Genomic DNA, 1,107,641 nt, shown 5'->3' on the forward strand with positions numbered 1-1,107,641 from the left:
TTGGGAAGAGAGAGAACAGCAGCCAGATAAGGTTTCCAGTCAAATCAGAGGCAAGTGGGACCCACAGATCAGCCCTTTGTGCAGTCCACACTGTTAGGCTGAGGTTTGCAGCCAGATTGACAGATTTAATTTTCTTTGGTGCTTGGGTGAGGCTGGGCCATGTTTTTCCTTCATGATGATGTGAGTCTGCAATGACTAACAATGCCTCTTGGGTCTGAACAATGTAAGTACTAAGCCTTCATATTGCCTCTTTCAGATAAGTTGTCCTGCCCCTGTGAGAGATTGTGGTCTACAAGTAATTCTAGGCCACAAAGATTATAAGAAGTTCTGAAGTTTAAAGCATGCATGTCTTGACAATGAGAGAAGTGAAAAGTTCCTGGGAAAATCAAGAAAAATATGGATGTCAAAATTGTCACTGCTTACACTATAAAAATTAAAAATGTTTCACTTTTGAATCACAAGTTTTCTTTCCTCTCCACTGATAACTTGAATTTCAAAGAGTATCAGACAGAACTTTGACAGCACTCAGCATCTTTCTTTAACCAGGATAAGAGCAACCAACATAAGGATGCTAATTGTGGAAGAACCACCATGAAGATGGCACTTTGCTGTCTTCCCTTCTGCCCTTCCCCCCCCCCCCCTTTCAATTCTGCTAAGTGTTTTCCCACACTAGATAAAATTATTAAATCTTCTCCAATATAGCTTATTTTTCTAAAGTATCTGCCAGTCTTTCTGTAATTTTTATTTATTCTGACTTGTTATTTTTTTCTGATAAAAATACTGATAAACAGCAGTGGCTTCTTGAGAGCTGGCATGCTTTCTCAGAATGAAGTCTGTCCTAGTAAGGACTCCATTCTGTTTTTCTCCTTTGCACTCTTTCAACTTTTTTTTTTTTTTTTTTAATACAACTATTTTCCATTTCTCTGCTCTCTTCGTCTGTCTTCATATCTAATGAGGCTTTTTCTGCTCTATCAGACTTCTGCTCTATCAGGAGTTCCAGGCAGTTCTCTGCCCACCACTGCAAAAAAAATCAATCTCTTTGCTGATCATACAAATGCACAATAGCATTACAAAGAGAAATCAGTCTTGAGAGAGCAGGCTGGCACTAAGATCCTTAAAATCCTTTTGAGATGTTCAGAGGTCTGTAAAGTAAGGCAAAGTGCTCTTTAGGTACTGAGGGGCAAGCATGTCAGGTGCTCTTTGCTCTTTCTGATAACTCTAACTTTCTTCCAGTGCCCTTTCTTTAAGGTTTTGAATCATCCACAGTATAAAGATCTTTCTAAAGTGTAAGCCGTATAGGAATAGCTTCAGTCAGTACTGAAATGCACAGATCTCTAGAACAGTACCTAAAACAAGTTAACGCACTTAAGCACCTAGCAATGGTGTATATAGTGTAGGAAGTCTCAAATAGGCAAATAAATAGCTCCACCCAGCCTGGCATTTCTTCTACAGACAGTCCCCTAAGGACATTAAACTGGTAGGAGTCTATTTTGTATTATTGAAGAATAAACACTTTAATCTGCCTTTTGCACTCTTAACTTGGTGCTGGGGTATCAGTGTAATTTTCCTGAGAAGGGTTACCACTTAAGGAAATAGCATCATTTTTCCAGTCATGCCTAGGAAATACCCCAGTAAATATTACACCTGCTTTTCCAGGTAGCAGGGAAGATCCAGCATTATTTCTTATTTCTAGTTGGATCTCAAAGCACATAGAAACAAAAAAGCCATCCAAACAAAAAAATCCCTCTCCTCTGTTCTTTTCCTCTGTTTGTATATGCCTAATTTACTTTGCAGTGTTTTGCAGAAGAATGTACAGAGAGGCTATGCAAGAAAGGCATCCCAGAAGTGCTGTTGTGCTGTGATTACTACCATCTCCTCTGGTTAGTTAAAGGAAGCAAGTAATCTCAGTCCTAAAACACAAGTAAACAGACCAGCAGACGAAGTACCTGTATGACAGATGAAGCTGTTTGACAGAGGAATCTTCTGAGAGATGGGCAGAAAAGGTTGAGGAGCTGTTCAGACCTTATAAACTTTCTGTGCTTTCTAGCCAGCAGGTCAGGGCTATCATCTCATGTGTTGTCTCATTTTTGAACAGACTAAATGGCTGGTGTCTATATGGAGAAATTCAGTTTATATGTATATATACATAAGTATATGATATAAATATATATAAATATTATATATAAATGCATATAGTATAAAGCACAATGCATATTAAGCTATGTATGTATATGTTATTCTTATCAGACTCTAGATAGACTAATCTTCTTTCTGAAAATTATTCATGGAAGCAGTTGGTTGGCCAGCTTCTATAAAGGCCGGTTATGCTAGGGCTAGTGCTACATTTCAGCATAACTAAAGCTGCTCAGATGGGTAGAGTTGAAGGGTGCTGAGGAGGGTAGTAGCTTTTTTTTTTTTTTTTTAATGGGATGTAAGCAACAGGGCTAAAGCCTACAAGGTTTGCTGCGCTTCTTTAAGATGATCAGTCCCTGCATATCCCAGTTTTGATAGGTGGCCCAGGCTAACTTACAGTAGCATCAATCATTTTCAGAATTTTCTGTTCTTCTTTCAAGTAACCCAGTCTAGTTGAGACTGAAAGCTTGTCCAATAAACCAAAAGAACCTGTCTGCAGCATTAATGACATATAGCTCCTCTGAAGAATGAAGTCAATTTTGTTTGATTATGTCAGGCATCACAATTTAAGATTGTTTGCAAAGTACTTTGGGTACTGTTCAGAAATTATGGCAAATCTCAGTAACTGGCAACATGTATCACAACCTTTTTATTTGGTATATGGAACCAAATTTACCTGTGTATCTTCAAATATTTCTCTTGATGATGTATGATATAAGCTGCCTGTAGGGAGACAGTTCTATTGGTCTGTTGGTTTCTGCTGCTCCAATTTTATTGGTAATCAAGAACAGTTTGTGTAAAGCTGGCAATCAGGATTTAAGCAAGAATATTTTGTCCTTTCCTTCAGAAATCTGTTTTGTATTAATATTAATATAGAGTTAAAACTAGCAGGCTGAGAGAGCTTATCCTTGTGTCTATTCCAGTGTTTATGATGAATGATAAGGTTGGGAATGTTTAAATAGTGCCAGTATCTGATTGTCTGCACAACCCCAAGTACTTTATAATGCAAAAAAATGCAACCATCAGTAGAGAATGCGGTGCTTGACTATAGACACTATGTCTTTACAATTCTCCTGTGCAACACTTCAAATCTACAACCTGCTTAAAACTCAAACATGAACTTGAAAGGTAAATTGCTGAGGGGGAAAAAAAGAGCTGCAAGTATACACAGCCAGGCAGAATCTCTCACATACAGTCAAGTCCAGCTCCTGGAATAATTATTAGGGCCATCAACACTTTTTTTTTTTTTTTTTTTTTAACTAGTCCTTAAGAGATCAGAATACAGTAATATATATATAAATAAAGTGCAGGTCTTTTGTGTGTGTGATGCAGGGCAGGCTGAAGATAAACCTTATGGATTATTGCAAGTCATACAGTAAAGCAGAAGAAAATCATGCTGTAAAAATTCTGTGGCTCACCAGGCAGAACACTGAGACTGGAAGTCCTGATTTTTAACTCATGCTCTGCTATGGACACATGTAAACAGAATCAGACCACATGGATCCATATCCTGAAATGTGTATGCTAAGTTTTGTAACATTCTTTGTCTTTGTTTTCTCCTCTGTATAATGGCATCAGTGAAGTATACCCATAGTTTGGAATCAATCTGAGATCAACAGCCAAAACCAAATTAATCTGTGTTAGTAATGAACAGGCAGAATGGTATTTTACTGTTTAGTTCTATTATAATAAAAAAAAGAGGAGAAAATTTATTAGGATCGTGAACAATATTCCATCATAAACATAGATGAAAGGTAAACTTTAAAGAGATTGTAAAACTTTAAACTTTAAAGAGGATTGTATATTGAAATGGTAACTTATAAAAGAAGAATTTTCATCATGTTGTGCAATCTAATAAATGTAACTATGTCCTTGACTTCTTGGAGTCAGGAGACTGCACAGTTTGCTAAGCCATTAGGAAAGTTACTCGATTAGCCTGGGCTGGAGCTTCTCAGAAGCCTTTGCTATTGTGTCCTGTGGTGTCTTCTCGCTGATGGGCAGTTGAACTGCACAGCTCTTCTTTTATACTCCTGGAAGGAAGTAAGGGAGAAAATGTGATGGAAAAGAAGGCATACTGGTTGAGATTAGGATAGTTTAATTAAAGGAAAAACAAACAAGCAGAAGCTACGTGGAAACAAAGGGAGAAAACAATTTTGTTCTACTTCCCATCAGCAAAGAGTGTTTGCCACATCTTAGGCAGAAGACATCACTATGCATTTACTCAGGAGAAGAAGAGAACAGACGTTTTGTAAGGAGAGCTTCCTCTTTTCTTCCCCTTCCCCAGCTTGTATTGCTGAGTGTGATGCCATTACATATGAAACACCTCCTGATTTAGGCCAACTGCTCTGACTGTGTCACCCCCACACCTCTTGCACACTCCCAACCTTCTGGCCTTAGGGAGGTTGGAGGCCTGACTGCTGTGTCAGCACTACACAGCAATAACTAAACATTGATGTGATGCCAATGTTGTTGTGGCTACAGAGCACAGCACTGCATGGACTGCTGTGGGGAGATTGAACAGCAAGACCCAGTATATGTTTCACTGACAACAGAATAAGAATTAATAAAAATAAGAAAAAATCGGAGAAATGCTGCATTATATTCTGCTAGGAGGAAATCTGTTGGTTTTTTTCTGGCATGTACAGAAACTCTTGTTCTAAAGTAATTGTCTTCTCAAGGTAAGAGTCATAGAATCACTGAATTATTAGGATTGGAAAAGAATACTAACATCAGCTAGTCTAACCATCAACTCATCAGCACTATGCCCACTAAACCACGTACCTCAGTGCCACATCTACCATTTTCTTGAACACCTCTGGAGACAGTGACTCCACCACCTCCCTGGACAGCCTGTTCCAATATCTCACCACCTTCCGAGAAAGTTCTTTTCCTAATATCCTACTAGAACTTCCCCTGGCACAGCTTAAGGCCATTGCCTCTCATCCTATCTCTAGATACCAGGGAAAAGAGGCCAACCCCTGCCTCAGTACAATCTCCTTTCAGATAGTTTCAGCGATAAGGTTTTCCCTGAGTTTCCTCTTCTTCAGACTAAACAATCCCAATTCCCTCAGCCACTCCTCGTAAGACTTGTGCTTCAGACCCTTCACCAGCTTCATTGCCGTTCCTTGGATATGCTCCAGGCCCTTTCTTATAGAGTGGGGCCTGAAACTGAATACAGTACTCAAGATGCAATCTCACCAATGCCAAGTATACAGGAATGATCACCTCCCTAATCTTGCTGACTGCACTATTTCTAATGAAAGCCAAGAAGGATGTCATAGGCCTGTTTAGCCACCTATGCATACTGCTGGCTTGTGTTCAGCCAGCTTTCAACTATCAACCCTTTCTCTTCACACAGCTTGCCAGCCACTCAGCCCCAAGCCTGTAGCAATGCATGGGGTTGTTGTGACCAAGGAGCAGACCTGGCTCTTGATCTTGTTGAAGCTCATTCTGTTTGCCTTTGCCCATCAATCCAGCCTATTCAGATCCTTCCAAAGAGCCTTCCTACTCTCAGGCAGATTAATGCTTCCTCCCACCATGGTGTCATCTGCAACCTTAGTGAGGGTGCACTTAATTGCCTCATCCAGATCATCAGTTTAGATATTTAACAGAGCCCGCCCCAGTACTGACTGCTGAGGAATATCGCTAGTGACTGATCACCAGCTGGATTTAACTCCATTCACCACCCCTCTTTGGGCCTGGCCGCTCAGCCAGTTCTTTATACAATGAAGAATACACCTGTCCAAGCCATGGGATGCCAGCTTCTCTGGAAAAATATGGTGGGAGAGAGTCAAATGCTTTACTAAACTCCATGTAGACTACATCCAAAGCCTTCCCATCATCCACTAGGCTGCCTGGTCATAGTAGATCAGGTTGGTCAAGCAGGACCTGCCTTTCATGAACTCATGCCTGCTAGGCCTGATCCCTTGGTTGTCCTGCGTATGCTACATGATTGTACTCAACATGATCTGCTCCATCACCTTCCTCAATACCAAGGTTAGGCTGACAGGCCTGCAGTTCTCTTGATACTCCTTCTGACACTTCTTAAAGATGAGTGTCACATTAGCAAGTCTCCAGTTGCCTGGGACTTCCCTGGTTGGCCAGGATAAGGCTGATAAATAATGGAAAGTGGCTTAGCAATCACGCCCGCCAGTTCCATCCATCTCTTGGATGGATCCCCTCCAGCCCCATGGACATGTGATAGTCCAAGTGGTATAGCAGGTGTTATGAAGGTTATTAACTGTTTCCTCCTGAATTCTGTGGGGTTTATTCTGCTCCCCATCTCTGTCTTCCAGCTCAGGGGGCTGAGTTCTCTGGAGAAATGCAGATAATCACTCCGTGTTTTCTTCCCAAGGCCAGATCTCCAGCAAACTTGAATTTCTTACATAAGAGCTTCCCACAGCATCCAAAAGGGCCTATTTTTCATTCTGTCTCTTTACCCTAAATTACACTTCTCCTTATCTCTCTCAGCAGGTGATACAAAGAGACAGCATCTAGCAAAACAATATAATTCACTTGGAAAATCAATACCATGCATTCGGACTGGATGTGAGAACACATGGGATGGCATCAAGTGCTGAAGTGTAATGAATATTTTGCTGCTTCTTTGTCCCTAGATGTGTGCTACTGTATCCAGAGTGAGAGGAAGTAAGCTGCAGTAGTTTCTCATGATGATCTATTCAGTTCTCATTTCTCTCACAGGAACGAGGTGGTCTTCAAAAACTACAAAGAGAAAACATTTCCCTGCAGTCATCTGAGCACACACAGAGGTCAGGATGAATCTGTATCTATCAGCTGATGAGTGAGAGCAAAGCTAGTGTCTGCTCACAGATAATTCATATTACTTCTGTCTTGGCTGGACTAAATTTGGGGAAAGCCCATGAGGGGGCTTTTGTGTCATCTGTGGGGATGACAGCCAAGACGATGAAAAGCAGGGCCAGCTGTGTTCACCTCTCCTGGCCACAGCTTTAAGTCATCCAAGTGAGGGAAATGTTGAGTCCTGCAAAGTGCTGAGGAAATCATGGTGAGGGGGAGCCACACTGAGGGGTTTCTGGGGTGACAGAAATGGAAGGCACCCAGATGCATCAGGAGCTTTGTTGTGTTCCATAAGTGGATACAACGTGGTTATAAGTAGTTTAAAAGATACTAGTAGATAAAAGGTGATGGCTGCTATTCCATTCCATTCCATCAGTCTGAACAGAGCTGACTAAGCCTGCCCTCAACTCAGTGCTAAAGTTTTTCTGACTTGCCTGCTAATTCTAACCTTTTTCAGCTGGTGCATGCAAAGGCACTTGCAAGCTGTTAATGCTTCTTTAACTGAGAGAAAGAAGAATTCCTGGGAGACTCTGTGGAATAATGAAGTACTTACAACGAAGAGCATCACGTACATCTTTTGTTGTGTGCACTGGATGTTACTGCTTGTATTAGGACCTGAGGTCCAAGACAAACATACAAAATATGTGCATAGATAAATATGTTGCATCTTCTTTTATCTTAGTTGCTTAGGTTAGCTGCAGGCTGACAGATGATGAAGTTCCCGTTTAAATCTTCAGAGTAAAACACTTTGAAAGCAAACCTATTAAGGTCAATAGAATGAACTTACAATGCCCATGGTTAAGAAGGAGAGGGAGTAAGACAGTCAGTAAATTGTTCTCCAAATGGCCTGTCACCTCCAGGTCTGCAGCTGGAGGCCTGCTAATGGATCATTCTATTATCTTTAATGAGCTTATTTTTACAGTGGTATCCACATAACATTTAAAATAGCAGCCTCGGTTTTGTTGTCTGTGATTCTACATCTACCTTAAATACACTGATAAATATTTTGTGAAGTCTAAGAAATTGCAACAGCATTATACACAATGTTAACTTAAAAATACCTAAAATAAAACAAAAAAGTACAATACTTACAAATGTACAAAGTAATTTATAGAAAGTGCATTCAGAATCAAATATATTCCCCACGTTAGGGCTTTTTGTCTGTTTTTGCCTACTTCACGAGTGAACAATTAGTTATTTAGTTCAGACTTAAGATCTGTGCGTAAACACTGATTAGCATCCTGTGAGACTGTTGTTGTAATTAATTGCATTTATTCTTTGGCAAATCTTCACCTTAGAAAATCTGGTGCCTATATTTTAAGACCGATCCCATGTTCAGCTGTGCTGCCCAGGAATACAGTGAAACATGGAGAGAATTCTTGCTCCTGCAGTGTCTCTGCATTTCCTTCCTCCTGTTTTAGAAATTGTGCTGGACGTTTCACGATACCTTGAATTTTTGCTCAGTGCCATTTAGTCCTTCTGTAATTGCTGAGACTCACCACATGACTTGGGAGTTTGTCCCTCCCCAGCACTGCCAAGACATGCCACTGTGAAAATATTCTATCTGTTGGGGCATTACTAAGAGCTTTCTCACCGTGAAATCCAAATATGAGTGAGGAAAATTCAAACTGAGGTTCAATAGGCCCAGTCATGGTGTATAATTACTCAAGATCACTAAAGTAACATTATTATTTGCAGTCCAAAATCATGGTTAGCAGGTCAAGGGAGGTAATTATCCCTCTCTATTCAGACTTTGTGGAGCCCCAGTTGGAATACTGTGTCCAAGTCTGGGGCCCATAACACAGGAAAGATGTGGTGCTTTTGGAGTGGGTCCAGAGAAGAGCCATGAGGATGTTCAGAGGGCTGTAGCATCACTCCTACCAAGACAGACTGAGGGAGCTTGGCTTGTTCAGTGTGGAGAAGAGAATGCTCTGCGGAGATCTCAGTATGGACTTCCAATATTTAAATACAGATTACAAACGTGAGGGAAATCAACTTTTACATGGATAAATAGTGATAAGACAAAGGAAAATGGTTTTAAACTAAAGGAGAGGAGATTTAGATTAGATGTATGAGAAATTTTTTACTGAGAGTGGTGAGGTGCTGGAACAAGTTACCTAGATAGATTGTGGATGCACTGTACCCGAGGGTGTTCAAGGGCAGGTTGGATGGGGCCCTGGGCAGGCTGGTCTAGTTCTTGATCTAGCAGTTGGCAACCCTGCCTGAGACAGAGTGGTTGGAACTTGATGATCTTTGAGGTCCCTTCAAATTCAAGCCATTCTATGAATCTATGAATGATTCTGCTGGCTAACCCTAAGAACAGAAAAGAGACTGACAGCACATCTGCAAAAAGGAAGAGTTGGATAAAGTTAGTAGCACAGAGTTTGAGGGAGTTTTCTCCTCCAGCATAGCTGAAATGGCAAGTGGGAACAGAAGCGGGTGGGGAAACCAAGCCTAATAGAAGTCTTTGACCACTGTGGAATGGCATATATACTGCAGGATGATTAAATTCTGGTGAATTCTGGCAGTAGGTTGATGTTAACATATAGTTATGTTGTATGGAAACTGCTGAATCACAGCCTGAACCTCTGATTGATATCCTTGAGGCAAATACTGAGTCAGTCACAGGAGCCCAGGTGAAGGCAATGGAGCCTGGCTGCACCTCTTCTAGACCCCATTTAAGGGCTGACTGCCACTAAGGGAGGATCTTTTTCTAGAGATTTTTCCCTTTGCAGTTTTCCTGCAAGCCTAGGACATGGGTGAGCGTTTTCGTTTATTTTCAATTATCCCTTTCCACCATGATGATCTTTCTAGCTATGTGATCTGTAGGTACTAGCCTAACTACTCTGTATTTTTGTTGATTATATATATGTGATAAACCAAAGTTTATCTCACCTGAAGTGCTCATGCTGCATGCTATGTACTTTGGCCTCGCTGTTACTGTGTTGTTAATTTTATGCATGATCTGCTCTGTAGAGTTGGATAAATTCACAAATGTAGCCAAGGTTTTAAAGTATTATGTGTTGACACACCATCTTCTACTCATTTATATCTGCTTAATTGATAGCTGTTATTTGAACAGTGCAATATTGTATTTAATTAATTCCTTTAGCTCAATGCTCTGAAATAGTTAAGTCTTAAAATGCATAAAATTATTTACCTGAATGCTGCAAGTGGCCAGGATTTCCTTGCTTTGTATGATTCTTTTACCATCACTTTATCCAGTTTTAACTTTTTTTCGCCTTCCTTTTGTTTTTCTCCTTACTGAATTCTTCTTCCCTTGCGTTGAGTTCTAACCATTTCTTCCCGTGAGCCATCCTACCCAAAACAATGGAGCAGAATAACTTCAAGCAAAGCTGATTAATATTATTTTCTGCCTAGGCAAGCAGTAGTAAAGGAAATAATCATGCAAATACCACCTACTTAAGATGCTAAGTCAATGAATCTGTTACAGTTGACACTATACACTATGAATGGTTTATCTCTCAAAAACCTAAATTTCTTTGTGGGGAGAAATAAATTGTATACTTTAATGAAATTATTTCCCAAGGAGCTCTAAACTATGATATGAGTCCACTTCAGTATTACTTTAATACAGTTATAAAGGGTGTGGTGTTCTCCATTCTGTCTCTTTCCTCTCCTTTTTTATTATATAGTCAGACTTTCATTACAAACACATTGTTTCAGGGCATATCTGTCAGTGGGTAAATGACCTTGAAACTGCTTTAAAGAATATCTTGGTAAGATGATAAAAAAAATTCTCATGTTTTCATAGACTGTAAATTATGTTTTTGTTTATGCTGTATGCATACACAATTTTATATTGTAGTAGATTAACTTCCTCCAAACAGAGGAATTGCTTACTTAAGAATATTTTGTGAGAAAAAGCAGGTTTTTAGGCTATTTTTAATTGGAGGTGAGTTTTACTTCCACAATGATGCTCCAGGGTTTAAGACCAAAACAGAAAAAGATCTCAGCTCTGTAAAAGCTAGACTAAAGAAGCAGTATTGGGTTATTTATTTCACTCTGACTATAGAATATATTTTACCACTGTACTATAGTGTAAAATATTTACTTTGTTCATTAAGGCAATAAAAGCATGGCAGATGTGAAAAAGTAAGTACCATTAGTACAATAAATAACAGATATATTACCAAAGAGCAGATGACAGATGGCAAGAAGTCATTACATTCTTTGTGCCTGTAGTAATTTAGAAGCATACTGTATATGGAAATACAAGCTTTCCATCAGAGCATAATATGCTAAGTCTATAGCAAATCAAACAAAGAGAATGGTATGAAAACACTTCAGAAACCCTCTGTCCTTGCTCATGAAGAACCCTCATTTGTAGAATATATGAACAAGAAACAAGCTCAGTGCTATTTCCTGGTAGCTTAAAACAGCTTCTTAGTCTACTTTGCAAGGCTAAATGAAGTAAATAGTGAGTGTATGCGAAATAATATGGAAAAGTGAGGAAGAAAGAGAATTGGGGTATCCTTAGTAATTGCTGATTTTTACAGCACTGTTTACACCCGTGCTGACAGAGAAGCAAACTTCTATCAATTCCTATCAGTTTTGTAAGAAAAGCTATGATGAAGGAAGGAAAACATAAGCTCTCATGTTCTGAGACGCTTTGGACAACTCACTTTCTAAATTTCATAATACAGTGGAAAATATTTCTTAAGAATTTACAACAAGTTTCATCACACAAGTTGCTTGTAAGTGAGGATTTTTGTGCTTCACTCAAATATGGGAGAATGGAATTTGGGTTCTACAGATAGAGGCCTAGTAAATTAAAGTTTTGACACAAAATATACAGGATGGTTAATTTAGCCTTTCCCTGTTGAAAAGGATGGTATCTAGCTTTCTCTAATTAGAGAGCAAGGCACTAAGCTTTGTGGTGAGCCAGCTTATTAGTATCAGAATGCTCTTTAATTATCTTGAAAGAATTAAGATTTCTTTAGTACTTAAGCAGACAAGATACGTTGCAAAACTGATCTTTTTTTACTGTAATGTATTTGATGTATTTGTACAGTTCAACAGGGAAGCTGGTAGTTTTGATACTTTAAGTGCAAAGGCAGCTAAACTAATTCAGTAGAACATAGCACACCAAAATTACTTTTACTTTCTTACACTCGAAGTCTTATTATGGGGGGGAAAAAGGTAACACAATCTATGTATTGAGCCAAGAATTCATAGCTACTGTAGTTACTGTTTTAGCAGTACAGTAATCCAAAATAAATTCATCAATATCGAACAGCTCAATTGGTAGTATAGTTGCATTGTTTTATACAGAAAGTCAGGTACTAATCCTGCTCTCTGGAATTATAGTCACTGCTTAACTGTACCTCTTGATCCAAAGGTTGACTATTTCAGTCTTCCTTCAGGATCAAGGTGGTGGAGGGAGTTACAAGATGTTAACATCCCAAGGCCTCTGCTCTGAGAACATTAATGGAGGGATTTTCTTTGGTATTGAGTCTGTTCAGGATTCTATTATAAATTTCTCATCCCAATTTCATTCATCTCCAGAAGATCTTATTGAAAGCTACACACCAGCATCACCTAACCACAGGGCAGCTGTTGTGTACACAGGGACCAAGGAGTCTGACTGTTCTTTTCTGTCCCAGGCACTTGCAAAGCTGAAGCTCAGCCAGGGCATCAGGCCTTGGTCAGGGAGCCAATTGCAAGCATTAACAAAACTACAGCCCGCTTAGGGCAATGCAAACCCAGATGTGTCTTGAGACTCTACTCTCAGGTTGACGCAAAGCATATAGCTTTTTACTAGTGATTGCAAAAAAAAAAAAAAAAAAAGTGTGCTCTGTCCTGAAATGGCTGAAACCATTTTTAATGGCTTGCAGTTTATGCCATATATTGCTAAGTAATGTACAAACCACATAGCATGTAGATAAGGTGGCTGTTAAAGAATGACTGTTTGGAGGTGTTTCCCAAGGTGATTCTACCACAGCTGTCATTCACATTATCTCTACAATGCAGCAGGTGTTATGCTCAGTAAGCTTGTCTCTTGTTACAACTAACTTTGATTGTTTAAAAACAAAAAAAAAAAGGTGTCTCATTGTTTATTTTTTTTTCTTTTCTGTTGGAAACACAGCTCCTTTCAGTAACTTAATCTGTGACTTATTAGAGATATGAACATAACAAATCTAAGAACTAACTTTAACAATGAACACTAGTAATAGGAACTCCACTGGACAGTAAGTTCAATGAAGTAGGAAATCAGGCTTCATTAGCTCCAAGGTTCACAAGGCTGTTTAATGTGTAGTGCCTCAGGTTGGATCAGAATTTCTCAGCCTTTCCTAAAATGGTAGCACAAACTGAAAGCCTCAGCAGGGCTCTGATGGTGGAAGGGCAGTCATAGAGATGTGATGTGTGAAATCCAAATTTATTCAGGGGAAGATCTGGGGAGCTTATATTATGTCATCACAATACTATTTAAGCCAGTGGAAGGAACTGGAAGACTTCTCAATCTTCACAAAGTAAAGAACTGTCAGAAGAAGGCATCAACAACTCTTGTACTAGCTTACCATGTAATAAATGTGATGATTATTTTGGTTAGCTAGAAAGAAACCGAACTTCCAAATGAGTCCACATTGACAAAAGCCAGTGCAGTAGCTGTCAATCCAGTGGGACATAGCAAACATTCAAACTTCAGTGTGTCACTTCCAATTTCCAGCTGAGAGCACATAGACAGCATTACTTTTAGTTTTGTGTTCTTGGTGGTGAGAAGAAAATTCAGCATGCCTGCAGGGCTTGTATAACGGTTACCTGAGCTTGCATAGCATCTATCAAGTGCCACTAGCACTGCAGGATCAGAAAACATTTATTTGTCTGTCCAGTGTGGAGCTTCAATACAAATTCCAAGTATCAGACCCATTAGATAAAGTAAACAGGTTGGTTAGAAAAGAGGCAGCTAACTATAGCAATGCTGTAGGAAACCATTTGATGTGCTCAGAAAATGTTTCATTCTTTAACAACTACCTGGGAAAGGAGTTGATAGCAGGATATGATCAGTGGACAGATCTTCCATTCACAGTTGAGGAATGAGATTGTTTAGTTCATAGAGACAAAAAGGCTGCAAAGTGCTATGTGAACCCTCTAATTACAGAGAGGTTTATCTTGTATGGGAAGATACTACTTGTATTTTAAAGATATATGCATCCAGCAAGTCTGATCTCACAGCTATTTGTCTTGATTTTTTTCCCTTTTTCTCCTCCACTCTCCATCCCATTCACTTCATTTTTGTTTTCATGGTCAGAAGCTATTCAACTATCTAAATCCATCAAAGACCATATGTTGCTCTTTACTGTGACATATAGCCAATATCCTGATTATTTTGGACATAGTCATTCATACCCTTATTGCTTCTGACAAAATAAGTGATAATCACTGCTCATTTGCCTCCCGCTACTGAAGCTGTGTAAATTGGATGATGGCACTGTTCAAGTGGAAAAACAAATTTTGTCAGTTCCTGGTTGTTATTCGTTTACACAGTGACTTCTCATCAGAAAGTGGTAACCAAATGTTGATGAAAAGTGAGCCTAAATTTGGATTATTTTTTTTTTTTAGTGTGTACATACGAATGTTCATATCACTGCCAAGGGCTATTGGGAAGGTATTAATTCTCTAACAGTTATCTTTTAATACCTTTTATTTATAGCAAGCAGGTTTAGAACCAGATTCTATTCTCAGTGATAATTTGAAACTAGCTCAGTTTTGGCACACCTGAACTTTCAACAGTAATCAAACAGAAATTCGCACTTTAATTAAGCCTGCACTTCAAGATTGATTCACAAAACGGTCTGGCTAGTGCAGTAACACTTAAGCTTCCTTGTAGGGTAGTCAGTCAGAGACCCAACTTCTTATCTGCATTGCAATAGATTGTTAAACTGGTAAATGTTTTAGACAAAATAAGTGGGTTTTTTTTTTGTTTTTTGTTTTTTGTTTTTTTTTTTTTTTAAAAAAAAAAAGGGGGAATCAAAAGAATCTACTGAAGGATTTTCTATAACTCAGTGAGAGGTTCTTGAAAAATGGGAGAAACCAAGTTTTAAGTCAAGAAGTCAATTCTCAGTCAAGAAGAGGGGCTTTTAATGGTCTTTTCCCATGTAATTTGAAATCCCTTCATAGCTTCTAGAGAGTAACCTTTGATTCAACAATCTGGTTAGTATAAGTAAAGAACATACATCAGTCCCACACTTTGTCCTTATTAATCTTTTCCATTTGATCTCTGCTCAACTTCTTCTGTCAACAAGCACCGCATCTCCCTTCTTTCCTTCAAGCAAAAGAATAAGCATATAAATACTGTTTTAAGAATAGCTTTGTCTATATATTTTCCTGGTCCATTAACATTTTTTGCCTTTCTTACAAAACAAACAAAACCCCCTGTGAAATTACTTATCTAATGCTTTCAAAACTAGATTTCCAAGGTTTTAAAACCCAGGACAATTTTGTTGGGGGAGAAGACAGGGCAAGTGACACTTAAAGGAAGATCTGCTTCCTCATGTTTCACTAATCCTGCAAATGTTGCAGATTTTTTCCTCTGTGCTGTTTTATGCGGCACTTAAAGCACTCACCTAAAATTATTTCAGAAATAATCACTCTTTGTGTTTAAAGTAATTGATGTGCCAGTGTCATGATCAGTATTGTGAGTCAGAATTCTCTGTTACTATCAGAATAGTGGGAGCACGAAGGCATAATGCAATTTGCCATTTGTTAAAACTGGCAAACATTCTCATCCAAATTGATTTAAACAGGTTACATCGAGCCCCTAACTGACCATCTCTCCAGTATGTATCTCTTTTTGCAGAAGTCAACAACAGAACACTAAAAATTTTGCTAGGCACCATTTGAACTTCAGCCAATCATGATTTCTTACACTTAATGAATGTTCCAGGTGGAGCAAAATCCAGGAAAATGTTGAAGCTGATAAATCACGTGCATTATTGTGTTTAGTGCTAAAATTGGGCCATATCTGAAACAATATGCAGAGTTACTTTGCTCAGCATTAGATGCAAAGAAACAAATGAAACTAATAAAATAATCAGGTAAAAATCAGGTAAAATTTATTACATAGAATGAGTTTATATGACCTTGAGTCTCTAATCAAAGGGGATAATAAACTTGCATTTTTCTAAAGTGACACTGGCTTTATAAGACACTTTGGGAGTCACTTAACAGCAGTCAGAATCCTTCATGTACGTATTATCAAAGAGCTCTATTGCCTACAGCATCATGTTTCTCTGCTGTTTTCTGCAACTCTCAAGCCTGTCTTGATGTGAGGAGCACTCTAATAGTTCTGCATCACCATAATTACCTAAATCCCAAGCATGCATTGATGAAGGATGTTAATTCTGTTGTAGAGAGTAAATGGAGATAGTTGCAAATGGTAAATTACAGATTACTAAATAAGCAATGCTTGAACGGTCTTTCAAATGAAGACTCTCCCATACATCAAAAAATAATCTGTTTTTACTATTTTTATTGCTGCATTAAACTGAAAAGCAATTAATGCAAAGCTACCACTTCAGGCAAAGAAAATCTGCTCTTTTGGATTTAGCTAGGTGTAAACAATCAAAGCACTAGAGATCTTATCCATAGTTCTTGCGTAAAGCCACATAAAAATTGATGTCAAGTCTTATTTGTTTACTAATTTTAAAAAAATAAAAATAAAATTACAAAGCTTACTTAACGTCAAGAATTTCACAGCAGTTGCATTCTGTAAGGACTTGTCAATTTGTGATTAGTCTATAGATAAGTAAGACCTTTAATTGGACTTGCCATGATATATAATGCTGTACAGATATGACCATAATTTTCATCAACATTGCTTTTTAAATCTACTTGATATTTTAAATCAGAATACTTGTCTGGCTGATCTTGGTTATAAGATGCAATCAACAGATCTGTGTTTTAATACACTTTGAGACATTTCTCTTCTAAACTGTTCTCCATAAAATATCTCAGAAAATATATTGCAAATAAGTTCCTGTACTCTAACAATGTAGAAGGCACAGCACCACTGAACTTCACAGGCAGAAACTTCCAGCCATGCCAACAATCTCAACGCTCTCTGAATTTTGTATAGGAAAGGACATGAAGTTGCATTATGAGAGCTGTCCACCTCCTTTTTTTAACTAAATAAAGGACAGGGGGAAAAGCATACACTGAATTTCTTGTCTTCTCTATTTTTGCTAATGTTATGCATCAGTGAAGAGCTTTTAAAGAAGGCTCTTTACTAGCCTTGTCTTTTAAAGAAGACAAAACATAAATGCAGAGCACATTACAAGTGAGGGACACCATTACAGTGAGTAGCAGCCACACTCACTCATGTTGTCATCCTGCCTTCAGAAATCATTTTTTGTTCTTCAGAGCCCAGACAGACTTTGAGGAATCTTTGCCAAGCTACAAAAGCTGGACAATTAAAGTCTGTGTGGAAATATTATGAAGAAAGGAACAATTATCATAATGAGAGATAGATGTAATCTACCTAAAAGATTGCATTTTACTTCTTCGAGGGTAATTACAAAAGCTGTTGGAAAATTATCACTCCTCTAGTCAAGCCAGGCAGGAAGGTAGGATGCAGCTGAACAAACGTCAGTGTTCATTATGAAATGCAGTGGAAGATGAATTGGGGACACTGGAAAGAGCTCTGCAAGATGTAACTTTCTGTAATGCAATCTTTGTGATGTTGCTCAAAGATGAACAGACAGGTTGGTGGAAATGTGTAGTCATCACAGGGGCTGACTGCTGAAGAAACAATCAAGTGATACTACAGGGGCTTGTCCTGAACTTGGTTGGCATTTGGCTTTATTGTCCCCTGTTATATACTTAGGCACAGCACTAAGGAGTAGCATGGACACTTTACTTGCCAGCCATTCCTACTAATGTGAGTACCTCTTTATAACATCAGTGAATATTAACCTGCCCGTGTGCTTTTTTGGGGATCAGCAAATCATGCACAGAATCAGTAGCACTTTTGCATAACAAGAGCTATAAATAGACAGACATCTATAGCTACTGGATCACTAATATCTCAGATTGTACTGTGCCTTTCACCTGGAGATGTAAAGTCCCGTGCATACAATTAAATAAATTTTGCCATAGGTCAGCTTTAGAGTGATATTTATTTTCACAGGTGAATGCAAAATGCTTAACCAGCCTTGTTTGTTTGCCAGAGGTGTGGTAAGTCCTCACTTCAAAGAGTAGTGGTCAACTATTTTGTATTTTATCCCTAAACTCATGGTGCTTGTGTCACCTCTATATTCACAGTAGTAGTAAGCAGATCTTTCTATGAATGGCAGAGTGAAATAATTTCAGAATGATTCCTGGTTTCATTTTTCATGATATGGTGGTATTAAACCAGAGTTCTGACTTCTCTGCAGTTCTCTTTTTGTATTGAGGCCACAATGTAACAGATCTCAGTTCTAACAAGTTAAGGCAATAAGTCCTTTTTTTTTGCCCTTTGCTTCTGGGAGGTGCTTACAATGTTTTGCTTATGCCTGCCTGTGTTATAAATGAGGTTTTTTTTTAAAAGCCTTGGTATGGAACCTTGATTAATGCCTAGTGCTTGCAGCTTCTGGAAAGGCAGAAAACATGAGAGATTATTTCATGCTTGATACGAAGTCAAGCTTTTATGGCTTTCCAGCTAAAGGGAAAAAAGCTGCACATAAAAATTGCCAGAAGTTCACTTTAGTAGAAAAAAAAAAGTTGTAGGGGATTTTTGTATTGTTATTGTTGAAAAGTTGAGACTCTCAGATTTTTCATAGAAAACAACTGGGCAAATTCAATATTGATCTGCTGGTAGATACAGTTCATGATATGCAGTGAAGAAATAAATACTACTGAAATCTCTTTTCCAACTGGAAGTGTTTCCACTGAGATGTGTTAAATCCTTAAAAATAAGTATTAATAATAAGAGAGCAAGTGCTCTGTGGTTTCAGGCTGAACAGGGAAGGGGAAGGTGACTGGCTGAGGACTTTGAGGTATTCTTTCTCAACAATCACACAAAGGATTTAAAAAAAAAAAAAAAAAAAAAAGCAGGGAGGATTTTAAAATGAAAGGAGGGGAGGGCAGAAGGAGAGTGTCGGGGTCTGTTTTGGTAAATAGTTACACTCTAAAACAGAGATGGGACAAAAAATGGAGAGGATGGCATTTATCTGCATGTCACTTTTCATTGGCAGTGTGATGCTAGTATGGTCCTGGCTTCAGCACTGACATGGAGGACTGGATATTCTCACAACCTGGCTATGACAATTGAACTCACCAGCTGCTTCCCCTGAACTCTCCCCTTAGTCAGTAGAAAGAAAATACTTCTCTGGAGAGCAGTGAGAAAAGGAGCCAAATTTGGTTCTGCAGAATTGGTTTCTGGAGAAGTCCCACTTCTCTCCATTGACTGTAGAGGATATTTGAATTTGGTCTTAATGATAAGCAGGGTGAGTACTTCCTTTTCTTTGCCAGCTTCCTGCTATGATTTTAAAGGCCTAGATCATACTGTGCTTCTTCTCAAAATGCACACAAGAGAACGCATTTTAGAGGCCAGACTTGAAATGCCTGGATGCTTTAACCTAATGGATTTACAAGACATAGGATCAAAAAATTCTATTAACCAGCAGTTAATGAACCACAAAGAGTATTTAAACAGGCTATAAAGAGAAGTAGAGGATTGCTCTTGGGGGCTGCTCTTCTATATGGAATAGAAAGTAGGGAAAAATGGCACGCAACATCGTAGACAGGTAGTCAATATATGACCTGATTTTTGGAAGTAAAACTCCAGCTTTATTTGGGTTTATATAGAAGACAAATTATTTGTAGAACACAACAAAATGGTGCTTCCAAGGAAATGATGCTTCAACAAAAATGATGTCTCTGTTAACCAGTAGTCAGCCTCACATTTCTTGTCTCTTGCCCAGGCTATTCAGTTTTGTGGTATGAATAGGTTTTTTATCTGGGCTGGTGTCAGTCTGGGCCAGCCAGACTGTCAATACAGTCAATATATTAATATCAATATATTAATATACATTACTATATATTTTCCTTAAACTTCCATTTAGGTTTGTGCACAGCACAAAACAGATACTACCCTGCACTCCAGACAGTACACCATATCAAGATAACTGGCATATGCACAAACTCCTTAAGAACTTGGCCACATTTTTGAATGTGGGTAGTGTTAGATCTGCCAGCTCTGTCTGTGACACAACTACAACAGCTTTCTTGTACTGTTTCCCCCACAGCCTGTCTCTCTGTTAGCTTAGGGGGAATAATCAACAGCAAATTCCATTCTAGCATTTGCTGTTTTCCTGAGGTTCACAGAAGCTGGAGAGTTGCATGTGTTTGTACTCTTTAATGCATACAGCAGGAACCACGTGCCAACCCTGAGAGGATTTGAAAGACAATGAATACAACTTGATAGCAACTGGAGCAGGAACAACCTCCAGTGAATGTATACAAACTGGGAATTTGATTTAGAGAAATTGTGCTCAGGTATATGTGCTTGTTTCGGAATTTGGAAACTGTACAAATCACAACTTGAACAAGAAAGGAAAATACATCATTGGCCTTTCCTAAAATCCAGGGGTAGCAAGCCACTTGCTGGAAGAGCAGATTCCCCCTTTACACTTTCTTTTTAGCACACACATGACATTTATTAATATTGCAGCAGAGGAAAATACAAATGTAATAATGAGATTTCAATAATTGAGATCTATACACAGTTCATCAATTTGTTTCTACACTTGTAGAATGCTACAGCTGAGGGGGATGTACTGAAAATACAAATATTTCTAATGATTTACGTATTCCTCTCAATTGCCTACAAGAACAAGGCAGCTACGAAATTCACTGATCCTGGTAATCCCTGAGATTGAAACTACTGCAGAATACATGAAGAAACGTAGTTGACACAACAAGAAAAAATTAACCAGTGAATCTGAGTTTTGAAAACAGTGTGTAAACACTGAATTTTTAGCTCTTGATTATGCAATTGGGTTTTTATGTACCACAAAGAGAGATCCATCTGAAGGAACTCATTTTCCCGTGTCTTCTGAACATCTGGTATGTATGTACATATTTTTGTTGGTTGTCCAAAATACTCAGCTATCTTTTTCTTTTATCAATTCAGTTTCTGTAGCAATATATATCAAAATGCCATATGATGTATAGTCAACCACAAAACCCTAGGTAGCAGTTTTTGTATAATAGTACTTCAAAAATGGATGTGAAGTGAGGCCTTCAGGTGTAGGAAAAGGGACCTTAACACTTCATAAATCTGAGTCTGATGCATACAATGGTTCTTGATGTTTTAGGGGATAGCAATGTTGGCAGCTTGAGGTACTTTTTCTGGTCTTAAATTCTCATGTTTCAAAATTTGGAATGCCGTGATGCATTCTAATGAAAGTAGACCATCAAATTTCCTGTGGTCTGGCAGCCCACTGATCTTTTCTTATTTCATTTATTGTAACAACAGTCAAGATGACAAGAGGGGGAATGAGAATCAAAACTGCACTGCTGAAGGCCTTTAATTTTGGCTGGAAAATTAGGGAAGTCGCATTGACTCAGGATGTGGGGAGAGGGCTGTGATGGCAATGTAGAGAGTGGACTTCTTTTTTTACACTTTTACCCACATTTAATTTTAAATAAATTACATTTTAAAATATAACTGCAATAAGTGCAACCATTTATACTTAGCAGTAATGACCTGTCTGATATTGGGGCCTCCATGGGGAAATCTACCCCCTGATTTTTCTTTAAGCTCTGTGCTATTTTGTGTCATCTCACAAAATCAGACCAAGCCAACTGTAGATCCAAGCACAATGTGCTTGCTGTTTGCATTCCCTCTTTACGTGGGTCCCCTTAGCAGCATGAAGCAAACTTTTCTACCTTCAGAATGAACCATATGTGAAACTTATTAAACAGATGTTAAGCAAGCATGTAGAAGACAAGAATCTCCTATGGGTTATGTGATCCAGTAATAATATTTAAAATTTAGCAGTACGTGCTCTTTTATTAGATGGAATTTTGAAAAATGCTATCTTTAAAAACCAAACTTGAAAAATTCTGGAATCAGTGGAAATTGAATGCCATCTGAGCAGAAGCAATTCTTGCCCTGTATCTGAAATTCAGCCATGTTCTGTAGGTGCTTGCCAAAATGCAGTACACAGTAAATCAGGAATATGGATTGAATGCCAAGCTGTGGGAACCACAAAACCACAATTCACTAAGTATTTTCCCTCTATTTTTTAATGATGAGTATGTGCTATAGCTTGCAAAGCTTCAAGCTTTTCCTTGAATACAGGCAGCTTCCTTGGCTTTGGGGGCTGCTATTTCCATCTTCAGTGCTGGAGCACTGCCTCAGTACTGGTTGCTGTTGGGGCTGTTGAAGAGACAACCTAGTGTTGCTAAAAGTTTTTGTAGTGCCTCTGCCCTTGCTTTGGTCTTATCAAGGTGGAACAGCTGCTGAAACCAGCAGCAGAATCCACAAATTAGAAGACTGAGTCTGATTCCGTGTTGCCAGTTCATGGAGCAACATCAGTTTGGCAAGGACTTAACCCTGTAGGAGAACAGGGTAAGATACTCTACTGGCAGGCCAGGTATATATGAAAAGGCTACGACATTTGTCATGCTCAGTGGCAAGAGAGGCTATTTCCTGGACATAAAACGTAACCACTGCCACAGGTAGGAATTTGGGCTTAGCTCTTCATTTATTTTGTAGAATAATAGAGTAATAGGTTGGAAAAGACCATTAAGATCAAGTAGCCTACCTGTTAACCCATCAGCACCATGCCCACTCAGAGCCCCATCTACCATTTTCTGGAACAACTCCATGGATGGCGACTCCACCATTTTGCTGGACAACCTGTTCCAATTCCTTACCACTTTCTGAGAATAAATTTTTCCTAACATCCAATCTGTTTACATTAATTTTCCATATTTCAATGACAAATAATGGAAGCAACTCCTTGAGAGTAGCCCTGCTTAGAAGGACTTAGGGGACATGGTTGATGAAAAAACACGAGCCAGCAATGTGTGCTTGCAGCCTGGAATGATGTCCTGAGTTCTATCAGAAGAAGGGTGTGTAATAGGGCATGGGAGGTGATTGTTCCCTCTATACTTTCTGAGGCCCCAGTTGGAGTACTGTGTTGAAGTCTGGGGCCCCCAGCACAGGAAGATGTGAAACTTTTGGAGAGAGTCCAGAGGAGAACCTTAAAGATGACCAGAGTGCTGGAGTACCTCTTCTATGAAAATAAGCTGAAGGAACTGGGCTTGTTCAACCTGGAAAAGAAAAGGCTGTGGAAGACATCATTGTGGCCTTCCAGTATTTAAAGGGAGTTTACAAACATGAGGGAAATCAACTTTTTACAAGGGTAGATACTGATAGGACAAGAGGAAATGGTTTTAAACTAAAGGAGGAGAGATTTAGTTAAATGTCTGGCAATCAATTAGATGATGGGCAAGTTTTTTACTGAGAGAGTGGTGAGATGCTGGAATGGATTGCACAGGGATGCTGTGAATATTCTATCCCTGGATGTGTTTAAGGCCAAGTTGGATAGGGCCGTGGGCAATCTGATCTAGTACTTGATCTAGCGATTGGCAACCTTGCCTGTGGTAGGGGTTTGGAACTTGATGATCCTTGAGGTCCATTAAAACCTAAGCCATCCTATGGTTCTGTGAGAAACAGGGTAGGGAGACAAGAGTGGCTTAGGTTTTTTTTGAAGAGAGATCTGGTTATATGTTTTGAGTTTTTAAAATTATTGGTGGTTAAACTTGTAGTTCTTTTTCATTGATGATGTGAAAATTTTATGATTTAAAAAATAACACTTTAAATGTGATTTTAATTAGAATTATTAAAATAAAACTTTAGAGCTCCTGTTAAAGTGAATAATTCCTGCCTCAATTTTTACTAGCATTGATATACTTTTACTAGTATTCACATAGCCACTGTGAAGGGACAGAAAAGGCAAGGAATTCACAGCTGGAGGAGATTTCTCTAAATCTTTACTGTTAAAGTCAAAGGAAAAACAAATAAACAAAAAAACCTCTTTAAGAACAGAAACAATATGATGAATACATCCCAAGTTCCCACTCTCCATTTTCCAGGTCACAAATTTTTGGTCTCTAACTTTTGTGTGTTGTTCTGGTAGCTGACATTTTCAGATGAGAAATACCAATACCATATGTGAGGAAGAAGAGAAGTAGGGAATGGAGATGGGGAAGGCAAAAATACGGCAGACCCCAGGAAATATGGAAGGTGAGCAGTGACAGAAGAAGAGCAAAGAATTGTGAAATGATCAAATTATTTTGATCAAAGTTACCAAGTTAGTTTGATTTTCAAACGTGAATATGCATAGGATACATGACGTGTGCATGTAAGTAGATAAAATCATATAAAATAGTCTGCCATATCCCGAGGCTGTATTAGTCATGCCTAAATATTTTCAGGGAAAGAAAACTTTGTACTTTAAAACACATGGTGATTAAGGACCTCTACTCTTGTTCGGCAGCATATTATATTGTTTAACCATCATTGTTTGTTTTCCTAATAGTTAATATGAATCTCACTTGAGGCAGTTTAAATCCATTCTTTGTTCTATTCTGTGAGGAAAAAGAGAAGCAAGCTATGCTGCTTCTCTTTGCAGCAGCCTGCTACACATTTGAAGTTTCAGTGCTAACACTTAATTGCTCCTTTCTCCAAAATTTATAACCATTGCTAATTCAGATATATTTGCTAGTCTGCTGTGGTGCCCAACAGTATCTTAAATAACATACTGCCCATAACTGCCCACAAAACTCCACTTGAGAGCACTACAGTATCAGAATACTACAAAAACATAGAATCAAAGAATTGTGGAATGTCTTAAGTTGGAAGAGACCTTAAAGACCAGCTAGTTCCAAATCCACTGCAATTGGCAGGATGCCCAACCCAGGGTTCCATCCAACCTGGCCTGCAGGGATGGGGCACCCACAACTTTTCCAGTTCCAGTGCCTCAGCACCCTCTGAGTAAAGAATTCCTTCCTAACACCTAGCCTAAATTTCTCCTCTTTTAGTTTAAAGCCATTCCCCTTTGTCCTATCACTACTTGACCATGTAAAAAGTTGGTTCCCCTTCTGCTTATAACCTCCCTTCAAATACTGGAGAGCCTCAATGGAGTTTCCCCAGAGACTTATCTTCCCCAGGATGAACAAGCTCAACTCCTTCAACCTTTCTTCACAGGAGAAGTTCTCCAGCCCGTAGATCATCTTTGTGGGCCTCCTCTGGACTTCCTTCAACAGCTCTGCATCCTTCCTATGCTGGGCGCCTCAGGAACAGTTTTAAGGGAAGTGACATTTGTGGCTGTATATAGCTGATTGCTGTAGCAAATACTGTTTTGTAGAGAGAGCTGACCTCGGTAGTTTATCTTGCTTTTGCAAGAAGTTGTTTTTAAAGCAGGGGTTCCACTTAGGTTTTGTATCATGCATTGGCCACAGTGCTACAGTGTGCAAGTGGAAAAATCCTTGCAGACCTGGGGAGAATAAAACCAAAAAAAGAAGCTGCGGTGGGAAAGAGAGGAAAAGTGCACTTTGAAGCAAAGGATGCCCTGCTGGCACTACCTACTGAATCCACCACTAGCATGTTCGTTCTTTCTCCTTTTCAGTGGTTTGTTGTCTCTCAAGGATCAGTAAGTAATGGTGGAATTTGGAATTTTTGCTTGGTGCTTACAGGGGTTATCTACAGTGCATGCTAAATAAAACTCATAACCCTCTGTGCAGCTCTGAGTGCAATGTTTGCTTACCTGTGCTCTTGAGACATCCTGTCTCTCAGATCCAAACGTACCCTGAATCAACTGGTGAGCACCAGGTCCAATAATGCTTCACCTGTAGTTGGTCTGTTCAGTACCTGGACCAAGAAGTTATATCGTTGTACTTCAGGAATCTCCTGGATTGGTTGCAACTGACCATGCTGTTTTCCCATGTGGAAATCAAATGTTGTTTCTGCATTAGAATTGGATAGTATATATTTTTTTTATTTCATGATCTCTGCTATCATAGTTCTTTTTGGGAGTCCTTCTACTTAACTTGTGGAAGATCTCTGATAGTTTACATCGCATCCTCTAGATGAATCTTCCAGGAACGCACACTCTGTATATAGGTGTATATCTGATATTATGTCACACACACTGCAAGAATATCCTGCACCAGAGCAAACCACAGAACAAGTGATGGCCTGCCCCAGGAAGCGCCTGAAGAGACATCGGAAGGCCTGGCATCATCCCCCAGTGCTCTTTGTTTAACGAAGACTTTAATGAAAATCACCATATCAGTAGGACAAGGAAAGCACCGAGACATCTTGGAAACAACAGGATGGCTGCTGACTGACACCAGATAACAAATAAATTAACAAGTAAATAGCAAATGTAAACCTTCTGTAAGATTGTGAACCTGGAGTACCCAGCCAGTGGGGAAACAGGGGAGGGGGAGAGGAAAGGGAGAGAAAACAGGGTACAAAGGCTGTCATGTCCTTAGGCGCGCTCCTGCTTGCGGGACGCCGCCATTGCAATCGCGAATAAGTTCTGCTTTTATCAGAGATACCGTCCTGACAAAATTACTTGGATATCTCCAACATTGGGGAGTGAACTCTGTCTTAGTACGATATTTTGTATGTAGAATGACAAACATTCCTGCAGCTACAGTCTTAACAATGACCTTAATAACGACTTACTTTCATGTACAAAAACAACACTTTGGAGGAGGATGAATACAGAGTAAGCTGTAAGTGTTAAATAAAGTTCAGAAATTAGAGTGCAGTCTTACAGAGAAAACCACAGGCCGTAGTTATGGGCAAAAACAGTTTCTCCTCCTTTTAGGAAGGAATTGGAAAATATAACCAATGGCTAAGATGCTGTGCTCACGTAAGTGTTAGAGTACAAACCTTTCTCATGCATTCAACAAAGAAGCAGGCACTAAGCGTACTGTTGACTTGCTAATTGCTGCATTGCTAACAGGCCGGGAGGGGAAAGTGCTGATAGCAGCAGCTGGCCGGTGATCTGAAACAGGGACAGGGCTCCTGGCATCCTAGTAGGGAAGAAAAAAAAGAAAAAAAAAAAAAGAAAAAAAGGAAAGGAAAGAGAGGTAAAAAAAAAAAGAAGTCAAAGCCTTGACTATTTTTTTTGCAATAGGCAGTTTTTCTTCATGAATGACATGGAAGGATCTGGTTAATGTGCCTTTTAGTTACCACTTAAAAGGAAAAGAAACAGATGTTAATGACATGAGAGTCCTGCAGAGATGTGGCAAATGAGAAGCAGTATTGATCAGGCACCCACGGTAGGAACAGCTGCTTGATGTAGCCCATGAAAGGAAATAGAAAGAAGGAAAGAAAATAAAACGAAACAGTACAAAAGAAACAACCAGACCTGAGATAAGAGAAAGAAAAGAACAAGAGGAAAATTAAGTAGAAATCTGGAAATTAAGAAGCAAAGCCAAAGTCAGCTTTTATTGGCTGATGTTACAATCACCATTGGAACCATTAACAAAACCCAGAGCACTAAGCATAACACCCTCTGCCATTTGTCAGGTTTGTGGGACATCTCTCTCCTCCTCTTCTCAGTGTTGCAGTACATACTGTAGTGTCGAGTTCCTGTTACAGTTCACATCCTAGGGGAATTAGGAGCCTTGCTTCTTGCCTCCACCCACACAGAAGGCAGCATGTATGTCGTGTGTAGGAGTCTGGTTTTGAAATCCAAATTCAATTGCAAGAAATTTATGTCCTTACGGTTTCAGGCAACTGCTGCTCCCAACTAAAGTAATTGTGTCGCATAATTCATCTGAGAGTAACAGGCCCCCAAAACATTTTAGGTTCTTTGGCAAAAAATGAGAAATAATAATAACAAACAAGCAAACAAACAAACAAAAAAAATACAAAGCACAGCAAAAAAAAAAAACCAACCCAAATCAAATCAAAACAAAACAAAAAAATTCAACCTCCATGCTCCAAAAAAAAAAAAAAGAGAAACAAACAAAAAAAAACCAGTCACATCCTGTAGTGTTTGCTTGTGCAATGTGTAGTTTGCATTTATTTCTGTTATCATTAATGATAGCATAACTCAAAATTAATTTTCTCAAAGTATGTAAAATTACATGGCTATAAGGACAAAGTAGATAAAGAGACATAGGGATGAGTCTGAAAGCTTGATTTCACAGTTAGGCTAGTTTAAAACTAGCCGTGCTTTACTGTCTTCAATTCATATTCATGCACAATTCCCTCTTCAAAGAAAATCACCTCAGATACAAGCCTGTATTTTAAGCTGTAAATAGTTCAAGTTGGGACTGTGAGATTTATACAGTTCCAGAATAACATATCTGCTGCTTTCATAAACTACCACCACAGAAATGAATCCTACAAGGAAAAAGAACTAAACAGAAAAGAAGAATTGACTACATATGGATGAGAGAGAAAAATTTTTTAAAAAGTAAGGAGCATAGGTGTTGGGCAACTAACAAGAAGGCTGAAGATTCTTCAGGGATAGAAATCTTACCAATTGCCTGTGATACCTGTGTAATGTGGAAGCTAGTGCAATATCTCTTAAGAGACTTGAGAGCTTTACAGTACTGCAGATAAGAACAGCTTCCAGTTAGAGGCTTCAGGCATTAAGGACAATTTCTCTTCAGGGCAAATAAACCTCTGACAGTGGGTGTGATGTTAAATCTTCACAGCAAAATTACAAAAAATAGTTTTTTTCAGATTAACGGAAGGATTTATTAGATGTGTAAAATGGAATTGGATTGTAAAATACAGGCCAGAGATATAGGAAAACAAAACAAAACATTTTGATTCTTCTTGAAAGTTAGCATATTGCATTATAAAATATTTGAACCGTGACTAAAATAAGATGCAACAACTGCCTAGCAACAAGGCACTATAGGAAATGGAACAGTTACTTGCCACCATGAATAACGTTTTTCAAAAATTTGTTCCTCACTTGTCCAGAGCAGAGAACTCATTTTATCAGTGCAGCAATGCTGAACATCCACCTCTCTTTTGGAGTGTGAGTGGGGATTCTACCATATGTTGTCAATGTTTCTGAGAATGTTTCTGAGGTTGTTGCCTCAGGGAAAAATAGCACTTTCAGAAGAGAAAATCTACAAAGAGGAAAAATCTAGCATTCACTTGTTGGATGATGAGGATGAATTAAAACACCCACTCAAATGCTGTAGTTTAAAGAAAGTTCATTGAATGAGCAGTAATCATAAGCAATGCAGTTGGAAGAGAATATGCTAGGTTATGAAAGAGGCTAACATACAGCAGAATCAGAAATGAACTGTCTGCTCTCCAGGGGACTAATGGCTACTGTTTTGCTTTGTTTCCACACAGACATCTGTTAAATGGATGTAATTATTCTTACACACTTCACAGTAATGCTTTGTGACTTAATTACTTGCTTGTAAAGTGACCGCAGATTGTAGGGTACTTTGTCCTAGAAAGGCACATCCTATGACTGAAAATTTAACATACAGCTCTGTTCATCTCTGTTCTATCCATGTCTTGCACTTCTACAAAACACTGTATTATTATCACCACTATCTGAAAGCTGTAGCTCAAGTTTTTTCTTTCACCCGCAGGCTAGATCTTCTACCCGGGGGTACTGCATCCATGCACCATGGAAGGTCAACAAGAGGTGACACTGTTGCTTTTGGCAGGAGACCCAGTTTGGAAGGGGAGCCTGTTTTAAAAAGAGGGCAGACCTGGGGAAGCATCCATTTACACTTCCAGATTTAGGGTAGGCAAAGGCTGTATTTATTCCTTCAAAAAAAAAAGAAATCGACATATCCCCCATATACCACACTTGTACTATAACACAAAAACGTGTGTGTGCATGCTGCATCTTATATATGTGTGCATGTAAACAGACAGATAAATAAATGCAGAAAATTTTGACCAAGAATATAGTGAAGACAGTCATTATCATGATGTTAGATGTGGCAATGAGCAATACTTCTCATAAGGTGTAACAATGTCAGACAGCAGATTCTGCTTCTAGACTCATCTAGCAGTCTTCCACCCTAGAGCTTGGGCTAACTCCTTTACACCAGCTTCATTTAGATCATACAGAAGCCACCCTTACAGAGAAAAGTAGAAATCACTAATGAGTTACACAGAAAAAGTCTCATCCGCTAGGGAATCCATTAAGACCTCTTCCCTTGTCTGATACTCCAGGAACATAACAGAATTCGAAATTATGCTAAAGCCAAGTTCTATGCAGGATTCAGTACAGGCTGTCTTGCAGTAACTGAGTTGTGTGACTTCTGGTAGCACTTTCTCAGGAGCTCCCCTTGACTAAGGCAATGAAACAGCTTAAGGGGTGTGATTTCCATGGGTGGAATTGGTTAAATATGTGCCCAACAACTTATTCCATCTTACCTCAGGGGATAGCTTCCTTGGCCATCATAAAGTAGCTGAGTTGCATGTTTCTGAAACAGCAGGACAGTGTAAGAACAATAATTACACATAAATGGATTTTTCAAGTTCTTACCTTTACTGAGGATCTAATTCTCAATGCTCCAGCTGGTACCTGTGGTTAAAGAGCCTAAATTCCACTTGCTAACAAAAACAATGCTTAAGTTGTAAACTTTGTATGTCTAAGGAATGATAAGATGTTAAGAGTAAACAAGTGCTCAGGAATCCTACTGATTTTAAACATACTGAGTTGTCGTGGTTTTACGATCTGTTATTGGTATTCCACATCATAACATCATGCAGGTAGTTAAAGATTTAATACTGCAGCTCTGGTCTCAGAAGAGAAGAGTCTACTACAGGTCACAGAAGACTTCAATATTATGTTTTCATTTTCTGTTTGGAGGGAAAGATAGAAAAATGCCTGGGAGTCATGAGACCAAGCTCTTTTTTTCTGCACATCTCCGAGGCGTGTGCTCCCTGGCCGTCTCACCTACAGCATTAGAGTAAGGCCTTTGATTTTGGACACTCTCTCTCATTTATTTGATTTATTTGCTTCAGTTCCAATTATACTGTATTATGTTGTGCTATCTCACATTCCACCACCATATTTAATAAATTAGTTTCCTTCCCTAGCGTGTTGCTGCTGTTATTTTTTTTCCTGACTAGGCCTACTTCACTATCTTTTCCCTACCATACACCCCTCCCTTTCCCCTTGCCCTGAGATGTGGGTCCTGGGTCTTTCTGCCCCATTAGTCACAAATGTAAGCCAAACCATGCCAGAACTGTGATAAGAGTGAAAACAAAATTCAAGTGAAAGCTACTTGGTTAGCTCTTGATTAAAGTGATTTAAATGTCTAACACTGGACAATCAGATTGAGCCACAAACAGCCTCAGTCACATTAAGAGGAGCAGTCAAAATAGCAGAAGTGGAACTCCACTGTAGCGAGGGCAGGAACAAACCAATCATGTACTCATGGTGCTTTGCTGGAGAAGAAGAGGCTGCTGTGGTATTGCAGGTTGGGGCTGCATCCAATGAAACACACGTGTAGTGCTTCATTGCACCATGGCTTAATCAAGGGACTTGAGTCTGTTAGTTCCAAATGAGCATGAAGTCTGAAGCCACTGCTGCAGAAGAAGCTGGTTGCTGTTTGGAAGTACATAAACAGTAGCATTACCAAGGAAGGAATCGAGGGAGTAATAACAGTGCTGTTTTATATCAGCACTGCGGGGCCAGATTTGCAGCTGATCACACCGCTCTAGTGCTGTTGGTGCCTCTCTTCTGTTAGGCTGACATTTATTCTATACATGAGGTTGGTGCTGGTGGAAAAGTGCTAGCTGTTACCCAAAATATAACATAAATCAGAAAGGCTTTAATGAGGGCAACTACAGTGATAAAAGCCTGAGGAAATATATTTAATGCAAACAGGAGGACTGAGTGTCCAACAGGCCAATCTGATAGCGTTTATGTGCCCACCCAGGATTAACTGTGGCAGCACATTATTTTCAGTCTTAAATGTGAACACAAGAAAAGAAAAATCAAACTAGGTTTGAACACTAGAGACAGTAACATGTGTTTTCTATGGATAAGTTCCTATGTGTATTCTTTGTCAGTACGTAAGACACAATTACCTCAGTTTTCCTTACCCATCTCTTCTCAACACAAAATTTACAGGGACTTAATATTTTAAGGGGTCTACACATCTAAAAGAAAAAGAAAGAAAAAAGTAAATGAAATCAGCAAATAGTATCAAAAAAGTTACCAGAGAAATAAAAATTAACAGAAAAACAGCCTATTGAACACAAGTTTAGCAATAGAAGTGTTTGACTAAGTACCATAAAGCTTTCTTCAGAAGTGAAACACTCTTGTATTATCTACCTAAAATATAGCAGGATAATAAATGGATAACAGATACTGACATCTCCTTGTGTCATCCTTGTATTATAACAGGAGAAACATCCATAGAAAAAATTAAAATGGTCCTGTCATCTCTCTTTGCTTCTATTTCTAGATCTCTGACACTTGACAAGGAAGTTACTGAGGAATGCAAACTTTAAGGGCTGCCAACCTGAAGTTACAAAACCCAGACTTTTTGACACATCTGACATTGAGTGGGAAGTCCAAAATATAAAGGCACGCTGCCTGAATTTTGAAAAAGATACTGGTGGCTTAAAACACAGAATCTTAATGATGCATCACAAGCCACAGAGCAACACAGAATCACAGAATGGCCCAGGTTGGACCTCCTCCACAGCTCTGCATCCTTCCTGTGTTGGGAGCCTCAGGCCTCTAGATGAGTACTGGAGATGAGGCCTTCAAAGGACGGAGTAGAGAGGGACAATCATCTCCCTTGCCCTGGTAGCCTTGCCTTTTTTGATGCAGCCTATGATACACTTGGCCTTCTGGACTGCAAGTGCACACTGCTGGCTCGTGTCCAGCCTTCATCCATCAGAGCCCTGAAGTTCCTCTCTGCAAAGCTGCTCTGAAGGAGCTCTCCCAAACTATAAACGTGTATCTTGTATTGCCCTGACCAAAGTGCAACATCCTTCACTTGTCCTTGCTGAACCTGACTGGGTTCTCATGCACCCACTTTTTGAGCCTGTCTGTGTCCCTCCAGCTGGCATCCTTCCTTCTATGGTGTCAACTGCACTTCTTCTCTTGGTATCTGTAGCAAACTTGCGGAGGGTGCACTCAATCCAACTGTTGATGTCATTGATAAAGATGTTGACGAGCACTGATCTCCAGACAGACCCCAGTGGGACACCGCTTTTGACCGGACTACACCTGGGCATAGAACTATTGACTACACTGTGGCTATGTCCATCCAGCTAATTCTTTATCCACTGAATAGTCCAGCCTTCAAATCCATATCTCTCCAATTCGGAAGTAAGGGGCACATTGCAGAACCATGTCAAAGGCCTTGCAGAAGTCCAGGTAGATGGCATCATTTGCCCTTCTTTGGTACGTCGATGCCACCTCCATCAAAGAAGGCCACCAAATTAGTCAGGCATGATCTGCCCTTGGTGAAGGTGTGGTGGCTGTCTTGGATCACCTTCACATCTCACATCTGCCTTAACTTCTCTTCCAGGAGGAAGACTCACTGGCTTGAATTTTCCTTGGTCTTTCTTTCTCCCTTTCTTAAAAATGAGAATGATGTTTTCCAGGCACTGAGAAGTTAGTCTGATAGCCACAAGTTTTCAAATATGATGGAGATTATCTTAAGAATCACATTAGCAAGTTCCTTCAAAACCCTGGGATGTATGTTTCCTAGACCCATAGAAATTCAGCCTCATGAGGCTGTCTTGGACTAGCTCTACTCTTATAAAGAGGCGGATTTTGCTCCCCTAACTCCCACTTATAGGCTCAAGGGCATGAAAGGCATGGGAAGTATGACTGGCATTGAAGACTAAGGCAAAGTACTCACTAAGTACCTCAGTCTTGTTCATGTTTCAGAAAGTCAATTTTCTCTTCTTGTCCATAAAAGGAGTACATTCTCTTTTTTCTGCCTGCTTCGACCAATGTGTCTGAAGGATTCCTTCTTGCTGTTTTTCATATTCTTCACCATGTTTAGTTCCATCTGTAACTTGGCTTTTCTGATCTAATCTCTGCACTTCTGAACAACATCCCTATATTCTTCCTAGTCCACCCATTCCTGCTTCCACTATTCATACTTCTTTCTCTCAGTTTGATCAATAGGTCCTTGCTCAACCATGCTGGTTTCTTGCCTCCTCTGCTTGGTTTTTTATGCTGGAGAACTCTTGTGCTCTCAGAAAGGTATTCTTAAAGCACTGCCATTCCTGTTCTGTTCTTTTGAAACTATCCATAAGGATAGTTTCCTAGAGGATCTCATCCAACAGTTCCTTAAAAAGCCTGATGCTTGCCCTCTTGAAGTCTGGGGTCCTGACTCTGCTTTGTGAGGCCAACGTTCCTCAAGATCATTAACTCAACCATGACATGGTCACTATAGCCCAGGCTGCCTCCAATCTTAATCTCTTCAGTGATTTCCTCTGCACTGGTGGGCAACAGGTCTGGTAGTGCTTCACACCTGGTTGGTCTGTCCAATACCTGGACCAGGAAGTTATCATCATTTCACTCCAGGAGTCTCCTGGGTTGATTGCAGCTCTCTGTATTATTTTCCTAGTGGATACTCATGACTGAAATCCTCCATCCAGTTGAGAGCCTGCAAGCATGAAGGCTCTTGTAGCTGAAGCCAGATGGTCTTGTCACCAGCCTGTTCATGAATAATAAAAAATGAATGAATGTTCATATATATGAATGCATAATTTAGTGTTCCAGATCTTCACAAAAGCGAAGTGCAAATAGCTGTTTTCTCAGCCACTGTAATAGTTCTTTGTCCTCCTTAGAGACATGACCATAACTCATTCTATTATATGCATTACTCTATCTGTACTTTGACAACTTGGGGAGCTTCTGTAGAAAAACAAAAGTTTCAAGAAGTATTTTAGAAAAGCAAACAGTTTATTGTACTTGGATGAAGGGTAATTACAGAATGGATTTTATTTTAATAAACACAAGCACAGCTTGAAAGAACTCTTAGTGGCTGACTACCATTTTCAAAAAAAAGTTTTTGGTAACAGTGCAAGTGTTTGCCAGATGAATAAAACGTAGTACTATTGCAGAGATGCCATTGAGTAATTTCTCTGTGGTTTAGTGATGAGACTTACAAATATTTACAAGGAAGAGCTATTATTCCATAGAATTTCTCATGGGCTAATATCCACTTTACTTATCAAGCTTTTCATTAGAGACGCAAAGAAACTAGTACGAAAGATAGACCGCCATTTACCCACAGGCTTTACTTGCATGAACACAATGTTACTGGATTGTATTCAACTTCCATTTGGGAATTAGGAGGCATGGAGAAAGAGGAGAGAATCATCATTAATAAAAAAAATCATCAATAAAACACGTGTGTTTGAATGTAAGATACAGTACAAAACACTAAGCATAGGGTTGTTCAATAACTTAAGATGAGTGAGTTATTTCTTTATTTATTTAAACTGAAAACTGCTGGGAAAATAATTGCATAACAGTATTCTGATTAAGTTAAGTTTAATCATGGTCTTTCCTTTGTATCTGGGCAATTAGACGTTTTCTTAAATTCAGAGAAAGTCTTTGGAGATTGCTGGAATATCAGAGGGAACAAGAAACGACCAATAGTGATTTAGATGGAGACAAAAATGCAGTGACTGAAAGTTTAATAATGAAAATCACAAGCCTTGTCAAAGCAATTTTATTTTTTTCAAGTTGGACATACTGTCTTCTTTTGACAGTAGTAATATTGGCAAAAGCTGTGATATTCCAATGGTACAACAAAGCAAAGATTGAAGGAAGAAGGCAGAGATTTAGAAAAATGACTGTAAGACAGACAAAATTGCAGGCACGAAGTGCCTTTCTCTGGGTCTGAAGCGTAAGTAGCAAAGTTCAAAGTTAAATTCAAACTGAAAAAAGCTTCTTTAACTGGGCCATATCTTTCAGATTAGAGCACTGTGCCTATGGAGCAGAGAAATATAGACAAGCTTGTCTCTGTGGGACAGAGGCAGAAAGATAGTCCTTCTGGAATACAGAAGAGGCCTCAGAAATAGGTAAAACTAAGAAGTGCCATAAAACCGGTATCACTAACATATCCATGTTCTCAATGCCTAACAGACCCCAGAGTTTTTGGTCTGTGCTCATCTTTAGGAGGTGTTTTGCATGCCATATTTTTGAACACTTATTGTAGCAAACAATTAAAAGATTTGCAGTAAAAGAAATGCACTTCCAACCTAAGGAGAAGTTAATTTCTCCAGAAAAAGAAATAATTGTCTTCAACTCTATAATACTGTTTCCAGGTAATAACTTTTGTAGGCCTTTTGAAAGGACTTGCAGCAGAAAGGTGAATAACAGTGATATCAATGAAAATGCTGGCACTAGAGGGAGGTATTTGGTACCAAATTTAAGAAGTAGCTTCAGCTGCCCTAGAGAAGGTGAAGCAGCAACTTACCCAAATAGCTGTACTGTAGAACAACAAGTAGCCAAGAAAAGAACCTAGGAATCAATTACATGTCATGCATCTAAATTGCTAGGCAGTGCTGTCTCCTTTTGTGCCAGTAACAGGTTAATCTCACTCAATTCAAATGTTTGCAAGCAAACTTTTGACTGGAAGCTTTTGCAAGTATACTTTTTATAGATTACTAATCCAGTTTTTCAAGAACAGGAATCCATCAGTCAGATTTTACCCTTTCTGTCCTCTTGAAATTATAGCTGTCAATGACCATAAATTAGAAGAGTAGAGGAAACTGAAATTATTAAGTAGATAATCTCTTTCTCGTAATACTAAATGTGAATCACTATTGGCACTGAGGACAGTCTACATAAAACAGGTATCATGGAAACATACCAACAAAATTTAGATAAAATTATAGTGTTTGATTAAGTATTCAAAGAGAAATGATTGAATATCTTCAAAGCTGGCACTGAGAGCTATAGGGATGATTTATCTGATAGATTTGAAACTTGTGATCAAATGAAGATTCAAAGGTTCACCAAACTCAGCTGTATTTATGGAATTACTACGCTGAAGGATATATTGCTTTGGAGGTGGAGATCAATAGTAGTCTGTGAAAAGCCAAAGTTAGAACCATTTTAAGCTAAGACAAGCATTCAATATAGAGTTCATCATTGTAGATTTTACGTTGTCTGGTATAAAAAGACAGACTAACGCTTGACCTTCACCAATTCCTGTGTGAGGGAGAGAAAATATATGTTTTCAGAAAAAAAAGAAGAAAGAAAGAAAGAAAAGAAAGGATGACATAAAGCCCTAGAACTGAGGTGGGAAACAAGGCACATTAGTTAAAGGCAATTAATGGGCATTTCCAAGCAGGCTTTGACAAGGCAGCACAAAGGCTAGTGCTCATTTAGTAGTAATTTGCAAACATCCGACTGAATCAGCCTTTCTCCCAGCACCATGATCCTCTAGTCAGATAGTAAATATATGTTGCAGGTGTCATGTACTAACTAAATTACAAATCTATGTGTAGGTATAGATTTTTAATGAAATTACAGATTTAGGACTTCATCTGAGCAATGAAAAGGATGACAAGGATTCTCAGCCACTTTCTATTTGTATGGGGTGAGACCTTAGCCTAACTTGTTCCCATCGCAGGGAAAATTTATTCATTAATTTCAATGAGGAGAGGATTCCACCCACAGAGATTGACTTTTAATGATGGGCTCAGTCGTGTATGAAAAATTCTCCTTTAATATATCTTTAACTGTTCCCTTCTATGAATGAGGCTGACACTGATTATTTTGCTCTCTTTTCTAATTTTAAACTATTAGCTTCTGGAAAAAGTACTGTAACTCCTACTAAAGAGAATAAACCAGAGGACAGTTTTCAGAACACTGAAGTAATACAGGAATCTGAAATTTAGTGGGCTTCAGTGAGATTTGAAAATATAAATTAGCACTTTGGAAAAAAATTGTATACAGTGTTTGATCCACTGAATTCTCATCCTTACAAAAAAACAAACAAAAAAAAACCAAAAAACCACCCTAAAGTATAGTATTACAAAAAGTAGTAAAAAAGAACTAGGTATAGAGCTGTCTGAAGCAAGCAGATAGGGAGACAAATGGCAGCACAGTCAGGGAAGGATGTCATGAGAATTTCTGAACCAGCATCACCATGAACCAGTATTACCTGAAATGCTTCCATCAGAAAATGGGGAATAACTACAGTCCACTGAGAGAGAGGGGAAGGGAGAGAGAGAGAGAGAGAGGGTGAAAGATGGAGGGAACCAGGTGGTTTTCAGAGTGGGTAAAAAACTCAATCAGCAAGATGGAGGTGGTGGTTCATGGAAGATGCAGCACTGTTTTCTTTATTTCTTTGTTAAGAAATGCCAGGCTGCAGAGGTTCCTTGGGCAGATGCTGGGCAGTGTCACTGGCTCCTGCTCCCTTCTTATGACGATTAATTAGAAGAATTGTAGTCCAGCCAGATTCTTGGGGGAAGGAGAACTACAGCCGGTGGGTTGGACTTGTAATATTTTGTCTGGTTTTCCTCCTTGTTATTTTGACTTTAATTTATCCTGCTACTTGAACAAGAGCACTTCTGTCTGATATGTGAAACAGATTCTGCTCTCCTTGAAGGATTAATCCAACCTACAAACTTATCATCCTACCCGCAGGGTTATCTTTGTTTTCACTCTGAAGGGTGCAAAATTGGCTTTCCAACTCTGGCTGGCAGAGCAGTACAAAGAATTAATAGTGAATTGTTTCTATTTGCTTGCATTGCAGCTTTGGCTAGAGATTATGGCATCCATTGTTAGTTCTCATCCCAACATAGTGTGAGAAAGAACACCTCTTTGCAGTTCATCAAAAAATGTATGATCAAGAAACAAGTATTTCAAGAAAGGCTGAAGCATAGGGAACTTCAAAGAGATGTTTACAAATACAGTACAACACTGAGCACAGGTAGTCCAGCTTGAATGACTTCCCTTCTCAGTTATGGGTTTAATATTCTAGATTTTCAGATAAATAGCAACCCTCTTCTTGGTTAACTTGGTTAACATTTCCAAAGCATTGCAAGATCTCTGGTAGTTAAATTTAAAAAGGTAAGAAAGAAAAGGCTGTCAGGAGGTTTTCAAGTAGACAAGTATTTTCACATAAAATATATTTTGGATATGCATTAAGACTAAGTGAATGGTCTTAGCTGATTTACTCCCTCAAGATAACCTAAATATATGCTTGGAAAGAGGGAAACAATGCTCCCATTTTCAAGAAAGGGAGAAAGGATGACTTGTGGAACTACAGGCTGGTGAGCCTCTCCTCTGTACCTGGGAAAATCATGGAGCAGATCCTCCTAGGTACCATGTTAGGGCACATATGAGATGACAAAATGATCCGAGACAGCCAGCATGACTTCACCAAGGGCAGATTGTGCCTGACTGCATCAACGGACAGGGGAAATGTGATAGATGTCATCTACCTGAACTTCTGCAAAGCCTCTGACATGATCAGAGGGCTGGAGCACCTCCCTATGGAGAAAGGTTGAGGGAACTGGGCTTGTTTAGCTTGGAGAAGAGAAGGCTCAGGGCAGACCTCATTGTGGCCTTCCAGTACTTGAAGGGAGCATATAAACTGGAGGGGGAACGGCTGTTTGTGAGGGTGGATGGTGATAGGATAAGAGGGAATGTTTATAAACTAAGGTAGGGGAGGTTTAGGTTGGATACTAAGAGGAAGTTTTTCACCTAGAGGCTGGTGACGCACTGGAACAGAATGCCCCATCCTTGGAGTCATTCAAGGTCAGGCTGGATGTGGCTCTGGGCATCCTGTTTAGTGGTTGGCAACTCTAATCACAGTAGGGGGATTGAAACTAGTTGATCTTTAAGATGCTTTTCAATGCAGACCATTTTATGATTCTGTTATATGATTATTTAGTTTGCTATATAGTGCATAAGCCTTTTTATGCAAACTCTGATGTCTGATCGTTTCAGTTGCCATATTTCAGGTCATACTGCTGAGTACATCCCTTGTTTCATATTGCCAACAGAGTGGTGGAGGAATGAGACATGCTGTCACCACATATTTTCTAAAGCAATACAGAAGAATGGCTTCTGGAACTCAGAAGTTCTTGCTTCATCACAGAGTAGGGTTTTATTGCATTTTATACATTAACCAGCTTACTTTCTTCAAATATGTTTTATTATGTTCTAGTCTCTGAGTTGAAAATGTAAAAATAGATTTTATGCACTTTTTTTTTTTTATTTTGCCAGTACTAATGGCTGTTTTAATAAGTTATATGAGAAAGTGAAAACGTTGTCTGGCACAGCTGTTTATGTAGAGAGAGAAAGAATAGTGCTTTTTGAAAAGAGAACTACATTAATGACTGTTCTTGGGAACTTTCTTTGCTGTATGTGTATCTGCTTCTAGAACAGACAGTGTGAAGACTTCAGATTATTTTTATTATAAACATCACCACATCTGCTGACAGGACTTCAGGATTGATTTTCCTCTTCCTTTTACTTTCACTAGCTCTTAACTTCATCATGAGATAGAGAGTAGCATTTCTGGAATAACAAACATCACTTTAAATATTGTATTCCATTACTTTCCAAAGTCATCTATATGTGGTCTGCCAGATTTTCCTCTCAGTAAATAATGTAGCTTATTAAGTTACGAGAATTCCCACTTTGACATTAGCTATTACCTTTGAGAGACTATGACTGCAATGGCTGTTCTGGATTCTTAGATTCACCCAGTTATCCCAGAAGCCACAACAACTGCTCATGAGTTTGGGAAAATGAGAAGCAATGCCCACAAGAATACAACAACGTAGAAGAAAATGGTCTTTATTTTGCTAATTCATGATATCTGAAATTATGTGCATATCCTTGCCCTATCCTTTCTGCACACTTTCTGCACATAAAAAGAAAAGTTAGAATCATCAGCAGGAATCTTGTGATGGATCTGCAGCTCTGAATTTACAGGCACTGACTTGTTTCTCAAAGGCCTGCCAACAATTGCCTAAAAATAAAGAACTTGAGTAGAAGTGCTTCAAAATATTTTTACTGTCCTTACATTGCAGCAACACATTTGCCATTTGTTACCCTGTCTTATTTGTCAAGATACAATGGTTTTGCTTGCCAGCCTAACTTCCATAGTCTCTTTCAATCGGGAATGATTCAGTTCAGAAGTTGGATTATTGAACAATGCAACCTTCAGATTAAGGCTTTGGGAAAGCTCTTTATAACTGTGACAGAAAGAGGCATTTTGCCTGTGTCAAGCAGCTTCTCTTGGCAAAGAAGTAAAACTTAACAGTGACAAAATTAAAAACAATAGATTGTAATTTCATCAACATATTATTCAATTTTCAACTAACTTAATAATGTTGTAATAAATTAGTTCAGTAATTGATCAGACTTTTAGCTCAAAAATCTTTTAACTTACATGAAATTGGTTTATTCTGCCAAATTATCAACAGGTCATGAACTCTGAAGGTATGTATAACTTCAGTTAAGTATTCTGCAAGATACTTGGATCTGCTTTCAAAATAATATCCAAGTCTTCACACTAGGTAATTTCTCCATGAGATTAAGGGAATAAATAGTTGTATTTTCCACTGGTATTTATTAGCATCAATCAACCAAAAGGTTTGGTACAGAACGTGTATTTTCTGCTCATCCATGAAGAAAGAGATCATAAGCTCTGAGTTGCTTTTAGTCTGGGAGAATGGCAGAGCTCTGTCCTGAGAGCTGGAGATGTCCTCATCTTCCAATTCACTGTAGGGTGCCATAGTCTAAGTTAGAGATTTAAAAACCAACAAAAACAAACAAATCAGAATAGAATATAAAACCCTAAGCTCTCTCTCCATTATAATGCAACACAACACACATTTCGCAGGTGCATCCAAGCCATGTAGTAGCAGCAATTTTCAAGTAACTCCATTAGAGTTTAGAGCCCACAATGCTTTGGGCTTGCAGTACACATGTGTGACCTGTGCAGGCCGTGCTCTACATCACTGAGATCTGGAAGTAGGGCAGCAGCATGTAAAAGACAGGCATCTAATGACTACAACTTCTCTATGTTGCTCTCCTTGTGGAAATAGATGGCCAAGCAGTAACATTGCATTTGATTCCACATGATTTGTGACTCTGATGTAAATTCACATAACTATACACATGTAAGGTGGATTGAAACCAATATAACTGAGATTCGGCCTGTTTATTAACACATGATTCATAGCACAACTAAGTGTTATATTCACTTTGAAACTCCTTATTCTAGATAATTGAATCACGTCTGTTTACAGAATAAAAGTGGACAAGTTGTACAACAGCATCAACAGAAAACATCAGAACAAATCCAAAACACAGAAACATCTAAGCTTCTATGAAGAAAATGAACTCCGTCCCAGACAGAGCCATATGCTCAATATGCTCAATGTAGAAAAGAGAAGAAAAGCAAGTTTTCTGATCAGATGTGAAAATAAAGGGGATCTATAAGGGAAAGAAAGAAAAGCAAGTAAAGAAAATCTAAAAAAGCTTCATGTACTTTTCATGAAAAGGTGGAACATGGTAGTTGGCTGCACATCCAGTGTTCTCTAATCTCTGACTATTGGATGCCTACTTATAATCTTTGCCTAGGGGCAGGGTGCACCATCGTGGTGGCCAATTTAAATATTTCTGGCCCATTAAGCATGATGCCTTCTGCTCCTGAATCCCATGGTCTTAGTAACCAGGTTGGTACACTTTCTTTTGACTTCTGCTGGAATTGTTGCACTATGTCCATTAATTCCACTGGTGTGTATTGTCTAGCTGCTCTATATAAATGTGTTTGGGCAGGGGGCCATTGATCAGGAGGCAGTCCTGACAGTCTATCTTGTGTTTTCTTTGGTTTTTTTGGGGGTTATAATAGGACAGAGCTCTAGGCAATCCTTTACAAGTGGAGCCTCAAGATCTGATTTAGAATTTTTATTTCCCTGCTCAAACAGGTCCGTTTTTTCAGGAATATGGTCATTACCTATTGAAATATTGTAAACTTGGTGTACTGGAAGATGCAAAGTTTTTTTTTTTTCCATTAATATACTATGTTCCTGTTCTAATTTCTCAATACAATCTTTCAATAGCTGGTTTTTGCTTCCTAAAGTATTGGCTCTTCTTTCAGCTTGATTTAGAGCATTCAACAGTGGCTATAACAGTGTAGAGACAGCTAACTGCCTTTCTTTTTTAATTAGTATGCCTTTATCTAGACCTTGGAAATATTCCATTAGGCAGAATGGGGAAATACTCCCCATAACACACAAGGGACAACATTTTTCAATTATGCTTACCTACTCATAATAAGGGGAACTAAATATCCTAGAATCATTTACCTACCCAGGAATCATTTTATCTAGGGGGCTAATGTTCTCCCCCCTGACCCGTTTATAGATATTCCAAAGACAAGACATTATGCCTTTTTTAGTCTATTCGGCTTGCCTAGCTCATCAAGTTTAAGATCAGTAAGTATACAGATGTTGTAAAGTACTGGATGGTCAACAACTATACAGAGAAATTAGGCTAATAAGATAAATGAAAAGTGCTCACCAGTGTTGTAGGCTCACAAAAAACTCCACAAGGAGCAACCTCCAAAGAAAAATCCTTCCTCAGAGGCAGTCAGCTCCTAAATGGGGTCTAGGAGAAATAGAACCAGGCTCCACCCCTTCTAGTCACATAGCTGATTCATCTTCACCTGTGCTCCTGTGGCTGACTTAGTGCTCACCTCAGGTGGTCAATCAGAGGTTCAGGCTGTGATCCAATATTTCCCATACAGCTATATAAGCCAGTTCTTTACCCAATGAAGAGTGTACCTGTCTAATCCATGGATTATCAGCTTCTCTATGACAATTCTGTGAGTAGATTGCATCTACAGTCTCTTCTACGTCCACTAAGTGGGCCACCTGCTCAGAGAAGGGGGTCGGGTTGGTCAAGCAAGGCCTGTTTTTTACAAACCCATTCTGGATAAGCATGATTCTCTGGTTGTTCTGCACATGCTGTGTGATCGCGTTCGAGATGATGTGCTCCATGACCTGAAGACAGGCTGACAGGCCTGTACTTTCCCCAGATCCTCCTTCTAGCCCTTCCTGTGGATGATTATTGCAGTGTCAAATCTCCAGTTGCCTGGGACCTTCCTGGTTGACCTGGATCGCTTATAAAAAATGGAAAGTGGCTTGGCAATCATTTATGCCAACTCCTTCAACACTCTTGAGTGTATTCTATCTGCTCCCATGGACTTGTGACAGTCCAGAGGGTGTAGCATGTCGTTATTTCCTCCTGAACTGTTGCCTTAGTTTCAGCTGGGGTGGAATTGTTTTCTTCATAGTGTCTGGTATGATGCTATATTTTTAGTTCTAGGAGCAAAAGAGCATTGGTATCACAAAGGTGTTTCTGCTGAACAGAATCAAGGCTGTTCTCAGCAAAGGGCTCAAGGAGCTCGGAGGGAACAGAATTAGGATAATAGATTTAAACTTGCCAAAAGGATATTCCATATTATATGACATCAAGTGGATGAAGGGGATGAGTTTCATTTTGTTCTTTTCTGCTGTTTGGGGAGCTAGCTGGAGCAGTGATCAGGGGGTATTGAGCAATTGTTTATGTACCACTTGTTGTACAAATTTATATATATGTATATAACTATTACGCTTTTCATTTTCTCTGTATAAATAGAGAGTAAATAATTTTATCTCAACTCATGAGTTATACCTTTTTCCCCAGTTATCTTCCCCATCCCAGTAGGAAGCAGGGGAACGGGTGAATGACTGTGTGATGCTCACACAGTCACATAACACCTGCTAGATTAGAGCACAACAATTGTGGTAAGTTTATTCTGTTCCCCATACCTGTTTTCCAGCTCAGGGTGCTGGGTACTCTGAGGATAGCTGGTCTGACCGTTACAGACACAAGTGTAGAAAGCATTAAGAACATCAGCCTTTTCCTCATTCTTGGTGGCAATGTTCCCCACTCTGTTCAGTAAAGGGTGGAGATTTTTTTTTTTTTGGCTCTCCTCTTGTAATTAATATTTTTGTAAAAACATTTGTTATTATCTTTAACAATTGTGCTCAGATTAAGTTCTTGCTGGACTTTCATCTTTCTGATTTCCCCTCTACATATCCTAGCAATATCCTTGTACTCTTCCCTACTTTCCTGCCCCTTCTTGCAAAGATGGCAACTCCCTTTTTTTTTTTTTTTTTTTTTTTTTTTTTTTTTTTTTTTTCCCCAGAGTCTCAGCAAAATCTTCCAGTTCAGCCATACTGGTCTTCTTCCCTGCTGACTCATTTAATAGCACACAGAGACAGCATGTCTCCTTCTTGAGAAGTGTCCAGCTTTCATGGACCCTTTGTCCTTCAGTACTGACTCCCAACGGATTCTCCCAACCAACATCCTAAATAATTCAAAATTTCCCCTTAAGGAATCTCTTGATTAGACTGGGATGATATTAGAAAAGCCAAAGCAAAGCTAGAATTAAAACCGGTGAGGAACATCAAAGAGGACAAGTGTTTCTACACATATATTAGTGGATTAATGGTAAACAAAGAAAAAAGGGGCCTGTTGTTCAGTGGGGCTTGTGATTTAATGAGAGTAGAAACATTTAAAGCTGAGGTACTCAAGGCTTCTTTGTATTAGTCTCCAACACGGTCTTTCAGAATTTTGTACCTAGAAACGTTGTTCCAGAAAGGGAGTTACCATTAGTAGAGAGTGATCAAACTGGGAATCTCTTCTGGAAATTCTTGTTCTGCACATGATAAACTGTGATGAGTATTACATTTGAAGTCAGTCAGGGGGCTGAAGGACTTGCCTGCTGAGGAGAGTTTGAGAAACCGAGGCTTTTCTGAAAAGACTTGACATCACTCTCCTATTGCTGACATAGGGATTAAGAGATTAATGATACTGGTAGAGCCAGTATCATTATAGAATTTTACTGTGAGACACTAGGAGACAATGATGCCAAATTGAAACGGGAGGGTTCAATCTGATAAAAGGGGGCAAATATTGCTGTAGGATAGCTCAGCACTAAAGCAGGTTACCCAGTGAGGTTATAGGGTTTGTTGAAAGTTTCGACAAACAACTACACAAAGTCCTAAGGAAGCTGGTCTGAAATATGCACTGACCATACTGTGAGTGGAATTTGGATGAAATGATCTCTCAGGGTCCCTTCCAAGCTTGATTATTTTGTGATTTTTAAGAGTTAGTCCCATATAGGCCAAATATTAGGGAATGTGTACACTATCACTTAACTTACCACTTGTGTATACTGAGAACTGAGTGCAGTAATTAGACAGTTAATTAGTCTGTATAGAGCTAAAAATAAAATGAACTGCTATTTAGCCCCATTAATACATAATTTGATGTTCAACAGTGCTGTTTTTAAAGCTCACAGTTTGTCAATATAAGTAATTAAATGTATATATTTTACAATGAATATATTACATCTACATTGTGATTTTATTATACTTACACATAATGCTTTGTCTTCATATAAATATGTAAAAATTAACTCAATTTTTATTGTGTAATATTTAACCAATGCTCCTAATAATGGTATAAGAGTAATAAACTGCAAAGACAAAACAAATATTTCTCATTTTTAACTTTCCTTTCAATATTTCATTAAGCATACTAGCACTTGAATTTTGTAAGATGCCCGAGGCTTTGAGAGCTCACAGTTTCATTTTAAGCCCTTGTATGTAAATACATTGATCTAAATTTATGGACATATCCAAACAGATCACTGCACCTCTCTTCCAAACAAACAATGAAGATAACTATGTAAGTAAGCATTAAAAAAATCCTGCATACTTAAGCCAAGAAGAGAACATCCTCATTGTTGAGAAATGAAGGGAAAATGTGAATTGACTAACTGAATGAAAACCAAAAATATTTAGAAACAAATCGGAAGTGAACAAATATAAACACTGATGTTGAGTTTATTTAAATTACTTAAAGCCTTGCTAAAATTATAATTTGCTAACTATGACTACACCATGTTGTAAATCCAAATGGGAAGCACATTTGCAAAGTACAATGCACATTGACAAAAAATCTTTATACAAATAAATAAATAGTGGAATAGAGCATAAATCTAACCAAATTAGAATACTTGTAATTACAAATAATTTAGAGGAAGTAGTGGACTGAGAATTGTGTTCTTTATCATGTTATGTAACTAGTAGTCACAGAGACATCAGAGAAGATATCAGGCAGTGATATGATTTTAAATGGCAAGAACACTCTATGAAAAGACAGTATTGGACAGCAGGGAATAAGGAATGTTAAGCAAAGTACTTAAAGAAGATGCTACAAAGAAAATAAGATTAAACATTTTGTCTTGTCTTCATTTCTACTTTTGCCTTTGCATGGGTTAAGGGGATATTTAATTTCTTTTCTCACAAAACTGTCTGAGCCAGATAATTAGTCCCAGTTTGAGACTGTGACCTTAACTTTGAAGCTGAAAGGATAGTTCAGACTTTGATATTCAGTTTGCCAGAGAGACTCAGTCCAGTGGTCAGATGAGGAAGAAGGCTTTTTCATGGAAGTTCTGTTTGTTTAGATTTTTGCAGTAGGTACAATGCATTGCTTTATATACTTCAGGGCTATTGAGAAGGACTTTTCCAAAAGGAAAAAGTGAAAAGGACTGCATTAAACAATGCCATTTTTACACAGCAACCTTGAATCATGGGGCATAATACAAATAGCATATGCAGTTTATGTATCAGCTCTTACTGCAAACCAGGCTGTAATCTAATGAAAAAAAGGAAGCTGTACATGTCTCAGTGATTGCTTTCAATATTTTAAAGAACAAATTAACTCTTGTAGTCTAATATAATTAATGCATTTTCTAGCCCCTCTGTCCCGATCTGGCCACAGAAATCTGCACAGTCAGTTGAAGAATAGTAGAATGTACTCAGAAATACAAGAAGTTTCTTGATGGAACAAGAATTCAACAGAGTTTTGTTTTGTTTTGTTTTGTTTTTTCCTTGCATTAATCTTCAAAACAATGAAACAGAAATAATTTAATTAATAATATAAAGTTCACAGAAATGCTCTTATTTCACAGAAGTTTTAAAAATTATAATATTCTAAAAATATATTTAATTACACATGCAATTTCTAAACTGTAAGAATAAAAAACAAACAAACAGAACACAGAGTGTGCAATTTTGAAAATTGCCTGGGTATCTAGGACCTTAAAGCTTGTTTTATGTGCAATAAATTTATTGTAAATTAGGATGTGAGCTCTCAGTGCACCAGCTCCCAACAAAAAGAGTTATGGCAGACGTTAAGAATGATAACTTGAAAGGTATCCCATTTCCATTTTTATTACAGTTTTACTTTAATAAAATCTTCTTTATTGGAATGCCTTGGTACACACATGTGAAGGGAAGAAACATAATGGAAAGTATATTTTGAAAGCGGATACTGAGATTCAGAAGAAGGGGATTATGGAGAAGAGAATGAAGTGGAAGAGAAATAAATGAGCAAATGAGACTCAGCACAAGAGGCAGAAATTTTTGAAAGATACAGAGAATTTTAAAAGAGAAACACTATTAATAACCAGGGAAGAATAAATGCAACAGCAAGCCCCAAAAATCAGACAAAACAATGTCTGCAAACTACTAAGCTCAAACTGATAAATCCAGGAAGTCCAGCTATAATGTTGTGTATTTTTAAGGTGTGTAGGCAATTTCCTACATTTTATTAATTAACAAGAGCTGATAAGCGTATACTTTTATGGAGCTCAAAATAGACCCAGAAGCCCAGATTGTATTTTCTCTGACACATGAAGGTCCTTTCTCAAGGTGACCCAACATGTAGCATTGCAGGCCCCCTTTGGGACTTCAGTGTGTCAAATAGGGTGCAGAGCACATCCCTACCGCAGTTCTCACGAGATATGCAGCTCACCGTGGGTTAGTACCCAACTGTCCCTAATGCAAATATCTTGCTTCAACTTGAGATACTAGTGTTTTTAAATCATACCTTTTTGTGACTCTTCATGATGCTGAGAAGTTGTGATTACTTAAATTACCATCCCAACACATGAAAAAAACATAAACATCACATGCCTGAGACATTTAAATTCCCATTATCTCCTACAAGACTGACCCATTATCTAACTGAATGCAAATACACTCTAACCCACCTGCTCTACCAGCAGTGCTTATTCCCCAGTTCTAATAGCACTTCTTGGATATATTTTTTTTCATCTCCTCAGTGTGGTACACAACCTGTTGTTTTTTCCAGTTCAGCACAGATAGGGAACTTCTAGAAAGAGTCCAATGGATGGCCATGAAACTGATTAGGGGCCTGGAGTATCCCTTGTACAAGGAGAGGTTGAGAGACTTGGTACTGTTCATCCTGGAGAAGAGAAAATTGAGAGGTGATCTTAATGCCTATAAACACCTACAGGGTGGGAACCAAGTGGATGGGGATGGGTTCTTTTCAGCTGAGCCCAGCAACAGGATAAGGGGCAGGGAGCACAAAAAAAAAAAATAAATAGAATTCAGGACGTTCCACACAAACATGAGGAAAACCTTAGTTTGAGGATGACAGAGCACCGGAGCAAGTTGCTCTTCAGTCTCCCCAAGCTGTGTTTTTTTCTAGTTTTAACATTAGTTCCTTTTCACAGCATCCTTTGTCATCAAATCATCTTTCTCTATTCATGAAATGCTGCAGCTAACTTCCTCCATTATGCCTTATTGACCAAATGTCTGCAATTTTTTCAACTAACTTGAATCCTATATGCCAACATATTTTGGCACTCCTGGCTCATTTTTTCTGTTCCCTCATCCCACCATAGAAAGCTGACAAAGTTGTTCTTTGTCTTTACTCTCCTTTGTCTCTCTTTTCCATTTCCCTCCTGGACTTTAATTTCCCCAGAAAAAGGCATTTTAACTGCTTTCTTCCCTTTCTATTACTTTGTTCTAGTTTTAAAGACATCTCATATGTGATCCTTTTCTTTGTTTTATCTGATTAATCTCTATTCTTTTCTAGTTAATTTCCTCCCTCTTTTCCTCCCTCGCTCTGTTATACAGTGTTTTTTAATAATGCATTTTTGTTACTCCCTACCATCTCTCGTGGGGCTATGCCCATTCTCTTCCAATTTCTGTTATATAACCTGTTTCATTTTTATTAAACCCTCTTTATAATACTTCCCCATAGTTCCAGGTTAAGCTGTCTGAAATCAACCTTCTGTCTCTGCTACTCCACTGAAACAGTTTTTGGCAAGAATTTCTATCATACCATTATTTACCAGCATCTAGCACCATCAGCTACATTTTATTTCTTTCCTTGTATGTGTTTGTAATTTGTTTTCTTTTCTCATTGGCCTTTACATCAATAAGATTAATAAGTAACCGCTAGTAGAATATTTTCTTGGTAAAATGAATTAAAATCTGGCTAGGTTTCCTTGAAAAATTATCAGAGGTTATTTCTCCTTTTCCAGTTACATAATGAAATGCACTGAATTTGGTTGTGCTCTTCTGAACCATGCCTCTACTGTGGCCACAGACAGAATATTGCTTTAAAAGAAAAGAAACTGAGAATGATCTTTGCTTATACTTTTTTCTCTTAGTGAGCCAAGGGATTCATCCATAACATTTTCCCTTATATGGATTCTCAAAGCAGGATGAAGAGGATTTTCTTATCTGTACTTCATTAAAAGAATTCTCAAATTACTTCAGTAGATAATTTTTATCTTGAAAGTATTTTCAGCTTTCCATATTAAAATCAAGTATATACACTGCAATATAAACTACAGCCTTCTGAATTAACTTGTACAACTAACTAGCACAACTTTTAAAACGCAATGCAGAGATGATATGAGGGTGGATAGTGTAGGACAAGAGGGAATGATTTTAAACTCAGACAGGGAAGGTTTTCATACAGCGGGTGAAAACACACTGGAACAGGTTACCCAAGGAGGTTGTGGATGCCCCATTCCTGGAGGCATTCAAGGCCAGGCTGGATGTGGCTCTGGGCAGCCTGGTCTGGTGGTTGGAGACCCTGCACATAGCAGGGGATTGGAACCAGATGATCACTGTTGTCCCTTAGAACCCAGGCCATTCTATGATTCTATGTTGACTGTAATATGCACTACCGGTGACGTGAGTTGTATTAAGCAGGAACAAAATTAATTCAATTTCAAATACATAACCAAGAAAATGCAAGCCAATAAGTGCAGATTCAATCAAATATGCAGTTATTAATTTTTCTGTGAATATTCAAAGATTTAAAATGAATGCTAATTTTCATGAGCATACGCATAAGATTTTTTTGTTTTTGATAAATTATAGAGCATATACTTATTCATTGTTCAAGTCACTTTTCAGGCCTATAAAAATCTTTTCTTTTTATTCTTTATGTTGTAGAATTCCAGATATCAATTGCGAGAAACTGAACATTCTACAGTGTAGGAAAACACAGTCTGTTGTGCAGAGTGTTTAGCCCAATGAAATTTCCATCTCTTTTACCCTGTAAGCACATGTAGAGAACATGATTAAAATTTTTGAGTTGGCAAAAACATGTTGTTAATCATTGTTTAGGATGCCACGAGTGAAATAGGAAAAAACACCTCTTCTATCATCACTGGTATAGAGCTATATTTACTGTAACTGAAATATATGTAGAAGTGTTAGACTTAAACTCATTTTAGAACTGATTCAGAAGCAACCTCACTGCAATTCGCTTCCCCTTCCCCTTCCCTTTCCCCTTTTCCTTCCCCTTCCCTTTCCCCTTTTCCTTCCCCTTCCCCCTCCCCTTCCCCTTCCCTTTTTTTTTCACAGAATAGCTCAGATTGGAAAGGACCTCCAAGGACTGCTGTCTGAAGTAAAGACAACATCAAAGTCAGGGGATTTTGCTCATGACCCTGTCCAGTACAGCTCTGTTAAGCTCTACATCTTCAAGAAACTGTTTCTAGTATGTGATCACTGTCTTTTTCAAAATTTTCCATCATAACTCATAATTCCCCTTGCTGCAATCTGTAATGAATGACACTTGTCCTGTCACTGTGCACCCCAGAGATACAACCACATACAACCACTACTGTATATATATATATATATATATATATATATATATATATATATACATATACACATATATACTGTAGCAAAAAGTATTGGTTAGCTTAATTAAGGGAGAGGAGAAATATGTGAACAGTCTGCCTTCTCTCTTCTCTAGCAAACCTCTTCCAGGATTCCTCCAAATGCTTTCTCTTTTCCAGGTGTAGCAGTCCCAGTGCACTCAGTCTCTCCTGATGTACAGCATGCTTCAGCCTCTTCACCACCGTGGTGGTCTTCTACTGTTCTGACTGGTTTCTTCACCCTTTGTCTTGAGATTTGTTTCTGAGTGTCTACAAAAAGGGGTATGATATTAACTATGTTCAAATACTGAAGAGAGGGAAACAATTCTTTCTTTCAAACCCATAGCTACATTCTAGCCAATGCAGCCTCCTATATGATTAACCTTGATTGTACCAGGAACAGGCAGCTTACTCAGATTTAGCATGCTCCAGACACCGACAGAGGTACCCAAACTTGTGCTGTTCTTATTCCCTCCAATTCAGGCACAGGACTTCGCACCTGCTTTTGATGGACTTGCTGAAGTATTTGTCAAGCCAGTCCTCTAGCTTGCTAAGGTCCTTCTCTGTGGGAGTTCTCCTCAAGTCTGATGAGGATATATTCTGCCCCACCACAGTCAATTATCATATAGAACACTTTTGTATTTAACATGATTACAATGCATTATAAATTTATACAGAAATCATAACAACAGCTTTTTTTTTTTCCATATTTAAAAAAATTATTTGTCATTAATCATCTTGACAAAGCTATTAAGGATGCTTTTAATATTACTGAAAATCATCATCCTAAATCATCATAAAGTTATTCTGATACAAAAAAAATCAGCTCTTCTTTGAGTTAAAATTTACAGTATGCATAGGGAATGTATCTTGGTTTGGTCAAACAGCAGTTACTTGTCGGCAGGATTTGAGAGTCTGAGACAAGCACTTGCCAGAAAAAGCATACATCTCAGAAGAGTAATTATGAAATATGAAGCTATTTCTATCAAAGCACCACTGTTAGAAGATTTATGCTTACATCTCTATGAAATGCAGAGTCCTTCTCCAAATCCCTCAATCCTTAGAGCTGGGTTACAACTCCCATAAAAATTGTTGAAATATGATATAACAAACAAGTTCTAAAGGGAACAGACCTTCATTGCTAAGTGCATGATAGCCTGTTCCGTGTTTCTTAAGATGCTTAAAGTGATCTTCTATCATAACTTTGTTCTACCATACACCAAAAAACACCAGAGAAAAACTGAACAAACTTGTGTTAGCTTGAGCAAACACTATCCATTTTTCATGTGGTCTGCAGATGAACTTAGGAGATATTTCTGATTTTCTTTTTTGAAAATATTAACTTATATTGGTATGACCTAGGCAAATTAAACTTCCTTTCATAATAATTCAGTGGAATTTAACAACTGCTAGTTCAGAAATGTCATTACTTTCCAGTAAATGAGTTGCAACCAGAATTATGTCAAAGTGGCTAAACTAGGGTCTATGCTGCTGTCACAGAAAGGGGAAAGAATCATGTTGTTAAATGTAAATTGATTACCCCACTTAATGTGATAGCTGTGGACAAGAATTGGTATTCTCTCATTTTCTCTTGCTTCCATACTATGTCACTAGGGCGCTACCTGCTTGCAACCACAAGTTCTCTAAAGCACTCAGTAACTGTATGGAAAAGGCAGAGAAGGAACTCCAGGGGAACATGTGTTTATATCAGTCTTGCATAGGAGGAAGGATTTTGATCAGAAGGATGGAATATGCAAGAGAACTTCAGTAGTAGAGCAAGGGTCTGCCTCAAGCCTTAGATGTGGATCTGAATTTCTCAAAACACAGAAGCATGAAGTGCTCTTTTTAAGGCATGTGGGCTGTACTCTAATTATAAATGAAGAACATCTGTTCAATAAGCAATCAATAAAAAGTCTGATGAGATTTTAATTCTTTTGTAACTGTATCAGTGGACAAAGGAAGAGACACAGATGTCATCTATCTGGACTTCAGTAAGGCCTTTGACTTGGTATCCCACAACAGCTTTCTCTCCAAATTGGAAAGATACAGACTTAATGGGTGAACTCTTCAATGGATGAAGAACTGGCTGCAAGATCAAGTCCAGAGAGTTGTGGTCAATGGCTCAGAATCTGGGTGGGGATCAGTTACACTGGCAGTGGAGTAGAGAGCATTTTCACCAATTTTGTGGACAACACCAAGCTGTGGTGTAGTACACCAGAGGGATGGGGTGTCATCCAAGGTTGTACACCTGGATTGAGGCAACACCTCACTACCAATAGAAGCTGTGGGAGGAAAGGATTGAGTGCAGCCCTGCTGAAAAGGACCTGGGAGTACTGGTGGATGGGAAGCTGAACATGAGCCAGAAATGTGCCCTCACAGCCCAGAAATACAACTGTATACTCGGCTGCATCAAAAGAAGCATGGCCAGCAGGTTGAGGGACGTGATCCTGCCTCTAGTCTGCTCTGGTGTGGCTTCACCTGCAGTATTGCAACCAGATGTACAGATGTATTCTCAGTACAAGAGAGACATGGACCTGTTGGAATGTGTCCAGAGGAAGGCCACAGAAATTATCTGAGGAATGGAACACCTCTCCTATGAGGTGGGGCTCTTCAGCCTGGAGAAAAGGAGGGTCCAAGGTGATCTCATAGCTGTCTTTCAATATGTAAAGGAGTCTTACAGTGAAGAAGGGACAGGCTCTTTGGCAGGGTCTGTGCTGATAGAACAAGGGGAAATGGCTTCGAGCTAAAAGAGGGTAGTTTTACGTTAGAGATAAGGAAAAAGTCTTTCACAGTGAGGATAGTGAGGCACTGATATAGGTTGCCCAGAGATGTGGTGAACGCCCCATCCCTGGAGACTTTCAAGATATGGGCAACCTGATCTAGCTGTGGATGCCTCTGTTCATTGCAGGGGAGGTGGACTAAATGACCTTTAAAGGTCTTTTCCCAGCCCCAAGGATTCTGTGATTCTGTAATAGTTACTTTTGTTACCAGACTAAACAATTTTCATATTTCTTCCGTGTTTGAGGTGTAAGAAAACTAAACATCAAAATTGCAGGGAATGTTCAACTAGCAATAAAAGACTCTTCATGTACATTCACAGTCAACAGACTATAAAAGAGAAAATTGGTACACTTGAACTGATAATAGGGAACTGATGACAAGGACGAAGATAGAAGATTTATAGTAATTTTGTTCCAAACCTTCAGAAGACAGAGAGGTAACTTTATTTTAAAGTCACAGGACATGCTCTAAAGGACTGGAAAACTGGAAACCTACAACCACTACTGAATAGAAAAAAGAAAAAAAAAAGAAAAAGAAAGCCTACAAACAAATTTGGTTATATTAGTTAAGGGAGAAAGGGGACAGGTGAAGAAATGTTTTGAAGGATGTATTATGGAAGACATTGATGTGAATAATTTGATTCTAAATACCCAATGTGTAGTCATTCATAGACAGTCTTGCTTAATCTAATGCACTTTCATTCTTCAGAGATATTACTGCTGCAGCAGGAGAAAGGGACTGGCAGGATTTTATAGTCTTTTCAAAGATAAAATGCCAATGCAGATAATTGAGTAAAGCATAGAATTATGACATATAGGTCAAAACAATAGTTTCAGGACCAAAAAATACCTCAAAAATAGGAAACGGTGTAGAGGTAATAAGTGGTGGGAAAGAAGAGAGTTTACTAGTGAGGTACCTCAGAGGTCAGGTAGCTTTTTACTAAAGCATACAAAAAATTAGTTTAGAGGAAATTTCATCTTTTCTGTGCCTGCTGCACAAAATATACAGTGGAAAACCAAAAGGTATCGTTAAAAGTTGAAGGTTTGTCTGAGTTTATTAATGAAATAAAAACAGGAGATACCAAACAATCTGCATTGTACGTAGGTATGCAGGGATGCCATATGTTTCCAGAAAACCAGGAACACACATTAGCCAATAGCAGAGGCAGCATGCTCAGTAAACAGCAGCAAATAAAGCCCTGTGCTGATATATTCAAGGTAATTTATTACAGCTCTGATGCAAGAAAAATCTGCTGGTTTTCTCTTCAGTATGAGCAGCCATAATTTCAGGTCAAAGCCATGGTCCTCAGAGCTTAGGCTGAATTTAGAGGGAGAGAATAGACAGTGAGCTACAGATGGAATTCCCTGGGAAATGAAGTGGTGTTTGCATAAGGTATACCCACAGCAATGATAGAAGTAAAATAAAGGTTGGATTACCCACCTCTCCCCAGCTTTATAATATCTTCAGAAGACTACTGATAGTTCTGTTCAGAAAACAAAACAAAACAAAAACCTCTTTACTTTCCTGTTTAAGCGAACTGAGACACAGAAATCTTAGGAAAACAGAAAAAGTCCAGTAACCTGTTGAGGTAAAGTCTATTTCAAACTTTCTCCATAGGCAGTATGGGACACAAGATGTGGAGAGTATGAGGAAGGAGACATTGCTGCTCTTTTAAAGTTTATAATAGAAGTTTCAGCTTTGTCAAGCACTTGACATTATGTTGTTTCCTCCCTCTCCCCTTCCCCTCCCCTCCCCGCGATTTCACAGGCAGCTAACATTCTCCTCTGGAAGATTAAAGATTAAGTCACTCCTCTTTTAGTTTTGAAGCAACACTGGTTGCACATTCAGCTGTAACTCAAATGTAGAAGTGAATCAAGTAGCTTGCAGCCCAAAAAGCCACTCTTTCATTACACTAACTTATTAGTTTAGGATTTCCTTAACCAGAGCACAGAAAAATCTGAAGTCCACTAAGCCCTTTTCCAAATGCAGAGCTCAGTGTGTCAGCAGCATGGATTTTGATGCTTGTACAAGGCAAGGCTTCTGACCTGCATCAGAATAAATAGAGGCAAGGAAAATGACTTTAGTATATACATGAAACTGACAGATGTGTAAGCAAGTATTTTACTGCTGAAATTTGCTCTTCAGTACTAAAATGAGTGCCTTGTGATTTGCACAAGTAGGGACAATTAGAGAAGAGAGATGAAATACAGTGGTTCATTAGAGAAATATGTGTGCCTTCTGTTTGCTCCCTCACCAGTGTAGGCTTCAAAAGCCAGCCCTTCTTCTAACTAGTGATATAGTTATAGGAAATATACTTACGTTCCATTTCAGAATATCTCAGTGTATATATTAAATCACTTATTCAGACAAGACCAGTTTCTGTGGAATCTTGATCTTCATGAAATCAAGGAATTCCCTCTGTATTTGGATCTTTGTACAAGGTAGCTAAAAATATATGTTATTATTCATTCAACCTATGTCAAAATTCAGAAAATTAATGTAATCTTCTTTGCTAATAGTGTTTTCTATTAAAATAAAATTATAAGCAGGTTCTATTTCCCAGTGTGACAAGTAAGATTTTTTTACATGTATATATATATATATATGTTTATATGTAGATATATGCATTAATATAGCTTTGCTGAATAGCCACAAAATAGCATTTCTGATTTTCAAGCATTATGGATTCAAACTAATCTTCAAACTGATCAAAAAATGTTGTTATGTTGCTTTATATTCAGAACTTGTTCTAACCAATTTTTAGAAGGGGATTTAAAAATAATTATTACAATTAGGCAAATTTGGAAAGGAATTATATGTCAAAGTGACAAAAACAGCAGCAGTTTCATAGCACTGTGGGATTAAACAAGGTAAATAAAAATATCATAATATTACCAATTCTGCTGTAACTTCTTATGTTAGCAACAGCTTAGTGGAGAGAAAACATATTTTACAAATTAGACTGTAATTTGCAGGTATTGATTAGAATACTTTTCCTCTAGTCACGTTAAACTGACTTCCTCCAACAGAAGGAAAGATATTAGAATATTTTTTTTTCAGTGTTTTAAAGGCAGCTTCAAATGAGCAAGAGTGCCAATAAATGGTTGACAGTGCTGTCTTCTTCTATTGATGGACATGATTTGTAGTATATATGTGTATGAATCAAAGAATGGCAGGTGTGCTGTATACTCATTGGACAAATTAGGGTTGAGTTTGAATTATAGAGATCTGTAATGGAAACATTAAGATTGATGTGAATGAAATCTGAGTGGCAGTACATGTGTTTATAAGCTCTAGAAGAAATATGACAAGAGTTAAAAGAATAGCTTGTTTTTATGAAAATATAATTCCCAAGACACTGCTCTCAGGAAGAAGCTAATTACCCCCAATCTAGAGATTTCATGGTCTTCTTTTATAGTTCTTCTTTTGTATAACTTATTTTGAATTTCACTACACAAATTTCTTAGTGTCTTTAGACTTTGTTTTAGCCAAAATCTCTATATATCATATAGGATAAAATGACTGGAATTAGTTATAAGAATGAAATAACGAGGAGTTTTGGTTTGGAGTAGAAGTTTTTGTAAAGTATTGGATCCTGTTGAAAAATATGTTTTTATTCTGGAGGATGTATAGGTTTATTGGAATAGCAAGGAAATATGTCAGTCTTCTGATTCTAATTCGTATGGGAATATTGTGATCCCACCTCACAAACTCAGCATACAGTGGACTCACATCTGGACACACAGAAAGACCTTGCCGGCCTGGCTCTTCACTGGAACTATTCCCTTTAGTATATTTTATCCAGTATCATTTCTAAGCACTGAAAGATGAGTGGCAATACAGATGAGAAATAATCTGGATAGCAAAATATTCATATAAGAATATCAAAGTTATTGAAGCAGGAGTTAAAGACTCTGCAAGCTCAAAAATTCCTGTGTGTTAAATGGAAATAGGCAGAGAAAGTAGTCAGTGTAAAACCACCATAATTCAAATGTAAATATGTAATAGTTTTATGATGTTTTGGTATTGGTATCCCACATCATAACACCATGTAATGCACTGGGAGTTAAAAAGTTAGCGCTCCAGTTCCAGGTACCTGGTTCTCAGAAGAGGAGAACTACATACTATGTACCCCAGAGGACTTTGTGTTATTTGTGTTTGTTTTCCATTCAAAGGAAAAAGATAAAAAAAATGGTCCACAAATCACTTTCCCTCCCCTTTTCCATTGTCTGACTCATATTTACTACCAGTTGTATCACATCAGCATTAGAGTAACGCCTTTGGTTTTCGGACACTCTCATTTTATTTGATTTATTAGCTCCAATTCTAATTACATTATATTATAGTGTATTATAGTATGTTATCTTGCATTCTGATATCTTATTTAGTAAATTAGTTTGTTTCTCCTCAGATTGCTGCTGCTGCTTTTGTTTTTTACGCCCATCTCTCTACCTTTTTTTCCCTTTTTGCCTTTTTCCCTTTCCTGGAGTGTGGGTCCATGGGTTTCCCCTCCCTGCTAGTCATGGAACTGGGCCAAACCAGCCTGTAAACTGTTAACAAAAGAGATCTCTGTTATTCTCAGAAGCAAGTTTGTTTCTATTTATTTACCTTTCACCATCCTTTTTTTTATTACTGTCTAAATTTATTTTTATAAGATGCAACCAAATGAAGGACTCATAGGAATAGGAAGCATAGGTACAAAGCCTGCAAGTGCCAATTTTCACATGAATCCTACTTAAAAATGACTTCAGAAAAGATTGCACGCTTCTCAATAGCAGTAACTATCAGTCCATGCTATACTCTAAATAGCACAAATGACATTATATGCAATTAGGTCTGCCAGAAAATTCTATGAAATTCCTCTTTATTGGACTCTCATATGGAACGTGCAGAATCCTCACTGCAATTTGCAATGACCGATTCCTCACGGCATTAAGACCGTTTGCACTAGGAGGCTGTTAAAAACAGTCCTAGACCCAGCTAAGCTGATCAGTGCTGAAGAAAATATCCTTAAGTGGGGATGTTAAGATCTGTCTGTGAACCTCCTTTACTGCAACTGTCAGGCAGCTTCTTATGCAATCTCTAGATCCTTAATCTCAATCTAAACTTAAGGAATAGCAACTGAGTTATTTATAGGGTATCATATGTGTTGCAGATAGTATCAGGTTCCTGATGGCCTGTGAGCACACATTACAGATGCCACTGCGTGTATCACCAACATGCAGAGTATCTGCTTTACTCACATTGAACTAAGGCTTCTATTTGAATGTACTTCCAGGAATAGTCTGGCTACACACAGGCATTTTTGCCTTCTGCTCCTTTGAACTTTAAAGATTAATTTGTGCAGGAACAGAAGAAGAGGCATCAGAAAATTCACATGAAATGTGTTCAAAGCTGTGAATAGAAGTGTCAGCACAGCATAGAACTCTGTAAAAACACTTGAACTAACTCTGAAGGACTGTCATGTCACTGGAGCTCTACTCTTACAGAGTAATACTTCCAACTTGCATTGCTTTCCAAGACTAGAAAGCTCTGTTAAAATATTCCAGGATTGTCTTCAGTCATTCTTATTTCGTACCTGTTGTACAGAAAACTAACTTCATTACTCTGGGCTCTAAAGTAAGATGCCACAATTTTAAATAAGGAATAAAAAAAAAGGATCAAAACTGCAAAACCTGAACATGACTAAAGCATACTGCAAGTATGTAAGTCACTCCAAAAATAATGCCTTCAATTTATTTCCGTAGAAATTACAACAGATACAAAGAGAAAAATAGCATTATTTGATGGGGAAAATTCTCAGCTACAAAACGCTTTTTCAGCATAGTCACCATCATTCGCTATGCATTTTTGCCAGCAATGAACAGGAGCCTGCATGTCATGCTTTTAAAAAATCTGCATCAGCAAAAGTGATCCACTGTTTCACAGCTGCTTTGATGGTATCATTTCTATGAAAATATTGCCCAGGCAGTCCATCAATCATTGGCCTGAACAGACGGAAGTCAGAAGGTGCCAAATCCAGATAATATGGTGCCTGTGGTAGGACAGTCCAGCTAAGACTGGCAATGTGCTCCAAGGTCTTCAAACTAGTATGGGGCCTAGTGATATTGTGATGCAAGAGGAAAGTTATCTTCTCTGATCTGACTCTGGAAGTTCAAGCCTAGGGCTTAGTCAGCATTGCAGTATCATTTTCAGAGTGGATGATTTGTCTGAGTTTAAGGAAATCCTGTAGGATCAACTCTTTCCTATCCTAAAAGACAGTGAACAATGCTTTGTCTGCTGTGGGCTTCGTCTTGAGATTTTTCTTCAATGAGGAAGTCATGTCACCAACCTATGGACAGTTTGGCTCTGGGTCATAGTGGTGACACATGTTTCATTACTGATAATGATGTGATTAACAAAATTGTTACCTTCAGCCTTGTATTGGTTTAATAGGTCCTGATATGCATGGTATTCTTTCTGCTCCTGTGCAGCCATTTGTGGGACTGGTGTGGTGCAAACTTTGTGATATTACAACATCGCTGCCATCATTTCCAGTGCACTGAAGCCAATACTTAGCTCTGAATATAGTTTCCTGGTCATAATTTGCTGGTTCACATGGATAAACTGATTGAGATGCTTTTCGCATCTTTATAAATATAAAAACATAAATATTTATATAAATATAAATTATAATTTTTTTTCTCAGAAGTAGCACCATAGAAGTTGTCAATACTCTTCATACAAATTGATTAAGCAAGGCATTTCAGGACTGAGAATCTGTCACAACATAATATCTAGTTGTTTTTCCAATAACTATTCTTGCATACTAATTAACAATCCCTAGGTATTGTATTTGATTGGTATCATACAGCAATATAATGACTAAACTCCTTTATTTCCAATCAAATATATAAACTCTATGCATAAATATAAGCTCCCTTATCACCCTGTACTGTTTAACAAGAATTTGGTCTTAAATCTTGCTAGTTACCTGCTTTAGTTATTCAGTCTACTTTTGAAATTTGTTTTCAAAGATTTCATCTTAGATGAAATACCTAGACTCCAGAATATATAATATATACAATATTTCATTAGTGTAAGAATAAGTGTATTTCGTTATAAAGCGTGTATAATGTGTGTATTCATGAGTGCATTTCATTAGAACAAGTGTAGAGTTTTTTGCCTAGGGAGGAATAACTGCATGCGCCAGTACAGGTTAGGGGGCTGACCTACTGGAAAGGACCTCTGGGTGTCCTGGTGAACAACATGTTAACCATGAGCCAGCGGTGTGCTCTAGTGACCAAGAGGGCCAATGGTATCTTGGTTTGAATTAAAATGAATGCAGCCAGCGGGTCAAGAGAGGCGATCCTCCCCCTTTACTCTGCCCTAGTGAGGCTTCACCTGCAGTATTGAGTCAGTTCTGGGTTCTCCAGCATAAAAAAAAGACAGGGAAATAGTCCAGCAGAGGGCCACAAAGATGATAAAGGGCTTGGAGTATTTACTGTACAAGGAAAAGCTCAGTGGCCTGGGTCTGTTCAGCCTTGGGAAAAGAAAGCTGAGAAGGGATCTGATTAATGTCTATAAATATCTAAGGTGTGGGAGGCAAAGTGATGAGGCCAGACTCTTTTCAGCAATGTGTGGAGACAGGACCAGGGGAAATGGCCACAAACTGAAGCGCAGGAAGATGTATATAAGAACTTCTTCACAGTAAGGGTGAAGGAGCACTAGAACAGGCTGCCTAGGGGGGTTGTGAAGTCTCCTTCTTTGGAGATATTCAAAATCTGCCTGGACACCTACCTGTGTGACCTAGTCACAGGCAGTTGATGTAGTCTACCTAGACTTCAGCAAAGCCTTTGACATGGTCTCTCACAGTATCCTTCTGCGGAAACTGGCTGCCCATGGCTTGGACAGTTTTACCCTCCATTGGATAAGGAACTGGCTGGAGGGCCGTGCTCAACGGGTGGTGGTCAATGGAGTGAAGTCTAGCTGGAGACCTGTTACAAGTGGTGTCCCCCAGGGGTCGGTACTGGGGCCCATCCTGTTTAATATCTTCACTGATGACTTAGATGAAGGGATTGAGTGTACCCTGAGTAAGTTTGCAGATGACACCAAGTTGGGAGGTGGTGTCGATCTGCCTGAGGGCAGGGAGGCCCTTCAGAGGGATCTAGATAAGCTGGATCGCTGGGCCGAGGTGAATGAGATGAGGTTCAACAAGGCCAAGTGTCGGGTTCTGCACTTTGGGCACAACAACCCCATGCAGCATTACAGGCTTGGGGATGAGTTGTTGGATGACTGTGAAGAGGAAAGGGACCTGGGGGTGTTGGTTGATGCTCGGCTGAACATGAGCCGACAGTGTGCCCAGGGGGCCAAAAGGGCCAATGGCATCCTGGCCTGCATTAGAAATGGTGTGGCCAGCAGGAGCAGGGAGGTGATCATCCCCTGTACTCAGCACTGCTGAGGCCGCACCTTGAGTACTGTGTTCAGTTTTGGGCCCCTCACTACAAGAAAGACATTGAGGCCCTGGAACGTGTCCAGAGAAGGGCAACAAAAGTGGTGAGGGGTCTGGAGCACAAGTCTTATGAGGAGCGGCTGAGGGAGCTGGGATTGTTTAGTCTGGAGGAGGCTCAGGGGAGACCTCATTGCACTCTACAACTTCCTGAAGGAAGGTTGTGGTGCAAAAGAGTCTGGCCTCTTCTCCCAGGCAAATAGTAGGACCCGAGGAAACAGCCAGAAGTTATACCAGAGGAGGTTTAGGTTGGACACGAGGAGAAACTTTTTCTCTCAAAGGGTGGTCAGGCACTGCAATGGCTGCCCAGGGAAGTGGTGGAGTCGCCGTCCCTGGTAGTGTTCAAGAGGCGCCTGGATGAGGAGCTACGAGATATGGTTTAGTGCTTGTGGTACTAATAGGAATGGGAGGGTGGTTGGACTAGATGATCTTGCAGGTCGTTTCCAACCTTGTGATTCTGTGATTCGGTAATAGTCTGGGGAGCCTGCTTTGGCAGGGAGGTTGAACCAGAGGTCCCTTCCAGCCCCTACAATTCTGTGACTCTGTGATTAGTTCTAAGTTCCACCATTGTTTTTTATCCATTTCTGCATTGGACAAGGACAAAATATCTGATTATCTTGATGATAATAGAGTTGCTTTATTGTTTATTTGTGATGCCTGCACTCAGATTTGACTAGAGAATGGTTTTATTACAAAGCATTCTGTGTAATGTTTTCGAATACTTGGGAGGATTACAGTGAAAGTTTTAAATAGCTGATCTAGCTTTAATGAAGCATCCACAATTTGTGGATACCAGAAGGCTCAGAAATGAAAAAAGTGACTTGGGATATGGTTGTTCTGATCAGCAAAAATGTGAAAAAAGGACTAATGAGAACTAATGTCTGGAACCTGTGGTAGTCCCTACACTCCATAGAACTTTAACTCATTTTATAATTCTAACAGATGTTAGAGGTTTTATAGAAATTTTATCAGAAATATATCCTTCACATGGGAAGTTTGCAAGTTCTGCAAACTTCATGCTGAATTTATAAACTTTGCATAGATTCTTGTAGAGTTTCCTGCACATAAGCAAGGGATTATTGGAGATTTGTGGCCCAACTGTGTTGATACTGAGAATAACTGACAACTCAGAAATCTTGCTCATTGTCAAGATGAGGCTGTACAGAGGTTTATAATGAGTTTCCTGCAAGCTAATTATTTTTCTAACAATCCTCACATGGAGCTAGGTTAAGGTATCAATTTAAAAACAAGGAGAAAAAAAAAAACAACACACTTTCATAGAAAGAATAAAAAACACAAAGGAAACAAATATGGTGTTGGAGGTTAACCCTTGTAGATGGCTAATCACCACATATAAACTTACTCACTACAGGTGAGGGATGAGAAAAAACACAAGAGCTAAAGCAAGAAAATATGAGAGTCAAGATAAAAAATAGTTAACAAAGCAAGAGAGAAATGGAAGAAAGAAAATAAAATAGATGAAAACTCAATCACTTATCACCTCTCACAGTCAGAAAGATTTTAAGACAGTTTCCAAGCAAAAGATGGCTAAAAATCTTCTTCATCTTGCTGTAGAGCACAATATTGTATGGTATTGAACATCTTTGGTTAGTGTGGGTCATCTGTTTGTTGTATTTTCTTCTTGCCTACTTCCAGACTATTTACTGGAGGAGCAAGAAGAGAAGGCTTTGATGCTATGCCAAATACCTACACAATTGTAGAAGCTACTGGATTTCATTGGAGTTTGCACCGCACCCTCTGTTAGCAATTTAGCATGATTACTACTCCATTCAAGTGTAAAATGCCACAAGATGGCTAGGCATCCACTCAAATCCTTCCACATATGCAGCCATCTCAAAGCATGTTTCATTATCACCTCACCAATAAGTTTTATCTTACTCAGGGATGAAATCAGATTCTACAAACATGACAACAAGCCAACGGTGCTGATAGAATCAAACAGTTCACACAAGGGTGTGCAATGACTTCCAAGAGCCCGTGCAACAAAGTTGCCCACATCAATTGCAGAGGAGGTTTCCTCTTCACAGAACAGCTCCTCTAGCACAACAAAGTTAATGTTATGTCAAAGCATATAGCTGGTGTTTGTATCAAAGTATCACTAGACAAAGAGAAATAAAAGGATAAGCTATGTAGCAAGAAAAATTTATATGTGAAAAATTTATATGTGAAATCAGCTCTGATGATAATCAACTTTGATGATTATGGATTTATAGATCACTGAATCTTTAATGTGTTATGGTCCAAATTTACAAACTAGTGATTTTGCTAAGCAGTCTAATGCACCTTTAAGAACAAATAGATTTTTACAGGTTGCAGATTTATTATAATCCTAGGTTCATTTTTTTTTTTTTTTTAAATAAATATATATATTCCAGGTGCTTTTGTGGGTATTGACACTGATGACATTGATGAACTATTCTTTAAGGAACTAAGAGAAATAGCTAGATCAACTGTCCTTGTCGTTATGGGGACAGATGTTACATGGGAACCAGAACTGTTAACCAGACATTAAGTGGAAACTCCAGAAAGCCGATACAAAGAGGTCTGGGAGATTCCTAAAATGCCGTGATGACAGCTTCCGGGACTAGATACTAAGGGAGCTGATGAAGAAAGGTGCCCTCCTAGATCTGTTGCTTATGAACAGAGAAGGTCTCATGAAATGGCACTTGGTGGCTATCTTGGCTGTGAGCAACCATGAATATGTCAAAATTAAAATCTTTGCTGATAGAAAGGAAAACTGCCACTGACACCTCAACTCTGGAAATTGGGAGAGCAGATTTTAGACTGCTCAAGAAGATAGTAAAGTCTCTTGGGAAACTGTTTTTGAAGGTATTGGGTCCTTCAGTACCGGTCACTTTTTACCACCTCATAAGACCATAGGAACAGGTAATTCCAAAATGTTTGAACTCATGCAGGTGAGCAGAAGGCCACCTTAACTAGATAGGGATCTTCCATTACAGCTTAGGTGGAAAAAGAAAGTGTATAGCTACTGAAAGTGAGAGTAGTTAACATGGCATGCTCTTTGACTTTGTAGGGAGAAAATTCATGGTGATGAAAGCTCAGTTGGAATTGAAACTTACCAATATTGTAGGGGACAATAAAAAACATGCTTTTTAAAAATATGTTAACAACAGAAGAAGGATCAGATAGAATAGTAGTTCATTACTTAATGAGAATGGCTGTCTTACAAACAGAGACACAGACAAAGCATCTATTAAATGCTTTCTTTGCCTCTGTCTTCTATACTGTTGATGGGCTCTGGCACCCTAGGTGCACAGAGATGTAGGTCTGTGACCGTGGTAATAATCAATTCCCAGCCAACCCAAGCTTGTGCAGGATTTGCTTCTCCCAGACTGCTTGGAGAGCTAGCCAATGTCATTGCGAGACATCTCTCAAATCTTTAAATGATCTCGGGAACCCGGAGAGGTTCCAGTCAACTGTAAGCTGACAAACATTGTTCCAATTTTCAAGAAGGGTAAGAAAGAAGACCCTGGTAATGACAGACCTATCACTTTCACTTTAGTGCATAGTAAATTTATAAAGAAAACTATGCTAAGATTTACTGAAAAACACCTGAAGGAAAATGTGGTCTCATTAATCATAGTCAACACAGGTTTGTGAGGAGATCTTTTTTAACATTTTCCTTTTGTGGCAAGGTCACCCATTTATTTAACCAAGAAATGCCAGTTGATGTTACCTCTTAGGATTTTGGTAAAGATTTAATATTTTTCTCACAGTACCCTTCTAGACAAAATGTCCAGCGTACAGCTAGACAAAAACATAATGTGATGAGTGAACAATTGATTGATGAATCGGACCCAAAAGGTTATTGTAAGTTGCACTGAATCATTCTATCGCCAGTCACTAGCGGGGTTTCCCAGGACTCCATTCTAAGGCCAGTTCTCTTTAATGTTTTCAAAAATGACTTGAATGTAAGTCTAGACAGTGCTTTGAGAAAGTTTGCTGATGATACTAATTGGAAGGAGCTGTTGACTCTTGTCAATAGCAGAGAAATCTAGACAAATTAGAGAGACCAACAGTCTGAAGTTTAATAAAAGCAAGTGCTGGATTTTTTATCTGGGAAGAGGTAGCCTTGGCTATACATACAGACTGGGGGATGAGACACTGGAGGGCAGCCCTGCTAAAAGAGATTTGGGGATATTGCTTGACAGCAACTTGAATATAAGTGAACAATGTGCCCAGGAAGCCAGGAAGGCCAACTGTATCCTGCGGTGCATCAGACGACACTGATATTTGTTCAAGGGAAATTATTACTTTTTATTCTTTCCGTCCATACAGTGACTTTTCCTAGATCAGAGATTTGTATTTATATATCATTTATTGTGATCATGATAAATACAAAATGGTCATTGAACAAAATTAATTTCTTTAAGGAACATTTTTAAAACTATATGAAAACTGCTTCAAGGTTTGGCTTTCAAATTATAAGCAGACTAAAATCTATAAAGTCATTGTTTACAGCAGTGACAGATTACAGCGAGAACAACAAATTCTGCGCAGATGAAATTAACCAACATGCATAATAAATCAAACTGAATGCTGCCTTATTTTGTGTTCTTTTTGAATGTTGTGTTCTTTTTGAAGTTTCCACTATGGTTTATAGAATCCCTTTTGGATATAGGCTTAAAGGATTATTGGTATTCTTATACAGATTATCTGAACTCTGTAGACAGGTCTGAGACACAAAATTAGTATCTGGAAGCGTATCTAATTTTGCCATATCTTAGGATATTGTTATCTGGGTTTTGTCCTCCCAGGTACACATTCCAAAACTATAAGGAAGCTTTTGCCATTCCACTGGGAATCATAGAATAGTTTGAGTTGGAAAGGACTCTTAAAGGCGTTGTCCAGCCTGACCTTGAATATCTCCAGGGATGGGGCATCTGCCATATTTCTGGGCAACCTGTTCCAGTGCCTCATCACCTTATAGTAAAAAACTTTCTTTCATCCAATCTAAATCTCCTCTTTTTTTATTTGAAATCATTTCTCCTACCACAACAGATCCTGTTAAAAAGTTCGCCCCCTTCCTTCTTATAGTCCACCATTGAGAAAGGCTGTTATCAGATCTTCATGGAATCTTCTCTATTCTATGATGAACCCGAAGCCCAAAGTTTTCCAACTTGCCATCACAGGGGAGATGTTATTTCCCTTTTCTCATTTTTATGGCCCTTCTCCGGATGCATTCTACTAAGAACTCCTTTTAGAGCTTCAGCAAAACCTGATCAGCAACAGATGATAAGCTGTTGATAAACCGGATAAGCAACAGATATGAAGCTCTGGCAGTGGCTGAAGTCAGCGAGCAAAACTCATAGGAAGAAACTGCACAAGATGCACTTGCTAAGAGCCACAAAAAGGACAGGAATTTCAGTAGTCTCACAGAATCACAGCCTGAACCTCTGATTGATCACCTGTAGCGAGCAATGAGTCAGCTGCAAGAGCACAGGTGAAGACAATTCATCTGCATGACCAGAAAGGACAGAGCCTGGCTCCACATCTGGAATGATTTAAGGGTGACTGCCTTTCTCTTTCTCTCTGGAGATTGTTCCTCTTGGAGTTTTTTTCTGTGAGCTTACATGGGTAAGCTTTTCCATTCATTTCTGATTACCCCTTTCCAACATGATAATCTTTTTAAGCTATATGCTCTCTAAAGACTAGCCTAACTTCTCTGTATACTTGTCAATTATGCATCTGTATACTTGTTGATTATACACTAAACAAGCCACAGGCCAAATATACTAAAATATATAATGCCTTTTCTCTGGTATTTCTATAAATGGGTTGGGGGGAGAACATTACCACCCTAGACAAAATGGTTCTGGAACAAATCCTGGGATTTTTAAGATCTCCCTATTATGAACTAGCAACCAACATTGAAAGTGGGGTCCCCTACGTGTTATGGGAAATATTGTATGGCAGGCTATTTTCAATGGCTAAGCAAATATATACTAATTACAAAAGAATGGCAGTTAGCTGCCTCTGCAGTGACATCGCCACTGTTAAATGCTTTAAACCAGGCTGAAATAAGGGCCAATACGTTAGAAAACGAAGACCAGTTGTTGAGAGTCCACACTGAAAGGTTAGAACAAGAACTTGGTATATTGACAGGGAAAAAACAACTTTGCATTTTCCAATAGGACAGGTTCATAATATTTCAATAGACAATGACAAGACTTCTGAATCAACGGAGCTGGTGGGTCAGGAAAATAAAAATTCTAAATTAGATCTTGAATCTCTACTTGTAACAGATCCCCTAGAGATCCATCCTTGATATCCGACTCACTAGAGGTGGTAGGTCAAGCAGCAAATGTGCTAACTACTTATCTGCAGGAAAGAGGATGGGCTATAAATGCTCAAAAGGTGCGAGGTCCAGGCCTGTCGGTAAAATTCCTGGGGGTGGTTTGGTCAGGAAAGACCAAAGTACTACCCAGTGCTGTCATAGATAAGGTTCAGGTGTTCCCAGTCCCTACAGCACCAAGGCAGCTGCAGGAGTTTTTAGATATTTTGGGATACTGGTGCTCCTTTATACCTCATTCAGTGCCAGAGTTTCTGGGCAATGTTTACTGATCCTGAGGAAATTACTCAGAGGCAAGTTAATATTCATCAGTTTAATAGAGAGATACTCACATTACCAGTGGCAGCTAGCCAGTAGATTTTCTGCCGAGTCCTCACTGCCGGTGGTGGCAGACTGTTTGCCCTGGGATTTTCTTTCAGTAGATACTGGTGGCAGCTGGCCTGCAGAAGTTTGTGCTACCCTTTAGTACCATTGCCATGTATATAAAACAATGAAAGACAGTAAAACAATGAGTTTCATGTTGTCCAAATGTTTCTCTAACTCCAGTATCTTGGTGCTGTGACCACTACAATAGGGTGCCTGTTCTGGTGCCTGACAACTCTCTCGTGAAGAACCTTTCTCAGCCTGACTTTCCCCTCCTGCAACTTCCCCTGGGTCCTAGCACCTACACCCTACTCCCCTTGTGAAGAATGCCGTAAGGTCTCCCTTCAGCTTCATCTTCTCTGGCTGAATGACCAAGTGACCTCAGCTTCTGCTCATATGTCTTACCCTCCAGGCCCTTTACCCTCCTTTGAATGCTCTCAAATACTATTACTTAATACTCAAATACTGTCTTTACATTAAGGCTCCCAAAACTACACACAGTTATTGAGTTGACAAGGAGATGCAAGCAACCTCACCTGAGTTCTCACACAACTGGGAGTCAGGCAATCTTGTGAGACAGAACCAAACAGAAGATACCATAACCCAGGCTGGTTCTCTTAGTCTCAGCAGCACGCTGCCCACATTCAACCCAAATGGATGCTCTGAGCTCAAGCTGGACCTATGACAATATTGAAAACATTAAAACATGCATGTAGAAATGCACTCAAAGTGACTGTATGATAGAAACATCACAATTGGTTCCAGGAGAATAATGCCCTGACATGCCTTCCATGACATTATGCTAGATTACTGCATGATGAGTGTGTCTACATGGCTGCCTTTTGCATTATTGATAATTAGATTTATCCAGCAAGTGTAAAATTGATGGAATGCACAGAATAAATTGTTTCTGTGGTAGCAAAGAGGAAAACTCATTTCATATAAATATTGCAAAAAACTGTTAAAACCTCCATGAACATATTTCATATATAAACTTTACCATGGAGTTTGAGGTATAGAGTTTCTTTTCATATGCAAGGTTTATAGCAGAGCTTCAAGTACGTATTAATACAGAAGTTATAATGTACTCTGAATTAAACTGTCAAAATCTAGGGCTTCTCATATCACTTTTGAAGGGTGTTTCTGAAAAAGAATCATCTGTACTGGATCACCATGAAGATTTCTACTACGCTGCAATAAATAAGGCAATGTATTTTGTTTTTGTATATTTTTAATGAAGAAGCAAAAGTGCATCTTTTACAGTTGCCTTTCAAAAATCACTTATCTACATGGAATACCTATAAATAATTGAAGCTAAACATTATTTATGGATACATTACTGTAGTGATCAGAAAGGTCATTGCAGTGAATGGAAAATACAGGAGTGCAGTAGTGAAGGGACTAGTGAGAATGGAATGGTGTTACAAAACTCCTACCTCGTAGAAGGGTGTTCCATTCCTTGGATGATTTTTGTGGCCCTCCTATGGACACATTACAACAGATCTATGTCTCTCTTGTACCGAGGATTCCACATCTGGACGCAGTACTGCAGGTGAGGCCAGAGCAGAGCAGGGGGGTAGGATCACCTCCCTTGACCAGACATAGATCTTTTGATCATAGATCATAGACCAGACCACACTTCTTTTGATGCAGTCAAGAATACAATTGTATTTCCAGGCTGTGAGGGCACATTGCTGGCTCACATCCAGCTTCCCATCCACCAATACCCCTAGGTCCTTTTCAGCAGGGCTGCACTCAATCCTTTCCTCCCCACACTCATTGGCAGTGAGGTGTTGCCTCAATCCAGGTACAAGATCTTGCATTTGTATTTGTTGAACCTCATGAGGTCTCCTGGTCCCACTGCTCAAGCCCCCTCTGGATGGTGTCCTGTCCCTGTTGTGGTCAACCACACTCCCCAGCTTGGTGTCATCAGCTACTCATACCGCTGTCAATGTCACTGATGAAGATATTACAGACTATTGGTCCCAGGAGCACTGATTTTTCTGAGCATGAAGCTGTTGCGTGTACATTCCAGGAAAATAAGAGAAAAGGTTCACTATCCTATTTAGCTTTGCTTCCTAAGTTTATTTTTCTTCCTCTAAGTTAATTATGTTCATTTTGCTCCTTTTGTATTTTCCTTATCCTAGAGCCTCTAAGAAGAAATACAATTTTGCAGAATTCAGAAGTAATGTCTGCCCCTCACTGTGCAGCTATGGAACTGTTATTTAACTGTAAGAACTTTGGAGTACAGAAAACTGGAAAAGTCAAAGCATGAGCCTAAGAAATGGTTGTAGCTGCTTGCCTCTACTTGGGACCTCATTCAGGCCGGAAAGACATTGAAGAAACTAAGATCAATTTAAGAAATAATATGGGGAAGAGACCAGATTATAGCCTTCACATTAGATTTAGTTGCCACAGAACTTGCCAACATGCAATGCTTGATATCAGTCTTAGATACATGTCGGCACAGAGAAGTGCAGACAGCCACAGACACACCAGCACTGCACCTGAAGAAGTGAAGAGTAGGGAAGAAATATAGGCATGTTAGTGGAATATTCTGTCTGGGCAAACCTGGGCTGTCAAGAATTCTGACCCTGATTTTTATTTGCATCAGATTTTTTTTTGTAGTTAAGCTGCAGGATTAGTTTTGGGATTGACTGAGGGCTTGACTGTCTCTGACGCTCTCTTCTCATCTGCTTAAATGATCTCTTCAGGTCAACATGAGGCACAGTGACAAAGGAGCAAGGAGGCTGTACTACAGCTACATCTTGTGACAGTTTTACATGGAGGAACTGAAGTCATTCTGATTGCTGACAGTGCAGATCCCAGGCAGTCAGATCCCAGAGTAATAAAAACTCATTCTGTATTTTTATATACCCAGCAGATGCAGGTAAGAAGACACTTAAAATTTTTCAACAGTTCATAAAAAGAAAAAGCACAAGGGAAGAAAAGACAGTAGTGACTTCCAGTTACGCATCTATCCCAGAGCCTCAGACTGCTTGGAGGCACCTTTTCAGGATGGCTTGAGGCATACCTTTGTAGAACTAATAAGGCTAGGAAAATAACAAAGGTTTTTTTACAAGATATAATTCCGAGGTTCAGGGTGTCAGGAGCAATCTCATCAGATCGAGGCCCACATTTTATTGCTAAAGTGATCCAGGAAATTAGCACATTACTGGGAATTAATTGGCAATTGCACACACCTTATAGGCCGCAGTCAAGTGGCCAGATGGAAAAGATTAATCATCTGATCAAGTTACAAGTAATAAAACTCAGCCAAGAGGCTGGGATTCCATGGCTGCAGGTACTGCCTCTGGCACTTCTAGGAATTCAGACTAAACCAAGGAAGGGTTAAGCCCATATGAGATTCTTTATGGGTGACCTTATACTGTACAAAAGGGAATTATTATGCAGGTGGGGGATGAAATGTTCAGTAAATATGTGATTAGCCTAACAAAGCAATAAAGGAAAATTGAAAGAATGGTATTGGGTACCAGAGCACAGGCCTTGGACTGACCAGTGCATGATATATTGCCTGGAGATTATCTATGTTAAATCCTTCTCAGATTCACCTTTGGAACCAAAGTGGGAAGGGCCCTATCAAGCACTTTTGACCACTCATACAGCGGCTAAGGTGGAAGGACTGATCCCGTGGATACACCATACCTGCCTGAAGAAGATCACTCACCCAGATGAGTAACATCTGTCTGCCACAGTTAAAGAGATACTGTGCCACGGGGATTTGCCTCAATTTGAAGCAAAGGTGCAATTGCCTGGCAGTCTGGGCACATTAAAATAATGTTGCAGGCTTGATCCACTCTCAGTTGGAATTGCTTTTGTAAGGCTCTCCTATTCTGATGAAAAAATTGATGAGAGAGTTGAGCTTGCTGAAATAATTGAGAGGCAGCAAAGGCGACTGTGGCTTGATCAGCCTTATGTTTGCCCTCAGTTAAAGGATCAGGCAATGTAGTGTGTGATTGAATATGCATAATGAAATAAGGAAGAGTACGGTGAGAGACACAATATAAAACTCACTTGAGCTGTGCAAACAAAGCAGGGTTGTTAACTTCCTCGAGAAAAGATCCTTCAATCCACTGAATGATACCTTCTGTCCTACAGAACGGTGTGCACATGTGCCAAACAATCTCTCCGTAGGGCTCACTCAGCCTTGGCTTGATTTGCCCCACACAGTGGGCACCATTTGTAGTGTCTGATGCACAGACTCAGATGTGAATGATCCAAATCATTTATCACAAGTTCTCACATCACTTATATACCTTCACCAGTTTTCTTTTTCTCTTTCCCATCCACCCCCACAACTTTCCCATCCACCTTTACATGTCAACAGAGCATTCTACAAACACTCTTCAACCAGGAGCATGCAGGAGCTTATCCAGTCAGAGCCGTCAGACGTTCTTTCTTCTTCTAGAGGTGTCCTTGGTTCTCATGCTGTTTATCTTGCTCCACAGCTTCTGCTCTGAACAGCTTTTCTTGTATTCCTACAAGTATATAACTGCCAAAAATGACAAAGGTCTTTCCCAGTGACTTGTGCCATCCGTCTCGCTCTGTTGCCTTGCAAAGATTTTCAGAGTTGCCTATGGTCACTTTGCTCTCTTGGTGAGTTCATCCCCTCCTGCTGTGAGTCATCACCAAAGTTTTATTCAGAATATAAATGATCTCTGTGGGAGGACCTCTTTTTCACAGCAGCTACAAGCCTGAAAAAAAGAGAATTCATCTGCAACTGTTCTTTTCCTATAAGTAATGCAGTGCAAGTTGAGTTTTCCCCTATAAGAAATACTAGTTATCTTTTTCAGGGTGACTTTTTTATATCACTATGCATTCAATTCTGATAGATTAATCTATTAACTAAATAATATCAAAATATTCTTCAACTTCTAGGAGAAAATGCACTAATGATATAAAATAGTTACAATTCTATGAAATCACAATCCTTTTTGACAATTTATTCACAATTTATTCAATTTACGTTTTAGGTGAATACTGGATTTTATGTCTGGATCTATGTTAGATTGAGGAAGTGAGAATATAAGCAAGGCAAGATCAGTGCAATACCATGATTGTTTTGGAAACATTTTGTATTATGATGTGACTGAAAAAGAAACACCTTCAAGCAACTAATCAACCAACCAATTAAAAGAAAAAAATCTCAATAGAACTTTGCACTCCTGATTTACCTTTTCATCATAACAAGGTTTACCAAAACCAAACAGTCCCATATTTTAAATCTATAGACAGTGACCATGATTTTCAAGTATCGTAAATTTTGGGTGCCTGTATCACAATTAGAACAATATAATAGGCCAAAAAAAAAAAAAAAAAAAAAAAGGTATTATGAAAAAATAATTCTAGGTGTAAAAGTGAGGCTTTTAGATCCATTTAGTTCCATGAGCCAAGATGATCAATTGCAGGATGTAGTACTCCAGTTAGTTGGAGAAGAGTGGATTATTAGACAAAAAGGCTTTGTGATCCCAAGCATCCGTTTTACGACTAGAATAATATTTGTGATGAATAAAATCAAGGTTAAACCAATTTTGTATCTGAGCCTACTACACCCAAAGTTACATCAACTACCCAACTAATATTTTGCATTCTCTGGCTTTTCACCAAAACTTTGAATGATCCTGGCTTGATCCCATTTGAAAAATGAAATTGAAAAAAAATATCTATTTTAACTGTCAAAGAACAGAAAAAAAAGTTCACCTGCATATCTAGTTGTTTCTGGTTTTGGTGAAGAAAAACAGAAAGCACTTGAAGCCAAGGAAGAAAAAGGAAAAAAAAGAAGAACAAAACTCTGTTTGGATTTGGACACGTATCCTAACAGAAAGAGCTCCTGCATTATAATTCAATTATTAAAACTTAGCTGAGAGCACTTTTTTTTTCTGTTTTCATTTAAATCTTACTTGAAATTACATTGAAAATATAGGCATAAGTTGAAACAATCAGCTGATAAATACTGAGAATATTTATTTGAAAGTCTGTCTTCTCCCATTGATAGCAGCAATGAAGTTTTCAGCAGTATAAGAGTCTAGAAAAATATTCTGTGAAACTATGGCTAAATATGTCTATTTTTCAAACTGCGTGCTGTACGGGAGCCATAAACTGCTACAGGTTCATATTTAACAGAGGAACTGTGCTGAATAAAACAAGAACAAAGCATGTAACTTAGTCTCCAACATTTTTTGTCCCACAGTACGAACCTAAGTGGTTTGAAAACATAGTTGATTTTGCTTTATACATAAATAAATCACTTGCTTTGACATTTTGTGAATGTAGCTGGAGTCAAAATGGGATCTTATAAGACCTGCTTGCTCTTGTACTGCTTTTGAAAAAAGCTAAAACTCCAGCATAAATGGAATTTTAAAAAGACACTTTTTTTGTTTTTTTTTTTCCCAGAGTTCTATAAAGAACAAATAGATATTGTCACTTCCGAAATTCCCAGATAAATAGTACAGAAGGACCCAAAGAAAACAAATGAATCAAAAAAGGATAGATTTTAGGTGGAAGCCTTCATCTGTTAATATTTTTTGACAAATTCTCATTGCTGTTGCAGAGCATCTGGATGGACTTGGTACTTGTGTCACTAAGATGTGTATTATTTTTTTCCATATGCTTTCTGACCATGAATGACAAATGGCTTCTAGAAAACATTTCTTAGTGTTTGTGCTTATTTCTGCTGCTGCTTGTTTTCGGATAAAAGAAACAAAATACTCTCAGATTTTGTGTTCATTTTTATTGTTTCATTTGTCACAGACAGATTTACTACTAAAAATAAATTTAAAAAAAAGTTTATTTGTTCCAAGACCAAGAAAAAGACTTCCAAAGTGTCTTAAAAGATCGCATTTTAAACATCATTTATCTAGTTTTACTGAATAGGTCTTTTCAAAGCCTATGGTACAAAGAGACATTTTAATGCAAGTTTTAGAAAGCATAAAATTCTGGATACACAATTTTCTACATATTTACACATCTAACATGGCCATCACTATTTAATTAAACTGACCTTCAAAGAAACAAATTCTAGTACTGGCCAGTCTATTCTGAAATGTCTTTGGCAAATTCTTGTTTTCTTACTGCTTTGATTTTTCCACTCTTCACTAAAAATGATTAGTTGAAAAAATCAAAGACAATAAAAACCTTGTTCTTTCTTAGAAACCAAAATGACCCTGCCCCTTCACAGTGCTCCTAAAATAACCCCAAAATCTTACAAAACATGGAAAGCTCATCGAACTTCATTGCCTAGTAATGGAGATTGCTGTTACCGCATCACGTTCTTTGCTTTCGGGAACATGAAGTTTAAAGGTTTACTGTAATCTTTACACAGTTCTAGTATGTGTCATCACAGCTTGAGTACCAGTGTTCCTGTGCAGTCTGGTATTTAAGCAGACATTAAAAAGCACGAAGAGCAGTGCAGGAATTTGTCTATTTTTAAAATAGAATTCTCCAAAACCACTTTCTCATAATCTATAGATGAAGATCCCAATAAGGGATGTAATTTCCTTGCAGAAGAATTCAAGAACCACTTATATAAATAATTGCTGCTGTAATGTGGGTGAAGAACAGAAAAAAAGATCATAACATCAATACACTATGCTTTTTTTTGAGGCTATACTAGATTTTTGCAGGCAAAGAAAATACTTTAGTTCCAATCTTGGACTAGTCCTACTCCTACACCTATGACTGAACTAAATTAGGGCATTTGGGGTAATTGTTACAGAAGAGAAGTTGAGAGATAGAATGGTGATTGTAGGATGGGTTAGGAAGCAAAAGGAGGTGATAGACTGGGTTGATAGATGAGGAAGTTTCAAACTAGAGGCAAGCTGTTAGGAGAATATCCTGAGTTTTGGCTGTAGGACATGCTAAATTCAACTTTTCTTAATGATATTAATGTAAGAAAAAGACTTGTAACACTGCTAACAAAATATGGAGCTAAGGCAGGCCTGGAAGACACCACCAGAAACAAAAGCTGGATTATCATGTAGAGTTAATGACCTTAAGGAATGGATGGAGAAACGAAAAAAAAATGTGGCAGTATTAACATTATATTTTAGCAGTAGTTTATAGTTTATAATATAACAATTAAACATTTAAACATTTAAATATAAACAAATGTTAATTATAAAGAATACTCATAATTTCTAATATAACATTATAATAGTAATTAACAAGTATTAAGCAATAATACTACACGGTGCTACCAGAGATAATCTTCTTATGTGATAGACTAGGACAGGATATGATAGGACAGCTGGAATTTATGCAGAAGGAAGAAAATGTCCTTGCAGCTAGTCCACTTGGGAGAACAAGAGACTGCAATCTAATTGGTCATTAGAAAGACAGCTAATATTTATCAGGCAAAGTATATCCAGAATAGAGACAGTTTATGTTTCTCCACAAAGCTCTACTAACTGTTTATTTAGAACTGAACACACAATTCTAATTGCAAAATTTCAAGAGAGACAAATTCTGAAAGAAGAGCTGCACAGCATGGCTAAGAGGATGGCTGAGGAAATGTAGTGCCTATCCTGTGGAGTGAAATAGACATGTCTGGCACAGAAATCTCACAGAATCTGTATTCAGAAAAAAATGGTTTACGTAACTGTGTTTTGAAAGTTTTGGATGCTCACTGTTTTGGTGAGCATCATTGCCTTTTTTCCTCTGATGAAATCCTTTTATACTTCTTTAAAAACCTGCCAACCCACCTCTATGATTTTGTGCAGCACAAACCAAAACATTGTCTTTCCTAGCCAATGCTTCAATACTATTTCGATAAGATTGATCTGTAAAGACTTATTTATGTGTTCACACAAATAAGTGCTCACAGTGAAGAATCTCATAATATAGACTGCTTATGAGTGTGTTAGAAAAATACTGAGAAATAAATATTTCATATGCTCCTTAAACAATGTTTTTCCTTCCTATTCAAATCCAAGCAATTGTTACTTGCTTTTCAAATTGCAGTCTAGTACTGTTGTGATACAAATTCTCATTAACTGATTCCTTTTACAGCTGGAATATCTTACGTCTTCATTCATTTAGTTCTTAAAGTTGAGAGAAGTGACATTTCTTTTAATGCTCATCAAAGCTTTCCGATTCCTAACATTTCTGAGTTCTGTTCAATGAAAATAGTTGTTTTCTGATGTTAGAATCCAACCACTCTGACACTGTATAGTTAATAAAATTTAACTTCATTTTCTGCAATATTTAATCAATAATGCATCACAAAACCAAAGCCAAATGCTGTTTTAACTTCTCAATTTAGAAAAAGTTATATGTCTACAGGCGGAATCTGTACTTACTGGTGTTCAAATACAACAGTATTTTTTCAAATAAATACTTCCTTCATCTCCTGTTCTACTTTCTCACCGTCATTTCATTTCTTGTCTTTAACCTTGAAGACAAATTATACAAAATTGAGCAAAGAATTGTCTTCGTAATAGCATTTATTAATTATGGATTAATGGAAATGGACGGAGAGAAGTAGAAGCCATAAAAAAAATCAAATTGAATAATCAAAAAATCAATTAAATAAATACACCTGCTTCCAAGACAACTCAACACATCATATTGCCTTCTGAGAGCATGCAAAAAATTTTTCATGTCCCAGTCTTGAATTTCCTTAGTGAGTTAACGAGGAACATTGTTGAACGAGATTCTATTATACAAGCTAAAGACCTAAAATGATGTGGTTTTTAGACAGGGACTTGTGTTTACACAGGGACTGGCCCTATGTGGATTCCAGCATGATATATTCGGCCTCATTTCAAGACAGGAAATAGCACCCAACCCTTATAATCACAGAATCACAGAATCACCTGGGTTGGAAGGGACCTCAAGGATCATGTAGTTCCAACCCCCCTGCCTAGCAGGGCCACCAAACATACACATTTAGATCAGGCTGCCCAGGACCCCGTCCAACCTGGCCTTGAACACGTCCAAGGACGGGGCATCCACAACCTCCTTGGGCAGCCCGTTCCAGGGCCTAACCACTCTCCTCGTAAAGAACTTCCCCCTAACATCCAACCTAAATCTTCCCTCCTTCAACTTGGATCCATTTCCCCTAGTCCTGCTATTGTCAGCCCTTTTGAAGAGTTTACTCCCCTCCTGGGTGTAGGTTCCCTTCAGGTACTGATAGTATAGATACTGATAGATAGATACTGCAATGAGGTCACCCCGCAGCCTTCTCTTCTCCAGGCTGAACAAGCCCAACTCCCTCAGCCTGTCCCCATAGGGGAGGTGCTCCAGCCCCCTGATCATCTTAGTCGCCCTCCTCTGGACCCTTTCCAAAATCTCCATGTCTTTCTTGTACTGAGGGCTCCACACCTGGACACAGTACTCCAGATGGGGCCTCACAAGAGCCGAGTAGAGAGGGACAATCACTTCCCTGTCCCTGCTGACCACCCCTCTCCTGATGGAGCCCAGGATCCCATTTGCCTTTCGAGCTGCCAAAGCGCACTGCTGGCTCATGTTAAGAATGACTGGGATTGTGTTTTTTCTTATTTATTGGTATTGTTTTGTAATTTGTTGTGTTGTAAATAACAACATGAGTAATGGTATGACAAAGTGGGTGACTTTCCTGAGTTACCAATGCAGTCTCAAGAATTAGAATTATTAGGCATTATCTAGGTTGTTGTGTGCTTCTTCCATTTTAGTAGTAGGTTCCACAGGGTTCCCTACCATGAGGTTCCACAGAGCAAAGGTGCATGATCTTGCACCTGGGTTGAGGCAACATCTCAGTACCAATACAAGCTGTGGGAGGAGTGAGCATGTGCTGAGACCTGCTGAAAAAGACCTAGTGGTATTGGTGGATGGGAAGCTGGGCATGTGCTAGCAATGTGTGCTCACAGCCCAGAAATACGACTGTATACTCAGTTGTATCAAATTAAGCATGGCCAGCAGGTTGAGGGAGGTGATCCTGCCTCTCTTCTCTGCTCTGGTGAAGCCTCACCAGCAGTACTGCATCCAGATGTGAAGTCTTCTGTATGGGAGTAACATGGACCTGTTGGAATATGCCCAGAGGAGTGCCACAAAAATTATCCAAGATATGGAACACCTCTCCTATGAGGACAGGCTGAAAGAGCTGAGGCTATTCTTCTCAGCCTGGAAAAGAGAAGGTCTTGAGGTGACGTAATAGTGACCTTTCAATATTTAAAGGGGAGCTACAGTAAAGGGGCAGACTCTTTAGCAGGGTCTGTGGTGATAGAACAAGAGGAAATGTCTTCAAGCTTAAAGAGGGTAATTTTATGTTAATGATAAGGAAAAAGTCTTTCACAGTGAGGGTGGTGATGCACTGGAACAGGTTGCCTGGAGATGTGTTGGATGCCCTATGCCTGGAGACTTTCAAGCTGATGCTGGATCGGATCCCGGCCAACCTGATCTAGCTGTGGATGTCCCTGACAACTGCAGGAGAGTTGGAGTAGATGATCTTTAAAAGTCCCTTCCCACTGTAAGGTTTCTAAGATTCTAAGAATCTGGAAGTTGGCCTAAGTACTAGATTACTTTTCCTGGACTCCTGATGCATGGGGAGTAAAGTGAGTTCTGTTAAGTGCATTAGCAGCACTCATGTTTTTATCTTGTTTGCTCCATTGCTTTATCCTACCAATCTGAAGTGCTGAATCTGTATAAATCTGTATAAATCAGATTTAGAATTTATACATGTATCTTTCCCTTTTCTCCTCATTCATCGTCTTAGTACCACCATGGGACAGTGTTAACAAACTGAGGCACGAGGTGTTACAGGAATCTGAAACTTTTTGGCTCAAAACTTTTGTCAGTTTCATCCATTTGATACATAACCTGGTTGGCAAGCTTTTGGGTTTATTGATTACCATGATTACAATGGTAAGAGAAACATATGCAGCTGGGCTACCAGGAGAAACTCTTTTTGGCTGTTGCTCCTTTTGGGAATTCAAGTTGATTTACTGGAGTTGTCTTGCGGAAGTGGATCACCATACAGTCAATATGCATACATAGCAGCCCACCATCCAACAACTGTATGATGAACTGCTGATTACCAAATGGGAGGGGCGTGTACTACAGACAAGCTGTTGCACCTAACAAATAGAACACAAATGCCCCTGACAACTAAAGGAAGCCCTGATGAACCAAAGAGAAGTGCCCTTGACAACAAACTGCTACTACTGGCAACAAAAATGATTCTATGAAGAACATAAAAACCCAAGGAGATGCAAGATAGGATGAGTGCCCCTTCCACTGAATTGCAGCACTGCAGGTCAACAAGACATCACTGAATGACTTGTAGCCCCCTATGGACCAACAAGTTGTCACTGGATCCATGGTGATAACTATCCCTGCTTTATAAACTGTTGTCTAGGATTTCTGTCTTTACTATCACTAACTTTCCCATCTTCCCCTCATTCCTTAGCTGCTTAGAGTTTGTAATAAATCAGTTGGACAGCATTTGGCCTCATTTGCTGCCATAGTCTCACTTTGGGTATACATAAATTGAACCATGTTCTCCAATAATAGGATCATGACATCAAATAATAATGAAACTCTACATGACCCTCTGTAAATTGTACTTGCACACCTGATGTCTGCAGCAGCTCCAAAACATTAGTATTACTAACAGCTATCTGAAATATTCAGTGCCATAGGCCGCCAAAAAGGGATGAAACAATCAAGAAAAAAAGGAAGAAATAAATTTCCTTCCCAGACTGCACAGATTGTCTCAGTTTTGTTTGTTTGTTTGTTTGTTTGTTTTAATGCTAACTCTATAAAATGTGTGGTATTTTATTGACAAGTTACAGCAAACATTTTATCCAGAGCCTGCTTACAAGCCTAATGTAACCCAAATGAAACAAAAATAAACCAAAAAAGAATATCTGTCCTTACCAGTGCCAGTTGTTGGAAATATCCAAATAATTTATCAGGACAGTATCTCTGATAAAGCAGATTTTATTCGCAATTGCAATGGCGGGCCTCCAGCAAGCAGGAGAGTAGACAGAAAACAGTGTTACATCTTTCATGCACTATTACTCGATGCTGATCTCTTTTTTCTCCTGGTTCCTCATCGGCTGAGTACTTCAGGTTCACAATCTTCCCGACGCTCAACTGAACATACGGATACTGGATAAACATCAATTGTTGCTAGCTAAGAATATATCACTAATTAGTTAACTTCTTACATTTGCTCATTCAATACCTGGTCGTTGTTTCTGGACATCTGCTTGTCCTTGCATATAGATAAGCTTGGAACGAGGTCACGGGGGAGTATCTTGTTGCTGCCTGTTGCATCCTGACCTACCCATAGAGCAAGGCAAGCCAGCCTTGTGCAGAGGCCGTGTCTGTTTTGATGTTTGTTAAGTCTGTTTTTCTTTTGCTGAGGGTCTCTTATCCAAACAGAATAGCCTTACTATCTTTCTATCCATAATGCTATATCTATACTATTTGGAAAATTAAAAACTATAGCAGTTTTGCAAGCAAGAATTAATCACATAATTAATCACATAATTCAGCAACCGTATTTCTAAAGTGTGTTACTAACAATATGGAATTTCTACTTTTTCACATCAGCAATTTCTAAGGACAAGTTACAAAATACAAATACATTGTGCTCTACTTCTTCAGATCAATTCCCCATTTTCAATATCTAATGCAGAAACAACATTCCATTTCTACACAGTTCCAGTTGCTGAATGACTAAACATGAGGAATAGGCTCTGCTACAGAGATCAAGTTAAATTAAGAAAGAGAAAAACAGGTCCTTCTTAGTAGGGGAGGAAAAGTTTACAGGCATGTAGGAAGGTAATGTTATATTTTGTTTCCAAAGAAAGAACATTTCCAGATGGTGAATGGCTCTTAATTGTAGCGAGATGCCTTGAGGAAATAAAAATGTTTTGGTTAAAATTCTTTCCTAAAGAGAATTGTTTACCCTCAGCAATTAAGAATCAGATAGACAGTTATTCCTGTAATAACTTTGGACGATTTTATAACACATGCTGATGAAGGGCTTCGATTTATTGAAGTATTATAGAGGTGTTCAGTAACTGTGTTGTGGCATCACTACTATTGTAACTTCAGAATACGAGCTATAAAAGTCTTTCTATTTTAATTTTTAATTCTTGTAGCTAAATAAATTGCTTTATAATTGTGTGTGCTGAAAAACCAAAGGGAAGCTTTCTTCCTCATGTTGGAAATGGTCATGCCATGACTTGTTCTCTGGTTTGCTCTCATGCAGGATATTCTTGCAGTGTGTATGACAAAATATACATCTATACACCTATATACAGAGTGTGCGTTCCTGGGAAGGTTCGTCTAGAGGATAAGTGATGTAAACTATCAGAGATCTTCCCCAAGTTAAGTAGAAGGACTCCCAAAAAGAACTATGATAGCAGAGATCATATAATATAAAATAATATTATCCAATTCTAATGCAGAAACAACATTTGATTCCCACAATTCCCCCCCCCCTTTTTTTTAATACATTGTTGATTTCTGCAATTCCCTTTTTTTTAAAGTTCACTTTTATAGACATCTCCCTCGTCTTCACTTTCTTTATCTCCCATCTCCTCTAATACCATCATTTTATCCAAATGTAATGGCTCCATTAGTGTTTGCTTCAATAGTGCTGCCTCGATCAATCACTCTACTAGTCCCCTCACACAAGGGATAACACAGCAACCAGTGGCCATCAGGGCTCCTGCACTACTATCAAATAAGTATATGTGGATACAGTCACCCCTTTCCATTCACCAAACCAGGACTCCAACAATCCAGTGACAGAAGTATCTATTCCTGATTTTTCTGCCACTTCATTTACAAGGGTGGCACCAAGCCCTTGCAATGCCTTCGTTATTATGTCATCCAGAGCTGTGTTATTGGGATGAAGGTGCAACAACGGGTACCCAGCGTTACATATACACTCTTTTATCATATCTTAGGAGATACTATTTTCTCAGGCCACCCTACTTGTGGCATATAACTGTCCTGCAATTCTCTTTATTGCACTCTTTGTATACTTTGTAAATCTCCATTGATTATAACAGATGTAGTTAATCCAATCTACATTCTTGTTGATCATCACCCACCAGGACAGTGACTCAAACCCTGCAACAGTTTGATTTCTTGCCTTAAAATCATCAGGGACAACAAGAAGAGAAAAGTTTAAATCCTTAGCTTGCCCACATACCAAATGATACTGATATGCAATGATGTTTGTCACAAGAGATACATAAGTATTTACATCAAATGCTGCACTCATCAAATCAACATTTCTAACAATTACAAGAGCCCACATTTCTGTCTTTGGATTCACAATTTTAAAGCTGATTTCAGTTCTCATTGTGTTCGAGGGACCTTCTTAACTCTAGTATGATGTATCCACAATGCTTTCACTGTTGTGTGGGATGTTAACAGCACCTGGAACAGACCTACCCACCTTGGTTCCAGGGGCGAAGAGATTTGTTATATACATCTTATCGAGCCATATCAAGGCCTTGGGCTCTAGTTCCTGGAACCAGTTTTTCTCAAAGCTATTCCTGTAGACTTATCACATGCTCGGTTAGTATTTTGCTCCCTACTTGGGTAGAGATCCCCATTTGTACAACATAAGGCCTTTTGTATGGTATTTTGAAAGGACTTAACCCCTCTTTGGCTCTAGGTTTTGTTCTGGTACTAAGGAGAGCCAAAGGCAACAACTGTGGTCAGGATAGTCCAGCTTCCTGGCCCAGTTTTACACCCTGTGATTTAATTAGATAGTTCATCTTTTCCCCCTGACCACTCGCCTGTGGTCTGTGTGCTATGTGCAATTGCCAATTTATTCCCAGTGCTTGCTGACCTGTTAGACAATCTCTGCAATAAAATGAGTTCCCTGGTTGAAGGGTATTGTTGCAGGACACCCAAACCTTGGAATAATCTCCTGCAAAAGCACCTTGGTTACTTCCTTGGCTGTACTGGTCCTGCAAGGGAATGCTTCTAGTCACCCTGAGAGAGTATTGGTTAGAACCAGCATATATCGAAACCCTCCTTTTTCCTGGCAGTTCAAAAAAAAATCAATTTGCGATTGTAGTCCTGGAAGGTTTCCTTTCCAACAAGCACCACTTGTACCCTGTTCCTGGTACTAGGATTGTACAGTTACTTTCTGGTGTCTGTACCCCTCATGTTTTATTATGTTCCCTTAGAACCAAATCCTATAAAATACTAACGGGCACAACAATGTGTCCATCTGGGTATGCACCCATCTGTCAGCTTGCTCTCTTCCCGTCATTAATTAGATTCCTATCCTTTCTAGAGTACCTTATAGGTTCTGACTAAGGTTCAGATATTTCAAGTTTACCATCTGGAATTAAAGCCATTCTCCAATTTCTTTTCCTTCAGCTGCCTGTTTTGCCACCTGATCCACCATCATATCCCAGTTTCCTGTACAGTGTCACTCTTCTGATGTCCTTTACAATGTATAACAGCCATGAAGTTCTTTGGTAGATTTACATCATGCTGAATTTGTTTTCCTTGTGTGTAAGCAACCCTTGCTCTTTCCAGATGGCACCATGAGTGGGTACCACACCAAAAGCATATTTAGCATCTGTCCATATATTTAAGGTTCTTGTCAAGGCAATTATTTCAGCCTTCTGAGTGGAAGTCCCCACAGGTAATGGGTGTGCTTCTATTACCTTGTCAGTAGCAGTTACTGCATGTCCTGCCTTACGGTTTCCTTGTCTTCACAAAACTGCTTCCGTCGATGAATCCAGGACTCCTCAGCATCGTCCAACGGTTCCTCCTGTAGGTCTGACCAGCTGGCACAGACAGTCTCCATGCAGTCACACACTGCTGGCTTGGAGGTAGCTCTGCCTTGGTGCTCTGGGCGTTCAGCAAGTTGCTTCCTTCTCTTTGATCAGTTGTGCTTTCTGTTGAGAAACTTGATAGCCATTTAAATCAAGAAATTCAGCAAGCTCACAGTCCATTGTACACAGTCTTCCTTTGTGACTGTAGCATCCACGTACTGCAGTAAAGTTCCACTGTGAGATGGTGAACCCAAATCTCAGGCTCACGAGTTGACCAGTTCTCAAAAATCACTGGGCTGTTCTCACAACCCTGGGTAACACTGTGCAGGTTAACTGAATTATTATTATTATTATTATTAATTTTTTTTTTCTTCTTTCCATATTTGAGTTTTCCTATTCAAAGGCAAATAATTGTAGACTTTCTTTGGCAAAACCAGGCTGAAAAAGGTGTACTTCAAATCCAGAACGGTAAACCCCACCTGCTTATTCCTCAACTTGGTTATTAAAGATATACACCATGGGTTGTATATATTCAACATTTCTATTAACTGCCCTCAAATCTTGTACCAAACTATAGCTCTTGCCATCCAATTTTTCATTTGCAAGATTGGGGTGCTGTATTTGGATTTCTATCCAATTAGTAATCCAAAATCCAAAAAGTTATTTTTATTTCTTTTATCCTCCTACAATCTTGTACCCTCAGAGGGCATTGCTTTACCCTGGTTGGGCTGGCTGCCATTTTTAACTTAATTTTCATTGGGCTGCATTTTTGGTTCTGCCAGCCATCCCTGATGCCTGCAATCCTGTGTATACCCAATTTAGGATTTACGTAACTTCTGGGAGTACAACATTGCTTTTCCCAGTTTGTGTTAAAGCCAGACTTAAAATTTTCAGTCCATTGGTCTTGCTTGACAAGTAGCTCCAATTGTCTCTACTGAATTTAATCTCTACGTTCAGCTATTCTAACATGTCATGCCCAAATACTGGTTTTGGAGAACCTGGCATGTACAAGAATTTATATATTCCTACTTATTCTCCTAGCCTGTATTTAATTGGTCCAAAAAAAAGTACACTTCTCTTGCCAGTAGCTCCTACAACTATTACAAAAATCATCTATGCGTAATAGTTCTTGATGTAGCACAGATAAGAGGCACCCAGAGGTACCAGAAAATAAACCTCTTTGCCCTGCTTCCCCAGCTGCTTTTGGTCCTGGCGGGGTGGAACTCTGCCTGAACCCTTCCAGGCTTCCCCTTACCTCTTCTTCTAGGTAAGGACATCTCTGTTACACCTTGCTCAACTTTGCCTTCCTCAGCTTGTTTTTCCCAAACCCTTCTCACTTTCCAAAGTTTCATCATCACAGCCATTACTAGTATTATATTTCAGTTTCACACCCTCCTCTCCCCAGGCTTCCAATGCTCACACTGGATATCGGGTTTCCCCAGCTCTGCAGATGACGGCTATTCTCACTTCCAATGTTCTGTCCCATCCCCATTCACAACTAATGCACCCTTCACATCACAGTGGGAGGCTCCGGCCCCCAGTTCTTTCTCCCACTCCAAGTTGTTCTTATAAGCCGCAGTGGGGCGGGAGGGGGAGGGGGGGGGGGGGGGTGCGGGGGATGTGTTCTCATGCCGGCCCAACTCTAATATCCCAAACTCACTGTTTTCCTTCACCTTTTTGCCATTTTTGTTTGTTTGTTTGTTTGTTTTTCCATATTCCACTATTTGTACCCTCAATTGCAATTCCACATACCATTAACAACTGCATTTCCACATACCATCAAGACAGTTTCTCCCAGTGCCTTCAAAATCCACAAATCAAACAATACAATTCCTCAACTTCCACAAACACCCAGCACTTGGTCTCATGATTAGGATACTCAATTATAAAACTAGTCCCATTACTCCATTTACGTTCCTGGTTTCTTATTCAATATTCCCCCTGGCTCACCAGCAATGTTTCTCCAGTGAGCCAAAATACAACCCAAGGCTCTTCTCGTATCACTTTAGACACCCCTTGTTCCGTAACAGCCTCGTGCACGACATAACATCACATAACACTTTCACGATATAAACATTTAACAATCACAAAGACAGTGACAACAATCAGTACAATTCATCCTCAGGATCCTTCCTCTCTCTGCCTTCCTCCAGAGCCCAACCTTTCCACTGTATTCATTTCCCACACTTGCGTAGCTGCCCACCTCCTTCTCCAATAATCAACATATCAATGGTAAGCATCATTTCCATCCATGAGTACAAATTAGGCCCTAGAAATTGATCTAATTGTTCTGCTACACTTATAGGATCCTCAGATAAGGAATTCTTCTTGAAACTCCTAACTTCTCTTCTAGTAAAAACAGCAGGCATTACCATACCCTATTTCCCTTTGACCTAAGACTGCCTTAAGAGGATAAAGTGAAGTAATAGTAAGGTCAGTATTAGAGAAAGGAAAACTCTCCAGGTCCCATTCGCATTACTCCGACTCCCTCAGCAATCGAGAGCACAGCCTCTCTCCAGGACCTGCACAGATCAGCAGCACCTACTCTCCTCCTCTGCAGAGGTCACCGCCGCTTTAGAAATTGCACTGCTTTAGAAATTGAAAAATGGGGGGGAAGTTACCTAAGGGATTCCATTTATGATCTTTCTGCTTCTCTTTCTTCTTTCCTTTGAACTTCGACTCCTCGCGAGGCACATTTCTTTACTTCTTGCACTCATTAAGCTACCTAAGCCAATTCTGTTTCAGAAAAAGGAGTCTTACTGTTTACATATAAATACAAAGTCTGATAGGCCCAATTTTCTTCAGACTCCTATTTTGGTCAAAATAATGATTTTCCCTGCAATGGCTCTCTACTGTATACAGTATTTAAACATCTTTTCCCTGTTCTTTTCCTAGTTTTGGGATTATTTTCCAATTTTGAAACACTTCTCCCAAGGCGCTATCTCTAGGCACCATTCCGGGGACCTTTTTCCCCTGCTCTCAGAACTCCTATTACCCATCCCTCCCGAATGCTACCGTGAACACCCCAGCTCACAGGTTACCACACTCTGGTTTCTCGGATTTTGGGCCAGTCCCTCAGCAGTACTACATTCCCATCTCTCGGATTAATAGGGGTGCTGCTGGCACTTCAAGCGCACAGAGTGCCGCACACAGCAGCTCTTCCCGAGACTCTTCCTTCCACCAGCAGCCGCTCCGTCCGTCCCTGGCCGTGCCCCTCGCGGCACAGCGGAGCCACAGGTCGGCACTCAGCACTCGCTTCGCACTGACAGCGCGTCTCAGTCACACACACTCAAGAGTCTCAACCGACCCCAAGGAAAGAGTTCAATCCCCTTACCTTGGTCCGTGCACGAAGTTACCGGGTCGCCATGGCCAACACCCGTGCCTGCCTGCCCCTTGGCTTTCACAGAGCCCGTCCTTATGTAATAGTCTCGGCTTTTTATCGGCCGTCCCAAGGAGTCACCTCGCCACCCAGACAGGACCGCTGCCATCAGCGGGGTGCCCCTATCCTGTGCAGGGCAGTAGGGAAACTCCCACAGAGGCGATCGTAATCCCGGGCGAGCCCCCAGATTGTTGGAAATATCCAAGTAATTTTGTCAGGGCGGTATCTCTGATAAAAGCAGAACTTATTCGCGATTGCAATGGCGGGCGTCCCGCAAGCAGGAGCGCACCTATGGACACATCATGACAGCCTTTGTACCCTGTTTTCTCTCTCTTGCCTCGCCCCTCCCCTGTTTCCCCACTGGCTGGGTACTCCAGGTTCACAATCTTACAGAAGGTTTACATTTGCTATTAACTTGTTAATTTATTTGTTATCTGGTGTCAGTCAGCAGCCATCCTGTTGTTTCCAAGATGTCTCTGTGCTCTCCTTGTATTGATATGGTGATTTTAAGTCTTCGTTAAACAAAGAGCACTGGGGGATGATGCCAGGCCTTCCGATGTCTCTTCAGGCGCTTTCTCTGACAGGCCATGACTTGTTCTGTGGTTTGCTCTGGTGCAGGATATTCTTGCAGTGTGTGTGACAAAATATACATCTATACACCTCTATACAGAGTGTGCGTTCTTGGGAAGGTTTGCCTAGAGGATAAGTGATGTAAACTATCAGAGGTCTTCCCCAAGTTAAATAGAAGGACTCCCAAAAAGAACTATGATAGCAGAGATCATATAATATAAAATAATATTATCCAATTCTAATGCAGAAACAACATTTGATTCCCACACTCAGAACACTTTGGGACAAAACGTTTTGAGATTTAAATAAGACTGGATAAAACCCACTCATTGTGTGAATCAGAACAACACAGACTAGTCTCAGCAATCTCTTCTGTGGTTTAAACAGTCTGCCAGTGAAGAAAAATTGATATAACATAATGTAAGAATGGTAACCACTTTATTATATTACTAGACACATATTTCTATCCAGTTTGTCCCATTCTGTAGCAGCAGATGCAAGAAGTGGCAGCACTGCTTGAAAACCATTTGCAGTACTCCCATGATTAAATGTTTGTTGATTTTGATTCACATTGCAGAATAATTTGGTGGCTTATTTAGACTAAAAGAAGAGAGAAGATAAGGACTCTTAATTCATTCCCTGTGAGCCAGTGTTTTGCATTGTTTAAGAAGTTACTTCCCTTGCTGTGAGGAATCACCTTACTGTCAGCAAGCAGAGCATGAGACTGCATAAGCTCTTTCTGAACATTTTCCTAGCACCTAACACATCTGCAAACTGCACTGCGACTTGCAGGGTCTGAGGCATGAACGTATTTCCACTCCGACTGCTGTTGAATGTTTGGAATAGGGAAGAACAAGAGTGGGGCAGGTGGGTAGATACTGTGGGACAAAGTCATTATGAACAAAAGACCTAGCAAATGAGTAAACAAGCTCAGCAGTTACTTGCCCCAGACATAAACACGAGGCGCCTGGCTCCTACATGTGACTAAGGAGTTGCTGTGCGGCTATAAAAGGTTGTAAGCATGTACAATAAATATCTTCGTTCTGTACCAGCAAGGAAGCCCGTGCCTCTCTTGCCACAGTTGTTGCCCGAACAGGGACAGAAAAAGCAGACTGGTTTGGAGAGTGCTGAAAGAAGCCCTATTGAGAGAGGGCTGAGAGAAGCCCAATCAAGAGAGCACTGAGAGAAGAGCAGGGCTGAGAGAAGCCTTACCAAGAGGACGTTGAGAAAAACGCAAGACTCGGAAAAGCCATGGAGTGAGCATTGAGAGAAACGCGAGGCTTGACATAGAAGCCTATTCGGGGAGCTTTGCATCGCGCAGCCAGAAGAACTTCTGCAGGACAGAGGTGAGCAACAAGGAACAATGGCAACAAGTACAACAAAGGTGCGGGAGGCGGTTTGCAAAATAATGAGAATGGTTTTGCAAAAGCACCACGCTAAAGTGGAAAGCTTCGATTTAAGCTCTCGTAATGTAGAAGTAGATGGGACTACGATCTATGACATGGAAATGTAGGACAAAGCGGGAGTGAGGCTGTGGGACACAGCTACGTGATCTGACCCTGTGGCAAAAGACCTCTTGGGTCCCTGAAGATTGTTTTTTTAAAAAAAAACATGTGGAATTCACTGTCCCAGTAGAGCCCACCGCTCCTCCTGTGGTGGTGACTGCTGTTTAAACGACTGTGATGATAAGGACAATGGCCCTTTAGACCCCAGATTAATGAGTTTAGGGATGGACGGATCCTGACAGGAAACCCCCCAGTCCATGTGAAGTTTGGCGAGTGATCAGCAAAGGAAGGGAGCGGGAGAGGGACTTTGATATCATTCAGACATTGCATTTGGCTCTCGCCTGCCCTGTGATTTCTGTTTTTGAACTGGGGCTCGGCTCCCCCTATACCAGTAAGCGGTTGAGCTCTGTTATGAAAATATGTTATGTTACTCTCTTTGTCTTCGTTACTGCAAGACCTTGGCACAATTGGCAAACACTCAATATGGGCTTCTGGAGGAAGCTATCGGAGCTGCGGCAGAGCATGCAGACCCTGAGTCTGTGGCTCATTCACTCGGTGCTCATGGTCAGTGAGTGGGAGCAGGAGGTGTGGAAAGCTACTGCTGAGACTTAATGCTTGTGTTTGATCTCTCACTCATTCCAGCTGTTGGCATTGTTGCTGTGTATTCTTCTGAATCTTTTAGCTGTTGCAGCAGTTGGTTTTTCTTACAAGAAAGGGAATCTTTCTCTTATAAACAGATTCCTTTTTCTTTCTGTTAAAAAAAAAAAAAAAAAAAAAAACAACCAAAAAACATTATGGGATACTTGTGGGAATCCAAAGATTCTCATTTCTCATCTTTACAAAAAGGATAAGAAATTGACTAGAAGCAGTCAAGGTGCAGCTAAATTACAAAATACTATCTGCTATAAAATGACGAGTGTTCATATGCAGTAGACTGACAATGTAGGAAGTTTTCTCATCTTTGGTTGTATAATCCAACTTGACTGGATGAATATCTTCAGGTATTTAAGAATGTAATGTGTATTTATAACTGTATATCTTACCTGCAACTGCCTGGCTTTCATAATTCTGGTTCTGAATATGTACTTTCAATGATTTAAAAAATATTAATAGTAGATTTCCCTTAAAAAAAAAAAGTGTCAATATGACCCCTCAGAAAAGAATAGCTAAAGCATGTTATGTTCTTAATTTTCTTAATCACTGGACAACAGAGGGCCCCCCAGTTTACAAGCACTTTGATCATAATGCTTAACTACTGCCAAGGAAAGTGCACAGGTTATTATAAAAAATATCTGAGCTCTAAGCAGTGGGAAGGGGCCTATTCGTTGATAATGTGGGGTCAAGGCTATCTTGTGTTTCAACAGGAACGGGTCCAAGATGGGTATCAGCACAATGGTATGGCCATCTGTCTCATCATCTGTAACAAGATCACCGTGCTTTCATGGATTCTCAACTACAAGACAGGACACTCTTTGCTTGTAAACTGCGTCACCAGGGAACCATAGGAAGTGGAATTATTGGGGTGGATTAAAATGGACTACTGTTTGTAGTTTAACTATAGTGGAAAGAGTTCAGTGTGTTAATTTTTGTTTAGCTGCTAAAAGGAAATATTTCTGAACCGTGCTTTTTTTTATTAATAGAGAAGGGGTAGATGTGGGACAGAGAAAGACATTGTGAACAAAAGACCTAGCAAATGAGTAAACAAGCTCAGCAACTACTTGTACCAGATGTAAACACATACGAGGTGCCTGGCTCATACTTGTGACCAAGGGGTTGTTGCATGGGTATAAAAGGTTGTAAGCATGTACAATAAATATCTTTGTTCTGCATCAGCAAGGGAGCCTGTGCCTCTCTTGCCACAGATACCCAGACACTTATTTTCTGCAACACCCAAAGTAAAGATACAACAAACAAACAAACAAACAAACAAACAAACAAACCACCAACCCTAATAACACAACTCCATGCTTGCTTTTTTTGGGTGGCTTTAGATCTATTATTATTATTATTATTATTATTATTATTATTATTATTACTTAGGATGAGAAAAGTTGAGAGGCCTTCCCTTGCTTGCAAGACATGATCAACCTTTCCCTAGCAGCTGCCCCTCTCAAGCAAAGGAGAACTACTGCCTTTACACATGGTAAGTTCCAGCTCCATCATCTTAAAAGTTCCTGAAACTGACATGCAAAACCACTGTGTCACATGCAGCAGAAAAACAAGGTGGCTAAATTTTAGATCCAACTTCCTAGTAATGTGCAGTGTAAGGAAAAAAGAAAAAAACTTCCAAAACCTAAAACCTACAAGTTCTTCATCAGACAGGATGCATTCACTATTTTTGAACAACAGTCAAAATGCTGTCTGAGGAACGTGAAGGGAATTTGCTACAAACAGATCCAATATCCTAGTAAATAAAAACCTGCCATTACAGAATTTTTCACTTGTTTCTTTTTTTTTTTTTCTTTCCTTGCACAGATATCAGAAAACATTTGTTCTTTCTGATAAGCTTGGATTACTATGCCATGTGATTCATGCTGACTTGTCTCAGTCCTCCTTTATTTCTATTCATGGTTGTTACTTTGGACTACAGCTTTACAGGGCATTTTTACATGGTCTATATTAATGGATCACCCAAGTCTGTGCATAGCACCTTGATTTGGAAAAAAAAAGAAAAGAAAAGAAAAGAAAAAGAAGACCATAATTATTTAGGAAATTAAAATGTACAGCCCTGGCATCAACAGTTGTGGTGCAACAACATGACACTAGCAAAATAGTAGAAGAGCACATTTTTCTTATAAAATTCCAAACCAAATTGTGGTTTGCAGCAAAGAATCAAGCTCCTTTTTGCCTTTACAAATCTAACTCTGAAATGGATATCAAATTAAGTTACTATTTGCATTTCCAGCAAGAAATAGATGTCTTTAAGCACCTACAGATTATGTTCCACAACATTTATGTTCTCATTGTATTTTTCCTTTTCCCTTTGTAAACAAATGATTCCTTACAGCAGAGGATGCAACACCTTTGGCTGTTTCTAAATTTGTAAGTTTCCAAGCATGATGTATTCTGGAAGGGATGGTTTATTGCCCTTTTTTTTCTTATTAATAAAGGTGATTGTTTTCTGCATGAATTTTATCTGTCTGTAAAGGATAAAGCTCTGCTTTCTCATACTCTTACTTGTCTCCATGGACAAGTATGATTTGAAAATTATCTCATGTTTCTTTGCCATGTCCGTGGAAATATAAATATTCGTATGCAAGGGCATGGCAAAATCCTTTCTGACATCAGAGCTTGCAGGTTTCTCTGTTCTCACTTCTGGCAGCAAGAACATTATTATACATCTGGGCAGACAGACAGGTATCTGCCTTGATTCTGCTCACGATCAGGCCTCTGATGTTGGACTTCTGTAGGATGGAATTGCCCATGATTTCAGTGAATAAGCAAACGTGGAAACTAATCATCCTGCTGTTCAGATAACCATGTAATAAGAGAAAAGAGAAGGTTTTTCCATATGCTGATCTCGAGCTCTGAGCTGCTGTGAGGGTTGCTGTCTCAGTACTCTTGTTGTCGTATTGATATGGTGATTTTCTTCAAACTCTTCGTTAAACAAAGAGCACTGAGGGGGGGAGGGGGAGGGGGGATTCCCACACAACTATGCTCCAACAGGAACTTACATCTGTGCTCAGAGCAGCAGCATTTCAGTAGCTGGTGGAGACAAGTGTGTCCACTGACCAATGAGAGAGACTCGTCAGGGCAAAGATGCAAGTTTAGATGAATGTAATCACACATTTGAAGCAGATTTCTAAGTTCTTCTCTCCTCACCTCCTCATCATAGACTTCACAGATGATTTGATCCCTACAGCAAGGAGACAATTCTAAGATCTGAAACAGAAAAATGAAGTGATAGATTTTCAGATCAGCTTTCTCATTTTCTCCCAGCCATTGCTGTGTTGTCTGTAGTTTCTGAATTTTGAATGGTTTTTCTTCCCAGAGATGTGCCCAAAAATTAAAAGATAAATGCATGTCACTTTTATGTTTATTTTTTGTGATTTTTTACCCCGAGTAAATATCTCTTTGCTACCAAGCATTCTGTGATTCTGAGTATTAAAAGTTTTGCTTCAGCCTCTCAGCTTTGGCTGCTGAAAATAAAAACTCATAGGAAACTGACTGAATGTGCAGATGCAGTAACAAAAAATGCAACTTCTACTCCTACCAGAGTGTTATTTCTCCACAATTTTTGGATTATTTTCAACTTCTCTGTTGTGCAATATCCCTTGCATATCTACATAATTAGATGATTTCTTCCTGTAATTCCCAGGCTTCTAAGGATATTTATCTAATGTGGAACCCAACAGTATCAGCTCTGCTAGAGATGTGTGGGAACAAGTCCCTCATTCCTAAGTTCATTACTTTCAGATGAAGTTTCCCCTCTCAGATTATTCTTTGCTTCTGTCAAAGCTCCATCAAGGGCACACACTGAGCCAGACTAATTTTAAACTCTTTCCAGTTGTAATGCAGAAAGATATTTCCCCAATTAAAAAAAGAACAAAAAAAAAAAAATCCCATAAAAATTACAAACATCATTACCACCATCAAACCTCTAGCTTGCCCTCCTTAATTTCCCTTAACAGAGAAAATAAAATGCTGAGAAGAGTAAGGTATTTTAAATGTAAAGTGTCCCTGATCCCAAAGCTTTTCTGCAAACTCCTCTCAGTCAGAAATGTCCGTGTGATCCTCTTCACTTTAGTCTATCAATTGCTACTCTTGAAGCAGTAACAGTGTTCAGTAAGTTTCTGGAAAGTTTTCAGAATGTCTGAAAATAATGTAGAAGTTTCATTGTCAAATTCTTGTTCTCCAAGCCTCTGAAAACTACACCTTCAACATTAATCTGTCAAGCTAAGGAAGGCTGAGTGCTAGCAGAAGGCACGTCTGCTGATAAACAAATAAAGCCTTTGAACATCTGTGAGGTTAAAGGTGTGTAAAGAATTTTTGCCATGCAAAGAATTTTAGCCTCATACAAAGTAATATACTGAAGTGGTTGGAATATTATTCAAAACAAGGTGGAAGATGACCCATAGGGTCTGTCAGTTGCTGCAGATTGGTCTGCAGTGTAGCAGGGACACTTGAGGTTTGTCTGTCAGGAAGAAAAAAAAAAAAAAGAAATTACTAGCAGAAAAAGCCAGGAACACAAGGAGAAAATTAAACATGCACTGGTACCACAGTGCTGAGAAGGAGACAGAAAAAAAGAGCCAGATTGGAACACTTGTACAGGAAATTGCCTCTTACTTACTTTATTTTTATTTTTAGGAAAACAAAACATTGCACACTTTGTCCTCAAATCAGAGGAATTACATGCAGGAGATGCTGGACTGCATAATGAGTTTCTCTTTTTAACAGAAAAAATCAGCAAGACCCTGAATATTGAGTAATCATTCATTACAACATGTTTGGGATAGATTAATGAAGAGAATACTTATTGTGCTACATTGTGTTTTCCAATTATTTTTAAAAAAATTATAATTTTTTTTGTGAAAACATTGATAATAAAATGAAGATTACCGGTAATATATCTATTTTGTGGAGTTTACAAATCCCTGGAGAGATCCATAAGACTTTCAAAACATGTGATTGAGAGATGAAAACAAACAAGCAGCTTGTGACCAGCTGCTGTCGAAAAACTTTCCTTTTGCGTTTAAGTAATAGGTAACTTCTTGATTCATAAGCAGAGTGACAAAGCCAGCCTTACCTGATATTTCCGTTACATATATATTTATGTTTGCATTTTAATGCAGCACTTCTTTTTACAACGTTTCAGAAATTTCTTATGGCACTTTGTCCTGCACGTTGAAAAAAACAGGTCAGAAAATGTGTGAAGTTTATGTCACGTGGTTCAGAAAAGTTATCATCATCACATCCTTGCAAAAGTAAAGACAACAAATGTTAATGACATTTATCTCTGGCTTTGACCCAGAAATTTCTCAGAACATTGCAGAGACCACAGTCTGAAGGAGCATTTTGCTTTTCACTGAAACTCATTCACCTCTGTATCATCTCTATACATTGCAATGCTCCCATTACAATTATTAATGGACCATTAAATATTCCTTGGTATGTCTTGATACTGCAGAACATTTCTTCCTAAGTCAGTTCCCACTTGAGGGAAAAGATTAATCTTGCTTTTTTTTTTTTTTTTTTTTTTTTTTTTTTTTTTTTTTTAGATGTTTCAAGATTTTTAATTCTTTACACATTTCAGCATAACCTGCTTAGGGAGATGTCTCAGCCTGTGATACATGTTACTTTGTTTCTTTCATTCTACAAAATACTCAGGTGACTAACAGCTGTGCATCCCAATGATTACATATCAAATGCTTTGTTATGAAGAATTTTTCTCAGAATACTTGAGAAATAACATTGAAATTACTCCATAATTTTGTTACAGAATCTGTTTAATCAGCCCAAGAAACATTTACCACATTGAATCAGTGCTCTCAGAAAGGAATGAAGTCATGGTGATTTTGTCTTTTCCTACGATGTATGTATTTTAAGTTTAAGGAGATGGGCCATCTCCTAAGTCAAAGAGCCCATTTGTTTAATTTTCAGCACATTTTAACAGCATCTGCTGTTCAGGCTTTTCTGTCATTTTCCCTGTCATTTTTCCCCCCTGCTGTAGTGTTATAAAATAAGTGGAGAGTAGCTCTTTGTACTGAGGTTGATTCTGCTGCCCTTGCACGCTTTGAAAAACACTTTTGATGGTGAGGAATTCACAGAACTCATTGAAGTCAAGTAGCAATCAACTCTGCAGTTCTAATAGTCATTTCCAAAGCTTTCAGTTGGTGAAAAACATTAAATCTTGCTAACTTTCATAAGTACATGAACAAATCTTCCTGTGAGTGAGATTATGTGTGACACACTATGGAAATATGAACATGACCTATTGGATTTACTATTTCTTAAGAATATGTACTGAACAAAAACTGAATGTGCAAAGAAAATCTAGAAGAAATCTCTTTACTTCCAATTTATGTCAATTCTTATGTGAGTCACAGATTTCCATGTTTCTTCATCTTCCTTGTTTGGCACAACCTGGATCTCCTTTACTGCTCCAGTGATTTTATTTTTCTCTTTTAAGAATGGTTGTCCCTTATTTCACTTCAGTTGTCTTTTCACAGAATATCAACTGATGATCAGCACAGATCTCTGGATCACAAAATGCTTTCACTAAGATAATGGTGTCTCATAAGAAGCTGTAGGCCATATATACTTACATATGTTTCCCTGGGAAAACAGTGCAGGATTCAGAGTTTGCTAATGATAATTTGGCTTGCTGAAGGCTCCCTGTAACCACTGTGAGTACAGTACAGTAGCTCTGATGCTGTCTTTCTGTACAGGGGATCCTGTTCTTTCCTAAACATAATGAAAACAAAATTGGCAGAATCACAGAATTGCACAATGGCCCAGGTTGAAAGGGACCTCAAGGATCATGAATCTCCACCCCCCTGCCACAGACAGGGCCCCCATTTCATACTAGATCAGGGTGCACAGGGCCCCATGCAGTTTGGCCTTGAACACCTCCAGGTGTTCCTCCATAACTGTAGGACAAAGAAAGTCATTAAATTGCTACAAGAACAGTAGTAACTTGAGCCAGATGTAAACACGCACAGGGCACCTGGCTCCTATGTGTGACCTGTTGTTGCATGGGTATAAAAGGTCATAAGCACCTACAATAAACTTTCTTCGTTCTGTACCAGCAAAGGAGTCCAAAGCCTCTTTTACCACACCCGCAAGGGAGCTTGGAGTCCTCTTGCCACATATAATGTCCCCCACTTGTATAAGAATATTTCCAGCATTTTACAGGTTCTAATTTTCTTTAAATAAACATATCCTCCAATACTAAAAATAGGAATATTTTAAACCAATAGTTAAAAACTTGTATCTTCATATTCCTTATGAGTCATTCATTATAGTTCAGCATTACAGTTAATCAAAATCTATGCATGGGCATAATTCACAGAATGCAAGTAGCCTTAAATAAAGGCTCTCTTTTTTTGTTTCTTTAAATTGAATAGAAAAAGCACAGAAATAATCACTTCAGTGAAGTTTAATTAAAGTTCACATGAAGCTAAGTGCAAATATAATCTCTGATATTAAAATTTCTGCATCTTTGCAGAGGATGGGTATCAAGTGCCTTCTTTAAAATACAGACTACTAAGTCTTTCTTTAGGAATTCAATTTGGCATCCAATTTGAACTTCTGCAATTAACATTAACAAAGTGGATTTGCACCTTGGTATAAGTGAAGTCAAATCTAAATCCTACCCTCCATATGTATCAAATGTTCTCCTTGAATGGGACCATTCTAGAAGTCTAATTATCAGTGCAACTGGGATATTTAACTTTCTTGTAAATGAGAGAGGTTTCTGAAGAGGGATAATATGTCTTGAATTCTGCTTCTGCCGTTATGTTAGAGGAGAATAATATTATTGGTGTTGGTGAAAATGAGGAGAAAGAAAGAAAATGGCTTACCATTCTGACTTACCAGGATATGACTGTAGTTTTTAAGACTTTGAGCGCAGAATTAATTAGAGCCCACCTATTCAGAGAACTACAGGAGGGAGACATATCTTCTGTGGAGATGCTGGGAATAGGCTGGGTGTGAGCCAGTCCTGGTGCTGGAGTCTATAGCAGTATGACTGTGTTGCTATCAGCAGAGCTGCTGGGACTGTCTAGTCCACAGCAAGGGCATGCCTCTGTGCAGATATTCCCTTTCTCCTCTTCAGAGGAAAGCTTGCAACTTGATCTGGCAGGTTCACCAGCTCCTTCTGAACTGCTGTTTGCAGCTGCGACTAGGAACAAGGCCAGTCTGAAGCCTTTCTGATGTCACACCAGTCAGAAAAAAAATATTGTGCAGTGTTCAGGGGCCTAGGGGCTATACAAAATCTCAACAAAGTAGGTTAAAGCCTACTTTTGAGATGTAGTACCTAATTGCAGACTATTAAAGATGGTGAAAACTGTGTGAAAGAATCTTGTTCCTATTGCTTATCAACCCAATGCACAAATCCTCTAATAGAGTTCTTATGCCCAACAAAATGAGGCTCTTGTTTCTATGGAAGATATATTTTTAATAGCAAAAGCGTTAATAACTAGCCAGTTGGCATGGAAGGCTTTACATGGAAACTACACAATGTTATGTGTGAAAGTGTTTCTAAATGGAGAGCTTTCTTTATTTACTGGAGTGTTGATTTACAGAATCAAACTCTATAACCCAAAGTTAGGTTATAAAGCAGGTATGTTTTATTCAGCATTTGGCGCCAGGCTGGGTGCAAGGGGGATAGCTCCTCTAAACTTGCACCCCGTAGGACAAAAGCTTGATACAGATAGAGGCCGAACTAATACATAATCAGTGTTTTTCCCGTAATTCGTATACATATTCATTACATTTCCGAGAATCCATCAGCATACAGCCCCTCCCTCTTGCACGTGTGCTGTGGGCAGTGGGGGTCTTCTTCTGGTGGTTATGGAATGAAGGCTCATTGTCTTCAACCGAAGTAATCCGATCAGACCTGTTCCTTGTGTGATGTTCTCTTCAAGCTTACACTAGAGTTTCAAGATGTTCTTTTCTTATCTGGCCTCACATCCTGCTTACCTGCATTCCTATGCAACGGTTAACCCTTATTTACTGCACATCCTGCTTGCTACATTCTTTTGTCTTGTCTTCCTTTGCAGCCTGTCCTTCATCCCCTAACTTAGTGTTCAGAGCAAAAAGCTAGAGACTTTGCATTTTTTATCGCAGTTTGCATATTTACTGAAATGCTTCGGCTTTTTTTTTTTTTCTTCTGTTGCTTATCCTCCCTCACATCAGACAGACCTACATTCCTCTGAGACAGTTTCATCTGCTGACATCAATGCACTTACACCACAGATGAATGAGGCTGTTTTTGTCTTGTCTTGGTAATGACAGCAGCTGCTAGGCTTGATTGTGAGCTCAAGAGTCCCATCATCTGTCACCGCCTTTATCTCCCCAACAAGATTTTTGTCAAAAGAATTGTGATCATGTAGACAGCAGACCTCAGCCTTCTGCTTGAATCCAGCACAAAGGTGCAAAGCTTTGTATTTCATTTTCTTGCCACATTTCCTACAGTTCAAGAAAAGGGAAGAAGCTGGGCAGAGAAACCAAATTTTTGATTTGGATAGAGGGGGCAAAAGGTGGTGACTTCAGAGTAAAAATGAACACAGACCCTGGGCAGGATAAAGTATAGATTGAATAACAGTGTGCATGTGCATCTGTGCCTGTATATGTGTCTAAACACACCAATGAAACACATTGCTACAGTGTGCTTTTTTTTCTTTTTTTTAAACTCCTTTGCAATATTTCTTTCTTCCTAATAATTCCTTCTCTTCTGTGTCATCTAGCACTATAGGCTTTAGGCTAAGGAAAAGAGCCAAGAGGCAGCGTATTAAACACGCTGTGCATTTGCAGTGACGACACTGGAAGCGTGTAGAATAGTGAGGTAGTGAGGAACAGGAGAAATGCAATTTTGAATTACCACTTCTGTAGGTACATTGAGCATTCATTGCTCATTCTTTGTGCTGTATCAGGATTCTAAACACAGTAAGTATATTGCTAAGGATGAAACACACACATTTCAATAAGAACTTTTTCTTCATCTTTGTTTCTACATAATAATAATTTTCTCTTGCTCGGGCATAAATCAACTGAAAATATATCTGAAGGAAAATATTCTAACCTAATTTATAGGAAAATTTTGGGGGTATTTTATGGGCAAAGAATTTTTTATGATAACCAGAATTTGAATCTTTAAATGCATTTATTTGTTTGAAACGATGAATGAGATGTGAGTCAAATGCTTCAAATACCATTGTTTTCCAATCAGGCCATAAGTCTGCCACTTCTTATTGGGCGTTTACTTAGATATGATCAAACAACTAAGTTCTTGAAGTGTTTCAGTTGCACTTTTAACCCTAAGATTTAAAAAGCTGTTGCTAACTGCTACAGTTGCACTGAAAGTAACGTCTCCAATTTATTTCCATGGAAACAACAACAGATACAAAGAGCACAATAACATTATTTGACTGAGCAAATTCCCAACTACAAAACATTATTTTTCAGCATAGTCACCATCGTTAACTATGCGTTTTTGCCAGTGATGAACAAAAGCCTGCATGGTAGGCTCATAAAAATCTGTACTTGTGAAGATGATCCACATTTTTACAGCTGCTATTACAGTTTCTGAAACATACCACACAGCATCACTATGATAACATCCCCTGTTTTGACCTCCACAAATTTTCAGCAAGTTTCAATGAATGTCAATGGGTGCAATTTTTTTTATGCGTGGAGGAATTCACTGACATGCTTTTACTTCATACACAACTTCCATGTCAGACACTATTTTGTCTGCTCTGTCAATCTGTCGCATGGCAGCAAAATATAATGCAATATTGTTGGGAAGGTTCACCCCCTACTGTCATGCTACCAAAATCCATGTTTGATGTTATGGGTCAACATAATAAAATAGGAAACATTACTTGCAGGTTTAGGTATTCAACTAATTTTGGCCTCACTCTTCACTGGCAACTACTCTTTGCACAGCCTTCAAATGGATGGTTCTGTAGGTGAGGACTGGTGGAGCAATTCCCTCCCACTGTAGGCAAAGATTGGGTTCATGATCTTTGATGAATGTGAACATCCATAATTATATGGCTCTTAATGACATGCATCCCAGGGTCCCAAGGGAATTGATTGATGTAGTCATCAAGCCGCTTTGGTGATATTTTAAAAGTCATGGTAATCAGCTGAAGTCTCCGGTGACTGGACAAGGCAACACTCCACCCATTTTTAAGAAGGCTAGAAGGGCAGATTCAGGAAAGTACTGATCTGTCAGCCTCATCTCTGTGCCAAGGAAGGTCATGAAACAGATCCTCCCGGAAGCTATTCCAAGGCAGGTAGAAGAGAGAGGTGATATGGGTCAACAAGTATGGCTTCACCAAGATCCTGCTTGACCAACCCAGTAACCTTCTGTGATGATGTAACTGCATAAATGGACAAGGCAAGAGCCACTGCTGTCGTCTATGAACACTTGGCTTTGTGGCATCAGCCACTACCAATTATTATTATTATTATTATTATTATTATTATTATTATTATTATTAAATACCTGAATGCCCAATGTGTTGCTGGGTTTGCAGGCATGAAATGAGTTTCCCCTCTCAAAACAGGAAGAGAGTCCTTGGAGCAAAGCTAATAAGGCTCATTGGCTGGGATTTAAACAAGGTTTGAAGTGAGAAGGAGTTACTAGTGAGATTGCTCTTGATAAGGTCTCGTGCGACATAACTAGTATGGAGGAGTAAGGTACTAATGGGTGCCCTCAGCCTGCTATCCTGAGATGTGCTGACAATGCTGCAGCACCGTTGGAATCTTACATCAGTGAGCCAGAAAACACTGAGACAATAGGAGAAGGCAACAGGGAAACTCAAGTGAACTACTTCCGAGGAATTAAGCAGTTATCCTCTAAGAAGGTAGCATGATTGTCTGTGCTACTTAAGTATCTGTGCACCAACACACAGCCTTGGAAACAGAGTGTTGGGAGCCACAACACTAGTAGAAAACCATTACATAGTTGCCATCACTGAAACATGGTAAGATGATAACTACAATTGGAGTGTACCTATAGACAGCTATGAGCTGTTCAGAAGAAATAGGCAAGGAAGGAGAAAGAGGTATTGCTCCCTACATCAAGAAAAGAAGAGAGAGTGATGAGCTGTCCCCGAAGAATGGGCAAAAGCAAGTAGAAAGCTTATGGGTGAGAGTTAGAGACTGAGGCAACAAAGGGAGCATTCTGGTTAGTGTCTTCTACAGGCTGTCTGATCAAGCAGAGCCTTTTAATAAAGCCTTCTTCCTCCAACTACAGTAGGTGTTGTGATGGCAGGCTCTCATCTCACTGAGGATTTCAACCACCCTGATACCTACTGGAAAAGTTGCACAGTGAGCTGTAGGCAATTCAGGAGGCCCCTGGAATGCATCAATAATAACTTCCTGAGCCAAATAGTAGACAGTTCCAACAGGGAGGATGCAAAGCTGGAATTGTCATTCATCAATACAATTGAACTGATTGTTGAAATCAAGATTAGAGGCTTCCCTAGCTGTATTGACCATGCAATTTGTGTCCTATATCCTCTGAGGGATATATAGGACAAACAAAAAGTAAAATTAGAATACTATATTTTAGGAAAGCCAAGTTCCAGCTATTCAGGGAGTTAGTCAACTAAACACTGGGGAAATTGCCCTCAAGGACAAAGGAGAGGAGCAGAGCAGCAGGTCCTTAAGAAAGCTTTCCATAGGGCATGAGAGCTCTCTATCCTCAGGTATAGCAAGTCAGGAAAGGAAAACAAGAGACCAGCATGGCTGAACCAAGACCTGCTGGTCAAACTGTAGAAGAGGAAAATGTTTAGGCAGTGAAAACATGGATAGCTACCCTGGAAAGAGTACTGGGGATTTTGGTAGGCTGTGTAGGGTTGGTATCAGGAAGGCCTTTAGAAGGGGTGTAAAAAAGAACAAAAAGGGTTTCTACAGGTGTGTAAATCAGAAAAGGAAATATCCCCCATAGTGAGAAATATGGACTGATAACAACAGACAAGGAAAAGGCAATATTTTTGCCACAGTATTTACTGGCAACTACTCTTTGCACATTCCTTGAGTGGATCTCCAGTTCACAACCACCTTGGAAATTTCAACATCTGTACATCTACAGATCAAATGCCAGAGTCCTGAGGGAACTGGCAGATGTAGTTACCAAGTCTCTCTTTGATATTTGAAAAGTCATGGCAATCAGCGGAAGGTGCTGATGATTTAAAAAAAGGCAACTTCACACCCATTTTTAAGAAGGATAGAAAGGATGACACAGGGAATTACCTACGCGTCATCTCATCTCTGTACCAGGAAAGATCATAGAACATATCTTCCTGGAATTTATGCGAAGGGACATAGAATAGAGGGAGGTAGTATGGGATCCTACCAAAGGCAGATCCTGCTTGACCAATCTAGTGGCCTTCTATGATGATGTAACTGCATAAGTGGACAAGGGAAGAGCCACTGATGCTATTTATCTGGACTTCAGTAAGGCCTTTGACACAGTACACCATAACATCCTTTTTTCTAAACTGGAAACATGGATTTGATGGGTGAACTCTTTGATGGAGCTGTTTCCAAGATCATACTGAGGGTGGTGGTCAACGACTTGGTGAGATGGTGGAGATGAGTGACAAATGATGACCCTCAGAGGTCTGTATTGTGACTGCTCCTCATTAGTATCTTCATCAAGGACATTAACAGTGCATCTGAGTGGACCCTCAGTAAGTTTGTGGATGACACCAAACTATGTGGTGTGGTTGACATGTCTGAGGGACAGGATGCAGTGCAGAGAGACCTAAATAGGCTTGAGCATTGATCCTAGGAGACCTTCCTGAGGTCCCACAAATCCAATTACAAGGACTTATACCCAGGCCAAGGCAACCCCCACTATCAATACAAGATGAGGAACAAAAGGGTTGTGCACAACGCTGCTTAGAAGGACTTGGGATACTGGTGGATGGCAAGCTGGGCATGAGCAAGCAGTGTGCCCTCACAGCCCAGAAAGCCAATTCTATCCTAGGCTTCATAAAAAAAAACCAAACAAACAACAACAAAACAAAAAAACACATGGCCAGCATGTTGAGGGAGGTGACACTACCCTTCCACTCTGTTCTGGTGAGACCTCATCTGGAGTACCGCTTCCAGATGTGGAGTCCTCGGTACAGGAGAGACATGGACCTGTTAGAGTGCATCCAGAGGAGGGCTGCAAAAATGGCCCAAAGGATGGAATATCTTCCCAAAGAAGACTGTCAGAGAGAGCTGAAGTTGTTCAATTTGAAGAAAAGAAGGTTCCAGGAAGACATGATAGCAGCCTTGCTGCATGTAAGGAATCATAGAATATTTAGGGGTGGAAAGTACCTTTAGGATCATCTAGTTCCAACACTCCTGCAGGGACACCTGTGTCTAGACCAGGTTGCTCAAAGTCCCATCCAGCCTGGCCTCGAATGCTTCCAAGGAGGGAGCATTCACAACCTCACTGGACAACTTATTCCAGTGTCTCACCATCCTCACAGTAAATAATTTCTTCCTAATATCTAGTCTAAATCGACACTCTTCCAGCTTGAAACCATTTCCACTTGTCCTGTTGCTACTGACCCTTCTAAAAAGTAACAGAATCACAGTATGGCCTGGGTTGGAAGGGACCTCAAGGATCATGAATCTCCAACCCTTCTGCCACAGGCAGGGCCACCAAACCTCCCCATTTAATACTAGATCAGGGTGTCCAGGCCCCCATCCAACCCGGCCTTAGCACCTCTAGGGATGGGGCATCCACAACCCCTCTGGGCAGCCTGTTTCAGAACCTCACTACTCTCATAGTAAAGAACTTCCCCCTGACATCCAAACTAAATCTTCCCTCCTTCAACTTCAAACCATTTCCCCTTGTCCTGCAGTTATCAACCCTTTCTAAGAGTTGACTCCCATCCTGTTTGTAGGCTCCCTTTAGGTACTGAAAGGTTGCAATTAGCTTACCTCACAGCCTTCTTTTCTCCGGACTGAACAGGACCAGCTCCCTCAGCCTGTTCTTGCAGGGAAGGTACTCCAGTCCCCTGATCATCTTTGTGGCCCTCCTCTGGACTCTCCAACTTTTCTGTAGGCCCCTTTAAAGTACTGGAAGGCTGTTACAAAGTCTCCTCGGAGCCTTCTCCTCTGGAGGCTGTAGAATCTCAGCTCTCTCAGCCAGTCTTTGTAGGGAGTGCTATAAGAAAGAAGGGGACAGTCTTTAGCAGAGACTGTTGTAATGGTACAAGGGAAATGGTTTCAAACGTATAGAGGGGAGATACAGATTGGGTAAAAGAAAGAAGTTTTTTATTATCAGGGTGATGAGGCTCTGGAACAGGTTTCCCAAAGATGTGGTGGATGCTCTGTTCCCAGAGACATTTGAAGTGAGGATGGGCTAGGTTCTGAGCAACCTGATCTAGCTGTAGATGTCCGTGTTCATCACAGAGGAGCTGGATGAAATCATCTTTAAGGGTCCCTTTAAACTAAAAAAAATCAATGGTTTTGAAAAATATATTTTTCTGTTCATTATGATTTCTTGTATTGCCTAAATGATACAGTAATATTTGAATTGGTTCTATTCATATACTTTAGAGTTACAAAAGCTTTTCATATATATGAAGCGATGACACATGCTGTGTACTTCATCTGTGGAGGCAGCTATTAAGAACAGATCTGTAGGAAAGTAGGATCCAGGAAGAAGAGCAAATAAACTTTCAGAAAATGGCAGGCATCAAGAATGATACTCAGGAATAAGCAACAGGAACTGCATGGCAGAGTAGATGCTTATCCTGGATCAGCAGGCACAGAAAGCCAGCACTATGCCTACTTCATATTTCTTTAGAGAACTATAAAAAAAAACATGCTGTTTAGTCCTGTACTCCCCCCCCCCCCAAAATGAGTGCAAGGTGCTTGTCTTACCAGCTGCTTATAAAATATTGCTCCTATAAAGTCATGAACAGATTTAACACATGAAAAATTTGAGTGCTCTTACTGCTTTAAAGTGAGACTGCAGATCTCAAGTTCTGACTCTGCTGACAGTGTAAAGCTGGTTAAAAAATAACATCAATTCATCTTCTTTCTACCTCCCTTCTCCCTGACAAAAAAGAAAGGACAAAACTCTTAACCCCACCATTTCGTATCTTCTTCCTAATATCTTTGTGTGGCTTTCTTTTCAGAAAACTTTCTGCCCTCCTTCTATTTGTGCCACAGAAGAATTTCAAAACCCATTTTTTTTCGTGTCAGAGGTGAATGGATCTAGCCTGCAGGAACATATACCAGTACTTTGATGCTCTGAAGGTTAATGCAGAGTTTTGATGGGTGAATCTTGTGTATATCAATAAGGGAAAAGGGAAAGCAATCTCTGCTTTCATGTCACTGGCAATGGAAGACGCTCATCTGAAGGGAATAAAGTAATCTTCTGTTTTTAAAGTACATCTACATCACCCTAAAACTGCAATGATTACCCCTAACCCTACGAGCATTCTACACAAGCTGCACCTGAAGGTTAAAGTCTACTCCTCTACAAAACTGTTAGCAGGAATGGGGACAATATATGTGGGTTGTTTTTTTTGTTTTTGTTTTTTTTTTTTAAATGGCTCCTTTCAAAAGTAGGGATAGCATTTATATTTGAAACGTATTCCTTCCACCTCATTTTTACTATGGTAAATTCTAACATTTTCAGGACAGCAAGGTCAAGCATATCTCAGCCTCTCTTTGACAATCCTAAAACTTCCAGTGTTTTGTAACGTGGCATTATGAAGTTAAACTGACATAATTTCAACAAAGACATTTGGGTTTCAAATTTTACCAAGAGCCAATTTTCTGAACAGTAAAATGAAAAAGCTTGGTGAAGTGAAAAAGAACAACCCAGAGCATGCTGCTCTATCAGCATCTGTCATTTTCACATCTCACCTGAAATTATCTAGAGGAGATTGAAAAAAAGAAAATACAGTTCAACATGCATTTGATGCACTTCATCATTCATGGTAGAGTAGGAAAGGCACGGTCCAGGACAATTTAAGGCAAATTAAAACAGTTTTGCTTGAGATTATCTGGGGATCTTCTTAGTCTACCTAGCAGCTATTTAGATGACATACAGCAAGTGAGATAGAAAATTCTGACTTTAGTTAGAAGAACCTTATTTCCTATGGTCTTCTTCTTCAAGCACAAACAGAATTGGAATTGCACCGTCAGCAACAGCAATAACTCTAAAGATAGGATGAGAAGTTTGCTGAAATTTTCACTATTAAATGGACATTTTTTTGTTCTCATTAAAATAATGCCCAGAATATAAATTAATTTTAGTATTCTCCCAGTTATTTAACACTACTTGTAACAGGTAGTGACAAGAGAAGTCTGAATAAGAAGTGCTCCTTTTTTTCAGCTCTTCAATTCAGAAAAGCAGTGAGTCAGCATCACAAGAAAAACGTTGCTGAAAATGCCTTCAACATTTGATTAAAAAAATTAAGGAAAAAACTTTTATTTTCTTTTAAGTATGTTCTCCCTGTCCGGCCAAAATTACAATGAGTATCTGTATTCTGTCGTTCACAGTGGGATTACTCCTTGAGAAAGGTTCATGGGGCAAGGTAGCTCTAGTGTGGCTCTCCTAAGGTCTGCATAATTCTCGCCTTTGTTTTCTCTACATTTTGGTGATCCAGGTAGCCAAATATCTTTAAAGGTATTCAGTTATAAGCTCCTGAAATATTTACCATGGCATTTCTGAACAATGTCATGATATGAGGAAAGACTAGCCCTTTGAGTGAAGTTTTTCCAGGGCACATCCCAGGATTCTGAGGACCCCCATATAATTGGATTGCTTCTATTGTTGATTAATGGCCCCCCCTGGGGGATGGAGGAAATGTCCAGGAGTCCCCAGCCTGTCTGGCAGAGTATTTCAATAGTCTTAGCAAAAAAGTACTCACTACTTGAGAACAACAGTTAGCTGCCTTCATGGTGGCCTGGCCACTACTGATGGCCTTGAACTGGCTAAACATAACTGAAGAGGCTCTCACTGATGAAAATCAACTATTATGTGATTGTGTTGAAGAACTGGAAAGGCAGGTCACAATTTTGACAGGGAAAAAACCTAATTCCATTGTTCCCCTACAGAAGATCTGGAGTATCTCTCTAGAAATTACTGGTGACCCTGTACAAGAGAATCCACATAAACTGCACTCTGTAAATGAAAGCACTAAGAGGTCAGATCTTGAGGCTCCACAAGAGCTAGAACTCTTTGCAATCTGACCACTTGTAACTCAAAAAATGAAAAGAACGCAGAATAGGCTAGCAGTGTTGCCCCCTGACAGTGACCCCTTGCCCAGACCGTGCTGCATGTAACAGCTCGCCCATACATGGCAGCTGAATTAATGAATCCAGGTTTAGACAAAAACCGAGAAAGAGTGGGCCAGCATGGCTGATCTGATTATATGGCACGGGGGCAGAAAGTGTTGTGGTGAATGGACTGGAAGTTTCAAAACTGGCATCCATTACTACTCTCCTGCCCTCAGGCAAAGACTATACACAACGGTTCACCAGGATGAAAAAAGTCATCCATTGATGAAATGTTTAATGGCTGCATGCCATATAACATGGACAAATAAGAGTGACATAATGTTAAATACCGGCCTGTGGTCCTCTATGGAGGACTTGCAAAACTACATTTGAGAATTAGGCATGAAGGAGGCAATCTATGAGGAGGATTTTGAGAGCCCGGACTTGATGAAATTTTCAGTAGGAATGAGGGATCTCATCCTGCAGCAAGCTCCACCACATCAGTATGGTACTTTGGTAACCATACTGAATCCCCTGGTGACCTCAGAGGCCGTAATACAACAGGCCTCCCAATTAGTGGCAGATCAAGGGGAGACAGAGTGCCTACAGGCCAGGCACAATGTTTGAATGGTGGTGGAAAAGTCAGAGTTCCATCCACCACCATAACCTAGAAGACTTGCCCCTAAGGTAATTCAATCTGGACCCATTAGGGTCCCAAGAAAACAAATATTCAATGGCCTGATTAGAGCGGGACTTCAATTTCAAAAGATCAATGGACAGCCTAATCAGGTCTTATTACAACTATGGAAACCACTACCAGACAGTCAGTGATTCCAACACACCCCTAAAAAGGAAGAAGTTAAACTCATAGAATGGATTCCACAAAACACATGGAATTTAGAAGACTTCATAGTCCCATCAAAAAAACATAAACTTCTCCAGGTGGTCTGGGCAGCCACAGTCAAGCCATCAGAGGAAAAAGACTTAGGGACTGCTCATGGCATGACAGAGGAGCAAAATTCCCCAAGATTAGGGTCTCTAGAGGGGACCAGAGACCCTACATTGAAATGATGATTCCTGAAAAAATGTGCGATGTGTTACGGCACTAGTAGATACTGGGACAGAAGCATCAATCATATATGGTGACCCAATCCAGTTTTCAGTCAAAAAGGCAATGATAGGTGGGTTTGGGGGGCAGATGATCCCTGTAACCCAAACGTGCTTGAAACTGGGGGTTAGGTGTCTACCACCCTGAGAATACAAGATGCCTATCACTCCAATTTCAGAATATATTTTGGGCATAGACATCCTGTTGGGTCTGACTCTCCAAACCACTGTGGGAGTGTTTAGATTAAGGGAAAGATGTTTCAGTAATCAGATGGTACAGGCAATTGTAAGGGGTCATGTGAAAATTGAGCCTTTTTTTTTTTGCCATAATCACGCCGAATCACAAATACAAAGCAGCATAGACTCCCAGGTGGGCAAGAAGAAATTACCAGACTGTGCAGGAGTTGGAGAGAGTAGGGATCGTTAGACCTGCACACATTAGACCAGCCCATACAACTCCCTCATATGGCCAGTCAGGAACTCAGGTGGTACATGGCAAATGACCATAGACTACAGAGAACTAAATTAAAATCACACCACCGATCTCTGTAGCCGTACCCAAAATCACTTCCCTCATGGATAAATAGAGAAATAGAAACATATCACTGCATTCTGGATCTAGCAAATGCACTTTTCAGCATTATATTTGCTAAGGAATCCCAAGACTAGTTCACATTCACATGGGAGAGCAGGCAGTGGACTTTTCAAGTCCTGCCTCGGGACACATGCATTCACCTACCTTTTGTGATAAGTTGGTGAGTGACTTGGCAAATTGAAACAAACTTCAAAATGTACCACTACATCGAGGAACTTATGTTAACTAAACGGAGGTATTAGAGAAGGCAGTAACTTCACTAACTGAGTATTTATAGGAAAAAGGGTGGGCTATAAATTCACACAGAGTATAAAGACCAGGGCAATCTCTTAAATTCCTGGATCTTGTCTGGTCAGGTAAGATGGGTAAGACTGGGTCTTACCCAGTGCAATCATAGAGAAGATTCAAACGTTCCTGGTTCCCATCAAACCGAAGCAGTTCCAGGTAATTCTTGGGTATATTAGGATACTGGCATCCTGTAGCCCCACTTAGCACAACTGCTAAAACCTCTGTATCGATTGACAAAAAAAGGCTGAGTATGGGATTGGGGTAGAACAGAATAAGAAGCCTTGCAGCAAGCAAAAATAGCTGCTAAACAGGGCCAGGCACTGGGTATATTCAATCCATCTGAACTAGATGTGCGTTTAGATCAAGAAAGGTTTGGCTGGGGTGTGTAGCAGCACCAGAGTTCCATTCAAGTCCCAATTGGGTTCTGGCCACAGGTTTGGCATGGGGCAGAAGAGAGATATAGCGTGGTTGAAAAGCAGTTATGGGCTACCTATTCTGCATTGCAGGTGGTAGAACCAATAACTCAGGCTGCAGAGGTTATTGTTAAAACAATTTTGCTAATCTAGGGGTGGGTAAAAGACCTAAGCCACATTCCTTAGTTTGGGGTGGCCCAATCACAAACAGTAGCATGCTGGGTCACCTACCTTAGTCAGAGAAGCTGTCTGTCATCATCTCCACTGAAGGAAGAATTGCAAAAGATATTTGGGCTGGTAACATCACAGTGAGACACCTGAGGAAATACTGTTTACTTGCTCAGAGAAGAGTCCTGTACAGGAGGGGAAATACCTTATTCCAGAAGGTGCCTGGTACACTGATGGATCCAGCAAAGGGAATCCAAGTAGGTAGCGAGCTGCCACATACCATCCCTCAACCAAATGATACGGTTCGAAGAGGGGGATGGACAAACTAGCCAGCAGGCTGAGCTACGAGCTGTATGGATGGTGATAACTCCAGAGCACACATCTGCACAGATAGCAAGGGCTCAAGCTCTGCATAGCACAGTGGGCCACTCAGGATTGGACAATCCATGCCCGACCTATCTGGGGCAAAGAAATTTGGGTGGATATATGGAACATGGTTAGGCACAGGACTGTATGAACATACCACGTCTCTGGACATCGACCCTTGCAGTTGCTGGACAGCAATGATGCTGACACACTGGCTCAAGTTAGATGGCTGGAAAATACATCAGCAGAAGACATAGCCCACTGGATGCATCAGAAACTATGCCAGGCAGGACATATGGGCAGTGGCCAAAGCATGTGGGCTGCCCATAGAGTATTGGATATCATCCAAGAACATCAGGACTGTGACACTTGCTTGCAAATGAGACCAAGACCTCTGCTGGAAACAACAGCCCATCTTAGTAGAGGGCACGACCTATTACAGTAAAGGCAGTTTGATTATACAGGTCTCCTTTCTTGATCTGAGGGGGCAAGATATGCCCTATCATATGTCCCTATCATATGCTGATACAATGAGTGGACTGATTCAAGCTGATCCTTGTACCAAAGAAAAACCATACCTATGCCATTACAGCACTAATTAGGTTGATGGTATCATACAGGACTCCTCAGGTCATCAAGAGTAACCAAGGAACGCATTTCATGGACGCAACTGTGAAGAAGAGGGCCAAGAACACAGCATCAAATGGTGGTTCCACCTGCCCTCTAATCCAATGGGAGCAGGCCTAATAGATAAAATGGGGTCCTGAAGGCCACTCTGAAGGCAGATTCATAGTCCTTGCAGGTGTGGACTTGCAGGGGTGAAACCTTGTGGGACTTGAAGGAGAGACTAGGAGATGGCAGACCCAGTGCTTCAGGAACATTGCAGACCACTTGGGCCTCCCCACTTAGGATACAAATTACAGGCAAGGACACCTTACTCAAGCCACAAGTTGGCACCATGAATCATCTTGTGCTCCCTTCCCTTGAGGACCTAGAGCTTCAGAAACACAAGGTAAAATGGCCTTGGAAGGTGCAAGCAGGACCAAAATGGTGTGGTTTCCTTGTATCTTGGGGGAGATTATTAGAGGCTCCAATAATGAGTGCATTTCTAGAAAACGTAGTAGTTGACACCCCTCCTTTCATTGTAACGGGGACATTAATCATGTCCATGTGGCATATCAGAACCCTTCTTTTGGTAATTTACATGGTGATTCAGCCACAGATATCAGGCCCAAGGGTGTGGTATTGTAGACCAGGACGTGTTCCGATACAGGCAGAGGTGTTGAATCAAAATACAGCCTCTATTTAATCATGGAGGGCAGAGCTACCCCTCCCCCTCCTTGTACCTATTAAGCAGCTATTTTACACTCTTTGAGGTTATAAGTTCACAGGACAGCCAGCATGAGCAGCATCACTCCAGCACGCTCCGGCATCCATGAAGTAACATCGTGACATCCTGTGTCACACTGCTGAACTTTTGGGGACTGGCAAGCATGAATCAGAACTGCTACTGGTCCTTGAAGAAGATATGCCTTGAGAAAGAACATCAAGTACTGGCCCAACAGAACTGCAGAAAAGACTGCCAATAATTGCCTTTATTGTCTTAACATTCTACATTGTGGTAGATATTGTTACATGCGTGGCAATGTATTTTGAGTTCTGGAAAGCCAGCTGAAGCTTTGAAGAGTCCAAGATGGCAGAGTACTTTCAGCACTTTATTCAGGTGAAACTCATGTTCCAGCCACTCCAAATGTAGTATATTTCTTTGTGCTTGACAGCATATTTGTTATATCAGAATAGTCCCCAGGGAAATGGTGATGATACAGACATCCATGAAGAGTGAAAACTGAAATCTATCCCATCTATTTTACAAAGTCTGAATAGGCTTTGTTTTTCTATCTCATCCATACTGAATGAAGGATATTGGCTATTTACAAGCTCCGTATGAAACTTAGCAAAATTATTAAGAAATTATCATTTATCCACATTGTACAAATGTTACAAGATGATAGCTTTTGACAGGCTGGCTAAACAATGACATTCTAGGTCTCCATATTCAGTTCCTGGCATTATGTGTAATCACCTGCACCTGAAGGTTACCGGGCTACCAAGGCCCTCTTTGCACCAAGGAGAAAGCAATAGATACTTAGTTTTACTTCTTTGGTTACCCTGAGTGTTTTCAGAAAAAAAGTGCAAGGCATAAAACATACAGTGATTACCTTCAGCTGGGATTTAGACATGCACAAATAAACAATATAGTCGTATTGTTGAAGTGTAAAAATTCACAAAAAATAATCTGAAAATAAGCCCTCATTATCATTCATGGCTGTAAGCAGGAGTTTATTATGTGTTCCATTGATAGTCTGTCACCTCCTTTTTAATTGCGTGTCATAGCAAGTATCAGTGCTTGCTATTTAGTAGCCCTTTATGTATTGCATTACTTTTACTGCTCAAACAAGACACATCTGTGATCAGAATTTGGTAATACGTGTTTTTTGCATAGCAGGAAGAGATAATTTATTGCAGACAAGAAAAAATATTTTCAGTGAGCTTGAATCATAAAAGAAAAAGAAGAAATCATAGCTTGCCTGCCTTTTTGCAAATTTTGATTAAGACTTTTATTTGTTTAATGGCATTTATTCCACCCTGATCAATATTTTTATTTGATTATGTTTAAAAACAGTTGAACTGGGAAAACATCTGTCTTCCATGAGTTCTTTAGGAATACTTAGCAGTACAAATATTTCAGCAGCTTTCTTAATCATGCTATGCACTGTTCTGGGGGACACAAAAAATTTCACAGCATTGTAATAAAGTATCTGTATTTTTTATTATCAGCAAGAGGGTCTAATCCACAGGTTTCCAACCTTTTGGCTTGCCACAGGCCACACTGAGTGAACAGGAATCATTTTTGGGCTGCATAAACAAAAATTACTCTGAAAGCAATGCTTCTTATAGTTTCATGGATCTACAACTGATACAAAGAGCACAGTAATGCTATTTGATAGAGAAAATACTCAGCTACAAAATCCTCTTTTTCAACATATTAGCTACCATTAGTTATTCATTTTCACACTGTTGAACAAGAGCCTGCCTGCCACTCATAAAAACCTGCACCAGTGTTCCACTGTGACTGTTGTCACTGCTGAATTTCACCACCCTCCACCTCACTGTGCTCACATCCACTGAACGGTCTCCATAAACTTTCACAAATGTCAATTAATGTCAATGGATGCCTTTTTTTTTTTTTTTTTTCTGCATGGGGGGATTCAATTACACACCTCTGTTTCATTTGCACTTCCACAACAGACAACATTCTGTCAGACTGCCCCTCTTTTGCTGTCTATAATATGGCAATAAAATGTAACAGAATATTGTCAGAAAGGTTCAACCTCTACTGCCATATCACCAGCATTCACCTGGTGATTCATGGGCCACCATAATAAAATAAGAGGTGCTCCCTTCAGAGCAGTTGTCATAAAATGAAAAATGTAGTTCATGTTAATAAGTAGCAAAACTTATTTTAATCTTACTATTTTCTATTAAAACAAACAGATAACAACAAAAACAATTTATGGGATATTTGTCTTGTTTTTGTGAAGCCAGTGTATCAGTCCGGTTCAGTTGCTGTAATTCTCAGTGAGTTTTCAAGGTGTTTGTCAGATATTTTTATGAAATTTTACTCCTGTATTTCATCCTTGAAAATAATTGTTCACAAATATATGCCAAAAAGTGGTGACATGAATAAGGACTGATTACGAAGGGAGGAATGTTTTTCTCTGGTAAGATAGTGCATATAACAATAAGGCAACATGGTCAGATTTTTGAGTTGAATTCTGATTCCAACTCTATACACTCCATTTGAAAATTCCCAGGTAATGTATTCATGTCTATTGAAGATGAAGTTACAAGTATACTAAAAAAACAAGGATTTTTTTTTAGGCAATCTTAATACCTGTTCTCAAGTTCCTTTATCAAAATGGAAACCACAGCTGAATATTTTTACTGTTCACAGCGTGGTGTTTAAATAATGCATCAAAATGCATACCCTTATTTGCAATATCTAGATCTGGAACAACACTGTCCTCCCTGTGACCTGGTTTCGGCTCAGATGGTGCTAATAGAGCACTGACATTTGGCTGTTGTTGAGTGATGAGTGCATTCTCAGGGCAGGGTAAGGATATCTGGTGGGGCAGAACTACAGTTGCAGCAGGAGGAAGATGGTGTTGGGCAGGGGAAGGGCTACACTGTCAGTTGTGCTGGGCCACATGAGGCCCGCAGCCCATGTGTTACCATGACTTTTTAAATAGATGGAAGAGTTCAGGTAGGAGAAGACTGTAGGAGTGGAACTTATTCAAGCTGCTACTTGAGTACAGCTTGTAACAGCTACCGTTGAATAAAACCAGGCTACTAAAGACTTGAAAAAGAATGCTGGCACACTCATTTTTCCAAAACTTGGGCTAAATTTTGACCTGAATTCCTTTGTCACCTCAGATACCTAATTGGAACAAATTAGAACTTAAACAAGCCTAATTTGTTCTCCATTTCTCTGCTGAAATACTGATTCCTTTATGGAAATAGGCACTGTGGAAAGTAAGGATGTCTTTACGGTAAAGAAATGTATTTCAAGCTCTGCTGCAGCAATTTTTAAGCCAAGCTCCTCCTTCTCCTTGCACAGCATTCCTCTGGCTTAATATCATGCGTGCTGTATGCTCTGGGAACTTCTCAAATGTTATGAGATAATATATAATATAAAATAATGCAAGAATATTTGCATTTCTCTTTACCTTGGTATGGCTGATCAAGCCTCAAGTATCCAGCTTCAGCAATGAAAGAACTGTCAACATACCTTTTCTGAGCTTTCCTTGTGCCTATTAGCAGTGAGACTAGAGTCACAGAAAAAACACTGCTCTTCCAAATTCGTAAATCTGGCTTAAACTGGAAGGCTTATTCAGGGATTAATTCTACCTAAGTGCTTGCATAGGATCAAATACATCAGTGGCCAAGATGAGGTGTTGGGCCTTATTGAAATGTAAGAGTAAATAAATAAAAAGGCTAGATTTGTCACTGCAAAGATTGTTATCAGTAAATAGAATGAATCCTGGTGGCTCTACTGTAATGTGCAATGTGAAAAAATGCAGTAATCAATGGCTGTGTGCTGTCAGGGAGGTGTAGACTTTTCTGTCTCTAGGTTTTGCCAAAGCTACATGTGAAATTCAGCCCTTTTGCTGAGCAGAATTAGTCACACAGTTTTTCCAAGCCTTCAAATCAATGCTGCCTTCACCTTACTTGGTAAGAAGGTGAGTATGTCACCAATTGTATCACTGATACCAACAATTATTGTTTCTCATAAACAGCATCAGCCAGATGTGGCCTGTAAGACTTATTTGGGACTCAGATTCAAAAAGCTTTTGACCTTCTTTTGATGCTGAAGACAGAAATTGAAGATAGTGATTGCACATCTTATAGCTTCAGCCTCTCCATCTGAAGGAGATGCTTTGTGATTTCTAGAAGTATGACGCTTGAAGATGAAACATATTTCCTAACAGATTGACAAATAGGGCAGATTTTTCCTTATTATATCTATTGGAATTGCAAACATTACCACTTAGAAGTGCCATAAATACCTATGTTGTTACATGATGGTATTGTTTCCAGAAATGCTTTGAAAGATTTTCACCATTAATATTTATCCTTTTTGTCTCACATAGGGAAGTTATTTTTTGATTATATATGGCATAGACAATGTCATTCTAGAAAACACTACAAAGACTGTATAATAAAAAAAGCTTAATACTGCCATTGTACAGTATGGAGATAAAAGAAATTTTACTATTACTGTGGAGTCTGACAGGGACAATAGTGATCAGAATTGCAGACAGATGATTTTTTCCGCAAAAAATGTGCTTGAAGATAATTTCACTACTGTATTTTTATTGTACACAAGTGATTCATGACAGCATCATATGTCATATGTTCATGCTAATTGTATAGTATTAATTTATATTAATATTTAATTGTATTAAATATAATTTGAGATAAAATCTAAATCATACTAAATTTGTTATCTAAAAATCAGACTATCACTATAGATGATTTATTAATTTGATTATAATTTCAATAACAATTTATTTATTTTGAGACCATCAAAAGAACCTGAAGGTGCACAAGTCCATGGGACCCCGATGACATCGATCCACAAGTTGTGAGGGAAGTGGCAGACGAAGATGCCAAGCTGCTCTCCATAATATTTTTGAAAGGTCATGGAAGTCTAGTGAAGTTCCCACCAACTGGAAAAGGGGAAACATAGCCCCCATTTTCAAGAGGGGAAAAAAAAAGAAGATCCAGAGAACTAGAGGCCAGTCAGTCTCACCTCTGTGCCTAGCAAGATCATAGAGCAGATCCTACAAAAGGCTCTATTAGAGCACATGGAAAATAAAGATAAGGTGGCTGGTGGTAATCAACATGGCTTCACCAAGGATAAGTCATGCCTGACAAACTTGCTGGCCTTTTATGATGGAGTTACAGCATCACTGGATAAAGGAAAAGTAAATGACATCATCTACCTGGACTTGTGCAAAGCACTTGACACTGTCCCACACAACATCCTGGTCATCAATTGGAAGAAAATAGATTTGATGGATGGACCACTCACTGAATAAGGAATTGGCTGGATGGTCGCACTGAGAAAGTTGTGGTCAATGGCTCAGTTTACAAGTGGAGACTGGTGATGAGTGGCGGTCCTCAGGGATTGGTGTTGGGACTGTGTTATTTAATATCTTTGTAGGCAACATGGACAGTGAGGTTGAGTGCAACCTCAGCAAGTCTGCAGGTGACACCGAGCTGAGTTGTGTAGTTGACATGCTAGAGGGAAGGGATGCTATCCAGAGGGACCTGGATAGGCTTTAGAGGTGGGCCCATTCCAACCTCATGAACAAGGTCAACATATGAAGTCCTACACATGGGTCGGGGCAACCTCAAGCACAAATATGCCCCATCCTTGGAAACATTCAAGGTCAGGCTGAATGGGACTCTGAACAACCTGGTCCAGGCAGAGTTGTCCCTACCTATAGCAGGCTTGTTGGAACTAGATGATACTAAAGATCCCTTCCATCCCAGATCATTCTATGATTCTATGATTAAAGCCTCTGAATTTTAAACTGGAATTTGGAATCATCTTAAACAAGATGGTATGCTATTTGTTGAATCATTGGAGTTTTAATGTCAGTAACATTCTTCTTGTAAACTATCTACACTATTGTGTAACTTCAGTTGCTCTGAGCAGAAGTCAGTTCAACCTGAAATTTCAAATGGGAGGAAGCAAGTGTGAACCTTTGTAAAAGAAAAGCAGAAAAGAACATTCTTGTGCATCTCTTGATGATTTACTGTCAATTACCGGTAGTTTTACATAAATTAGTTTGTGAATCGTTATGCCAGTGCAAATGTCACAAAGACGAAAACCAGCAGATCATGCTTTTTGCGAAATAATTTGTGACCCTGAATCTCTCTTCCCAGAGTTGTGACCTATTTCTCTTGTCAAGGCAGAGATTATCAGTGACATTTTTCTAGAGATAGAAGAGGTTCCATGCACACTCAGTGTAAAGGGCAGTGGAAAGGATCCCTCATGTAACAGTGTAAACTTGTCAGGAAGAAAAGAAGTGGGTACTGGTAACTTAACACCTGAATTTTGAGCAATGACTTGTGTTTCCAAATTGTATTTGTAGTCCTTTCTATGCAATTTCAAGCTGTTTAAGGATGCCCTTTGTACTGTCAACATTTTCCTGTGGGAATGACTACAGGCTATGAAGCCTCATTTCAGGTTTTTTTTTATAGTATTTTATTGATGCAGTGGGCTGAATTAAATTCCAGCATCCTTAAAGTAAATAGATAGAACAAAATGTGTGGTTTGTAATGTAAAGGAAAGCAAGTACTTCTGCAATTTACGAGATATAGCAGGTACATTTAAGCATTTTGATTTTAAACATTCAATCTTTCACTGGCTAGCTTGAAAAGAGGTTACAGAACTTATTATTTCTGTCAGTGATGGAAGAAAAGCACTTGGGTACTGACCTAATCCAGGGAATAGGAAGGACCGTATATTATGGATCAGAAGATAAGATTCTCTTCATAGCTTTGCTATCTGCCTTTCATTTTTTCTGTCTTCACAGTGGAGATAATACTTAACTGCAGAAAGAAAATATTTTGTGATCTATAGCAGAAACCATGATGTTAGTGTAAGTATTATTTCAGTACCTTCTTTCTCCCCCCTCAAGAAAGTAAAACAGGAGAGTTATTGAAAGTAGTAAGATAATTATTATACAGAGACTGAGTTTAGAAGTTGAAAGTATGTTAAATCTTATTATATGTAATACTTCTCAAATACTATGCCAGTAAGCTTGGTTTGAAAACATAGTAGAAAATATTCTAAGCAGGATAAGGTAGCCACAAATGGAGTAGCACAGCTGCAGTTTTCTGGAATGAGCAACACTGCAATATACATAGATGTCACAATAGATGTAATAGCTGTTTGGTTGCACAGCTTCACAGCATTCTTCACACTCTGATTACAGTGCAACAAAGGATGCTGTTACTCTCCAGACAAGACTGGGTGATACAGTGCATTTTAATGGGGGGAAGTGACAAAGTACAGTATATAAGGATTTTGGATCCTCTTACTGCTAAGTTATTAGGATGTCAACCAGTTAAATAACACTTTTTTCAGGCTTTAAAACCATCCTCTAATTTTATTTATTTATTTATTTATATATTAAGATTCCTTATAATGCAATTAGAGAGCTCCTGGTGGCACTAATCGGATTGTAAAGCACCTTCTTCCTGTTCCAGATGAGGAGAGAGGAAAAAAGGATTACTTCATATCCTGTTTGATCCTGCTAAGATGTTTGTTAGACACCCTACAATTAAATCATAAGAACCAAGAGGAGACTTTAAATTACATACTGTAGAGCTAGATCCTTCGGTGCATATGGCAGAATTCACAAACTCAGATTACAGAAGCCTAATATTCACCTCTTGACACATTTTTATCTCCTGGAGTAGAAAAGGAAAAAAAAAACTTTGTTTTTCTAGTACCCTGAGTTCTTCATATTATCTCTCAAAAATGTGGGCTAGATATATCCTAGGCTAAGTGCAATTTCTCACTGTACATGCAATGTTTTTTTGACACTCTGGCCCAGGAGGGAACCTAACTCCAGGTATAAAAAGTAAAGGTCTTATAAGTACTAACAACTCCTGGGCAATGATCTCTGAAATGGTGCAGCCCAGCAGACATAAGGAGGTGAGGACTGTGGAAGTTTTATCCCCTCTCTGGAAGTTGATATAAAGAAATGAGAAAATTATGGTTCTAAAAACAGAAATTGTATGAGAACAGTGTAGGCTACAGTAACCCCTACACTATCTGAGGCAGAGAAGAGTCAAGAATACAAAGAGATTTCCAGGAGATTGTTGTGCTGCACTCTCAAATATTCTGCTTGCTGTAGAGCAGGTGTTGGTCTCCTTCTCATGGGTTTCCCAACGTTAAATAAGTTGCCCACAGTGTATAGTCTGGTAAAGAGGTTTTTGATCATATTTCTGACTCCTGTATTAACTAGCATCAAATCTGATACAAATGCACAGAAACGTTGCATATTTGCAGTCAAATAACATACTATACCAAAAAGTCCAAGGGTGTAGTGAGCAGCGTATCATTTATTGACAAGTCAGTCTGTGAGAGGTTCAATAACTATAAATACATACATGAGTACTTTCTCCTACATTTAGAATTGATCTGGAACTTCTTCATACCTTGGGCTATTTTGAAATTTCTCTGCGTAGATTGCTCCTGATTAGAATGTAGCTTTGACTTTAGTTCATAAAGACACTTATGACACATGCCTTTATGAATTAGAGTTCTATTGAAATCAACCATATGTAGGCTTCTAAGTGTACATGTGAACCCAGATATTTGCTTTTTTTGGATAATTCCTGAACTTCTCTGTAGAGACTTTCAACAGGTTTTTCTTCCTTCTACAATCATTCTGCCATGAAAATCTACATAGAATGAGAGTGTAGAGCCCACAGTGTTAAGAGGCAAGAATGATTCTGCGAGCTGCCTCACAGCTGTGAATCCTACTGAAATACCAAAGAAAATTACAAGCATTTAGTTTGACAGTATTCTGGTACCTCTCTTTATCAAAATTTAAATCAACATAAGCTAGTGAGCAGTAAACCATTTCATAATTCTATGCTTGAAGCACATTGTATCTGGTATGAATTGAGACATAATGCTCCAGAGTGTTGCTATGAAATTTTATCATTGTAAGAATGCCAACATTATTTAAGAAGAACACTTTGTAGCAGTTTTCAAAGCAATCAGAAGGAAAAAAAAAATCCTGATCCATTTTCATACCTTTTTTTCCTATACTACTGTTTATACAATAAAGATCTCTCTTTAGTTTCCACATTCAAGAGATTGCAAATGACCTGTGAAATAAAATGGAACAGTATGAGGCATATGGCAATAGCCATTAAATTTCCCCAGTATGCTGTAATGATAAAAACAGAAAGTACTGGGGAAACATAATCAGCAAGGTATTCAAATAGTTCCAGAGCTCTGCTAGGAGTAATTATTGCTCAACGGGGTTTTTAAATTTTTAGAAAAGCATTTATGGAAAAAATCTTTGCCCACCATTTTTCAGCTTGTCAGTCAAAACATGTAAATGCTAGGACATTAATAAAGAAAATAGAATCTATATTTACACTTCATTTTGGATCAGCTTTAGAAGAAAAATGAATGAGTATTACTAATTAAATATTATGGAGCTGCTGACATTTTACAGAACTAACATTAGCTTGTGAAAAGGAAAGAGAAGAGGCATGTTGATAATGTTAGTGTCTAAATCTCTAAAATGCTATGTGGCTGTATTAGGAGTGTCTTGGTTCAGCCTGGTTCAGCCTAGTTCTGAGATGGGGGTGAAGGGACCCAAGCCTCAGGAAAGAGGGAAGGGCAGAAGGGAAAAAGGTGGGGAGATGGGCCTAGATGGGGAAAATAGCAGCAACGGGCTAAGGGAAAAGGCTTACTAAATATAATAGTGGAATGTAGGATAATACAGTATAATACAGTATGATTGGAATTGAAGCTAATAAATCAAATAAAATGAGAGAGTTTCCAAACTGAAGTCCTTACTTTAATGCTATAGGCAAGATGGCCAGGGAGAGCAGAGAGCAAAGAGCAAAGAGGCAGTTTTGTGACTCCCAGTCAGTTTTATCTTTCCATCCGAAAAGAAAATATAAATGGAACAATAAAGTCTTCTGGGAGTTGTTCATTCTTCTCTTCTAAGACCAAGAGACAGGAAATATCTACAGAACTGTAGCATTAACTTTTTAACTCCCAGTACACTACATGATGTTATGGTGTGGAATGCTGATAAAAAATCATAAAATGATGACATTCCACCTATTATTCCACATCACTACCTCATGCTTAATATATCACAGAACATTATGTACAAACAAACAATAATTAACATGCTTTACATGGCCACACACACACATATATGTACATGGAATTACTGACTATACTCTCTCAACATCAAATTCCCTTGTGGTACTGAACATCACCATTTTTCTGTGTTACCCAACAAGTGGACCCAGGTCCTCAGTAAAAACAGTTTCAGTGAGAGGTTTGCCCTTGCGTGAATCTGGGAAACCCTAAACTGCTTTTCCAAGTACGCTCTTTACATATACTAATGACCTTTTCTCCCTCTCTAGGGAGCTGAATAGGAGAGAACCATCTCAATTGATAAATCCTCAGGTACTGACCAACCATATCGTCACTACATGATGTTACGATGTAGAATACCGATCAAAACTCATAAAGTTATGACAAAGAGGAAGATATGTAGTAGAAGAAAGTATCTAAGACTACTGTAACCTTTGATGCTGTGTCAGACATGATGATATAAGTTTTGGCCCTAATATTCCTTACTAATGATCATAATTACCAGAAATTGTTATTTCTCACCGGAAACCAGCATCCATATCAATGATCATTAACCAGTTCTGCCTCAAACAGAAAATTTCTGTATAGGTTGTTTTGCCTAAGTGGAGAAGGCTACAGCATGATTAGGAGAGATCAAAAGAATATGTCTGCCAGGGGCAATGACACTGCACAACCTTTTGGCTTATGTCCCACTCATTCTTCCCTAGAGATATTTAGATAAACAAAGCAAAAAAAAATTGATACAGAATAACCACTGCTTTATCTGCTTTACCTAAATAATTACTGCTTTTAGCTGCTTCAGCAACAGTTTATAGATAAATATATTCTTTGTGGGTTTTTTTTTTCTTTTCTTTTCTTAAAGAATAATAAACCTCTGAATTGTTTGTCCTTTCCTAGAGTTGGAAGGAGTCTCTCTGGTGGATAAAGGCATGCCTTGTCACTCTATAAATTTTAGCTATTGTTCAGCTCAAGTATATTGCTTTGATTTTGGATCACAGATAGAGAAGGCAAGAAACCAGTGATTGAAGGAGGCAGGTGAGATTAGAGAACAAAAATCAATAAAAGTATAAACAAAAAGAGACTTCAGACTTTCAGACTTCAATTTGGTGATTTATTACACACTTTGTATTTTTTTCGGAATTAAAGATGCTAATGTAATTCTACACAACTAACTTGGGCACACTTTGTTTTGTCTTCAGGAATATCTGGTGCAAGCACTGAATTATAAATGAGTAACACATGAATTGAAATAATATTAGTTAGGGGAAAAAAAGAGAAAAATAGAGAATAGAGGAACTTGATTACAAGAGATGAATGCAGTATCATGAAATCGATTGTATATTCACAGAACAATTCCTTACCTGCTGACGAGGGAGAGGTTTGAACTGCGGATAAAACTTGGAGAAGAAAAGAATAGCATCAACCAAAACCAACCACTAAGCCAGATAAAAGAATCCACACCAGCATTTTGCTGCTTAAAATCTTCCACAGTCTGTTTGCAGAATTATATGAATGAAAGGTAGTAGAAGAATCTACCCTTTGTCAAATCTCTGTTTTCTATTTAGCTAGGTATGGGAAAGTTTGTAAGCAGGCCTGTGCTGCTACTGAGTCTTTGCATGAGAAAACCTTAAAGCAGCAGAATGCATGCTGGGAATTCATCAATCCTGTCCTGATAGGACTTTTGAACCCTATTGGAGATATTGTCTGTAGCCATGACTACTGAGATATTAACTGTGGCAAACAGCCACATGTTACAGCACTTTGGAATGGGGCAGGTCATAAGAAACGGTTTGGCCAGATGGACTGCTCTCCTGAGAAGTAAACCACAGCTTATTAAAAAAGTCATGGCAGTCTAGTAAACTTTGCAGTGACTGGTATGTGAGATATAACTTCAATTTTTTAAAAAGGAGAATAAAAGAATGGCCCCAGGAATGACAGATCAGTCAGTTCCTCCTCTGTGAGTAACATGGAAACTATGCTAATGCACAGGAAAATAGAGCTATGATTGTGCTGCCAAAATGGCTTCAATAAAGGCAAATTGCCTCTGGCAAATTTGGTGGCCTTCTTTGATAGGGTTACAGCATTCCTGGTAAGGGAAGAGCAACTAACATCATCCACCTGTACTAGTGCAAATCTTTTGACATAGTCCTGCATGACATTCTTGTCTCTAAAATGGAGAGATGTGGATTTCACAAATGGACCACCTGATGCATAAAGGATTGGCTGGATAGCTGTATTTGAAGCATGTTGCTCTATGTCCAGAAGGATACCTGTGATGAGTGGTTCTTCTTTTAGGACTGTATTAGGATCAACATTATCTAAATCTTTGTCAGCCACACGGATAATGAGATCGAGTGCACCCTCAAGCAAGTTTGTGGATGACACCAACCTGTGTGGTGCGGTTGAAATGCTGAAGGGAACAGATGCCATCCATATGGACAGTGGCGGGTTTGAGATGTGGGTCCATTTGAACATAATGAAGTTCAACATGAGTAAATGCAATATCCTTCCCTGGGTCAATAATCCAGAGCTTCAAGATTTCTGCATAGCTATGTCACTAAAAATCTATGCAGCTTCTGACCTTCATGCTCTTTTACAACTCTAATAGAGAAACCTAAAAAGAGCAAAAAAGGTGATTTCATTCAAATTGGCTTTACAGATTACCTTTTGCTGAAGTTTGAATATGGATGGCGCTTCAAGAAAAACATTTTAGTCACAGAAAAGCTTGACTTTCTTTTGAAAGGAAAGTTATGTTAATGAGGTTTTTATGAAAAAAAGCAAACTTTGCCAATAATATATAATTAGTGATTTAATAGGATATATGGAAATTTCAGAAAGCAAAACAAAATAATGTAAGTTGAGGTTAATTCATTCCATTTTGTGTTTCAGTAAAATAGGAAAAATAAAATAGGAAAAATAAAATAGGAAAATAGGAAAATAACTGTCGGTATTCATTGGCAGAGTTCTTGTAAAGGCTATCAAGATTGCTTGTCTTTGAACAGACCATCTCCCAACAGCAGAAAGTCTAGCATGTAGTATTACAGATCCTAGGTCCAGAACCAGAATATGCTGGAGAAGGTTATGAAACAGATAATCTCAGTAGTCATCATGGACCAGTTAAAGGTCAACCAGGGGATCAGGCCCAGTCAGCATGGGTTTATGAATGGTAGATCCTGTCCGACAAACCTGATTTCGTTCTATGACAAGGTGACCCACTTAGTGGAAAGTAAGGCTGTTGTTGTGGTTTACCTGGACTCCAGTAAAGTCTTTGACACTGTCCCCAACAGAATCCTCATGGAGAAGCTGCCCATGATCTGGATAGGGGTACACTCCACTGGGTGAAACACTGGCTGGATGGCTGGGTCCAAGGCGTTATGTTCAATGGAGTTAAATCCAGTTGATGGCCAGTCACGAATGGTGTTCCCCAGGGCTCGGTTCTGGGGCCACTTCTATTTGATGAGGAGATTGAGTACATCCTCAGTAAGTTTGCAGGCAACACCAAGCTGGGAGAGTGTTGATCTGCCTGAGGGGAGAAAGGCATTACAGAGGGATCTACATTGACTACATTGACTGGATTGATGGGTGAAGGTTAACTTTATGAGTTTCAATAGGGCCAAGTGTCCGATTCTGCATTTTGTTCACAGCAACCCCAGGCAATCCTACAGGCTGGAAAGCAGCCGGACAGAAAGGGACCTTAGCGTACTGGTGGACAGTTGGCTGAATATGAGGCAGCAGTGTGCCCAGGTGGCCAAGAAGGACAATGGCATCTTCACTTGGATCAGGAATGCTGTGGTGAGTGGGACCAGGGAAGTAATCCTGCCCTTGTACTCAGCACTGGTGAGGCCTCACTTCAAGTACTGTGTTCAGTACTCAATACAGAAAGGCCACTGAGGTGCTAGAACAGGTCCAAAGAGAGGCCACAAGGCTTGTGAAGGGCTTGGAGAATATGTCCTACAAGGAGTGACTGAAGGAATTGGGACTGTTTAGTCTGGGGATAAGGAGGCTGAATTGTTCTCTTCCAATAACTGAAAGGTGCTTACAGTGAGAACCGGGCTGGTCTCTTTTCGCTGGTGACAGGACAAGGGGAAATGGCCTCAGGGGTAAGTTTAGGTTGGATATCAGGAAAAACTTCCTTATGGAAAGGGTTGTTAAGCACTGGAATCGGCTCCCCAGGGAGGTGGATGAGTCACCATCCCTGGATGTGTTTAAAAACCATTTGGATGTGGTGCTCAGGGAGGAGATTTATTGGGTGGTTGTTAGAGTTAGGGTTATATGGTTAGGTAGTGGTTGAGCTCAATGATCTTTAAGGTCTTTTCCAGCCTGAGCAGTTCTATGATTCTATGATAAAAAGATCTTTCTAATGGAACAAAATATTTTGACTGTCTTCTACACCAGATCCAGATGACATCAGCAAACATTTTCCATGCAAAGATACAGAGTACAAGCAGACAACAATCAAACAAGACAAATAACAACAATAACAAACACCTTAAAAAAACAGTACTTTATTTCTCCTATAAAGATTCTAAGGAATTGATCTAAAAGTGTTAGTATGCCTATTTTTGTGTGTGTGTGTGTGCTTCCAGCTACTATGACGGCATAAAGTGACACAAAGAACAACTCTAAAGACATGAAAGTTTAAGCCAAATAGTCTTTCAACTGAATTATTCTTATGTTAAGATTTTTATTCTAGTTTTTCAGAGGCCAGAGTTAAGTACAAGAGAGCTTTTCTGAATCTATTCGACTTGACAACTCAATGTCATGGATTTCAGTACCTGGCAGAACTAGTTCCCAGCCTTTCAGACATTCTAAGATCTGTCACAGCCATGAGTCATCTTAAATCCTAAATCTGAAAGTCAGAGTTGGTAAGTCTGTTGACAACTGTTAAGATTATTTTCCGATCGTTGCCCAGTGTGAGCTACAATAGATCACCATTTTTCTCAAGCCTTCTCTAGTTACTCATATGCTTTCCTGCATAATATTTTGAAATGATATTCTATTTTTTGGCTGAGATTTCCTTTTCCAAAGTCTTCTGGTTTTGAATATACATTGGCTTCTTACTTTATTTTCAAACCTGATATCGTATGTTTGAATAATGTACCATTATATGGCAGTTTAATCCGTCTGTTTGACTAGATGCATCAAGGTTTAATAGATAAAAAGGTGAAAAATAAACAATGAGTGTGATAAAAAAAAAGGAAAGAAATTTTACCTCCAGTGTGACAAGGATGTAACAATTATAAATAAAAGCTTTTCTTTTTTGTTATAAAGAAAAGCCGATGAATAAAACAAATCTTACAAGCACAGAAAACAAACAAACAGTAAGGATGAAAAGAATTGAGGTAGCTTCTGGATCTATATGATGACAGATTAAAACTAAAGTTGATAGTTACCATCTATTCATTCTTCTAGTCCTCTCCCCTCAAAAATAACCTCATGTCTTCACAGAGTTAGATAAAAAATTTTTTCCTGCTTGGGAACTGATCTTTCACCTCTGATTGTCCTAGTAAGTTGTCACAAAGCAACATACTCATCATTGTGAAGTAAGGGGAAAAAAGCGCCTTTTCTGTAGAGTACCTTAACAAAATGAGATAGCTGCCAGTGACAAACCGACAGGGAAACTGTTCAACAGGATGAGACTTTCAGTTCTGCTACTAGTTGAAGCTTTGCCTTTACATTTCCCATTCCTATTCATGGAAGTAAGAGTTCAATAAAGATACTAAATTCATCACAGATAAAGAAAGATAAAAAGAAAAAAAGGAAAAAAGTCTGAGAAAAGGTGAGTTGCCAGCAGAGATCTATGAATAATTTAATAGGTACCTTTCTCTTCTCATATGGGCAACTTCAAAGTGATCTTGCTTGGCAGATATATTTCAAGTGTCAGAGCAAAATGAAGTGCATCAAAATCCTGCAGAAATTTGAAGTTTAATATTCCTCAAAGATGCTTCAACAGAAACTTTATTGCTCTACAAAAGTGATTTAGAATACACTGTGCATGTATTTACTGATGGCAGTTATCTTGCAAGGAATGCATAAGTAGTAGAATCTTCATTTAGGCAGAGAATCTTTAACATCAAATTACGCATTTTCACTTAAAGTTTAGACAGTAGTTCAGCCACAGTTTGAGTTCACATAGTTGGAATTCAGGCAGTGATCCCAGAATGAATTCTATGACCTATGTTATGCAGGAAGCTGAGTAAGATGATCGTAATGATCCCTATTAGGTTAAAAATAAAAATATTTTGCCAAGATACTCTCTCTTACTATCAAAAAGAGTAAACACTGTAACCTGAGTCAAATTAAAGCATTTGTTTTAATATTATGATATTTTTCCTATTTGGTTGGAAAAAGAAAATACCCCAAATCCAAATCTTACAAAATAATCCTGTTAAGCAAGGAAGTTAGTGATGCAGTTGTGGTAAAGTAGTTGTAGCAGTATTCAGTGTGAGAACCTGCTTTTCTGCAGAATCATTCATTATATATTGTTTATTCTTCTTACGTGTTGTGAAAGGAAATTGTATCAACTTAGAAACTTCCTTCATGCAGCTGAACCATAGCAAAGAATAAGGTTATAACAGATGCATGAACACCTGGATAACTTCTTTTTAGAATTATATTATAAATGTGAGAGCTAATTTTTGTTACAGTATGAAATAACGTAGCAAGTATTATAGAACCACAGAATGAGTTGAATTGGAAGGGAATTAAAGATTGTCTAGTTCCAGTCCCTTCCTGGAAGGTATCCCTATCCATAACAGCTTTAATGGATAATAATGAAGAAACTAATTAAAATTGACATCTTGTAATTCTGCTATGCATTTCACCCTCCTTTTTATTTTTCATTTTGCAGCAGGAAGAAACTGTCGTAAGAAATTTTGATCTTAACAGGTAGGTGTATGTTTCTCGAAAACAGAAGAATCCACAGAACAGACTAGATTAATATGAAGAGGTTAAAACATTCATAACGAGAACTAAGTAGTAATTATTTTTTACTTATTTTTTAGAGCAAACATCATTACTGAACTTCCAATTTTTTCACACTAAAAAATGAGAATAAAGTAAAAATCAATTATGCTTCAGAAAACTTATACGTTGTGTACACAAATACAGAATTAGAGAAATAAAACTGTCCAAGTTTTGGCTGGGATAGAATTAATTTTCTTCATACTAGATGCTATCTGTTTTGGATTTTTATGAAATAGCAGCACACTTCTGTTTTAGATTTTGTTAGCAGTGCTTATAAAATTTGTTGTGCTGCTCTGCCAGAAAGGAGCTAGGGGTGTACCAGAAGCTGGAGGGGGACGGAAACAGAACAACTGATCCACGCTGAGTAAAGGAATGTTCCAGTCTATACAATATGATGTCATGCTGAACAACAAAATTGGGTTTGGGGATCATTTTGAGTAAAGGCATTTGTCCTCCCAAGAAATAGCTCCATGTGATGAGCCCTGCTTTCCTGGAAATCTGCCAGTGAGAACTCGTGAATGAACTCCTTGTTTTGCTTTGCTTCCGTGTGCAGCTTCTGCTTTTTTTTTTTGAGTTAAAGTGCCTTTAACTCATCCTCAGACTTTCACTTTTCCAATTCCCAATCTCACACCATTAAGGGTGAGCAAACATTACAGAGCTTCCTGCCAGATATAAACCATAACATCAGTCAAAAATCATAATCAGAATAAACTTTCACAGAGAATTGGATTCTGCCAGGTTGTGCACATGTATCAAAATGCTTACACACTTTACACTTTCTCTTATATCATTTGGAATTGACAACTGTTGGTGCTGTGTCTTCACAAAGGTAATTTTCCTTAATATCTCTGTGAATTCTCAAGCATAATCAATAAACTCAGTTTTATGCCATTAATTATTTTAAAATGCTTGACACTATAAGAAAACTAACAAGGTATTTAGTATACTCACCATAAATATTCCATTTTAGGAGATGCAGCTCATTTTACATTTTAATCAAAGTATATTTTTGCTTAGTAATACACAGATATCATCTAAGAACTTCATAGAAAAAATCTAGAGACAAGGTAAATTTTTAAAAATATTGGTAGTATTTTATTACATTTCAAGATAAATAAAATTAGTAAAAGTTGCTATGTCTTAATTCTGCATTTATTTATGCAGAATGCATCTGTGGCATGGATTATTAGGTTCAGTACTCATATAATGAAAGATAATAATACATCTTCTGAATTGTAATATTATGAAGAAAAGCAAATCTCATGTAAAAAAACAAGCAACTGAAAATGAAAACAAATAATGAAAACTATTATTTTTCCAAATAATCTAACAGTGAAGTCAGAAATAATCTGATATTATTTTTGAATGAAACATCTTACTGCTGAAAGTACCTGCATACAATTGAAGTACTTATTTACTGATTGCATCCATGTTTTCCAGAAATACTGGAAATCCCAGATTTTCTTTTTGAAAGTAAATGTATGTATATGTAGATGTATATGTAAATCTTGTACAATGCAGTAATAAAAAAAATGGAAGAGAAGCATTTCCTCCCCCCCCCCCAACTTTCAATTTCTTTGATGCGGTCCTGATATGAACATCCAGACCAGTGGATCTTCTTTCAGTTTCCCTTTTTCTACTCCAGGTTAATATAATTACTTAATTGATTTATTATATATTTACTATATATATACTATAATTACTTAATATAATTGCACAAAATGGCTATTGCCTTATTCAATTGAAACTTAGGCTTTGCCTTCTGTTGCTGTCTTCAGAAGAACTGTCTTTAGTTGCAGTTACAAATGCTTGTCTATGGTAATTAAAGCATTTAATTAAAGCATTCTCACAAAGAAAATCATTCTGTTGATTTCTTTTGATTTAAGAAAAATCTTCTATTTCCAGAAGGAGAAAGAATAATATGCTGTACAAATATATGTAGTTGAAATATATGACATTCAGTAATTGTGTCAATGTTAATATTGTATTATGAAAATACTATTTTTTATGACTATGGCAATCTATCAATTTTGTTGGAAAAGAAAAACAGAACATTTAGTACCACACTGCAAGCCTTTGGACAGTGCATCTGCAGACATTCTTACTGGATACCTGGGAAACTACCAGACAGGCCAGGCATCTTGAATGAACCCACTTTCTATCTTTGTAGGTTGTCTGAAAGGTCTTTCCTGTCTTCTTCTGTCTATTTTTAATTTCAAAGCTGCCTCCAACAGAGTTTTCTGACACATGCAGACAAATCATTTCTTAGCACTAGAGTGTTACTTTATATTTCTCAATCTAATCCTGTGTTGTTTCAGTGCTCTGTGCAAGTACAACACATAGTTTACATGCGTTACTAGAAGATAATTAGATATTGCCATTGTCACTCTTGCTTTGTAATGTCTTTAGAAAGTAATACTTGATAGTTAACAGCAATGTGGCAGTGGCCATCAGTTTCGTTTTTTTTCCCCAGAAAGATCACTGAGAAAAGTGCAAAAATGTATATTTGTTGTTTTATGTATTTATCTAACACAAATAACAGCTTAAGTTGCAACCAAGGTGACTACTGAAGGGAATTATAGAACCATTGAAAGCACAGTTTTTGAAGTGATCATTTCCTGGACGCAATTCATTGGAGACAAACAGCACGAAAGTCATCTGAGTATGGATAATTTTTCAAGTAGGTGAATTTTAATTTTTGTAGACATTCTTTATTCTGTCTACAGATTTTAGGAACATGCTTTCCCCTAAGCTGTAGATCACTCACATTTTGAAGAAACAAATGTCTGTCTGATCTTTTTTTTTTAAATATATAGGCTTGATCGGAGACATATTTCACATGCTCAACTCCAATTGATTTTGAGAGTTGCTACATGCATGGAATGCAACAGAATTATGCCTTAGTCTTGCTCCTTAGAGCACAGCAGAAAATTTATGCATTGAAAAGATTATTAAAACACAGTTGTGTAAACATGACATTGTCTAATCATATTGAAATGCATCTTCCTGGAGAAACATTGTCTTTAAACTGTGCACTCTTTGCATAACCAAAACCTCTACTATACAATACTATACCAGACCATTTCAGGACTCAAAAGGCAGGTGCTAACTATCAAAATTAAAAGCCTTGGAAATTCCACTATTTTACTCTACAAGAATGATTTCTTGAGTTTCCATACTGCTTTCTTCTTTTTTTAGTTTTGTGATTAAGAATTATGGAGGAGTATTGTGTGGCATGTCGCTGTGGGAAAAATGAATGCAACAGTCTACAAATAAACAGTGGAAAGTTAGAAAAGTTAGGAAAATATGCCACTTTCTACCGTGTTTTCTTACTCTATTAAAATTTTGCTAAATAAAAAAGTACATACTAAAAGAGAAAACTTTAAAAACACTTATTGTTTTTAAAGCCATTAAAATCTCACATTATTTCACTCATTCTAATCCCATGTACTTCCCTGAGAATTCTTATTTACTTTGTATCTTCAAATAAAGATCTGTGTCTCTTTTTACCAAGCTGACAGATTATGTAAATAGTTAACACGAACAACAGTAACAATAAAATATTCCTGCTTTTTCAAAACTCAGGGTGCTGTTACTGACTTGGAAGAGTGTACGGTTTTTAAGGAAATTTGATGACTGACGTGAAAACAGGTCTGAAATGCTTCAAGGTTTGCTAATAAAGAGCAACATAAGTTAATAAAAATTGATAGAATTGGGCATAATCTTTATAACAACTCTAATTAAAATAGGTAGTTCTACTTATTTGTAGTGGGAAAGTTTTAAATTTTTTTTTCCCGCAGAGAATTTATATTGGTAACATTCAGAAATCTGCTCATTTCTAACAGCTGAAATTGTGACGCTGGTCATGCATTCCCTTGCAGGTTTTAGATATCTCCAACTATTGGGGGAAGCACTCTGCATTCTTAATAATCATTGAATAGCTTGCCTATGGACTTGCTTCTCCATGTTATAGACTGGCAGTTTTGAAAAGAGATTCCTCATGGAAGGCCCATCATGATAATTATTATTCTTTTTTCCTCTAAGGAAGGTTGTCTTCTGCATAAGAAGAAAGTGAGCAAGTAAACAGACTTCACCAAAATTATCATCCAAAAAAGTATCAGAAAATACATGATGTTGTAAGGGGTGATATCAAAATCTGAAAACTCTAATTCCTTATAAAAGCAGCATACTGAAATGTTAGCAAATATTCTGAGATCTGAGGCTGAAGAGAGAGGATAAGGAACAGGGGAACAACTGCTTTGGCTTGTTCTGCTGCCAGTACTACTGGATTTTGCTGTGAGTGGGAAGGGCTTCTGTTTGTTTACAGGGTTCTCTCACCATCCTCAGGAGGAGTATAATGCCATAGTTGATACATCATTATGGATGGGTAAATTAGCCTGCCAGGATGGAAAAGGAAAAAAGGAGCTCTTTTTTTCCATAGGTGGGATGGGAAGAGGCAATGCAGACTTGTAGAGTTTGTATTTATTTTTTTTTACGGTAGCATGCACATAATCCTAATAAACAAAAGTTCTCACATGAACTTTCTTAGAGCAAACTTAAGTGTAAGTTTACAGATGCAATATTTCATATAAATTAGTCCAACAGCATGTCATAAATGAATGAAAGTTTGTAGATTTTAGGTGAAATAGTTACCCCTCTCAATTTTGTTTCTCTGAAAGGAGAAAATGTTTTGGCCTGCGGCATCCTGTAGGAATGCAAAAACAGTCTTTCAAGGGAAACGGTACCTCTTAGAGCCAAAGACACAGAGAATTATGACTTGATGAAAAACCATAATGTAATTTGAAACCATGTGATTTGCCTTACTGTGTTTTCTGCAAACTATGTAACTTAGTACATGACAGCAAAACGTAGAAAACTGTAAGTCATTCAGGACTTAAAGGAGCTATTTGTGTTTCTGATTTCTTTCTAAGCATTTCAGCAAAGTTACCTTAACACTTCTAATAGATGTGACAAATCTCTCTAGTTAATGCAGTGTATTTCCAAATGGTATCATGGACAGTAAGGTTCAATCTAAAAGATACTAATTCATTTCCTATTTCTTGACAGTTTCTAGAGTATTTTTCAACTTATTTTTTCTATGTTGGCTATTTTCAGAAATACAGCAATAAAGGCACTAATTTTGCAGTTTAACTTCTCTTGAAACAGCTAATGTCTATCTACTGGCAGACCTGGTCAAGAAACAGCTCTAGTAATGTGATTTAAAACAGGGATAGCAAAACTATGCTTGTTTTGCTTCTGTATTTTGGAACCTATTACTATTCAATTTAATACTCTAAACAAATTCATACTATATCCCATTATTCAGGAAAATAACCACCTGCCTTCCCCATCTGTTGATTTTAGTTTTAAACACTTCCATTAGAAAATACTGAAACTCATTACAGTGACTGTGCTTTCAGCACACATTCTGACACTCAGAACAAAAATAGGGGAAAACACTGTTTAAATTAGTAAATTATTTCCAAACAAATTCTAATTTCACTATCCACTATCCACTTCTTTTTAGCTCCCATGTAGCTTTCCAACTTTTTTTGACGATGCTGCAAATACTATGTGTGGGTTTTCAAAAGTGCCTCAAGGGTTGTTATTGTCTCTACAAGTTAGATTGCATCATTCAAATCTGAGTCATAATTTGGAGAGCTCCAGAGGCACCCTGCGATAAAACTACAAAATATTCAGAACTCAAAATACAGTTTACAATATTATATCCAACACTAGATAGGAGATATATGCTTCCTTATTTTCACTGTTTTAGAAGCCATTAATGTATTCTCCACTCTAAGACAATATTCGACCCTTCCATTTTTATGACAGGACACACTCATTGAAACAAATATTTAAATGGTCTTGATACAAAAGGAGGCACAGCTGGGTTTTCCATACTGCAGGCTAAATCTCAGGAGGTGTGATGGGAGTTTGTTTCGAACATGATACATACTTTCACTTTGAGTACAGTTTGTACACTTCATTTGTAGATTTCTGTAGAATTTTCATTACTCCGGTTCAAGAACTTTGAGGCTTCTCAGAAAAATACTGTCTCTCACTTCCCCAGTTAACAAAGGTAGTTTTTTCACTTTGCAGGAAATTTATGAGGATAAGGATACCTGCCATTACATAGAAAGAAGGAAATAATGCCTTGTTTCACAATTTCCCAAACACTCAGTAGAAAGGAATTTTTCAGTTAAGTCTGATAGGAAATCAAGCTCTCTAGAATAAAAATTTGAGACTCCATAGATCAAAAAATAAATGTATGCTCATTTATTATGTCATGACCCAGACTACCACTCACTGTGGAGGAGAAATTAAATGGAAAAACCTATTAGGGCTGCATTATTCTGTGAGGAAGGCCAGAATCTTAGGGATCTCTACTTCAGGAATTGTACTTGATAACCAAGTACCCTCACAGAGGGACAGAGTCTTGTCTGTCAGTTGAGAGACTGTACCTCTAAGTAAGGAACTTTGGGAAAAACAAAGGGCTATTACTCTACCTAAAGAAAGCAGATCACCCTGCACCTGTTTTATATTTAGCCTGTATTAAAGGTATGGAAAACTTTTTTTTTGCCTACTGCTGGGAGAAATTTAAGCAGAGTTGTTCCTCCTGATAAAACCATCCCTTCATTCAGCAGGAGATTAATGTCTGGCTCTGCAGAGATTTTCCCACAGGTGGAATGGAGATTCCAGTCATGAATTTTCTCCATTGTTTAATGGCAGGAGGAGCCAGCCCTTGTTCCGTTCTCTTTCTGACACTACAGAAAGTCTTGAAATAACTTTGATAATGGTTATGGCAAATTGACAGGAATCTAGTCCCAGGGAAGTTAGCATGACAGGGGATGTTTTTAACAACTATGGAGCCTACAGGTTACAATAGATCTCTGGATGTTTTGTAGTTTCTGTATCTAAAAATGAAAACAAAGAAGCTGACAGAGATTGATGCCAGTACATTGAAGCAATATTGCTTCTAGAAGCAGAATATTAAACATTGCCTGTCAAATCTTTGTGGTGCAGCTAGAGCTCTTGCTGGTGAAGACTACGGAAAAGAAGTCATTGAGCACCTTAGCTTTCCACGCATCCCTTGTGACAAGGTCTGCAGTTTCCTCCCAGAGAAGGTCCACATCTTCCTTAGCTTTCCTTTTATCACTGATGTAACTGTAGAAATTCTTCTTGTTCCCCTTTAAGTCTCTGGCTAGATTTAATTCTATCTGGCTTAGCTTTCCTAACCTCATCCCTGGCTGCTTGTACAACTTCTTTGTAGTCCTCTCAGATAATCTATTCCTGCTTCTGCTCCCTATGGATTTTCTTATTGTGCTAATTGATCCAAGGAAGGCTCCTTGACCTTCTTGCCCACCTCCCTCTTTCTTGGGATGCACTGCTTCAGAGCCTGGAGTCCTTGAGTACTTATCAGCTTTCTTGGCCCCCTCTTCCCTCCAGGGCTTTATCTTATATCAGCCTGCCAAAGTACGTTCCTGAAGAGGTCAAAGTCTGCCCTCCTGAAGATCAGAGTAGCAAACTTGCTGTGCACCTTCTCTGACACTCTAAGGATTTTGAACTGCACCACTTCATGGTCACTGCAGCCAAGGCTGCCCTTGAGCTTCATGTTGCTTCCCAGCCCCTCCTCACTGATGAAGACAAAGTTCAGCACAGCATCTTTTCTTGTGGATTCCTGTACCACTTGGAAGAGAAAGTCATCATCAATGTATTCCAAGAAACTCTTCGATTGCTTGTGCCCAACACTGTTCTCCACCCAACAAATATCAGGATGGTTGAAGTCCCTCATGAGGACCATGCTTTTTGAATACAAAGCTGCTTTTATCTGTTCAGAGAGGGCCTCGTCTACTCAGTCTTCTTGATCAGGTGGCCTGTAGCAGACCCCCACTACAATGTCTCCTTCCCTACCTTCTCAATTTCTGGCAGCCTCACTGTCACATCCTTGATGTGAGCCCCTGGCAAGTAGCAGACCTCTCTAATTAATGTATCAGGATATCGGTATGTAACAGGTGTCCCTGTACCCCTCAGAAGAGAATCACCCACCACTATCACCCATCATTTTTTCTTTGTTGCATTAGTTGTTAGTAACATGGAGCTTGTCTTGCTGCTTTAAGCAGTTCTGATGACTGTTACAGTTTGTTTTTCCTCCTCAGTCTTCAGAATCATAAAGTGATTTTGCAAAGGTAGAAGGGGAGGAAACATTGTCCAACCATTTGCCATTGGTTGATCCAAACTGCATGGGAAAAGGGCATAGTGGGCTTCTGGAGAATGCACATTCCAAACTATAGCCTCATTGTTAGCTCCTGTCATCAAGTGATGTGGCAGGAGAATAACGTTTTGTGGGGCCCTGAATAGCAACAGGCAACAAAATGTAATACTGGCAGAAAAGTACAGCCTCTACTGCCATACCAACAACATCCATTTTAAAAGTTAGTAATACATATTACAATCATTAAATCAAAGGCTTTTTAAATAAAAAATTGAATAACACAGTAGAAGCTTAAGTGCAGTTATTCACTGATCTTTTTTTTCTTGTTGCTTTAATAAAATACTTGCTCGCGTCAACTAGATCATCAGAATTACATTCTAAGCAAATAAAAGATTTGTTACTGTAGTTACTAGTTACTATGAACACGGAGTGAAATCTTTGTTGGCTTCAGCAGGATAAAGTTTTAACTACAGATTCCTATTAAGCTAAAAATGAAAAATTAAAAAACACTGCAATTCAGTTTTCACTGAATGTCATATGATCTTCATTTTATGCTTATTATTGTCCTGTTACAGTCATAGTACTTTTTTTCATTTAAAGTAGTCTAGTGAACTGAAAACTTTCCATCCTTATGTTTTAATACAATTTTGTTAGACTCCACAAAGCTAATCCAGATGTTGAAACACAAAGCACCTTAATTTCCTTTAATTTCAAATAAACTGCTCTTTGAGTAAAGTTTTGTACTAGCATAGTTCACCAAGGAGATCGTAATAAATAAATTCCATACTATAAATGCTGCAGCCTGTACTGTACTGTTGGAAATCAAAAAGCTCAGTGATACATGCTGTTTATGAGATGACTAGCTGTATAAGAGGAGCAATGTGAAAGTACTTGTAAATTGTGATCTACCCTTGAGTAAGCTGTTTCTTGTTTAAAGTGTTTGTTCACAAACATATTTTGCAGCAAAAGAGCTGCGTGAATGTTTTTCCTTGCAATATTCTGTTTCCCACCTTGGGATAAACTACTCAGCAGAACCATCTTATAGCCTCATAAAACAGAGCAGCAATGCTATTATCGCTTAACTGCACTTGAATTCAGGCAGAACTGCTTTGTTCAAAAAGTAGTAAACACTTTGACTATGCTGTCAAGTAAGGTCATCTAAGCTAAAGCATAAATAGTAGACACACAGGACACTTTCATGAAGTAGATTGAAGGATACAGTGACAAGAAAGGATGCAAGTAGGATGAACTGAGCTCAAGAAAGACATTTTTCAATGTTATTACTACAAATTACCCTTTTGTAGAGAGGAAGTACAAGGCCTCAGTGGCATTTTCACCTTATATGGCCCTATGTGAATTAAGCAGGATATACGAGATAAACAGCAGCAAATTTTAGCCTTGATAAAGAAGACTTTGATTAATTTAATAACCAGCAGAAATGCAGTATTCAGTCCTGTGTACATATAGAACAAGTAGTTCCTTGAAAAATGAGTCTATTCTTAATCATTTTCTTAGCACAGTCTGTTTGCATGCTCTTTCATTTCACTGGTTCTCAACTGGAATTTGAAAGCTATGTTTGAAAGCTTCCCCACAGTCATGGTTAACAGTAGGAGACTTTTCGTTACATCGTGAGAGGTTGATTGTGTTTCTGCAGTGGGTATTTCCAGTATTTCTGTATGTAGCATAGGATAAGCTGTTTTTCACAAAGAAAGCTCCTGAACAGAATAAAGTTGAGACCAGGACTTGCTGACCTTGGTAGAATTGGCACAGGCACTAGGTATGGTAATTATATAGGATAGTGGAGAGTCTGATACAGAACAGAATGAGTGTGCAATTTTTGAGAGTATCGTTCTCCTGTCACCATGAAAAGTACAGAACATACCTAAAAACAATGGTTTGGTAACAGACATTGTATGGAAATGTAAGGCAGCAACAGTGTCCGAAGACTGAACCTGAGACGTTCAACCAATGAGTGTCAGAAGTATTACCTGTGTTGGACCCAGGGTATGTAACAGAAAGGATTTCTCTGATTAGGTGCAGTTTTTTTCCACATGGAGAAATTCAGTGACAGAGCTTTACCTCATACTTCCACATCAGGTGGCATTTTGTCAGACTGCTCCTCTGTGGCCATCTGTCATAAGGCAACAAAATGTAATGTAATACTCGCAGAAAGGTACAGTCTTTACTGCCATACCAACAACATCTACCTCTCAAGTCATAGAATCGTGGAATCATTTGAGTAGAAGGGACCCCTAAAGGTCATCTACTGCGGTTTTGTGATTTTCTGTTGTTGGTATTGCACATCATAACATCATGTAAAGCATGATGGGGAAAAGGGATAATAGAGTGTATTGAACTGTGTGGATTCAATGGTCTGGCACATCAGAACCACAGGAATATGAGGAACTGGTGGACACCAGTGCACCGTGCACTCTAATGCCCTCAAGTTATAAGAGGACAGAATCGATGTATATTTCTGGAGCGACTGGAGGCTCACAAGAATTGTCTGTGTTGGAGGCAGAAATAAGCCTCGCCGGTAAAAACTGGCGGAAGCAGCATATAGTGACTGGCCCAGGAGCTCCATGCATACTCGGTATAGATTAACTCAGAAGGGGGCATTTCAAGGATCTCAAGGAGTATTCATGGGCTTTTGGAATAGCTGCTGTAGATACACACAACATTAAACAGCTGTCTGTTTTGCCTGGCCTGTCAGAAGAGCAGTTTATTCATTATTGCAATAATGGGCACACACTCCCTACTGACAAGGGAGAAACTGTACACCTAATCAGTGAAATCCATTCTGTTGTATATCCTGGGTCTGACACAGGTAATGCCTCTCCTGGCACTCATCAGTTGAGAGTCTCAGGCTCACAGTCTTCTGATGCTTACATTTCCATACAATGTCTGTTACTAACCCATTGGTTTTCGGTATGTTCTGTACTTTTTACGGTGACAGGAGGGCAAAATTTTCCAAAATAGGGCACTCACTTTCTCTTGTACCAGACTCTCCCCTACCCTATACAATTACCATACCTCGTGCCTGCGCCAATTCTACCCAGGTCAGAACTTTCTTTGTTAAAAGCAACTTATCCTACACTACATACAGAAATACTGGAAATTTCCACCGCAAAAACACAATCTGCATTTAACACATGAGGGAATTTGATGCTGGGGGAGTGCAGTCAGTAAGACCATGTATATATATGCATATGGATATATATGTTAATTACTGTTAGTTTGTATATAAATACATGTTAAGCATGATGTAGTGATGTAGAATAAGGGATGGAATGTCCTGGTTTTGTGATTTTTTTGTTGCTGGTATTCCACATCATAACATCATGTTAAGCAGTGGGAATTAAAGAGTTAATGTTCTGGTTCTGTGGACTGCCTTTTTTGAGCATTTTTGCTTCTCAGGGGGGAGGGGAAGATAAGCATTCACCTAAGGACTTCTCACCCAGAGGAAGAAAGGTGGAGCTCCTGAAGGACACCAGCTCCCCTCCCTGCGGCTCATTCATTTGGTTCACCGTGGAGAAAAGCACGTGGTTCCCCTGCAGTCTACAAAATAAGATCTCAGCTTTGGATAGTCTCTCTCTCTCTAATTTTGTTTGATTTTGTTGGATTTAGCAATTTTGTTGGACTGGTGTAAATGGTTAACTCCTTTTCTTTTCTCTCCTCCCCTTTGTTTTTTTTTTTCCCATCTTCAGGCCTGTACCTCCCATCACAGACACAGACCTAGAGATAATTCTGTGATGTCATCTCATCCCACTACACTGCATTGAACAGGGGCACCTACAGCCAGATCATGCTGCTTAGAGCCCCATCCAGCCTCACTTGAATGTCTCCAGAGACAGAGGACCCACCACATCTGTGTGAAACCCGTTCTAGTTCCCCACCACTATTACTATAGAAGAATCTTTTCCTTTCATTCAACTTAAATGTCCCCTTTTTTAGTTTGAAATCATTTCCTCTTGTCCTTTCAGAACAAACTCTACTAAGGATTCTGTTCCTTCTTTCATATAGCTCTCCTTCAGATACTGAAAGTCTGCTATCAGGTTTCCCTGAAGTCTTCTCCAGGCTGAACAGAAATAGCTCTTTCAGCCTGTCCTCATATGAGAGGTATTCCGTCCCTTCTATAATTTCTATGGCCCTTTTCTGAATGCACTCCAGCAAGTCTATGTCTCTCCTGTACTGAGATCTTCACATCTGGATGCAGTACTCCAAGTGAGGTCTTACCAATGTAGAGTAGAGGGACAATGTCACCTCTCTTGATCTGATGGCCATGCTTCTTTTAATACAGCCCAGGAAAAAATGGCTTTCCAGGCTTTGAGGACACATTGCTTGCTCAAGTCCAGCTTGCCATCCACCATTATCTGCAAGTTTTTAAGTGATTTGGCAAGTGAATATGAATTCAGAAGAAGTACATACAGAGGGGTTAATGTCGTATCCACCGTAGATGCCGTTACCATATACTTAAGATACTGAAAAAGAATATATGGTGTGTTTGCCTTCTGTCTCTCACAGTTTTTTTTTAATTATTATTATTATTTTTTACCTCATTCTAGGACACATTTGCGTGAGTATTATTAAGTTATAAAGTTATATTCACTAAACACTTGCAACATGTTTTTTCAGTAGTGTACTTTAACCACAATAAGAATAACAATCATTATGTCTAGTATTGCTCTATACAGACATTCCCAGCTCACTGTAAGTAGAGGATCTGATGCTTCTGAAATAGGTCTCTTTTGCAGTAACTCATCCTTGTCTCAGCCAAGTGACTATCTTCCTTTCAGAGACAGAATTCTAGAATCCCAGAATGGCCTGGGTTGAAAGGATCAAGAGTCAAAGATCATCTAGTTTCAACCCCCTTGCTGTGGGCAGGGTCGCCAACCACTAGATCAGAATGCCCAGAGACACATCCAGCCTTGCATTTAATGCCTGCAGGGATGGGCCATCCATAGCCTCTCTGGGAAACCTATTCCAGTGCATCACTACCTTCTGAGTGAAAAACTTCCCCCTAATGTCTAACCTAAATCTCCCCTGTCTTAGTTTAAAACCAATCCTCCTTGTCCTGTCAATATCTACCCATGTAGACAGTCATTCCCCCTCCGGTTTATGCGCTACCTTCAAGTACTGGAAGGCCACAATGTTCAATCTCCAAGTTAATCTCCAAGTTAAACAAGCCCAGTTCATAGAATCAGATAGAATCACATGGAATCACATAGAATCACATAGAATCACATAGAATCACGTAGAATCACATAGAATCACAAAGAATCACATAATGGCCCGGGTTGGAAGGGACCTCAAGGATCATGAATCTCCAACCCCCCTGCCACATGCAGGGCCACCTACCTCCACATTTAATTCTAGACTAGGCTGCCCAGGTCCCCATCCAACCTGGCCTTGAACACCTCTAGGGATGGGGCATCCACAACATCTCTGGGCAGTCTGTTTCAGAACCTTACACTCTCATAGTAAAGAACTTCCCACTGACATCCAAACTCAATCTTCCCTCATTCAACTTAAATCCATTTCCCCTTGTCCTGCTGTAATCTATCCTTTCAAAGAGTTGATTCCCCTCCTGTTTGTAGGCTCCCTTTAGGTACAGAAAGGCTGCAATGAGTTCACCCCACAGCCTTCTTTACTCCAGGCTGAACAAGCCCAGCTCCCTCAGCCTGTTTTCATAGGGGAGGTGCTCCAGTCCCCTGATCATCTTCATGGCCCTCCTCTGGACCCTCTCCAACAGCTTTCTGTCTTTCTTGTACTGAGGGCTCCAGACCTGGACACAATACACCAGATAGAGCTCACAAGAGCAGAGTAGATGGGGAAAATCACCTCCTTGTCCCTGCTGGCCACCCCTCTTCTGATGGATCCCAGGATACCATTTGCTTTCTCATTGCTGGCTCATGTTAAGTTTTTCATTCACCAGGATCCCCAGGTCCTTCTCTGCAGGGCTGCTCTCAAGGACCGCTCCTTCCAGTCTGTATAAATGCCTGGGATTCCTCTGGCCCAAGTGCAAAACCTTGCACTTTGCTGTGTTGAACCTCATCAGGTTCACCCGGGCCTGCCCTTTAAGTCTGTTGAGGTCCCTTCTGAATGGCATCCCTTCCTTCAATAGTGTCAATCACACCAGCTTGGTGTCATCAGCAAACTTGCTGAGGGTGCACTCGATTCCATCATCGATGTGATTTATAAAGATGTTACAGAGCACTGTCCCAAGAAAGACCCCTGGAGGACACCATTTAATTGCCAGCCTCCACTTGGATATAGAACCATTAATCACCATCCTTCATCTGTGGCCTTTCAACCAATTCCTTATCCATTGAGTGGTCCACCCCCAAATCCACATCCCTCCAAGCAGGAGAGGGTGACGATTGTTGCCCTCTACTCTGTTCTGAGGCCCCAGCTGAAATACTGCTTCCAAGACTGGGGCCTCCAAGATGCAGAGCTCTTGGAACAGGTCCAGAGGAGGGCCACTAGGATGATCTAAGTTGTTTTTTATTTTAACTTGTTCTGTTTTGTTTTGTTTTCTTGCTTTTTATTCCAAACTTTTAATAGGCCATCTATAAAAATATTGGTAACCTACACTTTATCTGTTTCTCAGATCCATAACAGCACACGCTCTTCAGTGCATGCTTTATCACCACATTTGCTCTCCTGTCGTGTTCCAATAATCTTTATAACACCCTCCATCATATTCTGGTTGGATAGTTCATGCCTTTCCATTTTGTCGCTCAGTTTTTATCAGATGAACCTAGCCACTGCCTAGCCCTGCAACATTCACATCTCTTAAGCAGTAATCACAACAAGAAGGAAACAAAAAAAACCAAAAAAAACAACTGGAAAGTAGGCAACTTGTATGAAAAAAGTAAGAAATAAGGCATTACTCTTTCACACAAGGCCAAAATAAGATGGAAAACAATTTCAGTCCTCCATGATCTTCTGATGCTACAGACACTAACATCTCAAAACTGTAGAGATCTAAAGGTCTTTATCAACCTGTCTGAGGGATAACACAAAAAAAGAGAGCTTATTTGGGGAATTGCCAGAGCATGAAGACCAAGACCAGACAGTATTTCTCTGATTTAAGAAGAGGAATAAGCAGGATCTTTTCCTTGCAGGAGCTGATGATGTGGAACTTGGTCACAGGTTATTTCCTGTACCAAAGTCTCATAACTATACCTGCTGATTCTAGCAGCTCAGTTATCTGTTCTTCCACAAACCACAGTGTAAGATGAAGAGATCTCTGAATCTATAGGACAAAGTAGGACTCTAAGCCATACAACACTGGGAAAACAGATAGAAAATATATGCACAATTGCATATGACCATACTAGAGGGGAAAGATATGAGGACTTAGGCTTATAAATAATATCGTTTAAAAGCTAACCTAGTGTATTCTTCTCATCTTGCTGGCTAACTTGCTTGTACTTACGCAGAACTATCCAAAGTAAAGAGTACTTTTCTAGAAAGAATCAGTTTTGTTGAAGTGTGAATTGTATGCTTTAAGTAATATTTTATTAAAACTTTCCAGAGGAACATATATCTCACAATATGAAAGTGTATTTCCTTTGCATGAATAAGTTTAAATTTTTATTAAAAATCATAGTATCTCATAATATATAGTGCAATATTAATTTCAAATCTTGTGACTGAGCTTATGAATATTCCCTAAAAAAAAATGCAAAATACAAAGAAAATAGCACAGCTAAGTTTTAATAAAGTAGAGACTTAAGATAGCGTCACAATTTTATGATCTTTGTGTCACGGAGTTGACCAGATCAATCTATGTCCGTGACAGGGGCGACAGGCCTCTGCCCTCCCCCCCCCACCCCAGTCCCACAAAAATGGGAAGGAAGGAAGGGAGGAAAAGAGCAGCGGCAACAATCTATGGAGGAAAACTTATTTTACTATAATATTGGAATACAAGATAACACAATATATACAATTTAATTGAAATTGAGATTAATAAATCAGACAAGATGAGAGAGAGAGAGTTCCCGGGACCGATTCAAACCTGAAAAAGCTTGGAACGGCTAGGAAAGCACCCTCCAGCACCCACTGCAAGGCAGCAAGAGAGCGCCCCCCCCACCCGGAAGGGCCAGATCCCGTGACTTCCGTGACGTACAGGGATAGGTACCTGGGATTGGGGCAGTGATACTTTAATGCCCCGTACACTACATGATGTTTTGATGTGGAATACTGAAACCCAAATACAAAAAACAAAAACAAAAAAAACATAGAACCACGACACTTTGTTACTGGTATTTCACATCATAACATCATGTAGAGCACTGGGAGTAAAAAAGGTAATGTTCCAGTTCCATGGACTGCTGATTTTTTGGTTACCTGGTTCTCAGAAGAGGAGCTACATATCCCAGAAGTCTTTCTGTTTATGTCTTCTATCCAGATGGAAAGAAAAAGCTGCTCACAAGTCGTGGGACTGCTCTCTTTTACCGCTTGTCTCAGCAATGCATGTTCCCTAGCTGTTACACCTTCAGCTGTAAAGTAAGGTCTTTTTTTTTTCCCCTCTAATTTAATATTATTATTTTTCCTCTTTGTTCTCTTCACTCCCAACCCCCTTAAGCCCTCTGCCCCTGTGGGCCTGCTGTCTCTCTGTCACAGACATAGATAGATCTAAAGATAACCCCGTGACTGATAGTAAAATCTTTTTTTTTCTTTTACAAAAGGTAGCTTGAGACAACTCTGACCACATGTCCAATGACTTATTTTACAATTCTGTTGGTCAATCCTTGATGTGTTTTCTTTCTTTCTCTACTGGATGAAATTTTTCTCTGAATAAAGGACTGTTCAGAAGTCTCAAATCTTTATCTAGATGTATAAATCATTTAGCCTTTCAGTTGTACATTTCTTTGGCCTTTTGTTTAATAGTTGTTGTGGTTTTGTGATTTTTTTGTTGTCAGTATTCTACATCAGTCTTCCACATCAGAACATCATGTGGACCAGTGGGAGTTAAAGAGTTAATGTTCTGGTCCCGTTTAGTACCTTTTTTGGGCTCTTGGAGTATTCTGATGGGAGGGGAGGGGCAGCATCTCCAGAGGACCTGGAGTGAAGGGAAAGTAAGGTGAAGCTTGGGAGAACTCCAGCCTCTTCTTCTGTCCCCGTGCTCAGACATCTCAGCTCGCCACAGAGAAAAGCACATGTTTCCCTTGCACTATCATGGTTTGACTTGCACTTTGGGTACTCTTGTCTCTCTCGTTTTATTTGATTTGGTTAAATTCAATAAATTACCATGCCTCCTCAGATTGTTGCCACTGTGTTTTCTCTTGGTTAAAACTATCTGCTAGCTCTCTGCTCTTCCCCCTCTCCCATAGCAGGTGGCCCAGAGCTGGCCGGATTGCGTGGCAAACCACTACTACCCCTTCCTTTATTTAATCATTTATTTTCTGTCTTTTTCCCGGGGTTGGTGCCCCCCCCCCATCATGCATTTGTATCTAGGGATAACTCTGTGACAATAGTTCTTCAAATGACTCTACACAGAATCCAAATGAAGTTCTCATGGAGGCCTTAGATATCTCGTATATTTGCAATTCAGTTCTTTATGCCCACTGGAATGCAGAATCTAGTTTTTCAACTACACCGACTGCTCAGAGTGATGGGAGTAACTAACACAGAAAGGTGATCTTAAAATCCACTTAATTCAGACAAAAGAAGCAGAAAGCAAATGTATAGGTCTGCTGTTATCCAGAGCATGAGCACTAAGCCTGTTTACTTTGCCATGTATATATCTCACTTCCCCCTTCAGCAAGGGGGGAACATTTCTTCAGACTACACACGTCTATAAGCAAACATATAATAAACCCTGATCTTACCATTTTCTTTAAATTAAACCAGTGAAGACAGAAGAGTAGTAATGAAGAAAAGTATCTCACAGGGAGAAAGTAACTCATAGGTCACCAGGTTATAGGAGGGTGATAGTCGTAGGTGACTTCCTTCTGAAAGGAACAGAGGGCCCAACCCCATCCAGAGGGAAGTGTGCTGCCTCCTTAGAGCACGGGTCAGGGATATTCTAGAAAACTTCCTGGGCTTATTCGCCCATCTGACTACTATCCCTTATTGGTAGTTCAGGTCAGCAGTGATGATACTGCTGAGAGAAGCCTGAGGGTTATCAAAAATGACTTCAAGGGACTGGGAAGTGTACTTGATGGAGTGGGCATGCAGGTGGTTTTCTCATCTATCCCTTCAGTGGTGGGGAAGGACACTGAGAGGATCAAAAAAAGCCTCCTCATAAGTAAATGGCTTAGAGGTTGGTACAGGCACAAGAATTTTGGTTTTTTAACCATGGGGCAATTTACTTGACTCCTAGCATGATGGTGCAGATGGAACTCACCTGTCTGCAAGAGGTAAAAGGATCCTAGCCCAGGAACTGGCGGGACTCACTGAAAGGTCTTTAAACTAGGAAAGAAGGGGGAAGGGGACAAAATGAGGGCCAGTGGGGTTGAGCGGGGAGTTTGAGGCTCAAAACAGAGCTTGATGGGTGATGAGGGTGGAGTTCGAAAGGATGGAAAGTGGCTGGGGGATGCTGCTTCCCTAAAGCATCTGTACACTAAAGCGCGCAGTATGGGAAATAAACAGGAAGAGCTGGAGATCTGCTTGCAGTCGCACAGCCACGATCTCATTGCAATCACAGAGATGTGGTGGGACATCCAGCTCACATGACTGGAATGTTGCCATGGAGGGCTATGTGCTTTTTAGGAAAGATCGGCTGGTGTGGCGGGGTGGTGGAGTTGCTCTCCATGAGAGAGAGAGCAGTTAGAATGTATTGAACTCCACCTGGGGGAGAGTGATGTAGCAGTGGAGAGCTTGTGAGTGAGAATCAAGGGGTGGGCTGGTATGGCTGACACTGTTGTGGGAGTGTGCTACAGGCCCCCTGATCAGGAGAAGGAGGTTGATGAGGCCTTCTGTGAGCAACTGGAAGTAGCATCACGATCCCAGGTGCTGGTGCTTATGGGGGACTTCAATTATCCAGATATTTGCTGGATAAGCAACGTGGCCAGGCACCTGCGGTCCAGACGGTTCCTGCAATGTGTTGAAGACAACTTTCTGATGCAGGTGGTGGAGGAACCAACAAGGGGCAGGGTGTTGCTGGAACTTATTCTCACGAATAAGGAAGGGCTTGTCAAGGAAGTAAAGGTCGGGGGCAGCTTGGGTTGTAGTGACCATAAAATAGTAGAGTTCAAGATTTTGGGTGGAAGAAGCAAAGCGAAAAGTAGGGTTGCTATCCTGGACTTTAGGAGAGACAACTTTGATCTCTTCCGGGACCTACTTGGAGCTATCCTGTGGGCTAGGGTGTTAGAACGTAAGGGGGCCTGTGAGAGCTGGTCGGCATTTAAACAGCTCTTTTTCCAAGTTCAGGATCAGTGTGTCCCTGTGAGCAAGAAATCAGGAAAGGGTGGCAGGAGACCTGTGTGGATGAGCAAGGAGCTTGTGCACCAACTCAAAGGGCCCATGAAATGTGGAAAAAAGATCTGGCCACTTGGGAATAATATAGAAATGTTGTCAGGGCCTGCAGGGATGTGGTGAGGAAGGCTAAAGCCTGCCTGGAATTGAATCTGGCAAAGGTGATAAAGGATAATAAAAAAAGGCTTTTTTAAGTATGTTAATAGTGAAAGGAAGACTAGAGAGAATATGCCCCCCTAACTGAGGGGGTGTTCCGGCAATGGGGAATGCTGAGAAGGCGGAGATACTGAATGCTTATGTCTTCAGTGAAAAAGTTCTCCTTAGGGAATCCCGGACACTTGGTCTTGGAGGACGGGGGAGGTGCCTGAAGGAGGATAGCCAATGTCACTCCGGTCTTCAAAAAGGGCAAGAAGGAAGATCCAGCTGATTACAGGCCAGTCAGCCTCACCTCTGTCCCTGGAAAGGTGATGGAACAGCTTGTGCTGGATGCCATCTCCAGACAACTGGAAGAAGAGGAGGTTATCAAGGAATAGTCAGCACGGGTTCACCAGGGGGAGGTCGTGCTTGACCAACCTGGTAGCCTTCTATGATGTTGTCACTGGCTGGGTGGATGGGAGGAGAGCAGTGGATATGATCTACCTTGATTTCAGCAAGGCCTTTGATACTGTCTCCCATGACATCCTTATAACAAAGCTGAGGAAGTGTAGGATAGATGAGTGGACAGTGAGGTGGGTTGAAAACTGGCTGACTGGCAGAGCACAGAGGGTCGTTGTTGGTGGTGCAGAGTCCAGTTGGAGACCTGTAACTAGCGGTGTTCTTCAGGGGTCTATGCTGGGTCCGGTCTTGTTCAACATCTTCATCAATGATGAAGGGGAGTGTGGCCACCCTCAACAAGTTTGCTGATGATGTGAAGTTGGGAGGATTGGCTGACACGCCTGAAGGCTGTGCTGCCATTCAGCAAGACTTGGACAGGCTGGAGAGCTGGACAGTAAGAAACCAGATGAGGTTTAGCAACAGAAAGTGTGGAGTCTTACACCTAATTGCATGCACCAGTACAGGTTGGGGGATGACCTGCTGGAGAGGAGCTCTGCAGAGAGGGACCTGGGTGTCCTGGTGGACGACAGGTTGGCCATGAGCCAGCAGTGTGCCCTTGTAGCAAAAAGGCTAATGGCTTACTGGGGTGCGTTAAAAAGAGCATGGCCAGCAGGTCGAGGGAGGTGATCCTCCCCCTCTACTCTGCCCTGGTAAGGCCTCATCTGGAGTACTGCGTCCAGTTCTGGGCTCCCCAGTACAAAACAGACAGGGATCTCTTGGAAACAGTCCAGCGGAGGGCCACGAAGATGGTGAGGGGCCTGGAGCATCTCTGCTATGAGGAAAGGCTGAGTGAACTGGGTCTGTTCAGCCTTGAGAAAAGGAGACTGAGAGGGGACCTGATCCAGGTCTATAAATATCTAAGGTGTGGGGGGCAGAATGGCGAGGCCGGACTGTTTTCAGTGGTGAGTGGAGACAGGACAAGGGGAAACGGCTGGAAACTGCAGCATAGGAAGTTCCGCACAAACATGCGCAAGAACTTCTTTACAGTGAGGTGACGGAGCACTGGAACAGGCTGCCCAGGGAGGTGGTGGAGTCCCTTTCCCTGGATATATTCAAGACCCGACACCTACTTGTGTGACCTGGTGTAAGGAACTGCTTTGGCAGGGGGGTTGGACTCGATGATCTCTGGAGCTCCCTTACAACCCCTACGATTCTGTGATTCTAGAACACCTCCAGCCCATACATTTTCCTATGAATTTAATGTAAAGTATTGCACCAAGGAAAAAAGTCAATAGCAAATGGCTAGTCAATGTATTTTCATTGCTGTAGCTGGCTATAGAGCAAATGGTGATGCTCATTGTTCTAGGAATATATCATCAGTAGTACAATTCAAAGCCAGTGTCATTTCTCTTGTGAAGATACAGAACACCAAAAATCCGCATTTTTTTGCAGCTATCAGCAAAGAAGCACAAGGTAATATCCAGGAGTCAAAAAAAGCAGACAAGAAATGATAGTTCATGTGATAAGGTGAAAGGAATTACAGAAATCTGAAATAATCCTGACTCCCTCTACTAATTCCTCCACTCCAGATGATTTGATTTTCTTCCACTGTGTTTCCCATAGCACCCCAATCCTGTTACACACATGGATTATCAGTCATGCTGATGAGACACTTTCCCATGAAGTAGGCTTTGTCAAAGAGCACTTGCTCATCATCATGGGAAATTTTTTTGAGTGTAGTAAGAATCACAGAATCACAGAATCACAGAATCGTAGGGGTTGGAAGGGACCTCCAGAGATCATCAAGTCCAACCCCCCTGCCAAAGCAGGTTCCCTACACCAGGTAGCACAGGTAGGCATCCAGGCAGGTCTTGAACATCTCCAGAGAAGGAGACTCCACCACATCCCTGGGCAGCCTGTTCCAGTGCTCCGTCACCCTCACTGTAAAGAAGTTCTTGCGCATGTTTGTGCGGAACTTCCTATGCTGCAGTTTCCAGCCGTTTCCCCTTGTCCTGTCTCCACTCACCACTGAAAAGAGTCTGGCCTCGCCATTCTGCCCCCCACACCTTAGATATTTATAGACCTGGATCAGGTCCCCTCTCAGTCTCCTTTTCTCAAGGCTGAACAGACCCAGTTCACTCAGCCTTTCCTCATAGCAGAGATGCTCCAGGCCCCTCACCATCTTCGTGGCCCTCCGCTGGACTGTTTCCAAGAGATCCTTGTCTTTTTTGTACTGGGGAGCCCAGAACTGGACGCAGTACTCCAGATGAGACCTCACCAGGGCAGAGTAGAGGGGGAGGATCACCTCCCTCGACCTGCTGGCCATGCTCTTTTTAACGCACCCCAGTAAGCCATTAGCCTTTTTGGCTACAAGGGCACACCGCTGGCTCATGGCCAACCTGTCATCCACCAGGACACCCAGGTCCCTTTCCGCAGAGCTCCCCTCCAGCAGGTCATCCCCCAACCTGTACTGGTGCATGGAATTATTCCTCCCCAGATGCAAGACTCTACACTTGCTTTTGTTAAACCTCATCCGGTTTTTTTCTGCCCAGCTCTCCAGCCTATCCACGTCTTGCTGAATGGCAGCACAGCCTTCAGGCGTGTCAGCCAATCCTCCCAACTTCACATCATCAGCAAACTTGTTGAGGGTGGCCATTATCCCCTCATCAAGGTCATTGATGAAGATGTTGAACAAGACCGGACCCAGCATAGACCCCTGAAGAACACCGCTAGTTACAGGTCTCCAACCGGACTCTGCACCACCAACAACGACCCTCTGTGCTCTGCCAGTCAGCCAGTTTTCAACCCACCTCACTGTCCACTCATCTATCCTACACTTCCTCAGCTTTGTTATAAGGATGTTGTGGGGGACAGTACCAAATGCCTTGCTGAAATCAAGGTAGACTACATCCACTGCTCTCCCCCTGTCCACCCAGCCAGAGACAACATCATAGAAGGCTACCAGGTTGGTCAAGCACGACCTCCCCCTGGTGAACCCGTGCTGACTATTCCTGATAACCTCCTCTTCTTCCAGTTGTCTGGAGATGGCATCCAGCACAAGCTGTTCCATCACCTTTCCAGGGACAGAGGTGAGGCTGACTGGAGACAACTATCTGTGTGGATGCTGTCCTTGCTGATGTACCAGCAAAAGCCTAGTATGTTTTCCGTGTAGAACTGTTAGTTCTCACAAGACATTGAGATCTAAGGTAAGCAATAGATCACTTAATATTTCTGTTTGCACATTTTTTTTTTCTCCAATAAATACCTGCACAAAAAGCTTAGCAGGATCTATAGTTCTGTTGAGACCATTGGGGTTTGTAGGAATCACTTTTTTTTTTTTTTTTTTTTTTAAATCTACAGCAACAACATATTTCTATCTGATTAATTGATATCTTTATCTAAAAGAAAGTGTGCTTACTTACCGTTAAGTCCATTAAGTCTCTGCCTTCAAACATACTTTTCAAGGGGAAAAATGCTTACCTGCTGAGGTATCTAGTTTGTTCCCCATATCTACCCACTCATAGCTTACTAATAGTGACAGATGCTAAAAATGTCTCTGTGTGATATCTGAGAAGTGAAGAAAGAGGATGAATTTATCTCTAGGGAAGAAAAAAAAGAGGCATCATACATGAAATAAGGTATCAGGCTTGGTTCGCGTATTGCATTTTGAGACCATGTCTTTCTAATGAAGGATCCTAGCAGAGACTGCAGGAATACAAGAAAGACTACTCGGAGTAGCAGCTGTTTCATCTGCAGGAGATGGATTGGGTTCTTTCTCTGGGTCCACAGGCCTGGGATCTAGTGGGTTGTCTGACCCATCCCAGTGATTATTTAAGGTTGCACATAACAACAAAGGTTCCACAGATCCTACTGAGCCTGCCGAACCTTTATGTTTCTTAAAAGTCTCAAAGACAGCTCTCCATGGCCCTAAAAGACTTCGCGCTACAGTACCTGAGCAAGTACAGCAATGGAGGACAAGGGGAAGGTGACCAGTCATTTACCTGGACTTGAGCAAGGCTTTTGATGTGGTCCCCTGCCACATCCTTATCTCCAAATTGGAGGGATTTGGATTTGATGGGTGGACCACACGATGGATAAGAAAATGGTTGAAAGGCCACAGACAGAGGGTGGTCATCAATGGCTCTGTGTCCAGGTGGATGCTGGTAGTGAGCAGCATCCTCCAGGGCTCTGTCTTGGGACCAGGGCTCTTTAACATCTTCATCGGTGACATTGATGATGGAATCGAGTGCATCCTCAGCAAGTCTGCTGATGACACCAAGCTGAGTGGTGTGGTTGACACAGTAGAAGGAAGGGATGCCATTCCTCAACACGCTAGAAAGGTGGGCCCGGGTGAACCTGATGAGGTTCAACACAGCAAAGTGCAGAGTTTTGCAGTTGGGCTGGAGGAATCCCAGGCATTTATACACAGACTGAAAGGAGTGGTCCTTGAGAGCAGCCCTGCAGAGAAGGACCTGGGGGTCTTGATAGATGATGAAAAGCTTAACATGAGCCAGCAGTGTGCCATTGCGGCTTGGAAGGCAAATGGTACCCTGGACTCCATCCATTTTTTGTCCCCCCCTTCGTATCCTAAACTCTATAACCCACAAGCTTCCTTTCCCTTTTTGAAGTGCTACATTTAACTGTAGTACAAATGCAAATAATGTGTAGAACCAAGCAATGGTGACTATGAAGGTATTTTAAACAGATCAGCATGAGTTGCAACTTACGTAAAGGATAAGAAGATCTAGTACATAACTCTGTATCTGTAATTGATAATACAGCAAAGTCATATCAACAACTGACGGAATCATCAATGGATTGGCATGCAAATGTGTAACAAAACCAGCATTTGTGATAAGAATGGGAGAATACACATGCCACAGGAATATTCAGAGCTGTGATAAATCCATTGTAAAACTAAAGAAAAAAATGCACTATGAAAAACGTATTAAATCAAATACAGATACCATACAGTGCAGAGGGTGTCACCATGGAGGCAGTCTCCCACATGACACTAACATCAATAACTGGTATTACAGAAAGGAGAGAGCTCACCATGTTAAGCTTAAATATCACAGTGGTTTGTAAAATAATATACATAAGTGCTTAAGCTGACTGTATATAGGAGGAATGCAGAAAATTCTGTGTTGAATAAGTGTTAATAAAAAGTGTGAATGCTTTGTCTTAGACATGTTTTAGTAACTAGATTGAGAAGTGATTTGTAATCATCCTTGTTCCACTTCCACTGAATTTTCTAAGATGCAATCTATTAAATTAAAAAAAAAAAAAAGTATGTTATGTCAAGAAGCAGCTTCTTAGGGGATCTAAGATTAAAGTGGGTTCCACTATCAATCTTGGTACACACAGTGCATAAAATAACCAATACAGGAAGAAAAATAAAAGAAAAAAGCTTTTAACCTGTAGTACATCAAATTATTCAGACTATGAACATATTAAGTGAAAGTCTAGAAATCATAAGTTATGTGATTGACACTGCCTAGATCTAGACATAGGAGTAATGAAAAAACATTACTGAAAACATATGATGAGCCATCTGATGAACTAGCAAGACAATTAGATGACATTTCAGTTTTCAACAGTCTTCACCCCAGAACAGGACAGTTAAGTGAGAAAGTCTCTGTGCTATGCAGATTAAAGGAAGATATTTGTGCAACCAAGGTGTTTCAAAGGTAGCATTAACCCATTTCAGGCTAATACAGTCCTTACAGGTGCTGTTCTGAGGTCTAGAAGAAATGCACACCTCAGTGCCAAGTTCTTATCTTTAGGAGAAAAGGGACTAAATCAATTTAAAAGGAAACATTTTGCTTATATTCTGTCATATGGAACCATGTAATAGTTTCAGCAGCTACCAGAAAGCTGTGCTGAACAAATTAAAGGATTAAAGGAAAAACAAATTAAGGATTAAAAATATCAAAATATCTCTTGTTAGTTGGTTATACTTCATGCAAAAGTTTTGTCAGAATTAAGAGGTTTCTGAAGACAAGCTTTCCAGGCTTTCATATGATAAACATTTTTCGGACTTCACCAAAATGAAGCAATTAACTACTGTGATAAGACACAGTATCACAAACTGATTTAACTCTTCACAGGACTGCACCCAAGCAAGGGTTATGATAAGAAGAAAAGCTTGTGGTTTTTAAATACCAGTCTCGCACATTCACAGAGATAAACCATAGGATGTGCACAACTGTTTGGATAAGAATATCATACATGTATGAAAGGTCTTTCTTTCTGCTGTGACAAGCCATCACTCCCACAATAACAAAGTTTCCATAAAGAGTTCTTTTGCATTTTTTTGTCTCCCCTCCCTCCCCCCCCTCCCCCCCTTTTATTTTTATTTACGCTGAAGAAAAAAAAGATAGGATTAGCTCTAGGTGTATATAATGTTCTTGCAGGCAAGGGTTGAGATAGGAAATTGGCATTGAATAACTGTGCAGTTGAAACTGTGCATAAAAGCAAAAAAATCCTACTACTTCACTGACACTCCCAACAAATTGACCTCGACAGTGAGAGTTATCACACTGCGAGTCTAGACAAATCCAGACATTCAGATTTGTGTTAAAAATTTAGTACTTCCTTCCCACCACATTGTTTTTTTGCAGGGATAATTATAAGTGGCTGTACTTAAAATTTACAGCACACATTGAGTAGATGCTCGACAGATTAGTAGTAAAGAATTTCAAGGTATTTTCTTACTTCCATATGGAATTTTTTTTTTTTTTTAAACTGATTGTGAAGATGAGATTTACATAATTTAAGGAGCTCAGATAAAATCACAGAACATTCAGGGTCGGAAAATATCTCCAAGATCATCTAGTCCAAATGTGCACCTACCATCAATACTGCCTTCAGAACCACTTTCCTTAGTACCGCAGCTACATGTTTCTTGAACGCTTCCAGGGATGATTCCAGATGACTCTACCTCCTTCCTCGACAGCCTGCTCCAGTGCCTGACCACTCTTTTGGAGAAGTTTTTCCTAATATGCAGTCTGAACCTCCCCTGTCATTGTGGTCATTTCCTATCATCCTATTGAGAGTTACCTGGGAGAGGAGGCCAGCACCTACCTCACCACAGCCTCCTTTGTTGTATTGAGCTATAAGGACTCCTCTGAGCTTCATTTTCTCCAAATTAAAAAAAAAAAAACAACCCACAACAAAACCTTTGTCCCCTCCGCAGCTCCTCATAAGAGAAGCTTTCCTGAACTGTTAACCACTAGAATTCCTAACTCTGAAAAAGATTTTTGAACCAATTTGTCTTTCTACAAAGATGACAATGTGTGCTTGGTCAGAAAAAGGAATTCTGAAGATTGCCATATGTATGTAGTGACCTACAAAAATAAAATTATCAGACTACATTGACCAGAACACAGCTTGGAGACTACTGTCAATACTCCTAAAGTAGGGCTTCAGAGAATAATTTCAACATTATAACCAGGCAGCAATGTTGTACCAGCAAGGTACAAGACAGGCCTTAACAGGACTTCTTGACTATTGCTATTAGCTAAGTTTTGTAGATATCACAGGAAGCTGAATCAATAAAGTCTAGAGTTGAAAAGTTTGTGCAAAGTTTTTCAATCACATAACGAATAATTAGGCTTGTATTTACTGAGAAGTAAGGCTAATGTGGCTTCAGGGCTTCCCTTCTCCTATGTAAAAATTGGAGAAGATGATGTCCTTCTCCTTGTTAAAACTCCTTAAAATAAAGCATTGGCTCAAACATCCAGGAGTGCATCTACATGCTGTTACCCACTCAAAAAACCTAATGTAACTTCTGTACAAAATGCAGACAAGGCATCTGCTGCATACAGAACTTGTTGGACATATACTCTACATTTTATATACATATTTCCTTGTACACCTATTTATCAGGCAAAATAAAACATGTACTGTATTCTTTTAGAGATTGTTGTTTTAGCACTTTTACTTATTGTACTTTCTGCCTTTTTTTTTTGTTTGTAACACCAGCTTAAAATTTATGTGAGTACTTACAGATCTTTACTATTTCTGAATCTGGGAGGCTAATTCAGATTGGTGTTTAGCAAACATACATGTTAGGTGCCTATACTTATCAGTTGTTTATTAATAAATTCCCATCATGCTTGACATTGCTGCACCCAGAACACTGGAGGCTAGTAAGCTGCAGTTCATCACTTCACAGTTACAGATGTTATTCCACTTTGCCATCACGACCAAATTGATTAAGTGTTTACTCTAAAAAAACAACAAAAAACACACCAAAAAAATCAAAACACTAAGTAGCACTCAGGTATATTACCCTAAAGACACAGGAAGTTGAAGGGTTAAATGTCAAACTGTTCAGTCCTTACCTATCAAGGATTTTGAGAAGAATGACTCATACTTTAGTCTATATTGTATTGGAACAATAGATTGTAACTTACCCACAAACTTACCATTTATATTTAATCTTTTGAAGCAAAACAATATCCATTATGATCAACAAAATATAAACTTCTAAGAGAACTAATTTTTTTTAATTCTTTGTCCATTAGCTTCCAGAAATTTTCAAATACACAAATATCATCATAAATAATAATTAAAATCAGAAGAATATTTATTTAGTGTATTAGTGTTTAGTGTATTTAGCTAACATTTTGACAGTTACCTGCTTTTTTTTTTTTTTTTCCCAAAACTATTTTTATGATTTTCAAGGATCAAAGAACATCTATAACAATTAATTTTCCATAGATCATTTCTTCTTTTTTCTTAATTTTGCGTTCCCTTACTTTCTGGCTCTGAACTTCACTTCTGCAATGCAAAGGGATTCCAGCCACCACACTCACACAATCAAGACATTTTAGTGTGAATTAGATACTCAGGCATACACAACCTGTAACCCACATGCTACATGTATCCCAACTCAACTTGCACCCCCTACAGCTGTATCATGGCAGCAGCTCAGGTGGGTCTGCCTTCAGTGGTAGGATACAGGCTGCGTTTCTGTCTTGAGTCAACACCTCCACTTGTGCTGGGGCGTGTTCTGGCCTATGGTACAACATCCTTTGTTCTGACATCTGGGGCTGGATCACTATATCAGGTACTACAGGGGGGTGGGGGTTCTAATTTGTCATGTGGACATGTTTAATGTTCTCTTTGTGATGAAAATTGGAGTGTCAACTACTATCTATCTTGTTGACCCTATCTCGTTCGTACCATCGGGCTGCAGCAGAGAATGGCAGGGGGGCAGGGGGGGCCAGTGCAGACTCAGATGGGATGGGAAGTATCGTGGACACAGAGGAGTGGCTGTAAACCCCCCCTTGCTTGCTCCAGACACTCATGTACTCGTGAAGCTCACCCATTGGTTCAGGCTGAGACCTTGAAATTCCACTACAACAGTTAAATATGAAAACATTGGCAGTGTTCTTGAACAGAAAAATTACAAAGATTTCTTTATTTAATTTCAGTACAGCAACTGTTCTTATAGTTCAAAGGCATGATCCTTTGTCATTTGCTTGTGGCAGAACCAACTCAACAGCGAGAAGCAGATCAGATGAAGGAGAATCAATGGCAAGCACCACTGGTCCTGTAAAGTCCATTTTATTAAGAGAAAGGAAAATTGGCTGTGGTAAAATAAAAACAACAAAATTTTTAAGGAAAAGAAAATTTGTAAAAATACAGATACAGATCTCTTTGATTGGAACTGGATGTCAGCGTACTGTAAACAATTATGAGACAAGTCACGCTGATTATTTCAAAATGTAAAGGGAGGTTGAATGAATATAGAATTATCCTCCATTGCTCAGTTCTAACAAGAAGTTAGAAGGGCTTTGAAAATATGGTGTGATTAAAGCCTACTTCCTGTCTCAGAATCCATACCAGTGCACCAGAAACTCCCAAGAGATACTACTGGAAGTCGCTACTCCTCACCAGCCTCCACCTGTTGACCACAACCCACAGGCTGTGACTTTTGAATCAATTCCTTATCCAGCAAATAGTTCACCCTTTGAATCCATAACTCTCCAGTGTAGAGATAAGGTTGTGAAATGAGACCACATCAAAGGCCTTGCAAATGTTCAGATCAGACAACCCTTCACTGACTTGTTTGAACTCAATCATTTTATCACTTTATAGTTACACTGTGTATTGCTACAGGTGTTGAAAAAAAGGATTGATTACTAAGGAATATTCCAAAATATTCTAGCATTTAAAGTATGAGAATTCACCAAGCACTGCTAAAAGAATGGGGTTTGTAATTCTCTGGTTCATCCAATTTGCATGTGTAGGACAGATTTTGGTTTTGCTAAACTGCATGAGTTTAGCATGAGAATGAGGGAATGTTTTACTCCATACACAATTGTATGTTATCACAGAATCACAAAGACCTACAAGACTGTCCAGTCCAACTGTCCACTTATCACCAATAGTTCTCTCTAAAACACATCCCTCAACACAACATCTAAATGTTCTTTGAACACCTTCAGGGTCAGTGACTCCACCACCTCTCTGAGCAGCCCATTCCAGTGCTTGACCACTGTTTCAGAGAAGTAGCATTTCCTAACATTCTAACCTGAATCTCCCCTGGCACAGCTTGAAACCATTCCCTCTAGTTCTATCACCAGTTACACGAGAGAAGAGGCCGACCCCCAGCTCACTACAACCTCCCTTCAGGTAGCTATAGAGAGCAATGAGGTCTCCCCGAACCTCCTCTTCTCCAGGCTGAACAATCCCAGCTCCTTCAGCCCCTCCTCATCAGACCTGTGCTCCAGACCCCTCACCAGCTTTGTCGCCCTTCTCTGGACATGCTCCAGGGCCTTGATGTCTTTCTTGCAATAAGGGACCCGAAACTGGACACAGCACTCAATTTAAATTTATTATTTAAATGAATTTAAAAGCATTATGAAATCATTAATAGTATGCCAGTGGAATCTCATATACAGAGAGATTTATATTTTAATGAAAGGAAGATATAAATTCGTCTGCCTAGCTAACAATATCTGAATCTGGGAACACTAACTTCACTGTTTTTCTAAACACAGAGCCTAAATATCAATCTGTAGCTGTTGAGGTATATAGACAGTGCTACAACACAACTAGAAGACAATAAATGCCTCAATCATGTATGAATGAAAGTCAGGGAAAGCTAATTCTTTAAGGATATTTGAGCTTTAACTAAGGTATCAGCTAAAGACAAAATGGAAAGGGAGAACAAAATTAATGCATTTTTGTTCTGTGCTGTAATGTCATACTGCTGGGGAAAAATAAACTGGACAGCAAAGTAAGAACAAGATGTAAAAAAGGAAATGAAACCTGGAAAGATGGATAGTTGTCAGGTAATTTAGGAAAAAGCAGTTATTGAATGTGAGAAAGTTAAATAGCCTGTGCTCAGGAGAAATGGGAGAGCTGAGAGAACAGCTCAGCTTTTTGCCAAGACATCAACTTATCAAAACATAGATTTATACTATGAATCATAGCCAAAGAATCATCCAGGTTAGAAAAGACCTTCAAGATAATTGAGTCCAAAAATTAACCCAACCTGCCATGTCCCACAGCTAAACCATGTCCTTCAGTAACACATCCACACATCCCTAGGGATGGGGATTCCACCACTGCTCCGGGAGATCCTTTGTTTTATATCAAGCGTACCTGTAAAGCTCCCTTTGCAAACCCTTCCTACCTTCATACACATTAAGTCAGAGCTGAAATCTGAGCAGTACTGCAGAGGTATTGAAGGCAGGTCTAAAGTCTCAGATGGACAAAGCAGTAAGCATAGAAGACTGTAGAGAAATATGCATTGGCAAGTGAAATAATGAAAGTAGAAATGGCTGATCTCCAACATACAGCTTGGGAACCATGTATACTCTACACAGAGTGAGTGGAAGTATGTATATTTATTTGTGTTATTCTCCTAATCAGAATTATAGGTAGGTCTGAGGAGGTCTGAGCCCAAAGAGTACTGATGAATGGAGCTAAATACAGCTGATAACCAGTCATGAAATGTTAATATTGGGGCCTGTCCTGCTTAATATCATTACTGATGACTTAGATGAGGGGGTAGAATGCACCCTTGGTAAGTTAGCAGATGACACCAGGTTGGGAGGAAGCATCAATCTTTGTGGAGGTAAGAATGCCCTTCAGAAGGATCTCGACAGGCTGGATCACTGGGCTGAGGCCAATGGGATGAAGTTCAGCAAGACAAGTGCTGGGTCCTGCACTTCGGCCACAACAATCCCAGACAATGCTATAGGCTTGAGGCAGTGTCTGGAAGACTGTGTAGTGGAAAAGGAACTGGGGTTGTTCCTTGACAATCAACTGAACATGAGCCACCAGTCTGCTCAGGTAACCAAGAAGGCCAATGACATTCTGGGTTGTATCAGAAATAGTGTAGTCAGAAGGACTGGGAGAAGAGGCCAAACCCCTCCTCTACACAACTTCCCTTCAGAAAGTTATAGAGAGCAATGAGGTCTCCCCTGAGACTCTTCTTCTCCAGGCTAAACAATCCCAGCTCCCTCAGCCTTGTAAGATTCCCCATAAGACTTGTGTTCCAGACCCCTCACGAGCTTTGTCACCCTTCTTTGAACCCGCTCCAGGGCCTCAATGTCTTTCTTGTAGTGAGGGGCCCAAAACTGGACACAATACTTGAGTTGTGGACTCACCAGTGCTGAGTACAGGGGATGATCACCTCCCTGCTCCTGCTGGCCACACCATTTCTAATATAGGCCAGGATGCCGTTGGCCCTCTTGGCCACCGGGGCACACTGTCAGCTCATGTTCAGCCGAGCATCAACCAACGCCCCCAAGTCCTTCTCTTCTTCACACTCATCCAGCCACTCATCCCCAAGCCTATAACGCTGCATGGGGTTGTTGTGCCCAAAGTGCAGGACCCGACACTGCACCTTGTTGAACCTCATCCCACTCACCTCAGCCCAGTGATCCAGCCTATCTAAATCCCTCTGAAGGGCCTCCCTACCCTCAGGCAGATCAACACCACCTCCCAACTTGGTGTCATCTGCAAACTTGCTCAGGGTGCACTCAATGCCCTCATCTAGGTCATCAATAAAGATTAAACAAGATGGGCCCCAGTACTGACCCGGGGGACACCACTTGAAACGGGTCGCTAGCTGGACTTAATTCCATTCACCACTACCTGTTGGGCACGGCCCTCAGCCAGTTCCTTACCCAAAGAAGTGTATAACTATTCAGACCACGGGCAGCCAGTTTCCCCAGGAGAATACTGTGAGAGACCGTGTCAAAGGCTCTGCTAAAGTCTAGGTAGACTGCATCAACAGCCTTTCCCTCATCTACCAGTCTGGTAGAAGGAGATGAGGTTGGTCAAGCACGACCTACCTTTCACAAACCTGTGCTGGCTGGGCCTGATCCCCTGGACACTGCGCACATGCCGTGCAATCTCATCCAAGATGATTTACTCCATAACTTTCCCTGGTACCGAGATCAGGCTGGCAGGCCTGTAGTTCCTCAGATCCTCCTTACAGCCCTTCTTGAAGATGGGAGTCACATCAGCAAGCCTCCAATCCTCTGGGACCTCACCAGTTCTGTCACAGGATTTGTGTATTCTTGGTTCTTATCTAAATAAGCACTGAACATATTTTGGGTTTTTCTCAACTGAGGAATATAAGAACCAACAAGACCACCAAAAGATTCAGAATTTGAATTATTTTGTCTCATTCATTCTGTTTCACCACCAAAAAATCTCTGTGGTATCTAAGAAGTTGAAATACTGCTAGTAATTCTTAACTCTTATTTAAATACTTCTGGAATCAATTTAGAGTGAAAGTAAGATCCATTTTTTGACTGAAAAAAAAAAGTTTTTTCCTGTTGGTCTCTAGAAAGTGAGTAAATTTCTTGTTTGTTTGTTTGTTTGTTTGCTTGTTTTGTAACATACAGTATATTGTTCAGCAATATGTTCTTGAAAGTGCAGCTGAAACATAATTCATATTCTTCGTTTCACCAAGTTTTCAAAAGAACGTTTTGAGTTCAAGATAAATGAGTTTTTGTACAGCAAGGTAAAGGTGATTTTCATACTGCTTTCTCGTGCACATAGCTATTTTGGAAGTATGCAAAATTGTTTTAGAGGCAGAATGTTCTTGTTTCATAGTATTGCATATATGCAATCCTGCATTCAAGATGGATGAAACCTGCCTAGGTATTTTTATTACTTTAAGAACTGTAGGAAATAAACATTGTAAGTTCTGTCTCCATTCCAAATCCTGTTATTGTCATTTGGAGAAACTGATAGATCCTAAGCCTTTTCACATGTACTGTTCTCATTAATTCTTACAATTTTGGAAAAAAATATGTAGAAGCCTTGTAATGACAACATATTCTCACGGCAACTGGGCTTATTAGCATCTTAGAGGATATTCTTTTTCATGTATTTTATTATTTTATTTGCCTGAAGTATGCCAGCCATTTGGATCTCAGAGGCCATGCATTAACCTACAGCGGCCATCTAAACTATCACAAACTGCTGTTCTGAATACTGATTGTTCAACAGTGTTAAGCTCAATGAGCAGATCAATGCAAAGAATAGATTACTTTGTATTATATTTAGTTATGTCAATATGGTATATCTAGCATTCACTGTGCATTGCTGTAACTTTCTGAAATATCTGTAACATTCCAGTTATTTACAGTGACTTTGGAGTCTTATTACGTACAGTGAGTAAATATTATCATGAAAATTCCCCAAATATCTCTTCTGCATTCATCTGTCATGCTTTTGCTTGCTATCAAAAAATCACATGGAATGTTTATAAAGGATGTTATGTGCTGAAGACGTATAAATTGTTTCCTTCCATGTAACAGACATGCACACTGACAATTGATTCCCGAGAAAACTATTGACAATAAAATAAGTATTTCACTGAAATAAAACCCAATGCATGTTCAAGTTTTATAGACATTCTATTAGATATAATTCCATATAAAAATGAATTCACACTGTTAAATTTTCAGATGCAGGAAAAATATAATTGAATGTTTGTGGAGATTTTAACTGGTAGCAAAATACAGGTAGAAGCCCAAAAACTACTTCCTAAGCAATTCCACATTATCTTCAAATCCCTTACAATCTTTCATTCTTATTCTTTAAAAGACAAGTAGTACATTTTTCAGTCAAATTGCCTTAATTGGTTAGGTATTGTTAAACTCATATTCAGTGCATTGAAATGTTACAGTCTGCAATAACTTAAAACAGAACACTATTTTAACTGTATATAAATGAGATTACTGTAAGAAAAAAAAAAATTAGTCAAATTGTTGCTCCACCATCAGGGTTTAGGTAATAATACATGACTATTTATAATAACAATAACAATAATTTTTTAAAAATTCTACAATCTGCACTACTTCTGGGCTATGAAGGCAATCTCTGTATCCAGTACAAGAATTTAGGATCAGCCTATTATTTTTATACCATGATTTATAGTACCGTCATTCAAATCCTGAACAAAATAAAACTTAACTTCTTACTTTGGCCTCTACCATCTGAAGAAAATAATTTATTTTGCTCTCAGTCATGGTATATGCACTGACACCGATCACATTACTGCTGTTCTTTGCCCAGTTCATACACACAAACAGAAATAGCTTACAGTACATTTTAGACATAATGGCAGCGTAACACCAGCAAGGATTGAACTTGTGATACCTAACAAAATCATTCACTCAAATTAAAATATTTAGCTCTTTTATCCAAGACTAGAGCAGACAATACCATATGAATTATACAGTTACTGTTAGTACTGTAAAAATACTACACTGGGAGTGATCTTTGCATAGATATATTTCTATAGGACTTTGGTTTACAACCTCATAGACTAAGACACTATGCTACTGTTACAGAAAATAGATTTACTGTTCACAAAGAGCTACTGCTGAGGAATGTTAAAGTCACCTTTAAATCAGTAGTATTAGAGAAATGTAAATTAAAATCTTGTGGAAAAAGTTATTCCAGGTAATCATAATAAAATAAATTAGCTATCAATTCCAAATAATGTGCTCTATCTTTTCACTAGTAAAACATTTCTTATTGCTTACACTCTGGATAGAAATAAAATATTGTTCTTTAAAAAAAAAAAAAAAACAATCTTTCCAATAATGACCTAGTTCAAGGAAGAGGAAGAGGAAGAGGAAGAGGAAGAGGAAGAGGGAAAGGGAAAGGGAAAGGGAAAGGGAAAGGGAAAGGGAAAGGGAAAGGGAAAGGGAAAGGGAAAGGGAAAGGGAAAGGGAAAGGGAAAGGGAAAGGGAAAGGGAAAGGGAAAGGGAAAGGGAAAAAGCTGGACACTGCTCTGAAATGTGTACACTCACAACTCCTTAGTGCCAGATGGATTGCATCCTGGAGTGCTAAGGGGAGTTGGTGGATGTGGTTGCCAAACCACACTCCATCATCCTTCAACAGTCCTGGCTAACTGGGAATTGACTGGCTAACCAGGTAGACTGGAGACTGGCAGATATGAAGACCATCTTCAGAAAGGGCCAGGAAGATGATTCTGGTAGCTACAGACCTATCAGTCTCACCTTGGTGCCGTGGAAGGTTGTGAAACGGATAATCTTGGGAGCCACCATGGATCAATTGAAGGTCAGCCATGGGATCAGGCCCAGACAGTATGGGTCTATGAATGGAAGATCCTGTCTGACAAACCTGATTTCATTCTATGACAGGGTGACCTGCTTAGTGGATGAAGGTAAGGCTGTCGATGTGGACTTCAGTAAAGTCTTTGACGCTGCCCCCCACAGCATCCTCGTGGAGAAGCTGGCTGCCCATGGTTTGGATGGGCATTCGCTCTGCTGGATGAAACATTGGCTGGATGGATGAATTCAAAGAGTTGTGGTCAGTGGAGTTAAATCCAGTTGGAGGCCAGTCACGAGCATTGTCCCCCGGGGCTCTGTTCTAGGGCCGCTTCTATTTAACATCCTTATTAACGATCTTGATGAGGGGATGAGATGACTTACCCTCAGTAAGTTTGCCAATAACACCAAGTTGGTAGGGAGTGTTGTTCTGCCAGAGGGAGGAAAGGCATTACAGAGGGACCTGAATCGATGAGCCAACGTAAACTGTATGAGTTTCAATAGAATCAAGTGTCAGGTCCTGCATTTTGGTCACAACAACCCCAGGCAACCCCAGGCCTAGAGAGGAGTGGCTGGAAAGCCACCTGACAGAAAGGGACCTTGGTGTGCTGATGGACAGTTGGCTGAATATGAGCCAGCAGTGTGCCCAGGTAGCCAAGAAAGCCAATGGCTTGTATCAGGAATGGTGAGCATTTGAAATCTGTAAGTAAACCAGGAGATGATTAGACAAGCTGTCTGGAATTTTGAGGACAGTCAGTTACTGATAAACCATGATGACAGATAGCCAACAATGCTTTCAAAATATCAGTGTGCTTTTAGAATTGTTTTCAGGCACAATATTTCTAAAGATCTATTCTTATGTTTCTTATCTGTCACACTGGTACTTGTAAAATGCTATTGAGATTGTGGTTTGCAGCCTTTAACACATCAGCTAACATAATTTCATAGTATATAACTAATATGCATTTAATTTCTGGTTAATACCTTTGAATTACAGTACTAGCACTGAGGACCATTACTGCTGATGGGCACAGAGGCTGGACACATGGGCAGCATGAAAGAAATATAGTGGATGTATGGGCTTACTTAGCTACTGTCAAGTGCAGAGACACTACAATAAACATTAAACTTTACATGAGTATCAATCTAATTTTTTAGTCCATGTTATTGTAAATACTACAAAGTAGGTTATGTAGAAGATCTGTGCTTCAGTTTTTTCACATTTCTCAAGCTGCATGGATAATTAGACTTCATGCAGGTTGAACATTGTATGGTAGAATGATCTTGGTAGAACTTAAGTGGCCATTTGTCCCCTGAATAATGGAAGTAGGCTTTTAAAACAGTTAAATGAAAGGTATGAACTCATATTTCTACATCCACTAATACAGCATGATAGACAATTTTTTTTTTAATTTATTTTTTTTAATTGCTGTGATACAAAATGTGCCTCAAAGTACAGTTAGTAAATCTTCAGGCAGGCTTGGAGAAATTTAATACATATATAATACATGATGCATACGAAACAACACAACATCTTGTGAAGTGTTAAAACTGGACTTTGACTTCCATTCATTTTAATACTGTTCAAAGAAACATTTAAAAACAATTACAGAGTGTCAGTAATCATGAAAATGAGGGGATGACTTCAGGAATGTAAGCAAGTATCTTTTCTAATCACAGCTAGATAATTCTGATGACTTCTTCATGCTCTCTTTTTTCCTGTTATCTCAGTTCTGTTTAAGCTAGCTAAATATCAAGTAATCATTGAATCTGAGCAAACTCTACTAATTCAAGTGAAGAGTTATACAACAACTATTGTACCTGTTACACTGAGTAATGCATTCTTATATTTCAGAATATGGAAAGTTTCTGTGAAGAAGAAACCAAATTCAGCACTTTTATTAAGTAGCTCAAATTTTCAGCAAAGACTCAGTATAAGAACATTTGCATATACATTTACCATTCCTTCAAACAGAGAAAATTAATATGAATATTAGGAAAATGATGTTCTCAACCTCCCTTTATTTTTGTATTTGATCTTAAGAAAACTAACACTAACTCTTTCTGTTATTGTAACTCCAACTCACATATTTCACAGAGTCACAGAACTGTAGGGTCTGGAAGGAACCTCTAGAGATCATCTAGTCCAACTTCCCTACCAAAGCATGCTCCCTTGACCAGTTTGCACAGCCAGGCATCAAGGTGTGTCTTGAAATTTCCAGAGAAGGAGACTCCACAGCCTCTCTGGGCAGCCTGTTCCAGTGCTCCATTACCCTTACTGTAAAGAAGTTCTTATGCACGTGTGTGTGGAATATCCTGTGCTTCAGTTTGTGGCCATCTCCCCTTGTTTTATCACCAAGCACTGTTGAAAAGAGCCTAGCCTTGTCCGTTTGCTTTCCTCACCTTAGATATTTATAGGCATTGACCAGATCCCCTGAGTCTTTTTTTCTCCAGGCTGAACAGCTCTAGGTTGCTCAGCCTTTCCTCATAAGAGAGGTGCTTCAGGCCTTTTATCATCTTTTTGGCCCTCTGCTGGACTCTTTCTAGGAGATCCCTGTCTTACTCACCGGTTTGTCTTTGCTAAAACAAGCAACCTAATAATAATAATAACAGTAACAACAACAGTAACAACAGTAATAATAATAACAATAATAAATCAACATAGCAAATGTTGCACTTACCATATATAAGGCTTGGATGCAGTTCTGCATATACCGGAAATCTCACTTGCATCTTGCCTTCACAAGATTTCCAGAATTTTAGAATAAATATGGCAGCATAAACTCAGTTGAAGAATTCAGGAGGAATTTCTGATGCTACAGTAATATTCCCACAAGACAGTCAGGATATCATCATTATTTTTAATGAATATTCATATTGAACTTCCAGCTCACAAAAGATGCTATCATTATTTCTTGAAAGGTGGTGGGTTTTTAAATATATTATGACACTTGTTTCCTTTCAAAAGATGTACTTACAAAAAATCTGCATTATTCAGTTTTGATCAGATCCATATGAATACTATATGCATAATTCCACTCTAAAATAGAAGTTTTCCAGTAGTATAAACATATCATTATGAAGAGTAATTAGATACAGAAAAAAAAATGCAATCAATGTTGAGGACTTATAGAAGTGCAGATAAACAAGTGCTCATGATGTGTTTCAGTAGATGGTTAGAAAAAATCAGAATATCCTTCAAGTTAATGACTTAGTTCCATCTAGATTTGCTCTTCTGGGTTCAGAATATACTACTACAGTTTTTATAATTCAAACTGAGAAAAATGTAGAATCAAGAAGGCTTCAGCAGATCAACAATCATCCTTTAAAATAATTTTGAAAACACATAAAAGCATTTTATTCAAACTTAGACACAGTTCCAAAAATTCTTTTTTTTCCTCTCTGTAATCATATATACTTGTTTATTTGCTAAAAATCTAACAGTGGATTTTTTTTTTTTTTTTTTTCCCCAGAGAATGACATAATATTATTGTTTCTTCTTTGGCTTTGAACTACTATTCAGAATTGTAGCCAATGTCAACAGCTCCTCTAACTTCAGGTCGGAGATTTCTTATTTTCTGGTCATCATTTACAGCTGTAATTTGAAATTACTTCCCTGTCCTTCATTGAGTCCTTTTAAAGCACTTCAGGTAAGTACAGTAAAGGAAGACAGAGTTAGTACAGCTCAACCATAAATAGTTTTTCATTCTTGTAATACACTTGGGATGAGAGAGCAGAAGATGATAGTGACCCAAGAAACAATCACTAACTAGCATTAATTTACAGAAGAAAAAAATAAAAAATAATAACAATAATAAAAAAAGAAAGAGATCAGTACAGGAGCTTAACCAGAAAGGTATCTTACACAGACCTTGGAAGTTGGAAATCAATAAATAACAAGAAATCCAGTAAACTTGAGAGTAGGAAGAGAGTTGCAGGGATGGTGGTGATACAACTGGATATCTTATATTGTGATGAAGGCTGAGCCTTGGGAAAATCTAAAATAATTCCTTCTTTTATCCATAGGACTTCAGGTTGATTCAGTGATATCAGAATGCATATAAAAGACAGCAGGACTAAGATTCCATTGGGAACAATAAATCTTGTATGTACTGCTTTTCCAGTTCAACTTCAATTATCTTCAATTAATAGAATGTAAGGAGAGGAGAGTCAGTTAATTCATTTTTATGTCATTAAACCTACTGTCCTGAAAAACAACTGAAAATAGTGTGTAAGCAGCCTTACCTTCATTGTGTCTTCAGATTATAGAAACCAGATTCAGTAACTAAGACAAGTAACATTTATATGACCTCTAATGCTTCTGCTTAGGTCAGTGTAGGATAGATTTGTACAGGCAGGTTCTGTCCTTCCATCTGCAATATAAAGGAGTTCATTCTTCTCTCAAACAAATTCCATTGTATGTACTTTGATGAAGCAGGTAAAATAAAATTTGTCTATTTTTTTCTTCCAGCTCTCTGAGGTAGTGTGTTAAAAGGTGTTGCTTCTCCTCACAGACACTGAATCGATTACATGGATTTCTCCATTTTGCTGCTGAGAGGTTACAGATCAGTAGCACTATGCTGTTTACTGATGTCGGAGTATCAAACCCTCATTTCAGAAGTTTTCTGACGACACGGCATTAGTATACAGCTCCCAGAAAGCTGAAATAACTCAGTACTCAGTAAAGTATCACACATGCTTGTGTTTCCAAGTCAAAGAAATAATGTGTGTGCATCTTACAGCCGAGCAGAAGCTTAGTTACATGTGTTTTCTTGGGACAAATCAAATTTCAGTTATTTTAACATGCTTAATAGAATTGTTTCATGTATATATATGTTTCATGCATATTTTCATGTTTCCATAGATTAATCAGGCTATAATTGCTATGCCTGGAGTGTTTGCTGATTTTATCATGAAATATCTTGCATTTTACTCATGTTTTTACCTCTTACTCCTGTTAATATGCAACATCATCTAGTAACAACATTCATGTAGATAAGTGATTTCATTATGGGTTAAACAACCATTGGATAAAAAGATATCAGACATTCCAATTACTGTGTGATCAAAATACTTTGAGAATAACTGAAAATTCATGAAGAAAAAAAATGGCTGGTGGCTGAGAAAGGTTAAAGATACATGGCGCTGTATGTCCCCTAATGACACTGCAAATTGAATACAAAGAAAGATACCAAGCAGGCTCCCACCTAGCATCTGCACAGTAAGCTACACAGTAAAAAGCCAATCAACATCTTCATGCCACTGTCTGGTAAGAAGAATAACCTCCAAAACAACTTCATTGAAAATCTTTTAACTTGCACTAAGATAAACCTTTTATTAAACTGTCTTGAGAGAAAGTGTGTGTGCTCATCCACTAGAAAAAGTGGCTTTTTGCATTAGGGGCTTCTCAAATAAAGCTTATGTACAGTTCAATGAGTGCTTTGAAAATTCAGGCTCTTTAAAATGATTCTGATTTTGTAAGAATCAATTATTATAGAGTCTACACTTCCTGAACAATTGAACTAACGTTGTATTCCTAATAAACATAAATGTAATTTTAATCAATACACGTGTTGCATGTTTACACAATCCCAACTCACCTTTCTGAAACATTCTTTTGACCTTTCTGATCACAAGAGTATTGCACTGAGTGCAAGTGTCCAGTTGTGGAAAGGCCTGCCATAATGCTGATGTGTGGTATGAAACTGGGGTGCTAGACACAATTAGTTCCAGCCCACTGCTACTCACTCCTACTGCCCCACAGGACCCATTAGCCAATGGGCAGGCAGCTCAGAGGGAGTGGAGCTCAGAAGAAAGATCCCAGAAAAGAGTGGGAAGACCTTGTAAGAAGGTCATGGAGAAGGTGCTATGTGCCCCCAGCAACGCTCACCCTGCAGCTCCTGAAGAGTGTACGCTGGATCAGGGAGAGGTGTGAGGAGGAAGGGAGAGCAGAGAGGAGTCAGAAGTGGAGGGGTGAGGAAGACCTTTCCATCATGATAATCTTACAAAGCCTAACCTTTGTGCATCTATTGATTGTAGAAACCCATAACCTGCAGTATTACCATAGTAGTATGAATGTTACAGTTTTCTGAGCAAGTAATAAAAAGGAGTAAAGAAATTTCTCTTGTTTTGAGAAATATTGATTTCTCCAGCCTTTTTGAAGAAACATTAGAGAAGCTGCAATTATGTTGTAAAGTCATTCTTAATGCTTCTTATCTGCAACATCCTTTTTTTTTTTTTTTTTAACCTCTTTTTATAATGAATACATGGCAGAATACCTTACCCATAAGCAGATAACTCGTTTCTTAAAAGCATAACTTTTGACACTCTTGACAGCAATACCTGAAATGCAGTTTGTGAGTCTTGGAAAAGGAAGGCAGACAGAAAAAAGACACCTCTTAGTCTGGATTTGATTAACTTTACTCTGTTGCTCTCAATTTGTTGCAGAATTTAACTTCTACAATGACATACAGTACAGATCATATGAAGGCTTTGGCAGAAGTTTTTAGTTATTAAAGACTGGGATAATTTTTCTGCCTTTAAAATAATGTTCAGATCCAAGTGTATTAGAGATTTTGGCCACGTGAACAGGCATGACCACTGTGGTGGAAATGCTAAGTCAGGGCTTGAAACAGTGATTGAGCACCTGGTAGTAAGGCAGGGCCAAGCCAGGGGAGCTCAAGTGCATGCAGTGCACATGAATGACCAGCATGGGTATTGACAGGATCTTCCTCTTCCCAGACCTCATTTAAGTGTTGGCAGTGGAGGTGAGGGTATCTCATCTGGAGATCCCTGCATAGCTGAGGCCTTCCAAGGATAAGCAGGTTTTTTTCCTTATTTCTGTGTCCATGACTGCTCTGTTTAGCAAGTTTTCACTCACTGCAGCCTGTGATCTTGCTACTCTGCTATCACTGTCGTGCTTTTCATTGTGTTACAACCACTAATTAAAGTGACTTGCTAAAACTTAGAGGGCAAGGACAGTGTTTAAGTGAGCCAGGAGATATTTTGCCTTGTATTTAATCTTTTTCTTCTTACAAAGTACCCTTGTGTGAGGAAGTTTGTGTGAGGAACATTTGTTTTGTAGAAGCTGATTCAGGAGAACTTAATTTTTAGCATTCCAAACGGAAATCTCTCTGGAGTTATGACTACAAGCAGGCAAGCAAAAACTGAATCTAATGTAGAAGTTTAGGACCATATGAAAAGACAGCTGCATTAGTGAACTGGACTGCCTGCATGAGTATACTCACTGGGATTCAACAAAATCTAAATTTTCACTTTATTTCTTTGATTACCATTCACTCACTACTTCAAAATCTCAATTTTAATTCTATACAAATTTTCATTTTTCGTTGTATTTTTCAAAATGTTTAATACTGTATGTACTTTATACTATATATACTTATAATGGTTTAATCCATCTGTAACAGATAAATTTTGGTTAGAATTCACAATGTTTTTTGAAGATCTGTGCAGGTTATTCGACAAATTCAAGGGAAACTTACAACACTTTACTTGTTATTGGAACAGATGGATGTGTTTCGCCCATTCATCTTGTTCCATGTCCTTCTAAATTATTAGTAAATTTATCAGACAAACAAGATGGTGAGACTAATTTTTTATTGCATTTAAAGATGATTATGCAATACAATATATTTTGCATCTATTATCTGAACGTTCGTATTTATCAATAATATCAGTGTGGCTCATAATTTCAGGAAATTGATCAGTCTCATCCATGAAAACAACTCTGTGAAAATTCATTTATCATAAATACTACATTTCAAAACAGTGTGCAAACAGTACAGTGGATATTATTTTTGTAGTGTTATAATACAGTTGCATAGTCAAAAAATTTAGTTACAAAAAAAGTAGGCAAAATATCAAGAAGGAGAATTTTTTTATATATATATTTCAGTGTCTGCTGAAGTGAAACAGGGAATTTCTTTCAACTTCTATTGTTTTTGGATTAAGGTTCTGCAAAAAGAAGCTCGTTAGCCAAGCGGAATGTGTGATACTGATATACTGATTCAGGTAGGTGCTATAAAACTATTACAGAATTGCTGTTAATAGAACAGAGAGAAAGTCGTGATCCTGTTTTAACTTTGGTTAAGGACAAGTGTACCTTGGAATCAGCTACCTATTAGTGTCTGCAAAGATGAAAACATCTCTGTATGTTTATAAATAATATATAAATTAAACACTTTTTTTTTTTTTTTAGAGAGAGAGAAAGTGTATGGCAACTGGAGGGAGGAAGATATTATCAGAAAAAAAACACCCAAACATTTATCTCTGATTCTAAGTATAGATACAGATCCTTAAATTTATACTTTAAGAACTGTGACCAATGTTTCAAAGTGCCTAAACTCTAGAAATATTTCGGTGATCTTCGGTTAGCTCAGTGTTAACTGGTTCATACCAAAATTAAATGCAAGAAATAAATATATTTGCTGGGTAACTTATATCACTTGAGTTTAGTATTATCATAAAATTACAGAATCTTGTGAGTTAGAAAGTCATCTAATCCAACTCCCTTGAAATGAATATGAACAAGTTGCTCAGAGCCCGGGCCAGCCTGATCTTGAATGTCTCCAAGGACAGGTGATCCATCCACCACCTCTCTGGGTGATTTCTTTCAGTGCCTCACCACCTTCATAGTAAAAAAAAACTTCTTTGTATCTAATGTGAATTTATCCTTTTATATTTTATAACCATTTACATTTGTCCTATCGCAACAGACCTTGCTGAAGAGTCTGTCCTCTTCCTCCTTATAGCTCTCCTTTAGATACTGAAAGGCTACTATCACATCTCCCCAGAGCCTTCTCTTTTCCAGGCTGAACAGTCCCAGCTCTTTCAGCCTGTCCTCACAGGGGAGGTATTCCATTTCTACTCATGCTCTAACAGATCCATGCCTCTCCTGTACTTGAGAACTCCACATCAGGATGGAGTACTCCAGATGTGGTCTCACCAATGCAGAGCAGAGGGGCAGGATCATCTACCTTGACCTGCTGACCACGAATCTTTTGGTGCAGTCCAGGACAGGAGTGGCTTTCTGGGCTGTGAGGGTACACACTGCTAGTTCATGTCCACTTGCTATTGAATAGTATCCCTATGCCCATTGTGGCAGGGCTGTTCTCTGTCCTTACATCCTTCAACTTGTACTGATAGCAGGGTTGGTTGCCATTACCCATTTGCAGTACCTTGCACTTGGATTTTTTGAACCTCATGAGCTTCTCCTTGTCCCACTGACAAAGGCTGTCTAAGTCTCTCTGAGTGGCATCCCATCCCTCAGTCATCTTGACCTTATCACATAGCTTGTTGTCATCCACAAACTTGATGAGAATGTACTTGATCCCACTGACAATGTCACTGCTGAAGATATTAAAGAGCATTGGTCCCAGTACTGACCCCTGAGGAGCGCCACTTGTTACTTTCTCTATCCAGATATTGAGCCAATGACCACCACTCTCAAGGTATGACTAGACTAAACTTTGTTCATCAGTCCACCTTTCAAATCCACACATTTTGAATTTGAAAAGAAGGATATTATGGGGACTATGTCCAAGTCTCTACTGACATTAAGATAGATGACATCAAGCATTTTCCTCATCCGCTGATGTAGTTATGCCATCATGAAATCCACTAATTATCTTTTCAAAATTAGTTCTTATTTGTAACATTGAACATTATAAATTGTATTTTCTTTACATAGCAGTATCTAATAGCTTTAACCTGAAATGAGCTTGTTTCTGAAGAAACAAAAATTTGATTTGCTACTTTTGAACATTTTATATTTTTTCTTTGTCAAATCCTAACCATTTTAAATGCATAGGTTTTCTTCAGTTTTGTTTATTTTGGGGGGTAATTTGATAAATTAATGCATATTTTGTAAAGCAAACAAGTGTCTGGCAGTTAGTACATAGCATGATAACAGAATTGCTCTTTGATTTGCATAGTAGTGTTCCTGTTAAAAATTCTGCTTGCCAGTCTTGAGATTAAATTCTTTTATATAGAATGAGTGTGTTAAGTCAAATTATGTGAATCTGCCTAAACCACTTTCTTCTTGTATCAAGCAGTCTCAGAATTCTACAATAATCCTTCCTTCCTAAAACTTTGGAATTCTTTTTTAGATACAGTCTTTGTTTCTGTGTTTAATTGTTACAATATCAATATGTCTTATGTACTTTGATACATTTAATGAAGTGCACTATTCATAGCAAGCAAAAAAATATATTTCCAAGAATAAATAAGAATTGTAATTTTTTTTTTTTTTCATTCTATATTGTTAATTTCTTCTTCTAAAATTCAAGATTTGAAATGTAACAGTCCATGACTTTTTTCCAGGGAACAATTCTTCCAGAAATTTAGACAACAAAAGCTTATGGAGCCAAAACAGTACATCTGAGATAAGGACAACAGCACTCAAAAATCTTGTTTCTGGTCAGTTCAAAAATCAGTTCAACATAATCTTTCTTGTTCTTCTTTGTATCTAAATTCTGAAATGCTTTGGCTTATGACATGGTAGTCCAGCCTCTTGGCTTGCCTGGGCCATATATCTTCCCATGACAATTCCTGTTTGCTCATATAAAATATATAATAGTCCTAATGCATAGAAGTAACAAAATTTATTTTTATGTGTTTTTATAAAAACATAAAGAACATGAAACAACAAAAGCATAAAATTATTTTTGACCTTGTTTTGGTGAAACTAATGCATCAAGTTGATTTGATGACAGTGGTTGCTATTCCTAGTCAGTTCTCAAGGTGCTCATCAGATTTTCGATGAGTATTACTTTTCCTGTTTTTGACCCTTGGTAATAATCAAGAAGTGATGACATGAATAAGACATGACTGTGAAGAGAGGGATATTTTTCTCTGGTAAGATAGGGCTTATGAAAGAATGGTAAAGAGACAGGACTAATTTTTTTCGAGTTGAGTGTCTAATTGCATCTCTAGTATTCCATTTGAAAATTTTCAAGTAAAGTATTTATGTTGGTTGAAAATAAATAAAATTTATAAATATATATAAAATATATAAAATACATAAAATTTATAAATATATATAAAATATATAAAAATTATGATATTTTTGGGAGTATTTAAGCCTATTTTCATATTTCTTTCTCAAAATGGAAAATGCAGCTGCTTATTTTTCACTGTTCACAGAACTGTGTTTAGCCACTGTATCAAAATGCATTAAGTTACTTGCCATAACTGGAGCTTGTTATTGCTTGAAATGCTACTATTGTCTGAGACATAACACAAATAAGATGATTTTTCATCTTGGGGACGCATGTTTATCTCACTGAAATGAGTGGTCAAATCAAAGGGAAATGCCAAATCTGTGAATCATTTTTAATGTTCTCATTCTGGCACAAATTTTTCTTTTGATTGTAAAAAGGATCTGATTTGACATTGTAAAATCTTTTTAGTGTTATACCCCAACTTAGCCATCTTCCTTCTTCTGAAGGAAGTATAATCAGCATCCACACTTTTAAGGAAATCCTAGAATTGGCAGTGATTCAATCCCTTGAACTTTATGAAATTCTTAGCTTTGATGAAGTTTTGCATGACATTATCAATTTTTAAAGCTTTTGCACACACATTTCTTGATGTACAATGCAGTGAAATGAGTTACCAGATGTAATTGCATCATCTTCTATTAATTTTATAAGTCTCACTTTTTTTTTTTTAACCGTCACTGGAGCACTGTCAGTAGATGTACCAGAAATATTGACAAGGGTTAAAGAAAATTGTTCTAATGTTGTTTTGTTTTTTGTTTTGTTTTGTTTTGTTTTGTTTTCTGCTTCACATAAATCAGGAGAATTATTTGTTTTTCAATGCCACCAAAGGAGCCATTTCTTCACTGATATTGAAATTCATTACGAATGCCTCTAACAAAAATGATTAGTTTAGCCATGTATTTAACATGAGCATTTTCACCCACAGCCAAAGCATAGGAATTGATATTAGCAGTTTAACTCTCCAAATTTTTTTCAAAACTTTCATATTTCTTCAGTTCAGCTGGCTACAGTCTTGTAAGGCAAACTCACAATCAGAAAATGGTTTTGATTTTTTTGCAATCAGATTTGCTGCCACATTATCAAGTTTTATTAAGGATTCCCTTTGAGTTTTAACTTGGTTCAAAATAATTTGTTAAGGTGACAGGCTATTTCCAGTTCTGCTGTTTTGTTTTTACAAAGCATTTCTTGATGTGCAGCACATTTTGCAATGTGTTTCTGCCTATAATATTGTTTCAGGATATGTTTGCATTGGAGAGACGGGGTGTCTCAGGAGCAGAGGCAAGTGAACTACAATCAGAACAGCACAGAGTTATGAGTTTTATTTGGCATATGCACACTCACAGGTATCCATTTTTGATAGCCCCAGAAGATGGCAAGCAGAAACTCCCTAAGCAAGTGCAATAGGAGCACTAGTAAGCTAAACCAGAATCTCTCTAAGCAAGCACAATATTACTTACTGACCTTGAGAGAGGGATGAAATTCTGACAAAGAGTCTGCTTGCAATGCTTTCAAAACATATCAGCAGGGCATTCCCTGCTTCAAAGTGCATCTTTCCTCTCTCCTCCACTGCAGCCTCCCTCCTGCATTTACTCTCTTCAGAGTCTGCAGCATTTTTTTCCACCTGCATGCTGTATCTGTGCGGCCAACACATGACACAGAGCCCAAGTGGAACACCTGCTTGCAAAACAAATCCTTGTAAAACAAGATAAGCTAGCAAGGTTTCTCCCTAATTAAAAATAAATAAAATAAGATGAAAGGAACATATATTTGCATCTACAGCCTTCAAAACTGTCAGAATACTTTGTTCCATCCCAGGATCATTCTCCTGTAGGGCCTCTAGACTCTTTCCAAATTCATATATTTTCAAATTGTAATCTTTGAAAGCTGACACCATTTTCTTGCAAAGCATTAAGCATGGGGCCATGCTATTTGTCTGCACTGCATTACACCCTCCCTGTGCCCCTTGGCCAGGCTGAGCTGCTCCAGGAGGCAGATGATGTGGCAGGGTGAGCAGGCGGAAGTGTGAGCTGAGCTGGGCTGCGTGTGTCCTGTGGGTTTCAGGTAGGACAAGCCTAAAATCTTAGTAGAATTGGTTTTTAGCCTTACCAAATAAAAACCAAACCAAAACAAAACAAACAAAAGAAAGAAACAACTTGTTATATTATGTTTATGGTAGTTATAAAAAGTTAAAAGCCTTGTGATACAGAAATGCACAACATACTGTGAACAGGAAAAGAATGAGATACAGTTCAATCAGATAAGGACATTAAAATAGCAGAAATAGTGAAAGAAACCACCTCCTTCCCTACCTTCCTCTATAGAAAAATTAGACTGCTTTGAGGAAGATACAAAACAGATAATCTTGCTCCTTACAACTTTTAGTAACAAATAGTGCAATTTCTAGTTGCCCTTTCATACTTCTCCAATTTACATGCAACCCTAGCATACTGCTGACTGTCATGCCCTGTTTTGTATGATCAGAAAAGTGTTACTATTGCCATGAAGCGACATATTACCTTTCATTAACCCTTACATTTCCTAGATGATTGTGTTTTTTCTCCTTTTGTGATATCCATTCGTCACACTCTCAGTTGCAGGACTGATAGGATTGAGATCTTACTTCTTTAGAAGTTTAAAGCAACAATTTCTTCTCCCTGGTGATTATAGTGATAGTGAATTTTTCAACTAAAATGTAAAACTCAAGGGTGTTATAGAATAAATAGAGTAGATATGCTAAGCCATATGCTAAGTGACAACACTTTTCAGGAAGAGAGGATAAAGTTAAGGAATGAAGCAAGTCATTAATCTGAACAAAAGTGAAAAAAAAAAAAATCAGTTGAGCAGAAAAATGGATAGATAGGGCATGCACAAATCAATACCAGGACTGTCATTAAACCCAAAAGGAGGCAAGTTTCTCCAGGGAAACCAAAGTCTTCCCTATGTGTTGGATCTGGTTTACATATCAGGCCGTCTTTTTGCCCCAGAAGGTTGTCACCTAGAGCAACAGCCCTTCTTTTTTGTCTTGATGGAGGAGCTCACAATATCGGAGACAGGTTGACTATCTAAGGTGACCCTCCAGCCTCTTTCTCTTCCTTTGATATCTCAGAAAAAATATGTTATTTATATTTGCATTAAAAGACAATTTTTCATTTTTTGTATCATCAGTAGCACTGGGACTTAGCATTACCTTTTGGGCTTTTGATGACCTAGAGTATAAAGATATCTTTCCTTCAAGTATTTCTGATGTACAGTAAAATCAAATATTTTCCTTTTAGCTGTTTTAAAAGAGTTTGGCAACATTGAATGTTTTTTGGTACTAAATCTAGTTCTTCTTTCATCTTCCTCCAACATTACCTAATTCTGTTTATAAGTTGTTGTGGTTAAGTGGAAAGAACTGACTTGTGGATAAGACAAAGCAGTACTCCCCTAGCATCTGATTCACCAACTGCTCTTGCATACATGCAGTTTCTCCAAAGGTTTATGTATTTTCTATGGATATTTTCAAAGGCAAAAAAAGAATTCTCATAGAATATACAAAATCCGAACATCCATGCTGCTTGTGATTTCATGCTCCTTCTGAAAATTCTTGCTTTTTTCCAGACAAGAAAACGTATATTTGTGTGATCCATGTTTTATTATTTTTAGATAAAGTGATGACCGTTAGTCTTCTCAGTAAGACTGACATTCACTACCTAATTTTTCCATAAGAGCGCAATCCTTATTCTTGAGATGTAGTTAATGTAGCGAGGCTAGAAATGATGGAAGCCACACCGAGCTTGGTCACTACTTTAAAGGTATCATTTTAAATCATATCTATTGAAAGTGAAAATGCCTAGTCATTTTTGTAAGCTAGTTGAGCTTATTTTGATAGCATACGTTTAAAGCGTTGATCTGAATGATCTTTTGTAAAATCTGGTGATATTCAGAAGGCAGACCCCTTTGAAGTCTATAGAATAATGTCACTTAGTTATACCAGTTATTAATCCACGTTTGCTCATGTTACTCATCCTTTTAACTGAAGGTTGGGTTTCATTATATTATTGAAGTTAAGGGAAATCAAGTAAAATCGATTTTCAAATGGATTCTAGAATTTCATTTGTGTTTTTAATCCCTCTTTATAGGAAGACAGCATGTCAAATTATGCAATTTTACACAGTAGATTGAGGCCATGATCTTGGCTTTATAAACAAATGCAGCAACAGTGGTAGTGAGAATCCATGATTTTATTTTTATGCAGCTTGAATGGTCTTTTCTTACTTTTAGTTAATTATTATTACTATTTATTTTTATCATTTTTAATTTTTTTTTTAATTTATGCAAGTTCTGAAAATAATCCACTGGTTTTCCTTGGCCAAAACAAAACACCATGAGGTTTCCCTCAGGTGGCCATGGCCTCTTAATTGTTTGTTACTACTAGTGGCTTCTTCTCTACTAATCAGTTTGTAGATGACCTGTTGAAGAATAATGAGGTTTCCTTAGTTGAGGGAAGTATCAGAATATCAGTGAAAAGGTGTCTGTAGTAAATATTTTTCATATTTGCATTAAATACCATAATACAAACACAGATTTCTGAGATGGACATATACAGAAGTCACTTGGAAGCAGACAAAAAAACAGAACAACCAAGCTTAAACAACCAACTCACCCCTCCCAAACCCCCCTGCCCAAAAAAACCCCCAACAAACAAACAAAAACTAAAACAACAACTGTACAGATAGACAGACAGACAGACACACACACACACACACACACACAAAAAAAAAAAAAAAGAAAGAAAGAAAAGAAAGAAAAAAGAAATGAAGAACAAGAAAAAAAACAATGGAAACTATGAAAAAGACAATGAGAGATACAGAGATGATGGGGAAGAAAACTGTCAGCAATACCTGTAGACAGTATCTTCTAGAACTAACAATGCAAAGGCAGATATACATATGCAATAATAACACCAAAAACAAGATAATTAACCATCATTACTGTATTATAATTAATGTCATTGTCTTCTATGAGGCAGTTCTTTTGTTTATTACATAATCCTAGAATGCAAGGAAATAGCAAGTATCAACTAGTAACAGCGTTACACTATCTCCAGCTCTAAAATGAGACTCTTTATGTGGTTTGGACTAACGGGCTTACAGCAGGTCAGAAAAAGACTTGTGTAAATACTAAGGACAGAGAACTTTCTAAAAAGTAAGCAGCCGATCAGCAGCATTTAACCTGTAGGAAAAAATTTATATGCTTTACTGTGCTTTGACTAATTATAGAAATATTTATAAGGCCCCATCCATACAGAATTCAGAGATTTACAGAAGAAGGTCGTAAGAATCCCAAATGAATTTTTGTCCTTTTCTCAGAGCTGAAGTTAGAAAAGCACTGCACTGGGCTCCCCAGGGAGGTGGTTGAGTCACCATCCCTGGATGTTTTAAAATGCGTTTGGATGCGGTGCTCAGGAACACGATTTAGCAGAGGGTTGTTAGAGCAAAAGTAGTGTGGTCAGGTTATGGTTGGATCTTTTCCAACCGGAGTGATTCTATGAGTGCAAGTGAGAAAACAACCTGCCAGAAATCACAAAACATACATAGAAATTGTCTGTAGCTCTGTCAAGGGTTGAAGCCTAGCAAGAAACCTTTCTTAATGTCTTTGAACTATTTCTGAAAACTTTCTGAATTCTGCCTCTCCTCCATTCTTTACATAGCTACAATGTATTAGCCAGCTATAATTATCTCAAATTTCTTTTTCTACTGTTTGTAATTGCTACAGTTTTCCAGAACACATTGTATATAAAATCTAACTTATCTTATAGTTTATAGTTTATAGTATCCTCACTGTGAGGGGCCATTAGCCCTTTCCATTTTGATTGGGGAATGTAAAGCCATTTATTTAATTTATGATTATCATTTTATGATCAGATGTGATACAAACTATGGAACACTTACAAAGCTTTGCTTTCTGTGCTTTGATTGCTTCTGCATTTGCCAAAACTCTCTGTTCTTATTACTCTAGTTGTTCAACTGTATAATTTTAAAAGGAACAGTTCTACTGTTCTACAGGAAAAGTTATACTGTAGGAGTAGAAATTATCACACAAACGAAAACAAGCACACAAATTTTAAGTGTGATTTCGTGCTCAAACCAGAAAGGCCAATAGATTGGTAAAAGATTGGTAAAGAGCTTGTCAACATTTATAGAGAATGCAAGTAACAAAAGGGTTTTTTTTAAAAAAAAAACAAAACAAAAACAGGAAAACAAAAATAAGAACAAAAAGGGAAAATGCTTAACTGATCTGGTGGCCTTCTGCAATGGAGTGATGGCATTGGTGGACAAAGGGAAGGCAACTGATGTCATTTACCTGGACTTGAGCAAGGCCTTTGACACGGTTCCCCACCACATTCTCCAAATTGGAGGGATGTGGATTTCATGGGCAGGTCACCTGATGGATAAGGAATTGATTGAAAGGACACAGACAAAGGGTGGTGATTAATGGTTCTAGACTCAGAGGTCTGGAGCACCTCCCCTACAAAGACAGGCAGAAGAAGCGGTGCTTGTTCAGCCTGGAGAAGAAAAGACTGCATTGCAGCCTTTCAATGCCTAGAGAGAGCCTAAACAGAAGGGGAGTCAACTCTTTACAAGGGTAAATAATGACAGTACAAGGGAAAATAGATTTAAGTTGAGGGAGAGAAGATTGAGGTTGGATGTTAGGGGGAAGTTCTTTACAGAAAGAGTGGTTAGGTGCTGGAACAGCTGCCCAGAGAGGCTGTGGATGCCCTGTCCCTGGAGGTGTTCAAGGCCAGGTTGGATGGGGCCCTGAGCAGTCTGGTCTAGAACTAGATATAGAGGTTGTCAACTCTGCCTGTGGCAGGGGGTTGGAGATTCGTGATCCTTGTGGTCCCTTCCAACCCGAGCCATTCTGTGATTCTATGGTTCTGTGAAAAACCTTGTGGATTACTCTGTATAATTATAGATGTTCATTTGACCCCAAACCAACAAGAAAGGTCAAGTGTCTTGCATAAGCAGAACTGTATGCGTTTACAGTATTGCTACCCTAATACTATGTCTTACATGCCACCTGGTGGACAATTTTTCTATTTTATTATCTTATAATACTCCTGGGAAGTAATTGAAATGATTGCTCAGACCTGGGAGAAATGTCTCTGATTTTCTTTTTTTGGACTACATACATGAGTTCTCTCTTGTTTTAATAGCCTTAGAGAAAAAAGGTGCTATAAAGGGTTGAGAGCATGTCAGACATTTTGATTCAGATACTGCCATAGTATCTTTGATGTAGTGATGAGTTTCCTACGTAACTATAGCTGTATATGCCCATTTAATAAGTGCCAATGTTTATCCTGTCAGAACAGCTCTCATTACTACTGTGTGCAGAAATAGTGACAAACAAAGGGAGAATTTAATTTGAAAATCTGTACATTTCATTAGCAGCATATCTTTATTGTATCACCTTTTCAACAAAACTTCTTAATAAATAAAGATTTTGGTTTTTTTTCTTTTTTCTAAGAGTAAAGCTAGTTGTGAGTCACATGCTATGATTGTTGAGATCCAGTGACAGTATTGTTATTGAAAGCCTGCCCCATCTCCAAGAACTAACCAAAGCGAGCAGTGCTACTTGAAGGTGGGCACTATGCATTACACATAGGACTGGGTAAAAATAGTCTGTTATCACTTTAATACTACTAAAGAAGAAAATGTTTTCCAGCAGTCTTGCGTTCAGAATACTCTGGGCTACAAAACAGTGGCAAGCAAAAGGAATGTCTGTGTTTTTAATAAGCACAGTAAAAAGAACAGTAACATTTGAGTCTTCTTTTACTTGTATTATCAAAGAGAAAATTGACTGAGAGCAGTAGAATGTCACTAGGAATAAGCAAAATCAACATTTCACCAGAATTTACCAAAATCTGGCTTTATATGTATTTTTATTCACTTTTTTCCTGATTTGTGTCAATAAATACTTATATAATTACGAATGGCTAGAGCAGAATTAAGTGTGTTATGGAAGTCATCATTAGTGATCTACTCAGCTGAACTTTGCTTTTGTCAAATAAAGCAAATTTGAAGATAATGGTCATGTTTAATTTTGATATTATAATTTAGGACCAAAATAGGAAGCTTTTAATGTTCTCAGTCATTATGCACAGAGACTTGTTCACCCATATTCACAGATAGATAGCACATCGTTGTCTGATGAGATCTGTTGTTAGGCTATGAAAATAGATGCACTGGAAATGTTCACTGGTGTCTGAAGGATGCAATCTTTCTGGCAATTTTTTCACTTTCATTTAGGGAATCAGTAGGTTTTGATGAGTAGTAAATTAGGGGGAAATATGTATTTATTTAACACTGGAGAAAAGGAGAACTGTTGATAAGTTTCCAATTCCATTTTTAGAGCACACATAGGCTTTTAGGATAAATCTAGTCCAACTTCTCAGTTTCTTCTGTTTTTATCTTATGATGACTTAATCTTTAATCGTGAGTATCTGTTGGAATAGGACACTTACTCTATTACCATTTCAGTGGATATGTTTTTTGTTTTGTTTTGGTTGGTTAGTGGGCTAATATCACAGGAACAGGTGACAAGGAGAAGTGCTTTCTCCCTTGCTTCCAACACTATGTTACCTACATGGGCTAACAAATCTCTCAGAAGAAGGAAAGTTAAATCTCTTGTGGAGTTTTTTTAACTCTTCAGAAAAACAAAATTCTGGTTCCCAGAAATCTGATCCTACTGTGTGCTGATACAATTCTTCCTTTAAATAGTCACAGAAATGTAAATTGTATACGTTGACAGTTATCCAAAATGTTTATGAAAGCACATGTTGGAATGTTGCTGAACAGGAAGCTTGCACAGTTCTCATGTGAAATACACCACTGAAACCTCATCCTTTTGAGGAAAATATTTTACACAAAAGGAAATGTTCCAGAAAGTGACAGTTTCTGATTAAAATGATTAAAGCTTGTAACTAGTTAAACCAGCTTGTCTTAATTCCTAGAAGGATGAGAAGAGCTTTCTGTGCAGAAAAATTTTTCCAGAAAATTTCTGTGTTTTTCTAATGTTCCATATTTGGCCTTGTTTTTAATATGACTATAATTCAATCATAATTTCATGACAATGAAATTTCTATTATATATATAAATATATTATATATTATATATTAATATTATATAATAAATATATTAATATTATATATTAATATATGAATCTATTTGCAATGTTGGCACATAGGCAAATAGACATAAGTCAACACCAAATACATTTTGTCTGGAAGTTTAAAAAGATTATTGACCAATAAAATATTCTTATTCTGGAATAGTCTTCCAGAAGAGGGAAAAGGAAAAGAAGTATAAAGTGAAAAATTTATGAATTTAGCACATTTTATGGTGGAATTCTTGAAATCATGAGTGTTAAAATTTGACAGATCTGTGAATCTATTCTGATTTTTATTCCACTCAACAAATATTCCTACTACACACCATTTTTTTAGGATTTTTACATCATTCAAGCCATTTCCTTCTGTCTGTTGTGTCTCAGGAAGTGAGTAAGGTTTTTTTCAGTGCAAGTGAGAGACAGATCCATAGATTTCCTTTGTAGATTTTTGTCCAGCTCATCTGCCTTTTTGAGCACACTGTGCAATTATATTAAGAGTTTAGAGCTCAAAGACTGCTTGCTGACAGACTGGGATAGCAAACTGACTATTAGTGACTTTAGGCTCTGGATCAAATAAGTCAAGTTTAAAGTTCACAGTCTTAAGGAAAGGTCATCTCAAAATGTTATGATACATTTTACTCCCTCCAGTGTGGCTCTAAATCCCTTCACTAGAAGCCAGCGTGTGAACTTGTCATGTCTTATCCTTCCAAACCTTGATTTCTGCCTTTGCTTAGATAAATAAATCAGATATTTTTTGCCTCTGTCCAAGTAAAAAAAAAGTGACGTCTTACCTGAAGGTTTTTCAAGATAAGGGCAACAGAAGCTTCTTCTATTGCAGACTATGAATCAAAACCTCCAGTTTCAGTAAGCCAATTGTAGAGTCTTAGAATGACTTAGGTTGAGAGGAACAAAAATGATTGTGTATTCTAACCCTGTAGCCATGGGCAGTGTTGTCAACCTCTGGATCAGACTGCCCCTGTTCAACCTAGCCTCCATAGATGCGGCATCTACAATATCTCTATGCAACCTGTTCTAGCACCTTACTACCCTTTGAGCAAGAAATTTCTTCCTAGTACCTAATGTAAATTTCCTCTCTTTTCGTTTAAAGCTGTTTCCTTTTGTCCTATTTCTATCAGATCATGTCAGTCAGTCCTCCTCCTGCTTGTAAGCTCCCTTCAAGCACTGGAATGCTGCAATAAGGTCTCTCCAGAGCCTCCTTCAAGATAAACAAGCCTGACTTCTTCAACCTTTTTTCATAAGAGAGGTGCTCCTGTTTCCTGAACATCTTCATGGCTTTCCTCTGAACCTGCTCCAACAGCTCTTCACCCTTCTTGTGCTGAGGGTCCCATGCTAGGACACATTGCTCTAGATGCGTCCTCTCAGAGGCAGAACAGAGAAAAACAATCATCTCCCTCTCCTTGCTGACTACCCCTCCTTTGAGGTAGCCCAGGATTATGCTGGCCTTCCAGGCTGCAAGTGCATACTCAAGTCCAGAATTTCATCCTTTGGTACCCCCAAGTTCTTCTCCATAGTGCCGTTGTCATGCGCTCTTCTCCCAGTCTGTCCTAATTCCCTTAAGCCAAATGCAACACCTTGCACTTGGCTTTGTTAAACTTCATTAGATTCTTGTGTGCCCACTTTCTAAATATGTCCAGATCCCTCTGGATGGTGTCCCTCCCTTTTATTGTCAAATAAAACAGCTTAGTGTACTCAGTAAACTTGCTGAGGATTCACTCAATCTCATTATCTAAGTCATTGATAAAGATGTTGAATAGTACCATTACCAAGATGGATGCCAGGAGGACACCAACCATCACTTCCAGGAGGACCCACTCTGTGATCTTCCTAAGCACAGACATGAGGCTTACTGGTTTGTAATTCCCTGAGTCTTCCTTTTTCCATTTCTTGAATATGAGAGAGATGTTTCACTTTTTCCAATCACTGAGGACTTCACCTGACAGCTACAACTTTTCAAATATGATGGAGAGTGTCTTGACAATTGTATCAGCCAGTTCCTTCAGAAACCTGGGATGCCTGTCAGCTAGCTCTGTAGACTTGTACACATTCATCATAGAATCATAGAATGGTCTGAGTAGAAAAGGACGTCAAGGATCATCTAGTTTCAATGTTCCTGTCATAGGCAGGGTCACCAACCAGCAGACCAGGCTGCCCAGAGCCACATCCAGCCTGGCCTTGAATGCCTCCAGGGATGGAGCATCCACAGCCTCCTTGGGCAACCTGTTCCAGTGCATCACCACCCTCTGAGTGAAAAACTTCCTCCTAATATCCAACCTAAACTTCCCCTGTCTCAGTTTAAAACCGTTCCCCCTTGTCCTGTCACTATCCCCCCATAAACAGCCGTTCCCCCTCCTGTTTATACGCTCCCTTCAAGTACTGGAAGGCCACCCTTCCTGTTTTCCCTGAGCCTTGTCTTCTCCAAGCTAAACAAGCCCAGTTTCCTCAAACTTTCTTTGTCAGAGAGATGCTCTAGCCCTCTGATCAACTTAGTGGCTGTACTCTGGACCTGTTCCAAGAGCTTCATTTCTTTCCTGTGCTGGGGGCATCAGGTCTGGATGCAGCACTGCAGATGGGGCCTCATAAAAGCAGTGTAGAGGGAGAAGAACCAAGCAGAGGGGGACATTCAATCCCATGAGATAGTCTTGGACTTGATCAGCTCTTATACTAGGAGGGATTTTGCTCCCTGGACCCCCACTTAGAAGTTCAGGGTCACAGGAGGCATGAGAAGCCTGGCTGGAAGTGAAGACGGAGTCAAAGAACTCACTAAGTGCCTCAGCCTTCTCCACATGTGGGGAGATCAGTTTTTCCTTTTTATTTATCAGAGGGGGTTCTTTAAACACTTCAGGAACATAAAATAAATCCAAATGTTTTCTTTCGCAATTACTGATTTATCAAGAGTCAACATCTTTCTTTTTTGCATTCTCCTAGTGATGAGTATATAGACAGCATACAGTAATCAGATACAAAACTTTCTTAAAAAGTAGCTGTTCCTCTACCTTGTTTTTACTCTTTAGGAAGAGTACTTGGCTACCAGAGTCAGAATAGAGAGTGAATTTTTTTTTTTTTTTCCCCCAAAAAACTGTGTTTAATAAAATATATTATACTGTAGAATTGTGAGTGTCTCACTCCAATTTATAGGAGGAAGATGAGGTTCTTTTAATATCTGTATACCCGGCATGAGATTAAGAAACAATGGTTCAAATGTTGGTCCAACCAGTTTATTACAAATCCTAATCAGGGAGACGGGGAAGGGAAGGAGGGCGATAGAAAAGATAGGAAAGAAGCAAGAGTTGCATAAAACGGGGATGGTCACCAGCAGGATCCAGCAGCGTCCCGTTGCACGGCGTTTGAGGTCCGAGGCAGAAGCAGCGCGGGGGGAGCAGCAGCAGCGTGGCGGCCTTGGGCAGCAAGCAGGCAGCAGGAGGCGGCCGCGGAGCCAACGCGGGAGGAAGCAGCAGCGCTCAGGCAGCAGCCCAGGAGAGTCTGTCAGCATGCGGGAATTCCGTAGTGAGCAATGTGATGGCAGACATCTTTTCTTCTACTTCAGCATGCAGGCATCACTTCGTGAGGAATCTGTTGTCAGAAACTTTTTGTTCTTCTACTTCAGCATGCAGGCATCACTTCGTGAGGAATCTGTTGTCAGAAACTTTTTGTTCTTCTACTTCATGAGGAATCTATTGTCAGAAACCTATCCTCATGGTTTTCGATTCCTCTGTTATCCTTTTCCTCCTGCCTACGTGATATCCTTGGGCGCTTGAGCAATAGACACGTGAGTACCCCCTGAGATGGCCTCATCCTGAGATAAGTCCACACAAAAGAGCACTTCACAGCCATTTAGCTGCAGCTCATCTCTCCTTGCCCCTGGCCTTGTCCATCTGTGTCCCCCATTCAAAGGATTTCACAACCCTTGCCCAGGACTTGTCCATCAAAGTTCTCAACCTTTCACAACCTTTGCCCAGGACTTGCCTGGACTTGAACAAGTCCATCTGTGCCCCCAGCAAGCTTTGAGACCCTGATGTTAACAGAATAATATCTTACAGTGAGTTAAAGCCAGTGATAAACAGACTGATTTTTTTTCTGGGACTGTATGACACAGAAGCCCTTCCAGAAGGCAGAACTTGTTCCTATATACATTTCTTATTCAGTAATCAAGACTCATGCTCAGGTGTAACTAACTAAGTAAGGAATTTGTGTGGTTTTGAGATAAACTGGGAAGAAGAGTTAGTCGGTAGTCAGTACTGTTTTCCTCAGTGCTATCAGAAAATAGTGAGGTATTGGGAAAATATTATGAACTCTGAAGGATAATAGATGCAGTCTAGCTCACCATGAAGCTAGTGAGAGATTTGGTCATTGAGAATAAAAGAAAAGCACACAGATTCAAATGCTCCATCCTTTATGAAGCGAAGTGAGAAATAATGATTTTATTTTGGTATTTTATTTGGTATAACAAAAAATGCAAATCAAGCACCTCTCACAGCCTTAAACTAGTTTGGAAATGCCATGAGAAGTACTAGCACATATCTGTAAGATTTTAATTGTTATTCTCCTCTTGCACAGTGTGGAGAGTTAGGAGTGATTGAGTGTATGTATCCAGTCACCAGAAATGAAAGTATTACTGTGCATCTGCCCTGTCACACTCAATGGATTTCATAGAATCATGGCATGGCCTGGGTTGAAAAGGACCTCAAGGATCATCTAGTTTCAGCTCCTCTGCTACAAGCAGGGTCATCAGCCTGACTGTTCAGAGCCAAATCCGGCCTGGCCTTGAGTACATCCAGGGATAGGGCATCCATAACCTCCTCGGGCAACTTGTTCCAGTGGTTTCAAGGGAGGTGAATGTTTTTCTGTCTCCTGAGTTACATCTCCCGTTGTTTCTGCATTAGAATTGGATAATATTTTTTCATTTCATGGTCTCTGCTGTCATAGTTCTTTTTGGCAGTCTTTCTACTTTATTTAGGGGGGATTTCTGATAGTTTGCATCATTTATCCACTAGATGAACCTTCCTTAGCAATGCACGCTCCGTATATAGGTGCATAAATGTATATTTTATCATACACATTGCAAGAATATCCTGCACGAGATTGATCAAACCAGAGAACAAGCAATGCCATGCCCAAGGAAGAGCTTGAAGAGACATCAGGAAGGCCCGTCATCCCTCCCCCTCCCCCCCTCTCCTCCACACACACACACTCCCCCGGTGCTCTTTGTTTAGCGAAGACTTTAAAGAAAATCACCATATCAATACGGCAAGGACAGCACTAAGGCATCTTGGAAACAGCAGGATGGCCGCTGGCTGACACCAGACAACACACCAATTAACAAATGTAAACCTTGATAAGATTGTGAACCTGGAGTACCCAGCCAATGGGGAAACAGGGGAGCGGGATAAGCAAGGAGGGAAACAAGGTACAAAAAGCTGTCATTGTGTCCTTAAGGGTACTTCTGTTTGCGGGACGCCCGCCATTGCAAAGGCGAATCAAATCTGCTTTTATCAGATACTGTCCTGACAAAATTACTTGGATATTTCCAACAATTTGGGGGCTCGTCCGGGATTATTATCGCCTCTCTGGGGGTCCCCCAACTGCTCTGCACAGGATAGGTGCACCCCGCCGATTTCAGCGGTCCTGTCTGGGTGGTGGGGTGACTCCTTGGGACGGCCGATAAAAAACCGAGACTGTTACATAACGACGGGCTCTGTGAAAGCCAAGGGGCAGGCAGGCAGGCACGGGTGTTGACCCCTGCAGACCGGTAACTTCATGCACGGACCAAGGTAAGGGAATTTAATTCTTGCCTTGGGGGTCGGTGGTGACTCGGGTGAGTCTCGGGAGGGAGCTGTTGGTGTGCGGAACCCTGTGCACTTTACGAAGTGCCAGCAGTGTACCCCTATTAATCCGAGAATTGGAGCGAGGTACCCTTAGATAACTTCCCCCCCTTCAATTTCTGAAGCAATACAAGCGGCAGTGATATCTCCAGAGAAGGAGAGTGGCTGCGCTGCTGATCCCATGCAGGGTCCTGGAAAGAGAATGCGCTCTCGATTACTGAGGGAATTGGAGCAACGTGAATGGGACCTGGAGAGTTTTTCCTTTCTCTAACACTAACCTTACTAATACTTCACTTTGTCCACTTAGGGAAGGTCAAAGGGAAATAGCAGAGAAGTTAGGAGTTTCAAGAAGGAAATAAATTCCTTAATTGAGGATCCTGTAAGCGTAGCAGAACAAATAGATCAATTTCTAGGGCCTAATTTCTACTCACGGATGAAAATGATGTTTATCGTTGATATGTTGTTTATTGGAGAAGGAGGAGGTGGGCAGCTATGCAAGTGTAGGAAAGGAATACAGGAGGAAGGTTGGGCTCTGGAGGGAGGCAGAGAAAGGAAGGATCCTGAGGATAAATTGTACTGATTATTGTCACTGTCTTTGTGATTGTTAAATGGTTATGTGAAAGCATCACTTGGCTGTTATGGAACAAGGGGTGTCTAAAACGATACCAACAAGAGCCCCAGGGTTGTATTTTGGCTCATTGGAGAAACATTGCTGGTGATCCAGGGGGAAATATTGAATAAGAAATCTGGAACATAAATGGAGTAACGGGATCAGTTTTATAATTGAGTGCCCTAATCATGAGACCAAGTGCTGGGTGTTTGTGGAAGTTGAAGTTCTTCATCTTTTGATTTGTGGAGTTTGAAGGGAGTAGGAGAAACTGTCTTGATGGTATGTGGAAGTTAATGTTAGTGGTACATGGAAACGTAATTGAGGGTACAAATAGTGGAACTGCAGAAAAAAACAAACAAAAACAAACAAACGACCGGCAAAAAGGTTAAGGAAAAGAGTGAGTTTGGGCTGGCACGAGAACACATCCCCTGCACCACCCTTCCCCCCCCCCCCCCCCCCCCCCCCGCGGCTTGTAAGAGCAACTCGGACAGAGCCTCCTCCCTCTGTAACTGTAAAGGGTGCATTGCTTGTGAATGGGCATGGGACGGGACATCGAAAGTGAGAATAGCCGTCATCTGCCTCGGGAAACCCGATATCCCAGTGTAAGCACTGGAAGCCTGGGGAGGGGGGTGAAACTGAAATATAATGTTAGTAATGTCTGTGATTATGAAAGTCTGGAGAGTGGAAAAAGGTTTTGGAAAAAAAACACAGGCTGAGGAAAGCGAAGTTGAGAAAGGTGTAACAGGGATGTCCTTACTGAGAAGAGTGGTGAGGGTTCTGGAACAATTGATTGTGAAACAGAGATTGAAGGGAAGTAAGAAAATTGGGAAGAACAATAGCAGCTGTTTCTATTACTGCACTAAAACAGGGCCTGAGGACCCAGAGATTCCCTCAGGGAGAGTTCCACCCCCACTGGACCAAAAGCAGCTGGGGAAGCAGGGTAAAGAGATTTATTTTCTGATACAGGTGCCTCTTACTCTGTGCTACATCAAGAAGTATTACCCGTAGATGATTTTTGTAATAGTTGTAGGAGCTACTAGCAAGAGAAGTTTACTTTTTGGGGACCAATTAAATACAGACTAGGAGAACAAGTAGGAATATACAAATTCTTGTACATGCCAGGTTCTCCAAAACTCTTACCTGGGCATGACATGTTAGAACAGTTGAATGCAGAGATAAAATTCAGTAGAGAAAATTAGAGCTAAAGGTCAAGCAAGACCAATTAACTGAAAATTTTAAGTCTGGCTTTAACACAAACTGGGAAAAGCAAATGTTGTACTCCCAGAAGTTACATAAATCCTAAATAAGGTGTACACAGGACTGCAGGCATCAGAAATGCCTGGCACAGCCAAAAATGCAGCCCAATAGAAGTTATAGATGGGAGTCAGCCCAGCCAGGATAAATCAATACCCTTTGAGGATATGAGATTGTAGGAGGAATAAAAAAAAAAAAAAACAAAAACTTTTTGGATTACTAATTGGATAGAAATCCAAATACAACACCCCAATCTTGCCAGTGAAAAATTGGATGGCAAGAGCTATAATTTAGTACAAGGTTTGAGGTCAATTAATACAAGTGTTGAAGATATGCAACCCATGGTGGTAAAACCACACACTTTATTAACCAAGTTCAGGAATGAGTAGATGGCATTCACCCATTCTGGATTTGAAGTACACCTTTTTCTGCCCAATTTTGCCAAAGAAAGTCCAAAATTACTTGCCTTCGAATAGGAAAACCCTAATACAGGGAGAGAGAAAAATAAATGAATAAATAAAAATTCAGTTAACCTGGACAGCGCTACTGAGGGTTGTGAGAACAACCCAATGATTTTTGAGAACCAGTCACCTCATGAGCCTGACTCGGGTTTCTCTGTCCCAAGGTGGAACTTTGCTGCAGTATGTGGATGTCACAGTCACAAAGGAAGACTGTGTACAATGGACTGTGAGCTTGCTGAATTTCTTGATTTAAATGGCTATCAAGTTTCTCACCAGAAAGCACAACTGATCAAAGAGAAGGAAGCAACTTGCTGAACACCAGTGCAGAGCTACCTCCAAGCCAGCAGTGTGCGACTGCACGGAGACTATCTGTGCTGGTTGGTCAGACCTACGGGAGGAACCATTGGACGACGCTGAGGAGTCCTGGATTCATTTATGGAAGCAGTTTTAGGTTTGTGAGACAAGGAACTGTAAGGCAGGACATGCAGTAACTGCTACTGACAAGGTAATAGAAGCACACCCATTACCTGTGGGGACTTCCACTCAGAAGGCTGAAATAATTGCCTTGACAAGAACCTTAAATATATGGACAGATGCTAAATGTGCTTTTGGGGTGGTACCCACTCATGGTGCCATCTGGAAAGAGCAAGGGTTGCTTACACAGAAGGAAAATAAATTCAGCATGATGTAAATCTACCAGAGAACATCATGGCTGTTATACATTGTAAAGGACATCAGAAGAGTGACACTGTACAGGAAACTGGGATATGATGGTGGATCAGGTGGCAAAACAGGCAGCTGAAGGAAAAGAAATTGGAGAATGGCTTTAATTCCAGATGGTAAACTTGAAATATCTGAACCTTAGTCAGAACCTATAAGGCATTCTAGAGAAGATAGGAATCTAATTAATGATTTAGAAGGGAAGACAGCAAGCTAACGGGTGCATATCCAGATGGACACATTGTTGTGCCCTTTAGTATTATATAGAATTTGTTCTAAGGGAACATAAAATACATGGGGAGGTACAGCACCAGAAAGTAACTGTACAATTCTAGTACCAGGAACAGGGTACAAGTGGGGTTTGTTGGGAAAGGGAACCTTACAGGGCAACAATGGCAAATTAATTTTTTTCAGAACTGCCAGGTAAAAGGAGGGTTTTAGGTTATGCTAGTTCTAACCAATACTCTTTCATGTTGGCCAGAAGCATTCCCTTGCAGGACTAATAAAGCCAAAGAAATAACCAAGGTATTGTTGCAGGAAATTATTCCAAGGTTTGGGTGTCTTGCTATAATACCTTTCAACCAGGGAACTCATTTTATTGCAGAGACTGTCCAACAAGGCAGGAAGTACTGGGAATAGATTGGCAATTGCACACAGCACACAGACCACAGGCGAGTGGTCAGGGGGAAAAGATGAACTATCTAATTAAATCACAGGGTGTAAAACTGGGTCAGGAAGCTGAACTATCCTGGCCACAGTTGTTGCTTTTGGCTTTCCTTAGGACCAGAACGAAACCTAGAGCCAAAAGAGGGGTTAAGTCCTTTCAAAATACTGTACAAAAGGCCTTATATTGTACAAATGGGGATCTCTACCCAGGTCCAAGTATGTGATAAGTCTACAGGAATAGCTTTGGGAAATAAAGAAACTGGTTCTAGGAACTAGAAACCAAGGCCTTGATAGTTTGATACATAATATTTTACCAGGAGATTATATGTATATACTGGAACTCATTCAGATTCACCCCTGGAACCAAGCTGGATAGGTCTGCTCCAGGTGCTGCTAACAACAGTGAAAATTAAAAGAACAAATATTGTGTATACATCATACTAGAGTTAAGAACATCCCTCGAACACAGTGGGAACTGAAGCCAGCTGGACCCTTAAAATTGTGAATCCAAAGACAGGCTCTTGCAATTGTTAGAAATGTTAATTTGATAAGTGCAGCATTAGATGTAAATGCTTATGTATCTCTTGTGAAAAACATCATTGCAAAGTATACTAATATCAGTAATTGTTTGTTATGTGGGCAAGCTAAGGATTTAAACCTTTCACTTCTTGTTGTCCCTGATGATTTTAAGGTGAGAAATCAAATTGCTGCAGGATTTGAGTCACTGTCCTGGTGGGTGATGATTAACGAGAATGTAGACTATATTAACTACACCTATTATAATCAATGAATATTTACAAATCATACAAAGAGTGCAATAAAGGGAATTGCAGAAAAATTAGATGCCACAAGTAGGATGGCCTGGGAAAATAGGATCTCCTAAGATATGATTCAAGCTTTAAAAAAAAAAGTGTATGTGTAATGCAGGGTACCCATTTTTGCACCTACACCCCAATAACACAGCTCTGGATGACATAAGTCTTGCCACCCTTGCCAGTGAACTGGCAGAAAAATCAGGAATAGATACTCCTGTCACTGGATATTTCCAACAAACTCACACTTGGAGGTAAAATTGGCTAATTTGCTAATTATGATTAATATGTGTTATAGATAAGACAATAATAGGCAACAGCTACTACAAGGAGTGACAGAGTAAAAGAAGATGAAAAGAAAACACAGAAAATGGGGAAAAAGAGCAAACAGGCAGATATACAGACACAGCAAAGCAAAGAGGCTCACCACTCCTCGATCCAGAAATGCCTGGATGTCAGGTGCCGTTCCTTGGTAGTGGTGAGTCATCCAAGGCTGCGGTGGTCAGTTGATGACTAAGAGGACAGTACATACTTACTTGTAGTCCAGAGTGATCAAGCCTGCTGTTTCAGAGTGACAGCTTTTGGCTTCCTAAATCTCAGTAGGAACTCTTTTATTCCTGTCTTCCATGCCTTACAAATTTAAATTAACAGAGATAAGAGGAAGTAGGGAGATGCTAGCTTATATCTTTCTTGCCTTCACAGGATAAAACGGTTTCTTCTCCCAGCCTTCTGTAGAAAACTGGAATCACTTACTCCTAGGCCAAGTCTTCAGCCAGAAAAATTTGCCTCCGATTTGAAGGCAAACAATTCCAAAGAAAAGCTTTCAAATGTAAAACTGTCGATGAAGTGTTGATTGCCTTATGTTCATTTGAGACATTCCTTACTAGTCTCAGAGAGCACTCATGGAAAAAAAAAAATAAATTGCTCTGATTTGAAAGAGTCAGTACAACAGAAATAGGATGACTTTAGGATATCGTTAAGAAAGCAAAACGCTATATATCTTGTTCTTCAACAGTCACTCAAAGATCCAGTATGTCTTGTTCTTTTATATTTTACTTTGAGATTGATGATCTCTAAACTAAATGGAGAAGCTGGAAGATTCCACAGGGAAACATGAGCATATAGCTTAGTGTAGTATAAGTTCCAGATTTCTGAAAGGAATTGTGGAGACAAAGGAATTTCCCTTTATTTCAGTTTCAGAAGGAAAATAGTAAAATTAAACTTATCTCACAAAGTTACAGAAGAGCTCTCAGAATCTCAACAAGATTTTTCTTAAAAAGACAGTGTTTTGTTTAATTAACTAATTAGTTTAGATTAATTTGCTTAAAGCTATTTGTTATTAAATTTTGATAATTTGCAAGCTGTTAGCACAATGAAAAAGTCTTCAAGTGCAGTTAAATGCTTTTTTTTCCATGAAGCATTTGCATTAATTTGAAGGGAAGCACTATACTTCAGTGGTTTTATATTGCAGTTATTGTGAGTAGACTTCAAAAGTAATCCCACGTCTTTTATGAGGAAAAAAAAAGAGAGAAACAGAATAAAAAAATTAAATAAAAAAAACAAAACAATGCAATTGCCTCCTACTTTTATTTTATGATCTGCAAAACTGTATATTGCTTACGTGTGCTGCTAAATCCAATCTTCTCCTTGATTTGATTCATGAACATGTTATTTCTTTTTGTTACTTTTTTATTGTTCTAATTGTTGTGATTTCTTGTTAACAGCAAAAGTTTCAGCTTGCTGTTAGTTAGTGAACTTCAAATCCATACTATGCTTGCAAGAAAAAGGAACTTAAAGTATCTTGTACAGCAGTTCCACAGTTCCCAATGTATTCTTCTGCCTGCAGTGAGTGAACCAGCTCTGCCTGCATGCATAGTCATGAAATTGATGCACTGTGAGGAACAGCAGAATATCTATTCTGTATCAGGTTTCATCTCACCCATGTTTATCTTTCCACAGCTGTGTTAGACACTTGAAGCTCTTCTCATAGTTAATGGAGAAGAAATACACCCTTTTGTGGTGCTTCACTTGTCTGATCATGGGTGAATGGATGAACTACATGAACTTAGTGACTATTTCCAGTGTTAATGATTTTATGACACTATTTTGGTGTAACATGAATCTTACCACAAGTGACATTGACAATGCTGACCAGCGCTTTGTCAACTGTAAAGAGAGGATTATGTGACAAGTTCAAAGTTAGATGTCCATATTCAGATGGAGCCTTACCTGATTTGTTAGGGAGAAAGATGCAATTGTTTTGTTTTACCAGACATTTTTGCTGTAACCTATAGATTGCTGGGTGAGCAGCAAGGTTGACGTTACAGCAAAGTTTGAAATGAAGTCATTGTTAACTGAAGCTGAAAACTAATAAATAAGAGATAAACTTCTTTTTTTTATCTGTGAAGAATATATTTTTTCAATCTGAGTTGTCAAACCAACCCTGCGATTGTGTCTATAAAAGCCATAGGTGTTTATTCACCTGCATCATCTGACCTGCTATCATTTCAAATAGCTAGTTTGTGAGGAGTGTGGCTGCCCTGGAACTAACAACGTCTTTTATATTCATGCATGCCATCCTTGCATGGGTAAATATTTGTCCTGAAAGCTTCTAAGTAGGCAGTGCACATGCTGGCAGAGAAGTTATCATGTGGACTGTGAGCACCTAGAAAGCAGGTTATGTTGTATGTTTTATTTACAGCCTCTCTAGAAGAGGCATTTCAGAATGGTATCTCACATACTAAAATTCTTGTATGGAGTGGTCTTCCCTAGAGGTAGAAGTGGCGAATAAAGAATGTTCTTTCAGTCTTTCATTTGCATCTAATAATCTCCCACATTTTCAGGCATGTCTGTGGGTAGAACAATGAAGGCTTACTTTATCATGAAGTTGGAAACAGAGTAGGACTCAGTGCTTTTGGCACAGCATGACTTAGAATTAGACTACATTCTTTCTGTTTCTCAAGGAGATAGCATACTTTTCTTACATACTTCTCTTTACGTTTTTTACTTTACTTCTTCTCTACATTTACCAGAAAGATTTAAGGTCTTTTAAAAGTGATAATAAAATAGCATGCATTTTTAATTTTGCATAGAAGCAAGTGAATAGAGCCATATGGACTACAACATATTTCAAGATTTTTGACTGAGGTACTGAACATCTGACACCATTCAAAAGTGATAGGTGATGATATTAAATACCTCTCTGCAGGCAACACTGTTCTAAGAAGCCCAGGAAGTTTTATGAGATTACAGTGCATCACTTTTGAATGATGTAAAAAAGGAAAGAGTGTACAGTCTGTAGATTATGAGTATTTTTCATGCTAGTTTAATCTATTTCACCTATAGAACTATGATGTCTTATACGTTGCTATACTCTGCTAATATCTTCCCAGAGAGATTATCAGACTGACTACAGCAGTACTACTCTGCACAAAGAATAAGTCAGTCAACCCTTTTACAGCATGTAACTATAACAGCATAGCATTTATATCAATACAACAATAAAATATATTATGGGTTTTCAGAGCACCATACCAGAAAGTTTTCACCCTCTTCAGTTCACCAAAAGCTTACTGTCTACTTTTCAGTTTTAGGTAGTAGGAGCGTGAGTGGCTCTAATGAAAACCTCCAACTGGTGAATGGAAACATTCTTCCAGGCACATGATACAGGAGCAACATTGTGAGCCTCAGGCACTGCTCAGAAACTCCTCCAGAGCCCACTCAGTTGCTTTGCCTGCGTATCTATGGAAAGTGACTTCTGGAAGCTATCAAAAAGCTCATCTAAGACTTTCACTTTTAAAAACCTTACCAGGCTTCTAAGTCTTTAAATAGTTGATATTCCTAAAGCCTGTTTATATTTGCCAGAACTCAGAGTCTTAGCAGAAACAGGACAAAACATGAAATACAAGAGATGAATAGAAAGTTATCTGACAGGTCAATACACAGACAGGAAAAAAAAAAAAAAACCAAACCAACTGTATTGCTCTTTTAAGTGTAACCATATTCAAGTAGTATGCAGACATATAATCAACAAATATACAGATGCTATAATTAAGAAATATACAAGAGGGTTTAGCTAAGCAGGTTATTAAACCAAAATGAATAGATAGAGAGCTTACCTTTGTTCTGGGCTTTCCAGAAAACTCAAAAGAAGTGACCTCCAGAAGAGATCCTTCCCTACTGGTAGTCAGCTCTTTAATGGGTCTAAGAGAGGTGTAGCCAGGCTCCACCCCTTCCAGCAAGTGGCACAGGTGGATTGCCTTCACCTGTGCTCCCAGGGCTGACTCACTGCTCGCCTCAGGTGATCAATCAGAGGTTCAGGCCATGGTTCAGCAGTTCCATACAGCAGAAGACTCACTCATGTCTGACATCTACAGTGATTTGTACTAGGTGCATTATAGGTGCTTAATAAAAGGCATTCCTGGAGTCATAATGTAAAATTACTGGATCTTCAGATCTAACTGTAACACAAAGTACCTAACCACAATCAATTTTGTGAAAGAATTTATAGCGTGGCTCAAGAGGACTCCGGATGTTCCTAATATTATAAGACAGAGTAAATTGTAGTACACTGAAGTTCTTTTATTGTCATGTGTCTATACACTGTATGTGATAGGATATGAAGATAACTATGGTTTATTAATGTGGTAATTGGGATTGAATGATGCAGGCAGTATAACAGGGAAGCAAATATATATTTGCTCAGAATGCTTCAGTGCTTCAGTAACTTTAGTAAATTACCATGCTAACCTCATACAATCTGTTAAATATGTCTTGAGTAGATAATGAGGCTGTATCCTCAGTGCCACAATTTACTTAATGTAAAACTCTAGTTTACAGCTACTGGTTGGGAATTATTTCTATAATCTCTACCAAACAAGTTCCCAAGATATGGACCAGAGTTCACTGTCAATTTAAAGACAGCAAGATTTTTGGAATATGCTGGTTTTTTTTCCTTGTATCCAGCTCATAATTTGAATTAAAGTATAGCTAAAAATTACATCAGTGCTTTCTTAATATTATTTTACCATGGAATTATTTACTGCATTCACTAAATTGTGCCTATCTTGCAAAAGTCACCTGGCATCTCTTTATCCAGTCACAAATGATAGTATAAGAAGAGCTGATAGTCTTTTCTCCAGGATTTACCTTGCAGCCTATGTATTACTAAAAGAATAGGATTTCTTTTTTCTTCCCACATACTGCAGGAGGAAGTGCTCCAGATGTATTTAAATTTCTCCTTTAAAGATTACTAGAAGTATTTCCAACATAATTGTAATAGTTTTTTTCTGTTACTCTAATTCAGTGTCTATATAATATTTTGGTTTTTTTTTTTTAATGTATTTTCCTCTGCATCCATGAAATGCTTCCAAAAAATGTACTAAACTGAGCAAAAGACTATTTCAGTGCATAATTTTAAGTGTATATTTTAAATGTATGTTTTAGTTAAATTTCTCTAGTAAACTTCATTGGATGGTCTAATACTTCAACTCACTGCATGTTTAATGTTGATATTGGAAAATGATTAACGTCTTCAGTGTTATTTTATACACTTAGGAAATGCATGCTCCCTATCTCTCTGTGGAGACAGGACTTCCTCAGATGTTATATATCTATAAGGGATAAAACCCCACTGTCATCTGATTTCATAACAAAACTCTCTTTGGTTTCAGTAGGACACTTTTTTGGTCCAATGTACACAAGATCCAAATAGGATGTAGAGAATATAATTTAATGTATATGTCATTTAGCAGAAATCTAAATGATGTATGAAATTATGAAGTCAAGTTGAAATATTATTGCTGTTGATAGTAGCAGTATATAACATTACTAAAAAAGAAAGCAGCTAGATAATCCACAAAAGCAAGAAAGAAATTGATGAAAAGGGAACTTTAAATATAAATGAGTTATAACTCTGCTCTTTGTTCCAGAAAGAAAAAGAAATAGATTTTTCCAGCTGTCAGTTTTTCAATAACTTAATCTGTGTTATGAAAATTATCTAAATATACTTCAGCATAATATCTTCTGATGAATTTGCTGAAATGCTCCAAGAACCACTGCATTCAGATGGTTATTACTGACTCCATCCTGTACTTCTTACTCAAAGAAAATTGTAGGCCGCATGTGTTATGTATGTAACATATGTGATCTGACTGAGCTTCCAATTAGGCTGATTATGTGAATTCTGCCAAATAATTTCCTGAAACAATCAGTTTGTAAAAAAATGTATGCCCATGGAAAAACAGAATAACAAAATAGTCTGCATATTACAGTCAATTTCTAGAAAGTGATTCTCAAATAGTTTCCATTTTTCAATAATAGACTTGTAAGGTAGAAAGAATGCAAAATTATTTTCCAAAATGAAAACCATAAAAAAAATTTAGCAAATAGTGCTTAAATATGAGGATGGAAACACTTGATTCAGTTTTCTAAGACAAACTCAAAAGAAAAATAAGAAAAAGAAGATTAGAGTATAGATGAATACCATAACTTGGAGAAGACAATGATTTTGGATTGTTCAGGTGTATTTGTAAATAGATTCATCTGTTTCTTCAAAGACTCTTACACTGGAAATGACCTCAAAATAAGAGTGGTAATTAGTATAAAAGAGCTGAATTTCTGTTAGGTAACCACCACATCTTTTTACTTGTTTTGATCATAATGCAGAATATGAATGGAATCGGATAGGATAGTTTAATTGGAAGAGTCCTTAAAAGGTCATCTTATCCAACTGCCTGTCCTTTTCAAGGCTACCAAAAGTTAAAGAATGTTATTGAAGACATTGTCTAAACGTCTCTTGAACACTGATAGGCATGTGCCAACAACAACTTCTCCTCTGATAATCATCAAAATAAATTGTTCTTGATATCCAGTCTTAACATCCCCTTGTGCAGCTTATTGTCATTCCCACTCATCCTACCATCAATTACCAGGGAGAAGAGATCATTGGCTTCTTCAACACTTCCCCTGCTCAGGAAGTCGTTGAGTCAGAATTTAGTTGTTTGCTTGTTTATTTTTCTGTATTTTAACTTTTATAAAATGCAAATTCTGTTGTGTAGGACTGAGATATACTGTATGACTTTTTCACTCTGCAATATAGATTGATACTCATCAATATATTCCAAAATAAATTTATAAAGGTAGTTGTTGTCTTGAGCAAATGTTTAGACTACAGAAAATGTGGAATGAATCTGAAAACTTTTGTGCAAGACATATTTTGTCATTTCCATTTCTTTAATTTGCTTCTTCGTTTTAATTCAACTACACCAATAAAACAATGATGGACAATTAAAATATATGCATTGCAAATCATAATGCCATATTTTTAGCTTCATGAACCTGGAAGAAGCGAAAGGCTAATTTCTGCTAATGCATCCTCATCTTCATTTGCAGATATATTAGGGAGGTTAGGAAAATTCCAAGCTTCTAGAAAACAAATATTGTTTTTAGGTCTTAGGAAATTCTCACAGTTGATTGCAGTATTCATATGCCCTCCTTCTCCCTCAGAGGAGTCCCAGTACACAAATCCATGTTATTATTAATAAACCCATGTGGTCCCTCAGTGATAGAGCTGCCTATTTTATAGTTTTTAATTCAATAAATATTGTAATTAAGTCTTGTTTGGTCATAATTTGAAAAACATTACATTTATCTTTCCTGTATGAAGACCTCATATCTGCCATCCTTGAGACTTAAACAGAAATTCCACTATGGATAATTTTTAGAGCTCTGACATTCAAGTGATCATTGGCAACTTAAAATATAAAATGGCAAAAATAAAAGCATATTAAAATGGTAATTTTTAGGAATAAATAAGCATGGCTGTTCCAAAATGAATTCAGAAGTTTCAGATTCAGTTTGGTTTACTTTCTTCTGTGGTCCCAGCTGATCACTTTATTGAATGTCATTTGATCCCCCTGAGTCTGAAATTCTTAATTATATTTTCAAGTTTTCTGACATTGTGTTTTTCTTCTTGACATTCACATACTATAAATTTAGCTCCTTAGCAGGATTAATTCCATTTAGCAGACAATTCCTGACAGCCCTAGTAAATTCAGAACGATCGATTCATTCATCAATATGTGTGTGTAATTTCCATTAAGCTTAATAAAATTTGAGTACAGATGTAGTAACTGTAAAAACTTTTAAAACTTCAGTGCCTTCCTGTTTGCCAGGAAGTGTTCAACTGTAGACTGGGATGTCTCTTGTGTGTTTGATCTAAAAAAAAAAGAAGGACTAATTTTTTGACGAAATAGCTTTGCTGAAGTCCCTCCTTCAGCAGGCCTTTTGTGTCTGTACCAGTCTTTGAGGACACTTCTATAACCTATGTTGTGCAGGGGGACAGAACATGTTCCTGTTCACAAAAATTGCAGGGAATTTGCCTGTTGCAGAACAGGTGTGCTGAATCTTGCCACTGCCCAGATCAACCTGGAGGGGAGGAGAGTCTCACAGCTTGCTTAGAAATATTCTCACATTTACTTTTTGCAAATGGAAGGTTAGGAGGAAGAATCACAGAATCACAGAACTGTAGGGGTTGGAAGGGACCTCCAGAGATCATCGAGTCCAACCCCCCTGCCAAAGCAGGTTCCCTACAGCAGGTCACACAGGTAGGCATCCAGGCAGGTCTTGAACATCTCCAGAGAAGGAGACTCCACCACCTCCCTGGGCAGCCTGTTCCAATGCTCCATCACCTCACTGTAAAGAAGTTCTTGCGCACATTGGTGCAGAACTTCCTATGCTGCAGTTTCCAGCCGTTTCCCCTTGTCCTGTCTCCACTCACCACTGAAAAGAGTCTGGCCTCGCCATTCTGCCCCCCACACCTTAGATATTTATAGACCTGGATCAGGTCTGCTCTTGGTCTCCTTTCCTCAAGGCTGAACAGACCCAGTTCACTCAGCCTTTCCTCATAGCAGAGATGCTCCAGGCCCCTCACCATCTTTGTGGCCCTCTGCTGGACTCTTTCCAAGAGATCCCTATCTGTTTTGTACTGGGGAGCCCAGAACTGGACGCAGTGCTCCAGATGAGGCCTTACCAGGGCAGAGTAGAGGGGGAGGATCACCTCCCTCGACCTGCTGGCCACACTCTTTTTAATGCATCCCAGAATGCCATTGGCCTTCTTGGCCACAAGGGCACACTGCTGGCTCATGGCCAACCTGTTGTCCACCAGGACACCCAGGTCCCTTTCTGCAGACCTCTAGCAGGTCATCCCCCAACCTGTACTGGTGCATGCAAGAACAGTAGAGAGAAGTATCGAATATCTTCATATTTTCCCTAACAGAATTTGATAATGTTTTCAATTCAAAGGTTAATATATTCAACTTGGAATTCTTGAATTAGGGAGAGTGAGGAGAAAAATATAAATAAAATGCATAGGTACACTGGTTAACATATTTTATAGCAGTAAAAAATGCCTGAGGTATTTGTAATAATTTTTGTGTGACAGAGTCAAAGTTAATGATTTTGTAGACCCCAGCTCTGATTCCACTAAAAATAATTGCATGGAGCTCGTACTGCCCATTTCTGTTTCTACTGAATTTAAATATTTTATGCAGTTTTTAAGAACTGATCTTATTCTGAGGTGGAGAAAAATGCAATAATCTGTGCCAATTCTACTTCAAGCCACAAGGAATCTTTGCACCATTTTTCAATCTTTGACTTTTCAATCAGTCTTTTTACCACTTCCGACTTACCACTCATCAATAGACCTGCTGAATCTTCCAGTTTTATGTTAATTCTCTTATTCTTTATAACATCTTTCAAAACTGTGTTCCTTCTTAGGAATAATTTGAGAGTGGTTTTGAAACACCAAATTAACAAATGCAGAAGTGTAAAGTGTGAACAATTCAAATCAAATTTTTTGTCCAGTGGAAGACTTAATTGAATGGGTGACGAGCAAATATTAAAAAAATAAAATAATAATAAAAAAAATGTTTTTTGTGCTTGACAGATGTACATGGAAATAATAAGTATAGTTTGCAAATTGATCAGATGCTTACTCAGTGAATTTCTTAGTCATTTACTCAGGTGAATAATAAAGGTCAGTGAACACCAAAAGTATTTCAGAACCTCAGGATAAAAGTGGTTTGATGTTTTTCATGTCAGAGACAGAAGTTTTTCTTGTTTTCCATGAATATATTTTCCATTTCTGATAGTAAAATACCTCTATGAACAGAAAATATAGGTGTACAAATATGGGAATTTGTAAGATACAAGGAAGGAGGATAATAGAAGAGAGGTAAAAAGTAGTTGTAAAAAGAGGTAAGTTTGATCTAGTTCAATGGCATTAGTTAATATTTGACTCTTAGTTCCTCAAAAACTTGCCTATACTAATGATTTCTGAACATCAGAAAGTGTCTCGACGTAAGGAATGGGAAAGAGAAGGTGAAGACTGAGGATGACAGAGAAAAGAGATAAATCTCTATGAGAATATTTATTCTTTCAAAAACAGAGCTAAAGATAAGGACACTTAGCATTCATTTTGAGCTTTTTTCATTCCATACTTGCTGCAGATGTTGTCATTACTGCTCTGAAAGCATTTAAAATACAGGTGTGTTAAAATTCCATATTGATGTGGATAAGGGAAGGGAAGATCCAAGGAGAAAATGTTACAGCATTTGGGCAGGATTACAGGGACAGTTTCCCCCAGGATAGAAACTATGTCCTACGCCTTAAATCTCTAGTCCACAGCTCTCCTGAGATATCATGTATTATGCATAGATAATTATTCAAAGTGGCCTAAAAGGTAGGCAGTGTACTCCCTCTGAAAGACTATGGTTTTGAGTGTCCTAATATCCTGAAGCATTTCTGAAAATCTCATCTTTTCAACAGTTTTAACCATCTCATCATACTCACTAAATAACTGCAAGTACTTGTTAATAGTGTGTGTATTTTTAACCAAAATAATTTGTGTTTGCTTTGGGGCACCTGTAAGGAAATTATGGCTCTCAGCTTCTCAGCTTTCTCTATATAACACCAGATAAATAATTGTTTTCATGTTTCTCATTGATTGATTGTAATAATCCACTAATAGCTGCATGCCCTTATTATTCTACTATATCTGGTGATAACTACTAGGTCAGTCTGTTTAAAGACAGTGGTGGGATGGATGTGGAGGGATGGTAAAGAGAAGTCAGTTTAGTAAAACCCCTAAACCATCAGGCTAGGATATGGCCACGTTGGCCCAGTTACGTCATGGTGAAAACCACAGTCATACTTTAATGTAGCGTGCTTCCTGTGCTCGTTCTCAGAATGAGAATAAAGAATGAACGCATTTACATCAGAGGCTCTGCACCCCAACTCTCTGCATTCAGGATGGTGCTCAGCCTCCAACACTAGGATTGCTCGGAGGACTCGCCTGCTCGCGCCTGCTTCGGATCCCTTAGGCTTGTGCTTAGGTAGTGCTTAGGGAGCTGCTACCACCTCAGTGCGCGAGGGAGCGGCAGCGAGGAAGGGAGCCGGAATCCAGTCGCGGCGGTGTCACCGCGCCCCGGGGCCGAGACGGGGGCCGCTCGTCTCTTTCAGCACTGCGGACAGCGTCACCGGAGCGCCAGCGGTTCCGGGCTTCCTGCTCTAAGGCACCGGCGGAAGACGGGGAGGAACCTGGAGGCCAGAGGGGCGCAGAGGAGGAGGGAGGAGCTGAAGGATGCAGAAAAAAAAGGGAGGGCAGCGCTAGGGAGAGGATTTTCCCTTCTGATCTGCTTTCGGGCTGGCGGATGGAGGCTGCTGCGGCTGGTGGTTGCGTTTCCTCCTGATAGAAGATGGTGAATATGTGAGGAGAGGCTTTTGGCCTGCTTCGCTGCTGCGGGAGTGCCTTTCCTTCCTCTCTCTTCCTCTCCCTTTCCCTGTTCCTGCATCTGTGTGTTTGGCTCCCCGGCTGCCTGTGCATGCACATCTTGTACATACATCTGAGCAGGGATCTTCTCTCGGCAGCACAGCTCTGCACAGGAAGAAGGGCTCGGCTGCAGCAGCAGCATCAACAGCAGCATCAGCAGCGCCAGCAGCACCACCAGCTCCATAATTCTCTCTCCTTTCCCTACCTCTCCATCTCCCTTTCCCTCCTTCCCCTTCCCCCTCCCCCTCCCCCCCGCCCCCCCATCTTCCCGCAGCTATTCAGAAATTCCATTTTCCCTTCTACGATATTCGTGGCTTCTCCCCCCACCCCCATCCCCTTGGTCGGAGAAGGCACACACACACACACACAAACGCAGAGAAACAAGAGGAAGAAAAGTACTGCGACCTTCTCCCTCTGCTGCAAACAGTGAAAGCAAACGGAGACGGGTTTTGGCTTCTACCCCAAGGTAAAGCCCTGCCTCTTTTACTTACTCACCACCTCCTCCAAGAAAGAGAAGCAAAGACAGGATCTAAAGTGGAGAAAAACAGGTATTCTACGTCTGGCATTTGGAGCACAGGGAGCCAGGAAGTGAAAGATGGTTGTGGTTGCCCGCACTGGCTGCAGGGCAGCTGTCTTCCTCTGGATTTTCAGCAGCATCAGTTGCAGAGCCAGGACTTCTCTGCCTGCTCGTAAGTACTCTTCTCTAAGAAGCATTCAAAATTTCAGCTTCGCAATAAGGCAGGGGGGAATTCTCACAGTTCTGGGAGGTTGTTTACTTTGTCTCTGATGGCAAATCTTGTGTTTGATTTTCTGTGTATTTGCCTGTGTATGTGTACATCGTGGTCTGATACTGTTCTCAGTGGTCACATTAGATCTTCCTTACAGATGATATTAATGGTAGCTTGTGTGGAATGTTGGAAGACCTGCTCTTTGATACAGACTTCATTCTGCAATGAAGTCGGAGGGGAAAAAGAATTGAATGCAATCTGTTCAAAGTTTGGGGCTGTTTTTGCTTGTTTGCTTTTGTTGTTGTTTGTTTTGTTTTGTTTGTTCATTTGTTTTCCCACCTTCCTCAGAAAGTATGCAATTTGTATTTGTAAGTACTTCATTTCCACAGTTTTGTGAGGGAAAAGAGGAGACGTGAGCAGTTTTCATAACTAGCATTTTATAAAGGGCCAGTGAGATAGAATTTATCTTATTTGAAGAGGAAAGAATGATGTTAAGTGGAAGAGAAGGAGCTGAGCCTGGGCCACTTTTTCTGTGAATGCAGTTTTGCTTTCCATGATAATATGAGCAGAGACATTTTAGAAGAGAGAAGAAACTGCCCTCCTAGGGAGGCAGAAGTAGAAGAAAAATGTTGCAATGTTTGCTGAAATGCTGAACTTGAGACTGGCAGGATGCAAAACATATAAACAGGATCCAACTCTGCTATAGGTATGAAAAATATCAGTGGATTCTTTGATTTCAATGTGTATTAGATAAACCCTTTAGCACTACACTGATGTGTAGTTTCCAGAAAGATATTTGCAGATAGATGTCAGTGCTTCTAGTTTTGTTTGTTTGTTTGTTTCTCTTCAAATCAGGTAAAACATTTGTCATTTGCGAAGTATTTTTGAAATACGTACTGAAGGACTACATCTTTGTAGATTCATCAAAAATAGACAACACTCTTTGCTACCTTCACTGTTTATAGAGGAAATAAATGTACTGAAATGTTACCAGATGGATGTGTAGGGATTGTGTACGTGTGAATGTGGGCTGATTCTACTGTTCAATAAGGGGACTGTCTTAGAATGTAATGTATACTGCGTAGCTATATGGCATATACATCCATTTGCAGGATCACTTAATTTGTTTTCTTGGGGGGCAGGAAGGAGAAATGCAATAATTAGTAGCACTGCTACTTTCTCAGTATGTTTCTATCTGTTATCGTCTGGTATATATTAAAAAAATAAAACACGATTATTGCTCCAGAATGTCCTATGCTTAAGTAATTACTTTCATGTCAACAGAAAATGTACAGCACTGCCTGCATTGTTTCTTGGTCTGAGAGACTATGGGGGTGTTTATTTATTTATTTATTTACTTTTACCTTTACTTTAGGAAATATTTATTATCCCTAAGGTTTACTGCTTAGTCTTGACTAGCTATCTAATTTTTCTTCTGCATATTATTTTTTCACAATGTGAAGAAGGTCTGCATAATGGGATTGCACACATACACACAAAAATATGATTTATCTTGTCAAAATTCTGTTCCTGGTGACTAATTTTCTCCATACTGTTTTCCTGTAACAGGATTTTGATATTATTTATTTCTGTGTCTTTTTATATCATTCAGTAGCTAATTACTGTAGTTTAATTTGAAAATGACCTACAGGAGGTTATCTGATTATCCAACAAAAAATGTTTAACATTTCAAAGGAAGTAGCTGAGAATCTAATATTAATAGCTACATTACTGAAACAAAAATTCAATTAATAATATATATTATATATATATATATATAAAATGTTAATTAAAATGTACTTATATACTTTTCCATGCTTAAGATATTTTTGGCAGATGTCCAGAGAGTCCTTCATGTTAATTCATCTTCCAAAGCACATACAATACCCTCCTTATGTAGTCCATAGCATTAATTTCTGGCTCCTGAAAGTGAAATGGAACTAGACTTTTTTAATGGAAACACAAACATACCTTGAAGTAAATGTCAACCTCAACATTTCAGAAAAGAGAATGCACATGCTTGGAATTTTTTTTTTAAAGATGCAGCAATGCTAAGGAAGTGGTATTACAGTAGGAACTAATGTGCTAGGTCACAGTGTTTTGGTGCACCACTTAACTGGTTATTCTGTTGCACACTTTGATATACAAACTGACTTTGTGACTTGCATGCAATTGATCATGAATGCCATTACTGTTTTCTTTTATTATTATTTTTTCCTTGATTAGACAATGCTCAAAGATAGTTTTTTTTATTATTATTATTACATCTTCTGTTTGTTTGTTTATTCTTTTGTTTCCAGTTGATTTTGAACATCAAATTGATAATTCTTCTGAAAGATTTAAATATTGTGTATGATGTAACTGCTGTACAGCTTATTTCCTGTATTGCAATTTATTTTTTTTGAGTTTGTAGTAATTAACCAAAGGAAGTTCATTATTTACAGAATATATTAGAACATATATAAGATTCAAGATGTACATTGAAATATTAATCTCTAGAAATAAGCTTACAACTCATGATTTTCTTACAGTCAATTTGTGCTGACAGAGAAAATACTGGTTTTCAGAAAGAATAGAATTTGACATAACTTATGATAATGCATCTCAAATTTTTCTTGAATTTGCAATGTCAGTAAGTCTATGACTGTTGTTAAAATGATGTCTCTGAGTACTTTTCTCTCTTGGCTGAGAATGTGAAAATTTTGTAACCTCTGAATATAATATACTTTTTTTAAGAAAAAGTGGATGTTGGAAGTCCATTTTTAAGTACGATTGACATACAGTACAATATCACACATACTCAGATCTTACTTTAGATTTCATTGTTACGATTTTCATGCTTCAGCAATAATTTCTGCTCTTTTGTTCTTCTTGTTTGCTTTTGGAATAAGCATAGAGGAATCTCATGACTTCTGAAACAAAGGATAATGAACAGCTCAACCAGGAGAGGTCATCACAAGATAAAAAGGAGTACTGAAAATAAATTTTGTAGACTTTTACATGGCTTAAACCAGAAAGGATAAAAACAAGGCTATGAGTAGACTGACTTCCCTTCTATTCTTAAAGAACATCTCAAAGAGATTCAACACTGGATTCCCTGACTACCTATGAATTATAAAAAATATTTCTTTCACAGCTGAGGTTTTTTTGTTATTTCTTTTGTTTTGTTTTCTTTTGTGTGTGTGTGTGCGCTTATGTGTGCATGTGTCTATGTTTAACATAGAACTAATCAACACAGAACAACTAAAACTTACTTACACTTCTGATAATTCAGTGCATTTGCAGTAGGTCCCCAAATCAGCATTGAAGTTCAACCACACCTTACAATAATTGGTTTAGAAATTGAATGATGGACAAGTGTACTGAATCATTAAGATTCATGGAAAAGCAAAAATACGCATATTTTAGCTGTGAATTCGTGTCACTCAGATTTTCCTTATTTGATAATTGCTTGGGTAATTAGGAAAAGTACTAAATATGATGTGATGTCCCTTCTGGAAGAGCAGTGTATAGACTGGAACAGTGGTTTAGAAATCCTAAAATATTTAGAATTAGTTCCATTTCATAGTATTCAAATGAATGGAGAAAGTGTGGGTAGTGGCCAAATATTTAGGTATAGTTTTTTTCTAGATAATTTTTTAGTCAGTATGTGAAATAATGTGAAATCTAGTGAATTCCAGTTGAGTTTTTGTTACATCTTAATAACAGGTTTTAGTTTAGGTCCTTTTCTGTGGATATTACATGAAGGATGCCACAGACTTTAGTTTCAAATGCACGAAAACATTTTTATTTATGTTAAAGGCTTAATCATTTTTGTATCCCTGGGTCTTAAAATACAAATAAGCTAAGCTTTCAGCTGAGGGCTTAAGTTTATTCTAAGACCATACAGCTTCTTAATGTTAATGATGTGCTCACTTTTAGAACAATCTAGTTACAACCTTGATTACAATTTTCATGAATTATTATTTCATAGTAGTATTGATGTACTATATAATAAAGTAAACATTCAAAAGGGAAATGAGATTGTGTTTATTACTTATTAAATGACGTAGAACTGAGTTACAATGTTTAGGGTGACTTTTAAAATGAATATACTTTTACTAGAATTCTGAATGTGAATAAAATATTCACAAATATCCTCTTGCCATTTTCAAATGAGTGACAGAAGCTAGGACCAACATTGGGGTGAAAAGCCAAACTTTCAAAGAGTCCTCAGTTTACATCTGTGCAACTTGTACACAGCCTGATTGCACACATTCATCTATATGCAGAAAGTCAAATTCAAAGTTTGATCCATTCTTTGAGCACTGAATCAATTATAAATGTCATTGAAGTAATGTGTTAAAAGCTGTTCCTTGCTTGGGTTCTTTTGGCTCTGCTTGTAGTCTTAATTCCTTTTTTTTTTTTTTTTTAACTCAAATGCATTAATATGGACCAGGATACAAAAAAGTGCTTAAGTGGTCTGGTCAGGAAGAAAGTTTGTAAGTGTAGTTAAAGACCAGGAATAGAAAACTTGTCTTTGTGAAAAATGGCTTTTTCTTATGCAGGGAGTTAAATATTTTCTGATTCACTATCATATTTTTACAAAAGCAATTTTATCACATTTGAAAATTTTTACTTCATGCAGTTGTGATAATATATTCTTTACTTATTGCATATTAATCAGCTATTATAAGCTGTAGAACTACTTGGATAACTCACCTCACTATGGAGCTGTGATATGCCATAGATCTTCCTGTAAGAGTTCTTTAGTTATTATAACTAACTCCATCCTTAAATGCTACAAAGCAGCAGATGTCATATCCAATGTTGATTAATTATAGCAATATTTAATGCCTTGGAAGAATCTTAATATAATGAAGAGCTATGCACAAACTATAGCTTTTTTCCTACTTTTTAATAAATATATATGTAGAAGTTGATTCATCTCAGCAACTTGACCAACAGATCATGCAAAAGATAACTGGTTAAGTCTTGAGGTGTGTCACTGCCCAGGCCTGTATTCCCTGAATGTTAAGCATGCTAAGTCTTATGAAAGTACACAGACTTGCAAGTGTATGCATGATTTCAGTCACTTCACATAGAGAAAGATGGATAAGAAGCAACAGTCTCCTCCATCAGATGAAACTAAGTAAATTTTTACTTTTGTAAATCTTCAAAATTTTAGAAAACCACACCAATACTTGTAAAGAGGTAATTTGATCAGGACATGATTTCCAGAATTTATGCTTTCCAGAATTTCATCTGTGGAACAAATAATGCAGTTTTTTATTTTCACTATTTTCTCACTGAAGTAAACAGAAACTGTGCCACAGATTTTAAGAAATGAGTGGTTATGACTTCTGTCAGCGAAAAATTCACCATTCAGTCCATAATACATTAAAAGTGTTTAAAAGATTCTTCTTTGAACAAGTATGGATTTTACTTTTATCACACTTCTTTTGTTCAGCTACTTTGTTGGCATTATGTCGGTAACTATTCTGAGGCCACCAACTAATTACAGAACACGTCGATTCTCTAAATGTGACAGGAGTTGGAAATTATAGTAACCAGTAAACAATGCTTTTGAGTCATTTTCTCAAGATTTGAATTTGTCATAGACTGGAAGGTATTCTGAAGACCATGATTGATATTTAGAAAAAACTTTTGCACATTCGTATTTTGACAGTTCTGTAATTTTACAGTTAGCTTTACAAAGCTGAGGCCTTCTCAGCTTGAGAAACTGTTTCAGTATTCATGTGCTGTTGTAGTAGCAAATATCATATTTGTTCCCTAAGCCCAAAGAATTGATAGAGCAAAAAAGGATACTGACTTTCACTATTGTCTCCTTCTTCCCCAAAATTTGAGTGATATTTTGGGCTTGCAATCCCCTGTGAAGTTTGTTCATTCAGACATTTAAGGTAGGTAATCATGCTAAGCCTGCTGAGGGACTGAAATACTTATTTAAATTTGATGTTAATATTTATTCATCAGCGTTTAATTTTTGTATGTGTGTGTGTGTTTTAAATAATTAAATAATAAAGTAAGGTCCATTCAACATAGCTCAAATCTTTGTTGCTTATTTTGCATTTATATCTCTAAAAGCCCAGGTTATGTTAAAACTTAAAATGAAAAAAGAAAAAAAAAAAAAGCAGCTAAAATTGCTTTCTAGATGCCGTAGAGTATCTATACATATTTAGCCAAATTATTTTCTATGCCACAAATAAATGTGGTATATTAAGATGAACATCTATTATTTGTTTGTTTAGAATATTTGAACACTTATTTTAAAGGGAAAGTATTATTTTATTGTAGAAATATGACATCTGTCTAAATATAATATTAACATAACATTTTGTTTGATTTTGTAAAACTGCCGTGTTAATAAATATTTTGTAATCTCTGCTCACGGGTATCAACTTGTATACATGTTACATTTTACCTGTCTATAAACTTTTTTACTTCACGTCTAAAGGTGTGGCAATGTCCATTTTTTATCAATTAAATAATGATGAATCTTTGAATTGCCTCTTCTCAATAGTCTTATATACTTACACTGATATTTACTGTGGTGACAATTAAAACCTGAAATTTAGAGGGAAGAGATACAGCAAATGAGTTGCTGGACCTAAAATAAGTACACTGTAAGGGTCCAAATACTAATTTACACCACTCTAATCAAGCTTTCAAACACTTTCTGCCCTAATTGTCATTGAGATATAAAGAGGGCTTGTAAACATTCTTTTCTTTTACCTGTATGCAGATAAAAGATCAAATGTAGTTAAAAAGATGAGGAAAAATGAAAATTAAGAAAAATCAATGATTAGAAAGCAGAATCAACAATTAAAACTAATGATTTGTCTGAAAAATAACTGTTTTGGATCATGAAAAAGTAGTTGCATCTCGAACAGTGGAAGTAAAATAATTTCTTTACACTGATGGATAGAGTGAGAGGGAGTAGTCCTGCCAGACAACAGCAGTTACAATGAATTAGAAGACAAATTTATTTCTTGAGAAGTTGAGTCAGAAGCATATCCTGCACAGTACAGTCTCTGCTGGCTACATGCTTCCAGAGTTCAGAAAGGTGTACACTAATATGCTTTACTTCAGTTATACATCAAGAAATGTTATGCTACCCGACAATCTCAGTTGTATGATGAATGTCTTACCTTTCTCTTACTCAGTATGGCCAGGATGTTAGAAATGATAGGTGAGCTGCCTGTAAGCATGGGATGGTATCCAATTTTCAGTCTTCTTCTGAAAACACATACCTTCACAAATTTTTGCTTGTGCTCGTAATCTCTTTGCCATTCATCACCTAACTTCTTTTTCATTTTATTAATCATCTTACTCTCTGTCCTTGCTCTACCCTTCTCTCCAGCAAGACAGTGACTCTACATTCAGTAATATTTTTATTGATTCATCAACACATCAAGTAATTTGCTGAACTTGAAGCTAGGAGAGATCGTTGTAATTGATTTCTGATTAATTCATCCGTATTTGAAAGCTGGGTACACAAGTAATAATTCATTTGAAATTTCTTCACTGCTTAATTGCTCTGCCCTAAACCTGTTAAGCATGTTAAATCAGATAATCAGTGAGTGACATTAAGATATCTTTTTCTTCCCAAAAACCAGTTATATCATTATAAGGAATACTTTAATATTTATTTGTAATTATACAAAAAAAAAAAAAAAAATCCTTTCAAACTTTCAGCCAGTGTTGTGCGTTGTACATATGGGAAGGTCTGCTTCAAAATAATGCCATGAGAGAATCATGATCCCAAACCTGCATACTCATAGCTAAAAGGACAACAAGAATAGCTGATCTCAGCTACAATTATGTGATTTTTTTTTCTGTTTCACCTGCTTTACATGTGAAGCTTTTGCCCCATTTCATTCCACTGAATCTCTCTGAAATCTATTCTACCTTCATGATTATATTCATGGCCTCACTGAAATATGTAATGTTTCCTTACACCAGCTGACCTATGTCAAAAGCTTGAGACACATGAAAACTTAAAGTCATCCTTAGCTTCAAAGAGTGTGTATTTTACTGCAAGTCAGTTATAAAGATATTTAACAGTGAAGGGCTGAAAAATAGAATTCCAATGCTTTTCACTAGAAAACACTCATGTCCTTTGCTATATTTACTCTGAGACATTTTGCATGTCACATTCATAAGAATTAGCAATGTTAAACTTATGTACACTGCCATTCAAGCACCTTAAGAGTTAAAAATGCATACTCTTATAATACATGTGGGAATAGACATAGATGCTTATATACATTTGATGTCTTCTAAATTTGTCATCAGAAAAAGGAAAAAAGAAAAAAAATCCCTTCAAAATATTAAAGTGATTAAAAAAGATCTATTTTCTATAAATCAATGTTGATTTCTAATAAACTATATTTATTTCCTTTTGAATTCTTATTCATCGGGTTCTACTAATTTCTCTAGGGTCAATGACAATTGCTACAGCCTATAATTACACAATTCATTATTGACAATACATGCTTTCTTTCAGTCTTCTGAAACTACCTTTTCCAGGGTGACTGAAAATCTGCAATAGCAGTGCTCACAAGCCTTCTCTGTTACAAGTTGTCCTGCTGGTTTAAAACTGTCTGTCCTTGTTAGCTTCTATTTAACATCTTCCTCAGTTGCTATTGGAATGCAAATCAATTTGTTGTCACTCTGTGATCTGACTATGAAGTATTGTTTCTTTTCCTGACACTGTATGTTTTTTGGTGTTTTCCACAACTAACAATTTAGCCACTTGAGTGTAGTCATATTTTGGTAGGGATATTTTTATTTCTTATTGCCTCTCTCACTTTTTACCATTTTTCTTTTTTTTTTTCTTTCAAAAAACTTGTTTTTGTTTTTGTTTTTCTCTATGATTATTGTTATGATTTCTGTGCATAGATAAATTAAGCCTGGTATCCTTTTGATTTTATTTGTTCTGTATTTCTTAGACTCTGATTTATAGAATCCAAAATCACAGAATGGTTGAGATCAGAAATGACATCTGGAGGCCATTTGCTTCAACCTGTACTCAAGTAGGGCCACCTACAGCAGGTATCTCAGGACTGTGTCCAAAAAGGTTTTGAATTATCTCTGAACACAGAGACTTCACCACCTCCCTTGACAGCCTGTTCCAGTCACCTTCAGAATAAAAAATTGTTGCCTGACAGTCAGATGGCACCTCCTGTGTTTCATTTTGAGTCCACAGCCAGACAGATTTCAGTGGGCCCATTTCTCCTGCTTGTTGAGTTCCTTTTGGATGGTGGCACAACCCCCTGAAATATCAACCATACCTGTTGTTTTGTGTCATCAGCAAACTTGCTGAGAGTGCATTTTGCTATATTATGCAGTCCATCAACAAAGATGTCGAACAGGGCTGGATCACACTCTTGGCCAGGCTCTGTAGCTAGTTTTCAGTTCATCTGTTGGACTGATGATCCAGGCCATAAGGATATTTATATCAGGATTTTATGACAGACAATTAATATTTACTGAAGTCTAAGTAGTCAATATGTTCTGTTCTTATCTACCAAGCCAGTCACTTCATCATATAAATTTATCAAGTTGGTATGACTTTCCCTTGGTGAATCCATGCTGACTACTTCTCATGACTTCCTTCTGCTCTATGCCTTGAAATGGTTTACAGCATTAGTTGTTCAGTCATCTGTCCAGTGACTGAAGTGAGGCTGACCGGCCTGTAGTTTCCTCAGTCTTCTTTCTTGCACTTCTCTGAAGACTGGTTTGACCATTTCTTTCTCCCAGCCATCAGCCAGCTCCTCTTATCTCCAAGCATATTTTTAATGATTTTGAAATTAAATCAGAAGTCTTAAATTCTGAAGAGGTCTAGCTACTACTCGTACTACTGGATTTATATCACTATCAAAGAACAACCAAAATATATCATTAATATTTGAAATGTATATGCAGAAAATATATGTATTTGGAGAAAGATCTACAAGACTAACAAGAGCCGCACTCAAGGAAACAATCAGTAGGTCATCTGTATTCAAGCAAACATCTAAAAATATGTTTAAAGAAAGCTGAATCAGAAGTCCCTGAAGTCATCTAAATATTCCTGATTTCTTGATAATTATAGAGATTTTATGAAATACTTTGTTGAAATGAGGCAACTACATACATAAACACATGCTAGAATCAAAATAAGTGACTATTCAGATATTATTATTGAATAATAATGTGGGTATAGAAGTGTCTGATAGCTATACTGTTGATGATAATGACCCTATTTTATACTATAAATTTATCACTTGATTAAAATATTATATGTACATTATTAAGTGATAAAATATTTTCAAATAATTGTTTGCTATAGAATAGGAATAGTTGCATCCAATTAAAAAAAAGAAACTACTCTATTTGAAGTAAACTTTCTGAAATGAGATTTTTTTTTTCCATGTATAGCCACATATAGACAATAATGTTATCCAAGGGATCTAATATATTTTGTTGGTAGTATATAATGAAGTTGCCTTGAGGTTCCTTTTGAATAGAGGGCTGTGTCTTAAAGGAATTCAATCTAAGTTTAGCTAATTCTTGAGGCTGTCTGTGTGATTCCATCTGTGGCAGGGGAAATACCTCAGGCAGGTATTATTTAATAAGTTTTCTAAGATGTAATTAGGCAAAATGGAAATCAGAAAATGAATAAAAGGAATGCGACACGTTTCTCACCTAGCAATGAATCTGGAATGTAGTTTGATATTTATTACATTTTTAAAGACTCTATGTTAATTGAATACAGAGTATATGTTATTTCCCTGTGTTATAAAGGCAGATGTTCATGGGGGAATGCTGGTATCTTGCAAGTTCTTCCACTGAGTCTGGTCTCCTGGCTCATAGTGCTACACTGCCAGACCTTCAGATCAAAGGTAATTCTGTCCATAGCGTACACTTGATAATGTTAAATTCAAGCACAGAATCATTCTGGCATATAGGAAACAAGATCTTCTGTCTTGGAATCTACTGATCTACTAAAGACAAAGAAAATAAACCTAAAATATATTTTCTCTAAGCAAAACATATTTGGTGACTTTGGAGTTACAAAAGAGCTACGTGAAGATGCAGCATCCTGGCAGTGGGATGGGAATGGTAATGGTAAGATTTGGGAATGGTAATGGTAAGATCTAAGGCAGTGATCCTTTACAGTTGAAAGGCATAAGGTACTCTTAAGCTCTTTCTAGGCAATCTTTCAATATTTAACCATACCAATGCATTGAACGACATTGCTTGGGACTTTACAAAGGATATATTGCAAATATTTTGAAGTATTTTAGTACCTCAAGTGTATCAGTCACCTTCTATTTTAGAATTGACTTTGATCACAGTGTTACATTCTATTTATCTTGTGAAAATAAACAGATAAACATAGTTTTGCCATTTGCCACTGACACAAGTTCTGTACATTTCATTCTGTTTATCTTCAGATTGTTGAGCAGGCTGAGAGTTTCACTTATATCTACCATATTTAACTGAAATTCAGATATGTAAATTATAGAAAATGGTAAGAAGAGCATGAAGGCACTGGACTGTGGTCCCTTCATGAATAGAATTTTCATGAAGCAGACCTTTTTTTTAATGAATGATAATCAAACTGGGATGGAAATGACAAGTTTTTGACATCAGTGCTAAGACTGTCATGAATAGACTTGTGTAGACAGTAAACCACAGTTCTTTTTAAAGTAGTTTATTTAAAAGCACAATGCATATTAGCAGAATATAAAGGCTTGCTTTTATTTCACAACGGAATATATTGACAAATCCTGCCACTGACTGCTTTAAAATACATCCAAACAAATCAGAGTCTTAAATTATATAACTCCTTTATTCTACTCCTTTAAAAAACATCCTCAAAGGAAGCTGTTTCAGTAACCACCAACCAAACATTTGTTTTCTTGAGTGCCTCAGAGAAACTGGCTTTCTTTTGCTGGCCTACTTTTTCATTTGAAAATGTTATTACTTATATCTAATAAAATTACAGGGTGTGGAAGGGAGATGTTAAATTATCAATTTAATCCATGAATTCCATCATATTTTTCATTTCTAAGTGACACTGTTGAACAGCAGATTTAATTAGGCAACTTGCTGCTCTCACTTCAGTAAAATAGAGAGTGGTTAACATGCCAGAAGTTGAGTATGAAGATCTTTTTTTTATTATCACCCTTGGTAATTCACTCTAATGTTCTTTCTTTTGCATGTTTTCTTTTGTTCTCGCTATCTGAATTTGGAGTTCAAGTGGGTCAGTGGCACATGGAAAGGAAAACTAATTACACCCTGTATTCTTACTAAAGAAAATACAATTTTATTCTGCAAAGAACCTTCTGTCTATTCCAGAAGCAGACCATGGCTTATACTTTGTTGGTCAGAACAATGTTTTGGTATCACCTAGCTCCACTCATATAAGCTGTAGTTTGTCGCTGTTCCACTCATAATACACTTTGTATTGTAATGCAAAAGGGATTCAGGTTTTGCCATCCTTATTCATATGTTATATACCATGACATTAGCTCCACTGCTCTGACAGGGTGCTGTACTAGTCAGCAGAATTCATGATGACCAAATCTACCAGTACTTTCTACATACTCCTCAGCACTTAATCTGAGAACACAGCCCACTCATTGAGTTCATTATAAAATGATTAAAAAAAAAAAACAACAAAAACATTTAAAAACAAAATCTCATGTTTAGTTTTGTTGTATCAAGCACAATAAAAGTAAGAATTCCTGTTTGCCTTAAATGATTTGTTATTGGAGAAGAATCACAGAATCAAAATAGCTAGGGGTGGCAAGGACCATAAAGACCATCTAGTTTCAATTTCCCTGCTGTGGATCAGGTTGCCAACCACTAGATCAGGCCCCTCAGAGCCCCATTCAGCCTGGCTTTGAACGCCTCCAGGAATGAGGCATCTGCAATTTCTCTGGGTAACACTTTTCTGTGTCTCACCACAGAAAATAATTTCTTCCTAACATCTAATCTAAATTTCTCCTCTTTTCATTTTCATTTAAAGCCATTCCCCTTCGTCCAATTACTATAAGACTGTTTACAAAGTCAGTCTCCTTCCTGCTTATAAGCTTTCTTCAAGTACTGGAAGGCTTTTACGTCTGGATGTCTGGACGTCAATTATGTCTCTTTGGAGCCACCTCTTTCCCAAGGTTAACAAGCCCAGTACCCTCAAACTTTCTTCATAGGAGATGTGCTCCAGTCCTCTGATCATCTTCATGGCCCTCCTCTGAACATGCTCCAACGACTCCTCGTCATTCCTGTGCTGGAGCTCCAAGGCCTGGACACAGTATTCCAGATGAGGCCTCCTGAGGGCAGTGTAGAGGGGGACAATCTCCTCCCTACTGGCCAATTCTCTTTTGTTGCAGCCCAGGACACCATTGGTCTTCCAGGCTGCAAGTGCAACACTGGTGACTCATGCCCCAGTTTTCACAACCCAGGACTCCTGAGTTCTGCACAGGGCTGCTCTCAGTGAGCTCTTCTCCCAGTCTGTACACATATCTAGGATAAGTACAGAGAGATGTAGGGGAATGCCAAGTGTGCAGTGTTATGATAATCTGATGTAAACTGGGCAGTTCTCCAAGCTAACAAGAGCTCTAGGGAGACTTTTCTGCTCAAACTCCTATATTATCTATTCCAAAGCAAGCTCTTGAAGTTAAATGGAGACGTGCTCCTGTAATTTAGGTAATACTTTTAAGATGCTACAGTTTTCCTATAGTCCTTTGTCAAGCCACAGCCTTCAAAGGAGTGGATTGGAACAGTTTTTGTTGAGCAACTTGAATTTCTCATTCACAAAAGCTTGGGTTGTGCAAAATAAATTAGTTACAGAAAGAATGTTAAGATTATAGAAACAATTGAACAAAGTTGAAATTTATTTCATTTACATATGACTTTGAATGGAAAAAGAAGTAGGAATATATTTTATTTTTATTGTTATTTTCATAATGGGACACTTGTATCTTTTGCTAAACAAGAAAAAAAGGTATTTCATTTAAAAAGTTTTATATTTATTTATTTTACATTTATTTTATAGGATTTCTGAATAAATATTTGAAATCCAAAATGAAAAAAAAAAAAATCCAACTCAATTTTGTCCTTGTTTTGGATATGTTTTTCTGTTTTGTTTGTTGCTATTTTCAAAGTGAAATATATTTCTTTCTTCTCTTCCAAAATAAAACCAGACCTTCCAGAATCTCCGTTCCTGTACTGTTCTGACAGCAATTTTGTCTTTTCCCTTTTATATTCCCAATTACACAAAGTTATTCTAATTTCAAAATCTTATATTCTTGGAGGTGAACTGAACAGTCTTTCTGCATGTTGCCCTCCTCGTATCTGAAGAGGGAATTTTTCTGCTTTTCTCCAGCACGACAGATGTGGAGCTTTTCCTTCAGGTTTTCTTTCTATTCTATTTCTATTATTTCTAATTCTATTTGTCAATGGGTCATTGAATAAACAGAAGATGAAACAACATCAAACATAAAAAAATCTGTGTTTTTTAAAAAAAGCTGTGCTCAGAAGAAGTCAATTAGCTATAGAATATAGATCTACTAATTGAAGCTGAGAAATAAGTAAAAATAAAATCTTATTTTCATTAGATATATCCTTAAGAAAGCTTCTTTTTTAAATGCTAAATTGCTCTTTTAATAATTTCTAAATTACAAAGGACTTCGTGGTGAAAATATGCCAGTTGGAGAAAACATTTAGATGAACTTGTAGAAGTAAAATAATGCTATTAACTTTCTGTCAAACTTTTCACTCCTTTTCTGGGAATATTAGGTAGTAGTCATTGTTTCTTTAATGAGGGGCTCCTAGGGTTATGAGATATATTGTAAGAATATAAGGAATGAAAGTGGAGAGGTCACAGAGCTCCAAATCATTCCTTCACATCTGCAAGAATGTTCAGGGTTTTGTTGTTGCTGTTATTTGTTTGTTTCTGTGAACTTGCTGAAAGTTTTCATTATATAATAGAACAGTAATAGTTCAGTAATATAGTTCAGTACTTATTCTTTTTATAGAAAGGCAATATTGCTGCTGAAGCCAATGCAGAACTAGTAGGGTATGAGGCCAATACATAGGTTAAAGCAGCTGTTTGACTACAATAACGTAATCCTATTTACCTCAGCTTAAAAGTGACATCTTTCTGTCAGCAAATATATTCAGTAAAATTAAATAAATCTTCACTTCAGAAAGGTCTCTCAGACCTTCTCAGTTTGTTATTCGCTGGTAATCACTTTAAATGCAAACTTGAAGACCACTCATGCCTAAATATGACCCAGCATTGAATGAGAATCCAGGAACAGTTTGAAACTTTTCCTGTTTGTAGTTGATAAAATCATCACTGACTACTATGACAATATATGCGAACTCCCCCTCCACCTACTTCAGAGGTTACTCTGGCTCCCCGCTGTCAATGTAAGTCAGTCAGTCAGTCAGTACAGTCAATATGGCAGATCAGTCAGAGCAGTGCACACTTACCCAGACTAAGAATTATCAAAATACCTGTGCTGGTGCTTATTTTTGCAAGAGATGAAGGAAACGTTTGGAAATGGATAGATACAATTAAGTGAGTTGATACACCCAAAATTTTGGAGCCAGACAGAACGTGGCAAAAGGTGCTTGGATAACATCCTTCATATTACAGAAAAGTAACAGAACCCTGATTTCCCCAAGTCCTCCATTTTTATTATTATCCTAATGCTATCATAGAGTTTACAGCCATTTCTCTTCTGCAAGTTCCTGTTTCTACTGACTCCAAAACATACCCGTTACCGCGCTGAAGACTTCCAAGAAAGAGTTTTTATGGACTTACAGAGGATATTATTTGCTTATATCTGTGTGAATCATATTTTTTTGGCCTTATGTTTTCTTTCAGTACAAAATTGATGAACTTCATTAATGTTGCTCTTCCATTGAATAAGCTGTTAGTTTAAATGGGTACTGCTGATTAATAATATTGTATATGGTTCTTTCTGATTGAAATAGCAAATGTTTTTCTTGTCATCAAATTTTTATTGATAATTCTATCAATTGTATAAGTAGGATAGTAGTACAAAGAAATAGAGAAAAACTGACAAGAAATGAAAGTTTCAGATGGCAGGCAGTGTCAAAGGTAGATATTAATTTTTCTTCCTCTGATAATTAGGTAAAATTTTATTAATGTTTCTCTGAATGTAAGAAATAAGGCATGCTATTTTTTCTTTTTATTTGAAGTTATTTTATAGTGTTGTCATAGAGTTATCTCTAGATCTATCTATGTTTGTGACAGGGGAGCAGCAAGGCCACAGGCCCACTAGCACAAAAAAAGGGGAGGTGGGTGGGGGGGCTGGTGGCATATGGGCCAGTCAGCCTGGTTCTGTGAACAATAGGGCAGGGGGACCCATGGATCCATACCCCAGGAAAGGGGAATGGGAAAAACTGGGAGGGTAGGGAGAGGGGCCTAAAAACAGAACAGCAACAAGGCTCTGAGAAGGAAAGTTAATTTACTAAATATGACATGGGAATGCAAGATAACTGTCTCACTCCAATTTATAGGAGGGAGAGGAGATTCTTTGATATATGTATACCCGATGTGAGATTAAGAAACAAAGTTCAAATGTTTGTCCAACCAGTTTATTACAAATCTTAATCAGGGAGACAGGGAAGGGAAGGCTGGCGGCTATTACAAATTAGGGTGATGGGAAAGGGAAGGTGGGCGACAGAAAAGATAGGAAATAAAAGCAAGGAGTCTTTGTGGAGAACAAGAGGGAGATAGTTGCCACCACAGGTCCAGTGTGGTTTGTCTTCAGTAGTGATGGGTCATTGGGGGCTGTTGTTCAGTTGATGGTGACGACCACGGGTACACTTTCCAATGGCAGTGCAAACTTATAAGTCCAAAGTGGTTGAGTCAACTACTTTTGGAGTGACAGCTTCTGGCTTTCAGATCTCAGCAGGAACTCCTTTTGTTCCCACCTTCTAGGCCTTGCCAGCTGATAAGAGGGAGCATGGGGGCACCAACTTGTATCCTGCCTTCACAGAATACAATGGTATCATCCCCCAATCTCTCATAGCAAGCTGGAGTTGTTTGGTCACAGGCCAGATCTTCCACCACTAAATAGTCCTGAGAACTCTCTTCCAGAGGCAAACAGCTCCAAAGAAATGCTTTCAAGTATAAAATTGTTCACACAGTGATGTTGACTGCCACATAGCAAAACCCACCTCATCTCCTAGATAAGTCAGAGTCTTAGTGCAAGAAATGCCTCAGAAAGCAAGCTTTGAGCCAAAAAAAACAAAGAAGGATTCATACAACACCACAATATACTTGAGACTAATAAATCAAATAAAAATAAGAGTGTCTGAAATCAAAGGCTGCTGGGCAGCGAGAAAGGACTTGCAAGTTTTATCTTTCCCTCTGAATGTAAAGTCCCCTGGGGTACATAGTTCTCCTCTTCTGAGGGAAAAAAAAAATAAAAAAATCAGCAGTCCATGGAACTGGAGCATTAACTCTTTAATTCCCAGTGCTCTACATGATGTTAAGTTGTGGAATACTGATAACAAAAAACATATTACCATGGCAAGTGTGGTTTTAAATTCCTAGAAACGTTAGTGCACTGTACTGTCAATAAAAGGATGGTAGCTTTGTTATTTGCTGTCCTCCCTTTTTGTTTTCTCCTTTTCCTCTGCGCAAGTCTGTTCCATATCAACCATTTGTGTAGTTCTCACTGCCATGTAGACAGATAGGAATTGGAGGCTGACCTACTGGAAAGCAGCTCTGCAGAGAAGTACCTGGGAGTCCTGGAGGACAACAGGCTGACCATGAGCCAGCAGTGTACTCATGTGGACAAGAAGTTATCCTAGGCTGCATTAGGAAGAGTACAACCAGCAAGTCAAGGGAAGTGATCCTCTGTCTCTACTCAACCCTGCTGAGGCCACATCTGGAGTACTATGTGCAGTTCTGGGCTCCCCAGTACAAGAAAATTTGAAGCTCCTAGAGCAATCCCACTGGAGGGCTACAAAGATGATTAAGAAGCTGAAGCATCTCTCCTATGAGGAAAAAGTTGGGCCAATTTACCCTGGAGATAAGACTGAGAGGGGATCTAATTAATATGTATGAATATATTAAAAGAGGGTATCAACAGGGTGAGGCCAGGCTGTCTTGTGTAATGCTTGGCAAGAGGACAATAGGTAACAGCCTCAAAACTGAAACACAGGAAGTTCTATCTGCATATGAGAAAAAACTTCACTGTGAGGATGACTGAGCACTGGAACAGGTTGCCCAGAGATTCTGTGGTGTCTCCTTCAGTGGAGACACATATTAAAAACCTGCCTGGATGCAATGCTGGGCAATGTGCTCTAGGTGATCCTGCTTGAAGGAGATCAGACTAGGTGATCCCAAGAGGTTCCTTCCAATCTAAACCATCCAATGATTCCATGATTCTGAGAAGAGCTGTGAACTTTAAAACATGACTAATAGATAGTATCCTGATTCTCCTCTTCCTTGTTCTCCTTTGCTCCCCATTCTGCCACTAAATCATGGAACATTTTACCCCTTCCTCTTTTAATCTGCTTGCTGTTAATGTTAATCCACCAACTAACTTCCTTTACTTCTGGTTCAAAAGGAATGTTAGACAGTAGCTGAAAACATGTCCTTGAGTAGAATAGAGGATTATGGTTGTTTTCACTGCTTAAGAAAGTAATATCTTTTCCAGCTAGTTCTGACCTGATTACTTCTATTGCTTCAAACCAAAAGGGAAGATTAAGTTGGACTTCAGGGCTGATGGTCATATTCAATTTCTAAACATAATTATTTGTCGTATTACTCAAGTCCCATAGAAATGGTCTTTCCAGTCTTCACTCATTTCTTTCTCTCTGCTTCTAAAGTGCATTTACTTCAGAATTCTGTTAGTCATAGAGAATGTTTACAACTTGAATTCAAAATCTTTTGTTGCAAAACCTTTGCCTTTCATGAAATACCAGCATTATTTCTATGGTAGACCATGATCAGTGATGGGAGTTGATTTGATCTTTCTTCTTAGTAGGGAAGGACATTCCTTTTGGCTTTTTATTAAATCTGGAATGTGGCAGCTTAAATGATATAGTTTCCATCACATTGTGATGCCATGTGTGAATATCATGAGTATTTTCGTAAAGGGCACAGAAATGATGATGATCTCACAAAGCAAATTCTGCCATATCAGACATTCTTTCTGATGAAAACCTGAAATATTATATTAACCATTTATATGAATTGTCTAAGTTATATGGAGTTCACAGACAAGAAATTATTTTTCAGAAAGTAAATTAATTTGAAATTTCTTTAACTCTGTTTCTTGAACATAAGTTGATATTAAGAGAAAGAAAAACCTTTTATTCATCTATCCATTCACTTGTTCATTCATGACCATATTTTACTCTTAGAAAAGGCAGCAATTGTGTCTATTTTGAAGAATATTGTCAAATGAAAGACTGAAAACTTTATGCATGAAAGTGATTAGGAAGCCCTTTTGCTAGATTTTTCAAGGGTGTAGATCTTGGATGTTAACTTAGAAATACAGTAGATAATTCACTATACTATCTACTTCATTATTTGTAATTCTGTCTTGTAAATCAAGATCTAACCTAAAATCTCTGTGAAGACAAAATTTCAAATATAACAACTTACCTGAGAACTTGGCTTGAGATCATGTATCTGACTTTTACAGTTGTTGAGTCATGCAAAACAGGATTTGAGAGAACAGGGTATAGATAAGCCAATACTGAAATAGAGGCACAGAATTAAGTCATAAAAAAAATGCAGATATATCTAGCAAAAAAAAAAGTGTACAGACTCTGTCCACAACATCCCTTTTAATTCCTCTGACTAGAAAACCCTACAGATGAAAGTCAGCCTTGAAGTTTGGAACAGGATTCAGATTCAAGATTTAATGCAGTTAATCAGATTTTCTAATTCGGACATATCCCTGAATGTGTTTCTGAAAACTTTGCGACAGGATCAATTTGGACGTTTTTTTTCTATTATTGATTCAAACGCAGAGTCACTTTGAATTATTTTTGTAATTCAGTTCATACTTCTGTATGCTGTTGTAGGAAGGCATCCAACAAAATGTTGTAAGATAACTGGTGTAAGCAACCTTAACCAAGGTTGAATTTTTAAACATACTTTTGCCAACAGTTTCAGAGAACTAAAGGTTCCCTGAACTACTGCACTTTCCTGTCTGACCACTAAATCAAGACTATGAATTTGCATGATTAGAAATTTAGTGATTCCTGTGTAACTCTTCAGTATTTCAGATCTATCATAAAAAACAACATTTTGGCTTTCTTTACCAATATTATCTCTGGACAGGTTGAACCTTTCAAAAGTTAGTTTAAGGATTTTTGGTTCCAAAGGTTACATTCTATTCAGATAAAAGATACTGTAATTTTTCTAGTTGGTGCTGAACAATGAATTTTGGAATACAAAAAACCTGTCAGTTTTAATTACTCAGAAAGACTGAAAAAAATTACAGGAATCTAAGCCCTGAAATGCATGTGATTTGAATAGCACATAGAAGGTAGAGTTGTCAATTATGTTTAAGTTCTATCTGACTTTGTTAAATGTGACTTTCTGGCCAATATTACATAATTAAAAGAATCACAAATACAAAAAAACCAAATGTGTATCAAATGAAATTGATTGATTTGAAATTCAATGTCTAAAGTATACTGAAGACTGATAATCTAGAGTGTCATAATCTTGTACCAGAATGTTTTCAGAAATTTAAAAGCTAGCTACTGTATACATTTAAATAATTTGAAAAACTAGACAGTATCTTCCAGACAAGCAGTTTATAAATTATTTACCATCTAGTATTCATGAAAATACCTGAACTTTCAAGTCTGAATAGAGCATTATGCACCTAAAATTATTTTTAATATTTATGAATTTATGTTCAGTTAAATTTCTGTCATTGATATGGAATCCAGTACTACTCAAGTTTCACAATATATTGTCTGTATCTTTGTAATATAATTAATGCTATACTTTATACAATCATAACAGATGATCTGATGATAATTAATAGCATTTCAAGCACTATTTCTAGGAGCTCAGATTTCCTGAAGCATTGAAACTTGAGAGAGGGTTGAATGGATGGTTTAGCCACAGTTTGTTCACACTGAAAAGTCAAGATTGTTTTTTAACATCTGCAGTTAAAGTCATATTCTCAGCATTTGTTAATATATTGATAAATTTTAATTATATATATTAACAACATAAGACAATATAAAATATATTAACAAAAGTTAATTAATACTCAAAATTATTAGTATTATAGAAGATATTGCTACATTGAAAAAGTGTTGAACGTCCATGAGTTAAATATTTCTTACCATACTTAGGTTGTATAATATGGAAATTAAATAAGGAACTTGTTGTGAACATCTTTCTTGACTCAAACACATATAATCATTCAGGTTGGATCTAAGATCATCTAGTCCAACCACCAATGAAAGTCTTTTTTGCTGACAAAATGTTACCAATTTAGTAAGAAATACATTTTATTATTTTGAATTTTGATAAATTTATCAATATATTAGGACACATCTTGATAATAATCTCACTGTCCTGTAGCTCAAATGCTGTACAGTAATGAGGAGGCAAATCTGGGCTACCATGAACGGAATAATAATCTGCAAATAAATAAAATATCACCTTAAAATTTTCATTAGTCAGTGGATGTCCATGTTGACTTCTGAGAAAGTAATTTTGAAGTCAGTCAAATAGTAAGAAAAATAATATAAGGACCAGCTTCACATTGAATGTACCTGGTGCCTTCATAGGGAGCTAGGAACTCAACATGAATAACTCAGATCATAATTAAATTATCTGTCTCATAAAATTGATGAGGACTTAAGAGATATAGCTAGTTGAATGTTGATGTTCAGATATGCATAAAAGATACATGAATCTTCCACTCCCAATTGCAGGTCAATGCCTGGATAGCTTTGCAGATTTCGCTGTTAATTCATTTCAATGTCAATTCAAGGGAACTATTCATGAGAACATCACTTTGAATAAAAATAATATTATTAACTGAAGCCACAAAACGTTGTCCATTTCTCTTTCAAGTTCCTTGGCAGTATTCTGCCAGTAGTGGGGCACCTACCCTGAAAGAGCAGGGACTTGTTCTGTGTAAGAGCAAAGACTGACAAATTAAACCTTCCTGCAAAGAAATAGGAATTGTTAAGCCAATTGATAAGAACTCTAAGCCAAACTTAGCACCTTTCTCCGCAAGTGAGTATAAAATTGTCTAAAATCTTTCCATGAAAGATTTGGCAGACCTGCCAAATATCTAATATCTAATCTCTAATTATCTAATATCTAATTTTGTTGACTGAAAATTTAGTTGCATATATGCTGAAAAAAAAAACCAATTTTTTGTTAATCTTGAAAACTATTCTCGATTTCCTTTATCAAAGCAGAAGACTAGACTGTTCTTAGCCATTGCATGAAAACACACAAAATTAACATTACAACACATAAAACAGGCCTCCTACAGCAAGCTACACAGGTAGGCCTTCAGGCAGGTCTTGAATATCTCCAAAGAAGTAGAATTCCTGGCCAACCTATTCTAGTGATCTGTCACACTTACCTTGAAGAATTTCCTTTGCATATTAATGTGGAACTTCCTATGCTCCTATGTTTATGGCCATTTTCCTTTGTCCTGTCCCCACAGGGACCTATGGGTGAGGTTGGCCATCTCTTTTTGACTTTCACATTTAAGATATTTATAAACATTAATAAGATCACCTCTGAGTCTTCTCTTCTCAAGGCTGAACAGGTCCAGGTCACTCAACCTTTCCTCGTAAAGAGGGACCTGGATAGGCTGGATTGATGGGCCAAGGAAAACTGCATGAGTTTCAATAGGGCCAAATGTCAGGTCCTGCATTTTGGTTGCAACAACCCCAGGCAACCCTACAGGCTTGTGGAGGAGGAGCAGGATTAGGGAAGTCATCCTGCCCCTGTACTCAGCACTGGTGAGGCCTCACAAGTACTGTGTTCAGTTTAGGGCACCTCAGTACAGAAAGGACACTGCGGTGCTGGAGCAGGTCCAAAGAAGGGCTGCAAGGCTTGTGAAGATCTTGGAGAATATTGGATCCTATTGGTTCTTGGAGAATATTGAAGGTCTTGGAGAATAACACTGTTGATTAATGTCAAACTAACCTTAGTCCTACAACTAGCTAGCTGAAATAATTTCACTTCTTCAGATATACAAATTATACTTTAAATCCATAGAGAGTTTCCAATAATACAAAATGTCAACGTTTTACCTGCTCAATATGGATTTCTAATAAAACACTGGAATGGGCAATTAAAAGAAATATGATTCAGACCTATATTTATTGCAATGAAATTTTATTTTTGTTTTGTAGAATTAATCTTTTCTTATTCACTCTTATACATATAGTATTCATTTTCATATAGGGGTTCCCCTTAAGAAAATAATTTAGGAAATTGATTCAGTGCCTGTCAGAAGGCCAGCCTTTTTAAGTCTGCATGATTCACAGGAGAATTTATTCCTTTACACCACTGCCAGAATCAGTCTGATGAAATTGTCTGCTAAAGAACTTTCTGGGATGCTATTGCTGCTAAGTCAGTCCCTGAGTAGCCACCACCTGGAGCAAAACTGTTACCCCCCATGTTTAACAGTCTCAATGTAGTGGCTATTCAGTGACACGTTAGCAAACCTTTATGTGAGTTTATTGAGTTATTTAATAGTCTTTTTATCTGTTTGCACACCAAGTTCCACAGCTGAAGCTGAAGTTAGGACGTTTTTCTAAATACTCAGTAGCGTGTCTTTTCCCTGGAAAATTCTCACGAAGGAATTCTGCCAATGGATGGAGAGTCTGAGCCATCACTATTTGCAATCCTTTATTATGCTCCTCTTAATAACGGAATGCGAAGTATCTTGCACATTTGTGTATGATTTGTTGAGGAAGATGAAGAACTACATTCTTCATTACAAATTAAATAGATGGGCATAATTACCATTTAAGAATTTATGTCATGTTGCAGTTCATTATAATTTTCAAGACAATGGTTGTATCTTGAGGAACTTTTATATCTCTATGCATCTTCCTTTCAAGACTGTTCAATGGTGCAATCTAAAAGAGCTGACTACAATGCAGATTTCAGCACAACATAGGGATATCTGAACTAGCTATAACAGAGAGAATTTAGATCCTGAAATATAGTAATTAAATACTCAATTGATACCTTTTTGATAATAAATGGATCTATATCTTTATATCAGAAAGCAAAGTGAAGAATTAGTCTGTTCACTTTGGGGCACCGTCATGGCTTCATGGCTTTATATCGGCATTCCACACCATTACATCAAACAGTGCACTAGAGCTGAAAGAATTAATGCATGAATTCCAGTCTCTTCCTCCAGAAGAGAATGAACTAAAACTCCCAGAAGACTTCCTTTCTTCTTTTCCATTTTCCATTTGGATGGAGAGAGAAAATGAACTGGAAGTCAGGAGACTTCTCTTTTTTGCTCCCTGATTCCTTTGGTTAAAGCATTAGAGTAAGGACTTAGGTTTCAGAAACACTTTCTCTTTTGCATTCTGTATGATTTATTATCTTCAATTTCAATCATATTGAATTGTATTGTATTATCTCACAATCAGCTACTATATTTAATAAACTGAGTTTTTGTCCCTTTGATTCGTTGTCGTTGTTTCCCTCATCCAGGCACATCTCCCTGCCTTTGCCCATCTTCTCCCCACCTTTCCTTTCCTGGAACATGGATATGTGTGTCCCTTCACTCTGTTGTCACAGAAACCTGACCAAAGAAAGATAATTCTGGTGCATTGGATGGGAAATGAAGTTTTAAAACAGAACTCTCTGAACTCTAAAACTATAGAGAGCTTTGTTACAGATCTTAGCTGTATCCTGCAGGCTTTGATTTCTGGGAGTCCTGCTAACTTTCTGGGTGCTGCACCAATTTTATTTTTTTTCTCTTCTTTCTGACATCATGCCAACTAGCAACTTCTTTAAAGGCAAAAGTTGTATATTCTGTGCTTAGAAGATTTTCTAAGATTGTCTATAAAGTTGTTTACCAGACATTGTTCCTCAGAACTCACTTTGTTTTGGGTTGGTTTTTTTTGTTTGTTTGTTTATTTGCTTTGTTTTGTTTTTAAACCAGGAGACCATTGTGTGCTACAGGACTGAAGGTATATTCGGACATTTATTGTCTCTAGGGAGTACTCTTAGGTGGTACTTGGTTGTTAATAATTCTTCAGAATGTATGATGATACATGACAAACTTCTTGGGTGCTATGCAAGTTTGTGGCACATTCAAACACTGCAGTTGCCCTGGATGTGCTTCTTTGCACTGGTATTTTTTTTTAATTTTTATTTATAGAATCTGGAGAAAATCTTCCCCACTCCTAGAGCCAGAAAGTGCTGAGTGGCAAGGCGAATGGGGAGGCTTAGCAGGGGCCTTAGTGAATTGGATGCCCTTGATGTTGTAGAGTTTTACTCCTGAATAACTGTGAGCTCCTGAGACTCTAAGCAGTTATTTAAGACAGGGATGTTGCAGCTCAGGTAGATCTGAGAAGGCACAAATTATTTGGGGCCTGTCTTATTCCTGCTAAGCCCTGTATAATACTGTTTTGTAAAAGGAATTTCTGAAACTGAACAAGACAGAATCACAGAATCACAGAATCACCCACATATGGGTGTCCAGTCTAAGATATCTTAAAAGAGATTGAGATAAAGAAAACACTGCCTTTTACATCTGGGCTACCCTTAGTGTACTTTGAGTTGGCCTTCAGAAATCAGTAGCCACTCTTGAAGACTTCAGTATCTACCAAAGTTGTTCTTTCTTCTCTTCCTCTCAATTTTTATGAAGCTGAGTTTAATTTGAGAGTAAAATTGCTAGATTAGTGTAATTTGTTCTTTCTTGCTGTATGAGATTATGTATTATGTAGGGGACTTTCTGATGACATTGACTTCAGTTTTATTAGTTTCACAGTTTGAGAGAAAAAAACTAATTACTGTAAAGGCAAAAATATGTTAAGAACTTGAAATCATTGAAATCTACAGCAAGTGAGAAGGAAGAAAGATGGCAATTTATTTAATTTTCTTTAAAAATGAGGATGTTAAGATTCTGAAATGTAACATTGAATGCTGAATAGTTGATGAGAATAATCATGAAGTTAACTTAATATTTATTCATTTATGAAAGTAGGAGCCCATTTCTTCTGCATATTTTTTCATATAATTCTTTAGTTCTTCATACATTTTTTATTTACAAAAGTTTAAAGTTTTGACAGTGTTTGGATTAAAAAAAACATTCAATTCCAGACACCTAAATATGTCTTTTAAAAACTGATACTGAGATTTCATTGAATTCATTTGAGTTGACATGATCAAAAGGGCAGCAAAAAACAAAGTCTTATAAATTATGATTTGAATTCTCACTGGTAAGATCATTATAAATTATGCTGAGCTGCATCTCCTCATCATTTCTGTAGTCTATCATTTTCTGCTTTACACTTAAATACTTAATTTTTTTCCTTAGTTTTGATTTGAATCTATTTATCAGAAATATTTTTTTTCAGAGAGAATTCACAAACTAGCACTTGGAATTCTTGATTCAGATCCAATGTACAGTTAATCTGTGTGGATGTAATCAAGATATTTTATATAACTTCAATTACTCTTACTTTTCACCCTAATTTGAATTGCTATTTATACTGATGTTCTGTTAGGCTGCTTCTATGACATTTCTTTGCAATTCTATAAAAAACTTATGCTTTGTTAAGCACATAAGAAAGTAAACACCCACCATTTGTTCATGACACTATTCTCTTCAAGTCATCCCTGTACTCAAATTAAAATGAAGATACTTTCAATGTTTCAAGTATCTTCTTTTGGACAGAAACAAGCTTTATTCTTTTTTCCTGAAATCTCAGCTAAACAAAAATAGTCAAACTTGCATGTGTTGGCAGGTTTATATTAAGTGTCTATCCCAGCAATTAAAAGATTGGTAACAGACAATCTGAGTATCATCTCATAAACCATCATATTACATTAAGTGCATAGCAAAACATTCTAATAAGAAAAAATCTCATATTATGAGATTGAAGCCCATTGTGGGGTTTGCAGATATGGAAGTTCCCTTTAGTCTGCAAAGAGAGTAAGAGCAGAAAAACCTGCATACAGTGTTCCGTCAAGTTCTCAGACACAGAATAGCACAGAACATTCCAGTTTAACTTGTCCGTTGTGTGTAGACCCTTAGGATGTAAGAAACACTACTACTTTCCCAAGAGCAGTGAAATGGAGTTTTTTGATACTGAGAAATGTAACTGACAGCAAGAGATCAATAAAACATGCAGGAAAAAATATATTGTCCAACTAATTTCAGAATTTGAAAGAAGAATTTGCATGCTAAAATTGACGCGTGCATACGACCACAATCTCCAATGCAAGTTTATGGATACAATATAGATACATTAACTAGATAATTTTTAGGCCTAATAGGTCTATATAAACTTATTTACATATTTCAAGATTGTTTATATTTAATGAGGCTGTTTGCCTATATCAACTGAACTCAAGGACGTATAAATGCCTAATGAAAACTAAACTTCTACATCCCTTCTCATATTATGAGATTGAAAGTCATTGTGGGTTTGCAGACGTGGAAGTTCCCTTTAGTCTGCAAGGAGAGGAAGAGCAGAAAGACCTGCATACAGTGTTCTGTCAAGTTCTCCAGCCTGGTTTTTCAGCTCTGCAACACCGTTAAAGTTGGACTCAGAGAATGTGCTACAACAAAGCCTATGATTCCCAATTGCTGTCATTAAACAGTAGCAACATTTGCCATGAAATCCACCTTATATCTTGTTTGTTTGTTTGTTTTTAATTAGTGCACAGGGTTATAACAGACTTAAGAGCATTACCCATGAAGAGGAACAAAACAGTTTATTTTTTTTCAGAACATTGGAGACAGTATTACAGCATGGAATGAACTGGTTAATGACCTACCTACCAGTATGGTGGAGTTATATTCCATTAAAAAGAAGGAGAACTTAGAGATACAAATCTATACATTGATAACTCTAGATGCCATAAAGTTGGCTGACTCGTATATTAAATTGGGACATACAGATATGAGTGGGACAACAGATACGAGTAACAAGGGAGGGGAAGTCTCCCTCCATTGAAACATGTAGAAATATGTAGAAATATGACATTCTTCATTCTGATTATCTAAACTTCATTCAGAAGCTGTATATTAGAGATCATATTTAAAAGTAGAACTTTGGATAAACCTTGGTTTTAAAATGTTAAAAGAGGAGAGAGAAAGTTTTTAAACTACAATATTTTTCTCCTGCATTATGCATTTGTGAATGATTTTCTTATGATTTTATTTCTAGATAAATACTAGTAATGAATTTCAAAGTACTTAGGTTATTCAAGATTCACATCAGAATTGTGACTGACCTTATAGTTAAAAGAAGCTACCATCATCTTCTTTCCTAATTCAAATTAAAAGGATTAAAGCGTTCACTTCTTAGAACATTTTGGCGAGACTCTGCATGAAGAGGTCAGTATTTCTATTTTCATAACACATATTCAAAAACAACTCTGGCAGACACTAGTTTCTTCTTAAATAGAGCTTTGCAGGGGACTACTTGGAGAAATTGTGAAAGGAGATTTAAATGCTTTGAGGAGATAGTTAAAAAAACAAAAACAAGACATTATTGTCTTCCAAATGCAAAGATCTTTGCAAAAATAAGTGCTCTCTTCAGTTATAAATAGATGTTATCACATCTTACCTAATATCTGAGCACAGGAAAATTTTTCTGTGCATCCTGCAAGTCCATTTGAACTGATTGCTAAACTAGAAAACACACACTGGTCCATGTTTCAGCCACACAGTTGACACATTTTTTTGGTGCAGGGTATCTCTATTTTAACATCCTCATACTTGCCCTTTAAAGTAAAAACACATATTTTTTCTTAATATTTATAGCAGGAAGAATACCTCATATTACACAGTTTGATGTATATATATTACTAGTTGGGTTGGAGCAAACATGTTTGAGCACACTCATTTTTATTGATTTATTTGTAATGAATATATTACAGTGCATTACTTTGAAGTAGGTGTATCTCAGAGATCTACCTCAACAGTAAAGAAAATCACTGTCAATTTGAGTAGATTTCTTTTTGCTGTCATTACATAACATAAAATTTTACTTAAATGTTAACTTCATATCATCATACCTCAGCTGACTTGGATAGGTGACATTTGGCACTCGAAGTATCCGTGTCCTTCGTCCTTCGTGTCCTTCTATTCGTGTCCTTCAACCACATTGTCTTCTTCCCAAACTAGCCTCACTGTCAGTTGAGGTTATGAAGTTTTTCCTCTCTATATATTAACTTTTTTCATAATTAGCTTTGTCTGACTGCCTAGTGTCTTGTGTAGTTTTAACTTAGTCTCTTGTGTAAAAATTGTCACCTAAATGTATGGTATGAGATATGTTCATGGTGAAAAAGTTGAGAGAAAATCATGTGATGGTTCAAATAGTAATGATAATTCCATCGTAATTGAGCAAAATTCCTTGAGAGATGCAGTTTTCTGAATATCTTAGCAGCTCAACATGACTGGCTCACTCAGTCCCATCTTTCTGTTCTTTTATCAATGGGAGCTGGAGGTGAAGGCATTGGCTCATATGGATACGCTTCTGTGTTGCTGAAAGCCTCTGTCAAGAGACTCAAAAAAAAAAAAAAAAAAAAAAAGAGAAAGAGAAGCATTCTCTAAGCTCTTTCAAGCTCTTTCTCACTCTTGAAGAATTCAGTGTAAGCTAACTTAGGATCTTCTGCCCTCTCATCTGTCATCTGCATCTTGAAAGAAACAGAGCACATGCTAGCTCTGTACATGGAAGTAGTTACAGTGAATGCAAATAGCCTTTTCAGCATAAGTAGCTGTTTTTAAAAATGACATAAAAATAAGTCTCCATTAAAAAAAAGTAAAATCTTTCACAATTACTGCAAGTTACTGCAAAAGCTGCAGTGTGAGAATAAAAGTCAGATTAAACTTGGTAGAATATACAGTCATAATCTAATCATAATCATTCCTACTGTAGATACTGTAAAGTATTTTCATTTTAAGAAGAAATCAAGCAATTTACTACTTATGTATTTTTACAGACGTATTTTAGGAAAATGGAAATGACATAAATATCCCTGAAAATATTAGTTCTAAATACAAAAAATCAACACGTTTTCCTCTGTCAGTGAGCCAAGTTCCTTTGAGGAAAAACAAACAAACAAAAAACAAAAAAGCACAACCATCATTTTTAAGCATAATATTGAGAGTTCTTGTGGAATATCATGTTTTATAGCCTTTTATATAAGAACTACTCTCATACAAGATGCTATCAGTGAACAAAATAACAAAAATATCTGAAACCAAATAACCACATATTTATAAATGGTGTTCAACTTTACATTTTGCCTTTTACTCTGTTTTCAGAACATCAAGGAATCTGAGCTTTTATTTCTTAGAAATATACAATCGTAGATGATAAATTATACAAAAATGACCAGTCATTTTTGCAGATTAACATAATATTTTGAATGCTTCCTATGAAAGCAAAACACAGCAAGATATATTATGAGGTTTATTTACATGCAATTTAGTTGTACTTTATAGTGTATTCTACTATAAATATGCAGATTTATTGTATTCATAAAATGTAGTCTCTCTTCCAATGTACTTTTAGATCAGTTCTCTTTAGAGTAGGACTTAAACTGTGTTAATGTGTAGCTAAAGTATATTTGAGAAACATATTTTAAAGCCTTTAAAATAGGGTTATCTTCACACTTTCATTAATTTTCGCATTAAGTTAACATTCAGTTTTCTACAACTAAGATCTGTATCTTTACAATGTCATACAGCTGTAAAATGACCAACATAGGTTTTCTTATCACACAAACACTAAAACAAAAATAAGTTTCAGTCAACCTACTCAATGTTTCTTTTATTTATAATAATATAAAATAAAACTGCTAATATTTTTCGAATAGTAGTAGAACAAAACACTATGTGTCTCTGTAGAAGCCTACATGGAAAAAAAAATCTCAGGCACGTTGTTAACTCTTGTGCTATTTGCCTTTTAGATGAAGCTGGTGAACCATATTAGAGAATTAAAGGGCGAAGGTAGTTGTTTTTTACTGGTGAGGGAAGGGGGCAGGAAGTTGTATGGTCAGAAAAGCTGGAGGAAGTATTCTAAGAATGTGGGATAGTGTTGGCAAATAGAGTAAAATAAAGCTAAAAGCAGGTGCACAGCTGTGAGAACCCAGCAGGCAGAGAAGCAGTTGCTTATAACATCTTTATTTGTTTGAAAATTATCAGATAATTACAACGCTGTCAGTAGTCTATCTAAAATCCATTTCTTGCTTCTGATATGCATATGGTTATAATATGTATTTTCTTCTTTGTGTAAATTGAGGAATGGTGGCCTTGAAAAGTTAGAATATTCTTAATCTCCCTGTTGCAGGTGCTGATAAATTTCATATGGAAGTATGGGTGGTCTCATTTCTTAGAAATCATTTTACTTATCATTCATTCTAAACCTGCTGCTCAGCATATTCTCAACAGAGGCAAAATAATATTATTTCAAGATTTTCTAAAATAACTACAGAAGGAACATATGAGCTAACTGTACCACTGTGAAAATGCATTGGAGCAAGTCAAGGTTAGATTGAATACAGCTAGCCTGAGAAGTCTTGTTTCATGTTCATATAGAGCTGGTGCTTTACATCCTACTGTCACCAAAGATACTTGATGTTCTTGTATCTTGACTTCAATTAGTTTGTAAGATTGTTAAAAAGTAGAATCTCATTGAAAATTAGGTGCTGCAATTGAATGGAATCTTTCTGTGCAGATACCTTGCAAAAATAAAACACAATTAGCAATGGCATGCAATTAATTTTGCGTGATTCGCTGTTGATGAATGATGCAAGGATGATAAACATATACGAAATTCTCATTTTAGATTCTGTTCACTTAGTAAGTTAATAAGTCAGCTGTGCCAGCTAGACCACCGTATTCACCTTTGCATCTATTGTGCTTTATCACAAATTCCACTTATGGCACTAATGCTATTATGCTCTATACTTTTTCATTTTTCGTTGCCAGACTTTTAGCAGTGGTATCATCCAGAAAAAGAGTCAATTAAATAATGAAGAAAACATTGGAATTAGTAACAGTAGAATTAATATACAGTAAATAACTTACTGGTATATCTATAATGTAGACACAATGACTTTAATGTTTTCAGTAATTTAATTATTCCCCTATGTATATTTTTTATATTTCTATTTTCTGGTGAAGTGGAAGTTGAATGGAAAAGGTGGATTATGAGGAAAAAGTGTTTTGGATTTTATTCTTGTCTTCAAGTAATATTCTCAGCTCTTCCTTTTGTCATCTTAATCTCAGATGTTAGAAAGGAGGAAAAAAAACCCAAAAAACTGTGTTCATTTCCAGCTTATATTAGTATTTTCACTGACATTGCCAAATATTGCTATATGAAGTTCTGTTGCTCGTATTTAACTATACGCTTTTGAATTAGATAATCTATAAATGGGGAATTAACTGTCGGGAAGAGTAAATATTTTTCTAAGAGGGATAAATAATTAAGGCTTTTGATGACAGATTTTAATAAGATAAAGTTTTAGACTGTGAATAGCTCATTATAATCATACATGGTCCAAGATTTATACTATTAGTCATTTTTTTTTTTTTTAATTCATCCTGCCAAAAAAAAAACCAAACTGATTTAATATTGATAGTAAGCATTCTATGTCATCAGTTATACAGCACTATAGAATCATAGAATGGTCTGGATTGAAAATGACCATAGTGCTCATCTAGTCCCAACCCCCTGCTGTATGCAGGTCACCAACCAGCAGACCAGGCTGCTCAGAGCCACATCCAGCCTGGCCTTGAATGCCTCCAGGGATGGGGCATCCACAGTCTCCTTGGGCAACCTGTTCCAGTGCCTCACCACCCTCTGGGGGAAAAGCTTCCTCCTCATATCCAACCTAAACCTCCCCTGTCTCAGTTTAAAACCATTCCCCTTGTCCTATCACCTTCCACCCTCACAAACAGCCATTCCCCCTCCTGTTTATACTTTCCCTTCAAGTACTGGAAGACTGCAATGAGGTCTCCCTGGAGCCTTCTCTTCTCCAAGCTAAACAATCCCAGTTTCCTCAATCTTTCCTCATAGGAGAGGTGTTCCAGTCCTCTGACCATCAAATAGCTGTTAATAATCCTTTATAAAGTATAGTAATAGACTAAGCATAACTGCTCTCAGGGACTTATAAATTCTGTCACAATTATTAAAAAACGGCTGGTATGATAGGTCCTATTTGTGTATTGCTTTTACTCAGAATTAATCTGATGAAATTGTTACGAACTTTACACTGCTCTTGGAAAGCACTTGAGCCTAATTTCAAGCGTGTGAATAGTCCTAATGGTGCTCACGGAACTTAAGGGAACACAGGTAGACGTGCATCTGTGACTTTAGCTGGTAAAAGGCAAAACCATTCTCAGCTGCCCCAGAATTAGATATAAGTAGTGAATCCTATTAGTGACTTAGCATGAATATTAAACAGATTTGGGGAGAGGCAGAAGTGAATGCAATTTTTCTGTGTGAGACCAGCATTTAGATATTTTTCTTTTATGCATGTGACATATCGTTTTCCTATTAGGAGCTAGGTATTCTTGAGTCTGGTGGGACTTCTGAAAGAAGGGACAAGCTGCTTGAAGAGGTTACAAGAAAGTTGCTAAGGTATGCGGGGAGGAAGTTAAAAAGGCAAAAACCCAACTTGAACTCAGATTGGCCACTGCAGTAAAAGAGAACAAGATATGTATTTTACAAATATATTAACAGTAAGAGAAGAATCAAGGAGAATTTCCATCCTTTACGTGATGCAGCAGAGAATGTGATCACTGGGGATAAGGAGAAGGCTGAGGTCCTCAATGCATTCTTTATATCTGACTTTAATAGTCAGATCAACTATCTTCGGGGTGCTTTATGCCCTGATCTGGAAGTCTGGGATGGTATGCAGAACACACCCCTGGTGATTCAGGTGGAGACAGTTAGAGAGCTCCTCCTCCATCTGGACTGTCATAAGCCCATGGGACCAGATGGGCTGCACCCTAGGATGTTGAGGGAGCTGGCAGAGGGGATTGCTGACCCACTTTCTGCTACCTATCGGCACTCCTGGTTATCTGGAAAGGTCCCAGAGGATTAAAGGCTTGCTGATGTGAATCCCATCTACAAGAAGGGCTGTAAGGAAGATATGGGGAACTGCAGGCCTGTCAGCCTGACCTCGGTACCAAGGAAAGTTATGGAGCAAATCATCTTGGTTGAGATCACATGCCATGTACATGTTATCCAGGGGATCAGGCCCAGCTAGCATGAGTTCATGAAAGGCAGGCCATGCTTGACCAACCTCATTTCCTTTTATGACTTGGTGACCAGACTGGTAGATGAGGAAATGCTGCTGATGTAATCTACCTTCAGCAAAGCCTTTGACTCTGTCTCCCATGATATTCTCCTGGGGACTCAGCACTATTGAAGCCACACCTTGATTACTGGGCCCCTCACTACAGGAAAGACATTGAGGCCCTGGAATGTGTCCAGAGAAGGGCAATGAAACTGGTACCAACTCAGTTGGTATCTGTATTTTATTCAAAGTATTTCTTTGAGATGTTTAACTGCAGTACCAGGAAGAAGTAGAAAATGGACCATATCTGGTAAGTCCAACCCATCAACCTCTTGCAGTATTGCAGGGCTTGTGCAGGCAGAGCTCATTCTGCAGCCTGCTCACTGTCCCACACAGTCGTGGCAGCAGCACTTCCTTGCTGAGTGTCCCCTTCTAGTGCCTGACCAATCTTTTGGAGGATGAATTTTTCCTAATATCCAACCTGAACCTCCATTGGGAAGGTAATGCATCAGAACAGGCTGCCAAGCAAAGTGGTGGACTCGCCTTCGTCCTTGGAGGTTTTCAAGAGAAGGGTAGATGTGGCATTTATGGATAGTGTCTAATGGTCATGGTGATGATGGTCAATAGTTGGACTAGATGATCTTAGTGGCCTTTTCCAACCTTAAAGATTCTAAGTTTCTATGAAGGGTTACACAGCACTTCTATTGTTTTTGTTTAACGGTTTCTAATTATTCCACAAAATGTTACTTGACATCTTTCACAGCAACTGATTTAAAGCTTGAGCCCATATTCAAACTTGTTTATTGGCAATACGTAATAACTCCCTCATTTAAATAGAACATTTTATTTTATTATGCTGTAGTGATAAGCTGTAACTTACTGAGTGCTTACTTAATTGCTATTAATTGCCCATCTGTGTCAAGAAGTAGAGCAGAACATGGAACAAGAAGGGTTCAAATGTAAGTGTAGATTTTTCTTTAGTTTTCTTTTTTAAAGGCAACTTGTAAACAACACATCAATACTGCCTACGATGAATGTAATTTATCTATAGTATCTGGATCACTAACCAACTCATGAAACTGTAACCAACTGGAAACTTGTGTGGCTTGTAAGAACTAGAGCAACTTTTAGCACTAGATTGCAATTCATTTGATTTACAAGTTCTTTCGTAAATTATGTGTCAAGAGTTAATTACAACTTAGTACAATACTCTGATAAATATCACTTAGGAAAATAAGTATTATTACTCTTTTAGGAGGTGATTTTTGGGAAACTATTTTAGTACTTCTGTTTTTACATGATTCCTCATGAGGAGGGTGGAGGGGCATGAGCAGATCTCTCTGACGATAGTGACACAACCCAAGAGAATGGCATGGAGCTGCGTCAGGAGAGTCAGATTGGGAGTTAGGAGAAGGTTTTTCACCATAGAATGGTGGGGCACTGCAATAAGCTTCCGAGGGTCAGGGCACCGAGACTTCTGGAGTTCAAGAAGCATTTGGACAATGCTCTCAGGCATAGTCTTGTGTAGAGCCAGGAGTTGGCCTTAATAATTCGTGAGAATCCCTCCCAATTCAGGGTATTCTATGATTCCATGATTTTCATTATTGAATAACATGAAGAATCCGCATCTCCAGTCAATCTTCTCTTTTGAATAAGCTCTATAAAATTGGAATAGAATAAAAACTGTGCTGTGCAGCCAGCTGCAGTAATGTTGGAAGCCTTTTTTTAGTTTGTCTAAGGAAGTGCTGTTTTTTGTTGATTGTCAAAGCAGTTAAGTTTAAGATTCCTGCAGTTGCAGCTTTCCCAGAAAAGAATAAGACTTCACTAAGCAAAAGTGCCTCCAGGCCTCTCTTATGGAGGATGAAGTTTAATCCACTGGCATGCTCATAGAAGGAGGAAAGCCATTTATGACATTACTGTACATAGGAGAATGTTTTTGGATAACTTCTGGTTTGTTTGTTTGTTTTTTTTTACTTTGTTTCAAATATGGCTTTTTCTGTGTGGCCTTGGAGAATGCACGTTTAGCTTGCTCCTTCATCCCAGCCCTTGAATAACGCTTGAATAATGCTTCATTGCATTGTTTCATAGGATAAGGAGAGCAGAAAAGGAGAGAAAGAAGAAGGATGGTAAGCCAAGCTGACTGCAAATGAATAACAACAATTAAACCAATGTATTTCTGGAGCCATCTGCTTAGCTCTAACACATCTATGATCGAGTTGGCTTCTAGTGATATCGAACTTTATTTTAACATCATACTCTACGTAACGCAGAGAAGTTTATTCTGTAAAAGGCCTCATAAATATTTTCTTCCGCCTGATAAAAGTTGGGAGTGTCACGTAGCATATCTCTGCTCACCAAGAGTTAAATTGAGGGATATACTATCTCATGAAATTATAATACACACTGGATTCTGTTCTAGTAATGTTTCATTCTTTGCCAAAGAAGGGTGGTCTTATGTTTCTCACATTGAAAAATCTTTTCTTAATCTTGAATTCCTCTGATAAAATGAGCATTCAGAATGAATATAAATGGTTTGTCAGAAAGCATGAATACCCTTATTGGTTTGGGAATAATAAATCTTATGGGCTCTTATCTTGCTTTAATACAACACAATGTATGTTAAATTCTTGCTATTGAAAAGTTCAGTGACATAGAAAGAAAGCTTCAGATTTTTTCAGTGAAATCATTCTTGCAGATTTATTAACATTTTACAATGACTTTCAACTTTCAAAACAAATGTCTCCCTGCATTCTTGTACTGTCTTGCATTGTGGTTCTGTTGCATGGTGGAGGGGGTGTGGCTCAAAGAACAGGTAATCATGAGTCTCCACCACCTCTTTTTAAAAAATGGGTCTGCTCCTAAAGCTAACACAACGCATGAAATGCATGCAATTCTGCAGGGTTATGGGATGAATCATAGAATCATAGAATTGCTTAGGTTGGAAAAGACCTCAAAGATCAAGTCCAACCACAACCTAACCATACTACCCTAACTCTAACAACCCTCCACTAAATCATGTCTCTGAGCACCACATCCAAACAGTTTCTAAACGCATGTAGGCATGGTGACTCAACCACATCCCTGGGAAACCTATTTCAGTGCTTAACCATTATTTCTGTAAAGAAGTGTTTCCTGATATCCAACCGAATCCTCCCACGGCACAACTTGAGGCCATTTCCACTCAACCAGTCACCTGTCACCAGTGAGAAGAGACCAACCCCAATCTCGCTGCAATCACCTTTCAGGTATTTGAAGAGACCAACAAGGTCTCCTCTCAGCCTACTCTTCCCCAGACTAAACAGCTCCAGTTCCTTCAGTCTCTCCATATAGGGCGTATTCTCCAAGATCTTCACAAGCCTCATTGCCCTTCTTTGGACCTGCTCCAGCACCCCCATATCCTTTCTGTATGGAGGTGCCCCAAACTGAACACAGTACTCAAGGTGAGGCCTCACCAGTGCTGAGTACAAGGGCACGATGACTTCCCTAGACATGCTCACCACACCATTCCTGATACAAGCCAGGATGCCATTGGCCTTCTTGGCTACCTGGGCCACTGGTGGCTCACATTCACCCAACTGTCCATCAGTACATTAAGGTCCCTTTCTGTCAGGCAGCTTTCCAGCCACTCCTCCACAAGCCTGTAGGATTGCCTGGGGTTGTTGTGACCAAAATGCAGGACCCGACATTTGGCCCTATTGAAACTCATACAGTTTACCTTGGCCCATCAATCCCGTCTATTTAGGTCCCTCTGTAATGGCTTTCTCCCCTCTGGCAGATCAGCACTCCCTCCCAACTTGGTGTTGTCTGCACACTTACTGAGGGTGCACTCAATCCTCTCCTCAAGACTGTTAATAAAGATGTTAAATAGAAGCGGCCCCTGTACCGAGCCCTGGGAGGCACCGCTCGTGACCAGCCACTACCTGCATTTAACTCCATTGACTACAACTCTTTGGGCCCAGCCATCCAACCAGTGTTTTATTCAGCAGAAAATGCACCCATCCAAACCATGGGCAGCCAGCTTCTCCATGAGGATGTTGTGGGGGACAGTGCCAAAGACTTTACTGAAGTCCAGGTAGATCATACTGACAGCCTTACCTTCATCCACTGAAGGGGTCACCTTGTCACAGAACAAAATCAGGTTTGTCAAACAGGTCTCTACCATTCATAAACCCATGCTGACTGGACCTGACCCAATCCCCTGATTGACCTTTACTTGATCCATGATGGCTCCCGAGATTATCTATTCCATCACCTTCCCTTGAATCGAGTTGAGAATGATTGGTGTGTAGCTTCCTGGATTATTTTTCTGGCCCTTTTTGAAGATGGTCATCACCATTTGCCAGTTTTCTGTCCACCCAGACATTCCCAGTTACCCAGGACTGTCGAAGGCTGACAGAGAGTGGCTTGGCGACTACATTCACCAACTCCCTCAGCACTGTAGGGCGCAATCCATCTGGGCCCATGAACATGTGAATTTCCAGCAGGGCAGCAAGGCTTACTGATGTAATCCACCAAAAAATATTGAGTAATAATTAAGAATGTTTTAAGATCCTTTTGAAATTAAGCCCAATATATTGCTAGTAAATTGTTATCTGTAGATTTTCTACAAAAATGTATTTGGTTTCTACAACATTTTACAGTAATTTCCTTTTCTTTTTTTAAGATACATTAAATGGTCAGATGAATTATGTAAATTAATACATTTTTCACCCTGTAGGACTCTGAAAGCCATTCAAATGGAGACCTCAGAAAAATTATAGTGTATCAGTACTCTCTGCTTTAGGCCTTTTATGTAGAATCAGTGGTCTTCCAATACTAGTTACACAAAGTTATTTTCAGCAAGAGAACTCTGGTGGTTCAAGAGATGCAGTCATCTAAAAATAAATCAGTCTTTTCCAAAGTGCCCATAGCAGCACATCATAATCAAAGTTGATTGCATTCACACTCTACTTGAAATAGATGTATGAAAAGGATGTACATCAAATCATAGACACATCAAATCACAGTAAACATCTGGCAGATATCTATTTGACATTTCACACTAGTAGTATAAGTGTTCCTGAGGTATGAAATTCACTATACTAGGCTCTACCATTCTTTATTGCAGAGCCATCTCAGTTAGGGCACATGATCATGTTCATTGAATTCTTTTAACATAACAGAAATTTTTCAACCTTAGTTCATCATAAAATTTTTGCCCCAATCTACTTTATGTAGAATGTTTTCCTTCGTAACAAGATATTGGTATAACTTAGTATCTTTCAAATTTTATGTAGCTTCCTGACTGGAATGATCTATTTTCCTGTTGCACAACTTCATAGACTGAGAAACAGCTTAAACTCAGTTTTTTTCTGTCTATACATATGCACAGTATATGACTAGAACTTTTCTGTGTGGGTTTTTCTCTTTTTCTTTAATCTTTTGTGAAAAAATATGTATGACTTTCTGCAAGCAACTAGCAAGATCTGATTTTTTAACTTTTTCTGTATCAGTATTTCCTCCATTAGGTCTGTTGTCTTCTATCTCACATTTGTTATGCATATTGGCTTACCTGAAAAATCTCAGTCTTGTTTCACATCTTGTTATGATTCAGTTTTTCATCAACTTTTCTTTGTAATATTTCTTTGCAATACTTCAGGTTTTCCACAATTTGAACCATATCGTGTCTGCTTAACTGCCAGCAGTGTGGCTCCTCCATGTCGTAAAGAGTGAACTTTTCTGATATGCTTAGCTTTACATAGCAGACAGTTTCTATCAGAAAGCCTATTAATGTTTTCACTATCATTTGCAGGATCTGAGGCACAGACTCAGATATGAATGACCAAATCATTTATTTAATCAATTATTTAATTAATCAATATTTATTACAGTTTTTAACATCCCTTATATACATTCATTAGGTTTCTCTTTTAACTTTACCACCCACTTTTACACATCAACAAAACATTCCACAAGCGCTCCGTGCATGCAGGCGCTTACCCGATCAGTCAGGAATCATTCCTAGCCACTTGATCTTCCTCCAATCAGGGTTGTTATCATGCCACCATCATGCAGCCCACTTGACTCGCTTTTCCCTTCTTCTGGAGATGTCCTTGGTTCTCAGCCTTGCTTTCTCATACCATCTATATTGCTCTGCAGTTTCTGCTCTGAATAGTCTCTCTTGTGTTCCCAAAATCCTCCCTTTTTTATTAGCAAACTATTAACATACTACAAAATAACATTAATCATATTAATAACATATCATGCCTTGTACACTGCATCCTGACTACCTGAATTAGAACTTTCTCCTTCATTTTGTAACAGCATTGCTGGATGCATTAGGTTATCATGACTCGATCAAGGCTTCAACTGGTAACATAAGAATAACATAAGAAGAGACAAGGCAAACATAACATAATGACAAGAAATACTGTTGAACCCAGTAAGAAAAGAACAAACACATGTTTGGCCCGTGGCCCAAGTTCCTGCAACTTAGAAAAGAATTCCTGAGAGTCTCATTTTGTATGTACCAGTAACTGAGTAGAGAGAATCTTGAACTTTTGTATACTCTGATATACTGATTTTGAATAATCACTATAATTCATACAACACATGCTCTTAAAATCCTCATAATCATGCCCTTGGGTTAATAGTAGAAAATCAGCTGCATGATTTTATGAAGTTGCATATGGGATAGGATCAATATCTGTGGGAAAGCCTCCCAGAGCATCACTCGTGGTATTGCTTTCCTTAGCCAGCTAACATCCTAACTTGGTGAGTGTGGCTAAAGTTTGAGTGGTGCTGTTCCAGGATACGTTTTGATCTGAGGGACAGAATGTCTCAGGAGCAAGCAGACTATGCACTCAGAGCAGCACAGAGGCTTATGAGTTTTAGCCAACACACACACACACACACATGCACACACACACACACAGGCATCCATTTTAGATAATCCCATAAGCGGGAAGCAGAAACTCCCTAAGCTGGTACATTATTACTTATTGACTCCTGAGAGACAGCAAACCATCAGAAAGGAGAGAGAAGGAACACGCTGGCAGTGCATGCGATAAGTAGTGCCAGCAGCGCATTGCCTGCTACAAGGTGCACACTTCTTCTCACACCCATCACAGACTCTGTCCTGTTTTTATTCTTCTCAGGGTCTGCAGGGTTTTTCCATTTGCACACTGCATCTGCATGGCCAGTGCGTGATACAGAGCCCAAGTGGAACATCTGCTTGCAAAACAAGTATTTGCAAAAACGAGATAGAATACCAAGGTCAGCTCTCTCTAAGAAACAAAATGTTTGTAACTAGAGCCAAAAATATCAGTTCCCTTTGAACTATCAGGAAAGTAGTATTTCCTGAAGTCCAGCCTGAATCTCACCCGGGGCAACTTATTCCATTCCCCCTAGTCCTATCCCTACTTATGCAAGAGAAGAGGCTACCCCCAGCTCACTTCAATCTCCCTTCATATTGTTACAGAGAGCAATAAAGTCTTCCCTGAGCCTCCTCTTTTCCAGACTGAATAATCTGAATAATCTTTTCCAGACTGAATAATCCCAGCTCCTTCAGCCACTCCTCATAAGACCTGTGCTCCAGACCCCTCACTAACTTAGTTGCCCTTCTCTGGACATGCTCCAGGGCCTTGATGTCTTTCTTGGAGTGAAGGGCCCAAAGTTGAACACAGTACTCCAGGTACAGCCTCACCAGTGCTGAATACAGAGGGAAAATTACTTCCTTACTCCTGCTGGCAATACTATTCCTGATACAAGCCACGATGCCATTGGCCTTCTTGGCCACTTGGGCACACTGCTGGCTTGTGTTCAGCTGAGCATTGACTAGTACCCCAGGTCCATTTCCTCTGCAGCCTTTCACTCTCTCTGCCCCAAGCGTGCAGCGTTGCCTGGAGTTGTTGTGGCCAAAGTGCAGGACCTGGCACCTGATCTTGTTGAATCTCATCCTATTGGCTTTAGTTCAGTGTTCCAGCCTATCCAGATCCCTCTGTAGGGCAGTGCTACCCCCAGGCAGATTCACACTTCCTGCCAACTTGGTGTCAACTGCAAACTTACTGAGGGTGCACTAAGTGCCCTCATCCAAGTCATCAATAAAGAAATTTAAGAGGACAGACCCCAGCATTGGCGTTGGGGAATAGTACTTTTGACCAATCACCAGCTGGATTTAACTCCATTCACCACCGCTCTCTGGTCCAGGCCCTCCAGCCAGCTTCTTAGTTAGCAAAGAGTGTACGTGTCCATGGGCTGTCAGCTACTCCAGTAGAATATGTGGGAGACAGTGTCAAAGAGTTTGCTGAAGTCTAGATAGACTGCATCAATAACCTTTTCCTCACCCACTAGGGAGATCACTAGGCTTGCCCTTCCTGAACTAGGCTAGGCCTGATCCCCCATTTGTCATACCAATGGTTTTGTCATACCATTACCAGTGCTGTTATTGTGATGCCATACAGTGGGTAATCCAGTCATTTTTTGCCACTCCTTATGGCACGCATAAGTTATCTGCAGTACAACAAATTGAAAAACAATACCAGTGAGTAAAAAACACAATTTCAGTAATTATGAGAGCTGGATGTTTTCTTTGCCTTGAGATGAGGCAGAATGTATTGCACTGGAACCCACCTAGTCGCTGTGTAAACACAAGCATATACATGACCCCAAAGTATCAATGATACAGGATCTTTCCAATGCCCTGTGGCCATATTCAAACATTAGTCATTGGCCGTTCCGTGAGCATTAGGGAGGCCCAAAAATGAGTCTACTCAAGTTGTATCTATATGATCGTGTTCAAAAATTCAGCACAAGCAAAGATTTACATAATCTTCCTTGTGGTGTGCCTCCAGTATTCTCCCTTTTTTATTTATTAAGAGTACATTTCAATGTTTGATGAGCACATTCAATGATAGCTTGTCCAGTGGGAGAATGAGGAATGCCATAGCATGTCTAACCCTCCATTCTTGGAGGAAAATTTGAGTGGGTCTTACAAATATATGCAGGTACATTATCTGTTTTTATATTGTGTGGGATCCCTATAGCAGCATAAGCAGATAATCAGTGTTTGCAGGAATTGTGACTGCATTCACCCATATGTGCCGTGGCAAACGTGTAAGAAGAATAAGTATGTATTTTCACATGCACGTATTTTAAACGGCCAAATTCGCAAACATGAGTGGCATCTGTTTGCCAGTGTTGAAGAGGTGCTGTGCCATGGGGATTTGTCCCTATCTGAAACAAAGGGGCAATTTCTGACAGTCTTGGGATGTAAGCTCAATGTTATGGGCTTGATCCACTTTCATTTAGAAATGGTTTTGTAAGGCTCTTCTATTCAGATGGAAAAATTGATGGGAGAGTTGAGCTTATTGAAACAATTGAGGGGTAGCAAAGGCTTAATCAGCCTTACGGTTGCCCTCAGTTAAAGGACCAGGCAATGTAGTGTGTGACTGAATATGCATAATAAAATAAGGAAGAGTATGGTGAGAGACATAATGCAAAACTCGCTTGAGCTGTGCAAACAAAATAGGGTTGTTCCTCAATCCTTCCTTCAGTCTGCTGAATGATACCTGCAACATACAAGAGTCAATTGTTATATTAAGCTTTTGTTCTGCAAAAATTTGAAAAGCTCGAGCTACCACGGGAAGTTCTACAACTTGAGGTGACCCATCAATAATATGCACATCTGACTGCCATCGTGTAGCAGCCGCACACCAGAGAATCACCGTTTGATATGTCTTGGCAGAGCCATCTGTAAATACAGTATCAGCATTAGGTATTCAATAGGGCCAGGTGTTGGGTCCTGCATTTTGGTCACAACAACCCCAGGCAATCCTACAGGCTTGGGGAATTGTGACTGAAAAGCTGCCTGATGGAAAGGGACCTTGGTGCAGGTGGACAGTCAGCTGAATATGAGCCAGCAGCGTGCCCTGGTGGCCAAGAAGGCCAATGGCATCCTGGCTTATATCAGGAATGGTGTGGTGGGCAGGATTAGGGAAGTCATCCTGTCCCTGTACTCAGCATTGGTGAGACCTCACCTCAAGTACTGTGTTCAGTTTGGGACACCTCAGTACAGAAAGGACGTGGAGGTACTGGAGCAGGTCCAAAGAAGGGAAAGAAGGCTTGTGAAGGGCTTGGAAAATCAGCCCTATGAGGAGAGGCTGAGGGAGCTGGAGCTGTTTAGTCTGGGGAAGAGGCAAATGAGGGGAGACCTTGTTGCTCTCTTCCAGTACCTGAAAGGTGCTTACAGTGAGAGCAGGGTAGGTCTCTTCTCACTGGTGACAGGTGACAAGAAATGGCCTCAAGTTATGCCAAGGTAAGTTTAGGTTGGGCATTAGGAAACACTTCTTTACAGAAAGGGTGGTTAAACACTGGAATAGGGTCCCAAGGGAGGTGGTTGAGTCACCATCCCTGGATGTGTTTAAGAGCCGTTTGGATGTGGTGCTCGGAGATATGATTCAGCAGAGGGTTGGTAGAGTTGGGGTACTATGGTCAGACTGCGGTTGGACTTCATCCTTGAGGTCCTTTCCAACCTGAGTAATTTTGTGATTATATGATTCTATGATTGGAACATGTGAAAGTAAAACATCTGTAGTACTGGAAGGCCTTTAGAAGGTCTCTTCAGAGTCTTCTCCAAGCTGAAGAACCCCAGATCTATCAGCTTGTCCTTGTAAAGGAGGTTCTCCAACCACTGGACAAGCTCCAGCAACTCCATGTCCTTCTTGTGCTGGGGATCCAGATGCTGCTTTTATTTTGCCTGTTGATACCCAGAGATTGAAGAAAGTATGACATTTTTTCAGGGTAGGCTTTTTGAAGGTACATGATTTAAAATTGGCCTTGTTTCATTAAGTTTCTGTCATCATTGTTAAACATGTGATCCTCTACATGTTGGAATGAAGAATGAAAAAGGATGATACCAGAAAAAGAAATAAACAGAGGGAAATAGACATATGGAGCTTACTTTTATTTTTAATATTGTGTTGATAGCATTTCTTAAGGACTACATAAATATTAAGCATATCTCTGCCTTTCTGGATTAACATATTTAATATTAGACATTGCTTGAGAATTTCTTTTCTGTTGAAAATTCCTCAAAGAATGTTCTTGAATAGACAAAATGTATCAAGATTACAGAATACAACCTCTCAGTAAATTCCAGCATTGAACTTAAATATTTATTCACTGAAGTGTAAAAAATATCTTTTGTTGAAAAATTAAATTTGGCTTGATTTCCAGAGGACTGTCTGTTTTGTCACAGTAGAACAAAGTGACATATTGTAAGAGTGTACTGGTGAAAAAATTTCAAACAAGCTAGCAATTTTTTCTATGACTGGAAACATGATAGATTTTGCTTTTCATAGTTAAATATTGTATACTTTTTAAAAGGAAAATTATACTTACTGAAAAAAATTATTAATGCTTTCTTTCACTGAACCAAAAAAAGTTCAAAAGCTCTATTGTATTTAATGAGCAACAAAGAATTTAGGGACTAATTATTAGCATACAAGACTGGATTGAGAAACAAGATTTTAGAAATGAATGATGTGAGATGAAAAGCTGTACCAAGTCCCACACAAAATACAGACTTAATCTTCTCTCATCCTGTGTGACAGCACTGACCAGTACAATAAATATCAAGTTATACAGAAGAAAGGAAGGCCCAAATTTCCGTCTGAAAAACACTTTTTTGTGTGTGTGGGGGGGTGTTGTTATTTTTTAATTGCTAATGTAGTAAAATACTTAGTTTTCACTTCTACAAGGAACTGAAAACTGTAGAAGTGAAAACTTGTGAGATTTGTCAGTGAATAGAGTTATTTGTCTTCAAGCATTGTTATTGGAAACAATAGCATGACACATTTTTTTCCATCAGAAATGACTATTAGAACTTGCAGCCCATCCTTGTGATGCTACAGGATGTTTGACCACAATGTTATAATGTATAAAATAGTATTATTAAAGATTAATTATGACATTGCCCATCGTCTGTAAAAATATTACATCTTATTGCATTAGTGATAGTTGTATTACAGATCTTCAGTCATTGACATAATTTTATATTGTTCATGCATTTGGAGCTTTTTAGGCTAAATTTGGGAGTGGCTTTTACTCTCCAGCTTGATTCTGGTGCAATTGCCATAGGAAGTACAAAAACTTTTATACTGGCAGAGAGTAGCTGTGGCACAGAATCATAGCTACTCTGTGATTTATGATGGCATTGTAGCACAGTAATATGAAGTAAATTGAAGTTATTTAATATTGCCTACAGGAGAAACATACAGCCATATGGACCTCAGTATGGATTTCTTCAAACTTATGGATGAGACAAACTAAATTAACTTAAGTTTTCTTTTCAGTAAGTTACTGCATGCAATGTGATCATCCTAAACATGGAGACCAAACATTCCGTTTTCTGGACAATGTGTCATGGCACTGCTTTATGAAGAAAAGCCTTGATTTGCTGAAGCTGAGAATTACATGCTTAATTTTCTAACAAACCAGTTTGGAAGAAGGAATTGTAAAGAAGTTTTATTTAGCAGTAAATCACATAAGCCGCAGAATTAGAAATAGAAATAGATATTTTGGTAAGAAATCCAAAATATAACAAAACAAACAAAAAACTCCCAAAACAACGACAATAACAAAACCTCTTGGAGACTAGCAATTTATCCTATATGTTTATAATATTGATCTTGTTTTTTTTTTTGTCTGTTTGTTTGTTTGTTTTTTACAAAAGAAAAATTACATTTTTATTTCTTTTTTTTTTCCATCCATGTGCTTGGAACTCTCTCTTCGAAATAATCAACTGGAAAATGGAAAGAACACATTTCAAGTGTAGTATTAAAGAATCCTTGACTGACAGCAAACATCTTAAAAAGCTGCCTGCAATTTTTCTGGAATTATAGAAATAAACAGTAATTAATAAATCACAAGTATTTTTTAACACTTTTTCTGAAATTATGTTTAGAGTACATAAGAAGTTCAAAATACTGCAAAAATACTGTCAGTGACAAGGAATCCTAGCAATTAAGATGACCAAATTTGGCACAGGGACTCAGTGAAGAAATCACACCATTCAGCATTTGGATGTTAGCCTAACCTAGTTACTAGTACAGTTGTAAAATTTTTGTTCCTTGAAGATGAAGGCTAAATAATTTCCTGTTTTGAGAGAAATAACTAACTTCCAGATAATGTCCATATTCACTACTTACACTTCAGATACATTATTCAGAAGCTTCTTGCTAGAGTCTAAGTCAAATTTCTCAGGTCATTGGAAAGACGACCTCCATTCTTTCTGATGGTAAAAAGATTGTTTTGACTACTAATGAAATACATCTACTACACACACCTTCACTGTATAAGGAAGTTAAATGATAAACAGAACTTCTGATTATTTACATACTTGGATTGATAAATGCAGTATGTCATCTTTATGCACTTTGCACATATTCTTTGTTTCTCACTACAAAGAATTTAGAGGCCTTAAATTTTCTGAACTAGAAACAACATCCATTCACATGCAAATTGGCACCAATAAAGAGAAATAGCTAAAGAAATATTAATTGGAAAGGAAAACCTCAGATCTCTACTGCTAGTGGTGACAAGAGCATTCCTACTTCTGAAGGAATAACCTATGTTATATTTCCTGATTGTGTGCTCAGTTTAAACCTCAACAAAACAAAATTAATTTAGGGATCAACTGTCTGAAAAAAAAGAATAATGCTTTATGTATTAGCAATGGATGGGAAGCCTCTGCTGTTAACATCTTTCAAAGTAGTTGACAGGTACTATGGGGCATTAAATCTTTCCAATTCTAGTTATTGAATGAGGGTGCTGAGCAAAGAAGCTGGGCAGAAAGCATATTTTCTCCCCTGTATCAAAGCTATGAAGCTATACAAAGGCGTATGGAAAAGAGAGAAGTGTTACGGGACAACCAGAATGGCTTCACTGAGGGCAGGTCCTACCTGACCAACACTGGCTGGATGAGGCTGTGGGCAACCTGATTTTGCTGTAAATGTCCCTGTTTGTTGCAAGGGAGTTGGATTAAATGATCTTTAAGGGTCCCTTCCAGTTAAAAAATTCTATTATTCTATGAAGCTTAGATTACTTAATACGTCAAAAATTGCTGAGAATTTGAAACATTTTTATGAAATACTGACTTCCAATTTTGAAAACAAAAAAATTACTTGATTTTTAGATAGATTAGAGAACAGAAAAGATGTATTATTTTTACAGAATTTGAGTAGACTTTCATTCTTATATTTTCTCAGAAGTTATGGAATCATAAAATTATTTGTATAGAAAGGGTATTCTAAGGGTCATCTAATTCAGCTCCCCCACAACGCACTAGAATATCTATGCTCAGAATAATCTGACCTTGAATTTTTCCAGGAATGGGAGACTACCATCAAACTGATTTTCTGACTCCTACTGTAGTCAACACTCGTACTCTAAAAAAAAAATAAATTGCTTTTCGTGTTCTTTCCACATTTTACAGCAAGAAAACAAATGCTGTTTTTCAATATATCAGAAAAGCTGTACTTTGACCATCTCTCATTTTCAAAAGTATTAAGAGAATATAGTATTTAATGTTAGTATTGCAAAATATTGAACTCTGAAATAAACCAATATAAATGCACAATTGAGGAACAATCATATAGCAAAACAGAAAATAGCTCAGTATATCGATCAATTGAAAGCTGATTGGATTCACAGAATTTAGGATCTGTAAAGACAGAACATTCATAAGGCTGAAATAGTGAAATAAAATACAGAAATGCATTTAAAATTTTGTAAAACTAAAAATATGAAGTGCATTGCTTTTATTTCCAATATATCTTGGAAAACAAAAGAAAATAAATCATTTCCATTCATCCATCATACTCCATTTAAAATTACCTAGAAAGATTCTTTATGTGGATGAACTTCTTTGGTTATAGAGAAAGTCCTGTGAAGAATATCATCTTCAGAAAACAAGAAAGGAAGAAACTGAGATAGATACCACAACCCTCAATAAAATACAGACACATAGAAGAGCCTTGATTTGTGGATAGATAAGGGACTGTTTGGTCTTCATACTGTTCTTTAATGATGCAAACCAAAAAAAAAATGCAACTTATTTCTGTGTTAGATATGACAGTCTTAGTACAAGAATGAAACATAGATAGTCATTAATTCAGTGGAAAATCTTATGATTTCAGCAGATTGAGAATATTTCTCAGGATGTATTTTCCCCAGAGTGTGATAATTTTCAAGAAAGTAAAATGCGTCCCTATAGAAAATAATAATGTTTTATTTTAGTAAATTCTTTGAAACCACAGTATCAGGAGAACAATATATTCATAAGGGATGTTAACTAAGGTGTTATAAAAATACAAGAAAATGAGCTTCATTATGCTGTAGTAAAAGTGTCAAAGTGCTATATAGGAAAAAATAACAAAATTAGATACAGCAGTGGATAATAGTATATATGAGTAGTAATGGACTAATATGTGAAGAAAACTAAAATTCAGTGATTTAGAAGAACACAGTGATTCAAACTGAGTGAAAAACTCAGTGATTCAAACATTACTGCTATCTTGGCTATACAGTGAAAGATGAGCAGAGAAATAGTAATCATAGATGAATTAAAAACACTTTGAGTTGAGGTTTTTCTGCCTGGAGAAGAAACCCCTTTCTGCAGGAAAGGTAGGGAAGGATGTTTTAGAAGGGCATATAACAACAGGATGAGGGAAATGGCTTTAAACTGGAAGACAGTACATTTATTAGATACATTAGGAAGAAATTCCTTACTGTGAGGGTGGCGAGACACTGGAACAGGTTGCCCAGCAAGGTTGTAGATGCCCCCTCCCTGGAAGTTTTCAAAACCAGGTTGGATGGGACTTCGAGAAACCTGGTCTACTGAGAAGTGCCCCTGTTCATAGCAGGGGGGTTGGAACTAGATAATATTAAATGTCTCTTCCAACCAAAATGATTTTCTATGATTTGTCTATCTGTTCAAAGAAGAATTTGTTCTTTAAAATGTGTACTTAATAACATTTCTTTTTAATCATAATTAGCTCAATAGACACTAAACCCAACCCTGGGAATTGTTGCTTGAGTCTTCTGCTTTCACAGTACAATAAATGCACATGGGCCTGTGTTATCTTCTGTTTTTTGCAAAGCTAGAGATCACAGAAACAACTTTAGCGTATGTATACTTTCCTGGAATGAGAGAATGCCAGTTACGGAGAATGGCAAGGAAAAATGTTTTAGATCTTTTATCTCATGCAGTTATTATAGCCTTGCTAATTTCTCTTTTATTTGATGGGAAAAGGGTGAGAGAAGAACAGGTGCAAATTAACTGCTCTCCAGTTAATTTTAATGCTCTTATCACAGTCTGCCTTTTATTAAATACTAACAGGAAGCCATATATGACATGTTTCATATATGTGCCATATATTATCTAAGCTAGGTCTCAGTTATCAGTGTGCCGGTGTAGTTAAAACTGGAATGGAAAAGAGGGAGGAACTGAATGTAATATGCACAAACACTAAATAAATAAATAAATAAATAAAACCACCACAACTTACTTACTTTCAGCTGTTTCTAGACTATTTTGTAATTGTTCAGTAATTGCATAGGAGTGATGGCTCTGGACTGTAAGATTTTAATCACTTGACCAATATGGTCTTTGTGTTCACTGTCTCCACCTGTCTAATTAGCCTCAAATTAAAAGCAACGGAAAAGCAATAGTGACAGTTTTCCTTGGAGAAAGGCTTTCCTTTTTCGCATTCTCCCATTCAGTTTAGTTTCTTCTTTTGTAAAAAGCAGTTAGCTTTCACTATTACTTGCACTCACCTGAACCAAGGGCATAAGAACTCCCAGCCACTGATGCACTGCATCTGCAAAAAACTCCAGAACCACAGGATTGTAGGCTTGGGATTCATTCTCCTTTGTCCAAACACCTGTGCCTGTCTTGACCAACAAAATAAAACAATAACACAAAATATGGATATAAGATATAGACTCACACAACTCCAATTGCTGCAAATGCTGTGTATTACTGAACTACAATTTGAATTATTTTAAAACAACCCACACTGTTGTATCCACAAGGTATGTCTTTGTCATATCAATTTTATTCTTACTAGTAAACTTACATTAGATGGTGTTCATTTTCGTTTTCTCTTCCATGAAAGTCAGAAAGGAGTGATAAAATTGTTAATGTTTCTAATATTATTGTTAGTCACATGCATTTTAAGAATAAAAAACCCACCTCTCTTGTCTTCAAATCAGTAACAAGTTTAAGGTACAATTATACTAACTAATCTCTTAAAATCACTCCATGTTTAATGCAACTGTATAAGAGCTGGACCTTTCTAGTACTTTAGAGCTTTAGCATTTCAGAATTCATGTACAATTCCTTAGTTATGCTGGCTGATATCTTGATGCCTTCTTTAACTTTGCTTCTCTCCATTTTGCTAACACATCAAACAACTGCCCTACTCCCTCCAAGAAAAAAAGAGGGAAGTAGTTAAAATTATACATAATGTGTATATGTATATTCAGGAGATTATTTTCTTTCATTGAAAGTCTGAAAAATACAATTGCAAAGGAGACTAAAAGGGATGACATTACAAATGAGACAATTGGAGCCCTCTAAGAAATTGTTCCTAAAGGAAGCGTGATGCTACAATTGGGAAGTAAATGCATTTCAGAACACTTATTTTATATTTGCCCATTTAAACATAGACCAAGGTAACAGAGCAGCACATTTTACACCCACAGTAATTGGTTAGTTGTGAAAGTACCACAGCAGTGAAAGTAAGAGTTCATTGTAGAATGAAACAGCTTAACAGTCTGATTCTTTGAGAGACAGTCTGTAAATAGCACGTTCACTGATGGTAGATTTATACTTGAAATCAACAAGTTTCAAAGAGATTGTGTAGTACCATTATTAGTTGAATTAATTACTGTCATCTTGGCTTTCTTTCATGTGTGATAGACAGGACTACAAATAAGAAAAGTAATTTGACCATACCTTAATTTTCAGAATCTATATGGGAAGTTAATGCAAGTTACTGGTGTTACTCTCATGTTACTCCTACTGTCCTTTTGAGTGACGTTTATGATTCATTTGGAAGTCCAGAAAATAAATAAAACACTGTGAAGAGTCTATTTTTAAATTTAAACATGTTATGTCATATACATTTCATAGTAGACAGAACATAGTTCTGTGCTACTGTTAACTGGGTGAAAGAATCCTAGTGTTACTTCTGTTTTTCTTTTGTTCAGTTCTTATGGTTGTTTTTTTTTTCTTTCTTTTTTTTTTCTTTTTCATCCAGCTATTTATCCATGAGTTGGGGTGCTGGATTTTTTTGAATGCATAAGTTTTTTTTCTCGTTTCCGTTATGTGATCTATCTGATTATCTATTTGTGTAATCTACCTGAGTAACTAGCAGAAACTGATGGTTTCTTAGTAGTATTGCAAACATTTATGTGAGAATTTATAACCTTAGAAAGCACAGTCCCAAGGATCCTAAACAGGTTTCTGTTGTAAGCAATATTGTAAAAGGTACACATTCACTTCATTTTCCTAGGAGATGAGAGTAGTCCATTTGGTTTTACAGTATTTTTTACTTATACAGTCTTTCAGACAGATCATCTATTACCTGCACCTTCTCAGAAGCATTTCTACTAAGGAGTTTGAGGCAAAGTGTCTCATCACTCTATTCTAGTGAGGATTTGTGCCTGGTATTCACTCGAGCATGTACCTATACAAAATACAACGTAAATGCCTTTTTATTTATTTATTTTTTCTATTTCCACCCATGCATATCTGCAATTAAACAAGTATGCAGGAAGCTTAATACCAATTGTACGAAAATAGGTAGGAGGAAATGGTGAAAACATAGCATGTGTAAGCAGGACACAACCACTATGTACACACAATGCTAAAACATTTTAATTTCATAATATTTTATAAGTTTTGGTGTTAATTACTAATGCTTGTATCTGCTGCCTATATTGAAAAGTAATTTGGAAGTTTGTTTTAGAATAGTCATCTTCTGAACTGATTTAGGATGTTCAGACTGTAGTTGATGAAAGGCAATATTCAGTTTCCAGATTGTGCTGTTGTTGAGATATTACTCGTTTAATGCTTTCTTTACTAATAACACATCTTAAGATCTAACAGATAAACTCTTTGACTATCTCTAGCCGTCCCTGGTTATTTAAATTAAGGATTCCATAAACTTCTTAGTGTTTGAAAGTAGACAAAACTACTCATATTAGCATCCCACTCTATGAAAGTTGTTAGGCTATTAAGATATTCTCTTAAATTGTTACAAATGTCTTAGGTATTCCTTCAAGACTTAAAAAATAAAAGGAAATATCTTCTGAATACTACTAGGTTTTATTTACAATTTCTTGAGGAATTAACTATGGCTTTTATAAACAAACAGAAAATCACAAAGACTCTCTTTTCTGTGATTTAAATCCCCTGAGTCATGTATACCGTCTGCATTAGCGTAGCTGAATGTTTCACACTATCGATTATCCTCATTTTCCCATGTCACAGTTTGGTTGATGTTATCAAGAGCAATGAGGGGCCCTCTGGCATCTTTTACCCTCTCTCTCCCTTTTCAAGAAGATAAAAAATGGAGATGGCCCTATTAAGATAAGGAAAGAGAACTAATTTGCTACAAATGGTAAAGGAATGCAAGATAATGATATAAAATGGGAATTACAGGTAAAAAAAAACACAAATGGGAGAGAAAGTATTTCTCCATTAACCATGCCTCTATCTGTGCTACCCAGAAAGAAAGAGCTCTCTCTCACCACTTGTAAATCACATGAGATGTACTGGAAACTTCTGAAAACTGTAGTCCACCTTTTCTCAGCCTGTCTTCCCTAGGAAAGTCAGAACCCATGTGAGAATAGCTGAGACTGCAAAGAGCTAGGACCCAGGAAATGCAAATCCCTGGCAACTGTGTTCCAGTACTAAACAGCTTTCCACATGATGGAATACTGATAAAACCAGGACATCTCAACACTTTTTTCCAGCAGAAAGAGTTTTTGAGGAACGTTACACAGAAATGCCATGGAGAGATTATCAAGCTTGCTTAGTTACTGGAAATATTAATCTCAGTCTTTAAAGAGAATGGGTGGATGTCCAAACTAAGGGGGTTTTATCACCCTTGTTTTTTTACCCTATCTTAGAGTCTAAATCTTTCCAGAAGCCTTGTGTTAGATCACATAGCAATTTTCAGACAAATAAAGTTGATCAGACATATGGCATTCAGGGTACTCATTGTCTTGTATTTGATAGTTTGACTAAAATCTCTGTAAAATACATTGTCTGGTTGGCAGTTGTTGTCACTGTAATTAACACAGGGTAATTAACACAGTAGGATCCTTACTGGAATTTGCAGTTATTATTAAAAGTAGTAAAGCAACATGGGGTCATCTAGATCTATCTGTGTCCATGGCAGGGGGACATCAGGCCCACAGGCCCACCAGCCCAAAAAGGGGAGGGGAGGGAGCGTGTTTATGGACTGTTTTGACCTGGTTCTGTGACTAATGGGATAGGAGACCCACAGATCCGCACCCTGGGAAAGGAGAAAGGGAAAGGGAGAAAGGTAGAGAGATGAGCCTAAAAACAGAACAACGGCAACGACCTGAGGAGGAAAGTCAATTTACTAAGTATGATATTGGAATGCAAGATAGCACAATATAATATAATATATAACTGGAATTGAGGCTAGTATATCAAATAAAATGAGAGACAGTGTGCCCAAAACTGAAGGCATTACTGTGAACTGAAGGCAAAATGGCTGGGGAGCACACCCATACACTTCCAGGCAGTAAGAGAGACAGTCCCGTGACTTGCCAGCACCTTTATCACAGAATCACAGAATCACAGAATTGTAGGGGTTGGAAGGGACCTCCAGAGATCATAGAGTCCAACCCCCCTACCAAAGCAGTTCCCTACACCAGGTCGCACAGGTCGGCATCCAGGCAGGTCTTGAACATCTCCAGAGAAGGAGACTCCACCACCTCCCTGGGCAGCCTGTTCCAGTGCTCCATCACCTCACTGCAAAGAAGTTCTTGTGCATGCTTGTGCGGAACTTCCTATGCTGCAGTTTCTGGCCGTTTCCCCTCATCCTGTCTCCACTCACCACTGAAAACAGTCTGGCCTCGCCATTCTGCCCCCCACACCTTAGATATTTATAGACCTGGATCAGGTCCCCTCTCAGTCTTCTTTTCTCAAGGCTGAACAGACCCAGTTCACTCAGCCTTTCTTCTTTATCTTCCCCTTCGAATGCAAAGTCCTCTGGGGTATGTAGTTCTCTTCTGAGAGCCAGGTATTTGGAAAATCTGTGGTTCACAGAAGTGGGGCATTAACTCTTCAATTTCCAGTGCTTTACATGGTGTTAACGACGTGGAATACCAATAACAAAAATCATAAAACCATGACAGCAGCAAACAAAAATCTGAACTAGCATTTGTGAGGCTTACATATTAAGCACAATCTTTGCAGTTCCTTCTTGAAAGTATTTGTGTAATATTATGAAATCCCAAAGCTGCATCTTGCAGTAAGTAATGAGGTTATTTGGTAGTTAACAGATTTGAGCTCATGCTCTTCCATATTGCACTACTGTCTTCATGTGCAAATGGTGGCTTCAGTCATGCACTTTTCTCAGCTATAAATTTTCATATTTCTTTCAGGTGATACTGGCAGGTAGGACTGCTCAGTATGTGTTAGAGTGTGCATAAAATTGATGTGAAATGTAAATAATTCCAATTAACAATTTACTAATGCTTTAAAAGATGGATTCTGCAGTTTCCTATTATTTTATGAGTTCCAGTAAAACAAACAAACAAACAAACAAACAAACAAACAAACAAATAAAAATTAGAAATTAGAAATTAGAAATTAGAAATTAGAAATTAGAAATTAGAAATTAGAAATGAGTTAACACTTCAAGTTAAAATGTGACTTTATATTATCCCAACTGTGTCTATATGTTTATATGTGTATTCATACTATATTTAATATCACTTTCACAAAAGCAGTGTAAAGCACATTCAAACAGGTGAAATTCTATGGAGGTTTTACTAAAATCTTGACATTCCAAAGCTTTTTTTTTTGTCTTGTTTTAGACTGAAAATTTCTAAATCAAAGTATTATGAATTCTAAGTGTGAGATAATGGCTAAGATTAACAGATTCATTGTGTCCAATTCTGTGAAGTGCTGGTAAATTACTGTAAAAAAACTTTGTATTCAAATTTTCTTCTTTCTTTGAGGAATGTAAATGCTTTTGGACCTCATTCTGGAATGTCAGCAGTACTAAAAGGATGATGTTCTTTGTGGCAGAGGTCAGCATAAATCTCTAAAACTTAATTATGCTGACTGATTTCTATGTGGAGTTTGAGCTTTCTGCTGGCCCTCTACTCTGGGTGAATTTTATCTGAAAATGTGCAACCAAACAAATCATTCTGAGATCACTGGAGTGATTTTCTACTGCAGAGAAGAATGAGAGTGAAGGCTGGTCATTTTTTCTTCTTAAAAAAATAGCAACATTATCAGCATTAGCATTTCCAAAGCTTGTCTGTTACCTTTTTCAGAAAGTGATAGAAATGTTTTATCCTTTTACAATTTTTAAACAGAGGTCTGCATGCTATTAGAATGGGATTTCACAGGGATTTAGGAAATTATTAGACTGTCAATTGTTTCCAAGAGAAATATTGAGTATAGCCACACAATAGCATACCCAGGAAAGGCAAATGATAGTGCAAGGAAGGCAAAGGAATAGACTTGACATGACTGAGGGTAGTGTTTATCTATTTCAGGTATCATTCTCATCTGAGTAGTCCTGATTAAGTGGAAAGCTTGTATTTCCACTTTTGGCTATTTCTTGAGATGGATTAAAGGCCAAAATTTGATTTCTTTAGATATATGCCTGTCTCTCTATGCTAGAATTTCCAGAGCAATCCAGAATACAATTAGCAGAACAGGTTAATGCCTTTGAGGGTAAAGGGGAAGAGGAATTTGAATTAATCTGAGCAGATCAGTATCTATCCTTAAAACAGAAGTGCATGCATTGTAATATATTTTTCCTGTGTATTAGTAAACAGAAATGAGTTTAAATTAAGGCAAAGAACAAATGCTCATCTAAAATTTTAAGTTAAAAGTAAAGTACATAAATAAAGTACAAGATTCATCATTTCAGTACTCAGACATCAAAAAAAGTCAGGATGAGAAACTTTCTTCAGAAGAGTATGATTTTTTTTCTAGTTGAATTTTTTGAAAGAGAAAACAGAATTATAATGATAATGAATGCTTAATCTAATGAGCTGAAACAGCATGCCTTAAGAAACAGTTGGGTTACATGTTTCAGTAGTCAGTGTAATTAGTCTACAGAGTCAATAAAACCAACCCTCACTAGCTTTTTTTTTTTTTTAATGCAGCTAGTGTACTAACAATGGCATTTTACTTCTGGTCCGTTTCTGACAATCTGAAAAGAAGATCTTAAAGAGAATTAATTCCAGAGAATGTGTGGCAGTTATTTTTTTGTTGTTTCCTACAGAAAAGTTTTCTACTTGTGAATCTTTTTTTTTTTTTTTTGACATCATAGGAGTTTTTTTTTTGTTTTGATTTTGTTTTAAACATGTTCAATATTAATTTTCCTACAAATATATCTACATATATAAATATATATGAAAGAAATAACAGCTTATTTGAAAGAAGAATTAAAATCCTTGTTTTCAGATAATGGAAGTTACTAAGAACAAATTTTAAAAAGATAATTGCAATCTACATCTTAACCAATCTATTTTATGCACTGAAAAGAGCAAGCTAGCAGTTTTCATTGTTTACCTTACTTCAAAATCTAACAGCAAAAGAATATTTCAGAGATGTAAACACAGGAGCTATACATTAAAATGCACTGGCAGTTTGGGAAAGAATCCTTCCCTAGTACATAATTTCTAATGGTGGTATGGGAGATAAAAAATACATGGATCTTTGATCTGACCTTGTCTAGATGTTGTATGTGGATGAAGCTGTGTTTCTGAATCAGAATATACATTGCTAGTTCTTTTTTTCCTTGTAAAATCTTATGAATAACTGTAATCCTTTCTGTCGTACATCAGCTCAATTTTTTTTTTCCATAATGTATATTCCATATGCGTATTTATTCTTTCAAAAATCTTTTAATTCATTTTTTTTCTTTTTTGAAGATGATCTCTTAAAATTGATAATTTTTAAGGTTAATGGTCTTTATTCATTAAAAAAAATAATAAAACCTTTAAATTATTTTTCACATTAGTTGGCAGGAGACCAGAAGATACTATGTTGTCTTCTTAGTCTTTAGAAACCATTCTTGATTATAATATAAAGTGCTTCTTTTAATGTGTTATTAGCTTAATTATCTTCATTAACTTTTCAATGCCTAAGTATATTATAGATCAACATGAGCACTACAAGGTCTGTAATTTATTACACATCATTACTTAAAACAATATTTTATTAAAATTACATAACTATCTACTTCAAAAGAAAAAATATTATTTTGGAACTCTATGAACATTTTCTTAAACAACATGTACTTGAGCAACATTCTATATCCACAAACACATATTTGAAAATATGCATGTTTGCAAAATAAGTTTTTTTTTTCTTTTTTTTTTTTTTGAAGTCACTAAGTAGGTCTACAAAATAGCTGTGAAACAATCAAACAAAAAAAACTGCTGAACAATTTTCTTTCTTTAAGAGTAGTTAGGGCACTAAAGAAAGCTTTAAAAATAGTACCCTTAATTATGTGGCCAGATTACCAAGTGTGACAGCTTTTTGTGTGTTAGAACTCTTTTATTTCTTAATAGGTGTTTCTTTACTGCAACATAGAATCATAGAATCATAGAATGGCTTCCATTGGTGTCATGGTTTCATGGTTTTTGGTTATCGGTATTCCACATCGTAACATCATGTAGTGCACTGGGAGTTAAAGAGCAAATGTTCCAGTTTTAGGCACCAGTCTGAAAGAGAAGAAGAACTACATATCCTGGAAGACTTTGCATTCAGAGAGGAGATATAACCCCTGGCAAGGTCATGAGATCTTTTCTTTTCCATCTCTCCTCCCTGCTGCTCGTCCCAACTGCACGCATCACCTCAGCCCTAGTGTAAGGCCTACAGCTATCAGATACTCTCTCATTATATTTGATTTATTAGCTTCAATTCTAATTATTATGTATATCTATTATAGTGTGTTATCTTGCACTCCAATACCATATTTAGTAAATTAGTTTGTTTCTAGTCAGGTCGTTCCAGCTGTTTTTAATTATTCAGGGTCCTGGTTTCCCTTTTTCAGAGGTGCGGATTTGTGGATCACTGTGCCCCGCTAGTCATGGAAATGGGCCAAACCAGCCTGAAAACTGTGGACCTCAAGGATCATTAAGTTTCAACTCTCCTGCCACAGACAAGGCTGCCAGGTGCAAGATCAAATTCTAGATCAGATTGGCCAAGGCCCCACCAATCTGGCCTTGAACATCTCCAGGGACAGGGCATCCACAGCTTCTCTGGGCAACTTGTTCCAGCACCCAACTACTCTTTCAGTAAAAAAATCTTTCCCCAGACATGAAACGTAGATTTCCCTTCTTTTGTTTAAAATGATTCCCCCTTGTGCTATCACTACTTACCCTTATAAAAAGTTTGTTTTCCTCATGCTTATAAACCTCTTTTTAATATTGGAAGGCCACAATGAGATCTTCCTGCAGCCTCCTCTTTTCCAGCCTGAACAAGATCATTTCCTCCAGCCTGTCTTCACAGAAGAAGTGCTCCAGCCCTTCGGTCATCTTTATAGCCCTCCTCTGGACCCTCCCCACATCTTTCCCTTGTTAGGGCCCCGGACTTGGATGTAGTACTCCAGCTGGGGCCTCAGGAAAGTAGAATGGAGGGGAACAATCACCACCCTGTCCCTGCTGGCTACCACTCTCCTGACAGAGTGCAGGATACCATTGACCTTCTGAGCTGCAAGCGCGCACTGCTGGCTCATGTTGTTTTTCATCAACCAGAACCCCTAAATCCTTTGCAGCAGGGCTACTCTGAAAAAGTTCTTCTCCTAGTTTGTATGCATAACTGGATTACCTCAACTCAAGTGCAAAGTTTTGAATGTTGTTTTGTAGAACCTCACCAGGATCACAAGGGCCAACCTATAAAGTTCACTGTGGATGGTATTCCTTCCTTCTGCTGTATCAACTGCGTTGCTCAGCTTGGTGTCATCATCAAACTTTTTCAGGCTGCGCTCAATCATATCATCTACACCATTGACAAAGATGTTCAATGGAGTTAAATGTAGGTAGTGGCTGGTCACGAGCGGTGCCTCCCAGGGCTCGGTACAGGGGCCGCTTCTATTTAACATCTTTATTAACAGTCTTGAGGAGAGGATTGAGTGCACCCTCAGTAAGTGTGCAGACAACACCAAGTTGGGAGGGAGTGCTGATCTGCCAGAGGGGAGAAAGCCATTACAGAGGGACCTAAATAGACGGGATTGATGGGCCAAGGTAAACTGTATGAGTTTCAATAGGGCCAAATGTCGGGTCCTGCATTTTGGTCACAACAACCCCAGGCAATCCTACAGGCTTGTGGAGGAGTGGCTGGAAAGCTGCCTGACAGAAAGGGACCTTGATGTACTGATGGACAGTTGGGTGAATGTGAGCCACCAGTGGCCCAGGTAGCCAAGAAGGCCAATGGCATCCTGGCTTGTATCAGGAATGGTGTGGTGAGCATGTCTAGGGAAGTCATCGTGCCCTTGTACTCAGCACTGGTGAGGCCTCACCTTGAGTACTGTGTTCAGTTTGGGGCACCTCCATACAGAAAGGATATGGGGGTGCTGGAGCAGGTCCAAAGAAGGGCAATGAGGCTTGTGAAGATCTTGGAGAATACGCCCTATGTGGAGAGACTGAAGGAACTGGAGCTGTTTAGTCTGGGGAAGAGTAGGCTGAGAGGAGACCTTGTTGGTCTCTTCAAATACCTGAAAGGTGATTGCAGCGAGAGTGGGGTTGGTCTCTTCTCACTCGTGACAGGTGACTGGTTGAATGGAAATGGCCTCAAGCTGTGTCAGGGTAAGCTTAGGTTGGATATCAGGAAAATCTTCTTTACAGAAAGGGTTGCTAAGTACTGGAATAGGCTCCCTGGGGATGTGTTTGAGTCACCTTTCCTGAATGTGCTTAAAAACTGTTTGGATGCGGTGCTCAGAGACATGATTTAGCGGAGGGTTGTTAGAGTTAGGGTAGTATGGTTAGGTTGTGGTTGGACTTGATGATCTTGACAGTCTTTTCCAACCTGAGTGATTCTATTATTCTATGATTCTATGTTAAAGAGTACCAGGCAAAAGATGAATCTATGTGGGACACTGCTTGTTATGAGCCTCCAGCTGGACATAGAGCCTTGAACCACAACCCTCTGGCTTTGTTATACCTATCAGTTTCTTATCTTCCAAATATTCACCCTTGTAATCCATTTCGCTCAAATTTAAAGGTAAGGAGAACCATGTGAAAGGCCTTGCAGGAGTCCAGGTAGGTGACATCCGTTGCTTCCCCAGTTCAGTTCCCACCAGTTACCATTACAGAATAGAACAAGGAGCAAAGACAGCATGGGATAAAAGTTGTACAGAAGTACTTCAGAAGGTTTTGAAGGAAAAAGAGGATTTCCTATTTCTTCATTTTGCTTACATTGTCACTGGATTCTTCTACATCTTGCTCTCATTTTTCCTGTTTTTTGTCCTGTGTAATCTGTGTGTGTTACTATCTGAAAGAAAAAGATGGCCAAAAGAATGACTGGTATACGGCTCTGGCAGCATCTATAATTTAAAGTACTTGGAGTGCGAAGAACCATTTCCCTGGAAATGTTTAGTGGAGACCAAGACTGAAGATTCAGATTGGCTCTGTAGAGTGGATTGCACAGCTAATCTGAACTTTGTTCTTCTCACAGATTTTTGTTGGGATGTTATTTTTCTCATGTGAAGTACAGATGGGTTTTTCTTCCTCACCTTTCTCAGTAGGGCAGCTAAACGTTTAGTGAATAGAGACATGGACAGAATTCCTTCTTGCATATCAGTGATATCCAAGTCCATATCTCCACCTTCTTCTAACAGCAAAGTTAAACTCATGTATTTTGGAAAGCAGTGGGTCTGTATTATACAGTGTTGATAACACTATCCTCTGTGAGAAGTCTTGACCTTGTGGTTTTTAATGGCAAAACAGGTCAGCACCAATCAGTCAGCATGTACAATATCTTGCATGAAAATAGAATATTTAAAATTAGCATTCAGCTACTCAGCCACTTTCTTCCTATATTTTCCCTAACATGAAATAAAATAAATAAATTAATAAATTAATTTTTCATACTGACATATAATGACAGCTACACAGAAGCTATTATTTGTTTTGATAATATTCTAATATCTTATTAGACTAAATTTGTCTTCGCATAAGTATGTTAGCATAACTTTAATTATTTCTTTCTCTACTACTCAACAGGCAGCAAGTGGAAGATGCATCACTAAATACTTACAGAAAATATATTGCATTCTTCTTGGAAAAAGCAGGGATAGTGTTCAGGCAGTTTTCTTCTCCCTGTTCTTCATCAGTATTTTCTATTGTGAATTCTAATATGGCTGTCATCACAGCAGTTAGCAGGATGGTTCCAGGACTCTCAACAATGTAACTTTTATCATGCTAGATAGTAATATTGATTCCCTGTGCACCAGAGAAAAACATTGTATTTTACTTAAGCAAGACTTTTGTGCATTAACATCTTTGTTCCCAGAGGGAAGGGTCATGGAGCAAATCGCTTTGAATGTGATCACATGATGTGTGACAACCAGGGGATCAGGCTTAGCTAGCACTGATCTGTGAAAGGCAAGTCCTGCTTGATCAACCTGATCTTCTCTGACTAGGTGACCCACCTAATGAATGAGGGAAAGGCTATGGACTTTAGTAAAGCCTTTGATTCTGCCTCCCACAGTAGAATGTATAAGCTGGCAGCCTATGGCTTGGATGGGTATGCTCTTTGCAGGGAAAAAAATGCCTGGACAGCTGGACCAGAGAGCAATGTTGAATGGAGTTAAATCTACCTGTCAACTGGTCACAAGTAATGCTTCTTAGGGGCAGTATTTGGGCCAGCCCTGTTTAATACTTTTATTGATAACCTTTAAGAGTTAATTGAGTGCACTTCCACTAAGTTTGCAGTTAACACCAAATTGTTGATCTGCCTGAGGTATGGAAGGACCTATAGATGCGTCTGGACAGGCTGGATCAGTGGGTTGAGACCATCTGGATGAGCTTTAACAAGATTAAGTGCTGGGTCCTAAACTCTGTCCAAAACAACCTGATATGTGGTTGCAGGCTTGGGGCAGAATGGCTTGAAAGTTGTGTGGAAAAAAAAGAATCTGGGGATGTTAGTTGACAGAGAGCTCTTCTCCCAGGTAATCAGTGATAGGATGAGATGGAGTGGCTTTAAGTTATGCCAGAGAAGGCTCAGGTTGGGTATTACAAAAAATGAAAGCATGGTTAAATATTGGAATACACTGTCAAGGGAAGAGATGCAATCACTGTCCCCAGAGGTGTTCAAGAAAAGAGATGTGGTACTAAAGGACATGGTTTAGTGGTTGTGGTGCTGATGGCTTGACAGTTGGACTAGATGATCTTAGAGGGCTTTTCCAACCTTAATGATTCCATGATTCTATGATGCTGAGACTGATACTGCAAGATCTTTTATCGTATTAAATCCAGTTGGCCTTGTTGACAGCGTGTATGTATACAGTCATGTTATGTAAAGCATTCTCTTAGCATCATGTTTTCTTGACTGATTGTACACATTTAAATAAGAAAAGTTGTGTGTAAATCCAGAGTTATTTTATAAAGGAAGGTATGAAATAGTCAAAACCTGATGATACCTCAATGACTAGGGAGACAATTCTACTAACTCAAAAAAGTATGTAATATTATACACAATAAATTATTTTTGCTATTAGTGCAATAAGCCATTAGTTTAGGATTTTTTACATTTTTCTTCATGGTCACTCTTCATTTAGATCCTCTAGAGAAGTCAAGTGATCAATGAACCTTCTGCTTGTTCTTGCACAATATGAATTGATAGAAAATTTTTTCAAACTGTTCTCAAGCCACCTAAAAATATCCATTAGAAAAAAAAAATGCAGCGTGCCTTCCAGTGCTTTTCTTTTTATTACTAATGGATAGCATTCAGTGTCTAAGAAACAATTCATAGTGTTTTGCTTGTTCCCTTGACAGAACACATCTGATACAGGAATTTTTACAGAATCATGTACTTATAAATCAAATTTTTGTAGCAGGGGCTGAATCTGTGCAAATAAAAATGATCAAGAATGAAATAGCAATGTTATTTGACCACACTCCATCTCACTGAACTGCCTAAGTCTAGAAAATAATCAGATAAATTTTTAACTTGCCAGCTGCAAAATTTATTCATTTTTTTTTTTCCCCCCCTTTGGAGAATTTACTACCACATGGTCTATTCTGGAGAGTGATGTAAAATCCAGAGGGAAATTTAAAACAGCATATGACATTTAATACATGAGCGTGCATACAATAAAATGAAATACAGTATGCCAAATTTAAAGCACTTAATGTGATTTAGCTGCATATGACTGAGAATTTTTATTAGCCTTGAAGTCTCAAATGATATATCCTCAGAGTATGTATCTGCAGTTCAGTATGAATAAGGTGTTCTTGATTTTGCTTCAAAAAAATCTTTCAATCCTGTTTTGTATTTGACAAATTGAGAATGAAATATTAAAATATTAGCTCTGTGTAGATATTTATTTATCTGCTAAAATTCAAAAGGATGATATCTGTTGCAAATTAATTATCTCTGTTGTTGCAACATCTACCCATTAGAAAATGGTATAAGATGAATATAAGATGAATATTAGAATATGGTATAAGATGCTGGATAAACTGACAGTTGGCAAATAATAATTACTTGACATCTTCATTTTAGGATGAGTTTGTTGATAAGCTAATTGTAGAAAAGTATGGACCTTCTCACAAACTTCTTGAGCTATCTCTGTAGATTTAATATGTAACTTATTTGTATGCACAGTGAAAGTACCTGGTTTTGTGAAGTGTAACTAGATTACATAAACATTTTTTTAACATACATTTAACTCTTAAGCAAAAAAGGAACACTGCTCTGAATGTAATGTCTTTATTTTTGTTATGGTGGCCCACAAGTTCAGTTAGTTGTATGGCAATGGAGATGAATTTTCCTGTCAACTTTCTGTTTAATTTTGTTGTTATGTGACAGATAGCAGTGGAGAGGCAGTCTGACAAAATGGTGTCTGACATGGAAGTACACATGAAACAAAGATATGTAATTGAATTCCTTCATGCAGAACAAATTGCACTTATGGACATTGCTTGACACTCGCTGAATTTTTACAGAGACCAAAGTGTGGAGGCTGTGAATTCCCTGTCCCTGGAAACATTCAAGGAAGGCTGGACAGGGCTTTGAGCAGCCTTGTGTAGATGGGTGTGTTCCTGACTATAGCAGAGGGGTTGGAACTACATGGTCTTAAGGGTCCCTTCCAACCCAAACCATTCTATGATTCTCTGATTCTCAATGCATTGAGGCAGTAGGTGATATATTTCAGCAGTGGCGAAAGCAGCGTGAAAAACAAGCTGTGTTCTGGAAGGCCATGCAGACATTTATGAGCATAGCATACAGGCTCTCATTCACTGCTGGCAAAAATGCGTAGATAATGGTGGTGGCTATGTTTAAAAGTAATATTTGTTAGCTGAAAACTTGGTCTATGAAATAGTGTTCTTCTGATCTTTGTATCTGTTGTAGTCTCCATGGAAACAGATTGGATGAGTTACTTCCAGAGCAACCTGCATGATTAGAATAACACTACTTGTGGAAGTGGGAGCAAATATTTTTCCAGAGTCATAATAATGAGAATTATCTTGCTGTAAGTCCTTCCTTATAATATCTATGTAATAATTTACTTATATGGTAAACTAAAACTTCAACTAAGAGAAGAAGAAAAAAAAAGCACCACAAAACACTCATATCTGTACATTATTTATAGTCCACCTAACATTTCAGCTATTCACATAGGTATATGATATTACTTACCAATTAGAACAGAAATAACTACTATGATCCTTCAACTTACTTGCCATTACTCGGCATTATTAACCAAACAATGAAGAGAGCGTAAGCAGACTTTGATATTAATGGTCAGTATTTATGCTTTCATGAACATTGACACCTACATGTCTCATGTCAGCTGTGGCACGGACAAGTCATTTCCCAGTTTGTTAGCTTGAGGTGAATGTCCATTTCCTTAGTTCTGAGTGAGCCTGTTGTAATCAATGATATAGTTGCATGTTTTTTGTGTATTTTTTTCTTATCTGCTCATGCGTCTCCTCCTGGAGAATCTTCCACAACTTTGTAAGTCTTTTCTGTACTTGAAATTCTATTTTGTTTTATTTTTTTTTCCTACAAGGTTACAAGATAAACTTCTTGGGTTTGTTTGTTTGTTGGTTTTTGTTGGATTTTTTTTTTTTTTTCCACAGTATGGTTATGGATAATCTTAGATAAAAAACTACTAGCAAAGATTTCATTTGTGTGTTCTACAACTCAGTGGTTGGTGGTACAGGATTAAATCCTAGAGAATTTTCAGGAAATGTTCTTTATTATGAATGAAGTAAAGCTTGGTGTTGCTCTTTTAAGTTCATAATAAAATAGCATTATTAAAGAAAAAAATAAAGCTATCTGCAAAACCAAATCATTTTATAATCTACTGTTATTATTATTATTAGTGGCTATACCAGCTACTTTTTATGTTGATTAAAAACAAATGTCAAAATATAGATGGAATTGGATAACCTTTTGTTTTAACAAGCTCTTTTACCCATGAATCCCCAAGAGTACAAAAGAATGATCTTTAAATACAAATCTATATTTCTGGAAAGTAAACCAAAGGAAGAGATGGTGAGGAAGAATAATATCAGTGATTTTACTTGATGTGTATAATGTGAATAATATTTATTTATTTCCTGAAGGACAATTTGGCAATGTGAATGCAACTCAGGAAATAAAGTTAAGGAACACAGATATTAGCTATTGACTGAAACTGAAAAAAAACAAGAAAAGTTAACTCACCACAAATCACTATTCCTGGTACAAGATTACAAGAAATTACAAGAAAATTACAACAGATATTTAGTTTGGAGAGATGCTTAAACAGTGATGGCTCTTAAGTTATGCGCCATTCTTTCCTTTCCCTCAAGAAACTTCCTTCACTTGCTGTTTAGATCATTGTGATTTTCTTTAGCAGACTTGCTTTGTCACACAAGGAGTTGAGCAATTCTCAGTATCACCTTGTGAGAGCTCTTATCAAGTGAATCTAAAAAAAAAATCCCTGAATGTTTGGACTTTTTTCCTCCCAAAGAAAGCTGTCATGATGAAATATGATGGACATATTTGTATATTCTGTGAATGAATTTGAGGATTTTCCTTAAGTGTCACATGTTATTTCACCCAAGAAGATATGCATTTAAAAAGCAGTGATGAAGTGATCTTGTGCAAGAGATTTCAGCTAAAATGTAGGTACTACAGGCATCAGACTCCAGAGTCAGCAGAGTTTAAGGCAGGAACATAAACTGTACTTAAGCAAAAAAATCCTTACAGTGTATGAAAGGTTTACAGTTTATTGACAATGAAGTGCAAATGGGTTGGAGAATGTGTCAATACAGTACCAGAGCCTTCCCCCTTTAAAAAGAAATGTGGATCTTGATGTGCTTTTTATGCCTTTTAAATAAAATAGTGAAAAATTCTAGAAATTGCATGAAGTTTTATTTCAGCTGATTTTAAATCACAGTGCCACTGTAGTGTCCATTATAGAAAAGAAGCAGGTCCAGACTGATTTGAGAAGAGTACTGTGCTTTACCTTCTCTTCTCAAGAAACATAGAAAGTGAATGTTAACACTATAACTAAACTTTTTTTTTAAACAGTTTTGTTATAAATTCTTTCAAAAGCCCATGAAGATTAAACAACAAATAAATTTATAAGAAAAAAAGCCTAAGTGTCTTGGAATTGTGGTTTTTTTTTTTTTTTTTAATATAGTCAAACTTTAACATATCACTTATTTAACTAAGCAAATCAATTTAGCACGTGGGTTATGGGATGTCTCTTGTAGTTCTTTGTCTCCTTACCATGAAAAGCATGAATGGATCACACTGTTACTATAGACAAAAAATATCAAATAAGACCTTATGAATCTGTCTCATTAATCTGAAACTTCTGCATATGCATTCACTTTGCTTGCAGAAATTTTTAATCAAAAATAAGAAAGACTGCTGATAACTTGTTTTTCATCGAAAAGACGTAATTCCAAATGAAATGTATTTCCTGTGTTAGTGATGATGGACAGATTAACCACTTTATATCTTTCTAAATGTAAACGTGACTGTGGCATAAAAGTACATAACAACATCTGCAAATGCATGAATTTATATACCAGCCTACATGTTTGTAAGGAAGGCAAATATCAAGCAGGCTGAAGAAAACAAGGATCTTAGTGAAGAATGGATTCCCTTTATCTTTTGATATTTCTGAATTCAAGCATGCTGAATCATTTTTGTGTAAACTACGCTTGAAATAGGTAAAAGAGAACATATGTTGTCATGAAAGAATATGAATGAAACAGTTGGTAAGTAGATTCCTATGGATGTATGAAGTAATGGAAGAGAAAAAAAAAAAAAAAAAGAGTGGTTCAGAGCTGGCTAAGGGATTTCTGCTTTGTTCATGTTTATTGATTTATTTCTCTGACTTGGTTCTGCATTGGTATAAATCAGGTAGGGTTAATACAAAAAGAAGAGTAAAATGGAATTGTTATTTTCATTTGTATACACTAGTGTGGATACTTTCAAATTCAACAAAGCAGAATTTGAGTGTAGACCATTGCGTGATAAGTGCATGAAATACGGAAATGAAATTCATATTAAATTAGAAGTATATTCCCCAATTACACTGATGAAATTGACAAATTAACACATTGATTTATATGCTCTATATTGAAAGACATTCCTCCTGAGCCAACAGTACAGTATCCAAAAGCAATTATGAGTAAGTTTTCTTACTGAATATAAGTTCTAAGTTATTTAAAAATACTTTTTACAGTGTAAAAAAAATAGAATATTTAAAGTTCTGTGCCAAAAAAAGATTGTGCTTCAAAAACAGGCTGAACTCTGGGCTAATTTAATGAAGCTGTCTTGCTTTCCCACAGAAATTGCAGATAGTAACTTTTCCCAAAATATCATTCAGGTTTTTTGAAATGAATTGAGCAAATCATTTATAATTTTTCAGACTTAAATGAAATATGTCCTTGAAGTTCTTGGTCTAATTATTTACACTTGAAATGGTTATTTTTTTTCCCCACCAAAAAGATGAATAAATAGAAAAAATGAAATAAAAGGGACTGTATGTGTTGGTCAGGGTTCTTTTTGTCTGCAAAGTTTTCTATGATCATTAAAACGAACAAACAAACAAAAAACAACCAAAAAGCATATATCTATTATACAAAAAGCAAAATAAAAGCAAAAGCAAAAACAGTCATAATACAGAGATTTCTTCAATAACTAAGACCTTCTAGGATAGGAGAATGAATTTCATAATATTTTTGGAAAGAATGTTTTCTTTCCTCCAAGTCTGCCATTATCTTTTAACTGACATTCACTTATGCTACTTGTCTTTCTAAATTTTTTGTTTCATTAAGACAAATAACAACAAAGATGATTATTGAATGACCTGAAGAATGAGTTTTAGCTGAATATTTCATGAATAATATCATTCTGAATTCTTGATTTCAATAGATTATTGTGAGAAAATAATAAAAATGTAAAAAACTTACAATAATAATAATAATGCAATATAATAAAACTAAAATATCCCCATGCAAATGTCAAAATAGTTGTTTCAGATTAAAAAATTATTAAGATTATATCTCTGAATATACCTCTGGTTGTATCTCTGTATCTTCTTTAGAATGCCACTTAGGAGACCCAAACTGCAGTATGAATGACCAAGAAAATGAGGTTTCAATAATGTGTAGAACAAAGAAATAAATGAGGGGCTTTTTTTGTTTGTTTGTTTATTTGTTTTTGTGATTGTTTTCTGTAGCTTTGAACAGCAGAAAAATGTAGGTATCACCAAGGTAAATGCTTCTGTACAGATAATTTTCTCATATTTTCCCTAATTCTTTAAATAACATTACATACCATGTCTTAAATTGGAGAATCACACTTGAGAGCCCTTTCTTGGTAGGAGCTTAATTAAGTTGGTGCAGTAATTGGAGAGTGCTCCTACAACATTTTACTTCAAAGGGGATTAGCTTGTGGTTGCACTGTACTGTTTTACTACACGTTTCTAGCTTCTAGACTTCATTAAAAGATGCTGAAATCCAATTAAATCCAGCCTTTCACAAATTACCTAAGCACACGGTTGTAACAGCTCCCACAAATATATGACTTAATTGCATATAGGAGAATATGGGGCATCAACAGTAGTTTTCAATTATATTAATTTGTAATGTATTAATTGAGCAAGCCAAACAGGGGATCACAACAGGCTGAAATTAGTCTGTACTGTTTGCATTTCTACGTTTTGAAGACTCTGAGAGTAACATGACATAAAAACATGTATAAATAATAAAAGAACCCCAAATTGACTTTTTTTTTCTGATACTTTTTAATTTACTTTTTGCTGGACAATGCTAACCAACAGTTAATTCTAAAATCCAAGTTCTTGTGTGTGTGTAGCTCTGATCATTCTCTGTCAGCATCATATTTTCCTCTTCAAGAGAAGAAGCAGGGAAACAAGGACTGACTGTTTCACGCATGCATATTCATCTGGAATAGTTCAATAGATACATTTTATCTGGAAATCTGAAACTGGAGTGAACATGTAGGAAAATCAAAATCAGGTCTACCATCCCCATTAGAGAGAAAAGCTAGAAACTAATGTTGCATGATCAATTAATTTGTGTTATTCTATATTTAGTTCAGCTTTTCCACACCTTTGAAAATAGGTGTCCTTTGCAGAACAGGACAGAAGATTACACTGCTGCCATGTCCTTAGCCTTAGACTTGTACATTTATTTGGGATGTAAAAAAATATGGATTATAAAATCTACACTTGCCTGCTTTAGGAACACTCTCAAAACTCTGCTCCATTTTGTCTTAAGAGACGAATGAGTCATCTACAGGAAATTCACACATGGAAAAATATTCTGCTGAAGTTGCATTTTTAATATGCATGTATATTACTTCAAGGAAGAATAAAATTTTTCTCTCGATTTTTGTGATTGAAATTTTAAGTATGCAAAATAAATCTTTCATTTCTCTCCTCCCTCTTTCTTTTCCCCTAAAGAACTCTGATACATAAGCATTTTAAAAAGATGTAAATTCATTTTCTGCTCAGGTTACCAGTGTAAGTCGTCTTTGGAAAGATATGCACAATAGCATTTTATAAATATTGACTCAGACTGAAACCTGAAAATGTCGTGGAGTTTTAAATTTCTTTGTTTGGCAAAACTTTGTGCTCAACTGGTTATGAGTTTACTAGTAACTTTATCCGTCCAAATTTGTACAATTTGTAAAGAGAAAATAAAAACAAATAAAAACCTCTATCTGCTCTGAGCAAAAAAAAAAGGATTAAAAATAGCTCAGTAAATCACAGGCCACTCCACAGGAAAACAAACAAACAAACAAACAAACAAAATGCTAATAAAGATAGTACCTATGGATTATTGACTAAAACTGATATAGTAATTCTCAATGGCAAAATAAAATAGCTTAAAATCTTTGCTACCTGGAATGTCTAGATCATTCTTAACTATTAGAAAGTGCATATAGAATTTCCTTTTCTGTAATCACAGTTTGTAGGCAGAGATATTCCTCCTGATGAGAAATGCAACATTGCATTTGTCTTCTAAATTAGATTGTCTCTTATTTTTATTGAGCCAACAATCCAACTGGATATATTTTACTTAAGCTCTAGTAAAGTATCAGTAATTAAAACTGATGCAGTGATATCCTTGTGGCCAGAGGCTGAAGAGCCTGACATCCCAGAATTTGGCTTAATAGTGATTATCTGATTTTTATGTAAACACCTGCAGCTGAGAGTTCTACAGTTTTACCTACATTCACTGGCAAGATATTCTGGACAGCAGTATTACTCCAGATTTAGTTCAACAGTAAATTATAGTAAGTTAAACAGTAGCTATTAGTACCTCACAAGTCTACCTAGTATTAGTTGGAAAGTAAGTGATGTCTGTGCTTTTTTGGTTGCTTTGGCTTTTGGCAAATTCATCTTCCTTCCAATTCACTTATAAAAGATAAAAACAAACCTCTTCCCCAGATTACTTGGCTTTGACTTCTGGACCAGATTATTAATAAGGAAATCTATTTTGAGGGGAAGAGAGGATCAAGGTTATTTATGGTCCTGAAGATTAGTAGACTAATATATCTAAACTTACATGTCTCTTATCTTTAAACTGCACAAAGTAGTTTTTAAATTTCAAATGGTTTTGTAAGCATGCATAAACTGAACATTGTTCAAAAAATTATGAAAGAAATAATTATTTCAAGATCACTTGAATCTCATAGACTTGAAAGGTCCAGCATCTCGATCCAATTATTGGAGATGTTTCAACATATATATACATGGAGGAAGATTCAGGCAGCAAGCAAGGCCAAATCCTGTCCACTGTTTTATTACAAATTCTAAGCAACTAAGGAATGTGGGGAAGATGGGGAAGTTAGCAATAGTAAAGAAAGAAATCCCAGTGAATGGTTTACAAAGTAGGGATAGTCACCACCGGGGATCCAGCAACGTCTCATTGGTCAATGGGGAGGCAGCAGGGAGTTAGTCAGTGATGTCTTGTTGAGCTGCATGGCTGTAGTTCACTGGGGGGGAAAGGGAAGTGGTACCTGTTCTTCCTCAGAACTCTTCAGATTTTTATTCTTTCCATAGTGTTCTCTTGGTTGACAGGGACTGCAGCTGGTTGTCACGAGCATTTATGTATTGTTTGTCAGGGGAAATGGAAGTTGCCAAAGGTACTTCCGTTAGGGGCAACAGCACATCCATAGTACATACCCCTTGAATTGGGAAATTAGCCATTGATCACATGATTGTCACATGGTGGGCTGCTAGGTGTGCACACTGACTGCATGGTGGTCCTCTCCTTCAAGACAACCCCCATAAGTCAGCTTGAATGCTCAAAAGAAGCAACAGCCAAAAAGGTTTTTCCTGGTCTTTCAGACATGTATGTTTCTCTTTACTATTGTGCTCATGGTAACCATTAACCACAAAAGATTGTTGAGCAGGTTATGTCTTGGATGGGTGCTGCTGAAAAGTTTTAAGCCAAAAATGGTTCCAGCTTCTTACACGCAGTATCAAGAATTAACATTCTACTTTTTCTCTTTTACAGTAGGGATCAGGTTATGAAAAATCATACATATTTTGTCTGTATTCCTTTTGACTTTTTATCACCAATGAATTATTCATTTTCCATGAGATCTTGTATATGTTACCTAGATAGATCCCACTCTGATATGCAAAGAGTGTGAACAGAAAAAAAAAAGAAGAAGAAGAAAAAAAATGTTGGGAAACTGTTGCGAACCTTGATCTAATTTTTTTAACCAATCAATCAAAACAACACTCACCTTCAGAAGCTATTTTATGTCAAACCATTTTACCACAGTAGAAAAAGAAAAAATGCTGATTTTAGCTACTCTCTCTGCTTCCATACTGTGAGTCTTTTGTGCATCACATTGTGTGGCAGCGTATGAATGCTCTCAGTATCTGTGTGCAGTTGCAGGGAAAGAGCCCAGGGTCTAGATGATGAGGTAAGAGAGTTGAGAACAAGCCCTGGAACAGCTCACTGATAGATGGACATTAACACATGCAGATGTGCATCTACTGAAGGCACAATTAGGACACTTATAGAATATATACTTAGGTTTGTACTTGCTACAATTTTCTGAGCCTATGGGATTTAAAAACATCTTGCAGAAGCTGTTTGTAGGGCTGTTATCTATTGCTTCAGTTCAGGCAAAGCCATCTGATAACTGCAGATATGCTCAGCCTGCCACAGTAAATCGTATCATGTATAGCAAAAAATTGACTAGTAAGTGAAAGCATTCATAGGATTCCTAGTGGGAAAAGATGTCTGCAGTAATAAAGATAGGCCTCAAAATAAAAAAAAAAAAGAAAAGGTATATTTTGAAAAAAATAGAAGTCTTTTGATTTCTTGTAGAGGTATAGAATAAATATTACAAGCTGAAGAAGCTTATTGTTTGTTACACTGATCCTAATCCTTCCAAATTTAGACTTGGAATGGAATCAAGGTGTTGACTGAGCAAGTGTGTGCTTTTGTTTATTAAAGACAAGACAGCAAGAGAGGAAGGAGAGAAGAAAAGGGGGGAGAGAGAAAAGAAAAGGCAGAGAGAGAAAAGTAAGTCACCCTGTGGTTCCTGTGATGTCCTAAGGATCCATCCTCCTTCTTCTAGGGTGGTTGCGGATGTGGTGGGTGTGGTGTGTGCAACTGGTTGTGGGGCTGGAAATGCCTTTTATGCCATATGATGGCCTCTTTCGATTGGAGTGGGAGTTGTTGCCAGGCAGAGATTATCCAGTATCATTACTGTCCATATGTCATAGCAATATGCTATAACATAGCATATCCCCTACTTGAGAGTAGGGGAGAGACAAGACTACCTTAAGCAAGACAGCTAACTCTTGGCTTCTCCATTGGGTTTGGCACAAGTGTTTATTCTGCAATTTTCAAGAGTGATATGGTACATGTTTGTTTGTTTTTTGTTGTTTTTTTTTTCCTGCAGCCTTCACAAGATTGGTACAGTTTTGTTTTGCTAGTCACAAGTGACCAACAAGTCTATCTCTTAACCAATCAGAAAGAGAGCAAGAATTCACGGTGTTACAGTTCTATATAGTGCTGTCACACTCTGAGGCAGAAAGAAATGCCACTTTACTACCATATTCCACCATGTCTCAGACTTTTCTTGACTTTGTCCCCAACGTCGACACAGTCACTGGTGTCATCCACAGTGGTGATGCATACTTAGTATACAGAATGAGCAAAGAAATAAGAGACAAGCCTATTTATCACACACTTCACTAGGCCAGTGCCTAGTATTAGGAAGATAAATCCACTCACTACTGTTATATGGATTTGTATCAAACAAGCTCCCCACCCTGTCAGTCTCAGTGACCAGCTGGGAAGCCAGCTGTCATCATCTTGTTTGAGTCCATTCATCAATGATTAAAGGTCTTAATTCTCCCTTCTAGTAGCTGGAATTTTCCAGAGATTTTGAAACATTTCCCCTTGAAATCCTCACATCCATGATTATGGCATAGCAGCAAATAATCAGTTGTGTCATGATTCTACAATATGGCAGCATGGACTCATTCTAATTTATGGGTTGCAACTTGCAAAGTAGTGTTAACTGTTTTGGCAGGCACACAGGCCGAAGTGTTTAGCTGGTTGTGTTATGGACAGTTATTACAGGTACAACTACTAGTGAGGCTATGTATTGCATGTTAGTGTTACTGAAGTTATGCTGAGATGCAGTGCAATTTACTACTTCAAAACATTCCTCTGCTGAAGTAATATTTGGCAGTCTAGAAGTGAAAATTGCTGGGGTTATCTGTCTATCTTTCTGTCTCTTTACAACTTCTCTCTCTCCCTCTTTTTTCTTTTTTTTCTTTTTCTTTTTCTTTTTCTTTTTCTTTTTCTTTTTCTTTTTCTTTTTCTTTTTCTTTTTCTTTTTCTTTTTCTTTTTCTTTTTCTTTTTCTTTTTCTTTTTCTTTTTCTTTTTCTTTTTCTTTTTCTTTTTCTTTTTCTTTTTCTTTCTCTTTCTCTTTCTCTTTCTCTTTCTCTTTCTCTTTCTCTTTCTCTTTTTCTTTTTCGTATTGTCACTCACACCAGATGTATTCAGCTAAAAGTTTAAGATAATTTGATCTGCTAAAGTAATTAGGTGACCACATTAGCCAAAGTAGAACTAATTATCATTAACAATGATAAGTAGCCACCTGTCTTTGCTGTGTATATCTGACTGTATGTGTATCACAAGAAACACCACCATCAACATGCTGATGGGAACTAGTTCAGAGCACAAGTACTGCCATTACCCATATTGTTTAATCACCAGCATGGTCACAGGCAGTTTGGGTTAAGGCTGTCTAGTATTCCCAACAAGCTGATTGATTGCCATCAAAGTATGAGGGTGATGTGTGAAAGAGTAGTTTCTGGCCAATTTTCTTTGACAGTGTAAGCATGATCCAAACTCATTGTTAAGAGAAGGAGAAATACCCCTCCTACATACTAATGGTGATATTTTGAGTTACCTTTCAGTGCAAGAGAAGTAAATATTGTAAGAGAAAAAACATAGGCCCAACGATAAGAATGATGACAGAGTGAACTTGCAGGTGATACTGACATCTCAAGAGACCTAATAGTGGGCTTTCAGTATCTAAAGGGAGGCTATAAGAAGGAGACAGACTACTTAGCCGTGTGTTTTGTGATAGAACAAGGGGAAATGGTTTCAAACTGAAAGAGGGGAGATTTAGACTGAATATAACGAAAAAGGTTTTTGCAGTAAGTTTGGTGAAGCACTGGAACAGGTTACCCAGAGATGTGGTTGATGCCTTGTCCCTGGAATCATCTAGATTAGGCTGGACTGGGCTCTGAGCAACCTGATCTAGCTGCAGATGTCCCTGTTCATTGCAGGGACGTTGGATTAGTTGATCTTCAAAGATCCCTTACAGCTCAAACAATTTTATGATTCTATTATTCTATGGTTGTAAAAATACATCAGAGAATAGTTGAGCTCTCTTTTGAGGAAAAAAAAAAGAAAAAAAAGGAAGAAGAAAAAGTGCTATTTGAAACTAAAAGAGAATGGATCAAGAGCAATCACTGCAGTGAGACTGCTCAACAGCATGAAAAGTAATACTTTAGCCTAACAATATTAGATTAAAGTACATTTATTCTTTTAAGAAACTCTTAAGTACAGATAAAATTGGAAGAACTTTGGGATCTGAATGGTCTAATAAGCCTCCGGAGAATTTAATATTTCCTAGAGACTAATTCTTTTCCTCTGCATTGTGGACATATTGTATTCCGAGTCCAGTTAAAAAAGTGTAAAAACTAAAATTAATTAGTAGTATCTATAAACTATTTAACTGAAAATTTTATAGAGTGAATAAAACAATAGAGATCCATGCCTATGAAAGATCCCAACTTACATACACCTTGGGCAGATAATGAGGTTTTAAAAATTTAAATCTAAGTAAAAGTTGTAAAATATACTTTGATATCTCACTTTTACATTTTTCATAAGAAAATAAATTTTTCACTTACTGGTGCAAATACAAAGTAACACTACAATCTATCTGCCATCTTAAACAAGAAAGAATGAATTAACACTTAGATGTTACTGAGTATGAGGGATGCTCTGAAAGTGAATCCTCCTTTTTTATTATGTTGTTCTAAGACATCAGCGGTGGATGTTGGTGGTATGGAAGTAGAGGCTGAACCATCCAGCCAATATTCAATTTAATTTTGATGCTATGTGACACATGGCAGCAGAGGGGCAATTTGACAAAATGGAATCTAGCATAGAAGTGCATAACAAGCAAAGGTGTATAATCGAATTCCTCCATGCAGAAAAAAATTGCACCCATCGACATTTATTGACACTTACTGAATGTTCATGGAGACTGAAGAATAGATGTTAGCTCAGTGAGGCATAAGGTGGTGAGTTTCAAGAGTGACAGCAGCAATAGCATGTTACCTCCGCTGGTGCAAATATTTACAAAGGCAGCATGCTTGTTCATCACTGGCAAAGATAATGGTGGTGACTATGTTGTAAAATAGTATTTTGTAGATGTGACCTTGCTCTTTCAAATAGTGTTATTTCTCTTTGTGCATGTTGTATTTTCCATTTGAATAAATAGGAAGCAATACTTTTGAAGCATCCTATATTATCATATAATCATATAAGCATAGAGTAATGGAATGTCCTGAGTTGGAAGGGACCTCGAAGATTATATCATTCCAATCCACTTGCCATGGCAGAACCCCCAGTGAATATTGGGGCTGCAACAGAACTAAGCATGCCTATGTTCACTTGCCATACCAGACTAAACTTTGAGGATGAGGATCCTAAGGTCTTCCTTGGAATAGAATAGAAGCATAGAATCACTCAGGTTGGAAAAGACTGTCAAGATCAAGTCCAACCACAACCTAACCATACTGCCCTAACAACTCTCTGCTAAATCACGTCTCTGAGCACCGCATCCAAACAGTTTTTAAGCACATTCAGGAAAGGTGACTCAAACACATCCCCAGGGAGCCTATTCCAGTACTTAGCAACCCTTTCTGTAAAGAAGATTTTCCTGATATCCAACCTAAGCTTACCCTGACACAGCTTGAGGCCATTTCCATTCAACCAGTCACCTGTCACGAGTGAGAAGAGACCAACCCCACTCTCGCTGCAATCACCTTTCAGGTATTTGAAGAGACCAACAAGGTCTCCTCTCAGCCTACTCTTCCCCAGACTAAACAGCTCCAGTTCCTTCAGTCTCTCCACATAGGGCGTATTCTCCAAGATCTTCACAAGCCTCATTGCCCTTCTTTGGACCTGCTCCAGCACCTCCACGTCCTTTCTGTATGGAGGTGCCCCAAACTGAACACAGTACTCAAGGTGAGGCCTCACCAGTGCTGAGTACAAGGACAGGATGACGTCCCTGGACATGCTCACCACACCATTCCTGATACAAGCCAGGATGCCATTGGCCTTCTTGGCTACCTGGGCCACTGGTGGCTCACATTCACCCAACTGTCCATCAGTACATCAAGGTCCCTTTCTGTCAGGCAGCTTTCCAGCCACTCCTCCACAAGCCTGTAGGATTGCCTGGGGTTGTTGTGACCAAAATGCAGGACCCGACATTTGGCCCTATTGAAACTCATACAGTTTACCTTGGCCCATCAATCCCGTCTATTTAGGTCCCTCTGTAATGGCTTTCTCCCCTCTGGCAGATCAGCACTCCCTCCCAACTTGGTGTTGTCTGCACACTTACTGAGGGTGCACTCAGTTCCTTCATCAAGATCATTAATAGAGATGTTAAATAGAAACAGCCCCTGTACCGAGCCCTGGGGGACACCACTCATGACTGGCCACCAACTGGATTTAACTCCACTGACCCCAACTCTTTGGCAGCAGTCATCCAACCAGTGTTTCACCCAGCGGAGTTTATGCCCATCCAAACTGTGGGCTGCCAGCTTCTCCAGGAGGATGTTGTGGGCTTTACTGAAATCCAGGTAGATCACATCGACAGCCTTACCTTCAGCCACTAAGCGGGTCACTTGGTCATAGAATGAAATTAGGTTTGTCAAACGGGATTTTCCATACATAAACCTGTGCTGACTGGGTCTGATCCTCTGGCTGACCTTAATTGGTCCATGATGCTCCCAAGTTTATCCATTCCATGACATTTCCTGGCACTGAAGTAAACCGATAGGTCTGGAGCTACCAGGATCATCTTTCCACCCCTTTTTGAAGATGGGCATCACATTTGCCAGTCATCTTGATACTTGGATTCTACTTGCACTGAACTGAACTCATTTGGCTGCTAGTAAAAGAGCATTTTAGTGGGACTATTAGATCAAGTTTTGAATCTCAAACAGCTTCTAAATAATCAAGACTGTGAACCTGTGAAGACTGTGAACATGACAGTGTTCTCTATAAAATGAGATGTTGATATTGCTGCTTACTCTCTGGGAGGGAGCGCAAATGGTTTAGACCTCCTGGGAAGAAATCTCTGATTCACTGCAAGGTATATTTGAATTGATGACTGCCGTTCATTTTCTGTGATGAAGATCTCAGTAGATGATACTGAAGATAGAGGACTCTTTCCAAGCCAGATTGGAATATTTTATGAAAACTAGTAATTGTACTGAATGCACTAAGTATAATTACTTTGGAGAGTTTTGATTGCTTCTTAAAAATTGTAGAAAAAAAGATAATTGTCCAGAAACTCTTTCATTATTTTTGTAAAATATGCTGTTTCTGTAGAATAGAACTTCCACCTGATTTCCAAATTGTGACCTTAGGAACATTCATGAAATTCATTCACATGAAACACAGAACATTGAAAATCCATAGAACAGACTTATTTCTCCAGGGACAAACTCTAAATAACAACCTTGTTTTCAAACTTAATCATAAGAAGACACTATCTGATGTGAAAATGCTTCTCAGAATTCAAAGCTTCTATGCCAACTAAATTTTGCTGTAGTCTCCTTGAGTTATGATGATAAAAGTTTGAGGGTGATGCAACTTTTCTTTTATATTTCTGAGCTTCTGAGCACTACTTAACGTAGTGTTTAGGAGCAGATTCACAACAATGTAAAAAAAGTGAAGCCAAACAAAATCGAAGGCTTTTCAATGGCCCTGTTAATTCAAGGCTAAGAAAGGAGGACAAGTTGCAAGTTAGAACTGCTGTGTTAGGCCATGAGTCAAAACTGCAGATGCCTGAGCACAATGAATCACTAACTCACTTGCTGGAACTTGAATTATTCATGTTTCTTCTTCCTAATGAATTTCTGTGTGCAAAAAAAAATTGTGTCTCCAAAAGTGCAAATTAAAGTGCAGTGGCTTTAGCTGATTCTTGTAAAACAAGAGCTTTGTTTTCAGGTACCTGGAGAAGTGCAAAAGGCAGACTTTTTTTCCTCATGGAGAAAACCTAACCCTCATGTGAACATTAATGAAAGTTAATACTGAGCACCATGTATGAAGCTTTAAAAATGAATGTTCTGGGCATTATGCGAAATAACAAATATGTCTGTAGGCATGAGGAAAGTTAATTTGCATACTCGGATGTTATAAGCAACCACAGCTGTTTGAGATATTGAATATATTACCAGCAGATAGCAGGTCTATATAAATTTGTTCTTTGTTCTCTGAAACAGCTGCCAGACTAATGCACTTTTTGCCTTCCAATATTTGAAAGGAGCGTATAAAACAGGAGGGGGAATGACTGTTTACAAGGGTGGATAGTGATAGGACAAGAGGAAATGGTTTTAAACTGAGACGGGAGGTTCAGGTTAGATATTAGAAGGAGGTTTTTCATGCAGAGGGTGGTGAAGCACTGGAACAGTTTGCCCAGGCAGGTTGTGGATGCTCCATCCCTGGAAGCATTCAAAGTGAGCCTGGATGTGTCTCTGTGCAGGCTGGTCTAGTGGCTGGTGACCCTGCACATAGCAGGGAGGTTGAAACTAGATGATTGTTACAGTCCTTTTCAATCCAGGCCATTCTATGATTCTATGATTCTGTGATTCTATGATTCTATGATTTTGGGGGGTGTTCATCCTAGGTTTAATCTCACAATAATTCAAGATGAAAATAGATCAAAATACTAAAATGCTATAATTTTCTTTAAGTTATAATTTGGTGAAATACATATCTCTAAGAGATCATCTAAGACATGGGCGATAGGACTTTTTACTCAAGTCTGTGAGAAAATTTGGTTTTTCAACCAAGGATAAATGAAAGAGGAATATCATAGAAATGGTGTGGATAGAGAATATAATTTATGACAGTATAAGAATTTAGTTAAACTATCTCTTCCTCTTTACATCTCCATCAATGTTAATTTACACATTCATTTTACAACCATGGTTTCTTCTTTCTCGTTAAAATTCATGTTTTCAAGCATTGTTTCTTCTTTCTCGCTAAAAATTCATGTTTTCAATAATTGCGGTCTTTCACAAAGTAGACATTTATTTTCTGTCTTTGGGATTTTGTGCCTAACTCCTATTTTTGACCAATTCATGATAAGCTACTGAATTTGTCTCAGAGATTTTAATGGAAATTATTTCTCTCCACATATCCCTTGCTTAATTCCTCTTATCCCTTGATATCCAAGAATGCTGAAAATGTGATTGTGATTTTGTGAGAACATCCTCAGACTTTTAAGATTTAAAGACAGGGAAAAAAGTGCTTCCCTTGGGTAATCTTGATTACATTTGTGTAAAGTACGTAAAGTACAGTAATTTAGATACAGGAAAGAAATTGAAAAACAATCAAGAAGGATGCAACAAATATACATAGAAGCATTAGAATGATGTCTGATCTTTTTATCGTTTTTACCAAATCTTTGTCTTCGAAGTAAGCAGAAGTGTGTGTAAATTGATCAAGGTCAGTGAAAGCTAGAATATGTCTTCTTATTTAGTTGTTGTTCTTCACAGTTTTTGTTATCCCTTTTTTTTTTAATTATTTTTTAAGCAACAGAAAAATGAATTTTTTGAAAGTTAAGAACTGATTGTTTTTCTGTTTTTTTTTTCTTCATCAAAGCTCACTTGAAAATAACTCTGCTGATGTTAACCAAAGTTTAAAAATGATTTGATAGGATGTAATATTTACTATTTATTTTATATTAAAATTAGAGTTATTAACATCAGAGTATTAATGCATAGTGCATTGTTCATTTGAAAGGCATACATGCAGCAGCTTAAAAATTTGAAATATACTGATGAGAAAAAAATATTCAAACATGGTCTACATATGCAAAATCTTAACATCTTTTAGTTTCTTCCCCAGCTCAAGGAAAAATACATCCAGGAAAAGTTTCTGTTTCTCTATTTTGCATTCATGATTTATCCCATAATAAATATATGTTGTTTTTTTGTATTTACACGCCGTAAGATATATAAAGACTTGTGGAAATGTTTGATAACACACACCACACTTTGAAAGCATATGGGTTCACCTTCTTTCTGACATCACTCACAAAGCATACGCTATTTCTCAATAACAGTTGCCTTGTTGTCTCTCAAAGTTAAACATAACTGAACAAGCAGCAGCATATCACATATGTGAAAGCCCCCTAGGATTCTGCCAGTGCTTTTTCAACAGTAGTCACTAGTGCTGAGGAAGCCCTCTATTGACTTAATAAAATGCTATAAAAACTAAATACTAAAAAAAAAACCAACCTATATTAAAAGAATTATTCATGAATTAAATATCATTTTAAATTCAAATATATAATGTTTAATATTATTACTGAAACCAATGAAACCTGTAAAAGATGAAGCTAAGGTGAGGAATTAGTTTTTAACATGCTCTGTATGCAGGTAGAGTAGAGCTTACAGAAATGTGACATTACTATCTTCTGGAATAACAGAGAATTCCTAGTGCAGCAGGAAGATGTCTCCAGACTGCAGATGCAATTCTTCTTTCTGTGAGGCTTCTGGCATACAGATACATTCCTTGCAGCAAGCCTGCAAACCCATTTCGGAGTTTTCCATTCTTCTATTGAGTATCACCATAGGGAGGATAACTATAAGGATAACATTTTTCTTATAGGTAGAAATATTGAAAGAACAGCGAAGAAAATGTAATGGATGAGGCTAGGTAGGTGTGAGGTAGGTTCAGGCAGTAGGCACTTTATTGCTCAGAGGGATGGACTAATTAGATAGTTGGGGTCTCTATTAAAACCCTCTGTGTTATGAAAATTCGTAATGATTTGTCTTAAACACATAGTGTTTATTCATACATGCTTCTTAAGCAACTGGGGAAATCTTTGAGCCTCCTCCCTCTCCCCAGAATAAGAGAACAGAAAATGAGAAGTTCATTTTCTGCTCCAGAAATGAAAAGCAACAGGTAGCATATTGATTTTATAAAGAAATTTCATATTTACAATTATTAAACATAATTAAAAATACACAAAAAAAGAAAGCCAATACCTCTACAAGGTTTTATTAATTTAACAGCAAAACTCAGAGTAGAAATCCTCTAGTTTCAGATTACATTGTATTCAAACAAAAAACTTTATGTAAAAATTCATGCTTCCACTCACACTGGATAATTACAGTTCCCAAACAGAGCTGGAGTAACACAACAAATATGCTTTTTAATACTTACTGACACACACACAGAAAAATTATACTGAGTTATATTGAGTCTTACATAATGGAGCCACTTCTGAAACCTAAGTGCAACTGTTCAGTCTTAATCTTGTGGGGTTAATCTGGCTAGAATTCCTAACCAAGAATTCAGTTTCAAATTCCATATAGGATATGAAAGAAATAAAAAAATATAATGTTTTTTTTAACTATCAGTTTCACAATTCTTGTAGTATAAAAAAGATGTCATTAATTCGCATAACCCTTTTGAAGTTCAGACTAAATTATTTTCATAGCTTATGCACAAACAGGGTTGTAAGGTTTAGTGGAATTCTTTTCTTCAGGTTAAAATAAATCCAAATTTTATTTTGTGCTACAAACCTGAGACCTGGGTTGTGTGCTTATATAGCAATGCATTGCACTACATCACCAACTGCAGAAGGATTTCTGGTGCAGGCAGAACTAACAGGGAATATGACTTGTAGAAGATCCAGGTGGTTTGGGACAAGCAGCTGGAGATAAGATACCTGAGCAGGTAATAGGGCAACTGATTTCCCAAATTCAGTCTTAACAAAGATTGTTACATAAGCAGAATTACTTAAAACATGATGGCTACTTAGTCTTGTCCTTATTAAAATGTATATTCTTAGATTCTTATAAAGTGTTGAACTATCACAAAGATTTTATGATTTATGAATGAGTGTATACCTTTTCAAATCAAGATACTATTAATATAAAGTCTTCAGAATTTAAATTTAGCAATTAAAAATCTACTTCCAGCTGTTTTTTATGCTAGATGACAATAATACATGGCAATTATTTGCCTGTTTCTTGTTAAATAACATCAAGACTACATATAATTATTTAATATCATTGCTTTTTTTATTTCAGTTCAGTGCATATCCAAATAAATTTTTGTAAAACCAGGTTTTCATCTATACTGTATGAGAGTTATCCACATGTTAAACCCAAGGCAAATGTTCAAACTGAAATGTCAAGCATCAATTTTCAAAATGTAGTTTTAAATATGGAAACAGAACTGTGTTCATAATAAGAAGCAAATTATATGAGCAGCAGTTGTAAGGCAGCCTGTTGTCTGTGAAATAGCTAGTAGATCTATCACATATTTTTGAAGTATTACTATCATCTATAGATATATATAGATATCAGTAGTGCTTACTTTTCAGTCATATCAGTCATCTTAGCAGCTGGGGTTGTTTGCCATGTTGTTACTTCTTTTCTAAGAGACTGTTGTGTAAATCTTGTTTTCCCAAGTATAACTACTACAGGCATTGAAATCATGCTGCTTAAAGGTATTCCCCAGAGACTAGCTCACCTTCAATATCTGAAGAATCAATGCATTTAGGCCAATCTGAAGGCTTTCCTGGATGATGAATTTTCTTGCCTAGACTACCTGAAAATGGAAGGAAGAATAATCTTACATAAGAACTTGCAAGCATAAAGTCTGCATCAGATTAAATGATCAGTATATAATTTAGTAATGAATCCCTTTTATAATGATAGCCTCCTTTACATAAGCCTTCAAGCGATAAGGAAAATAAATGAGCCTCTCAAATGAGTGTAATGTCCCTCAAAGAGAAGATTTTGAGCCCAGAAACTTGGGACGTTATACTTCTTTGCTCAGAGATGCTTGAATATCCTTTGGTCAGCCAGCTCTGAGATGGAAAGTTATAGAGGCCTCATTAGTGTTTATTTGATTCCTATTTTTATTTGTCCTACTGGAAATGGGGACTAATTGAGATGGACTGGTTAAAAGCTTAGAAAGCCTGTCATCTTTCTGCTTTTTACTTGAGAGAAAAAACTATGTCACAATGTTTCTCATCTCTGTTTCTTGTGATGAGAGACCTATTGGATGGCTGAAGTTGCAAGTAGAAAAGGCAGGAGTGTGAGAGTTTGCAAGGGGAAGGATCTTCTTCCAAAGGCTTCTCACTGTTGCCTAGCTGAAAGGTGAGTCAAGTTTCCCAACTTTTTTCTTGATCTGCCTTCCTCAACAGATTAAGCATTTGGCTAAGCATCTTGACTCCATCAGTTTCTTTGATTTCCGGATCTCTTTACTTATTTGTCATGTGCTAACAACAGGCGGTGAACTTGAGGATCAAACAAGGTCTCTCTGGGTCTCTCGCTGGGATCCTGGTTTTGTGGATTTGAAGACAAGTAATTGTGCTTGGATGGAGGATTGTAAAAAAATCATGTTTGTGGTTTAAGAAATAATTAGTCTGGTCTAGCATGTGGAAGTCTATCAGACCTGCTTCTATAAGGAGCAGAATCTATGAAGTAATAGACAATAGACTATTCTCAGAAGATAAATGCAGAATTTTAGAATAATAGAAAAATAAGTGTTGGTAGTTACCTTTGAAGGCCGAGTAGTCCAACCTCCCACTTGCCATAGGAATAAATTCAAAGTTAGAGTAGGTTGCCTGATTTGCTTGTCCAACTGAGGCTTGAAAATTGCCAAGGATGGAATTTCTACTACATCTCTAATAAAATTATTTCAGTGTTGCACATTTGTCATTATTACTATTTCTTCTTATTTCCAAGGAGAATTGTCCCTGCTATATCATGTGATTGCTATTTCTAATCCTCATATTGTATACCACTGAGAAAAATCTGTTTCTTTCTTCTCTGTAGCCACTCTTTAGGTAGCTAAGGCCACACTTACATTTCTTCCAGTCTTTTCTGTGCTGAAAGCAAGTCATTTTAAAGAACTAGAGGTATTATGATCCTGGTATTCATAGCAGTTGGACTTTTAACTCTGGGGTAGCAGGAATACAGAATATACTGAATAGTTTGAATAAGGACATACAACATCAAGACTGCCACCACATTCCCATGTTCAAGCAGCATTTAAAAATATTGAGTTTATTTAACTAAGATTCAACAAGGAGCTTTTCAAGTGTTCCTCATCAAAGTCAATATAGCACAGTTGAATAACAAAGGTTTTTTCCTGTGATTTTAAAATCCTTTAGAATGCAGAGAGAGACCTTGAAATTGAGACCTATTTTCTTGGCCATCACTGTCTTCTGGTTATTCAGCTTGTTCTTTCCTATTGACAGATATTTGTGTTACATAAAAATGCTTTGCATAAAAAAAATAATGCTCTGCATAAAAATGCTTTGGCTTGTGAAAAATATGTCAAATTGTTTAATGGAGTAAGAACTGTTCTGTCATTTTATAAATGCCATCATTATGCCATATTCTTCCAGTTACACAGTGGATCACAACAAAGAACAAAATCTATTTAACTGCTAATGCTTAGCATAAATTAAATTTTTTTCTTTTCCCTGATGTACTGTAAAGTTTAATGATAGCCCCTCGTACGTTATGTTTTGTGTAGAAAGTGTAATTCTTTTCTTTGTTGTGACACTAATGTATCAGTTCCTTTGGTCACTCAGTAGACTAGTAATCACTTGATTGGATCTCCCAAAAATACACAAGAAGACCAAATTCAGGGAACTCTTAATAAAAAATTTAATTGGCTGCAAGTTGTAGAGCTAATCAAGAGAAAGAGAGATTCCTGTATACAAGAGATTTAAGTACAGAAAATATCAGGTTTTAATTCCAAAATTATCCTGTCATTGTTTCTTTTTCATTTTAAACTCATGATTTGTAATATTTAAGTTTTGCATCTAAATCTGATTTTTAGTTATGTATCTACATACTAAAGAACCAAGACAGAGTTAGCTTTTAATTTTAGTTATATTGAAATGTAATGATCAGTTCGTGCAATGGGCAGAGAAAGATAGTGATTAGAGTACTGCATATGTTATACTCCATTAATTTCTATTCCTACATAAAACTGAATGAATGCACTGCAGAGTCCAGGGAGCCAAAGCACTGTATAAACAAATAAACATCTGAGAAGAAAAACTGGACTCAAGGCTGAAAAAAATATAAATTCCCACTCTGCGCCATGAAAAAAAAAAACCCACATGTTTTCTCATGCCACATGTTTGTTTGTTTGTTATTGTAGATTATTTGTGAGTCTCACTCATGGAACTGTCCCATGTAATATATTGCTGGTACCTCCCAGTTGTCCTGACAGGTCCTTAGAATTTTGAAACCAGCAAACATATTTCTGAAAAGCACTGCGGTTCCTGCAACTGATTTGCATAATAGTGAAATTACAATAAGCATCCCAATATGTATTCCATATCTTAAAGTGTTCTTAATTTTTCCCTTTTTTTGCAAATGGGATCAATAAATATCCCGGTATAGTAAATCTCCCTCATTATTCATTTCTCTCAGATCAACACTTTCAGTAGAAGAAGATTGATTGAGTATATTTATTGAAGCAAAACACATGGCCATATGCTTTACTTTGACTAGAGGTGAATAACTCGACTTTCCTATTAAAAAAAAAAAAAAAAAAAAGTAAAAAAAAAGTGTATTAATTAATTAACTTCCTTTAGTAAACATTTGGAAAACAGTGCTTGTGCATTTGAGCTTGTTAATATAAGGAAAATGATACGTAGAGCAGTAACAGCAAATTATTTCAAAGGATGATCAAAATAACATGTTGACTACATAATTTCTTTAATACTGGCTATGAAGTTGTTCTTCAGTCAGCTACACTATAATATCCTTAACCAAATATTCTCAGTATGGATGCTGGCAAAATGTAGCGAGGAAGGAGTTAGCCACACGATCACTACAACTATTAGAGAAGAAACTACAGTTAGTTGACAAGAGAAAGAAGCAGTAAGAATCAAATATGCACTACCATTAACACTGTGATTGTCTTGATGTTTTGAGCAATTTACTGGTCCCACCACTGAAAGCATAACAAAAGTAGCAAATGCAGGAAACTCCTAATAAATTGTTCTTTAAAAAAAGAGGACTAGAAAAAGAATTAAAAACTCATCGATACATCAACAGCAAATCGGAATACATAGCAAGATTCTCAAATCAGCATAAAAATGTGTCAAATAATCACGGAAGCTCAGTGACTGACAAGTAGAAGTCATAAGACTTTGGATGAAGCTGCTTTCTCTGTGAAGAAAATAAAAAGAGAAGCAGGAAATCCTGACTGTATCTATATAAACAGAAAGGAGAGAACATTTCAGTACAGAATGGTTCACAGCGTCTTTTTACTTCTTCAAATAAAACTAGTACAATTCACTGTTGAATAATAAATTAAACTCTAGGCAAGATTATCTATGTAGCCATCTCATTACAAGGAATAAAATATATAAAAGAAAACAACAGAAATACTCAGAATCAGAAAAAAAAAAACAACAGTAAGGAACAAGTTTTCTGCTTGGAAAACCACAAGGGTGCTGATGTGAATGGGCTTTAGTGGACCTCTGTATACAATCTGTATATAAATGGAAGGTCAAAAATGCTTCTTAGATGCTACAGTATTAGAACTAAAGGGCTGGCAAGGGTGTAAATGTGTGGAGGTTTTGTATAAATGTGGACTTAGTAGATGTAAGGTAATAATGGTTCACTGGATAGCCATAAAATATCCAGTTTCTTATTGTTTATCACTTTGTTGCTATCTTCTGTGAAATAAACTTTGTATCTATATTCCCATAATGATTCTGGCCTCTGTAATATTCTAGGTTTTATTCACTTCAGACAAAACTTTGTTCTTCCAGGTTTTTAGGTTCTTTTTTAGAAAAAGAATTCAAACCTGTACTTTTATATTTCTACCTTAGGTGAAAACTATAGTGCGAAAGGAATTACTTTCTAAAAAAAAACAGTGCATACTTCCAAGAGCTAGGTTTCTCAATTTCTTCTTTAGACATACTTACTAAAAGATACCAGATCTGACAATCTCCTTGCCTACAAAGTTTTATATTATGTAAAAAATGTATGTATGTAGGCTATGGAGGCAAAATTCACCACTGTAGTTGCACATTACCTAAGATACGTACACAGAGCAGTTAGAAAATTTTCTTAGCAGCTTACTTTCATCATAGAATCACAGAAATACAGAATGGTTTGGGTTGGAAGGGACCTTAAAGATCATTTACTCCTCTGCCATGGATCTGTCAATAGATAAATCTGCCCAAAATCACATCCATCTTAACTTCTAACACTTCCAAAAATTGGGCATCCACAACTTCTCCAGGCAACATATCCCAGTGTCTCATCACCTCTGAGTCAAGAATTTCTTCTTAATATCTAATCTAAATGCATACTCTTTCAGTTTAAAACATCACCCATTGTTCTATCCCTATACTCACGTATTTAGAGTCCTTGTTTTTCTTTTCTTTTCTTTTTTTTTTTTAGGCCTCCTTATCATACTGGAAGGCTGCTATAATACCTCTCCAGAACTTTTTTTTTCTCTAGTTTAAACACCTCAACTTCTCTCCTCAGGAGAGGTATTCCAGTCCTCTGATCATCCTCATGGCTCTCCCCTGGCCCCAAACTCCATGTCTTCCTTATGATGGGAGCCCCAGAGATGAATGAAATAATTTGGGCTCACAAGAGCAAAGGGGTGGAATCACCTCCCTCCTTCTCTACACAGTCTCTCTTAATCAATTCATGACCAAGAGTGTACTGATATTTGGGATTGCCTCAGCCCATATACACAACTTTGCATCTGTCCCTGCTGAACTACATGGCATTCACGTAGTATCCCTTAGAACAGTACTCATCACTGATCTCCACTTAGACATAAAATCATTGACCACAATATTTCAAATTTAAATTTCTTATCTACCCTCTGGTCCATCTAACAAGTACATGTATCTCTTATTAGAGAGAACAGTGCTGTGTGGGGCAGTATGAAATGCACAGCTCAAAGTAGATGATGTCCATTATCCACCCGGTTATTTTAATGCTGTTGTGGAAGGGCACCAAGTTTGTCAGGTATGATTTGTCCTTAATAAAGCTGTGTTGGCTGTCACACATCACCTCTGTTTTCCATGTATCTTAGTGTAGTTTTGAGTTCTGTGATCTTCTGGGCACAGATTCACTGGCCTGTAACTCCCCAGGTTATCCCTGTTTCCCTTTTTAAAATGAGGGTAATGCTACCTCTTTTGCAGTCAATAATCATGTTTCATTACAAGGGACTTTGAAAACTGTAAGCAATATGGAGTCTATACACTATAGTGAAAAGGTTTTTTTAATCAAGGAAGAGTAAAGAGTAATGAGAGCTACCACCAAGTATGTTTTGGGGTTAAAGGATTATTCTGTTCAACTTTTACTGTGGATAGTTATTTATGATAGTTATGAGTTAATTGCAATTTTCAAGAATAGAATTTTTTTAGTACATATAACAATCAGCAGTGGTGACTTGATGTTGGGATAAGGACTGTGAGAATTCTCAGTTTTGGTTTTGGTCAGAGCTGTCATATTTACAGTCTACTTTTAATGCAATTCAGGTGAGAATGTGTGCTATAGTAATCCAATCAGTTAAAACAAACAAGTTTGTAAATGTAATCTAGAATTGTAAATTTCCAAATCTCTGAGAGGAAGAACTAAACCCTGAACTGCCTGGGTTCCTCACCTTTATTACAATTATGTATCTCTCCCTCACACAACCTTTATTTTGCTTTGTTTAAGGTTAATTGCAAAGGAGTTCTTTTCTCTGTTTTGTATCAGCGCTGCTTCTTTATTTTCTTGCATGTATCTTTACATTGTTGGCAAAAAGAATCAGTCACTCAAAAAGGATGACCTCTCAGATACATTATATTCAAACAAGATTTAGATGACTTGTTTTCCTTTCTCCACCTCAATCCTTCATTTCCATATTTTGGAGTCAGGGAAAGCATAGAAATATGTTCCAATAGATTTTTTCCAATAGATTATAATTAGATCAAGGTATCACTTCCTGCAGTAGAGCTTATTCCTTGTATTGTCTGGATTCAATTTGACAAGCACTGATCTACAGACATTGCTAAAATGATTGATGTGGCCATTCCAAAGCAATTAGAGATTCTGCTTCTCTTCATTGTGTCAAAAGGGTAGTTTCAAAAAATTGTGTTAAGTTCAAAATGTTCACACTTATTTCTACATTCTTATAGTTCTGAACATAAGCAAATTTGAAAACAGAATAAAAGGCATGGGAACGCATTCCTATTCTTGATGAAATAAATGCCTGTTAATCTCTTAAATGTTACTGATCTTCTCTCTCAAGGGAGACTCCTAACAAACTGTCACCTACAGTTTTTCTTCCTTCTGGACTATGAGTCATTCCAGCTCTGCCATGCTGTACTCTTTCCCCCCTTTTGGAAATACATGCACTGTTAGTTTTACTGCAAAGTAATTTATTCTGCCTAGAAAACCTCCAAGTTCTACTTTTGAAATAGCTTTGAAATATGTTCAATTTCAGAGTCTTACAGTTTATGAGTGCTTCCTGGCTGCAATCTGATACATGCAATTTTATGGTAGCACTCATTTCTTCATCATGGATTCATTATATAGTATGTGCACAACTTATTGTTAATGGCGTGGAAATATGTTTTTGCAACTTCCTCTTTTAAGTACATCTGCTTCCAAATTATTTTTCCAAAAGCATCTGTTAGGCCTCCTGTAAGTCACTCTCTATTAAATCCCACTTTAATTTAGACTACAGATTATGCAGTGAATAGAAATAATTCATATTGCTCAGTTTTTCCTTATCCTTTTCCAACTTTTGGGTGAGGAAAAACTCATGGTTGTCAGTTATATTACACAATTTAAATTGCAGCCAGGGAAAGATAATATGCAAATAGAGTAATTTAATTACATTGTAAGTAGACAACAAAGTATATTGAAATTTGATAATAGATTGGCAAAGAATTGAAAGAAAGAGTATACTTCAGCTGATGATAAAACAGCTTCTTTCTCTTTCAGCTGTGATTTTCTAGTGTGGTGGCAGACAGAGAAGCAGTATCTGCAGTACTATACCTTCAATTTCATCCCATTAAATGAAGCTCCATTCAAGGATCTTCAGAATATATTTCTCTTCATGCTACATCTTATTTCTTGCAGATTTTTTATCGAAATCCTCCCAATCTCAAGATAGTTCTATATTTTCCCCCCTAACTGTTATATCCTTACTCCTTCTCTAAGAGGAAGGCTGACCTTAATTGCAAGTTTATTTGTTATATCATTTGGAGATGTAAACATCTCTTTCTTCAGCTGGATATCATTTCTCATATTTCCATGGTTGTGACCTTCTCATTTCACTTAAGGGTAAATTCCTCTGACGATTCACTGAACATTTGTGGAGGTACATCTTATTCTGGATGATTGATATGGGACAACCAGCATGACTTCAGCAAGGGCAAATCTTGCTGCACCAACCTGGTTGCCTTTTATGATCGTGTGCCACTGCACAAATGGACAAGTGAAGAGCCACTGATATTATCTATCTTGACTTCAGTAAGGCCTTTGACATGTTACCCTACTACATCCTTTCTCCAAATTGAAATGATAAGGATTTGATGGGTGGACTGTTCAGTGGACAAAGAACTGGCTGTAAAACTGAGTCCAGAAAGTGGTAACCAATGGCTCAGTGTCTGGATGGGAATTGTTGATGAGTTGTGTTTCCCAGGGCTCAGTACTGGGGCCAATAGTCTTTAATATCTTCATCATTGACATCAACAGTGGAATCAGGTGAACCTCAACAAATATTCTGAAGACACCAGCTGTGGGATGTGTTAGACACAGCAGAGGATGCCATTCAGAGGGAAACAGACAGGCTTGAGCAGTGAGCCCAGGTGAACATCATTAAGTTCAACAAATCTAAGTGCAAGGTCTTGCACCTTGGTTGAGGCAACCCCTGTTACCAATACAAACTGGGGGATGAAAGGATTGAGTGCAGCCTGCTGAAGAAAACCTGGGGGCACTGGTGAATAGGAAGCTGAATATAAGCCAGTATATTCAGCTGTGGCCTCGCAGCTCAGAAAGCCAATCATATCCCAGGCTTTATCAAAGGAAGTGTAATCAACAGGTTGCGGGAGGTGATCCTGCCCCTCTGTTCTGTGCTGGTGAGGCCTCACCTGGAGTACTGTGTCCAGATGTGGAGTGTGTCCAGAGAAGGGCTGCAGAAATGGAATGGAAAACTTCTCCTACATGAACAGGCTTAGAGAGCTGAGGCTCTTCAGCCTGGGAAAGAAAAGGATATGTGATGCCCTCATAGCGGCCTTTTGGTATCTAAAGGGGGGTATCTACAGGAAAGAAGGGGACAGACTCTTTAGGAGGGTCTGTGGTGACAGAATAAGGGGAAATGGCTTCATGCTCAGTGAGGATAGCTTTGGTTAGATATAAGGAAAAAATCTTTTACAGTGAGGGCAGTGAGGCACTGGAACAGGTTGGCCATTGCTGTGGTTGATGCCCCATCCCTTGAGACTTCCAAGGTGAGGCAACCTGATCTAATCATGGTGTCCCTGTTCATTGCAGGGGAGTTGGACAAGTTGGCCCTCAGTTGTTCCTTCCAACACTAAGGATCATATGATTATATGATTCTATGATCTAGTAAGTTGCATATCATTTTGCACATTAAAGTACTTCTACATATAGCCTCTAAATGGGTGGAACCTATTGGAGGTACTTGATCTCAATAGGAATGAGGGTTTTTGAAATGATGTATTCTATAAATTTGAAAAGTCAGGAGCTGAAGTACACCTCAGTCGTACTGCTTTGTCTGTATTTAGTATTGATAACAATTAAGAACTGTACATTTGATTGACTGAAATTTGGAGTAAAATTTCATGTAAATGAAAAACAGGCAGGCTAACATCTATTTTACTAAATTGATCTTATATCACAGTATCATGTTTTATATTTTTACTTCATCATTCATTGTGAAAGTAGTTTGTGTTTCCTTACATTGTGCAGATATCTTGATAGAAATGAATTGAGGTAGTGGAATTTATGCTCTTTTTTGAAATTTTCAGTGTTACATGAAATTATGATATTATTATTCTTTGATTTAAATGTTATTGTCAAGTTAAACTGTAATCTTGATAATACAGGAATATTAACTGTGTTTTGGAGGAAGCCACAAAGAAATTCCAAGTTAATCTATCTATCTTTTCTTATGTAGTTTTTTTTTAATATTGATAGATAATATTTTGTCAGAATTTTTTTTTATTGAAATTAATTGTTATTATAAGAGCATTACTTTAAGACTTTATCCGGTCAAAGTGTTTAAGAGTTAAAATTTACCCCAGAAATGATAGTAACAGGTGGAACTTCTGTGTATGAGAAAATATCTTCAGTTTCAGTAAATCAGCATAACTACACTGCTTCTAGCAAAATTAAGCTAACTCTCACTAGCAGCAGGTATGGCAGGTTATGCAAATTTTCTTCTAATTTCAGTCTCTTTGTTATTATTTCCCCCCCAAATATTTCACTCTACCTCATCATCTATCCTTTGGTTTTGGTTCTCTTCCCTTTCTCCCTACCCAAATACAAGTTATCAGCTTCCCCAGTTCTGTCTCCTTTTTTCTACTTACTACTAAGCCAACTATATTCTCGTCTCTCCTGTGTACAGCTGCATTTGTGAGGAGTCTCTATCACAACACCTCATTTTCTTCCTTCAAATACCTTTCTCACATTTGCTTTCTGCTCTAGAACTTTGCAGTGTCAAAGCTGTTCTGCACTACTATGCTAACATATTTTGCCATTCAGTTCTACAGTGTTTGCTGTCTGTCTCTTGCTGAGTTCACAGTGAGTAGGGTCTTGAAGTAGAAAAAGTGTAACTATTTTTTTTGTTTTGAGTTTACAAAGCAAGTAGGATACTAGAGCTCTTGGATTCTAGGCCATATGTGCGATATAAATTAACTCATATTCTACTGGGTGTGTTCAGTGTTTCCTTATATATTCTTCTCTACTTCTATCAATAAATTCATAACTTTTATGTCAGAACTGTAGAAAATGTTCATACACGGATGTCTGAATTTTCCCCAAGACTAGGTTAAGAAGAGAAGAGGAAAGGAAAAGTAACCAAAATAGAAATTTGTACAGATATATTCCTAGTTTCCTAGTATATATACAATATATTATATATATATATATTCCTAGTAATTCCTAGAATTACATTCTGCTTCACTTTTGTTTAGCACTTCTGCATTAATGCAGAAGGCCAGAGAGCATAATGCTTTCTTTTGCATTTTTTGCTTCTAATGTTAATACCACAAATGTTTATTTTTATGTTGTAACTTGTTGCTTTTTTTTTCCCCCGTATACATACCTCTGTACAGATCTGAGACAAGTAACACTGATTTCACTCCATATTATTTCTTTCTTCTTATGCTGCTGCGTTTCTTTAACTTATTCATTTCAATCTTTTGTTCTCAAGACTCTGCTGATTTCAAAAGATTCATGATTCAGTCTATGCTAGCTGAATCTTTGCATGGATAAATATGATTTGTTCGTCATTTTAAAATCCATTCATAGAGAAATTGTTTGATTTTACCAAGGATTTCTGTAGCATCAGATTTTTATTTTTTTTTTTAATTCCAAAACATTTTATTCAGAAAATGATTGCAACTCTCAGTTATTTTAAGCCATTGGAAATTTAAATGTCAGAAAAATACGATTATTTCATGTCGTTAACCTCTTCCTTCTAGTAAAATATCCATTCATATTGTTTTCACAGAAAGAATACATAAGCAGAAAACTGAAAAGTTGATGAAAGTGCAGTTTCTTGTTGGTACAGTATAAATATTCTACAAAGCAAATAGAAAACCCACAGCTTTTCAATTTCTTCCTTTTGAAGTTTACATTTTTAAATTATTTTTTATTAGAACTTTAAATTATTAATGTTTATCTAGATTTTTAAAGCTTTGTCAAAAGTCCTTGCAATATAATGCAATTAAGTTTCAATTAATTAGGCAATTATAAATGAGTGAGATTTTTTTCCATGTGAACAATGCACTCAGATAAACTGGTTTGTGGAACTAATGTGATAAAAGGAAAGCAGCTGAAGGATTGTCATATTTATTATTCAAATTTAGAAAATCCTTTGAGTTTGGAACTTTTAACATTCTGTTTTCAGATATTTTTTTAACATGGAAAAATAGATAATATGTAAATTATTGCCCCTTTATTTTCTTTAAGTCGATTATTCACATAAAGTCATCACTACAATACATTTGTATGTATAATTCAAATTTATTTGTGGAAAAAGAAAAGTTCTTTATGCATTTCAAATATTTTAATTAAACTAATGACACTGGTGTTTATGAAACAAGAAGTAAATACTTTTATTTGTTTTACTAGTGATTACCAATGAATGATAATTTTCTACTTTGGGACAGTTTTAAAGGTTTCTAAAATTCTTTTAAAGATTTTAATATTTAGAGTAGAACAATACTTTTCTAACATTTAAATCACAGCACATTAAGCCACATAAGTTAACATTAAGTCACAGCAACAAATAATTGAATTCTTTTTACTCTTCGTAATATCGTATGTATTAGAGATGAATATGTATCTAGAACAAGCAACCTAAATTAAGTGACAGATTATATAGACTAGATGCTTTATCTTTTTCTTTATTTTGTTTTGTTGTAAGAGATGTGTGTTTGTATGAAAATATTCTAGTCATTGAACTATTTCATTCCAAGAATGATATATTCTGGAAAGAAATAATGATAATTCATATCAGTATTTGATAGAAGATATTATGGAACCAGGTTTTAATAATGAAGCTTTAAATGTTTTCCTGGTAGACATATAATTTTTAGAATTGCACAGATTCTTATTTTTGTACCATCTTGCTGTTCATACTACTTTTGTGACTTCAGTAGAATTACTTCTCATTGCGCTACGTGCAAAATGAAGATCACTTATATTTGACCACACATTTGAATATTTTTGTAACACTTCACTTGTAGTTATTTTTCTTCAAGAATCCAGCCCAACTGAAAACAAGTTACACATTGTCTAACTTATGGGTTAGATCCTTTTTCTGTGAAAATCTTATGCATGATTGAACTGGATTCTAAGTGGATCACGAGTTACTCATTTTGTTTTCTGATTTCTTGTTATCTGATTTCAACTCATTTTGATTTAACAAGGAAATTGTCCCAAGAAAACAAAATATTTACTTTTAATCTACTCTTTTAAGTGGAGCTAGAGTAGTCCAGCTCCTTGTCTCACTGCTGCCAATAATTTTGGGATCTGTTGATCTGTTTACACTTAATTTGAAAATTCAAAGAGAAATAGATCTCTGTGAGTTTTATTACAATCCCTGGCAAGGAAACCCATAGTTGAAAATATATCTCCCACAGAAAGGAAGACAGAGAAGTCATACGGTTGCTGATTTACAGCAGCAGTTAGAAGACCAGGATTTTTATAGATCTGCCTCTTGGCAGAGTTTTTATGCTCAGATCCAGAGAAGGGCTGAATATTTCATAAGAAAAGCTGGGTTCAGTCAGCACCTTTGTGTGGAAAACACAAATTAAGAAGTAAAGGTAACAAATCAATAGAACATTAGTCCTATCTTCTCCATTTCAGTTCAACTAAAAGGTAACATATGGACTTGATCTAACATAAATATATACATACACATGAAAGGAGAAGAATGTATTCTTTATTTCTCACTATTTATGAAGTGGAATGAAAAACATTTCTATGGAAATTATGTTTTGGGGAAAAGGAGAGACAAATGAATATTTTTTGTCAAAATTAAGATATATATTGAAGCTTCAAAACTTTTGAGTCTGAAAGCATGTTTCAAAAATAACAAAAATGAAAATTAATAACATTTTCTCAACAAATATGGCACAATGATTAATCTTATGTAAATTAATTTTTATCTTTAAATTATAACTGTAGCAGCATTTTCCAACATACCACTTCTTGATGAATTGTTTTTCCTTAGAAAATACATTAATTCACAAAGCTTCTGAGAAAGACTTTTGTCTTTTGTCTTCTTAAGGAAGAAAACACAAAGGAAAATAAAGAATCTATGCAGGAATATTGATATTTTACTTTTGATTATTTAATTGACTAATTTGAATCCACTCTGCATTCTTCATGACAAAATACATTCTTTTTCTTACTCCAGATTATAAAATTTTAATTTCCTAAATATTTTCATTGATTTAATTTTTATTTTCTTATTGGCAAATCATTGAGCAGTGCATTCCATTCCATTTCATAATCCAGTTTTGGATGGGTCTGTGGCAAGATTTGTTTCCTCTTTTCAGCTGCAGAATTGATCTTGTAATCCAAAATGCATCTTAATGGTTATCTAAAATGCAGTTTGTTTATTTTTATATTTTTAAATGCTATTGTAATTGTATTGTAAGTTTTTCAAGGATAGGAAATACATTCTACTGAAAAAATTTGGACTTGATGAGTGGTCTGATGTTTTATCTGCCTTGCTAAGAGTAATTATGGGCAATATTTTTTGCCTTTATATATATATACTATTATTTGTGGGCTTATGAGATATATTTTTGGTTTCCAAGGAGTATATGAATAGAATTTTGTAAATCTACTTTGAGAAATTCTTTCTTTGGAAAGAAATGTCTAGCAGTATGCCATCCTGTCAACTGAATGAACTTTATTTCATTTATTCTGCAAAGTAAACAAAGCTCAGACATCTTCAGTGTCAGCAAATTTATCTCTGCAATACTTCATGCATTTTTTTAAAATTAACAGCTGCTGATATTTTCACAGAAAGTAATAAAGGACACTTGGAAACAAAGTAATCATTTCATATATAGTATAAATAAAGTGAACGATGAAATAATTGCCCTGTAAATGCTAGTGACTTTGGAATATTTTTTGTTTATTTGTTTTGAAAACTGTTTAGATAGAGTTATTGGAGTAACTTTAAATATCTTACTCAAACTTCCGATTGATTGGTACAAATAAAAAAAAAAGAAAAAGATATATATAAATATTTAATAGTACTTAAAATATTTGGTCACAGATAGAAGCTGAAAACTCCAGTAAGTGTGTCAAGGGTATTGTTTAAATGAGGCTTGCAATAACCAATTTAATTTTATAAACCTTCCTTGTACTTCTGTGAAGTGATTGAATATTTTAAACCCTTACAGTTCTGTCTTCTTGCAAGCCAGGAAATAAGAACTGGAAGGTCTTATAGTAGTTTAAAATTTCTTGCTCATGTTATTATGGAAATCTGTTTTTAGCAGTATTTTGGAGTAAGAAAAGAGGTAAAGAGGCAAAAATATTTCATGATATTTTAACTTCATGTGATGTAATTTTTAAAAGGATTTAGATCAAAGGATTTAAGTCCAGGGATTTAATTATTTACACTGGATGAGTAGATATGTTAGCAGCATATAATGGTATAAAACCAATTTGGACTGGTTTATATAATGTCGTCTTTTATATCCAGTTCTAACAGCAGCAAAATGACCTTTGGTCATTACCATACAGCATTAGGATTAAAATCTATTTATTTAAAGTCTAATACCAGTAAGTTCATTCAAAAATTCATGTTTGTTTTTTTTTTTTTTAAGTTTAAAATATGATTCATGACACAAAATCACTGATATACTGCACTTGCCCTTTAGCAGCATCTACATCAGCAAAATGTCTTTTTCACTACTGGCAAAATCTGGAAGGAAAAAAAAGAAGTATGAATTAAAACACTCCTGCTTACTATAAGAGTTATAACGGATGGACTGAAAACATATCTGAAGTTCAGATGATGGGTGTCAGATAATATTCCTGCAACTTGCTATTTTCCTTCTGCAATTCTGAGTTTTCCTCAGGAAAACTGAATTTTGCCAATCACGATGAGCCAAGTGAGGGCAACTTGGGTGTTATTTATGTGCACTTATACATGGCCACTGACATTATTATCAGTAAATTGTAGAAATATGCTTGTGAAGGCAGGAATATTCAGTAGATAAACAGTTGGATCATCACAGACAGAGGGCTGTGATCTATGGTTCTGTGTCCAAGTAGAGGGTGGTCATGAATGGCATCCCCACAGTCTATCTTGGAACTTCTACACTTCCACATCTTTATCAACAGCAGATAGTGGGACTGAGTGCACCCTCAGTAAGTTTACTGATGTCAGTAATCTGAGTGGTGCAAATGACATAATAGAAGGAAGGGATGCCATCCAGGATAGGTTTAAAAAGTGGGTCCATAAAAATTGAATGTGGTTCAACAAGACCAAGTTAAGGTGATGCACTTGGGTTGGGGAAATCCCAGATTTGTGTAAAGGCTGGGAAAAGAGCTTATGGACATGAACCTGTGTGTGCCTGCAGCCCAGAAGGCCATCTATGTATTGGGCTGCATTAAAAGAGGGATGGCCAGTAGGGTGAGGGAAGTGATTGCCATCCTCTTCTATTCTGCCCTAGCAAGATCTCATCTGGAGTACTGTGTCCTTGGGTCTTGGGGACCACAGTGCAAGAAGTACTTGGAGCTCTTGAAGTGGGTCTAGAGGAGAACCATGAAGATAATCAGATGGTTGGAGTATGTTTCCTTTGAAGAGAGGTTGAGGGAACTGGGCTTTAGCTTGAAGAGAAGACTTAAGGAGACCCCACTGTGACCTTCCAGTACTTGAAGGGAACTTATAACCAGGAGGAAGAGTGACTTTACATCGTCTAGAAGTTACAGGAGAAGGGAGAATGATTTTAATCTAAAAGAGGGGAAATTTAGTTTAGATATTTGAAAGAATTTTTTTACTCAGTTGTTGGGCACTGGAACAGGTAAAACCCAAATTGATGGATGCCCTATTCTTGGAGACATTGAAGACCAGTTCAGATGGGGCCCAGTGCAACCAATGTATTGAGTAGCAAACCCAGCCATGGCAAGGGAGTTGGAACTAAATGGTCTTTAATGTCCCTTCCAACCTGGGTCATTCTATGATTATGGTTCTATGAAAATGGCAGAAATGGCAGATGTTATTTTGTCCAGAAGGTAAAGTGTTGTCTTTTTTTTTTTTTTTTTTTTTTTTTAATGCTTGTGTTTCTGGAATGGAGGTGATCTGGTGTCAGGGGAGGTCTACCATCTACCAGGCTACTGCCATCACAGGGAGGTAACAAGGTTGAGGGTGTCAACAGCCAAGCTGCAGGTGACTTTTGTTGGGCTTTCTGAGATATGCACAGTCATGTAGATACTTTGAAATGAGTCTGGAAGCAGCTCAGCCTGATGAATACTTGTTGAGGCTACAGGAGGAAAGTCCCACTTTGTTGCTACGTAAAACGTTTAAGAGATCGAAACTCTAGTCTTATTTGTGCAAAATTTGTCTTTCATTTGCACTGTGGAACTCATTGTTCAGGAAAGCCTAGGAAGACACTTATTTGGGGCTCTGGAAAATTTAAGGTCATGTTCAGCTGCATTTAAGAGTCTGGCCTCCAGCAGCAGCATCCCCTCAGAGCATTCCCTTCAAAGTTCCCTCTGCAAGGTCTGTAGAAACCCTTGTTCAACGTGAGCCCCTCACAGAGCTCTGCAAAGTGTCATGGGCAGGAAATACCTTTTATTGGGGCAGAGATGTTAGCCTGGCTCCTGCTCCCTGATGTGTTGAGACTGAGAAGAAAAACCTCACTATTAATGAGAGTTTACCTCCTTGCTTCATCATTACTGAAATATTAGCTCAGTAGCAACCATCACTACCCTCCTAACATAGGAGTCTTCTTCAAAGTATTGGAAGAGAAAGGCCTTTGTAAGCATTATATTTTTTAAGGGGGGCAGCTGAGGCCTGAGGCTGGCTGCAGGGTGTGACACATGGAATTCAGAAACATTGTTAGAGCAAAGATAAATATTTAAATTATGCTCAATTTACAGCTGTAATTGATAGCTAATTGCATTTTGCACAAACTCTAGATGTTTTTCAATAAAGTTGGTGAGGTTTAGTATATATCCATGTCATAGCAGCTGAATATGCCTTCAAGGAAAATGCAGACAATGGAGAGCACACACTGGAACAGATTTTCTGGCAGAAGCAGTGTGGAAACACACACTGGAGAAGCTTGTTCCTGAAAGACTGCATCCCATGGAAAAGACCCACACTGGAGCAATTTGTGAAGGACAGTGTCCTTTGGGAGAGTCTCCATGATGAAGGAGGGGAAAAGAGGGAGGAGGAAGAAGACGACTGTGAATAGCAAAGACAATTACAGCACATCCCTTCACCAAACTAAGAGGAATATGAAGTAAAGTTGAGACTGAGAAGAAGGGAGATGGTGTTTTTGTTTCTCACTGTCCTATCTGTTACTAATTTGCAACTAATTCATTTTCCATAGGTCAAGGCAGTTTTGCCCATGACCTTTTATCTTATTTACTCCCTTTGCTCTCGTGGGGAGGGAGAATGAAACACTGGTTTAATAAGCCCATGGCACTGAGAAAAGTTCAAACCAGTGTAATGGAATATGTAGATCAGGGTCAAAAATGTGTTTTACTCTGATAAATTTTTCATTAGAATTTTAATCAAAGGTTAAAACAATGAAAATATGATATGAATATATAACAAAATTAATGAACATATTTGAGCAATCTCAACTAATTCCTGAAAAATAAATGGCTTGAAAACACTTACTGAAAATAATGAAGAGCAATTTTTTTTTCCACTGAGGTCAGAACTGTTCTTTGTTAGGTGCTAAAGAAAAGCATTTTTATGTAGATTCATCAACTTCTTTTTAACGTTGCTTTTATGACTGTAATTATCCTCACTTTCTCTGATCTTTCAGCTGAGAAAAAGAAAGAGTGTATCTTCTTTTCAAGCCCTTTACTAATTTACTGTAATCATTCTGTAAACAGTAGCAAGATCCCATTGGGATATTGTGCCTAAGAGATACAAAGTGGTGCTGAACCTCATTGGCAATAATAATTAGGTTGACCAATTTTCAAAAACTAAACAAGAGAAACCTTAATCTTTCTTTTATTCAAAATTTTGCTTAATTCACTTTGGTACTGTTGTGACTGTGTGGTAGGATTCCTAGAAGGGACACTCAGAATATCCCTTTTTATTCTTTTTTCCTCCCTACCTTTAAGGACCCTTAAGGACAAGACAATTAGTGGATTTCTAGAGGTTATAGCTTGATTTTTTTGTTCTTTTTCTTTGTGCACAGTCTTTTACATACTACTTAGCCCACCAGATAAGAGAAGGACAGAAAGGATGTCTAGCAAGAAAGAATAAAGCGCAAAATGGAAAATAAACAGAAGAGAATATTTTGATACACAACCCACTGTACATGAAGTATATCTGGATTGATTACTTATGTATTACAAACAAATGCAGAAAGCTGTTAAAAGGAAGAAACAAACCCAACCCCAATAAAATTAACAGTCATAGAATCATGGAATCATTGAATGGTTTGGGTTGGAGGTGACTTGAAAGATCATCTAGTTCCAAGGACAGGGACACTTCCCACTAGACCAGGATGCTCAAAGCCCCATCCAGCCTGGCCTTGAATGCTTCCAGTGCTTCCAGGGAGGAGGAATCCACAACCTTGCTGGGCAACCTGTTCCAATATCTCACCACCCCCAGGAAGGAAGAGTTTCTTCCTAATATCCAGTCTAAACTCCTCCATTTTAAAACCATTTCCCCTTGTCCTGTCACTACATGCCCTTATAAGTAGTTCTTCTCCAGCTTCCCTGCAGACCCCCATCAGGTGCTGGAAAGCCTTTAGAAGGTTTTCCTTGGAGCCTTCTCTTCTCTAGGCTGAAAAGCCCCAGCTTTCTCAGCTCCTCCTCCTAGGGGAGGTGCTCCAAGCCTCTGATAATCTTCATGGCCCTCTACTGGACCTACTTGCTCCAAAACCTTGAAGTCATTTAAGCAGGAGAGCACTGGTCCCCAGAACTAGACACAATAGTCCGGGTGGAGGCGTCACAAGAGCAGAATCATCTCTCTCAATTCTCTTGATGTAAAGATTGACCTTCTGGGCTACAAGCACACATTGCCTGCTCTTATTTAATCTTTCATCAACTCATACTCCCAGATCCTTCTCCTCAGGACTGCTCTCAAGCCATTCTCTGCTCAACCTGTTTCTGTTCTTGGGATTGCCCCAACACAGGTACAGGACCTTGCACTTGGCCTTGCTGAAATTTGTGAAGATGGCATGGGCCCACTTCTCAACCCTGTCCAGGTCCCTCTGGATTGCATCCCTTCCCTCTAGCATGTCAACTGCACTGCACCACTCAGCTTGGTGTCTGAAAACTTGCTAAGGATGCACTCGATCTTACTGTCCATGTTACCTATAAAGACGTTAAATAACACCAGTTCCAGCACCAATCCCTGAGGAATGCCACTCATCACAGATCTCCATTTGTACTTTGAATCATTAACCTCAACCCTCTGAGTGTGGCTATCCATCCAATTCCTGATAAGAAAGTGACCCATCCATAAAATCTACTTCTCTCCTATTTGGTGACAAGGATATCATGCAGGATAGTATCAAACACTAGGCACAAGTCCAGGTAGATGACATGAGTTGCTCTTCCATTATCCACTGATGTCATAACTCCATTGTAAAAGGCCAGCAAGTTTGTCAGGTATGACTTGCCCTTGGTGAAATGGTGTTGGTTACCACTAATCACCTTATCTTTCTTTTCCTTGTGCCTTAGTAGGGCACAAAGGCTTAAGAGGATCTGCTCCATAGTCTTGCCAGGCATAGAGGTGAGACACGCTTCCTCTATAGTAAGATCCAGGAGGCAACTTCTATACTTGCAAAAACATTAGTAGCAGACTGACTTTGGCTGGATACCAGACATGCATGGGGCCACACTCTCATTTTCTCTAACTCCAGGGTGAGCTCAGCCAGGAGCATCTCATCTTGGCTCCCTTCCACCTCACAGCTCTCTCTACCCTAGCACAGGATCACCAGGCGCTGCCATTGGGCACCATGCAACATGCTTCTCATTTAATCATAAGTCAACTAAAACACAAAGAGCCTTTTAGCAAGCTGTAGGTTTTATCCACAAATCATCATCATTTCCTTTCTTTTTTAATTTAATTTGTATAGGATTTTATCATACACACTGGGATAATAGATGCTGTTACAATCATACTGTATATTTCTTCTGCTCCATGCTAGACCTGAGACCAGAAACCAATGGGGATCTGAACAGAACTTTGCCACAGGCCCCAACCGAAGCCGTGTTGAGTGACGTGAACGTCCAACTCGGCTGGGAGGGTAGGATCAAATATAATCAATGCCTGGGCTTGTTTAACTGCAAGTTTTGCTTGTTGGAAAGCATCCTGTTCGGTTTTCCCCCAGTCCCATAGCTGCCCCTTTTTTGTGAGTCTGTATAGTGGCCTTAGCAGCTGCGCTAGGTGAGGTATAAAGGAACGCCAATAACCCAATATACCTAGAAACTCTTGCAGCTGCTTTGATGTTGTAGGGATAGGGAACACCTGAACCTTATCAATAACAGCACTAGGTAGCACTTTGGTCTTTCCTGACCAAACCACCCCCAGGAATTTTACGGACAGGCCTGGACCTTGAACCTTTTGGGGATTTATAGCCCATCCCCTCTGTTGTAAATAGGTGGTTAATGAATCCACCGCCTGTCCTACTGCCTCCAGTGAGTCGGATGTCAGCAGGAGATCATCAATATAATGATATAGGTTAACACCATCAGGTTTTCTCCAATCAGCCAGGTCACGCGCCACTAGATTGTGACAATACGTTGGTGAATGCATGTACCCCTGTGGCAGGATCTGAAAGGTCCACTGCCTGCCTCCCCACGTAAACGCAAACTGATCTTGCGATTCCTCAGCAATTGGGATACTGAAGAATGCATTTGCTAGATCTAGGACACAATGATAGGTTTTTATCTCCCTACTCAATGTGTCCATTAGGGAGGCAATATTGGGTATGGCAGCATGAATAGGCGGTGTGACCTTATTTAATTCTCTGTAATCTACTGTCATTCTCCATGTGCCATCCGACTTCCGCACTGGCCATATGGGGGAATTATATGGGCTGTGTGCAGGTCTTATAATGCCCACTTTTTCTAAAGAAAGAAAGAAAGAAAGAAAGAAACAAAAAAAAACCACCCTGAACTACAAAGTTGAAGGTCAGATTTTTATGAAAATGTCCACATGACCACAGCTTCTGAATTTTTTTATTTTTATTTTTTAAATCATACTGGTTTTAATAACATAGGAAGCACAATTCCTTCCCTTATCCTCAAGTTGCTGTGGTGGCTGCTTTTCTCTGCCCATCCCAACTTCAGCTCTGCGGGCTTAGATCTCCCTGGTAATCAGCTGCAACTAATTAGGTAAAAAGTGAGGAAAATGGGAGGCAGCAATTGGAAAAAGGTACAATGTGATGAAAAAATTGGGATTTTGAGATACAAGATAATTCTCGAGTGTACTGGATGGGTTTCTAAATGTGGATGTTAGCATGACATGAAGCACAGTCTTGCTAGTTATGTGTATGCTTCAAGTCTGAAGCATCTCAAAAAATTTCCATGAAAAAATAACCTGGCAGTATATGTCAGAATATATAGTCAAGTTAAAATCTTTCTGACAAAGGCACCCTTTAGCAGGAATACTCTTCCTTTAACAAATAGAAAGCATACTTGCAAAATTAACATTATCCAAATGAAGTGATTAAATATAAGACTGGATACTGTTTATCAGATATGACTGATACGTGCATTAAACGTCATGAACTTTAAAAGCGTCTGTAGCTTTGGCTACAAACCTGAGAGTAAAATAGCAATATCCAAGCAGACTGCAATTGCTAATATTTCCTCCCCCTAGTCCTCCAACTTCCAGTATAGAGGCTCAATCAATATTTTAGAATAAGCATTTCATATTTGACTTAATATAAAAAGATCTAAAATCATCTGCTTTTTCACTTGTCATTTCTCTAACATTCAAATTTAAGCACAAATGGAAGCATAAACACGCTTCTTTCAAGAGCTGCTTTTGCTGGTAAGGCACTTAACATGCAAATCTGTAGCATAAATTTAGCTCACAAATGACATTGCACAAAGATTGCTATTACATCTCCTTCTGTAACCAGACAGAATGTGGAAAAGATCAGTTGTTTCCAAAAATAACCATAATTCAAGAGAAAACTGGCTCAAGTTATTACAGCTTGATCACAGAAGCTCATACCTTAAACTGGTGCATACCATTGCTAACTACCATGGGCATAATCTTTATTGCTTTGGAATCAGAAATGACAAAAGATGGATTGCAGCCTTTTAAGAAATGTGCATGTCTCAACCCAATTATTGGAGATGTTTTGGCATATATGTATACCTGGAGAAAGTTTCAGGCAACAAACAAGGTCGAATGCTATCCAATGATTTATTACAAATTCTATGCAACTACAGAATGCAGGTAAGGTGAGGAAGTGAGTGACAGTAAGGAGAGAAATCCTAGAACATTGTTTACAAAGCAGGGATAGTCACCACCAGGGATCCAGCTATCTTGTTAATACTGTGCTTTTAACTCAGTAGTTTACTATTTTAGTCTACCAGTATGCTGAAAAGTAATGCACTTCATAAATAATAATAATAAAAAAAATCTTTGGAAAATAGTTTCCAAGTAGAAGGTGATTTCACAGGGAGTTGTTTTTTTTTTTTTGTGCGTGTGTGTGTGTGTGTGTGTTTTCTTGCTTAAACTTTTGAAGTTGCTTGAACTTGTGAAGTGAATATATACTTTTTTCAGATACCATGATTTTTCTCCTGAAGCGATTGATTTGTTAGGAGTTGATTTAAAAAACAAAAACAAAAACAAAACAGTATGCTATGCTTACCACAGTCCTGCTAAGGTTTTATACAGTTCTTGTAATAGCAGAGGGACCAGTGCAGTGGAAGAACATTACAAAAGAAAGAAGTAACTCACCCATCTCCGGTGACCTACACTTGCAGTCGAAACTTCTCACAGAGGAGGGATGTCTGACAAGAGATCCTTCCACAATGGCAGTCAGCCAGTTCTTTAACGAGGTCTAAGAGAGGTGGAGACAAGCTCCATCCCTTCTGGTCACACAGTTGAATTGCCTTTACTTGTGTTCCCAGAGCTGACCATTCTTGTCTTCAGGTACTCAATCAGTTCTTTGGGCCATGATTCAACAATTCCGGCCATGATTCAACAATTCCCATACAGTTCTGTATGTAATGAATTTTACATTTTTATTTTGTGTGATTCTTTGATATATTGGACTTCAATAGCAGTAGATGAAGTACATTGCCAGGGAAATTCCTGTGTCTTCATGTATAGCTAGTCTGCATGCCATATACTCACTTCCAATGCCTCTTTCATTTCTTGTTGGCTGTAGCATTTTCTCCAAAGATACTATCACTTATGTAGCTCCAATGTTTGGTAACGTGTTAACATTTTTTGTGTTCTTAAGAGCTCTTCAGATGAAATTTCCTGCAGTTGTTCTGTAACAACTCTTCCTTCATTCGTTTCAATTCCCTTCATGAATATAAGGAGTGAATAAAACTGTATTTTTGTTTTGTTTTGTTTTGTTTTTTAGCACGGTTGCTTTGATTGTAATCTCTTCTTAATGTTTCAAGTCTGAAATTGATTATATAGAATTAGGAAATTATGCCTTGCTGAGAACCAAGAAGTACATGAATGGGACAAAAAAAATTATTTTAAGAATAATGGCATTTCACATAGATATTTGTTGGCTGACCTGCAGGAAAAAAAAAAGAAAAGAAAAGAAAAACAAACATAAATGTGGAAACGGATGCAAGATTGGAGTGTGAGCATTTCTGTTTGCTTTGAAGAAATCAAATCTAAAATGAAATATGGAAATTATTTGAAATAAAATCTGTTGGGAATATCATTTATTTAATTACTATGTAATAGAATAGGAGTTCACTGAAAGTGAAGAGGACCAGAAGTTCTAAGTCAGTTTGGCCTTTTGTCCTAACCTTTCTGTTCTCCATCTCAAATGCTAATACAAAGTGTCATTCAAAATTCTGAGCATGTAAAATAAGGTTCTTTTTTTCAATGACTTATCTGGGCCTTTTTCGTGGTTTCTTTAGCCAGGCATATAGGCTAAGAAAGAGCTCTCTGTTTTGTATTCTGTGTATTGCCTGATATCCGAGACATCAAGTGAATCAAGAGAAAAGGAATAGGATGTGGTAAGCAATTCCTCTGCCATCCAGACCAAATCTGAAAAGCAATTTTCAGACACTTTTTCTTGTCTGGTGATGAAAAAAAATTGCCAGACTTTATATCAACATTATTCCACAGAAGCAAAAGGAAAGTTATCTGTACACCATTTATCTTGCTTTCTCAAATACTTTGCATTTGTTTATATCAGGAATTTGGGAAATGCCCAAGACAATGTAGCTGTCAATTGGTCAAGCTGAATTAGAATATAATGTATTACACTGATACTGAAGGATCTTGGATATTATTTAATGTTTTAATTATCAAAATCTAAAAGCAAAATGATATATTTTTTTCCTCTCTGTAACTCTGTAGTGTGATGGAAAGCACAGAAATAAGAGTTGGGTGGCAAAGTCCTAAGCTGCAGCAAGATGAGATCAAGTACAGCAACCATGGACATTGAAACAAAGAAAAAAAATGCTTACTCATGGAAGACCTCACATAGACAGGGATGTCCAGTAAGATATCCTTGCCTCTTCAGCCGACCATTAAATGAGTTCTGGGAGGAGGTTGATCTACCCCTTCTGGTCAGTCAGGTGCACTGCATGCACTTGAACTCCTCTGGGTTAACCCTGCCTTCCCACCAGGTTCTCAATTACTGTTTCAAGTCACAACTTAGCATTTCTTTGACACTATCTTGTTTTATACCCAAGTTTCATGTATCCTTACTTTAATACAGAAGTAAAGAGAAAGACAAAGTGATGTATAACCAAGACTTTCAGATAACAATATTTAACACAAAGCACCTCTGTTTTTTGATTAGTGAGAAGAATTTCACAGAATCACAGAATCAGAACCATTTGTGTTCGAAGGGACCATTAGAAGTTGTCTAGCTCAACTTCCCTGCATTGAACAGGGACATCTACAGCAAAATCTGGTTGCTCAGAGCCATATCTAGCTTGATCCCAAATATCTCCAAGGATGAGGAATCCACTGCTGGGATTCAAGAAAGACTATTCCTAATCTCAGATGCTGAAGTTTAGAGAGCTATTTAAATATTTTACTGTTAAGTTAAATGTATCATTGCAAGAAAAAGAATTGAGTGAAAGAACTCTCAATCCTATGACCAAACTCGGAAATTTTGAGTGGGGAAAAGATGTCAACTGAGACTGAGATGGACACAGTTCAAAAAGGGACTCTTGCATCAGCACAGATTTAGAGACAAGATCATTGTAATTGCTTGTATGCACACAGCACTGTAGTGCAGACATGCAATGAAAGCATAACGTCTCAGCTGTGATTGCTCAGTGAAGTTTGCTTTCAAATAGATCTAACATTTCAAAACTGAGAAATGCTAATAGAAGTAATAATCTACATCACAGCTGAGTGGAGTAGGGGAAGATAAAGACAAGTAATAGAGGATAATGTAGTAATGCTGCTATGTAAATGTGATTATTGCATATATTTGTGTAAAATCTCTGTTTCCATTTCAGTAGGAAAAAGGAGATAGCTGTGTTTTTATGTTCACCACATCAACATGTTTTACATCGACGGAGTGATATTCAGAGTATACGTGATGACAGAGAAGTTGCTTTCTTTTGCATTAGTAATAGTAAACCCGACAAACACTTTAGAGTGTTGTGCTATGGCTGCATCTGGCACGACAAGCATTATCTACCTATAGTTTTATCAATGAACCTGACCCAAATAGTTTTGAAAACATTGGCAAGATTTGTCTGCAGAAGATGCAAGGAAATTCAAGATATAAGCAGGGGAAGAGCACAAAGGAGAGAATTTGTATGGCTTACTGATGAGCGTTAAACCATATTTATACTGATTTAGGGCCAGGATTACAACTTGAAAATATTTTTAAGTAACTTAAGTAACATTTATTTATTTATTTACTTATTTATAAGTACTAAACAGCAAAGATGAAAGAGACCAGAGCGAGGTATGCAAACTTCCCAAGTTCACAGTAGGATTCATTGAATCTTCTTGTGGTCCACTCCCCATCTATATAATTCACCCATACTTAGAACAGCAGCATAAAGGAATCCCTTCACTGGTTTCTGTAGCTTCAGTGAACTTCCTTGCTCTGGTGCAAGCCTGCCTGAATGTGAGCTATATACTTCAATGTTAGCTTCCCAAGAAAGAGAAACTTCCTATGGTTAACCTTGGGTGCTATAGTCTAATCAATGATAATACAGCAGGCAACCAACCATATCCTGGGCTTCATGAAAAGAAAAGTGCAAAAGAAGCATGCAAGGAAGGTGATCCTTGAGGAAGGTGATCCTGCCCCTCTACTCTGTGCTGGTGAGACCTTGTCTGGAGCACTGCATCCAAATGTGGAGTTCTCATTATGGAAGAGACATGGACCCATTAGCATACATCCAGAGGAGGATCACAGAAATGATCCAAAGAATGGAACACGTCCTCTGTGAGGACAAGCTGAAAGAATTAGGGCTCTTCAGCCTGCAGAAGAGAAGGCTCTGGGAAGACCTTCCAGTATTTAAAGGGGAGCAACAAGAAAGAAGGGGTCAGACCCTTTAGCAGGATCCGTTATGATAGAAAAAGGGGAAATGATTTCAAACTAAAAGTGGGAAGATTTGGTTAGATAAAAGAAAAAGATTTTTTACAGTAAGAGTAGTGAGGCAGTGTTACAATTTGCCCAGGCATATGGTGGATGCCCATTCTTGGAGACATTCAATGTCAGGCTGGATGAAGCTCTGAGCAACCCAATTTTGCTGTAGATGTCCCTGCTCGTTGTTGTAGTGGCTGGTCAGAGCTTGTCTTGTCCAGTTGAAGTGACTAATAATGACAGGACAAACTTAGAAAGCAGTGGAGCCTGCTCTTTCGGAGTGTCAGCTTCTGGCTTCAGGATTGTAACAGGAACTCCTTTGTTCCCATCTTTCATGCCTTGCCAACTTAAGACAGACGATAAAGAGGGAAGCAGGGAAATGCCAGCATGTATTTTGTCCTCCCAGGATACAATAGTATCATCTCCTAATGTACTGTATCAAGATGGTTTCATTTGCTCCCAGGCAGAGTATTCAACCAAAAAGCATTCCTGAGTGCTCCTGTTCAAAGGCAAACAATTCCAAAGAGATGCTTTCAAATGTAAAACTATTCTTAAAGTGATGTTGATTGCCTCATGTTGATTTGAGACACTAATTACTAGTCTCAGACAAGTATACTATCCCCTAACACCACAATCTGTGAGTGACGTGGAGAAAAAAAAATCAGTCCTGCTTCACAACTCACTAGACCTTAATCTTTTCTCTTTCTGATTACACAAGGAAAAATCTGACAGTTTCTTCACAGGAGTTTTAATTATTTTGATGTAGAGGAGAAAGATAGTTTTTAACAGTACATGGAGGTGTTTTTTCAAAGATATTCTACACTGTTTCTTATTAAGCCAATAACAAGGTTGTTGTAGATTAATTCGTAGAGATATGAATCAAAATTTTCTGCCCACATTTTTCCTTCTTGTTATCCTTGATAAATTTCTACTGTTGAAATCAGGGAACATAAAGTGTTTTAAAAGAAACTGTACATTATCTGGTAACATAGTTCCTTTTTCTTCCTTCCTCATAAATAATTTAAAAGTGTTGTTGTTATCTGACTGAAAAACACAAGGCAAAAAGTCTATCAATGCAGTTTTGTTACAGAACTTCGAACATTTGAAAATCATTGCAATTACTGGAAAGTATTTGTCATTTTTAATAACACCATTATTAACATGTGTAACAGACTACATGTATTTATGATTTTAATTATTCCATAATATATAATAATATATATTGTACATATAGCATAATAATGTGTATTCCAGTAGCAGTTGTTTACATTACAGAATGACTCCAAGTATTCACGTCACGGTTTTGGATGTTGTCATAGTCTGAGATGATGGCATGGAGACTCTGTCAGCTTTACTTAATCCTGTAAGTGTCTAACATAAGTGCAATTACAAAAAGAATTGGTATGTTGCCCATTCAATAATGCTTTTCTTTTTTGTGGTTCTCTGCATTTTAGTTCGCTGCCATTATTAAGATTTTTTTTTCCTGGTGTATTTTTCTTTTATCTGTGAATATTACATCATTAGATGTAATAGATAGTTCTAGGAGGAAACAAACTTGTTTAGTAGCAAAGTTCATTTGGACTTGCAGACATTAGGGAATGAGAATTCTTCAGTGACTGACTTAAACTTTTAACATCTTTACGACAGTAGTTAAGTGTCATCAATTATTTTACTTATTTGTGTTTGCAATTAATGGGATGGGCTCTTGCCTTTTAAAATTAGTACCTATCTTAATTTCAAATCATGTTTCAATGATTTTCAACACAAGCAAGAGACCTGGAAATATAATTCTTCCATCTGCAATAATTTCCATGGCAATTTCTCTCGCCAGTGTTTAGTTTTTATTTTGCATAATGGAATCCTTGTTTCAGCTTTGAAGAAAACTAGCCAAAATGTTTTGAAAAATTAATTAAAATGTTTCTAATAGCCATTAAAGGACATTGCATGAAAGTAGAGTACCTTAATAAAAATACATGTTTATAAAAAACAGAGGAAAGATGTAAACAAAAAACATAAATGGGCAACTATAAAAATTATCAGCCCATAAGTTCTTGCAGCTGCATCTATCAATGCATTCTTCTTGATAAGCAAGGGATGCATGGGGACGGATAAGACATCTAACTCCTTTTCTTGTATAAATAAAGCTTGCATACTTGTCCCCTCTGTAAGATCATGGTATCAGAGAGTTGCACTTAATTACAATACTATGTAAAGGTTCAGGTTACACAAAACTGTGTAAAGATAAAAGATGCACCAGATAAAGCAACCCTTTTTCAAGATCTTTGAATTTGAGTCCTTTTAAGGAGTACATTTGAGATTTTTTTTACCCAGTTAGTGTAGATGTGTCTACTGGCTTGGGTTGGAAGAGACCGCAAGGTTCATGAAGCTCCAACCCCCCTGCCACAGGCAGGGCCACCAACCTCCCCGTTTAATACTAGACCAGGCTGCCCAGGGCTCCATCCAACCTGGCCTTGGACACCTCCAGGGACGGACACCTCCAGGGATGGACCTCCAGCCTCTCTGGGCAGCTGTTCCAGCACCTCACCACTCTCATAGAGAAGAGCTTCCCCTGACATCCAACCTCAATCTCCCCTCCCTCAACTTCAAACCATTTCCCCTTGTCCTTATCGACAATCTTATCGAAATGTCCTATCAACCCTTTCCAAGAGTTGATTCCCCTCCTGTTTGTAGGCTCCCTTTAGGTACTGAAAGGCTGCAATGAGGTCATCCTGCAGCCTTCTATTCTCCAGACTGAACAAGCCCAGCTCCCCCAGTTTGTCTTCATACAGGAGGTGCTCCAGTCCCCTGATCATCTTTGTGGCTCTCCTCTGGACCCTCTCCAACAGCTCTCTGTCTTTCTTTTACTGGGGGCTCCACACTTGGATGCAGTACTCCAGATAGGGCCTCACAAGGGCAGAGTAGAGGGGGACAATCACCTCCCTGTCCCTACTGCCCCCCCCCTTCCGATGGAGCCCAGGATACCGTTTGCTTTCTGAGCTGCAAGAGCACACTGCTGGCTCATGTTAAGTCTTCCATCCATTAGGACCCCCAGGTCATTTTCTGCAGGGCTGCTCTCAAGTATTACTCCTCCCACTCTGCATACATATCCAGGATTTCTCTGACCCAAGTGCAAAACCTTGCACTTTGCTGTGTTGAACCTCGTTAGGTTCATGCAGGCCCACCTTTCCAGCCTTCTGAGGTCCCTCTGAATGGCATCCCTTCCTTCCATTGTGTCAACTGCACCACTCAGCACGCTGTCATCAGCAAACTTGCTGAGGGTGCTCTCTATTCAATCATCTGTATCACTGATGAGGAAGTTAAAGAGCACAGTTCCCAAGACGGTTGGAGTTGCTCTTGAAAAATCAGAGATGACAATTAGAATGGAAAGCAGAATATGAGTGTGGTGGAGGTTCAGTTGGGAAGAAGTATTCATTCTTGCAAACGCTTAGAGTCCAATTAAAAACAAGTAAATAAATGAAAAAAAAAAACCAAAACCATTAACATATTTGTATATCCTTGAAGATTTTACAGTTTTGTACAGTGGGGATATCAGAATAAAATTAGCTAATTCGATATATTCCAACTGGAAGTGGGAGATAGGGTATCAGACTAAAATTACCTTTAGGCATGAGGTTTTTTGTTCTGTAAAAATAAGACAACTTGACACTTCTAATCTAATAATTAGAATTTGTCAGTGCCTGCAAACTTGGAGGTTGTATGTTTAGAGATACACATATTTTGAAAATGGTTAATGAATAATAATGAATTGTTCCATTTTTATTCATCATAAGCCCTCAATTTCTCTTGAAAAAATAAGATATTGAAAAATACGGAATTGAAACTGAAATTCAGTAGCAGGTTCTACGTAGTCTAATAAATTACATGAACACTATGCCAGTTCACAGTCTTTATTGCATTTGCTTAAAAACTTCTAAAATTCTAACAGGGTTCACTGGTAAAATTAGAACTACAAAATTGATTCTCTGCAGCTCAAATGGTATGGCTACCTTCCAGAGGGGCCTGTTTTTTTCAGTTTGAAAAAAAAACCCAACCACTGTATGAAGAAAACTTCAGCAGTTACATCACAGCACGAATTGGATACTTACTGCAGGATGAGTGATTCTCTGTAGTGACAGAAGGTGCCTAAAATAAAATTCAGTCTGCCAAACTAAATCAGAGGTGATGTAGTTACACATATAGATACCCATTAGTGACTGACTGTGCTGCAAAAACACTGCAGAATCAACTCTAACAATAACATATGCTGTCTGTTGTGATTATATTCAGTTGTCAAGCCTTGTGCTTTGAGTGATCACAAAGAGCATGTCTTGTTCAACATAACCCTTGGAAATAATTGTTTTTTGCTGCTCTATGATTTTTACCACCTTCTGAAAATCGTAAGAGCTTCCCAAGAACAGGCTTCCTTATAAATCTGAAAAAAAAAAAATAGAGAAGTGGGCTACCAAAATATGTATGTGTTTGAATTTTTGCATAAAAACCACACATTTTCAGACCCATGCTTAAGATCTGTGTGCTTTATTTCACATTACTTCTGTTAGTTTAGCTACAGACTCTAAAAACTAGTTCTTCATAGGAAATGCTACTTGAAACAGATAGAAATGTGATAGTTTAAGTTTCATCTCAACTTATGTATTGCAAAAATTAACTATATAAATAGGCTGCATAGTAAAAGTGAAACACAAACATTGTAAATTCCAAGATAAAGGAAGAAACTTTGATGTATACATGTGTATAATCAGTGAATATACAGATTCTATAATTATGAAATAAGCAAGAGAGCTTGGCTAAGCAGGTTATTATACCAAAAAGAGAATAGATAGAGTGCTCACCCTTATCCTAGCCTTGCTGTAAAACTCCAAAGGAGGCATCTCCAGAAAAAGATCCTTCCCCACTGGTAGTCAGCTGCTCTCATTTGAGAGCAGCTCTGTGGAGAATGACTTGGGGATCCTGGTGGATGAGAAGCTGTATGTGAGTCAGCAGTGTGTGCTTGCAGCCTGAAAGGCCAACTGTGTTCTGGGCTGCATTAAAAAAGCGGTGGCCAGCAGGGACAGGGAGGTGATTGTCCCCCTCTGCTCTGCTCTTGTGAGGCCCCATCTGGAATACTGCGTCCAGTCCTGGAGTCCCCAGTACAAGAGAGCTGTTGGAGAGGGTCCAAAGAAGGGCCACAAAGATGATCAGGGGACTGGAGCATCTCCCCTACGAGGACAGGCTAAGGGAGCTGGGCTTGTTCAATCTGGAGAAAAGAAGGCTGTGGAGCGACCTCATTGCAGCCTTTCAGTACCTAAAGGGAGCCTACAAACAGGAGGGGAATCAACTCTTGGAAAGGGTAGATAACTGCAGGACAAGGGGAAATGGTTTGAAGTTGAGGGAGGGAAGATTGAGGTTGGATGTCGGGGAGGTTCTTTACAGAGGGAGTGGGGAGGTGCTGGAACAGCTGCCCAGAGAAGTTGTGAATGCCCTGTCCTTAGAGATGTTCAAGGCCAGGTTGGATGGAGCCCTGGGCAGCCTTGTCTAGAATTAAATGTGGAGGTTGGTGGCCCTGCCTGTGGCAGGGGGCTTGGAGCTTCATGGACCTTGAGGTCCCCTCCAACCCTGGCCATTCTGTGATTCTGTGAGCTCTTGGATCAGGTCCAGAGGAGGGCCACTAAGATGGTCAAAGGGCTGGAGCACCTCTCCTGTGAGGAAAGGTTGAGGGAACTGGGATTGTTTAGCTTGGAGATAGCTCCAGGGAGACCTCGTTGTAGCCTTCCTGTACTTGAAGGGAGCTTATAAGCATGAGGGGAAACGGCTGTTTACAAGGGTGGATAGTGATAGGACAAGGGGGAATGGTTTTAAACTGAGATGGGTAGGTTTATTTTAGATATTAGGAGGAAGTTTTTCACATAGAGGGTGGTGACACACTGGAACAGATTACCCAAGGAGGCTGTGGCTGCCCCATCCCTGGAAGCATTCGAGGCCAGGCTGTATGTGACTCTGGGCAGCCTGGTCTGGTGGTTATACATAGCAGTGGAGTTGAAACTAGGTGATCATTGTGATCCTTTTCAACCCAGGCCATTCTATGATTCTACGACTTCATTTCCGCCTTCCAATATTTAAAGGGAGTGTATAAATGAGTGGGAAATCAACTTTTTAGAAGAGTAGATAGTGATAGTACAAGGGGGAATTGTTTTAATGAAAGGAGGGAGATTTAGATTTGATATCAGAGGGAAGTATTTTACTTGGAGGAGGGTGGTAAGGTGCTGGAACAGGTTGCCCAGAGATGTTGTGGACATCTGATCCCTGGAGGTGTTTAAGGCTAGGTGCCATGAGGCCCTAGGAAATTCTATCTAGTGCTTGATCTCGCAGCTGGCAGCTCTGCCTGTGGCAGGAGAGTTGGAACTTGATGATCTTTCAGGTCCCTTCCAACTTAAGCTATTCTATGATTGTATGATTCTATGTTCCTAATTTTGGTTTCCTAATAAAAGTCAGCTTTCCTACACATGATTATTATGTTGAACAAAACATTCAGTAGCAAAGATGAAGGTAAAGTAAGTTCTTTAACTATCTTTAAACTGTTGACTCCTGAAATTGAGGAAGAGGGAAGGCTGCATAGTACCCAACTTGTTTGTTCTTCTTTACATTTCACCTTCAGTTAGCTGTTGAAGACTAGATATTTATTGGCTCTTTGGTCCCACTGGGAACAGTTCTTCCAAATGAAAAGCCATCACTTCCAAATTGTACAGTAGAAATTAAATTTTATGTAACTGAATTTAGTAGAAATATGTTTGTGAGGTCTTCCAGAGAAATCTGAGAGCATAGGCTTCGTTAAGTATTTTGAATACCTAATGTGGGTCTTCTGTAATGTAGGCTAGGGATAACTTAATTTCACTTGTTATGTGAACTGCAAATCTTGCTTAGGAAAAGCAAGCAAGTACACTACTAATGTGCATAATCATGTTTAATATATTGCACATGGTGTCTGAGGTTCTTTAGGTTATAATGAATCTTAAAATGAAATTATCCTATGTAAAAGCTCTACTGCTTTTCAGTTTAGATAGCCTACAGAACTTTCAGTTCTTTTCCCTGACCTTTTGTTTCCTCTGAAGACTGTACATACTGCCAGGTCTGTTTTATGTCTGAGTATTGAATTCAAATAAACTCTAAAGCTCTTGTGTTTAATGGGAACTTAATTTGTATAGTAGATATCCTGGCAACTTTCATTGAAATGAAGCTTCAGGCAGGAATCTTGGTGTGAATTTCATCGTGCTCTGAAGCCTCTGTGCCAGGGAATATCTACAGTCAGAAACCATAGTTAATAAAGACTCGCTGCTTTTTAGAGGAGCTTCAGTTAGTTCTGTTCTGGATTTTTCAAGAAATCTGAGAGAAGCATCAAGTCTACAGTGTTTGAGAGAAGGAATTCTGTCTTGAGACTATTACTGTCCAATCACTGCCTTGAAATGAAAGGTAGCATTTTAGAAATATCAAGCATTTAATCTTTGCAGGCACTGCCAAATAACAGAATTAATCCAATAACACTGAGCTTCTTAACAAGAGAAGATGTAATAGATCTCTCTAGCTGAATTTTACATGTGATGATTTTACATGTAAATCCTTTCCTGAAGACAGATTTGCTTTTAGGAATGCAGTGTGAAGTAATTAGGTTGCCTAAATCTGATGGTTATTCTACCTCATGTCTGAAAGCTTCAGTGATGAAAGAGAAATTCATGATCTTTTTGTAGTTGAGTTTAAATAATTCATTTGCTTGCTTATTAATCAGAGCATACTGATAAAGAGAATTGTCTATTGGAGTGAAGACTTTATAGTTGATGATAGTAAAAGTAGCTAGAAAACATCCATTACTGAGCTCTTTTTTTTTTTTTTTAATCTTTCCTGTTAGATGTTACTGTTGGTGTTGTAGATATTTTGTTACTATATATTTTTTCAAAATAGTGATTTCTTACTGCTTGCTTTTTTTTACTGTGCAAACAAATTAAGACATAAAATATTTCCACAGAAAGTAGTGCAATACAGGATAAATATATTTAAATCAAAATATCTATTCTTCTCTGTTTAATGATATCTTTTTGTTTTTGTCTTTCTCAATCAAGGTTTTCCTTTTTTTTTTTTTTTTTTTTTTTTTTTTTTTTTTTTTTATGTTAGGAGATCAAACATCTCTCCAAAAAGAAGTGTTTGAAGGACTAGCACTGTAGAGATGTGTTAACTATTGCAGTCACTGATGTGCTGAACCACCAGCAAGAAAAGGTGCTAGGATTATAATTTCATAAGCATAAAATATGCTCAATGAAGCGTCATCACAATTTTGATTTTAATACTAGCATAAGAAATTTCCTCCTATTTGATTATGGTTGTGGCACTGCAAAGCTGAATTATTTTAGTCAGGACGTGGGTGAAAATGGTGATAGAGTTTAATAGCTTCTTAGCCTTGAGGAAAATATAGTGGGAGAGTGATAATGAAAATGTTATGTCTGATTTGTTTGAAAGTGACACTGCGATTGGTAGTGGCACTGTGACTGGTTGCTTTGCTAGATGAGGTGTTAAAGGTGGCAGATCTTCGTCTGCTATGTACAATTTATATTTTAGATACTGTTTACTATTACGTGAAAAGAATACTTTCACATTGAGCAGATGAGTTTGGTAAGTTAGACAAAAATGAAGAATGGTTGGTCTCCTGCATCATGATATGTAGACTACTCTTGTTTCAGGTGTTTGAACTAAACCATGGGAGAAAGTCTTGAACTAGAAACGTGAAACTAGAAAGCTGCACACCACTGAATATGTTCTTAAGCTTTTTATAGACTTGAATGCACAGCTGGTAAATTAGGAGGTGCATGAATAGCTCTGAAATGCTTAAAGACTTAAAAATTAAATTCTTTTTCAAGGAAATTCATATCACACAGAGGGTTTTTTAAACTCTCTGTTTTTCCATAATGTTAGTATGAGAAAAATAGTTTTTATAAAAAATATTTTAAAATCTATTTTTTCTGGTAAAAAATGTTAGAACAGCACAAAGGCACCTTATCAAAATGCTTGCATGTAGGTGAATTTGAGGATTGAAAACCTTTTAGATGTTGATGTCAGTTATCCTCAAAGGGAAATAAAACCAATTAGACTGTGCCAGTCACTCACCAGTTTTTATCTCACATAATATAAATATGAAATGTGAATAAATAAGACAGCCTTTGCCACAAATGAAAGGCTGTATAATTGAATAAAACTTCTGAAATATATAGAAAATTTGACTGGGAAAGCAATTTTGGAAGGCTATCAAAATGAACTGTTGAAAATTGCAGCCAGTGCTTGGGCATTTGGTTCTACATAACAGCACTATACTGCATGGAAAAGTGAAACAAGCTTTTATCCTGATTCTAATTGTCTGTGTTCAGAATCTGCTGACTCCAATCAATAGATCAGACAAAGGGGCACAGCATGTATGGCTTACTCATTGGTCAGCACATGAGATTTACCTGAATAACAGAAACACATGGCAGAAACATACAACTGCTGATGATAGTTTAGCAGTGATGTGCTTCCTGATCAAATAATACATTTTACTATCATGAGGATGCTGCAATGTCACGCTCAGCATTATTGTACAGCTAGTAATCATTTCTGTTCAGTATGCTTTATTGGTGCTACTCATGGCTGATGTACAAATCTATGGTGCTGTCTCAGTCAAGCTAACTAGGAAACGTAATTTATCTTAATGTATTTGCATAAGAATTGTTACCTCTAAAACATGGTAGTCCAACCTCCTGGCTTTCCTGGGCCACACAGAGCAAGCAGAAATTGCCACTGTTACAGTTTTATGATTTCTATTGTCGATGCTCCACACCATAACATCATGTAGTGCATTGGGAGTTAAAGAGTTAATGCTCCAGTTCCATGGATTGTCAATAGTTCCAGGGTACCTTCCACAGAAGAGAAGAAGAAATACTTCTCTCAGAAGACTTCACTGTTCCATTTTCCGTTCAGAGGAAAAGATAAAACTGTTGGAAGTCATGAGACTGGCCTTCTTGTTGTTCATGTCTATGATGCGCGCTCCCTAGCTGTTTTGTTTCCAGCATTAGAATAAGGAGTGTTTTTGAACATTCTCATTTTATTTGATCAATTAGGTTAATTTCAATTATACTGTATTGTGTTACTTCACATTCTGCCTCATAGTAAATAAGTTTTCTCCCTGTTTTCTCTGCTGTTTTGTTTTCAGGCCCATCTCAGAGCATGGGTCTGTGGGTCCCCCTGCCCCATTTAATCACAGAACCAGGCCAAGCGGGGCCAGGACTGTGACAGGGCTGCAAATAAAATGTATAATAAACTTTATAAAAGTAACATGATTTATTTTCTATGCATTTCTATTAAAACACAAAAAACACGAAGCAACAAAAGCATAAAACTAGTGGAATGTTTGACCTTGTTTTTGTGATACTAATGCAATCAGGCCAGTTCAATGGCAGTGGGTGATGTGCCCAGTGAGTTCTCAAGGCATTCATCAGAGATTTTTGAAGAAATCTTACTTTTCCTGTGCTTCATTCTTGGCAAAAATTGTTGACAAACGTAAGTACTGACAAAAAGTGATGACATTTGGGAAGGAAGATATAGGGAACTACAGACCTGTTATACTGACCTCAGTGCCAGGGAAGGTAATGGAGCAAATCAACTTGAGCATGCGGAGGACAACCAGGGGATCAGGTCTACTCAGCAAGGGTTCATGAAAGGCAGGTCCTGCTTGACCAACCTGGTCTCATTTTATGGTCTACCAAGACTTCAGAAAAGCCTTCAGTACTGTCTCCCACAGTATTCTCCTGGAGAATCTGGCAGCCTGTGGTTTAGACAGAGGCACTCTTTGCTGGGTAAAGAATAGGCTGGATGACTGGGCCCAGGGGGTGGTGGAGTTAAACCCAGCTGGCAAATGGTTGTGAGTGATGTTCCCCAGGGATCAGTATTGGGGCCTGTCCTGTTCAATATCTTTATTGATGACCTTGATGAGGGGACTTAATGCACCCTCAGTAAGTTTGTAGTTGACACCAAGTGACAGGAAGTGTCCATCTACCTTGAGGAAGAAAGGTCTTGCAGAGAGATCTGAACTGGCTGGGAAGCTGGGCTGAAGCCAATGGGATGATGTTCATCAAGACAAAGTACTGGGTGTGTACAGTAACCCCAGGCAGTGCTGCAGGTGTGGGGAGGAGTGGATGGACAGTGGAGGAAATGGATCTGGGGTCATTGGTTGATGCTCAGCTGAATGTGAGCCAGCAGTGTGCCCAGGTGGCCAAGGCAAAGGCATCCTGGCTTGTATGAGCAAATGTGTTACCAGAAGGAGCAGGGAAGTGGTCATCATTCTGTACTCAGCCCTGCTGAGGCCGCACCTTGAGTACTGTGTTCAGTTTTTGGGCCTTCACTATATAAAAGACATTGAGGCCCTGGAGTGTAATAAGAGAAGAACAGCTGAGGGAGCTGGGATTGTTTAGCCTGGAGAGGAAGGGGGTGACCTTATCACTCCCTACAGCTACCTGAAGGGATCTTGAGGTGAGATGGGAGTTGGCCTCTTCTTCCATGTAACTAGCAATAGGACTAGAGGAAATGGCCTCAAATTGCACCAGTAGAGATTCAGGTTGGATGTCAGCAAATAACTCTTTCTCTCAGAGAGTGGTGAAATGCTGGACTAAGCTGCCTAGGGGGGTGGTGGAGTCACCATCCTTGGAGGTGTTCAAGAAATGTTTGAATGTTTTATTGAGGGATATGTTTCAGTGGGAAATATTGGTGATAGATAAATACAATGAACTGGATGATCCTGTAAGTCTTTTCCAACAATGGTGATTGTGTGAATCTATTTTCAAAGCTTTTGTACATAAATTTTCTTGATGTCTGATGCAGTTATATTTCATCAAATGTGAGTTACTAGTGGTAACTGCTGCTTCTACTAACTTTATAAGTCCCTATGTTTTTTTTTTAACCTTCCATCACTGGGACACCATCAGTAGCTGTATGAGATATGTTGACAAAGTTTTAAGAAAAATTGTTTTAATGTATTTTTTTACTGCTTCATGTAAATCAAGAGATTTAATTGTTTCTTCTGATGTCGGTAAGGAAGCCGTTTCTTCAATGACGTTATATTCATTGTGAATACCTGTAATGAAAATGGTAAGTTGAGCAGTATCTGTAACATCAGTATTTTTATCTATTGTCAAAGCATAAAATTTGAAACTAGCAGCTTTACTCTCCAATTTTTTTTTTTTTCAATAGATTTTCCTGTTTCTTTACTTCACCTGATTATTGCCTGCTGAGGCAGACTGATTTTAGTAATTTTTTTAAAATTCTTTTTAATCAGGACCTGTAATATCTGCCATGCTTCCTGTACATAATAAGCTCACCATCAGGAAACAGTTTTGATTTTTTTTTTTTTTTTTTTTTTTTTTTGCATTCAGATTTGCTACCGTGTTACCAGCTTTCATAACAGTTCATTTGAATTTTAACATTATTAAAATGTTTTATTGAAGAGACAGGCTTCTTTCAGTTCTGCTGTTTTGTCTTTATGAAGCATTTCTTGATATGCATCAGATTTTGCAGCATATTATGTCTTTTCAAATTTTAATCTATGAAAACTGACACAATTTCCTTGCAAATTTAGCATAGTACTGTATTATTTGTCAACAGTGCCTTGCACCCTTCCTGTGATCTGGGGCCAGGCTGGGCTGCTCAATGAGGCAGAGCTGCTACTATGATGATGTAGCAGCAGGGGATGAAGCCCATGGTGAGAGCTGAACTGGGCCACATATGGCCTATAGGTTGAACATGCCTTATCTAAAGCATACTAATCCTGGGTTAGACTGAAAAAAATTGATCTGTCTTTTGATTTTAGCTATATTTTAAGTTCCTAGTGCTGTAGAATTTTTGATAACCTGTCTGAAGTCTTAAATTATGCAATTTTTTTTCTATCTATCTATAGTTGTTATTCAGAAGTTCAAATCGTCCCATTAATATCAAGAAGATCACGTTCAGTGTAGCATGGGATGATGGGATAACAACATAAAATTTTTTTCTAAGAGATTAGTTCAAATGTTTTCATTGAGTGTGTTAACAATAAATGACTGTTGTCAGTTGTTTGAAAAGAAATAAATAAAGATATTAAAATCAAGCAAATTGTCTATATTTCTGAAGCAGTAACTCCCGAGAGTCTCTTTGATCATACTTACCTGAAATTAATTAAGGTAAATATTAGCTACTTATTTAGAGAACAGACTTTTACATTTATAAGTAAAACTTGCGATACAAAGGAATAGCTAGTGAAGCATTTACTGAAAGGGGAAAGAATACTTTGTAAATAATTTTTTAACTCTTTTTCAAGATAAAGTTCATGCATATTTTCACTGAAGTTATATAACAGGTATGGGATAATACGTTTCTAAAATTAAACACGCATAGTTACGTGATTGTACTTTGCAAAAAGCCAAGTTAAAACATATCTCTGTGGCAACCAAAAAATAATGACTAATCCCTATTCTAAGTAATATGCTTTTTTTCTCGGTAAAATATTTTGCTGCAGAAAAATTGAATTAAATCAATGAAGAAGTGTTTTTACAGTATAGATGCTTTTAAGTTCTTTGGCTTCATGCTAACCAGGACTTTTACTACCAACTTCTCCTGATCATCCTGGGCTGCATTTGTGTGGCACTGAACCAGTCTTTCCATGGTATAATATTCAGTTACTGTCTTTCCCACCACGTTCACTGTAAGGCAAATATGCATACCTCTGGTATAGATATTTCAGTATTATGATTTAAACATGGCTTTATTATTTTTTTTCCTTATCTCTATGATTAGTTTGAAAACAGAGAAGGATTATAGGTAGGGTATATTAATGATTAAACCTTCAGTTTGCAACATATATAAAACTGAGATATTGTTTAAGAATTGAATATATTTCAAAATGTATTGTTTGAGGCTGTGATATATAAAGATGTAATTTGTCATTTAATAAAGGTACTCTTTAGACACTACTACAGAGAATCATGTTAAAAACAGTTGTTTATATGAACAGATGGATATACTGTTCAGGAAAGGTTTTATCTATTAAGTCATTGTTGTGCTCAGCAGTGAAAGTAATGAATATATTATGAAATTTAAAAGGTAATAGAATTCCTTTGAAGACAATGTGAAATATAATTACAGCTGTCAAGTTAAAGCATGAATAAAACTGGTGACTTTGGAAATCCATCAGTAAACAATTTTCTTTTTAATGTTTAAAGGGTTATACTAATATCCAGATGAGTCCTTTTTTGCTTCTACAAATAAATAAAAATAACTTCAATGATATATTTTACTTGTTTTAAAATGAAAATATTAAGAATTAATTTGTTCAGCAACATAAAAGAGTTTAATTTGACAGTATATTTTTTTCAAGTTACAGTTACTGAGAAAGTTAAAAAGATCTTTTGAAAATAAATGAAAAAAGAATACAATACTTAGTGGGAGATTTTAATTTGGGATATTCCTTTCCTCCCACTGAATAGTGTTCACTATGCTCCTTTTAGAGAATTTTCTGGCTCAAAAGATTCAGCCTGTTGAAAACATACAAGTAAGGTGGTAATGGATAGCCAGCTCTATTTGTGACTGCCATTCTATACTCTATTCAACTCAATTGGAATTAGTATAGGAGAACTTCTACTGAAATGCTCATGTTAGCTCATTTTTCCCCAAAGCTGTGATTTTCACATCTGTGGGAGGTCCTGTTGGTATTGTTTCAGGCTAAAGGAAGGCACAGCAAGCAGACGGTGTTATCTATTACTTCTGTAATGCATACCTGTTTTTTCTCTAATCAACTGAAGAGTCCTTATTTGTAGTGAGAAATGGGGAAAGTGAGAAAGTGAAAGTCTTTGGGTTTATTTTACTTAACTATAGCTAGCTTCTGAAAAGAGTGGATGCTTCCTCTCTGCAGTGGTTTGGGTTAGGAAATTCATTTTGACCAAGATTCTGCTTTGTTAAGTTAGTTGATTCATACTTTTTTTTTTTTTTTTTTTTTAAAAATTATTTGCCACGTGAGATTTGCATTGCGTATTAATATGTCCTGTGTCACTCTTTTTTTCTAGGAAAAATTCAGATACTCAAAATATTTGTAGCAGGATCATGTCAAAAAAAGCAATTCTTTATAAGCCTGATGTAAGGAACATGAAAGTATGTTGTTTTAAGCCTTCAGTTTACCAAACACAGAAAACAAAGAGCTCACATAATTTATTTGTAAAGGGAAATGCATGAGGGTTGTGAAAGTAATGCCTACTATTTTATTATGGCGACTGCCTTGCTCCAATTATAGGAGGGAGAGGAGGTTCTTTTTGATACATGTATACCCAGTGGCAAGATCAAGACACAACATGTCAAATGTTTGCCCGACCAGTTTATTACACATCCTGGTAGGGATCTATTTGGGGAGACAGGGAAGGGGTGATAGAAAAAGACAGGAAATAAAAGCAGGGAATCTTTGTAGAAAGCAAGAGAGAGAGAGTCACCACCAAGGCTCCTAGTTTTTCTGTTGATTTCAGAAACTTGTCCAGTCACCCGGAGGGATTCTTTCCTACGAGGCTTTTTTCTCCATCTAAGGTTTCTTGTCTTTGGGAGTTCTTCTCCAAAGTCCTTAGTTTAGTGGGGACATTTTATCCCCCACTTTTCAGTATCTTTCCTTTTTCTTCTTCTTTTCTCTGTTAGTGTGACACACCTGGCCCAACAGATAAGCCAGTGGGGAGTGGTGCCTTGGTTGCCATGCACAAGCACTATTGCCTTTTGCAGCGGTCAACTCCTTCAAGTCGCACCCCTGAAAAACACTGCTTGTCCCAGTTCTGCTTATCTTAACAATCATGAGCAGAAGTATTGTGGCACGGTGACAGTAACCATGATCCCCCGTTTCCCCCGAGATAATTTGCAGTTATCATTTAGAGTCTTATTAGCAAAAAGGCCTCACGAAGCAAGCTTTGAGCCAGAAAACAAAAAAAAGAGGTGTTCACAAAACCATTTTTCTCAGTGGCCAACACCAGAGCGAGATGCTGTTGGTATGGCACTATATGTTGAATGTTCTCATCAATATTCCATTAAATTTTTTTGCAACATGTGGCAGCAGAGGGCCATAGTCAGACAGAATGGCATCAGACATGGAAGTGTAAATAATGCAAAGATGTGCAATTGAATTCCTCCATGCAAAAATAAATTGTACCCACTGACATCCATTAAAGCTTGCTGAGTGCTTATGGTGATCAGAAAGTGTGTGTTAGCACAGTGCGGTGGTGGCTGTTACGCTTCAGCAATGGTGATGGCAAGAGTAGTCCTTTGCTGGTGCAGATTTTTACAAGCATGTCTGGAAGACTCTTGTTTATTTCTGGCAAAAATGCATTGTTAGTGGTGATGACAATGTTGAAAAATACTGTTTTCTATCTACACATATGACCTACATACGGATCTGTTTCCTCATTGTTTTGAGAGTGGAGTAGAAGTTTTAACTGAAACCTTCTGTTCTTCTGTTGTTTGTGAGATGTGAAGACACTGATTGTGTGACTGAATACTCTGTTAAAAATAAAATATAATAGAGTTAGTTAATATGCCATTAAAGGGTGTTGGTGTTTTGAAAATGAGTACTAAATCAAAGAGAAAGCCACTAGTATAATGTTGGCAGTGAAACTTGACATTGCTTGCCCTTTCTGCAGCTGCATAGAGTCAGTGTCAATTACACACACATTCACTCTCATTGTAGAGTGCTTACTCTCTTGAAAGCTCTCTTGAAAGGTGACATTGAGGATGGAGAGTAGGAAAAAGACAACGAAATTGATCGTTTTTCTCTAAGCTAAGTTTAATGCTGAGAATGTGTATTCAAAATGACAGTAGGGGAAAATATGTAGTTGCAATTCTAGCTGTAAGTTTCCTGACTGGTACATGTCATTGCTTAGGGCTGGTAGCTGTCATTGTCTTCAAGTATCATATTTATTGTGTTATCTGGAACTAACTAATTTGGATTTCAAATTTTGACCTTAGTTCACACCAGTCTTACTTCACTGATTTTCTTCTCCACAGGAGTAGATAATAGGTGGTCTACAGCTTCCTTGCAAGGGAAGTGAAGAGGCAGGCTCTGTTCTCTCTCTGGTGACAGTGATAGACCCCCAAGGGAATGGCATGAAGCTGTGTCAGGCAAGGGTAAAGTTCAGTGATAGGAAGTTATTTTCACCAGAGGGTGGCTGAGCTTCTCCCCAGTCCTGGTTGGAAACAGGAGTTGATCTCACTGACCCTTCCAACTTGGGATATTCTATGATTCTGTGGAAGTGAAATGCCAAGTCCTGCATCTTTGGAGGAATAATCCCGTGCACCTGTACATGCTAGAGGATGACCGTCTGTAAGGAAGTTTGCAGGAGGCCCTGGGTGGACAAGCACCTGAGCAGCAGTGTGCCCCTTTTGTTACTACATGGGCGATAAAACTCTGGAAAGGATTTCCTAGGTTTGTTATGGGATCTGCATCCTTGGACATCTTCAAGACCTGACTAAACTCTGTGGAACCTGCTCCACCTCATTCTGCTTTGGCCAGAAGCACTGGAACTTGCCAGAGGAAAGGTATTCTGTTATTCTTTGATTCAGTGAATATACATGATCTGGCACCTAAGAGCAAGGTCTGGGTAAAATTGAGCAAAAGGCGCTGGCTGAATCAGTAAGAATATTTGCTTTCTCCTCCATTGAAAAGCGATGAATTAACCACAGATGATTTTTAGAATTATATCAAGAGGATATTTGGGAGGAAAATAAAAAATGTGAAGTCCACTATTGAAGGCTCTTATTCCAATTAGATCAGTGCTTGTACAAAATCAGGAGGATTTGTTTTACAGTTTAAAACACTCTGCACTGACTAGCATCTTCTAACTCAACTATTAAGAGTGCTCACTAGACACTCCAATTTTTACATGACAGGAAGTTACTCTTCTAAATAAGATGGATTTTTTTATTACAATTACTTTCAATTTTGAGCGGTATAATTTGTCAACATATGATCTCATATTTCATGATTTTGAGATCTGCCTAATTCTAATTTTTCCACTTTAAAGGACAAAAGATAAAGGTCCATGAAAACGAGTGGCCACAAAACAATGACGTGACAGATTTCAATATCTCTGAGTAATCAGTTAAGTTACGCTTGTCTCTTTCATTAAAAGCACTATTAGACAGACAGATGCAAAAGATGATTGTGGTAAATGATCTTTCAGGTAATTCTTGATAATGATAAATATGGTTGTCATTTCAATTGACCACTGTTCATCTTTTCTTAAATATCCATCCATCTATGTGTGCTGACTAGTCAATAAATTGTGTGTGGAAATCATTAGGATAATTTGAAGAAAAGAATTTCCACAATTTAACTAGCTGCAGAATGTTTTCTTTGTTTCAGTGTGGTGAGATTTTTTCATTCTCTCCTGAGGAAAAAGGAAAACCTGAAGTATAGATTTTTTTTTTCTCCTTTGTTTCTTTGTGTATTTCTTCCTATTTCAGGCTTCTTTGGGAAATAAAGTGTACAATCAATGTACTAAGCAGAAAGCTGTAAATCTGTGTAAAGGCCTATACACTGCCTGCAGTCTCTGCTCATGCTTGCCTTTCATTTTAGTGAAAAAAGTGAAGTGAAAGATTGGCGGGGCCACTGATAATAATCATAGCATAAGACTGAATTATACACACCTTCCTTTCTGTAAATGCATACATTTTGCCAAGATAAAGCCTGCAGTACTTGGGTTATTCTTCAGATCCTTTTTTTTTTTTTTTTTTTTTTTTTTGTCATATTAATTTTACCCTGAACATAAGCCATAATTGGAAATGTTGGAGAGAAAAAATCTGTGAATTATGGATTTTGTTTTCAAGGAAATATTTTGAAGAAATGTTGGATAGTCACTTGGCTTCTTTTCACTGTTGCTATTATATCAGAAGAGTAAACAGATGCAAAGAACACAGAGTGCAATGCTATGGCTTTTACTGAATGCCACCATTCAGTAAAATGGTGTAATACCACCAATACTGGAGAGGTAGAATGGTAGTATGGCAAAATTCCTGATCTGAGAGCAAATTCACTGAAAAGCATCCACTAAGTTTAATGTGTACATTGCTTATGTAGTGCTAATGGCATTACCATAATGGTGATTCATTTGCTGCCTGGTTGTGCAACTGAAGGAGAAGACAGAAACATTAAGAAGCATCTAAGAATGTGGAAGGGAAACCAACTTGTACAGTCGTTCCTTGAAACAGAATTATAGAATCACCAAGTTTGGAAAAGACCAAAAGATCATCCAACTGTTCACGTATCACCAAAATTTCTCATTTAAAGCATGTCCATCAGTACATCATCTAAACATTTCTTGGATACCTCCAGGGACTGCGATTCCACCTCCTCCCTGAGCAGCCCATTCTAGCTCCTGACCACTCTTTCAGAGAAAAAGCTTTTCCTAATGTGCTACCTGAATCTCCCCTGGTGTAACTTGAGGTCATTCCTTCTAGTCCTATCACATCCCCACAAGAGAGTCTTCTGGGGGACCCCCTGTTCTCTTGCAGAGAAGGGCACCTGAGATACAAGGTAAAATGGAGATATATTCCTGTTCGAGGTGGCAGGAGACACCTGTACCAGTCTATCTCACCTTCCCAGGTGCCCTTATATATTAGGTAAGAGGCTCTGGAACATGAAGAACAGGTAAGAAAAGAAATGGAAGAAATCCCATCCAGAGGGCTGTCTAGGATGAGGCAGTCACCCCACATACCAATGCAGCCTCTGTCAAGGAATATAGAAGGGTGATTGTCATATGAGTTTCTCTTCTGAGAGGAGCTAATGGCCAGATAAGCTGATCAGACCCTATTCACAGGGAAGTGTACTGTCTCACTGGAACCCATGCCAGGGACATTACTAGAATGATTCCTAGTCTGGTTATTGTCTGCTCCAAGTATTCCAGGTAGGCAGCGATGAGGTTGTGAGGAGAAGCCTGAGGGCTGACTTTGGGGCATTAGAGCAGTAAGTTTATTGAGTGGGAGCTCGATGGTGTTTTCTCCCGCCTGTTCAGAAGCCAGCAAAGATATTGAGAGAAGCAGGAGACCCACCTGATCAAAACGTGGTTAAATGAAGGAATTTTTGTTTTTGATCATGGGTAATTTGGCATCAGGCCACCTAGAGGCAGATGAAATTCACCTAAATCAAAGGAGGAAGAGGATTCCAGACCAGGAGTTGTCTGGGCTCATTGACAGGGCTTTAAGATAGATTAGAGAAGGGAGGAAAGTGATAGTGAGATCTAAAATATCTATATCATCCCTGCACATGAGATAGTGTGGGATGATGTAGATAATTTAGAGGGGCAAGACGCTAGAAGGGGCCCCTAATCTGCTGCACTCTTGAAATCTTATAGTGATGAAAGCAACAGGAAGATTAAAGGTAAATACTTCATAGGAATTAAGGAATTCTCCTCCAATAAGATAAGACCAACTGCCCAGTTGAAGTGCCTCTACACCAATACACTCAGCTTGGAAAACAAACATGAGGAGCTGGAAGCCACCATGCTACTGGAAAACCATGATATAGTTTAAATAAAATAGTTAAAATAATAATAGGAAAATAATGTGAGGAGCTGTCCCTGAAAAATGACCATGAGCAAGTTGAAAGCCTATGAGTTAGATTTAGAGACTGGGGGCAACAAAGGGAGCCTTATGATTGGTAACTACTACAGGCTGCATGATCAAGTGGAGCCAAGTGATGAAGCCTTCTTCCCTCACTTACAGGTGTAATGAATACAGATTCTCATCCTGTTGGAGGGACTTCAACTACCCTGACATCTGCTGGAAAAATAGCGCAGTGAGCTATAGGCAATCCAAAAGGCTCCTGGAACTTGTCAGAGATAACCTGGCTCAGGAAGCCAGGTAACAGCCCTACCAGAGAGATACAATACCAGACTCATCACTCACCAGAACTAGTGAACTGATTGGTGACATGAGTATTGGAGGCTGCCTGGCCTGTAGTGACCATGTGTAGCAACAGGACAGATCAGTACAAAGGGAAAGGTGTTACAACAAAGCTGTGATGACAAAAGGACTAGCACAATAGAGGGGTGCTATAAAGAAAGGGAAGAAGACTGCTCATCTGAATCAGAAGATTCCAGGTTCACAGGGAAAGCTTCACAAAAGAACAATCTCCAGGAAAAGATCTTTCTTCAGTTGCAGTCAGCCCTTAAATGAGGTATAGCAGAGGTGGAGCCAGGATCTACTCCTTCCAGTCGCACAGGTGAATTTCCTGCACCTGTGTTCCCAGGGCTGAGTAGGTCCTTTCCCCAGGTGCTCGCTCAGTGGTTCAGGATGTGGCTCAACAGTTCTCATACACCATCCTATGGTGAAGTTTGTACTCCCATGGGATATCAGACAGGAAAAGACTAAAATCAGGAGACTCTACTTCTGAAATCCAATTTCCAACTTTTCAGGGAGTTATTCAACAAAATCCCCAGAGAATCTGTCCTTAAGGACAACAGAGTGGTGCAGAGCTGGCAGATCTTTTAAGGAATCTTTCTTTAGGGCATAAGGGCACTCCATTCCCTGGTGTAGGAAGTCAGGAAAGGAAGGCGAGAGACCGATGTGACTGAACTGGAATCTGTTGGTAAAAGTGAAGAGCAAGAAAAAAATGAACAGGCATTGGAAGCAGGAACAGGTAACCTGGGAGGACTATATGGATGCTGCTAGACTGTGTAGGGTTGGGGTCAGGAAGGCCAAGGCTCAAATGGAACTAGACTGGCAAGAGCTACAAAGAAATATAAGAAAGGCTTCGGTAGGTACATCAACTAGAAAAGGGAAGTCGAGGAGAGTGTGTCCTCCCTGGTGACTAATACAGGCAGGCCAGTAACAACAGACAAAGAGATGGATGAGGTACCCAACAACTTTTCTGCATCAGTCTTCATTAGTGACTGTTCTTCACCTAGCCCTTGAGAGGAGGGATTGTAAACTGGAAACTAGGGGAGCAACATCCCTCTCAGTGTAAGCGAAGATCAGATTTGCAACCACCTGGGGGATTTAAACTTCTATTAGTCTATGGATTCCAATGAGATACATCCCAGAGTCCTGAGGAATGTAGTTGCCAAGGCACTCTTGATGTTTTCTGAAAAATCCAGGCAGTCAGGTGAAGTCCCTGGTGACTGGAGAAAAGGCAATATTGGACCCATTTCAAAGAAGTGTAAAAAGGATGACCAAGGAAAAACACAGCCTGTCAGTCTCACCTCTGTGCTAGGGAAGATCATGGAGCATATCATCCTGGAAGCTATGCTAAGGCACATGGAAGGCAGGGTGATATTGGATAAGCATCATGACTTCAAGAACAGGTCCTGCCTGACTAACCTAATAGCTTTTTATGATGGTGTAACTGTGTCAGTGGACAAAGGAAAGAGACATTCATGTCATCTATCTGGACTTCAGTAAAGCATTTAGCACAGTTTCCAATAACTTACTTCTCTTCAAATTGAAAATATATGGATTTGACAGGTGGACTATTCGATGAAGAAAGAATTGCTTGCAAGATTGTACCTAGAGAGTGGTGCACGATGGCTCAAAGTCCAGATAGAGATCAGTGACAAGTGGTGTCCCTCCAGTACTTGGAACTGTGCTCTCAAATATTGTCATCAATTACATCAGTGTGGGATCAAGTGCACCTTCAGCAAGTTTGCATATGATTCCAAGGTATGTAATACAGTCAACACACCTGAGGGACAGGATGCCATCCAGCAGGTCCTAGAAAAGCTCAAATAGGGGGCCCAGGTGAATTTCATGAGGTTCAACAGATCCAATTGCAAGTTGTTGCACCTCAATTACTGCAACACCCACTAACAATACAAGCCAGGGGATGAAAAGACAGAGCACAATCCTGGGGGTACTGGTGGATGGTAAGCTGGGCATAAGCAAACAATGTGCCCTCGCAGCTCAGAAAGCCAACCATATTCTGGGCTTCATCAAAAGAAGTGTAGTCAACAGGTTAACGGAGGTGATCCTGCCCCTCTACTCTGTGCTGGTGTGACCTCAGCTGGAGAACTGGGTCTAGAAACGGAGTCCTCAGTACAGGAGAGATGTGAGAGTGTGAGACTGTGAGAGTGCATCTGCAGGAGGATCACAGAAATGATCCAAGGAATAGAGCATCTCCCCTATGAAAACAGGCTGAAAGACTCAGGACTCTGTGGGAATACAAGAAAGAGTATTCAGAGCACTAGTTGTGGAGCAAGATGAACAGCATGAGAAAGTGATACTGAGAACAAAGGACATCTCAAGAAGAGGAGTATAAAAGCAAAAAGTAAAAGCAAGTATAATAAGCTGCTTGATGGCTGCATGATAATTATTCTGATTGGAGGAAGAGCTTGTCACTAGGAACGACTCGTGGCTATGATTGGACAAGTCCCTATATGCACAGTTAGGGAGTGTTTGTGGAATGTTTTGTTGACGTGTAAAGGTGGGTGGGGAAGTTATAAGAGGAAAATTGTGAATGCATATAAGCGGTGTTAGAACCTGTAATAAACAATTTGGATAATTCACAAACAGAATCACAGAATGACCAGGGTTGGAAGGGACCTCAAGGTTCATGAATTGCCAACCCCCCTGCCACAGGCAGGGCCACATACCTCCCCATTTAATTCTAGACAAGGCTACCCAGGGCCCCATCCAACCTGGCCTTGAACATCTCTAAGGACAGGGCATTCACAACCTCTCTGGGCAACTGTTCCAGCACCTCACCACTCTCTCTGTAAAGAACTTCCCCCTGACATCCAACCTCAATCTCCCCTCCCTCAACTTCAAACCATTTCCCCTTGTCCTGCTGTTATCAACCCTTTCCAAGAGTTGACTCCCCTCCTGTTTGTAGGCTCCCTTTAGGTACTGAAAGGCTGCAGTGAGGTCACCCCGCAGCCTTCTTTTCTCCAGACTGAACAAGCCCAGCTCCCCCAGCTTGTCTTCGCAGGAGTGGTGCTCCAGTCCCCTGATCATCTTTATGGCCCTTCTCTGGACCTTCTCCAACAGTTCCCTGTCTTTTTTGTACTGGGGGCTCCACACTTGGATGCTGTATGCCAGACAGGGCCTCACAAGAGCAGAGTAGAGGGGGACAATCACCTACCTGTCCCTGCTGGCCACCCCTCTTCTGATGGAGCCCAAGATACCATTTGCCTTCCAAGCCACAAGAGCACTGCTGGCTCATGTTCCGTTTTTCGTCTATCAAGACCCCCAGGTCCTTCTCCACAGGGCTGCTCTCAAGGACCGCTCCTTCCAGACTGTATGGATGCCTGGGATTCCTCCAGCCCAGGTGCAAAACTCTGCACTTTGCCGTGTTGAACCTCATCAGGTTCACGTCTGAGTCCATGCCTCATTGTCACAGGGCTCCTCAGCCTGGAGGAGGGAAAACTCCAGAGAGACTTTTCACAGCGTTTCACTATCTAAAGGAGAGTTGTAGAAAAGAAGGGGGCAGACACTTTAGCAGGATGTGTTGTAATGGGACAAGAAGAAATGGTTTCTAACTAGAAGAGTGGAGATTTACATTAGATGTAAGAATTTAGTATAAGGGTGATGAAACACTGGAATAGTTTGCCCAGAGATGTGGTGGATGATCCATTCTTGGAGACATTCAAGATCAGCCTGGATGAGGATGTGAGCAATCTGATTTTGTTGTAGATGTCCCTGATCACTGTAGAGGACTTGAGCTAGATAATGAAGGGAATGATCCCTTCCAACTCAAATGGTTCTTTTACACTATGATTCCATAATATCTTTCCTCTACCTTCTATCTTCTGGAAGTAAGTTTCTCAAAAAAAGTCTCTAGTAAATATATCACTGGACATCTTCTACACAGTGTGTCTACAACTTGTAGCATGATTTAATCTTTTTTGCATGACAATCAAGACTTCACTAATTCTTTTACCCTTCTGAATTCATCCATGTATAATACTAGGCTTTACTCACTTTTTTTTTTCTTTTCAGTGAAACCCAGTTGTGTAATGATGATAAAGTGATTGCAGCCCTCTCATTTCAAGCTGTATTAAAGACTCTTGCACAATACACTGTTGTTGATTTACTATCAGAATATGTTTATACCTATTTGAGTGCATTCTGAAATTTTTGACTTTTCTTGGTTTCATGCTTTGACACCAAATAAAAGATATTTCTTCTGATGAAAATGCCCTCACGGTTCAGTAATTTTCTGGGTTCTATTCTTCCAAAATGTACTGTCTTCCTTTTTTTTTTTTTTAATTTATTGTTGGCTTTACTGTTGATAGATGTTTTGCTTTATCTAATTTGTTTAAGCAGGTAAATACAAGATTTTTAAATAGCATATTTCATTTAACAAAGCATCCTAATTAACACATTCTCCATTTACATGCTCCAGTAATCCTTTAATTCAGACTCCCTTCACAAACTGTGTTATTACAGGTAGGCAGAAATGTCATAAATTAGAGGTTTCAGAAATTTTTAAAGAGGACTTTCTCTTCAAATTTGAAAGGAGCCAGTATTCTAAATGTCTGTTGTATGCTTATAAATTTTATCAAATCTCTTAGGTAGTTGTAATTAAATAAAGTCTTTAGAGTTTAGAGAAAGAATAAATAACAAGTTGATGAAACTAATTTTTATAAAGTAAGCACTAGGATATTTGCCATTAACATATATTCATGATCAACTTAAGATCCCTTAGATGATCTTAAATAATTATTAAAGCAAAGATGATGATAAAGCAAACTAGCTGATTAAATACAGAAGGGACAGAAAGTTGATTTTTGGGATAGAAAGGTGTAGTTTGGAATTATAAGTCCAGAGCAGATGTGGGAAACTGTGCGTGGTTAGAGAAGATAAACAAAAGAGAGCTAGACTACTTTAATGAAGAACAGGTAGAGAAGAGCAGGCAGTTTGGGACTAAAGCTAGTGATAAACATTTTGAGACTGAAGTTTGAGATCTTGGGCAGGTATTGATCAGCCAGCTGGAAAAGTAGATAGGTGATGAAGAGCAGACTGCTGAGGATGCTTGATGGTAGAATAAGAAAAGAATGATTTAGAAATAGGAAGAGCAGGGTGGAATTGTGGTGAGCGCATAGAAAAGTTGTGTTCACTATACTTCACTTACCTTCTGATCTATAAATGGAACAACAAATTTCAGACTTGCTATCCCTCTGCTGTCAGAATTCCATCACAGGCATTCTTTGATTCTGTGTTCCCTGTGTTGTATTTTCAGCAGATACACTCACTTTGAGGATGGAAAATTTTATAGCAGAGTTCAATACATGCTTTTGTCCAATTTTTTATTTGTCAAAAGAAAAGCATTCCCAGTCACTGTGTATTTCAGTGACTGCCTGCATCACAGTACTAGATGTGTTTGTATGGGCTTTTTTTGTGGTGGTTGTTTGTTTTTTGTTTTTTGTTTTTTTATAAAGCTGTCATTTTGACAAAAATTCCTGCAAACTTGAGATGTGTGGTCATTTTAAAATAGTTATCTTTATTATTAAAGATAGTTATTATGTTAATAATCATGTTTTCATTTTGTTCTCAACTGTCCAAAGGAACTCTTCTACAAATTTGAACAACTGTCATTCTATGCAAGATTAAGAGGGGGCTGATATCATAGGATGTAAGTCTTCTTTGAAAGTCATTAGGCAGTGAATGGGATGGTGGATTTTTACTAGACTTACTGTCCCAAGAATTCTGTTCTTGCCTTTATTTTTGTTTGTAACACCAGGAAGTTAACGGTACTTCTCATAAGCGGTTGATATATATTTTTCTCATTGTTCAGAGTAACAACCTGATATTTCTGTGGAAATATCGTGCAGAAAAGCTGAACAGTAATTACATAAGCCAATGGGAATGCTAGTTTGAATGGATAAAGTACCATACCATAATTACATTCTAAAAAACCTTTTGTTGGAGTTGTCAAGTTTCGTCCCCAATTTTTTTTTCTTTAGTTGCCTGTGTCTCAGTCAACCTTTAAAAAATGGGATGATATCGTATTTCATTTTACTGCCATTTTAAAGTTCTATGAAACACTTCTTTTTTTTCTGAAAAGTGCCATAGAAAACTAAAAACAAATGAAGAAATGTAATAGGTTCACTATAGGTTTTAGCAGTTTGCAGCAAATATTGACCTTCCGATCATTAATAAAATGTCATTTATTACATGTACTGAATGGACAAGGTTCTTAGGCAGGAAGAAAAAGGCAATTATTTAGGAAAGGCATTACATTTATACACACGGGAAGTGATTGAGTAAAATTTTTTACTTCTTACAACTTTGCATATAGAGTTATAAGATCATGTTCTTTTAGCTTTGTAAATCTTTATCTGTATTCATGAAGTTCTTAAATGTATATTGGTAGACAACTGTAAAAGCAAATAATCATCATCATTATCATCATCTGTGATCTTTTCCTCTATCTTTTCACTCATCTATCGTGAATGAAATAATCTATGAATATGAACATTACTAGCTTGAATGCCAGCTAAAAATTTGAAAACTTTGCTACTATATTAGAATCATAAATTCCTTTTGGTTGGAAGGGACGGTTAAAGGTCATCTAGTTCAACTCCCCTGCAATAAACACGGACATTTACAGCAGGATCAGGTTGCCCAGAGCCTGGTCCAGCATGGCCTTGAAAGTCTCCAAAGACTTGGGGTTATTTGGATCCACCACTTCTCTGTGCAACTTGTTCCAGTGCCTCACCACCCTCACTGTAAAAGACTTTTCCCTCATATCTTGCTATCTCCTAAAACCTTTTTAAGCTTGAAAATATTTCCCTTTGTGCTATCACAACAGGCTGTGCTACAGAGTCTGTCCCCTTCTTTCTCATAGTTCTCCTTTAGATAGTGAAAGGCCACCATCAGGTCACTTTGGAACCTTCTCTTCTCCAGGCTGAACAGCCCCAGCTCTTTCAGCCTGCTCTTATAGGAGAGGTGTTCCATCATGTTTACCATTATTCTTCTAGTGAAACTTCAGGTACTGGCTCTTGTTATGTGGCACTCAGGTTGTAGCCATACTTTGAACTAAATCTCTGTGTATGATCATGGTGTCTATTCCTAATGCTACTCATTACTGCCTTCCTTAGAGATATGCTTAAGTGGAAGAGAGGTCTTCAAAAGTGCTCCTGTCAAAAAGACAGAAATGACAGTGCTAGCTTTGTAACTGTTACACTGCTTTTTTCAGTGAGACATGTTACACTTACCATTACTGTAACAGTGGTAAGAATTATCTTGCTGGACACTCAGGTTGCTGTGATTGTCTATCAGTGATATGTCTGGCATATTATGACTACAAATCAGTTGCCACCAACAGATTTCTTTTTCCAGCAAGTATGTTCAATTTTTTTTTTTTTAATAGTGAAAAACAAAAGGAAATTAAAATATTGAAGTGAGCAGTTGAGAAAAAGCTAATGAGAATTCTTCTCTTAGTTATTGACATTGGTGCATAATGTCCCTCTTGTGTGTTTCACAGATCTTGTGAAACAAGATCACAGTGTGATGCTCAGCTGCCTGTCAGATTAATTCCCAACAATATTACTACTATTCTTTCTAATACTGGGGGAGAATCTGTTGAGCTGCTAAATAATTTGAAATAAAAAACCTCATGCATTTCTATCATATATGCTACAAAAACTGATGTTGAAAACAATTAAAAATTGAAAGTAAACATTTTCTGCTTGTTCAGAATAGTATTTGTTACCTGGTAAGTTTCCTATCTATCTGCAGAAAGTAAATTTAGCTAGGATCACTTCAGTTTAATCTACCAGGAAAGCAGTTTCATCAGTGTTGGTAGAACTGTGGCTTCTAAGAGAACTTCATCTGTGAAAATTGAAATAGGTTATAAAAATATGTTTTCTGATACTTGGTATAGGCATTTTTCATTAGCAAAATATTGAGCAACAAAGTCATATTTTTCTTTGTTTTAGATAGTAGTCCTGTTATCACATTCAGTACTGATTGTGGGACTGCAGAGGTATAAGAGAAAGAAATTTCTGCCTTTCTAGGTGTTTTTGTCCCTGTTAGGGTTATTTTATATCTCCAATTTTTGTTACTTTTTAGTGATTGAAACATGAATTTGCTTATGAATATGAATACTTTCTGGGAAATACTTTCATCACTGGTGTTTTCATAGATAGCCTTAGATTGTGCATAGGAGCATTTTGCCAGTTTTTCCTAGGCATCCAAAAGGATTGTGGTATTTTTTTGGTTCTTGGAGGTGGTGATTGATTAGACTTTGTGTATTCAGAAGCCAAATCTAAAATCATTTGCCACTCCCGAATGAGGAAATATAGAATCCCCAGTGCGCCTTCCCAGAGGGTTGATCTCCCCGTGGCCCCAACCAGGATGAACACACTAGAGCACAGCTGTCCTCTGGAACGCCAAGAGAAGCAAAAAGAAGAATGCAAGAGTGAAGCTCACGTCTGAGTTTTACAAGTACTTGATCATGTGTGGTAAAAGCTGTACTACTGTTCTTAAGGGTACCATTCATCTCCTCTTTATCATCCAGAAATAGTTGGAGGGATAGAAGAGAAGAACAGTTCAGCAATCCATCCAGTACCTCCCAGTCAATACAGTAGTTTCTCTTGCCTCACAGCAAATTACGATCAAATAAAAATGGACAAAAATAGTTTCATGTAATTACCAAAAGGCTACTTTTGTCAGATAATTATTGCACTCATGCTCTTTGACTGACTGCAGATTGACTGACATAAGATGATGTACTGGAAGTCTGCGTGCTACATAGTACCAGAAACCCATTTCATTAGTCATTTATGCTGTAATGGTTTGGAGGATATGATTTCACACAGAATCACAGAATCACAAGGTTGGAAACGACCTGCAAGATCATCTAGTCCAACCACCCTCCCATTCCTATTAGTACCACAAGCACTAAACCATATCTCGTAGCTCCTCATCCAGGCGCCTCTTGAGCACTACCAGGGACGGCGACTCCACCACTTCCCTGGGCAGCCATTGCAGTGCCTGACCACCCTTTGAGAGAAAAAGTTTCTCCTCATGTCCAACCTAAACCTCCTCTGGTATAACTTCTGGCTGTTTCCTCGGGTCCTACTATTTGCCTGGGAGAAGAGGCCAGACCCTTTTGCACCACAACCTCCCTTCAGGAAGTTGTAGAGTGCAATGAGGTCTCCCCTGAGCCTCCTCTTCTCCACACTAAACAATCCCAGTTCCCTCAGCCGCTCCTCACAAGACTTGTGCTCCAGACCCCTCACCAGTTTCGTTGCCCTTCTCTGGACACGTTCCAGGGCCTTTTCTTGTAGTTAGGGGCCCAAAACTGAACACAGTGCTCGAGGTGCGGCCTCACCAGTGCTGAGTACAGGGGATGATCACCTCCCTGCTCCTGCTGGCCACACCATTTCTAATGCAGGCCAGGATGCCGTTGGCCCTTTTGGCCACCTGGGCACACTGTCGGCTCGTGTTCAGCCGAGCATCAACCAACACCCCCAGGTCCCTTTCCTCTTCACAATCATCCAACCACTCATCCCCAAGCCTGTAGCACTGCATGGGGTTGTTGTGGCCAAAGTGCAGAACCCGACACTTGGCCCTGTTGAACCTCATCTCATTCACCTCGGCCCAGCGATCCAGCTTATCTAGATCCCTCTGAAGGGCCTCCCTGCCCTCAGGCAGATTGACACCACTTCCCAACTTGGTGTCATCTGCAAACTTACTCAGGGTACACTCAATCCCTTCATCTAAGTCATCAATGAAGACATTAAACAGGACGGGCCCCAGCACCGACCCCTGGGGGACACCCAGGGGTCTTGAAACAGGTCTCCAGCTAGACTGCACTCCATTGACCACCACCCGTTGAGCACGGCCCTCCAGCCAGTTCCTCATCCAACGGAGGGTAAAACTGTCCAAGCCACGGGCAGCCAGTTTCTGCAGAAGGATACTGTGAGAGACCATGTCAAAGGCTTTGCTGAAGTCTAGGTAGACTACATCAGCAGCCTTTCCCTCATCTACCAGTCTGGTCACCCAGTCGTAGAAAGAGATGAGGTTGGTCAAACACAACCTGCCTTTCATGAACCCATGATGGCTGGGCCTGATCCCATGGACGTCGCGCATGAGCCATGTGATCTCTCCTGGGAGGATTTGTTCCATGACCTTCCCTGGCACTGATGTCAGGCTGACAGGCCTGTAGTTCCCTGGATCCTCCTTACGGCCCTTCTTGTAGATGGGAGTCACATCAGCAAGCCTCCAATCCTCTGGAACCTCTCCAGTCAACCAGGAGCACTGGTAAATGGTCGAGAGCAGCTTAGCAATCACCCCCGCCAACTCCCTCAGCACCCTAGGATGAAGCCCATCCGTTCCCATGGATTTGTGACTGTCCAGATGGAGGAGGAGCTCCCTAACGGCCTCCACCTCAATCTCTGACATTCTGCATGTCAGCCCAGATATCCAGATCAGGGCACAAAGTACCCTGAAGATAACTGGTCTGACTATTAAAGGCAGATGTAAAGAAGGCGTTGAGGACCTCAGCCTTCTCCTTGTCATCTGTGGTCACATTCCCCGCCGCATCAATTAAAGGATAGAATTTATCCTTGGTTTTTCTCTTGCCATTGATATATTTGTAAAAGGATTTCTTATTCTCCTTCACTGCAGTGGCCAGTCTAAGTTCAAGATGGGCTTTCTCCTTCCGGACTTCCTCCCTGCATACCTTAGCAACTTCCTTGTAATCTCCCCTAGTAGCTTGTCCCTTCTTCCAGAGGACATAGACTTTCTTTTTCTTCCTGAGTCTTGACAGTAATTCCCGGCTCATCCACACCAGTCTTCTCCCCAAAATCTCTTAGTAGAATATCTAGACGTAGAAAGCTGAGACTGTGTTGTCTGTGCCCAAATCTTAGATTTTATTTAGAAGACTAGAAGATAACTGGGAAATAGGCAAATAGTTCTAGAAAACCAGGGTCTGTACACTGTAAGTCAACCTTACTTTGACCTTGCTTGTTTGAAGTACTTCAAGAAGGATCTGTCCCTGAGGTACCACCAATTACACAGAACATACACAGGTCCTAAAGAGAACCTGAAAATCCTGCAATGTGAAGAAATGAAGAAGTGTACAAGACTTGGCCCTGAGTCATGTTTTCCCAGGCCACATATGGTCAAGAACATGAAACAGGAGGTGATATATCTGTTCCCATTGTACTTAAGTCTAAAAATGTTATAACAGAATTGAAAAGCTATTCAGAAATCCTAAGCATTTATTTTTTTTCCTTTGGTTTTTCAGCATGCTGACAATCTCTTTGCTAACTATTTGATAGATAGGAATGTTTCATAGAAGGTTATTCTACCCCCTCTCCAAGCCGATTCTTCTGTTCCTTGTTTGTGTCAGATTTACATCTGTTTCTTTAGCAAGATAGTATAAAAAATGTCTTTGAAGTCATTTACAACATAACATCAACTTCAGAACACTGAGCAGAACGCAAAACGTATTATTTTGAATAAACAACTCAACAACCCTGTCTGGATTTTTAAATTCACCATATTCTTTTTTCATTTCCTTTTGGACAATCTCTGACTTTGAATTATTCTGTTCTTGACCTGAGTATAAGCTTGCATACTAAGAGCTTTGATTGGGTTAGATGAATAGCCCTGTGTGTTGGCATTTTCCCTCCATTTTATTACGTAAAGCAGAAGAAAAAAGTTCAAGGAGATTCATAACTGAGTAATTTACCACATTTTTGCATGAAAATTTAGCTCTTCTGAAATGCAACTCAAACAGATAGAAGCAAATGTGAACAGAAAACATGAGAACAAAAGGTGATCTCTTTTGCAGCTGTTCAGTAGTTAAGCTCAAATGACAAACAAACCTGAAGTGTACTCTAAAACAGAACTGTGAAGAAAATCTGCATATTAGCCATCTTTGTATAACAGTCCTAAGTAAATTTGTTGTTTGACCACTGGAAACTGTTTTGGTTTTTTTTCTGTTAACATTGTAATACTAAGGATTACATGGTACTAAGAACCACAGGTGCATGAAACCACCTAGTGACCTAAGAAAGTGCTTCTTATTAAACTTCATACTCTTTTTACTGTTACAAATTTCTTCCACACCTCAAATCATTATTGAACTTGCATATGAAAGTATGAATTTTGCTTATGGAGGAGTGTGATGATGGAGGAAAGTACTTCAAACATAGGTTAGAAAGACATTTCTTTTGGATATTTATCTTCTGTGAGTGACTTCTAATTGTATGTGGCATGACTTTGAAGGAATACTTGGAAACTTGATTTCCAAATATCTATGTGGAACAGAGAGTGACAAGTTTTCTTAAATCTACAAAATTATTTTATATAAGTGCTTATTTCTTGGTGGGTCGTTGTTTCCACCTTGAGATGCAGATGCTCATCTTTCATGTTTGAAAATGTTCATCTCATAAGAACAATTTTGAATCTAAAAGTCATTTGGAGGGTTAATTGTTTGCTAAGTGAAGCACCAACTACAAGTACTAGAGGATGATAAATCTATGAGATTCTGCCAGTTCCATAGAAATGTACGCAAACCTGAAATATATTCCACTTTTTTTTTTTTTTTTTTTTTATTATTAAGTTTATTTTAACTCCCACCCCCAAGAAAAAAAAACAGCTAGGCTATCTCAATTTCTTTGTTCAGGAGATGTGGATATAGATTCCAGTTCAAGGTAATTTATCAACTAGGTTTATTACAGATGGTTCACACTCAGTTCTTCTTGCTTCATACTGAAGTATTGGGTACTAAAAATGCATTTAGGCTACTGTTTTCTAAAATGAAAACTGGTCTGTCAAATTATAAAGTAGAATTATCTGTTTATATAGCAAGAAAAAATATTTCTAGGTTGTTTTTTTTTTTTTTTTTTTTTGTGAGAGTGCCTTCTAATAATTAACTGCACAGTAAAAATACAACTGAAGTTTTACATCTTTTTAGTATTTTCAGACCTCCTTTCAAACACATCAACCAAGAATGTAAATCAATCTTAACTTCTGCAGTAAAGTACACTGAATGCTGGTTTGGACACCTATTCTTCAGAATTTGTGTCTAATAATTCTTCTTCTGAGTGGCAAAGTTTTGAGGGCATTTGTTTAAGTGCGCTTATATTCTCACTACTTCTATGAGTGTTATTTGAAAAGAACACAGATCTGCTGAAGTCTTCAGAATTTCTTTCTCACGTATTCTTATTCAGTAGAGTTCTCTTCACTGCAAAATATTTTATAACCCATGGTGCTCTCTCTGGTCTCATTCTACTTTATTTACAGTACCATTCTACTTACTTTTTCTGCATTAGCAAAAAGCTTTGTCCAACAGGAGTAGATTTGTATAGCAAAGCAGTAGAATCTCAGTCTACAGTATTTAGTTACAGTCTGGGAGTTGTACTTTGAGCTTGCTCTGGTCTAATCCTGATGAGCAATATCAGATGAATAGAATTCATTGGATGTATTCAGGGACTACATCTTCCAGTTTCGCTTAATTTAAGAGGCATCACATAGGCATTCCCTGAGAAGGTTCACAGAGTTACTCTGGTAACTCTCAGAAAGCTGCTGAAGAGTACAGATATTTCTGTTTTAAAATTTTAACACATTTTTATAATGTTGCTTTGCAATTTATCAAGATTTAGAATCAGTTTGACTCTGTGTTTCATGTGGTTTACTATTTCTATGTCAGTTTTACCACCAGTTTATTGAGTTGGAATTAATAAAGGTTGAGAATACATCTAAAGCACATTTTGTAGCAAACTGCTTGAATTACTGCTCAGTTAATTTTGTGGTCCAATATAGGATTTTACTGCATCAGCTATGTCGCATCTAGTGATTATAAACTCAGTCATTTTGGAAGAGTTTTCTGAGGAAAATCATGATAGTAGTCTGCAGTAAATGTACTTAATATTTCCTAGTTAATGCAAACCCATAATTTCTATGTTCAGCTGGTCAATTACTCATTTACCACTTACTACTATCATGGTTTCCTTCCTTCCTTCCTTCCTTCCTTCCTTCCTTCCTTCCTTCCTTCCTTCCTTCCTTCCTTCCTTCCTTCCTTCCTTCCTTCCTTCCTTCCTTCCTTCCTTCCTTCCTTCCTTCCTTCCTTCCTTCCTTCCTTCCTTCCTTCCTTCCTTCCTTCCTTCCTTCCTTCCTTCCTTCCTATTTGTTTGTAGGAGGTGTTTCTAGGGGATGAGGTGTTTCTAGGGGATGTATTTTTTGCAAATGCTCAGATCTATTAACATCACATAAGTGATAATAAATCCAATATGTAACACACATGGGCTTCTTTTCTAGCTTTTCCCTTCTGCTACCTTTACACAATTTTTTTTGGTGCTAACTGCTGTTTTTAAACTGATAATAGGGGTTGGAAATATCCAGTGATAACTTTAATTACATGTTTCATGCTCTTCTGCAGCTCTGTCAAATGCAAACTATGTTTTATCTGAGATAGGACTGTTAAATCAGATTGACATGAACAAAGTCAAGCTGAGAAATTTGATCAGCTGAATTTCTTTGAATGTGTTAGAAAATTCAAGCACAGGTTGCATATCATGTAATTGTAATTAGATAAATGATCTCTATATTTCTCCAGGGGTGGAATGATGAGTTTATCAGGTCTTCCTTAGCAAATTAGTAATGATTTTTTAATGGTTACTTTTGGTTAGTATCAATTTACCTTATGTGATTTTTCTTACTGATTTCCCTCTATTTGTCTCCCCATTCTTCAGCAGAGCACACTACTAAGTTTACTTTGTAGCTCTAACCAGTTTACCATGGACTTATTTAAAAAACTGTTATTATGTACATCATTTTTGAAACAGCAGTAGTGAGATTTGATGATTAAGAATATTAATTAATTCTTCTCCCTGAAAAGATTTGGTAGTACTCAAATCCTATCAATAAATTGTGATTTGGAGCAATAATGTTTCACATAATGATATGGCCTAGTAAGCCAACAAAAATTGAGGATCAATCACTACTCAAAATATTGCAGATATATGAGGGACTCTCAAACAACACTCCTACAACCTCTTACATTTATTTGTCAGTTTGCATCAAGAAATTAGTTGTGCTGCCCTCCTACCCTCCTTTGGAAATGTTCCCTGAGAGTCCTACATTACTGTTCATTAAAAAATGTCTTGTGCCCACCTCATAACCTTTGGTTCTTATGTCAGTATTTGTCCACTACTTTCCCTTCTTAAAGGATTCTCTATGTACTTCTAAAGAACAACAACACTTCTTTTGTGGGGAGGACAAAGTGAAGCAGTTTTATTCCCTTTTTCTTTTTTTTTTTAATGATACTGGCAGGTTGTTTCTTTGCCCATCTGTCTCGCTCCAATTTATAGGAGGGAGAGGAGGTTCTTTTATTATCTATATACCCGGCGTGAGATTAAGAAGCAACGGTTCAAATGTTGGTCCAACCAGTTTATTATAAATCTTAATTAGGGAAATGGGGAAGGGGAGGACGAACACTATTATGAATTAGGGTAATGGGGGAAGGGAAAGAGGGCGATAGAAAAGATAGAAAAGGAGAAGCAAGGAGTCTTTATAGGCAGCAAGAGGGACATAGTCACCACCATGGATCCAGTGAGGTTCGTAGTTCCGTCTTTGATCCTCAGTAGTGGTGGGTCGTCGGGCATTGTTGTTCTATTGATGAGGAAGGACGACGAAGCACAACCATGGCGATGATGGCCCCTTTTCAATGGTTTCAGAGTGGTTGAGTCAGCTGTCTTTGGAGTGACAGCTCAAATCCAAAGTGGTTGAGTCAGCTCCCCTTTGAGTGGCAGCTACTGGCTCTGGGATCTCAGCAGAAACTCCTTTGTTCCCATCTTCCGGGCCTTGCCAGCAGATTAGAGGGAGCAGGGATGCCCATCTGCATCCTGTTTCTCACAGAACATGATGGTATCGTTCCCCAATTTTCCCACAACTAGCTGGAGCTGTTTAGTCACAGGCCAGATCTTCCGCCAGTAAACACTCCTGAGCACTCTCATCCGCTCTTCTACAGAGCAAGCAGCTCTGGGGGAAGGGGCTTTCAAATGTTCCCAAAGCGATATTGATTGTCACACGGTTAGCACCCATTAGTTGCCTCCTCAACAAATCACTCAGAGTCTTATCACAAGAAATACCTCAGGAAGCAAGCTTTGAGCCAAAAAACAAAGAAGGATTCTCACACCATCCTTGGAGATTGCCTTCACATTTATTTTGGAGCGAGTTTTGTTTTTCTTTTCTTTTCTCATGTGGATAATAGGAATAAGATGATGTTTTGAATGAAGTCTCTTCCAGGCAAGGTTTGCTAAAATTAGGCTTTAATGTCTGTCCATTTATAGTAAAACTCTTTTCCTGCTGTATCTTAAAATTTTCTTTCCCTTCTCCACAGTTGCATCATGCCAGTAAATAATAGTCAACCTGAAATAATAAATACAGTCAGGTATTGTTATCATTTTTAGCTGATGTACTCTCATTATATATCATGGATTCATGTTAATAGTCCCTTGGCCTTGTTCTTTTATGCCTCATTTCATTTAAATTACAAATCTCAGAGGAGGTAATTTTTCCTGGGTAATATTTGACACCTCCATGATACAGGCAACCCCCATCCCAACCTACCTCGGTTCCCCAGGTGCCCCTTTGTAGTAGGTTTGAAGCCCTGAAACTGGAGGGAGAAGTGGGTGAAGATGAGGTGGGAGGACTGTCTCCAAGCATGTCTAAAGTGAGGCAGTCAGCTCCTTGCTTGAAGACTGCCTCCTCCAGAAAACAAAAGAGGGTGATAGTCATAGGTGACTCCCTTTTGAGATGAACAGAGGGTCCAATATGTCAGCCTGACCCCACAGGTAAGGAGGTGTGCTGCCTCCTCAGGCCGCAGGTCAGGGATATCTCTAAAAAACTTCCCAGCCTGATCCACCCCTCTAATTACTATTCTTTATTAATAGTTCAGGCTGGCAGTGATGAGGTCACTGACAGAAGTCTGAAGACTATAAGAAATGATTTTAAAGAACTGGGGAGGTTAGTTGATGAAGCAGGCATACAAGTAGTATTTGCCTGTATTCCTACAGCGTCAGGGAAGGACACCGAGATGACCAGGAAACCCATTTTATAAACACATGGCTGAGAGACTGGTGCAAACACAAGAATTTGGGGTTCTTTGATCATGGGGCAGTCTACTTGGCACCTGACCTGAGGTTTGCCAATGGATATCACCTGTCTCAAATTGGGAAATGGATCCTTGCCCAGGAGCTGGCAGGACTTGTAGAGAGGACTTTAAACTAGATATGAAGGGGGAAAGGGATAAAACCAGTCCACTAGTGATGAGCCTGGGGGAGCGGTAATGGGATTAGGGGTGAGAAGAGGGGCTTAGCTGAAGTGCACCTACACCAATGCATGCAGCATGGGCAAACAAGTAGAGTTGGAAGCCACTGTGCAGCAGGCCAGCTTTGACCTGGTTGACACTACAGAAACATGTAGGACTGCTCCCATGACTGGAGTGCTGCAATAGATGGTTACAGAATCTTCAGAAGGAATAGGCAAGAAAGAAAGGGTGGTGGTGTGGCTCTCTATGTTAGAGAGTGCTTTGATGTTACTGAGCTTGTGGATAGAGATGATAAGGTTGAATGCCTATGGGTAAAGATCAGGGGAAGGGCTGACAAGGCAGACATCCTGGTAGGCATCTGTTATAGACCACCAAACCAGGATGAAGAGACAGATGAGGTGTCTGAGAGCAGCTGGAAGAAGCTGCATGATTGCCAGCCCTTGTCCTCATGGGGGACTTCAACTTCCCTGACATATGCTGGGAATATAACATAGTGCAGAAGAAGAAGTCTAGGAGGTTTCTGGAGTGTATGGAGGATAACTTCCTGATGCAGCTGGTGAGAGAGTTTACGAGAGGAGCTGCCCCGCTTGACCTGCTGTTCACAAACAGAGAAGGTCTGGTGGGAGATGTGGAGGTCGGGGGCTGTCTTGGGCAGAGTGACCATGAAATGGTAGAGTTGTTGATTCCCAGTGGAGGCAGCAGGGGGAACAGCAAAACTGCTACTTGGACTTCTGGAGGGCGGACTTTGAATTATTCAGGAGACTAGTAGAGGGAGTCCCCTGGGATTGAGTCTTAGAGAGTAAAGGGGTTCAAGACGGCTGGTTGCTCTTCAAGAAGGAAGTCTTAAAGGCACAGGAGCAGGCTCTCCCCTGAGCAGCAAAATGAGCTGGTGGGGAAGAAGACTGGCATGGATGAATAGGGAGCTATTCTTGCGGCTCCAGGAGTAAAAGAGAATCTACCTCCTATGGAAGAAGGGTCGGGCAACTCAGAAAGAACACAAAGAAGTTGTTAGGATGTGCAGAGAGAAAATCAGGAAGGGAAAAGCCCAACTTGAACTCAACCTGGCCACTGGGGTAAAGAGGAACAAGAAACTCTTTTACAAATACATCAACAGTAAGAGGACCAAGGAGAACCTCCATTTTTTAATGGATGAGGCTGGGAATGTGACCAGTGAGGATAAGGAAAAGGCAGAGGTTCTGAATACCTTCTTTACGTCTGTCTTTGAAGGTCAGACCGGTTATCCTCAGGGTACTCCACTCTCTGACCTGGTAGTCTTGGCTGGGGAGCAGAATAAACCCCCCACGATTCAGGATGAAACAGTCAGAGACCTACTACTCCAACTGGACTGTCACAAGTCCACGGAGTCAGATGAGATTCACCCGACAGTGCTGAGGGAACTGGGAAAGCGATAGCTGGGCTGCTTTCCATCATCTATCAGTGCTCCTTGTTGACTGGTGAGGTCCCTGAAGGCTGGAGGCTTGCCAGTGTGACTCCCATCTACAAGAAGTGTCATAAGCAGGATCTGGGGAACTACAGGCCTGTTAGCCTGACCTCGGTGCCAGGGAAGGTTATGGAGCTGATTGTCTTGAGGGAGATCACATGGTATGTGCGGGACAACCAGGGGATCAGGCCTAGCAGCATGGGTTCGTGAAGGACAGGTCCTGCTTGACCAACCTGATCTCCTTCTATGATCTAGTGACCCGTCTGGTGGATGAGGGAAAGGCTATTACGTAGTCTACCTAGACTTCAGCAAAGCCTTTGACACTGTCTCCCACAGTATTCTCCTGCAGAAGCTGGCAGCCCGAGGCTTGGATGGGTACACTCTTGGCTGGGTAAGGAGCTGGCTGGAGGGCCGGGCTCAGAGAGTGGTGGTGAATGGAGTTAAATCCAGCTGGCGACCGGTCATGAGTGGTGTTCCCCAGGGGTCGGTGCTGGGTTCAATATCTTTATTGATGACCTGGATGAGGGAATTGAATGCATCCTCAGTAAGTCTGTGGATGACACCAAATTGGCTGGAAGCATGGATCTGCCTGGGGGTAGCGAGGCCATACAGAGGGATCTGGACAGGCTGGAGAGCTGGGCTGAAGCCAGTGGGATGAGATTCAACAAGACCAAATGCCAAGTCCTGCACTTTGGCCACAACAACCCCAGGCAATACTACAGGCTTGGGGTGCAGTGGCTGGAAGACTGTGTTAGAGGAACTGGACCTTGGGGTATTGACTGATGCTCAGCTGAACATGAGCTGACAGTGTGCCCAGGGGGCCAAGAAGGCCAAAGGCATCGTGGCTTGTAGTGCTAAAGTGTTGTCAACAGGAGCAGGGCAGTGATTGTTCCCCTGTACTCAGCACTGGTGAGGCCGCACCTTGAGTGCTGTGTCCAGTTTTGGGCCCCTCACTGCAAGAAAGATGTCGAGGCCCTGGAGCGGGTTCAAAAAATGGCAACAAATCTGTGAGGGGTCTGGAACACAGGCCTGATGAGGTGCGGCTGAAGGAGCTGGGATTGTTCAGTCTGGAGAAGAGGAAGCACAGGGGAGACCTCATTGCTCTCTATGACTATCTGAAGGGAGGTTGCAGTGAGCTGGAGGTCGGCCTCTTCTCATGTAACTGGTGATAGAACTAGAGGGAATGGCTTCAAGCTGTGCCAGGAGAGATTTAGGCTGGATGTTAGGAAATACTACTTCTCTGAAAGAATGGTCAGGCACTGGAATGGGCTGCTCAGAAAGGTGGTGGAGTCACCAAACCTGGAGGTGTTCAAGGAATGTTTGGACATTGTGTTGAGGGACATGGTTTGCTAAGACTTAAACATCATCTAAATTTAATTCCACACTTCTTCATCTCTGAAACTGCACTAGAATTTGCACAGGTATTTGTTTAGAGACTCGGGAAGTATAGACACAAAGATGGGAAAGTATTCCAAACTTGTAAGTCATCACAGATTACTTGATCATAAGTGAATCCTCAGGAGATCAGTGTAACTAAAATGCGAGACTTTTTCACACATTCCAAGTGGTGGAAAAAGAATGCTTGCTTTGACATAGTAAAAGTTCTACCTGAAAGCCTACTGAGGTAATTGCCACTGCATCTTTTAACGTATTAAACTTCAGGTCAACCAAAATCAACCCCAAAATGGTAGAAGGATAGGATGGTATTCAGACTTTTTTATTCACTTATTGTCTGTGTAACAAACCTATACACACATACAGAGGATAAACCAGCTATACATTAAAGTTTTTTACATATCCAAAATGAATGTAAATGGAAATGTTACATTCTTGATTCTAGAAAGATGTAAACTAACTTTTAATATTGAACAAAACAGTCATAGCAAAAAAACAGTTTTAACTGTTCTGATCTTTATCATGCATTTTCTGTTAATAGTAGGTAAGTGAAAGTGGCTCTTTTACTGGAGTCCTGAACTTCATATATTTTACAGTTCGCATGTGAGAATTCAATAAACATAAACATGAAATCTAATTTAAATGTAGTAATTAATATATACAAGTTACTATTTACCTTAACGTGCTAAAAAGGATAAAATATTTGTAATTATTTATATAGTACAGTTATCAACCATTTATCAACCATGTTTCAGATTTTAATGTGCATGTCATCCTAAAGATGCACATTATGCATCATGATAACCAATGTATCATGACTTCAGTAGAAGGTATAAGATGTTAAACTACAGTCTTCCCTCAGGCAAGAATATCTGAAATGCCACAGAGAGAATTGGAGAGGTTTTGACCCTTATTATACAATTTTGCAATCACCCTTTATTTGCACGTTCCTTGAAATTTTTGTGGTCCATATTGTTGAGTCTACCTTATTTTCCTGTTGAAGATCTGTGAGAAATAGCTCATGAATAAGCAGAAAGAGAATTTTGATCTAGTTAATGCTGTACATGTAAGTGGTTTGGGACTTTTACCATGTTCTTTTTAGTAGAGTCCAGTCTGAAACATTTAGAAGTAGCTCTTATTTCTCCTCTCTAGATACGAATATTAGATCTGTGGTAGAGAACATCTCATCACACTTTCATTTGTGGGGAGTAAGAAGATTTAAGACACTTAAAAACCTACGTCACTCTGAAAGTAATGTGGCCCACTTATTTCCATGGAAACCACAAAAACTACAAACATAATTTAATAGAGCAAATTCTCAGCAACTCTACACTATTTTTGCACATAGTCACCACCATTAGCTATGCATTTTCACCAGCACTGAACAAAAGACTGCATGTCACACTTATAAAAATATGCATGGTCATCTGGAACATGGCTTGTTTTCCATATCACTGTCTCCAATGTTAAACTACCTCACTGTGCTAACATCCACTCGTTTCCATACACATTCAGCAAGAGTATGTGAATGTCAATAGGTGTAGTTTTTTTCTTCATGGAAGAATTCAATTATACATCTTTGCTTCACACACGCTTTCACTTCAGGCACCAATATGTCAGACTGCCATTTGTCACAAGGGAACTAAATATAGCAGAATACTGACAGGAAGGTTAGGCATCTACTGTCATAACAATGTCTCTGACATTGTGGGGCAACATAATAAAATGGCATTACTTTTGGAGTAGACCTCATATTAAAAAATGGACACTGTGAGAAGATGCCATCCAGAGGGATCGTGGTAAACTCGAAAGGCGGGTCTTTGTGAACTTAATGAGGTTCAACAAAGCAAAGCACAAGGAGTAATTCCATATACATATACAGACTGGGAGAAGAGATCCTCAAGAATAGCCCTGCTGAGAAGGACTTAGGAGTTCTGGCTGATGAAAAATGGAACATGAGCCAGAACCAAGCACTTGCAGCTCAGAAGGCCAGTGGTAGTCATCAGGAGAGGGGCTGCCAGTGGGGCAAAGGAGGTGGTTATTCCCCCTCTACTCTGCCCTCATGAGGCCCCAGCTGGAGTACTGCATCCAAGTTTGGGGCAAATAAAGTTTGGGGGGAAATACTTGGAACTTTTGGAGAGTGTCCAGAGAAGGGCCACAAAGATGATCCAATGGCTGAAGCACCTATCCTGTGAAGATATGCTGAAGGAACTAGGCTTGTTCAGCCTGAAGAAGAGGAGGCTATGGGGAGACTTCATTTCAGCCTTCCAATATTTAAAGTATAAATGTGAGGGAAATCAACTTTTTAAAAAGTAGATAGTGAGAGGACAAGAGAGAATCATTTTAATGAAAGGAGGGGAGATTAAGATTTGATGTCAGGTAAAAGTATTTTACTTGGAGAATGGTAAGGTGCTGGAACAGGTTGCCCAGAGATGTTGTGGACATCTGATCCCTGGAGGTGCTTAAGAGTGGGTTGGGTGAGGCCCTGGCAGCTCTGCCTGTGGCAGGAGAGTTGGAACTTGATGATCCTTGAGGTCCCTTCCTATCCAAGCTATTCTATAATTCTGTGATTAAATATATCCAACACCCGAATTGAGACGTTTCTTATTTTCTGGTACTCCCTTGATAATGAAACATCATGTTAATTGAAGTATTCATTACGAAGGCTTAGATTCTCTCATTATGGAGGGAAATAACTAAATACAAAAGGCATTAGTGGTTTAGGAATAAGGGATATTTATAAAAGATATTTTCCTCCTCGGCATATAACCCTTCTACACAAATTATTTTTGAATTCTCTCCAGCTGCATTCTGAAAGTTGAGCCTGAGAATCTGAACGGTTTCCCATTCCCAAATCACACTGTCAAAAAAGAGCAAAGTAATGAGTGCTTTGCTGCATCTTTCTCTTCACACATCTTAACTGTTCATTTTTAAATCGGAATTCTTCTGCTGGGGTTACTATTGACAGAGAGCACCAAGAAATTAAAAAAGCAGAAATAACTGTGCCACTGCTCTGGTTTGATACTCTGACTCAAACCTCATCACTTCCTTTTGCTTTTTCTCTCACACAGGCAGCAAAATCCTATTAGATCAGATTTAGTGAGTGGCAGAAGAGGTTCATAATTCTCAGCTTCATTCCCTTTTGCATCTTAAACAACATTTGGAAGCATACAATAAATTTTAATCTTTTCAAGAAAAGATGCTAATCTGAAGCTGACTTTTGGCTCAGTATTGGTTTCGTGAGACTTTGATGTAGCTCGTGATTCATGGTGACTGAGCATGGATTGAGATGGAAGCTTGCAACTTACACTCCAGCTGTCCTTGACTAATGACAAGTAGACAGGAATTTGTAGTTCATTGAAGTTCAGTACCATAAAATTTAAGTAATTCATTAAGGTTTCCCCTTTTGCACGTGACTCTTCTTCACTGACCACCAGGCTTGTTGGAAAACAGGTGAATGTCCAGCAAGGTCTTAACCTCTCCAAGTATGCTTCTGTTATCCGTTTTTCCATCCCACATTCCTAATAAATACTTTGATTTCACACTTCCAAGCACTGCAAAGAAACTGTTAGCAATTTGATGTATAAACAACACTGGCATTTCAGTGTACGAGCACCGTAACTTTAATTTCAGTCCCAAAGAGAACAAGTGTTAGAATGCTTGTTTAATTTTCATGAATAAATTAGTAAAAGCAAATTATGTTCACTACGTATTTCACATTGAATATTTAAGTATTTATTAAGTATTTAGGTAGGGAAATTCTAAGAGTATTAACTTTTCTGACTTAGGCTGTAAAAATTCTTTTGTCATTTACAGGGATTTAGGAAAATCTACATATTTAAATTTTTATATTTGAGCCTTCAACTGTGTATTCATTTGTTGCACAACACATATCAAGTAAGATTCTGTTGTCAGAGACACTGATGTAAGTCAACAATATTTTTATTATGGATACTAAAATTACTTCAGTTTCTTTTTTTTTTTTTTCTCAATGAGGTCAGAAATTTTGACACTGATTTGTAGTGATTGCAGATTTGAATAAAGTGAATAGCTTTCAGAATAAGTCTGGGAAGAAGTTGTCATCAAAACCAGCAATTCTGTGAATGTTGTTAAGATGCATGATTGACATCTCTATCATCCCTATAATTTTGTTTGTTCTCATCTGCATTTCCTTAGAGCATAGCTGTTCAAGATGAAATGACTGCTGTTCACAGTTCTCTTGGACTCAGTTTTCACTCGTGAAATTTGAGGGGCTTGAAGACAAGAATCTAGATTTTGTTTAAGTCACTATACAAATTTATAATAATGAATATTGCTTATGAATTCAAACTTCTGTTTCCATGGAAAAAACATTTTTGCTTCTTTCAGTAAACTACATTTTTGAGAGATTTTTAATGAAGGAGCAGGGCACTTCAAAATTCTCTTTCTTTTACTTTATTTTTTTTCTCTCCAATTTGCCATTCCTAATTTTCCTACTGAAAAAGGAAGAAAGAAGGTGAGGTAGGAACAAATTGTAAAAAAAAAAATAATAAAATTGTGGATCTTGGCTCTCACATATCTTCATGCTTCTACAGTGAGTTTAACAATTCACTGCAAAATCTGAGACTGTAAGATACACAATTTCTGAAGTGGCTACTGATGGACTATGTTCAAATCTTATGGCAAAAGAACATCTGAGATGCATGTTAAGTGGTTTCATAGTTAACTAGTAGAATAGCCAGACTTTATAAATATCACTATTTAACTTGCTGTACCTCAAACGGGGAAAAGACTCATGTAAGTTCTTCAACAGTTTGAGGAAATACAGTGAAAGGAAAAGATTGCCTTTCATTATCTTAAGTTACATGAACTAACCAATTCAGGTGAAGCTGAACTCCAAGGTGCAGTGTCTGATGCATGGACTCAGATGTGAATGAAACAAATTGTTTATTATGAGTTCTCACATCACTTATATACCTTCACAAGTTCTCTTTTTCCAGCTTTCCCATCCACCCCTACAACTTTCCCATCCACATTTACATGTCAGCAGTGCATTCTACAAACACTCTTCAACCATTCATGCAGGCACTTATCCAATCAGAGACATGAGCTCTTTCTTCTTCTAGAGGTGTCCTTGGTTCTCATGCTGTTTATCTTGCTCCACAGCTGTTGCTCTGTAGAGTCCTTCTTGTATTCCCACACTGAGGCACGCTCTGTTTTTAACCAGTGGCATTCCCACCCTGCCAGGAAGTAGACTCCCCATTTCCCGTGAGCAGTCTTGTGACAAGATGCAGTCTACAAAGTATAGAGCCTCTTGCGACAGACACTCTGATTCAAGCCTCATCACATCCTTTTGCTTTTTCTTTCTCATGTCTGTCTGCAGCATTGGAGTCATAAAAGCATACAGAAGAATATGTAAAGATCTAGTTGAAATTTTAAAATACGTTGTATGATAAATTTTGTTGGGTATGACATTTTTTAACCACCTTCCTCTCTCCAGTTCCTATTCAATTCTCTTCTTTCATACTTCAGTGATGAAGCATTTCCTTAGCCTTTTTTTCCAGACTAAGCAACCCCAAGTCCCTCAGTCATTTCTTATGATCCTTATTTTCTAGTCTCTTCAACCAGCTTTGTTCTTGTCTGCACATGCTTGAGAACCTCAATGTCCTTCCTGCAGCTAGGGGCCCCAAACTGGATACAGTATTCAAGATGCAATCTCACCAGCTCTTTGGACAAGAGGATAATCACTTTCCTTGTTCAGCTGGCCACATTATTTCTGATTCAGATCAATGTACTTTTCTTCTTCTTGACCACCTGGGCACACTACTGGCTTGTGTTCAGTTGGCAGACAATGAGCACTCTCAGATCTTTTTCTGTTTCATATCTTGTTCTGTCTGACAACTTTCCAGATGCTTTCCCTCAAGCCCATATGGCTGCATGGGGTTGTTGTCAATAGTTGGACCTGGCATTTAGTCTTATTATTATTGGACTCTGCCCACCAATGCAGCCTACCCTGATCCCTCTGCAGCGCCCTCTTACCCTTAGGCAGATCAACAGTCCCACCTACCCTTGTGCCTGAAAACTTATCAAGGGGGCACTTGATGCCCTCATTCTCTGATAAAAGTGTTAAACAAAGCTGGCCTTAGTACTGAACCCTGGGGAATGCCAGTGGTAAACAGCCACCAGAAAGATTGAACTCTATTCACTGTGACACTTAGTACTTGGCCACCCAGGCAATGCTTCACTGACTGAACTGTACACTGAACTGTCTAAGCCACAAGCAGCCATTTTCTCCAGGAAAATGTGGGAAACAGTGTAAAATTCTTAACTAAAATCATGGTAGACAACATCCACTGCCTTTCCCTCATCTACCAAGGAAGTAGTCTTGTCAAGAAAGGAGATCAGGTTAGCCTGACAGGCTTTCACATACTCAAATAAAGGGAGCAGTGTATGAGACTCTCAAGACACTGGAGGAATACTAAGTGTATATTCAGCAGTTGAGTGAGTTCCTATCTAAGGAAAGTCTGTGAGGACCTTCAAAGTACCACTTGGTTTTCAATTTATTTATCAAGTATCTAGGAGCTAACCTTCACTTTTTTTTGTTCAATTATAAATCCTTGGAAGATAATTTGTATGGTAATTTTTGTGAAAGAAGTGTCCTGGGAGATAAATGAATATCATTTCACAAATGTGAAAAACTTATTCTACCCTCTTAATTTTTTAACAGATTTGTTTGTTTGTTTGTTTGTTTTATGACCACCGGTGTACAATGCATCTCAAGGTCAATGGATATATTTTCATTCTGACTCCTAGAAAATACACAATTATATTAATATGGAAGTGATTGCAGTAAAGAATATTTAAAATGATTAGTATATCTAGAAAAAAACAAACACCTCAGAATTAATATTTCTAGCAGACAACTGATTTTCTTTCAATCTTGAAGGATATTCATGAATTTTAAGTTTCTGCCATGGTCTACTGTGTTCACAGAATCATAGAATGGTTTGAGTTTGGAAGGGATTTTTAAGATCATCTAGTTCCAAGACAAGGCAGGGACATCTCCCACTGGATCACGTAATCACGGAATCAGATATTTGCAGGGACTGGAAGGGACTTCAAGAGATCATCGAGTCTAACCCTGTTGCTAACGCAGGCAGGTATCCAGGTGCATCTTGAAAATCACCGTTGATGGAGACTCCACAATCTCTCTGGGCAAAGTGCCTGTTCCAGTGCTCCGTCAATCTTGCTGTAAAGATGTTCTCTCACATGTTTATAGGGAACATCCTGTGCTATTAATTCTTGTCCTATTGCTACACATCACCAAGAAGAGCTGGGCCTCCAACCTTTCTTTAGTTATTTATAAACATTAATCACAATCCCCTTCTTGTCTTCACTTCCCTAGGCTGAGCAGACCAAGGTTACTCAGCCTTTCCTGGTAGGGGAGATACCTCAGGACCTTTATCATCATTTTGGTCCTCTGCTGGACTCTTTCTAGGCGATCCTTGTCTTTTTTGCTCAAAACACCATCCAGCCTGGCCTTAAATGCTTCCAGGGAGGGAGCATTCCACAACCTCACTGGACAACCTGTTCCAGTGTCTCACTACCCTCACAGTAAATTATTTCTTCCTAATATCTAGTTTAAATCTGTACTCTTCCAATTTAAAACCATTTCCCCTTGTCCTGTCACTACATGCCTTCATAAAAAGGTCCTTCCTAATTTTCCTGTAGGCCGTCTTCAGGTACTGGAAGACTGCTATAAGGTCCCTCCAGAACTTTCTCTTCTCCAGGATGAAAAGCTCCAACACTCTCAGCTTCCTAGGGGAGGTGCTCCAGCCCTCTGATCATCTTCATGGCCCTTCTCTGGACCGGCTCCAACAGCTCATTGTCCTGCTTGTGTTGAGGCCCTTAGAACTGAGCACAAATTGATGCAATCTCCTGGGTTCTCACAAGAGCAGAGTAGAGGAGAATCACCTCCCTTGACCTGCAGGTCACACTTCTCTTGATGCAACTCAGGATATACTTGGCTTTCTGAGCTGCAAGTGCACATTGCTGACTCATGCTGAGTCTTTCATCAATGGATATCCAAAAATTCTTCTCCTTGGAGCCACTCTCAGCTATTCTCCAGACAGCATGTACTTGTGCTTGGGATAGCCCCAACCCAGATGCAGGGCCTTGAGCTTGGCCTTGTGGAACTTCCTGAAGTTTGCATGGGCCCACCCCCACTCAAGCCTGTACAGGTCCCTCTGGATGGCACCCCTTCCCTCTAACATGTTAACTGCACCACTCAACTTGGTGTCACCTGCAAACTCGCTGAGGGTGCATTGGATCCCACTGTCCATGTCACCTTCAAAGATGATAAATAACACATTCCATCACTGATCCCTGAGGAATGCTACTCATCATTGGTCTCTACTTGGATATTGATCCATTGACCTCAACTCTCTGACTGTGACCATCCACCCAATTATTTATTCAGTGAATTGTCCATCCATCAAATCTATTTTTCTCCATTTTGATGATCAGGCTGTCATAGAACCATGGAATGGCTTGGGTTGGAAGGGACCCCAAGGATCATCAAGCTCCAGTCCCCCTGTGTCAGGCAGGGCCACCAACCTCCACGTTTATTACTAGACCAGGCTGCCCAGGGCCCCATCCAGCCTAGCCTTGAACACCTCCAGGGACGGGGCATCCACAGCCTCTCTGGGCAGCTGTTCCAGCACCTCACCACTCTCATAGTAAAGAACTTCCCCCAGCATTCAACCTAATTCTTCCCTCCCTTAATTTAAGACCATTTCCCCTTGTCCTGCTATTATTTACCCTTTCAAAGAGTTGACTCCCCTTCTGTTTATACGGTCCCTTTAGGTACTGGAATGCTGTAATGAGGTCACCCCGCAGCCTTCTCTTCTCCAGGTGAACACACCCATCTCCCTCATGTCATGTGGGACAGTGTAAAACACTTTGCACAGTTCCAGATAGATGATGTCAGTTGCTCTTGCTTTATCCACTGATGCTGTAACTCCATCATAAAAGTTTGTCTGGCACTACTTGCCCTTGATGAAGCTATGTTGGTTATGACCAGTCACCTCATTTTTTTTTTCATGGGCCACAGTAGTGCCTTCAGGAGGATCTGCTCCATGATCTTGCCAAGTACATAGATGAGGCTGACTGGACTATAGTTCCCTGGATCTTTTTTCCCCTCTTGAAAATGGGAGTTATGTTTCCCCTTTTCTCATCCATGGAAAATTCACCAGTCTGCCATGACCTTTCAAATATGACAGTGGCTTGGCAACATCATCCACCAGTTCTCTCAGAACCTATGGATGGATCTCATCAGGTCCTATGGACTTGTGCACCTTCAGATTCTTTAGATATTCTCAAACTTGATCTTCACTAACAGCGGGCAGTTCTTCCTTCTTCCAGTTCTTATCTTTGCCAACGAAAACTGAAGCAAATAATTCATTGAGCACTTCAGATTTCTCTATCTAATGAGAGAGCATTGCTGATTAGATCATCATCATCTGGCATTGAGCATAATTGTCTTGCTATCTTCTGTTCTTTGGCTGAACTGCCAGTGGTCAAGATCTAGCTTTGAATCTATTTACCACTAGTTTATTTCTGACTCAAGGAGATTCTTCTTGTTTATAACATTACATTTTCATTCACGAGCAAGTAACTGTGGCAGCAGATACGTTTCCACTACAAATTTCATCTCCAGGTTTCATTAATCATATTACATATCCAATTAAGCTTTGTTTATCAATCTGTTTCAGTGTTGTTCTTAAGGGTATCAGCAAATGTGTTTTATGATTATGTGCTCAAATATTAGAATTTAACGATTTGTAAATAGAGGGTTTTTAAATTAGAAATCTGCCTCCCTCTATTATTTTAGAAGCTAAAATCTAATTTACATCTTCACGTTAAGGAAAATTCATAAAATGGACAGCACTAAAGCATTGAAATACATTTTTAATTAAAGGAAGAAAGCTGATAACCAAGGACAACTTAGAAACATATAACCTAGTAGCAAAGGTACTGCACAAGATCATATAGTTTCTTTATGGTAGAGGACAAAATAGAATGATGTAAAAAATTAAATGAAACTTAACTTAAAATGGTGAAGTTTCAATTTGCCATATCGTAGAACCATAGAACCATAGAATCATAGAACGGCCAGGTTGAAAGGGACCTTAAAAATCATCTAGTTCCAACTCTCTGGCCATGGACAGGGTTAGCACCCACTAGATCATGCTGCCCAGGGCCCATCCTACTTGGCCTTGAATACCTCCAGGGATGTAGCATCCACAGCTTCTCTGGGAAATCTGTTTTTGTGCCTCACCACGCTCTGGGTAAAAAATGTCCTCCTAACATTTAACCTAAATCTCCTCTTTTTTAGTTTAAAGCCATTTTCTCTTGTCCTATCACTATTTGCTCATGTAAAAAATTAGTCTTCCTCCTCATTATAATCTCCCTTAAGTACTGGAAGGCTGCAGTGAAGTATTCCTGGAGTCTTCTTCATATGAAGTGTCCCATGGCAGAAATATCCCCAGTAATATCCCAGAGCTGAGTAATTTTCTGTTTCAGCTAAAAAAAAACCCAAACAGTTCTAGACAGAACAGAGTAACAGGATTGATTTAAGATGTGAGCAAAGCAGACAATTGCCTGCAATGGCATATTGATGAAATTGGCCCTCATGGAGATTCTCATGACAAAATTTTCATGTCTGAACTCTGCTTTCCTCTGCAGAAACAGCACTACGCAGTACTTGTACTACTTGGCACAGAAGCTTTCTCCAGTTCATGAACCTGGGTGGATTCCCAGGGCTTATCTGAGCAGGATCTACATCCTTATTTATGCAAAAATTAACTAAATGTACAGGACCAGGTGGAGACACAGGTATTGTCAGTCTGCCTATGGAACCAGGATGTTGTACGATGCCATCACATTTTCCAGTACACTCCTACTCATCAGTCTAGACAATATCTGAAGCATCTTTTCCAAATTACTGGTATCCTTGAAGGCAAACAAGTGTTAGAAACAATCTTGATTATCTGCCCAAGTAGGAGGTAGCCCTTACCCCTGACTGTATATCTTGCTCTGGGTAGCCTGCTTCTGCTTCTCCCACAGCTGTTTTGAGGAAGATGTACAGCAACCTGTTAGAAGGGAGAATGGGAGCACCAAAGACTTGCTCTTCAGTTCTGCCTGGCATCCCCTTCACCAGGACAGCAGTTCAGCGCTGCCTTATGATCAGGACTGTGATGAGGACATGAAGAGTGCTCTGTAGTAAACTGTATTTGTAGAGTCATATGCAGTTATGTAGGCAATATTTGTCTATTTGGGCCACTAGGGTCCCATTGTGCCATTCTGCACTCCATAGGGAGAAATGGAGCCCTCAGGCATTGTTTATTTAGGTGATATTTGTTTCTGTTAGTCCAAGGTGCAGAGAGAGAGTGTGCTGAGGGAGCACACAGCCACAAGTTCAGTGAAAGCTGAGGAACTTAGAAAGGTTGAACCAGTCCAGAGATTAAACTCACGTATCCTAGGAATTTGGCACAGGAGAGACATAGAAGACATCTTGACAAGTGAGTATGGCTTAAGGTGGATTTTGCAAATTAACATACATCAGTTGTTTTAGGGCTGTAAGCTGTAAGCTGACTCTTTAAATGGGTGAACTTTCTCTGCTATGACTTAATTGCCAGGAATGCTATTGTATTTATTATTTTAGCATAGCCAGTGGATTGTGCAGTAAATACTTTCATGTTTGACTCATAAATCTGTGGACACTGTTCATCTTAATTTTCTTGACTACTAATGACTTTCCTGATATATTTCTACTTTTCATCAGCTTAGTTATGTTTAGCTTCCCATTGATACCCCGTGCAGAAAGGACTCACAAGCACCAACACCTTCAGAACAGTCACTTCTATGAAAATGGAATTCATTCAGACATACTGTTTGTCCTCTTGCTTATGACATGTGGACATGCTGAAGTTTACTCACCTAGCTCTTGCTAAGCACTTTGATAACTCAAGGAAACTTTCAATTTTGCCACTTACATATTACACAAAATATGTCTACAACTATATGTAGATAAAATTCCATCTCATTTTTAGCTGCGTTTTGTTGCCAAAGAAGTGAGAAACCATCTAAATGTAAACAGGAAAGTGGAATACACAATCTGCTAGAATAGGTCTTGATTAATTAGTCAACTGTTTTGAGTTTTTGTTGTTTTTGATGTGATCTGGGAGCACTAGAAATGACATTACTGTGTGCTTTCATTCTCAGGGCGTGGAGGAGGGAAATTAGCAAGACTGTTACATAAAATTCTACTTAGGCTTTTTGAATAAATGAAATCTTTTTCCTCCTCCCTCCCTCCCTCTCTCCCTCCCTCCCTCCCTTCCTTCCTTCCTTCCTTCCTTTGCACTGAAATACAGACAGAAAAATTCAGTCATTAGTGGTATTATTTGCAAAGATGATCAGAAGATACACATCCCACAGTGGTACAGATCTTAAACTATAATAAAAAATAACATATATTATATCCTTCATTAATATTTCAGTATTGAGGGAGTAAAGAGAGCAATTCATCTCAGTGCAAGTTAGAATACTATTTAGTAAGATATCCTGTGAGACAAAGTTAATGCTAATAGTGGTTTTTTTATTCATAATAAAATGGTATTAACATCAGTAACTCACTCTTTCTGTTAAAAGTGGAACTTCTGTTTTGCAGTATCCACAACAGTAAGGTTAAGCTGAAAAAAAAAAAAACCAAAACATGGGCTATAAACAGAGACAAGCCTAAAAATAATGAAAAAATATATCTGTTTTTCTGAGCTGAAATCTTGCTAGAATGACTACTCTTGTAGATGAGAATGAAGGTGCTGAAAGCTATAAAGCTATTCAAACAGAATAATTCAACTCTATTTTCTCTCCATTTCATTAAGTTCATATTTCCTTTTTTTAATACTCTCTGTGAATTTGAGACTCAGCTAATTATGATTCAAATTTGTTGAGTTTCTTTTTTTTTCCTTTTTGTCTTGATTCTTACAACAATACATTTAACCTAATTCTATTTCTCATGTTTTAAGGCATAAATGAGCTTTGTACAGGGATTCTTGAAGTTATATTGAGCAAAGCCTATATCCAAGAAAATGAATTCAATAAATTTTTCCAAGTATATAAAAGAATAGTTCACAAAATCAAAGAAACAGAACAATTAAGGGAAAGGATCCATCTGGTCCAACTCCTGCTTAAGCAGGGACATCCAGAGAGGGTTGCCTTGGCAGCTTTTGAAGATCTCTAAGGAGGAGACTCCACAACATCTCTGAGCAATTTATGCCAGTGCTCCATCACCTGTACAGTAAATAAGTTCTTCTTGATGTTTAGACAGAACCTCTTGTGTTCTAGTTTGTTCTCACTGCCTTTTGTCTTGTATCTGGGTACCACTGGAAAGGGACTCCATCTTCATTGCACTTTCCCTTCAGGTGTTTATATGCATTGATAAGATTCCTCTGAACCTCTTCTCTGAACTGAGCTGTACCAATTCTCCCAGTCTCTCCTCACAAAAGAGGTGCTCCTGTCCTTTGATCATCTTGGTAACCCTCCATTGGACATCTTTCATTGGTACAGCAGAGTCCAGGACACAGTAATCCATGTGTATTCTCATCAATGCTGAGTAGAGTGGAAGTCTCTCAGCCTCCTGGCAATACTTTGCCTAATATAGCCAAGCCATTAGTCTTCTTATGAGCAAAGGCACACTGTTGGCTCATGTTCTACTTGTCCATCAGGACTCCCAGATGCTTTTCTGCACAGCTGCTATCCAACTGAGTGGGACCCAGCACGTCCTGAAGTTGTTCCTTCTCAGATGCAAGGCTTTGACTTCCCCTTGTAAAACTGCATGAGTTTCTTATCAGCCTGTAGTCTGTGGAAGTCCCTGTGGATGGCAGATCTGGTGAGTCAGCCACTACCCCCCAGTTTCAGATCATCTGCAAATTTTCTGAGGATGCACTCTTCCCCATTGTCCTCTGTACACATTCAACTCTCACTGAACTTTCTCTTGAGTTTATAAAGAAACTGCTTGTAGCCAACATGTACACCTTTGAATGTAATTATTTAGCAGAAATTATTTGTGCAGTGTTTCATGCAACTCTGTCTACAAAGGATTGATCTGATCTGCTTGGTAGCTTTTCACCCAAAGTGGAAAGTATTTGCAGCTGCACAGATGAAATGTGCAGATTTAAAATACTTTAGAATCTTATTTCTATGCTTACCTAAGAATTTTGGTTTGCTTGCATGAGTATTCTAGTTCTGAACTATAGCTAAAATTCTGTCTTCATTATCAATAAACGTAGTGGAATATGTTTGCACAAAAAGTTAAATGGATATCAATCAAGTTGATCACCTAAGCATGGCCTACAAAGTCTAATGTAGAGAAACATATGTTTGTTAGTAATAGTTCCATACTTGGTGATGAAACAGTCAACTGTTAAATAATTCAGAATATTCAAAATTCCTTCTGTTTTGATAATAGGCGCTGGTTCTTTTTATGCATTCAGATATGCAACTGTCCTGTGGAAATATCACACATGAAAATTGTATGTACATGTAAATACTCATGAACAGTTTATTTTTGAATAAACTCCTATTTTTTAATAAATTCTTTATGCTCTCTGTAGAAAATCTGAAGAGGGTTAGGAAATGTGCAAGGCTTTCTGTTGTGGGAAGACTATCTAACACTTTTGTATGCTCACAGAGTTTAGAGAAGTTCAAATTCAGCTCAGCGAAGATGGAACCAAAGTTTCCCAAAAAATCTAATAATGGCTGTAAGATCAATGTTTGATTGAAACAAACACCAGTGATAATCATGGCCTGCAAGATTTATTCAGGGAATAAAGTATAACATTTTCACAAAGAGAGGGCAGCATTACAATGAAAAGAGATGGTTGCCATGTTTTACTTAGCCTTTCCTGAGGCTCCATGAGAAAAAGAAAATCTACCTCCTGTGGAAGAAGGGAAGGGAAACTCAAGGAGACCACAAAGAATTTGTTAGGATATGCAGAGAGAAAATTAGAAAGGGAAAAGACCAGCTTGAACTCAACCCAGCCACTGTAGTAAAAGAGAACAAAAACTTTTTTCCAAATGTACAACAAGCAATGTTTTGTACTCTGCCATCGTTTAAAGCTGTTGGGCATCTAGCAACAATGAGAGATAGCATACAATAGGGCAATAGGGCAATAGCATAAAAATGAATCTCTATATACTGTATATATAGAGTATATTGTATTACTCGAATAGGTCCACAGTTATATTTGAGTCTTCCAGGAATGCATTACAAAACAAAAGCAATATATTCAGAATTCATATTCCAAATTAAAGAATCATAGCAAAGGATGTAATGAGAAATACTTTTCTGGATGGAAAAGGAAAGTTTGTAGGTAGTGATTTCCAATGACAGTATATTGCTTTGAATACCATCAAATTAATAATCAATTGTATCAGTAGTTTTCAGTAAATTAATACTCTCCTTGTAGTTTTAACATTGCAACTTTACATTACAACTATGTAACCTCGATTATAAAAATAAGATTTATTTTTGAAGCAGAACAATAAAAATAAATCTGAAATCACTTTGAAGGCACAGATAGATCTTATGAAGGAAAACAGTTCAGTTTGGTCAGTGGAGCAGACCTAAGTAGGGAAATGGAGACAGATCAAAAAAGGCACATTTCTCACATCTACACAACAGATTGGTGAGTAACAGTCACAGTTGTGCAGTGCTCTGTCCATTAGACTATGCAAAATACTCCCAGTTCCTGAATTGACAATGAACAGTTTAATTTAAAACTGACATATGCACTCAATGTGCTGCACAGCTGAAAAGTAGAATTGAAACAGTAGCAGGACAGTGGATACATTTTTATGAAGCAATATTTTCATTTACAGATTTTGCAGCCCCAGTGGTGTGTTTGCAGCCCCAGATTCAGTGGTGTGACGTTTCAGCAAATCAAAAAGCAGATGGTTAAGTGAGACTTCTCCTTAATGGTCATTTGCTATGTTAAAAGAATAAATTTTGATTTCTCCCATGGTTTATAATAAATGCCTTCCTCTTCACATTCTCCCTCTCAATTTCCCATATAATTATTTTGGTAGTCTAACAAAACATCTTGGTTCTACAGTTTATTCCAGTACAAATTTGGCTTGTGTTTTCATCTGCCGTTGACAATTAGCAGCCTTGGATTGAAAGGTAAATTGATTATCCTGTAGGTCTCTTACTAGCCTCCACTGAATCCAGATAAATCAAAGGAGTCAACTGTAGGACTGTGCTTGATAGACTGTTATGGTAAAGCTCCAAAAAAAATGTCTCAAAGGTATTTCTTGAAAGAAGTCCAAGTAGTTTTGTTTGCTTGCTTGTGATTTCTCCTTCAAAAATTTTTTTATCTGAAATGCAATGACAAGTATAGTTTAGTTCACAGTTGATGTACGTAATAGATAGTAAGATTTCTGTATTTGTGGAAATAGAAATTGATTGCTGAAATCAAAACTGAGTGGGTTTTTTTTCTTTGATTGTCTGTTCATTTGGTTTTTTTTGTTTGTTTGTTTTTTGTTTTTTGGCTAGTGTAAGATCACCAGAACTATAAGATAGCTATTGCAAATTCTTATGCAGTGCAGCAAACTTCATAAATGATGTGAGATAAAGTTACAGGCTCATTTGAAACTGATTTGTAGGTTGTAGTGGGGAGGTTGATGGAGTATAGTATTCAGCTATTTTTTTTCTTACTATTCTTGCCATTGTTTTGATAAACATCCTCGCCATGGAGGGAATGAATGTGCATCATGTACACAGATCAAAATTTGTGCAGTAAGAACCTGCCATCTCTGCAAGTCAGTTTTCTATCAAGAAGTGTTTTAAATGAATCATTTCTAGCAATTGTTATTTGAAACAATACAAGTTCAAAAATTTCATTTTTCTGAAGTTCAAAGTGATCTAACTAAATGAATACAGACTTTCTAGTATGAAAGATTTCAAGAAGGTTTCATTGCTGAAATTAGGTTAGGTGTTGAGTCATCTTAGTTAAAAGTATTTAAAACTCTTGCAGCATTTATTCTGAAGACAAGAGTTTAGAATGAGGAAAAACTGGCTCTTAAAGGCTTACAATTAATCTTCCAATTCTTCACCCTTCTGCCCAACAGTTGTTCCTTTAGATTCCTTTAGATTACATTATTAGATAATAAACCAGTGCATTCTGTGTTCTTACGCAGTAACAGTCCTACTTTCACTGTTTTACTGTCTTTGCTTTTAGTTTTGTGGATGTTTTGAGGTTGTTTTTTCAGGATGTCCTTGATGTCTGTTTTCAGTCAAAGATATTAATTATTGGACATTTTTCTTTTTTTCTTCATTAAATTCCTGCGGCTCCTTGACATTTTAGCCAGTTTTTTCTTAACTCCTAGGTGCAAAAAATGAAGCAAGTACTATACCAAAAAATCAATAAATATCTCTTAGCAGAAATATTTTTTGAGATATTTTGAAGCATTGGAGAAATTAATATTGGATTATAATATTGGAGAAATTAAGCATTTCTACTACTGCTGTTTTTATTTTAAAAATGTATAACATTCTCATGTCTATATATATATAAAGGTTATGGCAAAAAATATATCGAATTATGATGGGAAAGAAATTTTTTTCCATCAGATTAATACTGTATTTGTTCTTAAAAATTGTAATGAAATAAATAGAAAAAAAATAAATAGGAGAGACTTTTTTAGCCCCATTCAGTTGCAACACATATTTCAGCTGATTATGTTAAAAATCTTACATTTTTAGATGCATAAACTATTTACTTAAATTATTCTGTTGTTACAAGACACTAAAATTTGTAGTTTTCCACGTATACGAGGTATTCATAGAATCATAGAATATACTGACAGGGGAAGGAATCCACCGTAATCAAGTCCAACTCCAGGCTTGTCTCACTCCATTTTTTTGGAGGGAGAAGGGGTTCTTTGATAAATGCATACCCAGCGTGAGATTAAGAAAAAATGGTTCAAACGTTGGTCTGACCAGTTTATTACAAATCTTAATCAGGGAGATGGGGAAGGGGACACCAGAGACTATTACGAATTAGGATGATGGGTGTATGGGAACTACTGAGTCACGGCCTGAACCTCTGATTGATCACCCGAGGCGAGCCATGAGTCAGCCAGAGGAGCACAGGTGAAGGCAATTCAGCTGTGCTGCCGGAAGGGGTGGAGCCAGGCTGCACCCCTCCTAGACCTATTTAAGAGCTGACTACCAGTGGGGAAGGATCTCATCTGGAGATCTTTCCTTCTGGTGTTTTGTGGTGAGCCCAACTAAGGGTAAACCTTCCATTTATTCTCTTTTGTTATCATAATCTACTTTGCCTAACTCTTGTTTATTTTGTGATTGTTAGCATCTTAATATCCATTGATTATACAATGGGGAAGGGAAAGCAGGAGATAGAAAAGATAGGAAAGAAGCAAGAATTGCATAAAACGGGGATGGTGAGCACCAGGATCCAGCAGCGTCCCATTGCACGCTGTCCCAATGGTCCCAGACAAAAGCACAGGGGGGAGCAGCAGCAGCAGCATGGCCAGCCTTCAGCAGCAAGCAATTACCGGGAAGAAGCAGCAGGGTAAGTCCAGGAGGAAGCAGCAGGTCTCAGGTAGCAGGCTCAGGAGAGAGTCCGTCAGCATGCAGGCATCAGTTTGTGAGTCTTCTGATATCAGACACCTTTTTGTTCTTCAGCATACAGGTCTCAGGTCATGAGGGATCTGTTGTCAGAAACCTATTCTCATGGTTGTTGATCCCTCTTTTTTCCTTTTTTCCTGCCTACTTGACACCCCTGGGTGCTTGGGTGTCATGTCAGTACCCCCTGAGATGTCTATCTCCTTCGAAATAAGTCCACACAAAGACTGCTCCCTGGCTATTAAGCTGTGGCTCATCCCTTTCTCATGGCCCCTGACCTTGTCCATCTGTATCCCTCGGATGAAGGATTTCACAACCCCTGTCCAGGATTTGTCTACCTAAGTTCTCCAGACAAAGGATTTCTCAACCTTTGGCCAGGGCTTGCTTGGACTTGTTCCTCAGCAAGTTTTGAGGCAATGGCATAAAAGAATAATCTCTTACAGGGTTCTGCAAGATTATCTAAAACATAGGCATTATGTCTAAGAACATTGTCGATATGCTTCTTGTTCTTCAGCAGTCTTGGAGAATTCTGAGGAGAATTCCCATCCTTTTACTGAATGTGGAGGGGAATGTGACCACTTAGGATAAGGAAAAGACTGAAGTTGTCAATACCGTTGTTACTTATGTCTTTAAATTCAGATCAGTTATCCTCAGGGTACTCTACCCACTGACATGCAAGTCCAAAATGTGGAGAAGAATAAACCCCCACAATTCAGGTGAAAACAGATACCACTGCCCGCATTTAAAATAAAATTACCAAAATTACCAAGGGGTCAGAGTCCCCCTTGACCCACTGCGCTAACAGTCCATAGGATTGAAAAGGAGAGTTGATAACAAAAAGTCTGATACAATGATCAGGTTTTCTTCAGTGTGCTGTTTGCTGGGTCATCTTTGAGATGGCAGTGTTCAGAGCTGTTGATGCTTCCAGTGTCAAATGCCATGGTGTTGATAAGTCTGAATCTCCTTCCAGTAATCTGAAGAGGGGGCAGAGATCCTCTGTAGAAATCCTCACTAGGGGCTTCACCAAAATGATGGCACCTAATAACTTTTGCAGATCATTTAAGGTGCTAACTTTGGTACCCAAAGTTAGAGTCTGAATGGATTTGGGTCTGTGAAATCCTCCAGCCCAGATATAGCCAAGGTGGAGTCTTTTGGTCTTTGTTCTGTGTGATCTGCAATCCTGCCTGAGTCGCTGCTGTTATGATCATTGACAGAACTTTAGTCATCGTCACCTCTCTTGGCACGATGACTAGGATATCATCCATGTAGTGGTAAATGTAGACATCGGGAAACCTTCTCCATCACTCTTCTCTCAATCTATTCATCACCCAGTCTATACTGATGTTTGGGATTGCCTCGATCCAGGTGCTGTCAAAGGAAGAATTATAAGGAAGTAAATGTCTCTGCGAAGAAATTATTCATCCGGATAAAACTCCTCTGGTACAACTTGAGACAACTGCCTCATGTCTTATCACTTGTTAAATGGAAAAAGTGACTGTCATCCCCCTCACTGCAACCTCCTTTCAGGTACTCATGAAAAGTGATGAAGTCTCTCTTTCTGCTCCTCTTCCCAATCCCATTTCCCTCAGTTGCTGCTTATAACCCATGTTTTTCAGTCTCTCAATTGCTATTTTCTACATATGCTCAAGAAACTCAATATCCTTCTTGAAGAGAAGTGCCACAAAACTGGGCATAGTGCTCAAGGTGTAGTCTTATCTGTGCTGAGCATTAGGTGACAGTCATTTCCTTAGTCCTGCTGGCCACACTGTTTTTGATACAGGCCAGGTTACCATTGGCATTCTTAGCCACAAGGACACACCACTGGCTCATGTTCAGCTGACTGTCACCAAATGCTCCCAGGTCTTCTTCAGGACAGAAATTTTCAAGACTTTCCCAAGCCTGAAACACAGCATGGGCAAGTCATGACCCAAGTGCAGTAAGGCAGTATTTTTCCAAATTGACTAATTTTCTTCCCTTAGCAGTATTCTGACTAGCCATAAAAGAGAGTAAAATTGTTCCCAGTCATCCAATAAGCAAATATGTTTGATGAACCTTTCGATGTTTTTTTTTTTCCATATATAAAAAGGTGTGTGATTTTTTTACTTTTTCTTTTTTATTCATATAAGTTAAGAATCCGAGGATAGAAAAATGGTCTGGGTATAGGATTGTTTCTTTCCTTGTCCAGTACAAATTGTTTTATCCTGTTAGTATTTGAGTATATGCTCAGAAATCTGCTTGTAGAAATAGCATGTTAAGGTATCATTAGCACAGTTGTCTTTTTGGCTATAAAAATGCGATTCAGAAATTGTTGAAAGTTAGTTGTTCAATGAATTCATGTGGTTTGATCTGTAGATTCTATCAGGAGTTTCTTGTGAACAGTTTGCTTTTTGGCAATACATAATCTTTGTTGCTGTTCCTCTGCTCATTAGATATTTATATATATTTCTAATTTACTTTCTCCCACTAGATTTTTGCCAAACAATACATATTCTTTCATTGACAGAGAGTTTATAAAAATGCATCTTTTTATTGAGAGCTACACTATCTACTGTATTTAATCTAAGATGCTTGAACACCAACAGAAATAAGACAAATTGGCTTAACTATTTGTGAATGATCTTGATGAATGAATGAATGTATTATTCAATATTAATAATTTAATAATGTATTATTAAATATTAAATGATCTTATTAAAGATCATATTTTAAATGATTACTGCAATAGCAGGCAGTAACAGTTCATCAAAATACAAGTTTCAAATTCATCACAAATCATGCTATTTTATTTATAAGTAAAACGTATTTTTTATAAGTAAAACATAGAAACCTCTTAGGATATCATTGAGTTTGTTTACTTGGTCTGATCTTATATGAAATAAAGCTAAAATAGGAGGAATGATAGCGATCCTTTCCATAAGTTTGGAAAGCATATTTTTTCTGACTTCATTTTCTGTTTCAACCACAGACTGTTTTCCCTGTTTTAGGTGGAGAATACAAGTACAAAGATTTTTTTTTTTTTTTTTTTCCATTAGTGCTTACACAGCTCAGTTTTTATCCCATTTTCAAACTGTCTCAGACATTCAGGAACTTACTTCTGCAGAACATCAATTTCTAAGCAGCATATTGCTTTTGAAAAGGGAACTTGGGATCCTCAGGCATATACATCATAAAGAATAGTGTTAAAAATTCCATCATCGATTCCAAATGATCTGGTATGAGGTTGTTGAGAAGCATAGTGTTGTCCAGAAATACTAGTTGAGGATGATGCCTAGCTCAGACAGTCTAAAAGTATCACCCTGGTCTCAGGACTGCTTCAGCTTCTGAGATTAACTTGTTGATAGTCAATTCAGTTACCTGGGCAGTGGCATAAAATGAAACAGAAGCATAACAACAAAGCATGCCTGAAACAGTTTCCTTTACTCTCTTGTTAATAGTCTCAGCAAGGTGTTTGTATAAAGAGCAGGACATTCACAATACAAGTGTCCAGTAAAATTGAAAGTGAAATACAAGAGGAAAATAGGTGGGAATATGTTTAAAACAAAACTTTGAAATGGATAGAATGCAAATAAATGCTGATAGCAAAACCATAATCTGATACTATCGGGCCCCTCACTGCAAGAAAGATATTGAGGCCCTGGAACGTGTTCAAAGGAGGGCAACAAAGCTGGTGAGGGGTCTGGAACACAGGCCATATGAGGAGAGGCTGAAGGAGCTGGGAATGTTCAGCCTGGAGAAGAAGAGGCTCAGGGGAGACCTCATGGCTCTCTATAACTTCCTGAAGGGAGGTTGTAGTGAGCTGGGGGTCGGCCTCTTCTCTCGTGTCATTAGTGATAGGACCAGAGGGAATGGCTTCAAGCTACGGCAGGGGAGATTCAGGCTGGACATTAGGAAGTATTACTTTTCAGAAAGGGTGGTCAGGCACTGGAATGGACTGCCAAGGGAGGTGGTGGAGTCACCGAGCCTGGGGGTGTTCAAGGAAAGGCTGGATGTTGTGTTGAGGGACATGGTTTAGTGGGAGCTATTGGGAATAGGTGAACGGTTGGACTGGATGATCTTTTAGGTCTTTTCCAACCTTGGTGATTCTATGATTATTTAAATTATAGCCAAGTAATGTCAGCAGTGAAACTGTAAGACTGGACAGCCTTGTGGATGTGTTTGAATGATATTTCTAATCTTTTCCATTCAAAATAGTTCTATTTTTCCTTAGGAAGATGGAAGAGAAACATTGTATGCTTTTATTTAGTTAATTAAATGCAGATTTCAATGAAGGAATTTCTCTTTGTTTGTTGAAGGAATCTGTTAAAATGTTAAACAATACAAAAAAAAAATCAAAAGTTTAGAATAACAGAAGAAATGCTTCTATTCAAAGAAAGGAAAGAAAATGACAGCATTTGATTCATAATCCTTCTTCTCAGAACATATTCCATATTTCCTAGTTCAATATGGTTTAGTCCAGAAAAAACCTTGTTCACATTTTAATTCCAGCATGAAAACTGTGCTTTTGCATGTTAAAATTCATATACTAGAGTAATTCAGAACTGTTTTATTTTATAAGTTAAAAATTTAATTACATATTTTGCTGTTACAGAACACCTTTTCATGTTGGAAAAAGGCATGATGTGCAACTGAATTTTTTTTTACAGTAGATATATGTGTACTGTGAGGTTTTTTAATACTAATTTCTACAAATATTATATTGCATTGTTATTTATATTTATTTGGTGAGCGGGGAAGGGTGATGGATGTCATCTACCTGGACTTCTGCAAAGCCTTTGATGTGGTCCCTTACCACGTCCTCCTTTCTAAATTGAAGAGGTATCGATTTGAAGGATGGATTGTTCAATGGATTAGGAATTGGTTGTCTGGACACCGCCAAATGGCTGTGATCAATGGTTCTGTGTCAGGGTGGAGGCCAGTCATAAACGGTGTCCCACAGGAATTGGTCTTGGGACCAGTGCACTTCAACATCTTTATCAATGACAGACAATGGCATCAAGTGCAAGTTCACAGATGACACCAAGCTGAGCAGTGCAATTGATAAATTGGAGGGAAGGGAAGCCATCCAGAGGGACCTGCACAGGCTGGAGAAGTGGGCCCAAGAAAACCTAATGAGGTTCAATAAGGCCAAGTGCAGGGCGTCAGGACAATCCTAGGTTTTTATACAAGCTAGGGGAAGATCTCTTTGAGAGCAGCCCTTTGGAGAAGGACTTGGGCATCCTGGTGGATGAAAAACTGGACATTAAGCAGCAGTGTGTGCTTGTAGCCGACTTTGTTCTGGTCTGCATTAAAAAGGGGGTGGCCAGCAGGGACAGGGAGGTGATCGTCCCCCTCTGCTTGGCTCTTGTGAGGCCCCATCTGCACCACTGCATCCAGCCCTGGGTGGGCCACTAAGTTGATCAGAAGGCTGGAGCATCTCTCTGTGAGGAAAGGTTGAGGGAACAGGGCTTGTTTAGCTTGGAGAAGAGAAGGCTCTGGGGAGACCTTGTTGCAGACTTCCAGTGCTTGAAGCGAGCATATAAACAGGAGGGGGAACGGCTGTTTGTGAGGGTGGATGGTGATAGGACAAGGGGGTTGGTTTAAACTGAGACAGGGGAGGTTTAGGTTGGATATGAGGAGGAAGTTTTTCACATAGAGAGTGGTGAGGCACTGGAACAGGTTGCCCAAGGAGGCTGTGGATGCCCCATCCCTGGAGGCATTCAAGGCCAGGCTGGATGTGGCTCTGGGCAGCCTGGGCTGCTGGTTAGCGACCAGGCCATTTTATTCTATGATTTTTTTTTTTTTATCTCTAATAAGAAATTTCATTATCTTTCTTAATACATCCATTTGCTATGTAGTCCCTTTTTACCTAGGGACTGATACTGTCACTTTTGCCAAGGTTTGGATACCCTGACTGCTGTAGAGTCAGGTGATAACACAGTTAAAACTTACAATAAGAACCTCACTGGATTATAGAATTTCAAGATCTGTTCCAAAATGTGTTTATTTGAAAGTTCAACTCAGCTTTCAGACTTTATAATGTGGTTTTACAGGAGAATTTAAAATCAAAACAATAGATATTGCAATAATTATACTCTTCAAAGTTAAACCAGATTTTATTGTTTCCCTATAAAAGTAACTCCCATTGCATGTATATAATCAGAAATTTTTTTTATAGCAAAAAAAAATGTGAGGATGTTAGGCAAAAGAGAAAAAGTACATTTGTGGCTGTATATTTTCTTTCTTTTTACTTTAACATATTTATATAGCTGTGACTCAGAAATAATGAAGTGTTGCAATTATGTTCACATACACACTCCATCCCTTTTACTCAAATATTAACTACATATATATTAACTATATGAATGTTTGTATGTAATCTATACATGAACAGAAAAAAAGCAACATAGTCATTGGCAGCAATTCCAGGCATACCATTTTTTACTCCCACAGATTATTGGAGTTTTTGGAACAGGTTAATTGCGTACTTGTTACTATGATATTTCTTGATTTACTCTGAAGTTTTCTGAGAATAGTTCATGTTTTTTTATTTTTATCTCGTTTGCAAAACTAACATACACTGTATATTTGGAGCCTAAACATAAGTCTTGGGTGCTCTCTTTTGTATCATACAAAATTTTTAAAGATCTTCATAAAAGCACAGTCTATGAAATGCTTGAAGTTTTTTTCTCACATATGTGAGTAGGATGTAGAGATACACTCCTACAGGCTCTGCTGTTACAGTAGGGGACCTCTTTGACTTATTTGCTATCATTTAAAGCTGACAAGGTTGCTACTTTCTTCAAAATCCTATGCTTAGATAAGGTCCAGTAACTTCAGCTCTGAAATCATAAGCGATGAGTACTTAAGGTACAAATCCAAAAGGATAATGAGAAGACCACCACAGTACCAGAGATATTTCTCTGTATCTCTGAGTTTTCTCTCCACTGCTGCTGGCTTTTCTCTAACCTCTGAAGTTAATTAGTAGCACAAGTCAGAATCTTAACCTCTGTTCATTCACTCATTTATAAATTAGAGAATATTACATGTACAATACTACTTTTATGTTGAGTACATTCGTATCTAAAAAGCTTTTTTAAGAATGTAAAACACTTTGTAAATATGTGCTATTAGCATACCTTTCTGCTTAACTAAAACGTTAGCACCAGGTGCTACAAGAGTTCATATAGAGCTCCTGAAGCAGTCCAGTGCAGACTGAAGGATGTATCCTCAGAGTATCTCTGAAATAGCAAAAAAAATCTCACACTCACCCTGACCTCAACACACTCATCACTGAGTCTTGTAAGACAATATATTAAAACTGGTTTTTTCCTTCCTGATTCCTGTTGGGGCTGATTTTTTTTTTTAGGAATTCTTTTTTTTTAGGAGCTGAACATTAGCCTGAAGGAAGCTTGTATCATTTACATTGCATAGACCATAGAAATATAAGCCATGATAAAAACAAAACATCCCAAACAGCATCACCTTATCTGATCTTACCTACCCCTAACCAAATCAATCTTCTGCTTTAGTAGAAATCTATCATTCGCTGGAGAGAGGGAACAGGAACTCTCAACCGTTTTGCTCACCTTAAGTATTAGTATCATAAAAAATATTTGCAGTATATCAAGGCAGGAGGTAAAAGTAATCAGTCTAGTATTTGATCTAATACAAAAGAGAAAGTTTTAAGACATTTGTACAACAAAATGAACAAGGCTTTTTCATTACTTCCATTCATAGACTGTCTTCTGGAGAGCACCATTAGGCCTCAAATATAAGGCAGTATACTGCTTATGCATTTTCATGACACATACTTCTTTTAAGAAGGGTATTTAAGATTAACAATATGATGTCCTCTTAGAATCTCACATATTTCTATTAATATTTAATTTAAAAGAATAAAAGTCAGGAAAGATTCTTATATTTCTTAGATGATAGCATAAAGAGAAAAAATGATTTTAGTATGGGGTAAATAAGGCTCTTCCTTTTTTCCCTTTCTTTTTCCCTTTTCCTTTGTCTAAATGAATACTGGAAACTTTTCATTGTTGGAAGCCACTGTACAATCGGGAAATTCGCTGTGGTAAAAAAAAAAAAAAAGAGGGCACTGAAAAACCATTCAGATACGTATGAGCACAACTACAAGTTTCATGCCTCTACACACCTGTGATTCTGTCTATTAAGGTTCTTTAAAGTGGTTCATATTGTGGGAAAAAAAGTTATACTTCTTGCAGTATTTAATCTAGATGTGGTATATATTTCTAATTTTTTTGGAATAGCAACTGGAAATTAAAAAGATAGCACTGCCACTGACAATATCCCATTTTAAGTTATTATAAATAGTCAAACAATTCAGGAAGCTCTGTATAAATGATGTGCTTTGCCTGTGATATTCCTTAATGAGACACTCTTGTACTGTATACTGAAGATGTATAACCAGTGGTAGTGATTATATTAAAAAATAGTACTCAGTAGCTAAGAATTTTCTCTATCAAATAGTGTGCTCATTGTTGTAGTTTCCATGGAAATAAATTGGAGACATTACTTTTGGAGAGACCTCCATAGTAACATCTCTCATCTCACCCTTAAGATACTAGTCACAGTGGGTTTTTTTTATACATATCTTAGCTGGGTCTTATAATTTTACGCTTACTGCTGGTAGGCTTTCAGTATAGAAAAGTTCAAGGTACCTGAAAGAAATTATCAACTAACACTTGGACTTATCCTCAGTTACTCTGACAGGGAATGTGGAGCACATTAGCTATATATGCACACATTTGTACAGTCAATGAATGTACAGATGTTATAGTTATGAGACGTATCAGAGATCTTGGCTACACAGTTATTACACCAAAGCAGAAAAGATAGGATGCTTACCCATATCCTGTGTTTGTTTATGAAACTCCAGCAGAGTATTAGATTTTACTGATTAGCAGGTGTGGATATATTTCTGTTGCTGAAGTTACACAGAAACACTGAATAGATTGATGACTTTTTCTTTCATGTTAAAGACATTCTATTTTTTTTTCTAATAAAAAAAAAGGAAGAAATTTTTTTCAGCTCCCGTCTTCCCAAGTAAATAAATGAATTCAAAAAAAGAAAATTTTTCCTCCAAATATTATTGATTTTCTTCTTAAAATTTTTTTTTTTTTTTTTTACAATGTAATTATTAAAGTTTTAGTTTAGGTAGGTCTATTTATACTTCAAAAGGAAGATTGTTTCTATGTAACATAAAGCGATATTTCCAGATAAAATGAAATAGATTTTTTTAAAGCAGCACAATCTTATCTTGCTGTTATTCCTGAAAATCATAGCAAAACTTATATTTTAAATTTCAGAAAATCATTGCATTTCAGAAATTCTTGAGTATTGAACTTGTATTAATTTTAACCATCTATACCTAAAATGACATTACTGAGTATTTTTCTACCAATACTCCAAAACTACTCTTCCTTGGGTATAGCAGATACATGGGACTCCACAGTTATCACAGAACTGTAGGGATTAGAATGGACCTCCAGAGATCATCAAGTCCAATCCCCAATCATATCTCTAACATTGTAAACCTTTCTATTAAAGATGTTGTGTTTGTTTTGTGCTTTTTTTTTTTTTCCTCAGTCTTGCAGTAGAATTTAAAAGCATGTGTTGAAAACAGGTGTCTGAAAATGTTACAGATAATTATTGTGATTTTTTTTTGCCATTTTTCTCCTTTTATCCAAGATGTGTTCTATTTCTTGACCCTTTTAACTTCACACTATCATTCCTTCCGGCAAAGCTGCCTTGATGTGCCTTCCTTGAGATGCTGATGACACTTAATTCATCCTCTATGATACACAGTCTTTCTTTAACCCATCAGCAAGCAGGACACCTGCCTGCATAGCATCTTATTCTATATTTGCTAACTGTCCCTCAGAGTGGAGCAGTGAATGAGCATCAAACAGATTTCGTATAAGCAAGGCCAGAGTTTTGAGAGACTGTCACTGCCTCATGCAAACACTTCATAATTGAATGTTCTACATCAGTTAACCCATTTGCAAAATCTTACTTGTTACATTTTACAAAGTATATTTAGTTCCATTTGGGAGGTGAGGCAAAGTTGCAAACAGAGCAAAATGGGCTGCTCTGTATATGACTTTGTTCACAATATCTAAAGATCTTGTATTACACATACTTCTTCAGGAAGGTCAGGAAGACTGAATTAAAAATATGTTTTTCTGGAGGCAAAACGTAGCAAGGTCATTGAGCATGATGTATCCAGAGTTCCACTGCACTGAGGATTAGAACAAACTGTACAGGAAATGTCGTCCACTGTAGAGGCAAAAATTGAGAGATCAAGTGAGCACTTGAGAATTAAATTCTATGGAATAAAGTAAATGGTGATCTCTAGGGTAAGAGTTATACAAACATGATTTCAAATGTTTATAATGGAAGGTTAAGGTAATTAGAAGTATCTGTATTTGATATGTTTCCCACCTTTGGTTAGAAGTGATTATAGCCATGGATTAGTGTTACTGTGCCTCAAATCAGAACAAATGATGAGAACTAACTGCAAAAGCAGGCACTGGCGATCTAGAAAGAAACTATGGTTCTTTGCGGCAGCTATAGCTTGTATAGGTTGACAAGACCAAAGCCAAATCATAGGAGGGTGAGAGATGGTGTAAGCAGGATGTATGTCAGAACACCACTTGGCTTTCTTTGTCCTTTGGTCATTGTATTGAGCCTGCAGAATTGGCCTGTATGAGAGGTCTGCACAAAGGAAACTTCTTCATCTCCATTTCGCTTTACAGTTCTCTTAAATCATATGTTGTGTCTGGAACATAAAAGAAACAAGAAACATATAAAGCCTAGGTAGATCACATATGAGAAAAAACATCTTAACACACACTATTGAATCCTTATAGTATAACATAATAATGTAGTATAATTATCCTGTTAAGTGACTTGGGCTGATTTACTTTCCAATGTGAGAGCTGGCAAATACTCATACTCATCTCCTCTTTGTGTAACCATGTAACTTTGTCTGTTAAAAAAAAAAAAAAAAAAAAAAAAAGCCATATTTTCAGATGAAGTATTTGGAGCATATAGATTACCTCATTCTAACAAGGTCAGTGGAAGTATTATTCAGGTACAAAAGTTAGAATAAATTGCCTAAGACAAACATCTATCCATGCTGTACTTTTGTATCTGTGACGGTTGTGCTGCAGTGGGTATAATGACATAACTGTACATGTATGCAGCATAGCAATAATGTATAAGAAATGTGATTTTACCTCTCTTTAGACCTTCAAAAACTTTGAAATTAATGCTGATTTCAGCATCACTGCTCCATTCAACTATTCAAGGCCTCAAGTAATTACACTTTAATCACTATTCGAAGAACTCCTTTTTCACCTTAAGAAACATTTCTGTGATTGTGGAAATGTCCATGGTTTCTGCAGGCAATGAAAAGTCATTAGAACCAGGGAAGGGGGGAGATGGGAACTAGGATAAAACTTTTGGCAGCTTTGAGGAAACCTAATTTCTGGGAACTTAATTTATACAAGCTAATAGGAACTCCTACAGCAATCCTTTAAAATGAGAAACTTCTTAGCTGAAATTCCACAGCAAAGAAAACTGTTAATCAGCTCAGCATTGAAGATAAGATCCTATTTAGTCCTGTGAATACTTCTATTCCCACTTGGGATCCCAGTTCAGATTAGTATAATGCATATCCTTGTACTGCATCTCCTATAGACTTCTGTCAAATATAGAATTAACTCTGCTATGATAGATTGATATAATTCAAGATTAAGCTCTAAATAATCACATTTTGTTTTTCAGTGAGAAGGATTCACACAACTTCACCTATATTTGTCATACAAATAAGGATTTTTCTCTGGTGAATGCAAAACATAAAACGTTATATCCAAAGATAAGACCTGCAGAGTATAAGCACAAACAAGTTCAGTTGCTCAGTAGGATACAGAATTTCCCCATTTAATATAAGAGAAAATCATATTAACATAAAACATCAATAAACATCTCGTTAACCTCAGGAGTTCAAGGGAAAAATCATGAGATAGAGAAAACATGCAATGTGATTTGAAACCAAGCATAGTCCTAGTGTGTTGGATGAAGATTTGAAAAGATGGGAGAAGAAAAATCCTCTGTGACTAATATTTTTTAATATTTTTGTTATAGTCTATATTTTAATAGAAATTATGATAAATATCCTCCAAAATACTAAATATTTAAATTCCAGTATCCTGACATATTAAGTTCTCAGACGTTAAACATGAGGCCATGTATTTCAGAGAGTTATTTCATTATGCTTTCTCATTGTATTACATCATACTTTGTATGTAATTTTTTGCAGATTCATGTAATTATTATCATTGTAATTTTTAACCATAGTGATATTTTTCTCCAGGGAAAAGAATGTCATCTTTTCAAATTCAAATTAAGCTTAGAATAACTTAATTTAAGATATATAAAAATTTTATATAATACCTAACATATAAAATACAAGAAACTATAAGATATATAATGATTATGTAAAATTATTATAGCCATCTATTTTCATTAACACTCGTGAGATTTAAAATTGCAGTTCTTAAATTATGCTTATATATTTTAGTAGGATAGATAAGCAATCTTATTTTGTGTTAGGGAAGGGATCCTATTTCCTATTAAGAAGATGAACATTTGTAGTCACTTATGACTAAAGTGATACAACCTGTAGACACTGTAGAGATCTTTATCAAATATTAGGAAGAGCAATCATTAGAACAGCAAAAAAAGCCTGTAAACATCCTCATTTGACACCTAGGATTAGAATAGCACTGATAGAATAAATTTAACTTCAACAATTCTAAGACTTTGAACTAGGAGATGTCTTTTTAAAGCTGTCCACAGTGCCATAGTTAATCTTTTTCTAACTTGTAACCCTAGAACTCCTCTTTGTGAAATAAAGAATAATCATTCAGATCACCATTATAAAGTATTTTCAAAGAAAACCCATAGAGAAAAGAATAAAGAATAAGGTTCTTTTTGAGGACTAATGCTATTTAATAATATTAGCTTAAATTCCATTTTATATTAATGCTAATAGAACTAAACAAGAGGAGTCAGATAAAAGATCTTGTAGGTGAGAATTGAACAATTCAGGAAAAGACACTTGACTTGAATCTGTCTATCATCAGTTTCAACATTGAGACATTGCTTTCCTACAGTTTTGAATGAAGATTGAGATACTATATCAATGAAGAGGAATTAGGAGTTGACTAGGATTTTTTTAATATCTAATTGGTTATAATGCTAGACTATTTTTTCCTTTCTTTTTTTACCTGTTGAGATTTTAATTTGTATGTGGATGCTTTTCAATTTAATAATGTGTTGTTTTAAATAGAAATAAAATACAGCAAGAAAAGTTGAACAATTCCTTCAAAAAAAAAAATAAAATAAATGATTAAAATTTTTGGAATATTAAAACGATTTTTTGATGAAAAAATTCGAACATGAATTTCCCACATTAAAAAAATGTGACTTCTACAAAAAAAAAAAAAAAAAAAATTTATTTTAGTGAGTATTAAGTTTTCCAGAAGGAGTAGAGGGGTGGCTGTCTGAATTCACTTAAATTGTTTAGTGTTTCATTCAGCAAAGTAAGTATCAGATTAAGTCTCTTATTACATCAATGTCTTCTGGGCATAGTAGTCAGCCTTTCATTTTCTCCTATGGTCTGAACTCCATGGAGACTTCATTATGAATAAGTATTATATGTAAAGTAGTCCAGTTAGTAGTCTGACATGAAAGAGATCTGGGGATGTGGATCTTAAGACATTTCTTTGCAAAATGATGTAGAAATACATGTTGGTTCCCCCCCCCTTCCAAAAGGGACAATTTGATAACTTCTGTGAAGTAAAATAAAACATTTCAACTCAACAACTATCATTTCAGCTAACATGTTTTGATTAGTACTGTCAAGAATACTTTGTTTTGTAATTGTAAATTTTACTGCTTTTCACTGTCATTTTTACTTTTTGATACTTTCATCTCACTCCATTCTTAGGTATAAATAAGGAGGCTGTGAGTTATTTTTCCACCAAATGCTTTCAGTCAATTTTCAAATTCTTTTTACATTATCAACACTGTGGCTTTGTCTGCCAGTTCTACAATTAATAGCATCTGTCAGAGTACAACAGAAATCTGCCCTGACCAAATATCTCCATTAGTAAATCTCTCTGGAAACATACATTCTTCAAGACCAGTTTTTTTTTTGTTTTTTTTTTTCCTTGATCTGTTGCTTTTCAACATAAAGTGGATAGTTGTGTATTCCTGAATCTTGCTTTCTCAAGCTTCTCTTTGCTGCACTTGTTAAAGCAGTAGTTAAAAATATGTTTAGAACTACTAAAAAAAGAGTTAATTCTGACTGCAAGTGCCTTCATTTTAAATATTCAACATACTGAGACAGTACCAGAGTCTAAAAGCTTGAAAACAATTCTATCTTATGAACTGTAGCAATGCACTTGGATCTCATGTATTACATATTAAGTGATGAGTGCCTTTTTCTCCGTCGTAATGTGTAGAGAATACGACAAAATTATTTCGCATTTTCTTCAGATGATAGCTTTTTCATAGTGCAGTGGAATTGCCAGGTCACAGACTGAACCAATGGTTGAGCACGAGTTGAGATGTGGCTAATCCAGGTGCAAGTTACACATCTAAGTGAGCAGAAGGGGGGGAGTTTGGATGCCCCCCTCCTCACCTTCATTTAAAGGTTAACAGATAAGAGAGTAAAATCTCTCTGGATAGACATTGTAATCCTCTTGAGCTGTCACTGATTGTTGGGAAGGAATATTCCCTTTGTTCCTCTTGATTACCTGTTATTGCTTCATAGTGCCTGTATCCCACTTGAAGGCACTGTTATTGCATTCTTTTACTATATACATATGCACAGTTATAGAACTTATCCTCACGCTTCCATCCACAAAGATCACCATCAACAGAGAATGCCTTATTACAGTAATAAATCCATTACAGATTTCAAACTGCATGCTGAAAAGCATGTGATTCGGGCAGGTGAAGAGTGGTGAGTAATGGAAAAAAGTAAAATGTTATATCTTTGGCTTAAGATGGGAGATATCACTCAAGGAAGGAATTCTTATTAATGTCTGTCTTGTGGCATTTTTTTTTTTTTTTTTAAAAATAACCTGCAAGTAAAAGTTGTAAGTAGTGTCCTCAGGTGCAAATGGTGTCATTTTAAGGTGGCATACTCTATTTATTTACTTTCACTTCCAGTTATCTGAAGCAGTTAATAAGAAATACAAAATACTTTTATCTAAATGAATACCAAATCTCAGTTGACTAAGAAAATGCCACACAATTCCTTAGAAAATTAAGAGCAGTATGCTTTCTTCCCAGTGTTTTCATGGCCATGCCTATACTTGCTTCACCAATAGTATGGTAAATAGTATGGTAAACAAGAAAAGTTGAGAAAAGTTAAGCAGTTAGCAGTTCTTTATGAATGAACGTGAAATGAAATCTTCTTCTTAAGAAAAAAATAAAATAAAATGCTTTTCTTCTTTCAAAGTTTTGCAAGGGATGGAAATATAGTACTTGTAGAATTCTTTTATCTTAAAATCAGGATGCAATCTGCTGTAATATAAAGCATGACAATGCATCCAGGAAAGGTCATGCTGAGAATTAGGGAAAGGTTCCTCACCAAAAAGGTGATCGGGCACTGGAAAAAAGCTCTCCAGGGCACCAGTTCTGCTGGAGTTCAAGAAAAGTTTGGACAATGCTTTTATACTGTACAATTAATGAACATACAGATGTTATGGTATAGCACAGAGCTTGGCTGTGCGGTTGTTATGCCAAAATAGGAAACAGAAATGATAGGTAACACTCACCCATATCCTAGGCTCCTGTGGAAAACTCTGGTGAAGTAGATCTCCAAAAGATATCCTTCCTCCTGGTAGTCAGCCCTTAAATGGGTCTAGGAGCATGGAGTCAGGCTTCACCTGTGCTCCCAGGGCTGACTCCTTGCTCGCCTCAGGTGATTAATCAGGCAGTTCCCATACACATACATAGCATTTGATTTTTGGGTAGTCCTGGGAGGAGCCTGGAATTGAACTCAGTGATCCTTGCGAGTCACCTATATGGATGTTTTATGATTTTATGATTTGAATTTATATCATGACAGGATGCATTACTAATAGGCTCAGTCTTCACTGAATGAGACATTAAAAAAAGACTTATCTGAAACAGTTATTTTTTGCCAAAGAATGGTTAAATTTGTAGCTGTCTTTACTTTTTGCTTGTGGTATAATTTGATATTTAGTGGAGTAAGAAAAACAATGTATACAACAACAACAATTAAAAAACAAACAAACAAAAACAAAACCTCCACCAATAAAAAAGCAGAAAACCACAAGTCTTCCTAAGAACTGGTTAGATCTGTTTAATTTTTCATTTGTGAAGAAGTAGTAATTTCTTTCATGGAACTCAATTTACCAAAACAAGTGATCTATCTTTGTTTAAAAATCTCTCAATGCTTAATACATAGTAAATAAATACAGATGGAACTTAAAACTGAGGGTGATTCAAAACATTCTTTACTCCTATGTACCTTTGTGTAAATATAGAAATAGGAATTTTTTTTCTAATGAAGAAATTGGTAAAAATCTTTAAAGAACTGGTTTTCCTGAAGATAAAGCCATTTTTTTCCTGCCTGTTCCTACTGATGGATTTACCAGACTCTATTATCTGTAATGAATCACATTTCAAGACCTAGTCTCTCTTGTCCCTATGATAACTGTCTTGTCACCAACACTATAGCTAACCTTCCAGATATTTGACTGTTGATGTTTATTTTTGCCCACAAATTGTGTATGCTGAGGAAAGCTTGAACAGATCTTCTTTTTAGTAGTGTTTTGTAAACAAAACATTCTTAAAAATTTGATAAATATCTATATTTGGGAATGGGCTATGGTACTACTACAAAATGGTGGTGATATATATTTCAGCGTATTACTGATGTGATTCCTTTTTCCTCTTTTCCTCTGTTCTCTTTCTTCCTTCTGGAACTCTGATGTTTTACCTTGGACAATGCTATGGACTGTGTTCTGTTTCTTAAGTGATAATTAATTTTGTGTTTAAAGTTTAACACTTGTCCAAATAGTCTTCAGAATCTTATTTAATTTACATCCATATGCCTATTGGTAAGATTGCAGTAGCAATGCAGTATTTTCAGTTCTTCTGCTGCATTCTTCTCCCTTAATGTTTGAATATTTATACAAAACTAGTGGAGACTGTACTCATATATTTTGAAAATGAATTGAATTGAAATATCTATTTGCCAAGAAAACTATTAGAAAAGAAAAAAAGAAAAAATTCTTCTGGAGAGTGATCCTGCCGCCTTTTTCATGGTTGTGAGTGAAATTTCATTGCATAGTTCCTCTTTGTCAGCTTGTGACCTGAATATATATCAGTAAATACATAATTTTTTTCACAAGCATGCATTTCTTTTCTACTTAAACTATACTATGTGAAAGGTCAGATAGAAGTTACGATATAATTTAAGAAAAATAAGTGTTGCACTGTACACAGATCTAACAGACTGCTGAGAGAGAAGCCAGGGAATTTTGTCATGCTGTGACACCCAAAGCAAGTGGGTTATCGGTCAAATCCTGGAAGTTTATAATTTGATTTTTTAGATAGATAGATGGCTATCAAAAATGTTCAAAAGAGGGTCAGAAAGCTATATTGTTTAAAATTCAGAATTGTACAAAGTTTATCTTCTTTCTATTTATCTTGACTGTTCTACCAGGAATACAATTGTCATTCTATAACACAGAAATGAGCAGAAAATGTGTGGTTTTTTTTCACACTTATTTTCATTTTGGTTTATCATCTGTTTTAGCTGTTTGTTAAATTACTACATGTAGCTGTTTCTTTCTGAGAAAAAGTTTAAGAATATTAAATCCAAACAATAACGTCAGAAAGCTCCAGATATTGTAAATTGTAACATGATTATATTCAGACTTCTTTCAGATACAAGATGAAATTTTTTAAGGGTATGTTTTGATAGTTGAGTATATATATAAAATAAACATATATACTAATGTATGTACAAATGAGCTAAAATATAGTGTACTAATAACACACTTTTCAAGCCTTCTGGGTAGCTACTTCTGATTAACTTCAGGATACTTCTTTTGGGTTTGCAGTTTCATAATGTCAATCCATAGGCTAAAGAGAGAGGATTTTCCTCTTATTTTCTTGGGACTTGCCTGGGAAAAAAATGTGATGAACAAATCAGTATACATAGTGCTCTAAAAAGTATTCACGATACATTGTATGTGAGAAGTGCATGTAGGAAGAATGGAAATTATTTGAAGTGAATGGAAAGTATTTGAAGATGGGTAAGTAAGCCACTTTTTTTGTGAAGCATTTCATTATATGCAAACAAATAAGGATTTCCTTGCTTCTCTTTCTGTGGAATAATAAATATATTAGGCTCTGAGTTCCATGTTAAGGAAAGTAATTTCTAGATGTAGTGATGTCTAAGAATACCTACATGTAGATATAAATATAAACTAACATAGATGTAAATATGGGATATAACTTCAATACTACTACTCCCCATATAAATATTGCTGTGATGGAGAATCCAACACGTTTTTCCATTTTGTGATGCTTTGAATATAAGAATTCTACTGCATTTCCTCTTAAGAAAAAATAATGACTAATGTTCTGCTCTTTTTTAGAAGGACGGGTTTTCAATACCTTATTGCCTGATTTTTGATTTACAGCTTTGTTTTCATTTCTGCTCAAAACTAGCAGACTGGAAGAAGATAAAAAGAACTTGATTACTTTTGCGTTTAAACTTTATCTGGAATAAATACATTTGCTATTAGATACTTCAAGAATGATGTGCATTTTAAACACATAACACTCATTATATAAGTGAATTTCTATGGGACATGCTGGCTGTCACGGATCATCTCTTCACTTTTCATGTGCCTTGACACAGCTTCCATGAGGATATATTCCACCATCTTCTTAGGCAGAGATGTCTCACCAGCCTGTTGTTTCCTTCACCTTCCTTTCTATCTTTCTTAAAAGTGGGAGTAATGTTTATCTTTTTCCAGTCACTGTGAACTTCCCCTGTCAGCCATGACTTTTCAAATATTCTTTCTGAAGGATCTTTGCTTTCAATGACTCCTATAGTCAGAAACTCTTACTCCAGGAGCTAATTCCATTATCATTTGGTGACACATGCATGTCCGTATGTGGTGTCCAGATTTCTCCAGTGATTGTTTTGGAGTGGTCTTTATTTGGTGTAAGTACTTTTAAAAAAATTAAAATATTTATTGACATTAATACCAGGGCCGTGGATTCTGGAAAAGAAAGGACTGCCTGTGCAAACTGGCATCCCAAACAAAAATTTATTACAGTTAATTCTACTAGCCTTGTGGAAGCTTTATCAGTATTTCTCTTGCTGGAGATAACATCAAGACATATAGAAGACAAGATAGTAAAAATTGAATGGAAGAAAACCCAGGACAGTAAGATGCTTAGCTGTTTTTGGTTTTTGTTTTTTTTTTTTTGTTTTTTGTATAGGAAGTCTTCAGGAAAAAAGAAAGAATCATAGAATTGTTTGGGTTGGAAAGGACCTTTATGATTATCTAGCTCCAACCGCCGTGCTACAGGCAGGTACACCTCCCCCTAGACCAGGTTGTTCGAAGCCCCATCCAGCCTGGCCTTGACTGCTTCCAGGGTGGGGGCACCCACAACTTCATTGGCCAACCTGTTCCAGTATCTCACCACTCTCACAGTTAAGAATTTCTTCTTAATATCTATTCCAGATCTACACTCCTCCAGTTTAAAACTGTTTCCCCTTGTCCTGTCACTACATATCCTTTCATGTAGGCCCTCTTCAGGTACTGAAAGGCTGCTGTATGTTCCCCCTGGAGCCTTCTCTTCTCCAAGATAAAGAACTCTAGCTCTCTCAGCCTGTCCTCCTAGGGGAGGTGCTCCAACCCAATGATCATTTTCATTGGCCTTCTCTGGACCTACTACAACAACTTCATGTCCTTCTTGTCTTGGGGTCCCCCAGAACTGCACACTCCAGTTGGAATCTCACGAGAGTACGAGAGCAGAGTAGAGGAGCAGGATCACCTCCCTCGACCTGCTGGTGATGCTTCTTTTGATGCACCCCATAACACAGTTATGGCTGGGCTGCATGTGCACATTGCTGGCTCATGCTGAATTTTTCATCAACCAACAAGAAATTTTTAAAAATTCACATTGATTTTGATTCTGTTTTTTGTTGTTGTTTGTTTGTTTGTTTGTTTGTTTTCTGCCCTTGTTTGCCTTGCTTCTCTTATTCCAGATCATAGATAAAGTCATGAGAATACATCCATGTACTGCTGGCTTAGAAAACTAAGCTTATAACTTTGAGGTAGCTGATTTTCAGATTTTTTACCCTCTTTTAAATCACAAACTGTTTTCCATCCCTCTTTTATTCAGAACCACAGCTTAGTTAAAGGACAATGGCAAAACTTTGTCTAAAGTTAATTTCCATGGGGAAAAAAAAAAAAAAGACAATGAATGTATGTAATGGTGAAAGAAAAAACAGACAAAAAATCACTGGGATGGTTTCTGCCATGTTTCTTTTATCTTTATTTTGAAGTAAGTATTTAAAATTTGGCCCAGCGGAAATCTATGCATGCTTTTATTGTTATCCTACATTAATTTACTTACTCTGTTACGTATGTGGAATTACTTTATTATGTGTGTGGAACAGAAATTGAAAAAGAAAAAACACATTTAAATGAAGAAAAGTACATAGTTAAAAAGTTATGTACAAGTCCAAATAACAATTTTCCTAAAGTTCCTACCATAAATTTGTAAATAAAGTTTGTGTCAGATAAATAACAACAAAAAAAGTTATATTAAATTCGGTGTCATGTGTGAAGGCCATTGTTCATCACTATTTTGTCCCTTGGGAAACAACTTCCTCCTCTTGGGTTTCCTCTTCTTTTCTTTACTTTGTTTTTCTCTCTGTCAATCTCCAGAAGAAAAAAAGAACTATCCTCCACCAAACCTTTAATAGCACTGATCTACTGACAGCTTTTGTTACTATATTCCTTGAGTTGTTCATAAAATCGAACTTGAGTTGTGATAGTTAGATATGACAAAGCAGCTTAAATTATTTTGAGGCAATCAGAATATGTAAGTTTAAAAATGCTATCCTAAATTCCTTATCTTTATATCCTTATTACATAAACTCAAGGAGTTTTCATTCACAATGCACAAATGCTGCTTCATTAGCACTGAGGGAATTCAGTACTTATGCGCTCCATCAGATAGACAACCTGGAAATGAAGTCTTCTCTTTTCTGGAAAAGAAACAAGGAGTTGTAAAGATACTTTAATTCAAAGGACTCTCAAAATACTTTGATGTGGTATGTAATTGCTTAGTATTGCTGTAGTAGATGTTCAAACATTTGTATGTTAGCCGATCCATTTGTCTCTAGGGGAAAGAAAACAGTTCATTTTCTATGGCCTATTTATTTGTAGCTGAGATTGCTAGCAAAAGTAATAGTTTTGATTCTAAGGACAGCTGTACATTAAGACTTGACCTGAAATCATCAGTTTTTCACATAAAGCCACTGAACAGCTGGTGAATAGTAGTTCTGAATATATCTGACTTGGTGCTTGGCAGGGGATCAAAATGTGCATGTGGAATTATTGATGCTCTAAATCATTCAGTTGTCAGGAAATGGATTTGGGGAGCTTTTGTAACTATTTGGAGAGGGAGAAAGAATAAAAATCTGAGCAGTCAGACGTTTCATCTGCTGCTGTTGTATGTATAGACAAGAAATCCTAGAAAAAGCTTTTTTAATCATATCCTGTAAGTTGAAATGTAGCACATTTTTACTACCTATTCTTATGGGAAAATGCATACAGTACTGTAGCACACCATCACAAAATACCAGTCAGAAAAACTTGCAGAAAACTGTCGCCATGGTCTAGGTTTTGAGAAAATTACCTAGCAAGACACTTCCATTTTCAAGACAAACCTGACGCTATGTTTATGAATTGTTTAGATTTTTCTTTTTCCTCTTTGTGTGCATCTCTATCTAGAGTTTAGAAGGAAAATAAGACCTGCTGTGATGTGAGACCCAAAGGACAGATATGCTGCCTCAGTAATGTAATGAAATGTCAGGAAGTCATTTATTGAGCTACTTGTGACTTTAGTGGCTGGTTATAATTTGCTCTGCTGTCTGATAGTGTGTGTTTGTAGATCAATTACCTCAAGTGGTCTTAGGAACCATAAGGTCATTTTTTGTATTTGTCAGATACTTCTCTGCAGAGATGCCAAGTTATAAGCTTTTCTTCCAGAACTTAATAGACATCTCAGAACATAAAGAAAAGGACTTTATGGTGATAGTGAGTCTCTCCAAGATTTAGCTTTCCTAAAATATATTCACATAGATACAGAAAATCATTAAATTGTATAAAAGAGTTCTGTGGGGGGAAAAATAAAAAAAAAACAACTAGCCTTTAGCTTCTTTCAGGTTGACCACTGGTAATTCTTATGAATACTTTTATTCAAATATCAGTCTTTTAATTTTGATTGCATCCAAGAGGGCAGGACAGCTTCAGAACTTAAGCATCTTTTATCTCAGCATCCAGGAATTAACAGTTCTTCTGGGAGGAGTTCAGTCTTCAGTGCTGGAAACAGGACTTATGAACATCAGCATGGATTGATTTCTTCTCAAGAATGTAATGCTACAACATGTTTTTACTATGAACTGAGTAGCTGGAAGGGAGAAAAAGAGTTGAAATCAGAAACGTTAAGCAGATGAAATTATTTTATACATAAGATGATTATTATTTATCACCTTCAGTAGAAAGAATTAAGGCACTTTGTAAACATTAGTTGTGAAATGAAATGTATAATAAAATTATATATGGTTAAATTATATATAGCAAGATAAAAATATAAAATAATTTCCACTTCATAGGAGAATTTCTACTTAGAACTGCTCTAGAATCACCTCTAGTCAGTAGCAGTTTTACACAAATACGCTCAGAGGTTGCTCCAAAGTAACATCACCACTGCTGAAGCACACCACCCACAACATCTATCTGCTAAAATTCAATCTCCATAAAAGTTCAGCAAGCATCCACAAATGACATTGGGTACATGTCACAAATGGAAACCTACCACACTATATTGCACTGGTAACAGAGAAGCTAGAATGTATTTACTGACATAATACAGATATAATGTAGAGCTTTAATAGTGACTTAACAAGGTTCAAGATGGCTTGATTCACTTAGTTATCGAGTTTACTGCATAGACTGTAGGGTAAACACACTTATACGACACCGTCCTGTTGAGTCCTGAGGTTCAGAGTGGAACCCTGTTGCTTCTTTTATCGCAGAGGTAAGGAGAAAAGGTACAGCTGAATCTACTCCTAATCACAGGTTTGATAAATGTTTTGTGTGTAAGTGATTACACGTGAAAGGCTGGGGAGGCCCTTCCATTGAGTCATGAAATTCGAAGTGGATCCCCTTGCTTTACCAGAAAGGTAAGGAGTGGAGATGCAGCTGAATCCACTCCTGGTCCCAGACTCAGTCAATGGTTTGCATATCAGAGATTATATCTGCACAATCAGATATAATCTTAGCAAAGTTAACAAAGATTACAATCAATCTAAGATACTATCTTAGTGAAGCTAACAAAGTTTACAAAAAATCTAAGATGCTAACAAATTCTAAAACTTATAAGTCACTTACCTGTATCAGCAAGGCATCTTGACATCAATTAGTAAGGGATCTCTGAGCAAGTGTAGCCTCTAGAGGCATTCCTGTTCAAAGACATGTTGTGAAGCCATCTCCCATTGGAAGATGCAGGGGCTCTTGGGCTTCTCACTACTTATGGGGTAAGCTATTTGACCCACAGTCATAAGTTTCTTTTTAAATGCATGTTCAGTTGATCTTCAGCTGTTGAATCAGCTATCTGCTATAAGTTCTTTCAACCCCCAAATCCGAGACAGATTTGTGATTCTTAAATGTTTGAGTGCTATCATTACTGTTTGCTCATAGTCCTACAATGTGTTGTCTTCAAGGTCAGGTCAAAGAAAGGATCTGGGGAAAGGAAGGTGATGGTGGGGAGCAGGGGCAGTGCATAGTTGCAGTAAAATGCTGTCCACATGGAAGAAATCAATTACAATTTATGAGTGCTTTATTTGCACTTCCATGTAAGATGGTATTTTGTCAGACTGCCACTTCGCTGCCATCTGTCACATGGCAACAAAATGTAATAGGAACTGGTGAGGTGGTTCAGAATTTACTGCAATACGTCAACATAAAGGGTATATCTGAACTGTATCTTAGCAAGTAGGATTGGCCAAGATGGATGGGCCCAGAACTGCTGTTGAGAAGTCAGTAGTCTTTGTGTTTTCAGGATTTTTATTTTATTTTGGACTGGCTCACAACTGACATAATGGACCAAGTAATCATTATTAGGGGGCAGCTTTCATTGTAGATCGATCTGGAAGTGAATTAATTTGTGTATCATGCCACAGTGTAAGTGGGACTGTTCTTGGAAAGTGACTGATCTGAACTGAAATTCAAATGTAGACCTTCCCTCAAAGAAGGACAACTGGAAATGCTGAAGGAAGAGGCATATCTTCTCTCCTTTATTACTGTGCACTGTGTCTGATAACTGCATGCCAGTTTAAATCCTTCCTTTAAGGTAAATACAGGTTTCAGTTTTTCTTTCACTGCTGCAAGGAAAGGAGTAGATAAGTGTCAGTAATATGAGATACTGCCAAATAGATTTATTTACAAAATTGAAAAACCTTTCCTTTTTGCTTTTTTTCTTTTCTTTTCTTTACTGTTTTTTTTTTCTTAAGCTTTCCCTTTTGAATCTGATTTTTTTTTTTTTGTAGATTTGCTTTTTCTGAGTATTTTTAAACGTTGTTTGTACTTACACAAAATCTAGTGTCCTGATAGTTTACTTTCATAAACTATCATGCTCGTAAAAATAAGTACAGTCATTCTCTGAACAACAATTTTTCTAGAACACTCTCCTTTCTCCTATCATGATAAAATGATGCTCTGAAGTTTTGATAAGGACACTTAGGCATATTTCTGGGAACACAAATCCTAATCAAAGAGATAGCCTCCTTTTGGAGATAAGTCCAATCACAAATTTCAAACAATTTGAAGGCTAAATCCTCAAAGAACAATATTTCTGTTCAGCTGATCAAATAATCAATTGTTAAGTTCATAGATAATTTCTGAATTTAATCTCCTGAACTGAGAAAAAATCCTGCAATTTGCACAAGGCTTGAAAGATAGATTAAAACCTCATAAGTATTAATAACTTCCTTAACATTGAAGTCTTCCCCAAAATTTCTTTCATGGCTAGAAATACCTTTGCTACTAAAGCAAGGAGATTTTGATTTATGACAACTGGAAGTTTTAGTTCAAGTGTTTAATGCTTATTTTCCTTAATATCATCTGAAATTTGCTTCAGAGACAATTTGTAGCTAAAATAGGATATAAAAAATTTCCTCTTCAGAATGTAAACAAATGCACAAAAATGGTGGCTTTCCAAAAGAAGATGACAGAATTTTAAAGTGGAGCATTGTGCAGAAATTACACACTAAGTTTCTTTTGGATCTTATGCAAAGTGATCAGAAAGATGAGCAACCAGGACATTAGAAAGAATGGCCTCTGCGAGGACAGTTAAGCAACAATCAGAAAAGTTCAAGTATGAGGGAATATAGTTATTTTTGTTCCTGGTTTTTTATTTTGTTATTATTGAATCCTTGCTTTCTCCAGTGTTGATAGTGATTCTCCACTGACACTCCAGATTGATAGTGCTTATATGTACTAAAAAGGCTCAGATTTCAAGAGAAACTAAAGGCCAAACAAATGAAACATTTCTAATAAGTGAAACTTAGTTTTTCATTCATTTCTACTTTCTTTGGTGTATTTTTTTTTAATTTATATTTTATGCTTCAATGTCTTCTTCTCATAGAGATGATTAACTTGATCCAAACATTGCTTGCAAATTTACAGAACATTCTGTATGTTAATAAAACAGAAGCAAGTTGTCTTCAATTTAAATATTGGAATAGCATTACAATGACTCAGAGTTCAATTATACAATTTTTTTGTGCAATTAACCATCAGCTCTGCCTTTATGTTCTTTGTAGCTTGTATAACATCCACTTCAAAGCTCAAACCAGTATATTACCATTTTAAAAATAAAGAATACATTAAATATTATATAAAGTTTTAATATTATCTACATTTTTATCAGAATTTATAACTTTGCCCTATGTATCTTTCCTGGTGGAGACTTTTTTTTGGCATAATACAAAAAATACTGCTTGTAACTTCTGCTCATGCTGAGTATAAGGTCAGTATGGACTGGCTACTGCCAGGAAAGGCTGCATATTTTTGCTATTGATTTATGAAAGAAGAAAGCTGAGGGCTATTTCTATTGTGCTTTGAAGCTAATAAATAATGACTTATTAGGACAGCATCCTGAAGCTCTCTGCTGAGCAATCTTTTGATACAAGGGTCATATTGCTGTTCTAAATGTACCTGCTATCTAACAACTGGGAAAACTACTGTTGTGATATGTATAAGAGCAGTCCTAAACTCTGCCTTCTGGAATTTGTCCTTTGCTGAGGTGGGGAGGTGGAGAAACAGGAAGCAAGCAGCATTTCCTCTCTGCCATCTCTCTCTAGGAACACTTCTCCATTTCTTTAGCAAAATGATGAGAAGCTCTATGAATGAGGTGCATATCCTTACATGTGAGCCATCATTGTGTGAGGACAGGATATCCTGCCATTTTCATTGGCTAAGATCAGAGGGAGAGAGTACAAGATCATCTTCTCAATACGACTTTTGTCACATGTAAAATTAACTGGAGATCACCTATCTCATTCATTTGGAAAGTGAAGTTAGAAAAAAAAGCACATAACTATTTTCAGCTTCCATATGAAAATAAATAAATAAATATTTTAGTAATGTTTGCCTTTTTCATAATATTGGTTGTACTCATCCTTAATAAAACCATGATTCAGTATTTCATTAATCAGAATTTTATTTGAGAAAGATTTTAAAAACCTCCAAGGTCATAACTTGGAAGTACTCAACAAGCAGTACATAAAATGTTTAAGTTGGAAGAAATTTGATTATTTTAGAGCTATATATTGTAACTCATTTTTGAATCATCAGAGAATCTGTCAATACTGCCAGCCAATGTAGTCTTACAGACTACTGCTCCATAGATTCATTAATTTCAGCAGTTACTATCTCCTTAAAATTCCTGAACTGCAAACACATTGGAACATTTGAGTGATGGAAAATAAATACAAAATCTTGATATTCCCAGGTTAATTTCTATTAGTGAAGGTTTGTTTCTTCACACTTCTGTCAGATATACATATCACAATGTGGTGGGACAGCACAGAAACCTGTAGGTAGAGGACAACACCATCTATGGACTTAACCAGTGTTTTATTTCATAGAATCATAGAAACTCTGAAGTTGAAAGGGGCCTTTAAAGGCCATCTATTCCAAATCCCCTGCAATGAGCAGGGACATCCACAGCTAGATCAGGTTGCCCAGGACCTGATCTTGCCTTATTCTCCAGGGTATTTCTGCTGCAGTGAGACCTCTGTCCTTTCCTTCCCCTAGCAACAATAGTGAAGAACTGGGGGATGTGTGGCAGTGGCAAAAGCAGTGTAACTCTCTCCCAGAAAGGCACAGATTGATGTTCACCAGACAGTGGTGGACCCCCTGCCCTGCCTTTGCTGTGCAGAGCAAGGCAATTTGAGAGAGGAGGAGGAGTGGAATTGGATACGGGCTCAGCAAAGTGGGCATCCCCTATCCTGACCATCCTCAGTTCCCCAGGTGTCTCTGCGCAATAGGTTTGAGGCCCTGGAACTCGCTAGAGAGGTGAGTGAGGGTGTGGAGGGAGGTTCACCTGTGAGGTTGCCTCTGGTGAAGTGGTCAACCCCACACCTCAAGACTGCTTCCATCCAGAAAGACAGAATGGTGGTTATGATAGGCGACTCCCCTCTGAGAGGAATGGAAGGCCCTATATATCAGCCTGACCCTACGCGTAGGGAGGTGTGCTGCCTCCCTCGGGCACGGGTCAGGGACATGTCTAGGAAACTTCCTGGACTGATTTGCCCTTCTGATTATTACGATTCACCCTTCAGATTATTACTCCTTATTGATAGTTCAGGCTGGCAATGACAAAGTTGCTGAGAAAAGCCTGAGGACTATCGATTAAGACTGAGGACTGGGGCAAGTAGTTGAAGGAACAGGTGTGCAGGTGGTTTTTTCTTCTATACTTTCTTTCTTTTTCTTCAATACTTTCGGTGGCAGGGAAGGATACTGAGAGGATCCAAAAAACCCACCTCATAAACAAATGGCTTAGAAGTTAGTGCAAACAAAGGAATTTTTATTATTTTTTTTACCACAGGGTGATTTACTTGGCACCTGGCATGATGGCTGCAGATGGATGTAGCCTGTCTCCAAGGGGTAAGAGGATCCTAGCTGAGGAACTGGTGGGACTCATTTTAGTCTTTAGTCATAATAGATTTTAAACTAGGTTTGAAGGGGAAAGGGGACAAAATGAGGGCCGCTGGGGTTGAGCGGGTTGTTTGAGGGCTCATACCAAACTTCATGGGCAAAGAGGGTGGGGTACAGAGGGATGGATTAGGGCAGAGGGATGCTGGGTATGATGCTGTTTGAGGGGATCCTAGATCCTCTATAAAGTCGGTGAGACAGAAAGCCCAGCTGAAGCGCCTTTATACCAATGCATACAGCCTGGAAAATAAGCAGGACAATCTGAAAACCATGATGCACGTAGAAATTTATGACCTTGCTGCTATCATGGAAACATGGTGGGATAACAACCATAACTGGAATACCACCACTGAGGGGTATCGGTTCTTTAGAAGGGGTAGACAAGGTAGGAAGGGTGGGGGAGTTGCCCTTTATGTCAGAGAGTGGATAGACAGAAGGGGTCAAATGTTAGCCTGACCAGTTTATTACAAATCCTAATCATTTCAGTAGATAAAGGAAGGGAAGGCAGGCAATAGAAAAGAGATAGGAAATAAAAGGAAGCAGTCTTTGCAGAAAGCAAGAGAGAGATAGTCACCACCATGAGACCAGCATAGTCTGTAGTTCAGGTGTGATGGGCCATCAGGCGTTGTTCAGTTTACAATAACTATGACAACAGCAATACGAACTTATTTATAAGTCCAAAGTGGTTGACTCAGCTCCCTTTGGAGTGTCAGTTTCTGGCTTCAGGATTTCAGCAGAAACTCCTTGTTCCCATCTTCCGCACGTTGTCAGCAGATAAGAGGGAACAGGGAAGTGCCCACCTGCATCCTATTTTTCACAGGATACAATGGTATTCCCCAGTTCTCCCATACCAAGCTGGACTTTTATATTACAGGCCAGATCTTCCACCAGTAAACACTCCTGAGCACTCTCTTCTGAAGGCAAATAACTCCAAAGAAATGCTGTCAAGTGTAAAATTGTCCACAAATTGATGTCGTTTGCCACAAGGCAGCACCAACCTCTCATCTCCTAGATAAGTCAGAGTCTAACCAAAAGAAATGATTCAGAAAGCAGATTTTGAGGCAGAAGAAAAGAAAGGGTTTACACAGCAAGATAACACAATAGAATACAATGTAATCATGATTATAAAAATAAATCAAATAAATGATAGAAAGAGCACCCAAAACCAAAGGCCTTACTCTAATACAAGGGCAAGACAGCTAAGGAAGCACATGCAGCAGAGACGAGCAGGAGAGCTAGTCTTGTGACTTCCAGTCAGTTTTATCTTTACTTCTGAATGGAAAATGGAAATGGAAAAATGAAGTCTTCCGGGAGCTGTAGCTGAGGTACACAGAACTACTGGCAATCTATGGAACCAGAGCACTAGCTCTTTAACTCATGCACTACATGATGCTATGAGGTGGAATACCGATAACAAAAATAATAAAATGGCAACAATAAATCATAAAAAGAAAGGTATCAAATTGGCTCCATATAAGTGTATTTCATATTTCTTCCCTTTCAAACTATTATCTTCTAGCTGCACAATATCCTGCATTACATTACTGCTTTTATTCTTCTATGGAACTTTTTGTTAATTCCTGCAAGGTGTTTCTGTTTGTTCGTTTGATTTTGTTTTGCATTTTTACTTTTTGACCAATGGGTTTTTAGCTTGGTCTTTTGTAAAGAGTTTTGTGAACTGTCTGGAATCACCCATAGGATAGTAAGTAGAGAACTTTTTATAGTTTCTACTTCAGTTCATAGTTTGCCTTGAGAATAGCACTGATAATGTTCAAACCATTACTGAAATCTATACCAGAAATCCAAGATAAAATTCAAAGCTCATAAGAGCCATCAGCTTTACTTACTCTAAGCAGAGGAAGTAAGAATGCATTCAAGACATGGTGTGCACTGCAAGAAATCTCACAAATCAGAAAGAAATTTTGCTCACATTTGCCTAAATAAATTGACTTTATGACTCACATTCACAGTCTGGTAGAAAAAGTCTTGACTTCTATTTGTTTGTTTGGTTGGTTGCTTTGCCTTCTTTGTTTTAGAAATAGAAACTTGCCTGCCTTTTATGTAAGCATCATTATCTTTGAAGAGCTGAACAAGAAAAAAGAACTTCTCTCCCCATTCACTCAGTCTTCAATGTTTTGCTTTACCTATGTAATGGAGTTGGAAATCTAGTAGCAATGATACAGGACTGTGTATTCTTGCACAAACGTCTAGCTATTCTAAGCAGGACTTATTCTCAGTCTTGTCAATACTGGGAATAAATAATGTGCTAAAGATTTACAGACAAGTGACCATTTTGACACAGCAGGGTAGACACTTGCAGCAGGCAGATGGCCTTACATATTTAGGTCACCCTTATTTACTTTGATGAATATGTATTATTGCACTGAATTGAGAGGATGCTGTAGTATATGATAAATGCAGAAAAAAAATGTGCTGTTTTGGTTTTTTTCCTTTTTTTATGCCACTAGAAAGGAAAGTAACACTCAAATGATTTGACATAGGAGAAATCAGCATTGTTATATTCATTTTTTTTCTGAAGCACATTGTATTGAACTGAGTCATTCTGGTAGCGGTGTTTGCAACACAGAAATGTGATTGAAGGGAGTGCTTCTCCCATGGTTGTTATGCTTTTATATTTATGTTTAATTTATGTTTAGTAATTAAAATGTATGTCATTAATTTTGGGTTTCTGTAGCTTTTTTTTTGAGATTTTTTTTTCTTATGTCATAGTTGTGGACAATTTCTTAAAGAAGTTGTAGAAAACATACTTGTCTACTTTAGCAATTCATTAGTGTTTTTTTAAGATGTTCCTACTCTAGTACCGGTTTGTCTGATATTTCCCGTACTAACAGAGGCTACATGTTGGCAGCAGGCAGTAAGAATTCAATTCTGAGTGTTCTAAGTATTGTGTGTGTGAAAATATTAATTACTTTCACAGAATGAATTTTTATGCATATCTTCCTGCATTTTAAGATCTCAAGAATTCTAGAAACATGGAAGACTTTGACAACCCCAAAGCTTGTTTTGAGGGCATGAAAATATTTCCTCATACTTTCATCGGGAATGAAAATAAAATCACAGAATCACAAAACTACTTATGCTGGAAGGCACCAACTGAGATCATTCACTCCAACCCTCCCTGCTCATTCAGGGTAATCTAAAGCACGTTTTCCACGACCATGGCTAGTCCAAGTTTGAGTATCTCCAGAGACTGTGACTCCACAATCCCTTTGGGCAGTCTGTTCTCATGACAGACCACACTCACTGTAATTTTTATTTATTTTTATTTCTTATTTTTTTGTTCAGATGGTTTTTCAAGGGGACTTTTTTTTGTGCATCCATTTCCTCATCTCCTGTCAGTGAGGTTTACTGAGAAGAGTCTGTCTCCCTCTTCATAATATCTGCCCCGCAAAGGCTTTCTCCAGGAAGAATCATCCCAGATCTCTCAGTATCTTTAATCTTTAATCTTTATCATTAGTTATCTCTTTATCCCTGCTCAGTTCTCGCCCCTGTAAGGCCATATCACATACCAATAGAGCTGCACACAACATTCTAGTCATGGCTCACTGGTGCTGAATAAGGAAGAAAGAAAAAGTCTCCTTTCAACTTTTGTCAATGTTTTTCTTCAACCCAGGATGCCGTTTTCTGTTTTTGATGCAAGGATGCATTGCTGGCTCATGGTCAATTTGATGTCAAAAAGGACCACAGGGCCCTCTGTGTAAAGTGCCTTCTAACAGTCAGTGTACATTGGTGCTGGAATTATTCTTCCCCATGCAATAGGGCTTTGCATTTTCCCTTGTTTCAACATGAAGTTCCAGTCAGCCCATTTCTTCAGCCTGTCAAGGTCTGTTTGTGTGTTAGCACATCTTTCCAGTATATCAACCATTCCTCCCAATTTTGCATTATCTGCAATCTTCCTGTGTCTGCCTTTGTCTCAGTGCCCAGGTCACTAATGGTGATGTTAAACTGCTGGCTTCAGTATCGACTGTTTGGGCATATCACTAGTGACTGGAATCCAGAGGACTTTGTGCCTCTGATCACCACTCTGTAAGCCTTGTTTTCAAACCACTTTACTACTCCTTTATCAAGCTTGTATTTGTCAGCTTGTCTAAGAGGATGGACTAAGGTGATGCTGACCAGCCAACACTTTTCTGTATCTTCCTTTTTTCATTAACATGCTTAGGTGCATGAGCCACAGCCAACGAAACACGTGTCAGATGTTATATATGTTGTCCCCAAAAATAATTCCTAGAATTTGATACTGTCAACATCAACTTTTCTATTAAATGAAAATAAGTGTTTTTAACAATTGGTATTCTGTCATTCAGAGTATTGTGTGTAAACTCTTCACTACACTCAGAAAAGTCTCAAAACAAAAGTTAATATATTTATATCATCATGCTCTTTCCCTTTACATTACAGTGTTTTTAACCATTTGAACAGCTGCCCTAAGAGAGAATTGCCTAGGCACTTATTTTAGCATCCTGTGTTGCAAAAAGCCTTCAAGCTGCTCCAGGCAGCAGCAAATATTTCTGAAAGCCCTAAAGCAATGCAGTGCAGCAATTTTAACAATCCCTTCTAATTGAAATATGGTTAAGTGAGCACCAGGGTCTTCCTAAATAACTATACCTCCTCTGTATCTATGACCTAGATCTGTCACTATTTTAATAATGAACTCCATGTCAGTGGTTGCTCCTGGGCAAAAAGTGAACATAAAGAAATTCCTGTATCCAAATTAACTTATTTTCACTTATTTTAATCATATATGCATCTAACAAAACACATCTATAAGCCTAGTATTTTCTTAAATTGGAGGAATTCTTTGAATTTCGGACTAACTTTGTGAAATTGAGACAAAAATCAGTCAGTTAATCTATTTTTTAAATGATTTTACAAGTTAATGACTAAGATATTATGAACATTTTAAAGAAATGAATAGCCTTAATGTCTTTAGGGCAAAGTTTCATTATACTTCAAAGTATGCAATCTTCAGTACCTTCTCTGTATTAGATTCTTTGATTTGTCACCTAGGGGTTGACCTGACCTTGATTTGCCAGACTCCTGAACACCAAAAATTTCCTGGAGTAATAAAAGAGCATCCTCACCTACACAGATGGAAAAATATGATTTCAGAACCATGAAATTAATCTTCAAATATATATTTTTTTTTTCCTGAGAGCATTTAAACAGATATTTCAAAAAATATCTTTCCAATTTCGTAAATGAATGAACAAGTGAAAGAGACTTGCTTTTCAGTAAACATCAAAGGGCACCTACCAGATTTTTTTTTTGTCAACATGAGGCAAAACACAGACCACTATTTTTGACCATTCTGTATTCCCATATATAAGTCATGCTATTATCTGCACAGCATGTTGCAAGACAGCTACATTTTGGATTTGGTACTTACAGTCTTGGTAACATATGTGCTGGGAGTAGGCTGTCACATCACTCTTCACTGAAATGTGACACAAGATCTAGAATTTAACTTGGAGAATTTTTATTATTTTTCTGAGAAAACAAAATGTTTCCTTGTCCTTTTTTTTCTCATATGATCTTTTAAAATAAAATATGTTTCAGACATATTACACATACAGCTATCAATGGAATACAAAACACTAATAATCCTGATTGCATTTTATGTTGTGTGGAAAAATTCCACAGAGCCTGCCATTCTATTTTATTCTGTTGAGATTGCTAAAGTATTTGAAAAATTGACTGCATTCATCTGTGAAAAAAGAGAAATTCTCTTCCCTTTAGCCTCTTGCAAAGACAAAAGCATTAATAGCAGCAATAAATAATTACACGAAGTACATAGCAAAGTATTGCATTAAAAATTAAAACTTTTGCCAGCCTTTTCAAGGATTCATACTCAAAGGAGTTAAGTCAGAGAAGATGAGAGAAGATCTCTTTCTTCCTATTTTTTAAGTGTAAGATAATATTCATGTGTTCCAGGAGGAACTTTAAGGAAAGATTTATTTTATACATTCCTTATTATGTGATGCAGAAAAGTAAAATTGATGCCTTTGTTTCAGAGCTTTTTTTTTTTCTTTTTTTTTTTTTTTTTCAAGAAACATGGGGAAAAAAAGTGAATTAAGCTTAAACTCCTTCATTTGTTTCTGAACATTGCAATGACTGTAATTTGTCACAGCAGAGGGGGGTTTAGTCTCTGATAAACCAGACAATGCTCTGAGGGAAATAGCCACTGAAAAAAAATCATAGAATCATAGAATCACAAAGTTGGAAAGGATCTACCAGATCATCTGGTAGTCTAAGCATCCTCCTGTCACTATTGCTACCCACTGAGCTGCTGAACCATATGTAGCACCTCATCCAGACTCCCCTTGAACTGATGGGAAGAAATAAACTGGAGCAGGTATCTCTATTTCATTGTGATGTGTACAAATCCTCAACTTCTGATTTCCATATTCCCCTCATTTCATGTAGTCCTCAGTATAATTTAAACTATTTTAGACTACCAACACCTAAAGGGGGTAAAGATGTAAACTTCTTAAATGAGTTCACAAAGCTAATGTGCAAAACTGGCTTTCATCACTGTTCCTGCTAGTACAGTGATTGCCAATAGACACACCTGGAGAGGACATATCCCTTGTGTAGCCAGGAAAAAATAAGGAGGAAGCTTAGGAGAGGAAAGGATGTGCTCTTGATTTTCTTTCTGGAGATAGAGCATGGATTAAATCTGTTGTTGGTAGCCTGTGTTTCAGGCAGAAGATATGAGAGCAGGTTTAACAATTATTTGGAGCTTGAAACAAGGATGGCTGAAGGTTACTAACTTTTTCCTGGCACAGAGCTGGGAGTGTATATTCCTGTGTATCCTGAGAAGGATCTCTGCATTCTTTCACTCTTCAAGGGGAAATTAACAGAAAATCTTCGTCAGTATTTTTGAGGAAATTTTACTAATTTACTGAGAAGTAGAGAAATTATTAATGTACTTATTACAACTCACTCTGGGTCATGAATTCAGACCAAAATCTAATGTGAATCTTCAAATATGTCAGTCCCAAATCCACGCCTATTGAAGTATGTTATGTGTTTGAAATCCCTCAGTTGTCTATTCTTCCTGCATCCTAATGCAGAGAGATGTTTGGGTAGTAGAGGTAACCTGAGGCTATCTGTGCAAGGAGTAGGCTGACTGCTCTCCCACATACACAAAAAGTAAAGATGTATTGCTTAAGTCCATTGGCTTTATAGCTGGTCTGGTAGCAACCAATTATTGTTAGAAAAAGATTATTAGGAAAAGGCTAGGAGAAATAAAGGAAGAGGAAATCATTTTGCTTAGTTAGCCAAGATTTGAGGAAAGTGGGTGAACTAGTTCCAAACCTATACTTTATTACTGATTACCAGTTACTAATTTAATTTAGTTTTCAATTACAACTAATGTGCAATAGTAATTACCCCTCCTCCCAGCTTCCATCTCTGGGAGAAAGTATCCAATGAAAAAAATTCTAGGCCAATACCTAATGTGGTTATTGATGGTCTTTATCACATTCAAGATCTGCTTTATTGATTTCATAAAATCTTATGTTCATTACTATAGTTACTATAGCTAAACAGGTTGCTGTTGTCGGCAACTGCGAGACCCCCCCAAGGGATGTGACGCGATAGGCCCTCTCCCTGCTCTATGATTGATGTGTGGCACGTGCCCTTAGGGGCGTAGACGAAGCACATAGGTTATATAAGTTAGAGTTCATGTGTAATAAACGCCATTTTGCTGTGCATCATATTGGTGTGCACGTGCAGTCATTTGGTCCTGGCCTGGTTTTAGGTCAGTACCTAAGGGAGGCAATACAGCAGGTTGCAAACATAGAGAAGAAAGCAATACTTGAAGTAGAGAAAAAGAAACCACGTTCTCACATTTGGCTTAGTATCAGCATTTTCCTTAAACCCAGCGTCATATTTTTGTTAGCTCTTCTTTCTAGTTTTTGCTGATGTGAACCTAGCTCTGTGTGTTTTAAAGTTGCTCAAATTCATTTTCTATCTTTTTCCATCCAACTAAAAAAGAAAAAAAAAAAAAAAAAAAAAGCATAAAAATGAAAGTCTTCTAAACCTTTAAACAGCATTCTGGATGAAATCAAATTGTTTCCTGGGATAATATCAGGTTGGATAGACTGTCACTGTGATGGCTTCCCTCTGATGGCTAGCTAAGTTCCACCACACTGTTCTCTCACCGCATCTCTCGAAAGAACAGGAAAAGAAGACATGATGGAAGAGACACTGACTGAGATATGGAACAGTTTAATTAAAGCAAAAAGAGGAGGGAGGATAAAATAATAATAATTTTGAAAAGGGCAGAGAAGCAAAAGGCGAAAACAATTGTTGTCTACTTCCCATCAGTAATGCTTGGCCACACCTTTGAAAGAAGTGCCTCAGCATGTACAGCAGTTATGCAGGTGGGCAGACATTTTCACAAGAGCTTCCCTTTCACTAGCTTTGATTGCTGAGTGTGATGCCATTCCATATGGAACATCCCTTGGGTGGATTTAGGCCAGCTGTCCCAGCTGTGCTCCCCCTCGCTTATTGCCCAGTCTCAGCCATTGAAGGTTTGGAGGCCTTGCTCCTCTGCCAGCATTGCTCGCCAACAGCCAAACATCAGCATGATATCAGTGCTGCTGTGGCTGTAAGTGCAGAGCACACTGCTGCCAGGAGAGTAAACTGTGTTCCAGCCAGGCCCAGTACTCAAATGAAAAGGCAGCAGAGAAGCTCAAACTGTAAACTTGTGACTTTATCACCTGTTATAGAGAGACATATCAAACTGTCTTTCAGTGGGAGCATCAGAGGGTCTAGAGAGCTTGTAACTTACATCTGGGAAAATTCTTTCTGTTTTATGAGCTCAGAGAGACTTTTGAAGGAGATATGAGGTAGCTGAGTAGTGATGCTTATGAAAGCTATGACTGCGTGCTGCGCTTGTATTGATCTTGGAAATGAGAAAATCTCTCAGCTGTTAATGGTGGAAAATTCTATATCAGCTTTCCAACAATAGGATTGTGTATTGAAATAAACTAAACAGGATTGTGGTTTGGGTTTAGGCAGGTTTGTTTTGTTTTGTTTCAGGGGAACATATGAATATGAGCCAGTAGTGTGCCCAGGTGGCCAATAGCATCCTGGCTTGTAACAGGAATGATGTGGTGAACAAAACTAAGGAAGTAATCCTGCCCCTGTACTCAGCCCTTGTGAGGCCCCACCTTGAGTAATGTGTTCAGTTTTGGGCACCTCAACTCAGAAAGGACACTGAGGTGCTGAAGCAGGTCCAAAGAAGGGCAACAAGGCTAGTGAAGGGCTTGGAGAATTTGTCCCAACATTTTTAACAGTAGAAAATAAAAACACCAAGAAACAGCATTCTTAGAATATATATATATAGCCTTCCTCAGAAAACAATATTTTTATTCTCAGTTCCAGAGAAAATATTGAAGTGGAGGGGGAAAAAATAGGATGATGGAGAAGGAAGATGGACATTTACCTTATTTTTCTGAGGAAAGCTTTTAGGCACTGATAGTATTTTGAATCTTTTCTAGCCTTCAAGTAAAAGGAGGAATTACTGAAATTCTTTCATTGAGTTCAGTATTGTTTTTATGTAGAAACAAGAATGCTTCACAGTGGTGTTTATTTTGACAGAGTGAGTTCTGCAGTGATTTTTCTCACTTTGTATGTCTGCTGCAGTCAATCAAAATCTTAACATTCTTAACTTGAATTAAAGACTAAATCTTCCTTTCTGATCTGAAGAACACCTTTTTATTTTTTTTGTTTGTTTTTCACAGAACTCTGTTCATGGCTTTAATAGAGCACTATGCAATGAGATGTATTTGTTTTGTTATTCTATATTTTGTCATCTTTCCCCTCTTTTCCTGATAAGAATTACATTATGACGTATCAACTTAATAGTGTTTTGTTCACAAGCATAACACGTATCAGTTATATGTGACACAACACTATCTTGCAGCATTTTCCTTTTCTAGGCATGGTTCTTCTCATTCATTGGATTATATAGAAGTCTTAATGTTTCTTCTTGGGTGTAAACCAATTCTGAACTCGTATCACAGTACTTTCTTCCAAATTAAACGTTAATAAACATGAGGAGCAATGCTTCAAGCTTTCTGAACTTTTCACGGTTTACATAATGTCCATTATGTTGTTGTTTTTCTTTCTCTTCTCCTTTAATTAAATAAAATAATGAGCTTATTACAACGTACTTCTCATAAACATTGATGCTGTCTGTTGTCCTGATTTAACATTTGCTCTTTTTTTTTTATTTCCTTGTTTGCACTCTTAATCTCCATCCTTCAGCTTCTACACAGTCAGCTTTGTGCTAGAGTTCCACAACTAACAGAAAACTTATCCACAGATTTACAGATATTCTAAAAGCATCTAAAAGCACAGTTATCAATCTGGCTTTAAGTAAAGACTATCGTAAGAAAGCCTGTCTGAAAGAAAATATATTAGGAGAATTTTTCTGTCAGAGTAGGATTGAATTATAAGGATAATTTTGATAGAAAGACTGGGAATGTAAATGTGTATTGTATTTGTCAGTCTTTCTTGAGGACAGAAAGGTCACTTGAAATATTATACTAGCAATCTTTGTGTTCTTCTAAGCAGTATGCATGAGATCTTTCTGCCTGGTCATAGTAAATAGAACACAATATGCGGGGGTAGAAATATTCTGAATGTATTTTACAAAGTCCAATGTCTTTGTTGCAATATGATTGCCATTAGAAACTGTAATAATGGTCTTCTATCATTCTTCAATTTTTCATCCTATATAAAAGAAGAATATATTTATATATATATATTATATTTATATATACATATATATACATATATATACATATTTATATTTATATATATATATTTATATATATATATTTTTTTCTTATCATTCAAGATTAATCAAATCTGGCACTGCAGTCATACTGTGCCTTTTACTCTTAATTTTCCAGTGTTTATTTACAGCTGTCTGAAAAGTTCTTGATGTAATTATCTCATATTTCTTAAAACTTGATATTCTATATTCATTCAAAAAAATTTCTACCCTGATGTACAATGTACAATTCTGAATGTTATAGAGTACTAAATCACTCCCTAAAGAGAGGTGAACCCCAATGTTTATTTCCTGCAACTGTCTAAATGGAGTAGACTATTTCCCTTCTAACCTATGAAATCAAATTTTCATACCACAAAAAATTTTTGAAGAGATCTGTGTACAATTGTCTCCAAACTTGAAGATACGGTAAGAATACACACAGAGAGCTCTAAAGTATAATTTATTTTTTATTTATTTATTTATTTTTTTCCTTCTGTTTCTATTACGGAAACATGGTGGGACTGCTCCCACAACTAAAGTGCTGCAATAGATGGGTACAAACTCTTCGGGAAGGATTGGCAAGAAAGGAGGGGTGGTGGTGTGGCTCTCTGTGTTAAAGAGTTCTTTGATGTTACTGAGCTTGTGGATGGAGATGATAAGGTTGAATGCCTATGGATAGATATCAGGGGAAGGACTGACAAGGCAGACATCCTGATAGGCATCTGTTATAGACCACCAAACCAGGATGAAGTGACAGATGTGGTGTTTGAGAGCAGCTGGCAGAAGCTGCACAATCACCAGCCCTTGTCCTCATGGGGGACTTCAACTTCCCCGACACATGCTGGGAATATAACATAGTGCAGAAGAAGTCTAGGAGGTTTCTGGAGTGTATGGAGGATAACTTCCTGATGCAGCTGGTGAGGGAGTTTACGAGAGGAGCTGCCCCGCTTGACCTGCTGTTCACAAACAGAGAAGGTCTGGTGGGAGATGTGGAGGTCGGGGGCTGTCTTGGGCAGAGTGACCATGAAATGGTAGAGTTGTTGATTCCCAGTGGAGGCAGCAGGGGGAACAGCAAAACTGCTACTTGGACTTCTGGAGGGCGGACTTTGAATTATTCAGGAGACTAGTAGAGGGAGTTCCCTGGGATTCAGTCTTAGAGAGTAAAGGGGTCCAAGATGGCTGGTTGCTCTTCAAGAAGGAAGTCTTAAAGGTGCAGGAGCAGGCTCTCCCCCTAAGCCATAAAATTGAGCTGACTGAGAAGAAGACTGGGTGGATGAATAGGGAGCTATTCTTGCGGCTCCAGGAGTAAAAGAGAATCTACCTCCTGTGGAAGAAGGGTCGGGCAACTCAGAAAGAACACAAAGAAGTTGTTAGGATGTGCAGAGAAAATCAGGAAGGGAAAAGCCCAAGTTAAAACTTCATTGAAGACCAAATATAAACCTTTGACACAAGTAGATCTAAGAATGGCAAGACTGGATAGGAAACTTCTCTGATAACAATGGCTTTTTGGAAGAAAAGTGAGAAGACAAAAAAATCAATTAGAAATTACAGAAAGAATCAATGGAAGGGAAATCTTTCACTCTCCACAATCCATGGGAAAGAAAAGAACCTCACTTAACTAATTTTACAGGTAGAAATGGTAATTAACTTAGTTATCTAACATTCCCACCTAGTGTTAAGTTACAGTGCCTCTCAAAATGAGTGTCAGCTTACCAAGAAGTGTTTCAATTTCTAAGAAAAGGAAAGAAATAATGCAAAATAGAGGACATCGTTTTTTTGTTCACATGAAGTGACAAAGATAGCATATAAAAATGCTAGAGGCTGTAATCCATAAAAGTAAATAAAGCACCATTTGAAGACTTCAGAACAAAAAGAATCTTAAACACTTAACCAAGGAAAGTTGAATTGGATTAATTACTGAACAAATTTCAAATCTAAATGTCTTGCTCAAAAAAAAAAAAAAAAAAAAAAAAAAAAAAAAAAGTCTGAAAATTTCATTTGCAACATAAGAATTTAAATACAATGACATAATAACGTAATATTTTACCCATATTTGTTATGTGTTTGAATAAGAACTGTTTGTACGTGTTCTTGACTGATGAATGAGTAATATACTTGTCTGTAGTTAGCAGTAAATTCCTTGGGGTTTAATTTGAGGGATTTTAGTCTCTGAGAATAGTTTCAAAATCTTAAAATATACCAAAAAAAAAAAAAAAAAAAAAAAAAAAAACCAAAACCATTCTCTGTGATTGTTGCCAGAAAGACAGTGAACAAGTCTTTGTAGCCGGAAATTGAAAAATATTGATTTGAATCTGAGCTTCAGAAAGCCAATCTATGCATGTTATTGATCTTAAATTCTCACTCATCCACTTGGAAGGATGGCACTATTTGCTTGATTACAACTGAAGATTTCTTTCTCAGGGATGAATATTTCCTCTATTACAATGAATGTATTTACTATGTAATTGGCAGTGGAGAGTGCAGGCAATCTGGGCTATGGAGAGTCTAACGGCAATGGAAGAATGTTAGTGCAGGCTGTTGTCATGTGGAGAACTGGAAATGCACCAGTATTACCTCTAAATGAAATTTCAGACACTGTTCTTCAACATTTGAAGTGTCAGAAAAAATGTTTATTTTAACACTGCATTTGAAAGTATTATTCTCCATGTAGCAGTTACAAACATATCTTTTGAGAGAAAAAGATGCAATTTCTTTACTTAAATAAAAGAATACAGTTTGTGAGCACAGTCTAATGAACAACTTAAAAGATATATCACCTTGCATGTGCAGTTTCACCCCTCATACATTTGCAGTGAACAACTGAATCAAGTTTACCTGCTTGAGAAATCTACTGTTATTTTTTACCTTTTTTGTTCAAATCCAGAACAGAGAAACTTGGGCACTTATGCTGTCTGACTTGAACATGAGCCAAAGCATGCAAAGAACAATTTTTCAGAACTTCCTGAAATATGAAATGTAGGGTAAGAGAAAGCAAAAATTCAGTGTGATATTTAATCAGTGCTGCTTGACAGTTATATGCAGCCAAACTAGAACTCACCTGGTCTGCTCTTTCATGAAGATGAGAGTTAAAGCTGCAAGAGGCTCATAAAACTGAAATCAGAAACCATTTCTACCTACAGGAACTTTGAAAACATGTTTACAATCCAGTAGAACTGAAAGGGTATAGATTCCTGGAATTAAAACAGTACAGAAGATGAGAAGAGAAGAGAGAACAATTTAGTAAATCAATTAATACTGTTTACAATTGGATACTGCTTCTCTTCTGATAGTCCAGTGGAACGTTGTGCTATTTTTTAAATATAACTCAGTTAACTTCACTAAATAAAGCCTTTAATGTGTACGACTCCTTAGCTTCTAGAATGGAACTTCAATCAAGGCTTTAATGACAGTGATATATGAATCAATTTGGAGCAGATAGGGTGCAGTATACATTTAACTTCAGGAAGTTCAACAAATTAAAATTGGAAAGTCCTGCATTAGAGGAGAAATAACCCCAGGCACTAAGATGTGCTAGGGGCCACCCAGCATAGTCACATCAAGCAAGAGTCAGCAATGTGCCTTTGCTGCAAAGAAGGCTAATGGTATGCTGGGCTGCATTAGGCAAAGTATCACTAGTAGGTCAAAGAAGATTACCTTTATCTCCTACTCAGACTTGGTGAAGCTGCAATTTCATGTCCAGTTTCAGGTACCCTAGCAGAAAAGAAACTTGGTCATACTGGAAAGAGTCCTACAAAGGGCCACCAAGATGATCAAGGTATTGATCTGCCTCCAAGGCTGAGAGAATTGGGTCTGTTCACACTTGAGAATGTTCAGGAAAGATCTTATCAATATCTATAAATACCTGAAAGGAGAATCAAAAGAAGAAAGACAGGCTCTTTTCAGGGGTGATCAGTGACAAAACAAGCACTAGGCGCAAACAAAGTAGGTACTGCCTGAAGATCGGGAAACGTTTATTTGCTATGAGTGACTGATTATTCAGGTTACCCAGTGAGGTTGTGGAGTGTTCCCCCCTTGGAGATACTCAAACAACAACTGGACATCTGTCTTGCTCCAATTTATCCAATTTAATGCAAAAACAAAAAATAAAACAGGGCAATCAACACCTGGAGAGATCGAAATAGGTGGTGAGGAAAAGAGAAGAGGAAAAGGGGAAAAAAAAAAAAAAAAAGAAAAAAAAAAAGTACAAGGGAAAAGGAGGAGGGGAGGTGGAGGGGGGGGAGAGGAAGTTAATTGTTACATAATGGCTACAAAAGATTTCTTGGGCTTGGTTACAATTGTTACCCTGATCTGTTGGACTTGTCCATCCTTAGAAGTGGTTACAAAGTACAATACATTGTATAAGCTGAGTAAAACTTGGAATCATACAGGGTACAAAGTAAGAGCTGCAACAGCACACAATAAATATGCTAGGATAAGTTTTACCCACGGGCAATTTGTTTAACAACGTCATCATTATCATTCAGTTTTTAGACAACAGAGTCATTCAATTTGCCAAAGACAGCACCCTATGACTCTTCAGGAGTGGTGACATGAGCGTTACATAATGAATAAAAGGCAGAAAGTGAAAAGAGACAACCATACATTTGACAATAACCCTACATTTAACAATAACCAATAATAATAAATAAATAGATAAAACAAATAGAGGCATTTGTGTCAGCTGCTTTCCCCACCCAGGAAGTCCCAGTGTTTGTGAGAGGACGCTAAACCAGGATCCAGATGGGAATTCTTCAATGGACGCTGTGGTGTTTATGAATAACCATATAATATCACACTTCAATTAATTCACCAGAAGCATATCTAGTCCATTTTGACAACACGTGGACTTGCCCTGTAGTGTTTTCTAAGATGATTTAGTGTCTTGAGAACTTTCCACTTGAGCATTTCCAAAGCAATTCAAATGCTGAGAGACATAAATACTAGTTTGACAAGTTCAAGTATTTGTTATAGTCTACAGAACTTTCACAGGAAAGCGTGTGCAGGATATCCCACAGTATTAACCATAAGAGATGTAATCCCAGAAACATGTACATCTCTTATCGAAACTTAGACACTTTCCAACAACCATGTTTTGGTTGTTGTTGTTACAGTGTCACTGGTATGCTTATGCGTTAGCAGTTCCTTAAAAGCCATTTGCAACAAAACTAAATTACATTTCCCTCTTTCTAATTGTTCCTCAAGGTTCACTATTTGATTCCGCAGAGTTTTTACCAATTTTTATGTTACTTTAACTGATTCCTGCAATGCATGTATAGTTTGGGTTTCTGCCGAATGCTTTTCATTTCAAAACTCCACGGCAGCTTTTAAAGCATCCCTGAATACTGCACAAATAAACGTTTTTCCTTTTATGGCTTGGGTACGAGCCTCATTTTGTAGGACACTAATACTGTGCAAAACACTCTGCAAGTCATGCAAGTTTAGTCGTGCCTGACCCACCCGTGATAAAGAGGGCCAAGCACCATGCTTATCTAAAAGGTCAAATAACACATCTTCACTTTTCATAGTGACTATACTGTTACAAATTTCTCAATAGATCTACACTGAGGGAGGAGGAGGTGCACATATTCAAAAGCTCAAGTGACTCCTTATCTCCTCAGGGAAACAGACACTTTTCAAATGCAAAAGCTCAAAGTACTCTTCCCTTTCTCTGAGGGGAGCACACAAAAATGTTCAAATTTCACACTTAAGTTAAACAAGATACTTAAATCACAAAATGCAGAGTGGTCTTCTGGAGGAGGCACACACGTAGTCAGAATTAATTCATACGACCCCGAGAGGTATACACATAAATAGTAAAGTTTCAGAATATGGAGCAGTCTTCCTGGAGAGGTGCTGATGTCTAAGTTCTCCAAAATATCACTCGTTGCAGCTCCAGGAAGTACACACAAAAAGGTTTCAGGCTATATCTGGAAGGACAGCATTGTCACAGCAGGTTTTCTCCTTCAACTATGCCATTAAATTAATGTTACACTCCAATTTATAGGAGGGAGAGGAGGTTCTTTGATATCTGTATACCTGGCATGAGATTAAGAAACAACGGTTCAAATGCTGATCCGACCAGTTTATTACAAATTTTAATCAGGGAGATGGGAAAGGGAGGACGGACACTACTACGAATTAGGGTGATGGGGAAGGGAAGAAGGGCGATAGAAAAGATAGAAAAGAAGAAGCAAGGAGTCTCTGTAGGAAGCAAGAAAGAGATAGTCACCACCATGGATCCAGCGTGCCTCATAGTTCAGTCATTGATCTTCAGTAGTGGTGGGTCGTGGGGCATTGTTTTTCCATTGGTGATGATGGTGACCACAGTGATGATGGCCACATTTCATTGGTAGTACCAACTTATTTACAAGTCCAAAGTGGTTGAGATAGCTCTCCTTGGAGTGGCAGCTTCTGGCTCTGGGATCTCAGCAGAAAGTCCTTTGTTCCCATCTTCCTGGCCTTGCCAGGAGACAAGAGGGAGCAGGGAGGAGCCAACTTATGTCTTGCCTTCACAGGATACAATGGTATTATCCCCCAGTCTCCTAAAGCAAACAGGATTTCTTTGATCACAGGTCAGAACTTCCGCCAGTAAACAGTCCTGAGAACTCTTTTCCGAAGGCAGACAGCTCCAAAGAAATGCTTTCAAATGTGAAATTGTCCACACAGTGATGCTGATTTCAACACGGCAACACCCATCACCCATCTCCTAGATAAGTCAGTCTTATCACAAGAAATACCTCAGGAAGCAAGCTTTGAGCCAAAAACAAGAAAACATTCATACAACCTCAAAGCCTTCTCTTCTCCAGGTTGAACAGCCCCAGCTCTCTCAGCCAGCCCTCATAGGAGAGGTGTTCCAATCCTTGGATCATTTTTGTGACCCTCCTCTGGACATATCAATGTCTCTCCTGTACTGTAATAAATACAAGCAATATTTCTTTGGAAAATGAATTGAAAATTAAGAATATTGGATGCTTTAGTTTATGAAACTGGTTCTACTGCTAAAGATAAATTACAGGAGTTATACAACTGTTTTCTTCAGAGAATCTCGGTAATCTTGGCTGGGGAGCACACTAACCCCCCTGTGATTCTGAAAGAAACAGTCAGAGACCTACTGCTCCAACTGGACTGTCACAAGTCGATGGGGCCAGATGAGATCCACCCGAGAGTGCTGAGGGAACTGGCGGAGGTGAGAGCCGAGCCGCTTTCCACCATCTGTCAGCACTCCTTGTTGACTGGTGAGGTCCCAGAAGACTGGAGGCTTGCCAATGTGACTCCCATTTACAAGAAAGGTTGTAAGGAGGATCCGGGGAACTACAGGCCTGTCAGCCTGACCTCGGTGCCAGGGAAGGTTATGGAGCAGATCGTCTTGAGGGAGATCATGCGGCATGTGCGGGATGAGTGGGGGATCAGGCCTAGCCAGCATGGGTTCGTGAAGGGCAGGTCCTGCTTGACCAACCTGATCTCCTTCTATGATCTAGTGACCCATCTGGTGGATGAGGGAAAGGCTGTTGATGTGGTCTACCTAGACTTCAGCAAAGCCTTTGACACTGTCTCCAACAGCATTCTCCTGCAGAAGCTGGCAGCCCGAGGCTTGGATGGGTACACTCTTGGCTGGGTGAGGAGCTGGCTGGAGGGCCGGGCACAGAGAGTGGTGGTGAATGGAGTCAAATCCAGCTGGCGACCTGTCACAAGTGGTGTTCCCCAGGGGTCGGTGCTGGGGCCTGTCCTCTTCAATATCTTTATTGATGACCTCGATGAGGGCATCGAGTGCACCCTCAGTAAATTCGCAGATGACACCAAATTGGCTGGAAGTGTGGATCTGCCTGGGGGTAGCGAGGCCATACAGAGGGATCTGGACAGGCTGGAGAGCTGGGCTGAAGCCAGTGGGATGAGTTTCAACAAGGCCAAATGCCGGGTCCTGCACTTCGGCTACAACAACCCCAGGCGACGCTACAGGCTTGGGGCGGTGTGGCTGGAGGACTGCGTAGAGGAAACGGACTTGGGGGTATTGATTAATGCTTGGCTGAATATGAGCTGACAGTGTGCCCAGGTGGCCAAGAAGGCCAATGGCATCCTGGCTTGCATCAAAAACAGTGTTGCAAGCAGGAGCAGAGAGGTGATTGTTCCCCCATATTCAGCACTGGTGAGGCCGCACCTCGAGTACTGTGTCCAGTTTTGGGCCCCTCACTGCAAGAAAGATATTGAGGCCCTGGAGCGTGTTCAAAGGAGGGCAACGAAGCTGGTGAGGGGTCTGGAACACAGGCCATATGAGGAGAGGCTGAAGGAGCTGGGAATGTTCAGCCTGGAGAAGAGGAGGCTCAGGGGAGACCTCATTGCTCTCTATAACTTCCTGAAGGGAGGTTGTAGTGAGCTGGGGGTCGGCCTCTTCTCTCGTGTCATTAGTGATAGGACCAGAGGGAATGGCTTCAAGCTACGGCAGGGGAGATTCAGGCTGGACATTAGGAAGTATTACTTTTCAGAAAGGGTGGTCAGGCACTGGAATGGACTGCCAAGGGAGGTGGTGGAGTCACCGAGCCTGGGGGTGTTCAAGGAAAGGCTGGATGTTGTGTTGAGGGACATGGTTTAGTGGGAGCTATTGGGAATAGGTGAACGGTTGGACTGGATGATCTTTTAGGTCTTTTCCAACCTTGGTGATTCTATGATTCTATGATTCTATGATTCTATGAATTTTGAGAAACTAAGTTCTAGTCATCAGAAAAAAAAAGAAAAAAGAAAAGAGAAAAAAGAAAAAAAATACAGTAAAAAAAAAAAAGCCTGCCATAAATAAGAATCAGGCTTTCCCAGTGTCTAAAACTGGTATTGACAGAGATTGGAGGCATCTGGTATCTGTGGATAAAGGATAAAGGGAAGCACTATGCTACTGAATTGTTTGGAAAATTAGGTCATAGTTATGATCTTTAAAGAATTTTAAAAGTCTTGTGACAGATCTTCAAATATGGAAACAGTTCTAGTGACTGCAGACAGCTGGCATAGAATCATAGAATCATAAAATGTGTTAGGATGGAAGGGACCCCAGGGATCATCAAGTTCCAACACCCTGCCATAGGCATGGCCACCAGCCACTAGATCTGGTACTAGACCAGGTTGCCCAGGGCCCAAACAAACTGCTCTTGAATACATCCTGGGATGAAACATCCACAGCCTCCCTGGGCAGCCTGTTCCAGCACCTCACCACCCTCTCTGTAAAGAACTTCCCCCTGGCATCTGATCTAAATAATTCCTCCTTGAGCTTAAAACCATTCCCCTTTGTCCTATCACTGTCCACCCTTGTAAAAAGTTGATTCCCTTCCTGTTCATAATCCCTTTTTAAATACTGGAAGATTGCAATGAGGTCTCCTAGCCTCCTCTTCTCCAGCTGAACAAGCCCAGCTCCCTTAGCCTGTCTTTGTAGAGGAGGTGCTCCGACCCTCTGACCCTCTTTGTAGCCCTCCTCTGGACCCTTCTCCAATAGCTCCTGTGGAGCTCTTTCTTGTTCTGGGGGCGCCAGACCTGGTTGCAGTACTCCAAATGAGGCCTCACAAGGGCAGACTAGAGAGGGACGATCACCTCCCTGTCCCTCCTGGCCACCCCTTTTCTGATGGAGAACAGGATACCATGGGTTTTCCAAGCTGCAAGAGCACACACTGCGGGCTCATGTTCAGTTTTTCATCCACCAAAATACTGTATACATATCTGTGCTTTCTCCAACCCAAATGCAAAAACTTTCACTTTGGTATGTTGAACCTCATTACTTTCACACCTTTCACGCCCACCTTTCAAGTTTTTCATGATCCCTCTCGTTGGCATCCCTTCCACTTAAGGTGTCAACTGCACCACTCGGCTTGGTGCCATCCACAAACTTGCTGAAAGTGCATTCGAGGCTGTCATCAATGTCATTGATGAAGATAATGTAAAGCACCAGTACCAAAACAGACCCTGGGAGACACTCCTCATCACCGGCCTCCACCCGAGCATATTACCATTCACCAATGGTCTACAGCCATCCAACCAATTCCTTATCACTGAACAGTCCACCCCTGAAATCCGCATTTCCCCATTTTAGAGATATGGATGTGGTCGAAGACCATGTCAAAGGCCTTGCTCAAGTCCGGGTAGCCTTCTGTTTGCCCTCCGGTGTTATCATTCCATCAGAGAAGACCACCAGATTGGTCAGGCATGACCTTCCCTTGATGAAGCCATTCTGGCCGTCTCAGATCACCTGCTCATCAGTCATGTGCCTTAACATATCTTCTAGGAAGACCTGTTCTACAATCTTCCCAGACACAGAGGTGAGGACCAACGGCCTGTAGTTCACTGGGTCCTCCTTCCTCCCTTTCCTACAAATGAGAGTGAGGTCACCTTTTTTCCAGTCCCTGGATACTTTGCTGAACAGTCACAATTTTTGAAATATGCTGGAGAGTGGCTTAATGCAGTGTCTGAGGCACGGGCTCAGATGTGAATGATCCAAATCATGTGCTGCAGGTTCTAAAATCCCTTATACACATTCACAAGTTTTCTCTTGTTTTCAAGTTTTTCTAGTCTCCCTTTTCATTTCAACAAAACATTCCACAAACACTCCTTGTATGCAGGTGCTTATCCAATCAGAGAAGTGATTTGTTCCTAGACACACGCTCTTCTTCCTGTCAGGGTTGTTATCATGCAGACATCACACAGTTATCCTGGGAGCCTCTCTACAACAGGTATGGAATCATGGAATACTTAGAGTTGGAAGGGACCACCGAAGGCCATCTAGTTTAACTCCAAAGCAATGAACAGGAATACCACAGTAGATCAGGTTTCCCAGGGCCTTAACCAGACTTGCCATGAAAGTCTCCAAGGACAGGGCATCAACCACAACATTAGGTAACCTGTTTCAGTGCCTCACTGTAAAAGACTTTTTCCTTGTATCTAAATGTATAAGGGCCTGAATGTGGAAGGTCTATTTGTGGGTGATAATTGCCCACTCAGTCTAGACAAACTAACAAAACCAAACCAGGAAAAGCCTTCCCTCAACATCAAGACTACATCAGTGAAGAAGAGAGGGCTATAAGGTGATTCCTCCTTACAGGGAACTGCATGTCAAATATGCCAATAATTTCACTATATATGAAGGCACAGAGACGTTGTGGTTGTTCCATTCTTAAAGTGTTCAAAGCCAAGGTAGATGGATCTTTGAACAAATTGGTCTACTGGAAGGAGTTTCTACTCACATTTTGGGGTGGTCAGACTAAATGATCATTGAAGTTCCTTTCTAACACAAACCATTCTGCATTTACCACTACCTACTGTGTTTTGAATGATTACGTGGGCTGCACAGTGTTTTACCTAGAAAAAAAAATAGAGCTGGAGATTTCAATTTCCATCAAGATAATTCAGTCACCACTAATCAATTTCGTTCTGTGCCTGAATGTGATCATGTATTGACTGAGACAGACATTTGCACTGAGATTTCAAGTTACATTTAAAGAATATAAGAGAGAGTCTAACTTATGCTCCCATTTAATAAAATATTTACTCTCAACAGATGCCTCAGAAAATGAATCTTTCGCTAAGTGGCCACACAAGGAAAATACTCTGATATTTCCTTGTTGCAGAAAATCCAGTTAGAGTACTGTCATCTTTCAGACTAACTTTATGAATGGATGTGTTGCACATTCAGAAATTCAGAAAAAGTTCTCTCCCTACAGTTGTTTTGGATTTTCTGAAAGGCGTACAAAGAAGAACATCAGTTCTGCTGTGATACCAAAGCATCATAATTGACTTCAAGAAGAGGCAGCATTTTTTTTAATTAAAAAAAAAAGCTTTTTTTTATCTAAAAAAGTGCATGGAGAGCAGAATTGAGCCTTGTTGACATCACAGTTTTCAGTTGTAAATTCATAGCAGTTAGCTCAGAAGACTAATTTTCCATTCTAATCAGTCTTATGGTAGTATGATACATTTGCATGTACAAGAAAAATGATTTCCAAATGAGGAAAAATGGAAGACAGAAAAAAAAAAAGATAAGCAGAAAATGAAAAAAAAAAAACCAAACCAATAAATGAACAAATACACTCCGAATACCACTAATATGAATATAGCCTGATATTTACTAAATTTTCTGAGATCAGTCCATCATTTCCAAATTACAAACATGTGGCTTCATCACAGCTAGTAGCCTTCCAAGCAGTGCAAAATAGACAAGCACTGAATAACTGGAATAAGTTACCAATATGCAGTTCATTCTGGGCATCCCTGGAAGTGTCTGCTGGTCTCACTTGTGCTAAAGAACAATAAAATAAAATAATGCAGTACAAAAACATGCATACAAAAATTTACGTACACTGTGGACTGGACCAGAGACCAGCAAGTTTAAATTATAAAGCAGATAACAAATTTCTTGGTCAGGATTCCCAAATTAATATTTATCCCTCAAAGAGAAAATAGAATTAAGCTCTGAGTTTATTCAGTTGAACTAAGATGATCTTGGAGGCTCATAAGACTGCTATGTGCTCTCTCATGTGATGATTTTCTGAATAGGTGTGAACTAAGCACAGTTCTTCAGAATCCTTTGATTTTATCATCTCCAGTATTTGGAAAAATTATGATTATGAGTGAAGTATTCTCTACTAGAAATCTGCCAGCAAGAATTGGAAGAGTATCATAATGGGTAGGAGGCACAAGATTAGGACTGCAAGAGGAAAGAAAAAGACTTAAGAAAGAACAAATAAATAAAACAATTTGTTATATTGTCTGAAATCAGGGCCAGCTTTTCCACACATAAGAAATAAAAAAATCCATAAAAATATGGGCCATTGATAGTATACTGGTGTTATACACTTACGATTCATTATCAAGAGCTGTAAGGAGAAATAGTTTCCACTCATTTTACTCTTGATTGCATGCACCTATTGGTCTAAAACACTTTACTGACACTGTTCAAGCCAAGGAAAGATGAAAGTCATCTTTTCTTGGAGACTTTAACTCAGCTTGGCTTTTGTAGATGCCAGCTAAGCATTCAGTATTTAGTAGCATGGAATTTACTCAATGTAAATTGAGTATATTGAGTATATAATATTGAAGTTATTCTAAATTATTCATATTTTAATATATACTCTGTTCTGGGATATCACCAGGAAACTATCTAGCCTTGTATGGCCTACAGACCACAACCCCTTACTTCTTTTCCATTTAGGGAGAGATGAAGCAGCTACACGTGGGTCAAGGGCTATCAAAAGAGACTTGAGGGCCTTGGGACAACAGCTGAAGGAATTGAATGCACAGATCATCTTTCCTTCAGTACTCCAGATGGGGCTTCACAAGAGCACAGTGGAGGGGGACAATCACTTCCCTGTCCCTGCTGCCCCCCCTCTTCTGATGGAGCCCAGGACACCATTTGCTTTCCGAACTGCAAGAGCACACTGCTGGCTCATGTTAAGTTGGCCTGAGAGTGGTCTTTTGGTATCTAAAAGGAAACTATAGGAGGAAAAGGGGACAGACTCCTGAGCAGGATCTGTGGCGATAGAACAAGGGGAAATATCTTTGAGCTCAAAGAGGGTGTATTTGGGTTAGATATAAGGAAAAAGTCCTTTACAGTGAGGATGGTGAGGTACTCAAACTGGCTGCCTAGAGATGAGGTGGAAGCGCTGCCCCTGGAGACCTTCAAAGTGAGGCTGGATCAGGACCTGGGCAATCTGATGTAGCTGTGGATGCCCCTGTTTGCTGCAGGGGAGTTGAACAAGGTGATCTTTGAAGATTCTTTCCAAATCAAAGGATTTTATGATTCTAAATTAGGGAGAGACTTCCCAGATATTTTAGCATTCTCTAGAAGAACTGCTTTTCAGAAAATTTAAGAGGTGCTCAAGTGGTGTACTAGCTCAGTTATTAAAACTGTGCTATGAGTAACTTAGGACTCATTCTCCTAACTCTTTACACAGAAAATTCTTGGTACTCTGGCAGCATTCAGTAACATGAAGATTCACTGAAAGTCTTTTCTCAGTAGTCATGTGAGACAGGCTTTGCATCACCTTATAGCCCCAGAGACAGATAGGCCCCTGTCTTCTGCTGTGGGAACCCACACACTGCATGTTTGGTGTGATAGTCTTCTGGGATGCAACTCTGAAATGTACCTTAATCTGTCTCCTAATCAGATGACCTACAATCCCACAGGTTGCAAAGCTCTGACAACCCTTGTTTGCTGCTGCAAGAAAAAAAGCCGTCTCTTGTGTTAACTGAGGTTGATGGGGGTAGCTGTGCAACTTTTAACCTTTATCAGGGAAGTAAGGAGACAGAACCAGATTGCAGCCTGAAAATGTATTCAAAAAAAAAGCAGCCCCGGGAGGATCCACAACTGTGGAGGACAGGAGACCCATTAGCAACATAAAACTTTTCTCAGCAAGGAGATCGAGATAAATTCTAAGCTTGACCTTTCTGTGCTTTTTGATGGTTGGCATTATTGAACTTAGGATCTAACTGGGCACTGTTAGGGTGAGCTTACATCAGGAAAGGGGGGTAAATAGAAAGAAACTAGTATTACAAGTGTTCTGTGGGGGATGCTCACTTCCCTAGTTCTGCAGGATATACTATTTCTGGTACGAGCCAGGATGCCACCGATCTTTTTGGCGGCCTGGACACACTTCTGGCATATGTTCAGACAGCTATTGATTAAAATCTTAAGATCATTTTCTGCTACACAGCTTTCCAGCCACTCTGACCCAAGCCAGTAGTGTTGCATGGGGTTATTATGACCAAAGTGCATGACCCAACTCTTAGTCTTCTTGAAGTTCATACAGTTAGCCTCATCCCAGCTATTCAGACCCCGCTGTAGGGCCTTCCAACCCTCACAGGTATTGACACTTCCTCCCACCTTGTTGTCATCTGCAGACTTAATGAAGGTGCACTGAATCTCCTTGTCGGTATCATCAACAGCAACCTCAACCATGAATGGCTTCAAAACTTATCCCTGGAGAAAACTTCTGGTCACCAGTTGGATTTGACTCAGTTTCTGTAGGAATTTGCACATGCTCCCCTGGAAATTTCAGTGTAGAAATGCATACATGCTGCTGTATATTTATAAAAAAAATATTTTATAAAATCACTGTTTTAGGATGTAAATACATTACTTCACTGTTTCTTTCTAATAATTTTCATTTTGTATTGTTTGTATTTAGCAGATAGTTTCAGCAAAAGCATTATAAAACATCAAATATTGTTAATATTTTAGTGATCATTATTTTAATGGGCCACTAAATATTTAAATCATAAAATATATGGCCAAAAAAGGTGATTTGATATCCATATCTAACATTTCATCCACCATTTATTCCCAATAATGTAGTGGAAACAACCTATCTTTAAAGAATACAGCCTATTTTGGTATTTGACTTACTCAGAATTCATTCAGTAGTTCATTACAGTAGCAAATCATAGCCATTACAAAAAAACATGCGTTTTCTCACTGGAATTCTTGGGGTTTTTTTGCTTTTCTTCAGTGTTAATCAGTAGTTATGTCTAAAATCTTAATTTAAAATATACTATACCTACACATCTGCCTGCTCAGATTACAGTATCAAGGGACTGTGGTAGCTTTTAACTTCAACTACTGAATGCTAATGCTGAACTTGCTTTTTGGGTAATACTTCCTCCTATAGGAACATTGTGGTAGAGGAAAAGGCTTTGGGATGCTTTAATATATGCTGTATAACATGTTGCAGATATCGTGTTTCATTTGGCTACGAATATCCTTTTTTTTTCCCTTGAAAACCGTTTTTTAGTACAAAACATGTTATTTTCTTTCATTTGCAAGTTTTATCAGAAGCAATTTTAAAAATTGTCTGATTTATGCGTAGATAAGATCACCAGAAACATCCATTAGATTTTCAGTGTAATCCATTACATTCCCAGTCTAACTGGAAATACACCTACTTCCCCCTCTTAATTCAGTGATTATTGTCTTCTGAAAAGCATACTGTATATCATTAATTATTCACACTTTAAAACACAGAATAAATATTTCATTAATGCCACATTAAGCTTTTTATGTTGCTGCTGTATAGAGCTTAATATGATTGCAATTCTACCTTTCTGGTTAGACCACCTTAATCCTTTTGAGACAAATATCCATTCTTAGATTTTGATGTAATGAAAATACTGTACTATGATGATGATAAATAATGCTATATAAAATGTGCTATTTGAATGAAGCAATGATAGAGAAACTGTACAAAGAGCATAACTATGTCTGATGCAATCAGATCAACTGATGTGCGTGTTTTATGCCCAAATGAAATGAACTTTTATTTCTAGGAAAGGAAAAACACCTGTATTATCATTTAAATTTCCTATTCACAGGAAGAGCTCAGAAAGCCCCAGTCAATATCAATCAATCAAACAAACAAAGCAGAACGTTCTTCTCTTGCTACGTATGAACAAACCTAATTCTTGAAGTAGACCACTAACAGCTAGTGCAGACTGGAATACAGTGAAAACTACTTCTATCCACAGGGACAGATAATCCTGCAATAAAATGATTATTAAATTGCAATTAATAGGTCTTCTGTGGCTTTCTACTGACTCTAGTTGCTTCTTATTCATAGATCTCAGCTTGAAACAAGGAGAAAATGCAAATATTAAGTGCCATATAGGATTCCAGAAGTTCAGTTCAATACCTTAATTCCTGGTTTCTGAAAAGTCCTTATTTAAAGAAGTCAAGTAGTATCTAGTTAAGAGGAAAAATATACTCTCAGTATAATCCTAAGCAGTAGGTAAGAGTCTTAGAGAAGAATGCAAGAGATTTTTAAATTACTTGATATTCTGACTGATGAAACACTAGAGATGTTGAAAATTACATTTCAGAAGTTGTTAGCAGAGATCTTGAGAAAGGCCAAAATGGTACTTCTACATAGAAGAGGAAAAAAGGAGAAAGAAGATCATGTTATCCTAGTTAATTTACCATCAGTTCATAGAAAAATACTGTGGCAAGCATTAAAATAATTTTAAAGCACCCAGCAAGCAAGATTATAGCAACCAAACTATTTGTCAAGAAAAAAAAAATAAAATTGTTCCATTTATGGCAGTATTTCTTTTGTCTTCCTGTAAATAAGTAGTAATATATTCTTCAAGTGAAGATTTTAGTACAGCTTTAAGGACTCATGAAGTATTCTTATAGGTAGCCTAGGAAAGCAGCTAGAAGAAAGGAAAGAAACAGTAAAATACTTTGGAGTTGTGTAAATGCACTTCCCCATAAATGGTTATTATGACAGATATCCTAAAATTGAGTTGAAGGATGTCCCGTGTGTTAAGGAATATACATCATTAAGACTGTCAACAAGGACAACATAAGGAAAAATATTGCTTTAAGATCCAAAAGTGACATAAATTGGATTTTGCATGTATGTTAGAGGGACAGAATTCACTGCTACTCAACTGCAAATACATCTAAGAAAAAACAGGCGTAAGAATTCTACAGATGGGCAGCAACAATCACAACAATAATACAAGATGGAGAATGACTGTCTAATGACAGTTGGGCAGAAGACAGCTGAGTAGAAATCAGCTTCATCATCCTATCAGGGATTTTTTTGCTCCTAACAATATTTTTTAACACTGCCACTAATGTCTTTATTTATTTTTCCAATAGTTTTATTTTGAGATGCTCTTTACTATTAGTATAACTTAACTGAGTTTTCAGTTCAGTGGTAATTATTTGTAGCAGTAGCTGGATCTCTACTGGTTTTACCAGTCACACAGTACATTCAGTGACAGCCAACAAGATGGCTCTCTATTGTAAGTGCAAGAACATTGTATAATATGGTCTGATAGAGCAGTCAAACCATAGTCCCTTTGAGACACTTGCTCTGCAAGTTATAGTCGTGCATTTTTGATGTGATTTTTCTAATAGACTAGTAGAAGATATACAAGAGAGTGCTATACTAAGTCTCCTATGAACCATAAGCATGTGCATGTTATGTGTGTCCTTTCAGACCTTAGAAATCATGGTATCATAGAATCATTACGGTTGGAAAAGACCTCTTAAGACTATCTAGACCTATCACCATCCCATCTCCATCAGGCCCACTAAATCATGTCCATAAGTGCTGCATCTACATATTTCTTGAACGTCTCCAAGAATGATGACTCCATCAGCTCCTAGTCAGACTGTTCCAATGCTTCATCACTCTTTCAGAGAATAAATTCTTTCTAAAAACATAACTGAACCAACCCTGCTTCAACTTGAGGTTGTTACTCATCCAAGCACTAGTTACCTGCTGAAAGAGGCCAACCTCACCACAGATACTTTCAGGTAGCTGTACAGGGTGATAAGTTCTCCCCTGAGCCTCATCTTCAGACTAGACAATCCCAGTTCCTTCAGCCACTCCTAATAAGACTTGTGCTCCAGATACATCACCAGCTTCATTGCTTTTCTTTGGATAAGTGCTAGAGCCCCAGTGCCTCTCCTGTAGTGAGGGGCCCAAAATTGAACACAGTGCTTGAGATGCAGTCTCATCAGTGCCACGTACAGGCTGATGCTCACTTCCCTAGTCCTGCAGGGTACGCTCTTTCTGATACAAGTCAGCATGCCATTGATCTTCTGGCCACCTGGGCACACTTCTGGCTTATGTTCAGACAGCTGTTGATTAAAACCTCCAGATCATTTTCTGCTACACAACTTTCCAGCCACTCTGAGCTGTGGTGAAAATATTTAATGAGTGAGTTGTTTCTTTTGTACATATTGGTGTACATTTTCTGAAGTTATTTCTTGTTCCATACAGCTAATAGAGACTTTTATCCTTCAACAATTTCATTTTTTTTTTTACAAAAAAAAAAAAAAAAAGAAAAAAGGATGACTTCATAAAAAGAATTTGTGAAGACTATTAAGACCACTTTGTCTGCACAAAAAATAAAAAATAATCAAGTACTATTGAAATTATATATGATCAATTTCTATAGAGAATTTCTTAGCTTTGATAACACATTTCATAGTAAGAAATGAAAAAATGCTCTCTAAGGTAAATTACTTGGAAAAGATGTTAACAAAAGAGGAATAATATTAAAATTAACCTTAAGAAAAGATAATTCAATCTATCAGGTTATATAAAGCCTCATTAGATGAAGGAGGCATACAAATGCATTTACAGTCCTTGCTTGCTGGTCCATGCTGACAGCTGGTAGCACAGAGAGATTATTTGGATTGCATTTGCACCTGCAACTTTGATGTATTGTACTTGTTTACCTTTCCTTGATGACAGATGAGTTTGTAATAAAAATAAAATTGCAATTTTCATACCTAGTAATAGTAACTTAGTACTCACCTTTCATACCTTAGTAATATACTTGCGTTAAAATAGAAGCTCAGAGCACATATATGAAAAGAAGATTTAAAAAAGAGCAAGTTTCTGACAGTAGAAGCATATAGTAGAAAATGAGATAACAGAAGTTAGTGAGATATGGGTTATGTCACTGAGTGTTTCCTGATAACTTCTCTTTCCCAGATATAAATCCTCCTTTCCACAATGAAGAACTGATGTGACAGCATCTGCGCAGAGAAAGTGTTTGAGAGGATATCATTCTTTTGGTTTCCCATAAAAATAGCAGTGCTCTGGGGTGGATGCCCAGTGCCTGTGGTCTGCTAGGTTGGTGTTGCTCTTGGTTGATTTGAGTCTCAATATTTGACTTAGAAATAAAGAAATCTTTTCTTAGGAAAATATAAAACACATTTTCAATTCTTAAGGAGATTTATTATTTAGCAATTAAGACAATTATGAGGGCAGTATTATTTGACATTTTCTGATTTTGACGCAGATTCTACTTATAAGTAACACTGGAGGCAAAAGCCGGGTGTCTTCTGCTTGGTTATCATTGTGTATTAAAGGGAATTCACACTTTGCTATTTTCTCCATAAATCCTGTTCCTGGGACTGCTCTCTAGTCCTGTGGTGACTGATTTGAAAGTACTCTTACAGTAACTCTGCCTGGTTTTCTTCTTTTCACTCTGAATGCTGGGACAGCTTTACTTATCTGCATATGCTAGGTGAGACAACAATGCTGCACAGAAAGATCATGTTTAACAGATATCTAGTCATAGAATTTATGAAAGAAACTTGGAGACACGTTGAAAATATTGTTATAAACGTAATTTTATGGAGAATCTGTGTCCGTATGTCTTCAATGAAATACCAAGTGATTATTACCTTGAGAAATTCTCCTTTCTTTTTTTTTTATTTTTTGAAAAAATACTGTAACAATTTTAAAGCTATTTACTGTTTAAATATAGCATCCATACGTTTCATTCCTGTGTGCTCTATTAATAACATACAATGTAGGGTTGTAGGTTTAGATTTTGTTTTGTTTTGATTTGTCTTGTTTACCTATAAGCTCACATTTAATTATGAGAACAACTTCTTTGAAAGAAGAATTGAAACATGAACTGTTTGATAGATTTTTTTTTTTTAATTTTTATTTTTACTTTTGCAAGCACAAGACACTGTAAAGGCCTGAACCCGTAGGTCTGCAAGCATCTGATTAAAGCCTAGTATTCTCTAATACAAGAAAATAGGCTTCCCTGGCCTTTGAGGATGTGGGGAAGAGTTAAACTCAAACAAAGCATAAAACCAAAGTAAATGAAGATGGAAGGAGTAAACCTATATTGAAAGGTAATGTAATGAATTTACTGGCAGGTGTAGTAATTAATTAGTATTCTAGCATTTGTGCTAAATTTCTATCAATAGACTTGCCTCTTTGACATTTCATTTACTCTTTAACTTTCTAATTAATGTGATGTGATCCATCAGGTTTGTGATTGCCTTCTGTGTGTCAGATTACCCATGTAGTGCGGGTTGCAGAGTGAGTTGTTACTTCAAAAGTAAGATAAAATTGGCAGAAATCTTCAGGTGCATTTAGCGTTTCATATGATGACAGCAATAGCAACAAATGTATAGAATACTAAATACTGAGCACCAGTTTTGGTAGGAAAAGCTGCTAGTAACATGTAGTAACAGGGCAAAGTTAATTCCTTTAGTTAATATGAATGCATCGTGTCATTAACACCTTTCTGCATTACAGTATTTAATTAAAGCTAGCTGAAACTGTTCAAAATAAACAGTGTACATGGTAAATGTGAAATTTAATTAACTGTAATTTAATTACTGTAATTAATTATAATTCCTTTGCTACTTAGTGAGGAGAATGGTTGTATTTTCCCACTCTTGTTTGGAAATATCAGATAAATAAGAATTAAAAATAAAAAAAAGTTTCCTAATATCTATAGAGCTAATTTCCTTGAAAGAGTAAAGATTTCTTACATTTCTTCATAGGATATTTTTTTTCCCAAACCCACTGCTTCTTTTCATCACAAGAATACTTTGTTTAAAAATCTAAAATTTACAGTGACAGAAATCAAACAAATTCTTCACAACCTGTTCCAATGTCTCACCACCAACACAGTAAAGAATTTCTTAATACCTGGTCTAAATCTACCCTCTTCCAGTTTAAAGACATTTCCCCTTGTCCTGTCATTGCATGCCCATGTAAAATGTCCCTCCCCAGGTTTTCTGAAGGCCCCCTTCTGTTACTGCAAGGCAATATAAGGTATGTCTATAGACTTTTCCAAGCTGGAGAGACCCAACTCACTGAGCCTGTGCCTGTAGGTAAGGTGCTCCAGCCTTCTGTCCATGGCGCCCCTCTGGACCCGCAACAACTCCATGTCCTTGTGCTGGGGGCCCCAGAATGGGACACAGTCATTCTTCATAAGGGAATAAAGCTGACCACTCTGGTTTAATGAGATCACCTAATCATATATTTTATTTTCTTGTAGTCTTGTTCATTCAATTATAAGAGAAAATTAATTCTTTACACATCCTGGTAAACTACACTGAACATAAGAGTTAACTTAGTTAGTGAAATTAAGAGTGACTTAATGAAATTCATACAGAGAATGACATGAACAAAAGTGAGAAGTTTTTTTTTTTTTTTTTTTGTAGAGATATTAATACAAATTTATTGAGGAAAATCAAAGGGTCATGACACATCAGTTTCTTTTTTTTTTTCCCCATTTTGTATTTACTTACATTATTTGATTTCACAACCTTCTGACTTCAATTTTCTGGAAAAAAAAATCTTAATTAAACTTTTTAAATTAGATTTGTCTACATTAATCATTTAAAAATTTGTGAGTGGGTTGGAAAAAAAAGTTTGAAAGGTGCTCTTTTACATGAAGTATCATCTTAGAAGTAGTGTAAGAAGTTTTCCTCAATCTGTCTGGATGCAATTCATTCATTTGTAATTGAATTTTTTTAAAAATTAAATAATTTTCACTTCAACATTTCTGTGGAGCTTTATCCAGAGCAATTATGGTTAGGTACTAGTAATGCAATTAATTCATTTGTTAAAGGGCAGGACTTCAGGGTATTTTGCAGGTTATCTGAGGTCGGATGAAAATGCATAAACTGTGCTAGAAGTCTGAGACTCTTATTGCAAAGTATCATTCTTGCTGTGTTAATGGTGATTGAGAATACAGTGTGTTTAATGTTCCCAGCACACTATTGAATAAGCATATTTAAATATACTTAATAGTACTTTGATGCAAGCAAATTACGGGTGATAATGCATATATCTCAGTGAGAACAATCTAAGCTACTGCTCGAAATGTAGAATAGAGTGTGAACTCAGGATAGTGCCCATTCTCACCTTCATACCTCTGGGTCATGTTCTGGAAGCAAATATCACTCTGAAGACAGCATTAAAACTTGGTGTAGCAATTTAATTGCAGCAAATTCATTTTATGAATAAATTTAGTGTTCCGTAGATGCCCTTGAATAGACTTGAAAAGTCATTTAATATTTTTACATTTCATTCAGTCAGCATTATTGGTGCAAACTTGTGTGTTTTCTCAGAGAAGCAATAAAAGTCTGCTTGTTCACATCTGGCTGCTAGGTGCTTGTGGTGGGCTGGTGTTACCTGGTTGCTAGATGCCCACACTTTCTTACTGAAGGGGCATCCTCAACAGAGCTTGTGTCATGCTAATGGCTCAGAATAAACTCCTTGCCTGCAAGGTTCTGCCTCCATATGAGCATTTGTGGAGTCTCCTTCTCTGGAGATGTTCAAGACCTGCCTGGATGCCTACCTGTGTGACCTGGTATAGGGAACCTGCTTTGGCAGGGGGGTTGGACTCGATGATCTCTGGAGGTCCCTTCCAACCCCTACAATTCTGTGATTCTGTGATTCTGTCATTTGCACTTATTACGGCTGCCAAGTCCTATAGATGCATATTTTTATATTTACTACTGTCATCCATCACTTAAAACATTATAGGAACTCGTTAATCCAGAAAGGCTAGTAAAGTGTAGTTTTTGAAACTATTTTAGATATCCTTAAAATTGGAAGGAATGGGCTGTGATTGTCTTATTTTTCAGATATGCTATCTCTTTAATGAGCTTTTCTGAACAAGATTTTCTAACCACACAAAAAGAAAATATGAGAACTTGAGTATTATAGACGTATCTGTTGCTATTTAAGAAAAATTAGTTGGGGTTGTTTAACCAAAAGGCAAAGTTTCAATCTTCAAAGAGGAGACAAGGGATCAATGGTATTCTAGCCCAATATGTGGTTAAGCTCTTATAAAATCAGTTTTGATCACCATTAAGTTCAGAACTCAGTTTCCTGCTTCATGTTTTTATCTGCGTTGTTTTTGTGAGAAGCTTTCCTTTCTTTGCTACGCTAGTGCACCAATCACAGACAAAGCATACTACATTTCACTGGGGATGGGGTTAGTCCATTCCTTTCAAAATCAGGTGCATTATTTGTGAGGCAATGCAAGGACTGAATGAAGAGTTCTGGAGCATCTTTCCATAGGCACTGTTCAGTCTCTGCCTATATGGCACTACAGTTAAGATCTGCATTCATAGTACTGTTCATCACAAGCAGATTCTGCAGATCTTACAACTCACTCAGAAATGTTTTCCCAGTTAAATAGCTCATTTTGAAATGTTTACTTATTTTGCTTTGTACAGGAAAATACAAATACATGGCTTTGCTTTTGGAGAACAAAAAATAATCCACAATATTTTAGTTACAATGCATTTTATATAAATAACAGATACTTGGTCTCTGGTGCATCTCCTTTGACATCCTTTTGTCAGAAAGGCATTGTTTCTCACAATAGGAGAAGTACTCCAAGGAAAGAAATCCAACCAAGAATTCAGAACTAAGATGAGGTTGTAGCACTCCTTGAAACGAGATATTGGGGCCTTCTATGACTGAATAATGTGTTTTCCTGACTCTTTATTTATCACCATGACTTGCTCAGGTATTCTGTGGAATATCAATTGCTATTGTGACTTTTGGACTGTATGAATCCCTATTAAAAAAATAAATGAAAACTACAATCCAAAAAAACAGATACCCCTACAGAATGCTTATTTGCCATCTTTTTTTTACTTAACACCCCTTCAAAAAAATTGTATACATATATAAGACCTCTTTAACTTATTTTTCTTCCTTAAAAAATTTAGACTGAGTACCAATAAGAAGCAAAATATACATATTTTCCCCAGATAATACTGTATAGTCTCAAGTATATGTAGAACTAAAAGCTAGACTCTGAATGCATCTAAACTAAATGTTGTGTCCTTCCTGCATTTCATGGAATTAGAAATTAGCTGGCAATACAAAACATGCATTCAGATTTTGGCTGTTGGTTCCGAATTTAACTATCCTTGGTTAGAAAAAAAATAAGTGACATGGATATTTAAAAAGATTTACTATTTTCTTCTGATGGGTTTAAATCTCTCACTTTAATCTCACTTGTAGGTTTTAATGATGTTAGAAAACTGGAGGGAATACCAACAACAAAAATCACAAAACCACAGCAGTGTTTCAGACCTCTGATTATCTTTGTGGCCCTCCTTGGACTCTCACCAACAGCTCCACATCTTTTCTGTACTGAGGGCCCCAGACCAGACCAGATGAGGCCCCTTGAGGGCAGAGTGGAAAGGAACAGCCACTTCCCTGTCCCTGGCTGGCTATCCCTCTTCTGATGGAGTCCAGAATATCATTGGTTTCCAAGCTGCAAGAGCAGACTGGCTCATGTTCAGTTTTTTATCCACCAGAACCCCAAGGTCCTTCTCCACAGGGCTATTTACAAGTTCTTCTTCTCCCAATCTGTATGTGTATCTGGGATAACTTTGACTTGCACTTTGTTATGTTGAACCTCATTAGGTTCACATGGGCACACCTTTTGACTCTGCTGAGGTCCAATTCTTCACTTCACTGAAGTCTGTTCAAAAGTTTAGCATCCTGATCAATAAATGGATCACCTGTAAAGTTGTTGATATATATTTTATCAAAGTGGTCTGTTTGAGAAAATGAAAAGGTCAACCTGCAGTTCATCTGAATGTTTTTGACATCAGTATCTAGCGGTGGGTTAGAATGCCTAAGAACAATATGTTCATAAATGTTTACAAATGTAAACTGCTCCCATTTCTTATCACAGGTACTTTTTATTAATAGTTTGAAGCTGCATCCGAAGATCTAGCAAAGAATAAGATATGTACAATTTTTTCAAAAGCAAAAAACATTTGGATTTGTGAATTGAATCCATGAAAAACAACAAATGGCAACATATCAAGAATGCTCCTGATAAAACATTATAGGCTTTCCTATTATTAAGGTCCAAAGTGCACTGAGGAACTGCCCTTTAAAAAGAACTAAACTCCACAAATTCACCCCTCTTTTAAAATCTTCAGTCTCAATTCCCTATCAAATAATAATTAGTTATCATAATGTTCCTCTAGGATGCTATCCTTAAAGCATTATTATGATGCCATATATGACTTTCTTAAAAACAAAAAAAATTCAAAATTTTTGAAGCTGATCAACTTTATTGCAAAAAGGTGAGTAAACACAGCAATATTGTGCTGAGCCCAAAATAGCTATATGCAATTGCTAGTTGAGTGTGAAACAGGTGAGTCAGTTTGAAGTAATGTTAAAAAATGTCCCAGTCAAGAAATACACAAAGCCACGGCTTTCTGACTGAGAAAAGTCTTAACCGTTTCTCCTTTACATAACACATTCAGTTACAAACACACACACACAAACATCTTAACTGTTATTAGTAAAGACAACTCATTAATTACATGAAAATTCCTGTCAAGTGCAAGGGAAAATAGATGTTTAAAGAAACTTCTAATCCTTACTCGTAATGCATGAGACTCCTGTTTTAAAACATGTATCCCTAACATGTCAATGTTAGGGAACAAAGGAGATAATCAGATCTTCTGAGTTTAATTTGTGCTAATGTTTGTTACCCTAAACACATCTGACTTCTCCAGTTGGAATACAAAGAGTGATCTGCCCATAACATGCTCAGGAAAAAGAATAGACTACCAAGCACTTGTGAAAAGCAGTCATGGGGTAGCACATCTTCTCTGGAAACTGAACGAGTGCATAGGGGAATTAGCATGTCTCTAATAACAACCAACAGAAATATCAATGCACCTAGAAGCTGCAGTGTTTAATTCACTAGACTATATCTCAAACAAGAGCAGGAATCACAGAATTTTAAAGGCTAGAAAAGACCTCTAGAGATCAGTTAGTCCAATCCCCTAGAGTAGGCCTTGCAGAAATGCATTTTTAATATCTCTGGAGAAGGAAAACCTACTACCACTCTGGGCACCTTGTCCCTGTGCTCTGTCATCCTCAAAGCAAAGAACAGTTTTTCTCACATTCAGATGAAGAAGCATCCTGTGTTCCAATTTGGGCTGGTTGCCCCTTGTTCTGGGCACCAGTGAAAAAAGCCTGGTCCCAGTCTTTTGACACTTAATTACAATTAAATATTTGATAAGATCCCCTCTTGATCTTCTCTTTTCCAGGCTGAACAATCCCAAGTCCCAGGAATACATAAGCAGAAGTTGCCGGAACATTATCCCAACTAGGATAAGGGAAGAGCCACTGATGTCATCTAATTAGACTGCAGTAAGGCCTCTGACATGGTTCCTCCTAACATTCTTCTCTCCAAATTGGAAAGATACACATTTAATGGGTATTGACTCTTTGATGGACGAGGAACTGGTTGCAAGATTGTACTCAGAGTAGTGGTCAATGGCTCAGTGTGCAGAGGGAGGTAATTGACAAATGGTGTCCCTCAGGAGTCAGTACTGGAGTGTATGCTCTTTAACATCTTCATCAATTACATCAGCAGTGGGCTTGAATGCAAGTTTGTAGATGATACCAACCTATGTGGTGTAGTCAACAAACCCAAGGGACGGGATGCTACTCAAAGAGATCGAGACAGACTTCAGCATTTGGTCCATGTGAATCTCATGAGGTTCAACAAATCCAAGTACAAGATGTTGCACCTGGGCCATGACAACCCCCACTATCAATACAAATGAAAGGATAGAGAACAGCCCTGCAAAAAAATACTTAAGGATACTGGTGAATGGCAAGATGAACACAAGCCAGCAGTGTGCTCTCGCAGCCCAGAAAGCCAACCGCATCCTGGGCAGCATCCTAAAAAGCACGGTCAGCAGGTCAAGGGAGGTGATTCTGTCCATCTACTCTGCCCTAGTGACACCTCACCTGGGGTATTGTGTACTGATTTGGAGTTCTCAGTACAGAAGAGAGGCAGACCTGTTAGAGCATGTCCAGAATAGGTCCACAAAAACAATACAAGGGATGGAGGATCTTCCTTGTGAGGACAGGCTGAGAGATCTGGGGCTGTTCGTGTGAAGAAGAAAAGGCTCTGGGAGACCTGATGGCAACCTTTCAGTATCCAAAGGGAGGCTTCTAGAAAGAAGGGAACAGACTCTTTAGCAGAGTCTGTGGTGATAGGACAATAGGAAATGGTTTAAAACTGAGAGAGGAGAGATTTAGATTGGATATTAAGGAAGAAAGTTTTTTTACAACAAGGGCAGTGAGGCAATGGAGAAGGCTGCCCAGAGATGCTGTGGATGCCCTTGGATGGTATTTTAAACATTGACAAAGTCAGGTATTTTTATTTGATTTTTTTAGGTTATTAGTTGGTCTTCAAAGGGTGTCATAGGATGCAAATGCAGCTCTGGATAATGATGAAGGAAAGTATCAACTCTTTTTACCCCCATTGTTGGCCATTTTGATTAAACTAAGACAAAGACAGGAGACATCCACATTCAATAGTTCTAAAGCCGACATGCAATGATGAAACACATGCATGGCTGTAACAATTGTGACAACACTGACGACTGACAAATGCAATTATAGTCCTCATGGAGTTTCATTTTTATTTTTTGTCTGTATCCAGCTTATTTATACCATTATTTTGAATCTAGTGGGATAGAATAATGAATCAAAGAGACAAGGTAGAATGTACAGTGAATGATGATTTAAAAGCTATTTCTATTTCCATACAAGTTTACATATTTCCTTTTTTGTGGCCTCATCAACAGTAGTAACAATCACTATCAAAATAAAAAAGATTTTATTTATGGTTTCTGAGATCAGTAAAAGAAGTTCTGATAAGTTCTGATTAGTTCTACTGTTTTGAGAGTTGTTTTTTTTGTTTGTTTGTTTGTTTTTTCAGCTGCTGTGTTGTTTCTTAATACATAATTTTATTTTTCTTGCAGAAGTTAAGACTTCTTATGTTTTTTTCGTTTTTTTTTTTTTTCATAATTGTATAATTGCACCAAAATCACATGCTGTTGAGTATTAATTATACTGCCTATCAGGAAAGAGTAGTGTTTTCTGGATGCATAAGTTGAGGATGTTTCCATTTGTAGCAGAGCCTGTATTGCATTCTGCATATTTAAAAAGATTAATGAAGATGACTGGTGCAAGCTATGTTTTTTCTTGTGTAATGTCTCATATTAGAAATGTAAATGAGTAAATTAACCTTGGAATTTCACATGTTTGTTGAAGTAACTCATGACTGAACTAGAATAAAGGGAAGTACTTAATTTATCTGACCTAAATATTTGAAAAATCAAAAGCCAGTTCTATCCATTCTAATTTGCATAATTTCAAACAACACAGGAAGAGATTTGGTTTAATTTTTTTTCTTTATAAGAAAAACAAGCATTCCAATTTTGGGTTTTTATCATCTTAGATGCAAATAATACATTAATCTTCTTTATATTAAGTAAAATATTAATGGAGTTCTCAAGTGAGTTATAGAGATTACATTAAGAAAAAGATTATTCTCCTTTTTTTAGTAAATCTGTAATGTGCAATAATTCATAGTCATTTATTCACATGCCCTAATTTATTTTCGCTATTAAGGTAAGCAGTTATCAGCACTTTTATTTCAGAACTGAAAGTATCCTATCTACTTCTCACAAAGATTTCATGGTAATTTTCTTAAGCATTATGTTTGCATATCATCAAAAGCATTCTAGATATATAAAGACAGGAATTATTACGGTTTTTTTTGTTGTTGTTTATAGTACATATCCTTACAGCGAGTGGTTGTCCATGGCAGTCATCACCATTAGATAATTTTGTCATAACTTTCTTGAACTCTTTATTTTTAGTTCTTTGTTCTTGTGCTTTTTCTTAATTTCAGCTGGGATTAATTGTTTTCTTCAGAGTGTCTGAAATGATCTTATGTTTTGGTTCTAGGAGAAAAACAGTGCTTATAGCTGCCTTCAAAGCTGTGTCGTATAGGTTCAAGGCCATTCGCAGCAAAGGGCCCAAGGAGTTGGGAAGAAACAGAATTAAGATAGCTGACTTAAACTGGCCAAAGGCAAATTCCATATCACATGGTATAAAGCAGAAGGGATTTTGAAAGGAGTGGGAATTCATCTTGCTCTCTTTTGCTTCTCAGAGGGCTAGCTGGGCACCATTGGGGGGGAAAGGATGTTGTGTGATAAGCAATTATTTCTGCATCACTTGTTACATACATTTATGTACACACATATATATATATATAGAGAGAGAGAGGGAGGGAGAGAGGGAGAGAGAAAGAGAGAGGGAGAAAACTATTTTCGTTTTCCCTTTCTCTATCTTAGTAAATCGTTTTATCACAATCCACAAGCTCTACTTTTTTTTCATTTATTTTATTCCCTCCTCTGTCCCACTAGAAAGAGGTGGAGTGACTGAACAACTATGTGGTTCTGAGCCACCTGCCTGGTTAAACAAGTTTTTACTGAAATGGTGGGATGTACCCACATGTGTTCTGCACATACACAGGTGACACAGTTGTGTTACTACACAAAATAAAAAAATAAGGGTGCATTGCCCCTTAACGTCTATGAATATGTATTAGCATAAAAAAATATATTTTTTCCTGTGTTTCAGAAAAGTGTGATGAACCCCTGGTCTCAGCATTACCCCACTCCTCCTTCAGCAGTTCATCATCAATGACAAGCAGCTATGTGCCCGGGTATGCCAAGTTAAACAAGAGAGGAGGTAAGGAGCACTCTCAACTTTACGTTCGCATCTTTGAGAAAAAGCAATGCATGATTTTTTTTAATATGAAAATACTTTTCTGTAAAGCATTAATGGTACTGTTTGTTCCAACAAAATTTTAGCTGTCTTGTTTTCATAAACAGAATGAATTTCTTTTTCATTGCATGTTACAGTAATTACACCACAGAGAGAGAAAAAAAAAAAAAACATTAAAAACTTGTTGCTTGGGTCTAATTTATAAAGTTAATGAAGTGACATAGTACAGTTGCATAATTGACTTCAGCTGAAAGGACAAACAAATGTTTATAAGGTAAAGAAACATTTGCGAAGTCATGATGTCTCACTCCAATTTATAGGAGTGAGTGGAGGTTCTTTGATATATGTATAGCCAATGTAAGATTAAGAAACAACAGTTCAAATGTTGGTCTGACCATTTATTACAAATCTTAATCAATCAGGGAAATGGGGAAGGGGAGATCAGCGACTATGACGAGTTAGAGTGATGGGGAAGGGAAAGCGGGCAATAGGAAAGTGAGGAAAGAATCAAGAATTGCATAAAGCAGGGATAGTCACCACCAAGACCCATCAGTGTCCCGTTGCACACCATTCTGATGGTCTGAAGCAAGAGCGCAGGAGGAGAGCAGCAGCAGAGTGGCAAGCAGGTAGAGCACAGAGCAAGTCCAGGTGGAAGAGGCAGGTCTCAAGTAGCAGGCCCCTGGAGAGTACATCAGCATGCAGGCATCACCTCGAAAGGCTTCTGATGTCAGGCACCTAACGTTCGTGGTTGTTGGTCCTTTTTTTATCCTTCTTTTTCTGTATTGTGGCATTCCTGGGCACTTGGGTCAGTGATGCGCAGTACACCCCGAGATGATGCTATCTCCCTCGAGATAAGCCCACACAAAAAGACTTCTTCGCGGCCATTAAGCAGCAGTTTATCTATCTCTCGTTGCCTTTGTCCTGCAAATCTTCAGACAAAAGATTTTGCCAACTTTCACCAGGACTTGCCTGGACTGGTCCACCTGTGTCCCTCAGGCAAAGGATTTCTCAACCTTTGCCCAGGATGTTTCCATCAGTGTTCCTCAGCAAGTTTTGAGACAGCGTGGAAAAAATGATCACTTACACACGGAGCTCTATGGAGCAAAACTACAAGAGTTCTGGTTTGCTTTTTTTGATTTAACTTATTTCCCACATTTGCAATATCTTCTGATGTTCAGATTTTTCCAGTACTACAGGAACTTCACATATTTTGGCAAAGAGGCAAAAAGAGAATAAAAAGTTACTGTTACACGCTTCCACATATGAGTCCCTTTCCCCAGTTGCTATTACAACAAGGTGACTTAAACAGAAGCCAAAGACAAAGTTAGGGAAAATAGTTCTAGTCCTGTTCCTTCTCTGAATTCATGCAAAGCACATGGCCTGTCAGTAGCATCAGCAGCTTCTTTAATTTTAGGTCTGCAGGCTAGTGCATGACATCTTTTATTGCTTTGGAAATTTAGAAGTCTTATGAGTGAAAATAGATTAACATTATATGATGTCTCAAGAAAAGGGCAGGAGTTAGTTTACTTCAGAGGACTTCATTATGTGTCTTTTAACAAATCTAATTCTTTCTCTTACAGTATGTCTGAACAGAATTTTAATAGCTATTGCATCATTTAATTTTTGTTTTCACTTTCTTACTGTTGAAGGAAGCCAGGGAGAAGTTTAATCTTAAAACAATGCTTATCATTTATGTTTAGTCCTGCTGTATCATGATCATAGCTAAGCTCATCTAGTTTCTATTACTTCTCCTAAAATAGAAAAAAAAGGCTACTGGAAAAACTTATATATATATATATATATATACACACACACACACGTATGTACATATAATGCCATGTGGGCAAGAGTATCATTGATTTTATGATTCTTTCTCCTTTTAGTTTACTAGACTTTTGTTTTTATTTACTTTTCTTGCATCTCTTTGTTTAAATACTCACTGAATTAGACTGTTGCTATCCATCTTTTAATATGACAAAGTTTGGCATATGTACTTCTCAAAACTGAAGTTTCTATATGAACATTTTACTTTCCTTATGCTAGTACCAGTAAAATTACTACAATACTCATTACTATGTCTAACATGGGAACTGTATCTTCACTGTGTTTATACTTCTGCTTCTATAAAGATGGAAAATAGCTCAGATTTAATGTTGAATTATTTTCTTACATCATGGAATTACAGACAATACTAATGAAACTAGTAATATCTTTTTTTCTCCCAAGAGTCATTATCAGCTAATAAGTTCCCCAATTGAATATGCTGTTTAAACCACACTATGCTCAAGTCATTAAAAGGAAAATGCTCTCCTCTCTTCGAGCCTCAAACTCTCATTCTGAGTAAATGTACTTCTGAAAATTCTACTCTCCAATCCAATTTTAAATTTCTTTGCTATTTTCATGACATTTTACTCTAGACTGGAAAAATACTTCAGTAGATTGGATAGTATATTTTATTCTATTCACTGAGACATTGATTGACTGCACAGTCACATCATGTTATTAAGAGGATTGTAGTTTCTGCCATAAGTATTGCAAATGGAAAGATACACACCAAAGAGCTTAATATTTTCATCAGCTCTTAGGAGGTTTCAGAAACAGAAACATCCTCTTAATATTTGTTATCACTTTCTACGCAAATCCTATAACTAGTGATCTAGGCAAACGATACTGAAATTTCATGGAATAGTAAACATGGATCTGAAAACTTAAGGACATATGTTTAAGGTATTTTGTGTTTTGTTTTAGTATGTGAGGATGTTTCTCATATTTTCACAGCATTCTAGTTTCCACTGTAAGTCTCCACTGATGTAATAATTATTACACGCACTTCATAAAGAGGAAGTCCAGAATTGACTAACTAAATATAAATTGCTTACAAAAGGTAACTGTTCACTTAATCTGCTTAGCTTCCTATCCTCTGTGTTGCCCATTGTTCCTGCTCTAATCCTCATTTCTCATTAGTGTAAGCAAAGAGAGCTTGATTTAATTAAATGGGCTTGATTTAAAACAAGTAAACAGACAAAAGAACAGTTAGCTTTTATTAAAGAAATTGTCAATTTGATAAATAAGTTTTCAGTGATTACTTGCAGGTTTGTCAATTTCTTGCAAACTCATATTTAAAATGTATATGATTTTGAAGCCCTAGAGTCTATGTTAGTGAATCTTTGATTTATGTAATTGCTACAGCTCTGATTTTATCTCCACAATCAGAAAGTCAGAAGCCTGAGATTACAGAGTAGGTGTGCAAACATGTTACTCCCAACATCCCAACTGTTCCTTCCATGGGTGACCTTGCTTATTCTACCTTCTCAATGCTTTGAATTATGGTAGCTGTGAAAAATGCTCTCATTTTATTATTGTGTAAAGAAATAAAAAACAAGAAGGCCAAAGAGACTGTAGACTCTTCTGCCTTCTTCTCTTTGTAAGTAAAGGACATAAGTTTCTCTGCAATACAATTTCCTATGAACACATAACACTGAAATTATTGCAGGGTTGATTAATTCCTGCTATCCCTGCTATGTCTGCAGAAAAGGGAGAAAAAAAACCTTTGAAAATTGAGAGGTTGCAAAACATAGGAGAAAACTAGAAAGATGAGACGAATTGTATAGTGTAAGTAGGTTTAGGAAAGAAAGAGCACTGTGATTTTTGACTTGTTAGAGGCTTACAAGCAAAAGCTTGGAATATTAGATAAAATTAATTTTTTTTTAATTTTATTTTGCACACACTTAATAGAATGATTTTTTCAGTAACTATTTCCTGTATCTATGCAAACCAAACTTAGAATTCCCAGTGCATTAAAAGATGCAGTGTAATATTAGGAGTAACTTGAAATATGTTACCTTTGCAAAATACATTTTCCTTTTCAAAATGACTAACAGAAGTCATTTGCATTTATATATGCCATTAAGATACTGATTGCACTGTAACACGTTTTAATTGAAATCTAGTTAATGAATTAGAATGGGTTTCTGTGTTCCTTTCATTTTTGCCCTACCTATTCTGCAAAACTATTCTGTATTGCTACCACCTTCTCAACTAAAATGGAAACAAAGAAGAGTTTTCAATTAACTCATTCTAGAGCTTATGAAAAAGCTATTTAAAACTTGTACATGTGTAATGTCAAGGTTATAAGGTCTACCATCTTATGGCCTGCCACCAGTAGAATCAGTGGACTGTATCACATCATGAGGATGCTTAGCACAAGTTTGATATAATGCATTATCAATCTTCCTTCTAATAATACCCAAACTATTGGACCTTGAAATTCTCACTGGTACAGGAATTAATGCTGCCCATCGTCTACCTCATATCATTTTAACTTAGGGAAGAATTTCTACATTATGGCAGTATAACGTAGTATTATAAAATATATTTGGAAGCTCTGGAACTGAGCAATCTCAACAAGAACTTCAACAATAATCCCAGAAGACAGTGAAAATATGAAGGTCATAGTGAATCTTGAAATATATGGAAATTACAGAATCACAGAATCATAGAATCATAGGGGTTGGAAGGTAGCTCCAGAGGTCATCGAGTCCAACCCCCTGCCAAAGCAGGTTCCTTACATCAGGTCACACAAGTAGGTGTCCAGGCAGGTCTTGAATATCTCCAGAGAAGGAGACTCCACCACCTCCCTGGGCAGCCTGTTCCAGTGCTCAGTCACCTCACCTAAAGAAGTTCTTGCGCACATTTGTGCGGAACTTCCTCTGCTGCAGTTTCTGGCTGTTTCCCCTTGTCCGGTCTCCACACACTGCTGAAAAGAGTCCGGCCTCGCCACTCTGCCCCCCACACCTTAGATATTTGTAGACCTGGATCAGGTCCCCTCTCAGTCAAGGCTGAACAGACCCAGTTCACTCAGCCTTTCCTCATAGCAGAGATGCTCCAGGCCCCTCACCATCTTTGTGGCCCTCCGCTGGACTCTTTCCAAGAGATCCCTGTCTGTTTTGTACTGGGGAGCCCAGAACTGGACGCAGTGCTCCAGATGAGGCCTTACCAGGGCAGAGCAGAGGGGGAGGATCACCTCCCTCGACCTGCTGGACACGCTCTTTTTAATGCACCCCAGGATGCCATTGGCCTTTTTGGCCACAAGGGCACACTGTTGGCTCATGGCCAACCTGTCATCCACCAGGACACCCAGGTCCCTCTCTGCAGAGCTCCCCTCCAGCAGCTCATCCCCCATCCTGTACCAATGCATGCAATTATTCCTCCCCAGATGCAAGACTCTACACTTGCTTTTGTTAAACCTCATCTTTCTTACTGCCCAACTCTCAGCCTGTCCAGGTCTCGCTGAATGGCAGCACAGCCTTCAGGCATGTCAGCCAATCCTCCCAACTTTGTATCATCAGCAAACTTGCTGAGGGTGGCCACTATCCCCTCATCAAGGTCATTGATGAAGATGTTGAACAAGACCGGACCCAGCACCGACCCCTGAGGAACACCGCTGGTTACAGGTCTCCAACTGGACTCTGCACCACCAACGATGATCCTCTGCACTCTGCCAGTCAGCCAGTTTTCAACCCACTGTCACAGTTTTCAACTGTGTGAGTTCAACTCACTGTCCACTCATCTATCCTACACTTCCTCAGCTTTGTAATAGGGATGTTATCGGAGACAGTATCAAATGCCTTGCTGAAATCAGGGTAGACTACATCCACTGCTCTCCCCCCATCCACCCAGCCAGTGACAACATCATAGAAGGCTACCAGGTTGGTCAAGCATGACCTCCCCCTTGTGAATCCGTGCTGACTGTTCCTTGATAACCTCCTTTTCTCCCAGTTGTCTGGAGATGGCATCCAGCACAAGCTGTTCCATCACCTTTCCAGGGACAGAGGTGAGGCTGACTGGCCTATAATCACCTGGATCTTCCTTCTTCCCTTTTTGGAGACCGGAGTGACATTGGTTATCCTCCAGTCTTCAGGCACCTTCCCCATTCTCCAAGACCTCTCTAAGATGACAGAGAGCAGTTCAGCAATCTCCTCTGCCAGCTCCCTCAGCACCCGTGGATGCATCCCATCGGGTCCCATGGATTTATGAACACTGGTGTTGCCTGTGCACTCTCTGACTGCCTCTTCCCTTCTCCAGACCCTCTTCCCCCTAAAGGGAGGTCTTCCCTTCCCCAGGCCTTCTCACTAACATCCGGGGTCTGGGATTCCCAAGGGAGAGCTTTTTCACTGAAGACAGAAGCAAAGAAGGCATTCAGTATCTCTGCCTTCTCAGCATCCCCCATTACCAGAACACCCCCGTCACTTAGTAGGGGAGCCACATTCTCCCTAGTCTTCCTTTTACTGTTAATGTACTTAAAAAAACCTTTTTTATTATCCTTTATCACCTTTGCCAGATTCAATTCCAGGCAGGCTTTAGCCTTCCTCATCACATCCCTGCAGGCCCTGACAACACTCCTATATTCTTCACAAGTGGTCAGACCCTTTTTTCATATTTCATGGACCTTCTTCTTCCCTTTGAGTTTGCACACGAGCTCCTTGCTCATCCACACAGGTCTTCTGCCACCCTTTCCTGATTTCTTGCTCACAGGGACGCACCGATCCTAAGCTTGGAAGAAGAGCTGCTTAAATGCCGACCAGCTCTCGCAGGCTCCCTTACCTTCTTTATACCCTGGCCCGTGGGAAAGTAAGTCCCGGAAGAGATCAAAGTTGTCTCTCCTAAAGTCCAGGGTAGCAACCCTACTTTTTGCTTTGCTTCTTCCACTCAAGATCTTGAACTCCACCATCTTGTGGTCACTACAACCCAAGCTGCCCCCGACCTTTATTTCCTTGACAAGCCCTTCCTTATTAGTGAGAATAAGGTCCAGCAACACTCCTCCCCTCGTTGGTTCCTCCACCACTTGCATGAGAAAGTTGTCTTCAACGCACTGCAGGAACCATCTGGACCGCAGGTGCCTGGCCACGTTGCTTACCCAGCAAATATCTGGATTACCTTTTGCCTTTTGCACAGTGAAATACAGAATAAATTTGGCTTCTTGGGTTCTCTTTGAAGTCCAGTATTAGTCAGAAATCCAAAGCTGCTAACAAAATTGATAATATAATGTGGGGGAAACTTCTGTAAAACAGTTGGTGTTCGAAAAGGACTTTTATCACCACTATGTAACTCCAGTCAGTGCTTTCATTTTGCTTCTTAATCATGGCTCTGACCTTGACCTTTTATCCGAATTCTTGATGTGTCTATAAAACAAGCTTCAGGAATTTTAAGCGTTGACATAGGTGTAAACACGACAGTTTGTTTTTCTTAGTGGAGTGTTAAATTTTGGTTTCTGTACAGAAAATGCAAGATGTCATCCATAATGGCATATGATTCTTCTATTTCCCAAATCCTCCCTAGCAAGTCAAGGAGATCAATTCTGCATCAGCTCTGACTACAAGCATTCCTCCTTTTTAAGGCAGAAATCCCTAAGGACCTGGCCTAGGCTTTTTCTAGTATTGATATTAAAACCTTCAGGACAGTATTGCTCACTGTCTTAACATCACACAGAGAAGAACAGTAGGGAGCTAGTGTGCATTAATTTGCATGCTGTAAATCCTCACATTAAATATTGCAACCTCCTCATGGACACAGGTTGTTATATCACATTATGATCAATGTTATTCAATATAACTCAAATTTTGTTTTAAAATTTGGTGTAGTGGTTTGTAAATGCAGTGTCCATGTTACTGAACAATATCTTTCTATGTAGGTAAGAACTTAGGAGTAATGTAACAACCATGAGAAAAAAACAGTATTGTCATCCACCTAGCATTTGTTCATCTACAATAAAGCTCTTGCTAAGAGTCTATAAATAAATGAAAATTCTAATTTTAAATTTGAAAAAGATCTTTTCTGTAAATGCATGCTTTAGATAAACATACATTATACAAGGCAACAATTTATTTGACAAAAGTATTTCATATGATATGTAGTAGGCCAAATTAGTTGATCAGAATTCAAGGCAAGTTAACTGTTAGCACTTATTAAAAAATATCAGCACTTTCAAAAATGTGGAAAACTAGTTAATCATGACTTTAAAAAATCCTCTAGCAGTTTATATGAATCATTAAAAGCATCTGTACACCAGATAGAATTCGTCATGTTTCACACATAAATGGAAGCATTTCTGTAACAATTTGGAAACACTACAAGTAACAGCTGTGTTCTATTTTTATTTAGTTTTAGGACACTGAGGGGGAAAAACTTTCACATTTATTAGCAAAATTGCCTTTTGATAAATTTCCTATTTTTTTCTATAAACTCAATTTCTACCTCTGTTTTTGTTCCTTTATCAATAATTCAGGCTCAGCTTATTATTAGAGTTGTTTTGTAATGTTTTAAGAAAGGCATTTTTTTCCCTAATGACTATTGTTTAGTTATCAGACATTATTGTTGGATTCATATATTTTCCTGTATGTGTTCATCTGCCTCATATCTAAATATATAACCTACTGTGCTTATTCCTCACCTTCAAATTAATAGCCTCAACTTCAAAATGTATATCCACCCTACCTGCATTTGTAATGCAACTCAGTGAAGCTCCATGAATATTTTGTCTTTGGAAGACAGTTTTGATTGCTGCTCAGTTGAGCTTAAAATCGTACTTCAACAGTCTGGCCCTAATTAAACATTATTCATAAATACTCACATTTTTTAAAAGGTATTCTTATAAGTACAGATAAAAATGCTTGTTATAGCTCACTCTTCTGGAACTACAAGTCCTTTCTGCACCTGAAGCAATATATAGAATGATAGGAAAAACATGCACTGCAAGAAGACACCGAAATGGACTCTGAATGGGAAGGAAAAATCATGCTTCGAAAATGAAAAAACAATAATAATAAAACTAATTAATGGAGATGCAGAACAGACAGGTTCTCTGAAAAAGGGAGTTTTTTGAAAGGAAAGCATCATATTTTCCTTTAAAAAAAACAATCAAAGTAAATTCTGTGGAATGTTAAGCTCAAATAATTGGATAAAAATAAAGCAACACTGTCTTAAGTTAATTTGCCATAACCTGATGAAAACAGAAAGAATGGAAATTTTTTCCAATTTGTTAATTGAAGAGTTCAAAATACATTGTCAGTTTATTAGATACATGTCTAAATGGGGGAGGAAGGGGAAGGAAAAAATAATAGTAATACTGAGCTCTGTCTTCATCTTTGTGTGAAAATCTTATTTCCCAACAAGTATTTGAAGAGGCAGCATTTCTAAGACAACCATAAGCCACAGACAGCTAGAGTTAGCAAATCAGCCTGAGATATCTGAGCAGCTAGATTATTTCCAGCAAAACTCAATTTAGTTCATTAGCAGCTTCTGAAGTGAATAAACAGCCGACTCCAGCAGAAAATCATCCATGCTGCTGGCAGCCTTGCAGACAGCCACGCTGGATGTGTTTATTACAGATATACTTTTTTCATATTTTCCAAGGACCATTACAGCAGTAACTGCTTATCCCATCAGTAACTAAGTGCACTACCAGCTATCCTAAAAACCCAGAGTTGAACATTAAATATTCTGAAGCAGCACCGGGACATTAATCTGTAAATAGTTAATAAATACGTTTGAGTTTTATCAGCATCATTTCAAAAGGCAGACCTAATTAGCTCTCTAATTGAACTCAGAATGTGTATACCCTTGTTTGCACTCAAGCAGGAGTGAATGGCCACAAACAGTGGATGATTTAGAAGTTTGTACTTGACTTTTACAGACAGTACAGTATAGGTCTTTCTTACTCTTTGCAGTTTCTTCCAATTTCACATACATGAAAATCATACCCATACGATGTGGTAGAAGTTCTCACGCTTTTTCTAAATGCTTGTATTTCTTCTATTGAGTACTTATTTCAAAAGCATTCAAGTTTGCATTCACAGAAGTATCACCTGTACATGGAGATGATGTATATAGGTGGTAACACAAGAATAGTATTCCACACAGCAGACTTTTGCCTACATTAAGGAAGCTTTTTACAGAAAGAGGCCAGTCCTTGCAAATCAGGTACTAAAATAAAGTCAATCAATTTCAAGACCGAAGACATAACCTCTGCTGCCTAACTTCAGTTCTTAGGCATTGGAGTTTTATCCTGAGGCATCTAGCATACTTCATAATTGGTTTTAGAGGTACTGTAACACTTTTTGGTGAGATACTTGGCTCTGGAGCAGAAGCATTCCATGCCAAAGCAGGGAATTGCCTCAGCTGGTTGAGAGGCAGCCCTGCCACGGAGCAGCTGTTGGGCACCACAGCCTTCTGGTGGCAGCGCGCTCTGAAGTGGTCGGGATGGAGTCGGGAGCAGCGGTGGGATCACCCCCTGCTTTCGGAAAACCAGGCACTAGGGAGCGCACTGAACAAGACTATCAAACGGCACGGCACAGCAGTTTGCATAAGAACTTCGTGAAGGCATAGTATCTCTGTCTACTCAGGAGACTGGCTCACAGACAACAGACCCAGCCATGGTCTCTGCTAGGCAGAAAGCTCTGGCAAAAAAAGAATGCAGTGGCTCAGATGGAGTGTGTGCCTAAAAATTAGATGGTTCAGGTCTCTGGCTGCAGGGAGTTCCTGATCCTGTTGTTGTCGGTGAAGGGCAGCAGGAATTCCACCTGCGTGAGGTGTGAGCAGGTAGATGATCTGTTCAGTATGGTGACAAAGCTCAGTGGGGAGGTGAAGACATTAAGGAATGTAAGAGAGAGAGAGCAGGAGATAGAAAGGTGGAGTAATTTCCTGCCAAACTTGCAAGAAAGGAAAAAAAAAGAAAAAAAAAAAAAGAAAGTTTTGATGTTGTTGAGCTTGGGGCTAGGAAAGAAAAGGTTGAATCTTCATGGGTAAGGATCAAGGGAAAAGTTAACAAGGCAGACATCACGTTGGGGGTCTGTAGTAGACAACCTAACTAGGATGAAGAAACAGATAAAGCATTTTACAAGCAGAAGGCAGATGTTCCATAATCCCTAGCTCTTGTTTTCATGGGAGATTTCAACTTCCCTGATATATGCTGGAAATACAATACAGTGCAGAAGAAGCAGTCTAAGACATTTCTAGAGTATGTGGAAGACTTCCTGATGCAGCTGGTAAGAGAGCCTTGCCTACCAGGTGAGATACCCCACTAGATGTGCTGTTCACAGAAAAGGGCTGATAGGAGCTGTGGAGGTCAGGAGCTGTCTTAGGCATAGTAAACACAAAACAGCAGAGTTCTCAATTCTTGGTGAAGTCTGGAGGGGGGAGGGTGGGTCAAGGAAACTGCTACCTTGGACTTCTGAACTGTTTCTTTGAACTGTTCAGGACACTGGTAGGGACAATCACTTGGGAATCAGTCCTGTAGGGTAAAGGGATCCAGGAAGACTGGTCAGTCTTCATGGAGGCAGTGCCTTTAAGCACAGGAGCAGGCTGCCCCCCTGAGCCATAAGATGATCTGGCAGGGAAGAAGATAGTTGTGGATGAACAGAAAGCTTTCCCTGAGGCTCCAGCTGAAAAAGAGATTCTCTGTTGTGGAAGAAATGAAAGGCAACTCTGAATTGTTCAGGAGACTAGTAGGGGGATTGAGTCTCAGAGAGTAAAGGGGTCCAAGATGGCTGATTGCTCCCAAAGAAGGAAGTCTTAAAGGTGCAGGAGCAGGCTCTCCCCCTGAGCCACAAAATGAGCTGGCGGGGAAAAAGACTGGGTGGATGAATAGGGAGCTATTCTTGAGGCTCCAGGAGAAAAAGAGTATCTACCTCCTGTTGAAGAAGGGACGGGCAACTCAGAAAGAATACAAAGAAGCTGTAAAGGTGTGCAGAGAGAAAAATCAGAAAGGCAAAAGCCAAGCTTGAACTCAACCTGGCCACTGTAAGAAAACAAAAAACTTTTTTCCAAATATATTAACAGTAAGAGGAGAGCCAAGGAGAATCTCCATCATTTACTGGATGCAAAAGGGAACATGACCACTGAGGATAAGGAAAAGGCTGAGGTTCATAATGTCTTCTTTACATCTGTCTTTAAAAGTCAGTTATCTTCAGGGCACTCTACTCCCTGACCTGGAAATCTCAGGTGGGGAGCAGAATAAATCTTCCACGATTCAGGGGGAAACATTGACCTACTACTCTACTTTGACTGTCACTAGTCCATGGGGCCAGATGGCATCCACCCAACGGTGCTGAGGGAGTTAGTGGAGGTGATAGCCAAGCTGCTTTTCATCATCTGTCATCATTCCTAATCAACTGGAGAGGTCCCAGTAGATTGGAGGCTTGCCAACATTACTCCCATCTACCAGAAGGTCAGCAAGGAGGATCCAGAGAACTACAGGCCTGCCAGTCTGACGTCAGTACCAGGAAAGGTTATGGAGCGAATCATCTTGAACATGATTATATGGTACTCGCAGGATAACCAGGGAATCAGGCCCAGCCAGCACAGATTCATGAAAGGCAGGTCCTGCTTGACCAACCTGATCTCCTTCTATGATCAAGTGACCTGCTGGGTGAACAAGGGAAAAGTTGCTGATGCAGCCCACCTAGACCTTAGTAAGGCCTTTAACACCGTCTCCTGCACTTAGACAGGTACACACTTTGCTGGGTAAAGGACTAGATGAATGGTCATGCTCAGAGTGTGATTATGAATGAAGTAAAATCCAGTTTGGTGACTGGTCACAAGTAGTATTTCCCAGGGGTACTGAGGCTCACCCCATTCATTATCTTCATTTATGACCTGGATGAGGTCATTGACTGCACCCTCAGCATGTTTGCAGATGACGCCAAATTGGGAAAAAGTGTTGATCTGCCAAGGAGTAAGAAGGCCAAACAGAGGGTGCTGGACTGGCTAGATCAAAGGGCAGAGGCTAATGGGATGAAGTTTAATAAGATTGAGTGCCAAGTCCTGCACTTTGGTTCACAACAATTCCAGGCAATGCTATAGGCGTAGGGCAGAGTAGCTGGAAGAACATGAGAAAGAAGTGGACCTGGGGTGGCTAGTCAGTGCTCAACTGAATGTGAGATTCTGGCTGTCATCTGTACTACAATTATAAGGAAATATCAGTGATGTAGTAATCATCTTGTATCTGGATTTCAAAGTGCTGTAAATGCTATTCAGTTGCAGTTGGTAGAACTTTACTATTACAGCAGCTCCTTATCTGGCTATCAGTAAAGTTTTGGGTAGGAATCTGCTAATCAGGGCTTGATCACTCAGCAGGGGCACTGCAGAGGGAATGTCTACTGTTTGTTATGCATGAGCTTCTACCCTTGCTAGATATTGCCAGGAATATGACCAGACTTGCTTGAAAAACTGCAGGGCTGCAATGTATAAACATGCAACGAAAGATTTGTGTCCTCTTGATTGGAATGAGGTTATGAGTAAAGGGAGATCTTTATAATCTCTTCCTTGTCTCTTGAATGCCACTGTGGTAATTTTGTATGCAAGGCTTTGTATGCCAGGTGCAGAGAACCACTGGCATGCCTCAATTTTCAGTCTGCAAAACAAGAAAACATCTCATGGAGAAGAAGCTGCTTGATGTTTTGAATATAGATGATGCACACTGTGTATTTAAATCTCATCCAAGTTCTAAGATTCCATTAGGATGGAACTGTGAATGAGCTTCTTTTTTGCCTATGTAATCAGAATGCAGAACAGATGGGAAAAGCACAGTTTAAAGTGATGTGTTCATTAAAATGAAAGCTGCTCAGTGTTTGTTCCTGAACAGCTCAAGACACGAGACTCCTCAGGCTTATGATTTTTATGCTGTTTTGAGTTTGACAACTGTGAATGACAGCTATGAGATCTCTTTCACTTTTTCACTGTTAGACATCAACGCTGTTCCTTACCAACAGACTGATCACTCATATGATTTGTGCTCAGTTAAGATATGCTAGGAAGCAGTGTGTATTAAGAAGCTGACACTATATCAAGGAATTTATCTTAATTGCATTTACTGCAAGAAAGATCTGTTGAGATTTAAAAAATAATATAGCGATTATAACATTCTTTCAAAAAAAAGATCCATGTGGACTGTATCCAGATAACTACAGTTATCTCTTGGGTAATTTTTACTCTTAATTTTTGAGTTTTTAAATTAAAATTAAACTATTTTGAGAAATATAATTAGGAATATTTTTCCCCTTGCCTACTTTTCAGTGGAGGGGAAGACTTAATATCAGTGTAAGAAAGTCTAGAAGTAGTTGCAAAAGTGAATTAGGGCTTCTGCTGCCCACAGATTTTGTCAATTGTATTTTATGTTTTATAAGTAATTTATATCCTTACTTGAGAGTGAAAGCTTACTTGAGAACAATTCTTAGTGCATCTCTGCAAAGTTTCTATTGAAACTCATGGGGTTAGGGTTAGGATTAGGGTTAGGGTTAGGGTAGGCTAGAGTTTGGGTCTAATTTGCCATTTTATAGTAAATGTGTTCTTAGTTGGGGTAAATTCTAATAATGAACTCTGGAGACGAAGAAATATTGTTGTCAATTTTGTAGTTTTTCTTTTTTTTTTTTTTTTTTGTTTGCTTGTTTGTTTTTTACAGATTTGATATAAGTAAAGTAGAGGTTGATTATAATCATGCTGCTATTTTCTCAATAATTATTGCCTTCTATTGGCAGTAGAATATTGGCATATAATCAATATTGGCATTTTCCAGAACATGGTGTTCATTATTTCCCAGTTATCAGGGTTCATGTTGTGGTCTGTAATTTCATTGCTGTTCTCTTCCGGAAAGAACTTTTAAAACATTCTAAAAAAATCTCTACTATGAAAAGAGAAAAGAGATTACAAATCCAAACATATGAATATGTTTGTATGTGCAGGTGGAGGCCAATAACGAGCGCTGTCCCTCAAGGCTCTGTCTTGGGACCAGTGCTCTTTAACATCTTTATCAGTGACATCAACAATGGAATCGAGTGCACCCTCAGCAAGTTTGCTGATGACACCAAGCTGAGTGGTGTGGTTGACATGGTGGAAGGAAGGGATGCCATTCAGAGGGACCTCAACAGGCTGGAAAGGTGGGCCTGGGTGAACCTGATGAGGTTCAGCACAGCAAAGTGCAGAGTTTGGCACTGGGGCTGGAGGAATCCCAGGCATCTGTACAGACCGGAAGGAGCGGTGCTTGAGAGCAGCCCTGCAGAGAAGGACCTGAGAGTCTTGATGGATGAAAATCTTAACATGAGCCAGCAGTGTGCTCTTGCAGCTCAGAAGGCAAATGGAATCCTGGGCTGCATCAGGAGAGGGGTGGCCAGCATGGACAGGGAGGTGATTGTCCCCCTCTACTCTGCTCTTGTGAGGCCCCATCTGCAGCACTGCGTCCAGGTCTGGAGCCTCCAGAACAAGACAGAGAGCTGTTGGAGAGGGTCCAGAGAACGGCCACAGAGATGGTCAAGGGCTGGAGCATCTCCCTTATGAAAACAGGCTGAGGGAGCTGGACTTGTTCAGCCTGGAGAAAAGAAGGCTGCGGGGTGACCTCACTGCAGCCTTTCTGTACCTAAAGGGAGCCTACAAACAGGAGGGGAATCAACTCTTGGAAAGGGTAGATAACTGCAGGACAAGGGGAAATGGTTTGAAGTTGAGGGAGGGAAGATTGAGGTGTCAGGGGGAAGTTCTTCTCTATGAGAGTGGTGAGGTGCTTGAACAGCTGCCCAGAGAGGCTGTGCATGCCCTGTCCCTAGAGGTGTTTGAGGCCAGGTTGGATGGGGCCGTGGGCAGCCTGGTCTAGTATTAAATGTGGAGGGTGGTGGCCCTGCATGTGGCAGGGGGGTTGGTGATTCATGATCTTTGAGGTTCCTTCCAACCCTGGCCATTCTGTGATTCTGTGATAAGAAACTTAACAATGCATTTTATTTATAATAAAGAAATAAAAAATACTTATCCATGTTAATGTTAGAAACATATTAAGTGATAGTGGTTTCCTATATAAGGATTGCTGTTTAGAGGGCTCCGCCTAATAGAGGTTAAAAGTGCAACCCTTGCAACCATGCAAGTCTTTTGTATTTGCCTTTATCAGTGTTACTAGACCCACTCAATGTTGTAATTCAGTTTTCTATGTGTAAAGTTGAACATTTTATTGTCTGTATACACACATTCAGTATCTACAGTGACAAAAAATAAACAATCAAAAAATGGAAACTGCTACTGATATCCTACTTAAACAGTTGACTAACAATGTGGGTAGATTCATGCAATTTCGATGTTTGTTATATTGTTTTCTAAGGTACTGTAGAAAATGGCTCTCCATATTTTCTCTATAGTGCAGTAGATGAATGATCTCAGTATTTCAAAGTCTTCCTTTTTCTCTTGATTTATCTTTTATATAAAGGAATGAGAAGTAGTAAGAAAAGTTGCAAGGAAAATAGCAAAGTATCAGAAAGTATTGTTTTGACAATATTAGAGTGACCTAGAAGTGTTATTTGTCATTGAAAATTTGGTTTGTGTTTTTCCCATACGAGTATGCAGATTCAAACTCTGAATTAGGCTATTATTACAGGCTATTATTACGTAGTTATTAAAGAAAAGAGATTTTAAGTTTCCTTGCTGAAAGGCTGTTAGAAGTTTTCTAAAGTTACACAAAGTTAAGCTTTGAATAATAACTACCACCAATCCTAGATCTTAAACTTATAGCTTTTAGTAGTTCATTTCCTAGTTATATTTCACATCTTTCTTTCATTTATACCATTGAAACCTTTGGTTTCAAAAGTGCAGGAAACTAGACTTACCACAGTACTGGTATTATATTATTATTTGAGACAGGGGATGGTGAATAACTGTGACTGAAACAGAAATAAATTCTAGGACAAGGGACTCAGAGGAACAATCTAAGAGAATTCATTGAGCTTTCCAACCAATTAGCTTGAGGAAAATCAGACCACTTTCTAGCGCCAATAAGTGTTGTGGATGAAAGCTACTTTGGCACAGACATTATATACTAGTCAGCTAATTCAAGGCATGTTTAGGCAATGGCTACTAAAAAAGACAAGTGAAAAGAGATAAAAAGGAAAAAGAAGAGAATGAAGAAGAGATTTTTCACCACATCCTCAGATCCAGTGTTGTCTTTAGCTGGGATCTTGATCTATGTGTGGTAGGTCAACCAAAAATACCAGAACATGAGTATCCAGCTTCATATAGCCCAGTTGGTCAGAGCCCAAGCTTGGGGTGGAACACATTCCCATCTGCACAGCTGAGGGTTCCAGAAGATTTGGGGGTTTTTGGTGAGGGTCCTAGTGACCATGTGCCTCCCCCCTCAGTAAGCTGCCATAAAATGAAGAGGGTAAACAAGCTTGCTGCCCCTCCTCTTCAGGACCTTGTCTGCCTCTCCCACCTCCTCTTTTAAACTTGAGTTGTTGAGTCAAATTCTTCATTGGTCCCTTACACCACGTTCTACAAGTTCTTCTAATTTTGAATATAGTTTTGTGCATCTTCTGCATCACTGTATATCTTTTCCAGTAGTAAACTCGTTAGATGTTGCTTGATCTGTCTGCAGTACGAGCAGATCAAACAAAGTTCTGTGGCTGTTTTGAAAATAAAAGTTAAAAAAAGTCTTTCACAGCCTTCTTTATCAACAGACATTCTCTGGCTGGCTTTCCTGTTTAAGATTCTTAGGCTTTTCTGTGCATGAAGGTTGCTTGAATGCATAAATATCTGTGTACCACATATGTTGAACATATAGTTCTCTGTTATCTGCTATCAAAGTCATGTACAATCATTCTTGCACAAGTTGAAATTAGTTGTCTTTTTTGTGCAGTGGAGTGCTATCCAGTATAAATGATACTAACCAATGACTTTTAGCTAACTTCACTGAGTCAATTATTTATTGAGTGTGATTAATCCCAATAAATTCTGGAATAGTGTAAAAATAGGAAGCAGATATGGTCTGCATTTTTATTTGTTGCAGCTCTACTATCAATATGTGCTCCTTGCCAGATTAGTGAAAGTAAACTATATTGTATGCATGTTTAATATATTTTAAATATTTTATAGTCGTATATTTCCAATTATTCATAAGTCACATTGATTTCATAGTTCTTAGTGTATTTGCATTAAAGGCAGTACATGAAGTAAAATATACCATTACAGATGTATCCAATGTTGCTTTTTCCCACCATATTAAAAAATACAAACAATGCAATAATATAATTCAGAATGTAACCAGTGATAATTAAAACCAAAAGTTTGCATAAGGTTATTTTGCTCATTCCTAAAGATAATTTGTTATTCTATAAAAACAAATGTATTTCTAAAAAATGTCATATTTATTGTGAAAAACAGTTTTGAATTTCTACCTCAGTACTCCTTTTAAAAGGCAAAAAAATTGTTAAATATTTTATCATTATCTCCTCTTTTCTGTGTCCAGTGTCGGATAGATTCCTTTCATTCTAGTGAGGAAGATATTTTTATTCAACACAATATTTAATGATTATGCTTAGCTGCAAGCACATGCACATTTCCGGGGATGTGAGATTTTTAGAATGAATGCTTCTTGAGTGAAGACACAAAGTATTTCAAGTACTTTGATTTGTGGGGGAATTGTATTTAATCCAGGTTTCTTCCAAATTAATTTGAAAAGCAAACAAACAAATTAAAAAAAAACAACATTTATCAATCCAATGCAGGTTACAGACAGATCACAAACAAATAAATAAATCAGCTCCTGCTTTACACAGCTTGATGAATCAAACTGGAAGAGGAATTTCCAGATCATTCCCTTCACATGCTGATCCACTATAACTGAATGTTTCTCCTTCATCCTTTTGACTATATTTTTTTTACTTATTTGGAAAATCTGAAAAGGAAATGCAAAACTGAGATACAAAATTTGATCAGGCAACCAACAGAATGATTGCTGCTCTTTGTAATATTGGCTGAAAGTCTAGTTTCACTTAGTAGCAACTGTTAGGTGACTGTCTCATATATTGCACAGTACTCATGTTTCCATCTGCTTTCACATCAGAACTTTAAATGTAGTGTCACATATCTTTAAATTTTGTCAAACATAATGTGAAGAAAATGTTATGACTCTTTTAAAATGTAAGTGAAATGAAGAGAAATTTAAGCGCCCAAATTTTCCCAAATGGATATTTTCTGAACCTAACTTTTCAATGGATTTGTAGGTAAATGCTTTCACAAACTTAGTTTTAATTTACAAGGCATGAACGTTTGTCAGTTGCAAAATTTGACTCAGCATTATGAATCCGCTAAAATAAAATTGTATTGCATTATAAATTTAATAATCTAATTATAGCTAAGCTTTTTCCTTATAAGAGGGTTAAGTTGAAGAGGGGGATGGTCAGTGTAGCCAATGGGCAGAACTGTGAGCCATGTAGATGGTCATAACCAAGGAACCCGGTGATGGTATCCTGGACATCTGCACAGTTGGGCTGTGTGCCAGGGGCTCAGTCTTTGGATTGAGCAGTGAGCCACCCAGGAATGGACTGTCCATGCCCAACCAATCTAGGGCAAAGACATGTGGTTAGACATATGGAATGCGTTTTAAACACAGGACTGTACATGTCTACCACGTTTCTGGTCACCAACCCCTACAGTCACTGGGAAGGGATGAAGCTGACACTGGCTCAAGTTTGATGGATTGAGAATTCACCATCTGAGTACATTGCCTGCAGCTGGACAAAAGACAATGTGGGCAGCTGCTAAAGCATGGGGACTGCCCATACAACTATCTGACATTGCCCAGACATGCCAAGACTGTGAGACTTGCTCTAAGATGAGACTGACATCATTGTCTGAAACAACAGCCCATCTTGCTAGAAGACACAATCATCTCCAGCAATGCCAAGTTGATTACATTGGGCCCCTCCCTCGGTGAGAGGTGGAAGATATGCCCGGATTTGTGTCGACATGGCTAGTGGGCTAATGCAGGCCTATCCAGTGCCGAGAGTGAACCAGGCCTGTACCACCAAGGCACTTACCAAGTTGATGGCTGCCTATAGAATACCTCAAGTCATTGAGAATGTCCAAGGGACGCATTTTACTGGTGCTGTAATAAAGTGTGGGCAGAGGAAAACAACACTGAATGGCAATTCCACCTGCCATATAATCCAATGGGGGCAGGCCTTATTGAACGCTACTGTGATATTCTTAAGGCCCCCCTGAAGCTGTCTCTGCAGAAGTGGACAAAGAGATGCCATGAAACCCTGCAGGACCTGAATGGAAGGCCTAGAGACGGCAGACCCAGTGCTCTGAAAATACTACAGACAACATGGGCCTCCCTGCTTAGGATGCAAACTATGGGCACTGATAATTGGATCAGACCCCAAATTGGCGATGAAACTAATCTTCTGCTCCCTGCCCCTGAGAATCTAGAACTGGGTATAGAATAGAATGGCCTTGGAAGGTGCAAGTAGGACTGCAGTGGTGTGGCCTACTTGCAGCGTGGGGGAGATTATTGGAGTAGGAGGCTCAGTAGTCCTTCCAATAATCAGTACATGGCCTACTGACCTTGTGGTCAACACTCCAGTCTTCATTGCTAAGGGGACCTTCATCATGACCTTTTGACAGATCAAGACCCTTTCCCCTTTCCCCTTGGTGCCCAATGTCAGCTGGGTCATACCCCAGTGCTAGCTGCAGTTGACCCAGGGTAGGAATGCAGCCTGTATCTTGCCCTGGAGGGCAGACCCTTGATCAGTATTATCTCTTTAATGTGAAATGCTGTTTCAAGTGCCTATGAAATCCAGAAATTGTTACTGATTTGTGCCAACTGACTAACAAAGAATTTCATGGCAAATTAGTCAGCCTTTGAAAAATTATAATGTGGCAAAAACTAATAAAGTGTAATTACGGCATAATAAAGATACTGAGTCTTTAGCAAGCAGCCCATTAAATCATTATAACTACATCATAAAATGATTAAGTCAAGTTAATGCGTTTGAATTTATACTAAAGATGCATTTTTTTAAAAAAAGCAATCATATTTCTTTTATATGTGTATGCTTTTTTCTATTATACTTCTCACAGCTGGTCTGCCTTCCAGCAATCAACATCTTCACAATGTGTTCCCTCCTAAGTAAGTGTCTGAGGTCTACGTCTCTCTTCTGTTTCAACCCAACAGGTGCAGGAGGCTGGTCTCCATCAGACAGTGATCATTATCAGTGGCTGCAGGTGGATTTTGGTAATAGGAAGCAGATCAGTGCTATCGCAACTCAAGGCAGGTATAGCAGTTCTGACTGGGTTACTCAGTATCGGATGCTCTGTAGTGATACAGGGAGAAACTGGAAACCTTACCATCAGGATGGAAATATCTGGGTAAGTCATTGGTATGCAATGAAAATGTATGCTGTAATCATGTTGATTGATTGCATTTTTAGGGTCTATACGCTTCTATAATTCATTGATATGGTATTTGTGAGGACAGAACAGCTCAAAATGTGGTAATTCAAGTTGTAGCTGTTGCCAGGAGTCCTATCTAGGCCTTAGCAATATTTTATTTGGGATGATAACAGTTATTAAAGATGCATAGCAACTTAATGTTGTTGTTATTATTCCCCTGTTTCAATTTACATAGAGTAAAAGTGAGGCACAGAAATAGTTCTGAAAATTCTTCTCTAATATTTTATTTTGAAAAGTGGCTTGTTCTTTGTGTGTGTGTTTTTAATGTATGTGATGTTTTCCATATTGAAGTTACAGAAATCTGAATGCTGTAATAATTTTAGAGAGAACCATATATAACTTGGTCCTGTTTTTTTCGTTTTTGTTTTTTATGCTTTCAAAGATAAGCTGCTAATTTCCTTCTTTTTGAAAACAGTTGCTTCTATTCTGCTGGAAAAAAAAAAATGACAGCTATTATTTGACATGTCTGTTCTCATAGTAGTTCATTTAGATTGATGGTCTTTTGAAAAAGTGTAGTTTGAGAACAACAGAATTCTTTCTGAAACCAAATTGAGTTGATTAACTACTACATTTCATTGGAGGAGTACTGTCAAATAAGACAAGCTTTAGTTTTGTTATGCTTTAGATTTGCTTTTGTCAGATCTGTCTTTTATGGTCTATTAAAAATGAACATCAAAGATGCAGCATGAGGTCTGTGGTTTGGTTTGTGTTACAGGAACTTTCTTAATATGTGGAGTATATACAGGCAGACTTGTTTTTTATTAGAGCATTGAAACTTACTGAAAAAGCATTCTCTATGTGGCACACTGGATTCTGAAAATGAAAAGCTGGGGATGGGTGGAAGCAGGAGTGAAGAGGAAAATATCGGGTACTGCTTTAGATTTTTTTAGGAATGGGTTGTGAGGATCTTGTTTATCTTGGGAGGAAATAAAGCTCATGCTTAAACTTTAAATATAAAAGGTTTTACTTTCAAGGGCTCTTATGTATATAAAAATACTTGTAGCCTTTAGTGTTTGTATTATCTTAGAGGTAGAAAAATCTTAAGGAACTACTACTGAAATTATCAATTTCTCTCAAGGGAATGAGAAAGAAAACTATGAAGCTGAGAGATATATAAAGCTTAATAAAACAGGAATAATCTATTCTTAATACCCTGGAAGGAAAAGTCTTTCAGCAGTATGTGGTTTGGTGATTTTTGTCCAAGCTGTAACTGTTTCCAAAACAGTCAGTATTTCTGAGGGCTTTATAGAAAGATTTATTCTTATATTGTATCTTAATGCAGAAATATTGACAGCTTTTCTGTAAGGAAATATTTCATTTATCTATTTATTAGCAATTAGAAATGTTTAGTGAATTCAGCAAAAATTATTTTTGTTGCAGAACATGATTATAATCTATAGCAGTATGTGATGAGTTGTGCAGAAATCTGCACTTTGTGTTTGCACTTGCTTCACAAGCTGTTAGATGCAGCACAGCTGCTGTGAATGTCCTGCATTTTTAGAATAGTATAAAAATTGCAAGCTATTCCAGATTGTCCAAAAACAAACAAAAAAAAAACAAAACAAAACACAAAAAAACCCCCACATCACTAGAGTATTGACTTTAACTTTCCTAAACAGGAAAAATGGATTTTAGGAAGTGAATTTTTTTTTATGAAGTGATATTCTCGCCTGTTTAATCTTGAATGTACTGTATTTATTAACTGTCAGTATGTTGCAAAGACAGGGAAGGTGCCTGAGCATGAAGAAAGGTTTCTGGACAATTGTAGTAGCATTATGAGACAGACTTGCCAGTGTGGAAATGGGCTGGTGAAGAGTTTCCCATTGTGTGTGTGTGTGTGTGTGTGTTTGTTTGTTGGTTAAATTTCTTGTACACAGTGACTCTGTAAGGCAGATCCTACAAGCGTGAGGGCCAAGTCAGACTCCATGAGACAAGCATAGCCAGCATAGGAAACTTAAACTCAAATTCATATTCTTCCTAGCTGTAGTGACTGCAGTAATCCTGAAAATAGAGAAATTGCACAGTACTTTGTCTTTCCCCTTTGGATTTGTATATTTCAATTCTTTTTTATCTGTGAGAGAAAGGTACAGATCCTGCTATATAGTTCCTGTGTTCCATCAGTTCCATAACTGAGTATAGTTGTTTACAGACAAAAGTAACTTTAAAGGAGAAACCAAGGGAGGAAAAAATGAAAACAGAAATGCAAATCTGAGCAGTTCTTAATACTGAAGCACATATGATATTGAATAATTCAGTAAATAGTGAAAATATAAGAAATAAAAGCAAGGGTTCTTTATAGAAAGCAAGAGATAGTCATTTCTGTGGATTCCAGTGGCATTCCATTGGTATGAGGATATCCTCATGTCAGTGGGAAGGATTCTTTCTGTCTCTCTCAAGCCCTTTATTTGAAGAGTCATTTATACTGTCCTTTAGCATTGTTGGCAATCTTGGATTCCTAGGCAACAGCACATGTCTGTATGTGCAGCGTATGTTTTCCCTCTCAGCTGGTCAATCTCGCAGAATCACATAATGGCCTGGTTTGGAAGGGACCTCAAGAATCATGAATCACCAACCCCCCTGCCACATGCAGGGCCACCACCCTCCACATTTAATACTAGACCAGGCTGCCCACGGCCCCATCCAACCTGGCCTCAAACACCTCTAGGGACAGGGCATGCACAGCCTCTCTGGGCAGCTGTTCAAGCACCTCACCACTCTCATAGAGAAGAACTTCCCCCTGACACCTCAATCTTCCCTCCCTCAACTTCAAACCATTTCCCCTTGTCCTGCAGTTATCTACCCTTTCCAAGAGTTGATTCCCCTCCTGTTTGTAGGCTCCCTTTAGGTACAGAAAGGCTGCAGTGAGGTCACCCCGCAGCCTTCTTTTCTCCAGGCTGAAAAAGCCCAGCTCCCTCAGCCTGTCTTTGTAGGGGAGGTGCTGCAGCCCCCTGACCATCTTTGTGGCTCTCCTCTGGACCTTCATTAACAGCTCTGTGTTTCTAGTACTGTGGGCTCCAAACCTGGACACAGCACTCCTCTGAAACCCGTGCCCAGAAGGCTGCTTGGCCATACCCTGGACCCTGTCAGAACCAGTTTTTCTTTCTGGTCTTATCTTCGTTGCCCCTGGCAATCATGCATAGGCGGGACTGGCAAGACAGGAAATGACTGTGGGCTTTCATGTAAGCCTTGAGACAAAGTGCCAGATGGCTCAGACATCTTTGAGATAAGGGATCGCACATAGTCTCTCATAGCAAGCTTTCAGAAGGAGTCCTAAACAGTATCTCTCATGTACCCTGAGAATACAAAGAACTTGTGTATAGTAACTGAAAGTGAAGAAGGAATGAATTCTAGTAAATACCCATTCTACTAGGATATACAAGAATTATTTGCTTTGCAAAAACTATCACTGTTGTTTTTCCTCAAAATCCATCTTTTTCTTTTTTATGACTTTAAGCAATATTTTTGAAATATGTTAGAAAAGATTTTTTTTCTTCTTTTCAGTTTGATAGTTGCTGCTTCTGTCCTCTTGGGTACACAGTAAGATCTTGAGTGAAAGCTTACATCACAGAAGCGTTTGCTAGATGAGTGGCTTCTTCTCCTCTTTTTAAGTACTTATATTGAATTAAATTATATTAAGCCAATTTAAATTATATTTAAAATATATTTTCAATGTACAGTTATGGGAACACTTTAGGAATATGAAATGTGATTAGAATAGTATGTGTACTGCTGTTTGTTGCTGGGTTGCTACTAGAATATCATATACTGTGCAGCCCTAGGCAGAGGAGCTTGGATACATTAATGGGAATGTTTTGACTAGTGTTTATTGCAAGGCCCTGAGGTTGTTTGGCGATAATGTGAATTTATTGCTGTTCTGTATTTAAGGATGCACTGATGTATTGTGTCTTGCAGGATTTTTATGTCTAGTATCTCTTTATCTCCATAGCAAAACCTGCAAAGTGACCAGAATCACTTTTACTGGCTCTTAATTCTCTGGATATTTTATTACTAGAAAAACTTTTTTTTCAAATTCAAACATCTCTTCCACATGGAAAAATATTTCTTTTTCCACATGAAATAACCTGTGTTTCATTAATTTCATCAGAAAATGGTTTATCTGGCTACTATGTCTCTGAATCCTTATCTACCACACCTTGACTTTATAAGGATTGCTCTATTCACTTGTAACTGCCAGTATGTCTTATATATCATCTTATAGCTGTACTGAATGAACGAGTTGTAATTCTCACTGAACTCAGTAAGGCTTAACACTTGGTGCATGCTGCTAACCTATACATTGAGTACCAATAAGTGAAATTATGTGGATGCAGGAAAATGTTTATTTTGATGAGGTGGAGCTTAAATCTCTTCGAACTAATGTAACATTCACTGCCATTCTATTTAGAAAAAAAAAAAAAAGCATTAATGAGAAACCTTCTGAAATTCAGACTGACACTGACGAGTAGTTTTTCAAAACCCTAAGGAAAAGGACTTGATAGATAAGCTTTTTTATTATAGCACAGATGTTTATTTTCTAAATTTTCTCTGTGTGGAATCTGTGAAGGGAAATAGTATAACTTCTTTTTTGAATATATTTGAGCACATTTAGTGTTACCTATTTATGGTAACACCACAAGTGTTACCATAATCAGAATCATAGAATCCTTGGAGTCAGGAAGGGATTTCTAAAGTTCATCTGGTCAAGGTCCCCTACAGTGAACTGGGACATCCACACCTGGATCAGATTGCCCAGAGCCAGATCCAACTTCACTTTGAAAGTCTCCAGGGATGGAGCATCCACCACATTTCTGAACAATTTGTTCCAGTGCTTCACCGCCTTCACAGTAAAAGAACACATAAATCTCCCTTCTTTTAAGCTTAACATCATTTCCCCTTGTTCTGTCACCAGAGACCCTGCTCATGAGTCTGTCTCCTTCTTTCCTGTAGCTTCACTTTCGATATTGAAAGGCTGCTCTCAGGTAACCTTGGAGCTTTCTCTTCTCTAGACTGAAGAATCCCAGCTCTTCCTTCTCATAGGACAGGTGTTCCATCTCTTGGATCATTTTTCTTAGCCTTCTCTGGATGTGCTCCAACACAGGTATATATCTCTCCTGTACTGAAGAATACATATCTGGATGCTGTACTCCTGGTGAGGTCTCACCAGTGCAGAATAGTGGGCCAGGATCATCTCCCTCAATCTGCTAGCCATGCTGCTTTTGATGCAGCCCAGGATATGGTTGGCTTGCTGGGCTGTGAGTGCACACTGGTGGCTCACGTCTTGCTTCCCATCCACCAGTACCCCTAGTCCTTTTTGGCAGGCTTTTGTTTAACATTTTCAATCCACCAACTTGTGTTCGTAGTGAATGTTGCCTCAAACCAGATGCAAGATCTTGCATTTGGATTTGTTGTACCTCATGAGGGCTTCAAGTGGGCCCACTAAAGACTGGGTGGTACTCCATCCCTCAGCTGTGTCAACTGCTTGGTGCCATCAGCAAGCTTGCTGAGGGTTCATTCAACTCCATTGTCAATGAAATTCATGAAGATATTGAAGAGTATCAGTCCCAGTAATGACTCCTTGGAGACAACATTCATCACTTATCTCCATCCACACAGTGAGCCATTGGCCACCACTCTCTGGACTCAATCCTGCAGCCAGTTCTTTGTCCATCAAACAGTCCACACATCATAGGATCATTGGAAATGACCTATAAGATCATCCAGTCCAACCGTCTTCTCGTTACCATTGCTGCCACAAGCACTAAACCAGATCTTGCAGCTCCTCATCCAGATGCCTCTTGAACACTGCCAGGGATGATGACTCCGCCACCTCCCTGGGCAGCCATTCCAGTGCCTGACCACTCTCTGAGAGAAAAAGTTCTTCCTTATGTCTAATGTAAACCTCCTCTGGTATAACTTGCGGCCATTTCCCCGGGTTATATTTGTTGCCTGGGAGAAGAGGCCAAAGCCCTCTTCACCACAACCTCCCTTCAGGAAGTTGTAGAGGTCTCCCCTGAGCCTCCTCTTCTCCAGACTGAACAATCCCAGCTCCCTCAGCCCCTCCTCATAAGACCTGTGCTCCAGACCCCTCACCAGTTTCGTTGCCCTTCTCTGGACACGCTCCAGGACCTCAACATCTTTCCTGTAGTGAGGAGTCCAAAACTGGACACAGTACTCTAGGTGCAGCCTCACCAGTGCTGAGTACAGGGGATGATCACCTCCCTGCTCCTGCTGGCCACACCATTTCTAATGCAGGCCAGGATGCCATTGGCCCTCTTGGCCACCTGAGCACACTGTCAGCTCGTGTTCAGCCGAGCATCAACCAACACCCCCAGGTCCTTCTCTTCTTCACACTCATCCAGCCACTCATCCCCAAGCCTATAACGCTGCATGGGGTTGTTGTGCCCAAAGTGCAGGACCCGACACTTCACCTTGTTGAACCTCATCCCACTCACCTCAGCGCAGTGATCCAGCCTATCTAAATCCCTCTGAAGGGCCTCCCTACCCTCAGGCAGATCAACACCACCTCCCAGCTTGGTGTCATCTGCGAACTTACTGAGGGTGCACTCAATGCCCTCATCTAAGTCATCAATGAAGATATTAAACAAGATGGGCTGCAGTACTGACCCCTGGGGAACACCACTTGAAATGGGTTGTCAGCTGGACTTAACTTCATTAACCACTACCTGTTGGGCACGGCCCTCTCTCTCCTACCTGACTACTTCAGTTAAGGCTCCTTTAACAAGGATTACAACATAAATTTCTAGAAGTTGCTTTTCAGGCTGAGTATTCTTTGCTAGTGAAATGGGACTTGTGAGTATTATCACATTTGATAAATTCTGACAGTAATCTCTTAGCTCGTTTGCTCCTATAAAAAGGTCTGTGTAAAGGACATCAACGTAACACTGCGTAGCAAGTCCCAGATGGTACATGTTTTCAGATTAAGAGGACTAAGTAGCAGCATTTCCACAAACTACTTTTTAGCAAGATATGACTCTGTTTTTACATTACTAGCACCCAACTAAACAAATGCAACAGGTTTATACTTGGAGCAAGGACTGCTAACAGACTCCTAGTATGGAAGAATTTTTTTTCCATATTGTTGCTACATGTACCTTGTTAAGCAGAGATACATGAATTTATCAATACAAACAGAGAAACCATATAATGATGATAGTAACATTCAGCAGTGCACAGATGATTTTTAAACAGTATCTCCAGAGATCACATAGCTGCAGAGACAAATAGAATTATACATGAAATCTGTAATTTCATAATTTCATTACAAGTGATAAAATGTGAAACCTGACTCTTAATACAGGAGATTTGTTACTGCTATACTTGTTTTGTTTTCCTGAAGGCTTACACTGCACTTCAACAACAGCTTTTTCATTTGTGTCTAAACTATCTAGCTGTATCCATCTGTTATGTTTTCAGTAAACCTTGGCACAGATAAATAAAGCAGAAAGGTTCAACAAAATCACATATGAAAACCAACAGACAAACCCAACCACCATCAGCCAGGCTCATGCATGACCAACTGAATCTTCTATGATTAGGTGACCTACCTGGTAGACAAGGTAAAATCTTCGGATATAATTTACCTAGACTTCAGTAAAACATTTGACTCTATCTTCCAAAGTATTCTCTGAGCAAAAACTGTCAGCTCGTGTCTTGGAAAAGTTTACACTTCAGTCATTAAAATACTGAATGGATGTCCAGGCCCAGAGAGCGGTGGTGAACAGAGCTAAATCTAGCTGGTGACTAATCACTAGTGATGTTTCTCAGTGGTCAGTGTTGGGAACTACTTTGTTTAACACCACTGTTGATGATCTGAATGAGGGGGTTGAGTGAACCCTCAGTAAGTTTGCAGATGACATCAAGTTGGGAGGAGGTATTAACTTCCCTAAGTGTAGTATGACCCTATAGAGATATCAGGATAAACAGAATTGATGGATTGATTGTAAGAGCTTTAATAAGATGAAATACTGAGTTTTGCATTTTGGCTGCAACAACTCCACAAGATACAGGCTTGGAGCAGTGTGGCTGGAAAGCTGTACTGAGGAAAAGGACCCAGGGGTGTTAGTTGACAGCCAGCTGAGCATGAATGTACTCAGGTAACAAGAAGGTCAAAGGCATCCTGCCTGGTATAATGAATACACAGCCAGCAGAAACAAGAAGGTGATCGCAGAACCAAGAAGGACATTCTGAATGTCCATCTAGGGCAAGACAGTCAATTCTACTTCTCAAGACTACATCTGCCAAGAAGAAAAAAGTCATAATTGTCGTAATTGTGACAATTATAGATATCCCTCAAATTCTGAGGGATATTGAGGGCACAATATGTTGGCTAGACCCTACTCGTAGGAAAGTGTACTGACTCCCTGGGGCATGGGTCAGGGATATTACTAGGAAATTTCCTGACCTTGTTTGCCCTTTTGATTATTATTCTTTACTGATAGCTCAGGCTGGCAGTGATGAAGTCACTGAGAGAAGCCTGATGGCTATCCAAAGGGACATCAGGGAACTGGGGCGGTTATCAGAGGGGCCAGAATACAGGTTCTTGTTTTCCTGTCTCTTCAGTGACAGAGAGGGATACTGAGAAGAACAGGAAAACCTGTCTGATAAATACATGGCAAAGTGTTTGGTGCCATCATGGGATTTTTTAGAAGTGCATCTACACCAGTGTACACAGCATGGCCAACAAATGGAAGGAGTTGCAAGCCATTATGGGAGGGAGGACTAGAATTTTTTTGCCTTCACTGAAACATTGCGGGGAGAAATGATGGGAGGCGGGCTCATTCCCACAATGGGAGTTCTGCAATGAATGGCTATAAGCACTTCAGAATGGACAAACACCTAAGCAAGGATGGTGGTGTGACTCTCGAAGTTAATGTTTTGATGTTGCAGAGCTCAGGGTTGGAATGATAAGGTCAAGTGGATAAGGATCAGGTGAAAGACAAGGCTGACATCTTGTTGGGATTCTGTTAATCCCAACAATTCTGTTAGACTGCCTAACCAGGATGAAGAGATGGATAAGGCATTCTATGAGCTACCTGCAGAAGTTCTGCCATCAACAGTTCTTCACTTTCCCTGATATATGATAGAAATACAATACAGCACAGAGGAGGGAATCCAGGGGGGTTTCCTGGAGTGTGGGGAAGATAACCTCCTGACATAGCTGGTAAGAGAGCCTACCAATGGAGATGCTGTTCACAAAGTAGAAATGGTGGGAGATATGGTGGTCAGGATCTGTCTTGGGCAGTGTGACCATGAGATAGAAGAGATTTTATTACTGGTGAAGACAAGAGTAAGGTCAGCAAAACTGTTACTTTGGAATTCCAGAAGATGGATTCTGAACTATACAGGATGTTGATAGGGAGGGTCCATTGTGATTCAGTCTTGAAAGGCAAAGGGGTCTTGGAAAGCTGGATGTTTCTCATGAAGGAAGCCTTACAGGCACAGGAGCAGACTATCTTCTTGTAAGATGTGCTGGAAGGGAAGAAGACCGCTGTGGATGAATGGGGAACTTCTTATGAGATTCCAGGAGAAAAAAAGCTGTACGTCTCATATTGAAGAAGGGACAAGCAACTCTGGAAAGCACAAGGAAATTGATAGGATATGCAGGGAAAAAATTAGAAAGGTAAAAGCCCAGCATAAGTTCAGCGTGGCCACTGTAGCAAAAGACAACAAAAAATGTTTTTATAAATACATTAACAGTAAGAGGAGAACCAAGGAGAATCTCCATCCCTTATTGGAAGTAACAGGGTACATGATCACTGAGGAATAAAGAAAAGGATGAGATTTTCAATACTTTCTTGTCTTCTGTCTATAGTAGCCAGACCAGTTATCCTCAGGGTACTCAGCCTCCTGACCTAGGAGCCTGGGTTAAGGAGCAAAATAAACCTCCCACAGTTCAGGTGGAAAGAGACATGCTGCTCCACCTGGGGACTGTCGCTAGTCCATGGGGCCAGATGGGATCCACCTGAGGGTGCCAAGGGAAGTGGCACTGGGGATTGCCAAGCTGCTTTCCACCACCTATGAGAAGTTCTGGTGAAACAGAGAGGTGGGGTTTGGTGATTTGGGAACTGTTTATTTGTTTAGTAGTCCAAATAGTTTTTTGATGGTCTCCCTAATGTTTATTATGAATCAGGTCATTTTCTCAGATCACTGTTTGGTTTTATCCTAGAGTTTATGTAATGATTTTTCTGAAAAATTGCCAAACAATTTTTTACTTTCTTTCTGTTCGTCAGAATAGATTTCATAATTGCTATCACTTGTTTAAGTAGCACTAATCACCCATTTAATATTTATTGTAATGATAAAGTAGGTTTTTGCCTGCAGATGAGATTTTTACTTAAATGTTGTTTCATATTAGTCATCCTTTTTTTGCAGTCATTCTTTTTCCTGAGACTGCACTGTCATCTAAGTAAATTGAGATTATGTAACATATAGATGCTAAAATCTATTTTCTGTAATTGGCTTTTTGTCATAATCATGCAGTAAAAAGGGACAGAAGGAAGTGGGTCACAAGTAATGATGGGATTATACAATAATGTCTAAGTTATGTAAACAGAAAGTGTACAGTTGAAACAGTAATCCCTCTGATTTCGCAGAATTAAGTTTATATCATTTGAGCTAAAGAAATTCCTGTAACTCCACCTCCTACTACTTGATTTACTTTCCAAATGTTTTGGATTTACTTTCCAAAGTAATTTTGTCACTGTTCACTAAATTTTAGAAACAAGTGACAACCATCGGCAGGCATTAGACCAGGTGCTGAGTAAATTGCCCCATGGTCAAAAAACCCCAAGTTCCTGTGGCAGCACCAACTTCTCCTCCACTTATTAATTACTTGGGTTTTCCAAGCTCACTCTGCATCCCTTGCTGCCCGGGAAGGGATAGATGAAAATATTAATTGTTGTTCTGCTCCCTCAAACAACGGCCCTAAAATCCTGAAGTCTTTTTGGTAGTTTGCAGGCTTCTCTGAACTACATCACTACCTGCCTGAACTATCAGTAATGGGTAGTAATCAGAGTGGTGAAGCAGATCTGGAATCTTTATAATTATGTCCTCGACCTAGGCCCCAGGGAGGCAGCATTCCTCCATATGAGATGGTCCTGCCCAATCCATCTCCCTACATACTGTAGAGAGAGATAAGGTCCCTTACTACATGTAAAGAGCATGCTGGGAAAAGCAGTTTGAGTTTCCTCAGCTTCAGGCAGGGGCAAATCTCTCTGCGGAACTGTTTTTGCTCAAGGACATGGATCCGCTTATTGGGTAACACAGAAAGATGGGGATGTTCAACGTGTACCACAAGGGAATTTGATATTAGGGGAGTGCAGTAATTCTATGTGTGTTTATATATGTGTACATATGTGAGTGTGTGTGTTTAATGCATGTTAATCGTTGTTTGTATATACATTAAGCATAACATAGTGATATGGAACAAGGGATGTAACATAGTAGCTTTGAGGTTTGTTATTAGTATTCCATATCATAATGCTAGAATGTGATGGAAAACACAGTAAAGACAGTAGGGTAGCTGAGTCTCAGGCTGCAACAAGAGAGGATAAGCCCAAAAGCAACAGCTAGGGATACAAAAACAAAGGAACAAAGCTGCTTACCTTCAGAAGGACTCAAAAAGCCAGGGACCTCCAGTGAGACACCTTTGCCTCCACTGCCAACATTTATATAAGATCTGGGAGAGGGTGGATCCTGGCTCCACCCCTTCCAGTCAGTCGGATTCATTGCTTGCCACCTGAGCTCCGCTGGGTTGGCCCTGCCTTCCAGTAGGTGCTCAGTCATTGTTTCAGGCTGTGACCTAGCGTTTCTGCTACAGATATCAAAGCATTATGTAGCATACTGGGAGTTAATGCTGCAGTTCTGTGGACTGTTGATAGTCCTGGGTATGTGATTCTCAGAATAGAATAATGAACTACAGTTCCCAAAGAGTTGTTATTCCATTTCCCATTCAGAGAGAAATGTAAAACTGCTTGGAAGTCACAAGGCTATCTATTTGCTCCCTAGAGGATCAGAGTAAGAACTACAGTTTTCAGGAACTCTCATTTATTTGATTTATTAGCTTCAATCCCAATTAACTTGTGTTTTGCTGCTATAATTAGTAATATAAATTTGTTTTCCTTCTCAGATTATTTCTACTTTTTAAAAACAACAAGCCACTTTTTAAAAACAAAGTATGTGGAATCTAAGAAAAATGTCCTTGCACACTTCGAGGCAAAAGATGAAAGTATTCTATTGTGACTCTAGTACTTCTTGTGAGACAAAATCACTGAGGAAGAATTTTTTTAATATGCAAAATCGGATGGTTACACTTTGACTCAAATTCCCTTAGTAAATTATGTTTTAACTTGTCTGAATTTCTGTATGCCAACCCCATCTTATCTTATAATTTTATAGAATATTGTTTCCGCCTTACCTGTACTAATCCTGGCTTTAGGTCCATCCTTACCAACTCAGCTCTCTTTGATCTTCCAGGCACCTCCCTGCCAAGACAAAGGGCAACACTGCAACTTCCTCTTTGGGTGAAATTCCTTTTTTTAGTGGCCTAGATTCTTGTAACAGTAATACTGTGGCTTGGACAAATTTAGACTCTGGTATCAAAACTTTTATTTTTCCATCTTCAAATTTTATTTCTGCCTCTAATTTTTACCAATTAAAGACTTTGGTGCTCCTGGTAAATACAGTAATTGGTGTGTCACCCATTGTTTCTGAATTTTAGACCACAATATCTCAAAGAATGGTCTAGCTTCTAACTTTCCTATCTAACCAGCAGTTCTCAAGTGTCATAGTTTAATTCAAGTCTCTTTGTTTTAAAGACTGAATAAGTAGCTCCTGCAGCAACCAAACTCTATTTCAGTTTCATCCTCCCCCAACATGATTTTAACCAGAAATTCCACTGGGGAAAATATTTCCAGTTCCCTTCACTCTGTAGCTTCCACAGGCTTCCTACACCTCTGTACATACAGAAAATCTCATTTTCCAGTGTCCCTGCTCTTCGTAATTAGCATGCTTGTTTTGTTTTGTTTTGTTTTCTTAGCCAAGATCTCCAGCTCCAGCCACACTTAGTGTTCTGTCTGTGGACTACTGGGGTGAGTGTGGGGGTAGGGATGCCCTGTACAGTGAAGGAAGACTGTCCCATGCCACTGCCACATGATCCTCCACTTGGGTCCTCATGGTCTTGTGAATAATTCATTTTTCTAAACAGCACCTGCACAGTAAATTCTATAATTTTCCAATCCAATTGTCAATGGTTTCTGGGCAGGTTTGGTCCAGTTCCATGACTAAATGGGGCAGAGCGACCCAGGGACCCATGCCCAGGGAGAAGGGAAAAGGGGAAAGGATTGGGAGATGGGCCTGAAAACAAGAGTGGAAACAAGTTAAGGGAGAAAACTAACTTACAAAACATGATGTCAGAATGTGAGATAAAATGTAATACAGTGTAATCGGAATTGAAGGTAATAAATCAACTAAAATGAGAGAGTGTCTAAAACCAAAGGTTTTACTCTAACACTGAAGGTGAGATGTCTAGGGAGCGCATATTGCAGAGACAAGCAATAAAAGAAGAAACTGTCTTGTGACTTGTGAGCAGTTTTATCTTTCCCTCTAAACAGAAAATGAAAATGGAACAGTAAAAGTCTTCTGGGATATGTAGTTGTTCTTCTCTTCTGAGAACGAGATAGCCAGAAATATTGACTACCCATGGAACTGGAGCACTAACTCTTTAACTCCCTGTGCTCTACATGATGTTATGATGTGGAACACCAATAACAAAAAATCATAAACCCATGAATTGGATTTTGAGTTCTGATAATCATTTCCAAAGCATTACCTACCTGTTCAAGGTCATTCCAGTAGCTACTAGCAGCCGCTTTTCAATTGTTTAAATTTGCAATTGAAAAAAGTATCTTAACTGCAACACAGTTTCTACAAATGATCATAATTTCCAGCTGCTTGCCTCAGCAGTACAGCCCTATGCCTGCTGCGAGTCCTACCTGCCATGAGCATTCTTTATATATATATACACATGTTCAGACCAAAATGATCCCATGCTTCTGCCATTCAGGATGTTGACTCAATATAAAGAACATTTCAGCATAAAACAGCTCAATACATTTGTTTTTCTTCTGCCATTATCTGATCCAGCTTTCTCTTTCCAGTGATTTAAAACACAACCCAAAGGTGACTTTTTCAAAATTTCCTCACTCCTAGATGATCCAGTGCCTATTTTAATGTTGCATGGGTGAGTTCTTTGTTAACTAACAACACGAACTGACAATTAACTATCAAATAAGTGCACCTGATGACAATTGCCATGGTTATGGGTCCTCTAACCACCTTACCAGGATCCTTAGCCCTACCCTGCACAACTTTCATTGTATCTGACAGGCAGATAGCAAAATAGAGGTCCTCCCAAGAATATCTTGGTTCTGGCTGAGGTTCTGTGATCCCAAGAAGAATTGAGGTGCAAGAGCATTGTCCCATATGGGTTGCAGTTGATCAGGAAACTCTCTAAGTCTCAAGTTGGAGTGTTGGAAAGCAGACATTCTATAATAGCAGTGTTGGATGCCTGGGGGTAATCCTCTTATCATGCACAGCTTACACAGAAGACCTTCAGTTCGTATGTACATTATTTGTGTTACATATGCAGAAGTTTTCCAAGATGTATGTTACATATGCGAGTGTCACAGATGTATGCTGCATATTCACAGACCGACCCTAAGACCTCCTATTTCCTCAGCACAAAAACTCAACAGAGCTCCCTTATCTCCATGGTTCAGAGGCACAGCTCTTTCTTTAATCTAAACAAATTGCAGGGCAGGGGTATTCATCAACAAGCACTAGCAAGCTTAATAACATTGTTAAAACTTGTATTAGCAGTAAAGAGAAACTTCTCAAGAACAAGGTTAGGCTCCCTCTGTACAAATGAAGAACTAGCTGCTAGTCTCTTAGGTAACAGTACATTTTAAGAGAATCTGACCTTTTGATTTTGATGATAGAACTTTTTTTAGAAAAAAATTATAAAATGGATATTAACTTTCATCTGCCTGTTGCTACTGATTTTTCTTTTTTTTTTCTTTCAATTTTGTTTTGAAAAATTGAAATAAAATCTCAGTGAGTAGAAAATAGGTATAAAGGAAGGGACATTCTGTTATTTCTTTAGTTTACTTTGTTCAGATAAAAAAAAGTTCTTAAGATAAAATAATAATTAAAAAGTAACTGTTAGTATTACTCTTTGTCTAATATTTGTGTAACTTAGTTCAAGCCTATTGTTCATTTCCACTGAACGCTAAATATCAAAAAGGCAGAATGATAACTTTCAGTGCTGTATAAAGTCACTGCAAAATTCTGGCATGTTTACTAAAACCAAGATTGCCATCAGCAACCAACCCTGGACAGTGCTGAAAAAGAAAATAGTATGCAGAGATTTCTGTTAGAGTACAAATTATTGATAGGATATTAGTCAACAGTAGGATCTCTTGTCTTAAAAAGAATTCTGAAATGTCTAGCTTACTTAAAAGCAGATTATTTTCTCTTCTATTTTCCATAGAGAGAATCAGGTTGTCCTTTGGGGCTTCAGAATTTTGTTGTTAGAAGAAAGAAGGGATTAAAAATTGCAGTGAAAACCATTTCCTCCTCTCCCTCTTGGATACTGTCTATCCTGAATTTCTGAATATTTATTATTTCCTGTCCTAACTAACAGAGAAACATAGTTTCCCTCCACTTCCAGGTGATACATTGTGATAACAAGATCATTAAATCTCCTCCTTACTGAGCTGGAGAGGCAGCATAAGAAAACAAAAATGAAATAAAACAAAAGTAGAAGTATCTACTGATATAAGAAAATACTGCAAGAATTTTCAGTAAAATATAAACATATTTTTCCAGTTTTTTTCCCAAACTTGACACTGATTTTTCTAAGCATGGTTCACGTAAAGTTGAAACAATTCAGAATAAATTTTGCTGTGTAGCTACACCCATTTACAAATCAGTCATACAGATGAAATTGCTGGTTGAATAAATTATCACATCTTTTTTTCTTCATCTACTTATAAGTCTAACACATAATTTCAACATTCATTTACTTCAGTATTCATTACCTAACACCCAAACCATTTTTTTGTAATAAAATATTTAAAGTAATATCATATTTAAACTAGTAATAGAGTATTTAAACTCAAAGAATTTCACTTTGAAACACTGATTTATATTAATAAATATTTTATAAAAATACTGCATCTGTAAAATACTAAACTGTGTGTACTTAAACTGAATGGAATCAAAGTGGAATGAATAATATCAGTATGATTTGGATTCCTATTATCTCTATGTATTTTTATAATGGAGAAAAAGCGTTAACGTATCTTGTATAGATAAACTTCAGGTACCTCATGTTTAACTATTCTGTCCACTCTAAATCCCCAAAGATAAAACTCAGTATTTTCAAAGTTCTGAATACTTTCAAAATAGTTGCTTCTCTAGGCAACTGGACAAATCTGATTTTTCATTGTTTTGGGCAACAAATGAAAGATTCACAAGGATATAATTAATTTAATAAGAAATTTAACTCTGTAAAACATAATGGTTTATAAAGGCACCCAAGGCACTTTGTTAATCAGTATATCATAAACGGTTTATTTATTTATTTATTTTTTTTACAAAGTACTAAAGAGTATTCTTTGAACAACTTCATCAAGTTCACAGTGAAATTTGTTAGGTAAGCAAATATTCAGATGTTGGTTTCTTTATTAACAGTATGTAATAAGAGATCCTTTATTACATTTGCTGTACCATAGGAGTTGAATTTTTTTTATCATCTATAAGCAGTACTAAAATACATCAAAATGTATGTCCTGTTCTGTGAGCCTCACTTTCAATGTATTCTTAAATGTTTTATGGAATTCGTTTTTCATTTGTGAATTTAGTATCTTCTCTCCCCAAGTTGTTTCAGTGTCTCCATGGACTTAAACTAGCTTTCCACATACTGCTGTTTCCTTTCACTTGCAGTTATTGAGTTATTAGGATAGAAAAGTTCATTTATGAATATGATTCCTCTTCTTTTAAGATCAGATGATGTTTTAAAGACATCTAGGAATTCCTGTTGATTAGCCTAGATGTCTTTAAAACAAACAACAACAACAAAAGGAAAAGGAAAGGGAAAAGGAAAAGGAAAAGAAAAAGATAAAAAGAAAAAGATGAAGAAAAAGAAGAAGAAAGAAGAAGAAGAAGAAGAAAGAGACAGTGAACATTTTGTTGCCCTTGGCAATTACTTTGCACTATAGTCTAAATTCTACTGTAGGGATTCTGGTTTTGTCTGTTTTGAAGTTGTGGTTCTCTCTATTTCTGAATCAAATCAGAACTGTAGACCACCGGAGGGAACTTTCAAAGTCTCTATGCCTCAATTTCTTCTTAGCCAAGGGGTGTATGTGGTGAGGGTTTAGGTTAGAATATTTTTATTTTTTTACTTCTCTATCACACTTGTGAGTCCAAAAGCATTTACTTCTCAGACCAAACAATCATTGTAAAGCAAAATCTCACATTTGCAAATGAATTAATACTGAAAGTAGAAAAAGAGTATTCTATTTATGTCTTCAGGATTAAAATAACATCTTTGGAAATATCTTTCTTCTGGGGAAAACATAATGTTAACTCCACAGGTAGCAAATTTTCTAAAAGCGCTCGTGCTTCAGAGATGACTGTATTTATCTAAACTGCTAATATTCTATTTTCAACGTTCTGTTCACAAGATCTGTATCTCACTCCTACTCATCAACAAGAATTTGGCTATGTTTTGAGTCTGCTGCTCAGTTGCAATCAGCCTGTGTTGTTTGCAGATGTGTCAATTAAAGCCACTTAGAACTTAGCTTACTTGTCATGGCAGTGAAATTTCTGTAAGAGTTTTGCTTTTTGTTGGACATAATGAAGACCTTTCTTTGGTGGTTATATCTCACACAGCTTATGAGTCTTAAAATCAGAACAAATTCAAGTTTCCATTTATTTAGTATTCCATTTGAATGGTTTCTGTAATAAAAGCAACTGAATGTTAGTTTGTGGCTGATTATTCAGGGAGAATAGTTGTATGATAACTATAAAATAAGTTAACAGCAGTTCTATGAGTCGAGGACTCACATATTCATTTCAAACACTGGAAGACCCTCTTGGAAAACCCTCATTACTGGCCACGAGTACAAAAAAAATTGCTTCATCTCCAGGCAAGACAAGAGAACATGGAATTTGATAGCAGTGGGCACATTTGAAACCTAAAAATACAATGTGTGTGCTTGAATGTGTCTCACAGGTGACTGTCCATTTTGGACATTAATTAGTCTTTCATCTCCTTTGCAGCAGGGTGTCTCTTCTTCTAAGTCCTCATAGGAAGAAGTTACTTCCTTTGCAAGTCAAATGAACAGAAATGGAAGAAATAAAGCAAATTGTAAAAACTAATTAAAACATCCAAACATTTTAATGTGTCAGAACCTGAGAAATACGAATAAAAATCAGCATTCCAGGGAATTCCCATTTTAATCCCAGACCCCTTAGAATGAAGGCACATCCTCAGTGAATGTAAATATCTGAGTTAAAAAATAGACACAGCTGGAGAGAGAAGTGTTCAGATTCTAAGATTCATCTAAGAAAGATGATAAGACAGTTGTCCTATTCTTATAAATGTCCATTCTCTGATTTCTGAAGGAACATCTAGCTTTCCAAATATTGCTCTAAGAAAATCTTTGATCTATATATTATGCTTGGGGTTTTTAAATCATTTTTCTTTTTTTTTCTTTTTTTTTAATGTGGAGGATAGGGGTAGAAAAATGACTGCACAGAAATTGCTATGTATTTAATAGCAAAAACAAAAATAAAAGTAAATAAATAGAATACCACAAGCCTTATGTCCTTTCTTCATTCAGAATCCATTTTTAGCAAACTGAACTTTTGCTTGCTTTAACTAAACAATATAGTAGATAAAGTGAATGAAAAATAATCTGCATGATGAGGGATGCATTCCTCCTTCTTTTTGCCAAGAAGTTAATTACTACTTTGGTGCAGTTGATTCAAAAGCTGTGCTCTCTTTAAAGTAGTCTGCTGCAAAATACAAGTTTTCAGCTGTGAGGATTTTAAGTTCTGTGGAAAAGATGAAGATACCAAGAAAATATATAACTAGAAGATTATGAAATTTTTTCTTTCAGCATATGCTATTAGATGTATTTGCTTTAATTGGCCTTTGAAGAAAAGTAAATCAAAGCATCATAAATATTCAGGAGCGAAAATATCCTCATCTGCATCCTATCATATCATCCTGCATCTTGAGAGCAGTTATTCTGCTAGATTGGTGTTCCAAAATCTTGTTTTCAATTAAGATGTCATATGTTAGAGTGTTGATTGAACTGCAACTCTGAGTATCCATTGAATATCCTGAAATCTTTCACTTTTCACAGTTTGCAAGTGAACAAAATGCCATAGAAATGGAAAGTCATTAATGTTCAGATTTGAAAATTATGATATATTTTTAATGCTGCACCCATATTCTTAGTTTATATACTCTGTAACACAGCTCAGTTATTTTCAGCATGGTTATATACAGTTTTATATATCTCCATAGTACTTTAAATTCCAGAGGGAAATTTCTCATCTTTTCTGCACCTTTTTCCCCCCTTGTTTAAGGACTTATTTATTTGTTTTTAATTTGTCGTATTTCATTTCCTACAAAATTACTTAGAAACAAAACAAAGTTACAAAATGCCAGGCATTTATAATTTTGAAGCACAGACTTCTATAAAGTATCAGGCCAATAAGATAACTAACAATGATCATGGGAAGTTTAACAGAGAGTAAGTTTGAAGGCAGAATGTCATACTCAAATTTGAGTACTATTCTCAAGAGTAGAAGGTACTGATGAAGAATTCCTGCTTTATTTATCCACTGAGTGTTCTTTTGCTGAGTTTTTAGGGATGTGGGAAACCTACTGCTTTTTTGTGAGGCATTGGAAGCCACTGGAATGTTTCTAATTTAGGGATCTTTAATGTAAGGCACCAAACATTGTAGAATATTTGTGAAAAAGATTTGTTTTTGTCAACCTTTAACTTCCTGTCAACATAAAACAGCTGTATTTGTGGCAGCTGTTTTTCCCTTTGCAAACGTGATACTTAGATCATATTATCCTTTTTCTGTAGGAATTGTAAAATTTATATTATGTGAAAATATAATAAGGTAATCTGATATTATAGAAATATTGGTTATAACATCAGTCAATCCTTGCTTCTGCTAAGTCAAAGGTGAAATATTTTGTTCTGTTTAGATCAAGATTACTTGTTCCAATATCACCGTTTCTTGACAGTTGAGCCTATACCGTTTTTCAGCATTCTTTCAACTTTCATGCTGAAAAAAAGGCAATATTTTTCTTTTTTTTTCTTTTTCCCTTAGCCTAATGAAGATTCTATGGTTCTTGCAAGTCACTTTACAGCTTTGACTGTCACATTTAAAACCACATGCATTCTTCCACTGCACAAAACTCAATTTTCTCCCATCCTGTACTGCTTCAGTATTATTTTTTCTTGAAAAAAGAAAAAAACTCTTCTGAAATATTACCTGAGCACATACATTCTTTTGTCACCTGATGTGGCAACTGAGCAGGGAAATACATTCCCATAGGTCACTCCACCTCGTTCCAACCTGTTTAAACAGAGAGTGATTTAGTGTTATTATACTGCATTTGATGCAGGTTCTATTAGCAAGCAATAATTATTTCCTTTCTATACGCAATCGCTTCTTGTCTTTAGAAAGAACATTAAGCTATAAAATGAATGTTAAAAATTATCTAATGAAAAATTTTTAAATAGTAACACTGTTATAAAGTGGGAATCATGTTTTCAATGAAAAATGCTTGAATAAAATGAAAAATAGAATTGTAAAATATCCTGATTTGGAAAGGAGTCACAGGGTCATTGAGTCCAAATCATGGCTCTATAGAAATTTCAAACCATATTTCGGATAGCTCTCTAATAGTTTTATGTCCTCAGAACAGAGTGAAGCAAACCCTTCCAGTGACTAGCTGGCAGTGTTAGTCCTGCTGCACCTCTGGGTACATTGGTTCTTATTTTGCTGGGGCACACTGCTGACTCATGGAGCTGCTCTCCAGCCTCTGTCCCAGGTTCTTTACATATAACTAGGCCTGCTCTGTCCCAACTTCAGAATCCAGCAATTGCTGTTGTTGAATTCATGCAGTTGGTGATTGCCCAGATAAAAATCATAGCAATACCTCTTGTAGTTGGTCTTTGAAAATGAAACCAATGAATTTCCAGTGCTAGGCACTTTACTAACTTCCATCTTACAAATTAATGTATATTTGATGAGTATTTATTTATTCATTTATTTATTTATTTTAGCTAGCTTTTAAAATTCGCCAAGATCTCTAAAAAGCTTCTCTACCCTGGGGGGAATCAGCAGATCTTCCCATTCAAGTATCAACCACAAACATACTTATTATACCTTAAAGTTTTGAAAACATTACAGAGAACAGTTCTTAAAATGGAGACATGTGTAACTCAGTTACACCAGCCCACTCACCAGCTCACACTCCTTCTGCACTGACCTTGGTGTCTGCAGATCTGTTTCTCTCACACTTTCTTACTCTACTCTTGCAGATGCAGTTGTATACCTCTTTCCCCTTCTTAAACCTGACCTCTCAGAGGCACAGCCAGCATTGCTGATGGGCTCAGCTTTGGCCACAGGTCGTTTTTGGAACTTACTGGAATCAGCTCTGTCTCCTAACAGAGGTTTCCACAGAAGCTCTCTGCTCTCTAGGAAGTTGCTATTGAAACTGAATTCAGTTCTTTAATTTCTTAGAGAAAAGAAATACTCATTTTTAAACAATTGCATCTAATACTAGATAGCTGAGATTGAATCATAGAATGAGAGAATGACTTGGGTTGGAAGGGACCCCAAGGATCATTAAGTTCCAACCCCCTGCCACAGGAAGGGCAACCAACCTACAGAACTTGTACTAGACCTGGTTGCCCAGGGCCCTGAAGCCGCGAAAACCAACTAAGTAACTTGACACAGCAAGGAGTTATGTTAAGCAGGTATTCCCTTTATTACAGTGCTTGGTGCATGGGGAGTTAATCCCATCGAATATGCACACTGAGAGAAGCAGTGACTACATATTTAAAGGCATAGCTTTTATGTATTCATTGCATTTCAGGGGCATGGGCAGAAATAACAACTCTGGTTTTGTGTGATGAAAGATGAAGTCATTTTCGATGTAAATTTCCAACATTTTAAGGGGGGCTGTCCAAACCAGTTCCCACTGATGTTACGTTGAGCTGAGTTTTGCCATCTTATCTTCTACAACAGGATATCTATTCTACTTTCTTATCTTCACTTGACAACAAATCTACACACTCCTCCACACTCTGTTCTTGAGCTTATATTTACGCAAGCCTCTGTCCTTCAGTTTATATCTGCTCAATTTATGTGAGAGGCAGTTCTTACAATATAGAAAAGCTATTCTCATGATTCAGCCCCATCCAACCTGGTCTTGAACACCTCCAGGGTGTATTCTATTATATAGAACTCGGGCAAATTAGAAGATATCTAACATAAGGTTTCTATTTTCTTTATAGAATTAATGGAATTTTTACAGCCAATGTCTATCCATTTTATTTTGAAGAAAAAAAAAAAAAAAGATAAAATAGTATAAAAATCATAGCAATACCTCTTGTAGTTGGTCTTTGAAAATGAAACCAATGACTTTCCAGTGCTAGGCACTTTACTAACTTCCATCTTACAAATTAATGTGTATTTGATGAGTGTTTTTGTTTTTGTTTTTTGCTAGCTTTTAAAATATCTGGGTATTTGTTACCTTATAGTAAATACAATATAATTTGTGAGAAACATGCTCAAAATCAAAAATTTCTAATCAGGCAAAGATCTTCGTGAAGAGCAGTTTATTCAATACTGCAATGTGTGCACACCTCCTACTGATAAGGGAAAAATTGCGCACCTAAACAATGAAATCCATTCTGTTACATGTTCTGGGTCCGACACAGGTAAAGCCTCTCCTGGCACTCATTGATTGAGTGTCTCAGGTTCACAATCTTCCCAATGCTGTTGTTACGATACATTTCCATAAAATGTTTGTTACCAACCCAATGTTTTTAGGTATGTTCTATACTTTTTTTTATGATGATAGGAAGACAGCGTTTCCAAAAATTAGCACACTCATTCTGTCCTGTACTAGGCGATCCCTTACCCTGCATAATTAACTTACCTAGTGCCTGTGCTTATTCTACCTAGGTCAGAATGCTCCAGTCTCAATTTTACTTTATTCAGGAGCTTTTTTTGTGGAAAACAACTGATCCTACTGTGCATAGAGAAATACTGGAAATTTCCACTGCAAAAACACAATCTACCTCTCACAATTAGTAGTTATTAAAGGTTGTGATTGAACACTAAGGATTATGATAAAACTTATGGAAATATACTTTTCTTGGGATAATTATGAAGTGATACAGCCTGGTCATGTCTTGGCTGTTCCATGGTAAAATAAATGTTAAGCTATACAGAAGTGCAGCTTTCTCACCAAGTGACTTGCACAGGGTTATTTGTTGATTCTTATGCAGTATGAATCCTGAAGATTAGCATCAAGAGTTAAGACCTGCTGTTTTAATAAAGTTTCAAAATCCTGGTATAAAAAAGTTCCCATAAATGTGCTGATCAATATGTTCAGAAAATTCTTTGCACACAAGCAAATGAATATCACCTAGAAGTACAAAGACAAACAAACAAAAAGAAAAACCAAAAGATTTGGTCTGTAACAAAAACAAAAACAAATGATATGCATTCTAATTCTATTCAGTTTTGGATATACAACACAGTAAGATCCTGCCCTGTTCCCTTTGTCTAACAAATAGTTTTCTTTCCTGGAAAGAACAGCAATGAGATTTTATTAAAAATACAGTTATTTTAATATGACTTGCATATTTTAATATGTTTGCATGTTAGAAATATTTCTAAGTATCATCCCAATATCTGTTGGAGGGACAACACATCAGTGCACCAGAAAGCAAAGAAGTTCCTGGAATGTGTTAATGACAAATTCCTCTTTTAGGTAGTACACGAACGCATGAAGAAAGGTGCTATGCTGGAACTTGTCCTCACCAGTGATGAGAGGCTGGTGAATAATGTGTAGCTCAGGGGCAGCCGTGGCTGTAATGACCATGAACTGTTGGATTTCAAAATCCTCAGGCTGTCAAAGAGGGTGTGCAGCAAGCTTGCTTCCCTGGACTTCAGGAGAGAAGACTTTGAACTCTTCAGGGAACTGTTTGGCAGGGTTACATGGGAGAAAGCCACGGAGGGAAGAGAGCCCAAGAAAGCTCATTGGTATTCAAAGATCATCTCATCCAAGACCAGAAGCAGTGCATCATGAGGAAGAGGAATGCAGGCAAGAATGCCAGGAAGCTTCCATGGATCAGCAACAAGCTTCTGGACCTACTGAAGTGCAAAATGAAAGTCGATAGGGAGTGGCAGGAACAGGTAACCTGGGAGGACAACAAAGTTGTCTGACCAACAAGGGATCAGCCTAGGAAAGCTAAAAGTCAGATATAATTCTATCTAGCCAGGGACATAAAGGGGAACAAGAAGAAATTCTACAGGTATATTAGTTATTAAAAATAAGGTTAGGAAGGATGTGGGCCCTTTCTGGAAGGAAACTGGAGACCTGGTCATGAGGGTATGGAGAAAGCTGAGGTGGTCAGTGACATCTTTGCCTCAATCTTCACTGGCAAAGGCTGTAGCCACACCACCAATGTTGCAGGTAGCAATGGCAAGAACTTGGAGAAGGTAGTTCTACCTGCTGTAAGTGAAGATGAGATTTCAGACCATCTGAAGAACCTGAAGGTGCACAAGACTATGGGACCCAATGAGATCCATCTCTGTGTTTTGGGTGAACTGGCAGATCATAGAATCATCAAATCATAGAATCATAGAACGGCCTTGGTTGAAAAGGACTACAGTGATCATCCAGTTCCAACCTTCTGCTATGTGCAGGGTCACCAACCACTAGACCAGGTTGCTCAGAGCCACATGCAGCCTGGCCTTGAATGCCTCCAGGGATGGGGCATCCACACCAACCTCCTTGAGCAATATGTTCCAGTGCCTCACCACCCTCTGAGTGAAAAACTTCCTCCTAATCTCCAACGTAAACCTCCCCTGTCTCAGTTTAAGACTATTCCCATTTGTCCTATCACCATCCACTCTCGTAAGTAGTTGTTCCCCCTCCTGTTTATATGCTTCATTCAAGTATTGGAAGGCTGCAACAAGGTCTCCCCACTGCCTTCTCTTCTCTAAGCTAAACAGTCCCAGTTCCCTCAACCTTTAAGATGTAGTTGCCAAACTGATAACCATCATATCTGTACAATAATGGCAGTCTTGGCAAGTTCTCACCAACTGGAAAAGGGAAAATATAGACCCCATTTTCAATAAGGGAAAAAAAGAAGATCTAGGGAATTACAGGCCAGTTGGTCTCATCTCTGTACCTGGCAAGATCGTGGAGCAGATCCTCATGCATACTTATCAAAAAATAAAAAATAATACTAATAAAAAAAACCTATCATTAACTTCTTTGAGAACTTCTTGACAAGAGATCAAGTCCAGCTTCAGAGATCTGAAGTGTTTTTTTTCCTGAGCTGTGCAATTTTGGAAGATTATTTTAGCTAAGCTGCTGATGCTTGAAATAATAAGGCAAAACAGGAAGGGCAGTTTAAAAAGTTTGCACTCAAAAGCAGCCACAAGTTGTGTTATTCTGCTGTTATGATGGATATCTGCTTGGCACTTGAGGTGGACAGCAAAGCAAAGAAGTCTGCATTCTACTTTTTTTGTGCCAGCACTCATTTTTGAAAGGAAGCTACAATAGTAGAGAGTATTCACTCTATTACTGCTACAGATTAGATCTGCATGCTATTTGATCTCATTGGTCTCATCAGTTTCCTTCTAGATGCAGGGCTGTGGGAAATGTTTTGCATCAGTAAATGTGCTGCTGGTGACAGAGTGCAAATCTCATATGTTCACACACAGGTTGACAGAGGTTGAAGCACAAAATTTCTTTTATATTCTTCTACAAAGAGAATAATATTGAATCTAACTTTCAGATATCTCTAATTTTTAGAGATTTTCATGGATATAAACAAAAAATTAATTTGATTTATAATTCTGTAAACAAGCTTTTCATGCAATTAATAAATCACATCCTCTATTTAACCTGAATAAATGACATTGAAATGACTAACATACAGTTCAAGTGCTTATTTTTTTTCATTTCCTTTTTAGTAGGGCACACAGTTTGAAAATTTTTGTGCAAACAAATTACTTTTTCAAGTGACTTATACAGACAGTAGTTTGCTATGGATGTGAAATGTCGCTACTGGTTAAAAAGAAAATGAAGCCATCCCTACGTATTAGTACATGCTTTCCTCATCTGTAGTCAGAAATTGTCATCTGATCGTTGTGTATATTATGTATAATTAATTTATGTGCTTTGATCTTACTGTATTCACTCATGCAACTTCAGAGATGTAGCTTGTTAAAGACAAATACACTGGTTATCTTGCCTGTCTCTTTAATGAACAATTGAGTTATGATGATGTTTATCATGTCTGAGTGCCTCACCAATACTGAGCACGTTAGTATTTCTTTTAATCCTGAAAAAAATTTCCAGCATTTATTATTTATAAGATGTATCATACTTTGCTGTATAAAGTTCTCATTCAACATTTTGAATGCAATTTCTTCAAATCTAATACCGCTGAATCTAGTAAAAGAGTCATGAATCAGCTTCACAGTCTGACATTTCAAACTCCCTGGGTCAATCCTGTGTGAAAATACTCTTCTTTTTTTTTAGCAGTCTTCTTTAGTAATATTTCCTCTCCTGATGGTTTAGTATCTTTTACCCAGAAATTGCTTGGATACAGCTTATCATAGCTTTCGGTGTTATTGTTCTGTATCTGGTAACCAATCACAATTTTACTTTTTTTTTTTTTACACTGTAAAAACTATTTTGTGTTAGTTTTAATATATTTCCAAATACATTAAGTCATTTTCATTTTCATTCTCTTCAATTAGACTTGCAGGTACTAAAGAAATCCATAGGATCATTGAATGGTTTGGGTTGGAAGGGACCTTAAAGATCATCAAGTTCCAACCCCCTGCTATAGGCAGGGATACCTCTGACTAGACTAGGCTGCTCAAAGCCCCATCCAGCCTGGCCTTAAAATCTTCCAGGGTGGAAGCATCTTAAGCATCTCAGGGCAATATGTTCCAGAGTCCCACCATGCTCACAGTAAGGAATTTCTTCTAATATCTAGTCTAAATCTACCCTCTTACAGTTTAAAACCATTTTCACTTGTCCTGTTGTTATATGTCCTTATAAAAAGTCCCTCCCCCTTCTGTAGGCCCCCTTCAGGTACTGGAAAGCCCTATAAGGTCTCCTCAGAACTTTCTCTTCTCAGCCTGTTTTTGCAGGGGAAGTGCTCCAGTCCTCTTATTATCTTTAAAGTATCTCTCCTCTGGACTTGCTCCAACAACTCTATATTCTTCTGGTGTTAGGGTCTCCAGGACTGGATACAGTACTCTGAGTAGAGCAGAGTAGACAGGCAGATTCACCTCCCTCATCCTACTGGTCACATATCTCTTGATGTAACCCAAGATACTGTTGGCCTTCTGGGCTGCAAGCACACACTGCTGGCTCATGTTGAATCTCTCATCAATCAACACAAAAAATTCTTCTTCTCAGGGCTGCTCTCAAGCCATTCTCTGCCCTAACTGTACCTGTGCTTAAGACTGTCCTGACCCAGGTGCAGGGCCTTGCACTTGGCCTTGTTGAACTTCATGAGGTTGGCATGGGCTTACCACTCAAGCTTGTCCAGGTCTCTCTGGATGGCATCCCTTCCCTCTAGCATGTCAGCTGCACCACTCCATCCCACTGTCCATGTTGCTTACAAAAGTTGAATAGCTCTGGTCCTGGCCCCATCCCTGAGGAAAGCCAGTCATCACTGATGCCCACTTGAACACTGAGCCATTAACCAGAACTCACCAAAAGTGACCATCCAGCTCAATTCCTTATCCAGCAAGTGGTCTATCCATCAAATCCACTTTTGTCCAATTCAGTGACCAGGATGTCACGCAGGACAGTATCAGACACTTTGCACAAGTGTAGGTATATGATTGAATTCAGCTTTTTAGTTTAAAGGGACTAAAAATAGCTTCAATAACTTTTTTTTTTTTCATATAAATGCACACAGGTAATTCAGAAGAATGAAGTATTAGTCATTTAATATAAATAAACACTATTTCAAGACACCTTAAACTGTTTACATTCACTTGATGAGTGCACTTAGCATATACGTGCATTTAGAATTAGGAAAGAAGACTAGTTCAAATTGGTGGAGAATTTTTTCTTTCATATTCCTTCAAATATGGGAAGAAACTAAAAGGAATGATTTGCAACAACTTAATTTTACAGCTTATTTAGCTGATCTGCTGCATAAGAAGCAATGGTTAGCAGTAGATGATAGGTAAAATCAACCAGCCATACTTACAGTAGAAAGCATGCAGCAACAAAGAAATGTTAGCATTACTGCAGAAGGAAAATGAATGGGGACCTAGTAAATCTAGAGCTATAAAAAGTCTTTTTTCCTGCAAAGTAGATTATTTTCTCCAAGACAGGGCAGAATGATTTTAAAACTCCAACATCCCCTCTGATGAAAGGTTAGGGGATGCTGGCTTCCTCAGACATCGAAACAGCTGAGGTGCACAATGAGTGCTTTGCCTCAGTCTTCAGGGGTGGTCACGCTTCCCATGTTTGCCAGGACCCTGAGATTCTAGGTGAGGTTGTGGGGAGTGGTGTCTGTCCCACTGCAACAGTGGAAGGAACAAGTCTGAATTCTGCTCATGAAACTGAACATACATAAGTCCCTGGAGCCTGGTGATATGCATCCTAGGGTTCTGAAAGACATGGCTGATGCGGTTGCCTAGCCAGTCCCTGTCATATTTGAAAAATCTGTCTGGTGAAGTCCCTGGTGGCTGGAAAAAGGGAAATATTACTCCCGTTTTTAAGAAAAGGAGAAAGGAAGTCCTAGGGAACTACACACTGATGATCCTCACCTCTGTACCTGGGAAGATCACGGAGCAGATCCTCCAGGGAACCATATTAAGGCACATACACAATAAAGAGGTGATCAAAAACAGCCAGTATGGCTTCACCAAGGACACATATTGCCTGACCAATCTGTTGGCTTCAGGGGATGGTGGAAGGGCAATGGATGTCATCTACCTGGACTTCTGCAAAACCTTTGACATGGTCCCTCACCACATCCTCTCTAAATTGGAGAAGTTGAAGGATTTGAAGGATGGACTGTTCAGTGGGTTAGAAATTGGCTGCCTGGACGCAGACAAAGGGTGTGATTAATGGTTCTGTGGCAGGGTGGAGGCCAGACACAAGTGGTGTCCCCCAGGCGTCAGTCTTGGGACCATGGCTTTTCAACATCTTCATCAATGACGCAGACAATGGCATCAAGTGCATCCTCAGCAACTTTGCCAATGGCACCAAGCTGAGCGGTGCAGTGGATACACTGGAAGGAAGGAAAGCCATCCAGAGGGACCTGGACAGGCTGGAGAAGTGGGCCCATGAAAACCTAATGACGTTCAGCAAGGCCAAGTGCAGGGTGCTGCACTGGGGTCGGGACAATCCCAGGTATTGATACAAACTGGAGGAAGATCTCCTCGGAAACAGTCCTGCAGAGGACTTGGGGGTCCTGGTAGACAAGAAGCTGGACATGAGGCAGCAGTGTGCGCTTGCAGTCTGGAGGGCCAGCTGTGTTCTGGGATGCACTAAAAGAGGGGTGGCGAGCAGAGAGAGGGAGGTGATTGTCCCCCTCTATTCAGCTCTTGTGAGGCCTCATCTGGAGTACTGTGTCCAGGCCTGGGGCCCTCAGCACAAAGAAGACACAGAGCTCTTGGAATGGGTCCAGAGAGGTCTGCTAAGGTGATCAGAGGGCCAGAGCACCTTGTGTATAAGGAAAGGCTGAAGGAACTGGGCTTGTTTAACTTGGAGAAAAGAAAGCTCTGGAAAGACCCCATTGTGGTCTTCAAATACTGAGAGGGAGTGTATAAATAGGAGGGAAAGAGTGTTTCTGGTAACGGGGATGCTGAGAAGGCAGAGATACTGAATGCCTTCTTTGCTTCTGTCTTCAGTGAAAAAGCTCTTGCTCAGGAATCCTGGACCCTAGAGGTTAGTGAGAGAGTCTGGGGAATGGAAGACCTCCCTTTAGTCAGGGAAGAGGTGGTCCAAGAGCGCCTAGGCAGCACCAATGTTCATAAATCCATGGGACCCGATGGGATGCATCCATGGATGCTGAGGGAGCTGGCAGAGGTGATTGCTGAACAGCTTCTGTCATCTTTAAGAGGTCTTGGAGAATGAGGGAGGTGCCTGAAGACTGGAGGATAGCCAATGTCACTCCGGTCTTCAAAAAGGGCAAGAAGGAAGATCCAGGTGATTACAAGCTGGTCAGCCTCACCTCTGTCCCTGGAAAGGTGATGGAACAGCTTGTGCTGGATGCCATCTCCAGACATCCTGAATGATAAGAATGTACAGTGTGGCTGGGAGGGTAGTGTCAAATATACCCAATGCCTGGAGTTGTTTAATGGCCAGTTTTGCCAGTTGGAAAGCCTTGTGCTCCATTCTCCCCTACTCCCCTAGTTGCCCCTTTTTCCATGAGTTTGTATATTGGGCTTAGCAGCTGCGCTAAATGAGGTATGAAGGAATGCCAATACCCCAACGTACAGAAAAACTCCTGCAGCTGCTTTGGTGCTGTAGGGACTGGGAATGCCTGAAACTTACCTATGATAGCACTGGGTAGTACTTTGGTCTTTTCTGACCAAGCTACCCCCAGGAATTTCATGGACAGGCCTGGAACTGGCACATTCTGAGGATTTATATCCCATCCATCCTCTTTCTTGCAGATAGGTAGTCAATTAATCTGCCACCTGTCCTAATGCCTCCAGTGAGTTAGATGCCAAAAGGAGATCATCAATATAATGATACAAGCTAACATTTTAGGTTTTTCACAATTTGCCAGGTCACACACCACTAGGTTATAGCCATGCGCTGGTGAATGTACGTACCCCTGTGCCGGACCTGAAAGGTCCACTGCCTGCCTGCCCATGTAAATGCAAACCAGTCATGCGATTCTTCAGCAAATGGAATACAGAAGAATGCATCTGCCAAGTCTATGTCACAGTGATAGTTTTTTATTTCCCTACTCAATGTGTCCTTCAAGGAAGCAATATTGGGTATAGCCGCTTAACAGGTGGTGTGACCTTATTTAATTCTCTGTAATCTGTTGTCATTCTCTACGTTCCATCTGACTTTTGCACTGGCCATATGGGGGAATTATATAGGCTATGTGCAGGTCTTATAATCCCAGCTTCTTCTAATTCCTACACAGTCCTTGATATCTCAGCTTGCCCCCTGGGGGGTCTATGCTGCCTTACATAAGTAATTCGGCACAGCTTTGGCAGGCGAAAGGGCTCATGCTTCACACGGCTGCTCAATATCGCCTGCACTGCCTAGACACTAATACGCTTCTGTTGACATCTGAACTCTCCTACGGTTGTCTGGGGAGCCAGACCCCATGAAGCATCTATGCTCAAGATGTACTCTGAGACTGGGGCAATAGACACTTTATACTTCCTGGGTGGGAGATGCCCAAGCCCCAGTTTCAACCACATTCAGGTGACAGGAATTGTCTGCCCCCCAAAAGCACTAACCAGTACTCTTTCTCCTTCAAATTTAGTCTGATCACGATAGACAATTGAAGTTTCTGTGCCTATATCTACCAGAGCCATAACTTGTACATTTTTTCCAGGACCAAAAAATTGTTAGTTTGACATACGGCCTCCATTCTTGTCTGGAGGCTCTAGGTACAGAGAAACTAACATCCCTGTCACACCATAAACTATTCTATGGCCAGGTCTTTTACCACAGCTGACTCAAGCATCATAGCTCAAGTCGCCTGAGGAGAGTTCCTCCTCAGAGGACTTAGAGTCCTCTAAATTCCAAGTTCTTGTTGGTACTTGTTGAATTATTCATACTCCTGATTTTTTGGAAGTATTGTGAAATTACTGATCAACTCGTAGTTGTTTCCACAACTGAAATTAAATAAGATTAGGCTGCCGATCAATATTGGCGAATGCCACCCCAGCCCATATGAGATCATTAAACACCTGTTTCTGTGACACCCATATGGGGTCCAATCCTGGTCTTAATAACTGAGAGAACCTCGGCTTTTTCTACCAGCCAAACACTATGCCTTGTTCTTAGGCACTCTGTCTCCCTCAAATCAGCGACCAACTGGGCAGTCTGTTAGACAATGGCCTCTGAGGTCACTATGGTGTTCAGTATGAAATCTAAAGTTGCATAAAAGTGGGAAGGAGTCTGTTGTAAAATCAGGTCTTATGCCTGCTGAAAATTTTGCCAAGTCCGGGCTATCAAACATAGGGGCCATGCCTAATTCACAAATATAGGTTTGAAGGTCCTCCATGGTACAATGTACAGTGACATGTCAGTCTTATTAGGCTAAGTCATGCAGCATGCTGATATCAACCAATCTATTAATGAATGGTTTTCATCCTAGTGTTGAATGGCAGCGTATAGTTTTTACCTAAGAGCAGTTTGTGAGGTAATTGATGTCTTAAAAAACTTAGAAATTTCTGGTCCATTAACCATAACACTTTCTGCCCCTGAGTCCCATAACCTTAAGAGCCAGGCTGGTATGCTTTCCCTAGGCTTCTGTTGAAACTGTTTACTAAATCCACTAATTCAGTTGCTGTATAGGGACGAGCTGTTACATGCAAATGAGTTTGGGTAGGGGGCACGCCTGCTGGTCTATCCTGTACTTTTTTTGTTTTCTGAGCTATTATAGGGTGGATCTCAAAGGGACCCATCTTAGATGGAGTTTCAAGATCCTACCTGGGAGCTTTGTTTTCTGAATCATTCAGGTCCACTAATTCAGGAGCCTGGGTATCTTCTATGTGGACCTGTTTTATCGGGAAAGTTCAGCTTGATTTCTTTCCTATCAACATGTCAAGTTGTTGTTCTAATTTTTCAATATGATCTTGTAGTAGCTGATTTTCATTTTCTGAGGTATTGTTTGATATTTCAGCTTGATTTAAAGCACTTAATAATGGCCATGCCACAGTAGATGCGGCTAACTGGCACTCTTTTGTAATGAAGATATCTTTATCTAATCCATGAAAATAACCCACCATGCAAGATGGGGAGGAGGGAACAGCTCCAGGAGGGGGAACTGCTGTTTATGAGGGTGGATAGTGAAAGGACAAGGGGGAATGGTTTTAAACTGGGGAGATTTAGGTTAGATATTAGAAGAAAGTTTTTCCATGCAGAGGAACGGGTTGCTCAAGGAGGTTGTGGATGCCCCATCCCTGGAGACATTCAAGGCCAGGCTGACTGTGGCTCTGGGCTGCCTAGTCTAGTGGTTGGTGACCCTGTCTATGGCAGGGGGGTTGAAACTAGATGATCATTGCAGCTCGTTTCAATCTAGGCCATTCTATGATTCTATGATAACCCACAGGGGACCTTATTTCTCAATTATAACTGCTATTTTTAGTAGGGTGATGCCATAAATCCTGGAAAATGTCCAGGGATAGTCTTATCTAGGAGGGTAATGTACACCCCCTTGACCCATTTAAAGACATTCCAAAGAAAGGACGTTTAAGTATTCTAGTTTAGCTGGCTGGCCAAATGTGACTATCAGAAGATAAACACAGTGGAAAGGTGGTACAGAAGTATAACAGCAAAGGGACTAGCACAAATAAGATGATATTTCAAAGGAAAAGCAAAGGTGCTCACCTGTTTCCAAAGAGCTAGACTCACAGGAAAGACTGCACAAGGGAGGGATCTCCAACCAGAGATCCTTTCACAGTTGCAGACAGCCCATACGTTTCTCTGAGCTGTGGGGGAATAATGATCAATATATACATCTAGTATACTTTAAGTATTTTAAGACGTATGTTAAAACCTACCATATGGAAGTAATTAAAATAGCTTTTAAACTTTACTTCAAATGCTTTTGGAAAAAAAATGTATAGAAATCTGTTCACTACCTATTACATGAGCTTGCAATGTTTTGCTTTTGTGTTAATGCAAAGGTGAAATTTTCTAGCTATCTGTGGCAGAAGTAGTGTTTTCTAAGCATAGGAAGCAATTGCTGTGCTCAGTAATATTTTTAATATGGTCTGTCATCACTTAAAACATAGATATCAATTATTTTTTATTTATTGAAATGGAAAAATGATGCTTCCTTATTCAGTATCTCTTTAATAAAAAATTAGGAGCTTTACTTAATCAGTTACCCTCCACAGAGGTTTGAACAGCTTCCCAGACAATCTCTGAACTTTCACCCATAGGATGGTTTGGTATGAAGGTTGCAAATATGAGACGAAACCTGTAACTGTTGTTTTTTCTGAGCTTACTATTACTGGGTATGTGCAACATATATATATATATACATATATATATTTTTTTTTCTCAAGAAAACACAATGCAAACTTATATGCCTTATGTAGAAAGTGATTGAAATGTGTTCTTGCTCATTGCCAGCAAAAAGATAAATTAAAAGATCATAAAGTATATGTAATTACAGTAAAGTTCTAGTCCTATGGGCACACTTGCTTTATTTCCATTTGTAGGTTGGAGACCTGTGTGGCTCAAGAGATGCACTTATTAAAAAAAAAATCTCATGTGATGTTCTAGATCGACTGTCATGTAGACTAGACATGACTTGCAAACACACCATGAATTTTTATGTCATTTAGTGACAGAAGAATATGCAGATGAGAAGTTTTGTTTTTCTATATTCTTTTTTTTTTTTTTTTTTCCCACACAGGCTATTTAACAGAATGATTAAAATGTATTTACTTGCAAAATTGCTACACAAAGGAATTACCTAACTGGCAATTGCTTTCTCATCTTGTACTGCTTTTGAAGGCATCTTTGAAGGCGTAGGCAAAATAGGTTCCTAAGAACTACGTGTGCAAAGATGCTGTTACTAGTGATATTAAGAGATCTATTTGATATTCTAGTAACTCTTAAAGTTAGGAAAAGGTATCATCTAGATACATCTGAAAATCAGAAAAGTGATTTAAAAATCCTTGAGGATTTCTTGGTTGATTGAAGACTTTTGGCAAATAATACGACTGTCTCCGACTGTCTTCTAATAAGTAACATTTGGTAACTTGGCCATGCTTTTAATTTTAAGGAAAGATCCTACCATATGCCATAACTGGTAGTTATGCAACTTCACTTTGGCAGTCTTACAGCTGGCACGCATGATGTAAACCCATATATGCAACACTCACTGGCCTAAGAATTTCAAAATAGAAATAAATGACGAAGATTATTGAGATGCAAAACCTATAGTGTTCAGAAGCCTCTAAACCATATTGCTACTGCATTGTTTAAAATTCAGAAAATTCACTTTTCAAGAAATAGAATGTCTACAGGACTTGCATAGTCTCATTATTGTCTTCCTCTGTTTCATCACTCTTCAGAGATTTAGCTGATTAATTTGGCACCTTCAACTAGGACAGGTGCAAAATCATTGAGACCAGAACTTGAATCACTTATTCATGCAATTTGTTACGGTGCATACTCTGAATCCTGTTGCAATGGATGCTTATGTTGGTCAGCATGCTTACTTTCACACTAATGATGCATCTGTAGAGGTCAGCCTACAGATCATCTGGAGCTTAAAAATGAGATTTGCTATGATTATATTTGAGTGGAAGGCAACATATCTGAAAGAAAAAAGTCTCCTTTATCTAAAATTCAGATTATAGTTTTACTTTCTGTAGACCTATTTTCAGCAGACACATGGATTTAATCTAGCTAGAGGTCTTTGCTATGAGCACATTTGAAACTCTGAGAAGCTATTAATTGTTCCATGGTGAAGGATATTTTCTGATAAGAAACTCCACACCACTACATCAAGTTCAAGACAAAAAACTTTGGTTCAGCTTGAATATAGCTTTGAGTCTGAGATTGAATATAGTGATAGTGCAGACAAATTAAATCTATTTATTTCTGTGTTTCCATATCAATTGGGAAAACCCTCCTTTTTCTATTATATAGCATGTTAATAATTTTTTGTACTCTTCTGCTGGAATATTGCTTGTAACCCCTTAATCCATCACTTTACTTTCTTTTCTTAGCTCTTTAACTCCTGGCTTTCACTGGACAGGAACTGCATAGCATTGGTAACATTAAACTTACCATCTGTATTTGTTCTTAATAATTTTCCTCTGTGTTTTTAATTATATGCAAGCTTTTCAAAACAAGATTATGCAAAGTAACTGATGGAAAAAATAAAGATTAAGAAAGACCAAGTTAGTGAAATCTTGGCACCACTGAAAAAGCACATTAGCTTCAATAAGAGTATATAATCCTGCCTGGTGACTGGAAAAATCAGCCCTGCAATAGTTATAAATGATGTTTACATGAAGAGATGACCTTAAATATGCATGACTGAAATTTCAGATGCATGCTTTTATGGCAGTTAAAGTCATGAGCTCGCAATAGCAACTGTTGTTTCACATCTTTTGCAGTTAGGTCTTGCAATGTGAAGTCCTGATCTTTATTTTTGTTATTTTGTCAATACAGGACTGAAAGCTTTTATGTTTTACAAAATATGAAGTGCTACAGAATTTCTGAATACCCAATTCCTCTGCAAATTGTATTTTTTTTTTTTTTAATCATACCTGAGTTGCCAAAACCTATAAATGGATGATAATTACTTATCTGGTACAGAAAAATTGCCACCAGGATGATTTGTGGGTGCTTAGAACATTAAGAGTGCACAGCACCCTCTCTTCTCCTCTTCCTTCCTCCTGCAAGATTTCCTAATGAATACCAGCTGAACAAATCCACATTTGGGATGAATTAGTATGAGAAAATAATGCATCTTCTGCAGAATGCATCACTTAAAATTTATTGAGAAAACAAATCCAAGTATTTATTTTAAGTTAGAAAAATGATGATAGTCATATAAAATGAGAAATATTCAGCACAATGATAACTTCTTAGGCAGAGCTAGTGACTTGCATGTTTAGATTCAGTGAAAACTCATGGAATATAAATGATCATGCATTGCATGAATGCCTTCTATAAATGTTCACTGGCAAGAAATTACTGCCTTAGCGTAAATCTATTGTGATAATATGAACAATTGTAACGGCATACCAGATGGATGTTATATCAAAGAAAATATTGAAATTAAAAACTGCTAGTGTACTTCTCATTCCAGCTGCAGCTGACATGTTGCTTCAATGATGAGTTGAAATTTTTGATGAAAGGAACACAAATTCATTAACTATCAACACTGAATTATGTGGGCTGGAATCATAAATTTCAGCACTGCAACACCTGAGGGGAAAAAAAACAAACCAACATTGAATAAATTTAATTTAAATTATTCATATGAATGCTATACAAAAAATCTATCAGAACTGAAGAGAACAGAAATCAGATAAATAGATTTGTTTGTACTTCAGTGTGCAAAGAGGACCAGAAAACACTGAATCTAATGGTAACTACTGAGTCATTAGAAATGTAATCAAGAGGTCATTTCCCAATAAATCATTTTCTGTATTTTGCTTTTCCAGTAAAAAAAAAAGAATGAACACAAAGCAGCAAGGCATATGCTTGATGGCTTTTTGGCATTGTGAACTAAGTTATTATCAAGATAGTAATGTCAATTGTACTAGAAAAACTTGCTGATTTGTTCATCGGTGACTGAATTTAAAAGCGGATATAAATTCAGTGAAAGGCACACGGTCAGTATGACTGAACGTGATGTTTCCCATGGAATTTTGAAGTCTTCTGACAAGCCTTCACTGCTCATGATAAAGTTTCAGATAAAATAAAATTATCATAGGACAATAGGGATCTTAGAAGCAAAGAGATGAAAATGAATTTTCAGATGATTTTGTTTAGTTCCATGAACATGAAAGCAGAAAAAATGGAAGAAAAACAGTATTAAATTACAAACGTGAAGCTGAAGGTTTGTTTCATGACATATTAACCTTATTCCACTGTAGAAATAGGGGTGTGGTATGTGATAAAATGTGGTTATCAGAGTCTTACAAGTGTAGAGGCTGTTGCTAGTGACCACAGTTGAAATTAACTTAAAACAAATCGGAGAATTTTAAATTAGCAGCACAGAGGGAGAAAGGTAATGAAGGTAAACAGAATAGAAATTCAAATGAAACACAACAGAAACAAACCAAGCAACAAGAATAAAATCATATGGAGAATAAACCAAATTTTTTCAAGGACCACCAAGTAGAAGACAGACAAAAATTTTCTGGGACAAATTTTAAAATACTGGAGTTCTGGTAGAAATTATTAAAATAACAAAGTCTTAAATCTGTCTCCAACTTGATGAATGAGTTTTGAGTGAATGGAAAGCATCCATTTGGAACTTCACATTAGACACTGTGACTTGTTAGAGAGCTTTTGCCTAGAATATTTTGACAGTAATTAGTGATAAAACCTGTAATGGCTGTCATCTTTTAACATCCCATCAGATTACACATTTTTCCTTGCGTATCTACATACGCTAATTAAAAAAAATAAGTCTTTTATTATGGGGAACTTATTTGGGAAGTTCATATCTATCCAACAATTGAGTTTCACTGGAGTTTTAATTAAAGACTTGTTTTCTTTAATGTTAGAAGAAAAAAATACTTGATTAATTGTACCTGTTGACATAAATGTTTCCATTCTTACCAAGTTTGGTTTTTTTTGTTTTTTTTTTTTTTAATTAGGTTACATTTATTTTGGAAAAAGGAGAAGCTATCCATTACCACTTGTAGAAACCCTAAGTTCTTCAAATATTTTCTTTTTGAAATATGCATCTCTGGCACTAAGTACCCTAATTCAGCTTTTCTAATTAAACATAGTTTTTACCTCAGCTCAGAAATGCATCTCATCTCTGAAATGAAGTGCATGCCATTTGCATTTTAGTTGTATCTAACTAAAATATGTATCATGTTGAATATGTGTTCAGAAACATATGTAATGCATTCAGACTTCTGTGTCTCCTTTTCTCTCTCTTGATCTACTGTATTTAGGATTGAACCTCTAATGGTAGATGCAGTATGTCAACAGTTTACAGACCAGTTCAGCGTGGTTCCATGACTGATGGGGGAGGGGGACTCACAGACCCACACCCTGGGAAAGGGGGAAGGGAAAAAGGGGAAAGGGTGGAGAGATGGGCCTAAAAATGAAACAGCAGTAATGATCTGAGGAGAAAAGTTAATTTGCTAAATGAGATACTGAAATGCAAGGTAACACGATATAATACAATATAATTGGAATTGAAGCTAAGAAATCAAATAAAATGAGAGAGTGTCCAAAAAACAAAGGCCTTACTCTAAAGCTGAAGGTGAGATGGCTCGGGAGCACACACGCTGCAGAGATGAGCAGAAAGGAAAAAGGAGATGTCTCATGATTTGCAAACAGTTTTATCTTCCCCTCGGAACAGAAAATGGAAACGAGAAGTCCTCTGGGGTATATAGTTCTCTTCTGAGACAGCTATTCCTAGATCTATCAACAATCCACAGAACTGGAGCATTAACTCTTCAACTCCCACTACTTGGTGTTATGATGTGGAATGCCAATTACGGAAATCATGAAACTATGATACAGTGGAAATGCCCCATCCCTTGCAGCGATGCGATGTGGCAGCCTGTACCAGAATGTTACTTTAATTTCGCAAGCTACAGCATCTGGCTTACAGGGAGAGATTTCTCCTACCTCTGATGGCTCAGAACAAATCTGTCAGGGAGAGATACATTAATCTTCTGTGATGCAGACCCAAACATGAAAAGTTAGCTAGCCTAGTTGCTGTCATTAAGGAAATAAATAGGACTGACTGCCCCATTGCATCCACAGGAGGGGACTTCAGCTCTTCTGTGAGATGCTCAGTAGTGCTCCTTCTCAATGTTTAGCACCATTTGCCTCTCCAGTGTGGCATAAAACACAAATCATATCAGGACTACAGCAAGCTACTGGGAGAAAGGCTCTACTGGGATTCTTGTTCTGCCTATAGCCCTCCTGGATGCCACAGGAGTGGCTGTTGTCCTTTGCGTTGCCTCAAGTGTTCTAATTTCAGTAACAACAGTAACACTTGAGATAGACAAAGTAAACCTCTTAAAAAGCCCAGAGAAGTCATCTGTTGCTTGAGATAGCTTGTGAACAAAATTCAGTAGCATCTATAAGCATGTTCTTTTTCACTCTCTACATTTCTTGGACATGGGGGTTGTTAATGATTTTGAATACATCAATGCAAGTGCAATTTAACTTAGTTTTGACATACAGTCTAATTGGCTTTAAAATACAATTTTGTTTTTTGAATGCTTTTAGGTAGTGACTTTCTAATTGATTTTTTCTTTATGAAGGACCATTCATTCATTCCCTTCAATGAAACTCAGTTAACTTTCTGAAAGAATTTATGAAAAGAAGGATGTGCTACTGCTACTTTCACTCTACCTTTCTTTCTCTCTTCTCTAAAATGTGTTAATTATATTCTTAAGCAAGCTTCTGCAAAGATAAACAAGGCTAAACAACTGTGTTGTATGTGTATGAGTATGAAATAGGTTCCTTGTAAAGAACGTGTCTATTTAAAGATGGATTGAGCTCTTGTGGCACTCTTCCTAAAAACTACATATTTATCATGTTTTATGATATATTAACATGGCAGCTATTTAACATTTGTAACGAGTTATTCTAAGCAATCAGACTGAATTGCACACAGATTATCTGATGTTATTTTACAAAAATAAAAATGATAATTTTTGAATGGAAGCATAAGCTGGGGTGTTATCACACTGTTTATGTCATTGTGAATTAATTAACAGCTGAGTTTATATGAAGTACAAAGACTGTGAGGAAGTTTCTGTTGCGGTACAATATGCAATCCCAGCTAGATAATAAAGAGTAATGAGACATAATTGGAAACAAACAAACAAAAAAGTAGAAACCCACACTGTTGTCTGATTTTTTACACCAGTGACAGAGGAAGAAGAACTAATTAAAAAATATGCCAGTACATTTGAAACCAAACCTATACAGATCTTGCAAACCAGATCACATTGTCATCTTGCAAGCTGCTCCAGACAAACCAGCAGTTTGGATTAATTATCTGGTTACTTTGATGTTCTGCATGTGTATCAGTTTCATCATAATTTGCCAGGAACTTGCAAAGGAGATGACATGCATAACAGTGAACTATTCCTTAAAACAAAGCAAAAGGCATAATGAGATCCAATGGCTAGAGCATCAAAGCAGATAAAGCCCAGGTGAAAATAAAGCCTATTTTAAAGAGTAAACATTATCAACTATTGGAGGATCTTCTGTAGGTGTTTGTAAGTTCTGTCTTCCATTACTGTAAGTTTTGAAATGAGGAGTGAATAACCTTCTAAATGTTTCACTATGACCCTGACCGAGAACTCCTTAACTGAACTATTTCTTAGGAGTCTCTTCCGTGTCTACTAAACTTCTTACTAGATTATCATAATGCTCTCATTTGGACAACGAGTCTCTCTGTTAATGTATTAATTATACTTTAAGAGAGATGTAAAAACAGTGCATCTATTGTTTTTATTTTTAAAGGATCAGTACATAAAGAATTTGTACTGAGGACAGACTTCTGAGGGTATTATGGGTATTATCTCCTTTTTACAGACAGAATAAGTTTCACAGACATTGAGTTGTTAGGCCTAAGTTCAAACAGTATGTGAGCAATAAAATAAAACTTCCAACCAGCATTCCTGGCTTCAGTGCTTGTACCATTGCATTGCATGTATTTACAAAGTCTTATCAAACCACCGTGAAGATGTTTCCTTCAGGTATTCTGAACATTTGCAAATGTGGTTTCAAAATACTCTCAAGAAATTAAGAAGGCAGGAAGGCAGGGAGATCACTGTTCCCTTGCCTTCCCACTGTTTTTGTTTGTTTGTTTGTTTGTTTTTTCTAAAAATAATCACAAGATCCATTTTAGTTTTTCTCATACTAATTCTAAAGGAAGGGATATACTGCACTGATGAATAGCAATGTATTAATAGTGAAGATCATATTGTTCCCTAAAAAAGCTAGTTATAATAAGAAGAGCTGTTCTTGCTGGAAAAGGGAAACATTCATATTATATATATGGAAAAAAATACACAAGATTCACCATTTTTACCAACCATTTCCTGGGGAATTTGGGTCTTTGAATAGCAAGAAAACCACACTCCTCTGTGCTGTTATAAATCCTTTTAACTAGCAAGTAGGTGATGCAGAACAAACAATGGGCCTGTAACTTTATATATTAAAATTTCTGTTGTCTGCTTCTACATCAGTAAGAAAACATGAGACCATTAACAGCAGAGGTGCACTCTGTTGGTATCTAAATTTTCCTTTATTCAGTGTCCATAAAGGCTATCATCTCAACTCATTGATACTACTAGCAGCTTGATACAAAGCAAACCTACACTCAAAATATCACCACTTCCTTTTCTAAAACACTGGCTGCCAAAATTAATAATAAGAAGAAAGACATTCCAGAATCAGATGAAATACCTCATGCTGTGTAAATTAACAAAAGACTTGCAAATAACTAGTTACCAATTGACTAAATGGTAAATACTCTAAGATTTATAGCACAGCATAAAATCAAATTTAAGAAAATTCTGTTGCAAATAAATAAACTTAAATCTTTCAGGAATCTTTCAGGAATTGCTTTCCATCTACTGGTTAAAAAATAAAAAATAAAAAAAAATAGCAGAGCTGGAGTGGGAGAAGCTAGCAACAACATAGTACAGTTATTTCTTAGATTTTAGGTGAAGGAATAATGTTCACCCTAGAAAAGCAAATATACTTTTGAGTGAATGTACCAATTTCTCATGTGCTGAGGTAGCAGCACAGACTGCCACAATGCTGTGAGAGGTGAGGCGTAGCTGCTTTGTGCCAGACACAGCTGTTCCAGCAGGCTCCAATTACCCCACCACAGGGTGCAATCAGGCCACCCAACCGTGGGCAAGTGCCCTGGGATGAAGAGAGCTTGGAAATCCAAAATACTGCCTGGTATTAAGAGGAAAAGAGTGAGAAACAGTCCTGTGAGTAGCCCGGGGAGGAGATGCACTGAGCAGAGCTCACTGTGCTGCCTCTGGAGAGCCTGTGCTGAAGCAGGGAAAGGTGTGAGGAGGAAAGGACAGCAGAGACGATCACCTCTGGGACAGCTGGAAGGGTCAGAAATGGAGGGGTGGAGTAGGCCTGAAAAGCAAGCAGTGACATAGGCTCTATTGCTTTTTGTGTTTGTTTCTCTCCATCTGATGCTGTTCATTTGGAAACAAATTACTTTTCCCCAAGCTGAGTCTGTTTTGTCTGTGTTCACAATCTATAAGTAATCTCTCTTTATGCTATCAGCTTTTCACTTAATTTGGAAATTTGGGAAACTATGAGCTACAGTGCTGTGACAGAATATATTTCTCACATAACTTGCAGTGCTTTAAATAAACTAGCCTAAAAATTCTGCAAATTAAGTGAACAGTTTACTTAAAACATATTATAATGTTGTTTTGTAATATCTTTTTTTCCTCAATTCTGTTTCTGTGCATCTAGATAGCCAAGTTATCATTCTATGTATTTCCAAAACCTGAGAGAAAGTTCTATTTGACTTTTATTGATTGTTTGAAATCAGCTTCTAGAGATTAGATCCATCATATAAACTATATTTTAAATATTATTTTAACATTTGAAATGCAAAGCAAGAAAATGTAAAGGTTGAGGAGGCAAAAGAGAGATATTCTGTGGCTAAGACGAGGTCAGAAGTGAGGATGTCCAAACTCCATGCCCAGTGCTGAGGCTTTTTATTAACTAAATGGATTACACTGGCAAAACTTTGAATTCTAAAATTTTAAAGTGCCTAGTCTCACATCTCTTGAGTATGTCTCCCTGCTTTAATCAGACTGCTTCCTCACCTACAAGTGGTATTGCTGATTAGTTCTCTCAAATTTAACATGTACATGTAAGAGGTTCTTCTTCATTTGAAAAGAAAGTACAGTTCTCAGATTGTTTGGCTTTACATGAAATCATTGGATGGCCTTGCTAAATCTGATAAATTCCATGGAGCAATACATTTAATAGGACACAGGAGGCAAGATGGTAACAACAGATAAGGACAAGGCTGAGGTACTCAACACGTTTTTACCACAGCCTTTTCTGATGAGTGCTTAGCATAGAGCCCTCAAAATATTGGTTCACAACAAAGGGATTGGAGAAGAAACATCCTTCCCACTGCAAACAAAGATCAGGTTCATGATCCCCTGAGGAATCTGAACATCCACAAGACTATGAGTCCTGATGAGATGCATCCCAGAGTCCTGATGGAATTGGCTGATGTAGTTGCCAAGCCACTCTCAAACATATTTGAAAAGCCATGACTGAATGCCCTGGTGACTGGAAAGGTTTCTAAAAATCTGTATAAAATCATTTTGTGACTACTGCTTTTCTTCTTTATTTTATTTTATTCACTTATTTTTTATGGTGCTGAGTAGTGATATTTAGAGAAGGAAATAAATATATTACTAAGCAAGTCAGGAATTAGTAGGTAATGCTTAGCAAAAAAGTAGGAAAATTACTACTCTTGCTATTTAGCAGTAACAAATGCCTAACTTTCCAGCTGTAGCTGCAGTACTCTCTGAACATGTCACAAGGGAAGAGAACAAATATAACTATTCCAGACTATTTTAGAGTCACTGAAATCAACAGTTCATAAGATTGATGAAGGTACCAGTGATGGTTTTGATGTAGGAAATCTCTAGTGAATTTGCCTTTCTTTACTCCTAGTTGTTCTAGGAAAAGTCCATACTTCAAAAATAACTTCCTTAAGAACTACTCAATAGAAGATCATGGGTTAGGAATCTTCTACTGTGTGGTTCAGGATATGAGCAAAAATATCTAAACGTAGCATAGCAATGGGAAACATCAATGAAATGTATGTGAATCCTTTCTAGAACTCAGAGATTAAAAGAGCTCTGAATGCAAAAAGTCATATTAAAACCCACAAGCAGATGGAAAATTCGTATCTCAGAAAGAGTGCCTTGAATATACTTATTTAGAATATTCCTTTTATATTCGTCAAAAAAGTACTACTGATTGATCCCCAGAATTACAATCTGTGACTGTTTTCAAACATGCCTAGATGTCCTTCTACTTGAATGTGAGGGCTGTTCTCCTTCCTAGGGAATTGAAAACAGTTCTAAACACCTGGTCTTTTGAAATAGTAAAAAAAAGCCACAAGAATATTTTATAAATGAGTGTCCAAAGGAATGTGGAAATTGTTACATTACATTATGTCTCTCTTACTGGTTTTCTTTCACTTGTCTTCTTATTCTTTTTGTTTGTTTGTTTGTTTTCTGCTAATATGAAAAATACAGAGATTTTGGAGGGACAGCAGAATACTTGTGTCTCCTTTAGTCCATCTTGACAGTGAAATTGCAACTCAACCTTCACACAGAATGTGTCTGATATCCCTATTAGAAGTTAAAATAAAATATTATCTATCACTGGAAATCTTGGTAATATAACAAACTGTTAAGTAGCTTAAGAAAAAGAAAGAAAACGATAAAATGAACATAAGATAATAAATAATATAATAATAAAAAATGTAGTTTTTTTGTTTGTTTGTTTTCAAGTAAATAATCTGATTTCATGCTTCTGTTTCATTTGAAGCTTTATTATTTCAATAGTTTTTCCTTCCTTGGAGAGAGATATTATTCCTCTGTGATTTCCCCACAGTTCTATTCATGTTTATATGAAACAAAGTACTCTAAAATTGTGAAAGTCTTTTAGGCCAAATGCTCCTGAATAGCTATTAGCATCTGAAATAGAAGAACTTCTGTATTACAAAAATATCATTTAATAATCAGAAAAAAGAGCAATAGAGAAGAATGTCAAGATTTTGATAGAGTGATTTAAATACATCTTTTCCTTAAAAAGAAAATGATTTAATCATTTACTGTTATATCATTGAAGCAAAGTGAAAGATTTCTAAAGACTGTTAGATGTTCTGGAACTAGAATCAGCATGAGCTACTTTCATTCCAGTAAAGATAATCTCTTCTTTGATATGTATTGTGTGGATGTTTCAAAGCGTTCCTCTTTTCCTGTTCATAATGAAGTTGTTGTCCATGAAGTGCCTTCCTTTCATAAGCAGTTCACTCTTGTTTTTTGATGTTCCTGTTCAATAAGAACTTGCTCTCTTTCAAAATGCTCTTATTCCATCCTTTCCCTCTAGATTTTACCTTTCTATTTCTAACTGTTCCCTTTCTCTTTGCAAGCATTCTTCTTGCTCATACATTATTTGTGCACATTCTCCCTCATGACACTTCCTTTCAGCAATTTCTGCATTCTTTCAGAGTTCAAGAGCTCATTGTATTCTCTCCAGCAGAACCATGTTTTCCTGCAATCTCTTTTCCTTCATCTTTCCAAAAGACATCTTTCTACTCATGTATTCTCTAAATTACACTTTTTTCTTGAATAATACACTCTTTGTTCCTCTACGTCTGTGGTTTATCAAACCTTCCCCTTCTAACTGTTCTAGTGTGGCCTTGATTTCCTTTTGTTTAATCTAAAAGTACAACTCAATCTTTTACCACTTATGCTTTTCTTTTCTTCAGGGTTTCTTTTTTAGTTGATTCATGATTAGGGCCATTACCGCTCTTCTCATCTTTACCCTGTTTTGTTGGGTTCTTAAGTTTTTGTTTTGTTTTGTTTTTGTTTTTTTGTTGTTGTTTTTCCAGATGTCCTAGATTTCTTCTATTTTGCTTGATGAAGTTTTTCTGGCTTTACCACTTGGTGCAGTTCGTTTATCCCCCATGCTTCTACCTGAACCAGATTTCTCATCATTTTTCATCAGCTTCTTTTTGGAGGGGTCACCTTTGACTTTCTGAAAAGAAATTTACAATGATTTGGCTTTTTTTCAGAAGAACTGGATTAGCTGTGAGAATAATTTCATTTCATGTATTCATAGGTAAGGAACTGTAAATTAGTATGCAATATTGGTGATATTGCTGCTAAAATAATTCTGCAGTGTAGTTACCATACATGAGTTTAAAATCACTGATGTGTCCCTTAAAGAGAGTTCATACTTCTTGCTATTCTCCTGTGCAAAGAGATTATCCAAGTGAACATGAACTATGAAAAAGTTGCAGAAGTGTTTTCAGCTCTTTGTTGAATATTGTCTTCTCAAAAGAAACCAGACTGGCTTTCTCTAGTAGAAAACTAGCACTGGCCTCTGAGGGACACCACTCATCACTGATCTCCATCCAGATATTGAGCCATTGGCCATCACTCTTTGGACTTGATCCTGCAGCCAGTTCTTCATCGATCAAACAGTACACCCATCAAATCCATATCTTTTCAATTCAGAGAGAAGGATGCTGTGGGGTACCATGTCAAAAGCCTTACTGAAGTCTGCACAGACATCAATGACCCTTCCCTTATCCACTGACACAGTGACACCATCATAGAAGGCCAGTAGGTTGGTCAAGAGGGATTTGGCCCTGGTGAAGCCATGCTGGTTCTCCCGTATCACCTCTCTGTCTTCCATGTGCCTTAGCATAACTTCTGTAAGGGTCTCTTCCATGATCTTCCCTGGCACACGAGTGATACTGAGAGGTTGCTAGTTTCTGGGGTCATCCTTTTTACTTTCTCAAAAATTGCGTGGTGTTGCCTTTTTCCCAGTCACCAGGGAATTCAGTTGACTGTCATGGCTTTTCAAATATGTTTGAGAGTGGCTTGGCAACTACATCAGCCAATTCCATCAGGACTCTGGGATGCATCTCATCAGGACTCATAGTCCTGTGGATGTTCAGATTCCTCAAGTGATCATGAACCAGACTTTTGTTTACAGTGGGAAGGATGTTTCTTCTCCAATCCCTTTGTTGTGAACCAATATTTTGAGGGCTCTATGCTAAGCACTCAACAGAAAAGGCTGTGGCAAAAAAGTCATTAATTACCTGAGCAGCTACTCTTGTCACTTCTTTAAAGGATAGCTCCTTCATTCCTTTTAGGTATTTCAGCTGAATTTCCCCATTGCCTTCTCCTGTTGCTTCAGCAGTTACTGCCACATTATCATAGAATTTTGTATGAGCTGCAGAGTTGCCAGCACCTCTAAAGGCAGGAGGTCCTTCAAGGCCCCTGCCAGCTCCCTGTCCCTCTAATATAATTATGCCTTCCACATCTTATCATGGGAAGGCTCGCTTTCTTTTTTGTCCCCCTTCACACCTAGTTCAAAGCCATCCCAGTGAGCACAGCTAGCTTTCCCCAGAGCTCTTCTTCATCTTTGAGAAAGTTGTACCCCATCCGGTGCCCACAAACCCAGTACCACGTAAGTTAATTGGCTGTCAAAAACCCAAAGTTTTGACAACAGCACCAGTCACAAAGCCAGGTATTTAAGAATATGACTTTGGTTTGTTTATGTGTCCTTACCCAATGCAGGAGGCAGAGAAGAAAAGACGATCTGTGCATTCAATTTCTTTAGGCATTGTCCCAAGGCCCTGAAATCTTCTTTGATCACCCTTCACCCACATGTAGCTCGTCATTTCTCCCTATATCGAAAAGCAGAAAGCAGTTGTGGTCTCTTGGCTGTCCTAGGCTAGGTAGTGTCCTGGTGACGTCCCTTGCCCAAGCCCCAGGAAGAAAAGCAGATTTCTCTAAAAGGAGGGTCTTCTCAGCATATCAGACCTTCAGTTCCCTGTAGGGAGGAATCACAACTGATATTCGTATCTTCTTCTTCAATTAAGTAGTCTTCATGATGGTGGAAGGCTTTTCCTTGATTGGTTTAGTTAGCATGTCTAGACTAAGCAGGCTGTTCCCACCCTCAGACTGTACTCTTAAATTATAATAGGAAAATACCTTATTATTTTATTTTTTATTTTATTCATATATTTATATTTTATTTTATTTAAGATCTATTGTCTTATCAGTATGCAATGCTAACTTTCAGCTTCAAGCATTTAATACACAGTAACCATCATTTATTCTCCATTATTTTTCTCTTTAGTTTGACTTACAGCTCTATTTCTGAAACAAACTGTTTCACGTATGGCGCATTTTTCATTTAAGGATTATTTCTTGCACTCAGTCTAGACAGAATTGCAATAATCTGAAAAGTAGTCTTTGGAAATTTCACATACAAACGAAAATCAGTTGTAACTGAGGATAGTTGATCCTAAAAATTTACCATCAGTATTTCCCCATCAGAAAGGAAAGAATATGAAAAGAGCAAGGACTGCAGTTTTGATTTATTGATTTTTTTTTTCAATTACTATATAATTGAAGATTTTCTATCAAGGACATAAAATTCTTTACGTTAATATATACCCAAATAAAATCTCAAATGTGTCCTTTTTTTATTTCTTATGTCCCTACTGACCATTGCATAATCTCAACAATCTCAAAACAGAGAATTAGATGAACTAAATTGAAGATCTCAATTGCAGTGCTCAGTTTCCATTCAGCTCTCACTAGTGTGCTTGCTAGTAACATCATCAAATTCTTGGGTTTCTTGAGCGTAAACCAATAGAGTAGTGGAGTCAGCTGGAAGACACTAGACTCTGAGAGCAGACTTGTGTACAAAGAATGCATGCTGTTCTGAAAAATTTTTAATGGCTATTTAAAAGTGAGTGAAAGTAGCTAAGTATATCAGTTCCAGAGAGGAAAGGAAACCATGGCTCTTACTGTGCTTGGTCTTCTCGAGGCTGGAGTTCCTGATACTGTTGAGCTCTGTAGCCCAGCAGCCAGTGATAGGAGAGCTGCTGATGTGATGACTTCAGTGTTTGCTAGTTTTCTTCCAATCTCTTTCATTTGAGATCTAGCATTTTTTGTGTATTAATGAATAAAACCCTAAAACTCCTTGAGAGACAAGCAATTTTTATTCTCATATAACCATTTTTCAGGCTTTCTTTATTCTTGTTCAATTTAATGTGGGTAAGCCATTTGGTAACTCTCAGAATGAGGGTGATTTTATTCTCCCTTTTCTAATTCAGTTACATTTCAATCTGGAAAAAAATTATATTCTACTGCATAACAAGTAAAGTGTTTTAGTTTAGTTTGTGTCTCCCACTTTGCTTCACTGACAATAAAAGCTTAGATTTCTAATTTACCAATGTGAATACATGAGTAAGTTCTTAAGAAGTATTTTTTTTTATTAATTTTATTTTTGCAACCCTATGAAACGAGTAGATTCTTACTCCCTATTTCATATGTTTATCTGGGGCACTGAAAGATTGAGTCAAAACTACCTAATCATTTTCAGTACCCAAGATAAAGAAACCTAAATTAAATGCCAATGAATATGTATTTGTAACTTATATGTCGAACATCAAATGGGAAATGTGAAGCAGTTGCAAAGAGAATTCAGTAGTTGTGCTGTGTGGCATATCCTAATGTTGCCATTTGGCAGCATGCAGGGTTGGGTAATATACATGTTTCAGATTGTCGTGCAAATGAAAGAACTATTTTAATGTTATCAGTCTTACTCATTTTGAAGCTCCAAATTATCTCTGGATCTGCCTCTGAGCTAAATTGTCTGAGTTAAAATTTTCTTAGTTAAAGAGCACATTAATGACTACTCCCAAACATGTTAATAAAAATGTTACTAATTATGCTATTGTTTTGTCATGGCAGCAAAGAAGTAACTTTATTCAAGGGCTGCAAAGGCTGAAAGGCTGTATTTTCACAAACTCAGAGCTAGTGTGAATACTGGTTCTTTAATCCTAAAAAAAATTACAAAAGACAAGGATAGTTTCTCATCAACAAATGCTTTCAAATCAATCTTACCCATTTTTATTACTGAATGTGTTTCAAAATGGAAAGCAGACAAACAAACAAAAAGCATCTCAAGGTACTGCAGCCTCAGTTGTTTAGGATACCAAGACAAATAATTATCTTTTCAGTATTGTAGGAATCTCTAGGGAATAAACAGCGTGTGCTTATGGAAGTAAATCAGTGCCATAATGTTATTTAGGAATTCATAAAGACTCTGCAGGAAACATTATTTCTAACCTTTCAGTGTTGACTTCACAATCTAATGTTATTTTAATATACTTGGTGTATATTTTATGTTTTAAAAATCTGACATTTTTCCTAATTTGGTGTCATCTTGACAAAATCTGCATGATTCAGCACAGAGGTTGAAATCTATTCATTATTTAGTTCTGTAAAAGTGTCTGCTATCTTTATGAATAGTAGAAAGTTTCTACATTTGGTGTGTACCCCAGAAAGGAATGAGATATTTGCTTGTGAGATATTTTGCACATTTATGGAATAGTATATTCAGTTTCAAAATCTGGAGCAACAAGTTCTTTGCTACCTTTTCTGAGCTGCCATCTTTAGGAATCTGTGATAACCCTCTGAAATAAAACTTTAAAATATCCATCTCTATTTCCTCTTAATGAGCATGAGGTTTAGGGATAGAGAGAGGTTTGTGGTGGAACGAATTAACAGCTTATACACATGTGCATTCTCAGATGTCCTTCTTCAAATAGTTGTTTTGTAAATTTAACCAAGGATTAACTGACTGGAAGTAGTTAATTTCCCTAGCAAGTGTACAAATAAATTGGTAACGTTTCTGTGCATAAAATGATATGAAAAATAATTTTGTAGAAGGATGACAAAGGCAATTCATTCTTGGACTTGAAATGTATAAGGAGGGGGAGTGGATGTTAACTTAATGCTTCATTACTGCAACTACATTAAACAAAGATAATTGACTGTGATACTCCTGGAAGAGAAAAGCAAAACAAAAAAAAGAGTGCTTTTTTTTTTAACTTGCATTCAGTTAAATTTAATCTTTTACTAGAAACAGTGGTCATGTTTGTGTTGTTGCTTTTCTTTGTTTCGTGTCTTAAGAAACATCAGTACACAAGGTTGAAACACTGTTTGAACATGGAATCATGATATCAGGATATCATTTTGTGCAGCTCTTCAAATTCTGTCTTTGAACTGAAATTTTTTTTCTGTGAATCAGTGTAAAGAACCAAGATATATAGGAGCCATTTTTGAGCAGAAGTCAGATTTATCTCTTTAAAGTTATTGAGACTATTATTAAACTAACAAAAACTTGATCTCCTGCAAATGAGATCAAGTTCCTTTGAAGTGTAGCATAGGTTACACACATTATAAAGTGTTAGCATATTATGTTCTAAAAGTAAAAAGTGTTACAGTGGTGAATCATGGTTTCAATTTAAAGTGTTTTAGGGTGAAAGGCTACAAGTACAGCTTTCAACGTTATTGTTTGAATGTAGTGGATGAAATAGATGAAATAGATCTAATTATGTACACATGGTTACAGTACGTTCTAAGTAGACAAAAACAGATGTGGGGCCTAAAGAAAACCCCCAGGGAATCAATAGAGAATGTAAAGGAACAGTGTGACCCAAGTTTCGGTTCTATTTCAAAATGCTTGGAAATATTTTAGCATAGAAAAGAGCTGTATTTACTCGTATCAGAAGCCTGTTAGTAGAATGTAGTAGGATGCATATTTCTTCCCAATCGTGATTTTTTCCTTTCTGAAACTTTACAAAAATATGGAATATTTATACCTCCTTTTACATCAAATGCAGTTAAAATCGGCCCAATAAGCTCCAAAGATTTGAGAAGACTGACATGCAGAAAGATACGAAGATATCCGATCATATTTTCCACACCAGACTGCCTAGGAGACTTGTTGCTAATAAACCATTTTTAAGAAGAAAATAGAATAATTATTTGTTGATGGAAATTGAAATAGAAAATTGATGTAAATGCAGTGATCATTGTTTGCATATTGGATTTAAATGTTTTTGAGCTGATGCAACGAGAGCAGAAGTGTCTCAGAAGCTTTTCTTAACTTATTAAACTACTTTTCTTCTTTCTCTCTGGTGTAGTCAGTTCTGTGTTTAACTCACCTTGGAATCCCCAAAGAATTGTGTTTTCCACAGACATTTTCTATTTATGGTCATTTCATAATAATGCACTTTTATTTTAATGTGTTTGTACATGCAAGCTCTGTTTGAAATAACAGGAGTCATTTATAGAGCTGTAAAGCCATAGAACATAGAATCTTTGTAGTGTTTTCACTATTACTGTATCACAATAAAGGTAGAAGCCTAGATTTCTTTTCATAACATTAGACTCATAAACTATCCCCATCTTGTACCTACAGTGTCAGTGGCAAAAAGTTGCATTCAAGAAACATAAGTGTATAAGTAATGAAAAAAGCAGTCCTTCTTTGTTTAACTGGACAGTAAATGTCATGCTGCTAGTCTCTGCATTGCACCAGGTTTACATCACCGTAGAAAAAGCATACATCAAAGCAATTGTTACAATTGTGCATGAATAAACTCTTAATTTATACAGAGACTAATCTAACTGAATAAGTTAGTTTTTGGTTGAAGAGGATTTTTCTTCACTTCATAACATTACTTTTCAGTTTTGAAATGTCTTATTCCAAAGGTAATTTTGCAATTATGACAATTTCTTTTTATTTTTTGTTGTAAAAGATTATCAAAGCCCCAAAATAAATTTTATGATGTATTGTTTTATTCATAGGATGGTATCGCAAATCTGTTCTTCTACAGAAAACCGAAGCTGTTTTTGTCAGCTTTACTTAATTAATATTCTCTAGCTGAATGCTAATGACATTCAGTTTTGAATTTATAATTCAGTTTTGCATTTGTTTTTGATGATTAGAATTACATTATATTATAAATATAGATTTTAAAACTGAATTTGAATCTTAAGTTTCCCTAACTTTGCCTCCAAATTTAAAAACAACTTCAATTCTCACTTCGTCTTTTGCTTTTTTTCTCTTCTTAATGCAAATAAAATTGTACTGGATATATTTAAAGTATTTATGTGTATAGTAATGTGGCTGAAGAATATTGGTAAAAACAAAGTCACTTTCAAAGACCATTCAGCTTCAATTGCTGATGCTTTTGCTGAAGAAAGATCCTGTGCCACAAGCTTGTCTATTTTTGTGCTGTAATTAGTTGGCCCATTAAAATACATATTATCTGTTCCATAAATCTCCTCTCCTGTAACTTCTGAAAAATATATGATGCTAATCCAGTTACAAACCTCTTACTGAGTGCTTTTGTAAATTCCACTGAACATGTGTTCAAAACAAGTATTTAGAAAGGAATTGCAGGTGTATTTTCTTACCTTTCCTCATTTTACTTTATACATTACTGTCCTGTGGAGTACTGTATTTGAGAGAAGTTATTGTGACTCACAACATTCCCAAATTTTTTCTTCTGACATGAGATTAAAACATAAAGCATCTTAAAGAACTTACTATATAAAAGGGAGCAGCCTGTAAAAAGGCAGTTTACTGAACTGATGAGGCGGTAGTATCTGTTTTACAGACTGGTGAGCTGTCTTGGTCTTATTCTCATTTTGACTTAAAGAAAAGCCAGATTACCCACAGAAAGAACCTTTCTGGCAATAATAATAATAAGGAGTTAATGAGATCAGTAAGCTGGCTGTCTTGCTTAGTTTAAACAAATATTTCCAGCTTTTCCTGAAAAGTAGATTTGCATGAAGGGTGTTGAGGGAGGAGGGGGAGAAGAGAGGATCTTATTGTGTATTTCTGTGATTTTGTTTGTTTGTTTTATTTAGAAATCACTGTCTGTGTAAAATAAAAATTTAAAAATTATATAATAAATTTTTTATTCATTACATAATGTCCTGCGAGTCCTTGAACAGGACTCAGAAAATAGGCATTCAGTAGGTTGATTAGCTCTTCTTCAGCCTGTGCTTTTTGTTGTTGTTTGTCTGCTATTCAGCTCAGAGCACAGAACTATTATATTTCTCAGAAATTCTTACCCCTCAAATATGGAAGTGCTTCACAGGCATTAACTGTTGTACCTAACAAGTTTTACTATGAAGCCATGAGTATCTTCATCATTATTTAGCACATTAATTGCAGCAGTACAAACTAACAACCTTATAAAAAACTATTACATATATTAATATTTTGAGCTCATCGAGGAAGGGATTCTGTGAATCTTTACATTTACCAATACCCAGATCTACTGTGCAGTATACAAGACAGATACCCATCTGAAATTTCTATTTCTGTATTTATATGCAAAGCGTCAACCTAAATTTTTGGCTTTACAAATTTTTGATGACTATATTTTGCAGTGGATATCTCTACAGCCTAGGTTTTTTTTTTCATTTCTTTTTATTTCCAGTACTTGAATGTATTACAGGATTCTATTTGGATTTATCTGTGTGGGAAAGATCACCTTTCTTTGTTTACTGCTCCAAGATACTCGTTTTATTGAAAATTAGTTAGGAAGACTTATGATATTTCTCTGAAATTGCTGAAAATAACTAAATGGCAATCTTTAACATCTACCATTAGAAAACAAGTGGTTTGTGCATGCGATGAAAACACAATACAATCTGTTATGTTAACTGATAGATATCATTTACTTTTAAGCAGAATACTATGAAATCTTTTACCAAGAGGTACAAAATTACAAAAGAAACACTGAATTTACTTCACTCATTTTTAAATTTTACTTGAGAGTCGGTCACGGCGTTATCTAGACCAACCTGTGCCCTCGACAGAAATTTGTCCGTGCATGGAACTGGTATTAACTCTTTAATTACCCATTCTTTACGTGATGTTCACTGTGGAATACCAACAACAAAATTATAAAACCATGACAGAGTTCTGTGGTTTTTTTTATTTCCAAAGTTTCAATAACTAGAGCTGTGGGAGGTAGCTATGGTTAGGAGAGAAACTGTGTTCTCATTTTCCAGAATGTAGTACATAAAAATTAAAGAAAGATCTTTGTATTCTTGGAAATTTGAGGAATTGTAGGGTCTGCTGTAGGAAATAGGATATATCAGGATTTCAGTTTACGAGACAGTGATTGCTGTTTGTAATCTGTTAGAGGATGGGTATCTTACCACAGAATAACCCTTTTGGACACCTTTATAAATATTTTAGTAACTGAGCAATGGATCAGCGATGCAAAATACTTTCTTACTGAGTATCAGCTTTTATCTGAATTCACTGTATCTACTGTGGAGAAAGATGGTATGAGGTTCTAGTGCTACAGTTTTTGTATTGTGAACACTATAAAACTTTTCAAACTCACTGTTCATTTGCTCAGTATCAAAGAAAACATTTTAACCAAACTTAAGTGCTAACTAGTCACTCAGAGGACTTCACTACCTAAAATTTTCCTTCATAACAGAATCTTTACAGTGTATGAGATAGAAATAATAAAATAATTTTCTTCTTCTTTCCCTTAGGCATTTCCTGGAAACACAAACTCTGATAGTGTGGTCCGACATGATTTGCAACACCCAGTTATTGCTCGCTATGTACGTATAGTTCCTTTAGATTGGAATGGAGAAGGCCAAATTGGGTTAAGAATTGAGGTCTACGGCTGCTCCTACTGTAAGTTTTTTCCTTTTTTTTTTTTTAATTCTAAATAGAAACTGTCTTTGAATTTCAGATTAAATCTGAATCTCAAGTACTTTTTGTTAAAATGGATGAAGATATTCCAGGATTACTAATTGTAATGCCTGGAGCTTAATTTAATATTTATGCCTGGAGCTTCATTTAATATTTACTATATCCTTTATTTCTGAGTTGCTAGTTAGCTCTTCTATAGGGAATACAGCGCTGGAATTAGTAACAGTGCTTTGAAATCACTACTTTTGATCTTCAAGATTGTTTTTGCAGAAGACTTGAATAGACCAGTTGAGGAAAAGATAGCATTCAGATACATTTCATGCTGGGTCTTGAGGGTAATAGCTGGGAAACAAGACATAATTCATTGCCTGATGATAAAGATAAAAATAAAACAAGTAAAAATTCAGCTGAAGCAGCTCATTTTGTCTAAATATGACATGTTTTTCAGAGATTTTTCCTTTAGTGTTTGAGTATAACTTTAGAAAAAACCAGATGAGCAATGCTGCAAATGGTTAAGAGCACAACAGATCATGTTTTAAGAAAAGCAAGTGCAGTTTCTGAATACCATTCCTTCAATTTGATCCTATGGGTGCCTACAGAAAGTCTACATGCCTGCAAACTATAAGTGTCTACTGTCCAATTTCTAAGCAAATTTAGTACAGTATCCCTGTGGGTGTTTTAGGGGAAATAAATACTTGAGATTTATCTTTAAAAAAAAAAAAAAAAAAAAAAAAAAGAGAAGAAGTGTTAAAATAAGTTAAGAAGCACGTATCTTGAAGTCTCTTCCATTGACATCAAGTGATTTAAGGCCTATTGAAACACTTTGCCATGCTAACTAGCAATTGTGATAATTAACTAGCAAAAATATCTTGTGATTTACGTTGTTTGGATTTGGCTATGTGCTTTCATTAAACACTATTGAGAATCACATTCTGGTATTATTTTTCCTATTTCCATGTAATGAATGAAAGCCTCATTGTAAAATTTATATTGAGCTTAAGTAATTTTTTAACAGCTGAAATAACTTAGCTGAAAAGCCAGATCAAACTTGCTGTAGTGTTGGTAGGGCTGTGCTGGGGGAATTCATGGGTGTTGGATACATTTGTAAGAAAACACACTGTATTTGTTATCTGAGGAGCTGTGAGTTATTCTGAAGTTGGTTCTTGTTCAAAAAGAATTATCACAGAATGCTTCTCCAGTAGAGTATATATCTCTACTAGATTTACTAGATTGCCCAAGTCTACCTCAAACAAAACTCCGAGACAGTCAAACTCTCATGGAAAATCCAGTGCCTCCAGGCTCCTTGTACTTATGATTATGAACAGCCCTGCAAAGTGCAAAGCCAATGATAGTCCAGTTTTTGCTCTCCACATTATCACAGAATTTAGGCAAGTGAAATGCACATTAAAAAAAAAAAAAAAGAGAGAGTGAAACTTTCCTAAAACCTTGAAATTTTTTTCACAAAGTAGAAATTAAAATTTAAGTAACTTTTAACAGCTTTAAGTATTGCATGGTGGAGTGCAGCATTTATTTTCATGAAATGCCAAAGCAGAAGGGAATTTTGCCAGAAGAAACGCCTAGATCTAATAAAATCTCCTACATAGGAATATTACGAAATGTCCAAAATAATTCTCCATGATTTATAGAACAGCTTAGAAGAAGACTCAAATTACATGTTTTCTTTCCCTATCAAAAAATAGTAAAAATTATTTTGTTTCAGTTTAGTAGGATAATTTCATTTTCAATATTTAAAAATGCAAAGTAAAATATCTGATTCAGTGTATTCTTTGAATGCTCTACAGCACAGATTCTGCTGTTTTACATTACTGGATGGTAATGCAGTTCAATGTAATCACTATTGTTTCCAGTGAAACTTCATGCCAAGTGAATTTTGAATGATATGAATAGTTCAGATTAGTGGGATATTATTTCATATGACCACAAGTCTCTCAGCTGCCCTCTCCACTGGGAGGCAACTGAAAAAAATAAAAATAGAATAAAATAAAATAAATAGCCTACAAAATGCTTAAATTCTGAAGAAGATGATTTTGTTCTGATCAACATCTTCCATGTTTCTCATGCATACTCATATAGTTGCGTGGCCCTTTTGAAGTGATCTTTGCAGGTCCTCGCTGAACTCGTAAACTTTAAGGTACAAAATGATCTTTGAAGTACTTGCAAAATGCAAATGTAAAAAGAGAGAGCTTTGGTATTAAAACTGAGGAAGAAAATTTTACAAAACGCATGGTAGAGAAGAGCTCACAAACAGGAATAAAATTTGTTCATTGGAAATGAACTGCACCCTTTTTGTGAAAACCCTGAAAAGGCAGAAGTTCTCTGCATGAAGTTGAAAACACAAGTAACATGACATAATATAAAGGGTAAAAGGCCTTATTTTTTTCTGGTAGACAGTGAAGAAAATAAGAGAGAAAAAAGAAAAACCTACAACACCACTTACACTCAGCTTACCCTTAGTGATCTGTAAATGCCTCGTGAATTGCACTAAAGATTGTAATACTTATTTTATTATATTTGATCAGTTCTAGTGTCATCCTGTTCAATTTTCTTGTGAAAAATATCTTGGAGCAATGAGATTTCAAGAGTAGGGATAAAAAGTTAACTTTGTGTTGTCTCAGTTGGGATAAGAGCTATGCAATTACTTATTTAAGCAATTCAGCAAAATGTTTCTGCTCATTCTCTTAGCTGAGATGGGCTTGGAAGACCATTAAGTTTCTTTTCATTTCAAAGTACAAACCAGTTTTTCTTTCACACTGTGTATTCTATATTGCTTTACTCTTTCATTTTTTCTGTTTTACTGCTTGAAGTGCAATGAAAAAGGCTTATATACAATAAAGACAGACACTAGCCAAGAAATTCCTTTGAGTTCACTGATATTTTTACCATTAGTACTTTAGGCAATGCAAAATTAGTATTACAGTATTAAGTAAAAAGGGAGATACCATACTTTCACACATCCCTTGAGCCAAAGTAGACTACAAACCAGTCCTGTACATCATGCTGTAAAGATGTATGGCACATCTAAAAGAAGCAAAAAAGATGCCTGCTTTCCCTTGCTGAAGTTAACGCGGACCTTGAAAATATCAACTTCAATTTAAAATATAATTTTTCTTACAGCTCTTACTGTATTAGCCAAGCATAAATCTGATACTGAGCTGGTGTATATAAGGCCTGTAAAAGAAAAAATAGAAAATTCTGGGTAACATTCTCATTTGCCAATGAGGTAGTATATTCTTTGTCTTATGGTAAATATACTGGTATTGTTAAACAGTTTATTCCGTTTGTTTAGAAGAAATGTTTAGAAGAAAGTTTATGGAGAAGATGTGGAGTCTCCTTTGGAGATATGCAAAACCCACCTGGATACTTTCCTGCCCAACCCACTTTAGAGAACCTGCTTTAGCAGGGCAGTTGGACAAGATGATCTCTAAAGGTCCCTTCTAATTCTTACAGATTTATGACTATTTTGGTGGTTCCCAATGACAGAACTGCTCCTTAAAAGATGAATTAAAGATTAGTAAGATTTAGTTTATTAGTAAGAATTGTTTTGGGTTTTTTTTTTTGCTAAATGTTTCTTTATACTATATGAGCACATACACTTGAAAGTTAAGGCTATTACAGAACAATCTATTCTAAAATTCAAAACAGTACTGATGTTACTGTAGAAGTAGCAGCTTTGATGTTGAAAGAAACCAGTCCGAAGGAGTCAGAAACTTACCAGAATTACCTACACTGATGAAAAGAAATAAGTGGTGGTTCTTGTTTTGTTCTTTTTTTATTGTTGTTTTCTTACACTTTTTCTTTAAAAATAAAAAGATGGAACAATAGGTTATCACATTAAATTCTGAATATTAGAAAATAATTAGAAAATTCAGGAAGTAAAACAAAAGAGAGTTCTTTAAAAAAAAAAGGATTGAAGACAGTAGGTACTGGTAGTGTCAGACTTCATAAAGTTATAATATTCATTGTCACAATAGATTTTTTTTTTTTTAAGGTTTTAGCCCATTAGTGAATGGAGAAGTACTCAGTTGTTGCAACACAAAGTTAACAGAAGAGTTCTTACAGCCCTGCATATTTCAGCACTGCATCTTTTTCTGCTTTTTGCAGTGAATAACAGTTCTCTCTATATACCTCCTTGAAGTAGGATTACTACTCTGTCCTAAAAGTGGTTTGGTAGCTCTCAAGCTTTGCTCAATTAATTTTTTGTTCAGTTCCCAACAATGTGAAATCTCAGACTGAGCAGAACTTCAGTAGCAACAGCAGTAACTTGTGGTATCTTTGATTATTTGTGACTGATATAGCCCTTTCTTTGAACAGCCTGAATTTTTTATGTGCAAAATTCTGCTTCCCTCCCTGGCATCTTCCAAATTTTTCATAGTATCTTGAATAAAAAACATCCTTTTGTTCACATTGCATTTATTCTTTCTTGCAAGTAAACACGATAGAAAACTTTCCAGTGAACCTATATTCTGTGAGGAAATCATGGTCTTTTGGTGCAATAAGTGTTATGTCTGATTTCTTTGTGAATTTGCAACAGTTCATCACAAAGAAGGGACAGACAAAAGCAATCAAAAGAATAATTTAAAATATGCATATATTTATTCCATGCATATATTTATTCTATCCTCTCCAAGATAAGGAAAAGAAAATCATAATTTCTTTTTAAGCAATTTTGGGAGATGTAATTTAGGTGTTCTCTTTCCTTCAGCTCTGATTTCTAGTCAGACACATCTAAGGTACTGTGGTCAATCTGTTATGCAGTAGCTCAGATAAGCAGAGGAGCATAACAAGAGACATGATGTTGGCAAAGAACCCCACAAGAAGAAATTACGACATATGAAGTGCATCTACCTTAAGGCACAGAAATGAAAATTTTCAATCAAATTTAACAATTACAAAATAGTAATTTTCTTGCTTAAAAAATCAGCCTCCTATCAGCTTGAAATTTCAGTTTTAAACCTCTTTTTTTGAAAAGCAGGAGTGTCAGAGCAGAATGTATAAAATAGAAGGTCTTGCAGCTATGCAACGTCAGCTCTGCAACTGTCAAAATACTTGTTATTTATAATGTTTAATCACAGATCCAAAATACAAGATCAGATAAGCTGTCATGAAGAAAATAACATTTTCAGAGTAGGTTTTTTGGGGCAAAGTTTTATATTTAGTGTCTTTTACATTTAATTACTTTTTACTTTTTAATTCCATTATCTCTTTTTCCATTAAATAGTGATCAATGAAGTTTTCAAGTGTAGGATTTAAAAAGGTAAAAAAAGCATTAGAGATAATCAAATGTGGGGAGGAGATTCCTATTTTGAAATATATATGAGGCCTTAATTGACTCCAGCTGATGCTTTTGTTAGGAACTGTAATGTGTTTGTTATGAAATATCTACTTGTACAGCAGTGCTTTATTATATTGAAATCTGTCAGCAGTTTTCAACTTGATATTGAGATATGAAGTATATGTACTTATATTTTCAAACAATGACATAAAATGGTTTGTTTTTCACATGTTAATTTATGGAAGACATTATGCTTAATGCTTTTGAAAATCAAGCATATGCTTGTATAAATATCTGCACAGTGACACTCGCCACTATTTCAGAATTTAGAGTGAAAAATATCAAATATGTGTTAATTTTTAACATTATTTTGGGCCTTAAAAGACTACTAATGTGTGGAATAAGATTAGTGAATTGTCCTGACTAAATACTTGGAAACCTAATTCTTCAATAGTATATGTCATTTTTAAATAATTAGACAAGTATTTGCTAAGTATTTTCCCCTAAGGGAAATCATTTTCCTTTAAAAACCAAATCCATTATGTGTGTTTAAGCTGTGAATGGCTGTCATCTTGCATCTGATTTTATTTCAGTGTAGCAAATTAAGCAAAAATTGTTTGTTACATGGCTTACTTATTTGGTTTATTCTAAGCAGTGGTGATAGGATAAATGGAAAAAAATATTCAAGCACTGTAACCATCCCACATAATTCCCACAGAAAAATTTCTCTGACAGCATTGAAATTTTTTAAAAAATCTCTTTTTTTTTCACACATAGCATGAAAACTCAAAACTTCGTTTTGAGTTTCAATAGCAGCACCTTATGAATTTGGAGTTATGTCTTACATACATTTCTTAGATACTTCAATCTTGAGTATTACTGCCCCTTTGCTTATTAAATATAATAGTTTATACCTTATGTAGTAGTGTAGTGAAAAGTTCACCCTTGTGTCAACACAAAGATCTGGTGTCGTGAAACTAGCTAATACACAGAGCTGGTTGCATTGATTTTAAGAAGTACACATACTCTTTAGTGGGTTTTTAGAAATAACTATTGATATGTGTATTTTTTTATCATCTGAAAAAAATCTTGCATAGTTTGGTGACAGAGAAAGTATTCTGTTAAAGCTTTTGCTTTTTTTGTCAGTGTTTAATGAGGTTAATACAAGGAAAAATCTCTAATCTAAAAGTAAACACATACTGTTTGCAGCCTCTAAGTTTGAAAAAAGTAAAATCTAATGAATCTTGGAGTCCTTTATTTTCTTGGAGATATATTCTTACTATATTTTGAATCTTGTATACATTTCTAACTGATAAAACTGCCATTCCCCTCTGTAGCTTAATCTGATTTGTTTATGAGCAAAAGATAATCAATATTTCCCCAACTTCTAAGTGAGCATATTCCTGTCAGTCAAGACATTTCCTATCAGAAACTGTTGCAACTTGACTCTCTGAATCTGCACTCAACAACCTTCTTGCTTCAGTCTTCACTGGTGACTGGTCTTCACAAAGCCCTTGAGTGAATGGTTGGGAAGATAGGGACAGGTGGGAAGATAGGGACTGGTGGACCACTGTTGCTCCTGCTGTAAACCACCTGAGGAACCTGAATATACTTAAGTCTATGAGTCCCAGTGAGATGCATCCCAGGGAATTGGCTGATGTAGTTGCTAAGCCACTCTCAGTGATATTTGAAAAGTCATGGCAGTCAGCTGAAGTCCCAGGCAAATGGTAAAAAAGGGCAATGTCACATCCATTTTTAAGAAGGATTGAAAGGATGATCCAGGGACCTACCAAGGAAAAGTCCTGCCAGACCAAATTAATGGCTTCCTATGATTCCATAACTGCAGCATTGGAGAGGGGAAGAGCCACTGATGTTACCTATGTGGACTTCAGTAAGGCCTTTGACCCACAACATCCTTCTCTCCAAATTAGAAACACATGGATTTGATGGCTGAACTGTTTGATGGACAGGAAACTGGTTGTGAGATTGTAGTCAGAGAGTAGTAGCCAGTGTCCAGGTGGAGATCAGTGAAAAATGGTGTCCCCCAGAGGTGAGTACTGGAATCTTTATCAGTGGCATGAACAATGTGGTCCAGCACACCTTCAGCAAGTAAGAGGATGACACCAAGCTATGTGATACGGTCGACATGCCTGAGGGATGGGATGCCATCCAAAAGAGCCCTAAACAGACTTGAGCAGTGGACCAGGAGAACCTAATAAGGTTCAACAAAGTGAGATGCAAGGTCTTGCACCTGGGTCATGGCAACTGGATACAAGTTGGAGGATTAGAGATAGAGCACAACCCTGCCAAAAGGGATTTGTGGGTACTGGTGGACATCCACTGTTTGGTCTCCGCAAACATTTAGTAAGCACTGATGAGTGTCAATGGGTGCAGTTTTTTCTACATGGAGGAATTCAGTTGTTCACCATGTCAGATGCCATTCTGTTGGGCTGTGCCTGTGCTGCCATCTGCTGCATGGCAACAAAATTGAACAGAATACTGATGGTGGGAAGATTTAGCTTCTATTGTCATAACACCAGCTCTGCTTCCAACTCTGTGGGCCAACATAATAGAATAAATGGCATTTCTTTCAGAACTTCCCTCTTTTGTATGTATGTTAATCCTTGTCTACTGGATATGAAGGTGTTCCTCATATTCTTCCTGAAAACAAATTATTTTTTTCCAGCTTTCTTCAGCTTTTAGAGATGGAAAGCAATCGAGAAGCAAGGAGACTGGGCTGATGGTACTGACTACTCCTGAAGCCTGAAACAAATGTTACAGTTCATAGGCGTGGAAAAGCTAATCAGCGCAGTTGAGATGCCATGTAAACAATTTTACTAAAGAAAGGCTTTCCAGAACTGCTCTGGCAACTATGGAATTTGAAAGTCTTAAATTTTGCAACAGCAGCAAACCTTAAATTGTTATAGCTTGCTAAAAATAATGAATAGGTTTGCCAGGGAGGCAAAATGCAACTGACCATCCAAACTACAGACTGATGAACAGAACAAGGAAAATCATTTGAAAGTCAAAACCTTTTTTTGTCTCAGGTCAGGAAAAAAAATAAAAACTGTGTTTACTTAAATTCACTGTAAACAGAGTGGCAAGTGATACCAGTGTAGTATCAGATCATTACATTTGACAATGAAAGCAAAGATCATACATGCATTAAAGGTGGTCTTTAATTAAGCATGTTTTTGCATCTTAGACAACAGTGAGGTTATTCACCAGAATAAATGTGAGTTTCCCACAGTCAGAACTAGACTCAGCCTTGCACGCATTTCTTTTTAGAGTCAACTACATAAATTTGAATGATAACATCAATATTTTTACCGTGTGAGATTTAGTACAGCACTTTAAAATTACTTCTGCTGCATATTTCCTTTCAGTGTGTATGCGACTCCTTTTGAATGTTCAATTTAAATATGAGCTCACCAGGTGTAAGAAGTGACGAATAGGCATTTAAGAATAATTATATGAAGAAAGAATGAAGAATGTGGATTAGGAAGAAAAAATTGGCCTTTAGTAATGACTTTTCTTGGAGCATTAAAGCATTAAATACATTTTTTGAAAGATTACACAGCATCAGATTAAACTTAGTGATATCAGCTCAAAAACAGAAATACTGAATATTTCATAGGTCAACTGTGCATTTTCCTGTCTTCATTCGGATATAAATATTTAATCAAGGGCTCCATCTAGTCAGACGTACACTTTAAGTATTTATAGATAGATTTGCCCATTACATGGCTCATTTATTCACGACGTAAACAAAAAGTTTTATGGGATGGTGCAACTCTTTTCTTTGCTGTTTTTTCATAGAAGTAAGTTCAGAAATTTAATAAGAATTGAGATCTGTTTTGTCTGTTTACTATGTGAGAGTCAGTTTTGTCCTTTTTTATTGACCTGAGGCTCTTGCAATTTACTTTTTTAATAAATAGTAAAAACAAAGACTATCTGTTTTCAAGTAAACTCTGTTCCTTACTGTACCTGGATCAGAGCATAATTATATACTTCCCATTGAGAGGCAAAATCAGATGCTGGGATTCACAATGAAGAATAAATACATACACAGCTGCAGGGAAGTCTTCTGGCCACTAGATGATAGATCAAGTTGGTCAAGCATGACCTGCCTTTCGTGAACCTATGCTGGCTGAGCCTGATCCTCTGGTTGTTCCACACGAGCCATGTGATCTCCTTCACAGTGGTCTGCTCCATAAACTTTCCTGGTACCAAGGTAAGGCTGAGAGGCCTGAAGTTCCCTGAATCCTCCTTATGACCCTTATTGTAGATGGGAGTCATGCTGGCTAGCCTCCAATCCTCTGGGAACCTGTCCAGTTGACCAGGACCAGTGATAGATGGTGGAAAGCAGCTTGGCTATCACCTCCACCAGCTCCCTCAGCACCTCTGAGTGGATCCTATCTGACCTCAAGGTCTAGTCACTGTGGAGCAGTAGGTCTCTGTTTCCACCTAAATCATGGGAGGTTTATTCTGCTCCGTCTCTGAGACTTCCATGTCAGGGAGGGAGTGCCCTGAGTATAACTGGTCAGGCTTTCAAAGACGGATGTGAAGAAGGTATTGAGAACATCAGCCTTTCCTTATCCTCAGTTGTCACATTCCCCAGCATATCCAATAAAGCATGGAGATTCTCCTTAGTCCTCTTCTGTTTTTCGTTTCCTTTTACCCCAAAGGCCACACTGAGCTCAAGCTGGGCTTTTGCCTTCTAATTTTCTCCCTGCATATCCTAACAACTTCTTTGTATTCTCCTCATGTTGCCCATCCCTTTCTCAGGAATATAATTTTCATGATAATGTAACTTCAAGAAAATGAAAACTAAGCAGTTTGAATTGCATCCTGAAGATATTTTTAGCTGTCTTTGAACTACATGTTCAGTCTCAAGATATAACAAACCTTCAGCACCACCTCCTTCTCGTTTTCTCTAATTTAGCCATTTGAATAAACTTACTTCAAAGAGAAGAAAGCATGCACCATGTACTAGGTTCTTAGGACAAAATACTCCTGTTTTTATAAAGTATTAATACAATAAACAGATAATCTCGGAGATTTTATGAAAAAAAATGAAAAATTAACTGTTCAGAAAAATAAATTACTGGATCATGGAAAAAAACATGATGCCATGGATTTATGTTTTTTTGCTAACTCCCTAACAAGTAGTGGTTTTTCAGACCAAGTGCATCTCACATCATTCATCTCAAATGATCGTCTGGTGCCACTTTTAGAGACAAATTTGAACAAAAGCTAGAAAAAATAAGGATCTTAATAGTATACCAGCATTATAGTAACAACAGTGAAACAGGAATCAGTATGAAAAAAAAAAAAAGGAAAAGTCTGCTCTTTAAGATTCATAGAAACATTGGAATGTGCCAAGTGCTGTTGGTGCACCTCCAGTGGATATTGCAGTCAGAACTTGACACAGCATTGTCACCATCTTAGGGAATATCTCCTCACAGATTTGAGGGTTTCTGGCAGGTTTCTAAAATATATGAATAAAATTTGTGCCTTTACTACTTTGATACTGCAATATTTTATATACATTTTATCTAATAGAAAGAAATACAAGCAAGTAATTTTCAAATACCTTGGCAAATGTAATTTTTTTCTTTTTCAAGCATTGATGTCACTTCAAGTTGAATTCACTGAGATGTACAACAAGATTCATATTCAGTACAGTGGAAATAAATCAGGCAACGGGAAATTAAATTTCATTTTTCTTCATGCTGCTCTTCTCAAATTGGAAGAAATATTCATCATAGTATATGCAAAATGCATCTGTATTTGATGTGGTGTTTTCCTGTCCCATCCACCTTATGGCCTACGTATTGCCTTTTGAAAAAAATAATAAAGGAAATGTCAGTCAAACTGCAGATTGCAAGCCAGTGAGGTGCCCATGTCTTACAAATGAACTAGCATGCCTAAAGGCAACATTCAAACACATTACCTTTGGCTCTCTCCCCTGTTGTGTGAAAATTTTAAAAAGGACATTTTCTTTGGTTGATGTGGTGGGATTCCTCAGTTTTTAATGGTGGAAGGAGATGTAGTAATATATCTCCAGCATCAGATCAGCTGACTTAGTGGTAATGAGATTCAAACTGCAAAGAGTCCAGTGGCAAATTTGATGTGTTGTCACACTGACATTACCTGGATTTCCTGGAAAAAAACAGATTAGAAACTTTTGAAGTAATTTCTGCATAGCCGATTAGTCATTAATCATTAATAATGTCAAAATATGAGATTTTCTTGCTATGATTTTGAGCAGTACCCCTTGCTCGAGGAGGGAAAAATTTCAATTTGTTTGTCAAAATATCACAGAATCACAGAATCATAGGGGTTGAAAGCCACCTCTAGAGGTCATTGAGTCCACTCCCCTGCCAAAGCAGGCTTCCTACAGCAGGCTGCACAGATAGATGTCCAGGCAGATGTTGATTATCACCAGAGAAGGAGAATCCAGAGCCCCTCTGGACAACCTGTTCCAGTGCTCTCTCACCCTCACTGTGAAGAAGTTCTTTCGCATATTGATTTGGAACTTCCTATGCTCAACTTTATGTCCGTTTCCCCTTGTCCTGTCCCCATGGACTGCTGAAAAGAGGTTGGCCATGCCCCTTTGACTCCCACACTTAAGATATTTATAGACATTGATAAGATCCCCTCTCAGTCTTCTTTTCTCAAGGCTGAGCAAACCCAGGTCACCTAGCCTTTCCTCATAGGGGAGATGCTCCAGATCCCTTGTGGTTTTCTGCTGCACTCTCTCCAGGAGATCCCTGCATTTTTTGTACTCAGGAGCCCAGAACTGGATAGAGTATTCCAGGTGAGGCCTGATCAGAGCAGAGTAGAGGGGGAAGATCACCTCCCTGGACCTTCTGGCCATGCTCCTTTCAACAAACTCATTGGCCTTCTTGGCCATCAGAGCAATATGTTGATAATACATTTTTTATGTGCTTAAATTTTCATAATGATATTTTGGTACCCATGATTAATAACAACAACAAAATACTCTACGTGTGTGGAATATGGCAGCCCAGCCAGAGGCCCTTTGATGCATTTTATGTTTTTGAAAGATAGATGCTTTTGAAGGATAGATTCATGGTTATGAATCTATGAATCTTATGGTTGATTCATATGATTCATATGATTGATGAATATCTATGAATGCTTATAGTCATACAGAATTAATATATATGTTAGTGCCCATACAGCAGGCATAAGGCTCACATAATATGTTAAGGAAAGAATGTTGCTAGTGAAGATCCTCACTCTAAAAATGTTTTAATCTAAAAAGTATGTCAGATGAAATAGAGTTAACGCAAATGAAAAAAGTGAGAAAAATTTCACCTAAGATTGCCAGCGATCATTAGTACAGAACCTTTATATTTTTAATCACAGTGAAATGTTTCGTATGAAGTGTGGAGACTTGATCATGTAGAGGTCATTAGCAATTTCGAAATTTGTGTGAATGGTAAATTTCCTATGAATACTGTTGGTTTGATTTCAGATATATTCACAAGCGTTTCTCTGGAAAGTACACGGCTATTCTGTCCAATGTAATTTCGCTGCCACCTGCTCTTAGCAGGAATTTTTTAGTATTTCAAGGCAGTACCTTTATCAAAGTAGCTAAATTAGCTGTTATGAAATCACTGTTGAGTGTTTTTGTGAATGAGCACTTCTATGTTCTTCAGATGGTTACATGGGTAATAGACTAGTGGGGCAGGGGGACCTGTGGATCCAAGCCCTGGGAAAGGGGGAAAAGGTAGGGAGATGGGCCTAAAAACAAAACAGTGGCAATGATCTGAGGAGAAACAAACTAATTTACTAAATAAGATATCAGAATGCAAGATAACACACTATAATACAATATAATTAGAATTGAAGCTAATAAATAAAATGAGAGTGTCTTACACTAACTAAGCTGAGGTGATATTGTTGGGAGCAGAGATTAGCCAGAAAATCAAAAATGGGAGGTCAAAAGATCTATAAATGGTTTTTATCTTTCCCTCTGAGCAGAAATGGTAACAGATCAGTGAGCAGTCTTCTGGGGGATGTTGTTCTTCTTCTCTTCTGGGAGAGGTACCCCAAAGTATCTACTATCCATGGAACTGGAGCATTAACGCTTTACTCCCAGTGTATTACCTGGTGTTAGGATGTGGAATACCAGGAATAAAAATCATAAAACCACGACATACAGTTACATTTCTGTCACCAGAAAAAAGAGGAAATAGGGAAGTTTTGGAGTCTGAGTCTAATTCAAAGTTGTTTATAATTAATTAAATGAATTATTTTGAAATACAAAAAGGAATTTCTTTTACAGATTTGGTTCACTGACCAAAACTTACCAAATTCTTCAAGTAGACGCAAGTATGGGGCAAAAAATATCTGCACAGGCCTACTCAAGTCTATTACTCCAGATAGTAAGATGTGTGGGTGGTGATTTATTTTTCTTAGAGATTTGGAATTGAGGTCACTTTTGTCACCAGACTTCCTAACATGTTCTTAAAGATTTTCTGATTTATTGTCTTCAGAGGAAAACTGCTTAAATGTGGCATTTCAGAAACATATTGGATTAAGGGCTAATACATTTTCCTAGCCAGATGAAAGTGGTCTTGTATTTTTAACATGTCAGTAGTGCTTGTCCATATCTCAGGAAATCCAATAGAGGAGAATTCAGGTTGAAAGTAATCAGATTTATATTTCCTCTTTAAATATGTATATTTATTTTCAATACTGTCAATTACTTTTCTCCTATCTTACCACATCTTTGTCTCTCTTCCTCTTTTCCTGTCTCTGTCGTGCACTAAATAAATATATAAATGTGTGTGTATACACTTATACACTCTTTCCTATTAATAGTAGTTACTTTAGTGACTAAGGATGAAAAATACCATATATTTACACTTCAATTATAGGAACGATATGTTTTACTGTCTAAGTACCATGTCTTGTCGTGGTTATTATCATGATATTAAATAGCTGAGGGTCATTGTAGAAGGAACATAAGTCATTACCACATTTCTACACATAATGACTCTTAAACATAATTGCTATGTAATCTTTAGATGAATTATTATATTGAATTATTATATAGGCCAATGCTCATGCTGGCAGCTTAGCTAGGAATAAAGAAAGCTACTCAATCAAAGATTAGTTCTGTTTCTTTTTTAACTGAATGATTTTCAAAACATAATATTCAGGTTCCAGGCTTTAGAGGTACGTGATACTTTTACTCGACTCTGTTAAAGCGTGTGATATGAATTTATATAATTTGATAATGAAAAGAACAGAACTGCATGACTGCATGACTGATCCAGGTATGAAAAGGATACTTGTATTTCATGAGCTACACGCTGAGAACCCACAAACCCACAAAAATCTAGTCAATGTCTTGATCACATGCTCGACAGTCAAGGTAACTTAGACAGATGTTACAAAGAGATACCACCTGATCTTAGGGGAAAGGTGATATGTTCTAAATAGGGGATTTTACAAAACAGCAGAAAATTAAGTTCTTCCCTTTGACCTCCTTTACAGGATGTAAAGTCAATGCTGTGGAAGTCATGATAGGTTGTGGTGATCCATGAAAACATCTACTTATTAATATATATCTGTACATTTACATAGGCAATTGGAAAGAGCCTGAAAACCTTTCAGTGATGTAAACATGTCTATTTTTGTGATACTAAGCTGCTATTACGTCTGTTGTGTTCAAAAATAACATGAAATAAAAATGCTCTGTAGGTGCCTTTTACTCCAGCAGAATGTAGAGTAACAGTGTCGTAGAGAGACATGAGGAAACTTGCACTATAGAATCTATGCCCTCAGTCTTCTTAATCTCTTTTACTTCCGCAGGAAGAATTTTGTGAAGCCTGTGACTGTTTCAAGTAGACAAAGAAAGTTTGCCTGGGCTGTACTGAGTAAAGAGGAATTGTCTAGGGCTGTATATACACAGGTTACTGAAAGTAATGCTTCCATGGAAACTACAACAGATACGAAGAGCATAATAACACTATTTGATAGAGCAAATTCGCAGTTTCATAACACTATTTTCCAACAAAATCACCACAATTAGCTCTGTATTTTCACCAAGGATGAACAAGAGATATCAGGCCGTTCTTGTAAAAATCTGCACCAACAGAGATGACTAGCTGTCACTGTTGCTGAAATCTACCACCCACCAGCTCGTGTTCACATCCACTTTGTGTCCCTCAATGTTGAGTAGTTAATGTCAATGAGTGCCAATTTTCCACCTGGAGGAACTGAGTTATCCACCTTTGCTTCTTATGCACTTCCATGTTAGAGGCTATTTTGTCAGACCACCATCCTGTTTCCATCTGTCACACACAAAAATGGAATATGGTCAGGAAGTTTCAGCCTCTACTACCACACTACCAATATCTGTCTCTGTCGCCATAGGCCAACATAATAAATCAGGAGGCATTATTTTTGGAGCATCTCTTGTCAAATATAGAATATAGTGTGTGTATGCATGTAAGTAACAAAACTTATTTTAATTTTTAATTTTTAAAAAGGGTCGGGGGAGGAAGGTAAAACATAAAACCAGTAAGATATTTGGCTTCATTTTTGTGAAACTAATGCATCTGTCTGGTTTTATAGTAATGGTTGCAATTTCTAGTGAGTTCTCAGAGCGTTAGTGAGAGACTTTTGATGAAATTTTATTCGTCCTGTGCTTCATCCTTGATTATTCACAACTTTATGTACTGTCAGAGAGCAATGACATGAATAAGTGAATGGTGAAGCAACTTCCAAAAGTTACAAGTCTTACAAAAGTCTCATGAAGAGACATGATCAAGGCTCTGAGTTAAATATCTGATTGTAATTCTACACATTACATTTAAAAATCTGCAGGTAATTTATTCATGTGAACTCAAAATAGGGTCATGAGTACAAAAAAAATAAATTCTTTTTGGCAGTCTTGAAACATATTCTCAAATTCCTTTATCAAAACAGAAAGCATGGCTGCATGTTTTTCACTGTTCACAGCTCTGTTTTTGGCTAAAGTATTAAAATGCATACAATTATTTGCCATAACCCGAGGTAGCTGTACACTGAGCACTCCCCATGTCCTGGTTTCAGTCAACACGATGTTAGTAGCAGATCTATGTGTGGTTGTTGCTAGGTAAGCACCTAGGGTCAGACCAGGCAGGTAGGTTAGGAAGACTAATCCCCATGGCGGTGAGGGGCAGAGGCTGGGCCTCTTGACAGGCTGCGCTGGGTTGCATGTGGCCTGTGGTCCATGGGTTGGACATGCCTGGTCTAGCTGGAAAGATCCTGAAGGACATAATGTGTTGGTCTGTATATCTGAAAACTCACTTTGCTTAATGATGAAAATATGTATGGACAGGCACTTAATGAACATAACTGCAAGCCTTGGTCTGAACTGACTGTTGCTTAGTTAATGAATAGAAGATGGGTTGTGGATTTTGTGACTGAACAATGAAATAGGAATCATTTATGAAATATTGATTTTGTTTGTACACATACTTTCAGTAGAAAATAAACATCATGAAGCTTGATACAGTGCTTTTCCTGACACTCAGATAACTTTTTTATTACTGTAAAAATGTTTCAGGAAATTATAGAATGTGAAAAGAAGGCTACGTTGATGCTGTACATAAGCAGTCTCTTGATAACAATGGAGGACTGAGAACTAGCAAAAATTGACTCAGCAGATCGTTTTGGTATTCCCTAAATTTCCAGACATTTAGGCGTGGTTGTAGGCATTTCTTTAGGCACTTCTCTGAATCTGGATGAAAAATAATATTTCAAGAATTACTTCTAAGTAAGCATTTTTTAAAACGCATGACATATGTTGCCAAAAACAAAAGCAACCTTTTTAACATATTAGAGGATAATGTTGACTACCGAAATTTGAACTGAAATATATACAGTTTATTAATCATTTATATTTATATTTAATATTGATCATGTACAAAATGCTTTAATGGATTTTTTGTAAGATTCTGCTGCACTAACTGCACGATGGAATGTTTTTGTTTGTGTGTTTTTGAGAACATCTGAAAGATCCATCATGATAACAAACACTGGTTAGGATTTTTAGAAAGTTACAGTCACACAAGAGACGATCATAGAAGCAGGCAAAAAAGAGAAAGATGTTATTGAAGAATTCATGATCAAATTTTATTTTTTATTTAACTCAGAACATGAAATGAATTATACTAATATGTTGAGCCAATAAAAGTGGACGCTTCTGTAGAATATAAGTGGGAAAGACTCTTTTCTTGAAAAAGCTCAACATTTTAAAGAATTATTTTTAAAGAATTTAAATTATTAGTTGTGAATAATGAGGAGGAAATACTGATAGAAACAATATCTAGGGCACTTGTGTCTGGTCACAGGTTAAGTGGTTTATAAAAGGGTTTTACTAAACAAATCTCTGTAAATTTTTAGAGATCTACGTGTTTATAGACTTTTACTAAACTATTTTTAAAAGAGAAGATTCAAAACTCAGTAGAAGTGTGCCTGTTCATTGAAATGAAATTCTGTGGCTATTACTTCTGGACCTTGCATCCAAAAAAGTTGTGAAAAATTGTGTCTCATTCTTAAAAAGTGAAAATAAGAGTATGTCAAATTTTGTAGTATCATTATGCTACTTTTACATGAATATTGGATTAACTTCAAAAGACAATCATTGCATCCCTCAGTTTTCCTCCCTGATTTTGAATAAAACCAAACCTAGATAAAATCTTGGTCCAAATTATAGAATTTTTCTTCCCAAGATCAGCTGAAGCTGAATTTTATCAAACATTTCTATATACAACTGAACAAGGCAAGGAAAAATATTTTAAAACCCCTAAAAAATTTCTTTAGTTTCTTGACTTAGTGTTTACAGTCTTCACAGATGCATACAGTTGATTTTAAGAGGTATAATACAAGTAATTAATGACAACTCAGAAGTTGTCAACACTAGTTAAGAAAATGCATAGGAAAGCAACTGCATTTAAGAGAAGCCAAAATAAATTTAGTACTGTGGCAGAATTTGTTCCTCTGATGCTGCTTTTTTACATCCTGTGAATTACACTTATGCCCTTCCTGGTTCCTACTTTTTATAGGGATAATCCTTGTCAATAGAAAATGTACTTGCAATGCATACTGCACTTGCACAAGTTTTTATTATGTTCAGATACAATCCACATACAGCATATCTGTTTTTCCAATAGCTACTGGAATATATAACCACTCATAAACAATGTTATATATATTCTTTTTTTCATTAGGGGCTGATGTTATCAATTTTGATGGTCACGTAGTGTTACCATACAGATTCAGGAACAAGAAAATGAAAACATTGAAAGATGTCATCTCTCTGAAATTTAAGACCTCTGAAAGTGAAGGTGTAATCTTCCACGGAGAAGGACAACAAGGAGACTATATCACCTTGGAACTCAAGAAAGCCAAGCTTTTTCTAAATTTAAATTTAGGTAATTTTTTTTTTTCTTTGGTCTGCTTTTGTGTCCTTTTTAACACTTGTTCTGGTTTCAGCTGAAACAGAGATGTCTTGGCTTTTGCTTAGCGATGGGAGCATTTCCACAGCCAAGCCAGGACAGACCACTTAGTGTGAAAAAATAGTCACCACTATAAGTGGTGCAAGGGGAGGGTGGAGCTAGAATTAGGCCAAGGGTTTTTCTATACAATATGACATGCTACTATGCTAGTCGGTCATGACTACTACCTTCTGCTGACCTTCCACAGATGGGGAGGAAGCTGCATCCCATAGTCTGAGGGGAATGAAGAAAGTCTTCAAGGCCTTGGGACGGTTGGTGAAACGGTCTGGGGTGCACATTACTTTCTCTTCCCTCCTTTCATTTTCAGGTGATGACATGGGATGGAATAGAAGGATCCAGTCCATAAATGCCTGGCTACAAGACTGATGCTATAGGCAGGGCTTTGAGTTCTTTGATAATGGCTAGTTTTATAAGACACCAGACTTGACAGTAATACATGGAAAAGGTTTATCTCACAGTGGTAAAAAGGTTCTGGGACAGGAATTAGCAAGGCTCATTCAAAGACCTGTAAACAAACTTTGAAGGGGGATGGGAATGTAGATTGACTTTCACTTGTGGAGAAGTGCTCTAGTGTTGATGAAGACTAGGACATGGGACAGACACCACTTGAGGGTTGCTGGGCATTGGTTGGTATGGAGTAAGAACTTGCATTGCTGGCAGGCCACGGGTCAGCAGGCAGTTGTATTTATTGCTGTGGATTGGTCTGTAGGTAGAGAGTAATTGCATTGTATTGATATATCACCAGCACAGTTTCACTGTTGAGAATCTAATACAAAGGCTATTCTAAAAAGAGTGACAGCTTTTTATTTCAGTACTGTAGGAATTAAAACACAGAGAAGTCTTAGTTGAATACAACTTTGCAACAGAAAGTAGCTATTGCTTCCCTGGTATACCTTCATACACCTACTATGACAAATATTTATAGAGTTCATTAATGTGATTATTGATCTATTTGATCTAAGTATTTGAATTTTTGTGGCATCAAATCTCCATATGGTATATCTTATCTTCATAGTGAATTGAATTCCTCCAGTGTGAGGCTGTGTGACTGTGTGACATGATTCAGGTGAAGTATTGACAGAATGAGAGGAAAATGTTTGCCTAACTAACATGAAATGAAAATTGCTTTTCTTTCTATTCTTATTTCAGGTAGCAACCAGCTTGGCTCTATTTATGGCCACACATCCGTGATGACCGGCAGTCTCTTAGATGACCACCATTGGCACTCTGTCGTTATAGAACGCCATGGGAGAAACATCAATCTCACCCTGGATAGGCACATTCAGCATTTCAGAACTAATGGAGAATTTGACTATCTGGACTTGGATTATGAGGTAGATTGTGAAATCTATATATTTTCACTCAAATTTTCTTTATAAAGAAAAGTCCAATGGGAAGATAAACTTGAAATAATTAAAAATGTTTTGTTGCTTTTTTTTTAATGTTTTTTTAAATAACATTTTTTTCCTTACATTTCTTTCAAATAATCTATTCCCTTACGTATAAATTCTCTTCTTCCCTTGCTATCAGATCTTGTCAACATTCATGGGCTGATTTGTCCTGGTTTCGTGAAACCGGGCAGAGGGACCTTCAGATCCGTGCCCAGAAAAGGGATAAAGGAAAAGGATAGAGAGATGGGCCTATAATAGAACAGCGGCAATGATCTGAGGAGAAACAAATTGATTTACTAAATAAGATATTGAAATGCAAGATAACACACTATGATACAATATAATACAATATATTAGAACTGAAGCTAATAAATAAAAAATAATGAGTGTCTGAAAACTGAAGGCCCTACTCTAATGCTGAGGCAAGATATAAACAGAAGGGAAGAGAATGAGATCCCGTGACTTTGCCAGGGATTTTATCTCTTCACTGAATGCAAAGTCATCTGGGGTATGTAGCTCTTCTTCTCTTCTGGGACAGATACCTGGAACTGGAGCATTAACTCTTTAACTCCAAGTGTACTACACGATGTTACGATATGGAATACTGATAACCAAAAATCATAAAACCATGACAGATCCCATCTGTTATAAGGCTCATCTTAATCTTTTGTTTTAAAATGGGAAATATATGTAATTCAGTAAGGTTAGGGTACACTATAGCTAAGCAGCTGCTGTAAGCACAAAATTGATTAAAAAAAAAAAATCATACCATCTGCTATTACTTTCAGGTGCACATTTTGCACTTGAATCAGGCAAAATTCTTTTTCAGTGACAGCTAATATAAATTTGTAGCAAAGGAAACAGATTAGAACTTTTTTACTTACCAATGATGTTGCTCTCCTTAGGCAAGTAAGTACTTCCTTATATTATCACAAATACATCATCACTAACTTACTTCTATAAAGAAACAGTAAATTAAAAAAAAACCCTTTTGTTTGATCAGTCAGTTAATGCCCACAAGTGTTGATGAGAAACGACACTACACTACTACTCTTAGCCTGAAAAGCTGTCATAAAAAGCTGAAGGAAGAAACTGGAGAAAGGAGCGTGTACTCCTGGTAGAAGAAGATCAGATTATGGAATATTTGAGAATGCCATACACTCTTAAGTCCACAGGCCCAGATGTGACACACTCATGAATGCTATCATTGCGATGTCCTTCTTGATAATCTTTGTTCAAGAAGTTCCTGAATATCGAAATAGAAGTTATTCCTGCCTTCAGGTAGGATGGAGTAGGGTCAGAAAATTATAGGCCAGTGGGTAGCTCCTGATCCCTGGGAAGGTGAATCAACAGGTAATTCTGGAAACTGCTTCCAGGCACACAAACAACAAGAAAATAAACAGTTGCTGTCAGCATTGCTTTCACCCAGGTGGAGTTATGTTTAACCAACATGATGAGCTTCTATGATGAAATGGTGAACCTAATGGATGAGGGGAGATCAAACCATATTGCCTATGTGGACTTCAGTAAAGCTTTTGACTCCGTCTCCCATAATATCCTCACAGAGAAGCTGTTGAAGTACATAGACTGGATGAGCAGATTGTAAGGTGGTTCCAAAACTGGCTGAATGATCAGACACAGAGGGCAGTGGGCAGCAAATTGTAATTGGAGACCAAGAGTAATCAGAATACCTCAGGGATGGTTAGCATCTTCATTCATTCACCTGGATGATGGGATAGAATACACCCTCAGTTAATTCATGATGATACATAACTACAGGGAGTGACTGACTCATCAGAGTGTTGGGCCACTAATTGGTCATAGAAGACCTGAACCATGCTACCAGAAAGTCGATTTTATTAAAGATTTTCAATTGATTGAACAACAGAAAATGTTAGACAGAGTGCCGTAAGCCAATTTACATATGTGTGTAATATATGTAAATAATGTATTAGAAGCAGTAAGAATGGAATCCAGGAGATACAGCTTCCTCTCTTCTTTGGCATTAGAGACCTCACTGGCAGTTTCTTTCCAAAGGTACATTTCAATCTCCATTTAAATAGATTTACTCATGTTTAATGAAAGTTGTTTTAATGTGTATGAAAACATGTTCTGTGGTTTATATAAAAGGCAGAGCCTTGAGTTCTCCATCCTTTACTCTCAATTAATTAACTGACTTTGGATGTTAGACTACATTTAAATACACTGCCCTTATGATAAGTTAATCTGTAGGTGGTAAATCTCAATGAATCAAAACAATTTTTCATACAAAACACTGTAATTCCAAACACCCCTACTTTCCTCCTACCTTCACTCAGCTTGTAACTGAACATAATGTCAAGTGGTATGGGATATCTCTTTGGTCAAGTGGGGTCAGTTGTTCCGGCTGTGTCTCATCCCAGATTTTTATGCACCTTCATTCTATTTGCTGGTAAAAGAACACGAGAAACTTAAAAATCTTTGATGCTGTGTAAGCACAGTTCAGCAAAAGCTAGAACACCAGTGTGTTACCAATGCTGTTTTGGTCAAAATCCCAAAAAGACCATTTGGCAACAATAAAACACTACAGTTATATTCTCCAGTTGTGGGTTTTTTTGTTTGTTTGTTTGTTTTTTGTTTTTTGTTTTGTTTTTTTCTCAAAGTAAAGTCAAATTAGCATAGAACATCTGAGGATGTGCATGCAGTATTCTTACATAGCTAGTGCGTACTATTTATAAAAACATTAGTTTTCAGTGGAGTAGTTGAAATGATATAATTCTTGTATGCAAAGAGAATGTCTCTTTTAAAATAGAAAATAGTTCCTTTGAGCTGCATTTTCATGCTCTCAGTAACAACCAATTGAGCTAGCAATGAATTATATTTGAAGGCTTGGCTCTACCAAATCTCAGCTGGAGATGCAAATAGAAATTTTTGTGAGCTTTCTTAGGCTAGGAATTCCAGTTGTAATGACTGTTTATGCCTCAATATATTTGATATAAATACTTAACACAGATTGCAAAGATAAATCTCATGAATTCTTTATTCTTCATATTTGGGCTGCAAAATATTTATGAAAGAATGTAGCTTTTATTCACTTCCAAATATTTCAGAAAGGCACTGATAGTGTAGAAGTCTGTGTAGCCCCTATAGAGTAACAGGAATTAATGAGCAATTCTAGTTTGTATAATATTTATTTTTTCTTAGTGTTTCAGCACTATGGTCTCTGGGTAACCCAGGGTAATTAAATTGGTCATGAATAAATAAACATTTATTTTTCGGCCTACTAAATAATTTCTTACTGACCATAGCTACATGATAAAATCATGTTCTCAGTATTAGAAAGTGAACCTGCTTAGCAGGAGATAGTTTTTTGGACTATGTGATTCTGTAAAATTCTGCTAGATGAAGTAAATATGTAAATATTATAAGAAGCAAATACATTGTACTGAAGCCCACAGTTACAACTGCTACATTGTATTCTAAGTTCTGGCATAGATTTGGAGCTGAGTGAATGATTCAAATCAGGCTATCTATCTGACTGATCTCTAATCTACTTTTGTTGAAAAAGTACTGAAATGGATATTTATTTCAAGTTGTTAGTAATTTGAAACAGGTACTGAACAGTAGTGATCAGAAGATCAGACCATATGTAACAGATACATGTTTTCTCTTTATTTGGGAAAACCTAATAACAGATAGAGTTTACCACCAAAAATATTTGCAGTCATGACTTCATCATAGACTTTTTCCTGCTTTTCCAATTTTTTGATACTTTCTTTTTCTAGTAAGCAAAAAGCTCAAAGCCCTTGTTCTCCAGTTAACTGTCTTTCATTTTCTGATACATTCAAAGATAACCTTTGGCGGCATGCCTTTTTCTGGGAAGCCAAGTTCAAACAGCAGAAAAAATTTCAAAGGCTGCATGGAGAGCATCAACTACAATGGCAATAATATCACTGACCTTGCTAGAAGGAAGAAACTGGAACCCTCTAATGTGGTAAGAACATAACTTTGTCATCACCTAAACTTCTAAACTTCTGCTTCTCTTTCTAAGGAAAGTTTTTGAGTGTGTGACAGATGTTCTGAAATCATATAATATACAAAACAAAGTTTGTATCATGCCTAAAGATTTCATTGTACATACTTTTATGATATTGCTTTGTTTGTTTGTTTGTTTGTGTTTAATATCTGGGAACCTGTTTCTGCTGGGATTTAAGTTTCAGCTTTCCAGAATTAGCCGTCAGCATCAGGTGAATGTTTTTTAAAAGAAAACCAGCAGATCAATATATTCATTTTTGCTTTCCTTTCATATTATAGTAACCTAGAACCAGGATAGACAATATTGATTGTTAAATCAATTGCAGTGTGTCAAGGCTCTAAATCCTGATATCTTCCATCCCCATGGAGCAAGTAGCATGGGTGTGCAAAATCATTTGAGAGGCATTGCTCAGAGCCATTTTGTGGGAGCTCTGTAAAGCATCAAGATACTGAACTTTGAAACTGTTATTTAGGTTATTAACATTACAGAGGTTACTAAAATTATATTCTATTTTTTTTCTCTCCAAAGCATTCATAGTTGCTTTCACATTTAAACTTGTGTCTTTCTGTAAGGGCTGATTAGGAAATTACTGTAATTTCTATATTTTTTAAGGACCTAGGCTTTCCTAAAATAGTTGCCGGATTACATGAGCAATGTGCGTAGGAAATAAATGTATAATTACCCTGAATTTCAGATAGATTTGTTCAAGGCTTTCTTCTGTACAGCCTTCATAAAGCCCTGCTCACAGTATGTATAGTTCCATTACTGCTTTTTTCTTTATGTATTTACATAATTCATAGCAGTAAGCAAGAATAAGACATAAGATAAACATATACAGTAGAAATAAAGTGCAGTGACTTTTCTTGGATGGACGTGCAACTTAAGAGATTTCTGTAGGACAAACTCCAGCCTTGCAAAAGCATAGCACAGCTAACAGTTCTGTAGAGTGTCTATAAAATCCTCTTTCTGGTTTATTTGGATGAGAATTTTCCGTTTGTTTGGTTTGTTTGTTTGTTGATTAAATTCTGTTGCCTGTAACATTAAAGCAAAATCTGCATATGTAGATTTGGTAGTATTAGTGGTTCACCACAAAGCTGTGGCATGCTAGTTTAATCTGATGATTCACTTGATTTCCACTTCTGACAATATAAAAACAGAAGTGACCTTTGCTTTCAGATGAATTATTTAAATTTCTTCTGCTGTTCAAAAACAAAATTAGTTTCACTTATGAAATCAACATGGATTTTTATGTTTCTTACAAAAACTTTTATTCTTCTAGTTTTGAGCCTGATTTAGTATGAAAAACACGAAGTTGAAACTAGTATTTTTGTTAATCATGTTCATGTTATTAGCACTTAAGCAACCCAACCAGGATCAAAGCTCCATTGTAGGAACTGTGCAGATGTATAGCAGTAGACATATCCTGCCCTAAACAAAAAGCAAAAATAAATAATGTAGTGAAATGGAACACAAACTTATTGGTGAATTTAAAAGAAGCATCATAGGGGAGAAAAAAAACAAAAAGAGTTGGGCAAAGAATAAAAAAAGAGGTTTGAGACAAAAAGAAAAACGTCCTTACTGTCAGATTTCAGAAGTTGTACAATGAAAAGGAGTGAAAAAATTAAATTTATGCTACGAGGATGTCCAGAAAATCTAAGAAGTTAATCTTGATTTTACACTGAGCAAAAACATAATTAATAAAAATCCTTAGGTCTCACAAACATAGATGTCATGATCATAAATGCAAGAGTCTTTCAACATCTTCTTAAGCAATTTATTAATCTTTAGAGGGTAACAGTGTGGAACAAAAAAGTTCTGCAGTCCTCTGTGATAGAATAAGTGGCAGCAAACCTTTAAGGAGAATGAGTAAGATGGATGGCCTTAAACAGTTTTTGCTCTTATTAATAGAGCCTGATTTGTTTTCACAGAAATGAGGCAAATAATAAAAATACACAAAAAGGAGAGTAGGAGAGAGAAGGACAACAAGAAAAAAATTGGAGTGTCAAATTTTCTCCCAAATGGACTTGCAAGCAAGAGTTGGCAGTGACTTACTAGAGCATTAATTTCTATCTTGTTTACAGCTTTATTCAGGTCTAAGACAGAAAAAAAGAACATGCACATGAGTCTTCCGTATTTTCTATGTTATTGAAAAGAATAAGGTTATGTATGGTAGTTTATATTTGTTTCACTTACATTTACAAGTACTAAAATCTAACAAGTTTCTCAAAACCTGTAATAGGAAAATGCTGAGGGGAATCAAACCTGTTGCTCCCTCTTTACATACATTATGCTTCTCCCACTTCAGTGGCTGCTCTTCCATGGATTAGTGAGTGCAATCATGTATAAACATAAGATAAACATTTTCTTTAAAGCATGTTACACTCAAATAAATATTTGAGAAAAATAAAGAGATAACCTGACAGCTATTAACCAGAGTTTAACCGGACCCTTTACTATATGATGTATAAATACATGCTAAATGTTTTATTTGCATGTCTCACTGCCCACAGAGCTATTCAGCAAATTATTCTGAATCTATGCAAAAGAATCTCTTACTCTTTGAAAAATGGATTCTTTTACAGAAACAAGCTGCAGATTAGTTCTAACTTTTAGCTAGATCTAATGACCAATCTGTATCCAATGTCTTTGTTTAAAAGAGGGATTCTCTTGTGAAGTACAGTCATAGTGGGAACTGATAATTCAGTTCAGATTAATCTAAATGGTTCAGCAGGGAAAATACAATTTTGGATAGCAGAGAAATTGGAATTATGTGTTACTTCCTCAAGAAAACTTTTATGCAGTTAGAGTGTTCACGGTAAATGAGCTCAGTGATTAAAAAAAATAATAAATTGAATGCATTTGGAACCAGTAGCCTAAGGGAGTGCTTTAAGTGCGAGTATCTTGTGCATCAGTATGCTTTGAGAGTGTCAATTTGATGTGAAAGACTTCTTCTAATGTGTAAATTGTTAGAACCTCTTATTAACAACGCTTCCAGAAAAATTTATAAATGTTTAACAAAGTGCTTTCTGGGTGCTACTGAAATGACATCTGTGGCTGCTGTCTGTAACTGAATCAGAAGGTGCCAGCTCTTACAAAATGCTGTTGTCCTCTGAATCTGTGTGGGTCCTCGCCAACACAGAAACAGAATAAATTTTTTTACTCCTAAAGTGAATATTATGCTGAGAATGTTAACAATGGATTACAAATGGCTTTTCAGTTGATCTCTAGGGTTTTGTTATTGGTTTGTTTGTTTGTTTGTTTTCTGTATGTTAAATCTAGGATTGAATAAAAAAATATGTATGGCACATTTGGAAATGCTCAGATTAACAGTATCCAAATCAATATGTTAGCTATGTGGACTTACTGCTTAGTAAGCTGAAGAAAAAAAAAAAAAGAAAGAAAGAAAATCTCTGGGTGGGCTACTTTTAGACTGAAAAGAAATAAATTCAATATTAATTCAAAATCAATATAAACAAATTCTGACTATGTGATTCCTACTCGAATTCTGAACAGTATTCAGATGAATGTTATATCTAAACATCTAAGTACCTCTGACAATATTGTTCAGTCCTTAATAATTTTTAATGTGGAAATGTAAAGCAAAAGAACTGCTTCCCTGATCATCATTATCATTTCTGTATCTGCATCAGATAAAATCTTACTTTCCGAAATTAAATGGAAATTACCATATTGGTGAATATTGATTTGGCACAGTACATCAGAAAACCCAACCATAAAACACAGTCCACTTTGCCACATAGTAGAGCTGTTCTTCAATAGAACATATGCATAGAATCTTTGCATTCTATGCATTGATTAATTAAAAAGTCAGTTCTGCAGAGAGATTGCCTTAGGTAAATGCATGTTGTTATAAAGTAATAAAGTAAGAGCTACAGATTGATTATTATTTCAAAAGAAAAAAAATAATGTCTATAATACAGCTTGGTGTTGTCTTCTCTTACGAGAAAAGACATTAGAACCTGAGTGAATATTTCATGTCTACAGCTCTGGTCTTATTACAGATATATTTTAAAGCTTTTAAATTCAGGATAGTTTACTAGATTTTTGTCAGTTTCCCTAGGAATGAAATTTCACAGAGTGCAAACTCCAAATTCTTTTACAAAGGAAATGACTGAGTGATCACAATTATTAGATTTTGTTCATGGTCAGCTACTCCAAATCAATTAGCTTCATGAAGTACTGCATTTGCTTTTTTAATATTATCCAGAAGAAAACATAACAGAGAAGATAGTTGCTCACAAGTTATATGTCTTTATTTTACAACCTCACACATTGTTTATGTACATAGACTTGTTTATTTAAAGACGTTTTGGAAACTTGACTTCATTTTCATGAAAAGATGAGCTATTACCCTCCTACGGATATCTTTGCTGACCATGAATAGGTTCAAGTTTCTCTCTGATTTATTTCTTCCTCTTTGAAATGGGAATATTAATGTTTTCATGCAAGGTTTATCTTAGATGACAATTTAAAGGGCACAGTGTGCATCTTACTATACATACGTACAATGCAAAATATAATTAAGCCATTCTTTGGCACAAGCCTCTTGGAAAAACAGAAATATCAACAAATACATCAAAATAATAACAGTAATGATGTTTAATAATGCATTTTTTACGTAGAACTGACATGAACTACAGCAAACTTTGAATTAAATAAAACCTAGAATACTTTTCTAGAGCTGTCTATGAATTTAGTGGAATCTTATGATTTTACTTATGTTTTTGTTTTTTGTGTGTGTGTGTGTTTTACTCAGGGAAATTTAAGTTTTTCTTGTGTGGAGCCACATACAGTGCCTGTCTTTTTCAATGCCACCAGTTACCTTGAAGTTCCTGGACGTCCAAGCCAGGATTTGTTTTCACTCAGTTTTCTTTTCCGAACCTGGAACCCCAATGGACTTCTTGTCTTCAGCAACTTTGCAGATGGCCTGGGGAATGTTGAGATTGACATTAATGAAGGCAAGGTCAGCGTTCATATAAATGTCACCCAAGTAAAGAAGAATCAAATAGATATCTCATCAGGTAAGTGTTTTCAATTGATAACAATTATTTGTTATAAAATATTTGTTTAAAAGCATAATCGAGTTCAAAACTGGAAAAACTCTTTTTCAAATTTAAGAATCGAATTTGCAACTGCATATTTATTCATACCGAATCAAATCCTTTATTGTGTGTTTCACTGAGCAAGGCTTAAAGGAATAATAAAAGTTATTAAAATAACAAAATAAGAAAGAACCCACAAATATTTTTATTCTGAGCAAAACGAGAAGACGTTTCACTCTTTACCTGCAAGGCATCTTATTTTCTTTTTTTCCATAACTTTTTCAGTCTTCTGTGCAAAAATATTTGGTTTCAACAAGAGAGAGTAATGTAAACCCTTGCTGAGAATAGTCTAGTAATAAAGAAACTCTGCAAGCTGTTGTAAACACAAGGCCAGTATGAAAAAACTATGGCATTTTTCAAGCATTCTGCATAATCGTATTGGAGAAGTAAAAGCTTTCATTACTTATCTAAGGAGTGTTTGGGAAATGCTGTGTGAAAGAATTACTGAGCATTAGGCCTGCTTCTGGAAGGTAGGATGCATGTTCATTTCAGTTCATACACTTCATAAAATTGCTTGATGAATCCTAGGGTCAAGAGGGAACCGGCTGATATAGCTGCTGAATCACTCACTGTTATATTTGAAAAGTTATGACAGCAAAGTGAAGTCTCCAGTAGCTGGAAAACATCACAGGTGGAAAGCAAGACCTAGGTAACTACACACCAGTCAATCTCAGAGCTGTGCCCGGGAAGACTGTGGAGCAAATCCTCCTTAATTCTATGTTAATGCATACGGAAGATAAGGAACGGATTAGAGACGGACAAAATGACTTCAGTCATGTTTCCTGACCAATTTGATGGCCTTTCATAACACTGACAGCACCAGTGGACAAGGGAAAAGTAACTGGTGTCATCCATCTGGACTTCTGTAAGGCCTTTGACACAACCCCATATCAAAAGCCTTGTCTCTGAATTGGAGAGTTGAGGATTTGAAGGGTAGACCATGCATTAGAAAGGAATTGGCTGGGTGGCCTCATCCTGAAAATTCTGGTTAATGGCTCATATCCGAGTGGAAACCAATGATGAGTGCATGTATACCTCAAGGGTCTAAATAGGGACTAGAGATTTTTAATAGCCAGTGAGACTGAGTACACCCTCAGCAAGGTTGGTTCCAAGCTGACTCAATAGAAGGAAAGGATGGCACACAAAGAAACCCAGACAGGCTTGAGGAGTGAGCACATGTGAGCAACAAAACCAAGTTAAAAGTCCTGTACCTGGGTTGATACAATCTCAAATATCTGCACAGACTTGGTGATCAACGGACTTAGACCAGCTTTGCAGAAGAAGACCATATGGATTCTAGTAGATAAAATACTGGACATGACCTGAGCATGTCAGATCAGAAAGAAAAATTTCACCTTAAGCTGAATCAAAAGAAATCTTTCAGGGCTATCAGGGTGAGGGATGTATCTGTCCCTCTCTGCTCTACCCTCATAAGGCCCCATCTAGAGTACTGCATCCAAGTCTGGGGCCCAGAGCACAAGAAGGCATGGAGCTGTTGGAACAGGTCCAGAGGAGGACCACTAGGATGGTCAGAGGTCTGGAGCATGGAGTCATGGAGTTCTTCTACAAAGAAAAGTTGATGGAACTGGGCTTGTTTGATTTGGAGAAGAGAAGGCTCTGAAGAGACATTATTGAGGACTTCTGATACTTAAAGCAAATTTACAAGAAGGATTGAAAGAGATTTTTACAAGATCATTGACAAAGAGTAACATTTTTACATGCAAATGGGATAAAATTAAATTTTATATAAGAAATAAAGTATTAGTAAAGAATATACTGAGGTACTGGGATAACCCAGAGAAGCCATAGAAGCATTCTACACTTCCACTCCTTGGAAGTGTTCAAGACCAGATTGGACAGGTCTTCAAGTCACATCAACAAGCAAGAGGTATGCCTGTCCATAGCAGGTAACTGGAACTGGATGATCTTTTAAGCTCCCTTTTGACTCAAACCATTCTATGATTATATGATTTTTCTAGATTGTACTTTCATTTCAGATACTTTCAGGCATTTCTGGATCAGCTGTGATATTTAGTATTCTCTACATTGTGTAAATTAACACATGTTGTTAGCAAATTCATGACCTAAGTATGAGGTAAGAAAATAGAGATTGCTTGCAAATAGATCTTGACACGTACACGAATGTATGTGCACACACACATTACTTAAGAAGGTTGTATAGAATTTTAGCTATCTAGCAAAAAAAGGGCAATTTTTCTTTTCTTTTCTTTTCTTTTCTTTTCTTTTCTTTTCTTTTCTTTTCTTTTCTTTTCTTTTCTTTTCTTTTCTTTTCTTTTCTTTTCTTTTCTTTTCTTTTCTTTTCTTTTCTTTTCTTTTCTTTTCTTTTCTTTTCTTTTCTTTTCTTTTCTTTTCTTTTCTTTTCTTTTCTTTTCTTTTCTTTTCTTTTCTTTTCTTTTCTTTTCTTTTCTTTTTTGCCTAAAGTTATGTGTTATTATTTGCTTAATCTTAATTCCATGGTGAAGGTATTCCAGTTTTCATCAATAACACTGACTCAAATTAATTACAGTTGGGTTTTTTTGTTTGTTTTTTTCTTATGTCCATTATTCAACTTGGCATGTGAAAATATGTTTTAAACATAGTAATATCAACAGGAACTTAATCTGTTTAATTAGTGCACTTTAAATGAGAGTAATGTTTCATTTGGGAAGTGGACATTTTTGTCCACAGTTGCAGGTTGGCCTGCAACTACACAATATTCATTGTTTCAGAAAGGAGACTTAACAGATGCAAAATATTTGGCAAGAAAACCGTTGTTTTTAGGGATCAAAAAGAAAGAAAGAGAAAGTGCTGGAGGCCTAGACTCCATTTAGGGCATAATACTTGTCTCTACACACGAAAATAATTTAAATTACTAGCTGAGAGATCAGGGGTCCTGAACCACGATATGTACATTATTGTTGATTATGTATAGTGTGTCATATCATTAAAAAAAATAAAAATGTTAATGGCACTGAAATTTCAAATTGGGTACCACTGTGCATAACAACTGACAAGCTATTATCTACGTTGATTAAAACTTCTAGTTCTAGTGTTTTACCTTCTCCAAAAGCAAGGAAAAAAACAATTTGAATGTAGGCATTATCAGTATTTGTACTTGTAATAAAACCAGGAACAATCATAGAATCATAGAATAACTTTTTTGAGTTGGGAGGGACTCTTACAGACCATTGGGTCCATTTCCCCAGTGATGAGCAGGGACTCTCACAGAGGTCAGAGACCTCAGACACCTGTCCAGCCTGGCCATGAACATCTCCCCACAGGCATAGTGTTGTCTTGCCCCAGACCTGTACAAGACTACAAAGTGAGTCACCAGCTCTGGATTCCTACTTAGGAGGGGTCTGCTATCAGGATAGACAGCCAAGTCCCCATGTAAGCCCACTCCTCTAGGCATCAGCCCTGGGAAACGTGCAGCCAAACATTCTTCAGAAAAACATCTCAGAGAGATTTCTGTGAGCAATGGGGGACATTTGTTGAAGCAAATGGATGCTGGGTGAGCAATAATTCTCACTCAACAACCAGCCTGGGGACTCTGTTCTTTCTTCATTTCCATTCTTTCTGATGGAAATGTCCTTGAAACTTAATTGAGTTTGAATGGAATTTTACACTTTTTGAATTTCCAATCTTATTCATCATTAATCCTTAAATGTGTATTCCACAGTACCATTAACAATTAATTAATTTAAAATAATCACGTATCAAACTTTTTTAAAATTCTATTTGGAAGGTAGGAGACCCAATTACAGGCATGGAACTTTATGTGCTGAAAACTGAAACTCAATTTTTCATTGCTCTTCAGCAACATGAGCAAATAGATTACCTCCTGCGATAAGTTTCTGACAGTCCCTCTTAGTTTGACAGTTATTTTAGAGAGAGTCACTTTTGTATATAATGAAAGGAAAAGCTGCCAAGCATATGTGCATATTTTATGCTTCTTAAAACTTAAAAGCCAGATGAACGATTCCATCTTTAGTCATGCCATTCTAAATTCAGAGTATCTGTACTGTCCTCCAGGTTTACATCAATGACACAGAATGGCATCTAGCCCAAGGGCTGAATTATATTTCTTATACAGGAAAGGCAGCTTTTATAATTGAGTGTATCAGTTACTAGTTTGAACTTTTTCTGTGTTACTACATTCATGTGAAAATATGATGTGCATTTTCTCATATTGGCATCTTCTATGTATGCCAAAAGAGTTAAAAGCAATTTCTATGCAAGTGTTTCCTTGAAACTGCAACATCTATAGTCTTCATTGTCTAAATGTGGAGATTTTTTCATGTTAGTTCACTTGAGCTGCAAAAATACATTAAAAAAGTAAAATATAACAATTAATACAAATTTCTAGTTTTAAGTTGATAGCTCTGCATTTACTATGTTTACATCTTCAAAAGATGGTGAGTCCCTTCAGGTGTTTTTGCAAATTGCTTCTTTTCATTTTTAAATGCTGCTGAAGTAGCAGCTCATAATCACTGAAGTGAGATAGAGCAACCAAAGTCCTTTTGATCCTGTAAGCTGTCTTTGGACAGCACTGTCTTTGGAAAGCTTGCTCATTAAATTTATGTATTTGAGTTCAGAAAAATAAAGATAAACAACAACAGGAAAAAAACGCCTTTAATTGCCCTGCTGTGAAGCAGCCACTAAGAAATACATTGTTCACTTCAACGTGAAGCAGGATTTTATCAAAGGTTTTCACTGAGCACAAATACTGAAAACTCTATACTTCGTAGAATGCTTCCTTACTAAAGAGAAAAGTTTGGAGGCATTGTATCCCATATCTTTTCCCCTGGAATATATGCATATGCAACATTTTAAGTTTCCATTCATTTAAAAAGCAAAAATGAGTTTTGTCTTTTTTTGGTAGATTTAAAATAGTGGAATGACACAATCTAAGCTCTCATAATGGAGGATTTCATTTATTAAAATGTTCAAGCTCTTCTAACACCTCTTTTTATGCATACAGTTTTGCATATAATTTAGGTACGTGCACGTAAACCAGCTGCCAAGTGGAAACAGCTTAACCACAGAAGGAGCACACAGAAATAAAACAACGAATTTAATACTCTGATGTTGGTACTTAGCCAATTACTTCTTCAAAGAGTGATACCAGATCACATGCCTCTGGGATCTGGAACTTGCATCTCTAAGCTGATGTTACCGATAGCACTGAGCCTGGGACAGAATAATGTGGTTCTGATGCATGTTAAGGAGAATAAGCCTGGCTTTTGTTCTGTTAGAAAGAAGTGATATATCTGCTGAATGATAAAGCTTTGTAGTGTGTCACGTCAAGCCTTTCATTTACCAGGACCCCAGGCCCTTCTCCACAGGTCCTGTAAGGTTATCTATATGCTTAAAAACAAGACTAGAAACAATTTCTATCAAGTATTCTTATACTTCAGGCTAATTCAGATTGATAGTGAATTTCAAAAATCTAATTAATTATTTCAAGCCTTTGGGACGAAGTCCTGAATCAAATATATATTGTCCTGACTTCGGTGGAGATAATGTTTTACACAGAACTTGAACAATGTTTCTACACAGAGTTTGGGTTATATTTTTTTTCCTAGAGAGAAATTTAGCCTGCTGCTTGTATCCACTCATACATGAAAGTATTGTTAAACATGCACTATAAATTCTGCAAGCAAAAATAGATTACAAAAAGAAAAGTCTTTGTTGTTTTAGTTGAAGATGCCTGGGATACTGAAAGATAAACCTAAAATGCATGTTTAAGACATGCTCCCTTATATTCATTATGACTAGAATGACATAAAAGACTATGAAACAACAAATACTCACTATTTCTCTTTCTTAGTGTGGAGATAGAAGAGTACTGAATTTTTTTCTACCTGGTACAGTTCAAAAAGAACTACCAAATCCATCAATGGCCTAGCCACTCACAGCTCCCTAGCTCCTCTTATCTCCCTAGCTCCCTCTTGGGATACAGATATTTCTTCCCTTTCTTCAAAAACAACAGGGCATATTCTGAAGGCAATAATAAGGATCTGTGTATGTAACATAAGACAATACATCTAATCAAATTTTCAAGTAATCTTGCAAGGCTGCTCAGTTCCCAACATTCTGAAAGCTAGAAAATTATGTTTTATTGAAAGACTTATTGAAGAAGCTTGAAAATAATGTGTTAGTTTATTACTTCCTGACTTTATTCTTTGCTTTATAGAGACTTTTATTCTGCTCTGGTTTGTTAACTGAGTCGTACTCATCTATTAAACAATTACTTCAACTTCCTTGAATGTTTTCTCACTTGTATGGTATTAAATTCTGGTTGCCAAATTTTCAAAGAAAATAAGCTTTGTTTATGTACAGTTATTTGCCATGTACAAACAGCTGAACAAATTAGCTATTTTAACCTTTTAAAATATGCTTTATTTTTAACGATATGGTCTGAGGCTCAATAAAATATGCTTTACAATATGTCATCAGAATCATTTCAACACCAACACTGAATATAAAATTACAAGAGCACAAAGGAGTTACAGAGATTAGCAAAAGACTAGTAATTTTTTGTCAGTATTATTATTATTATTTTCTAAATGGTAAATTAAACATATAACTCTAATTTGTTTCTTAAAGTAGATCCAGCTTTCCAAATGAAGTCTGTCCACAAGGCAGATTATTTTTCAATTCCACTACATCAAGTAATTACAAAATTTCTAAACCCATGTTTCTGCAAAAATGAAGCCTAGATTAAAAAGCAAACAAAGTACGTTCTTTGTGGCTCATGGAGTAGTGTGTACAGACATTTCCTCATCTAGGAAATTGATTTTTATATAGAGAATTTTTGTGTTTCACTGACTATGGACATATCAAAAAGCAACTTCAGAGTTATAAGCGTACACATCATCCACTTCTTAGAACAAATTGTCTCTTTTAGCTGGCTACCGTCACTCAGGACTCTGACATTTTACTAAGGAGTTAAGTGTTGTGTCTTCAGTTAAGGAATTTATGTACCTGCCTGGTAACCATACCCAGTCCAACTGATTAATTGCTGCTCAGCCCTTCAAATGAATTTGCAATTGGTTGGATAACAGATACTCCCCAACTCTCCCTGGATGTGCTTACTGCCCTCTCATTGACGAGACATCCTTCATGGGATGAAGAGGATAGTGGGGACCTTGCAGGTCCCTGTGCCCAAGGAGTGCACAGGGCCCAGGTGTAGGGGGGGGTCAGAGCACCTGGTGTCTCAGGGAAGCCTGAGGGAGCTACATTCAGTCAGAGTGGAGGAAAGAAAATACTGGTGGGGGGGTCTGAGCATTGCGTACTCATTCGTAGGCCTGTTGGAAGCAAGAAGACAAGGCCTGGCTTGTCACCAGTGCTCAGTGATGGAAGGAAGAGAGGCTCATGCTGGATAATGAACAACTATGAATTAGGCAAAAGAAAATGGCTGTTACCAAGAGGGTGCTCAGGCATGGAACTGGAGCCCAGAGAGGCTGAGGAGCTCTGTCCTCCCCAGGGTATCCATAATTGATGGTGTTTGACTGAACAGACTCCTATGAAGACCGTGAGTTTTTAGCCTGGAGAAAGCTCTGGGGAAAACTTATTGGAGTCTTTTGATACATGAATTTACATATTTTTTTTAATCTTCAGACACTATAATGTCTGGAATGTGCTCTGTTTGGCACATGCTCTGTAACCATTCACACTTTCTGGAATTTTTACTGTAGAATGTCTCTTGTATGGATACAAGATATAGACTTGGGAGCACAGCATCCATCTTTGCTCTGATCAGTGCATTCTAAAATGATACCAATATATCACCCATTAGAGTGGGTAAATTTGCAAAATCTTCCATTTTCATGCCATAAATAACTTAAATAACCATTTTAAAGGACATTCCTAGGGTGCTAATGGTGTTATTTTGATTATTACTAACAGTCTGGTGTCATAACATTTCTATTTACCCCTTCCTCCATATTTAATTTACTTATTTGGATGGGACTGCAAATGCAACTGAAACCAAATCCAGCCCAAGTCTAACATCCAGTTTTCTGTATGTTATTTAATTTATATTATTTTTATTTTAACATACTTCATTTTACATACATGACGAGAGAAACAACAAAAATACTTACTGTGGGAGCAAAGAGAGACAAGGGCCTATAAAGTATAAATGCACATACTAATTACACCTAAATCATGCTATTTCACAAGCATAATTCATTTTAGAAGAAAATATGAATGTTTTCTGAAAAAGACTTCAGTAGCTCTTGTCAGGAAGAACAATAGTTTTTAAGCAAAAGGATCATTGATGGCATATTAAAAGGAGGATATTTACTGTCCATGGATTACTCCAGGCAATAATTTGGAGATAGGCATTTAAGAAGTAGAACAATAATATTCTGGTGCTTCCAGACTGTAACAGGAAGAACCCAGCCCTGAAAAGTTAAGGATGTGCATTCCAGATGAATAACTTTATAGCTGCAATATGAAGAAAATCATTTTAGTTTTTAGCATCCTTTCTCTTCTTAGCAATTCCATCTTGCAGCATAGCTGTTTTGTTTGAATGATTTTATTTCTGCAATTTAACACAGTTAGATTTTGATGAGTTTGTCAATTGCTTCAAATACAACACAGTCTCCGATGATTTCACCACTGATATTTTCATATGGGGAAAAAATTCTGCTAGTCTACTACAATTACTTAAGCACATCTTCCCAGTGATAATGCTATTGCTATTGCTAGCTCAGTAAGCAGTAAACAACTACACACTTCTCAGAGTCCTTTTCACTAGCCTCCATATCTCATCAGCTTAGATAGCCTATCATTTGGTCCAGATTTATCATCCTTTATATACATTATCTTATGCAATGTCTGAGGCATGGGCTCAAATGTGAATGATCCAAATCATTTATTCCAGGTTCTAATATCCCTTATATAAGTCAAGTTTTCTCTTGTAACTTTCCTACCTGCCTTTACATGTCAACAAAACGTTCCACAAACACTCCTTAACTGTGCACGCAGGTGCTTTACAATCAAGGTCATGAGTTGTCACAAGCCATGCCCTCTTCCTCCAATCAGGGCCATCACACAGCTTACTCAACTTTGTTTTTCTCTATTGGAGGTGTCCTTGGTTCTCAGCACTGCTTTCTCATGCCGTTTATTTTGCTCCACAGCTTCTGCTCTGAACAGTCTATGCTATTCCCACAGTCTTATAAGTACTACTGAATGCAGTAAAATTCTTAAAATATAAAATTCCATTGAAATTTTGTCATATATTGTATATTTTTGCCTCTACAGGAAGTTGGGATTTTAAATCCAAACATTTTTCTGCACTTTTTTTTCTTTGCACTTTTTTGAGTGAGCAAGGCCAGGCCAAAGAAGGGAGATGAGGAAAGAAATCGGCGGGCCAAGAGGGTGGATAAGCAGGGAAATGAGCAGAGGGTGCACAAGATCACAGTGTCTCTATGCAGAACTACTTATCTCATGGCTTGCATTTCTAATTATCCCTTTTTCTGACTTTCTGTTTTGCCACCTTTACACATCCCTTAATCTGCTCCACACTGAAACATGCTGATTCTTAGGAAACAATACTTTGACAGAACACGTAATTTACATTTCTCAATGAAATCTTAGATTTACTACTGAATGTATCTATTTTCCATAGGGTATACAAAAATATAGCCAGTACATCCCAGGCCTTTGTGTAGAATATTCTAGGATGAAGGTAAATTAAAAAAAAAAAAAAAAAAGTGGTTTCTCTGATTTGGATCACTATGCTTGCCTTCCTAATGAGAATAAATAACCAAAATAGAGATTTCATGACTTGTCATCCCTACTAAGACTAGGGAAACATTTAAAATTCTCTTTTTCCTCCATTCTTTTTGGTTTTGTGTATTAATTTGAGAACTTTATTTAGATATATATATATATTAAAAAAAGGCAAGCTATGCTATGAACATATTTCTTAGTGGAAGTAAGAATGTAGATGTATGAAAATCATATAATCATCTGCAGTTTGACAGATTCATAATCTCAGTCTGAAATTTACATAGTTCTTCATGTAGAAATAATAATTAACCATATTTTTCTTAATACAACGGGGAAAGAGAATCACAGAACCACAGAATCACAGAATCACAGAATGGCCAGGATTGGAAGGGACCCCAAGGATCATCAAGCTCCAACCCCCTGCCACATGCAGGGCCACCAACCTCCTCATTTAATACCAGCCCAGGCTGCCCAGGGCCCCATCCAACCTGGCCTTAAACACCTCCAGGGATGGACAGGGCATCCACAGCCTCTCTGGGCAGCTGTTCCAGCACCTCATCACTCTCTCTCTAAAGAACTTCCCCCTGACATCCAACCTCAATCTTCCCCTCCTCAACTTCAAACCATTTCCCCTTCTCCTGCTGTTAAGACTTGACTCCCCTCCTGTTTGTAGGCTCCCTTTAGGTACTGAAAGGCTGCAACGAGGTCACCCCACAGCCTCTTCTTCTCCAGGCTGAACAAGCCCAGCTCCCTCAGCCTGTCTTCGTAGGAGAGGTGCTCCATCACTCTGATGATCTTTGTGGCTCCTCTGGACCCTCACTGACAGCTTTCTGTCTTTCTTGTACTGGAGGCTCCATACCTGGACGCAGTACTCCAGATGGGGCCTCACAAGAGCAGAGTAGAGGGGAACAATCACTTCCCTGTCCCTGCTGGCCACCCCTCTGCTGATGGACCATCCCAATTCTGATAGAAAATACAACAATACAACAATGTCTATATTTCAAAATTTTATCCCACGTTCACGCAGTAGATTTGATATTCTTGAGTGTGCCCCTGGGATTTTGTGCAAAAACTCCAAGCCTATTGAACTCCAAACTTGCAGTTTTGCATAGAAAAGTTATTTTCATTCCCTCCCTTTTATAACACATACAGTAGGCTGAAAATGAATTATCTTTAAATCTGATACTAATTTCCAGCTATTATCTCAAATATAGTACTTTATTAAAAATAACAAAAGAACAATACTGTAAAACAAACAAACAAACAGAAGAAAACAGAACAGCTTTGCTAGTAATCTTCCATACTTTTTTTTAATAAGAAAATAATAAACATCCAAACACTGCATTTTAAGCCATGTGGGTACCAAGGTAACTCATTTTCTCTCTCTCTTTTTCTGAAATCTTCTAAATATTGTAGCAACTTGTTCCCAAAAGAGGGATTTATATGTTATATAGATGCAGGGATATGTGAAACAGCCTGTAATCCAACATCTGAAGATCAAAATTATTTTATCAGTTAATGAGGCAGCAGAAGTGAATATATAACATCCAAAATCACCAGGAGTCTGAATAGAAGCATGAAGAAATAACTGGACGTATTTGACTGTACTTTAAAAATTTGGTCTTATTATCCTGACTGATAAATGAGTCACTAAAAATCGATGTATGAGATGTCTTTCTTAGACTAAATCTTAGTAAGAATCTTCAGAATACTTCAATATTCTTCAAATATGAGTTCTTAATTGTTATGTTAATATTTGTTAGTATGCCAGGCTGTCATGATTTTAGGATTTTTGGTTGTCGGTATAGTACATTATAACATCATGTAGTGAACTGGGAGTTAGAGAGTCCACGCTCCAGTTCCATGGATAGTTCCGAGTACTTGGTTCTCAGCAGAGACGAACTGCATGCTACATATCCCAGAGGACTTTGCATTGTGTTTCGGTTTTCTGTTCAGAGGGAAAAGATAAAAACCGACCACAAATCACTGGCCCTCCCCTTTTTGGATCGTCTGGCTCTTCTCTGTTGCAGATGCCATCTCCTCAGAGCCTTAGAGCAAGGGCTTTGGCTTTCAGACACTCTCATTTTATTTGTTTATTATTTCCAATTCCAACTATATTGTATTATATTGTATTATAGTGCGTTATCTTGCATGACAATATCTTATTTAGTAAATTAGCTTGTTTCTCCTCTGATCGTTGCCACTGTTTTGTTTTTAGGCCCATGTCTCTACCCTTTTTTCCTTTTTCCCTTTTCTGGGGCATGGGACTATGGGTGCCCCTGCCCCATTAGTTGCTGAACTAGGCCGAATTGACCCGTAAACTGTTGACAAAAGTATACAGCATACTCTTATTATTAACTTTTTTTTTTTTTTTTTTTTGTATAAAACATATGATAAAAAAAAATAATAATAATTTGAATGTAAGGTCTTATGTTAGCAAAAAGTGAATTTTTGTGTAATTGCCTAACATGACTATTTTTATTTAGTTCGATTTCTTTGTAACAATTACCCTGAAATTATGAAGAATGACAGGAAAAAAAACTTTCGAGGTCAAAGCCAGAGACATTAAAACAAACTGTAAACTGCACTAGGCAAACTCCCCAGTGAGGTTTATAAATAAAGACGAGGGCTTTGGGGCTTCTTACTATGCTTAATTACTTCTTCAGAGATACATTTGAAAATTCCTAAAAACAACCAGATTGCCCTTGTTACTATCATTCTGTTATTCCACATCCCTGTGAAATACAGAGAAGGTTTTAAAGTAACTTAGGCAAATATAGATTTTGATGTTAAGACTCCAGTCACTGCTGTGGCAATATATCTAGACATTTCAGCATATCTGCTATGTTTGTCAGGTGACTCACATAGAAAGTTAGAATGCAGTTCACTCTCATAATTCATAAGTTAAATGATTATCATACAGCCATTCAAAAGATTTTATTGCGATGTAGCAAATATTAAAGAAGCAGAAATAGCATAATTCATCTAAGTGACTAGCAATAAATAAATTGGGCATTGTTACAAATACAGTAACTAAGGTTCCAGAAATGAAATGATGTATTAAAATTCTTGTTTGCCCTTGATGCCTCTGGAAAATTCTGCTGAATGGGATTTGATAAGCATGTGTGGAAATTATGATCTCTAGTGTTGTATACTGGACAAGGCCATTATTTTGGGGCAAGTATGTTAAAAAAAATATTAATATGTTGGTTCTATACATGCCTGTATGAAATAAGAAGTTCCTCAAACTGTGATTCAGGCATGGCTTCTGTCAGTTTCCTAAAATTCAAACATCTGAAGGCTTCAACTAGCAAATACATAAATGTAATGTGGAAGAAAACTGAAAGGAGAAAAGATTTTTTTCCTCACACTGCTAATATTTAATAGTCTTAGTTGCTTAATTTATTTTATTTTTTAATACACAATAGGTTTCTACATATAGCTGTGTTTCTAAAATTACCATTTCAGGTAAGATTCAATCTCCCGCAGGAGTGTGTTGCACAAATAAGGATCTCGAATTTGTTTCTAAGAGATTAACTCTTTGTGTGTATTCAGTTGCATAGTTGTGCCCAGTCATCTGGAACGTATGTAAATCGAACGAACACAGTAAAAAAAAAAAAGTTGCACTAGCTAAGAGCAGAATTTCAAACTCAAGGGTAAACAAAAGCCCATGGAGACCATAGAGCACATGAGCATGTCTTTTGCTCTTAATCCAATTTACAGGTTCCAATACCTGAAACTAAAATTTTATTGTTAGCCTATTGGAATGGGATATATGCCATAATATCCTAAGGTAACCATACTGCCCAGGGCCCCATCCAACCTGGCCTTGAACACCTCCAGGGACAGGGCATCCACAACCTCTCTGGGCAGCCTGTTCCATCATCTCACCATTCTCTAGGTAAAACTTCCCCCTCCCCAACAGCTCTCTGTCTTTCTTGTTCTGGAGACTCCAGACCTGGATGCAGTACTGCAGACGGGGCTTCATGAGGGCAAAGTAGAGAGGGACAATCACCTCCCTGTCCCTGCTGGCCATCCCTTTTTTTGATGAAGCCCAGGATACCATTTGCTTCCCGAGCTGCAAGAGCACACTGCTGGCTCATGTTCAGTTTTTCACCCACCAGGACCCCCAGGTCCTTCTCTGCAGGGCTGCTCTCAAAGATTGCCCGGGATTCCTCTAGCCCAAGTGCAAAACCTTGCATTTTGCTTTATTAGGTCTCATTTGATTCACCCAGGCCCATCTTTCGAGTCTCTCAAGGTCCCTCTGACTGGCATCCCTTCCTTCCATTATGCCAACAGAACCACTCAGCTTGGTGTGATTTGTAAAATAGCTGAGGGTGCACTCAATTCCATCATTGACAAAGGTGTTAAACAGCACCAGTCCCAAGACTGACTGATACTTGTAGAAGTAGCTAATAAGCAGTTACTAAGGCAGGGGTAGGGTATGTTTTTTCTCCAAAGGAGATGAATTGTGTTGTGTTATGCACTAACATGTCCAAGAGCACTGACAAGAGATTCTTCTCTGACAAAATAGACTTATGTGGTTGATGATTTCCCATGTCTGTAAGATAGTAGCATCAGAGATCACTGCCAAATCTTATTAGCATGGCTAGTCCTCAGAAGCATTTTTGCTTTCGTTCAGTGACAGGGATAAGGGCTGGTTTCGTTCATTGTTTTATTTTGAAACCAAGTGAGTTTCAGTGCTGAGTGGAAATATCGTTTTTTCAGTTTTTAAGCAATTAGTTAATGAAATGTTTGGCTCACAATCTCGTACATACAAGAAATGCCTTCTGTAGAAGATAGTGGGGTAATAATCTATAAAGAGCTGACTGCCAGTCATTCAGTTTGATTGCTGTACTGCAATTGAATCTATGTAATCCAATTTTACAATTGCATTCTGACATTGAAGTTTGTCTTCTAAATTTCAATATTCTTCTGCTAGAAAAATCATTAAGATTTAAATTGTTAATTAAATTGTTAATGAAAGCATATATGACATATGCACAGTCATATATATTCCTTTTAGGGGGATTTTGGAGATATTTTCTGTACTCTATTATGATTTTCAAAAGCAGAAGATTAGACATCTGTAATTTTGCCATGTTAAAATTTCTATTGGAAAATGTGTGTACCATTTTTCTTAGGTGCTTCTCTGGATTAAAAGTGAGTCATAAAAAGTTTAAAAACAAAACAAAACAAAACACTTCTTGCACACGATAGAACTTGCAAGCATGCAGTGACTTTAGTCTGTACAATATTTAACTGATTGATTGCAACAATCAGTTTCTCTATTAGAAGATGCACTTTTTAATGGAGTATAACTAAATGTTATGTTTTGAGATGTACAAGGATAGTCAAGACTCTGGATTTACTGGATACCGGAGTATTGTTTGTAATATTGGAGTTCAAACTTAGAATATTCACAAATATATTATACTAGAACTCATAAATTAGTATACATATGACCAGAGAAGAGTGGGTTAAAAGAAGAAATAAAGTACTGGAAAGGAATTTGGAATCACCTTTGTTTATCAAAATTCTACTTGAATGTTGCAGTAGCAATCTTGTTTCACTTCCCATTTTTCTGTTACCCTTCATGAGTACAATGACATAGTGGACTCTTTTATATGATAGCATGTCATCACTGAACTTTCATATCCTGAAAAGAGTGGCATAGATGAAGATATGAATAGTGTAAATAATGCATGAATGCCAGGTGGTGCTCACTGCTGTGCATTATCTGGCTTAGAACTACCATTGACCATTTTGACAAAGGCAAAAGAAAACTAACTGTGCATATTTTTAGTATGTTTATTTAAATTGCTAAACATTAAAAGAAAAATCCAATAAATTGAAATCCAAATTGGTAGATGTTCTGTTAGTCTCAATAGAGTTGATTTACATCAGTGTAAAACCAAGGAATTAAGAAGAAAACTATGATATGAACTAGAAGTAACAGCAGTTATTCATCAGATCCATGCAAGTAATGTTCATATCAAGTGCTAAATAAACACTCTTTTATAAAAATAACAAGCCCTGAACAGCTCGAGTTGGTAATAATCTTGATTTATTTTCTGTCTAAATTGGTCAATTTAATCAGCATGTCTAAAAATAGTTTTTTAAGAGTAGTTTTGTCACAAATACACTCAAATGATTTTCAGCTTGATTCTGTGATGATTCTAGCTGTACTAGGCCTTTTGCATTAGCCACTGTTTGAAGAAAGCTACAAAAGAAATAACTCATATTTCAATTCTAAATTACAATTCATGTAAATTCTATGTATATCCTTAGCTAAAATATACATACGAAGGTCTCACTACTTATATATTGCATTGAGTAGAGGGAGCCAGCCTCTAAATTAATAGTGAAACTTATTTAGAATGTATGGACAGCATGGTCTTAAGTTCCAAAGACTCACTGAAAATTACTCAGTGCCTGAAACAGAGTTGCAAAAGAAATTCAGTTACTGTGATGCCAATTAAAAGTTTGAAGAGGCTGAAGACAGAAGGAAAAGAGGTGTGCTGTACTGAGATTGGAAACTATATCACAGACATTACAAGAGAAATTACAGTTAGGTGAAATGTCAACTGTTTTACTCTGCTAAATGATGTACCTGCTTTGTTTTATTTTTATTTTATTAAATTGCCTGAAGAAACCAACTTCTGCCAGGGTTACCAAGTAATGGTGCAGTCACCTAAAAGACTACTTATAACATTCCATTCTTAGGAAATATCAGCAATTCTTTGATTGTTGTAGGTCTATGTTTTACGATCATGAACATAAATTTCATTCATGTTTATTCACTGAAAGACCACTTCAAAAAGCTCACCTCTTTCTTCTGCCTGCTAACATTCTCCATTCCATATGCACTTAAAATAGACATTTCATTGCAAAATGATGGAAGAATCCTTTAAATTGCTGGCTTTTCTTGGCTGCTTCTTGTAGTTAGAAAGATAGACCAGAAGTTAAAATGGACAGTAATAATGATTTTTAAAAATATTTGAATATTAGTATAATCAAATTTCTTCTATTATAGCATTAAAATAGGAAATACGATAATTAGAAATACAAATTGTCTTGTATAGTGACACGCACTTGACTATTTTGTTTCAGTGTAACTATAAGTAAATTATTTAACTGTGCTCTATAATCCTTATTTGTAATAAAGGCACAACAGTTTAATTGTTCCACATTTGTCTTGCCTATTTGTTTCACAAAATCATTTATCTTTTACTCTATACACATGCAATAGGAAGAGAAGAATAAAAATGTTAGTAGTAAGTCCTACGTTAATATTTATAAGCAAAGGTAAAATCATTACTGTGAAGAATAAGCTTTGTTTCTGATATTTTGCGTGTACAAGGAAAACTTTCATGTAACTCACACAGGAATTTTAAATAAGCATTTCTCATTCTACTCTTTTCATTGATTTCAGTATTAAATGTTATCTTTGAAAGGCTTATTTTACTACACTGATTTCTGTGTACACTTAAATAATTTTTCTTTTGTTTTATTGATGTCAACAGTCTGTGGATTGGTTCAGCCCAGTTCCGTGACTAAGGGGTGGGGGAACCCATGGACCCAAGCCCTGAGAAAGGGGGAAGGGGAAAATGGGGAAAGGGTAGAGACATGGGCCTAAAAACAAAACAGCAGCAACAATCTGAGGAGGAAAGGTAATTTACTAAACGTGATATTGTAATGCAAGATCACACAATATAATGCAGTATAATTGGAATTGAGATTAATAAATCAAATAAAATGAGTGCTCAAAAAACGAAGGCCTTACACTATTGCTGAAGGTGAGACAGCTAGGGAGCACACACAGAGAAACGTGCAGTAAAAGGAAGAAGGGGCATGGCATGACAGGCAAACAGTTTTATCTTTCTCTCGGAATGGAAAAAGAAAACAGAACAGTGAAGTCTTCTGGGAGATGTAGCTCTCCTCCTCTTCTGAAAACCAGGTACCTGAAACTGTCATCAATTCAGAGAACTGGAGCATTAACTCTTGAACTCCCAGTGCCATGTATGGTGTTCTGATGTGGAATACTGGTAACAAAAATCATAAAAACATGACAATTGAGTATAATTTCATTATATAATACCTCACGTTCAAATACCTGCTTTTGTGCTTCAGAGCTCTCAAAAATACTGCCTTAGTTTTAGAATTAACCTGACTTGTCTATGATATATCATGGTGGTATTTTAAAGGATCCAATAGGAAAGTTGCATCTGTTCATGCTGGAAATTGTATTTTTTCATTCTGTTCTCCCTGGAGGAGAATTTGGAATTTTATTTATTATTATTATTATTATTATTATTCAATGTAGGACCATATAGGAATATTTCAAATCCATCTAATATTTTATTAGACAACTATGATTTAGTCTGACAGCTTTGCTTTCTCATTTGTGCTTTACACACATACACTGCTCTGCATTCTCTTTGATTTATGTTACCTGTTTCATTAAAAAGTTCTTCACAGTTTAGTGTAGATGTTTTTGTAACCCATTGTACGGCTAATATGTTCATATTCGGACTAGTGAGAAAAAGAAATTTCCTTATAATTGTAATTCATTCACAACATAAATAGCGGGAATTCTATTCACAGAGCAGAAGAACAACCTGCTAGTGTTGAGAGATAGATAAGTCTCTCTCGCAGCCAGGTCCTATTTGTCAACTGTTAACTACTTTAATATGGAATAATGTTCTGCATTTAAAATTTCTTAATTTAATCCTGAATAGAAGAACTCTCTCTGAAGCTAATTTATATTTATGTTTTACACAGGGAAACAAATTTTGATTAAAAAAAAAAAAAAAAAAAAAAAAAAAGAGGAGACTTCAAAAATATAAAGAATGTAATAATTGAAATTCTTGAGGAATCCCATTTCCTCGATCCCAGTAGAGGAGAAAAAGCAGTAGTTTTAAAAAATGAAAATTTCTGTCATAACTTGACAGAAGATATAAACAAAAGAGGCTTGAAATAGATGAAGACAGTAAAATTGAGAGCACAGGTGTGAGAGCTAGCGAACGCAGAAACAGATAATGTACGTTGAAGCAATGTGACCTTGCTTAGTTTCTATAAATGCTGCAGCTGAAGGACCATAAGACACATAATTTTGGCAGGCAGAATTGTCTCTAGTTTGGTTCTCATAATAATAGGTGATAAAAAAAAATCATTTTCTCCATGTAGCAAGACAACTATTATTATCCTTAAACTAAATATACACTTTTTTACAACCACTCATTACAGAATCAGCTCAGAGAGAAGGAGACACAACCATTTGAAGAAGAAAGGATGCTATGGCCAATTGAAACAATAAATTTACTAAACTTCCAAACTTAGGATTCTCTGTATTCTACTTAAGGTATAAGTATGGACTAGGATGGCGTTCTACAGCAGATGTGTAGATACAAATCCACACATCTGTGTATCCCTGCATTCTACAATTTCTAATAAAGTTAAAATCAAAAACAAAACAAAAAAGTAGTTCTTAATGAAAATGACTTCTAAACCCTGTTATATGTGTATGAGCAAAAGGAAGCAGAGGAAGTTGATTGATTTTGATTGTTACAGTGGCTAACTGTTATTATTTTGCAGCAAAAAGGTGGGGGAAGCTGTAGTTGTAACTGGCATGGTTTATAAAAACACTTGTCATAAACTAGTTACTTCTTCCATCCTTAGGTCCCGATTTAAATTGAGCTAATGTTTCCTTACAAGAAACAAATTCTCATTTTAAGATGGTCTATGACGAAGACTGTATTTTTCTTCCATTGGAAATATAGATATTAATATTTAAACAAATTACTATGAGAGCTATACCTACAGAACACTCAATGCATTAACTGTAATTATTCATTTTAATATGCTGTGTTTAGTCCCTTGTATTTGCATGCTTTGTATAACTCATACATAAACCCAAATAATCCTGATGATATTTGCCCATTTCTGCAAATTCCCATTGCAAAATTCCTCTGGGACCATGATAGGAAGTGATACTAAAAAGAACAAATACCAGTAGCATGAAAGCTAGTTCATGAGCATAAGACAATTGGAAGTTTCTGAAGGAATGCCACTGTAAGTGTATGAAACACTTTGCTCACAGATAGAGGAATATCTAATTGGAAATTTGGGTTCAGGTAAAGTAAAGCATAGACATCAGTGTGTTTTATGGTTCATAGAAGTTTAAAATAAGTTGGCATATATAGAGCACGAAGGTAATAAAATCATATTTTTTTGTGCTGTTTAACACAATTTTAAGCAAAGTGGAAGGGAAAATTGTTTTATAAACAGATGACTAAGTTATTCTACTTTGAATGACTTAAAAAGCAACGAATTTTTTTTCTTTCTTCTAGTAAATGTTTCAATTGATTTTTTAAAGCTGTTCAACCTGTTTTCCTGACAGCAAGACACAAGACATAATGAAGTGTAGTTTTCATTCAACATGCTATGAAATCTCAGATGCGATTCGATTATGTTTTAACAACAATAAAATTAAACCACCAAATTTATAGCACCTTTATTTGAAAATCCTTTTACATAACACCCCTGTTATGTGAGGGCAAATCATGCATGAAACAACAGATTTACTGTGATAAATATATTTATTTGCCAAGGATTCATTATTGAATATGAATTTTACAGGACATTTGCAAATCTGTTGCTGTTTTGCACCATACTTCACTGTTGAAGTTGCTTTGTGTTGGTATTCATAACCAATGAATATACATGTTATAATTAAGAAATACACAGGACAGTTTGGCTAAGCAGGTTGTTACACCAAAAAGAATAGATAAAGAGCTTACCCTTGTCCTGAGCTCACTGGAAAACTCCAAAAGGAGGATCTCCAGAAAGAGGTCCTTCCCTACTGGCAGTCAGTCAACTCTTAAATGGGTCTAGAAGAGGTGCAGCCAGGCTTCACCCCTTCCGGCAGCACAGCTGAATTGCCTTCACCTGTGCTCCCAGGGCTGAGCTCACCTCAGGTGATCAATCAGAGGTTCAGGCCATGATTCAGCAGTTCCCATACAGTGACAAAGTGGCTAATAAATTTATAGTAAGGCAAGCAGGTATGTTTTTGAGTGTGCAGTATCTTCTATAGTCATCTATTTAAGCAAGAAAGTAATGTTCAGGTTTTCAGTAGATCAGAACATAAGAGTGTTTATCGTCACATATTTTTTATTAGTATCAGTGTTATCATTGTGTATTTTATAAGGACATTTGAGGAAATTTTTAAAAACATAGCAGGACCTCAACATGATTAATTTGACATTCAGATTCCTTTGACATGGTAGTTATATTAAAAATTAGGCTCATTTTAGCCTATGTGTTGGTGTTTGTTTTTCCTCATTTGTCATTACAACAAATGACAACTGTAAAACTTAAGTTACAGGAATTTCTTGCTATGCTGGCATTTCAAGGGTGACAGCAAAGTAAACAGCCATATCAGTTTTTCTGTTATGTGCATATGTTTTATGTAACGACTCAGATGTGAAAAGTCTGTTTGCTTGCTTTTTTGGGGGGGAAGTGGGTTGTTTGCCTGCAGATTCCCAGGTAGCTAAATGAACTCACTGATGCTGTGAATGAGAATATGCTTTTTGGTATAACTTGGTCCCAACAGGTATGACAGGTCCCAATGTCTCCAAGACAAAGCACTGGTTTTCAGTAGCAGACATGTATTCCTTCCTGTTACAGTGAAAAAGTTGTGCTCAGCCAAGTTTAGCTGGTAGTGTCATGAGAATTTTAGCAACAGTGAACTCAGTGATTTATCACAATTCTGCTTATGAACTACGTACATCAGTGATTTATTTTCATAAAATGCTGGTGACAGCCTATACTACGCATCACAATGTTGTTAACTCCAGTGAACATACAAGGATAATATGTTCTCATCATTTATTGACAGTGGGCCTTATAATTACTAATTATGCATATGACTGTTTAATAGAACGCAACAGTCTGTATGCAATGAAGAATGATTATGGAAGTATAATTCAAATTCCTATCAAGAAAAATCTTAGTGAGGAGAGAGATGAAATTTCCTGACACTAAGAAATCTAAACTTGCATTAACATTTTTTCATAAAAGCCACAGAAAGAAAATGAAAAAATATCTAGATCTATAGTTTCAACCTTTCTGTTGTGTTCTGGAGACACCTGGCATTTGTCTTCAGTGCCATAGGTACCATCCTGTATACATGTATATAGAAAGACATACTCAAGTACATACTCTGTACACTTTTCTGCAGTGTAAAAGGTAATGTTAGTATGTTGCCTTATTTTGTTTATTTTTTTACATTGATTATCTTGAAATAATCATTAGAAATTAATGGTTAAAGGATAATTTTTAAAATCAGGATTGTAATCACCACAAGGGATAAAAACATAGAAGCACAGAATCATAGAATCCTTAGAGTTGGAAGGGACCTTTGAAGGTCACCTAGTCCATCTCCCCTGCAATGAACAAGGAAACCCACAGCCCAGCACCTGATCCAGCCTTCAAAGCCTTGCTTCAAAGTCTCCAGGGACGGGGCATCCACCAAATCACAAGACAACCTGTTCCAGTACCTCACTAACTACACTGTAAAAAATGTTTTCCTCATATTTAACCTCTTTATACCTCTTTATTTCTTTATATTTAAAGAAATTGTTCCTCTCTGAGTTTATATGTAATATGTAACTTTGTGAGTTGGAATTCAGTGTTTTTCTTATTGGTTTGTAAAATATAGTGAAAAAGGAGCTCATAAACAAAAGAAATCTTACTTGAAATTCATTTATTCTTACACTAGATTGACCAAGCCATGTCAGAAATATTCCTTACTGACGCGATTTTGAAATGTATCTGCCATTTATATTTGCATTAATGTATCTTTCAAGAGTATTCCAATACATAAAACTGTTATATGAGAACTTGATCTTGAATCTTAAACATGTAGAAACATCTGGAAAAAATTGTTCATTAATTGTCCAGGTTTATCTTTTTGCCATGACATTTATTCCTTTTTCATAAGAGATGTCATATGAACATTTTGAAATTTTGTTTTTCTTTTTTATTTCTGATATTACATGTTCTATTTAATTTTAGACACTGTTTTGCATCACACTGCAGCCTATTTTGGCAAAGTACATTTGCTAAGGTGATAGCACCTTTTTCTAGGTGAAGATCTGTTACTTTGAACAGGTGCTATAATCTGGAATTTTCTTTTATGAGAATATTTGCCATTTGCTTGTTGATACCATGTAAGCTACCTCCAAAAAAATGACCAGAACACTCCTCTCTTTTACTGTTCATAAATGCCAACTGAACATGGTAAGCAAGATGCTTTTCTACTAGCTCCTAGAGACAACTGAAACGTACTTCAGTTCTTCTGTTTGGTTGGTTGGTTGCTTTTTTTTTTTTGGTTATGGTTTGTTGTTGTGGTTTGAAAAAAGAAAGAGAATGAATGGATCCCTGTACTTCATTTCTGGTACACACACACACACATATATATACACACTGTCAGTGTAGGGAGCATAGTGATCCTCTAAAGTTCAGAATTTTGGTAGACATTTGCTGGATTTACAATGGATTTGTGATAATGTCTTCATTTTCCCCTGACTAAACTCACATCTCAGTTACAAGATTATCTGCATATTCAGCTTCCACAAAAGTTTTCTTCTCTTCGTTTTCTTTCCTTCTTCTTGCAAATATGTAGCTTTAGATAAAAGCAATTATCATAAGCATAAATAGCTGCAGCAGTCGCTAGCGTGTGTGGATCTGTTGACTATAATTAAATTTATTAATCAAAATATTTTCCTTTTGAGCTTGGTCACACAAATAATTAAAATATATTTCTCATTAGAGAAATGTAGAACATGGCTTTTTGGTGGGTATGGTAAGAGATAACGTATATTTAAAAACACTTATACTTGACAGAATGGTCAGTTCAGTAGTTTCAAGATTTGCATTTATCATGATAATGCCATTTTTATTTTAATAGCTACTTCAATAATGCTTCCTGGTTTTCACACTGAAGTTATTTCGTTTCTGAAATAGACCTCATTAGACTTTGCATACAGAGACTGGAAGAGGCACACTAGCCACTTATAAATAATAAATGTAAAATGTTTCTGTGTTTTCTGTTCTTTCTAGGCTCTGGTCTCAATGATGGGCAATGGCATGAAGTTCGATTTCTAGCTAAAGAAAATTTTGCAGTTCTCACCATTGATGGAGATGAAGCTTCTGCTGTTCGAACAAACAGCCCTCTACAAGTTAAAACTGGAGAGAAATATTTATTTGGAGGTAAAAATAATCATAAAAAACATCTGCTTAAAATGCTGTTGATCTGTGTGAGATGGAGCTCAGACTGTAGTTCAGTCAGTTAATATTTGGATGTTCTGAAATGACTGAGTGTTGTTTGTCAGAAATGTGTGGTAGAATTTTACTTCAAAGGATCTACCTACACCTTGTTCTTGAAAAAGAAAAAGAAAAAAAATATTGTACAAGGGATGATCCAACTTTGAATCTCTGAATCTCCGTATCTTCCCAGGATATTTCATCTTCTGAATGGGAACCTTTCCAATATTAGTAGCCTAATTAAATGGCACTAAGAGAAAGAAGATTCTTTCTTTTCAGTTTTGGAATCCTGAAGACAGAAAATATCACTGATTTTAGCCTTTTGTTGTTCTGTTTTTGGTTGGTTTTTTTTTTAAGAGCTGTAATTATTATGAGTAATCGAGAGCTTTCATAAATTAAAACCATATCTTGTTCAGTATTTTGGGCTCCATATACCACATATATTGCTGATTATGGTCAGAATGTTTTTCAAAGTGAGATAGTTAGGAACTTCAAATCTTTGCAAAACCTGACTGTCATAAAATGAAGTGTTTTTATTAGTCTCATTAGGAGTAAGTTGAGATAGATAATATGCCAACTGTTTTTTTGTTTTTTGGGGTTTTTTTTTTGTCCTGCAAATGTGCATAAGTGATTACAGAAGAGGTATCTCTTGAATTCAAAGGATGATATATTTTGTTTTCAGAAACTGCAAAATCACCATTTCTATAAATCTTTGAAAACATATTCACTTCTCATCTAAATTTTCCTATTTTTTTCTTGCGTGCAAATATCATGTTCTCCAAGCTTTCCTTTTCAGTGACTGGTATTAAAATATCTAGTACAAAGTATACACAGTATTGTTGTCTTTGCTGAACAATAGTTTAGAGTCTCAGCACTGCATTACAATACAGTTACAAGTGTGTGACAGAGAATTTAAAGAGAAGAGTAATTACAATGAAATGAGTATTGCCTTAAAGTGTAAGGCAGTCAATACATGTACTTCTTTCTGTGAAAAGAAACATGGCTTTCTCTACAGGAGAAATACCACGGATATAAATGTGAATTCTGCAGACAATAATTGTTTTTATAAAAAACTATCATTTTCATACCTTCTTGTCAAAACTTTTCACTGGCAGTATTCCATAATACTAGCTTTATAATAAAACAGTCCATTTATCAAAATTTGTTCCTAAATCTGTTCTGGTTTTTCTTCAGTTTGCTTTTATTTCAACAGAGACATTTGTTGTAAAAGTCCTACCTTGGTAGTCAACAATATGTACCATAATTAATGTTTGAAAGAAAAAAAAAAAAAAGAAATCAGAATCTTGTGATTTCTGCCCACAAAACTAATTTTGGAACTTTTCTAGTTTTAAGACAGACTAATAAATTATACAAGGGTTTCTTCATTTTCTATTAGAATCATTTTCTGTACTTATGCAGTTCTTTTTCAACTCCTTTGTGCCTTTTCTGTACTCTTCCAAATTACTGAGAATCTACCTCAGGTAGGGATAATAGATAGATAAGGGATAGACAGCAAGACTCATAGAGAGCCTGTTTTTATTCAAACTAGGGGAAGATATGCTAAGGACCGTATATTTCTCTAAATTTAATTTGAGAGAGTTAGTGTTAATAGCTTACTTCCTTTCTGTATAAATTTCTCCTCGCTGTTTTTATTTACCTTCTCTTTCTTGACTTGGATTTGGATTTTTGGAAAGAAGTGAGCTACCTACTAACCTCCAGAGAATGATGCTTCTTTGTTGTTTCCAATTGTATGCATAAACCAAAAAGGATGAGCAGAGAAAGTGAAACACAGAGTGAAAATGAGTTGATTAGTTGCTGGAGATTAGTGCTAGAGATAAGGGTTGTGAGACATCTTAAGCTTGCACCCAACCACCAAATAGCCTAGTGCCCAGAGGAAATACCTGATTAGTGACATAAATCAAAATTATGTCTATTTTATAGCATTTAACTGTATCTCCTTTCCCTCACCTTTTTACTGTCTTAAAGATGAGGAAGTTTTTTCATATGAGTGGTAAAACTTCAGCAAGAACAAAGGTATGCAGTGAGCATTTGCCAATCCATTATGCTGCTTTTTCTGACAAGCAAAGATGAATGGACTATGTAGTAAGTTTCCTATGAGATAGCAGCCTGTGGCACATAGTAAATCCTTTCTGTACAGCTGTGCAAAATGTATTCTGTATATGCTCTTTTTCCTGGAGTGGAGTTATTTTTTTTCTGAAATTTGGGTTGGTCTAAAATCTTACCAAGAAGCTGGAATGAAGAGAGAGAAAAGGGAAGTAAAGTAAAGAGGAAAAAGAACCTTCTCCTGTTTCATGTAAGGCTATCCTATGTGCGTATCTAGCTTTCTTTAAATCGGTTATCTTCAACCAGAGTATATGAATGTGTGTTTAATTTTGTCATGGAAAGGGGGAAAAAAAAGAGCATTAGCTATTTTGTGGCCTGGCCAGCCCTGGTTCTCTGACTAATGAAGCAAGGCACTTGTGGGCCATGCAGTGTGGGAGAGGAGGAAGGGTAGGGAGATAGCAGATGGGTCTGAAAAACAAACAAACAAAACAACAACAACGGTAACGATCTGAGGAGGAACAGTAATTTACTAAATCCAACAAAATGAGACAGTGCATGGTCAATAAGTATACAGATGTTAGGCTAGTAAGATTATCACATTGGAAAAGATAATCAGAGATAAATGGAAGGTGCTCACTGGTGCTGTAGGCTGACAAGAAACTTTATGAGGAGCGATCACCAGAGAGAGATCCTTCCTCAGTGGCAGCCAGCCCTTAAATGAGGTCTAAGAGATGTGGAGCCTGACTCCACCCCTTCTGGTCACACAGGTCAATTGCCTTCACCTGTGCTCCCAAGGCTGACTCAGTACTTGCCTCAGGTGATTAATCAGAGGTTCAGGCTGTGATTCAACAGTTCCAATACAGAAGTGTCCAAAGCTAAGATCTTGCTCTAGACTTGAGGGGAACCATGTGCTTTCCCCACAGCAAACCGAAAGTCAGTGAGAGGCAGAGCGGCTGGTGTCCTGCCCGGAGCTCCACCTTGCTTCCTCTGCATGTGAAGTCCTCTGGGAATTCTCCCCTTCTCCCCTCCCCTCCGAGAACCAGAAGTGCCCAGAAAAGGCAGTCCATGGAACCAGAACATTAACTCTTTAACTCCCACTATTTTACATGATGTCATGATGTGGAATACTGACAAAAATAACAAAACCACAACAAATTTTTATCAAGTTGTCCATTTTTAATCATTATGAACATCCAACAATAATAGCTGTTATAGTTATGGTCAAACTACCTAGATAGTGTACTTGGGATTCCAAAAGCACTTGTACTATCTCTATAAAAAAGTATTCAGACAACAAGGATCGGAATGGGCTGTATTTTTTAACAACTCTCTTGCTTTGGATTGTTAAATCCAGCATATTTATGAGTCAGTTAATCAGCAAAGAACATAAATACGCAGAATTTATAAACCTGAGTAAAACAAGCAAGTGATTTTGTTTACTAGTTCTTTCTCTTTTCTGTTTGAATCTTCATTTGTCTTCACTGTTTGGTTTAGGTAAATAAATAAAAAAATAAGCACAGGTTTGTGTAGACATCTAAGCTTCTCTCTGCTACTTGTTATGATACGATTCTTTATCATCTCATCTGCTTTCTCCCCCAGTCAACACTAAAACACAAAATCATACTCCTTTTGTGCACTGAAGAGAGGCTAATCAACATTGCCACTTAATTCTTAGTTTCCTGTCTTACATCATTCATAGTTTTGTTTCTTTCATTGAGATCCTTTTAATGCTATACAAATGAGAACAAATAAAATACTGCTGACATTCAGTAATTGAGTACTGTCAATAACTTTGTTGGTGATGTTCTAATATGTCAGTCCATCAACATATTACTTGCAACAATGCAAGTAGACATGCTGGAAGTAAATCAATCTCCCAGAGAAAGATATGTGCATGCAGGAAACTGATACTTCATGAAAACAAATTAAAAAAAATCAAATATATGATAATATGAGTTTAGGAATGGATATATGGAAGCACAAGTCCTGCTGGAATAACTTCAGCTTTTGAGCCCTTTGAGATGGGAAATGTCTGCCCACTTAAAAATGAATGAATGCAATTTTCAGATGTTCTCTCCTTATTTTATATAGTATAATTCTCCTTCTAAGCTGAAGTCATCTCTGGAAGTTTCTCGGAAAAATAAAATGAAGGAACTGCATTCTTTTTGCTATATTTTACTCTTCCCCCTCTGTCCCGATTTCAGCTGAGACAGTTTTAACAGCACACAGATTTTTTGGTTATTGCTGACTGATGGGAGTGTATTGCTGACTGATGGGAAGAGCCACTGCCTTTATGGTGCAGCAGCAGGGGACAGGGCAGAGCGAGGAGAGCAGGCCTGAATTAGGTAAGCGGTTATTCCACACCATGTGACATAATGAGAAGGCCACAGATTGACTGGCATCTGCTTAAGGATTCGCGGGCATCGGTCAGTGAGACCTTGTGTTGGTAGTGGAGCATTGGTCAGCAGGCAGTTGTGTTGATAGCAAGGCATCGATTGGTGGGTGGTGAGTGATTGCATTGTGGAAATATGTATTTTTATCATCATCGTGGCAATAGAAATCACAAATATGTTTGTCCAAGTTGAATTTTGATCTGAACCGTATGTGCATATTCTTTCCCAGTGTTTGAAAATAATAATGCTCCTAAATAATAGTGAATATTAGTAATGTAATAGCACATCTATGATTTAATCTGTTTTCTAGGATATCAGGGTTCTGTCTCCAGATGTATAAAATGGGTTTATTGTCCACAGCCACAATTCAGCATATCCAAGATATCTGCACACACACACACAAAAAAACCAAACAAAATACCCAAATTCCTAGTATCATCAATAGGGCATATACTTTTCAAAGCCTTTTCGTATTTTGGAAAGTGACTTACTGATCTTGTTATTGGATTTTCCATACATAGATTTATCTGATTTTCATCTTTAAAATGATAGAACCTATGTCATATTCTCCTTTTCCTTCCTCTAAACTGGAACCAAATTTTCAATTGCATTTCAGATTTTAAGGGCATTAAAAAACAAAAACAAAAACAAAAACAAAAAGCCTGCTATTGTTATAAATAACACTAAGAAAAAGTTGCCTACCTTCCTACACAGACCCCTTCCAACTCAAGATATTCTACAGTTCATTGATTCCGGTATCAGATAATTGACTTGCGTCTTTCAGAAAATTTACCCTTCTATATAATTGTGAGCATGAATATCTTTGGGAATCTGCTTTAATGTGTCATAAAATCATAACAGGAGGAAAATATCAGGATATGTTCCAGAACTTGCAAATATGATGTCTGTGAAAATGGGAGATACACAGAGCAAAAATATAGTTATTTGGGTAAGGGACTTGTTTCTGTTTGATATGGTCTGGGATGAGAATGATTCTCAGTGCTGATTGTAAATACAGATTCACATGAAAGTTGCAGTAATTATAAATTCTATTGACACAAGAAAGGCTGAGAAAAATCGAGGCTCTTTAGCCTAGAGAAGACTCCAGGAAGACCTCTTTTGTATTCCAATTCTTTATGGGAGCCAACAGGAAAGAAGGGGAGGGACTTTCTAACAGCATGTATTGACAGGTTAAGAGTTACAGTTAAGTTACGTTCTTTAACTATTTAGATTTAGATTAATTGTATGGAATAAATTATTCATAGTGAATCTGATAAGACACTGGATTGGATTTCCCAGAGAATGTTGCTCCTCTTTGGACTGGTCAGATAGGGCTTTGGGAATCTGGACCCAGTAGGAAGCGAGCCTTCAGTGAGAGGAGAGGATGGACTAGCTGATCTTTTAAGGTCCCTTCTCACCCAAAGTACTCTGTGAATCTATGATGTTTGGGTTATTGAGTCCTACCTAAGGTACTATCATTCTGAATACTCAGTGGATGGCCAGAATACGTATTTTTTAATTAATTGTTTTTATACCAAGCCGTAGGAATTTATTTGGAATTGGATAGTTACAAGAAATACCATAAGTGTAGCCATATGTGTTAATGAAGAGAAGAAATAGGATGTTTTTGAGGAGTGATAATCATGTTCTGCTTTGGAGTTTAAACTGGAGAGAAGTGCAACTTGATCTGTTGCTATGGCAATAAGACAGGGTCAGGCTCTCTGAGCACTATGTCTGCCATCCTGAGAAGTGATCTTCTAGACTTTCTGCTTCTAGTCCGAGACCTGAATGCTTATCTTTTGATCTTGCCTAACAAATCAAAGCAAGACTAGTCACTGTGGCTAGAAATGTATAATATCTGAAAATCCTCAGTAAAAAAAACATTCTGTTTAGCTGTAAGAACACACCATATAGTGCTATAGAATGTTACTGTGTGTTTTAGTGTGTTTGTATATGAAGAAAAAATCTTGCTTTAAGCTCTAATGAGTATGGCATTAAGAATATTTCCTTGTGGATCTGTTTTTCCAAGAGAGTTAAAAATTTGTGAACTTGAAAATGCATACTTTGCTTCTTGCATTTATTTAATTATTCATACTTTCTTTTTTGCTTGCCCTTTTAACCTTTTTTTTATTCTAACAGATTACCTTTAATTTTTGAAATCTAGTTATTCAGAAATAGAAAATATCACTGTGTTATGTCAAGGTATCATTTGGTAAGTGAAGTTTGTGTCAATGCCTACATTGTACTGCATAAAAATAGTGATTTATGTGCCTGCTTTTAAGATGCTACACAAACCACTGGGGTAGGCCTGCAGTATCACACATTCATGAGCGCATACATGGATGCAGATTGACAATGCATTCAACAAAACTAGACTAATTTTATAGATGTTATGGTCTTTTTTTTTCCCTAGTGCTTCAACATCCTGGTAGTCAAATGAAGAAGCAAACTCCATAGGCAGGGCAATCTAACAGCAGAAACAATTCCTTAGTGACACACAGGTATGTGAAGTCTGAAGCTTCCTGTTGCTTTGTTCCATGCTTGAACCAGTAACAATAAAGTACGTAGAACTAGGTTATACCCTTTGTCTTTATAGTTTTCTAGTGAGGCCTATCAGAGTTGCATTCAAACATCATAGGTAATACCTGTCCCCCCAAAAAATGATCTGGATTACATCTTTTAAACATACTTTGTAAAATTAATATTCTAATACTTGAAATGACCTTATGTTTAGCCTGGCAGGCAGCTTAACACCACATACTTGTTTGCTCTCTTCTCTTCAGTGGGTTGGGGAGCAGAACTGAAAAGTGTAGAAGTGTGAGAACTCATCGGTTGAGATAAGGACAGTTCATAAGAACTAGGGAAAAAAGAAAAACACAGATGAGCAAATAGAAAACAAATGAACAAGAATAATTAAAACAAAACAAAAAAAACAGTGATCACAGCACAATTGCTCACCACCAGCCCCAAGAAGCAGCATCCCCCCCTTCCTTGGCCAACTCCCCCGTTTCATAGTTCAGCATGATGCCATACGTTTATGAGACATCCCTTTGGTCATTTTATATCAGTTAACCTGATGAGAAAGCTAGGTGAGAAAGCATAATAGGCCACTGGACCTTTGAAAACTTCCTGAATAACTTCTCTCATCCTTTCTTCTGTGTTGCTTTAAAAAAAAAAAATAATAATAATAATAATAACTGTTTCCTTTAACATGATTTTTTGTTGTTGCTTGATTTTGACTCTCTCTTCATTACAAGTGCTTCTCAGTCCAGGCTGATTTTTTATTCCTCTTGAAAACGTGCTGTATATCAATTTACGAAAAAGCCCTATAAGGCTATGCCAGTGACAAAGTGGTCTGCTGTAGCAATGTTTATGCTAACTTCACACTAGTGGTAAATCTTTTGGAAAATTGTATTGGAAAACACAGGTACTATTTAGAAACATAATGGATTTGTTCATCCCCCAGTCCACAGTTATTGCATTTCAAAAAATAAACCATCACTGATGAATCATAAAAGGCTAATTACACCATTTAATGACTCTATCACACCTACAGTACAGGCTAATTCTCCAGTAGATTCAAAACAGTTCTGACCAGCTCCAAAATTATTTTTGTTCTGCAGCATTGTTCTACAGAAGTCATTTAACATTAAGGCAGATGTAAACTGAACAGCTAGAATAAAATGACCTAGGAATAACGCTTTTCATGCAGAAAACGATCTACTGTTGAAAGTTAATCTTAATAATGCTAGATTATTTAATCTTAATTTCCTTTGTTTTTTTCTTTGATTAAAATATAGCCTGTTTTTCTGTTTCATATTTATCTCTCAGTGATCTGGTGAAAAGGGATGAAGATGACAGAAGGCTGAATGAATGACACATTTCAAAGTTGATACAAAAAACTCCATCACATCAATAGTTTTTGGTTGACTGTAGTGCCATAGAACGAGGAATTGAGCACTGTACAGTGCTTATACTTTATACATATAAATTTATACTTTACCAGTGCAGAATGTTTCTGCTCTTCAGTTTTGATTACTTTCCACTTCTTTTTAGGAATATTCCTTAGGTCATATTTTCTGCAAAATAAAATAGCCAATAGATCACTATTGAAATGAAGATGTCCCTTCTTCTATAAATGGCCTGTAAGTCAACTGCTGAAAATTTCTTATTTAAAATCTTGTTAGAACAATATTAAAATGTCAGCTGAACAGTGCAATTTCTGAGATTTTCATGCCTTTATTTTATTGCAGAGGAGAGATGAACTGTGAGCTTTCTATTTCCAAGATTGGCTACAATACTCTGTTGTAGATCTAATTTAATGTGGGTACCTGCAGCTTTCTTCTTCAAGGGAAAGACTACACTTTGCTCTTCCAGTAAAAATGAAAGACCATAGAGAAGAACCAGACAAGATACATGATTGTCCTTTTACTAATGCCATACCTATACTCCCATCCCCGCAGAGATGTGACTTTTCTTCGTAAATCAAAGTCACAGAGATCTGCCTCCATTTTCAGAGGTCTCTCACATTTCTTCCTATCAGTAGTTTTTTTTTTATTTGTCTACATTCATGAGGAAATCATGACCTGTGAAAGTTATTTTGAGAATCAACCGCAGACAAATTAAAATCAAGCAATAATTCTGATGTTGTTCTTTAAAAAAATCTAAAATATTTGGTGAGGAAAGGCATTTGCCATCCCTTTATATCTTGTCTTTTCACAGACAGACTTCTTTTACATTCTTTTTTACACTTCAAAGCTCATACAATCCCTAGAAGTTACACACTTAGCACTGTTTTCATAAATTACTCCAGAGATAGATGCTATAACAGCGTTATTCTCCTGTAGTAAACATGAGATATGTAAGCAAAAGTCCATTGAAATCCCTAGATCATTGAATTCAGCTGTTTAATTAGGCACACAACTATGCTTACATGGCCTGATATTCATGTCTTCAGAAGATTAGGAATAGTTACATGGTTACATGGGAAATACACATGAAACAAAGAACTGTGTAAGTAAGAGATTGCCTTGGGAAGATGAATTGGCTATCATTTAAGCTTTCTGAAGATGTTAAATAATGGTAACTAATTTCAACCTTAGAAGGCTTCTTATTCAGTTATCCTTTGAGTAGAAATGCGTTAACTATTGATTTCTTGCTGAGTCAGTATGTGAGACAACTGGTCTATGGCCCTGAGTAAACTCAATCAGGGGAAATTTTTCTGGCCCTGAAAAAAAACAGGTGACATAATAAAAGATGTTATAGCAGTGATGTTTAATCTTACAGTACTAAATAGTTCAGAGATTATGGATGAAATAGAGCTTTAAAACAAAAATAAGAGACAAACTCCAGCATACTTTCCAACAAATTAAAAACAAGAGGAGAGTCAAGATCCTGAAGAAACTAGTTTAAAGTGATCATCTTCTGGTAAACTTTTAAAGCTTGTATTTTTCTCTTTTTTTATTGAATGGATTCTGCAGTTCTGCAGACTTCATACCCATAGGGTAGTCTCAGACAATAGAACTTTTTCACAGCAGTGGACCTCAGTTGTTTCACATTTCTTCTGTCATATACACCTTTGAGAATATGGGGCTACAAAAGGAAGTGAGAAATGTTAGCCATCCTACTTACACCAAATAACTGTAAGACTCAAGAGGCTTAGAACATTTTTATTAACAAAATAAACAATTCCTCAAAATACTACTTCCTTGATTTGGATTTGATTTAAATATTCATTTGTTATTATGTTTAATTTTTTTTAACTTCTGTGTCAGGGACACAGTCAGACCCCTGACCGAAGAATGATCCTGGAATGGAACAAAGTATTCTGACTGTTTTAAGGGAACTGATATTTGTGGCTGTAGCTGCAAATATCTTGTTTTGTAGAGAGAACTGATCTTGGTAGTTTATCATGTTTTTGCAAATGGTTTTTGCAAGCAGGTGTTCCTCCTGGGCTCTGTATCAAGCACTGGCCATGAGGGTACAGCATGCAAGTGGAAAAAAACCTTGCAGACCCTGGGAAGAATAAAAGTAGGAGAGAGGCTGTGGCAGGAGAGAGAGGAAAAGGTCAGCAAGTAACAGTGCACTGGCTTAGGGATTTTCTGCTTCCTGCTTATGGGGATTATTTCAAAAAAAGGATGTCTGTGCTTGTATGAGTGTGTATTTGTGTTGCTCTGAATGCCTAGATTGCTTGCCTCTGCTCCTGAGACATCCCGTCTTTCAGATCTAAACGTACCCTGAAACAACTTCTCATTTCCAAACAAAAGATTTTGTGTTCTGAAACTAGAACATTTCAACATCTTAGAATTTCCCTTCTTTGAAAAAGCAGAAGATATTATAACTCCTGTTAACAATCAGATTGCCTGAGCCAGGACTGTGTGTGAGAAAGATTCTCCTCTGGAAGAAACTGAACTTCAGGCACGTATCAGTCTGTTCTAGCTTATTTGCTTTGTTTGAAGGCATTGCAAATGTGTTGTCAGTACAGGTGCATATCATATCTCTCCTGTCTTATCAAAGTTTAGAAATACAAAACACTACTTTTAGACATAGTTATTAAAAGGTTTTGTTAATAGATTATTGCATAGCTGTCTTTCACTTAGAGCTCAGCTGGGACGTTGGTCTAATATTTCCATACTCCTTGAATATTAGTCATTATTTTGAATAGAACTAAGACTTGTGGAAAATAATCTCAACTACTCATCTCTTGTGAGAAGTGTAAATGTCAAATGATAGCATCTAAGCCCTTTACAAATGGGCTGCAAATAAACATATTTATGAGCACAACGATATTCATATTTGAAAAGTCATTACAGCCTTCTTTCACAGTCTGTTCTAAATGGATACAGCTACCAAGAATCCATGAATTGTTTCTTGTATCCCAGCTATTATAATAGAGAACATTTGGCTTCACTATTTGAACTTACATCAGCTGCACAACTGTATGTAGGTGGTTTAATATTCTCAACTCCCAGTTCATTATTTACCTTATACTACAAGCAGGTTTGTACAAGAACCACTCAAAGGTCTTCCTCACAAGAGATGAGCAGTAGGTACATGTAGGTACAAACATGGTGGCAAAAGTATAACTTCAACCTCTGCCCCTTGAGAGATGTAGTAAACATGGTGGAGCCTTGTTACACTGCATTTATCAAACATGCATGGCAGGAATTCAAATGTGTAGAAATAGTCTCCAAGAATTTATGTTTAACTTCTCTGAAATCCTGGTTTCATTATAATTTGCTTCATATGTTAGTAAGTGTCCATGTGTTAAAAGAAAGCAGTGGTAGATAACTAAATTCATGAGGATGTGGATCACTGCACTAGAAAAATCTCTAAACCACCACAAGCACAGCACATTTGTGTTGAGTTATTCAGGCAGGAAAAAAAAAAAAAACGCAGTGAAATCCCTCTTTTTTGGGGGGGGGGGGGACGGCGGGAGTGGATAATTGAGTCTTTAAATCATTTTAAGCATTGAATGTAAAGAGAAATCAAGGTTGTTTGGAAATTGTAAATTGTAAATGAAAGCTCTCAGGTTACGTTACCCTCATCTCAGTATAAAGCAGTTTGTTGTTGTTGCTTTCTCATTACTACTCTGGATAAGATGGCTCCTGAGCTATGGCTTGCTTTTTGCCAAATTAGTCTGTGGAAATGTCCTGTGAACAGTGGAAAATATAGAATATTGCTTTCTGTTTTGATAAAGTAATTTGAAAATAGGTTTCATGGATGTCTTTTCAAAAATGTCTTTTTTGTGTGTGATTTTATTTTCAGTTCACATACATAAATTGCAAATTTTTACATGTAATATATAGTGCTGCAACCAGATATTGTGTATATGTATCTGAGTTTCAGAAGCATATACTGTCCTTCAATGTACACCTGTACAGCTGTCCTACAAATGCAGTTCCCTTTTTTTCCTCAATGGCTATCCTTCTTTTGTACATTTTAGAACTCTGCAAGTAGTATTCAGTGTTTACTGGAAGCTTGTGGGTGAGCATTTTGGTGTACATCAAGAGTGATTTTGTATCATCTATAAAATTATCAAAGTTCTGCTTATTTATCTTTACATTCACTCAGGTATATATTTAAAGAAAAGTCTTAAAATCTGCATTCTGTTTCAGACTACTAGAAATATGGGTTCAAATCAGTGTTCATCTCCACTGAAGGCAATAAGGTTAATTGTATCAGGAATAACCTCAAGTAATGTCTGGAAGGTGACATGAACGATAGTTAATCTTTTAGATTTATTCAGGAGAAAATATGATGTTATATTAAAAAATTAACTGCAAGAACTTGTACATGCATGAAGTTTAGACTCAGCACTCAGCATTTTCATAAAGGAAATAAATGAACAGTTTTGTTTGCTGCATGCACTCTTCTTTATGAGAAGCTACATAAACTATTCTCAGTACAGGAGAAAAAGAAAAATCCCCACCTGCTGCTATTCGTGTTACAGGCATTATGTAAATGCACTGATTTTTTTAAAACGATGTGCATCACTGCTGGAGAAACAGTACTTAAAGTTTCATCAATTATTCATTTTTCCTTATTTATCCAATGAATAAAAAGTATCATATTTTAAAACCTTGTGTTTTAAAGAATGAGCACAACATAAAGCGTGAGCAGAAAAGAAAGAAAATAAGTCTATTTTATTATTATTATTATTATTTTTACTTTGAATGTCTTTTAATAATGAAGATCAGACTGCAAAACACGTTTGGCATATTCAGCTATGTGAATTGTTTGCACTGAACTCAAACCATGTTTAACTAGCTTTATTCCGCTGGAACATTTCATTAAAGGCTTAACACCCAGTTTTGTTTCACTTCAAGGCTTGTGGATCTTCTCTTCACACAAATCATTTTTGCAGGAAAAAGGATCATGAGGATACAGCTTTTTTCTCCAGTGTTTTTTGGGAAGATGAGTCTAAACTGAACAGTCTGTGAGTTTCATGTTGTGACAATAATTTTCCTCAGAGAAATTTTGCGTTTCAATATACACAAAGAGAAGCTCATTTGGAAATATCCAGTATAAATTAACCTGTTAAAATTTATAAATAAGCTTCTTGCCCCTTAAATGCTTGGATGAGCCTCAAATATAGTGTGAGTAGAAGTGGGTGCAAACTGAACATCAGTGATAATGTAGTTGATCTTAGAAACAGTATCGTTTTTAGGAACTACAGGAGAAACTGAGCAAAAAATGCACTTCTAGTCTGTTAAACTTTGAAAACATCAGATGCAGTGTTGCCTAAATTTTGGTGGATTGCATGGCTTTAGTTTCATTAAAGTCTATCACCTTCATTGCCAAGTGTATTTTCTTCTCTACAAGAAGTACAAGAATAGAAAAGATGTTGCTTGTAGCAAGGAGTGACAGTTTATACATGTAGGAATAGAAAAGCTCAAAAAGGAAAAGTATATGCTGCCTGCAGAAATTTTCTATTCTGTGCTAAGTGAAATACTTTCACATAAAGTAGCAGAAGGGAAATCCACAGCTGGCTTTCTTTATCTCTGCTGATCCCAAGTAGCAGGCTAAACAGAGGAAAAAAGGATTTGTGTTCTCTAGTCTCCTTCCTCTACTCCACATCCACTACTGAACATAAAATTTTAATTGTCACATTATAAAATGCAGGAAAAGAATCCAAATTCTGTCTCTCACTTATTCAATGTATGTACCTTGATATATGATACTTGGTGAGTTAACCTGGATGTCCCTTGTCTCCCACTATGCTCTATGTGGGTAGCTGGCCATTATCACATGAACACTGAACTATTTTTAACTCTGTGGATACTGATTTATGAGACTAGGTGTCCCAGCTCATTGTTTTTAAGGTCTTAATAAGCAGATATTTTTCATTTGTTAGCTATGTTGTAATATCCTTGCCAAGACCATTTTCTGTCTCTGACATCTCTAGTGATGTGAATTATGCTTAAATTAGTTTAAAATATAGTTTGAAACAAAATGGCCTTTATCAGAATATGTTAGTCTGAGTTCTCTAAATGATACTTAAAGCATTTTTATTCAATGTGAATTCAGTGTCAGTAAAGTCTAATTTATTCCTGTTAGTAGCACTATTTACTATTAAACAGAATACTCCCTGTGTCTGGTTTATTCTGAAGGACACGGTACTTGTTAAAATGCATGCCATGACTGGCTGTTATAGATGCTACCAACATTTCTTGCATGGGAATGAATGTTAGCACATCTGCTTTGCACAGCTATTGGATGGGAGAGAGACAGGAGCAGTATGCTGCCATTGTCAATAATGAGATTGCAAATTCATTTTCAGTATTGTCACATGCTGGGTAAAAAAGTCATTCAAGAGCTAACAATTGAGCATTTCAGAAGGATATTTAAAGACTGGTGAATTTAACCCAAGTAAAATCTGATGTACAGTGAACAATTCATAAAAAAAACCCAAACATCTGAACTGACTTCCCACTTAAATATATTTTCTCGAGATTACAATTGACGTGACTAATTAGGAAAGGAAAAGGCAACAAATTAACAAACACTGCATAAAGATGTAGCATGCCAATATCTTCAAAACAGAAGCTCACAAATGTGATCAAAGTCATGAGACACCTGTACAAAGTGAAAAAAAGTGGACTAAAAATAGAAAACATAGCTGATATAAATCTTTTTAAAATCAGAAAAGTCATAGAGGATTAAGAGAAATCAGTTGGTTTTGATTTCTTTTTATGCAAGAAATTGGAAACAGAAAAATCAAATAAGTTTTCACTCCAAGACATGGGAAATGATGTGATCATCGCGTGCTGTGATGTCAATTATGACATTCTATAAGATGTCATGGATGGTAAAATGTGACTAAAAACACTTATTTTTAGTTGATATTGATAAGATTTAAAAATGTTTTTAGGCCATTTTTTGTAAGATTCCAGAGAGCAATTGTAACCTTCTCGTACAGGATGAGTCAAATATATAAGCTCTTTCATGTCTCATTTCTGGTTCAAGGAAAATTTCATTTTCAGAACTTCTGTATGACTAAGAAAAAAAAGTCTGATAAAAACGAACATACCCCTCTGGTTTACAATTTTTTGTATATAGCTAACACTGTCACTATTGTGAATGTTTTCAAAGATATTAAATATTTCATAACTTCATAACCTGGATTGCTTCCATAGATCTTACTTAAAACATATGAATGAAATAAAAGATTCCAATGAAGGTTAAGGTGCCTATAAACAAAATTTTACACTGGATTGTGTATTGGCAATCCAGCATTTCTGTAGTTCCTGAAAAATATGTATTATCTATATGCCTGTATAATTCTCCTCAACAACTGACCTTTATATAACTTCAACAGAGTTTGAAGATTACTCGTAAAGTGGGCACACAGTTTTGGTATTTATGTAATCAAACGCAACCACATAGTACCCTGCACAAAGACTTTGACAGTCTTTCTATATATTTGTCTCACTCCAATTTGTAGGAGGGATAGGAGGTTCTTTTAATATACATATACCCAATGGCAAGATTAAGATACAACAGGCCAAATGTTAGCCCAACCAGTTTATTACAAATCCTAGTTGCTTAGGGATATGGGGAAGGGAAGATGGACAATAGAAAAGAGATAGGAAATAAAAAGCAAGGAGTCTTTGTAGAAAGCAAGGGAGATTGCCACTACTGTGGGTCCAGCATGGTTCATAGTAGGTCCACTGATCTCAGGAACTCATCAAATCACCACGGGGGTGGGAGAAAGCCAGGAAGCTTCGCAGCAAGCAGGTCCTGGGGGGCTTCTTCCAAGTCTTTCCACTCAGGGAATTCTTCCATCAAAGGTTTCTCTGGAAGTCCTTCTCCCCCAGGCATTTTGTTTCTTTAGGAGTTCTTCTCTGAAGTCCTTAGTTTAGTGAGGGCCTTTTATCCCTCATTTCCCCAGTTTCTCAGGGTTTTTTTGGTGTGTTTTTTCTTGTTTTGTTTTGTTTTGTTTTTTCTCCCTGTTTGTGTGACATAACTGTCCCAACAGATAAGCCAGCAGGGAGTGCTGCCTTCATTGCCATGCACAAGCATTGTGCCTTTTGCAGTGGTCAGCTCCTTCAAAGCACACTCCTGAAAAAGACTGTCCTGTTTCTGCTTATCTTTATAAGCAGATGTACTGTTGCATGGCGACACCCATCACTCATCCCACTAGATAATTTGCAGTTGCCAGTCAGAGTCTTATAACCAGAACACCTCAGGAAGCAAGCTTTGATACAAAAAACAGACAAAAAAAACAGCTTTGTCTTTCACAATATTGTGTACAAAAACTCAACTGTTTACTTTTAATCTTGCCATCTTACCTTCAGCTCATAGTGTTTGCCTTAACATCTGAATATCAGCTCTACATCCTTTATTTTAGAACAGCAGTGCCTCTGGAGAGTCATAATAGAACAGTAAGAAGACTGTTTTCATGTTATCCAGAAAGGCATTAACTGTCAGTGGCATGGAGCATGGATTATAACCTCATTTCTCAGTGTTCTCACATTTCCACATTTTCATGATTTACTTCATTTCATCTTGCAAACTAGGCTAAGAAGCCGTTTTAAGCTATCAAGAAACAGCACCAAACTTGTTCCTTGTTTACTTGTTCTACAAATAAGTTTTCTTCATTGTCTGAGACTGGTAAGGAATGTCTCAAATCATAATGAGGCAATCAATATCACTTTTTGTGTTTTATATCTTAAAGCATTTCTTTGGAGTTATTTGCCTTTGAATGGGTGTGCCTAGGAGTGTTTATTGGAGCAGGCTTGACCACTCTGGACTATAAGTAAAAGTCTGTACTGTTGTCTTTAGTCATCATCAACTGACCAAAACAACCTTGGACAACCCAAAACTATTGAAGATCAGCACTTGACACCATGACATTGCTGGAAAGAGGAGTGGTGAACCACCTTGCATGTCTGTCTGTTTCTCTTTCCTCATTTTCTATTTTTCTCTTAATCTTCTATTCTTTTACTCTTTGTAGTAGCTGTTGCCTAACATTGTATTACCTGTAATGTTTATTTATTGTAGTTAGCAAATTACCAAATTTTACCTCCAAATTGGTTGTTTTTAAGAAAGTTCTCCATAAATTGATTCCTCTGAGTCTCAAATGACTCCATTGTGGTAGTGACCTCTGCTGAGTAGGGGAGGCGCAGCTCAGAAAGATTCACATCCCTCAAAATCTACTTTCCTTCCTCCAAATCCACTGAGTGGGACGAGACACCTCATGAATAAGGGCAGGGAGTTTCTAAAGTCTTTTCATACCATTCTCTTCATTTGATTTGCTGTTGAGTCAATATACTATGTTCTGATGGCAAGCTTGTATTCCCAAATGCATTATGTTTTTACATTATTATAGGCACTATAGAGTGTAATTACTTATTTTGATCTTAAATCTCATCTATTCACCTCCATTTAAAAAAATGGCCTAAAAGCCTTCTCCATTTACTTATAAAATATTTTTTCTGCAATCAGCTCCTCTATTAGAGGGATATAAAATCTGCTACGTTATGAAATCTGTTTGTCCAATAATGCAGCTGGTATAAATAAAAAAAATAATTCACAGCACGCAACAATATGACAATTTTTTTAACAGCATTTCCTTCTTTAAAGCAGTTTCAAGGTCATTGTTCCAATGACAAATTTGCTTTAAAACAACATGTTTGTAGTAGAAGCCTGAGTACAACTATCTGACAAAAATGGATTTCAAAGGGAGAGAAGGGAGAGCACCACATACTTTATAACTGCATTAAAATTATATTGAACTGGGACAGAACTCATATCTCAGATTAGAACTCTTTAGGAAAGATTTTCACCAAAAGTGAGCAGTTTATTTCTCCCTACAGAGAAGTTTAGATTTTTGAAGGATAAATATTTTGTAATGTATTATGTCAACTATAGCACAGACTTCTTTGGCTTACCATCGAAAGTAGGTGAGATTTACACAAATATTCCCTTTTCTACTTCTTGCCAAGGCAGAAAACGACACTAATCATCTTTGCTAAACCTAATCTTCTCCATTATTTTGAGTTGGAGGGCTAATGGGAAAACAAGCTTAGAACTCAACAGAAGGGAAGAGAAGTACAGGTATCAGTAAGGAGGAAATAAAAAGGAAAGCGGGAACAAATATTAAAACAATATAAAGTGAGGATAAAGGAATCATAAGAAGTACAGAGATCCTGACCAGTAGTACTTATGCAATTCAAGGCTTAAATACTTTAGAGAATTGAGCTAAAGGAATTACTTTAATACAATACTGAAGTAAATAAATAAGAGCCACGACTTAGCATGAGACAACTGCAATTAAACTAGTAGAATTTGGTGTGTCGAATCATGATGTTTATAAATCTCAGCTATGTTTGTGACTTTATCTGACTCTACAGAACAGATTTCACACATAAAATTAATAAGACCGTATCAGCTAGGCCAAAGTACATGCCATGTACATGAAGTGCTTCAGGTGTGATTAACTTTGGTGAATTAATATGTGCTAACATCAATCTATAACTAGGTCCACCAGAATTTAACCATCAGGTGGTGGCTTAACCATTCCATTGCTGTCAAACCTTGTTGTTAGACTTGGTTTCCCCTTCTGCTTCTGTCTCACTTGCCATTTCAGCTATACTGAGAGAGAGAATTCCCTCAAGCTCTGTTTTACTGGCTTTATCCAACTCTTTCCTTTAGCAGCTAGGCTGTCGGGCTCCTCTTTGTCCTTAGTGTATCATGCAGAATCTTGGACTGCAAATAATAATATTACTTTAGTGATCTTGAGTATTTATACACCATGATTGGGCTGATACCCACTGAACCTCAGTCTGAATTTTTGTCATTGATATTTGGATATCATGGTTAGAAAGCTCTTAGCAATGCTCCAACAGATAGAACATGCCTGCAGTGGAAGCCCATGTCTTGGAAGTCTTGGGGAGGGAGTAAACTAAACCACATGAAACCATGTGGTGAGCTATGGCTGAAGGATTAAAACATCCAAAATGTCACTGAGCAAATGTTACAGTTATTGTGAAACACCCAGCACCCTTCCTGGAAAGGAAGGAAGGAAAGGCAGAGACTCTACAAGAGCAGGAATTTATGTTTCATCTCATTCATGGACAGTCCTTTTGTACGGGGGAGTCTGTCTTTAAACATAGGAGGCATAGGATTTTCTGAGGTGAAGAGCTGTCAAAGGATGAATGCAATCAACTACAGCAACAATCTCATAGGGTACTAATTCACATTTAAGCACTTTAAAAGTCTGAGTCTTAAGTCTAGACTAAATAACTACCTGTTCATTCATTAAGTAGGTATAAACAGACAAGAAGCTCAAACTTGGTGATTCTGAATTCACTCTCTCTAGAGAATACTTTGTACATTTGTACATTTGTATATACCATACCATTACTTATTTATTTATTGTATGGAATAGTTTAATAAACAGAAGTACTTTGCTTTAAATATTACGTATTTTTTAGGTTAATGATGTGCATGTAATGCTGTTGCATTTTCTTAGATTGCACAACACATTTATTAATGTACTTAGAGATGATATATAATCATAGACAACAAAACTGATACTGCTATATTAAATTTGATGTGGATATCACTTCAAAGTTAACTTCATTACAGGTAATAGAATGATCCATTTGCAGGCCTCCAGCCGCAGACTTAGAGGTGACAGGTCATTTGGAAAGCAATTTGTTGGCAGTCTTACTCCCCATCCTTTTTAACCATGGGTATTATAAGTTCATTATTGACCCTAATAGGTTTGCTTTCAAAATGTTTTACTCTAAAGACTTAAAGGTGTGCTCTAACATATGTCAGCCTGCAGCTAACCTAAGCAAGTGAACTGAAAGAAGATGTAACATATTTATCTGTGCAGATATTTTGTATATTTGTCCTGGGCCTGCAGATCTTAATACAAGCAATAACATCCAGTGCACCCTATGAAAGGATTTACATGATGCTCTTCCCTGTAAGTGCTTCGCTATTCCAAAGGATCTCTCAGAAATTTTTATCTCAATTAAAGAAGCATTATCAGCAGGCATTCCACTCCAGCTTGCAAATGGCATTGCATGTTCTAGCTGAAAAAGTTTGTGCAAGTGACAGAAGCTTGTTTTCTTCACACAACAACCCCAGCAGATGTATCTGAGGGCTGTCTCACCCAGTCTCAGCAGAATGTTCTTCTCTGCTTTGTTGGGCCCCTAAAGCAGAACTATTAGGCAAGTCACAACAGCTTCTGCACTGAGTTGAGGGAAGGCTGAGTCAGCCCTATCCAGCCTGATGGAATGGAATAACAGCCATTATCTATTATCTATTACTGTTTCTTAAACTGCTCATCACAGTGTTGTATCCACTTGCAACAAAGCCCCTGAAGCAGCTGGGTACCTTACATCTATTCCATCCCATTTATCTTCAGCATGGCTCTCCTTCACCGTGATGCTATCCCTGACCACTTCACCTCCTTGCGGGTCTCAAGACTTCTTCCTTCACCTGGATGGCTTAAAGCAGTGGCTAAGAGAAGTGAATGCAGCTGGCCTCACTCTTCATCATCTTGGCAGTCATCCCCACATGGGTCTTGGCTAGACTTAATCCAGCCAAGACAGAAATGACACAAATGATCTATGCGCAGGATCTTGACCTGCTTTCATTCACATTATGACTGCCTCAGCACTATGTTCACTTTTATCTCTCTGCATGCTCAGATGATTGCAAAGAGATGTTTTATCTCTACAGTTTTTGAACACCACTTCATTTCTGGGAGAAGAATGAGAACTGAATAGACCACCATCAGTAGACCATAGAGAAACTACTGCAGCTTGCTTTTTCTCATTCTCAATGCAGTGACACATGTCTAGAGCCAGAGAAGCAGCAAAATATTCATCACATTTCATCACTCTGAACCATCCCTTTTGTTCTCCCATGCAGTTCAAATGCATTGTATGCATAGTAGTGGTAAAATGGATAGTCTTTTTTTGAAGCGTAGTCCATGTATTGGGTGACCTGAGAACAAAGATGAGCTATATGTGCATTTCCTCTTACCTGGTATAGTCCACCAGACACTGTGGTCTGTATGAGACTTGCAGAAGATGAGTTTACAAATAGCAAAGATACAATAATTTTATGTTCAGCCTTTGTTTTTAGAAACGAAACAATGAAGACAAAAGTAAAGTTGATTTTCTTAGGAAAATTGAAGACTTAAGAAGTCAGTGATTGTATTTTGAAATGCATAGATGACTTATCATTCCTGCTCTAGTGTGCCTTCCTGTGCCACACCAAGTGGGGAGACTTTAAAGTTGTGATCATTTTCAGGACAGTTCATGCAGTTACTAGACATGGATCCCAATGTCTTGGCAGACCTAATCCTTAGTCCTTGTATTCCCTAATACAGAACTATGACTTCAATTAAACAGGTGAAACTGTTGGAACTTACATTTAATCATGTGTTCCTTCAAATACTTCCTTGTTTACTTCCTTGTTTTGAGCATTTCCATAGCTTTACAAATTTGCAATGCAATGAAAATAAAAATACGTTTTAACTCCAGCCATTCATAACTCCGGAAGGACGTGTTCCTATTCTGCAGCACCTGAACAGACTAGAGGGCTGGGCAGAGAGGAGCCTGGTGAGGTACAAAAAGAGCAAGTGTAGACTTCTAGTGTCTGGGGAGGAATAACTGCATGCATCAATACAAGTTAGGACCGATCTGTCCAACCCACTGCCCACAGGTGGCTCAGCGCAGCCTGACATGCAGTGTAGCCCCTGCCCCTCACCACCGTGATGGGAGCTCTGCCTTGGCTACTGGCCCAGTCTGGCCACAGGTGCACTTTCATCACTCAGCAACAACCACACATCAGTATGCTATAACACTGTGTCAACTGAAATCAGGACATGGGGAGAACTCAGAGCAGCACTAACTCAAATTATGGCAAATAATTTAATATATTTTGATATTTTGGCTAAACATAATACTGTAAACAGTATAAAAAAAAAAGTAGCCATGCTTTCAGTTTTGATAAGGGAGCTTGAGACTAGGTTTCAAGCTTGCTGGAAAAAAAAAAAAAGTTAATTCCCTGGTATACCTGTGATTCTGTCTTCAGTTCGTATTTTAAAAATTGCAGTTAATTTATGTAATGTAAATAGTGTCTAGTATTCAACTCAATGATTTAACCATGTTTCTTCACCAGACTTTCATAAGACCTAACTTAAGAGGAAAAACATCCCTTACTTCACCATCCCACCTTATTCACTGCTCTCTGGCAGTATATATATTTGCAAACTACTTTCAAGGGTGAAGCACAGGAAGAATAAATTTTCATCTCTGAACACCTCAAGAACACAAAAAGAATTGCAACCACTTTGATCAAATCAGGCTGACATACTGTTCTCACAAAACTGAGGTCAAATAACCCATCAGTTTTTGTTGCCCTCTTTTTTGTTTTAATAAAATATATTAAAAATTAACAGTAGGTATGTAAACTATTATATAGTTTACAAGAGCTGCCCCAAAAGTAATGCCTCCTACTTTATTATGGTAGGCCATGATATCAGATGCTGATAGTGTCATAGTAGAGGCTGAATCTCCCTGACAACATCCCATTACATTGTGTTGCCTTGTGACAGATGGCAACAGAGGGGCAGTCTGACAAAATGGCCTCTGACACAGAAGTGTGTATGAAGCAAAGTGGTTGATTGAATTCCTCCATTGAGGAAAAACTCACTGCTATTCATTCATTGCTGAACTTTTTTTTTTTTTTTTTTTTTTTGGAGACCAAACAGTAGATGTGAACACAGCAAGGTGATGGGTGGTACACTTCTACAGTGGTGATAGTGGGTCACCTCCACTGCTGCAGATTTTTGTAAGTATAGCATGCAGGCTCTTGTTCATTGCTGCTGAAAATGAATAGCTAACAGTGGTTGTAAGACATAAAATAGAGGCATATAGCTGCCTCTGACCAGCTTTTGGATAGCCAAAGGCTTTAGTTATAATCTGATAATAAAAAACAAAGAATTTACCTTACTCTAAAAACTGGGGCTCACTGGAACTTTCCCCAGAGGACAAAATCTCCAAGTAGAGGTACTTCCCTTTTGGCTGACAGCCCTTAAACAAGTAAGGCTCCTGTCGTGCAGGTCAATTGCCTGAACCTGTGCTCCCAGGGCTGGCCACATATATCCAGATGCTCAATCACAGGTTTGGGCTGTGACCTAATAGTTCCCAAGTAGTGGTGATTATGTTGAAATATAGAATTTTGTAGTTGTGAATTTGTTCTATCAGGTGCTGTTATGCTCTTTGTATCTGTTGTAATTTCCATGGAAATAAATAGGAGATAATACTTCTGATACAGCCTCGAGTATGTGGCTCAAGACAATTCTTCATTCAGTGTGGCCTAGCAAGTCAAAAGATTCAAAACCCTTGTGTTAGGGGCTGATCTACTTGAGAGGAGCTCTACAGAGAAGGACCTGAATGTCCTGGAGGACAACAGGTAGGCCATGAGCCAGCACTGTACCTTGTGGCCAAGAAGGCTAGTGGCATTCTGGGGTGCATAATATATTAAAAAAGGTGTGGCCAGCAGGTCAAGGGAGATGATCCTTTGTCTTAAATCTTCCCTCGTGAGGCCATATCTGGAATGGTGTGCTCAATTCTGGACTACCAATTTAAAAAAAAAAAAAAACAAAAACCAAAAAGACAGGTATCTCCTAGAAAGGGTTCAGTGGAAGTCAACAAAGATTATTAAGGGTCTGGAGAATCTTCCGTATGAGAAAAGCATGAGACCTGGGACTGTTCCTTCTGGAGAAGAGAAGGCTGAGAGGGGATCTCATATTTTTATTTTTAAATAACTTAAGAGTGAGATTAAAGTTAATGGTGCTGGACTTCTTTTTTCAGTGACGCGTGTCAATGGAACAAGGGACAATGGACAGAAATTGGGACCCAGGAAGTTCCATACTAAGATGAAGAACTGCTTTACTTTCTGAGGGACCCAGCACTGGAGCAGGCTGCCTGGAGATGTTGTAGATTCTCCTTCCTTAGGCATATTCAAGATCCATCTGGACATCTACCTACATGACCTGCTCTAGGGAACCTAATTTAGTAGGAATGTTGGACTCCATGATATCTAGATATACTTTCCAACCCCTACAATTCTTTGATCACTTGTACAGTTCGTTTAGCTTATTTCACGCTTCTTGAGCAGTAAGCTTCTAGTTTTGCAAAGTTATTGCCTGTGTTCTACTTCTATACTATAGTCTATACTACTACTGTCTATACTATAGACACTGTTCTAGTTCAGTTGAAGTAAGTGTGAAAACATTAGGTGAATGTAGGTGGGTAGCTGCATTTAGCTTGCCTTTTACTATTGTTTCCTGTTTCATAACACATGAAACACCAGTTGCATCTTCAAAATAGGATAATCAATATGCAAAGGATTTGTGGTTTTTGTTTTTGTTTTTTGTGGGTAAAAATGAAAATCATCTTCTGTATATTATGTATATTATGTATAGAAACTTAAGGATCACTTGGCTCTTCAGTGGTGTTACACTGCTGCTTTCTAGAGGAATAATTTTTCCTTCTCTTCATTCTGGATAGCAAAGACCTAGGGTGTATAATTGAAACACCATGCAGATAAAAATCAGTCAGATCTGAGATTAGATACATGCCAGATAATGCCTCACAAATTATCATTGCTGAGCAGTTAAAAATTGAACCTTCCTTTAAAAAATCTAGTACAGGACACTACTCTTAGGCCACATCTCAGAAACAGCTGGTGCATTAGATGCTTATTCTATTTTGACTATATTTATTATTATATCACTGAGTACATTCTTACTTACACTTCTGTTCTTATAATTTTCTTCCTATAATCTTACTCAGGCAATTAGAAGAGAAGCATAATAAATCTTGACACTGGCAAAGAAATACTTCTTTCTCTTTTTGGGTATCTTATTAAATATATCGCGATTTTTATTGTATTTAATATATTAAGATTGCATAGAAAATTGCATGGGTCCAACAGCATGAAAAAGTAGAATGATTGTTCTAATGGAAAACAGCATGAATGAAAACAGTAGATCTTAAAGTTTTTGGATGTTTGAACTTAGACTTTTAGCTGTTTTTGAGTTTGGAATGACAGACTGACATCCTGGGAAAAAAATTTCCTTGTACTCTGGCTAAAATTAAGATTCAATCCATATCTGACCTTTGCAGGATAATCCATCTTTTTGTGGGCTTCAAATATGGAAAAAAAACTGGTAATTTTCAGATTTAGTAGAGGAAAAAATGCAGAAGGATGTCAGAATTTCAAGATAAGGCAGTTGAAGGTGTATTTAGCAGTTTGATTTGTCTACATTACACTGCATTAGTAGTTCAAAAATGTACATTTTTCTTGTCTGCAAGCAAGTCCTTCCCAGTGACAGCATTGCTATCAGGTTCTTTATAGAATTTCATTTAAAATTTGACTAAATGTAGGAAGAATCAGCAAGCAAATCATCCCTCTGTAATGGAAGGCTCAAAGGGAAAAGCATTATTGTGCATTGAAATAACAGTTACAATCTATGGGATCTCTTACAGATCTAAAAACAGTCTTGCCCTCACTGACTTGTGCTGGAGTTACCTGAAGTGTCTGTATCTGTCCAGGCTCCACCAAAATAAGTAGATACACCTAATAGATTGAAAACATCATATCTATTCTATATACAGTTAAACTTGTTGCTTACATAAGTTAGTATGCCATTGTTAACTTACAAATTAAGCTAAAGGTAAAAATAAAAACTCAATGAGGTGTTTTCTTTTTATAACACCATACTTATTAACTGCAATTTGTGAAAGCTATGGCAGCAATATTAAAGAATAGAAAAAATAATTATTAGGGAAGGCTGTTCATGAGAGCAAAGGAAGTATATGGTTGAAAATTAACATGCGTTTCCTTATCACACGGATAGGGAAATATTTCCTAAATTATCTCCTTGCAGTATTTCTAAAATGGTCTCATTTTTATTAGCTATACTTTATGTTAATAGAATACTAAAATGCCTTGTTTCACAATCAGCCTCACCATTTATGTAAGGAGTTATACTGCTACTTAAAAATTAAAATAACCCTTTTCTAGTTCCTTACAACTGGAAACAACCATGGGAGATGGGCAAATAAAGAGATAGGAGGAAATAAATTATACTCTTCATCCATCGGTACTGCATGGGAACTGTTGAATCACAGCCTGAACCTCTGATTGATCACCTGAGGCAAGCAAGGAGTCAGCCATGGGAGTGCAAGTGAAGGCAGTTCAGCTGTGTGACTGGAAGGGTGGAGCCTGGCTGCACCTCTCCTAGAGCCCATTTTAGGGCTGGCTGCCTTTGGGGAAGGATCTCTGTCTGGGCGTTTCTCCTCTTGGAGTTTTTCTGTAAGCCCAGGATGTGGGATGGGTAAGCTTTTCCATTCATTTCTGATTATCCCTCTCCAACACAGTAGTCTTTCCAGATATATGCTCTCTGAAGACTGGCCTAAATTCTCTATATGTTTGCTGATTATACATCTGTATACTCGTTGATTATACAGGAATACGTAGCAGAACTCAGAATCCTGAGCTGATCAGTCTTCAGGTAGAAGCAGCAGCACTTCCAGCTTCTCTGGCCTACAACAATCAGTCATACAGATAAACTGGCAAACTTATTTGGTCAATATGTATCTTAATCGTGTTTTGGTGCAGACTTCAGGTGTGACTTTTTTTATTTTAGTAATATTTGCCACATTATGCATCATCTATTCTCAACTCGCAGTTGCTCCTTTCTGCCCTCCATTCATTGCTCTCTCTGTGAAGCCAGTCCAATTCTTTGTATGGCACTCTGTAAAATGTATTCAGGAGCAGAATTTAAATGGTGTTCATTCCTTCTTCCTGCTGATGTTGTTATCAGGTTGTTTTTGGCCTTAAGTTCCACTATCTGTTATTGACCTGTTTTCACAAACAGCAGTTTCCATGCTATTGAAGAGAGTAGTAAAGCATTGGGTTGAATATGAAAGTGAAAGGATGAATAGTAGCTGTACAATTTGTCTTAGCTACTCAGAGTTCTGTGAAGTGTTTCCATTGTCAAGAACTGCATGGCTTGTTATCATCATAACAACAGTCTGCAAAATCATTATGTCACTTTTCATTTCATCATTTTTCAGATTTTTTTACCATCTCTTTGAATAAACATATGACAGCCCATAGTTTTGCCTTTTTTGGCTTGCCTGGGCTATATTGAGTGAACAGGAATTGACATAGATCACATAAAATATATAATAAAAATGCTAACTATATATATTCATGTGTATTAAAACCTAAAAAACAAGACAGGCTGAGGGAGCTGGGCTTGTTCAGCCTGGAGAAAAGAAGGCTGTGGGGTGACCTCACTGCAGCCTTTCAGTACCTAAAGGGAGCCTGCAAACAGGAGGGGAATCAACTCTTGGAAAGGGTTGATGATGAACTGCAGGACAAGGAAAAATGGTTTGAAGCTGAGGGAGGGGAGATTTAGGTTGGATGTCAGGGGGAAGTTCTTTAGAGAGAGAGTGGTGAGGTGCTGGAGCAGCTGCCCAGAGAGGCTGTGATGCCCCGTCCATCCCTGGAGGTGTTCAAGGCCAGGTTGGATGGGGCCCTGGGCAGCCGGGGCTGGTATTAAATGAGGAGGTTGGTGGCCCTGCATGTGGCAGGGGGTTGGAGCTTCATGATCCTTGAGGTCCCTTCCAACCCTGGCAATTTTGTGATTTTATGACCTCATAATCAATATCTGTAATTCTAATGAACTCCTAGAATTGGTGATGATTCAGACCCTTCTACTTCGTGAAGTGCACAGATTTGATGACAATTTGTGCGACGTATCTATTTTTATGTCTTTCGCATATAAGTTTTCTTGATGCCAGATGCCATGATATTTCATCAAACATAAGTTACATCATCTTTTACTGATTTTATAAGTCCCTCTTCCAGTCATCATTGGGGCACCATCAGTAGCCAGACCAGATAGATAAAATGAAAGGCTAAATTGCTTTAATATAGTTTTTACTGCTTCATACAAATTTAGTTGTAACTTTCATGGCACCAAAGAAGCCATTTCCTCAGTGTCACTGTATGTTATCAGGACCTCTAATGAAAACTCAAGATGAGCTATATCTGTAGCATCAGTATTTTTATATATTGCCAGAGCAGAAAATTTGAAATTATCAGCTTTACTCTCCAAGTCTACTGAAAAAAATGTTTCCTGTTTCTTTATCAGAACACACTTTATCTGTCGTGCTTTCCATACCTTGCTTAACAAACTCACAGTGAGGGAATGGTTTTGATTTTTTTGCAGTAGGATTTGCTGTCATGTAACTTGTTTTTAAAATGGAGTCTGTTTGAGTTTTAACTTTCTAAAAATATTTTGTTGAGGAGACTGACTTTCATCAGTTCTGCTGTTTTGTGTTTACGAAGAATTTCTACTATGCATTAAGTTTGGCAGCATGTTTCTGCACGTAATGTAATCTTTGAAAACTGCAATCTTCGAAAACTAACATAATTTCCTTGCAAACTAATCACTGTGCAATATTACTTGCCTTCAGTGCAGTGTGCCCCCCAGTGCTTAGGGCCAGGCCGTATTGCTCAGCAAGGCAGAGCTGCCAGTGTGATGACACAGCAGTAGAGGGCATGGGCTGCAGTTCGAGCTGAGCTGGGTTGCATGAAGCCCATGGGCCTTGGAGTGAATATGCCTGACAGCACGTCTCTCTTCTTTCCTACTCTTTATGTAAATATTCTCTTTAGATGAATATGTTGAGGCCATCTACTGTTAAAAAATTGTGAGTAGTGGACAAGGCACTGCACTGCCTTTTCCAGGATATTTTTCCAGGTAAATTGATACATTCTACTATAAAGGATATTCAGCTAAGTAGCGGCATACATTGTAAGATATTATTCTGTTAACATCAGTGTCTCAAAGCTTGCTGGGGGCTCAGGTGGACTTGTTCAAGTCCAGGCAAGTCCTGGGCAAAGGTTGTGAAATGCTTTGTCTGGGGGACACAGATGGACAAGGCCAGGGGCAAGGAGAGATGAGCTGCAGCTAAATGACTGTGAAGTGCTCTTTTGTGTGGACTTATCTCAGGATGATGGCCATCTCAGGGGGTCCTCGCAAGTCTCTTGCTCAAGCGCCCAAGGATATCACGTAGGCAGGAGGAAAAGGAAGTTAAATGGGGAATCGAAAACCACAAGGATAGGTTTCTGACAACAGATTCTTCATGAAGTGATGCCTGCATGCTGAAGTAGAAGAAAAGATGTCTGCCATCAGATTCCTCACTACGGAATTCCCGCATGCTGACGGACTCTCCTGGGCTGCTGCCTGAGCGCTGCTGCTTCCTCCCGCGTTGGCTCCGCGGCCGCCTCCTGCTGCCTGCTTGCTGCCCAAGGCCGCCACGCTGCTGCTGCTCCCCCCGCGCTGCTTCTGCCTCGGACCTCAAACGCCGTGCAACGGGACGCTGCTGGATCCTGGCGGTGACCATCCCCGCTTGACGCAACTCTTGCTTCTTTCCTGTCTTTTCTATCGTCCTCCTTCCCTTCCCCGTCTCCCTGATTAGGATTTGTAATAAACTGGTTGGACCAACGTTTGAACCGTTGTTTCTTAATCTCACGTTGGGTATACAGATATTAAAAGAACTTCATCTCCCTCCTATAAATTGGAGCGAGATATTTTTTTATTGGCGTAGTTCGTTGCAGGATACCCGCTGTGAGAGTGTTGTCCTTCCAGGTATAGTTTGAAACCTCTTCTCTGTGCACCTCCTGGAGTTGCAAGTAGCGACATTTTTGGAAATTGAGGCGTGAGTCCTTCTCCTGGAAGACCGCTCCGTATTCTGAACCTTTTATGTGTGTACCTCTCGGGGACTTATTTTGACTATTTGCATTTTGTTTAATACGTGTGTGCCTCCTCGGGAAGACCTTTCTGTGGTTATCTGCTAACTGAAGTGCGAAACTTGAACCTTTGTTTGTGTGCGCGCGCCTCTTGGGGAAGTGAGAAAGTGATATTTTGTGACTTACACGTGTGTGCCTCTCCAAGAAGTTTTATTCACTCTATTGAAACCTAGAAAATATTGCTTTAGCATCTTCGCATTTTTTGTGTTCCCCTCAAAGAAAGGAAGGAGTGGTTTGAGCTGTGTGCACCTTCTGGGGTTGCAAGGAGTGAACTGTAATTTAGGTGTGGTGTTTACAGTTTTTTTAGCCTCTTGTCTTTGTGTGCACCCCTCAACAAAAGGGAGGCGTGATTGGATCATTTGCATTTGTTTAGGTGTGTTGTACCTCCCTGGGAGGAGCGGTAAGGAGTGATTGAGCTTTTGAAGACGTGTACCTCCGACTCCCTTAGTGTAGATCTTCCATTGTATTAAGAAATGAGTGACAGTATTGCCTGTATGGAAAGTGAAGGTGTGTTATTTGACCTTTTAGAAAAGCACGGTGCTCGTCCCTCTTTATCAGGGGTGGACCGGGCACGCCAGAATTGGCATAATTTGCAGAGTGTTTGGACCGCATTAGTGTCTTACAGAATGAGGCTCGGACACAGCTGGAAAAGGAAAGTCGTTTGTTTGTGCCGTACTCGGGGTTGCTTTAAAAGCTGCTGTGGAGTTCCGAAATGAAAAGCATTCGGCAGAACTCCAAACCATAGTAGCACTACAGGAATCGGCGAGAGTTACACAGAATGGGTAAAAACTCTGTGGAATCAAATAGTTAATCTCGAGGAACAATTAGAGAGAAATGTAATTCGGCTTTGTTGCAGATGGCTTTCGAGGAACTGCTAACATATAAGGATACTAGCGATACTGTCACCCACAGTTTGCTTCAAGAAAAATCTTTTGCTCAGGAGGAACTGCAAGAAATAAAGGAAAGGCTAGACAAATTGGAAACCCCAATAGCCCTACTGCGTCCCTTGATAAAAACCGAATGTGCCTTCGATAGCAGCGAGGATCTAGATCCTCACATGAATGCTAAGGAAATTCCATTCTCGGCCACCGAGCTGGCAGAATTGAAAAGGGACTTTAGCCGCTCTCCAAAGGAATCAGAAGCAGAATACATATGGAGGGTGAGTCTCACTTGTGGCCACCAGATTCGGTTAACAGAAAAGGAAGCAGAGGTTATTGGGGACCAGGAGTATTTTTAACTGCCGGTAACAATCGTGCTCCCTGGTCATTAACACAAAGGGCTACATACTGGGCAGGTGGTCTCAACCCTTCGCAAAGGGGAGACCCTCTTGCCATTACTGGAACAACTGATCAGTTAGTAGAGAGTGTTCAAAAGGCTGCTTGTCTCCAACTGATGTATGATAGAAAGCTGCAGCTGCATCATGAATCGCCCATGATGATGCCCGTTGATCCTGAGAGGATGACCCCTTTAATTAGAGGGCTTCTGGAATGGCTGAAACCCATAGGCACAATTACAAACAAGGATACAAGCTATGTCTCGGGGGAAAGAACCCGGGCAGTGTTAGAAGGAACTGTAACCCCCAACCATCTGCAGTCGGGATGCAAAGTATGGACGTGGGGGGAGGTGGCCCAAGAGTTAATAAACTGTGGAAGAAAATATGGGCCAGTGGTTTCTTCCTCCAGGAAATTTGAGCCAAGTGAAGGAAGACTTGCAGCTGTCAGCCTTACTCCCAGGCCATCTAGCCCAAAGCTCAGTGGGTCTGGAAGGGTCTCAGTGCCAGTAAAAACCAGTAGGCAGAATATTTTTCATAACTGTAATAGACTTTGGACTCTGGGCTGGAAAAAGGGTATTCCACGAAATTTGATGGATGGATTGACAACTGATACGCTAGAGGTGGTTGGTTATTGGATGGCCGACTAGACTTGAGGAAAGTAAAACCCCAGGTCCTAGTGCCACCCCTGCAGCACCTGAAGAGCTACCAAAGCCATTGGGAAACTAATTCCTTCACCCCTCAAGTGAGCGGGGGGGGGAGGGAGAGGGAACAGTGGATGTTTATTAGAGGCTTGCAACTAAAGGGACAATATTGGAATATTGGATTTGTGGTCATTATGCATATAAATGGTTACCTGCAAACTGAACTTGGGTATGTGATGTCGGAGTAATCTGCCCGATGTTCCTTTTAGTTCCAGGAGAGGATGGCAATGAATTAGGTGTCAGAGTATACGATGATCTCAATCGACACAAGAGGTCTATCGACACCCCCCTAACACGTGGTAGCGGCCAAACCTGGGGCAAAGATGATTGGCCTCCCCAGCGTATAATCAAACACTACTGGCCAGCTACCTGGAGCCCCAATGAGTGGGTTAGTGGTGCTTGAGAGCCCATCTATAACCTAAGTCGTATTATCAGATTGCAAGCTGTCCTTGAAATAATTACTAATAGAGCAGCATATGCCCTTGATCTTCTTGCAGATCAAACTTCACAGATGCGGGTGGCAATACTCCAGCATTGCATTGTTCTAGACTGCCTGCTAGCTGAAGAAGGTGGAGTCTGTGGCAAATTAAATGATTCTACTTGTTGTCTGAAGATTGATGATGATGGTAAAGTTGTTAAACAAATTGCTCAAGGTATATGGAAAATAGCACATGTTCCTGTTCAAACTTGGAAAAGCCCAGATCTTGACCTCTTCTCCTGGCTCCCAGGTGGCCGATGGGTAAAACGTATCTTATTTTATCTATTACTGTGCTGTTGCGACTCTCATGTTCGTCCCTTGTATGATACCACGTTTTATTCAACTTATTCAACGTGTTGTATCCTCTGTACTTTGTAACTTCCTCCGCAGATGGGGAAGTCAAGTAGATCAGGGCAACATTTGTAAACAATCCTGATGAATTTCTTGTAATGATTGCATGAAACTTTTGATTCCCTGCCCCCCTCCCTTCTTTACCCCTACACTTGCTATCTTTTTCTCACCATCATGGATCACCAGTGTCCCATTTTAAAGCAACCTTTGAGTCATGGGGTGGTGTAAGATATTATTCTGTTAACATCAGTGTCTCAAAGCTTGCTGGGGACACAGATGGACTCGTTCAAGTCTAGGTAACTCCTGGGCAAAGGTTGGGACACAGATGGACAAGGGCAAGGAGAGATGAGCTGCAGCTAAATGACTGTGAAGTGCTCTTTTGTGTGGACTTATCTCAGGATGATGGCCATCTCAGGGGGTCCTCGCAAGTCTCTTGCTCAAGCGCCCAAGGATATCACGTAGGCAGGAGGAAAAGGAAGTTAAATGGGGAATCGAAAACCACAAGGATAGGTTTCTGACAACAGATTCTTCATGAAGTGATGCCTGCATGCTGAAGTAGAAGAAAAGATGTCTGCCATCAGATTCCTCACTACGGAATTCCCGCATGCTGACGGACTCTCCTGGGCTGCTGCCTGAGCGCTGCTGCTTCCTCCCGCGTTGGCTCCGCGGCCGCCTCCTGCTGCCTGCTTGCTGCCCAAGGCCGCCACGCTGCTGCTGCTCCCCCCGCGCTGCTTCTGCCTCGGACCTCAAACGCCGTGCAACGGGACGCTGCTGGATCCTGGCGGTGACCATCCCCGCTTGACGCAACTCTTGCTTCTTTCCTGTCTTTTCTATCGCCCTCCTTCCCTTCCCCGTCTCCCTGATTAGGATTTGTAATAAACTGGTTGGACCAACGTTTGAACCGTTGTTTCTTAATCTCACGTTGGGTATACAGATATTAAAAGAACCTCATCTCCTTTCACCTGAATCAAGAATCTAACTCATTCTCATCTTTCTTAAGCAACCTTCATGAAGATTGGCATATAAGTGAATATGTTCAGAGCAAAAATGAAAATTCTGCAAATTGTTCTCAGATTTTTTTCAGAAGCAGGCATGGAATTTAGGGCTAGTTCTAGGTTTGTAGAAAGTTTTGAGCACAAGTATTGTATAGGAAGATTTCTTCTGCAGAAATCTGAACTGGGATGTTGTTTCATAAAATACATGTCAAAAATATGAAGAGAAATTGCAATGTGATCCTTACAATATGCTAAAAAGATTAATCTTTTCTCAGTTTCCTTAAACTGATTTTTAAAATGAGGATTAACGAGAAACAATGATGTGAGAATGGGAGACACAAGAAAAGTAGCAGAAGACTTCCACTCAATATTTAAAAAAAAAAAAAAAAAAAAAAAAAAAAAAAAAAAAAGGAAGAATCATCAGCTATATTGTATCAATTCTTGCAGGTAATTCCAGTGACTTAACAGCACACAATGAAATCTAATAACTGTACCCCATTTTGCGTTTTCTCTCGTCTAGAAAACATATCTTTTTCCAGTCCAAAAAAATTCTGCCTTGATTATCAGTATGTGAAGTTAATGCTATTCCTTCTGCTGCATTCCAGGGTTTCCTCTACAGATGAATGACTCGGATCACTCTCTATTTCACCATTCGTTTCAAGGATGCATGCAGTTTATTCATGTGGATGATCAGCTGGTGGATTTGCAAGCAGTAGAGCAAGGTCAGCTGGGAAGCTTTGCCAATGTCAGCATTGACATGTGTGCCATTATTGACAGGTAAGTCACAGAATCACTAATATTCTAATACTGATACACATCCTACATATTCTGAAAGTATACAGTGATATAGAGAGATGTTTAGATGATAAAGATGATGTCTTTAGTTTTCTAGCCAGCATGGGTTCATGAAGGGCAGGTCCAACCTGATCTCCTTCTGTGATCTAGTGACTCATCTGGTGGATGAGGGAAAGGCTGTTGATGTGTTCTACCTAGACTTCAGCAAAGCCTTTGACACTGTCCACACAGCATTCTCCTGCAGAAGCTGGCAGCCCGTGGCTTGGACAGGTACGCTCTTGGCTGGATATGGATAAGGAACTGGCTGGAAGGCCGGGCCCAGAGAGTGGTGGTGAATGGAGCTAAATGCAGCTGGCGACCTGTCACAAGTGGTGTTCTCCAGGGGTCGGTGCTGGGGCCTGTCCTCTTCAATATCTTTATTGATGACCTCGATGAGGGCATCGAGTGCACCCTCAGTAAATTTGCAGATGACACCAAATTGGCTGGAAGTGTGGATCTGCCTGGGGGTAGCGAGGCCCTACAGAGGGATCTGGAAAGCTGGGCTGCAGCCAATGAGATGAGGTTCAACAAGGCCAAATGCTGGGTCCTGCACTTTGATCACAACAACCCCAGGCAACGCTACAGGCTTGGGGCAGAGTGGCTGGAAGATGTAGAGGAAATGGATCTGGGGGTGTTGATTGATGCTTGGCTGAACGTGAGCCAACAGTGTGCCTGGCTGGCCAAGAAGGCCAATGGCATCCTGGCTTGCATCAGAAATGGTGTTGCCAGCAGGAACAGGGGAGTGATTTTCCCCCTGTACTAACTGTGGTGAGGCTGCACATTGAGTACTGTGTCCAATTTTTAGGCCCCTCACTGCAAGAAAGGCATTGAGGCTCTGGACTGGGTTCAAAGAAGGGCAACAAAGCTGGTGAGGGGTCTGGAGCACAGGGCTGATGAGGAGGGGCTGAAGGAGCTGGGAATGTTCAGCCTGGAGGAGGCTCAGGGGAGACCTCATTGCTCTCTGTAACTTCCTGAAGGGAGGTTGCAGTGAGATGCGGGTCGGCCTCTTCGCATGTAACTGCTGATAGAACTGGAGGGAATGGCTTCAAGCTGCGCCAGGGGAGATTTAGGCTGGATGTTAGGAAATGCTACTTCTCTGAAAGAGTGGTCAGGCACTGGAACGGGCTGCTCAGGGAGCTGGTGGAGTCACTGACCCTGGAGGTGTTTGAGGAACGTTTGGATTTTGTGTTGAGGGACATGGTTTAGTGAGAACTACTGGTGACAGGTGGATGGTTGGACTGGATGATCCTGCAGGTCTTTTCCAACCTTGGTGTTTTTGTGATTCTGTGGATTTTGCAGTTCTTGGGGAGGAAATTGCATCTCTAGTTTCTACTTTCTCAGGCGGAGGGAGTGAAAAGTGATTGTAAGCCAAATTCAATTCACATATCAATAATATGACTGTCTTGAATAAAGAAAACTATTCAGAAAGTCACACGTTTTATAAGTTTCTTAAATAGATGTTGTAGTGATCGTTTTGCAGCCAGAAGTTATTTCCTGGCTCCATTACCTTCTGGCATCCATGAATTCCTCAGAGAACTAAAATAACTGTGCACACTTGCATTTATTACCTGGAAACTTGTGCATAAACTTGATTAAAATAATGCTTAGTTGTTCTGGTTTGTTTGTGTTTTCCTGTTTTATTTTCTGCCAGACTGAGAAGAGTAATTAAGGAGTAACTCATTAATTCCAAAATCTTAATACAGGAGCAGGCTTTTGCTTTGAGATTTACTTATTAAACTTGTGTTGACTTCTGCTTCTTCTAATTTACAAGGTCTTGTTGTTTAGCAAATCTAAAACTATTAAATGAAATGTGTTAGGACAGACAGGGAAGGAGTAAGTGACTTAGCTTGGCTTCTCATGATAATTACCTAAGTTTTAAATAATTGCAAGTCTGCTGGAAAGTTGAACATAGGGTTTTTTTTTCTTTTTTCTTTTAGTTTGAAAAAAAGCAAGGATCACAAGACTGAAGAATTCTAGAATAATTTAGGTTACAAGAAGCATCAGGAGTTCATGTGGTCCAAATTTTGCTCGAAGTGAGGCCAATTTCAAAACTGCAACATTTTGCTCGGGGGCATTTCCAGTCAAATTATAAGTATCTCTGGTGGTCGGAATTCCACAAATTATCTGACTCTGGATATCCTCAGCAAATGCCATAAACATGAATATTCTTCCTTTCTCCTCCTTTTCTTGAGGTTTTAATTGCTGAGTATGGTGTCATATGAGATAGAATATCCCTTTGGTCAGTCCTCTCCCTGTATTTTGCCCATCCCCAATTTACACTGGGAGACAGGATTCTGTGGAGGGAGAACCTCATTTCTGTGCAAGTTCTATTCAACAGTGGCCAAAATAGTGGTGTATTCCAAAGTGCTTTAGCCACAGCGTCAACTGTACCGGCTGCCATTGAAGGATTTTAACTACATAATGTCATCCCAGCCAGAATGGTACAACAGTTTAAGGTTGAAGAGCGTGCTTTGTGGAGTGGCAGTGACTTGGTTTTGGCGTGTCAAGGACTCTTTGGGTTGTTGCTTCTCGTGGATGTGTTAAGAGTTGAAAATCAGCGAAAAAGGGAAATAGATGAAGGGCTGAAGTGAAAGAGAAGAATATGTTGTCTCCTACAATTCTAATGTTAGAAAGGTCTCATGTTGTTAGTATTTGATAATTTGAATTGATGATTCTTATTTTGAATCTTTGATTTTTTTACTGGAAAAGGAGTTGGAAGCAATTATGTGAAGGTACATCTAGTTTAGTCGCTGCTTTTTCCCCAGCTGAATAAACTTAAGCTCAAGGAATAGTTTGTAGTGATTCTACTTAGTCTGACAGACATTGGCATTAACTCCATCGTCAAATTGAAGCTAGTCAGAATTACCCTTTTCAATGTATTACACTGTTACTAAAAATGCCTGACATAGTGGTTTTATTACAGTCAGAAATGCATTGTAAATTTGAATAACAGAAGCTCCCTATATGTCAAGCACTTTACTTTCAAAGTGAAGTTCGTGTACATATTTCCTGATACAATATATTCTGTATTCAAGTAGTTCGTGTATTGTAATACAAAGATATGAGGAATACTAAATATATGAGGAATACATTGTGGTACATTGAACTATTAATTTAATTTACACATTTAAGATGCATTTTATAATTTTACATAACAAAAATAGACATGTGTTTATAATACAGTGTTATAAGCAGAATCACAGAATCACAGAATCACAAGGTTGGAAACGACCTGCAAGATCATCCAGTCCAACCACCCTCCCATTCCTATTAGTACCACAAGCACTAAACCATATCTCGTAGCTCCTCATCCAGGCGCCTCTTGAACACCACCAGGGACGGCGACTCCACCACCTCCTGGGCAGCCATTGCAGTGCCTGACCACCCTTTGAGAGAAAAAGTTTCTCCTAATATCCAACCTAAACCTCCTCTGGTATAACTTCTGGCCGTTTCCTCGGGTCGTACTATTTGCCTGGGAGAAGAGGCCAGACCCTTTTGCACCACAGCCTCCCTTCAGGAAGTTGTACAGTGCAATGAGGTCTCCCCTGAGCCTCCTCTTCTCCAGACTGAACAATCCCAGCTCCCTCAGCCGCTCCTCGTAAGACTTGTGCTCCAGTCCGTCAGCAATACTTTTCAGATATTTATGTATATATTTATATTAAGAGGTACTCCATGTTTCTTCTGCCATCTTAACTTTGCTGTCCCCTTTTATATATGCTAAGTATATATAAATGCATAATTGATATAAAAGTACATGTAAACAATAAATACAACCACTATAAAAATTTGTGTATATATAACTAAAATTCAAAGCATGTCTTCTGTGCTTTCTATACACAAGCAGATTATGTGGCAAGCAGAGTAACAATTCTGTGACCACTGGAAATTAGAAGAGTGTGCATATAAACTTACAGTTCTTTTTTTGTAAGAATTGAGATGCCACCTAGTTCGTTGCTTTCCCATGATCTATTTTATTTCTTTGTAGCTTGCACTTCAAGAGCAGCTCTTACTGAGAAGTAGTAGTGTCAGGCTTTAAAATATAACTGGATTTTATAGTCTGCCTTATTTGAAGTAAGATTTTTACAGTTCTTCTTTTAACATGATGCCACTACATATTACTGTATTTATTGTATATTTAGCTAAGTGTCACGTGTGTTCTATCTTATCTTAACTTCATTACCTTTGGAAGAGGAGGATATTTATGCCTGTGATACTGGAATCCTTCTGCTTTTTGGAAAGAAGAACAATTATTTCACTCTGTACCAGGAAGAATTCATTCTTCATCAATATGGAAATGGCTTTCATAGCCACGCTTCTATGAAGGCACCCACTGGGCAGAAAGATAAGCTGTCACACTGAATTATTCTTGTTGCAGACCCTCCCCCATTTGCTTGGAGGAAAAAAAAAAACCAAAAACTTGAAGTTGGGAATGATGGAATTTTTCATGATTAACCAGAATGGATAGGGGACAATTTTATCTAATATATGATGAAAGTTACTCAGCATGATGAGTTCTTGTGCTGCATCAGTGTGGAGGCAACAGATCCTGAAGGCACGAGTTCTGCCAGCTGAATGCCCACTCAGTATGGAAAAGATTTCTGCATTTCAGTTTTCTTTTTTTTTAAGATGCAAGAAGAATGGTTACATTAGTGTTATGCTTATACTTGGGAATCAGAGATGCTTATCAAAGGGTTTTTTTAAATTATTATTTTTATTTTTAGTCCTCTCCTCTTAGATGCTTTGCTATTACATCTAGACTTACAGATTGAGATCTTACTAACAGGGAACACTGATGCTAAAGGGCATCTTTTTACAACTGGCCAAACAGTACAAGTGCCTTATGTGTGTGTGTACGTGTGTATATATATATATATAGTTAAAATGCTACAGAGGGGGGAAAAAAGAAGTCCCTCCATCTGTACCTTGACTTTAATTGTACCAGCATCGGAAGTTGTATTGTTGTCACAGTGGTCAACATGCTGTACTTCTTGTGGCAGAACAGGTCCTTGTACATCTCCTTTACGTTAACAGAGTTGTTACGGTGCAGATGGTACAGTTGTACTTAAGGATTTTTAACAGAGGATATTGAAAGAGAATTGTTCATTACCAACTCATCAGAGCTTCAGAGAACTCTTAAAGTCACCGGTCCTGATTATGGATAAAATAGAGTTCTCAGGATCATAAGGAGAAGACACTAAAATGATTTCAAAATAGTGTCCAGTGCGTTACTGTAAGTTATGTAGGATATATGCAACTCTAAAGAAAATCTGTTGGTGTACAATGCACGGGTCATTCTGTATCACAGTGAAATGAATTAGATGCTAACTTTGTGATTTCATGTTAAAGTTAATGCAAGTAGCCAGATGTGGCAGGGCAGTTATGGGTGGTGATTATTGATCACCTCTGTATGACAAAATGTCAGTGTTCTGCTCTAATCCTGTACAGATATATTGTCTATACCGTGTGATTGCCAATCAAAATCTGAAATAAGTCCTTAAATTAACCAAGTACTTCAAGCATGCTAACATATAAAAATGGCCACAGTGTAAGTGGAGACAAAACAGGGAGGTTTCTTTGAAATTAAAAATCATTTCAGTCTTACAATGCTTCACTTTTAGCTATTTACTTAAAGTTCAAGGTTCTGATCTTCCTCTCTGTTCACAAACTCTGCCAGTTCAGTGGTGAAGCAGCCAGTGAGGAGCAAGAAATTTTCCTGCAGTAATCTGCCTGAGAGTCAGATGATATACGAATATTCAGACTTGCAACTGAACCTGCTTTACAGTTGATGTGTTCCCAAGACTTCCACAAAACTAAAATGAAACAGGACAAGAGAAGGGTTGAATCCATATCATGATTTCATCCTCCCTTCCCATCAGAAGGGATGTGCCTATGCACTTCCCACAAACCCTCTCTATCTCCCTTCTTCTCTTTGGAACTGTATGTACCTCTGTAGATGGAAATTTCTCTGATGTGGAAATGATGTGAAAACACTAAGGCTTTTAATAGGACCACTTCAAATGCATTTAATTCATGATCCATTTCCAGAAAAGTAACTCTACAGCCATAGGTGATGGCTCAAGTAACAGTGATGATGCTTTCATTTCTCATGTACCACAGTACGACAACTGCCATATTTAACACAGTTCAGTATGCAGCTGGAAGGTTACTCACTACAGAAATGGCCAGAAAAAGAGATTTTAATTGCCTTCCCACTTGACATTTTATCTTAGTTTTCCTCAATACTTTTTAACTGTGGAAAAAATGTCCATTCTAACACATCAAATATGCGAAATGCCAGTGAAGTGAATGAACCGAGTTTTCCTGTATGTTCACAAACTTCCTCCCTTTCATGAAGTTGGAGAAATTTGGATAAGTGTAGAAATTTGGATAAGGTAATTAGCCTTCATCCCACTTAACTGATAATTCTTAGTTTGCAAAATCGGATGAAGACTGAGGTAAATGAGAATTAAAATTCATTATCTTATAGAGATAAAATGCAGATATACATTGCTTGATTTAAGATGCTCATGCAGCACTTTGGCATCCTCAAGAGATTGGCCGTGCCTTCCAGTTGTCCTTAATTAGAAGGGAGTTTTGAAGTTAGTGAAATATATGCAGATACATTAAATAATATTTTGGGCCTACAGGCTGGTCAAGTGAATTGCTATGAGCTGGTTTTAGCACTTCGAATAAATTATACTTAGCAATTGCATGTGTTTTGGAGATCGTAATAGTCTTTATGGTAAATCTTTCTCAGAAAGGTATTTCGTATTTGATTTCTTTTTTTTTTTTTTTTTGTCTAAGATAATACTATTCCCTTGTTATAAGGCACATGTAAGGGCATGACTTATGCAGAAAGCATAGGAATGATTTTTACTAAGTGCTTATTTCATTACTTGACCTACTTAGTAAAGTTAGGAAATGTCTTGTGGAGTAAATTTTTTTCAGAGATGTAGGATTCATCACTATTTATCTGAAGATAGGTCAGTGGAATACACTGAAGTAGTACTGATTAAATGTTAAGAGATGTTAACATAGAATTTGAAACAGAAAAAAACAGAATTGAGTTACTGTCGCTAGTTCTAAAAAGTCAGACTGGTAGCCATTATGGATTACTTGTTTGAGTGAACACTGAATGTATAGTAACTCTATGGAATAAGGTATGAGAAGAGGAATGATTTCAGAATGTTTCCTCACTCAATTTGATTTTTCCCACTTTTTCCTGAGCTTGCCAAACAAGTTAATTATGGTTATATCAACCAGGACAGTGCCATGTCTATTTTTAACAGTTGCCTGTTAAGAGTGTAGAGATGAAACTGGCACTTGCCAGTGCTTGAAAGAGGAATGAAGGCAAAAAATGAACATTGAGGTAGAATAGTAACACAGGCTGTATTGAGAACAACTTCCTCTTCATAAAAATTTGAGATTTTTTTTTTAAAGTTCATTAGAAGTAATCCATGATGTTTTCGTTTATATTTTTTCTTAACAAATGTGGTAAGAGATAAAACAGATTGAACAACACATTCTAGAATAGCTGAGGACACCTTGGACGTAGAAGATGTGCATAAAGATGGAAGCTGGGGACCTGTAAAGGATATATTCAGGAGTAGAGGGGATAGAGATTAAAAGCAAACAAAGAAATAAAGTATGTTCAGAAAGGCAACATGAAGTGGATAGATGTGCACTACTATAGAATAGAAAGGAGAGAGAAATAAGCTCTTTCTTTTCTCTAGTTCTTAGTGAGGGCTGCAATCACTTTAAAACATGAGATGTTTCCCTAGTTGGAACAGTATGATTAATGGCCCTGCCTGTTAAATAGCTTAATAATGTAATTAGTTGCTCTTAAACAAATTAGAATAGTTTGAAATGAGGATGATTTGAACACTTTTATACATTTGTCATTTTTAATGTGTTGTTTTTTTCTATGTTCATTTATATTTCACAAGTTACAGTAGTCAGTAGCATTCAGATCTGAACTTTTCAAGCAACTCTGGGGAGCTTATACTTTTAGTCTGTCTAATCAATTAGAAATTCCCCAAATCCTCAGTTTTTCTTTGTCTTATATTTCATTCTTGATTAAAATCTCCAGAGAGAGAGAGGAAAACAAACACTATAAATCCCCATTTATATTATGAAAAGAGTGCCACTGAAATTGTTATCTAGAGCAGGTAGATCATTTGTTCATGATAAATGCTTGTTCTGGCTAAAACGAAAACTAAGGCTTTAGCCTGAAGTAAGCATCTCATTAACACTGAAGTATATTATTGAGAAGAAGTTGTGAAGCAGATTTATGGACAATGTGATATGCTACATAATTTTGTGTAGTGATCGAAAGTCATTTCAGAAAACGATATATGGTGAGCCTGATAAGAAAGTACAAATCATGGGCAGAATATTTGTTAAGGTCACATGGAAATGAAATCTGTACAGGGATCAATACTTAAACTTTCTCTCCCCTCCCCATAGCATTTGATTTCATAGGCATTTTTTTTTTTTTTCAGAGACATTTCTCTTAAAAACTTCATGTAAGTATATAGGTATTGCTTTCTCTCTCCTTTGCCATGTACAGACTGTATACCTATATGATAAGTTTACACTGTTACAAGGGACTTTTAGACTCTATACTGCGTTAACACAAAAGAGATCAGTTTGAAGCTCTACCTGGTGCAGTACAGAATAGATACAGGCAGAGAATGGAAAACTGATGTTAATCTCGAGGTGAGTGAGGGGAGTGGTAGATGCTGTTGTCTTAGTTTTGGGAAAAATAATATATCCCAGAGAGCCCTTAATTTGAAAATCCTACCCAAAGCAGGATCGTCAATATACAGCAGTTCTTCATAGCTGTTTCCATTTAAGAGAGTGAATTATCATTATCATTCCTGGAAGGGGGAGTGATGATATTGCATCCTCATTCCATGCCTGTCAGAGATAATCAGAATACCTGAGTTGACATGGGAGACAATCCAGTTGACTCATTTAAAGTTGGCTGCTAATCAAACTCACTCTTTTATTTTTGTCAACTCCTGTCTGATTTATCCTTAAGCGTGTCTGAGCAAACTTTGCTGTTCAATTCTAGCAGCTTCAAATCCTGAAAAAAGCTGTTTCAACCAGCAAGGTTGTGAGTCAGAGTGCTGCCCAGGAACACACTGGATGTTCTGCACTGAAGATGTTATTTGTACATGAGAAATAAGTTGTTGCTCTCACACAGGTGCATACCCACCTTCTCTTAGTAATCTGGTAAGAACATCAGGGCAAGGATTTGAAAAAACTCAACAGTAGCAGTTTTAAAATCTCTGTTTTGGCAGAAGCTCTGGTTTTCTTTTGTCCTGTGCTGGTATGTCACCATAGGGGACATGAATGAAATGAAGTAATCTGTAACTTTTATAAAGGTCATAACTGAAAGCTCAGTCTGGAAAGTCATTTATTGTTTTCCCTTAAATAACTTTCTGCAGGGGTTTGCTTGTATACACAGTTTGTTACATTCATGCTTAATGATTCCATCCTGTTAGAAAGAAGTAAACACTGAGCAAACCTCTACAAAGCTCTCCCTTTGACATGAAACATGTATTCTCACGAGACTAAACAGCAAATATTGAACGGGTTCCATAATAATACCTTTGAAAAAGTAACAGTTGAAGGCACATTGCTTAGATGACCCTCTCAAGTTTTTCATTCAGAAACATGTAGCAGCCCTACAGAAGCAGGGTTTCTGTCCAGGAGTTTGTGTTGGACTCCATTGAAAGTAAGTTAGATTATATTAATTGCTTGTTAATTTTGCTGTTTGTGGCATATCTATTCAGGAAACAGTATCAGTGGCAATTCTTTAAAGAGGAAAAGCCAGTGAAGTTTACATAGGTTGCTGCCAGCTTTAGGTGCAGGCAATGTCTAACCCATGGACTGCATGCAGCCCAGCACGGCTTGCAGTATAGTCATCCCCCTACCCTGCACTTTACAGGCAGCAAGCAGCTCTTCACCATGGAGTGACCCAGGGCGTGCAACCATCACTCAGCAACAGCCAAACCGTCAGTGTGCTAATAACACTGTCAACTGGAAAAAGGGCACAAGGAGCACAGTGCTGAGAAGTGCTGACTCAAGTGAGGGCAAATGATTGTGTGCATTTTTGGTACGCTGGCTAAATGCTGGGCTCTGAACAGCAAGGAATACACTTTTTGTTTTGATAAAGGAGTTTAAGTATAGGTTTCAAAATTGGCAGTTAGGTTTGTGACACCATCTTCAGTTCAGTTTTCACCTGCAAATTTTCAAATGGAATGTATAGAGCTGCAATAAAATATTCAACGCAAAAATCTGATCACGTCTTTTTATCCAACTTTCATTAGACCTCCCTTAAGAGAGAAATACCCTTTGCTTCTGTCCTGGCTTTATCAGTATTTCATGTCATAACATCACACAACGAGGTTTTGAGTGCAGAAACACAGTGTACTGCAGAGCTGGGTTTCCTGTTTTTCTCTAGCAGTCTCACATGAGTTCTGATCTCCATGAGAGACATTAGAACCTACTGCATTTTCCAGGAGCCTCCTCATGATTTCCAATTCCAGAGGATGGGGAAAGAGCTCTCTTGCCTTTTCCCAGAGGTGAGAGTGGAGAGCCAGCAGATAAAGACTTGGATTGACTCTCTCTCTTCTAGGTTTATTTTTGGATTTTTTTATTTATTACTCTTAATTATTCTGTATCATTTCACATTTCTTCTGATAATAATGCCTTCTGTTGGCCCATAATATCAGAGACAGGTGTTGATGGCACTAAATGTTGAACCTTCCTACCAATATCGTGTTATGTTTTGTTGCCATGTTAAGGACAGTCTGACAAAATAGTACAAGCCAGGGCCTAGACATGAATGATGTTGCATGCTAAGATTTGAAAGCACTTAGAGCTGCCTGCAAGGGCGCTTAAATAAAAAAATTAATCCAAACTGACATGGTATAACAAAATTGGATATTTTCACTAAGGTATTTTAGACTTCAGACTATAGAGACATTTTCTTAAAAAAAACATTTGATTCTTATTTCTTGAAAAGCTAATCATTGTTTGTACATTTGTTGCATTTATCTTGTTTCTCTCTTGTTATGATATTTCATCACTCGGTCAGACTTGAAGCAATTAATTGACTTCAAATTTTTATTTTGGCACTTCAGGCTGGAACTTCAGAATTGAAACAACCTAGGAGAAATAATACAAATTTTCATTGGTCCTTTTTAGCATTTTTCATGTCACTGTCTCATAATTGTTGTGACTAACCTATATGACAATGTATGGATTTAGTCGATATTAAGTACCATTTTAGATCACTGTTAAAAGACTGAGTCAAACAAGTTGGTAGAAAAATCCATTTGATTGATTCATCTGATTTTTTTTTTTTTAATGGATGTATATAGTAGTCATTTCTAAGATAGCACAGTGAAATGACATCCAGAAAGATTGATTTGACAGTGATAAACTGTATCTGACTGTCCTATGACTGTGCTACTGAAAGATTTTGGATTCCAGAATTTGATTTATCTTTTAATTTATCTATTTATATGAAATATCTCCCACTGAATGTTGTGGAAAACTTTTATCTAGGAGAGATTTTTCACTTCCATGATGAAATACTGTGAAAATTTTTCTTTAATCATTTTCAGAAATTAATGAACAAGCAAATAAGTTTTATAAACAGATCAAATCATAAGTATTAATCTAATGTTGTAAAGTGGTTGTAAGGAAAGATCTTTACTGTCATAGGTCATGATGCTAGGTAAATTCTAATTTTCACTCAGTCTCATAGCTTTCAAGGATTTCTAATTTTTCACTTAAAATACTTACTTTCTGTTTGGAAATATTACTGGTGCATCCTCCTGGATACTGACTGCTGGGTACTTTTCTGATCAAAAGCTGTCTCAGCGTTTTACAGTTGATTGTGCACATGGACAAGACAGTTTTTTCATATGGTATATCCATTAACTTCCTCTTTCGTGAACCAAGGCTGCAAATCCACTGCCAGTTATACAGAGGGTACCTATTATTTTCACTTTCCTTTTCACTTTTCTAATAAAGGCAAAATGCCAAACTGTGATAGTTTCTAGGGGGGGAAAAATCCAACTAAAATCCAGTTTCTTTCTATTGGTAGAAGAGAGAAATATCTGCTCTTTTTCTCTACTGTAACAGGGCCTAATGATCTGCCTTTTCAATTTTTGCACATTTTAATTGTACAATAAACCTCAGCTCTGCCATTTCCTTTGCAGTTTCTTGACAAAAGTCTAGCAATGGACTCAGTTCCATTTCACAAACTGACATCAAAATCATTAACTCAGTAAATAAGCTTCTTTCCTAAACTAGATTCAGTACCATTAATTCTAGAGTGTACTGATGTTTCTATCTCTTACCCTCTCTTCATTTATTTACCTTTTTAAATTATAGTTCGTACTAATACTAATTTCCTGTATTATATTGCACCCTTTATATTAAATTTACTCATCTAAAGCATTGCTGAATGGATAATCAGTAGCTCTTTCTGATCTTTTATTACTTTATGATTGATTCAGGACCTATGAAAACAGTAACAAAGACTAATTACTGTCCCCTTATGGCTTCTTGCTATTGCTCAAGATTAGTAGTCACATGGAAATGTAACTAGTCCAATGTTTGGTCAATTAGTGACCAAATAAAAAAAAAAAAAAAAGACATATTTTTGTGTGTGTTTAGTATTGACAGTATTAATTTGGACTTGCCATCCTAATTTTTCATACTTTGTATTAAATTTGTGCATTTCCGCCTATTCCAAGCAATTAATGCTTCACTAGCCATGTGACAGTTATTCAGATGAGAGCAGAAAATGAATTATGTCTCTTTCATCAGAGTAGCAACCTTGTGTATCTTATTTATGCAGCCTTATTTTAGCTGTTCTAAAAGCCTTAATGCTTTTCTCTCTGCTGCTGTTATTTGACTGTGTAAGTATTGCTTATCCCAGTAGTACATTTCATAACTCAGTTTGTATAAAGTGTGCTCTGCAAAGTATAGTTGCATTATAATATATCATAAAAGCATACAGCAGTTGTCTTAGAGCAATGCACTTCATATTTTGAAATGAGTGAAGTTCCTAATTTGATATAAGTATATATCACTTTCTTCATACCTTCTCCATGCTCATGTAAGTAACTCTACCAGGCAGCATGCGACATAGATTTATTACTGTCATTTGCTTGAGCAGGAAGAGGCTTGCCTCTGATAGCTGAGTTTTTAATCAGTTTGATCAGCTTCTTCAGCAGAACTCTTTTAATCTTCCTGATCTTCATCAGGTGTTTCTGATACTACTATGGGTTCATCACCAATAATCAATAGAGACAGTTCCTTCAGTATACTGTCCTGCTGCTTCTCCGTTTTATCTAGTCTTTCTGTTACTTTTGAGATGGCTGAAATGGAAGGGTGAGATGGAGGTAGCTTTTGTTCAAAGTTTTGAAGCATAATAATCAGTTCGAACATTTCTCTGTTGGTCCTCATACCTTACAAAGGTTGCTGCTATCGTACTTGTGTACATTTCTGGTGCTGTTCTTCTCAGTTTCTGTCATATATCAGGTGTATTCCTTACTCTTGCAGGATCACAGTCTTGATGTGGATTGTTAGGAACAAACATGGGTCATAAAACATTCCCATCACAGCTGTATCTCTCAAATGCTGGACACCTTTTTCGCCAGTAGCCCAATATTTCACCTCAGGCTCGAGATCATCTTTGAAGTGATATCTTTCCTTCATGGCTAATAGCACTCATTCTCAGAGGATGGTGACTCTGTCCAAACATCTACTAATCCCTCTGTCAACATCTGAGTTTCTGGCAATGCCTCCTAGTTGAAGAGCTTCATTACCATCTAGAAACTGGTCCCATTGTCCCAACAGCAAAGCAACCAGGAGACTATAGTCTTGTTCATGCACTGTGTAAACTCTTTTCTTGAGCCTTGGATTTAGTCATTTTCAGAGGTAGATAAGCAGTGGTTACAGTGACTTCCTACTCCTCACTCTCCTCTCCATGTCTCGTAGTTTTTTTCTGTTGCCTTTTTCAGTGATGGTGGTTTTGGGGAGAGCCCTTCACCTGGATCTCCCTCTGCCTCCTCCACTGCTGCTGCTTCTTTCCATTCTAGACACAAGAAGACCATTTCTGGCCTTTCACAGGGGCAACTGATATTGATACTGGTGTCTTGTGTGATCCATCAGGTTTGACTTGGAGACTTCACCCCTTGGCTTCAATCTCAGCTCAGAAACTCTCTCTCTCCAGAATAGTATTGTATAGTGCTTGGTAAGCATGAGCCAATCCCCAAATAAGCCATATTGCCTCAGATCTACCAAAGCTGCAACATCCCTAAGTCAAATACTTGCTTAGTTTCTTGGGATCCCACAGGTGTTCAAGAGTGAAATCCCATGACACTGGGGGTCCCCACGCTTCTAAGATTTTTCCTAAACCTTTCCATATTCCTTGCCACTCAGCATATTCTGATTTTGGGGAAGGCTTCCTCCAGATATTGTAAATGAAGAGGAACACATTCAGAGGAAAAAAACAACATGACCATTAATCTGGCATTCCAAAAGCATTTAAGGAACTGAGAAGAGAACCTGGAAAACCAGTCTAAGCATTGAGTTGTTTGTAAAATTATTTACTCACTCTGAGGAGTAACTGTATTCAAATAATACAACAGCGTATAGGGACCAGGCATATGTCTCCATCAGTGCCCTTACTTGATTATATACATATACAACTCTAAAACAGAACATGATGAACTAATAAGAAACAATACATCCCAAAAACATAATGGCCTTTAATTAATATAGGAGTGCTACAGCACTCCTAAAATGAAGAACAGATTCATGGCTGGCAGTTGCTAAAAAGAGAGGGGGAAAAAAAACAACAACTAAAACAGAGCTCAGAACATTGGCCAGAATCTGGCAGACCACCCAGCCTATCTAATCTATGAAAGTCAAAGCTAGCTACAATGCTCTGCCACTCTGACTTTAAGAAATCCCTTTTTTTTTTTTTTTTTCCTACTGATGTTGAAAGGTTCAGATTTGGTTCAGTTTGCCCACATTCTCCACCAATAACTATCATGGGGTTATCTAGATCTATCTGTGGCCATGACAGGGGAGCAGCAGGCCCACAGGCCCACCAGCCCAACACAGGAGGGGGTGTGGGGAGGGATGGTTTATGGGCCAATTTGACCTGATTTTGTAACTAATGGGGCAGGGGACCCCTTTCCCCTGGGAAAGGGGGAAGGGTAGGGAGGTGGGAGATGGACCTACGAACAGAACAGAGGCAACAATCTGAGAAGGAAAGTAAATTTACTGGATATGATATCAGAATGCAAGGTAGCAAAATATAATACAATATCTAATTGGAACTGAGGCTAATAAATAAAATGAGAGGGCCTTTCTCTGAATTGAAGGGGAAATGGCTGGGGAGCACACCCACACAGTGTCAGGGAGCGAGAGGAAGAGAGTCCAGTGAAGAGATGCTCCAGGCCCTCCACCATCTTCGTGGCCCTCCGCTGGACTCTTTCCAAGAGATCCCTGTCTGTTTTGTACTGGGGAGCCCAGAACTGGACGCAGTGCTCCAGATGAGGCCTCACCAGGGCAGAGTAGAGGGGGAGGATCACCTCCCTCGACCTGCTGGACACGCTCTTTTTAATGCACCCCAGTAAGCCATTGGCCTTTTTGGCTACAAGGGCACACTGCTGGCTCATGGCCAACCTGTCATCCACCAGGACACCCAGGTCCCTCTCCGCAGAGCTCCCCTCCAGCAGCTCATCCCCCAGCCTGTACTGGTGCATGGAATTATTCCTCCCCAGATGCAAGACTCTACACTTGCTTTTGTTAAACCTCATCCGGTTTTTTTCTGCCCAGCTCTCCAGCCTATCCAGGTCTTGCTGAATGGCAACATGTTATGATGTGGAATACTGACAGCAAAAATCATAAAGCCATGACATCATAATACAAAACAATAAAACTGACTGATATTTACTAGATGGGGCATTACTCTCCTCTTTCATAAAGTCACATAGAATGCTGTATACTGGAATGCACTGGTGATACTATTTCACTGAAAAAAAAAGATGGTAGTCTGTCATAGGAACATACACCTATATATTTGTGTAAATTTGAATAGAATAGGATAACTTTTATAATAAAGTAACCTGTCCTCTATCAGAAGATTTTAGTGAATATCACTTTTGCAATTTGGACAATTCTTCATTTATCTTGCAGAACCGTGAAAGACTTCTTACCAGAATACAGACTTTGATATCCAACAGCACACTAAGATGTATGTGCTAATGCTATAGACCCTCCTGAGTTGGCTTCTAAGATTTTAAATCTTGACCTTACAGAACCCAGAGATTGAATGAAGATTTTGTTTTTGCTGAGTGTTCCAAGACATAGAACCATCCTTAGAATTATAGGAAAATTAGATCACCCTGTGGGAAATTAACAGATTACCAAAAACTATGATCAGAACAAAACCACTAAGATCCCTCAGCCTAAGCCCTTTGAATTATAAAAGATAAAGTTTTACTGTATGAATAGTTCATCAATTATTCTTTCTCCTGTTTTCCTTTTCTATTATTTTAAAGACAGTTTTCACATAATTATTTCCAGACATAGAAAGCCTTTTATATCATAAGGTAATTGTTCCCCAGTGTTGCTTTTGGTTTTGGTTTTTTGGTTTTTTTTTCGGTTAAAAGGATATATTTAATTTCAAGTCGGAATTCCTCTAAGTTCAACTTGGGGCTTTTTCAGATCTCATTACCAGAAAAAAAAAGTCCTCCTTGAAAGTTTCTTCATCATATTCAATACAAGATTTTGTAGATCTATAGACAGTGACAATCAGTGATCTTCCAAAATACTGCTTATCCTCAAACTCTTGGTTATTGCTTTTATATTTAGTGTAAAGTTTTAGGTGAAACATACAGCTCAGATTTTTCTGTAAGTAGTAGAAGACCACAGACTTGGTGTCAAACTGATAGCAGGCTCTTGGGCCTAGCTAGCTGTAGCTTGGTTAGCATTTGCAATCTGCCATCTGACCTTCCTTGGTTTCAGCTCAGTAAATTCCCTGGACAGCAAAGAGCTGACAGATCCCATGGTCTCTGTGTTCTAACAAAGAGCAGCTCTATGTTTGAACTGGGAGTAAGGGAAGCTGTCATTCAATTTTCAACCCTTTGCTTGGACAAAAAGGACTGCTATGGAAAATATTGGAACTGGCCCCAAGATGGAAAAGTGAGCTCCAATGCTGTGAACATTGAACTTCTAATAAGGACCTCATAATAGTCTTTCTCCTCACTATCCGTCCTCATTCTTCTTAGGGAAAACTGAAAGATAAACAGACAGACCCAGAGGGATTATTGAAGAGTGAGCAATAAGAATTATAAGTACTAAGAATGTTTGGATAACAATTTTAACTGTATTATTCATGGAGTTTCTCTGTACTAATTTGATTTATTAGAATATTAAATATTAGCTAAACTGACAAGAAGTTCTTATCTTCACTTGTAGAGTATGTTCTTTACTTGCTCATGAAAAGTTTATTAATGTAGCAGACAGAACTCAGTACTCAGAACTTTTTTTTTTTTCCCTCCCCTCACTCTTTGGTTTATATACTTAGGGCTCATATTCCTGTTCTTACACGTAATTTTCGTTTTGGAGCTTTATTTTTAACTGGTTGTCTAGACTTCAGCACTGAGAGATTCCACATTACTGTCCTTTTAACTAAAGGTCATATTCGAAGAGCTTGTGTTTAAGAGTTAATTGTTCAGCTGAGCTCATTTTACCAAATTTGAGTGATGTTTTATAGCATCCCTTACCAGCTGTTAAAACATTAATGTAGCCATAAAAGCTTACCAATAGCACTTTTGTCTGGATAGCTGATCCTGCAAGGAACTTTGTACATTTTGACTGAGTGGTTGCTGTTACATCACTTGATATCAGACTGGCACAAACTCAGTTCTTACTCTATGAGCCCTTTAATCACTCGCTAGTTTATGTATTTGCTTTGTTGAAAACCTGAGTTACAATAACCAAACAGAAAGTTTGTCTTTCCCAACAGAACAGCACCATGGATTAGAGTTTCTTAATGGTGGTCAACTCCAGAATATTGAATAAACTCTATCCAGGTCTCACTCTCTCATATAAGTATCTAAGTGGTAAGCTCATATCTCTCACCTCTCACGTTGCTCATCATTTCTCTTCAACCAGTCTTCACTTGTACGCATCTACTGCCTACCACTTTTCTTCTTTATCCTGTGATAAGATTTCTATCAAGCTGCCTCTGGTTTCTGCGTTCATGTCAATTTCTCTTTTCAAATACTGGTATAATACTGGCTTTTTTTTTTCTTCCAAACCTCCACTGCAGTCTTAAGATTTTCTTGACACTTTATGAAATTTTCAGCTGATTCTTTTAATGTTCTTGGATGCAATTTACTAAATCTTAAAAAGTCTGAAAGATTGCTGTAATAATTGTTACTTCATACTATTAAAACTGTTAATCAATAGAAAATACATCTTTATTGTTGTAACACAACTGATTTTCTTGTGGGAAAATATTGAAGAAATTGGCAATTCAATAATTCTTTTTTTTTTTTTCTGTATTATAACTTAATTTCATCTTTTTGAACTACTGTTAGATGCTCAAATATTATTAAGATTTCATTTACCTCTGTATATCTTTGCTAACCTTGATGATAGTTGGTTTCTGTGTTGGTTTTTTTTTTGTGTGCGTGTGTGTTTTGTTTTTGTTTTTCTAATCATTACTGATGCAATTATTATGCTGCTTATGCTTAGCAGCCCACTTTTCTGCATTCCTTGGGAGGTAACTAGTACAATCTCTTGTACTTAAGAAAAACATATCAGTTTCAGCCATGGGATGCATTTATTTTTTAAACTGATGTATTTTGTAGAACTGCCTCAAGCAATCTGTTTCTGCAGAAGAGTAATTGCATAGAATTCATGGGAATAGTAAGACTATTTTACTAGTGGAAAAATGAGACTCCCCAGCATAAGTCTCAGAAATTGAAATACCTCAAAATGACAGATTTATTTCTATATACACATTAGAGGTTTTTCCAGCTCTATATTGTACTACTTTCCTTCAAAACTTCAAACTGTAGTTAAGAAAGATGCCTGTGGGTATTTTTAAACTGTTTATGGGTAGATAATAATTTTTTAATACCCACAGCACTGGAAACAGTAGGAAAAAAAAAAATAAAAAGAACAATGGGATTTTTCTGTATGAGTTACAATACTAGATGATCATGCATACTTGACATTCCTTAGCAAGTAATCTGTTGCAATACCAGTAACATATTTATGCAGTAAATGAAGAACTGAGGAATAACTGGTTGTTAAATAGGCTTCTCTAAACTAAAATGAAAAATGAAAATAAATTTGGGATATGTTTAATGTCCTTGACAACTCCTCTGAGCTGGGAATTTTATCATGGTCTTCATGTTGCACATTTCCTCTTTTAAGGTGTAGATGTAATTTTTTTTTAGTTTTGTGTGAACTAAATCCTGTTATTTGAAGGCAAAATTGGATCTGTAGCATATGTTATGTATAGGTAATTGCAATAATCTCATTTCTTACAATCTTTCAAAATTTATCCATCTGAAGAAAACATCCTTTAGAGGTTAGTTAATAGAAACTACAGTTGTCAGCATAAGTTCTGAGGTGGGATTATTTTTTTCTTCATTCTGCTTGAGGCCATTTTTTTTTCCATCTGTTTGCAGTGATCGTCAGTGGTGTGATTTCTAACATGGAAACATTTATCAAAGGCTGGCAGTTCTCTGGTTGCATATTTTCTATACACAAGTAATTAGAAGAGGTAATCCAATTTAGCAGATAGTGATGATACAGAGTGATACCACTGTAGTAGATTCCCAGTTATTGGTGCCATATATTGGTTAGGAAATTTTGGCATAATATTCCCACTGTGATTCCAGCCAATCCTTAGAACTCATGATAGTTCTGTGGAGTCTAGCCCTTCTTTGGATTGCTCGCTCTCATGTTATCACTTCTCTCTTTGCCCCCAGATACTTTCTCCTTTTCTACAGATATCTTTCTACAGATAACCCTGTCTGATTGTGGTGCTTCCCAGCAAAATACCAGAGCAGAGAAAAGCACACAGAAATGCAGTCAGGTTCAGGAGTAAACTGGTGAAGTCTAATGGTGAACTCCTTTCAGCTGGCTGAACTCCTGTGCAGCCCAAGATGTTACAAGCACTTTGCACAGACTGTATTTAAAGTATTCAGTTCGGTTTAAACTCCCTTGTCTTGTCATCCAGTTTCCATTAGCTAGTGGCTCAACCACCAAGCCATCCTGTATGCAGAGCTCTTGACAAAAGTGGTCTGCTTTTTCTTTGTGAGATGAAGGTTTTATGGATCTTTCTTTAAAGGCAATACCCTCATCTCCAATTTGCATTTATCTCTGTGTAGTGAAGTCCCACAGGGTAAGGTCATAATCTCCAGAGCAGGGTTACAGTAAGGTGAAAGACGTGCCCGAAATCCTACAGATCTCAGAAGTTTTAGTAGTGTTTCAATTGGACACTTGCTGGTATAGAATCATAGAACTGTTTGTGACATAAGGGACATTTGAAGGTCATCTAGTCCAAATCCCCTGCAATAAGCAGGGACATCTTCAGCTAGATCAATTTACTTAGAGCCTGGTCCAGTCTGATCTTGAATGACTCCAGGAATGGGGTGTCCACCACATCTCTGGGTAAACTGTTCCAGAGCTTCACCAACTTCACTGTAGTTTTTTTTTTCTTTCCTTTATAATTCAGTCTAAATTTCCCCTCTTTTAGTTAGAAGCAATTTCCCCTTGTCCTATCACAACAGAGCCTGCTAAGAGTCTGTCCTCTTTCTTTTCTTATGGCCACTATTGGATTCTCTCTAGAACCTTCTCCAGGCTGAACAGCCCCAGTTCATTAACTGTTCCATCCCTTGGATCTTTGTGGACCTCCTCTGGCCAAGCTCTGATGGGTTGTATCCTCTCTGAATGAAAAACTCTAGGTGACATCTCACCAGTGCAGAGTAGAGGGGCAGAATCACTTCCCTTGAACTGCTGGACACATTTCTTTTGACGCAGCTCAGGATATGTTTGGCTTTCTGGGCAGTGAGGACACCTGCTGGTTCACGTCCATATTACCATCCACCTGTAACCCAGGTCCTCTTCTGCAGGGCTCTGCTCCATCCTTTCGTTTCTCAGGTTGTATTGACAGTGAAGGTTGCCAAGACCCAAACACAAGACCTTACACTTGGCTTTGCGGAATCCCATGAGGTTCTCTCCTGGGCCCATTCCTCAACTCTGTCTAGGTCTCTCTGAACGGTAGTCTGTCCCTCAGGTATGTCAATAGTACCAAAAAATTTTCAGGAACCACCAGCAGTTATACTGCCTCAGGGATGGCCACCCACTGAAACAATAATACACACTACAGCTTGCCCATATAGGGCAGCTGAATTAATGGACCTAGCCCAAAGATCTAAACAGTAAGGTGTCCCCACAGGAATATTAAGACTATGGGAAATGAGAGCAGAAGGTATTATGGTTAATGAGCCTGAGATGTCAAAACAAGGTTCCACCACATTCCGGCTGGCTATGTGGCAAAGATTGCTGTTAGACGCGGCGATGAGAGCAGCTCACTAATGGCTAGTAGCTGTGAGAGCTTACAAGGCCAAATGAAAGTGATGTGCTAGGTCACAGTGAAACCTGGGATAATATGGAAGATTTACAAATGCAATGGAAATAGGAATGAAAGCGGCCATTTATGAGAAGGACTCTGAAAGTCCTAACCTAGTTAAATTTGCAGCTGGGATGAGATACCTAATCCCACAGCAAGCCCTGCTTCATCAATATGGAACCATAGTAGCAGTGTGAGCCCTGTGGTATCTGGAAAGGCAACTGTCCAACAAACAGCACAGACAGTAGCTGACTACGGGAAAAAGAACACCTGAAATCCAGGAGAAATCTGTGCCCTATAGAAATTAGAGAGATTCAGCCTCAAAAAGCAATTTGAAGGGCTCCACAGTCAGGGCTGGTGAAATATGTCACTGGCAAATGTGGAATGATGTCATAAAAGTGAGGGTCCAGCCTCAGAAGTCAAATAGACAACTGAATCTTACTAAATTTATGGTGGTAACTTGATGTCAGTCAGTGTTTTAAATCCCCAGTGAGAAGGGAAGATGTAAGAAGGATAGCATAAGTAAGGGCTGCTCTCAGTCCTTTCATCCTCCAGTTTGTATTGGTAACGGGAGTTGCCTCAACCTAGGTGCAAGATCTTGCATTTGGATTTGTTGAACCCAATGAGGTTCACCTGGGCCGACTGCTCAGGTTTGTCTGGGACCCTCTGGATGGCATCCCATCCCTCTGGTGTGTCAACCGCACCCCACAGCTCGGTGTCACATAAGGTGATGACGTCCAGGTTGTTAGTATCAGAATGCAAAAGGTCTCTGTTAAAGTCTGTAACACAAAGTGGTGGACACTAGAGAGAGAGAAAGGATGTGAATTTCTAGGATCTAATTAGTCCATTTTATCCTGGTATGTGCCTTATTGTGCAAACATATCTAATTTCTCCCTGAGTGGCTGAGATTTCTCTCCTTTATGTTTTCTAGTGCATAGTTTTTGCACATATCCTTATTTGTATTTCAACAAAATAGATCTGAATAAAAGCTTCTATGAATTAACTTCTGCTTTAAGCCTAGGTTAAATTTGCTTTCAACAAATGTGTAGATGCAGAATAATTTCCTACAATTGGAAGATACTCTTACAGTGGCTGTGATAAAGTTCATGCTCTCTATCAGGTGCATACACTACTTCATTTGTCTGCTATTTTTTTTTTTTTTAACCCTAAACACTTAGATCTTGGAATAGTATAAATATAGTTAGCTTTTAATGGGAATATATAGATCTCATTTATAGGGGCATAGAATCACAGAATTGTAGGGGTTGGAAGGGACCTCCAGAGATCGAGTCCAACCCCCTGCCAAAGCAGGGTCCCTACAGCAGGTCACACAGGTAGGCATCCAGGCAGGTCTTGAACATCTCCAGAGAAGGAGACTCCACCACCTCCCTGGGCAGCCTGTTCCAGTGCTCCGTCACCTCACCGTAAAGAAGTTCTTGTGCATGTTTGTGCGGAACTTCCTATGCTGCAGTTTCTGGCCGTTTCCCCTCATCCTGTCTCCACTCACCACTGAAAAGAATCCGGCCTCGCCATTCTGCCCCCCACACCTTAGATATTTATAGACCTGGATCAGGTCCCCTCTCAGTCTTCTTTTCTCAAGGCTGAACAGACCCAGTTCATTCAGCCTTTCCTCATAGCAGAGATGCTCCAGGCTCCTCACCATCTCTGTGGCCCTCCGCTGGACTCTTTCCAAGAGATCCCTGTCTGTTTTGTACTGGGGAGCCCAGAACTGGACGCAGTGCTCCAGATGAGGCCTCACCAGGGCAGAGCAGAGGGGGAGGATCACCTCCCTCGACCTGCTGGACACGCTCTTTTTAATGCACCCCAGGATGCCATTGGCCCTCTTGGCCACAAGGGCACACTGCTGGCTCATGGTCGACCTGTTGTCCACCAGGACACCCAGGTCCCTCTCTGCAGAGCTCCCCTCCATCAGCTCATCCCCCAACCTGTACCGGTGCATGCAATTATTCCTCCCTAAGTGATATTCCTCCCTAGTGATAAGAATAGCTCGGCACAAAAAAAAAATCAGGTCTCTTCTTTCCATCTTTCTGTGAGAAGATACTGAGCTCACCTGGTTACTATCTGCTTTGAAAAACATTGAGACCATTATACTTGAGCATGCTGCACTGAGTATAATGAACATAAATAGATGAGTATCCTAAGACAATATCACTTTAACTACAAACATTTCCACTTGTCATAGCCCATCTGCAACATTTGCTAGATTTAGGATAAGAGAGTAAAAGTAGGTTTGGGAATTTGATGGGGATCTCATGCAAAACTTTTTTGTGTAACTGCATTCCATTTCTATTTTTACATTGATTTCTAGACTTCAAAAGAAATAAGATGCTTAATATGCACCATGCAAATATAATTATATTAAGATAACATCTTGTTGTTGTTGTAGAAGAAGTTATAATGCAGTGGGACTACAATAGGAAATTAGAATTTACAGGCTTTGGTACCATTTGCAGCTCTGCATGTGGAAGAGAAACTGATTCTCAGGTTCAGGTGGGGGTAAAAAAACCACCTTCCTACCTACAAGTGATTTTAGTGAGTGAAGCTGGATGAGGAAGCTATCAGCATGCATGCCTACACAACCAATCATCCACCCAGATCCACCTCTAAATAACTGGTTGCCAGAGGACTACTTAGCATAGGTCTTCTGGATGCCTAGTTTCCATCATTATGAAGGATTCTCTTTTCTTTTGATGGAAGGATACTTTTTAGGTACAATTTGATTTGGATGGTATTATGGGAAGTAATATCAGGATAACAGACAGCATCTAGTTAGATTCCATGGTCTTTGACTCAGATCTGCAGAGTGTTTCTGGGGTATTTTTTTACCACTATGTATTAACTAGAGCATGGCCTCTTTAGCTAAAAATGGGTTGGGAAATTTTGAGAACACTAATGTTTGTAAATATCTTCCATTTTAGAGGACAGCACCATTCCTTCTGAACCAAAAGAATTTCAAAGTGATCTCATGTCATCCTTCTGTTTAATGAATGAGAAAAATAACAGAATGTTACACAGTTACCGTTGTATTTTCCTTGAAAATTGCAGTTCCTTGCCAGAATTGGCAGAAGTATAGAAATTGACAGATCAAACAGCCATTGAAGCGAACAAACACAGATGTCCTTTGAAAAGAAAACAAAACAAAAACAGCAACAACAAAAACCCCAGTGAAAATATTTAAATGAATACAGTGGGATTCTGGGGTACCTTCTGGTGCTCAAATAGCAGACCTCTTTGTCAGCTGAGTTTATGTTCTCAATGAAATGGCTGAACTACTGTTGTCTTGAATTTCCAAATAACCAAGATCAAGCAATAACTGTTATCTCCTGTCTATGGCTGGACAGCCCACTTTTCCTTTAATATGAAACTGCAAAGTGACTTGTGATTTCTCTGCAACAGATCTAATTTCAAGATGTTGTCAAGAGGGCCTCCTGGAAAATTGTCTGTAAAAATTGCTTGATTTAGACTGTGGGAGCGTATTTTGTAAGAGAGGGAAGTTATTTGAATGACTCCTGAATTTAAAAAAAAAAACAAAACAACAAAAACTCAACAGCTCTATGTCAATAGAACAAAATTAACAAGCTAGCTATTCTCTCACTGAAATGTTCTTTGGAAGAATTCCAGCTCTGTATTAAGAAGAGCCGAAAAGGCAAGCAGGATACTAAACACTGTAATAGAACAAAAATAGAAGAAATGCTTTTGCAAGAAATATTTTGCTGGTATGGATATCCCTAGCATCCTGTCTTTTGAATTTGAAATGCATTTCTTTGTATCTCATATCAAAGAATAAGCAGAGCATAATAGGATATTGGAAAAAGACAACTAAAGGATAATAATACAATACAACTCCATAAGAAGAATGTGCAGTAAACTGGAACTAGGAATGATTTCACATCAGTCTCATAGTAGAAGAGCTAATGAGAATTCACTGAAGTTACCAAGAAGCAAAAAAGGCCTCTCACTCTTGAGCCTTCCCTTGCTCAACACTAGCAGTAAGCTAGGAATTGACCTTCTAATGGTCTCCTGAAAAGGAAGAAAGGTGTTCCTGGAAGGTGTAGAAGGATGGAGGAAATCTGTCCACCAGAAAAAGAGCTATCCAAAAACACCCTGGGATTCCTAGGCTCTCTGTGGCATACGCTAGCCTCTATTGTAGAAAAATGGGGCTCAGTGGGAGATAAGGGAAACACTGCTAGCTCTTCAACCCATTTGGCCGATTGATTTGAGGGCCTGGGAAAGTGTATTATGAATAACAAGGTGAGACAGCTCACTGCCTCTACTGTGGCATGGAATCTGTTAATGGCATTAAACCATTTAAACATATCAGAACAAAATCAAGGAAGAAACTATTTACTGCATAACTGAATCAAAGAGCCTGAGTAGAAGCTTGCTGTGCTTACAGATAAAACCATCCAAACTGGCCCAATACTTCAAGTCAGGGTCTTGCCTATTGCAAGCAAAGGGGACCTGAAGACGTTAGATCCTCATAGCCCTAACTATTTTGAAAAAGAGTTTTAACAAGTCTGGACTAGGAGTTCCTATAGAAGTGGGCCCTCTGAAAATCCACCCTATAGTCGTGCAAAAATTTGAGAAAGTACAAGAAAGACCAGTGGGAAGGGTATCACTGGAAGATCAACTTCCTCCTCAAACCACTTTCCATTTTACATCTTGCTCCAATAGAGGAGCTGAACTAATGGATCTAGGCCAGTGCTTCTGACAGAAGCCAAGGAAAAATTCCCCACACTTTAGCTGCTCTAACTATGGGATATGGAAGCCAGAAGTATAACAATAAGTGGACCAGTATCTAGCAAAAGAAAGCAATGACAGCATTTTCTAACGGGATACAAGAACTACAAAACAATAGCAGATAACAAAGAAGGAAAATTAGCTCACCCCTTTCAGAAACCACCAACTCAAAAAAAAAAAAAAAAAAAAAAACACCAACAAAAACAACAAACAAACAAACAAAGAACAAGCCACTTCGTAACCAGAGAGATGCTGCTAATTTTTAAACGAGAGTGAGAAATGGATCCAGGCTCCACACCTTCAGGTCACTCAGATGCATTGCTTGCATCTGAGCTCCCCACTTCAGCAATGCCTTTTCACCTAGTGCTCAACCAGTGGTTTCAGGTTGTGACCTGGCAATTCTACTGCAGCTACAAATTTCAAAACTCATAGCTAACATTACGCACCCAGTCCTCAAACAAAGGTTATATGCTACAGTTCAGCATAATGAGGAAAATCATTCTTTAATTCAATGATTAATGTCTGCATGCAGTGTAATGCGGCCAGATAAAAGTGATATACTCTTAAATATGAGCCTATGAATCATCCATGGAAGATTCAAAAAATTGCATTGGGGAACTGGGCATGAAGGAAGCAATTTATGATTATTCCTTTGAAAGCTCAGACCTTGTAAAATTTTCGTCAGGAATGAGGGACCTCATATTGCAGCAGGTACCACCCCATCAGTACGGCATCATGTCATCTCTAATGAACTCCCCAGTGGCCTCGGAGGCCATAGCATAACAGACCACCCCGTTAGTGGCAGACTTAGGGGAACCTTTCCTCATAATAGCCATATTGTCATATTATAAACAGATTTAATTATCATTTGTATTGTGTTGCTATCTTAGTAATATGCAACGTTAGATACTTCACGTTACACCACTGTTCAGTTTTGTATCCATATTGAAATGGAAATAGCCATGATTTATTTCATTCTGCTTGTATTGTTGCATACTGAAAAAAATCACTAAAGAAATTAAGACTGTGTTTTTATAATACCTGTGCAAGTGATGACCAATACCTATGAATTAGGTATTTCATCTTACAAATACTGAACACAGATTTATACTGAATCACAGATTTAATACTGAATCACAGATTTCTTCTAATAAGGATTACTGTTTAAATTATAGCTGTTACTGTAAATAGTTAAGCAATGAAAAGACTAACCATTTCTGTAGCAGTTACCATGGCTCATTCTTTATTTATGTAGGCATACCTTAGTAAATATCCATTGAAATTGTCAAAATTCCCTCATTTAAATAAAATCAAGTAACACAGACAGAAAGATCCTCTGTGCCAGAATGCAAGTGCAAGTATCCTGACATGAGTAATAGTTGTTCTACTATGTCATGCTAGCCACAACAATGATTTCATAAATCCAGATGTTATGTCTCTTAAATGACTGGTGTTAAGAGTATTAGAACACTTGATACTTTTACAGGAATTGCTGTTCTAAGAGCTGAAAGCCTTTACCAGGATGTCTTGTTCACATATTCTTTTTTTCAGATCGATCACCTCTGCTTTGAACAATGTTGCAGAAGTACAATTCATCCTAAATGTTAGTTCAATCTGATATGACCCAAATTTCTCTTTATACCCCATCTGCCTTTGCAGAGTGAGAGTTCTATGTTACTGTGCAGATCTCTCCTCTTATAATTCCTCTTCAAAAGAACCCCAGGCTTCAGTAAATACTGAATAGAATAATTCAATCTATTCTTGAGGAGCAGCCCCCTGAATGACTTGAGAAATCATCTTATTTACATTAGTGCATTGACCATATGTTTTAATTATGCACAAAGATGCAAGCAATATATGAAGAATGGCTGTTTATATTGCAGTTTATATTTTTATTGTACTACTTGAGCAGATTTCAACTATTAACTATCAGTGCAGCTATCAAAGCTACATAGCTTCAAACTTTTTCTTCAGTACTGTACCACTCAACCACAACAGCCCAGTGCACCTGCTGAAAATGCTTTCATTTTGAAATAAAGTTGGAAGACATCATTACTTGGTTTGGTAGAGCATCAAGCATACAGTATATTTTAACATATATATCAAAATAAAAAATTGTTTTGAATTGAAAAAAGTTGGTATGCATTCAGAACATTTCAAATGGCATATTTCAAGGATTTCAATATGTTTTCCTACATCTACTCAAGCTGAGGTGTTAATCACAACTGGCACTTTCCACTGAGCACTGTTTCAAGGAAGTGTAAAATATTTCATGCCAAACTGTCTGGCAAAAGCAAAATATTTTGTAGGGACCTTTTTTTGCTTTTACATCTTATTTTTTGTGTGCTGATTTCTGGATTTTTATGAATTTTTATAATTTCATTTTTATAAATGAAATATAAAACCTTGAAAAATCAAAGTTTATAATAAACTGAATTACTGATTGTTGTGCTGAAAGTGGACTGCTTGAAAAATAGAATAAAGACCTATTAAATTACACTCAAATAATAGTCAATAATCAATGTTTCTATAGGGCAATCACAAGGGTATTAAGTAGAATTGTAGGTTCCCAGCAATGCTCTATTTGTGAATTAAGCATACCAGGATCGTGTTATTATAATTTTAAAGTCAAATGCATATTATTAAAACTGTCTTATCCTCGTTGTTAATTGTCCTTAAAAACAGTTTTGCAGTTCATATGAATGTTTTGTGGTTTTTGTGAAAGCACTCTCCATTTTCAAAAGCCTGAAATTGTCATCATTCTTGCTGGGGAAAAAAAAAAATTGTATATGTTTATGCACAATCTCACACATACATATATTTGCACCTATTTCCTGCTTGAACAGTAAGCCTTCTGACATCAAAGCAGTTCATTGCACAAGTTCTAGGTAATGAATGAGTTATTACTCTATGCATCTGTTTTTAGCAAATGTAAAATTGATTAAATAATAGAGTGTGAGTTAAGCACTGTTTCTATTTGTATGACAGAACTGTGACCATACTAGCACACGGCACATGATTTGTTGGGGTGTACTTCCTTTGTTGTCTTAAAAATGTCTTGAACATCTAAAACATTCATTTTACTGTAATTTATAAAAATGTTGTAGGGCTTCTACAGAAGAATAAAATACAGGTATACACTAAGGACACACAGAAAGGACAGGGGAATAAGTCAGTTGAAACCATGCTTAATATTTTCTATAAAATTTTAGCTAGGCGTGCTGCTGCTTAGAGATGGGAGAATCATTGCAGTAAAAGAAAAAAAAAAAGATAACCAACCAATATAAATATGCTCAATGATGATTTAGAGGAGAATAGTGAAGTGCAAAAAGGTCATTCATTTCTTTGTTACTGTTCAGTACAGCTCTTGATCTAGTTGACTGCAATGAGGAGAGTGAGGAAATTCCACTGTGATAAACCCTTGGCAAATATAAACTAAAATCTTCTTTCTTATCCCAAAAATCTCACAAGTTAAGAATATAGGAGATGTGCATAGATAAAAGGAAGAGGATTTTAAATGAATATGTATTTTACATTGCTACTAATGAACAATATGCACGCATCATTAAGATTTGTGAGCATATTGTTCAGCTCAGGGAGAACACTGCAAAATAAATAAACCATTGTTAAATACTATCTCATTGAATTGTGGTTGGTCTGGGTCAAATTCCAGTTTGTGATTCAGGAAACTTGGTCTATATGTCCTTGTCAAAAGAATGAAGAGTCTAAACCATTTAAACCTATTTAGAAACATTTATCCTCACCCTGTTGTTACAGGCTGTTATACAAAGTCCCTCCCCAGCCTCTGGGAACTGAACACTGCTGTTAAGGTCTCAGAGCTTTCTCTTCTTCAGGCTGAAGAGCACCCAGCGTGCCCTTTTGTAGGGAATGTACTGTAGCCTTCTGATCATCTCTGTGGCCCTTCTCTGGGCCTGCTCCAACTTGCACTGGGGACTCAAGACCTGGATGCAGTATTCCAGGTTGTCTCATGAGAGCAGAGTACAGGGGCAGAATCATCTCCCTCAACCTGCTGGTCACACTTCTCTTGATGCAGCCCATGATACGGTTGGCCTTCTGGGTTGTAAGTGTATGTTGATGGCTCACATTGACTCTTGTCAATCAACACTCCCAAATCCTTCTCCTCTGGGCTGCTATCAAGCCATTCTCTGCCCAGCCTTTATCTGTGCTTGGGATTGTCCTGACCCAGGTGCAGGTCCTTGTGCTTCTGGCCTTCATGAGGTCGGCATGGGCCCACTTCTCAAGCCTGTCCAGGTCCCTCTGGATAGCATCCCTTCCCTCCAGCATTTCAGCAGGACCACTCTGCTTGGTGTTGTCTGCAACCTTGTTCAGGGTGCACTCAATCCCACTGTCCATGTCCAAATGGATAGGATAAAGGAGAATGAATCTCTGCCATGAATCCCTGTGAAGAAAATACGGTTGTACCATTAATACTGAAGACTATATCACCTTGCTTTAGTAATGCAGCATTAGTAAGTTCCTTACTAACCAGCAGGCAGCCTTCCTCACTTTATCCCATTTCTGGCAATAGGATGTTCAATAGAAAATCATTGGCATTCTTTACTTAACTTTCAGTCACTCCATGAAACATGACACTACCAGTACAGCTGAAGGAAATGCACCTTGTGATGTTCTTTTTGTTTTGACAGCTAAGCATCAGAAATGCTTAGCTTAGAACCTTAATTCATGATGAGCAATTGCATTCCACCTTTATTACCCCCTTTTTCTTTTTTTTTTTTGTTGTGCAGGGGCTGCAGATTAATCACCAGTTGTACACTTGTGTGTTTGAATACAATTCTGTTGTTATGCATAAAATAACAAAGATTAATTATCAGGCAAGGACGTGATATAATGTTTGTGCAGCTCCTAGCTTAGCCATGTGTAAATCTTGATGCTCATTTAATTGTTTTTCTCTCTTTCTATCTTATTCTGCCAGGTGTGTGCCCAATCACTGTGAACACGATGGCAAATGCACCCAGACGTGGGACAGCTTCAAGTGTACTTGTGATGGAACTGGGTACAGCGGGACGACTTGTCACAACTGTAAGCCATCCTGCCATTTCAAAACTGTAACTGAGTACAGAAGGCACTGATTAGTTGAGATTAAAAACTCAGCTTTCCTCTCTGCTTGCTAAACATCCTGTAACCTGATTTGTTTTATTTTTTTCCTAATGAAAAGTTCAATTCAACAAATGTTCCACCTTGTGTCCCTAGGGCTGCATTTATATAGCACTATTCTGTACCATGCATGGGACAAAAGCAGCACACCTGTCTTAGCTGAGTATCCCGAAGAAAAGCATGCTCAATTTCATATGGACTCAGTGGTTATTACCTCGACTATTGCAAGGAACTGCTGACCACTGCGAGAGACAGTTTCTGGTTGTTAATCACGAGTCACATTTAAGTACTTGTTTTCAGCTGTTCTAGAATCGTGCTATCCACTCTGCTGTGATGTTTTGCAAGTAAGAATATTTATTATGAGCTCTACTTGTGTTGTAGGATATGAAAGCACAGAAAGAAAAGAAAAACCTGCAGTTGATCTTGATACAGGTCCCGAAGCATATGCAGATTCACTTATATGTGTCTTCTGTTCCTTCATTATATACTAAAAACAGAATTATTCACCTGCCAAGTAAAGTGTTATAAAATGTCTAGAAGATGCAGGAAATATATCCAGTCCTTACTTTTTTCTTTCCTTAGCAAGTTGCCTCTCAATATTCAAGAGACCATAAAGATGCCTCTGAACAGTTGAAAATTTGAATTTCTACTTTATCGTGTAGCTGAAGATATAAATGAATATAATCTTCTTTAGCTACAACAGTGTAACATGTTAGAAAGATAGAACAAGATTATTTCATTCTTAACAACAAAAAAAAAAAAGTAATGAGAATAATGGTGATAATTCACAGGTGTCTGAGTTTCAACAAAAATCTGTTCAGTTTTGAAATATTGTATTAGAATGGGAGATAATGTATTTTATATATTAACTATGAATGCATATCTATTAAGTGTCACAGTCCTTCATGATCTGGCAAATGAACTAGTGAAATTGAAAGAGTTAAATGGCAAATAAATGTTTACTGAAGGGAGATACTTGAAGTACTAGTGCTTGAGGACAAATTTCATGGGCAACACTTTTCCTACCAAGAGTAAACATGCACAGTGATGGCACGTTTAGTCTTGGGAAAGAATTTAGAATGAGGTAGTATTTTGATTAAACAAATCAAAAACTGCTTATGTTTCTTTCTGGAAGTATTATCTTTATAGAGTTTGTACTGTTCTAGTTTGGACATCTGGAAAAATGTGCTTCCTAAGCAAATGATAGGCTGTTAAGGTGTTTAACTGGAGAAACGTAGGGATGGAAGCTTATTTAGTTAATTATATTTTATCTAGCAAGTGTCTGCAAACAAGTGTAATCTGTTAGGAAAATGTGTCTTGCTGAATCTAACAGCCAGACAGAGGCAAGATTCCTGCAGCTGCATACATTCCCAGCAGGGACATGCACACACAGCACAGGTGCACCACATACACGTGTATGCCACAAGCTGCACAACTCATACAGCACTCATTATTGTACGGCAGCAGTACCTGTGTAGGATGGAGATTCACTGGGGAAAATGTGTGAGGAAGACTGGAACAATTTACACACAGATGGTGGATTTCTCCAGTGATTGGGCTTAGGCAGTCCACTCTGTATCTGGCCTTAGATCCTTGTCATCTCAGTTGCTGTTGCCTGGACCTTGGACAGCCTTGCAGGCTATCATTTGTCCTCTCCTTCCTGCTAATGACTTGTTTTGCTCCTTTTTGGGAGGGTAGATGACTTCTTAACATGCAACCTAACAGGTCTAACTTCCCTTCTTGAATCACAAAGGAAAAAATGAATGGATGATGTAACTTCTAAAATCACAGTCATTAAAAAAGAAAGAACTAAAGGATCTTAATAGGATTTTCACCTGCGTTTTATGGATAAGCTGTAATAATGCAAGTAAAGGGCACTGTTGGACTACAATAACAGAAGGGGAATTTGAAGTCCTTTGTCCTGTATTTAATTATAGGATGGATAAAGCATAGATTATCATTGTCATTCAGAGATGCATTTGTCAACATTTACTTTTTAATTCAGCTCAAGTTTCTAACTTTGATGGATAAGTTTTTGTTTTGTTGATATTCCAAGAACCTCATTTCAGTTTTTAACTTGTATTGCTATAGTTTCAGAAGTCTTCTTTCCTATAAAAATGGAGTGAGCAGTGAGTTTTTCAGTGGAGCTCCTATCAGAGTATGTGAAGTCTTGTGACTTTTTGGAGTTTCAATTCAAGGGCATCAGAATCAGTGAAAAGCAAAAAATGTAATGTTTAGGTATAGACCTACAGAACCTTTACTTTGCCCTTACAGAGCAAACAATAGTTATCGGTAAATAAAAGACCATATTCCATCTGTGTTTTAAGTAGAACAGAACTGCAAATAATAAGGGGATTAGTTGAAGTTTGCTAAAGGTTGTAGTTAGCTTATCCTGAGATTTGGGGCCTCATCTCTGCTACAGTGTTGCTGACTCAATATGTCCTTTCCTACTTGCACAGTGTGTATCTGTACCTGAATCTGTATGGTGTTACCTTTCATTTTCTTGTGAGATTTGTGATGTTTGTGATAATACAAGTCAAGCAGTATAGAAGAGATGCTGGAGGAGAAAGGAAGTTGGAATGACAACTGTTGTAGAGTATGAAAATAACTGAAAGTAATTTTGAACAGGATTACAAGTTCGGTGAAAAAGCTGCAAAATCTAGCAGATGTCATGACTCTATGGAGTAGGAAATTGTTCAAGTAGATGTTGCGCTACCAGTGTCAGTTCAGTACTATTTTACTTAAAACCATTTGTTTAATAGCATAATCTTATATTTATACTCGGCAGAAAAATGTTTGTTTTCTCAGTGACTCCAGTGTTTGTGCTGTGTATATAACAGGTATCAAAGATGTTGGATTCAAGATTGTATTAGTGGATATCTTAATTCTGTACCTTATGATTTTTTAGACCTTGAGTTTTGCTGAACTTAAAGGAACAGTGTAATTCTGTGGTATTGAAGGCTTTTGCCAGTGAATTGCTTTTGCTTTGGTCTGGGAATTTAACATTATCTTGAGTTTTTGAAACTGAAACAAGGCAAGCCTTGACTGAATTTCAGATTAGTTTTTTAGGTTTCTTTGAAGTTGAAATTCAAAAATAAACTCCCTGAAGTGAAACAGAAAAATGTTTGCTTGAAAACCTTGTGAATCAACATGGCTTTTTTTGATGTGTATTTACATAATCTACAAGGCTGATCCAAAAGTAGCACCTCTTATTTATTTCCTTGGAAAATGCAAAAGATACACAGAGAGTAATAATACTATCTGGTAGAGGAAATTCTCAGCTACAGAACACTTTTTTGAAGTAGACACCACCATTAGCTGTGCATATTTTCAGTGATGAAGAAGAGCCATCGTGCTACAAAATCTCTTCATTTTTCAAAGACATGCTAAGATCTCAAGCTCTGTGTCCACCCTCTCATTATTTGTCAGAGGCTTAAGCTACCGTTTGCAGTCATTTCTAATCCATAAGAATTTGGTGTTTTTACAGTTACTTCTGGGTCCCCAAAGTTCAAGTTGTATCTCTCATTGCATAGTAAACACCATGGAAATCTGCCAGATTGTTCTGGCTAACACACAGTGCCCTAAGGAACACTGTGGCCTGGCAAATATCAGGCTATAGCATCATCTTTATCATTAGTCAAGACTCAAAGTTAAATTAATACATTTATTTAAAAATCATGACTTACAGAAACTGTTACATAATTATTTTTAAAATTAATTAAGGTTATAATTAAGAGTAGGCATAATCTGTTTAAGCTTTATTGTATCAATTACATTTTAATATCTGCCTAACCTTTACAGCCTACCCAAGTGTGCCCTAACATGAAGAGTTCTTAGACAAACATTTCTCTGGTATATATTGGAAAATGTTTCCTGGAGCCATTAAGAACTGCAGTTCATTTTCCTTGTTATTTCTCCCCATTTTAATGATGTTCTTCAGATAAGACTGCACTGCTGCATCTTGTGCAAGCAATACATCTGGGTTTAGGCTGTAAGAGTCTTCCTGTTATTTACAACTTCCTTAAAACAAAACAACATAAATTTTACAATTTCTATGCAGGTTTAGGTGGCAATTATTCAAGCATCTTAAATTTTTAATATATACCTTAATGCATACTTTCTCTTGCATCTACATGTGAAAGAAACACAATAAAAGACTTACTGATAGTTTACATTGACTGTTACGAATCTACATACCACCCCCTGTGTTTTCTCACGTTCTAGGCAAACATATAATAATAACAATTATATTAGTGGTCTTCTAATTATTTCCAAGAGTAAAAAGTCCAATTTGCTGTAAGGTTAATCTTAATTATATTTTTATGTACTCATGATGGACAAGCTGTGTGTGTTTAAAATTCAGCCTTCTGTCTTGCTCCAATTTATAGGAGGGAGAGGAGGTTCTTGTAATATAAGTATACCTGACTGTGAAATTAAGACACAATGGATCAAATCAGTTTATTACAAGTTCTTGTCATTTTGGAAGATGGGGAAGGGAAGATGGGAGATAGAAAAGATAGGAAATGAAAGCTTTGTAGGAACCAAGAGGAAGATTGTCACCACCATGGGTCAACTGGTTTGCAGTTCAGTTGTTGAACTTCAGTAGTTGGTTGCTGTGCACTGTTGCTTGGTTGATGACGATGATGACTGTGACTAAGTTTCCAATGGCAGTGCAAACTTATTTATAAGTCCAAAGTGTCTGAGTCAGCTCTCTTTGGAGGGACAGCTCAAATCCAAAATTGTTGAGTCAGCTTTCTTTGAAGTGGCAGTTTCTGGCTTTGGGATCTCAGCAGAAACTCCTTTGTTCCCATCTTCTGAGCCTTGCCAGCAGAGGGAGTAGGGAGGTGCCAATCTGCATCCTGTTTTTCATAGGACAGAATGACATCATTCCCCGATTTTCCCATACCAAGCTGGAGTTATTTGATCATAGGCCAGATCTTCCACCAGAAGCATTCTTGAGCACTCTCTTCTGGAGGCAAAGAAGTTCCAAAGAAGAATGCTTTTACATGTAAAATTGTCCACACAGTGATGGTGACTGCCACATGGCAACGCCCAACTCTCATCTCCTAGATAAGTCAGAGTCTTATCAGAAGAAATGCCTCGGAAAGCAAACTTTGAGCCAAAAACAAAGAAAGGTGCAGACACCTTCAAATAAACACTGTCTTTATTTTTATCAGTGTTCCACCTCCTTTCCTTCTAGCATGTTGGAAAGGAAGTGGTTTGCTTATAAATCTTTAATTATTCAACAGGAGAGAATAAATTCCATTTTACAGGAGAAATACAAATTTAGAATCATATATAGATTATATAGAATAATCAAGGTTGGAAAGGACTACTAGTCCAACTGTCAATCTATCAACATTTTACCCACCTAAACCTTGTCTCTCAGTTTCACATTTATCCTTTTCTTGAAAACCACCAGAGACAGTGTACATCACCTCCCTGGGCAGCCTTTTCCAATAACTCACCAATATTTCAGAGAATGAAATTTTACAAATATCCAACTTGAATCTCCTCTAGCATAACTTGAGGCCATCCCCTCTTGTCCTATTGCTAGTTACCTTGTGTGGCCACTACCTCACCACAATCTCTTTCAGGTTTTGTAGAGAGTAATAAGGTCACTTCTGAGCCTACTCTTCTCCGGAATAAACAATCCCAGTTCCCTTTGCTGCTCTGCATAAGATCTCTTCCTAATACTTCAGTTTGTCCTTCTTTGTACATACTCCAGGGCCTTAATAACTTTCTTGTAGTAAGGATCCCAAAAGTGAACGCAGTACTCGAGATGCGGCCTCACATGGACTGAGTTCAGAGGGACAATAACCCTATAGTCCTGCTGATTACACTATTTCTGATACAAGCCAGGATGCCATTGGCCTTCTTGGCCACCTTGGCTCATGTTCAGCCAGCTGTCAACTAACACTCCTTTTTCTCTACACAGTCATCCAGCCACTCTGCCCTAAATAGCAATGCATGAGGTTGTTGTGACACAAGCGCAGGACCCAGCACTTACTCTTGTTAAAGCGCGTACAATTGAGCTCAGCCCAGCAATTCAGCCCATCCTGAGCCCTCTGTAGGGTCCTCCTACCCTCAGCTAGATAAACACTTCCTCCCAACATGGTGTCCTTCCAGCTTACTGAGAGTTCACTCAATCTCTTCACCCAGATCGTCAATAAAGATCTTAAAAAGGGCTGGTCCCAGTACTGATCCCTGAGGTGTACCACTAGCAACTGGTTGCCAGCTGGATTTAACTCTGTTCACTGCTATTCTCTGGGCCCAGACATCCTGGACTACATCCACAGCCTTAAATAGTCTTGTCTGCAGAAGACACATTTAGGAATTGCATCAGAATATACAGCTGAATATCTGAAACATTTTATTTTCTACATTCAGAGTCTAAATGAGAAAAGATAGTGTTACAGTATTTGTCTTGTCACCGCTGTAGTTTCATAGCAAAAGAATAATAACATGATTTATCAAAATATGCTTTCAACTTTGTTTAAAATTTTACAAATTTACAAATATCTGATCATAAGAAACAGGTTGGGTATGGCTTTCCACTTCACTAGTGGAAAAGACTGGGGGAGTTCTGAAAACAGCATAGTTACTCTTTTGTAACTCAAACAGATTTATTAAAAAAACCTAGAAAAGGCAGTGGCTTACAGATCCACAGACGTATTAATGCATTATGAGATCAATACAATTCCTAATAATTCACTGGCTGTGGAAACATTTTTATCTTGCAGTTTAATAGAAACAAGAGGGGAATCTGCAGAAACAATTGAAAACAAACTTTCAAAAATGCAACTGCTGCAAATGATAATAATGCTGCAGATTGTTTTACTTGTTTACCTTCGTCTGAGTGAAATAGATGAGACCGTCCACTAATAGTAGTGTTACTTAGGTTCTTATGTGTCAGGTTGTATAACGATGAACACGTAGGTGCTCTAATTAGCGTAAGAGAATGTACAGGCAGAATGTACAGAGTGCCTACAGGAAGCAGTAGAATAGCACACTAATCCAAGTGTTAAACGTCATTTTTGACAAAACTAAGAAAAAGAGTAAAGCTGCTAACACCTTCCAAGATAAAAGCAGTTTGCACTTTTCCCTAGTAAGTTTTTAAAAAATGTCTAATATATCAGAATTGACTCTGCTTAAAAAAACTTAAAGACACTGGAGTATTTTCCTCAGTTTATTACACTTTAATATTTAACTGTCATCTGAATGTTACATTATAACTTGATAGGTGATAACATCTATCAGCAGTATGCTAGAGCTTTCTCATCTGTGCTCAGAAAGAGACTTTGGTTTGATGTCAATAAGAATTTTGTGTTAATAGGAACTAGTTATGTATTTCAAGGATAATATGCAGCCTTCAGCATTAAAACCAGAATTGAGTTCCCAGGGCCTGCAATGTGAAATCTAACTGTACGTTCATATAGCTCTGCCTTAAGAAAGAAGAATCAAACAAAAACATATCCAAGAGGCCAAAACTGAAATTATCTATTTTTCATGGGCCTAGTAGATTAAAATGGTGTTCCTATCCTGATCCTTAAAAACTCCCATAACAACTGGAAAAATAAATCTTTTTTTTTCTTGTTTCTTTTCCTTTTTAATTTTTTTTTTTTTTTTTTTAACTATCTTCCTGAAAAAGATACTGAAGGGAAGATTGAACTGTACATCAAAAATAGTTAAGTTTCTCAGGAAAGTCATTAGGGACATTCTGACAAACTGGAAACAGAAAGCTGCATTATCTAAGATATTCATCTAAGATATTCTGAGTCTCTTTGCTAGCGTGTTGAAGAGAGAGTGACTGAAGAAAGAAGCTAATGCCTCTTACTTTCCTCATGTTTGTTTTTACTCAGTCTCTCAAACAGTCTTCCACTGATTAATTTTCTTTCACATCCTTTGCTCGCAAGTAACATGCTTCAGGTATGCATTATCATGCATGTGTTCTTTACTAGAACTTTCATTTAGTCTTCTCCTATGAGATTAAGGAATCAAATGCAGTTTCTAATTTATTTTTTTTCCCAAATGCAGTGGTAACAAAAAAAAAAAATACCACTTTCAGTCTGGATTTTTAATAAGCCTACGAGTGACTCTCTGGTAAACATCTTTGATGTCTGGTATTTAAAGAAGTAGTTATGTACAGAGGAAGCCATGTATCCTGAAAGTTGCCTGATATCCTTGCTGAGTCCATCTGCTACGTACCCCATCTGCTCATATGCCTGGGTGATCAAATTGTGGCTGGTGCTAGGATCCACCAGTCTGCCCTGAGCTCTCCTGGGTTAGGTTTGTGCCCAGCCCTCCTGTTGTGCTTGGGCTTCCTGGGCCTTACTCATTTCCTCACATGAATGGATTTCCCTTGGACTACCAACACTGTCCCTAAAATCCTGGGGACCATGCCCTTCAGTGGCCTGGCCCCTTCAAACAACAACCCTGCTTGTGCTGCTTTCTAAAAAGCCATAATACTTGTGCAAGTGTCCAAAGGATGTGAAGAATTTTCCAGAAGGAAGAAGAGGAGGATTTTTCTCTCTTTTTTTTCCTCTTTATTTTGTTTTGTTGTTTTTGTTTGTTTGTTTTGTTGTTTTGGGTTTTGTTTGTTTGTTTGTTTGTTTGTTTTAGCTTAGCATCCTGTATGGATTCCAGTTAAGTGGAAGAAGCAAGATAGTACATATACAGCTTTTAAAAAGTGCAGAGATTCTAGCTTTAAAGCACAGTGTTTCTGCATACTTCAGTGAGTTATGCTGTACCAGACAGACATTACGTTCTTCTAAAAACGTGAAGATAAATGGTGTTGCTTCCTACTCGGTTTTCTATGCGTCTATACCACTTGCCACTTTTAATTCTGAGTATGAAACAAGCGCTGGATCTCGTTTGCACAGCTTTTTCTGAACAATTTAAATCTACTGATCTACCTCTCACATGAGACCACAGAATAGATCTTCAGACATCATTACAGAACACAAGATCTTGTCACTAAGTTCTAGGAGAATTCTGTTGCCATCAGTAGGGTGAGCAACATTTCAGTTTCATCTCATTATTGGTCTGAAGACACACGGCTCAAGTACAGATGACCCTCCATAAGAATGCAATTTCCAACTTCTTCTCTACAGTTTATTTAAAACCAGCCATTTTAACAGTTGACTTCACTTGTGAGAAGAAGTTTACAATCTGTTTAGAGTGAAGACTGAAGTTCTTCATGTGTTTTGCATAGCTTGCTGAAGAGTCAGTTTGAGGTGGGAAATAGCTTTTGTTCTCTACCAGATGCAACTAGTGTTGGAGCAAATAATCTGGTGAAAAATGAAACACTGCAGCCCACCACAAAACCTCACATTCAGCTCTATTTCTGTTATTTCCTGAGAACTCTTTTTAATATCTGTGTTGTTTTTACTGCAACCAGTAAAACAAGAATTAGTCTCATCATTACTGAGCCTTGTTAGTTTCATAAAGTACAGCAGATTTTTATTAAAAACAACAAAATCAATCTTGAAACAGCAAATTAAAGTCTTTTGCTTCCCTCTTTTTTTAGTTCTCTGTTCTTGTTACTTAGATAATTGTAAGATTACGAGTGAGCCTGATTAATCTACAATTCAAGTTCAAACTCTTTAGGATGTCCATGTATGAAAAAGGCTCCATCTGGGACTGACGGGGGTTGCAGGTATTGTACCTTAGAGATTTCTAACCAGATGAGTATACGTCTGTGACTTGTGCATCTCTGTTAACGACTCTTACTGCTCTTTCTGCAGATTGCTTTCATCATTTACATGTTCAAAGAGTTCCTTAGAAGTTTTTAAAAATTGTTGTTACATCCAAGTTTTGATTTACAGTGTAAAATCTATGCTAAAATATTTTGGAAAGATCTATGACTTGTGTTGTATCAATCTATTGGAGATACAATGGGGACATTTAACGTGATTAATTAATGGCAATGATTTAAAACACATAGAAGGAAAAAAAAATGTCTTGTGTGGTAGGGTTATGCTACCGGTAATAATAGCATAATGATGCTTCTGATGTTTGAAATTTAATTCTCAACCGTTAATAAGCAGGGGAAAAAAGACACAATATATTTTTCAAATAGGTTATCAATTTGTCTTAATTACAACCTTGATAATTTGAATTAATGATATGCATTTTATATCTGAATGGAGTTAGAATTGTGTTCCCAGCCTATTCAATCTGTAAGACCAATATAAATTGCACTTTTAACATTTAAATATTATGTTGCCTTTGTTTGTGTGAGGCTTTATGGAATCCCTTCTCCATAATCCTTCTGAGCTGTCCTGATTTCATCCAAAACAGTGTTACTAGCACACCAGTGTTTTGGTTGTTGTTTTGGCTGACTGATGGGAGCACACCTGGGACTGGGAGTTGAAGAGCCACTACCATGATGACAGAGCAGCAGGGAATGAAGTAGAGACAGAACAGCAAGCCTGATTTGGGCTAGGGATTATTCCATAATATATGATATCACAAGGAAGGTCGTAAAGTTGTGGGGAGTTAGCTGCTAACTCTGAATACTGCTAGCTATTTACTTCATGTACCAGGAGGTTTTTTTTTCCCAGTATCAGCTGCTACATCACCTTCCCAAGGATCAAGACTGACTGGCTTGTGGTTCTCTGATTCCTCCTTCTTATCCTTCTTGAAGATGAGAGTGATGTTTGCTTTTCCCCAGTCTTTGGACGCTTCCCTCACTTGCCAGAATTCAGTAAAGACTGTATAGAGTAGCCTTACAATCACATCTGCCAGATCCCTTAACACTTATGATTGCATTTCATCAGGGTTCATGGAGTTAGGAATGCCCAGTTTGCTCAAGTAGTTTCTGCCTGATTCTCCCATTTCCTTCAGGAGAGGGACCACATTTTCCCTAGTCTTTCTTTTTGTCACTGAGGTACCTGTAGAAGATTTTCTTGTTCCCTTCAATGTCCATGGACAGATTCATTTCTATCTGTGCTTTTGTTTTCCTAACTTGGTCCCAGGCTTCTTGGACAGTTTCCGTGTATTCCTCCCATCCTATATGTCCTCTCTTCCACCCTCGGTATGTTTTCTTTTTGTGTTTGGTTCTGTCCAGGAACTTTTTGTTCATCCATACAGGCCTCCTGATGCTTTTACCTGACCTCCTCTTGGTTGGGATTAATTGCTCCTGAGATTAGAGGATGTAATCTTTTAATACCAACCAACTTCCTCGAACCTTTCTTCCCCCTAGGGCTCTATCCCATTGTACTATATGAAGCAGATCACTTATGAGGCCGAAGTGCTCTCCTGAAGTCCAGGGTGGTAGGCTTGCCATGCACTCACCTTATTGCCCTAAAGATCTTGAATTCCACTGTTTTGTGATAACTGCAGACAAGACTTCATAGGCGAGAACAAAGTGTAGCACAGAACCTCTCCTTGGCTTCTCTGTTACTTGAAGAAGAAAGTTGTCATCATCAATGCATTCCATGAATCTCCTAGAGAGCTCATTCGCTCCTGTGTTGATATTCCAGCAGATATGTTTGGAGCAACCCATGTATTTATGAAGTAAATTTGTTGTGTTCCTCTTTCACATCTTTCTGTTTATGCTTATAGCCCCTTTAAAGGGATTTATGAGCTGAAACCCACTTGAGTGATATGAGCTCCAGCACCTTGTAGAGCATTTATTTTTCAGAATTTTCCTAGGATGTTGAGAGTGATGGAGAGGTATAGCTGGGCTTCATGGATCTGATGCACCTCTACTTCTGTCAGTTTTATGATCTTTTAATTTTATTGATTCCGGTGAACCTACGCTTATCTTCCTTCATTAGCAACAACTTAGAGGAGTTCATCCCTTGCAGCAAGTATATTCACTGACAGAAAAAGAAAAAAAAGAAAGACACCATGTAGTAACATCTTCATTTTGCCATACTGTCAAGATAGGTCTCACATTTATTAGTTTTACACTTATTAAAGTAGGCTATTTCGTAGCCTTAAAAGGGAAATTGCCTTTATACAGTGATGAAGAAACTTTATTTCATTGAATTGCTACTGGAACTCTATGGTAAAAGCATGTACTTAGAGTTATAGCAACCTGGAGTTGCTAAGTCCTTTTCATCTTTCAGTTACGCTGCTTTTTTAGAGATAGCCAGCAGCTGTGTGTATTTGGGATAACTTAATCTTTGTATCAGTCAAAAAGTAAAACTGGATTAAGAACATTTGTTTGCCTCCATGAGGAAAAACAACAACAACCTAAGGGCAGTTGTCTTTTTCCATCTTTTGGCTAACAATCTGGAGCTGGAAAGACTATTCTGTAAATTCTGTTTCTGAACCATATATTTTTCTACAACTGTTAAAATTCTAACACTAGGAAAGAAATACCTCCCCTTAGCTGTTCAGTTAAGCAGTTCTTCTGAGGAGAAATAGAACTCATGAGGAAATTCATCAAAGAATATGCTGTAGAATTCTACATGGTTGGAAAGTGTTTAACTTTTGTATTACTCCTAACTTTTTCTCCCTTACTCTGCTTCCCTCATCTAATTTTTGTTGAGAGAGGCTTATCCCATCAAATCATGCTCAAGCCCACTGTCATGGCATAGGAAATGGTGAACTTCAAAATACATTAATAGTTACTTTATCAGATGTTTAGATTACTAGATTTTCTGCCAATGCTGCTTCTGTTAAAGAAGTTTGTGTTTTGTACTAAAACTTCAAATGACATTTTTCTTTTTTCTTCTTTTGGTACTTCTTTATACTTTGTTTTAGAACTCAGCAACTTTCAGATTTTAGCATGATGTGGATTTGGTCATCTCAGTTTGATCTGTATTATTCAGGTGATTAAACTTTTAAAAGACTATACCATTTTTTTGCTACTCTTTCTGTTTTTTTATACTTCTGTACTTTTCCCATGATCATTAAAACTCAGATCACTGTTCTGTTCTGCTGTGTCTGCTCTGTTTCTTACTGCTTAAAGTTTTTGATATGACGTGAGAGAATGTCAAGATGAGTGAGAAAGTAATCTGTTGAGGTTTTTCTCCTCCTATTCTTTCCATTGAGAATATAACTGATTTTTTTTTTTCTTTTAATACTTGAATGCATTGTGCTAGAAATTGCGTATCTGGCCATCAAGGCAGCTGTAGTGAGTTTTACCTTTAGCTTGAAATATTTTGATGTTTTGATTTATTCTGAATATCCTTAAAAGTGCATTGTGGTTTTTGACCAACTACCAAGAAAGCAAATGCATTATTTTCTGCATGTTAGTTTTACTGGCTTGAAGAACAGAAATCTGTTTCCCCCGTGTGTTTCAGTTTTTTGGTTCTTTTTTTTCCTATCTTTCAAAACAAATCATGAGTGTAAGACCTGTCCCTCTCCTTGTTCTTTCCTCTCTAGCCATTTTTCCTCACTTACACCCATACTCTATAGAATCATAGAATCATAGAATTACTCAGGTTGGAAAAGACCTCAAAGATCATCAAGTCCAACCGCAACCTGACCATTCTACCGTAACAACCCTCCGCTAAATCATGTCCCTGAGCACCACATCCAAATGGTTTTTAAACACGCCCAGGGATGGTGACCCAACCACCTCCCTGAGGAGTCTATTCCAGTGTTTAACAACCCTTTCTGTAAAGAAGTTTTTCCTGATGTCCAACGCAAGCCTTCCCTGGCGCAACTTGAGGACATTTCTGTTCATCCTGTCACCAGCGAGATCATCCCCGCTCTACTGCAATCACCTGTCAGATATTTGAAGAGAGCAATAAGATCTCCCCTCACTGAAGTCTTGCGTTTTGCTGACTTGTCCTTTACTAGATGTATTGATTGGTTTTGCTTCCTGATAGTAACTTTTACCAGTTGTCTGATTTAAGTTTTCGTTTGTTGGTTTTGGTTTTTATTTATTTATTTATTATTATTCTGTCAAGATCTTTTCCTTGCTATATTCTACTTGCATTTTCTTACAGGACTTAATGAACTTGAATGACTGCTAAATCTATGACTTGTCAAATCTTTATCTTTTTAAACACTATAGGTATTCTTTGGTTTGATAGATCTTCTATTTTTACCTGTTACGTATTTCATTGATCTTTTTTTTTTTCAGCATTTGAAAAGCTCATTTGAAGGAAACATTGAATCACAATGTGTTCCTGTGTCACCTTTTCTTCTGCATCATCTTCTCCTTTGGCATCTTATTATCGTGTCTTACTCCATTCCCCTGCAAAGCTGCCTAGTCTACCTGAGCTTTCCAATTATTTGCTGTTACATTACTGGCTACAATTAGCCATCTGAATTCAACATGAAGGTCTCTTACTTTGATCAAGTGTCTCCATATACCATCCGTTAAAATTTGTTATGCAGTGTCACAATTATTAAAAATGTTGCTGTTTTGTGTTTACACTCAGGTAATATGTAGAGAGCTAGAGATATATTTCTGTTGGGGAAAAAAAATGGAAATGGGAGATGGCTTGGAATAGTTCATAATTTAATGAGTGTCTACTTCTACTAAATTGACTTTAGACCCTGTAATAAACAAGTAACATCTTACAGATTTATTTATTCATTTATTTATTAGCAATAAGAAAGATTCTCTTCATTCATATATAACAACCCTTTGCATTCAAGTCACATTAAAATTTGAGGATTTTTTTTCAGCTCTGCTTTCCCTCCTGCATCTGAGACCAACAAAACATCTCACCCTTGTGAACATCTGAAATAAAATCAGTCTTAGTAGCAGATCACTTGCAAGAATTGCTAAAAAATTTGATGAAATTTTAGAGTGAATAGAAAATCAGGTTAAGCAAACATTTCCTTTATTTTAAGAGCTAATTGATTGATTTCAAACAAACAAATAAAAAAGTTGTCCAACCTTAGATGTGGTAGAAGAATTACAAACAAACCAATAAGTAAAAAGTAATGTTGCATAAAAAAAGAATTGTATACCATATATATATAACATTTTCTGCACATAAAATGATTTGTGTTCAATTATCATTCACATCAAAACAATCCTAAATTCCAAAGAAAATGTGGGCAGTATTAAAAAAGCTTATCAACAGTACTCATTATAATATTATGCCTGAGCTGTTCACATGGCAGAATCTGACAAGAAGGTTTATGATTTGAATTAAAAAGCAGTAGACAGAGTTCAAGGTAAAACAAGTACAAAAGAAACATGCTATGTCAGTTGAATTTCCTCAGGAAATACAGAGGCATTTTAGACATTCCTGGAACAGAGCATACATCTGTAGATATATATTAACATAGTTGCAGCACTATATAGGGGCAGGTATTACTTGTATTGACAAAGTTCACAATGTCAAGACTTGAATTTATTCTGAAAAAATCTGAAAGTCACTTCAAGAAAAAAATAAATTAACACTCATATATCTCTAGAAACAAAACTAAATGGAAAAGTTACTTCTGAAAATGCTTGGTTTTCCCTTTTCTCCAAATTATTGGAATTCTCTTCCCATTCTGCCTTTGTCTCATGTGAAAATAAAATAAAAGAAAATTGTACGCATCATTTAACCACTTCTGTATTTACTAGAAAGATACTTTGTTTTCTGTGCAAGTCAACCATATTTTAATGACAAAGGCATGGTTCTTGAAATATAAATACAGACAAGTTATTGTCCTTGTAGACTTTTTTTTTTTTTTCTCTCCAGGATATGAAGATCCTTACTGCTGTATTTTATTTTATTCCAGCTATTTATGAGCTCTCTTGTGAAGCATACAAACACTTGGGCAAAACTTCAAATTACTACTGGATAGATCCAGACGGAAGTGGAGCACTGGGACCTTTGAAAGTTTACTGCAACATGACAGGTAACTGTGCTGTACTTGTTAATTCATATTTATTTATTTATTTATTTATTTATTAGCATCGAGAGAAATAGGATTTTTCATGATTCTTGTTACTAGGCAAAAGAAAAATAATTGCTAAGAAATTTTTTGTGGGAGAGGTTAGGGTCATCAAAAATGTAGACATCATGCATTATAGTCTGATAATTTCATAAGCTTTTTGAACCAAAGCTATGAATTTTAATATCTTCAGTGCTGCACCATTTAAAATATGCATAGATATATGTAACCATTTATCAATGCTACTGTTTTTGTAAACTGTATGTTTTTGTATTTTTTTTACATTTTAGCAAAGTTTTTGATACTGTTTCTCACAGTACCCTACTGGATAAAAATGTCCAGCATGTGGCTAGATAAATACATAATATGGTGGGTGAACTGTTGGCTGACTGTAAAGATCAGCCTATAAAGGCAGTACAGTTAATGGAGTTCCACCAGGATGGCGGCCAGTCATTAATGGGTTTCCACAGGGCTTCATTTTAGCACCAGCCTTTTTAATGTTTTCTGTAATGGCTTGGATAGAGGACTTGAAGGTACACTTAGTAAGTTTATGGATGACAGTGAATTGAGAGGAACTGCTGACCCCGACTAGGCTGGAGAGGCTTTGCAGAGATGTCTTGTCAAATTGGAGAGCTGAACAATTCCAAAATATATGAAGTTTGAAAAGAGCAAGTGTAGAATTCTGTACACGGGATAAGGGAACTCTAAGTATATGTGCAGGCGGAGGGATGAGCTCCATGGAAACTACATGGGGTCCTGGTTGATGGAAGTTGAAGATGAATCAGCAATGGACCATGGCAGCCAAAAGGGCCAATCATACTCCATGTTGCATCAGGCCTATCACTACCAGCCAACTGAGGGAACGGATTTTTCCACTATGCTCTGCATGGGTGCAGTCTTACCTCAAGCACTGCATGCAGGTTTGGACAACTTGATATACACACCTAAAACTGTTACAGAACACCTAAAGGAGAACTATGAAGATGGCGAAAGATTTAGAACACAATGTAAATATCTTAGTTTGTTCATTCTAGAGAAGAGGAGACTGATAGCCTCATGGCAGCTTACAGCTTTCTCATGAGGGAAGCAGAGGAGCAGGAACTGAGCTCTTCTCTCTGATGGCACGAGAGAATGACACGGAGCTGCATCAAGGGAGGATCAGACTGGGTGTTAGGAAAAGGTTCCCCACCAGGAGTGTGGTCCAGCACTAGAACAGGCTGCCTGGGGCAGCAATCATTGCACCAAACCTGCTGGAGTTCAAGAAGAATTTGGATAATGCTATGAGACACAGAGTTTTATCTTGTGTGGTCCTGTGTGAAGCAAGGGTCTGGACTCAGTAATTCTTGTAGATCTCTTCCAGCTTGGTATATTATATGATTCTATGATCCTATGATGCTATGTTTGTTGAAAACCAGTTCAGTAATATCTGTGGTTCATCCAAAGTTAACTTTCTCAGAATGTCATATTACTTTTTTTTTCTGTCATACTTTTTCACATTACTTTTCTTTTTCTATTAATGACTTTCCACACCTACAGGAGAAACAAAATATGAGTTTTCTTGTCTCTTTTTCATGTATTTACCTTGTGTTAGAATGATTTATCTTGCGTCATTTCCGAGACTGTAGTATAAAACTTCACCAAACCATTTAAGTTTCTGTTTTGTTGTGTGAGTCTTGGATTTTGTTTTGTTTGTCAATTTGTTTTTGATTGTTTTTGTTAGTTTGGTGTGTGTTTTTGTTTTGTTTTTTGTTGTTTTTTTTTTGTTTTTTTTTCTGCTTTTAATACTGGTTTTGTGTGGACAATTTCTCATTTGGGCATTCTCATTTGAGCTCAGTTGACATCTCAGTTGACATGCTGAGGCAGAAAGTTGTGATAATGAAAAATGAAAATGGGATAATTTTTTTGCTCTGGGAGTATATTATTTATTTGTTCTGTTAATGCATGGCAATCATCTCAGCACTTCCACTGATTTCAAATTTAGGGCTGCTGATAAAACAGATCTGTCCCCTGACTTTCCCCAAATGTCAGCACAATAAGCTTGAATTTTAATCTATTTGCATTGGAAATCTGTCATACCGGTGAGATTTGGACTTCAATATATGCAGCTTGAATATGAAGGTGCTATTAGAGGTTGAAACAGTAACTTTGCCTTTCTAGGGGTCACATCTCATATGCATCTCTTTTCAGAAACCTGTATCACTTTGGGTTTGTGGGTGTTTTGTTCTTAATCCAGTTTGACCAGGGGAGAGAGATTGTCACTGGCAGGGGGAGATACTAGAAGAGGGGTGCAAGGCATGTACAAAAGACTCCAGAGCAAGTGCCTGTTGGAGCCAGATATTACCATTGTTTCATATTACCATTAATTCATACGTTTGAATAATAAATGTGTATGTAAGAAAGGAATCTGACCTAAGCTCTGAGACTGGCATAAATTGTTCTGTGTCTGGAGAGACAGGTCAGACAATTTGTACTGAGACAGATGTGTAAAGGCAGTCTTTCAGATAAGTAGATCCTGACCCTCTTAGAGCTTTTAAAATCATAACTAGCACTTTGAACTGTATTGGTAACTAATCAGACAGGCACTGGAAGGAACAACACCAAGAACTGCTGATATATTATAATGATTTTTATCTAAAATATACTATAAATATATATATATATAAAATATTCTATAAATTCTGTGTTAGGCACTAGCTGTGGCTTTTGAGTACTCTTCAAAAATAATTTTTTAAAGTGAAAATAAACTGTGGTTGTGGCATCAGGCACAAAAAAAAAGTGTACATATCCAGTACTGTGTTGTTGCTTATATATTTTAAATGTAAGCACACCGTAGAATATATAAATAGCTTCTGCAAAACTGAGGGGAAAAAGAAAATAGAAACAAATAAGAAATTAAAAGTAATAATTTCGTTTTCCTAAAGTTTCTCACGTAGAATCACTGAATCATAGAATTACTCAGGTTGGAAAAGACCTCAAAGATCCAGTCCAACCGCAACTTAACCTAACAACCCTCCACTAAGTCACGGCCCTGAGCACCACATCCAAATGGTTTCTAAACACATCCAGGGATGGTGACTCAACCACCTCCCTGGGGAGCCCATTGCAGTGTTAAACAACCCTTTCTGGAAAGAAGTGTTTCCTGATATCCAACCTAAACTCACTCTGGTACAACTTGAGGCCATTTCCCCTCGTCCTGTCACCTGTCACCAGTGAGAAGAGACCCACCCTCACTGCAATCACTTGTCAGATATTTGAAGAGAGCAGAACAGAACATTTATCAGTTATTTATTTATACTGGTCTTTGTTTTTGATTGTTTTTGTTAGTTTGGTGTGTGTTTTTGTGTAATTTGTGGTGTAGCCACATATCAGTTATTTATTTATACTGGTCTTGAAGATATTATGCCTCTGTGGTGTGGCTTTAATCTCACTTCATTATCCAAATAGCTGCAAGCATAGTGACTCCAGTTAAGTGGTACTTGCCCTATCTCCTTTCTAATACAGACATTTTCCTAAAGCTGTATATCTTCAAATACTTCAGCACAAGGATATGAACCTGTTGGAGCAGATACAGAGGAGAACCACAGAAACAATCAGAGGGATGGAGCGTGTCTCCTATGAAAAAGGCTGAAGGACTGGATCCAAGTTGAAGGAGGGAAGATTTAGGTTGGATGTTAGGGGGAAGTTCTTTACGAGGAGAGTGGTTAGGCCCTGGAACGGGCTGCCCAGGGAGGTTGTGGATGCCCCGTCCTTGGACGTGTTCAAGGCCAGGTTGGACGGGGTCCTGGGCAACCTGATCTAAATGTGTATGTTTGGTGGCCCTGCTAGGCAGGGGGGTTGGAACTACATGATCCTTGAGGTCCCTTCCAACCCGGGTGATTCTGTGATTCTGTGATTCTGTGACTGGGCATTTTAACTTGGAGAAGATAAGTTTCCAGGGAGGACTTCATGTAACTTTTAAGAAAAACATAAAGAGACTTTTTTCAAGGGCTTAAAGCGATAGGACAATCATTGCAAATGATTCATTAGGTTCAGGTGGACATTTCTGATATAAATATTTTCCTATGTTTTCTTTCCCCTTAAGATTTTGTCCTTAAACAACACTTCAAATAGTGTCTTTTCAGTGTGACAATATTCAGAGCTGGTTGTCTCTAACTACTTGTACTTTCTTTTCTGACAGTGGGACTAGGAAGTAAACAACTTACCCTCTGCTGGTATTTCTTCTTTTGTCATTTTGTTCAATACTGAAATCAATGTAACTAAAGTAACACAGAGCTGATTAATTTAAACGAAACAATTCTAAAAATCCTAACCAGTGTTAGGGTGCAGTGCTGCACACTGATGCATAATTCTCTAAATTCGTTTACCTGACAGGGCAGGTTAACTGTGCTTTCACTATTGCTGTTAAAATTTTTGCAATTCTTTCTTCTTTTTGTTTTCTCTGGTAGATGCTTCTTAAGAAGAAATGATTCAGTAATGAATAAGCTGCAGCAGACATCCATCTTGATCTCTATTTACATAGAGAGGGAAAGTACTTGTTGTGGAGATCTCCTGCACAGGCAAGAGTTGTGCAGAATGGCTCTCTGTTCCAAGGACTAACAAGTCAACTTAATGCAGATTACAGAAGAGTGCGAATTTACAGTGTTACAGAAAGTTTATGTGAACACTGTCTTTAAATACTCTAATAAATTTCAGGATTATGTATGTGCTTACAATTTATCACTTAGAATCACTCTTGGTGCTTGTCTAAAAAAGAAAACAAGCATGTAGTGATTATAATGGGAATTTACAGTAGATATGATATTTTTCCCCTGGTTCCAGATTGGAGACTTGAGTACAGTTTTTAGGGCTACTATGCTGTAAATTCACCTCTATCTCTGTTGCTCATGGCAGGAGACAGGTAGAACTGAACGTTTTTTTCATTTGTTTCTTCTGAATGTTGGATTTTTCTGATCTTAAAACCATTTGCTGTATTAGTGAGATGAGAGAAATTGAATTTGTATCAACAGTAACTTTACTGCAAAAATGGATACTTCAAAATCTCAAGTGAGATTGTCAAAATACTCAATGGAATGATCATTTTTCATTTTTATAAAACAACTTTAACTTCTTTTAACTCTATAGCTGAAATAGTTTCAAACTACTACATGTATTTTGAAAGTTATATATATGTGTCTATGTGTAAATATATATATTGTACATACACATACAAATGGGGAAATATCTATTAAAAAAATATTAGGGAGGAGGGAGAAAAAGATATTTTGTGCTCTAATTTTTTTTCCACATCATCTGTGTAATTCAGATCTTCTGTCTACAACAGTGTTGCAAAGAATGTTTAGTTTAATGACACAGCTAGTGACTGTTGTGGTACCAAACCACACAATTCAGAAGAAATTGAAACACCAAGTATGTTCCTATCAAAAAAATAAAATTGGAGATTTCACTTTTTTATGGGTTGTCTTGTACAGTTTTTGTGTAATTTGTGGTGTAGCATATTGTACAGCACATTGGAGTATTCTAATTGAAGTGACAAATGAAAGGATGATGTTAAAAATCATGATGTCTAGTAAAGAGACAGCTTTCTCCAGGATGACAAGTGGGAAGAAAAGACACTCATGAATACTGAATGCAGTTGTCAAGCGGTAGTTACTAATCCAAAAGGGCCTGCAGGCATCAATTCTTAATGAATATGAAGCACCCAAAAGTAGAGAAGATGGAAATAATTTTTATTGCATCTTCAAATAATTTCACCTTGACAGAAATGCTTGTGTTTAATAGTCCAGTCTCAAGCAGAATTTGCTATGAATCACAGTTTCTCAAGCTTTTTCAAGAGCAGGCTTTCTTAAGAACAAGGTGCGCAAGACCGGAGAGACACAACAGTTTATATTTCCTACATCCTGGCATGAATTCTCCCCCATTTCCTCATTAGTTGAGTACTCCAGGGTTCACAGTCTACCCAACAATTCTAATTCCCTTAGCAGATGTTCCACTCCTGTTTACTGCATGGTTAACCCCATCCTATTCTCCAGTTCTTGCTAGTCTTTACCTACTGTGGTATGCTGGGATAACTTTTCATAGTCAACCTTTCCCTCTATTTATCATTCAAACCATGAAACTGGTTTGTACCAGTGCATGTCCTCATGTTACTCAAAAATGCAGTTCTTCTATTTGCAAGTAGGAATTCATCTTGTGTCTGAGTTCCATGGCACCTGTTTGGACCTCTTTGGAGTCATAACATCTTACTGTTATGCAAAAATAACATTTCTTTCCCCACAACCTTGCCTTTGTCATAAATATTGTTTTACACTTATAAGTAGTTTCTGGCTACTCATCTTTTTGTTCATTCTGAAAGCTAAACATGCACCACTAGTTTAAAAGAGTTACAGATGTGAGAATTACCAGCAATTTAGTACTGTTCATCATCATAGATCACTTATCCTAACTCCTCTTCCTTGCAAGTTCATGCAAAATGCACATATCAGAGAGGAAGAGACTTGGATATAACTATAGTCAACTAGAAACAATTTGGGTAAGGAGCAAGTAGCCAAAACTGTGTTAGTGATCAAGACAGTCATCTAGAAGTAATGCAGTCAGCTTGAGGATTGGATCTTCTAGAGTGACAATTCTAGAGGCAGAACATATTAATATTTTGTCAAAGGCCAAGACTAATTTTAATTCAGCTACATTGTATGTCTTTTACTAATTCTTGTCTATTCTTTTTCCATTCTAAATTTCAGAGGATAAAGTATGGACAACTGTGTATCATGATCTGCAAATGCAGACATCTGTTGGAGGCAACAGTCTAGAAAAAGTATCTGTGCTGCAGCTAAATTACAGTGCAACGATGGACCAGATTTCTGCCATTACCAGTAGTGCTGAATACTGTGAGCAGTTTATCTCATATTCTTGCAAGATGTCCCGGCTGCTGAACACGCCAGGTAGGCTGAGAATGGGTTAAATGAAGTCTTAAACACCTTTATCTGAACAGAATATCAAGTTCTGCATTTAGACCTCTCCACTCAGTGAAAATATTTCTTTGTTCTCCTTCACTGAGCTAAATAATTGAAAATCCACATGGAATTATTTTCTTAGGAAAGTCTTCCTTCATACTTGCTACTAAAATGAATTTGGTTGCATTACAGATCTGTGTGTTTTTCAGTCATATTTGTTGGTCCATAAACAGGTTTTGGTAAATGGGGTAGGTATGGAAGTTAAACCATTAAAGGCACTGAAAAAATTATTTGAATTTTATCCCAGTTATTCATGTGTCAGTCTTCATATGCTACAGTTGCCAAAGGCATTTCTGTATAACTGTTGGAATTTCCCACTAATATATCTGTAATGGTTTCTTAAACCAAGGGTATGTGGGGGTGATCCAATGTCTTACACAACATAGAAGTACTGGCATGGTCAGTAAAATGGTTGTATGAGAAACGCTATGTGCTATTAACTTTGAGTAAATTAACTGTAAGTTCCTCATTTTAGTTTGTAGCTTTACTGATAGAGATCTTGCAATAACGTATGTGCCTGCTTACAAAATCTTACCTGTAACTGATAGAGGCAAAAATACTAGTTGCAGAATCAGTAAGAGCATATAAAGAAGGAATTGATTTTTAGGAACTCTTTTAATTTGTACCTAGTACTGTATCTATGTTCTAATTATGCATGATGGCATTTGACTTTAAATAATTCTGTAATGGAACTTATTGAAGACTGCCTTATACGTGGAAATATGGTGCATTTCTGTGATTGTGAAATGAATTCATTTCGATAGAGTTAAATATGTTTCAGATTAAACTAATGGCTGGGTGCTTACAGTGTTGTACTTCACTTCATGACACTTCCCCTCATGAATTTATTTTGGTATTTTTTCTATTGGTGGCACAGATTAGGATTCATTTGGCACGCATTTGCATGTTATCACTATTTCCTAAGTGTTGTGTTAGTTAATAGGTAATTAATGCTTGCTACTCTCTCCTTCTTCCCTTCTGTTTCTGAACTAGAAATACTTCTGCTACTTTGTTGCTGTTTTCCTTAATTTAGCATAGTGAAAAGTTTATGCAAAGTAAGAAGTTTTTTTTCTTTCTTGACCTTTAATTTAAAAGGGATTCTGAGTTTTGTGTATAGCTAGAGGTAACATGATTAGATTCTGCTGATGGATATAAGCTCACTGTTTGCACATGCTTCAGAAGTGTAGCATATGCATATTTATCTGAGTAAGTCCTTTCAAATTGAATGTACTTAGGGACTTGACCTGGATATAATGTACACAGAGTTTACACAGAGTACAGTGTTAGATTCTACTTACATGAATGTGTACGACTATTATTTCAGTACTAAATTGTACTTGTTAGCATATGCTTATATAGCAGTAAAATAAATACATATTGTAATTGCATGTGTTTGCTTCTGCTTCCAGATTTAAAGTAATTAAGAAATACACAGTTCCATAGGAACTGAAAAGAAAAGAAAAAAAAAAAAGGATTTTTCAATTCTAAATATTTACACTTTTAACCTCAGGAATGTTTCAGGTGCAATTTGCAGATGTCTCTTTCACCATGTTTTTACCTTTTTGCATGGAAAGAGTAATTACCTTATAAAATCTTTCTAAGCTAGCTTCTCTGACTGAAAATTGAGCTTCTGGAGATATTCTTCAAAGTGTTTCTTTTCTCTGTTTGTTTTTTCTTTTTTAACCTGTGAGTGGGAGAAAGAAGCGGGAAATGAAAGTAATTCTAACTTAGGTAGTAACAAGGAATCACATTACAGTGTTTGCTTAACATCTGTAACTGTACGCATCGCACAGCAGTGGTTTGCATGTTAGCAGAGGAGGACAATTCATTTTATTTCTTACCTATGCAGTGTTGGCCACTGTCTATGATGTCTAGGGTAAGGAGAAAAAAACTTCACAACTTTCTCTGCTTCTTCTCTCTGTCTTTCTTTATAAATATATATATATATATATGGTGTTGTTTTGTTTTGTTTTGTTTTTTTTCCTGGAGTGTTACCTTATTTTGCTAGAGATATTATGGCAGCCTGTTCATCTCTGAGCACAATTCCAGCTACTTATGTAGCTTATGTCAGCCTCGGTTCAAGAGGTGCTGTGCCATGGGCATTTGTCCCAGTTTGAGGCAAAGAGCCAATTGCTTTTGTAAGGCTCTCCTGTTCTGATGAAAAAATTGATGGGAGAGTTGTCCTTGCTGAAATAATTGAGAGGTAGCAAAGGCTTGATCAGCCTTACGGTTGCCCTCAGTTAAAGGACCAGGCAACATAATGTGTGATCGAATCTGCATAATGAAATAAGGAAGAGTATGGTGAGAGACATAATGTAAAACTCAGTTGAGCTGTGCAAACAAAGCAGGGTTGTTAACTTCCTCGAGAAAAGATCCTTCAATCCTCTGAATGATACCTGTAGCATACAAAGAGTCAGTTATTATATTAAATTTTGTTCTGAAAAAATTTGAAAAGCTTGAGCTACCGCAGCGAGTTCTACGATTTGAGGTGACCCACTGACAACACGTACGTCTGACTGCAGCAGTCGCATGCCAGAGAACCACTGCTCGGTGTGTCTTGCTGGAGCCATCTGTAAAGACAGTAACAGCACTAGGTATTGCAACATGTGAAAGTAGAATATTAGTAGTAAGGGACAGATCACTCAAATTATGCAGTAATTGATGGTTAGGGAGATGGGTGGAGATTGGTCCAGTATAGTCTGCCATAGCAGTTTGTAAAGCGAGCAACTGTGCAAGCATCCAATCTACATCTTTTTTAGTAGCAGATACGTAGATGCAAGCAGGGTCAAGAGCTCGTAAAATTTGCAGATGATGTCGACCTCGCTGTATTAGCATTGCAAACATTTCCACTCGTGGTGTAACCATTTTTGAAAGTGTATGCGGTACGAACATCCATCCAAGGATAATAAGAGGATCTTTTCTTGAGGATCCCACTGACATAACAAACTGCATGCCTGATGTGAATTTGATATTATTATAACAGATACAGGAAGTGATAAAGAAACACGATGTCTATATCGATGTTGCAATGATGTTATTACAGAGTCCAAGCACTGTAGCGCTTCTGGTGTGAATTGTGTTTTAGAGGTTAGATCTGGGTCTCCTTTGAGTAGCTGGAAGAGAAGGTGCAGCTCTTGAGTAGTAATACCCAAAAATGGTCACAGAGAATTGATGGTCCCTAATAATTTTTGCAGATCATTTAATGTCTGTACGTGAGGTACTATTTTGAGGATTTGCAGTTGAATGGTGTGAGATGTGATTTTCCATCCTAAATATTTCCGTGGAGAACTAAGCTGTGCCTTTTCTTCTGCTATTTGTAATCAGAACCACAAGATGTTCTTTCTTCTTCTGGAGTTATCCTTGGTTCTCATGCTGTTTATCTTGCTCCACAGCTGCTGCTTTGAACAATTTTTCTTGTATTCCCACATATACAATTGAACTAAAATAAGTTTTGCTGCTAATTGTAGCTTAAATAGTTTGATGTTTTGGAGTTTTTTTTTTCTTATAGTGGAAACAGCAGCAAAAAGTCTGCATTTGAGGAAAGCCTTCACATGAATTAATATGCATGTTCTGTTGGAGAGGAGTGTTGGCTGCAGGCACAGAGGTCAAAGAATTCTCATTACCAGGTGTTTGAGAGTAATGTGTGGAAAGCAGTCTTTACAAACTAAAACTTGATTCTTTTATTGTTTATTCTTCTATTCTATTTGATTTTGAGTCTCCATTTCTTCCAATTTATGTATTTTTTTCTTAATCATGCTCTTTCATATAAGCAAAATGACACATACATGCTACAGAAAAAATCATTAACAGTCGTAGGGACTGGGAGTGATTTTAGAAGCCATTGCTTTTCCATTTAGGCTGAGGGAAGTCACTATCAAAATATTCCATGTAAATTAAATCACAAGAGACTTCTAATACTTAAAGTGAGAATCTCATAAGACCACAAGATAATTTAGGTTGAAAGGGACTGAATGGAGCCATGAAGTGAAATTTTCTGCAGGTTGAACAAAAATTGTCTAGCAGTGAGTAAAGACAAATGAAAAATTCAATTTTCCTTCCTTAACTTTTTGTTTGGTTGGTTTGTCTCTTCATTCTAGTTGCACAGTCTAAGAGTCCCACAAGGATGTAAGCCTCACTGGCCTTCCCCATGATCTTCATCTATAACTCATAGTTATTCTCTATATTGAGCTCTACATCAGTACATTCCCTAACACAGAAAGGTACATCACTACCCTTCCTTCTCTGCTCATCTCTTGAAGAGCTCAAAATCCTTCATTTTAGCACTGCAGTCATAAGAATGATTCACCATGTTTTAGTGATGGCAATTAATTCATAATTCTCCTGTCACACCACAGCTTCGAGCTCATCCTGTTTGTTGTCCATGTGGAATGCATTAGTACATGTGCACTTCAGCTGTGCTATTGGTCTCGCCTCTGATCCTGGAATGCCTGATTTTATTCTCCTTCCCCCTTCAAACCTAACTTAAGGCCCTGTCAATGAACCTTAACAATTCCTGGGCTAGAAACCTTTTCCCCCTTTGACCCAGATGAACCCAATCTGTTGCCAGCAGTTCTGGTGCTGAATAAACCGTCCCATGATTAAAATAATAACAATTGCAGTGTCTGATGCATGGACTCAGATGTGAACAATCCAAATCCTCTATTACAAGTTCTCACATCACTTGTATACATTCACAAGTTTCCTTTTTTAGCTTCCCCATCCACTCTTACAACTTTCCCATCCACCTTTACATGTCAACAGAGTATTCCATAAACACTCCTTAACCATGCATGCAGGCACTTATCCAGTCAGAGCCATGAGCCATTCCTTGTGCTTTTTCTCTTCTTCTAGAGTTGTCCTTGGTTCTGATGCTCTTTATCTTGCTTTACAGCTGCTGCTCTGGATAGTTTTTCTTGTATTCCCACAAATAATAATAATAATATATCTTCCAATGGCACCAGCCTCTTATCCACCTGTTGATCAGATGGATTTTCCTGTTCCTCTCTGTATCTTTCCCTGCTACTGAAGTTATCAAGGAAAATAACACCTGAGCTCCTGCTTCAACTGCCACAATGCCCCAAAGCCTCTCTTGACAGCCCTCAGACTTTGCTCTGCAACCTCGTTTTTATCTCCCTGAAAGACCAGAATTGGGTATTGTAGTTTCATTCTCAGACAGAGACTGACTTAAGAAAATCAGTTAGCAATTTATTTGTGCCACCTCATCCTATGATGAGTCCCTCTTTAGGTATTGGAAGGCAGCTATAAGGTCCCTCTGGAACCTTCTCTTCTCTAGGCTGAAGAACCCCAATTCTCTCAGCTAAAAGCAAGCAAGAGGAAGAGGAAATATGTAGAAGTGAATCAATTTAAAAGGGCATAACAATTAGAATAATTAAAAACACTTGTTTCTTTAGAATTTAAGCTATATATTTCTGCTGTTGTGCTTTTTTTTTTTTTTTTTTTCCTTTACAAAGTTGCCGTTTAAATTTTTTAAGTAAGTTACTTTTTTAAGTACTTTGAATCCTCTTCAAAATATTTTCTTTCTTTTCATGCTGAATTCTTAGAGTTATCTAATACAGAAATCTTAGTTCCATTGTTAGTTTTGACCAGATATTTACTGACTACATTCTTGGGTAAATTTGGATACTAATTCACAAAATTTTGTTCACTAATTTAAAATCAAAATATGGCAGGAAATTAAGCTGATTCTCATTATTAACTTTCTGAGTCATAGGGAAATGAATTTTTTTTTTTGTTTGTCACCAATGTCAATTCACGAATTTTTATCTTCAGCTAAACTACACTGAAACAAAAGATAGCATCCTTAAAAAAAAAAAAAACACTTCTGTATTGCTGACCACTTATAAATATAAATCAAGTGGGAAATAAAAGAATTAATAAAGTAAGTTCTTATGATGTATTAGCATAGCAGGGCTAAAGTGATTTGCTCATTCGATAAAAGGTTTCAGCTAAATCAGGAAACGTGGCAGAAGATGGAATCTGAAAATTAGGCAGAAGTGTGAAATAATAAGCCACATTCTACTTCTCAGTGTGGTATAGACTTCCAAACCAAGAGGAACCAAAGAACCCAAACATTCATTTCCAGGTTTCTTCACAGAGTATGATAAAAATTTAAAAAAACAAATCTTGAGAGACTTAACACAAGAATATAAACTGAGAACCCAGACAAATAAGCTAATCGAGTTGCATAAATTTTAAAGGGTGATTGTGGGGGAGTCTCTGGACTCCCAGGACACGCTAGAGACATAACAGCACACCAACGTGATTAAAAGCTATTAGTCTGCTTTATTGTTAAGCACTACTCTATTTGTGCATGTTAGTGGAACGTTCTGCAAAAACACTCTTCAATCATTCACACAGAAGCTTATCCAGTCAGAGCCATGAGACGTTCTTTGTTCTTCCAAAGGTGTCCTTCATACTGCTTATCTTGCTCCGCAGCTGCTGCTCTGAGCAGCTCGCCCTGCTCCACAGCTCCTGCTCTGAACAGTTTTTTCTTACGTTCCCACAGGTGATGATATTCTAAGACCAAGATGTAATGGGATGATTGATACAATATGTAAGTCATATGTAAGTCGTGATCCTGTTTTATCTGACTGTTGGACAATTCACCCAGAATTATGCTGTGAGAAGTGCTATCAAAAGCCTTGCTGAAATTCAGAAAAATTACATCCACTGCCTTCCATTCATCTATCAACTTTATGACCTTATTGTAGCAGATCAAGTTAATTAAAACTTTCTGCTTCTTATCATATCAGACCTAATGTAGTAGGTAGGAGGTTCAATGCAAATTAAAAAAAAATGCATTTTCCTATCCAACAGGACTTTATTCTATTTACTATCGCAAGTTGTTGAGGATTACAAGAGCTGTGATATATTCAGTATGCACTTATCACAAATTGTAGGAGAAAAAACCATCAAGGGCAATTAAAGCCCCATCTAATTAGCTGAAACCTCCATCTAACTCATTTATTTTCTCTAAGACAATTTGTTTAAAAAACAAGTGGTGGAGATACCGGCAATGATTGACGTTCCAGAGGTACTGAACCTGTCCACAGCCATTGCAACCATTCTGTTGCTATGGCATAATACCTTGCCATATGAATTTACCTTAAGCTTAATCAAAGATGCAGTATCTCATAACATACTGCAAGCCGTGAACATACATTTTAGACTTAGAGTAGGCATGTCTACAGATATGCCATGTGTCAGCTACTTTCTTAAAAATGTAATGGTTAGAAGTTTATGTGGCATATTTTTTTTCATTTTAACAATCAAATAAATATTTTAGACTGCTGTGTTCTCTGTTTTCACAGAATTGCTGTAGTTTATGACAATTAGAAGAAATGCACCAGCTTTCTTACAACAGGATTCCATAAGCAATCAAAATAATAAAGTTCTTTTTAAGGGCATGCCTCTACTTATGTGAAAAGCACCTGGCACTGGCGTCATCTGAGGTTTAACATCTTCTGAGTTGCTGTCAAGTGTGTTAGGACTTGTTTCAAGTGCAATCTGAAATGGTCTAGATGATAGCATTATAGTACCAAGAAACGTTCTTGAGAAGTGCTTGGAGTTACTAATATGGATGAATTTTCACTGTCTTTAAGCACTAAAGATTTTTCTTTCTATTTCTCTTATGTGTGATTGCTCAAGTCCTTTGTACAGTTTGATCAGGTTCAACAGTTCTTCTCTATTTATGTAATTAAGAAATATCCCATCTCATGGAGTAGACTACAAGTGAAAATCTGTAACATTTGTTAAATAATCTCATCTTGGAAAATGTTTTTGTTAACAGACCCCCAGTGCCACATCTTTGATTAACAATTCTCTTAATTTGGGAACAATGAATCAGGGAATAAAATCTTCAAATAATTACTTTTATTCACCTGAGAAACGCTTCATTTTATAAGAGATATATTGTTTTATAAGGAGATGGAGATATGAAGATAGAGAGGGAAGTGAAAGAACCCAAAGGATCTGAAGTAAAAAACAGTGAGCATGATGGAGATTGAGATTATGCAAGCATGTTTTTAAACATGTTTGATAACCAGCCTGAGTACAGACTGGTTTTCCTTGAGCTGCTGAACTCTCTATAATCTCTAAAGGCTTCAGAATGACAGAGATGAAGTATTTTTGCCAATAATTATGACATTGGAGCTTGTACAATTGCAACAACCAACCCACAATCCCTTTCCCATTTCCTTTATAGAAATGAAGCAATCAATCAGGTAAGAGCTGGGTCTAATCTAGTCCTTCAGTGGTATGTGATCTGTACAATGAAGACCTCTAGATAATTGCAGTAGGCAACCAATTCATCTTGAAACATTGAGAATAGGAGAAAAAATAAGTTTTGAATGTTCCATCTGTTTTTAGAAAGTAAACATTTCAAGATGTGGCAGACCACTGTGTAATTAAATAGGCCATCGGTGTCAACCCCTGTAGCAGTTCAATTCCAGATATGATCACCACAGTATAAGGGAAAGCTTTTGAAAAATATCATGAATGTCCAACAATGGATAAATTATCAAATTCTTTTCAGTAGTGCTCTCTTTATTTTTCTTTTGTTGTTTGACAGTTGTTTCTGTGAGGTGGCCCCCAGAAGGAGGAAAGGAAAGGAAGACAATTAGGAGGTTGTCTCTCCATAACTAGTGTATCTTTATGTTAGTGTTCCAGTTGTGATATTAGATTTGTCAATAATACTTCATGTTCATATTTTTAAATTTGAACTCTGGAAAATGTATTTCCCATACAACTTATCTAGCTCTCTGTAAGTACATGCAGATCATACAGACATTTTGACAAGTCACTTTCAGGAACAATTGGGTGAGTTTTCAAGAACAAAACCAATTCAGTGGGTTGTATACTTTGAAGAAGATTTTATCTCTGCTAATTTATCTTTACAGCAGCGCTTTTTTTTCTTTCAGTCCATTTTCTCTTCTTGACCTGAGTTGTTCTGAGAATGAGAGCAATGGCAATGATTTTAAACTGCAGATACTTCTTGCCAAAGTGGAGTGCTCAGACTTTGGTAAAAAAGAGTAAAACATCAATTCTGAGAATGTTAAAACTCACCACCAATTTCCCATATAGGTCGATTTCTGACTGTTGTTCATATTGACTATGGAACTGAGGTAGCCAACCTTTGGCACTGACCACAGAAGGAAAAGGAAAACTAATACTATTTTCCTTGGTTGCTTTCCTTTCCTTCACAAATAAAAATAGCTCCAGCAATGAGTAGTTTTACAAAACTGCTTAAATATGCTAGGAAGTATTAATAATGAAATTAAAATGTTTAATCTCCATTACAGAAAATCAGCATGAATATTTAACAACCATGTTTGTAATATAGGATCTGCAGGTGCAATTTTAGTAACTGATGAATTCAATCATAACCTGGACATTTAGGTAATTTAAATGTTAAAATAACTGGGTAATTGCTTTTTTGAGTAAATTAATATTGACAAGAAATTGTTGTGGAGAATAAAATGTGGCTCAGAAACTTTTGATGTTCTCGCAAGCGACAGCTCTCTAAAACATCATGGATTTTGCTTTTGATCATTTATGTTTTCATATAAATGCAGTCCTACTTGTATTGAAGAAGAGAGAGAGAGAAAAAGAGGTGCTGGGACTAGAACTCAACAGTCCAACAGCTTGATGTCCAGTCCAAATCCATAGAATGGCTTGGATTGGAAGGGACCTCAAAGATATCTAGCTCCAACCCCTTGCCACAGTGGCTGACTCACTAGATAAGGTCAGCCAGTGCCCCATCTATCTTGGCCTTGAATACCTCCAGGGACAAGGTATCCATAACCTCTCTAGGCAGCCTGTTCCAGCACCTCAGCACCCTCTCAGTGAAAAACTTCCTCCTGGCATCTTATATCTCCCCTCCTTTAGTTTAAATACATTTTGTCTTGTCCCTCATAGTGTACACATGCAAAAATTGTATTTATCTACTTTTTATCATCATACATATCATCGTACAGTGTACAATTTGTTCTATATGTGTAAAACACTACCTAGGAATTGTTACATAGAAATTTTCACTGACACTATTGGATAAGCACAACAGGAATATTCTTCTGTATTCACAGTCCATCACAAAATCAGTTTTTATTCAAAACTGATTACTCCCTCAAATATTAAATAGGAGAAGTCTTACATCACGTCTTACTTATTGTTTGGATGTGATTTCACAAGGGCCTGATTTTGTTTTTTTTTGCTTTACGTGGGCAACTTTTAATTGAGTGTATTCAGACACTCCCATACTGTGGTATTAATTGCAAATCTAAAGAAACCTGAGACCATCCTGAGACAAAGTGTATTGGCGTGTGTTTTCACAATATGTTTCCAAGACATGTCTCACACAAAAAGCAATCTGAGTTAGTAGGAGTTGGAAGGTTCCAGTGAAATGCCACTGAGTTTTCCACTCATCAAGAAGCTCACGTTGCTGTCTACCTGAGCAAAGACTATCAGTCAAAATTCCAAGAAAGTTAAAAGACACAAGACAGTCAGTAGTTCTAGGAAGGACTGCCTCCCTTGCATAGGTCTTACAGCAGTTTATGGATCTTATGGATCAAATTACTTATTAGTAGAATGAGTCAGTAGAATGTCTAGTTTTCCTAAGTGACAGAGCATTTACTGCATGATCCATAGTTAACTGGCAGAACAAAAAGGCAGAGTTGAGAAGGCTGTGTGCATTGGTGTAGAAGCACTTCAGCCAAGATTTTGGCCTCACTCTGGCACTGTTGGCCCAGCCTCATATCCAAGCAAGGCTCATTTTATCCCCATTCTCCTTCATACCTAGTTTAAAGCTCTCCCAAAAAGTCCTGATAAGTCCTGGGTAAGAATCTATTTCCCTCTTTGAGACAGGTGGGACCCATCTACAACCATAAGGACAGATGCTAAGTAAACTGCCCCATACCCCACAGCAAAAAGAAAAAGAATTCCTACAGTGGTACTAGCCCCTCAGTCGTGTATTTATCAGATGTGCTTTTCTGTTTTTTTCTCAGTATTCCTCTCTGCCACTGGAGGGATAGAGGAGAATACCACCTGTACTACCACTCCAACTACCTGCCCCAATCCCCCTCAAGTCCCTTTTGAGAGCCCTCTAGCTTTTCTCAGTAACTCCACCACTGCCAGCTTGAACTATAACTAAAGGATAATATACAGTCTCAACCCCTTATCCATGGTGTTTTAGGTGTCTGTGTGTCTCAGTTGGTAACTGCAATCTAGCTTTCCTATAAGACCTATGTTTTATGCATCCTATTGTTACTTTCAACTAACTATTCCACAAGCAATAGTTCAGAAACGTAACTTTGTTTTTCTATTCATAGTTTTTAAGGCACAAGGTGACAAAAAGCATTTGCATGTTCAATTAAAAGAGTACTGCCTACTATGACATCTTCCTGACCTGTTACCACAGATGGAGCCATGACTTTTCTGTGCAAGTTTTTCGGATGTGTACTATAGGTTAACCACACTTAGGAGTGAGTAACTGTGATAATAAGATCCTAAGAATGACCAGTTTCTAGATTTCATTTTATTAATTAAAAACTTACATGTTATTACCAACAATATAAAACCTACTAAGTCTATTTTCCATATTTTCAGAGACTGACTTAGTGTCCAGGCTTTCCAGGGGTTTTAGATGCCATTTATTCCAAGCAATGGTTTCTTACAGCTTGTAGCTGTATCATACAGGTATTTTGACTTTATGGGGTCAAGTGACACTGCATCCATTACAAACCATTTCATTAACAACATTAAGACTGAAGTCTGTTTTACACATTATAGTAAAACCGTATTTTATCTAATTTTAGGGAATAAAATTGATGCTAATTAAATTCCTTTTAACTCTGAATTTCAAACATTAAAACAAAGCTGAAGAACTCACTATAGATAGAAAAAACTTAAATCTGCAGTGACTTCATGATCAAGTCATATTTTCTTAGCTTTGTCTCAGATGTGGTTTTCAGCAATTCAGAGATGTCTCATTTCACATGAGAAGTACTGATTTATTATAACATATGTAGGGCACCCCAAAAGTAATGCCTTATGTTCGTGGAAACTACAACAGATACAAAGAGCTCAATAACACTGTTTGATAAATCAAATTCTCAGCTACAAAACACTATTTTTTTAGTCATTACCCTTAGCTCTGTGTTTTCCCCAGCAATGAACAAGAGCCTACATATTATCCTCATAAAAATTTGCACCAGCAGAGCTGAACCACTGTTTCACAGTGTCTCATCATTCACCCCACATTGTGTCAGTATTCACTGTGCAACTTCCATAAATGTACAGCAAGCATCCATGAGTGTCAGTGGGTGCCATTTTATTTGCATGAAGGAATTCAATTACAATGCTTTGCTTCACACATACTTCCATGTCAGACTCCATTTTGTCACACTGCCCCTCTGCTGTGATCTGTTGCATGGAAGCAATATTGAACAGAATATTGGTGGCAAGGTTCAGTCTCTACTACCATATCACCAGCACCTGCCTCTGATAACTTAGGCCAACAGAATAAAAAAAGTAAAAAAAGAGGCATTGCTTTTGGAGCAGTCCTAATATTTTTAAAGATAGACAAAGGAGAAGGAACACTGGACAGTTCATGAACAACGACGCAAACAGTTAAACACAGTTAAGGTTTGATAACTAGGAAAATGTCAATTTCAGAAAAATTTAGTTCTCATCTTGAAAGCCTGAGCTGATACCCAAAACTGAAGAGATTGTCAGCGGAAAGAGATTGAGTGAATTAGCCTCAGCTGCTATGTTACAAGCACATTCATTCCTATTAACATCACTTAGTTTTACATTAATCAGGCAGTCTGAAATTCCATTCATGGGCTTTTTGTTTGTTTTTCAATTGAACAAGTAGTTTCACTGCTCTCAGATATCTGAGACAAATTATTCATGGCTCCAAAACATTCCTACCCTTTTTGAAGGGCACAGTACTACTGTTTAAAAGGGCTGCTTCAAAGAAAAATAGGGTCGTTGTAGCCATAGCTAAGGTTATTAGGATCCTCATATTCTGAATCAGTGTGCAAATCTAATATTCCAAATAGCTGGGCAGTAATCCTGAAATGCCCACTTGATTATTCTGTTTCTTAAAAAATCCTATAATTCAATCAGCATGTCTAAATATATATTTGAGAGCTTACCATCAGGCTCTTCCTTTACAGGGAAAAATCATTAGTGATGTTTTTAACATCACATGTATTTTTTTTGGAAGAGCATTGGTGAACTTAGCCAAATGTCCAAGAGCAGAAGTGTTATTGTATGACATTACCTGTTTAAGATGTAAGTATGGAAGTTAGTGCATTTGGTGCTCATCTCAGTCAAGTTCCTTCAGTTAGGTAAGTTGCAAAAATATTCATTGTTTCATCAATGAATGAAAATTTGCACTATTCTTTGGCAATTCCTGTATGACAAAAAAAAAGCAGCAGTTTATAAAAGGTAAGGAGACAAAGGAAAAAAATACTGTATCAAATTTACTCTGTGAAACCTGTGAACAGTGATGGAATTTACTATTCACTTACTGTTTTAACTTACATAATACAGATCTAAAGAAAAAATTAGGCTAAGCCATTTGGAGGAGACAAGGGACAGTGTAGTTGATCCTTCAAAATCCTCTTTGTTTATCCAAGTGTGATTTTATTTAATTTTCCAAAAGAGCATAAGGAACCTGATAGCAGGTGAGAGATTTTGTCCATCTCCTTTCCTAAATCCACAGTCTGAAATCAGATTCATTTTGACCCACAGAGATGTCAGTGGTTAATTCCCCTCAGCAGCTTTCCCTGCAGTAAAACTGTTGCAGAGCTTGCAGGAGCTGGCATGAAATAGAGCTGAACTAAACTTAGCGACTGCTGGTAACTGTTTCACTAAAATACAGCATACATTGTTTCTGGGAAATAACTTCACTTCTTAGCATTTTCCTCTCTGGAATCTGTTATGGGAAGTTGCCTACATGTAGACTATAAAAGTGCATATAAATTGAAAAGACTGGCAGGTTTACTTTGAGGCCACATCAGCATAATATTTTTTCTTGAAAACATTTAACTATGGATCAAGGCTACGCAATAATTTGCAAGGACATTTGGATTATAGTTATAGCTAAGTACATAAACATAGATTTATCCCCAAAAGCAGAAGCAAGAGTGCTGGCTGTTAGCACAATAATCACAATAGTGATTGCACTTCTAGTCTAAATAAGAAGTAATTAGCCAAGGATTTTAGACAATAATGAGAGCCAGTAATCATTTTTTTTTATCAGCAAAATTAGACTAGACTCATTTTAAAACAACATTAATACAAATAGCTTAATGAATATGTAAAAGATAAAAGTTGTGCACAAAACAAGATGTATTCTTTGGGCAAAGATAATTACTGTATCCTGCCTGTTATGCATGAAGTTATACAGAGTAATTCTTTCCTCACTTCTTGTGCATGCATAAACAGACAGTATTCTGCGAGTGTCTCCCAAAAACTCAGTTTTATATGTGGGTTGAAGTAAAATCCTGTTTGTTTTTGATTAAGCTCAAGATTTTTTAATCTGGCTTTGATACACAATCTTTGAGAGGATACATTTAAACAATAATAAATCATAAAAATCATTTTCACAAGAGTGTAAGAGCAAAGTAGGTATCTTCTTTTCTACCTAGAATTGAATTAAACATGATGGAAGAAGATGAATTTATGTAGATATTACAGATATCCTGACCTCATAATGCCTAAAGGTAATCTTTAAGCATGCTTTTTTGTTTGTTTTTTTTGTTTTGTTTTGTTTTGTTTTCTTCTTTTTTTATTGGAATAGTTCTCTTCCTTGAAACTCAAGATGAAATGCGATCAAAACTGGTTATAATGGCTCTATAATATTCATTAACATTCACATTTTTTTAAGCAGAATCATAAGTGGGACTGAGTTATTGAAATGATTGGGCTCAGTACACAGAAATACAAGCACACAGAACAGAATGTGTGAGGGAGTTGAAATATTTACGTGTCACTGATATTAATCAGTAATCTCTCATCTCAAAGGATCTCATCTCTTTATTTGTAAATAGATATTCAGATCTATGGAATCACTGTTGTTGTGAGAAATGTGAAAACTTAGCAGATCAAAACTGCACACCCAGAAGTTAGCAGAGGGAAATGAACCTGTGAGCAAAACATTATTTTAAGAGTATAATTCCCTGAGCCAATTAGGGTTGCTAGCATTGACTCTGTGCAGAAACATTCTCCTGATAGGAGCCACTAATCACAACTGGAGTATAACCATTCAGTACACATTAGGAGCAGTGCCTCTCTGACTGACATTATCAGTTCTATTTTTATGTTGTTCAGAACAATATTTCCAATAAGCTCTTTCTAAAAATATGCTGTTTATATGCAGTGTATAAGGAACAGTACCTTGAGCAAAGAAGCTGGACCAAAGTCTTTCCATTTCTCTAATCTTATCTACCTTGGAACTCTAATGAACTTGGATCCAGTGGCAGAGTTCTTGCATTCTTAATCGGTGATCTGGGTTGCAACATCTCAAGCTTGTACAAATGAGACCAGGAAAATTCTGTTCAGCCCTTTGAAAAGATGCCATGAGTAATGATTAGCTTTCTTAACAGATATGGGGAAAAAAGTTTTGAACAAAAACAAAGCAATACTTCAAGCCCCTACTTGTATATTCTAAGGCAGGCCTTCCAGTTGGGGCAGGTTTCTTCAACAGGTATAAATTCAGAATCCACCTGTCTCTTCCCTCATATTTACTTCTCAGATCACAATCTGTTGAGCTTGTTCTGAAGTTTCATTACAGGTATATTGTTCTCCTGTGACGTGATCAATTCTAGGGACAATCAGATTTACCAGATGTTTGGAAGGAAGACCAGAATACTGATTCCAGAAGATCTGTTGCTCTATAGCAACACTCTAGAAAATTACAAATGTTCAGTGCAAACTGGAAGAAGCCTGCAGAGTGCAGGTCCTGTAACACACCAAGGAGACATCAAACTGTATAGTCTTGTTCTGTGCTGATACTTTACTGTAATGCTTTATCTTACGTGGTCTGAGAAAAAGCCTATTTTAAGTAGTTAATGCCATGATGTATTTGAAATTATGGTTACCAGAGTTTTAGCTGATTCAATTTTAATTTTACTTTTATACTTCTGGCTGTGTGTGAAGGCTTGTGGGAGTTTAGCACTGCTTAATATAAGATCTGCAATTTCTTCTTAGTTTCATTTGCCATTTTCCTGTTGCCCTGCCTTATCATTTATAAGAGAGAGGCCTGTAGGCAGTTTTTAAGCCCAGAGCTAAAGTGAAACGTGGGGAACAGAACTTTGAGTACTTCAATCAGGCAAAGGAACAAGGTTCCACTTGTTCAAAGGATGTGCTCAGGAAAAGTTAGCTGGAATATTGACTACTAAATACACTCCTGCATCAGCTCCAGGTTGTAGATATGTGATTTTAAATATGCTCATAGTAGACTGGGAGCTGTACTTACTGACAGCAGGGAGAAATTACGTACAGTCTTGTTCCTTACCAAGGATAAATGTGGCAACATAAAGACTTGTACTGTGATGAATGTGAGATAGAATTATTTTCATACAAGGAATCTTTTAAGCCTTTGAGAAAAAATAAACACTAAAAGGTCAGCTCTTCAGTTTCATGGTTTTTAACTTTTATTTTTACAAGCTCACTAGAAGATACTGTGTAAAATTTGAATGGTAAAGTGCATATCCCAGTGTTGGTCACGGCCTAATACATGTTTACATGTTTCAGACTGTATTATCTCATTTCTTAGCAATGAATTCAGGAACTATGCAATCTGGTATGATTACACATCGAGTGTTCTTGTAATTACATATTTTGCAGTCCCTTAAACTTCAGCTGATAATGTGAGGCTTGCCATTCCTCAGTGGATATAATCTTCTTGCATAAGCATATATTGCACAGATGAAAGTAATTTTGATCAGTTTAATATAATGGACTAATTACATACTGGATGGCCAATGAATATACAGGTGTTATAATTAAGGAATACATGAAAGAGTCTGGCTAAGCAGGTTATCACACCAAAAGGAAAAGATAAAGGTCTTATCCTTGTCTTGGGCTCACTGTAAAGCTCCAAAAGGAGAGATCTCCAGAAGAGATCCTTCCCCTCTGGTAGCCAGCTCTTAAATGGGTCTAGGAGAGGTGCAGCCAGGCTCCACCGCTTCCAGCAGCACAGCCGAATCGCCTTCACCTGTGCTCCCAGGGCTGAGCTCACCTCAGGTGATCAATCAGAGGTTCAGCAGTTCCCATACACGTATTAAGTTTAAGAAGTGAGTCAGGTTTGGATTGAGGACAAAATCCTTCTAATAGTCATCATGAAGATGTTAAAAGCAAAATAAGGGTTCTCATCTGTAAGAGTCTTTGTTTAATTTTAAGATTTGTGTCCTGCTCCCCTCTCCCCAATCCTTTAGTTCAGTAATTCTATAAAAAATAAAATAAAATTAATTATTGGCATATTGTCTTTCTTTTGTACCCTGTTTGGTCTTTTGTCTTATGTTCTTTTCTGATAATTAGACTTGTAAGTGAAGAATATTGGGAGAAGGCAATTTTCCTTATTTCTGTTACGCAAAATACAGGCTGTGTGGGCAGAGATATCTGAAAGATACTTGGATCTCTACATTTCCTCTGATCTTTTCTACTCTTCCTGGGTATATATGCTTATACTAGCATGCGAGGGAGTAGTTTTCAGGCATGCTGCAGGTGAACTTTAAGAAAAGAGAACAGTTCTTTATCACAGTCATAAAAGAAAAAAATGAAGTCTGCACATTCTAACTAAGTGTCTTTTGCTGAGATTCCTGGATATATCAAATCCCTTATACTGAATATTTAGGCCTGTACTGCTTTTGTTTCCTGTTGGAATTTTGAGAAATACAGTTCAAGATAAACTTTCAGATAAACTGAAATAAATTTTCAGAAGGTGTAGACAGTGTAAAAGATGGAAAAAAAATCAGATAATGTGGATTCCATCTGCACCCTGCGCTGCATTAAAAGTCATGAACAGCAGGGAGAGGGAGGTGATTCTCCCCTTCTGCTCTGCCCTAGTGAGGCCCCATCTGGATTATGGCACCTGGTCCTGGGCCCCCTCGCACAGGAAAGATGCTGTTTTATTGGATCAGAGGAGGGCCACAAAGATGATCAAAGGGCTGGAGAACCTCTCCTTTGGGAAGGATTGAGGGAGTTGAGCTTGTTTAACTTGGAAACTAAGGGGAGACTTCAGTGCATCATTCTGATGCTTAAAGGGAGCTTACAAATAAGAGCAAGACTGTCTTCTTATGCGATTTAATAGTGATGGGACAAGGGGGAATGATTTTAAACTAAGAGAGAGTAGAGATAGGTGAGATTTCAGTGGGTGAAGAGGCACTGAAACAGGCTGTCCAGAGAAGTTGTGGATCCCCAATCTGCTTCTTTCAAAGGCTGCACTCTAAATGATATTCCAAATCATCAGTGTGAAATCAATAGAAAATAGTCTGTTATAGTTATTATATGCAAAGTTTGAAAGGCTCAATGTATAGTATTTAGCCAGGGATAAGAATAACTTCAGAGGATTTCACACATCTCTCTCAAATGAGTCTGAATTATTTTTTTCTAGAAGTGAAGATATTAATCATCTTTCTTTTCAGTGAGGCTTCAAGTGTTGCTCACATCAAGGTGATCATTATATTATGCAGAACACTTGGAAAGTGACTTGGAAAACATCTGTTTATGGCATAGCTATATGAAAGATACCTCTGGATGTATACACACACACACACATATATGCACACACTTTATACAGAATATATCATAGCCTGATCATAGTTTATGATTGAAAGCCCAGAGTTGCGCTGGTAAACCTGAACCACTGTTTCTCTTATTCCAGACAGTTTGTAATACTAGCCTCTATGTTGGTGGAAGCCCTGGAAATATATCTGCAAATCCTGTTTATTTTTTTCTTCCTTTTCTCAATACAATAGGGCATGAGAGAGTATGAAGGGCATGAAATCATAAGAATGGAGCTCTGAGTCAAATCAAGCAGCCGAATTTTCATTCTCTGTCTAGCAAAAGTAGTATCTGCCTGTATGAGAAGATTGAAGTGTAGCAAATATTTTGTTATTCCCAGCTTTCCTGAGTCTGTGATTCAAGGGTTTATTGAACTGGAGAAGGTATCTTTACACTACTACAATTTTAAGGACTCATTTCTTCCCTTATTTTTTTTTCGAATGTATCATCATAGTATCATCACACAAAAAAATGTATGTGCTACATTTAAAAGATATATTATTTTGTTTCCTGACTCTCACCTGATAATTTCATTTGTTGACCCAGCATGTAAGTGTTAATTAGAAACAGGTCCATATTAATATCTCCCATGGCATTTATGATAATATAAAATTCTATCTGTATTTACATCATTTCCACTGTGGGGAAATGCAGCTTCAACAACAATATGTATTCAATTTCTTCTTCAAAAGGTACCATTACATTCCCTGGATCTTCCTTCAACTTTGCTCAATGCCTTTTCTAACATATCCGTAACATTTGAGAGTTGATTTGAACACTATTAGTGCAGATAATGTTAAAAAATGTAAGTTCATTTATATAATAGTAGAATGATGTCTTCTGTTTTGACCTTCAATTATTTATCAATATTTCCTAGTACTCAAAATTCTTTACCGATTTTTTCATAGAACTAGTAGAACAACAATATCTCTTACCTGAGTGTTTAATCTCATTCAGAGCATGTTATTGCACATTAAGATTCTTTTCCTCTTCAACATTGCTTTACATTTATCAACATTTAATTTTATTCTGTTTCTCAACTGCTCAGTCTCATAAGGTACCTTTACAGTGTGCCTGAATCATTTTTGATTTTTACTAACCCAAACAACTGTGTCACAGTATGGAAGTTTCATTTTGTTCAGGGGAACGGATGATTATTGCATAATTCCTCTGAAAAATTGTGAGCTGACTGACTCTGTTCCTAGTGGCTGTCTTCTGTTTAATTTCAGTGTACCTACAGAATACCTTTTCCAATGCACTCTTTTGGGTGATGTTTCCAGTATGATAGGAACATTGTTAAGGGAGGGTACTGTAGAAAGCCAATGGATTAGGCCCCAAAAAATGCCACTGGAAAATTGTATACAACTTCTTATTTCAGTTTTACCATGGCTGATCACCAGCTAATTTTCCAGTGGCTTCTGCCTTAAAATGGTCAGTTATATTCAAACTGCTGAGAAAAAGTACATTTTCCTTTCCATTTCTACATAGTTCTGTGCTTGAGATGCAGTTCATTTGGAAGAAAAGCTTAACTTTAGTTCAAAACCTGCCACTTTTTCAGGCCCATAAACTTTATCTTCTTACTCTCAAAAACTTTTATTACTCCCATTTCCCCCGTCACTGCAAATTCCAGTACTTATTCCTTCTTTCTGCAGTAATGATTACAGGAATTCTAACTGGCATACGCATGCCTCCATGTTGCCAGAGGTTATTATTGCCAATGTTGTTAATTACCAACCTGGCTGGATATGCTCATTTACAGGTAGAGGACTACTCTCAGCTTCTTCTAAGGACTATTTCTTAAAAATGCTGCCAGCTTTCTTTTATCTTTTTATGATTTTATTTATTATTATTTTCTGTTCTGTCCTGTGGCACAAGTGGATTTGGAAATTAAGTACTTCCATTCCTAGTGTCATCCATTATGTGTGAATAACAGGTTTATAGGCTAGATTTTCAGCTAAAAAGTGAAACAAGAACTGTATTTTTCTTTCCCATTCTTCCCCGGAGACCTAACTCCTAGAGCTCATTGCTTGGATAATGGTGTATTTGATATGAAAAGCTTTCAGTTCCGTGGACTGAAGGCCTGATGCCACTTGTATTGCTTTCAGTGGCAATAAATTGAGATGAGAACTATGCCTCAAGTGAGCAGGAGATGGAGAACTTGAGAGTAGCAGGACTTCAGGTGAAAGAAAGAGCCATTACCAGGCAAAGCTAGTCAGGGGTTTTACATACAAGAATTCACATGCAATTTAAAACTATAAGAAATCTCCCAAAATAGCTTCCACCTTTTTCAGGGATTTAAAAAAAAAAATAATAATAAAAATCACTAATTTTTTATGACAACCTGCAACAGTAGATAAATGCAATCAGAAAACTGTAAAAGACTAAACACTGTCTTTGAATAAAGGATGTAGCTTTCAAACATGCAGATCCAATGGGTGAATAAGATATTTTTTGTCTCCCTATTAAATAAGGAGGTATCTGGTTGCTTTACACTCAATCTTACCTACATAAAACAGCATACCATTCTGTTCAGTGGCTATTCTTCCCAGAAATAATTTGCTTTTGGTATCTCAGTTCCCTGGTCATAAGAATTTCGCCCCCATCTCCACTCCCAGTGTTTGCTGTGGAATTTTCACAGGTCATGGTTTTCAAAGATTGATCCATTTTAAGGTGACAAAGTCATATAAAACTTCCCTACTTATATTCACAAATGCTTTGTCTTGAACTATCATATTCAGGATAGGCAGCTGTATTTCCTTTTGTCATGGCTTTGTAACTTTTCCCTATCGGTATCATCATAACACCATGTAAAGCACAGGTAGTTAAAGAGTTAATACTCTAGTTCCACAGTCTGAAAACTTTCTGGATCCCTGGCCCTCAGAAGAGAAGGACTACATATCCCAGGGGACCTCAGGGTCAGAGAGGAAGATAACTCACGGGACAAGGGAAGTCATGGGACATGGGATCTTGCACTCTCTTGCTCACTGCCTGGCAGAAGGTGTGTGTGTGCTTCAAGCTTTGCACCATCAGTTCAAAGCAGGCTTTTCGATTTCAGAAAGCTCTCTTATTTGATTTATTAGCCTCAATTTCAATTAGATTGTATTATATTATCTTGTATTCCAATATCATAGTTAGTAAAATAAGTTTTTCTCCTTAGATCATTGCTGCTGTTGTTTTGGTTTTTTTTGAGCCCATCTCCCATCTCCCTACCCTTCTCTTTTTCCCTTTCCACTTTTTGGGGACAGGGGGCCACGATCCTACTGTCCCCCTGCCACAGGCATAGATTGATCTAGATAACTCCATGACACCTTTCTTCTTGGACACAAAGACCATTAGTTCAGTATTTTGAACTCAATCCACGGACTGAAAACAGAGGTGCAATCCCACTGAGATCTTTTTGGTTGTTGAGGAGGAAGGAGCAGACCAAGTTATTGTGTGCCTTTCTATACAGCCTGCTTTTCTTGCAGGACAGTAGCTAAAGTATGGGAGTAAAGAGTCTTGTGAACCACTGCACAATCTCCCTGAGACTCTCTGCTTGGAATTCTCTCAGCAGTGTGTTACTGGTCTACAGTAAGAGCTCTCCCCATGAACAACCTACTCTCCAGAAAAGCAAAAGCCCTGTAAAAAATATATACCTTGAGAGTTTACATCCACTGCATGCAACAGTCTGCTCTCAGGGAGGGCACTGGTTGTGTATGGGGTGGGGGATAAGACTTAAGCATTTTCAGAATGAAAATATGCTAAGTGTTCTGTAGCTACAGTTTTTCCTGCAATTTGAGTAAATGTAAAAATGGACCGTGCTGAAGTATAGTTGACACTGTGTGTATGGTGGGAAAACTTCATATATTAGTAATGAAACTGCAGTGCAGTTGTCATGGCTCGTGCTGTGATATAGGTCTGCATCCTGCTTTTTAGGGGACCATAATTAAAATGACAGTTCTGACAACAGAAATTATATTTGAAGACCAGAAATTACAAAGAATCACATTTTGATAGCCTCTATTTCTGCCATTTTCTGGGAAGGATAAACTAGTATTTTCCTTAATAGGATTTCCTTATTTATGTCTTTGAAGATTCAAGAATGGATCAAAGTAATTACTCTTTCACAGGAGCTAGAGCAGCGGAAATCACCTTCCTCTGAAGTGAGAGCTGCACAGCATCAAGCAACAAAATGGAAAAATGTTGCACCCACCCCACAGCTGAATGCTGATACTGCTCCAGCAAAGCATAACCTGAAGGAAGCTGGGAGGCTACAGACTCCAGTATTTTTGAGTCACCAGTGTGTTGGCACAGAACTGGTTGCCAGGAAAATGGTCTTGGTGTGTGTCCATTTTGCTCTCTGTAAAGGCAAGGTTAGATGTGAAGCAGAAAGCACAACTTTTATTTTTCCTTTTTTCTGCTCTTATGTCAATTGCAGTAATGACTGAGTTTCCATAGCTACTATTTGTGTAATTATGCAGATGTCTTACAATATCTTCATGCTTCCAGAACAGAAAAATGAAATGGTGGCATAGCAAGTATTCTCATTCCTGTACCATGTAAATTTATTGAACATGTCAATTTATTGAACACTTATTTATCTCATACAATTGTTGGTTTTCCTGACTGTGTGAAATCTCACCCCCACTGCAGTTGGCTAATTGACCTGTCGTGTGCCTGGTGGAGGACTGCATGGGTGGGAAGTTCATCTCCCAGCCAGCATTGATTGTCTGTTCCTCCCCATGGGTCCTGGACTTTCCAGGCTACCAGTGAAAGCTACATTGCATCTTACCTTCCTGTAGCTGAACACGGTATGCGAGAGTCAGTCTGATTCTTATGGAAACAGAGTGCTAAAAGAGAATTAGGGAGATTTAATCCATAACCCTTAATCCACCCATAAAGGTGAGAGGGGCCCCATAAGTGAAAGTAAAAAGGCAAGAAGGCTTCACAGTGACTTGGAATAAAGGGAGTGAAGAGGAATAGTTGGAGATAGTTTATAGAAGCAAGAAAGTAGAGCTTGTTAGAAAATAAGGGATGGAAGACACTGTGTCTGGGATAGTGAGGGGGATGAAGGCCATAAAGATAAGGGTTTGAGAACAGCCCAAGGACATTTGGCAGAGAGATTATTAGATGTCCATAGGGCTGGAAGAAACCAGTCTGGGGGGATGCCCCCTCTTTAGGTCAGAAGTTTACAACAAGAAAGTTCAGAAGCCTTCACGAGGATCCTGCTAAGGAACTCTTGGGGGTATAATGAGTATGTATCCAAATTCCAGGAAAGCTACTGATCATATATTAGTTTGGCCTGTATCTGTAGCACAATTTTTCCAGACGGTGTGTAAGCATGGAGGAATTATCCCTCTTGCACCAGGGCTTTTGTGCAGTTGCCAATAAAACTTACCTCTCTATATCCTTACAGACTATAGGGTTTGATTTCCACACGTCACCCCCTATCAAAGCAGGCCAACTGTGCCTGACTGAAATTTACTCGTCAGCTTTTTTTAAATGAAAGTGTCCTCTAACCGTCGGGACTACTAGAATCAAGATATTCCAGCACTACACCATCTTTAGTGGTAGATTTTATCCTGATCTGAACCTTCCTTCTTGAAGTTTGAGTCTCAGGCAAGAGTTCTTCTCTTCTTCCAGTAGCTTCTAAATGCTTCTGAAGATAAATAACCCAGTTCTTTCAATCTTTTTTCTTATACCCAATACTTTCTAGATTTTTCATCTTTATCATTGATTCGCACTTCACTTGCTCTAAGACCCATTCTGAAATGCAGAGCCCCAAACTGATCCCAGGATTTCACAGGACCCTGTGTGTAGTAGCATGTCTGAAGCTTTTGACAAGAAGAAAATGCTGTTTGTTTGTGACTGCAAACCTTAACCTGGGTGCTAGCACCTGAATGCTTCAATTCATGAAGTGGTTGCAGGGGATGCAGACAGTTATCCCTTTTTCCTTTGCACTTTGCACAGTCCTTCTAGCACAGAGAAAGCCACAGCTTATTGTTACCTGTGTGCAGTGGCTATGTAAAATAAGCTTCAAAGTTTTTTTAATTTTAGAATGAGAAAAGCTACAAACTGACCTGTTTCTCCAGGGCAAAGAAAGAATTTCATCTGAATTGAACAGTAACTCTTCAGATGTTTATTTCCTAAAATCCCGACGATTAAAAATATTAACAAAAAGTACTTAAAAATCACTTCTGAGTACTTCCACATCAGGTCTATGTTAATACTTTTTTTCTGAAAGGCATTCAAATCGCATTGCATCAGATTCTGTATTTCTGGTTTGAAACTAATGAATCATTTGAGTCATTATTATCAAGCAATCGGAACAGATTGTTTTTCTGTAAGATTTTAGTATATTGCCTTTTTGCCTATCATGGTAGAGTTATTGTAAAAACAATTTCACAGATGTCATATCTTCTTTAAAAGCTATTGTTAGTAATAAATAGATAACAGAGCTTCCTGTGTTCTATCACACTTTCTCACATGCAGGCTTGCTTTATGAAGCACTTTTATACAATTATTTGCAAAAAAAAATTCCTAACCCATCAAAATTACTCATCAAAATTACAAAAGCTCTTTGTGAAATGTCTCAGTCTAAGTTTGAAACATATTTAAAGTTGAGTTTCTGCTACTATGCCTGAAACGATTTTGCTAGTCAGTCACACTTAAAAGAAAAAAATTCTTGTTGACTCATGGTGAAAGAGGTGTTAGCCGAAACTACTGCAACTGCTTGAGAGAAAACTTAATTCTTTCTTAACAATTCATAACTAAATTTACATGAGGAAAAGATTGTTGTGACTGATAAATTGTCTCTTTGTAAGACGTTTTGAACCTCTTGTGTGACTGTTGTGTGACTGTTCACTGATTCCACCTGTCAGGCCCAGAGTCTGAAATGATGCTGTTTTTCAGTAACACTGTTTGTTGGAGCAGTGTTTTCACCCTAAATTCATCCACAAACTGCATAGTTTAGAAACTAAGGGGTAAAAATCATCAATCTGATAATCAGACATATAGCTAAATTCAATAATGAAGTTCACAGTGGTAGGAATATAATCTGAAATACTACATAGTCCAGTTATATCTCCATTGCCACCAGACGTGTTTATCCAGTTATTCCTTGTATTTATTTTTGCTCTGTTAGACAAGCTTATCTTCTGCAGTGTTTCTATAAATGCATAATAACGTGCTTTGAGATCTGTAAGTCCTGAGTTACACATATGCATTTACTGATAGCAAACGTTTTTATATGGCAGGCATTTTTATTAGACCGTGTTATCCAATAAAATAATGCTGTCTTTGGTTTTCATTGTTACTGACTTGCAATGTTACATGTCTGGCTTTGAATCTAATAGAACTTTGAAAGGATCTCAATTTTCTGCAGTGTTGCTTCGCGTGATAATAGTAGATACAGCACTTTTTGTATTGTGTGAATTAATACATTCCAGATCCAACAGGAAGTGGCTGAAAAATATAAAACATTCTGTTCCTAGCTTACAGATTAAAAAAAAATTATAATAATGAAGGAGATTGGGTTTAATTTGCAAAGTAATTTGCAAAGTATTAAAAATCCCAACCCTCAAATATTCTGGGGCTGTGTGTAAGGAGTATGAGGATTTGTAAAATGTTTTTTAATAAATCTGCTCAGCAGCTTTTGAACTTTTGCACTTCTAAATTCCCAACAGTAGAAAATCTATTTTTGAAATTAAAAAAAATACACTTTTGCAAGAATGTGATTATCTGCAATGAAGGCAATTTATGAAGTAATTTGTTCATTTTAATGGTAATAATAATTACTGCGGAGCCCACTAACATGGGCAAAGGCCAAAAAGGGACACTGTAGAATGTTCAAGTAATTTTTATAGTACATTGAATCATAAATATTTAAAGATCGTGTTCACACATCTTATTTTTCCATTTTCTTATTTTCAGGTTTTTTTCTTCCTTATACTGTTTTTAGTTCACGTCAGAATAAAGAAATTGCTCAAATCCAGTTAGAAAGATGCATGACGTTTCCGTTTAATTTATTATTTTTTTTCATTTATAGCAGATGCACTTCTTTTCCTTTTGTTCTTCAAAGAAGGGTAGAGGAATAATTAGTTGAAAACAGACAGATCTGCACTAATGTTTGCTGTATTTAATCAATGGCACGTTTTCAGATTTTTTTTCCTTTCTTCATAGATTTTTGTCTCTAGTTTTCTCTGACACTGAGGAAGATACTTTGTGAAGTATTCCTGATACCTTCAGCCGTTAAATTTTTTGGGAACTGTCATCTTATTTTCATAGTCTTGTCATCAGTTTCCAAATCCCACCAGTTGTTATTTGAGATTACGTTGCCAGAACACACACACTAGTTGCTTTTTCTTCCAAGAATACAGAGGGGGAAATACATTCTTTGAGTCTTCTTTTATCAAAATCTCAATTCCTTTAGTAAATGATCTGATTATAGGTAAACACTCTTGTTGTCCATATTGGCAGGCTGTAAAATGTAGCTATATAATACATACAAAATCTCACAAATAAGCTGCAGTTTCAGCTCATCTTGGGAAGTTATAATTATGTGAAAAGAAAACTATTTGATATAACTCACGTTGTATTCAGACAGTTCTGAGGATATCTTATTATTAAGCTATTCATAACATCAATTTTTATTCTATTTATCTAATACAGTAATATTTTTTTATTAGTTGTATGTAGTAAAAAAATACATAGCACTCCTTTTTTTATTAAATGCAGTAATTCTCTAGCTTGTTTGACATCAGTTTTAATTAAGCTTGGAGAATACTCATTAACTTCATCTGGAAAGCAAATACAGAAATGTATATGTTTGTGTGCTAGCCAAGTTGAGAATCTAAAATTACAGCATTGAATGATCTCTGGAAGACCAAACTGGAGAGCTTTAACTGTTGCTGAGATATTTTGCAGTGATTTTATTAGCATGAATTGTGATGGTTGTAAGGAGTTAGTATGAAACTGGTAGACTGGAATACCAAGTTCAGAGGTAAAGCAAACCTAAGGTTATTAATAAGTGTAATATTGAACAATCGTAAATTATCAGCCAGTAATGAGGTTTACCAGTGGCATTTATCAAGCTGTTCTACCCATAATTTGTATGTAATTAGTAAATGTCTCAGACATCTTTTTTGCAATTTTTGTCCTTACATTATTGTAAGTGCTCCATGATTCCTTTAAACGATGTGCTACCCTGAAAATGGTAGCACGTGAAGTTTGAAAATTAATAGTGTGCAGCTTTGTAACAATTAGCCACCTTCCTTTAATGCCATTAGGCACTGACAACATCTCTCTTGAAGCAGAGAAATATTATAATAATGTATCTATAGACACTTAGCCATGAGTTATCTTATACAGTAATTTGTAGTCTCACGAGAGCAGTAAGAGGCAAAACATCAAAGGTGCACACTGAATTCCACCTATGTATTTATGTTAACATATTAATAGTGTATTAATCAGCTGTAGATCAGACTAAGAACACAAGCAGAAAAGGACAAGCTGATAAAGAGTAAAAATTTCTCAAGTCTTGACCAAGTTACTAATTTGGCTGTAGTTTCCTCTGGATGTGAGCACATGGCAAAGGATAACTGCTCAGCATCTCTTTTAAGCACAATCCCTTTTTCCATTTCTGCATGGATATTTATGCAACAGTTTAAAAAAAAATCTGGGGTGTTTTTACATGTTTATTTTTTCTACAGGCTTTATATTGTTACAAAATAATACTACTGCATGTGTGCAAAAAGAGAGTTTAAAAATTCCTGCTTTGGCTCTTCTTCATGCCCCTTTCAGGATCTCTGTATTTTCAGAAGCCAAGCTTGCATTTGTGGGATCAGTATCAAATGAGGGACAGTGTGATCCCACTGTCTTTCCAAGCTATATTTGAACTTGCCACAGCATGACCATGGGTGTTTAGATCTGTTAAAGCTTAGCATATGATGAAAACCTTAGAATTTTCCTGGTACATTACAGCAGAAAGTAATATTTGATTCTAAATTGATTTTCATGAGCCTGCCTGGATAAAAATGCACAGGAGGAAGAATAATAAAATATTCATTTATCTTTCCTTTCTACCTGGACAAAAAATTGACCCTTTTGTTAAACTGAAATAACCTGTGGGCTTTGTACGAGACTGCTGAAGAAAAGCCTATCAGAAAACAACGCATAGGTTGGAATCCTACTGCTTTGTAACCCCAGGACGTGCCACTGTGAAATGTGGGAGGAAAACAAAATAACACCAGACAAAGTTATTTGGAATCTAGGTGTTATTTGAATCCAGGTAGAGGTCAGATTTTGGCATCATCTAATTTCCGATTTTAAAGACCTCATGTTAAAATAGCTTAATAGTTTAATTACAGGATCTGAAATATAATGTCAAGAAGGAGGTGGAGACTCCGTCCTTGCTTTTGCTCTAATACTTATCTCCTTGGTCACTTATAATATGCCTTAATTTCTGAGGAGTTAGCAAACCTCTACAACTAATAAGAAATCGGTTAGCTGCCCAAGAATCAGTTCCTTATTAACAGCCCTCTTTAGTGTGAGACAGTAAGTGTGCCTTCCTGAACCAATATAAAACAAAGTACTACCATATCATCTAGTGCAACATAGAAACTCCATATCACAAAATAAAATTGTTACAATTCCCAGTAGCATGTTCATTGCTTCAGAATATTGGAAGTTAGGCTTCTTTGTCAGTTATACCTGTAGCAATATAAAAGTTACTATGAGTCATTTTTAATTCTTCATTATTTCTTCTATTAATTTGGTCTGTGCAATCTAGTTTCATCCCTTGCCTATTAGTGGCTGAAATTCTACTGATTCTTGACAGAATATGAGGTGATTAAATTTGCTGTACCTGCACAGAAGATTTAGTGATTTGAGTTTTTGTCAACAGCGTGCATACTAAACATCTTTTTTTTAATTTAAATAAACTGTTATTGAAGCTCTAATCATTCATATCTCAAATACATGATCTGATAGTATAGCAGTGAAAATATTGTAGACGCTACCTTTGAGTAACAAAGAAAATATTTCGAATAAAGGGCTAATTTGGTATATTGTTAAAGTAGTTTATTGTTTATTAGTAGTTTATTAAAGCATATTGTTAAGTAGTTGAGCATGAGCAATGAAAAGGTCTGGGTACCTCAACGGGAAAGACATGGGGTACCTCAACCGTAACTGAAGGAGCCTGCTGTTTGGTCCAAGGTGCCACATCCTTGAAACCATCCTGGAAACTGAACCAGTTGAAGCTGGAGTACTTCTTCAAACTACACTGGGGTCAGAAGTACACTGCGAGGGTGACATATGGCCTTCGTCTCCATGACCACCGGGATAACCACCAGGAGTCACAGCACATGTGCAGAAACATTAATTAGGGGTGAAGTTCAGGGCGTAGAATGGGCAGAGAATACTGTAATGAATTCCTAGAAGTAACTGTTATAACCACTCCTTGTCTTAGAAATACTATGAATGTGCATGTATTCCTTCTATAAATAAGGATGTTTACCTGCTTTTGGCATGCAGGTTAGGAAGGGGCTATCCCCCCTCCCTGCCTGCACCTGGCATGCATGCAATGCTGAATAACGTACCTGCTTTATAACTACTTTGTTGTTATAGAGTTTGATTCCGCAGGTCAATTTCTTGTAAATTATGTTTAATTTGATAAAATTATTTCATGCTGAGAAAATCTTCCACAATTCGTTAATCTTGTTGCTCTTGTGGGTCTCATCAATTGTGCAGAAGAATAAATAGATTGCACAGAAAATAAGAAAAACTTTTAATAATCATTCTTAAAAAAATGACCCAATGGAAATTTAACACATGTGCAGTATATTGGAAGATAATTTCTATGGTAGCACGTAGGTTCCAAAACAGGGTTATTAAATAGTATATCAGAAATAGGTGAAAAGTTATACTTTGACCACAGAGTCTTCCTTGAAAAGAAAGATACAAATGGATGAAGGTTAGATGGGGAAAATAGGTAAGTGGAAAGAGAAAGGTTAAATCAAAACAGGGCATGTTAGAACTAATTTAGTATTTAAAAATAAGATGGCAAAAGGGCCCAACATGCATACACAGGATGAAAAATGAAAGGGTATACAGTAAAAATAAAAAAATAAAAACTCATATGTAGATGACATCCCAGGAATCCAACTGTTAAAATAAAGGTGGTAATTTTATCCAGAAAGGTAACAATAACAGCTTTAATTAAAGAAGAAAGGTGAAAAATGAAAAAGAATGACATTAGATTCAGGAATGGTGGAAAATCTTTGTAAGTAACAACTTTAGTTTCACATGCATGAATGTGGTTCTCTTTTCAGAGAGCACACAAAGAAGTTAGCTAGCTAGAGGAAAACGACTACAGCTAAGGAACACTGTCTTAATTAGTTCTACGTGTCATACAAGGGAATAAAAAGCTTTTTCTTTTCTCCTACAATATAAATACCCTTTTGCAGCTAACACACACAGGGGTGTGTGGGGTAAAATGGGCAGCAACTTTGCACCCAAACTCAGCTTATCTTGCAGAGTGAGTGAGCTAGTACTGTGATAATAACAATAAATTACTACTGAAGAGCTAGATGTTACACAAAAAACATTCCTTGTACTTCTGTTGGAAGTAAAAAGGTGCCATACATGGAGGCAAGGATTTATTTTCAGTGCAAGTACATTTTAACAGTCTAACAAGCAAAATTAACTACTAGAGAAAAGCTTTGATAATAAAATAATCTAAATTATTACCTAAAAAAAAAACATTGTTCTTTCTACTCTTTTCTCCCTTTGGAATTCTTTGTTCTGCTCTGGTTCCTAAGGTTAACCCTGCAGTCTTCCTCAAATAGAATGTGAGGAGACAATCATGATAAGCATCTGCATCTCACATCCCCTTGAAAAAGTACGATGCTCATGATGGGGATTTCTTCCTCCTCAGTCTTGGGCTCACTGAGGGTTTCAATTATTTATTTCCTTGCCATATTCTACTTATGCCTCACCACTTTGCAGCCAAAGGCTGAAAATTGCACAGCTGCTTCCCCCACTTCCAGTAAACCCAAGGGGCTACTGCTTATTTTGCAGACCATATGCACATCATCTCTTCACTGTCTGTGAAAAGCTGAAAACCAGCCAAATCAGGAACCTATCAGGGGGCCACTGTTACCTATATGAAGGTACAGCCAGTGCAGACAAGGGCAAACACATGCAGGTTTTGTGACTTTGTACAGTCAGGTTGAGACAAAGCTTCTTTCTGGACTAAACGAGAGGAAGAAAGTGAGAAAGACATTGCTTTGGAGCCTATGTCTGTGTTTGTAATGCTTCAGGCAGAAGTACCTACCTTTGAATAACACTGTTGCATCAGTAAAAGTCTGAGATATGGTTTTAGATGCCAAAATGAAATAGATTTTTTCAGCGAAGGGAGTCAGCTTTTGTGTTTTAATTACCAGAAGAGAGTTACAAGTGGTACTATGCAGATTAGTCTTGCAAGACTTAAAGTACAGTATGTATGTGCACTGGAATTCTGTGCAAAAGAGCTGTCCAAGTATACCTATGTCCTTGGTAGTCACATTAGAGGAAATGTTAGTCAGGATTTTGTGGACTGATTTCAAAAAAGTGATGGATAAATGAATAGATAAATAGTAATTAACATGTGGTTTTGTAAACAGTGAAATTAATAGATGGAATTGTGTCACGTATTATTACTCCATCTTGCTAGCACTGTACGTGTATTTTCTCACCACATTTCCTTTGAAGCATGATACTATTAACACGGATCCCTCATATCCCCCAACATACATTTGTTTCTATCCTTCTTCTGCTAAGGTTTCACAAAAAATTGTAGTGTACTTCAGCTGTCTTGGAGATTTGACACCTCTTCAACACTGGTTGACAAAAAGTTGCAAAGTTTTAATGTGTTAGCCATATATAAAGAGCAATCAAACAAACAACAGAGAGAAAATAAGACTGATGTGATCATGAAAATTTCCTTATTAAGCCATACTGGACAAAAGACAAGCTCCAGAGAAAGAAAAAACAGTTAATAAAGGGTCAACTGTGCTTATGAAATAGAAGATAATATTTTGCATCTCACCAGAATCTCAGTAGTAGAATCATAGAATCATAGAATCACCAAGGTTGGAAAAGACCTACAAGATCATCCAGTCCAACCTTCACCTATTACCAATAGCTCCTACTAAACCATGTCCCTCAACACAAAATCCAAACGTTCCGAGGTCAGGCTAACAGGCCTGCAGTTCCCTAGATCCTCCTTACAACCCTTCTTATAGATGGGAGTCACATTGGCAAGCCTCCAGTCTTCTGGGACCTCACCAGTCAACAAGGAGCGCTGATGGATAATGGCGAGCAGCTCAGCTGTCACCTCCACCAGTTCCCTCAGCACTCTCAGGTGAATCTCATCTGGCCCCATGGACTTGTGGCAGTCCAGTTGGAGTAGTAGGTGTTTGACTGCGTCCTCCTGCATTGCAGGGGGTTCTGTCTGCACCCCAGCTGAGATTACCATGTCAGAGAGCGGAGTACCCTGAGGATAACCGGTCTGACCTTTAAAGACAGATGTAAAGAAGGCATTCTGACCTCTACCATTTCCATATCCTCACTGGTCACATTCCCAGCTTCATCCATTAAAAAATGGAGATTCTCCTTAGTCCTCCTCTTACCACTGATGTATTTTCTAAAAGAATTTTTTATTCCTCTTTACCCCAGCAGCCAGGTTGAGTTCAAGCTGGGCTTTTGCCTTTCTGATTTTCTCTCTACACATCTTAACAACTTCTTTGTGTTCTTTCTGAGTTGCCCGTCCCTTCTTCCACAGGAAATAGATTGCCTTTTACTCCTGGAGCCTCCCTATTCATCCACCCAGTCTTCTTTCCCGACAGCTCATTTTGCAGCTCAGGGGGACAGCTAGCTCTGTTCATTATGAATTCCTACTCTTTTGGAGAAAAGCTGCAAATATAGACAAAGTACTGGTCCAAAATGGTAGATAAGTCTTTACAAATCTGTGCAATGCATTTATTTGTTTTTGTGACCAGTTCACTCATTATAAGGTGAAAACAGTACCAGTCACTGTGAAGGAAGACTAAGTACACAACATCTGGAAAAGATTTAGAGTTTTTCTGAACAAATGACAATAATACACAAAAAGTAAAGTATTGTTAATTGAACATTCAAGTGCTTTTTGATGAAGAATTTAGTGAATACTGTTATTGCAGTGTGCGAAATTTCATTGTTTATAATGTCTACAGAATATCTGCTGGCAAGAAGATAATCTTTTCTTTCACATTTCAAATAAATAAATTATTAGATTCATTTATTATTATGAGTGATTTACAGTCGAATTGGTGAACCTCCTTTGTTTTGTACAATTTTGTTAACTTTTTTCATTTATTCTACTGTCACTTAAAATATGTACAGACTATACTATGCTCTTCTCTCCTTTTCTGGTTCAGTATATCTTAATCTGGTATTTTTAGTGGTCACTCTAGCAGATCCAGTCAAAAATTGTCTCCTGTGTTAATGATATAGCAACACATATTTTACATAACCGGTTTGTTTTTCAGTATTTTATGTTTTACTTAATGCAAATATTTTATTTCACTGGTGCTCAGCTCAGATGGACGCTGAGATGTGAGTAAAATGACCCAGGCTGTGCTGTATACTTACATCAGCAACAAACAGAATAATAATTATAAGATCCAAATGCAACAGACCGCAGACTCTTTCTGGATGACTTTATGACAGAACTCTTCCATAGAGGAAGTACTCCTGAAAGAGTGATAAAAATTGGAGCCCTGAAGAAAGAAAGTATGATCTCTAAATACGACACAGGCCACCAGCTTTTTTTCTTCACATTTATCTTATTTGTTTCCAAAATACTATTATGACTACTATTGGGCCCCTCACTGCAAGAAAGACATTGAGGCCCTGAAGCGGGTTCAAAGAAGGGCGACAAAGCTGGTGAGGAGTCTGGAGCACAGGGCTGATGAGGAGCGGCTGAAGAAGCTGAGAATGTTCAGCCTGGAGAAGAGGAGGCTCAGGGGAGACCTCATTGCTCTCTATAACTTCCTGAAGGGAGGTTGTAGTGAGCTGGGGGTCGGCCTCTGCTCTCGTGTAACTGTTGATAGAACTAGAGGGAATGGCTTCAAGCTGCGCCAGGGGAGATTTAGGCTGGATGTTAGGAAATGCTACTTGTCTGAAGGAGAGGTCAGGCACTGGAATGTGCTGCCCAGGGAGGTGGTGGAGTCACCGACCCTGGAGGTGTTTGAGGAACGTTTGGATTTTGTGTTGAGGGACATGGTTTAGTGAGAACTACTGGTGGTAGGTGGATGGTTGGACCGGATGATCTTGTAGGTCTTTTCCAACCTTGGTGATTCTGTGATTCTGTGATCTAATGCAATGTCCACGGAACTAATTGCAGTGCATCCAGAATATGGTTTGCCTAGGACTGGTAGCAAGGTATAAAGCTCATGCTAATCCTTATCAGTAATAAGTGCCAATTTCATTCAGAGTGGTTTAGGGACAAAGCATGTGCCAAAACACATATTTGGGAACCATCTAGACTAAGATCCTAAACACCACCTTTTCTTTTAAGTAGGGTTTAAGTGATGGAATCATTTGCATTCTCCCAGTGCACATAATAGTGTAGGAAAATGCATTCTCCACCACACATAAATACTAACTGCAAACTAGTATTTTCCTTCATGAATATAAATTGCAGAATTGGGAACATTAGACTTGGTTAGATTTTTGTTTTTAACATTGTTAGGTGACATATTTTACGGCTAGAACCTATGATCCATTTCTGCCATTGCTTCATTGTTTCTTCATCTCCAGCTTTTCATATTTCAACTTGTAACCTAAGATCATTTATTTCTGTCTTTGACTTTATCTTGGATTTTGTCTAATTGCTTTGTTTCAATCCTTAATATAACTGTATTAATTTTAGTTCAAGGCAATGTGAATTTTATTTTTTTCCCTAGGTCCCTGTGTAATCTCTAGTTGTCATGATCACTGATTATTTGGAGAATTTTTAGTATCCTAAGGGTATAGGAAACTGCGTGCTGCTGTGATTCTGAACCCATATGGTACAAAAACTAAAGTGTAGATTTGTTCTGTTAGGATTTAAACACTCTGACGTCCTTTATCACACTTAATGTGCAAGTATTCACAAGAAAGACTTTAGGGATGAAGTAATCTTAAACTGTGCCATCTTCACAACTGTAAAAATTAAATTAGGTAATTAAACAATAAGAGAAGAATGTGGTGTAGGGATTTCTGAATAAAAGAAAAATATGAGTGATTTATCTTTGGTGAAGTAAAATACAATGTTTTAGACATACCAGTAATACAGACAGAAAATTGTATTTGTCTATGGTTTGCAGTTCAGGAATTACAAAATATTACGGACAAACAGCAAAAAATACACAGGGAAAATTTTGCTGCAAAAAGTATTACAAATTACAAAAACAACTGTAAGGTCAATTCTGCTGTTATCATGGGATTGCAGGATATTTTAAATTGGTCATCCGGTCTGTTTTGATAAGTAATGAATTATAGCTTATTGTGATATTATACTGGACATCAATTGTTCTGTATGCTGTCAGAGCATTTTACTGAGGACTCTGTGTCTTGACTGTCTTGTCCTTACAGAAAATAAACACTATAAGAAAAAAGAAGGAATTATATGAAGTAAACCAATGAAACTAATTAAATCCACCAATCGGCCCATCAGAGAACTAGAAATACAGGAAGGATCATTTCAGTCACTTCTTCCCAGACAAATTCCCTGCTTTGTACAGACACTGGGTCTGATGCAAAGCTCATCAAAACCAGTGAGAGCTCTTCTGTAGACTAACTTCCTGCCAGACATCTGTTCATCAAAGCTTACAGCACAGCTGTGGGCTTTAGGCTTACTGTAATTTCCATGGAGCTAAGCTAGCACTATAAATGCTATACTCTGAAGCACCAGAAATAGTGTATCTATAAATATGTATGTAAGTTTGTGATCACTGTACCTTTTCTAGAAGGGTTTTTTAAACAGCTTTAATACTTACCTGAACTAGACACCAGAAATGTACAATTTCCATTTACTGTTTAACAAATACTTAAATCTTACCAACTGGAAATCATCAACTGGAAATTAGTTTTCTTCTGAAAAGGAATAACTGGACTCTTAGAAATTTTATGACAGATTTAATGGGAGAGAGAAAGAGAGTGGAAGGTATATTTTGTTTGGATGGTTTGTTTTTCTTTTTTTTTTTTTTTTCAGGAAACCCATTACAAAATTGTTTCTCATTGATGTTGGGATTGTTGGCCAAGAATAGCTATACCCAATAAAAGAGGATGCTGTCTCAAATGAGCAGTGACAGATATGAGACTCAAAAAATTTCTCACATGACTCCAATTTGCTCAGATATTTTGCAAGAAATTAAAGATTTTCTTTTGTTCTGTTCAGATTTTCAACTAAATTACTGAGGGATGAGAAGGAAAGGGTTTAGAACATGACACAGGTGCTCTTAATCCTTAATTTAGATTAAGGTGGGAAAGAGCTTTTTTGTTAAAGACTGACTTGCTGTGAATGAGAAGAGCTTCGCACAACATTAAGCAGTACAAAGACCAGGTGTCTTTATAAGTGCAGTTCTATCACAGCAGACTGTGCTTTGTCAAAGGTCACCCATTCATCCATCATCAGCAAATAATGGATAAACAGCTAATTAGTAGTACCAGATGCCATAAGACAGGGAAAGAAGAACTCTTTCCAAAAAAGAAAATACTGATTCATCATACTCAGTGATAAGTACTGATCCAATTTCTCACTAATTAAAGTTCATTTTTTGATAAAAATTGTAGCAAAATTAATTTCTATGTTGAAAGATCAAAGTAAAGAATAAACACGTTGGCTGCTTTCTACAACTATGTAAGAAATAACTGCTTCACAACAGTTCAAGAATTTCTTTCAAAAAATTAGCTCATAAAACCAAAATATAAAGATTTAATACTATAGTGCATACCTACCATTTGGCATCTCCTATGGTATAATGACTTGGTTTGGAAGGGACCCCAAATATCGTCTGCCTGCCATGGACAGCATTGCTAACCTATAGATCAGGCACTAGATCAGGTTGCCCACGGTCCCAGCAAAGCCACTTTTGAACACCTTCAAGGACAGGACATCTACAACCTCTCTGGGCAGCCTGTTCCAGCACCTCAACACCCCTCTTCGTGAAAAACTTCCCTTTTTGTAAGAGAGGTGCTGCAGCCCTCTAATCATCATTGTGTCCTCCTCCAGATCTTCTCCAAAGCTCCACATCTCTCCTGTGTTTGGGGCCTCAGTCCTGAACGCATTACTCCAGATGGGAGCTCACTTGGGCAGAGTAGAGAGAGACAATCACCTCCTTTGCCTTGTTAGCCACATCTCTTTTCATGCATGCTAGTATACAGCTGACCTTCCAGGCTGCAAGTGCACACTGCTGGCTCGTGTTAAGTTTTTCATCTACCAGGATCCCTCAGCACTGCTCTCAAGTTCTTCTCCCAGTCTGTATGCATATCTGGGATTGCCCAGACCCAAGTACAATTTCTCCATCATAGAAGACCACCAGATTTGTCAGGCACAATCTGTACTTATTGAAGCCTTGCTTGCTTTCTTGGAGCACCTGCTAAAACCTCATGTGCCCTAGCATGTTTTCTAGGAGGATCTGAGTACAGCTTAGTGTATTCCTAGAAAAGTGTTGGTCTAAATTTTCTTCTCATTCTTTTCACTGTATTGTCGTTCAAAAGTTACAATAAACATCTAGTATTTTTCTAAAACTGTAGACATGAGCTTAATGCATCTTTTCTGTTTGATTATGAAGCATTCTAGTTTGCCATAATCAGTGCTGCCCTCTGTTTTTAATCAAGGAATATAGTTTTGGAAACTTAGCAAAGAATAGATCTGTAGCTGTTTCACAGTTGTGAACACCAGATCTGTGCAGTACATGGTACATGCAGTACCAAACAAAGTAAAATCACTGAATCTCTTTAGATTTTTTGGAGAAGTTAAGAGTTTCATGCACTTGTGCTCGCTTATAGTCAACTTTAGGAGAACTGATATCAATGATACCTGAGCTAGCATGAAGTTGGTGCTGCATTGACAGACAACATCATGCATACATAATATCTCATCTTACAAAGTAAATTCATCATAGTCTTTCAACAAATTTGAACTGCCAGAGTGAGTTCACACCAATGCATCACCTTTTCCATCATTTGTCTGCACTGTTTCTGATTTGATAGTTAAAGTCCTACTATATCATAGATCTGAGCAGCTTTAATGGATTATTTTATTAGTCTTGTGGCTAGATGTCACGGGTCGCCTTTAATCTTTGACAGGGAGCTAGGCCTTCTCCATCCTTTCCCCACAGGAAGCCAGTGGTGAAATGAGAAAAAGGAATTATTCGACTGAGATAAAGAGAAACTATTTTATTAAAAATGATGAAGGTATGTTATAAGGAATCAAGAGTAATAAATCAAACAAATTGGAAAGACAGATATCTTCTCATCAAACTTGGGAAGGAGAAAAGGGAGGAAGTCCTAAATTCACTGCCTCTCTTCCTTCCCAAAAACCATGTGGGAAGGACTGGAGAATGCTAGGAATTGTAGTTCCCAGTAGTACTGGGAAATGTTGTTACTTAGCAGCTGTCCCAATTCTGTCAGTTCATTGCATGATGTCATGATATGGAATAACTATGGAAAACCATGACACTAGGTTTTGGTACTGGGCTGCAAAAAAGCGTCTCTATGAGAATAGCTGAAAAACTGCTCTTTGTAGGGGAAGTGCTCCAGCCCTCTGATCATCTTTGTGGCCTCATCTGGACCCTCTCCAACAGCTCTCCATCTTTCTTGCACTGGGAGCCCCAGATCTGGACGCAGTACTGCAGATGGGGCCTCATAAGAGCAGAGTAGAGGGGGACGATCACCTCCCTGTCCCTGCTGGACACCCCTCTTCTGATGCAGCCCAGGATACCATTTGCCTTCTGAGCTGCAAGAGCACACTGCTGGCTCGTGTTAAGATTTTTATCCATCAAGACTCTCAGAGCCTTCTCTGCAGGGCTGCTCTCAAGCACTGCTCCTTCCAGTCTGTATGGATGCCTGGGATTCCTCTGGCCCAAGTGCCAAACTCTGCACTTTGCTGTGCTGAACCTCATCAGGTTCAACCAGGCCCACCTTTCCAGCCTCTCGAGGTCCCTCTGAATGGCATCCCTTCCTTCCACTGTGTCGACCACACCACTCAGCTTGGTGTCATCAGCAAATTGCTGAGGCTGCACTCGATTCTGTCATCGCTGTCATTGATGAAATTGTTACAGAGCACCGGTCCCAAGACAGAGCCCTGGGGGACGCCGCTCGTTACCGGCCTCCACCTGGACACAGAGCCATCAATGACCACCCTCTGCTTGCAGCCTTTCAACAAATTCCTTATCCATCGAGTGGCCTAACCATCAAATCCACATCCCTCCAATTTGGAGATAAGGATGTGGTGGGGGATCACGTCAAAGGCCTTGCTCAAGTCCGGCTAAATGACATCAGTCACCTTTCCTTTGTCCACCGATGCCGTCACTCCATCACAGAAGGCCACCAGATTTGTCAAGCATGACCTTCCCCTGGTGAAGCCGTGCTGGCTGTCTCGGATCACACACTCATTCCTCATGTGATCAAGCATGTCATCCAGAAGGATCTGTTCCACCATCTTCCCAGGCACAAGAGGTCTATTTTCTTCTCTTGTCCTTTAGAGGAAAGAACACTGTGGTGGAATTCAAACAGCCACCAGTGGTGAAACCAGCGTAACTGCATACAAAATTGATGAGTTAACTCCCAACTCATTCACAATCACTGCTTCCTCACACGTTATCATAGAACAGCTCACAGATCAGAGTACATTCTGCTTCATACACAGCTCCAAATATCTCAAGTAGAGTGTATGATTCAAAGCTGGAGAGTATTTCTTAGGAAAAACTGAAACATTCTGAATTGTGTTACAAACTGCTCTTTACTAACTCATTCAGTCCTTGAATATGTTTCTCTTTCTGAAATAGATATGTCCACTCCAAAAACAGATTTCCCTGTTAATAGTTTGTTCAGATAGCAGTCTGTTCTATTGGTCCATCAGTTAAGCAGACTCACAGCTACTGGTTTTATTAGGTCAGACTGCATAATACTTCTACTCTTCCAGAGTAGAACTGACTGGCAGAGTTTAAGACATGAGGAAGAGACAGCATCTGGGGCATGACACATGATCTGGGGCTGATAAGACACAAATGACCACAGTAAGATTTTTTTTTAAATGTACATTTGTTATAGTAAATGTAGTCAATTTTAAAAGTTGCTCATTAACAGAAATGCTAGCTTGCAGATCCTGCTGGACCTCACTCGCTAAGTATAGAACTAAGTGTTTCATTCTGGCCATCAGTATCTTTTTCCAGTTTCTCTGGAAAGAGATCAGTATCTAAAAGCTAGCAGTGAATTGTGTAATCGGTCCAAAAATACTAAAACTGTCAAATTGCATTATTGCTTGTTATAAAATTAGATATTTTGTAGCCTAGTTGGAGTAAACAACAGTTTTTTGGAAACAACTGCACCTAATTCAAAGATCACTATATGTGACTTAGAAAAGAAACATCGAGGTTTTGTATTATTTAGCATAAATTAAGTATGTCTAAATGTATTTCAAGTAGTATCAAGGCAAAATAGTTTAGAAGTGAGGAGTAAATATCTTTATTTGTATTGCATAAATATCTGAAAAAGCACCATTGCTGTGTATGTTGGAAAAGCTTTTAAAAATTATCTGTATAGCTCCTCTCAGACTTTTAGTGCAGACAGAACATTAAAAACTAAAAATCGATGTGTCTGCTCTTGAGCATCTGTTATCAGAGCTAATACAATTTAACATACAAGGGCTGCTCTGAAAGTAATGTCTCCTATTTTATTATGTTATCCCACAACACAGAGGTGGGTGTTTGTGATGTGGCAGTAGAGGCTGAATCTTCTTGCCAGTACCTCATCACATTTTGTTGCTGCGTGACAGATGGCAGCAGAGGGGCAGTCTGACAAAATGGCTTCTGACATAGAAGTGCATATGAAGAAAAAATGGGCAATTGAATTCCTCCAAGAAGAAAAAATTGCACCCACTGACATTCATTGATGCTTGCTGAATGTTCATGGAGATCAAACAGTGGATGTGCACACAGTGAGGCTGTGGCTGAGGTATTTCTGCAATGGTGACAGCAACAGTGGGTCGCCTTTGCTGGTGCAGATTTTTATGTGTGAGGCACTCAGGCTCTTGTTCATCACTGGTGAAAATGCATAGCTAATGGTGGCAGCTATGCTGAAAAATAGTGTTCTATCAAATGGTGACACTGTGCTCTTCGTCTTTGTTGGAGTTTCCATGGAAATAAACAGGATTCATTACAGTGCAATGTACACGTCAAGGACTGTGGTTTACAGTGGGCACTCAGCTATTTCACAGATAGTACCAGAGTAGCCATTATGCTGAAGACTGGTTATCACTCAGAGGAAACTTTACATGTTGGAGTTTAACAATTTGATTTAGAACTATTGAACATGAGAAAGATACTTAAAAGCTGGAGCAAGTCCAATAGGAAAGGATGCTGGAGCGGATAATGTCAAAGTAGCAGCAGAAAAAGCTGAATATGTTCAGGCTGAAGAAGAGACAGCTAGAGGAAATATCTAATTGCTGTCTTCTATTTCATAAGTTGTGGTTTTAGAGTGTGAAGAAATTAACTTATCAGTGAATATCTAGGGCACAATGAGCATAAATTACAACAAATAATTATAATAAATTACAGCAGAGGAAATTCCAGCTTGTCAAAAGAAAAAAACAAAATTTCACTGAGCAAATGTAACCACTGTAACAAATTGCTCAGAAAGGTTGTGGAATCTGTCTGTGGAGATTTTCAAGCTGTTGAGTATTCTGATCTTAATTTGATGTTAGTACTGTTTGGAGAAGCTGTTTGGAATGATCTCCAAACATCCCTTTGATTCTAAATCACTCTGTATTTCTATGGGAGTAATGGAGGAAGCAAATTCTCACTAGGAATTGATGGACAGATGCAAGCAAAGCATGCTAAGAACAGAGCTTGACAATGGCACATGTCATTGCTGGAGAGTTTATATCCACTGACCAGTCATAAAATAATAGCAGTTAAACATAAGAAGAGATCTATAAGATTCAGAACTCATTTAATGACCCAAAAAATGACAGCCCTAAAATACACTTCTAAAAGCAAACAGAAATCTAATGCTGTTTGCAGAGAAATAATGAAGTATTCACCTCATAAATTACATAGCAAGTACAAGTGGTAAATCAGTCACGTTGTGCACTAAAGCTTCCAAGAAATGTTTGAGAGTAGCCACTATCTTTTGTTTGCAAAGTAGACTATAAAGCCAGAAGGGATTTTTACAGTCATTTAGTCTGTCCTCCTGTTCTCCTAGAAAGTCTGTCACTTTCTATTTACATAGATCACATGTATTAGGAAAGATCTCATTTTTAACTATATAAACGTGTAGTGGTAAAAAAATCCAAGATATTTCTAGTTGAATTATGCCAAAGGTTAAAGAAATTCACTGAACTTTATTTCTAGATTCAAGTTTCCTGGTTTCATCTTTACTGGCAGGATGATTTTGTATTTAGCTAACTGCAGTGAGAAACTTTGTAATAGCTTTTGAAATTTCTGTTTTTCCACTAGATATTTAGAGTGAAATCAAGTTTGCTTTTTACCATTTTATCCCAGGGCTTTCAGCTCTGCTAACAGTTGTCAGAACTGACAGTGCCCTGGGCCTTGTGGAGCCTAGACACTGTGGGATAGCCCTCAGATTGTAACTACAATGCAGCAGGACAGCACATTTGCAAAATTCTTGTGATGCACAAGTTGAGGAAAGTTCTATAAGATAAACTAGGGGTTCTGGCCTACTTATTAAAAAAACTGCTTTTTCAATCCATCACTGAAATGAGATTCAGATCCCTCCGTTTGTCAACATTCATTTTGGCAAGAATCTATGGACATGCTCTTTCAATGGCAGTCACCTAACAGACCGTGTAAATAAAACATACATTATACAATGTCTTTTCTATGTTTGTTGTAGTCTGTTTTGTTGAGGGTGTATACAAAAACACTTTGAAATGCCATTTGTTGATAGCTGTTTTCTTTAAACACGCTTAAAATAAATGCTTAGGAGGCAACAGTTTTCCTTGTGTGAACTGACCACATTTGTCATAGAAGATAAAGATGTAGAGGACTAAGTAAAAATGACAAAAAAAAAAAGTACAGGAGTATGATAGAATTATGGATTTACTGCATAAAGTTATTGCCTGTACCTGAATCTGAACACTTGAAACACTTCTCTCAAAGCACATTTCTTTCATATATTGTTATCGGGGGGTCCTTCAATTTATTTTCATTAATATTGAAGAAGGCATTTGCAAAGCCAGTCAGGGTGAGACCCAGAGACGACTGCGAGGCTCGTACAAAGAAAGCCTATCAAATCATCATGCAAGTCTATGGTGAAAAGTCAGGTTCAGCCAGAGTGCCAGTCCATTGAGCCTGAGTCCTAAGTCTGCAGCTGTACCATCAGGTGGAAACACACCTGAAAGCATCATCATTAAAGGAACTCTCAAGGAAAACAAAAAAAAAGCTCTAAGTGAGCCTTCCTTGCAGAAATCTTTAGGGGAGACACTTTGCTGAGTCTTCCTCCGACTTTTTCTGGAGGAGCTCTGAAGTCAGCTGAGATCGTAGCAATGGTTGTGAAGACAGGGAGATAAACTGCTGGTCCTGAAAAAAGAAACCTGTTTAGGAGCATTTTTCTGTCACACTTTCTATTCTGGTCTCAAATAAGCCTTTCTTAACAGATGTCTTGGTTTTGGATCTACAGTTTTATTGAAGAAAATTATTGCTATTTGTGTTGTGTAACTTCCTTTATTTCAATTTGAATATACTCAGTAGTCAGCCTGCTGTAAGCCTCAGTGCTGAGAATCATCACTGCAGCTGCCATGCATATAGCCAATATCTATTTATGTTCAACATGTAATCTGGGGGAAAAAAAATGGGGAAATTGTTTTGGTTGTGATCTGATGTGTTCTGACATAGAAATATCACTGCTGTTATCACTGCTATTGCTCTTAATACTTCAGTGGAGACGAAATGAAGAAGTTTTTTGATTTGAAGTTCCTCGAGAGTCAGTGGAGAAAGAAAATGGACAGCAGTAGCAGATGCAGGTTTATTCTTACCAGGAGCAAGTTACATGCTGTTTGATTCACCAGTTTTTTAATCTGCATTGTAGATACTGATAGTATAAGCAGTATCAAAAAGGAATTAGGTGAATTCGTGGACTATAAACAGACACTGACAAGAGACATGCAAAAAAATACCCTCTGGCATCTTGAATCCAGTGTCTGGATGCTGGGGGAGTGCACAGGTAATGAACCACAAGTATCTATATTCAGATCTATTGCCTCTCATTACCTCTATGAGGCACAGAATATGGGATGAGATGGACCGTGTTCTTAGCAAGGTTCCCGAAATTATTGTCTGTTTCTATTCTTCTCAAGATAAAGTGGTAGAAATGAGAAAAATCTGAAGCAGGAAACCAAAGGAAGAGTCTTGGATAGTCAGCACTGTTTCTCCTTTGATTCCACAAGCTGAAAAGGGTGCAATTGATGGAGAAGAAAATAGCTTAGTCCCTCTCAGCAAAAGCAGTACGCTTCTACTCTTCCTCAGGTCACTGTGGGGGTCAGGCTGGATTTGTAGATCACTATTGCAAAAAGTGATATTTTCTAGTGAAGGAAGAATGATGAGACTGGGAAGAAATGCTGAAAAAAGAAACATTTAACTTCTCCAAGTTGTTTACAAATTAGAAATCACATCTTTCTGTGGATTGTGTTGTAAATGGAACTTTTGAATGCCATGGAGTATCTGTCCTCTTTACTCAGTTGCCTAATCTGAACTGCCTCAGTGTGGTTGCAATTGTTACTGGAACTGAAAATCTTTGGAACAAGATTTTTTGGTTTTTTTGAAGATTTTTGAAGTATTGAAATTAATGCCTTTTTAATTAACCAATTGCATTCAAAAATAATAATCTGTCGATTTTATTAAACACTCAGTCAAGGATAAAGTGCGCAAGTAAAAGTCATATATGTTGAGAATGACCTGCTACGTTAGAAATAAATGTATTATTGAATGTCAAGAGTTCTGCTAGTACTACATTAACCGTGTCCAGGTATATTTTTGTATAAAATGAAATGTTTCATATAAAAGTACATTTATGGAAAGGACTGAAAAAGGAATCTCCTTCTCATGATACTCAAAGACCTGAGACAAGGGAGTTATATTAGTTCTTTATTTTTTCTTGAACTTTCTCTAAAGGGGAACACTTTAAAAAAAAAAAAAAAAAAGTAATGATCAGGTTCTTTGCCTATCTTGACTTAATAATTGCAGAACTCAGCTATCATTATACATAGATTGAAATAAAAGGACATTAATGTTAACCGTTAGTCCAGTACTACAAAGCCATTGCAACTACTGATGACTACATTACATGTAAATCTTACAGCGTTTTTTTGGAAAGAATTCTGAATCACTAAAAATGAAAATTGAATCTGATATTCTAGCCAAACTTCTATGTCCATTTATGCAATTTAAATGAAATCAGCCATTTTTGCCCTTAGAAGTCTATTCTTACAACACAGGTATTATCTTTGGCTTTAGGTTTGGGAAGGGAAATGAAAATGCATCCTGGTCATTACTTGGTGTGCATCAAATTAAACATTTCTTTCAGCAGTCCTCAAAGGAGAGCTGTTTCATGTCCATGGAGCAGATTTTTGTCAAGACTTTATTCAAACCTATTCAAACTTTATTCAAGAACTCCAGGATAGGCAGTGAGTTTCTCTCCTAGTCCTTCACATAATGCTGTTTCTCCACAAAGCCTGAATGGGGAAAAAAAGAAAACAATGTCAGGCAGCAGCAAGAAAGCTCTGTCACAACTTAAAACTTGTTACTACATTAAGCAAAGGTAATTTCAATAATATAAAAAATAGCTTCTGGTATTCTTGTGATCATAATACACTTGGCAACTTTCATGTGTAACTTTTTTCTCCAATGTTTTTCCTCCATTAAATTTTCCTTCCTTGAATTTATATGCTTTTATTTCAATAAGACCAGTAGTATTGATATTGTAGCCAAATAATAGTGAGTGATTAAATAATCTGGTGTTTAGAATGATATCCATTAGTTGTCAGTCTTCATGTTATAGTATATCATAGCCCTTTCCAACAGCTTCCAAAATGGATGAAGAACATAAAGCCCACATTCTCAGAAAGAAACTGTAGAGGTATAAACAGTACAAAGTGGGAGAAGTAAAATGTGGTCATACATGCTTATTTTTTACCTGTGTGGTACATCCTTTTCCTTTCCAATCTTTCCCTTCTATTGTTCTTTCAATCTATCCATTACGAAGTTTTACTATTTGTTACAGTTTGTCATATTGGCATCTGCAATACATCTGCATAGCATTCCTGATTGTGAGCCAGATCCCTACATAATGAACACTGAAAAAAATAGATATTAAAAATATGCCCATCTAAGCTATCACACAGTTTGGATATAAAACCGTATCTCATTTATAATATAGTGAATTAGAAAATGGCCTACTTTATCTGTCATTCTGGTCTGTAACACTCAGTACTATAGTCTGTAATCCCACTATCACTTCTATCCAGTTTTCTACCTTCTATCCTTTTTCTACCTCTAAGTAATATAATTTCATTTTTGTGTTTTAACTGGAATTTTCACTTCTGGATGAAGAGCTTACTGATTGAATCTTGTAGTCCTTTGCTTGATAACAAGGATGTGAAAAGAATTTTAAATGGAGAAACTTTAGCATTTCCATGATAGTATAGAAATTAACTTCAAGAATGAGAAGAAAAAAAAAAAAAAAAAAAAAATGAAAACAATAGCAACAACAAAAACAGGAGCTTTGAATATCATTGATGCTGTGCTTGAGCCCTAAATCAATGAAAGCAATTTTGTGTATTGGTTTTGATATCAAGGGGCTGCAGCGGTGGCCCCTGTGAGCAGAGCCCAGACGCTGTCCCATGTCAGACCAGAGCCAGCTCCAGCTGTTCTAAAAGGGACCTATTGTTGGCCAGAGTTGAGCCATCAGCAATAGTTGTTGTGCCTCTGTGAGAGCAGGAAAGAAAAGTTGTTGCACAACAGTGGCTGGGAGAAAAGAATAATATATGTGAGAGAAATAGTCCTGTAGTCACCAAGGTCAGTACAGAAAGAGAGCAGAAGGTGTTCCAGATACAGAGTAGAAGTTCCCTACAGGCTGTGGAGGGGCCCGTGGTGGAGCTGTCAGTCCGTCTTCAGTGCATGGACACTACACAGAACAGATTTCCATGTGCAGCCCATGGAGGTGCCCAGAGTGCAGCTGGTAGATGGGGCCCAAAAGAGGCTGCAGCCCATGGGGAGTCCTTGGAGATGCAGGACCCAGGCTGGAGCTGCAGCCTGTGAAGAGGAGCCTGTGGTAGAGCAGATGGCCTGGGAGAGCTGCTGTCCATGGCGACCATCACTGGAGAAATCTACTCTCGAAGGATGACCCCTTGGAGAGCTGCAGCCTATGGAAAGCCCATTCAGGATCAGTTTAGGAAGGACGGCATCCTGTGGGAGGGACCCCATGCCGGAGTTGGATCAGAGGATAACCATGAAGGAGTAGCAGAGATTAAGTGCTAGGGACTGACCTCAGGCACCATTCCACTGTGCCACTCAGGGAAAGATAGAAAAAGTTGGTTCTTTCTGTTCGAGTCTGCTATCAACAGGCAAATAATGTTAATCTCTATCTACAGAATCTGTTTAACCCATGATGGTAACTGCTCCCTGTTCTTATCTCAACCCATGAACCTTTTTTTAATTCAGATTTATTCCCTGTCATTTTGAGAAGGGAGAACAACATGTTGGATCTTATCTACCCATGGAATCATAGAATGGCTTGGGTTGTAAGGGACCTCAAGAACCTTCCAGACTGCAAGCGCACACTGCTGACTCATGTTAAGATTTTCATCAACAAGAACCTCTAAATCCTTTTCAGGACTCTTAAGGAGTTCAGAATCTTAAGGAGTTCTTCTTCCAGTTTGTATACATATCTGGGATTACCTCAAGCTGAGTGAAAAACCCTTTGCTTTGCTTTGTTAAACTTTATTAGGTTCACAAGGGCCCACCTTTTGAGTTTATCAAGGTTCCTCTGAATGTCATCCCTTCCTTCTGCTGTATCAACCACACCGCTCAGCTTGGTGTCATCAACAAACTTTCTGAAGATGTACACAATGCCATTGTCTATGTCATTGATAAAGATGCTAAAGAGCACCAGATCTAAGACAGAACCATAGGGGACACCACTCATCTCTTCCACTTGGACATAGAGCCATAGGCCACAATCATCTGGCTGAGACCTTGAAACCAATTCCTTATCCACCTAATAGTTCACCCTTCAAATCCATATCTCTCCAATTTAGAGATTAGGATGTGGTGGGGGACTGCTTCAAAGGCCTTGCAGAAATACAGGTAGATGACATCAGTTACCCTCCCTTTGACCGATGCTGTCACTCCATTATATAAGGCCACCAAATTGGTCAGAGATGAACTTCCCTTGATGAGCCATGCTGGCCATCTCAGATCACCCTCTCATCTCTCAAGTGCCTTAACATGTTTTCCAGGAGGATCTGTTCCATGATCTTCCCAGGCACACAGGTCCAATCACATTGGACAGCTCACTTAGGGCCCTGGAACGGATACCATCTGGCCCCATGGACTTGTATACATTCTGTCTCATGAGCTGGTCTTCGACTTGCTCCACTTTTACAGTGGGGAGGAGTTTGCTCCCCCAGTTCCCACCTAGAGCTTTGGGTTCAGGGATGTGAGGTTCAGGGATGTGAGAATCCTGGCTTCTAGTGAAGACTGAAACAAAGCATTTATTGAGTACCTCAGCCTTTTCTGTATCTGTTGTAACGATTCTCTTTTCTCATTTAGCAGGGGAGATACGCACTCTTTGGCCTGTCTCTTCTGATCTATGTAGGTGACATGTCCTTGCTTTCACTGCCTGTACTTGTCCTTCTTTTCCCTCAGTTTGTCCAGCAGTACCTTGAAAAGCCATTCTAGTTTCATGTCTCCCCTTCCTGTTTTCTTATTCTGAGGGAATAAGAATATCTCTAAGAATACCCATCAGGAAGCTACCACATTCCATTGTTAGCTGTTGGAAAGACATTTATCATTACATAATTCGTATTAAGCAATCTTTTGAAGGACAGGACAGCATATTTTCATATATGATAGATCATATTGCAATGTGAAAATGCTGTTGCATCATTTACATGCCATGTTCTTTTAGCTCAGAACAATTAGTTCCATGATAGTTAACTCACAGAAACCAAAATGACCAATTTAAATCCCAGATTCTATTACCATACCCTTTGCATTAGTGGTAGACTGAATGGTCATACTGTGTGGCATATTAACAACAAATAAAAACCTTCAGCAATCATGAATTTTTCTCATTACTGTATTTTCAAAGGTTGTATTTTATATGATCTCTAACAATCAAAATCACTTAACAAAGTACATGTTTTAGAGATTTTTAGGGTTCTTTTCATTTATTCTTGTCTACTTAACACATCTGATCGTATTTGTTTACTCTCTCCATCTCTGGAATTTTCTTTAAAGGTTTGTCTGAATCTCTCACCACACACATCTGGAATAAGTAAATCTGTGGTCTAGATGATCAAATTTAATTATAAGGTTCTATTTTTGCAATTATGGATGTCAGTTTTGTGAGATGCATAAGAGATGCACAGACAGAAAATTATCTAAGAATAGAATTTATTTTGTAGAATTTCATCTATAAAATTTATTAATAAGTGAATTTCAGGCTAATGGCTTCATTTGATTTAATGAGAAATAGGTTGCTCAGCAGTACAGGTGGGGGGAAAAATATTGTAAAGAGAAAAGATTATAGGCTGAGTTCCATCATATTTTCTAAATGTCAGAAAGCACCAAATTAACTGTATTGCAATTGATTGAGTTACTCTCTTGAGTTTGAAGCTAAGCTCATGTATTCTCATATGCTGAACTGGAGGCATAAAGAGGGACTTCTAAATAAGGATGGGATTTATTTGCTTATTTAAATTACATCTAAGAGTCTCGATGTGTCTAAAAACATTAGAAATCAACTTAGAGATGTATATAAAAATGTGAAGTTACAGACTCAATGCCAAGAAATACTGAAGGTCTGATTACCATTGCTCTGATATTGAATCAAAACTTTTACATGGATTCTTTAAAAATGGCTAAGATGCTTTGGGATTTTCTGGTTTCCTTTGGGCCAGATAGAGAGACCACGATGAGTGTGCTTGTTTTCAAGTGAAAACAGATGAATTTCCAAATGAAAGCTGTTTTGTACATGTGTAAAAAGAATGTATGTTTCAATCAAGCAATTTGCATAAATATTGAATAATCCATAGCTAAATATATGAATTTGAAATTAATTGAAGATAATTATGGAACCTACCCACATGCTTTGACTATATAAACTGAGAACAAAGAACATACAAGATAGAATCATAGAATCACTCAGGTTGGAAAAGACCTTAAATATCATCGAGTCCAACCATGACCTAACCATACTTCTCTAACAGCCCTCTGCTAAATCACGTCTCTGAGCACCACAGAAACATTTAATTCTTCTCAGTCATTATAAATCATGTGAATACATAAAAGAAAATGTGCTCTGTTTACCTAGCAAGGTCCTTTGAACTGTTCATTGGTAACTGAGTGCATTTGTTTGCACGAAATACAAGGTGGCAGTCCAGTGATGTGTTGCGAATGTCAGCATATTAAATATCTGAGCCCAGTTACTGTATAATGGAGATCTATTTCTGTGATGTACCATAACCTTTCATTTTCATTCCTTTCAGAAGGGAATCCGTATACGTGGTGGGTTGGAAAAGCCAATGAGAAGCATTACTATTGGGGTGGATCAGGACCTGGTATTCAGAAATGTGCCTGTGGAATTGAACGCAACTGTACTGATCCCAAGTACTACTGCAACTGTGATGCTGATTATAAACAATGGTGAGGATGACCAGAATCTCCTAACTTTTGCAACTGCTGCAATTATTCTGAATGTCTTTTATTGAAATATTTCCTTCCCTACTATAGAATGCAGGAAAAATAGTATGTTTCTGAATTCTCTTACTCAAAGCATCTGCCCATATTTTCATTTTCATTTTACTCACAGTACTTGTGACTGTCAAATGTAAGGAATGTGTTTAGGTTTTCAAGTGCATTTAACTATAGAGAAGGTAGCTAAAGTTGAGAAATCCTAATAGGAAAGACTATCATTTTCATTGCCTGTGCAACTTTGCCTACATGATGTTCAATTGTATTACAATATAGTATTTAATTTTGCCTCTGCAACTTCATTTTTTTCTAGCATTTCTCATTTATGGAGTAGTAATGCTGCACTTGCCTGAATAATGTGAGAGACATGAGTTCAAGTCACTCACCCGGTGACTCTAACCCTCTTTATCCATTTTTCATCAAAAAAAAACACCAAGAACAAGGCTTTTTATTTCAGAAGACGCTACTGCACTCTGCATGAGATAGCTAAATATTTTTTCACCTGATGATTGAGAGTACGTACTTACAATATAGATGGTATTTTTTAAATGGTATGCAATGTTCAGTGACTGACTAGACTCATGCTTCTATGAGCACTTTTCTCATTAATAGCAGCTTAAAGTCATAGAAAAATAGAATAGTAGAATGGCTTGGATTGGAAAGAACTTTAAAGATCATTCATTCAGTTCCAAACCCTCTGCCACGGGTAGGGGTATCTTCTAAAAGACCAGATCTCTCAAAGCCCCGTCCAGTCTGGCTTTCAACCTCCCAGGGATGGATCATCCACAACTTCTCTGGCCAAAATTTCTAGTATCTAATCACCTTCATAGTAAAAAAATTCTTCCTTATCATAGAATCATAGAATCATTAAGGTTAAAAAAGACCACAAAAATCACCTAGTCCAACTGTCACTCCACATGTCCACTAAACTATGACTCTAAGTGCCACACCTATCCTTTACTTGCAAACCTCTAGGGACAGGGATTCCATCACCTCACTGGGCAACTTATTCCAATGACTCACCGCTCTTTCTGAGAAGAAAGTTCTCCAGTTGTCTAACCTGAACTTTACCTGGCACAACTTAAGGCCATTATTACTAGTTAACTGGGAAAAGAGGGCAATGCCCTCCTCACTCTATCCTCCTTTCAGATGATTGTAGAGAGTGATAAGGTCTTCCCTGAGCCTCATCTTCTCCAGTCTAAACAATCCAAGTTCCCTCAGCTTTTCCAGATTTGTGTTCCATACTTATCATCAGGTTTGTTGCCTTTCTTTGGGCATGCTTGAGGTCATAAATGTCTTTCTTGTAGTGATGGGCTCAAAACTGAATACAGTACTCAAGGTAGAGCCTAATTCTATCTAATTTAACTCTACCTTGTGACTGGAACCTCCATCAGTACTCCAGGTGGAATCTCATGAATGTAAAGTAGAGAAGGAGGATCATTTCTCTTGATCTGCCAGACATACTTGTTTATGGAGCCCAGGGTGTGATTAACTTTTTTGTTCAATGCTACATTTTCAGCTCATGTCCGGTTTTTAATCTGCCTCTGCAGGGCTACTCTCAATCCATTCATTGTCTAGTTTGTATGGATGCTGCCCTGACCCAAGTGTATGACCTTGTGTTTGTCCTGTTGAAGTTCATGAGATTCACACAGGCCCAACTTTCAAGTTTGTCAAGATCCCTCTAGAGAGCAACCCTTCTTTCTAGAGCATGGGCATCCAACTTTTTGGCTTGCCTGAGCTAAGTGGAGAAGAATTGTCTTAGGCTAATGTTTTGGTTATTACTGAGTGATGAGTACACGCCTGGGGCCAGGATGGGCCTCTAGCTGGGGAGCAGCCACCATGATAGCACAGCAGCAGGGGGCGAGGCGCATTACTAGTTGTACAGGGCTCCATAATGTGGATTGGATATGCCTGTTCTAGAGTACCAACTGTACCACTCAGCTTGGTGTCCTCCACAAATGTACTTGAGGGTGCACTCACTGTCAGTGTTTAGTGAAGATACTAAACAGTACTAGTACCTGTACAGACACCTTAGGTACCCCACTCATAAGTGGCCTTCACTTGGACATCAAGCCGCTTGGACATTGAGTGACTGTGACATTTTAAATCCTTATCCACTGATTAGTCCATCCATCATATCCATGCCTTTCCAATTCAGACACAAAGATTTTTCGTGGAGCCTTATCAAAACCTTTGCACAAGTCCACGTAAATTATATCAGTCGTTCTTCCCTTGTCCATATGTGCTATCTCTATATAAAGGAAGGCCAACAAGTTAGTCAGGCTTGATTTGCCCTTTATCAAGCCACATTAACTGCCTCCAATCACCTCCCTGTCTTCCGTATGGCTTTACATGATTACCACGCTCTGACTTGGTGCAGAGATATGACTGACTGGTGTGTATTTTCACAGGTTCTCCTTGCTACCTTTTTAGAAATGAACAATGTGTTTCCCCTTTTCCTGTAGCTGGGGACTTATGCTAACTGCCACAACTATTCAAAATCCAGAAAATACAACAAGGAAATTTTGTCATTACAGAATAAATTGAAGTATACTTTTAATATGAGACAGTCCAGATATTGAAGCATGAGAGTAAATTCCAATTATGAATAATCTTTTACTGAAAGAGTATTGTATTCATCCTGCACTGAATTATGCTACAGTCATCCAGAAAAAAAAAAAAACAAAAACAGTGATAGATACAGAGGACAAATGAAAAACCTTTAAGCAATCTGCAATGTTTGTTTTGTCTAAAAACTTAAACTTTAACTAAACTTAGTGCCTGATTTGATTTATTTTTTTAATCTATGTGTGAGTTATTTTTTATAAGATCAGGATTGGTTATGTCCATTTTGAACTCAATTATGATACAGTATTTCTCAGCTTGCTAATTTATAACTTAGTCTTGCTATATCTGGATTCTGGACAAGATTGTGTTAATGTTTTTAAAAGCTCACTATCAACTTTACACTCTCTCTGAATTATGAAAAGAGAGAATTCTGGAAGTGGTATTGATATTTAGAGTGTGCCTTATATGTTGATTATTGGTCCTTGATAATAGGGAGTAAATAGGTAAGTAGGACAGATAGTAGATATTGTCAAGGAATTCAAGTGTATGCATATTTGTAATCTGCATCTAAAATATGAGGTTAGACTCATATTGTTGTTTCATTGTTAATATTAAGTAATTTTTCCATGGTAAAGTTTTATGGATAGGGGGCCAGGAGGGAAACTACAAGTGGGAAGAGCTTTACCCAGAACAATCCCACAGATGTGAACTTTACCCACTATTTGTGCCCCAGTATGAGATTAATCCAGAGAAAAGTGAATCAAATAAAATTTAAAATAGTAGTTTTACTTGCCTACAAAGATCATTTTTTAAGAGTGTGGCCACCATTCAAGTGAGAGAATAAATACTTCTGAGGTTGCTACTAGTAACAAGAAATTCCACGGTTATTTGTTAAACCAAATCTTTAATTTACACATGACTTTCTGTGGAGTTTTGTAAAAAAATGAGCAACAATGTACAGATAGACAAACTGTATCAACTGAACAGTAAATGTAAAAATCTACAAAGCATTTTGGTTCCTACTCCTTTGATCCTAAAGACAGTTGTAATAACCAGATTTTCCAAGGTTTCTATTCTACAGGCTAATTTTTCTTATGTAGCCCTGACCTGAGAAGACACGATGTGATCTTCTGGGTGTATTTACTGGGAAAATGTTTTCAATTAGTACTTCGTCATGAGGATACAGTTTAGATTTCTCACTAGGGCATGTGAGAAACACGCTCAAGGTCAAAAATTTCTAATCAGTAAAGGTCTCTGTGAAGAGCAGTTTATTTATCATTGCAGTAATGGGCGCACACCCCCTACTCACAAGGGAGAAATTGCTCAACTAGTCAGTGAGATCCATTCTGTTACATACCCTGGGTCCAACGCAGGTAAAGCCTCTCCTGGCACTCATTGGCTGAGAGTCTCAGGCTCACAATCTTCTGAAGCTGTTGCAACACTACACTTCCATACAATGTCTGTTACCAACCCATTGTCTTTGGGTATGTTCTGTACTTTTTATGGCAATAGGAGGACAATATTTTCAACAATTAGCACACTAGTTCTGTCATGTATCAGACTCCTCCCTACCCCTACCATACCTAGTGCTTGTGCCAATTCTACCTAGGTCAGAACACCCCAGTCTCAACTTTACTCTGTTCAGCAGCTTTCTTTGTGAAAGGCAAGTTATCCTATGATACATGCAGAAATACTGCAAATTTCCACTGCAAAAACACAGTCTACCTCTCACAGGCATAGACTGCTTTGCTGACTATTGATGTGCATGATAATGTTTCAAGAAATATTTAGTGGCCCTAAAAGATGATTAAAGTAATTAATGGAGAACTTGAAGATAATGGTCATGGAATGGCCTGGGTTGAAATGGACCACAGTCATCAACTAGTTTCAACCCCCTGCTATGTGCAGGGTTGCCAACCACCAGACTGAGCTGCCACATCCAGCCTGGCCTTGAATGCCTCCAGGGATGGGGCCTCCACAGCCTCCTTGGGCAACCTGTTCCAGTTCCTCACCACCCACTGGGTGAAAAACTTCCTCCTAAGATCTAATTTAAATCTCCCCTGTCTCAGTTTAAAACCATTCCCCTTGTCCTGTCACCATCCACCCTCACACACAGCCGTTCCCCCTCCTGTTCATACGCTCCCTTCGAGTACTGGAAGGCCACAATGAGGTCTCCCCGCAGCCTTCTCTTCTCCAAGCTGAACAAGCCCAGTTCCCTCAACCTTTTCTCATAGGGTGCTCCAGCCCTCTGATCATCTTAGTGCCCTCCTCTGGACCTGCTCCAGATCACCTAAGAACAAGACATAATATTTGGGTGGTAGAAGGAGCTGAGATTCTCCCAATTATTAAGACCAGAAAGGCTGCCCCATGGGCACCCCGATCAGGACCCATACGGGTGTCCCAGGAAGAAGTGTGTAATGATTTCATACAGGCTGGCCTTTGCCAAGATCAATTGCCAGCCTAATCGTCTTTCACTTCAATTGTGGAAACAACTATGAGATGATAAGAAATTTCAAAATGTTCCCAAAAAATCAGGAGTATGAATAATTCGACAAGCGTCAACAAGAACTTAGAGGACTTCATAGTCCCTAGTAAAAGAGAAAAATGCCTCCTCATGACGGAGACCAGCTCAAGACGCCTGAGACAGACGGGCTTAGGCTCTGATGGCACATAAGCAAAGTTTATTGTTGTTACAAGCATTTTATATCTTTTTGCTATGCGAGTATACAATACCTAAATCAGATAACATTCATGCAGCTGACAGCAATACATCATTATTTAATTAACTCTTTTGTGGATTATGATCAGTACAGTGATCAAAAGGCGTTCTATTCACAGAACATGTTCTGCTTTTGGTCATGGAACGAAGAAGCTGTAGCTTATGCTTGCCAGTCTCACATGGCAGTCCTTCCCTTTCAGGAGGGGCCGCATGTTCCCTGTTTGACCCTTTCAGGCCAGCCAGGTCTGTTTTGCTTAACAGTCTTCCTCATCCTCAGGTGTCTTGAGCTACAATGCCTGAGCCACCTGAGGATAAAGATCTGTCCATAGGGCAGTTTATGGCACGACAGGGGATGTTATTTCCCCTGTAAGTAGGGCCTCCAGATAGGACTGGAGGCCTTATGTTGAACTAACAATTTTTTGGTCCTGGAAAAAATGTGTAAGTTATGGCATTGGTGGACACAGGCACGGAAACTTCAATTGTCAACAGTGATCCAACTAAATTTCAAAGAGAAAGAGCAATGATTAGTGCTTTTGGGGGACAAACCATTCCTGTCACCCAAACATGTTTGAAATTGGGGGTTGGGCATCTCCCACTCCAGGAGTATAAAATATCTATTGCCCCAGTCCCAGAGCACATGTTGGGCATAGACATTTTATGAGGTCTGGGTTCTCCAGGCAACCATAGGAGAGTTCAGACTCCACAGAGGTGCATTAGTGTCTGGGTGACTGAGGCAATATTGAGCAGCCATGTGAAGCATGAGCCTATTAGCCTGCTAGAACTGTGCTGGATTACTAATTTGAGACAGTAGAGACTCCTGGGGGTTTAAGATGAAATATTAAGGATGGTGCAGGAATTAGAAAAAGTTGCAATTATAAGACCTGCACACAGCCCATATAATTCCCCTATACGGCCAGTGCGAGAATCAGATGTCACTTGGAGAATGACAGTAGATTATAGAGAATTAATTAAGGACACGCTGTCTGTTCAGGCAGCCATACCCCATATTGCCTCCTTAATGGACATACTGAGTAGGGAAATAAAAACCTATCACTGTGTCCTAGACCTGGCAAATGCATTCTTCAGTGTTCCAACTGCTGAAGAATCTTGAGACAGCTTGCAATTACATGGAGAGGCAGGCAGTGGACCTCTCAGTTCCTGCCACAAGGGTATGTACTTTCGCCAGCATACTGCTGTAACCTAGTGATGCATGACCTAGCAAATTGGGAAAAATCTAATAATGTCAGCTTGTATCATTATATTGATGATCTCCTGTTGACATCTGACTCACTGGAGGCTGTAGGACAGGTGGCAGATTCATTCACTACCTACTGCAAGAAAGAGGATGGGCTATAAATCCTCAGAAGGTGCAAGGTCCAGGCCTGTCCATGAAATTCATGTGGTTAGTTTGGTCAGAAAAGGCCAAAGTACTACCCAGTGCTGTAATAGATAAGGTTCAAGCATTCCCAGTCCCTACAACACCAAAGCAGCTGCAGGAAATCTTAGGTATATTGGGATACTGGCAATCTTTTATATCCGATTTAGTGCAGCTGCTGGGACCATTATACAAACTCATGAAAAAGGGGCAACTATGGGACTGAGAAAGAATAGAACACGAGGCTTTCCAACAGGTAAAACTGGCTGTTAAACAAACCCAGGCATTGGATACATTTGACCCAACCCTCCCTGTCAAAGTTGACGTTCATGTCATTCAAGATGGCTTTGGCTGGGGCCTGTGGCAACACCAAAATCTCCATTGGGTTCAGGTATGGCATGGAGCAGAAGAAAGATACAGTATGTTTGAAAAAGTTATTGGCTGCTTACTTTACATTACAGGTGGTAGCACCGATAACCCAAATAGCTGAGACCATAGTTAAGACCACTCTGCTGACTCAGGGGTGGGTGAAAAATTTGACCCACCTTTCTGAGATGGGGTGGTGCACACACAGGTGGTGGCACAATGGCACACTCAGCCAGAACAGTAGTCTGTCTTCATCACCACTGAAAGAAGAGCTTCAAAAGATCTTAGCCCAGTGATGTATCATAGCGATGTGCCAAAAGAAACATTGGTTGCTCCATCAGAAAGGAGTCCCATTCAGGAAGGGAAATATCCCATTCCTGGAGATGCCAGGTAGATGATCCAGCAAGGGCAACCCAAGCAGATGGAGAGCAGTAGCATAGTATTCCTCCAGTGAAACAATTTGGTTTGAAGAAGGGGGCAGTCAGAGTGGCCAATGGGCGAGCCGTTTGGATGGTTGTAACCAAAGAACCCAGTGATGGTATCCTGAATATCTGCACAAGAATTAAATTCATGTTTCCATTTGGCACAACACACTTCAAATAATGCTCTTAAAACCGTGATTGTCTTCTGGTGCCATTTTATTTAATAAGCAACCCAGAACGAAAACAATTTTATTGCTGTCATGAAAAGCAGAAGAATTATTTATTCCTTTGTGAATGGAGAGGCTGAGGGGGAGGAAAGAAAAAGCCAGCAAAATAAATATCAAATGATGTAAATCCTCTGAATCAAGACAGCAGACTGTGAGAAAACACGAACAGGCAGCTCAAATCTCATTTAACTTATTTTATTAATATGACTTTTTAAATTATTAAATTATCATATGTAATGATTGTGAAGCAGATCAGACCAAAAGGATATCTTCAGCTTCTGTTCTGAAAACTGGAGAACAGCTAAATGGAGTTCAGAATAGTGATAAATACTGGAATTTATTAATTCAGGCAAATAAGTGAGAGATCACGAAAGAGACTGAGCTGAAGGACAGAGATTTAAGTTTACTAAATGCTAAAGACAGATTGATTTGGAGTCATTGACAATTGCTAGGTTTTGCACTATACCCATGCATAGGTGCCTACTTTCATTGGAGCTCAGAGTAATTCAGTAGCATCTGGGACCCCTAATCCAATCTTGCTATTCAGTGCAGACCTAACCAGACTGGTTGGTTGAGGTCTGTATCTACTTGGCTTCTGAAAACCTCCAAGAAAGGAAATTCCAGAATCTCTTTGGACAACCTGTACTAGTATTTGACCACCCTTATATGTAATTGCAGTTTCCCATGCTCCAACTTGAGACAGTTACCTCTTTGTGTAGAATCATGGAATAGAATATCTCAAGTTGGAAGGCACCCATAAGGATCATCGAGTCCAACTCCTGGCTCCACACAGTACCACCCAAAAAATCAGACTATGTCTGAGAATGTTACACAAACACTCCCTGAACTCCGACAGCATGGGGCCAGGACCCATTTGTATGTATACTTATATGCATACACGTATATCTTGTTCTTCTAATTTAGAGCTTCTCTAAATACAACGGAGGCCTTCTCAAATACTGGAAATTTTGGTTTAAATCAGCTATGTCTGACTTAGTCAGCTGTTTTTAACAATATTTTGTAGAATCACTTCTATCTTGTCATCAAAGAACACTACTAAACGCTACACTAATCACAAGACATTGATAAGTACTCACCTGTACATGTGATTCAGACTTTAATTTCCTTTGCATTTATAGAAGAGGGTATGAATTAACTATCAAACTCCAACATGACCCAGCTATTAAAGCTAGATATCAGAGTATTGAGCTGCAGACTTTACAGGCATTAGTCTTCACATTACTGGGATCTTCCAATTATTTTCTACTATTTATGTGAAATGGACTACTGGCTTTTTGATGTAGCCCAGAATACCATTGACCTTTCATGCTGCAAGCACACACTACTGGTTCATGTCCAGTTTTTTGTCCAGAACCTCTAAGTTGCATTCAAGAAGTTCTCCTAGTCTGTACATAAATCTGGGATTGTCTCAAGTACAGCACATTAGGCTTGACTTTGTTGAACCTCATCAGGATCTTGTGAGCCCACTTTTCAAACCTGTCTAGCTCCTTCTGGATGGTGTACCTTCTTTTTACTGTCAGCTGCACTACTCAGCTTGGTAACATCAGCAGATTTGCTGAAGATACACTCGATCTTCTCTTCTATGTCGCTGATAGAGATGATAAAGAGAAGCAGTCCCAAAACAGACCCCTGGGGAACATAATTCATGACCACTTCTAGCTGAACATAGAGATGTTGACCATAATCCTCTGGCTGTGACTGTCCAACCCACTCTTTATCCACCAAATAGTCCAGTGTTCAAATCCATATATCTTCTATTTAGAGGTAAAGATTTGGTGTGCAACAGTGTAAAAGGTCTTGCACAACTCCCATTAGATTATTTCTAATGGCCTTCCTTTGACAACTGGAGCCACTACTTCTTCATAGAGGGCCATCAAATTGTTCAGGAATGATCTGCCTTTGGTGAAGGTGTTCTGACTGTCTCAGATCACCTTTTCATCTTGCATGTGCCTTAACATCTATTCCAGGATGATCCATTCCATGATCTTCCCAAAAACACGTGTGAGGCTCACTTACCTCCAGTTCACTAAGTATTCTTCTCTTCCTTTCTTAAAAATAGATTGATGTTTCCCTTCTTTCAGTCACCAGAAACTTCACTTGACGACCATGGCTTTTTGAATACGATGGAGAGTGGCTTGGTGACTACATCAAACAGTTTCTTCAGGATCCTGTGATGCATGTTCCCTGGTTCCATAGACTTCTGCACATTCAGTCTCATTAGGTGGTTGTGGACTTGCTCTTCTCTTAAGGTGGGAGAGATGTTGCAACCCTTAGCTCTGCCTAGATATTCAGGGTCATGAGAGGTATGGGAAGCCTGACTGCTAGTGAAGACCGAGGCAGAGAACTCACTGAGTACACCAACATTCAGAATATCTGTTGAAGCCACTTTTCCCTTCTCATTTATCACAGGGGATAACACTCTTTTGTCTTCTCACCGATGTTCTTACTCACCAATGAATTCCTTCTTGTTATTTTTCATATCCCTGACCAGGTTTACCTCCATCTGAACCTTGGCTTTCCTGATCCCATATCTGCTTTTCTGGATTGCATTTTTGTATTGTTACCAGGCTTAAACCTGCTTCTACTGCTGGTACTTTTCCTTCTTTTCCCTCAGTTTGATCATCAGATCCTTGCTCAGCCATACTTGTTTTCTTTTTATGACATAAAATCGATGAAAACTGAAGGCTTTCTGTGTAAACAAATGAGAAATTATTTTGAAATTACATCCAATTTTCTTCCTTTGTAGGAAACTACAGCAAAAAAAAAAATCCCATTTTGATCACCTGAAAGTTGTTTTTCAAAATACTCATCAGTTCACCAATAGATGCTCACTCCTCTTGTTAACCTGGAATGAATGTATGCTCAGAATTCAAGAACTATTCAACTGTTTTTTCTTTTAACAATTCAAAAAAAGTTGTTTTTATTTTTACAAATTTATCTAAGGAAGGATTAATGAGGTAGTCATTCAGCTTCATTGCTCCACAAATCATCTGAATTTTAATACCTGCCTTTACATAAACCTTTCCCAAAAACTTTCTAGTGATGTGCTTGTGGATTTTATAGAATCTATCTCCTCATGATTCATATATTATATGTTTTCACTTCTGATATATGAATGCTTGCAAATCACTTACAGCCAAGTATAAATTCTTTTATCAGTATAATATATTGTACTGATAAAGCTGAAGAATGCTCTGCAAAAATTACTTCTGTTGCATTTATTGACAGTGTGACCTCACTATTATTTGTATTATTACTTGCAAGCTTTTTTCTTTTTTTTTTTTTTTTTGTAGGACTTTGAAAGATATTAGAGAACAGTTAATCCACACATTTTCATTTCTGAAGTTCCCTTCCTTAGCAATATACAAGCATAGCTTCCTCGCTTTATGTGTTTATTTTCTGTTCCTAGGATGTTTCTTCAAGCCATGTAATACATTACTCAGAAAGAATTGGGGTAATTTCAACTGGTATTATTGCGTACATACAGGGTTGTTTTTGTTTGTCTGTTTGTTTGTTTTGTAATTTGATAAAGGAGAAAAAAAAGAGATGCTAATATATAACAGAACACTACTAACATGCTTAAGTAGTGCACTGAAGCATAAGACAGTGACAGTCAAATGTAGCTACAGCCATGTTTGCAATACTTGGTATTAAAAAAAAATAAAACAATTGGTATGAGAAGAGTTTAACATAGATAGGGAAAAGAACTACTTCCTTAGAAAGCTGATAATAAACTCCTAGAATGCACTGCCACAGAACATTGTGCAAATACAGTCAGAAAAGTATTTAGCAGATTCATAAGCAACAGGGAAATAAATGGATACTGTAAGCACCATGTACACTGTAACATTTTTAATTTTTAATATGATTATGGTAACTGTTGAGGAAGAAGAAGGTCAGCAGATAACAGAAAGGACCAGGCTTACGGTTTTTCCTGAGCAGCGTCTTATTGCCTCTGTCTGTAGCAGCATGATGGAACAGGTTGATCCCACAGTACACTTCTACACATAAGTTCTTCAGAAGGACTTTGGAAAGTCTTGCTGCTCAACTGTAGTCCTTGTCAGCACAGCCTAACTTCTCAGGGCAAAACTAATCTTTGCACAGCATTATGTGCACTAGATGAGGCTGGCAATAGTTCATTTGTGTCTGAATTCTCTTCAGTATTCCAAGTGCTAAACAGCTGTGGTATATTGTTCCCAAAAAAAATATACTGTGGTAAACATAAACAAGGAAGAAGTGTTTACTGTAACACACTTGTGAGCACAAAAAGGGATGTCCTGTGAATCAAATATTTAAACATGGAAATCAGGGTTTCCAGCTAGTATGAAAGCTCTGAAACAGCTTTTAAGGGAAAGTATTGGAGTAGAGCAGCAAAATTCTTCCTATCTGGAGTCTGATCAGATTCTGAAGATTAAGTCGTGTGTTTGGTTGCAATAGCAGAAAGGTGTCCTCAGTGATTGCAGCCTCTGCAGTGTTACTCTCATAGCGTTGGCTTACAGGCAGAAGTGATAAATTTCCAAGTATCTCATACACTCGTGAGATCTCTCATAGATTTTTATTTTAAGGCAATAATTGTTTGCAGTAAACTACATTTGAGCCATCGGGAAAGAAAAAAATACATCAACATTTGGCACGCTAATGTATTCATTGCATTAAAGTTAGCACAGCATTGTCAAAGCTCTGAATGCAGCAGGTTCCGATACTATCGGCCTTAGGCCTTTTCACTCAAGCTACTACATTTTAATTTCTGTCTTCACCTAATGCTGATAAAAATGCTGCTGAACCTCTGCTTGAAAGATTAGAGAAGCACAGCCTGGTTGCTTCAAGGTTGGCTTTTAAGCACTGCTTTTATAAGTAAAGAGAGAATCAGAACTTCTCAGATATTTCACCATCAGCCTCCTTCGGCCACGATCGTGTTGTCATGGGTTGTTAGAAACTCATGATGTCTTGAGATTTTTTTGAAGTGCAGAAATCCTTAGAAACTTTAAAAAATTAAGCATTTAATTACCAAGTTTTTGAATTGCATACTATATGTCCTATCAAATAATCATTTTCTAATCAACAGTAAAGCATACAGTCCTCATAACAATGTTTATAATAGCTCAAAAGAACTTGGATTCTGTTAAAAATGTTGGTGTTACAAGATAGAAAAATTCAAGAGGTATTCAAAGGGGGAAATTTATTTTCTAATACTCTGTAAAAAGATTTTCTGCCTAAAGGTCAGGGGAGGGATAGGCAATCTGCAAAACGAGGAGATCTAATCTCAAACCCAGGAAAAATGTATGAATTAAACCTACCTTTTCATTGTTAATTCAAACTGGTTGGTTTTGGGAAGAGGGGGGCTTAGGGGAGGGAAGAGTGGGGAGGAAATGTTCCTCAAAGTTACTTAAGTGACTACTGCTAAATGCAAATCTGATTGTCGTTGTAAGTATATAAACTTAGTGTGGGTCATTAAACCCATTATATCTTTTCTGTTTTCTTTACATGGATTACTTGTGCTTGATACACAACCAATATTATGTCCTCACTATAATTTAGTTTTAGTAAATAGTGTTAAAGGATGGACTTGTTTATGCTTGCAATTTGGGTCCTAGGAAGAGGGGAGTCCTTGATTATATTATTTAGATTTTCAGGAGACAAACTTTCTCAAAAAAAAATAAAAGAAATCTTAATAACTTCCTTATTTTCACTCTGCAGTTTCCATGGAAACAACCCCTTGTAAAACTTTGTTACCTTACTGCAGCTGCACCTGCTTTTCCTTACTCAACAAAAAGACCTCTTTTTAATCATCTGTGTTTTTTACACAGAGGGTGGTGACGTATTGGAACAGGTTGCCCAAGGAGTTTGTGGATGCCCCATCCCTGGAGGCATTCGAGGTCAGGTTGAATTAGCTGGAGACCCTGCCCACGGCAGGAGGGTTGAAAAAAGATGATGATGTGGCCCTTTTCAACCCAGGCCAGTCTGATTCTATGAATGATGGAATGAGTGGGCAGCATCTTCCTCGCAAGAACATCGTAGCAGCTATGGAATAGTGAGTCACTTCCTCCAGTGCAGATTTTTACAACTGCAACATGCAGGCTCTCATTTGTCTCTAGCAGAAGTGCATACCTAATGGTGCTGTTAAAAAGTAGTATTTTGTAGCCGAGAACTTAGAATCACCAAGGTTGGAAAAGACCTCTAAGATCATCTAGTTATGGTTAGTTATGGTTATCCCTTATGATCAATATTTCCCACCAAGCCATGTCCCTCAGTACAACATCTAAATGTTTCTTGAACACCTCTAGGGATGGTGACTCCACCACCTCTCTGTTCCAGTGCCTGACTTCTCTTGGAGAAGTATTTCCTAATGTCCAACCTGAATGTCCCCTGGTGCAACTTGAGGCCATTCCCTCTAGTCCTATTGCTAGTTACATGAGAGAAGAGGCCAGCCCCCACCTCACCACAACCTCCTTTCAGGTTGCTGTAGTCAGGTACTTGCTCTATCAAACAGTGCTGTTGTTCTCTTTGTAGCTGTTGAGGTTTCCATGGAAATAAATAGGAGGCATTACTTTCAGAGCAGCCTAAGTGTGTTATAGAATTTCAGGAATTACAATATGGTTGCTTGTGAGAGTTGGACAAGCATGCACCTTTTAACAGGGAATTCTAGGGAGATTATATTCTTATTATTAGTAGTATTAATTATGCAATTTATTTAACTTTCCACCCACTTCCCATTCAAAAAGCATTAGGTTTTTTTTCATATTCAAACAGTTCCAGTTCTTCAGATTATAAAAACCTTTCTTTGTAACTGAGTACATTTGTACCTGTAGCATTGTCCTTGTGTTTTCCTGAATAGGACTACACTGATAACTGAAATGTCTAACAAAACAGGAGAAAGTTAATGACACTGTTATCCAAAGTCTGTATAAAATTACTGTATAAGTAAACTGATCTAATATAGAACATTACTGTTACTTTAGATGTTGGTTGTTTTGTTGGGTTTTTTTTGCTGAAACGTTTCCTTTTTACATACTATTTAATGCTTATAAAAAGCAAGAAGGTGTTCACAGTCAAAAAAATGATAAATCTTACACTAATATCTGCTGCCTTCATTCAAAGGCATTCTGAAGGACTTCACAGACTGTTTTATAAAGGGACAAAAATTAGAAATAGAAAATAGAAAAATTTAATTATCATAGTAATAATTAAAGGATTTGATCAGATTCAGTCATCTTCCACTTGGCTGTCAATAAGAATATGAAACACTCTGATTTCAATTTTTACTCTTTTCAGAGGATTTTCTTCAGTGAGGAAAAGCTTCAGGGACTCTTTCACACTCTTAATGTGCAAAATCTTTAGATAATGGCAGAGGTATTAACATTTTTTGGAATTGAGTATTCCAGATGTGATTATTTCTAAATATATAATACAAAGTCTATCATTATAGTCAGTCTTTAGTTTATAACTCTTATGTCTTTGTCAGCACTGATTTCTCTGTCCTCAGGATCTGCGAGTACCTCAGAAAAGCATAGAAGAGCATTCTAGTACAAGTACTATTTCTCATAGTACTTGTCTTTTTAGTGTGTAGATGCTGCAAAAGCAATCATCCCCACCCCTTTTTCTTATTTTTAAGAGCAATCAAACTACACAGGATCTGTTGGAGAAGAGACGTGTCAGTTCTCCCAACCTTTAGTCTTATACCTCTCAATAATGGTTCTTTTGCATGGAAGACTGCATTTTCCACAGTGATGAGACAATCAACAAACCGTCAGAAAATATTCCTGAAAACAGCTGTAATACTTATCTTCCCTTTCATGACAGCACCTGACCACATCATTAAATACATACATAAAACAATAAAATGAATAGAAACATGATCAGTAGAGGATGACTTTTTATTTCCTTCAAAAGAGGAAAGCTCTAATGGTGACAATTAAATGACTACCTTTTGACATCCTTTTTTGCAGCAGAGATACTAGATCCATCTGTGAGAGAGGAAATAAAGAAGAGGAATGCCAATAGTTTTCTTTTACCACTCTTTGAAGAATCGTTTGTTTCATATGATTGCATTCATTTTTAGGCATTCTCTGAAAGTTCTCTGAAATTCTCTGAAAGCAAGCAGCAGAGAAAGTCAATCTCAAAGGAAAATATCACGAAGAGTAAAGTGGTGACCTACAAATATCCTCCATTAGAAAGGAGTGGGTTCTATGTCTCTCTGCTGTTAGCAGAGATAGAAGATTACAACAGCATACTTTGTTATTCTCTTTTCCTTCGTACAAAGGAAACTATTTTAATCTCCCTCTTTTTACATCTCTGGTCTCCAAATTAATGATAAAGAAACCTTTGTAAAGGGTATTGAAACCTAGAGGGAAAAACAAAACAAAACAAACAAACAAACAAACAAAACAGTAAGCTTCAATCTATCATAATCTATACAAGAAGCTGTGAAGGTTATTCCATTCTGTTCCTTCCTTTTTAACAGACGTTGGTTCCTTGCCAACCTGTCTTCATAACACTTAGTATTTGCGTTCAACCACAGCCAGTTAGTGATCTCTCCTATATAAAGAGCCAAGGAAGAAAGGCAAATGACCTGAAGAGGAAGAACATACAGTTAAAGAAAGCAGACAACCAAGTGTACGAAAAGTTCTAGTAATTAAATCTAATTATACTCTTCATCATAGAGAAGAGATGCCCGTTCTAATGATTTGTTACTCAAAATTGTGATAATTATTTTCTCACTTTTTAAATTGTATTTTGTTTTTAAAACATGAGAGAATCATGCTTTTCATCTGTTCAGAAGGAAATAGTGAAGATGGTGACTGGACACTACTGGAAAGTACTGAGCATTACTGCAGATCATGAAATGCCTGCTCTACTTCCCAGTTACAAACGAGTCAGATCATGAAGTTATTTAACTTAGAGATAAGAAAGACTTTCAGGTTCCTGTGAACAAAAACTTCTTTAGCACTTTAGCATCTTTTCCAGATTCTGAATTCATCCTTCATCCTATGTTATTGTTGTGCAAAGGAACATCACATTAAAAAGTTAGTTACTTCATCTACTCAATAACATGGCAAGGTATAGCTAGAAACAAAGTAGGAAAAAGAAATCAGAATAGATGGATTTGTTATGGTTCCTCCTACTCCATTTTATGTTAAATTCTGTAGTCTTGTTAAAAAGAAAAAGCACTACACTTACTATGTGTATACTTTTGTTTTCAATATGTTCATACAAAAAAGGAAGAGGATTGAGAGATGAAGTATCTTATTAAATTTGGTTTATTTCATTTTATATTTGGAGGAAATAGTCCTTAACATACCAGCAGAATCCATCTCCTGAAATGGTAAATGATGAGTGTTATATGAGTGCATAGCGATCTGTTCTAGGGTTGTTCATAGCAATTGGAATGAGGAATTTCTGCACATGACTGCATTGAATTTTAGATATCTTACTAGCTGAAATAGTACTTGTGGAGTGGCTGCATACCCACAATTTTTAGATTTATATTTTTGGACTTACGCCTTTAGTGTTAGAAATAACAGAACTAACATGACAAGCCTTTTCAGATAATTAGACTTTAACTGCTCCCTTTCAGTTTACTGTTAAAAATGTTCAATGCAAAAGAGACACTGTTTCTTAAGCATGTGGAGGTCATATCATTATGATGGTAAATGGCAACATCTAGAGCTAACTAGACATCCAAGGAAGTCTTACTTTCATTTCTATTCACAAGACATTGACAAAGAAATCAGCAGTAAATTGTTAAACAGAGCTGATCAGTACAGAAAGCAGAAAAACCCAAAGAATTCCAGCTAAGCCCAGGAATCATCATAATAGAAACAAAACAAAATGAAACAAAAAATATTACTCTTACTGAATTCCTGCTATTCATCCATCATTTTTTTAACAAATTTATGCTTTTCTTTGTATTTTCATCAAACTGATGACATTCTAGTCTAATTTTTCAGAATAAAATTGTACTGGTGTAGTTATTTCATTAGTTCATTGGATGATAATAATGATGAAGCAAATCATGCATTTCACCATTGCTTTCTTGTGATTCAGGAGAAAAGACACTGGGATGCTGTCATACAAAGAGCACCTACCAGTGAGTCAAGTAGTGGTTGGAGACATTGACCGGCCTGGGTCTGAAGCAAAGATATCTGTGGGTCCTGTGCGTTGCCAAGGAGATCGTAAGTTGTCTATTTTTCTTCTGCTTAATACTGCACAGAAAGAATACAATATTGCTAAATTATGCATGAGGAGTCAACTAAATTATATTTAGGCAAGTGGCTGCCTAGTCAAAGCATGAAAGGATGATGTGACTTGAGAAACTGCCTGTGAAACAGCATGTTCATCTTTGCATTTGTCTTTATGGTAGATGTGGCAACTTTGATTATTCAGGTAAGTTTATGTAGATTTATGTACTCACATCATTATTTGGTCTCAATAGCAATTATGAAAAAGTTGATAAATGCCAATGGGTGCAAATTTTTCCACACGGAGGCATTCAGTGACTCACCTTTATTTCATACACATTTAGATGTCAGGCACCATTTTGTCAGACTTCTGCTGCCATCTACCACACAGCAACAAAATGTAATGGATATTTCCCAGGGAGGCTGTGGATGCCCCCTCTCTGGAGGCATTCAAGGCTCAGCTGGGTGGGGCTTTGAGCAACTGATCTAGTGGGAGATGTCCCTGCTCACAGCAGAAGTTTAGAACTATATGATCTTATAGGTCCCTTCCAACTCAAACCATTTTTTGTTTTTTTCTATTATTCATTTTTCTCTGCTAAAATAAGGGTTATGAAAATCCAGTAAGGAGACACGATGAGACTTTTTAGTTGAGTATCTGATTGCTACTCTATATATTCCATTTGAAATTTTGTACATCATGTATTTATATCAACTGAAAAGGGTCTTATAAATGTGAATTGAAATTTTTTCTCTTTTTTGCCATCTTGCAACCCTGAGGTGTGGGCTGTGGTTGACACTCTCAAGAAATGGGATTTCTTGAGAGAAAGAGAGAGACCTAGACAGGCTTGAGCAGTGAGCCCAGGAGAGCCCAATGAGGTTCAATAAATCCAAGTGCAATGTCTTGCACCTGGCTTAAGGCAACCTCCACTATCAATACAAGCTGGAAGACAAAATAATTAATCACAGCCCTGTCAAAATGGACTTGGGGGTATTGGTGGATGGTAAGCTGGACGTGGCTAGCAGTGCGCCTTCACAGTCTAGAAAGCCAGCCATATCCTGGGCAGCATTCAAAGGAGCAAGGCCAGCAGGGTGAGGAAAGTGATCCTTAAGATATTTTAAACATCAATAAAATCCCTACAGAGACCGGATGTGGGAGCTGGGCTTGTTCAGCCTGGAGAATAGAAGGCTGCACATTGAAGCCTTCCAGTATTTAAAAGGGGATTATAAACAGGGGGGGAACTTATCACTCTTTTAGACAGCAGTAGGAGAAGGGGGAATGGTTTTAAGCTCAGGGAGGGGAGGTTTACGTTAGGTGTCAGGGAGTTTTTCACAGAGAGTGAGGAGGTGCTGGAACAGGATGCCTAGAGAGGTTGTGGATACCCCATCCCTGGATGTTCACGATCAGGTGGGATGGAGCCCTGGGCAATCTGGTCTAGTACCAGATCTGCAGGTTGGTGGCCCTGCCTGTGGCAGGGGAGTTGGAACTTGATGATCCCTAGGGTCCCTTCCAACCCAAGCCGTTCTATGATTCGATGATCCTGTCGGTGTACTCTGTGCTTGTGAGACATCATCTGAGGTACTGTGTTGAGATGTGGAGTCCTCAGTGCAGGAGAAACATCGACCTGTTAAAGCATGTCCAGAGGAGGGCCACGAGGAAAGACATGAGGAAAAACTTTTTCTCTCAGAGAGTGGTCAGGCACTGGAATGGCTGCCCAGGGAGGTGGTGGAGTCGCCATCCCTGGCAGTGTTCAAGAGGTGCAGATGAGTGCACTTAGCTTCTTCTTTTTTTTTTCTTTTTTTTTTCGGTTGTTTGTAGTCTTTCTGGGGGTAATTAATCAATCAAACAGCTAATGAGAGGGAAAATGAGGTGTCTGCAAACTTTCATATTGCCTATAATGGTTCTTGTTATTTATATTTTACTAATTACAGGCCATTATGTGTTTGTTTCTCGGCTGTTTGACATTTTCATATTAAGCTCTTGCAACTGATGATTAATAATGAGTACGACTTTTCTTGAACCTGTTACTTTTGTTCCTTACATCCTGAATCAATGTGATGCTATTACTCATACTAGCAGTCCCTGAAGTCTGAGTCATTTCTAAATATTAGTACAAATGAAACCTCATTTGAGCAGACAGTAGGTTTTATTATTTAGGGAACTGAATGGGTGTACTCCTAACATCCTGATTAATGGATTTTTTTTTTGCAGCAACTTTACAGATGTAATTTGTGGAGATATAATTTGGCCTATGAATTAATTTGAATTCCCTGACCAAGTATTACTGTCAGGAAGTTGGTATAAGCTTTTTCACAGCCAATAACACAAACTCCGGTCCCTTGCCAGCTTCCATTTCACATTCTCTGCATTTATGCTGCATTCTCCTTAATGTCCTTTCTTGACCATATACAGCACCTGCCATACCCAAGGCCTCTACTGTCTCACCATATATTGCTGCAAAAAGTGTTCTTTGCCCTGGGGAAAGTTCCAAAATATGCCGTTGCTCTTCAAGGAAGAGAAATCAAAATTGTTGAATTTATGGAAAGGATTTCTAGAAAACTGAATTAATCCATATTTTAATGCATTATATGCATCAAAACCAACATTATAAATACTAACAGTCTTGACATTTTTGTCAACACAAGAAGTTCTGTTGCATATATTTTGTATGTAGTTATCACTGTACAATTAAGATAGAAAACACAATCAAGCTAGCGGTATGAAATTTAAGTAAGAAATACAGCTTTTGGTCTGTTTAGAAGAAAGGTGTTACAAGTAAAAATGCCCTACAAGTTAAGCAAAAATGTATTTATTTGGAAAGATTTCTGTGCTGGTGCTGCACGTCATGTTTCTGTAATGGTTGTCCGCTGCACGTGATGGAGCATTCCATAGCCTGGTGATATTGCTTTGCTGCACGCAAGAGACTCTATTCTCACATCAGAATTGCAATATCATTTGCTATGTATTTCATAGCTACTTCTCTATTAGGTGTAGAAACACTGACATGTCACGTGAGCCCAGTTGCAACTGTAAGGGTACAGCAGAGATGGTGGCCTTTGCTATCTGTAAGTGCAGGCAGCTGAGACCTTGCTATTTCAGCACAACATGTAATAAATAAAGAAAAATTCTGTATTGTATCATTCAGTTTCCTTCCTTCTAACTGACCTTTCATCAGCAATGTGCTCCATAAAGTACTTCTTTTCTATCACATCTGCAAGTTGGAGATGCAAAATTCTCGTGAACATGAAAAATAACTTTTTCTTGTGTATGCAAGCCCATTTTCATTACATTTCAAACTGATTATATGTTTCCTAGAAAAAAAAAAAAAAAGTGGTAAACTAAGCTTAGATTGTGCTACAAACAGGAAATTCATTATTCAGCTGAAATGAAGATGATGAAAAACTTCAGTAATAACAAATACTGAAAAAAATGATTAGTGAACTTATTAGTCCATGCTTTATTTGGGCTCTTTGACATAGAATACCTTGAAAGCTAAGACTAAACAGAAATATACATTCCTAGCAGAAGGAATCTATTTTACAAGCATGACTTAATGATTTGTTTTCTGTTCTTCCTTACAGTTCTGTTCTTTCAACACTTTGGACTAGTTTTTTAATAGTACCCTGAGTTTCAAGAGAAAATAACACTGCCATATAGTTAGCTTGCAGATCTTGGTAACACACTAAAGCTATGTAGAAAGAAAGTTCTCTAATTGTACATCTAGGGAATGTGTTGACAGTCAGAAGAAAAGTGAAGTTATTTTTACAAAAATAAGATAAGCTGGAGAGTACACCAGCAATAAATAAATAGATAAAAATTATAATAGGTAAAAGAAATTTCAGTAGAAGATGGTTAGTTCTACCTTTACAATATTCCAGTATTGTAGTGACTTGCATTGATGATTTCTAAAAGTAAAAATACTTTCAAAAATAGTATTTTCGATAGAAAATTTTTAATAGAAAATTAAGGTCAGTGATTAAAAAAAAAATCTAGTCTGGGTGCTTGCAGATGATGTCTTAGACATAATTAAGGATGAAAATATTTTGTTTCTTAATTTTTGAATTAATAGTTAAACTGAAAGCATAATGGGATTAAATTGCTGAAGTACCCATTTAAGGTGTTAGTTACTTCTTTGTTATTTGAGTTAGAAAACTAATCAAAATATCTGTGCTTTCCCAAATCTTGCTTTCAGTGCTGAGTTTGTGTATATACATTTATTTTCACTAACCTTTATGAATTCCCAATCAGTTGGAAATTGTACTGTAAACATAGCTCAACACTTGATACATTTAAGAGCTTTATTATTTTTCATAGTATCTGCCTTTAGTAATCATTAAAAAATGTTCTGCTTAATTTCCACAGCTATTTACCACATTATGTATATGTTTATGTGTTGCCTTGGATAATATGTATTGCATGTACAATACAGATACATTCAAAGACTTTTGTAATATTCTTCTCACCCTTTGACACACTCTTCTGATTCTGCCAGCAAAGCAGAAGAAATAGAACTTCCTTTTCCATTAAAGAGTCCAAGAAATAGTATTTCAAAGTTCTTTGATTTTTCACTGGAATTTGTTGAAGGTGATAAAATAAGTGCTAATAGCCACCCATGCTTTGGGATAGGATTGTCCAGTTGAACTAATGATATTGCAGTAATTATTCCTCATATGCGATTTCTTTCCTCAGTGACCCAGAGTCAGAGTAAAATGAGCTACTTTTTCTAAGTAAACAAATCCACTCTTTTATAGTTGTTTAATATCTAGATATACCTAGATAAAATTACTTCATGGCTATCTCTTTCTGTTCACATTTATACTTTTTATACTGTAAAATACACTTTTATTATATATTTTAACTAGGATTTATTTTACTAATGATGAGGAAATGTTTTCACTTAAGCAGTGATAGAAAGTCTTCAAAAAAATCATGCTATGTCTCAAAGAGAACTCTTCTTTTTCTTACCTCACAGATGATCTTTGTCTACGACTGGTTGTATCATATAGGCCAGGTCCTATAGGTAAAACTTTGCCCACCTGAAAATATGAGCTGCAGAAACCTACACTGTTCAGGAAGAGTATTTCTCTTTTACACTACAATCCAATCGTGTAGATTTAGAGGTAGCCATAGGAAAGAGCATTTCCTGCTATGGTTTCCCTTATACATACATCTGTCCCAACAAGCAAAGTGCTCCAAATGCTGGTATTTTGGCTGGTAGTTTTTTCATCCTTTTTTTTTTTTTAAATCATGGAATTGTAGAATTGCTAAGGTTGGAAAAGATCACGTAGGCAAACTGTCCACCTACCACCAATATTGCCAATCAAACCATGTCCCTATGTCCTACATCTAAACTTTCCTTAAAAACATTCCTTAAACACCTCTAGGGGTGGTTACTCCATCACTTCCCTTGGCAAACTGTTCCAATGCCTCACCACACTTTCTGAAATAAATTATTCCTAATATCCAATGTGAAATTCCTCTGGCACAGCCTGAGGTTGTTTCTTCTTGTCCTAGTTACCTGGGAAAACAGGCCAACATTGACCTCTTCTCAACATCCCCCGAGCCTCCTCCAAACTAAACAATCTCAGTTCCTGCAGGCTCTCTTCATAAGGCTTGTGTTCCAGACCATACACCAACTTGCTGCCTTTCTCAGAACCACTCCAGGTCCTTGATGCCTTTCTTGTAGTGAGAAGCCCAAAACTGAACACAGTATTCAAGGTGAAACCTTATCAGAGCTGAGTACCAAGGTGTGACCATCTCCCTACTCCTGCTAGCTACACTATTTCTGATGCAAAGCCAGAAAGTAGTTGGCCTTCTTATCCATCTGGGTACACTGCTGGCTCATGTTCAGCCAAATGTTGACCAACTCCCCCAGATCATTTTTCTCCATGAAGTTTCCAGCCTGTAGCACTGCATGTGGTAATAATCTCTATAGCACTGGAAGGATCATCAAGACATCTTTCTACATACCAACATGAATGTTTCTTTATAATAATATTAAAAATTCAACAAAAAATAGTAAAATTAATGATTGCTTCATAGAATGGTTTGAGCTGGAAGGAGCTGTTAAAATCACCTAGTTCCAACGCCGCCCCCATTATAGGCAGGGACACCTCCCAGTAGACCAGGTTGCTCAAAGCCCCACCGAGCTAAGATTTGAATGCTTCCAAGGAGTGGGCCTCCACAGTCTCTCTAGCAACCTGTTCCAGTGTCTCACCACCCTCACAGTAAAGAATTTCTTCCTGATATCTAGTCTAAATCTACCCTCTTCTGGTTTAAAACCATTTTCCCTCAACTTGTCACTATCTACTCCCATAAAAGTCCCATCCTAGCTTTCCTATAGGCCCCCCTTCAGGTACTGGAAGACTGCTATAACGTCTCTTCTGAGCCTTCTCTTCTACAGGCTGAATAGCTCCAGCTCTTTCAGCTTCTGCTGTGGAGGTGGTGCTAGATACCTCTGTTCATCTCTGTGGCCTTCCTCTGGATCTCCTTCAACAGCTCCATTTCCTTCCTGTGTTGAGGGCTCTTGAGCTGGATGCAGTACTCCAGCTGGGGTCTCAGTGATGTAGAGTAGGGGGGCAGAATCACCTCCCTCAATCTGCTGGTCATGCTTCTTTTGATGCAACCCAGAATATTCATCTTCCAGGCTGCAAGGACGCATTACTGGTTCACATTAATCTTCCATCAGTCAACACTCCCAAATCCTCCTTAGGACTAAAGCCATTCTCCACCCAGCCTGTAACTGTGCTTGGGATTGCCCCCACCCAACTGCAGTACTTTGCACCTGGTCTTGTTGAACTTCATGAAATTGGCAAGGGTCTACCTCTCAAGTCTGTCCAGGCTTCTCTATATAGCATCTTTTTCCCCTAGTGTGTCTGCAAGCTTGCTGAGGGTTCACTCGATCTCACTGTTACCTACAAAACTGTGAAATAACACCAATCACATCACTGATACATGAGGAGATCCTCATCAGCTGTCTCCATTTGGACAATGAGCCACAACTCTCCGAGTGCGACCATCCAACTAATCCCTTTTCCAGCAAGTAGCCCATCCATCAAATCCATTTTCTCTAATATGGCAACCAAGATGTCATGTAGGTGTCACGGAGTTGACCAGATCAATCTACGTCCGTGACAGGGGCGACAGGCCTCTGCCCTCCCCCCCCCACCCCAGTCCCACAAAAATGGGAAGGAAGGAAGGGAGGAAAAGAGCAGCGGCAACAATCTATGGAGGAAAACTTATTTTACTATAATATTGGAATACAAGATAACATAATATATACAATTTAATTGAAATTGAGATTAATAAATCAGACAAGATGAGAGAGAGAGAGAGAGTTCCCGGAACCGAGTCAAACCTGAAAGGCTTGGAACGGCTAGGAAAGCACCCTCCAGCACCCACTGCAAGGCAGCAAGAGAGCGCTCCCCCCACCCGGAAGGGCCAGATCCCGTGACTTCTGCGACGTACAGGGATAGGTACCTGGGATTGGGGCAGTGACATTTTAATACCCCGTACACTACATGATGTTTTGATGTGGAATACTGAAACCCAGAAACAAAAAACAAAACAAAAACAAAAACATAGAACCATGACAGTAGGACAGTGTCAAACGCTTTGTATATGCCAATGTAGATCACATCAGTTGCTCTTCATTCATCTTCTGATGCTGTAACTCCATCTTGGAAAGTCACCAAGTTTGTCAGGCATGATTTGCACTTTGTAAAGTCATGTTGGTTACCACCAATCATGTCATCTTTATTTTCCATGTGCTTTACTTGGGCCTTTGGGAGGATTTGCTCCATAATCTTGCCAGTTACAGAAGTAAGAATGACTAGTTTGTAGTTCCCTGAATCTTTTTTATTCTTCTTGAAAACGGGGGTTATGTTTCCCCTTTTCTAGTCAGAGGGAACTTCACCAGACACCAGCCATTATCCCTCAAATGTGATGGATAGCTGTTTGGCAGCTTCATCCAACGCTTCCCTCAGAACCTATGGTTGGATCTGGCCAGGACCCATGGACTTGTGCACCTTCAGGTTCTTTGGATCTCAAATCTGATCTTCACTTACAGCAGGCAGAACTTCCTTCTCCCTGTTCTTACCTTTACTTTCTGAAGATTGGGTGGTATGGCTAGAGCCCTTGCCAGACAAGACTAAGGCAAAGAAGTCCTTGAGAACCAACTTTCTCCTTATTCCTCATGACCAAGTCTCCAGTTTACTTCCAGAGAGGGCCCACATCTTCCGTGACCTTCCTTTAATTACTGGTATACCTGTAGATTTTCTTCTTGTTCCCCTGTAAGTCTCTGGCTAGATTTAATTATGCCTGGTTTTTAGCTTTCCTAACCTGATGTCTGGCTGCTCAGACAACATTTTTGTAGTCCTCCCATGTAACCCATTCCTGCTTCCACTCTCTATAAACTCTGTTTTTGAACTGACTAAGTGTAGGAGTTCCTTGTTGATCCACAGACTCTTCCTGGCATTCTTGCCTGCCTTCCTTTTTCTTGGCATGAACTGCTTCTGAGCTTGGAGAAAATTGTCCTTGATTACTTCCTTTCTTGGGCATCTCTTCCAGCCAGAGCTTTCTCCCATGTCACTCTGCCAAGCAGTTACCTGAAGAGGTCAAACTCTGCTCTCCTGAAGTCCAGAGTAGCAAGCTTGCTGTGCACACTCTTTGATGCCCTAAAGATCTTAAACTCCACCATTCCATGGTCACTGCAGCCAAGGCTGCCCTTGAGCTTCATGTTATTCACCAGTCCTTTCTTGTTGGTAAGGACAAGGTCTGTGTTCATGCACTCATTACAAGCTCTCAACAGGACCACCTTACTTGGTATGTAGAAAGATGTCTTAATGATCCTTCTAGGATCAACTGTAGTACTTATTGTCACAGAGCTAAAAGTTGTGCATTTTGGGAAAGTTCTTAGAAGTCTGAATAACTTTTGCTCTATTCATTTTTTCTCTGACCTTTGTCTTCTGTGGTCAAACTTACAAAAGTGGGGAAAATATTGATTACAAAACTGTATGAGAAATATGAAAAAATATAAAAACTTGCTCCCTTTACCATTGCTGAGGCCAAGGAGAACTTCCACTACTAAAGTTTTGTGTTCCAACATGCTCACTTCCAAACTAAAGTAGCAACATGTGAAATGCCTTAAATTGGAGCAAGTTTGAGAAGCAAGCTTACAGTTTCTCTTTGTGCTTCCTCTTCTCCACACTAAAAGTACATCTTCTGTGAGATGTATACTATGAGGGGAAAAAAAAAAAAAGTAGAAATTGGAAAACATAATTTCATCAAGGTTTTAGCTTTCATCAGTTCAGATGGGTTGAAAAATAGTGAAAAGACTAAGGAAATGATATGCGTTAATGTTAGTCACAGTAGTTAGTACACATTATGTAGTCAATGTTAGTGAGTTAGTCACTCACCATGCTACAGTAGATTTTATTACAGTACAGTAGTACAGTAATACAGTAATATTACTCTTTTCTCTGTTGTTAAGAAAATTTGTTTTAGTTTCTTCAATAATTCTTCCACCTTGGAAGAGGATTTAAGAATAGGACCATCGGGATTATGACCATTAATCTTCAATTGGTCATTAATCTTCAATAACCCACGCAGCACTCAGTCCTGAGGAACACAGGAATCCTATGTTTTCTCCGAGGAGCTCAACTTTTGGGGTATTAGGTGTCCCAATACCAGCCAGTATGTTATCTTTTTAAGATAATCCATTCTAGGTATGTACACTGCTGTAACTCCTTGCTGGCTCACCAAGGATAACATGATAAAAAGCACAACAGTGACAGCAGACAGCAGCTATAGAAAGTGAGGATTCAATCAAACACAACAGCAGACCTAGAAATAAAAGAAAAAGTATACTTACCTTCAGAAGGCCTCAGGTTCACAGGAATCTCCAGAGAAGTACCTTTGCCTCCCCTGCCAACCCACACATGAGATGTGTGAAGAGGTAGATCCTGGCTCCACCCCTTCTGGTCATTCAGCTGCATTGTGCCTGAGCTCCCCTGGGTTCATCTTGCCTTCCTACCAGGTGCTCAATCACTATTTCCAGTCAGGATTTAGCATCTTCTCTACACTCAGGGACAAAACAAGATGCAACAGTCACAAACTGGAACATAGAAAGCGCCATATGATAGGAGGAAAAGTACTCTACTTTGAGGGTGACTTATAACTGGAACAAGCTGTCTAGAGAGGTTGTGGAGTCTCCTTCTCTAGAAATATTCAAAATCCACCTGGACTCTTTCCTGTGCAACTTACTGTAGAGAACCTGCCTTAGCAGGAGGAGTTGGACAAGACAATCTCCAGAGGTACCTTCCAATACCTACCATAAAATAAAATACAGTCTTTGCTTTATGTACCCATAACTTTTCTTTCCCTCATTCCATCATTACCCTAATGATATTCTTAACAGATATAAAAGTAGGAACTTTGTCAATTAAATATATATATTTTATTCGGTTCCAGTTGAAACAATAAATTTAGTTCCTTATAATTCTGCAACATGAGTTAGGTGTTAATGACCACTATTATTTTAATGTGGAAAATGAAAAAAACAGTTAATCTATTTTTCTATTTCTAATGAACAATCAGAAAGACATTTCTTTTTTTTGTGCAGTAGCTTTAAATAAACTGTGAATATTTGATCTAAATTAATCACCAGGCTACATTTTCTACCATCACTCCTATCAGTTTCCTTTTTCAGTTCAAACATGATGACAGAAAGTTGCATTATTCCTGAAGAATCTTAAGCACCCTATTTCTTAATTTTGTTTAAAAGGTTTATATTTTTGGCACCCTACAGTAATGTGCCGTTATTTATAATCAGACTTACATTGCATTTAACTATTCACTTATGATGGATAGAAATTAGTAACATTAAACAAAATCAATGTATTTAAAACATATCACTTATGCTTAACTTACTTAAGGATGTCAGTTGATTGGGGAGCTTTGTTCTTATGCAGACAATGACTTCATTGATATTCTTGATTTGCAAATGGGGGAGCTGAGAAATTTTCTTCAAGGAGTGAGGCAAAGCTCTTTTTTAAATCATGAGTTGGTTGAGTCTTGTAAGGACCAGAAATCCTGTGTTACTAGAACATTTTTCCTAACGCTAAGGATAATAACTGGAATTCTACATTGTGAATTGATTACATTCCCTACCACTTTTTGGAAGCTTTGTAAGCATTAGTATCCCCTGAGAGAATATAGTGCTGGTGTTGCAGGGCACTGTGGTATTTCAGAGAACAGGAGATAGATTCCAAAATTTCCTGCCTACACAGCACGACCACTCCACAAGACTCTTCCAAAGACAAAAACCAGTTACAACTAGAGCTGGGTCTATAGCCAGCAAAGCATCCAGAACTTTCCATTCTGAATAAGGTAAAAAGACCAGAGTTCAATTATAGACACACAAAAACAACAACTGGGGACCCAGGATCACTATCACAAAGAGACAAAGCACATGCAAGGGGTCAGAATCCTGTGTTAATGATTTTGGGAGAAGAATTGACTACGTATGTAATGTACAGGAAAACTTTAAAGTAATGTAACAGTTAATAATTATAAGCTGAAGTTCTTTTGTGCTAGCTATGCACATTTAGAAGTTATAAGAAAATCTGTAGAAATGCTTTCTGATCTCATCAGATTTCCTTTAATTTTTTTAATTTTAATCAGTTCATGCGTAGACATTTCAAAATAACAATGTAAAGTCTTTGTAGTGAAAAGCTTAAGAAACCCTGACTTAATTTACATGCAGGAATAGTAGATGATATGGGAGGAGGAAAATCACTGTTTGATTCAGGCCTGGTATAAAAAGCCTCAGCCAGGGGCTTAATTCTCAGCTGTAATGTGGCCATGCAAAACAAAAAAAGAAAAAAAAAACAGTTAGAAAATGAGGGGAGGGAAAGAATCCTAGGCAGATTACATGTGTCCTCATTCCAACATTACTATTACATGTGTGATTTCAGGCCCTTCCTCTAAAATGTACTGAAGGAGTGTTAGATGTTAGTTTATCAAGCATTAAACCATATGCTGGGCCTTTCCTTATCCAGTATTAAGTAGTCTTAATTACAGGCTTGCATGGCGATCAATTCTTTTCTGAAGGTTTGATAATTGCAGTGCAGTAGTGCCTTTATATTGAGTCTCATTTAAAAGGCATACCTTCCCATATTGCCCTATGTTGTAAGACTACAGCAATGCTAAATACCAAATGAATACAAATCCACAGCTTCTACAGACTGATATAAAAATTCCATATCCTTTCTGAATGATGGGATAGCTTTTCTTTGCAGAGCTCTCTCAGAATAGTATCAATGTACCACATCACTGCCAACGTACTCCATTGTTTTACTGTGGCTCTGATTTACGATATGGAGTACATCACTTTGTTCAGTATGCAGCAAGAGACTAGAATGATGTTTTAAGAGCTAAAGATATTCTGCTTATTCTGGAGGTTATTTAAATCACATAACTATTAATATTATTGTAGCAGGAGTGCTAAGTTATGGTTTGAAAAAGTGAGTACACCATGTGGTGGGAAGGTATGGCCAACCTAGGGGAGCTCAGACCTGAATGACTAGAAGCGGTGGAGTCAGGATCCATCCCTTCCTAGATCTCATCTAAGGGTTTGTATGAGAGGTAAGGGTGTTTTGCTGATGCTTCCTGTCTACTGGAGACCTTCAAAAGGTAAGCAGTTTTTCTTCCCATGTTTCCGTATCTAAGGCTGCTGCGTTTGGATTTGTTCTCATTTGCTGTAGCCTAGGATTCTGCTACTTGGCTGGTATTGCTGTCTTTTAAATCACATTGCAGCATAACAGCTACTAAAAAATGATAATTCAGTTAGCCTTTATAGTCAACTGATTTGGAATATGTTATTGACCTGAAAATTGATGGTCATTCATCATATTCAGAATGCATTACATTTAATTTTATTGGCAATTTTTTTTTTTTTTTTAATCTCTAGAAAAGATGAAGGGGTTTTTGAACTGAAAAGGGCAACAGGGAAAGGCAGATTACTTGTTTCTCCTATGGAGCAATCTAACGGGTAGTTCACCGCTACCTCCAATGTTCCTAGTAACTTTTCCTCTGTGGGGGTATAATCAGTGGCACTGTATCTCAGAGTTGCTCCTATCAATTAAAATATACTTACTGAACTATTTTTATCTCTAAGCACTATTCCCTGTAGGGGTATTTTCTCAAAATATTAGAGGGTGTATCATGTTTTTATCTATATCTCCTGACTGTGTGGCCCCTACTCTTCTCTGAAGTTCTTGGAGGTTTCAGGTTTTCCAGTCCTAATGTGAGTTCTCCCTTGTATGGGACTCCCCTTCATATAAGGCATCGCACATGTAATTAACTCCAACTTTCCTCCACCTAGGAAGGAGAAATTAATATTAAGTAGTCTAGTAAGCCTGCACAGTAAGTCTAAAATTCATAAGTCCAAGTTGTCTATGGACCTCTGTAAATAAAATCTTATTTGATGAGAGTGTGCAGGCTGTGAATTGAAAATGATTTGCAACTTTCTGCATAGCAGCTTGCGAGCTAAATTTGATTTTATTTGCAAGGGCATCTTGTTCACTAGCTTTTTGTTGTCTCAACCTCTAAAATATTCTTGGATATATATGTGGAAAATTTTGGAGTAGAATTGTGCTACTGAAAACTCTTTGAAAAATTAAAATGTTTTAGGGTTATCTCTTCCAAGAGAAGAGGTTAAAAGGTTTGCTCTAGGTGACAGTGTTCTTTCTTTCTGATATATTTAAACATAATTAACCTCCTAGAACAATATGCCTAATAAATTTTTCTTTTTTTCTACCATTTCCATTGTATATCTTTTGTGTCACATTAAAGGTGTCTTACCTTCATCATCTTCCTTTTTCTTAATGGTAGTAGCAGTTTTTGCTTCTAAATCATGTTTGTGCTTGCACATACCAAAGTGTTTGTGTCCTAATAAAGCACTTCAGCATGGATGCAATTGCAAACTCAGTTAAAACCTTGGATGCAATTGCAAACTCAGTTAAAACCTTGGCAACTCAAGTGAAGTAAAAAAAAAAAAAAAAAAAAAAAAACACGCAAAGGTGTTAAGTATGAATTTCTGAATTTCTGTTTTCTTTCTTAATCCTTTATTTAAAAGAAGGAAATAGATTTTACATTGTAAGGCTGGATTTGAGCTGTTTGGAAAAGAAACTCCTATAAACTTAAGTTGAACATATCTTAATGTGGAAACTCTCAAGAATGCAGACTCCATATTACTATTTCATGAAGTCATTTTTCAGGGCATCAGAGGGGGAAGTACTTAGCATTTTTTATTCAAATGTTAATAAAATAGGGCAAGTTTAAATCATATTCTAATGAAATTTGTGGATGACGTGTCCTGCTGCATTTATGTGAAGAGTCTGTGAATGCTTTGCAACTGAATTCTGGCAAGAGTGAAAATAATATTATGCATATAATCCCAAACATCTTGCATTTCATATGATATTTCTGTGGAGTGGAATTCATGTGAGTTTTGATGCTTACTTGTCTATAACATTAAGTAAATACTTGAGCAATATAAAACTGGACTAGCTCCTCATTTCAGGACTAGTTCACATAAATCCTAGCCTTCTTCAGAATTATTTTTATTTTTTTTAAATTTCCTGACATGGGGATCTTGAATTTTTTGCTCATAATAGGATCTTAATTCTGGGTCAGTCTTGGAGGGAAAGTCCATATGAGAGAGATACAAGAGGGATGATCTTAGCTTCCTTGCTGCTCTCTCTAAAGCCTGAACACGACCCTAGTAGGAGCAGAAATGGTGGAGATTTAGCTGCAGAACTGAAACATCTTCAAAGGAAGATGTGAGCAGCCATCTCTGGAGCTGTTTTAATTTGCACTGCTGTATGCACACACCCACATGCCAGCGTAGTGTTCAGAAGCAACGACAGGATATTCAGATCTGTTTTCCATATCTCTTGCTCTTCACAGGGCACATCTCAGAATCAGTGGAAAAAAATTCTTTGCTGACATGAAGACAAAAATACTTCTAAATGCTTATAGATTGGAGATATTAAATGATAACCAAGTACTGAAGGATGTTTGTTTTACAGGCTTAGTTTAAAAAAAAAAAAAAAAAAAAAAAAAAACCTGCTAGTCATAGTTCCTTGCATTACATTTCATTAAAAAGTTTATTATTTTATCATATATTATTTTGAAAGGTCTTGGCAGCAAAGTTAGAGGATAAGAAATGTGAACTTAGTGAATTCTACATCCTCTGTGAGTTTCCTTTTCGATTATTATTCTTGGTTAGTAATGGTAAACTCTGAGCACAGCAATTATCTTGCAGGTTCCAAATTTGTGACTATAAATTTAATTCTGATTACTGGTTTATCCTACGTAGAAAAAGTAGCAGCTGCAATAATTGCAGTCTATCTTCATGACATTTAGCTGCGTGCTAGATATATATATCAGAATTTTGTGAATATTATAGTTTCACAACAGCAAGTAAAAATGTGCTTCATTGCAGTTTCAGTATTCAGGATTTAGATTCCATTTGGGATAGACTTGAGCTTTAGGAAAGGTTTGGACAGGACAAACATCTGATGTTGCATAATATAGCACATACAGCTGTTTAATGCAAGTGTGCTCTGTACGTTTGTTTCAGTACACACAGATGAACACTTTTAATGTGGCATTCAAATTAACGTATTACAGTGCTGCAAATGAAAGTAGCATGAGATGGAGTCTCTTTAAATATGTTTCTTTCTCTGAGTTCTGGTTTCTGACTATGCATCTGTTTACAAAAAATTTCCAATGCAATCATTAAATGTAGGACCATTTTCTTTCTATTTTTCTTCTTCTTCTTTTCTTGGTTGCTGGTATAGTTTTTCTGTGTGCGTGTGTGTATATGTTTGGGTTTTGTTTTTTGGTTTGTTTTTTTTTGTTTTGTTTTTGTTTTGTTTTGTTTTTTGAAAGTAGTTAAATTTCCTATATATCTCTCCCTTCAGGAGCTGAATCTTTTACAAAGAAATTTCAGGAGTAGTAAGGTCTAAGAGTGGAAACAGCAAAATTTTATTCTATCTGCATGAGGAACTTAAACTGATAGTGAAAGTTAGTCACGGTCTCATTCAAATCAGGTAGAAATAGACACACATTTGTCCAAAGTTCTCTTCCCCAGGTATTGTCTAGCAGGACTACATGCACTTTGTTTTAGACAACAAAGGGTTCCCACCTGAACTGAAAAGATTCACTGTTACAGTTTCATACCAACAGAAGGGCAAGAGATTGACAGCTGTCAACGGTAATGATCTGAGGGGAAAACAATTTACTAAATATGATATTGTAGTGCAAGATAAACAATATAATAGGAGTTGAGTCTAATAGCTCAGAATGAGTGTGTCCAAAACCAAAGACCTTACTCTAATGCTGAAGAAGAGACAGCTAGGGATCATGCAACCACAGTGATGAACAGTAAAATAAAGACAGGATCTCTCATGACTTGTGAGCAGTTTTATCTTTACCTCTAAATGGAGAATGGAAATGCAACAGTGAAAGCCTTCTGGGAATCAGGTACCTGGAAATATCAACAATCCACAGAACTGGAGCATTAACTCTTCAACTCCCTGCGCACTGCACAATGTCATGATGTGAAATAAAACCATAAAATCATGACCACAGCAAAAGACATACGTATTTTAATTCAACCTCTTGCTTAGCACTGTATGGTAACTGTTGAGTCATGGCCTGAAACACTGCTTGAGCACCTGGGGAAAGGATTCGGTCAGCCCTGGGAGCACAGGTGAAGGCAATTCAGCTGTGTGACCAGAAGAGGTGGAGCCTGGCTGCCCCTCTCTTAGACATCATTTAAGGGCCAACTGCTACTGTGCAAGGATCTCTGGTTGGAGGTCCCTCCCTTGTGGATTTTCTATTGCAAGCCCAGCTCTCCAGAGATAGGTAAACACTTTTCCTTTTCCTTTGTTACACCTTCCTATCATGCTAGTCCCTTTGTCATTACACCTTTTGTCATTATCACCGTTTACCACTATCACCGCTCCATCGCATTGATGGTTGCAAGCACATGCATTGCTTTTCTTATTGTTGATCTCAGCACAGGTTCATTAATATGCTCGTCCTGGTATCCCAGGAGATGTGTCATAGTCCACCCTTGTCATGCTGATGTACAGTGCATGCATGCTCGCCTCCTCACTCCAGAACAGCCTTTGTCAATTTGGTGTGTCTCACACTTGCATTGCCTTCTTTCCCTTTCGTACTTGTCTAAGCAGTAACACCAAGCTCCTTGCAGCAGAGTCAAAAAGAAAGAAATTGAAAATTAGATTTTGAGATTTTAGAAAACATAAAGCTTGCCTTGTATTAATCATAGGGCATGATTAGCCTTTCTCACTGTGTGCAATCAAAATAGAATTTGGCTGTTTTCTTGGAGAACTAACAGCGGTTTCAAAACCAAGTACAAAGTATGATCAGGAACAATTAATGTGGCCAGGCCCTGGGTTCAAATAATGTTAGGTAATGTGAGAGAAGTAAACACAAGACTCATTTTTCCAGAGTTCATGTGTGTTACTGAAACAAGAAAGGAAAAAAACGAGCGCTGAAAGCAGCACTTAGTGTTTCTTGCCAGATCTTTTTCTGAGAGAATTTCTGCTTAAATACAAATCTGGTTTGAAAGTTGATTACATAGGGATGTTATCTTACAGTCATGAGATTATCTTTCACTGGGCCACCTGCTAATAGAATTATCAGGAAAACCTGTTCTGTTTTCTGTGGGATTGGTCCAAGAGAATCTACTCTCCAGCAAGTACGTGGGCTCAGCTTTTCCTTGATTCATCATCAATCATGGACAAGCTGCCGATTAATTTTCATTATAGTGTCCATCTGTGTGTCCCTTTCTGCAGGGATAAAGAGATACTCTGTAACTACAGATTGGTCATACAGAATCACAGAATGGCCTGGGTTGGAAGGGACCTCAAGAATCATGAATCTCCGTCCTCCCCCACCACAGGAAGGACCACCAACTTCTACATTTAATAGTAGACCAGCTGCCCAGGACCCCATCCAACTTGCTCTTGAACACCTCCAGGGATGCGGGGATGGGGGGCAAACAGCTCAGATTCTGAGTGCATGTGTGCTCCTGTAAGCGCTCTGGAAGGACCGCTGAGGTGAGCAGAGAGAAAGGATGGATCTAGGCTCCCCCTGCTCTTGGCACCTACTAGTTCAGGCCATGAGTTCCAATGCAACACAGGTGAAACTTCGTTTCTAGCCTGGCATAGGTTTTATGACCATATATAGCATTTGAGCTAGAGATAGACTACGTTGCCTGTTTTTTCCTGGTCAGTGTGTGTAGGAAGAAACAGTAAAGATTTTGTCTTTTTCACTACACAGAATAAAATGCCTAATTTTGAAAGTCAGTTTCAAGAATGAAAGAGTACTTCAAAGAAAACTGTGGAGAAAAAAGGGCAGAAGTGTAGTTGCAGCTTAAAAAACAAATAATGAATCATTTAGAAATACTGTATGAAAAAGTTTTGAAAATTTAAAGGCCAGAACAATACCTAGGGTTTCTATGTTATTTTGTCTCCTTGTGCATATTTTTAATTAAATACCATGGGCAACTGAAGGCCTTGAACCATATATAGTTGTTATCTAGAGTCTCCACTGTAATTTAAGTGACAACAAATTCAGCATCCACAGCATTGCCTCTCTCAGAGGATTTGTAACAGATATTTTCTCTTGGGTTTAAAACTCTTGTAGGATAATAAAAAGCCAACCTGCACCTAACTAAATCATACTTAATCTGGAGGAATCACACAGTGTATTTCAGTAGTGCCGCTCAAGCTAAGTTTATCAGAGGAAGGTTAAAGTCAGACCCTGAGGAATAAAGGCTTCAAAAAGCTAAGACACTGAGACGATTGCATTTGGAAGGATCTGTCTTCTAAAAGAATGCCCTAAATGTCTGTATTTGTAATACAGCATTTAGGGGCTTTTGGATTCTGTAACAGTGAGCTAGAATTATTGGAAAAGAAGGCTATGCAATATTACTTGGAAAATTACTGTTGTAAGGTTAGTAAGACAGGCAGACACAGGCCAAGAGTTGCAATATAAACGTGATTTAAAGTTATTTAGTAGCAGCAGTTTTTGATGTTGCAGAAGCTCTCAAAGATTTCAGCAGGGATTGCGACCATGCAGTGAAAAAATGATATGAACTTACTAGAACCCAAAGGCACAAACAAAACGTATTTAAAGTGTGGTGATGGGGAACTGTCACAGCTTGAACTGAGTGCTATTGATAACTATTGTATCCGTCCTGCCATCAAGTTTGCCCTGAAAAATCTATACGGCAGTATTCTTCCATCTGAGTATACGCTCGTGCTAGTAAGAACAAGTCTTCAGATATTTGTCTCTTCTACCAATACCACTTACTATTACAATATCAGCTTAAAAATAAAATCTCTTTTCCACTGTTCAACGCTTATTTATTCTCTGATTTCATTCATCGTGAATAAGAGGCATAGAAAACAGGCTTTCTGATTAAGAGTTCTACTTTCTGATTTCAAGTGCTTCTACAGCACTTTTTAAAATCTGTATTTACTATAATTGCGATGTAATGAAATACATTGTGCTCTTAATGTTCTTACATAGTTTGAAATGAAAAGCAATAACCAGTTTCTTTTTTTAGTTTTAATTTAATTCACGTTTCAACTCTCCACTTCTTTTTGCAGTTTCTGTAGACAGGACTATTGAGGATGACCTCTGTTTTAATTACTAACATTTCCATTAAAAACAGCTTGGATGAAAGCTGAGAATTCAAAATGCAGGACTAATATGTCAGCATGGCTTTACTTAATGGTTTCTGCTTCCATATGGAGAGAATGGCAAAGATTATATTTCATGAAATAATTTCATTGATTTTTCACTAGCTATTATTATGCCAGTTGGAAGGAAGACATTGCCAGAAAGATTGGTGGTAAGGTTCTACTCTCAGCTTTGTCACAGACTTAGATTATGCCAAAGCAAATAATTCTAATTTTCTGTGTCAGTTGCCTCATATGTGCAACATGGAATCCTGATGACAACATCTTAGCAACTTAGATGGAAATCATTGGACTTACAATCTCTGTTAAGACTCTGTATGGTGACCATCAGGAAGTGCAGTGAGAAAGAAAGACAAATCCGTGGATGGAGAACTAAGCAGAGTGTTTTCTAGTTACTGAGGTGGAGGAAGGTTAAAAAAAATAAATATCCCAGGAGCCCTACTACCATATGAACACCTCTTGCAAAGACCATGACTTGCTCCAACCTGAAAAGATCTCTTCCAGACTGGTTAATCTGGTAATACTGTGGTAACTTTAAACCCCTTCAAATAGATAGAATGACTTTGAGGAGATAATTCAGGCCCTTGAAACTTAAGAAATGCTGAATACAATAAATTCTTAATAGCAATATTTTTGGTTCTATAATAATTTATTCTTTGACTTGAAATATCATATCCCATAGTTCTGTACCACACTTGAACAAAGATGTTGGGCACCACTGTCATGTAAACATGAATATGACCCAGAAAAAATAGTCAGTTCCATGTCTGAGAGGGGTAAACACTGGGAGGAGTAAACACCTGCAGTGTACTAAATATAATTTAAAGCAAGAAACTGTCTTGGTTTTGGTGCAGGTGGGTTATATAATCAGGCTTGAAAGGCCTTGTTATAGTACAGCTTTACCTTTTCCTATGCAAAGCTGTTTAAGTTTCTTCAAAAAGGCTTCTTGGAAACAATGAAAAAAAACCATGATCTATGGATACTATAGATAGTCTATTGTCTGCACGTTTTAATGTGTCTCCAGACAGTTCAGCACCCTTGTGATACTGAAAGTATCTATTTATATTTCATACTTCATAGTTTCAGCTTCTTGATAAGTGGCATGCTCCATCATTTTGACACAATGAAACAGAGCTCAGTGGAATAATGAGTGTTAGATGCTGAGACTGAAGTTTCTGCTAAAACATCACCTATCCATCTATTTAAAACTAAAAGTATAAAGGCAGTTTGCTAATTGCCTGAATTAAACGGATTATCTGAATACTTCTCATTTATTATGATCAAACAGAAACTCATTATATCATCTAATATGTTCTCGTCTGTTCAGAGTTCCCCAGGAATTATTCAAGTTGACCTGAATTAACAATTTTGAATTACCAACACTTCCATTAAACTCTCTGAGAAACTTGCTATGCAAGGCCATGCTATCTGCACCACAGTACATAAGTACTGCTGAACCAGATGCAATGTCACATTTATTTATAACTGCCATTAAAAGAATGTCAGTAAAATTACTATGTGTCACAATGGAGAAATGAAGTCAGTGTAGGCTTGTATGTATACATGTGATTGTATATTTATGTGTTTTTTATGTATTTCTGTGAGCCACTGGTTATTGGAAATTGAATGGCTATTCACTAATCTCCCAGGTAATCTTCACAGTAGTGACACTGCCAGTGCTCAAACTATTGCTGGCACCTGTCCCAGCAAGGAGACAGTAGACAAAAGTGCATGGTATTGCTTTAGGTTGTCCATTTCCTTTCTCCAGAGGCAGTTGACATTGTTCTGAGGTGTGAGAAGCTCACTACTTCTTCAGCTATGTCCTGTATGATTTAGAGAGGAAGGGAAGTCCTTGCATAAATTCTTTCTTTTTGTCTTCACCATAATTAGAAATGCTACATACTCATCCTGAATATATTCATTCTGACTAATTGCACTGCACTGTTCCTCATATTCTCCGTCCTCTTTAAAAAAAGAAAAGAAACAAAACAAAACAAAAAAAAACCCGAAAAACAAAAAAAAAACAACATGCAAATAGATATCTTAAAGGAAAAAAATGCATCATAAATTGCAGAAGTACAAACTAGTCTTATTAGGGGCAAGAAGATAATGCAGTCACATTTTATCATGCATATATTATTAGAATAATAGTCTTTTGCAATTGCAAGGCATTCTGTTTGTGTGCTGGGTATATTCATGGAGACACAGTGAATAACAAACTGTCTCAGCTAAAGAAAATAGGCTGAAGCCATTGCTACCATATTAAATCTGACAATAAAGAAGTAATTAAATATCTTTAACTGACTCCCTTTTAACAGCCCCTCAATCAAATTTCTCTTCCTCTACTATTCATTTTTACCCTTATCATAAATGTATGAATCTTGTGAATGTTCACATTTGATTTGCTCATTTTCATTAACAGGGATTGTCCCTAGTCAGCCAGTTGAAAGTGTGAGACTGTATTCCTTTACTCTGTGAAAAGGCTAGACAAGTAAGTAGACTGCAAGTGTAATGCTGAGAGCAGGTGGAAATGGAGAAGTGAGAACAGACTTAGAATTCAATATAGTCTGGAAAATTGCATTAAGAAAATAGGTGGTCAGGGAAAAATCAACAGTGTGAGCTGGAAATGGCTCAGTATAGTGTGGTGAAAACAGTTATTAAGCTGCTGTATTATTAAAAAAAAAAAAAATCCTCACCCTGTATCTTCGAAGTCCTCACCTAAGCTGTTCCTTCTTCCTTTCTCCTTCCTTCCAGATCAGAAACCAGTTTCCTCATCTTCCCAACACATATATCAGAGACAAGAGGAAGGAGCATTTCCTGCAAATCCAATACTCATTGTCCCACTAGCAGTTTCCTGGCCACGCTCCCAGAACAGGCTAATAACTGCAGGCAGCTCTTGCTCTTGTTTTCAGAAACAAAAATCAAGTATGGGAAATGAGAGCTTGAAAGTGATGCCTAAGTGACTGGAAATCAAGGGAAGACATGATACGGAGGTGGTGAGGAAGGCAAGCCAAGAAAGGTTTTGATGAAAAGTAACAAGCTAAGGGAAAAACAATCTGGTTTACTAAATGTGAGATAATACGACTATAATACAGTGTGATTGGGATTAAAGCTAATAATAAAATGAAGGAGAGTTTCCAAAACTGCAGTTCTTACTCTAGTTCTGTAGGCAAAATGGACCAAGGAGAGAGAATCACAGGACTCACAGTCAGTTTTATCTTCCCTTTCAAATGAAAGATGGAAATGGAAAAATGAAGTCTTCTGGAAGTTGTAGTTCATTCTCTTCTGAGTTCGGGGGCTGGAAATAGCAACAATCCATGGAACTGCAACACTGACTCTTCAACTTCCAGTGCTCTGTATGATATTATGATGTGGAATACTAATGAAAAACTGTTAAACCAATACACCAGTTTTACTTTTTGTCTGTCCTATATCCCTTGGGAGTGTGAACTCCACCATTGCATGGTCACTACAGCTCAGACAGCTTCCAGTCCTGATGTCACCGAGCAGTTAATTTGCACTGGTGAGCAACCAGTCCCATATTGCATTCCCCTTGGTGAGGTTTTCTATCAGTTGGCTAGGAAAGTTATCCTCTATGCATTCCAGGAGCCTCCCGTATTTCCTACAGCACCTTGTGCTACTTTTCCAGTAGGCGTTAGGGTGCTTCAAGCCCCCTGCAGGGCAAGAACCTGTAGCTGTGATGCCTCCTTTAGCAGGAGGAAGAAGACTTCATCAACAGGCTCAACACCTTAATTCCTTTGAAGTATTTACTTTGAGTCTCCCTGTTGCCCTAATTGTCATAGGATTTCAAGTGTGCAGGAGTTTGAGGGCACCTGCTGGCACCCCATCCCTCTAACCTAGCTGTGCAGTCCCACTGTTTACCATGGGCAAGCCTCCCACTTCAAACCCAGCTTAAAGCCCTGCCAATGATCCCTGATAGCTTTTCCACAGGGATCCTCTTCGCTCTTTGATAAAGGTGAAATCCATCTGGTGCCTGGAAGCCTGGTACTGTATAGGCCACTCAGCTGTCTAGAAAAAAAAAAGTTTTGGTGATGGAAGCAGCCATGATGCCAGGTATTTATCAATAGGATCATTCCAATTCTTTCAGTGCACTAATCCAGTACAGGGAGCAGGGAAGAAAAGATGATCTGTGCCCTCAAATCTTTTGGCTGATTTCCCATGAACTTGAAGCCCCTTGTAATGGCTTTTGAACTGTGTGTAGCTGCTTCACCACTCCCTTCATAGAAAATTAGTACCAGGATAGGCAGTTTCCCTTGTGATATCTGTTACTTGAGCCCCAGGGAGGTAGCAGTCTTCTCTAAGAAGAGGGTCTGCTCAGCATATTGGGTGTTCAGTTACACGCAGGGAATAGCCACCTACAGCTGATACCTTAGAAATCTCTTCTTCTTTAAGGATGTAGATTTGATAATGGTGGAAAACTTCTTGTCTAGGCTTTGTTGATTTCTCTAGTGTAAGTGGTTATTACCACCTAGATAGTGCACTCCACATCCAGAGCCTTGCACATGTTGTACAGCAGTACCTAGAGGGGTGGAGTGGACAAGGAAGAATTTCACTTGCAGTCCTGGCCACGGACTTACCTCCATTCATTCCTTTCCTTTGAGTTCTTGCCTTCAACCTGGCAGTGAGGGGAGACAGGCTGCCTTGGATCTTGTGCTTTCTTCTGTGGTAGAACCTACCTCTGTGAGGACAGAATGTAGTTCCCTTGCTCCATCCTTTTGGTGTCTGGGACATTTTTTAAGCTGCATGTTTCAACTTGTAGCCTTGTCACTAGCCTGGGCAGATCATCCACTAGCTCACACTGCATGCAGCTGTTCTCACCACTGACACAGGATGCCTGTGAAAAGCTCAGGCACTCTGTGCAGGCAGTGGTCTGGGTGGCTGCAGGTTTGCTTCAAGGATCAGTCTAGGTTTCATCATCCTGCCCCATGGGTAGATGTTCTTGCTCTCTGTTGAGTTGATACGTGACTAGTGTCTCTGTTCTCAGAGGGTGCAAATCCTATAATGAGAGGATTATGGCTCTGTGCTTAGAGGGCAATAATCACCTATTGAATTTACCTCTCTAACCAACACAGTGATAGCTCTCCATGCTCGCCCTGCCTGCATGAACTGAGGCCTTGGGTGCTGGTGGTTGCTCACAGGTGCTGTCTTTGTAAATGCTGGGAGATTCCGTTGTTCCTGCTGGCTCTGCCCATGTTTCATTGCAGATCCACACTTCTGAGTTTGCAGTTCTAGCTGCAGTATTGCGTTACTGGGAAATGCTTCCCAGCACTCTGCTCTGGAGCTGGTCCCTTGAGTCTTCACTGAGGTGGAGGTTACAGTGGATTACACTGAGTTCATGGTTTTAGACACAGAAAAAACTTACAGAAGGATCTCATCTCAACATTAGCCGGACTTTGGCAACGGGGATAATGAGACAGATATACATTCTGACATGCCTGGTAGGCCTTAGCTCTGCCTTGGTACACATGCACAAGAGCTATCAGACAGTTCCATACTCCCTTGTGCTGTGAATGCCCTCATTGTACTTCCACTGATTTAAGGTGAGGAAGAAATTTCCATTCAGGTACTTATCACAATATCAGGCCTGGACACAGTTGAATACACCAGAAAAATTCCTCTGAATCTAGCAAGACAGGCTCTACTTGTTTGTCCAATAGGTACAATGCTGAATACTACAAACATGAGAAAAAGTATGGATGTGTAAAAGAGCTCTTCTCTTTCTGAGTCTTATTGAACAGTTTTATGGTGCAGAAATAAAAGAATCTTATTCCAAGAGTCCTCAAGTTTTTAAACTATCTCAGCTTATGCCCAGAAAGGGAAAAACTTTGTAAAGATTGCTACTTCAGCATCTATCCCTGCAGCACCTTCAGGCAAAGGTGACAGGCTGATTTATTTTGGCATTTACCAACTCCATCATGCACAAAAAGGATGTAGAAATGGTTAATTTATGAGCCAGTCCCCTCAAAGTCTGTTGTGTATGTACTTATTTCAGGAGATGTGAATGCAGTTCTTAAAGGCATTCAAGAGCATCAGTAGAAGTGGCACAGGTTGCCTTTCTTCATGTCCTCTAGCTTCTTTGAAATCAAAGGAGTCTTTTGCACAACACAATTAAAAAAACATGCAGACTGGTTATTTCCAAAGACCGATGCTTTTCTCCTGCCAGTGATTGCCATATGGTATTTTTGCCTCCTGTAGAATGTTGAACAAGAAATATATAGGAATGAACACTAGTGAAGAAATATGAAAGTTAATGGAAGTACTGCAGAAATGTTGTGTTGATAATTGTTGGGATAAAAATGTAAGGATTAGTTCTTATTCCATTTGGCATTAAGAATTCAAGATAAAATGAAACTGCTCTCACACAGCTATAAGACTGTGTTTTATCTTCAGCTTCTTCGCACAGTCTGAACAGATTTCTCAAGCATCACTCTTACAATTCATATTACCTGAGGAATATGTCCATTATAATTTATCAATGTATCAGATACCCCATGCCAGACTTGTGCACATATTCCTGGGCAGATACCATGCATGGCAGAATTCCCTGCCACACTTTGTCTAATACTGTGAGGAGATCATTCTGACAGGACATCTCCAAGCTACCAATGGAGAAGCCCAGGAAGCAGATTATGAATCAGAGAATCGAGGTCTGCCCTGAGCTTTTCCTTCTGCTCTGGGAATGAAGCAGGCTTTCAAGGAATGCTGCCTGCTGCTCTAGCCACCCTTGAGAAGAACTCTTCTCTCTCTAGATGTCTCCTGTCTGCCCACCATATACTGGCTTTCTCTTTATACTGGCAAAGGAGCATGAAGTCACATAGCCACATAGACTGTGTTCAGAGAAGACAGCAAGGCCAATGTCAGACCTCCTCAGGAGTTTGCGCAGCAGTTCCTTGATGCTCTCCTGTACAGGACAAACAGGAGGGCAGCAAACCAATTGGGCTATCTACAGTCCCAAGGATTGGAGTCACAGAATGCCTGGAACACATTCTCTGGGGATGGTATACACTGGCTGGAGATCTGATGTAATGGAGAAATGCATTGTGCTTTCTTTTTCAACACGAGCAGGCAAGGAAAAAGAAACTGATCTAAAAAGATCTAAAAGGCTAAACTGTTCGTTGACTGCTCCTTAGAAGTAAAGGCGAAACTCCCTCCTGATCAGCCTTGGTCAAAAAGTTGTACTCTGCTGTCACCTGGTGGACAACTTTTAAAGACAAGGAACAAATCGGGTTTCTGGGCGGCGTCAGAACAAAGAAACGTGAGCGCTACAAGGTGTTGAAGTTCAGCAATCATGTATATATCTGGCGTCATGTATTTCTCCTGTAAGACTTCTGAAAATCTGATGGATTAGTATCAGCATCAATTTCAGCATTTGCTGAATAGAGAATTATATTGCAACAATATTGTGTATTGTGTTCATTCTTCTTCCTTCTCAAATATAATACAGTAGATGCAGGATTTATGCTTGAACCTGCTACAGTGCTGGGTGAACTCCAGGAGGAGTGAATAGCAGCCATAAAAGAGAAAGCATTGCTATTCCTGCATGTGCTCCCTTTGATGTTAAGAGATTGTTGCAACTGAATTTACGAAGGGTATTATCAGTCCCATGTCTGACTAGCAAAGCTAGCACAAAGCAGAAGTGATAAAAATCCAGGAGGTGATGTATATAAATAATAGTTTTGTTTACTATTTCTAGCCACCAGTGACAGCAGTGAATATGGTTATTCCTTTACCATTTGGCTATGAAGTTAAAAAAAATCTGAAAAACAATACTGTAAACAATCAGCAGCCCATCTTTTCTTTTGTCTGCTTTCATGTAAAGCAAAACATGTTTCATTTGTTTGAACTCTGTTTAAGGTGCATCAGCTGGGTCTGCCATTAAATATGGTTTGCAAAACAAGCCAGCCTGACAATCAGTGATGTCTTTTATTTAAGTAATAACTCAGTGTTTAATTTAATAGCATTATGAGTTACCCATGGTCATAAGTCATTTAGAGGCATAGTGATAAAGCTAGGAGTAATGGAATCAAAACTGCCACTTCTGATGGTTTGTATCAGATAGTACTACAAATTTAAGTTCCTTAACATGCATTTGGTTTAGATTTAGTAAGAGTTATTCTATTGCACAATAATTAGGAGCAGACTATTTATTGTGAACACTTACGAAGAACTATCTACAGAACTGTGGCTGCACATAACAAATTTGGCCTCAGAAGTGCCAAGCAATGTCTCTGTATGTCTCTTGTGAAACCAACAGAAGATGAAATTTTAGCCTGTCTTCCTCATCGCTTTGGCCACTATAGCAATATTTGTTCATGTTCACGGTGATATTGACATGCCTGTGGCACAAGAAGGAGTTGCATTATGAGGGAACACTTCTGAAAACTCCAGGCAGACTTTTGAGGTCATGCAGCCAGGATACCCAACATAGCAGAGCACGGAATAAAAGCCTTATAACTTCTTAAAGTGTAGCGCAGATGAGCTGATACCATGATTGAATCTCCTCTCACACCACTTTCCTTCCATTACTGTAAGAATCAGAGAGATCACTGTTAGCTTGAATAACTGTTTCCCTCACCTCAGGTAGCATGTTTAGGACCACGGCAGGCCTAACACACGACTCATCTACACTAAGCTACCTCTGCCAACGTGCCAGGCACTGCAGTGCATGAGTTCACAGATCCAGTAAGCATGGTAACTTGTATGTTTTATTCTATTCAGAGAAGTAATGTTTGGTCAAAATGACATCTCTCCAGATGTGCTGTGATCCAGCAGGGACATGAGAAATAATAGCAAGGCTGTTAAGAAACATAGAAACAAACAAGAAAACTCACCTCCCCTGTGATTTCAGCCTTCAGAATTCTGGCATGATGATCATAGAGATGAGCATAAACTCAGCAATTTAGATAACATAGAGAGAAACACCCTAATCTGAAGTTGCATCTAGAGCCTGGCTTGGTCAGACAGAAATTGAAGATTGCAGGCTAGTGACAGAAACACTGCAGAAAATGTAACAACTGGATAAATACCACCACAAAGCATTGGTTTGTACAGCATGTTGTTCATCTAACTACTGTTTTGCAGCCTCCTTGACAACCCCTGAAGCAGGAAGTGAATGTCATTAAGGCTAAAAATAAGATTGACCAAGAGGGCACAACTCCTATGAGGAAAAAATAAAAATAAATTTAAAAAGAAAAAACAGTAATTCCAGTTTTCACTTCAACAATTGTACAGGAAAAGCTATTGGCACATTCTCTGATATGTCCATACCAAATAAACTGATGCAATATTACATGAGTATTACAAGACGTGGAGTTGAATCATGCAATGAAGGAGGTTTGCTGAGAGAAAGCTTCATTATGAGATAGACCTTGAATCAGGAAAGACAGCAGAAAAAGCATGGAGACTCATAGTCATCAGTTTTGTTTCGCAACACGCATTTGTTGATGTGAATTATTCTCATTCCAAAAGCTTGTGATTTCTGCCTAGATTTTCGTTTGTCCGTGTTTTTACGATTCTGGGCTAAATATTGACCTTAAAAGCTGAGTAACTGACAGACACTGTTTGAAGCTCAAATGGACAGTGTCAATTAAGGGAGATACCAGATTCTCTTCCCCTCCCTTTTTGCAGGAGGAACAACTTACCACCCTACTTCTACCTTTTATTAGTAGTGTTTACTTTCAGACAGTTCAAGCCTCTTGCGGAGTGCTTCTGTTCAGTAAGATAAAATCCAGGATTTGGAGTGGGCACCTCCAACATACATGTTCACATGCCAAGATTATTAGAAGGACAAGAACTTCTCTTGTATGCCATTTTTCTGATAGCAACACTCAGTTGTAAGGTTTGATGGCAGAAAGCCCAGGAAATTTGTTCAAAGCCTGGATTCTTTTTGTGCAGAAACCTCTGATTCGGCCATATTCAAACAAAAGTAGTGTCAGTTCATGTCAATGTCTCGAGTTTTCTATGGTTATTGTTTGGATATTGCCCTCCAAAGCTAGATGTGATTCCTCATGTTGTCATTTCATCATTTTAACTTCTCTTCCCACAAGATTAAAACTCATGGAATCAGGAGGAAGGCTTTAATCTTTTCCTCTGAGAGTCTGGTTGGCTAAAGCTGCTCAGCAGAAATACTTGCAATAGTTAAACAGAAAACTGAACATTAGGCTTTGTAGCTTTTTTAGCTACGAGAGATGGTTTAGTAGCTTCTGGCACTGATAGGAATGGGAGGGTGGTTGGACTGGATGATCTTGCAGGTCGTTTCCAACCTTGTGATTCTGTGTGATTCTGTGTATCCAGGTACAATGGCCACATATGCCACATTATTATAAAACATAAGAAGGCATTCTGCACACATTTTAAAACACCTTCAAAGCTTCATGTGCACATAGGGTTTTTTTGTTTTTTGTTTTTTGTTTTTTGCTGGATTTTTAATTCCAATCATGTCTCTTCAGCTATAGCAGTGTTGGAGAAAATTCCTTGTAATGCTAAAAGATTGGATAAGCTGAAGAGATTTTAAAGCAGTGACGTATTCAAGTTCTATAAGAACATAAAAGATGTTAAGGTCAGTATGCCACTTCCTGATTTACATCTGTAGTAGTGGAATACATCCTACCCATTCTGAAGAGTAGTTTTTCCTATACATTGAAATTCTACCTCAAGTCATTAAAGGAAACATCCCATTCTGTCCTATAGTAAGCTTCAGCAAACTGTTATCCTATTGTTAATTCTCCTGTATTATCCTATTTCAGTGTTAGCACACCTAAGTTGGGAACAAGGTGAGTCTACTTATCAGATTGCAGCAGTCTGCAGATAAATAATCTGATTTCTTTGTAAGCCAGATGTTATAGTTATGTGAGTGGGACAAGGTATGGAGCTGGGGAAAAGAAAAAATTCCTCTGACATTAATTTTGAAATCTAAAAAATTGGTCACAAAAGGAGAAAATGGAAAGCTGGAAGTTTGCAAAAATGGAGAATTTGTCTTACCATGTTCCTTTCATTAGGGCAAAAAATAAATGAACCTGTAAATAAACATCTTTTAACTTGTAAGATGGTGTTTGCTCCTTCAATTGTTTGAACATCTGATTTAGATGTTGCTGGACATAGAGGAAGAGGAGAGCAGAATAGGATAGGGTAGGTTAGGATAGAAAATAGAATAATTTGGTAATGTTCTTCCCTGAAAGAGGCTGCTAATACTGTTTCATAGTCAGTGAAAACTTAAGTGATGGCTGTCCAGCCTTTTGCCTTTCCTGGGCTGCACTGAGTGAAGAGGAATTGTCTTGGACTCCGCATATGTAGATTGCACCAAAAGTAGTACCTCCTATTTATTTCTGTGGAAACTACAACATAGACAAAGAAAATAACAAATGCTACTTTTGTTGAAAATCAGTTGACATAGCCTAACTGGGTAGTTCAGAAAATATGTATGTGTATCTACTGTACGAAGCCTATTTGGTCCCCTTTTATTTGCTCATACATGCATGTTACACACACACACAAAATCTCTGTTGCAACTTTCTTCCTGGAATTGACTGAAGTAAAATGGAAAGCTGCTTCTTTTTTCAAAGCCACCCATTCTGCCCTCTTAAGGGAGGTAGAATTAACTTTGCATAAAAATGAAGAGTACACAAGTATTTAAACCTACAGCCTTCTTCTGATAATTCAGATCTTCAATTTAAATTTGAATAGAGATTTTCAAATTACACAAATTGTGAAACGTCTGAGATGGGTGAGGGCCAGTGGTGTTATACAAACAGTGTTAAGTTTCTGGAACTGCAGTATGCTCCTTTACATACATCCAGTGCTAGCGAGAGAAATAAAAGAACAGAGAATTGATCTCTGAGGGCTACAACTGCAATAGAAAGTGGTTTGCTGTGTATTTTAGCCAGAATAGTGAGTGCTGAAATGTTGCGAATTAGTGACTTTATATTAATAATTTTAATTTGAAATGAATGAATCTGAATTGCATATGTATAATTATATGTATTATCATATAATATATATATACATATTATATGTTTCAGTCTATCACTGATTACATGCTGTAGTGGAAATGCTAAGTCATGGCTCAAAACAGTAATTGAGAACCCAATAGGAAGGCAGGGCCAACCCAGGGCAGCTCAGATGCATGTAATGCACATGAGTAAACAGAAGGGGTGGAGGCATGATCCAGCCCTTCCTTCCCAGACCTCATTTAAGGGTTGGCAATGAAGATGAGAGCATCTCACCTGGAGATCTTTCTGTACCTGACGGCCTTGTAGGCCTTCTGAATGTAAGCAGTGTCTTTTCCCTTATTTCTGTGCTTACTACTGTTATGTCTGAGTGGATCCTCCCTTGCTGTGGCCAGCAACCAAAACTAGCTGTTAAACAAAATCAAAGAATAACAGAATCACAGAAACAAAACACTAAGGTTGGAAAAGACCTACAAGATCATCCAGTCCAACCATCTAACTATCACCAGTAGTTCTCACTAAACCATATCCCTGAACACAAAATCCAAACGTTCCTCAAACACCTCCAGGGTCGGTGACTCCACCAGCTCCCTGAGCAGCCCATTCCAGTGCCTGACCTCTCTTTCAGACAAGCAGTATTTCCTAACATCCAGCCTAAATTTCCCCTGGCGCATCTTGGAGCCATAACAGGGACAGTCATTGAGTATATTTGATCCTACTCTTTCTAGCCAAAATAAATATCTATATCATTCAGGATAGATTGGCTGGGGCACATGGAAGAGACAGAATTCCATTCAAGCCCCGTAAGGGTTCTGGTCTCAGATCTGGCACAGAGCAGAAGGGAGGTATAGTATGACTGAAGAATCAGTTATTGGCTGCCTACTCCAATTTACAGGCAGTAGACCCAATAAACTGAACAAAAGTTAAGACAATCTTGACAGTTCAAAGGGTTGGAAGACCTGACCGACCTTTCTAAGACAGGCAGCCAAGCACGTTCAGTGGTAGAGTAAGTTGCCTACCTCATTCAGAGGAGTCGTCTGTCACAGTTGAAAAAAGAGCTTCAGAAGATCCTAAGCCCAGTGGCATATCACAGTGATGTGCCCGAAGAGACAATGGTTGCTACACTGGAGAACAGTCCTTTTCAGGAAGAGAAATATCCCATTCCTGAAGATGCCTGGTATATGGATGGGTCCAGGAAGGATAAATTGAGCAAGTGGAGAGCAATGGCATACCATCTTTCTACTGAAATAATCTGTTTTGGAGAGGGGGATGGTCAGAGTAACCAATAGGCAGAGTTGCAAGCCGTGTCGGTAGTTATAACCAAGGACATTAGTGACAGCATACTGAACATCTGCACATCCTGAACAGCAGCACACATCGTCCCAGCTGTGTGCTGGGGGCTCACTCTTCAACCCAGGGGAGCTCAGGTGCATGAAATGTACTTGAGTGGCCAGAAAGGATGGAGCCAGGATCCACCTTCCCAGGCCTCATTTAAGGGTTGGCAACAGAGATGAGGGTATCTCTTTTGGAGGTCCTTGTCTACCTGAGGACCCTACAGGCTTTCTGAAGATAAGCAGTTTCTTTTTCTTATTTTTACACCCACTGCTATTGTGCTTGGGCTGATCCTCACTTGCTGCAGCATGGGATCTTGCTGCTCTGCTGTCATTGTGCTTTCCATTGCATTACACCAATATATTGTGAATATTGTTTTGTGTTTATGATGTGATGCTATTTTGCATAAATATTGACTGTCTTGCTACTTAAGTACTAGTACTTACTAGCTAAGTACTGTTATAGTGCTTGGATATCATTAATGACAATCTTTTTCCAGGGGAAACATTTTAGAGGGTTCTTAGGGGCTTGTGTTAATTGTGCTATACTGTATAGCTTCATTTCCTGTGGTACATATTAACAGACTTCTAATAGATCTGGCTACATTTTCAGAAATGCGTAATGTGTAGAGTAATTCTGGAAGCAGATTAGCTCTGTGTGAGGCAATATATGAATACAAGACCTGTGCCTGAGGTGAGTCAGCCACCAAATCAGCGTTTTGCCCTTATGGAGTATCACCTGTAAACTCAGTGTTACTATTACATGGTTAGAGTGATAACTGAACTCTACTGAGGGCTTCTCTTAAAAGCACATTAATGTTCTACTCAAAATCATAAATCAAGAATTCGGGAATACAGGTATCAGAAACTAGACATGAAGCAACCAGAAGAGGGGAAAGAAAGTAATAGAAGGAAGATGTCTTGGTTCTTTTAGTATAGACACTGCTGTAGCATATATTACTGTTAACATTTTCAAATATCCAGAGAGCACTCAAATGTTTGTTTCTTGTCTGTCTCATCCCTTCAGGGAACTACTGGAATGCAGCCTCCTTCATCACATCATCATCCTACCTTCACTTCTCCACCTTCCAAGGGGAAACCAGTGCGGATATCTCTTTCTATTTCAAAACATCAGCCTCAGATGGAGTATTTCTTGAGAATCTGGGAAATACTGACTTCATCAAACTAGAGCTGAAATGTAAGCATTTGCTTTTTCCCTAACTTTGCTTGGAACCTGAAGGAGATTTATACCAGATAACTGATGTTAAGAGAAGTGTATTGTTTAGCAAAACATGTAAGTTCAATTAAGTCAGGAAATGAACATCCAAATCAAACTATTTGACTTGTTTTCAGGTTGCCAGGAGGAACAGCTGAAGTCTATTTGGTTTATTTATAAAGGAAAGAAATTGACAGAACTGGTAACGCAGTTATAAAAATGACTTAATATTTTTTCAAAATCGTATGCCAGATGTATTAATTTAAAGTATGTGTCTTCAGCTCTGTGTTCAGAGACCACTCTAATCAGCACTGTAAGGATCCAGAGCTGAAAACTGGCATGTGATATTTAAAATCCCTTTAAAAAATCTCATATAATTAACGTTTTGCCAGCATTATCTGATAATGAAGCTGTTGATCTGAAAAAGAGTGCTTAATATATCAGGAGGCAAATTGACTTTATTATTTAAGCTTCTGAGGTCCCAGGGGCAAGCATTCCAAGCGAGACTTTGAAATGTTTAGCCGTACTCAGTGAAACTGAAGTGGTTGAATTAGGGGGAAAATAATGTTTTATTTCTCCTTTCTTATCCTTCAACTCTTTTTAGTCTGCCATAAACTGGAGTAGTGCCAGGCCTGCAGTGCTACATGCACTTGTTATTACAGATTCTAGAGATGTGTTATAGTGCTATGGCTCTGTAAGTGTAACTAGTTCTTTGCACTCTAGTATAGAGAAGAGTGTCTGCTTCGGTTTGCTGTGGAAGCTGATGTCAGAGGTCAAGAACTCAGTTCTAAACGTACATGTGCAAATTCAATGGCAAAAGTTGCTAATGCTGAATGGGGAATGCCTCTGCCTCTGCTCAATTCCAACCTCCAGTCCCTGAAGCTAAGCCATAGATTACAAATATTTTACGGCAGAAACATCATCTATAGAAACAGCCTGTAAAGCCAAATGTACCGCTGCTGTTTAACAAAACTGTCCTGGGTGCATTTGCCGAAATGTGCAGAGCAGGCCACGTGAACATCATTGCATTCACTCTAGCTTTTCTTTCCGGGAAACTCAGTTTTGAAATTTTCAGTCCTGGAGAATACTCTTTTCTGTAGCTTGACGTTTATACCAGTCACAGCTCAAAAGGGTTAAACACTGTGGTTTTAGCAGCAAAGACAAATTCATTCTCTTTTCTAAACTACGCATTTATATAATTAATAGTGGTTTCATCTAGTTTTCATTACAGTTTGTTTCATTCTGATCTGCAGTTAGTTTTGTTGGAATTCACTGAATTGAAAAGCAGGGTTTCAGGTTTTCAAATGGTCCTTGCGTGGCTTACACACCATCAACTTCTTTAAGAGTTTACTTCAACTTCACAGAACTCTGATAAAATTGATATGCGGCTTTGTTTCTTAATAGGAACACAAAATGAAGTCAGTAAGATAACTAGAGTTACCTTTAAACCCTAGAGAAGGCTGCCCTTGGCAACGTACTTTCTAGTTAACCCATCAAGTTCTCCAGCAGAACTGTTATTTTGCACTAAAGCTTTTCATGTAATAGTATTTGAGATATATTTGCTGCAAGGTGCTGCACTTCAAACAGTGGGTATACTTTCTTTTTCTTTGCCTTGTACAGGTGCAATTCTCACTGAAGAATTACTCACTTAAAAAAAAATTGATTTATTTCCATTTTCCATTTGGAACTGTAGAAAGTAGAAATCAGTTTTCTTCCAGCAAGAAGTGCAAGTTCTTTCTTCTTCGTCCCCTAGATGTTAAATGTCTGTATATACTCGTAGTATGTGAAGCATAGGTTCAGTTGTACAGATGAGGAGCTGTGAGGTTCTGATTTTTGTAATCACTTTGTTGCACTTGGTAAATATATTAGGGAAACAAATCATTTGGTTTGATGATTTTTAGATTCCTGTCTTTGGAAAGGAGTTTGGTATTTTGTACTGTATTCAGAGCACAAGAGTTGCCACTAGTAATACACATGAAATTGTTTTATTGATATGCTATCTTAAGTTCTAATAACTACGCAGCTTATTTTCTAACTCTCAAGATTTGTAAGAAAAAGAGGTGCGTTCTTGCAGTATGTAGAGTATCTTCATGTATCTTCAGCAAAGCTTCATGTTGTAATCTCTGAAAATGGGGAAAAAGGAAGAGAAGAACGTGTTTATATAATCTAAGAAACTGATTTTTTTCAAACAACTGACAGGGATGGCTGTCATGAAAAATGCAGTGATAAAACGCTGCTATGAATGTGATTAAAATTTCTGGCTGTTCCTATTATCAAGCCGCTCCTCTGACAGCTTCTTACTTATTACCATTCAAGGAACAGTAGGTAGAGATGTAGAACTATCTTAAGCCTCAGTTTTTACATAAACCAGTAAATCTGCAGACAGTCATTACTTTGACAGCTGGCTTGTCAGCTGACAACTCTTACAAAAGAGGTAGCTGGATAGTGCGTAAATTTTTCTGTAAATAAGTGCTTCTAGAAATCATACCTCACTGGTCACATTTTCTAATTTTTTTTAACATTAAATGTTGTTAGGGAGGGAAAGTAGATTTTTTTCTCTCTCTCTTACAGCTTTCCTACACAGTTTTTGGAAGGTTTGACTTAAAATACAGTTTTCCTATAAGACTCTTCTGAGACCACTTTTTTCCTTTACACTGGTCTCTCCCGGTGGTCATTTTATTTCCTTATCCTGACTTGTACAGAAATAGCATTGCCAATAGGAGGAGAGAAGTGTCCATCCCTCTGCACCCAACCCTGGTGAGGCCGCACCTCGAGTACTGTGTCCAGTTTTGGGCTCTTCACTACAAGAAAGACATTGAGGCTCTGGAGTGTGTTCAGAGAAGGGTGACAAAGCTGGTGAAGGGTCTGGCGCACAGGCCTGATGAGGAGTAGCCGAGGGAGCTGGGATTGTTCAGTCTGGAGAAGAGGATGCCCAGAGGTGTCCTTACTGCTCTCTACAACTATGAGAAGGGAAAGGTCGGCCTCTTGTTGCATGTAGTTAGTGACAGGACTGGAGGGAATGGCCTGAAGTTGAGCCAGGGGAGATTCAAGTTGGATGTTTGGAAGTACTGCTTCTCCAGCAGAGTGGTCAGGCACTGAAATGGGCTGCCCAGGGATGCAGTGGAGTCACTGTCCCTGGAGGTGTTTGAGAAATATTTAGACGTTGTACTGAGGAACTTGGTTTAGTGGGAAATACTGGGGATATGTGGATGGTTGGACTGGACGATCTTAGAGGTCAGTTGATGGTTTCAGGGCTGGTTCGGCTTCATTGCATGACAAATGAGGCAGGAGAACCCACAGACCCACACTCTGGGAGAGGAGGATGGAGGAAAAGGGGAAAAGGGAGAGAGGTGGTTCTAAAAACATAACAGCAGCAATGAGCTGTGGGAGAAAACTGACTTACTAAGTATGATATAGAATAAGAAAAGACAAGATGAGACAATATATTACAATGCAATTGGAATTGAAGCTAATAAATCAAGAAGAGTAAGAGAGTGTTCAAAACCAAAGGCCTTACTCTAATGGTGAAAGTGAGATGGCTGGGGAGCACAGGACAAAATCAAGCAGTAAAAGGGCAGTCTTATGATTTGCAAGGAGCTTTATCTTTCCCTCTAAACAGAAAATAGAACAGTGAAAATCTTCTGGGATATATAGTTCTCTTCCGAGCCAGAAATCCAGAAAAATTGACAAACCACAAAAATGGAGCATTAACTCTTTAAATCCAACCACACTACATAATGTTATGATGTGGAATAGTGATAACAATCATAAAATGATGTCATTATACCCCTTATCCCACATCACTATATCATGCTTAATGTACATACAAACAGTAATTTACATCGTTAAACACACACAGATATGGAATTATTGACAGCACTCCCTGTAAGATATTATTCTGTTACATCATTGTCTCAAAGCTTGCTGGGGATACAGATGAACAAGTCCTGGGCAAGGGTTGTGAAATCCTTTGAATGGGGGACACAGATGGACAAGGCTAGGGGCAATGAGAGAGAGAGAAACTGCAGCTTAATGGCCGTGAAGTGCTCCTTTGTGTGGACTTATCTCAGGATGATGGCCATCTCAGGGGGTCCTCACATGTGTCTTGCTCAAGCACCCAGGGATGTCACGTAGGCAGGGAAAGAAGAAGAATAAAATGGGGACCTACAATCATGAGGTTTAGGTTTTCTGGCAACAGATTCCTCATGAAGAAGAACGGAGGTTTCTGCCATGAGAAGCCTCACAACCTGCCTTTCTCCCTCCTGGACTTGCTCTGTGCTCTACCACAATGCTGAAGAAGAACAGAGGTGTCTGCCATCACATTCCTCACTATGGAATTCCCGCATGCTGACGGACTCTCCTGGGCTGCTGCCTGAGCGCTGCTGCTTCCTCCCGCGTTGGCTCCGCGGCCGCCTCCTGCTGCCTGCTTGCTGCCCAAGGCCGCCACGCTGCTGCTGCTCCCCCCGCGCTGCTTCTGCCTCGGACCTCAAACGCCGTGCAACGGGACGCTGCTGGATCCTGGCGGTGACCATCCCCGCTTGACGCAACTCTTGCTTCTTTCCTGTCTTTTCTATCGTCCTCCTTCCCTTCCCCGTCTCCCTGATTAGGATTTGTAATAAACTGGTTGGACCAACATTTGAACCGTTGTTTCTTAATCTCATGCTGGGTATACAGATATTAAAAGAACCTCCTCTCCCTCCTATAAATTGGAGCAAGACATTCCCCCAGCATTCAAGCAAATTTCCTTGTGGTACACAATGAACATCCCCGTCTTTCTGCATTATCTGCCAAGTAGACCCAGGTCCCTGAGTGAAAACAATTCCACAGAGTTTTGCCCTTTCCAGAAGTTGGAAAGACTCAAGCTTCTTTTCCCAACATTCTCTTTGCATGTACTAGAGAGACCTTATCTCCCTCTACAGCACATGGGGAGCTGGATTAGGCAGGACCATCTCAACTGATAGATCCTCAGCTATTGACCAAACAGATGGTTTTTGCTGAATGCTTCTCCCAGTGCTTAAATTTTCTGCCACCCATTGCTTTCAACATAGTTTTTAACAACACACTGTATTGTTCAAATTTACCAGAAGCTGGCACACGATAAAGGATATGATAAATCCACTCAATCTTTGCTCCAAGTATTTACAAGGGAATTTTACAAGGGAATTTTTGAAAAGAGATCCATTATCTGACTCAATTCTTTCTGGAGAATGTCCCATGTTTCCACAGGACTTGTTTCTCGAGACCTAATATGGTGTTTTGGGCAGTAGCATCAGGTGCAAGATATGTTTCAAGCCACCCAGGTTTGCCTCTACCATGGTAAGCACATAATACTTACCATCGTGAGATCGTGACAAGGTGACATAATCAACCTGCCATACCTCCCCATATTTACACTTTTGCTGTCAACTTTTCTCCTCAGAGAGGTTTCCTTCTCTTGGCTTGTTTAATTGTGGTGCATGTTTCACAATAGTATGTGCAATAGCATCCAATAGTTAAGACCACCCCTCGTTCTCTAGCCCATTTATATGTCGCATCTCTTCCTTGATAGCCAGAGGTCTCATGGGCCTACTAAGCTAGAAATCATTCAACCTTGATTTGCCAGTCCAAGTCTATTTGAGCCACCTCAGTTTTGGCAGCTTGATCTATCTGTTGGTTATTTTGTTCTTCTCCAGTAGCCCAATTCTTGGGCTCATGAGCATCTGCATGGCACACCTTTACAATCATATTCTTTATTTGGGCAGCAATGTCTTTCCACAGTTCAGCAACCCCTCTGTTGCAAGTTTTTTGTTTTCACTGCTGTAACCACCCGCATAAGGCATTTGCCACCATTAACAAGTCAGTATAAAGAAAAATCTTTGGCCACTTCTCCCATTCAGCAACATCTAAGGCTACTTAAACAGCCTTCACCTCAGCAAATTGTCTTAACATTTGCTTCAGTGGCCTCTGCCACTTGTCATGTAGGGCTCCCCATAGCAGCTTTCCACCTGTGATGTTTCCCCTCTGTGTGACAATCCCTGTTCCCTGATCATATTTCTTTCAGTTTTCTGGTAATTCAATCTGGGCATCTTCAGCATGCAGTACCTCTTCTGCTGGTGATGTTCCAAACTTCTTACCTTCAAGCCAGTCCATGATCACTTCTAAGATTTCTGGATGACTGAGGTTCCCCATTCAAGCTTGCTGAGTAATCAACGAAGTCTGCTTACTCCAAGTGGCATCGTTAGCATGTTGGGTGGAGGGAACCTTTCCTTTAAACATCCAGTTGAGTTTCAGCAGTCAAGATGCTACAAGGAGCTCCGCTTCAGTACAAATTACTTTGGAATCAGCTCAAACGCTCTTACATGTGGCAAATTGGAGTGCAGTACTCTTTGGACCCCTGTATGCTTGACTCCAGAATCATAGGGGTTGGGCCTTGAGTCTCTCCTGAGCTCTGCCACAAGCTCCAAGTGGGACCTTTCTCTCCAGCAGCAGTGTAAAGGATGTTCTTTCCATCCTGTCCCATCCATTCTGGCTCCAGGGCCGCGGCACGGGCTATATCCTGTTTAATTTGCTCAAAAACCTGCTGCTGCTCTGGACCCCACTTAAAATTAAACTTCTTCCACGTCACCTGATAAAGGGAACTAACAGTGAGGCTATAGTTTAGAGCATGCATTCTCCAGAAGCCCACTCTGCGCAGAAAAGATTGTGCATTTTTCTTACTACCGGGTGGAGATATGGGTGTAATTTTGTTGATCACGTCTATTGGGATGTGATGATGTCCTTCTTGCTGCTTAATACCAAGGAACTGAATTTCCTGTGAAGATCCTTCCACTTTGTTTTGCTTAATAGTGAAACCAGCTCACAGAAGGATCTGGATTATCCTGTCTCCTTTTGTGAAAACTTCCCTTGCTGTATCGCCTCACGCAAAAATGTCATCAATCTACAGTGTGTGCTCAGGAGCACTGCATTGTTCTAGTGCAATAGGGATCAACCCATGGCAAATTTTTGGACTGTATTTCCATCCTGGGGGCAGACGATTCCAAGTATACTGAGCCCCCCTCCAGGTGAAAGCAAACCATGGCCTACATTCTGCGGCCAGAAGAATGGAGAAAAAGACATTAGCAATGTCAATTGTAGAATACTACTTGGCTGCTTTTTATTCCAGTTCATACTGGAGTTCTAGCATATCTGGTACAGCAATACTCAGTAGGGGTATGACTTCATTCAGACCACAGTAGTCTGCTGTTAGTCTCCACCAGATTTATACCTTGGTCATATGGGACTGTTAAAAGGTGAGTGAGTTTTGCTTATCACTCTCTGAATCTCCAGTTGATGAATCAACTCACAAAAGGGGAGCAAGGAATCCCTGTTGGTGTGGTAGTGCCATCTGTGCACCGTTTTTGTAGCAATCGGTGCCTGTTGCTCTTCTACTTGTAGCAACCCCACAACAGATGGATCTTTGGATAGGCCAGGCAAAACAGACAGCTGCTTAACACCGTCTGTGTCAACAGCAGCTATTCCAAGGTCTCACTGATACCCCTTGGGATCCTTAAAATATCCCTTTCTAAGGTAATCGATACCAAGTATACATGGAGCCCCCCAGCCTCAGGTGATCATGAAACTGATATTCGCTTACAGTGGGAGCAACACTATTTCACCCATCCTCTTCTACTGATCCAAACATTTGAAACTTCATGATGAGCAGTTATCAGAAAAGACCGAGGCAAAAAGTTGTTGAATATCTCAAACTTCTTTTGTTGTTACCAGCTTGTCTTTGTCACTCACTGGTGAGGGTACACCGTCCTGGACTTCCCTTTTCTGGTTGAGGTATCTGTAGAAGCCTTTCTTGTTCTTGGCACCCCATGCCAAGTTTGGTTCAAGTTGGACCTTGGCTTTTGTGACCCCATCCCTACACAGCCCAGCCTCCTTATATTCTGCCCAAAGTACGTGTCCCTTTTTCCACTGCTTGTGCATCTTCTTATTACTCTCCAGTTTGACCAGCATGTCCTGGTTCAGCCACACACATCTTTTGCCTTCCTTTCCTGCCTTGCTACACCTGGGGATGGAGAGCTCTTGCACACTGAGGAAAGCTTCCTTAAAGATCTGACAGCTCTGCTCTGCACCCTTGCCTATTTGGACAGATTCCCAGGGTATTTTGTCGACGAACTCCCTGAAGAACTGAAATTTAGCTTTCCTGAAATTTAATATCCTAATTTTACTCCTTGCCTGTCTCATATCCCTCTAGAGCATGAACTCAACCATAGCATGGTCTCTACAGCCCAGAAGGCCTCTACTCCTGATGTCACCAATCAGTTCATTTGCACTGATGAGCATCAGGTCCAGTACTGCATCACCCTGGTGGGGCTGTCTATTACTTGACTCAGGAAGTTATCCTTACTGCGTTCCAGTAGCCTCCTGGATTGTCTACAGCTCACCACGCTTCTTTTCCAACAATGTCTGGGTGGTTGAAGTCCCCTAGCAGGACAAACACTTGCAATTGCGACACCTCCTGGAGCTGGAGGTGGAAGGCCTCGTCAGAAGCCTCCACTTGATCAGGTGGCCTAAGTAGATGCTGATTACAAGGCTCCCTTTGCTGCCTTGCCTCTAACTTAGTCACCCATAAGCACTTTAATAGCTAATATTTATACTTGAAGAGAAAAGTCCCATGTTGCTTCTTGTGTTTGGTTGCTTCTAGGCTACTTAACTGAGACATGCGTAACTTCTCCAAAATCAGCCAAGGAACAGTGATGACCATGAACCACGATTCCCATTGCTTTTTGCTTCCTCCTTAACAGCATTCATTCCCCCAGACTGAATGCTCTAACAGATGATCAGTTCATATATTTTCTTATAGATTTTAATAATTTTATAACTCTTTTCTTCAGGGGTATCCAGAAATGGAATTCTATGAAATCAATGAGTTTTCTACATCGTTCTCTTTAAATTATGACATGTTCGTGTAAATGCAGCTTACATCTTCCACTGCTTTATCTTTGTAGCTGAGCAGGGAGACTGTTGTGACCTTCATTGTTGGTTTTTTTGTTTTGTTTTTTTGTTCTTTTGTTTTTTTTCAATTCAGTTGTTATTTTGCTCTCCTAGCAGAAGGTCACCTTTTGTGAAGAACAATCCCCTGGGAAAGCACTTTGCATAAGCCACATGTCAAAGACTGCATAGGAAACTAAGAAATATCTCCATCCCAGGGGCCAGTAGGATGCTGACAAACTAAATGGAAAAGCATTGAAATTCTTCAGGGAAATCTTTGACCCAGATGTTTTTTCAAACTCTTATCCTATTCTGGGACAATATGAAAGTTGGAAGCAAACAAAACAAAAACAAAAGCAAACAAAAAATCCCACCATATCTGAAAAACTGCAAGTATAAATCTTCTACAGGTAAGATTTGTTATCAGCAGTGGTATGTGTACAGAAAAGCCTGATATTCAAACATGGCAACTGATGGCCCATGAGAGAAATCTGTTATCTCTTTATTCTTGTGCCTAATCAGCAAAGGCCATAGGTGCTGAGGCTTCTGTGTGGGATCAAGTCAAAAGCAGCAAAAAAAATCTGAATGGAGAACTTGCTAACACTGACCAATAGATAATTTTAAGCATAGGGATGTGGGAAAATTAAGACAATCAGTAGCTCTACTGTAATTAACTTAGTCTCAGAGTTGTTGAGTACAGGTTGGTATTCCCCAGTGACAACATGTCCAGCACTGCACAGAGCTGTATAGCATCCCTGAAGCATTACCTCTCTCCTTTCAAGGGTGTTGGGGTGCTTTTCTCATTGCCACAAATGCCATTTTGGTAGAAATTTTGTGGCACAGTTTATCAGGTACAAATTGTGTAAAATTCAAGGTGGGAAATGGTTGGCTGTAGAAAACACAGTTGTCCTCAACTTCAGTTTGTATTGCACTAAAAAACACATAACAAATCATTCCTAGTCCAACCATTCATCCAAGGAAATTTTCTTCGTGTCCAGTCAGCTTTGTGTTAAATGCTAAAACTGCACGTGCTCTATTAGTTTCTTCATTTATGGTCATCTTTTTCAGGCAAAATACAAATATTTACTGAACAAAAATACTGAGTATCTTACGCATGTTACAGCAACAGTCTTTCTATGTCCTTGAATTTATATCCTCACTGTCACAGGTAACCACAGTGCATAACCTGTATTTGTCTTCTCAAATATGCCAAACTCTATTGAGAACAGAATTGATTTTTGCCTGCTGGAATAACCATTTTGGTCTTTTACAAGATAAAAGAGGTGATTCAAGACAGCCAGCATGGCTTCACTAAGGGCAGATTGTGCCTGACCGATCTGGTTACCTTCTGTGATGGAGTGATAGCTTCAATGGGCGGCAGAAGAGCGGTGGGTGTCATCTACCTGGACTTCTGCAAGGCCTTTGACATGGTCCCTCACCACATCAATTGGAGAGGTGTGGATTTGAAAGATGAAATGTTCGATGGATCAGGAATTGACTGGCTGGATGCAGCCAAAGTGTTGTGATCAATGGCTCTCTGTCACAAGAGAGAGGGGGTGGTCACAAGCGTGTCCCTCAGGGGTCGCTCCTGGGACCAGTGCTCTTCAGCATCTCCATCAGTGACACAGACAATGGCATTGAGTGCACCCTCAGCAAGTTTGTAGATGACACCAAGCTGAGCAGTGTGGTTGATACACTGGAAGGAAGGGAAGCCTTGCTTTGTCTTCTTCGCACCTTCGTTTCAGGTGTTTACAGACAGTGATGAGATCCCTCTGAGCTTCTCTTCACAGAATAGGCACTCCCGTCCTTTGTTCATCTTCATCTTCGTTGCCTTTCATTGAACTCTCTCTAGTATATCCATGTCTGTCTGGTACTGGGAGATCTGTATTGGACACAGGACTTCAGATGTGGCTTCACTAGGGCTGAATATAGAGGAAAAGTATAACTTCTCTCAGTGCTGATAGCACTTTGCCTAATGTAGCCCAGGATGCCATTCACCTTCTTCTGCTGCAAGGGCACACTGCTGGCTTGTGTTCAAATTGGTGTCCACCAGGGTGCTGAGTTACATGAACAGCTGCTTTCCAGTAGCATAGCCTCCAGCAAGTTCTGGTGGCATCCTCAGATGCAGGACGTTGCACTTCCCTATGTTGAACTGCATAATGTTCCTAATCAGTCCATTTCACCAGCGTGCTGAGATTCCTCTGGATGGCTGCACAAACTTCCAGTATATCAGCCATTCCTCCTAGTTTTAAATCATCAGCAAATCATCTGACAGTGCACCCTGCCCCATCATCCCAGGGCAGAATGCTGGATTAGATACTGGGTAAGTTTGAAACCAGTATTGACTCCAGGGGTACCCCAAGAATCTAGTTTCTGTGTTTGTTTACCAGTTAACCTGAGCTAGTTACTGGTACACTGTCACTGTATTTCCTACCTTCCAACTTTCATCTTACTTCCCTACACTGGCAGTATAAGATCCAAGATCATGTAATACTGCATGGTCTTTTTTGTTTGCCTTCTTAACCCACAGACAAATACAGAATGTGTCTGATCTGTACAGTGAACTCGCATGTTGGAGAAAATAAGGTTCTTCTGCACAGTAAGAACAATGAGAAGGGCATTGTGTTTGCCAAAGATGCACTTCTACGTTATGAACGGATTGCTGGCTACGACCTTTGAAAATGGAATTGATGAAAGAAACATCTTCAGATTTAATTACACATAAGTGCACAAGGCACAGAAATTGTAAATCTAAGTGTAGCCACAAGCCCACAAACCTCAATTTACTGAGGTGGAATATGTGCCAGAAGCACATAAAAAAATTCACCTTGTTCAGTTTTATGGAATTTCCATCTTGTATTGACCAAATACACTAAGAATATAAGAATATTCTTATTACACTAAGACACTTATATACACTAATACACTTATATACACTAAGAATATATATATATATATATTTTCTTTTTTAATTCCTCAGTTAAGCAGCTTCAGTTGTTCTTTCAAAGTTTGATCCACATTCACATCTTTTAAAAGAATCACCTTGAGTTTTAGTGTATTTAGTAAGACAGAAAATAAAATGGTCAGAATGGAAGCTCACTTCCTGAGCTACAGAGTGACTGGCCTTTGTAGAAATCTCAGGTATCTGTGCTGCTTGCTCATTGTGTACGTATTTCTGAAAAATACAGCTGATCACTGAACAGCTGATCAGCTTGCATGTTAAATGATTTATAATCTTTCCCTTCAAAAGTTTGTCCGAATAGTGCCATTTTTGTGTCAAATCAGGATGTATTTGAGTCCAAAATGCCACATTATCCAAGGCTGTATGTATAGATATAGAGAGACTGAAAACTGTACTTTTAGAGAAAAAAAAAAAGACCTGAACAGTTGCTATTTTCCACATAAATAAATAATAAACTGAACTTCTGAATAAATCTGATGTTATACTGGGTCTGGGTGGGTGCAGAGAGAAGAAGGGCTGCAAAGGTGGTCCTTCGGAAACAAGCTAGGCATGGTTCTGCTAGTGGGAGGTAGTGAGACCTTTTTTTGTTTTGTTTTGCTTGTTAATTTGCTTTTTTCTAACCTCTCTATCTAACTATTACATTATCTTAGCACGTGAGTATTCTCACTTTTTGCTCTTCCTGCTCTCTGGATAGAGTTGGAGTGAGAGGGTGCACAGGTGAGCTGTTCAACTGCTGAGCTGCTGGCCAGAGTCAACCCACCACAGATGCTCGTCCTCTCCTAGTAAAAAGCCAGAACAAATCATTTTATCTAGACACTACCCTGGTTGAAGAATACTATTACACTGTAGACTGAAATTTTCATTCAAATAGAAGCTGAGAATTAAGAATCAGAACTACCAACAGACCTTGCGTGTAAGATGCTGCCATGCAGCCTGTGATTATCTGGATTGATCTTTGCATTGATGTCCTTCGTGGTTTGTTTTTTTTTTAATCTAGCCAATAATTTCCTCTCCTTTGGTTTTTAAGACTTGTGTGTTCATGTTGCCCAGGGATGGATCAGTACAACCCCCTCATTCTGTGCTGCCCTTGCACTTCTCTAACTTTCAGCAAGTCAGCAGGTACCTGCGCTGAAAACAAAACTTGGATGAGAAGATTGTTCTGGGATGCTCCTCCTTCCCCAAAAACAAGAAGATTCGTTATAAGAATATAATATGAATTTATAAGTCTAGTGCACTTACTTTTACATTAGAGCAAATCATTCTCTTCACTAAGCACGAATTTCATTATAAAATAAGTCTTCAGACTGACACAGTCAATATAACATGCATACAGCTGGACTGTACAAACATGAAGACTTCTACATGAAATATCTCTGCGCTTCACTTTCTCTTAAAAAAAAAATAATTTCCCTTATTTAAAAAAAAAAAAAAAAAAAAAAAAAAAAAAAAAAAAAGTACTTCCTACCAGAAGATCAAAAGCTTGCAAACCAAGAAGTATTCTTGCAGAAGTTTCCAAAGTCCAGGGTGGTTTTACACTCAGGGAACCCATAAAAATATCAACAATGCTGCCTGTTGCCTCAGAATAAGAGCAATGTGCTACAAAGGCATTCTCATTTTACAGTACTGTAGAAAGATAGTGTTTTGGAAGTAAGACAAGCCTGACAGTGAAGAGATCTGAGGTATTTCTTCAAAGCAAAACGTAAGGGACAAATACACACATCTCCTTGAAAACAAACATGGATATAACATGCTGCAGAAGTACTGAAGAGATTTTACTCTACTGCTTACTTAGCCTGAATTTATTGTCAGAATCCCTGAAATTATAAGGTGTGATAGCACTAAAATGAAGCATCTTTATTTCTTTAATGGCAAGCTTTGACCAGAGATTTTTCAGGAAAATAAAATGGCATTGTAGCTTTGGATGTTTTAGAAAAACAAATCAAATGGAAGTCTCAGGTGTCTATATTTTTCCTCCTTTGTGAATGCTGTCAATAATAACCCATCCTGTGGTAACTCTTTCATCTAGTGTTTTGCCACTGTAAAATAATTTTTAAAATACATTTAGTATAAACTAAATCTCAGTAGGAAATTTAAATTTATATTTCTTCAGTCAAAATCATCTATGTACATTCCCTGTACAACCACCAGTATCAATTATATTGATATATCATGATGGAATTCATCATGACCTGATGGAATGCCTAGTAGAGCTTACTGGACATTTGTAGAATATCTAAACATTCTTTGAATTTTTTACTATAAAAAGAATGCTATAGTGTTTGCTAAGAGTCTATTCCTTTTTCAGTCGGAAAATTTCACATCACTTATTTACCACGTTTCATATATTTATTAGTTTGTGGTAGAAATTAACTGCCTCCCAGAGGAAGAAGAAAAAAGAAAAAACTGAAAATTAAAAAAAAAAAAAAGAGGAATTTATTTCAAGATCTGCTGATGTTTTATAAGTTTATGAGCATATTTCTCTGATACTATTGAAAATATAAGTGGAAATAAAAATTCTTCTTTCAGGATATATTTCACTCTGAGTTAATTTTAACTGATTTAATTTCTGTCACATGCTGTAGAACGTTTTCAGAATGGCTTCTTAGAAAGCCGTTTCTCTAATTCCTCCTCATGTTAGAAGGAGCTAAGTGTGCTTATAAATTCTGAATGGTGTCTGAGCAGTATGTATTTCTACTTAAATATTTTCTGTTTAAGAAGTGTGGATGTGTATGTTTACAGCATAGTATGGGTTTGATTTCGCTCGATGTTTCAGCTGCTACAGAGGTTTCATTTTCATTTGATGTTGGAAACGGACCTGTGGAAATAATCGTCCGGTCTCCCAGCCAGCTGAATGATGACCAGTGGCATCGGGTCAGGGCAGAGAGGAACGTCAAACAGGCCAGCCTGCAGGTAGATCAGTTGCCTCCAGAAGTCCGGAAAGCGCCGACGGAAGGACACACACGACTGGAATTGTACAGCCAGCTCTATGTAGGTAAGGCGCAGAGGAGATAACCAGGCTTCAGGTACTGGATGAACTCTCTGCCCCAGTTAAGCATCAGTTAATTTAACACAGGAAGATGCCTTCCTAAATATTAAAAAAAAAAATAATAGTAAAGAAGGAGAAATAGCAAGCACCTGTGAAACTGCGGAGATAAGAGGATTAGCTAAGAGAGCTATGTGAGCCTGCTGTGTCCATCCTAGTCACACAGGTTTGGTCACTGTCCATGCTTTTGCTTTTACTGCAATAGTTTCTCTTTAGTCATATGGGCAGTTTTCCCATTTGCCATAGAATAGAATCACATGGTGTCACAAAAATTCGTTCACCAGAACCAAATGAATACAGCTGCTTTCTGGAGATGCTGTTTTCCAGTGCGTTTTTTGCGTGTTATTCCAGCAGTACTTGTATTTCTCTGACTGTTAGACCTAGGAATCCAAAAGCCAGACATGGCAAGTGCCACTAGTTGGAATCAAAAGTACATGAAAAAGTGAGCAAAGAAGCAGCACCTTCCTACCTCTTTATATATCTATTAAGTGAGGAAAGGAAGGAAGAAGAAAAAACAGACATTACCTCACTTTTTTCCAGATACAAAAGCAGAAATTAATCAAAATGCTGTTTAAAGCCTTTCCCTCCTTGGTAAGCAGCACATGTAAACCACTTTAAAAGTGTCATCACCAGAGATACAGCCATTGTTTACACAACGAGTTTCTCCTTTACTGCTGGCTGTGATCCAATAAAAGCCTGTTTCCAAGTAAATTGAAATATTAATTCTTTTTAGAAGACAAAGCCTTAGACTTTCGAAAGAAATACCAAGACTTTTTATGAAAAGAGAGCTGGAAATATTCAAGCCTGAGTTCTCGGGGAATTGCTAATAACTGTTGATTTTTATAAATCATTTTGAATTAACACTTGTACCATCCATCTTTTGAAATGCTTGGTACTTGTACTGCCAAAAGCTGAATGTCCAAACCTGCAGCTGACTTTCTTTCTTTCTGAATCAGATACATTTCCTATAATTTACAAAGAATAGTGTCTCTGATTCAAATTCTAGCTGAGTCTGACAGAGAATTGATGTGAGTTCAAGTGTCCTCAGTGAACATTCTGAGTATCACAGCCTGCAGAGTGACACGGAATAAGAATAATTTCAGTACTCCGTTTTCTGTGATAAATATTCCTTGGGACAATGAGGGAACCTGAAGCATTACTTAAAATCCTAAGGGCTAGAATATCCATCAGGACAGGAAAGATGTGAGAATTATAAGCATTAGAATTCTTTCATCACCATGGTGTATATTATTTTGCAAGAATTGGAACCACACCTGAATGGCCTCTGCCCTGTGCACTTCAGAAGAGACGAGAATAGACTGTCTCCTCTTAATCCAAATTACCCAGTGACCAGACACAGATTTGAAGCAGCCTCTTTGATTTCTGTGGCTGATTTGAAGTAGCAGATGGTCTGTATTTAGTCCTCTGCCCTACCCAGGTATTCTGTGCTCTGCAGAGATGAGTGTTCAGATCTCTTCAGGCGCATGTGGGACTCTTCATCCCACTGTGGGACTGCAGTAATCAAAGGAATGAGAGCACTGTGTGGCAACTTCTCACTGCTTTTTGCTTGCAATTTCAGGTTTTTTTGTTTTGTTTTGTTTTGTTTTGTTGTTGATGTTGTTGTTTGTTTGTTTTTAATCCAGCTCTGAGTAAGACTTTCTGAGATAAAATCATGTTTTACAGCAAGTATTTACCGGGAAAAAAAAAATAGTTCTTAGTGACTGCTAAGAAAAACATTCCAATCCAGATTTTCAAATACAGCTCTTCAGTGCTGTGTCCTTCTCCCTGTGTTTAGGCAATTTAGCATCATACCTGATGTTGCTTGGATATGAGCATCTGTATTTCCTATTCCCTCTTTCTCCATTTCCCATATTAAACGTTTCAAATATGTAACATATTATGATATTGCAGTTAGCATCCATCAGCAATAATTATATACCGAACACAGTTATATCTTAGCAATGTAGCCACGCCCAATTCTTCCATGGTCATCTCTAAAAGATCTTAAAGCTTGATAAGTGTAAAGCAAAGGCACTTACTCTTTAGGTATGTTTTTGGCACAGTCTGAAAACTGAGGTTTCACTTTCCACTGATTTCGATTTCACTAGGATGTTGTAGCGCCTCACTTGTATAAATAAGTTACTTAAATTACTTACCTGTAGTCAGAAGCCTAGCAGGATATTTCCTATAAAACTCTTCACTGTTGTCTTTTTAACATTTCCGCGCAGGTGCCGCGGGCGGCCAGCAGGGCTTCCTAGGTTGCATTCGCTCATTAAGGATGAATGGGGTAACACTGGACTTGGAAGAGAGAGCAAAAGTCACTCTAGGGGTGAAGCCTGGCTGCTCTGGCCACTGCACAAGCTATGGAATGTACTGCGCCAACGGAGGAAAGTGTGTTGAGAAATACAATGGCTACTCCTGTGACTGCTCCAAAACAGCGTATGATGGACCATTTTGCATTAAAGGTAAGTGAAATACGCAGAAGGCAGAGTGTGGGTGAATAATTAAATCAATTTTTGAGATGTTATTAATTTAAAAACTAAATCCTTTTCAATACTTCTTACTAGAAAGCCAAATTATGCATCCATGATTTAAATTTGATATTTTGTAAAAACGGCAATGCTGCTACTCATAGCAGGTCATAGAATCATAGAATGGTTTGGGTTGGAAGGGACCTTTAAGATTGTCTACTTCCAATCCCCCTGCCATGGGAAGGAACACCTCCCACTAGACCAGGTTGCTCAAAGCCCCATCCAGCCTGGCCTTGAATGCTTCCAGGGAGGGGGCATCCACATCATCTCTGGGCAACCTGCTACAGTGCCTCACCACTCTCATAGTAAAGAATTTCCATCTAATATCTAGTCTAAATCTATCCTATTCTAGTTTAACACCACTTCCCCTCATTCTATCACTACCTGGCCCTATAAAAAGTTCTTCCCCAGCTTTCCTGTAGGCCCCTTTCAGGTACTGGAAGGCTGCTTTAAGGTCTCCTCAGAGCCTTCTCTTCTCCATGCTGAACAAACCCAGCTCTCTCAGCCTGTCCCCGTAGGGAAGGTGCTCTAACCCTCTGATTATCTTCATGACCCCTCTCTGGAACCACTCCAACAACTCAAAGTCATTCTTGCGTTGGGGGACCCAGAACTGGATACAGTGTTCCAGGTGGGGCCTCACAGGAGCAGAGTAGAGGGGCAGAATCATCTCTCTTGACCAGCTCCTTTCGTGCTCCCTTTGATGCAATCCAGGATACGGTTGCCTTTCTGGGCTGCAAGTATACATTGCTGGAGCATGTTGAATCTTTCATTAACACTCACCACCCCATAATTGTGCTTGGGATTACCCCAGCACAGGTGCAGGACTTTGCACTTGGCCTTGTTGAAGTTCATGACGTTTTCATGGACCCAACTCTCAAGTCTCACCAGATCCCTCTGGATGGCATCCCTTCCCTTTAATATGTCGACTGCACCATTCAGCTTGGTGGCATCGGCAAACTTGCTGAGGGTGCACTCAATCTCACTGTCCATATTGCCTACAGAGATGTCAAATAGCACCGGTCCCACCACCAGTCCCACTTGCCACCAGACTCAACTTGAACTTTGAGCCATTGACCACAACTCACTGAGTGCAACCATTCAGCCAATTCCTTATCCAGAAGTGGTCCATCCATCAAATATACTTTTCTCCAATTCAGCAACCAGGATGTCATGTGGGACAGGGTCAAACACTTTGTACAAGTCCAAGTAGAAGACATCATAAGCGTTATAAGCATGTTATAAGCACTGACAAGATCCTCTCCTCAGCCTCAGTCTCAGGTCTCTCAGCCTTTCCTCGTAATTATCTTTGTGCCCCATTCCTGGATATGATCAAGGCCAGATTGAATGGGGCCCTGGACAACCTGACTGAGTGCCTGATTTAGTGGTTGACAGTCCTGCCTCTGGAGGTTGGAACTAGATGATCTTTAAGGTCATTTCCAACTCAAGCCTTTCCATGATCATTGTATGATGATTCTATTATTATTAAACTGAAGAGCCCAGAACTGGGCACAGTACTCCAGATGAGATCTCACCAGGACACAGGAGGAGGAAAACCACCCTCTGGCCACCCTCCTTTTAATGCACCCAGGGTAGCATTGGCCTTCTTGGCCACAAGGGAATATTATTGGCTCTTCGTTTTCAAGTCTAGATTGTTCAGCAACTTTTATAACATGTTCAACTGTTTTTCTTGATTTAAAAGTCTTAATGCCAGTTAAATTTACAATGTAAAATTTAATGGGCTGGAAATGACTTGTTTTTAATATTATCAGCACCATTTGTTACAGAGATTTTGTAATTATTTTGATCACACAATGGTCCCAAACCAATCTATTTGTGCTTAATTTATGCTTTAACTCTTATCCTAGTACTTCATGGTTGGATTTACAGAGCAGCCCCATGAAGTCATCTGCATTAAATAGTGCCTGGGGATATTCTGGATGAGTACATTGGTTTACAGCACTGAAAGAATGGAAATGGACAATCTGAATTTTTTTATAAAGTCTTATGGATATAAAGAAATGTTTCTAGCACCTCTACACTAATGTAGCAGAATTACTAGGTACTTCATAGCTACATAAACTTTATTGTTGATAAAGAAAACGTAGACAGTGAAAGGGAAGATGGCAAAAATTAGAAGTCTTTCAAAAAATTTGATCTCTATTTCCAGTTTCCTGCTCCAGGATACAGAGTTTGCAATGTGTTCCAAATTTCATTAGCATGGTGAAGAGAAAAAATTAATGAAAATTAATGAAGAGAGAAAAAATGCCTAAAATATCACTGTCTATGCTGCAGGCATCTGGCTGGACTGGAAGTCTGATACGAAGAACTGAAACATGCAATATTACTACTGTTGATACAACAGCACTTACAAATCAACCAAACCAGAGTTTGTCTGTGCTAAACACTAAATTATTCCTCTAGTTATGTTTTTTTATTCTGTTAGATTCACATCCAGGAAAAATACATTTACTTAGAGTTGTTTTTGGCAGAAGTTTGGCATTTTTCTATCCATATTAAAAAAAATAGGTAAACATAAATGAAAACCACTTTGAAAAGTTATGACAAAAAAAAAAAAAAGTATTAAAACTAAATTCACTAAAAATGACATGGCAACAATTCTTTTTTTGAGTCGATAAAATTGAAGTGTAAAAGACTACTCTGGTTCTGACCTGAACAGTTTTTTTCTGGGTATAACTTACTTGCAAACATACATGCTAAATACACACTACCATTCTTCTACAGCGCATGAGAAATTAATTAATTAGTTGAGATCATTGTATTCACATTCCCAGGCACTGCTTTGTATGGTTTTAGTTGTGATGGACACATTTTATTATTTGTCTTTGAAAGCCATACAGTGAATCCTGATGAAATTCCTGTATGCAGGAAGAGTGAAAGCCATTACTTAGGTCAGCAGTCACACACTTTGCTTGTGACTATGCACTGGAAATACATTATATTTATGGGGATTTATAAAATAGTGCTAGAGACTCATTAGAATCTGGTTATCTGAAGAACACCGCTTAGTTTTTGATGAAGTGCTTTGATGCATGAGCATCTTCAGCAAAGGACAAAGCTCTATTATGACAGAAGGAAATGAAGGTAGAAATATATGGGCAGACATAAAAGAAGGTGGCTGAAGCATGTCTCTTTAATGGACTTTCGTAATCCCCATCTTAGCAGAGAAAAGTAGCATTCACTTCACAATCACAACTTAAGTGTCAGGGAGTTATCTCTAGATCTGTCTGTGTCTGTGATGGGGACAGCAGGACCACAGGCTCACCAGCCCAAAAAGAGGAGGAAAGGGGAGAGGGGGTGGTGGTTCACAGGCAGGTTCAGCCCAGCACTGTGAGTAATAGGGCTGGGGACCCCCTGGGAAAGGGGAAGGGGATAGGGGGAAGGGTGGGGAAATGGGAGATGGGCCTGAAAACACAACAGCGGAAAGAATCTGAGGAGGAAAGTTAATTTACTAAATATGATATTGGAATGCAAGATAACACACTGTAATACAAGATATAATTGGAAATGAGGCTAATAAATTCAATAAAGTGAGAAAGAGTGTGTCCAAAACCAAAGGCCTTTGGAGGTGAAGCAGCTGGGAAGCACACCCACCCAGTGCCAGGCAGCAAGAGAGTCCCGTGTCTTGCAGGTCTTACCTTCCTCTCTGAACGTGAAGTCCCCTGGGTTCTTCTTCTCTTATGAGGACCACATATCCAGAAAGTTGTCAGCCCACAGAACTGGAGTGTTAACTTTTTAATTCCCTGAGCTCCACATGATGTTCTGATGTGTAATATCAATAGCAAAAGTCATAAAACCGTGGCATTCCATCCCTTACTCCACATCAGTATATCATGCTTCAGCATAGTATTTAACAGCCCATTGTATTGTTCAAGTTTACCAGAAGCTGGCACACGATAAAGGATACGATAAATCCACTCAGTGCCGTGATCTTTGCCCCAAGTATTTACAAAGGAATTTTTGAACTGAGACCCATTATCTGACTCAATTCTTTCTTGAGTGCCACGTTTCCATAGGACTTGTTTCTCGAGACCTAATATGGTGTTTTGGGCAGTAGCATGGAATGCAAGATATTTTTCAAACCACCCATTGGTTGCCTCCACCATGATGAGCACATAATGCTTACCATCGTGAGATCATGACAAGTGTCATGATCAAGATGACGTAGTCAACCTGCCACGCCTCCCCATATTTATACTTTTGCTATCAATCTTTCCCCCGGGAGGTTTCATCCTCTTAGCTTGTTTAATTGTGGCGCATGTGTCACAGTCATGAATAACCTGTGCAATGGCATCCATAGTTCAGTCCACCCCTTGGTCTCTAGCCCACTTATATGTTGCATCTCTTCCTTGATGTCCAGAGGTCTCATGGGCCCACTGAACTAAAAATAACTCACCCTTGTTTTGCCAGACCAAGCCTATTTGAGCCACTTCAATTCTGGCAGCTTGACTTATCTGTTGGTTATTTTGTTGCTCCTCATTAGCCCGATTCTTGGGCTCATGAGCATCTACCTGGCACACCTTTACAACCGTATTCTTTATTCAGGCAGCAGTGTCTTTCCACAGTTCAGCAGCCCAAATAATTTTACCCCTCTGTTGCCAGTTGTTTTGTTTTCTCTGCTGTAACCACTCCATAAGGCATTTGCCACCATCCATGAGTCAGTGTAAAGATAGAGCATTGGCCACTTTTTCCGTTCAGCAACACCTAAGGCCAGCTGGGCAGCCTTTACCTCTGCAAATTGGCTTGATTCTCCTTTTCCTTCAGTGGCCTCTGCAACTTGTCGTGTGGGGCTCCACACAGCAGCTTTCTATCTGTGATTCTTCTCCACAATACGACACGATCCATCAGGGCCAATTAAATTCTCTGGTAACCACAGGTAACCCACGACACTGGGGGTCCCCACACTTCTAATATTTTTCCTAAACTTTTCCATATTCCCTGCAACCATTCTGTGGTTGTGGGGAAGGCTTCTTCCAGATAATGTAAATGAAGAGGAATACAAGGAATACATTCAGGTGAATTGATAACATTACGCCAGAATTCCAAAACTGCATATGGAACAGAGAGGAGAACTTGGATACTGGTATAAACATGGAATTGTTTGTAAAATTATTTGCTCCCTCTGGGATGTAGCTGTCAATGTTCAAATCATACAACATTGTATATGGGTACCAGGCGTGTGTCTTCATCAGTGCCCTTACTTGGATATTTACATATACAGCTCCAAAACAGAACATGGTGAACTTAATAAGAAACAGTCCCAAAAAACATAATGGCCTTTAACCCTTTATACAGCACTCCTAAAATAAAGAACAGATCCATGGCTGGCAGTTGCTAGAGGAGAAAAAAGAAAAAAAGAAAAAACTCGGAACAGTGTCCTGAGTATGGCAAACTGCCCAGACTAAAATCTAACCTACGAAGGTCAAAGCTAGCTACAGCACTCTGCAAATCTCTGACTTTAAGAAACCATTTTTTTTTTTTTTTTTCCTGCTAATATTAAAAGGTTGAGATTTGGTTCAGATTGCCTTTATTCTCCACCAATAACTGTCATGGAGTTATCTCTAGATCTATCTGTGTTCATGACAAGGGGGGAAAAAAATCATAAAACCATGACATCATGTCATCACTTTTTGGCAGCATGCACATTTTGAGCAATTATTGTCAAGAATGAAGTACAGGAAGAGTAAAATTTCATCAAAAATCTCTGACAAACACCTTGAGACCTCACAATAATTGCAACCACTGCCATCAAACCAGATTGGAGTGTTAGTTTCACAAAAACAAGGTCAAATATCCCACTAGTTTTATGTTCTTGTTCCTCTTTCTATTTTATTTTTCAATGTTTTAAAAAATATATTTAAAATGTTATGTTATTAATATAGTAATGATATTGTTTATTTTGTGAGGGATACTCCAAAACTAATGCCTCCTGTTTTATGTTGACCCATAATATCAGAGGTGGATATCGGTGTTATGGCAGTAGAAGTTAAGCCTTCCCACCAATATTCGATTACATTTTGTTGCTGTGTGGCAGATAGCAGCAGAGGGGCAGTCTGACAAAATTATGTCTGACATGGAAGCGTGTATGAAGCAAAGGTGTGAGAATTCCTCCAGGTGGAAAAAATTGCACCCATTGACATTTATCAACATTTTCTTAATTGTTATTGAGATGAAATAGTGAATGTGAGTACAGTAGGGTGGTGGGTGGTGTGTTTCAGCAGTGGTGACAGTTGGTCAGATTGTTGTGAGTGCAGCATGCAGACTCTTGATCTTTTCTGGTGAAAATACACAGCTAATGGTGGTGACTTACGTTGAAAAAATATTGTTTTGTAGCTAAGAATTTGCTCTATCAAATAGTGCTCTTTGCATCAGTTGTTGTTTCCATGGAAATAATTAGGAGGAATGACCTTTTAATTAGGAGGATTACTTTTGGAATGACCTATATATGTGTAGCCCAAGAAAGTTTCTATTCACAAAATGGGGCCCAGACAAGCCAAAAGGTTGGACACCCATGGCTTACAGCTTTCTTTGCAGTAATGAACAGTTAAATTTCATTGACAACAGTTACAGCTGTGCAATACATGTTGCACAGCCTCCAGTTCAGCCCCATGTCAGCACTCATGTAATCCAGGAGTACTTAAGCTGACCCCTAGTGTAAAATATAGCTGTTAAACTGAATGGCATGCCTTATGACTATTTCAAGGTTATTTGAGATTTCTGCCGTCAAATGACAGTTTTAAATCTATCAGAATGATCAGATTACTTATAGTGCCTTGGGAACACAACTTGACTCCATATTCTATGTAGCCACACAGTGAGATAGACTACGATATTCTGAGGTTTGGAGAACTTTCATGTGGGAACAGGTAAGCATAGAGCTTTTCCAGAACCAGATTCAGCAAAGTTCTGGAAAGGATCATCAACAAAATCTACAACAGTTTCACCTACCTTCTTATCTGTACTGTGCTCAGATACTCAGAATAAAGACAGCAGACTTATTCCTGAGTTAGTCTATATCACAACATAGCTTGTAAAATCAACATCTTGCTTCATATATTTTGAGATAACGCTTTTGCTTTGAATTGTGTGAAGGATATGATGATTCCAAGTACTAAAAGAGGATAAAAGAATATTTGCTTTTAAATAAAGATAGTGTATTGATTTTCTAGAAGTTATATGAGTAATAGGCACCAATCTGTGGCAATTTTTGATATATCAGAAGACATTAAGTGATGAAGGATTTTTTTTTTAACGAGTGGTGACATTTTTGAGCATTGCTTCCAACTATTCTTCAATTACAGTACTTATTTGCTATATTCACAGTATTTATCCACCTTTCTTTACTCTCTTCCGAATGTTCACAAAGGTGTCTCCTTAAGAAAGATCACAAAGAGTTTGTATTTCCCATTAATGATATTGTTCCAGATAGCAAAGCCTATCTAGTATTACAATATCAGAGAATGAATGATTGCTGTAGGAAGCTAGTCTAGTGATTCCCAATAGGCCAAGAAGACTATACTCTACAAATTATAGGAAACTGTGCAGTGATTCCCATAGGGGCCTGTCAAAATCAGCCTCCACTATGAGAATGTCAACCTTGAATTATGTTTTCAATGTTAAAAGATAGGCAGAATTCATCATAATGCAAAATAATAGCAATGTTTTTTCTAGTTAAAGTATTAACTCTGGTAAAGGTAATTTTATTTTCTCTCCAGAGTATTTTAAAATGAGATTTTGTCTCAGATAGCTTTGAAAACTTTGTGGAGCAGCACCTCCTGGGAGCTATAGGTCAGGTGACTTAAGCCTTGTTTCCCACCATAAGTCAAGTCCCTCAGTTAATTTTTTTCCCATAAGGCATTCTGATTTGGCAACTCTCGTGGAGGACTGTGGTTGAAGAAGGTTGTATTATACTGTTTTGTCCAGTGATATTTCAAATATTTCATGTTGGGAAGTCATCTTCATTCCTTTGCGAGGTTATTCCAGATCCACTGGAATTTGCTGGTCAGAACTTCTGCATTTCCTTTTCATTGACAGTGTTTGCTAATGGTGCCTCCTAAATCTCTTGTCCTTGTATCTCCTTCTGTGGAATGTTATGTACTGCAAGACCTCTATGTGATTAAATCTGAAGTGTGGTTCTTCTGATCTGCGGCATTGGTATGGAATGTAGACATACATATTCTTTGTGACCTGAAGGAAATCTTTCCTTAACTGTGTGAATCCAGGCATCCAGGATTCATAGCAAAGTGTGATCTCTGTTATCCTTTTCATTATCATTGGAAAACAGTGTGGCTTTTAACTTAAATACTGGGAAAGCTTGTAAGTAATGCAGCAGTAGTAATGTGTGCATATTAGTACTGCTCAGGTCAACAGTAGTATTTTTCATACAAGTGTCAGCACATTCAATTTGACTTTCCCTTTGTTCTTCTTTTCTGTTGTTTCTTTCTTTCTTTCTTTTATTCTAATTTTCAAGATGTGGGAGCATTTTTTGAAGAAGGAATGTGGCTTCGTTACAACTTCCATTCCCCAGGGACTAGCATGAAGGATTTAGTTAGCCGAACACTGTTGAGTTCTACAGATCCTGAGATTACAGCGACCAGCCATAACTTGAATAAAGAAGAACTCAGCTTCAGCTTCAGTACCACCAAGTCCCCTTGTGTCCTTTTGTATATCAGTTCCTATACCCAGGACTTCATGGCAGTGCTTGTCAAGCCATCCGGTAAGCATCTGCTTTGGACTCTTTCCCCTGAAGGAACAATTGATAATAACATCAGTTTGACATTCAGCTGAACTCTGAACTAATGAGAAATTATTTTCACCCTTGTCATTTGAAAGTAAAATACACAAGACCTGAATGCTGATTCTGCTTTACTAGATTTTGTCTGATGTAACTCTTCAATTTTGAGGGGTTTCACTAGCCGAAGCTTACAACAGTTCTCAAAACAAACAGACAAAAACAATAAATCATTTCTTAAAATAAATTGTTATAACAGCTAGATCCATGCCTTAAAATAGCATTATGAAGGTGATAATTAGGCAACCACATGTAGGCACTGGAATAAATGGTTCATAATCAATGGCAACATCCCCTGTAGTGAATGGTAAGCATTGTTACCATACAACAGTGAATCAGGAAACTATAAGACTCAAGTTGGAGTGTTAGACATTTAATAGCAGCATTGGATTCTTGGGGGTAATCCTTCTATCATGCACACCTTGTACAAAAGGTCTTCAGCATATATACGTAACTTGTGTTACATATGCAGAAGTTTTCCAAGAGTTATATTACGTATGCAGAAGTTACTCAGAATTATATTACATATGCAGATTTCCCAGAAGTATGTTACATATTCAGTGACCAATCCCAAGGAGGATCTCCTATTTCCTCAGTAAAAAGATTCAGCAGAGCTTCCTTATCTCCTTGCTTCAGAGACAGCTTTTTCTGCTACCTAAATGAACTGCAGGGCAGGGGTATCCATCAACAAATACTAGCAAGCTTAATAATATCATTACAACTTGTATCAGTGTCATGCACTATTTTTCTGAAAATCCAACTGTGCATGAGGTGACTAAATGTGAATGTGGCATAAAATACGCTATAAAAAGTTTGATAGTTATGGATGTTGGAGATAGACCATTTTCTGGTGGAATATAAAAGATAATATATCTCAATTCCGAATGGTGCATTTCTTACCCCTGAAAATTATGTAGTTTTAAAGTTCTTGAGCTACTTTCCGAGCCCGGAACATTTCAGGTTTCTATCAATAATGAGGTCTACATTTCCATTTTCAAAAATCCTTCCTTGTAACGGAATGTTAAAATCTGCTATGAAGAGTAGACACTTGTTTAGAAAATAAAAAAACTAGCAGCATATCGGTTTAGTACTTTTCATTACTCTTTTCTAACAATATAACCTGAAGTTTTCATTCTACCACATACCATTAAATTTCCATAAAATTCAGATGGTCATGTGTCAACCACAGCAAAACATGAGAGCAAGGAAATCCCCTGTGTTGATTGGATGCCAGTGTAAATTTGTTGCAATTTCACTTTATTCAAGGCACATCATTCCTTAAAGAAACTCATACTTTATATAACTTCAAATAATTTTGCTACGGCAGGGATAATAATCTCAACAACGTGCTACTTGATGTGCTCAAATTTGAAATAGTTACCTGCATAGTTCAAGGCATAGCTGTGATTTGTTCCGTTTGCAATCCAGAGAATGTACAAACATTGGTTTTGAGGTGGTGATCATTGTCACACTTCTGGGTTGTAAAATGAAAGCTGTTTTCAGTCCAATAGCTGAACAATCTGAAATACTAGCCTTTCTTAAAATCCTCCTGCAGCAGATACCAGCTATGAGAACAGTTTAAATGTTAAGTGGCAATAGTTGTATGAGGAAATAAAGAGGGGAAAATAGCTGGTGAATAAATATCAGCATACTTGAGGGTACTTTTCACGTTCCTCTCATTAGGGAATCTGCAAATTCGGTACAGCCTAGGAGGTACCAAGGAGCCATATAACATTGACATTGACCACAGAAACATGGCGAACGGACAGCCCCACACTGTTAACATCACGCGGGATGAACGGGACATCGTTCTGCAGGTAAGCAGACAATAAACTCGTTTTGGCTCCATGCATTATTGCTTGTGGCTTGTAACATTTTGTAATCTGAGGACATCCTTTCCCTTGACGATATCGGTGCAATTTGGGAAATAATAATGCAGTAGATGGTATTTTGCTTAGGAATCTCAGTCCTAGGACTTAACGGAAGCTATTCTCTCTGTTGCTTTGAGTCATATTTGTTCAAATCCTTGCTCTAGTGTGATGACAGCTGGGATAATACATATGTCATTGTAGATGCTCAAGGACATCAGAAACATCTGAGTGGGAAATAGCCTGAGACTTAGGATAAACCTGCACTATTCTGGAACAGTAGCTGAAAACCACGAGGGATAACCTACAGCATCTTAAATGGCAGTAGATGCTGACATACAAATAAATATCATGCCTTAAGACCTGCGTCTGCAAATAAGAATGTCTTAAAATTTAAGTTCACCCTGCTGTTCAGTGAAACAGAAGAGCTATTCACACAAGGAAAGATGAGCAGATTATTCAGTTTATGTGGCAGGAGTCTGGGACGGGAGAGGATTATTGATGGCACATGTTCTTCTGGCCTACTCAGTTTTCACTATCACACCGACAGGAACTTTTTCTCTTTGTGTCTTAGTTCACAAATCTTAGAGATAATATCACAGTATTTAAATAACTGAGGAGAGCTCTGCAAGAAGAAATCAATATTTCTAGACAGCATTTTCTATGTAGTCATTACAGAACTCTGTTTTCATTCCCTGGATGTCCCATTTACAAATATGGAGACTGCAGCAGGGTATGAGAACAGTTTTATTGGCAGGAGAATCAGATTGATTGGATGGATTAATACGGATTTGATAGCTCATAAGAATGAAATAAAAAAACAATAACAAATGAAATATAAATAGGGGAAGTCTCCTTGGGAACCAAGCCAAAAGTGCAGCTGTCACAGTATAATCTACCTACAGATTAAAATAGATCCCTGAAAGTCATTTTTTCCAGCCACTGAAATGAAACCTTTTCAGTGGATTACAATGTCATTTGACTGAAGCTGACAACTAAAATTTACACTAACAAAATGACATATATAATGAAAAATATATTGGTGATATTTATAACAGCTTCTCAGATTTTAGGAGGCCAGGAGCTGTACTTTTGTGTATGCATCTTTCTTGCATGCGGAAGCATTTCGAAGTTATTCTTCTCTCTCTCACTGCTAAATGGAAGAGCAATAAGGTTTCTGTTATTAAAGGCTTAAATTTGGGAGATATATGGCATGTATACTATGGAATCATATGTGGCTGATTCAGATGGTTGCAAGACTAAACAAATTATTGATGGCTGATGGTTGGACCAGATGATCGTAGAGGTCTTTTTCAGCTTTGAAACTGATGATCATAAAATCAATGATTTTATGATTTGCTGAAGAAATCAGATGAAATCAGTCAGAAAATACATACTCTGATAAGTATACTGGTCTTGCATCATCCCACCTACATTCAAATTCTAATGATTTTTCTTCTCAGTTCATTATGAGGCAGGAAAGCACCTAGGGCTTTCAAGAGCAAGAAATGTTTTATTTAGTTTCTCACATTCTCTGCTAAATATCTCTCAATCAGCCTGCTTAGCACACAGCTGTTCTATATAATTGGGAAGAAGATCCATTTGAATCTTATTAAACTAGGCTCCATTTGATGCACATACAAGAATAGGGAAAGTAGGGAACCCATATAAAAATTATCCAGAAATAACACTCTTGTTGTATCCTGGAAAATCTTTCTATCCAATTCTGTTTGTTTTCCATAAGATGTTGATTTTGTTACTTATCTGATTACATAAATGAGATAGAAACAAAGATGGATCTGTTAAGTAGACTGTTCACTTGAAAATGAGTACCACTATCAAATACAAAATATATATGATAGCAGTATAATTTTTCTCAGCATCCAGAGGACAGATTATGAAGTGTGGCTTTTCTCTCACAGATCTAAGCAATGAACATTTAAGTAGACTTCTATTTCCTGCTGAATTCTTCTCCAAACTGAAGAGCAGCTGCTTTTCTTACATTAAAAGAAGACAGCTCTCTTGCCTGGTGCTGTTACTCACACTTCCACGTTGTATAAAAATGTCACAAGAATGATTTATTTCTCATCAAATCTTCAAACCAAGAGCACTCAGTATTTTTGAAGTCGCAATAGCAAGTTCGTGCTTAAAATATGTCTTTCTAACTTGCTGTAATAACCTCGTAGTGACAGAGAGATTTAAAAAATCTGCAGTGAGGCAATAAATTGCTATGATATGAACTGTGTGAACTAGCGTTTTTTCACGATTCTCATTGTAAAAAACTTGTTATTAAACAATACAAGGCTTCATACAGCACTGGAAGCCAGGAGATAGTATTACTATGATTGTTATTTAAAGTCAGAGTTACTCTCTGGTCAGTTGGACTTTGAGTTTGTCATCTGACATCTGGGAAGAAAATTCTCTAACTCCAATCTGATGTTAGAATGTGGCATTCCTTTATTTCTCACAGTGCACACCAAGCAACTCAATAAATCAAGCGTGCATGCGCTCTTACAGTTCAGGTTCTACATTTAAACAGTTAAGACATACATATGCAATACATTGGTATACATATTCATTTTTTGTCAAAGAACTCATGAATATTTGCTAATGTCCCTCTGAACATGTGAGGTTCATCTCAGGTGGTTATACAACCACCCACTTCCTCCTTTTTATTTCTCCTTCAGCTTCATCACAGTGACTTTTGGCCAATCTTTAGCTGTTTCTTCACGGTTTGTCAAATTTCCATTGCTTGTTATGCGACTTTCTTTCTTGGTGCACTATAACTCAAAACAATTTATGTGGAACTCAAGAAAAAAGCCCTTGCACCTGGTGGATGTAAGGATAAAAGTCTTATTGCAAGTTCAGTGCTTCTGTGAAGCAGGATAATTGAGAAAAACAAGTCTGTTCACATAACAAGTAAAGCTAAACTGGAAAGTTTTAGAACTAGCATACATTGATTCCTTTTACTAAATTAATGTATTGCTCCTTAAGAAATACATTGGTCCTTATTGCTAAGCCAACCTATATCAAGTTGTGCTTCAAAATAAATGCATTCACAATATTGTATATCCATAACATAAGCACAAGAACAAATATTTCTATTGTGAATTCTTTTCATTAGACTTATATCCCTATTTCTAATGTGCCAAAACAGTCAAGATGAAAGGTGGCAGCAAGCACTTCTCAAATGGGTTTTCCATTTCAATTTTCTAATTCAATGACTGCAGACAAATCAATATTTAGTTATACATTAAATAACAACCTCTTGTTTGTGATGCTAGAGGTTTCTCAAGGATAAGATTAAATATATGTGGTTGATTTAGGTGTCAGGAAAGAAAAATGACATAAATTCCAAGACAAATATCTGCATATTCTCTGTTGTTGAAATGAAGGGTACAAAACTGAGATTGGCTAGCAATTCCTCTCTCTCACCTCAACTATAATACCAAATACTTGTAACCACAAAACCTCATTTATTTACCTATGAACAAGAAAACACCCAGACTGACAGATGTAGAATGCATTATCCCAGTAAACAACATTTCAAGAGCAGAGCTTTAGTTTTTGGAAGGCAAGCTTTATTTTGCTTGTCTTCATTAGAAAGCTTCATGGTTCTACAGAGATCTCCTGAGCCGTGCCTCCCCTAGTCATCAGGGGTCGCTTCTGCAATGGAATCATCCAAGACTCAGAGGAATAACATAAATCAATTTATTGAGAGCTTTCTAACAACAACTAGTACTCGACTTGGAGGTAGAACTGACTAATTTGCTATTAACTATTAGTAAGCATTGCAGATAAGAGTATTTTAGCACAAGAGTTATATATGTGCTAAAAGTTCTAAGACAATACCTAAGCAGTGGATACTACAAAGAGTGAATGAATAAAAGAGGATAAGAAAAAAGATAGAAAAAACGGGGAGAGACAGACAGACAGACAGATATGCAAACACAACACAGTGAAGTGTTTCACCTCTCCTCAATCCAGTGATACCTTACTGTCAGAGGGTACTTTGGTAGTGACAGGTCATGCAAAGATGTGACCGTCAGTTGATGACGATGACAAACATACACATTCTCTTACTTACAGTCCAGAGTGGTCAAGACTGCTCCTTGGAGTCAGAGCTTCCAGCTTCAGGGATCTTCTGTTTCCATCTTCCAGGCCTTACAAATTTAAATCAGCAGAGACAAGGAAGCAGGGAGACACCAGATTGTACCTTGCCTTCACAGGATACAGTGGTATCATCTCCCTGCTTTCCTGTATTAAGCTGAAAATATTTGCTCCCAGACCAAGTCTTCGGCCAGAAAACACTCCTGAGTCTTCCCATTCAAGAGCAAACAGCTTTTGGCTCTGTCCAAATAAATGCTTTTGAATGTAAAACAGTCCACAAAGTGTTGCTGATAGTCTCACATATATTTGAGACAATGCATTCCTTACCAGTCTCAGACAACAAGTTCTGATCCAAAGCTCCCTGCCTACAAAAGAACTTCCATTGACTTCAGTAGGTTTCAAAGCCTACTTATTGTTCCCTTGAACAAAAACCATATCAGTATGTTATAAAACAAACAAAAAAAAGTATGATGTGCTTTACTTTTTAATGGAATAAAGTTGATGCTCAACACAATTAGATTGAGCCTCTTTATTTCCATACTAAAATACTCTTACACTTTTTAAACAGATCTCCAATTCTTCATGTATTCTTTAAAGCCATTTCTTGTTATGAGTCATATCTCCTAATGTCCTCTTTGCTCCAGAAAAATATTAGACCTGAGCAGTTTTCACATGTTCAACTTTCCCAAGCCCAGCCATATACTTCCAGGACTGGCAGCAGCCTGCACACATATGCTCAGAAGACCTTATCCAAGAACACCTGACAGTTCCCACTTTCATGCTAGAACAATCTGGAGAACTGTAGTAGAGAGAATTTACACAATAACAAAAGATGATCAAAATACAACATGATTTAGTGAGGAAATATAGGTGGTAGGAGGACATTTAGGCTAGATGATCTTGGAGGTTTTTTCCAACCTTGGTGATTCTATGATTCCAATACCAGTTGTTGACCATGCAAAGTGAACATAATCCAGAGGCTTCACTGAAATCCTGGCCTAATCTACAGTGTTCATAAGATTCAGAATAATCCTAAAAATGTATTCTGGTCTCAGCTACTCATGACACTCAGAATAGCCTTGAAAATATGTTTGTACAGATCTCCATTTTCCCAGTTTCACCAGAGGAAGTAGAAATATCTTGATTCCATGAAAAATGATTACTGAACGATTTGCCCAGCTGAAACCCAGAAGCAGCAGAATTTTTGCAAGTCCATACTCTTATTTCCATTTTGACCTCTTCTACATTGCACTACAGAAGTAAAGATAACATAACAAACACTGAAATGCTTAAAAATAAATTAAATATAGTTAATTCAAAACTAACCTGAAGTATAAAATAAGTGGTAAGCATAATAGCAATAGCATAAACAGGTAAAGTAGAAGGACACAGTCTGCATATAGTCTTGAGCATAATCCAATGAATATATCCATGTAATTAAAGATTAAATTTTGATCTCATTACAGTGAACAGAAATTTCTCACAGACTTAGATGAAGTTGTGATTTCACCTACTATCACTACTGTAGTGTAGAATCATACCTAACAATCGTGTTTCTTGTGTTTTGAAGCTTGATAAGAATGTGACTCTGTTGGATATCTTGCTTTAACACAAGCCATAAAATTTCAACAAATGATATTCTGTAGCTAACACAAAAAGTAATGATAGCAGTGTAGCACTTTTCTAGAAAAATGCTTTAAGGACTTTAGATAACAGAAAATTTACCATGTCCTTTGGCTGTATCCTCCAATGGTTAAGTGCAAATCCTATAAAGTATTTCCAACTAATTTATATTTTAATTCAGCAGACATCAGCATTTAACTCTGGGACCTTTATATCTATGCCTGATGGACGATAGAGTTGTTTGGTGTCAGATGTCATTCTGGTCCACATATCCTTAGGGATGCTAGTTAAAACATCTTTTCATCTTGTCTTTAAGAAGCCAAATAAATTGAACTATTTTTTCTTATCATGAAAAGTCTAATATTTTTGAGCTATAAAATTAATTTTTAAGTCTTCTGTGAAAATTGTCCCATTCTTCTCATTTTGAAAATGTTTGTCCCAGGACTGGATGTGGTAATGGTAGTTATCAAAACATCTTTGTTTATCAATTTTCTTCATTTTCTAAGCAAAAGTATGTCTACAACATACTTCAGAGCAATGCAATGATTCATTTAATGACTGATTTATCTAGCATTTAACAAGCTTAAGTGAGATGGGGCATAATGTGAAATAAGCCAGCCAGAGAGTGTGCACGAATTAAGTAACAGCAGATCTGAACATGTTTTAAGTGCCCAGGACTTAAACCACAGGAAACATGTAAACCATAGCTAATATCTGACTGTAATCAGAAAAAGAAGCAGTGTATACAGAAAAAGAAAAATCACTTTTTCCATTAATAGCAGAGACTTTCCTTCTAACATGAATTATTTAAAATCCCTACAGAGACATTATTTATTTCTATAAAGTATTGCCGTGCTGCAATATATTATTCAAAAGGAGAGCAACAGAAAGGCAGACTCACACCATTTTCTAGAGCAGAGCTATGAAATACATCTGCTTGTTTAATGCATTAGTAGTCAGTTTAGCCATAGCAACTAAGCTCTTGTACTCAATCAGAAGTCACAAGAAAATTTTCTTAGCTCAGAGCTGAAAAAATATGACGATGTAATATAAAAAGCTATTGACAGGAGAGATTTTGAAAATAAATCAGAGCTTACATTGATCAAGTAGATAATTCCTTTAACCCTAAATGACCCTTCCAAATGTAAAGAATAGAAATTCTGATTTTCCTGAGCCAAGTGATAAAGAGCCCCACCAAGAGGGAAGGCAAGGAGAAAAGAAGGCAAGAGACCAGCAATGCTGAATCAAGACTTACTGTAAGTAAGTACTTGTAAGTGAAGAGCAAGAAGAAAATGCACAGGTAGTGAAAGTGGGGATAGATAGCCTGGGAAGATTATAGGAATGCTGCTAAGGATGTGGATCAGGATGCTGTGAAGGGACAAGGCCCAACTGGAACTGGATTTGGCAAGGGGTGCAAAGAAGAAAAATAAAGGCTCTCACAGATACATCAACCAGAGAAAGTCCACATCAACGTGGGCAAGATAGTAGAAAAAGAAGGAGAAGGCTGAGGTACTCAACAATTTCTTGCCCCAGTCTTCACTAATGACTGCTCTTCACACAGCCTTCCAGTGAATGGTTCAGAAGGTGGGGACTGGGGGAGCAACGTCCCTCCCTCTGTAAGCATAGATCAGACTCGTGACCATCTGAGAAATCTGAACATTAAGTGTATGGGTCCTGATGAGATGCATCCTAGAGTTCTGAGGGAGTTGACTAACGCACCAAGACACTCTCAGTGGCATTTTAGAAGTCATGGCAGTCAGGTGAAGTTCCTGGTGACTGGAAAAAAAGACAATATCATGCCCATTTTTAAGAATAGAAAAGATGACCCAGGGAAATACCAACCTTTTAGCCTCACCTCAGTGACAGCAAAGATCAGGGAGCAGATCCTCTTGGAAGCTAAGATACTAAGGATACTAAGACATATGGAAGCCAGGGATGCGATACGGGATAACTAGCATGGCTTCACCAAGGACAATTTCTGCCTGAACTACCTTGTGGTGTACTACCCATAATGCCATAACTGCATCAGCAGACAAAGGAACCACTGATGTCATCTGTCTGGACTTCAGTAAGCTCTTCGACATGGTCCCCTACAACATCCTTCTCTCTTTTAATGGTGTGGATTTGACAAGGGGACTGCTCAATGAACAAGGAACTGGTTGCAAGTTCGTACTCAGAGATAGGTCATCAATGGCTCAATGTCCAGACAGAGACCAGTGACAAATGGGTTCCTCAGGGGTCAGTGCTTTTTCACATACTCATCAATGACATCACTAGTGGGACAGGGGTACCCTCGGCAACTTAGCAGATGACACCAAGCTGTACAGTGCACTCAACACACCTGAGGGACAGAGTGCCATCCAGAGAGACCTACATAGGCTCCAGCACTGGGTGCAAGAGAACTATGAGGTTCCACAACGGCAAGTGCAAGGTCTTGCACCTGGGTTGAGGCAACACCCAGTATCAATACAAGCTGGGGGATGAAAGGATAGAGAACAACTGTGCCAAAGGGGACTTGAGGGTACTGGTGGATGATAAGCTGGCCTAGAAAGCCAACTGTATTCTAGGCTGCATTAAAAGAAGCATGGCCAGCAGGTTGAGGGAGGTGATCCTGCCTCTCTACTCTGTGCTGGTGCAGCCTCACCCAGGGTACTGTGACCAGAGGTGGAGTCCTCAGCACAGGATAAACTTGTTGCAGCACATTCAGAGCAAGGCCACAAAAATGATCCAAAGATTGGAATACCTGCCCTATGAGAACAGGCTGAAAGAGCTGGGGCCGTTCAGCCTGGAGAAGAGAAGGCTCTTGGGAGACCCAATGGCAGCCTTTCAGTATCTGAAGGAGGTCTATAAGAAAGAAGTGGACAGACTCTAGCAGGATCTGTTATGATAGGACAAGGGAAAGTGGTTTCAAATTAGAATAGGGGAGATTTAGATACATTATAAGGAAGAAGTTTCTACAGTAAGAGTGGTGAGACACTGGAACAGGTTGCTCAGAGATGTGGTACGTGCCCCATCCTCGGAGACATTCAAGATCAGGCTGGATGGAATTCTGAGAACTTGATCTATATCTAAGTATTTCTGTTCATTGCAGGACTGTTGGACTAGATGACCTTTAAGGGTCCTTTCCAACTCAAATGACTCTCTGATTCTATAATGTATTTCCAATGTGAACGTGTGTATATTCTCCTTACCCTGTACAATTGCTGTTTTGGCATCAATTTTTATTCATGTTAAAGAAACAAGAACAAAATAATCTTTATTTATTTCATTCTAACATTAAACCTAAAAACATCAAAACTCAACATGAAATAGGTTCTTTCCATTATATGGCAGCACATGTTAGGCAAATTAATGACCTGTGAAAGTCATAGAATCATAGGATCATAGAATCACAAGGTTGGAAATGACCTGTAAGATCATCTAGTCCAACCGTCTTCTCATTACCATTGCCACCACAAACTAAACCAGATCTCGTGGCTCCTCATCCAGACGCCTCTTGAACACTGCCAGGGACGGCGACTCCACCACCTCCCTGGGCAGCCATTCCAGTGCCTGACCACCCTCTGAGAGAAAAAGTTCTTCCTTATGTCCAACCTAAACCTCCTCTGATACAACTTGCGGCCATTCCCCCGGGTTCTGTTCATTGCTGGGAGAAGAGACCAAAGCTCTCCTCACCACAGCCTCCCTTCAGGAGGTTGCAGAGTGCAGTGAGGTCTCCCCTGAGCCTCCTCTCCTCCACACTGAACAATCCCAGCTCCCTCAGCCGCTCCTCATAAGACTTGTTCTCCAGACCCCTCACCAGTCATCTTTAGGTAGACCTCTAATTTTAATAACATGAAATTATATTGATTCCATTAGTATTTGATACAACTCATCTACTAAAAAAAACCAACCAACCAAACAAAAAAAAACGAAGAATAAAAGGTCTGCAGATATCTGAAAGAAGCATCAGAATTTCAAATGAAAGTAGCCAGAGTAAATAGTGTCCCTTTCCCCAGCCTCTGACGCGTCTCAATTTCCATTCAATATTTATCCAAATGTTTAATGTTTAGTTTTTTGATTGTTTTTGTTCGCTTTTTACATTGAGGCAAATTACACTGAGTTACTAGAGTAACACTGACCAGAAAAATATAGAAATTTACTGCACAGAAGGTACTTGAGTATTTAGGCAGATACACATATTTTCTTCAGTACATCTACTTTTTTTCCTGTGCCTGTATTCCTTATTAAACACATTTCTTATTTAAATCCCTGGGGAAAAAAAATTACATAATGACTTCAGTTGACTTATACATTTCAAAACCTGCAATAGGTAAGGCAATGCATTAAACAGTCAAAACAGATTTGAAGTGGCTTGAGTGGCATCTAAAACAGTATGCCTCTCCATAAAATGAGAAGCTCAAAACTGAGTGCAAACCGTAAGTTTGCCTTGCACTGTGACAGTGAGGTACACATCTCCTTGTGTTCCAAATGAGCAGTGTGGCTGAAGGTCTAAGCCAGTAAAAAATGCTGAGTTTATGGTCCTCACTTCTTATCTGCTTTACTATTTATTTACAGCCTCTGGCTTATAAGAGTTCTCGCTCTGATTTGATCTGCAATAACCTCTGTCAAGGACCCTGTCTCGCAGAAAAAGATCAGTGAAACACCATTGCCACGCTAAGGAAGGAGCATGCAGTGAGAATGACTTTGATCATTCTAAGGCATTGCCATAACTGCCAACCAAATTTACTCATTTCTTGTTGTATTAAAAAGGACAAAGCATTAAAGGCACCCTGCTCCTGCTTTGTCCTACACTACTGTCATGCTCAGGAGGAGCTATGTTTAAACACCTACATTCTGTATTTTTTTAGCTTGCGCTCTCATGATTAATCTATTGCAAATTTGTAAGTATTGTTTTGAGTAGAAACCGTCTTATTGTTCTGCAGCGTTACAGCATTTAGCACAAAAGGCCATTGTCCAACACTGGACAAGGTTTTTAATACAGCTGATACATCACTGCAGTAATACAAAAGAGAAATATTATGTAGGTTGCTTCAAAAGTAATGCCTCATTAATTTCCATGGAAACTAGAATACACTGAGAGCTCAATAATACTACTTGATAGAGCACAGAACATTGTTTTGCAGCACAGCCACCACCATTAGCTATGCATTCTCATCAGTAATGAACTGCATGTCCCACCTGTAAAAACCTGCAACAGAAGAGGTGACTCACTGTTTCTGCCACTGCTGCTGAAATGCACCACCCACCAACTCACTGTGCTAACATTCACTGTTGGATCTCCACAGACACTCAGCAAGAGCCCACGAATGTCAGCAGGTGCCATTTTTTCCACATGGAGGAATTTTATTGCAAACCTTTTCCTCGTACACACGCCCATGTCAGACTCAATTTTATCCAACTGCCCTTCTGCTCTCATTTGTTGCATGGCAACAAAATTTAATGGAATATTGACAGGAAGGTTCAACCTCTACTGCCGTACCACCAACATCCACCTCTGACATTGCTGGCCAACATAATAAAATGGGAGACATCACTTTCAAAGCAATGCACAAGAATTGCTTATGAGGACAGCACATCCCCTTCATTATTCTGCTCTTAGTAAACACAACAGTAAAGATCTGTTGACTTCAGATGTTGCAAGGGTAAGCCTTACAGCATTGCTATCGCTTACCATTTTGAAAATCTTTCTTATAAAATGACTCGAGCATAAAGAAAAACCTTAGCTTAGTAGTGTATACAAACAGAATGGTTTGATAACAACACAGATGTAGATACACCTGCACTGAATAAAATGTGTCTGTATGCATACTGTATGCATTATTATATAATTACATATCATTTTTCTGAGAATTCTAAGACATGGTGCACAGTGTATTTGCTTTTAGATTGATATGCCTGCTAATCTCAGCACTACTGTCAAGATTGGTAGCATTATTCAAGTGAACAGTAATTTAAAAGAAATAGCATTTTATTGAACTTCTGCTTAAATCCCAGCAATTTCAGATAAAGACTGTGTGGTTGATGTGATGTGACCTGAGAGCTGAAGCTGCAGGTTCCTCAGAAATTGCCATGTACTTTCATCTGTGTGGTGTTCAAAGCCACACTGTGTGTTTATATTAAGATCAAAAGAAGTTAATGATTTTTCTAATGAAAAATAGCTACAATGAAAAATCTTACATGTCACTTAATAACTGTATTTTAATATAAATTCATGACATTAAACTTTGTGTATGCAGAGGTTCTATATAATTCTCATTAAATAATGTAATATCTTTTTTCAAATATCATTTGACACCAGTAATTCCTTTTTCACTCTGTGTCTTATATTAAAATGACAACCAAGTATTTCATATTAAGATTGCAGGTAGCTCAGTTCCAGCTGCCTGATTGAGCACCCCACTGGATGGCAGTAAAACACAACTTTGAAAAGAATCCAGTGTGGTTCTTTAACTTACTGATCTAAAAAAAAACCCTCTTTTAAATTCTCTTTTAAATTCTTAAAAATAATAATAATAAAAATAAAAGTTAACAAAAAATAATAATGCTAGTTGAGAACAAAGACAAGCAACTAAAGCAAGAGGATTGAAACCTCACCATTCACTCATTGCTGTGTTCTGGTGCATTGTTTCATGCCTGGTCCTTGGAGGGAAGGGTGCATCCTACATCCCATAGACGTGGAAAGAAACGCAGGCTTCCCCCTCACTATAGGAGAAGCTAGAGCTGTCAGTGGAGCAGGAGCTAGATCTATTGCTAATCACAAATACTTGCCCTCTACTGGTGACAAGGACAGGAAATAAGTATCAACAACTTTAAAGTATTTCTTTGTGGGTATTTATTTTAACCCATAACCAAAACAAACCAAAACTTAACAAATAGAGTTGTTAAACCCTTAAAACATTTACTAACTGAACCCATTCTGAAATGCCTGCTGTAGCCTATCACTTCAAGCTCTGCCACAGAAATCTCAGTGGAGGACGTGTGTGCATAGGCATGCATGTGGATATTCCTGTGCTTGGGAGTTGTGCTCATGCAGATTTCTCACTAAGTCGGAGAAACAGAAGAGAGAGGAGAGAGGGCAGCACAGCCCTAGAACCCTGTTTTTTCCTCCTCCACCACACTCTGACGCCATCCCTGTTTCCAAAGTCACAGAACTGGTGACCATATGCATAGGTAGCTCTGAAAGTAATGCTTCCTATTTGCTCCCACGGAAACCTAATGTCTCTCATTAATTTCCATGGAAACTAGAATACACTGAGAGCTCAATAATACTACTTGATAGAGCACAGAACATTATTTTGCAGCACAGCCACCACCATTAGCTATGCATTCTCATCAGTAATGAACTGCATGTCCTACCTGTAAAAACCTGCAACAGAAGAGGTGACTCACTGTTTCTGCCACTGCTGCTGAAATGCACCACCCACCAACTCACTGTGCTAACATTCACTGTTGGATCTCCACAGACACTCAGCAAGAGCCCACGAATGTCAGCAGGTGCCATTTTTTCCACATGGAGGAATTTTATTGCACACCTTTTCCTCGTACACACGCCCATGTCAGACTCAATTTTATCCAAATGCCCTTCTGCTCTCATCTGTTGCATGGCAACAAAATTTAATGGAATATTGACAGGAAGGTTCAACCTCTACTGCCGTACCACCAACATCCACCTCTGACATTGCTGGCCAACATAATAAAATGGGAGACATCACTTTCAAAGCCAACATAATATAATGGAAGGCATTACATTCAGACCAACCCTCTTATAATGTCATTATTTTGCTATCAGTCATAGCACAATGGTATCTTTTCCCTTGTTTAAAATGCAAATAAAAAGCTAGAGAATTGTGTCTGATAGAACAAAGTAAGGGTTGCAGTACTCTTTTACTCCTGAAGTATTTTTGACGTTCCCTCATAAGAGCTTCTTAGCAAACATAGTATGTTTCTTTATTACCTAAAATAACTAAGCTTTAGGTTTTATACTAGGTAATCTGAACCCAAATTGTAGATGATTGTAAAGTTAGACCTCAAAGCTGTTTTTGTATTGCATGGATAGAAGGCAGCCTGGTATTCTTCCAGCAACTAGTATTGCAAAGAAATAAGCTGGAACTTTATGTATTGGAGGTGATTGTCCCTCTCTACTCAGCCCTTGTGAGGCCCCATCTGGAGTACTGTGTCCAGGTGTGGAGCCCTCAGTACAAGAAAGACATAAAGATTTTGGAAAGGGCCCAGAGAAGGGCGACTAAGATGATCAGGGGGCTGGAGCACCTCCCCTATGAGGACAGGCTGAGGGAGTTGGGCTTGTTCAGCCTGGAGAAGAGAAGGCTGCGGGGCGACCTCATTGCAGCCTATCAATACCTGAAGAGAACCTACACCCAGGAGGGGAGTAAGCTCTTCAAAAGGGCTGACAATAGCAGGACTAGGGGAAAGGGATCCAAGTTGAAGGAGGGAAGATTTAGGTTGGATGTTAGGGGGAAGTTCTTTACGAGGAGAGTGGTTAGGCCCTGGAACGGGCTGCCCAGGGAGGTTGTGGATGCCCCGTCCTTGGATGTGTTCAAGGCCAGGTTGGACGGGGTCCTGGGCAACCTGATCTAAATGTGTATGTTTGGTGGCCCTGCTAGGCAGGGGGGTTGGAACTACATGATCCTTGAGGTCCCTTCCAACCCGGGTGATTCTGTGATTCTGTGATTCTGTATCTAACATACCAATTTTATTTTAATTCCAGAATTCCCACATCCTTAACACTGTATTTATGCATGTAAAAGCTCACAGTGCTTTTTCATTTAAATTAACTTTTCATTTTAATGTAAATCTTGTGGACACAATTAGCATTCTTAGGCAGGGATGACTGCTTTATTACTTATCCCTATAGCTTTTAAATGGAAATCTGGACCATTGCTATGACTCGAGGACACCCACAGAGCGTTGACAGATAAACTGACAGACTGGTAATAGTCATTATGACTTACTAGTGTCTAATCAAACCCACCAGTCTGTTTCCATGTCATGATAGAAATAAATATTTAACACTTCCTGATTGACTTTGGAAATGTTGCCAGTGTTGACAAGTACCAGAGTACCTGGTAATATGCAGTTTAGTTTGTCATACACATGAAAGGAGAATCTAGAAGACAAATTCTGTGCATTAAAATGTATGAGGAAGAGTACAACTGCAGGTAAAGTGTTAAAATCATACATGCAGTTAAAATCTTGGCATTTGAGAGACTGGAGGATCAGGCTTTTTACATCCTTTCATCCATCTTTCGCTAATGTGACCCTCCGAACTCTATGCTATACAGTTTGATATCCCTTCTGTTAAGTACCATGGCACCTCTGAGAACTGAGTCATTGTTATTTGTATTCTGAAATAAGAATGTTTCCCACCTAAGTAACCCAGAGAAAAAAATAATAATAATAATAATTAAAAAATTGATGTTCTGCTTGTGCTATAAGCAATTAAAGGAAAGAAAAAAAGAAGAAAAAAAAAAGTAAAAACTCATCCTTATCACCTTCATAAATTACAAGCATCAAAACTCTACTGGGCTGTACTGAACTAGCTTAGTAGCACTATTATTAGCGTAGGCCATTTGTTATTTTTCTTCTCTCCACATGTTTCTGTTACATAAAAAAACTCAATAAACAGGAAAAAATGTTACAGGATAAAATGATTGCTGTGCTATACCAGGTAGATTCCTGTAGAATAAATTATTTAGCTACATTGATTGCTTTAGAATGTGTTTCTTAGATTTCTCTAGGTATCATCACAATTAAGTTGAACAGCATTTTTAAAAAGAAAATAATAAACATGAAGTACGAAAGTGTATGTCTTATTAATTTATGAATTTTCAGAGAGAAGTGGTGAATGGACAATGCCTGCATTAGTCTCAAATTCCCAGTTATTCTCTTATGGGCAAAGCATGTAAATCTAGATTTAGCAATACACAGGTCCCAAATTAAAATTATACATTTACTTACCATGCTGTTTTGTTGTTGATTTTGATGTTATTTCTGTTGTTTTAAATTATTATATGGAAGTAAGCAAGCAAAAGCTGAAATGATTCTGCAACAACCAGAAAGCACTCATATCCAGTGTCGTACCTCCCAACTTTCTGTATCTTACAGATGGCAGATGTGGAAGGGCATCAGTGTTAACTGATATTTCCCCTTTATCGAAATGAAGCAGAACATATCAGCATATATCATATATATTGTGTTGGCATAAGCTTTGAAAAAGGGGTCTCATTTGGCATCACTGTAAGCAGGAGGATCGGTTCGAAATATTCATGGCTTCATTTCTGTGTTCGCAGATTGATCACTATCCTCCAGCAACTTACAGCCTGCCAGCAGCATCTGACATTCAGTTCAATTCCCCAAAAGCACTCTTCCTAGGAAAAGTCATAGGTAAGGTTTCATTGTATAATTGGTTAATTCACCAGGTATTTTCGGAGAATGGTAAGCACTGTAAGCACCTGGACAATGATGTGTGCAACTTCTGCAGCAGGACGCTGGCTGGACGTCACTGAGGTAACCCTCTGTACATTTCCTCCCCTTTATGAAACTCACCACCATTCCTCAGTGCAGCGTTTTCCAGACCAGCTCCCCAGATGAACTTGAGAGGCAATGCAGATTCATCTCAGACTGCGCTCATCTTCTTTTTAGGCCATCCTAGTTTCTCCGCTACTGACCTTTTAAATAAATTTCCAGGATTACCCACTTCAGGATTCAATGATTCCCCCAGCATTCACAGCAATCGAGGTACATTTTTTCAGTTTTCAGAGAGAGAGGGTATTGATATTATTTCCTCTAAGTGCTTTGTAGGGTAATGTGGTTGTCTGAACGAAGTGAAGTGCTTAATTCAGAAAATTGCAGACTTTTAAGTTGTGTAAGACAGCGATCTGTGAACCCCATGCACTATTTTTTGATGTGGAAAAGCAATTGACCTTGTAGCTAATGTGACTGTTCAAAGATGACACTTTTCCATTTGTTCTGCTTTTAAAATTTAATGTGTTACATTCCTGTGAAATAGGAAATCAAAGGTCTTTAAAATGGTTGTATAGCAAGAGAGTTGTGAAGTATTCTCTGATGCTCTCAAGAGAGGTCAGCTGTGTAGAAAATAGAAAAAACTCTGTGGTATGATTTTGTTGAGTAACTGGAAATTATCTGCATTTTCATCTCTGGATCAGGGCAGTCAGACCAGAGCTGTCTTCATCTTCAGCCAGGCTGCTCTTCCATTAATTCAAGCAAGTAGATGAAGGACTTCAGGTGAAGCATTCAGCAACTGGAATAACACTGCTGGCAAAAAAAAATTTCTCACAGATAATTGCTAGCAAAAATATCAAGATAAAAATCTATTAATTTGCTTAATGTAGCAGTTGTGGCCATCTCATATAATGGAATCATTGTCAAACAGGTTCTGTTTGCTTTAAGATGCTCTTTGGAATGATCTGTGTGTCTAAGAAACTACCACAGTATGGCAGTACTGCCTCCACAATTTAGTCTTCTAAATAACAATGGTGAATTATTGTTTGAATCCAGCTAAAACTGGCTCTTTCCCTATTATCCTGATGAGTTTTAGAAGAAGCAAGACACATGGAGACAGGCATACAAGAGGGAAAATACTTCTGTGAAAAATCTACATTGAAAGAGTGAAGGGAAAGTAAAGGACAACTCCTAAAAAAGTAGAAAACAACACACTGTGTACTGTGAAGTGAAAAGAAAGAATGGGAGAAACACAAAAGAGAAAGTAAGAAAGACTGTGTGCTGAACTTAAGATATGCTGACTGCAGAGTGAGTAGACAGAACTCCACAAGGAAAATCACCTTTCTTGCTTGTGAATTGCTGAACCAGTAACACAGGCAGGCAACAACACAGATGCAACAGTGACACAGATTGCAGGACTATTCTTTTTAAGCTGAATTTTTAACCCGTTCACAGCACAACACAGCACCTCCAAGCTGCCTCCAACATCACCCCATGTCCAAGTGCTGATTTCTTTGTTACATTTAAGCACTCTGATTGGAATTTTTCTCTAGACATTCTTGGAGAATAAAAGGGCTGCAAGAGCTCAGATGGGTCATGGCTCAACCTTTCTTATTCAGGCTACTTATTTTAGTTACTGAAAGGTCTGATATCCACCTCATAAATCCTCATAAAATGAATGATTGAGTCAGTTCACGGTACAGGTTGGGGGATGAGCTGCTGGAGGGGAGCTCTGCGGAAAGGGACCTGGGTGTCCTGGTGGACGACAGGTTGGCCATGAGCCAGCAGTGTGCCCTTGTAGCCAAAAAGGCCAATGGCATCCTGGGGTGCATTAAAAAGAGCGTGTCCAGCAGGTCGAGGGAGGTGATCCTCCCCCTCTACTCTGCCCTGGTGAGGCCTCATCTGGAGCACTGCGTCAGTTCTGGGCTCCCCAGTACAAAAAAGACAAGGATCTCTTGGAAAGAGTCCAGCGGAGGGCCACGAAGATGGTGATGGGCCTGGAGCATCTCTCCTATGAGGAAAGGCTGAGTGAACTGGGTCTGTTCAGCCTTGAGAAGAGAAGACTGAGAGGGGACCTGATCCAGGTCTATAAATATCTAAGGTGTGGGAGGCAGAATGGCGAGGCCAGACTGTTTTCAGTGGTGAGTGGAGACAGGACAAGGGGAAACAGCTGGAAACTGCAGCAGAGGAAGTTCCGCACAAATGTGCACAAGAACTTCTTTAGGTGAGGTGACGGAGCACTGGAACAGGCTGCCCAGGGAGGTGGTGGAGTCTCCTTCTCTGGAGATGTTCAAGACCTGCCTGGATGCCTACCTGTGCGACCTGGTGTAGGGAACCTGCTTTGGCAGGGGGGTTGGACTCGATGATCTCTGGAGGTCCCTTCCAACCCCTACAATTCTGTGATTCTGTGATTCTGTGAGTTCTGTTTCTACAGATGTAGACCCAAGACAACTCACATTATTTGTTCGTTTGCAAAAAGTTAATTATATGGTTGAAAACAGAGTTTCAAGAATCCTATCCTATTTTCAGTTGGATGCTACCAAAGGTGAAGTTTGGTATCAAAAGAACACCCGTATTCACCCTGCTAGTATCCAGAGCCTGACTATAGGATTCACAGGGCTTTTTCAGAATAGGGAAATAAGGAAAAATAATAGTTAAGGCAAGTAAATATAATTTTATTTTAATAAAGGAAGTTTTAAATACGTTGAAACTCACAATTTATTTTCCTCTGGCTCTTCATTAATATAGTACATTGAAATTTGAAATTGAAAGCAAGTTCCAAATCTAACATTTGAAGGAGTAACCACTGTTCTGATAGTATCTGTCCTATAAATGCATGGAATCATAGAATGGCTTGGAATGGAATACACATGGTGCAGCTGAAGGTTGTCATTACGAAACATTGCCACAGCAAATGCATCACCTTCAGCTCCCCTGCTAACTACGGGTCAGGAACAGGCAAAGGTCTTGCAATATCCTAATGGAGTAATTTATAAACAGATTATATTCCTGTTTTCCTCTGCTTCTTTATGATCTTAAGCCCCACAAAACTGCAACTCTGTTTCATGTTTTCATCCACTTCCATTGTTATGAACTGTTCTATTTGTTATATATTGTGTATCCTACTATCCCCAGGATTTATTCCTTCATTTTTTAAATGCTTGTTTTCCAAATTTGGATATGGGGAAATATGATTCTTCTGGTTAATTTCTCTTCTTAATTCATTGTCTTCTACAGAATAGGGTGTTTTAAGTAAGAGCAAGTCTGTAGTGAAGAAACAAACCACCAATGAAAAATATATTCCTTTTAACATAGAATATTCATATTTATCCTCAAAAACGTGAATTTTCTGGTGTAAAATTATCGTGCAGCTGACCACCACTATTCATCAGCTTCACTATGCAACTTTCAGCTGAATGAGGGAAGAGCACAGCTAACACTGTTAGTACTGTTTCAGCAGTTTGAAGGACAAAGAAGATGCGGAATCTTTAAAGCTTGTAGCCATCACATCGTATGGGCTAGATGTATTCCAGTGGCTCAGAGCACCAATGGGATTTCTGGATGCATACACCGAGTTACAATTTGTGCCCATCTGCATTCTCTAAACGTGCAATATGGCAGTAGCCTCATATTTCACTGCCACTTAGCACTGACAGCATTCAGTTTCTGTTACTCCCATAGTGTGCAATTCTTCCTTGGTGGCAAGGGCCTGTTTTTAGAAACATGAGTTCTGGAATAATATTATTAAGGAACTGATCTGCCTGACTTAATTTCCATCTTTTGTTAGGGTTATTTGCATAGGAGCAGCAGCTTCTGCTGCAGCCTCGATTGCTGTGACAGCTCACCTGCTGCCAATCAGTGGTGGTCACTTGTATGATACCTATGACAACGTAACACCATTCTGCGTTAGGAGTTACAACATCATGGCTGATACAGAAATCATCATGAAATATTTCTGTGCCTCATAACTATGGATAATATTATCTGTACATCAGGAAGTCAGGCTAGAAACAAAAATAAATGATTGAATTGCAGAAGTAGTTAAGGAGTATTTCTTCTTCTAGAAATTGAAGTACTTCCTGCTTTCCTGAAATAATTTTCAGAAAATGCAGTTGCTCACTAACTTCAAAAACAGTGATAGAAAACATATCCGGTCTTCTGGAAACCGTAAAGGTTTTCTGTGTGTCTAGCATTCTTACACGGCAAAACGAATTTCTGGTTTGAGGTATGAAATAAAGACGAAGGAGATAAATAATCAACAATCTTGTTTAACATGAATATGTAGTAAAAGCACTAGAGAAATGCAAGATTTTGTAAATTAAACAGAAGGGAATTGTTAATGTTTCAAGGAAGGTGATTAATCTGCTATTTAAACATGCTTAGGCTCTGATGGCTGACACAGGCATGGTAAAAGGGAGAAGCTAGCTATCAGGATGACCAGCATTAAAGAGAAGTTAACTATGTGGCATGACACACTGCGTGTCACAGTTCAGATATGAACCTGAATTCCTGCTTGTGCTGCAACTTGAGACTCAGTACTGAGTCAGCACAGAGCAGAGGTTCATTTCTCCTTCAAAGTGCTGTGGTTTTGGACGCAATGCTAAGGTTTGTCTTCGTATCCTTTTTGAAGACCTACAGCAATTTCTGTTACAGGAACTTTATATAAGGAGAACTGATGTCACAGATAGCCTGTACTGTATTATATAAACGAAGGAGGAGTACTGTCACAATTGGAAAGATTAATGCAGCAGAAGGGCAATACAGGAGTGCAACAGCTAAGGGACCAGTGTGGATAGAACAGTATTTCAAAGAAAAGACTCCACAAGGGAGGGATCTCCAACCAGAGATCCTTCCACAGTGGCAGTCAGCCCTCAAAGGAGGTCTAAGAGAGGTGCAGCCAGGCCATGCCCCTGCAATCACACAGCTGAATTGCCTTCACCTGTGCTCCCAGGCCTGACCAGGTTCTTTTCCCCAGGTGATCAGTGGGGTTTAGTGGTTTAAGCTGTGACTCAACAGTTCCCACACAAGTACTTCTGTTTTAATATGCATTACTAAAGAGTTAACTACGCAATTCAACATAATTTTGTAAAAGTACCATTCTGCTGAAAAATAGTTTGAGGGTTTCTTAACAGCACGTTTTATTGAGCTTAGAAACGCTGATATCAGACTGGATTTGCTGTTGAGGGTGAGGAAGCAAAGGTAATACGTACCTTGTTTGCGGTCCACCTCCACCAACCACTCCGAACCAAATGATACCATTTCAGAAACACATATTTACGTGGAAGTATTAACACAGTATGTCTTCTATAGTACGTACAGATTATCATTTCAGAACTTCAACTAGAAGTGTAGACTCCATTAAACGCCTATGTCTCACCCTATTGTTTCTCAGGTTCTTCCAGAAGGAATAGTAGAAAGAGGAAAAACTTTAGAGCCTGTAGTCCTGCTTCAAAGAGCAGCTGGCAGTGCTCTTCAGTAGAAGAGAAATTCAGGAAATCAACTCAGGACTTTCTCTGAGTAGGGATTGCTCAAAAAGAAGAGGTAGAAGGCCTGCTTACAGATTTGCTATTTCCTCGGTGTTCTCACTGTTTAGACATTTGCACTATGTCTATTTCTATTCAAGAACATTTACCATCTCCAAAAAGAGCATTTCAATAGCCTTGGAAAAAAATATCTGTACAAGACCTGGACATTGTCATCATTGACAGTTTGAGTATGCTGCTTGATGTTGCCATACTCTGATATGAAGTTAACATCAAACAAAAGAATAATTTACCCCAGTTCCAGTTTAGGGTTAGGTCTCTGATGCTGCAAGGTGCTGTGCTCAGCACTTAGAATATAATTCAGAAATGTAAGTAGATTATGAATGTAATATAAAATTATGAATGTAACGTAAAGGTATTCTTTTGCTATACATCTTTGACATCTATCTGTTTCTACCTCACGATCATAATGAGGTTATCAGTCATTATATGTACCAACAATGTGGCAGCAAGGGCTCCACAGCTTGAGTTGGCTCTGTGGTTCTCCTTTAATCTGACAGATAATCTGAGTGCAAGGTAGTTTATCAGACTTTCACAGATAACAAGCAGAAAACAGCTAGCATGCAGTAAATGCATTCACTAACTTACTTCAAAGTAACTCTGCCTACAACTTTATTTCTCGTCGTCAGCATTAATGTTCAGCACTGTAAACTCAGAGGGAGCAAGTCTGAATATTGTCATATTAGGAAACTTTCTGATACAGTAGCAGCTGAATGTTAAAGATATGCTTACCCCTACATGAGTCACGCGTTAATTATCACACAAAGGTGCAATATCTGGACACCTTCCCTTCTTTTTCTACCAAGTGCTTTCACACCAACCCTGCATTAGCCTGGTTGGTGTGAACCCTACCCAAACTCCTCTGGGATTTAATATTACCTACCACTCCGGCCTCAGATCCGTCTGTCTGTCCGCACTGTATTCTTTGAAGTGTTTCTGGTAGTGACAGAAACGTTTCACAACTCTTCTGGTTAAAAAAGAACCAAAATAAAATTTACCCATTTCTTTCTTTCAGACCCTGATTTCTGATTTAAGTGATTTTGCCAAGAAATTAGATCTGTAAGTTGTATGCAGAAAGGAACACCTCCACCTACAAGCCTCTCATCAGAGAGGAGGCCATAAAAGCACCTAGAAATGCCAGTGCCTCTTCAGTAATAGCTGTGGAAGAAATCGGGGCAGCTTCAGTGGATTTTGCCTTTTGTTTAAGAACTGGAATGAAGTGGAGTAAAACCAAGTTTTTTGTTGGTGTTGTTCACCTCTGTTCACTTGCGCTGCAACTTCTCTCTATTTTTCAGTCTCCTGTAGTATTCAGCTGCTGCTCCTTCTCCAGATGGCTGCTCCAAAGTAGAAAGGCAGACCACAAAAAAGCTGAACTCAATTGGGTGCTACAGTAATTGCTGTGGTCATGATTATAGCCAGCTCTGCTCTTCAAAATGTAAAGTAAAGCTCAGTGCATCACCTCAAGTTGCCTCCTTCCACTAATTCCTCAGTCATTTCGTCTCTCAACCTGTCCTGCACTTTTTTACAAGGGCAGCTGGTGGCTGCCCTTGCACTTCCTTATTGCAGTATTCTCTGTAGAATGACTTCACTGATTATTGGTCCTCAGATCTTCTGTGGAGATCCCACAGCTCCAAAGGTTCATCTGCCTTTTTTATTTCATGACATTCTAGCATGCACACCAGTGTGAATGGATGTCAGAGTCTCACTGTTCTTATGATTTGCTTTTTTTTTCTCCTTTAAGCTTTAAGATGTCTCTGAAAATTGTTCCTCATAAGTCACTCCGAAAAAAAATTGTAGACAATATTCCCATTGCTCTTCCATTCTATGCAAAGTATGCATATGTTGATCCTGAAAAAAGTAAAATAGATGAGGAGACTGTAAATATACAGTTTACGCCATTTTGAAGAGGCATAAGTCTTATCTGACATTCAAAACCATGTGATAACAACATTGAAAAGTAATTGAATTTTTAAAAAATCATAATAAACTTCACTAATTAAAATGATCTTTTCCTAACTTCTGCATTTCATTCTGGTGGCATGTCTTTGCCATAGAAGTTTTCCTTATTATAGGAAGAGAGAAATCTTTTCACCTCTACTGGGTTGTTTATAGTTCTATTCTATTTCAAATACAGCTGTTGCAAAAGGTCAGCGAGGGAAAATGAGCAAACTGAAATCTCCTAGGACATCAATGAAATCTGCTGCTGGTCCTATAAAATTACAATAGCATAGACAGTGAAAATAGAGATGTGAGAGCACCTTGGTTTGTGTATCATAAACAGTGTTAGGCAGCCTGGAAATAGACTGAAATAGAAATAGAAAGTATACCTGAACTGGAAAGAAACCACATTACAATTTTTCTCCATATGTGTTTCGAGGAAAAAATAAAAATCAAAATAGATCTCTCCTAAGATAATAAGAAGACAGAATTAGCCAAAATGAAAAGAAATAATAAAAATTAAATTTTTTTTTTAAAAAAAGAAGAGAAAGAAAAAAAAATCATCACCATGTCAAGGCATAATTCTTTAGATTTTACATCATTTCAACTAACATGGCCAATCTCTGCCTCTGTTTTCTGTATCAGAAATATTCCCTGTGTTCAAGATTTAGTAAAATAAAGTAAACATGTTCTCAAACAGTATTAAGTAATGGATAAATGTGAAGAGACAATCTTCTTATAGGTACTTTTTATTGAAGTAGCAATTCATGGGCTAAATTATTCATCGTGAATAATTTGCTCAAATCCCATCATCACAAATAAAATGGAAAGAAATACATTATTGGAAATAATTTCACATTTTCCCATTAAGATCTTTGACTGTAGGTTATTTTGTATTTCTTGTAAAAGAGATGCTCTCGTTAGTTGAATTACAGAACCACCAGCCTAATTATAGCCTTTAGATATTACCGCCCATAAAATTTTCAAGCTACACACTTGCTATTTACATAAACACTTTCTGATAGGTGAGGTAACATATTCCTCATCTGCATATTTCAGGCAACAGCTAAAACACAGTTAAATGCCACCGAGAAGGAATTAATTCAAAAGGCTGCTTGTTCCATTCTGAATGGCTTTTGTCACGTCTGTGCTGTGGATAACAACGTCCATCACGGTCACAAAAGTGATCTAGCTTAAAACTTGCCAGAGCACGATAGTCCTGGCGATACTCAGCACGGGTTGGCTGACCCTTTTTATTTGCCCGGTGTAATGGAATTCCAAGGTCACAGCCTGGACCAGTACGTGACTGCCTGGAGCAGGGGGGTTGAGCTGAGAGCTTTTTGTCTCAGTGATGCTTCAGGGAGCGTGTGTGCAATCTGAGTCTGCGCAAGTCTCCCTTCTCCCCCGCCTTCTCCTCCAGCAGCATGGGTATGCAGGCTGCATTCCTCAGCTCGCCCCTTTCTGCAAACTGTCACTGGGAGGGGTGAGTTAATTTCTCTTTGATATCTTTTCCTATAGCACCTATTTCTCAAACAAAGGCTCTGTCATCACCTTTGTTTGCTCTACATCTGGTATTAAGATATGCCTCAGAGGAAAACACTGGGAATCAGTCAACCCAAAACCATCACTGAGGTTTGCTGTATCTCAGCCACCAGTAATGTATTAGTAGAAGGCCATACTGTTGACCATAACAGTTAGTGATCCTCGGGTTTAGATGCCATTATAAAATTGTAGTAAATTTGCAGTAAAGGGGCTAGTTCATAAACACCTCATTTAAATACAATAGGAATAAATTAACATTTTCTTTTTCTCTTTTTTAGAGAAAAAATTTTCTTTTTCTTTTTTTCTTTTTTAGAAAGGGCTATTTTCTCTCCCATAAATACACACCACTTTCCAGAAAGATCTCCTTTATGACTACACGAACTTGCAAATCTCTCTCGGTGATTTTCAGCTACCAAAATGTCAGGCTGTAGCACTCCACTGAAAGAAAGCAATGTGAAAGTATACAGTTATTCAAAAATGCCCAGGAATAGAAATGTTTGTCATGAGTAGTATTAAAAAAAAGTGAATCACAGAATCACCAAGGTTGGCAAAGACTTCTAAGGCCATCCAGCCCAACCATGCACCTATCTCTGTACCTAGTTTAAAGCCCTCTCAACAAGCCCTGCCAGCTCCTGGGCTAGGATCCAGTTCCCCCTTTCAGACAGGTGAGACCCATCAGCAGCCAGCAGGCCAAGCACTGAGTAAACCACCCAATCAAAATAATACTTGCAATTGTGCGAGCCTCTCAGCCACCTTTCAGTATTTATGAGATGGGTTTTCCTGCTTCTCTCAGTATCCTTCCCTGCCACTAAAGGAATAGAGGAAAATACGAACTATACGCTCACTCTGTCCCCTCAAGTCCTTTTTGATAATCCTCAGGCATCTCACCAACTTCATCACTGCCAACCAGAACTATCAATAAAGGATAATAATCAGAGGGCCGAATCAGACTAGGAAATTTTCCTAGAAATATTCCTGACCTGGGTCTCCTGGCCCCATGGAGGCAGCACACGTACCTGCAGGTAGGGTCGGGCCAACTAATACAGCCCCTCAGAAGGGAGTCACCTAGGTGTGGAGCTGACCGCCTCACTGTAGACATCCTCATGGGTGGACCTCCTACTGCATCCCCATTCGCCTCCCCCTCGAGTGCTTCAGGCCTATCTTCTGAGCAGTCTTTGTGCGTATGAAATGGAATCATTTCAAACAATCGAACTAGAATGACCCCTCAAAAAACCCTTTCAGTACTATTTCTGAAAGATTTATTGATCTGTAGATGATGAGGCACCTCCAAAACACTGATGTCGTAAGACATTTTCAGGCACGAAGCCGTTACAGAGTAACAGCACCATCAAGCTGTCTCATCGTTATCCTATAGCCAGATTTGAGGTTTGCAAATTTTTCAGTTTAGCACCTCGAAAACATGTACTTTTTCACTCAGTAAGTACTTGCAAACATAAAATCATTAACAGGTCACACATCCTTTGGCTAGTGGCAATCTCTGTTTGGTTTCATGCTTGCTTCTATAATCTTGTGGGATCTTTTTTCAAGACAATAATGTAACAAATAAAGATGGGAATAGTCTGCTACGTGTGCCCTGATTAGACTAGGAATTACAGAATCTGTTTCCATTTTACATAGGCAACATAAGAATCAGAGGTTATAAAAGACATGCAAAAAGTTAATGGACTCTCTGGTAATTTCTCTCTTTTGTTATGAGAGGAGAATACAGAGCTCACAGGAAAGAGCAGCACCCAATCAGAAGACCTAAAATTCTATTAGCAGCTGGAGCTGATCTAAGTCTAGAAGTACAGAAGCTGAGTGATTGTAAAAGCTCTGCAAGAAGCAGAGGGACAGGAACTTCAAATACCACTTTTTTTTTTTTTTTTCTCAATTCATTTTACTTTCTCTTAAGCAAATCCAAATTTTACTTGCATTTTACCTCTTAGAAAGACTACTTCAACAGTCAAGCGCCCTCCTTTTCCATTCCCCAGCGTAATAAAAATGGAAATAAAGTCCAAAAATTTAATGCCATAACGCATATCAAAACAGTAGAGCAGAATAAAGAACTGGCAATGTTCTAAAAAGATTGTAATTAATTATTTTAAGATTAAATTATTGTCTAATCTTCTCTTAATCATTTCTCCCATTAAACCTTTTGAAAAAGGTGCTTGAGAGTACATAAATGGCAAGATAAATAAAATCTGCCTCCCTTTGTTCTTGTTGAAATGTGCACCCTGTTCTCCCAGTTATGAACTAAAAAATGAAGAAAACTCAAACTTAGTTGTTAATAATGAAAGTAATGTGCAGGTACTGTTATGTAAATATACTTCAGTGTCTGTACTGTTAGGTATGTAACAGTGCTAGAAGTCTGAGTATTTTTTTAAGATTTTTTTTTTCCATTAAAGAAATGCACTTTTCCTAGTGGTATAATTTTTTTCTGAACCAAGAACATTTTTTCTGCTTGTTCATAGAGATGTTCCTTTTCCTCCTTCCTGATTCAGTGCAGCCCAAATGCCCGTCTGTGATTCATCTTTGTGGATTATAAAAAACCAGATTACTGTATTTTGCTGAAAGTTTCTGAGTCATCATTGATATTACTCGCTCAAACCATTAGCATTATTTTTTTCTGCTCTTGCACTATAAATATGGACAAACAGGACACTAATAAAAATGTGGTAAAGTCTGTGATTTATCGTGCTTAAAAATAATTTAAATTACCTCTGCAAACTTCTATTTTGAGTGACTTCTGCAGTAGACACACTACTCACCATCACACTCAATTTCTGAACAGAACACTTCAGGGAGGTTAATAATGCCAATAATACCCTTTTCACAGCACTCAGGAAGATACTCTCCACTGCTCTCAAATACAACTGCAGCTTCTTGTTTCAGATAATAAAGTCTTAGATCTCTGAATGTAATTAAAGACTTGCAAGGCGTGTTTGAACTTTTTTTTTTTCCTGGAAGTGTCTGGAAAGCAATACAATGAAAAAGCAGGTGAAGGGAGAGAGCGGAATATGAGTTTGAATAATATTAAGATAATGTTAAGATAATATTAAGATTTTAATTTGAAAGTTTAAAAGATGAGCTGTGGACATTCTAGCCACTAGTTAGAGGATTTAAAACTAATCCTCATGCAGTCATCCACACTGCCCTAGAATTCACGATAAGGTCTGTTCAGTTTATGTTAGTATTCACCCACCTCCCATTGAAGTAGTACATAAAGAAACTGACAGCTGAAAGGTCTGTTTCTTGAATAACGGCTTTAATAAATTATATGTAGGTAACTAATTTAATTCTTTATCAGTTGTTTCACCCCCCTAACATGGACATATTATTTCTCAGAAGTGCTTCTAATGCTCATTAACTTGCAGAAATAACATAATTGGTAAAATAACAAATAGGTTAAATTTAAGTGCAATTTTTCTTATGCTGTTTTCATATTAAAAGATTCTACTAAGACTTAAATTCAGTAATTTATAAAGGAGTTATAACTTATAAAGGAGTTAAGTAGAAAGTTTTGTACACACTGAACAAGAAAACTAAAAAATTTTCAGCAGCCAGCAACTTTGCTGATGACACCAAGCTGAGTGGTGCAGTTAACACAGCTGTAGGAGCCCACTCTGCCTTAATGGCCATGCAGAAAGATGGCCCACAGATACAGGGCCACCTACTGTGGGGAGAGTACTCCCCACAAGCAGCAAACACTTCGTCCGTCAGATATGCTTGGATGAGACAGCAGAAAAGTAGGATGGAAAGCAGCTCAGCATCTGTGCTGAGTCGTATGGGTACGTCTGGGTGTCAGTCTGGCAGTGCCTTCATATCATGGCTACCTTGTCACTGACACTGTGCTCCTCTGGAGACCAACTTCTATCGTGAAGGAAACCCGAAAGTCTCTGTTTTCCCACCAGAGATGCAGAGCTGGGAAAAGAAACTGTGATTGTTCACATAACGAACTGCAGCAGAGGTAATGGCACTGGGCAAGATGCCTTGAGAAGGATGTCAGTGGCACCATTAACAGAGCTGGGAGGCTCTGCTGACCTTGCTTCCCATATATGAGCCAGCTCAAGTTCTTCTGCTTGATGCTGCTCTGTGCCATGTGGCCTACAGTCAAGATTTAATTGACTTACCTGCTTTCCTCTCTGGATCACTTTTTATAGAACATTTGTTTCCTGGTTGTTACATTTCAGCTCTTGATTGCACTTCTCAGTAAAAAAATTGAAGGCAGACATTTTTTTTTGTACTTATTTAAGAGGATAGCTCATTAATAATTTCTCCTTTTTGCTTGTTGCAATATTATTACCTGGCGATAATACTGTCTTAGTCTTTATGTTCAACAACAAAATGCAAGTACTACGGTCCTCCCCGTTGCAGCACACCTATAAAGTAACCCACTTTCACTAATCCATAAGGGTCAGATTTCATGCGCTGTAACTGCAGCTTATCTGTGGTAATCTTTTTTATTTGTTATTGTTTTTTGAGAAACTCATGTCTAATACCCCTCCTTGCTTCCATGCTCCGTAGGTTTCCTTTTTGTAGTTTGTCCAGGAGCCCTGTGTTCATCCACACTGGCCTGCCTGCATTTTGGGTTATTGGATTTCATTGCTCATGATTTCAGTGGAGTTGATTCTTGAGTATCAACCAGATTTATTTGGCCTCTATTCCCTGCAGTGCTTTGTTGCATGTTACTCTCTACCTAGCAGATCACTGAAAAGGCTAAATATTTGGAGATATCAAATGCCTTCAAAATAGTTCTCAAATTATTTCCTACATATATTCAACTAGAAGAGACATTAGATCCTTGCAACTCAGTAAATTGTAGCCAGTCCACTTGGAGGATGACTCTTAATGTTTATAGAATTTTCACTTTTCACTAGGACACTGAGCTCTGCTCCATCAAGGCTGCTCTTCAGCTTCACCACATGACACACCAGACCCTGGGCACATCACTGGGCAGCCTCTTCTGTCCCCGCATCACCCTGCACAGACAGTCACAGACAGCATTTCCACTAACAACAAGGAACCGAAATGGTTGTTTCACAGTGCACAAGGACCTGCAGACTTTCCGAATCAAAATGAAAAAGCAGTAATTTTAAGTGATGCTTTAGGTTTTTTTTTCAGTTGAAGCAAATGGCATTTTGCACTGGCAGGTGCTCTTTGAAGAAGAATACCAGTCAGCAGCTCTGATAAATGCCTGCAAGCCTGCAGAGGCCTGCAGATTTCTCCCCATTAATGCATAGAGTATTTCTTAATTGCTTAAGGCTGTTATCCTAATGTTGTCACAGTGGTCCCCCTAGAAATGAATGGCTGCCTGGCTGGCAGCTAAGCTTTCCAAGACCTCTCTACTGAGAAATGCACTGAAACCAGTGCATCAATTTTATACCTTCTGGAATCAGGATGATATGCTGGACCCTGTATTAGTACAGCAAAATAAATACATTAGAACTGCACTGCATTCTTGCTTTGCTCTTAGGGTAACAAGTAGAGAGAGGGGGTCATGGAAGGAGAGGGGGAATTGAAATCTTGAGAGATAAACCTTGAGAGAGTTTGTGTTTAAATCAGGATATGTCCTCCTTGTTTTCCCTATCAGAAATTAGTGGCAGAGACTCAGATTCAGATTCACACCTTTTGCAGCACCACTGATTACACAGCTGTTTCTTGCATTGGGTTTGTGCCTGTCTGAAGGTGTGCATGGAACACACCAACTCCATTTCTACTACTTCTGTGATAACTTTTTCCATTCCTTACTTATTTATGACTGTTAGGTTGTTCTTGGTTTTCAATTTACCATCTACATAATTCTCACAGTAAAGCATTCACTCAAATTAAAATTTCTATGTAATATAGAAAGATATTCAAAGCCTTGTGCATACAAGTTCTTCCACATTTTTCTCCCAGTCCCCAGCCTGTCATCTTTGAGATTCCCCACAGCTCCTGGTATCTCAACTCCCGCTCCTACCTAATTACAACAGCTTTTGTGCTGGCACATTTCCACCCCCTTGCATTTCCAATACAGTACTTCAGTATCATGGATAAAGTTACTAGCACATTGTTATCCCCTTAAGGGATAACAAAGTAAGGGAAACGTAAGGGAAAGTTGTTGTATGGGTTTATGTGATTTTTTTTTCCAGTACTACCTTTCCAATGGCATTCAGGGTTTGAGCAATTGACAGAAAGTTTCCTGCTCTTACCTCCAACCTCACTGTTTTGCTTTTTAACTGCTCAACAAACGTCTCAGCCAGACTTCTAAGCCAAACGTACCAAGTTGTCATGAATTTTCTATCTATTGAGAAAAATGGACTACTACAACTTAAAATTCTACAGTCCAACTCCAGTTTAACGATTATTCTCCAGTCTGGTGCCTGAATCAGACTTCTGTTAGCAATGAACTGGAGAGAGAGAAGAAAGTAAAAAAATATTTTAATTGTTTTTAGCTTTCAGATGGATTCATCCACAAAAATCCTAAGTATAATAATTACTTTGTAATGCCCACTGGGAAACTAAGCATCACTCTGTACTGACAGTGAATTGGAAGATGTTGTGGATATATTAGCAGGTGCGTGGATAAATGTTACACTCAGTAAACTCATTATATCCGGAATATTTCAGCATCACTGTACATCATCAATGTGTCAGATAGCTTTCCTTGTGCAGTTCAATGTTGTCATATGTGTGAGTGTGGCAAAGCTGGAACTACCAGCACACTGTATTTAAAGTACTTATTTTTATCAGTATAGAAAAGTACAGACGGAAAGAGCAAATCTATTCTTTGAGGTGAAAGAATATTTAATGGCTTATTCTGTCCTCAAATTACATTAAAATGTTCTGATCAGTAGGTAATAGTTTGTGTGCTGTGGAGTGATGGAAACAAGTAGCATTCCAGAAGTCTTAATAATTCAGTAAATGTCAGCATGGAGATCATGATGAAAAAAGCTAAGATTTCCTAGCTTAGAAACCTTCACATACACATACACATGGTATTCCTGAGCTAATTATATAAAGCAAGCTTTCCAGATTTCTGTTAAGAGCTCTTCCAGTGTTGAACAACTGTCTTCTCCCCACCTCAATCACCAAATTAACACTACACCACCTAGAAGCCTGAGCCAATCATGTTTTCTCAAAGAAAAGCTTTTGTTCTAACTGCCTGAGCAATACGGCATGAAAACATTTAAAAATAGTTGTTTTAATTCCATACAAGCCAAGGCAAAATAAAAAATCAGCATCAACAGAATAAAAGATTTAAGTTCTGGTAATACTTACAAGAGAACAAGAAAGAATAAAACAGCTGAAATGCAAAATAAAGGAGCGTGTGAAGAAAATGGTGGTTAATAAGATGGGCAGCAAACACTGAATGGGAAACCTCAATAGGCAGGTGTAATCTGTGCTCCATAAACAACATCGCTTACTTAAACAGAGACCTCCTGAGATATGCTGACTTTTACATAGATATTTTTATGTTTTTCTGTAGAAATGTCAAAGAAAATGTTCCAAGCAGATTGATGAGGGAAACTGATTTCTTCCTAGATTGTGTGCATGTGTTGGCATGCTAAAGACTGGGGCTTTTTTATCTACTCAAATAGCATTTCCCTTATTAAAGTGAAATCTCATCTGAATGTTCTTCCATTCCGGTGATATTACAGTTCATGCATTTCTATACATGTTAATTAAATATCTAATTTTCTTTTTGAGTCTCTGATTTAGATCAGATGTTTTTCCAGCTTATTCATTATTATCCTTTTGATTGGAGATAATAAGTTCATTCCTTGAAGAACAGAATCATGTCTAATATATTCATTTTTAAAAAAGAAAATCTTCTTTTAATTATCTTACCTTCTTGTCTTTGTTATCTTGTCATATTAATTCTTTATCTCTTTTTATCCTTGGTACATCATTTTAGAAACTGAAAAGGCATTCAGACAAGAAAAAATAAAATCTCAAATCAGCAACAAATAAATCTCTTCATCACAAGGAACTGCATTTCTTATCAAGAGACTTCTAACAGTCCAAATAAAGTGCCTAATTAATTTTAGATTATGTTCAGTCTTTATGCTGCAATATACCATCAAGTGATGTTTCCGCTAATGAATCGTATCCAGACAGTTAGGAAGCGATTGGGAAAACACTTGTGCTTCCAAAGCTGTTGTTTTATTACCTCTCTCTTGTTTCTACTGCTGGAAAAGTTTCATGTTTTCCTCATCTACGACATGACATTTTTTCTGAAGTATCTATAGTGAAGGCTTCTTGTATTTGTGGTAGAACACCAACCACAGGCCTGATTTTGAGCCCTGGTAAATGCCACTGTTGCTCTGAGACTGCTATCACTGCTATTTTCGGGTCATCCACAGCTTGATCCACAACTCACATAGAGATTATTTTTCACTTTTATGCCCTCTAAAATTTCTCTCACTTTTCTACTTCCCTGTTACTCTGTTGAGGTATGTCTCATACAACAATCTTATCAAAGCCTCACTGAGCTCAGAGCTTTATTTTGCAGAGTCAAAACATAGAACCATAGAACCATAAAATCGTTTGAGTTGGAAGGGATCCTAAAAGGTCATCTAGTCCAACTCCCTTGAAATGAACAGAAACGTACAGTTTGATTTGGTGCTCAGAACTCCATCCACCCCAACCTTGGAATGCCCAGCATTCCAGAGGAGATATCTAGTGGGAAAAACAAAAATAGTGATAACAGAGGAGTAGGACAACCAGCCTTCTCTTCAGACTATTGGTGAGCTTTCCAAAGCTTGTTAAGCTATCCACAGGACCAGTTAGCCCTTTACCCTGGTAACCTTGTGACAGAGGAGGCTGGTGTTAAAGAGCTGGAGACAGACGGTGCTTGAAACTGTGCTGGCAGTATTTCAAGATGGTTTTGCAGGGTATTCATTGCGTCATCTGGAATGATGTAGTAAACTGGTCTGCTAGTTTGGGATTTCTGAAATGGCTTAAAATAGCACAATGCCATCTGTTGTTGCACGACTGCAAACCTGATAGCGTCCTGAAGCATGAGGCCCTTCTGAAATGAGCTGCAGAAGCACCACGTCTCCTTGGGAGCATCCTGCAGTCCCGAGTGTGTTTTACACTGTCAGCATTCATCAAAGTAGGATATGAAATAGGGATTTTTATTGAGTTCTTCCATTTTATTTATTCTCTTTCAACAACCCTTATAAAGAAGGACCCTGGAATCCAGTTTTTCTGATTCAAGACAAGGAAGGCATAAAGCAAACTTCTGTCTTACCTCCAGATATCTATTAATGAGCTATACATACACACTACAGATAGTCTTCTATTGTCTTCTTTCTCTTCCTTTTTTTTTTTTTTAATCTTCTTTTATTCTTTACTTACACAGTACTCTGGGGAATGTCAGACTTACAATAGGTCTTGGTTGCAGGAGCAAACCACATACTGGTGATTCAGACTAGTGTGGTAAAGGAGGTGGATTTTTTGTTTGAAAAGTTCTTTTCCAAGAAGGGGGGGGGGGGGGGGTGGGGGGGGAGGGAAGAGGGAAGGGCAAGAAGCTATTAGATGGGTCTAAAAAAAACCAGAGCAGTGGCAATGATCTGAGGAGGAACATTAATTCACAAAGGATGATCTCAGAGTGCAAGGTAATACAATACAACACAAGACAATTGGAATTGAGGCCAACAAACCAAACAAAATGAGAGAGAACGTCCAAAACTGGGGTCTTACTCTGTAGACGGCAGGGGACCACGTGCTTCTCCACCACGGAATGGGAAAGAGCAAGGGAGAGGGAGAGTGGCTGGAGTCCTGCCAGGAGCTCCACCTTTCTTCCCCTGCGCAGGAAGTCCTCTGGGGAATGCCGCTCCTCCCCTCCCTTCCAAGAACCAAAATGCCCAACAAGGCAGCCCACAGAACCAGAACGTTAACTCTTTAGCTCCCACTGCTTTACATGATGTTATGATGTGGAATACCAACAATAAAAATCACAAAACCAGGACAAGTAGAAAACCTGTGCATGTTTTCTTGAGCTCCAACCAAGGGAGCCATACAGTTGCTGTAATGAGCTAGCTAGAGACAGGTCTTGATGTTCCAGTAGCACGCAAGAGGTGCCAAAAGTAACATTGAAAGCAAAGCTGTATTGTTTTCCGTTGAGTACTAGATGGAAAAGCTGAGCGTGCCTCTGGACCTCAAACAAAGCATCATTTGGTGAAAAGGTACTTCTCACTTAGTAATGACAGGAGCGTTTAGTAAAATGAATAAGCTCTTGTGCTTTCTCCCAAAAATAATTCCGTCCTTTTGAATTCGAGCAGCTTTTACCTTAAATATAGGTCTCAGAGGATGTGAAAATGTACCTAGCTAGATAGCTTCACAAAACCATCACGCTTGTACTGAAGCATGATTTAACAGGACCACATAAAACGGAGCAATAAGCAGAAAATCATAGCCAAATCCTGGGAGTGAAATTTATATAATATTTTTTTTTATTCACTTCAGTGGAATCAGTCTTAACTATCTATGTGGGAAAAGAAAAAAGAAAGAAAATGCTGGAAAGGACTGATGAAAGTAGAATGTCCCCCCTCAAACTTAATTCTGCAGGACAATTTTTTTTAATAACCAAGAGAGCAAATTCAATTCCTTTTCTTCACTGCAGCATGAATTCTCTCTCGGTAGACTGCAATGGTTACTGTTGGAAGGGTCTTTCGGACCAGAATGCTGAACCTTTCATCAGTCTGACCAATGATGGACAACGACTATATGAGATTAGTTCCTAAGGCCCTCACCTCACACAGTAACTTCAAGAGGACCGTTCCAATGCAATTGCAAAAATAAAGAATATTTAATTAAGAAATAATTGTGATTGTAGCCAGAAGCTGTGTTCAGCTTTCCTGTATTCCTCAGCCTGCCTTTCATTCAGTTTATACTCTTCAGACTCTATTATTTTCTGAGCAGAAATAGTAGCTGAATGTAAGTCCTGCCTTCTGGATGCACTGAATAGAATGCATCCATTTTTTGTAGACATAGTATTTAACATTAGAAGACATTATTCATGCTGACCAAGTTTCTACTCGGAGTCTGAAATCTGAAATTTATTTAAGAAATCTTTTTTGATGTATTAATCATGGAATTCTAAGCTATTTCCTCCACTGCTTGCAAAAATAGTATTGGGCTAATTATCATCCATTTGTTTTTTTAATATACATATACATATATTTAACACAACCTACAGAATCTTCCAGTCTTCTCTTGTGCTTAAAGGTACAGTCAGAGACAGTAATCTTTTCGATTTATATCCAATTTTTAAAGAACACTAGGGAATCGATTCAAATGAAGTTACACATTTTAGATTTTGCTTGGAGTTTTCCTTTAAGAGAAACATTCACATTTTCATATGTCTTGAGGCTGCGGAGCCTTGCTATCTGAGATACTTATTCTGCAATATCCACTTCCACCCATGGATTTCATCCTGCCTCTCTTTCCTCTGCAGTTCAGTATTTGCCTTGGACAGTTAGGCTCTTTAAAGCACAGACATCACACACTGAATGTAATCATGTTATGATTGTTGGTCCCTAAGCAACCACCGTCTTCCAGTCCATCATTATCCATCATAATGGAATCCAAACTAATTACCTTATGTCACAGCCAGTAAAATATTTAGGAGAGGAAAAAAAAAGTATTTTTCACAAATCTAATGATGCTTTACTACTGGCTGTATGGGAACACGGAATAAGCATACCAATTGAAGTCTACAGGAAATGAGGAAATATGAGAGTTTTTTCAACACAATGGAAGACATGACTGCCATCCTCTTTTCATGGATGTTATTAGCACGCATGTTGGGAAATTCACATTTAAGATCATGTTATTTTGAGTTGTTCTCAAACATAGGCTCACCAGTGATGTATTTTCAAACAGTGTTCCTTTCCTACTTTATATCTCAAGCTGTTGTCAGCACCATGTAGCCAGAAATTAATAATCCTGTCAAGCAAATTGTCTCCCAAGAGTGTAATTATAAGTGAGAATTTTCCATTCCCTTTGCATCTCAGATTCAGAGTTTACAAATACAGGCATTTAAAAATTTATACCGGCAGTGTCTTTTTCTAACAAATTATTATTTTACAATTCCAAGAGGTGGAATAAATATCCTGCTTAGAGCTCTGTTGCTCTGCAGCTGAGCTCCTTCCAGACCCTAACTCATTTAAATTTATTCCAAGTATCTCTAAATTACAGACTGCCTTGCCGACACAACAGACATTTCAGCTTTCTGTTAATTTCTTGGTGACTTCAATACCTACAGCTGAACTGCTGCTTGAACACGTTGCCTATTGCCTCTGCCAGAATTATTTAAAATAACCCCTCAACAGATGCCTTATTTCCTGTTTTTTGTTGTTCGTCTGTTTTAAGCATTAATATGAGCAGTGCCATGCATTGCTTGTGGACATTGAGGAAACTCACTTTGAGTCTAAGGATACATGATTTTTTTGTCAAATACTCAGTAAGACCAGGACGTGGAGTGCCTGTGCAGAATAGTTATCCATTTTTTACATTAAACCTCACTTCCTTCAGAACAGTGAAAGATAATAGACCTCAGTCACATTATGAAGCAGTAATATAAAGAAATCGTTGCTCTACAAATACAAAGAAAAGGAATTACTGCTTTTCTTCTGGAATTCGTCTAAAACATTCTGTCTAAACTGTCCCAGAGAAGGTAACAGTGGCTATTCCCATAGCAGTAATAGCTGGCTGATTCAGCAGGGACCACAGGAAATCTTTGCTGTTCTATGCAATATAGAACTCTACAGGATGCAGATGGGGAAGTGAAACTGTGCACAGAAGTGCTCTAGATATTGCACCACATTAGGTGGATGGAAGTGTTACATAAGGTCCTGCTGATCTATTACTTGACCTCTCGAAACGCAGCTGGTAGGCCTTCCAGTCTGAAAGTCTGGCCCCATGTTACCTCCATCTGAGTTCCTCCAACAGCAATTATTCCCATTACAGTAATTAGGTCCCAGCACGTTTCTGGTAAAGTGCTAAATTTGTTGGCATTACTTGTTCACGTCTGGCTCCTTCTTGCTGGAGGACAAGCCAGACAGGCCCATAAAATTTTCTGTCCTCTGGCCAGTAGATTCCTTTGGCTTAGCAGTACTTTTGGTGTGTGAAAGCGCTGGCAGCCTCTTTCTTTCCCCCAGAGCTGCAAGCACAAGCAGCAATGAAATGGGGGCTGATGTCAACAGTCAAGGCAAGTCACCCCATGGAATGCAGCCCGCTCTTCTGGCTTATGCCAGTCCCCAAACTCTGTCTGTCTGCCCTCTGCCCTATCAGCCTCCTGTCCAGCACAGCAAACCTCTCCCATTTGTCAGCACAGCTGATGGTGTGAAATCAAGGCAAGGAAGGCAGCAGTGCAGTCAGAGGAGCGAGAAACAAGGTAGTTTTCAGTCTGAGGTGGAAGAAGAGGGGACCCCACAGTCTCTGTGCAAACTGATGGGTTCTGTGTTGGTAACAGGTGGCTATAATCCTTCCTTTAGGTCCTTTACCATTTTCCAGTGCTCTGAAGCTTGTGAATTTCCATTCTGTCATCCTCAAATGGAGGACAAAATTCCTCAAATGGAGGAAGTTTTGTCAGTAGTTTCAACCTTTTAAAGCCATTCTATTCAGATTCTTATTTGGCTTTCCCCATCGTTTTGTTAATGAAGTATTTGATCTATGCCTTTCAAAACCCATCAAACACCAGAACAATTCTAGCACTGAACAGGTCACTTTATCCCTGAGAGCGGCTGCTCACCAGTTCCAGCCCTGGATGTTGAGAGGCACGTCCTACGAAGATAATTTACAAGCTTTAATGTTCTTTAGTGCTAGAATGGTTCTGCTGATAGAAATACAAATGCGACTGGGCTGGCCCACGTCATTACCCGTCTCTGGGAGCTTCGGGCTGCCTGGCAGCTACTCAGAAAGGCTGGCGGTTTCTGCCTACGAGCCCCGCAGCTCCCAAGCCGCTCTCACGCCTTCTGAACAGCAGGCATTCCGAGGCCCCGGCAGCCAGTCACCCATCGCGGAGCATCGACGCGGGAGCCGCAGCCCGCCAAGCCGCGGCCGCACGCCAGCCTCCGGCGCCACCCCCGGCCTCCGCCCGGCTCCTTCGCGGAATCCAGTCCGCGTATTCCCTCCTCCGTCCCTCGCGCTGCGCTCCGCGTTTTCTGCCCGCCCTTCACCTGCCGCCCGGCGCCGCGCGGTGCCGCAGGGCTGCGTGTAAGACGCGGACCGGCTCGGAGGCGCGGCGCGGAGCTGCACGGCGCGGCGGGGCGGCTGCAGGTAACCTACACGGGGCAGCGCTGGGTACGGCCGGGTTCCTGTGTGATGAATTGGTGCCGGGCCTCTGCCTGGAGGCTCAGCAGGGCAGGGGCCAGGAATCCGCCCACGACAGTCGGCTCGATGCGAGAAGCGCCAGCGTGCGTCTGCCGCCCGAACAAAGCTGCCGTGCGTGCATCCACATTCCAGCTTGAGGTTATTTCTCTTTAGTTTTCCTCCTTTACCTGCTCAATCTCTGCATGGGGTTCAATTTCAATGGGGCTGAGGGGAAAGAGAGGCATTTCGAGGGGAAGGACGGATCTGATGGAGATCACCTTCGGAGGCTGATGCTTCGACCCACCTGTAAGTTGTTTATTGTTTGGGGTTTTCTTCCAAGCTGGTTATTAAAGAGGCACGTTAATAAGCGGTCTGTTGGACACGTCTGTTTCCTGACGCAACTGACGTGAAGCTGAATGTTTGAAGCCTAATTGAATATAAGACTTAAGAAAGAAGCAAATTGTTCTATCTGTTGTCAGCATAGCATCTTAAACTAACTTAATGCATTGTTTTAATATATCTCTGTAGCAAAGCAAGCATTATGAGAGGCTATAATCCTAATCTTACTTATTATTATTATCTTTAATACAGTTCTATCAAAGGTTTCACTTTTCCTCTAACTAAATCCTTTAGGTTTGAGATTAAAAAATACCTGAAGATCAGTTTCAGTGTTTGGGTGGGAGCACTTGCAGCAGCTTGCTAGCAAAGCCATGGTACTGCAAATAACACTGTGCCAGCACAGTTCCTGATGAGACGCTTGTCTGGATGTAATAATAACAATAAAGTACGTTGGCTGAGGCACAGATTGCCTTAGGCCAGCTGGAAGTGTAGAGTTTACTCCATCGTATGAGGTAGAAACGTGGTTGCAAAGTTAATGCTTGTGTGTTATCGGCGCCTGTTCTTCCATCATCCTACCACACAGCCTTTTTTGTCAAAATGTCTATGCCACCTATTGTCATTAACTCTCAAGTGAGGCTGCTGATGAGTATATATCATAGAAAGTCCAAAATATGCATACTGAGGGTGTCTAATGTAATATTCTACATCAGATCTAAAAAGCAATAAGGTTAAACCATACATGTTATATCTGAGATTGGCAGGACTGGGACAGGAAGTGTTCTTCCTTACTTTCATGGAGAGGAATTTGTTGGCTGGCAATTTTCCACCGACACTATCAAAGCACATCTATTTCTCTCATCCCTGATGTATTTTATAGAACTGGGGAAAAACACAAGCGTGGTGCAAGACTTTTGACATTTCATTCTCTACGGACTCGTGGGTCCCCCTGCCCAGAGTAAGGGAGGATCTTCTGCCCAGCTCTGACACTGTAACTGGAATGCCTGAAGGCTGAAATCTCACCTGACCTTCTGAGCTGCCAAACACAGTGGTGATCTTGAGGGGTGGAGGTCTGCTGTGCTTTCTGCAATGCGAGAAGTTGAGATGTCCAATAAACTGAGTCGCAGCCTTATAATGAACTGAAAGAGGTCATTTGTCACAGAGTGAGTATTGCAACGGTGGAACCAAGTGCCATGAGATGTCATGGAGACCAAAACGTTAATGGCTTCCAAAAACACTGGGTGCGTTCATGGAAGACGATTTTGCCAGTAACTGGAAATAAAATGCCAGGTGCAGCCTTCATCTCTGCACTGTTTGAGGCTTATGTTTATGGAAATCCAGAAGGTTGTGCTGGGAGGATCATCATACCTGTTCCATCCTGTTGTACAGCTCCTGGATCATCCAATGTCAATGACCTTTTATTACAAGACAATTAATTAGGTATCTCACTGGTCTGATTTAACGTGGCTGTGACATTTTTGTGATAATTTGACATTGCACACTGAATAGCAACAGTTTTCAGGAGTGAATTTATTGCATAAAAGTGTGCTTCAGCAGAGGAAACACAACCCATTTCATGTGTGGATAAATATAACAAAGAAAAGAAGCAAGAGCTTTTCTTACATAAACCCCATCACTCACTTTGAGACATAATAGAGGCTGTTCAAATATGACTTACTCAGCTTCAAATTGTGTGGCATACAGTTCTAGAAAAAATGCATATAAGAAAAAAAAAAAGTTCATTTTTTTCTACACTGTCTAAAAGTGTGTTTCCAATTGTTAAAATAAATGGTGCCTTTCAGTAGTACGCACAGATTTTTACTGTTTGTACAAAAGAAGGATGTTCTGATCCAGGAAAAAGAATAGATTCGAAATGAGAAAGTAAAACAAACAGAATCAAACTTGGGAAGAAAAAGGATCTGCTAAGGTCCAGTATTCATGTCCTTGATGGCATCTTGCTTTTCATTTTCTTGCCAATCCATGCTTTGATTACTAAAACAAATTTCCACAACTGAGAAAGATCGTTGCTTGTCCATGATGTACAAGTGTGGTTACCCCCTGAAAAATATGTCATCGCTGAAAAAACTTTATTTGTGTCCTACATTGCATCGAAATCCAACATTGTAGGTGCAATAGCCACAGATTTCTATTAAATAAATAAGAAAAAATTGTGTGGGACAGATGAAGAGGTTTTCACTCGGCGATACTGGAGTCCACGACTAATAGAGTTTATGTGATTTCTTGACAAAAAGATTGCAGAGCTTTATATTTTTTGATGTTTTTATTTTTGTTTTGTTTTTTTAAATCTTAAAGAAAACAGCAAGTTAATATAAGGCATACATGGTAAAGGAATGCAAACCATCTTATTTAAAGGTCTTGTTTGAGTTTTAGATGCACACCATGAATCTTCTCCAGATGGTTATTCTTGCTTTCTCTCCATCTACAAACAGAATAATGAGATAAAAAAGGGAGGCAGAAGGTGAGAGGAGAAATTTCAGCCTGCCTACACTTCGATGACGCTGCATTTTTATAAAGACATTTGGAGCTGATTACACAGAAGACTAAGTGTAGTCTGAGGACATTTATGAAAGTCATACAAGGGTACCACTGAAACTACATAGTAAAGATCAGATTGAAATTAGAGTGTTTTATTATAATTTTAACAAACACACAAGATTTTTTGGCCAAAAATGTAGATGCACGTTACTTTTGACTCCACATTGCAAGAATCTAATTCGATTATTTGTTTATTTTCTGCCTTGAGAGGAATTTGCTGAGTTATGATACATCTTGCCTCCATAAGACATAAAAGCACACTTAGAGAAACTATGTGAATGAAACTTCGTATTTCTTTTGCATTCTAATGCCACCTCAATGTATTTATGTTACATTCTCCTCTAATGTTGTGAAAGATGCTGTCTGTATAATTCATTTTGAGCTTTGATTGGAATGAATTTTTAAATGTGCTGAAATACTTTGTCCCGGCCAGTTTTGAGGATCGTTTTTTTTTTCTCAAATCAAACATATTTTTAATATTGATATAAAAAATGATGAAGATTACTCACTTTTTCAGGGATTTTTTTGTTTTGGTTTGGTTTTATTGCTTTTATTAAGAAGCTTCTCAGCTATGTAATTGCTTCTTCCCTATCATCCACTTCCACATGCTATTTAGAGCCTGTCTGCTGAGAAATGTAGATGTTATTGTTGAGAATGGAAAACACCTAGTCTGGTCCTCTCTGCTGCTTTCCACCCATGATCCCACTGCTCCTGCATCACGTGGAGAGCATAGAGGATGAGGTAGGAAAAAAACAAGAAACAATCATTGATCTTGAAGCTAACCATGAGATCCTTTGTCAGCAGTTTTACCTTGGGAACTGCTGATTTCTGCATCTTGGGTTAAATGTATTCTGAGCACTTTGCTTGTCAGTCAAATGATTTCCATTATCCCTCAGCAGGGTTTGCAGTTGAAATGTGTGGTACAGCCTGGCTGAACGATGTCTGTGTTCCATTCTGTCATTTCAGGCTATAGTCTAGGTAATATGTGTCCAAGCTTTTGGCTTGACTGGACCGCATTTTAATGAATAGAAATTGTCTTGGGCCCTATATATGTAAGTCACTCCAGAAGTAATGCCTCCTATTTATTTCCAAGGAAACAACCACAGATACAAAGAGCACAGTATCACTATTTGATAGAGAAAATTCTTAGCTACAAAACACTATTTTTTGACACAGTCATCACCATTAGCTATGCATTTTCAACAGCAGTGAGCAAGAGCCTGCATGCCACACTCATAAAAATCTGGCCTACAGTCTCCACTGCTGAAAAATACCACCTAGCAGTTTACAGTGCTCACAGTTACTATTTGGTCTCAATAACAATTAAGAAAGCATCGGTGAATGTCAGTGGGTGCAATTTTTTCCACATGGAGGAATTCAATGACACGACTTGGTCATGACAGACAAGGTCAGATTTTTTAGTTGAGTAGCTGATTGCAACTCTATACTTGAAACTTTTTAGGTTGTGTACTTATATCACCTGAAAATGATCTCATGGATATAAATTGATGGGGTACTTATTGATTGATTGATTGATTTTTTCAGTCCAAGGTGTGGAGTGTGGTTGACACACCCAAGTGATGGGATGCTATCTGGAGAGACCGAGACAGGCTTGATCAGTGAGCCCAGGAGACCCTCATGGGGTTCAACAAATCAAAGTGCCAGGTCTTGCACCTGGATTGAGACAACCCTCACTACCAGTACAAGCTGGGGGATGAAAGGGTTGAGAACAGCCCTGCCAAAAAGGACTTGGGGGTACTGGTGGATGGGAAGCTGGACATGAGCCAGCAAAGTGCCCTCATAGCCCAGAAAGCCAACCATATCCTGAGCTTCTTCAAAAGAAGCAAGGCCAGCAGGTCAAGGGAGGTGATCCTGCTCCTCTGTTCTGTGCTGGTGAGGCCTCACCTGGAGCACTGTGTCTGGATGAGGAGTCCTCATTTCAGGAGAGGCAGTAGGCCTATAGGAGTGCATCCAGAGGAGGGCCACAAAAATGATCCGAGGGATGGGACACGTTCCCTGTGAGGACGGGCTGAGAGAGCTGGGGCTGTTCAGCTTGGAGAAGAGAAGTCTCCAGGGGAACCTGTGAGTGGCCTTTCTGTATTTGGAGGGGACGTACTCTCTAGCAGAGTCTGTGGTGATAGGCAAAAGGGTTTCAGACTTAAAGGGGAAAGATTTAGGTTGGTTATAAGGAAAAAGTCTCCTACAGTGTGGATGGTGAGGCACTAGAACAGGTTGCCCAGAGATGTTTTGGAAGCCCTGTCCCTGGAGACTTTCAAGGCCAGGCTGGTCCAGGCTCTGAACACCTGATCAAGCTGTGGATGTCCCTGTTGATTGCAACAGAGTTGGACTCGATGACCTTTAAACTGTCCCTTTAAACTCTTAGGATTCTTTAATTTATCACTCTGTTTTCAAATTCCTTTATCAAAACGGAAAGCACGGCTGTGTGTTCTTCACTGTTCAGAGCCCTGTGTTTAGCCAGTGTATCAAAATGCATGCAATTATTTGTCATCGCTTGAGTCAGCACTGCACAGAATTGCCCTTCCCATGGTTTCTGTCCACATGTTGCTAACAGTGCACTGACTGTTTGGCTGTTGCTGAGCAGTCGGCGCGTGGCCGGGGCTGCTCCGTGGGGAAGAGCTGCCTTTAAATCACAGACAGCGGGTGGGATGCATTGCGAGCTCGGACATGTTTGGTCTAGGTGAATGCCTATTGCTTTTAGCTGTCCATACAAACAAAACTCCTGCTTTAAACAACGGTCTAAGCTTTTTGCCTCCCGTACCAGAGGAAAATAATTAGATATCCAAATGAGAAATAAAATGTTGCGCAAATGCATGCAGTGACTATATGTGGCATTGGTTGTGAAGTGTAATGTATGGAGAGGTCCCTTTTCCCCTGGAACCGCTATGGGCTTTGGTCTCACTGATACAGAGAGCCCTCTGACCTCCTGTTGGGGTTGTGACCCCAGCTGAACACTTCTCAGATCTCTCTGGAGAGTAAACATTTGACAGTGTCATTCTTCGGCTTCGCAGTGGCCTCTAGAAATGTGAAATATCTTCTCTTTTGCCATGATTTTCCATTGTTCCATTGCCCTTGGGAGGGTTTTATGTTTTAATAATAGAAATGTACAATACAAACTGTACCTCTGTCAGTGACATTTTGGAAGCCATGAGAAGTTTGTGGGATGTTTTAAAAAAAATGTATTTTCACATTTAAAAACATTGCTTTCTTTACTTAGATTTCAAAGTATCTTAAGGGACACATACTGCCATCCCAATTAGAGGGTAGGGGGCATGCTCTATGCCCTGCTAAGAGAGGAGGAGAATCTGAGGTGAGTATCTGAAGTGGCTGAGTTAAGGTTACACAGTAGGTCAGCAGCAGTTCTTCCCTTGAAAGTGATGCTCTGGGCTGGCCTTAATGTTGTGGGATTTTTGACAATGCAAATACAAAGACCTTGCAGGATCAGTTCGTTCTTTATTTTTATTTAATTATTTGTTTCACTAAAAGGCAGTGAACATAACAGCTGTTGGCTCCACAGGGAATTATAAAATGGAAAACTGCAGGAAATCAAAGTATGCAATCTTGGAACATTCAATAGCTAATATAGGTACAGAATAGCAGGGAAAAGTGCAACTTGTTCTCAAAACATCTTTCTTAGTGGCAATACAAAATCGTTCTTCTGTCAAATAATGTCTTGGTTGTCTTGGTTTTATTAGGAGTGCTTTTTTTTTTTTTTTTTTTTTAATTGAAGAACTGCAGGCCAGTGTCAGTCTTAATTATTTCTGTAATAATTAAACTTTGGTTGGCATATGTTTCAAATTAGTTATTTACAGTGCAGTTTCATTGTGCAGTGACCTTAAAGGCATGGCTCTGTTTTGGAGCTGCTCCAGGGTCGTCCAGCAGCACAGCTCCCCACCCTGCTTTCCCCCCTCTGATGTTACGTGGCTTTTTGCTTGGTTCAATCATTTTAAGCGCATGCTCAAAGCATCAGGAACATTTTTGAAGGAAATGGCTTTAGTTTCACCACTAACAGTGGAGCTGCTATTGCAACTGTAGCTCACTCTGAGCTGTTACAGTCTTCAAAAGTAGTTTTTCTCTTGCTTGAGCCATGGATAAGACCATTTCTTAAGTGTCAGGACAGCAAATGAATACACTGAATATGCTTATATATATTATATTATATTATATTATATTATATTATATTATATTATATTATATTATATTATATTATATTATATTTATTGTATTGTATTATATTATAATATTATAAATGAATATGCTTTTTGCACAAAGCTATTGGCTGGGACAGTTGGCAGAATCCCTCATGCGCTGCAAATAATGTCTTCTCCATATTTCAAATAGTGATCAGTGAGTTTGTCAGTGCAGGCACAAACTGTCTGAAGAAAATTGCTCTTCACAATCTAAAAAGGATGGGCATCCAGGTACCCACTAGAAAAAGCATGTTTGCTTTGTGGGATTTGGAATTTGTGTAGGAGTAGGTGGTAGTGATGTGCATTCAGGTCCTACGAAGCTCAGGTCCCTGCTTTCAGGGTTGTTCACCCTTTTGCTGCTGGCAGCATCCCTGTAACAAGTCCTCTGTAATGAAGCACCTTCTCTCGCATGCAGAGAGCAGCAGGCACTCTTTCAAATAATGGCCAAAAATAATGTTCCTAGTGTTTTGTACTTGATTTACATCAACTACTAAGTTCTGAACAATAAGCTGAAATTACAAAGGAGGTATAAGGATAAGTCTTTACGGCAGTTCAGTTTGGTGCCTATCCTGTAATTTTACATCAGCTACGGCTCCGTTAAGCATCAATCTGGGAGTGTAGCTTCTTTTCTTAATACTGTGGATGTTCAGCATAGCTGATACCATGCTTAGCATCTACACATGTAGTGCCAGTATTTCTTCATACATACTGCTGATCTTAAGACAGAAGATGTGGGCAAGCAGCTTGGGCTTCACAGTGAAGCATGTTCATTAGAAGAGTTAGGTGAAGTGTCAGAATGCAGTTATCCTTTATCTGGCATTGTCTGCCTTGATGGGTGCACTGTAGTTGCACTTCTTTCTCCCTGCTTCGGTCTTGTGGACATGTGACAGCCCAGACTGACTGTGTACTGCATGGGCTTTGAGCTGATTTATTTAATCTCTTCATGCTTATTAAACTGTGTGAGTCCTCAAGTACCAGCCTGTGCTAGGGTTCGATGGTGCCCCGAATAGCTGAAGTTAGGCATTAAATCCTCAAATAAGAGAAAATGTTTTATCAACCTCAGTACACTGTGACTACATTCAGCTCAGTTCAGCGGAGCTTAAACTGCATTCTGTCATGTGTGGGAATGTGTGCTGTGACACAGTAACACAGAGGTGCTTGAGATGCCAACGGTGCTCTGTGAGCAGTGGGTAACATAACCACGTGTCTTTCTGCCTGCAGGGAGCAAGAGAACTCCAGATTCTTTACTGTAGATAAGATTGACCCCAAAAGAATTGTTACACTGTTGTGTCACTGTGTTGTGTTTTTTTTGGGAAGGGGGTTGGGGGGGATCTACGTACCTTTTTTTCCCCTATAGAAGATAATTTTGTTCTCTTCTAGGTTCATAGAATAATTTCAATTTGTGGGTACTCATTAATGGTGCCTTGTGTCACCAGCATGCTCAAAAATAGATCTTTTTTACAACTTTTCATCTAGATGGGTAAGATCTCCTTCAGTAGTAGCACATAATTTTCAGCAGAGAAACAATATTATATTTTCATCATCACCTTGCCCAGTGGTATTTGCAAGGCTTTCAACTTGCCAAGTGAAATTGGACAGTAGTATTCTATTCTATAAAGCCATAATTCCCAGTGCAAAGAAAGCTTGAAATCCATCCTACCCTTACTTCAGTGGGTGGTCCTTGCCATTTTTTGATCATTTTATTTTTCCCCAAAACGTCATTTACAGAAGGTTTCTTTTCCTAAGTGGGCAGAGTTCAAGCTCCAGTAGTGAATTGGTGGCTAGGTGAATTTGTGTATCTAGTGAATGGGAAAGCGAAGGATTTATATGAGATCGATCCTCCAAGATTTCCTCCCATATAATCAGGCTTTCTACAGCTACAAACAGCAGCCATTGCCTGCCATGCACCAGTCGGGTTTCTAATCCATTCCTGTCTGAAACTGGTACAATTATATTCTACCTTACAATTTTATTTATCAGCTACCGTCCCTTTCTTTGTATGAGTGAAAGTTTCCTTACAATGAAGATCAACACTATTTGTGTCTTGAGGTATTTTTCTTTCCATTCAAAACACCATGAGACTTCCCTCTATGATGCCATTTATTCAGTTTTGTCCAGCCTTTATGCTAATGTCTATTAATTCACCAGAGTTTTTCAGCATTAAGAGTTCCCACTGAAGGAGATCTTTGCCTGACTTTGGTATCAGTAGTCAGCTAGTAATGCTAGTGAGATTTGGTGATTTCCCAAAGCCTCGCATTAATTTTAGGAGCAAATTATTTTCTGACCCCACGACTCCTGTAGTGCAAAGTAGTACTATTCGAATTTTGGCCCTCATATTGCTATCAACAAAAAAGCAAAATTATACTTAACAGAAAAACTGGTAGTGCTTGTGGAAACAAATTCCTGTCAAACTCCATATTACTTATCCACTCACTTTACCCAATCAATGATAGTCCTGGTATGCAAAACTTGGATGGGTTCATTCATGCCCATGCCCATATCTGTCGACTCCAGGCAGCATACTCCTTCAGCAACACTCAGTGTCCTCCATGTTCCCTTTCTTGGCATCCTCTTCGCCTTCCCCAGAGGCTAGGGGCTCAGGATCGCTACTTGGACAATTTCAAGTGAATGTTAATAGTAGACCTCCATTCTCTTTCACCTTTGAGGTGCAGCTATCTGGACCTGTGCAGGTTTAATACAAGTGTGGTGGACCCATCCACGTTCCACAGTTTTCACCGCAGTCTCTGCAGCACATGGGAGTGGATTGTGGTTCTTTCCAGTCTTTCACAAGGATCCAGTTTCCAAGTTGGATATTATACACTGCAGAGTCCAAGAGTAAAGCTTGTGCTAGTTGAGCCTCTGGTGAGATTTCTTCACAGAGTCCTCGGCTCCTCCATTACCATCTTTCTTGCTCTGATTATCAGAGCAAGAGGGGAGATTCTCTCATATATCTGGTGTGAGACTGAGACACAAGCTCGGTCAAATGTCGTCCAAACAGTTTATTATTAATTAAAGTGATGGGGAAAGGAAAGTCTGGTGATTATTACAAATTAGGGCAATGGGGAAGGGAAGGCAGGCCATAGGAGAGGTAGGGAAAGATCAAGAATTATGTAAAGCGGGGATAGTCACCTCCAAGGATCCAGCAGGGTCCTACTGTGCTCTGTTCTGATGGTCCAAGGCCAGTGCAGGAGTAAGGGTTTAGGGGGAGGTTGCAGCAGAATAGCCAGCCTTAGGCAGCAAGCAGGTAAATGGAAAGCAACTGACAAATCCAGGAGAAACAGGCAGGTCTCAGGGAGCTGGTGCAGGAAAATCAGGCAGCAAGCAAGTATCATGCCACAAGGCATCTGATATTGGGCACACCGTTCCTTGGTTGTAGGTGCCTTTTTTTATTCTCTTATTCCACCAGTGCAGCATTCCTGGGCACTAGAGTCACGTGCAGCACCTGTGGGCATGCAGATCCTCTGGATGGTTATCTCCCTCAAGATGTGCCCATAAAAGGCTGCTCATCAGCCATTTAGCAGCTGCATATCTCTGGCAGTTGCTTATTCTCTCTTTGCCCCTGCCCTGCAAGTCTTCAGACAAAAGATTTCTTGGGCTTGTCCAAGACTGTCTTGAACTTGTCCAACACTTGCCTGGATTTCTCCAACTGTTGAAGTTGTCCAACAGCAAGCTTTGAGACAAAGGTGCAGAAATAGTCTCTTACACCTTCCTTTTTCTTTCTTCGTGGACTTCCCAGTCCATCATCCCATCTGTCTCTGGGATGGTCCTGAGAACCCAGTAAATTCCCCAGTGCTGACAAACTCCAGAGTGAGCTGATCAGAAGAAATCGGTGAGGGTGCCTGTCAGCTCACTCAGATGTCTGCCTACACCAGGGGGTGGGCAGATCCCAGATGAGCCCCCAAGCTGTTAGGAAAGTTTCCACTCCAATAAGCTTACTCCATCACCTTTATCGTCGTAAGAGACAGAGGGGAGCTTTATTTATTCAAATAAAGGGAGAGTCCGCTGGGGGATACCTCTGAGGGGTCTCTCAAAGTATTAAGGGACACAGCTCCTCTTTTACCCCTGTACGCCAGTGCTAGTGAACCCTTCCCCTATTCCCCATTGGCTGAGGTACTTGGTATTCATATTCTTCTTGATTCATCTATCAGCCACCCCTCCACTAGGTACCCCTTAATTCCCTGTGTTTATTCATACTTTGTAATCTGGATTCAGAGTTTGTTGTTTTGCCCAACTAGGACTGTATTTGTACCCTCTGAAGGCTATCGCTCTTTGTTCTACACAGCAAACAAGATTCACATGCAGGTGCTAAGCTAGCATTTCCTGCCATGTACCTTCAAGATAAGTTTGCTTAACCAGATCCTTGTGAACTGAAACTCTTCTTCTCAGCTTTTTCTTTATCTTGTTTTGCAGGGACCCCTATCCTTCCTTGTTCTTCCCAAATTTTATTTTGCAAAGACACTTTGTCCTTCTTTTTTCTCCATCAAGTAATTGAGATTAAGTGTACTGTGACTGAATTGTGGCACACAAGATGTAGCAGTATCTGTGATGTTTTTTTAGCACACTCTGCAGTAGTTATGTACATTTTTAAATGGTACTTAATCTGGGTAAGCAGTTGCATAGTTACTATGCGAATGTTCAGTCTTAAGCATTCACATGCTGCAGTGCGCCTCTGTTAGAATGGGTTTGCCTAGATGGCCTCTGCTGTGTAATCATGGCCTTCATCTCATGCCTGTGTGTCATGTTGTCAAGGAAGCAAATGGTTTAGACCAGGTAAAATTGCTGAAAGGCAATTACTGGTATTTTTGGAAGTCTTTCATTACAGAAATACTTGTGGGCAGGGTGCCAACAGATTACTGTATTAGATCTGAAAATAATAATGCTAATGTGGCTAATTGCAAGTAATACTATATGCTATAATATCAATTTTTACAACATTTCACCAGCTTAGAACAGTGGAAGATAGTTGCATTGTCCTTTCAACAGTGTGACTGTCATCTTCTTTTTTATTTTCTCTCTCCTTTCTTACAGGAGAAAAATGAATTTTAGTCATAACAACAAAGGTATATTTCATTATATAATTGGGGCACTCTCCAGAGGTTGGGCTTACGGGAGGCTAAAATAGTCAGGGAGGTGAAGCCAAGAAAACCAACACAGTAACTAGACATGCCAATGAGTTGTGTCAAGCAGGTATTCCCTTTATTACAGCTCTGGGTGAATGGGGGATCTCTCCACCGAGGGAAGCAGCAACTACATATTTAAAGCGTGTACACATTCATTACATACCAAGGACAGAGGCAGAAATTCCAAGAAATAATTAACATACTGTCCCACCCTTTCAGGCGTGTGTTCTAAGAGTGTGGTGGGGGTCTCTGATGGCTATGGGTCAAAGGCTAGCAATTAATCATCCTCATCCAGCCCTTTAAGAGGGGGTAGCACGAACCGGCTCTCACTGGTGTTGTGATGAGCTCTTTTGATGTCTTATCTTCAACAACAGGACATCTATTCTACTTTCTTATCTGTACTTGACAAGTTTCACGGCCTCCACATTTTGCTCTTGTGCTTACATTTTGGAAGCCTCCAGTCCTTCAGCTTTTATCCTCTCAAGCTATGCAAAAGGCTTTTCTCATAACACGGAAAAGCTGTTCTCATGATTCAGAGGCAAAGTATAATGGCCTTCTCATCCAGAATCTAGGAAGAAAACTCTTAACTCCAGTGTGGTGCTAGAAAGTGGCATTCCTTTATTCCTCATGATATGTATCAGGCGACTTGACAAGCAAGTGCACTCTTTCAGAGTTCAGGTTCTACATTTAAACAGTTAAGACATACATATGTAGTACTTGGTACTACATATTCATTCTTTTTTCAAGGATTCATAACTTTCAGTCGTTTTCCCCCAATTTGGGTAATTTCCGTTGCTTATTAGGCCCCAGTGAGCAGCTATTAAAACAATATATGTGGAATCCAAGGAAGATGTCCTTGCACCTACTGGGTGCAAAAGGTACAAGTATTCTATTATGACTCCTGTGCTTCTTGTGAGGCAAAATCATTGAGGCAAAGGATGAAAGTATTCTATTATGTCCCCAGTGCAAAATTATTGAGGAAAACAAGACTATTCACTGAAGTGGAGAAAACCCATCAAAGTAACTTGACCCACCAGTGAGTTATGTCAGGCAGGTCTTCCCTTTATTACAGCTCTGGGTGCAGGGGGGATCACTCCGCCAAGCACGCACACCAAAGGAAGCAGTAGTTGCAGATATAAAGGCTTAGGTCAAGCATATTCATTACACTCTGAGAGAGTCCTAGAATTAGCAGATTGTTCCACCCCTTCTTCAGGCATGCATAGTATGTCTCTGTGGTCCTTTCAGTGGTCTTTGGAGCCCCCCGTGGTGGTTGGAGATGAAGGTCTCGATGTCTTCCTCACACTCAACTCTTAACCTTGTTACAGTTGAGGGCTCAGAACAGATTTTGTCTAGTGGCCAACTTTTCAGTTCTGCATCTTTGCTTGCAAAACAGGGTGAGTTGCTTAGCCACAAAGTTTGTTCTTACAGTGTATATAGTGATCCCACGTCATCACCCAGTAAAGTTGAAATGGAAAGTTTTAGAACTACTACTCATTACTTTTGCTGAACTAATACATTTGTTCTTAAACTCATGTATTAATCCCTATTGCTAAACAAACTGACCCGAAGCAGCCTAACATTAGAGTATCAGTGTGCAGAACCCCAAGGGATGTGCACAGAGGAGTATGTTCACAGAGAACTCAATCCATCTTGTTATGGCATTGATGTGTGAGTTGGTTGTAAGTTACTTGATACGACTTGCACAACTATCATTTGTCTTAAATAAAAATGCAGGTCATCAGTATGGTGTCTTGTCAGGTGCTTTTTGTTTTTTTTTTTCTTCTTTAACTCTTTTACCCTTTTCTTCTTTTTCTTTAACCCTGGAGAAAACAAGGCTGCGGGGTGACCTCATTGCAGCCTTTCAGTACCTAAAGGGAGCCTACAGAGGGGAGGGGAATCAACTCTTGGAAAGGGTAGATAACAGCAGGACAAGGGGAAATGGTTTGAAGTTGAGGGAGGGGAGATTGAGGTCGGACATCAGGGGGAAATTCTTTACCCAGAGAGTGGTGAGGTGCTGGAACAGCTGCCCAGAGAGGTTGTGGATGCCCCATCCATCCCTGGAGGTGTTCAAGGCCAGGTTGGATGGGCCCTGGGCAGCCTGGTTTAGCATTAAACATGGAGGTTGGTGGCCCTGCATGTGGCAGGGGGTTGGAGATTCATGATCCTTGAGGTCCCTTCCCACCCTGGCCATTCTGTGATTTTAGCATCTAGTGTACATCGGTTATTATTCACAGAGTATAGAGAAGAATGGTTCTGAAGCCACTAAATTAGATCAGTCGTAGGTATGGATTTTTGCTCTTGTCATTCAAGATTGTACATGGGAGGCAAATGCTACACAAAGTTCCACTGACTCTATAAAAATATGAATAAAAGATAACCAATAAACAGCTATTGAGAGGTTACCATGTTTACCAAGAATGTTATCTTTTAACTGTTATATTGTAAAGATTATTCAACGTTACAGCCATTCACTGAAAATATCATAAATATTATTCTGAAGTAGGAGATAGTAAATATTGTCATCAGGTGTGAGTCTTTTTTGATAGATGTGGAATGAATTAGGGTGCATGAATTCTGATTTTTGTACAGGTGTTCTCCTAAGTACAGAAAATTTTCTTAACGCCACATTTTTGAAGAATGTGATGTTAATTGTTCAGTCAGGTTACTTTCTTAAGGGATGGTTGGATATGAGACTGACGTGACATACAATTATGTTAATGAATTTCAGCTAGTTTCTAGCCAAGCCTGAGCATGTTTCTGCTTTCCCACATGTGACAGCCAGTGCTCACTGACAATTTGTGAAACATGGCTGTAATATTGATACAAGCTAGATAAGCACCAGCAGAGAGGAGGATGTTCCCAAGTGAGAAGGGAAAAGGCAAATGGAAGAGATAGAACGAATCAATTCTTGTACTAAGGACCACATAAGGAGCTAATGCATCTACTAATTATCAGATTTTGTGACTCAGTTTTTGTCACTTCTTGTACCAATGTTAGGTGTGGCATTAAATGTTTCGTGTTTGTCATTCTAAATTGGTTGCCAAGACTGAAAAGGTACAATTTAAGTCTGTGTGAAAATCAGTAAGTTGCTTTAAATGTGCATAAGATTTGTCTAGTTTCCACCAGCTGTCCAATAATTCATGTGCAATGTGTGAACCACCCCAAAAATTCCAGCTTGAAAATACTCTGGTTTATAGCTTTGGAACTCCTTGTACATATCTATGATGCAAAACCCTTAGTACTTGTAGAAATAGCACTGTTACATATTGCATGGTAGTTTTTAGCATGCATAGTCAGCAGACCTTGTGTCATGTAGGTTATAATTGGGCCTAGTTTGGTTTGAGCTGAGCACAAACTAATCCCAAAGGTTTGAAATGCATTTTCTACTCCCTTTGTCTGGTTTTTATTTTGTTTTATGTTTAGTAGCACAAAAACCTAGATGTGCTTTACTCCCTAGCTCTTCCCCTGGCTTTTATACTAAAAAATATCTTTTGCACTTTTTCTCACTCCTCTCTCAGTAGAACCATCTGTCTCAGGTCTTTTTTTTCTTTTTTTTTATAACATAATCTTGCATTATATGTTGTTTTGTTTTGTTTTGTTTTGTTTTCTAGTAACATCACTCTGTAAACACTTAGCATGACTCCTATCTGAAGAAGTGGCCTTTGAGCAACGTCGGGCTGCTTCATGTTTTCTGTCCTGGTGTACCATGCTATGTTGCTCAACTTGTCATCTGAAATCTGATCTCTGAGATGAAATGGGAGGGGAAAGGAGTGAATTGCAATGGAGTGTGAATGCTCATGGCACAAGTGTGTGCAATGGTTCTGTTGACAAGGTTCTCACCAACCAAGGCAGACTGGGGGGCAAGGACCTGGAGTGAATGAAGAAGATTTGAGGAGGCATTCCAGCCACAGTTATCCCTGTAACTTCTCTTTCATCACCCCTTAGAGAAGAGGGTTTTTTCCTGGTCTTTTGTTTGCTGATGACTCCTTCTCCCCAGCCTTTCATTTTAATAATAGCATACCAAAACCGTGTCTCAACAAGGTTTGAGGATTTCTTGCTTTATTCTGTAACAAAATGGAAAGAAATCTGACAGGGTCTTAAACATTCTTAGTCTCCTGAAACAGAAACTTTGGAACTGAGCTAACTGAGCTCTGGAAACTGAGAGCTACGATCGTGCTTTGCAAAGCAGTGAATTGTTTTGTTATATCTTTTTGTTTCTTGATTTCCTGTAGAAATTGGGAAGATCGACCAAGATATCTATAAATACAACACACCAGGATTCACTGGTTGCCTATCAAGAGTACAGTTCAACCAGATTGCTCCCCTCAAAGCAGCTTTGAGATCTACCAATACCTCCTCTCACGTTCACATTCAAGGAGAACTGGTGGAATCCAACTGTGGAGCATCGCCACTGACGATCCCACCAATGTCGGCTGCAACTGACCCGTGGCACTTAGATTCAGGTAAACTGGGCCTCATTCCATGTTGACTCAGCTGAGCAGTTGAGAGAAAAAAATTATCTTTTTCTTTTTTCTTTTTTCTTACTTCCTTTTTTTTTCTTTTTTCCTTTTGTTGTTGCTTATGTTTTGTTGGCTTTTTTTCACATTTGTGAAGGAACATAATGCTGCTGTGGTAGTACTTTGTAGTGTTGGATATGTAATAAGCAAGACATTGGTAGTATGTGTGGATAAAGCATGGCAGTATTTATTCTGTTGAATTGCTAATAAGTATATTGTAGTCAGCTTCATACAAAAAAAAATGTAATTATAGACATAAATGTATTTAAAAAGTGCTGATTTGTATTCTGAAATGTCTGCTTTTCTTAGGCCATGTTTAATGGGAAATCTTACCAGTCATTACTGTGCTCCTCTTATGCAAAAAATGCTAGAAAGCCAAAACAATTTTCTGATCTCAGCAGTCTTATTCTGCTTTGTGTTTGATGGTCTTTGGAAGAATATATTGTGCCTGACTTAAGAGGATTGGATTTTTTCTTCTTGCTGCCTGGGTGTTAGATATATAGCTTAGGAAAAAAAAAAAAAAGTCAGCTCCTTTTAAATTTGCATTCATGTTTACATTGATACGTGTCATATTTTGGCCTCTGATTTCTGATTCTGATTTCATTTTTTTCTAGTTTCACTGATTTCATTTATTAACATAAATTAGAAACTGTCCTGGCAAGTTGATGGCTTCACAGTGCTATAAAACAGTGAGAGGAAAAACGGGGACTGTAATGGTTTTGGCACCGAATAGTCCTGTTATGTTTGAGAATTCATTTGTCTCTGTCAGTTTTGGTATGCAAGAGAAGCGTGTGCCAAGGTCATACCTTTGTCATTGTTTTTCAAAACCTCAAACAATTCCTTCCAGCCCTTCCTTTTGGCTCTTCTTAAGTAGAAAGGTAGGGCAGAGGTTAGTAAGAAGCAGAAGAGCTTCTTCTGGAGCTGAAGCTCCCAAATACAGATACTTCTTGATCTAAATTCCCTTCATGCCATCAAGCCTTTTTTACCAAGATTTTATTGCATCTCTTCACTGTTCATGACATGCAGTCTCCTATCACAGGATCACAGAATCACAGAATGGCCAGGGTTGGAAAGGATCTCAAAGATCATGAATCTCCAACCCCTCTGCCACATGCAGAGCCACCAACCTCCCCATTTAACACCAGCCCAGCTGCCCAGGGCCCCATCCAACCTGGCCTTGAACACCTCCAGGGATGGACGGGGCATCCACAGCCTCTCTGGGCAGCTGCTCCAGCACCTCACCACTCTCTCTGTAAAGAACTTCCCCCTGACATCCAACCATCCAGGCCCCATCTTTGCAGCCTTCGTTTGGGCACTGATAGCTTTGTGTCCTTTTTACACTGCGACACCCAAAGCTGCACCCAGTGCTCAAGGTAAGGCTGCACCAGTGCAGAACAGAGCAGGGCAAATCACTTCCTTTGATGGCTAGCAATGTTGCACTTGATGCACCCCAGTATATGGTTAGCCTTTCTGGCTGCCTGGGCACACTGTTCAACTTGCTGTCAACCAAGACCCTCTTCAGCAGGGCACCTCGTCACTCTCATAGTAAAGAACTTCCGCCTGACGTCCAACCTAAATCTTCCCTCCCTCAGCTTAAAACCATTTCCCCTTGTCCTGCAGTTATCAACCCTTTCCAAGACTTGATTCCCCTCCTGTCTGTAGGCTCCCTTTAGGTACTGCAGGCTGCAATGAGGTCACCCCACAGCCTTCTTTTCTCCAGGCTGAACAAGTCCAGCTCCCTCAGCCTGTTTTCATAAGGGAGATGCTCCGGCCCTTGACCATCTCTGTGGCCGTTCTCTGGACCCTCTCCAACAGCTCTCTGTCTTGTCCTGGAGGCTCCAGACCTGGACGCAGTGCTGCAGATGGGGCCTCACAAGAGCAGAGCAGAGGGGGACAATCACCTTCCCGTCCCTGCTGGCCTCCCCTCTTCTGATGCAGCCCAGGATACCATTTGCCTTCTGAGCTGCAAGAGCACACTGCTGGCTCATGTTAAGATTTTCATCCATCAAGACTCTCAGGTCCTTCTCTGCAGGGCTGCTCTCAAGCACCGCTCCTTCCAGTCTGGAGGGATGCCCAGGATTCCTGCAGCCCAGGTGCCAAACTCTGCACTTTGCTGTGCTGAACCTCATTAGAATCACCCAGGCCCAGCTTTCCAGCCTCTCGAGGTCCCTCTGAATGGCATCCCTTCCTTCCACTGTGTCAACCACACCACTCAGCTTGGCGTCGTCAGCAAATTGCTGAGGCTGCACTCGATTTCGTCATCGCTGTCATTGATGAAGATGTTACAGAGCACCGGTCCCAAGACAGAGCCCTGGGGGACGCCGCTCGTTACCGGCCTCCTGGACATTGAAGCATCGATGACCACCCTCTGTCTGCAGCCTGTTAACCAATTTCTTATCCATCGAGTGGTCCCCCCATCAAATCCACGTAACGTGTATTGGTTGTTAATTTTTGTTTTATTTTTTAATCTTTTTCCAATAGATAATTTGACTGCAAGCTGACAAAAGACTGGCTGGATTTATGCAACATAGTTGAATGTTTCCTGATAGCTCGTTGGTGTTAAAAGAGGAGGTTCTATTTGTCCTTGCCCTGTGCTACTGTGCTTGGTCTTCTGTTGATTCAGTCTTGCGTAGGAAAGCTTTACTGAATCAATTCTGCTTTGACCAGATAGATTAAAAAATTATAAATTTAATCCTGATTCGTTGCAGTACTCAGTCATGAAGGGTATCAAGGAACATGCAGCATATGTTTGGGGTCCTTCAAGTGGTCTGTTAGCTTTTGCCCAGTAAAAAAATAAAATCTTATTGTAACAACAGATCTGGTGATGAGAAGATTTAGTAAGAACTAAAGCTAGGCATTCCTCCTCCTGTCCTCACCAGTGTTCAGCAACAGTAGAGGGAAAATATTATATTGCTTTAAAGACTCCTAATAAGGAAATACTAGAGAGTGCAACAATTATGGTATAATGTGTGAACGGTGTTTCACAGGCATAGTAGAAAGGATGTTGAGCCATGTGTGAACAATTCCAGATTTCCACTCTGAGTTAAATTTCCTCTTGATACAAAAGAGGAGGTATCACAAGAGCTGATTTAGCAATGTCAAATAAGAACTACTCAGGCTCTGTAAGAGTAACTCTGGTGATCTGACACAGAATCACAGAAGCACAGAATTGTAGGGGTTGGAAGGGACCTCCAGAGATCGAGTCCAACCCTCCTGCCAAAGCAAGTTCTCTACACCAGGGACACCCACCAGACATGGTGGGCTCTGTCTCAGTTTCAGGAAAAATATGTGCTGTAAATTGCATTAACTTAGAAATAGATGATGGTGAGTGATAAATGAAAACATTTGCTAATAGTGTCACAATGCATTAGCAAATCGGCAGTTTGCACTGATTATTTTGTTTGTTGCCCATTCCCCACGAGGAAACTTTTTAACACAAAACATGTGGAAGGAGAAGATCTAAAAATCGATGGTGTGAGTAATAGTTTCTGTTGACTGCGGAGCTGAAATGCTCTTGGTACTCTTATTGTGAATTTATTCCTTCGTTAAACTGAATGAAAGGGCAGAGGCAAAGGTCTCTTTTGAAGCTCACAGGAACACTTCTGGTGTTGAAGCAAAAGATACAGGATGTTCACACTCACTCTGTTGCAAAGAAATGGTTACAAGGAGCATGTGTTTGAAAGCAGCATGTACAGTTTGTCATTTCATTCATATTTTTATCCGTAATTTATATTATTGTGCCATCGGTTTCACTTTAAAATGAACTTAATTAAGTGTTGAGAACAGGTGATTAGCAGTGAAAATGAAAAAGGTATGTGTCTAAATAGAAGAGGTAGCTGTGGAAGTAAAGTAATGATTCCTTCACTCTAAACTGCAATACTGGATCATACCTTGTGCATAGTTAACAAGATGCTAAGCAGGTTCTTCCTGGTGGCTGGCCCACATAGGATGTTTGCCTTAAACTCTTCTGTATAGTTACCACTGTGGGCACCTCCTGTTACTTGCAAAACACTGTGGATGCTGGGACAAAAGGGGGCAAGCCATAAAGACACGTATCAGTCATTTCTATGTAACTGATCCTTAAAGTCAAGTTCAGGGTTTTTGTCAATAAGAAAGCTTTTTTATTTGCTCTCTAGACAAATAGGCCATTCAGCCTCTAGATTAGTTGTCTTGCATTTCTGTTAGCCTTGGATTAACATATTTCTAATTTCTAATATTAGTTCTTCTAAAAAAAATTTATCACTGCAAAAATATAGTTTCCATCCCTCCCCATCCACTGCTGGCTTTTTGCCATGCTATCAGAACATTATCTTGTTCAGCTTGGGAATACTTCTTTTCCTGTTGCTATGGTGATCCTTTCTTGGTGGTGATGAAGCACAGGAATTGAGCAAGTCATTTGTTTCTAGAATGTGACTGTGGTGGCTTAAAAAAAGAAAGAAAAGACACTAATCAAAACTAAGCAGATCATCAATATTGTTCCCCTCCTGTGTTTTCCTCTCATCTCAGTTACATCAGTTCTTGTGAGACAATCCAATTTCTCTTGCTTACTTGAAGAGTAGAAGGGAAGCAAAGAGATGACCAGGTTATTTTAAAATGTCCACCTTTGCATATTGTCTAAAGCCAGTGAATTACCTGCCTGGCATACATGTGAAAACAAATGCCAGTATGAAGCTGCAAGTTGCGTTCATTCTAAGTGTGTAAATGCAGTGCAGTATTTAATATGGGATTTAGTTAAACCCATGCTAGGTTCATCATCACATTGAGAATTAAATAGACTGGATTAAATCTGCGGTGGTTTTTTTCAAGTGTGTGATTTGATTTTTTTTTCTGACTTAATGGCTTTCTTCTCTATTCTTGTTGAAGGTGAAAGGCCTTGTGTTTTAAGAATGAACAGCTTGCTTTGAAATGTGTATTGAGCACGTCTGGCAAACCCATTGCATGAAGATATGCACCACTGTCATCAAGATTAATATGTCTGTACGATTTACTCTCTTTTTGTTGGTGATGGTGTCAGGAGCAGAGTGTCAAAGGGCTGAATGTAGGTCATATGATCCATGCTCACCTAATTGCTAACTGGTTACCTTTGCTAATATATGATAATTGATGATAACAGGCAATTTCTGGGCTACGTGTTACAAGTGACAGCACTGAAGGCCACCTTCCTGACTCAGATTCTCATTAGATAGGTTCCCATGCTGTACCACTAGGTACCACATCCCAGAGGATTGAGCAGCAGTTCTTGAGGAGAAGCTGTGTGAGAAATGCACTGGCACGGATGTGGCTGCCAGGATGGGAAATTCTTGCCTTTGTCAATGAGTTCACAGTGGGAAGAAAGAATCAGAAGCATTACTTGCTAGAGCAACCATCATAGGTTATGGACACATGAACAAAAGGATCTTTTCCTGACTGTGGACACTGAAAGAGCGTTGATAGCACATCCTGAGCTTAATGTCCTGTATGCATCTGTGAATTCACATGGCAAACAATGGTGATGTGTGAATCGGCACTCGCTCACTGTAAGACTGTACTGATTGGGAACAAAAATCATGTACTTACTTCATACAATTATGTACAGCTTTCTCTGATCATTAGAAATACATAATTTCACTGTGAAATCTGTGGCATTCTGTCCAATGTATCAGACAGCTGACAAGCTGCCACACTGGCATTCACTGAGAGACCAGCGTTGTAGCGATTTCATGAGTAGTGATTTGAGCACTAATACTGCTACCTAACATCAAGACAAGAAGGTGGCAAAAAGATCCTCTTCAAAGGCTGAATGTTTTCCACAAGCAGTAATTCTAACTTGGAAAATAGGAATGGCACGAATGAGTAAAAAATTGGAGTAAGAAGCATATGGATGCCCAAGTATTTCATGTAACTGCCTTCTTTTTCCTTTCCCTAGGCTGAAAAGAACTTCACTTCCTGGGTTACAGTTAAATTTGGATTGAAACAGTCTCCTCTGACCCGTCCCTGATCCCTTGTCCAGTCCTTTTTTTGTTCAGAAGCGGAGATCTTTTTTTCAAAAGCGCAGAAGCTGATCTTGTTTGTATTATGTCTGTGAGAACTCTTCTCCTCCAAGGACTTCAACATCTCTTTTTTTCCCTCTTTTTTTTTTCTTTTTTTCTCAGCTGTTATAAACTTACAGACACAGGGAACTGAGTGAGAGAATAAAAATACGTAGTAAAAATTCTCTTCCTCTCCTCCCCACCTCTACCACTGAGAACAGTACCAAAAACAGTCTTTTTTGCCGCAGAGAAACATATAACAAATTTTTAATGCCACAATACACAGTATCTGAGTTAGCAAATGCTAACGCCGAGATCATAGGCATATAATGCACCAAGTTTAGTGTGAAGTGCTACATGTATTTTTCATAGGTGCTGCAGAAGAACAAATCTGTCTGTTACTTTCTCCTTCCGAAAAGGCAAATCTTTCTTTACTTAAGGTTTGCTCTTTGATTTTCTTGCTCATTTGGCTGGATTTTTAGTTTTGTATTTTGTTCCTCTCAAATATTCCTTGTGGGTCTGTTATCAGCAATTATCTGAATACAGCAAGGCTTTGGTCAGCACTTTACTTGCTATGAGAGCACCAAAGCATTTCATGTTCTATGTTAATTATAAATGGAAGCATTTGTTTGTCTTCCTTAGCAGGTGAAATGTAAGCCCTGCTCATAAAATGTTCATGAAAGTGATAACTTAGGTCAGCAGTTCTTATCTGGAGACCCAGTGTCAAACAAGTGCTACTACCGGGAATTAGACAGATGAACTTAGATCTTTGATGACTGAATGTGTTCTTACATGCTGCAAATCAACTGAAAATTTGGAATGGAAAGTGATTGAAATAATGCATCTGAAGCAGGATTTGTTCGTAACTATCTGCTCTAATATTTTAAAATAAGGAAAAAAAGTCTTTTGTATACAGATATTGGTTTGTAAACGCAGAAGGTATTTTGATCGTGCCTTCCAACTACTTTGTACAAGTATTCGCTTGTGGGCAGAAGAAAGTGTAAATGTTATTACTGGGAAATGAACATTCAAAGAGGAAAATGAGGGAATTGTCTAAGCCATCCCATTGAAGGGAACGTGTTCCCTGTTTGATATTTCATCCAGGCTTGCTCTGAAGGAGTGTAAGCTGCAAGGCCGAGTCTTTTTATAGGGTACAAGCTTTTCTGTCCCTTTGCCAGGAAGATTACATTTTAAGAGCAAAACACAGAACATTGTACTGTATAAAACTCCCATTTCCTCCTCTGCTTAGGGGTGTGGACAGCAAAACTTGTCTGCAGTGTAAAACGAAAGGGTTGATGAAGCTCCCAGTGGAGAAACAATGACCTCGACTGTTTGGATAGCTGATTCTGAAATCTAATGGTGGGAATTTACATTGTACCAGTTTGCTGACCAGAGAGTGTTTGCTGAACTTTCCCCAAATGGTGTAATTATTCATTCTTAGCACTCCTATTTTTCATTTCAAATTTTGTGCATTTTTACATAATCTTCCAACTATTCTTTCCTCTGTAATCTTTAATTACTTTCCCACAGAGTCACAGATGTTTTTGTAAGAAGTACTCAAAGGACAATATTTCTATTAAGCCATCATTTCAGAGAATTTTTTAATTTATAATCATTTGACATTGGCATAACGGCATGGATTGAGAGATTTTCACCAAAAAAAAGTTAAATTAGATTTTTTGGTGGAAAAGCTTATATTTTCCATAATCTCTATGCATAGCTTTCTGTCAAGGCCCTGCATGGCAGGGGGATTAGACAAGATGACTTCCAGAGGTCCCTTCCAACCTCAGCCATTTTGTGCTTCTGTAATTCATCAGAACTGATCCGTGTAAAAACACTTGAGATTCAGTATCTCCTATAAAAATTAAACCTTTCAAAATGTTTTTGACCTAATAGAATGTATCTAACATAATTTAGTTTAAATAATTAATCAAAATAGCATTACCATGTTGAAGACTTTATTATCACCCTCTACAATTACCCGAAAGGAGGCTGTGATGAGGTGGGGATCAGCTTCTCCCATGTAACTAGCCATAGATCTAGAGGGAAAGGCCTCAAGTTGCACCAGGAAACATTCAGGTTGGGCATTAGGAAATACTTCTCCTAGAGAGTGGTCAGGCATTGGAACAGGCTGCCCAGAGAGGTGATGGAATCAACATCTCTGGAGGTATTAAGAAACATCTGGGTGTTGTACTGAGGGACATGGTTTAGAGGGAAATATTGGGGGTAGGTGAACAGTTGGACTGCATGGTCTTAGAGGTCTTTTCCAGACTGTCCATATCTCTCTGTAGGGCCTTCCTACCCCCAGGCAGATGAACAATTCCTGCCAACTTGGCATCATCTGCAAACTTACTGAGGGTGCATTCAATACCCTCATCCAGGTCATCAGTAAAGATATTGAACAGAAGAGGCCCCAGTACCAACCCCTGGGGAACGTCCAGTGACCAGTCACCACCTAGATTTAACTGCATTCACAACTACTGTCTGATCCTGGCTCTCCATCCAGTTCTTTACCTAGTGAAGAGTGTAACCATCCAAGCCATAGACTTGCCAGCTTCCCAAGGAGAATCTTGTGGGATTAGACTTTGCTGAAGTCTAAGATGAATGATGTCAACAGATTTCCCTCCAGGCAGGCCTCTTGATCATAGGAGATCAGGTGTGTCAACCAGGACCTGCCTTTCACGAACCTGTGCTGGCTGGGCCTGATCCCCTGGCTGTCCAGAACATGCTGATTTCTCTGCCCACACCCACTGTCTGGACCACTTTTCTACTCTGACAGTCATTTTACATTTCAATTTTGTGAATTTGCAAGAGGCTTTTATGTGGAAAGCATCATGAAAAAACCTACCTCTGAAAATGATAGATGCAAAATCACGCCTACCATAGTGAAGCAAAATTATTCACTCAGCGGGAAGCAGTAGGACTTGTGACTGGCTGCAGTGTTGCCATGATGGATGGGAACCTTCTTTCAAGTTAGAGAGCTATTTGGCAAACTCAATAGTTTTCTTAATGGAGACATTTAGATTTCAGATTTTACCTGAGGGTCTGAGAGCATAAGTTTAAAATTCAGATTTATTTTCCTGCTGTTAGTCCTTCCTTTTCATTGCTGTAAGGATAGTAGTATGGATAGTGCTCCAAGATGTCTCTGAGGAAAACTAGTATGGAGTTGTGAATTTATTTATCTGACATTCAGAACAGCTTTTGTTTTAGAAAGGCACAGAAATGCATTTTTTAGAAGACAGAGTGCCAACGAATGTCAGAGACAAGTGCCACTGACAAAAACTGCTGGCCAGTCCCCCTTCATTGAGTCCTGAGAAATGTTCTTTTGTATGTTCCACAGGCAACCATACACAGCTGGCTCAACATTCCCCAAGAGCATACACACAAACCTCTTTTCAGGCCACATGGCAAGCTGAAGCAATTCATTCCATTGTACAGCTTCTTCACAATACAAAAGGAACTTTATTGTGCTTTTTGCTTCATGCTAACAGAAAGCCAGTCGAATTCCCTTTGACAGTTTTTTGGCATAGTGAATACATCACTGGCCTGTAAAATCAACTTATTTAAATATCACCTAATCCATCAGACAAGAAAAATACAGCTGGGATTTAAGTATTGACATAATTAGGAATTAGAGTCCTTGATTATTTGAACTGTTTCCAGTTAAATGAGAATGTCAGTCTCACCTCTGTGCCAGGGAGGATCATGGAACAGATCCTCCTGTAAGCTATGCTACGGCACATGGAAGGCAGGGAAGTGATACAGGAGAACCAGCAGGGATTCACCAAGGGGAAATCCTGCTTGACCAACCTAGTGGCCCTCTATGATGATGTCACTGCATCAATGGACAAGGGTAGAGCCACTGATGTCATCTATCTGGACTTCAGTAAGGTCTTTGAGGTGGCATCCCACAGCATCCTTCTCTTCAAATTGGAAAGATACGGATTTGATGGGTGGTCTGTTCGATGCATGAAGAACCAGCTGCAGGATGGGTCCAAAGAGTGGTGGTCAGTGATTCAATGTCTGGGTGGAAATCGGTGATGAGTGATGTTGGTGCTGGACCAGGGGTTGGTGCTGGGGCCATTATTCTTTAATATCTTAATCAGTGACATCAACAGTGGGGTCGATGCAAGTTTGCTGATGACACCAAGCTGTGGAGTGCGGTCAGCACAATGGAGGGGTGAGATACCATCCAGAGAGACCTAGCCATGCTTGAGCAGTGGGCCCAGGTTCACCTAATGAGTTTCAACAAATCCAAGTGCAAGGCCTTGCACCTGGGTCAACTCTCATTACCAATATAAACTATGGGCATGAAGGGATTGTGCCCAGCACTTCTGAAAAAGACCTGAGGGTACTGGTGGATGGGAAGCTGGACATGAGCCAGCAAAGTGCCCTCAAAGCTCAGAAAGCCAGCCGTATCCTGGGCTGCATCAAAAGAAATGTGGCCAGCAGGTCAAGGGAGAAGATCCTGTCCTCTGCTCTCCACTGGTGAGACCTCACCTGGAGTACTGCATCCAGATGTGGAGTCCTCAGTACCGGAGGGACGGAGACCCGTTGGTGCACATCCAGAAAAGGGCCACGAAAATGATCCCAGGGATGGAACACCTCTGCTGTGGGGACAGGCTGAGAGATCTGGGGCTGTTCAGCCTGGAGAGGAGAAGGCTCTCAGGTGACCTGATAGTGGCCTTTCAGTATCTGTAGGGGAGCTACAGGAAAGAAAGGGACAGACCCTTTAGCAGGGTCTGTGGTGACAGAACAAGGGGAAATGGCTTCAAGCTTAAAGGGGGTGGATTTAGGCTAGATATAAGGAAAAAGTCTTTTACAGTGAGGGTGGTGAGGCACTGGAACAGGTTACTTAGTGATGTGATTTATGTCCCTGTCCCTGGAGACTTTCAAGCGAGGCTGGATAATGCCCTGGATAACCTTATCTAGCTACAGACATCCCTGTTCCTTGCAGGGGAGTTAGACAAGATGGCCTTCAGAGGTCCCTTCCAACTCCAAGGATTCTATGATTCTGTGAAAGGCTTTTAAAAACATTTTCCCTATCCCAAAATCAGTACCGCTGACCAAACAGCAAATTATTGCAGCCCCTCACCTAGCTCCCTAGGGTTGTACAGTTACTGCAGCATCTAGGTGCTGTGTCTGACTATAAAGAAAAGTTTCGATGACAGGCTGAATTGATGAAATTGTTTTGTGGTTTAACCTGACAAGCAGCTAAAGGACACACAGTCTTTCACTCCCGTGCCTCCCAGTAGGACAGGGGGAGAACTGGAAAAATAAAGTAGACTGAGATTAAGACAGAGGAGGAAAAGAGAAATAACAGTGATGATAATTTCATATATGTGTAATTACTGTCTATATATATACACACACAAAACAAGCAGTGCACTGAACAATTACTCACCATTTGCTGACCGACATCCACCCAATCCTTGAGCAGTGTCAGATTCCCAAGGCCAATTCCCCTCAGTTTTATAGCTTTTCTCACATGATGTCACATAGTATGGGATATCCCTTCAGTCAGTTTAGGTCAGCTGCTTCTGTTCCCTCCCAGCTCCTTATGCCCCCACAGCCCCCTCACTGGAAGGGCAGTACGAGAGGCGGAAAAACTGAAACCACCTCTGTACAGCACTGCTGTGCAACACAGTTTTTCTCCTACAGCCAAAGCTGAGCATCACGTGTGTTCTCATGCTTATGAAAGAAAGATGTATTTATGATTTTGTGCTAATGAAACCTATCATATTTAGGTTAGTAGAGTAACAAAATTACCTTCTGTGTTAACAGCAATGCTTATTGAAGGTACCTCCTTTGTTTTGTTTATCCCTGTGTCATAAGGGGTCAGATGATAGTGAAAGATAATTTTCTTTCATATTTATTTAGATAAATCTAAGTATGCCAGATGTATTTCTGAACTAGTTCGGTAAGTTTTGCTGATATTATAACATGATCTGTAATTCTCTGTTTACAGCCAGTGCTGATTTCCCGTACAATGGTCAAGCCATAGGAGATGGAGTTAACAGAAACTCTGCTATTATTGGAGGTGAGAAAAATGTCTACTTTCCTAAGAGATTTTGCAGCACAGCTGTGAGGCTTAGTTGCAGTTGGTGACATATTCAACCTATTTGCTAAGAACTGACTTTGGGAAAATCACACCAAAGAAGTTTGTGTAATTCTGTTCAGGTAATTTGTTCTAGTGAAATGGCTTGTTTTTACTTAGTTTATTCCCTTATATTCAGTTTTAACCACATCAAAATATTCATATTTTTAATCTACATAACAAGCATGCTTATGAGGATCTATTCTTGAATACTTATGGTAAAAGAGTCATTCATTTATGTTAAATGACAAGGACGCTTTTCCAATTACATCAGATTCAACATGAATCTAAACCCATTAGTCGCACTCTTGACAGAAATAACTCACAATCTTGCCTTGTTTTTTAAGGGCCAGGCTCTGCTTATATGCCTGGGAGTGCCATTCTGTGTGATAGGGTCTCAGGTGATGGGAAGTAATGCCAGAACTTGGATCTTAAATTAGCATTAAATTGAAGACTTTCAGCCAAGCTGTCTCCAGCTTGGATCCTGAATAAATTTATACATACCTACAATTTGCTCTACCCATCCCTCTGTACTGAAGTGTTACACCAGAACTTTCTGGAGACAACTTTGGTAATGCAACAAATTCTGAAGGCATATAAAAATGTTTTAAGGATTATTCTAATATAGTTTAGTCAGTTCTAAATGCATATAAAATGACATATTGGTGGTGAGAAATATTTTGTCTTGTGAAGCAACACTAAGTATAGTAACGTGTAGTCGAATGGAATTTCTTATTTCTTTTCCGTGTCCCCAACAAAGGACTGTGATTCCATAGCCAGGTTTAGGTCAGTTGCTTTAGTTTTGATTTGTTATTTTTCATTTTTATTTTATTATTACTAATTATGACTTTTAATTTATTACTTTTACTTTGGTACCCAACTATACCAGTTGAGGATAGTATTGCATTCCTCAGAAAATTTAGAGCATGCGTGAACAATCTGGCTGCCCAACATGTTTGACATAAGTGACATAAAATAATTCTGTCTGATTACAAGATTTTTTTTAAATGACAAATGTAATTTCTTCATCCTGGACGATGCTCTAGCGTCCTCTATCTCTGAGTAACTGCCCAGCCAACAGCATATCCCCATTTCATCCCCTCATTTTAGGAACACAGCATCCTCTGCCTAGAGGTCAATGAAGCTCACCTCTGTAACTAGGTATTAATGTAAAAGGTAGACTATGGAACGAAAGTCACCAGCAGCTTCCCCTCATTTATTATAACATAAATTTTAGAGAAGTGGAAGCCAAGAAACTGCGGTGATACTCAGCTGCCCACGTAGCTGTGAGCCTCTGTCTTTGTATCAGAATCTGTTCTTCTCCTTAGTGGCATCTTTTCTTTCCTCCTCTGCTCAGGCGTCATCGCTGTGGTGATCTTCACCATCCTCTGCACGTTGGTGTTCCTGATCCGCTACATGTTTCGCCACAAGGGAACCTACCACACCAATGAGGCCAAGGGGGCAGAGTCAGCTGAAAGTGCCGATGCCGCCATCATGAACAATGACCCCAACTTCACAGAGACCATCGACGAGAGCAAGAAGGAATGGCTTATCTAAGCCCATAGAGAGGGAGCTTGGGAAGGGATACAAGCTGGGCCAGGTTGGGACTGGAATGACTCTTGCAGTGGGGAGAGAACATTCTGCATTGGAAACTTCAGCACACATATGGTAAAAAGATCAGCACAACTAGAGGAGCAAGTGACAGGAAAAATCACTGAGACTGGAGGAGAAAAATATCACAAGCATTTAAGAAAAATACTTTTAAACATTAATTACAGTGAATCAGTGAATTGCCCTTCTGTATTCAAACAACTGTAACAAAGAACAGTTTCGCAGCTTCAGCATTGGTTAAAATTTTCAGTAATAACTATCTTTTTGTGTATGTGTTTAGAGGTATTCTAAAGAACAAGAAATGGGGCCTTTTTCTTTTTTTTTTTTTTACTTTTTTTTTTGAAAGCTGTTTAAAATGGAGGTGGTTCTGTCCTGAAACAAGTGGCGGAACTTTGTTCTGATGTTGTGTTTCTTCTTATCTGGCCACTTCCCCACAGGCTGCTATCAGCCCTGCACCTTCACTGTATCATGCTTCATTTTGGTGGTGTTTAAACAGATGAGCAGAGCTGGGGGCAGACCTGAGGGGTGAGGAAGGATACTTAATGCAGCTAAACCTTGCCAGTTTTTCAAAATGTCATCGGCTCTTCTCAATACTGGCAGGATTCGTCTTTTTTTTGACACATGTACTTCATTGATTCTGTACAGTTCTCATCAGCAGTGTAAAAATGTTATTATGACTTCTACTACTACTACAACTGCTTGTACTGGAGAGGATGATCATAAAGCACAGCACCCTTATTTTTTATTACTTTTGTGAACTCTGAGGGCGGATGGTGCTGTGCAAGTCTGTAGACCTGTTCTTGTGTCTTTGGCTAGGGCTCTGCTGACCCCAGGCACATGCCAGTCTAAATTCAGCTCTGCCTGTGCTGGTGTGTATATCCTGGACTTAGGCATAAGCATTGTAGTAGGAAATAATAGCCAAATTTCATTTGCTTCTGTTTCTTTTTTATAGGCTGTCACAGAAATATTAACTAGTACAGCTCTAGTCAATGTATTTAAACTCATGGACTTCACATGATACTTTTTACAGCTTTGGCATAACAATTCACACTTTAATTTTATTTATTTTTTTAATTGCCTCCTGAAGAAAGCCTCTGCTGACAGCATTTGCACAGGCAGAAAAATGAAGCAACAAAGATGTGAAAGCTCTGCCTCGAGAGCACGTGAAAACCACACGGTGCTAGAAATGACATATTTTTCAATACGCAGATTTACCTGAACTATTACTTATCTAAAGCCTTTTTAAGAATGTCAAGGAGAGTGCCAAGTGCATCATTTTATCCCATGTCCCCTCTTAGACCATGGAAGTTGCAGATCCCACCTGAGAAGCAGGACGGTAGTTGTAGAAAGGCAAGGGGGCTGCCTGAAGATCTTGAATCCTTTGATGGCAACAAAGAAGCTGTAGCTTGCCCTGTGCATGTATGCATGGTCCTCCAGGTCTGATTTCAGAAATCTAGGGCCTTGCTGGGCAGTTTTTGCTGGAACAAGGGAGTGAATGTATTGCAATACATTTCCTGAGTGCTAAAAGAACAGATGCAACACCAAGAATTTCCTTTTAAATGTATTTATGCTTGTGACAGTCTCAGATTTGCTTTATCTTTTAATATCGATGGGTTTAGTATGTGAAGATTTAATCCATTTTTCTTTGTAAGAAGGATTTATTTTTCAAATCCAAATCTGAAATCTACTACACTGATCAGTGCTGGCACCACTAATTTCCTTATCTTTTTGATTGTATTTTTATTATAATAGGTAATGATTTAAAATTTAATTCAAAAAAATCACAGAGAGGGAGGAAAATATTTGACTCTTACCTGACAAGAAGTTTGTAAGCACAATTTGAGAGCTAGACAGGGATAGATAGTTTGATTTAAGGATGGTAGTATAAAGTCATCCGGTGGATTCATTGAACGTGTATCAGACCAAATCAAATCCATTGATTTCTTCCTGCTCATGGATTTGGAATTAGCATACAAAAAGGTTCAAATGAGATTTACTGTTTCTCAGGTAATTTTATGTGACAGAGGTATTCAGGTAAACATGAAAGCTACCTCTGTCATTCTTGTGCTCTACAGTCTTTTGCCTTGCCTCCAGTATCAGCATCTCCCTCTCTCGTGCTTAATTAAATAGATGAGTCCCTGATCATGTTTACTTGTGGGCGTAAGATTAATCTCTAACGCTTTGGAGAACATCAGCCTGGGATGACTCCAGCCTGCACCACTGACTATTCAGCAAAATACTTTGGTTGTTCCATGTTGCAATTGCAGATGAATTACAGTTTCTGTAATTGAAGTGGTGTTCACTTTTCTATACAATATTCTATATTTGATTTTAATTGTACTTTAGTCCACTCTGAGAAACATCCTTGCCTACAACTTCAAGTTATCAAGAGCAGTGAATACAGCACCATTTGCATAGACTGGAATTTAGTTTGCAGAAAGAAGTACTAATCTGAACTTAATGTCTGTGATGGGGATTGGACTCATGTATACTGAGAACATGGAATCCTCTGATGCTAGAGGACAGAGTAGCCAAATGACTTAGCATGGTACTGGAAGGGAAAGATGGCTTGGTCTGTGTGCCTAGCCAAGTCCTTGGCCAAGCTAGAAACACTTGCTGAATTATGGCAATGGGGTCTGAGGCATCTATTCACTGACTTTCCAAAAGATTCCCAGTTTAGCTCTCACAACCCTGCAAGCAAGATTTCTGGAAAACAACCTTTGACTATTGCACGTGCAATACTTGTAAATGCATGTCTTAAATTTCAAAGACAGGATTTACATTTCCTAAATTAAGTTGAATGCATCTTCATCTCTCCATTGGACACCATGTTTCTCATAAGTGAAGTTCATTAATGCTATATTAAAATGTTGATGGTCTATTTTCCAGATACAACTGCTTTCATAACTTTAGAAGCTTTCTGAATTAATCCTGCCTCTTGTAGCGGATCTCAGTCATGATATTTTAGAGTATCATATGTTCTCTGTGTAGACTGTGTTCATAACATGCAGTCATGTGTTTCATGACTAGGTGAATTCCTTTCTGTCTGTCTTGCATTTAATTTCTGAAGATGTAATAAGCTTAGGATAGGCGCTGGCCTACTTTCTGAGCAGGCTCAGAAGTGTGGCTTGCACATTTTTGCTAACACCATCCTATTTTGAGAATTTCTTCCCCTGTGGGCCTGTTATTGGAAGTTGCAACAACACCCATAGTTTAATTTAACCGTTTCTACTTGTGCTGAGGTTGTCTGACAGGTGCTATCCAAACGCTTGTAGTGGGAAAACCTGATGGAGAGTAGAATGGAGCCTGCTTGTATAAGAACCTGTGCTTTCCCCCAGAGGACACTAAACTAAGCAGTCTTGTATCACCTGCTTTTACCTGCTTCGTCTATTCGAATGTCTTAGGAAAATGTTACTTCTTGCACTGATTGAGCCACCAAAGTGTCCCAGCTGAGTTTCTGAAAGGCTTGTACTGATTCCCTTGAAATCAATGGCAAAACTGCCAGCAGCTGTGGGGTGTGCAAGACTGGGCTGAAGACCAGAATCCTCTGCCTTAGCAGCTTTTGAGTACTTGTTCACAACACACGCAGACCACAGGGAAATGAGCTGTGGGGCTCCAAAGAGCCAAAGTGGTAAAAAACGTATCAACTCAGCTTTGAGGGGAAATCCAGAGTCTTATCTGTCGGTTCTGAACTAAGTCTTTCACATATTGCTTATTCCATGTTTACTAATCGGAGATTCAAGTGTGTTACATAAGAATATGCATCTTTAATTGGTACTGGAACAATTCTACATTGTATTTTTCTTGTCTTAAACCTTACCTTTACCTTTTATATTTCCTGTAGCAATTAAGACTTCAAACATGATAGTATTTTAGTATCGTGCTCTAGCTAGCATGATGTATGTCAAAGGATGGTTACCATAAATATTTTACTAAGATTGCCAGAGTGGTGGTGTATATGTACAAGTTTATTGTAGTGATAAGAATTTGTTTAAAATAGTCTAGTAAATAATTATGTTTTAATTGAAACTATGTCCTTTAATGGCAGATGCATCTAATTTCCAGGGTATCTGTTGAAATGGGAAGCTATCTCATTTTGATAAGCAATAGCTTTTAGCATGGTTTCTCCCTTGAACCATGGCACCTAGCAAATATGGTAACTCTGAAAGGTTATCATCTTTGAACAGCAGAACCTGTATTTTGTTGATCAGATTTTATTGCCAATCCTAGAGAAATTAAACAAATCTAAAAGCAACAGCATGTGAATTAGAATGAAAGAACAACATGTATGTACACCTCATATCTTAATATCTTCTGTGAATGTCTTTCCTTTCAACTGAAGTTCTACTAGAAATCAGATTCTAAATAAAAAAAGGGAAAAAAAAAGAAAAAAAAAGAAAGAAAGAAAGAAAGAAAGCAATTCTAAGTAGTTTTAATTAACCTAAAAACTTTTTCATTGTTATCATTGTCTGTAATTCTTTCATTCTCTAGTACAAGGAAATCAATTTGAAAAAGGACACAAATTGGAGAGGCCTCAAAAAAAAGACTCAAAGTACATGGGAAAAAAAGATAAAATAGCAAAGAACTTCACAGAGCAGTTATCTATAAAAAGAGAGGGTACTGAAGCCAGGGATGAATTGTTAAAATGTGTGCACATGTTCCTTGTGTATCGGGCTGCTGTGACTGTGTTACAGATGAGAACCCTGAACACCGAAAATCTGAATCTGTTGAAGTGAGCTGAGTCTGAACACAGAGTTTTGATGGAATCAAAATGACTGAGTTTTTTCTGGCTCCTCTTACAGCAGCAAGCAGTCTAGTGCCACTTCTGCTAATGTCTGTTATTGCAAATTCAGAGGCATTGCCAGCTTCACAAGAGCTATGTACTAAAAATGAGTGGGAGTGGTTTGCCTCCCTGTCCTACCATAACTGTCCTTTCCTTTATGAATGTGAGCCTTTTATTGAAGTCATCAAGAAAATGTGCTAGTTCAACAGACTTGCATGGTTTTTTTAATAAACTACCTTATCAGACTTTAATTTTTTTATGTGAAGCATTTTATAAAAGTGCTACATTTAGTGGGTTCAAATAAGAATGTTCTAGGCAAAGAAACAGAGGGTGCAACAGCCTCCAGAATGAAGGAGGCTGGGACTGTCCTAACCTGTTTCTTTTTTCTGCAGTGTGAATTGCCTTAACCCCACTGCAAGGCCCTGCTTTGCTGAATGTATAATTGTGGCAAGGTCCAGTAATGCTTTGTGCCCATGATTCCACTGTTCATTTGTACTGCTGTTGAAACCTCTAGAAGGGGATAAAGGAGCATTTGTCATTTGTACAGGAAAGTCCTAGAGGAAAAAAGAAGGGAACAAAGGTTTAAGCTTAAAGCTATTCTAATACTTGTGCACTGTGACACTGAGCAAATTTGTTTCTTCTTGCTGTCACCGTGTAAGTTTCAATGAGGCCAAAGCTGTATGGGCCTGAAAAAAGAATATTTTGGATGTGAGGTCCACAGCTCTGGAGTAATTGTTGCCTGTGGGGCATCAACATATGATGTATTAAAAAGTTGAATACTGAATTTATTCAAATCCCTAAGCCTGCAGTACTAGCAGAATCCTTCATTCTTGAAATTAAATGCAATTTTGGAGACAAACTTGTACTTTACACTACGGTATTTCACATGCTACTTCAAGTGATAGCTGACTTGGACCTAGTTACCAAAAAGCAATTAGCAATCTCTAATATTTTTAAATTAAATTCTGACTTTCACATAGAAGCAGAATTCCTGAAGCACTGTGCTCAAAATCCTGATTAGGGCCACTAGTTAAGAACCAGGAAAAGAAATAGCAGATAGAAGTTTGGGTTTTTTTTTTTTTTAATTACTTTATGTTAAAGAGAAAATTGTCTCAGTAGATTCCTGCACAGTTAACTGTTTCTTTTGAATACTTTTCCATTTTTCAACCACCATCTAGGAAAAGTGAAGTAATTTTTACATATGGTATAACAAAGCACAACCAGAACTGCCTCTGTGAGAAAGAAGTTCAGATTAAGGTACTCTGCAAATATTCTAAAGTAACGAAGTAGTGTTCTTTCTGTGATGCAGCAGCATTTAATAATGTCATGTATGCTTCCACTGCTTCCACTGTTTTCTTGGGTTGTTTTTTGTTTGTTTGTGCTTTTTCTGGAAGAAATATCTAGATATGAAACCCTTGAGTCAGCACAAAAGCTGACTTTAGGAAAAACAAGTCAGGCTGAAGCAGGCTATACAGAGAAGATTCCCAGCAGAACAGCCCTAACCCATTTAGCCTTGGCTTAGGCTAGCAACTAGTCAAGTTGGTGCACTTCTTTTTCAAGCTATGTCCATGTATGTAAGCTAAATAAAGTTCATGTAGTAAAGAAAAGGGAGTCAAACCCTTTATGCTAATGTTCTTTACCTAAACTGTACGTCTTACAGTTAATGTGTTACCCCAACAAACCGACCTTGGCACAGCCATTCACAAGCTGGCCCTAAACCCATTACTGTTTTGTCTTAAAGGTCTGTTCTAGTTACATGTTTAAAAATACATTTATGGCATGGACTTAATTGGGAGGACTGAACACTGTGTCATCATGTAGCTGTAGATTACTTTTGTTAGAGCATAAGGGACACCTGCAGAGCTTGTTGTGTGACTTGCACCAACATCATCTTTAATCCTGAAACCGCATAAACTGCTAAAGGGCCGTGGAAGAAGGAGAAATCCCCTGGGATGCACATCCTGAAACACAAGTGTGATGCTTTTGTTGCTGATAGTATGTAGGAGTAAGATCTCAGTATGCATCCGGCACTCCCTGTTTGCTGAGTTCTTACCCACCACTATAAGGCTAGCATGGAAAGAGCATGGCAACAGTTCTGGTCTCTTCCCATCTCTTCCTCTCCTTCAGAAATGCTTCTTCTCACTGATAAATTCATCTCCTTTTCCTGTCAGAACGCGCAGCTCCTTCGCAGCAGCACTCGCCTCCCAAAACGTGGCTGTTTCATTGGGAAAGTTGTATGACACTGAATTCCTGCCCTGTGCTATATTTGCAGCTGGTTTTATCTGCTTACAGTACCTAGTGATTGAAAGCAGCTCTTTTTGCCAGCTGCAGTACTATTCATAACTTGTTTGTGTGTGTTCCAGAATGGTGGCACCATCTGGCAAAGACTGTCTAAAAGCAGTGGGCCTGCAGCTCATTCCATTGAGACACCCTTCTTGTTGTTTGTCATGTTTTTCCCAAGGTATACAAATGCTAAAGTAAACGTGTAGCCAAATACATTTTAAGGTAAATACAAAAGTGCTTATGGAGTCACAAGACGTCAGAATGAACTCTCAGCTTTCTCTTTCCCTGCTGCTTTTGCTACGTCTCGCACGTATACAAAGCCACTGTATCCTCCACAGGAGAATACACAGTAGCACTAAGAAACCATTGCTTCTGCTGCTTTCAGTTACTTGGGGTTCCAAAAGTCCATCTCAAAAGGGGCAACAAACTAGCATCCTTAAAAATGTTTATTGTTCCCACCAGTAAGAAAATTGTCAACACCTGTTATTAAAGAATCTTATTTACATTGGACCAGCATGTCATGGGAGGAAAAAAAATCACCTGCTTTATGCATTTGGAGTTTCTGAGATACTGTACTTAAATCCACTGCAGCTTCTACATTGTGTCACATCTGCTGAAACCCCACCTAATTAAGATATGGGATCAAAGCAATTTTTGAATGCAGTTTGTGCTATCCCTTGATTCCCACCAAGTTACTGAAGCGCAGAGAAGTGGCTTCGCACAAATCCACTTTAAGGAGCATCATTCATTCTGCTCTACTCCTCAGTGGATCAAGGCCCATCTGCAGGCAGTGCAGGTGTGATACAAACACCTTCAGTCCTAGCGACCTGCTCTGTGCGTTGAGCAGCCAAAGCCCACGCAGTTCCTCTGGTACAAAGCTGTGGTTTGGCATGATATTGCTGAAAGGCTTCAGCTTCTTGACAGATCAGTCAGATGGGGTGCTTCTACGCCATCTGACTAATTAGCAGAAGCCTGCTGGCACTTATCTGTACTGATCCACGTGTGGAATTTAGCCCTAACTAACAGTGCTTAATTTCATGGGGATTGAACAGATTCTCACCACTACGGAGTGGTTGGGATGTGCTCAGTGTGAACCTTCTTACTGATATATATATAAATAAAGACATAGAAATAAATAGATATTTTTATGGAGATGTTTTTATAAGTGGCCTTTACTTTGTGCATGGTAATTACTGCCAAATTCTTATTGTTTAGGAGCTACAAAGCTGCTGGTTCTGCAGCAAGTGGCTGAGGATTTGGTTTTAATTTTTATTACTCAGCTACAAATTGCGTGGTTTGATTTGGGTTTTGTCTCAGTGTCTTTTTTATTTTCTTTTTTATTTTTGTTGATTTTCTGGCAGGGTCACGTTGGGCTCAAGCAGGAACTTTTCTGTAAGTCTTCGAGAGGCAGATTGAAACCGTCATTGCCATGTGACATGACAGAAGCACCTGCTTTGCACAGCCCATGTCGTTTATCAGCCCGAGGACCTTAGCAAAATGTCTTTAAGCAATCTATTCAGCTTTTCACACTCTGTTGAGGTACTGCTATTTCTCTAGCTTTGCTCGACAAGTAAGCTCCTAATCACTGGCCTACAGATACAGCCTCTCAGGCAGGAAAGGGGCCCAGCAAGGACAAGGACATGAATAAGGATTCTGAATTGCATTCATAAACAAAACAGTAACGAAACATTGCCAAAACTGCTACTGAGGCAGGCTACCTTAATTCCTCTTTTCTCTTACTCTTTTTTTTTTTTTTAATGTGCTCAGTATGTCATGTTTACAAGCCTGATCTCAGTAACCTGAGCTCCTGTTTAGAGATAGAAATGTGGTTGTGCTTTCCTATCTCACCCCTACTGCTGTAAAGCAGTCTGTAGCCAGGACAGGACCAGGGTCATCAGCCATCAGGAAAGCTAAGCCAGCCTCCCACACAGTTCCTTCCAAATCAGCAGGCTGAGAGTTTGGTCCTAAGTTTGTGTGCTTACAAAGCTGGCCCAGGTTTCTGGTGGGTGAACAAAGATGGTGTCCGTCTACAGTTATTCTAGTCCACAGCTTTCTTTCTTGAGCACAACTTTTCCATGGGAAAAGAAAGCATAATCAGGATATGACTCTTACCCTATTTAAAGGAAAACATATATATTAAAATAAATCCTAATCTGAAAGTATACTGTATCTGGGATTCCTCTGTTATAGACATTTAGTCTACAGATTTATGGCTACATTTGCTATGTTATGCTTGAATAAAGATATAATTCATTGAAATACACAAGATTTACAAAAATAATATGATCTCTTTACAGAGAATAAACTGTTTGTAAATTTATCAAGAGTATAATCTGTTAGGCCTTATTTGAAGTATGTACTGTGGTTTGGTAAAAGTACAAAATTAAAAGAGCCTTGCTGGATGAGGACTGCTTTTTTGAGTGTGTGCATGTATAGATGCTTTTGAGTACTTAAATCTTCATTTTTTTCTTTTTCTTTTTTTTTAAAGTTTCACTATGCAGAGTGCTCTTCAGATTTCTGTGGTCCAGAGGTGGGACTGGTCTGTCTGCTTTTATTAATCACCTGGATAATCTCCCAGGTGTTGAACATTTGCAGACCACCAGGGGATCAGCCATGCCCTGACCAACCAAAAGACAAATCCCCCAACTCCAGATCCAATGCCTGCGGAAGGAATTTTTCTCTATGAAAAATCCGTGTCCCCCTGAGCAATAGGTTTGTGGTGCTGGAAACTGAAGGGGTGCTGAGTGGGGAGGTGGGGGAGAAACCACGTAGGAAGAGGCCGAGGGTGAGGCGGTCATCCCCCTACCTGGAGACAGCCTGCCTCTGCCAGGAAAGGCAGTAGGATAATTGTGGCAGGTGATTCCCTTCTCATTGGAAGGGAGGGCCCCATATGCAGACCCAACCCGACTCGTAAGGAGGAGTGCTTCCTCCCAGGGGCCTGGGGCAAGGACATCACCAAATAACTCCTGGATCTGGTTTGCTCCTCTGATTGCTACCCATTTGTGGTAGTTGTCATGGTTTTATGGGTTTTGTTATTGGTACTCCACATCATAACATCACGTCGTGCACAAGGAGTTAAGGATTTAACGCTCCTGTTCCATGGATTTTGGATAGTTCCAGCTAACTGTCTCAGAAGAGAGAACTACATCTCCCTGAGGGCTGTTCGCACTTCTGTCTCCGTTCCCATTCAGAGGGAAAGGTAAAAAAAGATCACTCAGCCTCTCCTTTTTGATCTTCTGACAAATCTCTGCTCCCAGCCATATCTCCTCAGCTTACTTAGTAAGACTTAGGTTTTTGGACACTCTCATTTTATTTAATAGTTCCGCTTCTAATTATAATGTTTTATATTGTATGATACTGTGTTATCTTGCATTCTAATATCCTATTTAGTTTGTTCTCCTGAGATCACAGCCACTGTTTTTCTTTAGGCCCATCTCCATACCCTTTCCTCCTTTCCCCTTCCTGGGCATGGGTCCATGGGTCCCCCTGCCCCGCTAGTCACGGAACCAGGCTGTACCAGCCCAGAAAGCATTGAAATTCTCAGAGGAGAATGCAGGCATTGGCCACTTTTTTTGGCCTTCAGAACAAATCTCTCTCTGCTCTCAGAGAGCTTTGTTAGAAAGCTAATCAGTTCCAAGACCTTGATGTCCAAGCAGACTGCTAATATTCTGGGATATTTGTAAACTTTTCAGCACTGCCAGCTTGCTACCATAAAGAGGAAAACAAAGAAGGAATCCGCTTTCTCTTTTAATGCTGTTTCCAGAGGGAGCTGCTAATGACGCAGAACTTGCGATTTTGAGCAGTCTCCCAGTCCCCACATTTACTTACGTAGTTTTTGAATGTACATCTGACGATCACGATGACCATTAATTCTCCCTGAACACACTCCTCATCATCTCACTCCACATCTGTATTTATAATAATCTGAGGAAGCCTTCCCCAAAGCCAGAGAATACTGACTGGCAGGGAGTCTGGAGGCTTTTTGGAGAGACATTAGAGAGATGGGCATCCCCGGTGTCAGGAACACCTGCAAGATCCTGAGAGAATAAGAAGATATTTGATACATGTATAGATACATGTATTTAGTAAATTAGTACATTTCTCCACAGATCAGTAAACAGTGTTTTCTTTTTAGACCCATTTCCCTACCCTTTCCCCTTTTCCCTTCACCTGGGCATGGGTGCATGGTTCCCCCTACACCACTAGTCACAGAACTGGGCAGAAGCCTCCCATAAACCACTGACAATACTTCAGGAAGGCAGTGATGAAATTGCTCAGGAAAGCCTGCGGACCCTCATAAGAGATTTCAGAGTTTTAGGGCAGTTGATTAAGGGAGAGGGAGTACAAGTGATGTTTTTCTCTCTCCCCTCTGGGGTGGTGAGGGATATGGAGCAGTCTAGTTCCCCTCCTGTTTGTAGGCTCCCTTTAGGTACTGCAGGCTGCAATGAGGTCACCCCACAGCCTTCTTTTCTCCAGGCTGAACAAGTCCAGATCCCTCAGCCTGTTTTCATAAGGGAGATGCTCCGGCCCTTGACCATCTCTGTGGCCGTTCTCTGGACCCTCTCCAACAGCTCTCTGTCTTGTCCTGGAGGCTCCAGACCTGGACGCAGTGCTGCAGATGGGGCCTCACAAGAGCAGAGCAGAGGGGGACAATCACCTTCCCGTCCCTGCTGGCCTCCCCTCTTCTGATGCAGCCCAGGATACCATTTGCCTTCTGAGCTGCAAGAGCACACTGCTGGCTCATGTTAAGATTTTCATCCATCAAGACTCTCAGGTCCTTCTCTGCAGGGCTGCTCTCAAGCACCGCTCCTTCCAGTCTGGAGGGATGCCCAGGATTCCTGCAGCCCAAGTGCCAAACTCTGCACTTTGCTGTGCTGAACCTCATTAGATTCACCCAGGCCCAGCTTTCCAGTCTCTCGAGGTCCCTCTGAATGGCATCCCTTCCTTCCACTGTGTCGACCACACCACTCAGCTTGGTGTTGTCAGCAAATTGCTGAGGCTGCACTCGATTTCGTCATCGCTGTCATTGATGAAGATGTTACAGAGCACCGGTCCCAAGACAGAGCCCTGGGGGACGCCGCTCATTACCAGCCTCCACCTGGACACAGAGCCATCAATGACCACCCTCTGCTTGCAGCCTTTCAACAAATTCCTTATCCATTGAGTGGCCTAACCATCAAATCCACATCCCTCCAATTTGGAGATAAGGATGTGGTGGGGGATCACGTCAAAGGCCTTGCTCAAGTCCGGCTAAATGACATCAGTCACCTTTCCTTTGTCCACCGATGCCGTCACTCCATCACAGAAGGCCACCAGATTGGTCAAGCATGACCTTCCCCTGGTGAAGCCGTGCTGGCTGTCTCGGATCACACGCTCATTCCTCATGTGATCAAGCATGTCATCCAGGAGGATCTGTTCCACCATCTTCCCAGGCACAGAGGTGAGAATCACCGGCCTGTAGCTCCCCAGGTCCTCCTTGCTCCCTTTCTTGTCAGTGGCAGTGACCTGACCCTTCCTCCAGTCATCCAAGACCTCACCTGACAGCCATGAAATACTGATAACCAAAAATCATAAAACCATGATACCTTTCACTTGATACTCTCACCACATCCTTCTTTCTAAACTGGGGACATGCATATTTGAGGAGTGGACTATTTGGTGGCTAAGGGTTTGCAGGATCTGTCTTGGGACCAGTGCTCTTCAATATCTTCATCAGTGACATTGATGATTGGCTGAAGTGCAACCTTTTCCAGTTTGCCAATGGCAGCATCCTCTGTTTGTGTGTATGTATGTGTTAATGTACACATTAAAAAGAAGTGTAGCCCTCCAGAAAGCCCTCTGTGCTCTGCCCTGTAGAGGCCCCATCTGGAGTACTGCATCCAAGTGTAGGGCCCCCCAGTACATCAAAGATGTGGAGCTCTTGGAGAGGGTTTAGAGGAGGGCCACAAAGATGATCAGAGGACTGGAGCACCTCCCCTAGAAAGACAGGCTGAAGCAGCTGGGCTTGTTCAGCCTGGAAAAGAAGAGGTTGTGAGGAGATCTCATTGCAGCCTTCCAGTATTTAAAAGGGGATTATAAAACTGACAGGAACCAACTTTTTCCTTGGGTAGATAATGATAGGAAAAAGGGGAGGTGAGGTGAGGTTTCGATTGGAAATCTGGGGACATTCATCACAGAGAGATAGTTGCAATGTTGTAACAGACTGCCCAGAAAGATTTTGGATGCCCCATCCCTGGAGGTGTTCAATACCAGGTTGGAAAAGGCCCTGCGCAATCTGATCTAGTACCAGATCTGGTAGCTGGTGGCTCTGCCTGTGGCAGGCATGCTGGAACTAGAGGATCCTTTGGGTCCCTTCCAATCCAAGCAATCTACGATTCTATGAGTGGGGGTGAGACAGGGGCCAAGCTGAAGTGCATATACAACAATGCACACAGCATGGGCAATAAAAAGGAGGAACTGGAAGCCATTATGCGGCAGGCAGGGCTGCACTGGGTGGCTATAAGCTCTTCTGATGAAATAGAAAAGGAGGGAGAGCTGGTGGTGTGCTTCTTTATTTTAGTGAGTATGTTTATGCTGTTGGGCTTAGTGCTGGGAATGATAAGGTTCAATCTCTATGAGTAAGGATCAGGGGAAAGGCTGACAAAGCAGACATCCTGGTGGGCGTCTGTTATAGACTGCCAAACCAGGATCAAGAGGCAGATGAGATATTCTATGAACAGCTGGGAGAAGTTGCAAATTTGCCAGCCCTTCTCATTGGAGACTTCAACTGCCCTGATGTATGCTGGAAATACAATACAGAAGGAGCAGTCTAGGAGGATTCAAGTGTATGGAAATTGACTTACTGAGGTAGCTGGAAGGAAAGCCTACCAGGGGAAGTTCACCCCTAGACCTGCTGTTCAAGAATAGATAAGGAGTGGTGGGAGATGTGGAGGTCAGGAGCTGACTTGGACAGAGCGGCCACAAATGACAGCATTCTCGATTCTTGGTGAATCAGGAGGGGGGCAGCAAAACTGGTACCTCAGACTAACGGAGGGCAAACTTTGAAATGTTCAGGACATTGGTCGGGAAAGTTCCTTGGGATTCTGTCCCGAAGGATAAAGAAGCCCAGGGAGGATGTCCACCCCACAAGAAGGAAAGCTTAAGGGTAGAGGAGCAGACTATCTCCCTGTGTTGCAAGAAAGCTGGTATAAACAGGGAGCTTTTCCTAATGCTCCAGGAGAGGCTCCTTCTTCTGTAAAAAATGGATGGGCAACCTGTGGAAAGTAGAAATATATTCTTAGGGTGTGTAGAGAGAAAAGTAGAAAGGCAAAAGCCCTGCTTGAACTCAACTTGGCTGTTGAGGAAAATCTGCATCCTTTACTGGATGCAGTGGGAAACGTGACCATTGAGGATAAGGAAAAGACAGGTTCTCAGTGCTTTCTTTACATGTATCTTCAAAAGTCAGACTAGTTATTCTTGGGGTACTCTACCCTCTGACCTGGAGGTCTCCAATGGGGAGCAGAATAAACCGCCAGTTCAGCTGGAGATCTACAAGTCACTGGGACCAGATCTACCCAGGAGTGCCAAGGAAGCAGGCAGACGTGAAAGCCAAGACACTTTCCATCATCTCTCAGAGGCGGGACAATGTGGTCGGGAAATAAGGATAAAAGAGGGCTATAACCCCTCATATTTTGAAAGATCATACCAGGAAATGTCCCCAGTAGACTGGCCCTTTATTTGAATAAAGAAAGCAAAAGACTCATCTCTGTCTGTTTTTGGGATGAAGATAATTGAGCAAGCCTACTCGAGCAAAATTTCTTCCCAAAAAATGATGATTACAAGTAGATAGCTCTATATATTTGTGATAGTCCTTGGAATAGTTGCTAAGCAGCCAAACGTTTGCAGTTTAAGAATTTTCAGGCTCTGGATTGCTTTTTTGTACTTAGTCACCTTTTCCCTATCTACTTGTTGTGAGCATGTAGTATCTCCTTACCATTCTGGTCCTACAGAACAGTGAGTTGGTGTGCTATTCAATTTATTTAAAAAACATAACAAAACAAAACACTAGCAAATGAGCAAGGAGATAGTTTTTTGTTTGTTTTAAATCTCTACTTGCTGCAGAAACAATCTCATCACGTCATGAAGCATAGATGCAGAAGAAAAATGTCAGATATATTTTGCACTCCGTCCCAGTCTCAATTAAATCGTTGCATTTGCCTACAGAGATGCAGTGCATTTTATAGTGATACACTGATGGCAGGATCTGTAGCATTGATGTCCAGAAACATCTGCAGCCCTGTGAAAATTTACTTCTGGACAGTGTTCCCTGCCACTGTTTAACAAGATAGGCAGCTTGATTCTACTCTGTGCATGTACATAGGAATAACATTTAGTCTGTGACTTCCTCACCTACTGTGTCCATGGATAGTCGTGTTTCACTTAACACAGGCAGACACTGCTTCCTGCAGCTGGCTGCTGATAAAATGATTAAAGCAGCCAGCACAGCAGCTGGAGCTCAATCCACAGCCACAGATTCGGGGTGCAGTGCTGTTTGCTGTGCGGGGTGAGGCTGCTGGTGTTCGGTGTGAGAGCAGAGGGGAGATGCAGCATAGAGAGGACTGTGGTGCTGCCTGGACGGGGACAAAAGGGGATGACAGAAAGAAAAACCCCAAGAGAGGCTTCGCCAGGCTTGTTGTATCCCAAAAGGGTGTGGAAAGCATTTGAACAGAGAACTAGGATGAAAGAAAGGGGCTTGTGTGGGAAGGCAATGCAGGCACGGGATATCAGCTTTATTTCTTCTCTAAGTCACCCATAAAACCTGGGAGGATGATTTGTTTACTTTTCTTCGTTTTCAGAAGCTCCCTTGCACTGGTTTGGTTTAAAATGAATTCTAGCTGTGAAACTGGAAGCACCTTTGGAATACTCAGGTCAATTGAGAATTAAAGGCAACAAAACCTCCCAGTCCTGGCTGGCTATTTGTGCAGATTCCATAAAACCACTATTATGGTTTGCCCCATCAGGCAGCTATGCACTGCACAGCTGTTTGCCCACAACACCCTACCAGCGTAAGGGAGAGAACCAGGAAAAAATTAAGTAGAACTTGTGGATTGAGAGAAAAGGATAGGGAAAAGGAGAAAAATGACAGTGATGATAACAAGACAAGATACATTAACATTTTTGCACTGTCATATGATATGGAATATCCTTCTGGCCAGTTTATGTTAGCTGTCCTGATTCTACCCTTTCCCAGCTCTTTGTGACCCCTGAGCCCCCCTTGCTGGCAGAAAACTAGAATTCAACTAGAAGTTGAATCATACTTGGCGTTGCGCAGCCACTCCTCAGCAACAATTAAAAGATAGATGTGATATCAACACCAGTTTTCTCCCACTGCAAATACATAGCAGCATACAAGACACCACGGAGGAAAAAAACTGTCCTAGCTGAAACCAGGACGAACAGAAAGACCTCGTGACGTTTCTGGATTCCTTTACCTCAAATTATCTCTGTGATTTCTCAAGAAGTATTCCATCAGGTCTTTCACAGGTAGGCTTTCACCTCATCTTGCTGACTAGGCTAGATTGAAGCTCACAGGAATTTGATTTTGTTACTTAGAGCTTTGGGTAATTTTAGGCTAATAATACCTACAACTACTTTCATGAAATCTGAATTGAAAACAAATTTACGAAACTTCATCAGAACTGAAGATGCTAATCACAATTATCTTTTGCACACTGGATTTGATCCAGGATAAAGTCTTTGAGTTCTTTTCTCTAAAACTCTCCACACAAGACAATAAGGAAGAAAGAAGGGGATCCTCCTGCATAAAACATTTGCTAGCTTCTCTTTTCAGTTGTTTTACCTCTTTGTAAATCACATGACAAATCAAAAGCCACAGATTCAAACTAGCAACACAGAAGCAAAAATAGGCTTTTCTTATATATAATTGCTGTAAATCATGTTCTTAGAATATTTCCTGCTGTACAACAAACCACCTGATTTTGAACTTCTATGGTTATAAGCCCTGCTAGAAATATAAATGAGAAGCAGAATTAGTTACTCCATTTCCACACAATGGCATTTCTGAGATCATCTTGCATTGAATATTAACTGCAAATGACTGATGCATCTATTAAAGCACAAAGGCATCTCCTCCTCCCCCAGCACAGGCACAGTGTGGCTGGCGTCTCAATATCACGGTGACGATCTGCTTGCAGAAAGGATTTGCTGTGGTACTGGGTGTGTCAGAACATGCACTAACATACAGCTTTCCTTAACATCATGATAGTGTTTGATAGCTGTATGAATAAGCAGCATCACAACAGAGATAAGCATCACAACTTCAGACACAGAAAGTACAGGGAAAACAGAGAGCTGTTGGAGAGGGTCCAGAGAATGGCCACAGAGATGATCAAGGGCTGGAGCACCTCCCCTACAAAGACAGGCTGAGGGAGCTGGGCTTGTTCAGCCTGGAGAAAAGAAGGCTGTGGGGTGACCTCACTGCAGCCTTCAGTATCTAAAGCCTACAGACAGGAGGGGAATCAACTCTTGGAAAGGGTTGATAACTGCAGGACAAGGGGAAATAGTTTGAAGTTGAGGGAGTGGAGATTTAGATTGGATGTCAGGGGGAAGTTCTTCACAGAGAGTGGTGAAGTGCTGGAACGGGCTTACAAGAGAGTTTGTGGATGCCCAATACATGAGGAATTCGAGGCCAGGTTGGATGGGGCCCTGGGCAGCCTGGACTGGTACCAGACCTGCAGGCTGGTGGCCCTGCATGTGGCAGGGGAGTTGGAGATTCATGATCCTTGAGGTCCCTTCCAAGCTGGGCCATTGTGTGTGCATTCTGTCTGTGTAACAGGAGAGGAAGAGGATATTCAAATCACCAACTTCACTAAAATCACACAATCAGAGAACAGCAGGAGTTGGAAAAGACCTCTAGAATTGCAGTGCTCTGTCATACTGAAAGGAAATAAGTTCTTCATTGCATTAGCATGGAACTTCCTGTCTTCCAGTTTCTGCCCATTTCCCCTTGTTCTACAGCTGCTCACCACCAAAAAGAGCTCACCAAAACCTGTATCAGAAAATATCCAAAGGATAGTAAGCCCCAATTCCTGTTCCATGATACCTACTATGCTGTACTAGCAAGCAGAAATTTAATTGTATATTTACATTTATTTAGATTTCTTTACAAAAGCTCATATTGTTCATGTTCCATTATGGCGTCTCTTGCTCAAGCCTTCTGGATAAATTTCTTACCCTGCTCATGGTGTCCTAGGCTCTGCTCTGTTTTCCTGCTCAGCATCTTCCATGAATCAGCCATTTTGTAAGAAAGTTGTAAGACCAGTAAGGACCTATACCTTGGTACTGGAAGTTTCTGGTGCAAACACACAATCTAACTCTCACACCTTCTATTCTGCACACACATGCTGATCAAGCTTCTGGATTGTTATCACAGAATGCAACTTTTATTGCTTTTTAGAGCACTAAAGCTTCAATTGCCCAACTTGGCTGTGAAAGACACTCTTCCTGTTGGATCTGATTTCATTAGACCAGTCACCCTGGGCAAATCAAAGGTGTAGCTGACTCTTCACTTTCCTAATGAGCTGTGTGGAATAATGTACACATTAGGTGTCTTTAAACATGCTTCACTCTTCTGAAAATAATGCCACTGAACTTAAAGCATTATATGCTGTCTTACAAACAAAACATGCATCATCACAATCACAATCACTGGTGGAACATAAGGTTTTCCTTAACCCAGCTGGGAGCCAGTGTTGCAAGGCAGCTAGGGCATCAGGGCCGGATCTCCTCCTGCTGGTCAAAGCTTCTCTGCTTCCTGACTGTTCACTGGACTGAAGTATTCTGAATATTTAAAACACTAAAAAGTACAGCCTTTTGACAAAGTTCGGAACCATTATGTATAGAAATCCAATTCTTCTTCCGCTGCATTTCCCTTCTTCTTACTATCTCAATTTGTGTCTCTGCAAATGAAATGTTTCTCTTAGTAAGTGACACTAGTTCCCCACTAAAGTTCCCTGTCCTCGCCCTTATTTCAGTGAATGCTTTTGCACTACAAAAAATTACATTGTGCCCCAAATTAGCAAGGAGTGGAAGTATTAGCATTAAGAGAAGGCCTGGATAAAAGAATGATTGAGGGAATGAGAGGTATTAACTCTCATTTTTGCTAGGAGGTAAGCAGGAGCAAACAGAGATGGAAAGGTTACAAATTCTGTTCAGAGATGGAAAGGTAACAAAATCAGTTTGGTGGGAAATTTTCTCTCTCTCACACGAACATTTTTAACCAAGGTTTCAGAAACCATTAATCTATTAAAAATTTTTCTTGTCAGCTGATTTCTTGCTACTTCCAGCCCTCCTCTTCCTCCTTCTACACCTATTGTTCCTATTCTGCTTTCTGTCCCCAGGATTTTATGCAGTACTGTAGGCTAACTGACCGAGCTGTGGCATATGCCCGTGTAGCATTCTCTTGGTAGCTCTCCCTCCCTGGTCACACAGCCTATGTTCTTGTTCAGCCATAAGAGTTCTGAAGGCTGTATACTGCTGCCTAGCTTACCAGGGCCTTCTGTTCTGTTGAGTTTTGAGTTTTTAAATTTGACCTGCAGGATTTTATTGCGCACAGTTTGCACAAAGAGCATGAAATGTGCACCATTGGGACTGCACTGATGAATGGATTAATAGTAGGTGTCTATCTCATGAGCAAAGCGGTACTGAAGGTAGGGGCTTGGTTGGGTTCTTTTTGAGGTACCTATATGAACAGCCCCGAGGCCGCAGTCCCACAACCGGTTTTGTTCTGAGAGAGACATCAGTAATTTCATGAGTAAGATACACCTTTGTCATCCTAAATCTGGGAAGAAAACTCTCAAACCCCAGTGTGGCAACAGAAAGCAGCATTTCTTTATTCCTCACAATGCACACTGCATGGCTTGACAAGCAAGTCCGCCCTCTCAGAGTTAAGGTTCCATATTTGAACACTTAATTCGTATATACATGTTACATTGGCATACGTGTTCACTCTTTTACAAGGAGTCACTGATATTTGCTAATGTCCCTTTGGACACACTAGTGGTATCTGGGGTGGTTGAGTGCCCACTTCTTTACTATTCTCCACCGTAACTGAGACCTTTCCACTAATTTTCAGACACTTTTCCACAATTTGGAAAATTTCCATTGCTTATTAGGCCACAGCGAGAAACTTAAAAAAATATATGCATGGAATCAGAGGATGTGCTTGCACATTTGAGGCAAAAGATAAAAGTATTCTATTATGTCCCCAGTGCAAAATTATTGTTTGTCAGTGAGATTGCCAGTGGTGAGGGAGTCGACATTGCATCTCCAAACTGCCTTTGCTAAGAAAAACAGAAGGGTGCACGTTGCAGGTGACAGCGGGCTCGACTGGGGCCCATGTCAAGGACATAATTAGAAAACTCCCAGGTCTGGTTTGCCTCTCTGATTTCTATCCATTACCGATTGTTCAGGCAGGCAGCAATGAAGTAGTTCAGAGAAGCCTGCAAGCTATCAAAAAAGACTTGAGGGCTTTAGGGCAGCTGAAGCTTTATACTAGATCCAATGGAGGAAGAATGTCGTGTGCAACAAGACAGAGAAAGCAGCATTCTTAGGGTTGCTGTCACACCAGGAGATTTTAGGGAAAAAACTCTGACCTTTCTGAACTGATCCTACAGGATCTTGCAGGGAATCCTCAGAGGATGTAAAATTGCCAACTCCCCATCTGAAACATCCTTGTTTCTCTCTAGGAAGCAGTGGGGAAAAACTTCAGATTTCTCTGGAAGCTTGAGGGAGGGCCCCTCTAGAAAGGTGTATGTGCCAGAATACCCAGCTGAAGTGCCTTTACACAACGCATATAGCATGGGAAATAAGCAGAAGTAGTTGGAAACTGTGATGTGCTTGGAAAATTGTGATCTGGCCACTATCATGTGGTGGAATGACTCCCATGACTGAAATACCACTGAAGAGGGGTATCACATTTTTAAAAGGGATGGGCTAGCTAGTAAGGGTGGTGGAGTTGTCCTCTATGTTAAAGATTCGATGCACTGTGAGGAACTCCCCCCGAGAAATGGCGAGGAGCAGGTTGGGAGCCTGTGTGCTCGAATTAAAGATAGCACTAATACAGAGCTCCTGGTGGTAGGGGTAGACTACAGGCTACCTGATGAAGGGGAGCCTGCTGATGAGGCCTTCTTCCTTGACAGGTTGGATGTGCTCCACTCACAGGCTCTTGTCTTGATGGGGCATTTCAACCACCTGGATATCTGTTGGGTAAGCCACACGGTGAGCTGCAAGAGATTCAGGAATCTCCTGGAGTGCATGGATGATATCTTTCAAGTATTGGATAGACCAAACAGATGTAACGTGCCGCTGGGTCTTGTGCTCACCAGTGCAGAAGAGATAATTAAAGGCATTAAGATTGGAGGCAGCCTAGGCTGCAGTGAGCATGCCCTGGTTGAGTCTGTGGTCTTGAGGATTGTGGGCCTTTCAAGGAGCGCAGTCAGAACTCTGAACTTCGTGAGAGCGAACTTCAGGCTGTTTACAGAATTATTGGATGAGATCTTCTGGGAAGCTGCACTTAGAGAAAAAGGAGTGCAAGTACACTTGGTACTCTTTAAGGATGCCTTTCTGAGAGCAAAAGAGCTCTCTGCCCCTCAGAATAAGCAAGTGAGAAAGGGAGGTCCACTTTTGTAGGTGATGCGCTACATAAACCATGGGTTATATATAGGAAAATATATAAATAGTTGTATCTCATATAAACAGGTTTGTACTGGCTGTGGAAACAGGTGCATGTCACCTGAGAAGAATATAGGGATACTGTCTGGACTTGCAGACAGGTGATTAGGAAAGCCAAAGCACAGATGGAACTCAACGTGGTGAGGGATGTTTAAAAACAACAAATAGGGATACTATAGGCAGTGGCCAGAAGAGGCAGGCCTAAGAGAGGATAACTTTTTTAGTAAATGAGAAAGGAGAACTGGCTATGATAGATATGAAGAGGGTCGAAGTGCTGAATGAGTTTTTTGCCTCATACCACTGAAGCCTGCGTCCCTTGGCCTCTGGATGTGAACTGGGGAAGTAAATTCCTCCCTGCACTCTAAAGGCAGAGCACGTCTGTGATCACCTCATGAGGCTGAATATGTACATGTCTATTGGTCCAGATGACATGCATCCCAGTGTCCTAAAGGAGCTGGCTGATGTGGTTGCTGTGGTTGCATCATATCTGAAAAGTTGTGGCTATTGGGTGAAGTTCCTGGGGGCAGGAAAAAAAGAAACATCACTGCCATTGACAAGGGAGGAAGGACGTACCTAGTCCTGCCAGCAGCAGGCACAGCCCTTTGACTTCCAGCTTCACTGCTAAACAGCTCTGTGCTGCTATCTGTACAACTAACTCCTGTGCACACAGACCAACCCTGTATGGGGGTACCAGGAAGACCACGGCCTTGGGAAGGGAAAACAGAGAGAGAACATTTATGTTTTTGTTTTCTGCTTTCCTATAAATAAAGTACAGTCATCAAATCACAATGTATTTGAGAGCACATGTTGTTGACAGCCTGTTCTTGGAGGGGAAAAAATGCGGATTTTTTGGCAAAGTTTCTCTATTTGCTAAAGATTACATTGTTCATTGTACAGGGCACCATCTGCCCTTGGAGAGGGGTTTAGTTGATGGCAGCTGCAACCAAAGTGTGGAAGATAGAGCCGAATTTCTGGTTTCTTTTCAACTAGCAACTGTCATTACAGGTCACATGCAAACTGTGTCATTTTCTGTGACAAGCAGGTTCTGCAGGCTAGGGTGCTCGCTACATTTTAAAATGCCACCGGTATGGATCCCAGAAGAGAAATAGCTTTTGTAATGCACCTTGAGAAAGGCGAATTTACAGCAATGAGACAAAGCAGGTACGGCTCTGCCGGCCACGTGCCTGCCCTGGGATGCACAGCAGCACTGCCCAGGGCTGCGTGGGGCTGGCCGTTGTCAGGCTGTGCTGATGGGTGGTGGGGAGGCTGCCCCAGCTGGTCTGGGATGGGCAGATGCTCAGCTGTCTCTTTAGCTCTGAAGAGAATTTCTCAATGATCATACTGGGGGCAACTGTGGTTGGCCCCAATCATTGAGCTGAGCCATTCCTATTTCTAGGTACGTTGGGCTTGCCTAGACAAATCAAACCCCAACAGCTCTGTGAAACAGAGAGCCATTGCGTGTTACATGTACTGCCAGAATGTGCAGCGCATGAAAGATCCTAGAGCTCTCCAAGAAAAAGTCAACAGTGGTTTGTAACGTGATCACAGCAAAGTATTTCTTCCTATACCTTTTCTGTAAAATGACTTCATTCTGTTTGCTAAAACTAAAGCGATCTCTTTCTGTAACTGCTTTTGTATGTGTACATACTGTGTGCTTGCATATGTTTCTGTGCAAATGCATATGTAAAAATAAATGTGGACACAGAGCCGACAATTTCATCCAGTAAGCAGCTGATCTTCTAGCCAGAAGTAATATGCAGTCGTTATCAGCAAGGAAATAATCAGCACTTTGTGGGACACTGTTCTGAGACTGTAACAGTCATGCTGCAGATCTACAAAGCCAGCTTTTACTCCGACAGAAACTACGACCTGGGGAAGTCTTGCCCACTTCCAGAGATCACAGAGACTTCCTTTATTTATTTGTTACACAGTCGAGTTCTACTTTTAAACTTGTCGGAAGCAAGTTCTTTGCCTCAGCCCGATTGCTGCATTTCGATTTTTCAGCTGCCGCTTACCTCATTTGCTGTTTTGCAGCCAGAGGTGTCCGAAACATCCTGGGCTGAGTAGTAGCTGAGAGAAGGAAACTCGGTTCTACCATTTGTCGCTCCGTATGACACTGCAAACTGACCATGAAACATAATGTGGGAAGCTGAAGGGACAGGAGCGAGTCAGCCGAGGCACAGATTCTGTCTTGACATTTTGTCGGCGCTAAAAAAACCCGTTTTCTTCACTCAATGCCCAAAACGCGCTCCCGCTGGTTCCCCGGCGGCCGCAGTGCCAGATGCCGCCACCAGGGGGCAGCCTCGAGCGGCTGCTTCGTTTGCAAGGCGCCTGTTTGCTGCGCGGAGCAGCGCTGGCGAGCAGAGCCGCTCGCCGGCTGCCGCAAAACCCATCGATCGCTCACAGCAGAGGAAAGGCGTTGCTGCTCCTTTTATTCCAGAACACGAAATTTAACAACACGCTTCCAGCACAACAGCCTGCAATTAACAACCCCACATTTCTTTTAGCATCTTCTTGTGTACTTTGCGCGCTAAGGACGGGATTTACCAAGCTTGTATAAAAGAGTGGATGAATAAGGTACATAATTTGCTAGGCAAACACATTGCAAATTATTTGGTAAAAATTTACTTCTCAGTGGAAAGCTTGCGGACTGCAAATATTTTTTTTCCTTCTTTTTGAATTTTTTTAGTAGCATGAAAAGACATGGTTACACCCCAAAATTTCAATGTCATAGCTACAGAATTGAGTTGCTTCTTGGTGAGATAACATGGTTTAATTCAACTCTTAAAAAAAAAAAAAATCCATGGCAGTGGTAACTGATACTGTTTTTTTTTAACATCTCATTTCATTTTTTAAGTATTCATTTGCAGTCAATCTAGTAACATTTTAATAATCATTTTTCAAAAAGAAAAAGAAAAAAAAAATCTTACCACCTCCCTAAGCTTTTTCCCTTGAAGACCTTCCTATATCTAATAAAAATAGATGTAAATCCACATAGAATCACAGAATGGCCTGGGCTGCAAAGGAGCACAGTGCTCATCCAGTTCCAACCCCCTGCTGTGTGCAGGTCACCAACCAGCAGCCCAGGCTGCCCAGAGCCACATCCAGCCTGGCCTTGAATGCCTGCAGGGATGGGGCATCCACAGCCTCCTTGGGCAACCTGTTCCAGTGCCTCACCACCCTCTGGGGGAAAAACTTCCTCCTGATATCCAACCTAAACCTCCCCTGTCTCACTTTAAAACCATTCCCCTTGTCCTATCACTACCTACCCTCACAAACAGCTGTTTCCCCTCCTGTTTATACACTCTCTTCAAGCACTGGAAGGCCACACTGAGGTCTCCCTGCAGCCTTCACTTCTCCAAGCTAAACAAGCCCAGTTCCCTCAAACTTTCCTCATAGGAGAGCTGCTCCAGTCCTTGATCACCTTAGTTTCCCTGCTCCGGACCCGCTGCAAGAGCTCCACGTCCTTCCTGTACTGGGGGGGGCCAAATACCATATGGTAAATGCTATATTGCTGCCTGTAACTGATTGCCACTCACTACAGATGTCAGTGCAATCTCTTCTGCTCAGCCAGATTTGAACAGATTTGTATCTGTAAAATCAGGCACACTGTGGGGCTGCAGGAACTGTTAGTGTCTCAGGTACTGCTTTTGTACCTAGAAGTTTGGAGACAGACTGTTTTAAAGTTTGAAGCTTGCTTCACACAGTAAATAGTTGTTTGTCAACTTCTCCTTAGCAATGGGTACCTAACTGCTATGGGCTGCAGGCATTTAGACTGAAGGGAGCTGAAACAACTGAATGAATTTGTACTTAATGTTTTCATCAATGCAGACTGTTTGCATAGCTCACGCATCAGAAATGGACAGAGTCAAAAGTAGCACAGTAACAGAGGAATGCTAGTCAGCGAATCTGAAAGCAATCCCCTGTATCTGTTTGCTCCATACGCAGTGGCTTGCTTCTACCAAAGGAAAAACGCTTCCACCCAGCCAGTGGTACATAGACTGAAGTTATTACTGAAAGTCTTTTTTAATACAACGTAGCTAACAAAAGTGTTGTCTGCAAACCTTTCAAAACATGGGCTAGCTGATATGTTAACATCTATGAGGAAACAGTCAAGAACAGATCAGTCTGGGCTGAGGCAAGACCCAGGCAATTATAGGCCAGTCAGCCTCACCTCTGTCCCTGGAAAGGTGATGGAACAGCTTGTACTGGATGTCATCTCCAGACAACTGAAGAAGAGGAGGTTATCAGGAGTAGTCAGCACGGGTTCACAAGGGGGAGGTCGTGCTTGACCAACCTGGTAGCCTTCTACGATGTTGTCTCTGGCTGGGTGGATGGGGGGAGAGCAGTGGATGTAGTCTACCTTGATTTCAGCAAGGCATTTGATACTGCCCCCCACGACATCCTTATAACAAAGCTGAGGAAGTGTGGGATAGATGAGTGGACAGTGAGGTGGGTTGAGAACTGGCTGACTGGCAGAGTGCAGAGGGTCATCGTTGGTGGTGCGAGTCCGGTTGGAGGCCTGTAACTAGCGGTGTTCCTCAGGGGTCTGTGCTGGGTCCGGTCTTGTACAACATCTTCATCAATGACCTTGATGAGGGGATGGTGGCCACCCTCAGAAAGTTTGCTGATGATACGAAGTTGGGAGGATTGGCTGACACGCCTGAAGGCTGTGCTGCCATGCAGTGAGACCTGGATAGGCTGGAGAGCTGGGCAGAAAAAAACCAGATGAGGTTTAACAAAAGCAAGTGTAGAGTCTTGCATCTGGGGAGGAATAATTCCATGCACCAGTACAGGTTGGGGGATGACCTGCTGGAGGGGAGCTCTGCGGAAAGGGACCTGGGTGTCCTGGTGGATGACAGGTTGGCCATGAGCCAGCAGTGTGCCCTTGTAGCCAAAAAGGCCAATGGCATCCTGGGGTACATTAAAAAGAGCGTGGCCAGCAGGTCGAGGGAGGTGATCCTCCCCCTCTGCTCTGCCCTGGTAAGGCCTCATCTGGAGCACTGCGTCCAGTTCTGGGCTCCCCAGTACAAAACAGACAGGGATCTCTTGGAAAGAGTCCAGCGGAGGGCCACGAAGATGGTGAGGGGCCTGGAGCATCTCTGCTATGAGGAAAGGCTGAGTGAACTGGGTCTGTTCAGCCTTGAGAAGAGAAGACTGAGAGGGGACCTGATCCAGGTCTACAAATATCTAAGGTGTGGGGGGCAGAATGGCGAGGCCGGACTCTTTTCAGTGGTGAGTGGAGACAGGACAAGGGGAAACGGCCAGAAACTGCAGCATAGGAAGTTCCGCACCAATGTGCACAAGAACTTCTTTACAGTGAGGGTGACGGAGCACTGGAGCAGGCTGCCCAGGGAGGTGGTGGAGTCTCCTTCTCTGGAGATGTTCAAGACCTGCCTGGATGCCTACCTGTGCGACCTGCTGTAGGGAACCTGCTTTTGCAGGGGGTTGGACTCAATGATCTCTGGAGGTCCCTTCCAACCCCTACAATTCTGTGATTCCGTGATTCTTTGCCTCCAGGAAGCCAGTAATTCACTGCAGCTGCAGCCTGCGGAGTACACCGTGGTAGGTCTCTGAGGGGACAAAAGTACTAGCTAAGAATTGCATGAAACACACACACATAACACATCTTCAGAACCTTGGTAATTGTGTTTTCTGCCAGAAAAAAAAAAAAAAAAAAAAAAAAAAAGCCAGGCACCCACTGCAGGTGTTGTGCTTTGTATTATTGTATATATATTATACAATATTACATATTATATTACATATATTGTATTATGTTGTATTTGCCCTCAGAGGAAGGGTGAGAAGAACTGCCCCTGCCTCTTACCTGATGCTTCTGGACAGCCTTCATACTGGCTGCTGAGTCCTGCTGCAGTGACGCCTCTGTTCCTGCAGCTGAGACATGGACCTGAGACAGGAGGAAACATCCTCAGCACCCTACTCTGCTGTCATGCCTGTGCCTCCTCACTAGGACTCCTACACCTGAACTGCCTAAGGAACTTCCCCACAGTAGAACAAACGGGTCCAAGAACTTGGGTTACAGACTAAGCCTATCATCCTGCTCTTTTGGGCCACTGTTCTTCCACTCATAGACACTATCATTTCACTACATATTTGATATCTGGGAAGGGATTTGAAGGAGTTATTGGTCCAGGTAGGCAACGTAATTGTGGTCATAATATATGCATAGCTCTCAGATGATACAGCTTTGAACTGAAAACAGCTCCAGCCACATCATCAGCCTTTGCCATACTCCTTTAGAGTCCGCAGTGATATTTCTGTGTGCTGAAACAGAACTTAGAACAGAGACACGTGAAAATGTGAACATACTCTATTCAGAATTATTTGCCATGCAATTAAAATCCACATAGAATCACAGAATGGCCTGGGTTGAAAAGGAGCACAATGCTCATCCAGTTCCAACCCCCTGCTGTGTGCAGGTCGCCAACCAGCAGCCCAGGCTGCCCAGAGCCACATCCAGCCTGGCCTTGAATGCCTGCAGGGATGGGGCATCCACAGCCTCTTGGGCAACCTGTTCCAGTGCCTCACCACCCACTGGGGGAAAAACTTCCTCCTGATATCCAACCTAAACCTCCCCTGTCTCACTTTAAAACCATTCCCCTTGTCCTATCACTACCTACCCTCACAAACAGCTGTTTCCCCTCCTGTTTATACACTCTCTTCAAGCACTGGAAGGCCACACTGAGGTCTCCCTGGAGCCTGGAGCACATTCTGTACTGTAATTGAAGGTTGGAAAATCCCTGATCTGAATGACTGCTCTCCCAGGTTTTCTATGTAATCTGTAGCTCACTCTTTCAGATTAAGATTTGAAAACCAATGGCCTAACTTAAGCTACTCTAATAACAGTCCTTCTGTTTTCCAGAAGCTGCTCAGTCTGTTTGCCGTATTTGAGTTGTGGAGGGCCGGGGGTCCTCAGTATCCCGGAAGATCAGCCAGCTTTTCTCTTTCCTTCTTTCCTTTAAAATGAGAAACAGCAGAGCACTACCAGTGATTCAGCTTTGTAACATTTGTTATCCGTTTGTTTGGGTGTAATTTTCTGTAAGACAGAGCAGCCTTACTTAAGCCTATAGCATCTAAGTGAATATCAAGAACAGAAATAGAGTTTTCTTGTAAAAACCATAACTGTAAAAAGGCAGCTACAGGTATTAAACTGATTCACCAAACGCACCAATAAGTACATCCATTACACTTTGTGTAATAATATGGGAAGTACACACCGACCTTCTTCACATCAGTGATATTTTCTTTTGTGTGTGTGTGTTCCAATGATTGCTTTTCAGTCTCTGATGTTAAGCTGAACATTTTCTGCCATGTTTTGTGTGGTGTCACTCATGATTCTCAAAAGTAAAGCTCATGCGATTAACCAGACAGAAAATAGAAGTAAGGAAATTTCAGAAGAAAACATTGAACAAAAATGCACAGGGAAAGAGAAATACAAGTGAACAAGTCAGAAAAAAAAAATCCCTGAGAAATGAAATATCTAAGAAGCAAAGCTCAGGAATGAAAGTGCCTAGAAAAATCAATGAGAAAAATCCAGCAAGAAGTTTTTTGTAAGGTTGTTTTTTGTTCTTTTTTAAGTAGGAAATGTTATTCTGCCTTTAGAAAATTTAGGATTAAAAACTGGGGGGTGGGGGTGGGGCTGCAGGGGGACACACAAACAGATGACATGAAAAATGGTTTAATAAATGAATTAGGTTTAATAAATTAATTAAATTTAATAAATTGATTAGAATGAATTAGAATTAAATGAAATGAATTAGAATTCATCTATTTCAACTTGCAAACAGAAGTTTGTATGCTACTTGTAATGGCATGTATAAACCTAATTTCTGCTAAAAGCAAGACAAATGTTTAGGAAATCTCACTGCATATATATATCTTCAACTGCAGACATGCAAAAATATAGGCAACTGAAGTCTTTCAGGGCACCTATTTCCACTTCCAAAATATAATGATTCCCTATGGAGGTATTGTGAAGAGAACTGATTTCAGTTCCACAAGACTACTGCTGAATTGTTCTTAGTTTCTTGTGAGAGTGCTATGAAATAACATATCCAGCTACAAGTAACTGGCTACTTGTTTTTCTTGCTGCTAGTCTATTTTGATGCATTGCTCGCTTTATTCCGAGTAGAAGATTGCTATCTGCAGAAAACATTTTTGTAAATATTTCTGCTGCTTTGTTCTTCATAGCAAACGAGGCTAGGCATGCTACAGACACCGTGCATTCCGTTTCTGTGTTTGATTTCCTCATATAACCTAAACAGGGGTTAAAGTCTTCTCAATTGCTTATGAACTGCTTTAAAAACTTGCTTCATAAAGTTTGCATTCTCCATTAGTGCCTCTCAGAAGAGAAGGACAACTAAACGCAATGAGCGCACCTCATGTACTTTGATGAGCACACACACCTGCTTCTGTAAAGTGACGGGAGAATAACCTCACCTTACAAAGATTCTCTGCTTCTATTCAAAGGATCAAATTTTAACACCCGAAGATATAACTACTTAGATAAAGCACTTTCACTGATGAACACCAAGAGCACACAAGGAAACTCACGTTTGCCCAGCACCACTGGAGTTCAACCCACCCATGCATCAGCTGCACAGAAATGAAGCAATAAGCCTAACTCAGTTTTGGAAAGCTGTGGTACACAGTTTCCAGTTTAAAAGCAGGACATTTCAAAAACCTAAACTAAGCTAAACTAAAGCAGAAGCTATGCTTGTTAGGATCCTGTTAGTGGAAGATTTATTAAGAAAACCTTTCTTTCCCTCTCCCCAACAAATTCCTTATCTTTGGAAGCAGAGAAGCAATTTGTTCTTGGTGCCACTGAACACCAGTGGAATGACATCAGTAATTAACAAACACTTCAATGACAAGAAAAAATTCCACCTTGTAAGGCAGCAGCCTCAGCACTCCCCCACACCAAGTGTGCATACACTCTGATGCTCACGTGGATGATGCCACCTAGTGCAGTCAGAGTTAAGCACAGCTGTTTTGGTCCAACTACTTACCAGTAGTACCAGCTGTTTTCAAGGGCAGAAATGTCACAGACGACAAACAAAACCAAAAACTATCCCGTGTCCTCAAAGCAGATCATACAAGCTCTCTTACCTGTCAGGCCAGCTTCCTTATATAAAGTAGTTGGGCACTAGCATATTATCCAGTTTATTTGCATGATTTGTGAAAATTACATTCCCAGCTCAGAGGAAACATAAAAGGAGGCATTAAAGACACCTTACAATTAAGAAGAAGAAATGATGTTAAGATGGAAAAGTTGCAGTAATCATAGAATTGCAGGAGTTGGGAGGGAGATCATGGAGCACAACCTCCTTGCTAAAACAGGTTCCCTACAACAGGTCACAGAGGTGGCTGTCCAGGGGGGTCTTGACAATCTCCCGGGAAGGAGACTCCATAAGCTGTCTGGGCAGTCTGTTCCAGTGCTCCATCACTCTAACAGGAAATAAGTTCTTCATTGCATTAGCATGGAACTTCCTGTCTTCCAGTTTCTGCCCATTTCCCCTTGTTCTACTGTTGCTCACCACCAAAGAGTCTCATCAACTTGACTGCCACACTTTTACAAGCAGTTACGTGATTCCCTCTCAGCTGTCTCTTCTTCAGACTGAGGAGTTCCAGGTCTCAGCCCTTCCTCATAAGGGAGATGCTTCAGGCCCTTAATAATCTTTGTTACCCTCCACAGGACTCATTCTAGGAGATCCTTGTCTTTTTTGAACCAGGGAGCCCCGAACTGGAGTCAGTATTCCAGATGTGGGCTCAGCAGGGTAGAGGAGCAGGGGAAGATCACCTTCCTCAACCTGTTGGCCACATTCTTTTTAAGGTATCCCAGGACAGCCTTCTTGTCCACAAAGGCACACTGCTGGCCCTCAGACAACTTGTTGCCAATCAGAACAGCCAGGTCCTTCTCTGCAAAGTTTTCTCCAGCAGGTCTTTGGATCGATACATGCGGTCACTCCTCCCCAGGTGCAAGGCTCTTCTCTTGCTCTTGTTGAGAATGGTATCCACCATTCTCTCCCATCTACTCAGCTAGTGATGACATCACAGAAAGCTACAGGTTGGTCAAGCATGACTTCCCCTTGCTGAATCCATGTTGACTTCTACCGATAACAATCTTCTCTTCCTTGCTTGGAGAGGGAGTTTTCTTCCATTCCTCAGGTGGTCTTCCAATACGAAGTGGCATATTCACGGTGTTTTAAATAAAATATTAAGTTTTTCACATTTATGATGAAAAGCAGTAGTATCTGGCATCTTGAGCAAGTGTGTTTGTACTAGACATTTGGCTAGAGTATATGGAGGGCTTGTTTGGATTGTCTGGAGGGATGCATCAGCTACCGTCAGGAGCTTACCAACTGTATTTATAGTAAATATTGGATATAATCAAAGCAGCTCACCTGGAAAACTACATTGTATTTAGCATTTTATTCGCTTGTGTTCTAATGTGTCATAAACCTTCCAGTTCAGTGAATTCATTACACACAGGCATTCACCTGCTATATTTCAAATGCTTTCTTGAACATAGAGAGGTCTAGAAAAGCTAAGCAAGTCCAAAACAGCGTCTAGGCCATCTTAGTCAAAAAGGGTCCGTTTTATGTCATCTTACACAGCATGGAAAGAAGGAATAATCAACATCATAGTGCCAATACATAGATAAGAAATGTTTTCAGCCTACAGCTTCACAGGATGTGAATTATCCATTCACAGTAAAGGTGCACAGTGCAGCTGCATTATCTGCCAACCTCAATGTCACCAGAATTACTTCCAGATGTTTTTATATGCTGTTCTTTGGGGATTAGTTGCCTAGGGACCGACTTGCACTATTTAATGTTATTTTCCTCCCTGGCAAAGCACTGTCCTCAAAGATAGCCTTAAATGGTGCAGAAGTGGGGCAAGTTTTTGATACTCTGATTTAACAAAATTGCCATGATCCTAAACAAAAGTAATCCTTTCCAAACTTGAGTCAAAGGATCAAAGTTCACATTATTTTATTTTTCCAGATGAAAAAATAAACCCAGCAGGAACTGAGAATTCATCTGCATGGAGCCGAGGGGTACACACAGTACAGCACTTCGCTTTTGATATGACTCCTGGACTTGAACAATTCGTGTTAGCTCCAGACATACGCCTTCCCATGTCATGTAACTGCAGTTCATACAGATAGACATATAAATGCTAAGTATACACTGTGCCCAGAAAAACTTGTGGTATTTGAAATGTGGAAATCAGAGTAAAATAAACAGATTCTCAGTTTCTGCAGGTACTTTTGTTTACTTGTAAAAGGGGGCAGTTGTGGTTTGGCAACGTCTTTAAGGCATTGTTTCCTGTAATTATCATCCAGAGTAGTTACAGTGGATTTTGTTTTTTTTTTTTCCACACATTAATATTGTCGTTATTCATATTACTCATTCTTTTATTTAGTGAAGAGACAAAATATCCATCAAACTAGGTGAACTTTCAAAAGTATGTGGGAGACCTACCATATATTACTGAACAATAAAAGCAAATTGTAATTGCAAATAACTAAAAGCATAAGTCTCAAGTGACACAATGTTCCTGGTTTATTTTAACATCAGTAATTTTAATTTCTTCATAATTTACTTGCAAATTAGCTTTCTTTTCAAGAAAAAGAAAAGTACATCTTCCACTGGTATCTGGGTTTGCAAAAAGCTTGTACTTAACTGTGAAAAAAATACACCAGAATTAGAGTAAAAATGATTGCTTGCTCAACTCAGTGTAAGCCAGTTCTTCATGATGGTGTGAAGGTGGTTTTGATTAATCAACAAAATGTGTCTTCTGCCTGTAAAAATTCATTAGGTTTTCTCAGTCTTCTGAAATAGAAACATTAAAGCATTCTGGCAACTACCTCATTATGAAAATTACTGAAACTCATCTGATCTAGACAGAAATCACATGAAATACATACTTGGATATTTGCTAACTCTTCTTCATACTAACTCAAGGTCTTAGTTGTGCTAGACCTTAAGAATCCAAGTATCATATTTTTAACTATTGGGTTCCAGCTGTAATACTTTTAAACGCTTCCTGGTTTCTGTTGATGCCAAAGAACCACTTCTGTTACAATACTGTTTGTGCTCTGTTCTGCTCACAAAGAGACAAAATTGCTTCTGAGAGGTTCTTAGATACACAGGAAGAAGAGATGAACGCACCCAGCTGGTGAAGGGCGTTTCTGGCCATGCAGCACTCCTTCTCAGGAGCCAGCCTACGTCCCCTGTTCAGGTGCTCAATCCCCAGTTCAAGTTGTGACCTAACAGTTCCCCCACATACACCAGTTCAGATCATTCACTGTTCAGACCATCACTCAAGTACTGATTTCCCAGGTTCCTGAACAGTTAAAGAATTAACAGAAGCTGTGATCACTGACCTAAAAATGTTTGCCAACCTCTGGAGAAAAAAAAAAAAAAACCACAAACCTAAGATGCCAAAAGGATTGATGTTCTTACCAACGTATATCTGATATCATGATGCTCTTTTCTGATAGTCCCTCAAGTAGCCACCAGTGCTCTAGCAAACCTATTCCCATTTCTGCCTACAGACTGAAATATCATAGCAATCAGCTATCTACCTGCAGCTCCCAGGTGGAGAGATAGCAAGATTATGAGATTTAGAATCAAACATCTGTCTTCAGCAGCAAGAATTAGAAATCCTCTGGCAGTCCACTTACTGTTGTGGTCAGGGCATTCATTACAACGCTGAAATTCAATTTGTTGCAGACTTCCAATACAATAGTTCAGGTGAAAAGCACTTGGTAGAGAAAAGCAAAATCAGAAGTTTGGAGCACAAGTACAATCCTGTGCTTTCCCTGGTGACACAGACAGCAAGAGGGCTCGCCAATGTTAACACCGGCCTGCAGCTACCTGTGAATGAAAGAGCAGCAGACTAACTAAATTACCTTATTGGTGCAGCTGTTCTTAAGACTGCTTTCTTATTCAATCTGTGAATACGGCGCTACCTACCTTCCATATGCAGAGGTTTGTCTCTGTGAAAAACAATGTGACTTCTGCAAAATCAAAAGGCAAATGGTGACAACGCAGAAAGAGGTAGAATCTTCCACGTACCTCTGAGTTTGGAAGGACAGATGGTGTCCTATTTCAATTAGCTTATTCAAACATTCGTGATAGATAGTAGCACTGATTTATGAGCAACGATGATAATCCTGACGCTCAAACTTTCCATTTGTATGGGAACTGTTGAGACACAGCCTGAATTGAGCACCTGGGGAAAGGACTGGGCCAGCCCTGGGAGCACAGGGAAAGGCAATTCAGCTGTGTGACAGGAAAGGGTGGAGCCTGGCTGCACCTCTCTTACACCCCACTGGGGAAGGATCTCTCTCTGGACATCTCTCCTTGGCGAAGCTTTCCTTGGTGGATGTGAAATCTTCTGATACAGGTAAGTAATCCCTTTCCTTTATAGCATCTTTCTATTGTGCTGATCCTTCTGTCGTTGCACCTCTGATGAAATGCCTTTTCCCATCATACTGGTCTGTCCAATCGCTACACCACTCAGCAGAAAAGCTGCAAAATCTATCACTTCTTCCCAGTATGTTTAAATACTGCAGTCAACCATTCATCCCTTCCTTTCAGGTCAAATAATATGCCTTATGTCAAACAGTGTGAAGGCCTAGGAGGGGAAGGGGGATAAAAAAAGGGAAGAAAAGAAGGATATAGTCTTTTTGGCCAGAAAAAGAAAACCCTGAAAATGTACATCTGTTGTGATATGCAATAACTTATAAAATTATCCACAAACAACTTTCTCCTGCAAAAGAAAATGACTGTTAAGTATCTCATAAAAAAAGAGGTTATCAAAACATTTTTCCTTTAAATTGTTAATGTTAGATTTGAATACAAAGCTCTCATAGTATCGGGAGGTAATAAGACTTCTGAGAAAGCTGTTTGTTTAGATAAGGGGTGAAACTTCGTGTCTTTACCTTGGGAACAGAGAATATTTTCCATAGATTTCTGATGGCATTTTTTTAAGAACAAAAAGAGTAGGAGCATATTTTAAGCCACTTCCTGGAGGTAAAAACATATAATCATCATAATACAGTTCACAAGAATGCATGAGATACACGGAGAAACTGTTCTGGTACAAACTCTTGATACACAAGACTGCTGAAGGTTGCTCTGAACAGACTCCAGATATCTGGAAATTGTAACTCCTGTCAGGGCTTGAGGATGCACAAAGGAGTACCAAGCATTCTGGTTATGAAGAAAGATGCAAAAATATGCACTAAGGCATCCTTATCCACTATGTACATGACAAGTATCCAGACAACTCTGTAACTTTACCAGGTTACCAGATGAATTCCAAAAATGTCACTCTGACTTGTAGCAAGAAAAATCATTACATAGGCAAGTGCCAGACTCATATCGAACTCCTTAGAAGTTTAACTGATCAGATGATCCAATATCATATAGCTATATTCCATTTCTGAGTAGCCCTGGGTTCAAATATTCTCAAGGAATGACAGTGAGGAAGTGTGCTGCACTCACAGGACTGGTTGGAACTGAGTGCTGAGCAGACTTCCAGACATAAATATATCCTTCCTCGTGATAAGACCAGATGGATAATTCAGAACCTTCCATGTTGCTTTTCACAGTGCAGGAAAAAAAAACTTGCTTTTGGACCATGAGAATCTCTTATCTTTAGGTCTGAATATTTGAGTCACACCACTGACAGTGTCAGAGTCAGATGTGATTAAGCTCCACCCTTGGACTCAGGGAATACCATTCTTTAGAGAAATTAAGTATAACATGCTTCTCTCAAATCTGATTAAAAATAATAGGTTTGAAAGCAGTTACTAGCAGGCCTATCTCCACAGCACGGAATGTGGTAACTATATGTATGTGGCACAGTACTGAGGAAAACCAAACCACCACCTCCAACTGACTATTCGGAAATTGATCAAACTTTTTTTTGCATGTGTGCTGGGACATTTATCAGGTTAGTGTACACGGTTGTAGTCTTTTTCCTTCCATAAACTCCAGTTACGTCACAAACTCACGGACACAGCAGTGTTTGTGCCACCACCTTAGTGCAAAATCTAATCCCCAGTGATTTTTTTCAGCAAAACCTCTCCCTTCATCTACTTTGCATATCCTCTCAATAACTTATTTTTGCATCTCTATTACTCTATTGCTCCAATCAAATAATAATAACATACTTAGTGCTTGTGGCACCTGAAGGATTTTCTTGGCAGAAAGTAATTTGCAGGATTTCTTCGTTGCTTTCACTGATCTGTTGTATGCTTCAAAACTGGAAGCACTGGACTAAGTAACTGAGAGGAAAATAATAGTAATTAATGCTTGCACACCTTTAAGAAAAGTCAGATGTGCATATATAAATTCATTAAACGCATTGAGGACTGAAGACTTTCAGTAGTTCCAGTTATGTTTTTATAACGTGTATAAAAAATCACCTATAATTCATCAAATAAACGTACTGGTTAGTGACAAACTTTGACCACTGCTAAGATGTCTTTGAGGGAGACTTTCAAACTCGTGTCCCCTTTTGTGAGCATGCTGAGCATGGCCAAAGAAATTAAAAATACTAAGTACCTTCTCGCTTGTTCAAAAGTGTGAATATGTTTGGGAATCTCTGTAGCATAACTTTACACTAATTATTATGAGAGAAGCACGTTCAGCAGCAGCCTCTCTGCTATTAGCTACTCTTTCATCATACATTCCTGTGAACTCTAGTACAGTCTCAGTGGGTAGTAGAACACTGCAACAAGTGAGAAATTTGTGGAAATTAAAAGCAGATCCCTCTCAGCAGTTTCGTAAACTCATTCTGGAGTTGATTTCTCCCATGAAGTTTGTCCTTGATATTTTGGCTGCTGCTGCTTCTGAAGGAAATGTCTCTTCTTTCATGTCACACGCGTAAATTCCACTGGACAATTTAAAGTACAGTAAACATTCTGCTATGGGGGGGGGGAAGCGATATTTACTTTAGTATTCATTTCCTTTTTCCTTTCTGTGACCACTTACCCTGAAACTGGATTTTTTTCAGTATGTGTATGAATGAATCATGTTACACACAATGTCTGCATCTTACAGTGTGGATTTTTTCATTTTTATTTTTTGGCCTATCTCTTCAGAGTGCCAAACAAACTACCAGCATCACAATTAAAAGCAGAGGACTGTGCCTTGCCTCCTTAAAGTAACAACAAATTAACTCAAACAAACATCAACGTGCATAATTCTCAGATCTCAAGCAAAAACCACAATTTAGTGCAGAACCTGCCTTCCTCCCACACTTTTTGCCCACTTCTTTTCCACTTGCCTTGTTTATCTGTGGCCCTACTCTTCACTGGGTAAAAAACTGATTGGATGGCTGGGCCCAGAGAGTGGTGATGAACAGAGTTAATCCCAGCTGGTGACCAAGCATGAGTGACATTCCTCAGGGATCAGTATTGGGGCCAGCCCTATTTACTATCTTCAGTGATGATCTGCACAAAGGGACGAGAGCATCCTCAGTAAGTATGCAGATGACACCAAGCTGGGAGGAGCGTGGATGTGCTTAAGGGTAGGAAGGCCCTTCAGAGGGATACGGACAGGCTGGATCAATGGACTGAGGCCAACTTTTTTGTGTCAGCTTTAACAGACCAAGTGCTGAGTCCTGCATTTTGGTTACAACAACCCCATGCATTCCTACAGGTTTGGGGCAGAGTGGCAAGCTGGAAAGCTGCACAGAGAAAAAGAATCTGGAGGTGTTAGTTGACAGCCAGCTGAACATGAGTCAGCAGTGTGCCAGGTAGGTGAACGGCATCCTGGCTTGTAACAGAAATAGTGTAACAGGACTAGAGACTATATCCCTCTGTACTCAGCACTGGCAAGGATGCAATTCAAGCACTATGTTCAGATTTCAGCCCCTTGCTACAAGAGAGACATTGAGTCCCAGGAAGAGTAACAAAGCTGGTGAAGGGTCTGGAACACAAGTCGTATGAGGAGCAGCTGAGGGAACAGGGATTGTTTAGTCTGGATAAGAGGAGGCTCAGGAGAGACCTTATAGCTCTCTACTCCTTCCTGAGAAAGAGGTTGTAGTGATGTGAGGGTTAGCCTTTTTTCCCAAGTGACAGGAAAATATGTAATGACTTCAAGTTGTGCTGGGGGAGATTTAGGTTGGATATTAGGAAAAACATCTCGGGAAGAGTGAGGTGTTAGGACAGGCTGCCCAGGAAGGTGGTGGAGTTCCTCTATAAATGCAACTGTTTGAAAATACATGACTAAAACTTACTTTCTAAGACTGAAAAATAAGTCATTATCTTTTATTAGTCCATTGGATTTGGTTCCATCTCCCCCAGACTATTTTGTTTGCTCTCACCCGTCGTCATCTTTACTGTACCACGCAGAGCTGGCCACAGCGATGCAACACAGGGGATGACTAACACTGACTCTGCTCTAGTGCAGTCCATACTGGCAAACCGGAAACTTAGTCATGCCTAAGAATGATATTTGCAAAGTATGCCTGCATTGGACAAAATAAAGCACTGTGATGCCATCTGACTGATGCGTCCCTGCTCTACACTACACCAGTTTCTCAGACTGTGCTTCTCAAGTTCAACCAGAGCTGTTTCATTAGAAGAGCTGTATCAGTGGTTTTGCTTGTGTCCGCTTCAGCAGGCTGTGCTGAAGGCATTATTAGAGGGAAATATATTTGCAGGCACTTAAGTGACTAAGGGCTTTGAGTTTAAGCTTTAAGAAGGCTGGTTTTTGAAAATCATGTAAAGCTGATGGAGCCAGCTGAACATTTTGGAGAGCAAAGAAATCTTTTGTTTCTCTTTGTTGCTTTCCCATTTCTCTCCTCATAAGAAACATTACATTTTCTGGGCAGAATTCTTTATACAAAGAACAAAACTTTTTTATGATTGTGGAAATTGCTTTAAGTATCTTCAGGTATAAATCAGACCAGCATTTGACTTCATTTTGGCAGGGAAAGTCTGCATAGTTTGGGAGGATACGGTGCAGAGAGCCTTGACTAAGCAAAATACAGAGGATCCATTAATCCCACTCTCCTCCTTTGCAGCACAGTTCCATGAGTATTTATTCCTGAGGACTGCGGAATTGTAAGGCAGGACAGAGTCCAAAACATTACTTTTCCAAAACCTTAATTGTAATTACCTAGCTTAATTTTGGTCTGATTTTGCATAATCCACTCCATGCTGTTAAAAATTAACTGCCCCTCTTGCAATCCACATGACAATGATGCAAAAGCTAGCAGTTGGTATTTTATCATCTTGCATTAAAGCTACATAATTTGTTCATAGACCACAAACACAATTATTTAGTTCATGACCCATTTTTCTATCAGTCAGGCCTTCAAAAGCAAGTCTCCCAGCTTGCTTGCAAACCGAATGATTAAACTTTTCTTCTGAAGAATTTCTTCCCTATTCTCTTCCCAATGCTGTTATCTGAGAGGTTTTTCTGTAATTCACAATTACATTAAGATTTCTAATTACGTTTAGGTCATTGTGACAATCTCTGTCATTTCTCAACTCAGCGTTTACTTGAAGCTAACAACTCTTGCTGCCATTCGGAGGAGAGCCATGTAGTTTAGTAACGCCAGGCGGGGATCTTCTTTAGCACTCACTGGAACTTTGAGACTGGATGGCGTGTAATTCAGTGGCTTGGGACAAGCTAAGAATCCGTACCTAATAATTACAAAAGCATCCGCGATTTCATCGTGGACGGACATAAATCTCAGCGTTTTAGATCGGAAGCGAGCTCGCCCGACGTCTCTGGAAGCGGGGTAACGCTGGGGGTCCGGCACGGTGACCCCGAGGCAGCAGGACACGAGGCCCAGCGCCGGCGGCCGCCGCACCACCTCCGCCACTTCCGGCGGCGCGCACCTGCCCTTGTCATTTCCGCCGGGGCAGCCGGCGCAGGGAAGCTGGCGGATCCGAGCGCAGCCGAAGGGCAAACCCCTCCCCGCCGCGGCTGCCGGTGATTTTTAGTTCCGGCCGCGAGGCTCGCGCTACGCCGATCTCTTCCGGTGGCTCAGGCGGGGAGAGGTTCTGCCGCGCCGTCTTTGCCGGCCTCTCGCCCGCCTTCAGGGCCGACCCACGGCTCGGGTCTCCTCCGCGCCGCGGGCCGGGCCGCGCTGGGGGGCGGCGCCTTTGCGCTCTCTGAGCCGTGCCGAGGGGAGGCGGCGGCGGATCTGGGCTCGGCGGAGGCGGAAGGGGCGGGCGGACGCGGCCTGACTCTGCGGGACGTGCGGTGCTGGTGAGTGCGGGAGGCCGCGGTGCCGTGTCGCAGCTGAGCCGGGTCGGGCGGGGAGGCCCGGCTGGGCCGAGGCGACGAGGGCTTAACGGAGCGCGGCTCGGCCCTGAGGAGCGCGGCGAGGAGCGGGAGCGGCTGAGCCTGGCCGACCCGCCCGCCTTTCTTCTCCCGGGCGTACGCCGCGTTCCGGAGGCGGCGGGAGCCGTTGTGTGACGGGATCGGAGCTCCGGCCTCGAACCTCCGGCCTCGAACCTCCGGACTGTCGCCGCGCGCTAGAATTACATCGCCCCGCTGGGCCGCGGGGGCCCCCGCTGCCGGCAGCCCTGCCCTCGCAGGTCCGCCTGTTGTGCCCTCTCCCGTCCCGAGGCCGGCCTCCCTCCCTCCCGCCGCCCAGCCCTTCCCTTCCCGGCACGTGGCCTGGACCCGGTCGTTGCTCCAGCTTTACGTCTCTCTCAGATCCTGGCCCTTCTTCTCGGAGCCCCGCACCTCCCCTGCCCTCCGTCGGCCCAAGGACTGCACGCCCAGGCCACGTTCGTCCTAGGCCTCTTCTGTTCTATCCTGAGGCTCCTGGAGCTTTTCCCGTAGCCTGTCTCGTCGCCAGTGTTAGTTTGTTGCCTGTCTTTGCTTCTCCTTTGCCTGCTCCGTGTGGCTTTCACCCTGTTGTCTCCATCGCAAAGCTCTAGTGGCTCTCAGGTTTGAATGGGATCTACGTGGTTGTAGCTAAATTTCTGTGTGTCTCCCAACCCCTTACCATCGTCTCTTAAAGTATTTATTTCTGTTTTTCTCATCTCCCCCAGCTTTCTCTCTGTCAAAAAGTGTGCTGTGACTGAGGCTTTCCCTTGCAGCTCTCTTCTGCCGTGTTCCCAGGGAGAGGTTCCCCCTCAGGTAACCTCTTACCTGATTGTTTGTGCATTGCCTCCATTCAGAGGTGGCTAGTCCTGCATCTTTTTTTGTCATTGCAGCTAATCACCTTCTTTGTCTTCTGGTAACTTTGTCTGCTGCTGAAAGCTGTGTCCTTACTGGGATTCTTTCTCAATCCTTCTTGTTTCCTTTTCAAGCTATATTTCTTAATCGTCATCATTCCCTTATGACCTTTCCTGTTTTAGCTTTCTTCATCCCATTTCCTTTACCGTGTTGGTTGTTTTTTTGTTTGTTTTTGTTTCTTGCCCTTCTGATTTTACTTTCTTGTCTTAAAAATCTTCTTTGTTATCTCACCTCTTTTCCCTTGACATATTCCTTTCCTCTGTAGGCTCACCTGCTGTCTCCTGCCGTGTTCAAGTTCTCCAGCTGTGCCTTTGACAAGAAAGGAATGTGAGCTTAGTTTATCTTTAAGCATTAGGAGGTTACAGATTATTTACTTGTTTCGCCTTATTTTGTTTTCATTTGTTTGTTACTGACTTCCTTAATAACCTTTTGTCAATAAATGCTTTCATATATGATCAATTTAATATATGCTTAACCCGATGCTAGTCTAGGAAAAGAAATTCCAGCTCAGACCATCCTCTTAGTCCTGCCAAAAGGTTTTCGTGGGGAGCAGGAATACCTAGTGGCTGTGTGACTTAAATTACGCTGGACACTCATAATGCTGTATTGTTGTAATACTTCAAGTTGGTACTTAGAAGATACAGAGTGTGTTTAGGATGCATTAGCTTTGAGGAAGTAGTAAGAAACTTCTTTGGTGCATGGTGTTTACTCCAGATATGCAGATTGCAGAGCTGCTGCAGTTCTGTCATTTGATGGTTAGGAGTGTGTTGCGCTGGCACTTGGTGTCTGCTGGTGACTGCTGTAGTCTTTTCCCTCTGCTTTGTGGCTTCTCTTGTTTCTCAGGAGTTGCTGCCAAATCTCTTGCGTCTGTCTTACTTTGGTTCTTAAGATTATGAGATGTAACTGATCTTACTGTGATGTATTTGAGTATGATTTAAACACTAAATACGGCTGTCCTGTGGCAGTGTGGGGAATACATTGAATCTGGAGAGTAATTTCTGCACTGAACTTCAGAATCCGAGTTTGGTGTCTAATTCTGACAACTCGATCTTTCTCAACTAAGCGACAGCTCCTCAGTGCAACTGAACAGGGCTTCTGAGCTGACGAACCCCTGTGGAGGAAACCTTTTCATTTGTCTGTTCTATACTGAGAATAGTTTACAGTTTGGGCACCTGAATTGGGCATACACGTTTCACTGCTGGACTGACAAAATGATTGCGCTGGCTTAACTAAATTATCCTCCTTTCACTATAGTCCTTTTTCCACTGCATGGGAAAATTTCATTGCATTTCTATAAAGCATTGAAATTAATTTAAGCTATGTTGATGCATACCCTCATTGGGATACTGATCTGAGGTGGCTTTTTTGAATTTGACTTATTCTCCATCGTAGTGTAATGTAGGGTATTCTAGCTGTACTGTTAGGGAGATAATAGCGGGTACTTTGAAAAAGTTATCTCAGGAATTCTGCTTAAAAAAGTGAACGTACAGTTTGTACGTTAAGATCTGTGAGTAGTGTTAACTTCCTCAAGCAGTGTGTGGTTCTGTGTAGTTACACGTATTGCAGTAGAGCCCAATTTGATGATGAGCCGCATACCGGGAGCCAGTCGTTATGTAGTTGGTTATACCTGAAGTCTTCTCTGGCATTCAAACTTAGTATTTTTTACAAATTTTCCTAGTGGGTGAAGTCTTTTCAAAGATGTCTCACTCTTGTTTTAATGTCACAAATGTGCGTTACTGCTGTGAAGATTTGGAACTGTCAGTATAGGATAGATGAGTGCTGATGCACGTTGTGCTGTATTGTGCTTTTTAACCAGCGTTTTCCAATTTGCTGAGGGCAGGAGTGGGTTAGGTAAGGTAGCTGGGTGGTGGTTCTGCCTTTGTGCTCACTGTGCAGCCTTAACTTGGTGTGTGTGAGGAAGCAAGCAAGTTACACCCTGTATAGGGTGTAAACTTAAATCTTTATTATTGGTGCTGACACTGTTGAGTCGCCCTTACTCGTTAAAGTGGGATTTTCCTTAAGGAAAAGACAAACGTAAGAAAATTCAGTGCTTGGAAAGCTACAGAGAATCATTGAGCTTGTATATTTTTTTCTGTTTTTTGTATGTATATATATTTTAAAGTAAGTATTTGTTGTGAGAAATGGAGGTTTTTCAATGGAGGAACTACCACAGATTGGCTACTGATTGCTTTACAGCACAGTTGGGACCTCTTACAGACTGAATTAAGTAATTTAGTAGCAAATTCGCCCAGCTCTGATACGCAATTATGTAGTGCTGTAACTTAGAACCTTACTGTAGTGTAACTGAGGCATTGGAACGTAGTTAGATTTCAGAACTTTTTGCGTTGTGAGTAATTAGCTGTATGAGGTTCACCCTGCTTTTCTCTGTAATTTAAGCTTAATTCCATATGTAAGTTTTTCATTTCATCCAGTGTCACAGCATTGTAGACTTTGGAATTTTGTCTAAAAATAAAAAATCTGGAAAGTTTGTCTAAGGTTTGGAGGATTTAATTGGGGAGGACAGAGGTGGAGGGGTGAAGAAGGATTATAGAAAACCGTTTTTGTTGGGTGCTTTTCTTTCTGTCTTGCTTTTCGTGATAGTAATACCATGAGCAAATGTTATGGGGAGTCAAGGGAGAAACTTCATATACAATTTAAGATGCTTATTTAAAATTTTTGCATTTTCTTAAGAAAGCAGACTGTTCTTTTACTATCTAGGCTTTCAGAGATAACAGAATTTTGATAATAAACGTGGGTGTGCCATCACTAGTAGGAGAAGTGAAACGCAAAGACAAACATGCTTAAGTAAATTGATTAAAATTGATTTTGTTAGGTGCAGGCTTAGCTTTAAGACCTAATGGTGTGGGATAATAAGGGCTTAGGTGTGGCTGTTAGAGATGTACATCAGTTTCAACTTTTACTTCGCTTAAGATGTTAAGATGTTTCACTTTTGTACCAGTCTTGCCACTTGCAGCCATTGGAGATTAAAAGTGATTAAAAACTAGCTGAAATGTAGCTGAAATGATACGAATCTCTTTTTGTGCAATATAAATTCCTTGCTGTAAGATTGTGCTTTCACAGTTTAGACATCTTAGTTGGACCAGAAAAAATCGTGCGTGAATCCTGATTTAGACTTCAATGAGGCTGCTCTCTTACGGAAGTACCAAGATGGAAGATGCTGTGAAATTAGTATGCTGCTGGGAGGAGATTCTAGTCAGGGCTGACTGACACTTGTAAACATCAGTACTGTTTAGAGATAGGAATCACCAGTCTCCAAGAGCAGTGTAGAAAGTTTCAGTGGAAACGTTATTACAAGTGAAAATTGCTTTTTATGTTTAACAGGTCAGTATGAATTTGTGTGTGTTGGTGCACTGAATGGTGCTGCGATGCAAAGTGATTTGTGCTGACGCTTAGAGAATTGAATGTTCAAACACAGCCAGCAGGAGCAGGGAGGAGATTGTCTTCCTGTGTGCAGCTCTGGTGAGGCCACATCTTGTGTTCTGGGTTCATTCTTGGGCCCCTCACTACAAGAAAGACATTGAGGCCCTGGAGTATGCTCAGAGAAGGGCAGCAAAGCTGGTGAAGGGTCTGGAACATAAGCCTTATGAGGGAGGAGCTGAAGGAACTGGGATTGTCTAGTCTGGAGAAAAAGAGGCTCAGGGGAGATCTTAGTTGTAGAGAGTGCTACCTGAAAGGAGGTTGTAGTGAAATGAGCATCTTTTCCCAGGTAACTGGCAGCAGTACAACATGTAATGACTTGAAGTTGTGCCAGGGGAGGTTCTGGTTGGATATTAGGAAAAACATCATCTCTAAAGGACTGGTCAGGCCTTGGAATGGGCTACCCAGGGAAGAGGTTGAGTAACTGTCCCCGGAGCTCTTCAGGACACGTGCATGTCCTGAAGTACTAAGGAACGTGGTACTAAGGAACACAGTTTATTGGACAGCATTGCTGGTAGGTGGACAGTTGGACTAGATGATCTTAGAGGTCTTTTCCAGGCTTAATGATTCTGTGATACTGTGACTGAAGTGAACTGTAAAACAAGACCAAAATTTTCTTGGTGTAGACCTGTAGGATCAGTGTTCTAACCCACTAAATTGGTAAGTGGGTAAACTGGTAAGGGCTTTTAGAAATTTTTTTCTCTGTAAGAATTGATCTTTCAGGATAAGTAGGGTCCCTAAGCCAGCTCAGGATATTTTGGTTTCCAGAGCCTTCTGTGTTCATTCTTGCTAAATCAAATGCAGTATGATTCCCTGCTTTTACTACTGCTGAACTTGCTTTTTAAGAAAAGCAAGGTTCATTGTTCTGCCTTCTGCTTGGCATATCGTGTATCTGCCGCTGTGCTTTCACAACCGGCTCTCCCTCGTTTTCATCAGCTCCACCTTCCTTGCTAATTCAGTAAATGCACCTCGGTCAGTGTTGTTCACCCAGCCATGAGTTGTTTTTGTTTTAAATACAGATTGTATCCATTTGTATTTTAAGTCACAGAGCAGGAGTGCAGATAAACTGTTTCTGAGGGTCATCTTTTTTGTCAAAGCCTTCTCACTTCTCTTCAGCGTGCTCATATCTTGACTTGATTCTCTGCATTCAGTATTTTCTTCATGTCAGCTGCCTTCATTTTTCCATGTGCAAGAGCTGAAAAGAAACTATAAGACTTATCACTGCACACTCAGTTTAAAACAAATGAAAAAACAATGATAAAACACCCTGCGTCTTGTTTGCAACACAGAAAGATGTGAGATTTCAAATTAGAGAAAGTGTTCACTTCAGAAATATACTTGTGTTAGGGATGTGGTCTCTTATTTACAAAGTTGATGTCAGTACAGTAAGAGTACTATGAAACTTTTCTTAGTAGATCATTAGTGTTTACAAAAGTTTACTTCAGCTTCCAGTGGAGAAGACTGTGTAGATGTACCAGGAAAATTTACCTTGTCTAGACTTAGCCTTTGTTTATGAGGCAGCACTTGTTCATTTTGCACTAGCTGTTGCATTGCTGTACTGAGATTCCTGTCATTAGCTGCAGGAACTGTTTGCTCTAGCAAGATACGGGTAAAGCTGAAAACAAGAAGCCGTGGAACAGTGTTGAGAATCGGTAAAAGAATAAGCAGAGAGGTAAAAAAGCAGCACACTGAAACTTTATGCTCTCAGGTACTGTCATCTTTTGGAAAAATCCTTGAAATTAGGCATGCAAGTTAAAACCATGTCAGTTAAAAAAAGGCTTTTAGTGAGCACAGTTATGCATAACTTAAGAACATGTGAAAACTGCAATTTCCCATTACTTCCTTGTTTTGCTTAAGTGTTTAAATTCATCTGTATTTTTATATCTTTCTATCTGTGAGGAATAACTTTTGTTTTTCCAGTTGGCAGCTTAGTCATTGGTGCATGAATGAAGGCAGAAGGGTGTTCTGGTAGAGCTGCAGGTACTGCCCGTCGGAGTGGTACCTCGCCGAAAGAAGGCAGGAGTCAGCTCAAGTTTTAGAGCTCGTTAAGGTAAACTAGGAGCTGTTCAAACTGTACGCCGCTGAGCATAGCTGGGTATCGAAGTACTGTCAAATTAAGCATCTTCGCTTGCGCTCTTTCTTTTTTTTTAATGAGATGGGCCGCATTTAACTCCTGAAAAAAAGATGAACTGAAGATTTCCACACTATGTGTAGCTCATTAGTGTGTAATAATAATACAGAAAAACTGAACATTGTAACTTGCATAATTTGTTTATTAAATATCTTTGCTCGAGTTGAAAAGGGAAAAGGAATATTTCTCTTCTGGTTTGATATAATTTGTTGCGATTTTTGAATAACTTTTTTTATAAAACAGTAGTTGTGGATTCATTTTGATGGAATGTGGTGGAAATAAATGCCTACTATAGGCAGATTCTCTAGGTTTTGATTAGTTACATGTTTGTGCTGTGTGAAGTGTATGCTTGCTTGTTTGCTTCTAGTCTTGCTGTAAGGACGAGGTCATTTTACATGAGTAAACTGGCTATACAGTTTAGTGACCTAGAACGCTTCTGGACAGAAACCTCAGTGCTATAAAATGTTGTGTAATGGACCGTGGCTCAACTAAGCTATGTTTGGTTGGAGTTTTGAATTCATAATGATAACCTCACTTAAACTTAGGTGGTAATAATTAATTTGGAGGCATGTGATTATAGAAAGTGTCTTAGAAATCATAGATGACTAGTGCAAGTGATTACAAGGGCAAAATAGAATTCTTTCTTCTGCCTCTTTCCACCCCTTCAGAAATAAATGTGCTAGAGTGGAGGCTGTATCCTTTAGGATTTGTGAGTTTTGAGAACTTGAACAAAAAATCTTACAAAAAAAAAAAAAACAACCCACGGAAGTAAAAAGTGAAAGAGAATTTTTAAGTTGTCCTCCATCCTGCCCAAGCTAATACTTGTAGCTCTGTAATGCTGTAAATTGCATCTTGTGGATTAGCTGGCAGTGGAAGAAGGTGTGTTGTTCTTGGCTCTCTTCATTTACGTGCCTTTCCTAAAGATGTTTCTGCATGACTTGAGAAATCTTAGACTGTTTTATATCTATAGAGCTGCCTGTAATTGGTAAGTGGGGATATGCGAAGAGTAAGTAGACTTATTGGGTTATGAGACTCTGGGAGCCAAATGCTGATAGCCTCTTTAAGAGCTGCTGATTGCCGAGTACAAGAGATCTGTTGAAATTCTTGATCAGACTTGCTGAAATACGGGAGAGTGGGAGGAAATAAGATCAAGAACAATAACAACAATAGAAAAAAATCTCCCACATCCAACCCAACAGAAACAAGGCTCCCTGGGATCTTGATCAGTTGGGAAAAGCCTGCAAGTTTTTAGTGGGTCAAGAAACGAGCAGCTTCAAATTCCATCTGTAATTATTTATACAGATACAGAAGTAAACTGTCTTAAAAACTATAGTCTGGAAATAAGTGGTTATGAGAGAACGGTGCATGGGCTGTATAGCTGTGAAGGCAGAAGTTGTATTGGGACGTCAAAATAAAGTAGTAGTTCTACTATATGACTGGAGACACTGTAAATCAGGCAGATTTCGGTGTGCTTGTCATATGATTCCTGAAAATTTACTCTCTATAGAACCTATCCAACGTGCATGTTGGATAAGGGATAGCTAAAAGAAATACAGCTTATTATTAAAAGGTCAGTAGAACTCAAGCGACTGTTTTCAAGTGAGATCTGATGCCTTGCATGTGAGCTGTGTTCCACCCTGGGTAATGGGAAGGAGAGGGAGTAGCACATCTCTCTGTTCTGAAGTTTTGGGAGAAGTACAAGAACTTCTCTGAAAGCAGTGCCTCCTGTTTTATTATGTTGGCCCACAACATCTAGCAGCTTATTTTGGTGTATGTCAGTAGAGGATGAAACTTCCTGACAACGTTCCATTGTATTTTGGCAGCAGCAGGGCAGTGTGACAGAATGGCATCCTTGAGAGGGTTGTTGTAATGGTTTTAGCACCTTCTCTTAGCTAATTAAGGGATTAGTCTTCTGTTGTGAACTTTTATGCATTGACCAAGTATTTTGTAGGAGTTGGGACAAATGTTTTTGTATTTGTTTATTTTTCTTCACATGTGTAGTATTTATTTTTACTAAACTACATCAAATTCGAGGCTGTTTACTTCTTACAGATAAGTAGGAGTAATGGTCAGTCACTTTTTATGGGTACTGATAGAGTAATATATAGGTTCATGACTGTCATTTTTTGCTTACGTGGAGAGTTGAAGTAGTACCAGAATTTAAAAGTTGATTATCTTGGATTCTAGAGATGAAATTAATTAGCTTGCTTCCTCTTACAGCGCAATAGGATTGTAGGACTACTAGGGCTTAGTCCAAGCTTGTGGGTGTGTAAATGCCCTTCAAACTGTGCCTCAAGAAGACCGAATAGCCGCTCTTGTACCTTTGAACTTGCTGGCTTTCATTGCAAAGCTGTGAAATTCCTTCATCATTACTTCTGTAGCACCCTTGTTTAGGACATTAAACATGAATAAGATATGATTTGTTTTACGCTTCAGCATGGTGCATTGTTCCAGTGTGTCTTTGTTATTAGTTTGAAATAATTGTAGAAACGCAAAGCAGAGTGATATATACCCTTTATAGGTTATATATGGCTTTTGTTCCTGTTTTTTCTCCCCCTAATCTTCTAAGTAATTGTTGCTCATGTAAAAGAAAAATTAGCTTTAGAAACAGATTGAAATGAGACAGTACTTGTTGCCCAGATTGATATAATGGAAATACTTCTAAATGTTGTCTTTTTTTTACTTTGAAATGAGGTTTGAATGCTTAGAGATGATGGATAGTAAAGGCCTATGAGGTTTGTTAGCTTCTGTGTTACTGTGGAAAGGCTGATTCTTTGATTGAAAAACCTAAATGTTGTCATCCTTTCCCAGCCCTCCCCCACCTGTAATTTGCAAGGGGTCGTGCAGGGAGGGTATAAGGTAATATCGACCCTTGAAAACTGTGTGAAATCTCAAGTGGAGTGTGCATACTCTAGAAGTGGCTGTGACAAAGAACAGACGTCAAATTTTAGACCCTGGAAGAACATCTTCGCATTGCACAGCGAAGAGGTGAAAACAAATAGTAAGGTTTATCAGGCCTCAGTGTGCCTTGTCTTTGAAATTACGAAACACTGCACGTGATCCTGGCAGGTGCCGGCTCCATTATCGTAAGGCACTATTTCTTTCTCTGTAGAAGCATAACAAACCGTAATAATGTTTCACAGCAGATGGTCTGTAATGTCAGTTGATCCTTATTTATTACAAGTTGGTTACTTGTTAATTTTTTTTACCACGTTAGCTGCTTTGACACCTAGGGGAATCTCCTAATTCTGCATTGCTAATTCTAATTGCTGCAGAGGAGGACTTCTATAAAAGCAAATCTTTATTTTATGCACTCAATTAGTTTTCTTTGCATGTTCTCTTGCTCATACAAGCACATCAGGAAAGTGATGTTCATTTACTTAACATAGAAATTCATATAGGCATGCATTTGCCAGATAAAAGTTCTTCCTAAAATACCTTGGATTTTAAGATTACCTGTGATAGAACCTCAAATCTGGAAAGGTTTAGTGATAAAAGAAGAAAAATAACGATACTTAATATCTTCTGGTTGTCTTAGATAACCACCGTGATGTTTGTTAAAGCCGTGAGTTATAACTAAACATTGAGCTGAGTGAAGCACCAGGGTTTCCTTGTTGTATAGAAAGGAAACACTTGTTAGTAGGATACTATCTGCTACTTGGAACAGTTGCTTCTATTTTCTTACTAGCATTAGGTTTTTACTGTCAGCAGCAGCGATAGAGCTATGTTCAGACTTTGGGCAGATCTGGACACTAATAGTCATATTTTATAGCACATTGATAAACTGCAGAATTGTTTCTTCTACTTCAGATCTCGTAATGGATTTCTTATCTGTGTGAATTATACCATTGATTTTCTCCTTTCCTCTAGCAGAATGCTTTATAATATAAACTTTTTTCTTTTTTTCTCATGCAGATTATCTTCCTGGGAAACATCGCTGTTTGCATATAAAGAATCTCTTGCTGAGTTACTGCAACTGAGTGTAGAATGTTACTTTACTTGTGATTCTGATGGAGGAATAACCAGATCTCAGGCTGCTGCACTGGAAGACCTTACAGGAAATAAAAAATGTCATCTAATAGGAGTCAGAACCCACACGGACTTAAACAAATTGGTCTTGACCAGATATGGGATGACCTAAGAGCTGGAATTCAACAGGTTTACACCAGACAAAGCATGGCAAAATCCAGATATATGGAACTCTACACGTATCCTACTGTCTAAGTCAACTAATACTTTCATTGTTAGTATAAGATAGGGTTTTTTTAATATATTTAAACTCAAAATTGCTTTGTATTTGACTTAGTCACTTCTAGGAATATATTTTTATTTTGAAAATTAGCCTGTTCTGTTTAATTTGTCTGGCAAATAAGCTGAAACAATCTGTTGTCTGAAAAACTGTAATGTTGTATACGTCTGAGTTTCAGATCTGATTATGATCATCTTTGACAGAACAGATATTTAAAGTGATTCTATTAATAAGTCTAATTTTGAGTCAAGGATACAGTGAAAGAAACAGAAAAAAATTTCTCCCTTTTTATGTTAGTTTTTGTCATTCTGCTATGGATCTTATTTGCAGTCATGTCCAGTTACCTTGAAAATTTCTCCTTCCTTAACCTCAGAATAGTACTTTATTCTGAGTTGGTTTTATAACGTTCCAGCTACTTTGGGGATGTGCAATGGATTTATCTTGAATTTCTAGCTTGACTCTAAGAACTGTTGAAATTTTCCATCATCTCCCATGCTGGGAACTGTTGCTATCTGTGTTTACTAAGCTACTATTTGGAAGATTTCGAGCAACTTGTTTCTGTCAGGTAATGTGTAAAGGCCTTTAATCACTAATTTTAAGGAGAATTGTGCCTCTCTTTGTTTTACAGCTTCAGTGTTTGACTTCCAAACTTTGTTTGGAAACTGAGTAATCCTACTTTTTTGCCCTGTTGAGGAAGACATATATAAACGGATTCGATGAGGAACCACAGTAAGATAAAACCTCTCACCAGACCTGTTTTGCATCTGTTGGTCAGTGTTTGCTTTACAAACCTATAATATAGCAGAGTAAGTGCTCCTTAAAGAGATTATAGTACAGCCAAGCATGTAGACAACTACGATTAAAGAAACAATAATTGAATAGATTTCCTCTCTTGCTTCAAACAACTCTGATATTTTTCTTATTTTTTGAGTTTTTTTGTATAGATTATTATTCTGATACATAAAAGCATGTTCAAAGCTTTTTTGGTACATATTTGGAATTGCACATCAAGTTTTAGTCACTGTTAATTTATTCAAAAAGACAAGCTTTGAGGCTATAAGGTAATTGGATCTGTGATTGTGAGCTTTGTAAGAAGACAGAAGTTGGTTTTCTGTACATGTGATTACATGACCAGAATGGTTACAGAGTCCTATCTGTACCTGCCGACACCGTGCTCCTAAGGAGGAAAAAAAACCTTGAACACTGAGCATCCAGATTACTTCTTTAGTAGAGATGAGAAGATGGAATATCATTTGGTTTAGGATCAGCACTTTTCTAAGACTTGAGGTGACGGATTCCTTGTGGTGCTAGTAATGGTGTTGTTCTTGACCAAGGGAAAGAAATCTACAAAGTCTGAAAAGCTTCATACATGCAACGTTGGAACGCCTCCTATTTTATTGTATTGGTCCGCAGGATCAGTGGCATGTGTTAGTATGGCAGTAGAGGCTGAAACTTCCTGACAGTATTCCGTTGTATTTTTTGTTGCTCTGTGGCAAATGGCAGTTGGAGGGGCAGTCTGACAGAATGGCATCTGATTGGAAACTGTGTATGAAGTAAAGGTGTCATAGAATTCTTCCACATAGAAAAACTGGCATCCATTGACATTTGTGGACTCTTGCTGAACAGCAGTGCAGTCTATGCAGTGGATGTTGGTATGGTGAGTTGGTGGCTGGTACGTTTCAGCAGTGCTGATGGGGAATTTTTAGGAGCCTGCCATGCAGACTGTTGTTCATAGCTGGTGAAAGTGCATCGTTAATGGTGATGATTATGTTGAAAAGTAGTGTTTTGTAGCTGAGAATGTGCTCTATCAAATAGTGTTATTATGCTCTTGTAGTTTCCATGGAAGCAAATGAGCATTACTTTCGAGGTGACCTACATACTTAGTATTCTGTTATTCTTACAGCATTTGCCTTTTTCTTCTCTACCTGATATTCCCAAATGTTCATGGGATGAAAAAGAGGTATGTTGCACATTAACTTCTCATTTCATTCTTGCTGCTGCTTCAAGAGAAGCAGCAGGAAAGGCTGGGCCTGAAAAGTTTAAAGTAAGTTTTGTTTCTTTCATAAGTGAATTTGTTTAGTGTGTAATTCTGGGGGTTGACTTCTATTTGTGGATTAATTTAGTAATATGGTACTTCAGAATATTTGGCACTGATTAGGCTGAGTGTTGAAACAGCTGTGGTGATAAGAACGGAGTTTGCATTCTGTATCAACTGCATGCGTCCAAAATGGTGCTTTAAAGGTTTCTGCCCTTTTGAATGCCGTGTATGAAACGTTTGCTCAACAACTCCAGTAGATTGATAGACTTATTTTCAGGAGACTCTGACTATGAAAAAACTTGGATTGGAAAGCAAAGCAGATTTGTTTCAGCTGCAGCTGTACTGTCTGAAGATCAACCCTATTCTTTTTTTAAAAATGTTGGATCACGCAACACCAACTTTGGAAGTTTTGTGGACAGTGTGATCGTTTCTTCATCCTTCTTTTTTGTCTGCCTGTGCTTTCCCACTGTGTTGTGTTTTCTTTTATTTACTTGTTTTATTTTTATTTATTTATTTATTTGGACAAGATATTGCTTCTGAAATAAAGTGTTTGATCTCTTTAATTCACAACGGGAGGGTGACCATTCATGTAAGCACAACTGCCCTTACTTCTTTCTGGCCAGAACTGAAATGAGGTGTGCAAGTTTTGTGCTTTTTTTTTTTTTTTTTTTTTTTTTTTTCCCAAATGAATCTTAGAAGGAGTTGAGTAGCTCAGACAGCTAGGATGCACGTCCAATTTCTTGTCTATTCTCTTTATTTAGAGAGTCTCCTGTGTGAAACACTGGATTCAATCTCTGAGTATGGGTCAGAGCTTGTATTCAAGATGGTATTTTTCTCTTTTTTTTTTTCTTGTGGAAATAATACAGGGATTATTCCAAAGGTTTTCTCGATTTGAGAATGCTGGAGAGATGAACCAAGAAATCTTGTTTCTGAATGGTAGTTCGGAAGATCCTTATCCCTAATCTTACTAATCTAGATTAATTTATGCTTCTGATTTCAAGGTGATATTTTTTTTTTGTCAGATCAGACCATTACCAAATGTTTCTTAGTACTGTACATATTCATGTGGTTCTCTTTTGCTGTGCCAGAGCACCTCAGCAGTCCTATCTGTTCACCATTGCTTACAAACTTCTGATGAACTGTACTATAATTGCTTTCTTGTGCATGTTCTTTATTTCCTGTTGAGAATGTGCAGTTTCCATTTAGAAAGAAAATTCTTTTAAAATGCTGCTTGCTCTCAAAGATGACTGTTTTCCCCCTGGCCCTCCACAGTTGAAATGAAGTACGTTATTTGGGCGCTTTTCTGTCTCTTACCCAGATAATTAGACTGTTCCTGGTACCAAAGAGCCCAGTAACTCCTGCAGCAATAATGTCTGAAGCTGTGTTATATGCAAGAGTAGAATTACGTGGCAAGCATCAACTTCATCCAGGAAAGGTAAATAGTACCTTAATAGGTAAATAGGTAAATAGAAGATTAACTATATAGCATGAAGCATGGGTTATTGATTATCCATTGTATTAAATGAAAGTAATTGTAAGTAAGTATATAAGATGTAAGTAAGCATATCAAAAAAGGTTATTGTGATGTGTCTTTTGAAGTAGTTATTTCATCTCAGATGTTAGCAAAAAGAAAAACCTTAAATGATGTTATAGTGTATTAACATTTTAAATATGCCAGATGACTTAGGGTAATCTCCCCATTCATAAAATAGAATACTAAATACATTGAACGTGTTCTTACCTGTGGATAGTCAGTACCAGTTAAACATTCTGCCCAAGCAGCATTAAGTTATTCCCTTGGCAACTATTTGCCAAGGTCTCTGTACGAATCTTTGTCCTATGTCTTTCACTAGCAATCCTGTCTTTAGTAAGGTTTTTAATAAGCAGAAGTACTGATCACATGGACCTGATATTACTAGGCAGTACAGCATGGTTTTTTTTCCTCTGAGCAGGCTGTTAGTCTTTCTGCATAGAAAAAGATACCAGCTTGTTAGGACATGCAGTTCTTAAACCTCAGGAAGTGTTCCTTTTGAGATGCCTTCATTCAAAGCCATTCTTTCATTTCAGTGTTAAGTGGTTTGAGGTTACTCTGGATATATCAAAGCAACCTCAGCTGTCTACTATTAATCCTATTTAAATCCAATACAATGTTTGTTAGCATTTCTACCGGTTAATGCTTATGTGGAATGTGAAGATAGAAGTAATGGTACGTATGTATGCTTTTTGAAGGATCTACTACTGCTTGTGCAGAAGTGCAGATATAACCGCATGGTCTTAGGTATTCTTGTGAAACTGCTGCTTTGGATTGAAAGAAGTGCAGAGTATATTTATACTAGTGTGATCAGTTCCTTTAATTTTCTTCTCTGTGCTGATTGCTTCCTATTCTACTTGCTTCTATAGTAACCAAGAATATTCTGTAGAAAACAGACTTCTGTCAATTCAAGAACTTTAAGCCTAAAAACAGCCTCAGTTATGTTGGTTCTTGCGTGTTCAAATAAAGACTGTAGACTTTATATACGTATTTATGTTTGAAAATGCTTTTTTTTTTTTTTTTTTCTTGCATTTCAGTATTTCTCTGCAGTTCTCTTGAGCTTATACTGTGTGGAGTGAAACAAAATGTTACCTGCTAGTCTTCAAATAGTTTTTGCTGGAAGTTTCTGAGATCTCAGACATACATTAACGTATCAGAGTTGTGCCTGAATTCCCATAGTATTCATTTTTATATATCATTCATTTATGCCTGAATTCTCATAGTAAATGCATGACTGATTCTGTAGCAGGTCCTGTCATTCTCTGCCTCAGTCCTTCCTTGACTGAAGTGGGAATGGCTTAACAAAGCAGTAGTACGTCGTACAAAGACTGAAATGTAGGATTCTTTTTCTTCCTCCTTTTGCTTTGCTTAAGCTCTGTAGGGTATCTGCAAATTTCTGTTACTGAACGGACTTAACACACGTAGAAGAGACTTGCTGATACCTCCCTGAAAAGAATTAACTCTTCTGGTTTTCTGTTTATTTTTGTGAGTTTTTTCTTTGGTTATTTTGTGGTACTTTGTTTTGTTTTTCCATTGCAACTCCTCAGAAGGTTGAAATTCAACTTGAAAGCACTTATTTTGAAAAGTGATGTGATCTTGACAACCTCATGATTTCAGGAAGTTGCACAGAATTTGATTAATGTGGTTAATAAGCAGTTTAAGTCATGTAGATGTGTCTACTTCTCTTGGAAACTTTAGGTACGCATGAGGTTGTGGTATAAGATTGGATGCATCTGTGTTGAAATTAGTCTTTCTGAAGAAAATACGTGAAATAATTCTCTTTTTCAATAATAACTTGTATGCTTCCATTAGAGGTGGTTTTACGGGTATAGAAAACAATATTTTGGTCAAAATTTTCAATTACTTCCTATATATATGTTTTTCTTGCATAGCTTTGGAATAATTCACAAAAATACAAATTTTTGACAAGCGTAGCCAAACTGAAACTGTTCTACCCTGACTTACCCTTGAAATGACAGAGTACTCAGCGTGTAGCCAGCTGCTGCTGTTGGTTATAATCAAAATAACAAATTTATGCCTAAAACTGATTTTTATGTGAAAGGGATTAGAAGCGGCGGTAGAAACCGATTAGGAAGTTGTTTGGCTTTTGTTGTTGTTGCATACCTCCTCCTTTTCAAAAGCCTTAACGTAACTCTGCTCTGCTGTATAGCTTTGTACTATACTATTTCTACTTTCTCTTCAGTTCCTTTTATTTTTCATTTATCTGTTCCCCAAGCAGACGTTGCAGCTATGCTGATTTTTCACAGCAATATGGAAAAGCTGTTGGGACCCAGCTGCCCCACTTAGAGGGGAATCCATTTAAAAGAAAATGGGGGTTCTGTGTTTACTTAAATTTAGGGACTCTACTTAAAATTAGGGAGTTCTCTGTACCATCTATACAAAGTCCAAGTGTTTTCCTGTTGTATTACAGAACTGATGCATCTCTCCTATAATTTTTCTTTGCACCTGCTTCTTCAGGAAGAAACTCCTGCATGGAGTATTTTAGCATTTTTCTGAGGCAGAAGTTAGTTTAGAGGTGGCATGGCACTCAAGCTTCTGTTTTGGCGGTGTATTTGCAGTGCTGCTGAGTGTGTTTCACTTTCCATGCTGATGAAAGTTCAGAACTGCTCAGCAAATGATGTGGGAAGAGGAAGATGGCCAATGTAGCGGCAGTCACTTGGCCAGCCCAAATCGGTGGTGGTGTGTGTGAGCTCCTGTACTACTGAAAAACCAGGTGTCAAAGGTGAGGTGAAGCACTCGGGTGCGTTGTTATGTCAGGATGTTTTCCTTCAATGGAAGCGATGATGTGCAGCGCCATGGATTCGTTATGGAACAGTGCTGTGGGGAACACTTCTTCTGACCTGTTCTTTTTAAAGTAAAGATTGCCAAAAGCAGTGTATGTTGTACTGAAAGTGGTAAAACTAGTTTTTGTATCTGGATGCTTCTTGGGTCACATTTTAAAGAGCTTTAAGGAAAAATAAAGTTCTGAAAGATTTTTCATCTTAATTCACACAGTGCTGTATAAATTTTTAAGCTTCGTTTTGATCTCCCACCTCAAATTTTAATTTAGATAAGTAGATCTAATCTCCTTTTGCCATAAGAATGAGGTGGAAGTTAGAGATCAACCTGTTCATCCTGTAGGTGGTTTGCTTGTTTGCTAGTGTAAGCTTGAAGTTAGCAGCCAGAAGCCTGAGGAGTGCAATTTCACTGTAGTGCAGGCCATTGGTAAATTAACTTCCCTCCTTGTTATAGTGTGAGAATCACTACGTGAGAATATCCACAGAAGTATTTCCTAGCAGGTACTTTGCTGCAAGCAGAACTTAGAATCATAGAATCCTTAAGGTTGGAAGGACCAGTGAGATCATCTGGTCCAACCACCAGGCAGTATTTACCAAACCTGTAAGAATTACCCACTGTCATTTTATTCTTAGGCTTGCTCAAAGCCACTCGGTTTAGGAGAGCTAGGGGAAGGAGGATGCAAGATTCCAGCTGAGTGTTTATGAATCAAAGCCCTAAATTCCTTGTGCCACTGTGAAGGGTCTTCCCATATGCAATTCAGAGCACCCTACGTATTTTGAAGTTAAGCAGTGAGATAAGCCCTGCTTTTCTTCTTTGTGAGAAGAGTGAGTTTTATATCCAGAGAAAAAATTGTACTGTATAACATTACTCTCTTCAGTGGGGAATTCTGAAACAGGAGTGTAGATGGTAAAAGTAGTGGCAGTGCCAGGGAAGTTGAACAAACAAGTAGCTAGGAGCTGAAATAAATAACTTGTTTAGAAGGTTTAGCAGACTGCTCCTTTCAAGTTTATCAAAAAAGACTACAAGCCTCTTTCCCTGGAATGCAGAGTGCACTTGTAAGTGGGAAACTCAGTTTAAAATTCTCTTTTCTGTTTTTTTTATAGAAATTGCAAAGAAGTGGATGGTTTCTGAGATTTTTCTGCTTAAGTTTTACTGTTTATAAATTAGAAGCAAGTCTGCTGCTTACAATGACTGTGATGCATCTTATATTGTAGGTTTCTCATTTCCTTGTTTTTAATTGTGCAGATGTCTTTCGTTTTCCTGTCCTGGTCTTTCAGAAGGGAAAGATACAAGTCAAAGCTCAGCATTACTATAATACTATACTATAGTACTGTACTAATTTCCTAATGTGTGGCATACTGCAGGCAAAGCCTGTCTAGTGGTTAAAGCTTGGCTTGTTAGTTAGAATGGAAGTGAAAACCGTATTAGACCTTGCAGATTACTTACTGCAGTGTTACTCTAACAAGGGGGGTCACAGAGACAGCTGCCCTCAGACTCACAACAGAAGTGTAACTGCTTAGCACCTTCGTTCTTGTTGGCTAATAATTTATTGAGTAAATCATCAGAGTAACTTCTTGTAGCATCCAAGTCCATATCCAGTTGAATTTCAGTGTTAGTCTCCTTTTTTGTGGAATGCAGCTTCTTCCACTTCGCTTACTTGCATGAAGTGTTTCAAACAATGTGATTTCCACTTGCTACTTTGGGATAACGTCAACGAACTGTACTGCTTTGTTTTCCTGGTGGTCTTGTTAAGTGGAGCATTATGTAAATTCAGGGTTTGTTTCCATATTTGCTGTAAACTCTGCAGTGTTCTGCGCATTCTGCTACAGGTAATTCTGCTTAAAATTATTTTTCCTAGCTTTGTTTTTATTTTCCATTGGTCAGTGTGTCTTGTAATGTATTATGGTTAGGTCATTTATGACCATATGAAAACAGCTTCTTGAAATTAACATGTTATTGGTTTTTCTTTTTAATTCTTAATAGCTTATACTCACACAGATATTCCTTAACTTCCTTGTTAGTCATGTTTATAACTACTGTACTAGTGTACACCAGTCCAATCAAGCACGAGGAGCTGGAGTACCTCCTTCTAAATCAAAAAAAGGTCAAACACCTGGAGGTGCTCAGTTTGTGGGTTTGGAATTGTACAAACGACTAAAAGAATTCCTGAAGAACTACTTGACGAATCTCCTTAAGGTAAGATATGGAGTGGTATTTGTAGGAAGTTGGGCCGAGTTGAGGAGAAAACTCATACCTGCAGAATTAGAACTGTACGCGGTCATCACAAGTAAATTGAATTAACTTAAACTTGTTTTATCTCAGTTATTCTGTTTACCATTAGAAGGTATTGTAGGATCTACCTTGGAGCGACCTTTTGTTCCCTAATCCTGCAAAGGAGCTGTGTATGTGGGTTGTTAATGTAGAAGCAAACAACCACTGGAGCTGTCCTGTAACAAGTATAGCCGGACTTCCTGATCACTTAACTAGCTGTTAGTAATCCTGAGGGGATGGCTGCCTGTAATGTTGAAAATGTCTGATGTTAGACACTAACTTGCTAACTACTAATAAGGCTGCTTTTACAAAGCAGAGAGCAATTTCTAGTTATTTTTGAGAAGGTGTTCAATATTAAGGTTTTAGCTTCTAGGATTTTAATTTCGAGCAACAATAAAAGAATGCTTGGAGTCTCCTGTAAGTATGCAGCTGTGTAAACTAATTACAAGACAGAAAGTCTGCTCCCAGTTCTATCCTGGATGCATTCCTATTTTATTGCCATGATCATTCAAACTGTTTTCATTTATTACCTGACAAATTTCTGTAGGAGACCTTATACGTGTATGCTCATTTGTTCCAGCCACCCAAGTAGTAGCATAGGAGTGGGTGAAGAGGTTATTTTTCTGAAAATTTTGTCCTGGTGATGTCCATTTTACGGATCACACTCATCAGTCTAGCTGTCTGTTTCCAGATCTGTCCTGTAGGAAGTAGAGTCTCCTGGAGTTTTGTCTATGCTTTCCTTTTGCGGGTGGTTTTCTGTGTGCTATTTTTATTTATCTATTTTTTTCTTTGGTTAGGAAGTACCATTTTTGTTTTGTGCTTTATTATTGCAAGAATAAATTCATTATCCCTTGTTGTTCCTTATAAATTATTGCTTGGTGTAGATATATTGTACACCTGTACATGTCTCTTTTGCACTTTACCTACAGTACTGGCGAACTTACTGTTTTTTTAGGATGGTGAGGATTTGATGGATGAAAGTGTGCTGAAATTCTACACTCAACAGTGGGAAGATTATAGGTTTTCAAGCAAAGTACTCAATGGGATATGTGCCTACCTCAATCGACACTGGGTTCGTCGTGAGTGTGATGAAGGTCGTAAAGGAATATATGAAATTTATTCGGTAGGTCACTTTCTGAAGTGAGTGATTTGCTCGTTCTGTCTGCTGGCATTTGTTGTATTGGTATTACCATTGCTCCTGGAAGTTCAGTGTTTGTAGGAAGTTCACAGAAGTTTTAAAGTGGGCATCATTGGACAGTTTGACGAAAGAAGTTTGACTCCTTTCAGTGTCCTCTTAGGACACCCTTCCCTTCCTCCCACCAACTCAGTATATATGTAGATGTTTCATGAGATGTTCCACCCCCTTTGTACCCACTGAGACTACCAATATTAGATTGTCACAAGCTGACTTGAACACTTGCTGTATGTGCTGTTATCTGTGTGTGTCTGTGTGGACTCATTTTTCCACTTGGAGTTCAAGTGCTTCAGAGAACTGAATAGAGAACAAGGAACAAACTGCAGTTCTTTTCTGTTTGCTTCAGAACACACTTCAGATCTCTACCATCCAAGCTGCTAAGACACAAGCCCAGTGTTGACTGCAGTAACAGGCTGGAAAATTGATTTGATATTGATAATTTTTTTCCCCATATGTAAAGTAATTAAAAAAAGAAAAAAAAGGAAAAAAAAAAAAAAAAAAAAAAGGGAAAGAACATAATTATCCAAGGTGTGGAACCCCTTGTGAGAGTAAATGGTAAGGATTGTCCTTGCTGATGATGTGCTAGGAAAGAGATGTTATTTTACTGCTTCACTAAAGTAACTTTGTGTTGGACAGAATATCAGTTTTTATCCTTATTTAACTTCCTGTCAATTGTTCTCCCTTTCACTAGTCCTGTGCTAAGGGATTGTGCCAGCCTGAATATCCTCAATAGAAAAAGCTGTCTATTGTCAAAGTTGCAAAGTTCATTATTTTTCAGAGCTGGTGGGAGATCACTCTCAGTCAGAAAAAGGAACCCCACAGGAGGAATTAGTAACAAAATAAATGGTGATTTTGTGGTAAATTTGTTTTATTGAATGAGAAATATGTGCACCACAACTTAATCATGAAACTTTGAGGTGTTTTGCATACTGTATCAGCTGCCCTTGAAAGTTATTGTGTGTATGTGTGTATGCATGTGTGTATAAGTACTTTTTTATTCCATTTTTCATCTCCCTTTCCTTACTTTCAGCTTGCCTTGGTGACCTGGAGAGACTGCTTATTCAGGCCGTTAAATAAGCAGGTATACGTAGATTATAAAATTGTAGCATTATTTTAGAGGATTGATATTGTAACTGTTCCAGGGAGAATTTGGGGTGCAAAAAAAGGCCTAGAAAATAAAACAGATCTTTTTGCTCCTTTTTTATGATATTAAAAATATTTTGATGGAATTGAAAAAACAAGTCTTAAATGAAGCAGGATGTCAAGTTGCATGCTTTTCGTGTCGTATGTAAGTGTAAGATTAGCAGATATATTCTTTGTGTGGATGAGAGCTAGGCAGGTAATTTTCCTTTTGTATTGTTATTTTTTAACTAATATAAACTTCTAAAGCATTTATAAAGCCTGAAGTTTCAGTACTTAAATATTTCCAGGGCAGGCAGGTAGGTGTACATGCTGACAGTGTTGTATTAAAATTGGAGAAAGTCAAGATTCAGTGAAAAGAACAGATAAGTGACAGGCCTGGATTTTTTCTCTTTTTGTAAACCTTTTAATTTATACTGATGCCTGGAAAACTCACATCAACCAAATATTTTGAATTAGTTTATCAGATCAATATAAAGCAACAAGTTACATCACAATGAAATATTGTATTTATTTATTTTTCACTCTTATTTACCAATACTTCATGCTTAAAAGACAGTATTTTATTCAGTAGAAAGTAGATTTCAGTTGAAGAAAAGTAGTTGCACCACTTCACTCATCAGCGTGGTCAGTAGCTTTCTTTGCATAAAGGTATAGGTGTTGAAGTTACGCTCTTGCAATGTTTTCTTTTTTTTCGGGTATAAAACACTCAGAAGTTTCGTTTAGGTACTTAAAGCTTTTTTAAGAATGGAAAAACCGAAATAAAGGGAACAAACACAAAAATCTTAAGCATATTCATACTCTTTTGTGACTCATGGCTAATTGTAGTATAGTCTTAATTTGTCTTGAATATAGGAATACATTCCTGATTAAATCTTGTTCATGACCTATCAGACTTTTCTCTGTTCTTGACTTGGTTTTATTCTCTGATCCCTAAGGTAACAAATGCTGTATTGAAATTGATTGAAAAGGAAAGAAATGGTGAAACTATCAATACAAGGCTGATCAGTGGAGTTGTACAATCTTATGGTAAGTAAGATTCCTTTAAAGTTTTATTATTTTCTTTTTTAAAAAGTTAGAATAATAATCTTATCAGAACTCAGAAGTAGGCTGCCATTTCCTTGGATGTCCAGTATAGATACTTTTGATATAACTATGTTTATTTTACTGTAAGTTTCTTTTTATGTATGTAGAGATGCTATACACACAATTACAGTTAATAATAAAATATTTGTCAAGATTGAAAAGAGAATTGATAGACGAGCGCTGATTGCTTACTGATCAGTTTTGTAGGAGAAGATACTAGAAAGGTACAAACATGATAGCTGATGAAATGGAGTGTTCATTTTTTTTCCATTTGCATAAAGTTGAGAGCTTTGCCATGCAGATTAATTATCAGTTTAATTGCTAAAAATATATGTGCTTATAACCTGTAAGCCTAAGAGGGGAAATATGGAAGGGTAGTTTTAACCAGGTTTTGGGAATGTGAAGTTTGTCGTTTCCTGTAATCTGTTGTATCAGGAAGTACAGTTTATATGGGTAACGACTTCCACTGCTTATTTTTTAAGTACAAAATAAATGCTAACTAAAAAAAAAAAAAAAAAAAGTGATGCTGATTTTGTCACAGTTGATTACCTTCATTTAAGCTGGTGGGGCTGACCTGTTTACTTCATGGAATCGTAGAATGGTTTGGGTTGGAAGGAACATTTAATATTACCTGGTTCCAACCTCCTGCTACAGGCAGGGACACCTCCCACTAGACCAGGTTGCCCAAAGCCTGTCCAGCCTGGCCTTGAATGCTTCCAGGGAGGGGGCACCCACATCATCTCTGGGCGACCTGTTGCAGTGTCTCACCACCCACACAGTAAAGAATTTCTTCCTAATATCTAGTCTAAATCTGCCCTCTTCCAGTTTAAAGCCATTTCCCCTTTTTCTGTTGCTACATGCCCTGGTAAAAAATCTGTCCCCAGCTTTCCTGTAAACCCCCTTCAGGTACTGGAAGGTATTTGCAAGGGACTACTTCGTAAAAGATAGGCTTATCATTGTTTGCTCATTTTTGTAGTGGAACTGGGGCTGAATGAAGATGATGCATTTGCGAAAGGGCCTACACTAACTGTCTATAAAGAGTCCTTTGAATCTCAGTTTCTTGCTGACACAGAGAGATTTTATACACGAGAAAGTACTGAATTCTTACAACAGAACCCAGTCACAGAGTACATGAAGAAGGTAGGTTATTTTCTGCGTAGAGGTAAAGTAATAAAAATTCTTGACTTTTATTATCGGTTTCTTAAAATGACAGTTATTCTACAGAAGCAAAACCAATCAGCTCTTGTTCCATGAGGTGGTTTGCATCTGTGTTTTCCTTTTAACCTGTTCTGAAGTTTGTCTCCTGAGTGAGTTTCAGTGAGCACAATGAATGTTTGAAAATTTCTTAGTGGACAAACCAGAAGAGGGTGTTAGAGACAAATTTTTGTTAAGATTCAGAATTTGACACCAGACTAACCATTTGCTTTACACCTGCAAACTTGCTGTTCTTGTACAAGGAACTTGTGTGCCAGCATATTATTGAAATCTTGAGTAAGCTGGCCTCCGCAGAGGAATTAGATCATTAATTACATTCGTTCTTTTAGAATATTTCCATGTACTGAACCTTAAGTGTTAATTCTGATCATCGGAGGCAGGATTTAAATTGTTATTGTCTCTGGTTTGGGGGATCCCAGACAAGGTGATTAAAAGTAAGCTGGATAGACAGTACTATTTCTTGCCTGGTTATTGGCTGAATTTAAAATAAATAGATTGTGTTCCATATTAGACAAATGATATATATATATACACATATATATAAAGGCTGCTCTGAAAGTAATGCCTCTTATTTTATGTTGGTCTGTGATATCAGAGGCAGATGTTGGTGGAGATTGACCCTTCCTGCCAGTATTCCATTACATTTTGTTGCCCAGCAGCAGTGGGGCAGTCGGACAAAATGGCATCTGATGTGGAAGTGTGTGGCATTGAATTCCTCCATGTGGGAGAGCTTGTACCCATGGCATTCACTGAGTGGTGTTCTAACACCAAAGAGTGGTGTTAGTACAGCGAGGTGGTGGGTGGTGCGTTTCAGCAGAGGCTGCAGTGACGGTGGGTCACTTCCTCTTCATCGCAGGCGAAAAGGCATAACTCATGGTGGTGACTACGTGGAAATGTGTTTTGTTGCTGAGAAAATGCTCTGTCAGGTAGTGTTGTTATGCTTCACGTAGCTGTTCCAGTTTCCAGGGAAATAGGAGCCATTGCTTTCAGGGCGATCCACGCAGATGTCTTTTTTCTTGGTACATCTCAGTTAATGATTTACTGAAGGAAAATAAAGAAGTTTTTGAGGAAAAGTACTAGAAATACTGCTGTAAAATGAATCCAGTTATTCAGAATCAGTTTTTCCCTGGCATATCTGTATTTACATTCTTGTTAAATTCATTTGCGTTTTCCCCTTCACTTTTTTTACTTTCATCCTCTGCTGTCTATCTTACGTAGTTGCATATACAGATATAACAGAATAAGGGAATTTCAGCTATTCGTAATGCAAATGAATGGCTCGTGCAGGATTCCTCAGCACAGTGACAAGCTGTCTGAAGGTCATTGCTATTTCGAGAACTAGGGATTAGTGACAAGTGGAAGGAACTTAGTAGTAACTGAACCTGAAAAACTTCAAAACCTCACAGAGAAGCAACTTGCTTTGCTTGAAGCTCAGAATGTATAGAAAGCTGTTAGAAGGCAGGGAACACCTTCAGCAAGGAAGTGTGTAGTCTCTGACTGTATAGTATGCGTGTCTGTATGTGTGTATATACAGCCATAGTGTGTGTGTGTATATATATATATATAAGTATATATATATAGCCATTTTTGCTGTCTTAGCATCTCCTTCTAACTGATCTGAGATTTAAAACTGGGATTTAATTAGTTAAACTGAACAAGGTAAGTATTAGACTCCGCAGTAAATGCAATCAGAGCTTTTTAAATCTTCCTAAATGGTACAATCTAAGGGATGTGCCTTAGGGAAAGGGGAATTATTGAGGCTAAAAGTCTTGACTGATTTCTCTGGTCTGTGTTTTCTACTGGAGAGGATAAGAGAGTTTATGCAAGTTATCAGAGCTATTGACTTAAAATTCAGATGGGCTTGTCCCTCAGCTTTATTTACACCAGGAATTCCTAACGTATTTTTTACTTTCACAAAAGTGTCTTATAATGGTTCTCTTTTTTGTTGTATTATTTGGGTATTTTAATAATGCATGCTGTCAGTATGCCTTACTTTCTAGCTGAAGGTCTGTGTATTGAATTCTAACTGGAGATAGCATCTTGTTGGAGTTATTGGTTTCAATAATTTATGATATTGTTGTATAACAATTGTTACATAAACAATTTCAGTTTTACATTTTAGAATAAAGTAATTCCCCAAGTGGTTTTTAGAATTTTGGTTCGCTAGGAAGATAAGCTAAATTAAAGATAGGTAGAATTTAAGTGATTCGAGGTTATTGGGAAGCTTTGCTGTGTGGGAATGTATGTGAGAACTTTCAATTAAGTTTGTAATGGCTATACTGTTAAACTGCAGTTTTGTGCAAGCACAGAACTTTTTCATGTTTGTTTTGAACACTGCTAGCTCTGCAGCTGGAGAGCTTTCTGATGCTAGAACTGCAAGCATACTATGTAACCAGCTTTCTCTTTCTGATAACAGGTCTTAATTTGAAAACTTTTTGTTCAAAAAAACCAACTTTTCTCTAGTTCTCCGCCTGCTTCAGCAGTATAAAATGTTAATCATCAACATTAACATTGATTCCATATGTGTATGGCAGGAGTCACATTATGAATCCCAGAGAAATGACTGTTAAGGTGGACCATAAGAATTAGTTGAGATGTTTGGGTTTTGTTTGTTTTCTGGATGAGTTTACTTAATATACAGGTTTTCTGCTACTAGATTTTTCATACAGGTTTCATGTTTATCTTTCTCTCCTGTAGGCTGAGGCTCGCCTTCTTGAGGAGCAACGTAGGGTTCAAGTGTATCTTCATGAGAGCACACAAGATGAATTAGCACGAAAGTGTGAGCAAGTGCTTATTGAAAAACACCTGGAGATATTTCATACAGAGTTTCAGAATTTATTGGATGCTGATAAAAATGAAGGTACGCCAATCCAGACATTGCTTTTAGGCTTAAAGTTACTCTCTGTTTGTGAATAACACAAATCCTGTTGATGGCTAAATGAGATTTTTTTTGGCAGATTAAGAAGTGTATCTGCCAAACATGTCCCAGTTTGCCTTGCATTTCCTATCATTTCCACCATTGCTGCCACAAGTTGAAGTACCACCACTTGTTGCCTTTTCTATATTAACATATCTCTTAAAAGCTGTCCTGTTCATGATAAATTTTGCAGGATGGTGGTCAGCTGGAGAATCCTGTATTTCTGGCACAGCCAGCAGTAACGCTTATTAGCCTTAATTCGTGATTCTAATTCAAAGCTTCATATATAAATAAGAGGATTTTAATTCTGTCTTTAAATCATACATGTGTGAAAGCTGGAATAATCAGAAGTAGCCGTGTTTCTGTCAATGAAGTATTTTTTTCCTTGGTAAGTAGCAATGTAAAGGCAAAACATTTTAATATTTAACAGATTGTTTTCTATTGAATTTATCTTAGCTTTCAAGGTCAGTGGAAAGACTTGGTATACTAGATAATATTTGAACTTTCCTTACTTTTTACCATAGAAATTGAATGTATATTTTCACTAGTATTGATTGTTTAACTCATTGGCAATTTTTTAATGACAAATTGGAGTCATAGGTGATACAGATAAGATACTGGCTTCCCTTATTTTTCAGACTTGGGGCGTATGTATAACCTTGTATCTCGAATCCAGGATGGCCTTGGAGAGCTGAAAAAGCTGTTGGAAACTCACATTCATAATCAGGGTCTAGCTGCAATTGAGAAATGTGGCGAAGCAGCTCTAAATGCAAGTATCCCCATAAAATTATGTCTATACGTGATTGCTTCCAGTTTATATCAAGAACCCTCCTCAAATTCAGATTTCCAGTCCTCATGTGTTTTCCTTCTTGGTCATTCAGTTTGTGAGGACAGTTCTCACACATCTGTAGTAGGCTCAAAACAACAGCCACATCGTTGTTGCGGTTTTCTTATTTCTGAAGTTTCTTTTCCTTACGAGTTTTGGCTGCCTGTCGGGATTTCATGCTGCTCATAAAGCTGGCTGTGCAATAGGACGTCCTACACTACGATTATAATTTGAAGTCCATGCTATAAGAAGCGTTCTGTGTTTTATTTAGTTTCTATCTTATCTCAGTATTGTGGTTTGAATGAGACTGTTTGAAGTTCTGTTTTTAGTATTTTGATGAATTGCTTTATTCTGTTTGCATTCTATTTGCAAAAACGTTATGAATGGTAGGGAGAAGAAGGAGGGCTTGGGGTTGAATCTCAGCAGAATTAAAAAGTTGTTTAAAACTATTGTTAGCCTTTTTGAATGTAGACAATGCGACGCTTCTTATAGAAAATAAGCAATAAAAACAGAATAAGACAAAGCAAGATTAAGATTAAAATTTACCAAAGGTTTATATTCAGTTTAAAGCAGGATGGAATTTTGCTTTTGATACATTTCATTTCAATCAGTAATTGGCCTCAGATACTGCTGAAATAGCACTAGTAATAGTGCTTAGCATAGTGCTACTAAGCATTGAAGCAATAGCCTGTGATGGCTTCATGGACAGCAGTAAAAATAATGCTTTCAGATGAACATGTTTTACATGTCTGAAGTTCATCTGTTAACTCCTGTAAGTACGTAGCCTTTTAACGATACTGGGATTTTCTGAACCATGAAGTAACTTCAGGAATCTTCTGTTTCATTCAAAGATGTCACCTTGAATTTAGAAATCAACCATGTTCTGTAGTTACGCATCCATCCATGGGTTGTCATTCTCAAGTGTCTTTATACCTGGACCTTGAAGTTCATAGAAAAGTGAAAGCTCCTTTTTGTTGGAAGTAGCACATCTTTGAGAGAAAGGAAGCCTGAGATCTATACTTATTCCTTCAACTCCACCCACTTAAACTCTTCCTGATCACAGCGCTTTCTTGTTTGTTATGTTCTTTATCTCTTTCTTGTTCCTTTTTTTTTGTGTGTTATTCTTGTGTATTTTCACAACTCTCTCTGACTGATTTTCCTGGAGAAGCATCTTGCCACTTCTTTCAGTATCCTTTATTCTGCTGTGTCTCTTTTTTCATCATTGCTTTGTAAGTCCTCTACCACATTTAGATAGGATTGATTCTAACTTCAGTTTCTGCACTGTGTCTGAACAGTCAGCTGAGCAAACGTCTCTCAGCTTTTCTGTAGTCAGTGGAGATGAAATAGTCATACCAGCTCAACTCATGTGACCTGTTTTAGATTTTTACTGCAGAATGAGTTGTGTTCTAAACTCAACTATCTGTATTGATTAGGCCACTCTTCAGTAGAAAACTACTGCCTCTAGTGTCTTGGCTTATCTTCTCTGGTGTCATAATCAGGAGACTGCTCTTCAAATGTACTCTAGTTCTCTTCACTTTTTTGCCCACAAGTTATTCAGTAATCTCTCAGTTCTTAGCTTGGCAGTCTGCATAATCTGTTTTTGAATTCAGTGGCAACGGAAATGTTCTTCAGGATCCTGATAAAACCTTGCCCATCTTTTGCCATTTGTTCATAGCCTCTGGAATTTTATGGTAGAGATTTAACAGAAGCACTTAATGCACAATCATTTTGTTCATGGACCTGCTGTCCATGAGTTTATCTATTTTTGGGCCTGGTTATATTATGTGTTTCCAGAGGTCTGCTGAGTCAGCAGGTTACAGAAGTTCTCTACTTTACATGTACTAATACATATATTATCTGTTTTAAACCTGTCTGCTATTACTTTCATCAAGTGCCCTTTAGTTTTAAAAATGTGTTTTGTGAACTCTCATCTTTTCACTCATCCTTCTGATATTTTAACATTGATCGTACCTGTTTTTGAAGTTCAGATCTACCAACTGAAGATTTCTAGCCTTTTTAGACTCCTGCAAAGTAGCAACTGTTCGGTGTTCTAGTTGCCTTTCACAGTTTCTGCTGACCACTATATCTTTATGCAGATGCAGAGGTTAATAGTTGCATGCAGGACTTGCACTATGAGTGCCATGAGTTTTGTGCTTACTGATATTTGGCTGCCATTATGTGTTGAGCTGGTAATTTTTAGGTCAGTGGTGATTGAGATCTCAGTACTAAGTTGTATGTATTGGCAGTACATTGTTACATTCTTAGCACTGAGATGTTTTTCAGTCACTTCTTATAACAGTTGCCAATTTATAATTGCCTGGATCTCTCAGGTCTGATCAAAATAAAGCTCATTTTTGGCCATGTCTGACTGAATAGGTGATTCTGGTTTTATTACTAGTTGCTGTTAAAGCTTCCACTAACATCAGTCTGGCAGGAGAGTGTAGACTAGTCTGGATAGATGCTGGTACCAATAGGATGTAATGCTTACTTGTGCTAAGTCAGACGTGGAATCTTCTGAATTGGAGGATATCCTTAAAGCTCATCTAGTCCAACTCCCCTGCAATGAACAGAGAGATCTACAGCTAGATCAGATTGCTCAGAGTCTCATCTAGCCTTAAATGTCCTCAAGTTCAGGGCTTCCGCAGCCTCTGTGGGGAAGCCTGTTCAGTGCTTCACCACTCTTATCGTAAAAATGTTTTTCCTTATATCCAATCTAAATCTTCTCTGTTCTAGCCTGAAACCATTGCCCCTTGTCTTATCACTGCAGACCTTGCTAAAGAATGTCCCCTTCATTCTTATAGCCCCTCTATAGATACTGAAAGGCTGCTATCTGTTCTCCCCAGAGCCTTCTGTTCTCCAGGCTGACCAGTTCCAATTCTCTCAGCCTGTCCTTGTAGGGGAGGTATTCCGTCCTTTGACTCATATTTGTGGCCCTCCTCTGGACACAGTCTGTTTGCTGAGGGTGCACTCGGTCCCACTGTCAGTGTCATTGATGAAGATACTAAACAGCAGCAATCGCAGTACTGACTGCTGAGGGACATCATGTGTCACTGATCTCTGCCCAGAGATAAAGCCATTGACCGCTGCTGTCTGGGGGTGGTCTTGCACCTGGTTCCTCATCCATCAAACAGTCTAGCCATCAAATTCCATGTCTTTCCAGTCTGTCAAGCTATGGGGAGACCGTGTCCGACATATTATTCGTGACATTAGTAAACACGCTGTACATCTTCACTGTGAAGGTTTTGCCAGGGAATAACTCCATTCTGGAGGAAGGGTAAAGTAATCTCTCTTTATTGCAGGATCCAAAAATGTATGTACAGACCGTGCTGGATGTCCATAAGAAATACAATGCTTTAGTCATGTCAGCCTTCAACAACGATGCTGGTTTTGTGGCTGCGCTAGACAAAGTAAGTGTATGTCTTGAAGTAACCATTTTATATTCCTAGAGTTTCGTTTCCCAAAAATTTCACTGTCTTTTGTGATTTATAGGCTTGTGGTCGATTTATAAATAATAATGCGGTGACAAAAATGGCTCAATCATCCAGTAAATCCCCAGAGCTACTGGCACGGTACTGCGATTCTTTACTGAAGAAAAGGTATGTTTTTGAAGACAAATCATTATTCCAGATTGGCTTTTGTTTTAAAAGGATTTAGAAGTTTTATTCTGTGCCTTCGAAAGCATTTCAAGAAAACTTAATTATACCAAATTCTGATTTAAAAATGAAAAATAAAAATCAGTGGAAAATCTCCTAGAAATAATTTTACTTCTTCAAGAAGTAAGGGGGGAATAGCAGAGGTAGTAGTACTTTTTTTTTTTTTTTTTCTTGTAGTAATATAAGCTCAATTTTTTTTTTTTTTTTAAGTTGTAGGGGGTTTTTTGTTCTTTGTATCTTCTTCCACCTGGGCAGAAATTGAAGACAAAAACTTCCCTGATTTATTCATAATTTAATTATGTATGGCTTCAAATGATTAAGCAGCTTATAAAGTGAGTTGAGGTCAGTCCAGTTCATGCTGGGTTTACATCAGTTTTGCCACTGACATGTTTGCTACATGTATTTTGGTAGGGAGGTTGGGAAATAAAACCAGGAGAAACCCTTTGTATCTCCTGTCTCTTTTTTCCTCCTGAAAAGGATTGAGTTTTCCCTTCTGTAGTGTATAGATATACCTGACACAATAGGTATGCCTGATGTGTAAGCATGATGTGGAGGAAAACAGTGTGATGCCAAATTAGCTGTCACCAGTCAAGACCCAGCTCTCTGAGCAGTTTTCTCTGTGTTACCTTTCATAAGTGAAGGTAGCATTTAGCAGCAGGTAAGAAAGCAGAAAGAAAAAGAAATCTAAGACCAGAAATCCTGAGAAGTATCAGACTATCAGGAAGTCCCCAAACGATTCAATTTGTATTCATTTATGAAATAATTTCCACGTACTTCCTTCAAGTTGGTTTAATACAGCAATTTGGAGAATCATGGAAAAAAAATGCACTTTTTCATTGCAGCTCAAAGAATCCAGAAGAAGCAGAATTGGAAGATACACTCAATCAAGTGGTAAGATATCTGTAAATATCTGTTCAGCTTAAGTTCTGACAAGTCAGTAATGTTTGTCAGTCATAAGTCAGATGGGATCAAACCTTTTCCTTCTATGCTTGATTTCAGTAGCTTTTCAGTAATAATCTTCATGTCTGTGAGACTAGTTGTGTTTTATTTTAATACAAATTACTTGGTGTGTTTAAAGCAAGTAGGGGGAATTTCTGCTAACTTCAGTTTTTTATATATGTGTGTATAGATAGTTTCTGCAATATATTCTTATATAATAATATTTGTGGCTATGTAGATTTTTGAATAAATTAGACTGTTGATTTGGAATATACAGTTAATGTGTTTTAAACTTTATTGGTTTTTGTTTTTTTTTTTTTTAAAGTCACACAAAAAAAAGCCTCAAGCTGTGTCCAGATTTGGCCTGCTAAAGAAGCAGATACTCTTACAGTTTTTCACTACAAATATATACTTTTATTTGTTACAACTTACCTTTTATTTTTCCAGATGGTTGTCTTCAAGTACATTGAAGATAAAGATGTGTTTCAAAAATTCTATGCTAAAATGCTCGCAAAAAGACTTGTACATCAGAACAGTGCTAGTGATGATGCTGAGGCAAGCATGATCTCTAAACTTAAAGTGAGTATTGGTGATTGTCCCGTGATTTACCATGTTGCAGGTCTTCACACTGCCATGGAATGCACTGGTGTATGTACTTTCATTTCATGCTTTTTCTCGTGTCATGCACAACCAAATAAGTACACATCTAGTTCTCTTCCACTTCTGATTTTTTTTTTTTTATTTAAACTCCTGTGAACTTGGAATGCAGATCTGTCAGATTGGGATTAGATATATTCTTATCCAATCGATGACTTAGATATTGTTATCCAAATGAATAACTTGATTTAATTAACCCTTGTTTGTACAAAGTCAAACAAAATAAGATGTAGTGATCTTTTAGTGGTCTGTTTCATTATGTGCTTTTCCCATTTTTAAAACAGTTTTCAGCTTCTGATGAAGGGCATATAGTTGGGATTTGAGTAAGAGAAACACTGAGCTTTGTACATTTAAGAAAAACGGGCTCCTTTCGGAAGTCTTTGTTTTCAGTCTTAGTTGTCAAATTGCATCTTGCTGACATATGTTCTTTTATTCTTTTTTAAATCCAGCAAGCTTGTGGTTTTGAATATACGTCCAAGCTGCAGCGGATGTTCCAAGATATTGGTGTAAGCAAGGACTTGAATGAGCAATTTAAAAAGCACCTGACCAATTCAGAACCACTGGATTGTAAGATATATGTTTGCTTATGTTACTTTTGAGTACTTCTAGTTTTGTCTTCTTTCTACACATAAAAGCTGATTATGTGAGGGTAATACTTAATTGGCACATCACAATCCCCAAAGTTTAGAGTTATTATTTTGACCAAGATAGATTTTATATTAGACTTTTTAGGTCTGTATTTTATTGTCTGGTAACTCTTCATAGCTTTTCCAGCTCACGATTAGGTGCATAAAGTCAAGTTGAATCCTGTCTTTTTTTAATGGTTTTAATGGTTTTACTTTTGAGCACAACATAGCTTAAGCTGTCTTCAATAAAAGCATTGAAAAAAAAAAAAGGTGCTGTGTTTTAGGTTGTTAGAAAGCTTTATTGCTTTGTTTTGGAAGAAAGTCTGTTAATTGAAGTATATTGAAACAAACCCTTTCAAAAACCAGTAACTGTTTGTTGGATTACATTACAGTATTTTCAGGCTTAAATTTTATTTAGTTTTCTTGCATTATACTTGCTAACATATCCAAAATGTCTCACAAATTTAACTGTGTGATTTTTTTGCTCTTGCCAACATATATTGTGATGCATTTTCAATACACATAAATTTGTATGTTAGGTGAGCAGTCTGTTGTTGGGATAGAAACGGGCTAAAAATTTCTGCAAATGAGAAAATTGAAGGACTGTCATAGAAAACCTACACTTACTTAGCTTTCTCCATAATCTTGTATGAATTCCTCTGTTCCATGGTCTGAATAAAGAAAAAAAGATACGTTGTTGAATGATTTTTCACTATGGTAGTTCGAGCAGGACAGAACCATTTCCTGTCCTTGTGTTAGAACTCAAATTTGAGCAGCAAGTGGAAGCAAGGATGATAAGGCAGTTTGTCCTACTAATGTGCATTCCTCTCCCTTCCAGTGGATTTCAGCATACAGGTGCTGAGTTCTGGATCATGGCCATTTCAGCAGTCTTGCACGTTTGCTCTGCCCTCTGAGGTAAGGTTCTGAACTTTATTCAACTGAGGAATGGAATTAATAAACAAGAGAGGAAGTTACCAGGCTAAACATGTCCATCTGTTTTTTTTTGTGGGTTTTTTTGGTGCATCAGAGAGGATTAGAAGGTTCTTTTTTGTCTGGAAGCTTTGTATGCGTATTTTGTATTTGTCTCTTGGCTGAAGGATGTTTGGAGCAAGACAAATGAGTAAAGGTAGCAGGAGGAATTTGTGTGAAACACCTAGCTGCCTTCTCCTGTAGAAAGGTTGTGATTAATGATATTTCAAAGCGTTATGTAGTAATTGAAAAATTTGTTAGCGTATTTTAATATACTTCTGTGTGAGAAATTTCCTTGGTAGTTGCTCCTGCTCTGTTCAACAAACTGTTTGGATACTGTAACCATTGGTTTTCTATGGAGCGCTATTGAAAATAGATAAGACATGAACGTTTAATACATGAATTTCACTGCTATCAGTTCAGTATCATGGTAGTTAAATCACCTCATCTTGCCTCTCGTTCCGTAAGGAAACAATGAAATTTAGATTCTTATTTAGATTTTTATTGTTAGTGATGCTTTTAAAAAGGGAAGTTACCATCCAGTCTGAAGAACATGAATGTTTTTAATTTCAAACAGTATGGCAGTATGAAGTGATCAGATTTAATTCCTGTTCCTGTGTTGTTCTGCAGCATGTTCTAGTAGCGGGTGAAGGAAAATAGCATTCTTGGTTTTCTTGTTCTTTTTTATACAGTTAGAACGGAGCTATCAGAGATTTACTGCATTTTATGCCAGTCGTCATAGTGGAAGAAAATTAACGTGGTTGTATCAGCTTTCCAAAGGGGAACTGGTTACCAACTGTTTCAAAAATAGATACACGTTACAGGTAAGAATAGGGTTGTGTCAGTAGCAACACTTGGTGATGTTTGCAGTCTTAGAGCTGATTGCAGTGATTGCTTAGGAGACTTGCATTCACACTCTGCTGCTTTCATGCGCTGGGAATGAGCTGCTCAGTCTCTTTAATCCTCATTTGGAGATAACTGGTTTTCTTCACAGTAAGGAGTGATGGCGTAGATAAGTTTTTAAATGTTTATAACAGTGAAGTATGTAGTTAGTTAAGTAGCAGAGTTCATGTGGAATACCTATGCCCCCACACAAATGAATTGTAGATGATGATACAGTGAGTTGAGCAGTCTTATATTTGTATGTCAAAATATTCATTTCCCTAATTGTTGCATTAATGTGTGTGTGTATGTATACACGTTTAACTACCAGGCATTCATTTGCTTTACTCATGGGAATAATGCTACTGGCTTTGTAAAAAAAACAAAGTTCTTGGTGTTACAATAAATAGAACCTTTGTATCTCTGATGTATTTACTATGATATTACTTAAGATCCGTTTAACATAAATTTGACTTAGAAATCTGACGTATTACTTTTGGCTTAAATGGTTCTCAGGCTGCGCTGTGTGAGGCAACTGTGACCTCTTTGTGAAAGACATCTTGTATGTCATGCTTCTGTGTGTGTTCTCTCAAAAAGCAGGAGAGCTCACAACTGTGAGAAGAAACAAGATAATCTTAGTCTCTGAACTTTTATAATCAGCATATGTTAAGTCAGTAGCGATGGGTTTGATAAGCCACTGATAGCTGCTCGCTTATAAATTTGGTTTTGTTATTCTTCTAGATCTAGTAGGGTTGTGAAGATTAATTCAGTAGTCTGTGTAGGTATTTAATGAATATTAAATGAGTAAGAGTGAGGGAGTGGTAGAGGAAAAGATATTATGAAGTGTCTGCAGCTAGTTAAATGCTCAGAATATTAGTCTTTATGTTTAGATGATGCTGGAAGATGGAGTTCTGGTTGTATAAATAGTATCTGTACTGTGTGTGCAATGATCAGCACTAGCTGGTTATTTTCCTTTGTCCAGTTATTTCAGTGTGTACTTTTACACTGGTGCATTTCAAACTGCTCGAGTTCAGTAAGTATGTGTGTACTTTCTCATATTCTGATTTTTGTATCTGGTAGGCATCCACATTCCAGATGGCAATTTTACTGCAGTACAACACAGAAGATGCCTACACCGTGCAGCAGTTGACAGACAGTACTCAAATAAAAATGGTAGTGCCTTTGCACATTTAACTGCACTTTTGGTCATCAGGGCTCTTCCTGCTATTGTAAGAAATTGTGTTTAGATATGCTTGGAGCCAGAATTGGTTTCTGTCCTAAAGGTGCAGATGTGCTTCCCTGGTTTACTTTCGTGTAATTACTAACTGCTTAGCCTTCGATAAATCTTAGTCTGCCTTGTCACTAGAATGAATTGTGTAGCTTCATGCTGACCCCTGGTGTTTAATAAGATGTCACTATAGGAGGAAAAGCATTTTTTCTAAAAATTTTAGACTGTGTTTTGCGTTTCTGTTTTCTGCATTTCAAGGGTTATGTACGTGGTCATACCAAGATCTGTATGTCATAAGTTCACTGTCTCCTGTAGAAAAGGTTCACCTCTTCTTCCCAAGTAGCTTTTGTGGCCCAATGTTTATTTGGCATTTGTGTCTTTTCTTAGTAGTACTGAATCAAGTCTGCTGGGACTCCTGGAAAGCTTGGCAATCCCTAGTCAGGTGGATTTTTAATTTTTAATTTCAGAAATGCACATCTAGCGAGTCACTGCGGTTAGTTTATAGTGAATACACCAGTCTTCCACAGGATTGCCATTTATTACAGATGCCTTTTTGCAGATTTCTGTAGATAGATGCAAACATATTATTATATATAGAATAAGCGTTTGGTGCAGATTGTAGTTGGAGCAGAATAAAACTCCATACAGATGAAACCTAGCAACATGAAGCCCAGAAGACTTAGACTGGTGTAGCCATCTGGGTGACTGACCAGTGAAAGTAAGCAGAACCAACCTCCTACTGTACTGAAGAAAAGAAAAATATATTAATCAGAAAAGAGAAGGTGCTTACTTCTTGAGGCTTAAGTTTGGCATGGTGCTTACATTTACATGGCTTGGAGAAAAATGATTTCTTAAGCTCAGGCGTGATTTGCAAGCAGATTTATAGCACAACAACTGGGAGGATCTGTTGTTTGGAATTAGTCTTCATAAAGAATTTAATGGTAGTTGCCAGTTGAAGGGTCCTATGTCCTAACACCCAAGATGGCTCACTACATTTTATTTCTGTGAAGTATGTTTTTTATTGCTTTCCAGGCTCATTTTATGGTGTTCTGCCCTCAGTAGTTCTTAGTGTAAATCTGTGTATTCTTATTAAAGGATTTTAATTTATGGAAAGGAAAGGAGGTGACTGGCTGGCTGTGCTGATGTTTTCTGTAATTTTGTAGGATATCTTGGCACAAGTTCTACAGATACTGTTGAAATCAAAATTACTTGTAAGTACCTCTTGCTTTTTTTATGGTTTGCTTAACAGTCGGCAGAATGTACTGATTAACACGTTTGTTTATTTTGTTCCAGGTTTTGGAAGATGAAAATGCAAATGTTGATGAGGTGGAGCTAAAACCAGATACCTTAATAAAGCTGTATCTTGGTTATAAAAAGTAAGGGAAAAACTTCAGCTACGTACTGTTGGATAGTATGGGTAGCACCTTGTTTGCTTTTGAAACATTAGTAGAATTTGATATTCCTGAAGTGAAAGCTCCTGAGTTCAAGTACCTATTCAGATATGGATCCCTGTATCAGCTCCAGAGGAGACAGATGGCTAATAGGGAAATAGGGAAGATCTGAGCTATCTGACTTTGATTTTGTCACAAGGGCTGTCATGACCTGAATGTTTTCCTTGCACCTTGTGTATTTTTTGCATAATTTATCAGGTGCGTGACTTAAATGCAGTCAGCAGAATACTTCATATTCCGAGGTCGTCCAAGGCCAAGCACTTGGATATTCATGCAGTAGAGATAACGTAAGAACATCAGCAGGCTCATTTCAGAACTTCGGAGAGCAAAGTCTGTGATAACTTCGACATGATTCTCAGTAGATTTTCTTACCTCTTAACGTGCGTGTATTTTAAGCTGCTCTCAATGCTCCGGTGACTTTTTTTACCATGCTAACCAGAGCACAGACGTGCATTCAGTGAGAAATTCAGTTCTCCAGGAAGATGAAATCTCAAGTAAAAGAAGCATTTTAAACCTGCCCTTGTTGCATCCTTCATCCACTTCTACCCTTTGACCAGTAACTGAGGGTTTGAGCGTATGCGCTGTCAGTTACAGGAGTGTAATAAAGGAAGCGCTCAAGTATTGCTGCACTGTGTGTGTTGGAGGCTTCAGTTACAGCTCACGAGATGATGCTGAATAAGTATTGGCTCCTCTCCCCCCTGCAGCACTTCGAAGTACGGCTGACTGGTCACACTCCTGAGTGCTGTGGTCCCGTGGCTTATTCCCCACTTCTGATGTGGGGTGGTGTGTGGTGCATACAGTGATGGCACAGCTCTGGGCACTGCAGAGCGTGCAAAAGGCATGACTCAGTTCTGTAGAATACATTATTTTCTTCACGTCACAGTTAGTTATCTTCTCTGCTGTCGTAATCCAAACGTAAATTAAAATGGTGGTTTTTATTTCTACCGACTTCCTTTTCTGTGTTCACTGATTGGAAGCTTCTCACTAGCCATAGAAATCATTCAAATCGGTGTAACTGTGCAGTTGTGACTCGACCTGACAGATGAGTGCGTTGTATTCAGTAAGCCATGGAATACATGGACAACAACCAAATAGATATTTGGGGTTTCTGGGTTTGTTTGTTTGTTCTTTTATTTAACTTGAATGATATTGTCTAAAACTTTTGGGAGTGTCAAAGTCCACTTTCCTTGTAAAATTCTGATAGTGTGGTGTGTAAGTTGTTTAAGTGAGATCTTTGTGGGTTTTTTTAGTTTGGAAATAGGCTGATTTATTTGATTAACTTCTGTTTTTCTTTGCAGCAAAAAGTTAAGGGTGAACATCAATGTGCCAATGAAAACTGAGCAGAAGCAGGAGCAAGAAACTACACACAAAAATATAGAGGAAGATAGGAAACTACTGATTCAGGTGACTTACATTGCAGGATTCTGCTGCACAATGCGCACAGAATTTCAACTTTATAATTCCCTAATGAAGCAGACTGCAGAGAACTAAAAGCAGTATAGCATTCCAATGTAATAGGCTGAAGTTTAAAAATATATTACAGTTTTGAAGTTTCTTCCAGTCTGTAACAGAAAGTGTAGAAAGACATACTGTGATACTGCTCTCCACATTGTTTTAACGTGCTGGTATTTGGGTTCCGTGGATGCATTTGCTCATGAGACTTCTGTTCTAAATGCAAATTGGAAATACTGGGTTAGATGAACTTGAAGGTATTTTTTGTTACTTCATTTAGAAGTACTTAAGAAGTAGAGGGGGCACTGAAAGCAGATTGAATAGGGTAGTTCAATTGGAAGGGGCATTCAGAGACCAAGTTCTAGCTGCCTTTCCTCCTCAGGGCTAACCAAATGCACATCAATGGGGATGTTGTCCAATTGCCCATAAAAGAATAAAAGAATGTCACAGTAAGGTTAAATATATCAGTGATATTTCATGTTACACATTTTTTTTTGTTAGTGGTGGTACCGTTATTCTTACTGATCTTAAGTAACATAGTTCTTAAAATTCCTATGTGAGAAACACTGTAGACTGTATTCTGTGTAAAATCTGAGTTCTCAAAATCAGTGTGAATAGTTGGCGCTCTGTAGTGTATGGGAGTTGCTAAGTCAAGGCCTGAACCAGTGATTGAGCCCCAAGTGAAAGGACACAGCCAGCCCTGGGAGCACAGGCAAAAGCAATTCAGGTTCCACCCCACCCTAAGCCTCATTTAAGGGCTGGCTGCCACAAGGGACTGCTGTCTATCTGGAGATCCCTCCTTTTGGAGTATTTGGTGAGCCCTGATCCTTGGGGTGGGTAAGCAAATCTTTTCCTGTAACTGGATTGTCACCCTTTTTTGGGTAGGTTAGAGCTGGTTATCTGCCATTGCCTTTCCCTGCAGTAGATAAGTTTATCCCCACCTCCTGCTGGAGTTGTGTTTACAATGCTGCTGTGGTCGTAGATGTGATCCGCTGAAGAAATAAAATAGCTTTATGCAGGACAAGCTCCAAAGCATCTCTTTCTGACTTTGCTGTGCAGGCTGCTATTGTAAGAATCATGAAAATGAGGAAGGTTCTAAAACACCAGCAACTACTTGGAGAAGTGTTAACACAGCTGTCCTCGAGGTTCAAGCCACGCGTTCCAGTAATTAAGGTATGTGAGAGTTATTGCTCTAACCCTGTGTTCCTTGTGGTGAGGAATCTTTCTGAATTAGAAAAGGAAACTAAAAAGAGCTTCTTCAAAGTCGTGGCGGTTGGCTTGGCACTTCATGTGGGAGGGTGCTGTCGCTGTGGTTTCCAGCAGTGGCTGTAATCTGCTTGAGCAGAGTTCCACCGTGGCATCCATCCAGAAGAGAGCCATGTCCTCTGTGCCTCGTGGCCTCTCAAGCCAGAGGGAGCAATGAAGCCACTCGGAGCTCCCAAGGGAACATGTGGCCATCCAGGTCTCAGGCACAGGGCATGAGTCTTCAGCCAGTGGCTGTTGGTGGCAGTGAGTACACCTGTGGGAAAAGTACCCAGGTTAAAGAGATGCTTATCCTGTTGGTAGAGCTCTGGGAGGATGTGGGCAGGCTGAGGAGCGTTAGGAAGTCAGAAAAGGAGATACAACAGAATGGTACTCTGTCACTCCTGAAACAGATTCATCAGCCACTCAAGAAATAAGGGTTTCTCTGCTCTCCCCACAGCAGAAAAAAAAGAGGTCTAAGAGGTGGGGGAATGGAAGCAAGTTTCTGCTTAGGGCAGCAGACGAACCCTCCTTCATGTCTACCTCGCTTTCCCAGATGCCCTTACACCTTGGGGATAAGCAAATGACTGTGTGGATGAAGGTGCATCTGAGTTGGAGGGGTCTCCTAGGGCAAATCAACCTGCTCCCCATATCACAACAACTCCATTAAAAAAGACGAAAAGGGCTTTTTCTGCAAATGATTCTTTTCTGCGTGAAAAGAAGGCCTGTTGTGCTGCCCGGGCCCAAACCATAGAGAAGTCTGCTGCTTCCCTTGGGCCTGGGTAAGAATCATCACTGGAAAAGTCACTCAGGTGGTACAGCTGCCTGATTACCTATTATTTGTTTTTCACCTTGGCAGTGATGAAGTAGCTAAGACAGGTCCAACGGCAGTCAAAAGGGACTTGAGGGCTTTGGGACAATCAGTTAAAGGATTGGGTGTGCAGGTAGTTCTTCTCTGTCCTTCCAGTAGCAGGGATAAATACTGAAAGGAACAGGCAGACCCAGAATGTCAGTATGTGGTTCTTAGGCTGGTGCTACCAAAAAAACGTTTTCGGTTTCTTAATCACAAGGAGGTCTACATGACACAGGGCTTGCTAGTGCCTGATGGGATGCACCTCACTCAGAGGGGAGAAGGGGATTTTTGCATAGGTGTTAGCAGGGCTGATAGATTTGAAGGGTGAAAGGGTTAAAACCAAGCCTGCTGATGATATACTATGGAGCATCATGCCACTGCCACTCAGAGGAACTGCATGCCAGTGAGATCCTTCGTTCTGCTTCATGAGGTGCCAGGTACAATGAAGCACATCTGAAATACATCTGCACTAATGGCATGCAGCATGAGCAAAAAGCAGAAAAGGCTGGAAGTCTTGGCTCTGCCCAGAGCTACGACGTCATCGGCATAAGTGAAATCTGGTGGGAAGAGTCTAGTGAGTGATATTCTGTGGACAGTTAGAGGCTCTTCAGAAGAGACAGGCAGGGCGAGTGAGGTGACGAGGCGCTGCTTTTTGTAATGATGCGGATGGGCTGTGCAGATCTGTCATTGGGAATGGTGTGGTGAGAGCCTGTGGGTCAGGATTAAAGGATAAGCAAATAAAGGAGGTGTTACTGTGGGATTTTGCTGTAGACCAGTATGACAACACCAATGAATTATTCTTTACGAAACTAAGGGAAGCCTCTAGATCAACTGTCCTCATCCCTTATGGGGCACCTCAGTTTCTCAGGCATTAACTGAGAACACCACACAGCTGATACAAGCAGGTCTAGGAGGTTCCTAAAACACTTGGACAGCAATTACCTGATGTGGAAGCTGATGAATAAAGGTGCCCTCCTAGATCTGTTGTTTGTGAACAGAGATCTCATGAGTCAAGAGGTGTTTGGTGCTATCGCCGTCCTAGTGACCGTGAAGCAGTTGAATTTTAAATCCTTGCTGACTGGAGGAAAACTGCCACCAAAACTTCAACCCAGGATGTGGGGAGAGCAGATTTCAGGCAGCGCAGGTAAATAGTAAAGTCCTCTGGGAAACTGCTTTTGAAGGCATTTGGGTTCATTAGTGCTGGTCGCTTTCAGCTTGGCTGAACAGGGTTGTTCTTCTAGAGAACCTTAGGCAGGAAAAGAAGTGTATGATCATTAAAAGCAAGGGGAAGTAATGTGGGTATATTACAGGGACAGTGCATGCCTTTGTAGAGAGAAAATTCTTGGCTGAATCTTGGTTACAAGTTGAGGCTGGCCAATACTAACTAAATACGTTACCAGCAAAAGGGGAGAACCAGAGAGAACATTATTTTGTTGGGAATGGTCATCTTACAGATGGGGCATAGTCTAATGCAGTCTTGGCCTTTGTCTTTAGCACTAATGATGAGCTCCAGCACTCCAGGTGCCCCAGTTGGGCTGGAGGTCTGACTGTGGGAGCGATCAGAGTTTGCTGGAAGTTGAACTTGTGTGAGGTCTTCTGCTCCACATGGATGCAGATAAGCTTATTGGACCTGATGGAATTCATCCCAGGGTACTCAGAGTGCTGGCTGATGCCATCGTGAGACCTGTCTCAATTATTTTCCAACAGCCTCAGGAATCTGGAGAGGTATCAGTTGACTGGAAGCTGGCAAACGTTCCAGTTTTCAGGAACGGCGAGAAAGAAGATTGTGGCAGTTATAGGCCTGACAGCCTCACCGCAGTGCTGGAGGGCAGCCCTGCTGAGAGGGATTTGAGGGTCTTGGTTGACAGCAAGTTGAACAGTGTGCCCAGGCAGCCAGGAAGGCTAACCATATACTGGGGTGCATCAAGTGCAACATTGCTAGCCATTAAAGGAAGTGATTTGCCCTGCTCTGTTCTGCACTGGTGCAGCCTTACCTTGAGCACTGGGTGCAGCTATCAGTGCCCAAACGAGGGCTGCAAAGATGGGGCCTGGATGGTTGGATGTCAGGGGGAAGTTCTTTACAGAGAGAGTGGTGAGGTGCTGGAGCAGCTGCCCAGAGAGGCTGTGGATGCCCCGTCCATCCCTGGAGGTGTTCAAGGCCAGGTTGGATGGGGCCCTGGGCAGCTGGGCTGGTATGGAATAGGGAGGTTGATGGCCCTGCGTGTGGCGGTGGGGTTGGAGTTGAGGTCCCTTCCAACCCTGGCCATTCTGTGAGGGGCTGAAGGTTTAAGAAGAAGATTTAAGGATAAGAAGAGACTGTGGGGAGACCTCATCATGACCTGCAGCTTCCTCACAAAGGGGCAGCGGCGGAAAAGGCACTGATTTCTCTGGTGACCAGCAATAGAACCTGAGGGGAACAGCATGAAGCTGTGATGGGGAATTCAGGTTGGGTATCAGGTGAAGTTTCTTCACCAAAGGGGTGGTTGGGTTCCAGTGGGCACTGGAACAGCCTCACCAGGGAAGTGGTCACAGCACTGAGCTTCCCAGAGTGCAAGAAGTGTCTGGGCAGTGCTCTCAGACACATGGTCTGATTTTTTGGGGTTGTCCTGTGTGGAGCCTGGAGTTGACATGATGGTCCTTAAGAGTCTCTTCCAACATGGGAAGTTGTATAATTCTAAAAAGATGAAATGGGTAGAAACAGATTTCAAAGTTGTAACTAAGCAGTAAATATTTTTAGCAGAAAAATGCAGATTTCTTACGATTCCTCAAACTGTTGTAGTTTTGAATCAGCGCCAGCATGCAGTAGCCTCTACTCCATGCTTACTCACTTGCTCTCACAGTTGTGCAAGTTCCACCTCTTTGCAGGCCTGGTTAATATATTAGTTTCCTAATCTCCTCAAGAATCAAAATGTTGGGGGGGTTATGGTTTAATTATGGCTTCATGATTGTTTGGTTTAGCATTGTCAAGGATACTTTTTTCCGTCTCAGAGGGACAGGTGGAGCAAGGAACAAACAGTGGAGAGCCATTACCAAACCAGGCACCGATGCTGAAAGGGATGCACGCAGACAAGTTATTCTAGGCAACTAGTTACTACAGCAGCAATCCTTAGTGAACGCTCAGCAAATAAAAAGTTAAACAGATGCAGTCGTACTACCAAGTTGGTCAGCAGTGACAGAATAGTGAATTGATCTCCAAGTCAGTGCCATGGAATGGCATAATGCAGTGTAGCGGAGAGTCCCCTTTTCGGCTGTGGCCAGAAGCAGGAGAGTGACTTTCTTTGTGCCTGTAGCCCGCTGCCATCCTCTGCTTGGCATGCGTTTCAGTGCCAGCATTGTTCAAAGCTTGTAGCAACCAGAAGTGTTCTGCCAGCGTCTCTCCACTTACCTTTGTTTCTCCCCATAGAAATGCATTGATATCTTGATTGAGAAGGAGTACTTGGAACGCGTCGATGGTGAGAAGGACACCTACAGTTACTTGGCTTAATGTTTTTATTAGCGTTTTCTGACTGTGTGGCACTCGGCAGATAGGTATGTGATGGAAAGAATGAAAGCAACGGAACTTCATAGCAGCCACCTGCTGCCATTTGGACCTCCCTTTTTAATCCCTGAGACCAGGACTCCCCATCAGCCAGTCTCAGATTTACATCAGAACTGCTCAGGATTGATACATTTCAAGTATGTAAATATGGACACCAATGCCATTTAACCTAATTTAAGAACAGAGAGGAATCAGACCCTTCTCATTTAAGGGTTGCATGCTACTGCATTTAAATCAATACATTGGCTATATGATAAACAGCTGCCATCACTGGCAGCACTTACAAATGTTGGCAGCACTTTGAGAGCAAGTCTGAATGGACCCATGTGTAATCTGCTATGGAAAAACCATTTGTATAGTGTGTTTCATTTTTTAATGTGTGATAAATAAAAAAAAAGTTAAAAGATTTCTGTACAAGTTGCATTTGGTTTTATTAAGTTTCATGATTTCTAAATGTAAATAAAAGGTATAATAATGGTTATGAAAGCTACAGAAATTTGTTTTGCTTTTCCTCCTTTCCTGGTGATTTGAAGTGTGCTGCTTTCTGAAGGAATTAACTTTTATCTGTAATCAAACGTGTTGCTTCTTTTTAAGAGGAAACGTGTTTTGAAGAAGAAAACTGTGCTCCTTCCACAAGAGAGCAGAACAGGAGCTAGGTGAAATGTCTGCAGACAGCCCCGGTCATCTGAAGTTTGACCTTCCTTAATACATTATATCACTCTTCCCCCAGTCCTGTGGACAAGCTGGCAGCCCGGGGCATGGACGTGGAGATGTGCTGCAGGATCAAGAGGGGGCTGGAGGGCTGGGAACAAAGAGCTGTGGTGAATGGAGTTGCTTCCATGAGCGGTGTCCCTCAGGCGTTGGGTCCCGTTTAGTATCTCTGGTGGGGGTCAGGATGAGGGCACTTGTGCACCTCTGTGAGAGCAAGATGGGGTGAAGCGGTCCTCTGCCTTGGGGTAGGAAAGCCCTGCAGGGGCTCTGGACTGATGAGCTGAGGCCAAGGGGGTGAAGTTCAACAAGAGGGCGTGCTGCGTCCTGCACTTCAGTCCCAGCAACCCCAGCAGTGCCTGCAGGCTTCGCCTAGGGGCAGAGTGGCTGGAAGGTAAGGAAAGTGATCTGGGGCAGGTGGTCAGTGCTGGGGTGAGTCGAGCAAGCGTTGTGCCCAGAAGGCTGAGAAGGCCAGCAGCACCCTGACTTCTATCAGAGATGGTGGAGCTGGCAGGGGCAGGGCGGTGGGCGTCGTGCTGTACTCAGCTCCCAGCGTGGGTCTGCTTTGGGGCCCTCGGTACAAGGAGGGTGACGACGTCGGTGATGGCACTGAAACGCGAGTGGTGAGGGGAGCCGTGAGGGAAGTGGGGTCGTTTCTTCAGAACTGTTGCTCTCTGCAGCTGACAGCTGTGTGTGGTGGGGAGGTTGGCCTCGTGTAAGTAGTGATAGCACTAGAGAAGGGCCGCGGGTCAGGGTGGATATTAGGGAACCTTCTCTAAAGGAGCGGTCAGGCATTGGAACAGGCTGCCAGTGAGGCAGCTGAGCTGCTGTCCCTGCAGCTGTGTGAAGGAGGTGCAGCTGTGCTACGTAGGGATGTGCTTTAGTGGGCAGTATTGGCATGGGGGGACAGTTGAACTGGATGATATTGGGAATCCTTTCCAGCCTTTATGATTCTGTGATCCCCTAACTACTGCCTTGAATAAGGTTGAGGCTGCCCAATTCATTGAACAGAAAACTGTGTGCTCCTAAAGACTAACTCCTAATAAATACCACTTGTGACGAGAATAAAATGCGTTGCTATACATATATATACATGATTGACCAAGTTTTACTCCGTCTTATCACAATGTTGTGTGCTCAACATATGCAAGTGAGATAAATACTTGTTTCTACATGTAACAAAAAGCTACCCTTCCAGTTCTCTTTTTTGTCCGTGAGGGTGAAAGGACTTCTGCTTCTGCATCCAAACCATTTTTTCACCGTTGGACATGGTGGCTTCCCATCCTTCTGAGAGAGAAGCTATTTTTTATGGTTACAGTTGGGCTTTGATCTACAGAAATGTTTGATTTTTCACAAAGTTCTAGCTTGAACTGGGGAGTATTAGATCCTAACATCAAAAATTGAGAGAATACCTTGTTGCACTTGAGCTTCTGCAAGCTTGCTGTTCCTGTACTGGAAGAACTTTAATTGTACCAAGACTGCCGGTGTGGTTAATAGAAACACTTTGTTCATTTTTTGAAATGCCTTTTGAAAATTTTAAGATGTGCTTTGCAGAAAGAAGAAAGTAGGAGAGCATGGTGCTAGAGAGGCATGCAAAATGACAATCACCTGTGGAAGCCCAGAACTGCAGCGCTGCAAGCTGCCTCTCAAAGCCATCACTGGTTAAAGCAGGACTGCTTTGTACAGTTTATATACTGTATTAAATCACAATTGCTGCCAACTCAGCTCCAGGGAACAGACATCTTTATCTGAGCAGGCAGAAGTTAACCGGACTTCGGTAAAAGGAGGTGAGCTGGCTTGCTGGGTCACTTTGTCACAAACAACCGGAGAAAGAAAAGCCACCTCCTCACAACACTCCTCAACAAGTCCAGGGAGTGCCAGAGAGTGGCTCAGTGTTGATGAAGGTCAATGACAAGTGGTGTCTCCCAGGGGTCAGCGCAGGTGCCGATACTCTACAGTCATCAATGACTCTGACAGTGGGGTCAGCACAGCAGGACAGGATCCCGTCCAGAGGGACGGAGACAAACTTGAGCTGTGGGCCCAGGTGAACCACAGGAGGTTCGGTAAATCCAAATGCAAGGTCTTGCACCTGGGTCGAGGTGAGCCTCACTACCACTGGGGGATGAAAGGGTTGAGCACAGCCCTGCTGAAAAGGACCTGGAGATAATGGTGGATGGGAGGCTGGACAGGAGCCAACAGCGCGCCCTCTCAGGCCAAAAACCTGGGCTGTATCAGAAGGAGGAGGTGATCCTGCCCCTTTTCTCTGCACTGGTGAGCCTCAGCTGGAGTACTGCATCCAGGTGTGGAGGCCTCAGTACAGGAGAGATACGGAGCTGTGGCCATGCGTATAGAGAACGGGCACAGAAATGATTCCAGGAATGGAACACCTCTCCTGCAAGGACAGGCTGACAGAGCTGAGGCTCTTGAGCCTGGAGAAAAGAAGGTTGCAAGGTGACCTGATAGCAGCCTTTCAATATCTAAACGGCAGCTACAGGAAAGAAGGGGACAGGGCTCTAGCAGCGCAGTCGCCGCATTCTAAACAAGATTAGATTGAAATTTCGTAATAGAAGGGAGGAATCTGTACCACTAAAAGCAAAGCAGTTGTTGCTTTACAGCTAAGCAGTACAAAGGATACAACATAAATGGCCTCAGCCCAGTTTGATTCAAGTGAGGTATACAATTAGTCATGTTATTCTGTTTGCAGCTGGAGAGATGCCCCATGCAGGGCAGCAGTCACTGGAGCCGCCGCTGCCTGTTCCCTTACCAAGTGGTAGAGGTGGAATCTCCTCTGTGTTATTTCTACAGTCAACCGAGAAAATCAAGGCACCACGTGGGGAGCTGCACTAGTATTAAGCTGGTGCACAGGTGGCAGGAAAGCTTGTAAGACTGTTACTCACCTTAAACTTGGCATTAACACCTGTTAGCGTCATCTACCATCACAGTTACCTACCTCCTGCCACCCTTCCACTTCTTTTTTGGAGTACACTCCCTCCATTTTTAAATCCATCTGCTATCAACTGACTCCACATTAGGACTGATAGGGCAGAGTAGAAGTAGAAGAATAACAATTACAGTTGAACAGAGAACTAGGCAAGTATGTACTGCCTTTATTTAGAAATTAAGTTTTGTGAACCGGGTAAATCAGAATTTTAACTCCATTCCCATAAAAATGAAGAAGTTCAAGTATCATTTATTCAAGATTGAAAAATGCACCACACCACATTATTGCAAAAGGTCATAGGTACAAAACACTGCAGCTGGTGAGAAGGCAATAAAAAGTTTTTTTTAAAATTGGTTGCTATAAATTACTGTTACAGTACTTTGCAAACACAGAATTTCAAATAGCTTTTTTTTTTAAATTGCCCACAGTACTAGATTTTCCTGAAGATAAGGCAGCTGTATGCTTATAAGAAGAGGTAGCTGGTGTCAAGGGATTTCCATTTCTCTTTCTATACCCACATACTTAAGGGCATCAGCTTGGCTGTATCTGAAATAAAAACGAACAAGAATAAGAACTGATATCACTGGAGCATTTCAGCTTCATTGTTCTGACATAACACATCACAGTCTGGAATGCTCTCTGCTTTCCCCTAGTTTCCTCACCACTGAAATTTACTTCCTGTGTAAATTTGCAAGTGCAGAACAATACTGAACATTCAAGAAATGCTATTAGAGGAGCTTGAGCCAAAAGGAAGTAAGTGGTCCATAAAGCTTCACGCTTTCCTTATAGTACTCAGTGCTGAAGTTCAACCAATTGCATTTCTCAAAATTGACTTAGGCAGCACTGTTTTCACTAGACAGGTAAGTTCTCCTCTAGCACGATTATCTTAGCAAGCACTTCTCTGTAATGAAGCAAGCTCTCCTTACCCATTTTTGAATTATTATTCAACCTGTAAACAACCTGTACTGCTTATCTAAGGAAGTACCAGAAGTGCCAGAGAAAGTTTTAGGCTTATCTGCACAGAAACATTGTGCAACTCCTTCTCCCTTCTTAAGTCACATTTGTCTTATTGATACAAGCCACCTTTCCAAGTTCACTAGACCCTTGGCCAAATGTTTGCCCAATTAAAAAGAAATAAAATAGCCAGGACTGCCTCTCACTGCTCTCAGGTGCTGAGACCTGAAGTTAGCAGGAAGCAGGTACAGGAACTCATTTGGATCTGCTTAGAAATACAGGTAACTAATTGAGCATGTCATAAAAATAAGATAGAGGAAACATCTACCAACCTGTAGTCAAAGAAGAGTTCTTCTCCAGTCTGAATGGCTCTTTTAGCAAAAATTCCTATTCTGTGATCGCCGTTAACCATCATAACTGTGGAAAAGAAAAACTCAAGGTAAATACTGATAAAACGCATACTTACACACCCCACAACATTTTATATATTGTTAAATGAGAGCTAAATGTAAAACATACCTTTTGCATAGCAGTTGGGATTCACTGAATGGTTTGCAAATCTAATCTTGTTTCCCTTGCGTGTTGCATCAACCACAAAATCTAGGAGTAAAAACCATAAGTGATAGGAAGGTCATCTCCAAACAGTTTCTTTGTTTAATGATTACTATGCTTAGATTTTAGCAGCTGGAAAAGACACCCGCTCAACTTCCTACACTGAAGAGGTGGCACATCTTCATGCAGCAGCTTTATCACTGCAGCTCAGTGACCCTACTGCCCCACCTCTGCAGTCCATTCATCTCCCGCCACACTGGCTCCCACTGGAAGCTTCTCTGCCCTTGCTCCACAAGGGCAAGCTCCATAAACAAATTAAGGCAACGTTTACAGAAGGCAGAGCTTTTCTTTCAAATGATTTATTGTATTCTATAACTGACACAGAATAGTCTTATTTCCTGCAAGCAGCAGCAGCTGCCCATCTGCACATTTTCCTCCCCACACAAGATTACCTTCACAACTTACTGCTGTTTAAGTCACAGTGAAATTATTTCAAATGATACCTAGCAAAGCAGACTATTCAGGCTAGTTTACTAATGCTTGTAAGAATTTCACGGAGTAAAATTACAGTTTTTCAACTCATCATCTGTAGCTGCCTCGTCTAATAGGCTCTTTCACTGCTATCTCCTTGCATATCATTTACATAAATCCCCTCTGCTCTCAGAACTAGGAATCAGCAGATGGCTAGGAAAAGATGTGGAACAGAAAGAGCTGCGAGCCAACATTTCATTACGCTGCACGGATTGTCACTGGTAAACACATACCATTATTCAAGTTAAACAGAAAGCTGCACATGTACTTGTCGTACACTTTTCCTCTTCTGTCTGCCTCATCCTGAGAGATAATCTGAAAGAAATAGTTATTGTAAACCACCTTTTGCAACTGTAACAGCTTAAGGCTAAGAACACAAGATGTTCTGAAGAATACTCTAGGTTTATCAAACAATCACAGCTTGCTTTTAGCATGAATAAGTTCCTTGAGAGTAGGAAGAAAGAACTGCTTCTCATCTTAAAAAGTAAGACTGTGCAAGTGTTCAATTTCTTGTTATTACCATCGAATAACATTTAATGGCTCACTGAATGTTAGTGAAAGTCACACTGAGGATTAAAAATGGCACTCCGTTGCTCATTCTCCCAAGAGCCTCACACTTTTGGTGACATTTCAACCACGTAACTCCTGGATTTGGAGCCTGTAACAGCAGTAGCTGCATACTTAGCCTGTCACCTCTCTCCCTCTCTGGAGAACGACATCAGCTTGGTTTGGAACCAGATCATCTCCAACACACAACTTTACCCATTAAGTCCACAGTAACCAGAGGCGTCCTTTACCTCACCACAGTATTCAGAGATGAATTCATTCTTTTGTACAGGATCTTTGATGAAAATTCCCCAGCCTGCCACATCTGAAGGTGCCAACAGTAAGTGCTGTGGGAGGCGAACAGAAAGAAATAAAACAGACGTGGTTGGCTTAGACTGACCCTCCCTGCCCTCCTTGACACAAGGATTTTTCTAACTGATGAGCACAAATAGACATTAAGAACTTCAGACTAAAAAGGCCTGCTGATGGGAGCATAATGCTGATTCACTCGCTGTTTGACTGACCAACTCGTGAGAAGATGCTGCAGAGCAGAATTAAGAATTTATTTGTTTTTAAAATATCAAGCAGAGCTGAACAGGCTTCACAGAGATACTTGGTAGACTTCGTGCAAGTGAAGTGCATTACAATCAACAAGTGAACAAAGAAATAGCCAGCACTAATGTCTAGGTGAAGTTTTCTCATCGTGAGCCAGCAGCTACTTATCCTTCAAACCTGCAGCCTATCTGCAAATCACAAGTGAAGCAGAATGGCAGAAAGAAGAGATCCTTCCGCAGTATTTTTCAGAAAACACAAGAAATGCTTCCTTGGTGCTGGAAAATGCTAAAATGTACACAGTGCTTAAAAGTGACACGTAAGCAAGGTAACAGATGACAGCTATCTCCCCTTTTGATTTTACTTTTGATTGTCTTTTATGTTTGTTTTCTGTATGTTTGGAGGGTTTTCTTGTCATCACCACCTCCCCCCTCCCTTTTTTTCTTCTTCTTGCTTTATTTGATTTGTTTCTTCCTGTTTGAAACCATGAAGCAGAAGAAATTCTGTTCTCTGGTATGAAAATACGAGAACGCTTCAAAAAAGACAAAAGGCAATAGGCACATAGTTGTGTAACTATCTACATACTTTTTTGGATCCTCTCTGAATGCTGCAGTTCTTGCAAGAAACATTTTTGCTGTCCCAGTGGTCAGCTGCTCCACAAGTTAAACAGAGATCAGGATCACATTCACGAACAGCCAGGTAACATGGGCACTGCTTAGTGTTGCACTGTGCTTTACAACGACATCCAGGAAATCTGTTTTGGCCTGCAAAGGAATAGATGAAAAAAAGGCAAGTATGAAAAAATACAAAGTAAAACAGCATAGCTTTCAGTATATCAATATTAAAAAATAAACAATAATAATAATTAAAAACAAGCATAGCCATTGGTTTCTTTATAGGACATTATGAAAAACAAGGGGAAATGGTTTTAGCTTGAAGGAGAGCAGACTGGGGCTGGATGTCAAGGGAAGTTCTTTGCTATGAGAGTGGTGAGGTGCTGGAACAGCTGCCCAGAGAGGCTGTGATGCCCCGTCCATCCCTGGAGGTGTTCAAGGCCAGGTTGGATGGGGCCCTGGGCAGCCTGGGCTGCTGTGAAATGGGGAGGTTGGTGGCCCTGCACTGGTGGGGCGTTGGAGCTTCGTGATCCTTGGGGTCCCTTCCAACCCGGGCCATTCTGTGGTTCTGTCAATTACTATAAATTCACAGGATCATTAAGGTTGGAATATCATCCAATCCAAACATCCACCTGCCCTCAGTATTTCCCCACTAAGACTTTAGTGGCATATCTCCACATTTCTTGGGCACCTGGCAGGAACGGTGACTCAATCACCTGTCTGGGCAGCCCATTACAGTGCCTGACCACAATTTCAGGGGACATTTTTCCTAATGGACCTGCATGGACCCTGCAGAATTACTGCCAATGTCCACTGCAAGGACTGACCTGCATTTGTGGTCAGGGATGGCTGGAAAAATACCAACAGGAAAGACTTGCATCAGGAAATGCCGATTCACAGAACGCAGTTTGTCAAGCACTGACATTTTACAAGGATATGTTATTAGGCTCAGCACAGCAGAGAGGGAGTAGAAGACCTCCAAGCAATCTGCCCACTGTAGTTCTGAACTGAGAAATGCTGAGCTAGTTTTGGAGCAACAAAGGAATTACGCTCCAAATACCTCTAGCAGCAGTCCAGCCAGGAGAGATGCACAGGTGGGGTGTAAGCAGGAGCTCAAACTCAAATCATAAAAAGGTGATGGGTCTTAAACAGAACCATCTTACACGATAAATCATCGTATGGATACATATTTGACAGCCACTGATAAGCAGAACTCTGGGAGAACCGTTAGAGATCTCTCTTCAGTAAAAGCTATTCTATGTCTGCTTGGAAAAGCATTCCTTCTGTTGCAGACCACAGAAAGCCAAGATTGTGTTTTTATTCAGTGGCAAAAATGGTGAATGAGGACAGTTCATTCTCTCCTTTCCTGAATTCAATCACAAGCAAAAGAAAAAAAGACTGAGAGATGTTCTCCAAACTGTCTAGCAAAGAGAGGGAAATTAAAACAACACCCACTAGTAGAGACAGAGGAGTCTCAAAACTTCTTAACATCTCCAATTTTACTTCACTCTTCCTCAAGTCCAATCATTACAACTGCTTTTGACTTTGTTCAATGACTAATTAAGAGGGCCAATTTAAATTGAACACGTGCTTCCTTGTCAACTGCTTGACACTGTTTACACCTCTCACAAACACTGCCTGCAGAGGGGACAGGGTGCCAGCAAAGACACTGGAACAGTGAGGAAAGTTTATAGGTAAGTGTTCTACTTTTACTTACATTCTGAGCTGCACTGACAAAACTTCTCACAGAAGTTTTGAGCAATAACACAAGGGCATGAGCTGTCACAAGGCTGACGTGGATGATCACATGGCTGATAGTTGTAAACATGATTTGATGAACCATCTGAATAAAAATTGCAACATCTTTAATAGTGAAAGATGCAAACAACGTGCAGTTCCCCTCATTGTTTAAAGCAGAAATTCCCTTGAAGTCCCCTTAACTGAGAAAGCCCAAAACCAAACAGACCCAGTTCTACCATCAGTGGTGGGAGGGGAAAGAAGGGAGGTGTGTGTTTAGAAAAACAATGTAGTATTAGTTAGGTGCTTGATACCACTAGCTGCTTGCCTCTTCGTGCATCTTATTCTTCCCATTACTCAGCTGCTTAAGTGTATTCAGAGCTGACCACTCTCTACTGTGGAAAACCGAAAAATGAAGCTACAGTAGCATAATTTCCTGTGTAAATATGTGCTAGAGTAACACTGTTTTATCTAGCAAAATGAATTGTTCAAGTGCTCCAAGTCATTAAGTCATTTTTACACTTGAGGAACAAACAATCAGCTTTAAAACAGACACGTGGGCAGAATAACACCCATCCATTACAATACCAAGCTTTCAAAGCCAATTTTCTAATCCAGACAAAGCCAACATCTTACAGGCCAGAAGGGACGACTGGAGCAAAGTCTAGCTTTATCTGTACAGCGGTGAAGAGAATTTGGTGCTATATAGATTGTGCTTCCTGTTAATTGCACTGAGCGTTTGTTGTGTCTGCAAAAATGATCCGTCAGCAACGAGAAAGGGGAAAGAATCAATTTTTAATGTTGTTACAAGCCCCAAACTGTTCTCAACACATTTTTAAGCTTTTTTCTTTTTAAGGCAAATGCTGCTTTTTAGCGCAGCTCCCAGTCCTGCTTTCCATACTTTATGAGCACATGCTGAAAGAAGTTGTTAATTCAGCCTCCTTCTGAGTTATACAGACTATTTCCAAACAGTTATATAAATCAATTAACACCTTTTACCCCTGCTATCTCTAATGAGAGCTTGCTTTATCTCTAGCTCCCTACAGGAAGTACATAATGGCCTAAAATTGAAAATGGGAAAAAAACCAACAAAACCCAAACCGAAAAAAAAAACAGTAGTAGGATCTTAAAAGTTCAGGACATAAATTGAATGGAAAGATGCTAACCCTTTTTCAGCTGTATCTTTCTGCAATGAGCAGCCCACAACCTGCAAAAAACACAAAACAAACACAAGAAAGTTGACAGGAACTCCACTCCACCTGCAGTGGGCTGGGAAAGTCCTCTGCATCTTGTACCCATGTTTGATTTAAAATGGGCAAGTTTTGGTAACATAAACGTCTGCCAGACCCACAGAATTGGTTGCAGCAGAAGCACCCTGTTCCAGTTCCTTGGAGCTGACTGTATCAACACTGCAGACTAATGGTTCCCCCCGCCCCCCTCAGCATTGCACTAGTCCCAAGATGGTACAGACAAGCAGCATCTACCAGCCCTAGGCTGAAATTCGTCTGGCTTTTAAGGAAAACCTGCAAATAGGAAAGCACTGAAGCAGGCAGCAGCAGAAGGAAGTACACTGAATTGCAAACACGCAGGGGCACATCCGCATAGAGGAGTGAAATTCTCACAGCCGTTTTCTTCACGGGACTGGAGACTCAACACCCCACCAGCGGTCTCCTCAAGATCACAGCCAGGTATCACCCTTTATCTGCTCATCTCCAACAGGATCACAGCGCTGAGCCACTTCCCTTCTGCTTCAAACTCTGTATGCCTTACATACCTCTCTTCAATCCTTAAAACTGTCCTTCAGCATTCTCTTTCTTTGTTATATTGCCTAAGCAGCGCTTTTGCCAGTTTGCTTTGGGGCAGAGGCTAGGAGAAGGTGGAATGCACGTTTGTTGAAATATAGCATGCTTTTGCTTACCACAACATAGCTCACTGTACTTGTAAGTCATGACTACTCCTTTATCATGTAGATTGCAAGTTTCAGGAGCAAGGAATCAAGAAAAAGTATCTGTCCGGCCTTAGGTGACAAACAGGTGCTAGACAGAAAATTTCACTAGCTTTAAAGTAGAAATTGATGTTTCTTAAGGTTTGTTCAATTATATGCATTCTCATTAGCACTTGTATTTCAGTAATACAAAAAAAAAAATCTGTAAAATAAGTAATATTTAAAAAGCCCATCTTCTGAATGTCCCACTGTACCACCTCAGCTTGAAGTTTCTACATAGTGCTTTATTTTGTAAACCCATTATCTCAATTTCTACTTTAATTCAGTGGTGTGCTGCACCTTCCTGCCGTACACAACGGCAGACTTATCCAGGCTACTGAAGCTGTGGACAGGGCACAGAACCAAAGACTACCCACCAGAGATACAAAACACTACAAAAAAAGGTGCCAGCATATTTGTTAACACCAATTCTTTTGAAGAAGACACTGATATGAGTGCAATTTCAACTTAAATTACTCTAATGTGCAAACTTCTTTTTTTTTTTTTTTGCTGGCTGGCTTTTGGCAAATGTAGGAAACACAAAGCTTTTAAACAAATCCTTCCCAAAAAGAGTGATAAACCCTTTAAAGATTTCTGTGAATGCACTCCTTAAAGCATTATTTCATTAGCAATTAATTTGAATATTTATTTCAAGTTAAGCACTATCCGTAACAATCAGCAAGATCAACACGATGGAAAGTTGATACAAGAGGTGTAATGACAGAGGGACTAACACAACAGGAAGCTGTTATAAGGGAAGGAAAAGGGACTGCTCACCTGTCTCCAAAGATCTGGGCTCACAGGGGAGAAGTCCACAGAGGGGAAGGATCTCTTTCTGGAGATGCCTCCCGTGGCAGTCAGCCCCTATCGGCTCTGGGAGGTGCAGCCAGGCTCCACCGCTCCAGGCTGCACAGCTGAACGCCTCCAGCTGCGCTCCCAGGGCACACTGTCCTTTCCCCAGGCGATCACTGCACGACCCAACAGTTCCCATACAACCATCCTAATGCCTCAGTGTAAAATGCCGCCTGCTGACCAGCTGCCAGCGAGGACTTCTTGGTTTTATGGGAAAGCGGATTGTATCAACGTGGCCACCTGAATATGGCAGAGGTCGTCGTCAACCACAAGTTCAGAATACTAACAACCAGGATCAGTGCAGAAATCAGCATGGCAGTCACAGTGACGAAGGCATCAGATCTGCTGCTCTCCTAACAGCAACCGGTGTCAGAGAGCCTGGCAAGAACCGAGCAAGGCCTGCCTGCAGCGCCATCGCGGCGTGAGGGAAGCGGCAGATGGCAGCACGAAGCTGCCCACACTCACCAGTTAGACAAGTCTGACTGGCAAAGTCAAACACCACAGCCTTTTCTCTTAAGGACTGTCAGGAAGGGCTGCAAGTTCCCCTTACTAGTCGACGAAGCTGAAGTCTAAGTACATATCAGAAATGGACTGACGTCTTGCATCGCCCTCTAATTTGCTCTCTCTATCAGAAGAGAAGATCTGAGCTCACAAACTAGGAAGTGAAGGCGAGAAGACAGTCGAGAAAGAGCTTGCAACGAGACGTTACAGAAAAAAATGAACTGTAAACTCGGTGGCAGATTTCCAAGCAAATAGGTGGGTTTGTGTACATCTGGTAGCTGATCTCTGCTTGATAGCCAGTTTTGAAAGCAAGCATTTCCATAAGCACTATGACAGCAGTTGTCAAAAATATTCACGTTCTTCTCTGCTGCCATACACCTTTGTACCGTAAACACGGTGCAGAATTGTACAAAGCTTCTTAGGCACATGCAGCAGTTTGGGGGAAGGTAGGGAAAGCAGAATGAAAGAGGAGAAAAGTGGAGAAAAAGTACTTTCAAGTAAAGCTTACGAAGCAAACTCACATCTGAATAGAGGATGAGAAAGAGGAAGGGGAGAAAAAAAAAAAATCAAGCAGCAGCGTTATAGGACACTACAATCAGATTCTTATCAATCCATGGGAAAAGGGCCCATTAGTTAAAGCCAGCACGCAAGTCAGCTCCTAGCCAAGGAAGAACAAATATATAAGAGAATGAACTAAGTAACCTTCTTTCAGCATATAACCATGCTTTCTGCATTTTTTCTTCTCTCGGGTTTTCCTATTGCCTGCTTCCTATGCAAAATACTTTTTAGTCCAGCCAAAGAAAGTTGACACAGTCTATTTCCAGAAACCACTGTATAAAAAGATGTTTTCTGGTTCTTGATCAGTCTCACTGCAGCTATCTAACTAAAGAGACACCGGATGGGGGCAGAGAGTACTATTTGCTATCCACGATGGGGCAGTCATACCAACTAGTTATTCAGTGTACCTATATGGGTAGAAGATGGCACAGAAGATGTGTCATTCAGCTAACAGTAGCAGTTCCACTTGCAAGGTTAGAATTTTCTTTTTAATGATACTATACGCATGCCGAAGCAAAGTCTTAAGAGAATCAGCAATCAAACCAGAGAGAAAAGGCTATTAACAAAGCCATCTGCAACTGCTTTTCTCTTCAGTGAATGCTGCCTTTCCTCAAAGGCTTTGCACCCCATGAGCACAGTGCAACGCTGAAGAGCAGAGGACAGGGCACTGGTCCTTTCAGAACTGGATTTACTCCAGGACTGGATAAACTCAAACAGAACAAGAAACAGAGACTCGCAGGTGGTTTTCCCAGCCATCCCAGTTGCGTGACATCTTTACACAGTGCTCAGATTACACTCGTATGTATATGGACTGAACGGCTTTCCTTTCTGAAAGGCACTGAACAGACACTGCTTGATCGCCATATTCTATGAAATTAAAGGAAAAAAGTTATTTTACCTTTCAGTGAAGGAAGAGGAAAAAAAATTGAAAGGCGTTTCAATATCAAATTACTGGCCCACAAGACCTGTTTGTTGCAGCTAGTAGGAATAAAATATCAAGAAACTCCATATGCTGGCACATGACCATTGATTTTATACAAAAGACTCGAAACTCCTCCAAAAACAACGTCATTGTGCTACCTCTACAATCAATTTCAGCTTCAAAGGGCACTTGAGCCTTTTAGTCGCACTTCAGAAACTGGCATAGTGGCATTATTCTTCTAGCAATTTGCAAGAACCTGAAAGTAAGCTAATTCCCAACTGCATATTCTAAACTTGCACTGTAGCTATTAACTCCAGATTTAAAAAACCAAGCCCAGCAAATGCCCCCAAACTTGAAAAATGTGCCAAAAACATTAAATCAATAAGTTTTGCTCAGAACAGACGATTCCTTCCAGATGCTCACTAGATTTTTTTTCTTGGCTTACATCAGCTGTTTCTGCACTACAAAACAGAAACATCCTACTCCACCATCAGTTTTTAAATCAACATTAGGAATTTCACTAAGGCTGGAAATAATAAAGATACCTAGAATTACTGGAAGAACAGGAAGAATGAACAAGGAGAAGGTAAGGAAAGACAAAGGGGAAAATAAGAAACATTGAAAAAAGCATACTTATTCCTTGTAGAAATAAAAGTTCTTGCTAACTTTCAGTCAGTTATTTATCTATCTCCCATTTTCTCATCCCTATGAATAAAAGCGATCAGAACACTGAGTTATGTTGTTTGAACCTCAGTATTCCCAAAGGAAGTTATATTTCACTGACGGTAGATAGTAAGCTTAAAGTTTCAACAGGAATTGTTTTAGAAGGTCTTTCTGGCTCAACATGCAGCTTTACTTTGTACTTAATTAAAGCTGATTATTAAAAGTTATTTAAAAATTGAAGCTGCACGTAAGAGTCTACTAACCTATTTCTTCAATTGAAGCTGCAGTTGATAATGCAGCTGGGTGTAACAAGGGAATTCCTGCCACGTCCCTTAAAAAGCCATCCTACAGTTCATTTTTTTTTCTTAATGATCATCTGAATCTTTTGATTCAATACATTTCAACATAAAAAGCATAGGTTTACTTTGAAAAATAACGTCGTTATTTAATACCAGTATAATGCTTGTAAATTTAATATTTACTGCTTCAAAATTCCACTGACATTTCTTGAATATTGTAACCAGCCATACAGAAGAGTATTTCCAAACTACACTTCGATTATTTGCAGCAATAAACCTTCAAGAATCTGTCTGTTTAGGAAGCTAGAGAAAAGGAGGGGAGGGAAGGCAAGTGTAACACTTCCCGTCCCCACATGGCAGTGCTTTTGTCTGGGAAAACAAAAAAAACAACAACAACAAAGTGTTTTACTGCAGCAAATTTCATTTTTGAGAAGAAAAGGAAGGATATGGATGACTATTTCTTGAAAATAGCTTCTGTTCAGATCCCCTCTATCTTCAATTTTCCTTTATGCAAAGGGCATTTAGTAACAGATTTACCTGTGTTTCCTTTTCTTCTTCCTGGGAGGAGTATCAACATCTTCAGCGGGCACCGGAGCAATAATACTAGATTCTTTTACTCTAAACTCATACACCTAACAAGAGATACCATAATACATCCATGATAAATCTCTCACTAGTAGAAAGTTGCTCATTTTCTATAGTATTACTATTTCCTCCAATCAACATCTTAAATATACTGAAAAGATGGATCTGTAAGGTTGATCGTTTTTGTCACTGTAGAATCAATACTCCACCTAAAGCCTCTTGTAAGTTTTAAATCTGTTTTTAAATTAAATTAACTTCTGTATACTTGTAGCATGAATTTTGGATCATCACATTCTTGGGAAAACCGAAGAAATTACTTGTCTACTTCAGTAATACTAGTTCTGTATTTCAGGCTTCAAAAGTAAAACGCTGTCATCCTCAGTCATCACTCCCCTCCTTACCTGTCTGCATGTTTTGGTCCCAATTAGTCTGGCGATTGCACAGAAGTTGTCATAGTAAGTACCAATAAGAACTCTAAACATTGAGGCTTCTGCACCACTCCATTCCACGTTCTCTGGAGGCTCAATATTTGGCTTCATCTTTATTGGTGTTTGACACCTAGAATTTGCTTCTGTAATAAATAAGCATTTAAAGTACGAATCAACATAAGGTTATATTTCAGGAAGTTTCTATAGCCTTTAAAAACATCAAATAACCTGCTCAACTGCAGTAAAAAGTAGCCCAGAGTTCTGCTGGTTTCATTTATTTAAGCACTACAACAGAACAGCAACTTTCACCCAGCTCCTGAAGTGCAGAACTAGGTAACGCTGGCTGTTGAAGTTACAGATCTCATTTCTAAACGGACCTGGACATTTTGTTACAGAGATCTATTAAACTCATGGTTCCTCTGCTTTTTCACCCATTTCCAATGTTTCAAATACATTGTTTCTAAGGTTGCATTGCAGGAGGTGGGTTCATGCTGCCAAGCCAAGCACCATTTTGACTAGCCTTACCAGAGGAACTGGATGTTTCATCTTTCTTCTCTTCTTCCTCCTTATCGTTGTTTTCTCCTCCAGTTTCCATCCCAGCTTCTCTGTCGCTGTCTGTGTCTTTTGACTCCAGCACATTTATTGTTGGTGTGCTGGGTCTGCTGGTGTTGTTTGGAAGCCTTCCCCTCCGGCGGCCCCCGGGGCGCTTTGGTGGCGTCTTTATACGCTCAGCAGTCAGGGCAGCTGCAAACTCCTTTGCACCTTCCTAAAAACAAATCACTGATCTTCACTAGAAGCTTAGGAGCGCTGCCACCTGCTGCCCGGGGTGTGGGATACCTGCATATTACTCTATAAATTTAATCAGGGGCACAAATGCCAGTTAATTCACCCACAACATTGATGCAGTTAAGGTCTCTCCACATTCAAGTTTACTATTGTGAACATGAACGCTACTGATGATAGGATAAATCTACATTTACCGAATATTAATTTCGGTCCCGTTTCCACTTTTGCTGCCAAGTAAAAAATTAATTTGTTCAGTAATAAGTTTTCACCTTCCCATGTGACAGAAGTAGTGAGAATGTTCCAAAGTGCCTCCAACACACAAGAACTCTTTTTGCACATGGCATCTACACAATAAGCACTCTGCATTTTCAAAAGACCATCAGTATGGGAATTTGTTTTGTAGTGGAAAGAGTATGATAGGAAGTTTTTACGTTAGAAGATTAGACATGTAGTTTCATTTAGGGGAAGTATGAGTTTTCTCATTTGTTTGTTTTTTAAACTGTTTCCTCTTGTCAGTTCAAATCACGTGCTCCTGAAAAAACAAAGATTCTGGCAATAACCCTTCTTCAGCAAACTAAATCCGTCCAATTTTCAGTTGATAGGCAGCTTATGAGAGAGTTAAGTCTGTAAAACCCAGTTCTTTGACTAGATTGGACACAAGGGCAGCAACACACAGTTAGTAGGAAATGATCGTACCTCCCTACAAGTATGTCAGGCTACATCTAGCAGAGTTGAAAGCTATTCCTACTCAAATGTCCATTTTGTGACTAACACTTCTTTCACAAAGCTGAAGATGACACGCCTGACTGCAAGCAGCCTACAGGTACAAGCACGTTCATATACACAGCACATCCTAACAGTAAGTGCAGCTCGGTGTACTTACAAGAAATTGTGCTTTAGTAGATGCTTACAGCTCATTTGAAATTATCTTACCAGATGCTGATAACAGTGCGGTCCACAGGGCTTATTATCTAATGCTGTTTCTGTATTCTTTCTTTTGTAAGTATTTGGAGTTGCATGGAATGCTGTTGAATCAAGAAAATAACATTTGCAAGTCTTAAAAGTAAAAAAATACATTAGATATCTAACCTCAAACAGTATTAAAAACACAAGATTTACCAAGACTTTACCAAGAACAGCATAAAAACTAGAAAAATGGAAAAAGCCTCAAGATACATGCCACCTACTGACGTTTGAGTTACAAACAGAACAAACTCGATTACCATCACCAAGTTAAACAGAACTACTCAGATTTCTCCTATGAATGAACATCTCTCAAGCTGTAAGCATCCTACGTTCAACTTTTACCGTTTTTACATAAAAGTTAACAACTCCACACAAAGCAAAGAACCCAGTTTTCATTTTAGTCACTGGGAAGGAATTATGATCATTTTTACTCCATTAGTTATCAGCACCAGAACTAATTTCTCTCCAAGCTGCAGACTTAACTGCTCACACATACTGATGGAATCTGTACAGCACTCAAGCTGCAGAACAGTGACTTAGAATGATGCAGATCTGGGTACATTACAAATGCAACGTTAATATTTTTACAGAGTGACTAAGCTCCACAGCCATATTTTTGCCAGAGCTTGTCTTTACCAGATCTTCCATCATATGACACTGGCCTCTCAACAAAGTGTTTTCACTGGAAGCTTTAGGAACTCCCTGGAATCCCCCACTGAACTCAAACCCAGGAAATCTGCAGCTAGAGTCGCATAGGACCTGGCACACTCAAGTTCCCAATTATGAAATTTCAAAAATATTGGTTCGCTTTCCACAATTCTATACATATGTTTAAGTCTTCCAATAAATACTTTTCCCCTATAAATGTAGTAACAGTAGCACATACAACTACAAGAAAAAGTAAGTGGTCATTGTACTGAAGCTTAATAAAAAAAGACCAACAAAACACCAGACTCAGCACTAGCTGTCTGTTCTCTAACACTCCATGAAGGCCTAAGAGACTCCTGTCAGAAAATGTTTTAATCCCAGACACTTATGTTAGTTTTTAACACAGCTACAGTTGAGCAACAGTAAGTTATAGTTATGCTTTCATCACTCAGTGAAGCACCATTTTTTGAACTGAAAGAACAAATCTCTCCCCTCTCAACCCATACAAATCCATCCTCTCCCGTATTAACAGAACTCACCTCTTTCTCCTTCAGAACCACCACCATAGCTTTTCCTACTTATTTCTAGATTCTACATGAGGTTTCTTGCTATAACAATCCACCATTGTGCCTTCAAGACTGAACTTTCTCAGTAGTTATTCCCTTTTCAAGCAATACCTGCCAGGCAATTAATTTACAACATAGCTCTTCTAGCACTTGATCTGGGACCAACGGGGAAAGTGAGTCAGTGCTAGTGTGCACATCTTAAGGGGGCTTCTGACATCTTAAAACCATCATTACATGCTTCCTCCCATAAGGGAAAATGTTGTAGAAATCTCACACATAGGGATAGTGGGGGAGCAATGCATTCTTCCAAGGCTGGTATAAAGAACAATTTTTAAAAAAGGCATAAAGAGATATAAAATATATAACTAAATATTTCATAACTAAATATTGCATCTTTTTCTCCACAGATAAGTTTTGTAAATCAGGAAATACAAAAAGACTTCAGTTTACCATTCTGACATAGATATGTAAAAACTGCAGTATAGGAAATGCAATTTATGCATGTTGCTGCTGTTAGCCTTTCTTTAAAAATTTCCTCAAATTTATTCTGAAACTGCTCCAATGAGTATGTTTTCCATCTGCATGATTTACTTGTCTCATCCCCAATGGGCTCAATTCTCTTATTTTCATGCAGATAACTGCAGCCCACCACATCCCCAGGAGAGCTAATTCAAAATATCATCTACAGAAGCTAGGACATTATCCTGAGGTGCTCGCCAATTGCAAGTGTAGAGAACACGTGCTAGTAGAAATGCTATCAACTTTGTTTAAAAGTTAGTCAAATTGTTGCAGATGTGCTGTAATCTATTACTGTAGCCCTCTGATAACGAGTGTGTTCTTTTGTTGAAGAGTTTCTTATTCCTCAGCAGTGAACCCAGTGCACTTGGACTACAAGTCTTACAGATTCACAGAAAGTGAAAAGCCACACAGCTGAATTTTCTTGGTTCTTAACAGATCAACTTCCACCTCTAGACACACACAAAAAAAACTTCTTCTTTGGTGTTAGCACAGGGGAAAAAAAAAAAAAAATAAAAGAAAGCAGAGGAATCTAACTTACAGAAAGCAGAAGAAATCTACTAACCATCATGGAGGTACAATTTGGGTATGACTTCAGGAAACGGGGACTGAAGTGTCAGTTTACTACACTCAGTACCTGTTCTGAAAGTTACATGATGAATGCAGAAATAAAGCTTCAAGAGATCTCTTTGCAATGATCGATTCCTTTATTTTTCAAATTGGCAACAATGACTGTGCCACAAATTCTGATGAAGGGCATAATCATTGCAGATAACTTCACACTGCCTTGACACAGTGCTCCACAGTGAATGGAAGAACTCACTGGGAAGTACCATCCTACTGAAAACACCACTTATCCTTTTTTCAGCTAAAGCCTGAGAGTACCTGAAGAGATTAAAGTTTAGTCCTTTTTAAGCTCAAGGCAGAGCTTAAAACATTGCATTGGACACACAACACTTTGGAAAGAATACTGACTTGTTTACAGGATTTAAAAATGACCAGCAACAAGAATGTAGGCAGTCTTTTATCCTAAGCAGTTTGCCATCTGAATGTTTTGAATAACAGAAAAGGAAAACACAATGCTTTCCATTTAAACGATGCTGCTAGTGTATGAACTGATGTCCTAAAGTTGACTACAGACATTAGTCCAGATTTACTGTTGGCTGGTTCTAGCATTTAAGAATGTCAAAAGGAAAAATGCTGTGAACACATCCTTAGACATCCTAGAAGATGTCTCAGAGTTGGTGCCTATAAAACCATGAACTGGTAACACCAGACTCCCCATAGTAACTGGTACTGCAATGTGACCCATGAATCACAAAGGGCCTCCAAATGTCTCTTCCAGCTATCTGGTCTAAACCAGACCAAACAGCAGCCTGCCCATAACCACGTCAAGGTGACCTTTTGAAGCTCTCCAAAGGGAGAAACTAAAATCTCTCTGTGGCAGTGCTCAGTCACTCAGACAGTACAGGAGTGCTTTCCAAAGTTCAGGAGAAACCTGAAACTTGTTTCTCCTTACCCCATCACTGGGAAACAAGAGAAAGAGCCTGGCTTCATCTTTTCTGCATTCCATACTTCAGTTCCTCTCTTGACCTTCTGTTCCAAAAAAATACTCCCAGCTCTCTTAGCATTTTCTTAAAAGAGAGATACTCCAGTTCCTTCATCACCTTAATGGCTCTTAACTAATCTCTCTCAAGTATTTCCATTCATCTCTTGTACCAGGAGCCCAGAACTGCATTTCAAGGCAGAGGGAGAGAAGGACCACTTGTCTCCATCTACCAGCAGTATTTTGCCTAAACCAGCCCAGGACACCATGGGCTTTCCTTGTAGCAAAGGCACATTGCTGACTCATGCTTAACTTAATGTCCACCATACCTCCCAGGGCCTTTTCTGTGAAGCTGCTGTGCGACTATCAGCATGTCCTAGTGCCTAGGGTTACTTCACTTCCCACATTTAAGACTTCTCGCTTCTTGCTGAACTGCATGAGACCCCTGTTGGCACACCTCTCCAGCTCACAATTATCCTCTGGCCAGCTGCATGGTTCAGCCACTTCACCCTCCATCGACGACGAAGGTGCATTCTTCTCCATCATCCAGATCATCAACAAAGGTGCCCCACAGGACAGGACCCAGCATTCACTCCAATGTATTCTGCTCATTACTGGCCTCCAACGAGACTTCGCACCACTGACTTCCAGATCCACTCACTCACCATTTTCAAGCCACCTCACAATCTGCTCATCCAGCCAACACTTCAACAGCTTCTCTGTGGGAATCTTATAGGGGACATTGCTAAAGACATTGCTGAAGTCCAGATGGACAACACCTACTGCTCTTCCTTAATCCACCAGGCCAGCCATTTTACTAAAGAAACTCATCAGGTTGGTTAAGCACGACTGTCCCTTGATGAATCCACGTGGAGAACTCCTGACTTTGTGAGCCTCAAAAATGCCTACCAGGGTTAGCTGTTCTGTCTTCCCAGACATCAAGGTAAGGGTGGCCTGGGTTAGTTTTCTACATCCTCCTTCCTGCACTTCTTGAGGATATTAGTGACATTTGCTTTTCTGTACTCTCCAGGCATTTCTACAGATTGCCACAATTGATCAAATATGAAGTGGCATCACAGCCGTATTTGCCAACTCCCTCAGCACTTGTAGATGCATCCCTGCAGGGCCAATGGACTTATGGATGTATATTTGTTCATCTCTTCTTCTGAAAAGGTTAAAAAATAATTAGAAAAGGTAAATCTGTATGAAGATATATCTACATAAAGAGTATAAAACTATTCCAAGTTATAGAAAAGTGAGAAAAATGACCAAAAAACCCAACGCTGTGGCAGAAAGCCTTCCACTCTTGTTGTCTTAAAAACCAAAATGTGTTTGAAATAGATAAACTAGACTGACGTTTAAACTCCCTGTTAAACTACTGACACTAGCAAAAGCTCCAGACTAACGGATAGGCCAAGAGGTAGCACACAGCTTCACCTCCCTGTCCTACAGACCAAGCTACCCAAAAAGCACTTCTTAAAACGAGACACCCAGGTAACTAAGACACTCTCAAACAATACCTACAGCTTAACACAACACATAATGTTGAAGATGGCTGGACAAAGTTCTCAGCATGTAGTTTCAAGAAAGACGTGCCAATGGAATACAGGGAGAAAGTGAAACTAACTGAGCCAACTCCAAAAGCCACAAACCCTGATGAAACTAGAAATTTCCCCCTCCCTCCCATCTGAGAATAAGTCCAGTTCCTCTTTAACCCAAAAAGCAAACAAGGGATACCACAAAGAAGCAGCTCTGCGCAATGCCTTCAGCAGGAAGTACAAATACAGGCAGAATGCACGTGTGCTGGACAAGGAGCTGCTGACAAAGCACAAAGACTTCCAGATATATATACTCAGTCTAATATACACGGGGCAGTTAAATCAACTGAGAAAATTAATTTTGAATAGAGGGCATTGCAGTATTCAACTAGAAATCCAACCACTTCATCTTTGACTGTGATGTTTCCCTTCACACTTGACTCCATTTTCAGAGAAAGAACAGTCTCACATAGCAGTACAGAATCTTATTCTTAACTGTTTGCAAAAGAAAACTTGTGTAATTGCTGAAGTTCTCATTAAATTCCCCAGAAGAATGGGGCAACGTGGAAGGAATACAGTGGAAAGGATATCCCAGTTGCTAAAATTCAAATGTCTGAAACTATTCTTCAAATCATCAGGTAGGTGCAACATGGCTAGAAAGTAGCCTAAGAGAATTGAAGACAAAACTTCACGGATATTCATTCTCCCTTATGGAAGATGAAGCAAGTCTGCTAAACAACAGATATCTTTATGGAGAAATGCATTCAGTTCTCAGTTTCTCCACAAAAGCTGCAAAAGTGTAACTACAGTGGGAAAAAAAAAAAAAAAAAAAAAAAAAAAGGCCGTTTTCTTGAAGATCACACAAAGAGAAATAACATCTGTAAGATCTGCTGAATGCAAAAATATCCTTTAAAACCACCTTAACAGGTACATTCAACGTTCTAAAGAGATAGTTTCCCATAGTAACATAGTTTAGTTGATAGTTTACCATAAAGTAACATCAACCTGGACAGAACTCTTTTGTAAACTTCTGGGATACTACTGTTACTACTTTTCCTCTTTCTGTACTGCATCTCACGGCTCTTTTAAGTTCTCCAACTTGCAAAAAGAAAGCTATAGAAGCACAATACAACAGTACTTACGATGTAAAAAGCAATCGTATTTAAAACAGCGCCTACAGAAGAGTGTATGAAAAGAATGTAGGCTTTGCTCCCTCTGAACAGACTTAGCGTTTGGTCCATCTATGTTTGGTGTGCATTCAGGAGGAAGAGCTCCTGGAAGCTGCTGTTCAGTGAGTTCTTTGTATCTTAAGAGAAAGAAATACAAGGTTTCTATTCAGTATAATAAAAACCATACAACTTTCAACTGCAGTAACACTATGTGTTTTTAGAAACAAATTTTTAAAAATTGTAGGAAAGGTAACTGCCTGCTCATCAGCAAATAGTGTGACAAGTACTCGATTCTATACTCATTAATATAAAATCGTTAGGAAGGCATGCATTTACTTTCTTGAACGTCACCGTCTCACACATATTACTAACAAATGACATCGTTAATCACATGCAAGCACTCGCTTTCCATTAGTCTGAAAGACCAATAAACCTGTCTCCGTTGCTTCGCTCAACTAGAGAGAACATCTGCAGTGGTATTCAAAGGGAGCGGGAAGTTATACAACCGCTACAGAAGCCAGACGCTTCTGAAGGGGATGGGAGAAGATTCCTTATCAACAAGTATTTAATGAAGTCATGGAATCTTTGTTTCGTGTTGCGAACTAGTAATATTTGAAATACCCTTACTTCTCTTTCAATTCTTCTGCTGTACCCTTATCTGGAAACATTGAGGAAATGGCTTCAAATATCTTGTCAGATGGAAACCTCCGAGGTGGGTGGCTTTCTTTCTCTGTCAAAGCAGGAAAACGTGTGGAAAACAAAACAAAAGAAATTATTTTTCTGCTCCTTTGCTACCTCAAAGAGGCATTCAGAAAAAGAGGGACTGCGCCAAAATCCTAATAAAAGAAACAAAGTTTATTTCTAAGTTACCAAGAATTTAAAGTAATTTCCTTAAAATGATCTTCTCTGCTGACAGAACTGCACTAACAAAATTTGGAGAAACCGTTATTTCAACAGCAGATGGAGATGGCAATTCAGAACTCTGCCTGCTTAAGAATAGTATTAGTCAATTTTCTGAGGAGTACTAAATTATTTATTAAGACTTTGATATATATATTTAGATACCCAACTGATTTGTGATTTGTGTCTCAGGTCACAGAGAAAGAAAACTGGCAAAAGCATTTTTGTAGCATTCTCTGTACAATTCTTGAACTAAATGGCAAAGGACACGATGAAGAAAATAGCGTTACTTCAGAGCTGAAAACTATCAAGTAGAATGATTTGAACAAATGTATCAAGTGATTAAAGAAAAGAGCTTTTTGGTCTTATTTTTGAAGTCTGCAGACAGACATACCCATCCTGTTACCTTCCCGATCTTTTTGCTTGTCATCTCTTTCATCAGGATTGTCATCTCCATCATCATCTTCATCATCACTATATTGACCAAGTGCATTGACCAGCTCAACAAATATTTCATCATTGATAAATCCACATTCTGAAATTCAGCAAAATTGGGAGTGAACAAAAAAATCACATTGTGCACATGAAGTATTTTTAATCCTCTGTACGCTTGGATTATGGTAAAACCTTTAATTTATGAAAAACAAGTTTGTGTTTGTCCTACTTAGCCTCACTGTATGAACGAAGAAGAGTTAAAAGCACTCGGCTTTGTTTTTTGAAGTGACAACTAGGAAGAAGAGAAGAAAAATTTGTAAAGTTTTCTTAAAGAAAAGAGTAGGCTTACTAACTAGGTTAGGTTAAGACAGTCGGGCAATGAATGCACACAGATTATGAAGCTATCCTAAGCTAGAGAACCCCCAAAGATATTTTTGGTTGGTAGTTTCACGGCATCTACTTCCCCCATTAAAGATCCCACTGGCAAGGTGTTAAAAACAAACAAACAAACAAAAGCCAACCTTAGACAGAAACAAAATAAAATCATGAGAAAAGTGAAGGATACAACACTGTGTATCTGCTCGTTAGCTCAGAAAATCACAGGACAGTGCAGACGGACAGAAGTGTAATTTTGAAGAGAGGGAAAAGCTGTACTTAGTGATGTTACTTCTCAAAAAGCAACTGAGCTACGTGGGAACTGTACTGTTTATCACTGTGCTTTAGAACTTGAACAGAAGGCATACGTGTGTAGGACTCTAATGGATTTATTCCTACATGAACAATGGAAACAGCTGCAACCTGGATGTTTTAAACAGAACTCTCAATGTATACACACAGGCTAATATGAATCAGAAGTACAATTACAGAAATATTTTATAATTCTGGCTCCTATATGAGAGTGTCTCTGGATTACAGATTTCCATGGCATTTAAGTTCTTTGTGTGTGGCTATAATGAAAAGAAAAAAACCACTGTCAGGAAAATGAAAAGCGTTCTTTCAACTTTTGAGATAGTTACAAAGTACCCCTAATAACAGTAAGTTCTAATTTCATGATGGCAAATAAGACACCGAAAAAAGATTAATTTTAAAGATAGACTCATTTGATGAAATGGTGAAATTAGTAACAGAATACATTTACTAGTAATTTCAACACGCTGACCTAATCAGTTCTCTGACAAGGCAACCAACCATCAGCAAATTCATAAAAATATCCAGAGGAAACAACTCATTATGTTCTTCAAGAACTATAAAGACACCAGCTATCCAAATGCCTGATGTAAACCAACAAGACTGGTATATCATCAAATATTTTCTACTGAGTTGCAAGCTTAACTTTCATAAGCAACGAAAAATGTTTAGCCTTGTGGTGGATATAGAGTTGGATAGATACACAGATTCAAGGAAAAACACCTGCGAATACATATGCATACCACCAGGACAGTTGTGTTCAATCTGATTTACAGAACTGATGTTTGTAAAGCAGCAGGTAATTTGTGATAACCAATGAAAGTAGTAGTACATAGTAGCACACATGAAAGAACGAGAGAAGAAAACCAAAATGGTTTTTCTACTGAATTGCATGTGTAAATGTTGTCATAATCAGTTTTGCACGCTTCTCCTGCCACTTTCTGCAAGGTAGGGCATACATCAGAACATTACACTGTTGCATTTCAAAGCTTTAAACACTGAAGACCAGAAAATTCTCCATGTTAAACCTAGAAATTATGAAGAAATATTTTAAGGATTAATTAATAATTAATGAAGAAATATATTATATTTTAATATATATATAAATTATATAAAATATATATATAATATATATATATATATATATATATATATATATATATATATATATATGCATTCATTTTCTCCATACTATTACTTAAATCCTCTATAGCCTTACGAAAACCAATAGATTTAAACAGACTCTGTTATACCCAGTACTTACACAGAGAAGGAATTCTAGAAATACTGCTGCAACAGGCAAGCATCAGGCCTTAATAAACAAAACTGACAGCAACTGTTTATGTAGGAAGTAGTGATAAATACACCCAAGTGCTTGGGCTCACCTCTATCTCCATGCACTTTCCCATCATAGTTCTTTATCAGCTCCTCAATAAAGGTACCATCCTGGTCAAGCACTTCATCTCCCATATATGGAATGTTATGTAAAACAGTTTCATCCTCTACCTAGTAACAACAGATATGATCAAACAATTTTAAGTTGCATCGGCAGTGTCAGCACTGATGTTTTCACCAGAGATGTCGCAGTTAAACTGGCTTACCCATCTGAGCATGTTGAGCATATAAACCATATTCACAGTTAACTAAATTAACCAAACTTCCCCATCTGTAATCAACATTATTTTGTCCCAGCTGTGACTAGCTCGAGGTACTGACAATAACTCCTGCATTTAGGTGAGCACTGCTACAACAAAGCTTCTGCTGAAGAAGCACAATAAGCTACCTAGCTTTTGGAAAGCTTACAGTGGTAAATTAATTGTCCCTTCCTTGCTTCCCATCCATGTCAATATATGATAGAAACAATCCTTTCGTTTCTTTATTAGAGGTAAGGAAATATGATACAGAAACACTCAAATTCAAGTTCTCTAAACAGATACCACAGAAATATGCCTTACAATTTAATGCAAATGCCACTGTCAGTTTTGTTTTCTCTATAAAGAATTTACAGACCTTGATACTCAGCAGTATCTTCCAATAATTCAGAAGAACCTTATTGTTAGGAAAATAAACTCAATCATTGCTGCTGATCATGATTCTTCAGCAGTGCAAAATACTCAGATAATGACAAAATGAAAGCAAGTAGAAACAAAAGAAAGAAGTGGAGGAACTCTGAACATACTGATAAAATTAGATATTTAAATCACTTTGCTATGATTGCTGTAATAACCATAAGCCACTGTGCACAAAGCAGTGACAAAGATCTTAATAAGCTAACCTTTTCAAATAAGTCAGATATTTATATAAGAAAATTAACATGAAGGCTGTATGTACACACAACAAAGCTCATTGTAAGAAAAGGCATCTGGTTGCTAAGATCACCACTACATGAGAAGACTAATTAAGGGTTAAATTCTTTCTATTCCATTGAAATTACCATTTCACTATAGGTATGTTCTTCAACTGTCTTAAATGAGAATACTGATATCTCTCAGAAAATGCTTATTGTTACATAAACGCTCACAGCTGCATCCGTAAAATGCAGTGCAATATGAGTAGTCACCTGCCATTAAGGCTCTCTTTAAAGCAGTGTTTTAGAGATACTGAGGAGCATTAAACATATAGACTTAGTTTGCAACTAATGATAGTTTTAGAACTAAGAGTGAAAGTAAGTTCCTCCCTTTTCACCCATATTTCTTCCCACACCACTTTTTTAAACTTACCATAAAATTTTGTTGAAGGGGCGACCAAGAATACATTATAGGCACAGAAGCAACAGCATTGAGAGTCTTCAGGGGGATTACTTGTTTTGGAAAGTCTATGTCACTGGTAACAGAGCACTGAAATCAGAGGTTGAAGTTACACTTACAATAGCAACTTCAGAAAAAAATAAAAATAAAGGAAGTATACAACAAACAGAGCAAGTGTTTATCAAAACTAGCTAGATCCATCTTTGAAAAATGAATCAGACTTTCAGGGCATAATAAGAACGAGTTTAGAAGGAAAAAAGATGCAGAAATTACTTCTGGTTTGGTACCTTTATTAACAGATCACGGTGGTGTTTTTTTTTCCCCTCCACATGATAGTAAAATGGCTGTTTTAAGGTATTTAGTATTTCACTCAAACTATTCAGCTACAAAATAAGCTATTTCAGGCATTTCAGAAGAGATTTAATACTTGTTGCTGGTCTTAGACTATTTACTCAAGCCATCAGGGCGGCGGTTGAATTCAGATCAATTCACTGCAGAAATCATGTATAATATATGTTAAAAAGGTATTATAATACCATCAAGACACCTTATGGAAAAAGATGCTCTTGTTAATTCCTGCTCTGCTTCCCTGATATCGACTTCTTATCTTTATCCTATCCTCAACTCTTTGATTATGCCTACTGTTTACAAAGAATAGAGGGGAAAAAAAAGATTCACTATTCAGCTCAGAACACATCTTTTTCAGCTGTGGGACTCCAGTCTTTTTGGAGACTTACGCAGCCTCCAAAGACCAGACACGTCACGGAATACAAATAACTTCTGGGTTACTCTCCAATCTAGTCAATAGATCAGCTCTTCTCAAATTTGAGGAACAATATGGAAAATCCCCCCAAAAATTTACAAAAGGCAGATAGGAAAACACAATAGTAGGGAAAGTACAAAGAAGACTTGGAGTTAAGTACAATTACGTTTAGAATAGCTCTCACGGCTACCTGAAATGAAAAAAATGGAAGTGGAGACAAGAGATTTTTCTCCTTTCCAGAAGGGAAAGATGAACAGAGCTTCACATTTCTAAAGAAATATACAAAGTAATATAACAAACAACATACAGAGACTGTACCCAGTAGAATGACAAAAGTTAGATTTTTTTTTTTTTAATCTTTTTTCTTGGTTTGTTTGGTTTTTGTTTCAGATTTAAGATCTGTAGGCAATGAAGTTAGATTTCTGCCATGTATGCAAATACTCAAAATACCATATTATGATACTGCTTTACAACATCGCCCTGAAAGAAGGTATATTTTCTATCTACCAGTCTTCTAGCAAATTTTTAATCTTAGAGAAAAATACAAAAGCAAAAAATAATTACTTTCAGCTTACTGTTCACATGAGACTTCCAATTCCAAAGATAAGTTAAAATGGCTGAATGCATTTAGGACTGTTTCCCTTGTTTAGGTACAGAACTCAGCTTGATATTTATTAGCCTAACACAGAACATATTAAGGTTTCTGGCTGACACTCACTGGGCTAACCACTGGAGAAAACCTGTATCACCACAGTCTTAATCAAAACCATAGTTTCTCAAGAAGTTTCAGTCAGGTAACAAAACCAGCCAGTGTTCTATACAACTATGAAGAAATTAGGCATATTAAGAAAGAAAAAAGTTTACATTTGCCATAATTTATAGTGGAGTGGTTTAAATGAAATCTTAGATCAAGCATTAGAGTTCTTCCAATTCCCAAGACAGACTGCATTTTAATACAGTACTTAGTGTGCTCCATCGATTCACATAGGGTGTTAACATAAAATAGTGAGCCAGGCTACAAAAAAATTTTAAAAAGACAAAGAAAATAGTGAAGCACACAAATGCACCTTCCTGATATACACAACACCAGCTTCCCTCTAAAAAGTTATGAAAGCGTAAGTCTGGCCGAGTTCCTTCCATAGAAAGATGTTGTGGTTTTGTCTGATTTTTTTTCTTAACCTGTTCACAGTAAAATCTTCATTCTCATCCTACTAAAAAAGAACTAGCTTTTCAGATTATTACACATGATCAAACTGTCTTAATTTGAAGAAGTGCAACTAACATAAATTGAACCTTCACTTAAAACTGGAAGTTGGAGAGGAGCTACTAACTTGCCAATTTGAACTCCCAAGCAGGCTGTCATCAGAATTCGCTTCTTACAGAACATACTCATTTAAATGACTTACTTAGTATAAAGCAGATTTATTCAAATAGCTGCATTGACGGCTTCCATGTGCTTTAACTCAGTAAGAACCAAAGTATCTACTCATTTGTACCACTGGTCCATCAGGGACCAATATGAGACTTCCAATATCAGAGAGACAAAAGGATAAAAGGATGTTGAAGTACAATCCAAATAAGTTTCAGACTTGTGTGTTGCTCAAAGCTATGCAACCCGCTATTTATTTACTGCTTTTCAGATAGAAGTCACCTAGGGGACATCAATTATTCCTTTACTTCTAAGAAAAAAAAATTGGCTGAGAAGTCATGTAAAACTAGAAAAGAAAGAAGAGCCAACTTTCCGGTTAATCAAACAAAAACGCGCTAACAACCTTGTAAGTGGAATTACCACAACACATGTTAACCAACCTCCCTGGTCCCGCGCAAAGAGCTCACAGAAGTCATGATGTGTACAGGCTGTATCCTACGCTGTTTCCATTCTTGGTTTAAGATTTCAGTTCTTTCCAGTATCTTCTGACGATTAGAATTAAACATACTCTAAAAATAAACCACAATTGTGAATATTACAAATAAGATGAAGACACCTGCTAAAATCTTAAGGAATCACAACATTCACTAAAAATGCAAATAGATTTTAAAAAGTTCTCAACATCAAATTCTTCCAATTTTGTTTAAATGTCAGTCAGTCTCAATAGATTTCATTATCACTTTCTTGGACTGAAAAGAAGATCTCATGTTTAGAGATCTAAAGGTTCAGCACCGAATTAAATTCTAAATGGAATTAGGAAAGTGGCTAAACAAATCGCCATACTTTCTCTCTTCAGTCTCTTCTGATGCTTAGCACGCTCGATTCAATCACATACAAATGTAACACACCTGCTTATAAGATTAGAGTTAAGACAAGTTTTCAGTATTAACAAAGACAATCACGAAATTGTTATTGCAGGACAACTTACAGAGTCACTCAGTACTTAAGAAAATCAATTCTGAGAATAGACACTAAACAAGAGAATCAAAACATCCTATACCTTCACTTCATCTGCACGTCGGAATCTCTTGAGCTGCCTCAGTCTCATATATTCTGATTTTACACGTTTTCGCCAACAAATTGGTCCTTTCTCAGATTTCTTTCCTGTTTGACCCATGATTAACCTGTAAGAAACAGTGTCGTATTAGTACTACCAAACCAGTCTGCTTACAAAGGAAGTTAGAAGAGTGATGGAAAGGGCAGGACAGAGACAATTCTTCAGTATCTATTATATCCTTTTTTTGCCCAACTAGGCATTTTGAATACCATCCCAACTCAAACAACAACCCCCTCATACTTAAGTGATAGACACTGAAAAAAAGTAATTTTAGTTACAAATCAACAGGCCATTCAACATTTGGTTTAAGCACCACTAACTGCTACTTACTGTTTTCTCAAAGAAAATTAAAGTGTCACGAAAGGCCTATCCATCAAACACAGATCTATTTGGAAACCACATATAGTTATACTAACAACAAGGAAAATAACCAGAATTCTCATCATTCCCTCACATAGCTGAAACAGTCTCAGAAAATCCCAAAACTATGGTCTAAAACCCAAGAGAAAAAACAAATCCAGCATAATCAGTTTCTCAGTAATAAACACAACTGCTAAATGATATGATAAAATAGGAAGGAAAATAATACTCTGTACTTGACAAGATGATACACACACTGCACACTCTGGCCACTCCTCTGAAAGCAACGAGACTTACAAGACATTCTTCCTGTAGTAGTTTCAAGATGCTGTCTGGGGTACAACATGGATAACTAACTTGATTGGAAGGTAGCAAATAAATGACAGAAAATAAAAAATACAATATTGCTTCCGCTAAGTTGCTTATGAAAAAGTTCTTCTAGATAAAGTAATAATGTTAATCTGCAAAGATAACTGGGATACACACAGTGCGTTAAGACAAATAAGTGTTAAAAAAGCCTAGGAATATCCTTGTAAATGCTAAGTCCATAGAAAGAGAAAGCATTTGAGTGAAAAGGAAGTGTACACAGACACAAGTTGCACAGAAATTACTTGCAGTGTAATGCAATGAGTTAAAGATCCAAGCTTGTACAATATTAATCTTGAAAAACCATGAGAAAATTTTTTCCAATATTGGCTTTTAGAAGTCTTTCAAAAGAAGTGTCAATGGTTTATGGGCCAGTTCGGCTCAATTCTGGGACTGGCCCCTACCAGCCCATAAATCCATGGCAGCAAGTGAACTACATTTGTATATTTCTGTGCAGCTGAAACATCTCCAAGGTAGAACTACAGTGTTTCAACACGTAAGAAATAATTGGCTGTTGGTTTGTTTTCTTTGTTTGTTTGTTTGTTTTTGTCTTCAATCTCAGGAGAATATGAAAACAGAATGGGGAGGGCAGGCCATAAGAAAAAAGCATTTTCATACAGGACAGAGTTAATTCCAATAGAGCAGCTGGTCTGACGCGTTTATATGAGGACTATAGGAATTGTCAGTGGTATTTTATTAACACCAACTAAAAGGTTGGTAAAAAAAAACCCAACATGCATTTAAGAAACTAAGCTTCAGAAACTGGGATGAGTTGCATAGAGAAGCATAGCCTATGCAGGATCATGAGTAAGAAATGAAAAAAAAAAAAATGATAGGTTTCCTTCTGTAAGAATTCACCTATCTTAAGACAGTATAATGTTAAACATTTTCCATTTTAACAAACTACAAAATATTAGATAGTTTTTGTGTAATGGTCTGATTCAGACAGCCCCCAGGCCATCTCCTCCTTCTGTCTGATTATCCTTTCTGGATTCTGCTAGCTATTTCTATTGTCTCAAATTTTTCTTTCTTATTTCTTCATCTTCTTTACACAGAGAGTCCACAGAAATAATTTAACAGTTTAAGTCCTGAAAATTTTATTTAGAAGAAAACTGTGCAGTCAACTCAGTTATTATTTATGGGCATTTTATACCATTTCCATAACAAATATGAGAAAGGAAGCATAACTCCAAAACAGTAATACCATCTCTAGAGAAAGCTCACCTCCTGCAGTAATCTTGCTTGATCTTATTTGGCCTCATTCTCAGGAGGAAAATCTTGCCAGAACTTCACGTGCCCTCCACAAAACAGGGAAGGCTGAGAAATGCAGCAAGTCACCTCCAAGAACTTCTAGCTTCTACCTGGCCAGTCAAGGACAGACGAGTTCTCTCGTTCCAGACCAGACAATCCTCATTACATGAAAAGCAAGGGATGCACGCGCCCTGCCCAAATGCAAAGCCTAAAGTCCTTGGGTCCAATGCTCCTCATACCCAGCCAGCCCTTCCAAGAGCGCAATGCTGCAGAGCTCAAGCGACCCCATGCTGCCTGCTCCTGTGCTCCCACACCCTTCTCTCCAGCTCCCCTGCCACTTCATCTATTCCATTTCTTGCAACATTACAAATGCCTCCATGCCACAGGCATAATGATTTTACAGTATAACTAAGTGTGTGGATAGGATTTGCCATTACAGATTCATACTAAAGAGAAGAAGGATGTTATTTGAAGCAGAGCACCATCAAAACAAAGAAATGCATTGCTGTTTTTTTTTTTCCCCATTCATGCTTGCATAGCTAGAAATGAAAGGCAACAAGAAACTAGTGTGCTAGAATACACATGCTTGTGTTTTAAATAAACTCTGTTAAGTGTTTCGTAATTAATTTATGTGCAAGATCCTTTTACAGAAAGTTTTTTAAAAACTTGCATTAGCTTAAGTCAGACAACTACTAAGCATCAGCAGCTACAGTGTTTACAATATATCAGGAATTCACAACAAGAGACTATAAAGTATAGAAAAAACATTATTTCAAATTGCTACTGTTTTACCCTCAGAAAACAAAATAAAGTTATTTAAAATAGCATCCTATTTTTCTTTAGTCACTTTGATAATATCCATCAGCGCAAGACAAGAACATAGACAATTCTATAAATTAGGCAGTCTATTCAAGCAGTCATATTACTGTCAAGAACTATACTTAAGCTCCTCTGGCTACCCTGTCAAATTTCAGAAAAATAAAAATTTCCAAATTGAAAAGAATGGGGAATAAATGCAAGGGTCTGCACTTTTAAAAGGCTGTTATTAATTCTACAACTGGGCTTTATATTCCACTATATTTCAAAATGTAACAAATTACATCATCTTCTGACTGCTCAGAAATTGAGATCCTTAAGAATCAAACATACTGTGCATAGCACAACTCCTCAGGTCTTTGCAGCAAGTCGATCTAAACTGAAAAAATCATTCATCTACTTTAAACCTACACATAAAGTGATAAAATACTACACTTCAGATCACTCTTAACCAACAGCTTCAGCGCTGAAAGTATGAGGGGAAAAAGAATATAAAATGCAACAGAGAAAGGGCATGTTTAAGCTGATGCAAACCAATGAACAATCAAGTAATAGTTTTCCGGGGCCTGAAGCAATGAAAGAATAAAATAATTCTGTCTGGGGAACTCAGGACTTTAAGAACCTCACATAAAGCCAGTTGTGCATGCATCCACATTTGCTTTAAGTACCTCAAGTTCTAGGGGAGCTTACAGAACTGCACAGCCCAACTCAGAAAACTGCATCACACTTCCAGATCCCCTCTACCTCAGTGATGACATGAATCCTGTGACATACTTCCATCAAGTTCTCTGGACTGGATGCACTAGTAAGCTCAAACCATACATCTCAGCTGGCTTCATGTACAACGTATGGCATCCCGAGCGATGGTTCATTTAGATTCAGTACTACACAATGAAGATACTCATCCAAGTGATTTCCTCAGCAGCAACAGCAGGTTACAATCAGCCCACCTTTCCCAACAGTGCCTGCTGAGCTGTAGCCACTCTTCACAAAGGCACACACGGTAAGCTGGATGAAATTGACCAAGAGTAAGTGAAAGCCTCACTTTTACAACTGTGGTGTTTGTTGTTGTTTTGGTTTTTTTCTTCCCTAAAACAATCTGTTGGATGATGGGGCCCTGGGCAGAAAATAGACTATCTTCAAGGTCTCTTCCAACTCCAGCCATGCTATGATTCTACCCACAATGGTAACGTAAGCAATTTGTGCAGGACTATAAATCAGGAAGTTGTTGTTAGGAACTCTGATGAACATTGGCAAGAAGAATAGTGCACACAATTATACCACAAGGAATTGCTGCTTTCACATGCTGGTTTGCTCTGGAATAGCAGACTAGCTCTTTAACTGTAAGCTGTTAGCAGATCCAGACAGCATTTATGCCCCTCAGTGTAAGCATACTTCATATGCTTTTCCTCAGCTTAAGACAAAAATGAAACAAAGCTCAGGCAGCACAGTTGATGGCAATTTTCACATTCAGCTCAAAAAGCAGAATTTTAGCAACAGAAGAGAGAAAAAGATGGAGAGGACCTCTCCATAAACCTCAAGAAAAAAAAAAAAAAAACAGCCCATCCTACTAGGAAATTAACAAAAAACCCAAATGTGAAGTACCAAAATCAATGTATTCAGAGTACAACTAAATGTCTGTTTTCCAGAACATTCAACTTCCAAAAATCATCCAATAAAAAAAACTTCAAATCACTTTCCAATTGCAAAATTTAATACAGCACTAAGTAACAACGTTTAAGTACTGCTAAATGATTGTTGAACTGCAGCTATGCATTTATCAACTATATTAGCCAAACTTTATTACTTGAAACTCTTGGAAATGTACTCCTTAGTATTTTATTTCACACACCCAAAACAAAGAACAAGCAAATACTTTCTAACGAATCTATTCTAAAGTTAGCAGTTTGCAGTAGATTCTTTCTGCAATTCTCAAGCATATGAAAATAAACCATCAGTAAAACACACACATAATGCCAGGCTTCAAAAAAATTGTATCAAATTTAATTATAAATTACTGCTATAATCTGTAGGGCAAGTATTTGTCTCCTTCAATTATTCCAATATTTCATTAATAGTGTGCAGATTGGTGAAAAAACTATGGTCAAGAAACAGTTTTACTCCTGGGCAAAGCAAGAAAATGTGTTTGTTGCTGCCATTTCAGAGTTGCTAACATGTTAAGCAAGAGAAGCGGGTGAGGGGACAAATCGCTCCCAGCACACAAACAGCCTTTGCACCTGCGCTATGAGCAGAACTTCTGCAGTTGCTCATTGCTCTACTTTCTAGGTTTTCTGAAGAAAAAAAAAATCTCTTTCAAATTTATCTAAGTGAATTTGCAATCTCATTTCCATGTAAAGAAAAATACTCCCAAGGCTGCTGCCACCTTGTGTACTTCAGACGCTAATCCACACCAACAAAAGTCTCTTAGGCAGGTACAAAAGAAAAACTAGCACAGTTTATTAACGGTATCCAAACCCAGCACACTCACTCTTCATAGAATTAGTCACAGTATACTGAGAATACACTGCAGCGTTTTTTTCTGTTATAGAAACACGGGATTTTACAGTGCAGTTCAACTTTCTAAAACTTTAATGAAGTACGTCTGTGCTTTAAAACATACTGCGTGCTATTTTCTGTGCTGAAGTTCTGCAGCGCTGAGAATACTTCATTTAAGACGTATCTAACATTATCTGTTATTCTGAAGTTAAACCATCTTCAGACATTGTTTGGCATCAGTTTCGCCTAGAAAAACATACATCCTCTGTATCAGAGGCCCTACATCACTCATCCCCACCTCTGTTCAACCTCCTTTCTTGTGAGAGCTTAAGTACTTAAGATTCTATTAATCAAACTAGGTCAGGGAAAAAAAAAAATCTGTCTGAACAGCCCATCAGATTTCATTTTTAAATAGAAATTTTCAACAAAATCAATTCTGCAAACAGGCTTGTTCAGCAGCCACAGAAATACTTGAATCAACACAAAGGGAAGAGAGCAACACTGAAGCAGAAACAAGAGGCAAAGAACTGAAACTGCAGAGGGCAGAAGTTCAGACCAGCCCCGCTTCCAACAGGGATGTCCGTCGAGACACATCATCTCTCCGTCACCGAGATGTACCAGTACATTAAAATTATTCTTACCAGCTAGAAACAGGAAACATTAATGAAGCCACCCATCCAGCTGCGGCATTCTTCGGCCAAACAAATGCCAGCAGAATGATAAGGCTTAACCTCTTAGATATCATGAAAAAGAGTGCAGTAAAGAAGTAGATTAATCCATGAATCTAGGCTACGTACCCAACTCTCAACAGCTCACTTGTTCTTCCTCATTCTTTGGAACGTCAGTGGCTGTGAGTGATGTGGGGTGCTAACATTCGTGACCAACTCTAACAGGATTCCACATTCTGCAAGAATGCACTCCATTGCTCAAGAGATGGAAACTGATAGACAAGCTATCACCAACAGAAAAAAAATGATTAAGTTTAATAAACTTAATGTAAGGACAAGAGCAATCAACAGTTTCAGATATACCAGCACCACAGCCTTAATCTGAGAAGAAAATGTCTGCCTGTAAGTATCCAATTCTCAGCATGTTTGCTCTCACTCTCCCTTTATGTCAAAATACCCCAGCTTACAAGAATTAACAGCCTGCGTTTCAGTTGCAGTGCGGGTAGCAAAACATTTTAGCATCAGCCCTAGAGCAAGACAGACCAATGAAAGTCAGATAGATCTTCCAGGTAGAACAGCATCACTGAAAGCAGGAAGTCTGCACCTAGAAATAGCCATAAATTTATTATGACCATTCTCACTGCAGTTAAGTTACTTGCAATTAGTACTTGCAACACTAAAGTTTAAGCAGTGAAACCCCTTTAAAAATCAGCAATCTGTCATCACAGTATTATGTTTTGGTGTAACAATAGCTTGAAAGTCATCAGATTTGAGGCCAGTGCCCTCCCTCCTCCCTGACACATGCACGATCTAATTATGAGTGTATTAACAGTTGCCTAACATGATTTAACTTTGAAAAGTATTTCAGCTTAACCTAAGCTAAGCACGCTTACTTACCCATTTGCTTTTAGAAGCTGATGACAAATACATCCTAATGTATTTCTTGGCTAGGACTGGGAAGAGGAATAGGACCTTAAAACACCATACACCTTTTCATCATCTGTGTAAATACTTCAGCATTTCAGACAGAGTTTACATGGCAAATACGGTAAATTTGAGCGCAGTGATCAGTTCAGCTATATCAGACTTGTTCTACCCCCCAAAATACAGTTTCCTAATTGGACCAAACAGTCAAAGTTACTCATGCTGGCCTGATTAGCACCCAAACTGGAAGAAGTGCCACGCAACCAGTGCTAAGGGAACAAAGTAAAGCTGCTCTTGTCAGCATCAGCAATCTGCTAGAGCATCTTCTCTTCCTGCATTAGAACACTGCTCTTCCATACCACATATAGCATACGCAGTCACACCATGTAATCTTGTTTTTCCCCCCTCAAGTTTTTGCACAATCAAATGAGTAAATCTGGTGATCTACCTCTATGTGACTACTTTTCAAGATGCACATTTTGTCTTGTATAAGGCAGAGGATATAGCTGCCACTGACCCATTCCCAAATCACTCAAGAAAGGTAGTGGGCATAATTAGGTAATAAAGAAGGAAGAACTTACCCCTTACCAAGGATAAGGGCTCACTGAAAAACTCCCAAAGGAGGCCAGCTCCAAGTAGAGATGCTTTTCCTTTGACTGCCAGCACCTTAAGTGAGATTAAGGAATGTACTCCGGGTCTTATAGTTCAGTCCTGCCTCACACACAGAAATATACATATATATGTATGCCTATTTTTTTCCAAATCAACAGTAATTTTTTTTTAAGAGTTGACAGAACCATCATCTTGAAGTCTTAGATTTGTATTAGTAATAGGAAGTGAAAAATTATTTAAGAAAACCACATACAGGAACGCAACCTCCTAAACAGAATCTTTCAAATGCATAATGCTTTTGCCTTTTTTAATCAAAATTGGAAGAGTCATTTTGAGAATTTCAACAAATGCATAAAAGATTCAGTTCCATGAGCAGTGTACTTTCTTACACAAGTCAGAGCTAAAGCCAGATGATCACAGAAGTAGTGTTCCAGCCTTATATTACATGCTCATCTATGCTAAATGGGAGTACAAGAGGCAACAAGCAAGTCTCAGCAAGGATTTCACTTCAATACAGAGATAAAATTATTCACTTTGAGTACAGTCCAGCAGAGCAACATACTTAGAGAGATCCTGGAATCTCCATTCTTGAAACCATCTAAAAAGTGGAGCGAAAAAGACACTGAATAGCCTGATGCAATTTCAGGGTTGGCCTTGTCTGAGAGGGAGACGGGATCAGATAATCTCCTTATTTCCCTGCCAATCTAAAATATTATGCAAGACAATTCTGTGCTGGGCCTCCTGTCTCAAAACCGAGGATCACACTGATTTACAGCTGATGCTATAGAGCTTGATTGCCTTTTAAATTGTGATCTAGCATTTCAGAAGATAAAAACAATCATCACTACTCAAATTCTTGATATTTCAACTACAAGTATCAACTACAAGCATAATTTGGAAAACACGAGTACTATAAAGGGAACAATAATTTCTAAATTAAAATGCTTGAGAGCTTAATCAAACTGAACTGTACTTCAGTGCACAGTACTGGTTGTTCCAATTAGCACCAACACCGCTATGCCACAGTCTTCTTTAAGAACTCCACAGCTAGCTATTTCACACACTTCTTCCCGCTGCAATCCTGCTGTGCTTGTACATTTGAATGAGGCCTTCTCCACTTCAGAGCACAACCTTCAGTTTCTCCTCTTGAAAATATTAATTAAAAAAGACAAACCAGAAAAGCGCTTTGCTAATTAAGAATGTAGCCTAACGATAATATTAAGTATTCTCCATAACCTTACCAAGATTAAAATAAAGAACTGCAGAGGCAGAGCTCCTCTCAAAGCCAAGCTGAAGACCGCTTTTCCTTACATTAGTAACTTTGTACGTTCTTCAAAAAACACTTGCTCACTGTCTGAATTAACGTATCAACAGGCTCCCTCTTGTTACCATCTCAGTGGCCCCTTGCGGTTGAGAGATCCCAACTGATACTTCGGAATATTCAAGACACCTCACATTTTTTTCTATGTTCTTTAAGCGAGTATTTTAAGTCCTAATCATATTTTTCCTCGCTACTTCAAAATTTTTCCACCCCCTTATAATTACCTATAAGGAATTACTCATCCAGGAGCTTATTCTCACCTTGTCAGCAACTCATTTTTCTGCTTTTACTTCCAGAATCTTCTGGTCCTATTGTATCCAGCCTCAAGCTAGAGTCAGTAGCTTCTTTCTGCTGCATCTATCAGTTCTGATATCTTTAGAAACATTCTGTGGTTTTGAGAACACAGCTGCAAGTTTTTCAAAAATCATCAGTTTTACATTTAATTTTGAATTTTAAAGTTAATTACTCTTCCTTGCTAAACCAGACCCTCACTTTTTCAGATTTCTGTGTTAGAAACAATCCTCTACATCTCATCCTTCTTTTAATACGCTTAAAAAAAATAAATAAAATCCCCACATTGTGGCAGATCCACTCTTTTGGCAACCATCACATGCAATCTTGATCCAGATAGTCATCATATAGAAGAAAATTGCACACAACCCTTTTTCTTACAATTACATGAACGGCTACCATTGAGCTAGGAGTTTCATAATACACTTAATCCAATCCACAGAATTCACAGAATTCACAGAATCACAAGGTTGGAAACGACCTGCAAGATCATCTAGTCCAACCCCCCTCTCATTCCTATTAGTACCACAAGCACTAAACCACATCTCGTAGCTCCTCATCCAGGCGCCTCTTGAACACTACCAGGGACGGCGACTCCACCACCTCCCTGGGCAGGCTATTCCAGTGCCTGACCACCCTTTGAGAGAAAAAGTTTCTCCTAATATCCAACCTAAACCTCCTCTGGTATAACTTCTTGCCATTTCCTCGGGTCGTACTATTTGCCTGGGAGAAGAGGCCAGACCCTTTTGCACCACAACCTCCCTTCAGGAAGTTGTACAGTGCAATGAGGTCTCCCCTGAGCCTCCTCTTCTCCAGACTGAACAATCCCAGCTCCCTCCTGTAAGAAACGAAGCCCACTGCTCACTCATTTCTTCACGCTGTGAAATTTTGTGTCCTAGTCCATGCATCTCATAACCATATGGTGAACTAGATAAATAGCATTGAGGACTTTATTTATTCACAGTATCTTCAAACTAAAATTAGTTGGAATGTTTATTAACTAGCAATAGCATAGGCAAGACCTTGTAAATGAGCTCATAATGAGTGTGATCATTTTCTTTGAATGGCTGATTTTAGCCCTCCTATGGCTGACAGCATCATTCTGTATACACTCTTTACAGTCATTCCTGACACAAATAGCAAACACAAACCAAATGTGAGATCGCTTAGATATAACTGAGTCATTTATGCTTTCTGCAATGGATTCAAAGATCAGCAAGTGCCCCAGAATTATGAAGCATTACAGAATGAATTCACATTCCATGGAAAATCAAACAAAACAAGTCATGAAAAACACGCAAACATATCAAACACAGTAGTATACTAATCAGTGCCACTGCCATTAGCTGCAGTTCAGAAGACTCACTGACACACTTGCTCTCTGTTCCAGCTCCGTAACTTAATGACATACAGTGCTTTACACTGCACCCCTAGATCTTGCTGGGATCCAGTGTTCACATTTGGAAGCAATCCCTGTTCTCCATCCACATGCTTGCTTGGAGCACATCTATCTTTTATTAATCTTCCTTTCTAACCTGTTTTTAAAATTAGACGGGTCTCTTCAAACACTGTTTCTCACTGACCAAACATTATCCCAGATAAAAGCTGTATGCAGAAGTACCGCCACGAACTTCAAGGTATCACCATGACGTTCTGCCAGCACTGCTAGCTCCAATAAGGAACACCTGCCACTTGTAACTGTATCTGTGCTATCCTTTCTTTCCTGGTGGCACCAGCAGTTTTGCACCAGAGGGAGAGAGAGAGTCCTCCGTGCTGAAGAACAGTGAGGTATCCACAGCCACTGTCACCATCCAACCACACCGTGGAACTAAGGCCCTGTAGACCCAATTCCCACTCCCAGAGTGCTGAGCAACTAAGCCTGCAGGTAGTCCTCTGGCTGTACTCAAATCATACTGAAACTCATCATTTATAACGCTCGCCTCGCGGAGTAAATCAAGACAGGAAGGAAACAAGACACTCCTAGCAATCACATCTTCATTTTCTCCACCTTTTTTTTTTGTGTGTGTGTTAATTTCACTCCCACAGAATTTCATTTTTTGTTTTCTCCTCAAATAGTTCACAAAGTTCAAAGCCATATTGCTTGAATATCCTTTTCAGGAGTTTCTACCATCATTGTAAGCTGACCAGGAAGAGATACAGAACTCTCCTCTCTCTCACTCAACCACAGAGTGAGAAAACTTGCTTCAGTTTGGGCAACATCAGCAACATACCATGTAGCAGGTAATCCAACTATTTATTTATTTATTTGGATATTTGCATGAATAATGTTTTTAAATACTCTCATTCATGCCTACAGATCTCTGGATCAAAAAACATTTTAAACATTTTTAAACTCCAAACAGCAGGACAGCAAAAAGTTTTGGGCCCGATTTTGATGATGTTCTTTACAAGCCACCATTAAAACATCCACACCTCTTGCACGAGACCAAGTTTTGTCTAACACCTCATCTCTTATACTGTAAATCTTTTTTATATCCTGGATAAACCTGGCAGAAGAAATAGTACTTGCACCACTTAGGGCATGTCTACAAAGGCAAAATAATTTAGGGCACGAATGAAGCGCAGTGACTATCCCACTCTAACTTGTTTTGCTGACCCGCCTTTTTTTGTTACTCTAAAGAATCTAAAATACCTAAGAGTCCTTCTGTTCAATCCACACATATAAACAATACTCCGTACTGAAAAACCCTGCCACACAGCAGTGAAGTGCTTCAACAGCTACGACATATTCCTTTTTCTGCATAAGCAAAGAGCTGAAAATTTCAAAACGACTTTTTACATCTCCATGTATGCAGTAAATTCATACCGAATTTACTGTAGGGAAGTATGTAAATGCTGTAGCTGAATTTTTTTAGTACATTTAGAAAATTGTCTAAAAATGTCCCTAAACAAGCTTCAAGCAATGAAAGCAAGCGAGTCATTTAATCACCTCTCGTTTTGAAATCCTCAAAATAACTGGGTGTAGCATACAGCATCCCCATGAAGTATATAGATGATGATTAACCCATCAGATTAAGTTTTGTTAAAATTTACCACCCACTGCCTCACTGTGCTAACATCCACTCTTTGGTCTCCATAAATGTTCAGTGGGTGCAATCTTTCTGCATGGAGGAATTCAATCACACACTTTTGCTTCATACACGCTTCCATGTCAGATGCCATTTTGTCAGACTGCCCCTCTGCTGTCATCTGTCACAGCAACAAAATGTAATGGAATACTGGCAGGAAGGTTCAGCTTCTACTGCCATACTTCTACTACCACCAACATCTGCCTTGGACATTGTGAGCCAGCATGGTGAAATAGGAGGTATTACTGTCAGAGCTTCCCTTGTATACATACATATATGTACATGTATGTATATACATATATATATGTATATGTATAAATACCTGTGCATGTATACATTTATATATAATTACATTTTTTTTACTATTAAGACCTGAGTTTCCTTCCTTTCAACTACTTTCTCTCTTTAAATCACGTTTGATGGCTTTGAGATCTAAACTGATCACATAGGCTGTGAAAAGCTGAATGCAAGGTAAAGAAACCAACCGTACAAAAGGCTGAATGAGAGAAAAAAAATGGATGCAACATAAAATGACAAAGGCAACAGAGCTGGCTCTAGATTAACAAAGTATAAATCTATCAGGCCCTCCAGTGAAGAATTTTTTTTCCCTATTAATTTACAACACATCCTAGAAAGCCCATGACATGGACTGCTGTGTTTGCACACAAGATCATTTAAGCAGGTACCATATACATAAAAACAAAACAATTCTGAAATGTTCCTTAAAGTAGCACACTAAAGAAGTTTTACTTGCACACAGAATTATGACAGTATATTCTGTTGGCTTTACCTCATTCATTAATATAAATTTATATATCAAAATCAGAAGTTTTAGAAATACTATGCCACATTTCCAAGCAATTGCCAGTATTGCACTGATCCACTCATATCATTACACTGTTACCTTTATCCACATTTAGGACACACATAGTATATAACTAGATTTCCAGATGGTCATCTCACCTTTTAAGTACTATTGATTTTACCATTAAATGGAGCAGAGTAAGCATTGTAAATCTTTCCAAGAAGAAAGTGTTCTTCACCTATTGAGCTGAGAGCCTAAGTAAGGGCTTAACACACAACAATCTAATTGTTTGGGTTGGTTTCTTTTCATATTTTTATTTTACACAGAAAGAATATAAAGATGTGTTTTAGACATCTCCCATTGTTTGGGTTTTTTTAAGTGCTAATAAACTTAAAAGCCTGTAGTTACATAATAAGCTATATATTTAAACATTCCTTTGTTTTAAACTTAGTTTTTTTAAAAGTGAAAAATGTAAGATTATCATTTGCATTAGGACTGAATTTTCACTCCTATTTTTTAGAGTTGCCTCTACCTAAGATTACTTAATTATTCAAGCTATCTACTCCAGACTTGGAAGTAGCTTTTTCACTTTCATTGAAGACCCAGAACACGTCCACAGTTAACGGAAATCTAGATGTACAGATAAAACAAGCCTGTATCAACCAAATTGTCTGCTATTATCAGTTACAGAAAATTGCACTCATGTCTCTAGAAAATGTCACTGCTTTTTGTTTGGGCCTCATCAGAATCTACTTGCTCCTCCAACAAAGCTCACTCTTCAGTTCTGCCTCACACTTGTAATAAATCTCAAAGCCCTTAGCTGATATCTGTTAGAACATGTCAAATACCCAGTTCTTTTTTGTTTTCCTTTACGTCTTTAACTCAACAAAAAGACATGGCATATACTTCAGAACAAATCAAAGTAACCAGCTAAGTTGAATGAACATCTTCATTGTTCCCCAAGAAGGCCTCTCCCTTTTTTGCATCGATTTTGTACAACGCTTTTCTGTCTCGTCATCCTTTCCCCAGACATACAGGCTTAACTGAAGTTACCACCTGAACGACTCCACTGAGTTCATCCTCTTAAAGACTGAATTTAGCCATAGCAGCACGCTTGCTCAAGTCATATACATAGATGCTAAACGTACAGATACATACATAAATACATTTGGAGACAAGACAACATAGCTGCTGTCTTCAGATGCCATTTCAGCGAGTTTGGCAGCACTCTCCACCTTCCTTCTATGATCCAACTCCAAGGGTGGTTGCAATAGTATTGTTAAGAATTAAAAATAATCCTCTCATTACTATCTGACAGCTTTTCTTAAGGGCAGTCTTAGTTTTTTTCAAGTAAGCAAACATCACACAAAATTCTTAAGAATTATATTCATAGTACATGTTCCACTTTCTCAACTTTTTTTTTTTTTTTTTTTTTTTTTTTTTTTTATAAACTCTGGTCAGCTGAATTTCCCTTGGACACATAATTCTGAAAAGATCTACTTGTTTCAGTAAACTTTTGAATTTTTCTTGTTCAGCAAAAACTGACAGGTCTTGATCCTGAGATTCTCCCCTAAAATTTCAGATGCTGCAAGTCAGCTAGAGTGAATCATAGCTAACTGGAGAACAGAAGATGCAGATTATAGCCATCACTAGAGTGTTCTACAATACTTCTGCTCAAGCACAACAAGAGCTCAACACAGAGCAAGCATTTGTTAAATTTGCCTTCTGTCAGTATTGCAGCTATTTGAAAAGCAACCTTCCCTGTTTCATCACATGAAGCTAACGCCATCTTTTAAAATTGTTCTTCAACTTCAACGATATAGATGTGAAATCAATAAAATGTATATACGATGCATACAGCTAAAGAAGCAGAACATTCTTGTGAATGAATGTTGACAAGGAGGTTTTTGTTTTTTAAACTAATTTCCAGAGGATGTTTGAAACGCACCAGCTTTTCTATGAGCACTGTTGGAGTGCACGAGATGCTACACGTACTTATTCTGACATATGTTACTTTGCAGAAAGCAGCAGTTAGTTTTCACTCTCCATGTATACAATTAGTACACTCACTAACACACTACAAGAACTCCCTGCTTGCTAAGCTAAAGTTTCTTTGCAGATAAGCTGAAGTACATTTACATTTCACCTATGAATGTCATAATATCACAGAACAAACATAAATCCATTAGAAGGCATATTTTCAACCAAGCCACCCACCATACTCCAACTGGTTGGAAATTCTAAGTAGAAAGGAACAAAATACCGCATGGAAAGAAAAAAAGTTTGAATTTCAGGTCTCCAGCCTAAGCTTATAGACTACTGCTTCATCTGATTTTAAACTGAGCAAAGATATTTAATGTTTTTTTGACAATGGGGATTTTCAGTGTCTGTCACTTTCAGAGCAACATTATATATTTAAAAATGTCTAAAAAAATATTTTTCCTTTTTTTCTCCTGAATTACAAACTTGAATTCTTACGAAGTTCCAGAAGATAGTGGCTGTTGACATCTCATACACATTTTACTGACAGAGTTCTCTCAAAAGAGGAAAGAAAAAAAAAAAAAAGGTACTTTCCCTCAATTTTTTTTTTTTAATGAATACTCTGTAACAAGAAACTACATTTTGAAGTAATAAACAGTACACAAGTGATAAAGCACCAGCTCTCAAAGTTAAAAAAACATTCGACGCATTGCATACAACTTTCGAATGATATCTCCTAAAGTACTGGAAGCATGTTTTCTGAAAGACACTGTAAATCTTATTTATATTATAATGATCTAGTCTAAAGCAAGAGTAGCTATCATAAACTGTGGACAAGTAATACTCACCCTTCTGAAGATGCATTAATGTTATCACAAATAAACATTCCCCGGACTCTCAATTTGATACAGACACTGGGGACAAACAAAGAATGACCTTTTAATTTTTACACATCACAAAGAACCTGAATGTGCCAACCCCTAAAAAAAAAAAAAAGGAAAAAAAAAGAAAAAAAAAAGAAAAGAAAAAAGAAAAAAAAAAGGGGGGGAAGGGAGGAAAGAGAAGAAGAGAGGAAGGGCTCATATAGGAGAAAATCTCAATTTAGAAGTTAATCTTGTACTAAAAATACCAGTAAAGTCTTTCGTTGAAATACAGAACAGTTGGATCTGCAATTGCTAGACTTGCACAAAGACAAACCTATCCTGCAACAAACAGACTGACTTTGTTACATGCTTTTACTTAGACACAAAGAATCCGAACTTCCAACTCGATAGTTAAAAAACAAACGCGTCCCGAGTAGTACCAGTGAAATACTGCGTTTCACGATTTCGAAGACGTATCTTGAGCCAGGAGCAGGTTGGTTATACCGTTCTCACTGCATTACGCTGAGACCGCTTTTCCTTTTGCCCATTCCTAACAACTGATCACAACGATAACAAACGATCGCACTTGTTAACACCAGATACACACGCGCTGTGCTACAGCACATGGATTTCATCACCTCTGTCCCACCGCACACACGCCTGTTGCTTCAGCACAGCTCCGTCCTTTCCCGTCTCAGACATCGCCCTACACACCCGCGCTCGGCGACACGAGGTCTCCAACTCAGCAGTCCCAGCTCTCCCAGAACTCAGGAGCGCCGGTGCCGACGAGGGAGCCGGTCGGACAGGTCGACCCCCTCTCCCCGCTCGCTCTCCCGCTCTCGCTGCCCGCGAAAGCAGCCCGGGACAGGAGCGCTCGGTCGCAGGCTGGCCGGCGGGACGGCAACGTGCGAGTGGGAACGCCGCGCTTCCGGGACACGGCGGGGCACACGGGGCTGCCGCCGAGCCGCCCGCGGCGCTGGGCGGGGGCTGCCGCCGCGCAAGGAGAACTTCTGCACCCCGCTCCTCTTTCGGGGGCCGAGGCGGACGAGACGCACTCACGCTCGCGTTTCGGACCTCACCGACCGTACGTTAAAGGCGCAGATCCCCCCGCGTCGGGGAGGAGCAGCGAGGAGGAGAGGAACCGGCCGGCTCTTTCCCCCGTACGGCGCCAATCGTCCCCCCCCCCGCCCGAGGCTCTGCTCCGTCGAGCGCGGCGCGGCCGGGAGGGACAGAGCCAACTCAGACAAAAGGCACCGCCGGCCCCGCGCCGCTCCCTCGGCCGTCAGCGGCCGCAGAGCGGGCACGAAGCTCCCCGCCGCCCCATCGGCGCTCCCGCTCGGGACCGAGGCGGTCGCGCCCTGCCTGCCTGCCCCCCCGCCCGCCCATGACAAAGGAAGGCGGTTATAAATCACCGCTCCCGGCCCGCAGCCCGCACGGTGGTTGCGCCTGACGGCCGCGGTGCCGCAGCCCGCTCACCCGTCCCCTCGCTCCGATCTCGTGCCGCCGCCGCTCGGCGCCGTTTCTCCTCCCGGCTCTTCCTCCCCTGTTGCCTCCGGCTGCCGGATTCACCCTCCCGGACCGAGCGCCAAATACAGCGGCCCAATCGCTATCGCGTTCATTGGCGAGGGCCGAGCGCCGCCCCGATTGGACGGACGCGGACGGAGCGCCCCGCGCCAATCGCGGACGGCGGTGGGCGGGGCGAGGGGCGGGGCCCGCGCCCCACGTGCTGGCGGGAAGGAGGGGTGGGGGAGTTCTTTGTTCTCGCGCCGCTCGTAGGGGCGGCGGTTTTGCGCTCTCTTCGCCCGTCCGTTTGGCTGAGCGCGCAGCGGGGCCGGAGCCCGAGGTGCTCCGACCGCCGCCTCGCGGGGATCGGGGAGAGGAAGGAGGCGAGGGGCCCGACGGGAGCGGGGAGGGGCGTCGCATCTCAGCGCTGCCGAGTTTGAATCAGTTCGAAAGTGGGAGCTGTAACGGTTTTAACAGTCGCGCTGCAGCTTCCGCGCGCAGCAGAGAGGAGAGGAGAGGGGAGGGGAGGGGAGGGGCGGGACGAGACGGGGCGGGCGAGCGTGGGAGCGGCGCGGCGACGGCCAGGCGGGCGGGAAGAGCCAGGCGGGGTCGGGGGCAGCGCTGGCAGGAGCCGTTTCCCTCAGCGGGGCCCGCTCCTTCCCTGCCGGTCGTTTCCGCGGCAGGCTTCTCTCCTTGCCGAGTCGCTGAGCGCAGTTGGTGCTGCACCGCCCTGCCGTGCCGGCTGACCTCTGTGCGCCCGAACCTGGCGCGCGTCTGTCTTGTTTCCTGCTGTTCCTCGCGAGCGTTGGTGCCCTGCTGCTCTGCGCCCGGCGTGGATTCTTCACTGTCAGAATCCCATTGTGTCCCATCTCGGACACAGCGCTGTGGTAAATCACAGCAGCAGCAAGGTGCCCGTTCTGCGTGAGGCCGGGATGCTGATGCTTGAGGGTGCTACCATTTCCCCTCGCTTCTGTTCTGCGGCCCGTGCTCAGTCACACCGACAGGGATACACTTTAAATCTCGAGGATTCGTTCCCCTTTAGCCTTCTGCTGTCTCGCTGTTCGGCTGCTGCTTTGTTGATGAAAAATAAAATTGCCAAGATAAGTTTACCACCGTGATCTTTCATCTGCACTTGTAACCATCTCCCCTTCTTGTGCCTCCTGTGTTCAGTGCTGCTTCTGAAGTAGAACAGATTGTGAGCCTCGTCCCATCGCTGTCTGCTCCCAATGTTTCTCATTAATGAGCATCACCTTCCTTTCGAGTCACTTGTGACACCTTCAGTTGCCCTGTCCCATCTTTGCGTGAAGCCCAAAAATGAGCACTGCTCAGCACAATGAGGTTCTGAATGATAAAAATCCTATGAAAGATCGCTAACACAGCTTCATGCCCAAAAATTTCAGCTGCCTTATAGGCCAAATGAGGCTCAGAGTTCTTTTAATGTGGAACAGAAATGATTTTGTCTTATGTTTACATGTCACAGAATGACGTACTGTCATACTCTGATTCTACTAGAGTAGATGACCTTTTCCAAGATTACGTTAAACTGCCAACTTTGCAAAATATCAGTCATTTCTTGAAATTCAGCTATTTAAATCTCTTCTGCCCCAAGATGGCTGCCACCACCAAAATGGCTACCCAGCCTCCTCACAGCTTGGAACTTGTAGTTTTTTTGATTGTTAGAATTGCACTTCATGAGATCTGATCTTAGTCAAGAAGTGTATAACTTATATACTTATAAGTATGTAACTTATATAACTTATAAATAAGCATACCGTAACTTAAAGTAACTATAGTCAGTCACAAGGTGAAAAAAAATGTGTTGCACAGCCAACACTGAGCTAGATCGTAGTACAGAGTTCATTTTTCTGTCTTGCACAGAAAATCATTCACCTGCTATATGTAAAGCTAATGCTTACTAGGAAATAACACACATTTTGAATGGAACTATTCTTTCTATTGTGCACTGTGTGAAAACAGTCTTTCCACAGAGTTTCAGTTCTAGACTCTTAAAGTGATGAATCCTCAGCAAGGATATCCATGAAGTGCCAATTTTCTGATCGCTCAGGCTATTAAAAACAACCTGGAGAATTCTGGCAGCTGGTTTCTTTTTTTCTGCACATGGATGTTTAATGTTGTAATGAGCTGCTTATAGACTTTCTGTTCTCGTGGAGTAAACCACTCAAATGTCGTTCTGTTTCTACTGCATTTTCATGATTAAAGAATGTCTGAACACTGATCTGTTTTATGAAGAGGCACTTGGATCAGATATGCGAGCAAAAAATATTACAAAGGTTTCTGAAATAATTACGAAATTTGATATTCTGATGAGTTATTCTGAAAGGAGTCAACTCTGGTGGCAGAATGTAATAGTTCTGAAAAAAGTAACTGATGTTGAAGACGTACGTATTTCACTTAACAATCAAAATAGAATTAGACTCTGGAAAAAAGTATCTTATTTAGCTTGGGTCCTTCCGGAAGTGTTGAAATCTTTTGCCTCTCTTTTACAAAAAACTCTCCTGAAGAGATTTTTCTGTGTTCTCAATACATGAATGAAAAACGACTGTTCAGGTATTTCATGTATGACTAAGAAGGTAGAATGAGGATTTGTTAGTATTGGTTCACTAATACTGATCTGACTCATTAGTTGAGTAACGATGTTATAGGATATTCCTAATTATGATTGCTTACTTTGAGATTTACTTATGTGTCACTTTAAAAAAAAGGCAGCGTGTGCATATTACAGAATCACAGAATGGCCAGGGTGGGAAGGGACCTCAAGGATCATGAATCTCCAACCCCCTGCCACATGCAGGGCCACCAACCTGCACATTTAATGCTAGACCAGGCTGCCCAGGGCCCCATCCAACCTGGCCTTGAGCACCTCCAGGGATGGGCGGGACATCCACAACCTCTCTGGGCAGCTGTTCCAGCACCTCACCACTCTCTGGGTAAAGAATTTCCCCCTGATGTCCGACCTCAATCTCCCCTCCGTCAACTTCAAACCATTTCCCCTTGTCCTGCAGTTATCAACCCTTTCCAAGAGTTGACTCCCCTCCTGTTTGTAGGCTCCCTTTAGGTACTGCAGGCTGCAATGAGGTCACCCCACAGCCTTCTTTTCTCCAGGCTGAACAAGTCCAGCTCCCTCAGCCTGTTTTCATAAGGGAGATGCTCCGGCCCTTGACCATCTCTGTGGCCGTTCTCTGGACCCTCTCCAACAGCTCTCTGTCTTGTTCTGGAGGCTCCAGACCTGGATGCAGTACTGCAGATGGGGCCTCACAAAAGCAGAGCAGAGGGGGACGATCACCTCCCTGTCCCTGCTGGCCTCCCCTCTTCTGATGCAGCCTAGGATACCATTTGCCTTCTGAGCTGCAAGAGCACACTGCTGGCTCATGTTAAGATTTTCATCCATCAAGACTCTCAGAGCCTTCTCTGCAGGGCTGCTCTCAAGCACCGCTCCTTCCAGTCTGTATGGATGCCTGGGATTCCCCTGGCCCAAGTGCCAAACTCTGCACTTTGCTGTGCTGAACCTCATTAGAATCACCCAGGCCCAGCTTTCCAGCCTCTCGAGGTCCCTCTGAATGACATCCCTTCCTTCCACTGTGTCAACCGCACCGCTCAGCTTGGCGTCGTCAGCAAATTGCTGAGGCTACACTCGATTCCGTCATCGCTGTCATTGATGAAGATGTTACAGAGCACCGGTCCCAAGACAGAGCCCTGGGGGACGCCGCTCGTTATCAACCTCCACCTGGACACAGAGCCATCAATGACCACCCTCTGTTTGTGGCCTTTTAACCAATTCCTTATCCATCGAGTGGCCTAACCATCAAATCCACAACCTTCCAATTTGGAGATAAGGATGTGGTGGGGGACCATGTCAAAGGCCTTGCTCAAGTCCAGGTATAGTAATACAGAGAAAGGAAAAAAAGAGGTACACTGCTACAAGGCAAACTCAATAGCTGACTGATTTATTTCAAACATTTTGATGTCTCAGATAAGGTGGTATTTCCAAGACAAAGATTATTCCTTAAGCATTGTTTTCTTAATTATTGTCCTGATAATCTGCTGACTCGTGCAGTCAGAATTGCATGGTGTTTCTTCCATCTGTCAGGGGAAAACAGTTGGGGAACTGCCTTAGCTTGAAATACGCACAAGTGTTGGCTAGTATTTCCATTGCATGCTCTGCTTGTTTAAGACAGGCACATCTGAGTTACCCCACTGTTGGCCACTCAGAGAGGCATCTGGGTGGCTGGGTTCATCATTCTCATAAAAACCTTCTGACTTGCTGATCACAATGTTGTTTCCCTTATACTTGGGGATCTAGCTGTAACAAAGCTGCGCTTGGCTTTTGGATGGGTCCATTCTGCAGTGCAGTCTGATGGACTTAATGTTTAGTCGCTGTATAATCAGTGAATATACAGGTGTAATAATTAAGAAATATCCAGGAAAGTTAGGCTAAGTAAGATTATTGCAACAGGAAGGTAATAACTGGAAAACATTTACCAATGTTGTAGGCTCACAATACTCTCCATGAGAGCTGATGTCCAAGAAGAGATCCTTTGTCAGCGGCAGTCAGCTCTTCAGTGGGTCTAGGAGGGGTGCAGCACAGCTGAATTACCTTCGCCTGTGCTCCTGTGGCTGACTCAGTGCTTGCCTCAGGTGGTCAATCAGAGGTTCGGGCAGTTTCAGCAGTTCCCATACAGTCACATAGCTTCAAAAGTTTTGTTGTAGCTGGTTTTGAACTCATTTGCTCTTTGCTGGAGTGAGAAAGAGGATGCACACCCTGCCTTTTTTACACCTACCAATGCACTGCCCTACAAGCAAAGCCTTTTGCACTGAAAATAATATCCAGTATGCTGTTCAGAAGTAAGATCCTTCTTTCTTTCTTTTAATTTATTTAGTTTTGTAATGCTGTTCCAAGCATCGGAAGATATGCCTCACATCGAATAGTCAATATTCATTCAATTCCTAACTCTAACCTGTACTTTTGCAGGTATCTTGGCTTATTTTGAGGACTAAAGTTCAAATCCTGAACTTTAGTCCATGTGAATTTGACAAGGTTTTACAGATGTGGAAATGTATGTGGAGAACTAAAAGGGGAGCCTAAAATGATGTATTTGTAAAGGCACAGAATTGTAATGCCCTGCAATAATTACATAGTGTAAGTCAGCAGCTACCCAGCTGGAGCTGACTACTTGTTATGTTATTATGAAAAAAAAAAAAAAAAATTTTTTTAAAAGCAGTTCTTTTATTGTGTTGTTTTTTAGCAATACTTAATTATTTAATGACAATGTAGCTATTTTGAGATCAAGTGTGTTTTACAGTGTTTTCCTGTAGATTCCTGATGGTCCTTAGGATCTAATTTCCCTGAAAGAAATGCAGCCGTGTGTCCCGTTTCAGGATCAATTTCATAGAATCACAGAACTGTGGGGGTTGGAAGCGACTTCTGGAGATGGTTGAGTCCAACCCCTTGCACGTTCCCTATCGCAGGTTGCACAGGTGAGTGTCTGCGTGTACACTGAATATCTTTGGAGAAGGAAACTCCACAGCCTCTCTGGGCAGTCTGTTGCAGTGCTGCATCACTCTGACAGTAAACAAGCTCTTCCTTGCATTAGCATGGAACTGCCTGCATTTCAGTTTCTGCCCATTCCCTTTGTTCTATTATTGCACTCCATTGGAAAGAGTCTGCCCCGTCAACTCGATTCCTACACTTAAGATGTTTATAAATAGTTATCAGATCCCCTCTCAGCCTTCTGCAAACAGAAGAGTCCCAGGTCTCTCAGCTTTTCCTCATAAAAGAGATGCTCCAGGCTCTTAATCATTTTGTTGCCCTCCACTGGACTCTTTCTAGGAGATCTCTGTCTATTTTAAACTGGAGAGCTTGGAAGTGAACACAAGGAGCCCAGAACTGGACGCAGTTTCTGACTTGTGCTTTTCTATTGACTATTTCTACTGTTTATCCATAGAATTGAATTTAATGTACAGCTGAAGTAACTTTGAACACAAGGCTGTTAGGCCAGATGAATAAATCTAGGAGCCCGGTCACAGCAAGACACGGTCTCCTTGTGCCTAGCCAGCGCTTTTCAAGCTTGCCAAGTTTCACACACTGTGTCTCCTGTGTCATACTACACTACCATACAGGTGTGTAGTACATTTCACACTAAGTGTAAGTGGTTTCAGCATGCTGGACCGCTGCAGATCTATCATCAGTAGATCTGGGGCGGTCCGTCATGATGAGCTCAAGGAGATTTTTCATTTCCCTTTGAGGGAAGGTGATGCAAGTCAAATAAAGGCATAGGTGCATCACACAGTTAACTCAAGCTATGGCACTGTGTTAAATACAGTGTAGTATCTTTTGCTTAAGAAGGAATGTTGCCAAAAGGAAAAGTCCAATGTTGTTTTCATGCAATAACAGAAGCAGCATACGTGACTTTTTATTAACTCTTTCTTAACATGTGGAGATAACATTTATTGCATGTAATCATTCATTTCAAACTGTGAAAAAAAGATTAAATGCCTCAATTCAAAATTAACTTGATTTTTAAAATTACCTGTAGGTAATTATTTCACTTTAAAGGAAAGTGAAATCTTGTTGTCCCAGAAGGTATTTTAGCTGTGTAGGAAAAATACATTTCTTTGTCTGCTTATTTTTCACCTTTCTCTTTATTTTTTTCCTGACCTGTATTTACTGATATATTCAAACCTTTGATTTTAGTGGAGCTTATATTCCAAAGCCTATTTCCAGCTGTATTTGTCACTGTGGTTGTATGATATTGTTGCATACCATTCATAGGCAAAGATTTTCCTAGGAGAAAAAGCTGTAAATACAAAGCTTCAAGTGGGCATTCAATGGGAATTACCAGATGGCCTCCCTTTGACCCACATCCAGGATTAAAAGCCTGAGTTTTCGGTGTTCCTGTTCTATAAGGGCTACTCTGAAAGTAGGACCTCCTGCTTCCTTATGCTGGCCCAAGACGTCAGGGGTGGATATTGGTGGTACAGCAGCAGAAGCTGAATCTTCCCGCAAAAAGTCCGTCACATTTTGTTGCTGTGCTGCAGACTGAGGGGCAGTCTGACAAAAGGTGTCCGACATGGAAATGTGTACAAGGCAAAGCTGTGTCACTGACTTCCTCCATGCAGGAAAAAACGTTCCCGCTGACATTTATGGGTACTTGCTGAACGCTTACGGAGAACAAACAGTGAGGCAGTAAGCGGTGTGCTTCAGCAGTGATGGAGCAACGTGACAGACCAAGCATTCTCGCAGATTTTTACAGGCGTAGCATACTGGCTCTTGTTCAACACTGGCAGAAATGCACAATTAGTGATGGGGATTGTGTTGAAAAATAGGGGTTTTTAGCTGAGAATTTGCTCTGTTAAATAGTGTTGTTGTGCTCTTCGTCATAGTTTCCATGGAAATAAGTAAGAGGCATTACTTTCAGAGTAACCTACATCTTTGAGAGTTTTCTATATGTATACTGCTACATTATGCCTTATTTGCACCTTCTTATTCTCTTTCTCATATACCCGCCTTCAGTTCTCTTTTTGTAAAGGTGCGGTCCTAGGACATAATTGCCTAATTGTGACATGTGGAATGGTAGAAGGTGTTGACCCCAGCTACTTCTTTTATTAAGGTGATTGTATGTATGTGTACATACACATGAACTCATATACCCCACGTTAGTCATCTCATAAAAGTTGAAAATGAAAGTAATGTTTAGTAACACCACATGTCAGTTTAAGATGTGTGATAAAAAGTTTACACTGGAAGTTAAAAACTGAAACTCACAAACAGATTTAAAATAAGTCATTAAAATAAGGGTTGTGCTAGTGTTTATATGTTGTGTTTCTTGTGATTCAGGAGGATTTTTAGATGGTAGCACATTCCAAATTTCATCTCTTGGGCCTTGGTTGCAGAACAATTCTGTGGAGTCGGGGACTGTATTAAGCTGTTCTTTGTCTGTCCTGTGTGAAGAGAGCGTGGCGAGTCAAGATGCCCATCCCTTCCCTTCCAACAGAGAGCAAGTATTACAGCATCCCTGGCTTTTTTTCAGTCTTAGCATTGGGTGAGGGCTTTATTCAAAAATAAATCAAATTTCAAAAGTTATTATGCGGAAACATTCGCTGCTCTGACTTTGTATTGAAGAATTTACTTTCTAGCCTTAAGGATTTGTAGTTAGTTAGCAGTCTTTTTTGCCAAATTTGTAGTTCTTTATCATACACACATTTTTGAAGATCAAAATGATAAAAACAGAAATAACTCTCCTGCTGTTCTGAGAAAGCTGCTGCTGTAGAATGGTGTTCTGTTTCTAAAAGCAGAAGGTGATACAGGTTTTTTTGTTTGTTTTATGACCAGAAGAATCACCGTTGCAGAGATCCATGTGTGTATATACAAATACAAACATACCCGCACATCAAAGTCTGTCGTCACTAATGCATCATTTGGTCATCAGATGAGTTGGTGAAGTTATATTTGACCAGGTGAGTGTGCTGGTCAGATACCTAATAGGAAAACCACGGGTTTGAATTAGTATAAAACCTGTACCATAGAATAAAAAAGGCCACTGGTGTAACTTACTGAGAAATATTATATCAGACTTTCATCTCTGAAGACTTTTCCTGAGTGTGAAACATAGAATGAAGAGAAATAAATGGAACTTAAAGTGACTAATTACATGTACTGGACTGTAGCCAATAACATTTTAAATAAATGAGTGTCTGCACAGACTGATGCCGAGAAATGCTTTATGGAAGTCTTATGGCTGATGAATATAGAGGTGTTAAAACTTCAATTTACGTGCAGCTGGCCATATTTTGTTCTCCATGATGCTTGGTTAAATACATAACACCAAAGGCAGAAACTCATTTTTGCTTTCAAAGCAAGTAAAGTAAAAAGCGAATGTCAGAAAAGACTTGTGCAGCACTGAATATTTACATGAGATTTTAATTTGTGTACAGGATACACCGAGGGATTGTTTCATGAGGTTTAGGACCAATCGGATTGGGAGTGTGATTTAGATATTCTCAATCTGTGAGTCTTGAGTGATTTTCAATTGGTGCTACTCCTGTGTCTTACTGCAAAGTGAGACGGCTTTCTGAAGCTTTAAGTACGAAAGACTGAGTCAACCACGTGGATGAAGCAGTGATGAATTGATGAAGTGAATGAACATGCCATCGTTTGCTTTGGTGATCATCGTTATGCCTGGGTGCAGGGCAGGGCCATTACATGCGTAAGAGTGGAGGGGGTCAGGGTTGCTGAACAAGTCATATACCTGCGTGGTCTTTCCATTTGCTGATTAGACTGATGAGTCAAGTGTTTAGAATCTTACTATATGTAAAATAGTGCTAAACTTGTTATGTCGTTTGGAGACAATTTAAAAAAATTAAACAGTAACATGTCAAAGCCTGATTTCGTTTGCATGAATGCAGCTCTATATTGGGTGATCAGCTGTTCCAGAGTAGGTTGCTTTGAGCCCACTGCTGTTGATATGCATGGGAGGTACATTATGACCTCTTTCGGGATTCTTCCTACCAGTGATACTATCCAAACGTTAGGTAGCTGATTGTAAATCTAACTGTAAAATATAAACTGAAGAATTATTAGCACAGATCCCTCAGCTTTTCCTTATGGGAGAGGTACTTCAGCCCTTCTACCATCTTTGCAGCCCCTCTCTGGACGTCCTCCAAGAGCTCCATACCCTTCCCGTGCTGGGGCCCTGGGCTTAGCCACAGTACTCCAGGGGCCTCACAAGGCAGAGCAGAAGGGGACAATCGCCTCCCTCGTCTTGCTCTCCACTCCTCTTGTGATGCAGCCCAGGATGTAATTTGCTTTCTGGACTGCAAGCACGTGCTGTGGGCTCATGTCGAGCTTTTCACTGACAGCACCCCAAAGCCCTCTTTTGAGGGCTGCTCTCAATGAGTTGTTCTTGCAGTCTGTACACATATCTGGGATTGCTCCCGACCCAAGTGCAACACCTTGCACTTGGCCTTGCTGAACCTCCTTAGGTTCTTGTGGGCCCACTTGTCATGCTTGCCCAGATCCCTTTGGATGGCATCCCTTCCTTCTATTGTGTCATCTGCACAATTGCTGAGGCTATGCTTTTCAAACTTGGGTCCAATTCATCATCAACTGATGAAGTTTAGCCTTTGAAATGTAGGTTATTCAAATAACAGGATCCCTTCTGTTGTTCTGTGAGTAGTGCATATATAGGCTCCATTTTCATTACTTGTTTTACTTCAGGTAAATGTGAATTCTAGATGTTTTTCCTCAGGAAAGACAGGATCAGAAAAAGGTCAGCTGTTTGGAATAAAACATAATCAATTTCATGATAGCTGGTTAATCAGCGTATTCTATACTCTACATGCATTACCCAAAAAAGCCTCGACTCCTTTACACTCTCATCCCTCATTGTGTCTTGAAACAGAGTTGACTAAAATTCAAGAGACTAAATGATGCATAAAAGGAAAATAAAATGCTTTTGTACAGATTCTTACATTTGGTAATCATAAGGAAAAGGTGCAAATACATAAACATTTTTACTGCCACTGATGATAAGCAATGAATACCGAATGAGCAAATAACAGCTACTCAAGGTCTGCACTTGTTTTTGCAAGCTGCTTTTTTTCTTTACTCACTACAAACTGCAGACACGTACAAAAAGTTTACAACTAACTGTTTATTTGAAACATCAATTTTCAAGGCATGTTTACATGCAAGCTCAGTTGCAAATCGAGCTTTAAAATGTCAGATTGTTGCTACTAAATCAAATAATTGCTCAGGTTGGAAAAGACCTTAAAGATCATCGAGTTCAACCGCAACCTAACCATCCTACCCTAACTCTAACAGCCCTCCACTAAGTCACAGCCCTGAGCACCACATCCGAATGGTTTTCTAACACATCCAGGGATGGTGACTCAACCACCTCCCTGGGCAGCCCATTGCAGTGCTTAACAACCCTTTCTGGAAAGAAGTGTTTCCTGATATCCAACCTAAACCTCCCCTGGCGCAACTTGAGGCCATTTCCCCTCGTCCTGTCACCTGTCATAGTGAGAAGAGACCAGCCCTGCTCTCACTGCAGTCACCTTTCAGATACTGGAAGAGAGCAGTAAGGTCGCCCCTCAGCCTCCTTCTCCCCAGACCGACAGCCCCAATTCCTTCAGTCTCTCCCCATAGGCCATATTCTCCAAGCCCTTCCCCAGCCTTGCTGCCCTTCTTGGACCTGCTCCAGCACCTCCATGTCCTTTCTGTTCTGAGGTGCCCAAAACTGAACACAGCACTTGAGGTGAGGCCTCACCAGTGCTGAGTACAGGGGCAGCATCGCTTTCTTGGCAGATTACTTCAACTAGAAAACATAACAGGAAGTAGGTTTTTGGGGCAGTAGCACAGTGTTTATCCTCCTAACATAATTGAGAATTTTCTGTCCAGGTGGTTTCTATTGGTCTTTTCAGGCAAATTTAATATCCAGCACTGAGCTCAGAAGTAATAGTAAGGGTTCAGATGTTTATTCCTTTAGAAAATTAATCAAAAAGAGTCAACTTCCATGAAAAATTTTATTAATGTACATCAAGTGAAATAAGCCCAACTTTTCATGTATTCAGCAGCGTTCACTAATGCAAGATGTTAGCAATCACAAAATGCAAATGCTAAGCTTCTACTGAAACATTAACTTGGTCACAGTGTATGTCCAGTGATGTATTTCACAGTACACTCTAAACAGTAAAATACAGCAAGCAATGCATTCAGTTATTTTTGTTATTCTTACTGTTGTGGTATTTCTAAGTTGCATTTTATTATTAAAAAAAGTTCTGATTTTATTTTTCCAAACTAGTGTGGATGTTTCAGTGTATTTGTTCCAGATCTTAAAATCTTATTCTCAAAAATCAAAGTTTCTGGAGACTGAGCTAGGTTCGGTATTTAGGTCTGATACTCTTGAATAGGAAACGGGGAAAAGAGGAAGAGGAAGACTCACTCCATTCACTGATGGCAGAGTTGCCAAAAGAACATTAATTTACTTAATTTCTGCTTTCTTACATGTTAATGTAGGGTTTCATTTATTTATTTTCCGAAGAGATTTTATTTTCAGAAGAGAGTGGGAGAGCAAATGAAAACAAAAAAGCCTTCTGTTCATGCAGCCTAACGAAGCTAACTCGGTGCTTTTGATACGGTGCTGGCTGTGTTGGACAAGCCACACAAGCATGAGGCGTTTCCCAATTGTGCCCTTCAACAGAGCTCCCTGAACTCTGGATCCATCTTTCAGACACAACCTTAATTTCTACCTCAATGAGGTTTCGGTTTGTCTGCCCTCTCAGAGTTTCCCAGTGTATACAATACATAACTGAGCTACAGCTCTGAGGATGTGCTGAATTTACTCAAAGCATGGATCTGCTGATATTCGTGCTGCATCATTGTACAAACATGTGTGGTCTTAAAATGCAGTCCCTGAAATGATGGTTTTCAGGGGCCCAAGACCCTATCCAGCAGTAGCAGCAAAGGCGTCTCAGATGCAGAAATACTCAGGTTGTTCCAAAAGTAATGCCTCCTATTTATTTTCATGAAATTACTACAGATGGGAAGGGCACGATAATACTGTTTGATGGAACACTTCCTCAGCTGCAAAACACTATTCTTCAGCATAGTCACCACCATTGCCTATGCACTGTTGCCAGCGATGAAGTAGATCCTGCATGACAGACTTGTAAAATTCTGCATGTCTGTCTGGAAAATGGCTTGCATTTCACATTGCTGTCACTACTGCTGACACACAGCACCCACCACTTCTGCTGTTTGTTCTCTGTGAATGTTCAGCAAGTGTTGGTGAGTGTCAGTGGGTGCCACTGACTACGTCTGATACCATACCACCAACATCTGCCTCTCATGTTGTGGGTTATACAATGAATAATATATTTCATGTAGTGAAATAGGAGGCGTTACTTTAGGAGAAGCACTCATGTATGTGGATAGTCACAATGCATGCTTGGAGAGCTGTTAAGTGGAAGCTCTGCATTCACACTATGTAAACATTTCAGTTTGCAAAAAAGAACCTACAAAAGAGCACGTGAGCTGCAGTGGTATGTGTATGTGACTTCCATGCAGTGAGGAAGCACGAGGAACTTCAACACTCCTTGCCAACTTGGTGTCATCTGCAAACTTACTGAAGGTGCGCTCACTGCCCTTATCCAAGTTATCAGTAAAGATACTGAACAAGACAGGCCCCAGTCCTGAATCCTGGAGAACAGCACTCGCGAGCAGTCGCCAGTTGGATTTAACTCCATTCACAACCACTCTCTGGGCCCTGCCAACCAGCCAAGGGGCAAATCAGACTAGCAAATGTCCTAGAAGTATTCTTGACTCAGGCCCCAGGACGGCAGCACACTTCTCTACAGGTGGCGTCCGACATTTAGGGCCCCCCGTTCCTCTCAGAAGGGAGTCACCTATGACAATAACCTTTCTGTCCTTCCTGGTGGAGGCAGAATAGAGGTGTGGAGTCCATCACCTCACCTTTGACAACTTCACAGGTGGGTCTCCCACCACATCCTCACTTCTCCCTCAGGTTCCAGAGCCTCAAACCTATTATGGAGGGGCACTCAGGGAACAGAGGTAGGTCAGGATGGGGGTTGCCTATGACTCTTATCTGGGACCTGTTTCCACTCTTTCTCTTCCCTTGAATCAGCTTCCTCTGCTCGATGATGGCAGGGCAGGGGTCCACCACTGTCTGGGGGTATGACCCTGGCGTTTCTTGCTGGTTTGTCAGAGAGTTACTCCACTAACCTGTCTCCTGCTCACACTCTCTGATATTCCTTAATCTCTTCACCTCCTCCTTGAGCTTTGTCACCATGCTGAGCAGATGATCCACCTGCTGACACCTCACACAAGTGGAATCCCTCGCTGCCCTTCACCGGCAGCAACAGTCAGGCATTCTGGCTGAGCAGCCACTTTCTTACCAGAGCTTTCTGCCTAGCAGAGACCTCGGCTAGATTTCTCGTCTCGGAGGCAATCAATAGGTGAACCACTCTCGAGAGCACAGAGGTGCTTTACCTCCTCGTGTGCCCTCGTGAGCTGCCCTCAGAAACTGCTGTGCGGTACCGCGCCGAGCCCTTTTTGCTCTTCCTTCTCGCCCTGCCCCTGGGCCAGGGGCTCCCGAGCGGCAGATTTTACATACGCGAGGAGCGATCCTGCTGTTGCTCCTGGCTCCCCCCCCCGCTGTATCAGAATGCTGCTGCAACACGGAGGACGATGGCACCCATCAGCTGCTCCCTCATAGGGCTCCCCGTAAAAAGCTGAGGCAATTCCCTGCTTTGGTGCAGAATGTATCCGCTCCAGGTCTGAATATCTCACAAAAAACGCAGCACTTCCAGCAGACAGCCCGATATCCTTAACAATCCTGTGCTTAGAAGTGTGCCTGAGGTTCTCTTGTGCATCACTGTAAGGCCAAAGACAAACACAAGACTAATTTAATTTACTTTCATCTATTAACCTACTTAAAGAAACAGGCTGCAGTCCCTCACACTGAGGATGCACTTCAGCTGAGCACCATGATCCATGGTAGATGCATGCCACAGCCAGACCGTGACCCTCTGAAGGTCTACAGGGATCAAATGCAGACAAGCATTTGCTTGCTTGTGGTGTTACTGACACGGCACCCTGCCCTTTCTTATCTGATAAGCTGATCAAGGCGTGGGCAATTTTTCTACCTCCACATATTTGACTAACAAAAACAAACATGTTTTAATTCCTGCTTTTCTTGTGATATTGTATTTTGTTGTTGCATTAAAATCGTCCAGTACAGAATGGCTAATAATTAAAAAAAATAAATTGAGTATCAGTGACAATTTAATATGGTAAGTTTCCTCTCTAATCATGACATACTTAGCTGCTCATAGTGTCCTTTTCACTTGGTGCATCATAAATATTTATTGATCTCATCTTCATATTGAAAATGTGAGAGTTACCTGTATGGGATCCCACCTTAGTTTTATCAATGTGTGTATAACTAAAATATAACTTCAGTCAGAGCAAAAGTCACATCATTGGATCTTTGCTATTGGTCTTATGCATTCATCAATGATTAATTTTGCTTATAATGTCAGGTAGCCCTTTTGGTTACATAAGCCCACAAAAATAAAAAATAAATTTACTCTCTTTAAAGTTAATTACATCCAAAACCAAACACACTTGGAAAGATGGAAGGATATGCAGAATCATTTTTCTAAGTCATATTCTGTTTGCCAAATCATGTCTTTCTCTAGAGGACTGCCGTCCCATCTGATGCTTGAAATACACTACAGGCAACTTGATCAAGAGGAGCCTGTTGATGAAGCCTCATTGCTTCAGCTACAAGAAGCATCGGGCTCACAGTCTCTCCAGGATCTCAACCACCCGGATGTATGAAGGAAAAGAAAGGTGGCTAACTAAAAGCAATCCAGGAGACTCCTGGACTGCACTGAGCAGTTCTTGGTCCAAGAATTCTATCTGGAGGAAAACAGTTACTGGACGTTTTGCAAATGAACTCAGTAAGATGTTAAGAAAGGAGGCAGTCTAGATGATAGTGGACACAGACTGGTTGAGTTAATGATCTCAAGGAATATGGTCCTGACAAAGACCACAGACGGTCTTCACAACTTCAGAAGAGTGAACTGTTTGTTTAAAAAATGGTTTGCTTAGATCCCCTGAGAAGCTGTCTTAGGCACAAAGGAAAAGAACAGAACTGGCAGCTCTTCAAGGACTTCTTTCTGAATGCACAAGAGGTCTCTGTCTAGAGCCTAAGAAATCAAGGCAGGAAACCTGCGTGACTGAAAAAGGAACTGCTGGTTAAACTGAAGGAAAAAGGAGGAACTGTACGCACAGTGGCAGTAGGGATGTGTGGCCTGGGAATAATACAGGGGTGCCATCCATACATGCAGAAATGGGACCAGGGCAGTCAAGGCACAGATGGAACTGAACTTGGCAAGGGATAACAAGAGGTGAACAATAACAAGAGATTCCAAGATGTTGGAGAGGGTCCAGAGGAGGACCACGAAGACGATCAGAGGGCTGGAACACCTCCCCTACGAGGACAGTCTGAGAGTTGGGGTCTCTTCAGCCTGGAGAAGAGACTCTGGAGAAGCTTCATAGTGGCCTTCCAGTACCTGACAATGGCCTACAGGAAAGCTGGGGACAAAATTGTATAAGGGCATGTAGTGACAGGTCAAGGGGAAATGGCTTTAAAGAGGGTAGATTTAGACTAGATATTATAAATAAATTCCTTACTGTGAGGAATGGTGAGACACTGGAACAGATTGCCCAGAGAGGTTGTAGATGCACCCTCCCTGGAGGCACTCAAGACCAGGTTGCAAAGGGTTTTGAGTAACCTGGTCTAGTGTGAGGTGTCCCTGCCTATAGCAGGGGGGTTGGAACCAGATGGTCTTAAATGTCCCTTCAATTCCACATCATTCTATGACTCTAAAAGTACACTGTTCAGAAGAAAAAGGCCATGGAGAGTATACTGCCTCTGATAAATGAGAAGGGAGAAATGGCTATGACTTTTTTTTGTTAGTCAGAGCATATGACTGATATGCTCAAGAAGATATTTGCACTAGTCTTCACTGGCAGTCAGTCAGGCTGTCCATGTCTCTCGTATCCTTAAATCTCTTGGCAAGGATCAGGGGAGAAAACTCCCTCTCACTGTAAGCAACGAGCAAGTTTGAAGCCACCTGATGAGACTGAACATGTACAAATCTATTGGGCCTGATGACACAACAAACTGGCTGGTGTGGTTACCAAGCCACTGCCCATTGTATTTAAGAAGTCATAGCTGTCAGTTGAAGTCCCCAGTCACTGGAGAAAGGGAAACATCAATCCTGCTTTTAAGAACGTGAAAAAGAAAAATTCAGGAAGCTACAGGCTGATGATCCTCACCTCTGTACCTGAGGAGATCATGTAGCAGATCCTCCTGGAAGCCACTTTAAGGTACATGCAAGATGAGGCATTGATACAAGAAAGCCAGGGTGGCTTCAACAAATGCATGTTGTGCCTAACCAATCTGGTGGCCTTCAACCATGGAGTGGCAGCATCAGGAAACAAAGGAAGTGCTACTGCTGTCATCTACCTGGATTTCAGGATAGGTGACAAGATGACGATATGACAATTTGCAAGGATTTTGGTACAGTTGCACAACATATTATTATCTCTAAATTGAAAAGACACAGATTCGAAGGATAAACTATTCGATGGATAAGGAATTGGTTGGATGGTCACAGCAAGAGGGTTGTGGTCAACGACTGTGTCCAGGCTGATGATGAGTAGTGTCCTCCAGTGGTCCATCTTGGGGTCATCTCTATAAACAGCATAGATAGGGGGACTGAGTGCACCCTCAGCAATTGTGCAGATGATACTGATCTGAGTGGTGCAGGTGACACAATAGAAGGAAGGGATGCCATCCAAAGGGATCTGGGCAAGCATGACAAGTGGGCCCACAAGAACCTAAGGAGGTTCAGCAAGGCCAAGTGCAAGGTGTTGCACTTGGGTCGGGGGCAATCCCAGATATGTGTACAGACTGCAAGAACAACTCATTGAGAGCAGCCCTCAAAAGAGGGCTTTGGGGTGAAAAGCTCGACAGTGCTCATTTTACGTGTCTAAGAGCTAAAGAAAAGAGGGAATGGCTTTAAACTAAAAGAGGATAAATTTATATTCGATGTTAAGAAGGAATTATTTACTCAGAGAGTAAAGACTGAGACATGGGAACAGATCACCTGAAGAAGTTGTGGATGCCCCATCCTTGAAAGTGCTCAGGGCCAGGTCAGATGGAGCCATAGACAGCCTGATCTAGTAGCTGGCAATGGTGCCCACGGAAGAGGGTTTTGAATGGAATGATCATTAAGGTCCCTTTCAACCCAAGACACTTTATGATAACAGAAAAGGATATTATATACATATATAAATATTGGTACAAATGTTAACAGGTATATTTGAAAAAATATAGGGGGCCTGTTTTTACCTTCTTTGTGAACATCTGTAAGGCCACATTATAGTGTCATATTATGATACTGTAAGCCTGTAGAAATAAGTTTGCAGTTTTGCAGGATATTTTCCACTTTTAAAATTATATTAGACATAACCAGTGAAAGCAAGGTTGGGTGCAGATAAACATCTGTTTTATAAAATCTGTCTCAAGTCAAATTACGTCTAGTTGGCCTTATTTTTTTCATGTATAAAATAAGCACATGTATATATGAGGGCTGCTCTGAAAGCAGTACCTCCCACCAAAATTCCATTACGTTTTATTGTCATGCGACAGATGGCAGCAGAGGGGCAGTCTGACAAAGTGGTGCCTGACATGCACAGAGACCTGTAACGTGTTTTGTTTCTCAGATATTACTATGATATGTGGGCACTGCAAAATCCCCAGATCAGTCCAGATGGGTGAGCTGTGACTGCAAGGTGCGAATCACTGCACACGCTTAACTTGGCTGTAACTCCTATCCAGGCTGTGCATCACCGATGGTGAGCAGGGGATCCATAGGAGGCAACCAGGTTAGAGCAACTCAGCAGCATGCAGTCTGTCATGAGAGCCTGCAGCTCTAAATCTTTGGAGGCTGTAAAAGCATTCAAATGTATTGAGAGTTAAGAGTTTTTGTGCTGACTGTGTCAGTGTTTCTAATTCAGTCACTGTATTTTGTCCAGTGCTAGAGTAAATAAAGTAAATAATTCAAATATTATGAAAGCATGAAATCACAGTCTGACTTTAAACTCATTTCATATCGCATGCAGTGGTTATTTGTGATCATACCTCCTAAGCTGCCAGTAGCCTAATATAGGAAATAATGTCTGCCAGAGATCTAAAATAGAGTAGATCAAAATGTTAAAACAGTGAGGAACCAACAATATGCACCTTTTCTTTCCTTAACATTAAGAACATTTTCTGTAAGCATACATATCTTGTGTCTTCCTGCGAGTGGAAATGATTTTCAGGAATTCCCAGAGACAGCAAGGGATGGAAACAAGTCCCTGTTCGGGGCAGCAAGCAGACTGTCTCTCAGCCTGTCTTACCTTCCCAGGTCCCTTACATAACAGGCATGAGGCTCTGGAGCTGGAGGAACAGGGGTATGTGGATGTAGGTGAGGGTTATCCGTGCAGGAGAGGTTGCCCGGACTGCTCCGTGTATCACAGCAACATCAACCAGGAAGAAAAGAAGGGCTGCCATCATAGGGGACTCCCTTCTGAGGGGAACCAAGGGCCCGATACGCCGCTGGACCTGTCCCACAAGGAAGTGTGTTGCCTGCCTGCAGCCTGGCTGAGCGATGTTGCTAGGAACATCACTTGTCAAGTCAAGCCCTCTCATTATTCTTTCATTAGTTTTCCACACTGGAAATGAAGATGTACGCAAAGGAAGCTCTTTGGAGCTCAAAAGGGACTTCAGGGCTCCGGGAAGACTGCTGAAGGGATCGGGAGAGCAAGCTGTGTTCTTCTCTGTCCTCTCACTTAGTGACTGGGATCCTGACAAAAGGAGGACGGTGGACATGCTGAATGAATGGCTTTGCCAGTGGTGTCATACACAGGGCTTTGGGTACTATGGCTTGGGACACAGCCTTGAGAAAGAAGGAATGCTGACCGCAGAGGGGAGCTGACTGACTAGACTGACCGACTAGAAGGGCCACAAATATTTTAGAGAGCAATCTGGCTGAGGGGGTTAGCAGGGTTTTAAACTAAATGTGATGGAGGAAGGGGCTGCTCTGGATGACAGAGAAGAGCGTGGGAATGCTGTCACCTTGGGAGGCAGTAAGGGAAAATCCCAGACTTGTCCTGGGGAAATTAGGGAGGGCTCCTCCATGAAGGCAACAAGGCCAACAGCTAAGCTGAAGTGCCTCTGTACCAACGTGCGCAGCATGGGAAATAAACAGGAGGAGTTCGAAACACGGCGCAATTGGGAAAGTGTGACCTTACTGCTATCACAGAAACATGGTGAGATGAATCCCATGATTGGAATACTATGATTAATGGCTACAGGCTTTTCAGAAGGGCTAGACAGGGTAGGGGGGGGTGGGGGAGTTGCCCTCTATGTTAGGAAGTGGATAGATTGCAAAGAGCTGTGTCTGAGGAACAGCCATGATCAGGTCAAGAGCTTGTGGGTTAAAATTAAGGATTAGTCCAGTAAAGGACATCTAGTGGTTGGTATCTGCTACAGGCCACCTGATCAGGAGGAAGCTGTTGGCGAGGCTTTCTAGCTTCATCTGGTATCACATTCACAGGCTCTTGTCCATATGGGAGATTTCAATCAACTGGATACTACTAAGATAGTGGCACAGTGGGGGCAGATAATCTAGGAGATTCCTGGAGTCAGTCGAGAATATCTTTCGAGTCCAGGTATTAGATGGACCGAGGTAAAGCCTTACTGAACTTGATGCTCAGCAATGCAGAGGAGAGCATCAGAGAGGTTAAGATTGGAGGCAGCCTGGGCTGTAGTGAGCATGCCTTGGTGGAATTTGTGATCTGGAGGAATGCGGGCCTGGCAAAAAGCAGAGTCAGGACCCCGTGCTTCAGGAGAATAAAATTCCAGCTGCTCAAGGAATTGCTGGATGGGATGACCTGGGAAACTGTCCTTAAGGGTATGGTTACAGAAGAGAGCTGGCAACTCTTTAAGGACACCCTTCTGAGAGCATAACGGCTCTCCATCCCCCAGCAGAAGTTGTTGAGCATGGGAGGCAGGCGATCAGCATGGCTGAGCAAAGACCTGCAGCTTAAACTGAGAGAAAAGAGGGAAATGTACAGGAAGTGGAAGCAGGGTTGTGTATCCTGGGAGGAATACAGGGCTGTTGTCTGTATGTGTAGAGATAGGATTAGGAAAGCCAAGGCGCAGATGGAGCTGAACTTGGCAAGAAATGTGAAAGATAACAAGAAGGGATTCTACAGGTACATATGGAGGAAGAGACGGATCAAGGAGAGCGTTCCCCCTCTGATTGAAGGCAGTGTAGAGCTGGCTTCCTCAGATATGGAAAAAGCTGATTACTCAGTGAGTGCTTTGCCTCAATCTTCATGGGTGGTCAGGCTTTCCATGTCTGCCAGGACCCTGAACCTCTAGGTGAGTGTGGGGAGTGGATTCTGCCCCACTGTAACAGTGGAACAAGTCCAAGACCTCTTCATGCAATTGAATGTATGTAAGCCCATAGGGCTGGATGATATCCATCCTAGGTTTCTGAAAGAGATGGCTGATGTGGTTGCTGAACTGCTTTCCATCTTATCTGAAAGATCATGACTGTCTGGTGCAGTCCCCAGTGATTGGGAAAAGGGAAACATTACTCCCATTTTTAAGAAAGGAATAAAGGATGACCCAGGGAACTAGGGCCGGTGGGCATCACCTCCACGCTTGGGAAGATCATGGAACAGACCCCCAGGAAGCTGTATTAAGGCACATACAAGACAGAGGAGATCCGAGACAGCCAGCGTGGCTTTGCCAAGGGCAGATCTTGCCTGACCAATGTGGTGGCCTTTATGATGGAGTGAAGGCATCAGAGGACAAGGATGACGAATGTCATCTACCTGGACTTCTGCAAAGCCTTTGGCATGGTCCCTCATCACACCCTTCTCTCTACACTGAAGAGGTGCGGATTTGAAAGATGATCAGTTCAGCGGGTTAAGAACTGGTTGGTGGGTTGCAGCCTTGCAGTCAAAGGGTTGGCTTAATGGTTCTGTGTCAGAGTGGAGGCCAGTCACAAGCGGTGTCCCTCAGGGGTCAGTCTTGGGACCAGTGCTGTTCAGCATCTTCGTCAGTGACACAGATGATGGCATCGAGAGCACCCTCAGCAAGTTTGCAGATGGCACCAAGCTGAGCAGTGCAGTTTCATTGAAAGGAAGCTATCCAGGGGGATCTGGACAGGCTGGAGAGGTGGGCCCATGTGAACCCAATGAGGTTCAACAAGGCCAAGTGCAGGGTGCTGCCCTTGGGCCTGGGCAATCCCAGGTATTGATACGGACAGGGGGAAGATCTCCTGGAGAGCAGCCCTGTGGAAAAGGACTTGGGGTCCTGGTGGGCGACAAGCTGGACATGAGGCAGCAGTGTGCGCCTGCAGCCCTGGGCTGCATGAAAAAGGGGTGGCCAGCAGGGACAGGGAGGTGATCGTCCCCCTCTGCTCGGCTCTTGTGAGGCCCCATCTGCAGCGCTGCGTCCAGGATTGGGGCCCCAGCACAGGAAGGACGTGGAGCTCTTGGAGCCAGTCAACCAAGATGATCAGAGGGCTGGAGCATCCCTCCCATGAAGAAAGGTTGAGGGAACTGGGCTTGTTTAGCTTGCAGAAGAGGAGGCTGCAGGGAGACCTCATGGTGGCCTTCCAGTAAGCAAGGGAGTGTATAAACAGGAGGGGATACAATGGTTTTCATGGGTGGATAGTGATAGGACAAGGAGGAATGGTTCTGGACTGAGACAGGGGAGATTTAACTTAGATCTTAGGAGGAAGGTTTTCAGCCAGAGGGTGGTGAGGCACTGGAACAGGTTGCCCAAGGAGGCTGTGGATGCCCCATCCCTGGAGGCATTCAAGGCCAGGCTGGATGTGGCTCTGGGCAGCCTGGTCTGGTATCACACTTGCAGGCTCTTGTCCTGATGGGAGATTTCAACCACCTGGATACTGCTAATTGAAAGTGGATGATCCTTGAGATCCTTTTCAACCCAGACCATTCTATGGTTCTATGAAAAAGCAAAAGGAGCAGCTTTGTTTGAATTACAGAATTTTCATTATTAAAAAAATATAACCAAAAGTTGTATATTTGTATGTCAAAGATACAAAACAAAAAAACTATAGCACTTTGTACCTGCCTTATTTCTGGCAAACAGTAATAATGTAGCAGTTCAATGCACTTCGAAATTCAGTATACTATTCTTGTTTGTTGATTTTAATATAACCTTACTGTTTTTCAGTAGAACAGCTCTAATCGTTTGCTTAACTGTTTTCATATGCTTCAATTGTTTGTTTGTTTTTTTAGATCAGTTGAAAAGTTAAAGTAGAAACTTGATATATCCACTATAAAATATTTGCCTTCCTTCCTATTCCACTGGAAATTCCATATCATAAGAATAAGACATTTCAACCAGGAACTTCAGAGATTTACTGCCTACGTAACCTTCAATAGTACAGACACCTCTTTTATAAGTACTCATTTGGGATTTCTGAATGGCTCACAATAGTGTCTATCAAGTTGTGAGGAAAAGTATTTTAATAACATTTACCTATTGGCAAAATGGCCTTTTATTATAATAATTGCACGTGCATTTGGACAGATTGATTTCCTAATAAGTGATCACACTGGTGCAAACCCATGTACAGAGTAGTTCACACAGGGAAAAGCAGGGAGAAATAGCATGTCATTAAACGTAGATATCAGTTATAAACTCTAGTCCAGTCTAAAGCTTTGAAATCTGTGGTTTTGACATATTATACAACCCTCTTGTGAAGTACTTAGTTCTGCAGTTTAATGATTGATACTTCTAGAATTACTGATATTTTTCAACAGATTCTTGTTTTATTCAATTTTCCTTCCTAATCCTATTTGAAACCTAATTGGTTTTCAGTTGCTTCCCCTTGATTGTGCTTTGTTGTTTTTTTACTCAGGCTTTTCACCCATGCATAGACAAATCCACGTGTTATCCTTTGTCTTGTGTGAGCAATTGGGTTTTAAAAACTGAAGCTCAAGTCTAACAAGTTCATAAGATGATCCAAGACTATGAGTACATCATTACGTAATTGTCTGACACCAGCCCTGTTATCTTGTGTCCACACATACCCAAAATACCTAACAAAATGTGTAATAGATTAGAAAGCCTTGAAGACGTCTGAAATATAGCTGGTCCACTGTTCTGATACTTTGTAATTGTAAATTACAAATGCTGTAATGAAAACTACAGCAAAATTTTCTGAGTGCCTGATAGAAAACAATTGTAAACTGTCATATTTCACTGAAAGATGAAATAGATAAATATTTCAATTGACTTTTTAAGTTATGGAATCAAGTTTGCATTCCAAAGAGCCAGCCAGCAGCTCATTCATATGACCAAATTCTGGCCTCCACCTCCTGAGATCTGCTGTAGGTCTCTGCTAGCCCCACACTGATCAGGAGACAAGAGAAAGATGCTTAATTGCAGGGATCAGAGAACAGTGTTCAAACTTGAATCTTAATTTCACGGATAGGATACTTTTAGTAAATGTTATGACGGTGTACACTTGTATGCATTAATGAAGGTGTCTGCAATCACATTATGATGTCCTGAAATCAGAGTTCCTCATGCAGCAAACCCTGAGAAGTGTAGGTTTAAGAATCCTGTTGAATCGGTGCCACGTTTGCTTCAGCTTTCAAGCTACTATGGATTGCAGCTGACTCAACAGATCAAGAAAGGTATTTTATAGGGAAGGCCACACATGATTTCTTTGGATCGCAGACTGATTTCTGTCTTTGTACAGGGGAAAAAAAAAAAAAAAAAAAAAAAAAAAAAAATAGTTGTTACAGTTCCTTGCTGCTTTCTACTAGTATCTACTTCTACCATTTTTTAAAATGTTGAAATAAAAATGGATATTATATCAGAATAAAAATGTTTTTATTGACTTCATTTAAGTTGCATATTACTGTTTCATGCAGGAAAAAATATCAAACAATACGTACCTTCCAGGTGATGTAGAGTTTTCCTAATGTATCCAACGCATTATTGGAAGTTACGCAACTGTGCTAGGTGAAATAACAGTATGATTTTCTAATTTTAGTTCTGGTAGAGCAGGCAAAAGTAATATAAAAATATTAATTTGTTGTTTAATTGCAAAAACCACCCTCATGAAAGAGCTGCAGTTGAAATGTTTGTATTTACAATTGGAGTATTATTTCTAGACTATACATCATAGTCAAATATTTAGAAAACATAAAGGATTTTAAGACTTTACCTTCAATGTTATTAAAATGGTCACTTTACTGTGTGGTATATATCTCCCCTGACTTAGTGCTTGCAGTGCTGACAGAACTAGATCCTTACCTACTAACCCTTACCTACCTTTAGTCTTGCAGAGCTAGAGAGTCAGCTGGTTTTATTCAGCCTTGTGAATCCCAAATGGAATCACAACCAAGCTCTAATTCCTGTGCCTTTCTACCAGGCAGCACGAAGCAGACAGAGCGCTCAGATCACTGCGGATGAGCAGTGCCGTGTTTTGACAGGAGCAGGGGTGGCGCGAGGCTCCCTGTGGGCGCTCACCTTGCCACCTCCGCAGCGCGCAGCACAACGCTGCTGAGGCGGGTTGGATGTCACCTGGCACAGCTTCTCACTGAGCAGTCCCAGAAGTGACCACAAGGTCAGGGAGCTCCTGGCCAGTTTCCTATTTGACTGAGGGAAAAAAAAAATCCAACGCCACAAAAAGCAAAACAGCAGTCACCGTCTTTGCAGACATTAAGAAAAATCTACTTGCTATGGATTACAGAGAACTGGGAGTCTGCATGTTTGTCCAGATGCCTCTGATGATTAAATGCAGCCATACAGAGCCAGCAATGTATCAAAACTACAGATTTTTCTGTAGTTCTTTGGTTAGCTTGCAATTAATATTTACTTGTACAATAAAATGCTAATTGTAAGGATCCACCGAGATTATTCTTTGAACACCTTGATTTATGTTCAGGCTTAACTGTCCCTACTAATATTCAATTCAAATCATAATAATTAGCATGTAGCATAACTATGTTGTTAAAATGGTAACTAAAAAGCAGCTAGATTTCTGTGTTGCACATCTTCAGTTGTTCTGCAAGTGTAAATGTAATACAGTGAGCTTCCTATTCTTCATTATCTTCTCCTACTTCCTACAAAGCAGGAATAGAAACACCCACAAGCAGTTCTCACTTGGTGTTTTTGTTTATATTTTGCTTATGACATTTTCCCCTTTTGTAACACTTCTTCCTGAATTATATTCGTAGTCCCTTTGAAATTTCATTGGCATTTTCTTATTTAAAAACAAAATATTTTCTTTCCCTTGGAGGGAGTGTTCCTTGTAATTATCCCTTTCAATATCTCATCCGCAGAAGAAACTGAGCAGTATCTCATTACTTATGCACACATAATGACCCAAAAACCAACTGTAGTACGGCCTATCACTGTCAGAACTTCCACTGATCAGAATCTCCACTTCACCACATTCAAGGAAAACTTACACTTAAAATTGCTTACAAAAATTGAGAGCATTAAGATCATGAATTTCATTTAAATACCTGTAATTGAGAAAAAAAACATGTGATATGCCTAATAAAAATAGACCATTAAAAGATACTAAAGTAGAGCAACGGGCACAGCATGAAACTAAAATCCATAAAATAGAAGAACCATTTTTTCCTCAACCCACAGGCACCTGAGCATTCAGCCAACAGAAACAAGTCCTAATCTACATGACTCCTTCGCTAGGAAATATTGGCTCACGTTAAAGACATATCCATGATAACTGAGGTTACGTTTCATAGTCTTCATATCACCTCTGTTTTTTTTGGTTCACACTGTGTATGAACATCTTCCTTTTGAAGGCTAAAGAGCTGCTACACAGACCACTATGAACTCCACAGATACTTTGACATAAATGCTTAAACATACAAACTGAGCATCACTCAGAACACAGCAGGTTTTCTCATAATTTTACTAGTTTATTTACAGCAAATAGCATTCATTTCTATCCATCACAACACTGATAGGGAACAGTTTCGTTCTCTCTCAGTGTGTGTAAGGACAGGTCACAGCAGACGCAGTCACCCTAAACTCATGAAAGGCAGCAGTCGTGACCCAGTAACAAAGAAGGAATCGCTCACCCCTTTCCGAGGATCAGGGTTGCTGAACACTCTAAAGGAGGCAGTCTCCAAGAAGAGGTGCTTCCCTTGAGGCTGCACAGCCTCAAACACGCTTAGAGTGAAGCCCAGCTCCCCCCACTCCAGTCACACAGGTGAGTTGCTTCCACTTGTGCTCTCAGGGCTGGCTGCATGCCCTTCACCACGCACTCAGTCACTGCTTCAGGCCACAGTCTGACATTTCCCATACTCACCAGCCCTTTACCACACGAAACTAAAACTGAGCATGTCACAGGCAAGCTATCCTTTACAGTCCAGTCTACACTGCATTTGTGACAGAGAGACAGTTTGCTGCAATGCTGGTATTATTTCATCTTATGACACAGATACAGGTTTTCCCATTGTGACACAAGTAGCCTGGGAATTTTCAATTATTTGTCTCTCCAGATTCTTTTGTGAAAGATATCCAAAAAGTCCATTGTCACTGAACGATGCCACTGAAGAACAAGATATCATAGCAATTCCTCAGAGACACCAGAACTCCTGCCTGACTCAGCACACATAAGAGCAGGCAGCAGGAAATATAGCTGTTCTAAACCCAAGAAAGGTAACAGTCACAATGCAGTAATAAAGAAGGAACTGCTTGCCTTTTTCTGATGACTGGGGCAGGCCAAACACTCCCAAGGAAGCAGTCTCCAAGTAGACATTCTTCCCATGCGTCTTCCAGCCCTTAAATGAAGTTAGGGAGGGATAAAGTCAGGGTGCAATTGCACAGGTGAATTGATTCCACCTGTGCTCCCTGGGCTGGCTACATCCCTTCCCCAGATGCTTAATCACTGGTTCAGGCCATGACCTAACGGTTCCCATACACCATGAAATAATTAATTTCATTTTCATTGACTAGTTTATTCCAAAAATTGTTTCTAATGAGAGGAAGTAGTACCACATCAGCCAAGAACTATTAATTTGACAGAAAGGAGTGTGAGAGAGGCTGGGAGCAGAATGGATTTGCAGACCTCCCTCATAACACTCTTCTGAGCTGCGTGAAACAACAAATAACTTATGTTTTGTATTATTTTTGGATAGATGTTCCTAGGATGCTATAGTGCTTTGAGACACTTAGATAATACTTGAGGTTTCTCCTTAATACATGCTTTATTTTAGCTGAAAGTTTTTATAATTTTTGCAGGAAATACATGATGAAATTCATACCCCAGCAATGTTCAGGATAGTCATTACTCTGTCTTTTCTCAATAGATACAGATCAATGAAACACTGCTCTTTAAAAGCCATTAAATGGGATTTATCTGATTCACTCTTTTAATAACAGTTGCAAATGCACTAAAAATATATCTGAAATGAAGTCAGGATGACATTCTGAGTAGTTTGTCCTCATATCAACAGTTATTTCTTCTCTGGTTATTTATTCACACTGACAGCATCTTCATGATGTTCTTTTGATCTTGTTGAGGCATTCAGCTTTGAATCTTCCTGTCTGGATCTTGATTTAAGGCACTTGCTGACAAACATACTAAAGCAAGTTGAAATCCAGACAAGTCAACGGAGTCATCTGGCAGCTTTAGGCTGGCCAGTCAGTGTGGAGAGCAGCGAAGTCTGCATGCTCAGAGTAATCCTGAGATAAGCGCAGCGCAGGATCGCATTTCCTTTGTACATTACTGCCATCTGCTGCATTTTGTCATATTTTTTCTTCCTAATTACAGTCCAAAGACATCAGAAAAAATAATAATAATAATAATCTGAATTTCTGCAGCAGTTACAAAGTGCCCCATATTAATTTTTAATTCAGTAACTAAACACACCTTTGTCTCAGTATCCAAATAACTAAAATGATGTTTTAACACCACAGAGAGTTTACAGTTTGGTCATTTACATGTATTTCCCATCACATCGACTTGTTTCAATCCAAGAACACACTCTGCCTTCCAAAGAAATACAGAGAGGGCGCAAAGTCCTCATGCACTAGTGCTTACAAAACAAATTCATAGTGAAGATTAATCATTGTATTCTCTTACATTAGTTAAGAAAGCCATCCTAACTAGGGTGGAACAGTCATTTAAGAGATTTGTATAAAAGCTGAAAGGCAAGCTTAGCTGGTCCAACAGTAGTGAGTCAACATAAATTAGTACTGTAAGTTAAATCAACCTTGCTACATTCCATCCCTCTGCTAACTTTGACTGTTCTTTTTACTGCTTTTTAGGCACCTGGTTTTTTTCAACCAATTGACAGCTGCTGGTCATCAATTCTATTGATCTGTAGCTAAGCAGACCCAGCATCTTACTTAAACTCTTAGTGCTGTGGATGTTAATACTCATTATGTAACAGAACTTTCATGGGAGATAGTTCAGTCCTGAAACAAAAAAAAATGTGCTACTTATGATGTAAAGAGCATTGAATTTCCTTGTTTTCCTTTCTGTTTTCCCTCTATTTTATTTAGCAAAAGCTCTGCACTCCAGTGACGGGGGAAATTAAGCTTCTCCCACTGTCTGTTCTGGACACACGGCTACATGCTTCACTGCGTGCAGACAAATCCCAGTGAAATGAATGACAGTTTTTCTGTGAGTATTATAACATTTCACAAAGACTTGACTTCTGCCATCCTCTGCCATTTGTTACAGATAACCACCACTTTTTACTAAAATGCAGATATTTATTAAGATTCACATGCAGGTGTCTGGTAAACTGTTACTTCAACAATATTTTATGATCTCCTTTGATATACGCTTCTCATGTTTCACACTTTTGAATATAAAAAGGTACTGGTGATGGTTTTAAATAGAAAGCAAGAGGAGAAGAAAACACTGACACCTGCGTAAGATTCAGGTGTTGTTACCTAATCTGAGGAGAACAAAATGGAACCAGGGAAACAGAAACCTTTGCTTCTAAGAGGTTGAGGAGAATTGGAAAGGAAACGCTCCTGTAGAAAAATTCAAGTTATATCCAGATGGGAAATGGTGGAAAGTGGGAAAAGATGTAGAGTGTGAAGAAGTTTCTAATAAGACTCACTAGCTTTCAAGAAAGGTATTTTGTAGGAAAGGCCACACACGTATGATTTCTCAGGACCACAGACTGATTTCTCTATCTTTGCACAGGGGAAAAAAAAACAATTGCTGATTTTAATAACAACAAAAAGTAATTCAAGAAAAAAAAAAATGCAATTCCTGTCCTTGAAAACTGAATGGCAGTTTAAAACCCAATCTTGAAGTGAATAGGGTCCAGGGAGATTGCTGAAGATATCCAGGATCACCAATTTAAACATTTTGTCTAATATCTGTATCATGTGTGTGCAAAAAAATCCCATTCGTTTTACTTGCAGATCTCCTTGACATTGAAGGTTCTGAGACGTTATATTGAGGAAGAGGGGCACTATAAGTTCTATCACCTATTTCACAAAAAAATATGAGGGTTATATTCACCATGACAAGACATAATTATTAAACCTCAATGATGATCAGAGGTAAATAATGTAAATTCTATCCACACAGAGCAATTAGCAAAAGTATTGTTGTCTAAGAGAAACACAGTATGTGCTTTTCATGATTATACATTACATGATCATCTGCCACATTTTCTATGGACTTACATCTCTGCTGCTGTGCAGAGGTCTGCTTAGAAATGAAAACTGAGTTTTGTTTACCTTTTCCCACCACAGAAGAATTCCTAGTATCTGTCCCAAAAAGCAAGTTTTAGATTTGTTTATAATGTTTTTCATACCTTTATCTGTGTTGTAAGGTAGAAAGATGTTTCTAAGACAAAATGATAGGACCAGAGGGAATGGCTTCAAGCCACGGCAGGGGAGATTCAGGCTGGACATTAGGAAGTATTACTTTTCAGAAAGGGTGGTCAGGCACTGGAATGGACTGCCCAGGGAGGTGGTGGAGTCACCGAGCCTGGGGGTGTTCAAGGAAAGGCTGGATGTTGTGCTGAGGGACATGGTTTAGTGGGAGCTATTGGGAATAGGTGAACGGTTGGACTGGGTGATCTCTTAGGTCTTTTCCAACCTTGGTGATTCTATGATTCTATGATCAGGGCCACTCTATAGCAATTCTAAGATAAATTTAGAAGATGCTGTTCCTTCTACATCTGTCTACTTTTCTGTAAGACCCAGGACTCGAGTCTGTCATTCTGGCTACATTTCAGTCACGTTGACATGTTACTGTACTTGTTGGACTTACAATTCTGCCTTTCTCATACTCAGTGTAGAGTCATAGAATCACAGAACATTGTGCACTAGAAGGGACTCATAAGGATCACTGCGTCCAACTCCTGGCTTCACACAGGATCACCCAAATCTAAATTATATGTCTGAGAGTTTTGTCCAAATACTCCTTGAATTCTAACAGGCTTGGTGCCACGACCAGTGTCCTGAGCAGCCTGTTCCAATGCCCAACCGCTTTCTGCTGGAGAACCTTCTCCTAATCAACAGCCATGTCCTCGCCTGGAACAACCACATTCCATTCCCTCAGATCCTGTTGCTGTCATCAAAAGCACAACTCAGCACCTTGTGAGTGAGGTGAGTTAAGCTGAGTTCATTCACTTTCTTTTTTTTTTCTTTTTTTTACCTCACTGAGATTTTGGAGCAACAGCTGAGGAACAGGGACCTGGAGTAAACACCCTTACTGATACGCAGGTGGACTGAGTGAGCAATCCAATTTCCTGGGGTTGCAGCCAGAGCGTGACTGAGCAAAAGCCAAGAAAGCGCTTCGTGCCACGTGCAGCTGTGTCAAAAGTTCAGATCGTACTAAAATCCAGATGAAGTTTCTTCAGTGAGCTGTTTGATTGTTGCCCTATGAATGGCCTATAAACACCAATGGAGATACGGAACATTTTGCCTTCCAGTAGGTCATCCTACACGTACTATTGATATTAAAAAATGCCTGTTACAAAATAGGAAACAATGCTGTGGAAATGTCTGCTCCTTTGACAGAAAGAATCTAAGCACACAAAGAATCTTCAGAAAGAAGGGAAGATGTAGGTGTTTCATGGCAAACTATAAGTTAAGACAGTTTCCTCAAAAGGAACATGGAATTAATCTATGGTGTCTTAACTGGGGGAAAAAAACATTACACACACATAAAACTATATAAATAACCATCCCCGTTCCTCCCCACTCTCCCCCGTAAAAAAAGCTCACACAGAAAAGCTATGAAATGTTATGAAAAAGTTATGAAATGTGAAAGATTTGTGGAAAAGTTGGACCTGTTCAAAGAAAAGAAATCAGTGGTTCTTGTGTGCTTTTATAGAATCTGATCTCTTGAGAATTGACCTTGGTTATGACCTATCATACCAGACAAATGTTCTGTATTCTTAGCAGTCTCTGAGAAAATTCTGCTCGTTTCCAAAAATCTTTCATTCCACAGACACATTTAGAGGATTCTACTGTTCATCGATTTTTCCAGTAATTTAATTTAAGATAGCTCTCCAGAAGTCAGAACTTTTTTGCTGCTCTCCAGCAGTCAGAATGATTCAGGGCCAACTGTGTAAACATCATTAAAAAAACCCTCAAATTCAGCAGGACAAACTGTCAGTAAAATGGACTTTGTGTATTTATTTCATTAATATGACTCTCCCTGCAGTGGTTGAGTGTCAAGTGGCATTTACTGGGGGAAAATGGAGTAGGAACACATAAAAGAAAATTCTCTGCAGTTAGTAGTTTGAAACAAATCCAGTATCTCAAAATGTTATTGTGGTTTTTGAATAATTATACAAGAAAGCAGAAAGAGGTTCTGAAATGCTGGTGAAACGAACTTTCAATCTGAGATATGCTTCAGAAGAGACATCTCACCTACGCATAACACACTGAGAGGTTACAGGGCTGTCCACTATCGCAAGCTTTGTCTATGCCATAAAATAAAGGAAGCCTACAAGAAAGATGGGGAGAAATGCTTTATCAGGGAGTTTAAAATAGAATGGATAACCATTACAGACTAAAATGGGAGATCTAGATGAGATGTTAGGCAGAAAGTCTTTATTCAGAGAGTGGCGAGGCACTGGAACAAGTCGCCCAGAGAAACTGTGGGTAATCCTTCCCTGGTAGTGCACCATCAGCAATCTGGGCAAGGGAGTGGCAATCCTGCCCGTTGCAAAAGTGCTACAACTACATGATCTATCAGGTCCTTTCCAACCCAAACCATTCTATCACTCTAGAATTCTATAAATAATCCCTTATCACAGCAGAGACCCAAAATATTTGTAAATGCTGCTGATAGAAACTGCACCATCCTGTAGAAAGTCGTCAAGATTTGTCCCATGCTCCTTACTCTGAACTTCATCCTTGATCTTGTTGCAGCAATATCTCCGTGGGCCTCAAATTCAGTATTTTTTTGTCATACTAGTTAGATACCTTGCAGCATGAACTGGGGTTCAGAGCTAAAGTGGGGGATATATATCATTTTCTGTATGAACTTTTTCAATATAAATCTAATAATACAGTGAAGAGCCACTTGGAATGTAACAGGACAGGTTCTGGTAGAAGCTCAGAGGGATTTCTACACATAGCTAGTGCTAGTATGTTTATTTTAGCCCACTGCTCTTCCAAGTAGCTTAGTTGATTTTAATGCTGACTTCCTCTCCACTGTCTGTGTTTTCAGCTGTATCTTTAAAGACTTAATTTACCAACAAAATAATTGACATGTACAGTGAGAGAGTTAATGTTTCTACAGAATCCTTCATTACTGTTTACGTATTGTTACTTTTAATTATCACAGATTAATGAAAAAGTGACAGTATTTCAAATAGCATGCTACTCAACATTTCTACATCTAATATCAGCTGGATTTTAGTGGATTTAGTGGATTCACTAAAAGCAACAAATGACCTCACTTGACATTTCAATACTCACTGCAAACTATATTCCTAAGTGCACTGAGCACAAGGCAGCATGCAAACCTATGAGGGTTTTCACACTGTTAGTTCTGATGATACAGAGACTAGGAGATGGCTCCTCCTATTGCAACAGAAGGGAAAAGCAACTCATTTTAGTCAAAGCTCTTACTTTAAGAATAGCAACTTTTCCTTAACAGGCAATATCAGTACTGTTAATCTTAACAAACAGCAGCATAGCTCATACCTCAGAAGAGATTTTTTTTTTTTTTTTTTCCTCTTTTTTCCCCCAGGATACTAATTCCAAGCACTGAGAAGTAAAACTTCCTTGATTTTCATACAATTTTAAACTAGCTATGGAAAATACAAGAGTATGGAGACAAAAAATGATTTTTCCAAGTGATTCAATCTCTCAGTAGGGTTTCAGTGGGTGAAGAAAAGGTCCCAAAGACATCTGTTTTCCCCTTTACTTTGTATTTTCTTATAGCAACTGTGGCAGAAATTCTAAGTCGTGGCCTGAAACTGTGATGGTGTACCTGGTGGGAAGGCAGGGCCAACCCAGGGGATCTCAGGTGTAAGGAATGCATCTGGCACCACTCCTTCCCAGACCTCATCTAGGGGTTGGCAGTGAAAATGAGGGCATCTTCTGTTGGAGGACCCTGCCTTCTAAATGTAAGCCACTCTTTTTACTTCATTTTTGTTTGTGGCTGCTGATTTGGGGTCATTCTCGTTTGCTGAAGCCAAAGACTTTGCAACCATATTGCTGTCGTGATACTTCCCATCCCATCACAGCAATACATTGTTTATTCTTTATAATGTTCTGAAGTTCCCTGGACTCCTGCAGTTTTAAAAACCATCACAGTTTTTGCCAAGTTGTAGTAATAAAGATAGTGTTTCATGATCCAAATTTCCTGTGGGTGACCAGGTTTCCTGGTGAGAATTAATCAGTGAAATACAATGGGATCATAGAATCATAAGACGGTTTGGGTTGGTAGGGATCTCTAAGGTCATCCAATTCCTACTCCCTGCAGGGAGGGCAGAGACATCTCCTATTAGACTAGGTTGCTCAACACCCCATCCACCTTGGCCCTGAATGCTTCTAGAGAAGGGGCATCCACAACCTTGCTGGGCAACCTATTCCAGAGTCCCACTATCCTCACAGTAAAGAATTTCTTTCTAATATCTAGTCCAAACCTACTCTCTTCCTGTTCAAAGCTACTTCCCCTTGTCCTGTTGCTATATGCCCTTATGAAGTCCATTCCCAGCTTTCCTGTGGGCTCCCTTCAGGTACTAGAAGGCTGCTATTAGGTGCCCGTGGAGCTTTCTCTTCTCCAGGCTGAAAAGTCCCAACTCATATTCTGTTCCTGTAGAGGAGGCATTCCAGCTCTCTGATAATATTCATGGCCATCCTCTGGACCCACCCCAACAAGCTCAATGTTCTTCTTGTGTTGAGACCCCAGAACTAGTCACAGTACTCCAGGTCGGGTCTCACAAGAGTAGAGTGGAGTGGCTGAGCCACCTCCCTTGGCCTGCTGATCATGCTTCTCTTGATGCAGCCCAAGTGACTGCTGGCCTTCTGAATTGCAAGTGCACATTGCCAGCTTGTGTTGAATTCATGCTCAATCTTTCATTTGAGGGTGCTCCTCAAATTCTTCTCAGGACTGTGTTCAAGCCATTATTCTGTACTGCCCAACCTGTATCTGCACTTGGGATTGCCCCAACTCAAGTGCAGGACTGCATATGACAGTATGAGATTCATTTTTTTAGTAATTTCTTTTTGTTCTCTGTACCTTGCTGATGAGCTCTCTAATTCATTACAGACTTAAAAGCATTCACTCAATACAAAATGGAATTATGAGTCTAACTAAATTTCTTTCAAGCATATGCTCCTTGTTCTTTCTTCCCAGAGTCTTAATACATCTGCAATATTTCAAGATTATCACAAACTATGTGTATCAGGAAAATAGTTATCCTGCTGTACAAACACAGCCCTAAAACAAGATCTTGCTCTATGTCTATAAATGCAGCAATTGACAACAGGATATTTGAGGCACTGAGAAATGATCTGACAGGGACACCATAATTTTGGGCACAGCGCATAGTTGTTTCATCTGAGGAAAAATCTTTAAATTGTAATTTCTAAAACTGCAAATCAGAACAGGATTTCTGTCTTTCAAGAATTTCCAGAGATGGGAGAAAATGTTTCTCTAACATGTCCACATTTAGTTTAATAATGTATCAATGTTATTGAATCAGAGTAGTAAGCTTTCCTCCTCTAATGGCAAGAGATTTTGATCAAAATATTTATAGACTTTTCATGTTGTTATTAGCTTAAAATAAGCTATTCAGAGACTAAACTTTATTTGCTCCTGTTTATACAGCTATAGAAGAGATTGCTTAAAATGTATTTCTATCAGTTTCAAAAAAGAAAACTGTTTTGCCGCTTATTTTATTTACATAGCTCTAACCATCTCCTCTCAGAAACTTTAATTTCAGTCGATGTTGCCTGTCAGAAGGTCTCTTGGTTGTTCCTGTACTTCATTGGAGGTAGCCCAGGCTACCTCTAGCCCTGACCTCTCCAGTAAGTTTTTGCACACTGGTGAATAACTTGGTGAGTAACGCATCCTCTTTGGTTGGGCTTTCTATCCTTCACACCAGGAAGCTACCCTCAGCACACTCCAGGGGTCTCCCAGTGTGTAGGTGGCTGTGCAGCAGCTATTCAGCAGATAGCACAGTGACTGAAGTACCCGAGCAGGACCAGGGCCTGAGAGCATGACACTTCTGGTAGCAGAATAAGCAACAACTCACCTTCAGCGCTGATCAGACAGCCTGCATTACGCACGTGCCGTGAGGTGTGCTTTGTCTTTAAATCTCACCCATAAGCTCTCAGCCTGATCACTGCTATTCTTCAGTCACGGTTCTCAGCAGCCAGTCCATTCCTTCACATACAGCTCTACCACCTATCCATCTCTGCCTATATCTTCAGAGCATTTATAGCTACTCTAACACTCCAGCTGTGCAAACAATCTCGTATTTCCATGATAATTATACCACAGATTTTCAGCTGCATGGAGCTGCATGGAGCTGCAGTTCCTTCTCTTTGTTTGTTTCTTGTTCCCAGTCTAATCCTACAAACTCTTGAAGACCTCTGCAATAGGCAGAAGATGTGCCTGTTATGTTAATTAGGGCCCTGCTGAGAAAAGTGGAGAATATACATGAACACGGAGGTACAAAAACTCAAAGCAGAAGACAATATATTTTAATGGTAAGAACAGGGATTAATTCATACGCAGCTGATAACAATTCTAAAATAGGATGAGAAGAACAGTGATGGAGCCTGCCTTAACAGTGGCTTTATGACAAAGCACAAAAGACAGCTGTGAATCGCTTGATTTTGCAACTTTATGGTGGGAAATAAATTTCACAGCAAAACAGATATCAAAATGGTAGGAAGTGAAATGAGTGCTAGCTGTGATTGAGTAAAAAAAAAAAATTAAAAAATTTAGCCAACTTTCTGCTGCGAATCTGACAAATCCTTTATAAACTTCTGCAGCAGAGTCCTGCTCACATGCGGAGCCTGCAAGTAGCTTTGTGTTACACCCTGTGTACATTCAGCCAGTGAGCAGCAAGAACATGGCTGGATTTCATTTATGTTTCCAACCACCTCCCGAGTGGGGTTCAGGAACAGCCACATGCGTACAGTGGCTCTTAGGAGGGTGCAAGGGGAGTTACTTCATCTTCACAACGTTGTTGCCTGGAAATGGATGGCAATGCAGTCACTGCATAGTGGAGAAAAGAAGATCTCAGGAGCTCAGACTTAAATCAGGTGCGTTCTGAAAGTCTCTCCTGCAAGGCAGCCAGAAAGGAGATAACAAAAAGAGCTTCAGTAGAAGTAAATGGCAGTGAATAAAATGCTGACTCTGGGGGGCAGAACAACTCCTGACCCTGTGTAGTAATTAATCATCCTCATGATTGTCCTATACATGCAATTGCACTGTTAACTATGTCAGTGAACTGACCCACACCAACCAGAACCCTTCTCATGCTTCACGCCTTTTGGTTTTCAAAACTGAGGTTATTTTATCCTTGCAGTTTGGAGCATTGCTGCTGAAGTTTCCTCTGCATTGACCAGGAGGGGTGGGTGGTGGGGATGTGTCAGTCAGTTGGGCAAGAGGGTGATATTTTTTAAAACTAGCTTTGCTTGCAAGCAGAGTATTTCACAGAAATTGTACCTTTTGGATGCATTCTTTACCCAACACACTTTAAGATCACCCAGGAAAAATAATCTATTTTTGAGGCGTTTACTTTACTCCTGGATGGGAATTTCTGTCATTCTATTTTTCAAGGATAGCTTCTTAGTAGCTACTGTGACCCAGATCTTGTTCATTCTCATTTGCTGCTGTCCCCTCTGACTCCTATTTTGAAGCTCTGACGTGCTGCATAACAGAGTTGCCAGTAGTAAAACGGCTTCAGCAGACCTTCTTGAATAAAAAAGCTGTTTGTTGTAATAAGTGACAGCAGACAGAATTGAAGGAGTATGTGTGTGTAAGTGTGTGATCCTGCTTGCCTGCCTCTGGAGAGCTGTGAACACGGACGTGCAGGCGTGCAGCGCGTGCAACACGGGGCTGCCAGCACAAACCCCACTTGCTTGATCTGCTAACGAATAACTACAAACAGCATTTACATCTTTCACGTCAGAGATCATCTGGTAACGCTTCTTGACGCAGGCACCAGGCTGCTGCTTTGGAAGCCGCTCGTCACCAATGTGCTATTTGTAGCGTCAGGCTGCTTATTTGCATACTGCTTACCCATCATGCAACAGTGCCTGTCGATAACAACAGTAAATGTCCAAATAAAACAAATTACATTCTGAGTTTTTAAGATAAATACAACTTTACAGTTTTTAAAAGCGCAGCATAATTGTTTTGTTTTGTAAACGTAAAAGGCACCATTGTCATAACAGAAAAGTTGTAGCATTCTTGGGCTATAAATATTTTGTTACAGTAGCAGTAGTTTGGCTGGTCCGATGGCAATGGCGATTATAATAATTGATCACAGTCCGTTACAGATTCCTTTGTTCTTTCTCCACTCCACTGCTGCATTTGACTGGTCTTTTGGTGCGGAAGATACGCTTTTTCATGTATTATTGCAGCGGAACGGTGTTGAAATGCTTCTGATGTCAGCCTACAAGGTGCAGAAGGAAGCAGTGGTTCAGGATGAGTTCAAATATTATCTCCAGCATTGCACACATACTTTAACTTTTCTTATCCTTCCTCCACTTTTTCAAATGCTTTTGCCACTTCAGCAGCTCTCGTTTATCTCTTTTAATCTGCAAGCTGACACTCCTTTTCGTTAGCTTCTGATTTTCTGCAATAAATGACATTTAAAGTATTTCCTTTTCCTAATCTCAGTCCCTCTTGTACCATGCTTTCTTTGGTTAATTTGAGAAGCCAGTGTCTGACAATTGATTTTTTTACCACTGTTAGTAAGACAGACACTGTGCTTCAAAGGCGTTTGTAATACAGCAGCTGAAAGAGTTACTCACTTCTGGGATAGAGGAGTAAGGTAAGCAAATGTTGCTTAGGTTATATTTTTTTCTATTCTATTACATTATACTTAAAATTGCAAGTGTGGTTTTAACAGAATGAGAAACTCAAATAGCAGTCAAAAATATAAATAGTAAAAGTTAAGTGATGATTGACTGCCTAAACATTCTACACAGTAGATATAAGAACCGCTTCCTCTAGGTGCTTTATGCAAAAATACCATTTGATTAGTAGAGAATGCAAGAGCTGTGCAAGGAGGAGGCCCCCACAGAAAGGTATTTCGTTTGAGGCAGTAACGATCTTCAAATATTTCTCTGATCACTTCCTTGTAGCCACTTGAAGCTCCTTTCCTCCATCAGTCTCAGCCCCCTCACTATAGACTAGGCAATTATGTTTTCATTTCTTAAAGCCAGACGTGACATTAATTAATCTGACAGGCACCATCCTTACAGCCACAACAGATTCTTTTTTCAGTGGGTTCATTACACCAACACTTCTCATTTATTTGAAACGTGCAGTTACTGTTAAATTATTGAAGTCTACTGACTGAAATGCTATTGTTTCTGTTGACTCGTCTTCCTTCAGCATTTTCTTTCACGTTTCTTTGTTTCTCTCTTACAGCATTTTGCCACTCTGCCTTCTCAAATGTTGTGGAAGTTTTTCTTAACGAGGATGAAAGACGGCCTTTCGGTAACTCGCTTAGATCCCATATAAACGAAGAATTTGGTATTGTTAATCAGCGTGACGACTGTGACCCCTATTCTGGCACTGCGGTGTGTTGTGGTTGGAAACATCCTGGGTCCAGGAAAACTTCTCCCCTTACGATCCTTCTCCTGACCTCCCTGTCTTAAAAATATCTCCTCAGGCTGTGAATGGAAACCTCATCGCCCTGTCCCAGGAGCCTTTCTCCCATTTTCTGAATGAATTTGTCAGGGCAGAAAACAGCACAATATTCACATACGTGACCTTCCACCATCTGCCTCCTCTTGGCTTGTCCATTTGCCTCACAGGAGAGCAGGACAGACAGCACAGAGATCTGAACAGGAGAGTATTCATACCTCCCAGAAGTTGGGGTGATCCTCATTACAAAACTACGAATTTCATAGTGAGAGAATCTCAGCTTTCTGACAGATGCAGGACCTATGAAATCCATCTTCTGCTTTTGGGACTTCAGTACTTCTGCATTTTTGGGAGAAAACAAAACTAAGTATACTTAAATTGTTAGTATAGTATAGACTACAAAGTTACGGAACTGCTTCAGTAAAGAGGACAAAACACTGAGGAGGAGTCCCAAGTCAGTTACCATTTAAGCAGCCATGCAGTACCACTGTGAAGAGTATATCTATAAAGAGTATTTCAAGAGGGTCTGCTTCTGTACCATGGGGGATAAAATTGTGTTTGTATTAGAAATATTTTCTTTTGAGGTTTGCAGTCTTTCTTATTCCATAACAAAATTGATTGAGGACAAGCCAGGAGCAATTTTTGTTTGTTTCTTTCTTTTTTTTTTTTTTTTTGTTATACGCCTACAAGCTAGGAGATCTTAATTCCCCCTTGAAGCAGCTCAGTGATGCTGATTAAGGAAGGAGGAACAGCTTGTGATGAGCAGAAGAAGAACTGCACAAGCAGACAAGACTTGAAGGATCAGCCTGTGTAAATGTTATTCTTCAGGGATAATACTGAAATTCTAGTGTCAGTAATCAAAGTTAATCCTGTTAGACTTCTTACTGCGTGGATGAATTCATGATCCTGGTTGAAAACAGCTTCTCACAAGTTCTGTGCCAAGAGGGGTTGCAAACATATCAGGGAAAACCATTGGCCTCGCCCCAGGCCCAAGCTGAAGCTGTGGAGCACAGAGCCTCAGTGCAGCACACAGCCCTGGGCTGGACTCCATCTAGGGCTCAAGGGGGCAGACAGAAGTGGAGCTGCCACCTCTGTAAGGAGCAGGAAGCTGCTTCTTGTTTCTGACTCCGGCTTTCTCCAAGCGCTGCCTGCAGGGAGAATGCCTTTTGCTCAGACAAGGCTTCTATGGATGATGGGTGGATGCACCGGAGCTGGCAGAGCAAGGTGGCAAAGGAAATTTTTACATCCCTTTTCCCTGCCCTGCCACCTTCACTCCATTGCAGAGGTGCCACCAATACAACTTTTGTGCTGCTTCTTGCCTCCTTGCCTGTGCCAGCAGCCTTCCTGCCCTGCCAGCAGAAAGGCCTCCGCCAGCTTCTCTTGCCATCCCAGCCGTCCCGCTGGTGCCTGCTGGAGCCTTTCCTTCCCCAGACGCTGCCCGCCTCCCCACAGGGCACGTGGCCCCTCTGGGCCTCCCGGTGAGGATTCCTTCTGGTGGTGCTGGGGATGGGCTGCAGGTTTGGCCCATGCTGCATCTGATGCTACCATGTCCATGGTGAGAGACGCCTCCTTCGTGTCTGTCTGCAAAGTGCTGTGCACCGTCAGCATCACTGCAAAGACATTTAATAAACCCTAGGCAGTCTCCAGAGCCTGAGAAAAGATGCCTGCATTATTCCCCAACACATTCAGGTGACTTAATTATTCCTGCTATTACAACACACAGTTCTCTTTTGCTCTCCCTTCACAGAGAATTTTTTTCCTCTCTTTGCTGCTTGAGAAACATGATCTTGATTTTTTTTTCCTAACCACTTCTCCCTCCTACCTGCTGAATCCTCCAAGCAATCCGTTGCACACACATTTTTGAATGAAGCCTCTTAAAACAGTACAGCCCTCTCTAGGGCTCCAGCAGAACTAATACACTGGCCAAATCTTTTATTTCAGTGTTTTACATCCTGCCCTATACATTTCTGTGGGATATAGTAAGCCCAATGCACTTGCCCCAGCTACTCGGGTTGAATAGGGATCTCTCAGCATAAGCAACATACCCATTATTTTGTTTTTGTAATTGACAATGAATCTTTTTCTTGCATTCACTTTAATGACTGACACACAGCCTCACACAGATTCAACCATGAAGGTTACATACCATCTCATTTCTTAGTGCTCACTTACTATGCAAGTCCAAGTTCCTAATGTTGCTTAGCCTACTGGGGGCAAGTGAGATAAAAACCATCTGTCTAATGTGTATATTCCTTCTTTTGCTTCTTTCAGTCACAGAGGCCTTTTTAAAATTCAGACACCAGAGGGATGATAGCTCCATGTTCTGCCAATCCTGATAACAAACCACTCTTCCCAGCTACGACTCAGTTTACCAAAACTTTGAAGATAAAACAATGGCAAGATTATGTTAAAAAAAGCCTTAGCAATTTGCCCAATGGCAAAATTTAATCCCAATCTATGAAACCTATGCAAAAGTCTGGGGTAATAAGTACACTCAAAATGCACAGTTCACATCATGGTTTCCCAAAAACATCCCAGAGGTCACTAGTTTTGGGAGAAAGAAGAGGTGAACCCCTGCATACAGAAAAGGCTGTTTGTACACTGATCACAAGAAATGTAGGAAAAAGTTCGCCTCAAAACATTTTCTTCAAAAAATAAACAGTAGTGAATTTGGCAGAGTGGAAAATCTATACTATTTTTTTTTAACATTATGACTTTCTGACTTCAAATATCTGTGAGACTACTAAAAACATACCAGTCGTCTCTGATGATTACATCTCATGTCTGGCTTCACATTCACTAGGTCAGTCGATAAGTTCTTATCACAACTGTCAGCTCACCTATACTCCAAACAGCAAATCTTTTCCCTGTACTTTATCTCTGAAGGTAAGAATGACATACAGTGTCTTTTACATCTTGATGATTATGTCTCTAGAAAATTTCTTACCTTCGCAACATTGTGAAACTTGGAAATTTGTACTCATCTGCTAAGTTTCAAATGAAATTTTATGAGGCTTGAAAAAACACAGCCACTTTTTCATCATTTCAGATCACTGGAGTTCAGTGAACCGAGAAAAAATGGTACCTTAATTGAGACCCCTGCAATTTCCATCACGTAGACAGCGTCCTGTCATCGGACAGCAGTTCGACTCCTGGAGGCAGATGCTGGAGCCTGCCTTCCTCCCCCCCGCTCCTTCAGGGACGGGCAGTTGCACCACACTGTGGCACAGTCCGTACTGCTTGCTTTGGCAGTAACTCAGGGAAGTTCTGCTATAGAAGTTCACCTGTAAACAGCTGATGCTTTTCTGCATCCCTGTCACTGTACACAGCTGTGGTACCTATTGCATCAGGCACAGCACCGTCCATCTTCTACAGGACAGCCTGTCTTTGTGACAAAGAAACATTTATATTTTCTGCCAGAGGGCCAGTGCACGTACACAAGAGGAAGACAAAGAAGTTCACATGGAAAAGTTGTTGCCTCCCTAGCCTTCACATCAGTTTTTAAATACTAGTCACAAATTCTTCCGGTCACAACATTTGTGCTATAAAGTTGACAAATGCAGTAACAAAAATTGGTATGAATAATCTTCCTCATGATGTGACCAAGTGACTTGTGAAACGTACTCAGCTGAGTGATGGTGGTGTAAGTGTAAGGCTAACAGATTACAAACTTCTCTCATTAAGATTAACAAAAATTTTGAACAGCTGATGGTCCAGTTAAATGTAGCACCTTCTCTCTAGGTCAAATTATCCTTTTAGTAGAAGTTTGTTCTGCTGCTTCAACAAAATTCTGGAAGAATTAGTTTAGATGCTTAGTATAGGAAATAATAACTGTAGACATTCTACATCACTAAGTCCACCAAAAAACTGAGCAAAGAAAGCATCCCCTGGGGAGAGGTGCTAAAAGACTCTGAACATACAAATAACCGTAGCCTGCAGAAATTAAATAAAGTCGTTTTAATTAATTTCCAGAGGGGAAAATCAAAGTTGCATTGAAGTTATACAAGGAGAAAAGACATGTTGCATAATTCCAAATACTTCACAGTTCCCCTCCTGTCGTCAAGAAAACACGAAATGTTTTCACAGGGGTACAGGTTCTCCCTCTGAGGACCAAAACCCTGAGAAGAGGAAAACCATCCTCCTGGGCCTTCGAAGGAAGTGCTGCTAACGGTGTCACACGAAATATTTTGTCTGTTGTCTTGAAATTACAGGCCTGTAATTCATTTCCCACCAATTCAAGGCAATGCAGTGTTGCAGTTCTGAAGGAGACACGTTTTAAAAGAGCACTGTGGTAGGTGTATATTGTTCTGCATGTCTGTCCTGGCCCTGTGAATGTAAATCAGAAAGCACAAAATCTCTGTGTCGATGAACTTGCACACTCTCTCTCTTCCTTGTTTGTTGTACAGCTGTCTGCCAGAAGGGGTGTGGATATTGTTGAGATAAAGGTTTATTCTCAATGCAAGTAATACCTAACAGTAACTGGTGTTAATAAAGTGATTTACACACACTGAAGTTATGAACCCAATTACCGCTAAGTATAAAAATAGAAAGCACGTGCTTGCTAGCTGGAATAAAACAGTCCTGGCACAGTGAAAAATCCCCACTAAAACAAACAAACAAAACAAAACAAGAAAAAACAAAACAATCCCCCCCCAAAAAACAAACAAACAAAAAAACCCCACAAGGAACACAAAACAAACATCTGAAAAACAACCCAGGCTTCAGAGAAGCCAAATATGCATAAATCAATTTGCAAACAATTCATTTTGAAATCATTTTTTTGATGAAAATATCTCTACTAACAAAGAATGGCACCACGGACTCTGAATAGTTTCCAATACTTTCTACTCCAGTGGAGATTTCTCACAGCACACGGGAAGACTAGGCAACATATCAGAACTGGCTTGTGTTCCTGCAAGTGGTTTCAGAAGAAAAAGATGCTCAAGATAAAGATCTGAGTCTATGACCTAATAAGCAAATAAAAAGAAACCCAGACTAAGCCAAACAGAATAGATGTTACTCTGTAGTAGCGACACATACAGATAACAAAATTTTCATGGGAGAAAAGCAAAAAGAATAAGCTGATACCAAAGTACAGGAGATCAGTATCTCAGTGATTATCTGTGACTACATTTAATCGTAGTCCACGTTCTGAAAACAGTTACCAAGGTTTTAGTTTGGGGTAGTTAATAACACTGCAGCTTTTATTTCAAAACAAAAAGTCAAAGCATTGCTACTAATAATCCATTCAAACAACGAAGAACTTCCCCCTCTTACTACATATCTTCTAACAGACGAGTATTTTTAGTATTAAAGAAAAGAAGGAACATTTATCATATGATTCCAGACCAACTACAGAGAAGGTAGCCTCTCTTCTTTTCCTCCTTCTGTGTTTCAGGTTTTGCTCCTGCTGAGAAAACACAGCCCCTCAAAACAAGTTAAGCTGTATTACAGCTACTGCTCAGCTACCTTTCTGCTTAGGAGTTGAGGAGGGTTTCCTCTCCTGCCATAGTCAGTTCTGCCTGTCTCATACTTCTGCCCATAATCACATGCCACTCTAAGGCAGCCCAAAAATTTTTCAGCTATTTACTTCATGAGATTTTGTCACTGTCACATGGACTGCTCTCAACTGGTCCTGTAACAGCAATCGCAGATGCAATTTACAGGGCTGCAGTTGGAAATGAAAAGGTAGATGGTTCTGGGAAGGGATTGGTAGGAGCCAATCTGAAAACACAGCAGTGGGTGAGGGAGAGGTGGTCAGTCTCCAGCGCATGCACTGGAAGCTTGAAGGACCAAACGCATCTATTCAGTAGTGAGCACAAAAACAACGCGCAGCTTGGGCACATAGCGCAGAACAGTTCAGAAGGAAGGGACCGGCTTTGGCTGGCAAGTCAGCCCTGAGGAGAAAACTGAGCCTTGCATCTTCTCACAAGTGATGCAGAAACACAGCCTGTTTTACACACTGAGCTTGTTTTGGAATTTCTTTTGACAACTGCAGGGCTCACTACAACAGGGTGCTCAGGAATTCCCTTTCTCCAAGCTGCTAGAAACCAAATTGGTTTTGAGATTCCACTTGTCTCCTAGAGGGATTCAAGGGCATAAAAGAGAAAACAGAATGGGAAACCTATCTTGTCTTTGACAAGATTACATCAGGTACAACTGGAAATAAAGTGCAGGCTGCAGGTATCCAAGACCTTAATGAACATCTTTGCAGCCTGTCAATGGGAACATTAACCTAGTATTATACAAATCACAGTACTTCTGGCCGAGCAACCTGATCAAGCTGCAGATACCCCTCTCTGCTGCAGAGGAGCTGGACCAGATGACCTTTAATGGTCCCTTCCAACTCAAATGATTACCTGATTCTAAGAGCCGTGAAGTCTGCTGGTGGAAGGAGATGCGTGCTGCTAGCAGCCATACGTGCTCACAGGCGCAGTCCCGAAGGTTAACTTCTTTAGGAAAACACAGCAAAGGCGAGCGGCTGCTGTCGACAATTGATCTACTTTTATTTCTTTTAATGAGCTTTTCTGGACTTACACTGCACTCATTTTCAAGTTATTTTCCATTTCACTGGAGGATTTTTAACAAGAGAAACAACATTTACTGACAGAAGGAAACACATGAACAACATTGTATTTATATGATCCAGGCAGCCATTTCTGTGGAAGAGCTGCCCGCTGGGGATAAAACTCGCCAGAGCTGATACTGCGCAAAAAAAGGCAGAAGAACGAACGGGAAACAGCACCGAGGGACCGCGGGGCTGCGGCTGCGCGCCGCCAATCCCAGCGGGAAGCGAGCGACGAGAGCTCCGAGGAGCCTCTAGATTTGCATACTGGCTTCCCAGAGTGCAGTGCGGCTGCGGACAGCCCGGAATGGAGGCGTTTTTCTCCTGTACGTACAAGAAATCCAGGCTTTTATCCGAACTCAAGAATCAGAAACATGAGTATGTTGCTAGTAGAAGAGGATGGAAGATAGGATGTATAGACATCGATAGCCAGGTAGCATCACCATCACATCAAAGTAGTAGAACATGAGCGCTATAAATATTACGGGGGCGACAGCGTTTGTTGGCTGGTCCGATGGTAGTGGGGTGTCTCAATTGATTGTTCACAGTCAGTTACAGATTGATCTCCTCGTTCTCTCTTTCCCCCCTTCCCACTACTGCACTTGACTGGTCTTTTTCGCTCAGGTTTTCGTTCGGACTTTTTGCACTTTGCAGCCGCGGGGATTGGCGTGGTGCTAGAAGTAACGGAACGGAAAGCAGAGCCTTTAAACCTGTGTTTCGAGAAGCCAGCGCCTCCTACCTGTTTTCACTGCTTCGTGCGCTGGAAGCGCGTATGTAGCACAGCCCGTCAATTTGCCCCGCGTTGCAGGCAGGTTCTCCGTGCCTCAGCTCATCCAGCATTTCCTGCACGCTCCGTAGCGTGCGAGTCTGGCTCTGCAGCGAGCACAGGTGCCGGTAGCTGGCACGGCCTCTGGGGGGGGGGGGGGGTCGTGAGTTTGAAAGCACGGGGGTGTAAGGAAATCCCACCTCGGAAGCATGATAGGTCTGCACATGTCAGGACTTTTGTGGCGAGATGAAATAAGAAATTTCATGTCCTTGCAAACTAAAACCTGAGAGGAAAAAATGCTTAAACAAACTCATCTTGTAGATATATGGCGGGAGATGCTGGCTTGCCAATTGTTTGTAAGTTCTGCTTTATTGACAGGACAAAGAGGCTTTATCAACTGCTTGTAAATCTTGCTAGCTTGACAGGACAGAGGGTGATGACTAGACGGAAAAGCAACAAACTGAATCCAGATTACAAAGTGTGTGTGTACAAAGGAAACAATTGTGGGCACCTACTGGGAGGAATGAGTGCATGATAAGCAACCGAGAAGAATGAACCCTGAGTACCTCTGATACCATAAGATGGTCGATCAGGATCTCTAAGACTTGAGCTGGAGTGTTAGAAAGCAGACATTCTTTGCTAGAACTGGATGCATGGGGGCAATCTTCCTGTCACACATAGCTTACACAAAAGATCTTCAGTTCATATACCTGTGTTACATGTGCAGAAGTTTCCCAAGAGGTCTGTTACATACGCAGAAGTTTCCCAGAAGATTGAGTGACCGATTCCAAACACAATCTCCTATGTCCTTGGTACAAAGACTCAGCAGAGCTTCCTTATCTCCTTCTATCTCTTTCTGTTATCTAAATGCAAATTGCAGGACAGGGGAATCCATCAACAAACACTAGCAAGCTTAACATATTATTGTAACTCATTCCCTTAACCAACAGGAAAGAGGGAAGAGCTGGCTAGCTTGGGGTACAGGGATAAAAGAGGGGCTCTGTCACTCAGTACTTTGAGAGACCCCAGGGCCGTGTCCCAGTGGATTCTCCCTTTCTTCAAATAAAGCCCCAGACTCCTTCGTTTGATCATTTGAGTAAAATTTTCCCAACAACTTGGGTGCTCATCTGGGATCTGTCCACTCTGGAGTCAGTGGGTGTCTGAGTGAGCTGATGGGCTCCCTCACCGGTTTTTGGAGTTCATCAACACCAGGGGACTGAGCTTTCAGGACCATCCCAGGTACAGACAGGATGACAGACTAGGAAGACTGTAAAGAAAGATGAAGGAAGGTAATGGAGGAGCTGGACACTCTGTGAAGAAATCTCATAGGTGAGTAGAAATAGTGGCCGGGGAGAGTAAAAAGGGAAGGGCACTCGAGGGTGTGCAGCAGTAAGTCGAGGAAAGGAATCTCAGCAAGGAGGGTGATGACTCTTTGATACCCTCAGATAACCTTTTAATGTTGACTAAGTTCTGGAACAGCCAGAGACAAGAGAAAGGATGAGGAAAAATGTAAAAACAAGGGCTAGAGTGATGGCTCACTTCAGCCTCCTTGGGGAGGGGTGCAGGGACCTGTAAGACCTTGAGGAAAGGAGGGAAGGGCTGGAAAGGGTTCAGGCGATCCCTGAGTGGAGGGGGAGCTGCATATCCTGTAACAAGACAGGAATCTCCCTGCCCTAAGCCAGGAAGGGATCTATGTTGGGATGCAGAGAAAGAGGGCACTGTTTGAGAAGCTGTCCGCAGAGACAAGCCAGTCTCGAGGCAGCCGCTGGTCAGGACAAAGTCCAGTGAAGAGAAGGACGGCATCTTCAGTAATTCAAGGAGTCACTAGGAAAGATAAAAGGCTACACCTCCTTCAACCACTGCTAATCGATGTGGGAGATAAATGTAAGATGCACAAGTTTTGGTACGTACCAAATTGTGATTGTAATTTATTGGGAGAAGATTTACTGACTAAATTGGGAATGCAAATTAATATAACCAAGAGATAAAGCAAATCTGGTACTATAGTAACCCTGCACAAATTATCAGAAAAAGCAGATGCAGAAGTTTTGCAGAAGGTTTGGGCTACACCAGGAAATTATGGGAAACTGAAAATTGGAAATCTAACCCCCTCCAGATAAGGTAGCTGAGGTGATGAATTGTAGGTGGTGTCAAATAATGGAAGAAGAAATAAGGGGAAACTAGGGGGGTGTTGGGGGCAGGAGGGGGGAATTTTCGGAGCTGAATTACCTCTTTCAAGTAAGTGACTTGAAGGTAATGAAAGTGATTTGGAGAAGTAATTACACGAAACATCTCTTACTGCTTGCTTAAAACAACGCAGTAGTCTTTAGATGTGGTGGATTGCGATTTTAGATGGGGAGATATACTGTAAGGCTGTTCTGATTTAACAAGGCCAAAGAAACAACAAGGGAACGCCTAAAATGTGGCAGACAGCATCAAGATGTTCCCCTTTGTCTTCCTTATCTGTGTGCAGAGACTTCGCCGATTGTCCTTGCATTCCACAGATGTCCCTGGGACAAGAGCGGCAGTAAAGCACCCCAGGGACTAACGATGGACTAACGATGGACCATCACGGCGCTAGAGGGATGCCGGATGGCATCGGAGTTTGCCGAATAAGGCTGTCTGTTAGGCAGTCATGGGGAGTGGATAGGATAATGAATTTGGGAATGCAAAGAATATGTAATACATGTGAAAATACAACCTGTTTACGAGCGATCAACTGGTGGAGCATTCTTGGAGAGTTATCTCAATCCTACCCCACTGCTGCCATTGAAGGATACCTTGCTTAATGCTAACAAAGCTTTGCTGTTAAGTTTCTGTGCATCGATTTCTTCCATTCAGAAGAGGTTTCAGGTGTCCCCCGAGGATGCCCCCCCGAGGACGAGCAGGAGTAATGAGACAGAATTCCTAGTTCATGCAGGGGGGATGCATTGCACGTTAAATAGTTGAACAGTTAAATAGTTGAAAAGACCTGTGAACAAATTTCCTGTCAGCAGTTTGTGCCAAAGGAAAACAAAAGGTTGAGCCTTTCTTTCAAATGACTGTGAAAATGGAAATAGAAAGTTGCTTTCGTGTTTTGTGACACCATTTTGTTATTCTATGCCATGTAATAACACCTTTGTTGGAAGGGGGGATTTTTGAATAAATCTCCTTCAGGATGTGCGTTGAAACGCTGGAGAAAGGGACAGTAGGATGGGGAGAAGAGGCAGAGGACCCTCCCGTGGAAGTCTGTGTTTGGTGGAAGATCACCGTGCCAGATGTAAAGACGTGGGCATTAACCAGAGGAATGCTCACGGGTTAAGGCTGCGGCTCCAGACCTAGCGAACGTCGTGCCCCTCAGTTAGCAAGCAGGGCACCGGGGGAGTCATTCCCAGCTGAGCCCCTGGTTGCGGTGAGGCTGGAGGCTGAGGGTCACAGAGCTGAAGCAGACGCAGTACTTGGTGATGCAGTTCCTCCGCATAATAAACTCATTTTATTTAGTACCTTTTGTATACTGGGGCTGTGGGAATCAAATGTTGTTTCTGCATTAGAATTGGATAATATTTTCTTATTTCATGATCTCCGCTGTCATAGTTCTTTTTGGGAGTCCTTCTACTTCACTTGGGGAAGATCTCTGATAAGTTTACATCACTGATCCTCTAGACGAACCTTCCCAGGCACGCACACTGTATAGAGGTGTATAGATGTATATTTTGTCACACACACTGCAAGATATCCTGCACGAGAGCAAACCAGAGAACAAGTGATGGCCTGCCCCAGGAAGCGCCTGAAGAGACATCGGAAGGCCTGGCATCATCCCCACTGCTCTTTGTTTAACGAAGACTTTAAGAAAATCACCATATCAATACAAGGAGAGCACCGAGACAGCTTGGAAACAACAGGATGGCTGCTGACTGACACCAGGTAACAAATAAATTAACAAGTAAATAGCAAATGTAAACCTTCTGTAAGATTGTGAACCTGGAGTACCCAGCCAGTGGGGAAACAGGGGAGGGGGGGAGGCTAGGGGGAGAAAACAGGGTACAAATGTCAGATAGATTTTAGCGAGGTGCCCAAGGCTGGATGACTTAAATACCTACTGGTGACAGCATACCAGCCTCTAGGATGGCTGGAAGCATTTCCTGTGGCCTCGGTGACTTTCAGGTACGTCATAAAGATATTCCTGGAACAAATCATTCTCAGGTATGAGATGAAAAAGGCAACAGATTCAGACAGAGGAGCTCATTTCATGGGGAAGGTGCTGTGGGAAACCAGAACTGCTCTAAGGATACAATAGGACTTGTACACCACCCTCTGCACCCCCCAAGTTCGGGAAAGGAGTGGTGAATGAATGGGGAAACAAGGAAACGTTTTCTGAAACTAGTAACAGAAACTTGCTTCCCTTGGATCAGAGCGCTACCTTTAGCCTTGACCCTGGCCCAAATCAGTGCAAAACGTAGGGAGGCATAGGGTTATTTCCCTATGAGTTGCTGTTCAGAATGCCTTATCCAAGTATACTCCGACCAGGAGGAGAGTACGAAATAAGTGATATTTAAGTATATATAGTATATATATATAATATACTAAGTATATAAGATATGTAAGTGGGCAATTCATTGTCTGCCATCAAATCTCTTTGGCGGTTGGCACAAACCTTAACCTCAGGCTTTGCGGGGCACAGCATTCAGCTGGGGATCGGATCCCGGCAAAGACAGGAACGGATCACCGCTCCTAGAAGGAACAGACATTTCCACTACGGAGACTGCATGAAAACGGCAGAGCGAGGAGGGGCAGACCATAACCACACCCTCGTCAGCTCATTTTCGTTTAAACAGTGACTTCTGTACGTGAAGATTTAACAGCAGCTTTGTGTGAATTGGGTGCTGAGACGATTCCTCAGAACGACGGGAGGTGGATCAGCACAGCTACTGCATTCCAGTGGTCTGCCTAGAACAACAATAAATACAGCCTGAGTTTGCATCTGCCGTAGTTACAGGCTTTGTTATTTCTCCTTCAGAGTTGTTGGAAGGATCTTGAACGCTACTGAAGGCCGACTGCTTCTAGGCCTCCCGTGAAGACCATTTTTTAGGTAGAGGCAGAAGTGTCACCCCACAGGTGGACACAACGTTGCCTTCCTTATTCATAACAGCGCCACTTTCACAACATGATCCAGATTTCATATTTAAATTAGTGTAGCACAAGCACTTAACCAAAGCTCTATGATTCTGTCACTTTAAAAAAAAACAAAAAACAAAAAAACAAAAAACAAAAAAAAAAAAAAACAGATGCATAGCTTAATTGTGAGTTATTAGGCTCGATTAGCTGGGAATTTGGCCTGCTATATAAAGCAACTAAAATAAATAGCAAATGATCCCATCTAGTCTTGATTTCTCTGCCCTTATGGAAATCTGGGTTATCATTTTTCTTTTTCTTTGAGTGCATCTTCTACTGCATTTTCTTTTCCACTGCTTCTAGCACTTTCAGCAGCAATTTGCTAGGCTGTACTGCAGAATAACTCCCCTCTAATGTAAGGCAAAACACACAATTTCAGGAAGGTTATGTAGCTTAGATAAAGCAAAAAGCACATTAATGAAGAGCAGGTCAACAGGAATCAGCTTTCACGCATGAAGGCTGCATAAGGAAATCCATCAGAAGACAGTTATAGATAGTGATAAGAGTTTTTGCATGTTTGTGTTAAATGAAGCTGCATGTCCTCCACCTTTTTTTTTTTTTTTTAATTATATCAAGGACATACAGGTTAGGATTTGAATGAACAGCATTTTTCTGAAAGGGAACCTTCCATCTTGCTGATGTGCAGATTTGTGGTAATTCATACAGAAACTCTTCTTCTCCCTACATGCAGGATAGAAACTGGGATGGCTGCATCCTTCCCAATGCAAGTACGTCCCAACACGGGCGGTCCCACCCCAGCTCCCACCAAGAAATTTGCCCCAGAAGCTACCATACAAAGCCCAGGGCGGCCACACAGACCAGCTCACGTGCTCCCAGCACACTTGAGCATCGATGTTGAAGTGACAGCAGTCTGTGGCTCTGGTCTCTGAAAGTAGGCACAGCAGTGTCTAAAGCAGTTGCTTCAGAGCCAAGTGACTGTTGCTGTTGAAAGAGCTGCCTTGTATGCTGTGGGATTCTGGACACTCACAAGGTTGTGTGTGCCCAGTTTTCTTCTGCTTGTGGCTTCCTGCAGCCTCCTACAGGTTCAGAAAGCACCAGGGAAAGTCCCTGATGCCACTGAGATGTGCAGTGATCCATGCAACAGCCCACACCTCATACTTCATGTCCCAGAAATACCTGGCAACAGGGGCAAGGCACTATAGTATCGCAGTGCCTTCAGCTAGGGTTGCTCACAGATCACCACTCTGCACCAAAAAGGGAGGTAAACAATTTTAGTACAGCAAGCTAAAGCCTTAACAACCACATGGCCTTTTATCAGTTTAATAAAGTGGGTGACATACCTGCTTACATGAAACTTGATGCAATCACTCCCCAGGCTGCAGAACACAGTCCTCTGATCCGTGACCAAAAAGCATTCTGGAGCACAGGTAGCTCACAATGGCTTCTGTCCTTTCCTGACAGCTTGGGCAGAAATCTGACTGCTAGGCTAATGCTACTTTCTGAGGAGCCTTTAGCCCTTTATCATACACACCAACTCACATTTCACTTTCCAGGAGCCTGATGCCTTATAAGAGCAAAGATAGTCTTTGCAGACCAGTTTTCTGCTCTGCAGTGCCTTGCTTGCTACCAGTCAGATCTTGGTCCATCCCCACATCACCATAATGAGCAGTTTATAATAACAGAATTATTTGAAATAGAAACCATATAATAACATTGCAGAGACATATCCCACTGTAGTCCTTAGTACAATAAAAAGCTAGCATTTAACACAATATCAATACCCTAGGCCAGTACTTACTGCTTTAATTGGCATAGATACTAAAACATTATAAAGCACTGGCTATGCTGATGTTGCTGCACACCCTTGTCCTTGTTCTTGCCCTGAACACTCAGCTCTGAACTGTACTAGGTTACAGGTCAATTTCTGTTCTCTCTAAGCTGTACGCATGAGCACACTGGAAGAAATTTACACAAGGCCAAGATCCTTGGAGCCTATCTGAGAACTGTTACTACTACAAAAGCCAGTGATGAAGCCTGGAGTTGTTGTAGCTCCACTTGTAACTACAACCCAGGATGGCGCCATATGTTCGCGTTGTCATGGATAAGAGCAGATGAGCCCTGTGACAGTCCCTCTTCCTTTTCTGCACTGCATGTGTTTTTTTCCCCCTTCTATAAAAGGGGTAGCATAAAAAATGATCACTGGTATGCAAGTAATACCTTACTGTAGATAAGGAAAGCATCCTAATGCACTAGAAAATGAGAAGCGGACAAGCATAACACCTTTGATAGAAACTCCAAGAGATGGTATGACTCATACTCCTTAAAAGACATGGAACACATTAGAAATAAAAATAAAAAAAAAAAAAAAAATCACTCCTCACATAGATGGTTTTATACAGCAGGGGCCTAATAATGAAGCCATCCCAGTAGGACCACTGGCACAGGACTGAGTCTGTTATTGACAGCAGGGGATCCCATACAGGAAATCAGTTTGCTTTCCAGTGTGGCTGTTCTCAAAGTCAAGGGACAACACTATTCTCTATTGTACTGAAAAGCAGTCAAGATAAATACAAGGTAGCACAAACACTTGTAGTAAATACAGCCAAATGACACAAACATAAGGAAAAGAATTCCTCATCCTCCCTGATACTTAGAACCCCAAAACAGTGATAACAGCGCCTGCTCTTTCAGCTCACAGCCACGTAGAAATTAAATTAGTAATACTACAGCTAGGTTTATTCCTCTGAGACGCAGCTCTGGCTTAAGCTTTGCCATCCCAGAAAAAAATTTAGGCCCTGAAATAACTGTGACCCTGAATGCCTCCAGATGCAGAAGTCAGGAAAAGCGAGGAGCATTGTGCCAGCACACCTTGCTTTGCTGCAAAGACTTTCTACAGGCTGGTGAGTTTTGTTTCAACCTGTGGTGGCTTCTGCCCACACCACCTTCTGTGGGATGCAAAGATACACAGCAGCAGCACAGCACCAGCAGTAAGTTTGCAGCTAAAGAAAGAGGTGGGAATCTGTCAGCTTTGACACAGTCCCAAGAAATCGGTCCTAGCTGTAATACTCATCACCAGAAAGGGACTTTTTCCCCTCCCTTCTAAACATTCTATATTTATCCCTGCCCTCTTGGTCAGGCATCTGCTGTGGAATAAATCTCTGCACTGTAACTAGCCTGTAACTAATGTATTGCAAGAACAAGTACAATCTAGCTTCCTAAAGGCAAGGTATCTGCTTCAGGACAGAAACAGAACTATGCTTGAAAACAGATGTAGGAAGTCTGTTTTTTACTTCTTTGCAATACTGATAACAACTGGCAGACGCAGGACAGACTGCGTTATTACATTTATATACATTCTTCAAAGCTGAAAACATTGTCCCTAACATCAGCGAATGCTCAGCTAAATCCGGCCAGTTGCCAATGCAGAGACACTCAGCAAAGACCATGGCTTTTGAAGGCTTAAACAGAAACAGCAAATGATATGAAGACAACACATTCGGCCTGAGTCTTAAAGATGAAGCACTGCCTAAGCTTACTATTAACCTGCATGTTTTGGGATAGTAGAGGAAAGCCTTTGCCACAGTGAAAAAGATGACAAGTGGTGTTTTCCAGGGGTTGGTGAGAAGCTCTCAGCCTGTTTTCCTTAAGAATCACCAGCAAACATTTCCCCTCTGAAAAAGACATCAATGCATAGATCTGGCAAAATCCAAGCACTAGCTCCGTAGACATTATTTTTGAGAAGACTACATATATAAATTAGTTAATGTGAACTTGGAACTGGAATTCAATTAGAAAAAAAATGGTATTATAGTATCACCCTTTCCTCAGAGATGCACAAAGCAAAAGCAGACAAGGCCTAGAATGTATTTAATTAGCAATTCACTTTGTCTTATCTAAGTAGGATTTAATAGTTTATCCACACTTAAAACAAAACAAACAAAAAAAAACCACCACCCTTTCTTACTCTCAGCACTGAATACAGTAATAGTCACTGAGATAGATACACAGAAACATAGCAAGAGAAAGCTTGGCTAGCCCACCAAGCCCGCCAAAATAACCTGACCAACAAATAAGACAAATCTATTTGGCAGAAGGATTTGGTTCTCTTTTTGGTAGTTTCTTTTAACTTCAAAAAAAAAAAAAAAAAAAAAAAAGAAAAAGAAAAACAGATGTATAGGAATCAAGAAGAATCAAGCTCAAGATAGTCACAAAAAATAAATGATGTATTTTATCTCCATAGATCAAAACTATAACAAACAAGACAATTGTATCAAAGTTCAGTGTCCAGAATTTTTTCCGTAATACAAAAAAAGATATTGCAATTACTTTACTGCTCAAGAATTTCCTTGTTCAAGCTGCTGAATTCTTCTCTCACTGAAGTTTTGTCAGTAACTTTCTTTAAACTACAACGTACAAAGAATTCTTTATCGCCCTCATCTTTTCTAAAGCTCTTCTTTTGTTCTAGAGAGTTTTGTAGCATGCTCCTCTATAAATTTACTCAGATGCTCTAGATCTCTGTCACCACCTTCAAATTTAATAGGATTGTTCTTCTTGTCCCTTGGAGCAAAGTAGATGGTAGGGAATCCTTCCACTTTGTAGTGATCATTTGTCACATCGTTGGCAGTCGCATCCATCTTGGCTATGACTAGATTTTTCTCATGCTTGTATTTTTTGCCTAGCTCAGCATACACCGGTTCTAGTTTCTTGCAGTGTCCACACCACGGGGCATAGAACTCTATGAGAACATCACTCTTTGGATCCATTACTATGGCATCAAAAGTTTTACCCACTACTACTTTCACAGGCCCTTTGTTATTTTTTGGCACCGGCTGCGACTTCACAATAGGCTTCAGTTTTCCTAGGAGAAAGGATAACACACACCATTGTTAATTACAGTAAGAGCAACCGTTGTATTTCCACTAAGAAAACAGGGTAAGAATACATCTTCACACCAAAGAAAAGCACTGCACTAGTCATCAATTTCACTTCTGCAGGAAACACTGCCTAGCTTGCTGATGACATTTAGCACAGCGATCTCGTGAAGCAGGGACAAGTTGTTTCACAGCACCCTCGAAGCTTTCTCCCTCTGCTCACAAGTATCCAGCCATAATGTGCTTGAAAGGGATTTATATATATTACACTTGCCACGAATGCCAACAATCACCTGGCACTTCAAAGCTGCGAGAACATTTTAGGCTTGCCAAACACATCGTCTGTTAAAATATTGCTAGATGTCACAGCACAGCTTAAACAGCAAAGTTCGTGAAGTTAACAATAAAAAGGGAGGAGGGGGAAGGCAATGAGCACCCAGTAAGATTTAAGCCATAAAGCATTATAAGACTTCACATATGATTTCACTGCAGCCATGAATTTCATGTGAATATAACTCAGAAGAATATCCACTGAAGGAAAAAGCAAAGCAAATGGCTCTTTAGAAAGAAAAGAAAGAAAAAAAGTAAAAGGAAAACAATCCTTTACCTTTTTTGAATGCCAGCACAAACTGTCTGAGGGCATCAGAGTCAAACTCTTCTGGCTCCATGGCATATTTCTTGCCACCTTCATCCAGAATGGCAACATTTACATCCTCTCCACTCTCAAGCAGACCTAGATCTTTTATTTCAGAAGAATAATCCTCCTCATCAGAAACAGCAAACACATATTCAGGGAAGTCCTTGGCTACCTCTAGGACTTTGCCTCTCCAGTACTGGGTAGCTGAAGAACCAGAATGCAGCAGGGTTAGTAATTTCTAGTTACTTATTACTCATTTCCTTTCAAAACAGATGAACAGGGAACTTGACTTACCAACACGATAGTCAAAACTGAAGTCAACAGTGTAATAGACAACCACTAGGGGACGCTTCGCATATCTTTTAGCATCATTGGAAGGCTTGCGATGGCCAACTAGAGGCAAAGCATGTTTCACTACGTGCTCTTTGATCTCTGATCCATCTGTAGAATACTGCTTCAAAAAAAACGGGGACAAGACATCATGTAAGTGCTGATTCTGTTACACAGTACTGGAAACCAGCATCGGTGCACACATGAATAAGGAAGGGACACGTTATAAGCAATGCCTGCATCATATTCTCACTCACTTTAAGATCCAAAACATACATCTTGGATTCATGCTTTGATTGAAACTTTTCCGGCTGCATGACAACCAGCTTTCCAGGAGATACTTTCAATAGCTTTGCAATCTCGTTGCTGAAGGTGTGATGGAACTTGTAATCTTCTCTTAAACTGTTAGCTAAAAGATTAAAATTAAGGAGAATGAAAAGTCACCAAGAACCGAATTGATGGCTTTCAACCTAAATCTTGTTACTGCAAGGACAGTCACTCACGCAGGCATGGAACAACTCAGGGCCTTAGAGAACACCTCTCGCCACCAAACAGAATGAGAAAACACACTTTGAGAAGCACTAGTTGAATGCTATTCAACTGCTTATCTACTTGATGGTTTAGAGTAAGTATTTAAAAGTACTGAACAGCTTCCAAAACACACAGTGAAGCAGCTGCTTTTTTCAGTCACCTACTCTAGGCTTCCCTCCAAATAAGAGTAGAGCTGGAAAGGAACTCTGGAAGGCACCCAATCAATCCATTTCTTTCGGGGCTACCTGGGAGACAGTTTTGTATCTTTCCATGCTGGAGCATCCAGATGAAAACAACGTCAGAAGCAAGCGACCACAGAAAGAGAATTTGCCCTTACTACTCTGAATGATCAGACAGAAAGCAAGGCTGCATGCAGTTCAATCACATGAGACGCAGACATTGATCAGAGGGCAGTTCCAGTGCTTTTCACTGGAAGCACAAACCAGTGACACGTGAAAGAGCGCTTTACCGGACCAACAATTTTTAAGAATAAGCACTGCCAAGATAAAGTCATTCAGAGACAGATAATGATCCTTCCTTCAAGTTCCCCCAGCCTGAACAAGCTCAGCAGAGTCCAGCCTTTGGAATGGTCAAGTATAAAACTAGCAAAATCATATGGTATACCTAGCAAGACATTTTGATCTGCTCCTCAGCAGAGTGTTCCCATCTCTCTAGGTCACATATTTTTGGAGACCCTACATCAAGAGTATATTATTCCCTGTGACTTACTTACTGTGACTTCAGTTACATGCACAAGATCTAGCGCGAGGGCTTTTCCCCCTTCAGTAGAAGTGGAAGATCACCCTAGAGTCTCTCTCTTCCCTTTTTAAACTCCCTGAATTCAGAGAATAAATAAGGGAACTTCCCGTGCCCAAAGCCTTGAGCAACAAGGCTCAACAAATCACACTTCTAGTATTTTAAACCATGCGTTACCTGCTTCCTGATAGAGCTGATAGGCTTCATCAGTTTCTCCACTAAAAACACCAATGATAATGACATCATCTCCATCCTTCAGAAATTCCTGCACCTGCTTCGTAGCCTGAATCTGCTTAGATGGAGGACCAGCCTGTTCAATCATGTAGTCAACAATACCTGTTAGACAAACCCACACCCAAGAAGTTGCATAAATATTTATTGAACTGAAAGGTTCAGGCACTTCCTCTATAGAAAAGCATAATAGTATATTTCACATTGACACCTTCATTTCTGTGCAATCTTCGCAAAATAACCAACAAAGTAATCAAGAAAATGGTCATGGTCTTCAAGTGCTCCAGTTCTGGGTATTCACTTTTAGGTCGGTTTCAGGAATTCCAGGTATGTCAGCTGACCTTTCAAGTAACCCACCTTTCTGAAATTTTAGACCCTTCACCATCTCATGACCCTGCTATGAGGCAGTATTCCACTTGGTTATTCCTAATATTTCTGCAAGCTAGTATTGATACAAGCTAGTATGAGCACTTGACCAGCCCTTATAGGGCACTCAAGTGCAACTAATGGCTGCCCATTTACTCCTACTGCTTGCTTGCTTATTTAAATTATTTTTATATTAAAGGAGCTTGTTAAGGAGCATGGGGTGATGTTACAAAGATGACACAGCTTTATACTGATGGGATATGTGGGTACAAGACCATGTTTTTTCACCTTCCCCATGCTACTCTTATGGACATGTGTGTATGCTCTACATTTGTAGTCAAGCCCTTAAGAAGACAAAGAGTCACAGTACCGTATTTCTCTCGCGGACCGCTGTAGTCATAAGGTTTGCCTTTGCGAAAGATTTTCAGAGTTGGATAGCCAGTAACATCAAACTTCTTTGCAAGCTCAGTCTCAGCAGTGGCATCGACCTTAGCCAGAGGAATGGGAGGCGTGCGCTTGCTGAGCTCTTGGGCGGCCTTCTCATATTCTGGAGCAAGCCTTTTGCAGTGCCCACACCTAAGGAAGTTGGAGGGTGGAGGGCAGTTTTAATAAGCCAGGTCCTGCTAGCTACCTTCTACCTCTGCACTGGATAAGCTGCAAGCCTTTTCAGAAGATTCAGAAGAGGCATAATAGCAAAACAGCTTCACCAAGTGTATTCAGAACAGGTGTGCTAGGAAAGCAGAAGCAACTGCCTTCTTGCTTACCATGGAGCATAGAATTCCACCAGAATTATGTCAGCATCTTTCACAACATCGTCAAAATTATCCTGGGTCAATACAAGAGTAGCTTCTGGTGGAGGGGTCCAACTGGGGTCAGAAATCTCCTTGACTTTGGCTACAATTGCTGAAAAACAGTTCAATAGCTCAGTTACAAAGTTTGCACTATCATTTCTGTAGTATATCAAATGCAACAATAGATATCATATTATTACATTAATTATTTAGAAATTATGACACGAATTTCATTCTCAGCAGACAGAAAAGGCAATTTTTCCTTCTGACTGTAATGAAGCTGGACACATTCATTAAGTGAGAAATATCTAGTTTTATATCCACTGACAATTTACAGACTTACTGTTTCCTACATGTCGATCCCTCAAAAAGCACAATACCTCCTACTGTAATCAAGCCGTTATTCAGGAAGTCTTCCATGACTAAGAGAACCACCCGCTACCAACACTGTCCCCGAACACACAGGCTTTAGAAGATTGGGCAAAATTTCAGCCTTCATAATATTATTCTACTTCACATAATGGAACTTGAAATCGAAGTCCCTCATAATAATTCCTTCAAGCAGCAAGATCATACACTTCCTTGCTTTGTTACAAAGAACTGCAAGGACCAGTTCTTACCATCTTCTGTTCGAGAACCATCGTAGTCAACAGGCTGGCCTTTTTTCAGGATTTTAATGGTTGGGTACCCACTGACATCAAAACGACTTGCTAGCGCAGTGGCTGCAGTAGCATCAATTTTGGCAACTGGAATAGGAGGGTCATTTTCCTTCAGGGTTTTGGCTATCTTTTCATACTCAGGAGCAAACTGCTTGCAGTGCCCGCACCTGTTAAAGGAATACATATGTACATATACAAATGCAAGACAGACACGGAGGAGTTTTTTGCTACTCTGCATTTCCAGAAGGCCTTCTGCCAGATGTTCACATCATCAACCTAACATTATTTGTCTTGCTATATTTTCAGATCTGGGAAGGGGGGAGGAGGGTGGGAAGAGGGATAGGGAGGAATGATGGTGGTGTGAGGGCGAGAAAAACTATAGCCAGGTACTGTTTGTACAAACCCCAACCTTTTATTTTTCCACTCTCCATTCTAAGTTTCAAAGCCCTATAAAAAAAATTTAGTAATTACTTTTACAAAGTTGCAAACCTTGTACTGTGCTTCTCCTCCCTGCCCCCAGATAGCATCTCACTCAATACTTCAGCTTCTCCCTAGTTTGGGTTCATCTTCTCTACATGGTATCCTAAATTCAAACTAAAGAGAAAAATGAACCAGAAGTTAATTGTGCCTTAATGAATCCTCACCTCACACACACCGCAGTATCAGAGCACCTGGTCTACTCAGAACTCCCTGGGAAGAGCAGAAGCTACTGCTGAAGAAGCTGGCACGACAGGGCCAGTATACAAAGCATACAGAGAAGTGAACAGACTTTGATAAACTGGAGACAAAGGAAAATAAAGATAGAAACTAGTATGTAACAGCCTGTATTCTTTAGTCTCTCAATTGGCAGGAGGGAACGTAGAGGAAAAAAAAGAAAATACACTAGTTTGTGGTTGTTACACGTCCTTATGCTATGCTTCACGTTCAGTTTTCATGGTAGCAAACTACAACTACCAAACAGGGGTAGAGTTCTGCATGATGAGACTGGTATTAATTAAAAGCCAAGTCTACTTCAAGCAAGAAATATTCCCCCCTCTTCCACTGAAACACTAGCACAAAATAATCACCTTGACTGCAAACATTTACTCTTGCTTTTCCCTTTAATAATCCTATTACTTTTGCCCATGAGAATGCAAGAGGAGATGCATCCTGCCTAAAGATCTTTGTATCCATGACAGTGCCCCATAGTACTCTGTTGTTACTCAGCGCACACCAGTACAACAGCAGTGCACAAGGCACTATTAAAACTAGTAATACGAGGCAGCAATGTCCTCACATCATAACATCCTTCCAACAAAGACACAGATTCCAACTGCTGAAGGACAACTTCCTAACTAGGGAAGCTTTCTCCATTTATATGAGTGCACAAGTTCTTGGTACGCCAATGGGACAAGAGAGCAAGCTGTCAAGTCACATCACATGGCCTTTCTGGGGCTCTCTGAGATAATCTCTCCTCTCCAACAAGTACAGAGCAGAGCCAGAGCCAGGACAGTGCTGCCCCTGGCGCAGGAGCCCTCAGCACAAACGATGCAAGTCTTTTCCAACCTTGGTGATTCTATGACTGAATGACCTCTATGACACTTGAGGTGACAGACAAGTGCTCTTATGGTACAGGAGCAATGAGACTTCCAGAACCATTTCCTGCCCTGGACAACATCACAGTACAGCACTACTCCTATACAAGTCTTTAAAACCAGTCATGATCCAAATATCTGCTTTTTCACATTATCCCACTGCTGTGTTAAAAATGCCATCAAGAATTTTTCACTCCTTAAAACCACTCCAATAAAGGCAACTGGGAAAAAAAGTAGAAACAAGCAACTATTTCTACCTCAAAATCAACAACCTCCCAAGCACGCTTTCTAGGATTGCGCATTGCCAAAGAAGCTCCTGGCACCCATCTCACACTGCACTTAAGGAGGTATCACAGGCTGCAAACCCACCATGGTGCGTAGAACTCCAGGAGCACAGTGTCCTTGTCTGCAGTAAAGCTGTCAAAGTTAGCATCATTCAAAACTAACACACCATTTTCTTCTTTAACTTCAGAATCATCATCATCATCATCACCTTCTTCTTCTTCATCATCAACTTCTTGCATAACAGATTCTAGAAAAGTAAAAATGTAAAAAAAAAAAACACAATAACCGGTACAGATTAGGTTGTGTGAAGTTTAATGTTAAAATAAGTCTACCAACTTAGCGATAGATTAAGTATACCCCATAGTTAGAAAAAGAAAGCATCAAAACAGGTTAATTCCTCCTTCACATTTGACAGCTGCCCAGGTTTGCAAAGTAACTGGACTCAGGTGTTTGACCTGCCCCATTTCATTTCCACACATGCTCCCTCCATTAGCTTCACCGAAGTCTCAGTACATATTTTGCTCTTCAAAGCAAGTTAAAAGAGACACAGTGAGAATTAATGTATTCCAACCTATGCAGCACTTGCTACTAAAGTATGTTGGTGACTTCCTGAATCATGGGAAAGCAGGGCACCAGATAAGCTTCCTTGGGCAAGACGGGCACAGTTGATATCCAATTTCAGACTTGTTGAGCGAGTGCAGGATCACAGCAACATCACACAGCACCCCAAAACTCCTACTCAACATATGCGGAGATGTGAGGCGCCCTTCGGAAACAAACGGAGTCAGAACTGCCCTCAGGAACTTCAGGGGAAGCCTCTGGCTTAAGACCACCAATCCAAAATAGGCCTTTGGAGAAGACACTTGCTAAATTAGAGAAGCAGGGGTTACACAGGAAATCTGGTGCCAAGACATATCAACTAGCCCTGACTTGGAAGTTGGGACTGTTTCTCTAACGTTTGATTATCCACGTCTTCTAAAGATTTTTGTCAAAACTTCTATAATTCTAGCCAAATCTTACTGAATGGTTCTAAAGGAATTTCTGTCGGAGGACAAGTGATGAGAATACTTTATTCCTAATATAAACCATACATCATTGAAACTAAGGACCTTTTAACCACTGTAAGCTCCAGGATTAAAAGAAGTACAATGAAAGTTTCATTGTTCAAAACAGTATATTATATACATTTTAGCTGGCTTTTGACTAAGTTGACACGACTGACAGCAGTAGGCAGTAGACAGTGGACAGTGTACATGCAGTTTACTTGTCCAGGACAAGAATGCTGAAAATACTTCTGACTTCACCTGAAATTTGAAATGCAAGCGTTAGAAGCATGTAATATCCACTGGGAAGGCACAAGCAATAAAAAAGAATTCCCAGCCTATTCTCAGGCCAAGAGCAAACCATAGCAACAAGCTCACCACAGGCACCACAGACACCAAACATCACATATTGTTAGACAGCAGCAACCATTTTTCCATGAAAAAAAAGATAATAAGTGTGTAAGCTCTCATAAGCTTTCACACAACAATGCACTCGTACAGAAGACATGCTTATTTTGAGTGCAACTCTGCATGATACTAAAATATTCATGTCTGATGAGGTGAGAGATCACAGGGGATCATTTCTCACACAACAGAAGTCGCTTGGATCAAGTTTCTCAGCAACTACTATTGCTTTATCTGATTGAAGCTAAACTTTACAACTGGACAACAGCTTCTCTGTTGCTGCATCAGAACAGTTGCAGGAAAGGATTAAGCTTCCAGGGAGAACTACCAGGGCATTCATTTACCATGGTGAAAAAGCCAGTTTTTCAGGGGGTTCAGCAGTCACAACTTCTACTAACAGCGCTCCATGGTTCTGAGGGATGTTTCACAACAGGATGTTCAAGGTAGGTCTGTGCCTGAACTCCCTTCCAGAGAGCTGTACCATGCCCGTTGCTTGAAAACATGTCAGACTTGATTTTCACTGACAAAAAAAGTCTGAGCAAAATTTGTCAGTCAATTTTGCTCGTGCAGCTCTGATTCTAACTATCAGGCTGCTACTCTTGCTTCTGCCCACAATGCTAACTTTCCTTCCCTGATGAGAAGGCACACCGCCATAGCGGCACCATATGCTCAGAGTATGGAAAAGCAACAAAGATTCTGCACAGCTGAAGGGCTAAACCACAAGATCCAATATATACCGCTGAAGTAATTTTGTATCTTTCACTGGAAGTAGCTGTGTGTCTGCCAACAACAGGTTTTTTTTGACAGGGATGTATTTAGATCGCTGCACAAACATACCCAAGCACTTGCTCCACCCAAAGGAAGGAGGTATGGAAAAGCATGACTCCAGTCTGCCCCTTGCTGAAGCAGAGCACCTCTATCTGGGATGCCCACAAACTCTGGAATCCACAACTTCACCAACTCCTACAGCCACTTGAGCTACCTCTAATACATCAGGGCTGAAGCTTTTCATGAACTACCTGAGAGATAAGGGGAGCTGGGGCACCCTTCATTTATTCAGCATTACTGATTTATATTTTTTAGGAGACCTGTCACAGAATGAGCAACTGACACCTGATACAGCAGAAGTAGTGTGATAATATTTGTATAACAGAGCTCACGAAAACAAAGCAGCTGCATGCAACGAAGTATTTTTGTTTCTTGAAGCTATATGCAAAGGAAATGGTCAAAGCAATGAAGCAAGAGCTTTGCTAGAACCTGTCTTCCAGTAAAATTCCAACAAAATACTCTCAGAAATTTCTACACAAGTACGTCATTTAAAAATAAATATAGTAAAGCTGACCCTTGTTTTAAAACTTCACGTACGTGGTGCTGACTGGCAGGCCTCTCAGGGTGATGGGTTACTCTGAAACTAGCCCATAAGCTTGGCTTCACCGAGCTTTTCAACACTTACTGGAAATCTGGCCTAGCCATTTTTTTCCTCGAGTGAAATGGATCCTGTACGAAAGCCAGTGAAGCTTAGATGCAGCTCGTTCAGATTCCGCCCGCGTTTCCTTTAAGAAGGGCATTACCGCATCTCCCAGCCTGAGCACAGCGAGGTGGCCTCCATGTCCAGAAGACACGAGTGAAGATAAGGCACACGTCGCCAGGTGCTTCAAATGGCCATTTCACAAACGCAGCCTCCATCTTTCCTGCGGCACACCGACCGCACGCTCCCTTCCTTCTCCTCCACGTGCGGAGGACTAGCGGCCACGACCTGCCCCCCACCAGCTCCAGCCTCGCCTTTCTCTCAGCACATTCACCGCCCCAGCCCACGTTCCGCCCCAACATCACCGCACAACAAGCTCGGCTTCACGTTAGTTTCGGATCGATCGCCGCACCGACTGACCCCGCACCCCCTGATCGCGGCCCCAACTCGCCCGGCGGCCTCCGCCCTTCCCAGCTCCCGCCGCCCGCTCACCTTCGCCGTCCTCCTGCGCCATCAGCACGGCCAGCTGCGCCGTCCCCAGCAGCAGCAGCAGCACCCACAGTCCGCGCCGCCTCATCTCGCCGCCGCACAGCGAAACAGCGCAACCCCGCTCCGACCCCCCGCGACTCGGACTCGACCGCAGCCTCCCCGTCCGGCCGAGCGCCTGCTCTGAGTTGCCGCCTCCTCATTGGCCGCCCGCGGGCCGCCAACCGCCGGCCGCCACGAGCAGCGGGCGCGGCCGCGCTCCGAGCGGCGCCGGGACGCAACACCGACGGTCGGGATTGGCGGGAACCGCAGGGGGCGGAAGCGAGGGAGGGGAGGAGAGGAGAGGAGAGGAGAGCCGAGTCGGCCTGTGAGGGCGCGCCGCGTGCTGCGTGCGGCGTGAGCCCCCGCCCCGCCTGAGGGGAGAAGGGCGGCGGCGCAGCTGGGCGGTCGGCCTGTCGATCGGAGCTGTTTGGAGTTATTTAGCAATTGTTTTTTCACGCTCTGAGCTTCTGATCCTTGGGCACGTGGCGTATAAGGCAGGCTAGGTTCGGTATGTTGTAAAACATTAAAGTACGCTGTGATGAAAAATTGTCTTCAACAACTCGGAGCGCGAGCTTGTAATGTGGAAAGCGCGGTGTTGGGGACCGAGGAGGTGTTGTGTCACTGAAGGACTGCAGGTGCATCTGGGTCGTCATTCAGCACTGTCTGAGAAAGGACGTTAACAGTTGCTTTGTGCTTCATCCATCGCTTACAGCGCAGGGCTCTGCTGACCTCCATCCGGCAGCCAGACGGGTCTCAGAAATGCTGCAGGCTGATGCAGAAGCAACTTTTCAAACTATCGGTGAATTGCCACAGTCAGAGGGGATCTGCTGTGAGACCTGCTCCGAAAAGGTGTTTGGGTCCCGCTGATTGTGGTGTTTATAAAAGTAAGCGACTTGCTGAAATTTTGTGTTCTTAACATAGGTATGTGGTAATATGATAGATTGGGCAGTGTTTTGTAGGAATAACTCAGATAATAGGAAGTCATTATCTAGAGGATGCTTAGTGTTTGGTTAACACAACGTTGGACCGAATGCTGTGTTTCTGTGTCAGATATCCACTGCCTTCCTCATCTGAGTTGGTCGGAAAAAGAGCGGTTGTTGTAACCTGTTCATCCTGGCACAGAGGCTGCTATCCGCTGGACGGCTGACCTGTCAGCAGAGAGGCATTCTGTCAGGCCTGACACTGTTTGGACGGTCAGGAGCTGAGTAAAAAAAGCCTGCAGAAAGAAAGAAACATGTAAATTGGAGAAGAGGTGGGACTATGGCTTTGGTCTGTTAGAACACGAAATACAGGAGTATTAAATATTTTAATTAGTTAAATAGTTAAAAATAATTAGTTTAAATAATCAATAGTTACATTACTTTTGTGATGGCTGAGTTTTGTGCTGACTGCGTTTTATGTCTATGCTTGTTAACCAAAGAGAAACTTAACTCTTTGGAGACCATCTGTGGTGTAGCTTGGTGAAACTGCAAACTTAGTGTAAATGTGCAACACTTGTGCTCCATACATCGCTAGTGAGCAAACAAGCACTGAAAGCGTATGACCTCAGAGCACCTATGGAGTGGTTCTGGATAAAATATACATATCTTTTCTAATACAGTTGCTGTGCTGCAGGAAATTCCACATTGGCACACTTTGGCTATTTGAAAATTTAATTACATTTTGTGCTTTTTGTGTTTTCAGTTCTTTATAACTTGTTAATTTCTACCATTGCCAGACCAAGGTGATTAAGGATGAGGCTGGATATTTCTAATCAATAATCTAAATGGTGTTAGCCTTCTTTCAGCCATTGGGGTTCACAATAATCTGTGTATCTGCCTCTAACGAATAGCATTCTAGATAGTGTTTACAGAAGTGACATACTATTTTAAAAATACTTCTATTCTCCATTTCTTTACATTATATATACAAAGTCAGCTGTGAAATGAAGAAAGGAGTTAATAGTTAAGTAGGAACTTAAAAAAAGATGTGATATCCAAAGCAAAGCTAGACATTTTCTTAATACAAAACAGAAAAATATTATCTTGCAAGTTCATTGCAAAGCAATGTTGAAAATCATAACCATATGCTATGAAGTTCCACAGAAATATGAGTAAATTTATTACTGGATGTTTAGATATTTTTCTCTTTCATTAATTGGAATAAATCAGTCTGCACAGATTTGTATCCTCAGAAACAAGCAGTCAGTCATACTCCTTAAACATGTTTTCTTTAGGAATGTCTAGTGAGTATCATTCCTGTTTTTTAAGTTGTCAATGGCTACCTTAAGATCTTCACAGAAGGTATCTGTGTTTTCCAGCACTAGTCAGTGGTGCACTGTGTTTATGCTATACTGAAATTTTCCCTTTCAAAAGGTGGTCGTGGAGCTAATCACTGTACGTACGTAGTACTGCAAATTCTATGGGATGCTGTCTTTGATATTAGTGGAAGGGACATGCAGCAGGAAATGACAAAGAAGAAAATGCCAGTATTCTTCTCCGGAAGTCCTGAAAATTGACAAACTAATCTACATCAATCTAGCTTCTGCTGTTCAGCTCTACTACAATCTCAAAAATGGATCTGAACCTACTTGGCTTTTCACAGCCTAATAAGAGTGGCGACTTACAAGGATACTGAGTAATTACAGCAGTCTCATTTATGTGGTAGCTGCTTTAAGTCGTTATAATTCTTAATATCACAGGGTGGCACTGATACTGGCTTGAATGGAGGTGCAAGAAATTATGTTACTGCTTTTGAATGTGAAGGCTGCTCTGAAAGTAATGCCTCCTGTGTTGTTATGTTGGGCTGCTACATCAGGGTGGATATTAGGGCAGTAGAGCTTGAACCTTCCCTCCGATGTTCTGTTACATTTTGTTGCTGTGTGATAGAGGGCAGTAGAGAAGCATTGTAACAAAACGATGTCTGGTATGGAAGCATGTATGAAGCAAAGATGTGTAATTGTGTTTCTCCATGCAGAAAAATGTCACCCATTGATATTTGTGGATGCTAGCTGAACATTTATGGAGGCCAGACAATGAATATTAGCACAGTGAGGCAGTAGGTGATGCACTTCAGCAGTAGCAAGAGCGGGTCACCTTTGCTGGTTCAGATTTTTACGAGCGCAGCATGCAGGCTTTTGTTCACTGCTGCTGAAAATGCATAGCTAGTGGTGGTGACTATGCTGAAAACTACTGTTTTGTAACTGAAAGTTTGCTCTATCAAATATTGTTATCATGCTCTTTCTATCTGTAGGAGTTTCCATGAAAATAAATAGGAGGCATTGCTTTTGCAGTGGCCTATGTACAGATTTTGTACTTGGGTGCTATAGCAAATAGCTGATTGTTCTCAAAGGATTGGAAAAATCCTTGTAATACCATGCATGCAACTGAAGTACAGGGCCAGTGAACTACTGTGTTGGACCGTGAGGCACAGCATTTTCAGTAGGACTGTGAAGGACCAGTTTCTCTTTCTGTGCTTTTTCTGAATAAAGTATTTGTTCCTATGGCGTGAGTTGAAGGTGCTGTTAATGCTACTCACTGGCAGTCTGAACCATTGTTCAAAATGCTGCAGATACACACCTGACATTGCAATATGTGCATAGTTCTGAATCACTTTGGGGGAATGCTCTCAAAACTTGTTTAAAAAAAAACCGAAAAAACAACCACACACACACAAAACAACTGGTTGAGTTGTAAAATCTCACTTATTTGATCATAGAATGGCTTGAGTTGGAAGGGTCCTCAGAGACCGTCTAGTTCCAAACTGTGAGCAGGGTTGGCAGCCACCAGATCAGGTTGCCCTGGACCTCATCCAACCTGGCCTGGAATGCTTCCAGGAATGGGGCATCACATCCTCTCTGCACAGCCTGTTCCAGCAATTCACTGCACTCCTAATGAAAAATTTCCCCTGACATCTAATCTAAATCTCCTCTCCTTTAGTTTAAAGCCATTCCCCCCTGTCCTATCGCTATCTTCCTGAGTAACAAGTCAATTTCCTTCCTGTTTATAGGCTCCCAGCTTGTCTTCATAGGAGTGGTGCTCCAGTCCTGTGATCATCTTTGTAGCTCTACTCTGGACCCATTCTAAAAGCTCTACATCTTTCTTGTGCTGGGGCCCCCTGACCTGGACACTGTACTCCAGAGGGGGGTCTCACAAGGGCAGAATAGAGAGGGGTAATTGTCTCCCCTTCTCTGATGGCCTTCCCTCTTTTAATGCAGCCTAGCAATACTGTTAGCCTTCAGGGCTGCAAGGTGCACTGGTGGCTCATATCACATTTTTCATCTACTGGGACCCCAACCAGAAAAGGGAAGTCCAGGAGGCCATACACCCCTCAGTGAATGACACAGGTAGGCTGGTAACAATGGACAAGGAGAAGGCTGAAGTACCTAACAACTCTTTCGCCTCTGTCTTCCCTGATCACTGCTTTCCACGCAGCCCTCAAACATTTGGCTAAGTAGGAGAGGACTGTGGAAGCAGTGTTCCTCCCATGGTAATTGAAGATCAGATTCATGACCACCTGAGGAGCCTGAACATCCCCAAGTCTATGGGTCCCAATGAGATGCATCCTGGAGTCCTAAGGGAATTAGCTGACGTAGTTGCCACGCCACTCTCCATGGTACTTGAAAAGTTGTGGTGACTCTACCAACTGGAGTTTCTGGTGACTGGATAAAAGGCAACAACACACTCATTTTTAACTCATTTTTAAGAAGGGTAAAATTGACAATGTAGGGAACTACCATCCTATCAGTCTCACATCTGTGCCAGGAAAGATCATGGCACAGATCTTCCTGGGTCGAGGCAACCCCCTTTACTGATACAAACTGAGAGACGAAAGGATTGAGAGCAGCCCTGCTGTGAAAGACCTGAGGGTAACGGTGGATGGGAAGTTGAACATAAGCCAACACTGTGCCCTCAGAGCCCCAAAAGCCTACTGTATCCCAGGCTGTATCAGAAGTTTGGGGAAGGGGATCCCACTCTTCTACTCTGTGCTGGTGAGGCCTCACCTGGAGTACTGCATCCAGGTGTGGAGTCCTCAGTACCGGAGAGACAGGGACCTGTTGGAGTGCATTCAGAGAAGAGCTACGAAAATGATCCACAGTGTGGAACACCTCTCCTGTAAGGACAGGCTGAGAGATCTGGGGCTGTTCAGCATGGAGAGGAGAAGGCTCTCAGGTGACCTGATAGTGGCCTTTCGGTATCTGTAGGGGAGCTACAGGAAAGAAGGGGACAGACTCTTTAGCAGGGTCTGTGGTGACAGAACAAGGGGAAATGGCTTCAAGCTCAAAGGGGTAGATTTATGTTGATATAAGGAAGAAGTCTTTTACAGTGAGGGTGGTAAGGCACTGGAACAGGTTACCTAGTGCTGCGGTGGGTGCAGGCTCCATTCCTGAAGGTTCTCAAGGCAAGGCTGGGTCAGGCCTTGGGAAACCTGATCTAGCTGTGATGTCCCTGTTCATTGCAGGGGAGTTGGACTAACTGACCTTTAAAAGTCTTCCAATTTTAAGGATTCAATGATTCTGTGATTCTGTGATTCTATGATTGCAATCCTATCTGGAAAGCAGGAATACCTGTCTGTAGACAGAGAAAACATTGTTACTTCTTCTGTGACCTGCCAAAAAGGACCCTATATTATGGCAGGATTTGGTATGTGCTTCCCAAACAGGGATCAGAAAACACTGTAAGAGATGAGTACTGAAGCATGCATCTTAAATAAGCAGGAGAGAACAAGAGAAGCTATACTCTTTTGCAGCAAAGGTGTTGGAGATGGACCTGTATGGAGGAGCAGTTGTGCTGACGGTGCCATACAGTCACTGGAAGCACTGGCTTCATTTTAGGATGATGTCTGAGATCAGTAAGGCTGGTGAAAATGCACCTGCATGGATTTTGGCACCAGTCTCAATTTTGTTCCAACAACAACCCACCTGGCCTGCAGAAGGATTCACCAAATCCATAGAGAAAAAAGGGGATATAGAATGGAATAAGCACCCCTTGAAATTCAGATCCCATCTTCCTCAGAGTAGGAGTTTTGTCACATGCATGTTTGGCCACAAGGTGCCGTTGTCAGAGAGAAAGTTGATTCGGGAGTGTGTAGATGAAATCAAAATCTCCCAGCTCCCTGTTCTGGGAACACTGCAAGGAACTGTTGCTGCACTGTCAAGCAGAAGCTGTGTAGCATTGGACTTGAAGCCACAACACAGTCCAGGAATTTTCCCAGCTGCATGCATGCTGGTTTTTGTTTGCTTTTGCACATCAGACTCAACAGAGAAGCTGAGATCTCTCTGAGGCAGGTGGGAGCAGGTAGTAACAGGTCAGGAACAGTTTCAGAGAGGGAGGCTGTTGTTCTTAGAGCAGTTATCCTGTGGGGGTCACTCTTCCCTTGTAATTAGTTAATTGTTCTTTGATCATCTGAATGATATATCTTCACTTATGGCTTCTTATCTTATGGCTTCCATTTTTGCTCTACCTGAGCTATGTCCTCTAGTCAGTGAGATGAGGATCAGCTTATTAGAGCTTTTTCTGTCCTTGAGCTACAAACAGTACACAGGACCCCGGTATTCTGCATAATACAATTCTGCATAATGTCTGGTTTTCGAATCGTTAAAAATGCACATCCATCTTGTCAAGGTGATTTCTTTATCAGCCTGGAAACTGGGACTCATGTACACAGATTAGTAATACATCAGTTGGTTATCATTGAAACATAGATACAGCTGTTGCTGCTGGATAGAATCATAGAATCACCAAGGTTGGAAAAGACCTCTAAGATCACCCATTTCAACAGTCCACCTATCACCAATATTTCCCACTAAACCATGTCCTTCAGTACAGCATCTAAATGTTTCTTGAATGCCTTCAGAGACAATGATTCCACCACCTCCCTGCACGGCCCGTTCCAGCAACTGACCACTCTCTCAGAGAAGGATTATTTCCTAACGTCCAACCTCAATCTCCCCTGGCACAAATTCAGTCCACTGCCTCTACTCCTATCACTAGTTACATGGGAGAAGAAGCTGACACCCACCTCACCACAATCTTCAGATAGTTGTAAAGAGTGATAAGATCACTCCTGAGCCTCCTCTTCTCCAGACTAAACAATCCCAGCTTTCTCAGTCACTCCTCCTAAGATCTGTGGTCCAGATCCCTTACCACTTTTGTTGCCCTTCTCTTGCCATGCTCCAGGGCATCAGTGTCTTTCTTGTAGTGAGGAGCCCAGAACAGCACAGTACTCGAGGTGCGAGTACCAGGGCTGAGTACAGAGGAATGATCACTTCCCTGCTCCTGCTGGCAACACTATTTATGATACAAGCTAGGATGCCGTTGGCCTTGGCCACCTAGGCACACTGCCGGCTCATGTTCAGTTGACCATCAACCAATATCTCCAGTTGTGTTTCCTTTACACAGTCTTCCAGTCACTTTGCCCCAAGACTGCAGCACTGCTTGGGGTTGTTGTGAACAAAGTGCAGGGCCTACCACTTGATCTTGTTGAACTTCATCCCATTGGCTTAAACGCAGCTAACCAGCCTGTCCATATCTGTCTGTAGGGCCTTCCTACCCCCACGCAAATTGACACTTCCTGCCAAATTGATGTCACCCGCAAACTTACTGAGGGTGCACTCAGTGCCCTGGATTCTGGCATTGGGAGGGTCTAGGCAACATGCTGCTGGTGAATGGTGTGGGACTTTTCTCTCAAATCCTACCCTCATAGATTGAAAATGGCTTTAGAGGACCTTAGTGTCTCTAGGTAGAGAACTCTGCATATTCAACATTCGTGCTTACCCAGAGTTTCACAGGTTTATAGAAGCTCTGCTGAGTTCCCAACAAGCTTGAAAAAGCACCTTCTTGAGCCCAAGATATTGAAATCCAGAAAAAGCTGCTGGTACAGCATTGGACAGCTGTTCTGTGTTCCTCTCAGAAGGAGCAATTGAACAAAAGGAAATGCCATGTAAAATGCTGCTATTAACTTCATTAGTTAATGGATTGTGCTATTTTCTCATTAATAATTTGCAGAATCCATGCAGATACTGCACAAAAACCTGCTTGTTTGTGACTTCTGCCTTGTTGGGAAACTGTTCAGGCTTGGTATTTCTTGTAATGTCCTCAAGACAGCGTTTGGTCTCAGTCTCCTGAGGGAAAATGGGAGATCATCAGCCCAGTGCAGTGCAGGTGCAATAGTGTGAGAAAGGCTGGACAGAGCAGAAAGGAGGCCATTGCTTCACCACTGGCCCAGCAGTGATGGGACTTGTGGTTTGATCAGGGGGTTCCCTGAGTAACCAGGACAGGTAGTGACACAGAAGTGCCACTGTTCCTTTGACACTGACATGGCCCCTCACCACATCCTTCTCTCTAAATTGGAGAGGTACGGATTTGAATTGAAAGACGGACTGTTTGATGGATTAAGAACTGGTTTGCTGTTTGCAGTCAAAGGATTCTGATTGACAATTCTACATCAGGGTGGAGGCCGGTCACCAGTGGTGTCCTGCAAGGGTTGATCCTGGGACCAGTGCTCTCCAGCATCTTTATCAGTGACATAGATGATGGAATTGAGTGCACCCTCAGCAAGTTTTAAAATAATGCCAAGGTGAGCAGCAAAGTCGATACATCGGAGAGAAGGGAAGCAACTCACAGGAGCCTGGACAGGCTGGAGAGGTGGGCCCATGTGAACCTAATGAGGTTCAACAAGGCCAAGTGCAAGGTGTTGCACTTGGGCTGGGGCAATTGCAGGTATTGATACAAACTGGGGGAAGAACTCCTTGAGAGCAGCCCTGTGGAGAAGAACTTGAGGGTCCTGGTGGATGAGGAGTGCGATTGCAACCAAAAGACGATATGTAAAGGCAGACTGAATTCCACGATCTCTCACTGACTTCCTTAGCTCCTTTACTGCCTGATAAGGCAGGGATTCCCACTCGGGGGGGGGGAGGCAGCTGATTTGCATGACACTACACAGGAAAGGCTTGCAGCTTATCAGCATCACTCTGTAATATTGCTTCTTTTCTGCACTTCTCTAAAGCACTGTAGTACGCTGTAGAAAAACATTTCTTCCCCGCTCCCTTCAAATTTTCACCAGGAGGGAGAAGATTCAGTTTGTCCTCCGGATTTACTGGACTGGGATCAAAAATATCCCCTGGTCCGGTCCATCCTGGTCTTTAATCAATTGACATGGTGGCTGCAGAGACACAGCAGCAGGCTTCAGCTAATGCTGAAGTAGATTCAGGCTGATTCTGAAACTTTAAAACTGACTGTAATACTTGGAGATTTACTTGTTGCTCCTTTGTTAGTGAACTCCCCATAGTTCTGACTGCTCACCTTCTGTCCTGCAGAACAGTGTGGGCATGCACAAAACAATCTCTCTGTAGTTCAGTCGGGCTGATTTCACTCAGCCTTGCCTTGATTTGCCCCACACAGTGGGCTCCATTTGCAGCGTCTGATGCACGGACTCAGATGTGAACAATCCAAATCATTTATTACAAGTCCTCACCATCACTTATATGCATTCATGAGTTTCCTTTTTTAGCTTTCCCATCCACCTTTACATGTCAACAGAGTATTCCACAAACACTCCGTAACTGTGGATGCAGTTGCTTATCCAGTCAGAGCCATGAGCTGTCCCTTTTGCTTTTTCTCTTTTTCTAGGGGGGTCCTTGGTTCTCAGTGTTGCTTATCTTGTCTCACAACTGCTGCTCTGAACAGTCTTTCTTGTATTCCCACATACGTGAACACCCCTCCAGGCGAAAGCAAACTGTGGCCTTGTCTGTGGTTCTGATGTGCCAGTCCATCTAATCCACACAATCCAAAATACTCTATTGTCCCATCCCCCTCCCCTTCCGGCTGGGAGCAGGGCTCCTCTATTTCTTACCTCTATCGTTCCTCTTCCACGAGTCATGATCAGGGTCCTTACAGCTCTTGCTGTGTCCCACGGCAACTGGAGCAATCACCTTTTTGGAGGAATTCGCCTTGGTGGTTGATCTGTTTTGCAATTCTCTTACCCATGCTTGTAGTGCAGGAATGGGTTTTTTATGCCACTTCTTCATATCTTCTCTGTGTTCATCAGCATACTTTTCTGGCGTGGTTCTTGTGAATTTCTGAAACAGCGTGCACCTGCCTCTCTCAGGATCTTGCTCTTTGTGTGGGTCATCAGGAATGAACGTTGGGTCATGTAACATTTCCACCATGCTGAATTCCCTCAAATAACGGATGCCTTTTTCCATAGTAGTCCATTTCTTTATCTCAACCATCAAATCATCTTTGAAGGGGTATTGTTCCTTTATATGGCTAATAGCACACACTTGCAGAAGGTGAAGTCCTCATCCAGACACCTACTAATACCTCTGTCAAAGCTGAGTCCTTAGCAATACTACCCAGTTGACAAGCTTCTCTACTGTCTAGTGACACACTGTTGGCCCCATGTTGTCTCAGCACTGAAGTAACCAGGTGACAGTAAGTTCGTTTGGGTGCTACACAAAATCTTTTCTCAAACGTTGAATTTCAGTCATTTTCAGAGGCCGAGTAGCGGTGGTGCCAATGTCTTCCTCACCTTCACCTTCTTCTCTTTTAGTTTTTGCTGTTGCCTTCCTTGATGTCAGTGACAGTGGTCTTGGTGAGGGTCCCTTCCTTGGATCTTCTCCCTCTTCTTCCTCCTCTTCCTTTCCTTCCATTCTAAGTGATGTAACATCCTTACAGGGGCAACTGACGTTGACACTGGTGCCTCCTGTGATTGGTCAGGTTGCACAGTTTCAATGCTCTTTCTCTTTAGTTTGACTCAGAGTCTGTGTCATTCAGACCGGGGTCTGTCCCATCCGTGGGTCCCTCTGCCCCATTAGTCATGGAATCAGGACAAACCAGGCCTGAACTGCTGACAATTTGTGGTGCGTTGGCCGGGAAAGAGCATACTTTTTAAAAACGAACCCCTCTGTATTGTCAGAGAGCTTTGTTAGAAAGCTTATCAGTACTGCAGAACTTGTACTGCAAACAAGACCTTGAAATCTTGGTTGGCTTACTGCCAACCTTCTGGGACCTCCGCACCAACTTGCTTTTGTAAAGAGAAAAAAAATGAATTTGCTTTCTCTTTTGAAACACTTTTGCAAGAGATTACATTCCATCAGGTTTCCTCTTTTAATTCTTACAACATACTGGGTCTCCAGTCTGCCACTCTGCTTTTTGGAGTTGTACATATATACAAGAAATTAACAACACTGATGGAAACACCTATATGGTGTCTGCATTCAGTGCGGTATGCTTTTAACATTAAAGCTACATCCCAGAGGGAGTTAGTGATTTTACAGAACACGTGATTTGTAAACAGTCTTCCAGCCTCTCCCTTGAATCACTCATACGTTTTTTGAATGCTCATTCAATGATCACGTTGTCAATCTTCCTTGAACGTACTTCTCATCGTTTCACTCCGTGTCTGTATTTGTAATATTTTGAGGAAACCTTCCCCAAAGCCAGAGAATACTGAGTGACAGGGAGTGTGGAGGGACTTGGGAGAGACTTTAGAGAGATGAGCATGGCTGGTTTCATGGAACGAACTTTATGCCTGAACACCTGCAAGATCCTAAAAGTATAGGCAGGTATTGACACAAGGATGTTGCAGATCAGGCAGATCTGGGGTGGCACAAATTACTTGGGGCCTGGCTTATGCCAACTGGGCCTTGCTCAGTACTAACTCAGAGAGGGTAGAGAGAGCCTCCGAGCCAAAAGGAAGAGTCTCCAGGTGAGAGTATAAACTGAGAAAGTCTCCAAGCTGACAGGGAGAGTCTGGGAGAGAGCAGAACCAGATCAGGAGGACCATACGCTGCTCTGCATCCAAGCCACCCCAGATCAACCGATAAACGTTGGTAACCCTGCAGGCTCTTGCTGGGCTCCCTGAGTTCAGAAGCAACCACAGCACTGTCGTACATTCCAGCGCCAATTACTTCAACTCGCAGTAGGGTTACAAAAATTAGAGCAGTGACTGCAGAGAGAGAGACTACTGTACTTGTTAAGTGCAGCCGTCCTGCTACGCATTTAGACTGAATAAAGCTTCACTGTGTTTGCTTAAAAGGTTGTTAGAATTGTTAAAAAAAAATGGAATGAATAAGACAGCTATAAACTATATCAGTTGTTTGTTCTTGTGCTTTTACGTGTTGGAGACTATGATTTGCAGAATATTTACTTTTTTATAAAAGCAGGAAATTATATGTAAGTCTTCACCATGCTATGTGTTCCAAACTCAAATAGAATTCGTTGCAATCTTGAAATGCTGATTGTTTTTTCAGAGAATGTGAAACGTATGACATTGCTTTCTATCATACGTTGAATTTCTATGAAAAAGACATATAATAAGCCAATGCAGTATTACATTTGAGAATATTTTCATTGTGTGGATAACTGTAAAAAATAACGTCTTAGTAACAACAGTTAAGAAAATAGGTGATTTCTTCAATAAAATATACACAAGGTTTTTTCATTTGAAAATTATGTAATCAGAATAAGGAATGGAATATATTTTTCCTTGTTAAATTAAAGGTACGCTAGGAAACGTGAATTTCTTGAGTGCTTTCCCTGGTGGAGGAGAGGGTCAGTGCAGGCAGGACTGGAGAATCCCCTGGGCAAATTATTTCAATGTTTCTTTGAATAATTGGCTAGAAGGCCTACCTTACAGAGTTATTTTACTTAGATAAGCAGGTGTCTAATCTTCTCCTGAGTTTTGTATGCTCTGGGCTTTTGTTTCTGTTTTTACTGTTTTGAACCACATTTTTTTCCTTTTTTCCCCTATGAGTATCCTTATTCTATCAAAATTCATAGTGTCTTTTACTTTGGAACCTGGGATTGTTGGATGATAGTGTATGTGTGATGACTTGAAAGCAGAAGGCCGTGCCAGGAGTGCTCAGTTCGACTGTATGTTTGTATGTTGGCAGTTCCTGCTTTGGTTTGGCATGGAGGTTTTCATTAAGTGAATAAGCAGATGTACTAAGATGCTGGTTCATAGAGATAATAAGCAGAATGATGGAAGATGTAGGGTTTTGACAAGCATTCTGCTCTGGCTATGGGTCTATGCCAACTGACTGGTTAGCTTAAACAGCTGAAATAATAAGAATTTGCTATCTCAATTGCTTTTGGTTGCATCTATAGTAGGTTTGTTTTTTTGTTTTTCTTTTTTTAATCTAGAGTTTTGATGTGAACCTCCTGATTTTTTCTTCTTACTGGACTTCAGTTTCCTCTTCAAAGCAATCTCCATGTGTGGGTTGGATTGCACTGGGAAGAAACAAAACTGTTGCAAGTGAATACCTCATGAATTCAGGATGCCAGTCGACATTCTGTCCATGGGATCAGGCTGCCGCTAAGTGAAACTTCTGAAATGTGCATAGCCTGAGACATTATCAACTAACTGCTTCATCCGTTGGGCTGCATTGCCTAGTAATGCAGGCTTAATTTTGGAAGTATATGTATTTGGGAGGGCTTCAGCCTGCAGAGATATTTGAGCAGTTGTTAATATCTACTGGGAAAAGAGAAGAACAATTTATTTATGTCTATCTAAGTGGGAGTTTGGGGATAAAGTACTTGCCTAAGTATTAAAATTTAGGTTTATAAGCAAAGGAATAATCTGCTTCATATGCTTGGAGAGGCACGATTTTATGTACAAAACAACAGTATGATTTCAAATTCATTTGTTTTCACATAAATTTCTATGAATGTTGGCTAACTGTTCCACATCTGCAATGCCAGTCCTTCACTGGTGTGATGCATTTCCAACGACCCCAAAGCTCACCCAGCATGGGGCTGCTTTGTCCAACATGGGTGAGCTCCCCATTTGGCTGCTCCTCCATGCAGGATCCAGGAGAAACCCCAGCAGCTGTCTGAGTAGCTTACTTTTCAGAAGCACCATTGTACTCAGATGTGGACAGAGAAAAAACACTTTTTCTAGTTCACTTGAAGGATAATATTGAAATTTTAGACTTGTCTAAAAACTATTAGTTATCACTTACCAAATTACGATTTGCTGCATTTAGATTTCACTATTCCTAAGAAACTGTTTCTTTAAAAAGGTGGAAATGAATGCAAATATGACCTTAGAGTTGCTTATGTATGTGTATATATATACATATGTGTATACAGTTTAATTATCTTTGCATTTAAGTCTGCTTGTTCTTCAGTATGAAAAATTTATTTTTCTTTTTCAGACTTCTGGGTGGGGCGAGCAGGGACAACCATTGTTTATTAAGTGTGGTCCAGTGTTTGTTTTCATTCCATGTTCTTAACTTCCTCTGGCAAAGTCTATGACAAAAGTCATGAGAGAGGTCATGTACATGCCTCCTTGGCCTCAGAAAGTCTGTCTGTGAATGCCAAAGGGGACTACGTGTCAATGGGTGCTTTTTGCAGCCAGCACTACACTTAAAATCTGAATGCTTGTATTCTTTCCCACTCACGGCAAGCTGCTTCTGTAGCTCTGCTCTTCCTTACATGAGAATTACTCCAGACACGTCAGCCAAGCTAATTGGAGTCACTTATTGTTCATCTCTGTGTGTGTGTGTGCCTTCTCGTTACTGTCACTTGATAAATTTGTAGTATTATGCTGTATTACTATGTGTGTAAACCTAATGCCGATTAGTCATAACTGAATATACTGTGATGTTAGGTTTAGTTATAAGTAGGTGCACATTAGGCTACTGTTAAAAAATCACGTAACTGAATGTATAATGAGTATGGCAGCCTACTCTGAGTTCACTCTTCTCATCCAACTGAAGCTAAAACCTGAGCTAGAAGCTACTATTACTTTGGTGGGTTAAAATTAAGAATGTGTACGAGGACATTTTTCAGTCTTTCCCGCTGAGGTATAACACATTTCTCTGAGGATTTCCATGCTGTGTACAGATGAGCAAAGTAGCTTACTGCATTGCTTGGCTGAAATGACAGCATTCATCCATCCAACAAATTTGGAGACATTTGAGAGTATCAGAATGTTTGAGAATGAAGCCTGTAGCCTATTCTGTTGCTTTAAATAAAATCTGAAGAGTACCTAGCTTAATACATCAAGGATGACTTGGAGAGTTTTCCCTTTGACATGAGGAGTTCAACAAAATTATTGGGTGTTGTAGGTAAACAAGGGATTAAGACTAAAATCTGGATGTAACAGCTTGGAAATGTTAAGTACATTCGTGGCCTAGTGAAAATGAAGTGCCACCTCCTGAACCCCAGGCAGTGCAGAGGACAAATCTTTTGGTTCTTTGTTCCATAATCAGTTAGGTCCATTTGTGAACCGGAGCCTCTCTCCAGGAGGGGAAGCTGAGAGGGCCTGTTCAGCCTGGGAAAGAGGGGGCTCAGGCGGATGTTATTAAAATCCATAAATACCTGAAGGTATTTACAGCATGCCCAACCCATGGCCTGCAGGCCACGTGCGTCCCAACATGCCTTACACTGCAGCCCATTCACTGCTCCACACCATCACGGCTTCACCCACACCAGGGGTCTCCTCCCCTCTGAGCAACTTGCCCCAGACCCAGCATGAAGTTATCATTCAGCAGCAACCAAACCATTAATGTGCTCTTAACACTGTCTCAGCTGAAACCAGGACACAGGGAGGGCACAGTGTGGTGCTAACTCAAGGTATGGCAAATAATTTTGTGTGTTTTGATACACTGACTGTGCACGTTCCTCTGAACAGCAAAAAGTAGACAGCTTTGCTGTCTTTTTTGATACTGGAAATTGAGAACGGGTTCCAAGATTGATGAAAGAATCATCGATTCTTTTTCTGTAGATGCAGCACTACATTCATCAACATTATGCATTATCTGCAAATTTTCAAATGGAATGTGTAGTGTTACAATTAGATATCCAACCAAAATTTTTGTTCGTGTTTCTTTACCAGACTTTTATAAGACCTATCTCACGGGATAAAAATATCCCTTTCTTCACAATTGTGCCTTTTTCATGTCGTCACTTTTTGGCAGTACCTACATTTGTGAGCAAGTATTTCCAAGTGTGAAGTATAGGAAGAGTAAAATTTCATTAAAAATCTCCGATGAGCACCTTGAGAACGCAGTAGGAATTTCAACCACTTCCATTGAACCAGACGTTGATGCCTTAGTTTGACAAAAACAAGGTCAAATATCCCACTAGTTTAATGCAGTTCTCTCCTTTTTCATGTTTTAATAAAAATATTTTAAAATGTTTTGTTGTTTACATATATTAACTGCATTACATACGAGGGCTGCTCTGAAAGTAATGCCTCCTGTTTTATGATACTGCCCCATTGCCCAGAGGCAGATGTTGCTGGTATGGTAGTAGAGGTTGAACCTTTCCACCAATGTTCTGTTTGTTCAATGTTCAAAGTTTTGTTGCCATGCAACACATGGCAGCAGAGAGGCAGTGTGGTAAAGCAGTATCTGACATGGCAGTGTATATGAAGCTAAGGATTTGGGATTTAATTTTTCCATATGGAAAAGATTACTCATTGACATTCGTGGACACGTGCTGAATGTTTATGGAGATCAAACAGTGGATGTTAGCACTGGAGGTGGTGATGTGTTTCAGCAGTGGCAACAGCAGGTCACTTCTGCTGGTTTAGATTTTTATGAGTGTGGCATGCAGGCTTTGTTCATTGCTGGTGAAAGCGTAGCTAATGGTGGTGACTGTGCTGAGAAATAGTGTTTGTAGTTCAGAATATGCTCTATCAAATGGTGTTATTGTGCTCTTTGTAGCTGCTGAATTTTCTGTGGAAGAAAAAAGGAAGCACTACTTTTGCAGTGATCTACATATTTTATATGTGTCCAAAGACAATTCCTCATTGCAGCCCAGGCAAGCCAAAGTGTTGGATGCCCATGACATGAAGGGAGGGTGTGAAGAGGATGGTGCTGGACTCTATTCAGTTGTATCCAATGCCAAGACAAGAGGCAAAGTGCACAAATTAGAATACAAGAGGTTCTTAATCACCAGGAAGCACTTCTGTGCAATACAGGTTGCCCAGAAAGGCTGTGGATTCTCTTCCTTGGAGATCACCAGGACATGGGCCTGGGCACTGTGATCTGGCTGTCTGCCCTGAGCAGGGCTTGAGCCAGATGAACCCAGAGATTTTTGCCAACCTCAGCCATGCTGTGATTCTGTGAAATAAAACCCTCTCTCAAGGCCTCTTTTTGGAACCAAATATCCTTACTAAGGCTGTGTCTTTTTACTCTCTGACTCCTCTTCAATGCTATTTTCTTCCTCTGCTTGCTTAAACCAAAATGACACAAAGCAGTAACTGTGGCAGAACATTATGAAAAAACTGTTGGATCTTTCAGCTTCTCCTGTTATGTAAAATAATTTTCTTTTAGCACCGTAAAAGGCAGGAAATAGTTATCTCCACTGATCTCTGCACTGATGAACCCGGATTATAAATTTTTGTTGTGTACTGTTTATATTTTACAGCATGATTTTTATGTCTAGAAAGTCCAGTGTCCAGATAAAGAGATTTCACCATTCCTTAGGAAACCTGAAAACCTTTCTTTGATTTCAGGAGTTTTTTCAAGGTTAAGAGCAGTTTTTTATATGCACCAGCTGAAAAGTAATTGGAAGCTCCATGGCTTTTCTAACACAGTTTCCACTCCTCTGTAGTGGTAGTAGATTACAGCAAATTGTCCTACACTCTGATTTCCCACAGGAAATTTTTTGCTATATCTGAACCCGGAAACATTTAATGAGCATTTTTAATTTACAGCGTCCCAAGAGCTAGGGATGTTGACATATTCCATGGAGAATGTTTACAATCTCAGCTAGAGTGGCTTTATCTTTCTCTACACACCTTTTTCTAATCACTAACATTTTCAGTTACTTTTTTTTTTTTTTTTTTTTGCAGTTACATTTCAATCTTTTGCCAGATTTGTCCCTCTTTACAGTAAATGAGTACAACTGTTTCAAAGGAGCAGGAAAACAAAACCTGAGCAATAAGAGGATCACCCTCTGGCACCAGGAAGTTGAACAGCTTTAGGAATATCTCCTACAGGTTTTCACTTGTAGAATGTGCTTTCTAGTGAAAATAAGGATAAAAGGCAGAATACTGTAAGAGAATGATGACCAGAAAAAGGGAAAGGAAAAAACAGTGAGGGTAAAACCTGGTGACGGGTTAAAAGATGCATAGAGATTGGGAACCTTAGCAGGGAGGAGGAATGCGATGTCAACAAGGGTCTACAGGAGGGGAGCTAGTCACAGGCTTTAAAACCAAAGAGGATGTAATGGGCTTTCCAACTAGATATGTGCCTAAGCAGGGTGCACTGTTTAATACATCACTCTATTAAATCCAAAGATATTCCTCTGCCAGCTATACGTTGTTTTCTTGTTTACTGGATTTAAACTCCTTTCTTTTGTCTTTCCATCTTCTGTTCTAGTGAAAATCTGGTTTCTATAAATTAAATTGCTTTTAAGTATACTCATGCCTATAGTATATTCTTCAGCTGTACTATTCATATATAGCCTGACATTTTCATTTTTAAAAGAATTGTTATCATCTCACAAAGGTATAAAATATACTATATTTAACAATGCAATTCACAGATGATTACAGTCTATTGTTTAGATTGCCTGGCTGTTACCTAATAACTTGTGCTGCACTGTAACAATCCAATGACTGCTTTCTTTCTTCTGTTTACAGTACTTTTTTTCTTATCTTGTTGTAACAAACCCGTATTTTACCACAGCTAATGGTGTGTAGATGGATGTAACCATGCTACTTTTCTATTAAAAACAGAAATAGTATAGAAAAAAATAATTATGCTGATAGACGAGCAGCTGAGCAAGTTTTCTGCTATACTTCCCTGAGTTCACAGGCTGTGTTTATTTTTCTGTCACAAGATGAACTCTACTGCAAAATGTCAAGCATGTATAATTTCCACATTCTCATCACAATTTTTCCAGTAACTTCAGTACTTCTTAAGCCAACACTTCTGAAATGCTTCATCCATATGTCTTGTGTTCTGAAGCCATTTATGAAAGGGAGCCAAAGGACTGTAGCTTCCTTAAGCAAGTCCATTGCCCTTGACTCTTTGATTAAATGTTATAGTTCTAGGCAGATTTCCTTGGAGCACAGGCAGGGCAAACTCATGTCAGCCTGTAAGAAACTGCACAGGCTTGGAGGCTGACATGTTGGATCAAGCCTCCCACAAAACAAAACAATTTTTTTCCCAGAATTTTTGTGAGTACCAGCTTTCAACACAGACTTAAGTGCCCAACTCAATTTCTGGAGAAGTACTTTATAAAATAACATATTACAGTTATGCCTTGGTGTCTCTTCTACTCTCTTTCTTCCCATGCTTAAGGTATTATCTCCTCCATCTCTTGAAAAGTTGGTCATTTCCAGGACTCCAAAACGTGCAACAGTGCTGTCGAGTTCAATATATATGACATAGACAATGGGTTAAATGTCGTTTTCAGAGCTGACATTGACCTACTAGCATGTAGCTTCACATAAACAGTCAGATCTTTGTAAGGTCTTTTAATAGACTGTTAGTAATGCAAAGGACTGGATGCAGCTCCAGCCTCTAACAGTTTTGGTTTTTTTATCAACAATGGACAGCGTTGAAAGTGATGAACTTGGATTGCAACAAAGTAAAATTCAGGTTAGATTTCGGGTTATTAACATTGTGAAGAATTGAAACGGATTGAGAAAGTTTTGCAGCTTTCAGTTTAGGAGGGCTTTTAAGATATTTTAGGAAGAAAAACAGCCCTCCTTACTTTTCTTTCCCTTTTCTTTCTTTTTCCTCATCAGTTACTGTTTTTGCAGAAGAGGAAAGGAGGGTGATAAGACAGTGTTTATTGGAAGCAGGTTAGTGAGTGGTGCAGAAGAGTCTGGTAACTGTCCTGCTCCTACTGGAATGCAGACTGTGTTTAAGCAAGTCACTTTCAAGAAATAGCTTGGGAAGAGGTGTGAGATAAGGCTGCCATACTGGTCATTGTTGGCATACCACAGCATTTTAAAACAACCTCCGTGACTGCTTTGGGATGCAGAATTACTTGTCCTCTGATCAGAGATTAGTTCTTCCGTGTTTTTTTCAGTGGGCATATCTGTCATAAAATGCTACAGCAGTTTTTACCTCAGGTGGAAAGTCTGAATTCTCGGCAGGTGACCTAGAAATGCAGTGCTCCACTTGGTTTTCTGTACAACAGTAGAACTAATAATTCCGAAAGGAAAATAATGATAACTTTCTTTTATCTTATGCCAGAGTTTACTTTACACATTATTGGTAGCGACTCTGAAATATATTATATCATATAATGAATCATAGAATCATATAATGACCTGGGTTGAAAAGAACCACAATGATCATCTAGTTTCAACCCCCTGCTGTGTGCAGGTCACGAACCAGCAGACCAGGCTGCCCAGAGCCACATCCAGCCTGGCCTTGAATGCCTGCAGGGATGGGGCATCCACAGCCTCCTTGCGCAACCTGTGCCATTGTGTCACCACCCTCTGTGTGAAAAACTTCCTCCTAGATGATGAGACAAGCAAGTGTGCATTGGAGAGTGTTTGCAAATTTTTATTATAAAACATTTGATACGTAGGACGAGGATAAAACCCAAGAAAAAGAGAAGGGTAAGTTCTCTCTGAAAAAAAATCAGCAGAGAGATGATTTGAATCCGATTCTACATATAAGCATAATACTTATGTATGTTGTCAATAAATGCATCACTTTCTAATGAACGCTTGTATTTCTATATGGAGTTATGTCTTGACCTGTTCATTCATAATGCTGTGATCAAATCTTTGCTGGACTTGCAACTTCCAAGCCCATTTTACCTTGTGCTTTCCACGGTCCAGGTCCTCAGGGCAGGGAGCAGATGATGATTCGCAATGCCAATTTGCAGCTTGTGCGAGCTGTCCTTGCCTGTAATTTGTATCCTAAGCAGGAAGGCCCAAGTTTTTTGCAACATTCTTAAAGCAATGGGTTTGTCATCCCTTGGTCTCTTGTTCAATTCCCACAGGGTTTCATGGAGTCTCTCGGTCCTCCCCTGCAAGGACTCTGAGCCCGCCTTCAGGATCCCGTTATATCTTTCTATTAAGCCTGCTCACCTTGATTGCACAGCAGATGAAACCACCATTCAGTATTGTCTTTCGCCCACTTCTGCAAAGTTGCACCCAAAAAATGTGTACTTTGGTCACTCTTGGTGTCCTGAGGAGTCCTGGATGATGCCATCAGCCTAGTTAGCACTTTAATGGTATCGGCTTGATTCACCTTTGGTACACAATAGGCTTGCCTCAGTCCACTCTCTGTATTGACATGTGAGGGCATATCTCACCCATACGTGGCATTTTTTTTGTTAGCTAAAATAGAGGTTTTAGCATTTGCACTAACTGAGGCATAAAGGAATGCCAGTTATCCTAATATAAACCTAAGCTCCTGCAAAATATACCCCAGAACTCCCACAGTTTCATCAGTGTTGCAGGAACTAGGAATGCCTGGACCTTATCTATGATCACGCAGGGTAAGACCTTGGTCTTACTCAGACAACACCTCAGAATTTAACCCGTAGCCCCAGTCCTAGTGCCTTCTGTGGGCTTATAGCCCACCCCTTCTCCTGTAAGTAGGCAGTTAGTGAAGTTACTGCCTTCTCCAATGACTCTGTTAAGTCAGATAGTTAATATAGTGGTACATTTGGCAGTAGACAGTTTGTTCCAAGTCACATGCCACCAGATTATGGAAAAAGGATGCATATACCCTGATGCTGACTTGAGAAGTCCACTGCCTGCCCTCCCGTGGAAATGCAAGCTTGTCTTGGGATTCATAAGCAATTGGAATGCTGAAAAATGCATTTGCTAGGTACAGAATGCGGTGATAAGTTTCTTTTTCTCTACTTAACGTATCCATGAGCGAGGCGACATTGGGTATGTCTGCATGGATTGGTGGTGTGACTTTATGCAGTTCTCTGTAGCCTACCACCATTTGCCACATACCATCCAACTTCCTGACTGGCCATATGGGGGAGTTTTATGGGCTGTGATCTTGTAATCCTTGCTCTCTCCAGCTCCTGCACAGTCTTGGTGGTTTCTTTTTGCCCACCCAGGTGTCAATACTGTTTTGTATTTGTGATCCAGCACAGTTGCATAAAAATATTTTACATTTCAATGTAAAACATAAAAGTCTTGTTGCTGTTGTATTGATTATGTAGGTTTGAAGGTTTCTTTGATGTTGTTGCAAACAGTGGCAATGCTTTCTTATACCTTCCACTGCACATTAGAAAGGTAGAATTTGAGACAGTGTCAGGGGAACTCTTGGAAGGAAAGAGCTGAGAGTGATTAACACTTTTGAAATAGATGGATCTGATAGCATTCGAGAGTCTGGTGAACATTTCTGGAGTTCAAGGCAGAATATCAAATGCAGAACTAGAGCAGGATATAAGCAGTTACTCACTGGGAGATGTGGGAGTGCCACAGCACTGGTGGTGTAGGCATGTTGTACCGATGGGGAGGTAAATCTAAGTCAGGTTACAGAAGATTTTTTTTCGCCAAACCTCTGTAACCATTGACAAGTAGAAATGAAGGGAAGGAGAGATCTCAGAGTTTCTGAGAACACGTCTGGGTATTTAGATTTTTCATCATTAATGTTGTCCCTATCATTTATAATGATTTACTGAGCCTTAAGCAGCTTTAAATTTCCCTGTTTCATGTTATATACAGATGGCAATTTTTATCTGTTGTCTATTTCTATCTTTCTACGTTGCCCCATTTCTCTGAGTAGTTTCATCATAGGTATGAAAAAATTCACCTTTGAAAAATGGAAGCAATGGATTTTCAGCAACTCTTCATTTCTTTACTAGGCAAATAATTAGATTTCCCACCCTTTAAATGCCTTCTGGCTCGTCCCTATGCTTTAATCAAACAACAGAACACAGATATTTTAGCTTTTCACCTCTAAAGCAATGATAGTCTTCAGCAAACAGGGATCCTGAAATGCTTGTATCTCTGTAGTACTATCTCAGTTTGGAAAGGTAATTTGCTACAGTAGTAAGTTAATTCTGCTTCACTCCTCTACCTTATTTTTTGTAATTGTTTTGCAGTACAGTATAATTTTAAAAGAAAAACACAGAGAAGTACATTAAAGATAGTTTGTCGTCTGAGATACAGCTGCATTGATACCAGTTAGTTTTATCCAAGGAAAAGTATGCCTTGGAAATTTTACAAAAAAACTTACTAAAAATAATTGTCATCTCCAAACAAGATGTGAAGCCTTTACGCAGTAGTGTCGTGGAGCGGAGCACCGTTGCTTATCCAGAACAAAAAATAATTACATCTCTTTGGATTGAAAACGAGCAAATCTCCACCTCGTTCCCAACTTTAAAATATTCTGCAACAGACTATATTTGTTTGCACCTCTAAAACTGCGCACATCTTCCCTAGATAATAATGAGAAGAAGGTGGTGGTAATTTTGTTTTTGATGATTCTGAATCATTCTTAGATTAAATGCTTTAAATTGCTTCTTTCTCCTAATGCTTCTGCTGTGGACTGTGGTGAATCACCCATTGAGCTACTGTCTTTTTCTCGTGTCTTCTACATTGGACTTTTGGGGCCTGAGACTGAGGCTCCAGATGTAACCCTTAGGAGCTCTTTGTTGGAATTTTTTACAGACCTAACCTATGCTTCTGGCTTTTGTTTTGTTTTAATATCAGCTAACGTGCTCTTCCTGAAGCAGTGTTCCATTGATGTTTGGTAAATGGATGCCTTCCATTTTTTTCCTGCAGAGGTTTGTACTTCATGATAATGTCTGTAGATGTATCTGTTCAATGATCAACATGCATACTGAAGCAAACTGATTATGATTTGCCTGAATGTTTTTCATATTGCAACTTTTTTTTTATGCCTGAATTCAGAAGTTGTTTCTCACAGACTTTCTATTTGAATGGAAAAGAACAACAAAGAGAAGACTCATGAGAATACACTTATCATGAAAGCCATGCTTCAGCTTTTCATACTCAGCACCCTTAGGATAAAGGGTGTTTTCTACTTTATGCATGTTTACTCAAAATGAAACTTCAAATCTCTCAGGGCGTGTTTTCCTTGGTTTGATCTATTTTAGGTTGTTCCCCAGAAACATCATTTTTTAGGCAAATGATTTTTTTTGTCTTATCAGTATCAAATTTAGCTACAGTGTACAAAATTCATCCAAAAGGAAAGGTACTATAAAGAACATTTTAGGAATTTGGTGATAATTTATACATACACTGAAAAGCTTGTGTTTTTCTTTCCTTACCATAAAATTTCAAGATCTGTATGCTTAAAGCTCATGTTTTAGTTCTTGCTGTATAGCTTTATGCAGAAGAATAATGGCAAATGAAATACTGGTATCGCAACATCTCATCAGTGTGATAGGCAAAAGCAGCAAATTATAACAAAAACATGACAATTTCTTATAATTTAATCATAACAATTAAATTAGTCTGTCAGATTTAAATTTGGTCTGTCAGATAAAAATTTCTCTGTGCTGCCCTTTCCTGGTCTTGCAATGCATTTCTCTAACACAGAAAGTGAAGTGCATTCCATCTCCTCTTTTGCTGTGTGGCCCAGCTCTTCTCCTAGCCAGGCAAGTCACCAGTTCTTACTCTTTTACTTTCGGAATCCACACTTCCCTTTTGATACCAATGTGGGACACTGCATTGATCAGCTATTAACCTTTACTGCACAGCGTATTTTGTTTCCTGTCTTTGCTTATTAACATATCTTACGACAATATTGCTTCTGCAGCCTCTTCCAGTTTGTCTCCCTTTGTCCTGTCTGCAGGTGTGCTGTTCTTAAGAGATGTCTGTGTTTGCTTTGTACTGTGAGTAGGCAGAAGTAATGGCTCTTCTTAATGTGAATAATAATGTTTTCCCTTAAAGTACAGTTTGTTCAGACAAATACCAAAGAATTCTTGCTTCAGATAGCAACCCATCTGAGGCTGTCTTCTCTAGCCTGCATAGCGCCACAATAAAAAACTCATTAACTTTCCTTTTTCCCCTTCTACACCACTCAACAAATAAGGCTTATGGAAGAAAGACCAGCAGTCATTCTGCATTTCAAGGCTGTGAACAAACTTGCTGGGGTGTCTTATTGCTAAGTATATATTCGGCCTCTGTTGGTTAATTCAATCTCCACTTTTTCCTTCAGTGATATTTAGCCGAGCTTTTAAAACTATTCTACACTACTGAGCCAGTTACTTGTTTTTCTCCAAGGGTTGCAGGGAAATGTTCTCAAATCAGGATCAAAGCACTTCAGTGGTCTGTCAGCAACATTAAAAAAAAAACCAAACAACCAGCAATCAGTGAACTATTGCACTTCTTTTCAATATTAGTAGTACAACAGATAAATCCCCAAGCTAGACACTGATCAGTGTTAATAACACCGATGAATTTCTAAACATCGTCCATGACAAACACAAAATAGGCTTTGTAAAAGCTGCAGGCCTTCCTAATCCCATAGTGGGGGAGATCTAATGCCTGTTGCCCTTCATTCTGCTATGCTGGGACCTTTAAAGTGCCCAGCGACCGTTTGCATTCTCAGTGTGCTTTGCTGTGTGAGATAGATTGCTCCTTTCCTCACTGTTTGTCAGTAGCAGATATTGCTGCTCAAGGTGGCAAACTGATGACAGAGCTTTTCAAGACCGGTTGTCTTCTGGTGGTGACTTACATCCTGCATTTGTCTTCGTGATAACTGTGTGTATATCTTTCTCCATTGTGAACTTGCAGCCATTAGTAGTATTTTTTTTCTGAATGACTGTCTCTTGCCTTGAAGTCTTTTCAGTGAGGAAAAAAAGCTGCACTGACATTTTTTTTTTTTTTTTTTTTTTGCATTGGATGCCTCACACTGTGCTAAGTATTGTAGGAGAAAAGCGTATTAATTTAAAACACTACAGATGTTCCATCTAGTTCATTTTGCTTTTTTTTTTTTTTCTTTTTCTTTCGGTAAATTCTGTAAGTGTTTAAAAAGTAGCTAATATCTTGCTTATGAGCTGCTTATGTCCTACAAGAATTTCCCATGATGTGGGTTTTGGTTTTTGAGTACCTTTCTGTTAATGTCATATAAATGCCACCATGTTACCTGTTAGTATTTTTATATAAACTCAGTGTATGTGAAATTATGCTTTTCCTTTGCACTTATTTGAAGAACACTCCTACTCAATCTTTATCACCTACAATGAGGAGTGCTCCAGAAGTAATGCATTCTATTTCATTATATTGCTCCATGACGTCAGAGGCAGATCTTGTTACACAGCATTAGAGGATGAACCTACCCACCACTGTTCCATTACACTGTGTTGCTGCGTGGCAGATGGCAGAGAAGCAGTCCTACAAATTTTGTGAGATTGGCATCTGACGTGGAATTGCGTATGAAGCAGTGGTGCAGAACTGAATACCTCCACGCTGAAACAATTGTACCCACTGACATTCATGGACGCTTGCTGAATGTTTCTGGAGATTGAACTGGATGTTAGCATAGTGAAGCAGTGGGTGGTGCATTTCAGCAGTGGTGACAGCGACTGCAGGTTACCTCACTGGAGTGTAGATTTTTTTGAGCGCAACATGCAGGCTTTTGTTCATTGCTTGTGGAAATGCATAGCTCACAATAGTGACTGTGTTGAAAAACAGTGTCTTGTAGCTGAGAATTTGCTCTATAAAACTGTATTATTGTATTCTTTGTATCTGTTGTAGTTTCCATGGAAATAAATAGAAGGCACTACTTTCAGAGTGAAATACACCTGTTAAGAAAATGCGTATCTTTGTCTTTACTGGCTTGTTGGCCCGGCTCATAGAGGTGACTCCATCATAGCGTGATATCTGCATCCAGTTTCTATGTTCTGATATGCACTACACATGACTGTGCTACTGAAGGAATATTCAGAGGCCATTGTGAGGCTGGAGCAGTTCATTTATTGAGATGTCATGCTCTGGGGTGGTTCAGGATTAGGTGTGTAATCCCCAATTCCTGGATATCAGAGCAGAACAAGTTACAAGCTTACTTGTTGAACTCAAGGGAAAATGAGAAAGAAAGTAACTGGGTATTTTCATACATTATTTTTTTTATCCGAATTTCTGACAGCTCTGACTGCAGTGTCACTCCTATGTCATTTTAAAACAACTGAACTGTAAGCTTCAGTATGAAAGCAGAAATATATTCAGTATGATGTTGCCTGTGAAGACAAGGGTGAAATAATGCATGAGGTTTTAACATCGTAGCTCAGGAAGATGATGGACGTTTACTCCAAGCCATTAAGTGAAGTGAGTCAGAGAATGTTAAGTCAGTGTTGTTAATGGTCTTAACTGGCAGCACTACCATGCAAATACAGCAGCATAGAGGCAACATGCTGCTCAACCACATGATTTGCTGCTGATTTTACTAAGCTGCAGCTTGCCTTCATACTGCTGATCTTCACATATTTATTTAAAGAATCAAGATGATCCTTTAAATAAACGAGAGATTGCACGCATATG

At 38.9% G+C, this 1,107,641-nt stretch overlaps 4 protein-coding genes across 9 annotated transcripts; 2 read left to right on the plus strand and 2 right to left on the minus strand.

Moving 5' to 3' along the window:
* Positions 1-212,197: 212,197 nt before the first annotated feature.
* On the plus strand, positions 212,198-877,911 carry CNTNAP2 (contactin associated protein 2; the record flags this gene model as incomplete). The annotated part of the gene is made up of 24 exons (XM_079533370.1): positions 212,198-212,291; positions 454,775-454,885; positions 475,902-476,095; positions 532,622-532,769; positions 551,343-551,546; positions 552,780-552,964; positions 556,851-556,994; positions 561,814-562,078; positions 586,028-586,177; positions 620,958-621,129; positions 652,602-652,708; positions 668,435-668,554; positions 675,328-675,528; positions 727,406-727,562; positions 745,353-745,480; positions 779,614-779,784; positions 794,496-794,714; positions 796,994-797,230; positions 805,785-806,030; positions 807,789-807,922; positions 824,017-824,110; positions 863,965-864,195; positions 876,226-876,297; positions 877,712-877,911. 24 exons carry the CDS (start codon positions 212,198-212,200, stop codon positions 877,909-877,911), a joined length of 3,984 nt encoding a protein of 1,327 aa, XP_079389496.1.
* A 51,736-nt stretch (positions 877,912-929,647) lies between these two features.
* CUL1 (cullin 1) lies at positions 929,648-964,282 on the plus strand (the record flags this gene model as incomplete). The annotated part of the gene is made up of 21 exons (XM_079533138.1): positions 929,648-929,787; positions 938,218-938,392; positions 939,423-939,590; positions 940,693-940,743; positions 941,741-941,831; positions 942,865-943,028; positions 945,801-945,963; positions 946,659-946,789; positions 950,146-950,253; positions 950,336-950,442; positions 951,342-951,390; positions 951,886-952,017; positions 952,545-952,662; positions 953,560-953,636; positions 954,383-954,514; positions 955,653-955,745; positions 956,964-957,011; positions 957,094-957,176; positions 958,550-958,655; positions 959,763-959,876; positions 964,202-964,282. The coding sequence occupies 21 exons, from the start codon at positions 929,648-929,650 to the stop codon at positions 964,280-964,282; spliced, it is 2,331 nt and encodes a 776-aa protein (XP_079389264.1).
* Positions 964,283-968,470: 4,188 nt separating this feature from the next.
* EZH2 (enhancer of zeste 2 polycomb repressive complex 2 subunit) lies at positions 968,471-1,011,881 on the minus strand (the record flags this gene model as incomplete). 5 transcript variants are annotated; one of them, XM_079533479.1, is made up of 20 exons in its annotated part: positions 968,471-968,531; positions 969,272-969,356; positions 969,459-969,539; positions 970,256-970,337; positions 970,820-970,915; positions 971,706-971,884; positions 973,452-973,577; positions 974,638-974,678; positions 979,788-979,882; positions 980,237-980,406; positions 980,789-981,029; positions 981,983-982,074; positions 987,972-988,135; positions 988,626-988,728; positions 989,293-989,433; positions 991,406-991,526; positions 992,741-992,857; positions 995,340-995,468; positions 995,960-996,083; positions 1,011,844-1,011,881. In XM_079533479.1, the coding sequence occupies 20 exons, from the start codon at positions 1,011,879-1,011,881 to the stop codon at positions 968,471-968,473; spliced, it is 2,286 nt and encodes a 761-aa protein (XP_079389605.1). The 5 variants fall into 5 exon arrangements, with proteins under 5 accessions (XP_079389605.1, XP_079389607.1, XP_079389606.1 ...); XM_079533481.1 differs by lacking the exon at positions 1,011,844-1,011,881 and having other exon boundaries at positions 995,367-995,468; positions 995,960-996,076; XM_079533480.1 differs by lacking the exon at positions 1,011,844-1,011,881 and having other exon boundaries at positions 987,963-988,135; positions 995,960-996,076.
* A 58,343-nt stretch (positions 1,011,882-1,070,224) lies between these two features.
* On the minus strand, positions 1,070,225-1,080,306 carry PDIA4 (protein disulfide isomerase family A member 4; the record flags this gene model as incomplete). 2 transcript variants are annotated; one of them, XM_079533113.1, is made up of 10 exons in its annotated part: positions 1,070,225-1,070,640; positions 1,071,261-1,071,494; positions 1,071,585-1,071,741; positions 1,071,878-1,072,029; positions 1,073,085-1,073,243; positions 1,073,875-1,074,080; positions 1,074,269-1,074,407; positions 1,074,916-1,075,121; positions 1,076,898-1,077,060; positions 1,080,222-1,080,306. In XM_079533113.1, the coding sequence occupies 10 exons, from the start codon at positions 1,080,304-1,080,306 to the stop codon at positions 1,070,225-1,070,227; spliced, it is 1,917 nt and encodes a 638-aa protein (XP_079389239.1). The 2 variants fall into 2 exon arrangements, with proteins under 2 accessions (XP_079389239.1, XP_079389238.1); XM_079533112.1 differs by having other exon boundaries at positions 1,071,585-1,071,744.
* Positions 1,080,307-1,107,641: the final 27,335 nt, after the last annotated feature.

The sequence above is a fragment of the Tetrao urogallus genome (assembly GCF_951394365.1).
Source record: "Tetrao urogallus genome assembly, chromosome: 3".
Lineage (NCBI taxonomy): Eukaryota > Metazoa > Chordata > Aves > Galliformes > Phasianidae > Tetrao > Tetrao urogallus.